The sequence below is a fragment of the Orcinus orca genome, chromosome 14 (assembly GCF_937001465.1).
Source record: "Orcinus orca chromosome 14, mOrcOrc1.1, whole genome shotgun sequence".
Classification (NCBI taxonomy): domain Eukaryota; kingdom Metazoa; phylum Chordata; class Mammalia; order Artiodactyla; family Delphinidae; genus Orcinus; species Orcinus orca.
In genome coordinates, this window is record NC_064572.1 from 40,886,023 (window position 1) to 41,929,502 (window position 1,043,480).

At 44.7% G+C, this 1,043,480-nt stretch overlaps 1 protein-coding gene, 1 long non-coding RNA gene and 1 other non-coding gene across 7 annotated transcripts; 1 reads left to right on the forward strand and 2 right to left on the reverse strand.

Annotated features, from left to right (window-relative positions):
• Positions 1 to 306,476: 306,476 nt before the first annotated feature.
• GRID1 (glutamate ionotropic receptor delta type subunit 1) lies at positions 306,477 to 973,303 on the reverse strand. 2 transcript variants are annotated; one of them, XM_033433944.2, is made up of 17 exons: positions 972,817 to 973,070; positions 970,409 to 970,564; positions 842,968 to 843,252; positions 773,583 to 773,788; positions 564,803 to 564,856; positions 526,372 to 526,542; positions 509,827 to 509,988; positions 508,188 to 508,307; positions 425,574 to 425,675; positions 423,922 to 424,119; positions 419,942 to 420,266; positions 418,611 to 418,749; positions 361,074 to 361,269; positions 332,885 to 333,051; positions 325,809 to 326,049; positions 325,469 to 325,550; positions 307,025 to 307,156 (listed from the first exon to the last, which is right to left on the reverse strand). In XM_033433944.2, exons 1-16 carry the CDS (start codon positions 972,893 to 972,895, stop codon positions 325,470 to 325,472), a joined length of 2,682 nt encoding a protein of 893 aa, XP_033289835.1. In that variant the 5' UTR covers positions 972,896 to 973,070; the 3' UTR covers positions 307,025 to 307,156; position 325,469. The 2 variants fall into 2 exon arrangements, with proteins under 2 accessions (XP_004273059.1, XP_033289835.1); XM_004273011.3 differs by lacking the exon at positions 325,469 to 325,550 and having other exon boundaries at positions 306,477 to 307,156; positions 972,817 to 973,303.
• Positions 737,737 to 737,809, reverse strand: TRNAA-CGC (transfer RNA alanine (anticodon CGC)). The gene has a single exon. It is a non-coding gene; the product is annotated as a tRNA-Ala (tRNA).
• A 13,011-nt stretch (positions 973,304 to 986,314) lies between the features above and the next one.
• On the forward strand, positions 986,315 to 998,372 carry LOC117202534 (uncharacterized). 4 transcript variants are annotated; one of them, XR_004484952.2, is made up of 4 exons: positions 986,315 to 986,617; positions 990,416 to 990,475; positions 990,643 to 990,836; positions 991,094 to 998,372. It is a non-coding gene; the product is annotated as an uncharacterized LOC117202534 (long non-coding RNA). The 4 variants fall into 4 exon arrangements; XR_007471376.1 differs by having other exon boundaries at positions 990,416 to 990,836; positions 991,088 to 998,372; XR_007471375.1 differs by having other exon boundaries at positions 990,416 to 990,836.
• Positions 998,373 to 1,043,480: the final 45,108 nt, after the last annotated feature.

Here is a 1,043,480-nt window from a genome sequence, read left to right on the forward strand (position 1 = left end):
GGCTGCTCCCCTCTGAGATGGACAGAGGGCATCTGTTTTGCTAAGCACTGTATCATCAGCTTCCATAACGCCTGGCACCTAGTAGAGAGGCCACGACTAGAGGGTGAGTGGAAGATCATGGGGCATATTAAAATGTAATTGTAAACACCAAAGACATAAGGAAAAATGAAATGTTACCCACGTCTCCAAATAAATTACTGATATAATTTTGGTGCAAATCCTTCTGAAATCTTTCTTACAAGGATGCTTTTCCCACAAAGATGAAAACATACTGAATGTGAAGTTTCATAATTTTAAAAAATGTAGAATTAAATTGTGAGCACCATCACACGAAGAATATGCTAGTAATAATATACTAGTAATCATATATTTCCATTAATGTACACATCACATTTTGTACATTATGTGTAATATATAAAATGTGATAGTATTCTTAATGTGTCGTATAACATTGTGTACCGTAATTTAAAGTACAGATATTTTTAGATGTTTAATCTCCACTCCCCCGATTTTGGAGTTTATAAACAGTATTTCACAGAACAAACTTATCTAAGCACACGTTTCTAGTTTTTACCTGGCGTATATACCTAAAAGTAGGTTAGTTTGATTATTTCGTATTAGACTTTTACTTATTAATTTGCAGGAGTTTTTTCTTTTTTAAGATTAAAAACATAGACTCTTTGCCTGTATTATACACTCTTCAGTTTTCTGCTTACTTCTATATGATTTATAGTGAGTTCTTTGTATACAACTTTTCTATTTTTATTTAGTAAAATCTATTAACGATATTCGTCATTTGCCTTTGATGTTATTCTTAGAGGGTTTCCCCAGTTTGATATTTAACATATATTTGCCATTGTTTAATTGAATTCGTGTTTTTATTTATCACTTAACTCATAATCCATCAGAAAATTTTTGGTGTGTATCGTGGCATGAGCATCTAAATTATACTTTTCTGTAGTGGTGTACCAGTTGCTTAATTTTTCTTTTAATCTTTTCTTCCAGTGACTAAAAAATATCATATGTATTATTCAGATGCTTTGTTGAATGTCTTGAGTTCTGTTGGTTGCCTATTACCGTCTTTTCTTATTTTACTGCATATTTTATATTATTTTATGATCCCCAAATAAAATGTAATATATGTTAGTTCAAGTCTGTGAATTTGGGCAAGTTACTGAATCAGTATTCTTGTCTGCAAAATGAAGATAATTATGTCTACCTCATAGTCTAGTTATGAGGATTACATTATATAATGCATATAAAGTGTTTATTTCCTTCAGTGAAAATTATGGCTTTGCTCAAAATAATTCTGCAGATTACTTACTAAATTTCTATAATACATATGATACTGGAAAGGGAGTTTTTTTTTAATCTTTTCCAAATGGTTACTTCTGAATGGTAGGATAAATCTTTAAACATGACTTATATGTAAACTAGCTTCCTTAGATTATTTCACTCTTTCTAAATTTGTTGAGTAAATTCTTTTGATTTGCCAAGTAATCAGTCACCTCTTCCATTTTCCTATAGGTATGTTTGTCATATTTATTTCTCTTGCCTTCTTGCACTGACCTTAGCAATGTTAAATAACAGCAATGCCCCTGAGACCCTTTGGGGCTCTAGTGGCGGTGTCACTAGTATGTCCTTTTAACATAATGATGGCTGTTGACTTCAAACAGAGGGCTTATTCTTTTTTTTTTAATATTTATTTATTTGGCTGCATCGGGTCTTAGTTGTGGCACTCAGGAGGTTTGTTGAAGCACGTGGACTTCTCTCTAGTTGTGGTGCGTGGGCTCTCCAGGTGTAGCGCGTTAGCTTAGTTGCCCTAGGTGTGTGGGATCTTAGTTCCCTGACCAGGGATTGAACCTTTGTCCCCTGCATTGGAAGGCAGATTCTTAACCACTGGACCACCAGGGAAGTCCCTGAGGGCTTATTCTTATCTTCCTAGTGGTCTACATTAAAATAGTATATTTGATGCAAATCTTCATCAAATACCTTTTCTACTTATCTTTCTGATAATCATATTGACCTTTTTTTTCCTCTATTAATTACATATTAGGATTTCCAAAATTTTTTAATTCCTCTGACTTGTTGCTTTATTGGGATTAACACTTACATGTCTATAGTATATCATTTTAAACGTTTTGAAATACTTTATTTATGATTGTACCCACACATATTCATAGTGAGATTTGCAGGTTTTCTTTTGGTGCTATCTTTTTTTCAAGTTCTGCATCAGTTTTACCCTAGTTTTATGCTGCTCATTGAGAAATTTGCATTAATTTTTTATATGTTGACAGTTTAAATAGCATTGGATAAAATTCTTTCAAAGAATGATTTGGTTTAAACATTTATTTTGGAGGAAGTTCTTTGACAACTTTTGTCATTTTCTAACATAGTTAATGGCCTATTTCCCTTTTCTAACTTTTCATGAATAAGTGTTGGTAGTTTACATTTTTCTAGAAAGTCATGCATTTATCAATGAACTGCATGTTGTTAAGCTTATAATGACATTTTGCATCCCATTGTAATTGTTTCACCCATTCTTACTCTGCGTGTATATGCTACTTTGCATAATGTAATAAATTTTTGTGTTTTTATTTTTGCCTTTTTTTTGTGTGTGTGTGTGCTGCCAGAGACATATCCATCTTATTTCTCTTTTCTAGGAATCAGGTCGTTGACTTTTTTTTTTTTTTTTTTTTTTTTGCGGTACACGGGCCTCTCACTGTTGCAGCCTCTCCCGTTGCGGAGCACAGGCTCCGGACGCGCAGGCTCAGCGGCCATGGCTCACGGGCCCAGCCGCTCCGCGGCATGTGGGATCCTCCCGGACTGGGGCACGAACCCGTGTCCCCTGCATCGGCAGGCGGACTCTCAATGTATTATTTTTATAACTGATAAATTTTGGCTTACTGCAAATCTCTTACGATTCCTTACTGTCATCTTTCTTTTTCCTTTTTCCTTCCTTCTTGATTTCTTTTTTCCTCTAAGTGATTTGGAAGTTGTAGCTTTCATGGGTAAATCAAAACTGTGCCAAAGCATTCTATACAATTAAATAAAAACCGATTTTATCCAGTTGGTGGGCAAATGCTATGGCTGGGAGTGTGACAATGGCCTGGGATCTCCCCTCTGGGAGCTCCCTTTATTATCCGCTGGAGTCTACACAATTGCTCCCCCCAGTACAGAGGGGAAGATGTTCTTCATTCTCAGTCTCACTTCTTTACTGTCCTCCTGACACTCTGTTCTGTCTTATGTTCCAGGTAATATAGATCCATCATTATTTTAACCTCCTATTTAAAAAAAAATTAAACCTACCCAAAAGTTGTAAGAATAATACAATGGACACCCACATACTGTTTACCTAGATTCGGCCAAATGTTAAGATTTTCCAAATTTACATCGTGTGTGTGTGTGTGTGTGTGTGCCAAATCATTTGATATGTGGTAATTATAATGACCCTGCATCCCTAAATACTTCAGTACAAATTTCCTAAGAACAAGGACTTTTTAATATAACCACATCACGATGATCAAATGGAAATTTAATATGCCAAAATTTCTGTTACCAAATATACAACCTGTATTTGAATGTTACTAATCTTCCAGATAATGTCTTTTAGAGCAAAATAAAATATTTTTTCTTCTGGAGGACACCACCTTAGCCAGCTGACCAAAGCTACCATCATCAATATTGGGATAAAACCATTTTAAGAGTTCTCATCACAAGGAGAATTTTTTTTCTTTTCTTCTTTCTTTTCTTTTTATTGTATTGAAGATGGATGTTATCTGAACCTATTTTGATAACTTCACAATATATGTAAATCAGACCTTCATGTTGTATGCCTTAAACATATACAGTAATATATATCAACTATTTCTCAATGAAACTGGAAAAAAACAAAAAATAAACTCACATGTCTCTTAATCTGAGGTATTGAAAAGGATGCAACATCCATCTGTTCTTGCCAGAAATGCATAACCTGAATCTCATCATGAGGAAACATCAGATAAACCCAAGTTGAGTGTAATTCTACAAAACAGACCTGCAGTCTTAAAAAAATGCCAAGGTTAAGAAACACAAAGAAAGGGTTAGGAGCTAATTCAGATTAAAAGAGATGTTAAGGACCTGACAACTGAGTACAATATATTACCCTGGATGAGACTGGAATAAAATAGCTCTAAAGCAGGGGTTGGCAAACTATTCTTCTAAAGAGCCAGATAATAAATATTTTAGGCTTTATGGACCATATGGTCTCTGTTGCATCTACTCAAGTCTGTGGTTGTAATGCGAAAGCAGCCATAGACAACATGTAAACAAATGGGGCATGGTTTTGTTCCAATAAAACTTTACTTATGAAAACAGATGGCAGGTGGGCTGTAGTTTGCAAACCCCTACTCTAAAGGGCATTATTGGGACAATCAGCAAATTTGAATATGGACAGAGAGCTAGATAATATTTTTATTTTATTTTATCATTGTTAAATTTTCCAAAACTTGATAACTGTGGATAGTTATGTGAATGTCCTTCTTTTCTTCAGATATACACACACAGATTTAGAGGGAAAATTATGTATGGATAAATAGATTAAATAGATTGATCAATAGATCTTTAATCTATATCCAAGTGCTAATCTAGGGTCATGGCTTAAATGGAAATGATTTCTCCCCTTTTCTTTCTTTTTTATGGTTTTGATGTTTTTGAAGAATCAAACTTTTTTTTTAGACTATCCCTCAATTTGCATTTATCTCGGGATTAGATTCAAGCTATACATTTTTGGTACAAGTACTATGAAAGCAATATTCTTTTTTTTTTTTTTTTTTTTCGTGACCTTGCTGAACTCATTTATTAGTTCTAGGAGTGTTTTTTCTTTTTTTTAACATCTTTATTGGAGTATAATTGCTTTACAATGGTGTGTTAGTTTCTGCTTTATAACAAAGGGAATCAGTTATACATATACATACGTCCCCATATCTCTTCCCTCTTGCATCTCCCGCCCTCCCACCCTCCCTATCCCACCCCTCCAGGCAGTCACAAACCACCGAGCTGATCTCCCTGTGCTATGCGGCTGCTTCCCACTAGCAATCTATTTTACGTTTGGTAGTGTATATATGTCCATGCCACTCTCTCACTTTGTCACAGCTTACCCTTCCCCCTCCCCATATCCTCAAGTCCATTCTCTAGTAGGTCTGTGTCTTTATTCCTGTCTTACCCCTAGGTTCTTCATGACATTATTTTTTCTTAAATTCCACATATATATGTTAGCATACGGTATTGGTCTTTCTCTTTCTGACTTACTTCACTCTGTATGACAGACTCTAGGTCTATCCACCTCATTACAAATAGCTCAATTTAGTTTCTTTTTATGGCTGAGTAATATTCTATTGTATATATGTGCCACATCTTCTTTATCCATTCATCTGTTGATGGACACTTAGGTTGCTTCCATGTCCTGGCTATTGTAAATAGAGCTGCAATGAACATTTTGGTACATGACTCTTTTTGAATTATGGTTTTCTCAGGGTATATGCCCAGTAGTGGGATTGCTGGGTCATATGGTAGTTCTATTTGTACTTTTTTATGAAAGCAATATTCTGCTCTATTCAGCACATCAAACTAGGAGGCACATGATGCCAATTTATGCTGTTATCGGTGAGGTTAGCATTGATCACTCGGTAAACAAGGGGTTTTCCAGATTACTCCACTGTAAAAGTAATTTGGTTCCTCATTATTTTAAAATTTATTCAAACAGCCTTCCTAGTGAGATCTGACAACTTCCTCTGTTCAGAGGAGCCATCATTTTTTGTATTTCATACACTTGCATAAAAGAACCATCTGCATTGTGTCGATGATCTTCGAACTCTATAGATACTTGTGAATTCTTCTTGTAAGAGTTGACATTCGTTTCTGCCACATTAAAATTCTTTCCATTATATTTTCACGTGCAACACAGAGGCCAGGCCTCTTCGTCATGTGGGTGGGCCCCTTGTTGAGGCCCAGTATGCTTAAGAACACACTCTTCTATTTAAAGGTTATTGTGTGAATAGCAAATAACTTCCACAGCTGGATGTGAGGTGATGGCATTGATTCATAGAGCTTTCAGGGCTGCTATGATTTGCATTACTATAGTTGGAAGGTTTTATTAAAAGTTATACATTATAATAACCTAGTTTTTTTAATGAATATGGGTCTTAAGATATTGATGTACCAGCTACACAGCTAATTAAGAGTCCTGAAAATCAAAAATACCAAGTTTAAGGTTTTCAGTGTTTTAAATGACTTTTACAACCGAGAATGTATAGAATCACCAAAATGATTGTCTTTGCTTCAGCTGCATACCTCAGGGGGCACTAATAAGCAAGCTGGGATCCAGAGAGCTCAGGCACATGCAAATCTGTCATCATATCTGCTTTAACAATTGGGCATCCTGGAACAGTGATGGGCATATGGTAAGTTGCCTTTGAAATGAACAAATGAATATGCTCATTAAAAGAGAGGAAGTCTTAACTCCAAACAGAGCAATGGGGTTAGTAGTGTGGGTACATCCTTCCTGAGGAATTAGGCAACATGATGTGTTTAGCCGTGATGGAAAAGGCCAAGCACCTTGCAAAGCCAGTGGATTAAGAGAATTCTCAAGCTCAACACATTCGAGTTGAAATAGGAAATCATTTGAGGTTCCTTCACCTTAATGGATGGGACCATGTAGTACATTTTGTCTTTGAAAACAAACATACCCAGAAGAGTCAAAGGGAGGTGACTACTGAAAGAGAGTAAACTCAGAAGTCACTGTCCTTCCAATTATCTTCAGAAGAGATAAAGATTTATTGAAGGATGTTTGTTCAGGATGATCAATGGTTTCCTGTCCGGCTCTGGGTACCCAGCAGAAAATTTTCATTTTCTGTAGTGAATGGAGGATACCAATTTATCTCTTTTTCCAGAGGCTGTGCTTTGCTGGAGGGGCAGAGAGTGAGCACACCTAACTCAGGCTCTTCCATCATGATCTTCATACAATGGGGTTTGATAAATTCTCCTTATGAAAATATCCTGCAGTGCATTGGCTTCCTACAGGAAGTTTTGGTGGTTGTTCCTCTCAGACATGGGCCAGCAGAACATTTGGGCAGAAGTGAGTGTAGGAGGAGTGGGCAAGTGTGCTGAGGTACAGCCAGAACACACAGTTACTTGTCCGGCTCTGAGGTCTGTGGGACAGAATCAGTGCTGATCAAAATTTCACCTGAGAAGCCCAGAAGTAGCCAGGGAACCAAAGCTTCTAGCTGGAGCTGAGTTGTAAGATGAGGGTGGTGGGACAGGACGCAGTATAGCTGTTTCTTTTGCTCTCATTGGCCAGCCATGTGTTGACTAGCTTTCATCCCCAGAGCAATGCTCATTCCCAAATGCCCACTCTGTTTCTGCAACCCACAGAGGCCCAACCCAAGTCTAGGCAGCCATCCTCCCTGTGGTCTGACAGAAGGCGGGGACTTTCAACAACTACTTGTGGTAGGAAACGAAAAAAGGTTTTCCAGCATGATGTTCCTGATGCTAATGGGGATTTCCAGTCCCCTGGGAGCCTGCATCCCTTCCTCATTCCTGTCTACGCATCCATCTTAACTATTCTTCCTTCCTCAGAGACCCCACTACGCTGTAAAAGTGGCCCTGGGTAGCTGCAGCTCTTCTCCATGTATGTGATTTGCTTCTAACCCAATTTTCCATCTGAGTTAACAAGACCAAGTGAGGTGAAGCAATTTGACCTTGATCCCCAGTGAGCCTGGGACTGAGTCTACATTTAGCAGAGAACTCACCTCTTGCTTCCAAGGGCTGCTCCCAATAGCCACTATGTCCCTGAGCCTTTCAGCTGCACTTGGATATGGGTGAGATTAATATCTACTTAAGCACCAGATGCATGTTTGCCAACCCATATCACCTGCCAGGCCATGCTGAAGAGTCCTTCATCCCTCCTAAGCCAGGCACCATCAGTTCTTCCATCCATCCATCCAACATCCATCGATCAACTTTTGTAAGTTAGGAAGACAAAGTTTCCAAAGGGCATGCTTGTCCCTCACAGTGCAGTGGGAGGTAGTCTGTGGCTCAAGGCAGTACATTCAGTTCGGCAGAAAACCTCTGGCAGAGACTGGATTTAAGGGGACAAGGATTTCCCCTAGAAAGAGGCATGTGGCAGGAATTTCAGACCCAGGAAAAGTATGGAGAACAGGAAAGCAAAGTAAGAAATGAGGCAAAGGTACAAATGCATTGCATTGGGAATATATGGTGGAGATCAGTAGAAGCTCACACTCTACCACGGATAAAGCAACAATCCAGGGTTAGAGCAGTGAGACAAATCCAGTCCCTGTCTGCAAAGGCCTGGCCTGCGGAAACTCAGCTGGCTTTACTTAGGGCCTGGATGGCCTGGATGTGAAGGTTCCAAGCCTCGAGGACTCAGAGGGAGTGTGATTGCTGAGGTCAGAACCCAACACAAATATGCAAAGATAAGCTCAAAGGAGAGTCATCTGTTCCAGGGAGGGGAAAACAGGTGGCAGACGAGTGGTCCCGGCAAAAGGCTGAGATGGACCCAAGTATCCAGAGTGGACATTCAAGTAGAGGGTAGGCAGACAATTGGCAGATGGGTGGCAGCCAGTGTCCGGCATTCATACAGGTGGGCAGCCAGACGGTCCCCATTGTAAAGATAGCTGGCACCGTGTGACTATGGTCTACACAAGGTCCAGGCAAGTCACTGATGAGATCTGAGCTCAGCAGAGACTCAGGTGAACAGAGAGGTGGCACCACAGGATGGCCAGGCATTCAGAGAGCATCATGGAATCCCACCAAGTCCATGTATCCCTCACTATCCAAATTGTCTGCTATCCAAACTCGAGTATTGAATAGAGTTGGGTGGGTAGGAATTCTTGTATCAGGGACCCAGTCTTACGAAGATTGAGTTCCATAGAGTAGATTATCCTGAAACTGGAAAGACTGGGAAAGACCTCGATGCCAGGTTAGCGAATATAGGCTTCCTAAGTAAGTGCTACATGGCCTTTACTGGTAAGGTCTCAGTCCTGTGAGAGGTCAGACAGGCTATAATGTCTGGAGCCACTGGACAGTGTACCATTTAAGATTCCAGTTCCTTGTACACCTGTTCCCCATCCTGTAAGAGGCTCTGTTTGTGACAGAGCAAACAACAAGGGCTGGGCGTAGCTGCGAGTCGAGCCATCACCAACTCTGTGGTCTCACGTGGCTCGGCCAAGCCTGGCTTCCACACAAACTCTTTGGCCTCACATGGCCCTGTGGCTCCCCCCTCTGCTTTCTTTCAGCTCCTCAAATGGGTCACATTCTCTCCTTCCACAGGGTCTTCATACTTGCTTTTCTATCTGCCTAAAACCATCCTCCCTCTCCCCTTCACCACCTATGCATCCTTTAGACCTCATCTCAGCCATCAGTTCCTTTGTTCCCTCTGACCCCCTGAGGAGACATATACTCCCTCTGAGAGCACCATGGCGAGCACTTACTTGTGACAGTTGTAACCATATATCCATTCTTGTGACTGTCTGATTAGTATGCAGCCCCTTCCCTGAGCTGTAATGTCACTTATTTCATTCACTCCAGCTTCCAGAACAGGACATGATCCCCTGTAGATGTCCAGTGAAGGGCTGTTGAGTGAATGAATGAATGAATGAATGAATATCCTTGGGGAACACACAGCCTCAATCTTATATTTACACACATGCACAATGTGGGCAATGAAAGTAACCTGCCAGCATGATTGTGGTGAGGGTTCAATCATAAAGCATCTCTCTATATATATCCTCCCAGGGTGCCTGGCACACGGTGGCACCCCTTACCGTCCAATTCTTTTGTTCTGTTCTTCCCAGTACCCAAGACAGATGAGGCCTCCTTGCCCCTGCCTGGGGCTCTAACCCTCACTTAGCCTTGAGAGAGACACAACATGCTAAGGGTACTGATTAGGGTGCCAAACTGACCTATAGCGTGGCCGTGGCAAGGCTTTATTTCTCGTTGTTTCTCTTAAGCCTCACTTTTCTCACCTGTAAAGTGGGGATTTTAATTCTACTTGCCTCACAGAGCTGTCATTGATGATGCATGGCACAGTGCTTACAACAGTCTCTGACGTGAGATTCGGGAATTGGTGGTGGTTGTTACTCTGTATATCTTTATATCTCTGTCACAGGGACCCAATTAGACACTCGTGGGAAAGGAATTATTTGGAAAGACTCCTATCAGCAGCGCTGCCCTGCATATGGATTTAACTTCAGGTGATCTCTACAGGTCTGGAATTAGAACCAGGACAATTAATGAGCCTCCTTTGAGCAGGACAGGGTTAAGCTCTGCCTTACCCCAGTGGAGATGGAATTTGCTTAAGCTCTGTCTTATGATGGGGCGTGGTCACCTGCTCTGCAAGCTGCATGGTACGTGGGTCCCAAAGACTTCAATGATTCTTCAGTATTACTAGGGTCAAAGAGGAATATTGAGAGCAACTGAACCATATACACTCTGCAATGAATGATAGGCAATTATGCATAGCTATTTTGGGTGCACACACACATGCATACTCATCAAGCTATAATTAGTATGCTTTGGGATTCTGTATTATCTCTGATCATTCGCTCCACACCAAACTGAAGAGCTGCTTGATCTTCTTGGTCAAGTATCTCCAAAGGAAATCTCTCTTCCTTAGTGATGTTGCCTTCCTCTTCTCTGCTTCTCCCTAGTTCCCTCACTTTTCCATTTTCACTATTGCAGATTAAAAAGGTACTGTAGGGCTTCCCTGGCAGCACAGTGGTTGAGAGTCCGCCTGCCGATGCTGAGGGCGCGGGTTCGTGCCCCAGTCCAGGAAGATCCCACATGCCGCGGAGCGGCTGGGCCTGTGAGCCATGGCCGCTGAGCCTGCGCGTCCGGAGCCTGTGCTCCGCAACGGGAGAGGCCACAACAGTGAGAGGCCCGCGTACCGAAAAATAAATAAATAAATAAAAAATAAAAAGCTACCGTAGCCTTTGAAACCACCGGGACCAGAGCTCAGGTGACTTCTGTGCCATTTATGAAGTCTATAGCCTCTGGCTACTTGTTAAGCTTTCTGAGTCCATTTCCTCCATTAGAGAACCAGAATAACAATAATTGCCCTAATAGTATTGGTATAAAGATTAAATGTCATCATTAAGGTAAAACACCTTTAAACGTGCCTGGCAAGAGGAAGCAAAGTAAGTGATAATCCTCTGTTTTTTCTTCCCTATTTTAGTTCACTTTGGACTCATCTCATATTTACTTCAGGGTTTTACACTAACTACAGAAAACTTTTCAACCGCCCTTTGTCAAAGTTTGGATTTTAATCTAGACTCTTCATCAGCCACGTAAAAAGCTCTCACTGCTGCTGCTCCTGTTTCGCTGTTCTTCAGAACTGTGCACTTCTTGAATTTGGGTGCATCTCCTCCGCCTTAATTCTAAATTGATTATTTGAAACAGATTTGGTTTCTCTTTTTCTCTCTGCATCGTTTGGGAGGAGGAGATTTTGGATTGCCATGGCTTTTTGTGGCAAGAGAACTACTTTCAGATTAAATGCCCGTTAAAAATTTCCCTCTAGTTGCCAAAGTCATTGCAAATGTCAAAGAAGGCCCTAAGTAATTTAACCATTTCTTGCATTGCCATAGTGATACAGACAGAGCAAGAAGTAGCTACTATTCATACTGTATTTGGACCTGAACTCTCTTGTACTTAAAACTGAGAAGAGGGTCCATATGTTTGGCCTGGAGTGGCAGGGGCTTTGGAAATCAACCATTGTAGTTGGCAGGGGTGTGGATCCCTGGGCTGGTCAGGGTGGAGTGTTCATGTAATTGAGAGTAATTATGTTGACAAAATGGGGAAGTGTAAGGGCACCTCATAATTACAAACAGATGTGTTTGAAGAATGGCAGCCAGTCTTTCAGGGGCCCCACAGACTGATGCTTCAGCATGAACTCATATCCCCAGTGGGACACAGAGGCTTCAGCACCTCTGATGACCCAAACATTGCAAGCCAGGGTGATTGAGCTATTTTCAAAGAAAACTGTACACCAGGAAATCAGATGAGGAGGGTAGTATAGTAAGAAAAACATCAGTTTTAGAACCAAATGATCTAGTTTAAATAGCAGATATACTACTTAATAGCTGGGGGATTTCACGGTAGCTATATGAACAATCTATCTTGCTTTCCCTATCTCTAAAATGGGTAGCATAATACCCACCTTGTGGAGTTGTTAGTAGAACTTACACAGTGTAGGTAAACTGTTGACACATAACAGGCACACAACAGTTGTTAGTCCAACCAACGTCATCGCTGTAGTCTCCTACCTGATCTCCCTGCTTCTATTCTGACCCCAGGATTTTCTGTCCTCTGGAGGAATTTTTTAAACGTAAGTCAGAACACACAACTGCTCAAAACTTTCTAATAGCTTCCCATTACACTTGGACTACAATCCAGGATCTTCCTCCTGTAAGATCTGGGCCCAGCTCTTGGGGCTCCTCCAACCTCCTCTATTTCCACCTTCCCTCTTTCTAGTGCCTGCCACCCAAGATCTTCTCTTGGTTCTTTAAGCATATGTCAAGTTTGTGCCACAGATGTTTGCATTCTTGGCTACTTCTCATCACTCATTTCCCAGCTTCAATATGATAACTCAAAAGAGACTTTCCTCGAGCACTGTCTTGGCTGTGTTTCCTAGAAATAGAGCCTGAGAGAAGGGTTTGGGAGCACATGCTTTGTTTAAAGTGTATACTTAGGAAAAACCTACAAAAGGGTGAGGGCAGCAAGGAGGGGGAGAGGAAAAGAGAACCAGGACATGGTCTGAGATGTGATCTTAGGTAATGTCTAGCTTGGCCTGATCTATGGGTTGTGATGGTCGTGGGGGATCTGGAGGGTAAATCATTCCTCATAGGTGGCCAGCCTTGAAGGAAGGAGCCAGGCTTTTGTACCACTGTATCAATCCATCACTGGCTGACTCCAGAGCATCTCCTACCAGCCAAGGACAATTTTCCTGAGAAGGTCTCGCGTTTAAGCCACTGGCCACAGGATTATCCTCCAGCAGCTGGAGGATGTGTGCACTGGCTTGACGATAGGATCCAGCAGGACATCAGCTCACCTGCTGCCACTACCTGCCCCAGCATTGCCATCTACGCACTGTCACGTAAACCTAGCTTAACTTTTGGCTTACATTTATTCTCTGATATTTTTCTTGCTTAATTACTTGTTGATTTTCTGTCTCCCTGACTAGAGCATAGGATCTTGAAAGCAGTGACATCGTCTGTTTTGTTCATAGATACATCTCTAGACTCTAGAACAAAGGCTGGTTTAATGAGTGAGTGTTGATTGCCATCCACCTTCTCCTGGAATGAGGAAAAAAAATTGTGTTCAGACAAAGAATGCGTTAAAAGCAAAATGAGAAGACTGACTTGTCCATTGTCCTTGTCATGGTTACCTGCTCCCTGGAGTTCCTTTGTTTCCTCGGCCATTTTCATGTTCCATGAGTGAAAAGTAAAGTTGGCTGCTTTTTTTTTTAAAAAAGGCATTCCAGAGAAACTTGCTTATAAACCATGTTTTCTGAAACAATGGTATGTGTCACCAGGGAGGCAAAGTCAGCTCTCAGCACTTATCCTGAAATATTTACAGAACAGATTTGAAGAAAGGGAAAGGAAGAGCTGTCCCCAGAAGCTTATTTCCATAGTTTATTTAATATGACTTACCCTCCCCCCGAAAATATTTCCCAACCAGTTAATTGCTACTGGGGCCAAATTTTATGGAGTAAGTATTTTCTGTGGATGAAGTGATTCTCCCCCCAGATCATTCATGGGTATCAAAGCACAATCTGTTATGTGCGGTACTGTTGTTGTCTCCCTCTCCCTTTTCGTCTTTGGGGAAAGGAGATTATGGCCAAATAGCAACATGTTAGAGGATTAATAGGATAATGAGATGTGTACTTCCGTCTCATACCGTCTCTACACAAATCACACACACACAACCCCCGCTGAAAGATGATGGCTGCCAACAGCTTTTGTAGCAGCCTTTCTGAAAGTTCCAGCTTCCCATGGACCCTCTGGCCATCAAAAATTCAGATTGTCTAACAAATTCCGAACCATTTAAATAAGGAGCCAGAGGCATGAGGAAAATACAGCAATACAGTTGCATGTAGGAAGGCATGAGAAGAGAGTCATGAGGCCTGGGGCAGTGTAATGTAAAATAATTCAATGCTATTGCATGTAGAAGTCATGAGGCCTGGGGCAGTGTAATGTAAAATAATTCAATGCTAGTTGGAGGCCTTGCAAAGCATCAAGCATTGTGCTAAGCAATTTCAAACATTATATCATTGGATCCTTTTCAAATGCTGTGAGATACACAGTATGTTTGTTTTACAGATAAGGAAACTGATATACATATAGGGTACACGAGCTATCCTATATCACACTGTTGGTTTGATGGTTATTTATTGGTTTTGCCTGTCCAGCAATCATTTGCCATTATTCAGGTCATAGTACCCTGATTTGCCTTTGAAAATGCATTTTCCCAATTTTTTAGTACATGTTGTATGGAAATGGGGCTGACTCCATTTCACAACCTGGGTCTGGCTAAGCAGATTGTTCCATTATCCTGACCATTTTGTGAATTCAGTATGGGCACATGGCCTTGGCCAGGCCAGTGAGACTGAGCTCCTGCATTTTCCTGGATATGTTAGGAAAGATAATAGCTCTTTCTTGTGATTGCTCGGGTAAGATAAGTGTAGCTAATTGTGATGCTGATATGAAAGAAATTAGAGACGTATGATAAAGAGAGACATAATCCCAGTGCCATAGTTTTAGCACCTGTGTTCCACCATTGCTGAAGTTGGTGCTACCCGTGTGACTTTTTAGGAGGCCAACACTTCCTTTATTCCTTAAGACAGTTTAAGGTAGATTTCTCTCTCTAGCAGTTGGATGAGTGTTAAGATTGAATTAAATAAGTAATGGTTGACCTTGGATATTAAGAACGGCTGACCCCTCAATGCTTATGTACAGAGCTGGAGAGCAGATACACTCCAAGGATCATGCAAGGGGAAAAAGATTGGATATTTAATCTGCGTTTTCTATTGAACCTTTGACTATTTTAAACACAGTTCTTAATTCAACTGGCCACAGAAGTAACCTAGAAGAGAAAGAATGAGACTAGGAATACAGATTGAAACACTAAAGAAACCTGGGCTTGGAATCAGTCAGTACCTGGTTCAAATCTCAGCTCTGATGCTACATATCAAATAGAGAATTACTGAACCTCTCTGCACCATGGTTTTCTCATCAGTAAAATGTGATGATAAAACCTGTCTCATAGGGTTATTCTGAGAAATAAGGAGCTGTATTTATGTAAAGCCCTTGGCCAGTGTAGCCACCCTATAAATATTAGTTTCCCATCCACCCTCAAGTGCAACCTATCTGACCCTGACTACCGAAGCTCACAAATACTGACATAGGGAAGTAGTTAGGAGCTCTCCACCATGTCCATCCACAAATAGTAGTTCCTGGTTTTAGGACAAGTAAATGAGGCACGTTTGGGCTCATTCTCTAGGGGTTTGAATAACTAAGTATATGTGTACTTTATAGAGTCTTTGAGGGAAGGCACGTTTCTAAACAAAACCACCCTCCACCCTAACTGATAGAAAAATCTTGTTTCAGCCAAATAACTGAAGTGTCTCTGACACCTTGTCAAATAACTGATTTGACTGATTTGTCTCTCCCCTCTGAATAAAGGTTGTCTGGATGGATCAAGCCAGGGAGATCTCTTGACAACTTATAATAAGAGCAGGACCATCCTTCATCTCCATGCTGGCCCCTGAACAGGAAACAGGTGTGTACAAGGTCATCTGCACTCCAAAGAGTCCTTTAAAGTCAATGACACGTGGTAATGAAAAACTAGTTAGAGTTAGGGCATAGATAATGACTGGAAAAAAGTCTAGATAGATTTGTTTCCTGAAGAAAGGGGTGATGCCTTTATCATCTTCCTGCTCTGGGTCTCTGGGTCTAGTCAAAGGCCATGTGCATAGCAGTGAGGAATAAAACTGAGAGGGGATAGATGGAGAGATGACCAGATCCCAGACCTGGCTGCAATTATTAGAGTCCACTTAACCAACATGTATTTATTGAGAGCCCACTATGTACCAGGAAGTGTTCTAGGTGCTGGGATGCAGATAAAACTCCTATCCTCATAGTATGTTAGAACATGATAAGTACTGTGAACAAAACAATAAGGCAAGGAAGGGGAATCAGAATGATAGATGCCAGAGTACAGGAGGCAAAAACTGCAATTTAAAATGGAGTGTTTGCTGAAGACCTCAATGAAAAGGCGGTATTTGAGGGGGGAAAAAAAGGAAATGAAGAAAAAAATAAAATGCTGGATTTCTGGGAGAAGAGCATTCCTCGAAGCAGAGGCCTGCCTAGCATGTCGGCAGACAGCAAGAAGGAGTCAAGGGGCAGAGAAGACAGTAGGAGGTGGGGTCAGGTCGTGGGTAGCCTGGGATGGAAAGGGGAGGCTGGGACACTGAAAGCCTTTTCCTCCTTGGAAGAGAGGAAGACACAAGCCAGTTCTGAGCAGCTCTTCCGTTTAATGAGTCCCTCTGTTGCCACTGCTCTGAGAATAGACTCTGGAGGCACATGAAGAGGGGGAGCAAGACATGGGCAGGGGAACAAGGCAAGCAGTTATTACAGCAAATGCAGGTGACCCATGAGAGTGACTTAAACAGAGAAGACGGCAGTGAGAGGATGAGGCATGGCTGGCGTACAGAATGTTTTAGACTGTGCTCAGCCTTCACCTATAGACAGGGGTAAAACAAGTGGTCATCCTGCTGGAACAGACCCGAAAGAAAAGTTCTAGATGTGAATAAAATTGACAGTGTCTCTGGTCAAGAACCTTAAGGCCGTTTGGCAAAGTGCCATGTTGGAATCATAGGCAAGAGTACACGTTTAGGGCTTCCCTGGTGGCGCAGTGGTTGGGAGTCTGCCTGCCGATGCAGGGGACACGGGTTCGTGCCTCGGTCCGGGAAGATCCCACATGCCGCGGAGCGGCTGGGCCCGTAAGCCATGGCCGCTGAGCCTGCGCGTCCAGAGCCTGTAATCCGCAACGGGAGAGGCCACAACAGTGAGATGCCCGCGTACCGCAAAAAAAAAAAAAAAAAAAAAAGAGTACACGTTTATAATTCCTCCAGCCCTGGAAGTAAGGCAAAAAGAAAATGAAGGAGGTGGGGACATCTGTGAGCGAGGCATGGCCAAGGGCGGTGACTGGTGTTTGGGGGCGGGGTGTTACAGAGCCCCCCTTGAATGTCCTCTGTGCACGGGATGCAGAAACAAGAAGCTTCACGGAGCCCCAGCGGGTGAGAAAGGGTGTCAGCTGTGGAGCACCTCCAAGAAACAAGGTGGAAATGGGGTCTACAGAGAACGGCAGTCTCCCCAAGTCTGTGGGCTGCACTTTGTGCTCTTCGGGAGGTGTTTCAGGTGGGGGAGGTGTGAATGGGGAGGACGGTGGATGCCCAGGGCTGGCCTCATCCAGGTTTTCTTTTTGTGGGAAATCAGAAGGAACATATAAAATGACTCCTTCTCCGCCGGAGAATGATACTGATTGAAGATGATCCTTCCAAATTTCATTGCAGAAAATGAAGAACGGCTCCCAGTGAGTGTGATTTTCTGCCTTCCTGACCCAGTGCTGAGGCGGGAGAAGGCTCATCCTTCATGCTGCTTCCTCCGTGCCAGAAGGCGGCACTCACCTCAGGGCACCGTGCATCTTTCACCTGGACGGAGTCCTGGATCTGACGAGAGTCAGAGCTCATTTTGTTAATCTTCCAAATCCTATCAGAGATCAACCCCTGGCAGAGGTCTGAATCTGAACACGAAAGGAAATACAGGAGTCAAGAGAGAGTGTACACGCATTAACCATTTCCTCTCAACGAGGCATCATGCCAAATACTTCTCAGGTGTCATCGTATATAACTTTCAAACACACTCAGAAGCAGGGTCTGGAAGGTGACTTAATCAACAAACTGAAAACAGTTAAGTGACTTGCGCCAGGTCACCTCTACCCTAAGTTTCTCACCCCAACATCATGATCTCCACGTTTCAGGATGCTGCTTCCTGTACAGGCTCTAGAAAAGGGGTATTCAGCCTGTCCCTGTCTCTGACCATGCCACCGGGAAATGTTCCACATGAAGCCGTTCCACCTGGCTGCTGCTGTCCATGGCCCTGCCTGGCACGAGCCTGCAGATTACAGGAGAGGGAATGAGGGCAGGCACTTATGTTTTCCAAGCACATCCTTTGTGACAGGTTTTGTACTGTCTTTTACATACAGGATTTCATTTATCCCCCATCATAGCTGCTTGGGGAAAATATTACCTTCCATGGAGAAGCTCAGTGTTTACCCAGCTCACAGGTAGCTTTTCTGGGAGGCTGGGGCAGCCCCCAGTATGTTTCCAAATTCCATGCTCATGGGTGCATGAGCCCTGGGGAATCTCCCTGGTCGACAAGGTCTGGGGGCAACTCTCTGATTCTTTCATCAAGAGTCACGGAAATTAAATTCAGAAAATGAGACTTGTCAGAATTGCTGAGGTCCGAGTGTACCAAAGAGGCATCCTGGATTTTCTGCTCTCATGGGTAAGTGATCAGCAGGGAGGGTGGATTGCAACCTGCTCCCCACTGCCATTATCAAAGAGTGTTGATGGGCCTGGGGCTCCAAAACCTGGCATTGCCACTCACTAGCCGTGTGACCTCATACATGTTACCGGGCCTTTCTGTTTCCTCAGCCACAAACGATATTGGGTATAAAAATTTGCTCCCTCCCAAGTTTCTTGTGAGGAAAAATGAGACACTGTTTAATAGCATTTAGTGCCATGCTTATTGTGTGCTGGATAAGTCCTAGCAGTAGTACTGGTTGCCGAATAACTAGTACTTGTAACCAAAGTCTTTTCACTGTCAACAGCAGTTTGCTCTGCAGGGTCATATTTATTTGAAATTATTTAGAGTCACCATTGCAAGAAAGAGATGAGAAGGGACAAACAGGAACAGGAGACAAAGGACAGGAAAGCTGGTGGACAATGCTTGAGAATGCTGGGGGGGACCACAGTACCATGTGTGGGAACACTTTAGCCCAAGGGGCCACTGATGGTCAGGATCGCTTTCCCAGGAGGCAGTAGGGCCCCACGGAAAAGGGAATGAGCACCCAGACCTGGGCCAGTAGTGATAGGTAAAGGAGGAAAAGAGGGGCCTTATCTTACCTGCTAGGTCATTTTCTCATGAAAGTGTTACAAGCCCCGTGCTTCGCAGGGCTCAGGCATGGGTGGGGTGTGACTCCATCTTCACTTCTGCTTTATCAGAATTCCCAGCCGTCTCCTGTCTGACCAGCCAGCCCTTCGTTCCAGCGCGTGTGGTACAGACAGGCTGCCTAGATGTATTCATCATGCAAATGGTTGCAATTTTTCTGCTTGGCTTCTTCCAGTCCCAGCATCCCACCCACACACAGACACACACTTCCATCCCTTCTGGACAATCTTATTTTGCTCTGATGGCTTTAAGGATCATTATTTCTCATGTGTTTTCTACTGAAAAAGACAAAGGAGAGAGTTGTAATCCTCAACTCAGGCTGTGGCTTCTAATTATCTTATTAAAACCATTTGGGTTCCTTAAGCCTTTTATGTTGGTGGCCCTAGGACAATCTTCCTAATTTCTCATGTCATTTTCAAGGATGTCTTAATACCTGCTGATGAATCCAAGGTGAGGGAACTTTGCTATAAATTTTTTTTTTTATCAAAACATTATTCTCACACACAAGTAGTCTTGGCTTTAAGAGGTCTGTGCAGGGAAAAGGGTCATTTTGGAGTGTTTGCTCTTCACAATGAAGTCCCACCTTCTCTAAGTCTTCCTGTTTCATAGATTTAGGAAACAGGAAGACTTAGAGAACTCAAGCTTATTTTAAAATATAATAATTTTTTTAAATGCCTTTGTTGTTAGGCTGAAGGTAGCTTACCTGCTTATTTGTCAAGTCTGTGATTCTTATTGCCAGCAGAATGAGAAACAGGTATAGGACAAGAGAGGACAGAAAACGTTTATTTCAAAGGGGAAAATAAGGATCTTCTTCTAACATGATTACCAATGCTCCATCTCCCTGATGGAAGATAATGCACTAGATATCTGAGTCATTGTATGGCAACCTCTTTGGATACAACAAGTTTTCAAAAATTATCTAAGTAGTTGTGGGTTAAAGATAGGAAAGTCACATCATTAGAAGCTTCCATGATCCACAAAATAGACCACCCTGAGAAGCCCAGCTACCTGCAGGATGTCACTAACCCCTTATCTGCCTTTTAAGACTACCATGTCTCCTCGTCTGTGTAGCTTGGCTTCTTGTCCCATCAACCTCTTGTCTCTCAAAATATGTGCTCACACCATATCTAATCATATCTTTGAGTTCCCCAAACCATCCTGCCCCTAACACTTCCAGACTGACTCTACCCATGCTCTCCACTCTCACCTCCTGCCTCAACCCTCTACCCCTTGCCCTCCTAGCACAGGGGTCCCCAACCCGCATTAGGAACCAGAGGTGAGTGGCAGGCAAGTGAGCGAAGCTTCACCTGTATTTACAGCCGCTCCCCATCACTCGCAAAACCACCTGAGCTCCGCCTCCTGTCAGATCAGCGGCAGCATAAGATTCTCATAGGAGCGCGAACCCTACTGTGAACTGCGCACGCAAGGGATCTAGGTTGCATGCTCCTTATGAGACTGTAATGCCTGATGATCTGAGGTGGAGCTGAGGCAGTGATGCTAGCACTGGGAAGCGGCTGCAAATACAGATTATCGTTAGCAGAGAGGTTTGACTGCACAGAGACCAAAATAAATCAACTGCTTGCAGACTCATATCAAAACCCGCTCAGTGAGTGGCAAGTGAAAACAAGCTCAGGGCTCCCTCTGGTTCTGCATTATGGTGAGTTGTGTAATTATTACATTATATACAATGTAATAATAGAAATAAAGTGCACAATAAATGTAATGCGATTGAATCATCACAAAACCATCCCACCTCCCCCACAGCCCCCCAGTCCATGGAAAAATTGTCTTCCACAAAACCGGTCCCTGGTGCCAAAGAGGTTGGGGACCGCTGACCTAGCAAATTCAGCAGAAATACCACCTCCTCTGTGAAACCTTTCCTGACCCCCACAGGCAGCCTTATGTCCTTCCTCCCTGCTATTTCTACCTGGCTCCATTGAGTTTCAATCATCGTCAATGTCAACAAGTAGCAGAAAGAGTAGTATCACAAGATATCCTATCTTTATGTATCTCCAAGTGCATATCATTTAGGCTTATGGACTCCTGGGGATTTCTTTTGTACATATGGAGAAACTGAGGAAGTGCACTGTTTTAGCCTCAAGAAGTTATATACCACAGGGAATACAAGTTAAAACGTTCGTGTGCTGGGCAGTCCTTATCTGTGGATTAACTATGATGAGTGAGGACGAAAAGAATTGTATGAAATACTGCCATACTGGACACAAATCAACACCAAAGCAGTGAATCCACTTAATTCAGTTCATTGCACAATTATCCATCTCCTGCTAGGAGCAGGCACCGTACTGGCTACTTGTTTGGGGATCCACCCAAAGCTCCAAGATGAGGTCTGGACATCGCAGAGCTATAAACTGAATGAGATCATAGACAAGGCAATGATATATCCCCTGTGGGGTAAATGCTAATATTGGAGGGATTTTTTTTTTTTTCTGATAGGAGACCAACAGCATTTCTTGTAGTTTCCATCCACTCTCCCTAGTTCTGCCTCCTGGTGGGACGCATAAAAAGTTCAAAATTCTTTATAATACAACTGTATAACTTTTTTTTTTCTTTTTTTTACGAGCATTCTTAGGCTACTCTCTCCATTTTGCCTCAAACCATCTCTTCTTTTATGAAACAACTGTCTTCCTGGGACTTCCCTGGCGGTCCAGTGATAAAGACTCCGTGCTTCCACTGCAGGGGGCATGGGTTCAATCCCTAGTCAGGAACTAAGCTCCCGTAAGCCTCTCGGCATGGCTGAAAAACAAAAAAAGAAGAAACAACTCTCTTCCAGTTGTTTCCTGTTCTGAAACGATGGCTTCTACATCCTGGCGAGTCTTTCCTTGACTCCCCCTGTCAGTATTGCTCTTAGAGTAGGCCGGCCAGCTCTAGACCCAGTGTGCAGCTGTGGTCTGAACCACGCTGCCGTGTGTCACCAGCTACTTCCATAATCTGTCTCCTGAAGGCACTGGCAATTTTTTTGGAAAGTTTTGGATCATGATTCAGCATATTAGATATCTACATATTAGACCCCTTTCCTATTCTTGTCATGCAGAAACTTGATAGGAATATCATCATTGCCTTTATAAGTCCATAATAATCATTTGAACAGGATAAAAACAATGTGCAGCCTCTGTCATGAAGCAATGATTTCTACCCTGGAGTCACGGACCAGCAAGGGAGGTGGGGTATTAACATAAGGTTGCTGATATTTTATTTTGCCAAGTTAGGACATTATTTACTTATTTTAAAAAGGAAAGAAAAGAAAGTACTGCCATCACCATCATTTGTTAAGGGAAAGGACAGGCACACTCGCATCTCTACCACCATTAATGTTCTATATATCACGGTGCCACAGCCCACACTTAACCGATATTTGTGAATACATGGATGTAAAAATAAATATGATATATAGGAACTATGCTCCACTGAGTTAAAAATTATCTCTAACAATTCTTTAGCTCAGTGACTATTGATCTGGTAGCAAGAGAAGTTTCACTTGTCAGAGGGGACATGGCCAAGAGAACAGTTTACTGTGCTTGTGGGATGAAGTGAACTTGTGTGGCATGGTGTCCTGAGTCCTGCAAATACCCTGTCTTCCAGAATGCCTTAAGCCCTGGCCCTACAATCTCGACACCCCCACCAGCCACAGGATGGCACAACCCTTGCCCAGTATCTCCCGTGTCCACAGTGGTGAAAACTCAGAAATACCTGCAGTCATCCCAGGATGATGCATACCACCGAGGCTCCAGCTCCAAGGAGATTCATGTAATAAATCAGTAATAGCTCACCTTTCCTCAGCCCCCAACTGATAAGCCTAACCATCTTCATCTCCTCATCCTTCTGCAGCATTACCTGATAACTTACCTAAAGCTCAGCTCTCACTATAGCCTTCTCCAGCTCAAAGGTCTTTAATGATTTCCCATTAGGCACAGAAAAAGGCCAAGTCCTTAGACAAACATTAAAAGACTCTCGTAATCTGACTTTAGTGTATCTTTTCAACCTTCCAGTAGTTTGTCTTCAACTCCCCTCTGGCCTTTTCAATATCTACCTTACCTATTAGTAAGTGTCTCCTGTCCTCTGCCAGAGAATGAGCTGGGTGCCTCCCTGACCCCAGCACAAAGTCCTGCAAATGTTATCTCAAATTACAACTGTTAGATGAATAAATAAGGTAGGCAGGCACAGATAAATGAAGCTGTACCTTTACTCAGTTACTCAGATGGTGACCTGCCCCAGCACCTAGCACAGTGTTAGGTACATCATAGGTATTCGATGCATAGAACTTGCCTAAGGAAAGGATAGAAGGCAGGAAGGCAAGATGAAAGGGAGGGAGAGGGGGAGGAATGAGCTCAAGTGAGGTCAAGATTTAACTGCATTACAGTCCCATCAATTAAATTTTCTCTCTTGGACCAGAAGGCAAAGGGGGGGTTGATAATGCTGGGAGAGTGCAAGTGCTTCAGACACTGTGAATCAAGTCTGTCCACAAAGAGTTAGGGAAGGGAGACACAGTCTCCTGCCGTAGGAAGTGGGAAGCACTGTCCTCAGCAAAGGAAAAAAAAAAATTGAAACTGAATGTCTGAAGTAAAGGCAGGTGTGGCAAAGATTTGATGAAGGTCAAATGCATCGTGCCCGATGGCTTTCAGCTGACCCTTGTGCTCATCTGCTGTGTGTCCTGATCTTCCAGATGCTGGCTCTGCTAACCAATAGTGGTCCTTGGCCATTATCAGAAAGTTGTTTGCAGGCCCCCAAAGGCAGTAGTCACACAAAAACAGCAGCTTTCCGTAGATGTCTTTCCAGACCCTCTTCCCCATCCACTTTGGTGTTTTCTCAGCCAGCTTCTGCTTGTCCGCCTGCTCCATTTCTCCAGGACACCGAGTTTGTGACTTTCCTACGATCTTGTGCCTTTTCCTTCTAGACCTTGACTGACCCAGCTCCTTCCACAAACTGCGGAAATTCTAATTACTGTAACAAATCCCCTATTCCACTGTGCTTTTAGTGGATCTCCTTCATGGTTGAACCCTGACTGTAGAAAATGAGGAAGATTCCATGCTCGCAATCTTCTTTAGACAGGAAGCAGCCTGAGAAAGCTACTGTACTGTAAACATGAATTATTTCTTATGTAAAAGAAGATGTATTAAAATGTTCCCAGGGTTTGTTTTAATCAAATATGGTACGACAGCAGACACAGAAATGACTGTCATGAGGGAAGAAGTTTATACTCACCGATCCCTAAAAGCTGAAGGCATGCCATGCAGGGCCTTATGGGGAAGGGCCAGGGAAGGTCAGGAGGCAGAGAGGGGCGTGTATGATCCAGAGACAAAAAACCAATTAAGGGTTTTTGTAGGAAGGAATGGGTGAGGCAGGGTAGAATATGCTAGGTTAAGGGTTTGATAGTTTGAATAATTTCAGGTGGGCTCTAGGTTATAGGGGTAATTCCCAGTTTTCAAGTGTCTTTCCCCTGGGGTAATTTAGGACAGGAATCATTGGCTTAGTGTGTGAGAGTTTAATAAAGGAAATGGTTGGAGGTGTGAGCTCTGGATTGATTGATATCAAAGGTGTACTATAAAGGGAGGTGTTTCCTATCTCTAGGAATTAGCTAGCCTTGGGAGGGGCATTCTGTTTCGGATGAAGGCCACAAATGTCAGAGCATCAAGAATATAGAAGGGAGACTCTTTAGTGGGGCTAATGGCGGACTCTGGGAGGGCTCATGCCAAGGATTACTTCCCAGAACTTCTGCTGCCAGTGTCCTTGTCCCTGCAGTGAGCCACAGCCACCCCCCGCCTCTGCAGAAGACCCTCCAATACTAGCAGGTGTGGAGGAGGAAAGGAAGAAGGAAGAACTGAATATATTGAAACAATTATTTTTGCTTCCAAATGTAAGATTGCATCTTATTCAAAATACTCCTGGTGTTCAGCTTTGGATTTGGCCGCACCTCTGTATGTAGGTCATCCTCTGGTTTCTGTTCTTCGCCCAGACGGGAGGGGTTTAAAGGAGCGGCTGATTAGGCAGCGCTGGCTAACTCAGGCAGGTGTTTCTTATCCTGGTTAAAACATCGCGTTAAACATTAAAGGCCGGGGAATCCCGGAAGATGGCGGAAGAGTGAGGTGCGGAGATCGCCTTCCTCCCCACAGATACATCAGAAATACATCTACACGTGGAACAACTCCTACAGAACACCTACTGAACGCTGGCGGAAGACCTCAGACCTCCCAAAAGGCAAGAAAAACCCCACGTCCCTGGGTAGGGCAAAAGGAAAAAAGAAAAAACAGACAAAAGAATAGGGACGGGACCTGCACCAGTGGGAGGGAGCTGTGAAGGAGAAAAGGTTTACACACTAGAAGCCCCTTCGCGGGCGGAGACTTCGGGTGGCGGAGGGGGGAAGCTTCGGAGCCGCGGAGGAGAGCACAGCAAAGGGGTGCGGAGGGCAAAGCGGGGAGATTCCCGCACAGAGGACCGGGGGCCGACCGGCACTCACCAGCCAAGAGGCTTGTCTGCTCACCCGCCGGGGCGGGTGGGGGCTGGGAGCTGAGGCTCGGGCTTCGGTCAGAGCACAAGGAGAAGACTGGGGTGGGCGGCATGAACACAGCCTGAAGGGGTTAGTGCACCACGGCTAAACGGGAGGGAGTACGGGGAAAAGACCTGCCAAAGAGGCAAGAGACTTTTTCTTCCCTCTTTGTTTCCTGGTGTGTGAGGAGAGGGGATTAAGAGCGTTGCTTAAAGGAGCTCCAGAGACGGGCGCGAGCCGCAGCTAACAGCACAGACCCCAGAGACGGGCAGGAGACGCTAAGGCTGCTGCTGCCGCCACCAAGAAGCCTGTGTGCGAGCACAGGTCACTATCCACACTTCCCTTCCAGGGGGCCTGTCCAGCCCGCCACTGCCAGGGTCCCGGGATCCAGGGACAACTTCCCCGGGAGAACGCACGGCACGCCTCAGGCTGGTGCAACGTCACGGCAGCCTCTGCTGTCGCAGGCTCGCCCCGCACTCCGTGCGCCTCCCTCCCCCCGGCCTGAGTGAGCCAGAGCCCCCGCATCAGCGGCTCCTTTGACCCCGTCCTGTATGAGCGAAGAACAGATGCCCTCCGGCGACCTACACGCAGAGGCGGGGCCAAATCCAAAGCTGAGCCCCTGTGAGTTGTGCGAACAAAGAAGAGAAAGGGAAATCTCACCCAGCAGCCTCAGGAGCATCGGATTAAATCTCCACAATCAACTTGACGTACCCTGCATCTGTGGAATACCTGAATACACAACGAATCATCCCAAATTGAGGAGGTGGACTTTGAGAGCAAGATTTATGATTTTTTTCCCTTTTCCTCTTTTTGTGAGTGTGTATGTATAGCTTCTGTGTGAGATTTTGTCTGTATAGCTTTGCTTTCACCATTTGTCTTGGGTTCTATCCGTCCGTTTTTTGTGTTTTTTTTTTACTTAAAAATTTTTTTAATAATTATTTTTTTATTTTAATAACTTTATTTTATTTTACCTTACTTTATTTTTTTTATTCTCTTTCTTTCCTTCTTTCTTTCTTTCTACTTTTTCTCCCTTTTATTCTGAGCTGTGTGGATGAAAGGCTCTTGGTGCAGCCAGGAGTCAGGGCTCTGCCTCTGCGGTGGGAGAGCCAACTTCAGGACACTGGTCCACAAAGAGACCTCCCAGCTCCACATAATATCAAATGGCGAAAATCTCCCAGAGATCTCCATCTCAACACCAACAACCAGCTTCACTCAACAACCAGCAAGCTGCAGTGCTGGACACCCTATGCCAAACAACTAGCAAGACAGGAACACAACCCCACCCAATAGCAGACAGGCTGACTAAAATCATAATAAGTCCACAGACACCCCAAAACACACCACCAGACGTGGACCTGCCCACCAGAAAGACAAGATCCAGCCTCATCCACCAGAACACAGGCACTAGTCCCCTCCACAAGGAAGCCTACACAACCCACTGAACCAACTTTAGCCACTGGGGACAGACACCAAAAACAACGGAAGCTACGAACCTGCAGCCTGCAAAAAGGAGACCCCAAACACAGTAAGATAAGCAAAATGAGAAGACAGAAAAACACACCACAGATGAAGGAGCAAGATAAAAACCCACCAGACCTAACAAATGAAGAGGAAATAGGTAGTCTACCTGAAAAAGAATTCAGAATAATGATAGTAAAGATGATCCAAAATCTTGGAAACAGAATAGACAAAATGCAAGAAACATTTAACAAGGACCTAGAAGAGCTAAAGATAAAACAAGCAATGGTGAACAACATAATACATGAAATTTAAAATACTCTAGAAGGGATCAATAGCAGAATAACTGAGGCAGAAGAATGGATAAGTGACCTGGAAGATAAAATAGTGGAAATAAGTACTGCAGAGCAGAATAAAGAAAAAAGAATGAAAAGAACTGAGGACAGTCTCAGAGACCTCTGGGACAACATTAAATGCACCAACATTTGAATTATAGGGGTTCCAGAAGAAGAAGAGATAAAAAAAAGGGACTGAGAAAATATTTGAAGAGATTATAGTTGAAAACTTCCCTAATATGGGAAAGGAAATAGTTAATCAAGTCCAGAGAGTCCCATACAGGATAAATCCAAGGAGAAACGTGCCAAGACACATATCAAACTGTCAAAAATTAAATACAAAGAAAACATATTAAAAGCAAGGGAAAAATGACAAATAACACACAAGGGAATCCCCATAAGGTTAACAGCTGATCTTTCAGCAGAAACTCTTCAAGCCAGAAGGGAGTGTCAGGACATATTTGAAGTGATGAAGGAGAAAAACCTACAACCAAGATTACCCAGCAAGGATCTCATTCAGATTTGATGGAGAAATTAAAACCTTTACAGAAAAGCAAAAGCTGAGTTCAGCACCACCAAACCAGCTTTACAACAAATGCTAAAGGATCTTCTCTAGGCAAGAAACACAAGAGAAGGAAAAGGCCTATAATAACAAACCCAAAACAATTAAGAAAATGGGAATAGAAACATACATATCAATAATTACCTTAAATGTAAATGGATTAAATGCTCCCACGAAAAGACACAGATTGGCTGAATGGACACAAAAACAAGACCTGTATATATGCTGTCTACAAGAGACCCACTTCCGACCTAGAGACACATACAGACTGAAAGTGAGAGGCTGGAAAAAGATATTCCATGCAAATGGAAAGCAAAAGAAAGCTGGAATAGCAATTCTCATATCAGACAAAATAGACTTTAAAATAAAGACTATTAGAAGAGACAAGGACACTACATAATGATCAAGGGATCGATCCAAGAAGAAGATATAACAATTGTAGATATTTATGTACGTAACATAGGAGCACCTCAATACATAAGGTAAATACTAACAGCCATAAAAGGGGAAATCAACAGTAACACATTCATAGTAGGGGACTTTAACACCCCACTTTCGCCAATGGACAGATCATCCAAAATGAAAATAAATAAGGAAACAAGCTTTAAATGATACATTAAACAAGATGGACTTAATTGATATTTATATGACATTCCATCCAAAAGCAACAGAATACACATTCTTCTCAAGTGCTCATGGAACATTCTCCGGGATAGATCATATCTTGGGTCACAAATCAAGCCTTGGTAAATTTAAGAAAATTGAAATTGTATCAAGTATCTTTTCCGACCACAACGCTATGAGACTAGATATCAATTACAGGAAAAGATCTGTAAAAAATACAAACACATGAAACTTCAAAGCTTTTGCACAGCAAAGGAAACCATAAACAAGACCAAAAGACAACCCTCAGAGTGGGAGAAAATATTTGATAGTGAAGCAACTGACAAAGGATTAATCTCCAAGATTTACAAGCTGCTCATACAGCTCAATAACAAAAAAACAACCCAATCCAAAAATGGGCAGAAGACCTAAATAGACATTTCTCCAAAGAAGATATACAGACTGCCAACAAACACATGAAAGAATGCTCAATATCATTAATCATTAGAGAAACGCAAATCAAAATGAGATATCATCTCACACCGGCCAGAATGGCCATCATCAAAAAATCTACAAACAATAAATGCTGGAGAGGGTGTGGAGAAAAGGGAACACTCTTGCACTGCTGGTAGGAATGTGAATTGGTTCAGCCACTATGGAGAACAGTATGGAGGTTCCTTAAAAAACTACAAATAGAACTACCATATGACCCAGCAATCCCACTACTGGGCATATACCCTGAGAAAGCCATAATTCAAAAACAGTCATGTATCAAAATGTTCATTGCAGCTCTATTTACAACAGCCAGGAGATGGAAACAACCTAAGTGTCCATCATTGGATGAATGGATAAAGAAGATGTGGCACAAATGTACAGTGGAATATTACTCAGCCATAAAAAGAAACAAAATTGAGCTATTTGTAATGAGGTAGATGGATCTAGAGTCTGTCATACAGAGTGAAGTAAGTCAGAAAGAGAAAGACAAATACCGTATGATAACACATATATATGGAATTTAAGAAAAAAAATGTCATGAAGAACCTAGGGGTAAGACAGGAATAAAGACACAGACCTACTAGAGAATGGACTTGAGGATATAGGGAGGGGGAAGGGTAAGCTGTGACAAAGTGAGAGAGTGGCATGGACATATATACACTACCAAACGTAAATTAGATAGCTAGTGGGAAGCAGCCGCATAGCACAGGGAGTTCAGCTTGGTGCTTTGTGACCACCTAGAGGGGTGCAATAGGGAGGTGAGCGCGAGGGAGACCCAAGAGGGAAGGGATATGGGAACATATGTATATGTATAACTGATTCACTTTGTTTAAAGCAGAAACTAACACACCATTGTAAAGCAATTATACTCCAAGAAAGATGTAAAAAAAAAAAAAGTATATAGAAGGGGCTTCCCTGGTGGCAGAGTGGTTAAGAATCTGCCTGCCAATACAGGGAACACGGGGTCAATCCCTGGGCCGGGAAGATTCCACATGTGTGGAGCAACTAAGCCCGTGCGCCACAACTACTGAGCCTACACTCTTGAGTCCGCGAGCCACAACTACTGAGCCTGTGTGCCACAACTACTGAAACCCGTGCGCCTAGAGCCTGTGCTCCACAACAAAAGAAGCCACCGCAATAGGAAGCCCGCGCACTGCAACAAAGATTAGCCCCTGCTCCCCGCAACTAGAGAAAGCCAGCACGCAGCAACGAAGACCAATGCAGCCAAAAATAAATAAATAAATAAATTTATTTTAAAAACAGAATATAGAATATAAGAAAACATAGCCATACAGGAAAGATGATTCAGATAGAACCAAGGGCCTAGACAACAAAGCTAAGACTGCAGGAGAACCAGATCTAACAAAGCTAAGGTCTGAGGGAGCAAAACCAGGCCCTAATCAATATGCATCCCTTGCCCCCAAAGGAGGGGGAGTTGTGACATTTGCCCAGCTAGATTTCAGATTTCTATGGAATAGTGATGTTTATATACCTCATATTTCCTCCCTTTGTGAACGTGAGTTCTCTAGTAGTTATTCTATGCCTGTTTCATCATTGCATGTTAAATTGTATCTCTTTAATTCCTAGGTCATCAAATTGAGATGAAACCATACTAAAAGACCTACCCCCAAGGAATGACACATCAGGGTAAGTTTCTCATACACTCTTGAACATGATTAAATGACAAGATCCTGGACTTCAAACCTAAGTTTGATACTATAATTGAATAAGACTTTTGTGGTTCCTGGGGTGTATGGGAGTATATTTTCATGTGGAAGGAATGTAAATGATCTGTGGCCGCAAGATGAACTGTGGGTAATGAGAGGTGGTGGTCATTTTTTGCCACCTCCTGCATCTAGAGGTGAAACCTATTCCTCTCCACTTGAATGTGGGCTGTCTTTGGACCTGCTTTGACCAATAGAGTGTGGTGGAAGTGACCTTGCATATTTTGCAAGTCTGGACCTTAAGAGATGTGCAGCTTTTGTGCACTAGGAACACTTTCTCTTGGAACCCAGTGGCTGCACTGTGAGAAGCTCAAGCAGTTAGAGAGTCTGGGTAGAGGACCAGCAAGCTCTCTAGTTGACAGCCCCTGGCAAGCTCCCAGCCAACAGTGCTAATAAACAGCAGCCGTTTGAGTGCGTCATCTTGGTTGTTCCAGCCTCGCCAAGCCTACAGGTGGTAGTGTTACCGGACCAAACTTGGGTCCACTGTCCGTACTCACAGTAAAGCCAATCTACTAACAGCATGTTGTAGTGAAGGAAAGAGCAGTGTTTACTGCAGGGCACCAAGCAAGGAGTCCACGCAGCTATTGCTTAAAAGGCCCAATCTCCCAAAGGCTTTCAGGGAAAGGTTTTTAAAGACAGTGTGAGGGAGGGGGATTGTGGGGTGCGTGATCAGCTGGTGAACATTCTTCTGATTGGTTGGTGGTGAGGTAATTGGGAGTCAACGTTGTCAACCTTCTGGTTCCAACTGGTCTTGGGTCTCTGGCCTGTGGGCAGCATATAGTTAACTTCTTCCACCTGGTGGGGGTTTCAGTGTCTGCCAAACAGCTCAAAGGACATGGCTCAGAATATTATCTGTAGTCCTTGAGAAAGAACTGAAGCTTCTTGACTTTGTTTAATGGCTAAACTATTATTATTTTGTCTTGCTAGATTGTTTTCCTTTCTGCATTTTCTCACTTCTCTGATTAAATTTATTCTTTGACTGAAGTTTTTCTACAGACAAAAGGCAGGCAGATGACATGGGGGTGGGGTCTTTTCTGGGAAAACCCCATAGGGTCCTGCTTGTTTACCACAGCAGTCCCAGCCAAAAGCATGAGGAGCAAAAGCACCCTAGCTAAGCCCACGTGATCTGTGGAATTGTGAGAGATAATAAATGGTGGTTATTATTTTTAAGTAAGTAGTGTGTGTGTGTGTGTGTGTGTGTGTGTGTGGTTGGTACACAGCAATAGACAGCTGAAGCAAGAGAACAGCAAACTTGGAAATGCCTCGAAACATCTAGATTATGGGGTCTAGCCTATGATCTCAGATTTTCCCAATGCACATCCTTCTAAGAGTCTACTTGCCTGTACCCCTCTCCAAAGAACCACCTTCCTCTAAAAGAAGGAGAACCACAAATCAGGCATTTAGAAGGACACACTGAATCTTCTATCTGGACAGATCTTATCTGTCCTTTGGAAAGTTTTCCTCTCCTATTTCTTATGTTAGCACAAAGAAATATTCTTAAAACAAAAAAAAGTTAAAATTTCTTTGAAGATCGATGCTCCTGAATGGAGAGTTAACAGGCGTTCTGCGGGTTCTATCCACTCTGTTCTCATCTTGCCTTTATACTGCTCCTGGCAAATCTACATATCATAAAAGTATATCGCCACACTCATGGCAAAACTTAAATTTCCCTTATAGATCGCTGCCTCTGAACGAAGAAGTCACGTGTTGTATCTGGTTCTGCCTGCTCTGTTTTCATTTTGCTATTGTATTGCTTTTGGCAAACCTCCATATCATAAAAAAGATGTTTGTGTCTATTTGCCTGAAGCTTGTTAATATCTTTCCAATGTTGTCTAAAACATGGTTAAGATTATGCAGGACAGTCATCTGGGCTTGGGATCCAAATTAGGGCAACGTCATTTGACTAGTGCCCTTGAGCTCTTAACATTGCTCAATCGGGTAAGGCAAATTGAGAGTCGTGAGACACAAGTAGCTGCCAGAATTAATGAATCAAAATACAGGACAGCCCATTAAATTTAAAATTCAGGTAAACAATAAATAATTTTTTAGTATGAGTGTATCCTACACAAGTTTGGAAATACTTAAACTAAAACCATATTTAACTGGATACCCCATATTTTACCTGACAACCCTATTCTAGGTCTCAGTAAGGTATAAGGATGCCAGGTATGTTTCCTATGGTTATACATCCTTTTAAAAATGTGTCTTTTTGTCTGCTTTTGTGGGATCCACAGTAATGTGGTTATGCTTTAACATGAGGCAGGAAAAGGTGATATAGACTTCCGGGAACCCAGAGCAATGGGGAAGAGCCCTCTCATCTGTTGGACACTTATAATACATCCAGTATTTCACATGAACCTCTCGACAACCCCAACAGATATGAGTGTCACCGCTCTGAGGAAATAGATACTCAGAGAGGACTTGCCCAGGGTCACACGGCTGGTAGGTGAGGCTCAGCTCTCTGATCACAGCTACCTGGTTCCTAAGCCTGTGTGTCTATATCTCCACAATGTGCTGATCTCTAGGGAGATACATCAGGAGACTGGAGGGTGTGAGGAGGGGCGGAGTTCTTGCTATTTTTCTGTCACTCTTGTGTACCCTTGTCGCATGGCATTTGAAAGGCTTGTTGATAACTATATACTTTACTGAGAACAAATGAGAGTAAGAGATAACAGGGAAGGTGTGGCAAAGACATAAATGTGCTTCTTTTTTCATCTCTGAAGGAGGAATAAATCCTTATTCAGTGACTTAGTCCCCTAGCCACTTGCTCTTGTCACATACAGATGGTAGCAGATTCCTCTTCCACGGGAAGGGAGCCTAGTGGTGGGATTGCTCGGCAGTAAACTTGCGGTTAAGTGATCCCTCTTCGGTCCCTCGGAGTCTTGAGTGGAACAGAGTGTATTTTTACATGGAAGAGGCCCTTGGCACAAAGTAGATTTAGTACGACTCCTCTTCTGAAGCTTCAGAACACAACTGTCTGTCCCGAAATATTGCAGGAGGGAGTAAAGGGAGAAGAAAATGAGGACACAGGGCAATGTCAAGTAAGTAATGGGTCCCTGTGCTGTGTAGTTCTGATTTACGCTGCTTGGTAGGGAAGCAGAACCTTAGCAAGCCAAGTTTAGGAATTCAGTTATAAAAAGGTGGTGGGATATTATATCACCCACAGGTAGAGGTTTCCTTTCCCAAAAGGAACAAATCAAAATTCAGATCCAAAATTTCAGCAGGTTGGTATATTTTCCATGGAAGACTGACGTCTCTTAGCCAGGTTAAGTAACTCCTAACTTGGCTTGTATTTTCCATCACTCTTCTGCTTATACTTGAGAGCTTGGAATAAACCAGTCAGCAATTATGCTACAGCTTGACCTAAATCATTTTCTGGAAGGACACTGACACAAAGGGAAACCAATGGCCCAAAGCCGAACTGAGCAAATGATTCACAACATGCTTCTGTCTCTGCCGAAACATGTGGTCCTGATGCTGCTGGGAACCGGGATACAGAATAAGGGTCCTAGCTGGCCCTCAGCCATTCAGAGACACCATAAATGATGTTTTTCTTCTAAGAGTCCACACAGGCTTACATCACTACCAGGATTATGACTAGGGAATGCTCATAGTAGGCAAAACCCAGCAAATTCACTAAATGTACTTGTGTTTCCTATTGATTCCCCCAGATAATTGTGGAAGTATCTCTTTTGCCTCCTGCAGATTATCTTTTTGTATCTTCTGTGTGTATTTCTGGGATGGAGCTGGGAGATTTCAATAGATTTTCAAAGAAATCCATGACCCCTTGGATAGAGAAGTTACAAGTTACATTTTACTCTTTAGAGAACCCATCTGAAGAATGATTTGATATTTTGGCTAGACCAGAAATTGCCTTTTATTGTTTGGTTTTAAAGCAGTTTTCAAGGTGCAGGTGACTTACTCTCTTGAGCAGCAAATGCCTGCCAGATAAGTACAGTGTTGGGATCGGACAGGTCTTATCCCTAGAATCTTCTAATCCACTCTGGATGTGTGCATCAGTCTCCCTGGCCCATGTGTGAGTTGATCTAGACTGAGTGGAAGATGGTGAGCACATTAGCTCAGGTCAGTCACTGCCAGAGGATGATACAGCAAGCAGACCTAAGCAGGTCTATCGCATTCCAGAGCTATTCTTTCTGTTGCCTCTCCTTTGCTTCCTGGTTCATTGAAGACGAGTTTGTTCCATTACTGTTGAACTGGTCTTTACCACTTGTGCCTGAATTCTTTTGCTGAGGGCCTTCTCTTGCTCTGGAACCTATTTTGCTATCTTTGTCATAAGTTGAAAGCATGGAAGGATTAAGTCTCCCACCTCCGGATTCCCCAACTATGACTGCTGAAGTCGATAGATGAATACCCACCCTGTTGCTCTGCAGTGAGTGCTGTGTGTGGTCTACACTGTTTTCTAGCTTCCCGGTGAGGCCGTATCCAGGCTCTAACATTGCTTGCCTCCTTGCTAGCTCATCCTTTCTTGGCTGCCTTAACTTCCTTGTGCCATTTCTCCATCCCCCTGGTGCTTCTTAGGGTATCTCTTGTATTGTTGGCTCACGGCCTGCTTTTGAGGGAAACCCCAAAAGTGTGGCTTCAGCTTCTTGAAACTAGAGATGGAGGGACAGAAGAAATGTGGTATGTGCGGGGGGGGGGGGGGGGGCGGGGCGGGGGCGGTGTGAGATGGGAAGTGTAGGAGAGGGTGATAGTCCAGAACAGGAACTTCCACCATTCCTGTTGATTTCTACTTTTTCATTTGTAAATGTGATAAAATGCACCTACCCAATGTACCTGTTGAAAGTATTAAATCGCATGATGTGTGGAAAGCCAGTGCCTAGAGTGGGTACTCAATAAATGTTGAGCAATTATAGAGTTAAATGGTCATGAACTTTGAGCTTGACATAAATTAAACCCACGGATTTAAATTCTGGATCTGTCACTTACTAGCTATATGAGTTTGGGTAAATTACTCCAAATCTCGATGCTTTTATCTATGCATTGGGTGTAAAGATATGTTCTCTACAAAGCCGTACTGAGGACTGTAGTACTGTGTAAAAAGCAGCTACAGACAGAGCATTGTAAGTTCCCAGACCATGGGAGCACCTTTGCTTCTGCTTTTTCCACTTCTTCAAGGACACAGACAGAGCCTTCTGGGCAGAGTGGATTTCCAGCCTTCTTAGTCTTACTCTAACAGGAATTAAAATCACACTTGCAATTTCTCTGAGTGATTGATAGGCGTTACATGATGATTTTATCACTTGGTAGAGGGTGAAAGTCACTCAATGATTAGCAGGATTCCTCCATTAAAACCCACCACTCAAGACACACTCTAATTACCCACAAATTCCTGTTAGGCTTTATAGTGTAATTGCTATTCATGGCCCAATTAAGGGGCAATTGCCAGCCGAGAAAAAAAAAAGTGCTTTATTGCTTCAATTTTGAAATTCGTGTATCTTGGAGCCTTATTTTACTCTTGGTCTATAGGGTTCCACATAGAATGATGCCCATGCTGCTGCCGTGAGGCTTGTGGGGCTCCCTCCCTGTGTCCAGCCTCCTGCGGGAGAGCTCTGTGGTCACAGCAGAGCTTCCACAGGCTCCGATGGTTTACATTTTAGAAGGCTGGGTGACAGACGGACAAGGGGCTTCCTTTTTCTTTCTTGAAAGAAAATCATCATGTCCTTTTAGAGTTTGAGCTACCAGCGTGGGTGGGGCTCTGCTGGGTTGGAGGCTGGCCCTTCCCCGAGGGAAGGCAGCCTGCCATTGCTTAGGAGAAAAGCAGACACCACCCAGGGGCTGAGAATTCAGGTGGGTCTGGGTTCAAATTCCTGTTTTACCATTTCCTAATAGTATGACCTTTGGCAAGATAGCTCTCAAAATCCCAGTGTCCTCATCTACTATGCATAGGGATGATAATAACACTCACTCTTTACCAAAATTGTAAGACTTAGATGAGATAATACGTGGAAAACACCTGGCACATGATAGGCTCTCAGTAAATACTATCATCACCATCCCCACCACCACCACCAGTACTACTCCTCCAACTTCTACAGGATTGTCCTCCTCTGAACATATAGGTCAGGAAGGGACAGACCTGCTGATAGTGGCAGTGGTACCTAGAAAAGCTTTACAAAGCTCTCCATGTTAAGATGAAGCAAAATTAAATAATGTTCTTTACTGAGTACACCTCAGGGCATTCAATCCTCAAATTTATATTGTATATCTGAAAAAAAGGAGTTTTGAGGCAGCACAGAGCATAGTAGTCAAGGAAAAGACTTTGAAGTCAGAGACATCTGGGTGTAAATACCTGGTTCTGTACTATTGGCACCTTGATCCTCAGTCCCTATAAAATGGGAATAAGAGTCTTCTTCATAGATGTATGTGTGGTGATTAGATGAGATAATTTAATATAATTTAAGCATGCAATAGAAGTTAATTCATCATTATAATTCTTATTTTTATTTTTAAGAAGAGATGGGATCATACTATTTCATGGAAGCTGCCCAGAGCCTCTCTCCTATAAAATTACTGAATCCTAAGAAGAGAACAAATATCTGTCCTGTAGGTTCCTCTCCGAAAACCTTGGTGCTATTATACAAAGTGAGGATAGATGGTGGGCAAGGAAAAACAGATTTCTCCATGTGATTCACACTTTCCAGTGGCTGCATAAGGACCCTGAGGGGGAGGGGCTGTTAGTTTGGTACTAATGATCAATCAGATCTTCATGAGGAAGACACTTTTCTGAGGAGAAGCAGAATGGAATTCCCAAGTAGACAGAGATTTGGGGGAAATTTGGACCATGCCCAAGTAGGGACAGAGTGAAAATTTTGGCCTAATGATCAAACATCCCCCTGATCAACTAGGAACTGTCCCTTTGTCAGAAAGGACCCGGGCTTGCTGAACAGATTTTGTTCTAAGAGGCATCATGTTGGATGCCGTGTCCAACTTCCTGGAGTGGCCTTATCTTCCAGCTGCCATCTTTAGAACGAACCTGAGGAGTGTGGAACAAGCCCTGATCTCCAAACTCTGCCAAGTCTGCAGGGCCATGGCCAAGGGGCTTTAAGCCACCTGCAGGAGAATCCGCCGAGCTTCTGTCCACATGCCCAAAGGAATATGCTTTAGCATTCCTTCATCTTCCCGAAGACAAAACCCAGATCCATAGATCTTACAGTTGAGAAACAGGTGGTTAAACTGCCTTTCCTCTATTTTGCCAGAGAATTCATTTCATGCTGAACAGAATGGATCATTTTGCTGAGAGCTTGGCCTGATGGTTCCCAGGTTCCCATTGGTGAAGCATTACCCATTCACACTCTGGCCCATCTGCTTCCACTGCAAACTCCCCAGAGACTTATGGATATGACACTCATAGATTTTTCCATTTATGTTGCTTCCTCGTGCGTAACAATGATCCACCGGCTTTCATTTCCGTTAATGGTCCTCCGAATGGGGAAAATATTCCCTTGTCATGTCACATGTCGATGCTACTTGATTTCAGAAGTTGAAACATGATGCTGACATAAAAAGGGTCACCCTCCACCATTTTGCAGGTTGGTAGCAAGTCTCCATCCAAAAAGGAGGGTGTCAGAGAAAGGCAGGCTGGGGTAAGATAAAGAGTGAGACCTTTGGAGTCAAATAGGTAAGAATTTGATTTATAGCTCTGCCATTTTCTTGATGTCTGGCCTTGGGAAAGTCATTTAACTGCTTTAAGCCTCAGTTTCCTTGGCAGTTAATGGAACTAGTGCTTACAGATACTTCAAGATCACAGTAAGGCTTGTAATATTATTGTCACTCTCGGTAATAACAAGATCCCTGGGAATTATGAGTCAGATGCTCTATTCCACCCTGGCTTCTCCAGAGCTGAACACATATCTGTAAATGCAAACATCTCCAAATTATAAAGGACACTTAAAATAATCTACTGAACTTATTTGTTTACATCTTTCTCTTTCCTCTAGATTGTGGTTTTCTTACAGGCAGGAGCTATGTCTTATTTTCATTTGTATCCCCACTAATCACTAATCAGTAAACATTTATTGAACTAATGGAAATGCCAGCTGTGTACTGAAGCTCAAACAGGGACGGTGGTCCCTATTGCAGTAAACAGTGCAGCCTTGAATGGATACTGTCTTACGCTGGAAAGGCGGTGATCTCTGGGGAGAATATGATAACCTATTCCAACATAGGCCCTGGGAGAAGGGGCAAAGCAGCTCTGAGAAGGGGGGACCCAATCCAGTGTCTGTTCCTACGGAGATCCAGGACCTCCTCTAGGGTTCAAGGTTTCAGTCTGAGAGAAGGTGAGAGCAGAGCTCCTAGGAGCTGAGCTGGGATAGACAAGATTGCTCATCACTTGGGGAAGGGAAGGAGAGAGAACGGATGAGACCCACGACTATGGATGCAATCTGAGATTGAGCTATTTTGCTGTGGCCCTGGTAGAAGTCTTTTGTTGTTGTTGTTGTTATCTTTTTTTTTTTAACATCTTTATTGGGGTATAATTGCTTTACAATGGTGTGTTAGTTTCTGCTTTATAACAAAGTGAATCAGTTATACATATACATATGTTCCCATATCTCTTCCCTCTTGCGTCTCCCTCCCTCGCACCCTCCCCATCCCAGCCCTCCAGGCGGTCACAAAGCACCGAGCTGATCTCCCTGTGCCATGCGGCTGCTTCCCACTAGCTATCTACCTTACGTTTGTTAGTGTGTATATGTCCATGACTCTCTCTCGCCCTGTCACAGCTCACCCTTCCCCCTCCCCATATCCTCAAGTCCGTTCTCCAGTAGGTCTGTGTCTTTATTCCTGTCTTACCCCTAGGTTCTTCATGACATTTTTTTTCTTCTTAAATTCCATATATATGTGTTAGCATATGGTATTTGTCTTTTTCTTTCTGACTTACTTCACTCTGTATGACAGACTCTAGGTCTATCCACCTCACTACAAATAACTCAATTTCGTTTCTTTTTATGGCTGAGTAATACTCCATTGTATATATGTGCCACATCTTCTTTATCCATTCATCTGATGATGGGCACTTAGGTTGTTTCCATCTCCGGGCTATTGTGAATAGAGCTGCAATGAACATTTTGGTACATGACTCTTATTGAATTTTGGTTTTCTCAGGGTATATGCCCAGTAGTGGGATTGCTGGGTCATATGGTAGTTCTATTTGTAGTTTTTTAAGGAACCTCCATACTGTTCTCCATAGTGGCTGTACCAATTCACATTCCCACCAGCAGTGCAAGAGGGTTCCCTTTTCTCCACACCCTCTCCAGCATTTATTGTTTCTAGATTTTTTGATGATGGCCATTCTGAGTGGTGTGAGATGATATCTCATTGAGGTTTTGATTTGCATTTCTCTAGTGAATAATGATGTTGAGCATTCTTTCATGTGTTTGTTGGCAGTCTGTATATCTTCTTTGGAGAAATGTCTATTTAGGTCTTCTGCTCATTTTTGGATTGGGTTTTTGTTTTTTTTGTTATTGAGCTGCATGAGCTGCTTGTAAATTTTGGAAATTATTCCTTTGTCAGTTGCTTCATTTGCAAATATTTTCTCCCATTCTGAGGGTTGTCTTTTGGTCTTGTTTATGGTTTCCTTTGCTGTGCAAAAGCTCTGAAGTTTCATTAGTTCAAGGTTTCAGTCTGAGAGAAGGTGAGAGCAGAGCTCCTAGGAGCTGAGCTGGGATAGACAAGATTGCTCATCACTTGGGGAAGGGAAGGAGAGAGAACGGATGAGACCCACGACTGTGGATGCAATGTGAGATTGAGCTGTTTTGCTGTGGCCCTTGTAGGAGTCTTGATATAAAATCCTTCACAGCAGAGGAGTTTGCTGATGTTTGCAGATTCTTTTGGAACCTCAGGGGACTCACAGTTCAAGTAGCCACTGTGCTCTGAGCAAGTCCTCAAGATGCTTGGCTGGAGCGAGAGGACAGGAGGCACCTCTGGGCCACAGTGCACACACGTGTACACACACAAGGATGGGAAAGCCACGTGTTCACCTGTGCATCACATTCCAAGGGACAGAATCAAGTGTGTGTGTGACCACAGGCTTCCCACAATTCTCCCCCGTAGCACCCATGCAGAGAAGCTCCCATGGATGACCCCATCACTAAACTGCTGGGCTCCAAATGCATCAGGGTACATGCCTCCGGGATTACTTCCTAATGTCACAGTAGGAGATGGAAAGACCTGAGGGACAGGAGGAGGAAGGGAAATAGAAGTGGGCGGGAAGAGAAAAGAGAGGAAAGGAAAGAAGGAAGGGATCAGCTATGAGTAAAATGACTTCCATGGTGTGTCACGCCCAGCCTTGCCCTAAATAGGTTTCCATTTCCAAAGCCCAATGAAGAGGAATTTATCTTAAGTTCTCGTTAATGCTTTGCACAGGGAGCCCCTGCTGGGAGTGCCTGTTTGCATCCAGAGCCAGCTGCCGTGCAGCTTAATCATGGGAGGATGCTTGGTAATCATGTCATTGCCGTCTTAACCCCCATTAGAGTTGATGGGGATTATTTCTTTGCAGGCACTGAATCACCCGAGGCTGCCGCCTTTCCTCTGATGATGTACACAGCTTTGCCTAGCAAATCATTTTAAATGAGAGATACATTAAGGGCATTGTTGGGAAAGGTGGGCCCCTGGGGAGTTAGCTCAGGCCATGTCCAGAGGCCCTGGCAGGTAGGACCCGGGGCCTGCCATCGCCTCCTTTGTTGCTGCCTCTGGAGCAGCCAGACACTGTCATCCAGTTATTGGGTCACATTCTATACAAGGAAATGAAGGGTAATAAAAATAGCACCTCACATTTGACACAATGTTTTACAATTGCCAAAGTGCTTTTCATACCTGCCATCTGACTTAGTCCTCACAATACTCTTCTCTGGGAAGCAGAAAAATATCCTGTTTGACAGAAAGAAGGCCCACATGGCAGAGTCACCTGCCTGACATCCCGCAGCAGGTTCCCCAAAGCCCTGCCTCCTCGTAGTTTTAAGGGAGGTTGGGGAGAGGCGCGTCCTGTTCCTGTGGCAGGCTCCCTCCATGGCCCAAGCCCCTTTGCCATCCAGAACAATCCACGGCTGTTCATCGCCCCTCGTAAATACCTCTGTCACCATCTGCCCCACCGGTCCCTCCCGTTGTAGACTGCTAGCATCTCCCCCTCGCCCACAACCTTTGACCTCCGCCCACTCCCCACGCCGCACACAGGAGAAAACGAGATGACAGGTGCTTTTCCTAAAACACAAATATGAACATGTCACATTGCTACCCAGATTTCTCCCCTGGCTCCCAAGGACAACGTCCAGGGTTTGGCCAACTCCGCAGATCTGTTACTGGATCTCAGGTGTTGTCATTCATGCCCCCTGAATGCTCTGTGCTTCAGTGCTGCTGACCTATGACCTTTCTGAATGTACCTGGGAGGGCGCGCTCCTCTGGGCCTCACTCATATGCTTGCATTCCTGGCATGATAGTCATTGTAATAACTGTAAGAATAACAACAACAGTAAGTGTAATGAAGAGAAAGATGGTGATAATAATAAGCATATTTTATTGATAGTTGACCATCAGAGTTATTGAACTCACATATCTACTCAAATACAGTCTTCTTCTTATCATCTAGACCTCAGTTCAAACGTTATCTGCTCAGGGAGGCCTTTTCTGACAACCTTCTATAAAATCGTCTGTCCTCCTTCATCTCTCCCTGTCCTGGCTATCCTGTTTGTACTTTGTCACAGCTTATCTCATTTATGCGTCTACATGGTAGTGTCCTGTCCCCAATCCCAATGCCACTAGCAGTGTGAACTCCTTGGGAGCAGGGACAAGCTGTCAGGCTTACTCTCTATGGCCCTGTGCCTAGAACATGCCCGTGGCCATGGTGATGAGTGCCTGTGGACCACTTGGCTAACGAGGAATCTGAGGCTCAAAGAACCTAATTAATTCATCTAAGGTCAACTGGCTACCAAGGGCAGAGCCAAGAGCTGATGCAGGGTTTTCTGACCCTAAAATCAGCTTCCAGTTTCAAGGTCGAGTGGTTCAGATACTTTCTCTAGTGTCCCAGGACTGTATGTCTCAGTATGCGTGTGCACACAGGCTCAGCATCACCAGTAATTAATTACTCCTGTCTTGGCAATACTCTGCCTGGTAACTGCCCATTCATGTATCTCTAGATAATAAGCCACTGACACCAGGGATTCTGTCTTGTTTATTGGGATATCTCTAGTTCTTGGCATCAAGACTAAGCACCACTTTCCTGGGTACTTTTTTTCTTAGTATTACTTTAGACTAGAGCTACTCAAAGGGTGGTCCCTGGACCAGCAGCACCAGCAACCTTGGAAACTTGTTAGAAGTGCCGATTCTTAGACCTCAACCAGACCCACTGAATCAGAAACTCTGGGGGTGGGGCCGGCCATCCAGGGTTTAAAAAGCCATCCAGGTGATTCTGACACATGCCAAACTTTGAGAATCGCTGCTTTAGACTAAGGACTGACGCCTCTAAGTACACTTAACACAACTCTGGCTGAATCCCAGATTCCCTCAGGCCATGGGATGCTGTGGTCTCAGAATGGAAGGCAGTATAAGGTGCAGTCACCCAGCCCCTGCAGGGAAAGTCAGCTCCTGCTTGCCCTGCCTCAGTGGGTGTAGACACACAGGCCCTTCCCTGGGCAGTGTCACACTGACCTTCCGTAAGAACCTCATGCCCAATGGCAGGATCGCGGAGCAAAGGAACTCTCCCTGCCCCCAACACTCCCTCCCACCATCCTCCACACCATCTGCGTCTAGGGCACATCATTCTGCTTCTGCAGAGTTCCGGACACCCGCCTGGACCGTAGCGCCCCCTCGGTGGGCTCTCTGAGACTTGACCTTGTACTCTAAGAAAGCAAAGCTGGCCCCCCTCTGTCAGATGCTGCCAAATGTCCCACTTGGCTTCATTCATCCCTCTGCTCCCTACTAAGCTGGACTGATGCCAACACCCAGCTTGCTGATGCCGGGGAGCTACCACCCTGCTCCCACACAGTCCAAATTGGAATACCGCAGAGAGAGGATGGGACTGGGCCAACGGCTTCCTTCGTGGTCAAGCACCTCAACTCGTTATTTCCCAGAACTCTGTCCCCATTGTGCAGGCCTGGGGGCCAGGTTTTCAGCGGGGGTGAGCGCTTCCCCTGTACCCTTAAGTGCTGCTACAGTCCCGCTCTCAGTGACAAGAAACTCTCTGCCTTCCAGAATGGTTCATTTCATCCTCAGACAGCTCAGGCTATTAGAATGTCCTCATGTGACCACAGTCTACTTCTCTATAACTTCTTCCCACAGCCTCCCTGCCCTGCATGCCACCTCCATGCCCTGCGCCGCTGCCAGTCATTCACTGCTGGCTCCCAAGCTCCCACCATTGCTCTAGGGATGCTTAGAGCATTCTGTGCTTTGATCCTCACTGAATATATTTTATCTTTAATGAAATGGAGGCCTAGAGAATCTGCACTGGTCATACTGGGCTACAGTCAGGCTGCAGTATTTTGAGGCCCGGGCAGTAGATCACAGTGCTGTAAGAGATGGAACAGGTCTCTGAAAATGTGTCGGTGACTGCCTGCAGCTCCCCAGAAGCTTAGCTCTGAGCAAATGAATATTCCTACTTCAGAATAGCTTCATTTTATTTTTAGAACATGCCCTGTGGAATTACAAGCATGGAGGGACATGGGAAAGCATGTGAACCTTCTCAAATCACTGCAGACACATTATGGGGGCATGAGAGAGAAAGCCTGTAAGGGGAGTAAAATGTCAAAGAGTGGAGAAATAAGGAGGGTAAAGCTATTTGCCACGTCCAAGGGGCCCCAGGTCAAGCCCTCTAGTGCTAACCCTTTATCCACGTGTGTGAGCTCCTGCAGTACCAGCCCTGTCTCCTTTGGCCATAAGGGACCACAGTCACCTGAGTAGTACCATGGCGAAGCAATCTGACTGGGCATTACATCAGTAACGTCCTGCCCCATCAGTTCATTAGGTTCAGAGACCATCTTAATTTCCATGGATAATATTGAAGTGTAGCTCCTTAAATACAGTATCTCTGGAAAATCAGTGTGAGTTCTGGAATCAGACAAATCAACATCTAAATCTTGGCCACCCATTGTCTCTAGAACATTGGACAGATTACCTAACCTACTTGAACCTCAAATTTCCCATCTTTAAAATGGATATACAAATATATACCAAAGATCTATTTGGAAGATGAAAAGAAATAACATCTGTAAGGTGATAGCAACTCTTTTCGTTAGTATCACATGGCAGGCTAGACCTTTCCTGGTCTAACCCCTTTTGCCTCCATCTGAAGGATTCTCCATCACTGCCTTCCAGAGTCATGATGCTCTTACCCTATTCTCCAGTCACATGATCTGGATTCAGGGTCCTGCTTCATTTCCTTCTACACTCATTTCCCAGTGTCTGGCCCCAGGTGCATGTTTCCTGCCTCCTTTTGAATCCAGATCAAAGGGTCAAATACCTGGCAGTTCTACCATCTCCACCCAGCACTTTGGGACCCATTCTTGTTTTGTAAACCTAGACTGGGCTCTATCCACCTGCAACTGGGCAGGGCTTGCAATGACCCAAGTGCTATTGAAAAGAGAAAGCTTGAAGGTTTAAAGTAGCAAAAAGTCAGTGGAAAGGGAGCTGAAATGTTTTCCTGTTGTAGGAATATGTATGCCATTAAATTTTAAATCTCAAGAGTGAAGCATGATGCTACTTTGCAAAAGAGGTGGAGAAGCCAGGTTCCCACAACAATTTAGAGTTTGAGTAGACCACCTGGCAGGCGGAAGCTGAGAAGGGAGCTAAGACATCAAAGCCCTCAGTGTAGCAGGAGGGAAAGGAGGGGGTGTCCTTGTGCGGCACAGATCTGAGACTCAAAACAAAACATCCACAGAGAATCCAGGCTAGACCTGGAACCATAACATAAAGAGGATCCTCAGAGGGACCAGAGCAGGGAATGGGCACCACACTTAAGCGCCCAAGAGCTTATTTGGAACAAGAGCTTATCTGCACGTAATTGACTGGGCTTTAGGACTAGAGAGGAATTCTTGCAGCCCAGGTTTCTCCCCTGATTGCCTTTGTGAGCACTCACGTCTCTGCTCCCACAGTGCTATACACCTGTACCATGAAGTATGGGTTCTTGAAGACTTTACATCTTAGCCTGGTCTTTTGATACTGCACCAGGCTGAGATGCCAAAGTCCTAAGACGGGCGATGTGCAGCAGTGCAGTCGAGTCAGAGGGGCTAGGTGTCCAGCGTAATCAGACCTGGGTTTAAGGACAAAGCCCACCACTCACCCGCTGAATGACTGTGCAGTGAGTTCTTAGCATCTACAACCCTGTTTCCTCATTTGTAAAATGAGAAAGGAGCCATACCTATGCTCACAGTGTTAGATCAAATGAGAAAATAAACAAATCACATAACACAGTCTCACATGTAGTGGGGTTATCAGATGCTTGTATCATTAATATATTCCTACCCATAGTTTGGGGATAGGAGTATCAAAGTTATGACGTTTTTTACAGCTATGAGTCATTGGCTAGGGCCCCTCTGCATGAAAAGGCATTGTGCTCAGCTCCATGGACAATAAATAGAACCAAAGCATGATTCACAAGCTCAAGGGATTTATGAATGAATAGGAGAAATAGAAGTAATGGTCATATAAGAAGTAAAATGAGGGGCTTTCCTGGTGGCGCAGTGGTTAAAAATCTGCCTGCCAATGCAGGGGATAAGGGATCGATCCCTGGTCCGGGAAGATCCCACATGTCGTGGAGCAACTAAGCCCGTGCGCCACAACTACTGAGCCTGTGCTCTAGAGCCCTCGAGCCACAACTACTAAGCCCGCGTGCCACAACTACTGAAGCCCGCGTGCCGAGAGCCCGTGCTCCACAAGAGAAGCCACCGCAATGAGAAGCCCGCGTACCGCAATGAAGAGTAGCCCCCACTCGCCGCAACTAGAGAAAGCCCACGCACAGCAACGAAGACCCAACGCAGCCAAAAATAAACAAACAAATAAATAAATTTATAATGACAACAACAACAAAAAGAAATAAAGTGAGACCTAAAGAAAGAAATCTGAACATGCTGTGCCATTGGAGGAGGAAAGGTGACTTGTGTCTGTCCCAGGCAGTATGTTAGAACTTTATAAACCTGTTTTCCGTAATCCTCTGAACTCCATCGTGGGGTAGGTCCACTACTATCCTTATTTAATAGTTGTGAGAAATGAGGCTCAGAAGGGCCAAATGACTTTCCAGGAAGCCCCAGCTAGCAGATGATGAGAGGGATTTTACACCGTTTTACGTTCTCTTTCTGGAATACCTCCTTGACTCTAAGGAAAGAGAACGTAGAGAGGAAAGATGTTTACACTGCCCTTAGGAAAAGAGAGAACTATGTTATGCTGCGACTTTCCATTGGATAATAGGGAAACTATAAATAATTCTTCAAAAGAAAGATGGGACTCATGGGCATTTCTTTTCCTGAAATAACTGTGAAAACACAAGCACAGTTTTTTTCCATCAGCACTGAGTGTGAATAACGTGGGTTGTACTGGCAAAGTAACCCTATGCAGGATCTCTGATGGTTCAATAGGGAAACATCCAATGATGATTAATTGAAAACCAGCCCAGAATATCATGATGAGTCAATGGGCTATGGATCGTTTCCAAACTATGACCTCAGAGGATAGATCATAGATTAAAAATAAAAACATTAAAAATAAATGATTTTTAAAAATTAAAAAACAAAGAAAGGAAACAACTTGGTTGTCAAGCATAGGTGATGCAGCCTTGTAGGTAGACGGTGGAAAGAGAGAACATTTACGTAGCAGCTAATGTGCCAGACGTTTCACTTGGTGCACTCTGGATTTTACGCAAGAGAATATATTGAGATGGGATCATAATTGACCGAGAGGAGGAAAGGTAGTACCGAGAGCCCTTGGTCTTGATGCAGTGAGGATATAACCATGGAGCTGCCAGGAGTCACCATATTGAGAGAGTTTGCATGAAAGGGAAGCCCACACAGAGGAAAGTGGAGCTGAGGAGATGGGATGGAGAGATAGTAAGACTAGGTCCTGATGAAACTCTAATAGCCTCTGATTCCAGATGCATGTGAAGTCAGATCCATCCCTAGATTCTGTGGTTGTGTAAGCCATTGCATCTTCTCTTTGGCTAAGCTAGTTTGAGTCAAAGTTACTATTACTTACCACCAAAGAGTCTTGACTAATATGGAAATGAAGTTATTCTGTATCTCCAGCAATAAGGACAATGCAGGACATATAGTAGATGATCAAAGATATTATCGGAATGAGTGAATAATATGCTTGATCCTTATAAGCAGTGACTCAAGAGATTATTGTTACAGTGACAGAAATAGAAGTAAAACTCATCTCCTGATTTCTAGTTCAGTGCTTCTTCAGCTTCTTTCCATGGACCTTTGCTAATTTGAGGAAAACCTTATGCCTCTAATACATATGGAGGAATGCTTCTTTTTTAAAAATTATCTTTCTGTTTTGCATGATTTAAAAAATTCTACATAAATACTTTTCCATCATAAAAGAGCCACCCACTCTACCGCGTCCTTATTCTATTCTCAATCACAAATTGATATGTACCTAAAAGACCTTCTTCTATGCATTTATATCAAGTTAATTATCAAGTTGATGATAATCTTTGAATTAAAAGTAACATTTTAATTGGCTTCAAAATAACACAAGGAGCATAAGGGTGAGGTTCAGATGAAACAGAATAGACTGTGTTGATAGTTGTTGAAGCAGCATGATGGGTGCATGGGGGTTTGTCACTTTATTCTCTCTACTTTGCATTTGTTTGACATATACAAATAAAATAAAATTATAAAATAAATATGTGTACAGTGTAAAGAAATGAAAAAAAGGAAAGAAAAAATGAGAAAATAGAAACATCATCTATTACCCAGAATTTAATTAAGAGCATGTTCTTATATTGTATGTCCTTCCAAATCTTTACATATGTTTAGACACACACACACACTTACTTGTTATTTTTTTTTTAATTTAACCAAAATTAGATAAAAGTACACTTTTTTTTTTACATTTTTAATTACCTTTTTTTTCTGTTGTTAATGTGTTTATTTTATTATTTGGGAGAAGCAATGTCTACCTTTATGCTTCCATGTCAATATTCAATATTCTTTGTCTTGATAATGTCCATTCCATATCCAAATTTCTGTAACTGTCTTTAATAATTCATTTATTTGTTCATGAGCATCCATTACAGAACCAGGTATTATATCCAGTTCTAATGCCCTTTAAAACTCATGGGAGGGCTTCCCCGGTGGCGCAGTGGTTGAGAGTCCGCCTGCCGATGCAGGGGACGCCGGTTCATGCCCCGGTCCGGGAGGATCCCACATGCCGCGGAGCGTCTAGTCCCGTGAGCCGTGGCCGCTGAGTCTGCGCGTCCGGAGCCTATGCTCCGCGGCAGGAGAGGCCACAGCAGTGAGAGGCCCGTGTACCGCAAAAAAAAACAAAAACCGAAACTCATGGGAGAAAAAAAACCCTAGCTTTATTGTGATTTAATCCACATAACCTATAATTCACCCGTTTAGAACGTACAGTTCAGTCTTTTTAGTATATTCATCGACTTGTACTACCATCACAACAATCTAATATTAGAACATATTATCACCCCCCAAATTAGGAGTCACTCCCCCTTCCCCACTTGCCCCTCCCCAGCCCTCAGCTACATTCTATCTCTATACGTTTGCCTGTTCTGGACATTTCATATAAAAGAAATCATACAATTTGTTGTCTTTCTTAATTGGGCTTTCTTTCACTGGGCATAATGTTTTCAAGGGTTACCCATATTGGAGCATGTGTCCGAACTTCACTCCATTTTATTGCCAAATAACATTCCGTTGTACGGATATAACATGTTTTGTTTATTCATTCATCAGCTTATGGTCATTTGAATTGCTTCTACTTTTTAAGTATTTATGAATAAGGTTGCTATGAAATTTATTGTTCAGGTTTTTCTGTGGATTTGTGTTTTCTTCCAGGTGGAATTGTTGGGACTACGGCAACCCTACATGTAGCATTTTGAGGAATTGCCAAACTGCAGAGTCTAAAGGGATGAAATATATGGTATGTGAATGCTATCTCAGTAAAGCTGTTAAAATGTTGACTATTTTCCTTCCAGGTTTGATAGTTTAGCCTTCCTAGTAAGATTCCCTACTGAGCTATTTACTGAATATTCCAGATGTTCAGCAAGGCCTTTCCACATTGGTTGGTTGGAACTAGAAAGTTTCTTACCCCTGTGTGAGGTCTGACAATTGCTCAGTTTATAGGTAAGGTCTTTGATCATTCTTTGGCTGGCCTTGTGGGGGAATCATTGTATATATGAACAGACAAAGATTCAAATAGAAACCTATGAAACTTACAAATATTTCCGTTGCTTTTTCTTTATGTGACTTCTTCCTCTCTGGTATCTGCCCTGGAAATTCTAGCTGCCTTGGCCTCCATGAATCTCTGTCCTCAATGAAATGAAACCACATCTGTGTTTGGGCTCTCCTTCTCTCCCACTGGAAAACCATTCTCTGGAAAGCAGCTGAGAAATGTAGGGTGATTGTAGGGCTCACCTCCTTTGTTTCTCTTCACTCAGAGATCACAATCATGTCCTACCCGTCGGAAACTATTCTTTCATATAGATTTTGTCCAATTTTCTACTCATTTATGAAAGGAGAGTAATCCAGTATTTACTCAATCTTGGTTAAATATACTCTTTTTTTTTAACATCTTTATTGGACTATAATTGCTTTACAATGGTGTGTTAGTTTCTGCTTTATAACAAAGTGAATCAGTTATACGTATACATATGTTCCCATATATCTTCCCTCTTGTGTCTCCCGCCCTCCCACCCCTCTAGGTGGTCACAAAGCACCAAGCTGATCTCCCTGTGCTATGCGGCTGCTTCCCACTAGCTATCTATTTTACGTTTGGTAGTGTATATACGTCCATGCCACTCTCTCACTTTGTCACAGCTTACCCTTCCCCCTCCCCATATCCTCAAGTCCATGCTCTAGTAGGTCTGTGTCTTTATTACTCTTTAGCCTTTTAGCCCCACCTCCCAAATGGATTTCATGTAAATTTTACTAACAAAACTAATTGTTAATTATTTTCCTTCCATTTCAAATTACCAATAAGATTTCACAAAGTTACTAGAACTTGGATCATTATCATTCATAACCTCTTAACAAAGGAAGGAGCATACTGTGTAGTGACTGGCTTTCATGTGAACATTGAGTTAAGAGGCCTGATCAAACAGTGACAGATCTGCTCTGATTTTTAGATATCCATTTGGGTTTCAGAGTTGCTTGCTTTTACTTAGAAAATAAAGACACAAATTAGAATATTTTCCATGAATTTATTGAGAGAAGATAGAAGTGTATGTTGCTGAAACTGCTAACACTCTCTTGCGAACAAAAGTCATGGCTGTAGGTTAATAGTTTGCACTTCTTTTTAGGGTGAATCTTTTCCCCACAATTACATAATGATAGACTATTTGATCTGGAACCCAGCGTCTGCTGCCAGTGAGCTATATGAGGGTAGGACCACACATTATTCCTCCTTATCTCCCCAGTTCCTGGCTTTGTCCTGGCATAGGGTATGTGTGAAGTTATTCTAAACATTGAATGAATAACTAAGTATTAAGGATGATATACATGCCCCAGACCTGCCTCCAAAATAGTCTCTCAGAGATCACTAGAAAGTTAAAAGTCACATTTTAACAAGCCCTATCTGAGACGAGGAGGAAAAGGCGAAGATGAGGCACAGAGGTATGTGCACCCCAAAGCAACATACAAGTAACTTTCTCAGTCAGTGGTTGGATCAGAGCTGTGATCAGAGCTGTTGTGTTCCTATGAGGCCAGCTCAATGAGACCTAATCAAGGTAGATGGAAGATCAGAAATCCTTTTGCCTCAGAAGTAAAAAGAATTTCTCTGGAAGTAAATACTCCTCCATAATTAACACTCAACATTGCTCTCTATTCTGCTCAAATTGGGCAGAAATATGGATTACAGGAGATTACCCTGGTGGTCTAGTGGTTAGGATTCGTCACTTTCACTGCCATGGCCTGGGTTCAATCCCTGGTTGGGGAACTGAGATCCCGCAAGCCATGTGGCATGGCCAACAAACAAACAAATGCAGATTACAGCACGGGCTGTATAAACAATATCATGGTGAGTTCAACAAATGTGAAATATGGAGCTCCAAGACTGTCCATCTAGAAAAACAATCAAGAAGCTGGCAAAAACTGTCAGAATTAACTTTTATAGAACTCTGGAATCTAGTCAGAAACTTACAATAGCCAAGGAAAAGTTTAATGGAGATAGAAATTGCTTCACTATGGTAAGAGAGAGCTGTGGCATTTTGCATCACCCATCTACCTTTCTCCACTCTCCAGAATGTCAGAAGCCATGAAAAAAGCAGTCTGAACACCTGGTTCATGTTGCAAGTACCATAGGAGCAATAAATATTTTATTATTAAAAAAAGATTTTGGTTTTAGGATTCAACCTGTCTGGCAGCTCCCTTAATGATGGGCACAAAGGCTGACATTGGTTTTGCCTGACTTGGAGCATTCCCAGGGCTGGGCAGCTTTTAGTGAAAGTACTTAAAGGCAAAAGTATTGAGTGCAGCATCTTGGGGCAAGGGAAAACAGCCAGAACAAGCACAATAGACCAAAACTCCTAGGAAAGAAGAGGCTGGGAAATGAGATATATGAGGAGAATAAGGGCTTTAAAAAGCTCCTGTGGACACTGGAGAATCAAGAAGGTCAAACCCGTTCCCACAGATAGATATATTCTTAGTAACTAAGTCTGAAAAGACTAAGTTTTCACCTCTGGCTGATCTTCAGGCTCCACACAGCAGGAAGTGAAGGTTAAGGCAAAGTTGTAAATGTCCTGGCTAAACATTGAAAAAGTGCTCTGACACAGAGCCAATCTACGAAGATTGGGAGAATTTTCTTTTCTTTTCTTGTCTCCAGGAATTTAAGAAAATTCTGTCAAAACACTGGTTGACTTCTAAGTTCATAGAACAGAGATTTCAGTGGCCACATATGGCAGAGAATATAGACTTTAGAAGAATAATTTAGAAGAGTCATTAACAAACAAACAACCCCCATCAAGCAGGAGCACAAACCCAGGGATAGAGAAGAGTATGGTTTCTAGAGTTGCCACAGTAAAATATTCAGAAGACTATTTTCAACAAAAAGTGATAAGGCATGCAGAGAAACAAGGGAATATGTCCCAGCCACAGGGGAAAAAAGATAAATTAATAGAAACCATCCCTGAGAAAGCAGATATTGGACTTACTAGACAAAGACTATATTAACTATGTTCAAAGAGCTGAAGAGGAACATGGACAAAGAATTAAAGGAAACCATGAAAATGATGTCCCATCAAGTAGAGAATATTAATAAAGAGACAGAAATTGTAAAAAGGAACTAAATAGAAATTCTAGAACTGAAAAGTATAATAACTGAAATTAAAAATTCACTAAAGGGGTTCATATCAAATTTGACTATGAAGAAGATAGAATCAGCAAACTTTAAAGATAAGTTAATTGAGATTATCCAATCTGAGGAGCATACGGAAAAAAAAATGAGGAAAATTGTACAGAGGCTAACAGACCTGTAGGACAATGTCAAGCAAATGAACGTATGCATAATGAAAGCCCCAGAGGGAGAGGGTAGAGAGAAAGGGGCAGAAGAATCTTTAAAGAAATATTGGCCAAAATATGATGAAAGACATGAGTGTACATGTTCAAGAAGCTCAAGGAATTGCAAACTAGATGAACCCAAAAATATCCACGATAACAGAAAGTATAGTAAAATTTTCAAAAGCCAAAGATAGAGTTTTGAAAGCAGCAAGAAAGAAGCAACTTGTTATGTTTAAGGGAGCCTCAGTAAGATTAACAGTTAATTTCTCTTCAGAAACCATACAGTCCAGGAGGCAGTGGGATGTTATATTTAAAGTACTTAAATTAAAAACAAAAACAAAAACAAAACCTGTCAACAAAGAATTCTATATCCAGAAAAAAAATCCTCCAAAAATGAAGGAGAGATTAAAATAGTCTCTGATTTTTAAAAAGTGGAGTTCATTACTAGTAGACCTGTCCAACAAAAAATGCTTAAAAAGTCTATTAGACTGAAGTAAAAGGACATTAGACAGTAAGGCAAAGCCATGTGGAGAAACAAAGGATATTGGCAAAGGTAGCTACAGAGGTAAATATAAAAGCCAGTATTTTTGCATTTTAGTTTGCATTTCCTGTTTTTCCTCTCCTATACAATTTAAAGACAAAGGCATAAAACAATAATTATTAATGAGTGTTAATGGACAAATAATGTATATAGATGTAACTGGGACAATAACACATAAAGGGAGGAGGGATAAAGCTGTAAAGGAACAGAGTTTTTGAATATTACTGAAACTAAGTTGGTATAAATTCAAATTTGACTGTTATAAAGTTAGATATTGATTGTAATCTCATGGTAACCACTAAGGGAAAAAAAAACTAAAAATGCACACAAAGAGAAGGAAATCAAAATGATGCACTAGAAAAAATTTATAGATTATTGGGAAAGGCAGTAATGGAGGAACATAGGCATATAAAAAGACATAATACACAAAGAAACAAATAGCAAAACAACAGAAGTCCTTTACCAGTGATTAGTGGTTGGCAGGAGCTGGGAGGAGAGAGGAACGAGAAATGACTACTTAATGGGTATGGGGTTTCCATTTCCTATGATGACAATGTTTTGGAACTAGATAGAGGTGGTAGTTGCACAAACATTGTGATTGTACCAAATGCCACTGAATTATGGACTTTCAAATGGTGAAATTATCTTATGTGAATTTTACTTGACTAAAAAAACCCTGACATGATACTTTTCCCTAACTCATATAGGTTCTAACTTTAAATCTTGAATTCATTTATTTCTGCTTCCATTTGGGCTAAAACATTTTGAAAAGCATAAAATAATCTGCACACATCATATAATCATATATATATATGACTATCTATGTATATATATGCAAATATTAAAATATATTCATAAAACCATTGGGTTGATATCATTTCCTTAATCTTATTCATAAATAAATTACTTCACAGGTACAGCAGCACTCATTTTCCCCAGCATATAAAAGGCACATATATTTTCATACACTATCTTCATTTTTTATGGTTCCTCAGTGTCTACAAGATACAGTTTCTGCTTCTTACTATGCCCTTGAACATCTGGTCTATGCCTTCCCTGGTTGTCACCTGTCATTGATTTATTCATGGTTCTGCTTCATCCCATGACACCACTGTAGTTCCTTAAACATAACGGACTGTGGGCATGCTCATCTCTCTACCTTAAATGCCTATAACCCCTCTAGATCAGGATGGAAACAGCGACGTAGCTGTCAAGATGTGGTTCAAGCCTTGGAGCCTTTGGGAAGACTATTCTGTTCACACGCTATCAGAGGATACACTTCCATTTCCCTATGTTTCCAGCTCCTAGTTATTCAAAGAATGGTTCCTGGACTAGTGTATCAGCACCATGAGAGAGCTTGTTACAAATGCAGAATCTCAGGACCCATCCCAGACCTACTGACTCAGACCCTGCATATTATCGAGTATCCCATCTGATTTGTATGTACATTAAAGTGTGGGAAGCACACAGGCCAGATCTCTATTTTTATATTTACACCATTACATTTTTCTCTTTATTGGTCTGCATGAATTCCCAGACTATTAAGCTCCTTGAGGATGAGAAATCTGTTTTATTTATCAGTGTATCCTCACATGCAGAGTTCTGGGCTCATACCTCCTCAGAAAATATTTTCAGAATTATTAGAGAAAGAATGGTTTCTACAATCCCCTAAGAAGCACTTCTTTTCCCAATTCATTAGTGAATCACTTTTGGGGCTTTGGTGGAGAAAATGCTAGAGTTCAAGCTCAGCTATCTGTAGATTTTCATCCTCAGGTTCTACCCAGCATCATGAAGCTAATAAAGCTAACAGTAATGAGAAGCACATGATGACAGAAGCTAGGCTTCTGCTATCCCAGAGCAGAGGATAATTTGACAATTCAGTGCTGCCTATTAGCCAAAATGCTTCCGTGGCCCATTTCTCATTATGGAAAGTAGCCCTGTGGGGGCATGTCACTGCGCCTGGGTGACAGGGGTCCACGTGGGAAAGTATGGCTCAACGTGTTTGCTGCTAGGCTTGGCAGGCAGTGAGTGACAACAGGTGTTGGGAGGATTCCCCATTTAAAGGCTACCTCAAATCCTAAACACGCTGCTCAAGCCTAAGTAAAGACATTGCTGGAAATGTACTTCCGCTACTCAAGGCTCAGTTCCTTCTCTCCCTTCCTCACTTCTTGACTTTCCTAAAATGTCTGTTATCTCAATTAAAAAGATAATTGAGGCATATCACCTGCCTTCAAAAACACCCTGTGCAGAGATAAAGAAGCTTGTCACAAATAATGGAAATATACTAAGTACTATAGTGGAAGTATATTCAAGGGGGCAGAGAGGTGGCAGTGAATCACCTTTGCAGGGAACGCACTAGAGCTGGGCATTAAATGACCTGTAGAAATGCACTCGGTGGGTGAGTTAGGGAAGGATTCTCTTTTGCAAACAGACAGGACCTGAAATTATACAGTGCATTCTAAAAACTGCAAGTTGTTAAATAATGCTAAAAAGAAAGATAAAAGAAGTGTGGAACAGGAGGATGGAGGCAGGTAGAGGGTAGGCAAGCTCAGGGTTAAGGAAAGCCTCCTGTAACTTACAAAGCTGTTTGGACTATATTCTGTGTGGTGTTCCTCATACTTTTGTGATGTGAAGCACAACAAGAAATAGGATTTGTATCATGATTCAGTAGACAATATGTAGAATTGGAGCAGAAGTTTCATTAAACCTCATTAAGTACCTAAATTCCTGTTATTTCCATTTTACCCTGTTTTATGTTTCAGATATTGGTTATGCTTTAATCTCAGTGTCTGCTCTCAAGAGAACCCGATCTGTGATGGTATCTTTGTCTTGCTCTAGATCTCAAAGGAAAACTTTCAACATTTCATCATTAAATGGGATGTTTGTTATGCATTTTGTAGATTTCCTTGTCAAATTAAGGGAGTCCTATTCACATTTCAGTAAGAGTTTTTAAAATGAATGTTAAATTCCTCAAACATTATTGAGGTGATCATGTCTTTCTTCCCTCTATTAAGTTGTTAACATCTATATTAAATTGTTTGATTTTTCTAATGTTAAAAAAAACCCTTGTATTCAAGGGATAAACTTAATTTGGGCATGATGTACTATACTTTTTATTTTTATGGATTTGGTTTGCTACTTTTTTTTTTTCTTTTTTTTGTGGTACGCGGGCCTCTCACTGTTGTGGCCTCTCTCATTGCGGAGCACAGGCTCCGGACGCGCAGGCTCAGCGGCCATGGCTCACGGGCCCAGCCGCTCGGGGGCACGTGGGATCTTCCCGGACCGGGGCGCGAACCGGTGTCCTCTGCATCGGCAGGCGGACTGTCAACCACTGCGCCACCAGGGAAGCCCGGTTTGCTACTTTTTGTTTAGAATTCTTTAAAATTTACATATAGAAAAATGTACTCTATTTGGTGTACAGCTCCATGAGTATTGATAAATGTATAGAGTCAAGCAGCCATGACCACAAGGCAAAAAATAAGACAATGTTCAAGTTTCCAATTGTCTCATAAATATCATTTTTAAAGTTTCTTTGACTCAGTATTCAACTAAGTTCCATATTTTAAGTTCCTTTCCATCTTTCTCCATCCCCCTTACAATGTACTTGTTGAAGAAACAGGATTATTTATCTTGTAGAGCTTCGTACAAGCTGAATTTTGCTGATTACAGCCCTAAAGTTGTTCTTTAGCATCTGTTATTTAACATAATATGTTGTTCAACATACTGTTCTGTCTTTCATATTTTGCTAAATTGAATCTGGAAGGCTTGATCAGGTTCAGGATTGATCTGAGTGAGGACAAGGGTACTTTGCATATAGATTTGTGTATTTCATCAGGGTATATGGAATATTTGTTTGCCACTTTTTGTGATGTTAGCAGTAGTTAATGACCAGTGCTTCAATATATGAATTCACTATGTGTTACACAGTGATGATGTTCTGATTTTTTCATTTCTTCCTTATGCATTAGCTAGAATACTTCTGTAAAGAGAATCTGCCTCATCTACTCTTTGGTGACATGGGAAGACATGATAACATGCTGAATTCTTTCCCTTTATTTTCAAGTTTCCAGTAGTCACCAAGGTTATTTTTTTTTCAGTATCATATTGCACCTTACAGTTTTATACATATTTTATGTGTTTAAATTCATAGCAGAAATTCGTGCTAGTGACGCTCAAATTGTACTACTTTTGCCAATAACAGCTTACTCGGGTTGACTTCAAATTTGTTTACATATGACCCTCCCAGTTGATAGAGTTCTCGTTGTCCAGTATAAAAAGATATTCCATGATCATCTTACACTGCCCCAGACTTAGAGGCAGTCATTCTTAAAGGAGCTCTGGCTACTTTGGGTACGAAATGGCATTTCAAGACTATAATCTGTGAGCCGTGAGTGTTCCTTGCTATTTGGTTTGTTATATTTTCAAGGCATTTTCAGGGAACAGAGCTAGAAAATACACATAGACACATATGTATGTATTTATGTAGGTAATCTCTGTATATACTTGTGTGTATGTGCATGTATATTTATTTCTATCTACAACCTATCTTATATATCTATTTTGTGTAATAGATATAGAAATTATAGTTTGAATCTCAGTACTCCAGGAAACAGGGATGATTGAATTAGAATATCATATAATTATTCATTCAATGAATCCCAAAATACACATACTCAGTAGTCTCACAGACAAATACAAATAAATAACAGCAACAATATGTTTACTGTAAAAAAAAAAATTGAGATTTTTTTTTTTTTTTGCAGTTTTTCTCTTTGAGAATATATCCCACTAGGATATTAGAGTAAAATGATTGGCGTTTTTGAGTCAGTTGTAACAGTTCCACCCTGAGTGATTAGCCACCAAATAGACAAACATTTAATTTCATTTTTCCATATCACTTCTCTCTTTTTTTTTTTTTTTCAAATTGAGGTATAGTTGTTTTACAATGTGTTAGTTTCTACTGTACAGCGAAGTGAAGGTGAGTCCCCTGGGCTATACAGCATGTTCTCATTACCTAACTATTTTATACATATTAGTGTATATATGTCAATTCCAGTCTCCCAGTTCATCCCACCGTCCCCCCTTTCCCCCCATGGTGTCCGTACATTTGCTCTCTACATCTGTGTCTCTATTTCTGCCTTGCAAACCGGTTCATCAATTTTTCAAGTATCTGATTCCAAAATTAATCTTAGAAAAAAAAGTACATTCAAAGATGTCTAGTTTCTAACTCTGTCCCTCCTTGAATATTTCTGCTTCATCCCCCAACTATATTTAAGCTCACACACACACACGCACACAATTTGGTATTCTCAATTTTCTTGTATAAGTGATAGCAAGCTATACACTCTTCTCCCCTTTATTCTTAGTCAATAAGATATTCTAGAGAACTCCTCAAATTATCAATAAAAGATAGAGATATTCCTCATTACTTTTCACAGCTGCTTAGTACTCCACTGTGGAATACTACAGTTTAGTTTTATTTATTTTTTACGTCTTTATTGGAGTATAATTGATCTACAATGTTGTGTTAGTTTCTGCCCTACAACAAAGTGAATCAGTTATACATATACATATGTTCCCATATCTCTTCCCTCTTGCGTCTCCCTCCCTCCAACCCTCCCTATCCCACCCCTCCAGCTGGTCACAAAGCACCAAGCTGATCTCCCTGTGCTATGCGGCTGCTTCCCACTAGCTATCTACCTTACGTTTGGTAGTGTATATATATCCATGCCTCTCTCTCACTTTGTCACAGCTTACCCTTCCCCCTCCCCATATCCTCAAGTCCATTCTCTAGTAGGTCTGTGTCTTTATTCCTGTCTTACCCCTAGGTTCTTCATGACATTATTTTTTCTTAAATTCCATATATATGTGTTAGCATACGGTATTTGTCTTTCTCTTTCTGACTTACTTCACTCTGTATGAAAGACTCTAGGTCTATCCACCTCATTACAAATAGCTCAATTTCGTTTCTTTTTATGGCTGAGTAATATTCCATTGTATATATGTACCACATCTTCTTTATCCATTCATCCTATGATGAACACATAGGTTGTTTCCATGTCCTGGCTATTGTAAATAGAGCTGCAATGAACATTTTGGTACATGACTCTTTTTGAATTATGGTTTTCTCAGGGTATATGCCCAGTAGTGGGATTGCTGGGTCATATGGTAGTTCTATTTGTAGTTTTTTAAGGAACCTCCATAGTGGCTGTACCAGTTCACATTCCCACCAGCAGTGCAAGACTGTTCCCTTTTCTCCACACCCTCTCCAGCATTTATTGTTTCCAGATTTTTTGATGATGGCCATTCTGACTGGTGTGAGATGATATCTCATTGTAGTTTTGATTTGCATTTCTCTAATGATTAATGATGTTGAGCATTCTTTCATGTGTTTGTTGGCAGTCTGTATATCTTCTTTGGAGAAATGACTGTTTAGGTCTTCTGCCCATTTTTGGATTGGGTTGTTTGTTTTTTTGTTATCAAACTGCATGAGCTGCTTGTAGATTTTGGAGATTAATCCTTTGTCAGTTGCTTCATTTGCAAATATTTTCTCCCATTCTGAGGGTTGTCTCTGGGTCTTGTTTATGGTTTCCTTTGCTGTGCAAAAGCTTTGAAGTTTCATAAGGTCCCATTTGTTTATTTTTGTTTTTATTTCCATTTCTCTAGGAGGTGGGTCGAAAAGGATCTTGCCGTGATTTATATCATAGAGTGTTCTGCCTATGTTTTCCTCTAAGAGTTTGATAGTTTCTGGCCTTACATTTAGGTGTTTAATCCATTTTGAGCTTATTTTTGTGTATGGTGTTAGGGAGTGATCTAATCTCATACTTTTACATGTACCTGTCCAGTTTTCCCAGCACCACTTATTGAAGAGGCTGTCCTTTCTCCACTGTACTTTCCTACCTCCTTTATCAAAGATAAGGTGACCATATGTGCATGGGTTTATCTCTGGGTTTTCTATCCTGTTCCATTGATCTTTCTGTTTTTGTGCCAGTACCATACTGTCTTGATTACTGTAGCTTTGTAGCATAGTCTGAAGTCAGGGAGCCTGATTCCTCCAGCTCCATTTTTCATTCGCAAGATTGCTTTGGCTATTTGGGGTCTTTTGTGTTTCCATACAAATTGTGAAATTTTTTGTTCTAGTTCTGTGAAAAATGCCAATGGTAGTTTGATAGGGATTGCATTGAATCTATAGATTGCTTTGGGTAGTAGAGTCATTTTCACAATATTGATTCTTCCAATCCAAGAACATGGTATATCTCTCCATCTATTTGTATCATCTTTAATTTCTTTTATCAATGTCTTATAATTTTCTGCATACAGGTCTTTTGTCTCCTTAGGTAGGTTTATTCCTACATATTTTATTCTTTTAGTTACAATGGTAAATGGGAGTGTTTTCTTGATTTCACTTTCAGATTTTTCATCATTAGTGTATAGGAATGCCAGAGATTTCTGCGCATTGATTTTGTATCCTGCTACTTTACCAAATTCATTGATTAGCTCTAGTAATTTTCTGGTAGCATCTTTAGGATTCTCTATGTATAGTATCATGTCATCTGCAAACAGTGACAGCTTTACTTCTTCTTTTCCGATTTGGATTCCTTTTATTTCCTTTTCTTCTCTGATTGCTGTGGCTAAAACTTCCAAAACTGTGTTGAATAAGAGTGGTGAGAGTGGACAACCTTGTCTTATTCCTGATCTTAGTGGAAATGCTTTCAGTTTTTCACCATTGAGGACGATGTTGGCTGTGGGTTTGTCATATATGGCCTTTATTATGTTGAGGAAAGTTCCCTCTATGCCTACTTTCTGCAGGGTTTTTATCATAAATGGGTGTTGAATTTTGTCGAAAGTTTTCTCTGCATCTATTGAGATGATCATATGGTTTTGCTCCTTCAATTTGTTAATATGGTGCATCACATTGATTGATTTGCGTATATTGAAGAATCCTTGCATTCCTGGAATAAACCCCACTTGATCATGGTGTATGATCCTTTTAATGTGCTGTTGGATTCTGCTTGCTAGTATTTTGTGGAGGATTTTTGCATCTATGTTCATCATTGATATTGGCCTGTAGTTTTCTTTCTTTGTGACATCCTTGTCTGGTTTTTGTATCAAGGTGATGGTGGCCTCATAGAATGAGTTTGGGAGTGTTCCTCCCTCTGCTATATTTTGGAAGAGTTTGAGAAGGATAGGTGTTAGCTCTTCTCTAAATGTTTGATAGAATTCGCCTGTGAAGCCATCTGGTCCTGGGCTTTTGTTTGTTGGAAGATTTTTGGTTTTTTTTTGCGGTATGCGGGCCTCTCACTGTTGTGGCCTCTCCCGTTGCGGAGCACAGGCTCCGGACGCACAGGCTCAGCGGCCACGGCTCACGGGCCTAGCCGCTCCGCAGCATGTGGGATCTTCCCGGACCGGGGCACGAACCCATGTCCCCTGCATCAGCAGGCGGACTCTCAACCACTGCGCCACCAGGGAAGCCCTGTTGGAAGATTTTTAATCACAGTTTCAATTTCAGTGCTTGTGATTGGTCTGTTCATATTTTCTATTTCTTCCTGATTCAGTCTTGGCAGGTTGTGCCTTTCTAAGAATTTGTCCATTTCTTCCAGGGTGTCCATTTTATTGGCATAGAGTTGCTTGTAGTAATCTCTCATGATCTTTTGTATTTCTGCAGTGTCAGTTGTTACTTCTCCTTTTTCATTTCTAATTCTATTGATTTGAGTCTTCTCCCTTTTTTTCATGGTGAGTCTGGCTAATGGTTTATCAATTTTGTTTATCTTCTCAAAGAACCAGCTTTTAGTTTTATTGATCTTTGCTATCGTTTCCTTCATTTCTTTTTCATTTATTTCTGATCTGATTTTTATGATTTCTTTCCTTCAGCTAACTTTGGGGGTTTTTTTGTTCTTCTTTCTCTAATTGCTTTAGGTGCAAGGTTAGGTTGTTTATTCGAGATGTTCACTGTGGAATACTACAGTTTATTCATCCATTCTCCTATCTGGAGACTGTTGGTCGCCTGCCTTGTTTCTAGTCTGTTGATATTTCAAATATTCCTGCAAAGAATGCTGAGAGCCTATAACTTTTTATATTTTTGTCTGTGCATTTTGGTATCAATTCCTAGAAGTGGAATTGCTGGGTCAAAGGGTAAATGAATATGTAATTTTCCGAGAAATTACCATCTATGCCTGGACTGGGATTGGGGGACTGAGGCAACTAGGGTGCAAAATTTGAAGGTCACTCGCTCACCGGATCTTACAGGTACAAGCCCTGCCCCGAGAGGCACTGCCTCCTGGAGTTTTGTGTCCTAAGCACCTTACTCACCTCAGGGTTGAGCCTTGAAACTGATGCCCATGGAGACAAAGTGCTTGGTCAGTTCATGTAGTTAGTTGGTGACAGAGCTGGAACTAATACAGGTTCTCTAATGCAGGTCTGGGATCCACCTCCCCCCACCCCCGCCCAACACACACATTAGGCTGCCATTACTTTTGCCGCTGCTCCAAGGAAGCACTCTCAAGACAGGGTGGCCAACCCCTTAGCCTGGATAAGACCTTGAGCTTCTATTCTGCCAGACATGGCACAATAACCAGCTAGAGCCCAGTGAGACCTCACCCACAATAAGATAATCACACTGTTCAAATGGGAAAATGTTTACAAGGTGAATCAACAAGTAAACAAGGGAAAAGTTTATCCTTCATCATGAAAATCAAGAAACTTTCTTTAAATGCTAATGAAATTATTAAGAAAAAAGCCATTATCAGCAAACAGTGACTTTGCTGATTTATAAAAGTCTCCTCCCATTGATTGAAACGCATAGAAAATCGTCCAAGGAATGAAGTAGTTTCACCTTTTAAGACAGCACGTGTTTAGGATTTGAAAGAAAGAGTTCTGCATTTCTACTATACACTCTAAAACTTTGGGTTTTCGATAAAACAGGTAGACCCAACACTTCTTATTTATCCAAGAGAAGTGAAAACATATGTTCACACACACATAAAACCTGTACTTAATGTTTACAGCATCTTTTTTCCTAATCATAAAAAGTCTGAAAAAACAAAATGTCCTTCAAGGGGTGACTGGATAAACAAATCATGGTACATAAATACCGTGGACTACTATGCAGGAATAAAAGAGTGAATTATTGATATGCATAACTTAGATAGATCTCGAATGCATTATACTGAGTGAAGGAAATCTAACTCGGAAGACTACATGCTATAGGATTCCATTTATATGACATTGTAGAAAAGGCAAAATTATTCAGGGAGAAAACAAACCAGTGGTTGCCAGGCAGGGGTTTAGTGGAGGGGTTGACAACAAAGAGACATGGGGAATTTTTTGAGGTGATAGAACTGTTTTATATCTTGTTTGTCACTGTAGTTACTGGAATATATTCTTTTGTCAAAAATCATATAATTACACACTAAAAAGGATAAATTTTCTTTCAAAGTACACTTTGATAACTGCTTTTCCATATAACTGGTTTCTTTGTAATCCTAAGTATTTCATTACAATGCATTAAAAAAAATTTTTCTGAGAAGGGGTGTATAAGCTTCATCAGACCATGAAAAGGAGTCCGTGAGGAAAAAACAAAAGATTAAGAACCTCTGTTGTTTGAGGTGTTATCCTCAAACAGATCCTGCCTTTGGTGGATCTGAGCTCCCATCCTGTCAACCCCAAGTGTCAACCAAAAGCTCCACTCACCTCTCAGCTGTTTGTCAGGGAAGCACAGATGGGGGAGGGGACAGGATTTCAGCGTGTGTGCGCGTGACAAGAGCAGAGTCTCTCTGGTCCCTGCCATGTAGTGCCCTGGCTTAACGCCACCCTGCCTCCCACCTGCTCACAGAGCTCTGCCTCCTGGTGGCCTACCTCCTGATTCCTAGGAGGATGTCCATGTAGGGCATTCTGTTCTACACTTCCTGCTCCTATTTTCAGCCAGTGACTTGGTCCAATAACCTTCAATATCTCGTTTGGTCTTTGATGTCATTAAGACAAATCTTTCTACGTGTTCCCAGCCTTTTTATTTGTTGTTAGTGAAAGAATTAGTTTGAAACACCCAACCTGTCATTTCATAATGACGTTTTAAGGAATTGGAGCTATCTGGTATTTTTCTCTTGAGTTAGTCCATGATATTTTATGTAAATGGACTCTTTATAGGAGCAAGGCTGTGTCATCCTTTTAAATGAAAGGACATCAATGATAGAGAATGCAATAACTCTGATGGATTGAATCTCGGATTTGCTGACCTAGTTCTGAATATTCATCCAACTTCATTTCTATTTGATGTTTCAGTCCTGACTAGATACCATGACCCTTCAGAACAAAAATATATATTTAATAGATCATGGTTACAAATCTAAGATTGGACTTTTATATTTTATCTAACAATTATTTCTATGGTGACACCTAATTCTATTCATCTGTGAGGTTCTTAATTACACTTCCTGTCCAATTAAGAAAGAAATAAAGGTAATTCTTTGCCTCACAGGGCTTTTGTAAGCTGTAGAAATATGTTTTTGTGTTGTATAGTAAGGTTGGGAGATTGAAGGAAGACTCTTTATCCAAGCATTCCTAAGACAGCATCATGACAATGAAGATTTAAATACAAAGAAAAATGTTCACATCTATGGTGTTATGTTGAGACTATCACGAGGCAAAGGAAATCAGGAAAAAGGAAACCAAGACCTAGAGGCAGCCAGGAATCTTGAGGAGACAGATTTTCAATCACATTTTGAAGGAGATCCTTCTAGCTGTCACAGTTACCCAAAGACAGCATTGTCTCTGCTGTAGGTGACTCTGAGCTCTTCACCACCCAAGTGCTCTGTCCCAAGCTGCACACACACTTCCTAGTGAGGTCTGAGAGGATGTTCAGTATCATGAGGTACATTGGGCCAGTGACCTCAAGGGACCCCTCCAATGCTAAGAATTTGTGAATCTCTCACCCTGGAATGCTTGATTTTTTTTTAATTGTCTAAAATAATCTAAGTAGATATTAGATGATATCAGATTTTCTTTATTCCCTTCAAAGTACAGAGTTAAGTTAATCATACTACTGAGTTCTTGGTATATTATTTCTGCTGGCCTATGTAAAGCTCTCCTCTTATTTGTTTATTACTTTAATAATTTAATCATTTCCTCTTATTTCCACACAGTCTGCTCTCATTTCTCTCACCTGCGTTAGGCAAAATTCTAATATATTTACCGTATATCTTTCCATTACTATAAAAAACTGTATCCTTGCTAAACAGGCATTTGTTTTACAAAATGTATACTCTTGTTTTACACATATGCATTTTCAATTTACACTAATGATATTGTGTAATATATCTAATTCTGTTTCTAACTTTTCATTAAGCACTCTGTCTTCATTATCCCTCTGTTTCAGCTCTGTTTGGTTCATTGCTTCTGACTAATGTATAGCCCTCCATGATGTGACTCACACCACATTTGACCTAGCCACTCTCTACCTCCACAAATAAATGTCCTTATCTATGTCCTCTTATCTATGTCCTCTTATCTTATCTATGTCCTCTTATCTATGTCCTCTTACGGACTGGTAAATAAAGACTTTGGCATGTGTATTAGTCAAGGTTTCCTGAAAAACAGATCCAATAGAGTGTGTGTGTGTGTATATGTATTAATATATCAAGAAATTTATTGGGACTTCTGTGGTGGTCCAGTGGTAAAGAATCAGCCCCCCAATGCAGGGGACGCAGGTTCAATCCCCAGCGGGGGGACTAAGATCCCACATGCCGCAGGGCAACTAAGCCCGTGGGCCACAACTACTGAGCTCATGCACCTCAGCTAGAGAGCCCACATGCCACAAACTACAGAGCCCACATGCCCTGGAGCCCGCATGCCACAACTAGAGAGAAGCCCATGCACCACAACCAAAGATCCCACATGCCTCAGTGAAGATCCCGCGTACTGCAACTAACACGTGGTGCAGGCAAAAATAAATAAATGTTAAAAAAAAGCCTTAAAAAATTTTTTTTAAAGAAATTTATTATAATGAATTGGTTGGCATGATTATGGAGGCTGAAAAGTCCAAGATTTGCAGGGTGAATCACAAACTGGAAACCCGGGAGAGCTAATGGTGCAGTTCCAGACTAAAAAGCTTCTGGCTTGAGACCCAGGACGAGTTGATGTTCAATTCTAGTCCAAAGGCAGAAAAAAAGCTGATGTTCCAGTTTGAAGGCCAACAGACAAGAAAAATTCTCTCTTACCCCAGGAAAGGGTTAGTTTTTTTTGTTCTATTCAGGCCTTCCATCTGATTGGATGAGGGCCACTCACATTATGGAGGGTAATCTCCTTTATTCAGTATATCAATTTGAATGTTAATCTCATCCACAAATACCCTTACAAACACAGCCAGAATGTTTGACAAATATCTGGGCATCCCATAACCCAGTCAAATTGACACATAAAATTAACTCTCAGGGCATGTAAAACCAGGGGCATAAATGCTGGATCTTGGTACTGCTAGCTTACTCTCCTGGTTGATAGCCCTAGTCTTCTCCCACTCACAGTTAATCAAGGTTCTTACTCCCAGAGTTCTTAATCCCTGTTAATACTTGGCACCATCCAGCTTTCTAATTTTCAAATCTACACGGTTTAAAGAGATAGTCCATTGTTGTTTTAATTTGCATTTTTCATATTACTAATGAGTTTGAACAGCTTGCTATCTGGTGCATGCTATCTGGTTTTTGCTTCTCTAATTGTTGCTTTAATATGCTTAACTTTCTAATGTGTCTAATTTATCACCCCCTTTCACTTGGTATTTATTTGTACTTTCTGATTTTTCTTGTTTAGTCTTGCCCGAGGTCTATCTTGTTAATCTTTTCAAAAAACAAATGTTGGGCTTTTAAAATCTTCTCTATTGCTTTTGTGTTTTATTTCCAAATTCCCCTCATCTAATATTCCTCTTTTTTACCCTCTTTGAGAAGAGTGATGATGGTTTATTCTACATAGGATCCCCCTAAAAGCATAGTAAAGAGTGTGGCACATATTATAGGCACAATATAAGTTTGTCAAATGACTGAATTAAAGAGAAAATACATCATCTTTGAGGTATATTGATTTATTCTCTTTTTTAAAAAAATGAGTTTTCTGCAGAGAAATGAGGGTAGAGTGACATAGGTATGACCAAGGGAGAGAATAGGATGAGTTAAGGGGACAAACAGCTTATATTTAACTTGCCTCTCTACCAAGATTTGATTATATCCACTGGATGCAAACATGCTTAGGAATGTGGGGAGTGAGGAGGGCATTTCTCTCTCCAAATACTATACCAAAGGATCAGCATACAGAGTTTTTTTTATAAAACTATTTTTTAGAGCAGTTTTAGGTTCACAGCAAAATTGAGGGGTAGGTATAGAAATTTCCCACATACCTCCTACCCCACACATGCATAGCCTCCCCCATTATCTATCAATATCTCCCACCAAAGTGATACATTTGTTACAATTATTGAGTCTAGATTGACACATCAATATCACCCGAAGTCCATAGTTTATAGGTCACACATGGTGCACATTTTATGGGTTTGGACAAAAGTATAATGATATATATACATCCTTATGGTATCATAAAGAAGAGTTACACTGCCCTAAAAATCCTCTGTGCTTTGTATATTCATCCCTCCCTCCCCACAACCCCTGGCAAACACTGATATTTTTACTATTCCTATAGTTTTGCCTTTTCCAGAATGTCATATGGTTGGAATCATACAGTAAGTAGCCTTTCAGATTGGCTTCTTTCACTTAGAAATATGCATTTAAGACTCATCCATAGTTTTTGTGGCTTGACAGCGTATTTGTTTTTAGCACTGAATAATATTCCATTGTGGGTATACCACAGTTTATCCATTCACTTAAACTGAAGGACATCTTGGTTGCTTCTAAGTTTTGGTAAATAAGATTAAAGCTGCTATAGATATCCATGTGCAAGTTTTTGCGTGGACATAGATTTTCACCTTCTTTGGGTAAATACCAAGGAGTACAATTGCTAGATCATACAGTAGGAGTATGTTTAGTTTTGTAAGACACTGCCCAATTGTCTTTCAATGTGGCTGTACCATTTTGCATTCCCAGCAGCAATGGATGAGAGTTTCTCTTGTTCCACACCCTCACCAGCATTTGTTGTCAGTATTTTGGATTTGGGTCATCCTAACAAGGGTATAGTGGTATCTTGTTGTTTTAATTGGAATTTCCCTCGTGAAATATGATGTGGAACATCTTTTCAAGTGCTTATTTATTATTTGTATATCAGCTTAACAAATTTGGAAGAGAAAATTCAGGAATTGCTGTTTTACCAAGTGCAGTCTACATCCTATACAATCCTTAAAGCAATGGCTATTTCTTAAAGGTAATTGGAAAGAATAATTAGCTCCATGTTTACATCATCCAAATTTGAATTATTTCACAAAAGCAGGTGATTTATTTTGTAATTTATCAAATTTAAAGCACTCAAAGCATCAAATGTTAAAGCCTTGCCATTTCTAGATATCTGAGCACTCTTTTATACATATTCAAACTTCAGAAGATGTATTGGCTATAGGAATGAATCATAATTGAGATGTTAATTCTTAGAAATCATAATAATTCTTTTACTTTAAAAACTTTGGGAATCAAATGAAATTTGGGAAAATTTTGACAATTTGAGCCCAGTTGCTGTAGTGATTTATCAACACTGTAACAAACTCATCCCTACTTACCTAAGTAATGTGTAAAACTTGGCATTTTTCTTTCTAAATTAATAGGATGGTATTGATACATCACCTGAATGTTGGAATCCAGAGAGCAAATGGGAAGATGATTCAGTAAAAGATAAAGAACAGTAAAACATTTTCCCTATTATGGGGATAATACAACAAGGCATCATTTCCCAGGGAAGGCATATTTTTCATAGTGCTAAACAGGGTGAATGTCTATCAGACCTCATAAGCTGAATGAAAAACTGCTAATACCTCACTTCATCCCTGGCTCTTTACCTGAAAGTCATTGAAAGAGAAAATGAGTTGACCTTCCTGTCTCCACTTCAACACAGACACACAGACACAGACACAGACACAGACACAGACACAGACACACACACACACACACACACACACACACACACACACACACACACACAGAATGGAATATTACTCAGCCATAAAAAAGAATGAAATAATGCTATTTGCAGCAACATGGGTGGACCTAGAGATTGTCATACTGAGTGAAGTAAGTCAGACAGAGAAAGACAAATATCATATGATATCGCTTATATGTGGGATCTAAAACAATGGTAAATGACCTTATTTACAAAACAGAAATAGAGTCACAGATGTAGAAAACAAACTTAAAGTTACCAGGGAGGAAAGAGGGGGAGGGGTAAATTGGGAGATTGGGATTGACATATACACACTTCTATATATAAAATAGATAACTAATAAGGACCTCTTGTATAGCACAGGGAACTCTACTCAATACTCTGTAACGACCTGTATGGGAAAAGAATCTAAAAACGAATCTAAAAAAGAGTTATACATATACACATATTGTATATGTATGTATGTATGTATAACTGATTCACTTGCTGTATACACCTGAAACTAACACATTATATATCAACTATACTCCAATCAAAATTTTAAATAAATAAATAAAAATATATATTATTGAATAGAGGAATTCTCCAAAATGTAAATCAGAATACCAGATATACTGATTATAAAAGTAGTGAGTATCAGAAATCTCAATATCATAAATACTAAAAGGTGGAAACAAAGAGTATCCATGTTGAGAGTGTTCTTGAAAAGTCCTTCCCACCTACAAGGACTTGTGCACAGGTTAAAATGACAAAGCACTTGTGAGTCTTCCTGAATAATGTGAAGTACCCTGTTAGTCATTATCATGGAAATCAAAGAAGCCTGCTTCTCCTTAACCTTTTACTAAATCCTCTTTGTCACATCTCTTGTGATACTGACCACCTGGTTTTCCATACTAAAGCCTCTTTCAGTAGATGGCTTGCACTGTTTTTCAAGAACAGTTTAAAAGCTGAAACACTCCCTCCCATTTTCCTATTCATTGACATGTCACTCTTTCAGAGAGGCTCTCTGGTTTTCAAGATGAATAAAAAGAGTAACCAAGATGCACATTCTTAAAAATAATAATTACAATTAATTTTCTCATTTGAGAGAATCCATGACCCATGGGTGAAATGAAATGAGAAAGGGAATGAGCAGTTCGGAGTCTTAGTGAAAACTTGAGTGATCTACCCCATGAGGTGCTCAAGGGTCCCTAATCCAGCAGAGCAGATGGGGGATCAGAAAAACAAGCACTGCTTAGACCCTTAAGCACTGGAGATTCTGTGCTACCTGAGAATTCTGCTCCTTTGGCTTGTCTGTTTCTTTTTGTGACACTGTGGCTCCAGTGTCCTTCAACAATGTCTTCGGTCCTTTGGTACCTTGGATAAGTGTCTGGTAATCTGTTTGAACTGATGAAGTACAAATAATACTTCAGCACCAGCAAATGAAAGATAGTATTTGGAATGGACAAAGGCAAGCGTTACTACAAACAACTCTTCAGCCTTTAGGGAAGTACTTCAACATTCTGAGCCTCGGTTCCCTGGTGTCTTAAATGAATACATAATACCTTCCTTGTAGATTAGTGTCATTATTATTAAATGGCGATAAAAGAATACCTGGCAGGTCCATCATATAGCATAAATGCTCAGGTGAGGGTCGTATTTCTGCCTTGTAAGCCCCCAGCCTGCCATTGCAGATCTTGCCTGGCCTCAGATCCTGAGAATGCTGCTCTGGGTATTGTCTGTCACTTTCCTGCTTCAAGCTTGTAATTACTCATGGTGTGAATATGCTTCTATTGGGCCACACACCATGGAGATGATGCACTCTTAAAATAGGTTTGGGAGTCACATAGCCTAGAGTTTAAAACCTGGATCCATTCAGTACTAGCTTCATGGCTTTAAGCAAGTGATCTAACCACTCTGAATCTTGTTTTTTTCATATGAAAAAAGAAATAGGTGGACTTGGTATATGGTAAACATCAAATAAATATTGGCTATTTTGCATTATTAGTATGAGAGGTAAATAATTGTTCATTTTTTAAAAGACTTTCTTTTTTAGAGTGGTCTCAGTTTCACTTTAAAAAAATTGAAAGGAAGTTACAGAGAGTTCCCACATACTCCCTGCCCCTGCACAACTGTCCCTTCTCTCAACATCTTGCACCAGAGTGACACATTTGTTACAACCAATGAACCTACACTGATACATCATAATTGCCCAAAGCCCATAGTTTAGAATTGACTCTTGGTGTTGGGTTCTGACTAATACATGATGACATATACCCACCATTGTAGTATCATATAGAAGAGTTTCACTGCCCTAGAAATCCTCTGTGATCTGCATATTCATCTCTCCTTTCCCCCAGGCCCTGGCAACCACTGATCTTTTTACTGTCTCTATAGTTTTGCCTTTTCCAGAGTGTCACGTAGTTGGAACCATGCAGTATGTAGCCTTTTCAGACTGGCTTCTTTGACTTAGCAATATGCATTTAAAGTTCATCCTTATTTTTGGTGGTTTGATAGCTCATTTTTTCAGCACTGAAAAAAATTCCCTTGTCTGGAGGCACCACAGTTTATTCATTCACCTACTTAAGGACATCTTGGTTGTTTCTAAGTTTTGGCAGTTATAAATACAGCTCTATAAAATCCACATGCAGATTTTGAGTGGGTATAAATTTTAACTCCTTTGTGTTATATAAATACCAAGGAGCATGATCGTTGCATGTTAATGGTAAGAGTATGTTTAGTTTTTCAAGAAACTGCAAAACTGTCTTCCAACATGGCTGTACCATTTTGTGTTCCCACCAGCAACGAGTGAGAGTTTCTGTTGCTTCGCATCCTCCCCAGCGTTCCGTGTTGTCAGTGTTTTGGAGATGGGCCATTATAACAGGTATGTTGTGGTATCTCATTGTTGTCTTAATTTACAATTCCCTAATGACATATGATGTTGAACATCTTTTCAAATGCTTATTTACCATCTGTATATCTTCTTTGGTGAGATCTTTGTCAAGGTTTTTGCCCATTTTTAAGTTGGTTCTTCAGAGAGTTTAAGTCACTTGCTGAATTCCATGAAGTTAATACATAACTGAGCCAGGGGTTTAAACTCAAGTCTCTGTGAATCCCAAACCCATTCTAGCAGCACACAGTCTCCATGGTGTGTGGTCCAATAGAAGCACACGTGTACATGCTATGTCAATTATGTATGTATATGTAAGTTCCATGAGGGCAGGGATCTTGCCTTGTTAACTACGATACTCCCAGCACCTAGAGGACTGCCTGGCCAAATGTGCAAGATGTACTTTATATTCTTCTAATAGTTCTTCTAACAGTTTTTTTTTTAGGTGTTAGCCATAGTTGTTCTAGGCTTTTCTACAAATGCTTGCTGAGTAAATGAATGAATACATGGACATATAAATTAAGATATAATTTTGCAAATTACAGTGGCATAGGTGCTAGGTATGCTTCAGAGGGGGACAACAGTCCTATTTGGCCTATGACGGTACTGTGTTGATGTTTCTTCCTTCCCCATGGTATTAAAAGTTACCTTATTGACCATGGAGTGTTCAAATGGGGTATGCAGGTAAGAGGCATTCAGTCATGAAGAAGTCTGACTTTCCAGGGTAATGTGTGCGGGGACAGAAGAAGAGGGAAGGTATTATTATAATGCAAAATAGTCACCAGCTTTTTTCAGAGATCAGCTTAAAAACTCTGTCAGAATGGTTGCTATTTTAGACTATATTGATGGACCTCCAATAACTCTAATTAAGTGTTTTCTTCCCTAAGAAGAAGCAAGTGATCAATGACATTTTTCTAAGGTTTCTTGCGATTGTGTAGCAGAATGCATCTCTCAAATGCTGTAATTTGTGAGGATTCAGTAGAAGAGTTAATGAGGGTTAGGAGGCATGCAAACTGAGTAATCATCATTTCGCTGACAAAAAAAAAGTGTTAACATATCTAAAAAGGCCTAAGGTTAATTGAAATTTGGCAAAATGAAAGCCCTGTTTAGGATATTTTCCTTGCCACCAATTGGAGTACACCAGACTTATTTCTTAAACCCCCTATCAGTGTAACTCTGCTCATTGTGTCCTCCATGCACACGTCTTGGTTTATGTTTCCAAAAATATGCAGGAGATAAAATGGAAGAGGAAGCCAGAAGAGTTCTCTTAAAAACAGTTATAGGACTTAGCATAAATTTTTAGTATAAAATAATACACACTCATAATACAAAATTTGTAAAACACGAAACTTCAGAGAAAAAAGGAAGAAAAATGCAGATCTGTATACCAAAGCCACCAGATGCAAACATTTTTTATATTTTGTATATGCATACTCTTAGCGTATTTTAGATTCTTCTGTATGTACTGTTTTGAATCTTACTTTTATTTTTAACTAACTCAATGGATGGTCATCATGCTTATACATTGTGATGGTTAAATAATACATCAGAAGCAGATTCTAATTTAAGTGATCATTTCCTTATTACTGAGAATTTCTTTTCCACTTTTATTAATGCTTCATTGAACATTTTTGTGACTGTTTGTTTCCAAATTCAGTATAAGGTTCTTACATGACACTCCCACCAGTAGAATATGTAGATCAAAGATTCCAAGCAAATTTAAAACTCTGTTCTCAAATTCCTGAAACTTTTCTTTTCAAAAAGGTTGGACCATGTGCTTTTACCTCCTTTACCAGAAATGCAAATCAGTCCTCTCCAGCCTGAGTCTTTCATGGCATGTATGTCACCACCCTGACCTTGAACTTAGCCCTCTCCACAGTAGATGGGACCTGGGCCAATATAAGAAGAATCTCTCTTATTTTCTGCATTATATTTTTACTCTGAGAAACTCAAAGTGCTTTAGACTTTTGTTCTGAAATGTAAGTGGTGTTGGGACCAGAGGTGATGCCAGGAATGGCTGGAATCACATCACGTGCAAGTCGAAGTCCGGGGGACGAGTATCCAGAAACCATGAGAGAAAATAGGGAGCTCGCAGAAGAAGTCAGTTTCACTGAGACAAGAAGTTGAATGGCCCCTGGAACAAGAAGAGAGTGTGAGATAGAAGATCATGTCGGCCTAAAGGGTTTACGCTCCCATGAGGTCTGGCTGTACTTTCCTCTTATCAGCTTGGGAAATACTGTAAAAGAATGTAGAGGATGTTTGTAGCAAACCTATAACCAACCTAGAGAAATTTAAAATTAGCTTCCCAGGAAAGAGTCAGGGAGGGTGATGTCGTGACATTAAAATAATAAGCATGCCATAAACCATTAACATGCTATGCGGTAGTATTTCTGCATCTGAATGAGCAGACCAGTGCTAATTACAGGGAAGGAGGAACTTACCTGTTGTGATTCCGCAGTGTGTTTGCATGTGTCAGGGACAGTCTGTGTGTCCTGTCATGTACAATAGCCACAGCCACAGAGGAGATGAACGTACTTCTGCGAGAGAAGTTGAGGCAAGGCTGGCTGGTACCTTCCCGTCCCTCTGTTAGCAAGTGATAGAGCTGGGACATGAGCCTGGGGCCACTCTGACCCCAGGGGACATGCTCTTTTCTCTCCTCTATTGGACTTACACATGCTTCTATTTCCATTAAACCTGGAAACAGAAAATGCTTCTGTACTTAGGGTCTTTTTTTACCTTTTAGGCCAAACATATTTTGTAGGGCTTGTTTTTCTCTGGTCAAGGATTGAAACCTATTCCTCACTCACCTTGTCATTTATTCCCTCAACTCACATCTTCCCAGACTTCCTAGCTTTTGAAATTACAGATTTTTGCAGAAGACATACAGATGGCCAAAAGGCAGATAAAAAGATGCTTGATATCGCTAATTATCAGAGAAATGCAAAGGAAAACTACAATGAGGTATCACCTCACACCAGTCAGAATGGCCATCATCAAAATAACTACAAATAATAAATGCTGGAGAGGGTGTGGAGAAAAGAAAACCCTTTTGCTCTGTTGGTGGGAATGTAAATTGATACAGCCACTATGGAGAACAGTAGGGAGGATCCTTAAAAAACTAAAAATAGAACTACCATATGACTCAGCAATCCCACTACTGGGCATATACCCTGAGAAAACTATAATTCAAAAAGAGTCATGTACCACAGTGTTCATTGCAGCTCTATTTACAATAGCCAGGACATGGAAGCAACCTAAGTGTCCATCGACAGATGAATAAATAAAGATGTGGTACATATATACAATGGAATATTACTCATCCATAAAAAAGAAATAATGCCATTTGCAGCAACATGGATGGACCTAGAGTTAATCATACTAAGTGAAGTTAGACAGAGGAAGACAAATATCATATGATATTGCTTATATGTAGAATCTAAAAAATAATGATACAAATGAACTTATATACAAAACAGAAATAGATCCACAGACCTAGAAAACAAACTTATGGTTACCAACGGGGAAAGCGGAGAGAGAGATAAACTAGGAGTTTGGTATTAACACATACACACTACTATGTATAAAATAGATAACCAACAAGGACCTAGTGTATAGCACCGGGAACTCTACTCAGTATTTTTTAATAATCTATAAAGGAAAAGAATCTGAAAAAAAAAAAGATATATATATATGTACAACTGACTCACTTTGCTGGACACTTGAAACTAACACAACATTGTAAATCAATTATACTTCTATAAAAAATAAAAAAGCAATTACAGAATTTGGAGACTAAGATACATAATCACTAAGATAAAAGGCATACTCTTAAAATAGGAGTTTCATGAACCAGGTACACCCTAGGGCAACCTCATGCTGAAAGTGAGAGAAGTAAAGCAGAAGGACGAAGAAGAATAAGTCTTCCAGTTGTGTTTCCTTGTTCAGGCTTCCCCTCCCTGCCCTACAAGTTTCTTCCACTCCCCCAGATCCTGTGGCATGTTTTTCTAGTATCACTACTTAGCCTCATCCATTCATGTACCTGAGTTCAAGGGAACATTCACGTTACTGATTTTTCTTACCATGAAACTTATTTTCAGGTCCAGGTAAATTGATGTTCATCTTCAATTCCCCACATAATCTCCCAGGCACACTCATTCTATTCGATGTGCTCTACAAGACATACAGCTCCACTGTGGGTGAGATGGGTTATAGTTACTGAAATGAAATTTAAAAACCAAGAAGAAAAAAAAAATCTCTGCAGCCCTCGCTCACCCTGTTTCCAAAGGGCCAGATTGCAGTTTATCCTCCAAAGTATTCTCTTAGGCTTTATCTCACCCTGGAGCAAGTCTTAGATGGTGCTGTTCAGAGATACCAGAAAGAAATTGCTATCACTAGTAACATTTTACTTTATTATACTTATGAATTCATTTATTCACTCAATGAACAAACCTTTATTGAGTGACCTTTATGTACTGGGCTGGGCACAGTGCAAACTTAGGGGAAAGATGCAGAATTTGTAAGATACAGATTCTGTCTGTTGTAGGAAGAATGAGAGTAAACAATCATAGAGCAGTGAGATAGAGCTTCTGGTGGCAACCCTAGAAGGGCACCCTCACTCTGCCCAAAGGGTATCAGAAGAGAGTTAGCCAAAGAAGATACTGTTGATTTAGCACTTGCAGAATAAATGGAGAGGACACGTGCAAAAGCGAGTGTGTCTACAGAACCAGGGGAGATGGGGATGCATGATTCTTTTAGTGACAGAGACTGGTGCCAGAGGTTGTGGGAGCAACTGTGGGGAGCAGCACAATGACCCACCGTGCCCCGTGAGGCAGGCCAGGGCCACATCACAGAGGGCATCCTAAGCAGTGGTAAGATCTTAAACTTTACCCCCCTAAAAACTAATAGAGGTGGGGCCATACCAACAGAGCTGCATCACTGATGGCTGTCAGGGATGTATTGTCCCTGGTCCATTATAGGCTCATTGTAGGCAGCCGATGTTAAATTCCAGATCCTGCAAGCTCCAGGAGGGGGCTCTAAATTCCTGGTTTGAAGGAGAAAATAAGAGTTAGGAGAAAAGAGAACCCCTGTTTTGCTGTTTATTAACTGTGAGATTAGATACTCTGTCTACTTATTTGCATAATGAGGGTGAACTGGGCTACCTTCATGGGTAAATATCCTAGTGTATAAATCGCTTTGCTCACCATCTTCGTGGAGATAAAGCTCACTGTGATATTTACCAAGATCCCTTCATTGTTGCCTCATACCCAGGCGTTCCACTTTCACCACCTATGTCAGCTCTGAGCTTCGGAGTTGCAAAAGCCACATCTCTGGCAACAGGCTAAAGATTTAAGAGTCGGAGTCTGAAGGGAAGGCAAGAGTCAACTTTGGTTTGTGTGGGTGCAAGGTCTGTGTCCTTCTATTCCATGTTTTGGGGCACGATGAGAAGCATCCCAGATGGTTTGGGGAAGCCAAGGGTAGAAGGAGCTGGGCTTCTGATTCATTTCCCATGACTGCTGTAATAAATCACCCCAAAGTCAGTGGCCTTAGAAAACTAAAACTAGAACTACCATATGACTCAGCAATCCCACTAGTGGGCATATACCCTGAGAAAACCATAATTCAAAAAGAGTCATATACCAAAATGTTCATTGCAGCACTATTTACAATAGCCAGGACATGGAAGCAATCTAAGTGTCCATTGACAGATGAATGGATAAAGAAGATGTGGCACACATATACAATGGAATATTACTCAGCCATAAAAAAAAGAAATTGAGTTATTTGTAGTGAAGTGGATGGACCTAGAGTCTTTCATACAGAGTGAAGTAAGTCAGGAGAAAAACAAATACCGTATGCTAACACATTTATATGGAATCTAAAAAAAAAAGGTACTGATGAACCTAGTTGCAGGGCAGGAATAAAGAGGTAGACATAGAGAATGGATTTGAGGGCATGGGGTGGGAGGGCGAAGCTGGGGCAAAATGAGAGTGACATTGACATGTATACACTACGGAATGTAAAATAGTTGGCTGGTGGGAAGCAGCAGCATAGCACAGGGAGATCGGCTCGGTGCTTTGGGATGACCTAGAGGGGTGGGATGGGGGCATGGGAGGGAGGCTCAAGAGGGAGGGTGTATGGGGACATGTGTATGCCTGTGGCTGATTCGCTTTGTTGTGCTACAGAAATTAACACAGTATTGTGAAGCAAGTATACTCCAATGAAGATCTATTAAAAAAATACACATTTATTTTCTTACGGTTCTTAGTGGGTCAAAATTAAAGGGATCACGCTTCCTCTGTGGACATCTGTTTCCTTGCCTTTGCCTGATTCTGGAGGCTGTCCATATTCCTTGGCTGGTGTCTTCTTCCACCCTCAAAGCCCATAGCGTAGCATCTTTAAATACTGCTGTCTCTGCTATAGTCATGGCGTTGCCTTCTCTCTTCTGTCTCAGTCGCCAAATGTCCCTCTACTTCCCTCTTATAAGGACACTGTGATCATATTTAGGGCCCAACTGGATAATGCAGGATTACCTCCCCCATCTCAAGGTCCTTAAATTAATCAATATCTACCGAGCTCTTTTTGCAATTTAAGGTAATGTATTCACAAGTTCCAGGGGTTAGGACCTGGACATCTCTGGGGATCACTCTTCAGCCCTCCAGAGTTCCTTTAATGAGTAAATCCTGGGGAACCCTGGTGCAGAGCAGGGACTAGGGTGGGGCGAATGAAGCACTCAGGGCCTGAGACTTAAGGAGTCCGTCACTTTCAGGATTATCCTGGGTGAGGGATCAGCTCCTGAAAATGAGTGTGCCTTTAAATTTTGTGCACTAGATGCCTTGCTCACCTTACCCTAGTCTGGATCCTGTCTTGGAGTGGCAGAACAGAGCTGGAGCAGAAATAGGTGGGGCTATGTCTAGGCAGCAGGCCTGAGACAGTCCAATAGAGTTCCTGCTGGTTCCAGGAGCTGAGATGTGTTTGCCTGAATGACTGTGTGTGTGTGTGTGTGTGTGTGTGTGTGTGTGTGTGTGTGTGTGTGTACATTGAGTAAGAGACAAGGAGAAAGAGATAGAGCAGTAGAATGATCCCCCTTGATCACAAGAGTAAGTAACACCCCTCTCTCGTAACACCCCAGAGTGGACTGGGTTTCATTCAGATGGAGCTAGTCTTGCAGTGGCCTTGCCTATTTGAGAATGGGATCCCAGGCCAGATAGGGAATGAGCTTGTCTGAGTTTGCCAACATGGACACCACCGAGGACCAGATGAACACCCCCTGGAAGGTACATGCAGCAGGGAAAAGTGATGAGAAGATCACTGATTGACATCTATTAAAACAACTCCTGGAGAATGAGGCCTCGAAGAGGAAATGAAATGCAGACATGACACACCGTGGACATACATCCAGAACGTCTTGTCTATGAGTTCCATTGAGCAACGGTGTTCCTTTCCTCCTGGTACCCCACTAGGACCAAAAGCTTTTTGTGTACCATTTGTTCTAGAGCTCCAGTCTCTCTAGGAAGCTCAACGAAGAATAGCTCCTTCCCCAGTCCTGGGCCTGGCTGTCTTCCTCCACACCTCCTCCTTCTCTCCCTCATACACTTCAAGCCGGGAGAACAGTGGCTCATGCTAATTATATAGTAACCGGAGAAGAAAAAAAAAATACAGACTTTTTTTTTTTTCCCAACAGCATCTGGGACTTTCTATTTATTTGTCCGCTATTTATAACTCACTCGGACAAGGAGGTCTTATCTCCTCCCACCACCATTTCCCCAAGTGAAATTTCCCTAGGGTGGATCCAGTTTTATCTAAATTGGTTGGACAGAGGAGAACAGCATATATAATCCATACTGAAAGAGATAAGGTTTTCTCCTTGTATTTGATATAAAAATAACCAACAAGCAAAATGAGCATGATAGGGAAAAATTAATTTACTTCCCTGCCTAATTAGTAGATGCAGGATAAATGTATCTGCTTAGCTCCCTAATTATAATAATACTTAGCAGTTACATGAAACTCTTCATCATCAGAAATACCACCCTCTTCTGGCACTAAATAATTAATCTTCACCACTCCTATGTGAGCATCTTATCTGAGCAAGAGAAGTACCATGAGATTGGAGGAGAGCAGAAGATCAGAGTGAGGTGCTAAGGCCACCCCTTATCGTTAAGGCAGAAGCTGCTCCCTGTGTCCAGGTCCCCTGGCATCAGGACCTGGGGGCTCAGGGACAATCTGTCCACCTCAGACAGCTCAGCGCTCTGCCAGCTACAGCAGGAAGCTCACCACCGAGTCCCAGAGCCTGCGGATTCCAGCCTGCCTGGCTGTGTAGCTAGAATCCTCCTCCCACAGTGAGTGAGGCCACAGTGGATCCAAGCGGAGGGTGCTTCCGGGTGCCACGCTGGAGCAAGGAGCGTTCCCAGATGAGCCCCTCTGGCGCCTTCAGTCTGTTAATGGACTTTCTGCCCAGTTCCTTGTTTGATGTGCTTTTGCTCAGCCCTACTTCTTCCTATTTCCTGTGGTGGGATCCAACTCCTGGCACCTCTTGTGTCAACTCAGAGTTCCTGCTAATGCCTGTGACTCTTACCTTCACCATGTAACAGAAAATTCTTTGCCTCCAAGCCCTGTGGCCTCACAGAACCCGAGCCTTAGATCAGATACCTTCAGCAGATACAATTTCAGCCTCCAGTAGAGTCAGGTTTGCTGCTCCATCCTCCTGAGTTACAAGGGTGTTGCCTACTTGCCATCCTGGGGGTATGGACACAATCTTCTCCCCACCCCCATCTCATGCCTTCTTCACCCTTCTCCTCCCGCTGGGAGCTCTCAGCTTGCCCCTAGCCTGGACCATGCCAGCCAGGGTAGGAGCCTTTGTCCAGGACCAGGACTCAGGTCATAGATGAAGCAGAAGTGTGCCCTGTCTCCCTGCCCCTTACACTTGAAACTTGCCAGCAGCTGCAGAAGCCCCTATTGTCTACAGATATTGGAAAAACATTAGTGTTATGAAAGAAAGAAAAAAAAATCCAATACAATCATCATTCTGTTTGGTGCTTAATAGACCCTCAATGAAGTTTGTTTAAAAACATTTCTTTTATTTATTTATTTATTTTTTTAATCTTTATTGGAGTGTAATTGCTTAACAATGGTGTGTTAATTTCTACTTTATAACAAAGTGAATCAGTTATACATATACATATGTTGCCATATCTCTTCCCTCTTGCGTCTCCCTCCCTCCCACCCTCCCTATCCGACCCCTCTAGGTGGTCACAAAGCACTGAGCTGATCTCCCTCTGCTATGCGGCTGCTTCCCACTAGCAATCTATTTTACGTTTGGTAGTGTATATATGTCCATGCCACTCTCTCACTTTGTCACAGCTTACCCTTCCCCCTCCCCATAGCCTCAAGTCCATTCTCTAGTAGGTCTGTGTCTTTATTCCTGTCTTACCCCTAGGATCTTCATGACATTTTTTTTTCTTAAATTCCATATATATGTGTTAGCATACGGTACTTGTCTTTCTCTTTCTGACTTACTTCACTCTGTATGACAGACTCTAGGTCTATCCACCTCATTACAAATAGCTCAATTTAGTTTCTTTTTATGGCTGAGTAATATTCCATTGTATATATGTGCCACATCTTCTTTATCCATTCATCCAATGATGGACACTTAGGTTGTCTCCATCTCCGGGCTATTGTAAATAGAGCTGCAATGAACATTTTGGTACATGACTCTTTTTGTATTATGGTTTTCTCAGGGTATATGCCCAGTAGTGGGATTGCTGGGTCATATGGTAGTTCTATTTGTAGTTTTTTAAGGAACCTCCACACTGTTCTCCATAGTGGCTGTACCAATTCATATTCCCACCAGCAGTGCAAGAGTGTTCCCTTTTCTCCACACCCTCTCCAGCATTTATTGTTTCTAGATTTTTTGATGATGGCCATTCTGACTGGTGTGAGATGATATCTCATTGTAGTTTTGATTTGTATTTCTCTAATGATTAATGATGTTGAGCATTCTTTCATGTGTCTGTTGGAAATCTGAATATCTTCTTTGGAAGAATGTCTATTTAGGTCTTCTGCCCATTTTTGGATTGGGTTGTTTGTTTTTTCGTTACTGAGCTGTATGAGCTGCTTGTAGATTTTGTAGATTAATCCGTTGTCAGTTGCTTCATTTGCAAATATTTTCTCCCATTCTGAGGGTTGTCTTTTCATCTTGTTTATGGTTTCCTTTGCTGTGCAAAAGCTTTGCAGTTTCATTAGGTCCCATTTGTTTACTCTTGTTTTTATTTCCATTTCTCTAGGAGGTGGGTCAAAAAGGATCTTGCTGTGATTTATGTCATAGAGTGTTCTGCCTATGTTTTCCTATAAGAGTTTGATAGTTTCTGGCCTTACATTTAGGTGTTTAATCCATTTTGAGCTTATTTTTGTGTATGGTGTTAGGGAGTGATCTAATCTCATACTTTTACATGTACCTGTCCAGTTTTCCCAGCACCACTTATTGAACAGGCTGTCCTTTCTCCACTGTACATTCCTACCTCCTTTATCAAAGATAAGTTGACCGTATGTGCATGGGTTTATCTCTGGGTTTTCTATCCTGTTCTATTGATCTATCTTTCTGTTTTTGTGCCAGTACCATAGTGTCTTGATTACTGTAGCTTTGTAGTATAGTCTGAAGTCAGGGAGCCTGATTCCTCCAGCTCCGTTTTTTGTTCTCAAGATTGCTTTGGCTATTCGGGGTCTTTTGTCTTTCCATACAAATTGTGAAATTTTTTGTTCTAGTTCTGTGAAAAATGCCAGTGGTAGTTTGATAGGGATTGCATTGAATCTGTAGATTGCTTTGGGTAGTAGAGTCATTTTCACAATGTTGATTCTTCCAATCCAAGAACATGGTATATCTCTCCATCTATTTGTATCATCTTTAATTTATTTCCTCAGTCCATCTTAAATTTTCTGCATACAGGTCTTTTGTCTCCTTAGGTAGGTTTATTCCTAGATAGTTTTTTTCTTTGTGTTGCAATGGTAAATGGGAGTGTTTCCTTGATTTTACTTTCAGATTTTTCATCATTAGTGTACAGGAATGCCAGAAATTTTTGTGCATTAATTTTGTATCCTGCTACTTTACCAAATTCATTGATTAGCTCTAGTAGTTTTCTGGTAGCATCTGTAGGATTCTCTATGTATAGTATCATATCATCTGCAAACAGTGACAGCTTTACTTCTTCTTTTCCGATTTGGATTCTTTTTATTTCCTTTTCTTCTTTGATTGCTGTGGCTAAAACTTCCAAAACTATGTTGAATAAGAGTGGTGAGAGTGGGCAACCTTGTCTTGTTCCTGATCTTAGTGGAAATGCTTTCAGTTTTTCACCATTGAGCACAGTGTTAGCTGTGGGCTTGTCATATATGGCCTTTATTATGTTGAGGAAAGTTCCCTCTATGCCTACTTTCTGCAGGGTTTTTATCATACATGGGTGTTGAATTTTGTTGAAAGCTTTCTCTGTATCTATTGTGATGCTCATATGGTTTTTCTCCTTCAATTTGTTAATATGGTGTATCACATTGATTGATTTGCGTATATTGAAGAACCCTTGCATTCCTGGAATAAACTCCAATTGATCATGGTGTATGATCCTTTTAATGTGCTGTTGGATTCTGTTTGCTAGTATTTTGTTGAGGATTTTTGCATCTATGTTCATCATTGATAAAGGCCTGTAGTTTTCTTTCTTTGTGACACCCTTGTCTGGTTTTGGTACCAGGGTGATGGTGGCCTCGTAGAATGAGTTTGGGAGTGTTCCACCCTCAGCTATATTTTGGAGAGTTTGAGAAGGATAGATGTTAGCTCTTTTCTAAATGTTTGTAGAATTCGCCTGTGAAGCCATCTGGTCCTGGGCTTTTGTTTGTTGGAAGATTTGTAACCACAGTTTCAGTTTCAGTGCTTGTGATTGGTCTGTTCATATTTTCTGTTTCTTCCTGATTTAGTCTTGGCAGGTTGTGCATTTCTAAGAATTTGTCCATTTCTTCCAGGTTGTCCATTTTATTGGCATAGAGTTGCTTGTAGTAATCTCTCATGATCTCTTTTATTTCTGCAGTGTCAGTTGTTACCTCTCCTTTTTCATTTCTAATTCTGTTGATTTGAGTCTTCTCCCTTTTTTTCTTGATGAGTCTGGCTAACGGTTTATTAATTTTGTTTATCTTCTCAAAGAACCAGCTTTTAGTTTTATTGATCTTTGCTATCATTTCCTTCATTTCTTTTTCATTTATTTCTGATCTGATCTTTATGATTTCTTTCCTTCTGCTAACTTTGGGGTTTTTTTGTTCTTCTTTCTCTAATTGCTTTAGGTGCAAGGTTAGGTTGTTTATTCGAGATGTTTTCTGTTTCTTAAGGTAGGATTGTATTGTTATAAATTTCCCTCTTAGAACTGCTTTTGCTGCATCCCATAGGTTTTGGGTCATCGTGTCTCCATTGTCATTTGATTCTAGGCATTTTTTAATTTCCTCTTTGATTTCTTCAGTGATCACTTCGTTATTAAGTAGTGTATTGTTTAGCCTCCACGTGTTTGTATTTTTTACAGATCTTTTCCTGAAATTGATATGTAGTCTCATCGCGTTGTGGTTGGAAAAGATACTTGATACAATTTCAATTTTCTTAAATTTATCAAGGCCTGATTTGTGACCCAAGATATGATCTATCCCGGAGAATGTTCCATGAGCACTAGAGCAAAATGTGTATTCTGTTGTTATTGGATGGAGTGTCCTATAAATATCAATTAAGTCCATCTTGTTTAATGTATCATTTAAAAGTTGTGTTTCCTTATTTATTTTCATTTTGCATGATCTGTCCATTGGTGACAGTGGGGTGTTAAAGTCCCCTACTATGAATGTGTTACTGTCGATTTCCCCTTTTATGGCTGTTAGTATTTGCCTTATGTATTGAGGTGCTCCTATGTTGGGTGCATAAATATTTACAATTGTTATATCTTCTTCTTGGATCGATCCCTTGATCATTGTGTAGTGTCCTTCTTTGTCTCTTGTAATAGTCTTTATTTTAAAGTCTATTTTGTCTAATATGAGAATTGCTATTCCAGCTTTCTTTTGGTTTCCATTTGCATGGAATATCTTTTTCCATCCCCTTACTTTCAGTCTGTATGTGTCTCTAGGTCTGAAGTGGGTCTCTTGTAGACAGCATATATATGGGTCTTGTTTTTGTATCCATTCATCCAGTCTGTGTCTTTTGGTGGGAGCATTTAATCGATTTACTTTTAAGGTAATTATCAATATGTATGTTCTTATTCCCATTTTCTTAATTGCTTTGGGTTTATTATCGGTCTTTTCCTTCTCTTGTGTTTCTTGCCTAGAGAAGATCCTTTAGCATTTGTTGTAAAGCTGGTTTGGTGGTGCTGAACTCTCTCAGCTTTTGCTTGTCTGTAAAGGTTTTAATTTCTCCATCAAATCTGAACGAGATCCTTGCTGGGTAGAGTTATCTTGGTTGTAGGTGTTTCTCCGTCACTTTAAATATGTCCTGCCAGTCCCTTCTGGCTTGCAGAGTTTCTGCTGAAAGATAGCTGTTAACCCTATGGGGATTTCCTTGTGTGTTATTTGTTGTTTTTCCCTTGCTGCTTTTAATATGTTTTCTTTGTATTTACTTTTTGACAGTTCAATTAATATGTGTCTTGGCATGTTTCTCCTTGGATTTATCCTGTATGGGACTCTCTGTGCTTCCTGGACTTGATTAACTATATCCTTTCCCATATTAGGGAAGTTTTCAACTATAATCTCTTCTAATATTTTCTCGGTCCCTTTCTTTATCTCTTCTTCTGGAACCCCTATAATTCGAATGTTGGTGCGTTTAATGTGTCCCGGAGCTCTCTGAGGCTGTCCTCAGTTAATTTCATTCTTTTTTCTTTATTCTGCTCTGCAGTAGTTATTTCCACTATTTTATCTTCCAGGTCACTTATCCGTTCTTCTGCTTCAGTTTTTCTGGTATTGATCCCTTCTACAGTATTTTTTATTTCATTTATTGCGTTGTTCATCATTGCTTGTTTCATCTTTAGTTCTTATAGGTCCTTGTTAAATGTTTCTTGCATTTTCTCTATTCTATTTCCAAGATTTTGGATCATCTTTACTATCATTATTCTGAATTCTTTTTCAGGTAGACTGCCTATTTCCTCTTCATTTGTTAGGTCTGGTGGGTTTTTATCTTGCTCCGTCATCTGCTGTGTGTTTCTCTGTCTTCTCACGTTGCTTATCTTACTGTGTTTGGGGCCTCCTTTTTGCAGGCTTCAGGTTCATAGGTCCCGTTGTTTTTGGTGTCTGTCCCCAGTGGCTAAAGTTGGTTCAGTGGGTTGTGTAGGCTTCCTTGTGGAGGGGACTAGTGCCTGTGTTCTGCTGGATGAGGTTGGATTAAAAAACTACATTTCAGCTGATTTTCTAAGGCCTTATTTTTTGTGACTTTCAGAAAAAAGGAAATACATAGCCAAGTGATGAAGAGTATCTACAACTGTGAGATCTTGCCTTTATCTTGTAGACAGGGGTGGGGAAAGGGAGACCAAGAAAAACAATCATTACTTAAATTGCATCTTCACTGTGTTTTTGTTTTTTTCCTTTTATAAACATAATAGGCCATAAATATCACTTACATTTAAAATTTGTTAAAGCTCGAAGCTACTATAATGAGATAAGAATTATAAGTTCTAATTATGTGCTTTGAGGCAATGTAATTATGCAGTGGTTTTGGGGGAAAAAAATGAACGCAGGATAACAGTCTCCTTCTTTCTCGTTTTCTTAATTTTGGGCTTTATCCGTAACCAAGGAAGAAGATCTGACTCCTACCAATTATTCCTCCACAGTTCAGCTAACAGTGTATTTCTGGTTCAATCATATGGATACAGAAATGGGAGGAGGCAAAGACATGAACACATTTGCTACATCTTCTCACAATGTGACTGTGAGGTGGTAACTCTTAATGCCATTCTCAAATCAGAAATCTGACTCCATAGGTTCCGTCTGATGTCAAATGCCACTATCTATTTCTGTTTGTCACACAGTGGGCTAGTTCAGAGCATCATTCAGGGTGGGGAAGGTGACAGTAGAAGGTTCTGACAAAGGAAAGACTGAGCAGGGCATGATGCTGCCAAGAAATCACTGAGGCACCAGCATGTGGGAGGGTCATCCTCGTTCTTCAAGGAACCCAGGTCTGCAATGAGAGTGAAAGCTTTAGGAGGTCAGGTTTCCATCTGATACTGAAAGGAAACTGCTGAACCATCGGAGCTCTTGCTCTGGACTAGGGAGTTTTCTGGAGATGAATAAGCAAAGGAAAGGAATAGACTCCTCAGGGATGTAGTGGAAGAAATACAATCTGCAATCAGATAACCGCTTCTCTTGAGGTCATTTCCAACTCTGAGGTGCTCTGACTCTGTATTTGAACTCTCTGTGTCTCAAGGTCCTCATCCCCAAAGAGAGAGAAGTTGGATTAAAGCCTAAACAAATGCTTTCAGTTTCATAGATGTGTGTACGTGTGTGTCCTTAAATGCAACCTACGCTTAAGTCAAACTTGTGAAGACTCCACATTGCACAGCTGTATTCAGCATGCTAACTACATTTTTCGGAAGAAAGAATAAAGAGATTATATTTCCTGACCCATGATTGGTTGATTAATAAAAACAATGGGGGAGAACAGAATTGTTATCCTACTTAGACTGATAGAAAATGACAGTGAGGGACGATGATCACAGCTGGGTGGCCAGAGTTTTACTCAGAGGATGCCTATCTTATTTTCATAATAAAAACAGCCAACATATAATGTAACTTGTGCCTTCTGCTTTCCAAGTATATTCTATGCATTTCCCATCTTTAATCTGCATGACAAATTATTATTATTGATTATCCTTCCCATTACACAGAAGGAGAGAATGAAGCTCAGATAAGATGGGTGGTGTACCCCAAATTCCCAGTCTGGTTCTGAAGCCCCTGCATTCTCCACTGCACCCTCTGCCCAAGCATAATCAGAGAAACCAAAACTCAAAGAGTTAAAACATGATCCAGTCTCATAAATTCATAAGAAATTATTTGTAAGTAATGTGGGCCTATAGGGGAGGCGGCACAAGCCCTCTGCCGTCTCTGAGTCCGTGGTGTTCCGTGTGGCTTGGACATGGGAGCCCATGGCTTTGTAGGCTGCCTTTGCTAGTGATCGTGCCGCAGAGCACCCGCTAGAAATTACGCCAATCGCACTTCACACCCAGACCCCCTGTAAAGAAACCTCCACCTGGGTTCTTCCCACACAGCTTCCTTACTCATCCACAAAACCAGCTTCTCTGAGATCCCCAGCACCACTATCTGTCCTCGGCTACAGCACCTTCAAAGGTTAAAGACAAACACATTCTCTTTTTCAGAAAATTAATTCTGCTTCACACTGACATATGCTGTATTGACAAAGGACCGCAGGCCTTTCTCTCCCCCAAATTTTCAGAACAGAAGGTCTCTGTCCAAAATAGAAGTGTATGTTACACTGTTCCCATAAAGTAAGGAGACAAGAAGAGTCTCAGAGCCACAAACATTCTATTTCCAAGTTCAGAGCAAACAAAAAATATGTCAGCCCAGAGGGGATGAATTTGGAGGGAAGGGGGAGCGAGACATGCAAACTTTATTCTATGTTTAAATCCTAACATATGGGCCATTCCTAGTTTGGTATGACAAATACTGACTTCCATGTTTTGTAATTAATGATATAAAAAGAGGAGCTAAGCTACATTTGAAGGTCCCAGTAGGCTGTCCCCCTACCAGTAGTGTGGAGACCCTGTGCCATCTTGCAGGTTAGATTTGAGGAAGTCAGTTGACATTGCCCTGTTTGAGAACAGAGTGCAGATGCGAATCTGGACCAGGGTACTTATTTCTCCTGATAAATCTCATTTTCTGGGATCAACTTTTAGCAACTTATTGTATCCCTAAGATGCAACCTTCCAGGATCCAGGGTTGTTGGGAGGCCCCTTGAAGGTGCTGGGCTGATGGACGGATGTTTCTGAAGGCTAGTGATGGGGATGTGCCGCCTGAGCCCTAGTCAAGGAGAGCAGCGCTCTGTATGGGCCAAACTCAGGTCTCAGTAGATCTCTGGGTCATTCCCATTTGTCAGGCTAATTGGAAAAGCACTTGAGAGGTCAAATGAAATAAATGCTCTACCTCTTTCCCATGAATGGAAGTGGGCCAGTTCTCACAGTCCATGTACATGGTGCTACTAACACCAGGACCCATGTCCCTGGACCCCAGAGTGTAGCCCTTCTCTGTGCCCAAGCTGCATCCCTATTCCTCACCTTGGCTAGCCTTTGACCTAGATCATGTTCCTAATTACGACTGCAGACTATAATTCTACAGTGATTCCCGGCTGCTCCAAAATTCCACAGCTAGATCTTTCATCCCAGAATGCTCATTTAGCAGTTCACCAACTGAGCTGTAGGAAACGTGTAGCTTCCTTTTTTATTTTTTTCTCTAATGAGACATGATGCATCAGTAGCTTGGAGTTGAAAATGGAATAATCCACTCAGGGCTACCCACCAGCCTTGCTCAGAGTTCTGTCTAGGTTTCCAAAGTTTTGCATATGTCAGGATTTTCAGGTGGTGTGGGAAATAACTTGTTTAGGTCCTTGTTTACCATGCTGCCTATGCTCAGACTTCATGGCTCGCATTGGGTTTGGGGGTCTCAGTCCACACAGATGAGAACAGTCTCTGGTTTCCCATCCTCAGGCTCCTGGCTGTGCAGCTCTCCCTTAGCTCACTCAGGCACCTTCTTATGATACCGGAGACTTAGTGCCTGTAACCACATCACCTTGGACTTGAGAAACCATCCTTTCCCCAAGGCCATGTTACTCCTGGTGCAGAGGGATGCTTTCCTTCTCTGGAAGCCTCCTGTGCTAGAAAAACTCTGAGCCCCTTTCAGGGCTGTGTGCAACTGACATGCCTGCAGCCATTTCCATTCTGAATTTTGATCACTTCCCCTGGGCTCCGTCTGAGGAAAGAGGCATAGTGTCACTTTGAATTTTATTTTGCATTCTATCAAAAGTAGCAGTTTACCCAAAAGTTTAGCTCAATACTCATTCCCCCACCAACATCTACTTTGCTCTGGCAAGTGGATTCCCTTTTTTACTGTATCTTTCAAATTATTGTTTCTAAAGGCATTCCAACAAATTTTAGTATTTAAATTTTCTTTCTGCTAGGACTTGGACAATTCATATATGAAATAAAGAATTCATGAGTGGAGTGTGTGTGTGTGTGTGTGTGTGTGTGTGTGTGTGTGTGTGTATACTCATGAGAATGCATGTTTTATAATTTACTAATTAAATCTTTTTTCTACCTCAACCGATCTTTTAAATATGATCATGTGATTGCTTGCCTTTATTTTATTAATGTGGTAAATTACAGTAATTGATTTTCAAATGTTTAATCAAACTTTAATTCCTGGAATTAAAAAAAAAAAGAACTTTGTTAAAAGAGTACATTTGCTTTTCTGTAACTCTGGATTTGGTTTAATAATGAGTGTTCAGGAATTTGGCTCCTATGTTCGTCAAGAGATTGCCCTTCCTTGCAGACCCCTTGTAAGCTTTTGCTATCGTTATACTGATCTCATAAAATGAACTAGGCAGAATTCCCTCTTATTCTATTATCTGGACAAGTTCATTAACATCTGTATCTTTTCTTTCACAAATATTTGGTAGAGTTCACTGGTCAAAGCCTTTCAGCCTGCAGTTGTTCTTGTGGTTGGGCTGTTGTCTGGTGGGAAGTATATCTTCTAGAGTTTTAATTTCTTTAATAGATCTAGGAATTGGCAGATTATTTATGTCTCTTTGTGTCAAGTTTGGTTAAGTAGTATTCTCTAGGAACTTATCTCACCAAAATTTTCAAAATTATAGTGTCCTCTTATTATCTTTTAAAACTGGCGACGGATTCTTTTGGGATGGTTTTCATTTCTAACAGTGGAGTTTATGCCATCTAAACTTTTTTTTTTTTTTTTTTTTTTTGCGGTATGCGGGCCTCTCACTGTTGTGGCCTCTCCCGTTGCGGAGCACAGGCTCCGGTCGGGCAGGCTCAGCTGCCATGGCTCACGGGCCCAGCTGCTCCGCAGCATGTGGGATATTCCCGGACCAGGGCACGAACCCGTGTCCCCTGCATCGGCAGGCGGACTCTCAACAACTGCGACACCAGGGAAGCCCCCATTGATCCATTTTTGCTTGTTCATTGCTTCCAGTAGTTTATCAATTACATTAGTCTTTTTTTTTTTTACATCTTTATTGGAGTATAATTGCTTTACAATGGTGTGTTAGTTTCTGCTTTATAACAAGGTAAATCAGTTATACATATACATATGTTACCATATCTCTACCCTCTTGCGTCTCCCTCCCTCCCCCCCCCCCTCCCTATCCCACCCCTCCAGGTGGTCACAAAGCCCCGAGCTGATCTCCCTGTTCTATGCGGCTGCTTCCCACTAGCTATCTATTTTACGTTTGGTAGTGTATATATGTCCATGCCACTCTCTCACTTTGTCACAGCTTACCCTTCCCCCTCCCCATAGCCTCAAGTCCATTCTCTAGTAGGTCTGTGTCTTTATTCCTGTCTTACCCTTAAGTTCTTCATGACATTTTTTTTCTTAAATTCCATATATATGTGTTAGCATACGGTATTTGTCTTTCTCTTTCTGACTTACTTCACTCTGTATGACAGACTCTAGGTCCATCCACCTCATTACAAATAGCTCAATTTCGTTTCTTTTTATGGCTGAGTAATATTCCATTGTATATATGTGCCACATCTTCTTTATCCATTCATCCGATGATGGACACTTAGGTTGTTTCCATCTCCGGGCTATTTTAAATACAGCTGCAGTGAACATTTTGGTACATGACTCTTTTTGAATTATGGTTTTCTCAGGGTATATGCCCAGTAGTGGGATTGCTGGGTCATATGGTAGTTCTATTTGTAGTTTTTTAAGGAACCTCAATACTGTTCTTCATAGTGGCTGTACCAATTCACATTCCCATCAGCAGTGCAAGAGTGCTCCCTTTTCTCCACACCCTCTCCAGCATTTATTGTTTCTAGACTTTTTGATGATGGCCATTCTGACTGGTGTGAGATGATATCTCATTGTAGTTTTGATTTGCATTTCTCTAATGATTAATGATGTTGAGCATTCTTTCATGTGTTTGTTGGCAGTCTGTATATCTTCCTTGGAGAAATGTCTATTTTGGTGTTCTGCCCATTTTTGGATTGGGTTGTTTTTTCTTTTGTTATTGAGTTGCATGAGCTGCTTATAAATTTTGGAGATCAATCCTTTGTCAGTTGCTTCATTTGCAGATATTTTCTCCCATTCTGAGGGTTGTCTTTTGGTCTTGTTTATGGTTTCCTTTGCTGTGCAAAAGCTTTGCAGTTTCATTAGGTCCCATTTGTTTATTTTTGTTTTTATTTCCATTTCTCTAGGAGGTGGGTCAAAAAGGATCTTGCTGTGATTTATGTCATAGAGTGTTCTGCCTATGTTTTCCTCTAAGAGTTTGATAGTTTCTGGCCTTACATTCAGGTCTTTAATACATTTTCAGCTTATTTTTGTGTGTGGTGTTAGGGAGTGATCTAATCTCATACTTTTACATGTACCTGTCCAGTTTTCCCAGCACCACTTATTGAAGAGGCTGTCCTTTCTCCACTGTACATTCCTGCCTCCTTTATCAAAGATAAGGTGACCATATGTGCGTGGGTTTATCTCTGGACTTTCTATCCTGTTCCATTGATCTATCTTTCTGTTTTTGTGCCAGTACCATACGGTCTTGATTACTGTAGCTTTGTAGTATAGTCTAAAGTCAGGGAGCCTATTTCCTCCAGTTCTGTTTTTCTTTCTCAGGATTGCTTTGGCTATTTGGGGTCTTTTGTGTTTCCATATAAATTGTGAAATTTTTTGTTCTACTTCTGTGAAAACTGCCAGTGGTAGTTTGATAGGGATTGCATTGAATCTGTAGATTGCTTTGGGTAGTAGAGTCATTTTCACAATATTGATTCTTCCAATCCAAGAACATGGTATATCTCTCCATCTATTTGTATCATCTTTAATTTCTTTCATCAGTGTCTTATAATTTTCTGCATACAGGTCTTTTGTCTCCTTAGGTAGGTTTATTCCTAGATATTTTATTCTTTTTGTTGTAATGGTAAATGGGAGTGTTTTCTTGATTTCACTTTCAGATTTTTCATCATTAGTATATAGGAATGCCAGAGATTATTGTGCATTAATTTTGTATCCTGGCACTTTACCAAATTCATTGATTAGCTCTAGTAGTTTTCTGGTAGCATCTTTAGGATTCTCTATGTATAGGATCATGTCATCTGCAAACAGTGACAGCTTTACTTCTTCTTTTCCGATTTGGATTCCTTTTATTTCCTTTTCTTCTCTGATTGCTGTGGCTAAAACGTCCAAAACTATGTTGAATAAGAGTGGTGAGAGTGGGCAACCTTGTCTTGTTCCTGATCTTAGTGGAAATGCTTTCAGTTTTTCACCATTGAAGATGATGTTTGCTGTGGGCTTGTCATATATGGCCTTTATTATGTTGAGGAAAGTTCCCTCTATGTCTACTTTCTGCAGGGTTTTTATCATAAATGGGTGTTGAATTTCGTCAAAAGCTTTCTCTGCATCTATTGAGATGCTCATATGGTTTTTCTCCTTCAATTTGTTAATATGGTTTATCACATTGATTGATTTCCGTATATTGAAGAATCCTTGCATTCCTGGAGTAAACCCCACTTGATCATGGTGTATGATCCTTTTAATGTGCTGTTGGATTCTGTTTGCTAGTATTTTGTTGAGGATTTTTGCATCTATGTTCATCATTGATATTGGCCTGTAGTTTTCTTTCTTTGTGACATCCTTGTCTGGTTTTGGTAACAAGGTGATGGTGGCCTCGTAGAAGGAGTTTGGGAGTGTTCCTCCCTCTGCTATATTTTGGAAGAGTTTGAGAAGGATAGATGTTAGCTCTTCTCTAAATGTTTGATAGAATTCGCCTGTGAAGCCATCTGGTCCTGGGCTTTTGTTTGTTGGAATATTTTTAATCACAGTTTCAATTTCAGTGCTTGTGATTGGTCTTTTCATATTTTCTATTTCTTCCTGATTCAGTCTTGGCAGGTTGTGCATTTCTAAGAATTTGTCCATTTCTTCCAGGTTGTCCATTTTATTGGCATAGAGTTGCTTGTAGTAATCTCTCATGATCTCTTTTATTTCTGCAGTGTCAGTTGTTACCTCTCCTTTTTCATTTCTAATTCTGTTGATTTGAGTCTTCTCCCTTTTTTTCTTGATGAGTCTGGCTAGTGGTTTATCTATTTTGTTTATCTTCTCAAAGAACCAGCTTTTAGTTTTATTGATCTTTGCTATTGTTTCCTTCATTTCTTTTTCATTTATTTCTGATCTGCTTTTTATGATTTCTTTCCTTCTGCTAGCTTTGGGGTTTTTTTGTTCTTCTTTCTCTAATTGCTTGAGGTGCAAGGTTAGGTTGTTTATTCGAGATGTTTCCTGCTTCTTGAGGTGGGCTTGTATTGCTATAAACTTCCCCCTTAGAACTGCTTTTGCTGCATCCCACAGGTTTTGGGTCATTGTGTCTCCATTGTCATTTGTTTCTAGGTATTTTTTGATTTCCTCTTTGATTTCTTCAGTGATCACTTCATTATTAAGTAGTGTATTGTTTAGCCTTCATGTGTTTGTATTTTTTACAGATCTTTTCCGGTAATTGATATCTAGTCTCATGGCGTTGTGGTCAGAAAAGATACTTGATACAATTTCAGCTTTCTTAAATTTACCAAGGCTTGATTTGTGACCCAAGATATGATCTATCCTGGAGAATGTTCCATGAGCACTTGAGAAAAATGTGTATTCTGTTGTTTTTGGATGGAGTGTCCTATAAATATCAATTAAGTCCATCTTGTTTAATGTATCGTTTAAAGCTTGTGTTTCCTTATTTATTTTCATTTTGGATGATCTGTCCATGGGTGAAAGTGGGGTGTTTAAGTCCCCTACTATGAATGTGTTACTGTCGATTTCCCCTTTTATGGCTGTTAGTATTTGCCTTATGTATTGAGGTGCTCCTATGTTGGGTGCATAAATATTTACAATTGTTATATCTTCTTCTTGGATCGATCCCTTGATCATTATGTAGTGTCCTTCTTTGTCTCTTTTAATAGTCCTTATTTTAAAGTCTATTTTGTCTGATATGAGAATTGCTACTCCAGCTTTCTTTTGGTTTCCATTTGCATGGAATATCTTTTTCCATCCCCTTACTTTCAGTCTGTATGTGTCTCTAGGTCTGAAGTGGGTCTCTTGTAGACAGCATATATAAGGGTCTTGTTTTTGTATCCATTCAGCTAATCTGTGTCTTTTGGTGGGAGCATTTAGTCCATTTACATTTAAGGTAATTATCGATATGTATGTTCCTATTCCCATTTTCTAAATTGTTTTGGGTTCATTATTATAGGTCTTTTCCTTCTGTTGTGTTTCTGGCCTAGAGAAGATCCTTTAGCATTTGTTGTAAAGCTGGTTTGGTGGTGCTGAACTCTCTCAGCTTTTGTTTGTCTGTAAAGGTTTTAATTTCTCCATCAAATCTGAATGAGATCCTTGCTGGGTAGAGTAGTCTTGGCTGCAGGTTATTCTCCTTCATCACTTTCAGTATGTCCTGCCACTCCCTTCTGGCTTGTAGGGTTTCTGCTGAGAGATCAGCTGTTAACCTTATGGGGATTCCCTTATGTGTTATTTGTTGTTTTTCCCTTGCTGCTTTAATATGCTTTCTTTGTATTTAATTTTTGACAGTTTGATTAATATGTGTCTTGGCATATTTCTCCTTGGATTTATCCTGTATGGGACTCTCTGTGCTTCCTGGACTTGATTAACTATTTCCTTTCCCATATTAGGGAAGTTTTCAACTATAATCTCTTCAAATATTTTCTCAGTCCCTTTCTTTTTCTCTTCTTCTTCTGGAACCCCTATAATTCGAATGTTGGTGCGTTTAATGTTGTCCCAGCGGTCTCTGAGACTGTCCTCAGTTCTTTTCATTTTTTTTTCTTTATTTTGCTCTGCAGTAGTTATTTCCACTATTTTATCTTCCAGGTCACTTATCCGTTCTTCTGCCTCAGTTATTTTGCTATTGATCCCATCTAGAGTACTTTTAATTTCATTTATTGTGTTGTTCATCGTTGCTTGTTTCATCTTTATTTCTTCTAGGTCCTTGTTAACTGTTTCTTGCATTTTGGCCATTCTATTTCCGAGATTTCGGATCATCCTTACTATCATTATTCTGAATTCTTTTTCAGGTAGACTGGCTATTTCCTCTTCATTTGTTAGGTCTGGTGCATTTTTATCTTGCTCCTTTATCTGCTGTGTGTTTTTCTGTCTTCTCATTTTGCTTATCTTACTGTGTTTGGGGTCTCCTTTTTGCAGACTGCAGGTTCGTAGTTCCCGCTGTTTTTAATGTCTGTCTCCAGTGGTTAAGGTTGGTTCAGTGGGTTGTGTAGGCTTCCTGGTGGAGGGGCCTAGTGCCTGTGTTGTGGTGGATGAGGCTGGATCTTGTGTCTCTAGTGGGCAGGTTCACGTCTGGTGGTGTGTTTTGGGGTGTCTGTGGCCTTATTATGATTTTAGGCAGCCTTTCTGCTAATGGGTGGGGTTGTGTTCCTGTTTTGCTAGTTGTTTGGCATAGGTTGTCCAGCACTGTGGCTTGCTGGTTGTTGAGTGAAGCTGGGTGCTGGTGTTAAGATGGAGGCCTCTGGGAGATTTTCGCCGTTTGATATTATGTGGAACTGGGAGGTCTCTTGTGGACCAGTGTCCTGAAGTTGGCTCTCCTACCTCAGAGGCAGAGCCCTGACTCCTGGCTGCAGCACCAAGAGCCTTTCATCCACACGGCTCAGAATAAAAGGGAGAAAAAGTACAGGGAATTAGTAGAAGTATGAGGAAAGAAAGAAGGAAAGGAGGGAAGGAAGGAAGGAAGAAAGAAAGAAAGAAGCAAAGAAGGAAAGAAGGCAAGAAAGAAAGAAAGGAGGGAGGGAGGGAGGAAGGAAGGAGGGAAAGAAGGAAAAAAGAAAGAAAGAAGATACAGTAAAAATAAAATAAAGTATAATAAAGTTATTGAATTAAAACATTCTTATTTAGAAAAAAAAAAAAAAAGGGACAGATAGAACCGTAGGACAAATGTTGGAAGCAAAGCTATACAGACAAAATCTTACACAGAAGCATACACATACACCCTCACTAAAAGAGGTAAAGGGGGAAAAATCATAAATCTTGCTGTCAGGGACCACCTCCTCAATTTGGGATGATTCGTTGTTTAAAGGAGGGAAGGAAGGAAGGAAGGAAAGAAAGAAAGAAAGAAAGAAGGTAAAGTATAATAACGTTATTAAAATTAATTATTAAGAAAAAAATTTTTTGAAAAAACCATGGACAAATAGAACCCTAGGACAAATGGTGGAAGCAAGACTGTACAGACAAGATCTCACACAGAAGCATACACATATACATTCACAAAAAGAGGAAAAGGGAAAAAAATCATAAATCTTGCTCCTAAAGTCCACTTCCTTAATTTGGGATGATTGGTTGTCTATTCAGGTATTCCACAGATGCAGGGTTCATCAAGTTGATTGTGGAGCTTTAATCCGCTGCTTCTGAGGCTGCTGGGAGAGATTTCCCTTTCTCTTCTTTGTTCTCCCAGCTCACAGGGGCTCAGCTTTGGATTTGGCCCTGCCTCTGCGTGTAGGTCGCTGGAGGGCGTATGTTTTTTGCTCAGACAGGACGGGGTTAAAGGAGCCGCTGATTCGGGGGCTCTGGCGCACTCAGGCCGGTGGGGAGGGAGGGGCACGGAGTGCGGGGCGGGCCTGCGGCGGCAAAGTCCAGCGTGACTTTGCACCAGCCTGAGGCGTCCCGTGCGTTCTCCCGGGGAAGCCGTCCCTGGATCCCGGGAACCTGGCAGTGGCGTGCTGCAGAGGCTCCGTGGAAGAGGGGTGTGGAGAGTGACCTGTGCTCGCACACAGGCCCCTTGGTGGCGGCAGCAGCAGCTCTAGCGTCTCTCGCCCGTCCCCGGGGTCCGCGGTCTCAGCCGCGGCTTGCGCCCGTCTCTGGGGTCCGCGCTTTTAGCCGGGGCTAGCGCCCGTCTCTGGGGTCCGCGCTCCCAGCCGCGGCTCGCGCCCGTCTCTGGGGTTCGCACTTTTAGCCGCGGTTCGCGCCCGTCTCTGGAGTTCCCTTAAGCAGCGTTCTTAAACCCCTCTCCTCACGCACCAGGAAACAAAGAGGGAAGAAATAGTCTCTTGCCTCTTCGGCAGGTGCAGACTTTTCCCTGGACTCCCTCCCAGCTAGCCGTGGTGCACTAACCCCTTCAGGTTATGTTCAAGCTGCCAACCCCAGTCCTCTCCCTGCGCTCCGTGGGAAACCGAAACCCGAGCCTCAGAGTCTCAGCTCGCAGCCCCGCCCGCCCCGGCCGGTGAGCAGACAAGCCTCTCGGGCTGGTGAGTGCCGGTCGGCACCGATCCTCTGTGCGGGAATCTCCCCGCTTTGCCCTCTGCACCCCTGTTGCTGTGCTCTCCTCCGCGGCTTCGAAGATCCCCCCTCCGCCTCCCGCAGTCTCCGCCTGCGCAGGGGCTTCTTAGTGTGTGGAAACTTTTCCTCCTTCACAGCTCCCTCCCACTGGTGCAGGTGCCATCCCTATTCTTTTGTCTCTGTTTTTACTTTTTTTTTTTTTTTTCTTTTGCCCTACCCAGGTACGTGGGGAGTTTCTTGCCTTTTGGGAGGTCTGAGGTCTTCTGCCAGTGTTCAGTATGTGTTCTGTAGGAGTTGTTCCACGTGTAGATGTATTTCTGGTGTATCTGTGGGGAGGAAGGTGATCTCTGCGTCTTACTCTTCCGCCATCTTCAAGGTCGCCCGAGCCATATATGGTCTTTATTATGTTGAGGAAAGTTCCCTCTATGCCTACTTTCTGCAGGTTTTTTTCATAAATGGGTGTTGAACTTTGTCGAACGCTTTCTTTGCATCTATTTAGATGACCATATGTTTTTCCTCCTTCAATTTCTTAATATGGTGTATCACACTGATTGATTTGCGTATATTGAAGAATCCTTGCATTCCTGGAATAAACCCCACTTGATCATGGTGTATGATCCTTTTAATGTGCTGTTGGATTCTGCTTGCTAGTTTTTGTTGAGGATTTTTGCATCTATGTTCATCAGTGATATTGTCCTGTAGTTTTTTTTCTTTGTGACATCTTTGTCTGGTTTTGGTATCAGGGTGATGGAGCCTCGTCAAATGAGTTTGGGAGTGTTCCTCCCTCTGCTATATTTTGGAAGAGTTTGAGAAGGATAGGTATTAGCTCTTCTCTAAATGTTTGTAGAATTCGCCTGTGAAGCCATCTGGTCCTGGGCTTTTGTTTGTTGGAATATTTTTAATCACAGTTTCAATTTCAGTTCTTGTGATTTGTCTGTTCATGTTTTCTATTTCTTCCTGATTCAGTCTTGGCAGGTTGTGTATTTCTAAGAATTTGTCCATTTCTTCCAGGTTGTCCATTTCGTTTGCATAGAGTTGCTTGTAGTAATCTCTCATGATCTTTTGTATTTCTGCAGTGTCAGTTGTTATTTCTCCTTTTTCATTTCTAATTCTATTGATTTGAGTCTTCTCCCTTTTTTTCTTGATGAGTCTGGCTAATGGTTTATCAATTTTGTTTATCTTCTCAAAGAACCAGCTTTTAGTTTTATTGATCTTTGATATCGATTCCTTCATTTCTTTTTATTTCTGATCTGATCTTTATGATTTCTTTCCTTCTGCGAACTTTGGGGTTTTTTTGTTCTTCTTTCTCTGTTTGCTTTAGGTGCAAGGTTAGGTTGTTTATTTGAGATGTTTCTTGTTTCTTAAGGTAGGATTGTATTGCTATAAACTTCCCTCTTAGAACTGCTTTTGCTACATCCCATAGGTTTTGGGTCGTCGTGTCTCCATTGTCATTTGTTTCTAGGTATTTTTTGATTTCCTCTTTGATTTCTTCAGCGATCACTTCGTTATTAAGTAGTGTATTGTTTAGCCTCCATGTGTTTGTATTTTTTACAGATCTTTCCTGTAATTGATATCTAGTCTCATAGCTTTGTGGTCAGAAAAGAAACTTGATACAATTTCAATTTTCTTAAATTTACTAAGGCTTGATTTGTGACACAAAATATGATCTATCCTGGAGAATATTCCATGAGCATTTGAGAAAAATGTGTATTCTGTTGTTTTTGGATGGAATGTCCTATAAATATCAATTAAGTCCATCTTGTTTAATGCATTATTTAAAGCTTGTGTTTCCTTATTTATTTTCATTTTGGATGATCTGTCCATGGGTGAAAGTGGGGTGTTTAAGTCCCCTACTATGAATGTGTTACTGTCGATTTCCCCTTTTATGGCTGTTAGTATTTGCCTGATGTATTGAGGTGCACCAAACCAGCTTTACAGCAAATGCTAATGGATCTTCTCTAGGCAAGAAACACAAGAGAAGGAAAAGACCTATAATAACAAACCCCAAACAATTAAGAAAATGGGAATAGAAACATATATATCGATAATAATCCTAAATGTAAATGGATTAACTGCTCCCAACAAAAGACACAGACTGGCTGAATGGATACAAAAACAAGTCCCATATATATGATGTCTAAAAGAGACCCACTTCAGACCTAGAGACACATACAGACTGAAAGTGAGGGGATGGAAAAAGCTATTCCATGCAAATGGAAACCAAAAGAAAGCTGGAGTAGCAATCTCATATCAGACAAAATAGACTTTAAAATAAAGACTGTTAGAAGAGACAAAGAAGGACACTACATAATGATCAAGGGATCGATCCAAGAAGAAGATATAACAATTGTAAATATTTATGCACCCAACATAGGAGCACCTCAATACATAAGGCAAATAAATTAGTCTTTTCAAATAACTTTGTGCCTTTGTTTAGTTTCTGTAAAATGGATATGTTTTTGATTTTAGTAAGTTTTCTAGTCCTCATTGTGTCCTTCCTTCTACCTTTTTTGGGTTTAATTTGATACTTTTTTGTGTGTGTGTGTGTGGTACGTGGGCCTCTCACTGTTGTGGCTTCTCCCGTCACGGAGCACAGGCTCCGGACGCGCAGGCTCAGCGGCCATGGATCATGGGCCCATCTGCTCTGCGGCATGTGGAGTCTTCCCGTACCAGGGTACGAACCCATGTCCCCTGCATCGCCAGGCGGACTCTCAACCACTGCGCCACCAGGGAAGCCCTGATACTTTCTTTTAACCTTTTGAAGTAAAGACCTTGCATATATTCTACATGTTTAAGGTTATAAATTCACCTGGAATCACAGATCTAGAGAGGGATCACAGATTTAAATATATTTGCATATTATGTTATTTGCATAATAAAATAGAAGCATATTTTATTATGATTCAGTTCATTATTTTTGTCTGTCTTTGTTCCAGTTTCCAGTTTATATTTTATACTCTCTCTCTCTCTCTCCCCCCCCTCCCTCCCTCCCTTTTTTTTTGTTTTTGGTATTTGTATTAGTATTCTTTTCTACTGCATCTTTGAAATCGTTGTTTCCAAAGGCATTTCAACAATTGGTAGCATCTAAACTGTCTTTCCACTCAGTTTTGGAAATTTCAGTGATTTGGAATTTTCATTCATCCCAGCAATTGGTCAATTTTGGTTACTAGCCAGTGTGTTCTTAAAAATAAATGTATATTTTATTGCTGTTTGATACATGGTTTTAATCATTATTTTAATCAAATTTCTTGCTGATTTTTTTGTCTTTTTATTCTTATCGGTGACAAATGGTATATTAATATCATCCACGTTGATCTTGGCTTCATCTTTCTGTAATTTTTTTGTTTTAGTTCCTTCAGTATTTGCTTTACATATTTTGAGGCTATTGTGGGTTGAATTGAGTCCCCTGGAAACATACATTGAATTTCCAACCCCTCAAACCTGTAAATATAAACTTATCTGGAAATAGAATCTTTGCATATATAAATTAAAATGAAGTCATACTGGATTAGGGTAGGCTCTAACGAAAAATGAGTGTTCTTATAAGAAGGGAAAGTGGAGACACAGATAGGAAAATGCCATCTGAAGACACAGAGGCACACAGTGGCCCTATCATCACAACATCATGTGATGATAGAGGCAGAGATTGGAGAGATGCAGCTGCAAACCAAAGAATTCCAGGGATTGACCATCACCACCAGATGCTAGGAAAAGGCAAGGAAGGATTCTACCTGGAGTCTCAGAGGGAACATGGCCCTGCCAACACCTTGATTTCAGACTTCTAGCCTCCAGAATTGTGAGAGAACAAACTTCTGTTGTTTTAAGTCACTCATTTTGTTACAGCAGCCCTTGGAAATTAATGGAGAGGGCATGTTATTAGATACATAGAAATTTAAAGTTTGTATAATTTCCTGGTGAATTAAAACTTCTATCATTATTACATATTCCTGTTTATCCATGGTTTTTGCCTTAAAGTTTACTTTGATATTAATATTACTATTCCTTCTTTCTTTTTAATACTTGCCTGGTTATCTTTTTGGATCTTTTAATTTTCAAACTTTGTGTATTCATTTGTCTCCTATTATATATATCTTACCAAATTTTAAACTTAGAGCCCTTTAATCTTTGTAATTTAACTGAATTATTTAGTTTTCTTACATCCAGTGTCCATTTTTGTGTTTAAATCTATCATTTTCTTATTTGACACTTTACCATCTCATTTTTTTTCTCTCCCTTCCTTTTTTTAGGAATTATCATTAATATTATTATTATTACTATTTACCATTCCCTGCATCCACTTGTTATTAACTTGTTACCCTAGAAAATCCATCATGCATCCTTGAGTAATTAAAGTTCAATGTACATCAGTACTTTTATCATTTATTAGACAAGGCAAAGACATTATAACACAGTGTCTATTTTTAATCACCTCCTACCATACATGGTCTTCTTTTAATTATTTGAATTCTATAGTTTTAACCCCCATAATACATTATTATTGTTTTAATGTACTTAGCATTAATTTATCTTTTATCTCCAATTTTACCCTTTCCATTGCTTTTATTCCTTTATGCTCTCTTGAGCTTCTATATGGGATTATTTTTTCCTTCTTCCTGAAATATATACTTTAATATTAGATTTAGTGTGGGCCTGCTGGTGGTAAAGTCTCTAGGTTTTGTGCGTTTGTTTGAAAATATATTTATTTTTGTTTCATATCTGAAGGCTGTTTTGGGTATAGAATTCTAAATTTACAGATTTTTTTTTCTTTCAACACTTTGAATATATAATATAATTGTCTTTCCTTTTCCATTATTTATAGTGAGAAACCACCTATTAGCCTTATTATTGCCACTTTAATATATGTATCTACCCCTGGCTCAAGGCTCCTTTTAAGATACTTCTCTGTCTTTGGATTGTAGTTGTACTATTATGCGTCTGTGTATGATTTTCAAATGCCTCTCCTGCTTAATATTCAGCTTCTTGAATATGTGGCTTTGTATTACTTTCCAGTTCATAGAAAACTCTGAGCCATTATCTGTTAAAATATTGATCTTCCACATTTTCTTTTTCTCCTCTCTTCCTGGGAGTTGAATTACACGTATGTTATATCTTTTCAGCATACTTCATATGCCTTTAACTCTATTTTTCTGTATCTTCCTTGCTTTTACTTCTCCATTCTTCAGTATGAATATTTTTCAGTTTTATGTTTCATTCACTAATCCCCTTTTAATTGTGACCAGTTGGCTGATAAGCCCTAAAATGAGTTTTTAAAATTCAGTTATTTAAGTTCTAGGTTTTGCATCTCCCCTATTGCCTCTAGAGATTAAAAGCCTTATTTGCAGTGAGAGTAGTTCACAAAGTTCTACCTATAAGCACTGTTGGGCATCCATTACAGTTGGGTAAAGCAGACAGAAAAAAAATAAAATGAAAAACAAAAAAGAATCTGACTCTGTGTGCAGGGCAGGAATATGTGCTAGGCACAGCCCAAAAGCTAGAGGAGGTGCCAGATGGCTAGGAAGGGATATAATGTCTGTCTGCCTAAGATTGATGCTTAGTCAAAACATCAGGTACCACCCCCCCAAACACTTGCTGCCCTCCAACAGGCTGATAACTATAGAATGGAAATAACAGTGGAGTACTAACTGTGAAACTACAGGAGACAAACTCCTTCCAGAGCACAGAGTAAAGGAAAGATACAAAGCCAAGAAGGAAGCAGACATTGAGAAATAACTTCTGGAAAACAGCCAATAGTCTAAACCCAAGGAATCACCACAAAGGGACGAGGGACTGTTTAGGGGCAAAACTATTCTGTTTATTTATTGTGTCCGTGGTTATGTGAATTTTTTTTTTCTTTTTGGCTGTGTTGGGTCTTTCTTTGTTGCTGCATGGGCTTCCTCTAGTTGCAGCGAGAGGAGGCTACTCTTTGTTGCAGGATGTAGGCTTCTTGTTGCGGTGGCTTCTCTGGTTGTGGAGCATGGGCTCTAGGCACTCGGGCTTCAGTAGTTGCAGCACACGGGCTCAGTAGTTGTGGTGCGCGGGCTCAGTAGTTGTGGCTCATGGGCTCTAGAGCACAGACTCAGCAGTTGTGGCACATGGGCTTAGTTGCTTCGCTGCATGTGGGATCTTCCCGGACCAGGAATTGAACCCGTGTCACCTCCACTGCACCACCAAGGGAGTCCCGGTTATGTGAATCTGTATGTTGAAACATACACCAAGAAAAGGTCAGTTTTGCCGTATGGTAACTAAAAAAAAAATTTTTTTTTAAAGAGGAACAGGAAATATATTCTCTCACAAACAAACTCTGAGATACTACATTGCTAACAGATCTACTCAACAAGAAATATCAACAGAAATTTCTGAGGCAAAAAGAATATGATATCATTTGAAAATTTGGATCTAGAAATGAGGATCACTGGAAATAGAATATATCGTGGTGAAATAAAGGCATAATTTTTACGTTTTAGTTCCTGTAGAAGATAATTGACGTCCTACGGTAAATTTAATATAAATGTATTGTGTGTTTATAACAAGTTTAAAAGTAAAAGATATGATGACACTATCACAAAGGATGAGAGATTGGGAATATACTCTTGCATGATCCTTACACTTACTGTTATTTGAAGGTAGACTCAGATTTAAAAATATATATTGTAAACTCTTGGGCCACCCCTAAAATATTTAAAGTGGTATAAATAATAAGTCACTAAAGGAAATAAAGTTCTCAAGTAACCCAATAGAAGTTTAAAAAAGAAGAAAAATAAATAAAAAACAGATGGAAGAAATAGAAGAGCTAATAAGGTGGTAGGTATAAATCCAATACTATCTATAATCACACTGAAAGGAAATGTTATAAAAAAATTATTCAGAAGACTGAGATTGTCATACTGAACACAAAGCAAGACCTGACTATTGCTATCTACAAGAAATCACATTAAATAAAAAAATAGATGTTAAAAGTAAAAGGATGAAAAAATATATCATGCAAACACTAACCAAAATAAACGGAAGTAGCTATATTAATTTCACAGAAAGTACATTTCAAACATTAATGTCCAAAGATGGACATTAATTAATGATAAAATAGTTTATCTGAAAAGATACATTAATCCGAAACTAATGCATTTAACAAAGAGCTTCATAATACATGAGGAAAAATTGGTAGAAGTAAAATGAGAGATAGAGCCATTATTAGAATCAGAAGCTTCCACACTTCTCTCTCAATTGATAGTACAAGTAGGCAGAAAAATCAGTAAGTCCCAGCAATTCAAAATGTAATCTGAACTGACAAATGAATCTAACTGCATTACAAATGGAAAACATAACCACACTAAGGTATAGGAAAAAAAAGAACTTACCTAATTATCTTTGTGAAAACAGTGATTTCAAGCAGATGTCATATCATAAGGCTAAGGACAAAAAGAACTGTACGTAAACACTACTGTGTTTGTAGTATGATTGGTAAATGTATTTCTCACAGGAGTACAGGTTAGTTATTCTAAACTACTTTACATATACACTACGCTTGGACAAAATCATATGTATTTATACAGTGAAAGCCAGGTTTTTCACTGTCAGAGAAAGATGTAACAAATAAGCAAAGAGATAATGCTAGAATGAACCCATGATGTTGATTGGAGTCATATATATCAGTATGAACTTACATTTTTTAATGTATGCATGAATATAGAAACAGAAATAAGAATATCTTGATCTCCAAGTACCACTGTGGCCTCCTTGGAGAAATGGACCATTCTAGGGCTGGGACAAGATGAATATAAGATAAGCTTGGAGTTTCTATTGGTGCCAGAATTAAGGAAATGCTTAAAAAAGAAGAAAAATAAAAGCATGGGGGCATGTCAGAAAGTCACAGGAACCAATCTGTAAGAGCTCCCGGTGACCAATGTGGGAATCATTTGAGCAACAAGTGAAAATAATAGTATTGAGTTATAACCCAAAGAATAAATATATAAATGCATAACTGAATAACTAAATAAATGAGGTATATAAAGGGCAACTTGTCCTTACAGAAGAATCCCAGCTAATAAACACAGAAGAATAACAGAAATGGAAAGTAATCACTAGGATGCCACAGTAATAACTGCTCAAACAAAATCCACTGATAAATGCCAAATTTAGTAGAAGAAATATTAAAGAGAAATAGGATATTTGTATGTCTTCAAAGTATCTCTCTTGAAATATTTGTTAACTACTATGATGATTTTATTTTTTTAACATCTTTATTGGAGTATAATTGCTTTACAATGGTGTGTTAGTTTCTGCTTTATAAAAAGTGAATCAGTTATACATATACATATGTTCCCATATCTCTTCCCTCTTGCGTCTCCCTCCCTCCCACCCTCCCTATCCCACCCCTCTAGGTGGTCACACAGCATCGAGCTGATCTCCCTGTGCTATGTGGCTGCTTCCCACCAGCTATCTATTTTACGTTGGTAGTGAATATATGTCCATGCCACTCTCTCTCTTTCTCACAGCTTGCCCTTTCCCCTACCCATATCCTCAAGTCCATTCTCTAGTAGGTCTGTGTCTTTATTCCTGTCTTCTGTTTGCAAATTCCTTGATATTTCTCCCAGGTGGTGAGGCATAATTCCTCACTTCTTAGGCGTGGGTTGGACTTAGTGGATCTAACAAATAAAGTAAGGAAAGGGAAATAATAACTTTACAGTACAGAAACCTGGCAGACACATCTTTAACCAAGTGATCAAGGTTAACATCACCTGTCATATTGATATCACATGCTCCTGATTATGATACAGTATAAAAGGGCCATCACCACTCAGGTGTTCTTTCCAAAAATGTATAACCTTAGTCCAATCATAGGAACATATACAAATATAGATCAGGGAATGTTTTATAAAACACCTGACCAGTACACTTCAGAAGTGTCAGGGTCACCAAGACAAGGAATAATTGATGACGCATCACCACTTAGATTAAGGGTACCTGACAACTAAATGCAAGGTACAATGCAAGGGTGGATCCTAGAATTTTTAAAAAAGTGGAAAAACTGAGGAAATGTAAATAAAGTCTATAGTTTAGTTCTTAGTACTTTTCTGACATTAATTTCTTAGTTTTCATCATTGTACCACGGTTATATAAGATGTTAACATGAGGAGAAACTGTGTGCAGGGTATACAGAAACTAGCTTTGCAACACTTCTCTATGTCTGAAATTATTTCAAAAAAATTAAAGAAAAAGTGATATGGAGTTAAATAAGATTCTACTTTGGAAAAATATGGCCTATATAGCTGTCCTGTTTTGAATTATCACCAACCTTCAGTCAATCCTAGTGGTTTCCATGTCCTAAGAGTACAGAAATTGTCTCCTCACTGTGAGTCCCTTTGGTGTCATCCAAGTAGGGGTAGATTCAATTTGTTATTCCTTTGGCCCAGCTGGACATGGTTTGGTTCCTGCAAATGCGAATCATAAGTCCTACCAATTTAAAAATGGAAAGTTAGTCTTGCAATCGTTTTTTACATTGTTCATGCCATTTTGCTGAATGTCTCACCAACGGGTATTTTTTTTCCCCTAAATTGTCTAATAGTTATTCTCTATGAAACATTTCACACATAGGTTAAGTCTCATTAAAACAATTTTGTTTTATAATACTATAAGGCACAGCAGGATTTGTATATTAAATAGTATATATATTTACACACTGTATTGTATATTTTATTGTATATGTGTGTACCTTTTGTTTTACTTGTGATTTATCCTACAGTTAACATTTCCCAGTACATGTAGATAAATACAGTGGCCTTTCTAAGTCTCCTTCTCTGAGGCTGGCAGATTCACACACCCAGCATAGCCATGGTAGTATAAAATAGCTGTTACCAAATTCTGTTGCAAGAAACATTGTTCTCTCCAGAAGTTCCCAGATCAAAGAAACCCATGATAAAATTAATATGAAAATTTGTGTATATTTTGTTTCTTACTCAGAGATTTCAAAGCATATTAAAATCTCTAAAATCTAATAGAAAACATAATTCTCTGACTTAGAGATTTCCCAACTGTTTTCATAGAATACCTATCATTTTTGGAAGCCAATCTGGAAAATACTGTGTTGTAATAAACAGAATATACCATAAGGGCCAAACTGGAATGCTGCTATTTCAAGCTGGTTTATAGCTCATGGTGTCCAGTCTATGAATGAAAGGAGATTTCTAAGCCTGCAGCTGCCTAGAGATGGTCAGATTAGATATATAGAGGAATACACAAGAGTAGAGTCAAGCATTTTGGATAAAGCCTTAAAGATGACACAGGCAAAAAAGCAAAATAAATGTAATATTTAATATTTGTATAACATTATATGATACTTCTCACACGCGCTTCCTTTTTTCTGTGTTTCCGTGGGACCCTGTGGATACTATTTTAATACTTACCATGATGTTTTATAAATCCTTATTTGCCAGTTTCTTTTTCACTCATGTAAGCTCCAAGTGGTAAGAAAAATATCATAGTCATACTTATATCATGAATGCTTAGCAATGGCTTAGCACAGAGTTCGAAATAAATACATAAAAGCACTGTATTTAGAGTTATATGTTGTAGCAAAGGTGCAACAACAGGTGAGTTTACAGATTTAAAATTTTAATAATAATAATAATGAAATAAGAATAATGTTATGCATTGGGAATTTAGAACAAAAAATAAATAAGTTTTTTAAAATAATGAATACAAAAAGGTTAAAATGGATTAGAAGACAACAATATTCTGTTGTGAAAAATAAACATCCAACAAAACAAATAAAAAAGGAAAAAACATGTACAAATAAAGAGAGAAAGAGGAAAGGAGATGTAACAGGAATTCAGAAGAGATGTTTAACTTAAATTTTTTTTAACATCTTTATTGGAGTATAATTGCTTTACAATGGTGTGTTAGTTTCTGCTTTACAACAAAATGAATCAGTTATATATATACAAATGTTCCCATATCTCTTCCCTCTTGCATCTCCCTCCCTCCCACCTTCCCTATCCCACCCCTCCAGGCGGTCACAAAGTACCGAGCTGAACTCCTGTGCTATGCAGCTGCTTCCCACTAGCTATCTACCTTACGTTTGTTAGTGTATATATGTCCATGCCTCTCTCTCGCTTTGTCACAGATTACCCTTCCCCCTCCCCATATCCTCAAGTCCGTTCTCCAGTAGGTCTGTGTCTTTATTTCTGTCTTGACCCTAGGTTCTTCATGACATTTTTTTTCTTAAATTCCATATATATGTGTTAGCATACGGTATTTGTCTTTCTCTTTCTGACTTACTTCACTCTCTATGAAAGACTCTAGGTCTATCCACCTCATTACAAATAGCTCAATTTCGTTTCTTTCTATGGCTGAGTAATATTCCATTGTATATATGTGCCACATCTTCTTTATCCATTCATCCAATGATGGGCACTTAGGTTGTTTCCATCTCCGGGCTATTGTAAATAGAGCTGCAATGAACATTTTGGTACATGACTCCTTTTCAATTTTGGTTTTCTCAGGATATATGCCCTGTAGTGGGATTGCTGGGTCATATGGAAGTTCTATTTGTAGTTTTTAAAGGAACCTCCATACTGTTCTCCATAGTGGCTGTACCAGTTCATATTCCCACCAGCAGTGCAAGAGTGTTCCCTTTTCTCCACACCCTCTCCAGCATTTATTGTTTCCAGATTTTTTGATGATGGCCATTCTGACTGGTGTGAGATGATATCTCATTGTAGTTTTGATTTGCATTTCTCTAATGATTAATGATGTTGAGCATTCTTTCATGTGTTTGTTGGCAGTCTGTATATCTTCTTTGGAGAAATGTCTATTTAGGTCTTCAGCCCACTTTTGGATTGGGTTATTTGTTTTTTTATTATTGAGCTGCATGAGCTGCTTGTAAATTTTGGAAAATAATCCTTTGTCAGTTGCTTCATTTGCAAATATTTTCTCCCATTCTGAGGGTTGTCTTTTGGTCTTGTTTATGGTTTCCTCTGCTGTGCAAAAACTTTGAAGTTTCATTAGGTCCCATTTATTTTTGTTTTTATTTCCATTGCTCTAGGAGGTGGGTCAAAAATGATCTTGCTGTGATTTATCTCATAGACTGTCCTGCCTATGTTTTCCCCTAAGAGTTTGATAGTTTCTGGCCTTACATTTAGGTGTTTAACCCATTTTGAGCTTATTTTTGTGTATGGTGTCAGGGAGTGATCTAATCTCATAGTTTTACATGTACCTGTCCAGTTTTCCCAGCACCACTTATTGAAGAGGCTGTCCTTTCTCCACTGTACATTCCTGCCTCATTTATCAAAGATAAGGTGACCATATGTGCTTGGGTTTATCTCTGGCTTTCTAAACTGTTCCATTAATCTATCTGTTTTCGTGCCAGTACCGTAGTGTCTTGATTACTGTAGCTTTGTAGTATAGTCTGAAGTCAGGGAGCCTGATTCTTCCAGCTCTGTTTTTCGTTCTCAAGATTGCTTTGGCTATTCAGGGTCTTTTGTGTTTCCATACAAATTGTAAACTTTTTTGTTCTACTTCTGTGAAAAATGCCAGTGGTAGTTTGATAGGGATTGCATTGAATCTGTAGATTGCTTTGGGTAGTAGGGTCATTTTCACAATGTTGATTCTTCCAATCCAAGAACATGGTATATCTCTCCATCTATTTGTATCATCTTTAATTTCTTTCATCAGTGTCTTATAATTTTCTGCATACAGGTCTTTTGTCTCCTTAGGTAGGTTTATTCCTAGATATTTTATTCTTTTTGTTGCAATGGTAAATGGGAGTGTTTTCTTGTTTTCACTTTCAGATTTTTCATCATTAGTGTATAGGAATGCCAGAAATTTTTGTGCATTAATTTTGTATCCTGCAACTTTACCAGATTCGTTGATTAGCTCTAGTAGTTTTCTGGTAGCATCTGTAGGATTCTCTATGTATAGTACCATGTCATCTGCAAACAGTGACAGCTTACTTCTTCTTTTCCAATTTGGATTCCTTTTCTTCTCTGATTGCTGTGGCTAAAACTTTCAAAACTATGTTGAATAAGAGTGGTGAGAGTGGGCAACTTTGTCTTGTTCCTGATCTTAGTGGAAATGCTTTCAGTTTTTCACCATTGAGGATAATGTTGGCTGTGGGCTTGTCATATATGGCCTTTATTATGTTGAGGAAAGTTCCCTCTATGCCTACTTTCTGCAGGGTTTTTATCATAAATGGGTGTTGAATTTTGTCAAAAGCTTTCTCTGCATCTATTGAGATGATCATATGGTTTTGCTCCATCAATTTGTTAATATGGTTTATCACATTGATTGATTGGCGTATATTGAAGAATGCTTGCATTCCTGGAATAAACCCCACTTGATCATGGTGTATGATCCTTTTAATGTGCTGTTGGATTCTGTTTGCTAGTATTTTGTTGAGGATTTTTGCATCTATGTTCATCAGTGATATAGGTTTCTTTCTTTGTGACATCCTTGTCTGGTTTTGGTATCAAGGTGATGGTGGCCTCGTAGAAGGAATTTGGGAGTGTTCCTCCCTCAGCTATGTTTTGCAAGAGTTTGAGAAGGATAGGTGTTAGCTCTTCTCTAAATGTTTGATAGAATTCGCCTGTGAAGCCATCTGGTCCCGGGCTTTTCTTTGTTGGAAGATTTTTAATCACAGTTTCAATTTCAGTGCTTGTGATTGGTCTGTTCATATTTTCTATTTCTTCCTGATTCAGTCTTGGCAGGTTGTGCATTTCTAAGAATTTGTCCATTTCTTCCAGGTTGTCCATTTTATTGGCACAGCGTTGCTTGTAGTAATCTCTCATGATCTCTTTTATTTCTGCAGTGTCAGTTGTTACTTCTCCTTTTTCATTTCTAATTCTATTGATTTGAGTCTTCTCCCTTTTTCTCTTGATGAGTCTGGCTAATGGTTCTATTTTGTTTATCTTCTCAAAGAACCAGCTTTCAGTTTTATTGATCTTTACTATTGTTTCCTTCATTTCTTTTTCATTTATTTCTGATCTGATTTTTATGATTTCTTTCCTTCTGTTAACTTTGGGGTTTTTTTGTTCTTCTTTCTCTAATTGCTTTAGGTGCAAGGTTAGGTTGTTTATTCGAGATGTTTCCTGCTTCTTAAGGTGGGCTTGTATCGCTATAAACTTCCCTCTTAGAACTGCTTTTGCTGCATCCCATAGGTTTTGGGTCGTTGTGTCTCCATTGTCATTTGTTTCTAGGTATTTTTTGATTTCCTCTTTGATTTCTTCAGTGATCATTTCGTTATTAAGTAGTGTATTGTTTAGCTTCCATGTGTTTGTATTTTTTACAGATCTTTTCCTGTAATTGATATCTGGTCTCATTGCATTGTGGTCGGAAAAGATACTTGATACAATTTCAATTTTCTTAAATTTACCAAGGCTTGATTTGTGACACAAGATATGATCTATCCTGGAGAATGTTCCATGAGCACTTGAGAAAAATGTGTATTCTGTTGTTTTTGGATGGAGTGTCCTATAAATATCAATTAAGTCCATCTTGTTTAATGTATCATTGAAAGCTTGTGTTTCCTTATTTATTTTCATTTTGGATGATCTGTCCATGGGTGAAAGTGGGGTGTTTAAGTCCCCTACTATGAATGTGTTACTGTCGATTTCCCCTTTTATGGCTGTTAGTATTTGCCTTATGTATTGAGGTGCTCCTATGTTGGGTGCATAAATATTTACAATTGTTATATTTTCTTCTTGGATCGACCCCTTAATCCTTATGTAGTCTCCTTCTTTGTCTCTTCTAATAGTCTTTATTTAAAAGTCTATTTTGTCTGATGTGAGAAATGCTACTCCAGCTTTCTTTTGGTTTCCATTTGCATGGAATATCTTTTTCCATCCCCTTACTCAGTCTGTATGTGTCTCTACGTCTGAAGCGGGTCTCTTGTAGACAGCATATAAAATGGTCTGTTTTTGTATCCATTCAGCTAATCTGTGTCTTTTGGTGGGAGCATTTAGTCCATTTACATTTAAGGTAATTATCGATATGTATGTTCCTATTCCCATTTTCTAAATTGTTTTGGGTTCGTTATTATAGGTCTTTTCCTTCTCTTGTGTTTCTTGCCTAGAGAAGATCCTTTAGCATTTGTTGTAAAGCTGGTTTGGTGGTGCTGAACTCTCTCAGCTTTTGCTTGTCTGTAAAGGTTTTAATTTCTCCATCAAATCTGAACGAGATCCTTGCTGGGTAGAGTTATCTTGGTTGTAGGTGTTTCTCCGTCACTTTAAATATGTCCTGCCAGTCCCTTCTGGCTTGCCGAGTTTCTGCTGAAAGATAGCTGTTAACCTTATGGGGATTTCCTTGTGTGTTATTTGTTGTTTTTCCCTTGCTGCTTTTAATATGTTTTCTTTGTAGTTAATTTTTGACAGTTTGATTAATATGTGTCTTGGCATATTTCTCCTTGGATTTATCCTGTATGGGACTCTCTGTGCTTCCTGGACTTGATTAAGTATTTCCTTTCCCATATTAGGTAAGTTTTCAACTATAATCTCTTCAAATATTTTCTCAGTCCCTTTCTTTTTCTCTTCTTCTTCTGGAACCCCTATAGTTCGAATGTTGGTGCGTTTAGTGTTGTCCCGGAGGTCTCTGAGACTGTCCTCAGTTCTTTTCGTTCTTTTTTCTTAATTCTGCTCTGTGGTAGTTATTTCCACTATTTTATCATCCAGGTCACTTATCCGTTCTTCTGCCTCACTTATTCTGCTATTGATCCCATCTAGTCTTTTTCATTTCATTTATTGTGTTGTTCATCATTGTTTGTTTCATTTTTACTTCTTCTAGGTCCTTGTCAAATGTTTCTTGCATTTTGTCCATTCTATTTCCAATATTTTGTATCATCTTTTTTTTTTTTTTTTTTTTTTGCAGTACACGGGCCTCTCACTGTTGTGGCCTCTTCTGTTGCGGAGCACAGGCTCCGCGGCCATGGCTCACGGGCCCAGCCGCTCAGCGGCATGTGGGATCTTCCCGGACCGGGGCACGAACCCGTGTCCCCTGCATCGGCAGGCGGACTCTCAACCACTGCGCCACCAGGGAAGCCCTTGTATCATCTTTACTAACATTATTCTGAATTCTTTTTCAGGTAGACTGCCTATTTCCTCTTCATTTGTTAGGTCTGGGGCGTTTTTATCTTGCTCCTTCATCTGCTGTGTGTTTTTCTGTCTTCTCACATTGCTTATCTTACTGTGTTTGTGGTCTCCTTTTTGCAGGCTGCTGGTTCGTAGTTCCCGTTTTTGATGTCTGTTCCCAGTGGCTAAGGTTGATTCAGTGGGTTGTGTAAGCTTCCGGGTGGAGGGGACTAGTGCCTGTGTTGTGGTGGATGAGGCTGGATCTTGTCTTTCTGGTGGGCAGGTCCACGTCTGGTGGTGTGTTTTGGGGTGTCTGTGGACTCCTTATGATTTTAGGTGGCCTCTCTGCTAATGGGTGGGGTTGTGTTCCTGTCTTGCTAGTTGTTTGGCATAGGATGTTCAGCACTGTAGCTTGCTCGTCGTTGAGTGAAGCTGGGTGCTGGTGTTGAGATGGAGATCTCTGGAAGATTTTTGCTGTTTGATATTATGTGGAGCTGGGAGGTCTCTTGTGGACCAGTGTCCTGAAGTTGGCTCTCCCACCTCAGAGGCACAGCACTGACTCCTGGCTGCAGCACCAAGAGCCTTTCATCCACACGGCTCAGAATAAAAGGGAGAAAAAGTAGAAAGAAATAATTAGTAGAAGAAGGAAGGAAGGAAGGAAGGAAGGAAAGAAGAAAGAAAAGAAAGGAACGAGGGAGGGAGGGAGCAAGGAAGGAGGGTAGGAAGGAAAAAAAGAAAGAAAGAAGATAAAGTAAAATAAAATAAAGTTATTAAAATAAAAAAAATTAAGAGAAAAAAACAAACAAAAAACAATGGACGGGTAGAGTTCTAGGACAAATGGTGGAAGCAAAGTTATACAGACAAAATCTCATATAGAAGCATACACATACACACTCACAAAAAGAGGAAAAGGGGAAAAATCATAAATCTTGCTCTCAAAGTCCACCTCCTTAATTTGGGATGGTTCGTTGTCTATTCATGTATTCCACAGATGCAGGGTTCATCAAGTTGATTGTGGAGATTTAATCCGCTGCTTCTGAGGCTGCTGGGAGAGATTTCCCTTTCTCTTCTTTGTTCTCCCAGCTCACAGGGGCTCAGCTTTGGATTTGGCCCTGCCTCTGCGTGTAGGTCGCTGGAGGGCGTCTGTTCTTCGCTCAGACAGGACGGGGTTAAAGGAGCCGCTGATTCCGGGGCTCTGGCTCACTCAGGCGGGGGGGAGGGAGGGGTGCGGATGCGGGGCGAGCCTGCGGCAGCAGAGGCTGGTGTGATGTTGCACCAGCCTGAGGCGTGCCGTGCGTTCTCCCAGGGAACTTGTCCCTGGATCCCAGGACCCTGGCAGTGGCGGCCTGCACAGGCTCCCCGGAAGAGGGGTGTGGATAGTGACCTGTGCTCACACACAGGCTTCTTGGTGGTGGCAGCAGCAGCCTTAGTGTCTCATGCCCATCTCTTGGGTCCGCGCTTTTAGCCACGGCTCGCGCCCGTCTCTGGAGCTCCTTTAAGCAGCGTTCTTAATCCCCTCTCCTCGCGCACCAGGAAACAGAGGGAAGAAAAAGTCTCTTGCCTCTTCGGCAGGGCAGAGTTTTCCCCAGACTCCCTCCCGACTAGCTGTGGTGCACTAACCCCCTGCAGGCTGTGTTCACGCCGCCAACCCCAGTCCTCTCCCTGCGCTCTGACTGAAGCCCAAGCCTCAGCGCCCAGACCCGCCCGCCCCGGCTGAGAGAGCAGACAATCCTCTCGGGCTGGTGAGTGCCGGTCGGCCCAGATCCTCTGTGTGGGAATCTCCCCACTTTGCCCTCCACACCCCTGTTGCTGTGCTCTCCTCCGCGGCTCTGAAGCTTCCCCCTCTGCCACCCGTAGTCTCTGCCCGCGAAGGGGCTTCCTAGTGTGTGGAAACCTTTCCTCCTTCACAGCTTCCTCCCACTGGTGCAGGTCCCATCCCTATCCTTTTGTCTCTGTTTATTCTTTTTTCTTTTGCCCTACCCAGGTACGTGGGGGGTTTCTTGCCTTTTGAGAGGTCTGAGGTCTTCTGCCAGCATTCAGTATGTGTTCTGTAGGAGTTGTTCCACGTGTAGATGTATTTCTGGTGTATGTGTGGGGAGGAAGGTGATCTCTGCGTCTTACTCTTCCGCCATCTTCCTGAAATTTTATGTAACAGATATTTCTCATAGAATATTAAAAATTCAAATTACAAAAGTCATTGCAAAATGAAGTAGAAAAACTGTATAAATACATAACATGAAAAGTAGCTCATAAATTTGTTAAAAAGTGACCCAAGTGAAGCCTCAGGTCTTGCTGATTATTAAAGTTAGTTTTTATAAATATTCAGCAGCAGAAAATGTCTACACAAAGAAAATGATCTAAAACCCAGAAGAAATGAAGCAAAAATTTATAAGGGAAATATGACCCTGATATAAAAAAATACCAGCATAATAAAAACAGAAAACTATAACTCAATGAATATAGTTTTGGAAATCCTCAATTCTTTCTTAATGGAAGTTAGTGGCTCACTAAAACATGACCAAATAAGGATTACTCTTTTAAACAAATATTAAATATTAAGAACTTTACTGTAACAAAACATCAAATCAATTGGCCAAATCAAAAAAATAATAAAATTCATCTCGATAGAAACCAAAAAGCCTTGTTAAAATATAAAATTCTTTCTAATAAGTGGTATATACTAAGAACCAATATTCAAGATGATAACAGTGTGAAAATAATAAAAGTGATTCCATAAATATTAAGAATCAAATGAAGACAATTCCTGCCATCAATGTTCTTTTAATACTCTCTGGATAATCAAATCACTTATGTAACAACAGCAACAAAAATAATAATATTGTTATCAAGAATCATTTCTTGAATTTCCACTAATTTCCAGTTTTAGTTCTTATGTCTATTAAGATTACTCAGCCATAAAAAGAAACGAAAATGAGTTATTTGTAGTGAGGTGGATGGACCTAAAGTCTGTCATACAGAGTGAAGTAACTCAGAAAGAGAAAAACAAATACCGTATGCTAACACATATATATGGAATCTTAAAAAAAAAAAAAATGGTTCTGAAAAACCTAGGGGCAGTACAGGAATAAAGACGCAGATGTAGAGAATGGACTTGAGGACACGGGGAGGGGGAAGGGTAAGCTGGGACGAAGTGAGAGAGTGGCATGGACATATATACACGACCAAATGTAAAACAGATAGCTAGTGGGAAGCAGCCGCATAGCACAGGGAGATCAGCTCGGTGCTTTGTGACCACCTAGAGGGGTGGGATAGGGAGGGTGGGAGGGAGACGCAAGAGGGAGGGGATATGGGGATATATGTATACGTAGAGCTGATTCACTTTGTTATACAGCAGAAACTAACACACCAATGTAAAGCAATTATACGCCAATAAAGATGTTAAAAAAAAAGAAATTTAAACCCTTCAAAAAAAATAAAGATTCCTTGTATCGCTGAGGTTTGTAGATGAAAAAGAAATGCTACGACTTTTCCAGGGTCTGGCAATCCTGGCTTCAAACTCTGACCTTATAGGGAACAGGTTCTAGGACTTTTAGCAAAGGTAATGAGCACAAAAAAACAGATAACTCATAAGAGATACAGAAACTAGTAAATATTACAAGCAAAGACATGCAAAAAAGTTCATCTTTGCCAGTAATCAAAGAAATGCTCATTAAGGCAACCAGTTCTTTTTTCATTTATGAAACTGGCAAAATATGAATAAGGTAATATCCGATCCTAGGAAGAGTAAGAAAAATGTTTTCTCTTGTATAATGAAGGTGACAGTGAAAATGAGAAAAGAAAACATCAAGGAATAAAAATGACAATATTGTGTTAGGAAGCATAGTTTTTTAATTTTTGACAGAATTAAATTGTCCACTCTTTGGGGAAAAAAATATTATATTAAATAGACTCCCATGTATGTAGTACTCATAGCAGTGGAAGATAGGAAAGCAATGTAGTGTTTCTGTAATAGTGGAATGGTTGAGTAAGTCACAGTTGATTCACTAAATTGACCATTACATACAACTGTTAAAATTATGTTTTCAAAAACCATATAGGAACTATGATATACATTAACTTTAACTGAAAAAAGGTAAAAACTATAATGAATACTTTGATATGACAAAGGTACTTGCACATGAAACCTACCATGACATTGGGTATAAAACAATTAACCAGTGAAGCCCTTGAGCTGTGGCTTTTGGAGAGTCATTCAACGGTAGAATGCAAAAGACCCCAATGTTCTGCACAATGGGGATGTGTTTTCATATCAGCCTCTCTCTACTAATGTTACTGTAAAGCACTACTTTTATTCCAAAGCTTCAGCAGAATGCTGATGATGCCAGAGACCATACAGAGATAATGCTCTCAGTTTAAGGAGACAGAGTTGCTGTTTCATCCAGCCATTAACAGATGAGCAAGACACCAGCAAGTTATACTGCATGTGGTAGGAGAGCCAAGTATTGTGGGCATGGCTAGAAAACAAAGGCTGAAGTTTGAGCAAAGATTAAGAACTGAAGGATAAAGATGTGAAAAAATATAAAGCAACAACTCATAAAGGTTTATTTTCTTGACAGAGGTGTGATACTCACTATATGCTGATCAGGAATGTTTATTTACCTAGAAACATGAAAAAATTTCTAATTTAAATAATTTCATTATTTATTGGACTTTAGGAAAGGACCTATTGAATTTGGAGAATGATGTCGCTTATAAAAATCTTTGATTTCTTAGATGTAAAACATGAATTTTCAATTCAAAAATAGTGTTTAACATAAGCAAATAAAGAACTTTACACTTCCAAAAAAAAAAAAAAAAAACTTGAAGCAAAGCTGAGCAGTTCAGTGAAAAAAATTCCAACACACGGCCCCAAAGGACATCTCCATTACATAGAAGAAGATGAATCCAGATGAAACAGTATTTTTCATTAGTTACTCTGATTAGGAGTTAACACCTGTTTCGTAGTGAAGATGAAGCTGGTACCTGAGGATTGTACCTATAGGTAGATACAAGTGAGATGCATCTCTGGAGAGTAAATTTCCTGAGTGAAAGGATTTGTTGTGTTTTGGATGGAGGTGATTTAAATTGTACAGACAGGGGAGAACTGTTGCACGTGTGTGCATATGTGTGTATGCACATGAACACGTGTCTTCTTTTTAAGCATAGAATGCAGAAGACCAAGATGTGGGTTTGAAGAAGAATAATCCTCTGCTTGAGCAGATGGGAGATTAGAACCACTACGTTTTGGCATATATGAAGGGTCATATATGGTGTTTTTCACCACATTTGGAAAAATTGGGGCATATTGATTTCAAAGGTTTGGAATGTAAACATCCCAACATACATAGCTTTTGTTTCAGTTATTTAGTGCTTGCTTCACAACAAATACCCCTTACAAGAATAACACTTATTTTGACCGTAAGTCTACAGTTGGAGTAGAGCTTGGGAAAGTTTGGATCCTACAGGAACCACCTTGAAGTAGCTCTAAGGCTAAGGGCTGTAAACATCTTTATATGTCTGGTTTGGTGAAGGCTTCAGCTCAGTTTCCTCTCCACGTGGTCTGTCAACAGAGGCTAGTTTGGACTTTCTCACAGAACAGTGTCTGGCTTGCCCAGAGAGTGAGTGTCCCGGAAAGAAAGAGAAATTCAGAGGGAGAAGGAGGTTCAAAGAGAGAGAAAGATATTCAGAGAGGGAGAGAAATCCAGAGAGAGAGATTCAGAGAGAGGGAGAGAGAGAGCAAGAACAGAAAAGAGAAAACAAAGAGAAGACCGAGTCAGAGTCACATTGCTGTTTGTGACCTAGCCTGGGAAGTCATAGTATTACTTCTACTGCATTCTCTTAGGTTGGCCAAAAAGTTAATTAAGGCGGTTGTGAAACTCAGCTCCTGATGCAGGAGTGTCAGCGCCACACTGTAAGAAAAGTATGTGGGATCAGATAAATATTACTGCTTCCATCTTCGAAAAATATCATCTACCACAGTTCATTCTCTGGCTTCCATAATTCCACCTCTCTCATATCCAAAATACACTCATTTCTCTCCCCCAAGACCCTCAAGCCTCATCTCAATAAGACATCGTTTCAAATTCAGGTTCTTAGCATCCAGATACTGTATAGTTGCCAATGAGGCTCCTCAGGTGAAATTTCTCAAGGACAGCTCTTCAAGTTAAATTTTTTTAGATCTGAAGATCTGTGAGCTAAAAAGGCAAGTTATATGCCCTTTACACACCCAACATACAGTGGTAGAGCAGGCATCTGTTAACTGCTCTGGAGCTTCCTGTTCAAAGAAGAGAAAAAGGGAGGCACACAGTAGTAACTGCTCCAATTCTGAAATCCATTGGAAAATGATATCAGTTATCAAATTAGAGCCCTGTCCTACTGCCATGATTCTCCATGATTTTCTTTTCCACCCTCTGACCCACTGCTTTTTCCCTCTAAATCATCCTTTTTTTCCATGAGAAGTGACAGGTGTTTGTATCTGTGTAGTTTACCCAGAGTACATTCTGACAGAGGTAATTTGAATATCCAGAGGTCTATTTTCATTCTGTATTATCTTTCTCTCTTTCAGTCCAAAGTGATAGAATTATTTTTACACTTCATGAATCTGTTATAAATCAGTCTATGATCCTCTCTAATAGACAAAGAGCCACATCCACAAACCTGTTCAAGAACAGTTGTTGTTTTTTCCTACTTTAGACTTTTTAAGTCAGCTGTGTGGTATGGCCCTTATAGGGTGTTTTGTTTAATGGAAAGATTCTCTAAGTCATGCTTATTCTGATTGAATGACTCTCTAAGACACTACCTTATATCTTTCTGAGGACTTTATAAGGCATAATTTAGTCCCACCCTGGATTTTATCATTGCTCTGAAGCTTTTTTTTTTTTTTTTAATTTTGGAGCTAGGAAACTGAGAATAAGAGAGAGCTGTATTTTTAAACCCAGTAAGCCCTGGTCCCTTTATATTTAATAGTTATTTCTTCAGCTTGCCTCTCTCTTTTGCATTTTATTATAGGCAGATAAAAGAAGCCAGATAACACCTTTAATCCTTTGCCTGGAAATCTCTCTAGTGAGACCATACAGTTCATTAGGTACATTTTTTACTTTCCACATTATAACATATAACAGTGTTGCTAAACTTCCTGAAACTAGTTAAAGGATCCCCTTTCCTTCAGTTTTCAAGAGTATTTTCTTTCCTTTAAGTCTTAACCAGTAGCCTCTAAAAGGTCCATTATGCTTCTTGTAGGTGCTTCCAAATACCATCTAACCACTTAGTCCCAAAGCTACTATCATAGTTTTAGGTTTTGTTTATAGCAGCATACAACATCCAGGTCCCAATATGTGTACCAGTTAGCTAGTGCTGCATAACAAACCAACCCCAAACTTAGAGACTTAGAACAATAACATTTAATCGGGGCATGAATCTGCAATGTGTGCAGGGTTCAACAAATCCCACCTCCTCTCTCAGCTGGGCAACTCAAGGCCAGGAAGCTGGGATATACCATAGGCTTGCTCACTCTTAAGTCTGGCATAGGATTCTGGCTGTCAGCTGGGGCCTCAGATTCTCTCCATGTAGTCTCTCAACATGGGCTAGTCTGAGTTTTCTCATGGCATGGTGACTGGCTTCCCACAGAACAAGCATCCCAAGAGAGAGAGGGAGCCAGACAGAAACTGTTTTGCCTTTTACAACATGTCCTTGATTGTAATACAATGTCACATCTGTCTACAATTTTATTAGTTGTGCCAGTCAGAAAGCTCTACCCAGGTTCAACGGAAAGGAAGATAGACTAAACCAGCTAATGCAAGGGTATCAATATTGCACTTTAAGAGTGTGTGGAACGGAATATAAATTGGTGTAGCCATCTTTGGGAAATGCAAAATGGGCAGTTGTTACTATAGATTATGGGCTTAGTCATTCTGAATACATCATTTTGTATTCTTCATGTACCATGTCATTATTATAACAATTCTTAAACCAGGTGGGCCCAATTAAGTAGAATAAAAATTCTAGTTTGGTCAAAATCCTTATTGAATGCTTAATCGGGCTTAACTTTGAATGTGTAACATATTGTACTAAGAACATAAAAATAAAGTTTGAAGAATGCTTTCATCAAAAGTTTGATAAAGGGATATATCATCCAGGTTTATGAGTCCCTCTTCTCTGGTAACTATTCCTGAAACAGTGGGGAATCTCTCCCATCCCCATCAGCCATGTCTATGTTATATTACTTGGCACCATCAGGCAGTTCTGATTGGTTAAGAACTGTGCACCACATCCACAATGAGCTGATCGGATTGTGAGCTGAATCATATTTATATTAACAGCTGGACAGAAATTTGGTGAACTCCTGATATCAAAGACTCTGGGTTAGATAAGCTGTAGCTTACCTACATGATGTCTGATTCACTACTTTTTTGGATTCCATGAGACAACAGAATATAATTCCAAAAGTTTCCATTCATACTTAAACTAGTTACAATCACTTAATGTTGTTTGAAACAAAATGATCTCTCTATATGTGTGTGTGTATATATAATATATGTATATAAATACATGTACAGCTATGTATATATAATATGTATATATATTTAATAACAGGTAGAAACCAAATATATAATTAAAACTGAGTAGTCGAAATCTTATTATAGACAGAAAAAATTACATGTGCATAAAGCTTTATCATTATTTGGAGGCTATCGAGTTGGCAAATTAATTGATATCCTGCCAGAGAGAGTGAGGTTCCTCTAACTTTGGATAGCAAATCCGATCTAGAAATGCCTTAAATGGATTCATACTCCAACTACTATCGAGTGACCGACAGTTGAACTGTGTGACTTCCTTGACAACTTCATTCATCCCCAGGAAATCTTTCCCTATATTTTCTCAGCTGTGTTTCAGAATCAAGCCTGTTTTACTTTTACTTAAATAAACACCATTATCAAAAGGTACCATAACACCTACTCTGACTTTTCTCATGGTTACTGGCAATTGAAAGGTTCACTGTACATTTTAGAGGCTCATCTCTTGTAGGGAATGACAATATTACAGGCAACTTATTTTGCTTTTAAATCTGACATTGTTGTATGGTAGCAAAGAGAGCATACACTTTGGAATTAGATGAAGGGTATAACATTAACCAGGTTTGTGACCTTTGCCGAAGTCCTTAAATTTTGTAGACTTCATATACATACGATCTGATATTATCAGTGTCGATATATCAAGGTTGGTGAGTGAATTAAAGGTAATAAAAGGTGAAATAATCTAGCTAATGCCTTTTGTAGTGTACTCACTCGCTAAAATTTAGCTTCATGACCCCTCTCCCTCCTTTCTTTGTTCTCTTCCTCCCTGGTCCTAGAAACAAAAATCAGATTTGATTTCTCACCTTTGGAAGCACACTGTGACTTTGCTTTGCTTCCTTGAGTTGGGAGTTGGGGGGTCGTGGGTTGGTAAACAGACATAGAATCTAGGAAATGATATAAAGGAGAAATTGAACAAAAGTTTATGAACTCAAAAGTGGAGAATATTTTAAATACCCAGAAAACTACAAAAAAAGGTCCATTTAAGTTAAAACTTATATAATGAATACGAGTTTTTCTGGTTAAGAGTGAGGCTGCATGAGGGTGGAACCCCTGTGAAGGATCTAGCTTCAATCCAGTTTTTAATCTCTGTGTAGATCAAAGATCTAGAGAGGCTTTACTGCATTGCTCTCTACTTCTTTAGAAAGAAAAAGCTAAGCAAACTTCTTTTTGATAAAAAATAAAAAAGAAAGGAAAAGGTCCAGTAGTAGTTAACTCTACTTCTACTTTAGCATGTATTTCAGAAGTAAAGCATCTTTAATTTATATGTCTCTATTTTTATTCCAAGAAGACAGGTTTTCATAGCATCTTTCTACTCATAGGGCACCCAAAGGGTTTTGTTTATAAAAATCAATAAGCCCAACGCTCTCTGGTGTTTTGTTTTTTTTTTTAAACCAATCTATTTCATCTTTCACTGTCTGCTGAAGGAAACCATGTATCTTGCAGCAGGCAGTTGGATTGTGTCGATTCTTTGTGGTCCATTATCAGCCAGCCAAGATTCAAGGTCGCTGTTTTAGAGTATCTGCTTCCTGGCAGAGCTCCCTGTACCTGCCGAGGGCTCTTCAAGGTGTAAATGGGATAAGACTATTTCGGGCTGTATGAAAGTCAATTTATCACCCTGCCCAATGCTCCCCATCTAGTCTTGCCTTGCGTCTGACTGTGTGGCATTTTCAGCAGGTGAATGGAGCTCGTCACTTTCTCTGGTCTTCTCTGAAGGTAGGATTTTTCAGATGGTTGGGATTATCTACTATAAAGGAGTCAACTTCTGTCAAGGATTAGGTAACACAGTCACTTCCCTGAATGTCAGGACACTAAGAAATAACACACATTGATTTCCTAATTCAAACACATTGATATAACTTCATAAATATTATGTATTAATATTATAAATATTAATATAATTAAAACTTCCCTGAGCTTTTGGTTCATTCCATGTTTTACCTTTTTATATCATTTGACTGTTTATTAATTTACTATTTCTGCTTCTATTTTTAATCACTGGATTGGCCTAGTCTAGTTTTTAATTAAAAGTTCAGTTTATTTGTTTCCAAACTTTATTTTTCTAATACTTTATTTTAAGCCTATACATTATTCAATGTTTATTGTTTTTTTAAAAAAATATCTAGGTGTTCCCTTTGTTATAAGTTTTGAATAGTAATTTCTAACTTTACATTTTCTCTTACTCAATTGTTCTCTATAACTGTGGGTTTTATGTATGTATATGTTTTATTTTTCAGTGAGTGCAATCATTCGCTTCTATTTTGTTAATTCTTAATTGTGTTTTGTTTAATGGATACAGATAGCATTATATCAGCTTCTTGTAATTTGTTGAGATTTCCTTTGGGTCCTAATTCATAATATTTGTGAATGTTTCATTTGTGTTTTTTAAAAAGCACAGTTTTGTGAAATTCAAAGTAACCTAGTTATTTGCTCAAATAAATTTATTTTATTCTTCAGATTCACAAAACAATGTGCAATTTCTGTTGAATTCAAATTCTGTTTGTTCAAACATTTTATTATTCAATATACTTCACTTATTTTGATCTACTTATCTGTTCTGTCATTTTTGAGAGAGGTGTAATAAACTCTCTCACTAGGTTTGTGGCTTTGTCAATTTGTCCTCCATGGCTAATCATTTTTCTTTTATATATTTCAAGCAATTTTGCTGGGTACATAAATATTATTGAATATAATAATTTCATGGTGGATTGTTCCTTTTATCAGAATGAAAAAATTTTATGCTTTTAAATCTTTTCATCTTGAATTCTGCTTGATCCTGCCTGCTTTATTTTGTTGGCATTTAAAAATCTTTCTACTACATGAATTTTATTCACTCATCTTGGTAATGATTATTCACATCTTTGGGCATTCACCATCCTATCAGCAATTTATATTCTGAGTTCTAATTACTCCTTCCTCCCACTTTTTGGATTTTTGTGTATGTCTTTATTACATTTTCTCCAAGGACTTTTTGTTGTTTCCCTTCCTCTAATGATCTGCAAGTTATTAATTCTACTTCCATTTTTCAAACGTTTCCCCTAAGGTGTTAACACATGTACTTAAAGTATATTTGTCAAACAAAACCTTGCTACCATTAATCCATATCTATATCAACCCTCCTCCCACCAACCTTTTAAATTCCTTATTCAAAAAGAAAAATAACCCCACATATCCTTTTATTTTCTCTACCAGATATGAGGTTTTGCATTGGTTGAATGTGGTTTCTGTCTAACATGGTACAGATTTTTCTTAACTAGTTGGTGATTGTATTTCTGAATGTATTTTTGTATTTGAGAGTTACTTGGATTGATAGGGGGCACTTGTGAGTCTTATGTAGTGTTCCTAGGGGAGAGCTGGGATGTACCACATCTTCCTGTTGATTTCTGGGATAGTCCCACCATGTTGACATCAGTGCCCAAACTCACTGCTCCTGCCCCTAGTGAGGCTGATTTGTGGCTTTGCATATGCTGCACAGGATAGATGGACTGCGTGGATGTCAAAAAGCTGGTGTAGCTGGGTGTTGCTAATTATACTGTCTGTGTAGGGACACTGGAGTCCCTTCTGTTCCTAGAATCATACATTATCAGGCTTGGAGAGAGTCTAGAAACACCTTCACCATTTTAGCAATCTTCTTTTGTGCCTGCTTTTGCTGGTGGTTTCTTTCTTTCCTTTTTTTTCTTTTTTAATATGAGAGTAACAGTTTTATGTGTACAGGTATTTGTTTACTTTCTACCAAAAATAACCTTTTATGCTTTCAGTGGCTTTTGGGATTTACTGTATTTCTTTTCCACTTTTTTGTTGTTGAGGTGTTACTGCTGCTGTTCTTGTTAGGTTTGGTTTAGTTGGTTTTTCATCTAATATTCTCTACCATGTGAAGCCATTTATGGTGGGGGTGGGATAAGGGGGTGGCATAAAGCTCATCCTGCCATCTCGAAATATGAAAATTTCTTTTTTGCTAGGAAATTATCCATTTTTACCTGACTGTCATATTCATGGTGTTAAACTTAATAATTAAAAAAAAAAAATTTCCATGCTCAAAGAGTTCAAACTCCAATAATAAAACATTCAGGTTACTGAGAACCACTGAAATATGTGATGCCTGCCATAAAAAAAAAAAAAAAAAAGTCTGCAAAAACACACTATGGGAATGGGACCGTGGAGACTACCGAACACAAGAGTGTCACCTGAAGGATACATAGGTGTGTCGCAATAGACAAAGAGGCCAAAGGCACTTCAGATGGATGGAAGAATCTTTACAGTGCCACAGACACCTGAGAGAAAGAGGTGACTTGGTGAACTGTAAATAATTTCTCAGAGCAAATCTGTCAGAATCTTGGAGTGGGAGGAGGTGAGGCTGAAAAGGTGGACAAGAGCCCAATCACAAGGGACCTTTGTGTCCTTCCAAGGTGCTTAGCCTACAGATATTGAAGTGTTATAAACAGAGAAGGTCCAAAGTGCCCCAGAAAGGGGCTAGCCCAGAAATTACGAAAATAGGAGAATCTTTCAAACTTCAAGGTAGGAAAAAACAAAGGTCTGCAAAATGGAGCTCAAAGAGTGGATTAAAGAGATTCTTAGGAAGTAGAATTTCAGGACTCATAAATAATAGAATATGAAAAGTAAGAGGGAGGATTCCAGCTTTCTGCCTGGAGCATGTGCCAGGCCCAGACTGGAGAGAGAACTACTTTAAAATATCAAAGTGTGCATGTGTATGTGTATTTATGTGTAATATTGTGAAAATCAACATCATGACAGAGGATATCAATTCATTCGTGTTTATTGTGCTGGCTAACATACGTGGTCTTATTTCTTCCTTTCTAATTTGTATTTTCTGTTTATTAAACTGTCTGCTATTTGTTGTTATTTGTTCATTTTCTTTTCCTTATTTTTCCTGCCTTATACCATTTTCTCTTCCAACATCCCCATTAATTTTTAATATATATTTTTAAATTACGTTAAATATTACCCTCTCAAATATTAACTTGCCTTGTTTTATTAATATATCAATGGTTAAATAATGATTATATAGTTCTAATAATTTTGTTCACTCATTACTACTTCTCTTTACCCCACCTTCACAAAAGTGAAAATTTTGATAAAGTTCAACATCCATTTCTGATAAAAACTCTCCAGAAAGTGGGCATAGAGGGAGCATACATCAACATAATAAAGGCCAAATATGACAAACCCACAGCTAACATTACACTCAAATGATGAAAAGCTGAAAGCATTTCCTCTAAGATCAGGGACAATAATATAAGGATGCCCACTCTCACCACTTTTCTTCAGCCTAGTTTTGGAAGTCCTAGTCACAGAAATCAGAAAAGAAAAAAAAAAAAAAAGGAATCCAATTTGGAAAGGAAGAAGTAAAACTGTCACTGTTTGCAGATGACATGATACTATATATTGAAAATCCTGAAGATGCCACCAGAAAACTACCAGAGCTCATCATGAATTCAGTAAAGTTGCAGGAAAAAAACTTAATACACAGAAATCTGTTGCATTTCCATACACTAACAACGAACTGTCAGAAAGAGGAATTAAGGGAATGATCCCATTTACCACTGCATCAAAAAGAACAAAATACCTAGGAATACACCTACCTTCTTATATCCTCCCTCCCTCCACCAACAATATATCCTATGTATCTTCCCTCCTTCAGCTTCTCCCTCTCATGTCTCTCTTCCCCATTATCTTTCTCTCCATTAGACTTTTCCCCTTTCCCTCTTTTCTGTTATCCCATTTTTTATCCACCATTCCATACTTTCTATTTTCCATATCCTTCTTCCTTAGAGGGAGGTAGAAGTCAGAAGGGAGAAGAAAGCAGTGTAAAATTATCCAAGTTCTCCTGTTGTACACTTATCTTTTTAGAAAGGAATTTCACTGAGCTCCACCACTTGCCTTGAGAAATCAATGAACATAACATTCCAGCAAAGATTCTACAGAATAATAGGAACAATGCATGGTTCAGAGTAACCCAGCCACAAGAAAGCCTGAGTTCGGCTGCAATTCGCTTGCATCTGCTGACTCTTGATCTTACTAGAAGTGCTACTCCATTAAGGAGTTTCTCAGAATGGAGCTCTTAAAATGAAAAGATTTCTCTCAAAAGGCACAACTCTGTGAAGAACAACCGAATACACAGGACTGAAATTCTGCAAGTTTCCTTTAATTAAAAAATATAGTAAATATGAAGACTGTACAAGAAGCCAAATAGGGTAAACAAAAAGCCAAGATACGCTAAATTGAATGCTGACTGTTGGGAAATTGCAGCCAAGTGTTACTTTTAACTGTGAAATCCTGTACAAATTTTAAATCACATTTAGCTTTTGGTCAAGGGATCAATCTGGGTTGAAGAGCTCAGTTTACCTTTTCATGCTTCCTATTTTTGCTATTTCCCAGCAGTTTGAAGAACTGTAGAAGTGTCATGCCTTGGAGAGGACTCCTGAGCAAGACACTAGATATGGCACATTCCTCAACTGTCTACGAAGGTTAGAAAAGGAAAATAACTGAAAAAGGATCATATTTTAATTTATATTTTGTGACCCAAGCCATATATGGAGGAAGAGAGAAGGATACCCATGACAGATTTTACCCATAATCACAGAGCAGAGAGTGAAGAGGAAATCAGGAGGATATGACAGACTGGAGCAAAGCAGTGTTGAAAGTAGACATTCAAGAAGGGAACTCGGATTTGTAGAACAGGCAGTGGGAGAGATCAAGGGACAATTAGAATTAATTCTGCTGAAAAGTGTTCCCAAGTGGGTGGGTTTTGAGTCACATTAAATTTAAAGGTGGTGTTAGTGATTCCCACTGGGAGAGTTTTTAAGGGACCACTGGGAAGTCTAGCCAGGCATGATGAATATCTGGTCTCTAGCTTTGCCCTTGAAGATAAAACCATGTTTGTGAAGCATCACTTACACTTAGAATAAAATCTATACTCCTGGCCATGACCCTTCATGATCTGTCCCTTTCTGTTCTTTGAGCTTCATCCTATACCATTAAGACACTATTCACGATACTTCCACCATATCGGCCTTCTTTCTGTTTCAAAAGCACAGTAATCTGAAATCACATATTGATTCATTTGTTTGTATCTTCTCACACTCACCTGGAGTTTAAACACCAATGATTTCCAATTTAACCTGAGCTCTCTCTTATGTCCACGATAAAGTGGTGAATAAAAACAGACCATTTTTCTGCCCTCATGCAATTCACCTTCTAGTTTGGGAAAACAGAAATTGAACAAATAGGCAGATAAGATAATTCTAGATAGGAAAAGAGTTAAGAAAATAAATTGGGGTAATGGAGTAGAAAGTGGTTAGAGAGAGCATCTTCTTTGGCTAAGGTGGTCAGAGAAGCTCTTTTTGAGGAGATATTTTAACTGACACCTTACTGATGAGTATTTTTTAATTAGCTTCAGTGTGTGTTCAGTCACACTAAAGAGTTTCACACCCATGTCAAAGACTGAACTGGCATCTTCCTACCCCGGATTCTTCTGTAAGTCTCAGTAATGTCACTATCCGATTCACCTTCCAACCAGAAATCTTCCATTCCTCCCTTTCCTTCACTTGCAACATTTACCTTGTCTGCTAAATACTCTTGAGTCTACCTCCAAAATATCTCAGTGATCCTCAACATCTATTGTCAGGACATAGGACCACAGTACCTGGGCACCTGCTCAGTACCCCGTAAGCACCCCAAGGGCAGAAAACATTTCTACTTTCTTCACTACTGTATCTCCAGGGTCTTGTGTAGTGCCTGGCACAGGACAGGCTTCAACATATCTTTTTGACCCAAAGAACAATCTGATTATGGAAATTACCTTAATTGGATTCCTGTATTCTATAGGATAAAAGCTAAACAATTTATGAACAAACCCCAGCTTGTCCATCTTCACCTAACAACTAGCTCCAGTTTCTCTGAACTAGCTGTTTCTATGCATGCCCTACTCTTTCACAATCTGACTTCTTCTAACTCCTGCTGTGTTGAATGCCTAGTTCATATGAGGAAAAAAAAATTTATCTTGAGAATGCAGTTGAAATACAGTCTCCTTTATGGAGACCTTCTTGAATCCATAACTGCATTCCCATATCTCTAGCTATTCTAACACCTTTAACTGTGCTGTGTATTGTCATTATCTTCTTGCAATGCTCTCTCACTTATTGTGAATTGCTCAAGACAAGAATTTTGACACCTCCCATTGCTAGCTGCCTAATATTTATCACAGTGCTAGGCACAAAAGTAGGTGTGCAATAAATGCTAGTTGAAAAGAGAATGTAGGCTTTTGCTGCTTTGTTTCTAACAATGAAGGTCATAGACCATTGACCCAGTGGATCTATGCCTTCAATAAATCTTTGGCTAGAGAAACACTAATTATTAACAGCTAATAGGAATCAAAATAATCAGTCACATAGTATACCCAAAGGTGTCTTGAATATCTTCATCTGTATGTTGCTTATATGTATAGAGTGATTATATTTTTCCATCATTGAGATCAAAGAAAGGTTTCTCAGATCATGTCATAATTAGTTGTGTTAATACACACACACACACCAGCTGACCTTAATTTATTTTGGATTTATTTTTTGATATCAAAGACCAAATATTTCCTATATTACACAAACCATTTCAAAGTAGATTTAAAAGATTAGAGCTAATTTGCTCACTTGTTTTTATGAAGCAAGTTTGACTCTGATTGTCAAATACGATGTTAAGGCAAAAAAAAAGAACATATTCTAATCTAACTTATGACAATCCATGCAAAACTATTTTTTTCGGACTTCCCTGGTGGCGCAGTGGTTAAGAATCCACCTGCCAGTGCAGGGAACACGGATTCGATCCCTGGTCAGGGAAGATCGCACATGCCGCAGAGCAACTAAGCCCATGTGCCATAACTACTGAGCCTGCGCTCTACAGACTGCGAGCCACAACTACTGAGCCCATGAGCCACAACTACTGAAGCCCGCACGCCTGAAGCCCCTGTTCCACAACAAGAGAAGCCACCGCAATAAGAAGCCCACGCACTGAAACAAAGAATAGCCCCCACTCACCGCAACTAGAGAAAGTCCAAGTGCAGCAATAAAGACACAATGTAGCCAAAAATACATAAATAAATTTTTAAAAAATCTTTAAAAAAGACTTTTTTTCAAGCTTATCTTAACCAACCTAATGCCTTATTTATCTACCATGAAAAAAAATGACTTATTCTCCAAACAGAAGGCTACTTTAAAACACACACACTATAATAATAAAATTTAATTCCATGTATGCCAATTTGTTCATCTCTAAAGTCGGACTAATACCTCATGCATATCCACCTTGTTTTTTTTAATGAGGGTTAAGACAGTTAACATATGTAAAATATGTTAGAATAGGCCTTAGCACTTATTAAAAAGGCTATATAAATTTTAGCAATAATTAATGGTAGCAGTAACACTAATCATAGTTGTAAACACTAATGTGTCTCATGCACTATTTGAATTCATTTACATATGCTAATTACAAATGTTAATTATTTTACAAAATTAATTAATCCTTTCAACAACTTATTGAGGTAGGTATTAATACATGCTCCTTTTCATAAAAGGGGAAAATGAGGCTAAAAGATGTGAATTAAAGGCACTTTCTGAATTAAAGACATGAAAAGGCACTTTCTTATAGTTAGAAAGTGCTAAAACGATCTCAACCCATACAAGTCTCTTTCTGGAAGTTTTTGCTTCTCCATCCATTTGCACTGTCTCTCAGAACAGACAAGACTGGGCTTTTAGACCTGAACCTCCCATTCATTGAAACCTCATTATGCTTATTTGTTTTACTCTCCAAATAATTAATATTACATCATAATAACTCCTACAATTAGTAATATGTATATTTCACATGTATTTTATAATATATATGTATCTATCATATGTAAACATAATTATTACAATAAATAACATGTATCAGAATAAATTGTAATTGTAAATTTGTAAATAGATATTACATTAGATGGTATAAAATTATAAATTAAAACAATGATAAAGATGAAATAATCAATGTTTACATTTTAATATTTATTTTGCATATTAAATATGCAAAAAGTTTTCATACAGTAAATATTCTCATTAATATAAAGTTTTAATAGTGACAATGTGTTTGAATATGCATCATTATTTTTGAATAATATTTATTTTACTCTTGGTGATATAGAAATTCCAAAGTCTGGTTCTAAGTTTAGTTCATTTTGATTCTTGGTTTAATGGCTATAGTATCTGAAAAAGATGGCTTACAAAGATTCATGAATCTAAATGAAAATGTCATCATCGGCTGTGCATAGTTAATCACAGTATCATTTTTCATTCCAAATAGGGGTTAGTTTTTGCAGCAATTGGACTTTTATATTGAATATTTCCACAATTCTTGAAGTCAATCAGCAGTCCCTACACACTAATAAGAAGATATTTCACTTTGTTATTTTAACACATTTGCTTTACACCCATTGAACGTATGTATTTGGAAAATTTCTGAACATGTAAAAATTCCAATTCTGAGTTTTGTATGTGTATGCTAATGTTCAGACACAATAGATTTTATGACTTTATTTCATTTCTTTAATTGGCTTATTAGCTATGTATTTTGTGTTTTTACTGGTAGTTTTGGGGTTTACAACATGCATCTTTAACTTAGCACAATCCACCTGCAAGTAACATTATAGTTCTTCACATGTTGTGTAAGAACCTTATGCAGCCCACTTCTATTTTCCCTCTGCTGGCTTTTCTGCTATTGTCATCATACATTCTACTTCTACACATGTTATAAACTACATAACACATTGCTTTGCTTTAAATAGTCAATTATCTTATAAAGAGATTTTTATAAAAGAAAATTGTTTTATGTTTATCCATATATTTGACCATTTCCAGTGGTATTCATTATGTTATGTCCATCTGATTTCCATCTTATATAATTTTTTCCTTCTGTTAGAATGACTTCCTTTAATATTTCTTATAGTGTAGGTCTGCTGCTCATAAATTCTTTCAGCTTCTTTATGCCCCCCAAAAATCTTTATTGTACCTTCATCATTGCAGACTACCTTATTGGGCATGGAATTCTAGGTTGATGTTTGTTTATTTGTTTTTTTTTTCAGTTCTTTAAAGATATTTCTCCACTGTCATCTGCCTTAAATTATTTATAAAGAGAAGGCTATTGTATTTTTTTCCTTTTTTTAAGGTTTATGTTTTTGTGTCTTATCTAAGAAATCGTTGCCTGATGTAGGTCACTAAGATATAGGTGTAAACACTACACCTGTATACATTTTGGAAGAAAACATGGGAGAAAATTTTGTGACCTGGATTTCCTTTGCCTCTCAAGCCACTACTAGTCAGATAAATTAGAGAAGGTATCAGTAACACAAACATCTTTATCCAGGATATATAAAGAATATTTAAATCTAAGTAAAACAAGCAAATATAAAAAGAAGAGTTTTAAAAATCAGTCCAAAGATATTAACAGAAATTTTACCAAAGAAGATATATGAATAGTAAATAAGCAAGAGAAGTGATTAACAGTGTCATTAAACATTAGGAAGAGCCTCATCCACCAGAGGGCAGGCAGCAGAAGCAAGGATGACAACAATCCTGCAGCCTGTGGAACAAAAACCACATTCACAGAAAGACAGACAAGATGAAAAGGCAGAGGGCTATGTACCAGATGAAGGAACAAGATAAAACCCCAGAAAAACAATTAAATGAAGTGGAGATAGGCAACCTTCCAGAAAAAGAATTCAGAATAATAATAGTGAAGATGATCCAGGACCTCATAAAAAGAATGGAGGCAAAGACCAAGAAGATGCAAGAAATGTTTAACAAAGATCTAGAAGAATTAAAGAACAAACAAACAGAGATGAACAATACAATAACTGATATGAAAAATACACTAGAAGGAATCAATAGCAGAATAACAGAGGCAGAAGAACAGATAAGTGACCTGGAAGACAGAATGGTGGAATTCAATACTGTGGAACAAAATAAAGAAAAAAGAATGAAAAGAAATGAAGACAGCCTAAGAGACCTCTGGGACAACATCAAATGCAACAACATTCGCATAATAGGGGTCCCAGAAGGAGAAGAGAAAGTACCCAAAAAAATATTTGAAGAGATTATAGTTGAAAACTTCCCTAACATGGGAAAGGAAATAGCCACCCAAGTCCAGAAAGTGCAGAGAGTCCCGTACAGGATAAACCCAAGGAGAAACACACAGAGACACAGAGTAATGAAATTCACAAAAATTAAAGACAAAGAAAAATTATTGAAAGCAGAAAGGGAAAAATGACAAATAACATACAAGGAAACTCCCATAAGGTTAACAGCTGATTTTGCAACAGAAACTCTACAAGCCTGAAGGGAGTGGCATGATATACTTAAAGTGATGAAAGTGAAGAACGTACAACCAAGCTTACTCTACCCAGCAAGGATCTCATTCAGATTTGATGGAGAAATCAAAAACTTTCCAAACAAGCAAAAGCCAAGAGAATTCAGCACCACCAAACCAGCTCTACAACAAATGCTAAAGGATCTTCTCTAAGTGGGAAACACAAGAGAAGAAAAGGACCTACAAGAACAAACCAAAAACAATTAACAAAATGGTAATAGGAACATATATATCAATAATTACCTTAAACATGAATGGATTAAATGCTCCAACCAAAAGACACAGGCTTGCTGAATGGATACAAAAACAACACCCATATATATGCTATCTACAAGAGACCCACTTCAGACCTAGGGACACATACAGACTGAAAGTGACAGGATGGAAAAAGATATTCCATGCAAATGGATATCAAAAGAAAGCTGGAGTAGCAATACTCATGTCAGATAAAATAGACTTTAAAATAAAGAATGTTACAAGAAACAAGGAAGGACACTACGTAATGATCAAGAGATCAATCCAAGATGAAGATATAACAATTATAAATATATATATGCACCCAACATAGGAGCACCTCAATACATAAGGCAACTGCTAACAGCTATAAAAGAGGAAATCGACAGTAACACAATAATAGTGGGGGACTTTAACACCTCACTTACACTAATGGACAGATCATCCAAACAGAAAATTAACAAGGAAACACAAGCTTTAAATGACACACTAGACCAGATAGCTTTAATTGATATTTATAGGACATTCCATCCAAACACAGCAGATTACACTTTCTTCTCAAGTGTGCACGGAACATTCTCTCAGATAGATCACATCTTGGGTCACAAATCAAGCCTCAGTAAATTTAACAAAATTGAAATCATACCAAGCATCTTTTCTGACCACAACGCTATGAGATTAGAAATTACAGGGAAAAAAATGTAAAAAACACAAACACGTGGAGGCTAAACACTACGTTACTAAATAACCAAGAGATCACGGAAGAAATCAAAGAGGAAATCAAAAAATACCTAGAGACAAATAACAATGAAAACACGACGATCCAAAACCTATGGGATGCAGCAAAAGCAGTTCTAAGACTGAAGTTTATAGCGATACAAGCCTACCTCAAGAAACAAGAAAAATCTCAAACAATCTTACCTTACACCTAAAGGAAACAGAGAAAGAAGAACAAACAAAACCCAAAGTTAGCAGAAGGAAAGAAATCATAAAGATCAGAGCAGAAATAAATGAAATAGAAACAAACAAAACAGTAGCAAAAATCAATAAAAGTAAAAGCTGGTTTTTTGAGAAGATAAACAAAATTGATAAACCGTTTGCCAGACTCATCAAGAAAAAGAGAGAGAGAACTCACCATAAAATTAGAAATGAAAAAGGAGAGGTTACAACAGACACCGCAGAAATACAAAGCATCCTAACTGACTACTACAAGCAACTCTATGCCAATAAAATGGACAACCTGGAAGAAATAGACAAATTCTTAGAAAGGTATAAGCTTCCAAGACTGAACCAGGAAGAAACAGAAAATATGAACAGACCAATCACATGTAATGAAATTGAAACTGTGATTAAAAATCTTCCAACAAAGAAAAGTCCAGGACCAGACGGCTTCACAGGTGAATTCTATCAAACATTTAGAGATGACCTAACACCCATCCTTCTCAAACTCTTCCAAAAAATTTCAGAGGAAGGAACCTCCCAAACTCATTCTATGAGGCCACCATCACCCTGATACCAAAACCAGACAAAGATACTACAAAAAAAGAAAATACAGACCAATATCACTGATGAATATAGATGCAAAAATCCTCAACAAGATACTAGCAAACAAAATCCAACAACACATTAAAAGCATCATACACCATGATCAAGTGGGATTTATCCCAGAGAAGCTAGGAATCTTCAATATACGCAAATCAATCAATGTGATACACCATATTAACAAATTGAAGGAGAAAAACCATATGATCATCTCAATAGATGCAAAAAAAGCTTTTTACAAAATTCAACACCCATTTATGGTAAAAACTCTCCAGAAAGTGGGCATAGAGGGAACCTACATCAACATAATAAGGGCCATATACAACAAACCCACAGCAAACATCATTCTCAATGGTGGAAAACTGAAAGAATTTCCACTAAGATCAGGAACAAGACAAGGATGTCCACTCTCACCACTATTATTCAACATAGTTTTGGAAGTCCTAGCCATGGCAATCAGAGAAGAAAAAGAAATAAAAGTAATACCAATTGGAAAAGAAGAAGTAAAACCGTCACTGTTTGCACATGACATGATACTATACATAGAAAATCCTAAAGATGCTAACAGAAAACTACTAGAGCTAACAATGAATTTGGTAAAGTTGCAGGATACTAAATTAATGCACAGAAATCTCTTGCATTCCTATACACTAATGATGAAAAATCTGAAAGAGAAATTAAGGAAACACTCCCATTTACCATTGCAATAAAAAGAATGAAATACCTAGGAATAAACCTACTTAGGGAGACAAAAGACCCGTATGCGGAAAACTATAAGACACTGATGAAAGAAATTAAAGATGATACCAACAGATGGAGAGATATACCATGTTCTTGGATTGAAAGAATCAATATTATGAAAATGGCTATACTACCCAAAGCAATCTACAGATTCAATGTAATCCCTATCAAATTACCAATGGCATTTTTTACAGAACTAGAGCAAAAATTCTTAAAATTTGTATGGAGACACAAAAGACCCTGAATAGCCAAAGCAGTCTTGAGGGAAAAAACAGAGCTGGAGGAATCAGACTCCCTGACTTCAGACTCTACTACAAAGCTACAGTAATCAAGACAATATGATATTGGCACAAAAAGAGAAATATAGATCAATGGAACAGGATAGAAAGCCCAGAGATAAGCCCACACACCTATGGTCAGCTAATCTATGACAAAGGGGGCAAGGATATACAGTGGAGAAAAGATAGTCTCTTCAGTAAGTGGTACTGGGAAAACTGGACAGCTACATGTAAAAGAATGAAATAGAACACTCCCTAACACCATACACAAAAATAAACTCAAAATGGATTAGAGACCTAAATGTAAGACTGGGCACTATAAAACTCTTAGAGGAAAACATAGGGATAACACTCTTTGACATAAATCACAGGAAGATCTTTTTAGATCCACCTCCTAGAGTAATGGTAATAAAAACAAAAATAAACAAATGAGACCTAATGAAAGTTAAAAGCTTTTGCACAGCAAAGGAAACCATAAACAAGATGAAAAGACAACCCTCAGAATGGGAGAAAATATTTGCAAATGAATCAACAGACAAAGGATTAATCTCCAAAATATATAAACATCTCATGCAGCTCAATATTAACAAAACAAAAAACCCAATCCAAAAATGGGCAGAAGACCTAAATAGACATTTCTCCAAAGAAGACATACAGATGGCCAAGAAGCACATGAAAAGCTGCTCAACATCAATAATTATTAGAGAAATGCAAATCAAAACTACAGTGAGGTATCACCTCACACCAGTTACAATGGGCTTCATCAGAAAATCTACAAACAAAAAGTGCTGGAGAGGGTATGGAGAAAAGGCAACCCTCTTGCACTGTTGATGGGAATGTAAATTGATACAGCCACTATGGAGAACAATACGGAGGTTCCTTAAAGAACTACCAGTAGAATTACCATATGACCCAGCAATCCCACTACTGGGCATATACCCAGAGAAAACCATAATTCACAAAGACACATGCACCCCAATGTTCATTGCAGCACTATTTACAATAGCCAGGTCATGGAAGCAACCTAAATGCTCATCGACAGACAAATGGATAAAGAAGATGTGGTATATATATACAATGGAATATTACTCAGCCATAAAAAGGAATGAAATTGGGTTATTTGTAGAGCCGTGGATGGATCTAGAGACTGTCATACAGAGTGAAGGAATCAGAAAGATAAAAACAAATATCGTACATTAACACATATATGTGGAACCTAGAAAATGGTACAGATGAACCAGTTTGCAGAGCAGAAGTTGAGACACAGAACTAGAGAAAAAACGAATGGACACCAAGGGGGGAAAGCGGCAGGGGAGTGGGCGTGGTGGTATGATGAATTGGGAGATTGGGATTGACATGTATACACTGATGTGTATAAAATGGATGACTAATAAGAGAAAATAAATAAATAAAAAACAAAGCAAAACAAAAAAAGCTGACTTTGCTCTAGGCAACACAGTTAAGATATTGTGGAACTGGGATGCAAATCCCATGTCATCTGGTGCCATATCGTGTGCTTTGCCCCCTGTGTATTATGTATCCTTCATAGGGTCAATTAAATTTACTAAGCTCAAATACATAATATAGTTCAATTAGACCCAAGATACCATTAACAGCAAAAAAAAATTAGGGATATTCAAATTATGACCACAGTGAGACACTGCTACTACACAGTCACTAAAAATGCTGAACTTAAAAGGAATCACAATACCACATGTTGGTGATTATCTGGAGTAACTGGCACTCTGATATGCTGCTAATGGAAATACAAGTTGAGAAGTTCTTATAAAGTTAAATATGCATTTATAATAGTAGACTCAGGAATTCTACTTCCAGGTATTTATCCAAAATAAAAGAAAACTTGTGTCCACACAAAAGCTTGCAGGCAGAAGTTTATAGAAGCTTTATCAAAAATAACCCCAAGCTGGGGACTTCCCTGGTGGTGCAGTGGTTAAGAATCTGCCTGCCAATGCAGGGGACAGGGGTTCGATCCCTGGTCCAGGAAGATCCCACATGCTGCAGAGCAACTAAGCCCGTGCACCACAACTACTGAGCCTGTGCTCTAGAGCCCGTGAGCCACAGCTACTGAAGCCCGTGAGCCATAACTACTGAAGTCTGCATGCCTAGAGCCCATGCTCTGCAACAAGAGAAGCCACCGCAAAGAGAAGCCCACGCACCACAAAGAAGTGTAGCCCCTGCTCGCCTCAACTAGAGAAAAGCCAGTGCACAGCAACAAAGACCCAATGCAGCCAAAATAATTAATTAATTTTTTAAAAACCCAAACTGGAAATAACTCAAATTTCCATTCAAGTGGTAGGTGCACAAACACACTGTGGCATATTCATATAATAAAAAGGAATGGACTAATGACTTGCAATCACATGAATCTCTCTCAAAAGCATTATTTTAAATGAAAGAAGCCAATACGAAGAAATAATTGAAAAGAAAATGATAAAAATCAATTTGTTGATATCAAACTCAGAAGAGAGAGGGAGAGTGTGTGACTGGAGGGGAAAAAAATGAAGATCTAGTTTCTGAAATGTCTTCCAGTTTGGGCCACAGGTAATAAAGAGTCTGACTCCATTTTTTTTTTTTTTTTTTTTTTTTTTTTTGCGGTACGCGGGCCTCTCACCGCTGCGGCCTCTCCCGTTGCAGAGCACAGGCTCCGGACGCGCAGGCTCAGCGGCCATGGCTCACGGGCCCAGCCGCTCCGTGGCATGTGGGATCCTCCCGGACCGGGGCACGAACCCATGTCCCCTGCATCGGCAGGTGGACTCTCAACCACTGCGCCACCAGGGAAGCGCTCTGACTCCATTTTTGATGTTTGATTCGTGATTGCTTTTAAGCATCATCCCTCCTTTTCTCTTTCTGCCTCACATCTGGGAAAGCAAATAAGAAAGCCCAGATGTAGCCTCAATTTGAACCAGTGGGAAGTTCATACCATTCAGCTCTGGCTTACAGGCAGCAACACTCATCCTGGTCCTAATTCCTAACCACCATAAAAACCCTAAGACAATATCCTTTCTCTGCTCTCTCAGTCCATTTTGGACCTGCTTGGGAAACCCACCTCACTCTCACCGTAAATCTTCATTATGTGAGTAATAAATCTTTACATACTTTCTTGGTGTGTGTGTTTGGTGTTATCAGCTTTGACATTTGTACCAATTTTTTTGGTGGGTGGGGATTCCAGACCATTTCTGTGGGATTACCAAAACATGACATTACAAATTCACAAATTAAAAAGCTCTTTGAATTCCAAGCAGGTTTGAAACACACACACACACACACACACACACACGCACACACACTCCTAAGAACATCAGTTAGTGTGCTGAAACAAAAACAAAAAAGAGAGAGAGAGAGAGAGACAGAAAGAGAAAATCTTAAAGGCAACAAGGGAAAAAACACAGAATTCAGAGGTATAATGATTTGAATTATCACTGCCTTCTTATCAAAAACTACAGAGTTCAGAAGACAGTGAAAACACATCTTCAAAGTAATGAGAGAAAAATAATCTCAATCCAGAATTCTGTATCCTTAATTCTATATATCTTTAAGAGAGAGTGAAAAATACATTTTTAGATAAAGGAAAATTAAGAGAATCCTTTGTCCCCAAACTATAAGAAATGCCACAACTTGGAGGAGGGTGCTATCAGCATTTTGTGTTTAGAACACAAGGATGCACCTAAGCATTCTACAATGCACACGACAGCCCAAAGCAACAAAAAATTATCCAGTCCAAAATGTCAAAAGTGGAAAAGCTGAGTATCACTAAGTTAAAGTATTTGTGACAATGTAGTTCTGACATAAGAATTGACAAATAGATAGATGAAATAGACCAAAGGCACCCAGTTAAGTTAGGTCATAGATCTAAATGTAAAAGTTCACACTGAGTATATTTTAATGGAAAACACAGGAGAATCTATTTGTGATATATGAGTATCCTTAGGTTACAGAAAGTAATAACACCTAATGAAATTGATAAATTTGACTTCATTGTTATTTTAAAAAACACTGCTCATCAACACTAAAACACTGTTTAGTTTATAGGGAAGCCCAGTCTGGAGGGAAATTAAACAGCACGCTTCTAAATATCCTATTGATCAAACAAAACAAAAGAGAACAATCGGAAAATATATTTAACTGAATGATAATGAAAATACAACATGTTTGGATCAGTGAGATACAGCTAAAGCAGTGCTTAAAGGGACATTTATGGCTTTAAACACCTGTATTAGAAAAAAGGAAGGTCTCCAATTATTGACCTAAACTTCAGCCTTATGAAACTAGAGAAATAGGAGAAAAGTAAATACAAAGAAAGCAGAAGAAAGGAAATAATATATTATATGGTAAATCAATGAAATAAAATACAGAAAAGCAAAGAAGAATATCCATAAAACCAAAAGTTCTTTCTTTGAAAATATAAACAAAATGGATAAGCCTTTACCTAAATGGCCAAACTAAAAAGAGAGAGGAGACAAATTATCAAAAATCAGGACTGAAAGAAAAACTATCACCACCAATCAAACTTTTAAAGTTTTTTAAAGGGAACATTATAAATTACCATATCAACAAATTAGACAACTTAGATGAAATAAAAATTGACACAAATTATCAAAACTGACCCAAGGCACCTAGACCACATGCTCCGCAACCAGAGAAGCCACGGCAATGAGAAGCCCGCGCACTGCAACGAGGAGTAGCCCCCGCTCGCCCCAACTAGAGAAAAGCCCACGTGCAGCAACGAAGACCCAGTGCAGCCAAAAATTAATTAATTAATGCCTATTAATTAATTTTTAAAATAAAGAATCTAACAGAGCAGAAACCAAAATATTAAAAAAAATGACTCAAGGAGAAACAGAGATGAGGGAGATCATTGGTTCATATATAAAAAACAAGTGTATTTATGTATTAACAATGGACAATTTGAATATTAAATTAAAAAAAAATCCTATTTACAGCAGCATTATAAAGAATAAAAATCCATAGGAAAAAATGAACAATTTGTTGTACACTGAAAACGATAAACTTTGCTGATAGAATTTAAAGGAGAGCTAAATAATTGTGAATATGGTGATTCTACCCAAATCAATCTATGGATTCAGTACAGTCCCCATAAAATCTAGCAGCCTTTTTGTGAAAAACTGACAAGTTGATTAAGGAATTTATGTGGAAATGCAAAGGACCCAAAATTGCCAAAGCAGTTTAGAGAAAAATAAATCTTGGATGCATAAAGTAGATTCTACTAAAATGGCCTAAATTGATACTGAATTTGTTCACACAACCACACTTTTGTAACAAAGAGGCATACAAAAGAAAACAAATTCACATTCAAACCGTGTGACTGAATAGGTGTTTGTTGAGAATCTAGTATGTGTCAGTTATTCTTCTAGGTGCTAGAGTTACAGCAGTGAACCAAACAGACAAGATCCTCAGAGCAAAGAGATGAAAGATAAATAACAGCTATGTCAGATTGTGATAAGAACAATGTAGAAAACTGAAGTGGAGCAAGAGAGATGGGATATTATTTAAATGGGATTGTCTGCGAAAGTCTCACTTATAGAGAGATATGTGAGAACAGAATTGAATAAAATGAGAAAAGCAGCCATTGAAATATGTGTGTGTGGAAGAGAAGTACTCCAGGCAGAGGGAGTAGATGAAAATTCCCAGGGGTGATAGTCTGATTCCAGTGGATGAAGAACAGGAAGAGATCCCAGCCGCTCAAGCCGAGCAAGCAAGGAAACGGGTAGATAGGACGTGAAGAGGGCATAATATACTTCCTAAAGTGCGGTGCCATCAACCTCTGAGAATGAGTTTCAGAGAACATAAAAAGTAACCTGGACACAATATTTAATTCAGGTAATCTAAATTCAATGGCTTTCAAAGCTGAAACCTATGAATTTCCATTGTGTTTGGCTTTATGAGAGTTAGGTTACTGGATAGGCGATCCTCACCTTGGATTTTATCAGAGAACTCAGGAGTGTCCAGGCACTGCTCGTAAGAAAGGAACATCCTGGTCAAGAGTCCACAACTTCCTGGCCCCCTTAGAGTCTCTGACTAGTACAGGAGATGGTAAGATAAGCCCCCAAAGCTTGATGATACAGGCCATGAAGAATACCCAGACTTGTTTTATTGCTCCATTTTTTAAGTGGACTTTTTGCTTTACATGCAGTTAGTTTGCAGGGAGAAAATGCTTTAGGTATTTAACATAGCACTGTCCCCTTGGCAGTGCTGTTTCTCATCGTAAATAGTAATCCATTGGTATCTCTGTCTCTGTGAGTTTGGTTAATGTGAGTGTGATTATATTCTAGTATTTTGTTGGAAATTGTTTATCCAGCATCTATTCCCCTCTCCTAATCGTTCTGTTTTTATTCATGTGTTCTCCTTTTCCGGACACCTCATTCCGAGCCCTGCTCCAGGGGCTTGGGTCTAATTGGCTACTCACCATACATCTGCCCCTTGCATGGATTGTGTGGGAGAAGTATAGGAATGCAAGCCTAAATAATACCCACATTTATTGCTGGCACATAGTAATTAGTTCAGAAACAAGCAAGGGACCCACTTCAGTACAATGAGACACAGGGGATGTATCTGGGAGGGGAGAGGAGTTATTTTTGAAAAGCTTCCTCAGTGGTAAAAAGAGTCATGAGAAACTGTTTCATTCCTTAGCTGGGTGTTGTCATATGCAGAAGCGAGGCTTGGAATTGCGTTAGCAAGTTTCCCTCCAATATCAAGTGGACACCAAGAGGAAAGGAAATCCAAGAGAATGGTAGAGATATGAGCCACGGTCCTAATGAACAGAGCAGTTACCTGCCGATAAATCTGCTTCATGATATTAGCCAGTTTCAATTTTTTTTTCTGTTTTCTGTTGCTGAAAGCCTTCCAAAAGATACAGGCTCTGATAAAATCAAGTTTCTAGAATTGCAGAAGTGAGTGCTTGACGCTAGAACACAGTGACTCTACCATGTGATTTTTCCCTTGTGCAATTTTCTATGGTTGCCTCCCAACATGCCTAGATTAGCAAAACAAGGTTCAAGTGATAAAAAAAAGTTTAAAGTCAATTCTGACAAGACTATGGGGAACCAGGCACAGTTGTACATTGCTTTGGGCACAGCAAATTGGTTGCATCTTTCTAAGGAGAAATCTGTTGCTATGTAATAAGACTTCTAAAATTGTTCAGAGTTTTGACCCAGAAATTCTACTTCTGTGTTTATATCCCAAAGAAATTCTCCTGGATACAATAAACAAAAATTTATGTACTCATAGAAATACAATTGAAAATAGAAAAATAAAAACTGGTAAATAATCCAATTACCAAGCAAATGGAGAGCTTGATAAATCTCAACATGAAGAAACACTATGTTGCCTTTCCAAATAAGAAATATTAGGACTATCTCCAACTTGGAATGAATATGAAATAAAGTGGAATGAAAATAGTAGAAGACAAAAGGATAAGAATATATTATTTTCTAGGACATTAGCCCTCCTCCTATGCTCATAAACTATCAGATCAAATCATCTTCTTCAGATGTGGGGAAGTTACTCTGCTATACACACCCACCCACCCCCACCCCCCACACACACACACTCACAATAGAGTGTGGAGCACAGCAGATCAGCAAAAAAACACCTGAATGAATAAGGTATTCACTGGTCATAAGTTTGGTGGACATAAGCATGGCAATGGCTAGCATGTAACTGGGTGAATGTGGTGGGGTTCCTTTGGATTGGGGGTCAAGGGAACGACTTGTCTGAGGGAGATATATTTAAGCTGAGATTTGAAGAATGAAAGAAGCCTTTAAAAGAGCTAGGAGAAGAGATTGTATGTAGGGCCATCAACAAACATGATGGCCTGCGGTGAGGAAGGTTTATCATGTTCCAGGAACAGAAAAAGGACCAGTGTTGCAGAAGCATGTGCTGCTCCAGGATGAGACTGACACATGACGACCTTTGACATGAGGTCAGGGGACATATCACGCAAGGCCTTCCCTGCCAAGGTAAAGAACTGGATTTATATTGAGTGTAATGGAAGCCACTAAATGGTTCTGAGCAGGGAAGGGGAATGATCAGATTCTTTTTTTTTTTTTTTTCTGGGTTGCACCACACAGCTTGTGGGATCTTTGTTTCCTGACCCGGGATTATTGAACGCTGACCATGACAATGAAAGCACCAAGTCCTAACTACTGGACCGCCAGGGAGCTCCCAGATTCACTTTTAAAGGGATCAATCACTCTTGTTGCTGTGAAGGAAGTGTGTTATGGGGGCCTATGTATGAAAGCAAGGAGATGGTGAGGAGGCCATGGTCCCAGTGAAACATGGTGGTTTAGACCAGAGTAGTAGCAATGATGCCTAGAGCAGCAGAGGTATGTTTTGGAGGTAGTATCAGTAAGACATATGAATGGATTCAAGATGGGACAGAGCACAGGAGATTCACCAAGGCCAGATCCCAGGAATGTGGACTGGACTTCCTGCTACTTCATGCAGAGCATGGAGTCTAGGGCACGTTCCTAGTGAGTGATCCCATGTGATCTTCACATGGATAGGATGAGAAGCATAAACCAAGATGTCAAGCTAACTGAGTCTGGAATTGGGGAGTCAAAGCCTGGACGAACAGGAAAATCATGGAGCCTTTGAGCCATGAGTAAGGACCTGCAGTCACTTTGTCTGTGGTTCCTGCTGCAGTGAGCAGAGACACAGGTTGAGGAAAGTTGTTTGTCCTTGGATTGAGGTCCTTGCTTCTGACTGCAACTCCCACCTTTGTGCTGAAAACTTCCAGATCTACACCTCTAGCCCAGATCTCTCTGAAGACCTGGATTAGACAACATTCTCCTGGATATCTTTATCCGGCTGCCCTACTGGCATCTGATAATCCACATGTACCAAGGAGAATTAGCATCTTCTCTTATCTTACCCCCCACTATTCCTCCTGTGGACCCCACTTCATTTAACAGGGTTGTCTTGCACTGTTAGATTTGTTTGTTTGTTTGTTTCAAAGAATACTCATGTCTGATGAGCTTGTCAGTTAAGGCCATTGCTTATCTCTCTGTGAAGTCCTCCCTGATCTCAGGTCTTTTCTAGGAAGTAGTAGTCATTCTTTCCCATTTCCCATCATGAAAATTTACATCTCTTTGTTACCCCACCACCACATTTTAATAGTTATCTGTAGACTGTCTCTACCAGCATCATTCATCTCTGTAGTCTCAGAACCTGATAAATGACTGAGATACATTAGATATTAGATGTTCAGCACCTATTTGGTGAATTAACAGGTGTATGCAGATCTATTCACTAGCAGACAAGGCCATGAGTCAGAACAGAAACATCATGTTCGGAACATCACACTGGCAGAAACAGAGCATTCTGGGAATGGAGCTGCCCAAGAAGGATGTGGAAGAGGCACTTACTGCAGACTCCTTATCATGTGCTACGTGGAACCATCCCAGTGCACTTCTCAACCGGAGCAGTAGAACTACAGATGTGTGCATGTTCTGCCAAAGCCAGGGCCCTTTGTTACAGAACTAAATACACACCTGGCCCAGGAGCCAGAGAAGCAGAAGGAAGCTCCAGGGGAAGGCGAAGCAGTTGAAGGCTCAGCTGCAGACTCACGCCCACAAGGTGAGTCAGCTGATCAGCATCAATGTCTGTGAGCTTCAGGATGTCCACTGCTTCCTTCCTGCCTCCACATCTAAGCATCTCCCTGTGGTTTACTCAGACCAAAAACACAGAGGAAAGGGGACTTAGGGAAGTGTAGTTCAGCCTAGCCAAGCTGACACCTTGTTACAAAGCCACCACACCCAGAAAAGTTGATGCTGGAGTTAAAGAAGAGGATCTTAGAAGCTCTGAGTTTGCGTCACTCTTATCGGAGCTAGATTCCTGATACATCTAAATGATGTTGGATTTCCTGAGACAATTCCACAGTTAACTCATCTCTCTTAGTAAGAGGCAGTCAAATCCTGAGCCTCAGCTGTAACAGCCTCTATTGATCCTTTTAAACCGAGGCACAGGCTCAAGGTGAAGTTGGACATAGCCCTTCCTCCTAAGATGGAAAATTGAAGGCCTGCCAGCCCTGGCTCAGAGAACAATCCAGTGCTCCAAAGACTGTGGAACAGGAATAGCAAGTCCAATCCTATCACTAGGTTTTGCTTTACTATATGCACACTGAGGATGGCTTCACTGATTAATGATAGGTAGGTAGATGGATGGATGGATTCACGTCTAATTATTTGTATAGCACATAGTATCTACAATATAAAAACAAAATAATTGCTCACAATTTCAACCATTCTAAGTTCAGAATTTCTCCTGAGTATCTTCGCACAGAGACCATATGTGATAAAATCAACAGTCCTCAGCAACATTCTGACAGAACTCACAATAATACATTTCACAGAGCTATTCCTTATGGTGTCCTTCAACTTAATCAAATGGTACCATGCAAAAGCACAGTTTAATATAAGTGGTTTACAGGTGCCCAGTATGATGTACCTGAGCTGGAACAACATTTTAATATATTAAATGGTGTGTTACTGCTTTTCTTGATGATATTTTTTATTCCCTGGCCCTCCCCAGTGAAACCTCAGAGAAGGGTTATTAGATCCTTTTAAAGCTTTAAAAACCCTAATCCTGAGAGGACACACGGCATCATAAAGGGAAAAAAAAAAAAAAAAAAAGCATGTTAGGGCAGAACACGGCTCCACCCTCAGCCACATGCTAGACAAAGTTCCCCAGAGCACAGAGAGCAAAGAGGCCAAGAGGGACATGGCATGGAGCAGAGGTTGATAAAGTTGAGGTTGAGGTGACCAAACCTCAAGGGATAAAGAGGCAGAAAAGGAAAAAGTTAATCAGTCTGACCAGGCTAGGACATGCTACAGTAACAGCCAACCTCCGAATCACAGAAGCTTCAAATAGCAAAGGTTTATATCTGTTTTTCATACGTGCCTGTCAAGGGTTATTTGGAGAACTCTGTTCATTTCAGTTATTCAGAGACCTGGGCAGACGGAGCAGCTACCATCTTGAATGTGGCCAGCTGCTTGTCAGAGGAAGAGAAATCACTGTTCTCAATCTGAAGATTAAATACTCCAGCCAAGCTGATATATAGCCCATCTACTCAAAACTCACTGGCCAGAGGTGGCCATATGGCCCTGCCCAACCTCAAGGGTCCAGAGGTGCCATTCTGCGTGTGCCTAGAAAGAGAAGTATCTGTGAGCAGCACTGATGACAAACCCAGGCATCAAGAAATGCCCTGGCCTCCATCCGGATGAGCAGCGTGAAAGCACATGCATTTCAGAAGTTTATGGTATACCCGTTCAGTAAGATACTGTACAGATGTTAAGGTTTAGAATATTTAGTTATGGGAAGGAAGACCCTCTCCTCTTTCTGCCTCTATGAAACCACGCCTTCATACTGCCTTCCATCCTGGCCCCACCAGCCTCTCCTTTTTCTGCCCCTTCACTGACTTTTCCTTCTCTTACCAACTGTAGAACTTCTTAGGTCTCTGCTGATCTTTTGTATACATACCCTATTCTCCAACACCAATGCCAAGGCTGGTTTGACAGCAACATCCTACCTTCATATCCCCAGTCTAGACCTCCCCTCTCCAGATGAACAGATCTGACTGACTACCTAAGACCTTCACTTGGGTGTTTCACGGCCTCTCAAATAACAAATGCCCCAAATGGATCTCTTGACTTTTCCATGCTCACCTCCCCGAAAAGAAAGTGACTCGAATGTAGTCTTCTCCCAACCTGATCCCCGTTAGTAACTATCATATCCTTTTAGAAACCTTGAGCATATAACTGACCACTCACATCCAAGTCAGTAGCACAGATAGTTGATCCACTCCCAAAGTATCTCTCAGAGGCATGTACTTTTCTCCATCTCTGATGCTACCGAGCCAGGCCAAGCTCCTGTGGCATGTTGCCTGCACCACTGCGACGGCTTCCTAGTTATCAGTCTCTGCTTCTGATGTGCCCCTTCACTATGTTCTCCACACAGTAGCCATGTCTTAAAACAATTTATAAGATTATATAATAAACTCTCTTGCTTTAAATCCATTTGTGGCTTTCAGCTTTATTTAAATTAAAATCCTCCCGTGGCTCACAAGGCCCTGGCCTCCCCCTCCAGCTTGACCGTGTATTTCTCCACCTGGAACACTCTTCTGGCTGTCCCATTCTCAAACAGCTCTCAGGTGTCAGATCACCTGGCTCCAGAAGCCCCGCTCCCATCCTGCTAAGCTCTGTGCCATCACCTCGTTCCCATCAGAATACTTGATCATGAGGTCTAATCTTATGTTTACGGGATGCTGTATCCTTCTACACACTGTCAACTCCAGAAGGGAATGGAAACTGTTGATGCCACCGCATCCCCAGGCCTAAGAAGGGACCTGTACAAAGGAGGTGTTAATATTTGCTTTATGTATGAGTTATTAATTAATGCTACTAATCAGATTTCTAAATGGTACCATTCCATTATAATGGTCAAACAAGAAGTACTAAATGAGTACGTATGGGTGTGTGGGGGTTGAGGGAGGTGGTGTGTGTGTGTGTGTGTGTGTGTGTGTGTGTGTGTGTAAAAAGATTGGAAGGATTTAAACCAAAATCTTAACATTGGTACTGCTGAATAAGGTATGTGGATTATTTAAATTTTTTTCTATTTCCCCAAGGTTCTACAATGCATATATTTTTTGAATAATAAGAAAAAAATTTTTTTTAAAGGCCTCAAATTTAAATGGAAGTTTTCAGTAGGCAGGGGTGACCTAGCTGATCTCTTGAGGTCATTGGTAAATGCTCTGGTTCCTGAGAATTCCTGTCTCAAGCAGACATAATGAGCATATCCTTGAGTTTGGCCAATTGGTTGATTTTAATTTGCTCAGGAGTGAATCCACTTCCCCTCACATTTCCTTCTTACTAAGGCAAAGAGGTGCTTGCCTCCTCCTGCTTCTCTCTCATTTGGGCTTTTTCTTATCTCTTGCAGTAATTGAAGAAAGTTAACCCAGGATCAGAGGACAGAAAGGAGATAAAGCTTTGAGCTTACTTAATTCAACCTGCATTTTAACAAGCTGGATACGCCCTGCCAGTCCCGCTTCCTCCCACTGAGCTCCCCAGCTCTCCACCTGCAGGAGCTGTTCTGTCCTAATTCCCGGGGCAGTCAGATGGCAGGGCACCAAGTCTCCCTCCCTGAGGACTGACCTAGAACACAGAGATTCAATGCTGATGGCCTGACTCCTCCTTCTTCAGCAGGAAGCAGGGAAGGTGCCCTGAGGGCCAGGTCAGCGCCAGCTTCACATTTCCAGTTTCATCACGGGCACTCACCCCCAAGTTAACTACACCAGGAATGTTTGAAGTTCTCCGCCAGGCTGCCGCATGTGACCATGTTACTTTTTTGAATGCTTGCTGCTGCTTGGAATATACATAGACTTCTCCCTGTTCTTGACCAAATTAAAATTCTTTTCATGCTTAGGGCTCATTTCAAGAACCACCCCCATGGGAAGCTTCCTGGCTGCTCTCTTAGGTATCCTCCCAGTCCTTCTTGTATGCCCAACTCACTTTGTCCTGGACCAGTGGGGATAGTGGGCTTTCTCCCAGACACACTAGCACTTGCACAGAAAAATCAGCCACCAACTAATAAACATCATGCCCGCCCAGCCTTGCACAAGATCGCTCTGCAATGTGCACAGCTCCTCCGTCATCTCCCTGGAGTTCCACTCCCTAACTCTCCACCCTCTTTCCAGTATTTGGAGTATCTCGTTCCCAACATCAGCTTTGGCCCGTCAGATCTGGGGGATTGTTTGGACTTGGTGGATATGACCCCCAACTAGACACTCAGTGGTATTTGCTCTCCAGAGTTTGGAATTACACACTGGCTGACAGAAGCTCTCTGTTAAAATCAACATTCTCCCCCTCTCTCTTGGCCAGAGGGGGGAAATTTGGTACCCGGTGAATTTTATCTGTTTACATTTTTGATTCCTCCAACACACTGAGTTCCCCAGGGGCAAAGACCTGTCCCCATGGTTTGTGTATCCCATGCTGGGCAGAGAACATTGCAGCTGGCAGCAGAAGGCTAGGGAATATTTGGCTACATTGAGGAGCAAAAGGGAGCTGACAGTCCCTAGAGTCCTCGAACCCAGAGGCTGGCCCTGAGTCTCTGTATGGGCCCTCGCACTCTGAGAGGTCATCTGCTTCACCACCATGATCCTGTGCAGAATGGAGCCCCTTTGCAGGGCCCTACAGGGCCCTGTGACTGGCCTCATGGAAGTGGACGTTTGTCTTGGTCCCAGTGCTAAGATACCATCCACCACAATGTATGCATGTGTACGTGTGCGTGTGGTGTGCATGTGTGTGTGTGTGTGCGCGCACACGCGCATGGGAAGGCTGGGACCTGAGGATGGAATTCCAGGTTTCCTGCCTAGACCCTAGTTATTGGATGCCTGCATTTTAACCTGTACACACCTGTGGGCTCTCCCCTCACCTTTCCCCTCTAAATCCCCAATGTTAACTGCATTCCTGGAGCTAAAGATCATCATGCACGGACTTTTATGTTTTTAGCATCCTCATCCTCTTTACTGTTATTTTCAGTATTAAGCATACGATAATAATGACCAGAAATTTAAAAAATATATACAGTGAAAATTTTATATTGAATGTCAATTAATTATGAATTTCTGGAGATAAGAATAATCATTTGTTTCACTGTTTTAAAATTTAAACACAAACTCCAACTGAAGTAAATTGAATTCTGTTTGTCTTTAACATTACCTTTAATTTCTAATCAGTCATTTAAATGAAGGTGTATGAAGTAAACACAGGGGCTGGAGACATGAACTCTACCAGAAACGAGCTTCAATGATTCCAAACTTTTAAGAACTTACTCTTGAAATGACCATGTGTAGCTAAGTCATCCCGTGCAGGGGCCAAATGTATAACCCGTATTTGTGTAAACTAATTCCAATGTTAAATATAATGTTTATTTATGTAGAAGTAATAAAAATTCAACAACTAGAGCAACTGCTTAGAACTTAGATCACAAAAATATCTTTCAGGGGAAGAAAATGTTATTACTGAAGTTTTTTAGAATTTCTGGAACATGAGAATATTATTGTTATGGACTGAATTGCATCCCCTCAAAATTCATATGTTGAAGCCCTAACCCACAGCACCTTGGAATATGACTATATTTGGAGATAGGACCTTTAAAGAGGTAATTAAGTTAAAATGAAAAATTTAGAGTGGGGCCCTAATTCAACCTCACTGGTGTCCTTATAAGAGGAAACGTGGACACACAAAGGAGACCCCAGGGATGCGTGCACACAAGAGGAAAGACCATGTGAGAACACAGCAAGAAGATACCATCTACAAACCAAGGATGCGAGGCATCAGACCAACCAACCCAGTCAACACCTTGATCTTGGACCTCCAGCCTCTAGAACTGTGAGAAAATAACTTTCTGTTGTTTAAGCCACCCAATCTGTGGTATTTGCTATGGAAGCTCTAGCAAACTAATACAGATAGAAAGCAGATTAATATTTAGAAGTTTCAGTATTGTTTCTAAATTCTCTGCAGGCAAGGCAGCCCCTTATTTCTACACCAAGGATGGACTAGGGCACCTAGCTGACAAGGGTGACTGAGCATCTTCTCCCTGCAGGGCTTGCCCAGGGTCCTTCCAGACTGAACTGACAGCTCTAGTGCCAGGCAATGCTCCTCCCCTACTGCAGGATACCATGATTCCCTAAGAAATCCTAAAAGATGACTGGAACATGCAGGTGTTCCAGGGTAGAAATCCACCGCAGTCACAGAGGCAAGGAAAGACGTTTCCCAGGAGACACCAGTCCAAGGATCACAGTGGCTCAGAAGGCCGTTCCATGGAAGATGCAGGGACCCCACAACCACAGGCAGACACTTGAAAGATCCACAGGGGTCACAGAAGCAAAAACAGAATTTTCTACAGAGGTGTGTCATGTCCACAGCCTTAGAGATATGGACTGATGTTGCAGAGAAAATGCCCGTCTCTGTAATCACAGGAACACCTAGGGATTCCTCTCAGATCCAACCCTGGACAGGGACCGTGACAGGAGTGATCTTTAGACACATGGGTATTTCAGAAAATACATTCTGGCCTGGAGATCAAAGAGGCCCAGCAAATGTTTCTAAAGATGTCCTGCAGAAATGACCCCAAAGCTCTGGAAAATGACAACCCAATGTCAGATAAAGGAGCAGGGAGGCCCCAGAAAGCAAGCCTCCTAGAGCCTCAATCCAGATGCCTGTCCCTGTATCTCCCCTCTTAGCCTAGTATCCAACTCCTCATCCGCCAGGAGATGGGGTGTGAGGCCTTGCGAGTTTCCCTGCCCTCTGCCAAAAGAGCTCAGGGTGCAGACACAGCTTCTGGTATATCTGGGGATGCTATCCTCATGCCACTGTGCATACATTGGAAGAAAGGAGCATTGTCACAGGGCGTGGTGCTGAGGACATTTTATGAAAAATAAAGGTTTACTGAGGACAGGTAAAACCCAGCAAAGCACTCCAAGGTTCAAAGGGCCAGAGACACTTTGCAGCCTTCAACACATTCCCTGCTTTCTCTCCTAATCAAGTTAATACTTCTCTAAAACTGAATAGGGTTAGGAATTGTAAGTAGTGACCCAAGTAAGGACTGGCTGCTGAGAAAAGCAAAGGACAGAAAGGTAAAGCCACAGTCGATCCAGGGGTGAGAGTTGGACGACCGGGTGAGCTCACAGCCTCTCTCTCTCCCTCTCTCTCTCTTTTTCTTTTATTCCCAATGCTATAGCCATTCGCATCCACACTCACCCACTCCCTCCCTCTCCCTGTCTCAAACCACTGCCCCCCCCCCCAACCCAGTACCCAACTCAGAGTCACTCTCTTATTCTCACTGTCGCTCTCTTTCTCCCTTTCCAGTGCTGCAGTAGCAATCACCACATTTACAGTCTGGGTCATTCTGCTGCCCTGGGGGATCCCACTGCTGAGCTCTTTTTGGCTGGGAGTTGCTTGGGAGAGGCAAACAGACCAAAGGGAGCGCAGACAGTTTGCAGTGATAGATCAGTAGCAATTTCTTTGCATCTGTGGGCAAGCTCGGGAGGGGCCGGAAGCGGGGAGGAGAGTGGGGTTTCAGCTGCAGTAAATGCTAAGTATCGGAAATTCCTATTCCACTCCCCCTGGCCTCTATTCGTCCTACCTGCAGGGGTATATAAAGGGTGTGGTGGTGGGAGCAGTTACCCCTCTGGGGAGAAGGATTTTGTCACTGACATTGAGTTTGGGAACACAGTGGTAATAAAAACCAGATCAACTTTCAGTCAACTTTAGTATTGTTTTTAAATCCCCTGAAGACAGCTTCCTCCCTTGCTATGTACAGCCAGGGCAGACTTCCACGCGGCTCCACCTTCGATACCTGGGCATCACTGACCTTGCTCACTAGTAAACGTGGCCAATCCTAGACCCTAAAATCCTAGTGGTCTTAGGATCAGACCACTTAGATTGGCACATCCTCCCCCTAAGCTGTGAATCAATGGGGAACTGCAAAAATAGAGGTGTCACATGAACAAGGGGAGAAGCAAAGAGCTCATCTTCCTCATAGCATTATAAAAATCCTTCAGAAAAGCAAAAACACTTTAGGGCCAACAGAGATTTCTGGTGGACCCAGAGTTCTCACTATGATAGCAAATGTGGTTTGGGGGGTAATGCTGGTTTTCAAACCTTCATAGATGTTCATCTACTTACTTCTAGACCATTTCACTTGGCTTTTCCCCTCAGGACCAATAAAGAATCTGCTATATGGATCCTTAGGGTTTCACCCTGTTCCTCAGGAGGCCTGTCCTTCGCAAAAGAAAAGAAATCATAAAAACAAAGAATTGGAGGTGGTTGAAAGGACTCTGAAATAAAAGAAAGGAGATCTGGTTTCTAATCCTGGCTCTCCATTTCACTAACTGGGTGACTATGGGAATTGTCTACTTTCCTCTTAGCTTCAAAGATATGGGGACATAAATACTTGCTTAAATCATCAGCAAGTGAGAAAATAATCGATGGAACATATTTAGAAATTTATACCAATTAACAAAATATGACACCAATTAACAAAATTAACCAATTAACAAAATCATCACCATCATCATCACCATCATCGTCATCATACAAGATTCAGAATATTAAAATTGGTATACTTTGAGAAACCAAACTCTGAACTTTCTGAGTCCAATCTCCATAATGTAGCCACGAGGAAAACTGAGCAAGAGAATTTAGTCCAAAACATGGAATATGGGGTCAGAAAGACAAGGACTCAAATCACGATCTATTAATTGAATAGTATCATAATATTACTACACTTGACGTCAGTTGCCAAATTCGTGTAAGGAAAATAACTCTTTTTTCACAACAGTGACATAAAGAAATGAAATTGGAGTAATTATATCTCTTGTTGTAGCATCCAGATTTTTCTCTTTCATGTAGTTTAGGCGGGATTGTTCCCAGTCCATCTACCAGAGATAGTCAGAGGGACCAAGCCTAAACCAATCACTGCTGTTTATATCCTAGGTCATAATGACCAGATCAAGTATGGACATATAACCTGACTTGACCCAATGAACAGTGCATCCAAAACTTTCAGTGAGAAAGAGACCCTCCCCTTCTTCCTTCTGTTGTTTCTGGGCGGTTGATACTCTACAAGCTCAGAACTATGACTATCATCTTGCCGCCTCAAATGGAGAGCCTACCTGAGTGTGGAGGCAATACAAGGAAAACAGAGCTGGGAGAGGAGATATGTGTTTTGAATGATCTCACAGATTCAGCCATCCTAAGTCAGCTCTTCTCTGGTATTTTCAGCTATATGTACTATTGCTTCCCATCTATTTAAAATTTAAGATATTTTAGATTGGATTTCTCTTAATTGCAACAGAAAGAAAAATAACTAATGAAGTAACCAGAATTAGAAGTAGACTGTTGAAAGGGATAACCCCCAATATAGTATTGGCTGTATCACTGGAAGATCATGGGAACCCCTCTATCACCTGATGGAAAGTTGTCTACTCATATCATGCAGATGTGAACCATTCAAGCTCACTTATACCCTGGGAATTAGGCTATACACCTACACAGGCTAGAGAGTTAAGTGATCTCATGAGAAAAAAATAAATTGCAGGACATTAGCCTCTGTGTCTCTCAGTCTTCAGTAAGGTTACATTTGTTTTGAATATCTTAGAGAAGAAACCAAAATGGAAACCATTAAGCTCAGACTAAGAACACTGAAGGCTAACGCTCAGGAGACAGAAACCCCTAGTGAAAGCTTTACATTCAAGTAGTTACATGGAGAGAGGACTGGGAGTAGCAGGGACAAGTTTGCAGTGGCTCAATTCCTAAGTCTGATGTTGCTCAACTTGCAGCCTCCATGCTTACCTGGGGCGGGGCGGGGCGGGGGGGTGTCCCCAAACTTTTCCCTGCTCGGTTATCTGCTGAAGTGCTTTCTAGACAGGCCTTTTTCTAAATCCCAGTTGATGAAAGTTTTGTCTTCAAAATTACCACCTTAGCAGACACACATCATACAGATACACACCATTCTGGGGTCCACTCAGGACCCATGGAAACAGACCAAGACAAGTACAGGGAGCTCATTCCCTTTCAGGAATTCAGCCAGGGGGTCACCAGGGAATTGTGCTGAACTCCCATGTGCCATAGACATTCAGTCTAAATCACTGATGAATTTGAAATACAGGCAGTTGAAGTAAGTTTACTGCAGCATCCAGGGAGAGGAGAAAACAAAAATGTCCAGTAAAAGGCAATATAGTTACAGGTTCAATCATGGCCAATCTTGAAGACAAACCAGATTAAGTGTTCTGATGCAACAAAGGAGATTTTTTGAAGGACTTTACTAAATATGGAGAAACAATGACTGACATCTGCCACATTTTTATCTTCTGAAATTTGGTTGCAATGGAAAGTTGGCTCCCAGGATAAGCAAGTAGAACTACCTAGAATCCTGGCTTTTGGCCACTTACTATTGTCCATGTGATTTGCGAGTCTTTTTACCGCCACTACTCCCAGTTGAGTTGCTTCTTCCATTATGAGATGGTACATAACAGATCACACGGCAGACCTAGATCTATGCCTTTTCTCAGCCCAACCCCGGGACTGGTCAACAGAGAGGATTAAGGGGGAACATTAGTAGCTGGGCTCCAGTCCTTGAAGGTGTGAGCGTAATCTCTGCTTAGCTTTTTCAGAGAGCTGAGGGCAAGAGTTGCACAGATTGCTATGCAGTTCCCTTCTTGCCTCCTTGCTTCCCAAGTCTGAGGCCACACCATGGGATGGGTCAGAGGTCTGTGTTTCTTCCCTTGTGGTCTGTGCAGGGCCATATCACAAGTCGTTCCCCACTCCCCCCCAAAAAATTGTTATACTGCACCTTTGTTTGTTTTTAATCCATTTCTCTTTGAGGGGAAAAAGTAACCTTAGAAACATTTGCTTTCAGTGCCAGTGGGATCAAGGAAAATCACTCAGCACACATTCATCTTCCTTTCATCTCTGTTTAGCTTTGGAGGACTAAACCAGCTTTGTCCAAGACTGCAGGAGCCAGGCCTGGAATCCACGCGCTCTTGATTACTAGCTCAGTGCAGTGTGCATCGTGTTGTCATGACCTCCTGCTACGACCGTCTTTAATAACAATGCTTATGTAGGGTCATGCTGCTCCCCATAAGGAAGAAGTTCCACTCATGCTCTCCAGGCAAGGAGGAGCCTGGGCTCGGGACCTGTGCTAAGTCTCTGGGTCAACAGAGGGGACTGGACATCAGGCCCGGTCAATTGATGTATCTGAAGCTGAGGGGACAATCTGAGTGGACTACACAGGGAGAAATCAACCCCAGACCCCAATCCTGAAAGGCTCATCAAAAAAGGGAAATCTTGCTGCTGACAGTAGTTTCTAGAGAAATCCGACAGGGGTCAGTGGATCCTTTGATGCTTTCATTCACTTTAATCTGTGAAGTGAAGGAGACGGATCAACAATGACGGGGAGATGCTTCTAGGCCAGCTGAAGCAGACATTCCAGGCCAGCCAGCCACCAGGAGACCCCTTTGGTTACCATGGAAACAGCTGTGTGAAGCCGAAGAGTAGATAGCACACTTTAACTCAGTTTAAATGCAAATTCTACAGGTAATTAAGAGGCAAACCACAGTAAGAACATTACAGGAGATATATAGTCACTAGAAAGCTAATAAATGCCTGCCTTGAAATGGATATAATGAAAAATTTGACAGTTTGTCTCAGCAAGAGATTCCGTCTCTATAAAACCTCCGCTGTTTCTATCTTCCCTCCAGTTTTGGAAACTGTCATTCTAGGGGTGTCAGTTTTTTATTATTTAAAAAAAAAAAAAGAAAAAAAAAAGACTTGCAATGGTTTAAAAAAAAAAAAAAAAAAAAACTCTTCTCATTAGCAGGTGTCTCCTATCTTCCCCAGAGCCCTCACTGGAGCCTTTCAGGAGCTGGAGTTCCGTCGACATTTCAGCTTCAATATTCCTGTTGCTGCTGAAGAATCAATTGGTTTGAAGGGGAAATTTTTTCTTCTTTTGTTTTCCCTCAGACTTGTTCGTTGGTGTGCATACGCATGTGGGCTCCTCAATGAAGAGGCCCTAGATGTTCAGCTCACCTGTCCCAACAGCGCCTCCATAGGCCTTGGGTACTTTCCCAAGTACCAGGCTTGGCAGGCTCATCTCAATAAGCTCAAGTGAGAGAGGAGGAGAGGGTCCAATCAGGGCATGTTGGGGCTGGGAATGGAAACTTTCCCAACTTGCTCCCCTCCAGATGAATGGTCTGAATTAGGGCTGAAATGGCAGCACGCCCGGCCTGTGTGGCCCTACTTGAAAAAAGCAGCAGCTCCTTAATTAGGGTTTCATTGCCTTTTGATGCCTACACACCTAATACGGGGCACTTGACTCCGAGGGGAAGGGGCTGTGATTGCTGAGAGAACAGCTCTCAGCACGTCCCACCCCTACGGGGTAGGCTCCCACCCCTAACGCCCGCTTTGCACAGGTGTGAGTCTTGCTTCTCCTGAGGCCTCTCCCAGTGGAGACCTTGGCCAGTTTCTGCCTCACTGTTGTTAAATCCACATTTTAAATTTCATGTATTGGAGCTGGCCACTTTTAGAGTCAAATTGAAGAGGCTGGGTTTTTAGAGTTGAATATGATTGTAGGGATGGAGAGGAGTGCTTTTTTTTTTTTTCAAGTCCCTGCTTAGCAATCTCATTATTTATATCTGCATAATTAAAATTAAAAAGGAATCATAGGGACTAAGAGCTGGAAGAGATATCGGAGTTTATCTAGCCTATGGTTTCTTAATTTGGGACCCATATATTAGTGTCAAGGTAATCATAAACACCTTGCAAAGGAGGAGGCTGCCTACTGCTGATATCGGGAGCTAAAATCAATTTGTAACATTAAGAAAAATTAAGAAGGTGAAGAACAAATGCTATGTTATGACATTTAGTGCAAACAGGTGGTCCCTGCTTGTGAACTCCTGGATGAATGAATGACTCAGACCATGTGACTGAGGCTTCACTAGTCCTCTAAAGACACTTTTTGTCTAGTGCCATCTCATCTCTCCTCACCCCTATCAGGCAGAAAAATGAATGAATACATTAGTAAATGAAAAGAGAAAAGGAAAACAAAATGACAAATAAGCAAGAAAACTAGAAATATGGATTTTGCGTTGGCATATCATGGATGCCCTTCTATGATCATGACAGTTTGGGACAAAAATCTTCTCATCCACAGGGCACACTGTGACTGGGAGAGTCCACATGGCAAATACATGGACGAAAAGACCCTAAGTGAAATATTCAGAGCTAGCCCCAGCAAAGATGTTTCCTTCCCCCCAAGTACCAAACAATGTCTTGAATTGACAGATCTCACAACCGTGTGTACAGTGAGGTTTCCCACCCATGTTAGGCCACGGGTACTGGGAAAAGAAGCATCCTTTGATGGAGCTGCAAATGCACCCCAGGGGAATCAGAGCTCCCCCCACTGGAGCCTCCAGTCTGTCTCCAACAACAGGGGGGCATGCTCACCACTTCTACGCACCCCAGAGCCTGGCTTGGAATTTCATTTCTCAACTTTTTGACCCTTTTCCTAATATGACCCCAAATACTTTAATCACCCTTGAAACAAATAAACAGTTCCCCATTTACTTGATATCTGTGTAAGCCAAGAGGCATGAACACATACTGAGTCTTCTGCTTCCTAGAGCCAGTCCCCTCTAGGGCATGGCTGTATAGTCCAGCCACCATCATCTGTGCAAGTAGTGGGGTGCCTGCTTTAAAGATCCTTTTAGGAAGAAAAATGGACTGGTAATGCATCCGAAAGTGTAAAGAAAAGTTCCAAGTAAGTAATGACAATGGAAGTTAAGGAATAATGACAACTTATGACAAGGCTTAATGACAGAGGAACATCCTAAACCCAGCCTGCCTGCAATCCAGTTCCAGGATGAGGATGGAACAGCCAGTGAAGGAGCTTTGATTTGGGAGGATGGGGGGGTGTGAAGGCTCTTACTTCCTTGCCCCTAAATGACCCACCAAGCCCTAACGGTAAACGGCCTTGACCCAAAACCAGGTAAAGCAAATGCACACTGTGTCATCTGTGCAGGTGAGAGGTAAGTTAACCTTTGAGAGATGAGTATGTTTCTAGGAATAGTGGATTAGAAACCAATGAAACTCCTAAACCTCATTCAAGCATAGATCTCTCAACCTCACCTCTACTTCAGTCTTGTCATCTGCCCGATGGGGATACTATTATTTGTCAGTTTGTTTTATGGACCAAATAAAATAACACAGGTAGAGACTTGATCCCAGTACCTAATACTCACTTAAGTACTCAATAGAGGGCAGCTCATCTCTTTCTCTACCTAGATCTCTTGAAATACCCCACTAAAGAGCACTAGAAAGCAGTAATTGGGAAGGATTGCTTTTTTGACTAAGAAGACCCTCTCTGGAGGCTCCAATTATGTTAAGAGGGTTTTTATTTTCTATGACAAAAATTAATTTTCAATTACCTCTATTTGAAGATAAACCGGTGAAAGAATTCCAAAGAGATGGCAGAAAAAGATGAAAAACAAGGAATCTATTCCCCCTAATGCTCAACATTATTACTGTTAAATCATCTAATTCAAGGAGTTTTCAACAGCAACAGCAGTAGCAGCAGCAATTACAGGGAATGACAAGGGCTCCCAGGAATGGAAGGCACATGACATTTTCCTTTCATCTACGCTGCTCCCACAGCATCAGAGGACTGTCTCTGTGTCCAACCACGCCTCATTGTTATAGTTAAACCTGCTCCTGTACCTGGTCTGTGCTACCACTGACAGTCTAGGAGACCATCTAAAAACACCTGAGCCCCTGGGGCAGGTGTCAGAAGCAGCTCCCACCCCTCATCCATCTGTGATCTGAGTAGAGTCCCCAGTGCAGCCAGACAGTGATGATGTCTCTGAGGCTTTCTCCTTGAGGCTTCCAGAACCATCTCTCCAGCCCCAGTCCTGGGAAGTACCCTATGCTTCCAGCCACACTTGACAGGAGAGTGAAAGCACTCAAGCTTCCACCTGCTACTTTCTGCATCTGTGTCAAGGTGAGGCACTGTCAGCCCTGAGGTGTAGGAGAAAGAGAAAAATGCATCTTCTCCCACTCACTGACTTCTCTTTTAGGACTAGACCCATGCAGGCTGGGAACAGGCTTTCAAGCAGCTCCTAAAGAGCACTAGGGAATGATGAAGATCAGCACATCACACAAAGTACAAAATCCTGGCACTTGTCAACAAAATGTGAATGCACAGGCAATGCAACCAACCAAATGAAAATGAGATTGAAATCATTAGAATGTGGCTTTGCAGAGAACCCAATGCTGGCGTAAAAGATAAACGTCAGAAAAATAGTTCACAGACAAGCCCCTCATCACTCTAAAGATCCCCATCCTTGTGTTCCCTGGTATGGTAGGCAGGCCTCCATTAAAGCCCTGTTGTTCTGGGGATTTGTGCACATGTGTTTTCACTATTAAGATCCTAAACACCAACAATAACCTTGGTTATTGTAATGGACTGAATGTTTGTGTCCCAACAAAATTCCTATGTGGAAACTCTAATCCAAATGTGATGGTGGAAGTGGGACCCTTGGGAGGTAAGTAGATTATGAGGGTGGAGCCCTCATGAATGAGATTAGTGTCCGTATAAGAAGAGACCAGAGAGCTAGCTAGCTCTGCTCTCCACCATGTGAGGTTACAAGGAGAAGATGGCCATCTGCAAACCAGGAAGTGGGCCCTCACCAGACACAGGAACTGCTGATTCCTTAATCTTGGATGTTCCAGTCTCCAGAACTGTGAGAAATAATGTTTGTTGCTTACGCCACCCAGTCTATGGTAATTTGTTATAGCAGCCCAAAATAAGATAGTTATCTTTGAATCTCTAGCATCTGGTAGTGCCCCTAGTGGGCATGGATGTTTGGGACTGTTTATTGAGTAAATGAACAAATTCCTGACTAAATAAATGAGTGAGTTAGAAAATGAATGACAAGACAGAACATGGAAATCTAGCCCCCAAATTGTCAGTATTACCAAGGATGAATATCAATAATTACAGATCTAATAGAAGAAAACTTTGTAGAACTGCCAAGAAAATACTAAAAAGATCTGAGGTAAGAAATGGAAGGGAGCATCACATGCTGGACAAAGTTAATAATAAGAAAATATGCCAAGGCATATCCTAGGGGGAGGAGGGAAAAGCTTTCAATTTCAAAGATAAAGACTCCTGCAAGCTTTCAAGCCAAAAAAAAAAATCTTACATGCCATTCTTCAAAAAGATCCTTTGACTTACAAGAATAAAACCCTGAGTGTTCCTAATTCAAAGAAGAAAATGGAGCAGCTGACCTTACAGACAGAGAAGGTTCTGAGAAGAGATTGTCTTTGTTTTGGCATAACCTGTTATCCCTGGGAATCATGGTCCTCTCCCACAGGATCTGCATCTTCAAAGGCTCCAGGCAGAGTGGCTGAGAACCAGCTGTCTCTGCCTTTGCAGGAGGAATGGGGGCCCCAATGCACCTTGTCACAGCTCTGGAGTCTGGACTCCCACTGAGTTGCCAATTGCCCCAGGGAGGACAGCGAGAGGAACCAGCACAGGGCCCGTGACTGTGCAGAAACAGTTAACATCACAGGTCTCCACTGTGATCCTCCCTGAAAAGGCCTGTTTGCAAGGTGGGGCCTTGACCAGTGTCTGGGAACTTAGATTTCAGGAAAGTTCCCACCATAACCGGGTAAGAGTGGCTCACTGTGCCTAAGCTGTTTGTATGAACAATGTGGTGTGTGCTGAACAGCTGCTTTTCTTCTGGGAGTCTGGAATTTGGGTACAATCCAGGCAGAGCCTGCCCAAGTGATCAGTAAAAAATACTCTTTACTAAGTCTCTAATGAGCTTCCCTGGTTGGCAACTCTTCACACATGTTGCTTGGGGGATGAAGTGTATCCTGTTTGATTCCAATGGGCAAGGACTCTATAAGCTTGAGGCTGGTCTCCCCCAGACCTTGCCTTTTGTGCCTCTTCCCTTTGCTGAGTGTGTTTAGTTTCCTTTCCTCATAATAAATTATAGCCATGAGTAGAACTGTGTGCTAGTCCTGTAGTCCTCCTAGCATATTCAGTCCCAAATCCTTGATCTATCTACTCTAATAGATATGAATTACCTATTCATATAAATTGATCTAATAATTGTCTCCATCCAGGCAAATGTAAGAAACTTTTAGAGTAACTTTTCATGAAATTCTACAGGCAGGCAGACAGGCTGCAGAGCAGCATGGTAAGTGATAGGGGAACCAGGGAAAGGCAACCTCTGGATCCCAGGGCTATTATGCAAGATATTTGGCAAGAGCGAGACCTGGAGATGATTCCTGAATGCTCCACCAACACGTTAGACAGATGCTTAACATTCTTCTTGAGCACCCCGGTGTCCTGCCGGATCCTTGCCCATTCCTGCTGGGATGATAAAGAGCTTTATTGACCCTCTAAAGCACAGACATTTTTTTTCCAGCTGTGCCATCTGCTTGTTTTTCTTTTTACGGGCAGGCAGCAGAAAGACTCATCTGTTGAGACATAGATGGGGCAGTGTGTGTGTGTTGCGGGGGACCGTCTGTCTGTGTTTGTGTTCATCTGCTTATGTGATGGGCAGAGGAGCTGCAGGGTGGGTGTGGGAGGGGAAGAACATAGGAAAAGCTTTCTGAGATACATGGAAAGATTAAGCCTCGGATGTTGCCTGAAGTGCACGTACACCAGTGCCAAGAATAAGAACAGAACAAGAACAAGAACAAGAGCATCAGCCTGCTCCTGCCCCATCACCCCTGCCAGGACTTCCCTACTGGGTTAGCTTTGCCCCAGTTCTAAGAGAAAAACCAAGGGAAGCCCCTGAAATCACCACAAGTGGGATTCTGCATACTCATGCTTTTGCAAGTCAAAGCCGGGTGCCTCTGAGATGAGAAAACACTGTTGCCCTTGGGATGGTCAAAGACACAGTACCCAACTTTCTCAATCGACTGGCCATTTTAACTTGTTACTTTGTGAGAACAGCTGCTGTCAATATCTGCCCAACAATGGGGATTGAAGGACCATTTTATCTTAGAAATCTAATATTACAGATTCAAGAGACAGTCTATGCCCAGGGTTTGCCTGTATAATCTGAAGCATCTCTGAAATATTCAAATTATTGATTTATACAATAATAGGTACTCAATTATGGTAATTGCTTTTCTATAGGTCTACAAGGAAAGACAGTTCTTTGACCTTCTTTTAATTGATAACAAATATTATTGAACATTTACTGCATATCCAGGCCTTCTGCTGATCCTAGTTAGGTAGTTCTCCAAAGAACTGACACTCAGAGAGTATTGTAATGGTTACAGCAATTAAGTGGATGGTCATGGGTGGACCTCAAGTAAACCAGACTGCAAATCTTGTGTTTTTTCCCCTAGAGCAGAATTTCTAAACCTCAGCACTGCTGACATTTTGGGCCAGATAATGCTTTGTGTGGGAACAGTCTGTGCCTTGTAGGATGTTTAGTGGCATCCTTGGTCTCTACCATGATATGACAGTAGTAGCATCTCTCTAGTTAAGACAATAAAAAAATTCCCAGACGTCACCAAGTATCCTCGAGGAGGGGAGGTAAGCTCTACCCACCTCCTCTATCCCTACCTTACTGAGAGCCCTATAACAAGTCACCTCTAAAGCCTTGCTACTCAAAGTGTGGTCCAGGGACCAGCAGCTTCAGCATCAGTAGCCGCTAAGAGCTTATTAAAAATGCAGAATCTCATGCCTCTTCTCAGTCCTACCGAATCAGAGTGTGCATTTCAACAAGATCTCCAACGTGATCCCAGTGCACATTAAAGTTTGAGAAGTGCTGTTCCAAGGTACCTTGTAGTCAGTTGTTCCCCCAGATTTTCCTGGACAAATTCAGTCTCTGAAAGTGAGATTCCTAGCAGAACGCTGACAGATTGAATTATACTGTTTCAATTCAAAGACTGAAAGATTTTTGTCAAAAGATCATAAATTTTTAAACTACCCTTGGTTACCACAGTATTTTTCTAAAAGTAACCACCCTGGGATAGGGTAAATAGGGCCCTAGGCTTTAATCAATGTATCCATTCATTTATTAATTATTGTCAAGAAAGTTTACTGCACAGGGCACTAGAGACATGGGGTGTACAGTAGCCTGCGCTGCCATCTGGAAGCCCAGCCACACTCCACGATGCCCAGCAGAATCTCAGTTGCTGGATGCAGATATTTCTCTGCTTTTCTTTGGCCTCAGCCCATTGTTCATAGTCTACACATTTCTAAGAGTGCAATCTGGATTCATTGTATCTGCCAGAACCTTCCGTGCAGGAATCTTGACTTTGTCTATTAATCTGCTTGAAATGCACAGTAAGGGCCAGCCAATAACCTTAAGGTCAATGACTGTCTGATTCACAAAGAGAAAGGTTTAGTCCACCATCCACTGCTCTAGAAAAATGCAGGGGAGGGCTTGGGTTTGGAAATCAGGGCTGTTCTCTTTCCCCTACCAATAATTTGACAGCAACATGTTGAGCCTGGTAACTTCACTATTAATGCCAGATTATTTTAAAATTTTAAAATGACAAAGAGAAGGAAACAACGCCCTTAGCATCATAAGGCCACTGTTACCCTTTCTACAGCATTTAGGACAAAGATGAGGCTAGATGGTCTTCAGAATACAATTTACTCTCACAAAAAAACTAATATTTTCAGGCACAGCCCATACTGTGGGCTTAGAAGTCCCCCTGACCACTACCAAATTTCCTGCCCAGAGCTCAGTTAGAGTCAACAGAACTGAGACAAGAGACCATTCTCTCCCTGCCATGGACAGAAACTGAGCAGACTAAATTCTGAGGCTCTGGAACTTACAGGCCATAAGAGGACCTGAAGACGAGAAAGACTTGCTCATGAACTGGAGAGATAGTGTGTGTCAGGGCCATGAGAGACAGAGCACCAGACAGGGAGGGCTGCAAGGAAGGGAGATATGGGTAGAGAAAACGGGAGATCCAGGGAAGGACGGGGCATCTCAGGGTGATGGCAGCGAAGGTTTCTGTCCCTTGGGAAGTTCAAGGCGGAATACAGACATAACACTCACCTTGCATGGCCATGCAAACATTTCACTACGTGAACTGGGTGTGGAGAAAAGGGAACCCTCCTACACTGTCGGTGGGAATGTAAATTGGTTCAGCCACTGTGGAGAACACTATGGAGGTTTCTTGAAAAACTAAAATAGAACTACCGTACGACCCAGCAATCCCATTCTTGGGCATATATCTGGAAAAGACGAAAACTCTAATTTGAAAAAATACCTGCACCCAATGTTCGTAGCAGCACTATTTACAATAGCCAAGACATGGAAGCAGCCTAAGTGTCCATCAACAGATGAATGGATAAAGAAGATGTGGTACATCTATACAATGGAATATTACTCATCCATAAAGAAGAATGAAATAATGCCGTTTGCAGCTACATGGATGGACCTAGAGATTATCATACTCAGTGAAGTAAGTCAGACAGAGAAAGACAAATATATGATATCACTTATATGTGGAACCTAAAAAAAGGATACAAATGAACTTATTTACAAAACAGAAAGACTCACAGACATAGAAAACAAACTTACGCTTACCAAAGGGGAAAGGGTGGGGAGGGATAAACTGGGAGTTTGGGATTAACATATACACACTACTATATATAAAATAGATAACTAATAAGGACCTACTCTATAGCACAGGAAACTGTACTCAGTATCCTGTAATAACCCATAATGGAAAAGAATCTGAAAGAGAATATATACCTTTAGCATTTGAGCTAGACTTTCAGAGGTAGTAGGAATGTGTTGGGTGGAGAAAAGGACAAAGGGCCTTAGGCAGTAGAGGCACCATATACAAAGGTACAGAGGTATGAGAAGAATATGGGGGCTGAGGAAGCAGTGAGTGACAATGAAGAGCTATAGCACAGGGCCTAGGGGAAACAGTGGGTGACATGTCTGTAAAGTACATATAGTTATGATATCTTAAATAATAATTCACTCTGGGATTACAGTGAAGGATGAACTAGAGGCAGGGAGACAAATAGGATGCTATTCAAATAATCTCGGGGAGGGGGGGCCCTGGGAAAAGACAGTGGCGAAGCAACCTAGAGCTTCGAGAGACATTTCTGAGATTAGAGCAGTCTTATCTATGACAGCAAGGTTATCAGTGGTTAAAGAGAAAGAGGAGGTGAGAATGCCCCTAAGACTATTACATTGATTTAACTGAAATTTGACAAAAAAGGGGACTACAATCCACCCCCCACATATTAACAGGACTTTAGGTCTGCAAGTGGGAAAGTCTACGGGATTTTGCCTCAGTTAATGCTAAGGTTGTTTGCCCACCAGAATCTAGAATGTTCTCAGTCAAAGAAGATGCCAAGGGGCTTCCCTGGTGGCGCAGTGGTTGAGAGTCCGCCTGCCGATACAGGGGACACGGGTTTGTGCCCCGGTCCGGGAAGATCCCACATGCTGTGGAGCGGCTGGGCCCGTGAGCCATGGCCGCTGAGCCTGCGCGTCCGAAGCCTGTGCTCCGCAACAGGAGAGGCCACAGCAGTGAGAGGCCTGCGTACCGCAAAAAACAAAACAAAACAAAACAAGAAGATGCCAAGATTTTGGAGAAACCAGCAAAGGAATGATTCATCTCTCCATAGAAAAGTCCTGGGTTCTGATATGCTATATGCTATTCCACCAGATCTGGGGACAATTGTCATAAAATGACTTTTTTTTTTGAGAACTGTCAAGGGATATTTAATGCCAACTCTGTCCCCTCTTTATGCTTACGATGTCAACTGGGTCTGACATGTACTTCTTGGATGGTCAGTATTTATGAAGCCAGGCCAAGTCATCCAGCTGCAATGGCAAAGCAAGCTGAGCAGTGAGGGCAGGACGGATTCCATTCCATTTGGGTCTTTTGTGCCACAGCTGTTGTCCTATCTACACGGAGGCTGCTGGCAAGAAGCATCCCCAAATACTCAGTTCAAGGTTGTAAATTTCAGCGAGTCTATTCAATATTCATGTAATTACCCTGGAAAGCACATTTGACATTTCATAAATACAGCAGAATATTTGGCATTTGTCTCTCTCTCTCTCTCTCTGCTACCTAATCCTACGTGGAGAAATAATCTGCAGGGATCCCTGCTGTCTGAAATGGCCGCAGTTATTGAATCCATAAATTTGATGAATCAAAGTCTTCCTTCTTCATGCCTTTCATAATTTACAAATGGAAGTGACACCATATAAATGAGGCGGCCTGATGTACTTCTGCATGGAGCTTTGCCTGCATCTCCAGTCCCTTAGGTTTGGGTGTCTTCCCCAAAATGAGATGTACAAACCCGCAAGTCCCAAGCAGACTGGGGACCTGGGTGTGAGGCCCCAGGATGCCCAGGCAGCAGTAGGCAGTGCTGATTACTGCCTGTGCTCCAACCCCAGAACCACTGAACACAAATTCAATTTCCCAAGGACTCTGGGACTGTGCAGATAGATTGAGAGGACGTTGGTGCCCTGTACACAGAGCTCCCACTGCACACACACGCTCAGGAATACAAACTGCAGCTCTCTGGCAGCTCACCTATGAGCATATCACTGAGGGAAGAAAGACACCTTGTACTAACCAAGCCCAGCCTTCTGTGAACCAGCGCCGAAGACAGGACTTCTGTATGAGAAAAGCCCATCTCGTGGTTGGCTGGTGGTGCTCCAAATGCAGACTGGCTCCTCTCCCCAGGCTGGGAAGTGGGTGTCTCTCCTCCACGCCTGACGTGGAGTGATGACCTTCTCCACCACCAACAGGCTAATGAAGATCAAAGAGTGCATGTCCGCAGTCTAGGTGTTTTTTCCCCAAAGGAAGCAACAGAAGTACTTTGTCATATGTGAGGCAGTAAGATCAGCAGACCAGAGGGATATTTTCAGAGCTATGAACTATCCTGACCTGTTTAAGTATTAGAGGTGAATTCTTACTATATAAAATGTATAATATATATTTATATATATACACACACACATATATAATTTGTATATATGTGTGTGCTATGTATGTATTAGATGTATATACATATATGTCTAATGTGGGTGTGTCTAAGAATGAGTTGGTGTATGCTTACACATGTGTATGCTTACATATAAACATACATGTGTATGTGAATGGTTATAAACGTTAGTACTATCCATGGATGTGTATAAAATCATTGTGTATGTTGGTATTTATGGTTATATGTTCTTGTATATATACAAAGGTGTATGTGTACAGAAATACAAGTATGCATGCATATGAATGAGCATGTGTGCACGTGGGTCTAGGTACATATAGTTGAATAATAATTTATATTTTGTTTAAATTTATACATGGCTAAATATGTGGTGGGCACTTAGTTTTTTACATATATTATCTCAGTTTATTTTCACATCACCATTGAAAGTCTATAATTATTTTCATTTTATTGAAGCAGAAAGTGAATATCAAAGATATAGAAAGATTTATCCAGTATCACAGAGGCAGCAAGAGGCAAAGTTGGGATTACATCTTAAATCCCTGGTCTGACACACTGTAGATGCAGTGTACACGATGCATGTGTGTGTGATATATATAATCTCCATGAATGCTGTGTAGGGGTTTGTGTGTGTGTATGTGCGTGCATGTGTGTGTGAAAGGCGTCCCCTGCACAGGGGTCTCTGTGTACAGAGAGTCCTTGACAACTGCATGCAGATAGGCTTCCCCTACATGCCCATGTAAACAAAACCACCTCTGATCATTTCTCCTTCTCAAAGCCCTTCCTTCACCAAGCAGTCCTCACAGGATGATCGTCCACCTATGGCCCCTTGGCCCTTTTAAGTGCTGCTGCTGTAACAGAAAAAGCAGGAACGAGGTGTAGGGCCAGCTCCTTTGGCAAAGCCACCCCGCCTCCTCCAGCACATCTGGAGGCCTGCAGAGCCAGGGTTAGGAGGGCCTGGGATGCCAAGGAATGAGCTCTGGCGACAGAGTAGCCCTGTCAGCTTGATACTATTCGTGAAGAAAGGGGCTAAGCCTTCAGGTTAAACTGATTCCCACCCTAAAGTGGTTATGAGGTTCCAGGCAAGTCACTAATTGTAAAATGGGGACCACCACATCTCCTACCCAAAGTGGCTGATAGGAGAAAGTGAGATAAGGGCAGAGTGTCTGGCATGAGGCCGTGCAGACGTGGTACTCTAAAAGCCAGTGTCCTCTCCTTGTGGAGGAGACGCTCTAATTGGCGGCAGTTCTGCCCAACAGGCAGGAGGGTATTTTCCTATTAATCTGACTTCTTTGAAACTAGTCCATTTCAAATGTGAGAATCCACTTCCCTGCCACCTGCCTCCACTCCCAGGTACAGATGATCGAAAGGGAGGGAGATTCCCAAACCGGCAGCCAATCCACAGGGACAAACTAGTGAGATTCGGGCTCCTAGGAATCTGAACTAAGGTGAGAGGTGCCGGCCTCCGGGGAACATTTGACTGGAGAACCCGTCCCCAGGTTATCTAGAGCAAGGCTGGGGATCCCACGCATGCTGGGATGGAGGAAAGAAAGACAAAATGCAGCTGGAAGAAACAGAATCAAGAGACCACTTGACTTCCCAGTTCTGTGCTTGTTCCTGGCTCCATGCCTTGCCTTGGGTTCCTTGAGTTAACTGTAATTTCCTTCCAGAAAAGCCCCCCTTTTGTTCCTGATATTTGGAGTGGGTTTCTGTCCCTTACTACTCAGTGATGCCTGAATAAAAAAAAAAAAAACCACGCAGTCATTTCTGAGGCACTAAGAGTTTTAGAACGTTTCTCGCATTCTCTCTTGCTGTTAGTGGAGACACGTCAGGTCTTGGCAGCCCTATGCTCTGGTACCATCTATTTCATGGGCTTAGTGAATAAGAGGCTGTAGATAAACTTGAAAGGTCAAGACACCCTCATATCACTGAACAAGAAAAATGGCTATGAAAATTAAATATATAGTTAAGGATCCCAAATTTAAAATATTCTCAAAATCTACCCTCCTCATTTCTCCTGAAGATGCAATAGCTGCATGCTGTGTTCGAAAAAGACCTCATGCCCGCAAAGACAATGGGTGACATACGTGTGAACGCAAGTGACAGCCAGTGTCTCTCTGTTCTATAATATATAAATAAAATAGTTTCAAAAGTTCTGCAGTTTAATACTGCCTCCACATTTTTGTGACTTCCTGGAGGCTTTTGTGTTTACGTCACCTAATTTCTACTCTATTTTGATACCTTACCTCTTATTTCTGCCTTGGGCTGACCTCAACTTGGAACTCAGTCCCTGTTCCTTCATTTCTCACAAACACCATTTGTGCAGGCTGCTTGGCGGTGCAGCCCCTTTTCCTGAAGAGGCATGACAGCACTGCACAGCCAGCAGCCTAAAAGCAAGTGACAGACAGCCTGTCCTCTTCTCTTCTCAGCAGCCTTGAAACCTCCTCCTCACCTTCCACTATCTCCCTGGCAGCTCCGTGCTCCCTTCCCCCTCACCCTCTCTCCTGGTTCTGCCCTGCCCTGCATCTCCCCTCCCGCTTCTTGTTCATCTCTTCCATCCACACTTCCTGAAATCCCTCTGCTCCACAGTTCCCTCTCCTTGATGTACCCCAACCCATTCCAACGATCCCCACAGGGCCTCCAATCATATTCAAAAGACCCATTAAAGCTTCTTTTTAAACAAGCATATTCTCTCCCTGAGTGGAATTCTGCTCCCACCATCCAAAATAACATTATTTTCCTCCCTCTTGCACAGGCAGCAGAAGGAAACCAGACCCTCTTGAAGAGTTCTGGGACTCTCCTTTAGAGCTCCATCCCCCGGCACTTCCCTCCCGAGAGCCTCCACGTGAACTTCTCCACGTTCCCTAGATCAAAACACAGGCCCTGCGTGGCCCAATTCCTTCCCACAGGCCTTTGCCTCTGTCTGGAATAACTGACCTTTTCAACTGTCAAATTCCCCCTCATCCTTCTAAGTGCAACCCAAATATCACCTCCTCTGCGACTTCTCCCCAATTCCCTGGACCAAGAAGGTTCTTCCCCTGAGCTCCCTCAGACCTATGTTCTCATCTGCAGAACAACTGCCTCCCTCACCCCTGTATATCATAGTGCACTGTTTACCCTCATTTCCCCCTTACAGCTAGGTGAGCCTTTCATGGAGGAGCCAGGTCTCTTCCATCCCAGTATCTCTGCATATTTTGCAGCTGGCAAATTACTGCTGCTCTGAAAGTGTGATTTAAATGGAAGCATAAATGGACAGTAGGGGCTATGCATTTAGTGCTTACTCTATGACAGGCAGTGTTCTAAGCATCATACATGCACCATCTCATTTAACTACCTGCATGTACTTCCTCAGCAGGACACTATAAATATCATGGGGTATTTTACTTACATGAGAGAACCCTGAGGCTCATCAGTGTTAAAGGGCTCATGCAAGATCACTCAAGTAGAAAGTGCTCGAGCCGAAATCTGAACCCATCCATGGCTCCTAACAATGATGCTGGACTCTAAGAAATGAACATTTTGTTTGAGGAAGTAGAGGGGAAGGTGATGAAGGCGTTCTTTATAGACCATGAATTCAGATTCACCTAGTCACTAGGGGGCTGTGTTGACACTGTCCTGGAATCAAAGTATACAAGGGAACTGTGCTTACTATAGCTGGGACTGTTGGGCTCTCTGGCGTCAAGCAGCTTTGGTGGGAATTCCTGATCCATCTTTCAACTGGGGTAGAAAGGATCTATTATAAATACTTAGGACTCCATAAAAGACAGCCATTTTTAATTTCACTGCTGTGTAATACAATGTGGGAGAAAGGCACACATACATGCCCACAGGTGTACACATGCACACAATAATTACATTAGGCCTGATAAGTGCTACAAGCCCTGCAGGCTCATGTGAGGCCACTAGTTGTTATAGGAACTTGGGGTGTGCCTTGGCCATCCAGGCAAGTACCCTAGTGCTTTGGCTATAGCCATGGAACAGAAGGCACAACAAGGACACGGAACCATGACCATGGCCCTTGGGCCCTGTTGGATTGGCCAGTTTGGGAGAAAGTGGACCCTTTCCCTAATGCTTTAATGTCATTTGAATTGTGTGCTCTTCGCCAAAAGAAGTGCCAGCCTCTTTGCTAAAATCAAACTCTAAAGGCCTCATAAAAAGATCCCAGCTCCACATGCCAATTCTGACACAAGGAAAATGAGAAGCATGTGCAAATACAGTTTATTGGAGCCCATGGAAACAAAGGTTTACCACTGTCATTTGTTGTTAGAATCATCATACAGTAGCCTGTATAGATCTTCTCTTATGAACACATGGGGAGAATATAAGTGTGTACGTGAGAGTACATACAAGAGAGGGGATGCTTCTCTGGGTAAATTTGAGCATGTTTTTGAGGTTTTTCTACAAAGTACTGATACTATGAATATCTGGCTGTATCAGTCAGCAATTGCTGCATAACAAACCACACCAAAATCAATAATTTAAATGACAACTGTGTCTTATTTCTCAGGAGTCAACAGGATGGCAGGGTGGTTAGCTGATCTCAGCTGGGCTTGTTCATGCATCTGTGGTCAGCTGGCCAGCTGGCTGAGACTTGGCAGTCTAGGATGGCCTCAGCTGCAATGACTCTGTCCTGCACCATGTGGTTTTTCATCTTCCAGCTGGTTAGTCCAGGCTTGCTCTCATGGGGGCAGTAAGAGTCCATGAGACAAAGTGGAAGCATACAAGGCCTCCTGAGACTTGCAACTGACACACCATCACTTCTGTCACTTTCTTTTGGCCAAAACAAGCCCCAAGGCCAGCTCAGAATCCAGGGTAGGGAAGGGAGTGATGGGGAGTGATCTCTTGATGGGGAGAACTGAGAAGTCATGTTGCTGCAGAGCCACATTACCATACTATTTACTGGGGACAGGGTGAGTGGGTTAACTACCATTTGCTGAGCATTTAAGATGCACAGTTACCCAGTTATATTATCCTCACTTTTATGAGACTCAGAGAAGTTAAGTAACTTGGCTAAGACCACAGAGCTGGAAATTAGGAGAGATGAGGTTTGAAGCAAGTTTTGCTTGACTCTAAAGCCTGTGCTTTCTCCATTTTCCCAAAGGGACCTAATGGCACTCTACAATATTGATGTGAAGTGACTGTGCTTAGTTCTGGGTGTTTTTGAGGGATGTGTGACAGGAGGGAGGATCAGCCTAGGCTCTGGGGAACAGACAGTGTCCAAGCAAACAGGGTGGCACAGTGGAAAGAAAAATGGTTTTAGAATTAGAAACCCCTGGGTCTTAACAGCTATAAATATCTTTCCTCATTTGCAAGATGTGAAAGCAAATACTCCCTCACAAGGCTGTGTGAAGAACAGATATGCTCTGGAATACCTGGTTTCAGGTGCAGGCTCCACCACTGGCTGGGTGTTTTACCTCAGACAGGTCGCTCTGCTCCCTGAAGCCTCAGTCTCTTCAACTATAGAAACGTGCATAATAAAGACCCTTGCTTCCTAGGGTTATTGTGAAGATTAAACGACTTAACATCTGCAAAACACTTAGAATACCTGGTAGCAGGTATGTAATAATCAACATGCAAATATGCACATATACCTATGGTGACAGAGAGTTAGAAGGGGTCAGACAATGTCAGTGAGCTAAGCCCTACAAAGGGCCTGGTGAAGGGCCAGCCTTAGAGTATCTCATAAATGATGCAGGCATCTTTAGGGTATGAGCAGACTGAAAGGGCAGACGATCCAAATCAGATCTCGAGACAGATCCTGACCTCAAGCCCTCTTTAAGGCAGCAGTGCTTCTGCCTAGCTCAGGGGGCAGTGATGAGCGTTGGCTTCAAAGCTGGACAATGTGGACAGGCTTGGAGATACCATGTCCCTCTGAGGGATATAACTGTCATGTTCCTTGGAGGTGCACAGCTCAGGGGGCTGACTATGCATAGTGTTGAAAACTAGAAGAAATAAAGTATCATTAGGGAGGAGAAGGATCATTTTGCATTCCTACATACACGCTTACACATTTCTAACTGGGCACTTGGTTTTATTTGAAGGGAAAAAAATGGAAAGAGGCAATGTTATGGGCTGAATTGTGCCCCGCCCACCAAATTCAGATGTTGAGGTCCTAAACCCTAGCACTTCAGAATGTAGCTGTATTTGGAGACAGGGCTTTTAAAGGGGTAATTAAGTTAAAATGAGGTCATATGGGTGAGCCCTATGCCAATATGAAGAGTATCCTTAGAGAAGAGGATGTTAGGACACAGATACACACTGAGGGAAGACCATGTGAGGACTCAGGGAGAAAATAGCTATCCACAAACAAGGAGAGAGGCCTCAGAAGAAACCAACCCCGCTGACACCTTGATCCCACTTCTAGCCTCCAGAACTGTGAGAAAATTAATTTCTGGTTTTTAAGCCACTCAGTCTGTGGTACTTTGTTATGGCAGCCCTAGCAAACTAATATGATCAATTACTGGCCATGAACTCTATACCAATTTTCAGTGAAGAACCTGGGACTCCCAGGTGCAGCCTGCTTTTCCCAAGTTGGGAGGGCTGTGGGTCCTTGACCAAAGGGGCAGAGGGTCTGGCCCAGAGAACTGTGGGGAAAAGGCTGGGCTGCAGGCACATTTCCATCCACCTCCCGCTTTGCAGCCCTTCTGATGCAGCCACCCTGTTCCTGCCAGTAGAACCTTGTTTCTGGGCTCCTCCCCGGGTCTGTGCTTGTGGTCAGCCTTTGTTCAGCCTGTCCCATGGATTTTTCACTCCAGTACCAGTCTTGCCCCTCCCAACCCTGCCTTCCTTCTTTTCTCCCACTGGACACAGCAGATCTGACAGGGATAGACTGTGGGTTACTCCCTGCTCTGCCCCTCTCTGGCTTCTGGCCTGAATAAACATGAAGATGGAACGTTATGTGCACGTCCATAATACCTGCTGGTTCTGCAGGGTCCCTTGGCTTGTAACTCACTTCACAGTAACATGAACAAGTTGACATTTTTAAGGTTAATGATCCAGTTGCATATAAGACAGGCGGGGTTTGCAATCAAACAGCTCCTATGAGCTGGAAGCCTGTGAAACAGCCTTTATTATGCTGCTCAGGAGCCTCTGAGAAAACTAACTTGTCCTTTGGCACCAATACAACCATCTAGGACCCATGTCCTCCATCTAATTTGCACTTTGAAAAATTTTCCCCAAGTCTTCTCACTTCAGCCAGAGTCTCATGTTTTTTTAAAATGATGTACCTCGTGGCCCAACTTGTTGCAGCTGCTGAAGGTGAGCTAGGGACTTGCTGAAACTGAAGAATATAAATAAATTGCTCTACAAAGGATGGTCTGCAGTGGACAAAAAGGAATTATGCTGAGTTACGACAAAGATAAAAAACATATGTATTTTTGACCAATTACAATTAAAACTGGAATCTTTTCAATTACATTACAAGCTGCAAATCATCAGTTTTCTCATTTCTCCTTAATGTTACGAGGTTGTGAAATGTGAGGGTCTCTTACACGTCTCCCCACCCCTGCCATCTATGGATAGCCTGTCACCTTTCCTGTCTCTGAGGTGTGTCCTGAATCAATGCAGCACCCCGATAATGAAATAACCATGCCACACTGAGTTCTGTAAAAGGCCAAGTCTTCCTATGCCTGGCCTCAGCTAACCATCTACTCCTTCTTAATGTAAAGGAGTATGCTGAATTTTACCTCCATATTTGATTTTCTATGCTTTCCTTGTTGTGTAAGTTGCTTTCCTAAATAAAAAAATAACACATAGTAGTTCCAACACATTTAAAAATGCAAAGTTATAAAAATAAAAATATTGGTATTACAACTTCTCTCCATCTCCCACTCCCACTAAATTGAATTAATCAGTGTTAACAGTGGCTCTGTGTGCATTCTTTCTCAACTTTCTCTCTGACAGTATGAAGATCTATATATGCATGTACAAATGCTATTTTTCATCTATATTGCTTTACAAAAGTGTAAGGACACTATGCACACGGTTCTGCACCGTGATTTCTTTACATGTAGTAAGCCATCACAGCCATCCCACATACATGTACCTCATTCTTCCTTTTAAACAGCAGCATAAAATTTCATAGTAAGAATGTTCTGCTGCTTATTCAACCATCCCCCTTCTGGTAGATATTTCGATTGTTGTATCTTCAAGCTTTTTTGTGCATTGGATACTTTAAACATTGCTGTGATAAACATCCTTGCACATATATGTTTGTTCAAAATATATCAGATATTTTCAATTGCACTTAATACCCTGATATTACTTTCCTAGAAAGTTAAAGCAGTTTACAGTTCCGTCAGCAATTGTGTGTTTCCTTGTACCTAAACTCATTCAGATACTATCCGGCTAGGCAGTGTATCAAAATGTGGGAATTTCTGATATATTCAGGAAATTAATTATTAATGTCATGCACAATTTGTATTTCCATCTCTGAATGCTTCTGAATTTTCTTTTAACTTAAAAGAATGGTGGCAGCCTATGCAAGTACCCTAGCTTTCGTATTTGTTAAGGTAGTTTCAACTGAGGCTAGTTTTACTCGTATTCTTTCACTTGCGATTGAAAGAGACCTAAGTAATGCATTATGTATTTTGCTATATATAGTATACATATTTTTAATATATAGTTTGGGTTTTCTTCTCTAAAATGTGCCTCCACCCAACAATTCTACAATTATTCTCCTAAATTTTCACCTAGAATTTTTGTCTCCTAGGTAGTTTTTCTTTTGGCATATTGGGTTAGATATTAGTACCCTAGTAGGTTAAGATTTTCTCTAGGGCGGGAAGGCACTGGGCATGTTTTCAGGTCTGTATGACCCTCAATGCCCTGTACTCTATATTTCACATAAGAAAGGCTCAGGAAACATTTGTGGGGAAAAAAAGAAAGGAGGAGAGATGAAAGGAAGGAAGGAAGGAAGGGAGGAAGGAAGGGAGGAAGGGAGGAAGGAAGGAAAAGAGGGAGAAAGGGAGGGAAGGAAAGAGAAAAAAAGGAAGAAAATAAGTCAAGTTGAAAAGAAGGAAGGAAAGATGGACACATGTCTCTAACCCTTTAGGAAAAAAAAAAACTATTTTTTTCTATATTACCAAAGATGGTGATGTTAGCCCCTGAGTCTATCATAACCTTTATATTTGTTAAATTTGGGGGGCAGCCTCTACTGATGATGACTATTCTTCTATATTCTCACTTCTCTTTTCAAAAGTTCTAACATGAGAGTCGGGCATATTTGAGTTTAAAATCCTAACTGTACACTTATTAGCTGGTTTGCCTTGGAAGAGTCGCCTAGCATCTCTGGGCTTGTTCCCGTCAATGTAAAATGCAGCTAACCTCATCACCCTTTAGAGGTTATCCGTGAAAGTCCAATGGGATTATAGAGGCAAAGGGCTGATCCAAAGGATGCAGCCAAGACAAACCCATGGCAACTCTGTTCATTCTTCCTGACCCCCACCCCTGCCCCAATTTCTTTTGATGACGATTCTAGCACAGACATTTCCAGAAAGAGAAAACATCAGAGCCTGAGGAGGTTCCCGCACACCTCCCCACCCTCTCTCCTTTTAGGAGATGTTTATTGGAGCCTACGGTGTGGCCAGGTACCAAGCTGCTCCCTCCATGTCATGGATTGTCATCTAGGATTTACATTCCTTTAATTTTTCTGGATCACAGAGCTCCTTGAGGAACTGGTGAATGTTTTGGATCCTTACCTCAGAAAAAAATGGATATAAAACTTCTCAAACTATGTGCATGCAATTCAGGTATCAGAGACGCCCCATATGAGCTCATCCTTAGACCTCAGTTAAGGAAAGTGGTGGACATCAAGAGCATCTAGTCCCTGCATCTCCCACGTTTACAACAAAACACAAGCTTCCATGGCAGCGGTGTGCCCCATCAGCCAGCACCTGTCCCATCAGCACCTCACATCTGAACTGGAGGGCCTCATCCCACAAGGTGAGTGCTAATGCCTGTGCTGGGCCTGGCAGAGAGGACCACCTGCTCTCCATTAGCCAGGACTGGATGGAGGATTCTGTGTGGGGCAGGCGGGGAAGGGAAGTGCCCAGGGAGTTTCACATGCTCTCTTTTTTGCTGACTCAGAACATTTTCAATTAGAGAAAATGCCAAGTGACTCTCTCTCTTAAGTGACTATCTTATTTAAAGCCCACTACAACCTTGAGACAGAGGCTGTTGTTCTTTATTCAAGATTATGGATGTGCGGGGCTAAGAGAGAATGTGACTTGATCAAGGTGACATCAATGGAAGGAAAAATCAGGAACCAAATCCATATCCAAGTCACCGAATTTGGTGGTTTAGCCAAAACCAGGCTGTGATGCACGTCCTAAGACTTCACCTCTGTCGAAACATCCCAACCAGCCTCTCCACACTCAGGCATGCACCCTGCTGTCTGTTCTCCCTACTTCACTGGAACAAAAGCCACAGAACATGGTGGCTAAAGGTATGGGCTTCAGAGTCACTCTCAAGCCCTAGTTATTTAACTTCTTTGGGCCTCAGTTTCCTCATATGAAAAGTAGGGATAATAAGACCTACATTAAGTTGTTGTGATTGCTAGATGCAGTGACGTATAGATCACTTAGCAGAGTCCCCATAAAAGTGTAAGTGTTTAACATAGTTAAACCACCATCATCATCATTATCACCACTGTAGACCCCCTATGCTCAGAAGACCAATCATCCCAGCTTCTCGTGGTAATTGGCCACAAAGCATCATGAACCTCCATGGCTTCATGCACCACAAGTTTAGGAAGGAGATGATCTTGCTCCAGCCTCCTGTCAGTGACCCCACACTGGCATATCAGCCCTTGAGACTGTGACCATCATGATTAGTTAGCAGGTTGCACAGCAATGGTTGGAAATCGGAATTCGCAATATGGCAGAGAAGGCCATTCCTGGGAAACCAGAAATTGCACACACATGAGTGAAATTGAGTTAAAAAATCAGAAGGAGCAAGTAGGTATCAGAGACAAAATCTAGGTACTCAGACACACAGCAGCCAAAACAACAGCACAAACCTCCACAGCGACTGTAATGTGCAGTCCACTCCCGTGGCATCACGCATTATCTTAGAGATACGACTAACCGCAGCCCTGGGTCTGCAAAGCTTCTGAATCTTTCTTTTTCAGATGGATAAAATCCCTGGCAAAACAAGACGCAGGGGAAAGTTTTGAATCCATATAATATATCGCTGCCTATACCACAAACACTTGATTCAACAGAACTGGTTTTGTGTGCTTACTCCTTACCCTGGGGATAGAACATGAACAAGGGATGAGGGCCCTGCTCTCACGGACTTGCCCATTAGTGGGAGAGATGGATCGTCAACGGGTGGAAACATAAATAAGTAATAGAAGTTCAGCAAATGGTAAGCTCTACAGATAAAATATAACAGGCAAATGAGATGGAGAAGCCTACAGGAACAGGGGCTTGTTCAGAATGTGTGGCCATTGGGAAGATGAAAACTATTGTTATCCAAATCCTGTGTGCATGGGATAAGGACACACAAAAACAGGGGTGTGTGTGTGTGTGTGTGTGTGTGTGTGTGTGTGTGTGTGTGTGTGTGTGTGTGTGTGTGTGTGTGTGTGTGTGTGTGTGTGTGTGTGTGTGTGTGTGTGTGTAGGAGTTCCATAATTCATTGGTCAGAATCTATTAGTGTCCTCAAGGGTGGCCCAGGAACAGAGCTTCTGGCTGGGGGGGAAAGAGCCAGATAATGATGCCAAATTGCTGGCACCCCCTCCCAGGGGATGGCACTACGAGCAAGCCAGTGATGACCGCCGTCCCCTGCATTCAAAGATGCTGCTGCCGGGCTTCCCTGGTGGCGCAGTGGCTGAGAGTCCGCCTGCCGATGCAGGGGACACGGGTTCGTGCCCCGGTCCGGGAAGATCCCACATGCCACGGAGCGGCTGGGCCCGTGAGCCATGGGCCAGAGCCTGAGCTCCGGAGCCTGTGCTCCGCAACGGGAGAGGCCACAACAGTGAGAGGCCCGCGTACTGCAAAAAAAAAAAAAAAAAAAAGATGTTGCTGCCACCACTGCCTCTGCAGCTGCCTGGACTGCAGGTTCACGTGCCTGGGACTGGCTGGGAACCAAGGGACCCTTTTCACATTAAAGCACAGCGGTCTATTCTGTTCTCCTATTAGGCCATAAATAAAAGAGCATTGATCTCAGAAGATGGGCGTCTCTGGCTTTGGTGTGAGCAACGTGCCTGTTGTAACTGCACAGGGTAACTGAGAATAGAAAAGTACGGCCACCTCAATAGACCAGGGAGTGTTCTGGAGAGGAGCAACTGGCAGCCTTCAGTGTGCTCCGGGAAGCGACATGAAAACAGCCAGGCCGCAACACCTGGTGAGGTCACAGCCCAGTCCAGGTGCCTCAGAGCCTTTGTTCTTCCTCGCTAATTATGCTCCTGCTGGTGTCACAGATCAGAGAGGAGGTGCTAGGACCATGGGCTCAGGAAGCACAGATTAACAAGTGCACATTCACATGCAAGCACAAGAAAAGCAATTAGGAAAGGCCAGCAGGCAACCCACTTGGCCTTCAACTTCCTCTCTCACTGCCTTTCCAGGATCTGGGACAGATTTTCCTGTTTCCTGTGAACTGAACTGCAGGCAGCTCCATGGATTCTCAAAAGATATGACAGAGGACACATGGATCCTTCCAGACCCCTCCCTTCTACGAGAGCAAGGATGCCACCTGGAGTGCATGGCTGAGATTCCAGGGAAGGGATTCCTAAAAGTGTGAGCTAACATTTATGGCTCAATGTGATTCTTTTCTAGGAAAAAATTTCACAAGTTTCATGCTGTCTCAAAAGGGCCTATGACCCTAAATATCTTAAAGAGTCATCACCATTACAGATTCACTGGGCCCGATGAGATCTAGAGCCTGTGAATCACCTCTCAGAGGAGGAATCTTTCTACTGAAGGCGCGTGAAGTAAAGAAGGGCAAAGGACACCAACACTGGGCCAGCCACTGGACCAGCTGCTTCACACCCGGTATTCACTCAACTGTTCCTTTAGCTGCAAGGTTGCATTATTTCCCCCAATTTACAGACGAGGGAACTTAGGCTCCAAGCAGTTGAGCAGGTTGCAGAGGATGGACCACACACTGTGACAGGATTTGGACCCAGAGTTTCCTGATTCCAAACCTTGCTCTTCCCACCTCATCACAGTGATTCTTTCATATAACTGGTGCAGAGGAGCTGGACCTCAGGGAATGACCACACCAACTCACCAGGTCCATTCAGGCCACCCCCAACTAGCTCACATGAATGTCTGTCCTCTCCTTAAAGGAATTTTGGGGCCTTGAAGTTCTAGCATGGGCTCCTGACTCATTGCGGGTCCTTTTGGAACCTGCAAGTGCCTGGATAGATCAGTGAGTAATGATCTCTTGCTGGCATAAGATTTTAGCACAGGAAACCCAAAAAGCAGAGCTTTCATCCCCATTTCACAGATGAGGAGGTGGAGGCAGAACTGGCAAATAACCTACCAAAGTCATACATGTTTCTGGTGCCTACTCGGCCAGGCTGGAAGGGAGATCCAGCCTTGAGCACGACAAGAAGGGCTTCCTCCTTTTTGTGTATCTTCCCTTCTCACACCACTTCTTGGCTCTGGGACAAGTCTAGAAGGCCTTGTCTCACAGCTCAGGTAGTTCAGGTGTTATCCCTACCCCTATCCCTAAGGTACTGTGGACAGAACATGGCTTTGAAGTCAAGTCAGTCTGGATTGAATTCCTCCCTGCCAAGGCTGAGCTATGTGACCTTGGGCAAATGTCAATTTCTCTGAGATGTTGAGTCTCTTCCTATAGAAAATGGGGGGAAAATATTCATCTTACACAGTAGTTGTATAATAGAGCATATAGAGCATCCAGTAGGTGCTCAATACATGTTAAATATCTCTTCTTGTACTCCTGCATTACATGCAGCTGCAGCTGAGTCAGCAGGGCTGACCTGGACTCAGAGAGACTGCACTGCTGGCCCCAGGTGGAATTCCTAGCCCTTGGGCTGGTCACATGTTCTTCCTTTGCCAGTTGTTCCTTAAGAGGAACCAATTTCCCACTTCCAGAGAGATCCACACTCCAAATTGTATTTGTTTTAAAATAATGAATAGTGGCATTATTATCCCCACCGCTCTCCAGGGCACTCTGGGCTGAATGTATTCCTTTTGCATTAGCAGAGCTTCACTACAGCAGATAAACAGACCATTGCCTGAGCTGAATGCACTGAAGAAAGGACAGCCCACCCCGCCTGTCTTCCATCTCTGTCTCTGTCTCTGTCTCTGTCTCTGTCTCTGTCTCTCTGTGAAACCTTCCCAGGAGGCTGCCTGCAAGGCTTCTGCTGCCTGGGGAAGCAGTCAAAGTTTTCGGCAAGCTCCAAGAGCACTGGGCAGACAAAAAAGGAGGGGACAGCCAGGTCTCTGTCAACCCTGGCTTCTCCCTGACTCTCAGGTGACAGTCCACAGTAGGCGAAGTATTGAGGAAGCCCTAAAGGAACTGAAGGAAGGGCAAATAGTATCTTTCATAAAACAAACCAACAAAAATGTTGCCTGTGAGTTGAACACCAGAGAAACTCAAATTGCTCAAATGCATGACAATGACAAGATGTGGCCAGTTCCAGAGATGTCAGTGATGGAATCCCTGCTCAGAGAAATCCCAGGCCAGACGAGTCCTGGTTCAGCCATGTTGCTTCCTGATAGTAAGTGAAGATGTGCTGAGGATCATCACAAGACTTCTGTTGCTTTTAGGAGCAGAAGCTGAGGATCCCCTTCCTGCTCTCTGTTTCTCCTTCTTCAGTGGGTCGGGTGGGAGATCACATCCGAACCTCCCACTGGACTGGCATTACTGATAGATGAAGTCTAGTGCTGCGTTAAGGGTTGCAAATGCGTAGATACAGTATCAGTTTGGGATGTTGTTATGGGTCGAATTGTGTCCCCCTAAAACTGAATCCCAACGCTCAGTACCTCAGAATGTGCCTCTATATAGAGATAAGAGTCTTTAAGAGCTGATTAAGTTGAAGTCATATGGGTGGGCTCTAATCCAATATGACTAGTGTCCTTTTAAGAGGAGGAAATTTGGACAAAGACGCACACAGAGAGAACCATGTGAGAACATGGAGAGAAGACCAATGTCTACAAGCCAAGGGGAGAGACCGAAGAAGAAACAAATCCTGCCAATGCCTTGATCTTGGACTTCTGGCTTCCAGTACTGTGAGAAGCTAAATTTCTGTTGTTTAAACCACCCGGTCTGTAGTACTTTGCTATGTCAACCCAACCAAAGACAAACATTAATTTGTTTTAAAGAAACACTTTTATGAAACTCTTTTTAATTTCTTTGTGTTCTTAATATAGCAGGAGCCTCAAATATAGAAGTATCTTGGACCTCTATTAGCTTCTCGGTGGCCCTGAAGGAGTTTGCCTCTCTTCCCCTCCGCCCCCACCTTCCCTGGCATTTGTCTCCTGGGACAATGCTTCCCATCTCTGGCATTCCTCTCTTTCTTCCGGCATGGGTAAGATTTCCAGGACTGTGGAATAAAGTTCTGAGATACATTTAGGTTTTCAGGTGGAGGAGGTCAAAGCAGAGGACCCGCCCAAGGTCAAGAAATCTCAAGTACAGACAAGCATTCTGCACTTATTCACAGTGATTGTGGCTGAACTGTGTTCAGAACAAAGTGCTGCTTTGCCTAGCTTTATTCTCTGCACACATTTCCCATGAGGCCCTTACAGGGAAACGTGATTTGTCAATGGCATCTATGTTTGATTTGATTGTTCCTGGATCTCTTCCCAAATATCACAAAAACATCTTTTGAATGACATCCAGCATAGCAACAGCTGTAACATGCTTAATATTTTGCATCTGTTTAAAATCTTCCGTTAAAGGACTTCTGACCACCTGGGGGGATTCTGAGGATGCAGAGCTGAGCTTTTACTGGTCTGTGCATTGATCGTCATCTGTCCCGTGTCATACATCAGCCAACTGAAAGAGAGCTGCATCACCTAATGAGAACTCCATTCTACCTTCCTTTCCAAAGCAATCACCATGTGCTGAGCACTGTGGAGACCCAGAGATGCTTGGTGACTCCTGCCCCAGAAGTTCATAAGAATGACCACAATGACACCTGCATTGCCATAACTGCAGCACTCTATGGCATCAGAAAGTGCTTGGACATAGTCCATACTCCCTACCCATCACAAATTTTTGCTGGAGTCTATATGCTGGGTCCTGTGGATGGATCTGGAGAAGAAAGAGCAGGAACTCAAAGAATAGCAGACAACTGCACTGTCAGAGTCCTGGTAGAAAAGAGATGGCACACTCAAATTAGATAGTTTCAGGAGGGCTTAGTAACAGGATTATTTGCAAAAATGTAGGCAGGGTTTAGGAAAGTGAAACAAAGGATGGTGTGCTATCCTATGTGGTTTGTAACAGCACGATGAACCTTTACCTCCCATAGGGCTGAAATAGTAAAGTGGGAGGCGGTGTGCTTGAAAGGAACCATGACCTTTGATCAAGGATCCAGCCAGCCTGCAATGGGGCCACCAGAAGGAGCAGCCAGAATAAACATCCCTCTTCTTCTCCAGTCTCCTCCTGGGCTCCCCATTGGACAAATTCAACCTAAAAACAGTCAGCAAAGGAACTGATCAACGGAATCCACACAGTTCAGCCTCTGGGGACACAGAGCAGGGTAGAGAAGCATGGGAGCAGAGTTAGAAGGACCAACAGAAGATGCCCAGCACATTTCCCAAAGACTGGACCTACATTTGAAAGCAAAGGAGCCCTAAGGATGGACATTTAATCCCAGATAGGAAGTTGGGGAGAGGCAGAGAGAGACCGTAATAAATGACTACTCAACCTGGTGCCCCTAATACTCTTTTAAATGAGAGATGTGGCTACAAACTTTGAGGATGACACGACATAAAATTATACCACATGAATTCAATTCTCATTACAACAGGAGCTCTACTACCATATTCAATACCGGGAAGTGGGAAAGAGGGACATTAATTAAGAAGATATGTAAGGAAATCTCATAAGGGTTTGCAAAAATGTTCATATTTCCTGTAGGTCTGGAAGAAAGGGAAAGCAACAGGGAGAAGGTCATAGCATTCAGGGGGAAGTCTGAACAAAGGCACAGAATCTGTGATGACCTAGATGGGTGGGATGTGGGGGGAGTGGGAGGGAGGTCCAAAAGGGATGGGATATATGTACACATATAGCTGATTCACTTCGTTGTATAGCAGAAACTAACACAGCATTGTAAAACAACTATACTCCAATAAAAAAAAAAAAGAGGAATAAAGGTGCATTTAAGGGTTGGGGAATTGCCAGGAAGAGTGAAATGCACAGTACTCGGAGGGAAATGTGGTAAGATTCATATGAAAAAGTGGCACTAGTCAGTGCCACTGCTATATATAAAATGGATAACCAGTGAGGACCTACTGTATAGCACAGGGAACTCTGCTCAATGTTACGTGGCAGCCTGGATGGGAGGGGAGTTTGGGGGAGAATGGATACATGCATATGTATGGCTGAATCGCTCTGCTGTTTACCTGAAACTATCACAACATTGTTAATCGGCTATACTCCAATATGAAATTAAAAGTTTTAAAAAATCAGCATTAAGGGGCTTTCCTGGTGGCTCAGTGGTTAAGAATCTGCCTGCCAACGCAGGGGACACAGGTTCGAGCCCTGGTCTGGGAAGATCCCACATGCCGCGGAGCAACTAAGCCCATGTGCCACAACTACTGAGCCTGCGCTCTAGAGCCTGCAAGCCACAACTACTGAGCCCGCGTGCCTAGAGCCCCTGCTCTGCAACAAGAGAAGCCACTGCAATGAGAAGCCCGCACACTGCAACAAAGACCCAACGCAGCCAAAAATAAAGTTTTAAAAAATCAACATTAAAAAAATATCTGACATCATAGACTGATTTGAAACTATTGTGAAAAATAAAAATCTTCCAGCTTAAAAAAAAAAAGTAGACTAGTGCCAAATTGGGAAGATTTGGCAATGCCAAACAAAGAAAAACATTATTATGTATGCGAGGGGAGTGTTTGAGAAGGCACTGGCTTGCTCGGTCTGAGATGTGCTGGGGCACCAACCCCACTAGGTAACTTGGGTGTAGGACAGATTGCAGGACACCAAGGCTGGATGCAGAAGGTTGGTCAGACAGAAAACAGTAAAGAGGGAAAATAACATAGACAGTGGGAGGGGGAGGAAGGGGCAGCTGCAAAAAATCATTATGAGGTTAGCATCAAAGCACACTGGAGCCTAAACATCAAGGTGGGGTGGAGAAGGAGAAACCAAATACATCTCTATAATTTCTCGACTGTCTCTCTAGGAAGATGTTTATGCCATTCATCAAGATAGAGCAGGGTTATTGGGCGGAGGGTATATTTCAGTTATAAAATTAAGTTGCTACAGGACATCCAAATTGAGATGCTACATTTGATATCTGGAAGAATGATCTGATCTGAGAAATCACAAGGTGATGGGTTTTTAAAAGGAGTGAAAAGTGAGACAAGAGGTTGTACTCTGGGGCCAGTTAAGGGTTTGAGAAGTCTGGCATAAAGTAGCTCTGGTTTGGGAATGGTTCTTTGGATTGCCCGATGAATACAATGGTGAATGTTGAGGGAGAAGTGAGGAAGGAGGGCTCTAGTAGTGAAACTGGTTTAGAACTAAGTAACCAGGGTTTTAGATGTGTCTTTTGCTAGATGCTGAAATACTCTGAGATAAAAGCAGAGGGAAGGGATAAATGTCCCTGGATTAAAGGGTAAAGTTGCCTGGAGGACCAAGCCCTTCTCAGTTTGGAGTTCACTCATCTCTCTGGATCCAGTTCACTGTTCCTTGCTTTGGGAATGAGAATATATTAGTTTCCTATTGCTGCTAGAAAAGATTCCCATAAACTTAGTGGATTAAAATAATACAAAATTATTATTTTACACTTCTGGAGGTCAGAAGTCTGAAATAAGTCTCATAGGGCCAAAATCAAGAAGCTGGTAGGGTTATGTTCCCTCGGGAGGCTCTAGAGGAGAATCCATTTCCTTGCCTTTTCCAACTGGTAGAAACTGCCAACATTCCTTGGGTCATGGTCCCTTTCCTCCATCTTCAAGGATAACACAAGTGGAATACTCCATTTGCACCATGGCCAAAGTGTGGAGTTTGGCAAATGTGTGGTTACTCCATAGAAAATTAAAGACACACGCTCAGTGTGTATAGGTATTTTGTTTCCTGATGGCCAGCTAATTCTGGTCCAAATGAGGGCTAAGATTTTGAAAAGGGTCATGTGGTCACAGACATGGCTGCACAGCCAGGCCAGTTTGGGCTTCATAGCCATGCTCTGCTGCTCACCAAACTTCAGCAAATCAATTACTCTCTCTGACCCCAGTTTACTTCCTCATATAATTAAGAAGATAAATTCTAGTTTCCAGAATTTCCCTGAATGTGCAATTAGAGAACATATTTAAATCACCAGATACTTAGAAAGTGCTCAAGAAATCTTAGTTTTCCTCTTCATTCCAGCTTCCCTAACTAGCTTGGACTCAGTCTCGTTTTTTTGCAAAATGTGCTGACATGTTTTTATTCTCAGTAATTTCTTTAAACTTCAGGGTTGGATCTAAAGATTATTATTGTCTCCTTCAGTTGTCCCAGGGGGACGGTTGTGTTTTAATGGAACCACATTCTTCCACTGAGCCTGCCCTGAAGGGCTGTAACTGGGGGCGGCCATCAGCCCGGGCTGTTCCTCGAGCGACCTTGGGGAAGAAGGAGGGCACGTGGTTCCCTTGGGAATCAGATGATGTGAGGCCAGCCTGAATTTGGCTTACTGTCAGCAAGTCTGCCACCAGCATCCATCCTCTCCCCACAGACCAAATGTGCCACAGTGGAAAAGGATTCCTACAGAACCATGCAGGCCCTTGGGTAAAAAGCTGATCCCAGTACCCTTCAGTGTTTATTACAATGAGAGAAATTAGAGCTGGGAGGGTCCCACAGGGTGTCCAGAACTTCCTTCTCCCCTTTCCTAAAAAGGGTCACTCCCACAAGCAGCCTGCAATGATAGCTTCTGAGAAATACACAGAATAACAAATTTTATCATGAAAAAGTCCATTTCAAGGAGTCCAGCTTCAGTTCTCTTCCCTGATTTTTTCCCTCACTCTCTGCTGTTTAGCTGAGTCACTTGAAAGAGGTCCAAGTAGATGCTGGGGTGACCTCTGACTTATGACGGCAGACATCTAGCCCCAGACCACAAAACCCAGAGAAAGATATAACTAAGCCACTGTTGCTTATGGAGAATCTAGTCCTCCAATATGCCTGGGGCTCCTGCTTTCCCCAACTTTCTGAGCATCAGAGAACATCAGGAGATGCTCTTAGACAGCTGTTCTCACAGTGGGGTTCCCAGGCCTACAGCATCAGAGTCACTGGAGAATTCGTTCAAAATGCAAGTTCTTGGGACCCAGTATAACCCAATGGGTTCAAAGTCCTGAGGGAGAAGCCAAGCTGTGTTTTAACAACCCTTCCATATGACTCTTAGGTACGTTCAACTTTGAGAACCACTGGTCTAGAAATCCTAGCTCTTTGCAAAGCCGCTAGGACCCTGGGGGGTGGGGGCTGAAGTGAGGAAAGGGAAAAGTTGTCCAGGAAAGTACAGATAGAGAAAGATGAGACCTTATCGGTGACTGAGGACAGAATGACCCAGGACAGATCAGTGGCTAAACCTACCCTGAAGCCCACTAATCACAGCTCTAACCACAAAGATCTCAGAAAGGAGATAATGCTGACAGTCTGGTCCTAAGTCACAATTAATTTCTTAGCATACTTAGCACTCGGTTTGGGGATGATAATCATGACGTAAAATCACCCTTGCGATGACCCTCACATTTTCTCAATACTGCATTAACCAGATCATAGAGGGGAAGATGGAAAATCCGAACCAGCCGACCTGAGGTCTACTTGGCTTTTCCCTTTGACTGATACTTGTTTCAGTTCTTTCTGCCCCCATTTCTTTCAGTTTTACCTAAGTCAAGAGACTACAATATCTTCATTTAAGAAACCAAGGGCCTTTTACCTATTTTATATATTCTCTTACTTCCTTAATTAATTAAAATTAATATCATTCTTTTAATATCCACTATGTCCTTGGCATTTCACTACGCCAATAACACACATTATCCCACGTAATGCCCAGACAACCCTGTAAGGTAGTTACTTTATTCAATTTTTTAAATGAAGCAACTGCGGCTCCAGGAAGGTAAGTTATTTGAATAAGGAGCATAACCTACTATAGAATGGAGCTGAAAGTGATCCTGCCCCGCACAACTTCTCTCTCCATATTTGGTTCCAAAACATGAGCTTAGTTTTTATATTGGGAAATTTATTATATGCACAAGAATAAAGAAAGAAATCATGTAAGTATGTTGCATTCGATAGGAAAGCCTAGTTTATGCTGCAGTAACAAACACCTACATCTCAGTAGCTTAGCACATAAGCTATAGTTCTCACACACACAAAGTCCCCTGCAGGTCCAGAGATTCTCCAGGTCACCCCCTCACAGCAGGAAGACGTCTAAGACTCAAGATGTCTAAGCAGTCTCTGTCTCAACATGAAGCCAACATAACAGGAGAAGATAGTGCCAGAAAGACCATGTGGTATCTTTCTCTGCCTCAGACTGGAAGTGACGTGCATCACTCACATTTCATTGGCTAAAATTGGTGCCATGGGATTCCCTAATGGCAAGGGGCTAAGAATTGCTGCGTTCCTATGTTACCAGGAAGAGGAAAAGGTTTGGTCAACACAGATGTAGTCTTTGGTAAATATGGTTTAAAGAAAACAATAAAATGATGATGTATATATCTACCACTCAAGAAACACATAGGAGGAGGGAGTCAAGATGGCGTACTAGGAGGGCATGGAATTCACGTCTCCTCACAACTAGGGCACCTACCAGGCACTGGTGGGGGCCCATGGACACCTAAGGGGACGGGGGGGGGAACCCCCAGAGACCAGGTAGGGCGTGGGCGTGAAGGGGGAAGAAAAGTGGAGGCCGGAGAGGACTGGCACCCCTGAGGGGTGGCCGGGGGAGGGGAAGGGATCCCAGGCCTGAAGGGGGAAATTGGGGAACCACTGGGAGGGCAGAGGATCAAAAGGGAGCGTGGTCAGGTTTCCCTTGCCCGCTTGGACCCCCAGGAACCTGTTGAGATCCTGGGCCTGATCCTCTGCCCACTGAGGCCCCCTCCAGGCACACGGGTCCTGAAGGAGTGGGAGGGAGTGAAGGGGGAGCAAAAGTGAAGGCCAGACCTCTGGAACCGGCACCCCTGAGGGGTGGCTGGGGAGGGGAGGAGTTCCCACATCCAGTGGTAGCCACCCACGGTTAGGGGTCCAGCAGGGACGGGGGAGACCCTGGGGGAGATGGTGGGGGAGGGGCATGAAGGAACAAAAGAGAACAGGGTCAGCGCTTTCCCTGTCCACTTAGGCACCAGGAAGCCTGTTGGGCTCCTGGGCCTGATCCTCTGCCCTCGGAGCCTCCCTCCTGCTGCCCAAGCCCCGCCCCTACACCCACACATTGGGCCCCAACGTTACACTCGGAGACCTCCTCCAACCAGCGGAGCCTAAACCCCACCCACACACCCTCACTCTGGGCCCTACCTCCAAACTCCGGAACTCCACACTCCAGAGGCCCTTCTTCCCACGTGCTGCCTCTCCCTTTCTGTGCAGGTCCTAAGCAGAGGCCCTGCCCCACACTCAAATGTCATCCCCCACCCAACTAGATCCCACCCCACCCTAAACCCCACCCCTGCCTAAGTCCCACCTCTTCCTAAACTTTACCCACATAGCCAAGGGTTTTGTTTGTTCTTTGTTTTTAGGGGGTTTTTTCTTCTCTTTTCTTTTTTCCTCTTTTAGATTGGGGTTCTGTTTTACCTTGTTGATACTTTTATATTTTTATTTTTCCTAATAAATCTTCTATTTTTCTAACTTTATTTTATTCTTTATACTTTGTTAGTGATCTCTCCTTTTGGCTTGTTCCCCCCCTCCCCCTTTTTTTTCATTTTTCTGTTGTGGTTTTATTTTACCTTGTTGCAGTTGTTTCAATTATAGTTTTATTTTTCCTAATATATTTTTTATCTTTCTAATTTTATTTTGTTTTTTATTCTTTGATATTGTACTGCTCCTTTCTTTCTTCCCTTTTTTTTTTTTTTTTTACCATGCCACAAAGCTTGTATAAGACGTGTACATATGCTGTCTACAAGAAACCCACTTCAGATCTAGGGACACATACAGACTGAAAGTAAGGGGATGGAAAAAGATATTCCATGCAAATGGAAATAAAGGAAAGCTGAAGTAGCAATTCTCATATCAGACAAAATAGACTTTAAAATAAAGACTATTACAAGAGACAAAGAAGGACACTACATAATGATCAAGGGATCAATCCAAGAAGAAGATATAACAATTGTAAATATTTATGCACCTAACATAGGAGCACCTGAATACATAAGGCAAATGCTAACAGCCATAAAAGGGGAAATCAACAGTAACATAATAATAGTGGGGGACTTTAACACCCCACTTTCACCAATGGACAGATCATGCAAAATGAAAATAAATAAGGAAACACAAGCTTTAAATGACATATTAAACAAGAGGGACTTAATTGATATTTATAGGACATACCATCCAAAAACAACAGAATACACTTTCTTCTCAACGGGAGAGGCCACAAGTGCTCATGAAACATTCTCCAGGATAGATCATACCTGGGGTCACAAAGCAAGCTTTGGTAAATTTAAGTGAGAGAGTGGCATGGACATATATACACTACAAAATGTAAAATAGACAGCTAGTGGGAAGCAGCTGCATAGCACAGGGAGATCAGCTCGGTGCTTTGTGACCACCTAGAGGGGTGGGATAGGGAGGGTGGGAGGGAGGTGCAAGAGAGAGGGGATATGGGGTTGTGCATATGCATATAGCTGATTCACTTTGTTATATAGCAGAAACTAACACAACACTGTAAAGCAATTATACTCCAATAAAGATGTTAAAAAAAAAAAGAAACAAATAGACTTTTACAGTATCATAGAAGTCCATATCGGCCCTACTCCATTTCATCAACCTCCCACAGGAAAACACTACCTTAAATTTTGTGTTAACCATTCCCTTTCTCTTTTTTATAGATTCTAACACTTGCTAAAATATATACATAGACGGGCTTCCCTGGTGGCGCAGTGGTTGAGAGTCCGCCTGCTGATGCAGGGGACACGGGTTCGTGCCCCAGTCCAGGAAGATCCCACATGCCGCGGAGCGGCTGGGCCCGTGAGCCATGGCCACTGAGCCTGCGCATCCGGAGCCTGTACTCCACGACGGGAGAGGCCACAGCAGTGAGAGGCCCGCATACCGCAAAAAAAAAAAAAAAAAAAAAAAAATATATATATATATATATATACACACACACACACACACACATATAAAGTTCACTTTTCTTGAACTTTATACACATAGAATCATAAAGTGCATATTCTTCAGTTTTGACTTAATATTATGTTTTTGAGATTTATTCACACTGAAACCTATAACTCTAATTCATTTATTTTCATTGCTTCCCAGTATTGTACTGTGTGAATAAACCAATATTTATTTATCTGTTCTACTGTTGATGTACATATAGTTTCCATTTATTTGTTATCATGAATGATACTGATACGAACATTTGTATATGTATCTTAGCATAAACTTTCTCCAGTATTTTAGAGTATATATTGCTGAAATGATTTGCTAAGCTATAAGGTATTCTCACTTACAATTTCACCAGAAAATGACAAACTGTTTACCCATAAATGGAGCTGAACAATAGTCAGTGTTGATGAGGATGTATATCAATGGAGATTCTCACCTACTTTCAACAGGAGCATATATTGATAAAACCACTTTGGAAAACAGGATAGAAATAGCTCCTTAACAAGAGGCAACATTGTTTGGGATAAAATGTTAGTGAATAAGGCATTCCATAAATCTACGGATGGTGATGCTGGCAAAAATATTAGGATATTAAGGCAAGTCCATATCTAAAGCAAAAGGCTTTCTACTGAGTATAAATACATTCATGATAGAAAGCCTATTCATCATGGAGGAGGTCATTGAAATTAACCCACCACTAGGTAGACAACTGATTCCCCTGTAGAATGTGGTTGTATTGCAAGCTCAATATTGGTCTCTATCATTAGCAGGTAGACACATAAAATAAAAGATGGATAAGTAAGTTTTGGTCAGGGGAAACCTACATTGCTTAGCCCACATATAATCTTTCATCCCTGCTACTCTGGTTACTTTATTCTTGAGTCCTGTGAACAAGTACTTTACTGACTGAGGAAAGTGGTCAACTACAGCCATGATTTTGTAATTTTGTCACCCTGATTTTTTTTTTTTTTTTTGCAGTATGCGGGTCTCTCACTGTTGTGGCCTCTCCCGTTGCGGAGCACAGGCTCCGGATGCGCAGGCTCAGCGGTCATGGCTCACGGGCCCAGCCGCTCTGCGGCATGTGGGATCTTTCCGGACCGGGGCATGAACCCGTGTCCCCTGCATCGGCAGGCAGACTCTCAACCACTGCGCCACCAGGGAAGCCTCTGTCACCCTGATTATTAAAAGACCCCTCTACAAAGGAATACCTTTGGTGTACATTCACACAAAGAAAACAAATATCCTCCATTTGGGGAAGAGCTTTCCATATACAAGGATACCTTGAAGATATTGGGGGTTTGGTTCCAGACCACTGTAATAAAGCAAATATCACAATAAAGCAAGCTACACAAATTTTCTGTCTTCCCAGTGCATGTAAAAGTCATGTTTACACTCTCCTGTAATGTATTATGTGTGCAATAGCATTTTGTCTAAAAAACCAATTTACACACCTTAACTAAGAAATAACCTATTGCTAAAAGAAAAGTTAGCCATCATCTGACAATGCAGGGTTGCCACAAAAGTTTAATTTGTAAAAAATGCAATATCTGCAAAGCACAATAATGTGATGCCCAACAAAACAAGGCACACCTGCACGTCTTTTCCAGACTCCTTGTCACTAATCCTCAAATCTTGTCATTCCAAATGTCTAACCAATAGATATAACATTAGCCATTGCCCATGAAGCACTGTACATCTATACCCTCTGACTATTTCTTCTTTCAAAGTGAGAAAACAAATTCAATGGCCAAAGATTTGCCCAATGAGAGAATATATTTTCCCCACCATAATTTATGGCTACTGCTGATTGGGGTGATAAAAACTGGCTGATATGGGCACATTACCAGAACCATCTATAAATCAGGAATAAAAAACTTTTTTTTAAATTCCTCTTAGGTTGTAAACATGAGTTTAAAGAAAGGTGTCAACACAAAACAGGTAAATGCCATGGAAATTTGAATTACTTCATTCAACTCACTTGATTTTTTCAGGACCTGGAGCAAAAGATTACAGCTTAGACACACAATAGATCACCTAAATCTTGGAGGAAAAGCTGGAGAGGGAATTCCTTTAGAAAATTAAGACATTCAAAAGCAACATATGCATGGCTGGATGCATGCTCAGAAAATACCTGAGAAGACCCTAAACTTCCACCACTGGCTGATCTTTATGTTCAGTGAAAGCAGTTTGACTAAGTGTTGAAGGAGTGGCCCAACACAGAACCAATCAGAAAGTCTAGGAGAAGTGGTTTTGTTTTGTCATTTTTGCTTTATTTGTAGTTTCTGGCATTTGAGAAAATGTCTGTCAAAACACTGACAGGAGCTAAAGAAACAAGGACTTCAGGGACCACACACAACACAGAATATAGTGTGTGCAAAAATAGCCTGGAAAAGGCATTAAACAAATGGATACTTGCAGCCTCCATCAATCAAAAATAGAAAACCCTAGAAAAGGAAGAGAATCTGATTTCCAATGTTACCACATTATAATACTGTTTAATATAAAATACTTAAATGTTCAGTTTTCAACAACAAAAAAAATCACCGAGATAAAAAGAAACAGTAAAGGATGCCCCATTCAAAGAAAAGAAATAAATAAATTGACAGAAGCCATCCCAGAGGAAGTTCAGATATTGGACTTACTAGGAAAAAGAAAAGTCATTTTAAAGTGACTGTCTTAATCAAAAAGCTAAGGAAACTATGTACAAATAAAGGAACCAAATGGAAATTCTGGAGTTGGAAAGTACAATAACTGAAGTAAAAATTTCATTAGAGGGGTTGAACAGTAGATTTTAGCAGACAGGAAAAAAAAAAAAAAGCATCAATGAACCTGTAATTGATTTTAACCAGTCTGAGGAGCAGAAAGAAAATAGAATAAATAAGTTAAGAGAACTTAAGGAACCTGTGGGGCACCATCAAGCAGACCAGGTTATGTATTAAGGCAGTCCCAGAAATAAAAGAGAGAAAGAAAGGAGGAGAACAAATATTTGAAAAAAATCATAGCCAAAAAACCTTACAAATTTGATAAAAGATATTAATTTACAAACCCACAAAGCTTCATGATGTCTAAGTAGAACAAATTCAAATAGATCCACACTGAGACAATTGTCATCCAATTGTCAAAAGACAAAAGGAATCTTGAAACCAGAGAAAAACAATTTACCATGTACAAGAAATCCTTAATAAGAATAACAACCCATTTTACAAATGAAAACATAGATGCCAGCAGGATGGCATATTCAAAGAACTGAAAGAAAAGCAAAACTTAAAACCAAGAATTCTAATCTGGTAAAATGATCTTTCAAAAATGAAGGAGAAATTAAGGCATTCCCAGATAAATCAAAGCTGAGGAAAGACCCACCCTACATGACACACTAAAAAAGACCTTCAGTTTGAAATGAAAGGACAGTAGACAGTAACTCAAAGTTGTACAATGAAACAAATGTTTCTGTAAAAACTGTAATCAAAATACATAAACTATAGTCAAGATACACAAAGTAACTGAATTACAGAATCACTGTGATAAAAATGTTGACCAGAAAAATTCAGCGTGGTGACACATGCTTTCACAGTTGCTTAATATCAAATTTTAGAAATGTTTGAGCTTTTGAAGAACTACTTTGTAAATTGACTAAAACGCCCTACAGTGGTATTAATCATTTTAAAATGAATTTTCTAAATCTACCATGCACTTGATTAAAAATCAGCTGTAAATCTTTAATCAGTATACTCAAAAAATGGGGTACCAAAAAAATCCAGCCTTTGTGCTTTCAGCAAATTGAGACTTGAAAGCAAAGCTTGCAAACAGGAAGGCATTTAAATTTAATCCTGAAAAAGTGAACGTGAGGCTGAACAAATTAAACAAAGAGAATTCAAATGGTGTTGAAGATTTAATTTTTAAATTCTATAATTACTCTTTCAAATATCTCAACTGTGGGAAGAATCCTTTGATAGAGCTCCTATTTTTATTTCAGTAAATTGATATTCAATGCCAGAGGAGAATGAAATTGAAATGGTCTCTGGTTTTACAGTATCTACATTTGGTGAAACACTCAAAAGAATTTGATGTGCATTTCTCTAATGATTAATGATGTTGAGCATTCTTTCATGTGTTTGTTGGCAATCTGCATATCTTCTTTGGAGAAATGTCTATTTAGGTCTTCTGCCCATTTTTGGATTGGGTTGTTTGTTTTTTTGTTCCTGAGCTGCATGAGCTGCTTGTAAATTTTGGAGATTAATCCTAAATACAGTTCTTTTTCATTTAAAAATATTATGGTCAACAGAGAATGATTAATTGAAATGTCATAACTTGAAAATTATTAATCATAACATACAACCTGGAAGTAAGTTTCAAATAGTTTTATTTGAAAAAATAAGATCAAAATAAAAAATACAATCTTAAAAATACCAGTGAGGGGACTTCCCTGGTAGTGCAGTGGTTAAGAATCTGCCTGCCAATGCAGGGCACATGGGTTCAATCCCTGGTCTGGGAAGATCCCACATGCCACGGAGCAACTAAACCCGTACGCCACAACTACTGAGCCTGTGCTCTAGCACCCGAGAGCCACAACTACTGAGCCCACAAGCCACAACTACTGAAGCCTGCGCACCTAGAGCCCGTACTCCGCAACAAGAGAAGCCACTGCAATGAGAAGCCCAAGCACTGCAATGAAGAGTAGCCCCCGCTCGCCACAACTAGAGAAAGCCCACGCACAGCAACAAAGACCCAATGCCACCAAAAATAAAAATAAATAAACAAATTTATTTTTAAAAAAATACCAGTGAGCTACACAGGCTACAAAATTGATTAAGATACTTAAGTGTATGCCAAGACTGCATTATTTTGTTTAATGTTTTTTTATTTCAGATAATCAATATAAATTTTTAAATGTTGTTTGAAGGTACATAGAAATACATCATTATTTTGTCTTAGAAATAATTATGGAAAGCTTTATTTAAAAGAACAATTTTATACATCTACAAATAAATCAGTTGTTGATCAGTATAGAAATACTTCCAAATGATATAATTATAATTCAATAAATTATATGGTCAGCCTAGCCATCACCCTCCACGATTCCTGACCTTGAGCTAGTAGCCATAGGTGGCAAAGATGGATCATATGTTACCTCCATGACCAGTTAAACAAATACAAATAAACATAAAGTATGAGAGATAATATAGCTTGGGGGTTGAAAGAATGGATCCTGGGGCCATGCCATTGGAATCTGTGGCCCCAGAACTGACTCTTTTTTTTTTTTTGCGGTACGTGGGCCTCTCACTGTGTGGCCTCTCCCGTTGCGGAGCACAGGCTTTGGACGCACAGGCTCAGCGGCCATGGCTCACGGGCCCAGCCGCTCCGCAGCATGGGGGATCTTCCCGGACCAGGGCACGAACCCGTGTCCCCTGCATCGGCAGGCGGACTCTCAACCACTGTGCCACCAGGGAAGCCCGGAACTGCCACTTTCTAACTGTGTGACCTTGCTTCAATTTCCTCATCTGTAAATGAAAGTAACAGTCCCAGCCTTGTGACAATCAAATGAGTCAGTATACGTAAAGCACTTATAGCAGTGGATAGCACATTGTAAGAACATAGCTCTGCTGCTGTTAGTTTTGCAATCGAACTACATTGTTACAGCTTCATTACAGTTTTCTGCTATCCTTAATTTCCTCTGCATTCATATTGATGCCCCTAAGTCCCTTGTTTCCAGAACCATGGGAGCTGCCACTATCCAGCAGCTTGAATTCCACTAACTTTCTTCCCTTCCTTATATCCCTAGGTTTTTTTCAGTTGCTCTCTCTGATCCCTTCCATATTTCAGCCTGCCTGTGGCAAACCAACCTCAATTCCTGACTTTCTCTTTGCTTGGCTTGCCAAACCTGTGCCTCAACAGTGGCATATCAGCAGTGAGGAGACCCCTGAGCCCAATCTGCCAACAGATGAAGCAGTGATGTGAATGAATCGAAACTCCCAGATGGGATCTTCAAAGGCTCAAAGGGAAACTATGATGGGTTTCTCCTGCCACTGATCCTCAAACTAGAAAACGACAGATTCTTGGGTGGTATTGTCTTCAACAAGACTTCCAGGTTCCAGTCTAGCAGTCCTCTTGCTTTGCTTGAACCCATGGGCTGCACTAAGTACTGAGATGGCTTCATGTTTCATTATGCCAAAGAGCATCTTTTATTTGTTTGGATTTAGGATTCTAGCAAAAGGAAAACAAGAATGGTTTTTAGCTCAGGGATGCATTTGTAAAAAGATGAAGTAAACAAAAAGAGCAGAAAAATGACTGGCCAGCAGTTCCAAACAAATGCTTCCCTTTAATAACGTTTGCTAGTAAAATAGGATGGTTGTGTTTGGCTCTCAAGGCAAGAAGAGCTAAGTGTTTTTAGCCAAATTCTCATCTGAATTAGAGAGGTTAAGCTTTTCTGGGTGCCTAGAAGCGAATTCTCATTCACTCTGCAAGTTCCCCAGGCCCCTGGGTCTAGGTAATTGAATCACAGTTGGCGCTCAGTTTTATGAAGGCTAAGGCCTTAAAATAATGGAAGCATAGAGTGTTTCTCCAGTTATAGAATTCTGGGAACTCCAGTAACAAATTCTTTCTTGTCTCTTCCTACATTTTCCTGACATGACTGTTTTATGTGTGTTGAAATATATTCACCTTGTGGCTAAGAATTAGCAAACTTCTCTGCTCTCCCTTATGCGGGATCCCTGTTCTCCATTGGTGATGACCCTCCTACTCTCCCCTCCTAATACTTGGCTTGAAGCTCAAACTCTGGTCTTCCACCAACGTCAGGCATTGGCCATATTACTTTCCAGTTTCCTGGTCTGATGTTCCATCTCTTCGGTCCATATATATGAATCCACCCAACTGGATTAGGATACAAAAATCAGGAAAGTTTCTCTCTCTCATCTCCCAAAGTCTCCTTAAGCAGAGGGCCACAAGCAGGCTGCCAAGTGCTCTTTTTAATCTAATGTTTGGGGCTCAATCTGCCTTATACTCAACAAGCTAGACTAGTCAATCCTAGTCCTAGTACCAAGCTTGCATGTAAGATCTCCCTTTTGCTTTGATCATTCCTTCAACAATCATTTCCTAAGAACCCACCTTGTGCCATGCTCCAAGGTAGAAGCTAAATGTATGGATATAAACTATGTTGTCCCAGTTTGTACTAGTTCCGTAGTCTTCAGTATTTGCTTAAGCAATAGAAATTTATTATCTCACAGTTCTGGAGGTCAGAAATTCAAAATTAGGATATAAGCAGTGTTGGTTCCTTCTCGAGGCTCTGAAGGAAATCTGTTCCACGCCCCTCTCCTAGAATCTGGTTGTTGTTGGCAATCCTTGGCATTCCTTGACTTGCAAATTCATCACTTTAATTTCTACCTATGTCATCATAGAGTCTTCTGCTCTGTGTGTCTTTTTTTTTTTTTTTTTTTTTTGTGGTACGCGGACCTCTCACTGCTGTGGCCTCTCCCGCTGCGGAGCACAGGCTCTGGACGCACAGGTCCAACGGCCACGGCTCATGGGCCCAGCCGCTCAGCGGCATGTTGGATCCTCCCGGACCGGGGCACGAACCCGCGTCCCCTGCATCAGCAGGCGGACTCTCAACCACTGCGCCACCAGGGAAGCCCTCTGTCTTTATATGGTTTTCTTATAAGAATACCAGTTTTTAGATTTGGAGTCCATCCTAATCCAATATGACCTCATCTTAAGTTAACCAGTTATATCTGCAAAGACTATTTCCAAATAAGCCACGTTCTGAGGATCCAAATTTATATGAATTTTGAGACAACACTATTCAACCTAGTACACTGTCCTTAAGGAGCTCACAGTCTAGTGGTAGATTGAGATAATTAAGGAAGAAATTACCACCCAGTTTGATGTGAGCTGTGATAGAGATAAACTAGGATACTATAATAGCATGGAGGAGGAACATCCAACTAGCTTGGTATTAAGGAAAATTTCTCTAAATAGTTATATTCTTAAATGAGAATGGAAAGGAAAATAGAAATAGGATAAAACAGGACAATTTGGAAAGGTTATCAGGAAATACTAATGCCCCTATAGACAATGGTGATCATGTACCTATAGTAGCACCAAATTTCAGGTTTGTCTAATGTTCACTAGTAATATTCAAAGCAAGATAAATGAAGGCAGATGTTTGTATTTATCCAGACTCATGGAATCATTTAGGGACAGAGGGAAAAAGGAGATGAGGGTATTGGCCAGAATGCTCTATATAAAAAAAGGTGGGGCCTCCCTGGTGGCGCAGTGGTTGAGAGTCCACCTGCCGATGCAGGGGACACAGGTCCGTGCCCTGGTCCGGGAAGATCCCACATGCCGTGGAGCGGCTGGGCCTGTGAGCCATGGCCACTGAGCCTGAGCGTCCGAGTCTGTGCTCCGCAACGGGAGAGGCCACAACAGTGAGAGGCCCGCGTACCGCCAAAAAAAAAAAAAAAAAAAAAAAAAAAAGGTGAATTGATATGGGAGAACATAGAAAAGCAAAGATCTGTTGTCTTAAACTGAAGGATTAAATGAAGGACCTAAATTACAGAAGGCATAGAAGTTTAAGTTCAGAGAGTAGTAAGATCCAGAAATGGGAAGATCCCAGGTGCAAAGATGTCAGATGGCTATTTCTGCATGTGACCAGGAGTGAAAGCAGATATTAGGGTAAAGCAAAGACTGTGGACCAGGTGGCCAAGTCACTCAAATTGTGATAAGTGACTAAACAGATGGTGAAAAGAGGGCAGCGGAAAGTTTTATTGCTGGGCATCATAAGCCTCAAACAATAACCATTATAACTGCTAACATTTATTAAGCATTTTCTGTGAGCTAGGAACTAATACATATATAATATTAACTTAATCCTCAAAATGTCCCTATGGGGGATATACTGCTCTTCTCCCCAGTTTACAAATGAGCACTGAAAGGTCAAATAAACTTTCAGTAAGCAGTACAGCAGAATTTTCTTCCAGGCCATCTGACTGTTTGTTGTGCACATTTAACCCCTGCTGTAAATGAGAGGCTGGGTTTAAGTGAGTGCAGAGTGATAGTTAGAAGAGGTGCCTAGGAGGAAAAGGATGAAGAAGCTGACTTCCCACCTTAAAATAAGCATCTGCTGAAAAGGATTACCAGAAATCAGTGTCTATAGGGGATATGGAATCTTAGTTTTATCAGGTAGAGAGAAGATTCAGTCAGGATGATGATGGCATGTGCTGAGTTAACATTTAATGAGATCTTAAAGGCCCCAGAGTTTGAGGAAGGACAACAGTGCAAAGGTGGATTCTGAAAACAGAGGAACTCTAAAATAACATGGGGTTAAGGAAAAGCTTGTGTTTTATGACAGAATAAAGAGTAGCGTGGACATGAGGCAGGACAGTTGGCTATTTTTAAGATTTCACATAAGACAACTTGGATGGTCAAGATCTTCAGGAAGCTTTCTGGACCCACTATCTACCTGCAAGCTCTGGAAGATAATCTATTTGTTTTTCAACAGTAGTACACTATTTATTTTCTGTTGCATCCCTGTCTCTAATGAAACTGTTGTTTACATTAAACTACAAACTCCTTAAGGGCATACTGCCTACCTTCTTTTCATTTTCTCTGCCTGTGTTCAATGAAGAATCTGAGTTTTTCTTTCAACCAGTGGTATGCCTGAGCTATAGTCACCATACCAAGTACCTCTTGATACTCAAGAGGGATCTCAGGGTATCTTTGGCAGGATTTCTGTCACTTATGAGTCAACAGGAAGGGCCAATTATTCCCTGAGTAATTTCCAAACCTAAGATTACGAACCCTCACAGTTCATCTACTTGAAATTAATCTTTATAGATAAAAGTATAACATCAATTATGAATAAATATTAATTTAGAAAATGCAAACCCAGGGGCTCTACTTTATTTATTAAAAGAGATAAAATATTTTTACATGACAATGAAAATGTAGGTTTTTGTGTTTTGTTACATACATAAATATTGTGTTCTATATCTCATTTTGTTTGAATAATATGACTCACAGAAACAAAAGTATTCAGAAAGCAATGATATGTTATACTCAAAGAAATGAAGGAAAACAATGGTCAAACTAAAAGTCTACCCAGAAAAAGTATTCACTAATAAAGAAGGTAAAATAAAAATATTCTGAGACAAATAAAAACTAAAAATATGTCTCTAAGAAATCTTTAAAAACAAGATTAAAGAAAATCATTCTGGTAGATTAAAAAAAATGATCCAGGAGGGAAGAGAGGTGCAGAAACAAATGCAGAGTAATGAAAAAGAAAATATGTAGGTAAAATAAGTGCACTTTTATATTGACTATATAAAAACCATAAGAGGGGCTGTGAAGTGGCATCTAATAGTGATTTTGATTTGCATTTTCCTGGTAACTAATGATGTCAAGAATCTTTTCAGGTACTTATTGACCATTTGTATATCTTCTTTAGAGAAATATTTATTCAGATCCTTGTCCATTTTTTAATTGGAATATTTACTTTTTGTTGAATTGTAAAAGTTCTTTATATATTCTGGATATTAAATCCTTATCTAATCCTTATCTTATTATGATTTCCCAATATTTTCTCCCATTTGGGGGTTGCCTTTTCACTTTCTTGATACTATCCTTTCATTCAAGGTTTTTAATTTTAATGAAGTCCAATATATATATTTGTTCTCTTGTCACTCATGCTTTGAGTGTCATATCTAAGGAACTATTGCCTAATCCAAGACTGTGAAGAGTTATACCTGTTTACTTGTAAGAATTTTATATGTTTAGCTTTTATATTTTGGTCTTTGATCCATTTCAAGTTATTTTTTTATATGGTGTAAGGTAGTAGTCCTACTTTATTCTTTTGCCTGCAGTTATTGAGTTGGCCCAGCATCGTTTGTTAAAAACAAAACAAACAACTGTCCTTTGCCCCATTAAATTGTCTTGGCAGTCTTATTGAAAATCAATTGACCACTAATATATGTGATTATTTATGGACTCCAAATTCTATTCCATGGATCTACATGTCTATCTTCGTATTAGTATCAACAGAGACTTGACTACCATAGATTCGTAGTAAGTTTTGAAATTCAGAAATATGAGTCTTCCAACTTTGCTCACCACGGTCAAGATTATTTTGACTATTCTGGTCTCTTGCATTTCCATATGAATTTTAGGGTCGTCATGTTAATTTCTGCAAAGAGAGGCAGTTGGAAGGGATGATACTGACTCTAGATAAATTTGAGGGAGTATTTCCATTTTAATGATATTAAATCTTCTAATCTATGAACAAAGGATGCCTTTCCATTTATTTAAGTCTTTTTCATTTTATTTCTTTTTTTTTGGGGGGGGGGGCGATATTTTGTAATTTTTTTTTTCTTGGCAGTGCCATGGGGATCTTAGTTCCCTGACCAGGGATCGAAACCAGGCCCCTGGCAGTGAAAGCACCGAGTCCTAACCACTGGACCGCCAGGGAATTCTCAATATTTTGTAGTTTTAAGTGTACTAGTTTAACTCTTCTTTGTTAAATTTAATCCTATTATTTAACATTTGTGATACTCTTGTAAATGGAATTGCTTTCTTAATTTCATTTTTGGATTGTTATTTCCTACCATATAGGAATATAGCTGATATTTATGTATTGACTTTCTATCCTACAATTTTGCTGAACTTGTTTATTACTTCTAATAGGCATTTTTCATTGATTGTTTAGAGGTTTCTACATTTAAGACCATGTAATCAACAAAGATAGTTTTACTTCTTCCTTTCCAATTCGGATGCCATTTATTTAACCTTGCTAGAACCGTTAATACAATGATTAACAGAAGTAGCAAGAACATCCTTGCTTGCTCATGATTTCACAGGGACAGCTTTCAGTCTTTCACTATTAAGTGTGATGTTCACCATCGGTTTTTCACCAATAACTTTTACCAGGTGGAGTTAATTACCTTCTGTTCCTAGTTTGCTATATGTTTTTATGATGGAAGGGTGCTGCATTTTTTCAAATGCTTTTTATGCTCCTTTTGAGATGAGCTTGTGTTTTTTCACTTTCATTCTATTAGTATGCCGTATTACATTGATTTATTTGCGTATCTGAACCAACCTTGCATTTTCTGGGTTAAATGCCATTTGGTCATGGCGTACAATCCTTTTTAATATGCTGCTGGATTCAGTTTGCTAGTATTTTTAAAGAGGATTTTTTACATATTTGTAAGAGACAGTATTCTTTACTTTGTTTTCTTGTATATATTTTATGATTTTGCTCTCAGGGCAATGCTGGTCTCGTATAAGAAGTTAGGAAGTGTACCTTCCTCTTCTATTTTTATGAAGAGTTTGTGAAGAACTGGTATTAATTCATCTTTAAATGTCTGATAAAATTCACCAGTGAAGCCATGTGGTCCTAGGCTTTTCTTTGTGGTGAATTTTTTTGATTTCTAATTCAATCTCTTATTTTTAGTCTATTTAGATTGTCTATTTTGTCTTGAATCAATTTTGATCATTTGTGTCTTTCTGGGAATTTGTCTACTTCACCTAGGTTATCTAATTTGTTGGCATTCAATTGTTTCTTTACAATCCCTTTTTTCTGTAAGGTTGTTAATAATGTCCCCTCTTTCACAGTAATGTTCCCTTTTTCATGGATGTATTAAAAGGTCATAAGAGCCAGCCTGAAGGGCTCCTATTAGCCAATTGTCAGACAAATTGAGCACCAAAATATTTAAATGGAGTAAGAAATCATGAGGCATACTAATATAACTAAATAAATGAATAAATTAATAAATATGGGAGAATGGGAACTCTTCCTTACAGGAGCATGCCAGCTAACTATAGAGGGATGATAAAGTTAGAAAATCTTCATTGATCCTAAACCAGTGATTTAACACTTAATGGGGAAAAGTATATTTATATGGTCTCAAAGTATCTCCCCACAAATTATTTATCACAAGAGGGGAAAATAGTAATTTCACAGTGGAGAAGCCTGGTAAACACTATATTACCAAGTGATCAAAGTTAATATCACTAATACTGAGGATATCTGGAATCATGTGATTCTTGATTTGATACATTGAAAAGAACACAACACTCTTGTTCTATTATTTCCAAACAACAAAAACAGGAACATGAAAATAACCACAAGGAGACATCAGACAAACACAAACTGATAGGCATTCTACAATGGGCGTAGACTCTTCAAAAACATCAAGGTCAACAAACATGAACAAAACCTCAGGAACTATTCCATATTAAAGCAGAATGAAGATTCATGACCATGAAATGCATTGCAAGGTCTTCAACTAGATACTGGACTAGAGAAGAAAACTACATAAAGTTTATTGTGGAACAAGTGAACATGTCACTTAACCATTCTGTGTCTCATTTTCCTCAACTGCCAAATGGGGGGTAAACCTATGCATCTCCTAAAGCTATTAGTGTATGAAGTGAGATACCATTGTAAAATATACATTCAGACACCATAAATGTTTAATATATGCTTATTGAAACTTTCCTTATCTTCTATAACCCTCTTATTCCACTCCATGATTTATTTTTACCTAGTGGTTAGGTTCATCCTGCCAATTTAATCTATATTTACCACTTAATTATAGCCTTAGTGTCACTTTTGCAACTGTCCTACCAGTGTCAGGTTGTAACAACTTTGCTTCTGGCTTTTCCTTCTAGATATTACCACAAGATGTGCAGCTCTGATACCACTGTTTCCAAATTGATCCAGACCCTCAGGCTATACCTTTTGATAATATTAGAATTGTATCTCCCTCTCCTACCTACCTAGAGTGTGTGTGTGTCTGAGTGTGTCTGTGTGCGTGCACACATTCAAGACTTCTGATATTAGGCAAATTTGTTCTCAAATGTCAAATGTCACTTTCTCATTAATATCCTCTCAAACTACATTTATTATGATGATTTTTATTTTATTTTTTTTGGCCGTGAGGATCTTAGTTCCCCGACCAGCGATCGAACCCTCGGCCCATGGCAGTGAAGAAGCCGAGTCTTAACTACTGGACTGCCAGGGAATTCTCCCTCAAACTGCATTTAAAAAGGCAATCCGCTACCACCTAGCAACCTCTAGCCATTTTAATTTTTCTTTATTCTCCCTCATAGTACTTTTCACACTTCAACATACTATATGTGTTTACTTGGTTGTTTGGAGTATTTTCTGTCTCCCTTCGCTGGAATGTAACCTCTGTGAAGGCAAGCTATTTCAGCTGTATTTTCACTGACATATCTTCAGCATCTACAATAGTGCCTGACGCTTGATAAGATACCTGATAGTATTTGTGAATAAATGAAATTTTCTCATTTGTTGGGCAGGTGCACTTGTGCTGCCTTTGATGGAAACTGAGAGCCATCCATGCGGCAGCCGCTGCGGGAACCCATGTTCCTTCATTGTGCTGAACAGTATTTCTCAAACTGGGCTTCACAAATAAAAACTCAGAATTTCATGTGGAATTTAAAAGACTTGGCAAAAATTCTTTAAGGTCTTATTTGAGACAAAGAATTATAGATATAACAACAAACATTTGGGACTATGAGGACTATAAGGAAATGAAACATGCCAGAGGAGTTTCTGTCTTACAAAACTGGATTTGCTTGTTACCAAGAGAAAAGGGACCACAAGACAGTCTCCATTCTGATGCCAGGAACAAAAGGGAAATAGCAAGTAAAGCGATTTTAAATGTGGGTGATAGTCAGCGAGGGGAAGAAGGAAGTCTCAAATTAGACCTGAAGATTGATGTAGGGTGTCACCACAACGATTTTCTAAATATTTCAAAATGAGCAATATCTTAAATGCTTACTTGGAAAGGAAAGTATGAAGAGCTGATTGTTTTTCAGGATAAGGAAACTCTCATTCATAATCTCACAATTAAACTCTTGTTGGGAGATTTCTCCCATTGCAGGGAGGTTCATGTATCATACATACACCACACAATTGGAACAGACTCACTAGAAGGACTGACATTCTGGTGATGCTTACACCAAGAATATTTATCCTTTCCCCCCCATTTTCTACTTTATCTACAAGCCTCTGGAGAGCATTAGGTCCCCATTCTAATCTTTGATTTACAACAGCAGTATGACTCTAAATTAAACTCTGTACTGTGGTCCAGGAAAAAAAAATACTGGAAATATGAGAAACTTCCTTGTGTTTTTGAAGTCTTGGTGCGTGGGGCAGACAATGTGATTCTTACGTGATCATGTGAGCTGTTCACAAATGTGGAGAATAACAGGTTTAAAAATGGATAACTCAACTTTGGAGGTGCTAGCAACGTGCACTGTGTGTTGCACCTTCCTTGGTGTTCTCTGTTGGGCAATATGTCTGGACTTAATGTGGGACAGGAAACAGAATCATGGGTAAACCATTTGCCAAGGGCAAAACTTGACCTTAAAACTTAATTTAATTAGCTGCCCATTCTAATCCATTTCAGAGTCTCCTGGGTGGAGGAGCTGATCTGAGCTTCCACCTCTAATCAAGAATGACCTCAAGAAAGGAAAGACAGGCCAGCTCTGAAAAGTCATAGACCTCCAGCCTCAAAAATGACAACTACAGTCCTGACAGACTGTAGACTCCACATTCAATATATCAAGATTAATATTTTGGAGAATGTTAGAAGAGATCCAGTATTTCCCTGTGTTCGCTTTGTCCATAGAAAGGGGAACTTTATTTAACTCCCCAGAAGGAGAAAATACTGGAGTAAATACTTTCGGCTCTGCTCTGCACTCCTGAATTTTCTTTCTGTATGCAGTTAGAGTCCAGGACACTCACTGGCTTAGAGGGAGCACTGAATTGGCTGCAATACTTGAATCATATCACCCCTGCTCTCACTTCCTGATACCTGGGTCTATTATATGGGCATTGATTGTCTTCTCATCTCATGCACTGAAACCAGGGCGTGTCTCTGCCTCTCACCCCCTCCTCCTTCATAGCAGAGAAAACTGGTGCCCTTATTTTGGTTTTAATTAACTGGAACCTCTATATATAAGGTTTACAGGTGCATCCTGGAAACACATTAGTCATATAGATATTCATGCTTTTTGCTTTTGTTCTGTTAGAACTCCAGAGAGATGGAGAGAGTCTCTTAGTCACTCCCTCCCAACTTCAACAGAAGCAATTCCGTAATTCAAGCTTTCAGAGATTCCAAATCAAATTTAGGTCTGCAACAGTATTTTAATATAGAAACACATCCCCATAGATCAGCTTTGCCTTCTATCAAAGATAGAATGGGGAGAGTGGGGGAAGACCTAAGAAAGAGCTGGGAGAAGGGAAGGGGTGGGACATCAGAAAACCTCCCTTTTTTAAGCTGGTAATGCTGCCTAGTCCCAGCTGGGCCAGCCCTGGAAGGAGGTGTGTGGGCTGGCTGTAGAATTAATTGAATTTCACAACTTGCCTCACATTCCTGCTGATACAAAGTGCCTTGCAAGGAGGGAAGCAACACAGGAGGCCAACACAATGGCAAGACCAAGGCTGGGCACTGCTGTGAGTCTTTCTTTATGCAACTCCTGGCACAAAATAGCTTGCCTGTTAGCACCCCAGCCGAGAGCTCCTACAGGAAGGGAGGAAGAAGTGTGCCGTCTCTAAGATACAGGCTGCCCTCTGCTCCAAGATGAAGCCGTCGACCTGCAGTAGCCCATCCCCTCTCAGGACTATAGAGGCCTCACCTGTAGAGAAGGCATTCTGACTACATGAATTTTAAGTTCCTTCCAGCTGTGACACTCTATTTATCTAAGGATCTGAGGATCAACTCAAAACCTCCTTCAGCATCAGTCCCCCGTCCCCATTAAGGTTTAGAATCTGACTCGGGGCATAACCTTCCTGCCTCATTTCTCCACCTAGATATGAACCAAGGGCAGGACACAGCACTGCACCAGGCATCATATGAGTGTTTACATAGGTTACCATATGCCATCTTTACAAAAATAATGTAAAAGCTGCATGAGGAGTCCTATTTTACTATTAAGGAGACAAAGGCTCAAAGAATTTAGGGGACTTACCCAATGCAAAAAAAAATTGTAGGAAAAAGAGCTAGAATTAAAATTCAAACTATAAACTCCAAAGCCAGGGGCTGTTCCCACAGAACAGTTTTACCTACATGAAACCTGAATTGTTTCTGTGACCATTCCCATTACATCCTTACTAAATACATGTTTATTAATGAATGGCTGTCTAAAGGAAAATATGATTTATTAGGTTAAATATATTAAAGTGTTTGATCAGTGAGCAGAACCATTATTGCTAATAACATTTCTTGTGAACAAATTCTGACTTCTTCAAGTAATATTTCTAAGAATATTTTGCACGACCTTCATTTATTCATGGTTTCATGCATTTAAAAAAATGGCACCTACAAGATGTTAGGCACTGTGGCAGGGGTGGGTCAGAAGAAGAAACAATCCCTGAATACATGACACATACTGTTTTGTGGGAGGACAGCTTACATTAAATGAATATGAAGTCACAACAGGGATGTGTGCTGTGAGAGAAGTTTGCCCTGGGAGCTGCAAGTGTGTACTGGAGAGTCAGGTCAAGCTTTCCTGCACGCCTGGTGGCTCAGCTGCGATTTACAGGATGTGCAGGCATTAACCAGGTGGAAGGGGCCAAGAGTAGAATGACTCTATGCAGCAGACAGCATGTGCAGAGGTGCACATGAAGTAGGAAGGATCTTCTGCAGGAATGGAAAGAAAGCTGCCGAGGCTGAGGTGAGCCTGTGGGGATGCTGAGGTCCACAGCTCACTAAGGAAGAGATGTTTTTTTAAGACTCATATCTGCAAACCTTGCTGCACTTACACTCATCTCAACCTCCTTCGAGACCCTTTTCTGAGGAGCTCCTTCTTTTCAAGGCTGATCCCTTCATTCATGTTCTGCAGCTCACTCCCACCACCTTCAAGGGTGTCATGTTTTGTCATTTTCTCTGGGTTCAACCTCACTGATGTCCCTTTCCCTTCCGCAGGATTATCATTAGTATGCAAACATACTGTAATATCTTCTATCTTAAAAATCAACTGCATTGATACCCACATTCCCTAGCATCTGCCATGATGCTTCTCTTTTTCTTTTTATAGAAAAAATTCTTTATAAAGTCTTCATAAGCAGTTTCTCACCTCTCATTCTCAATCTCTCTCTCACACACACATAGATGTGCAATTTTTAAATGAGTAAATATAACACACATTTACAAAAAGACAGAAACCAATGAATTGCCACACTGGTCAATAAAAGAACAAGAGAACAGTATCAGCACCTTAGGAGCCCCCTCATTTGCTCTTCCCGATTCTTCTCTAAACTCCAAAGTTAACTATTCTTAATTTTACTTAAGTACCTTTTAATTTTGTTTTGTAATTTTACCACCTATGCCTGCATCCTTAAATGCTATACTTTATCTTGCCTGATGTTTTAATCTTATAACCATATGCTGTGAAGTAATTTGGATCTAGTTTCTTTGGATCAACATCACGTTTGTGAGAGTCATATTGTACAAAGCAATTTATACATTTTCATTGTTAAAAAGTCTTCCATTATATGAACATGCCTCTTTATCCATTCTATTTTTGATAGACATTGGATTGTTTACAGTTTGGGGCTCTTGTGAATAATGCTGCTATGAGCATCCTTGTACTTGTACATGTCTATTGGTACATACCAACTAGATGTAAAAGTGAGAGATCACAGGCTTTATATATCTTCAGCTTGCATAGATAATTCACTAATAGTGTTTTTCAAAACACACCAACTTACACTCCCACTAGTAGTCTATGAGAGGTCTTTTTTTTTTTTTTGTCTCCGTCATATTTGTCAGCACAGATTAGTCTTTTTTATTTTTCTTTTTCTCTTAGTTGTTCTGGTGAGAGGAATGTTGTATTAAATTGTGATTAAAATTATTACATTTTCTGATTACTATCAAAAAGTTGAGCACTTTTATAAATATTATATTAATGGCCAATTGGACAGACATTTTGGTAAAATGTTTGTTCAGTTCTCTTGCCCATTCTTCTATTGGGTAGTCTATTATTTTTTCTTAATGAAATAGTTATAGATTCTGCATATATGGTTTTATTGGTTATGTGGGCTTAAAATATCTACTTGCACTCTGTAGCTTGTTTTTTTTTCCTTTATTAATAGTCTTTTTTAAACAAAAGTGCTTAACTTTAATATAGTTTCATTTTTCAATTTTTTCCTCTATATTTACATATATTTTATGTCATTCAGAAAGCTTTTCCTACACCAAGATCATGTGCATATTTTCATATACTATCTTCTGGAAGTTTCAGTGTTTTGCAATCCATATAGACTTTGAAAATCCATATTTACAGCCCCCTTGAAATTTATTTTTGTGTTAGGTACAAGATAGGAGTCAAGTTTCATTTTTGTCCACTTGGATATCCAACTGACTCAGCATCATTTATTATTTGCTATATTTCTAGTCCTACTGCTTTGTAATTCGTCCTTTTAAAACAAGTGACTATTTATGAGTAGGTATGAATCTGGGCTGTTTACCATTTTTGTGGTGTACTTGTATAATTTATAAAATATCATGCTGCATTATATATGATATTTGCAACAAAATCCTTTACAGATATTCTTTATCAGATCAAGGCAATTCCCTTTTATTCCCTGGTTGCTAAAGACATCAACGATGAATGGATGTTAAATTTTATCAACATCTTTGCATCTTTCGCAATGGTAATATAATTGTTCTTCCTTATTTTGTTCCTGTGGTAAATCACATTATTTAATTTTTTAACATTTAAACCAATCATCCCACCAAAAATTAATCTAACATGGTCATGAAGCTTTACACTATATACAGATATATATAATTATTATATATATAATTATATATATGCTTTATACTATATATTTATCCTTTATACTATATATATATATATAGTTGTACTATGTATAGGTATAATGGGCTCTGTTTGCAAAAATGTGTTAGGCTTTCTGGCTCTATCTTCAGGAGTGAGACTGTCCTCTATTCTTCATTTACATAATGCACTTGTCAGATTGTGGTATTACGGTTATTCTGGTCACACAAAATGAAGAGAGTAGTGATCTTTATGTTCCTACTCTGAGGGAAAATGCTGTATTTTCCAAATCTCAGAAAGAAAACTTTCAATTTTCACCATTACTTTTTCCTAAATATTGACAGAATCTTCCAAGGATATGTCAGCTGGGTATATACTTCACTGGAAAATTTTAAATTCCAGATTCAACTTCTTTAACACTTACTCTTCAATCTTCTCCTTTCATCAATTTTAGTATTTTCTTTTTCTAGATATTTCTTTAGTCTACATTTTCAAATGTATTGTCAAAGTGCCATTCATCATATAATTTCACTATCTATCTTGTGTCCTTAGCATCTATATTGGTATTTCCTTTTCATTCCTAAGAATGAATATTTGAGTCCTTTTTCTTTTTTTCTTGTCAGGGCCTTAACAATTTTATTAGTCTTGTCAAGGAACAACTTTTACATTTTTATCCCCTCCCTGCATGTTTTCAATTTCACTTATTTTCTGGTTTCCTTCTCTAAGTTTTACCTGAGTTTAATTTATTTTACTTTTTCTAACTTTCTGAGATACATGCTTAGGTCACTAATTTTTCAGCTTTTATTCTTTTATTATATTCACATTTAAGGTTATAGATTTTGCTCTAAGATTGTTTGCTTACATTCCAAAAATTTTGATAAAAATTTTCACTATTATTCAGTTCAAATATTTTCCAATTTTATTCAATATTTATCTTGATACATGGGTATTTAGAACAGTGCTCCTTAATTTTTAGACAAATGGGAATTTACTGGTTATCTTTTTGTTGAGTTCTAGCTTAATATCACTGTGTCCAGTGAGCCTACTCTGTAGAATTTCAATCCTTTGAAATTTGTTGAAATTCCCTTTACCACCCAGCACGTGGTCAATGTTGGTAAATGTTCCATGTATACTTGAAAAAATGTTTACTCTGTGTTTGTTGGGTGCAATGTTCTATATATAACCTATTCTGTCAAATTTGCTAATCATTTTATTCAAATATTTTATATCCTTACTTCGTCTTTTATCAGTTACTGAGAGAAGAGTGTTAAAATTTCTAGATTAGATTTAGTCTATTTCTCTTTGGACTTCTGTCAATCTTTGCATGAAATTCAAAGCTCTGTTATCAGGAGCATGTATATTGAAATTGATAATTAAGCTGTTAGCATTATGAAATGTCTCTAACTAGATATCTCAGACCTAACCGATTTCTTGAACTCCGGACTTACATATCCAACTGCCCACTCAACAGCTCCAGTTGATGGTCTAGTGGGAATCTCAAATATTACATACCTGAAACAGAAGTCCCCATTTTCCCTCTTAAATTCACTCTTCCTCTAGATATCCCTCTTTCAATAAATAGAACTATTCCTCCAGTTACTCAAATCATAAACTTAGAAATACTTCATGATTTCTCCTTTTGCTCCAAATTAGCTGGGCTAAATCAAGGTGTTGGCCAAGCTATATTCCTTCTGGAGGCTCTAGGGGAGAATTTGCTTCTGTCTTTTCCAGCTTTTAGGTATCACTTGCATCCCTTGGCTTCTGGTCCTTTCCTCCATTTTCAAATCCAGTAGACTACACAAATCCCTTTCCAACACTGACATTCCCTCTTATAAAGACTCTTGTGAACATAATGGGCCCATCCAGGTAATCCAAGATAATCTTCCCATCTCAAGATGCTTAACTTAATCACATATACAAGGTTCCATTTTCTATGTAAGGTATAGGAATTAGTTCCTGGGCATCTTTGAGGGTCCATTATTCTGCCTACCACAGTGGGTGTGAAAACTAAGACTTAATATAAGAGCTAGGTAAATAAATTACTTTCTCCATGAACAAACATTTATAGAGGCTCTGTTGGGCTCATGACATCATGTGCTGTGAATAGCAACTCTAGAAGATGATTTGAAGTCTTTTCAGCTTTAAATTCACACCTCTCCAAACTTCCTCACAATTTGCTTCACCAAACAGAATGAGCATATATCCTTCCTGGCTCAGGCTTAGATCAACATTGTTCCCTCCCTGCCTTCTCTCTCCTTTTTCCCATGTTCTGATTCCTCTCTTTCAATCATATGGTAGCACTGTCTGGAGAGTGTTACTTAGGAAAAGGTAATGGGGGTCTTAGAATCAAACATGTTAATATTGCTTATTGACCTTAAATCATATCAAGACTATCAACTTAAAGGCATTTGATATTTTTTACATAGAAATACAGAAATTTTTTCTCTCTTCCCTTGTCTTCTGTAGAACTAGACATATTTTCTCTAACTCCTTTGTAGGCTCAACATTCTCAATGTCATCATTGAAACGTAAAGCCTTGTTCCTTGATCCCTTTCTTTTCTCACTTTATCTTCTCTCTTTAAGCAGTAATATCGTTTCCCAATATTTAAATTAAATCTAGATGCAGAAGACTACAAAATTTGCTGATACTAACCAAGTTCTGATGTAATAGATCTAAGTAAAGAACTAGTTTTGAAAGTGAAAGAAGGTACTGTGGATTATAACACTGGAATAACTGGCATAAACCTGACTGTCTGAAGCAAAAGAGAACACATGTGGTCACCCCAGGTATAACAATCTCCTACTTGATTTCTCCACTTGGATGTCCCTAACATATCTCAGACTCAGTATCTTCAATTTAAGTTACAATCTTCCCTGCCAATAAGCAATCTCTTCCATTGTTCCCTATCTCAGGGAATGGCATAAGCATTCAGTTGCATAAAGAAGAAACCCAACTGTCATTCTTTACACCTGTTTCTCCCTGTCATCAATGTTTCTCTCCATCTTCATCACCACTAAGTCAAGGGGGCATCAATTATTATGTGCACCAGCCTTCATGTATCCATGCATTCATTCTTGTTTTCCTTAGAATCATTCTATACACAACAGCCAAATTAATATTTTTGTTTGTTTGGTTGGTTTTTTGCGGTACGCAGGCCTCTCACTGCTGTGGCCTCTCTGGTTGCGGAGCACAGGCTCCGGACGCGCAGGCTCAGCGGCCATGGCTCACGGGCCCAGCCGCTCCGCGGCATGTGGGATCTTCCCGGACCGGGGCACAAACCCGTGTCCCCTGCATCGGCAGGCGGACTCTCAACCACTGCGCCACCAGGGAAGCCCCCAAGTTAATATTTTTAAAATGTAAAAAGATCATGTCAAACCAATCCCAATCTTACTCTCTGTACAATTTTCTCCACTATTAAAATAAATACCAAAGCCTTTGAAAGGACTCCAAACCATTTGTTGGTTCACTTATTTAACAGGTATCTGTTGACTGCTTGCCCTGTAGTAAGCATTTATTCAAGGCACTGGAGGTATAAAGCAAACACAGGTCCTCTTTTCACGGGCTAATTTTCTACTGGGGAGGCAAAAAAAAAAAAAAAAGAGAGAGAGAGAGAGAAAGAAAAAGAAAAAGACATAAAATAACTCAAAGGTGTAATAACAAGAATGGGAACATACAAAGGAATGAGATATTTAAGGAAATAAGTGGATAGGTAAGAATAGGGGGAAAAATCCAAGTATAGGTAAGAATGTGTGCAAATATCCCATGTTGGAAAAGACTATGGGAAGTTGAAAGATGTAGTAGAATGTAGTACAAGAAAGGGAAAACAATGCAAAACATGGTAGGAGACATGAAGGCTTGGTCACGTGTAGCTTTGAAGGTCATGGGAGAAAGACCTAAAATTTGAGGTAGGTAGAATAATGGAGTCTCAAAGAGGCCTTCAAACCATTTCCCAAACTTGTGAATATGATCTTACATGCAAAACGACCCAGTTAGGACTTCTGACCTCCAGAAAAGTAAAAGAAAAGGTCTGTGCTGTTTTAAGTCACTAAGTTTGTGGTAATTTATTACAACAGAAAAATGAAACTAAAATATCCAGACACCCAGGAGTGTAAATTGATGTGTACTTTTTCATACTCTGCAATCACAAGCAATCACTCTTTTTGGGAAACACTTTCCAAGTGCCCATATCCCTGAATGTTAACTGGGACTTCACCTTAGAAAACTAGGCAAATATTTACACATACATTTAGATTTTTTTAAAGCAAGCAAGAAAGGAAATTTTTATTCCACAAAAGTTACTGATTTGAATCATGTAGCCAGGCATTGCTAAATTAACAATAGAACCCGAGTCTCCTTACATCCCCATCAGTGCTCTTTTTTTCCTACTGGCCTTTATTTATTGAACTTGTGTACATGTCATCTGCAAACAATGACAGCTTTACTTCTTCTTCTCAATTTGGATTCCTTTTATTTCCTTTTCTTCTCTGATTGCTGTGGCTAAAACTTCCAAAACTATATTGAATAACAGTGGTGAGAGTGGGCAACCTTGTCTTGTTCCTGATCTTATAGGAAATGGTTTCAGTTTTTCACCATTGAGAACGATGTTGTCTGTGGGTTTGTTATATATGGCCTTTATTATGTTGAGGTAAGTTCCCTCTATGCCTACTTTCTGCAGGGTTTTTATCATAAATGGGTGCTGAATTTTGTCGAAAGCTTTTTCTGCATCTATTGAGATGATCATATGGTTTTGATCCTTCAGTTTGTTAATATGGTGTATCACATTGATTGATTTGCGTATATTGAAGAATCCTTGCATTCCTGGGATAACCCCACTTGATCATGGTGTATGATCCTTTAAATGTGCTGCTGAATTCTGTTTGCTAGTATTTTGTTGAGGATTTTTACATCTATGTTCATCAGTAATACTGGCCTGTAGTTTTCTTTTTCTGTGACATCTTTGTCTGGTTTTGGTATCAGGGTGATGGTGGCCTCATAGAATGAGTTTGGGAGTGTTCCTCCCTCTGTTATATTTTGGAAGAGTTTGAGAAGGATAGATGGTAGCTCTTCTCTAAATGTTTGATAGAATTCGCCTGTGAAGCCATCTGGTCCTGGGATTTTGTTTGTTGGAAGATTTTTAATCACAGTCTCAATTTCAGTGCTTGTGACTGGTCTGTTTATATTTTCTATTTCTTCCTGGTTCAGTCTCAGAAGGTTGTACTTTTCTAAGAATTTGTCCATTTCTTCCAGGTTGTCCATTTCATTAGCACAGAGTTGCTTGTAGTAATCTGTCATGATCCTTTGTATTTCTGCAGTGTCAGTTGTTACTTCCCCTTTTTCATTTCTAATTCTATTGATTTGAGTCTTCTCCCTTTTTTTCTTGATGAGTCTGGCTAATGGTTTATCAATTTTGTTTATCTTCTCAAAGAACCAGCTTTTAGTTTTATTGATCTTTGCTATTGTTTCATTCATTTCTTTTTCACTTATTTCTGATCTGATCTTTATGATTTCTTTCCTTCTGCTAACTTTGGGGTTTTTTTTGTTCTTCCTTCTCTAATTGAACTTGTGTATATTATTCTATATCAACTAAGCCCAATTCAGTGTGAAAAGAATGTTTCATTCCTTTTTAGAACTACTGATTTATAATTTATATTATAGAGCAAAACTTAAAGGTTAAAAAGTATAGTTGATGAAAAAGATAAATTTCTACTCATTTATTCATTCCTTTAATCCATAATCAATTTATTTATTCATTAATCAATAAATTATTGAGTGGCTAGGATGTACCAGACACTGTTATAGAGATTGGATATGGTGTTGACTAGGAAAGACAAGAGGTCTATTATTACAGAATTTTCATTCTAGAAGGAGAAGACAAACAATAAAGACCCCAAATAAATAATAAAATAACAAGTACTGATAATGGCCATATTGTGAAAGAGAGTGCTGGAGGATAGAGTGGTCATAAGAGACCCTATGCGGAGACAATATTTAAGCTTACATCTGAGCAAAAAGAAGAATCCAGCCATAGGAGAAGAGCATTCAAGGTAGAGGGAATATCAAGTGTTATAAGGTGCTAAATTATCACATGGATTTAATATGCACTACAGAATGCAATGCACTGGGTAAGACAGACAGTTATAAATTATGGTTTTACTGGCAAATGGATATGTCATCATAAGCAAGTCACTAATCTGAGACTCAATTTCTTTATCTCTAAGATGGGATAATAAAACATACTCCACTGAGTTGCGGTGAAGATTAAATTAAATTTGTGGGGCTTCGCTGGTGGCGCAGTGATTGAGAGTCTGCCTGCAGATGCAGGGGACACGGGTTCGTGCCCCAGTCCGGGAAGATCCCACATGCCGCGGAGCGGCTGGGCCCGTGAGCCATGTCCGCTGAGCCTGCGCGTCTGGAGCCTGTGCTCCGCAACGGGAGAGGCCACAACAGTGAGAGGCCCGCGTACCGCAAAAAAAAAAAAAAGGGACATAGGGGAGTGGAGCCAGAGGAGAAGACCCAAGGAAACCACAACCTATTTACAGTGAGAGGAGAGATTAAATGCTGAGGTTAGGTGGCAGTCATTCATGGCTAAGGAACCATTTTCACTCCAGAAGAGACAGAACATCGGGATGTAAAATGGTGGCAGAGAATAGTGGGTTGTGCTGATCAGGTGGTCAGCATCACAGACAAAATACGAATAATCTAGATAGCATCCAACTCTTGTTCATCAGCTTTAGAACAACATCTTCCAGTTGATTGTTTTCTCAAACCAGCTAATTAAAAATGTTTTTGCCCAGTGAGAGATCATGATTGACAACACCATCTCTTAAAACTATAACTGTTAAACAGAATGTTTCCTTTATTCTAACATTTGCACTTATAATGAATGGTCATCACTCTGTGAAATTATCTCAGCAAAACCTGTGTATGTTGCAATGCCCTCTGTCTCCTCTCTGGGATGACAAGCAACAAACCCTCACTAGTGAGCAGGCTGAGGTCAGCCATTGCAGAACTGGGGCTGAGAGCTTAATACCAAGAGCTCACAAGGGTACATGTCAAGCACACTTAGGAGGCACAGTAGATCCTAGGAGGAGTGCCCACACAGATCCCTAGAGGAGGCAGAGAGACCCAGACTCCAAGGGAGCAATGAGGATATTATTAAACATCTGTCATGTGCCAGATTCTCCACAGGGGATTATTGAGAATGCAAAATTCAGCCAGAAATGCTATCTTTTTTTAAGGATCAGACTTCTTTATCTCATGACTGCTGCTCAACAAATACAATCTATCTTTCATTCCTACCACTCACTGAAACTGACCTCTCCAATACCAAATAGAGTATTTACATCTCAGACTCCTAGAAGTTCAAGTCGTTGACCTTCTTACCATCTTCCTCTCTCTTGAGTAATTATGATAAACAAAGTACCATTTTCTTGCTGCTGTTCTTCTGTTCTGTACTGGTCTCCATTCTCAGGTCTTTGCCCTTGCCTGCCCCTGAGATATGTCGGTCTTCTGAGACTATTTTTGAGTCTCTTCCATTCTTTCTGCATGTTCCTTCTGGTAATTCCAACCCTGCCCATGGAACGAGCTACCAAGCAAATGTGGAACACTCTTTCTGGTAGAAATGTCCGTGCCAACTCAAAATTCACAGGCATGTTCCTGTCATACAGTTATTAGATTTTCACATGAAGAAGCTCATACACATGCACGACAGATATGTTTAGTAACTGGATGGCATGATGGTTATTTACTATTCATTAAGTAGAAGTGGATCATCATAAAGGTCTTCATTCTCATCGTTTTCATGCTAAGTAGGCTGAGGAGGCGGAGGAGGGGCTGGTCGTGCTGTGTCAGGGGCAGCAGAACCGGAAGAGGTGGAGGAGGTGTAAGGGAGGCGGGTGAGGCAGGCACACTTGGTGTAACTTTATGGAAATATACGGTAATTTCTGACTTTTTTTGCTTTTTTATTTCTTCAAAAATGTTTCTATATGGTGCCAATCCTTCTTCCACCATTTGCTTTAGTTTCAATGCCCACATCATAGAAGGGTTCATGTCCTAAAAGAAGCCAAAAGAAACGTCTTTAATAGTCGGAACGCTTCTGCCAGATTATCTAATGTCAGTTTGTTTTCTGGAGCTACTTCTTCTACATCTTCCTCATCGTCTGGCACTGGTTCAGAAGCACTCATCTCCTTCAAGCTGTCTTCTGTTAATTCCTCTGGTGTGGTGTCTATTAGCTTTTGAATTTCTCCAAGATCCATATCTTGAAACCCTTCTCCTCTCCCCTACTCTTTTTGGCATATCCACAATCTCTTTCATGATTTCCTTGATTGGCTCAGTAGTTAATCCTGTGAAGTCATGTATAACTTCTGGACACAGTTTTCTCCATCAGAAATTTATTGTTTCAGGCTTCATGGCTTTCGCGGCTTTTTCTGTAACAACGATGGCATCTTCATTGGTGTAATCCTTCCAGACTTTCACAATGTTCCCTCTACCAGGGTTCTCTTTTATAAAGTTGACAATCCTTCCCATACAGTACTATGTATAATGACCCTAAAAGGTCCTTATGACCCCCTTATCTGAAGGCTGAATTAGAGACATTTGCTTGGGGGCAAGCAGGCCACACTTGACACCTTCGGTGTTGAATTCATGGAGCTCTGGGTGACCGGAGGCATTGTTCAGTATCAAAAGAACTATAAAAAGCAGTCCCTTACTGACAAGACACTTCCTGACTTCAGGGACAAAGTATTCATGGAACCAATCCAGAAAAGGGGTTCTTGTTGTCCAGGCCTTCTTGTTGTACAACCAAGGGTGGCAGCTGGTGTTTACCTTTTCCCTTCAAGGCTCGAGGGTTAGCAGCTTTATAGATAAAGATAGTCCTGATTAGAAACCCCACAGCATTTGTGCAAAACAATGGGTTTAGTCTATCCCTTCCTGCCTTAAATCTTGGTACTTGCTTCTCTTCCTTACTGATAATAGCCTTTGTGGCATTTTTTTTTTCCAGAATAGGGCACATTTGTCTGCATTAAAAACCTGTTCAGGCAGATATCTTTTCTCCTCAGTAATTTCCTTAAAGGCATCTGGGAACTCGTCTCCTGCCTCCTGGTCAGCAGAAGCTGCTTCTCCTGTAATCTTGACATTTTTTAAGTTAAACCTCTTTAGCAATTATCAAACCATCCTTTGCTGGCATTAAATTCCCTAGCTTTAGATCCCTTACCTTCCTCTTGCTTGAAGTGGTTATATAATGACTTTGATTTTTCTTGAGTCATATTAGAGTCTATAGGTATGCATTTATTACAGAATTCCTGCACCCACATAAAAGCTGCATTTTTCAGTATGAGATAAAAAGGTATTTCACAAAAAATGCAAGGTGTAGCTGCAGCGACAGCTTCACAAATTTCCTTTTCTCTTTTTACGATGGTCCTTTTGCTGGATTCATTTATCTTGAAATGGTGGGCAACCTCAGCTGCAGACCTCAATCTATGGTGCACATTAAGCAATTCAACTTTTTCTTGTAATGTCATGACTTTGCTTCTTGGGAGCACTTCTAGCATCACTAGTGGCACTTCGTATGGGTCCCATGGTGTTATTCAAGGTTTATGCTATTGCACTAAACATGATGAAAAATACACAAGAACTGCAAGAGATCACTTTTTATTATGACACACACAATTTACTGGAGAGACAAACTGCTCACTCAAAGATAATCAGCATCACACAGTGTTTTAAGCAGATACTCACAACACTTAAGCTCACAGCAACAACAGGAGGTGGCTATGAGATTACTACAGTAGGACGGTATTACTACAGTTAATTTTACGCAGTTACAAGTTAATACTGCATCTTTACATTTGTTTACGTATCTCTCAACAGCAAATGGCACCATGTGTGGTCTGTAAGTGTTTGTGTGAACAAGTTTTGGTAAATTTTAACTTTTTATAATAGATTTGTGTATATTTTATGGTAGTAAGTGGTAAAACTAGACTAATATCTACATATATTTTATGCATTCAGGACATACCTAACTTTTTTTTTTTTTTTTTTTTGCGGTACGCGGGCCTCTCACTGCTGTGGCCTCTCACGTCACGGAGCACAGGCTCCAGACGCGCAGGCCCAGCAGCCATGGCTCACAGACGCAGCCGCTCCGCGGCATGTGGGATCTTCCCAGACCAGGGCACGAACCTGCGTCCCCTGCATCGGCAGGCGGACTCCCAACCACTGCGCCACCAGGGAAGCCCCATACCTAACTTTTTTCTTAATTTTTTCAGTATTTTTAGGCTACCCAGTTCATCTGTGAGTTTTTTCAGTTTGTTGCAAATCTCCAAAACTTTTTCCAATATACTTATTGAAAAAAATCCAAATGGACCCACGCAGTTCAAATCCCTATTGTTCAAGGGTCAACCATATACATATATACACACATATATGTACATTTATATATTTCATTCTTTCAGTTTTCCATTTTTCTATTAAGTATATATATATATATATATATATATATATATATATATATATATCATGCTTACATTTACATTTCAGTTCACAGAACACCAGAAGCCACATCGAGAAGTAAAAGGGAAGATGACAGATCACTGGAGATGTGAGACTTTCAGATGGGTACAGTGAATAACAGGACATTGTGTTGCCCCTTCTGTCTCAAGAAGTTGCTGCTGTATGCAAGTTAAATAAAGGCAGAAGTTGAGAATGAATGTTGAGTAGCAGAAAAGTAGGCTGTGCTAGTCTAACATCTGTTTGCTTTCAGACCTATTCTCTGACCAGAGTCCAGAAAGGAAGAAATGTGAGGGCATGGAAGCAGGATTAGCAGGAAGCAGAACCATGGACAGAGGAGAAAAGTTTTCAGGAGTAGGAGGAGGACTGAAGAAAAATCCAGGGTTGTAATTTCGGTAACTCTGTCAGGGCTGTAGCAGACTGCCAACAATGAAAGGAGCAATTGTGAGTATTTCAGGCCAGCCAGAAGATTTAGCCCCCTCTCTAAAACTATGACAGACACTCTAAGCCGAATAGATTGGCAACACCAGAAAGAAGCATGGTGCATGACATGATAAAACACAGAAGGCTGAGCACAGTGCATTGTGGTCAGAGAGAGGGGTCATCACACTGGGGTGAAGAAAGCATGGACTTTGGAGTCAGGTAGGTCTAGAGCTGAGTGTAGAAACAATCACTCTGTAGTGGCTTGCCTTATTTACCCGGATCTTGACTTACAATTACATGAGAATATTGTGAGTTCAAATGAGGGTGTGAATACAGTGCCACTGCTGGCTCATGACATTTAAACAAAGGTGGGAGTTGGCTTGATTAGTAATGGCAGTGAGAGGACTGCCTTGGCAAGACAAAGGCCCCTTCCTCTTGAAACCTAGGCACTTAAGAACAAAGAGAGAGTGATGAAGAGCTAGAGGTGAAAAAGGGAGAAGCTGAAGAACGGATGTGGGCTGACAGAGGAGGATCAAAACAGCAATAACTAATGGAGAGAATTTCAGAAGCAAAGTTAGTTTCATTTAAAGACAAACTGTAGCCCCAGGGTATGCGCTGATGGAGTGCTACCAAATGATATCAAATTCACCGAAAATATCAAATTAAACACTTGGGAGGGAAAAAAAAAAAAAAACAAAGGAAACTATCCTACTGTTTTGAAGGCAACTGGCTTCCTCATACTATTGAGTGAGCAGCTGCCTACCCAAGCATGTGAAATAGATGGGGGGAAAAAAGAAAGATCTGAAAAAGCAGCAGCGAGAATAACACTAAATAGTACTGGGCAGCCAGAAAGATGAAATACGCTTGATGAGCCTGCAACTCGGGAGGCGGTTGGCCTGGGACTTTCCCACTCTATGATGGAAGCTACATCCATGGCCAGAAGGATTCCTGTGCACTGAAATTGTGTTGTAGAGAATGTTATTAGTGCTAAGAAATAGGAAAATCCCCCAGAGCAACTACCCAGTCTTCACAAATGGTTCAACAAAAAGAATTTCAAACTCCCTTTCACACAGACACTGATCACACCCACTGTGCTCTTTGCAGTGATTCCACTACAAAGTCACAGCATTTGGCATACACAGAGTTCTACCAATGGCAAACAGAGCTTCCACTGTTTGCCCTGGCCTGTACCTCTGCAGGGAGGAGGGAAGACTTAGAGAAAGCCACTGGCCTCAAGAGCACACTGTCTAGAAGGAAAACATGATTACACACACACACACACACACACACACATATGAAAAAGTAGAAATTGATAGGACCACTGAAGAAAAAGGGAGATTACCATCTCCTGCAATCTAGTGGCTTCATGATTTTATCCATATGGCCCCTGCATCATTCAGTCCATAAGCAGATCTTATATTGGTGGCTTGGGGCTCCATCCTGGACTGATACTGCAAATCACAAGTCCAGCACTATGCTAGCAAGGGAGGGCAAATTCTAAGTGAACTTTAAAAATCTTTCTTCAGCCAAGGCATGCACAGCTTATATAAACCACACCTCAGGACACGGCCCATAGTATCTTTTTCAGCCTTCTTTACCAAGTGCAAGAACGCTGTGCTTGCCTTTGTCTCATGCAATGTGCTGGCTCGGGACCCTCACCCCATGCAGAGTACATTTGGTTCCCATTACCCCCAGATGTCACACTCACTCCAGGCTGCTTCTGCTTGCTTCCAGACATATTGCTCAGCAGGCCTGTGACTACAGCTCTGCTCACCACAGAGGGCTTCAGTTATGCTCTGGGCCCCTGAGAGGTTCCTCTTGTTTGTGAGCACAGCTCATCTATCACTGATGTGTTTAAAGCAAAAGGGAGGTTCACAGACTGAACTCCCAATGCCATCCTGATCTGTCATCTATGTCATCTCATTTAATCTCCACGATATTCTGGGAAGGTCAGGAACACCATAAATCAGAGACTAGACTTCATACAGAAATCATTAGAATAAAAAAATCCACAGGCAGTCAGTTATGCCAAAAGAAGTAGGAGTTAATATCTATATTTTACCAGATGAATAAATTGGCTCAAAAAGTTATGACCAAGATCAAGACCAAGACTCTAGTAATAGAAAAGAAATGTGACTCCGTATCTTTTGGGCTCCAAGGCCTGTAGACAATGTTGCTTTAGTGGTTAAGGAGAGCTGGAGTTCCTTTCAGTCAAGTGCACAAGATTCTTTAAAAAAAAAAAAAAAAAAGTAAGGAATGAGACTTTTTAGACAGTGGGAACCTATATGGGCAAAGTTTTCGAAATCAGAAATACCAAATACATTTCCAGAAAGGCCAGTCCTCCAATGTAAAGCATTCTTCCCTCCAGTTATCAGCGAATTAATCCATCTACCCCCTCAATTCCAATAAATTTGCAACCTTTACTGAGTATTACTAGGTACCAATCACTAGGTACTGAGAATGCAAGGGATGAATAAAATCTTGCCCTAACAGAAAGGATCCCACAGACTAGTAAGAGAAAGAGATATCTTAATAAAAATATTCATTACTATCTATCCCTTAAATGTTTATGACGGCTAAATGACCATGCTATATTAGAAGCACACAGAAGGATGTTATCAGTACTCCTTAGAAACAAAGAAAGGCTTCCTAGAGGAGTTGATATTTGAGTGGGTTCCTGAAAGATGTATAGAATTGCAAGAGGTGCAGAGGATGAGGGCTGTGGGCATTCTGGGTTGAGGGAATAGCAGGTGCAGAGGCCAAAGTGTAAAGCACACAATACTACTTTCAGGACTTGCAAGTGGTCTCTTTGGTCAGATCCCCTCCCCACCCTCCTCCCCAGGCACAAAGACTGAGCAGTGGTGGAGATGAATAGGAATGGGTTGAGCAGTTTGGAACTGTCTCCCTTTCTACTGACCCCCAGCTGAAGCTGCAGTTCAGGGGCCTTTAGGAATCAACAGGTCAGAAGCAGGTGAAGCACCGGGGCTGAAGGTGCCATGTTGCTTCTCTCCAGTCCCAGGCTTGTCTCATCCAAGAGCATTCTCTGAGCTACGTGTGCCTGATATCTGACACTGAAACAGAAACACTCATTTCTCCCGCGGCCCATCCCTGTCTCTACAGAGCATCCCAGTTACTGCCTTGTTATCCTCTTCCCAGGTAAGGCAGCCCACGCAGACATGCCTTGTAAAGAATGATTTCACACTACCTAGCTGTCAAAACACAGTATTTTTATCCCAGAGACTTGCCATACAAACAGCATGCCAGCTGACCTGCTTTGCTCCAGGGCCAAAGGTGAGGGAAGAATGTGCAGGGGTTTGGGGGGGAGTGGGGACTGGCAGCTGACACATGCTGAAAGGAGGGTGGGCGATGAGAAGGATTTGGGAAGGGAGCTGGAGGTAAGATGGGGCTGGAGTGGTGAGGGCAGTTTCTAAGCTGGCTGCATCTTCCTTCTGTTTCTCTGTTTGTTTTCAAATTCTTCCCATTATCTGACTTCACATCCAGCACATCCTCCAATGCCTATGATGACTATTTGTAAATACCTATTTTTTTTTTTTTTGGTCACTTTTCTTTCAATCCAAGTCAATGAACGTTTACCCAGCTCCATCCCCAATCCAGGAACTATGCTAAAACTTGCAGCTTAAAAGGAAATAAGGCATGAAGTCCATTCTCATGGAGCTCACAATCTAATGAGGAAGAACACCGCAGAAAGCACCATATTAATAAAGAATTAAGTCCCAGGGGCCGGGGGGGATGTAGAAAAATGAGCCTGGAGGACCAGGGCAAGACTTAGAGGAGGTGCTTCCTAAACTGGATATTTAAAGATAAGCGGGAAGTATATTTAGTATTAATAGCATTGTCGATAATGATAAATGCTCTCAATAGACCTGCCATGAAATGTTTATGGGCAATAACACTGCATCAACGTAAATATAACAACCGCTATAATATGAGGGGAAATTAATGGAACTATCATCAAGTTGGGAAACTAATCCAATTCTCTAAATCTTTTACAGATCAAATAAACAAGAATAAATGGGTTTCAGGGAAACTGAATAATACAGTAAATAAAGTTTATTTGCCAGATGTATATATTTTGTACTCTACTATCTTTTTAAATAACCATAGGATAGCGGGGTGGGGAAAAACCCATAATATTACAATCGAGACACACACTGACTCCATACAATCTAAAAGCTGAAACTATATTAAAATAAGACATAAATTAAAATTAATAACTTTACAGGCTTTTGTATATGTCAACAAAACAAACAACATTCTGATAAATTTAACTAAGGACTAAAAGAGAAAATTCATCAACATTGGGAATGAGAAAGAGGGCCCAACGACAGATGCAACTGACTAATATTTTAAGGAGTTTTGTATCTAGGTTCATGAAGGTATTTGTCTGTTGTTTTCTATTTCAATAGATGTGTCTGGTTTGGGAATCTGGACAATGCTGGATTTATAAAATGAGGTAGGCAACATCTCCTCCCCCTCTATTTTCTATAAGGGTTGTGTGAGACTGGACTGCTTTCTCCCTTGAACATTTGCTAGCATTCCTTGGTGAAACCACGTAAGGCTGGAATTTCTTTGTGTCTCCTGTAAGGAGCACAGGGTTGGATCTTGCTTTTTTTCAGTTGAAAAGCTCTGACTTTTAATTCGTGTTTAGTCCTTTTACATTCTTCTATGTGACTATTCCTGTGGTTGGTTGAAGGCTACAATCTTGCTATTTGTTTTCCATTTGGCAAGAGGAATAATCTAACTTTTTTCCACTTGTGTCTTCTGGTTTTGTTCTTTTGTGCTTTTCTTGCCTTTTTTTCTCATTGGGGGGTGTTGGGGGGAGTACTTGTATACAAGAATCTCTTTGGGGACTTCCCTGGCAGTCCAGTGGTTAAGACTCTGCACTTCCAATGCAGGGGCCATGGGTTCAATCCCTGGTTGGGGAACTAAGATCTCACATGCTGCGCAGCATGGCCAAATTAAAATAAATAAATAAAAATCTCTTTTATTTCCTCTATTAACTTCCTAGCAAGACATCTTTTGTTATTTTGTTAGTAGTTGCTCCAGGGCTAACTAGCTGTATTTTTCACTTTCAATCTAGTTAGGTTAATATTGTACCACGTCACACCTGAGGGATCCACTACTGATGTTACAATGTTCCACTTCACTCTTCACACCTCCCACTTAGCATCTTTCAAACAGAATAACTAAAGAACAGTATTATTTTATGTATACAATCCCCTTCTGTAGTGTCATGGTGTTTTTCTAAATACATGATAAATTCTACTTTATGATGTTACTTGTTTTATTTTAAAATCAGTTAATAGGGCTTCCCTGGTGGCACAGTGGTTGAGAGTCCAACTGCCGATGCAGGGGACATGGGTTCGTGCCCAGGTCCGGGAAGATCCCACATGCCACGGAGCGGCTGGGCCCATGGGCCGTGGCCGCTAAGCCTGCGTGTCCGGAGCCTGTGCTCCGCAACGGAGAGGCCACAACAGTGAGAGGCCTGCGTACCACAAAATAAATAAATAAATAAATAAATAAATAAAATTAAATAAATAAAATCAGTTAATATTTATAGAAATTATTAGGAGGAAAAAATGTCTTTTATGTTTAAGTGTTTATTTTCCACTTCCGTTGCCTTTCTTTACTTCCTAGATATCTGAGTTTCTCTCTGACATCATTTCCTTTTTGGCTTCAGGATATTATTTAGGATTTCTTCTATTGCAGGCATATTGGCAACAAATTCTCTCACCTTTTGTTCTACCATAAGATTTCTGTCTTAAACTCTCTCTTTTGAAAGTTTTTAGTTTATATAGCCTTCCTGTGGACTGACCCTGCTACCAAGACCCCAGCACTATAAAGAGGTCATTCCATTGCATTCTGGTCTTCTGTCTTCCTGATAAGAAGTCAGTGGTCAGTCTCATCTTTGTTCCCATGTACACAACACACCTTTTTTTTACTGGATGCTTTCAAGCTTGTATCTTTATCTTGGTCTCCATTAGTTTGCCTATGATGTGAAATATAATAACTGAAAAGTTATAAAATGTGATGAAAACCATTGACTTACAGGTACAAGAACCTCCATGAACTACAGGCAGGATGAATACAAGGAAAACCACTTCCATGCATATCATAATGTGTACATTACAACCCTAGTGCTTATTTATCTTACGACTAGAAGTTTGTAACTTTTTTCTTTTTTTTTTTTGTTTGCGGTACGCGGGCCTCTCACCGTTGTGGCCTCTCCCGTTGCAGAGCACAGGCTCCGGATACGCAGACTTAGTGGCTATGGCTCACGGGTCTAGCCGCTCTGCGGCATGTGGGATCTTCCCGGACCGGGGCACGAACCCGTGTCCCCTGCATCGGCAGGTGGACTCTCAACCACTGCGCCACCAGGGAAGCCCAGAAGTTTGTAACTTTTGATTGCCTACATCCAAGTCTACCACCTACAACCCCTGCCTCTGGTAACCACAAATCTGTTCTCTTTTTCTATGACTTTCTATGGGTTTGTTGTTGGTGTTTTTTGTTTGGTTGGTTGGTTTTTTAGATTCCACATATTAGTCAATTATATAGCAATTGTCTTTCTCTGCCTGACTTATTTCATTTAGCGTAATGCCCTCAGGGTCCATCTGTGTTATCACAAATGGAAGGATTTCTTTCTTTCATAGACAGACAGATAGATAGATAGAACATTTTCTTTTTCCATTCATCCACTGATGGACACTTAGGTTGTTTCTATGTCTTAGCTATCATAGATAATTCTGCTATGAACATGGGGTTGCCGATATCTCTTTGACAAAGTGATTTGGTTTCTTTTGGATATACTCCCAGAACTGGAATTGCTGGATCATATGGTAGTTCTATTTTTTAATTTTTTGAGGAACCTCCATACTGTTTTCTGTTTCCATATTGGTTGTACCAATTTACATTCCCACCAAGAGTGCACAAGGGTTCCCTTTTCTCCATGTCCTCGCTAGAATTTACTATCTCTTATTTGTTTGACGATAGCCATTCTAGCAGGCATGAGGTGGTATTTCATCATGGTTTTGATTTTTTTGCTAATGGTATTGAGTATCAATCTGGATGTGGAACACAAAGCAGTTGGAGTCAAAAAAAAGAGTTGTGAATGTTAGAAAGAAGGAAGCGTACTAACCAAAATGACTTCACAAGGGAATTAACTGGCCCCTTCTTTTCTTGGCAGGATAGTTTAGTAGTCAAGGTGCTGCACTCCAAAGTCAACACACCCTGATTAGAATCCTGGTTTGTCACTAACTTGCTCCACCAGCTCAGTAATCCAACCCCTCTCAGTCTCAGTAGCAATGAGGTGTGTAATTCCCATAAAGCACTTTGCTCGGGGCCTAGCAACCAAGTAGGAGCTTAGCAAATGTGAGCTATTATCTTTTTTTTTTAATGCTTCTGCAATGAGATTTTATTTTGTGTATAACAAGAAAGTCTACAAAAAAACAAATATTGCAAAAAAGGAATGAAGCCTGAAGAATCTTAAAATTCAGAATTGGCTATAATCCTGTCTGCTGCAACCTCTTCCCTCTTGCTTGAACCCCTTTCCATCCAGGTTTCACCTTTCTGATGTCACTGAATTTGAAAGATAGCAGTAATTACAGAGGAAACACTGGGAAATTGCACAGAGAAGAAAATGCAGTCATCGGCAGAGTCCTGATCAGAAACTGGGTCCCTTCTATGCCATTCCCTCTGCCAACTGGCCTGTGAACTAGGGGAGGGTATTGTCCTTGCTCACTTCCTTGTCCTCAGTACCTAGCCTGTGGCTTGGGGATCAATAAATTTTGTTCAGGAAAGCAAGGAGGGGAGGATGCATGGGAAGAAGGGAAGGAGGAGGGGCAAGTAGAAAAAGTTTGCACAGACCCGTTTGATCATGTTACTAGTGTTATTATATTGAATTCCTTTCTCTTTCTTCTTTGGTAGCAGTTCTTAAAATAACCTACACCTATGATCCATGAAACTGGGAAAGATATCACATCAGAGGTAATCTGATTTTGCTCTGAGTTGGGAGCAACTGAGAGACTGTTCCAAGTTGGGGAAATTAAATGTGCTCTGTCAGATTTTACAGGTATAGCTTTTGGATAGGCTTGGCTTTAAAGCAAGGCTTGTGGAAGTTTCTGGAAAGTGTTTAGGCTGAGAGTTTCTCTCAGTCCTCCAACACGAGGAGAACCACACCTCAGTTCAGTGGGTCTGTTTCTTTGTTCCCCCCTCCTTCACCATGCAGACCTCTTGTGGCTGATGAAGGGCCCTTCCATCAGAAGTCAGAGCGCCTGGCAATTACTCAAGGTGTTTGCGTTGTCTCATGATGACAGAATCATGCTGAACTGTTTAGATAAATTAGGTCATTGGGCAAAACTAAAGTTCATAGCAGATGAGGTTCCCAAGAAGGTGCTTAAAAGAAAAGTCATAGGCTTTGCTGTGGTGAAATGGATCCAGCCCTGCGCTCTGTTTTGCTAAGGGTGTGTGTGTGTGTGTGTGTGTGTGTGTGTGTGTGTGTGTGTGTGTGTGTGTGTGTGTGTGTGTGTGTGTGTGTGTGTGTGTGTGTGTGTGTGTGTGTGTGTGTGTGTGTGTGTGTGTGTGTGTGTGTCAGGGAGTGGGAAGAGCAACAAGAAGAAGAGCAACAGCAGAAGATGCTAAGCCTCTCCCTCCCTTTCTCGTCCATGTTCTACACACTGTTCTAGACCATTATAGTCAGGGCATGCCTAGTGTTACTCTCATGAACTGAAGCCTGCACTCAGCTGTGCTGGGAATGAAAACTCTTCCCTTGATGGTCTTACGACCCTTCGGATAAAACAGCTCCCAAGCTGCTGGAATACATCAAGTCCTGTTTAGACCCATTAGTGAGCCATAAAGAAGGCAAAGATCGACGGGCACTGAACTGGTTAAACGAGTGTTCACTGAACCTGGAAACAGTCTGGACAAGCAGAAAGTAGTGCAAAGGAGGGGGAGCCTAGAGGTTGAACCTGAACAATGTGTGCTTGTGGGTGGGAGGTTGCGGGGAGTGAAGAGCAGGTGGGCTGCAGCACAGCTCCAAGAAAGGGGGCAGCAAGAAAGAGGCAGGTAAAGAAAGGCTGGTAGAGAAGGGGAGGCAGAGGAGAGAAGGACCGATCTGGGTTCCCAACTCTTTAGATTTTAGAATCACTCTGCGTGTTGCAACATTTTATTCTTTAAACTTTATGGCACAGTGACAAATGTTTCAGAAATGTACTTTCATTTAATTCTTTCCATAGCCCTGGATGGCAAGTATTATTACTCCCATTTTACAAATAAGGAAACAAAGAAATACGAAAGATGTTAAGAAACATATGTATGGTCTACCATAAAACTTGTGCTCACTTTCTTTCTTTCCCTCTTTCTTTCTTTCTCCTTCCTTCCTTCCTCCTTCCTTCCTTCCTTCCTTTTCTCTTTCTTTCTTTTCTTCCTCCTTCCTTCCTTCCTCCCTCCCTCCCTCTCTCTTTCTTTCTCTTTCTTTCTCTCTCTCTCTCCCCCCCCACTTTCTCTCTTTCTTTCATCGCAACCTCTACCCTGGAAAATCCCTCCTGCTGGTAATCTGCTTCTCACTTGAGCAGCCTGACCCATTCTATGACGCATGAATATTGACCTGGGGGTCTGTGAGATCCCCTCTTACTCTCAAGTTTTAAACATCTCAGAAGGAACAAAGGAACAGTTAAAATATACCACAAAAAGATACAAATGGAAGTTCATTCTTGTGCCCCACAAAACTGATTTGTGGTTTTCTCTATGCTAGAGCATGATCATTTGAATGCTGAAATTGTCCCTTCCAGTCCCAGTTGGGTCAATAACTGTGTGAGTCTGCAGTTTCCTTAACATCTCCAAGCTTCATTTTCTACATCAGGCAAATGGGGATAATTGTACTGACTTTAAAAACTATATTAAGGATCAAGGGAAATGATCTTTCCATTTCTTTGTATAAGGAAGGCAACAACCCCTTTCTCCCAATGGCTTATCTCCAGGAATCTGGGTGGGTCTGTTGCTAACAAAAAAGCAGCCCCATTCTGGTGGATTCTGCTGACCCAATTCTCTATAAAGTAGAAAAGAATTCACAAATACCTGCTATCCCTCAGGTCTCCAAGAGAGATGAACAGTTTTTGCAGGCACAATTCCAGTGAGATTGGATGACTGAGAGCTTATTCAGAATTCAGAGTCACCTTTGAGTTACTGGGCAATGCCCATGCACTCTGGGGTTGGTCCCTACTAGGAGTGTCTCAGAATGGCAGACATCACAAAGAGCAAAGATGTTCAGAATGCCCACGTATTTACATCTGAAGGAGGAAGCCAGGCCAACGATGTCACAGGCCCTCACATACCACCAGAAGCCTAGCAACGGCTGAATCACAAATGAATCAGGAATGATCATTTGGAGTCATTTGCAGGTGGCAACCTCCACCCACATTCTGCCCCAGGTTGGGGATACAGAGTTCTGTCCAACATCAATGGAGAATGTTATGGACTGAATGTTTGTGTCCCCCCCCAAACTCATATGTTGAAATTCTAACTCTCAATGAGTTGGTATTAGGAGGTGGAGCCTTTGGGAGGTGATTAAGTCATGAGGGTGGGACCCTCATAAATGGAATTAGTGCCCTTACAAAAGAGACCCCAAAGAGCTCTCTTGCCCCTTCTGCCGTATGAAGATACAGTAAGAAGATAGCTATTTATGAACCAGGAAGTGGGTTCTAACCAGATACTGTAAATATATTTGGTAGAACCTGCTGGTACCTTGCTCTTGGACTTCCCAGTCTCCAGAACTGTGAGAAATAAATTTCTGTTGTTTATGAGTTGTGCATCTGTGCTCATTTGTTATAACAGCCCAAATTAAGATAGAGAACATCACTGCCTTTGGAAGAGGCAAAAGAACAGCCATCTAAACTCCAGCCATCCTTTGTATACTCAGAACAGTGGAGCTGAAAAGAAATAGCTTTGTGTGTGAAGAGGAGTTAAAGAAGGAAAGACGTCATCCAGAAATCTTTTCCTCTTGGAGTGTTTCCATTGACAGGAGTGTAGGAAGAGTGAGGCTGTGAAGAAGCACGGAGGTGGGCTGGGGACCAGAGCAAGCAAGGAGACCCACACAGAACGTTCAGCTGTTAGACCCAGAAAACTGCATGTAAGACCAACGGAGGCAAGCCTTCACAAGAACTGCTGGAAAGCCTTATAAGAGCCCCTCTTTGCCTCCTAATAAGACTACTGTCCTCCCAACAGTGAAGGGGACTGGTAGGGCTCAGGCTGTGGTGAGGGTAGGTCATGGTAACAGCTGTGTGCAGGAATTGCACTAACCTGGTACACATATTATCTCATTCAGTTTCACACTAATAATGAGAAAAGGTGAAGAGGCTTCGAGGTCAGAGAATGACCTGAAATCTGTAAGCACTGAGTAAACATTATTTGAACAGATAAACAGAATTGTTCTTGGTTGGGGCTAAGGCTCAGACACTTGCCAGGTTACAGCTTAATTCTGTGCCCGAGTCCGAACTCACATGGAGGATGGGTCAGGCCTTAGTGAGCCTGGGGACAGGTCCAGTTTGTGACTAAGATTAATGCTTAGTCTAGGGGCTGGGCTCCATCTGAGGCCAGGTTCAGATCAAACTGCAGACTTACCAGATTTGTGCTTCAGGATCTTCTTTCCACCACTTGGATCCTATCCTGCAGGCTTGGGACTCATTCCTATCCCCAAACCTTTCCCTCACTCACCTGTGTCGACTGTCAATATCACTGTGCCCATGACCTTTCCCACATGTGTCCCTCCTCCTCGCAGACCATGGGTTGCCTGGGGTCCTCAGCATTATGCCTTGCCTCATGCCCAATATAAACAAGGCTCTGCTCCAAAATGGCAATGCCAGGATTATACAAGTTGCTACCAGGTGATACAGGATTCTGCCTCCTATACAGCGCATGCTATTCTCACATCTTCCGCAAGGAAATTTGTCCCAAGACATGTGACTTTGAACAACAAAACACAACCTTGGGGGTGGGGAAGAACCCACAACTAAGTCACAATTTAATTTCAGCTCAACTTAAGTACAATTAAATTGCCAGATAATTAAAATGGACCAAAAAGGCAAACTCTGTACCCAGTCCACCTTCTGCATATCTCATGACCTACCGGGATGGAGAGGGCAGCTGGAGGCACCAAGGGCTGGGCTTCCCACATCACTGGTTCCTTCCTCTGTTGGCTTCTTTCCATTTCCTTCCCTGAAGACACACAAACAGAAACCAAAGCTACCGTGACCCAAATGTGTAACATACGGTGCAATTAGTAAAAGTGCATTTAGAACCAAATTGGTCCTCCACTGCTACTTTTCTGATAATGAGAGGGAGGAAAGCCTGGGAAAACAATTGTGAAGCAAATAGCAGGGACACGGCTTAAACTTCCCAGAGGAGGAAGGCTCTGAAGATGGGCTCAGTGTCCTGATCCAGGGCCATGCCTTGAAGAAGACACCTGTAAAACCTTCTTTCCAGAAAACAGCATTTCTGGAAGGCGGTTTGGCAATATGTAACCAAAGTCTTAAAAATGTCTAAAACCATTGCTCTAGTAATTTCACTCCTAGGAATTTATTATAAGGAAATCACAGAAAATGTAAACCAAGACTTATTCCAACATTGATCCTAAGAGTGAAAACTTGAAAATAACTTAGAACAGAAATCTGAGAATAGTTCAGGAAATTATGATGGGAACAAACAATGGAAAATCATGCAACCATCAAAAACAATGTTTACAAAGAAGCCCTAGTAACATAGGGAGATGCTTCTAATAAAATTTTCAACCAATTGCAACACATAAATCTGAAAATGCAGTGTGAGCTCAACTGTTTTATCTGCCAGCTAATATCTTCATCTAGCTTAAAAACTCATTGTAAATACATAAAAATAGTAAATAGTGGTTATTGCTAAATTTTTTTTTTTTTCGGTACGCGGGCCTCTCACTGTTGTGGCCTCTCCCGTTGCAGAGCACAGGCTCCGGATGCGCAGGCTCAGCAGCCATGGCTCACGGGCCCAGGCGCTCCGCGGCATGTGGGATCCTCCCAGACCGGGGCACGAACCCGTGTCCCCTGCATCGGCAGGCGGACTCTCAACCACTGCGCCACCAGGGAAGCCCTATTGCTAGATTTTGAGCTCTGAGTGAGTTAAATAGTTCTTTTGTTATTTTAAGTATCTTGCAAATGATCTGTAAAAGATATACAATGCTTTGATAATCTGAGGGGAAAAAAATGCGTCTACTCCCCTGCCTCATCCCGCCCTTCTTCCATACCAAGTAAGGCTGCTTTTGAGACAAAAGGCCCTGGCTTTTTTCTCTATTACCAATGCCTTCCCCAGCTCCCAGGAAGAGGATCTAATGTCCCAGAATGCAGATTCTCTTAGGTTCTCCAGTAACTGCTCTTTTCCTTTCACAGGGCCAGCTCAGCTGCTTATGCAAAGCCATTGTTTGCAAGGTTGTCAGAGGGAGGATCCGGTGGCAAAAATCCTCTTTTGGAAGTAGTTGTTATCTCAAAAAGGGAAATGGAGCCTGGGGCCATATGTCCAATCTCCTAATACCTTTTGCTGGATCAGCACTGTCAGCGTTTGTCCAGGAGCTCGTCTGAAATGCAAATTTCCAGGCCTCACCCCAGACCTACTGAATAGGAATCTGCATTTTAACAAGATCGCCAGGTGGTTCTGTGCACAATAAATTTTGAGAAGTGCTGTCTATAACGTATGTTCATAGCAACCTGGTGTAACCAAATAAGCACAAGATCATGAGCTGGGATACCTGATCTTTGGTACCTGCCGCAGGGTAGGAAATAAAACGTTTCCCTCTATCCATCTTAGGTTCATTGGCTGGCACCCTGTAAGTTAGACTGCCAAAAGACCGAATAACAAGAGAAAAACAGAAGTTTATCAACATGGGCATCGCCCATACACATGAGAATACCTAGAGGTGAGTAACTCAAAGGGTTGGTTAGAACTTGAGCTTATACAGCACCTTAACAAAAGAACAATAAATTTTTAGAGAAGTGACATGACAAAAAAAAAAAGGACTTTGAGCTTCTAGGGTTGGCAAATTATGGAAAAGCAAACATGTGGGGAAACTAATGGTAGTTAAGGGCTAGTTTTAGCAAGGTTTATGATCTAGATTCCTCTGGTGCTGTCTCTGGGCTGATAACGGTCTAGAGTTATCCCTCTTGATTAACTTCTGTCCTTTCTAGTGGAGTGGGAACACCTTTACAAATGTATGACCTGCTTTTAGGCAAATAGGGGAAATGCAGAGAGCTTTTCTTATGTCTGCTTCTTCTCAATTGCCTTCAGTTCAGAATGCCAAAGTGACTTATTTTGGGGTGGTATACTTTGCCACCCTTCACAGTTTTGTAACCAGAAAGTAGCATGGCCTTAAAAGCTTGATGCTTCTGACTAAAGGATATTTAAATTTCAGTTTCTATCTCTGAAAAATGGGAATAATAAAATCTCTCCATGATAGGGTTTGAGAGTATTGAATTGGGCAGCACAAAACTTCTAGGATACTGCCTAGAACAATTAAGTATTAAATAATTTTTATCATCATTATTATGATCATACATGACAGTTATAAGGATCAAATGAGATAATGAATACTCAAGGCTGCTACAGATGTAAGAGATTCTTAGGCAGATGTGAAATTATTTTTACAGATGTTAGGAAGCATTCTTATCCAGAGAGCCAACTGTGAAATGATTACTGGGAAAAAAGGCAGTTACAGGGTTACTGGAGAGTTTGGATTACTGGGGCCTGAGCTCACAGAGAGAACAAGGAGGGTAGGAGCCAGCAGAGTGGAATCAAGGTTCCATAGACTCACAGCTTCCCTCACTGTTCCCAGTTCCTTCCCACTCAGGGAGGAGAAGAAAAGATTCCCTTATTAGGAGAGTGAAGGGAGTTTCAGTGAATCCACCCTCTTACATCCCTGGCACCATTACCCAATAATCCACTCATCCCTGAGGCTGCTGGTGAGTAATCTTTGCAAATTATTTTTCCATTTTCAAATGTTAGGAGGCTCTGCCTTGATGCCCTTGAATGAGGCAGAAGAAAATGTCTAGGCATTACACAGACCTCATCAGCTCTCAAGCAAAGTGGCCAACTGCCTTAGACAGGGAAATTGACCCAGGAAAAGCTTTCAGAAATGGTTCAAATCAATTCAGCCTTGAAGAAAAGCATCAGGAAGATGTCCTTAGAAGGGGGATTTGAGCTTAAAAGTAAGAACAGAACTGGCCCAAGTTGGGAAAAGTGGACAAAGATAAGCTAGGGGGTGGATATGAAGATGGGTGTCAGGAAGTAGGGATGAAAACTTGGGGAAAGGGGTAACTAGTGTTCTACCTTTAGACTTGGTTCTTGACAATTTGAATATAATTTCAATTGTATTAATCAGAATCCTGGCAGAGAAGTCAATAATGAAGCAAATGGACTCTAATAAACTTGGTTCTTAAAATTCCAAGTTCCTGACAATGACACAGGGACCCAATGGGACCCAGTTTGGTTTTGCCCAGTGCTACACCCAAGGGATACTACAAACATGCATCTTTCCTGATCTTCCTCTGACATGGCACTTGGGTTCACACCTTCCTCTCGCTACAACCACGCTTTCTCTGGGCCTCCACCACACCCCTCTTACTGCTCTCCCTCTGATCATTGTTATTTGGTCATCCCCAAGCTGGCCTGGTATCTCCTAGAGTTTCATTATCTGTTTTCTCATAGGTCTTAAACTCAAATACCTAGAGGGTCAGGGAAGGAGAATGAACGTGTTAATGAATCAGGCATAACAGGGAGTGGTGTGGAACATGGAAAACTGGAAATTAGATGTTCTGCTAAAAAGGATTCAGGTTTCCTTCTCTGAAACCACTGTGCAGGCAAGGTTTGTCCATCCCCAACACTGGGCATTATCTCTCCCAAATGTCCATCCCCAGCACTTAAGTCAGGATCCCACCACATCTCAAAAAGGAAGAAAGCAGTTGGATTTCTACTGAGGTCAGAGAGGTCCAGAGGAGCCGAACGGTGCATCAGGAGCTGTGGTGCAGGCATTTGTCTGGTACTTCTCCACTCTCTCTGGACCTTTGGCTGGACTGTTTCAGGCCCCATCCTGCTTTTATTTTGACCTCAGTTGGGCCTCCTGGGCTTCCTGGCAATGGCAGTTGATCCAGGAACACCTACTCCCAAGGTCACATGCATGAAGATGGCCCCAGTGCTCCCCACCACATCCTTCTGGACTGTCATTTCAGCCAGTGGATGGTTTCATATAGGCTCAGTCTCACCTTACAGGGACAGTGTTCCACTTCAAGCAGAAGCCAGGCATCTGTCAGCTTTGCTTCTCAGCCAGGACCTTGTCAGACACCATGGTTATCTGCTCAGCCCATGTGTAAGCCCAGCCAGAAGTCCAAGGGAATTAGGCTGACCTTCCCAACTCCTTCTCATGCTTCGTTTCTACACATCAGTCAGGCATGTCTGAGTTTCTCAATATACCCCTTAGAATATCACTCTCAAAAGCATATGCTCCGTCCTTCATTTCTTTCCTTATCCACCTGGCTGAGTCCTACTCATTTTTCACAATCCTCCTCATTTTTTCACTCCTCTAGAAAGTCTTTCATCATCCCTTTACCCGCTTCTCCCACCCATGTTAGGTCTCTTCTCCGTGTCTGCATTTTCCTTTGAATCTTGCCAACAAAGAAGTACTTACCATTTTTTTCTTGTAATTAATAATTTCTTCTTTCTCTCTCACATATATTGGGAGCTCTGTAAAAGACAGAAGACTTGTCAATCACCTCTGTATCTTCATTCCAGTGTGTGACAAACAGCTGGCACTAAGCAAACATATGTTGAATGAATGAATTAGTGGTTTGCAGTTATGTTCAGGATCCTACTACCACCACATACATCATTTTGCATAAAAGTACCAAAATTAGTAAATAGTTTTGGGGAATTTATTTGCTACATAGAAATCATTCAATAAATGCTGAACTCTTATTTGAACTAAAAAAAAAAAAAATCACTCAAGAGAGTGAGGAAAATGAATATAAATGTGACAAACCTGATCATAAGAGTCTTAATGATTTAATGAGTCAGAGAGTGGGTGAGTATATGACTGACTGCTTCATAGAACTCAAGGGGTTATGAGAAAGAGCCAGAGTTAGCTAGAGACCAATATTAGTAATTTAAGAAACGCTTATAAGATGCCTACTTTATACCAGGTGAAGTATTTAGTTAACGCTGAGCTTATATGATGAACTACCACAGCACTCACCAAGCTGTAATTATGGTGAAAGTAAAGGAATGCTTACTTCGTTTGGATAACTTTTAAAACCTTTAGCGTCCTGAAGGTAAAATTTGAGTTCAGGGCAATAAGATATCCTGGCAATGAATAGCCCCTAGTTCCACCATAGGGCCTTTAAAGATAATTTTGAAAATTATTAGGACTAACCACAATTTTGTTGAGACTATATACATTATATATATATATATAATATATATATAGGAGGAGGAAGTGTCTAAGCACTTAGGAAAGTTTTAGTCAAAATGTTGAATTTGTTGCTACCTGGTCAGAGTCCTAAGGTCACTGTTACAAAGACAGAATTGATATTGCCCTAGTGTTGATTTTGTTAACTTCTCTTAATCATCTGTCCACTTCTGCAAATGTCTGGAGAGGCAGCTTTTTAAAATAAAAACGGCAGGGGCTTGGGAACCAAACTGAGTCTGCCCTTTATTTAAATGTTTGTAAGGTTGCACTAACTGGTTTTCCTCTTGGAACCTTGGTTTATTTACCCGAAACATGGGAGCAAAACTGCATACCCTGCAGAGTTGAATGAGATAATAAAAGTCAAGTGGGCCTGCCCCAGTGACAAAGATTCTTTGGTTGACCAAACTTTATTCAGGTTCCTAAACCTTTTCTTGGGTCTATGTATGCACTTCCTTGTAAAAATCCAGTTTTAGCAAGAACACTGCTAAGTCTGTTTAGCAAGAATTCCCCCATCCTTGATATCTGATCACCCTCATCCTTGATACTGGACCAAGTTCTTCATCCTGCATCATCCATCCCCCCGGTAATGTCTGATTACTCTAGTCTGCCTTCCGCAAAAATCCTATTAGATCAGTTTAAGCAGAACCTCCTTTACTCCTGATGTTTCTTCTTAGTAATCTTCCATCCAGCAACCCCACCCTGTTCCTTGGCTATAAATTACCACCTGCCCATCTGTTTTCAGAGTTGAGCCCAGTCTCTCTCCTGCTGCTGCAAAACCCCATTCAAGTTGTTCCATGGCAATCATCCTCAGTAAAGTCTGCCCTACCATCTTTAACAAGTGTCACTGAATTTTTTTTTCTCTTACCACCAGTCCCTGGGAGTGGGAGCCTGACAAAGTTTCCCTTTTTCCTTCCCCCAGAATCAAGATCCCTGCTCCTCTGCTCTAAATTTCAGTGTTAGAAAGAAGTACGTGGCAAAATAGTTTGGAGCAAAGGACCCAAGGGCAAGAATTCCTTGTCTCTCTTTGCATTTCTAAGGTCTCTGGAGCTGCACAGTTTCTTGCTTGCACTAAATATGACTTAAATAAGAAGGGCAGGTGTCCTGGAGAGAACTGGAGATCCTGGAATTTTTGCTTTCATTTATGTAAGATGAAAATATTTGAAATGCCTGTGTAAATGTCCATTTTTTATTATTATAATCTCATTCTTTATCTTTTTTTTTTATCTTCATTTTTGATTGCTACTTAATCAGCAATAGCTTGGAAAACTTCAGCTTTTAGTTTCTTCCTCTGCTAAGCAAGTAATGATCTGTAAACAAACACTTAAATAAGTGCTACTTAAAGGGACCTCTAAATCCTTTTGTAATATAAAGAATTCTTTTATAGTGCAAATGAGTTCACCTTCTAATTTAGTTTTTGAGAGTAGGATATTCAGTAACTCCATTTACCTCTTCTGTTTAGAATTTAATTACACATGAAGGAGTAGGTATTAGCCTTCCATTGCTGCTGTAACAAATTACCACAGATTAGCCGCATAAAACAGAAGTTTTTTATTAGCTCACACTTCTAGAGGTCAGAAGTCAGGGGGGCCTCTTCCAGGTTCTAAATTCTGGTTCTCACAAAGCAAAAGGGAGGTGTGACCTAGCTGGGGCCTTTTTTGGAAGTTCTGGAAAGATTCCACTCCCAAGTTCATTTAGGTTGTCAGCCAAATTCCATCCTGGCTGTCAGTAAGAAGTGCTCTCTGCTCCCAGAAGCCACCTAGATTCCTCTGCATCTCACATGATCCTCTTAGCAGTGGTGCATCAGTCCTTCTCACTCTTCCAGCTCAGAATTTTCCTTCTGTGTTCTCTTCTGTGCTTTAGGGGCTCATGCGATTAGATTAGCTCCACCCAAATAATCTTCCCTTTTCTTGGTCAAGTGTGCTATATAAGATAACACAGCCACGGGAATAATATCTCTTCATGTTCACAGGTTCCAGGACTAGGGTGTAGAATCTTGAGTGTTTATCTAGAATTCTGCCCACCACAGGTACACCTCTACAGAAAAAAATGTTTCCTACTCTGTTTCCTCTTTTGTCTTCTCTTGAATGTTCTTTAAGGGGATACCTCACATCACTTGACAAGAAAGACTGGGAGACTCAATAGAAGTGAGCACAGTATCACTGGCAGAGTGAGAAGTCAAATCAAAACAGAGATTGCTCGACAATTTTCTGAAGTTAACATCATTGAAAAATTGAAGCTTCTGAGATGGAGTCAAACCCAAGTTCTGAAGCATGTGGCTAAGACTGAGGAGGAATATACATAAACTCAAAGTTTCCTTGTGTTAGAAAGAATAATCCTGTTGAGCCTGATGATTTAACTAGATTCTTTGAGGTGCTAGATTATACATCTAATGCCTGGCAATACCCTTTGATTGCAGTAGGTACTCAATGTTTGTCCATCAACTATTAGATTAATAAAACCAGAACTAGAGTTAACAGATATGGAAAAGACTGATAAGTAAGAAAGTTCTTAATCAAAACTAGGTGCTTTTGTACCAGTACCATACAGTTGTGATTACTATAGCTTTGTAGTATAGTTTGAAATCAGGGAACATGATACCTCCAGCTTTGCTCTTCTTTGTTAAGATTGCTTTTGTTATCTTCTATGCTTCCACACAAATTTTAGAATTATCTTTTTCCAGTTCTGTGAAAAACCCCATCGGTATTTTGATAGGGACTGCACTGAATCTGTAGCTTGCTTTGGTACTAACTGGACATTTTAACAATATTAATTATTCCAATCCACTAGCATGAAATACTTTCTATTTATTTGTGTTATCTTCAATTTTTTTCAACAATTTCTTACATTTTTCCGATTATAGGTCTTTCACCTCCTTGGTTTAAATGTATTCTTAGGTATTTTATTCTTTTTGATGCAACTGTAAATGGGGTTAATTTCTTAAGTTCTGTTTCTGGTAGACATGTGTCAAGTGCTGGAGATCAAGTGATAGTGTGACAGAGTTTGGACAAATTGAGAGTTACAGCCAAGGCACTGTCCCTTTTATGCATGAGAAGTGCTCTATTGTCTCCTGGAAACTCCGGACTTCATCTGAGCCTGCTCTGGAAAGATGATGGAATTAAAACAGGAAGACTTAACCTAGCGACAGCAAGTAGGTTTATCTAAGGGATATATGAGCTCCATATTATTCAAAATATATAAAATTTGGTCTAACATACGATTTGGGGTAAGACAGTGATTTGAGCACAGGAATCTAACTGCCTCTATCTCCATTAATTTCATTAGAAAGATTGATAGATAATAAAAATGGAGAAAAAATTTTTTTCAGGCCCGGGTTGCAGTCAAAAGTGAAAAATAAACTTGAAGGATTTCTAAATTATACCTTATTTTCATCCAGGGGAAAATAAAGAGGCGAGCCTGAAACTCCAGAGAGGCATCAAGTAGGCTGGTAAAGCGGAGGCAATGAGAGAATTGGTTCATAAACAAACTTCAAAATGTAAATTTGACAAAATTTTCTTGGCTGATTGGAATTTGCAGATGCTAAGTGAAAGATGGGGGATTGGTTGTAGAATTCTGTCTTGAATCTAGCACAAGAAGGAGAAGAGCAAAGAAAGCCTCCTACACCCACAAAGGGAACACAGCCATCCTCCTGAGACTGGAGTGTGTCCCATGAGGGAGGTGAGAAAACCCTGGAGCTCCACTCCCCAGTCACCATGAGGCTGAGGGTCATGCCTGCGAGGCAGGACTGGCCTCAGGCAGCTCCCCCTCCTCTGTTCCTTTTTGACCTAAACAGGCAGTATTTGAAAGTAACTGAACTGAGTGCCCCCAGACTCGTGAGCTTGGAGAAAGCGGCCAGTGCAGCCAACCTGGGCTCTTCCCTGATAGAGTGAAGAACAACACAGCAAAAGGAGCTCTCACTTGACCCTCCACTTGCTAAGTGTGCCCCAACTCAGGGCCTTTGCATGTGCTGTTCTCTCTCACTCAGTGCTCTTCCCCAGGTATTTACACGGCTCCCCTTTTCAGTTCATCAAGGTCTCTGCACAAAGGCCACATCTTCAGGACACACTTCTCTGACCAATCCATCAAAAATATCCATCTCTTTATGTTTCATCTCCTTACCCAACTTTAGTCTCCTTCTTAGACACTACATTATGCATTTATATATTCATCTATTGTCTTTTCCGTAACACACACTGAGTTCCAGTCCTCTATACCGCAATGCTTAGATCAGTGTTGGTTACAGAGATAATCAATAAACATGAGTTAGCTCGACCCTCCTTTTCTCATTCCCCATCCTCTCTCACAACTACAGAATCTCATTTCAGAAGATATGAGAATCAGGGTTTTCAGAACTGAAGGAGTCAAGCCATCCATGCTATTACAGGCACCACCACCTTCGCTTGTTCACTCCACATCAAGATTTCATGCTCTATCCACATCCTTCTTTGTGTCCTGATTGCATGGAGCTTCTCGAGCTCTGCATCTCTTTATACTGCCGGGAGGAAGCAGGAGTAATAGATTGCCCCCAGAACTGCCTGCCCCATCGTTGAGCCTCCAGCTGAAGCTTCCCAGTAAGTGCCTGAGTGCGGCAGTAAGCTCCGCAGCCGATGGCTGGTATCATCATAGACACCAGGTAAGCTTTATGAGCCTTTATGGCACTCAATACATAATAAATAACAATATACCGCCAGATGTTTACTGTATGACTGCCACTTTGATGAACTGTTCAGGAGAAAGTAACAGCCATGAGCAAACAGAAAAGCAAACAAAGAAACAATCTGTGTGCTGCACTTAAAAATAAATCTAGGAACACAGAGATTCATCAGGAGTTGAAATATTTTGTTGACAAAGCCACGGGGACAATAGGTGTGTTTAAATGTGCCTTTCTGTGCACAGCTTCCCTGGGGCATGCTAGCCCACCTTTCTCCAGCTCTCACAGTCACGTGAAGGCAGAGCGGGCCACCTGGGGTTAGGGAGAAGGCATGCACTGATCCCTTGTCATCCCTTGTGACCCGAGGCAATGACTCAGATGTTTTCTGTCCGGGGAAGCTGGTTTCATTCCGACTCCTGAAGGCCAGGAGTTGGGTGCTCAGACATGAGCAATAATGCGGTGTTTGGTCCTTTAACAAACGCTAGTCACTATATATATCCTGGGCTATAATTCCTTCTTTTTCGATTCCTGTACTTGTTAGAGGGACTTGAGGGGAGGCGCCACTATCTCATAGTTTTTGTCCCAGTAAAGGAATATTGCTGGATGTCTGAATGCATAATAGCAGCAAAACACACAGTGCCAAAGACTGAATTCTGTTAAAAACTGATGGATATACTGCATGTTTCCATTTATAGAATAACCTTGAAATGACCAAAAATTATAGTGATGGAGAGCAAATCAGGGTTGCCCAGGTTAGGGTTGAGGCGGGGTATGACTCTTCAGAGGTAGCGCAAAAGAGTTTCTTTGTAGTGATGGAAGAGTTCTATATCTTCATTGTGGTGGTGGTAACACAAGTTCATACACGTGTTGAAATTTCATAGTACTATACACCACCACCAAAAACAACAACAACAAAAACCTGATGAAAACCAAATAAGGTCTGTAGTTTAATTGATAGTATCATGCCACTGCCAATGTCCTGGTTTTGAAATGCACTATGATATGTAAAATGTTATCGCTGGGTGAAGCACATGCAGAAACTCTCTGTATTATTTTTGCAGCTTCTGTTCTTTTATGTGGAGTAACCGTACTTCCCGTGTCTCTCCCACTGCTGTGACCACTATACCTGGAGGAACTGTTTTAGGACTCTGAAAAGTAAGTAGTAGCAAGTGGATCAGGAAAGAATACCAGAATTCCAAAGACCATCAAATTGGTGGTGAGTTTACATGCTTTTTCCTCCAGTATCCTTTGGCCTGAATTTAATTCAAACCAAAACCTAAAGGTGACCATCAGCTCAGAGAGACCTCCAGGCCCCCAGTTCTGGCTCTGGAGCTGGAAAGGGAACTCTGAAATCTCAAGAGAATGTGGAAATTCCCAGGTTTTGTTTTTATTTGTTTGTTTATTTTCTTTCCTCTGGCATCTCATGCCCAGCCCCTAAGCAGTAACACAGTGATAGCTGAAAAGGCCTCTCCACTCAGTGGGTTTGGGGTCCTAAGAATGTGGAGTGAATCACCGTTTTTTTTTTCATGTTCTCCTTCCACTTGACCCGAGACATAGCTGCAGTCTTAGAAGTTCAGGGGAGTGCGGGGAAAATTAAGCCACCGCACTTTGTCTGGAGGACAAAAAAGAAGAGTGCCAGGGGCCCTTTGCAATCTGTTAAAAATGGATATATTGTACCTTGGAGACTGTGAAAAGGAAGTATTGATATATACTGAGAAAACAACTGAATTAAGTTGTTTAAGAACTAGGCTTCAAGCCACACACACGTGGATCTGATTCTACTGAGCACACAAAACTTTTAGAGAACTGAAATAACACATAGATCATTGTCTAGGCCCCAGACTGACCGCAGGGTGGCACATATCTGGGGCAAATCTGAGTGGTACTGCAAGACACTGAGCACTGAACTGAGACTGGATTCACAGTTCACAGAAGGCAAACTGAAACTTGTAGTCTGAAGCTATCCAACTCAATTGACTACTAAAAGAACAATACCAACATCTTCCATAGAAGAAGTACATGACATAATATTCAAAATACCAGGAAACAATCCAAAGTTACTTCTCTTCTGAAAAACCAGGAAACCCTCAATTTGCAGGGAAAAGATAATTAACAGGTACAAATGCCAATATGACACTGATGTAGAACTACCTGATAAGGACTATTCAGCAGCTATTATGAAATGGTCCAAGAAGCAAAAATAAATATTCCAAAAAACGGAAAAACAGAAAGTCAGCAAAGAAATAGAATATATAAAGAAGAAACAAATAGAAATTTTAGAACTGAAAAATATAATAACCAAACTTAAAAACTCACTGGATAGGCTCAATAACAACAACAGAGAGAAAAAAAAGATTCAAAAAAATAAACAGAAACCCAGGGACCTGTGTGACAGTAACACAATATTTAACATTTATGTTATTGGAATTCTAGAAATGGAGGAGAGAAAGTACAATTTGAAAAAAGTATTTGAAGAAGAAATGGCTGAAAACTTTCCAATTTCGTCAAAAGACATAAACCTATAGAGCCAACATCAATGAAACTTAACCAGGAAAAACCCAAACAACTCCATACTCAAACACATCATAATCAAACTGCTAAAAATGAAAAACAAAAAGAAAATTATAAAAGCATCAGAGAAAACCAACACATTACCTTTAAAGAAACTGATTTTGAATGACTACAGATCTCTCTCATCAGAAAGCATGAAGGCCAGAAAGCAACGCCACAACATTTTTAAACTGACGAAGGAAAGATCTATTGACCAAGAATTCTGTAGACAGTGAAAATATCCTCTGGATACAAAATGAAATAAAGACATTCCCTCATGAAAGAAAATTAAAACAATTTGTTGTTAGCAGACTTGCACACAAGGAATTGTGGACCAAAGTTTTTCAGACAAAAGGGAACTGATACCAGAAGGAAACTTGGAACATCAAGAATCAAGGAAGGGGCTTCCCTGGTGGCGCAGTGGTTGGGGGTCCGCCTGTCGATGCAGGGGACACGGGTTCGCACCCTGCTCCGGGAAGATCCCGCATGCCGCGGAGCGGCTAGGCCCATGAGCCATGGCAGCTGAGCCTGCGCGTCCGGAGCCTGTGCTCCGCAGCAGGAGAGGCCACAACAGTGAGAGGCCCGCATACCGCAAAAAAAAAAAAAAAAAAAAAAAGAATCAAGGAAGAGCCACAGAAATGGTAAATAACTTGGGGGATGTGACAGACTATTCTTTTCTTCTCAATTTTTAAAATATATTCAGTTGTTGAAAATAAAAAATATATATATCATTGTGTGATGAGGTTTTTAATGTAATTGTAATATGTAAGACAACTATAAAATAAAAGAGGGAGACTAAAAGGACCTATATGATGATACATTTCTAAATTCTACTTGATGAGGTAAAATTATTAGGAGTCAATGAAAGATAAAGTATGTGTATTGTGACTGTGAGAACAGCCACTAACAATCTATGTAAATAGATAAGTTAGAATGTGATAAAAATGTAAAATTCACACAGTGAATGCAAGAAGGGAGAAACAGAAATGAAAAAATAGAGGAAACAGTCAAAAAACAGGCAACAAAATATTAGACCTAAATCTAAAATTATCAATAATTATACTACATGCACTGGTCTAAACATAGCAATTACATGAAAATATCAATAGTTTTGTTTGTTTTGCCATTTGCAGCAACATGGATGGACTTGGAGTACATTATGCTAAGTAAAATAAGTCAGATAGGGAAAAACATATAGTGTATGATATCACATATATGGAATGTAAAAAATACAACAAAAGTGCATATAACAAAAAAGAAGCAGACATATATATAGATAACAAACTAGTGGTTACCAGTAGGGAGACAGAAGGGGGAGGGGCAATATAGGAGTAGGGGATAAAGAGATACAAAATATTATGTATGAAATAAGCTACAAGGATATATTGTACAACACAGTGAATACAGTCAATATTTTATAATAACTATAAATGGAGTATAACCCTTAAAATTGTGAATCATATATTTTACACCTGTAACATATAATACTGTACATCAGCTATACTTCAATTTAAAAAATAACCCAATTATATGCTCTCTACAATAAACTCACTTCAAATGTAACAAAATAAGTAAATTAAAAATAAAAGGATGGGCAATTATGTCCCATGCAAAGGTTAATCCAAAGAGAGCTGAAGTGGCTATATTAATATCAGACAAAGACGACTTCAGAGCACAGAAAATTACCAGGGATTAAGAGAATCATTGCATATTAATCAATTATTCAAATCACAAAAAAAGAAACAACAATCCTACATGCATATGTACATAGGAACAGAGCTTCAATATGCAAAATCTGACAGAAATTAAAGGAGAAATAAAAACATTCACAATTATATTTAGAGAATTCAACATACATCACTCAGTAATGGTTAGAAGTAGTAGACAGACTATTAACAAGGATACTGAGGAACTGAAAAAAACCATCAACCAACCGATCTAACTGGTGTTTATAGAACACTCCATCCAACAACAGCAGAATGTACATTCTTTTAAAGTCCACATGGATCATTCACCAAGATTGTCAATATTCTGGTCATAAAACAAACTTTAAAAAATTTAAAATAATTAAATCCTGCAATAATGGATAACTGGAAAATCCTCAAACACCTGGATATCAAACAGCACACTTCTAAATAATCTGTGGGTCAAAGAGAAGTCCTGAAGTAAATTAGAAAAAAATTTGAACTTAAAGAAAATAAAAATACAAAGATATTAAGAGTTGTGGGGTGCAGTTTAAGCAGTGCATGCAGTGATATTCATAGCAAAAAATGTTTTTATTAGAAAATAAGAAAGGTCTCAAATCAATAATTCATGATTCTAAGAACTGAGAAAAAGAAAAATGAAATAAAAACCTAAAACAGCATAAGGAACAAGATAATAAAGAGTAAACTTCAATAAAATTAAAAGCCAAAAAATAAAAATCAATGTAATCAAATGTTGGTTCTTTAAAAAGATGAATACAATTGATAAATCTCTATCAGACTGATAAAGCAAAAAGAGAGAAGACCCAAATTGCCAATTGCAGAAATAAAAGAAGAAATTTCACTAAAGGTACTATAGATATTAAAAGGATAATACGTGAATATCCTGCCCAACTCTGTGCAATCTAGTCCACAATTTATTTGAAATGGTGCAGTTCTTTGAAAACTTTACCCAAATTCACACAAGATGAAATAAATTAAACAGTCTTATAAAAATTAAAGAAATGAAATTTTTGGTTTAAACATCTTCTGAAAAAGAAATCCCCAAGCCCAGATGGTTTCACAGGTGAATCATATCAGACATTTAAAGAAATAACACCAATTGTACACAATGTCTCTCAGATAATAGAAGAAAACATATCTGAAGTCACTTCATGAAACTTTCATCACCCTGGGCCAAAAGACTGCAGGAAAAAGAAAAACTACAGACCAATATCCTTCATGAAAAATGGCAAAAATCATAACAAAATAATACCAAACTACATGAAGTGATACATTCACAGTCAACACTGCAACCAAGTGAGATTTATCCCAAGAGAATAAGGCTGTTTCGATATTTTAAAAACAATCAATGGGATCTACCATATTCAAAGTCCAAAGAAGAAAAAGTAAATTAACAGATCAAATGATGAAGGAAAAGAATGTGGCAAAGGGGCCTCTCTGGTGGCACAGTGGTTGAGAGTCCGCCTGCCGATGCAGGGGACACGGGTTCGTGCCCCGGTCTGGGAAGATCCCACATGCCGCGGCGCAGCTGGGCCCGTGAGCCATGGCCACTGAGCCTGCGTGTCCAGAGACTGTTCTCCGCAACGGGAGAGGCCACAACAGTAAGAGGCTCGCGTACCGCAAAAAAAAAAGAAAAAAGGAATGTGGCAAAATTCAATATCCATTCATGATAAAACCTAGGACTATAAAGGAACTTCCTTAACATGATAAAGGGCATCAAAAAAACAAAAATCATACAGCTAATATCATACTTACTAGTGAAAGACTGAATGCTTTCTTCTTAAGATTGGGAAAGATAAGGTTGTCATTCTTGTTACTTTTATTCAGCTTAGTATTGGAAGTTTCAGCCAGTGTAACAAGCAAGAAACAGAAATTATTTTAAGAAATAGACTAGAAATGAAGAAAGAAAACTGTCTCTATTCACAGATGACTGACTGTCTACATAGAAAATCCAAGAGGATAAAAAATTTTTAAAAAACAAACATAAATCCTTCTAGAAATTATAATAAATAAGTTTAGCAAGTTTGCAGGACATAAGAATAATCAATCCTTTTTCTATATACTAACAATGTAAAATTAAAAACAGAAATTAAATCAATACCATTTATAATAGTTCTAAGAAAATTATGAGATACTTTGGTATAAATATTTTTTAAAAATCAAGTATAGGACTTATATACTAAAAACTACAAATCACTGATGAAAGAAATTAGCAAAGACCTAAATAAATGGAGATATTCCCAATGTGATAATATTTGAAGGTGGGAGCTTTGGGAGGTAATAAGGTCATGGAGGTGGAGCCCTCATAAATGGGATTAGTGCCTTTATAAGAAGTATGAGTTATATGATCTCTCGCTCAGCCTTGTAGGGATAGAGCAAGAAGATAGCTAATTACCAGCCAGGAAATGGGCTATCATCTGACACTGGATCTGCCAATACCTTAATCTTGGATTTCCCAGCTTCTAGGACTATGAGAAATAAAACTTTTTTGTTTAAGCCACTCAGTCTATGGTATGTTTATTATAGTAGCCCAACTGACTAAGACACATGTTTACGAATTAGAAGATTCAACATAGTAAAGACATTAATTCTTCCCAACTTGATCTGTAAATGAATGTAATACTGACCAAAATTTCAGCAAAACATATTATAGATTTAGACAAGCTGATTCTAAAAGTTATATGAAAAGGTAAAGAAACTTGAATAGCTGTAACAATTTTGATCAAGTATAAAACGTTTGGAGAAATCACACTGTCCAAATTTAAGACTTGCTATAAGTCTATAGTAATCAAGACATTGTGGTATTGGTGAAGGAATAAACACATACATCAGTGAAACAGAACAGAGTGTCTAGAAATAGACCCTCACAAATATGGCCAATTGATATTTGACAAAGCTGCAAAAGTAACTGAAGAGAGAAAAAGACAGGCTTTTTCAACAAATGGTGTTAGAACAATCTGATATACATAGACAAAAAAACAGACCTTAACCTACATCTCATATCTTATACAAAAATTAATTCAGAATTGCTTATACATCTAAATATATAATGCAAAACTATAAATATTTTAGAAGAAAATCTTCGTAACCTAGGGCTATACAAAGAATTAGAATTCTCAGACATGATACCAAAAACCTGAGACATAAAAATTATATATTTTTGATAAATTGAACCATCAAGTTTAACAACTTTTGCTCTGCACAAGGCACTATCAGAAGAATGAAAAAGCAAGCTACCGATTGGGGAAATATGTTTATAAATCATATATCTGACAAAGGACTTCTACCCATAATAATAAAGAACTTTCAAAACACAGCGAGAAAATAAACAACCCATTTTTTTTAAATGGGCAAAACATGTTGACAGACAATTCACCAAAGATGTATGGATGGCAAATAATCACATGAAAAGGTATTCAACATGATTAGCTAGTGAATGCAAATTAAAATCATGACGCAACAAAACTGCCATCTATTGAATGTCTTAACTAAAAATTTCTGATGATACCAAGTGCTGGAGAAGGAGTGGAACAGATGGATCTCTCATACATTTCTGGTGGGAATATAAAATCATGCAGCCACTATAGAAAATTGGTCAGTAGTTTCTTCTAGAGTTAATCATGTACTTATTATGGCCCAGCAATTTCACATTGAACCTAAAGAAGTGAAAACTTATGTTCACGTACACAAAACCTGTACATGGATATTTATAGCAGCTTTACTCTTCATCACCAAACACTGAAAATAACCCAAATATCTCTCAAATAGGGAATGAATAAGCAAGTGGTGCTACACCCAAACCATGGAATATCCTTCAGCCATAATAAGGAACAACCATTAATACTAATTAAAAAAAGGATAATTCTCCAAAAGCATTATGCTGACTGATAGAAGCCAATCTCAAAAGGTTATATATCACATGACTTCATTCGTTTGACATTCACAAAAAGGCAAAACTACTGTGTTGGAAAACAGATTAGTGGTTGCCAGAGGTTGTGAGTGGATAGGAAATGTTGAGTATAAAGAGAAAACAGCAGGCTTCCGGGAAGATGGCGGAAGAGTAAGACGCGGAGATCACCTTCCTCCCCACAGATACACCACAAACACATCTACATGTGGAACTCCTACAGAACACCTACTGAACGCTGGCAGAAGACCTCAGACCTCCCAAAAGGCAAGAAACCCCCCACGTACCTGGGTAGGGCAAAAGAAAAAAGAATAAACAGAGACAAAAGAACAGGGACGGCACCTGCACCAGTGGGAGGGAGCTGTGAAGGAGGAAAAGTTTCCACACACTAGGAGCCCCTTCGCGGGCGGAGACTGCGGGAGGCGGAGGGGGGAAGCTTCGGAACCGCGGAGGAGAGCACAGCAACAGGGGTGCGGAGAGCAAAGCGGGGAGATACCCACACAGAGGATCGATGCCGACCGGTACTCACCAGCCTGAGAGGCTTGTCTGCTCACCCGCCGGGGCGGGCGGGGCTGGGAGCTGAGGCTCGGCTTTGGTCGGCTTTGGTCGGAGCGCAGGGAGAGGACTGGGGTTGGCAGCATGAACACAGCCTGAAGGGGGTTAGTGCGCCACGGCTAGTCGGGAGGGACTCCAGGGAAAAGTCTGGACCTGCCGAAGAGGCAAGAGACTTTTCTTCCCTCTGTTTCCTGGTGCGCGAGGAGAGGGGATTAAGCGCGCTGCTTAAAGGAGCTCCAGAGACAGGCGCGAGCCGTGGCTAAAAGCACGGACCCCAGAGACGGGCATGAGACGCTAAGGCCGCTGCTGCCGCCACCAAGGAGCCTGTGTGCGAGCACAGTTCACTATCCACACCTCCCTTCCGGGGAGCCTGTGCAGCCCGCCACTGCCAGGGTCCTGGGATCCAGGAAAAACTTCCCTGGGAGAGCGCACGGCGCACCTCACGCTGGTGCGACGTCACGCCGGCGTCTGCCGCAGGCCCGCCCCGCACTCCGTGCCCCTCCCTCCCCCCAGGCCTGAGTGAGCCAGAGCCCCCGAAGCAGCGGCTCCTTTAACCCCATCCTGTCTGAGCGAAGAACAGACGCCCTCCGGCGACCTACACGCAGAGGCGGGGCCAAATCCAAAGCTGAGCCCCTGGGAGCTGTGAGAGCAAAGAAGAAAAAGGGAAATCTCTCCCAGCAGCCTCAGGAGCAGCAGATTAAAGCTCCACAATCAACTTGATATGCCCTGCATCTGTGGAATACCTGAATAGACAACCAATCATCCCAAATTGAGGAGGTGGACTTTGAGAGCAAGATTTATGAGTTTTTCCCCTTTACCTCTTTTTGTGTCTATGTGTATGCTTCTGTGAGAGATTTTGTCTGTATAGCTTTGCTTCCACCATTTGTCCTACGGTTCTATCCATCTGTTTTTTTTTTTCTTAATAATAATTTTTTATTTTAATAACTTTATTTTATTTTATCTTACTTTATTTTACTTTACCTTTCTTATTTTCCTTCCTTCCCTGCTTCCTTCCTCCCACCCTCCTTTCTTTCCTTTCGTTCTTTCTTTCCTTCTACTAATTCTTTCTTTCTAATTTTTCTCCCTTTTATTCTGAGCCATGTGGATGAAAGGCTCTTGGTGCTGCAGCCAGGAGTCAGTGCTGGGCCTCTGAGGTGGGAGAGCCAACTTCAGGACACTGGTCCACAAGAGACACCCCAGCTCCACATAATATCAAATGGTGAAAATCTCCCAGCTATCTCCATCTCAACACCAGCAGCCAGCTTCACTCAACAACCAGCAAGCTACAGTGCTGGACACCCTATGCCAAACAACTAGCAAGAGAGGAACACAAAACCACCTATTACCAGAGAGGCTGCCTACAATCATAATAAGTCCACAGACACCCCAAAACCCACCACCAGATGTGGACCTGCCCACCAGAAAGACAAGATCCAGCCTCATCCACCAGAACACAGGCACTAGTCCCCTCTACAAGGAAGCCTACACAACCCACTGAACCAACCTTAGCCACTGGGGACAGACACCAAAAACAACGGGAACTACGAACCTGCAGCCTGCAAAAAGGAGACCCCAAGCACAGTAAGATAAGCAAAATGAGAAGACAGAAAAACACACCGCAAATGAAGGAGCAAGATAAACACCCACCAGACCTAACAAATGAAGAGGAAATAGGCAGTCTACCTGAAAAAGAATTCAGAATAATGATAGTAAAGATGATACAAAATATTGGAAATAGAATAGACAAAATGCAAGAAACATTTAACAAGGACCTAGAAGAACTAAAGATGAAACAAACAATGATGAACAACACAATAAATGAAATTAAAAATACTCTAGAAGGGATCAATAGCAGAATAACTGAGGCAGAAGAACAGATAAGTGACCTGGAAGACAAAATAGTGGAAATAACTACTGCAGAGCAGAATAAAGAAAAAAGAATGAAAAGAACTGAGGACAGTCTCAGAGACCTCTGGGACATTAAACACACCAACATTCGAATTATAGGGGTTCCAGAAGAAGAAGAGAAAAAGAGAGGGACTGAGAAAATATTTGAAGAGATTATAGTTGAAAACTTCCCTAGTATGGGAAAGGAAATAGTTAATCAAGTCCAGGAAGCACAGAGAGTCCCACACAGGATAAATCCAAGGAGAAATACGCCAAGACACATATTAAGCAAACTATCAAAAATTAAATACAAAGAAAACATACTAAAAGCAGCAAGGGAAAAACAACAAATAACACATCAGGGAATCCCCATAAGGTTAACCACTGATCTTTCAGCACAAACTCTGCAAGCCAGAAGGGACAGGCAGAACATATTTAAAGTGATGAAGGAGAAAAACCTGCAACCAAGATTACTCTACCCAGCAAGGATCTCATTCAGATGTGATGGAGAAATTAAAACCTTTACAGACAAGCAAAAGCTGAGAGAGTTCAGCACCACCAAACCAGCTTTACAACAAATGCTAAAGGAACTTCTCTAGGCAAGAAACACAAGAGAAGGAAAAGACCTACAATAACGAACCCAGAACAATTAAGAAAATGGGAATAGGAACATACATATCGATAATTACCTTAAAAGTAAATGGACTAAATGCTCCCACCAAAAGACACAGATTGGCTGAATGGATACAAAAACAAGACCCTTATATATGCTGTCTACAAGAGACCCACTTCAGGCCTAGAGACACATACAGACTGAAAGTAAAGGGATGGAAAAAGATATTCCATGCAAATGGAAACCAAAAGAAAGCTGGAGTAGCAATTCTCATATCAGACAAAATAGACTTTAAAATAAGACTATTAGAAGAGACAAAGAAGGACACTACATAACGATCAAGCGATCGATCCAAGAAGAAGATATAACAATTGTAAACATTTATGCACCCAACATAGGAGCACCTCAATACATAAGGCAGATACTAACAGCCATAAAAGGGGAAATCGACAGTAACACATTCATAGTAGGAGACTTTAACACCCCACTTTCACCAATGGACAGATCATCCAAAATGAAAATAAATAAGGAAACACAAGCTTTAAATGATACATTAAACAAGATGGACTTAATTGATATTTAAGGACATTCCATCCCAAAACAACAGAATACACATTTTTCTCAAGTGCTCATGGAACATTCTCCAGTATAGATCATATCTTAGGTCACAAATCAAGCCTTCGTAAATTTAAGAAAATTGAAATTGTATCAAGTATCTTTTCCGACCACAATGCTATGAGACTAGATATCAATTACAGGAAAAGATCTGTAAAAAATACAAACACATGGAGGCTAAACAATACACTACTTAATAACGAAGTGATCACTGAAGAAATCAAAGAGGAAATAACAAAATACCTGGAAACAAATGAAAATAGAGACATGACAACCCAAAACCTATGGGATGCAGCAAAAGCAGTTCTAAGAGGAAAGTTTATAGCAATACAATCCTACCTTAAGAAACAAGAAACATCTCGAATAAACCTAACCTTGCACCTAAAGCAATTAGAGAAAGAAGAACAAAGAAACCCCAAAGTTAGCAGAAGGAAAGAAATCATAAAAATCAGATCAGAAATAAATGAAAAAGAAATGAAGGGAACAACAGCAAAGATCCATAAAACTAAAAGCTGGTTCTTTGAGAAGATAAACAAAATTGATAAACCATTAGACTCATCAAGAAAAAAAAGAAGACTCAAATCAATAGAATTAGAAATGAAAAAGGAGAACTAACAACAGACACTGAAGAAATACAAAAGATCATGAGAGATTACGACAAGCAACTCTATGCCAATAAAATGGACAACCTGGAAGAAATGGACAAATTCTTAGAAATGCACAACCTGCCAAGACTGAATCAGGAAGAAATAGAAAATATGAATACACCAATCACAAGCACTGAAATTGAAACTGTGATTAAAAATCTTCCAACAAACAAAAGCCCAGGACCAGATGGCTTCACAGGCAAATTCTATCAAACATTTAGAGAAGAGCTAACACCTATCCGTCTCAAACTCTTCCAAAATATAGCAGAGGGAGGAACACTCACAAACTCTTTCTATGAGGCCACCATCACCTTGATACCAAAACCAGACAATGATGTCACAAAGAAAGAAAACTACAGGCCAATATCACTGATGAACATAGATGCAAAAATCCTCAACAAAATACTAGCAAACAGAATCCAACAGCACATTAAAAGGATCATACACCATGATCAAGTGGGCTTTATTCCAGGAATGCAAGGATTCTTCAATATACGCAAATCAATCAACGTGATACACGATATTAACAAATTGAAGAATAAAAACCATATGATCATCTCAATAGATGCAGAGAAAGCATTCGACAAAATTCAACACCGATTTATGATAAAAACCCTGCAGAAAGCAGGCACAGAGGGAACTTTCCTCAACATAATAAAGGCCATGTATGACAAACCCACAGCCCACATCATCCTCAATGGTGAAGAACTGAAAGCATTTCCACTAAGATCAGGAACAGGACAAGGTTGCCCACTCTCACCACTCTTATTCAACATAGTTTTGGAAGTTTTAGCCACAGCAATCAGAGAAGAAAAGGAAATAAAACGAATCCAAATTGGAAAAGAAGAAGTAAAGCTGTCACTGTTTGCAGATGACATGATACTATACATAGAGAATCCTAAAGATGCTACCAGAAAACTACTAGAGCTAATCAATGAATTTGGTAAAGTAGCAGGATACAAAATTAATGCACAGAAATCTCTGGCATTCCTATACACTAATGATGAAAAATCTGAAAGTGAAATCAAGAAAACACTCCCATTTACCATTGCAACAAAAAGAATAAAATATCTAGGAATAAACCTAACTAAAGAGACAAAAGACCTGTATGCAGAAAATTATAAGACACTGATGAAAGAAATTAAAGATGATACAAATAGATGGAGAGATATACCATGTTCTTGGATTGGAAGAATCAACATTGTGAAAATGACCCTACTACCCAAAGCAATCTACAGATTCAATGCAATCCCTATCAAACTACCACTGGCATTTTTCACAGAACTAGAACAAAAAATTTCACAATTTGTATGGAAACACAAAAGACCCCGAATAGCTAAAGCAATCTTGAGAACGAAAAACAGAGCTAGAGGAATCAGGCTCCCTGTCTTCAGACTATACTACAAAGCTACAGCAATCAAGACACTATGGTACTGGCACAAAAACAGAAAGATAGATCAATGGAACAGGATAGAAAGCCCAGATATAAACCCACGCACATATGGTCACCTTATCTTTGATAAAGGAGGCAGGAATGTACAGTGGAGAAAGGACAGCCTCTTCAATAAGTGGTGCTGGAAAACTGGACAGGTACATGTAAAAGTATGAGATTAGATCACTCCCTAACACCATACACAAAAATAAGTTGAAAATGGATTAAAGGGCTTCCCTGGTGGCGCAGTGGTTGAGAGTCCGCCTGCCAATGAAGGGGACACGGGTTTGTCCCCCGGTCCGGGAAGATCCCACGTGCCACGGAGCGGCTGGGCCCGTGAGCAATGGCTGCTGAGCCTGCGCATCCGGAGCCTGTGCTCCGCAACGGGAGAAGCCACAACAGTGAGAGGCCCGCGTACCGCAAAAAAAAAAAAAAATGGATTAAAGACCTAAATGTAAGGCCAGAAACTATCAAACTCTTAGAGGAAAACAGAGGCAGAACACTCTATGACATAAATCACAGCAAGATCCTTTTTTACCCACTTCCTAGAGAAATGGAAATAAAAACAAAAATAAACAAATGGGACCTAATGAAACTTCAAAGTTTTTGCACAGCAAAGGAAACCATAAACAAGACCAAAAGACAACCCTCAGAATGGGAGAAAATATTTGCAAATGAAGCAACTGACAAATGATTAATCTCCAAAATTTATAAGCAGCTCGTGCAGCTCAATAACCAAAAAACAAACAACCCAATCCAAAAATGGGCAGAAGACCTAAATAGACATTTCTCAAAAGAACATATACAGAGTGCCAACAAACACATGAAAGAGTGCTCAACATCATTAATCATTAGAGAAATGCAAATCAAAACTACAATGAGATATCATCTCACACCGGTCAGAATGGCCATCAAAAAATCTAGAAACAATAAAATGCTGGAGAGAGTGTGGAGTAAAGGGAACACTCTTGCACTGCTGGTGGGAATGTGAATTGGTTCAGTCACTATGTAGAACAGTATGGAGGTTCCTTAAAAAACTACAAATAGAACTACCATATGACCCAGCAATCCCACTACTGGGCATATACCCTGAGAAAACCATAATTCAAAAAGAGTCATGTACCAAAATGTTCACTGCACCTCTATTTACAATAGCCCAGACATGGAAACAACCTAAGTGTCCATCATCGGATGAATGGATAAAGAAGATGTGGCACATATATACAATGGAATATTACTCAGCCATAAAAAGAAACGAAATTGAGCTATTTGTAATGAGGTGGGTAGACCTAGAGTCTGTCATACAGAGTGAAGTAAGTCAGAAAGAGAAAGACAAATACCGTATGATAACACATATATATGGAATTTAAGGGAAAAAATGTCATGAAGAACCTAGGGGTAAGACGGGAATGAAGACACAGACCTACTAGAGAATGGACTTGAGGATATGGGGAGCGGGAAGGTTAAGCTGTGACAAAGTGAGAGAGAGGCATGGACATATATACACTACCAAACGTAAGGTAGATAGCTAGGGGGAAGCAGCCGCATAGCACAGGGAGATCACCTCGGTGCTTTGTGAACGCCTAGAGGGGACAGGGAGGGTCAGAGGGAGGGAGACGCAAGAGGGAAGAAATATGGGAACATATGTATATGTATAACTGATTCACTTTGTTATGAAACAGAAACTAACACACCATTGCATTGCAATTATACTCCAATAAAGATGTAAAAAAAAAAAAAAAGAAAAACAGCCTGACCACATTCTTTTCCTTCTGAGCCCTTTTGAATTGATCTATAGCAGGCAAAGGTTATTGCTGACTTTCCTACAGTTCATCCATGTCTTCAGGCTTTAACTTTAAAATCTAAGAGATTATTAGTGAGGTTTGCTGGAATAAAAAAAAAAAAGAAAAGAGAAAACATAAGGAAGTTCTTTTTTCTTTTTTTGAGTGATGGAGTTGTTCCATATGCTGATTATTGTGGTGGTTACATAAATCTATAAATGTATTAAAATTCACAGAAACGAATTTAATCAGGACAGTGTGGTATTGGCAAAAGAACAGACAAATAAATCAATGGAACGGAATAGAGACCCCAGAAATTGACCTACACAGATAGAGCCTAACAAACTTTGACAAAGGAGCAAAGGAAATTTAATGGGGAAAAGATAGTCTTTTCAACAAATGTTGATGGAACAACGGGACATCCACATACAAAAAGAATTTATCTTGACACAGACCTTACACTTTTCACAAAATTTAATTGAAAATGGACTATAGATTCAAATATAAATGCAAAATTATAAAACTTCTAGAAGTTTACATGGGAGAAAATCTAGATGTCCTTGGGTTTGGCACTGACTTTGTAATACAGTACGAAAGCACACTCCATGGAAGAAAAAATTGATAAGCTGGACTTCATTAAAATGAAAAACATCTACCCTAAGAAATTCACTTTTAAGAGAATGAAAAAATAAGCCACAGACTGGGACAAAACAGTTGCCAAATGCGTATCTGATAAAGCACTACTATCCAAAATATATGAAGAGCTCTTAAATATATGAAGAGCTCTTAAAACTCAAAAAGAAGAAAACATACAGCTCAATTAAAATGGGTAAAGGGGGGCTTCCCTGGTGACGCAGTGGTTGAGAGTCCGCCTGCCGATGCAGGGGACACAGGTTCGTGCCCCGGTCCGGAAAGATCCCACGTGCCGCGGAGTGGCTGGGCCCGTGAGCCATGGCCGCTGAGCCTGCGCGTCCCAAGCCTGTGCTCCGCAACGGGAGAGGCCACAGCGGTGAGAGGCCCGCGTACCGGGGGAAAAAAAAAAAAATGGGTAAAGGGTCCAAACAAACATCTCACCAAAGAAGATAATCAAATGGCAAATAATCATATGAAAAGATGTAACACATCATATATCATTAGGTAATGGCAAATTAAAATAACAATGATAAACCACTACACACCAATTAGAATAGTTAACATCCAGAACATTGACAACATCATAAGCTAGTGAAGAGTCAGCGCAACAGGAACTCTCAATCATTGCTTGTGGAAATGCAAAATGGTACAGCTGCTTTGGAAGAACAGTCTAGCAGTATCTTCCAAATCAAAACACAGTCTTACCATACAATCCAGCAATCTCTCTCCTTGCAGGTCCCCACAAAAACCTACATAGTAATTTCATAACTGCCAAGCCTTGGAAGCAACCAAAATGTCCTTCAGTAGGTGAATGGATAAATAAACTGCTACATCCGGATAATGGAATATTATTTAGCACTGAAAAGAAATGAGCTATCAAGCCACAAAAAGACATGAAGGAACCTTAAATGCACATTACTAAGTGAAAGAAATCAGCTATATAATTCCAGCTATATGACGTTCTGAACTGGCAAAACTATAGTGACTAATAAGATCAATGGTTTATAGGGATTGAGGGGAAAGAAGGAGGGATGAATAGGTAGAGGGAAGGGGATGTTTAGGACAGTGAAGATATTCTGTATGATAATACAATGGTGGATATATGTCATTATACATTAGTTAAAACCCAACACCAAACGTCAACTATAAAGAAAACTATGACCTTTGGGTGATTATGATGTGTCAATGGAGATTGAGTGATTGTAACAAACTACCACTCTGGTGCAAGGTGTTGATAGAAGGGGAGGTTGTGCATGTATAGGGGCAGGGAGTATATGGGAACTTCCTCTCGATTTTGCTGTGAACCTAAAACTACCCTAAAAAATAAAGTCTAGGAGTTACTCAGTTTTCCTGGGTCTCTCCCATGTATACAGGAGCTGCACATGTTATTAAACTTGTTTGTTTTTCTCCTTTTAAAAAGAAACAAAAAACCCCACAATAGTCTATTAAAAAAAGAACAGTTATTTACCTCCCAAACTAACAATGCAATAAGAGCAAATATTCATTTGGTGCTTACTGTGGATAGTGGAAATATGATATTGATATTGGTCAAAACCTATAGAACTGTACAACACAGAGTGAGCCTTAATGTAAACTACGGGATTTAGTCAACAATAATGTACCAATATGGGTTCATCAAGTATAACAAATGTACCACATTAATATAAGTTGTTAATAACTGTGTACAGAATATGGGGTAGAAAGGTAGTATATGGGAACTCTTTGTAATACCTGCTGAACTTTTCTGAAAAGCTCAAACTGCTCTAAAACATATACTCCATTAGCTAAAAAGTCACAGAACTGTACACTGGAAGAAAAAAATCTATTTTACTGTACTGATCATTTAAAAAACTGAAAATAAAAGCAACCTAGGTGTACAACAATAGGGGAAAGTTTATATGTGCCCATAGGCAAATCTGCTCAGTCATCATTCAACAAATATTTAATTAGAGCCTCATGGACTTATGAAATTAAACATCTACTCAGAGTACTGGCACTTATTCTTCCTTTTCTTTCACTCAATTAGTGTCAATTCATCTCCATCTTGTGAGACTCTCCAGTCCTGTGGAGCTTTTTTCCATTTTTCATAGGTTAGATTTTCTGGCTGATCATTTTCTCCACTTTCTTGCCATTATCCTTGCCTCTCTTGTCCTTTTGCCAAACCCACCTGGCTACTGTGAGACCATTCAACTACTTTCCTTCTTCACCTCCGGACATAGGACACTGAACACTGCTGGAGAAAACTCCCGAAGCACACCCTTGAGGGGGCGGGGTGGTCATTGTAGCATCTCTGATTTCAAGGAAGTTCCCAGCACTACTCAGTATTGATGTTATATTTGTGTGTGTGAGATCTTCTTCCATAACGGTAATTTTAAACCTTCTCCACTTTTCTTAAATATCTGACTCTACCACCCTGCTTTCCCTCAGCAGTTGACATTTCACTAAAAATGCATTAGGAGTCAGCACATGAGATCGACCAGAAATTCCCACTACTAAATTGATAAATGTAGCCTCATCCAAAATCATTGTTCCTTCTTTCTGCCTATTAAAATGGAAGCCTTATCCTCCAGGTCTGCTCTTTCCTCCTGGGGACCTCATCCTCTTAATTACTCCTCTCTCTGTTATCATTGAAGTATTTTCAAAGTATCCCTTTCTACAAGATTTCTCCCAAAAGCATTTACACTTCAGCAAATCTTTTCCAGTTTTGAAAAAAAAATCCTGTTCAGATAAACATTAGAGCTTCTATCCTGTTCTCTCTTCTTATTAATAACCATTGACTGTCATTGAGATAATTCCTCACTTTTCACTCACTTCTCAATTCAAGTCATCTGATTCTTTTCCATAAAATAATGTACTGAAAAAGGTATTAATGAACTGTTTGGATGCCAAATCTAATGGGCACTTTTTATCTTTATTTTCCTTGATCTCTTCTCAGCACTTAAAATTTTCTTCCGTTGGTTTCTCTGATTTACTACTCTTATTCTATTGCTCATTTCTATTTGTTTGCTTGCTCCTTTATAACCTCTGTTGTCAACTTTTATTCTTTTATCTATCACCTAAATGATGGTCTTTATACTCAATATATGGTCCCTGAACAACCTCTTTTATTCCTATACATTCAATTAGGAATCTTAACTCCAGTGTAATTGTCTTTCCTGAATTTCAGTTTTATAATCAATCAACTTCCTACCACTCTCCTCTACTTATATTTCCAAAAGTGTCACAAAATTAAAATAAAAACTGAACTCATTATCCTCTCTTTTCCAGTAATCTCTGTGTTAATTTTCCATCCAATCAGCCAAGTCTGAATTCTGGGTCATCCCTAACATATTCCTCTCTTTAACTACTCATATCCAATCAGTTCCTAAACCCTGTTGGTTTTACCACCTAAATATCTCTTGAATGCTATATATTTTTCTCCAATGTCAATCACAACCTAAGTAAACCCACCATCGTATCTCATATGAATTACACATCTAATCCTTTAACTTGTCTCTTGCCTTCAGTTTTGTCCACCTCTGGTGTCTTTTTTTATATAGAAACCAGAGTTATCTTTCTCAAGCAAGGTTCTAATTAAATCATTCTTCTGCTTAAAATACTTCAATGACTCCTCTTGTGTTAAACTAAAATTTTGTCTCCTTAGCAGAGCTGACAGTCTTCCACAATTTGATCCCATCCTGATTCAGCTCTCACCACTTCCCGTTCACACTCTACTTTCCAATCAACCTGAACTATGTGCACTTCCCAGAGCTCGCTGTTCTATCTCATGTCTCCAGGCCTTGGAGAATGGTGCCCCCACTCCCCCCACTCCATGAAATGCTCTGGAACTCTTTATTACCACTAGCTTCTATTTATCCTTTATTACTCAGTTAAGATACCACCTTCTCTGGATATCTGTTTCTGGGATAAGTGCTGCCACAATACTCCGCATTTATTTCTATCACATCCCTAGTCATGTTATGTTATAATGGTTGGTTACTGGCCTGATCTCATGCTAGTGGAACTTCTTGAGGGCAAATTTAAAATTCTGTGTCTTTTTTTTTTTTTTTTCTTTTTGCTGTGCCATGCGGCTTGTGGGAACTTAGTTCCCCAACCAGGGATCAGGGATCGAACCTGTGCTCCCTGCAGTGGAAGTGCAGTCCTAACCACTGGGCGGCCAGGGAATTCCCAAAATTTTGTGTCTTACTGATCTCTGTGTTCTTGATGTCTAACCCTGTACACAACCAAGAAGTGTTTAAACAAAACAAGAAATGTTTAAAGAAGGAAGTTAGAAAATCAAGAAGGAGGGAAGGGAGGGAGGACTACTCATGTACATGCCTTCTAAGGTCCTGGCTATGTAAAGTTGCAGAAATACTAACAGGTATTTTGTTCCTGGCATGGGATTATGGGTAATTCCTCCCTAGTTTTGAAACACTGTTTTTAATGTTGTTACATTGCTTCTATAATTAAAACAAAACTAATCTGTGTTCTGCAGATGCCTAACAGGGAGTGCTGCTGTGGCAGAGACTTCTCTGTGTTCCCCGAAAGTTACGTCTTCTTCATGGCACACACCCAAACTGGATTTCTTAGCCTCTATCTCTGTTACTGTGGTCATGGGATCAAGTTCCAGCACAGAGAATGCAGTGCTGTGTGCCACTTCAATGCTTAGTCTCAAAATATCCTCCGACAGTGAACTCTGTTCTCTCTTCCTCTCTGGAAGGTGACCAGAAAGAACTTCAAGAACCTCAAAAAGGGAATAACCACAAGATGGAAGAATCCTGGGTTCTTTTTTTTTTTAAGAAGATGTTGGGGGTAGGAGTTTATTAATTAATTTATTTATTTTTGCTGTGTTGGGTCTTCGTTTCTGTGCGAGGGCTTTCTCTAGTTGTGGCAAGCAGGGACCACTCTTCATCGTGGTGCACGGGCCTCTCACTATCGCGGCCTCTCTTGTTGCAGAGCACAGGCTCCAGATGCACAGGCTCAGTAGTTGTGGCTCATGGGCCTAGTTGCTCTGTGGCATGTGGGATCCTCCCAGACCAGGGCTCGAACCCGTGTGCCCTGCATTAGCAGGCAGATTCTCAACCACTGTGCCACCAGGGAAGCCCTGAATCCTGGATTCTTAAGTGATGGCCTGGAAAGCCACCCAACCAAAATCCCTCAAATGGACTTTACCTGAGTGAGAAATTTGTTTCTATTGCAGTAAATCACCAAGGTTTGACAATTTATAATATATACATATATATGGCAGTTAGGCTAAAGTAATACTCTTGGTAAAGAGTTTAATATGGTCCCAACTAGAATCTAAGATGACCTTGATTTATAAATGTCTTGTTCTAGGGCACATGAAAAACTATCACCAAGCTTGACTCTTATAGTTCTGAAATGTTGAAATTTTAAATTGGTTTTATATTTATTTATTTATTTATTCTACATGAACTGTTTGAGTTTAAGGAGATAATAAAGATGTTATTGGCCATCCTCTCCATATTTACACATGAGAATCCTGAGGTGCAGAAAGGGAAAGGCTAGTCCAGTGTGTCTGAGTTGTCTTGCTTTCAAGTCTCCTAACTCATACATGAGAACATCCTGTTTGGAACAGCTGGGTCTCCATTGATTGTCCAGGACGACACATGTGCTCTGGGTGTCTAAATGCAGTCCTCTCCCTCAAACCCCCATGGGCATTCCTCCTGAAACTGCCCCTGTGGTTGAAAAGGATCACTTTCTCAGATAGAGGAGAACAGTTCTCTGACCAAGAGCATTCAAGCAGCTGCACTCCCCTGATAGAACCTTTAGAACCACCATTCTTCAGCCCAGAATATTTCTGTAATCTTGGTGTCACAATGAACTTCCTAAATCAGATACAAAAAAAGAGCATAAATTTTGAGGTAAGAATGAACTAATTTTGCTACATCACATTTAAGAATTCTTGTTCAACAAAGGATGCTGTAGATTTTGTTATCTGATGACAGCCTAGGAGAAGATGGTGGAAAAACAGAAGCCCTCATCCACTTTTGGTAGAAGTGTAAAATGAGATGTTATTTGGATCTATCTGATTGAGAGCTATCTGGGTATACTCAGTGAAATTGCATATGTGGACATTCTATGATCCAGCAATACATGAAGAAAACTCCAGCATAGGTCTACAAGAGGACAGGTAAAATGGTGGAAGGGAGCCACTGCTAGAAGAATGAAAGCAAAATGTGAGGGATAAATACTGGACTGCACTGCAGCATTCAGAAACACTGAAGATCTGCATAGAGCAACACAGGTAGTATTAAGAACAACATAAAACAAATCCGGAGGGAAAAAAGTATAAAACAAGGCAATGTTGGTGTGCATGTGCTATATATGTAAACTTAAATATATAGGAAACAGCATTAAATACACTTTTCTTTTTTTTCAAGAAAGCTTTTGGGCATACAGATGTATGCACAATATAACAAAAAGCCCATATACCTGCTACTCAGCTTAAGAAATAAAACATTACATTTAAAATTCTAAGGAATTTTAGCTAAGGACAATTCTCCAGAAAAGGGGCAACTGGGAATGTTATAAGTCAACATTCATGGCAGTTAAGGGATGCAGCAGGCTACCAACATTATCTATTACAATCTTATCATTTTACAGAATGAATATATACCCCCCCAAACATGTAGATTTCACACATTATGACAAGTGTTGAGAAAAAGTAATGAAGTTAGGGATGGGTAAAGTAAAAACTTAAATGCATATTACTAAATGAACAAAGTCATCAGGAAAGGCTACATACTGTATGATTCCAAGTATATGATATCTTGGAAAAGGCAAAACTATGGAGACAGAAAAAAGACCAGTGGTTGCCCAGGGAAAGGGGAAAGGGAGGGATAAACAGGCAGAGAACAGAGGATTTTTAGGGCAGTGAAAATACTCTGCATGATACATACCATTGTCCATTTGTCCAAACCCATAAATGTACAACACCAAGAGTGTTGTCAACTATGGACTTCGGGCGACTATGATGTGCCAGTGTACGTTCATCAGTTATAACAAATGCACCACTCTGGTGATGGATGTTGATAATGAGGAAGACCATGAATGTGTGTGGGCAAGAGCTCTAAGGGGAAATCTCAATTTTGCTGTGAATCTAAAACTGCTTTAAAAAAAAAAAATACAGTAAAAGCAAAAACAAAAACTGAAAGGGTTTTTTTACTGGATGATTGAATGTGAAGTTCAAGTCATGCACATCTCTGAGTCTGAGATACATTAAAAGATTGATATAAATAAATACAGTGAGCAATAAATACACCATCTCTTCCCCAACAACACACTTAGCCTCTAAAAACATTGATTTGCCAAAACTGAGGAAGCCCTGTGAACAGTCAAGGTCTATAATTTAGGTGGTTTTTGTTGAGCTTTTGTAACTCTCTACTAATAAGCCTGTGTTCAGGCATTCTTCAATTGTAGCTCTTAATTGCAAAGTTTGGAACACTCTAAATTAGGGGTGAGTGATGCCAAATTCACTAAAACCCAATACATACCTATGGACTTAATTTTACTTCTCACCGTAGAATTATTTTCAACCTCAAATCTCATATATATTTGCATTCTGAAGAAGCATAACCTTTGTGTTCTGATTTATTTTTGCTTAATTCCACAGGCAATTCTTCACCAAGACTTGTTTGATATCTAAGATGACTTGGGAGTGATGTTTTTCTATGCTGGCTATCTTGCTAGCAGAATAAGATGCATGTTACACAGTCCATCCATTTTGTCTCTTTTCCTGGCCATCCAAATGCATTCTTACATTTCCATATTCTCCCCACTTATACTGCCACCTCCACCACCTCATTTGAAACATACAGATTAATCAGATTCCAGTCTAACTTTTATAAAGCTCACCTAGAATCAAGTTAGGCAAGATGATGAAAGAGCAGGAATCTCTATCCCAATGGACTATCTATTCCAAAATTTAAACAAAAAGAAAACCCAGAAACAATGTATAAAATTAAGCAGAATAATAAGCCCTATAGATGTCACTGCAGAAGCCATAACATGACAGATTGAGGCTTCAGAGGGAAGATTTGGCATCGCAGTGCTGTCTCAGAAACAGATCACTTGGCTTTGGGCCCAAGTGAGTCAAGGAGGGCCAGTGAGGCCCGGTTCAGAATCAGAATCATGGGAGGACTGTACCTGGTTGATAGGATGAAGAGAATGCCTGCACTGCCCCCACCCCCCAGCCCCCAGAACCCTAGGAAATGACAGCTTCTGTCTAGGACTTTGGGTGGGTAAAAATGTCTTCTAGGTCTCCCATGGAAATTTAATTCATAAGTTTATTTCGTGTGTGGAAATAAAGTCAAAATTTTCTCTAGTCAGGATGGTAATTCACAAATGAGAAAAACAAAAGTAAAATGTAGTTTCCAGCTGTTGAAAACTCTTAGGCTGTCTGGCAAAACTAAATGCAAAGCAATCCAGATTAACTATTATACAATTTGGGTGTATAAGAAAGATGTTTAGGGACTTCCCTGGTGGCACAGTGGTTAAGAATCCATCTGCCAATGCAGGGGACATGGGTTCAATCACTGGTCCAGGAAGATCCCACATGCTGCGAAGCAACTGAGCCCGTGTGCCACAACTACTGAGTCCCTGTGCTGCAGCTGCTGAAGCCCACATGCCTAGAGCCCGTGCTCCACAAGAGAAGCCACCGCAATGAGAAGCCCATGCACCGCAATGAAGAGTAGCCCCCGCTTGCCACAACTAGAGAGAAAAGCTCGAGTGCAGCAACAAAGACCAAACACAGCCAAAAGCTAAATAAATATATTTTTTAAAAATTTATTAAAAAAAAAAAAGATGTCTATAGACAAAACAGTCTCTCCTGAAAATGTGCTTACATAAAATAAGAGAATGATCCACCATGAGGGAGAGTCAGAAGACAGCAAAGAGCAGATTAAGTCCAAAAAGGGAGCACAAAGGAAATATATGAAGAAAATCAATATGCTAAGAAAAGAGACAGATCAAACAGAAAACAAAAATGTAACAGAAAGGACTGACGAAAACAAAAACTGGTTCTTTAAAGAGTAAAACACTGATTAAAAAAATTAATACTAATGAAGAAAAAAAAGAAAGAAAAAATTCCCAAAATCAGGAAGGAAGACGAGGATATCACATTTAAAATTAAAGGTATTATGATCAATTTTTTGATAATAAATTTTATAATTTAGATGAAATAAATCTTAGAAAAATCATAATGCACTAAAATTGACATAGGAATAAGAGAAAATATAAATAGTCCTTTTCTATCAAGGAAATTGTTTCCTTTTTTTAAAAAAAAGAACTCCTCACAAATGAAATGGTAGTCCCATATTACTTCACAGGGAAAGTCTGGTAAACTTTTAGGGTAGAATAACACCAAGCTTATAGAAATCTTTCCAGAAAATGGAAAAAGAGGGAGCATCCGCCATTTCATTTTATGAAAACAGAATTAACTTGGTTTTAAAACAAAGTGAAGACATTATAAGAAAGAAAAAGTACTGGCCAATCCTACTTAAATGAAACTTTAAAAAGATAATATTTGCAAAAATATGCAGCAATACATAAAAGATAACATAAAATGTGGTTGGTTTATCATTCAAAAATCAATCAATGTAATATGACTCACTACCAGAACAAAGGAGAAAAACATTATTTCAATAGATGCCTAGGTATCATTTGATAAAATTCAAGCTCTACTGATGACAAAAATTAAAAACTACTAGCAAACCCAGAATATAAAGCTTTGCCTTAATCCTCAAAAAATAAAAACCTTATGACATTTAGCAACTAATATGTTCCCTCTTACTTCTTCTTTTCAACATTGTAGGACAAGGGAAAGAAAACACATGTATAAGGATCAAAAAGTAAGAAATAAAGCTGTAATTATTTTTAGATGATACCTAAATTACAAACATAATTTCCAATAGCAAATATAATGAAAAATAGAACAACAAAATGAAGTGCATGCTAATCATACAATGGAATATTATTCAGCCATAAAAATGAATGAACTAATAAGGCTTTACATAAAAAACTATTGTTGACTCTTACAAATATATCATTGAGTAGATAACCCAGACACAAAAGAAGGTCTGTATGATTTCACCTATAAAATTTCAAGAGCCTGCATGACTTATTGGTGATGGTAAAAACCTGGATAGTGGTTATATTCCAGGAGAAAAAGAATATAATAATTGAGAGGGGACATGAGGGAGTCTTAGGAGTTTCTATTTACATTTTATTTCTTGGATAAGGTAGTGATCACACAAATGGATTCATTTATAATTAATCACTAGGCTATATTCTTATCATTTTTATACTTTTCTGTATTATAGTCAACTTTAAATTCTTTTAAGTTTACAATCCAACAAAGTACAGAACAATTTTTAGAATGCTACATTTTGTGTAAGAAAGGATGGGAAATTAAGATCTATATACTTATATTATCTAACCTAACTAGATACACACATACACACACTTGCTTATATTTGAAAAAGGAACACTGAAAAAATAAACAAGAAGCAAAGTACAACTGTTAATTTTAAAAGGAGAAAATAATTAAAACAAAAATTCTCACATCATACTTTTTATATGCTTTCGGTTTTGAACCAAGTAAATGTTTTCCATATTTAAAAATAGACTTGAAAAAGTAATCCCCAAAATGAAAAATCAACTGAAACAGACTTACTCCTCCTGTTGGTATTAGAAATGTGCAAGAAATCATTGTTCTTATTCTACCAACCAAAACAAGTTGGTTATGCAATAAAATTATAGCTTTAAAAAATCCCATCAGAAACTTCAGAATGCAAATGCACTAAATTCCAGAAAAGGATAAACACATTATAGGATAAAAGAAACTGATGGCTCATGGAGAACTGTGAAGAGGAAAAATCCATCATGGATGAGGTTTAGGAGAACATACACTTTTAATACACTTGCCATGGCCCTGGGTGGGCTTGCATTACAATCTGAAATTCTGAGCTACCTCAGCTACAAAGTCTTCACCCACCAAGTCTTCACCCACCAACTCTTTCCCATGGATCGTCACTGAATGCTCAGGAGTACCATGTGAAAGGCTGGATGCAGGGCAAGAGCTGAGAGAGATCCCAGTGAGGTGCATGGACCCTCCTCCAAGTGCAAGGCAAATACCCTCCAAAAGCAGAGGCAGGAAGGGAACTGAGAGAAACTGATCAATCAAGGCAAACTGAGTTTGCTACAAATGGACAGCTGAGGGCAGAGCAGAAGAGCTGAGGGAAATTACATTTGGGTACTTATACATTCCTCTGAGTAACAGATAGAGTAAGTACACAAAAATAGGTAAAAAACAAGATTTGAAAAATGCTACCATGCAACTTGACCTAACTGGCATTTATAGAACACCTCCCCTCAAAACCACAGTATACTTATTACTTTCAGTGGCATGTGGAAGAGTCACCAAGAGAGACCAATATTCTAGGTCATAAGACAAGTTTTGATTAATGTGAAACAGTGGAATCATGCAGAGTATATTATCTGGCTAAAAGTATTTTAAATTAGAAAACAACATCATTAGGATATCCATAAAATCCCCAAATATTTGGCAATTTAGCAATACCACTTTGAATAATTCATGAGTCAAAGAAAAAATCAGAAGAAAATTAAAAAGCATTTTGAAGTGAGTGATAATGAAAACCCAACATATCTAATTGTGTGGGTTATGGCTAAAGAGGTGCTTAGACAGCATTAAATAGCTTTAAATGATTATATTAGAAAAGAAGGAAGGGCTGAAACCAATTACCTTAGCTTCTACCTTAAGAAGCTAAAAAAGATCAAATTACACCAAAAATAAGCAGAAGGAAAAACAAATATCAGTAGTCAATAAAATAGAAAACTGACAAATACAAAAAAATTAATGTCAGTACTTTGAAAACAGTAATAAAATTAATCAAAATCTAACAAGATTGGTTAAGATAAAAAGAAAACACAAATTGCCAACATCAGGAATGAAAGAGAGGACATCATTATAGATCTATTAACATTAAAGTGATATATATATGGAATCTAAAAAACAAGAAATGGTTTTGAAGAACCTAGGGGCAGGACAGGAATAAAGACTTGAGGACACGGGGAAGGGCAAGGGTAAGCTGGGAGGAAGTGAGAGAGTGGCACTGACATACATACACTACCAAATGTGAAATAGATAGCTAGTGGGAAGCAGCTGCATAGCACAGGGAGCTCAGCTCGGTGCTTTGTGACCACCTAGAAGGGTGGGATAGGGAGGGTGGGAGGGAGATGCAAGAGGGAGGGGATAAGGGGATATGTGTATACGTATAGCTGATTCACTTTGTTGTATAGCTGATTCACTTTGTCATACAGCAGAAACTAACATAACAATGTAAAGCAATTATACTCCAATAAAGATGTTAAAAAAATAAAGTGATAATACGGGAATAGTATGAAGAACTTTGACAATAAATTCTTTAACATAGCTTAAAAGAACAAACCCTTGAAAAGTGGAACTTAAGGTTAACAGAAGCAGAAATAGAAAATCTAAAAGTGACAATATCTACTAAAAATGAAATTTATAATAAAAAAATCATTCCACAAAGAAAATTCCAAGTCCACATGACTTCATAACAATTCAATGAAACATTAAGAGAGAGAATGCAAATTGTACACAAACTTTTTAGAATATACAGGAGAAAGGGTCAATTTCTTACACATTTCATTAAACTGACATAATACTGATATAAATATCTTACAAAAACATTAGAAGGAAAACAATTACAGATCAATATTCCTCATGAACATGGACACAAAATACTTAATAAAAATATTAGCATACCTTTTCCAGCAGTCGATAAAAGGATAATAAATCATCAAAAGGAATTTATCTCAGGAATGCAAGGTTGTTTTAACATGTGAAAGTCAAGCAATGTAATTTTCCACATCAACAGAATGATGAGAAAAAGAAATGATCACCTCAGTAAACACAGTAAAGCATTTGATTGAATTTACCACTTTTTCATGATAATAACTCTCAGGAAACCAAGAACAGAAGAGAAATTCCTCATTCTGATAAAATACATTTATACAATGAAAACAAAAAACTCACTATTGCTAACACCATACTTAACTGTGAAATACTGAATGCTTTTCCACCAAGATCAGGAAGAAGGCAAAAATATCTGCTCCTAATTTATATTCAACATTATACTGGAAGTCCAAACTAGTAAAGAATAAAGGAAGGAAGGAAGGGAAGGAGGTAGGTAGGTTAGGGGCAGGAAAATAAAGATTGGAAAAGACGTAAAATTGTTACCTGTTATCATTTTCAGATAATGATTGTATATGTAGAAACCCCTATGGAATCTACTAAAAAAACTACTAGAAGAATTAAATATACAAAAACTAAATATAATTCTAATACTAGCAAATCAAAATTGACAAGTAAAATTTATACAACAGTAATGCAATACCACCAACAATAACATAAACATATTTAGGAGGAAATTAACAAATAATATGCTGGTCTTTTATACTAAAAACTACAAAATATGGCAGAAAGTAATTAAAGACCAAAAAAAGAAACAGAAAGGTATAAAGATAGACAATAAAGGTATCTATCATATTCATATACTAGAAAACTCAACTTAGTTAAGATGTCAGTTCTTTCCAAATGATATAGATTCAATGCAATCCCAATCAAAGTCACATCAGTCTTTCATTATTTATTTATTTATCTACTTACTTTAGAAATTTATAATATTATTCTAAAATCAATGCAGAAAACAAAGGACCTAGAATAACTAAAACAACCCTGAGAAAGAATAATACAGTTGGAGGATTTGCAATACCTAATTTGAAAACCACAGAAATCATCGGAGTGTGTTCTGGGGGTAAAGATAGACAAACAGATCAATAGATTAGAAAGTCCAGAAATGGAGCCAATAAATTATTTGATTTTCGATAAAGTCACTGTAATAGGTATCTATTGCTGTGTAACAAATTGCCACAAAACTTAGCAGCTCAAAGTAACAAACCTTTATTATCTCACAATTTTTGTAGGTTAGGAATCTAGGCACAGCTCAGCTGGAATGCAATCAAGGTGTGGCTGGGACTATAACCCTCTCAAAGTGCTACTGGAAAAGGATATGATTCAAGCTCACTCATGCGGCTGTGGCCAAGATTCAGTTCTTAGCAGGTTGTTGGACTGAGGACCTCAGTTCTTTAGTATTAGCTATTGGACTTCAGTTCCTGACCACACTGGCCTCTCCAAAGGGGAGCTTATAGAACTGCAACTTGCTTCAACAGTGCAAGTGAAGCGAGTGAGGGGGAGGGAGAAAGAGCAAAAGGGAGGAAAGGGCTAACAATGTTCAGTGCTCTTGCATCACTTCACTAATCATTCTGATATCATTTTTGTGATGTTTCTGTCCAATTTTTCTACTCTTTTTTCATTAAGTTGTTAGTGCTCTTCATGTATAAAAAAAGTCAAATTCATAGAAGCAGAGAGTAGAAGAGTGGTTGTAAGTGGCTGGAGGTGGGGGAAATAAGGAGAGCTTGGTTAAAGGGTACAACTTTCAGTTATAAGATGAATAAGGTCTGAAGATCTAATGTATAATATGGTGACTACATTGATAACACTGTATTGTATAACTGAAATTTACAAAGTGAGTAGAACTTAAGTGTTAACAACAACAACAGGTAAATATGTGAGGGAGTGGAAGTGTTAATTCATTGCGGGGATCCTTTCACAATTTCTAAGTATATCAAAACATCACGTTATACACTTTAAATATCTTACAATTTTATTTATCAGTTATAGTTCAATAAAAATTATTTAAAAAGTTAAAATATCACCTCTAAAATATTAATAGTGTAGGTCTGTTTCTGGACTCTCTGTTCTCTTCCTTTGATCCATCTGTCTACCCTTATGCCAAAAACTCACTATCTTGATAAATGTAGCTTTATATTGTCTTGAAATCATAAAGTTTAATTCCTCTATATTTGCTCACATTTTTCAAGATTTTTGTGGCTCTGGAATCAGCTTCTAAATTTCTACAAAATACCAGCTGAGATTATGATTAGAATTACCTTAAGCTTACAGATCAATTTGGAAAAATTGACATCACAAAATGTGGAGACTTCTAATTCATAAACATATCTTGCCATGTATTTAGGCCTTCTTTAATTTCTTTCGGCTATGCATTAAATTTTTTAGTGCATGACTTTCATTATATCTGTTACTTTTAAATAAATTATCTTTTATCTTTATTCCATACACCATTTTCTAATTATTTGCTGCTATCATGTAGAAATCAAATTGGTTTTGTATATTGCTCAGGTTATCCTGCTATCTTACTAAATTAATTACTGTCTAATTTGGGTTTTTTATAGATCTCTCTGGATTTTTTAATGTAAAAATCATGTTGTCTATGAACACAGATAATTTAACTTTTTTATTTTACCAAGTATTTATGCCTTTTATTTTTTACTTCTTGCCTTATTGTGCTGGCTGGGACTGCCAGGACAATGCTAAATAGAAATGATAAGATCAGACATCTTTGCCTTGATCTAAATCACAGGATGACAATGTATAATATTTTATTGTTGAGTATACTGTTAGGTGTAGATTTTTCATGACTTTTTCATATCGAGGAATTTTTTTTCTAGTTTTCTGAGATTTCACAACATGAATGGGTTTTAAATTTCATCAAATTATTTTTAGGCAACAATAACTACAATCAGGGAGAAGATATGTGCAAATCATGTATCTAAGAGCTTAATATCTAGAATATACAAATAACTCCTTCAATTCAACAACAACAAAAAAACAAACAACCCAATTCAAAAATGGGCAGAGGACTTGAACAGACAGTTCTCCAAAGAAGATACACAAATGGCCAGCAAAAGCACATGGAAAGATGCTCAACATCACTAATCATTAAGGAAATGCAAATCAAAACACAGTGAGATACCACCTCAAACCCAACTGGATGGTTATTATCAAAAAAATGGAAAATACGTGTTAGTGAGGTTGTGAAGAAATTGGAACCCTCACACTTTGCTGGTGCGAATGTAAAACAGTGTACCCACTGTTATCGACATGCTATATTATTTCATTTGTTTTCACTTTACCCTGTCTTTTTTTGATCTTCTATTATTCTTTTCCTGTCTTTTTGTTTAAATCTTTTTCTTTTTTTAGTAATTGATTTTAATGTCTCTATTAGCGTTTTAGCTATACGTCTTTGTATTCCATTTAGTGACTGTTCTAGGAATAACATTAAGAATCTTTAAAAGTTAATATTATACCACTTTACCATAAATATATGAATCTTCCTATAGTATAGTTTCATTTTTTTCTTGTCTGTTGCAACTTTTTTGGTCATATCTATGTAATATAATACTGCATTATACACCTACACCTTTAATAATTGGTAAGGGACTGGGCAGTGATATTTGTTGCAGTGTGAATTTCTTTTTTCCCCCAAAAAAATTCACCCAAAGGTTTTTGCATCAATTCGTAATATCTGCTTGAATAAATTTTTACATTAGAGTTTGAAAATTTGTGATTTTCAAATTCTACATTGATTAGCTGTCATTTTACGCGCCCCCCCCCTTTAAAAACATCTCTGCAGAAACTGAAAGCTAATGAATAAGAATTAGAAAATTATCATTTCAAAGATCTATATCTGCCAGGTCATTTGCCCTTTTGAAATGTCCTCTGTAATGTGAGAGTGCTAGGTATAAGGCCACTCTGACTGGAGTTTCCTTTATCAGAGGAAGATAGCAGCTCCAGGCCTCCAAGAAGTTCCAAGAGCCATTACTCAGGGGTCTCCCATGGAGCTGGTTCTGGAAAGGGCCTTTCCTTATTAATTAAGTCAGAAATAATTAATTTCCAATGGAGACATGTCAGCTTCTGGGTTGCAGCGGATTAAGGTGTGTCTCTCCACCTGATTAAATGCTTACCAAACATCTACTGTAAAAACAGATTTCGTACCCAAAGGCATCTTTTCTTTTCTGAGCTGATTATCTTCTTTCAAGCCAAGAAGAAATAATCCCAAACAAGCACTCTTGGGTAGACCGCAACAGATCCTATTTCATTCTATCTCTGCCTTATTTGCTTGGAATGGCCAACTCTCTCCTTAACAGAAATTCAGAGGAATGGTTATTTTTCTTCTTAAAAAAATAGTTTCAGGTCAAAAAGGTCAGCTCTTTTGAGAACCATCCAGCACCCTGTACCTCAGACACTTCAAGCCAGAATAACATCATTCCCAGGCATCATTCTCAGTAGAAGGGCCTCACTGGGGCAGTGGGGCTCCTAACCCTGGATTTTTCACAAACCTCACTGGCGAGGAAATTCTTTCAGTTGTATCTAACCCCATCTCTACTGCCTGGTTCTCAAATGTAACTCTACTCATTCCAGTCATATAACTTGGGACAAGGGACTTAGTGCCTCATTAATTCATTTTTTTCTTATCTATAAGACAAAGAAAACAATAATAATATTACAAATGAGCATTAAAGGCGACATTGTAGTTCCAGCATGGGTTCAGAGAGAATGCTCCATGATTTTAGTTCCTTGTCCCTTTTTCTCTAATGCTCATTATAGCCCAGGTCTCACAGTAACCACACACAAGAGGAATCCCTCTCCCTACTTTATATTTAAGGACACTGAGGTTGAGAGAGATAATTGATTACAGTGACAAGAACTTAGCTGCCCTACCACCCTTCCTGATGCTTTTCCTGAGCCTCTCCTGGAATCTGCATTGATGACTCATTCCCTATTCATTCCAGACACAGGGATTTCCTAGAAGTAGGGTGTTCAATGAAAAACGAAGACAGTTCTAGGGAAACTGGTTGGTTAAGCACCCTAAATCCCCACTCCTGGACTTAACTGCCATTTCTGTTGTATTTACTTTTTTCCTGCTGAGGAAATATCACTTTGACTCTACCAGTTATCCTAAAGAAATCCTTCTTCTGCCAGAACCTCTGGGACCCTCATATACTACATCCTGATATCATCCTTGTGTCTTCTTTATCCTCATCTCTCTTCTCACTTAATTTTAAGTTGTTTAAAACAAAGAGAAAGATGGATATCATCCCTGCATTTTGGTAATCTCCAATCAGACTCAAAACGAACATACCTTGATCTCTGATCTTCTTGAAACTTTGCCAGGAGGTTTACTTTGGGCATTATAGGTACCCTTTAGCCCCAGTAATTCTCATCATCACCTTCCCAATAGGCCTTGGGCCCCTGGACACCCAGTGCCCTGCTCTAACTTGCCAGAATATCTCACCTTGGTCCTGGATGTTCCCCACGTATTTGGTCTTGAAAGCTACAAATACATAGTCCTTTATGTAATTTGCTTAAATTTCCCAGTAAGCCCTGGAAAAAAATTTTTTTAAACACATACATACACAAAGGGAAACAAAACAAAAGACAAAAACACTAACAGCTCACTAAGTATGTGAGCCTTAGATCTCATAACACCTGCATTTATATCCCAGTTTCACCACTTTGTGTGATCTTAGACAAGGCACTTAATTCTTTGAGTCTGGTTCTCCTTGCTGTAAGATGCAGTAATAATTATATGATTAGCTATCACTAATGGCACTTAGAACAGTACCTGGCACACAGTAAGCACTTATTAACTGCTAGCTTCTTTTCTTCTCTTAAGCTAGGAATCATAGTTTATCTTCCCCAGCTCTTTCAGCCTGTGTTGAGCACCCAGACTTGTGGGCTTTAATGGATCACCCACAGGACTATAGGACCCTGAAGATGCTCACATGGTCTGTGTCTGCAGAGGCAGCACGTAATGCCATCTTGCAGGAGCCAGATTCTCTCCATCTTCTATGCAGGACACGTGGTAACCAAACACTTCTGGGAAGTAACCAGGGTCACTCCCAAGCCCACCTGAGTCCTCACTGACTAAACAGTGCTGAATGCACACATGGGCACTAATTGAATAAAGCTTTCTTGGAATCAATATGGCTTGACTCCAAACAAGCTGACTATTTAAATAAGCAAAAGAAAATGCTAACAACTGGCCTCTGCTGTTTGTCTCCTAATTATGAGCATATTTGGCTGACTCAGAACCAATTTTATGTGCAGAAACCAAACAATCAAAAAGGTCTCATTACTAAAACCTGGGCATCCTTTTAATGCAAATCAAACACTGTGATATACACGGAATGACTACAAGCAAACAAAGCTGAACTTGTCTGCACACATATTTCCGGTTGCAAGATCCCAACTGGGTTAAGTCTTGGGCTGCCTTTGCAAAGTGCCTTGTGTGAGGCGGGGGAAGCCAAGAGTACCATCTCCAGCCTACGGCTGTGGCACCCCTGTTGGTAATGGAGACAAAGCAAGAATACTGTTATTCACCCTTCTTATACCCTGGTCTCAAGTCTTTTCCACTCCGAAATTCTGCCCCCCTGCACATCTTCAGCCACTCACAGTCACACCACACCCTGAGGTCACATCATGATAATCATAAAGTTAAGAATACAAATATCCACCTACCTCTAGAAGGCCTACCATGGTCTACACTGTGCTAAGTGCTTCACATGCATTAGCACATTTAATTCCTGCTAGAAGCTTTTGACATAGGAACTACCATTATCTCTATTTTACAGATTAAGCAATTGAGTTGTAAGTTCACACAATTAATATCTAAGAGACAAGATTTATGCACAGGTGTGTCTACCATCAAAGTATATATTTTTATCGGTTTCACACTGCTTCTTTGCTGCAATCTCTAATTTAATCTTTCAGTGTCTGACTACAGTTTCTCTCTTCACCTGACTCAGCAGAACTGCCCTAACTTAAGCCTCATGGGGAATTCCAGTCTCAGAATCCTGCTGTATCTTTCCAGCCCATCAACCTCAGTCCAGCTTCACTTCCTTCCCTATCAACCTCCTTGCTGTTGTCAGTCATTTCAGCTACATGACTACAAGTCATTCCAACTTCCTCCACTCCCCTGATCCCTTAATCTTCCTCAGCACTGACTCTGATGATGTCCAGACCTGGATTAGTACAACCACCTGTTTTTCCCTTGGCTGGCCTGGGGATGCGGAGTGCCACTGACTTGAATGGAGTACACACGTATGAGCTCAGCTGTCTTGAGCTTCCTGCCTCACTCCAAATCCTTTATCCTGCTCAAGCTGACTCCCTTTCCTGTTCCCCGCAGCGATGACCCTCAGTCTTGTCTTCATCGCCAGGCACTCCACCAGGCTCCTGCCCTTATTTTCTCTGCTGAGGAGTAAGTGGTCTGTGTCACTGAGAAAATTGAGATCATTAAGCATGAACTCTGTCATCTTTGCTCTGAAATCCCCTTACTTGCCCTATTTCTGTCCCCTACCTGTCCCTCAGATTTCAAATATCCTGGTTTTCAGAAGGATCCCACTTTGTCAAAAATCTCCGTGGATCATGCCTTGCCATTAAGTGTCCGCTGTGTCTTTATGTTTATCATCAATCATTCCGTTCACTCCCAAGTCCCCTGCCATCTTCCTGTGGCCACTCTGGAAAGACTAAATCTATAATCTCCACTCCAGTTCTTCATCTTAATTGAAATGTGCACCTTCTAATAGTGTTTATCACACCCTCCTTCTGAAACTTCCTCCTTCTGTGACTTCTGTGATAACCTATTTGTAATCTTAGGGTGAGCCAGTTCCCCCGCTCCACTGAATAGATTTTATCTACACATATGACTACAAATACCATCTATAAGCTAATGATTCCAAAACCAATTTCCCAAGTCCAGACCTCAACTGAACACTGGAGATCTGCACTTATACAGCAAAAATTATATGTCAAAGAGTAAACCCAACTTCCTCCTCCTAAAATTGTTTTCGTGATCTCCATTTTTGTTAATGGCATTAACATTAATCATATTGCCTAAGGTCAACACTTAAGAATGACAATTTATTTTTTTTATCAGTTACTCCTATACATATGCCCAATTCAATATTAAGTCTCATTGATTTACTCTCATTCATTCATCCTACAGTATTTATTTTAAATCCTTTGTGTGTGAAGTAAACAATTCCAGCTATAGCAATGCATGACGCCAGGGACATCCTATATTTTGTGTAACACAGTGACTCTGTGAGGTATTGGGCTACACAAGGGATATAAGGATAAGCAGTAAATGACAGTCTCTGCCTTCATGCATCTGAAAATCTAACGGAGGGGTCTGGGCATAAATACTTTAAGCATCAAATAAATAAAACACTGCAAAGATGATTCAGGAAATGATGACTGAGCCAGGAATTGAAGGAAGAGGAAAAGATAAAGAGTTGAATAGAAGAGGATAAATGGACTCAGGCAGAGACACACAGGCAAATCCCCTGGGGCAGAAGCACCATGGAGCAACCTTGTAACTGAAAGGCCAGTGTGGCTGAAGCAGAAACTGGGAGAAAATAGTACAAAATGAGACTGAAGGTTAGGGGAGAAGCTGACCAAACTGAGCTTTAGACTACGTAACTAAATCATGTTTCTGTTCTAAGAGTACTGGCAAGACAATGGAGGCATCTACAGATTTGGGGCATGAAGTGTATATGTGTGTGTGTGAGAGAGATACAGAGAGACAGAGAGAGACAGAGAAAGACAGGGAATCTAATTTAAATTTTGAAAAAACTACTCCAGCTACTGTGTGGCAACCAGCTTGACAAGGAGCAAGAGTAGACGCTGGGAATGTTTAGGGAGCCATGGCAATAGCCATGACAGGAGAGATGTGATGGTGTCTCAGATCAGTGTGAGGGCAGTGGGACTGCAGACAAGATACAAGTGAGTTATTTGGGAGATAAAATCAACAGTATACAGTGATGTACAGAATATGGAAGATAAAGAAAAAGATTCCTATATAGTTTTCTGACTTTTATAACTGGATGGATCATGGTACCATTCACTGACTCAGAGAACAGGGGAAGAGGATTAAGAGTATGGGGGATTGCTAAGGAGATCTTGATTTCATTTCAGGACATATTGGCTTGCAGAGACTTTCAGCCTTCCAAGAGAGATCATACAAGTATGAAACTCAGAGGAGAGATAAGGCTGGATATAAATGTGTGAGCTATCTGTAAAGATAATAACTGGAGTCATGGTATAAATGAAAATGACCAGGGTAGTTTTCTGTCTTGGTAGACGATCTGGGGAGAAAACTTGAAAGATCTGAGAAGAGAGCATGTGACTCAGCTCTGAGAATAGCATTTACTGGTAGGGTAGAGGAGAATGAGCTCAGAAAACAGAGAAATGGCAAGAGAAGAGAAAAACCAGCAGAGTGCTGCCTCACAGAAGCTAAGGGCAGAAAGTGACTTTCAGAGCCAAAAGGTGCTAGGAGTTCAAGAAACATGATATACAGTAGAGCCACTTGGAGGTGCAATTATGGGAACAAAACCCACATTGGAATGGTTGAATGGTAGATAGGAGATAGAAAAATAAGGACATTTTCTTTTGAGAAATTCAAAGAAAGAAGAGCGGAACCAGAGGGAATGTGAGACCAAGACACGACTTGTGCACAATTAAAAGCTAGCAGAAAAATCTAGTTACGGGAGGAATCTATGTAAAAGGGAAAGGAAAGACAATCTACATTTTAATGCTCCTAGGGAAGCAGGAGTGGATAGGATCTAGTGTTCAGTAGGAGGTTTGGCCTTAGCTCCCAGATGGGAAAACTTCTCTGTTATAGCAATAAAAAAAGCGGGGGAGATTGGGGGCAGTGAGTTCCCTGGGTTTTCTATTTTGTCTCATATATCCTAGCCATGGAGCTGAAGGAGCAGACAACCTGGGAACACTAATAGGCACAGACAGAAACAGCTTCCGTAAAACCCTGCTCTCTCTAAGCAAAGGACCAGGAAGTGGATAGTCTATCAAGACAGAAAACTATGGACAATAACTGCTTCACTATTATGAAACGTAACAGAAAAAAATTGTGGCTCCACCTCTACCCATGCCAACAAAAGCAAAGTGGGGAGTCTAGACTTCTACCATTGTCAGATTGTAACAAAGCACCTCTCCTCCCACCAGGGTGCTAACAGAAAAGGCCAAGTAGGGAACAAAAGAAAAATGTTACCCTTCTCCCTTATAACTGGGAGGTATTCAAGGAGACCTGTTAGAGAGTCAGGAGTTTCAGGACTGCCCAACAGTAATGAGGCAACCCCCACCATGGTGTCAGTGAAGCTGAAACTTCCACCACCAACCAAAAGTTAACAGAGTCCTCCAATGTCAGATGTCATTGGAGGCCAAGTGCTGAACGTGACTTTCTACTCCTATATGAAAGTAGCCAGGCAGTGCCTATACCTTCTCCTACCAGAGCAGTATCAGTGAGAGGAAGCCAGCTAAAGCAAAAGGTTTAAATAAAAACCAGAGCTTTATAGCATAATATACCAAATGTCTAGATTTCCATTGAAAAGCATGCATTATACCAAGAACTAGGAAACTGTATGGAATAAGATGATCAATAGGTGCCAACACTGAGAAGACAGAGATGTTAGAAGTATCTGACAAAGGTTTTAAAGCCAGTATCATTAAAAAAGGCTTCAATGAGCTATTAGCACTGAACTTGAAATAAATTTTTAAAAATGAAGAAAAGAAAAAGAAAGTCTCAGCCAAGAAATAGAAAATCTCAACAAAGAAATAGAAGATATAACTAAAAACCAAATGGAAATTTTAGAGCTGAGAAATACAATAACAAAGGTAAAAAAACAAACAAGCAAAGAAGCCTCAATGGTGGGCTAAACAGCAGAAAGTAGGGATCAGAGGAAATCAATAGACATAAAGACAGAACAATAACAATTACTCAATCTGAACAAAGGAAAGAAAATAGCCTGCAATAAAAATGAACAGAGCCTCAAGGACCAGCAGGACGTCATAAAAATATATGACATTCATGTCACCAGAGTCCCAGAAGAGAGAAGAAAAGACAGGATTGAAATAGTACTTGAAGAAATAATGGCTAAAAACTTTCCAAATTTCACAAAAGACATAAACCTATAGGCTCAAGAAGCTGACTGAATTTGAAACAGGATAAATCAAAGGAATCCAGATAAAGACACACCATAGTCAAACATATGAAAACTAAAGACAAAGAAAATATATTGGAATTAACAAGAGACCAAGATCACCTTACCTAGAAAGGAAAACCAATTGGGATAACAGTGAGTTTCTCATCAGAAACCATGGAGGCCAAAAGGCCATATATTCAGCAAAAATATCCTTCAGGAAAGGGGACAAAATTGGGACAGTTTCAGATAAAATAAAACTAAGAGAATTTTTCATCAACAGATTTATCCTAAAAGAATGACAAGGAAGTTCTCTAAACAGAAAGAAGATAATAAAAGAAGGAATCCCGGTACATTCAGACTGAAAGTAACGGGATGGAAAAAGATATTCCATGCAAACGGAAATCAAAAGAAAGTTGGAGTAGCAATACTCATATCAGATAAAATAGATTTTAAAACAAAGAATGTTACAAGAGACAAGGAACGACACGTAATGATCAAGGGATCAATCCTAGAAGAAGATATAACAATTATAAATATACTTGCACCCAACATAAGAGCACCTCAATACATAAGGCAACTGCTAACAGCTATAAAAGAGGAAATCGACAGTAACACAATAATAGTGGGGGACTTTAACACCTCACTTACACCAATGGACAGATCATCCAAACAGAAAATTACTAAGGAAACACAAGCTTTAAATGACACAACAGACCACATAGACACAACTGATATTTATAGGACATTCCATCCAAAAACAGCAGATTACACTTTCTTCTCAAGTGTGCACAGAACGTTCTCCAGGATAGATCACATCTTCGGGCACAAATCAAGCCTCAGTAAATTTAAGAAAATTGAAATCATATCAAGCATCTTTTCTGACCACAATGCTATGAGATTAGAAATCAATTACAGGGGAAAAAAAGTAAAAAAAAAACACACAAGGAGGCTAAACAATAGGTTACTAAATAACCCAGAGATCGCTGAAGAAATCAAAGAGGAAATAAAAAAATACCTACAGACAAATGACAATGAAAACACGACAATCCAAAACCTATGGGATGCAGCAAAAGCAGTTCTAAGAGGGAAGATTATGGCTATACAAGCCTACCTCAAGAAACAAGAAAAATCTCAAATAAACCATCTAACCTTACACCTATAGGAACTAGAGAAAAAAGAACAAACAAAACCGAAAGTCAGCAGAAGGAAAGAAATCATAAAGATCAGAGTGGAAATAAATGAAATACAAACAAAGAAAACCATAGCAAAGAGCAATAAAACTAAAAGCTGGTTTTTTGAGAAGATAAACAAAATTGATAAACCATTAGCCAGACTGATCAAGGAAAAGAGGGAGAGGACTCAAATCAATAAAGTTAGAAATGAAAATGGAGAACTTACAACAGACACCACAGAAATACAAAGCATCCTAAGAGACTACTACAAGCAACTCTATGCCAATAAAATGGACAACCTGGAAGAAATGGACAAATTCTTAGAAAGGTATAAACTTCCAAGACTGAACCAGGAATAAATAGAAAATATGAGGAGACTAACCACAAATAATGAAATTGAAACTGTGATTAAAAAGTTTCCAACAAACAAAAGTCCAGGACCAGATGGCATCACAGGTGAATTCTACCAAACATTTAGAGAATAGCTAACACCGAACCTTCTCAAACTCTTCCAAAAAATTGCAGAGGAAGGAACAATCCCAAACACATTCTATGAGGCCCCCATCACCTTGATACCAAAACCAGACACAGATACTACAGAAAAAGAAAATTACAGACCAGTATCACTGGTGAATATAGATGCAAAAATCCTCAAAAAAACACTAGCAAACAATCCAACAACACATTAAAAGCATCATACACCATGATCAAGTGGGATTTATCGCAGGGATGCAAGGATTCTTCAATATACACAAATCAATCAGTGTGATACACCATATGAACAAATTGAAGAATAAAAACCATATGATCATCTCAATAGATGCAGAAAAAGCTTTTGACAAAATTCAACACCAATTTATGATAAAAACTCTCCAGAAAGTGGGCATAGAGGGAATCTACCTCAACATAATAAACGCCATATACGACAAACCCACAGCAAACATCATTCTTAATGGTGAAAAACTAAAAGCATTTCCTCTAAGATTAGGAATGAGACAAGGATGTCCACTATCAACACTCTTATTCAACATAGTTTTGGAAGTCCTAGCCACGGCAATCAGAGAAGAAAAAGAAACAAAAGGAATACAAATTGTAAAAGAAGAAGTAAAAGTGTCACCGTTTGCAGATGACATGATACTATACGTAGGGAATCCTAAAGATGCCACCAGAAAACTACTAGAGCTAATCAATGAACTTGGTAAAGTTGCAGGATATAAAATGAATGCACAGAAATCTCTTGCATTCCTATACACTAATGATGAAAAATCTGAAAGAGAAATTAAGGAAACACTCCCATTTACCACTGCAATAAAAAGAATAAAATACCTAGGAATAAACCTACCTAGGGAGACAAAAGACCTGTATGCAGAAAACTATCAGACACTGATGAAAGAAATTAAAGATGATACCAACAGATGGAGAGATACCTCATGTTCTTTTACTGGAAGAATCAATATTGTGAAAATGACTATACTACCCAAAGCAATCTACAGATTCGATGTAATCCCTATCAAATTACCAATGGCATTTTTTTACTGAACTAGAACAAAAAATCTTAAAATTTGTATGGAGACACAAAAGACCCCGAATAGCCAAAGCAGCCTTGAGGGAAAAAAACGGAGCTGGAGGAATCAGACTCCCTGACTTCAGACTACACTACAAAGCTACAGTAATCAAGACAATATGGTACTGGCACAAAAACAGAAATATAGATCAATGGAACAGGATAGAAATCCCAGAGATAAACCCGCGCACCTATGGTCAACTCATGTATGACAAAGCAGGCAAGGATATACAATGGAGAAAAGACAGCCTCTTCAATAAGTGGTGCTGGGAAAACTGGACAACTACATGTAAAAGAATAAAATTAGAACACTCCCTAACACCATACACAAAAATAAACTCAAAATGGATTAGAGACCTAAATGTAAGACCGGACACTATAAAACTCTTAGAGGAAAACAGGAAGAACACTCTTTGACATATATCACAGCAAGACCTTTTTTGATCCACCTCCTAGGGGAATGGAAATAAAAACAAAAATAAACAAATGGGACCTACTGAAACTTAAAAGCTTTTGCAAAGCGAAGGAAACTACAAACAAGATGAAAAGACAGCCCTCAGAATGGAAAAAATATTTGCAAATGAATCAACGGACAAATGATTAATCTCCAAAATATATAAACAGCTCATGCAGCTCAATATTAAAAAAACAAACAACCCAATCCAAAAATGTTCAGAAGACCTAAACTGTCATTTCTCCAAAGAAGACATACAGATGGCCAAGAGGCACATGAAAAGCTGCTCAACATCACCAATTATTAGAGAAATGCAAATCAAAACTACAATGAGGTATCACCTCACACCAGTTAGAATGGGTATCATCAGAAAATCTACAAACAACAAATGCTGGAGAGGGTGTGGAGAAAAGGAAATTTTCTTGCAGTGTTGGTGGGAATGTAAATTGATACAGCCACTATGGAGAACAGTATGGACGTTCATTAAAAAACTAAAAATAGAATTACCATATGACACAGCAATCCCACTACTGGGCATATACCCAGAGAAACCCATAATTCAAAAAGACACATGCACCCCAATGTTCATTGCAGCACTATTTACAATAGCCAGGTCATGGAAGCAACCTAAATGCCCATCGACAGACTAATGGATAAAGAAGATGTGGTACATATATACAGTAGAATATTAGTCATAAAAAGGAATGAAATTGGGTCATTTGTAGAGACGTGGATGGATCTAGAGATTGTGATACAGAGTGAAGTCAGAAAGAGAAAAACAAATATTGCATATTAATGCATTAATATGGAACCTAGAAAAATGGTACAGGTGAACCGTTTTGCAGGGCAGAAATTGAGACACAGATGTTGAGAACAAATGTATGGACACCAAGGGGGGAAAGCAGTGGCGGATGGCGGTGGTGGTGTGATGAACTGGGAGATTGGGATTGATATGTCTACACTGATGTGTATAAAATGGATGACTAATAAGAACCTGCTGAATAAAAAAATAAATAAAATTAAATTTAAAATATTAACAAAAAATGCTGTATAAAAATGGAATTATAACTTGAAAAAAAGCTCCCATAAGCCATAGGAAAGGAGGAAAAAGTAAAAGGAAACAAAGAAATGGAAAAGAGAGAGAGAAGAAAGAGAAAAAGAAATGAAGGACTTAAGCCCTAGCAAACGTATAATTACAATAAAGGACAAATACTTGCAGAGTAGATTTTAAAATATAACCCAATTATATGCTGTTTATTTTTTTTAAGCTACAAAAATAATGATGTAGGCAAGTTGAGGGTAAAAGAATGGAAAAGTTATATCATGTATACATTAATCAAAGGAAAGCAGTTGTGCATATATTACTATCAGATAAAGTAGATCCAGAGCAAAGATATTTATTACCGGAGACAGACAGGGACATAATATGATTTAGAAAGGGTCAATCCGCCAGGATGTCATAGAAATCCTAAAGATATATGCGTATTAACAAAAAAATAGAGCTGCAACATATGTGAAGAAAAACTGATAGAACTGAAAGGAAAAATAGACGAATCCACAATTATAGTTGTAGACTCTAATATGCCCCTCTCCACAATCAATACAGCAACTAAACAAAAAAATCAGCAAGGAAATGGAAGAGCCTAAAAACATGGTCAATCAACAAGATTTAATCAACATGTATAGAACACCTCCACCAACAACAACAGAATGCACATTATTTTCAAGTTACTGTAAAACACATATCAAGATAGACCATAAAAATATCTTTGGCTATAAAATAACCTTTGACACATTTTTAAAAATTGAAACCAAACAGAGTGTGTTCTTTGACTACAAGAGTCAAACTAGAAATCGATAACGTAAATATAACAAGAAAATTTCCAAACACTTTGAAACTAAATAATATACTTCTAAATAAACCAAAGATCCAAGAGAAAATCCCTAGCAAAATTTTTTAAAAATTCATTGAATTGGAAAATCAAAATTTGTGAGACACAGAGGAAGCAGTGCTAAGAGAAAAAAATTAACACTAAATACATACACTAGAAAGAGGAAAAGTCTCAAAACAATGTAAGTCTCCACCTCAAGAACCCAGAGGGGGAAAAATACCCCACAACACGGCTTCCCTGGTGGCGCAGTGGTTGAGAATCTGCCTGCCAATGCAGGGGACACGGGTTCGTGCCCTGGGCTGGGAAGATCCCACATGCCGCGGAGCAACTAGGCCCGTGAGCCACAACTACTGAGCCTGCGCGTCTGGAGCCTGTGCCCCGCAACAAGAGAGGCCGCGATAGTGAAAGGCCCGTACACCGCGATGAAGAGTGGCCCCCGCACCGCGATGAAGAGTGGCCTGTGCTTGCTGCAACTAGAGAAAGCCCTCGCACGAAATGAAGACCCAACAAAGCCAAAAATAAATAAATAAATAAATAATCCTTTAAAAAAAAAACCCACAACAATCAACAGGAAGGAAACAACAAAGAAAATAACATAAATAAATAACATTGCATACAGAAAAACAGATAATCAATGAAACCAAGATCTGGTTCTTTGAGAGGATCAATAAAACTGACAAATCTCTAGCAACACTGACAAAAATGAAAAGACACAAATTACCAATATCAGGAATAAAACCGAAGATATCACTACAGACCCTGTCAACTTCAAAAGGATAAAAAGGGAATAATATAAATAACTCTACAAAACATCATTTGACAACTTCGGTGTAATGGATCAATTCCTCAAAAAGCAAAAATTATTACAGTTCATCCAATATGAAACATAATTTTAATGGATAATTAATGAAATTGATTTTTTTTCTCTTTTTTTGGCTGCCTTGTGTCTTTGTTGCTGTTGCAGCAACGAAGCCTTCGTTGCAGGCTTTCTCTAGTTGCGGCAAGCGGGGGCTACTTTTCGTTGCAGTGCGCGGGCTTCTCATTGCGGTGACTTGTTGCAGAGCATGGGCTCTAGGTGCGCGGGCTTCAGCAGTTGTGGCACGTGGCCTCAGTACTGTGGCTTGCAGGCTCTAGAGCACAGGCTCAGTAGTTGTGGCACACGGGCTTAGTTGCACCATGGCATGTGGGAACTTCCCAGACCAGGGCTCGAACTTGTGCCCCCTGCACTGGCAGGCAGATTCTTAACCACTGCATCACCAGGGAAGTCCTGAAATTGATTTTTTAATTTAACTATCACCCCCCAAAAATGCAGACCCAGAAGATTTCACCGATGAATTCTATCAAATATTTAAGATGAATTAATACCCATTGTACACAATCACTCCCAGAAAACAGTACTAATTAATTTTATGAAGCTACTGTTACCTGATACCAAGACAGAACCAAAACCAAAACCCAAAAACAAAAGCCTACAGGTATATTTATCCCTTAAAGATAGATACAAAATCCTTAAAAATATATTAGTATATAAAATTCAGCAATGTATTGAAAGAATTATACTATTACGAGTGAGGTTTTTCCTGGGATTTAAGGATAGATCAGTATTTGAAAATTAATCAATGCAATCTACCATATTAAATAGTTAAAGGGGGAAAAAAATCATGCACTCATATGAGTCAAGGCAGAAAAAGCATTTGGTTAAATTCAACACCCACGACAAAAAAACTCAGGAAGGAGATTGGCCAAGATGGTAGAAAGACCCTAGCTCACCTCCTTCCAGGAACACACCAAAATTGAGACAGGAAGACAAGAGCACAACCATTTTGGAAAAGGGGAATGGCCTTGGGCAAAACAGGCCTTGCAAGCTAAAGAGCAAAGGCCTTGAGGGCCTGAGTCCCAGAGACAAAAACCATGCTTGCAGGAATAAAAGATTAACTTTATCTCTGCTACACTAACAAGTATACTTAGTTGCCAAGAGACAGGTTCAACTATAAATTTTAACCTTATCTGTTCCTGTGCTTTCTTGCAGAAAATTTTCATGCATTTCTTTCTGCTCATAGAAATGCTCCCTATTCCTGACAGGCACCACGGAGCCACCTGCTGCTGATCACAGGTGTGAGGATTTAGGGAAATTATCAGTGATCATGACACAAACCCTCCCCCTCTAGTTATAAAAGCAACTCGCCCCTTCTACTTGGGGAGCTGGTACTTCTTTTTTCTGCCTTCTCTTTTGTGCATCTGCTATCTCTTTTAGTAAAAAGCTTTGCTTGCCTAAGAGTCTTGTGGAAGTGATATTTATTTCTACGATGTTGCTCTCCAAGAATCTGGAAAGGGCCCCGTAACATAACCACAACTATCTGCAAAACAGACATCAATGAAAAAGACCAGAATCTACCAGAAAAGATCTTTTATAACTAAAGACACAAAGGACCCACAATGAGACCAGCAGGAAGGGTGGACTCCAGATATAATCAAGTCTCATATCCCCAGGCGGGCAACCCACACACTGGAGAATAATTATAGTGCAGAGGTTCTCCCACAGGAATGAGAATTCTGAGCCCCACGTTGGGCTCCCCAGCCTGGGAGTCCTGCACCGTGAAGACAAGCCCCCAGAGCATTTGGCTTTGAAGGCCAGCGGGGCTTAACGTTGGGAGCCCCACAGGGGCCAGCGTTGGGGGGGGGGGGTAAGGGGGTGTAAATAGAGACTTCATTCTTAAAGGGCGCACACAAAACCTCACGTGCACCAGGACCCAGGACAAAAGCAGTAAGTTGATAGGCGCCTGGGCTGGACCTACCTGCTGGTCCAGAAGAGTCTCTCAGTTGAAAGAGGGGGTGGCTCACGCTGGAGAGAAAGACGCTGGCGGCAGCCATACTTCGGAACTTTCTTCCGCGTGAAAGCCGGTACTGGCTGCGCTTTCGTGGGCTCCTCCCTTCAGCTCATTAGCGCTAAAACCTGGCGCCACCGAACAGCCTGTGCCGGGACACCTCAGGCCAAACAACTAACGGGGCAGGGACACAACCCTAGCCATCAGCTGACGGGCTGCCTAAAGACTTTCTGGCCTGGTCACCTTGGGACACGCCCCTAGATACAGCCCAGCCTACTAGAGGGCCAAGGGTCAGCTCCGCCCACCAGTGGGCGGGCAACAGACCCAAAGTTTTCTGGATCCTGACTCCATCCACCTGTGAGCTAGCACTAGCCCCCGGGGCTCTCAGGTGTTCGCAGTCAGCCCCCTCACGACCAGGCTCCACTAACCAGCAGCCGGCAGCATCCCCACAAGGTAGGACCTAGCAACCAACCGGACTAGGGGCCCCCCAAGCCTACCAGACCACCCGCATAGTCAGCCTGTCACAACAGAAGGCCGCCCTCAGCCCTCTTAGGGGGAATCCCTAGAGCATATAGCTCGGGTGACGAGAGTGAATGGGCTGCTAGGACGCATAGGACATCTCCTACAGAAGGCCGCTTCTTCAAAGTCAAGAAACATAACTAACCCATCACATACATAAAAATACAAAAACACTCAGGAAAACAGGGATAGAAACTTTTCCCACTTGATAAAGAACATCTACCAAAAAAAATCTACACCTAACATTATACTTAATGGTCAAAAAATAAACCAGGAACAAAGAAAGAATGCCCATACAGATGGTAGTTTCTTATAAAACCAACATGTAGCTATCACAGCGACTGCAAGCCAGCAATTGCACTCCTGGATTTTTATCCCATAAAAATGAATACTTAGGTTCACATTAAAATCTGTACATGTGTGTCTGTATTTGTAACAGGCAAAAACTGTGAGCATTCAGATGTCCTTTAATGGGTGAATAGTTAAAATAACAGTGGTATATCCATTGCTGAGTCATGAACTCAGCAATAAAATGTTTCAAATATTAATACACAAAACAACTTGGAAGAATCTCTAGAGAATTATGCTGAGTGATGAAAGCCAATCCCCAAAAGTTACATACGGCATTATTCCACATATGTAACATTCTTGAAATGACAAAATTGTGGAAATGGAGAAAAGATTAGTGGTTGCCAGGAGCTAAGAAGAGGCATAGGAAAGTGGATGTGGCTAGCCATCAGCTGACAGGCTGCCTAAAGACTTTCTGGCCTGGCCACCTTGGGACACGCCCCTAGATACAGCCCAGCCTACCAGCTACCAACAGCTGTGGCTATTGTTCTCTTCAAGAAGAATACAAAGAGTCCTGCGATGGTGAAAATGTGTTCTATTTTGGCTGTACTGATGTCCGTATCCTAGGTGTGATGTTGTACTATAGTTTTGCAACATGTCACCATTAGAGGAAACTGACTAAAGGGTCATTGGATCTCTTTGTATTATTTCTAACAACTACATAGTCTATAATTATATCAAAAAAATTTTAAGTTTAATTTTAAAAATGTTGAGAGGGGAGAGGAGGCATGTTCATGCATTTCTTTGTTTTTTAACATCTTTATTGGAGTATAATTGCTTTACAATGGTGTGTTAGTTTCTGCTTTATAACAAAGTGAATCAGTTATACACATACATATGTTCCCATATCTCTTCCCTCTTGCATCTCCCTCCCTCCCACCCTCCCTATCCCACCCCTCTAGGTGGTCACAAACCATGCATTTCTAAAATGTGAACAGTTTCTGGGGAAAATGAAGATTGAATTGGTCAGATGGTCCTAGTAGAATTTCCAGGTCTCCTTGAGACTGGTGATCATGAATTTATAAGGACAGCAATCTGCTCTGCTGTGCAGCTTACGTCACCTGTGCTCCACTGTCTGGGTGTAGGAATAGAGAAAATCGGTGGTTGGGTTTATTCAGGGTACAGGTGTCACTGAACAGGTGCAACAGTAATAGGAAATGAAGGGTAATGTTTCTCAAATCCATCTCTGTCCTTTCCATCCTCCCCTGCTGCTGCCTCAGCTCAGAATCCTGTTCTCACTCTCTGAGCTATGGCCAGCACCTCCTCAGGATCCTGCTACCTTTTGTTCCCATCCTACCACTTCATCCACTGCTAGAGAGAGCCTTAGGAAAAAGTCAGCACCCCCAGGGTTGACTTTTAACTGCTTAAGTTCCCTGGTGGCTCCTCATTACCTGGGAGGCACTTTATCAGAAGTTCAAACTGCTTTGGCCCTTCAGAGCTTATCCCTGACTTCCTCTTCCAGGCCCTCCACCAGTTCCCAATTCCCAGCCACAAAGAACTCAGCATCCCCACATCCATGATAGCTAGAGTGACCACATAATTTACCCCTCTAACTGAAGTGTATTAGTAACTCTGTTAGAACAATAAGCATAAACCGAGACAGTGTCTGGCAGATGAGGATGTGAGGTCATCCTCATTTTACTCTTACCACAGTATACTTTGATATCTCCGTAGGAATTTCTGTGCATCTCTCCATCCCCAGAAGAACATGGTGCCCTGCACGTTCTTCTGTTTGGTAAATGTTTACCACCTCTCCTGGCCCTTGTCAAAAATATATGTAGAATTAAAATAATACAAGGTGGGAAATAAAATAATAAATTGAATTAAAGTGTTTTAAGGTGCTGACTTTGTCTTGGACATGGTAAAAATACATATTTATATCTTTAGGGTAATTCCTTTAAGAATTTAGAGGATATAAAAATGTATAACCAACATGCTAGCAGAGACAAAGATATTGAATGACAAAGCATCATTTTGACTACAAAGTAGGCCAAAAAAGAAGATAATTAACATAGAACAAGAGGGACAAATAGAAAAATAAATAAATAAATAAATAAGATTGTACATCTAACCCAAATGAATCAGCAAGTACATTGAATGCAAATGGACTAATTACTACAATTAAAGATTTTAAGAAATATACCAAATTAAACACAGACCTCCCCCCCACACACACACATTTACACAGAACTTTAATCTGCTTACAGATGTCACACCTTAAATATAAGCACACAGAAAAGTTGAAAGTAAGGAATGGAGAGGTGTCAATTTTCCCCAGATTTATTTCTGGATTCAATGCAGTTGAATCAATGCAGCATGTACCTGGCCTAGACTCTGTGGGTAGGAATAACCCTATTAGCCCAGGCTAGCCACGTCCACAGCAGGGGTGCAAAAGCAGATACTCACCAACACACCTGAGGCCACTGGAGAGGAAGCAGCAGATGCAGAAGCTGAGGGACCTTGTGGGGCTGGCTCCCCTATACCTTGGGACAGAGAAGGCCAGCACGGGTCCAGTGGCTGAGAGACAGCGGGTGTGCTCCCTACCGAGGGAGAGCCAGCTGTGCTGGCAGGAACGTGTGCTCGAGACTGAGACAGACGAGGAAATAGGCATCCCAGCACTATCACTTACCAGCTTGAGGACCATGCCTTTTTGAGTCTCACCTTCCCTTTCCACAAATTTTGGATAATAATTTTTACTTCGCAGCGCTGATCTGAGAATGAAAAGGCATTTGTATGCAAAGGGTAGAGTACAGTCCCTGGAACACTATACAGGCAGACCTCGTTTTATTGTATTTCACTTAACTTTATTGCACTCTGCAGATATTGCATTGGCTATAAATTAAAAGTTTGTGGCATCCCTGTGTCAAACACGTCTGTTGGCACCATTTTCCCAACAGCATTTGCTTACTTCGCGTCTCTCTGTCACATTTTGGTAATTCTCACAATATTTCAAATTTTGTCATCATTATTGTATTTGTTAGAGTGATCTGTGATCAGTGATCTTTGATGTCACTATTGCACTTTGATGTTATGACTCCCTGAAGGCTCAGATGATGGTTAGCATTTTTTAGCAATAAAGTATTTTTAATTAAGGTATGTACATTGTTTTCTTAGACATAATGCTATTGCACATTTAGTAGACTACAATATAGTGTAAACATAACTTTTATATGCAATGGGAAATTCGTGTGACTTGTTTCATTGTGATATTCACTTTATTGCAGTGGTCTGGAACCAAACCTGCAGTATCTCTGAGGTCTGGCTATACCTCATGTCTATTCTTATATGGAAACAATTAGATGCCTTGGAGAATGCTTGAGATTTCTTTGCATAGTTCAAGGATTTGGGTTGAAAATCCGAAGGATTTCAGAATAATGGTTTGGTTACAGTTCACTGCACACTGGGCCACCTGGCCAGAGAGAAGCCACTTTGCAGGAAATGCATCTCCCTCCACAGCGGCTGATTTCCGAACACCACTTGGCTGATGGTTGCATTGAGACTGCGCACTGGGCAGAAAAGCTCTGAAATAGCCTCTTTCTTCCCTGGACTCTGTTTCCTAGATCTGAGGAGCAGGACCTGCTTCCATCACCTAAGTGCATTGCTGTGTGCTTTTAAACTCTATATGCCTGCACCTGCAATGGTGAGTGTGTGTGCATGGACCTCAGTGTGCCTGTGTACCCTTATTGTGTTTGTTGGTAAGTCTCAGTGTGTTGGTGGCTATTTTGTTTCCCTCTGAGCTTGGATACCTGGTTGTCCCTAACAACTGTATGCTTGAATCTGCCAGCAACTGAGCCCTCCCAGAGACACATTTGACTGATCACCCTGGTGCTCCCTCTTCCAGATCCTGGCCATTGACCATTGCAAATTTCTGTAGCAGGAGTTTTTTTTTTTCTTGCTATGGAGAGACCCTCTCCTTTCTCTGGAGCTCAGCAACCAATATCAAGTTCAGAGGTCAGAAAATGAAAGCTAGAGGGAGGGTCTGATATCACTGACTATTGTCCCTTCCTCCCTTGTAGGAGGTGACTATTAGCTCACCTGATTTACCTGGAACGTGTGCACTTCTCTCATAAATAATCCCTCTGACTATATACCAATGGGAGGGAAAAAAAAGACAATAATTAAAGTTATTGGCACTGGAAATTGTTACCTATCTGAAGTTTCCTGGTATGAAGGGTAAGAGTAATAAGGATCAAGCATAATTTCATTTATCAAAAGCAACTAATGGTATGAAATAAAATAATATTTTAGATGTAAAACATGTCACATTAGGAACAGAGATTCTGTCTCTTTTATTGTGTTCATAACCAGGGAAGGTCAGTTAAAATATTTTGAAATTTTATCTAATCTTGTGTTGCCAAAGCTAGGAGAGCAAAACAAAGCTTTTGTTAAGACATAGATGCTAATTCATGAGCACTCACCTGTGGGAGTGAAAGGTGAGTTTCTCTAGAAAGTTTCCTGCAATGAAGGCAGAGGCCTGTGAGTAAGTAACCCCTTAGTCTTGGAAGCATATTGTCACATAGAGACCCAGGTTTTCCATGGGACCTTGCCCACCCCTATGATGACAAAATGAGAAGGCACAGACCAGAGGAACGGAATATTCCTTCCATGTGATCGTGGCCTTTAGGGTCAGTGGTCTTTTCTTCCTTTATGTGTCCTTTGTCTTCTTTCAGCGCTTGAAAAGACAAGATTAAGTATGGAATTCATTTCGCCTTGGCAAGATTTAGAAGGATCTGGAATTTAGGAACTGGGCAGCTTTTTCTTAAGAAAATAGAACACTTTGGGATTCCTGTCCAGATCCATCTGTCTGTCCAGATGACCTGGGAATGCCTGAGGGTTCTCTGCCTCCCTGCCCCCAGCCTTTGGAGCCTGCACCCAACACTGGAGAAGCCTCTCATTGGTGTGGGGACAAAAGGGCAAGGGCCAGACAGGCTCCTTTCAGTGCCTAAAAGTTGAAAACTTGATCATGAAGACCAAACTCCTTAGGTCAGTCCTCTTTGGCCCAAGGCTGGCAATGGAGCTGTTTCTCCTGCAAAGGCATAAAAGTCAGAGGGGAACCTTGTGATGCAAAAGATAGGTCTGGAGAGCATATGAATCTGGAGGTCCAGGGCCCAGGCTGGTGATCCTGGGGCCGTAGAGATGACTGGGCATATGGATGTTCACTGGAAAATGGTACCCACAGACCTTCTGAGGGCCAAATATTGAGAAGGCAAGCTGTGGGTCCTCAAAGAATGACAGACCCTTAGCCCGAAGGCCAAAGCACAAGGAAGCAACTTCTCCAAGGTCAGAGTGGATGTAGAGATGAGAGAAGAAACAAAGCCACCCAACTCTTAAAAGGATGTTCATTCCACAAGGCCATGGGAACACTTCCCTATGGAGTGTGGCCCAATTTTCTCCAAGGAGTTTTCCAAGAAGTCACATATCACAGGAAGCTGTTAGGTTAACCAAAGATTAGGATGACTTCTCAGCCTGCTCTCACATTGCTCCCCAGTCGGTGTGAGGGTGCTCTGTATACACACTGGGTGAGGAGGGCATGCCTCCACCCCTAGGCGTGTCTGAGACCCTCTTGGCCTACGAAGTTTCACTCACAACAGTCCACGCCAATGGGACAGAATCCAGCTGCTGCCCAGGAACAAGCAGATAGCATTTCTTCCCCCACAGAAGAAGAGGATAGGGAGCAAAGTCAAGTTTTATTATTAAACAACTTTAATCCAAATGCTGATTATTATTTGCAGTGTCTGAAGGCACAAAATATACCTAAAATGTATGGAATAGTCTAAACAGAGTTATAAATCCAAAGAGCAAAGCGTGAAAAAAAGATACATTCTGAGCTGACACAGAAATCTGAGTTGGGAAGAATTTTTTTCTAGAGAATTTGCTTGAATATCAATCATTTCCCCTCATGCCAAGAATAGGAAATTTTAAAAAATAACATAAACATGGTGAAGAATAACACCATGAGGTGTTAATATTTTTTTATCAGCAAAATACCTTTCCCTCAAAGATCCACTTGCTCTCATCCTCTCTCTCTCCCCCCCCCCCCTCTCTCTCTCTCTCTCTCTCTCTCACACACACACACACACACACACACACACACACACACACACAATCTCTCACCTCTCCCTGACACCCATTCAAAGCAAACTGTCTAAGAAGATACCCATGGTATATCCCAGAAGACAGATCATTTCAGGGAGAAAAACAAACCAAAAAAACCCGAAAAAAAACAGACTTGGGTGTGAGATAAGGCAGTGAGACCAGAATTTGATTAAAAAAATAGAGAAATACATAGGAAAACTTGACCATCCAGGGCAGGACCCCTCAAAGTGCTGATGGAAAGAAAATGAAGCCCGTCCTCCCTCAGGGTAACCATTGCCCACCTAAGCTTCCCCATCTACATGCACCCAGGTCTGGGCTCTACACGCTGTGACTGGAGAAATGTCAATGGATCTCCTTGGTAGCATGAATATCAGGCCATTCTCAGAATCCACAGATAAATAACATAATTGTAAACACTCTCCTCCCCAGAGTGTTTTTAGCTGACTGTGTGATGCAGCCACTCCTTACTGCTCAATCATGTCACGTAGGACTTTGGGCAAGAAATCAATCCCAAGCTAGTTATCACCCTCATAACTACATCTCTGGAGTAATTCCACAGTGCTATAGGAGAGGCAATCAATAGGACTTTGTATTTCTCCACGACCACAGATACGAGCTCTTAGCCCCCTGACTGCTGCTGGGAGAGGGAGCCCCACCCTTTCTGGTGCCAGATGTAGGCTGCGTTCACTACATTCTGGCAGGTTAGGAAAGCAGAATCACCTTCGTCTTCAGAAGAAGGGCTTGAAGGTACAGCTCACAGTACTCGAATTACTCTGCCCCTAGTGTTTTGCTTTGATTTTGTTTTTTCCCTCTCTCGTCCTATAGTTTAATTGCCCCAAAAAGGGCAGTGGAGGGAGGCAGGGCTGTCAGGTTGTCTTCGGCTTAAGAAACAGAGTTTCCTAGCAGGTTCACGAGCTCAAGGATAGGCCTGTGGATCTCAAAGACTATATGATGCCATCAGCCAGGAGGGCCCCTGCTATGGGCTACATCACAGCTTGAGGGTTTCTGGTCTGGAGAAGGTGACAAAGCAGGGTATGAGGGCTCATGCTGGGCTCCGGCCCTGTTTGACAGACTGCCTGCAGTGTTTAAGACCCAGAGACATTCTTTTACTTTTGGGGCTACTTCCCTGGGGGCTGGGAATTACTTGTCTCCACATCACACAAAGTTATGCTGTTCTTTCTCTCAGAGCTAAGGCTTCCTCTTACCTGAACCAACATGATCCCTTTGATCTACTCTGGGCACTCCTATCACCTACAGCACTAGTCTGCTCACCTGGGGTACCTCCCTCCACTCCTCCAGCAGGATCCTTTTACCTGAAACCACGGGTCTCACATCCAAGGGAATATCCTCCCCCTACCTGGCTTCTCATCCTCCCACCTCACCTGATCCACACATCACACCCCACATCTCCCTATCCCCACAGACAAGGCCAAGCCCACCTCTGCCCAGTCTCCAGAGGAAATGATGGGACCTACCCTCCTTCTCCCAGATTCCATCACTTGTTGATTCTTCCAATTAGGAAAAGAAAGTAAAAAACAAGGCCAACGGGATAAGCCTAGAGCATGTCGGCCTCAGAGCCCGCAGAGTCGGTTGCATTGGCCTGGTGCTTCTGTCGGGTCCACAGCACACTGTGACATGCAGTAGAGTGACCAAACAGGACTGTCCTGTGTCCCGGGAGCCTCCTCAGTCCCAGGCTGACTGGCACAGTTGATCACCCTACAGCACAGGGACCCAGGGGTCGGACCAGCGCTGACTTGAGGCTCACCCTTTATCGACCCGAGAGGACTAAGGGGAACCAAGGGCCAGGAGCGGAGGAACATGGCAGGAAACCATGGGACAGGGCAGCAAGCAGCAATTGGGGCTCCTCTAAAGGGACCGGCTGCTTACCTTCCTCTCTCCGCCAGCAGGGGACATCCTTATCTGATCGCCCCTCCTGCCCTCGCCCTCAGAAAGGCCCAGGAACAGGGGGCTTCTTTGGCACTTCAGAATGATCACAAGTAATTTGCCTTTTTATTCATATAGAACAAAATTTACAAAGTCATTCATACAGTTTTTGTGTTTTTTTTTTTTTTTACTGACTTCGAAAATTGGGAATATTCAAAATACACTTTTACCCCACTCCATTCTGTCATTATTTACACATATATACAAGAAAAATGAAAGAGTCTCTGTGTGTGTGTGCACGTGTGTGTGTGGCTTGTGGTGTTGTTTTCTGGTATTAAAAAGCTCTGCTGGTCGGGTGGGTGGATGGGTGGGCAGGAGGGCAGGCGGCGCGATCAGATGGAGGTGCCGTGGGAGGTGTCCAAGGCCTCCGGAAGGACGCCTCCAGGCACGGGCTGGAAGGACATGGGGATGGGGGTCTTCACGGGGCTCTGGCGGAACAGCCCCCCGTTGGGCGACCTGTGTTTGCACTGCATGGAGGGCATGGTGGCCGAACTGCTCAGTGGCAGAGGCAGGCTGCTGCTGGGCCCTGACGAGAGTGTCCGGCTAGTGCCGTGGCCGCTTTGCTCCGGCAAGAAGGTGCTGACCGAGAGCTGCGTGTTCTGATACTCCCGCGCTGGCTCCAAGGCCTGGCTGGGAGCCAGGCCCCCCATCTCCAGGGCCGAGAGCTCAATGGACGCTGGGGAAATCTGCTTGTGAGCAATGTCTTCATCCATTAGACTGTTCATGCGCCGATGGACCTGCTCCAGATTCACTTCTTTGTCCTGCAGGGAAAGCACAGGAGGGTCAGGCCAAGCCCTAACAGGAGCCCCGACTGGCTTTCTGAAAACTCTGGGAGGCTGGAGACCCCAGGCCTGTTCAGCCTGCTGGGCACTGGGTGAGCATGCCCCCATTTCTCCCACCTCCCCTCAACTGCATGGCCAGCCCTGTTACCTGGGGTACCAGTAGCCTGGGACACTGCCCCCAGGTAGCAAAGACCCAGCAAGCAGGACTTGGCAGCATCTACCACCTGCCCCCAACCCCCGCCCGCGCTCTGCTTAGAACGACTGTCACACCCAGAGGCAAGCCTTGGGAGAAGATGCTTTGAACAACTGGCGGAAACAGCAGGAGTCCCATGGGGATAAAAGGGAATGGTCCTTGAGCTCCTAACGTGCCCCATGGATTTGCCATTTAATGCTCATAATGCTCAAAAGACCTGGTGGGATCCACCCCACCTTATGCAAAAGGAGGCTTGGGTTCAGGAAGGTCAATGGCCTCCCAGATTCATAACCCCAGTGAGCGGCACAGGCAGCACGGGAAGCCCGGAGCATTCAAAATCTCCAGAGATGCCAGGGAGGGGGCACGTCCCCGTCTGGAGTCTCATGGCGCCGGGGTCCTGGATGAGGATGGGGGCTGGGATGGTGAGGGAAGAGACTTCCCAGGGGTCAGCTGACTTTTCTGGTATCATGAGGGTTTGAGGCTGCCGAGATCTGTGACCCTCACACACCTGACTCTTTCTCCACATGGTGCACGGCGTCAAGGAAGTTGTTTTGTTTGTTCAGTTATCTATTTGCTTAAGAGAAGAAGCAGAACAAATATCACTGATATTTTGTCTACAGTGTCAGAATAAATCAAAGAGGCCAAACTACTTGAAAGCTCCTTAAAGAAAAAGACCATGTAATCTACTTCCTCAGTTTCTCCCCAGTGACCTGGGGTACAAAACCAGGTGTCCATGGAAGAGCCATGCCAGCCCCTCGGTGAGGTGTTAGAAGCTGCAGTCCTATTTTCAGGAGTATTAGTGCGGATGTGCCAGGCAAGGTTATTCCCATTGCCTGTGCTTCCCTGCTGTCAAACTGCATGAGCAATACCAAGTCAAAGCTCTGCTCCAAGACAGAGCATCACAGGCTGTCTAATGTCAACATCCATAGAGCAGAGAGAGAAACCTGTCTCCTGCCCACCTTGTAGGGTTGTTAGAAATACCACGAAATGTAAAAGCCCTGAATGTACTTTCAAAAGTAAAAAGGAGACACACAAATCCAAGGGCCATTCCAGTGGCTGCTCTGGGCTCCTCTAAGGCTAGTGGGAGAGGATATTCCCCAGGAAGAGGCAACTCTAAATAACTGGCATGAGCTCCCCTCTCATAGGAGAGTACACGGGGTTGGTTAAGTTTCATCCCATTAAGTCTCATTCCAGCCTTTCTCAGGCAAGGAAGCTGTCTCTGCAGACCACTCCATGCTCCCTATCACCCTGGCGTGGAGAAGGCAGGACCACTGCTCTCTCCACAACTTTGTTGAGTTCATGACTAGCACACAGGGCTTGGCTTCTGGCAGGACACCTGCTATCCTCCCCAGAACCTTTCCCAGAACAAGAAGACTGGCAATACCCATACAACAATGAGGAACTCATTCGAGGCCAAGAGGAAACCTGAGGATAAGAAATCCAACTGGTTTGAGGGTGGAAGGCACTATGAGAAGTGGGTCATGTCATAATGGAAGCCACGTCAGAAATCGTTGACATGGCCCCATGGGCAGAGCCAAGATTCCAGTGATCTGAAGCCGAAGCTCAGCAGAGCTCAGCTCACTGTTGCTGGGAGACTAGCTCCAAGTTAGGGACACCTCTGGGTGGCAAGTATGATGGGTGAAATTGGGGCAAGTGGCTAGAGAGTACCAGCCCTTTACTTAGACTAAACACGGTGCATACAATGTCTTCCACTGACTCCTTCAACAGTCTGTAAAATGTTTAGCAAACGAAATCCAAGTTCTCTTCTTAATTAAGTTACAGCATGGTTGATCCAGCTCTGTGCAACCTTGCTCTTTTCCGTGTATCATTTCTATGCTTTGTTTCTATTCTTGAATATTAAACTATTTTTAATAGTTGTTAAAGTGTTATATCAGGCACTGGCTGTTTTACTGCTATCAAGCATCAATTCTCCCTTCCCAAGAAGACCATGATTTATCTTCCTTGGGGGAATCACTTTTTCCCCACTAGATAACAGTTTGGCAGTACCCTGCCTACCTGTAGCCAAAAGGCAGGACCGTGACCCAGGTAAGGACAAGAGAAATGGATCTGAATCCTGAACAAAGAGATAAAGAGACAGAAGATGGTTGACGGCCCATCCATGACAGCGGTAGTGCTTCAAGAAACTTTCTACTCTATGACCACCTCCTGGATTTTGCCTCCCAGCCCTCCAAACAAGCCTTGACTTCTGCCCATCACTGAGCATGCTTCTCCAGCCTTCTCATGGCTGCTGTGAGCTGCTGATAAGCTTCTGATGCCCTGTTTCATGTGTGTCAGCCAAAGTCAGTGCCACAGCTGTGTTGGTAAATATTTGTATCTATGGGCTATTTTCATTTCAAAATACATGAAGGGCAGAAGACAGGTACCAGAAAGCCTGGAAGCTGGAGAAATTGAAGGAGAATTTCAGACACTTTTGAAGCTTAATAATATAAACTTCCCTTCTCTTTGCAGCCAGCCAAGCTCAAAGAATGGACAAGCCAAGGGCTGGCAGAGCCTTTAGCCTAAAGGAAAACTGTTGACCAAGTGAGTGGTCCTGGGATCACTGGAAGAACTAGTTAGTTGCATAATCTTGCCTTTTTCTCCTTTCTATTTTCTTCTCAGGGCTGTAAGAATCCTTTTGAGGACAGAAATAAGTAGTTTAAGAGTAGACTAATTTGGAGTATGAAGCGAGTGTCTTGGTCTCAGCTGTGTTCACTCTAGATTCTGTCAGTTAAAGGAGAGGGCTTGGCCCCCTTTTTTATAGTCAATGGAACACTTGGCCAGGACAAGTGTTCAGATGCTCCCCATGTTTTGGGGGTCGACAGGTAGAGAATGAGAACTTCCTGTCAAAGAAGGCCAGAGGGAGACAGAGAGTTGAGAGTGGGAGCAAAGTGAAAGGAGCCCTCTTACCTAAAGCCAGGGAAACAGACATAAGGAAAGCTTTGTGGGAAGACCAACCAACCAAAATCTTCTGGAGAAATGGGAGCAAAAGAGGTCACCCTTTTGATGAAATCCTTCACCAGTGAAGGACAAGGGAGAGGAGGTTTGGGGGCAGTATTATAAAAGTGATAGGTCACAGACATAATTATATAATAATCTAGCATAATTATCACAGCTCTGAGGGGTTGACCAGGTAGTACCAAAGCATCTAGAATAAAGACCAGCCCAGAGTGTGGATGTGGAGACAATCCGATACCCTAGAGTGCGGATTTTTGGAGGAAAGAACTTGAATAAATAGCATTTATTTTGTGTTTTTTTTTAACATCTTTTTTTCCACTTATTATTAGCACTTGACATGAGGTGGAGAAGAAGGAGGAGGAAATTTGGAGCCAAAGGTTGAGATGTGAGTCTGGCTTCTGCTAAGACACACAATCTATCTGGGCCTCCATTCTCTCCCCTATAACAGGGCAGTTGTACTGAAATCTGCTTCCTAGGAGCCGGGTAAAGATCAGGGAAGATGGTGAATATAAAAGCAAATGTTGTGATAATTGTACAAATATTTAACAACGTTAATAATATTTGCTGCAATTGATAAGATTGAAAAATATTTCCCTAATCTTGCATACCTGACTCCTGAGGCCTAAGATGGGTTGCTTTTTTAATTTTTATTGTATCATTCCCTATGTCATTTAAAAAAATTTTTATTGTAATTTTTTATACAGCAGGCTCTTATTAGTTAACTATTTTATACATATTAGTGTATAAATGTCAATCCCAATCTCCCAATTCATCACACCACCACCCCACAGCCACTTTACCCCCTTGGTGTCCATACGTTTGTTCCCTACATCTGTGTCTCTATTTCTGCCTTGCAAACCAGTTCATTGGTAGCATTTTTCTAGATTCCACATATATGAGTTAATATACAATATTTGTTTTTCTCTTTCTGACTTACCTCACTCTGTATGACAGTCTCTAGGTCCATCCACGTCTCTACAAATGACCCAATTTCGTTCCTTTTTAGGCTGAGTAATATTCCACTGTATATATGTACCACATTTTCTTTATCTATTCGTCTGTCGATGGACATTTAGGTTGCTTCCACGACCTGGCTACTGTAAATAGTGCTGCAATGAATATTATGGTGCATGTGGCTTTTTGAATTGTGGTTTTCTCTGGGTATATGCCTAGTAGTGGGATTGCTGGGTCATATGATAATTCTATTTTTAGTTTTTTAAGGAACCTCCATACTCTTCTCCATAGTGGCTGTATCAATTTACATTCCCACCAACAGTGCAAGAGGGTTCCCTTTTCTCCACACCTTCTCCAGCATTTGTTGTTTGCAGATTTTCTGATGATGCCCATCCTAACTGGTGTGAGGTGATACCTCATTGAAGTTTTGATTTGCATTTCTCTAATAATTAGTGATGTTGAGCAGCTTTTCATGTGCCTCTTGGCCATCTGTATGTCTTCTTTGGAGAAATGTCTATTTAGGTCTTCTTCCCATTTTTGGATTGGGTTGTTTGTTTTTTTAATATTGAGCTGCATGAGCTGTTTATATATTTTGGAGATTGTCCATTGATTCATTTGCAAATAGTTTTTCCCATTCTGAGGGTTGTCTTTTCGTCTTGTTTGTAGTTTCCTTTGCTTTGCAAAAGCTTTTAAGTTTCATGAGGTCCCATTTGTTTATTTTTGTTTTTATTTCCATTCCTCTAGGAAGTGGATCAAAAAAGATCTTGCTGTGATTTATGTCAAAGAGTGTTCTTCCTAAGTTTTCCTCTAAGAGTTTTATAGTGTCCGGTCTTACATTTAGGTCTCTAATCCATTTTCAGTTTATTTTTGTGTGTGGTGTTAGGGAGTGTTCTAATTTCATTCTTTTACATGTAGCTGTCCAGTTTTCCCAGCACCACTTATTGAAGAGGCTGTCTTTTCTCCATTGTATATCCTTGTCTCCTTTGTCATACATGAGTTGACCATAGGTGCGTGGGTTTATCTCTGGGTTTTCTATCCTGTTCCATTGATCTATATTTCTATTTTTGTGCCAGTACCATATTGTCTTGATTACTGTAGCTTTGTAGTATAGTCTGAAGTCAGGGAGTCTGATTCCTCCAGCTCCGTTTTTTTCCCTCAAGGCTGCTTTGGCTATTCGGGGTCTTTTGTGTCTCCATACAAATTTTAAGATTTTTTGTTCTAGTTCAGTAAAAAATGCCATTGGTAATTTGATAGAGATTGCATCGACTCTGTAGATTGCTTTGGGTAGTATAGTCATTTTCACAATATTGATTCTTCCAATAAAAGAACATGATCTATCTCTCCATCTGTTGGTATCATCTTTAATTTCTTTCATCAGTGTCTGATAGTTTTCTGCATACAGGTCTTTTGTCTCCCTAGGTAGGTTTATTCCTAGGTATTTTATTTTTTTATTGCAATGGTAAATGGGAGTGTTTCCTTAATTTCTCTTTCAGATTTTTCATCATTAGTGTATAGGAATGCAAGAGATTTCTGTGCATTAATTTTGTATCCTGCAACTTTACCAAGTTCATTGATTAGCTCTAGTAGTTTTCTGGTAGCAACTTTAGGATTCTCTATCCATAGTATCATGTCATGTGCAAACAGTGACAGTTTTACTTCTTCTTTTCCAATTTGTATTTCTTTTATTTCTTTTTCTTCTGTGACTGCCATGGCTAGGACTTCCAAAACTATGTTGAAAGATAGTGGCGAGAGTGGACATCCTTGTCTCCTTCCTGACGTTAGAGAAAATGCTTTCAGTTTTTCACCATTGACAGTGATGTTTGCTGTGGGTTTGTTGTCTATGGCCTTTATTATGTTGAGGTAGATTCCCTCTATGCCTGCACTCTGGAGAGTTTTTATCATAAATGGGTGTTGAATTTTGTCAAAAGCTTTTTCTGCATCTGTTGAGATGATCATATGGTTTTTATTCTTCAGTTTGTTAATATGGTGTATCACATTGATTGATTTGCATATATTGAAGAATCCTTGCATCCTGGGATAAATCCCACTTGATGATGGTGTATAATCCTTTTAATGTGCTGTTGAATTCTGTTTGCTAGTATTTTGTTGAGGATTTTTGCATCTATATTCATCAGTGATATCAGTCTGTAATTTTCTTTTATTGTAGTACCTTTATCTGGTTTTGGTATCAGCGTGATGGTGGCTTCATAGAATGAGTTTGGGAGTGTTCTTCCCCCGAAAGTTTTTGGGAGAGTTTGAGAAGGTTGGGTGTTAGCTCTTCTCTAAATGTTTGATAGAATTCACCTGTGACGCCATCTGGTCCTGGACTTTTGTTTGTTGGAAGATTTTTAATCACAGTTTCAATTTCATTATATGTGATTAGTCTCCTCATATTTTCTACTTCTTCCTGGTTCAGTCTTGGAAGGTTATACCTTTCTAAGAATTTGTCCATTTCTTCCAGGTTGTCCATTTTATTGGCATAGAGTTGCTTGTAGTAGTCTCTTAGGATGCTTTGTATTTCTGTGCTATCTGTTGTAATTTCTCCTTTTTCATTTCTAATTTTATTGATTTGAGTCCTCTCCCTCTTTTTCTTGATGAGTCTGGCTAAAGGTTTACCAATTTTGTTTATCTTCTCAAAGAACCAGCTTTTAGTTTTATTGATTTTTGCTATTGTTTTGTTTCTATTTCATTTGTTTCTGCTCTGATCTTTATGATTTCTTCCCTTCTGCTAACTTTGGGTTTTGTTTGTTCTTTCTCTAGTTCCTTTAGGTGTAAGGTTAGATTGTTTATTTGTGATTTTTCTTGTTCCTTGAGGTAGGCTGGTATTGCTATAAACTTCCCTCTTAGAACTGCTTTTGCTGCATCCCATAGGTTTTGGATCATTGTGTTTTCATTGTTATCTGTCTCTAGGTATTTTTTGATTTCCTCTTTGATTTCTTCAGTGACTTCTTGGTTATTTAGTAACGTATTGTTTAGCCTCCATTTTTCTGTGTTTTCTACGTATTTTTCCCTGTAATTGATTTCTAATCTCACAGAGTTGTGGTCAGAAAAGATGCTTGATATGATTTCAATTTTCTTAAATTTACCGAGGCTTGATTTGTGACCCAAGATGTGAATCCTGGTGAATGTTCCATGTGCGCTTGAGAAGAAAGTGTAATCTGCTGTTTTTGGATGGAATGTCCTATAAATATCAATTAAAGCTATCTGGTCTTTTGTGTCATTTAAAGCTTGTGTTAGGTTATTAATTTTCTGTCTGGATGTTCTGTCCAATGGTGTAAATAAGGTGTTAGAATCCCTCACAATTACTGTATTACTGTCAATTTCCTCTTTTATAACTGTTACCATTTGCCTTAGGTATTGAGGTGCTCCTATTTTGGGTGCATATATATTTAAATTGTTATGTCTTCTTCTTGGATTGATCCCTTTATCATTATGTAGTGTCCTTTCTTGTCTCTTGTAACATTCTTTATTTTAAAGTCTATTTTATCTGATATGAGTATTGCTACTCCAGCTTTCTTTTGATTTCCATTTTCATGGAATATCTTTTTCCATTCCTTCACTTTCAGTCTGAATGTGTCCCTAGGTCTGAAGTGGGTCTCTTGTAGACAGCCTACAGACGGGTCTTGTTTTTGTATCCATTCAACAACCCTGTGTCTTTTGGTTGGAGCATTTAATCCATTCACATTTAAGGTGATTATCGATATGCATGTTCCTATTACCATTTTCTAATTGTTTTGGGTTTGTTTTTGTAGGTCCTTTTCTTCTCCTGTGTTTCCCACTTAGAGAAGTTCCTTTAGCATTTGTTGTAGAGCTGGTTTGATGGTGCTGAATTCTCTTAGCTTTTGCTTGTCTGTAAAGCTTCTGATTTCTCCATCGAATCGGAAGGAGATCGTTGGTGGGTAGAGTAATCTTGGTTGTAGGCTCTTTCCTTTCATCACTTTAAATATATTGTGCCACTCCCTTCTGGCTTGTAGAGTTTCTGCTGAGAAATCAGCTGTTAACCTTTTGGGAGTTCCCATGTATGTTATTTGTCATTTTTCCTTTCTTGCTTTTAATAATTTTTCTTTGTCTTTAATTTTTGTCAATTTGATTACTTGATTTGATTACTTTGTGGACTTGGGTGGCTATTTCCTTTCCCATATTAGGGAAGTTTTCGACTATAATTTCTTCAGATATTTTCTCATGTCCTTTCTCTCTCTCTTCTCCTTCTGGGACTCCTATAATGAGAATGTTGGTGCACTTTATGTTGTCCCAGAGGTCTCTTAGAGTGTCTTCATTTCTTTTCATTGTTTTTTCTTTATTCTGTTCCATGGCAGTGAATTCCACCATTCTGTCTTCCAGGTCACCTCTCTGTTCTTCTGCCTCAGTTATTCTGCTATTGATTCCTTCTAGTGTATTTTTCATTTCAGTTATTGTATTGCTCGTCTCTGTTTGTTTGTTGTTTAATTCTTCTAGGTCTTTGTTAAATAATTCTTGCATCTTCTTGATCTTTGCCTCAATTCTTTTCCGAGGTCCTGTATCATCTTCACTATCATTATTCTGAATTCTTTTTCTGGAAGGTTGCCTATCTCCACTTCATTTAGTTGTTTTTCAGGGGGTTCATCTTGTTCCTTCATCTGGTACATAGTCCTCTGCCTTTTCATTTTGTCTATCTTTTTGTGAATGTGGTTTTTGTTCCACAGGCTGCAGGATTGTAGTTCTTCTTGCTTCTGCTTTCTGCCCTCTGGTGGATGAGGCTATCTAAGAGGCTTGTACAAGCTTCCTGATGGGATGAACTGGGGATGGGTAGAGGTGGGTGTTGCTCTGGTGGGCAGAGCTCAGTAAAACTTTAATCTGCTTGTCTGCTAGTGGGTGGGGCTGGGTTCCCTCCTTGTTGGTTGTTTGGCCGGAGGCAACCTAGCACTGGAGCCTACCCAGCTCTTTGGTGTGGTTAATGGCAGCCTCCAGGAGGGCTCACGCTAAGGGGTACTTCCCAGAACTTCCGCTGCCAGTGTCCTTGTACCCGTGGTGAGGCACAGCCACCCCCCACCTCTGCAGGAGACCCTCTAACACTAGCATATAGGTCTGGTTCAGTCTCCTGTGGGGTCACTGCTCCTTCCCCTGGGTCCTGACACACACAGTACTTCGTGTGTGCCCTCCAAGAGTGGTGTCTCTGTTTCCCCTAGTGCTGTCGAATTCCTGCCATGAAATCCTGCTAGCCTTCAAAATCTGATTCTCTGGGAATTCCTACTCCCGTTGCTGGACCTCCTGCTTGGGAAGCCTGACGTGGGGCTCAGAACCTTCAGTCCAGTGGGTGGACTTCTGTGGTATAATTGTTGTCCAGTTTGTGAGTCACCCACCCAGTGGTTATGGGATTTGATTTTATTGTGACTGCACCCCTCATACCATCTCATTGCAGCTTCTCCTTTGTCTTTGGATGTGGGGTATCTTTTTTGGTGAGTTCCAGTGTCTTCCTGTCAATGATTGTTCAGCAGTTAGTTGTGATTCCGGTGTTCTCGCAAGAGGGAGTGAGAGCACGTCCTTCTACTCTGCCATCTTGAACCAATCTAAGATGGCTTTCTTAAGTGCAGTCTTTTCCTGAGATGGCTGCCTGCTCCCCTCCGCCTGGAAGGCCTTTCTCTGATCTTTTCCTTGAAAAAACAGCATTTTTAAATCCATATTTTTTTCTTGCCTCCAATTAAGGACAAATGAATCAGTTCCAAGAAGGGCTGCAAAGGTGTGCAGTGGGTCTCATCTTCCACTGAGATTATTCATTAGCCTGTAACCTTTCCTCATTGGGACACAGAGAAAATGTCCATACCCATTGAACAAACTTTCCAAGGAGACCTTCCTACTCCAAAAGGCAGTCAAGAAACCCATCCTCTCCACACCAGTGGGACCTCATTCTATTCAAAATCTATTACTGCTGGTTGATCCAACACAAAATCAAACCTGGGAAAAAGAGGATGCCATCATGAGCTTCCTATATTGGTTGTTTAACTGCACAAGAAAATGAGTGGAACTAAGCCAAATACCTCCTTATCCTCTCTGAAAAACACATGCAGCCCATTTCTGAGTCTCCCAATATGTCCCATTAGGTGTCTGTTTAGGGGGCCAGAGCTGAAGTGCAGAGGATTGGAAAAAACCACCTTCTTTGGAAACTCTGGAAACACTGTCTTCTTGGATCAGATTGAGCACACATCAAGTCATTTCTGGTGGCCCCCTGTCCAAGGAAATAGGAGGCAGACATAATCCACCTGCTCAAGGAAAGAGGCAGGAGTGATTTGAATAATTATCTATATTTTAGACAAAATGGGGCATTCTATTATGTTATGCAAATTCAAATAATGGACTTTTTTATATGCACTACATCAGTTTACATCCTCATTATATCAAGGTTTCAGTGTTCAACCAGGTAATGACAGCTGTGGAAAGAGACTTGGAAGCTTGCTGCTGCATTCATTAATTTACTGTAAGTAACTGACCTAGTTAAACAGCCCTGAATATGACATAAAATTCATTGATGGCATTTATCCATGAATCCGGCTGAATTCCAGTTCTGTGTTTGTTACCTCATATTAAACATGACAACATATGCACCAACACAGGTTACTGTAGAGCCTCTCCCAGCTATTGTCTTGCAGAGAGATAAAGTTCTATAACTGAGCCTCTGTTCACCAACAGAAATAAAACACTGTACTGGAAAACGGTAATTAACTAAACTATCATCTTTGCAACAGCGGGTTCCAGGTGGGACTCATTAGAACTGACTTTGTTTGGAGTCCACTGGCTCCTACTTTAAGTTAGGCAGGAACAAAATGGAATGAGGGACTTCCCACATGACTGGGATGGCTGTAGGAGGTGATCTTCTATTACCGCAGACCAACCAGGTAGTAAATAAGACCCAGCTGGCTGGGAGAAACACCATAAACATGATCTTCTAAAGTGTTGCTCCAACCCAAAGGGCTGGGCTGGGGATCTGAGAGTAACAGCCGGGTATGAGCAAAGAAGCTGAACTTTAAGTCAATGAAGTGGTCTCAGGGGATGAGATGGGCAGTATTTCAGAACGTTAGAGAAAGAGTCCTGATGAGCTTATTTGCAGATTTTGTAGGGGCAGACAAGGAAAGGAGGGAACTAACAGACACCTCCCATCATACGTGGTAGCAGCAGGTACACACGGGGTGGAGAGACTTGCTCATGGTTACACAATTCTATGGTAAGTGGAGCACCAGGATGAGCCCGTGTTTACCCGGTTCCAAAACCTGAGTTCTTTTCCACTCATTTTCCCCTTGGCATGATGGTGTAGACCACTGGTTTTCCTCCTTGACAGGACAGCAGAAGCACGTGGGGAGCTTCTAGAAATTACAGTTGTCCAGATCTGCTTAATATGACCCTTTGGGGAATGGAGCCCAAGCATCTGTATTTCTAAAAAGCTCCAGAATGAATCACCTCTGATGTGCAGCCAGAATTGAAAGCCATTGATCCAGCTGCAATAGTTCCACAACAATTTAACATTAATAACATTTTCTTTATAGGATCCTAGACTGGTTCATTCATTCGATAAACACTTTCGAGCTCCTACTACCAGAAGAGCTAATGTTCTTCGTGAAGCATCCATCCTGGTCCCTGGCACACAGAAGGTGCTCAATAGTTTGTATTCATCACCCCTTAATAAGAGGTCCCACCGTTCCAGAAACTGAGCAAAGTGATAGGAATGCAGAGGTGGAGAAGAGCCAACAGACTCAAAGCAGAGATAGGCAGGTAAACCATTAGTGGCAATTTGGAATCCCACCCAACACTCAATCCTGAGTGTTTACACAGGGAGGTAAGAAGGCCCGTGGAGATGGGCAAGGGAGGTTTTACAGAGCAGGGTGACGTCTGAGCTGGTTTTGAGCTACACGCTGGTGGACGGTAAGTGTTCAGTGCCTTCTTACTGAAAGGCCGTGAGTGAAGGGCTGAAACACACACTCACTGTCTTTACCCTCTTTCCCAGGGATCTGATATCAGCAATGTAGCCATTGGGCCAGGATCCATTTTCAGCAGAAGCAGAACCCCTCTGGTTAGGACTAACCCTAATCCTAACCCCTCTGTGGTTCAGAGGATGTAAATGCCTACCTAGGAGCCAGGATCCTGGCTCAGGGAAAGGATCACTGGTCTACACTCTTCATCCGCAAACCATCTGGAAAGGCTAAGTAGGAACCCCTGCTCCTGCACACTCCTGATGTAAGGCCCAGTGGCAGACACATCATTCCTCTCCCAGTTCTGCCACTGCTATTTCTGAGTCCCATTTCTCCAGGGATAGGGATACCTTCCTCAAATGTTGTTGAAGAGAATCAGGAGAGTTAAGAAGATAACATGGGAACCTGAGAATCATGTGGGGGCCTTGGAAAAAACAAAAAAACGCCCAGGTTCAGCTCTGAATCCATGGGGTGGGGCTTGGGAATCCATATTTCTAACAGTGCTGCAGAGGCAGATTCCAGGCCTGGTTTGGGAAGGCTTCTTTTTTTTTTTTTTTTTTGCCATACGCGGGCCTCTCACTGTTGTGGCCTCTCCCGTTGCGGGGCACAGGCTCCAGACGCGCAGGCTCAGCAGCCATGGCTCATGGGCCTAGCCGCTCTGCGGCATGTGGGATCTTCCCGGACCGGGGCACGAACCCGTATCCCCTGCATCAGCAGGTGGACCCTCAACCACTGCACCACCAGGGAAGCCCCCTTGGGAAGGCTTCTTAATCTCTCCCCATCTGAGAAGCAACAACAGTGGTGGTGGTGATGACTATGACAATGACAATGACCAGACCAGCTGCCACGTTGTGAGCTGGCCTATGGAGCGGCCCATGTGCAAAGATGTCAGTGATGGCCTCTGGCAAACAGCCAGTGAGGACATGAGGGCTTCAGCCCAATGGCCCATAAGGAAATGAATCCTGACCACAAAAACAACCATGTGAGTGAGCTTGGAAGTGGATCTGTCCCCAGTATAGCCTTCAGATGAGACCCCAACCCTGGTCAATAACTTGATTACATCCTTGTGAGAGACCTTGAGACAGAAGACCCAGCTAAGCTATGCTTCCATTTCTGACCCAAACTCTAAAATAATAAATATTTTACGTTTTAAGAAAAGAAAAGAAGATAACATGTAGTTTTCCTGGCACAGAGAAGGTGCCCTAAGATGTGACTCCTCTTCCTGCACCCCTTTCTGCCCATCACAAGGTCCTTGGGAGGGAGCAGCCCCTTGGCCACCATTCAACAAAACCGTTCCCATGGGTCAGCTGCTACTTAAGGCAATTTACACACCATCCCTTGTTGAACCTCAGAGTGACACTGTGGGGTTAGCATAAATGAAGAGGGCAAAGGTGCAGGAGAGAAAGTCTCTACATGGAGTTGAAGAAGCACTGGAGGATGGAGGCAGGGAAAGGTGTACATTTGAGGGGAGCGTCCTTAGCAACAAATCTCCCATGGAGCACAGGAGTGTGCTGTGGGCGTTTGCAGACAGAAGCTGGACCACTGGCCAGAAAAGAGGGGCTTGGCTGCTGCTTCACCCCTGCTGCCTGGCCACCCCGGCCTCTGTCAGCCCCTGACAGAGGAAGCAGAGACTGGGGGAGGGCAGGCAAGGCAGGAAGCAACAAGAATTCCAAGCTCCCAGCCTAGTGACAAATGATTCATCCCTCACTTCTCATGTCATCTCCCATTTGTGCAGTTCTCATCTTTATTTCATGAATATTTTATTCTCAGAGCAACGGCTCCACTTTCCCCATAAATCTAGAGGGTGGCTCTTTATTGCAACTGCGGAGCGGGATGCACTCACCTGCATTGGTTAATTACATAATCGTCTGATTCCTTAGAAAAAATATGACCTCAAATCCACGTGAATATTAAGAGGTTGAATGCACATTACTACTCTTCCCGAAGTAGGTGTCTAAACTCTGACGATGTCGCAGCATAAGCTGTTAAATACGACTTAGGACTCCACCCAAAGACAGGTTTCTGGCTCTTAAGAAATACGGCCAATGCCCCCAAATGAAGCATTCTCAGCTCAAGCAGACACTCTCACCTAATTGCAAATGCTGCTCCATAAAATGCAGGCAACCAGTAATACAAAGCGGTTCTGGATTAAATACCATCATTATTTGTCAAAGGTTTTCAATATATGCTTCTAAAATCTGTTGTTTCAACCCCTTTCCTGGCTCCTATTCCCTATGTGATGAGGTATAAACCCCTTGGTCTGGCATCTAAGCCCTTCAGAGCAAGTCCCTGCTTCGCACTCCAGCTTCCTCTACTCCCATCTCCTTGCTGATGCCCCAGAGCTCCAGGAGGTGTGATGACTTTGTCTGCCCTGTGCTGGTCACCCTGCCCCAAAGCAAGCTCCAATCTCCTCCAGCTCGAGGATTAGTACCAATCCTTCAACACTCAGTTCCAACAAGCCCAAGCCCCAGGAACTCTTCACTAACCAGTATCCCTACCCTCTGTGACCCAACCATGCCCTGGCTGGGCTGGGTGCCCCTTAGCCCTTGATGGAAACTGTGGCTCATTCCAGGGTGGCCCTGATCAACGGATGACGGAGACTGCTTGGCTGACCTCTCTGCCATGTCTGCCCTCTCTGCCATGTCTGCCCATGTAGAGCTAAGCCGCCTAAAGCCAGGAACTATGTCCTTACAGGGATACTTACTAAAGAAATGAGGAAAGGAAGGGAGAAATTTCATTTGAAAAGCAGAAACCTATAAAAACAGGAGAAAGATGGTACAGTTCTTCCTTTTACCATGTAACACCCGAAATGGCTGGAGGAAAGGCAGCTACTGTGTTTTATTCAACCCACCTCTACATCAACTCTCATTCCTATCCAGAAGCATGCTGGCATCCCCGGGCAGAAAGTTCCACATTTTCTAAGCAGGAATACTGTATTTCATTCTCTTGTGCCTGAGATCCTGGGCTTATGTAGAAGCCAGAAAGGAAGCTAGGAGGCTTTCCAGGCAAGAACGGAGCTGTTCCTCTCAGGGAGGTCATCCCTTGGTCTCCTGGTCTTTCTCTCCTTTTGCCTCTGTCTTCTATGCCTCTCCAGTGATCCCCCTGCCGCCACCTCTCTCTCTCACACACACAGCCCCTTTGAAAATTCATTCTGGGCTGTCCAGGCTGGATCTGGCGCTAGATACTGAACCAGGGGATGTGAAGAGACAGTGACTAGAAGCAACAAGGATGGACTCACAAGGGACATTCTGGGTCTAAGCCTGTGTCGTCTGGTCTCCACACTGCTCACAGCAGCCCAGAATGATGCCTCCATGACAGTGCAATGCTCACCCAGCTGGAAAAGCTGTCCTCCTCCCCTAATCAAAGGGACATTTGTATAGAGGGACATTTGCTGTAAACTTCATTGAAGATTTTCCAGTAGCAAAAGAAGCTTGGCAATCATGAGAAAGAAAAACAGAGCTGGAGGAATCAGGCTCCCTGACTTCAGACTATACTACAAAGCTACAGTAATGAAGACAGTATGGTACTGGCACAAAAACAGAAATATAGATCAAAGGAACAGGATAGAAGGCCCAGAGATAAACCCAAGCACATATGGTCACCTTATCTTTGATAAAGGAGGCAAGAATATACAGTGTAGAAAAGACACCCTCTTCAATAAGTGGTGCTGGGAAAACTGGACAGCTACATGTAAAAGAATGAAATTAGAACACTCCCTAATACCATACACAAAAATAAACTCAAAATGGATTAAAGACCCAAATGTAAAGCCAGACACCATCAAACTCTTAGAGGAAAACAGGCAGAACACTCTATGACATAAATCACAGCAAGACCCACCTCCTAGAGAAATGGAAATAAAAACAAAAATAAACAAATGGGACCTAATGAAACTTCAAAGCTTTTGCACAGCAAAGGAAACCATAAACAAGACCAAAAGACAACCCTCAGAATGGGAGAAAATATTTGCAAATGAAGCAACTGACAAAGGGTTAATCTCCAAAACATACAAGCAACTCATGCAGCTCAATATCAAAAAAACAAACAACCCAATACAAAAATGGGCAGAAGACCTAAATAGACATTTCTCCAAAGAAGATATACAGATTGCCAACAAACACATGAAAGAATGCTCAACATCATTAATCATTAGAGAAATGCAAAGCAAAACTACAATGAGATATCATCTCACACCAGTCAGAATGGCCATCATCAAAAAATCTAGAAACAATAAATGCTGGAGAGGGTGTGAAGAAAAGGGAACCTTCTTGCACTGTTGATGGGAATGTAAATTGATACAACCACTATGGAGAACAGTATGGAGATTCCTTAAAAAACTACAAATAGAACTACCATACGACCCAGCAATCCCACTACTGGGCATACACCCTGAGAAAACCATAATTCAAGAAGAGTCATGTACCAAAATGTTCATTGCAGCTCTATTTACAATAGCCAGGACATGGAAGCAAACTAAGTGTCCATCGACAGATGAATGGATAAAGAAGATGTGGCACACATATACAATGGAATATTACTCAACCATAAAAAGGAACGAAACTGAGTTATTTGTAGTGAGGTGGATGGACCTGGAGACTGTCATACAGAGTGAAGTAAGTCAGAGAAAAACAAATATCGTATATTGACACACATATGTGGAATCTAAAAAAAAAAAAAAAAAAAGAAAAGAAAAGTAAATGGTCAGAAGAACCCAGGAGCAAGACGTGAATAAAGACGCACACCAACTAGAGAATGGACTTGAGGATACGGGGAGGGGGAAGGGTAAGCTGTGACAAAGTGAGAGAGTGGCATGGACATATATACACTACCAAATGTAAAATAGATAGCTAGTAGGAAGCAGCCGCATATCACAGGGAGATCAGCTCGGTGCTTTATGACTGCCTGGAGGGGTGGTATAGGGAAGGTGGGAGGGAGGGAGATGCAAGGGGGAAGAGATATGGGGACATATGTATATGTACAACTGATTCACTTTGTTATAAAGCAGAAACTAACACACCATTGTAAAGCAATTATACTCCAATAAAGATGTTAAAAAAAAATAAAAAGAAGCTTGGGACAGGACCATTAACTGTTCCTGTCAGTGGGTTTTCCTCAAATCTCTTCCTTCCTCCTCTCATATGGCCCAGAGGTGACAGGAGACCCCTGAGTCTGTGGGAGACTCCGGCCTTGCATGGCCTTACATGAAGGTATGCAGATAGCATGAGAGGAAGATGGAGGTCCTCAGAACATTTCAGACATGCTGAGTCAAACAGCAAGCTCTTTCCAGCAAAATCTAAGCGTGATGACAGAGAGCTCACTGCCTGGTATGAATGGAGGGTCTGTCCTCACTCCCAGTCATGTCAGGCGCTCTGTTACAGACTGATGTATGGGGCTGTGGTCAGCCAGCCTTTCTAGGCTGCAGAGATGTTGGCCATGGTGATGCTGCCTCTTTGAATGCTGGTTCTGGTTACTTTAGTGCTTCTTGTTTGAAATTTACCGTTTGTATCAACATAATCTTTTTTTTTTTTTTTGCGGTACACGGGCCTCTCACCGTTGTGGCCTCTCCCGTTGCGGAGCACAGGCTCCGGACGCACAGGCCCAGCAGCCGTGGCCCACGGGCCCAGCCGCTCCGCGGCATGTGGGATCTTCCCGGACCAGGGCACGAACCCACGTCCCCTGCATTGGCAGGCGGACTCCCAACCACTGCACCACCAGGGAAGCCCTATCAACATAATCTTTAAGTGGAGCTATGATTCAAGAATTAGCTGAGGTATATGTATCAGGTAGTGACAGCCCTACAGTGGAGTGGCTGGGCTTGTGCTACAGTGCCTGTGTGCAGGTTTCGACCAGGAGAGCATCATTACCAAATGACGCTCCTCGCCACCCTTCCCTAGAGGCACTGGCTCCAGGAGAACTTCATGAAGACTCTACAGACAAGAAAAAAAAAATCGATCTTGAAGATGAGCAAAACCCAAAGAGCAGGAAGTGTGGACGGCAGAATCAGCTTGTAGTTGGTACCCACGGGGAAGGACATGTGCCCAGAACCTAGAGTCAGAACAGAGCCCGAGTGGTCCCTGTGCTGGGTGTGCCTGGAGGGACGTGGGCAAGGCTGGGCCCTGCAAGGAGGAGGAAGAGAGGGAGAATGGATGATGAGGGGCAGGGGCCGGTCCTCCCTCCCAGGCTGGGAAAGCAGGGCCCATGACCCTTGATGAACCAAAGAGAACCAGGAAGGAATGCGGTTTCCTCTCTTACCCTACAGCTGGTCTCTCCAGGTCAGGGTGGAGGCACATGGGCGGGGCAGGGTAGGGAAGGCGCTGTTCATGCTGTACCCGCTCTATAGATAAATACACGACTTTAGTGGCCATTGCTGGCGCCTTGGCACTTGCTCAAGCGTGAAAACATTCCTTACATTTGTTATCTGGCTTTCAAGGCAAAATAAAACAATGATACCATCCCCCCTATAAAACATTGCTGTCTCCAGACAAGTGGCTTGAGTAAATACTAACTGGAAGAAAACCGCCCACCGAGTGGCCCAGTGGGACTCTCCTGCCTCTAGGCTGCAAAAAGGAGAAGTAGGGCCCAGGGCACGGACCTCTTTGGGGGTCTCCTGGTGGCACCGGTTGCTGTTCCACCATAACTCCAGGGCGGCCACCAGGCAGGCGAGGAGGAGGCCAATGGCCAAGATGCAGAAGACCCCGGCGAAGCTGTGCAGCTTGAGGGACTTGCCATCCGCCTGGGCGCTGGCATGGCTGGTAAGGTCGCAGCGGCCCGTGTGCGGCCACCATTTCTGCTTGAGCACATCCAGGTCCCCAGTGTCCTGAAGCTCCAGGATCCTGCAAGATACAATCCACATGAGCCACAGCCCTGGCCTCACTGACACAGCCATGGGGGCCCTGGCCCCTTCCCCGCCACGTCGGCCCCTCCACAGACAATGCTGAACCATCATAGCGGCTCTCTGCCTCAGCTTTTCCCTCCCAATCCATTCTTCACTCTGCAGGCAAAGCACCCTTCTCAAAACACTCCTCAGATTTTGTCACTTTCCTCCTCAAAGCCTTGATGTCCTCTCCCACCCTGTCCCACTGCCCATGGATGAAGTCCAACAGCAAAGTACATAAGGACCCTTGACATGGGATCTTGGGGCAAGCTCTGAGGATAAAATCAGGAAATACAGAAATGCACGATGCAATCACTCAAACTGTGGACCCACAGAAAGGTTTTCTTTCAAACGTCAATAACTATATCCTAAGTCTCTCCCACTAGGATTCATCAAACCATTCATTCATTCATTGATTTGAGGAGCATCTGCATTGTGCCAAGTATGATGTTCAACACTGCTGCAAGTATGGTCCAGAGCATGGGTCCCCAGCCCCTGGGCCATGGACCAGTAGTGGTCTGTGGCCTGTTAGGAACCCAGCCCCACAGCTGGAGGTTAGTGGCGGGTGAGTGAGTGAAGCTTCATCTGTATTTACAGCCGCTCCCCATCGCTCGCATTACCGCCTGAGCTCCGCCTCCTGTCAGCATTATGGTGAGTCATGTAATTATTTCATTATATATTACAATGTAATAATAATAGAAATAAAGTGCACAATAAGTAATGCGCTTGAATCATCCCGAAACCATCCCCGCCGACCCTGGTCCATGGAAAACTTGTCTTCCATGAAACTGGTCCCTGATGCCAAAAAGATTGGGGAAGTGCTGGTCTAGAGATACTTACCCGGACACTGAAACAATTAGAGCAATCAACGTGGAGTCAGAAGCTGTGATCAATACAATGAAATGAAAGTAGAAGCGCTAAGAAAGGCACCCATTGGGAGGGTGGCCTGGACTGGAGGGTGAGGGGAGACCTCATCAAGGAGGTGAAAGGTAAGCATAAAATAGCTCACAGGGGTTTAGCATACCTGTGTGCCAGGAAATCGCCTAAGTGCTTGACAGTGTTTAACTCTCATGTCAACTCTCTGGAAAGGCTACTTCCATGGTCCCATTTTTATAGAGAAGGATATTCAGGCACAGAGAGGTGACATATCTTGCCAAGGTCATTTTGTGGTTGGCAAGGATGGCATTCCACAGGGAAGAGGAAGAGCCTTCCTGAGACTAGAACCATGGTTGGAAGTCTTGTCTAGGGTGAGTGTATGAGAAGCTAAAACGTGGCAAGTGAGGCTGTAGATGGTGGATGAGGAGGAGGATGTGAGTTGAAGTGAATGAAACAGGCAGAGCCAAGAATGTGGGCTCTGAGAAGGTATGAGGGGAGCCTGGCGTTTATCCTGCTCACAGAGGTGGGGCAACGCCCCCGGCCCCCGTATTCCCCAGGTCGGTGTCTGGATGGCAGTTGTCCTTTGTTGTAGTATTTCATGGACTCTTTCTATAATCCAGAGGTCTGGACAGGGAGCCCGTGGTAGCTGGCAGCCCCCGGGCTCCTCACACCGAAGCTTTTTTATTTGTGGAAGCCGGACACTTTTGGCCTGGTCCATGGTCATCTGTTCAGGTGACAACACCCTCGGTGGCCTCTCTGAGCCCTCTGGATATGCACAGTTCAAGAGCAGTGGTTCTTGATGGTCAGGAGAAGCTCATGGCCAACTGGCCACTTGAGCAGACTCTGCCCTGGCCCTTAATTGCAGGCCAGCTGTGACCACAGGCTGAAGCTGAGCTCAGTTAGCAATCATGGGCTGTGACTGTGGAGAGGGAGGGAGACAGCCCAGAGGGGGTTCCCTGCCCTGTCAGCACCTAGGGGCCAGCGTAGTGTGGCATCTCGCCGGCTGGGTACAGCCTGGCTCTGTGCAAAGAATCTGCACCAATCCCAGCTGGGTGTCCTCGGACAAGTGACTCGCCCCTACTAAGCTTGGCTTCCTCATCATTGCAAGATTGACCCATGATTACCACGAGCTGAGTAGATCCTTTGGACCTTCGTGGCTTCCCCTGAGCAAGCACAGTGGCCGGCACAACTTGAGCCATCAATGGATATTTGTTGCATCGATAATGTACGAATGTATGAACGGAATCATGAAAACTAACCTGAACTAAAGTGGCTGTGGTGAGATAATGTCGGCTAAGTGGCCAGGGCACAAGTCAGCACAAGAGACTTAGAATTCAGCTTGGTCATTGGGATAAAGGCATGATTTACACAGGCATTTGGGGTCGTACTTGGTATGCCACAGGTCTCTTCTGTGGCACATGCCATGATTAATTGGGCAGCTGCAGGGTCCCACTACATCCAAGTGGCTCTGGACGTGTTAGGGAGGGAAGCTGCATGTCTGTACGTCCACTGGCTCATGCTGAGTGGCCGTTACGTACGTGTCTACTGGCAGTTCCGAGTAGGCTGGGCCTCCTGGCAGTTACGGGAAGCCCAGGGCTAGGTATGCAGGACCTCAGGGCCTTCAAGAGGACTCGTGGTTGGGCTACTGGCTCACCATGGAGAAGCAGCAGAGTTTTTAATTTATTGCCACAGATTCTGCTCTGATGGACACCAGTCAAACCCAGACTCTGCCATCACACTAGCCATGTTAGGAAACCTCTCAACTTTAGCTTTCGTATCACTAAAATCGGAGATCATAACAAAAGTGAGAAAGGCTGGGACCTGGGACCCTTTACCGGAGTGCTTGCCCTTGTACCTGGACAAATGTCTGCTGCAGCAACAGAACACAAAGCAGCTGTGACGGACTGAAGATAACTGCATGCATGTGCAGTCGGGGCCATTATGAAGAGTAAGATACAAAAGGGCCACAAACCAACTGCTGCTTCTAAGTTTCAGGGAGCAAAAGCAGGGTACTGCACACGATCCCTGCACACAGCACCCCCACGGGGGTGGGCAGACCACCTAAGCCAGCCCTCCAGCCAGACCCAGCCATCCGCCCCCACCCTTAGCCCACTTAAGGTACAAGCTTGCCCCCCTCCCCACCCTTGGGGAGTGAGCAAGGGACCTTTGTCTTGTTTTTGCTCCCTCCTGCTATAGCACGAGTCCCAGTAAAGCCTTGCCTGAATTCCTTGTCTGGCCTCTTATCAACTTCTGTTGATTCAAGAGTCCAAGGACCCAGGTCGGTAACAAAAGCACCTACCTCACAGAATTATCACAAGCAGATGAAAAGCGGGAACACATGGGACCACTCAGCTCAAGAGCTAGCAAGCAAGAAGAGCTCCATAAAGCTGGTCAGTATAGCACCACCCTCTGGCGCCACACTGACCAGCAGCCCTAGCCATCCAATGTTGACACAAGCTGCCTTTTATTGAGGACACAGTAAGGACTGACCATTTTACATTGTTTTAATCCTCACAATAGCCTGCAAAGTAGTTCTTATGTTTACAGATGGAAGACCTGAGGCTCAGAATCTAGATGGCTTGCCACCAGTCGCAATTAGCAAGTGGCGTAGCTGCTCTTCAGGGCTGGGTCACGCTGACCCGGGAGGCCGTGCTCTCTCCAGAACACCAAGCTGCTAAGTGCAGTCAGCCTCCTCTCTGAGAGTCACCTCCAGCCTAGGGGATGGTGAGACTCCAATAGGAGCGGGGCCAGAGGGCCGGATTCCCACTCTTGTGCTCATTAACTGCAGGAGGCTTCATTTTGCTGACGCTTCCCTTCTTCCTGCTCCTTGTAATTGTATGCATGTTTATGCCCAATATTATTCCAGGAAGACTGTAAGGCAATTTACAGGAAAACACAGAATAAAATAAAAACAAACAAGCCAATCCAAAAGAAAATTTAAATATGTAAGCAACAGAGGGAAGATAAAACAAGTCACAGGCACAAAATGACTCCTGGAACGAGGCTAAACTAATGCACACCATAATAATCTCTACTCCTGCTTATGAGTAAGCCAGAATGATAATAGCCACTTCCTGAAGCCAGTTGTTCTATTTTCCAGACAGATATAATTGCAGGTGCTTTCCTTTAGTCAATAGTCGTGGAGGCTGCCACATAGTAGGTGCTCTATAAATGGCTATTAAGTTGCTAAACATTTGCTGAATGCCTACTCTGCATGCCATGGTCCATAAAAGGGCTTTGGCACTCAACCGCAGTCCCACACACACACGTAAGTTGTAGCCTAAAGACCCAGTCCTCTGCCAAAACAAGGGAACATATCTGTATTCAAGGAAATAACTTGAGTCCCTGGGACTCAGGGAAGGAAGGCTACAGCAGTTCCAGATAAGACTGGAATCTGCTATTTACATAGGATTCTTTTTCTGTCAATGGCATGGGGCATTGCTTCCTGGACCTGCCCCCTTCCTCCTCTCAGGCATGACCCAGTTAGGGGCAGCCCACAGTTCTGCATGCATCATATAATGGAGCCTCTTAAAGAACCGTTGGCGGCAGAAAGTTGGAAACCTGAAGCCTTGAGTGTTCCCCCCAAGTAGGTACCCACGTGTCCAGGCAGGGGAGGTGGGGATGCTTCCAGCCCAGGAAAGGCTAAAACATAGACACCAATGACAATACTTCAGGAGGCCAGCACAGCCTACCAAGGACATTCACTTACAGTCCTAGAGCATGTGGCCTTCTGATGAAAGCAAAGGGTAATTAATCACTTCCTGCCAGAATGACACAGAAACTGGACTAGCCACTTTCAATCATGTTTGTTGAAAGATCCAGCCAAGAACCAGGCTCTCTCCTCTCTCCAGTCCGTCAGTGTTCACTTCAGCAGACTTTCAGGGGATCTCGGAGCAGTTGGAGTGCACGGGGACCCTAAGCTTTCCACACTGGGGACCCTGTGCTTCTGTGAGCACTGTGTTGGGGCACATTAGCTGTCTTGGTGGTGCTGATGCTGCTGCATTGGTCCCACAAGCTCCCTTACCATCTGTTACCAACCTGTGAGAGAGGTGCTCACAGGCTGATGGCCTGGGGAATGCCCTGAGCATCCTGTCTCAGAAAACCAAGTAGGGTAAACCTCAAGAACACCACTGTCTTATATACCCTGGAGGGAAGCCATCCCTTCTTCATGCCTTTAATCCCAGCAATTGATAAATCACTACTCTTCCTTCTCTTGTGTCATCCATCTCTGCTCCAGGGAGCAAAGGGAGGCATGGACTGTATACTTGATTAAATTCTACAGAAAACCCCAAAGCCTCATTGAACTTAATTAGTTCTACCCCTTTTCCCAGTTTTGCAAACAAGCCACTGAATGAATGGGCTGCAAGCCCTCCTCCTAGGCCTCTCCCTGATGGGGTTTAGGCTCAGGTGCTCGTGATCAGAAGAGCCCAATCAACATCTGGGAGGTGGGAGGTGGGAGGTGGGAGGGCTCAGAGATCCGATAGCAACATGGGCACAGCACTGGGGCTCAGGGGACCTGCCTTCTCCTCTCAACTCTGCCAGTAGCTGGCTGAGCTGCCCTCAGCGCACATTACCCTCTCTGAGCTTCAGGATGTGAAACGCATGATCTTTAACAATTCTCACCCCTCCAAGTGGATGCTCCTCAGTGCTGGAAAGCATGTGTTCATCAGGTAACAGGGCGCTGCCCCTAAGCCTCAGCGCCATGCCGGCCTTTTCACCTGGCTGCTTCTGCCACAGTTTGGATTCTGGTGGACCAAGGCAGAGCTCTAGTTCTGCTCCTTCACCCACCAGGATGTCACCCCACAGACATGTGTGAGTGGTGGGCTTAGACATCACTGGGGACACGAGCCCCTGTTAGCAGGCTGGCTGCTGGGAAAAGGCCACTGAGCTCACCCGTGCTGTTCACCTCCATCCTCTCTGTGAGGCCAGGTAACCTGGTCAAGGGCTAAGGTAAGTTCCTGTGGGGAAGCGAGAAATGGGGGTGGGATGATGAGAGATTATCTTTGTCAAGGAGGCCGACCAGGTGTCCAGACTGGGCACTTGGAAACTCAGTCATGCCCAGGAGTCCAGAGAAGATCAAGTTCAAAGGATGGACGTGCACCAGAAAATCACCTGGGAAGCTAAAGAGGCCAATGCAAACTAGACACACATATTCATTTCTGGTGGACAGGGTCCACGTGTCTTTGCTTAGGCCAGAACACTCCTGTCTACACAGTGTTTCCCCCCACTCTCCCCCAACATGCCCCATTGCTAGTATCAATTACCAGGAGCTGATCTGGAAAAGATGGGGAGGTGGGCAGTGAGGGCCAGGTCCCTGTCCTGCCCCAGCGGACAGCATCTGCTCCCTCAGCCCCTGTGCAGGTGAATATGGAGTCAATCTGCTTCTCTGGCCCCAGTTTTTCACGTCTCCACGCTGACTCTTCCCACCCTGCATTTATCTTAAGAAGTTATTATTGGGCCCTTGCCAGATCCAGTTAATCTTTCATTTAATTTTAAATTACTAGGCCCGTCTGGCTAACTCCTACTCTACCTTCAGGCCTCAGATGTCACCTCCTCTGGGAAGTCCTCCCTGGTCTTCTGGGTCTGGTCAGATGCCCTTCTTTGTCCTCCTCCACCCCCAGAATATCCTCTCTGTCTCACTGACTGCCCTGTGCTGACATCGCCTACTCACATCACAGCTCCCACTGAGACTATGCAGCTTCATGGGAAGGTTACACATACTTCCTCTTTTTTATCCCAGGACCTGGCACAGGACTAGGTGGGGACAGGGGTGGAGAGCAGCACGTACTGGTACATAGTCGGCACTGAGGAAAACGTGATGAATAAACAAGTTTGTGTTGGCTCTCATCTCCCGAAGGCTGGTTAAACCCCAACTGGAGCATGGGGGCTGCCAGCGTGTTCTCACTGACCGAGCCTACCTCTGAGAGAAGAGGTCCCTGTAGGGGCTGCCGTGCTGCAGGGCGATCCCATAGCCCTTGCTGCTAACGCTGTTGCCAGTGACAGTCACGGAGCAGTCGTCATCTGTCAGGGCTGCGTACTCCACCACGGCCACATCCCACAGAAAGGCGTAGTTCCCCTTCTTTGCCTGAAACACCAAAATCACCATGAAGTCAGGCAGACCTGGCCTCCCGTATTATTTTCGAGCAGTGAGGCCTCTCAGTGGTGGGATTTGAGGGACCCTTCTAAATGGTCCTCCTGCCCAACGAGCCGGCACAGCACGCTCTCCTATTTTCTGGTCTGCAGGTTCCACCCCTGGTTGATGCCACTCACTGTGGTTAGACATAGAAGGATGTGATGATGCATCCAGGAGGCCCCAGTGCTGCGCATCTCACAGAGAGGTGGGCAAGGTGAGCTGTACGTGGCCTCTGAGCTAGCTTCCTGGTCACAGTGCCATGGACCTGTTTCTCAGAGTAGTAAGCTCACCTTGGAGACTGCAGAAAGTCTGACCTCAGGGAATTGAGATTTTCTGACCGGAGATTTAGGGGGATGCATGATAGTATCCATTTAATATTTCTACTTAGAACTTGACTGAGCCCTGCTTAAGGCGAACATGGGAGACGGCCCTAGGATCAGTGCCCCCGAGTGGCTGCGACTTAATATCTAAGTCATGAACTTGCTATGCCTGGGGAAGAAGCCATTAAGGACAGGGTCCTGACTGTTATGGTGCCAAGCCAGGATTCTGCCACTTCCCTTTCACTGCCCACACAAAAGTGTGCACACACAAACACACATGCACATACTAAGCATACACACATTTATATGCACACACATATATGCATACATGTGCATAAACACACGCACATGCATCTACATGGAGGAGGCTTCTGGTGTCAGTGTTTCTATATCCATGCAATGGTGGCAAATTGTTCCATCCGAATTTGCCTGTGGCCACAGCTGAAGTCCCACTCCATCACACCCACCCATAGCAGACATTCAGTTCTATCCTGAGCCATAATCCTGACTTGGCCTGGAGTTTAGGCACTCACAAGTAATGTGAGCTGCTTGTATTTTTGGAAGAAGATGCAAACTAGACATTGTCACTTGGCCAGCTTAAAATAGAGCATGATGTTCTTAATGCAGCCAAGAGCCTGGTTTTAATTCTCTAGTGAACATACAGACACCTCATGCTTTCTTCTCTCCTACCACAGCTCACACTAGATGCTGGAGGACCCCAGCCTGGGGCAGTGGCAGGGCTGAAACATCACAGGTAACAACAGGCCAAGCTGGCAAGCTACAAGCTTTGTGGCACCGTCAGCAGGGGTGTTATTCCCTTCTCCTGCCTTTATTCAGTTGTCTTTGTGTCCACTGAGAATCTCCGGAGAATGCCATAGCTGCTTAGGTGAAGCTCATCACGATATTGCTTCTTTTGGAACCCTAGGTGCCCGTGGGCCAAGCTGGCTTATTTTCTCATCAGGAGTTTTCCATCCGAAGGTTTTGTGGGTGGAGCATGGCCTCCCCCTGCCAGGAATAGACTGCTCCTAGCCATTCACACAATTTTACCCGACGATCTTGTAAGAAATGACATAGACCATACCACCCATTGATATTCACCTCGGGAACAATCCAAATATTACCTCAGAGCCTCTTTCCTTGCCCAAGTCAATTTCAGGAGTCCCTAAAGGGCTTTGACCCAGGTTGCAAAATTACACTCATCTCTCTCCCTCCACATGGGAGGATAACAGTTTTGAAATTTTCTCCTGCTGGCAAACACGTTTTCTCATGAAAAGATATAAATTTTCCACCTCTTAGTAACCGAGTTTCTCAGCAAAATGTTGACTTATGACCTAATATTTGGCTTCTGTCCGACTCTGGAGCATTTCATACCCGTGCTTGTAATTCAACATGACAATCAGACATTGTTATTTGCACAATTTCAAAAGGGCACGTCATGTTGAAGAAAGAATTAAGATCAAGTTCGTTCCTACGTTTCAAGTGATGTTCCAAGAAGGAGAAAGAAATAAGCTGGCCCGCCTCGAGTGGAAACCGGCTCTGACAAAAGCCTGGCATGGCCACTTAACGGGGCACTTGGATCCGTCAAGCCACAGGCATCTGTGGCTCCAGCTTGGGCTAAGTGACAGGTGAGCACAGATCCATGAAGGAAGCTGCATTTATAGTCCCGCTGCCTAAGCTGAGAAGGCAGAAAACATATGGAAGGCATGCTGGCGATGTCTCAGGTGCAAATCCCTGCTAACCAGGAAGGCAGTCAGGAAAAGAGGAGAAAATAGAAGTTCTCCTTCTTGAGCTGCTGAATGACCCCAGACACTCAGTCTCCCTATTTGTAAACAGGGACTACATTTACTACCATAGTTCTTATGTCTGCTTCAAGAAGCATGTGGCTGGTCCCTAATCTACCTGACGATGCCAGAACAGGGAAGACCTGGAGAGGCTGGCTGATGTGCCACCTCTTACATGTGGGCTAACTCAGAAACTGCAACTGCAATGGAGCTCTAGCCTTATAAAATACTTCCCATCCCCAACAACCCTTCCTCACTTCCTCAGCATCCCACGGCTTCCTGGGTCCTCTTCTCTTAGCCTCATGCTGAGTAAAATGCACCACCAAAACCTTCCCTGGGCTTCCCAAGTTCATCAGTTTCCAGCACAACTTCCTGGACCTTACAGGTGTCTCCCCAATCTTCCTGGTATGTTGCAGCCCCTGTATGAGACAGAAAGCTTCTTAGATAGGACCATATTCTCAGGAACACTTCGGATGCCAGTATCAGAAGCCCAAACATGCCATCCACCATGGCTATACCCCCTCTATATAGACCCTCTTCTTGATCCAGGCAGAATGAATGCCCCATAACCTCCCCACAGTTGTAACTCTTCCTTATGGGATCAGAACCAATTTTCCATGCAGCCCCTAATAATTATGTGTCCACCTTCTTATTCTGTGCTGCTTATCCAAAAGTTCTGGCTTCTCCATATGTGGGGGATGCCAGATACATCAAAAATCTGCCTCCAAGAGATCCAAGAATTTCCTCTCTTTCTCTCCCCTCCTGTCATAGGCTCATCCTCTGCCTTTCTTGAGTCTGAGCATCTCTCCCATTCTGCTCTTGGTTCAGCTCCTTCCTCTGTAGCTCAGCCTCTTGCCTCATCTCTACTTCCATTGAGAAGGCATCTCTACGCCTCTCCCTCTACCCTCCACCCCCTCAACTCTATGCCAGAGATCTCGCACACTTTGGGACATCTGTCATTTCCTATTTATATTAACTACTTCTTTTTGCTGAGGATTGTTTTCCAGTCTCTTGGGAAGACAGACTGTTGGCAGGAATCTAGCCTCTTCTCAACTGTGTGCCACTGGCTGCTCCTCACAGAGAAAGAAGGGTGAACCAGACACCTTCCTGCAGGAAACTGGGAATGCTTTGGCTAAACGGCACAACAGAGCTCTAGAGTGGCTACTTTGCCAGTGTTCATACCAACTCATCCTTTCTTATGTCTCCCAGTCCTGTCCTTTCCCTACTTCGCAGGGGGCTGAGGGGAGTTAAGGAGGATGTTATGTGAGATCAGAAGCAATAGGCAGTGAGCTGTTTACAAATAGATTATTGACGTTTATTTCATAAAGTCTAAAAGATGAAAGCAGTACCATAGATTTGTGTTCTGCGTTAAAACAAAACAAGAACAAATACTGGACTTCACCTCTTTAATGAGTTATATTACCTTGATCTGGCTGGCCCATTTATAATATTAAATGTATTCCTAACTTCTAGTCATTGACTTATTATGCATCAATGCCTTGGAACGCGGCTGTTGGAATGTTAGGCTGGAGACAAGGCTGGTACATTAGCCAAGCCTTCCCCAAGCCTTTGGCTCTATGCAGAAGGCTCTATGCAGAAGGTGGGCACAGTGACCCAGGGAGCCCTTCAGAGCTGGCTCTGGAGTCCTGGGACACCAGATACTTCCAGGAGCTATGAAGGCATTTTTAGCTCATCTAAGACAGTGGAGGTTTGACAGTTAACATAGTCTAGGAATATAATTTCCTACTTCCACAGTTTGTTTGTTTTTAATTGGTCATATCCAGTGTTAGTGAGGTTGTGACGAAGTGGGTGTGATCCTTCGTGGCCACAGGCATCACAGAACAACACAACATTTCGGAAAGTAACGTGGCATCCATAACATGAACGTCTAAAACTGCTCCTATCCTTTGCCCTAGCAAATTAAGAATTTAACCTAAGAAGTAAACCAAACGTATCTATGTATCTTAATGACATGACAGGCATTTTGAATCTAATGTTGACTATAAAGTAAGCATGGGACAGTTTAAATATTTAATTTAGGGAAATAATTTAATAAATTATAGTTCACTAATACGATATAGTTTTATGCAACTGATAGTAAAGACTATGCAGAAACATAGAAATGTATATATACATATTATATATATATACACACATAGAAATATATACATATTATATATGTAAATTAGTAGAAAACAATGGGATGGATACACTATTATTACTGTTCTGTATATATGTGAAATGTAATACGCCAAAAGATGAACGGGAATATTACATAATGGAGTGGGATTAGTGAGGATTCTTAGGACAAGTTGATTAAAATATTTTCTTTCATCTTGTTACACAATCTATGCTATCACACACTACATAGGTACCAGATCCGATCTCTGTACCAGATTCAATCTCCGTTGCCTTGTGTGCTCTTGGCTCCTAAAGGCGCTTTTGCCCATCAACAGAGCACAAAGGTCTGTCAGAGCTCTCCGGTTTCCCAGGGCACTGGCTCCCTGACACTATTCAAACACCTGGGAAAGTCTCCCTTACATCCCTGGCCTGCATCTAACCATGTGGCTTCATTTCACTCTCTCCTTTTCCTTAAAAAAAAAAAAAAAAGAAAGAAAAGGCATTTGGTTCACACATAAAAGAAGAGATGTGAGGACCTTGGGGAAAGGAGGAAAGAACAGCTTTGACATCACATAAAATGTCATAGAAAATGTCCAGTTGGCATCTCAGGATGCCAGGACAGCAGCAGGTAGACAGACCACTCCTAGTTTGTCTCCCAGGAAGCATCTTAGCAAACAGAATCCAAGCCCATCCCTGAAGTCCACTTCTTCCCAAGTCCACCCACATGCTGGTGCACTGCTACAAATGGAAAGGGATTGAGACCACGGGGCTGTCTGACCCCAGTGCTTAGAGCAGCCTCCCTAACATTTGGGGGAACATGATTAGCCTACTTTGCTAGAGGAAGGCTGGGCACCATAAACAGAGTCACAAGTGAGCTGGGATATTGGATGGCTCATCGCCGTTGCTCCACACTGGTAATAAAATGAGATTGCATTGCCCTTCATTGCACCACTAACATGGCCCTTCCCAGAACTCACTTGGAGCACAAACTTTTCAAGACAACAGCCTTGGAGGCAAGAACTTCATAATGCTGTTCTACTCCATCCTAACTGATTTTGGAAAGGGACAAGCAACCACTCTATCCCCCCAAACAAGAATGCAGGTACTACAAACATCAAACACAAATACTATCAGAAAAGAAGTGCTAAAGGAAATCAGGTGTCTGCATTGCCAGGTACAGGGTAGGTGTGAAGTACCTGCTGGATACTGGGTTGTCAGATACATGATTCCTTTTCTATCCATGGTATAATTCTGAGGGGCTGAACATTAATCCCATTTTACAGATGAAGAAACTGAGACTCAGAAAAATAAAGTGACTTGTCCCAAATTAACCCAGATGGTGAGTAGTGGAGCCAGGTCAACCTGGAGAAAGACAGTCATTGCCATTCCCACGGGTTCTATCACCAAGAGCATTCCCCTGGGAAGTGCTCAGAGGGTAAGGGCACCATAGCAGTTTCCCCAGCCCTCCCTTCATGAGTCCAAGCATGGCAGAGGGGAGAGCACAGGTTTCTTTGGCTCCAGTGACTGTCATCCTCCAGCTTTACAGAGGTGGTTCGTGGAACACCTGAAATGCGGGGAGAGGGAAGACACAGGGGCCTGCGCTGTCTGTGGATGGGGATGTTAGGGTATCAGGGACACCTTGGAAACCTGATGCAGCCTCATGGGCATTAACCATCCAGTGACACGCTCCTTGTCTCTCCTTGCATCCACCCTTCACCCCAACAAAGCAGAGCTCAGCATCCCAAATCTTAGCTCCTACGCTCATGTTCACAAAATCGCCACACATCACCACAGGCATCCTGAATCCTGGCTACAGTGATACATTATTATGCGCTACGCCAAATCAAAAGATGCAACGGTAAGACCCAGACTATCTATGGAGAAAAGAACAATTCTACAGTCTGCTGGCAGGAGTGTGTGCTGGAACGATATTTCTGGAATGGTAATTTGGTGGGGAGAATCAAATGCTTTTAAAATGTGCGTATGTAGCAGTTCTACCCTTAGGAATTCATTCTAAGGAATTATTCCCTTTCAGAGAAGATGTTTGTATAAAGATTCTCAGGGCAATATTGTTTAAACTAGCAAGAATTGGAAACCATCTAAATGCTTGACAATTGAGAATCACCTAGGTAAATGATGTATTAGATGATGGAATATTATGTTACCGCTACTATGGTGTTTTAAAAGAGCATTCCCTGCTAAGGGAAACAACTGTCCGTGATGAAGAAGAGCCAGCCTGGGTTCTGGACTCCAACCGTACAGATACGAATCCCAACTCCACTGCTTGCTGGCTGTGTAAGTGCCGACAAGATGCTTAACATCTCTGAACCTCAGTTCCCCTGGATGTAAAATGGTCCATACTTCAGAGAGTTCTGATGACGATTAAATCCCTCAGTAAATGTAACATGCTTAGGGTTTTGCCTGGCATGTGGTGAGCACTAAATAAATGACAACCAGTATTATATTGTTTAGTGAAAAAGAACCTGTTACAAGAGAGTATTTACATTGTGATATCTTTTTAAAATTATTATGCAAGAACTTTATGAAGAATCAAAACCAAGTACCAAATACTGTCTTTGGGTGATGCCATCATGGGTGACTCCTGCTGGTTTCTTTCAGTCTCCTGTGTCCCCATGTTTTCTGCAACTCAGCAAGCATTTCTTCTGTGACTGCAGCTGCCCAAGAGGGTAGTTTCAGTGATTCAGCCTCCTTCACAGAGCACAGGGTAGTGAAAAGAGCAGGATTCTGAATGAAGACAGACACACTGCCACATTCCAGCTCTCTGGTGAACCTATAGACTTGGGGCTTGAAATGAACCTATATAGACTTGGGGCTTGAGGATGAAATTACAGGACACAATGCACTGTGCCTGGCACACAGTGAGGACCCAACACAAGTTCCTTCTTCTCTGTCTGGTATTCCCCAGCTCAACTCAGAAGATCAATACCTCAGCTGTCATTGAAACAACTTTCCTCCCACCCACTCCCCTCTTGCCAACCATTCCTCCACCTTGACCAAGTCAGCAATATGCTGTGTGTGTGGGGTGTGTGTGTGTGAGTGTGTGTACGCGTGTGCCCATAAGGATGTGTGTGCATGAATGTATGCATGTGTGGAAGTGTGTGTGTGTGCACGTGTGAGTGTGAGTGTGCCACCACATCCCCCAGGGAAGCAGAAGAGAGGTGAACTGAGGTACGAAGCACCTGGAGACCACATGAGGTTCAGGAAAAGGAGAACTTCGGCTGGAAAGAAGGAGCCTATATCTCTTCGGTCCCTCAGAGCAGTAGAAAGAGACCTCCAAAATGATGTGAAAATGTAAGGCAGACAATCAACAGGACCCTCGGAAGTGTTCACATGGCCTCCTCAGGAGGCTGTAAGGAAACCTGCCAAGCGAGGAGCGAAAGAGAATGACCCTTCACCTGGATCAGCCCCTGGACCAGCACAAGCAAGCAAAGCCAGGGGGGCTCAGTGGGAGGGGGGACGGCAGCTGGGCTCTCCCACGGTTAGTGCAACAGCTGCTTTCCTGAAGCGTCCACAGGGTACAAAACATCTGGTAGGGGGATGTCGTGTGTGTGTGTGTGTGTGTGTGTGTGTGTGTGTGTGTGTGTGGTCACGAGCACAGGGCTGAGCCCTAAAGTTTTGTCATGGTCGTTGGTCCCAGGGAGGTCGCCCATGACCTGGGCAAGAGGACAGAGATGATAGAGACACCCCAAGGCTACAGCAGCAGAGAACAGTTCCTGACGGCCAGGCAGTAGGTCTGCAAAACTATTTCTGCAAATGATTACCTGCCCTATATCCTGGTACTCCTGTGTCCCAGAGGAACAGAGTCAACAGTGAGAAGCAGAGCAAGTGGTATAGAGTGGCAATTAGTTTTCAGGCCACCAATGCCATTACCTTCTCTTTGATTCCTTAATTTCCTTTACAGAATGTTCAACTTCATTTCATAGAAAGTATGGCATGGTATGTGGGTGAGAGCAAGGGCCTGGAGACGGGGAGACCAGGTCTTCCCCTAGTGTCCTTAGCCGGCCACCTGAACCCTCTGAGCCTGAGTAACCTCTTCTGGAAGACAGGAGTAGCGAGCCCCGCCCACCGCTTAGGCTTATCACAGGAAGAGACAACACAGAAAGTGTCTGATGCATTGAAGGAACTCAAACAATAAGATACTATCCTTATGATCATGATAATCATCACCGGCATCATCCTTATAGCTTTAAGTTCAGATCCTAATTGAAATGCAGTTGCCTTGGGGTAAATAACACTTGAAATTGTCCTCAGTCATCCAGCCTGGTAATTTAGAAAGTCTGTTAGACGGGGTCACAGTCTTGGCCCAGTTACTGACTCACTACTGATTAGTAAAAATGGAAGATGAGCGCAGACAGTTCTTAAGATCTTCTCCAGCTTTAACATCCTCCAAGTTTATAATATAGACCAGTTGTTCTCAAAGAATGTTCCCTAAACCAGCAGCCTCAGCATCACTGGAGAAATATAAATTCTCAGGCTCTATTCCAGACCCAGTGAAAAGAAGACCCTGGGAGTGGAGCCCAGCAACCTGTCTTAATAATCTCTCCAGGTGCCCCTGATGTGTGCTAAAGTTGGGATTCAATGATAGAGACCTCTCTGTCCATGAATTTCTGATCTCCTCTTCAGAGTAGGTTTAGGAAGGAAAAGAGTATTACGGCTCTAGGATCTTGAGTTGGGGCAGCAAATGGAGGAGGGAATAGCATAGGGTTGAGACCAGGGCTATTGAAAACAACCATTAAAGGAAAGTCACACTTTACATCTTCTTCCTGAATGTCACTCTACTTGGTGCTTTCCCATCCATTCTCCTATTACAAAGTTCAGGCTGAACTTCCACAGTACAAACTGTGTCCATTTTCCAAGGAAATGGAGACGCAAAAAGGACTTTGCCCAAGACACCAGAAGCAGTTATTCCATCAGAGCTTGAATGTCTCCCCAGGTCTCCTTGACTGCAAATGGCCTTTCCTTCTCCCACATCAAAAGTTCAACATCAGTAGCCCCGAAGAGCCACACAGAGCTCCCTGAGCAGCTGGCTGTTGTCACACTGACAGATGCTGGACAAGCTTTGCTAATGATGTCTGCCTCCAGCACCTGACCTTATGGGGGCTTCATAGCTGCTTTCCCTTTTAGAGCCTCTGGCACTCTGGGGAGAAAGAATCTTATTTAGTGAACCAAGTATTGTCTCAGTGGGAGAAGCTTTCTCACATCTCCAAGGGAGAAGAAGCTGGTTTGGTACAATGGAAGAAAGAAAAGCCCTAATTTGGAAGAATCAATGGCTCCTTCCTCAAAAGTCTGAAACTGTATACCGTCAGCAAAGCTAGGGGCCACAAACAACCTTCTCAGCAGGGCAAAGGGACACACTGATTTTCAATGATTTGTCAAAACTTTAAATTGTCCAAAGACCATGATAAACAACAATCTAATCTGAGTTATTCCATGGGAAAGATTAAGAATGATCTAAAAAAAGGGTAATTTGGTTTGCTTATATACAAGATAGATTAGGAAGAGACAAGAATACGGAATGAGAAATACCCATGTAGGAAAGGGAAACAACCTAAGAATACATGAACCCAGGAAGCACAGAGGACAGGCATCCACGTGGTCAAACATTCCATGAAGAAGCACAGGGATAGGGCTTCGCAGATACTCCCAGCACGCGTGCACAAGCGCGTGCACACACACACACGCCTGCGCGCACACGGAAGGATGTGAGCCCCTTGGCCATGCATGTCCTTTCCACCGCCCTAGCATGATGTCTGGCATACAGTTGGTGCTGAATAAATATGTATAAAGTGACGAATGCAGAACTGAAGGGCTGAATACTAGAATCTGAGAAGCCTGAGGACTTGAATCAAAGCACGCTGGGCTGGCTATGTCCTGTCTGCCCCTCCAAGTCTGCCTTCCACTCTTTTCCATCCTGTGCTCTCCTCCAGAGCCTGATTTCATGGATAGTATCAATGGTTACCTTTGGTCTCTGGCTAAGAGTCACTTCCTAAGATTCAGGAATAAATCAAATACTGATACTATTAAAACAACAATCATACCAATAAGCACTATTCATTCAAGCATATGTTCTCAAACTTGAGAGGGAATGAGAACCCCCTGGAGGGCATGTTCAAATACAGATGATTAACCTCTCCCCAACTTCCCTCCTCCAGCTTCTGATTCATTAGGTCTACAGTAGGGCCCACAAGTTTCATTTCTAACATGTTCCTGGATGATGCTGATGCTACTGGTCCAAAGACCACCCCTGGGGAACTACTGCATTAAAATACACTCTACAAGGCATTGCACTCATCCATTCACATCACCTCTACTCTTTACAATAAATCTGAGAAGACCTGGTATTATTATTCCTATTTTTCAGATGAGATAACTTTTTTTAGGAGTAAGTTTTTTTTTTAAAATACATCTTCTTCGGAGTACAATTGCTTCACAATGCTGTGTTAGTTTCTGTTGTACAATAAAGTGAATCAGCCTTGCCCAAGATCTCACCTCTGGCACAAGATGGGTACAAGAATCAAACCCAATTCTCTTTTTTTTAACTTTTTATTTTATATTGGAGTATAGTTGATTAACAATGTTGTGTTAGTTTCAGGTGTACAGCAAAGTGATTCAGTTATACATGTACATGTATCTATTTTTTTTTCAAATTCTTTTCCCGTTTAGGTTGTTACATAATATTGAGCAGAGTTCTCTGTGCTATATAGTAGGTCCTTCTTGGTTATCTATTTTAAATATAGCATGTCAATCCCCAACTCCCTAACTATCCCTTCCCCCTGCCCCTGCTCCCACCTCCCTGGTAACCATAAGTTCATTCTCTAAGTCTGTGAGTCTGTTTCTCAAACTCAATTCTTGTTAAGTCAAATCCCACACTTTAGTCACTACACTATGTGGCCTTAACGGAGCACTTGACTCCATTAAGACAAAGTTCAAGTGAGACTCACGAAACTACACCCTGAGGCCAGTGTAGCTTTGCCATCTGCAGCCACATCCTCTCAGTGTTTCTTTAGCCATAAAGGGTTGTGGGAAACTGGCAACCTGGACTATGCAGGAAAGAGAAAGAAGCAGTAAAGTTGCATGGGATCACGATTCATATTAAAGACTATCCCTTAATGTGTTCAGAGACCATCCCTGCGGGGCTTATGTTGAAGAGCCTCATTTTCTAATCCCATTTGTAGCTAAGGATCCCTTTATGGCCTTTGCTAAAATGTCAGCCTTGAGAGAGAGAGAAAGAGCTCTCACAATAGCCTTTCACTCTTTGAGGAGCCACAAAAGAGGTCATGTCCTGATCCAGATGGACTCCCATTCCCTCACAGAACAAGTTCTGAGCTCTACCTGTCAGGCTGTACAGCTCTGTAAAGTCAAAGAAGCTGCAAGATGTGCCACTAGGGGGCCTGCAGGGTCACGGCCCTGATAGAAGCCCACCTCATGGTCCAGGGATGCTGGATACTCACTAGAAAGCGGAGTGATGCCTGCTCATCACTTCCTGACATAACCAACTGAGGTCTGAGATCCCAGCTGCACGGATACGTCCAAAACCTTTCAACGTGAAGATTCTTAAAATATTAGAAATACCAAATTTCACTGCTGAGCAGTTTCTATACCAGTCTCCTCACCATTCCTGCTTCCTTTATCTGACCCTTAGGAGGCATGCTTTTCTGAGCTCTTACTGTTCTAATTACTCTTCTTGATTTGAGTTAATCCACCTCTCATTTCTCTCTCTCTCTGCTTCTCTGCCTTTGTCCAACTGTTGGTGTGTGTGTGTTTTACACACACACACGGTAAAAATTTTAAATGTAGGGTTCAAAGCCAATCTTAATACCTCTATGTTGGAGAGTAAAGGGACTATTTATTAGAGGTTCCCATTCCAGTGGAAACAACTACTTATACCCAAATAGGTTTTTTTGTTGTTGTTTTTAAAATTGAGGTATAGTTGATTTGCAATATCATGTTAGTTTGGGGTGTACAGCACAGTGACTTGGTTTTTTTGTTTGGTTTTTGAAGATTATGTTCCATTATAGGTTACTACAAGTTATTGGGTATAATTCCCTGTGCTATACAGCAAATCCTTGCTGCTTATGTATTTTATGTATAGTAGTTTGTATCTGTTAATCCCATACTCTTAATTTGTCCCTCCCTGACTCCCTCTCCCCTTTAGCAACCATATGTTTGTTTCTGTCTGTGACTCTGTTTCTGTTTTGTATATACATTCATTTGTATTGTTTTTTACGTACCACATATAAGTGATATCATACAGTACTTGTCTCTCTCTGACTTATTTCACTAAGTGTAATATTCTCTAGGTCCCTCCATGTTGCTACAAGTGGCAATATTTCATTCTTCTTTATAGCTGAGTAATATTCCATTGTGTGTGTGTATATATATATATATATATATATCTCACATCGTCTTAAACAGTCATCTGTTGATGGGCACTCAGGTTGATTCCATGTCTTGACCAGTGTAAATACTGCTGCTATGAACACTGGGGTGCATGCATCTTTTCAGCTTAGAGTTTTTGCTTTTTCTGGGTATATACTCAGGGGTGAAATTTCTGGATCACATGGTAGTGCCAATTTTAGTTTTTAAGAAACATGCATACTGTTTTCCATAGTGACTGCACCAATTTACATTCCCACCAACAGTGTTCAAGGGTTCCTTTTTCTCTTCATCCTCTTCAATATTTCTCACTTGCAGACTTTTTGATGATGGCCATTTTGACAGCTGTGAGGTGATATCTCATTGTTTTGATTAGCATTTCTCTAATAATCAGCGATGTTAAGCATCTTTTCATGTGCCTATTGGCCATCTGCATGTCTTCTTTGGAAAAATGTCTATTTAGATCTGCCCATTTTTTGATTGGGTTGTTTGTTTTTTAAATATTGAGTTGTATGAGCTGTTTGTATATTTTGGATCTTAATCCCTTGTCAGTCACAAATATTTTCTTATTGATGATGACAATGATGATGGTGATAGTAATAATAATAAACACATGGATGGTAGAAAGAGTGCGATAATCTTCAGGCAAATCGTTTAACCACTCCGAGTTTTACATTCCTTATTTTCAAAATGGAAATATTACAAAATGCCCTCAATGGTAAAGATAAAGTGTATGAACACAATAGCACGCATAATAATTTCTTAATAAATGTTATTTTCCTTCCCCTCTTTCTCCCTGCTTGTTGTTCCTGGACAAACAACATTATACCAACAAAATGGAAATAAAAATAAACTAAACAAAAACTGCCAACGATCTGACTGACACAAAAAATCAAAATTGTTCTCACCAGCTACTGCTTCTTGATTTTAATGTAATCAAAGAACAAAACAATTCAGTTCAAAATACAAAAACTTAAGTCATAAAACCTAAAGCCATAATACTCAGTGGAACAAATAGAATAGAATCAGCCCACAATTATAGACAGCACTAAGGTGAAGTGTATCAGACTTGGGTAAAAAGCAAATTATGGGGCAGAGGAAATCTGAAGAATAAAATCAGATTTAAGGGAAGTGAACGTCCTCCCACGCTTCAAATGAGGAGTCAGAAAGAGAAAAACAAATACCGTACGCTAACACATATATATGGAATTTAAGGAAAAAAAAAAAGGTCACGAAGAACCTAGGGGTAAGATGGGAATAAAGACACAGACCTACTAGAGAATGGACTTGAGGATATGGGGAGGGGGAAGGGTAAGCTGGGATAAAATGAGAGAGTGGCATGGACATATATACACTACCAAATGTAAAATAGATAGCTAGTGGGAAGCAGCCCCATAGCACAGGGAGATCAGCTCCGTGCTTTGTGACCACCTAGAGGGGTGGGATAGGGAGGGTGGGAGGGAGGGAGACGGAAGAGGGAAGAGATATGGGGACATATGTATATGTACAACTGATTCACTTTGTTATAAAGCAGAAACTAACACACCATTGTAAAGCAATTATACTCCAATAAAGATGTTAAAAAAAAAAAAGGAATCAAAGTTAGCATGATGGCACAGATGTTGGTTTGATTCCAAAGCTTACCCTACCAAATTATAAAAATCGCAAAAGAAAGTAATTGAAGAATTCATAACAAGATTTGCTTGGCAATGCTCAAAACCCAAAGCAAAGTAATTTAATAAGGGAGGCACAGTGGGGGCCTTCCTTGACCTTAGCACTGTATTATCCCAAACCAATCATCATCAAACAAAATTAAGCTGTAGGGCATTATGAAGGGGCCAATGTAGTCAACTGCACGGAAACCTGCTCCAGGACACTGACTAAGCCCCCTGCCCTCCCCACCCTTCCTCATCCCTCTTGCCCCCTCTGCAACTAGATCCCAGCAATCCTGCTCATTCTTCTTGAAGAAAGATGCACATGGATGCATTTCTGAATACTCTCATTTCTTACTCACTGAACATTTATTTTGTTTGATTTTTGAAAGGATAAAAGGTTTTGGATGTCCATGTTCATTGCCCTGTGCCTACCTCTGCTCTTGGCCCTGGGGACAAACAAATGAATAAGAGACAGGCCCAACCCTATGGAGGCTCAGAGTCTAGTCAGGATGTGACAGAGCAGGGCACTGAGGATGGGGGTGACATCTGATGAATCTGTACTCTGGGATGCACAGGGTGTTAAGGGAGCCCCTGGCCCTGCCCTGAGAAACTAGAAGCTCCAGCAGGGGGTCGGGAAGAGTGAACGCTTCTGCTGAGGTTGGAGAGATAATCAAGAATCAGCCTGGCCAACAAAGAAAAGGAAGGCTTTCCAAGCAGCACGTACCCAGGTGTATAAAGGTGAGGAGAGGGGAAGGAAATGCTCAGGTTTCCTGTGATGAAAACACTAGGTAAGTGGCAGCAGGAGCTGAGGCTTCATTTTGATCATGCATCTCTTCCATTTTTGCACAGTGTCACCAGGTAATGACACAGGTGCTGGAGTGAGAAAAATACTGAGTTCAAACCCTGGGTCCGATATTGACTCAAGCTTGATTTTCAGCAAGTCCCTTGCCCTCCTTCAACTCTAGTTTCCTAATTAATAAACGAGTTGTGTAGAAGCACAGTTGAGCTAATTAATGCACGGAAGAAACTTATCCCCACCCCTGATCCATCGAGGGCTCTCTAACAGTAGACACTGCGATTAAATTAACCTCCTGATTGTCCAAACGTTGATGCAAGGCCCCAAAGGAAGGAAGGAAAACTCTGGGCAAAGTAACACAAATCTTTTATTTTTGAAATAACATCCTGTCCCAAACCAGCCTTCATCTTCACTTTGACCTTATACCAAGTCTAACTCAATTTTATCAGGAAAGTATCAAGCCCACTCTTACATATTAACTGAGCTCACCACTAGTAAATGAGTTGACTAATGAAAGAATGAAAGAATAAAAACCCCATATACTTCAAACATTAAATCATTGCATAAATACACATTTGAGGAAGGGGTTGTTAGGTGCATCAATTTTATTATTAAACAAAGGTAGGTGTCTAACCATGATCTTATTCAGTTTCCTCAAACTGCCAAAATTCATGAATTTTGCCTAATGTAGGCCAAGGAAAAAGTGAGTTGAAAAGAAAGAGATTTCTTCTCCACTCCAGTCCCCAGAATAATAAAGCAAAATAAAGTCAAAATTCATATGTACCTACATAAAGAGAAAGAGAAAGAAATTTTAAAAAATCACTATAAAGGATTTGAGAAAAGTAGAAAAATACCAATTTATTAAAAGGCTTTTCCTTCTAAAGATAAATCCACAAGGATTTAATGAAAAAACAAAAACAAAAACAAGAAACAACACTGAAGCCTGAGTATTCTTTTGATCCCAAAGATAGAATGTAATTTATTCAAAGCCCTGCTTTTGGCAGTACTCAGGAATATTTTGTTGAGAGCTTTAAATGTTTATATCCTTTTCTGACACCATATTTCCACTTTTGAGAATTTGACCTGAAGAAATAAATACAGTAACTGAAAAACCATGAGGCACGAAGATGTTCACTATAATGTTATTTGTATTTGTGAAAAACTGGAATCGACCCAAGTGAAAATCAAGAAGGAAATGTTTAATTTTACATCTATTTGATAAATATTAAGTAGCCACTAAAATGATTTTTAAAGTTTTACAACAGTGTTAAAAAAGTACAGGATAAAACATATTTTCTCTAACATCATAATTATGTAAAACATTTGCAGAGATTCAAAAAAGACTCCCCAGAAATACCCACAAGAATTCCTAGAGCCTTATTTAGGTGGTGAAAAAAATATGTGTAACTGTTTTTTTTCTGCTTATTTTTAGAAATAGTCTAAACCTTTAAAAATGGTGACATATATTTATTTAAATGACATACACATTTAAATTATAAATGTATAACCTAAGATTTCCTCTCAAAACCTCTTATTTTAAACGTTGTCATGGATTGGGGGCTATTTAACCTGAGTGCCCTTGGAGTTGGGTTGGACCACAGATTTAAAGCATGTGAAGAAGGCTCAGGTATATTACAGGGTCAAGACAGCCAGAACTCAGCCTGAGACCCAGAGAAGGGGTTCTGTAGACAGCAATTGTTAAACAGGGAAAATACCACTGCCGCCATTCTCCTCTGAGGAAACTATACATTTAGTAGAAATAAAAATGAAGTTTTGTTCACATGCCATTCCACTGTCTTTTCTGCCTCTCTGGTTTCCTTTAGTTTTCTGTGTATTTTATTTCCTGCTTGTCAGTTTTCTCTCACATTCTCACATTTGTATCTTCAAAACTGAAAAGGAATTGAGGCATTTGGATTGTAAAATGTAGGTACATGACAGGACTACCTTCGGAAGCTTTCCTCAACTTCACTAAGCAGAATAAATCCCCGATTTCTGTTCTCATACCCTTTTCCACACTAAATCACAGCCATTTGTTGTCCTCCAGAACTCAACAGGGATACCTGAAGAAAAAGACTGAGTCCGGTGCTTTATATTTTGAGCTGATGATAATGAAAGCACAACATATAAAAATTCATGGAATTCAGCTAAAACAGTGCTTAGAGGGAAACGTATAGCTTTAAATACTTATATTAGGAAAGAAAACAGGAGTAAAATCAATGATCTAAGTTTCAACATTAAGAAGCGAGAAGAGGTAAGAGCAAATTGAAACCAAAGTAAATAGAAGTAAGAAAAAATTAACAAAAAAGCTGAAATCAATAAGATATAACAACAATCGAGAAAATCAATAATATCAAAAGTTGATGTTTTAAAGGGAACAACTATGTTCACGTATTAAAAAACTCAATAGTGTAAAGATATCAGTTTTCTCCCAAATGATCTATAGATTCAATGTAATAGCTATCAAAATCTCAAGCTTTCTTGAGGAAACTGACAAGATGATTATAAAATTTAAATGGAAGTGCAAAAGTTCTAGAATTGACCAAATAATCTTGTAAGAGAAGAACAAAGTTGAAAGCACTACCTGATTTAAGGAATTATTATAAAGCTGTAGTGATCAAGACTTTTTTTATTGGCATAAGAATAGATATATAGATCAATGGAATGGAACAGAGAATCCAGAAACAGACCAACACATATATGTCCAGTTGATTTTCAATCAAAGCACCTAGTCATTTGTTAATTAAATACAAGTTAATTAAATACAAGTCATTTGTTAATTAAATACACCATTTTAAATAAATGGTGCTAGGTCAATTGGATAGACACATGGGGAAAAAAAAGTGAATCTGGACTACTTCTTTATTCCATATACAAAAACTAATTTGAGAATGCAATGTAGACATAAATGTAAAACTTCTAGAAGAAAACCTGGAACTTTGAGGTAGGCAAAACTTTCTTAGGACACAAGAATTATTAAATGTAAAAGAAAAGAAAGATTGATATATGGGGCTTTATCAAAATTAAAATTTTCTACTCTCCACAAGACATCATTAAGAAAATGAATGGGCAAATTACAGACTGGGAATTATATCTGGAGCACTTATATTTGATCAAGGACTTATATCCAGAATATATTTTTAAAAACTCATCTAAATCAACAATGAAAAGACGAAGTGCCCAGTAAAAATTTAAAAAGGACTTGAGCACACCCCTCTCCAAGGAAGCAACATGGATGCCCAATAAGCACATTAAAGTGCTGGACACTATTAGCCACCAAAGGAATGCAAATTAAAACAATGAGATAACCTCACAGCCACTTAATTGTTTACTGTCCCAAAGGCTGACAACACTAAATGTTGGTTAGGATGTCCAGCAACTGGAATTTACAAGCACATAAGCAGGATATCACTAGTGGGATCGTAAAATAGAATAATCACATTGGAGGTGGTCAGGAGGTTTTTTACAGAGGTAAACATACATCTGCCCTATGACCCAGAAAATTCACTCTACCGTATTTAGCAAAGAGAAATGGAAACATATATCCACAAAATTTTGTACAAAAATGATCATACTGCCTTATTCATAATAGCTCTAAATTGGCAACAAGTGAAACGTATGTCAACTGGAGAATGGATAAACAAATTAGGGTTTGTTAATATAGTGGAACACTACTCAAAGGAAAAAAAAAGAAGAAAGAACTCGGTACTGATATCTACAGCTTCATGGTTAAATCTCATAAATATTTGTTGGGTGAAAGAAACTACACACAAATATACATATTTTATATTATTCAATTTATATGAATTCCAAGAACAGTAAATTTAATCTGTGGTACCAGAAATTCATAAGTGGTCACTTTTGAGGTTAGGGAGAGATGTTTCTAGAAAGTGACATGAGAAAACTTTTCAAGGTGATGGAAATGTTCTACACAGTTGGCCCTCTGTATCTGTGGGTTCTGCACCGAGAATTCAACCAACTGTGGATGAAAAATATAAAAAACAATTCCAGAAAATTCCAAACAGAAAAACCTGAATTTGTTGCGTGCATGCTGGCACTGATTCGTGTGGCATTTACATTGTATTTACAAATATTTGCATAGCATTTACATTGTATCAGGTATTGTAAGTAATTTTATAATGACTGATGATTATTTAAAGTACACAGAAGGATGCTTATAGGTTATATGCAAATACTCCACCATTTTATATAAGGAATTTGAGCATCTATGGATTTTGGTATCTGCGGTGTCCTGGAACCAATCCTCCTCAGATACTGAGGGATGACTCTATCTTCTTTTGGGTGGTGATTACGCAGTTGTACATAATAGTCTAAACCCATGAAATAAACATTTAATATAAGTGCATTTTATTGTTTGTCAACTCTACCTCATAAAAAGATTAAGTGTTATTTGTCTTTATATTTTTATTATGTTCTTTTCCTAATATATAGTAGGTGCTAAGGTATTTTGCTGACATCTACTCAGTGTCAACCTTGTACTGCAATCCGCACTGGACACTTTCCATTTTTGCACTGGTAAACTCAACTCATCTGGGCAGGCTTGTCTCAGTCTCACAGATAGCTCAGAGATGTGAATTCTTGACCAAAGCCACAGATTAAACCTGATTGAAAGTGGAACTTAACTTCACATATCCAAGCTCTTAGGAGGAAGCTATTCAAATTACATTTATTGAATGGATGAATAAGTGAATAAATGAAGGAATAAAGAGAAGAGACCATCCAACTTGCAAAAAGGATATAGTGCCTTTTGACTATTTACAATAGCTAGGACAAGGAAGCAACCTAAATGTCCATCAACAGAGGAATGGATAAAGAAGATGTGGTACATATATACAATGGAATATTACTCCGCCTTAAAAAAGGATGAAATAATGCTATTTGCAGCAACATGGATGGATCTAGAGATTGTCATACTGAGTGAAGTAAGTCAGACAGAGAAACAAATATCATATGGCATCACTTATATGTGGCATCTAAAAAAAAGGGTACGAGCGAACTTATCTACAAAACAGAAACAGAGTTACAGATGTAGAAAACAAAGTTATGGTTACTGGGGGTAAGATGGGGGGAGGGATAAATTGGGAGACTGGGATTGACATATACATACTACTATATATAAAATAGATAACTAATAAGGACTTACTGTATAGCATACAGACTCTACTCAATACTCTGTAATGGCCTATATGGGGAAAGAATCTATAAAAAAGTGGATATGTATGTATAACTGATTCACTTTGCTGTACATCTGAAACTAACACAACACTGTAAATCAACTATACTCCAATAATTTTTTTTTTAAAAAAAGGATATAGTGCCTTTTGAGCAAGAATGAAAGAATAGAGATGAATGGGGAATTCTCTGGTGGCCCAGTGATTAGGACTCGATGCTTTCATTGCCAAGGACCCAGGTTCAATCCCTGGTCGGAACTAAGAAAGATCCCACAAGCTGCTCAGTGTGGCCAAAAAAAAAAAAAAAGAATAGAGATGAATGATTATCCAACGTCTGTGAGTGTCTGAGAAGGAAGGAGGCGTGTAGAATCCCCAATGTGCACTGACTTAGCAGCAGAAAAAGGACAAAATATGTGTCTTGGAGCATATGCCTACAAAGCCCACTGCTGCTACAGAGAACAGCACTGTTGGTTTCCACCGCACAGGGCTGCCTAGTTTGTACCAGTCCTTTTCCTGGGGGGGTCAGACCTGCATCAAAGGATCCCTTTCATCAACTTGACCAAAACTTCCGGATCACTGAACCTAGCATCCCCAAGATATAAAGGAGCGCCATCCCATGTAAGTCTCTCCCCACTCCTCAGTAAGGACTTCCAGTATGCCATGGAAGCAGGATGCTTCCTCACTTTGCTCCCTCCAAATGGAGGGCACTGTGGGCATCAGAGTTCCTGATCCTCCCATGGAAGACTGTAGTCCTTCTGGGGACCACCTTTTCTGCCACAAGGTATGGTTCCTGGCACTCAGCAGGGAGTGTGTACGATGAGAGTGTTCCTTGTCACAGAGCAGAGAGCCAGGGCAAGGAATGAAGGCAGGTGCTGACTGGTGATACCCACACTCAATCTGGCGCCAGGGCAAGCATTAGATCAGTGTGGAAATAAATAAGATCTGTGGGGCCGTTTTCTTCCTGCATTTGCATTCACACTTTATGACTTCAGCGATATTTACTGAGTGGAAAAAACAACCTTCTGTTACAACTGCTTGCCTGCGAAGTGACTTCCATCTGAAAAATACTATCTCCAGCCACAGGGTCTGGAACAAGCTACTTCTCTATTTATTCAAAGAGCCCAATGAGCTGTGAAGATTGACATTTAAACTATTAAACTGTATTCTATTTGACAATGTTATTAAATATTAGGTTTGATTTATGGAAAGACTTAATAAATTGGCAGCCTGGGTTAGCCCTGACACTGTACAGAAATGGGGTTATGCTGGGTGTTACTTCATAGAGTTGATCAAGCTAAAGAAAAATTTAAAAAGTCTTACCAACAACATTAAAGTCAGATTCCATGTGACAAAGTTATTAGCATACAAATTCGAACCACTTGCCAGCTCAATTCTGCATCCGAGTTTCTCTAATTGATATTTTTAATAATTGGGAAATCAAAAGATAAAATCACAGACTTAAATAACCTTTGCTATGTCACAGGGAAAGAGAGCTAAGGCTTTTAAACATGGGAGCCAGGCATATATCTTGCTACTTTGGTGTAAAAGAGGAAGAGAAATAGAAGCACAAGTAAACAGTATGCAAGGGGGTGCAGACACATTGGGTATAGAAATGGGGATGTAACCCCACGGGAAGAGGCAAGGTTGAAGTGAGACATGACTGTGCCATGGCTTACTCACGTCCACGTGACCTTGAACAAGCCACTTAATCTCCCTGAAGGTCAGTCCCATTTCTACATGATGGAGACAATAATAATCAAGTAGTTCTGTTTAGGATAAATAGAACAATATATGTAGATCATTTGGCAGAGTGCCTGGTACATAGTGACTGCTCAGTAGATTTCAGGGGGGAATTAGGCCAGGTCAGGAGTGAGGCTGGGTCCCAGTGTAGTGAGGGCAAAGACTGTGGGCCATCAGAGGTAGGCCTGAAAAGAACAAGAAAGGACAAAGCCTGTATGCTACTAGATGGTATGGAACTTAGGTAATGGCATAGAGCTAGATAATGTATCCCTGCATGTGCCGACATGCTATTAGATGACATAAAGCCAGAGGAGGAACTGCCTGCTAGATGTGCTTATATACTCTAGTAGTAGTTTTATAGAGCTTAGATGATAAGCTACTGGATATGTCTATAAGTTATCAGATGGCATTGACCAATGGACAGTATCCCTGGAGCACCCATGGCTCTGGGCTAGGGATCCTCAAAACTTTTTCTACAAAGGGCCAGGGTAAGAAATATTTTAGGCTTTGGAGACCACATGGTCTCTGCCACAACTACTCAACTCTACTGAAGTAGCAGAAAAGCAGCCACAGACAGTATGTAAATGACCGAGTGTGTGTTCCAATAAAACTTTATTTGTAAAAGCAGGTGGTGGGCCAGATTTAGCCCATGGACCATAGTTTGTGGACCCTTGCTCTAGTCTGCCTCACGCCTGACAAGTACAGGTGGCTGAGAGAAATGAAGGCAGCCTCTCTCTACTCTCCAAGGACCAGCAGGACCTCTTTCCGAAGAGGTGGGTATCAAGAGACAAGGGACTATAAAGCTATTTACCTCATCCCTCCCATCAAGGAATTCACAGAGGGTAACCTACTCACTGATGACACCAACTACACCCCTGATTTATGTGTCTCTGCTCAGTCAGACAACAAACAGATGATTCATTCAGGGACAATTCAGTATTTATTGAGAATTGCTGGGCACCATGCAGGTTTGCTCTAAAAACTGCACACTGTGGGCTTTTAATAAATAAATAAACTTCCCTCTGCTTCCAAATCCCTTTCTGCTTTCTTCGCCAGGGCCCAGAAAGGGCTGCCCCCTCCTTATCTGAGTGATGGCTGGCATGAAGGAGTAGGTCACAGCAGGGGGGGAAACCATGACATAATTCCTTTCTCTGGTTCTGATACTGTGCAAAAGTGATCACCTCTTGCTAAGCAATTTCCCACCTAAATTGGTTTCAGGTCATTAAAACCTGCAGCACAAGGAAAAAAAAAAAAAAAAGCAGCTCTCTGAGGTTACTTTCAACACCAAGCTCCTTGACTTTAGCAGCAATTAGACATTGTTCCACTACCAAGCACTCTCTGGAAATGGAGCCAGGGTCACCAAAGAGTAACTGGAAATTAGAAGTTGGAGCATCCTCCTCTTGCTAAAGCAGTTTCCTCTGATATCCCTTGGGGGCATCCAGTCCTCACCTTTGCCAGGCGGCCTGCATTGCACCCACGCGGGTTCTGTCTGGGATTCGGAGAAGCCCCTCCTCCCTGAATATCAAGATCATGTCCATATTTCCCAATATGCTGGATTTTTCCTTACAGTTTCTGGATTCAGGATATGGCCCTCACTCAGGGCACAGCCATCCCCAGTCTGGTGTGCTTCAGGCTGGGGATTCATAAGGTATTTGAAGTCAAAACCTGGGGGGCTGAGGAGCAGTTCCAGAGGGGGCAGGGGACAGGAAGAGTTTCAGATAAGCATGTAAGTACAGTAGCCACCCAAACAGGCACATGCAGAAGGAAGGTTTGAGAGTGGGATCTGAGCTCTGCTTGCAGTAAAAAATGTAGTGCACTCCACTTTCTGACAGTACTATAAACTCACTTATATGACACCAGTTATAAAACCCTTAACATTTGCCTAATGCTGACAGTCAGTTTTTTTTCTTAAAGATCCAAGTGCAAGTGGGAGATTTGTGACCCCAAAGCTGGCTTGGGGTTTATAAAATGAATGTGTCATAAAAGCAACACATCCTCTGTACTGGAAAAAGATTAGATTCTGTACCATGAAGCTTTAGGCATTTATAAAGAACCCCTTATTTGCATCTTCCACCATGTATTTTTTTTTTTTTTTTTTTTTTGCGGTACGTGGGCCTCTCACTGCTGTGGCCTCTCCCGCTGCGGAGCACAGGCTCCGGACGTGCAGGCTCAGCGGCCACGGCTCACAGGCCTAGCCTCTCCGCGGCATGTGGGATCTTCCTGGACCGGGGCACGAACCCGTGTCCCCTGCATCGGCAGGCAGACTCTCAACCACTGCGCCACCAGGAAAGCCCCCACCACGTATTTTTTTAACATTGTTTTATTCATGCGTGAGACCCTAAATATCACCAGAGGGTGATGATTTCTAAGGTGCCAACTATGGACTAGGAGTAAACAGGAGATGGGGAGATATCTCTCTAACGACCCATTTCCAGATTTACCGGCTCCAGAGGGCATTATTGGTGGCGTTGGCCTTCTTGAGGAACACCAGGAGTAGGCCTGCACCTGGGCACCCGCAAGGAGAGAAGCGGCTGGTGTGTCTTAAAGGTCTTAAATCAAACTCTGCCTGGCTGGCTTGGAATTATTTATTTGAAAGAGCAGGTAGGTGCAAAGAATGAGATTAATCACAACTCTTGGTTCAGGACACCCGTCCTTTTGTCTAGGAACGGCCCTCTTTTAAAATTAACTTATTAATTATTTATTTTAATGAGAAATGAAAAATTAAAAAAAAAAAAAAGGAAAGACTGTGACTATAAAGCTAACACTGACCCTGACTTAGAGCCAACAATATGCTTCTCTCCTTCCTCTTGCTCTGTCTCTCCCATCTGTAGTAACCCTTACCCTGAGTCTTATATTTTATCATTACCTTGGATGTGTGTATGCCTGTGTTTAAAAGGGTGTTATGTTGAATGTTATTTTCTATTAGTTGACCTATATGAAATTGCCTTTAATGCTCCTTTTTTTACTCAATATTATTCAGCTAAGATTCATCCATACTATTACATCAAGCTGTGGTTCATTCATTTCATGCAGGTCTTATTTTTTTATTTTTTTTGCGGTACACGGGCCTCTCACTGATGTGGCCTCTCCCGTTGCGGAGCACAGGCTCTGGACGTGCAGGCTCAGCAGCCATGGCTCACAGGCCCAGCCGCTCCATGGCATGTGGGATCTTCCCAGACCGGGGCACGAACCCATGTCCCCTGCATCGGCAGGCGGACTCTCAACCACTGGGCCACCAGGGAAGCCCCACAGGCCTTATTTTTTAACTTGTTAATGCTCATCTGGATTGTTTCCAGGGTCCTGGCTCTATAAGCAATGCTACCATGGTCTTTCTTATCTCTGAGGCGCTGCAGAAGTTTGTTTTGGGTGGATGTATAGGAGTGGAATTGCTGAGTCACAGGGTATGCAAGTGTTCCATTTTCTACTAGAATGACAAACTTGTTTCCAAAGTGACTGTACTGAGTACACTACCACCAGCAATTAACCCCCTGTTACTCCCATCCTTTCTACCACCTCTCATTTGGGGCAAGTCTAATTGAGGTAAAGTGAGTGATATATCTTTATGGTCTTGAGTTTCCTTTTCCGGAGACACTAATGACTTTGAACATCCCTTCATGTGATTATCGGCCATATGTGGTACCTCTTCTGTGAAAGTCCTGTACAAGTCTTTAGCCCATTTTTCTATTAAATTGAGCTTTTCTTATTAATTTGTAAAAGTTCTTCATATAACATCCATACAGGATATGAATCCTATATTGACTGTATGCATTGTAAATGTCCACTCGTAGTGTGTGACTTGCCTTTTTATTTTCTTTCAAGTCCCTTGTAATGAACAGAAGTTTGATAAAGTCAAAAGCTGCTATCTTTTCTTTTCTAAGTTCTTTTTGTAGCCTTGTTGCAATGAATCTTCATAAGCATCCAGTTTGGATGGGAGTATTGGCTCTCTGTGAGAGACAAGGAAATCAGAGAAGGGAAACTCCAAGGCCATTTGGACCAAGCCTTATATTCATAAAAGGTCTTAAATCAACTTTGTGCTCATTATCTCCAAATGAGGTCACCTATAGCCACAAAGATCCACTGTCAGGGATGAAAGAAAACCCAGCAGCTCAAGGTGAGAGCGCCGTATTTCTCTGTGCACGAGGATGTAAGAGGTTTTAATAAACCTTGTGAGCATGGGAATAGCACATTTATGTTGCATTCTATTATTTTTGTCAAGATATCACTTGGTTAAATATAAACATTCCAAATCTACCATAACTTGTACTTTTAAATGTTTTAAGTGTCTAAAGGGAACCCGGAACAGGAAGTTGCCCAGGCCTCTCTCAACACTGAGAGGTTCCCAACAGGAAGAGTGGTGTGCTCAATTTTATGTCATTGGTGAGCTGTGGGACTGGGATTCACACCCAAACGTGCCAGGCCCCAGAGCCCAGACACTCTCTGCTGCTCAACTTTGCTAAATGACAGGGAGAAACCACTCCAAGCTAACTGCCCTGTGAGCACATGTGCCCTGGGGGGCTCCCACACCACACAAAGCACTGCCTTCAGGGGCCAGGGCCTATTGCTTCTGAAGCAGGACTCAGGCTCTGCCTCTCTCCTTGGACCCACTTGGGGCTCTCCTGAGAGGGGCTGGCAAACTGCTGAGGACTCTTCTCATCATGAAGAGCAAGGTGGTGGGCCCTAGTGGCCCCTAAGCTTTCTGCAGACTGCCCCCTTATATCCACTGCCCTCTGCAGTAAAGCTAAGGGATGGCCAAATGGCTGGGGATGTAGAACACGGGTATGTGTGTACATGAATATGTGTGTGCCTTAGTGTGTATGAGTAGTGGGAGCGTGTGCACGAGTGCCTTTGTGTGAGAGCCTGCAAGAAGGTTCCACAGAGGTAGAATTGATGGGTAGGGAAAGGTAGGACACACTGAGGCAGGCTGGACAGGTGTGTGCATGTATGTGTGTATGTGTGTGTGAATGAATGTGTGTGAAGGTTCTGCAGAGGTGGTGGGGTAGGTTGAATAGGGAACAGAAGGGAAGAGATGCTGAGTGAGACAGGCTGGACAGCTGGTCTACCCAGAGAGGCAGTAGTGCTGGCCATGGTGCACATCTTTCTTGCATCATTCACTAATGACCAAGAGATAGTAGCCTCTGCATGTGAGGGTCATTGGGAAGAATGTGCCACCACCAGCAACATCCTGATGACACCTGCCTTCATCCCACCACCTTCCTCCTCATGGACCTTCAAGGGTTCTGCAGCATGTGGCAGATAAATACCAAACCCCTCAGTCTGGAACCCCAGGCATCAAAATTAACGAGGAGTGTGACCCACGGCTCTGATTCTCATCTGTATAACGGGATGATCATGATTAATTCGGGTCACTGTGGTAACTCACTGTAATAAATGAGCAAAGTCTAACCCACTGCTGAAGAAGGTATTAACCTTTTTCTGCCCTTCCTCCTCCCAATCAGCCTCCATCCTGGGCTTGCTGTCCTTATCACCATCTCCCAAGCACACCTCTGCTCCACAGCTAGATCTTGCAGTGTGCCCACCCTCCCCTGAACCCTGTCTCCCTACGCCATCTACCTCTCACCTGGTCTTCTGCGTCTGCTTTTGTCAAGTGTTCTCACCTGGGGTGGGGAGACCCCTCTGCGCCACCATCCTCTGAGCCCAGGAGGAGGGAGGTCCATGTCTTGGGCTTAACCTGTCTGCTCTTCCCTGACCCTTTGGAAACTTAGAAAAGCCATAAGGACCAGCCCCTTTGCTTCTCCGGCCAAAAATGGGTGTCTACCTAAAGAATGTGTGCCTCTTTACCTGATAACCACATGCTTATGAGAAGTGTCTATCTAGGCTGCTAACATGGATCACCTTGCAGGTGACAGGGATACTCAAAGGAGATGCCTCTGGGAAGGTATCTCCTACCCCAAGGATGACAGTCCCCATGGCCCCGTCACAGCACACACATGCCCAGGTAGCCAGCTCTCGCCTACCTTCCTGATGCCTTCTGAAGGGCTGGACACGCAGTTGTCAGCCCCTCCATTCTTGCTGATGGTCCGCCAGAGCTCAGCAAATGTGCTGTCTTGCTCTAGAGGGTTGGTGCCCTTGGCTCGGAAGTACTCGTACACAGCAGAATCCCGGACGGTGCCGTAAGACATCTCCACTTGTTTGGACAGGTCCTGGAACGTCCTGAAATACAAAATGGCCATGAAACATGGGTACATGTTGCAACTTGCAGGGACACACATGGGCTACAAGGCCCTCCTGAGGTCGGAGCCTGGCTGTGGCCACTGTCCACATCCTTCACTGCCAACCCCCAGCTGTATGAGTCCCTCAGTCTGGAGCACCACTTGCCAGGGCCTCATTCTATCCCAGTTACGTTTCCTCAGTGTAGATTAATTCAATAATGTCACTGAACACCTCAAACCAGGTTCTGTGCTGAGCCTGAAGGACAAAAGAATGAGAAAGACATGTTTCCTGCCCTCAAGGAGCTTAGAGTCTAGCTGCAGAAACATACAGACAGACAGTCACAATATGAAAGAGTCAGGGCAGCGCGGGAGGCTGTACACTTAAGGTCTCCAACTCAAATTCCTGCAGAAGCACAGGAAAGAGAAGCACGTTGGCAAGACTGACGATGGTGACTGGTCTCTGACACTCAGAGATGGCGTGGGGCAGACACACACTCAGAGGTCGTGTCAGTGAAGAGGCATGTTCCCTCCACAGCTTGCAGCTGTTCTGGAGTTCCACCCAATGGTTGCCTTTTAAGAATCTCCGCCCAGTTTGTTTTTCAATAAAGAAAGAAATCTGGGTTTGTACATGAAACCTCTTGACTTTGAAGTGTTGACAATTATTCAAAAGGTGATGAAGATAAAACAAAGCACTTCTGAGAGCCTCAGTCTGCTGTACATGGAGGAGAAGCACGTAGCTCAGGCCAGGTGCATGACGCAGGGAGGGGGCACGTCAGGTAGGTCCACCAGCTGTCCAGGAGCAGATGTCTGAGCTGGGGGCAGAGGAACAGTGCCTTCCTTGGGGTAGAAGGAAGAGTCACATCAGGAAGGACCAACTGGCATAAAGTTTTCACTTGTCCCGAGATGAGCTGTACCTGACTCTGTGTGCTGAGAGGACAGAACTGCAAAAAACAAAAAGCTCAATGGTGAGCCAGCCTCTCTCTCCAGGCTCCAACCTGATCCCTCTTTATTTATTTCTCTTCTGGGAATCTGTCTCTCCTTTTAATCAACCAGAATCATCATCCCCACCTCTCACTGAGTTACTGTTCCCACAAAGAGATCCAGTCATTCCCACCTGATCTACACAACTCTCCATCTTCTGATCTCATCTTCCCCTGTTGCTCCTGCCTCCACAGGACCCCAAAGCCAAGGCTGAAATGAGAAATCCCACACAGTCCCCATTTATGGCACCAAACCATGGAGCTCCCTCTTCCTGGAATCCCTTTATCTTACTCATCCACCTGATACACTTCTGCAAACACCCTGAAGTTCCAGCTGCCACCTTTCCCTGTGGGAAGACATCGCCATCCCCCACCTCCCTGACCATCTCTATACCCTGCATGGCTTCTATGGCGGTGAGATCTCACTGTGATTGCAGGAAGCAGCGCAGCAGAATGGGTAAAGCAGGGGCTCTGGAGTCCAACTACCTGCCTTGCCTCTCAGCTCCACCAGCACTAACACTATGGGCCTGGGCAAATTAGCTGACCTCTCTGTGCCTCAGTTCCCAAATGTTTAAAAGAATAGGGCTAGAAGCAGAGCCTGTAGCAGAGGCTGCTGTGAAGATGAAATGAGGTGATATGTGTTCAACTCTTAGAGCAGTGAATGTTGTAAACTCAGTGCCCAATAACTAGTAGCAATACTTCTGTGCTATTATTATATGGCTGGGTCCTCAGTAGATGGAGCCAAAGTAGCCCAGTATTTGCATCCTCAGCTCTAGATCCAGGACAGTTGCCAGCCTGCACACAGAGGAACCAGCGATGAATGCTTCCTCCTGTTTTGGAGACACACTCCATGGAATTCCTTCAGGCACTGCTACATGGCCCAGAAACAGAGCTCAGTATTCGTTTCAATACATTACAGATGAAAGAAAACACAAAATAACAAATTTGATGAAGAAATCTTTCTAATTATTGTTCATTATTTATATCTAATTAAACCAAGATGTTCCTTTGCTTAAAGGGCCCCAAGGGTTGTAACTCTGTCGTAATCTGCCTGTAATGAAAGGAAGAGGGATCTTTTTTTTTCCCCCGCATTTTTTATTTTTCTCATGGTAATACAAACAAACACAAGGCTTTGATGAATGGGAAACATCAGGATGAATTACACAGTTGAGTCTAAATACTGAACTGCTCTAAATTACTGCAGTTTCGGTGAGTCTGGAACGAATGTGTAACCGCCAAGGAGTTCAGCACTACTGTTTCATCCCCATGTTTGAAATGTAGATTTGCTCTCTCCTCTTGGTATTTATTCACAACGGAGCTCCTGGCCAGAGGCTCAGGGAGCATCTCTGGAATGCAAGCAGGCAGCCCAAATGTTAATAGCTTCATGTCCATTTCTGTCCCCTTAGAGGTCATTGTTCCCATCCCAAAACACCACCACCATCTTTGCTGTGCCAGCCCCCTGGCCTCCATCCATCATCTCCGGTAGCCATGAGTCTGTGTAGAAGGATCTTTCCCAACTTAAATGCACATTGCCTCTTTCAAGGAAGGTCTCCAAGCTCATTAACACACAGGAAGTATTACCATCATATTTCAGAGTGACTAAACCTAAGGCTCTTTGGAATCTGGCGGGAGGGCCTGACTACTCATGGACCAAAGCTGTCATCTCCCTGGGGCACTTACTCTCTTGTCCGATTGCTCAGTTTTGGAAGGGACATGGAAGGAAGAATAAAGAACAGCCAGCCATCCAGGCTCCAAGCCATCAGTCAGCAGAAGACAGATGTTCACATCAGATAAGACGCCCATCCAAACAAGCAAGGGAGGCTTAGCCTGGAGAAGGCTGCGCTAGCAGCACACTTAATTTAGCATGTTTCCCCAAATAGTCTCTTCAGCAACAACTGCTAGAAGTGTCCAAGCACCCTCACCACAGAGATGGAGGAGAGGCACACGTGGTGCCTCTATAAACCAAAATCATGCATGATACAACTGGCTGAAGTCATCCAACCAGGTGTCGCATCCACAGTCAGCTAGCTAGCTAGTTAGTTAGTTGGTACTAGGTAAGGCACAGAGGCACCTAGGCAAGGAATGCATGGTGGGCCTCATCAAGGGGTTCATAGTGATGGGTGATGAGTGGTCAGAGAAGTAAACCAACGGTAACTAAACAATGTGAGAGGGACTAAAGCAGAGTTCTGCATGAGGGGTCCTGGAAGCACACAGGAGAAGCACCTAGCCTGTTGGCCAGAGCTAAAGGAAGGATTTCTAGAGAAGGAAGCCTGCCTGGGTCTGGATTGACTAATTAAGTGTCCTGTGCAGGCATGCACACTTAGCGGCTGACACCCAGCTCTGTGCTCGGCTGCCTATCTCCTTACTTCATCTTTTAGTAACGACGAGTGTTACAATCCTCCCATGGCAAAGCTTAGCCTCTCTTCCATGCTTTCCACTGAGCCAGTATCTTTTACTCAATTGAACCCTATTGAAACTGGGTTTGGGACCAATAGGAGCTGCTTCTCTGCATCTCCTGGCCTGGATGGCTGATTTTTGGGATCTTCCCTAGCTGAAAGCATAGCTGACTCCTGTGAGCACATCAGACTGTCTCACAAAAGAACTCTGTAAGCATCCCTTGCCTCTGAGAGCAGTTTCCTCCAATTAAACAGGCACCTCCTGGAAGTCCCACAATGTCTCCTTCAGCTGCGGCCAAGGACAGTCTACCCAGGTCGGCACCACCTCCCTCCCTCCCCGTACCTTTCTCCATAAGTCAATCTTACTATTTCCCAGGTACATTTTCATTAAAAAAGAGATAAATTTGTTTCCAGCATGAGAAAAATCGATAACACAGAATGTATAAGTACATCTTTGCATGTTACAGAAATACTTACATTGGCAATGAAGATAAATACACTTGCAACAAGAGGAGAATCAATATACAGTATATGTAAAACAGATTTCAACAACTGTGGGGATGCCATCATCACGGGTCTGATAAATCTAAATCCCAAAGCCCTGTTATTCTTGCTTAAGGAGAAAAGGAATGGGAATTCCCTGGTGGGCCAGTGGTTAGGACTCTGTGCTTCCACTGCAGGGAGCACGGCTTCCATCCCTGGTCAGGGAACTAAGATCACACGTTACGACGCGGCCAAAAAGAGAAAAAGAGAGAGTGAGAGAAAAGGAAATAGTGGAGTGTACCCCAAAAGTTACAGGCAGGTGGGGATGCTCATCCTTGTAATCTGAAGCTGTCGTAACTACAGCCCACAGATGCCTTTACTATCATTCTGGCAGCCTCACTTTTCTTTTCTTTTTTTTTTTCAATTAATTAATTTACTTTATTTATTTATTTTTGGCTGAGTTGGGTCTTCGTTGCTGCGCATGGGCTTTCTCTAGCTGCGGCGAGCGGGGGCTACTCTGTGTTGCAGTGTGCAGGCTTCTCATTGCGGTGGCTTCTCCTGTTGCAGAGCACAGGCTCTAGGCACACCGGCTTCACTAGTTGTGGCTCGTGGGCTCAGTAGTTGTGGCGCACGGGCTTAGTTGCTTCTGTGGCACGTGGGATCTTCCCGGATCAGGGCTCAAACCCGTGTCCCCTGCATTGGCAGGCGGATTCCTAACCACTGCGCTACCAGGGAAGCCCCCTCACTTTTCTCTCTCGTGTCTGACTCGACAAGAATGGTGCTGTGCCAATCAGTTGGGATTGCCTGGTCAGGTTCCACAGCCTCCTTCCGGGACGTTTGGGTACCAGAGCTGCCCATTTCCCTGCCCTTCCTGAGCTTCTTCCCAGGGCTCCCCCTGTGCTTCCAGTCTCTCTAATCCTTCTCCCATGCAGTGGCTCCAACCCAGGGCTCCGCCACATTTCCCATTCTCTCCACCCCAGACCTGGGTTCTTCAAGGCGAACAGGACCTCAGGTGAAGGCTGAGACACTCCAAGATGCTTCTCAACCTTGGGCCCTGAAAGGCATCTCAGGGTCTTCATTCTTTCCTTCAACCAATGAAAAAAAATCCTATTTCCTGAGCATCTGCTTCTGTCAAGCACTGTTCTAGGTCTAAGGATATGAGCAACGCAAAGTTCCCACTCTTGGGGAGTTTGCACGATGGAGGTGGGAGAGAGAAACAAACATATGAGCAACAAACAAAAGAACCAATAATTACAAAATGCTGGGGTCAGCAAATTTTCTGGGAAGGGACAGAGAGCACGTACGTAGGTAGTAAGGGCCACACACCACTCTGTTGCATATTCCTTGATTTTGTGTTTTGGGTTTTTTTTTTAGAACATTGTAAAATGTTTCAAAAAAAGAAAAACAATCTTAGCTTGCAGGCTGCAGGAAAATAGGCTGCTGGCCAGATGTGGCCTGTGGGGACGTAGTCAGCCGACTGCCGATGTCATGTTTCCAGTGATGAAAAGTGCTACGAAGAGTAATAAAGCAAAGTAAGGGTTACAGAAAATGATGGAGGAAGTGATTATATGAAGTATGCAGGGGGGTGTTTTAGCTATTGGAGCTGACATCGAGGGCGTGTGTTTCTTCACCACTTTTTCGTGACCTGGTCTGGGAGGAGGTGAGAGTAGAGACTGCTGAGGGCAGGGCTCAGACCTGGAGACGCTTGCCTTCCAAGGAGCAGAGGCCGGCAGGCTCGAAGCTCATCAGCCTCTCTCCCCCGGAATGGCCCCCTTTACGTGGACCAGGGTCCCCGCTGGGAGGCTGGGGCAGGCGATGCTGGATATTACACGGGGCTCCTTTGTATCTAATCTACAGGCTGTCATCTGAGTGACTGTATCCCAGCTCAGGAAACTGTCAGGTTAACACTGTATGAGGACACTTAGTGACCCACCGGGATGAGGGTCACATGGCAGGAAAATGCCTCTTTGTAGGACACAGGAGGCCAGGAAGCCCTTCTTCAAAAGTGTGTCCCACGTGCCAGTCACAGAGGGCCCGGTGGGTACCGGGTACCCAGCTGATGTGTGCTCACTCCCTCCCCCAATCTTCCCTCCACATTCTTTTCCCTCCAAATCAAATTCTTTGATTACTATTGAAATTCAAAGATGCCCAAAGTACGCTAAGGAAAAAAAAAAACAAACCTCAATGCATTTGGATGTAGTATATTTCCATTCTTATAAAGAGTAACCATTAATAAATGTATGTCACTATAGGGACAAAAACAGGAGGAATGTGCACTGAACAGTAATGAGACTTCCACTTTGTATAAATGTATTTCTGTAAAATTTGCATTTTTTATTATGTTGTAAACACAAGTGTGATCTGAATGATTTAACAAATCCTTCTGCTGCCCAAGTGTCAGTTCTGGGCCTTGGGAATTTAGCTCTGCGCTCTTCTGTCACCTCCACGTCCACCAACCGCCCCTGCAGCCAAGATCTGCTTGGAAGAAAGAGGCCTCTCTCCTGCCCCATTACACTCGTGCCCCGCTGACTGTAGGGAGAGGGCTCCAAGGGGCTGTGATAGTCGCATCTTCCATCCATGGAGCAAAACAAACACGCCCGTATTAACCCCAAGGGGGCTGAGCCATCCTGGGCATCCAGGGCCCGTCAGGACCAAGGTTCCCTCACCAAAGCAGGCTGGAGTTTCCCTTACTTGCACATTTCCTGCTTGGATTCAGCCCATCTCAGGTGCCCTTGGCTGCCAAAGCAGATGGGGGCGGCTAGACATGAGTTTCTGAAAGAAGGGCATACGCGTCACATGTTTGTGATTTGCTAAATGCAGTCTAGACCCTGGAAGTGAGCAGGGCTCAGTAATAGGTGCTGAAGGATCACCTCAGTCAGGCCAGATAACTCTGGGCCAGGTACCGAGCCCAGGCCCTGGCACGTGGCAGAGGTTGGATATCCACATCTTTCACTGGGTCTAATCCGGAGACCTCCAATACCATTGGCAAAGGGTGCTCGGCCCATGGAGACTTCTGCACTCCGGTTTTACCTCCTCCAGCCTCTTCTCAGACTACCCTGCTCTCGGTGTTAGCCTGGTGGATGTCCTGCTCTCTTAGGCCTCTGAGCCTTCACTCAGGCTCACTGTCTGTTCCCCACACAGTTCCCTGCCTTCATGTGACTAAAACCCACCCTTCTTCCAGGAATCAGCTCAGCTGTCATCTCCAGTAGAAAGAGTGGATTCCCCCCCTGGGCCCATGCCCCCTCTATGTGCTCCCCGCTTAGTCTATCCTACCTCCTGGACTTCATGTGGCTACTGACATGCCTGTTTCCCCCACTTTGACAGTGGGCTCCCTCAGGGCTGGATTCTGTGTACATCTCTGGATCCCTGTCACCCCTCATATGGTCTGACAGACAGTGTGTGCTGAGTTCATGCTTTCTGGAAGAATCAAATCTAGTTTTAAAACAACTCTGTGTTTACAGCTGAATATGGCTGGAGAAAATCCAAATTGGAGACTAGCACAGTGACGGGCCGAACTTTAGAATCATGACCACTAACCTCAAGTGACCCCTAAGGCTGCCTGGCAATCTAAATTCTCCTGTTCAATTCACCCTCTCACTCTCTTAGATGACTCTCAGACAAGGGACCCTACTTCCAATTTCCTAAGAGAGTAGAAGCAATCAGTAGAGAAATTTGCCTCTCTATAAAGAACTTCCTTTTCAAAAACCATCAAACACCTGCTTTTCAAAACACTGGCTCTGTCTTTGCTCCTATTTATTTCTAACTGTTTGTCTCCTGGATCCCAGACTTTCTTGCTTTCTCAAGTACATTGCCCTTCCAGGTGTCATCTTTATCTCCCACATCATGAAATTGCTTCTCTCTATAGGTCATTTCCATCAGCATACAAACACATACATCTTCTATCTTTTACAAAAAAATCCTGCTTTGAGTTCCCATCCTCCTCCAACCACTCTCCAGTTCTTCCAGGGAGCTGTCTATGGTCACTGCCTCCATTACTCTCTTCCCATTTCTCATGAACCTAGCTGAAGCTTTCATCCCACCACTCAACTGAAGCTGCTTCTGTCAAGGTCATTATTGATCTCTCCAACACAGTGGCCCATTCCCAGTCTTCACTGTACTCCCACCCACCAGCATTTATTTGACAAACTTGATCAATCTGTCCCTCCGTCACTTGGCTGCTGGGACGGCACCTTTCTTAGCTCTCCCACCTTGCAGGCACCTCCCTATCCATCTCCTTTCTAGTTCTTGTTCTCTTTTCAGACTCTGAATCTTGGGGTGTCCCGGGTTCAATCCACCGATTCCTCCTCTTCTCTGGTGACCCCCCTTCACCACGATCTGGTCAGGTCAGTTGGCTATAGATACATCTATACACTGATGACTCCAATGGACCACCCCAGCCCTGATCCACCCCGCGGACTTTAGGCACCTGCCCCCTGACATCTCCATTTGGATGGCTATTAGGTCCCTACACCAATCATGTTCAAATCCAAGTTCTTGAATCGCAACCCCCCAAACCTGCCACCAAAACTGCTCTGTTTTTAGTTCATCCATCTCAGTCAAATGTTGCTCTGTTTTTGACATGCTGTAGCCAAAAGCCATGGGGGCACTACTGATTCCTCTCTCTTGCATATTTTACATACAATCTCAGCATGTTTGATATCTTCTGCCATCAAGATAGATGCAGAATCACATTGCTTCTCATCACGTTCATGATGAACCACTCTGTGTCTTACCTGGATATTGAGATCATCTCCCCAGTGGTTTTCTTGCTTCCACCTTTAACTCTATAGTCTGTTACTTGGGGGATAAGTAGGGTATCCTTTCAAAATCTAAGTCAGATCATGTGACCTCATTGCTAGAAACCCTCCAATTGCTTCCCACCTCTCCAAGAAACACCCCAAATCCTCACGTGGCCTGAAAGGTCACACACAATCTGGACCCAATACCTCTGCTCTCACCACACTGGCTGCTCTGCCTTCCTGCCTTGGGGGTTCTGCAGCTGTTTTTCTCCACGTCATATACTCTTCCCTCACATCTCTAATTGGCTCATTCCCTCAGTGCTTTGGGAACATCAAATGTCACCTTCTCCATGAGACCTTTGCTGACAACCCTCTATAAAATACCACCCTCTTTAAATTATATGATAAAAACAAAGACACATATGACAGGCTGTTTCATGGCAGTTCTCCCCCTAGAATGGGACTTGTCTGGTTTACTGCAATGTCACCAGTGCCTACACCTGCATGACCAATCATCCCAGTCTGCACAGGACAGAGAGGTTTCCTGGGTTACAGGACTCTCAGTGCTAAAACCAGGGAAGTTCCAGCCAAATTGTGGTAATATCCCCCCCTACCTACAACAGTGCCTGGCACATAGTAGATGCTCTAATAAACATGGGTTATTATGTGCATGAATAATATATTAACGAATTAGCCTTTTTCTCACTTTCCCATTATCTAGGTTGGATATTCTGTTGGAAAGGTCTTGGGTTGACCAGTGTCCTTTCAGGACAAGCGTGGGCCGGTCATCTGCAGAGAAGCAAGCATACTGATGGCTTGGGGAGTCTGAATGGGAGAGCTGTAGCCTTGGGCCAGGAGGTACAGCACAGAGCTACATGGTCAGAGCCAGGCCAGGAGCAAATCACCAAGAAGCCCAGGGATCAGGCTGGGTTCTCCACGGGCTTCCTTCTCAGGGTCTGGAAGCTTCAGGATCAAGCTTCCTTATGGATCTGATGGACATCAGCACTGGCTGAGAGTCTCCTCCTGGGTCTGCATCCCCAGCAGCTGCTCTCTGCCTCCCTAGCTCCCATGCCCCTCCTACTCGGCGGGAGCCCCACACAAACAGCTCCACCAGGCGGCAATACCACCATGCCAGGAACACGACTGGCTCCCAGCTCTCCGCACCCACAAATATTTGCTGCCACAAATCCATACAAAAGCAGGACGCACCATTAACCTTTAATATATCAGTGTTAGGGCTCTTAATCCATTATGAGGCTGCCATAAATGTGACTGAAATGCAAATCATAGCGGCAGCCCTCCAGGAGGGTGTGAAGGTGCCTTCACTGTCTCCTGGCACAGCCTGCATCCTCTGTGCTCTGGAGAAACAGCCTGAGTCTCCTCTCTCCCTGCTGGCTTTTGTTTTCACTCTCTTCCCCTCCCTCTGCTCCTTCTTTCCAGATGTCTGACTGAGTCCCTCTATTATGTCAGCTTCCCCAGCATGCAGTCACTTGATATGCTAGAAGAAAGCTATAGTAATGCTAACCTCCAGACACTGTGCTAAGACTTCATTGGTATTGCTTCATTTAACCTTGGCCATAATTTCATGAAGTTATTATTATCCCTCCCTTTTAGAGACGAAGAATCAAGGCTCAAGGAGATTAAGCAACTATGGAAGGCCACAGAAGCAGCAAGTAGAAGAGCCGTCTCCCCACTCAGGACTGGCTTGATCCAAAAACCCACACATCCGATCACCATCCTACAGTGATGTTAGGCAGCCCATAGCTAAGTGTGGAGGATTAACAAGTAAGCAGACGATCAAAAATATCATGCAGAATATATTGCTAGAAATAAGCTCAGAGTCCTTAGAACACGATGTTGAACCTATCCCAGCTTGGCAGATGAGAGACTGAGGGTGGGGAAAAGGAGACAGGGTTAGCAGGAAAGGCAGGGCCTAAGTTGAGACTTAAGGAGAAAGTGGAAATTGACATTGGAGGGGGAATAAAAGATGTTCTGTGCAAAGGTGATAGTATTTTCAAACCATGGATGTCTTGAGAGCAAAACCTCCTGAGAACTACTCATGGTTTACTACAAGGGAGCAGAAATGGTAAGTAACCAAGAAGCACTAAGGATAGGATTGAGGAAAGAATTATTCATAAAATACTTATAGGATGAGTCTTGCTTGGTTCAGGGATGGAGGGGGCCCTACTTTGTGCCAGGTGCTACACGAGGGTCAGCTCATTTCATCTACGGAAACACACTTCGTGACAAGTTATTCGACCCCTTCCTAGATGAGGAAATGATGACGTTTTTAGGGCTAGCCCCATGCCAGGGCCAAGTTGAGCTTGCTGGTCTGTCTGATCCCGAGCTTTCCCAGGCCTGTATCTCTGAGATGCCAGAGAGGCCTTCCCAAACCAGCTCCAACTTGGGGTGATGTCCCTGCTGTGGACCATTCAGTTACAGCTGGTTTTCTCTTGGACAAAAGGCTCTTCTAGCACCATTAGCAATGCCAGGTGCCAGCCACACCACCCCAGAAAGTCCCACCAGCCAAATGGCCTTGATCTGACACTCTCTCTGGCTAGTGACAGAGGCTGTCTGCTTCAGTCCCCAGGCAGGCACTGTCGGAAGCTGGCTGTGCCCGAGCAGAGGAACACTGCCTACAGCTGCAGCACTGGGATGCTGGCAGAACTACACATGGTCCTGCTTTTTGTTCTCTAAGATAATTCATCCCATTAACTTCTTAGGGTTTGGGCAAAACACTCAGGACAGCTCTGCAGTGTCCAACAGGAGACTGTCTGATGGGAGCAAAACACCTAGCTGTGGAACACTAGATAAAGCACCCCAGAGAAATTTCTGGAAAAGTTTCTGCAGCCTGGTGGACAAAGAGAAGGATTCCGGCACTTAGTGGGGGCATCCAAATATATGCAAGCCTTCCTGTGCCATCTCCTCTTTTATTACTGGATCCTCGTAACAGCTCTGGATGGAAGTTATTACAGTCCTCATTCTCAGGACTCTGTGAGGCGAACTAACTTCTGCAAGAATTAGAGACTTACGCCAACTTACCCAAGACCATGTAGCATCAGCACTAGAGCTGAGCATGTACATCTGTCTGTTCCGGCTGCAAAGCCTGGCTCTACACCTTGACGTGGTACCTCCTGAGAAACAGGAGCAAGTTAGGGAAGCAACATGGGCTAGTTTGGTGAATCTGGGAGGTCTGGGACCTGGGTTCTGGACTCTGCCTAGAGAACACGGCACCTCCCTGCTCTGAGGGGCACCCGTCCTGGGGTGACAGTGCGGGGCAGGGGTCCAGGGCTTCAGTGCTGGAGTCAGACTGTGGTTGTGAGTATCACACTACACTGCTAGCTCTATGGCCTTGGATAAGATGCTCAACCTCTCTGTGCCTCGGTTTCCTCATCTATACAACAGGACTACTCGCAAGATTGAGTGAATTCAGGAAAAGCCCTGAGAATAGTGCTGGATCCTGGGACACACTTGATCAACAGTTGCCTCAGTTTCCCTAACTATTCAATGAGAAAACTAGGCTGTGTCATGGTTATAAGCCGCCAGTCCTCAGGACAGGTCCAGGAGTGGCTGGATTGGTCCAGCGTAGTGTTTGTGTTAAATTCGAATGGTTTTAACGTGCGCATGTGATTTCTGGGTCATCACAAGCTCCGGTGCTCTTAGACTCTCATGGACACTCTCTGCACAGCCCCGTAAACATTCGTGACTGAAACCCCTGGACAAGATGCTCTCTTAGATCTCCCCGCACCGTGATATCTCATGAGTCTATGGCCTGGGCTGGAACTCAAAACCTCATCTTATTTAGGATTCCCTCTTCTGACAAAGCAGCAGTGCCATGGACTGTTTTCTCTGAAAACTGGAATCTCATTTTTCAGTGTCTGTCAGGGCTCAGAGCTACCGAGAGGAGGACCCCACAAAGAACAGGCTTCTAGCAATTAAAATCCAGTTTGTCCAGATGCCAGGAGACTTGCCCCTATGGGAAGCTGACAGCCACCTCCCCAGAAGCAGAGGTCTCGGGAGCTTGTCTCCAAGTCACACCAAGGCTGTGGCCACAACCCGCCTAATGGGGCAAAGCAAATTAACCACCTTCAAAGGTATCTGCTCAGGTCTCTGTGGGCTTCCCTGACCCTTAGCAGCATAATATGGTCCCCACGGTGCCTAGGGATGAAAGAAAAATGCACAAAAACCAGCCACAAACCCAAAGCGAAGCCAACCCCTTCCTCGATGTAGCAGAGAGGGTTGATGGTAAATTTTAGGAAGATGCTGGCTGTCGTCTTCAAGAGAAATGAGCATTCCATGGGAACCTTCAAAGGACTATGTTGTTCAAAGATGGGGTGCCCTGTGTCTGCCACCCATCCAGACTGCTGTGTCTGCCAAAATCAAGGCTCTGCCTCAAATGTCCCCCTCCTGCCATGTTCACAGGCCATCCACATTCACAGCCACCTCCCGTGTCTCCTGGGATTCAGAACCTGGAGCACCAGGGCCAGGCTGTTCCTGGACCTTTATACCCAGATCACAAGAGTCACTAAGTAGACAGTGCGCTTCCATTTGATTGAGTGCATGAAGGATGTATAAGCACACATCTCTGCTGCCTCAGCCATGTTTTCCTCTCCTTTTCTTCTCTTCTGGAGGCTCTGCAATAGTCACTTGACCTTGATGTGCAGTAGAACAGGAACACAGAAGTCAGGTCTCCGTAAGGAGCTCCTAGCTGGGAGTCAAAGATCACAGCCTGAGAGCTCACATGTAAGAGCCTTCAGCAAGAAGAATCATACTGTGTAAAGAACACCTACTATGTCTCAGGCACCTGTCAAAATCCTCATGAAACCCAAGAGAGCTAAATATGAACATCTCAATTTTCCTATGAGGAAGCCAAGGCATATGAAATAGGTGACTTAGGTGGTCCTGCAGCCAGTAGGGGTGTGAGCAAAGATTCCCTAGCGGTGTCTGACTCCAAAATGCTCTTCTCTTGGAATTAGAGGATGACTTTGAGGCTACACTTCGACTCACAGTCTATGTTTTCAGTTTTTTAATCTCTTGTAATGTCTGAAGGTGTTCATGTTTTATCATCCTGCATGGGCTGAGGAAGCATTTCAAAGTCCCAGCCAACCTTAGCTGTGCTTGAGGACCCAAGGGATGAGTTCTGTCTCTTTACTCAGAGCCGAGCTTGAAGCTGTAGCCATGGATACCTTGGAGATGGTGGTGGCAGAGATAATAGAACCTGAGGTTTCATTTCCCCAAAGGAAATGAAACTCAGGAGGGCACAACAGGTCCCCTCTCAACTTGGAGACTTTCCTTTCAGCTTTTCAGCATGAATATCTTATTAAGTGCTGTATGCCAGTGAAGAGCACTGGCTTTGGTTCAAACAAGCTTACATTTGAACCCAGGCCCTGCTACATACCAGTTGTGTGAACTGGTTTTCTGCCTCAGTTTCCTCATCTGCAATAATAGTTCAATATGGTAACAAACAAGTGATAAAATTTATGTAAAGCACTTAGGCAACTTCTAGCACATTACTGTATAACTCCCTCTTTCTCCAGTAAATGATATGCATCGATGCTGTCATTCCAATTATTATTAGTGTTGTTGCTGAAGTATATTCCCTTACAGAGTCAGGGAAATAGGTATGACTGATATTTCAGCAGACTCCTCTATTATACACTCCAGTTTCCTTTCCATACAAGAAAACTCCAGCAGCCCCAGGGTCATACCTGGGCAGTGAACAGCCCAAGACATGCACTCAAAGCCCTGGGGCTCAGGATGAAGGATGTCAACACACAGATCCAAAGGTCTCTAAAGAGCCATCTAGTCCACACTCCTACCTTCCCCTGCTTCTTCCAATGGTTGTAAAGGGTTAACATGGTAATGAAAGCATGAGATCCTAGTTCTTATGATATTAATTAAAGTGAAAACTACAGATGGTGTTTAATAACAACTTCATCCCAGCAGGTTCCAGGCACTTTACCTAAATCAAACACATCATGAAGTTGGCATGAGAATCACAGAGCTTGGCCCTGGCACATCTAGCCAGGGACACATGACCTCACCTGGAGTGAAAGTAACAAACCATCTCTATTACTTACGCAGATGTGGCCTTAAATGGCTTGACAGTCTGATTCTACCCTACCACCTCCTGGAGCCAAAAATAAAGGAGTATTGATTGCAAAGATTAATAACGGAGTTCAGGAAGGAAAATGATGCAAGACACCTTTTTCTCTCCCTTCGTGATATAAACGCCTGCCACCCCTGCAACCTAATTTTGTCACCCAGCACACGGGAGTGTATTAATTAAAGTGACACCAAGGACAGGAAAATCTGAGCTCTGGGGGTGTGACTGGAAATACATAAATATGCATCTCCAGGCTGTCTCAGGAAGAGAGGCACGTTGCCAGGCAAGATCAGCATAATTCCACCGAGGGGAGGGGGGAGAGGAGTGCACACAGCTCACCCCTGGAGGTCACGGCTCTGGTTCTCCCAAATGGCTCCCGAAACCAGACAAAGAAACTAGACCAAGAGTGACTATCTGATATCCCACCTCTTTCGTAGAAAACTAGGCCATCACTTTTGTAAACATCCCTTGATATGGCCTGGGGAGTAGCTCATATTTAATGGATAGCTATTATGTGCTCGACTTTCACAATATACTGACACAGAGTGGTGTCATTTTGGAGGAGGAAACTGAGGCCCAGTATGGCTAGTCAACGGCTCAGCAGAATTCAAGACCATGTTTGATTAAAATCACCGCCCTGCACTGTTCTGATCAAACAGGAGGTATCAGAGGCCAGGGTACAATGAGAAGGCTTTGTCCAGGGGACCAGTCCTGGGAGAGTCCTTCTGATGGGACATCCCTCCAGGGTCAGAGCTTCCCGCCGCAAGACCATGGCCTGCTGTTTCCGCTCCCAACAGCAGAGGCTACAACGGGACTTGGACTTCCCAGCCGGGGAAGCTCTTCTCCCCAGGGAGGGGCAGGTACTAGCAACTCTCCATGGACAAGTATGAGATTTAGTTGGGATTAACTTGTAAGGCATGAGGAGATGGTGGATGATTTTAGAGACTCCACGTTTGCGTTGCATTATTTAGGTCAATTTCACTGCAGTCAGTAAATCAGTTTCAGTAGTCGCCTGTGCTGTATGCCCTGATTTCAGATACTATAGGAGATGTGACCTCACCTCATCCTGAGCTCCCTCACTATAATGTCCTGTTGGGCATCTCCACCTGGACATCTGTGAGCATCTAAAACTTATCTGGTCCCAACTGCCCCTCCCCTGTACACCTCACATCAGGTCAGGCCTCACCAGCCACCCAGGCCCTGGAGCCAGGACCTGGGCTGTCCTGCTTCCTCACTTCAGCCTTCCTCCCATCTGTCATATCCCAACAGGCATGTTCAAGTTGACCTCCTCAATCTTTCTCAGATTTCCCTCCTCCTCCAACAGCAGTGCTGCCCTAGGTCAGGAAAACACAGAGAATGTTCACTGGGCTGTAAGGAGGTGAGAACTAAGCAGAAGCAGAGAGGAACAGATAGAATGAGCTTAGTCTCACTAAGAGCAGGAAAGTAGAACAGATTTCACCCCTGGCATCCTTCTGTGATCCCCATGTTACAGGGGCAGGCATCCTGATATGCAACACTTCTTTAACCAAAGTCTTGTATTATATATCTCCTATTATCTTGCTCGTTCCCCTAATAAGCTGCTATTTGAAAAGAGAAGAAGAAGAAAGGCAAATAAGAGAAGATTATTGAGTGCTTACTATGTACAGAGCACCGTTCTGAGTATTTGCAGAACAACCCTTTCAGGCAGGGCCTATTATTGTTCTCAGTTTACAGAAGGGGAGTCCGGGGCCCAGAAGGTTAACTAAGTTGCCCAATGCCATGCCTCCATTAAATACTGGGTCCCCGGTGTGAGTTCAGGCAATATGGCTCCCTAGCCTGCATTCCTTCCATGCTTTAAGCTCCATGAGAACATTCCATAGGTCTGCCTTCTTCCCCAGTAGGTCCCAGAACTGAGCACAGTGCCTGGAACACAGTAGGTAATCAATAAAGATCTGGTGAGTGGATGAGTTCAGACTGTCCTGCTGCAGTGCGTGTCATCACTGTAAGCTCTGAGCATGGTTCCTGCTCCTGGGTCCCTCTGCTCCCCTCGGCTCCTGGCTCCACTGTCTGACTTGGCTTCCCTCCCCTACAAGAAGTGGCACCTCCTCCTTCCCCACCTCTCCATCCATTCAGGCTGAGCCAGTGCTCTCACCCACCATCCCCACAGTCCCCCGAGCAACAGGCAAAGGCGAGCTCCCCAACGATCACACACATCTCACCAGCTGAGCTCTCCCCGTGTTCAGAGGAAAAGCTCGTGCCAAGATACTGTATGTTTTGACCACTGTTATTATGATATAAAGCACAATAGCCACGTGAGGGCATCAGGCACACGTGCACATCCCACAGCTTGTCAGACGCAGGAGTCAGGAATGTTCTGACACAGAGGTGCCAGGAGGAATCCTAAGGAGGAAAATGCACCAACAGCCCTGCCCTTCTCAGCCAAAAGCAGACAGGGGAGTAGAAGGAGGCAGGCAATGCACAAAGAGATCAGATTCCCTTCCCTTCCGGGTGTGAGCAACAGAGTATGTGGCTCTGATGTGCGTGTGTGCGCGCGTGTGTGTGTGTGTGTGTACCTGTGTGGCCACCTCTGAGTGGGTGTGTGCGAGCTGATGTGTGTCCTCCCAACGTGGAGCTCTACAGTGGAGGGAAGAAAACGTGACTTTTCTTGACCCTAATCTGAAGCCTGCTTTGCTTAGTGGGCTGGGTCAAGAGAAGCCACTTCTGAGATGTTCTGCTTCTGTGTCAGAACAGGGTAGCAGCTAAGTTGTTGACAGGCTTGCAAACTGTTGGAATGAGAAGGAACTTTAGAAATTTTGTAAAATTCCTGCATTTTATAGAAAAAGAAAGTGAGGCCCAGTAAGGACACTCTTCCAAGGACACACAGCTGTTGAGTTTGCCAGGACTCCCAGAACCCTATGCAGTAGACTTTGCACAGTGCCCGAGGGGCTGTTATAAAACCTGCCACTGCTTTAAGGTAGACCTTATCCTACGTTTCAGCAGCAGAGTAAGACAAGGCTCCTAAGAAAGGCCACCAATTTTCACACTCAATGTGGCACATCCAAGTCGCATTGGTCAATGCCTTCTCAACTGCTCAGGACTCTTCCTGTGAGTCCAGAAGCCAAGTCATGACAATGCGAGTGTGCTCTAAGGGGTCCAGAGCTCAGGAGGCCAGAGGGAAAAGCAGTGACCCAGAGGACACATGGGAAACCACAGAGGCTTTGCACTGATGAAATTGGGGGTTTGGAAAGCATCATCCAAGTTAGGAATCCCCTTGATTCCCCCAGAGGATGACACAGGGCTAATCACAGGATTCCCCACTCCAGGCCTGAGCAAGCATGAGCCCCTAACCAAGTTCGACTCCATGTCCCTCGCCAAGGGGTGTTTCATGGCCATAACCTGAAGCCAGGACACGGTCTGCTCCTACGGCTCTGGGGGGAGGGTGGGGTGAGTAGAAGTGGAGGATGGTGGGAAGTCTATTGATTGAGGACCACTATGTGCCAGGCACTGTGCAGAGCCCTTTGCTGATGGCATCTCTTTCCACAATCACAGAACTTTTGGGAAGTCAGTGCTATCTCACAGAGGAGGGAACTGGGGTTCTGAGAAGACTCCCAGTGCTTCTCTAGGGGACATGTTGAAAGACATGAAAGGCAAATGATTTCCAATGTGGACAAGTCAGCTGCAGAATATAAAAAACAAAACACATCCACATACAACCGTGCTCACACTTTCCTGAGCCTCTAGCTTCCCTCTCCCTCCACTCATCTACCCCTCTGGTATGGCTCCCAACCCATTTTCCATCCTAGGCTTCTTCCTGCATCTCCAGTTTGACCACCCAGCCTTACCCCTCATGGCATCCTACCTCAGCCCTGCTTCATGGGTCCTGATTCTACCCATCCTTAGATCAAGCTGTCTCAGACAGGACTGCAGACTCCCACCTCCTAGAACATATTCTGCTGTGATTTGGCTTGCAGTGAGAGATACTGGCAAAATTGTATCATAAAAAATGCATTTTGTTTCCTGTAAAAATGTGATGAAAATATTTTTTATCAAGTTAGCTAATCATATTCTCTTTCTCATCTTTTTTGTAGGAAATAAAATTTTCGATTTTTTTAAAAAACAAAGTTCATTAGCCAAATACATTTGGGAAATGCTGAACACTGCGGCTCCCTCCTGGAGATTTACGATGCATAATAACATAGTGAAGACTCTGAGAAGTCCTCTAAAAGAAAACTGTTAACTTTATTTAGCCCAGCTTTCCCAATGTTAGAAAAATAAAGTTACTATGAATTCACTTTTGGAAATGTTGGTGTATAGACTATCCAAAGCCCAGAAGGTTCCAAAATGGGAATCAAATGCTGAGTCAGAATCGAGACTTGTATCAGAAACAGAGCATTCGGGACTTTTTTTTTCCCCTTTACAAGCCCTTGTATTTCTATCTTGAGATTAACTGAAGAAACTCTGCTCCTTGAGAAAGGGAGACGACTAAGGATGACACCTCAGAAAGAGCCAAAAACAATATCAGAAGTTAAGGACCTAAGCACAAAATAACATAAAGACATAGTCTTTTGGGGTCTAAAGACAAAACCGAGGACAACTGAGAACACAAAAAGCACATGTGAATCCCCTGCAACTTCACTTTCTGCTCTCACCCATCAGTCAGTGGGGTCTCCCATCTCGCTGGATCAGTAGACCACCACTTCCTGGAAACTGCCGTATCCCTGGACATGCATGTTGATGATGCCCTGTTTTACCTTTTCTCTTCCATCTCTGATTGCAAATCCTCTGTCACCTCCTCCATTTCCTCTGCCTCATCTCACCCACTTACAGATTGTTTGCTGTTTCTCCCTTACCCCTCAAGCCCTCTTGCTCTCATGGGGTTATAGCAAGTACCTCCATGATGCCAAAATATGGCCCTTCCACTCTGAGAGCTCCATCAATCAAACTTCTTCCAAACCAGCCCTTCCTCTTGACTTCTCTATTTCCTCTGAGGGCACTGTCATCACTTAATCCCCTAAATACAAAGTCTTAGGACTATTTACTAATCCTTTCTTTTTCTCCATTTGCCATATTTAACCAAGAGAATTCTACTGCCATCCCTCTTTTTTTTCATTCCTGCTGCTACCCTTTTAGTTCAGTTTCTTTCCAGTCACCCAATTTTTGTAGTATTCTTGTCACAGGCCTCCACTATCCCCAACTCTCACTGCTTGAGTCCAGCTACAAATTCCTCTCAGATCTCTCTTCTTAATCTATAAATCCATTTTTAAAACCTGACTTAGGCTAAAAATTGTTACTCTTCTTTCCCACATCTCTACCTGTCCTACTTAATGAAATTTCCTTTCTGCTCCCTTCCATGAACCCTTCCACGAATGCTTCCACACTGGATGTGTGAGTTGGCCCTTTCCTCTGCACCTCTTCTCTGGCTCATCTGCCCAATAATTACCAAACTGTGGGCTAGTCTGTTCTCCCCCCATATCTACCTAGAGGAAAAAATCAGCATCTTTCTCCATTTGATTCCAGATGTCCCTTGGAAAGCCTCCCACAGACCAGGTACCCAGGAAATGGATATTAAGTAGAAATCAAATAAAAGAGAGCTTTAGCATATTCTGCTGCACAGCTCAAAGTTCAAGAAATACAAATTATAAAAGTCCTATTCCACAGGGCTTCCCTGGTGGCGCAGTGCTTGAAAGTCCGCCTGCTGATGCAGGGGACACGGGTTCGTGCCCCGGTCCTGGAGGATCCCACATGCCGCGGAGCGGCTGTGCCCGTGAGCCATGGCCGCTGAGCCTGCACGTCCGGAGCCTGTGCTCCGCAACGGGAGAGGCCACAACAGTGAGAGGCCCGCGTACCGCAAAAAAAAAAAAAAAAAAAGTCCTATTCCACAGATTGATGGGTTATAAAAGCTTATACATTATATCTCATAAGACATTTTATAATACTCCAGGAATTAGCACACTGATTGATCAAGATGACTACCCTATAAAATTAACTGCAGTTATTTTTCCTCATTTTAAAAATGAGGAAACAGGATTCTGAGTGGTTAAGGGTTATTCCAAATCACAGAGCTGGTATTGTATGGAACGCTATCATCTATCCTTTTTGCTACACCAGTTATCACAAGAGAAGTTAGGAGATGACACTGTAGATTTTTTTCAAGTGCCACATAAATCCATCCACAGTAGAGACAAATGGATTACCTACCATGACACAGCCAGAGTATGCCCATAAGAAGCTCATTCATTATTAATGTAAATCGTAACCAAAGACACACTAGATCCTTCATCCCAAGAGGGGATAAATGTAGAGACAAACTATTCATGGAGTTTGAACTCAGACATGTAGAGAATCGTTCTGCCTAAACTGATATATTCCATTGGAGTTTATTGAAAATTATCTTTTAAAGCTCATTTCTGGGTTCATGTTCAATGCTCTATCAATGGCTTTACAGCTGTTTCAGAGAAGATAAGAGACTGTCCATCAGGCTCAATGCTGCTGTTTTGTGTCATTTCCTCTTAGGAAAATGGTGTCATTTCCTCTTAGGAAAACTATCTCAGGGAAAGTTTTCAGAAATTATTCACTATGAGAGGGTCCAGAAAGGATCTAATGTCAGTGTCTACCCTGGGGCAGCACATACATGAGAGCCTGGCGAGGAGGGAGTGATGAGGTACATTAGGGTCAGCAACTGACCAGCATGGACAGTCTGGAATGTAATTGCCCTCCTCCTCCATCCCTTCCCCTCCACCCCAGTTTCTCCCCGGTTCAGGGACAATGAAGAACCCAACCTGGGGCAAAATAATGCAGAAGGAGCTCGACCTTAGAGCAGGGACGCATGACAGCTACTTGCGGGGAAGGCTGCTTTGAGGAATCACATTGTTTGTGTGTCATTTAGGGGGCTTCCTGACCCGGTCCTGCAGACTATGGCTCAAGATCCTTAAGGTGAATGTCTGAGAAAATGACAAAGCAAGTTAATTAAAATGTGTTTATGTGGTGGAAAATCAGCCCCATCTCTCTTTGCATCTTTATCTCTCCCAAACAGAGGGAGGTCATAAACACAATGAAGCCAGCATTCAGACTTCAGGGATAAGAAGAATAATGTCCTCTCACCGTCCAGCAGGGCCCCTGGTATAAAAATGCTGTACAGCCTGGTATGACACTAACCCACAAAGGCAAAATTGGATGTGTCAGCTTCAGGTGTGCATGAGAGAGACAGGACTGGTTCTTGACCTGTGAGGCAAAGTCAGAGGCCAGGGATGGAGTCTGTGTCAGGGGACCCCAGGCAGGAACTGTGAGCATTCCAGGCAGCCCAAGAGGGCTGGGAACTGCAGGGGAAGTGACGATTAGGAAGTGAAGGTCCACAGCTAGGCCCCAAGTTCAGAATCCTGGGCTTGGTCAAAGAGCAGTTGGCAAATTCTGCCTCCTGCCCTGCCTCTCCCCATGTGGTTTTTCACTAAAAAGGCTGTGCAGTGCCACGGGGACAGCTAAGCAGGAGGGTTTTCATAGCAGCAAAGAACACAGGTATAATGAGTCCCTGCTCATGGAAGGGAGGTCTGCCAGACCTGAAGGGGATACGGTTGGTGCCCTGCCTAGATCCCTTTTTGCAAGGATGTACCCACCCTCCTGTGAGTGTTGGATGCTAATGGCAAAGGAGCTTTGCCCTCCACAGAGGGGAGCTCCCTCCCCTACAGACTACCCCCTCCTATCTCCTCTGCAGGGCGCAGCTCACAGCCCCAAACGGAATGATGTGGGGCTGAAAAAGGCCAGCCCTTTTGCCTGAGGACAGGACCATCTCTGTGGGGCAGCTCCTACCAGAGTTCTTGTAGGATCAGTCTGGGGCTAGTTTCCGGCTGATATCGCATCCTTTCTTAGCAAATTTTCCCTGCCTGACTCTATTGCTCTCATTCTGCTTGAGATTCTCCCCTCTCACCGCCGATCCCCTAAAACATTTGTGGAAGGTTCCTTGGCTCAGGCTCTGTTTGTAGGGATCCCAACTAGGGGCAAGAGGCCTGGAGCTTTGGGGTCAAATACACCATAAGGAAGATGCAGACTCCAGCAAGCCTCGCCCAGCCCCAGGCTGGCAGATGGAAGCTGAGAGCCACATACTCCCGAGTTACGGAGAGCACAGAGGCACAGAACTGAGAACGTCGTAAGCACCCATTAAATCCTGGAGGTCTGACTTGATTGATAAAACTCCATATTTTCACACGGCTGGCTCTCTGCACACCTGCATTTCCGCTCGCCCCTAAGTCCTCATGAGCCAGGCTCTGCAAGGACAATTAATTTCACTTGCTCACCAGATTCAAGCACAATTAGTCACTGAGTCTGCCATTAGTTAATGGCAGGCAGAACCATAAGAACCATCATTTTTCTGTTGGGGGAAGGAATAAAATAAATAAGGCCCAAGAGAAATCCTGATCCACAGTGGCTGCTGGTTGCAGACAAGCTGAAAAACCAATTCTTCAGCCCCCATGTTTAGACGGCACGTTCCAAGCTGTGCTGATGATTTTGGACTGTGTGACTTTGATCATCTCAGAGCAGGACTTTCTGACCCACCCCACCCAAAACAGTCAGGGTCACTGGCTGTTAAGCCTGGAAGCTATTTCTAGAACAAATTCTCATAAGCCAAAATGTTCAACAGGACAAGAGATCAAGTGGGACTAGGACAGGTAAGTTTTAATTAAGGCCAAGGTCAGGTGTGATGGCTGCAGGCAGACCAAGACTGCCCAGCACCAAGTGGCTAGCAAGTGGGAGGAAGAGGCTCTGCTTGCCTGAGTCATCCTTGTGACTTGGAGGTGGCGGGAAAATGGGGATCAGAGATCAGTATGTTCCTGAATGCCTCAAGAATTGGGGATTTAAAAAGAGGGAAAGAAAAGAGAGAAGGTAATCCCAATGGAGGACCTACCATGTGCTAAGTGCATTCATACGGTGATCTCTATTAGCCTTTTCAACAGGCTTATGGAGAAGGAATTCATTTTTCTAGCTAAGAGCCCAAGGAAACAGAGCTGAGAAGATACCAACCTATATCAGTTGAGTACCAGAGTCAAGGTGATTTCCACCCACCACGGTTCTACTCTCAATATTTTTCTGGTATCTGAGTTGGATAGGGCCTTCCCTGGAGAGAATGGAGTTTTGAGTCTGAACCTGAGTCTCCCCTAGGAAGTAGTGTTTATGAGCTGAGCCATGAATGAAAAGTAGAATGTTGGAGGTAAATAAACTGCAAGAACATTGCAGGGAGTAGGATTAGCATGAGTGATGATGGGTAATGAATGAACAGTAAGGTCCTACCGTACAGCACAGAGTACTACATTCAATATCTTATGATAAACCATAGTGGAAAAAAATAGTTAAAAAAAGAATATATGTGTGTGTGTGTGTGTGTGTGTGTGTGTGTATGTATAACTGAATCATTTTCCTGTACAGCAGTAATTAAAACAACACTGTAAATCAACTATACTTCAATTAAAAATTTAAAAAAGGAGGGCTTCCCTGGTGGCGCAGTGGTTGAGAGTCCACCTGCCGATGCAGGGGACACGGGTTCGTGCCCTGGTCCAGGAGGATCCCACATGCCGCAAAGCGGCTGGGCCCGTGAGCCATGGCCGCTGAGCCCGCGCGTCCGGAGCCTGTGCTCCGTGGTGGGAGAGGCCACAGCAGTGAGAGGCCCGCATACCACAAAAAACATTAAAAAAATAATAATAATAAATAAATAAATAAATAAAGGACATGATGCATTTTGCAGATCGGTGAGATTAGAGAGAAGTGAGCTCATAGAGCTGCATCTTGAGATACACACAAAAGAATACGAAACTCCAAAGAGTGATGGTGCCAGAGCCCCCTCAGACACCAAAAACACCACACTGGAGTCTACAGAAGGGCTTTAAAATAGGAAATGTGCAGGCATCATGCTGTTTCTCATTCTTTAGTTACATGGCACTCAGAGGCCAAGAATCCTGTTTCTCCAACACCAGCCCCCTGCCCCCCAACTTTAAGTTGGCCAGAGCTGAGGCAAGGCCTGGGATGGGCTTCCTGGCAAGAGTGGGGTTGTCACTAATGAGCCTGTCAACTGAGGCCTCAGTGGGGCAGGAGGTTCAGGGCCCTGTGGGGTGCCAATCCACCCCAGGAGGAAACCTCAACTTGGATGATTCAGCAGAGAAGCACTTTTTCTTATTCATGTCCTGAGGGGAAAGATCAAAGAGTGGACATAATGTACTCATTTCTACTTCTCCACCAGCCTCCTTCAAACATGTTCAAAGACAGTTATGGCCCCAGGCTTTCCTTTTGCCCTTTCTCAAGCCCTAAGAGCAGAAATCGTAAACTGGGAAGAGTGGACTTCTAGAAGGGTCAATACCCAAACATGAGCTTCTTCAACAGGTTGTGTCCGTGGAGAGGTCTCATCACCTCAAATGGTCTTTGCATCTTTATACTCGGGTTCCTTTGTCCATCTGAATCTCACCTTTAATCTCATTTTCTCTAGTCTTCTTAGAGACTAGACCCCTTGATCAGTCCCAGTCCCTCTTTCTCTTACCCCTGGTTATGCTCATTCTAGAAGCACAACCAGGTCTGCCTTATCTGAAAACAATAACTACAACATGCAGATCTCCCTGGACAGTTCCTCTCCTGACCCCAACCCTACGCCATCACCTCTGCAAGCTACAGCCTTCTCTCCCTTGCCTCTTACTGTTAAAATTCTCAGTAACAATATATCCTCACTTCTTCAAGTTGGGTTTATACTCCTTGAAATTTAAATTACACCCTTAGCATGCAACTAAATTTCTCTATCTATGGATAAAGGAGAGGGAGTTATACTCAGCTAAGTCCCACCCTATATGTTAACATGCATCATTATAGGTAATCTACACCTGCTATAAGAGAAAACAGGCTCTCAAAGAGTGCTGATGACCTAATTTGTCATTTAACCCAGCGTTTGTTCTAGTCTCTCGTGCCCCGTCACATCTAGAGACAGGACATCTTCCTGGTGGCAAGAGGCCTAACTGCCATGGCAGCGATTCTCAGTGGTGGTGGGGGCACAGTTTCAACACACCGCCCACAGGATTCTGAAATCAACCCCGGACCAACCGCCTCCCCTCCCCTGCTGCATCCCCACAATGCTTGCTCCTTGGAACACCATGCCAATCCAGCTCCTCGGGCCTCCCCCGCACCTCCCTAACCACAGATCTCCCTCTTCTTCCTTGGCCATACCCTACATGCAACTCCTGTCCAAGGTCTGTCCATGCCCTCCTGGTTATACAATCTACAGTATCTCCACTGAGAATTCGTTAACGTCCACAATGATGAGTGCATTTCCTGGCAGGGAGCTCTGAAAGCTCTGGGTTTAGCAGTCTTTACTTGTCTCAGACCAGTAGGTATATATTTCTAGCTGTTCCTCAACCCATCCTAGGGGGATCTGGGAAGGCCTCCTGGAGGAGGTAACACTGAACTGAGTCTTCAGGGGCAGATAGAGACATAAGTTCCCTGGAGAAGCAGGAGAGCAGATTCTTCCAGGCAGAAGGAGAAGGATGTAGAACAGGGGATGCAGAGCCAGGAAGCGCCCAGTCTGCTAGGGAAATGTGTCACTGGTGGGGGTAGGGAAGTGCATGAGGCAAAAATGTTTCCAGAGAAATGACATCTAGCTGAAAAGAAAATGAAAGAGAATCTAACAAGGCAGCAAGTGTCCCTAAATTAATTTCAGAATACAAAGGCAATCCACCTGCTGGAGTCACTGCAGTGCTATTAACATACTCCAGTCCCTGTCACTGAGGCAGCCCCACTCCCTGTAAAGAGTAGCATGAGAGTGTTGAGCAGGAAATGATGGTGATGGCCTAGGGAGGGGGTAGTGGGTCAGTGTGGGTGGTTATAGAAGGAGTCACGTGGCTCTGGGAGGGCAGCTTGGGTTCTGCATCTGCCTTAACCTTGACCGCATCAGGCCACATGGTGGCCTACACCACCAACCCGTTCCTCCTTTCTCTGCCCAAGCCTGGTCCTCTGGCCATTCCACAGAGGTCCTGGAACTCCCAATAATATTGCAGGGTCACTGTGAGAGTAAGTGTGCATGGACTGGAGGGAGGGTGCAGAGTATGACAAGGAAACTAGGCAGCAGGAAGCCCCAGAAAGGCCAAGCTCAATACCTTTCACCCTCCTCTTCAGGCCACGCCCCACCAGCACACACATTCTGCCAGTCACCCTCTGCTGTATCTTCTTCCACTGGTGCTTCTTCCACTAGAGCTGCCCCCTGGAGATAATACCCTCATCCCTTCCCTAGCCCAGGAACTCACAACTTCTCTCTCCAATATGTTCACACAAACGCATCTCCCAAATGTGTCACCATGATCATGGCTGACTCCTGATTGAAACCCTCATTCTCCAAGTCATTAACTGTAAACATTCTTGATCTCATGTGCAGGGCCCGCCATCCACGAACCTGGCCCAACCTCAGGTCCAAGTTTATTCCCCTGGCTCCCCTATGAGCCCCGCTCTCCACCTAGTCTGAACCCAAGAAGGGAGAAAAGGAGCACTTAAGGAATTATCTGGATACCTCCTTGGGGTCCGGCAGTGCATCCAACACTTCCAAATGCATTAGCTTCTTAAAAAAAAAAGTCCAAACAACCCTCATAAAGCAGATATTAGTATTTTCATTTATTTCTGGAAAAAGAAAAAAGAAAGAAAACTAGAACCAGAAGAGTTAGGTTGCGCAAGGTTTATTAATTTCCAGAGCAAGGACTCGGGCCCTTGTCTGACAGCCTCCACAGCTTTGCTCCTTTCACTCCAACCTGATGCTTCCCCAGAATACTCTCTAAATTCCCACCTCTGCTTTTACCCAACATGCATTGCCTCTTTACCTGGAATGCCCCGCTCACCATCACTTTCTAAATCTTACACCTCCTTCACAACCCAGCTCCTTTCCTGCCACCTCAGCTGAAAATAATTATTTCCTCCACAGTGCCTTTGGCCCACGCATCTGACACATCGCTCTGGGTTGTTCTGCTGGCATTTCTACTTCTCTCTTATTTCCCATGTCAAACAGCAAAGTCTCTAGTGAAAGGTCCTTTCCAAGGACGACAGTATATGCCCCCACTCTGCCCACACATCGTCAGCACAGTGTTTAGGCAGAGCTGATGCTCAACTAGAGTTGAATGAATGTCAGGGTTCCCCAGGCAATTCATTCAAAAGCACCCTCTCAGTGTACTTCCTGGAAGAGCTTACACACTAGCAAACACGGCGAGAGCATCCCATCCCCTCTCTTATCATGGCCTGGAGTATTTTTTACGTGAAAGCAGTAGTAGAGAGCAACAGGTCCTGGAATGATGAGGACAGGAAAGACAGACTTACCTTCTCAGAACCAGCAGGCTTCTCTGTAGCAAGAGACAAGGGTCTCAACCAAGGCCTTGAAGATGTGGGGAAATGGTAATGAGTCAATATAAGAAGGCTATGGGAGGAAGCCCAGGACCACAGAGCTTTCATGAGCTGTCAGGTAACAGTGGGCAGGGCTCTTCATTTCCCAGATCCTCTATTTCCTCTTCAGTGAAATGGGAATAATACGGCACCCACCTCCCAGAGAGTTGGGACGATGAGATTATGAGACCTAATGACATGTTTATAACACATTTACTAGAGGGTTCAGCGCATAGCGGTTGTACAGCATTTATGGACTATGGTCGGTGGAATGAATGTCCAACAACAGGCTCTGAAAAAATAAGCAAGTAAATAAATAAAAATAAATAAAAAGCCCTGAATTGTAGAGTGTGCCGATTTCTATGGTATGATACTCCCACCATGGCCAATTTCAAGCTAAAATCATGATGTCACCAAACTATGACTGAGTCGACTCCAGCATACCACCGCTGGCGGCTCACAAAAAAAAAAAAAAAAAAGTGTTAATTCCATGTGCCACTCTCTCCACCTCCCTGTAAATAAAGACAGACTTCTCTGCTAGGTGAAAAAGGAAACAACTACGACTTCCAATTGGGATATGGAGAGAAGACTGAGACCTCAGGCGCCCCCAGCAGAGGCTGAGCATGCCCTGAGCCTGCCTGCATGCCCTCAGCAGCATAGACTTGGCTGGGTGGAGTGCCTGGGGTGTGGCCAAGCTCATGGAATGTAGGCACCTGGACAGAACCACAAGCTTGCCTGTTCTGAGAATTCTCTTCAAATGCCCAAGAGCCTCCTTTTGGCATCCATCTCCAGGGAAGATGGCTCACGGCTAGACAACTTTTCAGTTGTGGTCATTTCTCAATTTCCAAGGATATGAAGAACATCCTACGTTTTTCTTCATGATTAATTTCTGTTTCATTTCTCAGTTTGCCTCAACCAGTCTGGTAAAGCAACCTCTTCTTATAATCAGTACTTAAGCGATACTCAGTTCCTAGGGCAACATGTCGGACTAGTAGCCCTCACATCCAGCTCACGACCACTCCCAAATAAACAGCAATTCCAACAGAGATCCCGTTTATCTCTGCCTGAAACCTACTCAACATCAGAGACCTCACTTTATAGGAAATTCGAGAGGCTTGTTGTAGACATGCAGAAGGAAAATAGGGAAACAAAATTTCACTGGACAGAAGTGAAAATGAGCTTCTACAGAGATGTTTTTAGGGATGTGTGAGTGCCAGAACAGACAGGGTAAGCTCCAAGTCTCTCTCAATAACAATATACAAATCTGATTGGAGAGGTGATCTCTAGACCTTAAGAGAGGAATTTTTGAAATTTTTGATCTGACAAAGAAAGTATGAGCGAATCATCACAATATTGTTTTAGAGCCCTTAGTGAAGACTTGACATGGGGCACAGGAAGTGTCCTGAGGACTGGTAATCTGAGACATGGTGCTGCGGACCATACAAAGCCATGATATCTACTCTAAAGCAAACATCTTTCCTTCTTTCCTCCTTTCCTCCTTACGAGCAGCAGAAAATTGCCATGCAATCCTTGGGATTCCAGCTTTTTATGGTCATTGGTCATGAACAAATGCTTGAAACACAGCACTGAAGATGTCTAGCAAAATCTGACAGGAGAAAAAATTAAAAACTTAAATAGTCCTACAAGTATTAGAGAAACTAAACCCATATTTTGAAACCTTCCTGCATTGAAAATTCTTGGCCCAGTTAGCTTCACTAGTGTGCTACCAAATACTGAAGAACTAAATATTTCCAGTCTTCAACAGACTCTTGCAGATAATAGCCAATGAGTTTCTTCCTGTAATCAAGTGTCTAAATGCTCATTAAACCTATTTCCTCTTACTAGACACAATGGAAAACTACATTTTCTAGCCTTCCTGGCAGTTAGACTGGGGCCACGTGCTAGATTCAAATTAATGGCATATGGACATAAATTATGGATAAAAATTCTAGACCAGACCATAAAACCTGAGCCCATATACTCTTTCCCCTTCCATGGAAAACTCAGCAACCACACATTTAAGATGAGAGCCTTATAGTACGCCCAGATTTTGGACCCTTAATCATCCCCATGCCAAAAGGAGTCTCCTGAACTATTCTAGACTATAATGCATCCAAAATGAATTGTATTAAGGCATTTTGGCATTTAACTGTTATCACAATATAGCACAGATTAACCTGACAGATACTCATACCCCTAACCCAACTGATGAAACTAGCATAACTTTCACAACAAAATCTGACAAAGATAGTAGAAGAATGGAAATTAGAGGCCAAACTTAATCACAAATATAGATGTAAAAATCCTAAATAAAATATCGGGAAAATGAATACAGCAATATATATTTTAAAAGATAAACACGGTAACTTAATTGGGTTTTTTTTAGAAATGCAAAGTTGGTTTAGCATTAGAAATATCAATGTAATTTACCATGTTAACATAATAAAGCAGAAAAAAAAACCCTATGATCATCTTCATAGATGTAGAAAAAGCATTTAATAAAAATGTAATATCCATTCATCTTAAGAAAAAACAAAAACTCTAAGCTTCATAAGAATGAAGGAATTTCTTAATCATAGTTACCTGGAAAACATATCAAACATCATTCTAAATGGCAAAATACTGAAAGCTTCCCTTTTGAGACAAGAAACAAGATGAGTAGTATTAGTGAGCTCAGGGTGCCATAACAAAATAACAAAAACTGGTGGTTTAAACAACAGAAATATGTTTTCTCACAGTTTTGGAGGCTGGAAGTCTGAGATCACGGTTAACTTCTTGGGGGGGACAATTCAGTCCATAGCACTCCATCCCTGGCCTGCCAAAATCATGTCCTTATTGCAGTCCAAATACATCGATTCCATCCCAGTAGCCCCCAAAGTCTTAACTCACTTCAACATCAATTCTAAAGTCCAAAGTCTCATCTAAATATCTAAATCAGATGTGATAATTGAGATACAATTCATCCTGAGGCAAAATTTGTCTCCAGCTGTGAATCTATGAAATCAGACACGTTATGTGTTTCCAAAATATAAATGGGAGGACAGGCATAGGATAGACACTCCTATTCTAAAGGGAGAAACTGGAAGGAAGGAAGGCATGACAGGTCCCAAACAAGTTCAAAACCTAGCTAAGGTAAATTCCATTAGATCTTAAGGCTGGAGAATTATCCTCTTTGGTCAAATACCCTGCCTTCCGCTGGGTTGCCACCCTCAAGGCTCTGTAGGGTCACTCCTCCCCTTTGGCTCTCTGAGGACCCTGCACATGAGGCTCTCTGGAGAGGGCAGCTCCACCCCTGAGGCACTGGGCAGAGTGATCTTAACCCACTGAAACCAGAGAGGTGGGCCCCACCCTTTGAAATCAGGGCAAAACCAAATTTGTCCCTGGGCCTATGGTGGGAGTGGCAGCCTGAAGATATCTGAATCACCCTCCTGGAAATTCTTCCCTTTTCTTGAAGAACAGCATATGTTCACAGCCAAATAAATCTATGGTCCAGGTCTATCGCATCCAAAGGTTCGAGTGACTTCCTGCCCTCCATCCCACTTTCTCTGACTCCTTTAGTTCAAACTGGAAATGTCTTTGTTGGTGTGAATCCCACTCTACTCCCGGATTTTGCAGAGATGGCTGATTAAGTCCACGAGGCACACCTGGGTTCTCTTCATTAAATGGCTGTTCAGCCAGACCATTAGTGTTCTCTTCAGAACACGATTTCTCATTTTTTACAATAGGGATAGGCTGAGAATTTCCCAAATATTCAACTTGTGGCTCCTTTTTGATGAACAATTCCTCCTTCAGTTCATCTCTCCTTTCACCTTCTACTGTAATGAGTCAGGAGAAAGCAAGTTGCTCCTTTGACACTTAGAAATCTCCTTAGCTGAATATCTAATTTCCTTGTCTGCGACTTCTACCTTCCACAAAACACTAGAATATAGTCAAGTCCTTTGCCACTTTATAGCAAGGACTGTACTTCTTACAGTTTCCAGTAACATGATCCTATTTCCATCAGAGACCTCACCAGAACTTCCCTCAAAATCCATACTACTAGCACACACCTTAAACCCCTCCAGTCTCTATCCATTACCAGCTCCAAAGCTGCTTCCACATGTTTAGGTATCTGTTACAGTAGCACCCCACTTTAGCATCAACATCTGTATTAGTCAGCTCAGACTACCGAAACAAAATACCACAGACTGGATGGTTTGAAAAACAGAAATATATTTTCTCACAATTCTGGAGGCTGGAGGTCCAAGATCAGGGTGCCAGCATGGTCAGGTTCTGCTGAGAGATCTCCTCTGGCTTGCGGACGGCCACCTTCTCACTGTGTCCTCACATGTCAGAGAGATAGAGAGAGAGAGAAATCTCTCTTCCTCTTCTTATAAGGCCACAGTCCTATCGGATTAGAGCCCCATCCTTATGATCTCATTTATCCTACTAACTCCTAGAGACCCCATCTCCAGACACAGTCACATTGGAGGTTAGGGCTTCAACATATGAATTTGGGGGAGACACATTTCAGTCCACAGCATCCACTAACATTGTTTATATTCAACATTATGTTGGAGGTCCTATTTAGTGCATTAAATGAAAGGAGAATGAAACTCTAAGGAATTGAACAAATTAACAAAATCCTGATTTTTCACAAATGATATGACTGTGTACATAGAAATTCTAAAGGACTCTATAGTTAAATTACTAGAATTATGACTGCTCTGAAAAGCAGTTACATTTAAAATAAATAAACTAAATTATTTTTCTACATATTAGCAACATAAATATTCAAGATAAAGTTAAAAATTATAAGATACCATTTAAAATGGCATCAAAATTTCAAATACCAAGTAATAAATCTAACAAAAGGTGTTTACGTCTTTGTCACAAAAACATTACTGAGAGAAATTAAATTGAAAGAAAGAATATTTATATAAGTGGAGAGACTACTATTTACATGAGTTGGAATATCCAATATTGAAGGAAAAAATTAAAATAAATAAATAATAAATGAAAAAAGAGATATACTATGCTCATGAATAGAAAGACTCATGCCCAAAAGGGGCCAATTATCTCAAAATTTATCTAGAAATATATTATAATTTTGTTTTGGGGAAATATAAGAAGCTTATGTTTAAATGTTTTGAAAGAACTATGCTTTAAGGCAGTTCTGGAGAAGAAAAACAAAGATGAGTGTGGCAATTACAAAAGTATACTGTGCATAGGGGCGGACAAATAGACCATTCAAAGAGAAAGAAAGCCCAGACAGTGTCTCAGGGACATATAAAGCCTATTTATGTGATAAAAGAGGCACTGGCAACAGTGGCGCCTGTCAAAACCCATAGCACTTTATAGGAGAAAGAGTGGTAGAATATAAATTATATAAATTGTGATACAGGAATCTAACTGTAATACAAATGTATCACATAACCTCTGAAGGGTATGGGGAAGAATAAGCTTACCCAGGTAACTCTGGCAAACAATGTTTTACTGAAAGGTGTAAGGCTAAGGACAAAAGGTAGTGCTCATAAATGCTGTGTTCTAGTTGGTAAATTTGTCTCTCGTGGAATAATGAGATCAATTCTGAAACCGGTTCATGTATTCACTGGGATTGAAAAAATAAGTAAATGAATGATAGATAGTGGGACCCAGGTTTCTGACTGTTGGAGAGGGAAATTACAGAGAAGCAAAGGGAGAAAACTAGAATGTAACATGTGACACTGAATTAGAAGCAGAGACAACACTATGAATTCATGTGTAACTTAGTAAAGATACAGATGAACAGATAAAGAAACAAATATAAACACATGGGTTAGTGAACAGATAGATAGACAGATAGATAACTTCCTAGCTCTAACCTCTGAGAGGGTCTAGAAGCAGTGATGCCCCCCAGTAGCAGTGAGCATAGCTAGAACCTGCATGTTAGATTCCAATACCATTCTTAAACAAAAGAAGCCAGGCTCCTTGGATAAATGGCTGATTCTAGGTCTGGGGCAGGATCTCGTGGAAAAGATGATTGTGAAAAATCCGGTAGTGTCAGAAAGCAAAGAAGTGCTAAAATATAAAAGAATGGGGGTATGCCACAGGAGCCAACCCAAAACAGCTCCCAATGGCCCAAGCTAAAATAACTTGAGTAACAGAATAAATGCAGTAGTATTGGATTATCATTTGAAGCATAAAATATTCATGAGTCCATACTAATATAAATTAATAACTGAATAAATAAATAAATAGGGAGAGAAGGGATAAATTTCCCTTAGAGGAAAACTCCAAATAGCTTATGTAGATATTCACTCCTCTAGAAAGTGGAACTTATCCCCTCAACCCTGAGTGTGGGCTGTGCTTAATGACTCGCTTCTCAAGGACAGAGTACAGAAAAGATGAAAATGTAACTTCACATTAGAGAAACCTGGAAAACACTACCTTGGCCAGGTGAACAAGGCTAACATCACCAGTCGTGAATAATGTCCACAGAATGTAAACCTGATATGATGTCATGAGAAGGACATTTCTTCTCTATGGTCTTCCTCACAAAAACCCACAGGAAAAAAAAAAAAAAAAAGCAAGCAAACCCCAACTGAGGAACTTTCTACAACTTATCTGTTATACAATAATACAACACTCCTCAAAAACTGCCAAGGACATGAAAAACAAGGAAAGTCTGAATAACAGTCACCGACTAAGGAGACATGATAAATAAGTGCAACATGGGATCCTGGATGGAATCCCGGAAAAGACGAACGACACGGGGGAAAACTGGTGAAATCAAAACAAACTGTGGCATTTAGTTAATAGTAATTTAAATAGTAATAGTAAATGCTGGATTTTAGTCATGACAAATATACTATCATAATATGAGATGTTACCATAGGTGAAACTGGGTGAGAAGTATACAGAAATTCTCTGTACTATTTGCTCAACTTTTCTGTAAATATCAACTATTCTAAAATAAAACGTTTATTTAAAAGAATCACAGGGGAAAGCATGGGTTTTTTTCAATAAATGGTGCTGTAAAAATAGTTTATTCACATGGGTTAAATGATATGCTCAAAAACAAATTCAAGGTGAATAAAAAAAACTATATGTGAAAAATCAATGTCATACAATGTCTAATACAAATTATATGACTTGGAGTTAGGTATGATATATTAAAATAACACACAAACAGAACAAACCCTAAAGGGATAACTGATAAAGCTGACTAAGTTAATATTAAAATCTTCTTCACAAAAGATACTATAAAAAAAAATATATATATAAGCCCAGACAGGAAGAAAATAGTTATATACACATAACAGATAAATGTAAGCTTAGTAGGAATAAAACTAATAATCCAATTGAATAAAAGCAAAAGCAAGAAGTATGAAAAGGAAATGTGCAAAAAAATAAGCTTGAGTGGAAATAAACTTACGAAAAAATGCTTAGCCTCACTTGTAATCAGGAAACTGCAAATTAACATAGTCATAAAATACCATGTCAGACTTATAAGATCTTCAAAAGTGAAAAGTGTGAAATCATCAAATATTCAGAACATTGACAAACAATGGGTATTTTCTTTCACAGTTATTGAGAATGCAAATTTGCAAAACCACATTAGAGAGCAATTTGACAATATCTAATAAAATCAAACAGGCCTGTACCAATGAGCCAGAAATTCTAGTTCAAGGTCTGTATCCCAAGAAACATATCCATGTGTTCACAAAACACATATAAAAATGCACAAGGCAGGGCTGTCAATACTGGCAAAATATTGGAAATAATCCAATGTCAGTAGGGAGATAAGTAAATATACATGCTTGTATAATTAAAATATACTCCACTATACAGTATCTAAATAAATGGACTAGACCTTTATGTATAAAATATTGACTGTAGGGACTTCCCTGGTGGTGCAGTGGTTAAGAATCCACTTGCCAGTGCAGGGGAAAACGGGTTCGATCCCTGGTCAGGGAAGGTCCCACATGCCACGGAGCAACTAAGCCCGTGTGCCACAACTACTGAGCCCACGAGCCACAACTCGTGAAGCCAGTGCACCTAGAGCCCGTGCTCCACAACAAGAGAAGCCACCGCAATGAGAAGCCCGCGCACCGCAACTAGAGAAAGCCTGCACGCAGCAACGAAGACCCAACACAGCCAAAAATAAATTAAAAAAAATATTGATTGTAAAGTGCAATACACAGAAGACCTTCTACTGTATATAGATTATATGCTACAATACTACCTATATACATTTGAAGGTATTAAAAATATTACACTGAATATTTTAAACGTATAGATATAAATATATTAAAAGAGATAGTAAATATATTAAAATAATCCTGTATTTTATTTATAGATGCATATTATATAGAGTAAAATTTTATTTATATATATGTAAACTCAACACACTCTGAATTCATGTCAGAAAATGCCTCTGGGTAGAATAAAAGGTAATGAAACCGGGAATAGGTTCAAATGTGTGTTCAGCTGTGTCTATAAGATTTTATTTCAAAAACATAATTTGAAGCAAATTGATTAAGTAACATTTGCTACATGTGGGTGGTAGGGCAAAAGTCTTTGTTATATTATTTTTAATTTTTTTTCACAATTTAAATGTTGTACAAAACCCAGGATAACTAATGAGATGTGAACTATGCTACAAATACAAATATTGAGCAAACCCTGAATTCATGTACTTATAGAACTAATATTTGTAAATCCTGGGTTACGGTTGTTACAGAAAAGGAATGCAAATGTCATAATTTTTTACCATGCATATAAATACAATAACTAGTAAAAAAAAATGAAAGTAATGCTCAGGGAAATGGGGAGAATATCTGTGTATGGTATTTCTCTTTTTTCCATAGTAGAGATTCAAATAATTGAAGCAGGTGGTTATAAAGTATTTGGATTCCTTCAGTTTTTCAGATATGATTTTATAACTACAAAGAATAATTTAGGAACTAATATTTCCTGCTATAAATAAATATTTATTAAATTTCAGCAGTATCTTTAGTTCTACTTTTTTCATTTTTCTTCAAAGTCAAGAAAAAATAAATGTAAAAATGTAATGATTTCACTAAAAATAAATTTGATCATATGATCCCATTGTTTCCTAGATTACCTCTCTGTATCCATAAGTATGCAGAGCCAGACACCTAAAATTATTTTCTCCAAATGGAAATATTGATTATTTTAGGGGGAAGGGGAAGAATTTTGGTGATTGTTAGTATTTTTTACTTGAATTTTTATGGTAAGATTAAGAAATATTTATAAAAAAGAATACAACCACTATTATTTTAAGACTCATGAAGCAATGACAATGAAGTACCACATGCCAGAAGAGGACAGCGTGACAAGGAATTTTAAAGAAAGGAATACCAACTAAATTGGAAAAGTTCAAGAACAATTCAAGGAAGAACAGACTTTAACCAGACCTGGAAGAGTAAAGTGTCACAAAGAACGGAAGGATGGAATGTGTGATGGGTAGTGGGGGAAATTAACTTGAAAAAGACTGGTTCACTGACAGTGAAATGACTATATTCAAAAATACAGGAATATTTAAATACTAAAATATTTAAATATTAAACATTTAAATATTACTGTGTAGGAAATACAGTATAGTAATGATACAATTTCAATAGAGGGAGTTGGCCATTAATATTGATATGTGTAAAGTCCTAGGAAAGCATAGAAAAATGGGATTGTTCAGAGTCTGGCAGATCACAGAAGGATTCACAGAGGATGGAGTACTTGAGTAGATTCTCAAATAGAAAATTATGAATTTTCCAGGAAGGTGAGGGCTAATATTCCATGATGGAAAAAAAATGCAAAAGGACAGAAAGGAGACAACTTGTGATTAAAACGTGTGTGAGGAGAAATGGAGAAGGGTGAGGCTGCAAAGGCAGGCAAGGATAACGTTCTTGCCTTCGGTGCTTTCTGGAAGAGCTTATACCTAGCAGAAAATCACTAATAGACTCTTTCTTGGAGCGGGGTGGAAATGGGAAATCACATGATCAAATTTGTCTTTTAAAAAGATGGTCAGAAGGAAATGGATGAAAGAAAAGCAGAAAAGATGGGTTTAAACACTTCCAAAGGCTGGGAGGAAGACATCCAGGTTTGTGAGCCCCTTCTCTAACAGTACAGTGAAGATGGGAAGATTTTGAGAAATAATAATGAGGCAGACAATCTATAGGTGGAAAATGATTTCCTGTGGGAAATGGGGACAGGCTGGGTTAAGGATGACTGAGTGACCTGGTGGATGGTGATGCTCTTCAACTAATGAATAATGTTGGTGGGATAGTTTGGGGGCTGAGCTAATGAGCTCAGCGTTGAACAAGTTGACTTTAAGTGCCTGGCCTGGACCGAGGCCACGGATGTCACATCTTCTGCATTTGGTGGTAATTGAAGCCTTCAGGATGGATGAGATTGGCTGTGAAGGTCAGGAGAGTGAGCAGAGCAGTGAGCCGAATGTGTAAGCCTGGAAATACACCCAGTCAGGCATCCCCTAGACTGTCCTGGATATAAGTGGCTGATTATTTTTAGGTGGCCTGTCAGATTTCATTTATCCAGCTTGCTGGTTTCAGCACTTTGTTCCATGTTGTTGATACCATTTAGAGTCTCGATTCTATCAGTCAACATATTAACCATCCTAAGATGTTTCCGCTGAAAATGGTTTCTAGCTAGCACGCACTAGTCTCCCAACTTCCTAGTAAAATAACCAGAGAAAGGATAAAATGTCACACGATCACTCAAAACTTAACAACTCTCTGAAATAGAAAATGTGCTGTTCCTTTGTAAACATTTCTGGAACTGGTACAGAAAGTCTAAGAAGAAAACAGCCAGAAGTGAAAAGTCAACAGAATGAGATGTAAAGGAAAATGGTTTATAAAATAAAGAACTGCAAGTGAAAAATTGTAATTGCTCAAATAAAATCCATGTTGACAGTAGAGAACACAGAATAAATTGTATGAATGACACACTTCAAAAGTTGGCTCTGAATCCAGAGTAAAAGAATAAAGAAATGGAAGGAAAATGAAAATAAATTGATGACAGTTGCAGAGGCAAAAGACCAGAGCACCACCCTCAGAACAGAGTAGTTGCTAAGATACATGTAAAAAGTATAGTAGAAGTAATAGCTAAAGTTGTACTTTAAAAAAAAATCCTCAAATACAACAAAAAAACAAAATACAGGAGAAGGAAGGTTGAAAGAGTTTATCACATTCAAAGGGAAACCAATGAAAAGAAACCTACACTACTTGTACACATACTAACAAAAATCTGTCAGAAATACCCTACAGGGGCTTCCCTGGTGGCGCAGTGGTTGAGAATCTGCCTGCTAATGCAGGGGACATGGGTTCGTGCCCTGGTCTGGGAGGACCCCACATGCCACAGAGTAACTAGGCCCGTGAGCCACAACTACTGAGCCTGCGCGTCTGGAGCCTGTGCTCCGCAACAAGAGAGGCTGCGACAGTGAGAGGCCCACGCACCATGATGAAGAGTGGCCCCCGCTTGCCACAACTAGAGAAAGCCCTAGCACAGAGACGAAGACCCAACACAGCAAAAATAAATAAATTAATTAATAAACTCCTACCCCCAACATCTAAAAAAAAAAAAAATACCTTTGAAGTATTTCATCTTAAAAAAAACAACAACATTACCCTAAAATTCAAGCTTAAGAATGGAAAGCAGGACAGATCCAAAGGAAGAAAAATAAAGCTGGTCATTCATCTCATGTGGAATCTACATTCTAGAGAATATAAACTTGGATCCACTGAGTTATCCTTCATATCTAAAGAACCAGAAATGAAACATATCTGCAGAAATGAAGGCGTTTTGAAAAGAAAATGCCTAGAGTCTGACGTTAAAACACCTACCAAAAACATTAACCAATCAAGAGTTAAATTGACATTAAGAACCTAAACATAGGAAAACCGTATATAAAATGATTTTCAGATTTTCCAAAAAAATAATCAGCAGGAACAATACTCTACCTTTCAAAATTATCTTAAAGAGAAAGATTTTAATAAACCATACCTATTTGAACTGGCCATGAATTAAATCTGCAATAAAATAAGTATATATTGAAATATGCAGTCCTGTAATTTTGTACTTTGATTTGTGCATTTGTCTTTAATGACTATGTATTTTTAATAATCAACTTTGTATAAAACATATTATAAGTCCTTGAAATTTTATATCATCTGGGAAATTGATCAGTATGTCTTTGATATCTTAATGTTAAGACTTTGATGATTATTGAACACAGTGGTTCCAAGGTCAGAACTTTATGCCTCTCGACTAGGCAGGCATCTGCCAAGTTAAATCAAATCTTATTTAATTAATGGTTTGGGACATTTGTAAACCTTACAAACCTTACAATTACAAATCTATTTAACTATAAACAACATTTTCCCTCTTATTCACAAGATTACTAGGTAAGAGCATCAAATGTATTGCTTAAATCAATATATAATATGTTTATACGATTATTCTATTTTGCCAGTCTAATAAGCCTATCAGAAACAAACAAAAATGAATTGAAAGAGGTTAGCCTAACCCAATATGATTTGTTCTTGGGGAACTGGTACCACCTCCTAGGAATCACCTTTTCATTTCTAAGTATTTGCAGATCTGTTTTCAATTAAATCATTCATAAATTTTGCCATGGTTGCACATCAAATTCACTAGCATATCAAATAAAAAATTCAACTGCTTTTCAAAAGGTTAGATATTTAAACATCATCAATAATCTGACCCTATTCTCATTTTTAAATATTATAAGCAGTGCACTTGCATATATATCTGCAATTTTCTAATGTCTTGGGATGGTTATCCAATTGAATCTGGAAGCAAGATTTAAAAGGCATCAGGGAAAAATGATTTATTTATTTATCGAGGACCAACTGAATGCCAACACCAGGCTGGATCTTATAAAGTTCAATTTAATTAACTGACATAACACACCACTGAACTGGTAGGTTTGTGTCTATTTTGGAGATGAGAAAACTGTGGCTCTGATCCATGAAGTGACCATCTAAAATCACACAGACAGCAAGCCACTATGCTAGCACAATGTTCGAGTCCCATGATTTTTATATTGCAGCAGTGATTCTGCTTCACTTTATCATCCATTCATACCACCCAGTATTCCTTAAGCACTGGCATTCTCTTTCCTTGTGACAGTTTTAAAATCAAAACTAGAGTTTAGAAATTAATTCTGCCTAAACTTTACATTTGTTTTCTTCAGCATTTTTCCCAATTTAAGCTAATTCTGTAACTTGGCCCTACCTGCATGTGTTTTCTTTTTCTTTTTTTTAAATTTATTTATTTTAACTTATTTATTTTTGGCTGTGTTGGGTCTTCGTTGCTGCATGCGGGCCTTCTCTAGTTGCAGCAAGTGGGGGCTACTCTTCGTTGCAGTGTGTGGGCTTCTCATTGCAGTGGCTTCTCTTGTTGTGGAGCACGGGCTTTAGTAGTTGTGGCTCACAGGCTCAGTAATTGTGGCTTGCAGGCTCTAGAGTGCAGGCTCTTTAGTTATGGCGCACAGGCATAGCTGCTCCACAGCATGTGGGATCTTCCCGGACCAGGGGTCAAACCCATGTCCCTGCAGTGGCAGGTGGATTCTTAACGACTGTACCACCAGGGAAGTCTCATGTGTTTTCAAGTAGATGTGCCTGTTTTGTTTTATTACCCTGTGCACTATCTCTCAACTTCTGTACTTGTCTTTTAGCCGTCTGACCCCAAGGGAGATGCCCTGGGCATCGGCTTGCTGAACCTTCCTCACTGGGATCATTTGTGATTAGACAACTACCATTTTATTATTTAAAGACCTTCCCTTCTGAAATTTCTTGTCATCTGAGATAACTGTCAAGTTATGCCTAGCTATTTTTCTATTTCAGGTCTATTATAATAAATTTCGATAAGACAGTTTCTCTTTCCCCAAAACTTCTCTTTACTTGCATTATCAACACATTATTTTTTCTATAATAATTAAAATGCGAACAGATCCACATGGCCCCAAATTTGCCATATATATGCTGGTTGTTTTCCAAGACACTTGACCTGGGCTTGTTAGAAGACAGTTACTGAACACCAAGAACACCCAGGTTGGCTGGAAGATGGATGGTTCCATAGTCATTGAACACCAAGAGCAATGACCAACTCATTGAAACTACTTCATTTCCACTTCAGAGGATACTGGAATCGGGGTTCCATTGTACACTGGGTGGTCTCACTTCAAACTGTCACTGTATCCCTCTCGCTCTCAGTAGCACTTGATATAGCCTCACTGGTACCCAAATGTCCCACATGATACTATACAAACCCAATGAGGAGCTCATTCTCAACAACCGATATTCTTCTCCCAGCAGCCCCATTTTTGCTACTTTCTCTCTATATTCAACCATTTCTTCCTCCAGCTTTCAAATGCTCATTTTTGTTATTATTTATTTTCCTACTGACTCTAGGTTACCTGAGTCTGTCAAGTTCTCTTGTCCATTCATTCATGCACCTGTCCAACCCTACTAAGTTCTAGGTAAGTACAAAGCCCTTTACTTAGGATGGAGAATCCTAATATGACTCTTTCTACCCTCAAAGAGCTCATGGTCTAATAAAGGAGATAACTTATAATTGAACAGTAATAATTCAATTTAATAAGTCTGATGATAGAAACACAAAGAGAACAAATAAATCAACAGTTAAAATTCAATTTAAGAAGTTCTATATGGAAAAAAAATAAGGGAAGGAAAACCATACAGGATTAAAAAAAAAACCTGCATCTTAAAAAAGTTCAACTCTTACACTAGCTAAGTACTGGAAGTACATATATCGAGATACCCACCACGGCTTAGCAACCTGAGGCAAAACGGAATATACATGTAGTTATAAAGTTGAGTCTGGAAGGGTGGCTAAGGTCAAGTGAAGATTCTGTGCTAAAGAAGCTGAATTGTTAACCTGAAATGTATGGGGAACCACTGGAAATTTAAAAGCAAGGAACTGACTTGATCAGAATTTATTTTACAAAGATGTTTCTGCTGGCTATACAGAGAAAGGTTTGAAGGAGTTCTTCAAGAAAGAAAAAAGAAAGTCAGAAGGCTGCTGTAATAAACTAAGCGGTCATCAGGACGTGGATGTGGCAGAAAGAAAACATAAATGACACCTATTTGAGAGATTTAGGAGGTAGAATGGATATGATCTATTTACAGAATAGTCCAGAGAGTATGGTACAGGTAGGTTTTTAGAATGACCCCAGTTTCTGCTTAGTTAAAAATAATATTCAAAAAGGAAGAGGATAGGATGAATAGAGAACCAGGAATTTCTAGTACAGTAAAGCTGTTTTGTATGCTACTATGATACGCATCATTATACATTTATCAAAATCTACGTAATGCACAATACATGAATGAGCCCTAGGTAAACTATGACCTTCAGTTAATAATCATATAACAATGTCAGCTCATCAAATGCACCACATTACTGCAAAATATTAATAATAGGGGAAATTAGCGGGGTGGGTATATGGAAACTCTCCATACTTCCACTCAATTTTCCTGTAAACCTAAAGCCATTCAAAAAACTAGTCTAGGGCTTCCCTGGTGGCACAGTGGTTGAGAGTCCGCCTGCCGATGCAGGGGGCACGGGTTCGTGCCACGGTCCAGGAGGATCCCACATGCCGCGTGGGCCCGTGAGCCATGGCCACTGAGCCTGCGCGTCCGGAGCCTGTGCTCCGCAGCGGGAGAGGCCACAGCAGTGAGAGGCCAGCGTACCGCAAAAAAAAAAACACAAAACAAAACAAAAAAAACTAGTCTTTTTTTTAGAAAAAATAGAAGGTGTGAGAAATACCAGTTCGAGGTCCCCCAGCACCTTGGGCATGCCACTTTAAGTTAGCCATAGAGAAGGATCATCTTCTTGAACAGTCTACACAGTAAGCCTAAGGAAGTCCTATCTCTACACTTCCTTAGGATCCCAACATCTGCTTCAGAGGACCGGGTTCCAATCCTTTCACATTTCTTTCACAGCATGATAATGTAGTTCTAGATGTGACAGGAGAGAAGCAGGCATGCATTCCGTAACAGGAGTGGCACAATCTGTTTGCCCCTTATGAACCCAGCTTTCCTGAATTATATCAATTTTGCTCATATATTGTGCATTCATAAGCCTGAGCCTGAATACAAATTCTACAGCCAGTTTGTGCCTATGGATAATTTATCACCGCCATAAAAATCTGGAGCTTTTCAATTCCTGAATCTCAGGGTTCCAGTGTGAAACAGTACACAGACCGCAAGCTGCATTTCATGTGATTCTAATGGATCCATGAATACAGGAGCAACAGAGGAATAAAAAGGATGATTTAAAAAAATCAAAACATGTGGAAAATCTCCAATGTGACCTTTAGAAAAAGGTGTTCTAGCAACACTTTGCCCAGCAGGAAACCAACACGTATACCCAATAGAAGACTTTGCCCTCAAGATAAAAATAAATAATCAGAGAAAAACAAACAAAAAGCAAAGCCAACTCCTTCTTTGCATACAGATCTATAAATGGAGTGTGACCCAAAAAGCAAGGAGCACAGAATACATGACTTCAGAGTTTAGGAGTGACATTCCTGATTCCCAGCTATTGCAGACACACTTCTAGGGATATGCAGCTCATCACCTCCCAAGGTCATTTACTAAACTTCAGACAGGTCTGACACCAGGAAGGGACTTTTTGTTGTTGAGCTAAACTCTATATCTTGAATTGTTCTACCCAAAGTTCCTCATTTTCTATATATGAACCAAAAAGAACAAGTCTTCCTTCAAAATTTAATGCAACCATTTAACATATATTGGGCATACATAGTGAGCAGTATGAATTGAATGTTGTATCCCACCCAGCCCTCACCAAATTCACAAGTTGAAGCCCTTACCTCCGATGTGATGGTATTTCGAGGTGAGCCTTTGGGAGGTAATTAGGTTTAGATAAGGTCATGAGGGTGGAGCCCCCATGATGGGATTAGTGACCTTATAAGAAGAAGAAGAAAGACCAGTGCTCCTTCTCTCTCCACCATGTGAGGACCCAGCAGAGAGAAGGAGGCCATCTGCAAGCCAGGAAGAGGACTCTCACCAAGAACCAAATCTGCTGGCACCGGGATCTTGGACTTCCCAGCCCTCAGAACCATGAGAAATAAATTCCTATTGTTTAAGCCATCCAGTCTATGGTATTTTGTTAAGGCAGCTGAGCTGTGACAGGCATTATGCTAAGCATTGGTTATACAATGGAGGACAAACAAACTCAGTCCCTGGATTCACGGAGTTTATTATCCAGAAGGATGGATGCATTATAACAAAAAGTAAACACATAAACTCATGTGACAATTACTAAGAAAGAAAAGTACTAAAGTATATGAAGGAGAAAAATAGAAAAGGGTGATTTAAATTGAGGAATATCCAGGAAGGCCACTGTGAGGAGGTGACATTTGAGTAGAGACTTGAGAAATGAGTCAGTGTTGGCTGGGTCAAAAGCATAGAAGAGTGTTCCAAAAATAACTAGCTTAGTGAAGGCCACAGAGCAGAAAACTAACTGTGATCTTTGAGGAACATAGCCAGGGAAGCAAGAGCACTGAGAAATGAGATTAAATACAGTTAGAGGGCATGCAGAATGCCCCTACAGCTTTGTAGAAAGTCTTGAAATCAAGTAGTGCTGGTCTTCCAACTTTGTTCTTTTTCAAAATTCTGTTCCCCATTCTAGAGCCTTTGAATATATATATAATCTTTTCCAGTTCTATTTTTTAAAAGTCTGCTGGGATTTTAATGGGGATTGCATTGACTCTATAGTTCAGTTAGGACGATTTGCCATCTCAACATATTGAGTATTCCAATCCATGAATATTGGACATCTCTCCATTTATTTAGATCTTTAATTTCTCTTGGTGACATTTTCCACTAAATTTTCTGCTAAAGGTGTAACTTATACATTTTTTTAAAAAAGTATTCCTAAGAATTTATACTTTTGGTAGTATTATAATTTTTTAAAACTTGTTTTCCAGTTGTTGGTTATTAGTATGCAAAAATACAATTGATTTTTGTATAGAGACTTTGTTTCTGGCAGACTATGAAGATTTATTTATTAGATTTAATTTTATTAAAAGACTTTTAGGATTTTTCACAAAATGTCATCAGAAAACAGACAGTGTTACTTCTTCCGCTCAAGTCTGTACACCTTTCATTTCTTTTATTGCTTGTTGGTCAGACAAGGACCCACAATATGATGTTGGGGAAAAACCATCACTAAGTATGTTGTTAGTAGTCAGTTCTCTGTGCTGTTATCAGGGTGTGGAAGTTTCCTTTTATGTATTTATTTATTAATCATGAATGGGTGGTTAATTTTGTCAGATGCTTTTCTGTATCATTTGAGATGATCATGTGAATTTTGTCCTTTATTTTGTTAATGTGGTGAATCACATTAATTGGTTTTCAAATACTGAAACGAGCTTGTATCCCCCAGGGATAAGACTACACTGGAATATGATGTATTATCCTGTTTATATATTGCTAGATTCAATCTCCTACCATTTTGTTGAGGATGTTTACATCTAAGTTCATGGGAGATATTGGGCAGTGATTTTCTTTTCTTGTAGTATCTTTTTCGGTTTTGGGTATCAGAATTATGCCAGTTTCATTAAATGAATTAAAAAACATTTTCTCCTCTATTTTCTGAAAAAGTTTACAATTAGTGTCATTTATTTGCATGTTGGCTAGAATTTCATTTGTAGTGAGGCTTACAAATCCAATATATTTAATAGATAATTAATATTCAGATTTTCTGTCTCTTTTTAAATCAGTTTTTATAAGATGTGTTTTTAAAGAAATGTATCCATTTCATTTAAGTTGTTGAATTTACTGGCATAAAATTGTGCATAATATTGTCTTATTATTCATTTAATGTCTAAAAGATCTATACTGAAATCCCCACTTTCATTCGTGATATTAATAATTTCAGTTTTCTCTCATTTTTCTTGATTATTCTTGTTTGGGGTTTATTAACTTTATTAAACTTATCAAACAATCAACTTTTGACTTTGCTAATTTTCTATGTTGTTATACATAATCTATGTCTTTCTTCAAAATTACTTTGAGTTTAGCCTGTTCTTATTTTTTTTTTATCTTTTCTGAGAGGGAAACTAAGAATCTCAAATTTAAGCATTTTCCGTCCCTTATATAGGCATTTAAAGCTATAAGCTTTCCTTTAAGCATTATTTTGCCTGCATTCCACAAATTTTGATATATTGTGTTTTCATTATTGCTTACTTAGAAATAATTTTTATAGTTCTTTTATGATTTTTTTTCTTTGACCCATAGGTTTAGAATTATGTTATTTAAATTTCAGTGGGGATTTTCTAGATTTTTTTTTTTTTGGCTTTCTACTTTAACTCAATTATAGTGATAGAACATACTTGGTAAGATTTTATTCTTTTGAACTTGACTGAGATTTAACTCTATGGCCCAATGAATGATGCATCTTGGTGGATGCATACTTGAAAAGAATGTGTATTCTGCAATTGTTGGGTATAGTGTCCTATAAATGTCAATTACATCAAGTTGGTTGATAGCATTTTTTAGATCTTCTATAGCCTTGTTAGTCTTTTGCTTACTTGTTATGTCAATTTCTAAGAGAATGAAATTAAAATTTGGACTATATTAGATTTTTCTATTTCTCCCATTAGATTTGTCAAAAGTTATATCATAAACTTTGATGCTTCGTTATAAAGTACAAACATATTTAGAATTGCCTTTTTGGTGAAATTGTTTCTTTTATCATTATGTAAGGTCCCCCTTTACCCCTTGTAATACTCTATGGCATAAATTCTACTTTGTCTAATGTTGAGATATCCTCACCAGCTTTCTTATGCTTATTATTTGCATGGTATATCTTTTCCCTTCTTTCTCAATCTACCTGTGCCTTTATGTTTAAAATGCTTGTAAACAGCATATTTTTCCAGTTTTATAGTTGTTAATGATGGGAGGTCTAGTCAGATAACTGTTATTCCATCATGGCATGTAGAGTAAGTCCCACATTCATTTTCTTGGGACCATTAATATGCACCATCTTTCTTTTCCAGTTTGTGGTGCCCCAAAGGCAGGAACTGATGTATAGCTCTATTAAAATGCATTTGTTAGCTGAAGCCAATCGCTTCAGGCTATTAGAATTTCATAGATCATTTTTGTCTAATTGGAGGCAGTGCTTTTCAAACTTTAATGTGAATAAAAATCATTTGGAGACCTACTTAGATATAAATTCTGATTCATGAGATCTGAGATAGGGCCTGGGATTTATGCCAGCAATGTTGGTCTGTGTGCCACACTTTGAATAGCACAGATGTGTTAAGACCTGCCAGCTCACAAAGAGTCATCCAGGTATTGTTTGTCACAGGGCACTAACTTGAATGACTTGATGTTGAAAGGTGAGTACGTGAAAATGTGAAGCTAGCAGCTGTAATAAAACAGAGGATGGTGGGACCAAAGGCAACCTGAAGAGTGCTAGCACCACCAAAGTCATTCAAATTTAAATATTTAAAACACTATGCTACCAAAAAACCCCATAAACTTGGGAAGTAAATTCAGGTCACATCCAACTGTTTATGATTCCTGTTCAATGTCTTTATCCATAAGTTAATTTTAAAAATGGAATCTTTATATCCAAACTGATGATGATCCATGTATAAAAAGCCTTTAAGTTCAGTTTGCAAAGAGCAATTGATCCACCTTGGGTTTGGCCATGACTTCTTAGATACAACAATAGCATGATCAATTAAAAATATGTTAAGTTGGCTTTATTTGGCCTAATACATATCTACCACTGCCCTGCTCATATTTTTTCCCATATTATCCACAAAGATATCTTAAAATTTACATACATAGGTCTTCATAAAATCCATACATCTCTCTCTCTCTTTATATACATATATAAAATAAATCTATACATTATAAAATTTGTAAATATGTATATATATATACACATATATACATACATATGTATTTATTTATCATAAGGCTTTCACTTATCAATATGTATTTAAGGTTCCTCCATGGTTTTCCATGGCTTGATAGTTCCTTTCTTTTTAGCACTGAATAATATTCCATTACCTGGATGTACTCCAGTTTATTTATACTTTACCTCTTTAAGGACATCTTAGTTGTTGCCACATTTTGACAATTTAGGAAAACTGCTATAGAAAATTCACATGCAGGTTTTCAATGTGGATATGGAGAAAGAGGAATAGGAGGGAGGAGGAGGAAGGATTAAACTAGAGGGAGGAAGAGGGAGGAAGAGGAAGGACAGAAAGCATAGGAGGGAGAGGAAGAAGAGAAGGGCAAGGGAAGGAGGAAGGGGAAGATGATGGAAATGGGGGGGAGAGAAAGAGGGAAGAACAGAGAACAGAGTAAGAAGGGGAAGAGAGGTAAAGAAAGAGGAGAGGAGAAAGAGGAGGTGAATGGGGTATACTTATGCTTCTCTGTAGCATTACATACAAGAAGAGCAAGGGAACAAATTCTATAGAATTTGTTCCCTTGCTCAGGCAATGGAGCAACTTCTATAGAATAGCAAGGGGAGAAGTTGTGACACAAGAATATTACACCCAGATAAGTTTAATTCATGTGTAAATACAACAGAAAAAGATTCACAGATATGCTGTCCCAGAAAATATACCACTCTTGCTAGATATATTGCTCAAAGAGCTATTCTAGTTGAATAAAAATGCATTAAAATAAAGGAATGATGGCTAACTCATAGAATAAAGAGGTATTCAACAAGCATTGAAACATTTTGATCATAGAATTCAGTCCAAATAATGACTATAAATATGGATGAGATAAAACAAAAGAATGCAAATGCCAAATATGTATCTTAGAGAAACCGCAGAAGATTTAAAAACATAACAAAAGAAAAAAATCAGAGTAAACTGAGTCTAAAATCTCAGATTCTATCAACCAAAGAAATGATTGAGTAGGTGGAAGAAGAGGAAAAAAAGATATTCCACTATCCTCTTATATAGGCAGAGATATGAATATAGGGTTTCACTCTTGATTCTGAAAGAGAAATAGCAGTGCATGCAAATTTAAGCCTAAAGGAAACCACTGGAGGTTAAAAGAGGATGCTTAATTTCTAGTGGGGGCAAGGTGGTGGGAGAAACACAGTAATAACAATGGTAACTGAATGTTAAACTTTATGAAAATAATTAAGAATGCATAAAAATCATGTAAACATGATAGCAGTAAGAACAAATGTATTTATATCGTAATACCTGTCAACTGTATTTCAACAAATTAGATAGTCTACCTAGAAAAAATGGACAAATTTCTAGAAATGCACAACCTACTAAGACTGAATCATGAAGAAACAGAATATCTGAATAGACCTATAACTAGTAAGGAGATCTAATCAGGATCTAATCAGAGAAGCCCAGGACCAGATAGCTTCACTGTGGAATTCTACAATTTAAAGAAGAATAAACACCAGGACTTCCCTGGTGGCTCAGTGGTTAAGAATCCACCTGCCAATGCAGGGGACACAGGTTCGATCCCTGAGAAGATCCCACATGCCATGGAGCAACTAAGCCCGTGCGCCACAACTACTGAGCCTGTGCTCTAGAGCCCATGAGCCACAATTACTGAAGTCAGTGTGCTGTGCTCCACAACAAGAGAAGCCACTGCAATGAGAAGCCCGTGCACTGCAACACAGAGTAGCCCCTGCTCTCTGCAACTAGAGAAAGCCCACGCGCAACAAAGAAGACCCAATGCAGCCAAATAAATAAATAAATAATTTTTAAAAAGAAGAAACACCAATCTTCATCAAACTCTTACCCAAAAAATTCAAGAGGAGGGAATACTTCCTAATTCGTTTTACGAGGCCAGCATTACCTTGATACTAAAGTCCAAAAAAGACACTACAAAAAAAGAAAACTACCAACCAATATTCCTAATGAATGTTGATGCAAAACTTCTCAGTGAAATACTTGCAAACTGAATTCAACAGCATATTAAAAGGATTATGTACCATGACCAAGAAGGATTTATTCCTGAAATGCAAGAATGGTTCAACATAAAAAATTTTATCAATGTAATATAGCACATTAACGGAATGAAGATACAAACCACATTATCATCTCAATGCAGAAAAAGCACTTGAAAAAATCCAGCACGCTTTCATAATAAAAACTCAACAGGCTAGGAATAAAAGGAAACATCCATAATGTAACAATGGTTGAGAAACCCAAAGCTAACATACTCAATGGTGAAAGACTGAAAGACTTTTCTCTAAAATTAGGAACAAGACAAGGATATCTTCTTTTACCATGTAGTACTCAACATAGTACTTGAAATCATAGTTAGACAATTAGGTAAGAAAAAGAAATAATTGGAAATAAATTGGAAAGGAAGAAGTAAAAGTATCTCTGTTGTCAGACAATGTGATCTTATATGTAGAAAATGCTAAAATTAGACAGATACATATACACACACAAAACTATTAGAACTAACAGACTAATTAAGCAATGTTTCAGGATACAAAAATCAATGCACAAAACCCAGCTGCATTTCTATACATTCAGAATGAACAGTCTGAAAGGGAAATTATAAAAACAATTCCAATTACAATAATATCAAAAAGAATAAAATACTGAAGAAAAATAACAAAAAGGCAAAAGGCATGTACACCAAAAACTAAAAATTTTGGGAAAAAAATTTAGAACGCAAATAAATGGAATGAATCCTGTATTCATGGATTGGAAGACTTAATATTGTTATGATGCCAATACTACCTAAAGCAATCTACAAATTCAATGCAACCTCTATCAAAATTCCAATGATGTTTTCTGCAGAAATAGAAAAATCCACCCTAAAATTCATATGGAATCTCAAGGGACATCAAATAGCCAAAACAATCTGATAAAGAACAAAGTTGGAGATCTCAAACTTCTGAATTTAAAATGTACTACAAGCCACAGTAATCAAAACAGTGAGGAACTGGCATGATGACAGACATACAAACAAACGGAATAGAACAGACAACATAGAAATACTGTCCCATAAGTGGTCAAATGATTTTCAACAATGATGTCAAGATTTCTTAGTTATGACAACAAAAGCAAAGGCAATGACGACAACAAAGAAATAGATAATTTAGACTTCATCAAAATTAAAAAAAAAAAAAATTCTGCATCCAAGGACACTATCAGCAGAAAGAAATGGCAACCCATGGAATGGGAGAAAGTATTTGCAAATCACATATCTCGTAAGGGATTAATATCCAGAATATAAAAATCTCCTACAACTCAGTAACAAACAAACAAAAACAACTCAATTAAAAATGGGCAAAGGACTTGAATAGAAATTTCTATAAAGAAGGTATGCAAATGGAAAATAAACACATGAAAATATGCTCAACATCTCTAATCATGAGGGAAATGCAAATCAATACCAAAATGAGATCACTTCATACCCATTAGGATAGCTACTACAAAAATAAAAACAAAAACAAGCGTTGGTGAGGATTTAAATAAATTGGAATCCTTGTGTCTTGCTGGTGGGAATGTGAAATGGTGCAGCTACTGTGGAATATGGTAAGGTAGTTCCTCAAAATTATTAAACATAAAATTTCCATATGATCCAGCAATTCCACTTCTGACTATATACACAAAAATATTGAAAGCAGGGACTTGAACAGCTATTTTTATGCCTATATTTATAGCAGCATTATTAAATAATAGCCAAAAGATGGAAGCAACCCATGTTCCTGGACAGATGAATAGATCAATAAAACGTGGCATATACATACAATGAAATGTTATTCATCCTTAAAAAGCAAGGAAATTCTGACACATATGACAAAATGGTGAACCTTGAAGACATGCTAAGTGAAATAAACCAGTCATACAAAGACAAAAACTGTATTATTTCACTTATATGAGGTAACTAGAGAGTCAAATTTATAGAGACAGAAAATAGAATGGTGGTTTCCAGGGTCTGGGGAAGAGGGGAATAAAGAATATTGTATATATATTTGCAAGATGATGTGATCTAGAGATAGTAGTGATATTTGCAGAACACTGTGATTATACTTAATGACACTGAATTGTACACTTAAAATGATTAAAATGATAAAATTTATGTTATATTTTACCACAATTTTAAAAACAAAAAAACAACAAACATGCATTTTAATAATATATTCTAATATCTAGGTAAATTTGTTTTTTTAAAAAAGTAAAGTTTATTCAGTAAGTAAAATACCAAAAAATAACAATTTAAAAACTAACTTTAGAAGACTATCCATTGAATAAATTGGGAAAAAAACTAATTATCTCCTAAAAAGGAAGGGATCAGACAGCTTCAAAAATGAGTTGTTGGGGCAGGGTTGCAGTGGAACAGAATAATATAGGAGCAAAGTTTTTGTACACTATTAAAATAAGGTAGTATTAATCCAAGTTAAACTGCTATAAACTAAGATATTTATTGTAATGCTTAGGGTAACCACTAAGAATATAACTCAAAAAATATATAGTAAAAGAAACAATAAGGTAATTAAAATGGTATGCAAAACATATCTACTTAACACAAAATAAGGCAGTAAATGGAGAAAATGAACAACAAAAAAGATGTAAGACATATATAAAATGAATAGCAAAATGGCAGAAGTGAAGTCTTCTTTATCACTAATTACATTAAATATAAATGGATTAAACTTTCTGATTAAAATGTAGACATTGGTAGATTGAATTAAAAACCACAATTCAACTATTTGCTGTGTAGAAGCTCCTCGCTTTAGATTCAGAGACAGATAGACTGATACAAAAGGATAGAAAAAATATTCTGTACAAACAATAATCAAAAGAGAACTGGGGTGGCTATGCTAATGATCAGAAAAAGTAGACTTTAAAACAAAAATTTTATGAGAAACAAAGAACATTATATAATGATAAAACAGCCATCAATAAGAATATATAACAATTACAATTATAAACATATACACATGTAACAAATGAAGAGAAACTGATAAAATTGAAGGGAGAAAGAGGCAGGTCTACAAAAATAGTTGGAGATTTCAATATCCCACTTTCAGTAACTGATAGAACAAGGCAGAAGATCAAGTAAATGAAAACATGAACAACACTATAAACCAACTAGACTTGATGAAATAGATAATATGAATTGCCCTATAGCTATGAAAAATTTAATTCACAATTTAAAAGCTCCAAAAATATGAAATCTCCATGCCTGGATGGTTTCCCTGGAGAATAATGCCCAACACTTAAAGATGAATTAACAGCAATTTTACATAATCTCTTCCAAAAAACAGAAGATGATTTCCTAAATCACTTTATGAGGCCAGTGTTACCCTGATATCAAAACCAGACAAAGACACTACAAATAAAAGTACAAACCAATATTTTTTCTAAGTTTGGATGCAAAAATCCTCAACCAGAATATCAGCAAACAGAATTCAACAATATATGAAAAGAATCATAGACCATGACAAAGTGAGATTCATTCAAGATATACATTTGAAAAAACAATCAATTTAATCTACCGTATTAATAAGTTAAAGAAGAAAAAGCATATAATCATGGCAAGTAATGTAAAAAAAGCATTTGGCAAAATCCAGTACCCATTCATGATAAATATTCTCAGCAAATCATGATCTTTTGGCTTAAAGCAATTATAACTATAATTAATGCAATTCCTGTCAAAACCACAGAATTTTTTTATATAGCCATAGACAAACTTATTCTAAAATTTGTATGGAAAATGCAGGCCCCAGAATAGTTAAAACAATCTTGACAAAGAACAATAAAATGGGAGGAATCACTATGCTCAGTATTAAGGCTTACTGTGCAGCCACAGTAATCAAGACAGTGTGCTATTGGCAAAGGAATCAGCACATAGATCAATGGAATGAATAGAGAACCCAGAAATAGACCCACATAAATATGTTCAACTGATTTCGGACAAACTTAAATAGTAATTAAATTAATAAGTGGTGCTATAGCAATTGGACATCCATAGCCCCAAAAAAAAAAAAGAGAACTCAAACTTCACACCTTATACGAAAATTAACTCAAAACTGATTGTGGACCAAAATGTGAAGTGTAAAACTAAAAAACTTTTAGAAGAACAAGCAAACAAACAAACAAACAATCCCAGATTATCTTCAGGGTCTAGGGCTAGGCAAAGAGTTAGACTTGATACCGAAAGCATGATCCACAAAAGAATAAATTTATAAATTAGACCTCATAAGAATTAAAAACTCCTCTTTGTGAAAGACCTTGATAAGAGGGTGATAAACTTCAGAGTGGGGGAAAATATTTGCAAACCACACATCTGGCAAGAAACCAGTGTCTACAATATATAAAGAACTTTCAAAACTCACTATTAACAATCCAGTGAGAAAATGGGCAAAACACATGAAAAGGTATTTCACCAAAGAGAATACACAGATAGTAATAAGCACATGAAAAGGTATTCAATATAATTAGTCGTTAGGGAAACACAAAACCACAATGCACTATCTCACCATGCCTATCAGAATAGTATAATAAAAAATAGTGACAACACTAAATATTGGCAAAGAGGCAAAGAAACTGGATCATTCCTACATTACTAGTAAGGTAAAATGGTACAGTCACTAGAAAGCAGTTTGATCGTTTTTTAATAAAACAACATGCTATTACCACAGATGCAGCAATTACCTTCTTGGATATGTATCACATATTAATAAAAACATGTTCACACAAAAACCTACATACAAATGTTCACAGTGGCTTTATTCATAATTGCCCAAAACTGGAAACAACCCAGATGTCCTTCAATAGGTGGATTGTTAAATAAACTGTGTTACATTGGCTTCTACCAAGCAAAAAGAAGCAATGAACTATTAATACACATAACAATTTGAATGAATCTCCAGAGGATTATACTGAAAGAAAAAGTCAATCCCAAAAGTATGATTCAATTTATATAACATATTTGAAACAACAAAATTTTAGAGATGGAGAACACATTCGTGTTTTCCAGGTGTTAAGAACAGGACTGGAGGGAAAGAAGTGCAAAGGAGGTGAGTGTGGTTATAAAAGAACAATACAAATCTACACATACGATAAGATTGTGTAGAATCAAATGCACACACACACACACACACACACACACACACACACACACACAGAAATGAGGGCAAGTACAAATGAGAAAGCTGAATAGAATCAGTCAATTGTATCAACATTAATATCCTGGTTTTGCAAAATGTTACCATTGGGGCAAACTTGTTAAAAGATATTACGAGATCTCTCTGCACTACTAATTATAATTGCATGTGAATCTATAATTATCTCAATAAAATGTCAATTAAAATAAAGACTAGATAATGTCATTCTGAATTTTGAATCTTAATCAAGAATCTGACCTCTTTCAAATAGGCAGTTGGGAGCTATAGAAGCTGGTTGAGTATGGATGACTTGGTTACAGGGCTATGGATCAAAAGAATCAATATGATGATAGTAAGTATGATGAATTAAAGGAGAAATTACTGAAGGCAGGGACACAGAAAACCATAATCAGGGATCAAGTAAGAGGTGATACTGAAGAGGGTATTGCACCCAAGGAAGTATGGACTAGATCTTTGCCTTTGGTCAGTTCAGAGATGACATATCCAACAGACATTCACTTTATCCAAGCTCTTTTGTAACTCACACAGTATGTGACAATCTGACTATAAAGCAAAGGCATCTCCAAGTTATTTCACTATGTTGAATTAATTCTTTTATGCCATATTTTTAACATTTTGGTTAAAATGAAACATTTTTAGTCCTTGGTTTCAATAATTTAACAATTTTGTAACTGTAAGTGACATAAATTTTCTAATCACTGTGATAACTGGCATGTTTTAAAAAATAATTTTTAGATGTTTGAAGATTGGAAAAATATATTAGACTTGTGGTTTTAATTAATTTTAATTAAATGTTTAAAATTTTTGATTAAATAAGTTTGTAATCAATGTTGAACGGTCTGAGGACTTTTAATTTGTTAATTTTTAATGTTTTGATTTATTAGTCTTATAAGCAGAATTTAAATATTCAAAGAAATATTATTTAATGAATTTACACATTGTTTAATTGTGCATGAAATAAAATACAACAGGAGTGATGCTCCTCATGCATTAAAGATTACTGTCATCAAATTGCAGATCTGGAATCTAAGTCCTTCTCTGCCTCCTTGACACCAGGCTGCCCTGGCTAGGTCTGCATCCTCTCTTTTCAGCCTTCTGGAAGGAGTAATGGATCTTACCTTATGGGGTTATCCATCCTGGACACTGTGAGGAAGGCAGCAAGATTGGCTGTGTAGGAGGAGCACACAATGAGGGTGAAGAGCCACCAGCTGCCCATCACGATTCGCATGGCCATGGAGTTCGCTGAGGATTCACCACCTGCAGGAGGCAGGCAAAGGGGATTGGTCCTGGGCTTCTGCTCTTGCTTTGCATCTCCAGAGAAATTCTCTGCCCTGCGGCCAGGCATGAGGAACCACCCCTGGTGGTGAGCTGGGGATCAGGAAAGTGACTGCCGGCTGGTTATGGTGGGCTCTGACAATTCTGGGGAAAAAATGCTAGGACCACCAATCTTGGAAAGGGATGGCAGACCACAAAATACGGAAAAGTTAGCATTGGCATTTTTAGTGACAGGATGTTTCTCAAAATGCCAACAGTAGAGTTCTGAATATCAAAATCTTCTAGTTAGAAGATTCTACCTCACTGTGTTGAGAACTTTCAGGGCTCCAACCCTATGTAATGTCCCTTTTCATTTTAAATTCACATGGAACAGTCTCAGCAATTCTGTAAAATTACCTCCTACCTGGAGGATTTCCTGGCTTTCTTTTAAGAAATGAGATGCACCATATCACTTTTATTATTACTCAGCCCTCGCTAGATGACCTTTTTTTTTTCCTATGATTTTCAGAAATCACTGCATGTGACTTGTAGTCAGAAGCTGCCTCTTTGAGGCCAATTGTTTCTCCTTGGTCCCTTAGGTGGTAGCAGAAGAAAACTCCTCACTGACTATTCTTATATAACCTCTCAAGCAAGTGATACACACATTTGCCATGGTGCAAATAAGGCTAGGACTCACATTAGGAAATTTGCAATTTGTTGTTTCCAGTCAAAACTGCACAATCCTGTAACTCCCCAAGTGCTATCCAGACTTCTCAGAGACAGGAGACTTTGTATCTCAAGAATGGCTGGAGTACCGCTTAGATGATTGCAAAACAATTTTGATTTTTTATCCCATTAAGACTTCAAATTTAAACAAGATGGAGTTTCTGACAACCCTGTCTGCATAACAATCAATCTAATGTGGGAGGCAAGGAAAGTGCAAAGCAGAACTCGCAGGTTAATTTTATCTAAAGTGGAAAATCAGGACTTGAAGTTAAGTTCCGTGTTGTGATTTCATTTAGTTCCTATCTGGTATTACTCAGAGAACCTGGGAGCAGCATATTAGGACTACCTTAGAGATTAAATAAAATTGCATTTAAAATGACTTTGGCAAAATGCGTCCAAGAACTTTGCCAACGGACAAGTTCTTCCAAGCCCCTGGGGCTCTTCCAACATTGAGAAACCAGGAGGGTACCTTGCTGTACGAAGGCTCCGTAGACGATCCAGATGGCACTGTTTAAGGTGGCAGAAGCAGATGGCCGGGGCTGGGCAGCACTCTGAGCCCTCACGGCCTGTATCCGGTTCAGCACAAATATCATCACGCCAACCACAGGGATGGCTGCTGCAATGCAGGCCCACACGGCAAAATCAAAAGGAGCAAAAAGGGAGAAGATGCTGATTTTCTCCTCGGGCTTCTTGATGAGGATCCCCACCGAGTAGTCCATGTACCGCTTGCTGAAGTCCACCACGCTCTCCCTCTCCGGGGTGATGGTGATGGCGGAGATGGCTAGGTCCGCTCTCTGAAAGGCAAACCCATCTCATCAGACAGCAGTCCTCAGTTTACCACTAGGTTCTACCCTGGGTCAAGGACTGTCCTCTGCCCTTCGGGTTGTTCAGTTCAGAGGAAATGGACTTGAGAGTTGACACCTCGTGACTTTGAATGTTGTAAGGAAAATCCAGCACTAAGGTGTCTCTTATTACCTCTTTCACCTTACAAATTTCTCTCCCAAACCCTCAGAACTCCTGGAAACCACTTCTGGAGGAAAGAGTCTATAACCATCTTCATTCCTGTGTGAATTACAGTTTTTCTTCACTTTCTTAACAGTCCCCTTAGTGAACTATCTCCTTTCTTTTGCTGGTATTTCCCTCTTACCGCCCACCCCCATCCCTGCCCCAACTCCCTTCTATCTTCTTCTGGCCTCATCTACATCCTTCCTATACTTCAAGGCCACAGGGACACTCCATTTTTCCATCAAACCTCCCCAAACGCCATTAGCCCACACAGGTTATCTCTCTTTTCTAAAATACTTTAGAAGTTATATGGTGAGTATATAACTGCCTTGAATCTCATTAGTGTATCAGGCCTAGATTGTTTTATATGCAGACTCTATGTCAGAGAATAACATCCTCCAAGAAAAAAGGGGTCATCCACTTCCTTTGATCTTCTGCCTGCCTTAACTCATGGCTTCTCAGACATGTGGGCTGCTTCGTCCTTTAGTAAAGCCATGCTGTGAAGGGGCTCTCTGGGCATCCTGTGCTGCGACCTCAAGAGTACCTCCCAAGATTTTTGCTTTCCAAGATGAGCTTAATTTAAAAATAGACAAAGAGGGCTTCCCTGGTGGTACAGTGGTTAAGAATCCGCCTGCCAATGCAGGGGACACGGGTTCGAGCCCTGGTCCGGGAAGATCCCACATGCCACGGAGCAACTAAGCCTGTGCGCCACAACTACTGAGCCTGCGCTTTAGAGCCCGCAAGCCACAACTCCTGAAGCCCAGGTGCCTAGAGCCCATGCCCTGCAACAAGAGAAGCCACCACAATGAGAAGCCCGTGCACCGCAACAAAGAGTAGCCCCCACTCGCCGCAACTAGAGAAAGCCCACGAGCAGCAACAAAGACCCAAAGCAGCCAAAAATAAAGAACTAAAATAAATAAATTAAAAATACCTTAAAAATAAATAGACAAAGACCCATTAATAGTCTCATGCTCTACTAACTGAGCTAGTCGGGCACCCAAGACCCCATTAAGATGGAACTAGATTGTGAGGTTAAAGCTGCCAAGACTGGTGGAGACTAGGATCCTTATGCCTAGGTGGATGTCAACATAAGAGCATTAAAACGTACAGTGATCATCCCTATCTTGGCTCTGGGGTCTCTTAAGTAGGAGGCATCGTCAGAACTAGGTTTATTTTAGAATGACCAGTTGTGACAGCTGATCCAAACTACATATTCCAATTGGGGAAAACTATATAGAAGGATTTTATCAGGTCCAATATGCGGGCTAGAGGGGCAAATATACTGACATCTAAACTGTGAAATCCAACAACATATCTAGAGTAAAGAGAAAAAATGGTGGAGGTGGCCGTGTCAGAGATCTCAGACTTGCCACATTTGCATCTCTGGTTCTTGCTTCTCTTCTCAGAAACCCACGGTCCAGGGAGGTTTTCTGGGTTTTTTGGTTTATTTGTTTGTCTGTTCTGTTTTTGTTTTGTTTAAGTTTGGAGCATATTTAATGACAGAGAAAGAAATCTAGGGGATCAGGATAGGTTAACAACAAAGAATGGAGGGAAACTAATTTATGAAACCAGGTCCAGAGGAGGCACAAGAGAGTTGACTCGTGATGCTGGTGGAGGGGTGAGCTGTAACAGGAGGGAAAACACTCCCCCTACCCCGAAACTGGAGGTGAGGGCACGTGTCTGCAGATATGAACTTCACAGGAAGTTGAAGTAGAATCTCATGCCCAGATGTCTCCATTTCTTTCCCTAAAATAAGAGCACTTTGTTTTCTAATTTAAGATAGAAGATTATTAGGTTGCTTGAGGAGAAAGATAAAGTTTTGAAACAGTCTCTAAGGAATGTAGCCAAGGGGCCCAATAAAGGACATGTTAAGGAACTGTCCCAAAGGCCCAGTTGAGTTGGGAGGCCACACACTGTTCATACAACCATCTGGACAAATTTGTGATTTTCCCCTCTAACTGCATACAGCAAGCTGGATGTCAGAGTCAGAGGGTAGATAATAGAACCAGGTCAGGGTTTCAATGTAACAAGAAATCAAGAATAATTTAGAAGAATCATACAGGATGAAGGGAACAGGGCTTTATCTGGACAGCCACAGAGGATGCACCAGGAAAGGAGGCAGTAACAGAAGGGCACAGAAATTTTAGAGAAGAATGAACCTCAAATACATGTGCCAAGTGAAAAGGGCCAGACACAAAAGACCACATATGGTATGACTCCATTTATAGTAAATGTTTGCAAATATCAAATCTATAGAGCTAGAAAGTAGATTAAAGGTTGCCTCCGGCTGGGGTTGGGAATGGGACTAACTGTAAATGAATATGAGGGATCTCACTGGGGTGATGGAAGTACTGTAAAACTGGATACGGTGAAGATTGCACAACTCACTAGATTTCCTAGAAATCACTGAATGATACATCTGAAATGGGTGAATTTGATATATAACTTTTTCCACAATAAACTTGTTGTATGTGTTTTGTTTGTTTGTTTTTTAAGCTTAGGAGAAACCGGAGAGAATACAAGCCTCGTGTCTGCATTCATGGGTTATAAAGCAGAGGACCTGTGTTTTAGGAGCAAAGGCCAGAAAGAGTCAGAAGGACGACAGGATTTAGTTATGGATTGGGACAGTGACAGTGACATGCAAGACGCTAACAGGGTGCATGGGGGCAGGTCCTCGAAGGTCACTGGAGGTGAAGGGATCAAAGCACTCGAAGCCCAGGGTGGTCCGTAGGGATGTCAGAAACATCAAGATTGATGGCAACAGTAATACTGGAGAGGGGGGGCTTGAGCAGATCCACCGATGTAAATCGTTGTCAGGAAATGACCTAGAGGTCCTAAGACGGAAGGCTCAAGGATGGGGACACAGCAAATTGGCCTCATGCCATGAATCTAAATGAGGACCCAGGTTCTACAGGAAGGAGGAAGATTAATGATTTGAAATTAATCTGAGGAGCTGGGGAATGCCGTATCACTTATACGTAGCAATGCAGACACACCCACACACTCAATTCACCTACACACATGCATGTGGACACACACGATATACACGCCCACTTGTGGGCCTTGAAGAAGAGAATAAGCATGCATCAGTCCCCCCCAACCACCCCTCGTGAGAATTGGGTTCCTACTGCAGCCCAAATGTGGGAGTGGATTTCATGAAGTGTGGATTACAGAACAGGCACAGTGGACACGTTTCAAAGGAATGAGAGCAATGGGCACAGAAGGAAAACACAAAGTACCAGGGAATTAGAAAATAAAAGAGCAAAAATGGGTATAGCAGGGAGGAGGCGGGTGGAGGAAAAGAGATCCTTAGTGTGTGGAGCGTGGTAACTGTGGTCTGTCTAGCTGGTCCCAAGATTCCAACTTCATAATGGGCCCAATTTAGACATCACCCCAGAGGCAGACTGGGGTACCCCTCCCCATGGACCTGCTTTTGGGACCTACCTTGCTGATGAGCTCCCCGATCATCCCGTTCCAGGAGGTGTTATGGAGCTGGTGACCGTACCTGCCATCGGGGGCCTGGTAAATCTCATATTTGAAGCCCAGAGCCTTGGCCAGTGCATCCAGGACATCGATGGAGAACCCTTTGTAGCGCTTGGGCTGTCCAAGGATGTTCTCAGCCACCATCACAAAAGGCTCTTCCTGAGGACAACAAAATGAATGTTCTTCAACTAAATCACAGGTTCGTGAACACACATCTTTCCAGGGTATCATTAGAGAGACCAATCCGATGAACCATAATTTCAGAACGTTTGTGGACACGTGCATTGTATTTAGCCAATTTAGGCCTGGAGTCTGAACCCCTCTGCCCTTTTCTAAAGCAGTTTGTGGACACTCAGGATACAGGGCACAGGAGAATCCCTCCAGCCAGCATACTGATGGAGGAACAGACTTATTTGTCCTGTGTCATCCCAGACTCGGCCCAGAGCCCCATCTCCCAGAATAGCACGGCTTGTTTTCATTCCTTCATTTATAACATTGAGGACTCTGTCCGCTGGAAGTACCATGATTCTTCGGGACCCACATAAGGAATGTGGATACCTCTCATCCAGGGTATCAGATGACAACAGAGCTCTGTGATACTGGATTGAGGGAAGACAGCGATACATCTATCAGATTATACTAGAAAATGGAGGCTGAGTCACAGGACAAGGCCATACTGCACGTCAAGGACAGGACAGCATTAAACCCCACGGTCTGAAAGTCCAAAGCCAGGCCATGTGCACATTCACACATTTTGCACTATGTCACATGTGCTCTTGTAGGGCGCGTGATCATCTGGAAAACACTTCAGGCTTCCCCACCACCACCCTGTGAAACTGAACAAGAAGGGGCCTTTTGGCAACATCCCCAGAGACTACATCTCATTAATTTAATTTTGGGGGGAAATAAGGTATAATGTTTATTCCTGGTGGGCATATGGGGAATGCGGAAACGTGGCTGCCAAAGACTTCTAGAGCCAAGAGACGCCAGTGCTGCTGGGACAGAGGGGAATGTTTGGACCATGTCTGACCAGCTAATAAGAGATAAATCTAAAATGTCTCCTACAGTTCTAAAGAGATGAAGAAAGAAATGGAAAGGAAGATGCTTCTAAGGTATCTTAAATATGTAAAAGTCTCTGATTCCAGGACAAACATGCAGAGAAACTGCAACAAATGGTCTTCGTTATGAACTTTGTGTCACATGGGCCCATCAGTGGTATTGGGTTCTGGAAGGATGTCCTCCCAACATCCTTCTGGGGGCTCTAGCTACCAGCGAAGCTCTCCTAAGGACCACCAGTAGGTCAAGATCGTTTACATCCAAGAACAAGTAGAGTTGTTATGCCCGCTCTGGAGCTCAGCACTGGATCTGGATTAGTGGTCCTTCTCTAGAGCAGTCCAGTGACCTCCCATGGAACGTCTCAGAGGCTTGGGGCAGAATCTCCAATCTCACTCTTCCTTCACTATTCATAAAATTGTTTGAGTGAAAGGCCTTATGAAAGCTCAAGCCACTACTTAAGATCCCCTTCTCTCTAAACCCAGCATCAAGCCAAACAGAGAGAAGCCTCTGACTCAAAGCCTGAATGGCAGACCTCCCCCATATGCCCATGATCCTACCAAGACAGTCACCACTTTGAGAGTCAGTCCTTGGAGGCGACTGCCCATGGGCCTCTCCTGCAGGCTGCCATTCAGGCCCTTCTCCGAGTCCCACGTCGCCAGCTGTGAAGGAAAAAGGGAGTGTGAGGGACAGAACGGGCACCTGTGCAAACCTTAGGAATCGACTCCTAAACTGGGCTCCTGAATCAGGCAGATAGACGGACAACAGCCCTAGGAGTTTCCCAGAGAGCTAGAGGCATCTTACAACCTTAGAAAGAATAAAGGTGTGACAGCTAGAGCTCCGCTTCCTCCAGCAGCTCATCTGGATCTTGAGGACCTGCCTCATCCTTGAAATGAAACCAATTGGTAGGAACTTGTTTCTGGAATGAACATTTATGTCCAATTTTACTGTCCACCTACTGAGGCCATGTCAATGTGTCTCGCACAAAGTGCCCTCTTTCTTTCATACTCCTTTGACTTGCCCAGGCCAGAAGGTCCTTGAGATCAGCTGCTTCCATCAGCAGAGCAGGATGAGATCAAAAGTGAAGCAGGTAACAAAGACCCAAGTTTACAGTTGTCTTACACCCTGATGCCAATTGCAAACAGGACCAAGAGCTCACTGTCTTCACTGTAGTGCTAACTTCATAATTTTCCCTGATAGGCAGGTAGAGGCCAAGAATACATGTGCTCTGGGTCTGCCACATCCTCCTAAGCCTGCAGGATCTGTCCAATAGATGCATTTAAGACCATCTAAGATGGTCAAAGAGACCCTATCCTGGCTCAGAAACAACTGGAGACACAGATGCTCTTGGGACTGCTTCCCTTCCCTGCCTCCCTGCAGGGCCTGAGCAACAACGATGAACCCTTTGTCCGATCAGTGATTCTCAATCGTTAATTGGTGAGATGTAAAAAGATAGATATTGGCCCCATCTAAAGCCAACATAATTAGGGTCTCAGCACTTGGACATGAGGAATGTTAATGCTTCCCCAGCGATCCTCGTTGAAAACCTCTGCTCTTCTAGGTCACTGGGCCTCTGATGTAGCTGCACATTAGCATCTCTTAAGAGGGCTTTTAAAACCAACTGAAGCCTGCCCCCTGCCCCAGAGTCTGATTTAACTGGTCGGTAGTGGACTGGACATGGATCATTTAGCTGCCCAGGTGATTCTAATGCACAGCCAGGATTGTGAACCGCCGCCACAGATGAAAGCAGTGATCTTCAAACCTTAATACGCAGACAAATCACCTAGGGATTCTGCATGCACTTTCTGATTCTGGGACCTGAGATTATTCCTGTCTAACAAGCTCCCCTGTGCTGCTCTTGCTGATCCATGGACCATCAGTTCAGTACCAAGGGGTTAAAATTCAGACTGTCACAGTAGCACCTACTCTTCGCCAGGGAAAACCCACAAGACCCCTAGTTAGTCTGAGCAAAAGAACTACCCCTCTGTGGAAAAGTGCCACCAGGTGCCCTAAAGGAGCCACCCATAGTGCCGCTTACGGACACTTCTACTCTCCCAGCATTTCCCATAGCCCTGACATCTGCAGCAAGGTCGGCACCCTGAGCCTTGACTATGAGGCCACTGTTCCAGAATCTGTGGGACCCTCTACCTGGAAGATACTAGAACCCTGAGGCCTAAAGCAGGAACATCGGAATGAGATATGTGGTTCTAGAACCAGTTTAAAGGAACCTGGAACCTCCTGCCATCACTTCCAACGTGATACAAGCTAAAACCCACTTCACCCTAGATAATAGGATGCCTGGAAGTGATGAACAGATCACTTAGTTAAGAGCACAGTCACATACTCTGAGGAACTCCCCACAGCCACCACTCATTAATTTGAGGGGCACTGCAGTGAAGAACAAAGTTAAGATCTATCCAAAGTCCTGTTCAAGGACATCAAAGATGCCACACTCTTGGAACTGGTATAGTGAGAAGGAAACTTCATGGCTATTTCTCTATGGGGTCTCAGGAAATAGCCCTGGGACTTGCGATCAATTCCCGCAGCCGGATTCAAATGCTGGTCAAAGGGTAAAGACAAACTCAGACAAACGGAGTCCAGGTGTTGACTCCCTGCATTCTTTGGACCCTTTGATATCAGACTCGGGGGACTCATGGTGTGTGTTTGGGCAGCCTGCATCTTATCCCCGTAACTGTTTAGCCCAGGCATTGGGGCTGCTTAACTCTATGTGAGATCTGCTGCACCCCCTGGGTTGGGTGGTGTTATGAAGGTCCCGGTCCCCTTTACTACCTCAATGACTTACAGAGTCATAATGGAAGCAAAGATGACATGTCAGCTCCAGGGACTGGATAGTTTGCTCTGTACCAGGACTTGAATTCGTAACGCCTGCTGCCCAACCTCCTTGGCACTGGTGATGGGGCATCTCGACTTTGTGCTGCCCTGGTTTGGATGAGCACCTGGAATGAGGCTCCGCTTGGCATCGACCAACCGGCTTTACCTGTCTTTCTATTGGGATTGTAATCAGTCATGGGAATGGAAGCAGGAAAAACAGTGGGGATAAAGCCCTGTCCTTCTACGGTTTTAGTTCAGCTGTGAGAAATGCTCTGCCTCTCCATCCCTGTCCTCACCGTGCTCTGCCTCTAGCCCACTGCCTGGCTCAAGGCAGCAGCACCTCTGCCCCAAAGTACTGCAACAGCCTCCCCACTGTTACCCCAACCTCTCTCTCTTAACAGCCCTCCTCCATTGTGCTGATATTTGTCATAAACTCAAATACAAACTATGTTAATTAAAATTTTCTAATTACTTCCTATTTCTTAAAGAATAAAGGCTAACACTTTTCAACTTGGCCTAAATGAAAAGGCCTTCCTGATCGAGACCCAACCTTGACTGTCAGCTTCAGTTCACTCCAGCCCCACCAAATTCCTCACCTTTCTCAAGCGCATGGTGTTCCCTCCTGACTCTTTACATCCAGGTTCTTCTCCCTGGAATGCCATTTCTCTCTGGCCGGGTCTGGTAAACTCTTACTCAATTTCTCAAAAAAAATAAGCTCTTAATTTAGGGTAGATTTAGATTCACAGAAAAGTCGCAGAGGTTATGCAGAGAGCGTCCATATACCCCACACCCAGTTTCCCCTGTTGTTAAGATGTTACATTGGTATGATTAGTATGATACATTCCTCCCAACTAATGAAATGTTTAGTTCAATCTCCACCATTGATACAAAGCTGCAGTAGAAATGATCTTCAGTGTCTTCCATTCTAGACCTAAGTCTGTGATTCCGCTGTGCTATTTGGGTTTCTCACCCCGTTCCCTGGGATCCAAACCCTGTCTTCATAAACTGTCTAGAGTCTTGGGCACTTGGACTGGACCTTGCCTTGCTTATTCCCATCTCAGAGTTTCTAACCTTGCCTTGAATGCCATTTCTCCTCTAGACGATCAGCTCCCTATTACTGGTATAGTTTGGGAACTTGGAGATATTAAATTAGCATATGTTTATGAGCCAATATATCTATGTTCTAGGTGTGTTTCCACCACTTACCTGAGTGACCTCAGCACATTTTACAGCACAGTACTTAAATCACAAGAGGCAACAAATATTTTTGAATAAATTTAACTTCACTGAGATTCCATTTTCCTATCGATAAAATGGAATAAAAATACCATCCCTGCCTACCATGCTGAGGGGCTGTTCAAAGGAGAAAATAGTTTTGAAATAATATGTAATAAAATAAATAATAATCACAAAGTAAAGAATCAAGATATTAGAAGGTGTGTACAATGCGACCTTAATTATGTCTTCTTTTAAAGGCAGTGGTTAAAACGGGAGGAAATGTGTTTAAATGTAATATTTGGATTTATCTTGGTGGTAGAATTATGAATAACCATGATTACTTTTTTTACGCTTTCCTATGTTTTTAACAGGTTTGTCATTACTTTCACAAAAAGGAAAATATGCTTTTGATAAAAATAGCTAGCACGGGTGATAAAGCAAAATCCTGTCACATGCACTTGTATGATTGAGGGCTGAATGGAAGGAAGCAATTAGAGTCAAATTATCTATCGGTAGGTCAAGGCCAGTCTAAGAGTCAGAACTTAATATTGAATACATCAGTTCTCTGGTTGCAAGGAGCTATGGCCGAGGTGCCCATCTCCTAGAAGAGGCACACTGCAAGGTCTTCCAGGACAGCATCTCACAATCTAAGACACCTCCAAGATTGTGTAGGGCCCCATGAGCCTGTTTGGGTTTGGAGACAGGGCAGTGGCCCCTCCTGGGGCCCAGCTCCATGAAGACAGGCAGTCTTCCTCCACTAAGGAAGAGGGGCGGGTGGCATCAAATCTTATTAGTTACTATTCAGACCATCCTAAGGCAAAGTCATTTAAATCAAAGTGCAACTTCATGAGAGAAAGAAAAAAAATTCCTCCAACCTGTTACTATTATTCCTATTTCTTTTGTCTGAAAGTACTTAGGGACTAAAGGTTTTTTAGTTTACTGTTTTTCAAAACTCACTTCTCTCTCCCTGGCCTTCAGGCATCCTGTACTCTAACAAAGAAAGAAAAACTACTTCAAAGAGAAACCAAAATTCTGCCTTCAAAACACATCGAAGTAACCATGTTCCAGGATCTGGGAGCCTTTGAGCTGGGCAGGAAAGTGTACTATTCCCTCACATCAGCCTGAAGCCAAGTGCCCTAGGCTGAGTGAATCTCCCTATTTCCACAAAGCCTTGGCTCTTGTCCAAATCTTAAGACCAGAGTGGTAAACCTTCATTTGAGTGAGGCCATCCCTCTGAGCACCCAATATGTAAGACCAGAGCAGAGAAAGTCACAATCCTTTTCAAACAAAATCTTTCATTTAAAAGACTAAAGTGGAATTTTTTAAAAATAAAATAAAGCCTTTAAGTGGATTCCCAAACTTGCCGCCCATCAAGATTAGGAGAGACTGTGTTCTGCCTCCCTCCTGAGGACAGCTTGGGGCTCCCTGATCAGGATGCTGGAGAAAAAAGTTCAGATAATAAAAGCCAAATGAAGCTGATAGGCTTGATAAATGGGAAGCCAGAAAAACCTTTCACCCAGTGAAGTCCTGACACTTAGTCATACAGCTGCAGACCATTTCATTTGTACATAAGTGCATCTACTCTGACTTCCTCTTGTATTTTGCAGACAGAATTTTGTTTATGGGGTCAATGAATTTATGGCCACAGAAACCCACTTTTGACAGCTGACCTGTCAAGATCAGTGCCTGAAAAACTAATTTCCAGCACTGTTAAACAAAACGAAAACTGCCGCTGTTTGATAAGACAGCTATGGTTTTCATTCATTGCCAAGAGCTGCTCTACCCAGACCGGAAGCGTGGATGGAGCCAGAGGTTACAGCACAATCATTACTTGAAAGAGGATAAATGGTTTCAAAATCTGATGATGACAAACAACTGTTCAAGAGATCAGCCAACTGGAGAATAAATTTCATAAACCATTGGTGCCAGGAAAATATATTTCCTGAGTCAATCAGGGTGTTCTTCATGTTTGCGTTTGAGTTGTGAGATGTAGGGGTTTGGGACTTCGTGGCCTGTCCTTATTAAATGCAGGACTATTAACCCTAAATGGGACCGACCTCCTTTAGAAGATTGGGCTTTGTGGTCTGTCGTCTAGTTATAGAGGTGTCGTAAAGTGCTGGTTCTCTTTTCATGGCAGGGGGCGGAGAGGGGAAGGAGAGAAGAGGCAACCCAACTGCTGTGCAGCCCAGAATGTGACCAGCTTCATACATTGAGCCTTGCCAATTCCTTGGGAGGGAAGAGGAAGGGAAGAAGGAAGGTAGGTTTGCTTACCCCCAAATCTTATGCTTAGCTATATCCAACAAGACAATAGATCAATAACCTCTATCGTCACATTTCGCAACTGAGTGAGCAATACTTTGCTGGTGAGCTTGTCTCAAGAGAGCACTGGAGGCTGGAAGTGAAGTTTTTATGACCATGCCAGTCAGATCTCACAGCCATAGTTGGAGCTCCATCTGAGCTGTATCCTCACTGACCAGCGACTGCCATGAGCCGAGTGCAGACACGTTCGGCTGGCGTACAGGATTCAGAGTGATGGCGCATGGGTTTAACATCATGTCAGTACATGGGCTTTTCTGAAATAATAAGCCCTCTATTAGCTTTTATTCCTTGGTCCATTTTTATTGGAAAACAAAACTGTCTGGTGTATGTTTCAAAAAAAAAAAATCAGAGCCTTGGGTGGGGGTGGGGTGAAGGGGGAACCCACATCTTGAATCAGCGTGCACTGGGGGATTCAGCCAGCACTGATATCAGTCAGGAGACTGCACATTTTAAACTCTGACTAAATGCAAGGACCACATGCTCAGACACAAACAGGGCATATTGGAAGCAGAGTGCAAGCATCTGAGGATAGGATATTAATATTTGTAGCCAGGGTTCCTGAAGGAAGGCCTACTTTGAGAATTCATTTTGGGCATTCCAGTATATCTGGGTTACTAAGGGCAGGCCTTTAGAGTATGAACCACAGGAGATGACCATCAGATTAGATATATCTACGGAGGAAGGGGCCAGGACCACTCTTGAGGCTCCAGATGTGCTCTATAGGAGAGGGCAGGGGACTCACTCTGAGACATGGGATAACTGAACTTCTCAGCCCAGGAGCATTTGCACAGGGAATTGAGCATTTGGTGAAAGTTGTACTTTCTGAAAACAAGCCCCAGCAGAACTTAGGTTAAATGTCCAAAGGGAAGAAGAGCCCTTAGAAAGTGAAAGAAAAGTGAAATAGGCTGGAGAGAGATCACATATGGGGGCTTCATGAAAAACCTTTAGCCCGGATGAGAGAAAGATACTCCCCCAGTGGTATTACAGAGGAGGACGAGGAAAACTAGAAGTGCCCTTGACCCTGGCAACCAGGTCATTCATGATGGAGGCCACAGACAGGCCCAAACTCTAGCCTCTCCTCTCTGAAAGTGTGGGCCCCGGGAGTCCTCTGGGAGCACAGAGGGCTCCCTGGGCCCACACTGACTGACTCTAGTGGTGCCAACAATGAAATTCTTCCGTCACATTCACAGGGAGGATGGAGGCGGTTCCACTTCTGCTTAAGATACAGAAGGTAAGATGATGTTGCTCTCATTGTAACAAACAAACAAACAAACAAGAAGTCAGAGCATCAACAAAACTATATTTTAAAAATTATCCTCTGAGAAACCTGTGGTCCTAAGACCCTCTGGTGAACTGAATGTCAAAGGATGAGAAGTCCCTCCGAGGAGAGACAGAGCATAAGAAATATTTCATCTTTGGCAGAAAATGGGACAAAAGAGGTGGTAGTTAGATGAGTGGATAAGAAGAAAAAAACTGAAATTTTACCAAATTCTTAAAGGCCATGTGTAGGCCAGCATGACAGTGAGGCTCCCTGGGAGCCCAGACTCAAGGGAGGCCCCAAGCTGGGGGGGGCACACCCACTCATCAGCTCTTTCCACCAAGCCTCCACTGGGTAGAATACAAGAAAGAAATATAACAGAGCATCCAAATGTTATGGGACAATATCAGATACATGTATATCCGACATTGGACTTGTGTCTGATATATGTGAAGAAACCTTACGACTCAATTACAGGAAGGCAAACAACTTGGTTTTTTAAAATAGAGAACTTATTTTTCCAAAAAACATATATGAATGGAAAATAAGCATATGAAAACTCAACATCATCAGTCATCATGAAAATGCAAAACAAGACCACATGCACATCCACTATACCTCACTAGAATGACCAGAAACAAAGGCTGATGTTACTGAGTGCTAATGAGGATCTGGAATGCAAAAGGTGCAGCCACCTGGAAGACAGGTTGGCAATTTCCTAGAAAGTTAAACATACACTGAGCATACCTTCCAACCATTCCACTTCTAGTTATTTATGTAAGGAAAACATAAAATATGTCCAACACAAAGGTCAGGATGTGGCTGTTCGTAGAAGCTTTATTCATAACAGCCCCAAAGTGGAAACACTCACACGTCAACCATGGTGACCGGTGAATGGATAAACAAAGTGGGCTATACTTATACAATGGAATACTACTCAGCAATAAAAAGCTACAAGCTACAGACACAGGCAACAGCACGGATAAAACTCAAAAGCATTACACCAAGGGAATGAAGCCAGACACAAAAGACCACAGACTTTATGATTCCATTTATATGACTTCCTTGAAAAGGCATTATTCTAGGTCCTGAAGATAGAGCAGTGGTGGCCTGCAGCCAGGAATGGGAGGAGGGTATCAAATGCCAAGTACAAGGAAGGCTATTTGGGGGTAATGGAAGTGTTCTATATTTTGAGTGTTCTTGTGTTTATACCATTTACATTGGCCAGAGCTGATCACACGGTACACCTAAACCAGTGAATTTATTGCAGATGATTGCATCTAAGTAACCCTGACTTGTTTTATACACACATACACATATGCACATCTTGATAATGATTTGGAAAAGGATGGAGCCATGTGCTAGAGAGGTGGGCTAGTGGCACCAACCTGTCATGTGACCCAACTGTGACCTTTTGGCAAGGATGGTAAGAGGGGAGGATTCCCAAAATAACATGATGAGCAGTGTCAGGACATTCATGTAATTGTGCCTGAACTAGTTAGAGCTAGATGGATATCAAGTGGCCAAGAAATCATTCATCTATCTAGAAGAATTGAATTCACCTTTATAAAGGTTTAGGAAGAACATAAGGGCAGTTTTGCCTTCAAATGGTTCCTTGGTTTGTGGGTTTGTGTGGGAGAAAAAACAGATTACATAACATTATATATAGTATGATCCAATTTTTTCATGCTTATTTCATTTTGTGCGATGGTGCATGTGCATACCTAAGACACAAAAGGGTAGTTATAAGTGGCTATTTCTGGAATTAGGTAGAGCGATGAGATTGCAGGGAATGTTCATCTCTTGCCCAATACAATCCTGTAATGTTTGAATTATTTTACTGAGAGGAAACATTGTTTCTGTAATCAGAAGAAAAACCATAAGCTATTTTCATTTTGAAGCTGCATTGCAATATGGCTTATAACTGTAACGTTGGTTTCATCTCTCTGATTGTTTTAGGCTTACTGGTTTTGTCCCTCTAAATAAACTGCAAGTTCTTCCAGAGGCAGTATCCATAGTGAAACAAGCCAGGATGGAGTTTGCTTCTCCCACCTGTGTGCTGGGGGACCTCTGGCAAGTTACTTGAATTGGTCATATTCTTTTTCTGGACTCAAGTGTGCACATCTGTTATTGGTTATTAATAGGCATTAATGTTATTGACAATACTTTTTTCTCAGGTCTTTAGTATGCTCAGGTCCATGCTAGCAGCTTAAGAAATTTTCGCCAGTGTGAATTGACTAGAATTAATGGCACTATACACCTTATACATCAGTCTGAAGTCCGACAAGATTACCTTCTGACAGCCAGTACTATGAGTCTTTGCACTGAAAAAGGAGCAGGTGTCTCTCATTATACTCTCTCTAAATTCTGGGCTATCTCCTTTCCCTAGAACACTCTCCTTGTCCTTTGTTTTCTGACTCTGAGTCATCCTTTGAAGATCATTCTAGAGATCCTTCCTTGCACCTTTCACCAAGAGTACGTCTCCCGTTGGCGATTCCAACCCATAGCACGCCAGCCTTGATCCTGTGGAAATGCTTTTCACGATATATTAAAATTGCATGGCTATTATTTGCCAATATACTCTATCTCCCTAAAAGCAGGGACTCTCTTTTCTTCATTTCGATTCTCTGAATAAAATTTTATTAGAAAAATTAATAAAATTTATCATCCCCTGGGCACTTTCTCATTAACTGGGCTGAAATTTCATGCTTTTCTCAAACTCTAACTCCCAGGATACGTCCCATATCTGAAGCTCTGTAAATGGCTTTCTCACTCACTTCTGATTTATTTATGATGGTTGAGAGTGCCTGGGCTGGATTTTCTCTTTTGCATGATTTTGTTCTGTATACTTACTTTTAAGACTTCTAGTCATGGGAAAATGTTGGTAAAATGAATGATTCAAAAGGCATTTTAAAAAAACCCACTTTTTATGTCTTTACCTCTAGACTCTCATTGCACAAAGTGTGGTCTGTGGACCAGGACATCACATTTCTTGGAAATTTGTTTAAATCAAAGAATCTTGGCTCTATCCCATGTCTCTTGAGTCACTATCCGCATTTTAACAAGATTCCCAGGTCACGTGTGGGCACAGAAAAATTTGAGAAGCATATTTCTCGATCATGCCACCATGATGTCTGGCCTAGCATCTTTACGAGCTGCTTTACCTCTTATCCACCTGCTATCTAATCCCCACTCAACAGCCAGAATTGTCTTTCCTTTCCTTTTTTTTTTTTTAATATTATTTACATATTTGGTTGCATGGTGTCTTAGCTGCGGCAGGCAGGCTCCTTACTTGTGGCATGCAAACTCTTAGTTGCAGCATGCATGTGGGATCTAGTTCCCTGACCAGGGATCGAACCTGGCGCCCTGCAATGGAAACGCGGAGTCTTATCCACTGTGCCACCAGGGAAGTCCCTTTCCTTTCCTTTTTCAATAAAAATTGTTTTATTTCACTCCCTTAAAATTCTCAAGTGATTTTCTGTTAAACTTGGATTTAAAGGCATACATCCTTTTCATGGCTTATAAGACTTTCCAAGACCTGCCCCAGGCCTGCCTTTCTACCTCAGCCCCTGCCATGCTTTCCATCTTGCTTACTAAGTTCCACCAAAATGCATCACCTTTCAATTACTCTCTCAAGCCAAGATATTTCCTGCCTTGTGAACTCTGTATACACTCTTACTTTCCTGATAATTCTTATCTCTGTCCTTCACATCTCATGTTTGGCTCTTTCTCATCTGGCAGGTCTTACCTTTATCCTCTTGATAAAGTCAAGCTCACTCTTCCTAAGTACTCAATATTCATAAGTTCAGAACTTTGTTATTTTCTTTATAGCTCTCAAATATTGTAACTGTTAAAACCACCCTCCATGACAGAAATTTTTTTTTTGTTTCTATCTGTTCCACTGTTTTTCTGTTTAGCTCACCATCCTATACCCAACCTCTGATACATTTCTAGCATACAGCAGGCACTTAATAAGTATTTGTTGAATAAGCAAATAAATCAATGAACTAGTCCAAGGAGTCAGCAAAGTTTTCCATAAAGGACCAGGCAGTACATATTTTAGGCTCCTTGGGTCATATGGTCTCTGGGGTCAGCTACTCATTGAGTGTGTGTGGCTTGATTCCAATAAATTTAACTTACAAAATAAATGACAAGCTAGATTTGATCCAAAACCCATAGTCTGCAGATCCTTAATAGTTAATACTTTAAAAAAATTTTTTTTAGATCTTTATTGGAGTACAATTGCTTCACCATACTGTGTTAGTTTCTGTTGCACAACAAAAAGAATCAGCCATATGCATACACATGTCCCCATATCCCCTCCCTCTTGAGCCTCCCTCCCATCCTCCTTATCCCACCCCTCTAGGTCATCGTAAAGCACCGAGCTGATCTCCCTGTGCTATGCTGCTGCTTCCCACCAGCCAACTATTTTACGTTCGGTAGTGTATGTATGTCAATGCTACTCTCACTTCGCCTCAGCTTCGCCCTCCCACCCCATGTCCTCAAGCCCATTATCTACGTCTACCTCTTTATTCCTGCCCAGCAACTAGGTTCATCAGTCCCATATTTTTTTAGATTCCATATATATGCGTTAGCATACGTTATTTGTTTTTCTCTTTCTGACTTACTTCACTCTGTATGACAGACTCTAGGTCCATCCACCTCACTACAAATAACTCAATTTCATTTTTTTTTATGGCTAAGTAATAGTCCATAGTATATGTGTGCCACATCTTATTTATCCATTCATCTGTCAATGGACACTTAGGTTGCTTCCATGTCCTGGTTATTGTAAATAGTGCTGCAATGAACATTGGGGTACATGTCTCTTTTTGAATTATGGTTTTCTCAGGGTATATGTCCAGTAGTGGGATTGCTGGGTCATATGGTAGTTCTATTTTTAGTTTTTTTAAGGAACCTCCATACTGTTCTCCATAGTGGCTGTATCAATCTACATTCCCACCAACAGTGCAGGAGGGTTCCCTTTTCACCACACCCTTCCCAGCATTTATTGTTTCTAGATTTTATAATAATGGCCATTCTAACCAGCATGAGGTGATACCCCACTGTAGTTTTGATTTGCATTTCTCTAATAATTAGTGATGTTAAGCATCTTTTCATGTGCCTCTTGGCCATCTGTATGTCTGCCTTAGTGAAATGTCTATTTAGGTCTTCCGCCCATCTTTTAACTGGATCGTTTGTTTTTTTGATATTGAGCTCCATGAGCTGTTTGTATATTTTGGAGATTAATCCTTTGTCTGTTTCATTTGCAAATATTTTCTCCCATTCTGAGGGCTTTTTTGTCTTGTTTATGGTTTCCTTTGCTGTGAAAAAGCTTTAAGTTTAATTAAGTGCCATTTGTTTATTTTTGCTTTTATTTCCATTACTCTAGGAGATGGGTCAAAAAAGATCTTGCTGTAGTTTTTGTCAGAGTGTTTTTTCCTATGTTTTCCTCTAAGGGTTTTATAGTGTCTGGTCTTACATTTAATTCTTTAATCCATTTGCAGTTTATTTTTGTGTATGGTGTTAGACAGTGTTCTAATTTCATTCTTTTACATGTAGCTGTCCAGTTTTCCCAGCACCACTTATTGAAGAGGCTGTCTTTTCTCCATTGTATGTTCTTGCCTTTGTCGTAAATCAGGTGCCCATATGTGCATGGGTTTATCTCTGGGCATTCTATCTTGTACCATTGATCTATATTTCTGTTTTTGTGCCAGTACCATAATGTCTTGATTACTGTAGCTTTGTGGTATAGTTTGAAGTCAGGGAGCCTGATTCCTCCAACTCCGTTTTTCTTCCTATTGTTCTTTCCATCTAAAATGTTTGCCTCTCCAGCTGAACTTTTCAAAACACTACACTTCTTTCAAGGTTTAATTTGTCATTTAAAAAAATTGTTTAACTGTCATGTTTTCCAGAAATCCCATTTTATCCCTCCAACCAGAAGTGGCAGATCCTCCTGCATCCTTAAAGCATTCTGCTTGCCCCTTTTTCATGGCATGGATCACATTCAGATTTCCCTGACAGTTCCTGCAGCAGGCTATATTTTCTGAAGATGGATGTGACAATGTTTCCCATCCCACATTCTCTTCTATAATATGACTTCACCACCCCCTATCAAGAAGTGACGTTTAATTCCCTTCTCTCTTAAAATCCGGTCTGAATCTAATGCTGCATGTCTTTGAGTCTAGGTCAGAAACTTCTGCTTGACTCTTCGGATGCTCGCTCTAGGAAAGGGATTTTCAACCTCAACAACATTGACATTTGAGGCCAGATAGTTCTTTGTTGTGGGGGGTGGGGTGTCTGTCCTGTGCATTGTAGGATGTTTAGCAGCATCCCTGACCTCTATCAACTAGATGCCAGTAGCATCCCCTCCCCCAGGATGACCACCAGAAATATCTCCAGACATTGCCAAATACGCCCCCTGGGGACAGAATCACCTCCCATTTAGAACCTCTTATCTAGGAGAAGCCTGCTGCCGTGCAAAAAGTTCAGCAGCCCTGAGACTACCATGCTGGAATAATCACATGCTCGTATTCTAGTCAACAGTCCCAGATGAATCCGGTCTTCCAGTCACCTCTGCCAAAGCACTAGACGTGTGAGTGAGGCCATCTTAGGCCCTTAAGAGCAGCCCATCAGGCAGCTGAGTACCAGCAAGCGATCTCAGTTAAAGTCAAAAGAATCACCAAACCAAGCCCTGATTAAATTTCTGACGTGCAGAATACATGAGATATAATAATATTATTGTCTAAAATAGCAAATTTGGGGACATTTGTTATGCAGCAGTAATATCTCAAATAGCATTTGGTACCTGGAAGTATGGTGGCATTACTATAAGGAAAATATAAAATTTGTGGAATTGGCTTTGGGACTGTGTAGCAGGAGGAATCTAGAAGGACCTTAAGGAGGCTTTTAGTAGAAGCAAAATGAACCTTGAGGAGACTGGTTGTGAGAGTTTAAAGGAAGGTGAGGAAAAATACTGGGTTGGCCAAAAAGTTCATTTGGGTTTTTCCATAAGATGTTATGAAAAACCTGAATGAACTTTTTGGCCAACCCAGTATTACTGGGAGCTAGAAGGAAGACTACCCTTGTTATATAATGGCAGAAAATTAAGCAAAACTGTCACCTGCAATATTATGGAAAATAGCAATCTACTTAATAAACAGATAGATTTGGCTAAGAGAATGTCAGGCAGAATTTGAAGTGTCTTTTCTTTTAGCTGTATAACATAATGTAAACATAGACACACAGATAGTTCATAGATGGACTAAAGAAGGGATTTTGTTTTCAAGAAAAATTTAGAGAAAATATATAGAAGCCATGATTTGTTGGATTCAAAAATAAAAACTATTTCTCAACCCGAGTCTCTTCTAACAGAAAATCCCAAAATAAAAGAAGTCCTTGATGCAAAGAAATCTCATAGGTTACCTGGAAAATATGGACCCATGAGGTCAAGGGTGCAACAGTAAAACCCTTCCTTAAGATCTCAGAAATGCTTAAGGTAGTGTCTTATAGACCTTTCAGAGAAACAAATGGCATTTTCTGCAATCTGAAAGGCGTGTATCACAGGCCCTCTGTGGTAAACAATAAAGTTTCTAAAACTCCATAGCAAACTGTTAGGGAAGTCGAGGCAGAAAAGAACCTATCTCAATTAATTTGTAGGCATGGTTTTCATCTAATATAGTGAAACAACCAATAAACTTTATAAAACACCCACACAAGTTTTTAAAGAATTGCAATGGCAGAAGCACAGCCAGGGGACATAGAAGCACAGACTAAATGGGACATAGAAGATGAAAAATAGAAAGAGCCTTTTAGACCTCTAAACTTCTATGGGCAGTAAGCAGCTGAGAAAACTATTAAGCTTAAAACAGAGTATATATTTTTATGGAAAAGTAAGGATGAATCAGAAGGCAGAATTGAGAACTCAGAGGACTGATCAGACAGAATCATTCCCAGGAAGCAGTAACAGGTCCTAATCAAGATGTTACTAATGTGAGCCCATGGAGAATATCTTCTCCATGCAGTGATTCAGGGATCCAGGCAACATCTATCCTGTGATAATCCCTATCAACGTGTGATCTCCATGACACAAAGAAGAGCTGAAAAGGAAAGCATACAAACTCTTATGCGCTCTGGACCCAAAGTAAGAATCCCTTTTGCAAACATTCCCATATGTTAGAACTCAGGCACATGGCCTTATGACTAGCATATGGCTTTTATGTGGGAGGGAAAATCAAAGATGACTCTGAAGTCTTTGCTTAAGCATCTCACTCTGTGTGAACAAAAAATAAACTTGTATTAAGCCTCTGACAACAGCACAGTCTAGCTTATCCTGACCGCAGTCCATTCTTCACATAGCAGGCAGAGTGACATTTCAGAAACATCAATGATTTCATATCACTCCTTCATCTGAAATGCTCCCTTAGCTCCCAATTAAAATAAGATCCAAAATCCTAAGCACGACCTACGCCATTCTCCACGATCTGACCCCTATTACTTCTCTAATAACATCCTATCACTTCCTCCTAGTTACCTAAAACAGCCACACTGGTCTTCTTTCTCCTTCTCAAACATTCTACAATTATTCCTAGTTTAGAGCCTTTGTACATGTTCCTCTTCTAGAAACATTTTTACTGTAGAACTATTCTGAGTTGGCTTCTTTGCATCATTTTCAGTCGGTCCTCATTTTCTCTAAAGAGATTCCTTGTCAATCTCAGCAGATTCCCCTGCTGAGTCCCTCTCTATTTTCCTGTTTCATTTCTGAATAGTATATGTGACCATATAAAATTATCCAACTTATTTTATTATGTAATTGCTAAAAATCTTATAAAGGTATAGTCTATCTTGCCTCACTGGAATATAAGCTACATGGGGACAGAATACTTTTGACACATTTTCAGCAGTGCCCTCAGCACTTATTAAAATGCCTGGCACAGAGCAGGCACTCAGTAAAAGCTAATGATTAATACTATCATGATATCCAATAATGCAGATATGCATGCCTATTTTTATAGTTACTTGAATTCGAAGAGAAACATCTATCCCAGTGCAGACAAATGACTAGAGTGTGGATCTGGAATAATCCTAATATAAGATCATATGGTATGTTCCCTCACCCCAAATTCAGGGAAGACTCAGCTATGCTCAGAAGCACAAGACTCTTCTGACTCATTATCAGGTAAGAATTTAAGCATCTGATCACCTGTCATGATTGGTTGAAAGGTGTGATACTCTACTGTCAAAAACAGGGCTTCTGCCCCAGCCTCATTGACAGAAAGCCTTGTATCATAAAACACTTGTAAAAACTGAAAAGAAAGAAAACCAGTAATCATACGGAAAAAATAAAAACAAATACTTCCACAGTATTACCTAACAAGCATGGAAATATGTTTCATCTAATAACATAAAAAGACAAAGTTGTAGTGATATACTATTTCTTGCTTATAAAAATATTTTTAAAAAGTAAAATACTTAGTTGATGATACAGTGAAATGAGCACCATCATAATACAGGGTAAATTGATACTCTATGGAAGTTACTTGACAGTTTGTCTCAAGAGCTTAACAAATATACCTCTTGACCAGGCATTTCAATTCTAGGGGACTTTCATAGGGAAGGAACTCTATGCATTAATGACAAAAAAAAAATCATTCACATAGATGATCATCAGATAATTAAATACAATGGTGAAAACAAACAAAAAAGGATACTTTAAAATCCAATTACATGAGAATTGTTAAGTATTTATGGTCCACCCCCAGATATAATATAATGCAGTGCTAAAAACGATTATTAGAGACGGTAATAACATTAGAAAATATCATGACCCTAAATGTGGGGTAGTGATAATCAGAAGGGGACTCTTGTAACCGCTGAAGAACTGTTTCGTCAGTAGAAATAGAATGTATTGTGCCCGTGGGTTGAGGGGAGACCCTGGAGAAAAGGACACGAGATGAAGGCAGATTCTGGGTGTTTACACTCTTACAATCTCAAGAGAGAAGGGAGTCAAGAGTGGATCAGAATCCAACTAAATGGGGCAGAAAGTCTGTTTAAGTCTGAATGGCAGAAGCACCTCTTTTGGTTGCCCTGGTTACAGGCCTCCTTCTCTTGGTAATGGTATTATAAATGGGCCAAGTCACATGCAAATGAAGTAAGCAGTATTAGGGAACAGCAGGGTTGACTCTAAGATGCTCTGCTTTGGGGTAGGTCTGGGGAAGAATTTGGGAAGAGTATGTGCAGGAAACAAAAGGTGACATCAAGAAGAGACAATGTCACAGTCAAAATAACAATGAACTGCTGGCAAAGCTTGAAAACACCAGATCTTCCATCACTCCCGCCAAGGTGGTCCCAGCACAGCAGGGGGTCCACAGGCCTTTACTTGTTCAGTTTGTGGTTTTGGGGGTCAGTACAGGTCAAAGGCAGGGAATCAAGATTACATGATTTTATAAGGAAACAAGAAAGATATATGATAAATATATTCTTATTGTTATATATGTGTGTATATGAAAATATACACCATGGATATGGTATATAGTATGGGGATCTATAGGACCTGATAGATACATAGGTACAAAACTTAATAATGATTCCTTTTAAGTAATGGAATTATTTTCTTTAGAATTCAGTGCATTTAAAAAACTTTCTATAATGAGCTTGCCTTCCTTTTATATGAGAAAAATAAACTGTAATTTGAAATTAGGCCGTGCTTCTACACAAGAAGGCTCAGTGTTCCCTGGCAGAGAAGCCCAGGGGTATTTCCATGCCAGTGACCAGCTGAAAGCCATCATCCCCCTATTTATGCTAATCAGCCTATTCTGGCCAGGACAGAGCCACATCGGCCTTCCCAAAATGGCCTTTCTTTTTTTTTTTTTTGCGGTACGCAGGCCTCTCACTATTGTGGCCTCTCCCGTTGCAGAGCACAGGCTCCGGACGCGCAGGCTCAGCGGCCATGGCTCACGGGCCCAGCCGCTCCGCGGCATGTGGGATCTTCCCGGACCGGGGCATGAACCCGTGTCCCCTGCATCGGCAGACGGACTCTCAACCACTGCGCCACCAGGGAAGCCCTCAAAATGGCCTTTCTTTAATCCACATTCTTTAATGAAGCTTGGAATAGACAAACTGTAGAAAGAGTCAATGTGCCCCTTGAGAGTATCTTCATGATCCTTGTAATTGGTACAAGACCAAAGCACACACAATCCCAGCCCTCAGGCCCTTTATGAGTTAGAATTGTTGGGAAACACATCCCGGGACCAGCCCTGAGCTCGTGTTCTTGGAGACACACTCCAGCTGGAGAAAGATCAGAAATCTTGACCCACACTTGGAGGGTAATATGTGGAGACACGTCTGGCCACCTTCTCCAAGGCTGGGAAGGCCTTGGAGGTGATCTCGCGCCATGGTCTCCACATTTCCTGGGCATTACTCCTTCAGTGAAAGAATGTTAAGCCCCAAGACAATATGTGTATGCTTATTTATGAAAAATATACATATATACTAACATATTGCATATATTATAAAGAATAGGTAAAGTAGAATTTTACAAGTGGAGATACAGATGCAACCAATTATCGTTAAATGTCCTGCCAGACTTGGTAGATCATATTTTCATTAGGGAATATTTCAAGATCCAATATACACTTAAGGAAAGGTTCATTATTAAACACTATAAATTTAATTTGATATTTTAAATAATTCTACTGATAACTTGGAATTTTTTTAACCAGTTTCCTACAACATCAGTACATGTTGTCATTGTTTTTATCTTATAATATGGCTGACAAGGAGCTCACACTAAAATCTGGAGAAATGTCCACTTTGCTGTTTTCATGTTGTTTACCTTATTTGTATTACCTTCAATCTGAAAATTATTAATAGGTAACTTTTTAAGCCATTTTCCCCCATTCTCTAAGGATCATTTTACTTAAAACTCAATATTATCTATAAATCCCTTAACAGGCAGATATGAATTATAATACATTATAATTTATTGAAATCAAATTAAAACGGGCATTCTGGGCAACCATCTGTGTTCTAAAATCCCTACTTTTCCCTTGGGGTACCCCACATTCCACACATCAGTACTGCTTAGAGTGTGATCCGTGGACCAATGCCAGCCCTCAAACTATTTCTAGTCCTCAATGAGATAAGCAGAGAAATCAAAAGTAAGTGTATAAACACATCTAGCAATTTGACAGATCACCCTGTGTAGTCTAATTTAACACAAAGAGGGAGAGGCTTATGTTTGTAGGTCTTTTATTTCATTTTATCTTTTTAGAAACTCATTTTATGGTACTTCATGAAAATATTGGTTAGTGGCAGATTGAAAATAAAAATACGTGGTCCTTCCTTGCAGACAGTTGAGAAGCTCTGCCATAGGTGACACGTAGACAGAATGAGGGCGCTGTCAGGCACACAGGTAAGGCCAGGACCAAAGCCTGAACGATTCGATGGTAAAGCTACAACAATCCACTTTTAGATTCAGACAGTTTATTACTTATATAGATAGAGAAAGGAAAAGTGGCCAAATGTACTAGCTTCCTGGGTCATTTTACCACACACCAAAAATGACAGCACTGAAACAAAAGGGTCTAGAGGACTGTAACACAAATGGTGGGATACCCTGTTGCTCTGGAGCCAATTCGAGATTCAGCTAAGCAGTTTTCTAACTCACAGCTATACTCTGTATTCAGAAAGCTTCCCAACTCATCAGAACCTGAGCAGCAATGAGTAACTGTCTCACGACAGCCCCCCAGGAGAAACAGGGAGGGGATGGGAGGGGATGACAATAGCGAACTCCTCACAGGCCTCCTCTCCTCTCAGGTTCCAGGAGGATCACAAGGTGTTTCACTAAGACTCACAGTAGCTGCAGTTCAAGCCTTTGCCTACATGGCCCCTCTGGATACACGCAAGTCTGTCAGAGCATCATGGCAGAACCACTCCCCTACAAGCACCATTGTCAACCTATGTCGTAAATACTGTAAAGCTTCATTTCCTTCTTAAGTTTTAGGAAATAAAAACCTATAAAAAACGTTCTAATTTTATCCTCTGTTACCCGATGGTCCATTTCACTCATGAGATCACTCATCTAGTGAAATCCCCATATGATGTCAGAATCCACATAACAGCAGCCTAACGACTACTTAGGCAAGGGGCTCACTTCTATCCCAGGTGTCATTTTCGGAATAGGGGCAATTCACTGAGTTATTTCTTCTATTGACTCATCATTATATCCATTAATTAAATAAACATTTATTGAAGCCTGTCACATGCCAGAAACTGACAGGCAGGGGTCACAAAGATGGATGAGGTATAGCCCCATCTCATCCGTCTTGGAGAAATTTATGATCTAGAAGGGAGAAAGGAACAATGACAGAAAGTAATTAAAATCACGGGTTACATTATGAGAGGGTTTGTAGAATGCACTGTGGAAAGACAAAGGGAAGAATGGCCCTATGAGCCTGCAAGTCTAGGGAAACCTATGACAAAGAGAGTGAGATATGATATTAAAGGGTGAATAGGATTCCTTCAAACAAAGAACAGAAGGGTCACTGCTGGTTAAAGGAAGAGCATATGCAACACAGTAGAGGTGAAAGAGAGCATGCCATGCCCAGAGATTGCCCCTTCCCCCCAAAAATGTCCCCTTTCCTCGAGTTCCATCCAGTAGGCCAAGAAAGAGACAGCAAGGCATACTGGAGAGAGGTCCATCTTGGGAGTCGAACTTAGGCTCAAATTCTAGTGTCTCCCCTTTAGACACTGCGATCTTGGGCAAGTAACTTAACCTCTTTGATTCTGTTTCTCCACTTGCAAAATAATGAATTCTTACCTTAAATAACTTAAAGAGTTATTTACAGGATTAGGGTAGGCTGCATGTAAAATGACTGGCTTATTGGAAATTCTTATTTTTTATCATTGTTATGATTTTTCTTAAAGCACTTGGGATGTTTTTGGATCAGTCTCATCTCTAGCACAGGACAGGCCTCCTGGTATTTGAAGCGGCCTAATGGGCCGCCTGGGGGCGGGGGGGTTAATCTTTCTTCTCAACAGCTCCCCTCCTACCGTTCCTGATGAAGCATGCTTCTGAGTCACCCTTTTCCAAACACAATCCAGTTTTACTTCATCTGTGGGTAGAGGGGCAGCTAGAAAGGGGCCCAGGGCTCCAAGCCTGGTCTGACCTTGGCAGGTGTTTCAATGATCTGTTGTACCAGAACACACTACTCCAAAACCAAGTGGCCGGAAACAGCTACAATGAGCATCCAAGTGTGCAAAGTAAAAGCTGAGCGGCTTCCTGAGGTTCTGGAACTTCTGCACCATCACTTCTGCCATATTCTATTGGTCAAAGCATGACACTGGCCAGCCCAGATTCCCAGGGTAGAGCAAGAAACTCTCTGTCTGGAAGGAGAAGCAACAGAGGCAAGTGCCAAGGAGCACACATGCAGAACGCAGGGATCTGCCACCATGAGAGAACCTAACGGAGCAGAGGACTGTGCCGTTCTCACTTCTCAGCTCTGACGTGGCACGTCTGCTCAGGGACACCTGTGCAGGGAGCTCAGAAGGCAAAACAGACCTGAAAACACACATGACGGGGACCCCGACGCCCGGGCCCCTCCCAGGACCCAGTACCTGGTGACATGGACAGGAAAGGTCTGATAGAAACTTACACAGGTCTCTCCCCTGGTCCTGGGCATGACCCATTTCATCTTAAAATGAGGGGTAGCATCCTGACCTCTCAGAGCCCTTCCACCACTACAAGGACTTACTGAGACCCTGCCATGAACTGGACACTAGTGGAAGAAGCTCCAAAACAACCCTCACCATGGTGATCTCTCTCCCACTCTCTCCATCCCTCTCTCTCTCATCCCCTACCTACATTTATATATGGGCATCCAGCCATGTGTCCATCTGTCCTGTACACTGAGGTAGCCATTGTTTCTTTATTGATTAAATCAACAACTATATAGGTTATGCCAGGCACTGCTCTGAGCTCCTCCAGTCCTCATGACAACCTAATGAGGTAGGCACCGTTACCAACCCCAAGTACAACGGGAAAGAGAGGCAGGGAGTCGTTTTCAAGCTTTAAGGGCAGGTGGCTGCACTTTTCGATCAAATATGCTCGTAGTCTGCTGGCTACTTGTACACAGGGACCTAGCTGTTGGAATGTGCTCTGAGCTACGTGCAAGACCTAAGATGTGAAAAACATACTGACCCCACAGAGGAGAGCCCAGGGGCACAGGGCTCACCTATTCAGCAGATGCTTCTACCTCCCTACCAAGGCTCTGCTGCCCCCGCTCCCTGGGAAGCGCCAGCCCTCACTTAGGAATGCCTCCCTGCTCATTCTCTGTGGGTGAGAAGGAGACACTTGCCCATGGCCCAGCCAGAACCTGATCCCAAAAGAGCCACAAGAAGGCAAGCTGGCCATGGTACTGCTGTGCTGAGGACAGTGTCCAGGAGGCAGAGAGGAGCCGATGCCCACCGTGAGCAAAGGAAATCCTCCCATCTGTCTTCTGGGGGAGTTGGTATGCCCAGAAAAACAAACATAATGGTCTCTGATCAGGGGAGTGAGGAGGGGCTACCAAGCCTGGGTTGTCTTACAAACTTTCAAAGCATCTCCGGGGTAGTGGCTGACCGTGATGTTGAAGGAGGGAGCGGGGGAGGGAGCTGCATTTAGACAGAGTTCAGCAACAGCTTGAAGGTGTGGCAGCGCCTGCTGGGGACACTGACTAGTGGGTGCAAGAGGTGGAGCTGGACCAGGTTCAAATTCTAGCTGCACTCCAAGCATACTGTGTTAACCTGAGCAAACTAGATCTCCAAGCCTCAGTTTTCCTATCTGCAAGCTGGGGACCATCATCTTAACTGTGGTAAGACTGCATGATAAGGCTACTAAAAAGTGTCTAGTACGTTTTTGGAGTTCAGTAAAGTCTGTAGCATACCCCTAGGCTGCGAGGTATTCTAAAGGCGGAATGGAAGCTCCAACCAGACCAAGAAGGCCCAGTAGACGGGGGCTCACTTGTAACACCATTCCCTTTAGTACATCCTTGAACGTGTACCAACAGAGGGAGCAGAGAATAGCACATAGGGAGCAGCGAATAGAGTGTGCATCTCTGCACTCACACTCCTTGATTAATTTTGCATCTGCTACTTCCTAGCTGTGTCATTTTGGGCATGTTCTACAGCCTCTTTGTACCTCACATTTTTTATCAGTGAAGTGAGTAGGTGTTTCAATCATGTTTTGCTGCACTATCAAACAATTGCAAAACTTAGTAGCTTAAGGTAAAAAGCATTTTCAATCACTTTATTTCTTTGCTCACACCTTTGCAATTTGGATAGAGTTCAGCATTAGCTTGTCTCTGCTCCACGTGGCATCAGTCAGGGAAGCTCAGAGGGGCAGCAGGGTCTACTTCCAGGATGGCTTTGCTCATCTGGCTGGCAAGGTGCTGGGGTTATCAGCTGGGCTCTCAGCAAGGGCTATTGGCTGGGGCCTCAGTTTCCCTCCACATAGCTTCTTCTCATTGCTGAGGGTGGTGGCTTCAGGGTAGTCAGATGTCTTACATGGCAGCTGGCTTCCCCCAGAGCATAAAATAAAGGCCAACAGGTGTCACAAGATTGAGACCCAGAATGGTCCCAGTGTCAGTTCTGCCACATCCTATTGATTAGAGCAAGTCATAGGCCAGCCCAGGTTCAAAGGGAGGAGATTACAAAAGGGTGTGAATACCTGGAAGTGTGATTCATCGAGGACCACCAGAATCACAGCTCAGCACAGTGCCCTCTCCCTCATAAGGCTATTGAGAGGATTAAGCGCACGTGTGAATCTATGGCACTGGCTGAGTCATGAGTGACCTGCTCATACTGAGGTGGGAGAATGGAGTGATCAAAGCGAGGGAATACAGCCAAACTGCTGGAGTACCCCTGTCACTGGCGATGTGACCCAGGACAAGCTGCTTTACCCCTATGCACCTCAACGTCCTCCTCCATAAAATATAGATAATAACAGCACTTGCCTCTAGAATTGTTGGGAGGATTAGGCAAGTGGGTGTTTGTAAAGTTTTTAAGACACCCTTTAACAACACTGAGCAACACTGTAGTTAAACACTAGTGTTTAACAACATGAAACTGCCTGACACACAGGACACAGTGTAGAGGGCTTGCTGCTTTAATAATACTAATCCAAGCCCACTCCAATCTCTGAGCCTTTCCCTGGATCAGATCAGTAGCATCAGCACTTCCCAGTGTGCAAAGTGACTTCTACAGAGCCAGTGTCTTCTGCCTCATCCTTGAATGGTAGTCAAGGTCACCGAGTGCTATTCATGCTTCTGCCACCCTGCTGCTCTCTGCCAGGCAGCCCACTCTGATGGGATTTGCTGCCGGTTCCTGGACCAGCCCTTAGCCTGCTGCATCCTTATGTCCCCAGGACCTGGTCAAACAGCTGAAGGCATCTGCTCTTGGCGAAAGACCTGGAGCCCCAGACAAGCCAAGCCCCATCACTCTGTCTTCCTGAAAAGGAGAGCACTTGTGTTTCTTCATCTTCAGGAACAACCAACTCTCTCTTGGAATACATCTCCCTAACTTTTCCTTGATTAATCACTGCATAGAACTGTCCTGCTAGGTGGTAAAAGGCGATTTGCACAGTGATAGAAAAATAATATTTTTTTATCCAATCCATAATTAGGTCTTGGAGAAACAAATTAAATGAAGGCAAAATCATGTTTCTTTAAAGCATGAATACTGATCTGCATAATGATGTACATTTAATGGTTTTAATTTCCAAGGGAAACTATTTTTAAATGAGTTTGGAAAATGTATTTTTCCCTTCAATTCTATGTCTATAAAGCTAAGTCCCCAGCCCTGGTGCTGCATCACCCCAGCCTGCAATCCTAGCTAACTAGGGATGACATTTTAAACTTAACACAGAAAAAGCATCTTCCACCTCTGAGGGCACCCTGCCATGCAGGTAAAGAGCACAAGAAAGAAATGGTCCCCAAACATGGGGAGGGGAGAGGGTAAGCTGGGACGAAGTGAGATAGTGGCATGGACATATATACACTACCAAATGTAAAACAGATAAGCCAGTGGGAAGCAGCTGCATAGCACAGGGAGATCAGCTCGGTGCTCTGTGACCACCTAGAGGGGTGGGATAGGGAGAGTGGGAGGGAGACGCAAGAGGGAGGCGATATGGGGGTATATGTATACGTATAGATGATTCACTTTGTTATACAGCGGAAACTAACACACCATTGTAGAGCATTTAAATTCCAATAAAGATGTTAAAAAAAAAAAAAAAAGAAATGGTTCCCAAAGCAAGGTGCATGGAAACTTGCTCGCTTGCCTCACAACACGTCTACCTCCTCTGATTCCCAGGCCTAAGCCGTCTCGGTGGGACCCTTGATAGTAACAACTGTTGTTGCTATGAATATATAACATGGCTTTCTGACATCCGTTTTGGCAGGAGCCCTGTAGCCTACCTCCTTAGGAGGTAGTGTCACAATAGGAAACCTGGAGCCACACGGCCTGTCTGACTTAAGTTAGTTCAGTCACAAATAAGATACATGGAAAGTGCTGACTTGCCGTCACTTTTTACGTACACAGATGGCAGTTTTACATGGTTCAGCTTTATGAAATGCCTGTATATGGCAAGTGCTCAATAGATTTCAGGTATTGTTATTATTAATATTATTGTTGTTGTTATTAATTGCATGAGTTGGGCAACTCATCTGTAAATGGACAGTTGGGAAAAGCAGATGGAATTATATGAGATAAGGTACTTAGTACCCTGCCCAGCATGCCAGCCAATTTCAAAACAATTTTGTGCACTCCCCTTGCCAGTTTTCGGTTTGCCTCATTCATTTGCTGCCAGGAAAACAGAATTAACTCAACGAGCCACAGGCGCCTTGCATGCCTTTATCTTTAAGCCCGCCCACATCTTGGAAGAGCAGTTGAGGCTGGGCACACTCATCGTATTAGCTAGGGAGACAGAAGTCAACAGTAAGTTTGTATTTGCAACATTCTCTATGGTTTCTCAAGCACAACCTCCCCAATTTTCCCAGTTTATCTCTCCTAAGAGCTCCATGAAGTTATGCCTGGATTTCCTGTGTGGTAGCCATTCTGCTTGGCAGTAGCAATTTGAGGGTTATTGATCTTCCCGGGCAGGGAAAGCTACATCTTATGGATACCAAGCCCCAGGAGGGCCATCAAACCCCACCTGTGACAATGAGGTTCTCAGCTGAAAGCACAGGCAGAAGGTCTTTCTTCAACATGGGCAGATTTGCCCACTGACCACTGACACCCATGAGCTGTGGCTTTGGGCCCACAGCATTGAAAATACAACAATAATGCCTCTAACCTGGAGTTAAAGCTCCTGCCTTTTGGATCCTTAATGAAATCTTGGCCAAATCTTCAATAGATAAAGAGACTCTGAGGTCAGATGAATGAATGAAAAGTAACTTTTTATGCATATCCTGGAAGGACAGGGGGCTTGCCAACCTCCAGGCACCTACTATACACTCTTTCAGTTTGTCCTCTCAAAGATGCCCGAGACCAGCTTTATAATCCTCGTTGACCCCCAAGAAGCCAATCTGTTAGCTCCTGGTCCTGCATCTGGTGGAAGGTCCATGTTTCAAACACTAACGGTTTTATCTACAGAGTGTTATAGATCACACCTGCAAACCAAGGGTCTTTGAGGACAGCTTGTTTAGGCTTCAGCACAGTTAGGGATGTGTGGAGATGAAGAATTGACTCCTGTTCTTTGCAGTTTTTGATCATACATTCAAACAAATATTTACTGAGCCCTTTCTTTGCAGCTGCTGTGCTGGGGACAGGGGAGCCAGGGCTGAACAAAGGATGTGGTCCCAGCTCTCACAGTGGGCGCCCACAGTGTACACGGGTAACAGGCACACAAATTAGCATATATGTTGATGTCATTGTCCCATGCAAGTAAGTGCGTGGCACCCAACCCAACCCAGGGTCATTAGGGGAGCCTCTTTTTTTAATTTAATTGAAGTATAGTTGATTAACAATATTCTGTTAGTTTCAGGTGTACAGCAAAGTGATTCAGTTATACATATATCCTTTTTTCAATTCTTTTCCGTTATAGGTTATTACAAGATATTGAATATAGTTCCTTGTTATACAATAAATCCTTGTTGTTCCTTGCTATACAGTAAATCCTTGTTGTTTATCTGTTTTATATGTAGTATTTTGTATCTGTTAAATCCATACTCCTAATTTATCCCTCCCCTGCTTCCCCTCTGGTGACCATAAGTTTGTTTTCTATGTCTGTGAGTCTGTTTCTGTTTTGTAAATAAATTCACTTATATAATTTTTTAGATTCCACATATAAGTGATATCATATGATATCTGTCTTTAGGGGAGCCCTGTTAAAGCGAGGCAGTGCCAATACGTTCTAAAGGGTAGGTGTTAGCCAGCCAAAGGGAGGAAGGTAGGATGGGGGCCAGGAGACAGATAATCCTGATGTGGGTCCCCAATAGGTCAGCCTCTAATATCACAAACTCTGAAATCTTGGGATCCACATTGCCCTGGTCCATCTGTCCACCAGACACTCTTTGTGCCACCCCCATATACTCCCCCAAACACACACATCCTTTCAAAGTCCCCTTCAGCAGCTCACCTGAATGTTTCAAGCTGAATTCTGTGATTCAGAAGAGGTGAGGCTACCATAAGAACAGAGAAGAAAAGAAATGCTTAAAGACGGGGAAACATTTTTATCGGCCTACTTGAAGTGTAGTTTGCTCCTCTCCAATATGTTGAAAACATTGAAAAGCCTTCCCAAATATCTCAAACATCTGCTGAGTGGGCCGAACGCCCCCTCTCTTTCGCTCCACCCACCATCTCTGTATCCATCAAGCCTCATATTAAGCGACACTCAATTACAACATGTATAATTCTGCACCACGTTCCTCAATCAAGAGCCCGTGCTGCGGGCAGTCTTTTCCCCACTGTCCTCTGGGTGTGCATGGTGATGCCACAAAACGCACGTGCGTGATAATTAAATTTGGCATAATTACTTTTCCAAATGATCACTGACACTCCATTGTTCCAAAAATATGAATCCTCAGAGCCTTCCTTATGCAATCTGTTTCCTGGATCTAAATGAGATTTCAAAGAATGTAATTTATAGTAACCACAATCCCTAATGTACACTTTAATATATCCTTTCTTTGTTGCAGTCATTTACTGGTAAAATCCTGCCAAATTAGAATTCTCCTAGGATGATGAGCTACCTGTCCGCGGATGCTGGCTGCACTGTCACAGACACTCCACTGCAAGTCCCTCCCGGATCTGCCCTGATGCAGGGACTGTGCCTCAATCGGCTTCCTCTCTCTAGCTAAGCCCTGGACTACTCCACGGGCCAGGGAGAGGGAATAGACCACTTGCTCTCTTCCTGCTGACCCAAAAAGGTGACTGGGGCTTTGCCAGGACAGAGTGAGGGTAGTAGGGAGGAAAAGGGAACCCCCAGTCCTGATGTTGTAAAAATGCATGGCAGTCAGGTCGGAGCCAGTGGGAGGACTGAGTGCCTGCTATGAACCAGGTGATGTGCCAGGTGCCTGATAAAATCTTAGCTCGCTGATTAAGCAGAATGATCCCAGGAGATGGCTTCTCTACCCCCGCTTTAACACATGAGGCCCCTGAGCAGCCTCAGCGTTTAAACCTAGACTAAAGTCACACAGCTAGCATGGGGCAGGGCTAGATTTGCAACTACCATGTATCTATGGGGCTAGAAATCTCATGCTCTTTCTGGAAACTTGGAAACCACAGCAGAACACTGAGTACCTGGGGAGAGGGGGTGGGTGGTCAGCAAACTGGCAAAGACCTTCTGTGGCCCGAGCAAGAGGTGCTGCCCTTCTTCAAAAGTCAAGACGACTTTCGGGATGACAGGAGGGGGACACTAGAATCTTGATCTCTGTCATCAATGACCCCACGCCAGCTGTCCCCTCCCCAGCCCACCCGCCACTGCAGCCATTAAGCCCCTCTCCTCTGTGTGCCTACCCCATCATGTTGCCTGTTCCACTCCTTGAAAAAAAGGATGCTACGGCCACCTGGTCAAGGATGCCCACTGAGATGACAGTTCTTGGCTACATTTTCTCTTATGAAGAAGAGAAGCAGCCACGATAAACCTTTGCAAGACTGTGTGAGAGGAAGACCTGGGGATGCCCACTTGCCTTCCCTCTCACTGAAGGCCCCCTGGTGGACTAATGTCTGACACTCCATTTTCCCATTATGCCCTGACAATGCACCCCTACCCCATCACCTTCTGATTTACATAGTGCAACTTATCTCATAAAACATTTCCCAAATGCTAGGTTGATTTCTCATAATAGTACCGATTTATCTGGTTAAGTTAACACCACCCACAGATATCACAAACATGGGTCTCATTTATAACACACATTTTTACCTTATTTACTGGAAATGGATAGCAAAAATGGCAATCACAAGGAGATTTGGGTATTCCTGCAATTTTAAACAGCATCCTCTGCATTAGTTAGAGTTTTCAGTATTTAGACAGATTTGAATATGTATAACATTTATTAACTATAACATTAGCTCTGACATTTCAATTTAATCAGTGTTACTGCAGACAAGTAAAGTAATTCTCTCATCCTCATACATAAACAGTATTATCTTTTCATTTCCAAAAGGTAGCATTTCGCGATCTAAGATGCTTGGGGAATAATTTCATCTCTGTGTGGGGAGGCAGATGAGGAAAATCCAGCAAAGTCTCTGTGAGACTGCATTTGAAGATTAAATCACACATAAATTACAGAGAAGACCTCTGGAGACGGCTGGATGCTTCCACATTAGCTCACAATATAAGTTAAATAAATGTTTTCTGCCCACAGAAATCCAGTTTGTTCACGAGTAGGACAATGAGCCTCTGAAACGGTGAGCGCTTCCATGAAGGGTGAGGGGTGGTGACCCTTAAACGCTCAAGAAATCCTTCCTGGACCAAGGGGTGGCATGTTTAATAATCAGAGAGATGCACTGTCTTTCTACACTGCTGGGCACTGCCCTGCAAAGTGATGGTTCTAAAAGGGCATCACAGAGTGCCCCAATGAGAGCTGATTTGGTAGGGGGATATCTGCCAAACCCACCCACCACACAGCCTCAGAAATAAATGCAGGCCTTTTTCCTGGCCCTACACGGCAATTTTTGGCAGGATCACAAGCCCTCTGCAAGACCCTATAGAGACAGAGAGAGCAGGCAGAGGTAAAGAAGGGTTCCCTGGTCCCCTTAAGAGTCAGCCTTCCGGGTGTGGAGAAAGTCAGCCACCTGACTTTCTCCACACCCGGAGCGATCCTTAGGATTTACGTAGGTAATCCGTAGACACCATATGGTCCAGAGCAAGTTACAGCCCAGGACATGATGGGTAGACAGAGGCGGATGAATGTCCAACCTGTGCTATGGGGGAACACTGGAAAGCACCCTTAGACTCTATTCCCGCATCTACTCCAACTCGGTTCTGAATCTACTCCAACTAGGTTAGCAAACCCGTGTCCTCGAGTGAGTCCTCCCCCACCTATGCTAGGTCAGCACCCTCTCTCCACTCACAAAAAGCAGCTAGAGTTTGTTCTCATTGCAGCTTACATCTCTGGTTAATGTTGAACCCAAGTATAACTCAAGAAGAGAAGAGGAAAATTGAAAACAAAAATCAGAATCACTAAATTCAAAATACTACTTGTCTGAAGGTGAGACTTTTATAATTCTAAAATACGAAGGGTCATCGGACTGTACAGTACAAATACAGCAAGGATTTGGTCCCAAAGAAGGCAAAGCAAGTGGTTAGATGGTCTTTTTGAGGATGTCCAGTGTACCTTTATACGTGGTATTTATTTAGAGCTTATGATGTTCCAGGTGCTGTACAAAGCAATTGAAATATATCTCACTTAAAACAATCTCATACGTTCGTAGTATTATTATGATGATCTCAATTCTCAACCTGATGAAACTGAGGCTCAGAGACGTTAAACAACTAGCGCTTGGTCACACCGCAACAAAGTGGGACCTGGTGTCTGCCTCCAAATCCCATATGTGAAACCCTCCAGGAGGCATGAGAAATTATGGTGTTCTGCATGCAGAGGGAGATTTAACTAAAGGGGATCATTTAGGCCTCAGGGACCTTCTGTTGCTCTAGCAAATTGGTCAAATTGCTAAGGAGGGGCCCTAGCTATGTGCTCCCATGCCCCTTTGTAAAATTTGCAAAAGTACAATACTTAACTGAAATCAATTAGGACCACTGTTTCACTCCAATTCCCTTTAGCCACACTTTCTCTTATGTCTACTACTGTTGGAGCAGCTGGTAGAAACTTGGGGAAGCTAAATTTTAGTATGTCTGGTTTGAGTTTAGTGGGACACATTTTCGCGGTTTAAGGCTACTTCTGGGTGTAGTTAACCTATTGCCAGCTCTCCCAGGGGGCAATCCAGGATTTCTTTAAGCCACCCTGTGTGCCAACTCACCTGGCCTCATGCCACCAAGGTGCGCAGGTGAGGCCGTGTCATGGCAATATACATCCTGCAGCCCCTGGCACCGGAAGTACTGTGGCAGTGGAGAAGAAACAGGGTTTGAAATAAACCAAGTCAGAAGCTAGCCATGGAAAAATCTTCCAAATCTTACAACTCACATGTGGAAACCTAAATTTGACAATAATCTTAAATTTACAAGACCTTAACAATGATGAGAATCTGCATAAAACTTTTCTAACTGTTAATTAAAAAAACCTTTCAATCAACCATACTAGAGGAGAGATTTAATTATCTTTCTATTCTGGCCATAGAAAATTAAATTTAAAGAGATGGTCATATGAAGAGAGGGTCAAACAGTAGTCAAAAAAAGACAGGGGAAATGTTTATAGACCATGTACCAGGCAGTTTATGTGAGAGAGAGAGAGAGAGAGAGAGAGAGAGAGAGAGAGAGAGAGAGAGAGAGAGAGAGAGTGTGTGTGTGTGTGTGTGTGTGTGAGATCTGTTGTATTTGTCATCTTTTTCATGTTTTTTTGATTTGTGTTATGATTTATATTCTCAGTAAATATATATTCACTTTCATGTCTGATTTTATATTCACAGTTTCATATTCTTTTCCTTAAAAATTGCTCTGAAATTGCATACACTTCCTGTCTCACAAAACCTGGATCCAACCTGCCTGCAAAGCTAACCAGAAGTGAAGGATCTTCTTCACAGCGTAAAGATCCATCTATGCCCCTGTTTCCTCTGTAATCAAATTCACACACATGATTGGCGATCCCAGAGAGCATCTGGATCTTATGGAGAACAAGGCCCCCGGACTTGGTATCAGAAGTTTGACTTCTCATGGGCAGCTCTTTATCTTATTGTAAAGGTTGTAACTAATATTCCCCTTTTTTGCTTTGCCTGCTAGGAAATATTGAGCCAAATAATGTGTGCAATGTAGCAACGGTACCAACTCATATAAGTCTTACTTCTATGAGCCCATCTTCCTTTCTCACCATCATCCCCAACACCCTAGCTTTATGGCTTTCTTGCCCTTCATGATCAAATTCCACCAGTTATTTTTTCTTATCTTTTTTGGTTTGTTTAGCTGCTTCAAATTCTTTATTGAATCAGATTCATTAAAAATTCAAATAAGTTAAAAAGCATATCTATAAACAATGAACAGGCTTATTTTTATATGGGGAAATCAACTTTATATAGAAATGCATACAGAGACAAAGAGGACCCAGAAGTCCTGAGTCAGTTACATTTTGCTGGAGTTTTCAGCTTGTGGTTAATCATCCCATTGGCAAGAATCGTTGAGTGAGGGAGATGGAAGGGGATCAAGGTGGAATTCAGGGGAAGGCCATAAGCATTTCTTTAGGTATCTCTTCATACGCTTGAGAGCTGATATTTTCTTCCACCCTTATGTGTTTACTTCCCAAATGTAGCCCCTATTCCACCTGTCAATATTTCTTTTGGCTGGCGGCACCCATCCTGTGCCGAGGCAGAATCATTTGGGAGAGATTAGCAAGCCACGAGGTACTTGTTGAGGACTCTCTGCTTGCAGATGGCTACGGCTGGTGCTGTAGTTGTAACCACCATGAAAGCACATCAGACTCACTGGGCCTCGAATTGCGTTTTGTAGGAAAAGGATCCCTTTGTTAAGGCTTGGAAAGCAGGTGACAAGAGTTAAGAAGTACGTAGTTAATCCCAAACAGAACAGGAAATACACACACCAGGGACCTTGACAAAGAGATTTATCACCTTCCTAGGAAATCCTAGGCTAAAATCCATTAAAGCCAATGAGAGTTGAGAATGTTTTGCCCTTAACCAAACCCTGAGAAAGTACAGAAAATGTGAATTATTCAATAAGTGGTGTTGGAACAACTAGGCGAAGATCTGAAAAAATATTAAGTGGGACCCATTCTTCACACAAGGCACACAATACACGAAGATGAATTCCAAAAGGATCATAGCTTCAAAGGGATCAAATTGAAACTATAAAAAATACTAGAAGAAAACATGGAAAAATTAGTTAAAAATCTAGGGTTCACAAAAGGAAAAAAAAATGGTAAATGGACTACATAAACACTTTCCATGTGGTAGAAAACAATAATGATGACAATAATAATGATAATAAGTAAAGTAAAAAAATAACAATATTCTAGAGGAAATATTGGCAGTGCACAGCACAAAGGGTAATAATCTCCCTGATGTATAAAAACACCTACAAATCAACAAGAAAGAGACACATCAACAACCCAATTTTTAACATGGAGAAGCTATATGAATAGTAGCTAACAAGGAAGGAAAAACAGGTGGATCTAAAACATTGGGAAAGATACACAGCTTCATGCAGCATAATATAAATGTAAATTCCAATTATTCTGTGTTACAATTTTTTACCTATCATATTGGCAAGTATATCAAAGTTTGGTAAGACACAGTCCTAACAAGACTATAGGAAATTGGTACCCATACATTGTTGGTGGTTGTAGAAATTGACATGACCCCTATGGAGGGCAACTTGGCAAACGTTTAGCAATAGTACACACATACACATCCTTTTAATCAGAAGTCCTATTTCTAGCTATTTATCTTAAAAGCTATTCTCACACACTTGTGAATTAATATACGTTCAGTGTTATTCATTCAATAATGTTTTCAATAGCAAAAGATTAGAAATACCTTAAATGTCCCTCAACTGGGTACTAGTAAAATAAATCATGCTCCATTCACTCACAGGAAAGTATTGCAGTTGTAAAAAGACAAATAAAAAACCTGTAGTCATGCACCTGTAAAAAATGAATCATGAAGTACTTTCTGAATTATTAACTAAAAGAATATCAGTGAATAAAGGAAGGGGTTAAGGTCTATATATTCTTATTTGTTTGTATGTGGTTTAAAAAATGATAGGTAAGAAACTAACAACATTAGGTATCTATTCAGGCAGGAAGGAAATGAGAAGTAAACACACAGAAGCCACGCTACTTGTCAAAGAGAGGGAACGGAGGGTGGAGAGGAGAATTTTCACTCTATACTCTTTTAATACTTAAAAAGTTTTTTTTGAATCATGTGAATTATTACATAATTAATTTCTAAATTAAAAAAATTCTTACGTGATGAACTTTAAAAATGGTAGTGCCTGAGTTCTATACCACCAGAAAAACAGCCAAATACTTTCTGTTTGTGGCATCATTAGTGAGGTGGCCAGTTAGCAGCTGTGAGCTGAGAGTCTTGGGCGTGCATCCTGACCTTGGCACTGACCCCCTCCACAATCCTGCCAAATTAATACCCCTGGGCCTTGAATGTTGGAGGAGATGGTGGGTAAGGCCTCTGTTGCTCTGAGAGAAGCTATAGAAAGTTAGCAAGCAGACCTGGATGCCACAGGCCCAAGAATGAGCACTTAACATGTGTGTATGAAATACAATTAATCCTCCGAGTTATCCTGTTGTTGTTTGTTTTTTTTTTACATCTTTATTGGGGTATAATTGCTTTACAATGGTGTGTTAGTTTCTGCTTTATAACAAAGTGAATCAGTTATACATACACATACGTTCCCATATCTCTTCCCTCTTGCGTCTCCCTCCCTCCTGTTTTACAAATAAGAAAAGTGAGGCTTAGGTCAGTTTCATGATTTCCTCAATGAAGGTCATGGAACAGAGACTTGATAGAAGATAAAATACGAAAGGTTAAAAAATAAATAAGTAAGAAAGGCCGTCCCCTCCTCCCCTTCACTTATGAGGAATATATAGAAACACACCTTTACAAGACAATGCTGTGGTCCTGGCTGGGGCAGAGCTAAGGTCACCTATGCAGTGCATGGGCATGACTTATGGCACCAAGTGGCTGAAAGGAAGTGACAGGAGGTGAGACGACTCCCAGAGGCCAGACCGCCAGATGGAGGTCTTCTACCAAGCATGATGGCCAGAACCTCAACTCAGGCTGTCACACTTGGATCCTCCCACACAAACAAGCAAGCACTACAGGTTACCAGAGAACACAGGGAGCACCAGCCCCGGCAGAAGGGGTCCTGGGGGTGCTGGAGAAGCCGAGATCCCAGGCTCGTGGGATGAGCCCACATCCAACACACCTTTCCATCCTGTGAGGCAGGAGGGAAACCCATTGAGGCTTATGGACAGGGAGCAGGGCATGGAGGGATGCGGTGATGAGCAGGTGTTTCAGGGACGAAAGATGCAGGCACCAAGGGGAGCCAAAGTGAGAGGGCAGAGGATGACAGCCGGCAATGTTACTCCAGGGCCAGCTTGTCAAGAACTGTAAATACAGAAAAAAATGTATTGTGCTTCTCTTCTCCGCTAGTCACTATAGGCCCTTGGGATACTGCCATGAACACAAAAGACGCAATTCCTGACCTCAGGAAGCTCACTTTCTAGTGGATGGGAAGGACCCATAAGAGATCATTTCAGGGCATGGGGACAAGCATGCCACGTGTGCCAGACTGACGTTTTGGATTTTAACTGCCAGTAAGAAACCAAACATTCCCAGCAGAAAGGAAGACCTCAGCAATGAACTTTAGAAGGACTCCTGAGCTGGAGATGAAGAAAATGAAAGTTCCTCAAAGCTGGGCCATGACAGGTAGTAACTGGGGAGAGCGTGAAGCAGTTCAATATCCCCAGGAAATAACAGTATTTAAAGGGATGCAAAGGAGAAAGAAGCGCCTGAGAAGTCCGAGAGGGAGCTGCCTATTTAACAGAAACATTCTTATGTTGTCGTTTTTCAAAATATTTTCAGGGAAGTACGATACCGCTCTTTCTTCCTGTTGTTCACGTGACCAAGCTGCTGGTCACATGGCAGGAAAGTTGGGTGGCAAAGCTGGCATGCCCTTCATGTGAGGGAAACGTGCACCTAGAAAGGCCCTGGCCCCGGGATGCCTTGTCTCATTTGTTGGTGTTTCTCGCTCTAGGAAGGCCTCCAGGCAAGCACGGAAAACACATCAAAGGGAAGCAAGACTCGGTTTTTGTTTCCCTGCCTTACTGTGTCAGAAAAATCTAAAACCTGCCTTGGGGACGTGAAATCTCTCTTCCCCAGTGGGAGCCTCTTCAGTTCTCCTGCCGGAGTTTCATCACTGCCCCTCAGCTCAGGCACCGCTTACTAAACCCCTACTCTGTGCCAAGCCCAGTGCTCCCAGCAGACACCACTCCCAGAGGTTTCAGAAGGATGGAGCCCGACAGGATGATAAACTGCTTGGCAAATCCAAAAAACAAAAAAAAAACAAAAAAAACACAGGCTCAACTGCTCCTCTCCTTGTGCAGCCCCTGCTTTTCTGTTTTAATTAAAACATGTTGAATACCAGAAAATATCCGACAGCGTTTGACAGCGTTATCCATTCTACAAGCAGAAATGTGACGAGGTTAATTACATCGTCTAAAGAGGTCCTAACTGCCCCTTCCAGGCATGTTCTGCTCTCAGTTTGCCCCTGAGAGAGCAGTCAATAATAGCAGCTAATCTCATACAACAGACACTGGCAAGGCAGCCGCTGAAATGAGGATGGAAAGAGAAACAGGAAAGTGAAATGCAGAAATGGTGTGTGGCTTCCGTGGTCCTTTGCATCGGGACCTGGTTGGCTAGAGCCTGTGGGTGATGGAAAGACGCCTGTGGGGACCAGGAAGGGAGAGCTGACTGGGGCCAGGGGCAGCCTTGGACAAATTCTCATTTTATCTACTTTCCACAGGCATGAGCCCAGATGGTGTGCTCTGTTACAACTCAGGTGGTGCCAGGTCAGGACTGAATGGAACAAAAGGAGTAAAGCAGCTCTACTTTGTGTCACTGCACAGAGTTGGGCGGACAGTGCAGGCCCCTCACCTGCACCCAGCCCAAGGGTTTCAGAGCAAATCTTCTATAAAAGAAAGGACGGTCTGCTAGACCTCTGTTCACTCACCGCTTTGCTCCCTTGGGTGCTGCAGCCCAAATGGACTCAAAGCCAAGGCCACCAGCAGCTGGGATTCTGGAACATGCTGACCTTCAACGGCCAACAGACTCCCCACAGACCCACAAACCAAGGTGTGCTTGGAGGAGGTCGTGGGGGAGGGCTTGAGTGGGGAGTACCGGTGAGCACTGCGGTTACAGAGAGGACGCAAGCCTGCTTCTCACCCTACACCATCGGGCCAAGGTCCTGTCTCTCCCAGCTACTATTCATGGGACCTTGAGCACATTACTCAACCTCCATGAACCTCAGTTCCCCCACTGGTAAAATGGGACCATAATCCCTCCTAGAGGGTAGTGGCAGGACAGAGAGGTGATACGCGCAAGGCAAGAGATACACTATAAAAACATAATGGTATGGATTTCAGAGGACAAAGAATTAACTTCTGGTGGTACCAGAAGTGCTTGCCTGGCACACAGCAAGCCCGATGTGAAATTAGCTGTATCAACGACACTCATGAGCCGACTTCCCCAACACGCAGTCTAGAGGCAGACCCTCTGGGTCAGGCCCTATTTTCACCCCTTCTAAGCTGTGATTCTGGCTGAGTTATACCTCCTTGTGCCTCTCTTTTATAAACTGGAGGCCAGCGTCAGTTCCTAAGTCACAGAGGTATTATGAGGATTATATTAGTTATCAGATATAAAGTGCTTCCAATAATTTCTAGCATGTAGTTAAGTGCTCAGTAAAGATTGGTTGCTGTGATGATTTCCAGAGTATGTGGTCTTGTCAAGCGACATGGAAGCCCTGCTTGGCCCAGCAGGTGGTTCCACAGGTGTGCTTAGAAACCCAGGCGGAAAGGGAAGTGAATGATTCTCTGTTATCACAGGAAGTGTTTCCCCCAATCCCTGCAGAGTAGCAGGAGACTTTCTGGCTCCCCAACCAGAAGGCAAGATGAAAACATGGGTGCTCCAAGGATTAAGAGCCAGCATTTGAATCTCTGCTCTCAGATTAAGTGTGAAGGCAGCAGAACCCAAATTTAAAAAATCAATATCAAATCAAGGATGATTTTTCCTCTGCTAGAAAGAAACTAAAGTTAATTCCCCTAGAATCCCGAGCCATAATATCATTTGGGAAAGAACATTTTCCTTCAAATACTGAGACACCTCTTTATGCTTCCACTGCGCCAGGCAAGCACTTCTGGCACCACCAGAAGCTAATTCTTTGTCCTCTGAAATCCATACCGTTATGTTTTTATAGTGTATCTCTGACAAATGAAGAATCTTTGCTTTTGTAAAATGTGGAATGAATTTGGTAAAACTGATGACATAAGCTATAAGAGAGTGGTGTTCGACCAGTATAAACATGTAGTTCAGATGTGAAAATGGTGTGACATAGTTAATAGGCAGGTTACTAAGCTTCACTTTCTAGCCAGAGGGTTTGGCTCAGGGAATGCTAATTCAGTCCTTTAAGCCTCTTGAGTAAAACCTGTATTTAATGAACATCTACTACATGCCTGGCCTTGTGGTAGGCATTATACACAAAGGATTTATTTAATAAGTCTGTGAAGTAAATACCATTGTCTCCATTTTCCAGCAGAGAAATAGAGATTTATTGTGCATTAAAAACTAGTTCAAAGTAGTTTTCACACAGTCAGTAACTGGCTGGGCCTGGATTTGAAATCTAAAATATCTGGTCTCGGAAGCCATGATCTTAATTAGTCACTAAGCCCTGACAAGGTCTTCTAGACCTTGCTGGTTATTAAGGAGGCCAGGAATTCTCAATAGTTTAGCATTGGTTTGACCTCTTTTGTTAGTCCTTTGTCTCAAAATTAATCTTCCTCAAGGCACAAATAAAAGTTTAATTATAATGAATCCAAATTAATATTCTTTTAAGAATTTCATGACATTCCTAAGCTGACATTCCTAAAAGCCAGCCAGGTCTGGGAGCCACAATAGTTAGCACAAAATGATAATGACAGCAACAATATTAATTCCGACCGTTAACAATTAATCTTCAGACCAGAACCACACATACACACACACACACACACACACACACACACACACACACACACACACACGCATACACACACAGCAGTCTGAATCTATATCATAAGATACCATGTCAAGGAAGTGCTTGAATTATTGACAATCAATGTCTCTCACAAGGAGTCTGTGGGACGGACAGTATTATTGTCTATTGACAGCTTGAAGACAGAGTTTCGTCATTCATTCAACAAATGTTGACTGAGCACGCCAGGCCCTGTGCTAAACCTTGGGGACCCAGCAGTAAACAAAACAAGCACAAACCACAGCTTCCCTGTATACTATAGTCTAGTGGAGAGAGACAGACAAAAAGCAAAACAAGTCAGAATAAAGAATGTGCTACATAATGTGACAGTTAATTTTATGTGTCAACTTGACTGGGCAACAGGGTGGCCAGATATTTGGTCAATTATTCTGGGGGTTTCTGTGGCGGTGTTTTAGATGAGATTTACATTTAAGTCTAGAGACTGAGTGAAGCAGATTGCCCTCCCCAGTGTGGGTGGGCCTCATCAACTGAAGGCTTGACTTGAATTAAAAGGCCAACCTGACCCTCCCCAAGTAGGAGAGAAGTCCTCCTGCTAACTGCCTTCAGACTGGGAGGTCAGCTTCTTCCTGCTTTCGAGATCAAAATAAAACACTGGCTCTTCCTGGGTCTTCACCTGCCAGCCTTTGGACTGGAACCACACCAATCAGCTCTCCTGGGTCTCTAGCTGGCCACTCACCCTGCAGATCTTGGGACTTTATCAGCCTCCATAATCATGTAAGCCAATTCATATATATATATTCATGGAGAGCCCTAGTGGACTAATACAAATGTTTGTATGGGAAGAGGGATAGGGAGGCTTAAAATTTTAAGTAAAGGGGACCCAAAAAAGCCTCACTGAAAAGGAGATATTTGAGTGAACATCTGAAAGATTTGAAGAAATAAGCCAAGTGAATATCATGGAGAAGAGCATTCCAGGCTGAGAGAACAGCAAGTGCAAAGGCCCTGGGGTAGGTGCGTGCCTGGTAGGCACAGAGAGCAGCAAGGAGGCCACGATAGCTGCAGTGGAGTTACGGAAGTCAAGGACGATGGATTGCATTGGCCTCGGGACCTACTCTAGAAATGATTCATGTAAACGTCAGTGTGTTTGTGTGTGCATGTCCAATCCCCCTTCCATAAGGGATTTTGGGCACCTTAAAAAAATTCATTGCAATAAAACAGTGTACATTGATATAAGATCAAAAGAAGGAAGGAAATAAATAAGGATGGAAATAAATTGGAGCCAGACCTAACTAGAAATCAAAGATGTTCTCCATATCTCCAACTGGTGACCCTCTCTTTTGCTGTCAGCCTCCTAGGAGCCAGCAGGAGGACAGAAACACTGTTAGTGACCAAATTCCTCACCTCCAAAAGATACTTGCAAACAAAGTGCTCTCTGGGATTACAAAGGTTCTTGGCATTATAATCAGAAAAGACTATCTTCTGGGGGATCATAAACCCAGGCTGTGTAAAACAAAGTGACTGACAACATCATTAGCAGTATCCTTACGATGAATGCAGCCTAGAAGTTTCCCAGACCCTGTTTCTTAGGTAGCAAAGTGCAAGGTACTCAAAGCAGTTGTGCGGAGGATGCTGGGAGGGCTGGGCATTTCAGCGTGTTAGGCATGTAGACTGTAGACATGTTAGACATGTAGACTGACTTTACAATGTATTCTGTCAAGAAGAGAGGTGAGGCCTCTTGTTCTTCATGTAATCCTCGCTGAATGGGGTTTCTTGAAGCTGAATTATAGACAGAAGGAGCTATGGCGAGCTTGGGACTGTCCGGAACTACCCAGCAAACTCCAGGGATGCAGCTCTCTGTTTGCCAGTTGAGTAGGGACCTCTGAGACTTAGTAGGAAACAGAGCCAGGGAGAGGTGACATCTTTTGGAGAATCTACGGATCCTGATAGGAATGCATCCCACCTGTGTCATGAGGCGAGCTGAGAATTACTCCCGGCGGGGTCAAGAACCACCTCGGAAGACTGCTGTGAATCAGCTTCGAAACATGGACAAATGGGCAGTCAGGGACTGATCCAATGTTTCCTTTCATCTAGCATGGCCAGAATCATTTTACTCTGAAAAAACATAAAGCCATTGCCACCAGACACTTGTTCGAGCCAGAATAAAACCTCCCAAGAGCACGCAGTGAACAGCAGGCTTTGAGAAAGGATAGCCACACCAGGACGCACCTAGGAAACCGCACTGTGTGTGTGTGTGTGTGTGTGTGTGTGTGTGTGTGTGTGTGTGTGTGGAAGGGGCTAGTTGAGGTCAGGGACACCCCAGCATCAGGGGGGCCAAGGGCCTTTTAAGAACGTGCACATGTGATGTTCAATTTCTGTGCGGCTTCCTGTGTGGGGCTGGGATACGACTGCCTTCCATCCTGTCAAAACTTCAGTAACATCTGCTACAGGTGAAAAAAGATCTGGGGGACATCTAGCAAAGATAATAACATAAATTTTAGGAAGGCTGAAGAAATGTGGACCTTCTCTTGGAATAATTATTTTGGAGGGTTTACTGTCTGACCAGGAATCTTCCAGTTCAAGATGATTAAGCACGTCAGCTGTATGTGAAATAATTTTTGATTCTCGTCCCAATAGCTGGATTCATGCTTATCTATTACTATATGTATAAACATATATCAAACAAGAGCTTTGACTATATAAGCCAATCCTCAAGCCCATAAACCTATATGCGTACTCCACAGCACCCATCTCAGATGTGGCCACAAAGGCTGATGGGTAAAGACCAACCTCTAGAGAGGAAATCAGAAGCCACAGAGGACATGGGTCAAGGAAGTTTCCCCCAGAGAGTAGAACTGGCCTCTGCTCAGGGAACTTTGTCTACTGCCAGGGAAGAAGAGCTCACGAGGGCTTTCTAGGAATTTTGCATTGCTTTGAATGACTGCTGCGTTTCTCCCTTTCTTCTTTCTCCTGTGTGGGAGTGTTTACTGCACTTATCCTGTCCCGATTCCAGGACTGTGTATGATGTGGTTTTGGGAGAGCGAAGCAGACAACCAGAGGTATTGCTTTGCTTGTTTTAGCTCCTAAGCGGCAGAACCACAAAGAACCTCATCATTAGCTGATAGAATCCAGAACCCATGGCCTTTGGACCAGATCCAGAGGCTGGACCAGATTTGGGGGTGGTCTCCTTTGAGGATGGAGTGTGTATGTTCCACATGAGGGGAGCAACATGAAACACTGTACGGGCTAACTGGCAGTGCACTGTGGATGGTAACCGGATTCTCTTCCTTCTCTCTCTCAGCCCACAGTTGGACTGTATTTCCAGCCTCCCTTCCATTTCAGCCTGGCCGTGTGATGGAGTTCTGCTCAATGAGATGTCACAGGGGACAGACACTTCTAAGCCTGGCAACGATTCTCCAAGGAGGCCCCCCATGCTCTCCCCTGCAGATGGGATCATTTCACCTAGCATTGCTTTGGAATCAGTCACTCAGTCTGGGGCACAGCACACGACTGGGAAGAGTAGACCCCCTCACACACACACACACATACACACACTCCTTGTGGATTTTATATGAATGAGAAATAAACTTGAGTGCAGTTCAGAGGCTTTTAAACGCAGGGGCTAAATATTCAGGTAAGGAATGCCTTATGCTGGTCTCTGAACACCCCTAATCCTTCACTGAAACTCTGCTACTGCAACAGCCCCGTGTTGGGGTCACTTCTGTAAATCAAAGGAAAAGAGTTTGGATCCACAGTGGTTCAGAGCAACACCGAGGAAAGAGACTCACAGGTGGAGATAAAATGATGAGATGAATTCCCTGGAGGCAGGAGAGCGAGGAGAAAGACGGTAACTGGGAGGAAGCGAGCTCCTCTGAGATGTCCAGAGCAGGGGGGTTGCAGTTACCACCATAATGTGGATGAAAACTCAGCCATTTGTACATATTGACAGAAGCATGACTTCCAGAGTCTGAGGCTTGTGGGCTGAAATGAACTAAGCTATCTCCACTGGTCCCCAGGGACAGGGATGGTGACTTCCTTTTTCTGTGTTCCTGGTGTCTGGTGCTTCAGCAAATGAACCCCATTGGACGTTAGGACAAAAGCCCCCAGTAATAAATGGTTTGTACCCAACTTTCTATCACAACGACCACCACCATCTCCAAGACTTCCAACCCCTGGAATCAAATCAGGAAATGTGTCTGGCTCAGGGTAAGGCTAAAGACAGATTAGCTCCCCTTCCATAGAAGGAAAAGGAAAAATGGTCACAAAGTACACCAAACAGGGTGCACATACACATGCAACACGTCACATTCACATCACACGCACACACTCACAACCTCTAGCCCAACTGCATACATCATGCTATGCAAAATGAAATGTTTTTCATAAATTATTCCCCCAAGCAATCATCTTTCCCAGATTACAGAGGCAGTGAGTCCCGACTCCCAGATAGAAAGCTGCCTAGATCAACGGCCAGCCTAAATGACACAGTATTTGTTTTTAATGCTGCTTTTTACATCATTTGCCGAACCCTCATTTGGCACCTACCGTGTGCCAAACATCCCATTAGGCACTTGAGAAACTGCGGGTAGGGGCTGTCATCCTCATCCTTAAAGGATTCTGCGACCAGAATGCAGCGGCCACCTCCCGGGCACTATAGCCGGTGGTCACTCTAGCTCTCAGGTCCAAGACGACCCCCTCCCTGCGGAGTCAGTCCACCTGAGGTTGACGTGACCATCCCACCTCTTTCCCAACGGCTGAATGGCCCACCCACCAGCAGACATGCGGGACTCCAGGGGAAGGTGGGGACGGCCCGGGGCGGCCCGGGGGCAGTAACCCGCAAAGGTGGTGGCCACGGTGTGAGGCGGCACCCTCCCCCAAAGCCCTCCCCAGCCTGCCGCCTCACCCAGAGGCTTACTTCTATCGGCGATCTCAGCAGTGCACCTCCACATTTAGATAAGTGGCACTAAAATAAAATGGACTGTAATTATTGTTATAGATCACAGTAATTACAGAGGGGGAACGGGCTGATTAGATAAGCACGCCTACACCCCCCACCAGGACGCGGCTGACATGAAGGAGATTTGTGCAGAGGGCGATGAACCTGCTGTGAGCGTTGCATGTCACTTAGGCCTCCCGGGGCCCAGGCTGCAAAGGGCAGAGCGGCTGAGGAGGGGCGGTGGGAGGGAGAAGGTTTCAACCCTGGAAATAAACCAGCCATTAGAGAACAAAGCCTCTCGCCAGCTTGCCTGGGGGGTCATAACCAGACAACCCCACTGCCCGTATGAGGGGCAGAGTCATGTGGCTGGGCTTCCCACTGTGGCCTGGGACTCGGGGACTGAATCCTCCTGCTATGGAAAGACTTTCCCCTCTACCTCCCAGCTCTGGTCAGCCTTCTGCCATCGGGGCCGCACAGGCCTGCCTGGAGCACAGCATGTACCAAGGATGGCCAGGATACTAGTAAGCAACTTAGACTCTCGGAGCCTCGCTGTCCTCCTTGGGGGATGAAGAGACCGCTCCCATTCATATAATGTTGTAGTAAGATCACAGACGTAGAGTGTCCAGGACAGACTCTGCCTGGCAAGGAGGAGGGCCTGGTCCATGTGACTACTCCTTCCCCTGCCCTGGCCACTTCTGGCCCCCATTGGACCTGCTGGTGTTCCTGTCCTCATGCCCAGCCTGGCCCCTACAACTGAACAATGTTGACCTTGGTAGAAGGACTTAGCCTACAACTGCCTTGGCCGTGAAATGTGCATTGCCCTCTGAGTCACAGCTCTGCTGTCTACTTGGACCCCATTCATAAAAGGTCCCATGGGTAAGGTTACCACCAGAGCAGCTCTTGGTGGGTACCCACATCAGTGCTAGCCTCCAGTGTCTAGGCCCCCTCCCTCTCACTCATCTCTCCTAATGTAATTACGGCCCTATTTTAAATCCTGGGGTGGGATAACTGGGAGCTGAGGTCAGGGACATCTCTTGCCCAAACAACCCTATTTCCCTTCCCAGAGCCTTCCCAGCTTCAGTGACACCTACCACTACCTGGACACCCAGGGCCACACATTTGTCTGAACCACGGATGGAGCCAGGCACATGCCCAACCAAGGGCGCTGCCCCACCAGCTGGACCTCCACCATCTCCCAGACCAGACCATCCCTCAGCCAGTCTCAGTAGGTGTGTTACTGCCACAGCCCCACTCTTCTCTGATGCTCTGTCCAGTTGATGCCCGTCCGCCGGGGGCCCATGCGGCCCACTAAAGTTTCTTCCTATGCAGACCCTTCCCCTCCTGGGTCTGAGAAGGGTCCCTGTGGCTCACAGAATCCAGTCCAAAATCATTCCCAGCGTTGGCTCTTCGTTAAGCTCTCTGATTTCATCTCCTATTTCCCTGCAAAATATCTGTCACATCTTAAGTATCTGCTTACTCATCGGTCACCCTCAGGAGGCTATAAACTTCATGAAAAAGAAACAAAAGTTATTTTGCCTTTTAATTACCCTTGAGCAGAGTGTCTGACACACGGTAGACACCAATTAAGAGTTGATGAATGAATGAAAAAAATAAGAAAGTATTGATGCCTAGAAGCTTGCCAGCCTTTTTGTACTTCCTTGATTTACTCCTTCTCTGTGGGGGGAAACTTTCCTTATGGAATATGGTCAGGGGTAGGGGGTGCTGTGAATCTGGCCAGAACAGGCAGGTGTTTAGTGCACTGCTAGACAAGGACATGGGCCCAGCAAGTCAGGAAGGAGGCCTGGAAGCACTGGAAAACCCCACCTGTGGCTGGCTTATTATCCCCCCTGGAGATACAGTCTTGGTCAATGTAAGTAAGCTAGCGGATTCATGATTCCGCTAGCAGTCACTCCTCCTACGTTACAGTCACTCCTGCAAGAGCTGAAACCCCAAGGCTTGACATGAGGGCCTGTACAGCTTGGCTTCAGCTGCTAGATTATTATCTCTGCTCCTTACATTCACCAAGAAAAACTGAATCTAAATGAAATGCTTTTCTGAAAATCTGCAAGTTGCTACCAGGCCAGATTTTGTTTCCAGGCTCCACAGTTGGCCTGTTGGCCCCTGCCCTCTGGATAGAAAACCAGAGTGCAGATGTATCCAGAAACGAAGAGCATCGGCAATTTGGCTACATCACCCCAGCAATCGAGCTCTCACTCCCATTCCCCACTCTCACAATCTGACCCAGAAGCATCTGTAGTGATATAGAACCTCAGAAGGATAACCGCTCAGTGGAAAATCTTGGGACTCTGCTTCCCATGGAAGCAGGTCCCACCCAAGGTGGCCCCTCTACATACCCTCCACATCCTCCCAACATCCCTACTGGTCTCTCTTAAAGCCAATATCTGATAAGATGGAAGGAGGGTAAGTCTGATCTGGGTCCTTCTGTACCATGTAATGCTCATGATCAGATTTCACAGGTGGGGGGAGCCAGGCAAGGTCACTTTCCTTCAGGTCCTCAATATACTGCTGAGTTTGCCCCCATATCCCCTCCTCTGTCTTGAGGACCAGGTGTTCCCCAGTAATGGGTAAGTTGAGGCAATGACTAGAGGGTCTCTGCATGCCTTTTCTTCCCATGCAATCCGCACAGAGATCATGAGCTGAAAACTACTAGCCATGGGCACTTCTTGGAGGAACCACCTGATCCCTGGAGTACGAGGGCACCTCTTAGAGGATGCCTGGTTTCCTGCCCTTCGTCCTGTATCACGATCCTTATCACCACATCCTCAAAGTCCCCCTCAGCCATGCAGGCTCCTATACCAGCTCCTCCGCCCTCTCAGCAGATAAAGTCAATGCTGACCACAGAAGACGAAGTCCCCCACTGAAACCTAGCTGCCCTAAGCCAGTGTCCACCCAGGCCTGATAAGCTCCCTTTACTTTAAGAGGCAAAACCGTTGAAACCTCCAGAGCCGCTCCTGCCTCCAAGAAAGCCCAGAGTCTCACCTGGACTAGTGTCAGAGTCAGGCTCTCAGGCTGAGGCCCTGGGAGCCCTAGGGTAGAGACACGAACTGTGAAGTCAAAGATCTTCGAAGCGGCACTAACTTCCCTCAATCCCTAGAATTCTCTAAGGTTTGTCTCACCTTGGCGTCTCTGTCCTTTCCTCTCCCCTCCCTGGCTCTTCAGGCGGCTTTCTGCCTCTCAACGTTCAGGTTTCAATTTGTGTATTACCTCCTCAGAAAGAACGCTACAGAACACAGCCCTACCAACAGCACCGCCTATTTCCCCTTCAGAACCCTTCCCGTTCCCTTCTTAGGACTTACCAGGACCTTCAATTACTACATGTCCTTTCTATGGTGTGTCTCCCTGATGTCCCCTCTCAAGCACCGAGCACAGCGGCTGGCCCACAGGAAGGTCAGTAAGGACTTGTTGACTGATCACGTGAATTTATTCTCTGTTGAAAGGCAAACACTACTTGTATCTAGATATAAATCACCTACTGGAAGATTCCTTCAGTTCTGAGTATCTGGGAAGCCTCATCTTCTCCTGGGGTACCTGATTTGTCTTTGCCTTAGGGCAGCCTGGCACTTTGACCAGGACTTGTTTCCTTCTTCACTGTGACCAGTAGGAGGCTCCCAGGCACAGAGGGAGCATCTGAAGCTGACCTCTAGCAACAGATCACATTCTTAGTAAATGAGTCACTGAGCACCAACCCCGGGAGCCTGGAGGGCTCTGGCTGCTTTAGGGGCCTGAGCCTAAGTCAGGACTCCTCTGGAAAGCAGAACTGGGCCAGAGAATGCAGGGGGGCGAAGCAGAGTGGGTACATGCAATTCATAAACTCATCTTTCCACTGTCTTCAGCTTACACCCCTGCCCTCATTTTTCTCTTTGGCCTGATTTCCCCAATTTCTTGATTAGGAGGGAAAAAAAAAGAAAAAGAAAAACTTCAGTTGTACATTAAGTATTTCTGTAAACTGCAACTAATCCCTTTTTGGAATGAGGCAGGATATAAATAAATAAATATAAATAAATAAGTAAGTTCCATCTTCCCCCAGGGTGCCCCACTCCACTTGGATTTAGGTCATCCACGTGTCTATTTGTGATCTATTTTCGAATTGCTGGATTCTGCCTGTGTAAGCAGAAATCACAGGGCTGGCTCTGAGATGGAGACACCTGCCTGAGCTGCCAATCCATGGAGCCCCGCAGCCCAAGTACAAGCTGAGAGCAGCTCAGAGGCCTGGGGAAGATGCTGGACCTTCCATGGAGGGACTGTCAGCACGCCGGACCTGGGCAGCCCCTCAAATCCAGAGGAACAATCAATAGTCACATCTCTTCCTGGGCCTCAGCTTGAACTTACGGGAAATGGGGGTTTTGGACAAGGAGCATCTCTGAGGGTGGAAAGGGGATTTTGCAGAGCTCCTGGTGCAGGGTCTGGGATAACGTATGGTCCCTGGTATCTGCAAGCCCTTTCTCTTGCATGGGTGGTCTTCAGATGCTGTGTGCTAGGCTCGGCCTTACCTGCTCTTTGCCACAATTAAAGCAGCAGACACTCTGAAGGTTCAGAACAGAGCAGAGAGACGGAGCTGACTTCAGACCTGCTCATAAAGTGGACGATCCCCAAGCCACCCACACAATTCTGGGGCCTCGTGGTCAGGGTGAAAGACGTAAAGAGCAGAGCTGTAGCGATGCCCCAGGCTCCAGCCTCAGCCGGTCCTAAACATCCCCACGCCGTGGCAGAATGATCTCACAAAATGCAAACCTTCCAGTACCCTCAGAATACAGTCTGAACACACAAGTGCACGTTGAGGGTCTGAGTGATTTGGCCCCTGCTCTCTCCCATTTCACCCACCCTGAAGAGCCCCCAGTTCTCTGACAGCAGTACCCACCTTTCTCATGCCTCAGGGCATTCACATCTGCTCCTCTATCTGCAGGGAGCCCTCTCCCTCTTCCACTCCTTAACCTGACCCTGCTTCAGGCCTCAGCTTAGACGTTACTTTGTCTGGAAGCTTTTCTTGCTGCTGCCCCCCCACCCCCTAGCCGGGCTGGGACCACTGCTGCGTGTTCTCCTGTAACACCCTGTCCTCCCCCCAATCACGGCACTCAGAGCATCACTGAAAATGTCTGCTGGATGGGGTAAGGGCCGGCCACCACACTGAAGACAGGGCAAGGCTATGTCTCCTTTTGTCCCCTGTCATTTCCCTGGCACCAAAGCCCATAACTGGCAGATACCAGGAACTCAATAAATATAGATTGAGCAGAAGATGATTAAATGAGATGACACTCAGTCCGCCAAGCGCCAGCAGTTTGTCACTAGGCAATTGTCCTCAGGGGACCTGGCTCTATACCCAGGGGCCATTCCGGGCCTTGAAAAAGGGAAATTGGCAAGAAACAAACAAAGTCTACATCTGTGAGGAGATGGTGGGACAGAGAAATCACAGCCGGGATTCAGAGCTGGGCAGAAAGGAAGCTCTGTCATAGGGAATGGGCTAGGTGGGCAGAGGTGGGGCAACAGATGGGATGATGTAGGGAGGGTTCAAGCCCCATCAGGACAGGGAACTAGGACACACTGGGGTCACTGGCTTTGCACCTGACCCTATCCTGGGTCAGATCAGGAGGTACCTGGCAGGGGGTGGCCCTTGGTCCAATCTGCTTTCTGGCTTGGTCAGGCACACCTGGGGATGGATACCATCCTGCTTGATAAGTAGCCATCCAGAGGTAGAGGACAGAGGTGGCTGCTGATAGACACCAGGCTTTAAAAGAGTCAGGTAGGGCTTCCCTGGTGGCGCAGTGGTTAAGAATCTGTCTGCCAATGCAAGGGACACAGGTTCGAGCCCTGGCCCGGGAAGATCCCATACGCCGCAGAGCAACTAAGCGTGTGTGCCACAACTCCTGAGCCTGAGCTCTAGAGCCCGTGAGCCACAACTACTGAGCCCGCATGCCACAACTACTGAAGCCTGCACGCCTAGAGCCCATGATCCACAAGAGAAGCCACGACAATGAGAAGCCCGCGCAACCGCAACGAAGAGTAAGACCCCGCTCGTCTCAGCTAGAGAAAAGACCGCGTTCAGCAATGAAGACCCAACACAGCCAAAAATAAATATTAATTAATTAATTGATTAAGTTAAAAAATAAATAAAAGAGTCAGGTACCTTGTTGTTGTAGGGACAGCCAACTTGTAATTCCTCCTCTTCAACCCCGTAATTTCTACCCTCACCCACTGCCCAGAAGCCCTCATCAGGGGCTGTACAGAGTCCTCTGTGTCCCAGCTCCTGCTCTCCTGTTAGGGAAGCTTTCCAAGATGCCAGCCACATCCCGTCACTGTGGGAAGCAGAGATGAGAAACTCACTGGCTCCTGGTCTTCCTGAGGGAATGGGGGTGACACACTCTACTGTCCCCCTTAATCAGCTCCCCTTCTAATCCTGACTTTCTCAAAGACAACAAGGGACCTTCACCCCCAGAGACTCCAAACCACAGTGGTCAGAGCACACCTGTTTGGGAGTGATACCTGAGTGCGGAGACAGATGCTAATGAGCAGAACACAAGTGTCCCCAGACGAGTGTGGCAGGGAGCCCGTGGAAGAAGTGAGTGAGGTCGCAGGACAGACCAGGTCAGCCCCCAAACACAGCAGGGGACCGAACGAGAGAAAGGCCATGTGACGGTTTCCAGCCAGACCCCAGCCAGGAGAGATGCCCCAAGAAGAGGTGGAGTGAAGGAGCTGAGGGCACAAGCCCCCAAGTCATAATGAGGATAATGCGGACCTTAAGGTGATTTTCAGAAAGCCCCTTCACATTTTGAATCCTGAGAATTACAGAGACACACACACCCAGGACAAAGTGAGAACTCTCTCATGGAGAGAGTTCCCAGGACTCCATGAGAACATTACTGAATTGGATGGAGGTCCAGGATTGCCCCCAGCCCCAATTCTTCCCCAGCATATTTTAACAGGGAGCTAGTGGTCCTGAAAGATGGGTAACAACAAGAAAGGAAGCAAATAATGAATGTATGAGCAGAATTTCCCCCAAAATGGATTAAGAGAGGGAGAAGCAGGCATGGGGAAGAAAGGATCATCAGAAAGAGCAGATAAAGAAAATGTAAAATCCATTACAAGGAATTATCTCTCAGGGAGAGAAAAAAAAGAAAGATGAAGAGTTCAGACAAACATTCTCCCCAGTCTCAAAGAAATTACAGATAACATGGTCTCTCTAAGGAAAAAGAAAGCTAGGATGAGAGATGAGAGTTCAAAGAGGAGATTATAAAACAACAAATGGAGATACAGAACAAACAGTGGAGCTGAGGAAAGAGAAGCCAGGAGACCCTGTCTGGGGGCTCGGCGGGAGGGCTAGAGGGGAGGGTCCAGCTGTTCAGTGAGAGGGAGGGCGGCAGCAGTAGGTGGAGGGGAGCAGCAGAGTCCCTGAAGCCTGGGAAGCAAAGTTGCTGCCGGGCAGAAGAGCAGCACAGAGATAAGCGCATTTACAGGCTAGGGCGTGACTAAAGTTCTCTGTCCACCCCCTGCCAAATCGTGGAGCAGGGCTTTCCCCAAATCCTCCTTCCACCAGCCTGGGACTTCAGCCGCCCTGGAATCGTTGCCCACCCCGCTGGACCATCATGTCCCCACTACCGGTGCCACCAGAGAGCCATCTTGTTCTGTGAAGTCCCTGAGGACGGCAGCGGCAGCAGCAGGAGAAACAAGCTGTAGCTGTCACTTCTGAAATGCATACAGCATTGTCCCTGTTTCTGGATGATGCCACAGGACTCAGGGCCTCAAATGAATCTTGTATTGATATTTCCACCAGCGGAGGGAGCCCTGGTGAGGTGCCTTTCAATATTTTTTAAATGATTTTTCCTCTTGGCTGTACTTCATAATCAGTCATCAGACACTGGAAGCCAGACTTCTCTTTCTTACTGAAATGATTTGTTCTCTGGCAGGATGCAAGGTTTATGACTCTGGAATCCAGCTCACGATCCAGGCTGAGCGTTGCGGAAGGCCTCGGGCCCCTGGTCTCCCTCTGCCATTCTCACAGCACGGACTGAATAAAGCAACAGCTGCAGCTCTGTCTGAGCACCCAGATTCACAGGGCAAGTTCAAAGGCAGGGACGTTCCAGGCCTTCTCAAAGGAGGTTGTCTTCTTCCCCGTAAGCTGAAGCCCTCCTTGATACCCCAGTGGAGCAATGGAAATAACACCGTGGAGTTCTACAGGGTGAGCCACAGGGATCCTGGGTCTGATTCCCCTTCCAACAAAACTATACCAGAGCGCACGGCTCGTGAGACAGCGGAGCAGCAAAGCAGAGGGTGATGGAGGCCCTCACCCTATCAGAAAGACAGCGGTGAGGATGATGCGAAATGTCTGATTTAGTCAGATGCCTGCTTCAGGGCTCTGGCACACCTGTCCCACCCCAGGCAAGCACCGGGCAAGTAAGAGAACTAGCCATGGACAGTGGTGGGTCAAGATGTCCAGGGCTCTGGAGGCCCAGACACAGAGAAGTCCCACAATCTCCAGGACTGTCAACGTGGTTCTTTCTTTCTATCACCTTCAAACAAAACATTTGTTAATGGATAATATGCCTCATACGCTGAGTCTACAATGGAGGAAATCTGTATCCATATCTCTAGGGAGATGCAGACAGGAAGCTCAACATACCCAGTTTTGGTCCTCCACATGCACTGAGACTGGGGTCCCAAAAATGGAGTACATGCATCCCATCCTGGGTTCCAAGGCCATCAAGCCACCAAGCACCCGCAGGACCTGATACAGTCTGGATCCAAATACGCACTGATCACGACAGAAAAGAAAGCACTGTGCTTCATGTCATTCATGTGGTATGGTCTTAAATCTGTCCCCATCTTTAGGACTACGGTTTCAGGAACTACTGAATACCTCAGAATCTGGAAGAGGCTCAAAAACCTAGAATGCGAAGGAACCTCGGAGGTCAGCTAGTCAAAAATCCCACTGACAACAGAAACCCCCTCCATAGTATCTGGAATCTGGACTGCTTGAATACCCCCAGGGATGGGGCACTCACTACCTCACGAAGCAGCCCATGATGTCTTCTGACAGCTCTGTTAGAAACTTACTTTTGTTGCAAGCTGTCTCCCTATAATCTCTCCCTTCCGGAATGATACAGAGCACACCCTCATACCTCTATATGACATACTCTCCTAGGACCACTTCAAGGGTCATATGTGCTTTTAGAAGGCAAGGCCTCAATTATCAATGGTACCTAGTCCACCTAAGCAGCCCTCAAATCCCATCTCTTTCCTACAATTCTTTCGAGTCCTTCAATCCTTTCCAAGCCTCCCTGCCAAGAGCCTTGGTCCATACTCTCCACATCTCTCTCCTAAACTATTTCAATGGCCTCCTCACCATCCTTCACGCCTCCAATCTCTCTTCCTCCCAGCCCCTCACCATATGGAATTATCCTTCTGAAAAGAAACCTAACTATGCCATCACCCCTTTTAATGTCCTTCGATGGTTCCCCAGTGCCTTTGGACAAACCCCACATTTCTCAGTAGGGATGTTCATAATGGAGAGCTAGCTATTCTAGAACGTGTAACCTGTATGGAACTCAGAGGATGCGCCAGGCAAAGCCTACGGTATCTCATTTAAGCCTTTAAGCTCCACTTCTATTCCCATTTAACAAGTGAAGAAAAAAAGGCCTTTATCAATTCTCTAAGTAGCTTTCTCAAGATTAAATGTCTGGCAAGTGCCAGATGTTAGATGCCAGTGTTTCTTGCATAAGTACCCACTCGCTGTAAGTTCAGCACCTGAGGATGGGTCTTGGCAATCTCTTCAGGAACATCTTCCATCTTCCTCTCCCCAGAGGTTCTATGATCTGGCTACGCTACACTCACCGTCTCAAGCAGAAGCAACTATTGGCAGTTCCTTACACAAATCTTTGGGCCACACACTGTGCAGACGTGGCCTGGCTTCCCTGCTGGAAATCCTTAGCCTGCCGCCCACCTGGCAGCTCCTGTCCATCCAGCAGCTCAGGTGACTGCTCCTCAATCATGAACCAAGACTAAGCAATTCCTCTTCTGGAGTCTCTTACCCCAGCTACTGTCATATGCCGGGCCCCGTGTATTCACTTGTCTGTCACCACTCCGGATGTTAAGCCCTTGGAGACAATGTCTGTATCTTATTTGTAACTTTATTCACAGAATCTAGCACAGGTGAAAGGAGGTCAGTCAAGATGTGAATGAAGGAGTCAGGTCCTGCTTTTGCACCACCAGCTGTCACATGAGGTCCTCCAACCTCTACGATGCAAGGCCCCACCTTTCAGCATGCTTGGTGTGCTTCTTTTTATTAAATGTATACACTGTATAAAGTGTCCGGACACCCAATAAATGGTAGCTATTGCTACTATTGTAAAGAAAAAGTTCCAGGAAAATAATGAAGAGTATATGAAAAAATAAAAGCGCTATGATAGTGGGACACAGCCAATAGTATGAGGAAAAATGCACTGGCCTTTTAGGTTAAATGACTTAACCCAGCATTTTCTAAAGTGAATTCGATCGAGAACTCCTTAAATAGTATGAGGTCCTGTGAGGACTAACATCCACAATAACAACACGCAAAGTCCTCTGGTCAATGAACATTGGAAGAAAAAACGGCAACAACAAAAATTAAACATTTCTTTACTACAAACTTTTACTATGCTAATATGTGTTGTGAATGATCATAAGATATATGTGACATACAGCGTTTCCCATACTTAGTATTCCTCAGGGCTCTTCCTCTGGGAAGCATCTCTGGGAAATATGGTTGCTCACAACCCACTTTAGGAAGAGCGAAATTAATCTCGCAGTCAGGGCAGGTGTTTCAATTGATTCTTTTTACCCAATGAAGGCTGTAGACTTTCCCCTGATGAGGTTATTTCGTTAGGCTTTACCAGCCTGCTATAATGATTTTTTTTATATATGCATATATATAAATCCCAATCTCCCAATTCATCTCACCACCACCACGCCCCCTCAACCTTCCCCCGTTGGTGTCCATACGTTTTTCCCTACATCTGTGTCTCTCTTTCTGCCTTGCAAACCAGTTCATCTGCACCATTTTTCTAGGTTCCACATACATGCGTTAATATATGATATTTGTTTTCCTCTTTCTAACTTACTTCACTCTGTGTGACTGTCTCTAGGTCCAGCTTTATAAATGACCCAATTTCATTCCTTCTGATGGCTGAGAAATATGCCATTGTATATATGTACCACATCTTCTTTATCCATTCGCCTGTCGATGGGCATTTAGGTTGCTTCCATGACCTGGCTATTGTAAGTAGTGCTGCAATGAACATTATGGGCATGTGGCTCTTTGAATTGTGGTTTTCTCTGGGTATATGCCCACGAGTGGGATTGCTGGGTCATCTGGTAATTCTATTTTTAGTTTTTTAAGGAACGTCCATACTGTTCTCCATAATGGCTGTATCAATTTACATTCCCACCAACAGTGCAAGAGGGTTCCCTTTTTTCCACACCCTCTCCAGCATTTATTGTTTGTACATTTTCTGATGATGCCCATTCTAACTGGTGTGAGGTGATACCTCATTGTAGTTTCGATTTGCATTTCTCTAATAATTAGTGATGTTGAGCAGCTTTCCACGTGCTTCTTGGCCACCTGTATGTCCTCTTTGGAGAAATGTCTATTTAGGTCTTCTGCCCATTTTTAGATTGGGTTGTTTGTGTTTTTAATATTGAGCTGCATGAGCTGTTTATATATTTTAGAGATTAATCCTTTGCCTGTTGATTCGTTTGCAAATATTTTCTCCCATTCTGAGGGTTGTCTTTTCATCTTGTTTGTAGTTTCCTTTGCTTTGCAAAAGCTTTTAAGTTTCATGAGGTCCCATTTGTTTATTTTTGTTTTTATTTCCATTACTCTAGGAGGTGGATCAAAAAAGATCTTGCTGTGATTTATGGCAAAGAGTGTTCTTCCTATGTTTTCCTCTAAGAGTTTTATAGTGTCCAGTCTTACATTTAGGTCTTTAATCCATTTTGAGTTTATTTTTGTGTATGGTGTTAGGGAGTGTTCTGATTTCATTCTTTTACAAGTAGCTGTCCAGTTTTCCCAGCACCACTTATTGAAGAGACTGCCTTTTCTCCATAGAATATCCTTGCCTTCTTTGTCATAGATTAGTTGACCATGGGTACGTGGGTTTATCGCTGGACTTTCTATCCTGTTCCATTGATCTATATTTCTGGTTTTGTGCCAGTACCATATACTCTTGATTACTGTAGCTTTGCAGTATAGTCTAAAGTCAGGGAGTCTGATGCCTCCAGCTGTGTTTTTTTCCATCAAGATTGCTCTGGTTATTCGGGGTCTTTTGTGTCTCCACACAAATTTTAAGATTTTTTTGTTCTGGTTATGTAAAAAATGCCATTGGTAATTTGATAGGGATTGCATTGAATCTGTAGATTGCTTTGGATAGTATAGTCATTTTCACAATACTGATTCTTCCAGTGCAAGAACGTGGCATATCTCTCCAACTGTTGTGTCATCTTTGATTTCTTTCATCAGTGTCTTATAGTTTTCTGAGTACAGGTCTTTTACCTCCTTAGATATGTTTATTCCTATGTATTTTATTCTTTTTGTTGCAATGGTGAATGGGATTTTTTCCTTAATTTCTCTTTCTGATTTTTCGTTGTTAGTGTATGGGAATGCAAGAGATTTCTGTGCATTAATTTTGTATACTGAAACTGTACTGAATTTACTGACTAGCTCTAGTAGTTTTCTGGTGGCATCTTTATGATTATCTATGTATAGTATCATGTCATGTGCAAACAGTGACAGCTTTACTTCTTCTTCTCCAATTTGTATTCCTTTTATTTCTTTTTCTTCTCTGATTGCCATGGCTAGGACTTCCAAAACTATGTTGAATAATAGTGGCAAGACTGGACCTCCTTGTCTTGTTCCTGACTTAGAGGAAATGCTTTCAGTTTTTCGCCATTGACAATGATGTTTGCTGTGGGTTTGTCGTATATGGCCTTTATTATGTTGAGGTAGGTTCCCTCTATGCCCACTTTCTGGAGAGTTTTTTTTATCATAAATGGGTGTTGAATTTTGTCAAAAGCTTTTTCTCCATCTGTTGAGATGATCATATGGTTTTTATTCTTCAATTTGTTCATATGGTGTATCACGTTGATTGATTTGTGTATACTGAAGAATCCTTGCATCCCTGGGATAAATCCCACTTGATCATGGTATATGATCCTTTTAATGTGTTGTTGGATTCTGTCTGCTAGTATTTTTGCATCTATATTCATCAGTGATATTGGCCTGTAATTTTCTTTTTTTGTAGTATCTTTGTCCGGTTTTGGTATCAGGGTGATGGTGGCCTCGTAGAACGAGTTTGGGAGTGTTCCTTGCTCTGCAAGTTTTTGGAAGAGTTTGAGAAGGATGGGTGTTAGCTCTTCTTTAAATGTTTGATAGAATTCACCTGTGACGCCATCTGGTCCTGGATGTTGCTCTGGTGGGCAGAGCTCAGCAAAACTTTAATCTGCTTGTCTGCTAATGGGTGGGGCTGGGTTCCCTCCCTGTTGGTTGTTTGGCCAGAGGCAACTGAGTGCTGGAGCCTACCTGGCTCTTTGGTGTGCCTAATGGTGGACTCCAGAAGGGCTCACGCCAAGAAGTACTTCCCAGAACTTCTGCTGCCAGTGTCCTGTCCCCGCAGTGCGCCACAGCCATCCCCCAACTGTGCAGGACATCCTCCAACACTAGCAGATAGCTCTGGTTCAGTCTCCTATGGGCCACTGCTCCTTCCGCTGGCTCCTGATGCACAAACTCCTTCGTGTGTGCCCTCCAAGACTGGAGTCTCTGCTTCCCCCAGTCCAGTCAAATTCCTGAAATCAAATTCCACTAGCCTTCGAAGTCTGATTCTCTGGGAATTCCTCCTCTCGTTGCCAGACCCCCAGGTTGAGAAGCCTGACATGGGGCTCAGAATCTTCACTCCAGCGGGTGAACTTCTGTAGTATAACTGTTCTCCAGTTTGTGAGTCACCTACCCAGCAGTTATGAGATTTGATTTTACTGTGATTGCACCCCTCCTACCATCTCCTTTGTCTTTGGATGTGGGGTATCTTTTTCAGTGAGTTCCAGTGTCTTCCTGTCAATGATTGTTCAGCAGTTAGTTGTGATTCCGGTGCTCTCACAAGAGGGAGTGAGAGCACATCCTTCTACTCCACCATCTTGAACCAATCTCTCTCATGATTTAAATATCAACTCTGTCACCCATCATTTTAGCTATTTAATATGATCAGTAACCTAATCATTTACATGATTTATAATATCATAGGACAAGAACAAGCATAGGACAAGAATCGCTGAGACTGAATCTGTGTGCATCAGTGCTCATAGAGAAAACGTTTCAGGCAGCAAATATTTTCAAGATCAGGCTCATAATAAAGTCAATAATTAGTTTCATAAGTGTATTTCTAACCATGTCTTCCATGACAGCCAATGACATAACACCAAAAATATTGGATGAAATGCGTCTCCATGGAGGAAAGCAATTCTCAATAGAGGAAGCTTGTCTGATGCCAGCATTTTCGGATTATAAACCTTAGAGTGTCCAAAGGATTGACGGATTGAATAGCTTTCAGGTAATCTACTAAAAGTATTGTTTCTCTCAAGCTACCTTTGATGGGGATTAAGCAGTGGCAAGTTCAAAGTTTTACTTCTAAACAAGTGCCTGGGGTACAGCCAGTACTTACCACTGGGTGCCAATAGAGCCATATGCTAGGAAAGGCAGCTGAGCCAGAGGTGAGACCTTACATTTGCTTGCTGTCATCATGAGACAACACAGCCATGCCCTTGAGGTCAAAGGCTCATGGAGAAGTGTAAAGCTGGCTTGCTTCCAAATGATTGCTTTCCCTGCCCCTAAAGAGATAGCAAATTCAATGTAGATTATTTACCAACCTCTTGCACTACTTACCTAAGTCTCTGGTTTAAAATGGCAGATGGCACATTTCCCCCCAAATTCTAACTAAAATATTTATGAATACAGAGAAATGAATTTTTTAAAATCAAAGAAAAACAGATGAAGACAATTTGGCAATCATCCTATTGTAAATATTGGGGGAAGTTCCATTGAATATAAGGTTGATGGATATGGATTGAGAAATATAACTACCTATGTTTTCTGGCAAAAGACAGAACAGCCTGGCCCTTCTAAAATGTCACAGGCAGATATTCTAACATCACCCTTCCCTTCCTTGCTTTCTCTTGAGATTGGCACCCAGGGTCTAAGCTAACCTGAAGAGTGCACAGTAATTCCATGAGCATGTGGTTCCTGCTCTTAGGCAGCTAGACAAATTTCCCATCTTCCCAAACATATGACAGCAAAGGTTCTTGAAAGGTGATCTGCAGAACATTAGTCTTATAAAATGTATCACAAAGAGCCTCATCTAGCCCCATCACAAGGAGCTACAGAGCCATCAAAGCCTCAGAGAGTCCATTCAGTAAAGAATCCTTTATGGTTTTGTTTCACTATTTCTTAAATGTATTTGAATAATTTTATTTTTCACTTAATGTCTAATACACATTTGGAAGAACTACTGTTCCTTGAAACATATTTTCAGAAAATGTTCTAAATCCATTCAGGAAAAACAGTTTCCAGAGAACTACAGAGCAAGAAGTGGAGAAGTATGGGGACAGGCAAGGACACACTGAATTCTGGGAAATGTAGTCCCCCCCAGCAAAGCACACTGGGCTGAGACAGATTTAGGAAGAAGCTTAGTCCTACAGCAGGGATTGAAGTTGCTCACTGGGTAATATATTTAGAGTGCCAGAGAAAGTGACCATGGATAAAACAACACACAATGTGGTAAACAACACAACCTGCAAAATAATTCAGAGGACATTTCTTTTTTTTTTTTTAATGAAACTTACAAAGAACTAAAAGAAAACAGACTAAGATGGAAGTCACAGGAAGAGACAGAAAAATAATAAGCTGAGCTTAAGAGGCGGTTGGTGAGTTAAGGAAAGAAGGGTTGCCAATAGAACCAAACTTCTAATCCCAATATTCAAGTCTATATTGGAATGGACAAAGAGAAGACTGAATTGGTGAGATGACGCCTCCTTTCCCTGGCTATGTGAGGGCAATGACAGAAATAGCAATGGCAAGGGGTGAAACATATGGAGAGGACCAAGGATGGGGAGCAAGGCCGGAATTACAGAAGATTCTTAGAAAATACAAATCTGCAAATACACAAAAACTTTAACAGAACCAAATGAAGATACAAATGAAGGTATATTTTTTGAACTTTAGAAGAATCAATTATAAATCAAAGGAAACCACAGTACTTGAAACAAAATTATTTCAAATAAATCTAAACATTTTCTGGTTAAATAGATATTTTAATTGATCAAAGAGTACATATTACAACAAATTCTTACAGAAAAAAAGTGATGTTGACTAAAATCAGATTATTTCGGATTTTTCCTTTCTTACGCTAAAAACAGAGAAAAAGGAATAAATGTCTCCAGCTTATGTAATAACACAAGAAAAGTGGATTCCAGGTTAAGAATGGCATTGCTGGATATAAAGGTCCAGAAATTAATAAAAAGTGACATACTTGGAATAACTGCATAAATATATAATCCAGCAGATTAGAAAAATAGCATGAATATAAAATCCAGCCACCTGAAAGAAATAACAGAGTTCAGAAACCAAGATAGTCAAATCATGCTACAAAGGCAATGATGCTGAACACTGAAATAATTAAAGCACATAGTTTATATGTGTTAACTCCGATTTTTGGATTTCTGATAATTAAATGCCAACCTGTCACTTTCCTCTCAAAAGTAGATAGAATATCAAGAAGCAATACTAAGTTCCCTTATTTGGAACACAAGAATGCAAGGTATTGGATAGTAGTAGAAACATCCCTGGACCACACTGGGTACCATAGAAAAGCAGAGGAGGATTATGAAGGAAGAAAGAGACAAAAAGCAGTCTGTGGGTGAGGCATGGCAGAGGAGAAAATAAATGAGGTAACTCTATAGATAAATTTTCCAAGACTTCAAGAAGATGAATGAACTTGGATTGAAAGTGCCGCAGGATGAAACACAGGGAAATAAGAAAATGTAAGAATAGATATTATAATGAAATTGTAAAATATCCTAAACAAAGAAAAAATTCAAACTGTTTCCTAAGAGAAAGAGCCAATAACCCATCACAATCATTTGACATCAGACGTCTTAATAGCAACACTGGATTCACGAGACAGTGGAGTAATATTTTTTTAAGGTGTTTGAAACAAAGGTCCATTAGACCTGGAATTTTATATCCAGCCAAATTGCCTTTCCAATGTCATAAAATAACTGTCAGACACACAAGGACTCATTCGGCTTGTCATACAAAGTCCCATTTTAAAAAGACTTCATGAGAAAGTACTCAAATAAAAAAAGGAACATATCTAGCAGATGTTGGAGATTCATGAAGTAGGGGTGAAAAAAATTACCTGTAAAGTTTCCTTTTGTCTTTAAAACACTAAAAGCACCCGCAGAAAAAGAAGACAAAGTAGATCCATAACTAACCAAAATGAAAAGTCTAGAAACAGCCAGTTGATGTGGGTGATGGTAGATGTTAATAGTACAGAGCAGCTACATTTCTTATCATTTGAAAAAGGAAAAAAAAAACTTTTTAAAATGAAGAAAAAGTTGGATAATTTAAATCAAATCTTCAAATCATAGAAAAATTCAAATTTCTTATAACTGTAAATAGTATTCCCAGTTTAAAATCAATGATTTGGGGAAAATCTGCTGTGTGTTATTTACAAATTGTGCTCTAAGGACGCAGAGAGGTTAAAAGCAAAAGGGTGAGAAAAAAATGTGCGAAATTATGTTAATAAAAATTTTTAAAAACAATAGCGACAAGATAAGGTAAACATTAAGGCAAAAAGTATAAAGAATATAGACAGTCACTAAGAATGTCAAAGAGTTGAATCAAAAGGTTATTATATGTCTAAACATATATGTATGTAATAATCAGCCTCACTATGTATAAAGCAAACATATAGAATTGCAAAGAGAAATGTAAAACTCTCGCAATGTAGTAATTATATCTGAGCAGCTTTCTTAATCATTGGTCAAGCACACAGTCGCCAAAGATACACAAGATGTGAACAACACGATTTAATGAACATATAATTATGCACTGGACAACTGATTACATACTAAAGATGGATAAACTATGTTCTTGACCAAAAGTTAACAGGTTAATAACAAAAAGATAAATAAGGGATTCCTATGTATGAAAGAAAAATGAATTAATTCTAAATAACTCAGAGATCATAGAAAAATTCATAGTGGATAGTTCAAAACCACCTAGAACTAACTTAATTAATTAATAATACAACCACCACATAGCAAAGTTTATAGAATGTGGCAAAAGTGGTAATTTGTGGAATACTTATATCTTCTAATCCTTATATTAGAAGAGCAGCAAGACCTAAAAATTTAGGAAGAGGATAATAATAATTCCAAAAACATATATAAAAGGAGATAATAAAGATAAGAACAGAAGTGAACAAAATATTTATTAACTAAAAAATTATTTATAGGGCTTCCCTGGTGGCGCAGTGGTTGAGAGTCCGCCTGCCGATGCAGGGGACATGGGTTTGTGCCCCGGTCCAGGAAGATCCCACATGCCGCGGAGCGGCTGGGCCCGTGAGCCATGGCCGCTGAGCCTGCGCGTCCGGAGCCTGTGCTCCGCAACGGGAGAGGCCACAACGGTGAGAGGCCCGCGTACCGAAAAAAAAAAAAAAATTATATGTAACTATTTGCCAGGCACTGCTTTAAGTGTTTTATAATTAGTAACTCATCTAGTCATCATAACAACCATACCATATAGGCAAAGGTGCAAACCAAAAGACAAAGAGTTTAAATGATTTACACAAGATCACATGGCCAGCAACTGCTGCAGCCAGGATCCGGTTACAAAGTCCGGGCTTCTTCGCTTTCTTAAAACAGAAAGAATCAAACAGAGATAAAAGTGAATTTTTTTAAAGAAAGAATAACAAAATAGGCTTCTGGGATTATTGATTTTTCCAGAAAAAGAAAGAGAGAGAGAAGGTACAAACAAATATTATGAATGAAAAAGTGACATAATTACCAATATAGCAGACATTAAAAAATAAGAGAATATTAGGAATTCCTTTATGCTAGTAACTTTTAAAAGTTAAAAAACATATTGGTTAAAACTAATATACAAATGGCTTAAGAAGAAATAAAACGCAAAAATTTCTATAGCTTTTAAAGAAATTTTAAAGCAGTAGTTTGTACACATGTCAATCCCACATTCCCAATCTATCCCTCCCCCACACTCTTCCCCTCTGGTTACCGTAAGTTCACACACACTACTATATTTAAAATAGATAACCAATAAGAACCTACTGTATAGCACAGGGAACTCTGCTCAATATTCTGTAATAACCTAAATGGGAAAAGAATTTGAAAAAGAATAGATACATATATAACTGAATCACTATGCTGTACACCTGAAAGTAACACAACATTGTTAATCAACTCTGCTCCAATAAAAAGTAAAATTATTTTTTAATTTTTAAAAATAAAAAAATAAAACAGTAGTTAAATTTTTCTACAAATAAGTTCTTGACAGCTTTACAAGCAAGTTCTAGTAAATTTATAAAGAAATGTCCTTTTAGAAATTATAAGAAGAAGCAGCAGTCCCTAACTCAACTCATGACCCACTCTAATTTTGATCCCAAAAGAAACAAAAATAGTACAAGCAGGAAATTTTACTGGACCATTTCATTCATAAATATAGATGCAAAATATTCAGATGAAAATACCTAACACAAATGCTGAACAACTAAATACAAAAGCATATAAATGAGATTAAATACATTAACAAAGAAAACCCATCTTCACCTCACAGAGGCAGAAAAAGCTTTTCCTAATACTCAATATCTATTCATGATGAAAATCATGATACAGTAAGAATAGGAGGAAAGTTCTTTAATCTGATGAAAGGTTAACTACAAAGTACATTTAACTGACATAATCCTGAATGGGGAAATAGTAAAGCAATTACTTTAAAACCAGAAAGATAAAAGGATGGTCATCATTACCAAATCTATTCAACATGATACTAGAGGTTCTCGTACACAATAAGAGAAAGGTAAAAAGAGACCTAAAGATTTTAAAGGAGAAAATGAGTCATTATTTTTAGATTACATATTTATGTGTACATAAAACAAACAAAAATGATCTTGAGAAAAATCTTTAGCTATAAGAGATGAATTTAGCCAAATGAGTTATTAAAAAATCTATTTAACATAAAGTCAATTGTATATACACCAAATAATTAAAAAAAAATGTTTAAAGAACGTTTACAACAACATAGCAGATAAATCTAACAAAATATATGAAAGATCCATATTGAGAAAATTATAACAATTACTGAAAGTCATTAAAGAACTGAAAAAAGTAACAGTTAACTCAAGAACAAGGAAAGACAGACATAATATGGTAAAGATATCAATTTTCCCAAACTGATCTATATAAGCAAAGAAATGCTAATCAAAATATTAGCAACATTTCCCAAGGAACTTGGAAGAATAAAGAACTAAGAATAGCTAAGCCATTTGTGAAGAAGATATGGGAGAGGGGACCCAACTTAACAGATAGTATATTTCATATATTTATTATTATATATAATTATATTATAATGTATTATATTATTATTATAATAGTTCAGTATTGGTACAGGGATCGGTCATTGACCAACATATTGTCTAATAAACCCCATATTGGTCAAAAAATTAACAATCCTCAAAAATATCCCAGCAAGTATTTTGTGAAATTGACAATCTGATTTGAAAGAAATTATATGATTCTAAAAATTTTAAAGATCTAAAATAGACAAAATAATTTTCACCAAGAAAAACAAAGGTGGAGAATTTATATTACCTGATTTCAAGATTTACTATAAAGTTTCAGTAATAAAGATTTGTATTAGCATAAAAATAGATGTATAAAAAATGAAACAGAGCCCAGAAAATAGATCCATGTACACATGCTCAATTGATTTTCAACAAAAAATCCCAAAGTAATTCATTAGGGCAGGTATTTCAACAATTAGATATCATGTAAATAAATAATAACCTTGATGCCTACCTCAAACCATATGCAAAATAATAATTCAAAATGGATCCTGAAAACTAAAACCTAAAACTACAAAACTTCTAGAAGGAAACATGGGAGACAATATTTGTAACTTTGTGGTAGGCAGAGATTTTTTATATATATAGGAAACAAAAGGCACTGACCATAAAATAATTTTTGATAAATTGGATGTCATAAACATTAAATGCTTAAAACCTTTGAAAGATACCATTAAGGAAATAAAAAGGCAAACCATGGACTGGGAGAAAATATTAATAATAATATATCCAACAAATTGATATCTAGAATATTAAAGAAATCATACAACTCAATAAAAGAAAAAACGCAACCCTATGTTTTAAATGGGAAAAAGATTGGAATAGACATTTCAGAAAAGAACATACTAGGACTTGCAAATACACATACAAAATGGTACTCAACGTCACTCACTAGTCATTATAGAAGAGAAATTTGAAAACCCAAAGAGATACCACTATGCACCCACTAGGATGACAAAAATTTAATACACACACAAGTGATGGCAAGAATGTGGGGCAACTAGAACTTTCATACATTGCTGGTGGTATTGCAAAATGGTGCAGATGATTTGGAGAACACTTTGTCAATTTCTTGTAAAGCTAGACACACACTCGCCAAGCCCTTAGAAATTTACTCAAGAGAAATGAAAGTGTAAGTCCATATCACGTAAGGAATGGTATATGAATGTTCTTAGTATTCATGATCCAAAATTGGAAAGAACCTAAATGTCCATAAAATTGTGCTTATATTCATATAATAAATAAAATACAATTCATTAATAAAAAGAAACAAACCACTCATACACAAAACAACATAGAAAAACTCAAAAACATTAGGCTAAGTAAAAGAAAGTTGATATACAAGATGACTATGAATTTTAATGTGCCAGAGTAGATAAAACTAATCTATAGTGACAGATATCAGGTCATCATTTGTATACAGCGGAGGGGGGCACTGAATTCCAAGGGGCATGGGAGAATTTTGAGGAGTCATGGAAATATTCTATCCCTTGAACAGATTGGTGATTATCTGAACACATTTAACATTACTCATCCAATTGTGCTGTTAAATGGTGTACTCTATTACTTGTAAATAATATCTCAGCAAAGTTTTTTTTTTAAAGCTTTTGCTAGAAAATAAAAGAAAATATTTTTACCTTGGATTGACACAGAAAGTACTCATTTTAAAAGTAAAGAGAGATAAATCTTGCTTTATTAGAATTCAGTATTATTTGAAAGACACCTTAAAGAGATGGAGGAATAAAACATGATACGAATCATGAAGATAACTGCATGACTTGAAACCAAAAAGTTATAACCTCCAGGAACACATGAAGAACTCTTATTAATCAATGAGAAAGAGAGAAATTATTCAATAATCAGCGATAAAGAGAGCAAAAAATGAGCAAAAGAAGTAAACATTATCAGGAAAAATGTAGGCTAAATTAACATGTGAAGAAAACTCAGTCTTCACAGTGATCAAGGATATGCAAATCAAGATCGTTTTCTTGACTGGCAAAGATAAGAAGTCCAAAATATAGTAAGGGGTAAGGAAGACATGGATCAGTGGAATATCACACACATCACTGGGGGCATGAGTTAATATAACCACTCTGGAAAACAAAATGATACTATATGTTGATTTTTAAGTTGATTATTCACAACCCAGCAATTCTATCTCTGTACATAGTCAAGAGAAACTCTTGTACATGAGCACATGTATAAGTCAAATAGTGTTAATGACAGTAATGTTTATAATAATAATAACAATAAAAACCTGTAAATAAATCGTGTCCAAGTCCAGAGAAATAGATAAATCATATACTCAGAAAATAAAATATTATACACCCATGAAAATTAAACGACTTTGTTACACAGAATAAACGTTATTAACATAATGTTGAATTTAAAATTTAGTCCCAGGAGAATATTTACAACATGGTATCCTTATTTAAAGTTCAAAACCATTTAAACTAAACAATGCTTCGAACAGGAAGAGTGTGGCATGTAAATAAATATGTGATAGAATCATAAAAATAAGGGAACCTACCATGATAAATAACTATAAAACCTATTAAAATGTATAGAATAACTGTTTTCAGGCCTTTATATATCAGCCGGTACATGACTACATTTGAGATAATGAAAAAAACATGAGAAGAACCCAATAGTCACACTAGATCTTCTTACCTAAAGACATTTTTCAATCCATTTTGCATATATATCAAACAAAAGCACGGATTAGCAGTCTCAGTAGGTGGAGGCAACAGTTTGTGGTACCAAGGTGAGACCAATTTATGAAGCATGCTGAGAGAGGAAGAGCTGCAGTGAAAGAGTACAAAATATCTCTGCAAGAATTGCATGCATCTTCTTGAATGTCTCCTAGGATATGTATCCAGCCCGCAAAGAATCTACGAGGATGTGATTGACCTGCTAGGAGGATGGAGAAGTAAGCAGGTATTTCAGAGTCTCAGGATGCTTGAGCTATGTTAAACTTTAGGCTCAGCAAACTGTAAACATCTTGATGAATATCAATCACTTTCAATTGAGACCCCAGGAAGCTGTGTCCTAAGAGTAAGAATTCTATTTTAAGAGTGAGGGAAAAATTACAATCATCAGAGGAAGATAATACAAGCCAGACCCTTCAACATATCTCACACAATGTAAGTGGAGAGATTCCTTAAAAATCACAACTTAACAAAACTGACTCAAGAAACAATATAAAATCTAAATATACTCATTGCATGTGTATGTGTGGTCAACATGAGTTTGCTTCACTAGTGTAATCTCCCAAACATTTAAGAATGAAGTTACACCCATGTCACAAGTTCTTCCAGAGACAGAAACAAGGCAAACACTTTCTATCTCATTTTAAGAACCTCAGCCCTTGATAATCTTGATACTAAAACCTAACAAGGACATTATCACACAGGATAATTACAAACTCTCCATGAACTTAAATTATCAACAAAATATTAGCAGATTAAATATGGTGATATGCAAAAAGGATAAGGAATTATGACCTAGCAGGGCTTATCTGAGCAATGAAAAATTGCTTAACTTTCAAAAATCAATCAAAGTGAAAGTTTCTGAACAAGATGGTGCACCCTCATTTCTCCCTCCTCCTCCCTGTTAAGTACAACTATACACCCTGGAAATAATGCAAGAGGCAACCAAAGGAGAACTTTGAAAGATAGAAAGGGGGCAAACTGGTCAAAGAACCCAAGACTGTAGGAACAGCAGAGTGATAGCGTGCCCTATGGTCCCCAACCAACAGAAGAAAGCAAAGCCTTGAACTGGGAACTACAATCTAGCAACAGAAGGTGGCCCATGTAGGCTCATTCTTGCCCAGCCAGCGCAGCCCAAAACACTGGAAAGGGAGATCCATCAGGAACCTGTCTGGCAACAAATGGCCCGGTCTAGAAACTACTCTCCTTTTGCACCAGCCTGAGCACTGGCCTGATCCACCAAAAGACACCAGGCAGCTGGGCAGCACTAGGAAGGGGGTCTCACCACACGCATATAGCCCAGGCATTCCTTTTGCTGCTGTGGGCACAAGACTCTGTTCCCCTACCAAGAGACACTGAGGCAGCTTGGCAGGACCAACAAGGGAGATTCCACCATAGCAAGTGCTCAGTACATGAAGCCTCTTTTTCCCCATAGGCCTGAGAATGCCCTCCATCACCGAGAGCCACCAGGTGGCCTTAGCAAGGTGCATCCTGCCACAACCTGGCCTCAGCCAGGGAAGTGCTCTCCATTCCCCACAGGCAGGGTGGTCTGGCCTCAGGTGCCCAGCCTGGGAGGTGCTCCTTATCTTCACAGGCCAGAGATTCTCTTCCTTCAGCCAGAGGTACCAGGTGGGGTCCATCGTGGAGAAACCCCTTCACCTTCCTCAGGAAGCATGAAGAGGGAGCTATAGGAGCCCAATGGCACCAGGTAAACCAAGCAGACCAAGTCAGAAGCACAAAATAGCACCAGCTCTTAAAATTAAGTAGTCATTGTAAGCACAGCAGACAAAAATAGGCCAGACATGTATGCTTAAACTAAACAGGATAAATCCCTACTAAAACAAAAGAATTAAATAGAACACAGTTTCCTAAGATAATTACCATGAGGTTCAGTATATAATAATAATTACTCAGGCTTCCCTGGAGGCACAGTGGTTAAGAATCTGCTTGCCACTGCAAGGGACATGGGTTCAAGCCCTGGTCCAGGAAGATCCCACATGCTGCGGAGCAACTAAGCCTGTGTGCCACAACTACTGAGCCTGCGCTCTAGAGCCTGCAAGCCACAACTACTGAGCCCGCGTGCTGCAACTACTGAAGCCCATGCACCCTAGAGCCTGTGCTCCACAACAACAGAAGCCACCGCAACGATAAGGCCGCGCACCGCAACAAAGAGTAGCCCCGGCTCTCCGCAGCTAGAGAAAGCCTGAGCACAGCAACGAAGACCCAACACAGCCAAAAATAAATAAATAAAATTTAAAAAAAAACTTTTTTGGGGGGTGAAGTAGAAAAGAATAGCTTTATTGCTTTGCCAGGCAAAGGGGGCCACAGCGGGCCCATGCCCTCAAAACTGTGTGTCCCAACCTGGAGGGGGTAGCGAGGAGTTTTATAGTAATGGTTCAAAGAGAAGGGCATGATCAGCTGGTGGATGTTCTTCTAACTGGTTGGTGGGGAGGTAAGCAGGAGTTAGCATCATCAGCCTTCTGGTTCCAACCGGTCTGGGGTCTACTTTCTTGTGGGCAGCATACAATTAACTTCTCCCACCTGGTGGGGGTTTCAGTATGATTTTAGATGCTATCCGTTCCAAGGTAGTCTCCCAAACAGGTGTTAGTGCCCAAAGCGTTCTCACAAAGAAACGGCTCAGAAGACGTCCCCAGTGGTGTTGAGGATGAGCGGGAGTTGGTGTAGCTGTAAGTTGGGAATAAAGGGTCAGCACCTGGTTTCAGGACTTAATGAAGCTCAGCTTCTTGATGTCTCATTGCAGAAGGAATTCAGTGAGAGACAAAGGGATAGGTAACAAGTGGATTTATTTATAGAGAAACACACTCCACAGACAGAGTGTGGGCCATCTCAGAAGGTGAGAAAGGCCAAAATAAATAAATTTATTAAAAAAAAATTACGCATCATATCAAGAACCAGGAAAATCACAACTTGGATTTAAAAAAAGAAAAGACAATCAACGGATGCAAAGACAAGACAATCAGATGTTAGAATTATCTGATAAGGATTTTAATTTCCTTATAAAAATGCTTCAACAAGCAATTACAAATTCTCTTGAAACAAATGAAAAAATAGAAAATCTCAGCAAAGAGAAAGTATAAAATAGAACTAAATGGAAATTATGGAACTGCAAATTAACAAAAATAAAAAACTCACTGGATGGGATTATTTTAGAGTTTAAAGGACAGAGGATAGAATCAGTAAACTGGCTAACAGAACAATAAAATTTACATAACATGAGACTGAAAAAAAAATGAATAGGGCCTCAGGGCCCTGTGGAACAATAAAAAAATATCTAACATTAATTTCATTGGAATACCAGAAAGAGAGGAGAAAGAGTGTGGGGATGAAGGAGTATTCAGATAAATAATGGCCGGCAATTTATCAAATTCAGTGAAAGACTTAAACTTTGAGATGCAAGAATCTAGGAAGCCCAAACAGGGTAAATTCAAAGAAATCCATAACACAATACATCATAATACAACTTCTGAAAAACAAACACAGGAAAAAAAATCTTGAAAGCACACAGAGAGAAACTAGCCAGAAGAAAACCAAATTAAATGACAGCAGATTCCTAATCTGAAACCATGGAGGGCAGGAGAAATGGCACAACACGTTTCCAGTGCTGAAAGGAGAATTCTCAACCACAAATTCTGTATCTGGTAAAACTATCTTTCAGGAATGAAAAAGAAATAAAGGCATTACCAGAGGAAGGAAAATGAAAAGAATTTGTGGCTAACAGACTGATCCTTAAATATTGGCTAAAGGAAGTTTATTAAACAGAAAAGAAATGGTAAAAGGATTCTTGGAGCATCAGAAATAATAAAGAACAACAGAAAGAGTAGAAATATGAGAATATACAATAGATTGACCCCCTCATGAGTTTTTTATATATCATATTTGATGATTGAAACAGAAATTATAACACTGATACTCAAGACAATGAAATTTAAAAGTGAAGAAAGTAAAGAGACCCAAATGGAAGTAAGATTTCCGTATGTCACTCAAAGTGGTAAAATGTTGACTGATAGACTGATAAGTCGCATATGTTTATTGTAATACCCAGAGCAACCACACACACACACACACACACACACACACACACACACACACACACACCACACAAATGAAACTGAGGAAATCTGAAAGTGAGTCAGATTCATGCACTGGATCAATGTCTACCACTGGAAGAAACAATAAAGGGTATATTGGATCTTGGGGTCTCTCTGTATTATTTATTACAACTGAATGTGGATCTACATTAATCTCAAAATAAAAGTTTAACTTAAAAAAAGAATATTACGAAAAGGAAGAGAAATTAGGAGGTACCAACCTTTCCAAATACTGAAGCATATTGTAAAATAATAATATTCAAAACAGCAAGGTATAGTATTAATGTAAAAAAGAGAATTATTAAGGTAGCATCAAAAAGGAAAAAAATAAATCAATGCAATTTACTGCATTAAGAGTAAAAAGTGAAAATATAAGTTATATAATTATCTCAATAGATGTAAAAGAGTCTTTGACTAAATGTAAAAATACCTTTCACTAATACCCCTTTTGACAAAGCTGTTAGCAAACTAGAAGTTCAAGGGAATTTTCTCAGTCTGAAAAAAGAACACTTACCAAGCACATTGGGACTTCCCTGGTAGTCCAGTGGTTAAGAATCTGCCTTCCTGGGACTTCCCTGGTGGTGCAGTGGTTAAGAATCCACCTGCCAATGCAGGGGACATGGGTTCGTGCCCTGTTCCAGGAAGATCCCACATGCTGCGAAGCAACTAAGCCTGTGCACCACAACTACTGTGCCTGCGCTCTAGAGCCCGCGAGCCACAACTATTGAGCCCACGTGCCACAATTACTGAAGTCCCTGCGCCTAGAACCCATGTTCCACAATGAGAAGCCACTGCAATGAGAAGCCCACGCACCGCAATGAAGAGAAGCCCCTGCTCGCCACAACTAAAGAAAGCCCACGTGCAGCAACGAAGACCCAGTGCAGCCAAAAATAAAAATTAATTAATTAATTAAAAAAAAAAAAGAATCCACCTTCCAATGCAGGAGACGCGGGTTCAATCCCTGGTCGGGGAACTAAGATACCACATGCAGCGGGGCTACTAAGCCCAAGTGCTCTGGAGCCCACGCACCACTACTAGAGAGAAGCCGCAATGAAGAACACGCGTGCAGCAACTAAGACCCGACACAGCCAAATAAATAAATAAAATAAATATCTTTTTAAAAAATGGTGCATTATAAAAAGTTATCCTCTGAGATTAAGAACAAGATAAGGATACCCACTATCATTACATCTATTCAACTTAAATTAATGACCCTAAGTAGTGCAATAAGTAAAGAGAAAGGAATAAAGGGCATAAAAATTTAAGAAGAAAAAGAACTCTCATTTTTCATAGATGATATGATTGTGTGTATAGAAAGTCTTAAAGAATCTTCAGGCAAACTATCAGAATAAATCAATAACTAGAGTTCACTAGAAACAAGTTTCATATACAAACCAACTATATTTCTATATACACACAGTGAACAAGTAGAAAAATAAATTTAATATATACTATATATATTATCATAAATGTCAATATCTGGGGGCAAAAAATCAAACAAAGATTATTCATAATCTCTACAGTGAAAGTTGCAAAGCTCTCTTGAGAGAAATTAAAGACCTAAGTAAATTCAGGGGATACTATGTTCATGAGTTGGATTAGCATATTAGTAAGATGTTAATTCTCCCTAAATTGATCTAGAGTCCATGCAATTTCAGTCGAAATCCTAAATTTATAAGAAAATGCAAAGGGCCAAAAATAGCCAAGTCTATCTTTTCTGCCCATTCCTTCCTACAAATCACAATAAAGGCTCTTGTTCACATTTCACCCTGCTGCTTCTGCCTCCTGACTGAGGCTGGTGCGTCCCCATGTGGCCCTGTATGGTGTGGTGTGCCCCCTTCTCTTAGGAATTGTAACAAACTATCTTTTCAATAGCAGGGATCTCCTGACCTGTTGGCCTCACCATACCTGAATAATAAAACCTATATTTTAAAACACAATAAAATGAATGAACTAAAACTATATACGATGATAATAATAGTAAATCTCACAAACCTGATGTTAAGCAAAAGAAGGCCGTTACAAAAGAGGTCAGAATAAGTGCATTAGACGTCAGTAGTGTTTCCGCTCAGGAGTGTAATGACCAGAAGGGGGCATGAGGGAGCCCTCTGGGGACACTGGTGATGTTCTGTTTCTTGTTGTAGGTGTTGATTGCATGGGTGTGTTCAGAAAATTCACTGTGATTTACTCATGATTTAGGCACTTTTCTATATGAGTGTTACACTTCAGTTTACGTTAGAAAAACCACTAGGATTCAGCCACAACTGTATTGAGAATAAAATAAGAACATTCCAAAATTGGAAAGAATAAAAAAAAAATATCTAACACTTCATATCGTTAGTTTAAAAATTAACGATGAAACGAATACTAGCAGCAGGGAGATGAAGGAAAAACAAACAAATTAATTAGAGTAACATAAAATGCAACAAAATTGATTAAATAAATCAGAACTGGTTCTTTGAAGAAATCAACTTAAAAAACTTCGGTCAAGTCTAATCAAGAAATAAAGGAAGACAACACAAAAACACAATAGTATCAATGAACAGAAAGATATTTCAACAGGCAGATATTTTAAAATTATTTGCAAATACTATATCGAGCTTTAATGAAACATTTGAAAATGCCAGTGTTTCCTAAGATTTTCTGTACAGCAGGTTACTAAAAATGACTCAAGGAAATGTAGGAACCAGAAAAGAAAATTTTCAAGATATCGAAGTAATAGCTCCAAGACCAACATCTAGCCCAGATAATTTTACAGTTGAATTTTTTTCTAACTTTCACTCTGTACATACAAGGGTAAAAGAATGAGCAGTTCCTCATCGACATCATGAAGGGAGTAAACCCTAATACAAGTTGGACACAAGCACCCGAGAGAGAAACTATTGGTCACGGTCACATATGCATCTAGATGGAAAACTTCAACTGCAATAACAAAAAAGCAAAATAACCATTATATAAAGACAGAAAGCCAGGGCCAACTCCTGGGAAAGTTCTCTCCACCTGTAAAAAGGAAACACAGAAAAGAATACCCTCTTCTTCCCTGTGCTGCTGTCCTTCTGGGTATGGCAGTTGGAACTGCCACAGCCATCCTAAAACTATGAGGAGAGCTCAGACTCCGCCCTGTGGAGAGCCAAGAAGAAAGATGAAAAAGACCAGAGCCTTTGGTCTGGGCACTGATTGTCTGAAGTGGCCAACCCTGGAGCCACCCTAGCTCCAGGCCTCTTTTCATGTGAGATAATAAGTCTTCCTTATTCCTTAAGCCACTCAAAGTGAGCATTGTTACTTGCAGACAAGCACATTCTAATAATATACAAAGATGAATTATATTTAAGCAGAGGAAGAAAAGAGAGAAAAGAGTCTTAGAATTTTTAAAAAATCACTGAGGAAATACATAAAATTTAGTAGAACATGTGATAAATATGACATTCAAGTCCACGGGGCAAAGGAAGGATTACTGGATAAATGACAGAAGGAGCCAGTACTGAAAAATGTAAAAGATAGGCCATAACCTCACAATTTACCCCAAATCTAATCCCAAGTAGATGGCAGATTTCACTGAAATAAAATCAAACCATAAAAATACTAGAAGAAAGTATGGATGAAAAGTATCTACTTTGCAAACTGGGTATGTCTTTCCAAAAAAATATAAACACATACATTTTTAAACGTCTCTATGTGAAAATATTTTCTTAATTCAAAAGCAAAGGATAGGGACTTCCCTGGTGGTGCAGTGGTTAAGAATCCGCCTGCCAATGCAGGGGACACGGGTTCGAGCCCTGGTCCGGGAAGATCCCACATGCCGCAGAGCAACAAAGCCTGTGCACCACAACTACTGAGCCTACGCTGTAGAGCCCACGAGCCACAACTACTGAGGCCCGCGCACCTAGAGCCTGTGCTCTGCTACAAGAGAAGCCACTGCAATGAGAAGCCCGTGCACCGCAACAAAGAGTTGGGCACCCTCGCTCGCTGCAACTAGAGAAAGTCCGTGTGCAGCAATGAAGACCCAACACAGCCATAAATAAATAAATAAATAAGCAAGCAAGCAAAGGATATATGGGAACAACATATTTGACACAAATAACTATCAATTCCCTTCCAAAAGACAGGTTATATGAGTTGACAAGAAAAATTTCATTCCTGATATAAAAAAGCAAAGGACCTGAGGTATAATTTATAAAATGTGAAATATATATAACCAATGATCACATTTTTAAATGTACAATCTCCCAAAAATGCAAATTTAGTAGCATTTTTTCATACTGTTACCAAATTAGCAAAAATGTTTAATATATCACTCAATTTTTGAGTATAGGATATAACAGAGACTTCCATATATTACTGATAGATGTGTAAATTATCAAATCTTTCTATAATCAATTTGAAAATACGTATGTATCAAGTACATCAAGAACCTAAAACTATTATCGGTGGCTTTGTAATTCCACTTACTAAAAAAAGTTAAAGAAATATAGATGTAATAAAAGTATATGTATTTTGGATATCTGTCACAATACTATTCTATAATAATACGGTGAAAATGCCTAAAGATACATCATATGGAAAGATAAAATTAACGATGGCTCCCTATAAGTTGAGTAATGTGTTTCCATTAAAAATAGTTGTAAAGAATAGTTAGAGAAGTGAGAAAATACTCCCAAGACAGAATTAAGTGGAGAAGTCAGGATGTAAAATTCATGTACAGTAAATAGCAACTTGATACACATACATATTACTATCTCTATGTGCAGGGTGATGGGAAAAAGAAAAAAATAACAATAAGTAAAATGCACCAGAAATGCTAACAGTATCTATTTCTTGGTTCAGAGATTAGAGCTGACTTTTATATTCTTCTTTTCATTTATCTGTATTTTCTAAACATTCTACCCTAAATGAGCATGTATCAATGCTATCTTCAAAACGAAGAGATGTCACTTAAAATGAAATATTTAATTGTATCTTTTCCTTATCCCTTTACTCAGATGAAGCAGCAGTGTTTGTTTGGGGTCTCAGTTCTATCCAAAGCGGTTCTGCACAAGGGTTTGGAAGGGTTGACATTTTACTTGGGAAATATGCTGCAGGAATGCTAATCCATGAAGAGACTGAAGTTTATTTCTCTTCTGTGACTCCCTGTGCATGGCCGGAGTCTCTATCAGAGCAGCTTAATAGAGACACTGCACAATTCTCAGGCTGCCTCCTCCCAGCCCCACCACCGCTCACTGCCCACCGCCCCTCCCCATTACTGAATCCACTGCGAGGCTCCTGGCACTGCGGCGGGAGCCACCAGGTAAAGGATCCCACCTGGGCTCTAAGAGGCAGCTCCTGCTTCATTACAGAGCTCTCTTGTCCACTGGCTGATACCCTTTCCTCCTGGCCTCACTGCTTCGAGCTCCTGGACCCTGAGACTGTGGGACAATTTGTAACACAGTGCAGCAGACCTGGGTAAGAATGTTAATGATGTACTTCCAAGCCCGGGGAGGGCTGGGGTCCTATAGCATGACAATCACTCCACGATGAGCAATTATTACTCTGTGAATTATTTTCAGAGCAGCCACAAGGCCCTGCCGGGGCCACGACATCAAGAGAGCCATTTGATTCCTGTCCAAAGCCAGCTTTTATGAAGAATCAAAATTGACAGAGAAGACAGAAGAAACGTCTTAAACCAGTAAAGGAGAAGGAAGGCCTCCCATCTCCCTGGGTAACTGCTGGAACAGGGAGGCTAAGCCAATGGCACTGGTGGAACTTCATGTTAGCAGGCTCTAGAGCAAGGGGAAGGGACTGTGGGGCCCTAACGCTGGCCAGGGGAGTGAGGTGGGCAGCAGCGGAAAACAGCCTGAGGGGAGTGAGGGAGTCACAGAACCACATCATCCTAAATTCAGAAATGATGTTCCAGGCCCTCTGCCACACATACCCCCATACCCACCCCAGGAAACCTGGCTTCCAGCCCCAGCGCAGCCACCTGCTTGTTGGTACCACCTAACTGAGTCTCTCCAGGCTCTGAGCCTCAGTTTCCCAACTGGAGCTGCACAGAACACCATGGAGAGGCTGGGGACCAGGGAGACCGTTTGGGTGAAGCTCGAGACCCCCTGCCCCAATTCCCCACCATTGTAACCACGGCATGTCCGCTTCCATGACGGTTTAATATATTTGGGTTGCAGTAAGGTACTGCTGCAACAGGTTTTCTAGGACTAGAGAAAAGCTGGAAAACCACTGGGCTAAATCCTTTCTTAGTCTCTTGGTCCTAACTCAATTCTACTCTATGGAAAGGAGCATCAAATAGTCCCTTGCTCTCTCTCATCACACCAGGGTGTCCTTTGTCCAGGAATGTCAACGCATAAAGCAGCTTCACGGGCTTTCCAGATGCTTCCCGCCCACTTCCCCACCCTTCTGCCCAAGGAGACAGGCTAACCTCCACTGAACTAGTGAATTAGGTGGATGGTGCCCATGGGAAATGAGGTTCAAAGGGCCTTCAGGCATCTGGCAATTTTCCCAGAGTTTCACTGTACCAGGGAACCTCGTTAGTGGAAAGGAATGATTCCCCCACAATGGAAATCTTTAGGACAGAGAAGGGCAGGCATTCTCAGCAATCCTGTCATGGAAGAACGTTTCTGCTGGGCTGTGGCTCACGTTACATTCCAGGCAAGTCATGCTTGTGGAGAAGACTATAACCATGTTTTCCTTCTTCCGTTCATCATATCAAAACAGTCCTGAAAACAAAATCTCATCAGAGGTGAAGCCCCCAGCTCCCTCTCAGCCCTTGGTCTTACAAGGAGTGGAATCTGCCCCCAGGCATGGAAGGGGGGATGGGCACTGCCCACCATGCAGAGCCCTGCTCCTGTCTCTGGCCTCAGGCTCTGGCACATGGGTGTGGAGAGGAGCTGCCTATCCAGGGCACCTGCAGGCAGAAAGCCATGCTCTAAGCCTCCCTGTGCCTCTCTGCTCTTGTGGGATCTGAGCAGGTGTATAGAGAAGGTACAGAGAAAGTGTATAGCTCCAGCCGCCCGAAGCTGATGGCCCAGGCCACACGGGAGAGCGCTCACTGCCAAGTGCTGCATGAGGGTCATGACTCCGGGTGACCACGAGGTTCCTACTGTTTGCACCTTCCATCTGAGAACATGAAAATTCAAAAGAAGGAAGTGGCTGCAAAAGCTCAGGAGAGCAGAGCTAGGAGCACCACAAAGGCCCCCAAGTCAGGGAGACAACGTACTGTGATGCACCTTTGTCCACAGCAGGTGCTCAGTGGTCCCTCCTCGGCTCCCTATTGTCCTGTGCTTTAAACAATGTTCCCTGCCCCCACCTTTGGAAACTTTCCTACACGTGGTCTCCACCAATCCCATCCCAGCTCATGTCATGAGCTGAGGACATTTGCAAGAACGAACCCATGGGACCCTCCTTTGGAGACTTCCGTCCGAACAAAGAGAAAGCCAAAGAGAAAAGTGTAGGGCTCCAACAGGAACAAACATTAAGGCAAGTCCTGTGGGAGTCGGACAAGACTTTCCAGCAAAGCCTGCCCCTGGAGGGGTTGCTTGGTAATCACCCATGCCAGACAGCTCCAAGCGGAACACAAAGATGATTAATATTTTGCCTGGAGTTACACAGCGAGAGGGTGACATGGACCTTTGATTTTGCCATCCCACACTCCCTCAACAAGAATGGGCTTCCTGGATGAGATAATTTAGTAAGTATTTGTCCAGCACCCTGCAGTGAAAGGCGCTCACCCACTCCTTCCATCCTCCGGAGGGGCTGAGTAATCTACAGCCTCTTGATGGCACTTAACCTAAACTGTCTGGGTGACTCACCCTCCCTGAGAGTTCCCTCCAGGGTATTCACTTTAAGAAAACATCCATTTGCTCCCTAATTTAAACAATTCCTCTAGGTTTAAATCTTAAAGAAACTACTTGGTTTTTGTTTTTGTGTCCGTGTTCGTTTACTGTTGTTGTTTTCCAGTACAGATAGATAGAGGATATATTCCTATATTGATACCTGTCATCTTTTCAGGGACCCCCTGACACTGCTCCACCATGAGAGGACCCTGCTGTCAGTCCAGTTGGCTCCTCTAGCCACAGAGAGATGCAGCTGAGGGCGCCTCCTCAGAGCTGCCCTTGCCTCCTAAGGATGACTGATCTTTGCACTGCCTTTTGTGTGTCTCTGAACCCTAACCCTACCATCACATCTGCTGCCCACCCTCAACTTTATTTTTAGGTTGCCCCAATTTCCCAGCCCTACCCCTCCCATCCCCATCTTCCACCAGGAACCACAGCTCGGCTCTGCCTTTAAATGCTCCCCTAGACCCGTGCCACTCTGTCCCAATGTGCTCTCCTTGCTTCATCCTGAACCCCCACAGGCCTTGCTTTAAGGCACCCTGGGCCTGAATAGCAAACATTTGCTATGGTAAATCCCATTCCCTGCTTTCCAGATAACTTCTCCTTAACAGAGATAAGCTGCCAGGCAGACAGATAACAACTGGGATATGCAGTTATTAAGGGCAGATTTTAAAATGACAAAAGATTACATTTAAAAATAAAGCCCACTTGAAAATCAGCTTCCCTTCCAACTCAATCACATTCAGACCTCCTGCTCAGCAGCTCCTTATACCGAGAGATTCAAGCTCCCATTGGCTTCAGGGTATTGAAGGAGCGTTGCCATGGCAACACGGAAGGCCCAGACACCTGAAGTGGGAAGTGGAGGACACAGTACCTCCCCTCTCTCAGGCACCTGGAGTGGCCAGCATGACCCCAGTCGGCTGCCTAAGACGAGGCAGGGAGCCCTACAGCCAACATTCCCACCCAGTGGGGAGACCTTGGGGTTAGAGCTGAGCTAAAAGAAAGTGGAGGGGGGTAGCAAAGGAGCCAGCAGGCAGGGTCTGATTTTCTAGGATCTCAGAGGAAGACTTGGGGATGAAGACAAGTACTGTGGCAAATATGAATGGTCACTGAGGCAGGCAGCTCCTTTCATACCAGATTGACTGAAAGGGCTCCCTGGTCCTGGTTTCCCCTTGCCAGGTGGGAGTCCCAACATAAGCGAGTTTCTACTGTGGCCATGAATGACCCAGACCAACGCGGACCACCCATCCCCAGGCTCCCACCCACCAAACCTCACAGCTTTGGGCATCCCTAACAGACATCACAGGTCATCTCTGACACCCCTGACATTGCAGGCCACACCCTGGCTTCCCAAGGTTTCACACCATAGTCACTAACCCCCTTTCTGATGCCACAATCAATCTTCCGAGCTCCCAAATGTCATCAAAGCTTGGGTGTCACCATTGCCTCACAACCAATTATTGAACTTCTTATTATTTGACCAACTCATGACTATACTTTCTGTCACGGAACGGGCTGAAAGTCCACCATCCCCACATCACAAATGGACCCCCCAGCCAACCCAGCCTCTCCCTAGCAAGCCAGGCCTCCTCCCCATGTTCTAACTGATGAGAGCTCCCCCCGTGCTTTCCAGCTCTCACACCCTCCACGACTTCACACATGCATCCTTCCATCTGGTCCTCAAGGAGCACAGCCAGAGAATGCCTTCATCCAGATTCTCAGTACCCCAACATCATGCAACCCCTTCCTGCCCCTCTGCCGCCCCCAGCCAATGCTAGAGGCCAGGCTAGAGGGCTCTCTATTAGAGGCTTATCCCACCTGCTGAGAACTCACCATGCGCTTCATCTCCAGGGCACTATCATTAGTAGAGATGTCTCCCCCTCAGATGTATAGAAATGTGTGTGTGTGTGTGTGTGTGTGTGTGTGTGTGTGTGTGTGACTGCAGGAGCCTCTGCCTGAGTCTATGCCAACCAGCTCATGCTTTAGTGCTTTCCTGATTACACGGAGCCCTGTGACCCCTTTACATCATGGGTGCTCCCATCTCTGGCTCCAACAAGCACGTGGTCTTCCTGTGCAGGCCACTTGTGGGAGAGCATCCCTGGAGAGCCAGCAACTGCCCTTACCTGCACCCCCGCTATTGGCTCCACACCGGCTCATAAGCACCGCATCTGAGGTCGCTTGCTGGATAACTGTTCCATCCCCTTGCTTGCCACACTGACCTCTTGGCCCTAACACCTTATTCGACTCTTGACTTCACTGGCCTCCCCTTCAATTTGGGGAGTCCCAACTCTGGGTAAAGGCCACCTCGCCAGACCTCAATTCTGAACGCCCCCCACCATGGGGTGGGGGAGGAAGAGACAAAGTATCACTGAAAAGAGTCCCCAGGCCTGCCACTTGCATCAGCAACAGATAAAAGCAAGTCGAAGCCCACCCTGAACTCTGCGGCTCACCTGTCTCTCACTTGTGTCTCCAGCGGACGCCTGCACTGCCTGCCTCTCACGCTCCATGGAGCTCATTTTCTGGCCATGGCTTTGCCTCACCCTTGGATCGGGGACATTCTCTGCCCGTAACCTCTGCCTCCTGCCTTAGTAACAGTCACACCTGTCCCCAGCATTGGGCTGATTCCAGCGACTCCAGGAAAACACATCACCCCTTTTGCTGGCCTTGTCCAGGACCACAGGTTGGTCCTCCAGGCCCAAGCAGCAGGACCCACGGGCACCAGACGCCCCTGCTGTACTCAGAGCTGAATCAGTGGCACTTTCTGTCCGAAACCCCTTGGAGCCTCCTCCCCACCATGTCCCACGAACACCAGCATCAACAGCAGCATCTGCAGAGAAAGACTGGAGAGGGGACTTTCGTGCCGGTTAACATCTGCTTGGAACACAGGCCCAACGCACGGCAGTAGGAAAAGCAGGAGGTGAGCGCCCCGAGGCTTACCTTCCGCATGTCTTTGCCAAAGGTCTCGCTGTAGGTCGTGCCCAGGATTTCAAACTGCACGTAGGGGTTCGAGCTGTCTTCCCGAAACTCCATCACCCCTGTGAGACCAGTGATGTGGCCCTGCGAGAGAGAAGGAAAAACCATGAGAGGGTAGGGCAAAAGTGGACGGGTAGGGGATGGAACCCCACAGGGAAGGAAGAGAAAGGAAGTGGTCGCCAACGTCTGAGAAACAATGGATGCACTGTAATAAGGCAAGAGGTGCTGGCGGTCCTGGGGCCTCGGAGCAGGCTCAACACTTCCCAGGCCCTTGCTCACAAGGGAAGTTCCTAGGCTTGTCCCCATCATTCATGCCGTTGATATGATCAGAGCATCTGCTTTATGCCACACACCGTGCCAGCCCTGAGATTAGAGAGGGGCGGCTTTTGTCCCCACCCTCCTGGAGCTTACAGTCTTTCACTGCAACCTGCTCTAGGGGCTCACCTTAGCCTGAGCCAAGACGGAAGGCCAAGGTCAGCGAGAGCCATCTCACACAGGTGGCGGGAAGTGGCGGGGCAGCGAGCGTGAGCATTGGAGGCTAAAACCCAGCTCAAGTCTGGCTTTGCCACCTTGGGCAAGTCATCTCCCATCTCCCAGCTTCGGCCTGGAGTTCATTAGACCCACATCACAGAGCCTGCAAGGGCCGAAGGAGAAAATGGGTACAAAGCGTGGTGTCTGGCACACACCGGATGTAGGGGCGTACCAGCCCTGCGCCTCTCTCTGGTTGCTCTGCGGCCTCTGGAGTAGCAGGTGGTAGAGGGGCTGAGTGAACCTGTGCTGAGCCCTTTTCTTTCTTCAAGCCTGGGGTGGGGGATCACAGCCAGCTTTGAGCTCCCACAGACTGTAAGTGGGGAGAGTCCCAGAGAATGAGCTGGCCCCAAAGAGGCCCCCGCTCGGGCTTGGGCTGCAGCAGATTCAAACCAACATCAGACTCCATTCACTGCTATGGAAACCATGCAGAATTTACTGTGACGAAGACTCCCGGCACTATAGATTTCCCTAAATGTCTTTTTGAAGCCTCTCAAAGCCAATTCACGCTAACACTTCTGCGGATTACCCAGTTCACTTCAGATCCAGTCTTTTGATGGATTCACTGTCACACCTAAGCATATAGGACACGTGATGTCCTACATGCTAAGGTGTGACACGAAATCCACCAAGTCGTAGGCATGCCGACGTATGCACAGGGATGCACACACACATGCACACACACACAACGTGAGGTCCTGCTGAGTAGTACGTGCACTGCCAAATGAGACAAACTCTCCTGGGGGCAGGGGCAGCCTGCGGAGTGGGGTATCTGGCAGGCATGAGCAAGCTGGTTGCCTCCATTTTTTACTTACTTGTGATCCTGGGCATGTTACATAACCTCTCTGATACTAATCTCCTTGTATGAAATGAAGATAATAATAACACGTATCCATGAACCCCAGCTCACCAGCCCTCAAATGCCAGGACAGGAAGAGTGGCAAGTGGAGAGGCCTGGGAGGGGCCTGGCTGGGTGACCACAGAAAGAGCTCAGCCTCCTGGAGCGGGAAGAGCGGGGGTGTGTGAGAAGGGGCTTGTCTTTGGCCTTGGCCTGGAGGGTGCCCCTTGCACACACCTTTTTGATCGTGTCCAGCATGGACCTCCCTCCATTCCATGGCTTGGTGGACTTGCGGATGCAGTTGAGGCTTGCCATGCTGTGCCACTTCCGATCCTCCAGCTTCCTGTGGAAGGCGTTGGCCAACATCAGGACACTGTCGTATAGGTAGAGGTTAGAGATCTGCAAAGACAAAGATGGTGAAACCCTTTCCATTGGTGCATTTCCAGGGACAGGGAGAAACCAGTAGAGGACTAGAGTGACCCACGATGCTAACACTGAGAAGTGGGGCCCGATACCTAGGCCATGATCTTTCGGCTTCCAGTTGGTCATCCAAGCACCCAGCCAGGTGCTGGAGTCCTGAGTAGAATCAGACCTGGCCCCGCTTCAGGAACTAGAGCGGGAGGTGGATCTGTACATCAACAGAACCAGTGCGATCAGAGCCATGACTGAGGCTTGGACACAGCTCTGTGTAAGACTGGAGGGGGCATCACACTCAGGTAACAAAGGATGGAGGGAAGGATGGGCACAAAGCTCAGTCTAGAAGGATTAGGATAAAGGGTGGGCAGCATTGTAGGGAAGGCACCACATTTGAAGAGGCATGAATGTGCAAAGAAGCTTGGCCAGGTAGAGCAGGTTCCACCAGCATTTTCGGCAAAGGACGAGAGAGTGAAGATTTTAGACTCTGGGGGCCTTATCAGTCTCTTTTGCAACTGCTCAACCACGCTGTTCTAGCAGGAAAGCTGTTCCAGATGGTGCAGACACAGAGGATGTGCTAAGAAAAGTTCACTTAGAAAACAGACAGTGGGCCACCGAGGGCTGACCCCCGGGTTAGAGGGACTGAAAACAGTTCAAGATGTCTGCATCAAGGGGACAGTACGGAGGCAGGGATCATGAACCGTGTGGGCCATGCTAAAGAGGAACAACATAGGTGGTTTTAGGATCTGTGCCTGAAATCAGACCTGTGCCTTAGAAAGATCACTCTGGTCCCTGGACAGGCCTAGGGCAGACGGTGGCCTGAGTGATACCGGCAGCTTGTGTGAGATTCTGGAGGCCACGGAGCCTGCGCTACAGTGACATCACTGCTGGCTAGGGGACGCCTTTGGAATTTGCAACCATGAGCCTCTGAGAATTACTCCTTTGCTTAGCTGTCCACAGTAGAGCTGGATCTTAGAGGAGACATAGTCCCTCTCAGAACTCCTGAGAGCACGGTAGTAAGGGAAAGTTCGTAGTAACAGTGAGAAGAGCGGCACCACAGTGGTGAGATGCAGGGGTGGGACAGGTCTGGGCCACCCTCATGACCGTGATTAAGACCCGGATGGGCGTGAGCCTGGACTCCAGCGGTCACAAGAGCCCTTGGTGGGGAGGAGGACAGCCCTGCTTCCCGAGGTTACCACCACTGCACCCCACCCCGCTCCTCCAAGGGGATGTCACGGAGCATGAAGTGGCGGGGGGAAGTAACACCCACCCTCGGTCAGGTCTGTGACCCCTCACGGGTAACTGTTGCACAAACAACCATTAGCCAAAGTGGGTCAAGGGGATGATTCTCTGCACACCTCAGCAGCAAGGTGTCTGCTAAAAATATTTCAGAAAAACAAAACCGCCAGATATACATAGGACAATATGTTGGCCTCACAGGACTCCTGGGAAGATCAAATAGGATCCTTGGGCTGTGGGAAGAATTCCAGCCCCCTCCCACTGCTCCCCAGTATGCCCCTCACACTCTCAACACCTCCATATCTTGTTCTCAGCCTACAATTCCCTTCCTCACAAGTCTTAGATGGGATACCCCCAAAGCAGAGGCCCAGACAGGAACTTGGGTGTTAGGAACTGTCCTCTGCAACTGAAATCAGAGGTGGCCCAAAGGAGCTGGTCCAGGGCATCACACACATCTGCTCCATCGTGCCCTTTCCCCAACTCATGCTAACCTCCGGGGGTCATCTCTGCCGTGACATGTCCGAGCAGAGCTGACCTCTTCCTCCATGGATGTCCCTGTGCTTGACCATTCCTGCACAGCCCTGTCCTATCCACCCTCAACTGGTGTCCTTGCAGTGGGCACAGGGATGTATGTCACTAAGGCCTGCGTGTCTGACGCCTCTCCATTTGGTAGGTGGAAGACGGACAGGAGCACGCCTGGCGTGACCGGCCACTGCTGATTTAAACAAGGTCCTCAGGCCACAGAGAAGCAGGCATGTCAGTGCCTAGTGACCTTTTTCAAGGTCCTGCACCACACAGGTGCTTACCTGACAGCAGAGAGAAATCACTCCCACCACCGGGAATTCACCCCCTGTCCTGCAGGGAACAGACAGGACAGAACACTGTCTCCCACTCCTTGAACCCTGGGGGATCATTGCCTTGATGAGAAAGACAAACCCACTCCCTGCTCTTGTCAGCCCCCAGCTCTCAGGAGCCTCTACCACTGCAAAATTATTTCTGATATGTGTACCTCCCCTCTGAAATACAAACCAATAATGGAGGTGTTCTAAGAGGATGTAAGCCACTTAGAGTTGGCTTGGTCTTATTTTTTATTTTATTTCTTCCAAAAGGATAACTCAGAGCTGAGAGTCCTTGATGATGTGAAGATTTCTCTTCTTAAGACGTTTGTGGATCTCCTGGCCAACCACTCACAGCCAATGCTATTCAACCAGCTGGGACTCTCTGACCCACATCCCCGCCTATGTGTGCATTCACACACACACACACACACACGGGGCAACACCTCCCCTGCAGTGGCCCAGACTAGTGCCCAAAAAAAGGGAATTTCCTTTTTTCCCTCCAGCACTTCTGGTCACAATAAATTAAAGTACTTAATTACATAAGTGATTCATATGATACAAATGTATGAATGCAGAAAGGCCTGTCATGAAGAGGAAAAAACAGGATGTGACTCAGAAAGGCTAAAGGAAGAACAGGTTTGAGCAATGCTCTTTTCCAGGTCTATATATTTTCACTAACTCTAGAACTCAGCACCAACCAAGACACACAGTTGGTGCTTAATGCATGTTTGATGGATGGATGCATGGTGGATGGGTGGATGAGTCTGGATGGATAGGTATGTGGGGGTGAGTGGGGAAGATGGGTGGATGGGTGGGTGGATGGATGGGTGGATGGGTGGGTGGATGGGTGGGTGGGTGGATGGATGGATGGATGGGTGGATGGATGGATGGGTGGATGGATGGATGGGTGGATGGGTGGATGGGTGGATGGGTGGATGGGTGGATGGGTGGATGGGTGGATGGGTGGATGGGTGGATGGATGGATGGGTGGATGGGTGGATGGATGGATGGATGGATGGGTGGGTGGATGGGTGGGTGGATGGGTGGATGGGTGGATGGGTGGATGGGTGGATGGGTGGATGGGTGGATGAGTGGATGGGTGGATGGGTGGATGGGTGGATGGATCTCTGCTAAGAATGTACACATTGATCTTGGTTCACAAAAAGAGAAAACGTACAAAATAGCATGAAAGAGAGATTTTCTGCTTCCAACTTTGACTTGAGAGGGTACCTCCTCTGTTCAAACAAAAATCTGTTTCTCATTTATAGCTTGCTCAGAATGTCTGCTTGAGCCTTCTTGAGTCAACTTGGAGTTGTTTCCATCTCTCCACTCACTCCTGCCCCTTCTCTTGTAAGGTGCTGTCTCAATACTTCTCCCTGCCTTGACAGAAGCTAACACTCCAGTACTGATGTGTGGCTCCACCAACCTCAGCATCCTCACTTAGGTGACTTGCCAGGTCCACTGGTGGGTATACAAAGGGAGGGATGCTACCCTCACAGTCTGGTTGTCCAGAGAAGGGACTTTTAGGGGAAAAGATCAAGGACATAGAGTAAAAAGGCAGCCTCTGCTTGGGGCTCCCTCCAGGTCCTGACAAACATAAGAAAAGCCTTTCCTCATGGTGGGTGGGTGAAGACCAGTGTCCCAGAGTCCCGGCTTGGTCAAGCCAGGTCCCTGAGGCAAGAGGAGAAGTGTAGAAGGACAGAGGCTCTCAGCTGCATGGACCCTCACTCACTGCTGGTCTCGAGGGGCAAACAGCCCGAGCTGGAGCTACAGGTCACAGGGTCAGAGAAGGGGCCCTGGCCTGAAAGAGTCCTTGTCTCTCTCCCTCACATCTCAGATGAGGTCCAGCACAGAGTTCACTAGCAAAAGACAGACAAGCAGAGCAGACAATGTCACCTCATCCCTCTGCTGGCAGAAGCTGGCCTAGGAACACTGCAGCACTGAAGTGACAAAAGACTGTAAAAAGCATTTCAGGTAAGAGCAGACTTGAGAAGCTAAAGAGAGGCCAAGTGTTGAGGCCAAGGGCGTGGCAGAGGAAAGACGCAGATGCACAGCAAAAGACCTGGGACCAGGTCAGAGATGCCAGATGGAGTAAAGTCAGAGGCAGACAAGAGCCAGAGCTGGCAGAGGCTTGCCTGGGAGCCTGTGGCCTCCATTCTAAGTGGGTACACAGCTGCCAGGGGCCCAGCTGGTTCAGTTATAGCCACCCTAGAGATGCATGCTGGGGTCCCCTTTTGCTGTCATACAGTACAACTCTTACTCTACCATGTGGGGAGCTTAGCTGGGGCCCTGGGAGGATGAGCAAGAGCTTTGGATTCATCACAACCTGGGCCAGCTCCACTCACTGCTGAACCCCCAGAGTGGACAGCAGCACATGGATACAGCACATGCTTGATAAATGCTCACTGTATGGGTGAATTGAATCTCCTCTTGAACTTACTAGCGAGGTGATGTTGAACAAGTCATTTAAAGCTCTAACCTTATCTTGATGACAATAAAATACAGTGCGATCAGTGGCCCTGGAGAGGTGCAGAGGGGCAGCCCTGATTTACCCGCCCTGTGAAATGCAGGTGGTGATAACCCTGGGTGCCTAGTACCATTCTGAGCTCTTTGCATGCATTTCTGTTTTGGGGGGTAACAGGGACAGAAAGGAATGGAAGGGGAAATGAAGGACCCAAGCAGACTCCTGACTTCAATGTGGATGAGCTGAGAGATTGTCCGGGGGTATTGCTGGCAGCTGGGGCCCAGCGTGGGTCGTGAAAAGCAGTTTCTATCTTCCACCACCATTCACCCTCTCCTCCAATGCCCCTTGGTCCGAAAGCTTTTCAAGGGCAAGCAGGGGTCATATCTGGCTTCTGTAGCTTCTGGGTCAAAAGACTGAGCAAGGATCAGCCCTGAGTCTCACATCCCCAGCACTGCCTGAAATCTGCTCACCTGGGCGCATGTCCCTGGCTTCCTCCTGGCCCGGCAGCAAGGTCACGACTGCCATAGCCCCCTGGGCCTGATCCGGGCCTTTCAGGTCTACATGTTCTGAAGTGTTGCAGAGCTGCCCTTTGAGGAAAAGGCCACTTCTCTGCTCCCGGGGTGTTCTATAAAAGCTGCCAATATAGGAAGGCCCAGAGTGAGGGCCTCTACAATACCCGGACCCAGGTTCCTGAAAGGGAAGTGGCCTGGCCCACTTCAAAGGCCTGACATTTGCGCTGCAGGGCTGGCTCAGCCACGGGAGCCTGGGGCACAGCCAGTCCTGCAGCAAGACCACCCAGGTGTACAGGGGAGAGGAGAAGCAGTCAGGATGTGACTAGGGGCAGCTGCAGCCCAGTACCTGTGGGAGGTGCCATGCCCTGCACACTGTCACCGGCTGCCCGTCCCCTGCCCAGGCTTAGGGGTTTCACCCCTGGGGAAGCTTCCTAAATCCTCTCTACATGGTCACTTCCCATGGCCACCACATAGTTCAGGTGCCTCATTTCTCCCTGGGGAGATGGTAACCCCTGGTTACCTCGTCTCCCAGCCTAGGCCCTCCAATTCCACCCTGCACCGAGCTGTCGTTCTCAGATGCACATCCTGCCCTGTCACATCTCCAAGGGCTGCACCCCAAGCCTCGGTGCCCTGCAGCTGCCCTCCTTGATGATTGATTTCCAAACACTTCTTGCCTCTCACCCCTTGCCTCAGACACTGAATTCAGCCCTTGCTCTCCTTGGCTTCTTGGCCTTTGCATATGCCATTCTCCATAACTGGAACGTGCTACCAAATGGAGATTAAAATTCTCAATTGATTTGGAGTTTGTGAGAATTCGGAGAGACAACATTTGTGAAATGTCTAACGTAGGAACTGGCCCATATTAAGTGCTTAAGGGATGTTTGTGGAATTAATGGATGTTGAATGAATAGTTTTAAATCTGCTCTTAGGAAAAAACACCGATGTAAACAGACATCAAAGTGTTTGGGAAGAGGATGCCTCTTAGAATAGGAGTGATGGAGGACAGAAGCCACTCTGAGAAAGGACACAGGACCTCCACATGGGTATATTCCATGTGGAACTGTCCATCTGTAGTCAGAATCTGGGTTATGTGCTCCCATGAGATGGGGGCATCCTCGCAAGGCTTTCATTTCCAAAGTCAATACCTAAATAAGAAGCAGGTCCTTGGGAGTTGAGGAAGACGGCGGAAGAGTAAGATGCGGAGATCACCTTCCTCCCCACAGATACACCAGAAATACACCTACACGTGGAATAACTCCTATAGAACACCTACTGAATGCTGGCAGAAGATCTCAGACCTCCCAAAAGGCAAGAAACTCCCCACGTACCTGGGGAGGGCAAAAGAAAAAAGAATAAACAGAGACAAAAGGATAGGGACGGGTCTTGCACCAGTGGGAGGGAGCTGTGAAGGAGGAAAGGTTTCCACACACTAGGAAGCCCTTTCGCGGTCGGAGACTGCAGGTGGCAGAAGGGGGAAGCTTCGGAGCCGCGGAGAAGAGTGCAGCAACAGGGGTGCGGAGGGCAAAGTGGAGAGATTCCCGCACAGAGGATCGGTGCCGACCGGCACTCACCATCCGGAGAGGCTTGTCTGCTCACCGCCGGGGTGGGCGGGGCTGGGAGCTGAGGCTTGGGCTTCGGTCGGATCGGAAATCATAAAGATCAGATCAGAAATAAATGAAAAAGAAATGAAGGAAACGATAGCAAAGATCAATAAAACTAAAAGCTGGTTCTTTGAGAAGATAAACAAAATTGATAAACCATTAGCCAGACTCATCAAGAAAAAAAGGGAGAAGAATCGTATCAATAGAATTAGATATGAAAAAGGAGACGTAACAACTGACACTGCAGAAATACAAAAGATCATCAGAGATTACTACAAGCAACTCTATGCCAACGAAATGGACAACCTGGAAGAAATGGACAAATTCTTAGAAATGCACAACTTGCCAAGACTGAACCAGGAAGAAACAGAAAATATGAACAGATCAATCACAAGCACTGAAATTGAAACTGTGATTAAAAATCTTCCAACAGGGCTTCCCCAGTGGCACAGTGGTTGAGAGTCCGCCTGCAGATGCAGGGGACACGGGTTCGTGCCCCAGTCCGGGAAGATCCCACATGCTGCGGAGCGGCTGGGCCCATGAGCCAGGGCCACCGAGCCTGCGCGTCCGAAGCCTGTGCTCCGCAACGGGAGAGGCCACAGCAGTGAGAGGCCCGCGTACCGCAAAAAAAAAAAAATCTTCCAACAAACAAAAGCCCAGGACCAGATGGCTTCACAGGCGAATTCTATCAAACATTTAGAGAAGAGCTAACACCTATCCTTCTCAAACTCTTCCAAAATATAGCAGAGGGAGGAACACTCCCAAACTCATTGTATGAGGCCACCATCACCCTGATACCAAAACCAGACAAAGATGTCACAAAGAAAGAAAACTACAGGCCAATATCACTGATGAATATAGATGCAAAAATCCTTAACAAAATACCAGCAAACAGAATCCAACAGCACATTAAAAGGATCATACACCATGATCAAGTGGGGTTTATTCCAGGAATGCAAGGATTCTTCAATATACACAAATCAATCAACGTGATACACCATATTAACAAACTGAAGAAGAAAAACCATATGATCATCTCAATAGAAGCAGAGAAAGCGTTGACAAAATTCAACACCCATTTATGATAAAAACCCTGCAGAAAGCAGGCATAGAGGGAACTTTCCTCAACATAATAAAGGCCATATATGACAAACCCACAGCCAACATTGTCCTCAATGGTGAAAAACTGAAACCATTTCCACTAAGATCGGGAACAAGACAAGGTTGCTCACTCTCACCACTATTACTCAACAGAGTTTTGGAGTTTTAGCCACAGGAATCAGAGAAGAAAAAGAAATAAAAGGTTTCCAAATCGGAAAAGAAGAAGTAAAGCTGTCACTGTTTGCAGATGACATGATATTATACATAGAGAATCCTAAAGATGCTACCAGAAAACTACTAGAGCTAATCAATGAATTTGGTGAAGTTGCAGGATACAAAATTAATGCACAGAAATCTCTGGCATTCCTATACACTAATGATGAAAAATCTGAAAGTGAAATTAAGAAAACACTCCCATTTACCATTGCAACAAAAAAGAATAAAATATCTAGGAATAAACCTACCTAAGGAGACAAAAGACCTGTATGCAGAAAATTATAAGATTGATGGATGAAAGAAATTAAAGATGATACAATTAGATGGAGAGATATACCAAGTTCTTGGATTGGAAGAATCAACATTGTGAAAATAACTCTACTACCCAAAGCAATCTACAGATTCAATGCAATTCCTATCAAACTACCACTGGCATTTTTCACAGCACTAGAACAAAAAAGTTCACAATTTGTATGAAAACACAAAAGACCCCGAATAGCAAAAGCAATCTTGAGAACGAAAAATGGAGCTGGAGGAATCAGGCTCCCTGACTTCAGAGTATACTACAAAGCTACAGTAATCAAGACAGTATGGTACTGGCACAAAAACAGAAATATAGATCAAGGGAACAGGATAGAAAGCCCAGAGATAAACCCATGCACATATGGTCACCTTATCTTTGATAAAGCAAGAATGTACAGTGGAGAAAAGACAGCCTCTTCAGTAAGTGGGGCTGGGAAAACTGGACAGTTACATGTAAAGGTATGAAATTAGAACACTCGCTAACACCATATACAAAAATAAACTCAAAATGGATTAAACACCTAAATGTAAGGCCAGACACTATCACACTCTTAGAGGAAAACATAGGCAGAACACTCTATGACATAAATCACAGCAAGATCCTTTTTGACCCACCTCCTAGAGAAAAGGAAATAAAAAAAATAAACAAATGGGACCTAATGAAACTTCAGAGCTTTTGCACAGCAAAGGAAACCATAAACAAGACCAAAAGACAACCCTCAGAATGGGAGAAAATATTTGCAAATGAAGCAACTGACAAAGGATTAATCTCCAAGATTTACAAGCAGCTCATGCAGCTCAATAACAAAAAAACAAAAAATCCAATCCAAAAATGGGCAGAAGACCTAAATAGACATTTCTCCAAAGAAGATATACAGATTGCCAACAAACACATGAAAGAATGCTCAACATCATTAATCGTTAGAGAAATGCAAATCAAAACTACAATGAGATATCATCTCACATCGGTCAGAATGGCCATCATCAAAAAGTCTAGAAACAATAAATGCTGGAGAGTGTGTGGAGAAAAGAGAATCCTCTTGCACTGTTGGTGGGAATGTAAACTGATACAGTCACTATGGAGAACAGTATGGAGGTTCCTTAAAAAACTAAAAATTGAACTACCATACGACACAGCAATCCTAATACTGGGCATATACCCTGAGAAAACCATAATTCAAAAAGAGTCATGTACCAAAATGTTCATTGCAGCTCTGTTTACAATAGCCAGGACATGGAAACAACCTAAGTGTCCATCATTGGATGAATGGATAAAGAAGATGTGGCACATATATACAATGGAATATTACTCAGCCATAAAAGGAAACGAAATTGAGATATCTGTAGTGAGGTGGATGGACCTAGAGTCTGTGATACAGAGTGAAGTAAGTCAGAAAGAGAAAAACAAATACTGTATGCTAACACATATATATGGAATCTAAGAAAAAAAAATGTCATGAAGAACCTAGGGGTAAGACAGGAATAAAGACACAGACCTACTAGAGAATGGACTTGAGGATACGGGAAGGGGGAAGGGTAAGCTGGGACAAAGTGAGAGAGAGGCATGGACATATATACACTACCAAACGTAAAATAGATAGCTAGTAGGAAGCAGCCGCATAGCAAAGGGAGATCAGCTCGGTGCTTTGTGACCACCTAGAGGGGTAGGATAGGGACGGTGGGAGGGAGGGAGACGCAAGAGGGAAGAGATATGGGGATATATGTATATGTATAACTGACTGACTTTGTTATAAAGCAGAAAGTAACACACCATTGTAAAGCAATTATACTCCAATAAAGATGTTAAAAAACAGAAGAAAAAACAAAAAAAAAAGAGGCTGGTCCTCACATCTGCAGGAAACGGAAGACAGAATTCAGCCGTGAGCTCTTGACTGGGGTTTCAGCTCTTGAGAAACCCAGGCAGACATTCCTGGCTGCTGGATAATTAAAGACCAATCACATGAAGCCAGAGGACCAAGGATGGAAAGATAACATTTTTTTGAACAGTTAACACCCAGAATCCCCATTACATCAGTAACTATATTTTATTTAGGAAAATACCTGTGTCAGCAGGAGCAAAGGCTACCAGTAAAATTGTTAAATTGATCTTCATGAGACAATGAGGAGAATTTACTTTGGAGTCAAGACCCAGAGGGAGAAAAGAGAGGGTGGATAGGGAACGGGAAGCTAGCAAGATGTGGAGAAAGGATGAAGCCCTGGGTGGACGGGGTGGGGCTGTGGAGAAGCACACAAGCCTTCTCCGGGAAGACTTCGAAACTTCGAGGCTGTTTGTGCAGCTGCAATGCGAAAGTCCCACCTCTACCTCCACCGTATGTGACACCATCTCCGAGACTTGGATTTGTTGTCTTGTTGAAACCAGGAAAGACACTGATTTCCCATCTGGATCGGTACTGGGTGGGGTAGAGGCAGCCCCATCAGAAGCTCAGATGATTTGTTTACTTCCTTACTGAGTCCCTAGGGGCAGGATTAGGGCCAGGAGTAATGAAAATAGAAGCCCCCTGTGAAATATGCTGAGCTCCTCAGGAGACCTGTACGTGTCCAATCCTATCTGGACCTCAGCGGCCTGAGACCTATGCCGACCCCCGTCAAGCTGGAAGGGAGAGGCCCAGGAGGATGACGGCCCTGCTAGGTCACTGGCTGCCTGCTTTCCCAGTGCTCTGTGCACGTTTCTCCACAGTAAATCTGAGAATTGAGGCAAGTCCTATTAGGGTGCTCCAGCCTTGCCTCCCTTGCACTCCAGGGGCCCAGGGAACTGTTGTGTATCCACGTTATCAAGGTACAAATCATCCTGGAAGGCAAAGGAAGATGAATGGCAGGCCAGGGTCGCAGCCACAAGGGCCAGCTGCAGCTCGCCACCAGACCATTATCCACCCAACACCACAGCTAAAACTGTGGGAAATGTGTTCATTAAGAAAGGCTGCATTTCCTCCAGGCTTCTAAAGAGCCCAGTTTTCTCTTGCCTCCGTCATTAATCAAGCGAAGTAATTAATCAATCAAAGTGCAGGGAGGCCTCACAGAGGCAAACAGCAGGAACTGACCTCTGACCAGATCGTCAGACAGGCTCTAGCCGTCCAGCGAAGTCAGACAAGCAGCCGGCAGAGGGTCCAGCTGGGAGGACAAGCTGACGCCCAGATGTCACAGCTTGAGATATCCATCTCCAGGCGAGAGCTCTCTGCCAACCTGCTGCCAGCCCACCCGTCCTGAGAGAGGGCGCCACGGCCAGGCCTGAGGAGGGAGCCGATGGTGGCAGAGGGCCAAGAGCATGGGGATCTCTGTTCATGTTGAATCCGAGGAGGGGGGAGGGGGGAGAGTTGTGCATTTGCTATACCCGAGGCTCTCTGGCCTCCAGTTGCACACATGGCCACGGGCGGCCAGAACTGCAACCAGCTGCACCCAAGCAGACCACCTGTTCAACTGGCCCTGACAAAGGCATCGATGCTCACGCTTCCCCAGTCTGGTCCCTACATGTTCCAACTGGGTCTTTAGGGTGAAGAAAACCAGAGAAAGTGACATGAAGTCCGAGGTAGCTCTGATGTGAGGAGGCTCAGTGTTGCTCCAGAGGAAAGAATTCTACAGGCAGGTTGACAAAAAACTTGTAAGCTAGGGAGAAGTCCAGAAAGCCTTACAGAAACAGGGATGTAAGGGGCGGGGCGAAATGCTTTAATAGATTGAGTGAGGAAGGAGTGATTCCACCTATCAAGCCATTCCACAATTTTAAAATGCACAAAGAAGAGAAATTCCAACCTGAGGGAGCATTTTATAATAACACCACATTAGCCCCTGCAGCCTAATTCAAGGATCAGGCTTCACAGTGACCAGACAATGCAGCTTCTCTCATTCGCCTGTCCCGCCTTGGAAACACATTTGAATAGAAATGGGGTAGCAATGTGACAATGTGTCTGTTAGGTCAATTATAGCCCTGAAGTCACCAGGCAATGCGGTTCTGGAGACCAAGGATGCTGAAGATGCATCTCTGACCAAGGCTACCCATGACATCTGAGCAAAGTCTCAGGGGTCCTTAAGGTCTGCTTGTCACTTTTATTACTAGCTGAGTAAGACAGGCCCTAAACTAACTTGTCGAGAAAACAAGAATCAGAAACACCCAAATAAGACAGTGCTTTGTAGGGAAAAATAAACAACAGCACTGCGCACTGGCAAAGGCAATACTTTTGGAGCCACTAGAAGCCACTTATTTAAGTACTTTTCTTCCAAAAGATGTTCTCTTTACTAAATAGGAACCAAAATCATTTGCTATAACTGCCTGGTTGGCTCTGGAGCACAGAAAGCCCTGACCACAGGCCTAATAGAAGAAGATGGAGCTTCTGAGCCCAGCTCAGTACAGAAGCGGAGAGATGAATGATCCTGTAAAAATTCCCTGTTTTTGATGGTCCGCTTGAAAACTTCTAATCCAGAATTATCATCCCAAGAGCAGCCATCTGGGGGAGAAACTAAAGATGGACTTGAGGGTTCCATTTCCAAAAGGATTTTGATTAATTTCATCAAGACAAAGTTAATAATCCACGACATCAATGCTTTTTTTTTTTTTTCCTTCAGTTGCTTGTGCTAAACATGTTAGAATCTTCTCCATAAATCTCACAGCTAGAGGCTAGTAGAAATTAGTTTGCCCTCTACACTGTCATTAAGAAAGAAAGAAGTGGTAATAGCTACTGAGGAAACGTGAAGGGAATGACTTGTAAATGAGATGAATCTGCCCAAATGGTGGTTGGGTAGGATGAGTAAATAAATCCACGTTGGCCTCTCTTCATAGCCCGCACAAGGAAGGAGATGCAATGAATGGAGATAGATTGCTTTAATAACGTATTTTATTTATGGATCTATAAAGAGGCTTCTAGAGACAGTTTAACTTATGTTAAGACCTGCATTCTTAACAGATCCACCCCATCAGTCCTTATCGAGAGTCTCCAAGGAGCAGGGTCTTGTCTGAAGAGCTAAGCGGGTCGCAAAGACAAGGCCTCTCCTCTCCCACACAAGGCAGCGATGATTGTGTGACTGATACGGACCGTAAGTGGTGCTGGATGCCGGTGATCAGGGGCTGGACAGGTGGGACGTGCTCTCCCACCCACTGTGAGGCTTTCCAAGAGCATGCTCAGGAAGGGAGCGGACTACATCATACAAAAAACAACGAGGCCGTGTTCAGCCTTTCCGTGGAAACCCTGAACACACCTGGCTCCCTCCTCCAGAGCGGTACTGTTAATAGCTCAGCCTTGTTCAAACTGCTTTCTATGTGTTCTCCCCTTTAATTTTCATTGTGACTCTGAGGGGTAGGTAGTGTTCTAATCCCCAGTTTACACAGAAGGAAACTGAGGCACAGAATGACAAATAAATAATAATAAACAGTTAGTATCCAGAGTTACTGGAATTTGAACCCAAGCAAGCTGCCTCCTGTGCTGTTGCTGCTGTTGCTACTACTTCTACTATTGCCAGTGCTGCTTCTGCTTCTGCTTCTGCTACTATTACTACTACTACTACCACTACTGCTACTATTACTACCTCTGCCGCTATCACTACTACTGCTACTATTACTAACACTACTACAGGTACTACGGTTGCTACTGTGACTTCTGCTACTATTACTGCTACTGCTGCTACTGCTACTATTACTACTACTATTATCACTACTGCTACTATTACTACCACTGCCGCTATCACTACTACTGCTACTGCTACTATTACTACTACTACTACCACTACTGCTACTGCTACTATTACTACCTCTGCTGCTATCACTACTACTGCTACTGCTACTATTATTAACACTATTACAGGTACTACGGTTGCTACTGTGACTTCTGCTATTACTGCTACTGCTGCTACTGCTACTATTACTACTACTATTATCACTACTGCTACCGCTACTATTACTAACACTACTACAGGTGCTACGGCTGCTACTGTGACTTCTGCTCCTACTACTGCTACAAGACCTCTATGATTTCACTCTTGAATCTTGCACTTTATGTAGTGCCTGGGTCTCAGAAGGAACAGAGAGAGGTAGGGCGGCCAGGATTCTAGGTTCGACATTGCACTGACCTCACTTGATGACTAGCCACCCACCTCAGAGCCATGGCTTTGTTCATCCTCCTAATGGTTGTGTGTCATTTCAGAAAGCCCTCTACTGCATTCCTTGCTGCTACCATCAGTCTCCTTTTCTGTCTTGGCCTCCAGGACAGATTCTTTGTATCCAATGTGTTTGATGTGCAACCAAAGAGCTCACCTAGGCCTTTGGCCCAGGGCGCAATGAATAATCAAGACCTAGACAGGAAGTACTTTCTCCTCTCCCTCCACCCCATCAAGGCAGCATGTGCTCCTTTCTCCTGGAGTAGAAGTGCAGTATGGTAAAGCAAGAACTGAGGAAAATGGATGGGGGATATGGGGCAGGGTGCAGCAGGGCTGGTGTACGTTTGGAGGAGGACGAAGCCCTTTGAGGAGAGAGAACCTGGGGAGAACTTCCTAGGAGTGAGACCCTCCCGGGGTCTGGCCCCCACACAGAGTGGCCGGCACATCCCCGTCCTGCCCCGGGTGGGGATGGGCACACACTGCCTGGGCCACGTGGTCGCACTGCACTTGCATCCACACGGAGAGTGGGATGGTAAATACAGAGGCACCATGAGACCCCCTCACCTCTTCCTCCAAACTCCAGAAGAGAGGAAGGCAGGACAGGTCACGGCAGGATCCAAAACCACAAATCCTTGCATTAAGCACCTTCCACGTCTGGCCCATATGCCCAGGGCTCTCAAGTCCATGGCCCTGTGGAGGCCTTTGGTCCACTCTCTCGGTCAACCCTTCACCACCTTAGAAAGACCCCAGACCTTGTGATGGCTCCCCGGAGCCATGGGCTTTGGGGAAGAGGGAGTTACTCCAGCTAAAATCTCAGTGTCTTCTGTGCTTCCCTATCAACCAAGAACATATTTCTAGCGTTTGCCGCCTGTTGGAGCGTGTTTCCTCTCCCCGCACCGCCCCCCCCCCCATATAAGATTATAGACTGGATTTGGTACCTTGGCAAATCACGCATGTACCCAGCCTACCATAGAGATTCTAATAACCCCCCTCTGCAAATCATGTGCCCCCTGATTAGATGATACCAAGATGTTCTGGGGTGGCCCCAATACTCAGGTGGCAGACACAGCCCATTTCTGCCCTACAATCCTTACGCCTGGCTGAGTAAAGAAGGTGTAACTAGTTTCAAATGCCGAGTGGCATGCATATCCCATGCACAAACTTCTGAGCACTTTTCACAAACCCAACCGGGAGAAATTTCCAAGTGTCAAATGAATATTTTCTTGGGTGCTATATTCCTAGTGGAGACGCAGAGGCTGGGCTACCAACAGACAGTCTCCACAGTGCTTCACTGTTACCCTCAAACATCCAGGGAGAAAACCACCTCTCACAACTGGTGCACAGCTCCACATCCCCCTCCCAGGCCCAAGGGGAGCTAACCCTGATCGCACCTATGTCAAGAGAGTGGCAGAATAACTAACCATACACACCGTACTTCTCATCTTGGAAGGAATGGAACAGGTGGGCAAGTGATGCTCCTACCCTTTTGCCCCTCCCTGCTCAGCTGGGAATCCAGCACGTTCTGGTTGACCTAAGCCTCAGCATTCAGAAGATGAACTGGGACAGTTCCCAGTTGTTTCCATATTATTGACTTTCTACACGGAAGAACTTAAAACAGGTTCAAAATGATGACTCCCCGCAGGAAGGCCCTACCCCCAGTCCTGCAAGATGAAATCATGCTCCACAAAACAGTCATCACAGAAGCCTAAAAGACAGGACTCTCCTGACTCCCTAAGCATGCAACTTTTAAATATTAGAGGCACCCAGTGAGCTCATATGTCCTGTCTGCTGACAGTGGCCATAACTGCCTGCTAATGTGCTTAGAGGCACTGCCCAGTTGACTGGTTTCAATGTCAGCAAATGACAGAGTTCTAGTTACTAAAGTTGGTGAGCAACAGCAGTCAGTCAAGAGCTGAGCCATGTTGTTGACCGTGACAGGCCAAGCGTACGGGTGAGACTTCCTCCTGGAGGGAGCTTAGGAGGCAAGCACTGACCTGCAGCATTTGGAGGTAGCCTTCCTGGGGGTCGCAGAGCAGGGAAGAGATGCGGTGGTTGTTCCTCATGCATTTCTGGCTGTCCTTTGCAGATGGGAAGATCTGCCGGACCACGGTCATCCTGCCAAGGGCGCTGTGGACCAGATCCAGGATCTCGGGGTCACTGATTTCCTGGGAAGATAACCAGAAATGTTTACCATTGACTCATGAGCTCATGATGTCTGCAAAAGACTTACCAGTAGTTGTCTAGGTCTACAGCCTAAATAGCTGATGCCAAAGGGGTTATGAGTTTGGGCCCAAGGTCAAAGAATTCATTTGTTGCTTATTGACAAATAATACTTGCTTATCCTAAAATGCAAACAGGATTATTCAACACCTTCCCTGAAGGACAGGAAAAGATATCTGCAGCTAAACCACCAATGCACTGGCTTCCACGGAGTCAAACTCAAAAAGAACCAGTGCTGTCAAATGTCACAACAGGCATTAGCTGGAATTAAAGGCTAAATTTCCTGTTGGGAGTCATCTAGGTGATTTAGACAAGGAAAACTGATTTTCTCTGGCACAGTTGACCAAAATGCAATGAGTTTCCCCTAATTCTTTAATAATTAGATTTTCTTTTAAAAAAAGATTTGCGTACAAATTTAAAAAATATGTCCACTCATTCATTGCACAAAATCTGCCCAACAGCTCCTCTGTGATTTGTTCTGTGTTGAGCACTGGGCATATAGCAGTGAATGAGTCAGGCTTAATCCCATCTGATGAAACTCAAGGTTTCATCAGAGAATGAAATATGCTGAGTGATGTCATATGGAAATCTAGGGGCAAAGGAAACCTATCGTGCTTCCACATGAGACCATTTGCTAAGCTCTTTACACACATTTTATCAGCTGGTACTCACAACAACCTTAGGAATTCTATGAGGAAGATCCTATTATTATCCTATTGAAAATGAGCACTCTCATGCATAGAAATAGCAAAGGGAGCAGGCTAAGGGGAGCTCTTTCCAGGACGAGGCTTGTGTGAGGAATTAGCGCTGAAGCTGAACCTGAAGGATGACCTTGTTAGGCAAAGTGCTTGCAGGTAGGGGGGGGAGGGGGAGGGGCAGTGCAGAGCTGAGTCGTTGGCCGTGCTCCTGAAGATGCGGGCAACAGGTGGCACCCTGTGGTACCCTATTCCAGTACAGGTAGCGGGGTGCCCCTCCAACCTAGGGAGGGGCAGGGCCACTGGCAGGGGGGAGAGATGGTCAAAGGCAGCATGGGATCTGTGTCCTGGGCCAGATGTGGGTGTGGGGTTCAGTAAATCCCGCTAAATCATCCTCACTAGAGACAATGAGAAGCCCTTGAAAGATTTTATCCACCAACAAGCCACAATCAGATTTACATTTAAAAAAATCTCTGGCTGCTGTATGGAGTGAGGATTAGAGAGGAACAAAACAGCTCCATGTCTGAGATCAACACAGGAACTACAAGAAATGGACATTCACCAAGGGTTTTGGTGGTGGGAGAGAGTCAGCTTAAGAAAGCCCTGGTTCGCTGGTTCTAAGAAGTGACTCCATCAGTGTTGGCTGCAAGTCAAGATTTTAACTGTGAATAACTGTGTTTTAAAATTGGTCTTAAGTCTTCCTCCTTGCAGATGACACAGTCTAGAGTTGAGACAGTGAGATGGTATAAATGGACCTAATGAGGTTAGAAATGAGTGATCAGGAGTTTCAAAATCACTTAAACAAGAACATAACATGTTTAAGGGTATAAGGGTAAACAAAGTATTTCAGGAATGTCCTAGGTACTCAACATGAGTGTGTAGACTGGTCAGTTGTAGCCATATGCTAGATCTGGGAGAAAGGAGGAAATTAAGAATTGCATCCTTTTAGAATGATCAGTAGTTCCCAAGTATGCAGAACTGCAGGCATTTCAAAAGAATTGAAGTGCTATTACCTATTGAATCTGGGTTTAAGCCACTTAAACTTTGTATTTCAGACAAAAGTCTGTTTAAGGGACAATGATCTTGTTGGATTGGGACCAACTGACAATCAATGGTGTGGAAATTGCAATATAGGACCACCAAGTGAGATGGGCCCAGGACCCAGTTGGGCTTCAGGAAATGAGGCAGAGAATGTAGCTAAGCCTGGACATTTGTGCTCTGCTCTTAGCTGTCCTGCTAATGGATGCCTTGCCCCAAGCATAGGATAGTAGGATGAGAGAAATCATATTCTGACCTGATAGTAAGTAGAACTATAAGAAAGAGCAATAAGTGGAGTGGTCAGCTTTACTTGGAGAAGGAATATAGAGGCCTTTGCGGTGGGGGGGGGGGGATTTTTTTTTTTTGCGGTACACGGGCCTCTCACTGTTGTGGCCTCTCCCGTTGCGGAGCACACGCTCCGGACGTGCAGGCTCAGCGGCCATGGCTCACGGGCCCAGCCGCTCTGCAGCATGTGGGATCTTCCCGGACCGGGGCATGAACCCGTGTCCCCTGCATCGGCAGGCGGACTCCCAACCACTGCGCCACCAGGGAAGCCCCCCCCCCTTTTTTTTTTTTAACCTAGAAAAATCACGAGGTTATGAAGAATGTAATTTGCATAAGGGGGTTTATCAAAGCCAGCACACCTTGGAAAGGAAATGGATATGTTACAAACCTTTTGTTTTTCTCGCTTACTTTTCATAGCAGAGGTCACCATAGAAGTTCTTTTATTAAGCCTCTCCTGCACCCTCAACTTCCCGATGGGAGAGTCAGTGGCACTGAACCCTCCCTACTGTGCCCCAAGAAGAACGCTGGAAATTGTAGGGGGCCTGGCTGATGGGGGAACACAGTACCTTTCTAATAGGTGTAACCCTCACCTTCCCTGGCCACATGCAGCAGCCCCTGGCGTGAGTAGCTAAAGAAGCCAGGGCAGCCAGGACCTAATCAAGGGGGCTGGGTCCCTGTCCCAAGTAGCCCTGATCTCCGACTATTCCTTTTCAATTCTGCCTACCCAGGACAGAGATGAGAACTTGGTACAGCTTCTTCCAACCCATCAGCTGCTATAAGCCTTCCTCAGAGTAAGGATCAGCTGGATTTCTGCAGACCTCCCATCTCCCGTGGCCCAGTTTTCACCCACTCACTTGGGGTCGAAGCACATAGTCTTGTCTGCCAAAGCACTCCTACCCACCTCCCCACACCTCTGGGCCTATCCTGAGTATCTAGTACAGAGAGAGCTGCAATCACATTCTAAGAATCCATGGAAGCAACTCCCCTGGATCGCTTGGAGGCAAGAAAAAGGGTCACTTCTCCTAGGAATGTATCCTTCCCTTGGACACTTCCAAGCCTGCATCATCAATCAGTTCCGGCAGCTTCATGCCAGGTCCTCTTCTGTCCTGTTGGCCCTACCATGTCCCTTCAGTACCACTGGGCTGCACACAGGTATCTGCTCCCACTCTGCTCGCTGCTGTCAGGCAGGCACTGCCTCCAGGCTGCACACCAGGTCAGCCTCTGGACCACTGTGAACAGGACCAAACTCCGGGCCTTCCTAAGGGTGCAGAGGGCAATGCAAGCAGCCTATTTACACAACCCACATGGAGAACAAACTTCCCCTCTGCCCCAGTTGAACATTCCTTCCAGACAGTGCTGCTGATGAGCAGAAGAAACAAGACAATGTGTATATACTGTGTGATCTCCACTGACCTCACCAAAGCCATCAAGGCAGCAATGAAACAGTAACACATCATACCCAGAAGCTCACTGAAGTGCTGAAGGGCCCAGGCTCAAAATAAATCTTGCTTATTTGATTACTTTTTAAGTTTGCCTTGTGAAATATATCTTAATGCACAAACATTACATAAAGTATGAATAATAAAATGATTTCAGTGTACCTTCCATCAAAAAATAACCTGTATCTTGGTTGGATGCCTCCTCCCCAAATGCTTACCATTTCCTCCTCACCAGGAGCTGCCTTTGTCTTGCTATAACTTATGTATGCAACCTAAATAATATATATCTTAGTCTTGTTCGTTTTGTTCACCTTTGTGTAAGCTAAACAGTCTGCATCCTCTTACAACTGTGTTTTAACACAGTGGTTCTCAAACTTTGTTGTGTATCAGGATCACCTGGGGAATCGGCAAAATTACAGAGGTACAGTCCAGTCCCATTTCCACAAGCAAGGCTTCTGTGTCTCCACTGGCTCTCCAGACAATTCCAGTGCTCACCAACGTCTAAAACCCACTGGGTTTAACATTAAGTGTTTGTGATCTATTCATGATGATGGATGCAGCTCTGGTTCATTCATTTTCACAGCGGTACTACTGTGCTGTGTGATTCTGCCACAATGTATTCACCCTATTGTGATTACCGTTTGAATGTTTTTGCTTCTTTGCTATTAGGAACAAAGCTTCTATGCACATTTTTCCTGCCTGTGTGTCTTGGTACACACTTTTAGGAATTTCTCTATATACCTAGAATTAGAATTCCTCCATGGGAGAATATGTACATGTTCAAGTTTACTAGGTAATACCAAATTTCCAAAGTGATTTGTATCCACTTATAATTGTGTGAAGAGAGTTCCTGTCGTTCTGCACTGTTCCCTGCTCCTAATAGCCTATGACTTCCTAATATTTGCCAATCTGGTGAGAATGAACTGGTACATCACTGGACTTTAATTTCCACTTCCCTAATTCTTAATAGAGTTAAATATCTTTCATACATTCATGAATCATTTGTGTTTCCTTTCTTGTATCTGTGTTTTTGTCCAATTTCCTGGGTTGGATATCTTGCATATTGATTTGTGGGACTTTTTTTTTTTAGTTCTGGATATTAAGCTTTTGTCACACGCTGCAAATACCTTCTCCAGCTTCCAGAATGTTAGGTAGAACTAGCCTATAAACTCATCTGAACTGGTGTTTTCTTTGTAGAAAGATTTTTATTACTAATTAAATTTCCTTATTTTTATGGGAATTTTGCTTGTTTTGTCTTCCTTGCCCTAAGTCACTTTTTTCTAAAAATTCAGCCATGTTGTCCAAATTTTCCAATTAATGGCATAAGTTGTTCACAATGTCACTCTACTTCTTCTATTCTCTGCAGTGCATCTAAAGTTGTGTGCCATCAGCCATTTCTAATCATCTGTATTTGTGTCTTCTCTCTTACTTTGATCCTAGAAGTCTGTGTATTTTATGAATTCTCTTAAAAAAGTAAGTTTTGGCTTAACTGATACTCTTTTATGTGTTGGTTTTCTATTGCATTAATGTCTACTCATCTTGATTATTTTTATTTTACTATTTTCTTTGGATTTATTAAGTGGTTATTTTTCAAACATTTTTTCATGTGAAGCTTAGGAAAGCTTTTGTCTTTCCTAATGAAGTATTTAAGACTATATATCTACACCCAAACATTGCTTTGGTTGTGTCCCGGAAGTTATCACATATATTAATTGTATCATTATTCCTAAAATTTTTTTTTTTTTTTTTTTTTTGTGGTACGCGGGCCTCTCACTGTCGTGGCCTCTCCCGTCGCGGAGCACAGGCTGCAGACACGTAGGCTCATTGGCCATGGCTCACGGGCCCAGCCGCTCCGCGGCTTGTGGGATCTTCCCGGACCGGGGCACGAACCCGTGTCCCCTGCATCGGCAGGCGGACTCTCAACCACTGTGCCACCAGGGAAGCCCCTAAAATTCCTTTTTGATTTATTTTTGACCCATGAGTAGTTTACTAGAGATTTTTCTTCCAAAATTTTCCAAACATGAGATTTTTTTTTTTAGTAATCTTCGTATTGATTTAAGTTTAAATGTATTGTAACCCAAGAAAGTGGACCGTGTGATACAAATCCTTTAAAATTTACTGAGCCTCATTTTGTGACAGTTTGCATGAATGTTTCATGCATGTTCACTGTCCAATTGTTATTGATTTCAATGGTCTGTTTTTAGATCCATTAGATGAGGAATTTTTCTATTTTTCTATTTTCAATTTTTCTATTTCTCTTTGTATTCAGTCTATATTTTCAAAAACCATATTGTCTTTTATTAATTTAGAATTGTAATTTAGAATTACAACCCCTCCTTGCTCAACCGAACCTTTTATCATTATTTAGATACCCTCTTTATTTCTAGTAATGCACCTTGCCTTATAGTCTACTGTTATTAACATATCTACACCAGTTTTATTTTGGTTAGAATCTGCCTGCTTTTTTCTCATTACTTTGCTGTCAGTCTTCCTCTGTCTCACATTTTAGGTGGGACTCCTGTAAGCAAAATATACTCGGTTTTTTATATCCGTCCTAGACATTTGAGTAGAAATCTTAATCCATTTATATTGGATTATGATTACATACGTATATGGATTAATTTTATCATATTATTTACATATTTTACCATTTCTTTTTTCTTCCTTCTTTTTAGCTTCCTCTTGGAATGATTTTTTCCTATTTTCATTTTCTTACCCTCTTTTAGAAGTTATATTATCCATTATTCTCTCATTGGATATCATAGATATTTTAATATGCATAAAAGTGTAAAATTAATATTTTTTACTCTCTTCCTCAGTCTTTATCTCTAATCACCATCATTTCAACTAATGTGATGATATCTAGTATTTTAATTCTATCTTTCTTTGTGCCCTCTTATCACACATAATTTCCATTATTTTATACAGTTAATATTTATCTACTTAACCAATATTTATCAATATACTTGTTATACATTCTTCTGTGGACCTCAAACCTTACATCTGAGATCATTTTTCTCCCCCTGAAGTATATCGTTTAGGATTTCCTTTAATGTGGGTTTGCTGGTGATAAACTTAGTTTCTATTTATTGGAAAATATCTTTTGTTTAGCTCATTCTTGAAATAGAAAATTCTAAAGTTGAACACTATTTTTCATAGCACAGTGAAGATAATATTACACTGTATTCTTGCTTCTATTTTTGTCCAGTGTATTATTTTCCTATGGTTGCAATAACAAATTAACACAAACTTAGTGGCTTGGAACAACAGCATTTTATTCTGTCACAGTTCCACAGGCCAGAAGTCTAAAAATCAGTCTCACTGGGCTGATATCAGAATGTTGGCAAGGATATACTCCTTCCAGAGGCTCTAGGGGAGAATCTGTTCCTTGCCTCTTACAGTTTCTCGTGGTTGCCAGCACTTCTTTGCTTGTAGCCACATCACTCCAATCTCTTCCTCCCAGGTCACATTGCCTTCTCTTCTTCTGTATAGTTAAATATCCCTTTGCCTCCCTCTTAAAAGGACACCTGGGGTTGTATTTCGGGTACACTTGGATAACCCAAGGTAATCTCCCCATTTCAAGACTGTTAACTTAATCATGTTACAAAATCTCTTCTGCCATATAAGGTGACGCTTACAGTTTCCAGGGACTAGGCCCTGGATATCTTTGTGAACCATTATTCAGGCCACAACCTCCGGTTATTAGGAATCAGTTTAAGTGTCATTCCTTTGAAGATGACCTGTGTTTTCTCTGTGGATGCTCTTCAGACTTTTTATAGTCTCTGGTGTTCTGCGGTCACACTATGAGGTGTGGATTTCTTATTTTTATTCTGCTCCTGATCCTTGGGCTTCCTAGATCTGGGGTTTAGTTTCTTTCAATAATTCTAGAGAGGTCAAAACCGTAATATCCTTTCATGTTATTTTTCCCTGTCATCTCCTATTTCCTTCTGGAAATCCAACCAACAGTACGTTAGATCTTATTCTATCTTTTATGTATATTAACCTCTCCTTCATATTTTCCACCTCTTTGTTTCCCTGGGCTACATCCTAAATAATCTCTTCATATTTTCCACTTCACTAATACTTTCTCTGTATGTGTCCACTTTGATTTTTCTTTTAGTTTCAATTATTAGGTTTTTAATTTCCTGAAGCTCTGTTTCTTTCTTCCTTCTGCTTCTTTTTAAAACGTGTTTTTACTCCTTGCTCATATTTCCCAGCATCTCTTTACTTTTGAAACATGTCTAGGCACATACTTATTTCATATTCTATGTTGGATAATTCTAATATCTAAAGTCACTTCAGATCTGATGAAGCTGTCCCCCCCCTTTTTTTTTTTTCCTGGGATTTCACTCATGATGGCTTTTCTTTCTCTCTCACCCGCCCTCCTTCCCTTTTTCTTTCCTTCCTTCCTTCCTTCCTTCCTTCCTCCCTCCCTTCCTTCCTTCCACCCTCCCTCCCTCCCTCCCTTCCTTCCTTCCACCCTCCCTCCCTCCCTCCCTTTCTTCCTCCCTCCCTTCCTTCCACCCTCCCTCCTTCCCTCCCTTCCTACCTTCCACCCTCCCTCCCTCCCTCCCTTTCTTCCTCCCTCCCTCCCTTCCTTCCACCCTCCCTCCCTCCCTCCCTTCCTTCCTTCCACCCTCCCTTCCTTCCTTCCACCCTCCCTCCCTCCCTCCCTTCCTTCCTTCCACCCTCCCTCCCTCCCTCCCTTTCTTCCTCCCTCCCTTCCTTCCACCCTCCCTCCCTCCCTCCCTTCCTTCCTTCCACCCTCCCTCCCTCCCTCCCTCCCTTTCTTTCTCAAATGCAATCTTATTCTCCTAGAACTTCCTTAGGAATTCTCTGAAGCTTGACGCAATTGCCATTACTTCGGAAAATATTTACGCGTGCTTCTACCCCCTCGCTAGGATCCCTCCCAATCTATAACCACATAATTTAACACGAGATTTTCCTTTGTGCTTTGTTAGGCACCAGAGATGGTGTGACTTGGATCACAAGCCTGCATGAGAGTCATCACTTCTCAAGAAAATATCCCTCCCCTAGGCAACTCCGAGTCAAGGCAGGAAATTTCCCTTCCTATTCCCTTCTGCACAGTGGGTTTGTTTCTCATCAGCCCTTAGAGTGAGGATGTAAGTCTCCAGCTGTACGTGGAAATCTCTCATTTGCTTGGTCCTTACACTGGACCTCATGTGTTCTATGTCCCACACAGCCAGAAGAACGGAAGCTCAAGGTCTCCGCAGCGTGACCAATAGATTTAAGGCAAAACCTAATTTGAAGCTCAACTATTTCCCAGAGTTTCCATTTTCCCTTTATATTTGGCTCTTGTGGACATTATTCTTGACTGTTCAGTGACCTATTTAAAACTATTTTTAAAATACATTACTTCCACCTTTTTTAGTTCTTTTCCTTTTGGGAGTGTCATTCAAGCTAATTATTCTTCTGAAAGACATACCACTCAACCTTGTATATAGAATTTTAATTCTTTACGGCATGACCCTGCCTTTTTCTTGGGATACCTATCCATCTCCCAGATCCCTCTCTATGTGTCTTGGCTGTGTGACTGACTAAACCTCAGTTCTTATGCTACAATTTACATTTGCTTCACTCGCCTGCCTTCTCCAAAGTTCACTGTCATTAATATTAAAAGGAGGCCTAGTTCTGAGGGGCCCAAGAGAAGCATGTGCAACCTTTTCCATTTGGTTAAATCCCAATTGTATTCTTGAATCATCTCACTATTATAGGTGGAAGAAGGTAAATATTTGGCAGGTTCCACCTTATTTATTTTCTGTTGCTCCAGAAATATCCCCCCTGAATTTCTGTTACCTTCCTCTCCTGCAATCTAGGAGGCCCCACTATAAATCCTCTCTCAATACTGCTCACTCAAGAGATTATCTTTGTGAGAGATGATGCTGTCTTGGACTAAAGTGGTTCCAAATGGATCACCTTTAAAGATGGTAGAATGTAGGAAGTGGAGCACATATTGATTGTGGAATTAAAACAAAGAGATAGCAAACTACTGCTGGAATTAGCTTCTTTTTCAATGGAAGAATTATATGCAGTTTGGTGGCAAAAATATTGTAACAACTAAAACAAGTAGAGAAGAAAACAGGGATGACGTTCCCAGTAACATTACAGCCTTCTTGCCAGCCATCGGGGGGAAAAAGACCCTTTTGTGTCTTGTAGCACACCTACAGAAAGATTTCTATGAAAACAATAAAATGTGAGACTTGCATCATGCACTGAATAATAAAAATATTTACCGTCTCTAAATGTGTACTGAGAATACACACTGAAGCTCAGGTGATCTTTATCTTAGCTCAATTAAATTATTAGGAAACCTCTACAAATTTCCACTTACAAAGAGTTAAAACTGAAGAAAAATTAGAAAAATTCTAAAGAAAATCCAATCCTCACAACCTCCCAGACAGGACATACTTAATTCACTGATCAAAACCAAAACTGTCCTTCTTAAAGAGCACAGAAAGGAACAGAATGGGATCTGATAGTCACCATTCAGAGGTAACATGTGTCTTCAGCCAGTGTCTCTGGCTGGCTTCAGGGGGGCCCACCTTTCCCCCCAAATGTAAAGTATACAAGTACGTGTGCATTTTCCTGTGGAGAAAAGCCCATAGGTTTCCAAAGAAGTCTTTGACTCCAAAAAGGTGATGAACAACTGATATGGAAGCTAGTAAGGGTTTTTAAAGTCTTCCTTGCTGCCAACTGTGAGAATATAAACGATGATGACAACACTGACAGAATAATTTGGAGACAGAGGAGTTTCAGTATCTGTCAGACTTAGCTGTTTCTTCCTCACTTCCATTCAGGCCTCTGATGTAAAATCAACAACGAAGACAACAAAAATAGAATCCAAGAAGCAATGGAATTTGTATGGTGAGCTACTATGCAGGAATAAAAAAGACTGAATAAATCTACAGTACTACGTTATTACCTGTACAGCTATAGATAACAGAGCTAAGGAAAACAGAAAAAGAAAGCAAGACAATGAAGAGCAAGTTACAGAATGATAGATCAAACAGTAGAAATGTATGTAATGGGACAACAGAAACATAACTGTGAAGGACACGCACTGACCTCGGGAGAGGGGTTGCCACTGGGCAACAAACAGATCTGCTGCCTTCCTGACCGTCTCGCCCCTCTTCTTCTGTACTGGCACAGCCCTCATGTGAACAGGTGCCCTGCCCTCCACCATGGGATTCCAAGTCGGGGTGACCCCCTGTGTCCAGAACCAGAGGTACATCCTGCCTGGTCTGAGCCAACCTGCGTGTTCCTACGACTTTCAGCAGTCTTCGGGAGGGTACGGGACTCCATTTCTGATTGTTGAGATGTGAGGGGGGTTCTCTTTGAGGGATTCTGAGGTTTGCTCAGTATTAAAAAGCCCTAGAAGAGACAGCAACTTTCTGCCTCTGGAGGCTTGAATCACAGGGAGGTTCCATGTGAGGGCGGGCCTCGCACACGGAGGACCACAGACCAAACCGGGGTCCTGAGGGTACTACTCAGCCTCTGAGTCACTCTGCCCTGTAACCATATGACATATCTCTGAGCCTTCTCTAAGGTGAGATAATAAAATCTCGGTCCACTTAAGGAAATTAGGTTCAGATTTTTCTGTAATTTATAGTCAACATCAGCCTGTCTGGTACAGAATTTAATGGGCTCGGTAAGTGGGTACAGAACAGACTCCAAATCTATCTGAAATGGTCAATTTCTTAAAAATTAAGGTCTCAAATAATACAAAATTTGAATGGTGGACATGTAGGTGTTTGTTATATCGTGCTCTGTATCTTTTAAACTTCTTAAAAATATTTTATCTAAAACAGAGGGAGAATCACTACAGAAGTCTCACTTCGAGTCTGAATAGCAAAGAGGATAAATTTTTATAATGAGGAGAAATCTTCGAAATAGCAATCAAAATGATAAGGATCTCCTTTTTCTAAATATACATTTTGGCAAACGAGATGCGAAACTCATACACAAATAAGTTTTTGTCTAATCTTTAAGACTTCAGTAAAATTTTGGAACCTTCTGATATCAGGGGAAACTATTACTAAAATATTTACTTAGAGTTCTAAACTTACATAGGGCTGTGCAATCACATTATTAGTCATTTCCTTTTATTCCTTAGAAAGACCTAGATCTATCAAACATCTGTGTGATACCAGCATTATTCCATCTCTGGAAAAATAATAAAGTTTACTTTCCTCATAAAAAAGATGGTGTCAGTAATTTCAAGTTGATGATCGTAGAGAAACTTCACAGACAAGGCTGGCTTGAGAGAAGTTGAGAAAATAGAAGGAGGATTCAATAAAGCTGTGACGAAAGAATTACTCCCAGCAAAGTCAACAGGCTTTTCAGAATGCCTGCTGCATTCGGGTCCCTATGGAACGCTCAAGGCAAGGCGAGCTAAGGCTTCAAGGAGACAAAGACATCCTGGTGAGGAAGAGAGGGCAGGAAGAAGCTGCCAAAGCTTGTGCTGGTTCCATTTCCAGGACAGAAGGCAGAGAAGAAGGGCACTTTCTGAGAGGTTATTTTGATCAGAGACATACCCTGTCTCATTATTCGTCCCCTAAGAACTCATGGGGGCATGCATGAGTCTCCCTATTTTACATAGTATATAGAAGATTGCCATAGAGGATCCCCTTTGCTCCTCCAAGTGTGGCCCGTGGACCAAAAGAATCAGCATCACTGCCAGCTTGTTAGAAATGCAGACTCTCAGACTCCTCCCAGACCTATCTAACCAGAATCTGCATTTTGACACCAGCCCCAGGTGATTCACAGGCATGTTATGTTTGAGAAGCTCTGGTCTAAGATATTATAGAAGTGAAGTGAAGAGGCTGGAGGACCTGGAATCAGATGGGTTTGGGTTCCGTCCACGGCTTCTCCTCGTCCTGGCTTTGTAACTTGGACAAGGCACTTAATTTCTTTGAGTGTCATCAGTACATGGGATAACAGTACTTCCCAGGGTTTCTGACTTAATTCAGTGACTTTAATTCAATGGGATCCAACACTCCTAGCATAAAGTTTTGCAGCAAGTACCGCTTATCCTTCTAACTCAAAAACTAAAGCTCTTTCTACAACCTTAGAAGGCCAACAGAAGACCCGTGTCAGCCTGGCCTCCAAGCAAGCCAGAGCAGCCCTCTTCCTGCCCTTCCTGTCACCCCATTGCTCCTGCAGCCTCTTCTGCACCCCTAAAGGAGCCCATAGCTGACCACCCCAATTTGCTTTGAGTGCTTTCCTGCTCTTCATCTCCAAGAGACCCCAGCATATACTTGACTCCCTGGACTCAACCATTCCATCGTTTTCTTTAAAATGGCCCACTGACTGAACATTTGTATGGCTTCTTTTATCTTTATAAATGGCACAAACAGTTTCTGATCACAAGCCCACACTCTTCCTGCCCCTTTATACTCGGGTTGCCGAGGGCTACAGGTGGCAGGGCTCTCCCCCACCCCGCCTCCTCCATCACAGCCCATTCCCACGAATGGTCCAGTCAGACCAGCCAGCAATAAACAGCTGAACTTGTTCCCTAAAGACCTGCAGCTGCCTGTGGCCAGAGGGCTGGACGGATGTCCCCTCAGGCTCTCTGTGAAGTTCTGGGAAACCCTCCCCAGGCCTGCTGTTTACCAGGAGAATCTTCCGTCTTGCCTGAGAAGGTTAAATTTGCCCAGAGCTTTGCATTTTTAGTGGCTCTTTTATTCTATTTTATTTAATTGAGTTTTTATTTCATCACATTTTATTCTATTTTATTTAGCCATGAGCACAAGGTGGATATCTGCCCTCCAATGAGCCAGGGAACACACACATGTCCCCAGCATTTACTGGGGACAGTCCCTAAAGCTCCTCTGATTGGCTGGTTTTATACGGATGACAGCTTGAGTGGGCTATCGGTGAGAGTCATCCACCCTTTCTCTCCTCTCCTTTCCTTTCTGTTTCTGATTTTCACTTTCTCCTCTCCTATTTCCACTGCCTCCTCTGTCTCTCCCTCTCCATCCTCCCCCCCTCTTTTCCCTCCATCTTCTTCAGCCTTCCTGCTTCCTCCAACCTTGTAAGTTCTGAATTCTTACAACCCCATGTCACCCACCTCTACTCATACAGTTTCCCTTAATTCCAGTGAACTTAGAACATCTAAGGAAAGTCAAAACAATTCCCAGAAGTGGTTCAGCGTTTGCTAATCTTACCCTCTCTTTTTCAGATGTGATATTCCTGAAATACGCTCTGAGTTGGACCTGAAATGTATATTTCTGTAGGTCTGGACCTGGGCATTAAAAGCACTAAAATAACTGTTAGGGACAGGCTAAAAATAGTCTGGTTTGCCATTTGGAGAGCAGGACAAATCAAAGTCTGCCCAGTTCAATAACTCGGGGCAGAGTCTGAGTAGAAATTTTCCATGTAACAGGACCCTTCAGTCACAGGCAGAGAAGTGGCCCTTCACGCAATCCTATGCCTCCAGCAGAGCAGCACAGAGTTCACCCTGGAAAGGGGGCCTCAAGAGCCACATGAAGAAACTCCATTTATTCAGATCCTCCTGGTCCTTTGTTGTGTACCCACAACTCTGATCCAGATCTGGGGCACTACGAATTCTCAGTGCTCCCTGCACTGGAGGAAACTGCAGGCGTTTGTCTATCACTGCCTCTTTGCTGGAGCTGGAACCAGAACTTGCTCCTCCAGGACAGGGCATGGATCTCTCATATTCTGCTTGCCTTCCTAGCACTGAGCACCAAGCCTAGCAAATACTTATGAAGGAAGGAAGGAAAGGAATGAGGGAGGAAGAAGACGGAAGAAAAGAGGGAGGGGAGAAAAGACAGAAACGGAGGGATGGAAGGAAGGAGTTCTTCAGAACTCCACACACACAAAATGAGGACCTCAAAAATGTTAACTTTTAAAGCTCTGACCTAAGTAACTGTCTCTATAACGCAAAGCCAATGCTTTCATTCTGTTGTTAAACTTTTAAAAGCTGGTTGAGGCTTCAATTTGCAGCTTACTCCCCAGGCAGATATTCAAAAAGAAAAAAAAATAAATATAATAGCGGCTGATCTTTCACAGCATTCATTTGCTAGCTTGCTACAAACCACTTTAATTATTCTGTTTGCAATATCTATTTGTTCACCTCAGAAGAATATTTAAATCTACTTTTATTTGTGTACAACTATCCCTACCACTAGGAAATGAGACCTTATGTTTCACATTAACACCTCGTGTTTTTTTTTTAACCCCAAGGAGCTGACAGAAAATTATAATTTTTAATTGCATTTATAATTTAAAATCCAGAAATATTACCAAAAACAAATTCCAAAGATGATTTTAAAATAAAATTGCATGGCACAGAGCCCTGGAATGGATGGCTCTGAGGTTTATAGGCCTGTATTTAACATATCAAAGCCCTTACATCTAAACTGGATCCAATTGCGTAGACCCAAGTGTAAAAATCTGAGAATATAAATTCAGAAGACTAGAGATATACAGCATGGTAGTTAAGTGTGTAGATGCTGACCTTGATGGATTAATACAGGTTGAACTTACTTCTCACCTTAAATAACTAAAAAACAAACAAAACATATGAAACAATAGTTCTCAGACGTGGGACAACAGGCATAGCTGAACAGCGATACTCAAGAAAAAAGAAATAAATGAAATAATCCTGAGTTTATTGCTCCAACAGACTTTCCAGGTTGCCACAGAGGAAGGGGAAACCTAGGCAAAACCTGATGGTCTCCATGAGTGGAAGAGAGAGTTTGGGGTTTGAGAAGGCCAAGGAAGCGGAATTCCAGAGAAGAGAGAGCTACACAGAAAAGGTCCTCTAGAAATGTGTAGAAAGTTCCCTTTGAGTCTTGAGCTGAGTATCAATTAGCATATGTGCATGAGGAAACTATCAGGGAAAGGACCACCTGAAAGGATGGGGTTTAACAATCCTCAAAAATGGGTCCAATGGCAACAGACTAAGGACTGGTTTTGTCCTGCTTAACAAAGCTTCAAAGTATGTCTTAAAAAATCAAAATGTTCCAAAGTAACTTAACTGAGTCCCAGGGGGGAAAAGAAGTATTTAAAGGAATAAAAAGGATTCAAGCAACAAACCATGTAAAATTTACAAAGTCTGGTATCTACTCAAAAATTACTAGGCATGAAAAGAAACAGGAAAATACAACCCATAATGAGGAGAAAACTCAGTCAATAGAAACAGGCCCAGAAATAATACAGATGGTAGAATTAGTAGAACGGGACATTAAAACAGAAATTGTAAATATTATAAATACACACCATATGTTCCAGAAGACAGAGGAAGATTTGTGCGTGATAGGGAGAAAAATAAAAGACACAAACTGAATTTCTACAAATAAAAATGCAGTGTCTGAGATGAAAAGTACTCTAGATGAAATCAACAGGAAATTAGAACTGCAGAAGAAAAATAAATGAACTTGAAAGTGTGGAAACAAAAAGCCTCCAAAATGAATCATAGGAAGAAAAAAAAAAAAAGACTGGAAAGAATCAACAGAGCACCAATAATGAGCAGTGGAACAACTTCAAGTAACTTAATATACATGTCATTTAAGTCCATGAAGAAGAGAGAAATGGGGGGACAGAAAAAAATATAAGAAATAATTCAAAGTATGTTTTGAATAAAAATATGTTTAAAGAAGATATGATATCAATTCTACAAAACCCTTTCAAAAAAATTGAAGATAAGTAAACACACCCCATCCAGGAGGCTGGTGGTACCCTGATAACAAAACCAGACAAAAGATTTACAAGACAAGAAAACTACAGACTAACTTCCCTTGTGAACATAGATACAAAACTTCTTTAAAATATCTTAGCTAATACTTTAGCTAAAATACTTTAGCTAACTTTAAATCCAACAATTCAAAAGAAACCCAAAAGCATCAAGATCAAGTGAGGTTTATTCCAGTCCTGTGAGGTTGGTTTCACATTTGAAAAGGAATCTCCTTAGTTCTCTGTATTCACAGAATTTTAAAAAAGAAAAAGAATGTGATTATTTCAACAGATGCACAAAAAGCATTTGACAAAATCCAACTTCCAATTATTTTTAAAACCCTCAGGAATAAAAGTAAAACTTCTTTAACTTAATCAAGGGTATCTATGATCAACATGCATCTAACATCATAATTAATGGTGAAAAGCTGAATATTTTCCCCTAAGGTCAGGAAAAAGACAAAGATATCCACTCTTACTACATCTATTCAGTATTGTACTGGAGGTTCTAGCCAGTACAACAGAGCAAGAAGAAGAAATAAAGGAGACCCAGATTGGAAAGGAAGAAGTATAAACTGTCTTTATTCACAGATGGCATGATTGTCTATATAGAAAATCCCAGGAAATCTACAAAAAAATGCCACTAGAACTAAGTGAGTTTAGAAAGGTTGTGGGATACAAGGTTAGTATTCAGAAATCAATTGTATTTTCTGCATGATAGCAACAAACAATTGCAAATTTAAATTGAAAAAGCAACATCATATACAACTGTATCAAAATATTAGATATGTAAGGATGAATTTGACAACAAGATTTTGTACACTTAACACTTCAAAACATTGCTAAAAATAATTCAGAAGGATATAATAAATTTTAAAAAATATACCTTGTTCATGGATCAGAAGACTTAATATTGTGAGGATCTTAACTGTCCCTCAAAGTATCTCTAGATTCAACAAAATTGAAATTAATATTCTGTAAGTCTTTTTCTAGAAACTGGCAAGTTAATTCTAAAATGTATGTGGACAACCTCTAGGTCCATCCATGTTGCTGCAAATGGCATTATTTCATTCTTTTCTATGGCTGAGTAATACTGTCATACTAAGTAAAGTAAGTCAGACAGAGAAAGACAAATATATGATATCGCTTATATGTGGAATCTAAAAAAAGGGTACAAGTGAACTAATCCACAAAGCAGAAATAAAGTTACAGATGTAGAAAACAAACTTATGGTTACCAGGTAAAGAGGAGGGAGGGATAAACTGGGAGATCGGGATTGACATATATACACTACTATACATAAAATAGATAACTAATAAGGACCTACTGTATAGCACAGGGAACTCTACGCAATCCTCTGTAATGGCCTATATGGGAAAAATAAACTAAAAAAGAGTGGATATATGTATATGTATAACTGATTCATTTTGTTGTACACCTGAAACTAACACAACATTGGAGATCAACTATATGCCAATAAAAATTTTTTAAAAATAAAATGTGTGTGGAAATGCAGGCCAGAACTAGGCTGGAGATATATGCACACACTTGAGAGTGAGTTCCTCCTTGAATTTTGTGCATTTGCCTCACCCTAGTCCCAGCCCTGTGAAAATGTGGAGGACCTAAAAGGGTGGAAGCACATTTTTCAAAAAGAAAAAGGTGGAGAACTTATTCCACTTGATTTCAGGATTAACTATAAAGCTGCAGTATGAAGACAGGGTGGCACCGGTGTGAAGATAAACATAAAGGCCAATGGAACAGAATAAAGAGTCCAGGAGAAGACCCAAATACTGAAGGCCAATTGATTTTCAGCAAAGAATTCAAAGGGGAAAGGATACTATTTCCAACAAATGGTGCAGAAGCAATTAAATATCCATGTGTAAAAATAAAATAAAATGAAATCATTGAACTCAACCCTTACCTCTCACCATATACTAACATTAACCATCAATATACACCGCAGTACAAATGAATCTCAGAATCACTGTGCCACGTCAAATAAGCTGGCAAAAAAGAATAATCTGTACTTTATTAATCCATTGATACAAAATTCCGGAAAATGCAAAGTAATCTATAGTGACAAAACAGATCAGGTGGAGAGAGAAATGTACTACAGGGGAGCGTGAAGAAACTCTTATGGGTAATATAAATGTGCGTTATCATGACTGTGGTGATAGTTTTACAAGTAAATATGTCAAAACTCGAAATTGTAACTCATCAAATTACGCAGTATTTTTAATGTCAATTATACTTCAAAAAGTTTGCAAAATAGTAAGAGTATAAGCAAGTGAGCTAGAATGCCTGGGTTCAAAGCCAGAGCACCCTACATAAACTACCACTCACCTCACTCACACCCTAAAATATCCATCTCCCTTTCCCGGCTTTAAATGCTTGCCAGGAGCTTGCTCTTGGGCTAGTCATTTGCCCTCTTTGTACATCAGTTTGGTCAGCAATATCTGTCAGCCCCACCTTCAAAATCTGAGCACGTCTCACCTCTTACGCTCATATCACGCCAGACCAAGCCACCATCATCTCTAATTAAAGGCCTTAATTTTTAAACTTTTTTTCACCCCCCCCCCACAGTGTATTTTCAACACAGAAGTCAGGGTGGGCCTTCTAAAGCGTAATTCAGGTCACATGACTCGTCAGCTCAAAATGTCCCAATGGCTCCTCAGCTCACTCAGAGTAAAATCCAAAGTCCTTGTAGCAAGAGATGCAGCAGAATCTCTTCACACCCTCCCTCACACATTGCCACCTTCTACTCCAAGTCATTGGACTAGATGACTGTCCATAATTTCATGCCCTGTTGTCACCACACTTTCCGGTCCTAGTCGCTGTGACTGCTTCTCACCTGGGGTATGCACCCCTCCCAGGGCTGTGTCATGTGAGCTGAGATACAGAAATCTAATGGATGATAGAGCCCTTCTTCCTGAAGCCAGTATTTGGGGAGGAAATGGCATTTTATGTTAAACTGACCCATTATGCTAAACTGGAATTTCCCTTGGAGGCACCAAGCTTTAACGATATGAAATTCCATAGCGAAGTGCCTGGTGCATATGCAGATGGGCCAAGGGAAATGACTGAGAAGCAATTTCTTGACTCCAAACATTTTCACCCGCAAGGAAGATAGAAAAAGTCCAGAAGAGTTAAAATTGAAGGAAAGAGGATTTAGTGAGGAACACTTCTTTGAGGGGAAAAGAGAATTTGGATATGCTTCTACTCTGTGTAAGAGGAAGGAGGGTGCCCACCCTTTCCCTGAAAGTCTTCTTGGAGGGGTTTCACATGGGGGTCATCAAAGACACCCACAGAATAGAGCCAGAGCCTTGAACAAGCAGGATTCTTTCAATTTAATCATAAAAGCTACTTAATGTTGTTTTTCCGTTGGCCTTTTGACCCTGCTCATTCCCTTCTATGGGATGAAAATTTGGCAAAGTTTCATGACTTTTCGGTTCACTAACCAAGGTTAATAGAAAATTCTATTTAAGTTGCAAAACCAAGCTTTGATGCAGATATTAAATAATCTAATCCAATAGAATAACTGGAATATTTACTTGCTTTGGTGCAGAAATTTTGACCCTTAAAAGGCATAAATCAATAATGTATCTCCCATTAAGGTAGGGCTGGATGGTTCAAAAGCAGTACTATGTGGAAATAACACAGGCTTTGAAATGAGATCAACATGAGCTCAAAATTCCAGCTTGTCTTTATACCTTAGACCTTTTCAGAGCCTCGATTTTATTATCTGTACTCTGGTCTTAACAATGTATCTCTTAGAGGGTTGTTGTAAAGATCCAGTCATATAACAAAAGACATACATTTGCACAAAGGACAGAAGCAACCAAGTCACAAAATTAGAAATAGGCATGATCAACCAATAAATGTTCAAAGTGTTTGACTTGACTAATAAGCAAGGAAATGCAAATTAAAACAAGGCAGTGTGAACTTTTTTTATCCAAAATATTGGTAAAAATGAAAAAACAATATATATTTGTTTATGTAGATTATATTCACGTTCACAAGACATAATAAGGGTGGGATAAGACAGGCACTCTGAAAAAAGGAGCTCAGCTCTTTGGGAGCTCCCATACCCTGAAACAATACTTTTACTATCATAAGAAATCAGAGAGACATCAGCAGATCTAGGTATAATGATGTTGATCACAGTATTATTTGCAATAGCACTAACTAACCTACGTTTCCAAAAATGGTGAAGATTTACATAAATTATGATTCCTCCAAGTGACAGACTACTACAAGCCTATTAAATATTATCCCAAATGCTATTTACTGAGCTGATAAAATGTTAATGATATATTATTAATTGAACACTGTAGAACATAACACTGAACCAAACAGGAAAACCTCAATTTGGCAAAATAAGCTACATATATAAGGCTGTTAAAAAAGCTAATTTTATTGATTTTTTTTTGTATTTTGTTTTACTATTGTAGAAGAATCAGAAAGAATTAGAACAATTTTTCTGCACTTTCCTGCTATCCCTGCCCCCCGGCTCCGCCATGCACCTGCCCACACATATCCACACAGAGGTCAGCAATATCTTATGCTGTAGGAAGTTTGTGCTGTTCTTCCTCCCGAGATATTTTCTTTCACTACAGGTGAACTGACAATAATGGCTGGCTGGAAAGCCCTCTGTGGCTTCAGAGTGGAGGTGGTCAAAGTGGCCTGAGCCAGGAAGCTTCCAGTAGATATAGAGGTGACAGAAGGCTTGTGGTCTACCCATCCCTGATCCACATTAGTCGCAGGGTGAGATATCAGAGAGAAATGGCTGGTGGCCATTTAGGAAGGCTCGGTTCCAAGCATGGGGTGTCTCAGGCTCAGAAAAAAGATCACCATCCCTAAGCAAGTGAACTGGAACTTCCAAGTTCTCTGAGTGTCCACGGAGATCTTTCTATGATTGACCTTGACAGTGTAAAACCCAGGGACCTTTACACAACTTCCTGAGGACAAGGAGGAAGCTATCCTTTTATAATGGCTTCAAATTTCTTGCAATCTCTTTAAATGGGATTTCATGGGCAGATGTCATTTGTTTTGTCTATAAAGCATCCAAGGCAGGGCCTGGCACACAGTAGGTACTCAACAATGTGAGTCTCCTTGCTTCTGAGGACAAACCACCTGGCTCACTGTTTTTGCAATGCCCCACAGCAAACAAGCAGAGATCTGAGGGTAGGGAGGAGGTTGTTTAGAACTCCCTGGCCTCACAAGGTGGGCTCCTCAGCAATTCTTGACCAGGAGGCCAACTCTACACCTGGCCAGGAGTAGTGCCAGACACGATGGAGGCAGCATCTGGTCCTCAGTCTCTCATTGCCATGGTAACTGACAAGCCAGTCTCCAAGGCTGTAGGAAACTACGTCACAGTTCTGATCACTGACAATTAAAGGGTTCCCTCCCCTTTCTGAAACTGCACAATACTCACTTTGGATTCTTCAACCAGCTCTAAGACACATGCTGCCTCAGTGCACGTACCCTCTGGTTTGACACAGCAGTAAAAAGAACCAAAGCTGAGTCTACTGTCTCTATGAGCCCTCACACATAATTTAAGACACCTCACAAGAAGCTCTGGTGGCTTGAATTTTCTCCTGCCTCCATTTCTGCTTTCATGTTCCAGTTTTGAAAGGACTCTCCCTGGGAGCTCCTAGAGGAGCTGCACATGAAAGCAGCAGCCCTGTCTTTGCGTGTGTGTGTGTGTGTGTGTGTGTGTGTGTGTGTGTGTGTGTGTGTGTGTGGTGTGTGTGTGTGTACACACACGCTTGCTTCTCACCTCTCTGTGTGGTGCCTGATGATTACCCAGCCTGGCAAAGGAGGTGTAATAACAGGGTAGAAGGCACAGATAATAGGGTCTTTCTGGCACAAGCAACAAGTTCATCCGAATCCACCAGAATCCATTTGTGGGAAGACAGATGGATAGGAATGCAGAAAGGTAGAGACGCTAACCTTTAGTTTTCAGATATATTTAACGCAAGTGGTAATTAAAGCTATTTTTATAACTCCCTAAGTGTCAGCACTCCCTTTCCCAAGCATTCTTCTATCAAAACTCTGCAAAATAACAATATACTTGTTGGAAACAATTGACTCACGTCTAAAACATGGAGTCTGATTCCACAGCAATGGGGTCTGGCTGAGCCGTTCTGTCTGCAGGGAGTTAACTTGCTTGCAAATTGCAGAGGATCTGGAGTGGCTCCTAGAATCATTGCATAGCTGTAGTTTAGTAATCCAGGCACACACTTCCTACCCATGATAATATAAGCTCTCTGAGGGTGAGGAGCATATCTCTCTAATTCTCATAAGCACCCACAGTGCCTCATGGGTGTTTGGTACATGGATGCTAAATGAATGATAGATGGTCAAGAGTTACAGATCAAGGAAGGGAAATAGGCCACAGAGGAAGAAGTTAAGGACCACTGAAGAATCACAGCCTGAGTTCTCTGGGGTATTGGACGAAGGAAAGTTTACCGAAGAAATCAATAGGTATTGCAAAGTAGGGAGAGGGTAATTTGATCTGAGTCTTAAAGGATGCCTAGGAGTTTCAAAGACAGAGATAGGGAGAACTAGGGTCCCCGCAAGCTAAAACACAGTTATAAATGCTGCAATTCAAGTTCATCCAGGCGATGAACCAAGCTATGTCCCCAACCCCCTGCACTCCTCATGATGACATGCATTGACCTGTTATCAAGTCCTTAAATCTGGATGCTTCCTTGATTAAGTTCCAAAAACAAACTTGCCCATAGAACATTAGCTGAATGTTAATAAGAAGAGCTATCTTTTAAGAGTTCCTGCTCTATGCCAGACCCTGTGAAGGGTCATTTCTGGTGAGTTATCTCATTTAGTCTTCATAAATTTCCCATGAGGTGTTTATCACAAACTCTATTGAGTACATGAGGAGAATAAAGTTCAAGGAAGGAAGTAAAACAACTTGCCCAGAGTCAAATCCTATCCATGGTGTGTTCCCAAAGGTTGATCTAAAACACAATGGTACCTCGCTGCTTTCTCAATACTGCTCTCCAAAGGCACTATCTGTGTAGCCCCAAGTACCCCCACATGGGGCTTTGAAAAGGGCTGAAGAATGATATTACACAACAAAAATTTCTTCATCTATCTGTAACCATAAGTGTTAACTCTCATAGATTCCTTTTGGGCTGAGAAAGGAAAATAGATATATTCTGATTAACAAACGGAAGTACATTTCTAGTAAACATGGTTTGTTCCTTTCAGATACTACTCATGTGACATGCATTAACTTATTTCTGTGGGCTTTTCCAGGATTCTTTCATCTTTTCCATAGGAAATTTTATTTTATTTTTTAAATTTATTTTAATTAAAAAAAAATTTTGGGCTGCACTGGGTCTTCGTTGCTGTGTGCGGGCTTTCTCTAGTTGCGGACAGAGGGAGCTACTCTTCGTTGTGGTGCGTGGGCTTCCCACTGCAGTGGCTTCTCTTGTTGCGGAGCAGGGGTTCTAGGCGTGTGGGTTTCAGTAGCCATGGCATGTGGGCTCAGTAGTTGTGGCTCGTGGGCTCTACAGTGCAGGCTCAGTAGTTGTGGTGCCCAGGCTCAGGTGCTCCACGGCATGTGGGATCTTCCTGGACCAGGGCTCGAACCCACGTCCCTTGCATTGGCAGGCGGATTCTTAACCACTGCACCACCAGGGAAGTCCCATAGGACATTTTAAAAATAAGGTGCTGGGCTTCCCTGGTGGCACAGTGGTTGAGAGTCCGCCTGCCGATGCAGGGGACATGGGTTTGTGCCCAGTCCGGGAAGATCCCACATGCCACGGAGCGACTGGGCCTGTGAACCATGACCGCTGAGCCTGCACGTCTGGAGCCTGTGCTCCGCAACGGGAGAGGCCACAACGGTGAGAGGCCTGTGTACCGCAAAAAAAAAAAAAAAATAAATAAAATTAAAAAAATAAAAATAAGGTGCTGATATGGAAAATAACATAAAGGGAAAAATTTAATAATAAATAATAAAAATTTTATAATAAGACTTTCCACACAAGATTATATTACTACTTCCAGATTATTTTTAAAAAGTCAAATATTGCTGGAATTCAGTCATGTATTTAGCATTTAATTAGTGCTGAGTGTGAAGAGGAAAGGTGAGAGAGGGGCAGTGTGGCATAGGGAACATATTTCTTTTCTTTATATAAATTTATTTATCTATTTATTTATGTTTTTATTTTTGGCTGCTTTGGGTCTTCATTGCTGCTCACGGGCTTTCTCTAGTTGCGGTGAGGGGGAGCTACTCTTTGTTGCAGTGGCTTCTCTTGTTGCAGAGCACGGGCTCTAGGCACGTGGGCTTCACTAGTTGCGGCTCGCAGGCTCTGGAGCGCAGGCTCAGTAGTTGTGGCACATGGGCTTAGTTGCTCTGTGGCATGTGGTATCTTCCCAGACCAGGGCTTGAACCTGTGTCCCCTGCATTGGCAGGCGGATTCTTTTTTTTTTTATTTATTTGGTTTTTGTTTTAATTTTTGAATTTTATTTTATTTACTTTTTATACAGCAGGTTATTATCAGTCATCAGTTTTACACACATCAGTGTATACATGTCAGTCGCAATCGCCCAGTTCATCACACCACCATCCCCACCCCCCGCGGCTTTCCCCACTTGATGTCCATACGTTTGTTCTCTACATCTGTGTCTCAACTTCTGCCCTGCAAACCAGTTCATTTGTACCATTTTTCTAGGTTCCACATACACTCGTTAATATACGATATTTGCTTTTCTCTTTCTGACTTACATCACTCTGTATGACAGTCTCTAGATCCCTCCACGGCTCAACAAATGACCCAATTTCGTTCCTTTTTATGGCTCAGTAATATTCTATTGTATATATGTACCACATCTTCTTTATCCATTCGTCTGTCGATGGGAATTTAGGTTGCTTCCATGACCTGGCTAGTGTAAACAGTGCTGCAATGAACATTGCGGTGCATGTGTCTTTTTGAATTATGGTTTTCTCAGGGTGCATGCCCAGTAGTGGGATTGCTGGGTCATATGGTAATTCTATTTTTAGTTTTTTAAGGAAGATCCATACTCTTCTCCATAATGGCTGTATCAATTTACATTCCCACCAACAGTGCAAGAGAATTCCCTTTTCACCACACCCTCTCCAGCATTTATGGTTTGTAGATTTTCTGATGATGCCCATTCTAACTGGTGTGAGGTGATACCTCATTGTAGTTTTGATTTGCATTTCTCTAATAATTAGTGATGTTGAGCAGCTTTTCATGTGCTTCTTGGCCATCTGTATGTCTTCTTTGGAGAAATGTCTATTTAGGTCTTCTGCCCATTTTTGGATTGAGTTGTTTTTTTAATATTGAGCTGCATGAGCTGTTTATATATTTTGGAGACTAATCCTTTGTCCGTTGATTCATTTGCAAATATTTTCTCCCATTCTGAGGGTTGTCTTTTGGTCTTGTTTATGGTTTCCTTTGCTGTGCAAAAGCTTTTAAGTTTCAGTAGGTCCCATTTGTTTATTTTTGTTTTTATTTCCATTACTCTAGGAGGTGGATCAAAAAAGATCTTGCTGTGATTTATGTCAAAGACTGTTCTTCCTATGTTTTCCTCTAAGAGTTTTAAAGTGTCCAGTCTTACATTTAGGTTTGAATCCATTTTGAGTTTATTTTTGTGTATGGTGTTAGGGAGTGTCCTAATTTCATTCTTTTAAATGTAGCTGTCCAGTTTTCCAGCACCATTTATTAAAGAGACTGTTTTCTCCATTGTATATCCTTGGCTCCTTTGTCATAGGTTAGTAGACCATAGGTGTGTGGGTTTATCTCTGGGATTTCTATCTTGTTCCATTGATCTATATTTCTGTTTTTGTGCCAGCACCATATTGTCTTGATAAGTGTAGCTTTATAGTATAGTCTTAACTCAGGGAGTCTGATTCCGCCAGGTCCGTTATTTTCCCTCAAGATTGCTTTGGCTATTCAGGGTCTTTTGTGTCTCCATACGAATTTTAAGATTTTTTGTTCTAATTCTGTAAAAAATGCCATTGGTAATTTGATAGGAATTGCATTGAATCAGTAGATTGCTTTGGGTAGTATAGTCATTTTGACAGCATTGATTCTTCCAATCCAAGAACATGGTATATCTCTCCATTTGTTGGTATCATCGTTAATTTCTTTCATCAGTGTCTTATAGTTTTCTGCATACAGGTCTTCTGTCTTCCTAGGTAGGTTTATTCCTAGATATTTTATTATTTTTGTTGCAATGGTAAATGGGAGTGTTTCCTTAGTTTCTCTTTCAGATTTTTCATCATTAGTGTATAGGAATGCAAGAGATTTCTGTGCATTAATTTTGTATCCTGCAACTTTACCAAATTCATTGATTAGCTCCAGTAGTTTTGTGGTAGCATCTTTAGGATTCTCTATGTATAGTATCATGTCATCTGCAAACAGTGACAGCTTTACTTCTTCTTTTCCAATTTGTATTTCTTTTTCTTCTCTGATTGCCATGGCTACGACCGCCAAAACTATGTTGAATAATAGTGGTGAGAGTGGACATCCTTGTGTTGTTCCTGATCTTAGAGGAAATGTTTTCAGTTTTTCACCATTGAGAATGATGTTTGCTGTAGGTTTGTCATATATGGCCTTTATTATATTGAGGTAGTTTCCCTCTATGCCCACTTTCTGGAGAGTTTTTATCATAAATGGGTGTTGAATTTGTCAAAAGCTTTTTATGCAACTATTGAGATGATCATATATGGTTTTTATTCTTCAGTTTGTTAATATGGTGTATCACATTGATTGATTTGCATATATTGAAGAATCCTTGCATCCCAGGGATATATCCCATTGGATCATGGTGTATGATCTTTTTAATGTGTTTTTGGATTCTGTTTGCTAGTATTTTGTTGAGGATTCTTGCATCTATATTCACCAGTGATATTGGCCTGCAATTTTCTTTTTTTGTGGTATGTTTGTCTGGCTTTGGTATCAGGGTGATGGTGGCCTCGTAGAATGTGTTTGGGAGTGTTCCTTCCTCTGCAATTTTTTAGAAGAGTTTGAGAAGGATGGGTGTTGGCTCTTCTCTAAATGTTTGATAGAATTCTCCTGTGAAGCCATCTGGTCCTGGACTTTCGTTTGTTGGAAGATTTTTAATCACAGTTTCAATTTCATTACTTGTGACTGGTCTGTTCATATTTTCTATTTCTTCCTGATTCAGTCTTGGGAGATCATACCCTTGTAAGAATTTGTCCATTTCTTCCAGGTTGTCCATTTTATTGGCATAGAGTTGCTTGTAGTAGTCAGTTAGGATGCTTTGTATTTCTGCGATGTCTGTTGTAACTTCTGCTTTTTCGTTTCTAATTTTATTGATTTGAGTCTTCTCCCTCTTTTTCTTGATGAGTCTGGCTAAAGCTTTATCAATTTCGTTTATCTTCTCAAAAAACCAGCTTTTACTTTTATTGATATTTGCTATTGATTTGTTTGTATTTCATTTATTTCTGCTCTGATATTTATGATTTCTTTCCATCTGCTAACTTTGGGTTTTGCTTTTTCTTCTTTCTCTAGTTCCTTTAGGTGTAAGGTTAGATTGTTTACTTGAGATTTTTCTTGTTTTTTGAGGTAGGCTTGTATAGCTATAAACTTCCTTCTTAGAAATGCTTTTGCTGCATCCCATAGGTTTTGGATTGTCGTGTTTTCACTGTCATTTGTCTCTAGGTATTTTTTGATTTCCTCTTTGATTTCTTCCATGATCTCTTGGTTAGTTAGTAACGTATTGTTTAGCCTCCATGTGTTTGTGTTCTTTACGTTTTTTTCCCTGTAATTCATTTCTAATCTCATAGCGTTGTGGTCAGAAAAGATGCTTGATATGATTTCAGTTTTCTTAAATTTACTGAGGCTTGATTTGTGACCCAAGATGTGATCTATCCTGGAGAATGTTCCGTGCACACTTGAGAAGAAAGTGTAATCTGCTGTTTTTGGATGGAATGTCCTATAAATATCAATTAAAGCTATCTGGTCTAATGTGTCATTTAAAGCTTGTGTTTCCTTGTTAATTTTCTGTTTGGATGATCTGTCCATTAGTGCAAGTGAGGTGTTAAAGTCCCCGACTATTATTGTGTTACTGTTGATTTCCTCTTTTATAGCTGTTGGCAGTTGCCTTATGTATTGTGGTGCTCCTATGTTGGGTGCATATATATTTGTAATTGTTCTATCTTCTTCTTGGATTGATCCCTTGATCATTATGTAGTGTCCTTCCTTGTCTCTTGTGACATTCTTTATTTTAAAGTCTATTTTATCTGATATGAGAATTGCTGCTCCAGCTTTCTTTTGATTTCCATTTGCATGGAATATCTTTTTCCATCCCCTCACTTTCCGTCTGTATGTGTCCCTAGGTCTGAAGTGGGTCCCTTTAGACAGCATATATATGGGTCTTGTTTTTATATCCATTCAGCAAGCCTGTGTCTTTTGGTTGGAGCATTTAATCCATTCACTTTTAAGGTAATTATCGATATGTACGTTCCTATGACCATTTTCTTAATTGTTCTGGGTTTGTTTATGTAGGTCCTTTTCTTCTCTTGTGTTTCCCACTTAGAGAAGTTCCTTTAGCATTTGTTGTAGAGCTGGTTTGGTGGTGGTGAATTCTCTTAGCTTTTGCTTGTCTGTAAAGCTTTTTGATTTCTCCATTGAATCTGAATGAGATCCCTGCCGGGTAGAGTAATCTTGGTTGTAGGTTCTTCCCTTTCATCACTTTAATTATGTCATGCCACTCCCTCTTGGTTGTATAGTTTCTGCTGAGAAATCAGCTGTTAACCTTATGGGAGTTCCCTTGTATGTTATTTGTCGTTTTTCCCTTGCTGCTTTCAATAATTTTTGTTTGTCTTTAATTTTTGCCAATTTGATTACTATGTGCCTCGGCGTGTTTCTCCTTGGGTTTATTCTGTATGGGACTCACTGCGCTTCCTGGACTTGGGTGGCCATTTCCTTTCCCATGTTAGGGAAGTTTTCGACTATAATCTCTTCAAATATTTTCTTGGGTCCTTTCTCTCTCTCTTCTCCTTCTGGGACCCCTATAGTGTGAATGTTGTTGCGTTTAATGTTTTCCCAGAGGTCTCTTAGGCTGTCGTCATTTCTTTTCATTCTTTTTTCTTTATTCCGTTCCATGGCAGTGAATTCCACCATTCTGTCTTCCAGGTCACTTATCTGTTCTTCTGCCTCAGTTATTCTGCTATTGATTCTTTCTCGTGTACTTTTCATTTCAGTTACTGTATTGTTCATCTCTGTTTGTTTGTTCTTTAATTCTTCTAGGTCTTTGTTACACATTTCTTGCATCTTCTTGATCTTTGCCTTCATTCTTTTTCCGAGGTCCTGGATCATCTTCACTATCATTATTCTGAATTCTTTTTCTGGAAGGTTGCCTATCTCCACTTCATTTAGTTGTTTTTCTGGGGTTTTATCTTGTTCCTTCATCTGGTACATAGCCCTCTGCGTTTTCATCTTTTCTATCTTTCTGTGAATGTGGTTTTTGTTTCACAGGCTGCAGGATTGCAGTTCTTGCTTCTGCTGTCTGTCTTCTGGTGGATGAGGCTATCTAAGAGGCTTGTGCAAGTTTTCTGATGGGAGGGACTGGTGGTGGGTAGAGCTGGCTGTTGATCTGGTGGGCAGAACTTAATAAAACTTTAATCTGCTTGACTGCTGATGGGAGGGGCTGGGTTCCCTCCCTGTTGGTTGTTTGGCCTGAGGCAAACCAACACTGGAGCCTACCTGGGCTCTTTGGTGGGGCTAATGGCAGTCTCTGGGAGGGCTCACGCCAAGGAGTACTTCCCAGAACTTCTGCTGCCAGTGTCCTTGTCCCCAAGGTGAGCCACAGCCACCACCACCCCCCCACCCGGGCGGGCGGATTCTTAACCAATGTGCCACCAGGGAAGTCCAGGGAATATATTCCTTAAATTTTGAGTCACTCACACCTAAGTTCAAATCCTGATTCTGCCACTTACTAAGTGATATTGAAAAGTCAATCCATTTCTCTGAGCCTCTGTTTCCTTATCTGTAAAATGGAATGATATAAGTTGAAGTACCTGGCAACTTGTCCTCTAACCCTTTCCCAACATTCACCCCCCAAGGTCACCACATCCTCAAGGCAGCAGCATCTGACACCAAAGAGCTCTCCCTCCTCTTTGAAATAATTTCTTAATTTGGCTTCCAGGACTCTACCCTCTCCTAACCATGTCAATACTCATATTAAATTATCGAAGCACTTTAATTAAAACGTAGTGTCAAGAGATATGGGGACATATATATATGTATAACTGATTCACTTTGTTATAAAGCAGAAACTAACACACCATTGTAAAGCAATTATAGTCCAATAAAGATGTTAAAAAACAAACAAACCAACCCCCCCCACAGTGTCCTAATGAATAAAATAGCAAGATCCAAGTAGGAATGGCCTTCAAGAAACATACTTTAAAGAAACAAATAAGTTAAAAGGAAAAGAATGGAAAAAACTATATTAGGCTAACACTAGTCAAAATATATCTCCAATAGCTTCAGTAATATCAGTTAAAGTATATTTCAGAGCAGAGGACATTTCAGAGCAGAGGGACAAAGGTCATTCTGTAATGCTAACAGATCAATTAATCAACAGGACATAAAAATCTTAAACATTTATGCCTCTTGTAACAAAGCTTCAAAATATATTAAGCAACAACTGATAAAGCTGCAAGGAGAAGTAGGCAAACTCCAAAGTAAAGTTGAATATTTTGATACCCCACTCTTAATAATTGATAGAACAAATAGACAGAATACAATCAACAATACAGAACACATAAACAGCACTATCAACAAAACTGACCCAACTGACATTTATAGAACCTTCCTCACAACAACAGATTACACATCCTTTGCAAGTGCACAAAAAGAATTTATCAGCAAAGACAATATATTGGACTATCAAATAAGTCTCAATAAATTTAAGAGAATTCAAGTAATATTCAAGAATTCAGGTAATTCAACTATGGTCCCTGACCACAATGGAGCTAAATTAAAAATCAATACGAGAAAGATCCCTGAAAAATCTTCAAATATTTAGAGACTATTATAACACACATCTAAACAACCCATGGGTCAAAGAAGAAATCAAAAGGTAATATAGAAAGTATTTTGAACTGAATAACAATGAAAATACAGCATATCAAAATTTGGGAGATGCCATTAAATCACTTAAAGGAAGTTTAAAGCAGTAAAGAAAAATAAAGTTCTCAAATCAATAATTTCAGCTTCCCCCCCAAGGAAGCTATAGGTATAGATGGCAAAGAAACACCTGAAAAGATGCTCAGTATCGTTAGTCATTAGGGAAATGAAAACTACAACCATAATGAGGTGCCATTACACACCACTACAGTGGCTAATATCAGAAACCCTGATCAAACCAGGTACTGAAGAAGATGTGGAACAACTGGAATTCCCATATAACCTGGAAGTTTCTTAAAGAATTCAACATACATCTGCCATGCAACATTGCAATTCCACTTGTAAATGTGTACCCAAGAAAAATGAAAGCCTTTGTCCATACAAAGACTTGTATATGAAGGTTCATAGCAGCCTTATTTGTAATCACCAAAACTCTCGAACAACCCAAATGCCCATCAAGGGGTAAATGTATGTTCAAATTGTGGTGTAGTCATACAACTGAACATGCCTCATCAATAAGAAGAACTATTGTTGTATATTGCAATATGGGTGAATCTCAAAATAATTATCTGGAGGGAAACAGCCATAGCAAAATAGAAGAAAAGAAGAATATTACTCTATGATTCCACTTACATAAAACTCTAGAAAATACAAATAATCTGTAGAGCTAGAAACAGACTACCTGGGGAGTGGGTAAGGTAGGACAGGGGCGGGGATTACAAAGGGGCACGAAGACACTGTTGGGGAGATGTATATGTTCACCATCTTCATTGTGGTTACAGTTTCACAGGTGTATACATATGGCAAAGAAAAACTGTACATTTAAATATGTGTGTTTATTGTATGTGAATTAAACCTCAATAAAGTGGTTAATTTTTAAGTCAAAAATAGATTTGAAAAGTGATGCTCAAAAACAGTGCCTGGCTCCATCTAATGTCTGATAAACAGCAGCTCCTATTCTTCATTCTGGGTTCTCAGTGGGCTACAGCGCTGGCTAAGATGTGGTCCCTGTCCTCAAGGACTCCTCAGTGGGGCTGGGGAGAGAAACAAGTGAATCGATTACAATAAACGTTAATTGTTTTGGAGTGTTGCTAAATGAAATTTGCAGATGGTAAATGGTACAGGGACTTAATATCCGAACAGAATTGGAATCTTCAAAATGAAAGGAAGAAAAAAAATTAAATCTTTACCCTCCCTCTCTTCCTCTGTGCCACAAATAGAGATTTCTTAAAGCTATTTGATTCAGCATGCAAATCATGGTCTATTTATTCTTGTTTTCTTCAATTAGTATATTAGCATTTCTCTCCCCTACATTATGCATGTGTAGCCTAATCTCATTTTCATTTGCTTTAACTCAGTGTGTGTTTGTGGGTAGGGATGGTTTGAAAGTCTAGAGTGATGTTCTCTGGACTGTTGACGGGAGTAGTCTCCTCTGGGGCAGGCCAAGGTCTGTACCCAGAGGGTCCTTATGGAATGTTTGTTGGTGGCAAACCAGTGAAGGTGGTAAGGTCGGGGCCAGGGCCTGAAGGGCAACAACAGGAGAACACTCTGGGCAGAGGGGGCTATGAAGAGGTCCGGACACTGGGATGACCCTGTGCTTAGGGTGGCAGAGATGTCTTATGATACAGGCACAGCAGCTCTAGATGACAAGCAACGGCAGGAACTGAGACCAGAGAGGGCTCTGAAGTCAGCTCATGAACAGCCTCACAGACCACGTGGAGGAATCTGAACTCTATGCTATGGACCCTGGCAGCCCACCACCTGCCAAAGACCTGTTCCAGCATACAGGTGAGCAGATGTCGAGAGAAAAAGCACATGAGTGTGTTTGAAACACAAATGCATGTGGCAGCCAGAGTGCACCACTTCATCCTTGGAAAGCACAGTATGCATTAGAGATGGAAGATGCCTGCAGGAGACACCTGTTTCTTGCTGTTTAACTTACCCGCCCTCTTTGATCACAGAATCCTTTTTCCACAGAGCACCTACGAATTAGCAGAACATGTGTTCCCCCGAGCCCAGTGTGGAGACTGCTGCAGGAAGCCTGGCCAGTGCTTCCCCTGCCCTCCTCCCCGGCTGCTCCACCACCTGCCAATGGCCTGTCCAGGGCACAGGGGAGCCTGTGTGCCCGAGAGGAAGAGCTTGTACCCCACAGGACTTGAAATGCAGGCACAGGAAAAGGAGATGCAAGGGAACATGAGGTGCTGACAGCGGCAGCTCATGAAGCAGGATCACAGCTTTCTGAGTTCCTGAAGGATTGGGAGGTTATAAATGCCTCTTCCTCTACACGTAGGCAATTAAACAAGGTGAGGAAGCAGGAGGCAGATGCAGAGCAGGAGGCTTAACCCAGCACCTCCTGTGTGTGTGAGCCCCTCATGCTGGGGGCTCTAGGGAGCTTGACAGAAAGAAGGTCCAGCCCTCACTTATAGGCTGTTCAGGAAGCCAGGCACATGCATCAAGGTCCCAACACAGCATAACTGGGGTGAGGAGTACAGGACGCCAGGAGAAGGAATAACCCTACTGGGAAATCCAGGAAGACCTTTGGGCAGAGGCAATGTTTAGCAAACTCATGCAGGAAAGGTAAGTCCTTGATAGTCAGAGACAGGCATTCCAGGAACAAAGGAAAATCCTAGCAAAGGTCCAGAGCCAGGAGAGGAAAATAAATAGAGGAAACAACAAGTCACCCACTGCTTGCATGGATGAGCCACGGGAGAGTGGGCAGAGGGTAAGAAGTAAAAAAGCACGGAAAGGTGTGACGGGGTCATCCTGGAGCAGGTTCTGAGGCAGGGAGCAGGATGTGGGCTTTTCTCCACTGGCTAGGGAGCCAACAAATAGGATGGAGACACCGGTCCCTGGGATTGGAGCACTGGGTGAGAACCAGGTTAGGGGGAGGATCATGAGTTCAGAGAGAGACGCACTGAGCTGGAGGTGGTCATGGGGCTTCCAAGTGGCTGAGTCCAGAAGGCATCTCGATCCGTGGGTCTGGAGCTCAGAGAACAAAGATATGGGATGTGGGCGTCATGAACCTAGGCTGGCAAGGAGGCAGGGAGTGAGGGCCTGCCGGATGCGACTCCTCCCTCCTAGAGCCCACCTCCCCCTGGGCCCCTGCTGAGCCACAGAACACAGCTCAGAGCATCACTTGCTGACAAAACCTAAGTGCAAGGGTTATGCATGTGCTTCTGCATTTCTTGAACCATTTCCAGCAAAGCTTGCTTTTGTTTCTATGTCTGGAGGAACTAGTCTAACCATGAGAGCTGTCCAGTAACAAATGGAGTGCTTCAAGTCCCCTTCACAGATGGTTCTGGAAGAGGCTGGAGAGACAGACATATTCCATAAAAGAATTTCCTCCAAAAAGTTCCCAAGAGGCCAGGCTATGAGGCAGATGTGTCCTGCCTGGACACAGAGCCTCTCAGGAGGGCATTCTCCACTGCGTCCTGACTCCACCCAGCACTAAGGACACCTGTGCATCACTGGGCCAGAGCCACGTGGACAGGAAGCTCTCCAGACGAGCTGATAAAGAGGTTCTGGGAGCCAAAGCCAAGTCTGACTGGTCCTGAACTGGTAGCTTCCGATGAATGACCCAGAGCTGTCCCCTCCATCCCTGAGCCCCCCATCTTAATTGTTGCCTTTGTCTTTTCTCAGAGGCTGGCTGGGAAGTACTATTCAAAGCAACTTGTTCTACCCTATCCTAAGTACATCGACTTGCCTGCAACCAAACCTTTTCAAGAATCTACTCTTTGCATGGGGTATTGGGGATTCAGTGGTGAGCTGGATTCTGACCACGTCCTCAAGGGACTCACGGCCTTGTGGCCACCTTGACTAACGTTTAAATTTGCTTTCCACACATTCTTTTGAATCCCCCATCCTCCTCCAAACTAACGTGTAATTTAATCAATCAATAAAAATAGAGTTTACACCCCAAAGCACACCTGCTTGCCAGTGTCCCCACAGTGGAGCCCAGAGACCTGTAGAAATTGTCAGTGAGGCTCACATACTCACAAACCTTTCTCTGTAACCAATTACCCCTTCTCCAAATAAAACAGCCTTGTAACATGCAACACCAATATTCACTGGTGAAGGGGTACCGTAGACATATTAAGAAAACCACTGCATGAAGAAAGCAAACAAAAATATGTGCCCTTGAATGTTTATCTTGAATCCAGGAAAATATATTAAGAAAGTCAAATACAGAGAGAGAAACTGGAGGACAGAGCCTGTAAGGAAGGAGGGAAGCAGGGGGTGGAGTCGGAGGACCGCCTTGGAGAAAAACGTGGTAGGAAGAGGCACAGACCTGAGCTCATCTGATGGACTGAACTTCCTCCAGGGAAGTGGGGAGCAGCTCAGGAAGAGGGAAGATGGGGCCCCGGTGTAGATGCTGGATTCTGGAGACAGTGTTGGAGCTACCAAATGCCTGCTCCTCTTTTTTTCCTATTTTATTTTTTCCTAGCCATCACATCTGATAAACGGAAAAGCAACTGGGAAAATATCTGTCTGTGGCTCTTTGAATAAAGCCTGGAAATCTGTCATAAGAATAAAAGGACTTGTTCCCAATGGGGCCATGCTGTAATAGGAAACAGCAGTTCTGAATATGGCTAGCTCCTAAGGATAAGTCAATTTAGAGAACATCTTAGCCATTAACCAGAGGCCACACTGGGGTCTAAGGGTCAAAGCTTTACAAAAGGACCCACCTTTAGATCGCAGGCTTCAGGAATGTCCACGAGCTGACACCAAGGCCAGCCCAAGAGTGTCCCTGTCAGTATGCATACCTGAGCCCTACTGACTGACCTTATTGAATTAGACCCTGACCATAGGTTAAGGATCGTTGTCAGGGCCACATGCATGATGGTGCCCTTTGGTGGAAAGGGCTCTGGAACCAGACAGTCATCATACAGAATCCCAAATGCACCATTCAACAGTGTATGACCTTGAGCAAGTGATTTAACCTCTTGAGCCTCCCTTTTCCCATCTGCAAAAAGAGCATGGTAATAACTGACATACAGGGCTGTTGATGAAGATAAGGGTGTTAACAGACACAAAATGCCCTGACAAGTGCTTGACCTCCCCATAGAAAAGGAAACCAAGTAAGAGGGAGGTCACTTCCGGAGGAGGACACACTTATCCCAGGGACAGTCACATGACTGGTGTGCCAGCTCACAGTGCGGTGCACTGATGACTGGGGTGGAACACAGCCATCCTCTTGGGTGAGGCTGTTCCAGTGTGGCTCTGACAGGTGTGCCCACACCTGATGCCTCCCAGTGGCACTAAGTAAGTCCTGGGTTCCAGCTGCCCCGGCAATGCCCTGGGAGCACTTCACATTGGCTAGTGTTAACCCCAGCCCTCGCAAGGGAAAAAGAGGGACAGACAAGAGGGCCCTGGGAGTGGGTCGGGATGCAGGGGAGGAAGCAGGAAATAAGTTAGAAATGTAAAAATAGAGCACTTTTGGAAGACTGGCAATAGAGAAACACTGGCTATCCAATTTGGAGGAGCCACCCTAAAATAAAGCCAGCACTACATATTTGCCTTAAGTGGTACACAGAATGCGTCCTTCCCCCAAAACAAAAGAAACCTATAAAGACGATGGCAAAGCCCAGAGGATCGAACTTCCCAGGGACCATGGGGGACTCTGTCAGGCTCTGAAGAAAGGGGAGGCGGCTGTCACGTCCCTTCTCCTAATCACCAGCACAACCACCCGCAACCCGAGGGCAAGGGGCAGTTACCTCGCATGTCTCCCATCGGCCCGTGTAGACGTGGCGCTAATAAGATATGCATTTATGGACAAACCTCGAAAAGTGGGCCTTGCAAGCAGTTACTATCAGATACTACCTGCAAAATTATAAAATCAGCCACCCCAAGCTCTTTCAGCCATAGTAGCACTGAGCCGATGAAGAAACACACATCATAAAAGCATAAATTACCTGCACAATAAACCTTGCATCTTCTAGTATGTGGCCATTAGAAATCGATCAGTTAATTTAGGAGCAACGGAAGGCCACAGGGCTGATGAAAGCCCGTGCCAGGAAGCACTTTCTAGAGTCAGCTGTGTTAATAGCTGGCTAGGGTCACCAGGCTGCCCTGGTGGGTGCTTCCCGAATGGATGTGCGGGCAGAGGGCATGGCATCACAGGCCACTCCCGTGTAATGTTTGCAGCGTGGAGGTGGCCAGGACAAGTTACGGTGTAATTGGTGGAGAACAGACCAGGCTGCAGTGAAACCTTGGTGTGCCCATTCCTCCCAGGACCCAAACCAGTGGAATGGCCAGTCATGGGAGAGATTTCCCATTTACCCCCTTTAAATGGTTCCACTGAACTGTGCCCTGACCAGCTGCACAGGAGGTGTGCACACACATACACACACACACCTATACGCATACACATATACGCATACTGACATGCACACACACACTTATGCACACACATCCACACTCTCACAAATATATACAGTTACACACTCACACCCATGCACTCTTATATACACACCATCACACAGAGTCACATAACACACATACCTTCAACCTCCTGCAGGAAATGCAGCCTCCATCCCCTCTGCATTCCTTTGTCCACCCCCTCTGCACCCCATTTTCTAACCCGCCCTCATCTCTCCGGTCTCTGACCCCTGACTGGTAACCTCCCCTCACCCTGTACATCTAATGCCTGACGCCACTTCTCACGGACTCTTGACTTCCTCCTGGACTCAGATCTCCACTCTTCCCCTGGTTTCCACCTGCTCCGGCTGAGTATCTTGGCAAGTTCTGTTTACCTCTCTCACCTGTTGTCTTGCACGGTGGAGCCCTGGAATCTATTCCAGCACCAAGGATCACTCTGCACTTTCCCAAGGGGTGGGGGCTCAGTGCAGGCCACGCCCCTCACCATTCTGGGGCTCTTACCTCATTCACAAAGACCCAGTGGCTGTCCTTGGAAGCCAGGTTGGTCTCCACGGCCTGCAGAGAGAGAGAGAGAGAAAAAAGAAAACATGACCAGAAGCAAGCCAGAAGATGGCAGATGCACAGGATGACTGCCGAGGTGGAGTTTGATAAACATTGTTCCTGGAAAATTTTTTCCGCACAAAGCACGCTGTTCCCCTGAGGTCAGCTCTGGCTGCCTTAGCTACGAGACGCATCATTTGAACATGGACATCTGATTTCCTGCTGTTCTTCGGAGCTCTCATGCGCCAGTCCAGTTCCAGTAGGCGTCACAGGGCCATGGGCGGGGACATCCCTCCCCTCTCTCCTCTTGGAGAATGCCTGCAAACACCTTTCTGGAGGGGTGCTCAGGGAGGAATGTCTCATTGCTGCCTGAGGCTAGAGAATCAGGAATCTGGAACAAGGGATTTACAGTAGCTTGTCCAGCCTAGCTGAACAACACCCAGGAAGATGGCAGCTCACAGCTGGGGCTCTGAGCTGCCTTCAGATCTAAAGAACCCATCAAGGACCCTAGAACTGGCTCTTTTTTGCTCCGGGGCAGTGACCCCCATCCCCATCATTCTCTCTTAGAGCATTTTGTTCTATTTCTTTATAGCACTTGCCATGTCTGTACTTGAATAATTATCAGCTTATTTATTTTTTATTATCTATCGCCTTCACCAAGTTGGGGGTCTCCATGAGGTCAGGGGCCACATCTGTGGCTGTCACATTTGTGTCTCAAAACCTTACACTATAACCAGCACATAGTAGGTGTTCAATATATAAATGAATACAGTTGTTGAAGATATGAATGAAGTACAGGAGGGCGAAGCAGATAGGACCCAGTTACTTATTTTGTTTCTCGTATGTTTTCATGAGTGCTCTCTCCCTTTTTTAATTGGAAATCCAACAGATTGAAAAAGAGGAGGAACTGGTAGTTTTCAAGCCTGTCCTGTAAGAATACTCACAGTTAGCACGAGCCAAATACTGCTGAGTGCCAGGCACTGTTCCAGGCCATCTACGAACCTGGGAGAGAGCTCAGATTGTAGTCCTCTTTTATTTTTACTTTTTTTGGTATTTCTTAATGTAATTTTTGTCACTCTTTTTATTTGGAAAAATACAGAAAAATTTAAATGTTCAAAATTATCCCATAAACCTGCCCCATTTTTTAATGCACTAAAGTAGTGAAAACACCCCATATATCCCTCCAAATTCATCCCCCAGAGATTGTTCCCAATGGCCCCTTCCAGAAGTTTTCAGTCATACCTGCATGTATGTGTCTACATACACTTATCAGACAGATGTTTTAATTAAAATGGGATCATGAAATACACATCAGGTTACAACTGTCATTTTTGACTTAGTGTATCAAAAATATCTTTCCTCTTCAGTACACAGAGATCTGATTCATTCTTCTTAACAGATGAGTCACAGAGTGGTAAGGAGCCTCCCTGCTCCAGTAACCCAAGGGGCTGGGGGTCTGTGCTACCCCTTGGGGGGTTGACTACTGGGCCACCCTGCATGATAGGGGGCACTCCAGACTGGAAGCGGTCATAGAATGGGACAGTGAAAACTGATGGCCAGTTACAGTCACCAGGGACAGTGCAGGTGTGCAAGAGAGGCTGGAATTGCTCTTTGCAGCCTCTGAGAGTTGATTTGGCACCAAAGGCTCCAGTACTCAGGGGAGCAGATATCAACTCAATACAGAAGAGAAGTTCCTGACTTTCCAAGGAGTTCAAGATGGAATGGGTTGCCGGAGCAACAAGATCTCACTGTGGAAATGCCTGCATGGAAGGCAGATAGCAGGGCCATATATGTATGTACGTATCAACATGGAGGCTGACCACAGGTGAGGGGTAGCACACCATCATGCACTGGCATTCTGCAGCCATGAGTCTCAAGTCTGGCTGCATGTAAGAACCTCCTAGGGAGCTTTTAAGAATGCAGATCCTGGGCCGCACTCCTTGGATTCCTAACTCATTGGGAATAGTCACGTGCCTGACATGCTGTGTTGTTTCAGAGCTCTGAACCCTGACTCTTAGCCTCTGGAGCCAGAATGTATAGTTCTGTGAATCTGAAGGTATAGGTGCACCTGTACAGGTGAGAGGTCCTCCAATGTCCCTGCAGGAGCCAGCAGTGCAGAGGACCTGACTCAGTTGCCAGGACATCCCAGGAAGCAGGTGGGAGCCCTGGCTACATTAAGGCATCTTCCCACCTGGTCTCATCCTCATGCGTGGAAGATAATGATGGAAAGAATTGATCAGAAAACCCCACAGGACAACTGGCCAACTTTCCTGTCCTACTTTCCCCCTCACCAATTAATTAGCTAATTTGTTAAGCCTCTTTTCCCCACACGGAGATAAACAGCACTTGGCTACAGCCTTTTCCAGAGGGTGCAACTCCCACAGAAGCTGAGATAGATGGTGAGGAGAAGCGACTGCAGATTTAGCAAGAACACCCCTCCCCCCTGATGGCTGGAGAGCTGCCAGCTCCGTGGGCAGAGCCCTAAATGTTCCCAGCCCAGTGGACGTGTCCCCTTCTAAGTGCCATCCTTTCCCCAGCCATGTCTGAGGCAGGTGGAGGCCGCCAAGACCTCCCTTTCACCTCAGAGCCAGCAAGGTAAGGAGGGGGCAGGCAAGCACAGGACGGTCGAATCCCAGGTCTGCCTCTGCTTAGCTGAGGGCTCCTGGGTGAGCTACTCCACCTCTCTGAGCGGCAGTCCCACGCATACAGGGTGTTCGGCGGCCAGCAGTACTATTGACACTCCGCCCTGGTCCCCCTCAAATCCCATTAGGCATTCGGAGCCCAGTGGCTCCCCGTATGCGTTCAATGCCAATGGCAGGCACTGTGGCCAGCTGTCCGAACCTTCCTTGGCACTCGGGAAAATGTACACGCTCACCAAGGACTGAGGGTACCATATACCCAAACCCCAGCTGCCCTGTTCCCTGATGGGGGCTGCTCAGAGCGTGGGCTCAGCTGTTTCCGGATCCCCTCTGTGGGGCTCGCCCACACGACCTCGCTCATGCACCCTCGCTGGCTGCTTTCACTTCCCTGTTCCACGTTCCCACTCCCCAGCCAGGTTTTTTTTTTCTTAATTCCCCTGGGAACACTTCTTACTAAATCACTGTCACACACACTCTTGCCCCGAAGTCTGCTTCGGGGGACCCAACCTGAGACAAACCCCTCCTATCTTAAAGTTACTGTGAGAATTAAATGAAATTGCGGGTGAAGCATCCAGCCCAGAAAGCAGCTCACTATGGATGGTCAGTGAACACGAAGGCCCTCCCTACGCCTCCCACTCACGTCTCCTGCCTGGTTGTCCTTCGATGGTCTCTTCTGAATGTGTAGAAGTGGGTCATCTCTCATGTGTTCCTTCTTTCAGTCAACAGACGGCACCAGACACACACAGCAGCTGCCCTAACTCTCCTGCACACGGGTGTGAGCCAGGAGTCTCGTCCATGCCGCTGTGGAGCCAACAGACCAATAACAAACACGCAGGTATGGTCAGCACTGCCTCCTCTATGAGTCCATAGACCCTTCAGGGCAGCACAGTGGGGCCTCCCCTCACCCCAGCCACGCTGCGGGTTTACCACTGCAAAACACCGCTGGCATCTGCAGAGGAGTGCTGGACCAACTAGAGAAATAAGGGCAGGCCCTTCCTTCCATGGGTAGGCAGGGAGTGGAGCTGGCCTTCCGCTCCAGCTGGGCTCCTGGTCACTTGCTCACTGCAGGTAGGGAGGCTGGCTTCCTGCAAACGGGCTTCTCTCCTGGAACGGGGCACCATGGCTGTGAAACTCCCCACTAAATAATGCAGTGGCAGGTGGTGGAGTCCTGAGCAACTTCAGGAGCTCCGCACAGTCCCTGGAAACTAGGTCTCAATGAACCCAAGGGATGCCCTCAGTGGCGCAATGCCTCGGCACAGCACAGGCAGCCCTGCTTAGGTCAATGCTTTGAGTCCCTGAAAGGCTATGCCAGACCATCAGAGCCCAAAGGCCTGCCTCCTGGGGTCCCTCAATAGAGTGGCAAGTGGAGAACTTTAGAAGAAGAACTGAGGAGGTAGGAACTTCTAAAGAATCATGCTGACTCCTGTTTTAGCCCCTTTTGAATAGGAGACCCAAAATGCTTCAGGTGGCATGTAGCCCAGGCTAAGAGCTGGGATGGTGGACAGAGACAGCCAGTGGGAAGGGACATCACTGGCAGAGGCAGAACTGGACATCTGCCCTTGTTCTGACACCCACATACCACCCTTTTGAGAGATAAGTGCACTGTCATAGGTGGACCCCTGTTAAAGGAAGCGGAAGGCAGCTGTTCTTCCCACACCCACACCTGGAGGAGGGAATGCGTCCCCTCGTCCGTGAGCAGCAGCCCCTGTCCGAACCTCAGGGTGCCTTTTCCTATGGCCAGTCGCATCTATGGAGCCAGAGTATAAGTGATGCAGGACACACCATCCCTGCAGGCTTGCCAGGCGCCAGGGGACATTTAGATGCTGTCCTGAACACCCAGCCACCTTGATCCCACAGTTTCCATAGAGAAGTAGAGGCAGACCAAACCCCAGCTCCTGGCTCCCAAAATGACAGCAGCCCCTAGCACTGCCAGGAATGGGATGTGTGGGGCAGCTCGCCTGGAAGGGGCTGCGAACACGTGGAAGTGAGGCTCCGTGCTAATATGCAAACATCTGGATGGAAGCAGAGAAGACAGGAGTTCTGAGGGATCAGAGGAAGCACCTCCAGCCTGTTCCCTTTCCTCTGTGTTCTCAGTCTTTCATGCAGAACCAAGTTGCAGCCATTTCCAAGGGCGACAAGAGCCTGCTTTTATCAAGCACCAGCCAGACACTTCAATACAACCCGTCCACTTGACAAGCCACGGGTCTTGCCTGGTTCTCAACACCCTAAGGAGCCAGGTGGGTTCTCATCCCCATTTCACAGCCGAGGAGCTAAGATCTAGATCTAGACTCGGATCTTGCACGAGCCCCTCTGTTAGTAGAGACTGGATTTGAACTCAGGTCCATCTGTCCCCAAAGCCTATGTTCCTTTCCCTTGATAATGCGGCTCCCTAAAAGGCCTGGACAACAGTCAGAGCAAATGTACGAGCCTTTGAGCCTGGCCCTCTGACTATGGGAACAAAATGACCTTTTATTCATATCTAAGAAAATGGCCTTACTAGCCGCGGTGCCTTCCTTCCCAGGTTAACTTATCCTCCTAAGTATGAGACCATTGTACCACTTGCCGTTCTCAAGTCTGAGGCTGTTTCACTTGATCTTGGCCTCAAGGAATAGTAAATGGAGTGGAAAAAACCTCCACATGCAAGCCTTCCAGCAACATCGCTGAGGATTTATTTTACAACGTGCAAATGCCACTGAATATCACGTACGTGTTAATTGTTGGCCACTTATCCAGCATCCCCCACCCCCACCCCCACCCCCAACACTGGGAGCCTGAGATAATGAACGCTTGTCACTGACTAGCATCTTTTTAAAACCCCAACTCTAACATTTCAGAACATTCCCCCCATGGAGCCTGGGGCCTGGCATTTTCCCAGGAAAGACACTGAGCTAACTTTAAAGACCCACTGCTGCCGTTGCAACAACATGCTATTTAGGAACAATTCTCTCTGTGCGATGTCACCCCTCTGAAGCACGAGCGGGTGCAATGCCCCCGATTTGCAAGGAAGGGGAGTAGCTGATGGCGAGACGACGGACAATTTCAGGAGCCCATTTATAAGGAAATCAGCAAAGCAGCCACCATGAGGCCCGAGTTTCATAAGATATGCCCAGAACCACCATGAGGAACCCCATAAAGGGCAGTTATCACTAGGTCAGGCCACACCATCCTTCCCAGGGGCTGCCTTCTTGGGAAAAGGGCCTGAACTTCTGGCTCAGATACTTTCTGGCCCTCTGTACTCCAGCCTTTTCTCTAGAACCTCTTGGAGCCTTCCTTTCACCAGAAAACTGCCTTAAGGATCTCCCCCAGTCTCCCATGGCTCCTACTTCTGGCTCCATCCTTCCTCCTAGAGCTTATTGGGGAATCTTGGGCCCTATGTGGGTCTCTTTCCCAGTTTCCTCTCCCAGACCCTTCCCAATAGATGGTACCTCCTGACCAAGTGTGAGGTTTCTGTTCCCACCTCACCCATCGTTCTGCTAGAGCTTCCTTGAGGCCCAGGGCCCTCACCCTTGGTGGGAGCAGGAAATTCAGCCACCTGAGTACACGTGTGTGTGTCGGGGGACAGAAGGGGGGTTTGCTGGAGGATGGTGGAGACAAGGAAATCACCCCAGCTACACAAAGCCATCTGGGGAAGGTGTGGCAGAATTAATCTTGCATAGCTTCCAAACATAACTCTGGGACAATAAGAGGGTGTTTTTGCTGAGGGAGAGCTCAGCCTGTGGCCTGGGAGTTCAGGGAGCGCTCTGGCTGGGAGAGGCTGGATGGAGGTGAGGGTTGCTTGCAGGCTGGGTCCAATCACTGACACTCACTGAACAACTCTGCCACCTGACCCGGAGCTAAGCCCTCTGCACATGAAACCTCCCTGAGTCTCACAACAGCCCACTGACAGAGGTTCTGAGCCTACAGATGGGGAAACTTACCCAAAGTCTCCCAGCAAGTCAGTGCAACCGAGGCAGCATAATCAAGCCTTTCAGATGTCAGATCCCACGCACTTTTGAGTGTATCATGCCGACTCGGGGACCAAACAAAGACAAACTCATTCTTGGCACTTTTTGGAGATGTTTAATGAAAAACCAAGAGTTGAGCTGGAAGACGATGCAGACAGTCATGAGGCTTGGCGTGTGGAGCCACAGGGACTTCTGTAAAGTCAGGTCCTGGATTCTGGAGTTTCCTTCCACCACCCCTCCCCAGAACCCCTGGGTCAGGTGGTCCTCCAGTTGCCAAAGGGTTTCTGTATATGGAGAGCAGCTTCCAGTCCATCACCAAGAGGTGAGCTCCTCACGGGCCGAGGTCTGGTGCAGTTACCATGCAACCCTGGCAGACAGTGAACTTCAGAAGATGTCTATGGAAGAAATGAATGGTGGGTTCACGCACCTGCATATTTCCCTGGTGCTCAGTATGAGGAAGGTCAGGGGCATAAATAGGAAGCCCAGTACAGTGTAAAGGGATACTGACATACAGGCAGCCATCACTCTGCACAGTAGATACTGAACTAATGGAAACCCACGCATGAGGGGCCTGTGTCCTCGCTTCCCACGGCATCAATACGCACTTAATTTCCAGTTAACACTGTGTTGTGCAAAGTCAGTCCTGCCTGTATTTGAAAGTAGCATCCTTTTTCTACACATCTGTGAGAACTTGAGAATGAAGTGAAGTGAATGTGAAAGGTGGATAAATGCAAGATATCGTGACCATTAGAAGCTGATGCCAACACGATCAGATTTTAGAGCTTTTTTGTGGGAATGTAATCATTTCTTCATTTGTGCCGAGTTCTTTTTTTTGGTTTTTTTTGGCTGTGTGGGTCTTCATTGCTGCTCACGGGCTTTCTCTAGTTTTCCGAGCGGGGGCTACTCTTCGTTGCAGTGTGCGGTCCCCTCACTGTGGTGTCTTCTCTTGTTGCGGAGCACGGGCTCTAGGTGTGCAGGCTTCAGTAGTTGTGGCACATGGGCTTAGTTGCTCCGCGACATGTGGGATCTTCCCGGACCAGGGCTCAAATCCGTGTCCTCTGCATTGGCAAGCGGGTTCTTAAACACTGCGCCACCAGGGAAGTCCTGTGCTGAGTTCTGAACCTCCTGATGAAAGTTCCCATCTATCCTGCTTAGCAACACAGTAAGTTCTGGACTAGGTTAGTCCATCAATGGTATTTAAAAAGATATTACCATCACACCTGAGAGAGAGTGCTGTTCATGAGATTGGTTTCTTACACTTGCTTTGATCTCAGAAAAACTATTATGTTGCTATTGGGAAAAAAAAAAGCATAACTAAGTACATGTAAAAATCTGATGGATCTAAATTTCTAATCAATCATGAGACCTCCCTGCCCTCAGTCCACACTGTTTACCAAGTTTGAGATAAACAGCTCTTCCAAACTTTCAAACTTCCCACTTTGAACAGAGGGCAGAAGGGCCAGCTCACGGCCTCTGGGGGATGAAGATTCATTACAGATCATTTGTGGATCCTTCAGATGAAACAGAGACAGGTTCCAGGGCTGTACAGGCGGTGCAATTGACTGTAATAAAAAGTCAGAATATGCTACATGTGGACAATTTATGAGGAAGCGTTAATAACAGCAGAAAAATGAAATGGAGTCTGCTCGCAGGCACGATCTGTTTAATAAGATCAACTTGGAGAAGTGAAGCCAGGCAGTGCCGATGAGTAGAAACTGATGGATACTTGGATTTTAATCAATGGTCCATAATTTCCCTGCCACCTGGAAGGCAGAGAAGCCAAATAAGGCCCTCTGTGTTCTCACTCTCACAGACACCCAAGCTGTTCAAATGGGAGGGAATGGGAGCCAGCTTTTCTGTCAATCTTATCTGATGGAAGAGAAAGGTATACCCGGCCCTTGGCCACATGGAGGCTACCACACAATCATTTTGGGAGACTGGGGTGTACAACAGAACAAATGGCTTCTGAGCTTAGTTACACCTGCTCTGGTTTGGTGAGAGCAGCTGCCAGTCTCCGCAGTGGGCTGTGAACAGTCTCACCACGTGGTCCTGAGGGGGCAGGGGATGCTGCTCTTGGGTGGCAGGTGGCTACGTTGAACCATTTCTCAAACACTCTGCTGTCCAGCTCCAGCTTCAAGCGATTTTCAGATATAAGCAAATAAAAGTCGAAAACTAATTAGAAATGTTTTTCTCTCCCTCCCACGGGTATTTGTGCGTTCATACTGGAGCTTTGAGCCGGCGCTGTGCGCATCCAAAGACTGGCTCTGGGGACCCACAGCATCAGATGCTGCTGAAGGAGGGGGTGGGGACCGTTTGGGGCAGAAAAGTCCCTCCTAGTGCCACTGGGTCACATAATGCCTCAGAGGCCTGCCCCCCCCCATGTGTGGCTGTCAGCCCCAGAGACCAAGACCCACAGCGGGACGTCCACTGGGAGAACAACTACACTGTCTCTGCTGCTCAATTAAAGCATCATCGTTCAAGGTTAATACCGCGACCCCTTCAAATTGTGCCAGGCAAGCCATTTCTGCACACGTATCTAATTCCTTTTCTCAACCTAAATTGTTTTTAAAAGATGGAAGCGTTTGAATTCTTTTCAAGGCAATAATGTTGAAAGTAGCAATTCTTTACCAAGCTGATAAGAGCTGTTGGGTGTAATTTGTATTCTTTTTTATGAGCCTGACTTTTGGGAGAATGAAATAGGGAGAAAAATCTCTTCTTTTCAGTTCTGGAGACAAGAACCGCTTCTTTCTCTGGGTGCTGGGGAGGAGGTCCCTGGCTCAGGAATTGTCAGGAAACAAGTCGCTGATTTGTGACACAGGAAAGCCAGGGAGACACTCTGTGCTGGGGTTGGGACAGGGGGCTGGGGAGCTGGGGTATAAACAGCTGCTCATCTTGGGGCTCACTTGGACTCTGGATCCCCTGAAAGTGATTCAGAGTCCATGGGTGGGGCTCCGAGGTCTTGGGGAGTTAAGGAAGAAAGGATGTGGCAAACTCAGTGAAAAGAAAAGAGGGAGGAGGAATCCACAATGTAAATTCTCACCAAATGCAAAGCCTCTGTAGAGTTGGGGCCCAGACCTGGGCATGGCCAGGAGCTTAGTTTTTACACGAAGTCCTCTGAGTCCAACAGTAAAGCCACTGTCACTCTGCACTGTGCTGCAGAGTAGCTGTAAAAGCCAAATGCTCGTGTGCTTCATCCTCGGGGGTGTGGCCCACCTGCCTCGCCCTCCACCTCTACTGCCTGCACAAAGGACCTGGAAAGGCCCTACCCATGGGGTGGCATCATTTGGAGAAAAAAACCTCTCTGAACACAAGGCTTCCAAGCTCAGTACCTGGAGTGGAAAAAACAATGACATCCTGCAACCTGCCTTGATCTGAGGCACCCCACTGGTTCCATCTACTGATCTTGGTATTAGGCATGACCTTGACCCCCAGGGCAATTTTAAACTTTAAGCTCTCCAAACATTCCTATTCCTGTGGGTGTGTGCATACACAAATATATACATACACACACATAAATAATTGTAATTCATTCGCTTTGTGGGGGAAAACGGGGCACAAATAAAAAGAATATTAATGAATCAAAAACCAAAATGCCCAGCATAGTCATTATTGTAGCTCTCAAAAATTCTTGCCTCAAATCCACACTCCTCTTTCCATGATTTTTCATATGGCCTCCAAGGTGCTCATTCTAAAATGTAAACCTGAATCTACATTGCCGCTAATTCCTGTAACCATCATAGAAGGTGATCATTTATGATCCCGTATTAATAGAAAAAGCAAGTGAAGCTTACAAACTAGTATATAACTACATGGTCAGCTCTTTGGAGTCACAGACAGGAATAGCATCATCTGTGCCCAGGTGGGAGAGCCCAAGGGTACAGCTCAAATCATGATGGCACGAGACAGCCTGTCCCCATGTCTGGACTAGCTGTCTGTCCCACCAGACTCCAAGGACAGGGAAGCTCATGAGGGGCTCAGCCCCTCCCCTGGTGGTCATTCAGTGTGGGCGTGATGCATCTTGACTCTCTCCTCCCTGGTACCCGTTGGCCATGGCCCAGGGAAGGGCCAAGTGCTGGCTAGTGTCCGGCTGGCAGTACAGGGCCCAGGGGAAGGGCCATCGGCACAAAGCAAGAAGCCTCAGGCTAGAAAGGGACCCACCCCAGAGGCCTCCTGAGGAAAGAGCAAGACATGATGGAGGCTCCAGGGAGGGTAGCAGGATTCTCTGACTTGTCCACTTCATGGATTAATGAGATGGAAAAGTCAAAGAAGCACATGTCACCCTCGGGAAAATCCATGAGCAGGTGGGAGGGAGACAACAGCAGAACACACCCACCCATTTAGCAAGCATGTCCTGGGCTCCTACTAGGTGTCGGGTGCTAAGAAGGATACTGCACATGGAGATGAGGCAGTCTTGGGCCCCATCCTTGAATAAATCCAGCTGACTGGGAGAGACAAAGCCACAAAGAGAGAGAATTCCACTAGACCAAGGGAGAAAGTGCAGTGATAGAGAGGCTTTCAGTGAATCAGGAACCAGATACCAACGCTTGCCTGGCAAGTAGAAGCCCCCTGCTGGGGGTGGGCAGTGGTGGGATGGGAGGGTCTTCCAGTCTAAAGAGACAGCATGTATAAGCCTGGAGGTGAAAGGGGGCATTCAGTTTGTTAAGAATGGTGGTTGAGTCACATCTTCACATCTTATGAATAAGGATTTGGTTCTAAGGTTATTAGGTGAGGCAAAAATCAATTATAATCAAAATTAGCCATGGAGATTTCTTAGCTCATGGATATAGTACAGAAAATATAATTTGTATAAAGGACCCTGTAGCCGATCCTCTAACCTTTACTAATCAATGTTTTTCCACGGTGGTCCTCAATTAAAGCTTCATTTTCTTCCCTGAGTGTATTGACTAACTCATCACCCACCTGTCCAGTCCTGGAATGCCATGCACCCTACCCTGCCCTGTCACGCCACTGCGCTATCCAAATGGCCAGACCAGAACCTCTTCTTGCCTTGCAAGTTAGGATGGTATATGTATGGTCAGATCTGCATTCCAGAGAGGTCAGACTGGCCATGTGGAGAAGCCCTTGAGACCACACACCCATTCTTTCCAGCAGGTTCTTTCTCACTATGTCAAGCTTTACTGTGCCCAGGCCCTGTTGGTGAGGCAGTCATGGCATTGTCTGGCCCAAGTACCTATCAGCTGGAGTTAAATGTGCATGGGAACCATCCTCACTGTTGGTCATGCTGTGGCTTAAAATCAGGGGTGTAAGGGTCAGTAGCATGAAGCATGAGTTATGGACTGAAATACTGCCAGGTCCCAATCAGCAGGGCCTTATGCTATGCAGTGCAGCCTGGCTTTTACCCTGTGAATTGGGAGCTTCCAGATTGTGTTCTATGGAATGGAAAAGGCTTAGGAGATGCTAAGTTCTCCTGTAAAAAAAAAAAGTCTATGCTGAGAAAGTTTGAGATATACTGGATTTATATCCCTACCTTGAAGAATCACAAAAGGACACTAACAGAAATGTCCTCGGAATGTTATGGGGTGAATTGTGGCCCTCCATATTCATATGTGGAAGCCCCAATCCCTAGGACCTCGGAATGTAATTGTATTTAGAGGCAAGGTCTTTAAAGAGTTAAGTTAAAATGAGGCCATTAAGATGGGCCTAATCCAATTTGGCTGGTGTCCTTATAACAAGAATAAGAAGCATGAGGGATGCAAGCTCACAGAGAAAAGGCCACGTGAGGACAAAGAAAGAAGGCAACCATCTACAATCCAGGAAGGGAGGCCTCAGGAGAAACCAACCCTGCTGACACCTTAATCTTGGACCTCAAGCCTCCAGAACTGTGAGACGATATTATGAAAATACTGTTCCCTACTAAGCCAGGTAGTAGACTGTGATTATAGTATTTTCTTGGTTATACAACTTCTGCTTTTCTTGCATTAGCAATTACTTTTATTTGTATTTATACAAGTTCTATAATATATTTGTCCAAATGCTCAGCCATACAAAAACAACTCTCAGTTCCCTTTCGCCCCAGAGACAGCCTCTCAGAGCCCTCTCTCCCCCGCTCCTGTACGGATCCCTGCTCTCCAGCTGGATGACCAGGGACTGCCCTGAGACTTTCCTATCTGTTCTGCTGGCTGGAGTCTCTATACTTGTTATTACTTACTTCTATCTTTTTGGTTTTTATTTTCTTTTTCTGAAGCTCATCCTACAGCATCTTCCAAGAAAAGGTGCATGGGCTGTACATTTGTGAGTCTATGCGTGTACAGAAATTTCTTAAAAAAATTTCTCTCTCACTTTGATTGATTGTTTCACTTAGACATAATAGGGTAGTACCAACCCATCCGCAAAAACAGCGCTTCTCCAGTAGCTTCTTGCATCCATTATTACTCCTAAGCATCCCGATGTCACTCTGATTCATGTGCCCTTTATGTCACCTGCCCATCTTCCTCCTCCCCTCCTCCTTTTCTTCGTTCTCCCTCTCCCTCTCTCTCTCTCTCTCTGCATCCCTTCTTCTCTCTCCCTGGTGCTCTGAAACTTGCCATTGAAGTACCTTGAGGTGGGTGTTCTTTTCCTTTATTTTGGCTAAGAGATAAATGGTTGATAGGACTTTGTGGTCTGAAGACACATTCCTTTTGTTCCAAAACATTTTCTTGTCTATTTCTTTGATATGTGCCTTGTCTCCATTTTTATCTGTTCTTTCTCTAGGATTTCTGTTAGAATATTGAACTTTCTAGACTAAACCATTCATTTTTCTCAAGTTTACTCTCCAATTTTATACCTCTTTACTTTTGATCTTACTTTCCTCAACTCTAATACTTCTACTGGGCTTTTAAAAATTCAGTTAATTTACTTTTTTGCCTTCAGTTGCTATTTTGTGCTCTCTGTTCTTCTACATAGCATCCTGTTTATGTCTTAAGCAAAAAATATTTTTAATCTCTTTAAGATTATCAGTGATATGGTTTTTCATGTTTTCTTCTGTTCCCTAAACTAAGTTTGGCCCTGGATTCCTTTTTCATATTTGTTTTGTACTCTCTCTTTCATATAAGAGACATTCCTCAAATGCATAATAATCTCTGGTTGTTCTTTCATGTTTAAAGTGGGGCATCTGCAGCATGATGGATGCAACTAGAGATTATCATACTAAATGAAGTAAGTAAGAAAGAGAAAGACAAATACCATATGATATCACTTACATGTGGAATCTAAAATATGACACAAATGAACCTACCTATGAAACAGAAACAGAATCACGGGCATAGAGAACAGACTGGTTGTTGTCAAGGGGGCGGGGGTTGGGGGAGGGATGGAGTGAGAGGTTGGGGTGAGCAGATGTAAGCTTTTATGTAAAGAATAGGTAAACAATAAGGTTCTACTGTATAGCACAGAGAACTATATTCAATATCTTTGATAAACCATAATGGAAAAGAATATTAAAAAAGAATATATATATATATATGTATAACTGAATTACTAGGCTGCACAGCAGAAATTAACACAACATTGTAAATCAACTATACTTCTATTAAAAAAATAAAGGGGGGCATTCAAAAGCTCACTGAAGGGCATGAATGCAGCTTGTGGATGGATGGATTGGTGGGCTTCCCTGCTTTTGCATTGGAAGACACCTCTCTCCTCCACAATTTCAGCTCCTGGAGGTCTTTTCTCCAGTTCAGGTTCTCCAGAAAAGATTCTTCCAATAACCTGCCTGAAGGGTATCTTCCAGCTGCTGGCATTCTGAAATCAGGAAAAGGAAGTAAAGGTCCTACTCCTCTCCATGCAAATCTCTGCTTAATTTCTGCTGGTTTCTGCCACCTGCCTCATCCTACTTTCTGGGGTCTCTGGGTTCTAAGGCTTTCAAGAAGGTAGAACCAACTCACTTCCCATGAGCATCTTTATCATCAGGCACTGAGGCTGTAACATCCTTACCTCAGCTGAATCAGTTACCCTTCCTCCACCCACTCTCTACTTTCCAAAAACTAGCCCCAAGATCTCACCAACTGTTGTCTCCTCCCATGTAGCCTTTGACCTTGTGGGTTTTTAACATTTAACTTTACTGTCATTTTAAAATAGTTTGAGGAAAAGAGGCATTAAACATGGGCAACAAATCAGAATTGTCTCATCAATTAGAAATCAATAAAACTGAAGTCAGTCAGAGGTTAGTAGGTTCATTTTATGCTCAAGATAACTAGAGTAGGTTTTTGTTGTTGGCAACTGAGCACACTGACTGATCCAAGGAGGTTGTAGGAGGGCACAATAGGGATGAGCATGGCCTGTGCCAGGGCTGATGAAAAAGGGCAAGTTGCAGGCAAAACTAGAATTAAAAGGAACACCTTTTTTTCTGCAGTTAGCCTGGAAAGCTAGCTGAGAACCCAAACTCCAAAACTTCTCATGAAGAATTTACTTTCATAAGCTTTGGGAGGGTAAGACTGCCTACCCAGACTTTGGGATGAGAGAGGGACAGCTCTCTTCTCTGCTCTTATCTACAGCCCCTGGAGGCTGTTTGGGGCGGTGTGTTCTTTGGGTGATCATGCAACTGAAAAGGTACAATTTCATAGAGAATTCTTGATCAAACCCACAAGCACATTTTGGGCTCATGCTCTGTTTATCACTCCTAGAGGGGAAGGATGTCAGATTCTTCTCCAACAACTTCATTCCACAGCCCATTTAAATGACCATACATCAGGCAACCCAAGGTAAGGAGACCATCAGCAACCTCAGGAATGACATGATATCAATCGGATGTGTGTGAGATTTGGGGATTTATAATAGCCTGTTCGAAGGAATAGTTCAAACATACTGGCTCACTTTTATCAACACATCTCTCTAGAAGAATGAAAGATTTAAGAATCTGTAGAATTCAGGAATCTGGACTCCTTCAACATAAATCCAGGCTGAGGGTTTCCTAGGCAAGTCCTTGACGCTGAAGGCAACAAGGGAAGCCATGGACGATGTCTCTACCCCAATCAGACCGGTTCTGTTGGGAAGAGAGGTATGAAGAACAGATGTGCATGCAGCCTGTGGATGGATGAGCTGTCTCGAGGGGCCTCCGACAGGGAGATGTGAGAGCAGACGTGGAAAAGGCTTCTTGGAGGGACTGGGCTGGAAAGGTGAGAAGGTTCGGATAGACTCAAAGCAAGAAAGAAGCCGTAGGTAGGAAGAGTGAAAATGAGCAAAACGGTGAAGGCAACAGAGTGCAAAACATGCCTCTGTCCTCAAAAATAACAATAAGGATACAGACAAATGGCTCTGAGTTCAAAGTGCCCACAGTATGCCCCCAAATAGTGGCTTGAAGTACCTCTACTGACAGAGACAGAAAACACAAGAAAACCACAGCAGAGATAGCCGCTCACCTGGAGCATGTTCAACCGGAAGGATGTACCACCAGGCCAGGGATGGGTCCAAGCTAGAGTCTGCACAATACCTCTGAGAGCCTAGATTCACATGTGTGGCCCCTGCACCATGCACATTTCGGGGTGTGCGTATGTTTCCCTCTGGGGCTAAGATTTCTGCAAAGTCTAAACTTAGGGCTTCTTTTCTGTCTCTAGTACACAGTACACTATATTTACATGAACAAAATCATATGTTCTTCTCAGAAAAAACCACTTCACACATCACTTTCTGCACAAGTATGATGAAGAGTATTTCTTTTTTTTTTTTTTTAAAACCTTTTCTAGTAAAATATTTGTGTGTCTTTTAGAGCAGAAAATGCAGTTAGTGTGAACAGGGCACTGAGAAGCCCATCCTGGCCTGGACATACACAGGCAGATGGGAGGCCAGTGAGGCTGGCTGCAGTCACTGGCCAGGCCTGGGCCCGAGTGCTAGGCAGCCTCCCTGTTGCAGGAGGGCCTGGTGGGAAGGGGTTGTGCAGAGGCTCCTGTAACTCCAGGATCTGGTTGGCGAACGCTGGTCTCCACCCACAACTAAGTCCTGGGGACCGTGGTTCAGATAAAGCCACCTTGGAACTTTAAGGCTTCCCGAGTCTTTCTGGCTATGTTCACAAAGATGAATTCTAAAGTGAGTTCATGTCATGGAGAAAAAGGTTGGGTGTAGACATCAGTGAAGTGAGTTTCCCAAAGCCTAGAGGAACTGCATCTAACACTGAGTGTGTGCCAATCGCTTGCTGAGTCCTGGCCAAGCGCTGTACATAGATGACCTCACTGGATCCTTACAACAGCCGTCCCTCCTGGCGGTACCATCATGCCTATTATTAAATGTGAGACAGTTGATGTCACGTGACCCACCCTAGTTCACACAGGAAATAAGAGACTGAGCCAGGAGAGGATCCCAAGTCTGTTGGCAGCCAAAGACCCCCTCAGTCGCTTCCCAAAGGAAACCGAGGCAGGGTGAGAAGCCCCGGAAGAAGGCTGGAGAGCCTCAGAGACAGAGTTCTGACCTTGGAATCACAAATATCCTTCTGCAAACCTGCCCCATTGTGGGAGCACAGGGAGCTCTGAGAAGGATGCAAGGGGCAGAGTGTCAGCCTGGTTCCCCACTTGCCCAAGGGCTGCTTTAGAGTGACCAAAAAGTGGCCGTCTGCCAGGCCCAGTAAGGACGGACCACAACTCAGCACATCTGCCTACTAACACTGGCCAAGAGCTGCTGGGACACCAGACGCTATTCATCATGGCCAATTACACACAAAGCAATATCGATGCACTAGGGACTGTACTAGGTATGTTCCATGTATCGATTCCCTTAATTCCCTCAGCAATCCTACGACGTAGGTACTATTATCAGCCCCATATTATAGATGAGTAAACTGAAGCACAGAGTGTTTCTTTAACTTGTCCAAGGTAGCAGAGCTAGACAGTAGTAGAGGCCCAAATCCGAACCCAGCAATCTGGTGCCAAAGCCCAGACTTTAACCATTCTGTACACTACATCTCCTATACCAAGAACTGCTCTGAGTTTTGGCATGCCTGATAAATACCCACAAAGGCCTGTGAGGTGCCAAAGCCACTGTGTGAGCTGGGAATATGAACATAACTGAGGTCATGCCCACCTTTCAGGATCCCACCATCTTCAAGACAGACACATAACCAGGTATAATGAGGTCGGGGCTCTATGGAGGGGAAGGATGCACAGGGCATTAGGGGAGCATATTGAAGGGCCCCTAACTCAGCCTCAAGGAGTCGGGAAAGTTTCTCGGAACAGATGATGCTGGAGCTACATCTTAAAAAGGAAGCAGAAGCGAGCCAGCAAGACAACCTCAGAAACACCACTTTTTAATTCTTCCAAAGCTTTTAAGCTCCTCCTTGTGCCAAGTCAAATCCCTAGGAAGCTCCGAGTCTGGGTGATATCATTTTGGCTTTCCACAGAAAAATCTGCACTGAACTGGAATATCACATTGTTTACGCCTTTGGCTTTCAGCCAAGGATGATATAAGCAGCAGCCATACGAATCACATTTGCATTGTTTGTAAAACCGCGAGCAAAGGCACTATCCATTATGTTCTTCCATGTTCCTTATCTAGAGACGCATGTGACAAATGTCTCCCAAAGAACTAAACGAAAAAAATAAGAAACAGAAGCCTCTCTCCCAATGGACTGGTGGTGTTCTTTGTCGTCAGCATTGAAGGCTATGCATTCCGTCAGGTTCTGTTGTTGCCTCGCCTACCACGAAGCTCAGAACTGAGGTCAATATTAAAAGCTTCCCTTAGCCTAGGTTTTCTGGCCTAAAGGTCCCATTGCCCTTGGTTATTTGGCTCTTAACGTTGTAACTTTGTTTTAATGGATTGAGGGTTTTATATTGTTTTGTAACTAGATTTTAGTTATCGATACTACGGTGACACAGTGCAGCATAGGGAAAATAGCTGAGTAGGCTTGCCTGACACTCACAGCCACCCTGCTCCCCAACTCACTGATACCTACGATTTCCCATTATTTTCTTCAAACCCTGAGTGTCCCTTTATACCCAGAAGGGATGAGTACAGATCTGCAGTCAAATATGAAAGGGTCAAAACAGCCCTCATCTGCCACTTGGGGGATGGGTCCTCTCAGAACAGGAGAAAGAGTTGTGCTTCACACTTCTCCAGGCATGACCCCCTCCAGGACTTCAAGAAAGCTCTGAAGACCTGTTCTTTGGGAACCCCAAGCATCGGGGCCAGATGCCGAGAGGCATTTGAGCTAACTCTGGTGAAGGGAGGTGCACTGCCATCTTTCAGAATACGTATGTGTCGGCGTGTGTGTCTGTGTCTCTGTGCATGCCCGAATCCACCCTAACTCTCATGCTCTGTCTTGGTATGACCGATGCTTTTTTATCCCCAACCACAAAGTGAGGTTGCTATGAAGCATTATGTACATACAAGCATTGCTATGATGCATATGACATACGGCACCTGACATACAGCAGGCAATTTACAAAGGTTATCTCATCGTCATTTGCTCTCTCCATGCTAGACTACAGTCTCCGCGAGGGTGAGGACTGTGAATATCTTACTGTCTCAGTCTCAGTGCCTAATGCACATCCTGGCCCTAGGAGCTACCAGACAGATGCTCAGTCTTAGAACACAGCACTCACTGGATCAATATTGCTGAAATGAATCAGTGACAACAAACAACAGATCTGAATAGCTGACATGATATAAAGCTGAGTTGCGATTTTACTCCTCCTTTTACTCAGGTGTGCAAAGATAACATAGCCTCTTTATTTTCCAGAACATTCTTCACAAGTCTCCATCCCCACCCTTGGGCACCAGGAAAACAGACCTGTCCATACACTGTGTCTCAGTCACTTTAGGTTTAGTTGGTCTCCTTGGTGGATGCTCTGCCTTCCACATATCCTCCCCTTGCTCCTGTTCCTTTTTCCCACGGAGAGGTTCCATGACCTCGTGGTATGGAACACTCTCCTCTGACCCAGCTGGTCTGGTCTGGTCTGCTCCTTCACTCCATGTGCTGGTCTTGCTGGCAGGGTTGGTGGGTGGTTTCCTGACTAGGTGAGATCCTGGTGGTCCTGCCTGGATGATTTGGCTCCCATGATACTTGGACCCTGGTCAAGTTTCTTCCACATCCTCCCTTTGACCACAGCTTGTATGGTCCTCATGCAACCCCTATAGGAAGAACATTCCATTCTTCTGCATGGCAGTGCTAAAACCAGCTGTCTTCTACTTTCCCCATTCAGAAATGTTCAGATCCCTTACCTATTCAACATACTTCCTCGCCTGGCACTCGGGAGATGGATGCATGACCAGACCAAACTCATAGTGTATGTACCTTGCGTCTTATGTGTACGTTTCTTAGAGACTGTTCCTCACTCATCTGCTTCCCACCTGCTAGGACTATCCTGGACACATAAGAGGTTCCACAAAGGTCTGCTAAACTGAAGTGAGCTGCACTGAACTAAATACAACTGAAATGATTTGAACTGGATACTGATCACTCCTTATTTCTGAGTTTATGTTAAGGAAACTAAATCTTTTGAAAACTAGCTTGTAGAATCCATTCAAGAGAAGAATTTGACTCTAGTTTGAGAGAAAAAGCTGACATTCAATATTTTTATTGAGCTATTTTTTTTTTTTTTTGCGGTATGTGGGCCTCTCACTGTTGTGGCCTCTCCCGTTGCGGAGCACAGGCTCCGGACGCGCAGGCTCAGCGGCCATGGCTCACGGGCCCAGCCGCTCCGTGGCATGTGGGATCTTCCCGGACCGGGGCATGAACCCGTGTCCCCTGCATCGGCAGGCGGACTCTCAACCACTGTGCCACCAGGGAAGCCCTATTGAGCTATTTTGATGTTCAATTTAAAGTATTTATTTAAAAGACTGCGCTTTAAAATGACATTCATAAAATCTCTTCTGGTACTAGTTTTAAAGATTGGTTTAATAAGTTAATTTTAATTCACATTTGTTTTTCCAATCAACGGAGTTTAATCTTATAAATTAAAACAAAGATTTGGTTTTCTAGAAGTGGCCATTCCCCAACTTTACTGATGTGAACCAGCCCAGCCCTGGAGAGTGGGTTTCATTTCGAGAGACGCAGCAAGCCCACATCCTGCTCTGCTTTGCGCAACCCACCTTCGGTCTCCTCTCTCTACTTGAGACCAATGGTTCTCAACCTGATGAGAAGCTTAAAAAAATTCTGTGTCTAGGCTCCACCCTTCACAATTCTGACTTAATTATTCTGGAAGGGGCCTGAGCAAGCCTTAGCCCTTTTAGAGAAGAATAAGAATGCTAGAGACAGACTACGAACGATAAGAAGTGAAAACTGCCCAACAGACCACAAAGTCAAAATGCAGAGTGTGGTAAGGGGTCATTTGCTGTAGGGTCAAAGAGTAGTACCTAGTACCCTCTCACTGGCCCCTGTGGCATCAGGAAACCAAAACTGATATTCAAAATACTCACCTGTATTCACAAGAAAAGTCTCCTTGGTCTTCGTATATAAAAAAGCAGCTGTGGGGAGGGGCACTCCCCACCCCCCTCCATTCACCTTTGTCCTGCTTATCTCCCCCCGCTTCAGCCCAGGGATTAACCTGACTGCATTGTCATGGCCCATTGTTCATGGGTGTCTCCGCTCTAAACTGTGAGAGCTCCTATGGCAAGGGCTGAGTCTCATTAATGTTTGTAACCCCATTTCCTAGCCCAGTGGTTCTCAACCAGAGGCAAGGTAGCCCCCCCATCCACAGGAACATTTGGGAATATCAGGAGACTTTTGGTTGCCACAACTCGGAGAGCGGGTACTACTGGCATCTAGTGGGTAGAAATCATGCTGCTAGACATCCTACAATACACAGAGAAATCCCCCACCACAAAGAATTATCCAGCCCAAAGTGTCAGTACCTAGGGTGAGAAACTCTGATTCAGTCTAACACTTGACACAGTTGACACTAAATATCAGAAAGATATTGCCCTCAAGAACTTTCTGCTTGGGGTGGGAAGGGATAAATTAGGAGTTTGGGATTTACAGATACACACCACCATATATATAATAGATAAACAACAAGTACCTACTGTATAGCACAGGGAACTATATTCAGTATCTTATAATAACCTACAATGAAAAAGAATCTGAAAAAGAATATGGGTGTGTGTGCGCATGTGTGTGTGTGTATAATTGAATCACTTTGCTGTACACCTGAAACTAACACAACATAGTAAATCAACTATACTTCAATTAAAAAAAATTTCTTTTTCCCACATCATCCAGATAAGGACATGATGATTTATAAACATCTAGACCTCTCATAGCAGATTTGTTAGCTATCTGCCCTTAATTTGACAAGCTTTTAAACTTAATCTATTAATCAGCAGAGTTCTTTCAGGAGGTCTGAACGCCTCCATTCCAATGACAATCCCAAAGCTCTTGACAGAAGAGATGTAGATGGGAAAGACTGGCTCCCTAGGACCAGTTCTCCAGGAAAGTCCACATAAATTAAGGAGGAAGATATATGGACACATGTATCTATAATTAGGGCTGAATACTGAAGGGGAGCTTCCAGCCACACCCATGACCCCCCTATTGGATCACCAGCATCTAAATGCTCCAGTGGGATTAAACTCCATCCTCTACACTTGCCTTGACCCTCAATACAGCATTCTCCAATTGTTCATATTATCATTCAAGTTTATAATAACAATGAGATAAACCGTTATTTTTATTTGAGCACTTACTATGCACTACGCGATGTGCTCAGAATTTTATATGACTTAACTCCTGGAATGCTCACAGCAACTCTGTGGGTAGTTTCTATCATTATGTCTATTACACAGATGAGAAAAATGAGGCTCAAACATATAATAATACACCACGACACAACACAGCCAGGATTTCACCTCAGGGATCGTGAGTAAACATACTGAAAATGTACAAAACCTCTCTCATTCTAATCAGCAGAATTCAGAAAGCCAAACAACTGTCAACAGCCCAGTCCTCTATGAGGCATCCCCTATAACGACAGAGCAACAGATAGGAAATAGGCCAGAAACCAGTTCTGTTAGCCCCTAGCTGGACCACTGAAGATAGTCACTTAACCCTGGACGCAAAAAGCTTTAAAAAATTAAAGTATGCTAATGCCAGCAATAAAATAATCTCTCATATTGGACCCAAAGAAATCACACAGAAATACATTATGTAAAATCCCTTTTTAAAATTAATTTCCTCAAAAAACAAAAATTAATCAAACATATTTGAGCACACTTACTCAAATCTGCCAGGGGCTGGTTATTTGAAGAATGGACAGTGACAGTTGTGGCCCCCTGGAAAGCTGGGCCTTACCAATGGCTGTGCCCTCCAGTCAACCCTCTACAGATGGTCATTGCTCAGCCCCCGTTCCACCTGGCACCTGGTCTATAGAATCACCTCTCAGTCAACTCCCCTGAACTGCCTCAGGGAACCATAATCCTCACCTGAGTCAGCAGCTAAGTCAAGTCTATGCCTTCCCACCTCACCCTGCCCAAGGAGGTCTTGTTGGGCCCCATGATGCAGACTGAGATTTCCCTCTTACTGGTTCACAGAAAAGATACCGCGCTTGTGTTACTTCTCTATGGATGCTGCAACAAATTACCCCAAATTTAGCAGCTCAAACAACACAAATGTATTATGGTGGAGTTCCATAGATTAGAAGTCTAACGTGGGTCTCACTGGTCTAAAATCAAGGTGTCAGCAGGGCTGTATTCCCTTCCGGAGACTCCAGGATAGAACCCATTCCCTTGCCCTTTCCAACTTCCAGAAGCTGCTTTCATTCCTTGGCTTGCAGTACCTTCCTCCATCTTCAAAATCGGCAACATTGCATCTTCCTGTGCCTTTCTTCAGTAATCACATCTTCCTCTGACTCTTCTGTCTCCCTGTCCAGTTTTAAGGACCGTTGTGATAACATCAACCCACCTGGATAATCCAGGATAATCTCCCTATTGTAAAGTCAGCTGATTAGCAACCTTAATTCCATCTACAACCTTAATTCTCCTTTGTCATGTAACTTAGTATATTCACAGGTTCCAGGGGTTAGGATATGGACTTGGGGGGAGGTGGGGAGGCATTATTCTGCCTACCATACCACCTCTCGGATAGGGTAGCAAACTGTCAGAGGACTTTGGCCCACATGATAATTTCTTAATTGAATTTGAAAGCCTTTCTATGGGACACACCCCTTCCAGTTTGCCCAGTCCCTACCACTCTTGATTGTCTTTCTCCACCCTCTGCCCTCATTCACATTATCTGCCTGAATCAAGGAGGAATTTGGGGTTTCCAGCCCAAGTCTAATAAATCGTCAAGAGAGGGCCAGTCTTGCTTAGCTTAGGCTCTTCTCTTAGGAGTGATCTTGGGAATAGACCCCAAGAGTCCTTGGCACCACGCCATCTGCAGTGCTCTCAAAAGCTATTGGAGTGAATAACAAATGCAGATTCTGGGGTACACACACACTGATGTGATTTCCAAAAACAGAAATTGGAGAAGCATTCATTTCTACTGATGTCTGGGTGATATATATATATATATATCTGGAATGATTTATCCGAATTTTATAGACCCTAGACTTTACCCAGCTGAAACCCAGTTACTGCTTCCACAATAACTCATTGATCGCTTTAAATTTAAAGGGGCACCGGGAGAACTTCGGCTGCCTCAACTGTTTAGATCTTGTCCTCTGTGAAGGGTTCTGTTATGCTTCTGGATGACCTGGACACAAAGCACGGCAGGTCCATGGTAAAAACATGGCACCAGTGGAGGAGACAGAGACAGAGACAGAGCCAGAGCCGGGCTGGAGGGTTGGAGAAGGGCGCCAGCCAGAACCAAGGACAGCAGATCAAGGCAGAGGCTCAGGTACCAAAGGGAAGAGCTTTGGAAATAGCAGCTCTAGCAACGAGAGCTTCTGTGGAAGGGTGGTTATAAACTAAGACTGACAGAGGCAGGAACCCTGGTAGGGAATAAGAATTGCCCTGCCTGAGGAAGGCAAGGCAGGGCAGGTAGAGAAAGAATTTATTAAGGACCCACACATGTCAGGTACGTTACATCAACCTATGACATTTATTCATGTATTCTTCTAACCTTGGGAGGACTGTTGGGTCTTAATAATCAGAAAGGTATAGGTTCAAATCCCAAGTGTACCATATGCTAGCTGGGTGTCCTTGGGTAAGTTAATTAACCTTTCTGACCCACAGCTTCTCATTGTAATTGGAAATTATAAATATACCTACATATATAATTTTTATTTAGAAATTATTATATATGTATATATAAATTATAGTATACCTCACAGATCATGCACCTTTTAAAATGTGTTTTCAAAGAGTATTTAATAGCATGGGGAAATGTTCATTAACAACATTAAAAGGAAAAAAAGTAGATGACAAATACCGATACAATTCTGACTTTGTAAAAAGAATATATATACTTTGAATCTATCTGCACATATACATATGAAAGAAAATATATAAAAATATTAATGATGGTTATTTTCATGGTGGGAATTCAGATGATTTAATTTTTAAATATACTTTTCACATTTTCCAAATTGCCCACAACGAACATGACATACTTTGAAATATTTTTCTGGATTTGCATTTTTATTGCAAAAGTGATCCATTTTCAGTGTAGGAAATTAAACCTTGTTACCACTGGGAATAGCGTGTTATGAGTCCTTCCAGATATTTTTTTATGCATATCTAAATACATAAGTACAGGGCATGCATTTCACAGGCCACAAATTTAGATGTGCAAAAGAGGGCAGCTTTAGTTTTCTGTCACTGAATTTTGTTTCGAGTCCCCATTCCACCTAGTGGCAGAAACTTCATTTTAAGCAATGGAGAGTAAGCTCGGGCAAATAAGGGTTCTCTCTGTGGATCTCACTTACCTACCTGTTCTCCTCCCTGGACGTGCACCTTCACGCTGGGGGGGCTGACAAGGTATCCAGGTGTGTGGGAGTGTCTGGTGCTCACTTATCATCCAATCTTGTTAGTGTAACTAGTCGAGATAGACTTTTTGCCTGGCCTTGGTCTGCAGGATGTACCCCAGCTGACAGACTCTAAGACGTCAAGTTTTCCAAATCTACTTATCAACCATGTCGACCACTTGGGGCACCCCTTTCTCAGCTGGGAGCCCTCTTCTGGTCTAACAGCTCTGTGCTTCCCGTTTCTCAAAACTCCTCTCAAGGGGCCACACGGAAAACTTCGGGATGCTCTTCCACCCATCCCTGGGAGGGGCTTTCTCAGGCTCCCTCTCACGCTCTGAGAGAAATTTCTAGTCTTCTAATGCTGCAGCGACCTGGCTCCGGGGACGTTTTGAGGGCCACCACCCCCCCACTGAGCTCTGGTGTGGTCTCAGATCACCAACCTTCTTCACCCAGGGAGAGCCCCGAAGACAAAGAGTCCCTCTCAGATGTCCCTCACTGCTCCCCCATGCTCCGAGATCAACCTCTGCTCAGATTCTCTCCTCTCAGGGGCCGGTGCGATCTGTGACCTTTAACTCCTCTGTGTGAGTTGGACAGCCTGCTTGGGTATCTGAGGGGTATGACATAAATCCGAATCCGTTGGGAATCCTTTGCCTCAGCCTGGAGACTACACAAGTCTTTGCTTCTAAACAGTATCTCTATCGTGGAGTCTAAAAGTCTATTTTAAAATCCCAAAGCTGGAATCTGACTTTGGGTCTGTGGCCTCATGTTCTGCACCAGCATGACTATTCCTTTCTTACAGCAGGAGCAAGAAAGGACCTAACTGCTGCCTGAAGTTGGAGGGGTCAGTGGGCTTGGCATAGAAATAACAGAAAAACACATCTGTGAATGTCTTAAAATATTAACTTACTGTATTTGTGTCTTTGGGTGTGTGAGACACATAGTGTAATAAAAGTATCACAGTGGGATCAGACAACCCATACTTCCACTGTGTTCTTTTATTTACTGAGCAATACGTCTTGGAGTTATCGAGCTAATACATTCTTTGTAACGGTTGAGTGATAGTCTATTGTCCTATTTGGTTATCTAATCCCCTGTTTTAAAAACAGAGTACTACCCAATTTTTCACTATTATAATGCTGCAATGCGCATGCTTGTTCATATCTTTTGTTCAATTGATCAACTATTTCTGGAGGATAAACTCCTAGAGGCCAATTTTTTTATGTCAAAGGATATTGCTAAATAACCTCCCACCAGCAAAATATATAAGGGAATATTATAGGTTAAAAATTCAATTCCATGTAAAAATGATATTATATTTAATAAATAAGTATAATAAAAAATACTTGAATAAATCAGGATAAGTTCAAGATATCTAAGACATATACCATATACAAAACGATACACTAGACAGACTAAAGCTCTAAATAAGAAAGAAAAAAAATGGCTAAACCAAGTGGTACATTATACCAGAAACATGAGTACTACCTCACCTTAGAATGAGGAAGAACTTCTTAAGAAAAATAGTTTTTAATACAGTAAAAGATACCACAAACAAAGCCAAGAGATAAATGAAAGATTAGAAAATATATTTATAAGTGTATGACAAGAAACTGGTTAATGTCACAAAACAAGGATCTCCTTTAGAATTGATAAGAAAAAAAAGAGGGCGAAGATTGCAAAAAGCAACGCAGAGCAGAAATTGGAAAGGTAGATTGCAAACAAAGGCCACACAATTTCCCCTTCACATTGGGAGGTGGAGTCTAATTCTCCACCCCACACCCCTGTCTGGACTGGCCATGTGCCTTGCTTTGGCCAGTGGAAAATTAACAAATATAATGCAAGCAAAGAAAAGCGCTCGATATTCGGGCTTGCCCGGTCTTGCTGCTCTGAGGAACCTTGTGACAACCACCCGTGAACAGGTCCAGGCTAGCCTGGTAAATGACGACAGACACATGGCCCACTCACCTCCCTCACCCTAGCCAACAGCCAGCCAACTACCATGCACCAGAGCCACTTAACTGACCAGTAGCTAACCACAGACCCATGTGAGGGAGCTGAAGCAAGACTAGTAGCAGTACATCCCAGTTGAATCCAGCCCAAATTGCTGACCCCCAGAATCATAAGCTAGATAAACAGCTGTTGCTTTAGACCAGGGGTCCCCAACCCCTGGGCTGCGTACCTGTTAGGAACTGGGCCTCGCAGCAGGAGGTGAGCGGCGGGCAAGCGTGCGAAGCTGCATCTGCCGCTCCCCATGGCTCCCCATCACTTGCGTTACCACCTGAACCGTCCCCCCACACCCCAGTCCACGGAAAAACTGTCCTTCACAAAACTGGTCCCTGGTGCCAAAAAGGTTGGGGACCGCTGCTTTAGACCATTAAGTTTTGGGTTGGTTTGTTATGCAACAAAAGCTAACAGAAACAGCTAATAAATAAAAACATGTTCAAACTCACAAGCAGCAAATTTAAACAAAACATCATTTTTTACCCATCAAATTGACAAAAATGAAGAAAAATGATAACCGGTTCAGGCAAGGATGTGAAGACATAAATACTTTCATTCACTGCTGACAAAAGTATAAATGGCTGCAAACGTATTTGAACAGTAATGTGAAAATACCTATTAAAAATGAAAATACATATACCTTTGACCATTTTGGGGGGTTTTATCTTACAGAAATTAAAAAATGTAAAAAGGTATTTATTAGAGCATTGTCTGGATTGGTGGGGATGGAGGAGAAATCACCAAAGAAATAAGAAAAGAAGAAAGGAAGGAAAGGGAAAAGGAAAAAGAGATAGAAGGACAGAAAGAAGAAAAGAAAAGAAACCCTGAGAAGACGTGTATACTTCTCAAAAGGAAAATGCTTAATAAAATGTAGTCCAGCATATTACGGCTTATCATATAAATATTAAAAGAATGAATTAGAGATATATCTACTAATATGGAGGGATTAATTTGATTTACTGTTGAATTTTTAAAGCAACTTATAATGTATATAATATAATCCTATTTTCTAAATTAAAAGATATATGTGAATGTGTTTTAGCAGAATAATACTGACATGTTTTCATATCACTAATTCCATTTATCCAGTGGCCTTCCAGCAGATTATAGAAACACCAGTTAATTCATGGCTTTGAGTCTCAAATTCTGAGGTCTTTGTCTAAACCATAACTCCTAAACGTCCTGCGTACACCTATCAGTAAAACCTTTGAAGCAGGTACCCCATTATATACATACGTAGCTACTTGAAATTTATGTACATGAATTACTACAGAGTATAAAACATATAAAATATATAACTATAAAGGGGAGAGCCAAAAGAGGATATAAACTATTGGTAATCAGTGATATTATTATATATAATTCATTGAGCACAAAATCTTTTTGCTATGACTAAAAATATATATCCTCAATCATAAACAATTCTTAGTGACAGCAGAGTAACTGGAAATGCTTTTTTTAAAACAATCTGGTTTAACCCTGTATGATACAGTCATTCAAAGACCTGGTTCCAATTTCCATTTATTTCAATGCTTGATTTTAATGGTAACTGTAGCTGAAAGAGGTGAATTTCAGACTTTCATGGGTCCAAATTAAAGAAGTTCAACTTTGGTGGCTTTGGTTTCTCAATCAAAGAATATGTCAAAAGTTCTGGAACATTTTCATCCACCCAAAGATGTTAATCAGTGCTTCCTGCAAAGGCTTCAGAACGTAATGTAATTCCATGTTTTTAGGGGGTTAATTACTATTTGTGGGTGACATACGCTATTTGCAGCAACAACAGCAAAATAATAGAAATATTTCCAAACATTCACTTTCAAAATGCCTTCCAAGAGCAAGTGTTCCTTTCAAAAAGCAGCTCGGTGCTTTGTGACCACCTGGAGGGGTGGGATAGGGAAGGAGACGCAAGAGGGAAGAGATATGGGAACATTTGTATATGTATAACTGATTCACTTTGTTATAAAGCAGAAACTAACACACCATTGTAAAGCAATTATACTCCAATAAAGATGTAAAAAACAAAAAAAGAAAATACAGCACAGAGCTAAAAGAAAAAAAAAAAAGCAATTGCTTTCGCATGAATTGTTAAACACTATCTTCCATTGAAGGAACAAATTAAATATGTTTAATTTCTCAAAACTACCTGCCAGGTAGCATTGGACTAATATTGTCATCTCAAACAAAGGTCGGTAAACTTGAATGTCTGTCTTTCTATGAAAGAAAAGGTATCTTAACATCTATTTCAACGAGTCTTTTTTTTTTTTTTGCGGTACGCGGGCCTCTCACTGTTGTGGCCTCTCCCGTTGCGGAGCACAGGCTCCGGACGCACAGGCTCAGCGGCCATGGCTCACGGGCCCAGCCGCTTCGCGGCATGTGGGATCCTCCCGGACCAGGGCACGAACCCGTGTCCCCTGCATCGGCAGGCAGACTCTCAACCACTTCGCCACCAGGGAAGCCCTCAACGAGTCTTTTAAGCACTTTGCCATGAAATCATCAGTGAAGCTCTGGGTGGTAAAAACGATTTCAAAAGGTCTCCCCATTTCATTACAAAGTACTGTAAAGAATCTACCGTTTAAAAGTCTTGTTTTTATCAAAGCAATCAGCTAATGGCACCCATGGCACTTTACATGGGATGTGCTGTGATACCCTGAAGATAGACAGACAGGAGTGGTCCCCACTCCAGACACTTCTCACTGCCCACTCCAGTCGGCCCAAGTGCCAACTTATATCACATATTAGGGAAGCTTAGTTCCTTTCCTTTTTGATTAAAAAAAAAAAGAGAAACAGATGTTTTAATATTTTCCTCTCATAACCCAGGGGATCGATTGTACAACCCACTCTGGAGATGACTGCCCTAAATAAGCCATTTGGAAAAACACCTTCTATGCCACAAGGAGATAAAAACACATTGCTAAGGCAATTAGCGAGAGCATGAGGCACTTGAGAATAGAGTCAATAGGGTCTCTGAAAGCTGTGGTGTCTCCGCTCCCTGGGCCCTGGCCCCCAGCCCAAGGCCAGGTCTCGGGAGTGGGTGTCGAGGGAACCCCCAGACAGTCTTGGGTGGTTCTGAATGAAGAGGAGCTGGCCTTCCATTTTGTTGGGAGGCTATGATGCCAAGAAGCCTAGTGTTCCCAGGCATCTAGGAAGAAGGATATAGGGCCCCTGACGGAACCCTGGTCACACTCCCCAGTGTGATGCTTAGAGCTGCCTGGTGACCTGAGAGTCTTGGACGAGGGCAATCATAGGTGCTGATGAGAAAGACACAGTACAAGTGCCAAAAACTAAAGACGTGGAAATGCGAATAGAGCAGGAGAGATGACAGCCAATAAATTCAAGAAGGAAGAGTGTATAGCTCAGAAGAAGGGAGGCAGATGATGACCCTGGACCAGAGCAGTGCCCACCATCAATGACCACCATTTCCACCACCAATCAGAGAGGCTCCTCCACAAGGAGGGAAGAGAGGAAATTCATCATGGCTATGCCTGCTTTCTCCGCCCCCAGGCAGAAAGGGAAGCTCAAGGTAAACATTAAGTTCACCCACAGACATCAAAAGTTACATTGCTTTCACTTCTGAATTTGTGGTTTGAGATAAGTACCCACTACGCATGTTGTACATTATACAGAGATGTGCAAGGATATACTCCAGGCTATGAACAGGGGTTAGTTCAGCAGGCTGGGATCGGAGAGTGGCATAGGGTGGAGGAGGAATCACTAAGTTATGCTTCTTTACATCGTTTTACTTGATCTGATGGCCATTTGTAACTTAGGTAATTCAGATAAAATATCATTTAAAATATATATGTAAAGCGATTACCGGCTCATTGGCTGGTTTTGTGAGTAAAGTTGTGGTCACAGACTCCTGTAGAAGACCCAGCCCCTGTCCTGGGGGGTTGTGGTTTGCCCCCAGGCCGCCACACAGCAGTCCTGCATGGAAAGCCTTGTGACATTTCTGCGGGATGCTATGCCACAGGAAAGGACACAAAAAGCAGGACCAGTCAGCTTCACAGAATTTTCTCAAGAATGCGTAGCACGGAAGAGGCCCACCATGTCTCCAAAGGAGAGAGGGAAACTTGAAGACATGACAAAAGTATGCAAGCCTTGTTATGGAAGCCTTATTTCCCTCTGAAGGGAAAGAAAAGAGGTTCAAGAATCCCAGTACACCAAATAGCCTCCTTCGACCTGTTCTTGTTTGTTCTGCCTATCGCCCAGACATCAAGGGAGAGCATCTTGGAAATGCTGCAAAAGAACTGGGAGAATGTTAAATAATGCTAAGGATGATGAGCACCTGTATTAGAGGTCAGCTAAGCCGGAAAAAAATTGAAAATGACGTTGCTTTACTGGGTTAAAGGAGAGTCTGGCATAGAAAGAAAGGAAGTTGTCCTAATTACAGTGTGGTACCCTGGATGGAATCCTGGAGCAGGAAAGGGACATCAGTGGAAAAATTGGTGAAATCCAAAGAAAGTCTGGGGTTTCGTTAATGGTAATGCACCAAGGTTAGTTTCTTAGTTTTGACAAATGTACTATAATGAAGTAAGATCTGATTAAAGGAGATTGTTAACATTACAGGAAACTGGGTGAGGGGATATATGAAAACTCTCTGTACTATGTTTAACAATCAAAAATTATTCCAAAATGGAGTTTATTTTTTAAAAAAGAGAAGTTGTCAAGGATAAAAAGAGAAAAACCCAGAAGAGAAAGATGAGGAGGACGTAGCTGAAGATAAGTTAATGCATTAGCTGGTTCTAGTGAAGGTTTTCCTCGAAAGGAATAAACTACCCAATATACATCTCACTTGTTTAAAGAAAAAAAATGACTACTGAAATCACAAGGATACATAAGATCATTTTTTGTACAATAAAGCTATTATTAAGATAACCCTGTATTTCAGTGAGATTTGCAATAGCCATTAACCTTGTATGGTACAGTATGGGGCTGTAAATTGGCATGGAAGTTTAAAGCAGGTCGTGTATAATACAAATTATATATGGGTTGGTAGTTTTGCTTTTGATATACAGCTTATATTAAATCATTGTTCTGTGAACTGAATAAATTATTTTTTATAATTTTTTAAAAGTTTCAACTGTCTTGTCGACATGCTGAATGCTTGGAAGTATATACATTTTTTTAAATTAAATAAAAATGTATTTTAAGGACAAAAAGAAATATAAACATAATAACCCTCCCCCAAAATACCCTGACCATTCTGAAAGATAGTATGGTATTTTATTGTTGTCTCAATTTACATCTTTTGTTATTATTTTTATAATAAGGAAAAGGTATACAGAAAGAAACTTTAAGCCCATACAGAAATACACAAACTGGAAAGGAGTGAAACCACGTGGACACCATAGCTAAATCTGGGCATAAAGGACAAAGGAAAAGCCTCCACTGTGAGAACAAAGAGATGCTTGGGAGGGAGGGAGCGAGATACCAGTCTTTCCTTGGTATCAGGGTGTGGTAGTTTTAAACAGGCTTTAAAATATTTACGATGAAAATAACTATTATTGAAATAATAATATTTATAAAAATTTCAAAGAAGTTTTCATTGAAAATTCCTCTCTATCCCCCAATCTCATTTCCCAGAAGTAACTGCTGATAGCTGCATACTTTTGGGCAGCTTTCCAGACTCTTTCTACGCATATATAAAAATAGAGAGATGATGCTAATGGAAATAGGATCATATTATACATAATACTGTATAATTTGCTTCTTTTTTTCATGAAGCAATAGATCATGGACATTTTTCTACCCTTTGTGTATACAGGTCTAATTCATTCTTTTGAAAAGCTGCATCATATTCCATTTTATGGATGAAGCTTAAATTACTTATCCAGTCTCTTATTGATTTTCACTTACAGTGTTTTCAGTTTCTTGCTATTATAGATGGGGCTGCCACATTGTTTGTGCTCTGATGAGCATAATCTTTACAACAAGGCTTCTGAGCTACTATCCTGGCACCTCCAAAGACAAACTCTGTGTTTTGGGATGGATTATTTCACCTCCCTGAAACGCAGTGCCCTCGTTTTAATTGGAGATAATATATGCTTTATAGGGAGGTGTATGGATTAAATCAGTGTACATTAATGAGTGAAATTATATGAACAAAAATGTCTAGTAGTTTCCCTGATATGTGTGCGTGTCTATAAATGGAGGTAGGGTGGGAGAGAAACAGAGAGAGCGAGATGGATGTATATAAAGATGGAAGGACAGATGGACTGATGGAAGGACGGATGGATGGATGGATGGATGGATGGATGGATGGACCGACAGACAAACAAGTGGATAGATACCTGGTAGGTAAGGACGCCTAGCAGGAGTTGCTCCTCACTAACAGGGCATAAGGGAAATTTTATAAGTTAGTGATCAATAAACTTAATACCCTTCCTTGTCTACTCACAGAAATAGGGAACAGACAAAACACAGAAGCAATGGGAGAGTTAGATCCTCTAAGGTAACTGCTTGAGCAGCGTACCCGGAAGTGACAGTAGCCTGACTCAGAGGGAAGAGGAAGCAATGGAGGAGATGGCATTACGCCGGACCTAAGGAGAAGTGGCTCAGGTAATAGGAGTGGCAAGAACATTGAGAAAATGTGGCCCTGTCATTTTAATAGCAGGGTAGCCAGGGAGGGTCAAGCTCTATAGAATCGCAGATGAAATGTATCCCAGCCTTTGGCCAGAGACATTGTAAAATACCCAGAGAAAAGCAAGACTAAGATTCTTAAAAATGATACAGCTACAGATGTGGGAGGTTCTCAGAATCCAAAGTTGACCAGACTATAATAAGTAATCCTGGCAAGGAGCAGAAGGAGAGAATATCTCAAAGGCCTGGGAGACAACAAACTATTTAAAATCAGAAGTATAGCTCTGTAGTTACCTTTGATTCATCCTCTAATTCAACCTGTTCCCAAATCCCATAAACCTTATGTCCAATACAAACCTCCCACTAGAGCGATCATCTTAAACCTGTTTTTGATCAAGTCAGGCCTTCTAGTCCTCTGTGGTTTATAGAAGAAAGTCTAAAGTCCAGAGTCCTCCCAAATCTGGACCCAGCCTGACTTGCACCACTCCCCTCTACATACCCTACACTCTGATTGCAACACCACTCAGGAGTCCCCTCCCGCGGTAGCGACGGCCTGACCCGTACCCTGGGCCCGGAGTATACATAGTGGACATCTGGAGTCTGGGTACCTGTTGGCACCCCAATTCTATTTGGAAATGGTCCCGATATGATGGCGTCTGGTTCCAGTTGGATACCACTCACAAGACCCCACTTCATACCTGGCCATGGCAGGTTTACATCCTCCTGTTCACAGAGTCCAGAGGACAGGAACACAACCCAGGCCAGGCCAAACCCAGCCTTTCTAAGAGAGGTGATAGATGAACGTGGGGACAGACTCAGCCTCTATTTACCTTGGGATCAGAAGCCATTAAAATGTGGGCTGAGGCTGCCAGCCCGCCTCCCTCCCACGATGGAGGAAAACTGGCCTCTGAGCTCCATAAGGGCAGGGGTTCCCCTCTGGCACATAGTGCCTGCATATTTGTTGAATGAATAAATGAATGTGACAGGATCAATTTAGATCAGCAGGCATATAATAGGACAGGCAGAGCCAGTGTGCAGAGAGAGTTCTGAACGTGTGCCCTTTAGACCTCTTAATTAAGTCCACTCACATGTTCCATGTCTGCCTTTCTGCTTATACTAACTTGAGCTGGGCTTCTGTCACGTACAACCAAAAGACAGTTCCCTATGCATGCTCAAAAGTTCCAATCTCTCCAGATTTGTTTCACATACTAGTTCTGTGATGCAGTCTTCCCAGATGCTCCCAGGTCAAGGTACCCTCTATACCTTCCAACTCCAACTGCATGTTATATAAACCTTCCAGTAACATTTATTATTTGTCTATCTTGATTTAAGACTGTTTACACAGCTGCAGCAGACACCATTGGTGCCCCACCTAGAAGCACCCCAGGATCCCTTTTAGTGGTCCAGCAGCTATGACCCTGACCCAGAGGCTACAGGTGCTGGGCTAACGCTCTCACAATGTCTCTAGAGCTACTGAAGCCCAGGCTTGCCTGGGAGTTACCCACAGGGCCTTATATCCCCATCCCATAGCCAATGTGCTGAAGAACAAAAGGTGGCCCTCTCACCTCAGGGCAACAACACTCTGAAGCACCATTCATGCTCGAGAGTCAGGGCTGAAGCTAGATTTCTCCTGAAACCACATTCCTGAGTAGCTCCACACTTTCCTCTACCCCAAGTCCCTCACTCCTTTCCGAGCGTCTCCCTTCTTCAATAAATAAAGGGCTCACGAGTCTCCCTGCCAGGCTCTGCTTCTAAGAAATCCAATCTGAGGTAACATCCCAACGTCCCAACAAATCTCTTAAAAGCCAGATGTATGTCACTTCTCCCTTCTCTCTCCTGTAGCGCAGTGCCTTCCCGGCGCTCTAAAAACAAACAGAAGGGGGTTGTATGAATGAAGGAATGAGGGAGCAACTGCATGGAGTTAATAATTTTTACTAAACAAGGAGGAATACATGTTATGACACAAACCTGTGAACATAGCATAAAGAAGCAAACTTCTAGAACAGGCCAAAACTATTCAGAGAACAACAAAAATGGCATATTTTTTTTTAGCTCAATTCAGAGGAAAATCTAGACACAGAAATTTGAAAATCTTTTTTTTTTTTTAATGATCCTCTTCAATGTTTCTTAAATCCCCCCGCTCAAGTAAACTGCCAACTCATCTAAATTCCCCAATTCATCTTTGATGAAATGGGCACTTAGAAATCAATCCCAATATTCCTGCAATGCCTTCAGTATCTATACAAAAACCTGTTTTTTTTAAGATTTGTTTTCCTCCAAGCTCACCTTCCTCTCCAAAACAAAAGAAAAAAAAAGTCTTCTACCACCAACAAAACAAAACAAAGAAAACCCTGGGAACAGGGCCTTGCAAGTTGACTCAGTTCTGCGGGCTCCCTGGTATGCATTTTTTTCCTCCACTGATCTGGACTATCACCTTGGGAGAGTTGTATAGTTTCTAGGATATTTCATGAGAGGAAACTTCCCGACTAACATAACTAAAAAGGCTTCCTCGGTGTGTAGAATCCATGGGCTCTGGGATACTCCGGGCTTCCCAACATTAAGCTCTATCAAGTACCCCTCCTCTGCTTCAGCCCCTGACAGGTTAAGCGTGGAATCACTTCACAGTCTCTCTTTCAGGTCCAAGGGCAGTATGCTTGAAGGCACAGGCATAACCAGCACACGCATACTCACAGAAACCTTCACACAGAGACATCACACTTTCTGGTTTTAATATTCATTGGCTTCATCTCCGCCCAGAGTTCCTAATTCTCACTGTGGAACAATGTTTTCCTATTAAACCATTTCCCCTAAGCCTCATTACCTCCCTGTGGTAGGAAATCACTGTGGTGCTTTGTCTGTCTTTGCGGGGAAGAAAGTTAATTTACAAAAGAGGGCAAAATAATTTCCAAGTAACAAATCCTTCTGAACCTTGGAATTTGGCACTTAACAACCAAGTCAGATAGAAGGAGAGGGTATGGCTGCTCCACAAACACAGAGAGTAGCTGAAACTGACCTGAAATTAACAAGTGCACAAAATGGAGGAAAGAAGGGGAGCCAGTGGGAAACCCTGGCCCCAGAAAGCCATGCCATGAAATGGCATTAAAGAAGACCATAATCGGACGGCACTCTCAGAAAAGGTGGGTGACAACGAGAGGGCGAGATGTTCAATTAAACATAAACTCTAACAGAAAGAACTGCACTTCCACTGCAAATCAATGGCAGCTAATTATTGCATCAAACAAGTATAAACATCATCTCTCCTTATCCTGTGCCCTACCTATTTAATGAACTGAGAGTAACTTACAGTAATGGGAAATCTTCCGAAATTAAATCTACATGAAAATTTAAGTCGTAAATATAGGAAATAAAAATGACCCTTTTAGCAGCACTCTAGGCATGCAAAAAATCTTTATACCTTTTATTTTAAAAGGAATTAATTCATGAAATACAGATAATTGACCTTTGATATATCTGTAAAAGCTTTCCCCCAACTGACAACATTACTGTACATGTGGTTCCTCTGATAAACTGTGTGCTCTATCATAAGCAGAAAATAACAAAATTGGGTGATATGTGTCCCTACACCAGCTTCCCAGGTCCTCACAAGCTTGCTGAACTGTGTTAAAACCCCTAAATGCAGATCAAGATAGTAAATTACATTAACAATTGTTTAAGTCGTGTGAACTCAAACACTTACTAATCATGTGATCTAGAATAAATCGCTTAATCTCTCTGAGCCAGAGTTCCCCACCGTGTTATTGTGAAACTTAATGAGGTCATGGATGTAAAGTGTCAAACCCATTGCAGGCGCTTGTCAAACATTAGTTTTTCTCCTTTCTAGTACCTGCTCTGAAATAGGTGTAAAGGATTGGAGTCCACAGGTCCAAGAATACTAAATACTCTGGCACATGCGTGTCAGCTTGGCCCCATTCCCTGGGCAGAGCACGCATGTGATGGAGTGAAGAGGACCACTGACGCCCACTCAGTGACTCACAGCTTCAGATGATGAGCTGCTGGGACTTGAAGGAGAGACTCCATCTCCCTGTCCCTTGGTTGGTGCTCACTCAGCAGGAACTGGGGCAACAGTAGCTTTTCTGACCTTGCCCCAGAGTCCCAGCCCCCAGGGACTAGAGGTCAGCACCAAGGTGGCAAACCTCTAGCCATAGGAGTAAGTACCAAGAACCTTCATGCAAAGGCCTCTTTTAGGAGTAAAACTGGTGAAATCTGTGGAGAAGGGTCTGACAGGCTCCCTACCTGGCCCTCTGCCTAGGACGGTCTCTGCAGTCAAAGCAGGAACAGCAGGGCCTGGGAACAGGAACTCATTAAGGGTATATTGCTCTACTGAAAGACACAGGGCAGAGTGAAAGACAGAAAAATGTTTCCAGGCCTCCAGTCTTGTCTGGGGTAAGAAACAAAGAAAGCTCTAGCCAGCTATGAAAAGAGCCCAGTGGGCCAGACAGGTTTCTATCAACAGACAAGTGGAGGCTTCAGGACACCATGATTCATTCACTCAGTCTGTCTCTACTGAGCATCTTATGTGCCCAACACTTTGCCCCTGTCTGCCAAAGGCACGGTGGACAGTGCAGCCGGCCTGTCCCTGAGTGCTGCAGTGGGCACCTCTCCTTCTCACTCCCCAACACCCACATGCTGCCAGACCCCCACAGAAGAAGCTCCTCCAGCTCAGCTTCCACAAGAGGGCCTGCTGGCCTGACACCAGCCATTGCGGGCTCCCAGGTCCTGTCTAATTCACAGAATAGTAACAGAACTGGGATCTGACATGAGCGACAGTTTTTTGTGAGTGTGACTGGCTTGAGGCACCTCCAGGCGCCCTGGCAGGGTCTCAGTTCTGTCTCTCGACGTGGAGGCCTATAGTCCAGATATGGTTACTCAGGATCCACGAGGTTCAAGCTACTAAGCAGCCTCGCTAGTCGGCAAGAGATCTTGTATTTTCTCCCTTCGACACCCGATATGCCCACGTTCCATTATCCACATATTATTTCTTATTGTCATTTTAACCAAAATAATTTCCCAAGTCAGATCATACGCTACTGCCTCAAATGGTCTGTGCCTACCTGGCAAATCCTGGGCTCCAGAGGTCCAGACGAAGGGCCTTACAACTGGGTACCACTGACCACCTGAGCCTTTAGTTGGCTATGCCAACTCCTTTCCAGAACAATTCCTACTCCAACAAGCTCCTTCTAGCCCAAACTTCCCCAACACTCTTCTCTGGATACTCTTGAGCTGCCGATGGCTATTCCTTTGAAAGTTCAGGAAGATGTTTGCAAGTTCAGTACATTACATAATGTCATATATTAAGAAAGTATAAAATACATGTTCAGGATTTCTCTTTTCAAGTGGGAGCAGGTGGGGATTAAATGCAGTTTTGACCCCTAGGGACCATCTTAGCCTGATGTGTGCTCATGTGTGTGGTCTGATTACCATAAGCTTCCCAAACATTCAGTAGTAGCACAAGAACAGCCCCTTCGGAGCCCAGCATTCTACAAACTCTAATTAAAAGAGGCCAACTGAGCTGAATTGAAAATGCCCTTCCTCATTTTGATGAGATCAGTGCAGGAATGAGGTAGGGATGAAAAGCATCAATTTGAAGTGGGTCCAGGAAGCTACCACCACCACTGGGTTTTTCTAGTGCAAGCAACAGAAATTAATTCTATTTAAAGTTAAGGAATTATTGGAAGGAGTCTGGGAGTTCAGAGAATCACTGCCAAAGCTGGAAAATGAAGCTGGGATATAAGACAGCTCCAGGGGGTTGGAGAATAAATTACAGAAACAACCTTAGAGCAGGAACGTTGTAACCAGACTGTCCCTTAGTCCCATGCCCCCAGCTGAATGAACTCTAGCTGGGCCTTCGGTCCTCAAATTTCCAAAGCTCCACAAGAAAGTATGTCACTGGCCACATTAGATCTTGGTGTTCCCTCTGGTTGTACTAGGGAGGGAAAAGAAATATTAGGTCTCTTTGGCATCCTGTTTAGTGGGAAAATCTCCTCAGACTATAAACAGAGGCAAGAGTCATCTCTCCAAAAGGAAATCAGAGAGCTGTGGGAAGGAGGAAAGTGTGAATATACCCCCAGTGAAAATGAAGATAAGGACGTCCCTTTGAAATCATGTGGCAACTCTGGAAATCATATTTACGCCCACTCCAGGCTTTGCTGTTCTTACTGTTTGTTTTTGTTGCCTTTTGCTTTTTAGTGGGTTTCCTGAATTAATTCTGTAAGTCTGTATTGTTTTTCACTGTGGCCACTGCAGTTTTGCTTGATTAGATAAGTGGTCAGCTGATGTCTGTACAGAAATTCCTTTTTTTTTAAATTTTATTTTATTTATTTTTTCTATATCAGGTTCTTTTTTTTTTTTTTTTTTTTTTTTGTGGTATGGAGCATAGGCTCTGGACGCACAGGCTCAGTGGCCATGACCCACGGGCCCAGCCACTCCACGGCATGTGGGATTCTCCCGGACCGGGGCACAAACCCGCGTCCCCTGCATCGGCAGGCAGACTCCCAACCACTGTGCCACCAGGGAAGCCCTACATATCAGGTTCTTATTAGTTACCCATTTTTTCTGTTTGTATAGAAATTCCTTAAATGCCTGGAACCAATAAGTTTCCCAGGCTTTACTGAGAGGCTCCATGTATTGGGGCATGCCTTTTAATGTTCAGGTAGGCAGTTTACAACTCTGCCTTAGCCTTTACTTCCTGCTTGCACAGAGCCTCAAGGTTAGCAAGAGGTGAGAGTTTAGGCTTTCTCAAGTCTTCCCTGGGTATCACACAGTCCTGGACATGTTTACAGCCTTGGGCATGCATGTAGCCCAGAGATTCTCAAGAATATGTTAGAGTTTTACAAAGCATCCTATGGACATATTATTTTCCACATCTTCATTAAAAATTTTTCTGCTGAAAAAAAAAAAAAGATAAGGATGTCCTAACACCCAGAGCCCTCGTGGCAGGATGACACCCTGCCTTGGACATCCTGGCTCCCAGCCAGGGTTGGCCCGGCAAGACCCCAAGTCTTCTGTGCAGACTCTCTCCCTGCATTCACCTTAAAGGTGAGCCATGCTTCCCAAGTCAACCCTTCCCCAGAGCTTGGGAGACAAGGGGTTAATGGAAAGGCAGCAAGACTTGGGATGTCTTGTCTGGCTCATCAAATGAACCTACCAGTCAGAGGCACTTCTGCAAACCCAACTGTCATCTGCCACAGTGAGACCAGCTGGAAGCAGGGACCTTTCCCCAAATTGAGCTACTTTTAGTTAAAATGAGAATGAAACGTGTGAAAGTACTTCTAAGGGAGGTCAGGAAATGTGCTAGCTAGTTAGGTTGGTGATGGCAGAACCCAGAAAGTAGACAACAAAGGTAAACCTCACAGACCTGGGGCCATCATCTTCTGGAAACCCCACCTGATACCCAGCTGAGTCAGGTCACCCAGGGCTGCTCCGGGATCCCACACAGCTCCTTCATGGACATTGCTGCAGTCTGCATTTTACTTCCTTGGGCAACTATTTATTGGCAAAGGTCTCTCTCAATGGAGCACAATTTTCGAAAGCACTGGGACCAAGTCTGGTCTTATGTGTGCTCCCACAAATGTCACCAGCATTTAGCATCTGGTACTTAGAAGCGGGAACTCATTAAATCTGTGTTGTGTTAGGCACTGAATGAATAAATGAATGAATGCACTAAGGCTGACTCTCTTGTTTTCCACAGCCCAATTATTCATGTAATGTCACTCCTACCTCATGGTGGCTAAGGTTCTGTAGAAGATACTGGCTTTATTCAGTAGTGCAGCAGTGATTCTAAACATGGATTGAGGAGTGGTGGCATGGAAAGCATGTGTGCCCAGAAGAGCAAATCAGATTCTGCTACACTGGGCCCGTGTGCATACACTAAGTAATACCACATCTGTCTGCTGCTCCAAGGCCCCTTGGTGACCCCTGTGATGTTAATTTTATGTGTCAACTTGACTGGGCCACGGGTTGCCTAGGCATTTGGTCAAACATTATTCTAGGTGTGTTTGTGAGGGTGTTTCTGGATGAGATTAACATTTGAATCAGTAGACTGAGTAAAGCAGATTGCCCTCCATACTGTGGGTGGGCCTCAGCCAATCAGTTGAAGACCTGGATAGAACAACAAGACTGAATAAGAGGGAACTCCTCCTGCCCAACCGTTGAGCTAGGACATCAGCTGCCTTCAGACTCCAATGGAAACATCAGCTTTCCTTGGGTTTCCAGCCTGTTGGCTCTCAGACTAGAACTTACACTTCAGTTCCTCCTGGGTCTCAGGCCTTTGGACTCAGACTGGAATTACACCACTGGCTCTCCTGGGTCTCCAGCTGACTGACTGCAGATCTTGGGACATCTCAGCTTCCATAATTGTGTGACTGTGTGAGCCAGTTCCTCATAATATATCTCTTTATATATATATATATATATTATAGGTATATGTAATACATATATATATATCTTACTGGTCTGTGTCTCTGGAGCATCTTGATACAATACCCCTCTAACACCTCTTCACTGTCCTGGCCACACTATACCCTCCCCTGGGAAGCTCTAGGCCTCCCCATGATCTGGCAGATGAAAGGGGTAAGACATGGCACAGCAGGAAGTCGGCCTCCAGGACACAGCCCGATGCTCTAACAGAATCTGCTTTGAGGTATGTAGGTCAATGAGTTGAGTGCATCCACCACTATAATCATGATGTGGCACATATTCATCACCCTGGAAGGTTCCCTCTGCCCTGCCTAGCCAACCTCCTACCCCACTTCATCCCAGGAAACCACTGACCTGCTTTCTATCACCATGGATCAGATTAGTCTTCTCTAGGGATTCACACACATGCAATCATGCATATGGTACTCTTTTTAAAATCTACTATCTGTTGCTCAGCATAATGTTTCTGAGATTCATCTTTGTCTCTGCAGTTATCAATAGGCTGTTTTCTTTTATTACTGCTCAGTTTTCTATGACCTGAATACATCATAATTTCTTTATCTATTCACCTGCTGATGGGCACTTAGATTATTTCCAGTTTTTTCTATTAAGATTAAAGCTCTTCCAAACATTCACATCCAAGTCTTTGTGTGGGCACATATCTTCTTTTCTTCCAGGTAAATATTTAGGTACCAAAGAGTAGGCTCATAAGGTAAATTTACACATAGCTTTATACGAAAGGGACAGACTATCTTCTGAAGTGACTGCAGCACCTTCCATTCCCAGAGCAAAGTCTGAGCATCACTCTGCCCCCACAGACAGGTGAAGAGGTGTTCACGTGGGACTTGCCGGCTCTGCAGGCTGGAAAAGGTGACGGTATCGCAGTGGGACAGGAATTCCCAGCCAGGTCTGGAGGGCGCTCCGTGCTGAAGCCTTCTCTAGCCCTCAAGTCTGAACTCCTCTCTGTCCCTCCAGTGCGCACAGTGATATGTGTCCACACGGCACTGGCCACACTGAGGTAGAGAGAGCACCATATGCTCTACCAGCCAAGGGCTCAAGGGCAGAGCTTCATTTTATCTACCTGGGGGTCTCTCCTCCTGACCCCCACCCCCTGAGAAGCTTTCCTCACGCCTGGCATTATCATTTTCTGGTACATGTGTGATGAACAACTGCATGAATGAATAAATGAATGGAGCCTGGGTTAATCACACGCCTGCCTCACTCAATTGGAACACTGATTTCTCCACTTGGATGCACAGTTTTGAGCACTGACCTCCCTCAGGGAAAACATTTCCTTCAATCTTTTAAGAAGAACACTAAGCCTGATGGCTTGGGGAGGGAGAAGGGGCTTCTGCAGAGTTCGCTACCAGCCCTTGCCTTCTCCCTGAGGACTGACAGAGGGAGGTCCCCCTGGTGGGGTCTTTCATCTTGCACACACAGGCTGGCACACAGCTCTCCTACGTGGTTGTCCTGGTCCTGGGAGTGAGGGCTCCAGAGCTGGGTCTCATGCATCTCAGGAGTGGTGCCCGCCTTGGTTGAGTGGCAGGGTCATTCTAAGCCCAGATTTTCTCCTCTGAAAAGAGCAGTGGTAATAAATACATTCACAGCATTGCTCTGAGGGTAGAATGAGATAATGTATATGAAAGTGCTTTCAAAACACTAAATTGCTCCCCAAACATAAGTCCCTATTGTCATGCGGCATTTGGCTCGCCTCACCCTGCCTGCATGCCCCCCCCCAGCCGGTACCACCAGACTCATCAGCTGTGCTGAGCAAGTACTCATGTACCTGTCAGTCTCAAAAAGCTATGAACAGCCCCACCATCAGCACCCACAGTGACCTTGTATGATGAGTACAGTGAAAGCCAGACCAGGTAAGGGGGCATTCATCACTGGGGCTCTGAGGTAATAGGAAGCAGGGTTGCAAAGCCTCAGGACCTATGGGTTACACTTCCCTTCCTTCCTTCCATCTTTCCTCCCTTCCTTCCTTCCCCTGTGTTCCTCACTTCTTTGGCTACAAAGCTACTTAGGATCTTGGAGGCTGTGCATGGATCCTCCTCCCTACAGGTTTCTCTCCAAGTTTCCACTTTGCTTCTCCACTTAGGAGACAACCTGAAACTGCCTGTCTCTAAAATCGGAAAAAAGCCCCAGCTTAGCAAAGTGGCACTGCTGAATGCAAGGCAAAGCTCCATGATTATTCAAAAGCTCCACTCAAAGTTGATGCCCGGGAAGTTGTATTGTCCTGAGCCAAATCAGCTCCCCAAATGGGGAGAAAGGGAAGAATATACCATTGCAATGTTGCTCCCAGTACAGTCTGGACCTCCAGGCACACAGGGAGCTCTGAGCAGGGATCCCGGAAGGCAAGATGGCGGCTCTGGAGAAACCATTGTGCATCAGGGGTCACACTGACTCTAGGGAGGCTGGGTGTCTCAAACACTGAGCAGTGCTATGCCAACCTCATGCCCAGTTGGTATGAAAGGGCCCAGTCCCAGAGGGTGCAAGGGAACTCCCATAAGATTAAGCGGACTTTTCAGCAGAAACTTTGCAGGCCAGAAGGGAGTGGCACAATGTATTCAAAGTGATAAAAGGGAAAAAACTACAACAAAAAGTCTCTACCCAGCAAGGCTATCATTCAGATTTGAAGGAGAAATAGAGTTTTACAGACAAGCAAAGGCTAAAAATGTTTAGCACCATTAAACTGGCTTAACATAAAATGTTTAAGGAACTCCCCTGAGTGAAAAAGAAAAGACCACAACTAGAAATATAAAAATTATGAAAAAAAATCTCACCAGTAAAGGCAAACATTCAGTAAGGTTAGTTATCAACCACTTATGTATTCAACAATACATTCAAAGGATCATACCATGATCAAGTGGGATTTATCCCAGGGATGCAAGGATGATTCAATATCCACAAATCAAACAATGTGATATACCACATTAACAAACTGAAGAGTAAAAATCATTATCACCTCAACAGATGCGGGAAAAGCTTTTGACAAATTCCATATCCATTTATGACAAAAACTCTCAAGTGTCTATAGACGGAAAATCCCTCAACATTTTATTATGTTGAGGCCATATATTATGTTGAGGCCATATATGACAAACTTACAGCCAACATCATACTCAATGGTTAAAAGACGAAAGCATGTCCTCTAAGATCAAGAACGAGACAAGAATACCCACTCTCCCTGCTTTTAGTTAGCATAGTATTGGAAGTCCTAGCCATAGCAAGTCAGACACACACACACAAAAGAAATAAAAGGAATCCAAATTGGAAAGGAGGAAGTAAAACTGTCACTGTTTCCAAATGGCATGAAACTGCATACACACACACATAGACACGCATATATATAATAGTTCTATATATATAATATATATATATATAGACACCAGAAAAGACTATTAGAATTAATAAATAAATTCAGTAAAGATGCAAACTTAATATATAGAATTCTGTTGCATTTCTATACACTAACAATGAACTATCAGAAAGTAAAATTAAGAAAACAATCCCATGTACAATTACATCAAAAAGAATAAAATACTTGGGAATAAATCTAAGGCAGTAAAAGATCTGTACTCAGAAAACTATAAGATACTGAAGAAAGAAACAGGAGATGACACAAACAAATGGAACAATATACCGTGCTCATGGACTGGAAGGATTAATATTGTTAAAATCACCATACTACCCAAGACAACATACAGAATCAATGCAATCCCTGTCAAAATACCCACACTTATATGAGAAATTAATCTATGACAAAGGAGGCAAGAATATACAAGGGGGAAAAGACAGCCTTTTCAGTAAATGGTGCTGGGAAACTGGATAGTTACATGTGGACTACTTTCTCTGAACTACTTTCTCACACCGTGTAAAAAAATAAACTCAAAATGGATTAACGATTTACATGGAAGACCTGACACCAAAGAGCTCCAAGAATAAAACACGCTTTGACATCAGTCTTAGCAATATTTTTTTAAATATGTCTCCTCGAGGAAACAAAATCAAAAATAAACAAATGGGACTACTCAAACTGAAAACTTTCGCACAGCAAAGGAAACTATCAACAAATGAAAAGGCAGCTTACCGGGGGGAGATATTTGCAAATAACATATCTAATAATATCCAAAATATAATCAAAAAAGGACTCATATTCAGAATACATATTTTAAATAATTCTACAAATCAAAAAAAAAAAGACGAACAACCCATTGGAAAAGTACAGTGGGCAAAAGAGCTGATCGGGCCCTTTACAAAAGAGGATATCCAAGTGGTCAGTAAGAATGTGAAAGATGCTCAACATCTTTAGTCATTGGGGAAATAAAAATTAAAACCACGGTGATACACCACTGCATTCCCTTCAGTAGACCGAAAGTTAAAAAGACTAAGAGTTGGTGAGAATGCAAATATCTGAAACTTTCATACCTTGCTGGTGGGAGTGAAAAATGCTACAATCACTTTAAGAAAATGTTTGGCTGTATCTTTTAAAGCTAAATATGAATGTACTTTATAATCCTGCAATTCCATTCCTATATATATGTATGAGAGAAATGGACACCACCAAAAGCATGGACAGGAACATTCACAGTGGATGCATTCATACTACCACAATATTAGAAATAATACATATGTCCATCAACTGGGGAATGGATAAATAAATTGTGATACATGCATACAATGGAACACTACACAGCAACAAACCCATGGAAGACATAACTACATGGGAAAATCTCTAAGACATTATGTCGCATGACAGAAACCAGACATAACAAGAGTATTCCCTATATGATTCCATTTATATGAAGTTCAGAGAAAACTAACTGATGGTGATAAAAATCAGTGGTAACCTCCCGGTGAGAAACAGATGAGAACTGACTGAGACTAGAGCACCATGGAACCTTCTGGAATACCATTATGTTCTATATCTTGATCTGGGTGGTAGTTACATAAGAGTGTACATATGTACAATTAAACCAAGCTCTACAGTTAAAATTAACATTTTTATGCACTTTACCAAACCATGATTTAAAGAAATTTAATCACATCATCAAAGATAAAATTAAAATAGATTGAATAATAGCAAAATAAAATAAAAATTATATTGAAAAAACTGCACCCAGAACTCCAGCCTGACTCTGCCCCAGCACACATCACGTCTATGTCCCCATGTCCTGTAGGTCTCATGCTGTTGTCTCAATAAAAGCAGCCAAGGCTTTCCTGAGCATTTTTTACTGACCTAAAATATTAATGGCTCATAGTGAATTTTCAGTCAACTAAAATTCCTGACTCTTTTTTCCCATTCACAGCTAGGACCTATTGTCCTCATTCTGTCCTTATGCATGTTTAAAATTTTTTTAGTGTTATTATTATCACTTGTTACCGCAAATTGTAAAAACCCTAATGAAAATCAAATGCAGTTGGGAAGAGGAAATTTTCCCATAGGCTTGCCATCCCACGAATCATCAAGTTCTAGGGCCCTCCAGTTCCTGTCCACTTATATATTTAATTTTTACACACTTATCATCACCTCATTAGATACAATTTTGCTATTCTTTTAATAAACATACTGTTATATCGTAAATATTTCCCATCGTCTTTATCATCTTTATGGGCTGCAGAATAGTCTATTGTGTGGCTACACCCATAATTTACTTAGCTAGTCTCTGCACTGAACTTTTAGATTGTTTCCAATTTTTCGGTGTGATAAATAACACCGCCATAAAATCCTTATATATTCATCTGTCTCATTTAAATTATACTTTTAGGCAAAATTCTTAGAAGTGAGATCAGTGGGTCAAATGTATGATTCTAGGTATGTTTTGCAAAATGGTTCCTAATGGACATGGTCACCAAAAATGTATAAAGATAACAGTTTTATCACTATCTTGGCAGGAGTATTATAACTTTTAATCAAATACAGTTGATATTAGATGATTTCATGGATTTTGTCTCATTTTGCAATTATATGAGTACTCCAGTAGTTGTCCGTTTTTGCCATGTTAGTTTTTGAAATTCTGGTATTTAGCACAGGGTCAGGCTCGGTGAAGGAGCTCAATAATCATCTTTTGAGTGAACTGAACTTCATCTCTTCTGATGTTAGTGTTCACGCATGCCTTTTGTCCATTTTTAAATCAGGATTCTACTTTTTGTCTCATTAATTTGAATGAGGCAAGGTAAATATTTCCATCTTGTCATATTTGTAACAAAAGCTATTCCCTTCCATCATTTCTTTCTTTTTTGCCTATAATTGCTATAAAGTTGTATCTATTTACTTTTTTTAATTGAAGTATATTTGATTTACAATATTGTATTAATTTCAGGTGTACCATTTAAAATTTAGAAAATTATCTGAAAAATCTTGTGGTCTATTTTTTGCTAGTTTTCCATGATTTAAAAAATATTTAATTCCTTAATAGGACTATTATTTATTTTTGGCTCATTATGAGGTATGTGGCTATTTCTTCCCTAATAACTAATAAATTCTGTCAACATCTTTTATTAAACAATCCTTCCTTTCTCCATGGTGTTTGATTTCTCCTTTATTGGTTACATAAATTACTTTACATAATAGAATCTTTTTCAGCTGTAAATCTCTGTGTTGCACTGGTATCTCTCTGATTTCATTGTTATTGGTTTATACGTCCTAAAATCTGTTAATACTGGTCCTCTTCATTATTTCCTGTTCCCTGAGTATTTTTTATTAACCATCTTTCTCCTTCCAGAGTAATTTTCTAGTGATTTTGTAAAAGTCCAATAAGAAAATTGATTGGGATTTTGATAGAGATTGAACTACAATTATAAATTGAGAATAGGCTTTTTTATATTTAGCCAAAAACTCCATCCGGGAATACAGTAAGTCTCCTTGATTATTCTTCCCTATTTCTTTCAATGAAATATGGTGAAATACCAAAGAACATGGGCTCTGGAGTCATATTATCTAGGTTTGAATCCCAGCTTGGCTACAAACAGATATAGATATAGATATAATCAGTCAGTGCTGCTAAGTGACAACCATAACATCTAGCTCAGCAGCACACAACATTGAGGACATATTCCTCACACTGGCAGGTTTCTAGGTCAGCTGGATGGCCCTGCTCTGTGTGTCTCATTCGTGGATCCAGGCAGGAGGGCAGTTAGCACCTGGGGCATGTTCTCATCTGCATGTGGTCAGAAGCAGAGGGACAGGTGGAAACATGCCTCGCCACTGAAGGCCTAGGCTCATAACTTGCACACTCACATTTGCCCGTATGTCATTGGCCAAAGCAAATCTGGGGCCAGGTCCAGCATCAATGGTACGTGGAACTAAACGTATCAATGACTATTTAGGAAAGGGAATGAATATTTGTTGTATAATAATCTAGTCCACCACACCATATGACCTAGGGAAGTCCACTTAAAGCCCCAGTCTCAGTTTCCTTCTTTTGTAAAACCTTGCTCATCTCATGGGGCTGCCATGAGGAATAAATGGAATAATGTCTGAAAACCACTCAGCATTGCGCTTGATGAGGAGTAAGAGCACAACAAATGTCAAATATTATGACTGTTTTTAATTCTAGAGCAGATACTGCAGTTGATCTTTTGAACCCAGGTTGAGACGTTCCATTTTTCCATATCAGATTTCATCCTGTTATCTCTGACACACTGTTCCAGTCATTGGAGGTATTTGGAATCATCATCTATCAAGTAAATAAATTCTGAGAGCGCTACACTAAGTAGGCTCCCATATATTACCTGGCTGGCTTGTGCGGTGCTGATGAAATAACTTTCCCTGTTGACTTGCTATAATTTGCATGTTCAATCACTGTGCCACTGCTCTTCACAGGTGGTGGCTGAGTCCAGGGAGACAGGACAATCCTGAAGCCCTCTCTCGACTGACAGAAATCAGTGAAATCAATAACCTCTGGGTACCTGCGTTTAAAGTCAACATATCCACCTAACTGTCATGCTTAAAAGTCTGTGTTTCTCCATCTTCTTTACAAGGGCTGATTGAGAGCCTTGTATAAATCTGAATATGCAGCCTTCAGTATCTCCACTCCCATTCTGTGTCCTTGTCCTAAGTATGAATTTGTCCAAAATCTCTGGATATGGCTTTGTTGGTCTATCCTAATCTTCCCTGTCTCCTCTAGGGACTTTCACAATTATTTGTCCACGTTCAATTCAGTGTCTGTAGCCCGAAGAGCCATCTTCCTTTGTTAAGACAAAAACACTAGCATTTCTTTGGGCCTTTTGAAATCTCCCTTACCAAGGTGTAGGGTGAGCATGTACTCGTCCAGCCTTCCCTTCCTGGCTTCAAAAACTAAAGGGTCGGGCTCCCCTGGTGGCACAGTGGTTGAGAATCCGCCTGCCGATGCAGGGGGCACGGGTTCGTGCCCCGGTCCGGGAAGATCCCACATGCCGTGGAGTGGCTGGGCCCGTGAGCCATGGCCGCTGAACCTGCGTGTCCGTAGCCTGTGCTCTGCAACGGGAGAGGCCACAACAGTGAGAGGCCTGCGTACCACAAAAACAAAACAAAACAAAAAACTAAAGGGTCATCTGGGCAGCTTGTCACAAGTTTCTTTTCTCTTCTACTTTACCAAAAAGTTCCTCTATATCATCCACATGTAGGGGCAAGGTAGCAATTGTCTTCATTGGATCCTCTGTCCTACGGGAACTAAAGTTGTCAAAAAGCTATATGATGCTCAATGAGACCTAGCAGATGCTAGTGGGTGACTGGGATCTGCCTAGGGGTCAGCCTAGAATTTTCAAACAGAGGATGCCAACTGGTTTCACTGTGAATGATGAGCTGGGGCCAGTCAGTAGTAGGCTAAAGCGGGAACTCGACATTGCAGGGACTGACTTTTCTTGGTCCAAACTTGTGGTCAGTGGGTCTCCAAGTAGTCCTCCTTCAACCAAGCTCCCCCAAGGCAGGAGACCACCCAACAGGTGATCAAGAAAATCAGTGCACATGGCCAAGCTCTCTCACAGACCATCTTTTCAAACAACTAGGTGAATCTGTGCTCCCAAAAAAAGACAATAGCGATTTTTTTCCCCTATAAAATATAGTTCACCTACATGAAAAGTTAACATATTTATATGTCTTTTCTTTACTATTCTTCCAAAATCTATCTATCCAAAATGGTGTGCCTTATGTGCTAGGAAGCCTTGAGAGAGCTCACCTAAGGCTCAGGGGCCCTCTTTGCCTCTGTTTACTTGTCAGCTGACTGCTGAGTTAAGCAAATGCTATCTAACAGCCGCTAATGCCTCTGTGTTTGTGTTATTCTCTTCCTTTTTGTTCTCATTAATGTAAAAGCATTTATTTCTCTAATTTGATTATCAGGTTTTTGTTCTATTTTCAACTGAAAATAAAATGACCAGAGATCAAACTGTGATCATTTCCTGCAGCAATTAATCTGCTTTTAAGGCCGTGTTCTGCTGAGCACTTTGATCCCCGTTAATCATGACTCGGGACCGTGTTCCATCAATACAGCATGATTGCCAGAGTGGCTCGCAGTCAACTGTTTAGAATCACGGCCCCAGGAACGGAGATGCCTCCAGATCGGGTGAAGGCAGTCTGTGCTATTGCTCACGTGACTGGTTCTCTGCAGAGAAGGCAGGCCCCTTAGCAGCTCCTGCTGACCTTGAAGGAAGGTTCCACATTCTGGCTCCTTCCAGAACTCACCAGTGGGACAAACTACTGCTTCCTTGTCTTATAAAACCTGACTCACCCAGCTAGCCCCTTGCTGCCTCAGACACTCCCATGTGTGTGCAACCAACAGGTGGAGTGCTCACATCCCAGGTGACACCCGGGAAACACAGCCCTCCTGTCCCTACAGCAGCCTGAGGAGAAACAGCAGCTTCTCTCTCAGCCAGAGCCCATATCTCCTAACCTCTGTGTACATTTTTTGCAAATGTCTACCTTCAGGCCTGACGGTCTTCAAAAGCCCCAGATGACAGGCAAAAACAGAAACACAGAGTTACTGAGGACCCAGGAAAATACAACACATTGCCACAGATTTGCTCCAGCCATAACGGGACTGATCTGTATACTCTGCAACCATAAATGATCTGAAATCATCAAAGGAACCATCCTCCCTCCCTTGGTCCATATGGAAGGCACTGAGGGAGGATGTATTTCTACAGGAGGCACTGGCTCATGGATTCCAAAGCAGTCTTTTCCCTCTGACAAAGCCCAGCTCCCAGGGGAGACGTGAAACCCACGAAGCCTGTGTAGCAACCAGTGATACAGAAATCCTGGAACATACTCTGCTTACACATCTGACATGGGGTCCAGCCCCCTCCACTGAAAATGCGGTTAGCGTCTACACAGTAGGTGTGATATAATTTGAAGAAGACTAGAGTATTTTTTAATGCTTAGAATTGTGACTGGTACGTGGTAGAGATTCAGTAAATATTTTTCTTGCATCCTACAGCCTATTGTGGTCAAACTGCAGATGCTGGAGGAGCACAGACTCCGTCCCAGGTGGGTCATACAGGGAGGAGGGAGAGGAACAGGCAGGGAGGAGCCCACGACCCCGAGGGCTGACCTCAAGGATGCACACCCCACCTAAAGGCACCCCAATGCGTATTGCAAAAACCACTATGCCAGCCACCCAAACACATTTCTGAGCTGCCCAGAGGCAGTAAGTTTTCAACTCTGAGGAGAGAAACATCTGGAAAACAAGGGAATAAATATAGCTGTAGAACATTTCTAGCAACATAAAGGGAGCAGATCATGTGCACCTGCTGAGCCTAGACACTCACCCTCTTGCACGTACACACTCAAGGCTGCCCCCTCAGGACCCAATGCCATCAAGGGGTCTCCTTCACTTCCCTGGATTAGATCACAAGTCCCAGTTCCCATGCAGAAATGCTGGGCCAACACACATGTGGCAAATACCCACAATTCGATAAAGACCCTCCACCGAAAGTGAAATCCCAACCCATATTTATACAGAGTGCCAAGGCTTGGACCCCAGTATGCCATCATGGACCATGCCCAGGAGCCTGGGAAGACACCTGGCCCATCCAGTCAATGCACTGGAGGGTGAGCAGGTATGATAACAGTCAGCCATTTCAGGGCCCACATGAGGGCACCCATGTCAGGTTGGAACAGAAGGCCCAAAGGGCCAGGGAACTCATTCAGCTCCTCTGAACGCATTTTGCTAACCTTCCAGGACTCCCCAAGTAGCTGAGGTTATCCTTGTAGTTCTTGCTCTCCATATAAAGTAAAGTCACCAACAAGTGATGCAGGGATGGGCATTTTCCCAGGCCATGCAGCATCTATCCCACTCACTCTGTGATCAGAGAAATATCCCTGAAGACACATCCTTGGGCTTCAGACTCAACACCATGCAGCTGCCAGGGCTGCTCTATTCGCCTCTGACCGTCTGCCAGACTAAAGGACCCAGAACGGTCACAAGATGTGCTGGCCAAAGTCTAAAAACGTGTTGCATCTACTTATGAACGTTTTCTCGAAAGGAACTGGGATGGCTTATCGTAAAGAATGTATTTAATCAACTGGTACAACATAAATAAAACATACTAAATTAGAATGAGGGAAAGGAAGAATACGATCATGCAAGCATAAGAATTAATAGTCTTGACCCTCTTGGCAGTGAGAACAAAAAAAGGAAATACATTCAGTTACACGGATCATGATGCCAGGGAGGAGGAAGCAAATGCTCACTGAATTCTGAAATATACCCCTCCAAATGGTGTAATGGGCAATTTCTTCAAGGGAAAAAGCAAATGCTCATTGGACATCGACTACATGCTGGGAATGCGATGAGACCCGTGACGTACGGGGCCACCCCAGCTCACAGGGGCCAAGGAAAACACGATCCAGCGTGGAAGCGGTGGTGAGCAACATGCTGACCAAGTCCAGCTCTGATCACCCCCTGGCCACCCTGTGCAGGACACAACCTGCCCAGCTGTGTGTGGCGGCCTTGTTATGCACATCTTCCCTGCATCTTCACCGTGACTCTGCAAGGACATGGTTCTACCTCACGGACAAAGAAACTGGGACTCAGAATCTTTAAGCGTCTTGGCCAAGTTCAAGTCAGTGAGTGACACTTGCATTCTCTGACTCCTATATCCAGCTTCTTTCTACTATACACCAATAACAGTGTCAGCCACAGACACTGTGGCAAATTCCATACTGCTTTGTTGCCTGTAAGACCCTTGACAAAAGTTGCCACTTTTGCATAGTCAACTCTAAGTCTGGGGACATAATGAAGGCCTAGTGCAGAGCTTTGTGGTGGTCCGGCTTCCCCCAAGGACAGAACTGAGGACCAAAGGTGAAAATGCACAGAGGGAGACCTGTGTGAGACTTAGACTCTGCATCCGTCTCTCCCCACATCCCAGAATGCTCATCAGCATCACCTGGAGAGCCCTGTCCACCACCACACATCTGTGTCACCAAGAGTGGGACCCAGGTGTGCTATGTTTCAAAGGGCCCCAAATTTCTATATGAAGAGACAAGGGTGTATTAGCCTGTTAGAGCTGTGTAACAACCTACCATAAACCGGGTGGCTTAAACAACAGAAACTTATTTTCTCACAGTTCTGGAGGCCACAAGTCCAAGATAAAGGTGTCAGCAGGGTTACCTTCATTCTGAGAGCCGTGAGAGAAAAATCTGTTCCAGGACTCTCTCCTTGGCTTATCGATGGATGTCTTCTCCCTGTATCTTCACATAATCTTCCCTCTGTCTGCCTCTGTGTCCAAATGTCTCCTTTTTATAAGGACACCAGTCATATGGGATCAGGGCCCACCCTAAGGACCTTGTCTTAACTTCATCACCTATAAATACCCTATTTCCAGATAAGCTCCCATGCTGACGTACTGGGGTTAAGACTCCAACAGATCTTTTTTCGGTGTGGGTGGGGATTCAATCCATAACAGAAAGCTATAGCCCAGACAGGTATGGTCTGTGACAAGGGCTGGTCCACAGGGATCAGGAAGGGTCAGAAGGCCAAGCAGAGAACTGGCCCCCTGCCAGGCTCCAGGTCTATCCACTGCTGCTCCAAGCCACCTTCATCCATTGCCAAAACAACATCAAGAGCCTGCTGGCTGGTCTTCACTCATCCACAATTGTTGCCCCCATCTGGGCTCCGCACAGCAGCCAGAATGAACTTTTCAATCAAACGCAAATCTGATAACAGCAGTCACTGTTTAAGAGCCCTCAGAAAGCTGCCCATTAGTTTCAGAAGAGAGACCAAAGCCACTCCATCCTTATTACTTTCCAAATACCACCCTGGGTCCTGAAACACACTCCCCTTCCGACCTTCCCTACCTGGGACTCACAATTAAGTTCCTCTCAACCTTCAGATCCCAGCTCGGAAATTTTCCCTCCAGGGTCTCCTGTATCAGACCACAGCCCCCGTACAACAACATCAAGTCTGTTCTGCTCCCACTGAAACCCCCCCAACCCCCCTCACCAGCACCTAGAACACTGCCCATCACATGGCGGCGGTTCCATATTTGTTAAGTGAAGACGAAGTGTGACAGCGATTCATTTAAATGTATTATCCTGGATTACTTTCTCTCTTTTTGTGAATGCTTGTTAAATCCTTTCTAGGCTTAAGGCACTGCACTAGAAGCTTTAGATACAAAGAAAACTTTTATTTCCACATAATAGATGAGGAAGCTGAATTTCTGAGACTGGAAATGACCATCCAAGGTCACACAGCGAACGCAATCTGACTCCTGATTCTGAGTTCTCAACCACAAAGCCCCACTGGCTCCCCAGGCTGGGGATTATCCAGGGCAGTCCTGATTTCTTCCTTCTGCATCTCACCTCTGGGTGTTGCCTGGCCAGCAGAGAGAACTCCCTGCTCCTTCTCCACAGAAATACCCTCATATTCCCACCCAGCATTTATGGGGCTACAGGCTGATAAAATAGCAATAATGAAAACAGGCAAGAGTGCTGGCCGTGCCCCAAGCAGGGTCAGAAGAGGAATCTGCCTTCTGAACATGTTGTAATGAACTGAACCTTGGATCTGGAGTTCCCAAATGAGGCATCTGATTCTGCTTCTGCTACTTATGGCGGCAGGAACTTGGGAGAGTCACATGGCTTCTCTGGACCCTTCCCTTCTCTGTAAAATGTGAGGGAATATTGAAGCCCATTTCACAGCGAGGACTCTGGAAATCACAAATGCCTTGCTGGATGCCGGCCACTACAGGTACCCAGGCAATGACAGCTGTCTCTCCCTTCCACCAGGGTGACCTGTAGCTTGGGGAGCCCCAGTGTAAAGGGGCCACTGGCTCCCACTAAGGCTGTGGGACAAAGAGCTGTATGAGGGTAAATCTCAGTTCAACCACAGCCAATGAGCACAGAGTATTGAGAACGGTCCAAGAGGCTGCAGCTTCCAGTCCAACCCCTGGAGGAAATGACCACCAGTAGCCAAACGAGATGAATGTGGTCACTCCACACCCTCATCTCTGCAAGCACCACCTTCGATCAGACGCACAGCTGAAAAGGCAAGACCTGTTTGATTTTGCTCTATTGTACGTGTGGAAATGTGCAGGCGATGGCCATGGATTGCAGTCACTCCAGGGAAAAGCCCATGAGGATTATTAGCCTTTGTAGAAGGGAACCTGGCAGCACCTGGCTGCCAACGACGCTAACTGCACAAGGGCTTCATTGCCTGTCCAGCCTTAAATGGGAGCATGGCAGCCACTAGGAACCTTGGCAAAGGACTTCATGTCGGTCTCCTTCAAATGGTGCCAAAGGTCCTTTAAGCTCTGCCTCCTTGCCTGGGGTCCCTGGCAGGCTGGTGGCCTTATGCCCAGATGTGCACACTTGGAAGTGTTGTCTAAAAGACCTGGCCTTCGCTTCCTTTACTGTTACTTTTTGTGTTTCCCCACCCCACCGCCCCTTTGATCCTGGTGTTTGTTCAAGGAGTGCTTCATTCACCAAACACACAGAGTCCCGACTGTGTGACAGCTGCCACTTCAGGTATGGAGGAGGGTATGACAGGGGCAAGACAGACGTAGACCCTTTTGTCGCAGCCTGGCAGGAGAGAGACAATCAACGTAGCACCAAACTAGCATATGATATAATGTCAGGTCATGACAAATACTGTGGAGTGAAGCAGGGGAAGGGCCAGAGGGGAGCGGGGAGGGTGCTGTTTTAGACGTGGTGGTCAGAGGCAGCCTCTCTGATGAGGCAGCATCGTGCAGAGGGACCAGCAAGATTGAGCAGGTGAACCTGAGGCTATCTGGGGGGAAAAGGGATCCAGTTAGAGGCGGTAGCCAGCGCCAAGGCCCTGAGAGGGGAGCCTGCTTGACATGTTTGAGGACCAAAAAGGAGGTACCAGGTGACACAGGGGATAGATGCTGGATATGAGGCCAGAGGGAGCAACAGCCATTTCATGAGGGCCTTTGAGGTGATGGACAGGACTTTGGATCTTATTCTGAGAACAAAAGCCACTGAAAGCATTTTGAGCAAAAATAATCTGAGTTATATTTACGAGGGTCATTCCGGGTACTCTAAGGAAATTTGTCTCTAGAGGTCAAAGGTGAGGAGTCCTGCAGCTGTGGTTAATGAGGTAGGAACGAGGGTGGCACAGGCAGTGTTCTTGGCAGGGGAGGAGACTCCTGGTGAGCCCAGCCCTGGACAGATGTCTGATTTGAGACAAGTTGGGGGGGCTTCTCCAAGCCTCAGTATCTGCCTCTGGACAACCCCAGGATCACATGGGTTCCGAGTAAGAACGTAATGAGATAACATATGTAAAGGGCTTTGCACAGTGCCTGCCTCTTACCAGGACTTTTGTTCTTCCTCCACTATCATCTCTATTCTGGGGGGAGAACGTCTTCCCACAGTGGCTGTTACAGCTGGAAAAGGTACTCCCTCACGGGAGGCACAAGTTTCTCAGTAAGAGCAACCCATGGGCAAAACACAGGAAAACTCAAAAAATCTCTTAAATCAGGACCTAAAAAACCATTATAAAAAAGACAACCTTCCAGTTTTACGGCTCCCTAAAAACACTTTAGAAACACACATGATGTTATCTCGAGGCCCTCTGCTGTCGATCCAATTAGCCAGTTTGGGGCCTGGAAACAATACGGAACTGCAGAGACTGGTGGCCCCCAGAGAGGCGGGGAGCTACCCAAGTGGGAGTAGATGCTGGCCCTGACCTGGGTGCAGGCCTCCAGGGGAGCAGGTGGGAAGCCCCTCTTGTGCCCCCACCACCTTGTCTGCAGTGAGTGTGACTGGACAACCTCTGTTGAGTTGATAAGTGAGGAAATGGGGTCTCTCCCCAACCTGCTGGTTGACCCTGGGCCTGGGGTAGGACCCAGTTCAAACCAGGAAGGCTGGGGGAGCCACATGCAGAAGGCAGGGATGGGAAGATGGGAGCAGGGTGCGTGTGAAAGTTCACTGGGTGAGACTGTGCCCTGCAGTGACTCCTGGGTTCACAGTACCGCACAGCCTCAGAGAGGAGCCCAGCTAATTTTCACAGCTGCCCTATGAGATGGACAAGGCAGAAATGATTATTCCTTTTTAGAGAAGAGAGAATCTGTTCCCCTCTGTGCTGACAGACAGGATATGAAGCCTTGAATGGAACCTGCTTCCAAAATGACCAAGGAGAGGGGACCTTCAAGATGGTGGAGGAGTAAGACGTGGAGATCACCTTTCTCCCCACAAATACATCAAAAATACATGTGGAACAACTCCTACAGAACACCTACTGAATGCTGGCAGAAGACCTCAGACTTCCCAAAAGGCGCCAGAGGGCGACCTACATGCAGAGGCTGGACCAAATCCAAAGCAGAACCCCAGGAGCTGTGCGAACAAAGAAGAGAAAGGGAAATTTCTCCCAGCAGCCTCAGGAGCAGTGGATTAAATCTCCACAATCAATTTGATGTACCTGCATCTGTGGAATACCTGAATAGACAGCGAATCATCCCAAAATTGAGGTGACAGATTTGGGGAGCAACTGTAGACTTAGGGTTTGCTTTCTGTGTCTAATTTGTTTCTGGCTTTATGTTTATCTTAGTTTAGTATTTAGAGCTTATTATCATTGGTAGATTTGTTCGCTGATTTGGTTGCACTGTTCCTTTATATATATATATATATATATATATATATATATATATTTCTTTTCTCCTTTTTCTCTTTTTGTGTGTACGTGTATGCTTCTTTGTGTGATTCTGTCTGTATAGGTTTGTTTTCACAATTTGTTCTAGGGTTCTATCTGTCTGCTTTCTTTTTTCTTTTTGTTTTTAGTATACTTTGTTTTTTTTGTTTTATAAATTTATTTATTTATTTATTTATCGGACTTGGGTCTTTGTTGCTGGGTGTGGGCTTTCTCTAGTTGCAATGAGTGGGGGCTACTCTTTGTTGCAGTGCGCAGGCTTCTCACTGTGGTGGCTTCTCTTCTTGCAGAGCACAGACTCTGGGCACGTGGGCTTCAATAGTTGTGGCACACGGGCTCAGTAGTTGTGGCTCGCGGGCTCTAGAGGGCAGGCTCAGTACTTGTAGCACACAGGCTTAGTTCCTCCGTGGCATGTGGGATCTTCCCGGACCAGGGCTCGAACCTGTGTCCCCTGCATTGGCAGGCGGATTCTTAACCACTGCACAACCAGGGAAGCCCTTTAGTATAGTTTTTAATGCTTGATATCATTGGTGGATTTGTTTATTGGTTTGGTTGCTCTCTTCTTTCTTTTTTATTACTTTTTATTTTTAATAATTTTTTAAATTTTTTATTTTAATGACTTTATTATTTTTCTTTCTTTCCTTTTTTTATTTCCTCCCTTTTCTTCTGAGCCCTGTGGCTGACAGGGTATTGGTGCTCCGGCCAGGTGTCAGGCCTGAGCCTCTGAGGTGGGAGATCCGAGTTCAGGACACTGGTCCACCAGAGACCTCCCGGCCCCACGTAATATCACTCGGCAAGAGCTCTCCCAGAGATCTCCGTCTCAACGCAAAGAGCCAGCTCCACTCAATGACAAGCAAGCTCTAGTGCTGGACACTCTATGCCAACCAAACAACTAGCAAGACAGGAACACAACCCCACCCATTAGCAGAGAGGCTGCCCGAAATCAAAGTAAGTTCACAGACACCCAAAACACATCAACGGACATGGTCCTGCCCACCAGAAAGACAAGATTCAGCCTCAACCACCAGAACACAGGCACCAGTCCCCTCCACCAGGAAGCCTACACAACCCACTGAACCAACTTTACTGACTTGGGGCAGACACCAAAAACAACGGGAACTACAAACCTGCAACCTGTGAAAAGGAGACCCCAAACACAGTAAATTACGCAAAATGAGAAGACAGAGAAATACACAGCAGGTGAAGGAGTAAGGTAAAAACCCACCAGACCAAACAAATGAACAGAAAATAGGCAGTCTACCTGAAAAAGAATTCAGAGTAATGATGGTAAAGATGATCCAAAAGTCTTAGAAACAGAATGGAGAAAATACAAGAAAGGTTTAACAAGGACCTAGAAGAACTAAAGAGCAAACAAACAATGATGAACAACACAATAAATAAAATTAAAAATTCTCTAGAAAGAATCAATAGCAGAATAACTGAGGCAGAAAAACGGATAAGTGACCTGGAAGATAAAATAGTGGAAATAACTACCACGAGCAGAATAAAGGAAAAAGAATGAAAGGAATTGAGGACAGTCTCAGAGACCTCTGGGACAACATTAAACACAGCAACATTCCAATTAGAGGGGTCCCATAAGAAGAAGAGAAAAAGAAAGGGACTAAGAAAATATTTGAAGAGACTATAGTTGAAAACTTCCCTAACATGGGAAAGGAAATAGCCAATCAAGTCCAGGAAGCACAGAGAGTCCCACACAGGATAACTCCAAGGAGAAACAAGCCAAGACACATGTTAATCAAACTATCAAAAATTAAATCCAAAGAACAAATATTAAAAGCAGCAAGGGAAAAACAACAAATAACACACAAGGAAATCCGCATAAGGTTAACAGCTGGTTTTCCAGCAGAAACTCTGCAAGCCAGAAGGGAGTGGCAGGACATATTTAAAGTGATGAAAGGGAAAAACCTACAACCAAGATTACTCTACCCAGCAAGGATCTCATTCAGATTTGATGGAGAAATTAAAACCTTTACAGACAAGCAAAAACTAAGAGAATTCAGCACCACCAAACCAGCTTTACAACAAGTGCTAAAGGAACTTCTCTAGGCAGGAAACACAGGAGAAGGAAAAGACCTACAACAACAAACCCAAAACAATTAGAAAATGGTAATAAGAACATGCATATTGATAATTACCTAAAATGTAAATGGATTAAATGCTCCAACCAAAAGACACAGACTGGCTGAATGGATACAAAAACAAGACCCTTGTATATACTGTCTAAAAGAGATCCACTTCAGACCTAGGGACACATACAGACTGAAAGTGAGGGAATAGAAAAAGATATTCCATGCAAACGGATATCAAAAGAAAGCTGCAGTAGCAATTCTCATATCAGGCAAAATAGACTTTAAAATAAAGACTATTACAAGAGACAAAGAAGGACACTACATAATGATCAAGGGATCAATCCAAGAAGAAGATGTAACAGTTGTAAATATTTATGCACCAAACATAGGAGCACCTCAATACATAAGGCAAATGCTAAAAGCCATAAAAGGGGAAATAGAGAGTAAGACAATTATAGTAGGGGACTTTAACACCCCACTTTCACCAATGGACAGATCACCCAAAATGAAAATAAATAAGGAAACACAAGCTTTAAATGATACATTAAACAAGATGGACTTAATTGATATTTATAGGGCATTCCATCCAAAAACAACAGAATACACTTTCTTCTCAAATGCTCATGGAACATTCTCCAGGACAGATCATATCTTGGGTCACAAATCAAGCTTTGGAAAATTTAAGAAAATTGAAATCGTATCAAGTTTCTTTTCCAACCACAACACAATGAGACTAGCTATCAATTACAGGAAAAAAACTGTAAAAAATACAAACATATGGAGGCTAAACAATACACTAGTAAATAACCAAGAGATCACTGAAGAAATCAAAAAATACCTAGAAACAAATGACAATGAAAACACGGCAACCCAAAACCTGTGTGATGAAGCAAAAGCAGTTCTAAGAGGGAAGTTTATAGCAATACAATCCTACCTCAAGAAACAAAAATTTCTCAAATAAACAACCTAACCTTACACCTAAAGCAATTAGAGAAAGAAGGACAAAAAAAAACGCAAAGCTAGCAGAAGGAAAGAAATCATAAATATCAGATCAGAAATACATGAAAATGAAATGAAGGGGGCTTCCCTGGTGGCACAGTGGTTGAGAGTCCACCTGCCAATACAGGGCACATGGGTTCGTGCCCCGGTCTGGGAAGATCCCACATGCCGCGGAGCGGCTGGGCCCGTGAGCCATAGTCGCTGAGCCTGCGCGTCCAGAGCCTGTGCTCCGCAATGGGAAAGGCCACAACAGTGAGAGGCCCGTGTACTGCAAAAAAAAAAAAAAAAAAAAAAAAAAAAATTAAGGAAATGATTGCAAAGATCAATAAAACTAAAAGCTGGATCTTTGAGAAGATAAACAAAATTGATAAACCATTAGCCAGACTCATCAAGAAAAAAAGGGAGAAGACTCAAATCAATAGAATTAGAAATGAAAAAGGAGAAGTAACAACTGACCCTGCAGAAATACAAAGGATCATGAGAGATTACTACAAGCAACTATACGCCAATAAAATGGACACCGTGGAAGAAATGGACAAATTCTTAGAAAAGCACAACCTTCCGAGACTGAACCAGGAAGAAACAGAAAATATAAACAGACCAATCACAAGCACTGAAATTGAGACTGTGATTAAAAATCTTCCAACAAACAAAAGCCCAGGACCAGATGGCTTCACAGGCGAATTCTATCAAACATTTAGAGAACAGCTAACACCTATCCTTCTCAAACTCTTCCAAACTATAGCAGAGGGAGGAACACTCCCAAACTCATTCTATAAGGCCACCATCACCCTGATACCAAAAACAGACGAAGATGTCACAAAATAAGAAAACTACAGGCCAATATCACTGATGAACATAGATGCAAAAATCCTCAACAAAATACTAGCAAACAGAATCCAACAGCACATTAAAAGGATCATACACCATGTTCAAGTGGGGTTTACCTCAGGAATGCAAGGATTCTTCAATATACGCAATCAATCAATGTGATAAACCATATTAACAAATTAAAGGATAAAAACCATATGATCATCTCAACACATGCAGAAAAAGCTTTCAACAAAATTCAACAGCCATTTATGATAAAAACCCTCCAGAAAGCAGGCATAGAGGGAACCTACATCAACATAAACCCACAGGCAACATCTTTCTCAATGGTTTAAAACTGAAACCATTTCCACTAAGATCAGGGACAAGACAAGGTTGCCCACTCTCATCACTATTATTCAACATCGTTTTGGAAGTTTTAGCCACAGCAATCAGAGAAGAAAAAGAAATAAAAGGAATCTCAACTGGAAAAGATGAAGTAAAACTGTCACTGTTTGCAGATGACATGATACTATACATAGAGAATCCTAAACATGCTACCAGAAAACTACTAGGACTAATCAATGAATATGGTAAAATAGCAGGATACAAAACTAATGCACAGAAATCTCTGGCATTCCTACATAGACTAACGATGAAAAATCTGAACGAGAAATTAAGGAAACACTATTTACCATTGCAACAAAAAGAATAAAATACCTAGGAATAAACCCACATAGGGAGACAAAAGACCTGTATGCAGAAAACTATAAGACACTGATGAAAGAAATTAAATATGATACAAGCAGATGGAGAGATATACCGTGTTCTTGGATTGGAAAAATCAACATTGTGAAAATGAATATACAACCCAAAGCAATCTACAGATCCAGTGCAATCCCTATCAAACTACCAATGGCATTTTTCACAGAACTAGAACAAAAAATTTCACAATTTGTATGGAAACACAAAAGACCCCGAACAGCCAAAGCAATCTTGAGAAAGAAAAACAGAGCTGGAGGAATCAGGCTCCCTGATTTCAGACTATACTACAAAGCTACAGTAACCAAGACAGTCTGGTACTGGCACAAAAACAGAAATATAGACCAATGGAACAGGACAGAAAGCCCAGAGATAAACCCACACACATATGGTCACCTTATTTTTGATAAAGGAGGCAAGAATATACAATGGAGAAAAGACAGCCTCTTCAATGAGTGGTGCTGTGAAAACTGGACAGCTACATGTAAAAGAATGAAATTAGAACACTCCCTAACACAATACACAAAAATGAACTCAAAATGGACTCAAGACAAAAATGTAAGGCCAGACACTATCAAACTCTTAGAGGAAAACATAGGCAGAACACTATGACATACCCAGCAAGATCCATAAATCACTGCAACCCCCTAGAGAAAGGGAAATAAAAACAAAAATAAACACATGGGTCTTAATGAAACTTAAAAGGTTTTGCACAGCAAAGGAAACCACAAGCAAGACGGAAACACAACCCTCAGAACGGGAGGAAATAGTTGCAAACAAAGCAACTGACAAAGGATTAATCTCCAAAATATACAAGCAGCTCATGCAGCTCAATATCAGAAAAACAAACAACCCAATCCAAAAATGGGCAGAAGACCTAAATAAACATTTCTTCAAAGAAGATATACAGACTGCCAACAAACACATAAAAGAATGCTCAACATCAGTAATCATTAGAGAAATGCAAATCAAAACTACAGTGAGGTATCACCTCACACCGGTCAGAATGGCCATCGTCAAAAAAGCTACAAACAATAAATGCTGGAGAGGATGTGGAGGAAAGGGAACCCTCTTGCACTGTTGGTGGGAATGTAAATTGATACAGCCACTATGGAGAACAGTATGGAGGTTCCTTAAAAAACTAAAAATAGAACTACCAAACGACCCAGCAATCCCACTACTGGGCATATACCCTGAGAAAACCATAAAAAAAGAGTCACGTACCACAATGTTCATTGCAGCTCTATTTACAACAGCTAAGACGTGGAAGCAACCTAAGTGTCCATCGACAGATGAATGGTTAAAGAAGATGTGGCACATATATACAATGGAATATTACTCAGCCATAAAAAGAAACAAAATTGAGGTATTTGTAGTGAGGTGGATGGACCTAGAGACTGTCATACAGAATGAAGTAAGTCAGAAAGAGAAAAACAAATACCATATGCAGATACATACATATGGAATCTAAAAAAAAATGGTTCTGAAGAACCTAGGGGCAGGACAGGAATAAAGATGCAGATGTAGAGAATGGACTTGAGAACATGGGGAGGGGGAAGGGTAAGCTGGGACGATGTGAGAGAGCGGCATGTACATATATACACTACCAAATGTAAAATAGATAGCTAGTGGGAAGCAGCTGCATAGCACAGGGAGACCAGCTTGGTGCTTTGTGTCCACCTAGAGAGGTGGGATAGGGAGGGTGGGAGGGAGATGCAAGAGGGAGGGGAGATGGGGATATATGTATACGTATAGCTGATTCAGTTTGTTATATAGCAGAAACTAACACACCATTATAAAGCAATTATACTCCAATAAAGATGTTAAAAAAAGAAAAATGACCAAGGAGTCCCAGTTGCCCAACTTCTCCTGGGCCAGTAGGTCACATCCTGGGTTTTCAGACTGAAACGGGCCTCTGCACCCTGGGGATTGTCAGCAGGAACTGACCAGGCCAAGAAAGGCCCCACGGAATCTCCACAGCAGTGCTCATCTCTTCCTCAAGGCCATGCTCCATTGCTTTCCCGGCCGAGTCCCCATCTATGGGGGTGGTGGGGGAGGACCAAGACTCGTCATTGAGGCCATGGCCTTGGGAACTGCTGAGAGAAGAGAGCTCCTTCTCTCCATCCTGCACTGCACAACACTGTTCTCTCCCGTGGCCCCAGGACTCGTAACCCTCAGCATGCCCAAACTGAGCTTCTCCCCACACCTGTCACTTCTCCTCCCCTCCCTTCTCCTGCTGACACCTGGGGTCAGGCTCGCTCCTCCATAGCCGACCGTCCCCATCTGGCCATGCGATTTCAGGAAAGTTGCCCGAATCCAGCCCTCCTCACCACCGGCCTCCATAACATTTCAGCATCCTCATCACCTCTCCCTGACCACAGACGGAGGCCCTAGCACATCCTCTGGCCTCCTCCTGCCCCGCTAATCTCACTATGTGTTTGCTGCCAGCAACTCTGCCACAAGGCTCCTAACAGATACCCTTTGTTCCTGGCTCCCCGGCCCGGTGGCCACAGAAAGATCTGGGACGAGTCAACGTGGAACAAGGAAGAGACACAAGGGTTCTCTTCCTTCCTGTGGACTCACCACACCCAGCCCAGCCTGAGTTGCTCCTTGAAGCCCAAACCTGCAGGGATCTAGTATCTATCTACCACCTGGCTGCCCGGGGCCAAGGCATGAGCTCCTTACACCAAGAACAAAGCCCCATGCTGAGGGGTCCTGGGGAAAAGCATGCTCCCCCAACTGCTGTGCTTCATCTCCAGCAGCTGCAGGCAGCAGGGATGAACTGGGTCCAAGACCCACAGCTGGGGGCTGGGGGTGTGCGGCAGGACCCCTGTGAAAAGCTCGCAAAAGCCCTGGTCCGGGCCAGAGCCCAGGAAGAACATCAGAGCCAGATGGCCCTCAGAAGGCGTCAGACCTATGACGTTACAGGCAGTGAAAGTGACACCCAGAAAGGGGAAGGGAAGTGTCCTCCATCAGCAACAGGCTCAGGACTGCTCATGCTCCCTGACAAAGAATACCCCCCACTCATAGCACCCCTGCCCGGGGTCCCAGAGGACAGACATGGAGCAGCCGGGTGCCTGACAGGAGTCCCAGCAAAGAGTCACCTGCTCTTAACACCCTGAATTGAATTCAGTTCTCCTTAATTCACACCCTCCTGGGTGCTAAGCACTAGGTGAAGCTTCATCCTTCACACCAGGGTTTCTCAACCTCAGCTCTACTGACATTCTGGGCTGGACCATGCTTCGTGGTGGGGGGTTGGCCTCTGTAATGTAAAACATTGAGCAGCATCCCGGGGCTCTACCCACTAGATGCCACAGCCCTCCATCCCCCTCGTCGAGACAACCAAAAACGTCTGCAGACATTGCCAAATGCCCCCTGGAGGACACAATCATTCTGAGTTGAGAACCACTGGTACACACCATTTAATCCTTACGCTAGCAATAGATATTTCTATCCCAAGCTGCAAGTGAGAAAGCTGAGACTCAGAGAGGTTTCGTGGACTTGCCCAAGGTCACCAAGCAAGTGGCAGAGCTCATGTGTGAATCCAGGGCTTTCTGACTTAAAGTGCAGGGCACTTTCCGCTATATACCTCTATCTCCTGATGCAAAGAGTAACAGTAAATCCCTACCTACTTCAGTCTCCCCTCCTGTAACCAAGAGGAAAATGACTGAATTCCATCAATAAAATATAAGTAACATCCGCGTATGTACCTAGACTATGGCGTTCAGAGGTAGGGCTCACTGCACGGTACAGGGAGCTCATGGGGCGGCCCTCCTGGTAGGAGCCACTCTCAGCACAGAACCAACATTCCCAGGGTCCCAGGATAGCTTCTCAGTGCCTGTGGAGCCCCTGAAATGCTACCTCCACAGTCCCCACCTGGTTGAGCAGGTGTCTGTCCCTGTCCCCACCGTGCTCCTCCATTCCATCCATCTTTCTATCTGCAGGACCTAAACCAGTGCCTGGAGGAGGTCCCATCTCCAGACACAGCCCCACCTGACCTCCCAGACCTGGCTGCCTGGCCCACGGGGAGAGGCAAAAGTAGGACAAGTCAGCTGCCGTCTGCCTGTCTCACCCACTGTCAGGTTCACCAGAGGAAAAGGTCAAGGTCTGGTCTCTTGGTACAAATCCTGACAAATTCTGAACAAATGGTTTCATCTCTCAATGCCTTCATTTACTCCCCCAGAGAACAAAGATAATAATACCCACCTCACAGGAACAGAATGGAAATAGAACCATACGTTGGAGGCTAAATGCCCAGCACAGTGTCTGCTGCATTCAAGGTGCTCAATAAATCATTAATTTAATGAAATTATGAAACACTAAGCACGACCAGAAGGAAAGCTTTGCATGCCTCCCAGATGTTTTTGAACTCACGGATAGATTGGTTGGATACCTGAATGTATGCTAAGAAGTCCATGATAAGTCAGGCTCCCGTATTTGAGGCAACCCCAATTTAATAGAGAACAACTTTAAAGGTAATGAAATTGTCTCAGACTGCCGTGGTCTTAAAGGCAATCGCCTGCAGAGAGCAAGCCCAGAATATTTCCAAATGAGATGGGGAGGGCCCTTGGTGGGCGCCGAAGCAGTCAGTCTAAGAGAAAAATAATAATAATACAGGTTGCTGTTCAAGGCATCTGGCTGTGCATTCTGCTGGGAAAATAGCATTAGCTGCAGAGACAGGCATGACAGGGGGTTCAGCTGGGGGGAGCGTCGGGGAGGTACAGCATGTGGAAAAGCTTGGCATCACTGCCAAATCCCGCCTGCAATATCAACACACTCCACCTGCCAGCCACACTGGGGGAAGGGAAAGGTGTGAGCAAGCAGAAAGAAGCATGTCAGCACCTGGCCCATGGAGGTGAGGGAGTGGGCAGGGATGCTGGGGCTTTCTGAAACTTGCCCTGGCCCCTGGTCAACGCAGCCTGTATCTGCACCTAAGTCTAACGTATGTGGAATATCATATATTCAACAAGTGTTTGCTGAGCACGAAGACCAAAGAATCACTCTAGTACTGCAGATACAGCAAAGGACAACACAGGTAAAGCTTTCTTCTCTCTCAGCTCTCATGTGAGTGGGAAAGCGAACAACAGTCCCGTTTGCTCAGTTTCAGCGGAGCCAAGATTCTGCCCACTCCCCTGCTCAGTACCCCGGCCCAGAGCAGCTCCATCCCAGCGCGGCGGCATCTCCCAGCCACAGGTGCTTATTCCTAGGTCAGGACTGCCAGCCTGAGCTCCAGAGTGTGCCAGAACTTCTCTCCCTAACCCCACCCTACCTGTTTCTCCCATCCAGGTCTGTCTTGGGAGAGCAGGGGTACACTCCAGCAGAGGACATGGCAGCCACTCAATGCTCAGACCTCAGAATTGTCCCCAGCCTGCCAGCTCCCCAGACCAGCAGCCAGAGTGGTCTTTCTAATTAAAGCCCACCCCAAACGGAGTCACTGTCCCCATCTTTTAAAGGCCCACTCCTGAGGATCAGGTGCTCCCTCCCTCTCAGCCTTACCTTACTCACAGGAGGCTTTCCCTGCCTCCCTCTCCACCTCGCCTCCCTCCCTCCCAGCCTCAACCCTGTCAAATGTTACAGAGAGGGCCGGGAAATGGGAACAAGCTCTGGACTGGAAATATGAAAACTGTCGGCCATGACAAAGGTAGTTTCAGGGCAGGGAGAGTGTCACACTGCAGTGGGTTGAAAGTAGACAAACAGAGAGAAAATGGAGATGAGAAAGTCACTGAGAGGGAGTGTGGAAAATTTCGTGGTTTTTTTTTCTCAGAAGATTCTAAAACAAGTTTCTAGGGAGGGCAGCGATGAGTGCCCGGAGAGACAGCGATTGATAATGCTGGAGAGAGATGTGCAAAGGGGAAATGCAAAATCCTAGTGAGGGGAAAGGGGGTGGATCCAGAGCCCAGGGGAGGAAGTGGCTTTTGCAAGGTGAAGGGACACTTACTTCCTCTAGAGTGACAGCGTGGGGTCATGAGCCAAAGGGTGCAGATGGAGGTGGGCCTATAAGTTTGGAGATAGGAAACGAGGGGCCTCCCAACCAATGGCTGAGAAGTAGGGAAGCAGGAGGATGAGGGTTTGAGAACAGAAGACAAAGTATGAAATACGGGTTTGGGGAGGAAGAGCGAAAACTGCGATTTGTGATGAATACTGCAAAGCAAGACCAGCCGCCTAGTTCTGTGTCTCTCTAGAACAACACTCAGTTTTTCTGTGCAGGATGCCAAGGTGGTGGTCAGGCTCAGCTCCTGTTGGAGTTTTGCCTGAAGAATATCCCAAAGAAAAGGGATCAAAGAAATTGGGCAGGCAAGGGAGGGATTATTTCAGAACAAAATTCTGAAGCTTAACTCAGAAGATGTGAAGACAAGGGCTTTGTAAAAAAAAAAAAAAAAAAAAATGTGGGGTTGGAGGTCTCACTAAGGTCGAAGAATACTTCAGTGGAAGAACTGGTTGGAGAATAGTATATCAAGGCTGTGATTTCAGATACAGTGTGGTTATCACTAGTGGGCGTGTCTAGAGTGGTACATCCACGAAAGCAGAAGGCTGGGGTAAGGTGAGAAGATGGAGATGAAGAGATTAAGGAAATAAAAGGCCAAGGTGTGAATGTCATTAGGAATGAGCCAGATTTGGGATGGAGAAAGAGCCGGAGGGTTTGGTGAATGGTAGGAAAGGGGAGTGAGCTGAACATGAGGATAGGGAGAGGGTGGCGGAGGCAACGGCGTGAGTTAGAAAGAGCTGGGTGTTGGCGGAAGAAAGAAAAGAAATGGTTTGCAGGTGGTGATGTGAAATAAGGAAGACACCTCCTAGGAAGCATGGAATGTAAGGGGAATAAGACCTTCAACTCAACAGGCTGTCCCAAGAGGACAACCAGGTATGAACCAAGGTAAGTAAGAAAAGAGAAGAAAAGGAGGTCAGAGGGTTTGCTGGCCCCAGGGCAGCAGTTACAGCTGGAGAGAGGAAGTGACAGCAGGCGGAGGCTGTGCAGGTTCTGGGGCAGCTTTGACTGAGGTAAGCAGGGTTGATGGTAGTTGACAGATGCGGAGCGGGGAAGGGACTCAGTTCTGGAGCTGAGGTCTCTAATTCTCCAGTAGGTGGTGTGGCTAATCCCAGGACACTACCTCACTTGGCTATTCTCTGCACACAAGTTTTTCTTTATATATTAGAAAACGTTTCCAAAGCATAGACATGTATATTAATCAAGGAGTACTGGGGAAGCAATTAATACTGGAAAGCCAATGGTCCCAGAAGAATTTATTTGTGTCCCATTAATCCTCCCACAACCTGCAGAGAAAATATTACTGCTCCCAATTTACACCTGAGGGAAAGGTTCAGAGAAATTAGGTACCACACCCAGGGCCTACAACTTGTAAGTAATAGACGAACAGCATCATTTAGATTTACTGCAGTAGACTTGTGGCTCATCGCTTTTCCATGCATTGTCTTATTTAATCCTCATGACAAAATTATAAAGCAAATTCCATTATGTACTCATTTTATAGATGATGGAATTGTGACTTGGAGAGTAATGAGTCTTGCCCAAAGTCAGAGGCAGGCACCCCCTTCTGCTCTTGCAGATGATGTGTCCTTGCAAGGCAGCCCGCCCATAGGAGTCCTGCTCCAAGCTCTGTCAGGCATCTGCCCCATCAAGAGACCAGCTTATATACAGAGCAGGTGCCCCTGCCACAGAGATGGACACCACATCTTTTAACCACGTTGGACTCTGGCCCTGCTGAGCCATCCCCCGTGATGAATCAGCTAATCAGACATGTGCCGGGGCAGGGGGCTGAAAGCTGTTTCAATTTTTCAAACACCACAAACAACAGGAAAGAAATATGAGCAAACTGGACCCAGAAAGGGGCTCGACCCACTGCCCCCAAACAGCTCCTGCAGTCAAGAAACAGAGCCTCCCTCTGGGCTTACAGATGCTATGCAGTGACCCACAGCATGGCAGCCTGGTGCTGGGGCAGGCGTGAGGATTGCGGTGACAGCGTCTGTGAGCAGGCAGAGGTAAGGCAGGGTGGTTTCCAGTGGCGGAAGTTGACTAGGATTGAAATGGCCTGAAGTCCAGCCAGTTACTGTCAATAACTGCAATCTCTGCACCAGACATCCCTGCCCTTGAATCACACACCTAGAATCAGAGACTGAGGACCACACAGAGCCCCAGCTGCCCACCTCTGTGTAACTATAAAACTGACTAAATCCAAGAGATAATGGGAGACTCTGGGATGGAGAAATAGAAGTGTGTCCTGGCCAGAGCACCAGGCATGCTCTTCATTTATTGATGAACCACTGGATGCTCTGCACGTTTGTGTGCAGTTGTGACAGTGGACCGAATGCTGAGGTCACCCTGATGGTCATCCTACAGTCTAGGAACCATGGCTGGAACCTTATCTTCAGCTGCCCAGGCAGGATTAGGAAAGGCAGCCTTTGGTTTTAAAGAGAGAGCCTTCTACTGACAAGTCCCCTACTTTTTAATGCAGTTTAAAGGTTCTTGGAGCAATAAAAAGCACTTCATGTGTGAGGTTTATTAAGAAGAGAAAATGGTATCTTCAGTCCAAATGCCACTAGGCTTACATTTTTAAACATTTCTGCTAGCCCAACCCAGGACTGGCTGTAACAGATGCAAATGTAAAATTAACCTTTACAGACCCTGTCTGGTTTCACAAACTTACCATAAATGTTTTCAAAGGCACATATTTGTGTTTTATATTCTTTTCATTTATTTCATGTGAAACTTGGGGCTTTTACGTTACAAAGTGATTTTCCAGAAGTAGAATCCTGCACCCATAGAAAATAACACTGTGTCCATGGGAAACTGAAGCTTCACTTACAACAACTCAATGTAGAGGCATCATCTAGGAACAAAGTAATTCTGTGGTATCAAGAGCCAACTCTTTGACTGGCCATCTATCGGCCATCCTGTATTCTGTTTCTAGATAGAGCAAGTGTCCTAAGAGCATACATCTAGCAGAGCAGTCCCCAACTAGCGAGCAGCTGGATCGTCTCACCCCATCTGTTGGCTCTGTCTCAGTTTCCAGGGACTTTCCCACCATGGCTACACTGTTTAAGGGTCTCCAGCCTTAGGTGTGAGGGAAGCTTGCAAACCCTACTTAAAGGGCTCCATAAAAACTACAGAAGGGAAAAAACATTCTCCAGCTGAGTTAGAAGCACACACCTGGTGATGAAGCACTGATGGGACTTGATGGAGCAATCATACCCCACTATGATTCTCCCCTTGAATGTAGCCATAAAACCTGGCCAGATGCATGGACCAGCTATTGCAGGAATCTGAAGAGTAAATAATCATAGGCAGATAAGGGAAGAGGACAAGAATTTGAAACACCACGAAACTGGCTTTAAATTTACCAAGTTTTTAATCCTCTGTTCCTCTTACCACTTGACCCTAGAGGTAGGTACAGCAATGAAAGTATGCAGCAAGTCAGGATCACAAAGGTCACATCTATCTTTGGCTGAAAGACCTTTTCAAAGGGGAACCTGCAGGAATAGGAAAATACTGGTGATGTCACAGAGAGAGAGCAGCTCAGGAAAACAGCCCTATCAAGTCGTTTATGAACTCCTGGGCTCACTCCTGAGCTGCTCATGCATGGATGGGATCCTAATCAGGATATAAAAAACTCTGAGAACAGAATTTAAAGGCAGATTACCATCCAAGTTCCAGACTGGCCACTGCGGGGGAGCACACATGGTGCAAAGCTTTGAAAACTGAACTGACATTGGAAACAGTCTACAGGGAAGACACTAGAACTTGTGGCTTTAACGAGATCTGCTAAAACAAAATATCAACGTCCTCCATAGGATGTAAATGAGACCAAGAGTCTTATAACATAATATTCAAAATATCCAAGATAAAAACCAAAAACACTCACAATAAAAAGAACGAGCAAAATCTCAACTCACAAGGGAAAAGAAAATCAACAGACATCTACCCCAAGATAAGAGATGTTGGGATTTTCTTGCAAAAGCTATTTTTAAAAACTGTTCTCAAAAATGTTCCAACAAGCAATCATGAATACCCTGAAAATAAATGGGAAAATTAAAAGTCTCAGTAAAGAAACAGAAGAGATAAAGAAAGACAAACCAAATAGAAATGTTAAGCTGAAATATACAATAACTTAAAAAACAAAAAAACTCATTGGATCAGTTGAATAACAGAATGAAGATACAGAGGAAAGAGTCAATGAACTTGAAGACATATCAATAGAAATTGTACAATTAGAACAAGAAAAAAAATAAGAATTTTTAAAAATAAACAGATCCTTAGGGATCTGTGAAACAAAAACATATTTTGAATATTTATGAAAGTGTCTCAAAATGAGAGGAGAAAGAAAAAATAATATTTGAAGAAATAATCACTGAAAACTTGCCAAATTTGTTGAAAGACAAAAACCTATAGATCCAAGAAGTTCAACTAATCCAAAATACGATAAACCTAAAGAAATGTATGTTAAGACGCATCATAATCAAACTGCTAAAAACTAGAGATAAAATAAAAACCTTGAAGGCAGGACTTCCCTGGTGGTGCAGTGGTTAAGAATCCGCCTGCCAATGCAGGGGACACGGGTTCGAGCCCTTGTCCAGGAAGATCCCACATGCCGCGGAGCACCTAAGCCCGTGCGCCACAACTACTCAGCCTGCCCTCTAGAGCTTGCAAGCCACAACTACTGAGCCCACATGCTGCAACTACTGAAGCCTGCGTGCCTAGAGCCCGTGCTCTGCATCAAGAGAAGCCACCGCAACAAAGAGTAGCCCCCACTCGCCACAACTAAAGAAAGCCTGCACATGCAGCAACAAAGACCCAAAGCAGCCAAAAATAAATAAATAAATAAAATCAATTAATTTAAAAAAAGAAATCTTGAGGGCAGTTAAACCCATGTAAACAAGAGACTATTCTCCTCTTGATTTCTCTAAAATATGTTTGATGGCTAAAAGGAAAAACCAAAACATAGTCCAGTGGGGGTTTTGATGTACGTAGATATAATATATAAGACAACTAAAACATAAATTGGGGAGAGAAAAAGGAACTAAATTGTGGTAAGATTTATATATTCACTTGAAGTGGTAAAATACTGATTCAAAGTACACTGTGAAAAACTAAGGATACATATATTGTCTCCAAGGAAATTATTACAAAAGATAATCAAAGGAATATAATCAAAATCACAATACATATACCCAAAAGAAACACTAAAAAAATGTTCAAATAACCCAAAAGAAGGCAAAAAAGAAGAAACAGAGGAATAAAAAACAGAGGAATGAAACAGAAAACAAATAAGAAAACAGAAGACCTAAATCTAAACATATCAACCAATGCACTAAATGTAAGTACCCTAAACATACCAATCAAAAGACAGATGGTCAGAATGATTTTTTAAAAACACACAAAGTAATTATGTTCTACCTACAAAACACTCACTTCAAATATGTCATAGGTAGATTAAAGATAAAAAGGTGGAAAACATATCATGCAAACACTAATCAAAAGAAACTTGGAGCAGATATATTAATCTCAAAGAAGACATAAGAGCAAAGAAAATTACTATGGGTAATAACAAAAGGGTCAGTTTCCCAAGAAAATATAACAATCTTAAATTGTTATATAAAAAAACTATATATCCAAATATACATAACAAATATATAGAACAGAAATTTAAATACATAGAAGAAAACCTGGAGGAATTAAAATGAGAAATAAATTCATAATTATAGAGACTGCAACACAACTTCCTCAGTAATTGATATGATTAGTAGACAGAAAATCAGCAAAGATATAGAAGAACCAGACAACACCATCAGCCTACTAGATCTTGTTGACATTTATAGACCATTTCACACAACTACATCAGAATACACTTTATTATCAAGTACACATGGAACATTCCCTATAAACAACTATACACTGTATCACAAAACAAATCTTTAAAAGTTTTAAATAATTGAATCATAAAAAGTAGGCTTTCTGGTCATAATGGAATTAAACTAGAATTCAGTAACAGAAAAATTACAAGAAAATCTCCAAACACTTGAAAACACACTTATAAATAATCCATGGGTCAAAGAGAAAATCTAAAGAAAATCAGAAAATATTTTCAAGTAAACAAAACTGAAAGTACAGCATTTTACAATTTGTGAGATGCAAGTAAAGCAGTACTTAGAGGAAAGTATTGTAGTGTTGAAATACTTATATTATAAAAGAAGAAAGAACTCAAAGCAATAATCTAAGTTTTCATCAAAAGAGACTTGAAAAAGAAGGGCATAATAAGCCCAAAGCAAGCATAAGGAAAGAAATAAGAAGATGGGAAATCAAATAAATTGAAAATATAAAAACAATAGATAAAATAAATGGAACCAAAACTGGTTCTTTGAAAAGATAACAAAACTGATAAACCTTTAGAAAAACTAACAAAGAAAACAGAGCGAATACATAAATTACCAATGTCAGGAACATAAGAGGAGCCACCACTACAGACTCCACAGATATTTAAAGGAAAATAAAGGAGTATGACAAATAACTCTACACACATTAATTCAGCAGTTTAGATGGCACAGACCAACTCAATGAAAAACAGAAATACCACAATTCATGCAAAATGCAATCAATAATCTGAACAGTACTATAAACACTAAATAAATTTAATGAATAGTTAAAAGCCTTCAAAAAAGAAAACTGCAGTCCTACATGATCTTACTGGACAATTCTACTGAACATTTAATGAAGAAATAAAACCATTTCTGCACCATCTTTTCCAGAAGATAGAACAGTAAGTTATATTCCCTACTCTTTTATAATGTCAGCACTTACCACAGCCAAAAACAGTGCAGAAATTAAAAAAAAAAAAAACCTGAAGATCAATATTTCCCATGAACATAGACACAAAAATCTTCAAGAAACTATTAAATATTATCAAATTGAATCTAGCAATATATATAAAAAGAATAATAAGTGTGATCATGTGAGAGCTATCTCAGAAATGCAAGCCTAATTCATTATTTAAAAGTAAATTATTCTTCATATTGAAAGACTGAAACTTTCCCCCTAAAATCAAGAAAAGGCAAAGATGACCACTTTCAGCATTCCTATTATACATTGTATTAGAAGTCACAGCCAGTACAATAAAGTAAGGAAAATAAATTAAAGCACATTGATTGGAAAGGAAGAAATAAAACTGACCTATTCACAACCAACAAGATAGTTTATGTATAGGAAGTCCTAATTAATCTACGGAACAATTTCTAGAATCAAAAATTAAGTTTATCAAGGTTGCAGAATACAAGGTCCACCCCCAAAAGTCAATTGTATTTCGATATACTAGCCATGTGGAGTTGAAAACAAAATTTTAAAACAGTTCTATTTACAGTAGCTCCAAAATAAGAAATTAGTTATAAAGCTAACATAAATTGTGAAGCACCTGTAGAAAATATGGAGAGAGGAAACCACAGACCTAACTAAATGGAAGAACAAACCATGTTCACAGATTGGAAGACTCAACATAGCAATAATATCAGTTCTCCCCCAAATTGGTCTATAGATTTAAGGTAATTCTGATCAAAATCCCAGGAGGATTTTTAAAATATAAAGAAGTGGTTTCTAAAATGTAAACTGAATGACAAAGGAATTAGAATAGCTAAAACAATTTTTAAAAAGAAGTTGAAAGAATCACTCTATCCAATTTTAAGAACTACAGTGATCAAGACAACATATTGGTGAAAGGGTAGACAAATAGATCAGTGGAATAAAGAGTCCTGAAATAGACCCAAACAAATATGGCAAATGGATTTTAATGGTGCAAAAGCAATTCAATGCTTAAAGGATAGTCTTTTCAACAAATGTTGTTGCAACAACTAGACATTCATATACCAAAAACAAAAACCAAAACAACCTTGTACTAAGCCTCACAACTATACAAACGTTAACTCAAAATGGATCAGCCATTCTGGAAAAGTTTGGCAGTTTTAATAAGTTAAATATGCACTAACCAGATGCCCCAGCAAACTCACTCCTGGGTGTTTACCCTAGAGTAATAAAATCTTCACACAAAAGCATGTACACAAATGTTTTTAACAGCACTATTCATAATCACCTAAAACTGGAAAAAAAAAAAAAAAATGTCCTCCAGCAGATGAATGGATAAACACACCATGGTATATCCAGTAAAATCCTACTCTGCAATAAAATGAGCAAACTATTTGTGCACACATGGATGAATCCCAAAGGCGTTATTCTCAGTGAAAGTAGCCAGTCTCAAAAGGCTACATTACCAACTCATTCCATTTAAAGAACAGTCTTAAAATTATAAAATGATCATGATGGAGAACAGATCGGGCGTTCAGGGTGGAGAAATAGTGGGACTATAAAGGAGTGGCACGAAGGAGTTTTTGACGGAACTGTTGTGTATCTTGATTAGGGTGGTGACGTCACAAATCTCTACATGTTAATATTCAGAGAACTGTAGACAAAAACAAAACAAACAACACAATGACACAAACTAGATGGGACTCCGTGGCAGCCCCCAGTCTCCAAGGTCTTGGGTGAAAGCTTCTTAAGTTAAACACTTAAAACAAAACCAAAAAATGCATTGGAAACCAGAAGACACAGAAGGATAATAAAGGCATTAAAGGAGCAGATGTGCGCCCCCTCCTGAGCCTGGGGAACTGTTCAGCCACTTTCCCCCGAATTTGGTGAGCTCTTAGAGCACTGGTCCTCAAACTTGCCTGTACGCAGTGTCCGAAGTGGTTTCCTAAAGAAATGTGGCCTTGCAATGGAAGGGCATGTGCTAACAAATGCAGAAATTCAGCTTCAGTGATGTCTGTGATTCTTCCATACAGCTTAGCAACCAACCATCTAGAAAGTTCCCTTATGTGGGATATATATCTGACAATTGGCTTGATTGTTGAAACTGCAGCTACCTCAAATATATTAGTTTGCTAGGGCTGCTGTAACAGTAAGCACAAACTGACTGGTTTAAAATAAATATATTCTCTCACAGTTCTGGAGGCTAGAAGTCCAAAATCAAGGTGTTGACAGGGCCATGCTCTCTCCAAAGCCTCCAAGGAAGGATCCTGCCTCGCCTCTTCCAGTTTCTGGTAGCCCCACGCATTCTTTGGCTTGTGGCCACATCACTCTACTCTTTGCCTCCATCTTCACATGGCCGTCTTCTGTCTGTGTGTCATCATATGACATTTTCCTCTCTGTTGTGTCTGAATCTCCCCCTTCTTATGAATAATCCAGTCATATTGGATTAGGGTCCGCCCTAATTAGACTTTATTTTAATTTGATCACATTTGGAAAGACCCTATTTCTAAATAAGGTCACATTGACAGGTATGGGGAATTAGGACTTCAACATACCTTTTGGCAGGATACAATTTAACCCATAATATCAAGATTTCATAGAATATAGGAAATGAAAGGTACAGTAATAGCACTGGCATTAGTTTGTTTGATGTACTAATAGCAATTGATTCTAAAGAAGTTTACTGGCATTAAGTCTCTGTTCTCCTTATCTTGAATCGCCTTTTTGAGTTCCTGGGAAAAAGAGCCTCCCCTTGAGTTGTATGTTTTTATATAATGCAGTCTGCACCACTATTTAAAGTTTTCAAACCAGCTCTCACAGATGTAAAATTTAATGATTTTTTTTTTTTTTTTGCACTTGCATTTCTCCTGTGTTTCGATTTCCCAAGTCTCAGCAAAATTCTTGTTTAACCGTCTGGCCTTTTCACAAAATTATCATGGTAGTTACTGGGTCTGGGAGGGGTATAAACAAATCTCACTCCCCTCATAACCCCCAGACTCAGCTACACGTTTTAGGAGGAAGGAGTCATATTTATTGCTGTGTTCTTTTGTTTAAAGGGACTATGTTGAATTATGCATATGTTAAAAGACTGTGAAATTTAACATTTTTAGTATACAGAAACAAAAGTGGCATTTCAAAACCATGGTTGGCAAGGATCATTGTATCTTCCTCCGTTGGTTCATTTATTCACTCAGTAAATATTCACTGAGTACATACTATCTTCCACACCCCATGTATTGTGCTGGGGTACAAAGACAAATAGGGCAGAACCATAAAACTGATAAAAATTCAGTTTTTTTTTTTTTTTTTTGCGCGGTACGCGGGCCTCTCACTGTTGTGGCCTCTCCCGCTGCGGAGCACAGGCTCCGGACGCACAGGCTCAGCGGCCACGGCTCACGGGCCCAGCCGCTCTGCAGCATGTGGGATCTTCCCGGACCGGGACACGAACCCGCGTCCCCTGCATCGGCAGGTGGACTCTCAACCACTGCACCACCAGAGAAGCCCAAAAAATTCAGTTTTAAGTGTTCTCATGGGGTTAGCACAAGGTTCCTTGGGATCTAGAGGCTGCCTCTAATTCTTCCTGGAGAGTGAGGGGTGACTGCCCTCCAACTAGTTTAATTCATTTCACCATGTCCATGGCAAACCCATACAGACAAAGATTTCTTCTCCTCTTTCTATCTCCTCTGCTTAATGCAGCCCAGAACCTCCAGGGCAACCAGAGACCCCTTACACACTCATTTAGCATATGCAAGTGCACAACTACAATATGCCAAGTGCTGTGTCAGGCAGTGGAGTTAAGTGATGGTAGAGAGCCACAGGGCACCTGTCCTCCCCTGAGCCTTCAGCTACTCGAGACTTGCTCCTAGGAAGCCAGGGAGCTGGAAGAATGGGGAGCCCTTAGCATAGCAGCTGGCTGGGAGAGCCCATGAGGCAGCCGACAGATGCTCATCCAGATATAGCCCTGCTGTCCTGAGAACCTGTCAGCTTTCTTATTCAAAAACAAGAAGTATTTTTAATTCTCTGGCACTTGTGCCCTACTTAGAATATTACTTCAGTCACTAATCAGGGGAGCCCAACTGCTCTGGACTCCTAAGAGCTCAGGTGGCTTCTCAAAGCTACCAGTGCCACCAACAGCCAACAGGACACAGAGCAGGTGGCTCATGGAGCCCCAGGTGGGCCTGGCCACCTTCCAATCTTCATCATGTCCAGGTACACGAGGGAAGCTGCCCTCGCAGACACCAAATGTGAAGGTGGCTTTCTTTTTATAAAGCTTTGGAAACCAACAGCCAATGAGTATCTGAAAACATATTCAAACATCAGCAAACAGGGAGCTGTACATGATAACAAGATACCACTTAAAGTCATCTGACAGAAAACTATAAGACACTGATGAAAGAAATTAAAGATGATACAAACAGAGTGATATACCATGTTCTTGGATTGGAAGAATCAACATTGTGAAAATGACTCTACTACCCAAAGCCATCTACAGATCCAAAGCAATCCCTATCAAACTACCAATGGCATTTTTCACAGAACTAGAACAAAAAAATTCAAAATTTGTATGGAAACACAAAAGACCCCGAACAGCCAAAGCAATCTTGAGAAAGAAAAATGGAGCTGGAGGAATCAGGCTCCCTGATTTCAAACTATACTACAAAGCTACAGTAACCAAGACAGTCTGGTACTGGCACAAAAACAGAAATATAGATCAATGGAACAGGATAGAAAGCCCAGAGATAAACCCACACACATATGGCCAACTTATCTTTGATAAAGGAGGCAAGAATATACAGTGGAGAAAAGACAGCCTCTTCAATAAGTGGTGCTGTGAAAACTGGACAGCTACATGTAAAAGAATGAAATTAGAACACCTCCTAACACCATACACAAAAATAAACTCAAAATGGACTTAAGACCTAAATGTAAGGCCAGGCACCATAAAACTCTCAGAGGAAAACATAGGCAGAACACCTTATGACATAAATCACAGCAAGATCCTTTTTGACCCACCTCCTAGAGAAAGGGAAATAAAAACAAAAATAAACACATGGGACTTAATGAAACTTAAAAGCTTTTGCACAGCAAAGGAAACCATAAGCAAGATGAAAACACAACCCTCAGAACGGGAGGAAATAGTTGCAAACGAAGCAACTGACAATGGATTAATCTCCTTTGAGATTAAAATTTACAAGCAGCTCATGCAGCTCGATATCAAAGAAACAAACAACCCAATCCAAAAATGGGCAGAAGACCTAAATAGACATTTCTCCAAAGAAGATATACAGATTGCCAACAAACACATGAAAGAATGCTCAACATCACTAATCATTAGAGAAACGCAAATCAAAACTACAATGAGGTATCACCTCACAACGGTCAGAATGGCCATCATCAAAAAATCTACAAATAGTAAATGCTGAAGAGGGTGTGGAGAAAAGGGAACCCTCTTGCACTGTTGGTGGGAATGTAAATTGATACAGCCACTATGGAGAACAATATGGAGGTTCCTTATATAACTAAAAATAGAACTACCATACGACCCGGCAATCCCACTACTGGGCATATACCCTGAGAAAACCATAATTGAAAAAGAGTCATGTACCACAATGTTCATTGCAGCTCTATTTACAATAGGCAGGACATGGAAGCAACCTAAGTGTCCATCAACAGATGAATGGATAAAGAAGATGTGGCACATGTATAGAATGGAATATTACTCAGCCATAAAAAGAAATGAAATTGAGTTATTTGTAGTGAGGTGGATGGACCTAGAGTCTGTCATACAGAGTGAAGTAAGTCAGAAAGAGAAAAACAAATACTGTATGCTAACACATATATATAGAATCTAAAAAAAAAAAAGGATATGAAGAACCTAAGGGCAGGACAGGAATAAAGATGCAGACGTAGAGAATGGACTTGAGGCGAGAGGGAGGGGGAAGGGTAAGCTGGGACGAAGTGAGCGAGTGGTATGGACTTACATATACTACCAAATGTGAAATAGGTAGTTAGTGGGAAGCAGCCTCATAGCACAGGGAGATCAGCTCAGTGCTTTGTGACCACCTAGAGGGGTGGGATAGGGAGGATGGGAGGGAGATGCAAGAGGGAGGACGATATGGGGATATATGTATATGTATAGCTGATTCACTATGTTATAAAGCAGAAAGTAACATACCTTTGTAAAGCAATTTTACTACAATAAAGATGTTAAAAGAACTTTTTTAATATAAAAAACGATGAAGCCATCTGACAGGCAAAGACTTTAAAGCCTGACAATATCAACCAAGCATTAGCCAGCATTTGTCAATATCCAGGGACCCTCCAACATGCCTGTCCTTCCCTGCAGCCTATCACAAGGGCACAAAGAGAGCCATAGGCTGTGTCCATCACAGCACTGCTTGTGACATCAAAACATTAGAAACTCCCCAACATCCAGCAGTACAGGCACAAGAAGGTAAGCTATTCATACAAGGAAACTAAACATCATTAAAATGAGACAATTCTGTATATATTCAGAATCGTTAGATCCCAACGACATACTGCTGAGTAAAAATAAGGCAAGTTACAGAATATTATGTACGCTATGGTACCATATTCCATCATTTGAAACACAGAAAACACTGCTATCTCTTGTTAATAGATATGTAGTTAAAATGTAGAAAAAAAAATAACTGCCAAATCAGATGCTACACTTAGGACAAGGCTGCCTTCAATGAAGGAGAAAGGGAAAAGAACTTGCAGAGAGAAACAAAGGAGGTTTTAACTATATATAGTATTTTTCATTTAACTATTTGGCGGAAACCTATCATATCATAATGTTTAAATGTATTAACTCTAAAGGTGAGTGATAAAAATGGCCAGGTGTCAGGCACTGATCTATGCTTTGCATACATTACATCATTTAACCCTCACTACAACTCTGTGAGGGAAATGTACTATTTACCCCCATTTCCCAATGGGGAAACTGATGCACTGAGAGGATGCCTCAGGTTACCCACCCAGGATCCAAACCCAGGCCATGGGGACCCCTATCTGTGCTCCTAACCACTCTAGAATCCTATCTCTGTGGAATGGATGTGGAGGCACATTGCAAATCTTCCTGATGTTTACGTATGTTCAAACAATGTAATTACAGAAGAAGAGGGAGAAGTGCTATAAGAAAGAGATTTCCAAAGCCCCTGTGTGATGGTTCATTTTGTTTCAACCTGGCTGGGCCCCAGTGGCCAGATATTTGATGAGACACTATCCTGGATGTTTCTGTGAGGATGTTTTACATTTAAATCAATAGATGAGATTTACATTTAAATCAACGGACTCTTAGTAAGGCAGACAGCCCTCCATAAGGTGGATGGGCCTCATCCAATCAGTTGAAGGCCTGGACAGAATGAAAGGCTGACCTACCTCAGCAAGAGAGAATTCTGCCAGCAGGCTGCCTTTGGACATCATCTGCAGCATCAGCTCATCCCTGGGTCTCCAGTCTGCCAGTCCACCCTGCAGATTTTAGACTTGCCAGCCCCCATAATTGTGTGAACCAATTCCTCCTTAAAATCTTCCTCTCTTTCTCTCTCCCCCATATATATATATAGATGATAGATATATAGATATAGATATATAGATATAGATATATAGATGTATCTCTCTCCCATTGGTGCTGTTTCCCTGACTAATACACCTTCCCCCCAGCTCTTGCCCTACGGCGACTGCTGATGGACAGATGGAACAAGGCCTGTCTGGGTTGCTCCTGTTCCCTCCTGTTTGGAGTCTTGAGAGAAAGAACCACAAGAAGCCACTAATTATCAGAACATCATACTCCAAGGTAGCTATTGTTAATTCCATTTTATGGGAAGAAAACTGAGGCTCAGAAAAGCTAAAGAACTTCCCAACAGCTCCCATCAGGCAAGGGACAAAGTGCTTTTATGCTCAAATCTCACATCTTTCCCTAAAGCATATGGCAACGGCCAAGATAGTGGGTGCGCCTTGGCTCTGCCAGCAATCAAACACAAACGGGGTAAATGCCAGGGAACCTAAGAGTAATTGAGCAATTGAGCAGACATTGAATTAAGACAATATACAGGAATGTATAATTATGGGGCATAGCTCATGTTATGCTATGGAGAAACAGATGATGAGGGCTTCCACGACAGCAAGCAAGAGAAGTACCGGAATACAAGGTCCTGTCTGATCTAAGAAAACCCTAAATAAATGAAGACCCATACCATCCTTATGGAGAGGAATATATAGTATTATGTAGATGTAAAACATTTTCCAACTTATCTGCATATTTAATGCAATTCTACTCAAGGGTCCAATAGGATTTTTATGGACCCCAACAGGCTGATTCTAAAATTTACATGAAAGAATAAAGAATAGCCAATACACTTGTGAGTAAGAAGACTGATGAGGAGAGGCTCGTTTTACCAGATATCAAGAATTATTATGAAGCTATAGCAATTATGACATTGTGGTACTACCGCAGTAGTAGATATGTTAACCAGACAAGAATACAAAGCCCTGAAACAGATATTATACGTATAAGGAAATGTTCTAGATGACACACGTGGCAGGTCAGGTCCCTCAGGATACATGAAGGACTATTCATCAGATGGAGTTAGAAAATATGGTATCCACTTGGGAAAATAAGTGAATTTCAATCCCTAACTCAATTCAAACATAAAAATTAACTGTAGTTGGATTAAGAACTTAATGACAACAGCCAACTTTAATACTTTTATATCAGTAAATTTCTGATCTAGGGATAGAAAAGGATTTCTTAAACCCCCTCAAAAAAAAAAAAACTATAGAAAATAAATGGGTGATAAATTGTCACTATATCCAAATTTAGAACTCCTGTTTATCAATGGAAACTTTCAAGAACATAAAAAAGCCAATAAGAAAGTAATATTTGTAATGATTATAACAATGGACTAATATATCAATAACATATAAAGAACTACAAATCAGTAAGAATCTTCAAAACCAATAGAAAAAATGAGCAAAAGACATAAATGAGCAGTTCACAGAAAAGGAAACTCCTGCGAACAATAAAGCTGTAAGATTCTTACTCTCCTTTGTGATCAGGAAATGCAAATGAAGACCATAATAAAATACGGTTTCACACACATCCTGTCAACACAGATTAAGAAGCCTCTGCCTGCTGCAGAGTATGTGGATCAAGAGCATCTCCTATACGTTGCTGGTAGGAGGATAAACTGATACAGTCAATTAGAAAATAATTTGTAATTTTCTTGTAAAATTGAACATTCAGTCCCCGACAATTCAACAATGCCACTCCAGGAGAAACTTGCACATGTATATATAGCAGGTAACATGCATAAGAATGTCCACAGCAGCACAGTTCATAATAGCAAAATCTTGGCATCCTGCCTAATGCCCATCAACAGGAGACTGGATTAAAAAGGAGACACCATTCACAACAGCATCCCATTGTAATATTATATAGTACTCAAAATGCTAATACATAACTAATTCTGGCTACATGTGGTAATGATGAGAATATGTCATAAACCAGGGACTACAATTAATCCAATTCTGTGGTCTGAAATATAAATGAAAAAAGTGGGAAAAAAAAATCTTTGAAAGGACACCTATCTTCCCTGGTCAGACAAATGCTGTGATCTCATCCTTGCAAAGGGCATAAATGTTTATGGCAGAAGAATTTTTTTAACAAGTCCTTCCTGACATTCCTCAAGCCAATGCCATAAATGAAATATCTACACCAGCATCCCAGAGTGAGATAAATTGGGATTTAAGTGGCAGAGGATGGGGGCTTAGCTACAGCCATTTTTATTTATGCACGCATCCAGGCAGAGCAAAAAGAGAATTCTATAGTCCTGATGATAAAAGTTAACAGGAACATCAAGCTACAGAATTTGGGAAGGAAATGGCTTCGAAATCAGTCTGTGTCTGCTGGAACCAATTACCTGAGATAAAGCCAGGCCACGCTGCTAAAGATGGATAATCAGGAGTTTATTGGACAAATGAACCAGCAATGATAAAAGAGGTAACCTCGTTGCCAAGAAGGTAGGTAAATATAGCTGGAACAATGGAAAAGGCTGTTGTTAGATCCCAGTTTCCCAAACATTGCTATGCTCCTCCCCTGCAAAGGCTTTCTCACGTTCCTGAAGAATTCTGAAGAACCAGGGACATGGACACATTATCCAGAAGTTTCCTAACCCAACCTAAGCTGTGGTCTGTAAGCTGCCTTAATTCTCTGTTTCAAACACCAGAAGCAACAAAAAGGGGATAACCCCCAAAAGCTGGGTCATAATTATTAGCGGATGAATGAATAGGGAAGTTACAAGGCTGAAAACCTGTGTCTCAATGGTGTCTGAAGACCAAGACAAAAATGCTACTACCTCTTTCCACTTCCTTGACTCCAGACAGTGAATTAAAACCAACAATTACCTCATTCAGGTTTGCATATCAGGCAGAGTAAGATCCAAAACAAAAAGACCCAGGCTACTGTCAAACACCCACTTAGAAACAAACTCAGTTCATTTCATGGCTTAAACTCTCCTGTAGGAAGCTATCCCTCATTGCCCCTGGAAGCCTTGAAGGGCCTATTACCCAAGTGACAACAGTATTACTACCATCCCTATTGTGGCACTTAGAGACTGAGTAGTCATTAGAATGGGTAACACGATGCTGTTCATTCTTTAGACGAATATCACTGAATCCTGCTACGTGCCAGACAGCATGCTGCACACTACGAATGTGGCAGTAAACAAACACAAACATGGCATCTGCTTTCTTTGGGCCCACTTGTTGTCAAGGGAGAGACCCTTCATCAGATAGTCATAAAACTAAGCTTGACTACAATCTGAACCAAGGGCTATGAAGGGCAGGCAAGGTGCTGAGGGACCGGATCATGTTGGCAGGGGTGGGAGTGGGGTTAGGAAGTGAAGTTTACCTTGATGTATGCAAAATGAAAAGGAAGTACCCGTGTGTGTGTGTGTATGTGTGTGTGTGTGTGTACACGCACATGTACGTGTTTGAGTGGAGGAGCCAACAGGCAGAGGAAATGCGTGCAAAATTAGGTGGTAGATGGACCATGAAGGTCACGTTTAAGACTCTGGTCTTAACCTTAAATTTGATGGAAATCTTAAAAGGAACCTGGGGTAAGAAAGAGCAGGTGCAGGAGACTACCTCTGCATCTTTTTTTGAAAAATAATCACTCTGGATGAAGATTAGAGGTGTTCAAAGTGAATATGTGACGACAAGTCAACAGCCTATTGCAATAAGAAACAATGAGAGATATCTGGGACTGATATTCCGGCCCCATTGTGAGCTAAAGTAATGAAAACCTTGTTGGGATTCAGGGAGGAGAAGCTGAAGCGAATACTTTGCAACGATGAAATAACTCATCAATTTATCACATGTGATCATCTGAAATAAAATGTCTGCTAGACTGGGAATTCCGTGAGGTCAGGGATTTTTCTCAGGTTTTTTTTTTTTCCTCCACTATATCTTAACACCTAGAATAATACCTAGTAAATAATAGATGCTTATTAAATATTTGTTGGATGGCTAGATAGAAGGCAAGCCTTTGGGGAACTAAGGCTAAAATCCCAAAGAGCAGTATGAAAGGCATAAAGGGATAAATGACAATGGAGCGAGGCAGAGGGGCAGTTACTAACTGTACTGTATAAATGAAAGAAAAAGAAAAACTCAGATCTCTGAACTTTAGGCCCTATAGGTGCTGAATTATATTAGTTGCATTTAAAATCTCACCAAGGGGGGGCTTCCCTGGTGGTGCAGTGGTTAGGAGTCCACCTGCCCATGCATGGGACATGGGTTCGAGCCCTGGTCCAGGAAGATCCCACATGCTGCGTAGCAGCTAAGCCCATGTGCCACAACTACTGAGCCTGCGCTCTACAGCCCGTGAGCCACAACTACTGAAGCCTGCATGCTGCAACTACTGAAGCCCACAAGCCTAGAGCCCACACTCAGCAACAAGAGAAGCCACCGCAATGAGAAACCCACGCACCTCAACAAAGAGTAGCCCCCACTAGCCGCAACCAGAGAAAGCCCACGTGCAACAACAAAGACCCAAGGCAGGCAAAAATAAACAAATCAATTAATTAATTAAAAAAATAAAATCTCACCAAGGGGCTTCCCTGGTGGCGCAGTAGTTAAGAATCCGCCTACCAATGCAGGGGACGCGGGTTCGAGCCCTGGTCCGGAAAGATTCCACATGCCGTGGAGCAACTAAGCCCATGCACCACAACTATTGAAGCCCACGCACCTAGAGGCCATGCTCTGCAACAAGAAAAGCCACCACAATGAGAAACCTGCGCACCGCAACGAAGAGTAGCCCCCAAAACTAGAGAAAGCCCGCGCGCAGCAACGAAGACCCAATGCAGCCAAAAATAAATAAATAAATAAAATTTATTTTAAAAAATCTCACCAAGTGTCTTATGGTGAAGTGGGGGCATTGACTGGGAACAAACAGGGAGCTGATAATTGAAATGAATATTAATGGGAGACTTTAAGACAACTCAATGTGCCCTTACCGCCAACCCACTCAGCCTCCCGTATCGGCTGAAACAGCTTCTCCTCCCTTCCCTGTTAGCACAACCCTCCTTTATTTGAAGACCCAAAACTCCTTTGATTTCAGCTTCTACTGTGAAACAAGGAGCTCATTTTCATCACGTTCTAACAACTCTAAAACACAACACATATGCACGTGCACGCGCGCGCACACACACACACACACACACACATCACTGTCTCTATATCTATAACTAGAGTATTATCCCAGCAGCTCTTGGAAGACAATTACAAAGTCAAGTGTGCGAGGAGAAGCCTTGATCACACACAAATATAGCAGGACTTAGGTAATTTACAGCAGGAATGGATGTATAGGTATGGACCGGACCCCAAGAGGGTTAGACCAAGGAGAGAGAAACATAATCTCAAACCAGACTGAGTTCATTGATATGGAGGCACTCACCAGACTTCTTAAGTTCAGTGTCCTAGCTCAAGCAGCTGGGAATGGTTCTAATTGTTTGCTCAGCTATTTTTTTCTAATAAATTTATTTATTTTTCGCTGCGTTGGGTCTTCATTGCTGTGCGTGGGCTTTCTCTAGTTGCAGCAAGCAGGGGCTACTCTTCGTTGCAGTGCGCGGGCTTCTAATCGCAGTGGCTTCCCTTGTTGCGGAGCACGGGCTCTAGGCACGCGGGCTTCAGTAGTTGTAGCACGTGGGCTCAGTAGTTGTGGCTCCCGGGCTCTAGAGCACAGGCTCAGTAGTTGTGGCACATGGGCTTAGTTGCTCCACGGCATGTGAGATCTTCCCAGACCAGGGCTTGAACCCGTGTCCCCTGCACTGGCAGGCGGATTCTTAACCACTGCGACACCAGGGAAGCCCTGTTTGCTCAGCTATTTAACAGGAATCTAAACTCAACAATGATCTATTCTAAATGAAGTTGAGATGCCAGAACTTCTTTGGCATAATGTAGATGAAGTAGCCCAAAGACCAGAGAATACCGACATCCCTTTATGTTATCTCCCTCTGCTTACCCTTAAGCACACTCCCAAAAGCCACGCCACGCCCTTCACCAAGTGCTGAGAAATACGAAGGTGAGGAGAGCACCAGCCTTGTGTCTAAACATTTCAGTGCCTGACATCTATAAGCTATAAAGTTCTGGTTCGAATGCAGTCTTGAAATTGGATGCCTGATTTTAACAGAGATGAGCAGAGGCCAAGTGGCAGCATCCAAACACCAGAGGGAAGGTGAGACTGGTGACTGGAAGAAGCAGCAGGACCAGATTATCACCGGAATGTTCTTACCCACAGGGAGAGCTGACTGTGATTAATTGACTTTGAGGTCCCCAAAACAAAATTAGACAGGTGATCCACCAAGCTCCTACTTAATTTGTATAATGGGGGGGAAAAGAGGCCTTATTTAAGCCATAAAAATGGAGACACAGACTGTTTTCATCCAATGTCCAAACCCTGAGCCCCTTGAATGACCCTGTACTCTTTTTGTTCCCCCCATGGGACTAGTAAACCATTAATTTTTTTTTTTTTTGCGGTACGCCAGTCTCTCACTGCCGTGGCCTCTCCCGCCGTGGGGCACAGGCTCCGGACGCGCAGGCCCAGCAACCACAGCTCACGGGCCCAGCCGCTCTGCGGCATGTGGGATCCTCCTGGACCAGGGCACAAACCCGCGTCCCCTGCATTGGCAGGCGGACCCTCAACCACTGCGCCACCAGGGAAGCCCGTAAACCATTTATTATATTATGGTTTTTAGCAATGAATAGTGCATACGTCTGTGTGTGTGTGTGTGTGTGTGTGTGTTTAGTTGGGTTTTTTTAACGTCTTTATTGGGGTATAATTGCTTTACTACGTTTTGTTAGTTTCTGGTGTATAACAAAGTGAATCAGCTCTAGGTATACATATACCCCCATGTCTCCTCCCTCTTGCGTCTCCCTCCCACCCTCCCTATCCCACCCCTCTAGGTGGTCACAAAGCACCCAGTTGATCTCCTTGTGCTATGCGGCTGCTTCCCACTAGCTATCTATTTTACGTTTGGTAGTGTATATACGTCCATTCAACTCTCTCAGTTCGTCCCAGCTTACCCTTCCCCCTCCCCGTGTCCTCAAGTTGTGGCACATATATGCAATGGCATATTACTCAGCCATAAAAAGAAATAAAATTGAGTTATTTGTAGTGAGGTAGATGGACCTAGAGTCTGTCATACAGAGTGAAGTAAGTCAGAAAGAGAAAAACAAATACCATATGCTAACACATATATATGGAATCTAAAAAAAAATGGTTCTGAAGAACATAGGGGCAGGACAGGAATAAAGATGCAGACGTAGAGAATGGACCCTGTACTCTTTAAACGAGAGGAGGACCTGAACTCTTCCTGGAGCATCACAATTAAGTACTGTGAATATTCTTCTTGGCCTTTCTTAAAGAGACCTGAAACTATTTATCAAGATAACTTTGCACTGGAGGAAAGGAAATTCCACGACCTACTGGGTATTATTGAATGCTGAATCTTGGCTATTCCTAATTCCTAGAAACCTGGAACATTGCTGGGGCCTATCAGTCAGAGTGGGGGTTAATGGAAGTCAAACAAAAAATCGGGTTTTGACCCAAGTCAGCCTTATGGAACGTCCAAGGGACCCCAGACCATTTCCTGAGTGAATGTTTGGAAAAGACAGCTTCAGCAATATGATAAACTTCCTAACTGACTGTCTGAAAATCGACTAATGGCTAATAAGGCAGAAAGAGCAAAGTGGAAACCATTTCACTCTCCCTGCTGAAATAAGAAAACAAAAACACTGCTACATCCCCAGGGAAATCAGAGAAATTAGCATCATCATTAAATATTTGAAAGGTGCAAAGCAGAAGATTCCAATCACATCCCATGTAACTTTCTAGGTTGACAGATGCAAAAGATAATGAGTCATAAGGAGTGACAGTGGATTATCATCAACTTAATCAAGTGGTGACTCCAATTGTGTCTGCTGCTCCTGATATGGTCTCTTTATTGGATCAAATCAATATAGGCCCTAGCAACTGGTCCACAGTTATTGATCTGCCGGTATTTTCTCCCTCTATCCCAACAAACAAAAAACCACTAGAAACAATTAGCTTTCTCCAGTAGGTACAGCAATAAACCTTCACTGTCCTACCCGAGGGCCATATCAACTTTCTGTCTCTGAGTTACATAGTCTATGAGAATTTGACTATCTGACCGTCTAATAGAACATCATGCTAGTCTAATACATGGATGACTTCATCCTGATAAGACGTGGAGAGCATAAATCAGCAGGTACCAAGTGCCTTAGTAAGACATACATATGGTAGAAAATAATTTCTATAATAGTATAGGAACTTGCCAAACTTGGTCAAGTTTTTTGGAGTTCCAATGTTCTGGGTTCTTTAAGAATACGTTCTAGAAAATAAAGAACAAGATGCTGCTCCTTGTATACCATGTCATTAATAAAGAGGCACAACACAAGGTGGGCATCTTCGGATTTTAGAGGCAATAGATACCATATTTTATTTATTTATGTATTTATTTTTTTTTGGCCGCACCTCACGGCTTGTGGGATCTTAGTTCCCCAATCAGGGATCAAACCCGGGCCCTCGGCAGTGAAGGTGCAGAGTCCTAACCACTAGACCACCAGGGAATTCCCAATAGATACCATATTTAGGTGTGCTGCTCCCATCCACTCAGTGGATGGCCATCCCCCTCAGCCATGGGGACACACACACTTCTCATGAGCTCCTTTACGCCACGAGCCATAACCAAACCCTGGCATCAGAAACCTCTGCCTGAAACACACCAAAGATGACCCAGCTTGGTCAGAGTTCTGTGAGCACCCATGGTGGATGCGAGCGAGGCAGCGACTCACTCTCTGGCTTCCCACAACTCTGTGCAAAGAGATAAGACAGGCCTGTGAGAAGCAGCCAGCACTACAAAACAGACGGCATCCCGCGCCAAAAGGTCTGGGGGAACCGTATCCAGTTACAGGTGCAGCATTCTCAGCACAGCATGACAACCCGTCTCTCACTCCAACAAGTCTAGGTTCTTTATTACAGCTCCGAGGCCAAGCGCAAACAGCTGGCTTCGGTACACGGCACGTGACTGCAGATGCCCATGCCTCCATCTGGGCCGAGCCTCCGTCTTCCGGAGCTGCTGGGTGACAAAGGCCCGTGGAGCCCACCAGCTCTGGACAGCCAGCCAGAGTGCTGGGCCACAGACACACCACCAAGACTGGCCTGTCACTGAGAGGGGCAGCCCCATCTCCCAGCCCCGTCAAAGGCTAGTACGTCTTCCACTGTTTCCACCGGCCACAGACCCAGGGTTCCGACACCATCCACACAACGCTGTCCTCGCCTTCCTCAGGAGGCAACCAGATAGTTTCTGCCCTCGAGAAACCCCAAGAGAGCATGCACACCCAGCCCTCAACGGCCCTCTTCCAAAAGATACTCCAGATGCAGAGTGAGGAGCCTGCAAACCCCAAATCAGGATGCACGATCACGAGACCTAATACTGGATGCCAGACCATAAGGACAATGAAGGACACGGTGGCTCTTTTCAGACAGGAAGGTGTCTGTGATGAAGGTGGAGCCTTCTCACTCCTGTGAGGGTGCAGAGGGAGGGACACGGGCAGCTTGAGCCAAAGGCCTGGATGCGCCCCCGAAGCCCACCTGGGACACATCCAGACCCGACTTGGCTTCTGCCCTGCAGCGGTGTCTGGGCACCCCAGCACACCTCCACCCCAGTGCTGACCACGGCAAGCCCTGCCTCGCCCCTGCATCCCAGCTGCCCTCTGCACAGACACCGTGTCCCCTTGATGTGACAGTGCTTCCACAGGCACCAAAATAGCAAGCCCCCCAAGGCCTCAGCCCCCTAACCCGAACCCCAGGAAGCCCACCATCCCCGTCACGGAGAAGGCAGCAACCTCGGGCTCCTAGAGGACTTCAGAGCACAAGATGCTTCCCCTTTCCTTTCCCAGGACTCCAACCCCACTCCAATCTGCTTACTCCATCCCGGCGTCTCTTACCGTCCACATGGATGGAACACCCTGGCCAGGCCCTTGTCAGATTGTTCACTTGCTCCTCCCAGAAACCTCCGGGTGCACGTGACCAGCATGAGCCACACCCTCTTGTGGTAGCTGATAAGTAGATCCGGGTTCAAATAGAGATCTGTCTGACTGCAAGCCAGGGCCAAAAGAGGGCAGAGGCACATCTATCTGGTCAGGGCCACAGGCCATGCTGGGCAGGGATGCCGAGGGTCAGGGGCCCGAGCACAGCACCCTAGTGGCGGTGACGCACTCACTGACAAGCCCCCACTCCCCAGCACTGCCGGCTCCATCCTAGTGATTACAGAGGGAAACAGTGATCCCAAACCCACCAGAGGCTTGGAGATGCCCAACTCCAAATAAATCAGCTCTCCTCTAACTGTCCTATCACAGGGGAAAACGTGACAGACATCATACATCACCTAAAACCAAATTCAATTTGTACCCATTTATAACACAAACATGTCTCAGGTGTAACATCAAGGGAGCTCATTTTGTATTCTGCCCACTCACCTCCGAGGGCTGGCAATGCACTGGCAGAGGCGAAACAGCACAGATCCACTTATGAGCAAACTTGTTCCAATGTGGGAGAAAACTTGGTTGACTTTAGATGGCAGGAGGCGGGGAAACCCCTCGCTCATTTGTAAAGTGCCAGACAGGAGGCAGGACGGAGCCCGCACAGGAGAGGGACAAAGCTGAGTTGGCCGCTCCGAGCCCCTGTGACTGACAAGATGGCCCCCGGCCACTGACAGGCTGACAGGCTAGCCCAGCTCGAGATAAGCAGCCCACCCGCCACTCGGCTCCAGCCCACAGGGACCCTGGGTGGTCCTGGGTGCAGCCTGTGAGACCCAGGGGAATTGAGATGAACTGAATTCAAATCTCTGCCCAGTGACCCTGTTGAAGTGTCTTGACTTTTCTAAGCCTCTGTTTCCAGCCTATTAAAATGAAGTCGAGTCTGTGAAGGTGACTATGGGTCAGAGGAAGTAACAGATGCAGGAAAAAGAGTAGGAAGTGCTTTGTCATCCATCATCAACTCCATCCCCCCCATTTGCACAGTCCTAAAGCATCATGTCACTTCAGCCAGCACTATAGGCCCCCAGCGTGCAAAGCCAGCAAGGCAGCCAGGCCTCTATGGGGAGGCCACTCTGCTCCACTCTGGGAGCAGCATCCTGCTGGCTTCTCAGGGGTTTGGTGACAGGGACAGCTACCTCTGGGGCCTTTTGTTAAAGAAATTATGTTTACTGAAGTATAAATGCGCAAACAGAAAGTGCTAAAGACTGGCAAATTTTCATGAACACGCAGAGATGGGAAGATTGAATATTAGCAGCCCCACTAGAACTCCCAGGAACCACTTTGCAAGGTGTTTTCACCTTCTGATTCTCAAACATGCTTAACTTAACCCTGGACCAGCCTGCCTGGGAGGAGGATCAAAGTGTCTGAGAGCTGCTCTACAATTCGAAGAACGTCCATGATCAAAGCTTGGATGGAATCCACCTGTAATTGCGGGGTTTGATTTGAGGCCTTGATGTCCAAAATAGAGGCCAGCCAAATAAAGAAAAGGCATTTTCTTTCTTTCTGGGCCTCTCTGGGTTTCCTAGTGAGAACCTCAGGAGAGACTTCTTGATGGGCAGGCGGCTTCTGCCTGCAGCTCTGCCTTGTGCTGTGTGATGGGCGGCCTCAAGGATGCTCTGATGATGAGATGCTTTGATGAGCAGGTGCCTTCCCTGATAAGGAGGGATTCACTGAGCAAATCTCTTTCCCCAAAAAACACTGATGGCACTCTGAGATGTCTCGTTGTGTTCTTCTGTTTGTTGTTTGTTTTCCTTACTCTTCTGCCTAAATTTTTCAATAGACTTTATTTTTTAGAGAAGTTTTAGGTTCACAGCAAAATTGAGCAGAAAGCAGAGTTCCCACCAACCACCTGCCCCTACGCATGCGTGGCCTCCACCATTATCAACATCCCCTACCCTAGTGGTCCATCTGCTACAACATGAGCCTGCACTGACACATCATTAGCACCCGAAGTCCATAGTTTAAATTATAGTTGATGTCTGTTTCAAACCTGCAAAACTTTCCCATTCACCCCCATGGCATATTCTCTAAGTGAAGCCCAGAGCCATGGGCTTCTCAGACCAGAGGATAAGACTGGTCTCCCCGATTTTCTAGTTTTCTAGCTGTCGTCTTAAAAGGAAGCAGGTGAAATTAATTTTAATAGCAGATTTTATTTAGCCCAATATATCCAAAATATTATCATTTCAACATGTAATCAATATAAAAATTATTAATAGGATATTTTACAGTCATACTAAGTCTTCGACTGGTGTGTCTTTTACATTTACAGCACATCTCAGTGTTAAATTTTCATCAGAAATAATTGATCCAAATTTAGATTTCATAAAATGTACCTTTAGAAAAGTAGATTCATGTAATCAAGTCGTTCCTAACACACTTAAAATTTTTCTAATGCTTGAATTGGTGTCGGTGTTTAAAATTGAAGTTAATTAAAATTAAATATTATTAAAAATCCAGGTCCTCAGTCACACTGCCACATTTCACGTGCTGAACAGTCACATGCGGCTGGGCTCCTGTGTTGGCCAGGGCAGGACCATAGGGCAAGGCGGAGGGGGTCCCACAGTTCATCTGGTGCTGGCTGTGGCCCACGATGGCCATTATCCCCCATGATGCCAAAGTCAATTAAAGGTGGAAAAGCAAGGGCAGCTCTGAAGTTCTTTTTTTCCCAAAGTCTCCTTGAATGGTTAGTTCAAGGCCACTAGTCTACTGGGGAATGAGTGGTCTGGCTAACGCCTTTTCCAAGACCTGCAAGACGGTTAAGAGATGAGGATCCAAAGCAGGGTCCCATGGTGAGGAGGCCCATAGATTTTAACCACTGCCCCTTGGGCAGACCGACTCCAGCTCTCCGGACCTCCCATCCAGCCCTGGGCTGGTCCCCTTATCCCCTTGCACTGCCACCTCCTACTGTGTTTCAGGATCTCCCCTGCCCTGAGGGACATGGTCAAGAGTCCCAGCTCCCCACCCACTAACACCTGACCAAGGGTGAAAAGTGTGCCCAAAGGAAGGCTGGAGAAACCAATCGAAACAGAACAATAGCTACACCGAAACCCACAGGAGCCATGCCAATGGCTGCCCGGCCTGCCAATTCAGTGTGCGGCGCTCTGCGGTAAACACTCCAGCCTGCATCACCTCACTGAACTCTCACAACCCCGCAAGCTAACTGCTATGATGATCTTGTTTTGCAAGGGTGCCCTTGACCTCTCACTGCCTCCACCCAGCCCATCTATTCTGGCTCTGCCCCTGAGTCCGCTTTCCTCCTAGACTATCTCTCTAAACGACCTGCTCCATTCTGCGGCTGCTGCTACCACCACCTAGAGACCCAGGCCACCCGGCCAGGGCCCCCTCTTGAACACCATTTCTTTAGTACCATCTGCTTACTGAAAACCCCTGCAGGCCAGTATCGCACCAACCCTGCACACCCCAAATGCCCAAGGCTGGGCTCACCATCTCCCCCTGGCCAAACACGTTCTTCCTTCTGCCTTCTTAGTCTCCGTGAGTCATGTACAACTTACACAGCACTGAGACCTCACCCCAGCCTCTGTCTTATGACTCGTCTGTCTCCTATCTCCCTACGTTCAATTACATCAACCCTACACATGACCCAAGTTAGTCCCCTCCCACCCCTGTGCTGCACATGACAAGGACCTCACCAGCTTTTACTTAGGCTACAGCAAAAGACACACAAGTTCACAGACAAAAAAGTAATCATCACAACCACATATGAATGTCTAGCACATAACAAGCATGTACGTATTAACTGTGCTGAATTAACGCCTTCCTCTTTTTCCACTTCATTCTATCCTCCATGACCCCTATGAACTGAGGCCAGCCATTTATGTCTCCAGAGGGTGCAGATGGTATAAAAGCTGTCAGATTTCCCTATCGAGGGCCCCCACCCTCCAACAGAGGATGGTGAGAAGGAGGTGGGTGTCCACATTCTGACAGCCCACAAGCCGTGGGAGGCAAAGCAACCGCTAGACTGGGTAACCTGGGATGAGACCACCCAGCTCCCAGATTGGTGGGCAAAGACTAGACCTGGTTAGCATCCTGCAGAACCACCTTCCTGCTCCCTCTTTGCCACCCCTTTTCCACGATCACCCAGTTGTCTGGTGGGAATGACCCATTTACACACCTCAGAAGTGACGAAGAGAAGCAGGATAATGAGGTAGCCAGCCCGGGGCCCCCAGGCAGTGAGATCACTGTGTGCAGGATGGGGTGCACGGGCCTCTCCGTCGCTCTGTGTCACACATCAAGTGAGAGAAGATCTATTTTTCCCCCAGGCAGCATGCCTACAACTTCAATTGGCCCAAAATACGCTTGGCTAAATTTACTTGTGCGATGCTCTAAGTGGTACACTGTGTTCTATAAGAAGGCGTTGCAAGAAACCTCAGCACGAGGTGGCAGGGACCAGGAATCCTTAAGGTGAGCACATCTGAGCCAGGTGCGGGGCTCCTCCCAGTAAATGATGTCCCCCGTTCTGAGCCCCGTTTCTCTGGCTGGCTGCATCCCAGATGTCCTTGTGGCCGCCATGCTGCTTCCCAGTGGCCTCAGAGTACCCTGCTGAGCCAGAGCACATATCCCTCCTGCCCCTGGTGGCTTCCTCTCTGAGTACCCAGCCCTGCCTCATCACTCACTGCTAGTACCAGCATGCAGGGGGCTATCGGTTCCCCAGCACAGGGAGCCAATGGAAGGAGGAAGATCCTTAGCCCCATGTGCCAAGACGTAAACAAGGAAAGCACCCAAAGAGTACATGAGCCCAGGCATCCTAAGATATCACCTGATACCCAGGGGTCTTTATGCCAGGATAAGTCCAGGAAAACAGGCCTGGGGAGTCTGCAACATCAATTCCAATGAGCAGAAACCGGAAACAGCACCAGCGGCTTGAAATTGCCTTAAACACAGAGCATGTGATGCGAAGGGCTCAAGACGCAGAAATGCATCCCCCACGTGACCAGCACAATTTGGAGAACGGCTGCCCTGATGGAAGGAGATGGCCACAGAGCAGTGTACTCTGGCCCTGGACAGGGCTGGACTCAAATCCCGGCTCCCTCTGATCAGCCCTGTGACCTGGCCACACAGTTCCACTTGCTGAGCTGCAGCTCCCTCAGCTATAGGCTGGGAATAGTCATGGGACCACCTCTCCATTCGGGAGGGAACAGGTCACAAAATGCGTATAAAGCATTTAGGGCCTGGCACAGAGTAGGTCCTCAAAAATAGGGATTATAGCAGTTCCCCTGTGTCTGGGCCGTGTGATTGTGGAGCCAGCCCTAAAGGGGACATAGCTGGATCCCAATGCATTGCTCACTGACGGTGCCACTGGATCACTGGCTCTGATAAGGAGACCAAGCGATCTTCTCATTAGATTCAGCTTCCCCCTTGTAGCTCCCCTGCAGTCACAGTCACAGTCATGCGACGCACCAACCGGGCACTAATCATACATGCCAAGTCCTTTCCAAATGGTGTTCATTTGGTCCCCACCACAACCCTGAGAGAGGATTCGATCTCTCCTCATTTTACAGAGGAAACGGACCCTTAGAGAGGGTAAGCATCTCCCCCAGGGGGCCCACACACAGCCCGGAAGTGGCAGGGTTGGATTTGGAACGCAGAGCAGAATTCGATGCCTGTGCTCTGTACCGTGTCAGCAAGGGTAGCCCAAGCTACGCAGCTAAGGTGAATCCCCTAGCCAGCCGACACTGGGCTCCTAACTACGAATAGCCCAGTCTCCCCATTTCAGTTCAACTGGAACCGTGCCTCTGGCCCATTCACTCCCCAGGGCCCCAATATAACTGAATTTCAGGTTTGCCAAACAGAAAGCCAGGCCCCTGGCCTGGGGAACATGCATCTAAGCCTTCTGCCTCAAGGTCTAGCCCTCTGCTCCCCGAGGCAGGGAGCCAGCACCCCTCCCCAGGCCACACTGCTACCCAGCTCTCCGCTGACACTCCTAGACTTGCGAATGTGTTGCTGACACGCCCATCACAAACCCACCTAAGCCCAGAGTACTGACAACAATCAGCTCAAACTGACGTATGCGCCACATCTATATTGTTGCATAATTTATATACATTTCACACTGTCTGTGGGGGATATATGCACCACACCACAAGCTATTTGCATATAGATGGCAGGTTGTAGACAGATGCTTGTATTCAATGGGTAATAGCTGATACACACACGTACACACATTGCTCTTACAAAAGCTGAAACGCTCGCTTTGCCGCCACCTGAAGTGCACTGATCCTTCAACAGTTTGTTAATTTGTAAACTTCACAATATTGAATTGTCCATTTCTGAACATAGAAATGATTTTCAACTGCTTGATGCGCTGTGGCTGCCAAGTCTCAGGGAAAAGGAGGATAAGGGTGTCGAGAAGCTTTACTTCAGAGAAGTTAGGAGTCAGGCTTGCTTTTGTTGAAATCACTCATATTAATGGTTGTCAAAGAGGACGTCATCCTCCCAATCCAGTCTGCAGTCTACCACCAAGTCACCAGCCTCTAGGACAAAAACCTGACATTTATTTATCAGACACACACTCAGTTTCTACCCTCTGCCAGAGATCACACGCTGTGCTAAGTACAGGGGACCCAGAAGCCTAAGCCAGATGGTGAGAAAGCAGCCCAGACCCAGCACGGAGCCCGGCACACAGTCGGTGCTTAATAAATGGCAATGACTATGATGGTTGACAAGAGGTTCGTGCTCGTGGTGGCAAGTCCAGCCCTAATGTGGAGATGGACACAGTCAGCGTCTGAATGACAGGTCAGCACAGGCTGCTTCTGTGATTTGAGGAAATGAATGACACTTTCCCGACCCCACACTCCTGGTCCGCAAGCAGGAAGACTAATGCCTCCACCCTCATGAAGCTGCTATGAAGATCATGTGTAACATGTTCTGGGCTGTGTCTGGCCCACAGAGGGGCAGTGGGAGACAGGAAAAGAAGAGCTCCACGTGGCGGCAGCAGCCTGCCTTGAGAGCTTTTAGGGTAAAATCCCAGCTTCCCTTAACTGATTATTTTTTTACTGAGGTGAAATACACATAACGTAAAATTAGCCATTTGGCCACATTAAAGTGCACAAGTAAATGACATTCAGCACATTCACAATGTCTGGTACTATCACTTCTATCTAGTTTCAGAATATTTTTATCACCACGAGAGGAAATCCTGTACCTATTAGCAATCTCTCTCCATGTCTCCGTCCCCCCAGCCCTGGCAACCACTAAACTGCTTTCTGTCTCCACGAATTTGCCTGTTCTGGACACCGCACATAAATGGAGTCATACAACAAATCGTATTTGTCATTTTATGTCTGGTTGCTTTCACCTAGCATGTTTTCCAGTTTCATCCAAGTTGTAGCATCTATCAGTACTTCACTCCTTTTTAGGGCTGAATAATATCCCATTGTGTGGACAAATCACGTTCTATTTATCCATTCAACAGCTGACCGACATTCTGGGCGTTTCCACTTTTTGCCTATTATGAATAGTGCTGCTATAAACCCTTATCTGATTTTAAAGGGTGGGGACAACAGTGCTTCAATTTCAGGGTGTTGTGTTCATTAACTCAGATCATGATATCATCCTTAAGGCCTCTGGACCTGCTCCTCCCAATGTCCCTTGGAGACCAAGATTTCTTCTGGTAGAGCCAGCATCTGATGGCTTTTCCATTCATACACACCTTTTTTGCCTACCTATCAGGCACCACCTCGTGTTCTCTCAGCTCAGGTTTCCTAATTGATTTATTGATGGAAAATCCACCCTCACGTTATTACAATAGTCATTACAGAAACTGTTCATCATTAACTATTATCAGCATGAATTTCTTGTTGACTGCAAATAGATGAGGAAAGAGAATAAACACTGGGTGAGTGCCAAGTTCGTACCAGGCTCTGTGCTGGCTCCGTTATCTACTTTATCTCACTTGATCCTCACAACCACCCTCTGAGGTAGGAGTTAACGTGCCCTGTCACATGGATGAGAAAATTCAAGCTCAAAGAGGTGCAGTGACTTGTCTCAAATTACCCAGCTAATGAGAGGCTGAGTGATGATCATTCAGCCCCCAGGTGCCCCCTGTGTGACACGGCAATGCTTCCTTGATGGTATAGTTATTAACACTTGTCTGTCTTAGTGCTCTCCTGCTTGTCTCCAATGGCATCCGTTTGCTTCCTGCCCCTTCAAACTAAGTACCACTGCCTTTCTAGGAATAAACAAAGCTCCCATCCTTGTATGCTGGGTTTGGGGGCAACTCTACCCCCATCATTTTGGGAAGGTAATGAAATTTTATACACTCAGCAAGGTTATGGAATTGGGATCCTGCACCAAGGGACTCAAAGCCCAGGTGTCTGGTGTGTCCTAAGTCACTAAGTCTGACTGAAGGCGAGCCAGTCTGCTGAACTGGCCTTCACATCCCTGCCAGCAAAAATGGACAGCTGTTGTCTGTCCTAGGAACTGTGAGAATTGTCTTTAGATATTGTTATCTTTAGCTATTCGTTTGCACATTCACATGGAAGAGCTGAATCCAGGGAAGGGGAGCAAGTGATACTTAGTACTTACCAGAGAGAAGGCAATCAGAAAAGCCAGGGCTCCCCTTGGCACCAGCCCTCAGCCAGTGCCCAGGGTCCTGGGGCATCCCTTGTCTGGTAGAAGGAATTCAGGGGCTATGGAAAGGGGGTGTTATCTACTCACATGACAGCTCCGTAACTAAATAATATTTGCCTCATCATAAGCAAAACATCCACAATTTGTAGAAAGTGTCCCAGGTCCTTGAGTAGGAGACTTCCAAACGGGAAGAGTCAAAGGTCCAAAACTCAAGTCCATTCTCGGCAGTGAGAGGCAGGAAAGCGGCTGCTATAGGCTCCCACCTTCAGTCCTTACAAACAGTCCTCCTGGGACCAGTCCCCAGACCTCTTCTCTTCTCAACCTTCACTCCCTCCCTCACCTGTGGGTCTCATCTGGTGTCCTGGTTTTTTGAGTCTGTGTGATGGTGTCAAGGCTGTACCTGCAGCCCTGACCTCCCTCCAACCCCAGTGTGGCAGACCTAACTGCCTCCTCGAAACCTCCGAATGGATGTCCAAGGTGCACCTCAAATTTAGCGTGTCCAAAACCAAACTCCTGGTTTTCACATCCCCCCACATCCACTCTTCTGCAGTCCTCCACACCCCAGGAGACGGCCACTCCATTCGTGTTGCTCAATCCAAAATCGATGGCCCCATCCTTGATTCCTATTCCTCTCAACACCCGCATCCACACTATGGGCAAATGCTGACAACCTGCCTTCAAAATACACCCCAGCATCAGACCACTTTCCAAGTTTCCCACTTCTGCCCCCTCGTCAAAGCCCCTTAACACCTCTTGCCTGGACTGTTTCAGGCATGTCCTACAAGGCTTCCCTAACTCCTCTGTCCCACTATAGTCTGTTCTTCACATCAGATCTGCTCAAAACCCTCCAACAACTTCCATCGTGGAGTAAAATCCGATTTCCTTACCAAGCTCACAAGGCCCTACCTGACCTGTTGCCATGCTGCTTCTCTGACCACAGCTCCACACCCAGCTGCGTCCAGTTCTTGAGCATGCCAAAGACCCCTGCTCAGTCTTTGCACTTACAGTTCTCTCTGCTTGAAGGCTCTTCCCCCAACATCGCAGAGCCTCACCCTCCCACCTCCTTTGAACCTCTGCTCAAATGACCCCACATCCGATAGGCCTCCCTTCCCCTCCACTCTGTAGAACCCTCACCCTTCTCTTTCCTCCTTATGCATCTTTACTTTCCTTCATCCTATGTATTTACCAGATGTATTTTATATTTATGAGGTTATCTGATTATTACCTGTCTCACTTCACTAGAATGTAAGCTTCATGATAAATGGGGCTTGGTCTGGTTCACCACCGTATCTCACTGGCTGGCATGTAGTAGGTGCTTATTAAATATTTATAGGAGGGAGGGAAGAGGGGAGGGAATTTTAAACCCTCAACAAAGTTATGGAATCAGAATTGTCTTTAGATATTGGCATCTTTACCAATAATGGAAATTCAAGGCCAGAAATTCAAGCTGGGCTAAATTCATCCAGCTAGAAAGTGGAAAAGCCAGAATGTGTGCCCAGGCTGTGAGGCTCTAAAACCTTTGCTCTTTGTTCAACAATGAATTGTGTCTCTGGGCCACATTCTTTGCAGAAATCGAAATCGCTGTCCTGAGTCAAGCAGAGCTGAAGACAGATACCATTTCTAAGAAAAATGTGAAAAATAAATGTTATGGTAACAAATTGCCCATGATCTAATTATCATCATCAAACATTTATTGAGGGTCCATGAGCACATGGTGTGCCCTGCTTGGCAGGCTCCTCAGAAGGAGAGAGAATACTAGAACAGCAGACAATGGGAGGCCCATTAACATGAATGATGCTTCAGCCTCTGTACTGTCCACGGGTGGGGAAGAAAGCAGAGAGCCAAGGCAGGCTAGAAATTAGGCGTAGATGAGATGAGAATTGGACTTCACTTTAAAAGACCCAATCTAGGCCTCCGTGGAAATCTCCTGAAGCTTTCGTAAAAGGACCACAGCCTTACCCTACAGAAGTGTGGACCCTAAGAGAGTCTGGAGCAGAACCCTGACGGGTAGACATTACTGCTTCCTTCCCACGGCTCCAGGTTGATGGCGTTCCTCACGCCCCCACTGAGCTCTCTCTATCAGGGCCCAGGTCTCCAGGCTGGACTAGCCACCGGACAAGCAAGAATGTTAGCTCTGCCCCATCGCTGGCTGGAGGTACCGCGAGATGGAAATGGTAATCATCTCCTTTCAGAGCAACACGTTCCATATTCCCATCATCTTGGCTCCAGTTAATATGTGCTAACAGCATTCCTGCTGACTTTGATATCGCCCTGTATCACCTCACCCCCATTTAGCCTGGTGTCTCTCCTATAGAAAATATGGATTTTATGTCTACATTTGGATTCATGGGAAGAAAGTTTTCAGGGAACAGTGCTATTCAAAGTTACAACTTCAGAATTATAAATTTGCTTATATTAAGTAAGCTTACCCTTCAGAGTAATCAAATAGAAAGCCCAAGGCTCCTGCTATGTGTGTTAATATTTGATTTTTTTTAACGAGGTACTTAAACGTGTGCTAACACAGCTAATGGCATCAAGGTAGCAGATATCCTTTTGAGCCGCCCAGGAAAAGAAAACACTTTAATGCTGAACTGAGAGTTTTAAATTCTATGGATGTGTGTGAGTGTGTATGTATAAAATATGGGATATATAAATATCTTTAAACAGAATCTGTATTTTATAATGAATTAATGAAGGCTTTGCACAGGACAGAGAGAAGGACACTAAAACTTACTGCCCAGCTACTAATGGTAGGCATTCTGCTGAGCACTTCACGGACCCCATCTCACTGACTCCTCACAGAATCATGCTGGATATCACCGTCTTCATTTTAAAGGTGAGGAAAATAAAGGCTCCGAGAGGCTGGATAACTTGCTCACAGTCGTTCAAATTGTAAATGGCAGAGCCAGGATTAAAATCCATTTCTGACAAGTTCCAGCGCAAACATTCTTCCCACAACAACACACTGCTTCCCAGGAAATGGCTGAAGTTTCACTTCCTGGTAAGGAGTTCTCCCCTGGGCTCCCAAAGCACCTGGAAGGTCCCCGGTAATCCCACTCATTATGCAGTTTTGCAATTGTCTGTATTCTCTTTGGCCTCCCTTAATGAACGTGAGTTTCTGACTCAAGGATCCTGTCTACACCTTTTCACCTTTGTATCCCCATATTGTGCCTGGATGTAAGGACAGATGGGCAAGTGGGAGGATGGATGGATGCATGGATGGAATCAGAGGGGACTTTATTGAGTCTAGCTTCTAGCCTTCAGGAATATGGTTATTTGTGCAAGAGTCTTTGGGGGCTGGGCTGTCTTGGGCCAGGGCCTCTCTCCCTGTCCAATCAAAGGGCAGCGGCTATACCCACCCTCTCACCAGCCCCTTTTATTTTATCTACTTTCTTCTAATAAGCCTGCTATCCCTCCATCACAGCTGGTGGTGAGATTTTACCTAACAGCCCTGGGATGGATTTCTGTGGAAAGGGAAGCTCCCTGTTAACAGATGCTATTCTGTTTTTTTTTTTTTTTTTGCGGTACGCGGGCCTCTCACTGTTGTGGCCTCTCCCGTTGCGGAGCACAGGCTCCGGACGCGCAGGCTCAGCGGCCATGGCTCATGGGCCCAGCCGCTCCACGGCATGTGGGATCTTCCCGGACCGGGGCACGAACCCGTGTCCCCTGCATCGGCAGGCGGACTCTCAACCACTGTGCCACCAGGGAAGCCCTAACAGATGCTATTCTTATTCATAGAGGTTTCTAATCCCCTCCCTAGTCATGCTGAATTATTTGCTTCAATGATGTCCTGCAGGATTGAGTTCCGAAGGTTGATTAATGGTATGCTGCCCAAAAATTTGGTCCCCGTGTCTATTTTAAATTTGCAGCCTTTAAATTTCATCAAGTACCCTCCTGACTACGAAAGCACTGAGGGTGGGAGTGTGCTATGCAGGACCCAGCCCCACGTGAATGCCCTCGGGTCCCAGGCAAGTGTCCTGAGTGGGGTGTCCAGAGTCCAGTAGGTCAATGAGGTATCCCGGGGGTCCCCTCTCAGGGCTGAACTTTCTGTGCGTAAAACAACTATTTTATTGAGCACGTACTAGGTGCTAGGCCTTGGGCTAGGCACCAGGTGTGCCCTAATGAACAAAGTAGATACAGTCTGGGAGGGAGACAATGAGCATAAATAAATAAATAAATAAGTTTACAATGTAACATAAATATTAATAAGTAGATATTTATACACTGAGATACACACTCCAATGAAAATAGCAGTGGTTTTGATAGAACAACATGGGCTGGCAAAATATGAGGAAATATCAGAAAACTGATATCATCAGACACATGGAGTGGAAGCCTCAGGCTGAAGCTTTGGGGAGCCTCCCACAGTCCACCCCAAGTGGCCCTGGGTGTGACCCCAAAGGGCAAGGCTGTGGGGACACCTCGCCAAATATATTATAATTAGTTTGGGTAAAAGAAAGGGGGGGACTTCCCTGGTTGTCCAGTGGTTAGGACTCCAGGCTCTCACTGCCAAGGCCCCGCGTTCAATCCCTGGTCGGGGAACTATAATCCCACAAGCCGTGTGGTGGCCTAAAAAAAAAGATTTAAAAAAAAAAAAAGAAAGAATAAAGAAAAGAAAAGGGAGGTGATCAGCCTGGAACCCGGGGAGGGAAGAGCCAACAGGCAGAAGCTGAGAGCACCCATGCAAGTGCTATCAGGGAAAGGGTGCCCAGGGCTCCCTACTTGAGCCCGCCAGGCCTGGGGCAGGTGGATCCTGGGTGAGGGCCCAGACCAGTGATGAGACTGTGAGACAGGGCTCCCTGGGCAGGCAGGAGGTGTGCATTCCCAGGCACCCTGGCCTGGGGTTACACAGGGCTTTCCTCAGCTGGAATTTTCCTTGGCGTGAGCTTGTCCTGGGAAGGGAGTCCCTCTAAACATGCTGACAAAATCAAGCTTCTAAGGATTCAACCCAAAGGCCCAATCCTGCACTTTGGTGATGAATCTCCCAAGGAACTCTGGCCCCGGAAGTCTTGGAAAGGGGCTACCAGCACTCTGACCGCATCCCTGTCACCTCCAGCCCCAAGAGAGCCTAGCCAGAGATCCAGAGCCAGTTCTCCTGACACTCCTGTGGCCAGCAGAGGCCGACGGAAAGTGATCCTGTCTGGCCTGCCAGTCCCAGGGGTCTTGGGAACCAAGGGCTTTGGTCCAACCTCGTGAGCCCTTCTTTTTTTTTTAATTTTTTGGCTGTGCGGTGCGGCTTGTGGGGATTTTAGTTCCCTGACCAGGGATGGAACCCACGCCCTCAGCAGTGAAAGCACGGAGTCCTAACCACTGGACCACCAGGGAATTCCCCTTGTGAGCCCTTCTTAAAATACCACAACCAGGTGGGAGTATCCAGCAGCTGACCAGCAGGGGGCCCTCTGCTGTCCGCTTGGTGGGAGAGGAACAGCCTGGAGGAGCTTGGAGTCCAGGAGGACCTCTGGCCTTACAGGGGCAGTGAGGATGGCTGGAACCCACACTCACGACGCAGGTAACCCAGACACCAGGCCCAGGGCTCCTGCAGCCTGAAGGGAACCCTCTGCTTCCCCATGCTCTGCCACTTCCTGTTTAGTGGTTCAAACAATGTAGGCTACATTACAAATCAAAATAAGCAACACTGGGCTTCCTGGTGGCGCAGTGGTTGAGAGTCCGCCTGCCGATGCAGGGGACACGGGTTCGTGCCCCGGTCTGGGAGGATCCCACGTGCTGCGGAGCGGCTGGGCCCGTGAGCCATGGCCGCTGAGCCTGCGTGTCCGGAGCCTGTGCTCCGCGACGGGAGAGGCCACAACAGTGAGAGGCCCGCGTACCGCAAAAAAAAAAAAAAAAAATAAGCAACACTACATTTTATAATTAGCTACAACTTGACAAATTAATTAGTAGAGCAGCACAGCGTGTTCCCTGAAGCATCGCTTACTATATTTTCCTTAGAAAATCTATGTCACAAATTACAGATGTATTATTAAAAATACTTGTGCAATCAGAGTGAATTCTAAAGGTGTCCTTTTGACACCACTTTCTGGGATGGAACAAGGGGCTCAAGGCATTTAGAAATATCAAATCCACCAGCCAAGCTTTGAACCACAAAAGTGTTTGCAAAGATTTACTTCTTTCCCTGGAAGGGGAACAAAGGCTGTCAACAGCCAAGATCTGGCCTCTGGAAAAGAGTTATTAACAATTAATTACTTGAGGTGGTGTGAAGGGAGAGATGCTGGGCCCCAGGAGTATAACGATCAAGGGCATCAGACTGAGGGGCTGGAACCCTTGGCCATCTATTAGCGGTACCATGGTGTTAGGCAGGCTTCTCATCCAGAAATTGATACGGTTATAATAATACTACCTACCTTGCAAGGTTACTGTGAGGGCTGATATGTGACTTCATGCCAAATGCTTGGACCAGGGCCTGGTCCGTAGGAAGAGGCCAATAAAAGTTGTCACTATTATTGCAAGATGCACTTCCACTGGAAGGTTCAAGAGGGTACTGTCTAAGGAAGCCTTTCAGGCTGGTGGCCTAGATGCCTCATCCTTTCCTCCAGGGATAGTCCAGGGCGTGTTCTCAGCCTTATTTGTTCAGAAACTGTTTCTCTTTGAGGAACCACCAAGCTCACTGAAATGGATTTACACACCAAAAGGCCAATGAATGAATGGCAGTGAGAGCTCTAACCAGTGGTGTGCTGCTAAGTGTTTAACAACCAGCTCTCAGGTGGTGGGAGGGGAGAGGGGGAAGCCCTGAGTTGGAGGATTTGCCGTGCTATAAATACTCCCACCATGACCAATTTCAAGCTATCACATGATGTCACTGAATACAGCAGAGCTGGGAAGAGATGTACACGCAGCTCTCACGAGCAGGTACAAGCTGGTCTAGCACAACACCAGCGAAACTGAGCCTGGGATTGAAATCTTACATCCATGAGACAAGGTGCATTCTTTTTCTGGAGGCAAATCTCCTGGGCTGCTGAATTAGAAGCAGCAGGTAACTAATGGGACAAGTGGAGTTAGCCAAATGCACCATTACCTGCAGAGCTGACGGTCTTGCCGCTAAGCCCGCAAGTCCATTAGCTTTCAGGTGCTGTGCTCACACTGGTGATGACACTGCCAGTGAAACCACGCCCCTCGCAGGTACAGGGGTCCCCCTACCCCACTTGTGTTGTGGTTAGATGGACATGGCCAACTCCCCTTTGCCTTTGCTTCTGGGGGGACCAACCTCCACTTCTCAGTGCTTCTGAATATCCTGTTCTGTCCTGACACAGAAGCCATTCCTCTCTCTTTAAGGGAGCCATTCCATGCTTTCTGTGCATGTCTATGCAGATCTATCTGCGTTGGCTAAAGTGATAACTCTCAGAGGATGGTCTTATTGCTATTAATTCCTAGTTCTTGGAATAGAGAGTCACCTCGCAACAGCCCTTATCTTCTCTTCAACAGGCTAAATTTGTAACCCCCGATCCCACTCTAAGCCAATGTTATCCTTGTGATGACAAACCAAGCAATCAGCAAACCCCATACATTTTGTTTTCAAAACAAAAATTCTGAAACCCACCCCTACTTCCTCTCTACCACCACCTCCTTCCCTTAGGTCCTCATCATCTTCTGCCAAGACTATTCCATTGTCCCCTAGCTAAGTGTCCCACTTTTCTTCAATCTTACACCTTCCATTCCTTCCCTCCTTTACACAACTAGAAAAGGAATTCACAATGCAAAACTGACCTTGTCATTCCCCCCTCCCAACCTCCCTCTGGTCACCTTCCCCTGTTCCCCTAAACCCTACCCTCAACCCTGGCAGTTCTAGATGATACGATAGACCCTATGCTGTCTTTACACATGCAGTTCCTTCCATTCAAAATTCTCTTCCCCACCCCAGTTGGACTACCTTGGACAGCTCCTCTTAACCCTTCAAAACCCTTTTCTGAGTTTTTCCACTCAATGCTAATAGATTATGAGGAACAGCTTACTCCTTCCCCATGTTTTATCCCAGATGCTAATGAAGAAATGTCATCCTTTCAATGTAGAAGAAAACGCTACCGTTCTTCCTTTCACCTTTCACAGGCTCCTCCCTTTAGGAAGGTGAAGGTGTTACCTGCTTGGGGACAGGGCAAGAGTTTGACACCCACTGGCTCACATATCTCTAGTGGCCGGCAACAGTGAGTAGAAGGGTGAAGACCGAGGCCCAGGACAGGTGCCTGAATGGTCAGATCTGTAGACTGTCTCCATGCGTAAGGCTCAACAGATGCATTTGAGGAGAAATAGCAGAAAACCCATTTTGACTTCAGCTCCAAAACAGGTCTTAATGCAGCAGTAAAACAGATATTTGAATCCCTATCTGACTCTTATGTATGTCTCTCCACGGTCCAGACCTCAAATAAGAGTCAAGTATGAATAATGAGCCCCTGGAAGCCGGAACGTGTGTCAGAAAGAGACTTGTACTCAGAGTGGTAATTATATGCTAATTTGTTGGTCTCCCCCAGTGGAGTGTGAGCCCCTGGAGGGCAAAGGCTGAGGCTTTTCTCCACTGAATGCAATGCATTCTACAAGCACTGAGTATCCATCCTACTTCGGTGGGGTGTCAACTGTTGTTGGACCTGAACGCTTTGAAAGAGCAGGTCCAAGACGGTCGCCGGGCTGCAGGACCCAAGCCTTCTGCAGTGCGTGGTGGGGATGCGCCCACCATGGAGGGATCCAGATGCTACCCACAGCCCACTCCCTCTGTGGCTCTGCCTCGCTCTGCCACCTCCTCTCTTACTTGGTTCCTTTCACTCTCGTTCCTTCTCACTCTGCCTCTTTCTTGCTCCCTGCCTGTGTGATCTGTGATGTGACTGCTCGTTGGTGCCGGGGTGCCAACCACCCCTGGATCACAGAGGAAGGGGCATCACTTCGTTTGCACGGAGACCTCCTAGACCACTTCAGACCGGCGGTGTTTAGGGCAGAGCCACTGAAATCTACTCCTACAAACAAACTAACCTGGGGTGTCAGTGGTGGGGCAAGCCCTCGAGCCCCTGTGGAGGCCTCCTGCACGGCCTGAAGTCTTGCAAACACCGCAGCCACAGAGCAGAACCCTCATCTGCCTTCACCATTACCACCACCAGGGGCTCAGAGAGAAACACACGGGCCTTTGAGGTGCAAGACTACTAGCCACACCCTGTCCCGTGACCTGTGGGAAAGAGGCTGACCTTATTTAGAAACCTCCCTGGCCAGTGTTATTTCTGGGGCGGCATCCTGAAATAGGGTGGAAGAGGGGGAACTGACAGTTTGCTTTCTCCCCTGGTGAGGCCAGCCACGGGAGCCACCTGAAGCAGCCTGCCTTTCCCAAAGGGTCACACAAGCTTTGTTGTCTTCAGGAAGCTTGAGGGCGGAGCTGCCTGCTGGAGCCCCGGTGAACCCCTAATTCGGTTTCCACCACTTTTCACTGGAAGCGCTAACACACCGTCCCTCACCCCAGATACCTGGCCTCCCACTGCCTGCCACAGGGGGACCAACCTGTCAGGCCCTCCCACCTGGGTAAGCTGAACCCGCCCCTCTGATTCCAGCCACATCCTGGGGACCTATCCAAGGGGACCAAGCAAAGCCAATCATCTTGTCCAGTGGCAGCCCCTCTGAGCAGTCTCGGCCAGGAGACAGGACCAGATCCACCAGCTCCTCAAACAGCCCGGCCATGCGATGGGGAGACCGTGAGGGTAGCAGGGGGGCTCATGAGGGCTCCAGACCATCCTACGAATGGCTACGTGAGCACAGCGGCTGGCCCAGTTCTAACCCCTTCCTTCCAGATGACTGTTTCCAAACCCTCAGGACAGAGAGGAGGCTTGTTCGTGTGCCTGGAGTCTTTCCTCCCCCAGAGGAGGTCAGCCTGGCCTGGCAGTCAGGCCTCTGGGCTCCCAGACACCACATTCACAAAGCACACAGCTTCCAGAAGAGTGGGAGCCTCCCTAAGAAACAGAGTTCCCTCTGCAGACTGGGGCCAGCAGTGCCTGAAGGAAGTTGGAGAGGGAAGAGGGACTTGACCTGGAGAGATAAAGCCCCGGCTGCCCTGGCCCCCAGGACCAACAGGTGAGCAGAGGTCCCTGCGCAGCTGGAAGGTCTGGTCAGTGGTCCAAGAAGCTTCTAGGAGCCTGGAGGTTTGAAAGTACCTCCAGGAGGTACTTTCAAAGCTGGAGATGCTGCCAACACCGGAGCAGCAGGCTAACGGCAAAGTCAAGTTCTACAGGGCTGCTTCCAAAGAACTCAGTGGCAATCTGCCAGGAGCAGGAGGTGGTCCTGCCATTCCTGCACCATCCAAGCTGCCCTCTGAGCATCTTCCTCTGCCTCTTCATCTCTGAGCAGCTCAGAAAGCCCAAGATGCCAGAGAAAAGACTTCGCGAGAGGCCATCAGAATGTCTATTCTAGGGTTTCCCTGGTGGCGCAGTGGTTGAGTCCGCCTGCTGATGCAGGGGACACGGGTTCGTGCACCGGTCCGGGAAGATCCCACATGCCGCGGAGCGGCTGGGCCCGTGAGCCATGGCCGCTGAGCCTGCGCGTCCGGAGTCTGTGCTCCGCAATGGGAGAGGCCACAACAGTGAGAGGCCCGCGTACCGCAAAAAAAAAAAAAAAAGTCTATTCTACCAGCGGGAGCAGCGTTACACACCCTCCTCCCACACACAAACATGCCTGAAACTCCCAACCAGGAAGTGCCCTCCCTCAGCCCTGAGCCCCGCATCCCTGGAACCCAGCAGAGCTCTCAGATTCTCTCCTCTCTAAGCACCCATTTCTGCACTCCATCGGACTATTAAAGAATCAAGACCAGAAACAAGTAAAGCTCTCCCCCTCCATTCCAGCGGAATTAAATCAGCATAAGGAAGACCTTCCTGACAGCTGGGGGTTGGGACCGGGCACTGAGGATGTCAGGAAGCCCAAAGCCTCCCTTGGGAGTGTGTCCTGAAGTCTCTCCTGCAGGCCTCTTGCCCACAGCCTGCTGACCCCTGCCCTCATTACCGGCTGGACAGGCCTGGAGGCACCGGAAAGGGCGCAGATGGCCCGGCTGCAGGCTATGGGTGACCTACCTCAGCTCTGCATCCAGCTGGAGCTTCAATTTGATCTCTGGCAAATTCACAGCTCGCCTGAATTCAATCAAACCCCCTCTGGAACTGTATACTGCATCGTAAATAACCCGACTACCAGATTTTTGACCACTCTTCCAAAAACAATTTCTTCTCATCCTCCACTTCTGATCCCCCAAACGTCAGCTCCGACACTGAATTTTACCAATCTATAAAAATCTGTACTTTCTGGAACTTTTAATAGCTGGATCTTTACCAACAAGGTAAATTATCCCATGTGCTATGAGCCTATGAGATTCTAAATTTCAGAGAATTAATGCATGACGACAGAAAATGAAAATAAAATATTTAATATGATTATTGAAAGACTTAACAATCATCATGTACAACATGTATTCTATATGAAGAAAGCAAGTAGTATATTATCATACTATACCAGTTTACATCTCCTCAATAGACCACTAAAGAAATATCAGCTATTTTATCCGACTCCAGTACACAAACACGGCTTAAGATACTAAGGTTGTCAAGGTCAAGAGCTGAACCATGCTGTGTTAAATTCTCAACCCCAGCTCCTTGGCAAGCGCCAGGCTCGTAACACGTGCCATAGAAATGTTTGGTTAATGAAGGGATGAAGGAATTAATGGCATTCCAGTGCATCCGATGTTTAATTTTCAAATTTCAGGCAAACATCCACACAGCCTGCCTCCTTCCCCTACTCAATAATCACAGCACATAAACTTAGAAACCTGCACTGGCCTAACCATTTCTAACATGCCAACGAGTGTTAACTCTGGATATATTTTAATTGCCGGTCCTCCTGAAGAGCCAGGAAGGCCTGAAACATTGCTGATCTACAGAAGACACATGATTTGCTTAGAAATGAAGAACTAGACATTCACACAAGCAACTCTATCTTTCCATCCTCCTTCTCTCTATTGCATAGTCACTGAGAGTGTATGACAGCCTACCCAGTTTCCCCCCGGGGTCCCAAGACCTTACCTCCCATAGAAAAACTTATTCGAAAAAAGAAAACCTACTAATCACATCACAGAGGTGCTATTATCAGGTCCACAAGGGAATTCCCAACAGATAAGAACAGGATCTACCATACTGAGTGTTAGTGGATTAAATGAGTTAATACAAATAAAGCTCCTAGAACAGTATCTGGCACGAGACAAGTCAGATAACTCAGTAAATGTTATCTGTGCTGAAATAATTTCTATGAGACTGTAGATTTCATGAAAGCAAGTATTTGTAAGTCCTTTTTCCCAGTGTTGAGAGGAGAGTCTGGCACATAGCATTTGCCCAATAAACATTTGTGTTGACTGGCCCCAAGCTTCAGACGAAGGGGAGTAAAGCTGTATAGGAGAAGAAGCATGTAGGGCGCCTGGGACAATCTTGGAGGGAGAAGACAAGAGGCAGAGATAGAGGGAGGGAGAGAAGAGAGAGCAAGATGGCAGAAGGAAGGCTAGGTACCAAGTGATGGCTGACCATCTCTGCCCCCTCACCCCCAGCAAATCTTAAGGAAAGTCTACCAATCTCATGACTGATTAGTGTGATGATTGTTGACTGGTGGGAGAGTTGTTCCAGTTGTTGTTGGAATCAGAAGCGGGCTAAGGTTCCCACCGGGAATATGTGACGCAGGGCAGCAGCTGGCTCAGAGAAAAGGAAGCCTGCAGACTGGAAAACCTTTGGAGATACACCACTATCTCTGGGTGAGCTCTGGACTTCCACTCACCATGGACTTGGGCAGGGGTTTCAGGGTGATTTCACCTTGGTCTCAAGGCACAGAGTGGCCAGTGAGTTCTGGGTTATGGTCAACATGACCACATCAGGTAGACAGTTAAGAATTTCTTCATTCTCTTCTCAAAGTTTAATCCCCCAAAGAGTTGATCTGATAAAGATCATACATAATAGTGAAACCCTAAACTCACCTTGATCCATCTGGATTGCTCACCCCATGCCAGCAGAGGAGGAAGGAGGGCTTATCTTGACAAGTGATACTGTCAAGGAAGAAAAAGCCGGGTGTTCATTTCTGGACAATTACTACCTCCATATAACTCCCAATTACTGATCTCGTGTATGCAGGCTCTTTACATATGTAAATGCATTGAATCCCAGCAATAATGCTGCAAATCATTAAGCCCTCTGCACAAAGAAGACATGGAGCCTCGGTGAAGTCAAATCACTGCTGAGGCCCATGTGTCAGCAAGCGGGCAAGTGGGGACGCCACCCAGGTCTATAGGTTTGATGGCAAAGGGTACGTCCTATCCCCACTCAAACTCAAGATGGGCCACTGGAACAGTGGTTGCAAAACTTCCCCACTCCTCACTACCATGTACTCTGAGCATCAGGACAAAGGACTGCCTGAAAACTAATTAGCTGCTCGTATTCAAAACTAATTAGTTTGCCTTCAGCTCACTGAAGCCTCACCCTCAATGATTAAAAATATCAAACCTGAATTCATCATCAAAGACAACTCCCCAGCAGGAAACCCACTCGTCTAAACAGCTCAGCCTCCTGAGCTACCTGGGTCCTGATGGAAGAAGGGATTATGGCCGTAGGCTGAACAGTAATCCACAAGCACAGAGCAGAGCCAAGCCCTGAGTCCACGGACCCGAGCCAGGCACATATTATTAAAACATAAGCTGAAAATCACTTATTCTGCATTAGGTGATTAATAGTGCTGGCCCTTTCCTGGGACATGGCAGCAGCCCTGAGAAATGATGCAATTACCCCCGTGAATGGAGATGTTAAGGGACTCGTTACTACCTGGGCGAGGTGTACAATTTCATGGTTAATTAGGACTTTGGGGGAGGGGGGTAGCACCGCTATATTACCCAGTCTAAACAGAGTTCCTAACCCTGCTCCTCTCCTTGCCTTTAAACTGTGATGAAGTAAACTTTAAGGACTGAGGCAATCAAAGAAGCTCTGGGCTAAGGAGAACACAGCCGTGATTGCTGGAGATGGTTTTCACCATGATCCTGGATTAGCCAAGTCCTGGCGGCCTTTCATCCACACACGAGCCACCTGGATGCCCTCGCGGTACAGCAGAGGCACTGCAGACGTGGTTTCCAGAGAGAAAAATGACTTTTAATCAAGACTGGGAAATGGAATTACATGTGCAATCAGATAAAAACAGCCACAAAACCACAAGCAAGGGAGCTCACTGCAATACTGGACTTCCTTTCTTAGAGGCTAGCAAGAACTCAGGCATTAATTATGCTGATGCGGGCATCTGGATTTTTGTTCTCAGGCTGACCGGAACTTCCCAGGAGGAAAATAATGGCTGCTTCGCCCTCATTGGAAACACCCCATGTGGCAATGCAGGGCTGCATGCCCTTTGTCAGTTCCTGCTTTTTGCTCTCCTGGCCCTGACCTCAAGCTTATCATCCCGGCAGACAAATGAACACATGTGTAGGTTTTCCTCACTTTTGGAAACAAACTCCAAATGCTTAGTGAGGAAGATAAACTATTCCGAGGCTCCAGGATCAAAGGTCACCAGTTAAGGGCTCTAATTTGCATGCATTTCAAGTTCTTAGGCATATTAAGCAGAGTGCCATACACACACACACACACACACACACACACACACACATATATTTTTAAATAGAAACACTGACTTCTTTGACCTCTGAAGGATCACCTGAGTGCCCGTCTTAGGCAAAAGTGGGGCAGACAGGCAGCTATGGCCTGGGATTCTGAGTCTATTAACATAATCACTTCCTTTGGAGCTCTGCAAAGCCTTACAGGAGCCTCCGAGGGAGAAGGTATAGAAACCCCAAGCACTGCAACCTAATAGTCTAAGGTAGAGAGACTGCCAGGGGACGCCAGCTGGGATCCTCCTGTCCCAGAGGCAGAAGCACATAATAAGACTTGGAAATAAAACCACATCAGGGAAAAGTGAGGCTAGGCCAGTGGCATGGGCTCAAAACTCAATGCCTGGCATCCATGGCAGAGCTTCTGGCTGATGCTAATGGCCTCTCCCCCTCCTGATGGAAGAGTCTGGGTGAGTGGTTGTGTGTAGAAATGCCATCTGGGAGGTGGGGTGGGAGGAGAGCTGCAAATTGTGCGGCTCCATGTGGCCTAAAGCCATGTTAACTTTTTTTTTTTTTTTTTGCGGTACGTGGGCCTCTCACTGCTGTGGCCTCTCCCGCTGCGGAGCACAGGCTCCAGACGCGCAGGCTCAGCGGCCATGGCTCATGGGCCCAGCCACTCCGCGGCATGTGGGATCTTCCCGGATCGGGGCACGAACCTGCGTCCCCTGCATAGGCAGGCGGACTCTCAACCACTGCGCCACCAGGGAAGCCCCACGTTAGCTTTTTATTCCTGACATATCACACTGAAGATTGACCTAGTTTGTAATGTCAATAATAATAATACGGAATTCTACAGGACACGTAAAAAGTTCACAAGTTTTAGAGCCCTGTAGACTTGGGTATGCATCTTTTATTCCTTCTCTTTTCTGAGGCTCAGTTTCCTTCTCAGTAAAATGGAAATAGTAACTTACTTCTCCCACAAAATTAGTGCGAGAATTGAAAATGGAAAAAAAAAAAGCTCTTCTATATATCAAGCCTTGTGCCAGACATCTCATATATGTTGCCTTATTCTCAGTCCTTCCATGAACTTGGCATTACCACTGTCCCCATTTTCCAGGTGGGGCACCGAGGTTCAGGGAAGTTAAGCAACTTGGTCCAAAAGCCATTAGCTGGTAAACAGCAGAGCTGAGATGTAAACTCAGTGTGTTGACAACAGGTCCTGGGAGTATCACAACCACACAGCAGCCCCTCATTCAGCGGTCACAGCCTCACCTCCCCACCCCCATCCTACCACCACCCTCACCCACTGACTTCGATTGGATCACTGGGATAGAGAGGCAGTCTCTCATACATTGCACTGATTCATATCAAATTTTATTCTGTTCGATCTGACCCAACATTCTAGCAACATAGATATTTTTGACCTATAAAATTTCCTTCATAAAGACATTATTCCTGAATAAAGAAGACTGTGGGAGAAGGGCTATTGTGTGGCTCAGGAAAAGCCTGGTCTAATAGTAAAGGTGAGGAACTAAACCAGAAGACGGAAAGCAAGTCTGGTATTAAAAACCAACGACAGGCACTTCCCTGGTGGCGCAGTAGTTAAGAATTCACCTGCCAATGCAGGGGACACGGGTTCGAGCCCTGGTCCAGGAAGATCCCACATGCCGTGGAGCAACTAAGCCAGTGCGTCACAACTACTGAGCCTGGGCTCTAGAGCCCACAAGCCACAACTACTGAAGCCCATGTGCCTAGAGCCCATGCTCCGCAACAAAGAAAAGCCACCGCAATGAGAAGCCTGCGTACTGCCCCTGCTTGCTGCAACTAGAGAAAGGCCGCGTGCAGCAATGAAGACCAAACGCAGCCAAAATTAATTAATTAATTAAATTAAAAAAAAAAAAACCAACGACAGACATACTTGGTCCCTGAACAAGACAGAGGCTGCTTCCCACTGGCACTAAGACAATCCAGCCATTTAGTAGCAGTGGGGACCCATGAGAATCAGGGTAGCCCCAGAAGTCATGCGTTTTTCCAAACCACTGGGCCTGTTGGTGGGTACGGCTACATTGCTTGGCTTTGACTACCACTGGGATCAGAGTCCATCCCACGAGTCTTAACTTGTCCAAACCCTTAAGAAATTACAACACTCTTCTTGAGACACATTTGAGCCCTGCCCACAGCTCAGCCTCCCCTTCTCCTTGTAACCCCCTCAAGCCCGTCATACTGTTGCCAGTTTTTCTGTAATGGAATGTCCATGTCGCCCCTTACATTACATAGAATGTCCACGTTGCCCCCTATATGGCTGGTTTTTAAAAGGGAGAATCTCTTCCTACTCTTCCCACGGAGCAAGGGCACGTGTGTTGAACACTGGCCAGAACTCAATCTCAAACTGTCTGCTTGTCCAATTCTGCCAAAACGTGGCAGGCGGTGGGGAAATGACAGGCTCCGCACACATGAAAATCTGGGTGCATTCTCACAAGAAAGCCAGGTGTGCTTCCACAAATGATACACATCCAAGGATCACTGGAAAACCAAGTCAATAAATGTGTGAGGGGTGACAGGTTGGTAGTGACACTTTATAAGTCTGTGTTTCTGATTATTTACTTAAGCTTTTAAAAATTAAGCACAGATGGCTATCATCAAAAAGACAATAAATAATAAGTATTGGCAAGGATGTGCAGAAAAGGGAGCACTCGTGCACTGCTGGTGGCATTGTAAATTGGTGCAGCCGTTATGGAAAACAGTATGTATTGGCACTTTCCTTAAAAAATTAAAAATAGAAATACCTTATGATCCAGCAATTCCCCTTCTGGGTATTTACCCCAAAAAACCAAACGACTAATTCGAAATATACATGCATCCCCATGTTCACTGCAGCATTATCTACAATAGCCAAGACATAGAAGCAAACTAAGTGTCCATCAATAGATGAATGGATAAGGAAGAAATGGCATACATACATACACACACACACACACACACACACACACACACACACACACACACACACACACACACACACACACACACACACACACACACACACACACCCTGGAATATTATTCAGCCATAAAGAAAAAAAGAAATCTTGCCATTTGCGACAACATGAATAGATCTGGAGGGTGTTACACTAAGTGAAATAAGACAAGTATCATGTGATCTCACTTATGTGTGGAATCTAAAAAACAAAACAAATGAACAAACAAAACAAAATGAAAACAGACTCAAAGATACAGAGACCAAATGGGTGCTAGCAGAGGGGAGGGGGTACAGAGTTGGACGAAATAGGAGAAAGGGATTAAGAGGTACAAACTTCCAGCTATAAGATATATATACAGATGTAATATACAGCATAAGGGATACGGACAATAATATTGTAATAACTTTAAATGGGGACATATGGTTACTAGACTTATAGTGGTGATCATTTCATAATGTATTTAAATGTCAAGTCACTATGTTGTACACCTGAAACTAACATAATATTGTACACCAACTATATTTCACTAGATAATAAAGTTTACTCAATAAATATTTTACATGAAGCACAGAAATTCTCAACTGGTAAAATTAATTTAGAACTTACAATATCTTTTCTTGAGTAGGACTCAACATCACAAAGATTTGGATTCTCCCTAAGTTAATTTGTAAATTTAAAGCAATAACAAATAAATGTCAATAGGTTGTTTTTCTGGTACTGAACAAGCTGATTTTAAAGTTCAAAAGGAAAAATGAACAAAGAGGAGAGCTACGGAAAAAAACCACTAAAGTCAAAGAATAGTAGGCGTTTTAGAGAGACCTAATCCTCCCAGGTATGAAAATGTACTTATTAGACAACATCAATAATTAAAATAGTTTGGTACAAACATGTGAAAGATCATCAGAAAGATCAGTGAAACAGAACAGAAATTCTAGAAATAGACTCAAATATATGCAGGATTTTAGTATACTAAATTTATAAAAAATATATAAATTTATGCTATACATTTGGCATTGCAAATCAATGAGGAAAAGATAAATGTTTCAATGAATGGTATTGAGACTCCATACCAAGCAACATTCTAAATGGATCTTAGGTTTAAATGTTCAAAATGGAACTATAATAGAACTGCTAAGAAACATGGAGAAAATCCTTTATAACTTTGTATTAGGGTATATTTTGTTGTGAACTAAATTTCAGAAGCCATAAAAGATCGATAATTTTACTACATATAAATCAAAAACTTCTTCATGAAAAAAAGCAAAGAAACAACAACATACTGGGTTCAGTATTTTCAACTCATGCAAAGATCAAGGGATAAAATCCCTAATTATAAAGAGCTCCCAAAAACCAACAGAAAAATAAGCAAAGCACATGACTAACAGAATATGAAATACAGATAACTCCTGAGCATGTGAGATGCTTAATCTCACTCACAAGAGAAATGCAAATTAAAACTATGCTCTCATACTATTTTTGTCCATTCAATTGGCAACAATCCAGAAGTCTGATAACATATTCTGTTGACAAAACTATGGGAAAGCAGGCACGTTTATACGTTGCTTGTGGGAGTATAAATCGGCACAACCCTTTTGGAAGGGAATTTTGCAATAGCTATCAAAATTACAAGTGCAAAAATCCTTTTACTCTGCAATTCCACTTTTAGAACTTTATCTGATACTTGGAAAAATGCAAACTGACCTAATTACAACATTATTCTTTGCAGCACTGTTTTTCACAGCAAAAGACTGGATAGAGCCCAAATGCTCTCATTAGGAAGCTGGTTAAATAGGTAATGGCACATCGATACAATAAAATACTGTGCAGCTGGGGAAAAGATGAGAAAATTCTTAATATACTACTACAGAAATATCTCTGAGATGTGTTACCAAGTGAAAAAAACTAAAGGGCTTCTCACTGCAGCGGGTTCTCGTCGCGGAGCACGGGCTCTAGGCACGCGGGCTTCAGTAGTTGTGGCTCGTGGGCTCTAGAGCGCAGGCTCAGGAGTTGTGGCACACAAGCTTAGTTGCTCCGTGACATGTGGGATCTTCCTGGACCATGACTGAACCTGTTTCCCCTGCATTAGCAGGCGGATTCTTAACCACTGCGCCACCAGGGAAGTCCCAATTCATAAGTTTTAAATTGTATGTCATTCTGAGTGGCGTCAGAACGTCCCACCATCCTGCGGGAGACATGAATCATCCCTTTGTCCAGCATATCGCCCTGTTAGTCACTTACTAGCCATCTCCATTATCAGATCATCACACTCTCATAGTGTTGTGTTCAAGTCACCCTTATTTTACTTAATAATGGCCCCCAAATGCAAGAGTAGTGATGCCAGCAATTCAGATATGCCAAAGAGAAGCCATAAATTGCTTCCTTTAAGTGAAAAGGTAAAAGGTCTCAACTTAATAAGGAAAGAAAAAAAATCATACGCTGAGTTTGCCAAGCTCTACAGTAAGAATCAATCTTCTATCCATGAAATTGGGAAGAAGGAAAAAGAAGTTCTTGCTAGTTTTGCTGTCACAACTCAAACTGCAAAAGTTATAGCCACAGTGCATGATAAGGGCTTGGTTAGGATGGAAAAGGCATTAAGTGTGTACAATAAGATATGCTGAGAGAGAGAGAGCACAGTCACATAACTTGTGTGGCAGTATATTGTTACAATCGTTCTATTTTATCATTAGTTGTTTAGCTCTTACCGTGCCTAATTTATAAATTAAACTTTATCCTAGGTGTGTATCTACAGGTAAAAATACAGTATATTCAGGATTCAGTACTATCTGTGGCTTCAGGCATCCACTGGGGATCTTGGAACGTATCCCCCATGGAAAAGGGGGGCTATTATAATCATATACATTATATAAGACTCATATGTATGCAAACATTCATATAAATTTCATAATTCAAAACATTTTCATGAGCAAGATATGCCTTTGTCCCCAGCAATTGTACATTTAGAACTCTCTTAAGGAAATCACTAAGAACGTGCTCAAAGACTTTGGTACAAAGCTGTACCTCACAAGCAAATGTTCGACAATAGATGATTCATTAAATAAATCATGGCCTCCCATAAAACGGAATGCCAAGCGGGTACCAAATTTATGCTGCAGAATGTTTAATGAGACCAAAAGATGTTTACTCTCTGCTGGCAAAGATATACACTAAAATATTCACTGCACTTATCTCTAGGACTGGCATTATGGATGACTTCTATTCTTTTTGCATATTAATATTTTCTAATTTTTCTACAATGAATATGTATTACTTGTGTAATTAAAAAAACAATAAAAGTTATTAAAAAGGAAAAAAAAGAAAAACCCCAGCATAGTTGATTGGTACCCAAGAGCAACACCCTCATGGACATCACTTAACTAGCTTCTCTACTCTCATAAATTTTAAATTACACTACGGTGAAGTCCAAAAGCTCTCCTCAGGGGCTGCAGAGGGCAGGCAGGGTTTGAGGCTCTGCTCCACACTCTTGCCCTCCCATCCCTACACACACACATATTCAAACACACACTTAGAGTAGCTCCCCTTTTTCACGTTTTACAAATAGGCCTTCTGCCTAAGATTTAACTTAGCAGATGAAAAGACACAGGAATACTAGCCCACGAAGCTCTGTCCTGACACCTAGTCCAAGCACCAAGAAACCACTCAACTCGCAATACCCCAGAAATGTCTTCTCAAAACTCAGGTCATGGGCCTGAAAAGCTTTTATCCCAGGCAGATGACAGCATGAGTGAAGGCCCAGAGGTGCGATTCAACAGGACTCACGGGTAGGCAGAGTGTGGGCCTGTCTGTCTGCTAGAGAGAAAAATGGTGGTGGGGGGGAGGAGGTAGCAAAGTGAAACCAGAGTGGGCACCTGAGAAGCAGAGACATACCAAGGAAGGGGGTCAGCGCCCCCCACTCACTTCAGCAGGTGCCGGAGCACAGTGTGGGTTGGTCTTTGAGAACGTACTGAGCTGCATCTGCCATCAAAGGCAACTTGATGCTGGAGGTTCAGACTTGGGCTGGTCTTTCCCCAACTCTAAACGTAGGTTAAGACCAGCGTCCCGCTGACTCTTCTTGCAGGCGAGGGCTTTTTCCTTGTGAGTGTGAAGGAGGGAGCAGCAAGCCCTGCAAAGGCTGAAGTACTCACTTTGGTCCCTGGCTGCATGAAGTGGCTGACCTGTATCTAGTTCTGAAATGTCATCAGTCTAATAATAATATAATAGCAGTCATCGTTTATCAGGTTTTCACTGTTTACCAGGCACTGCAATAGCATAAACAATTTCATTTAAACCTAACAGCAAGGCTCTGAAGTAGTCTGGGAGACTCGCTGTAAACATGGTCCCACTTCTCCACTCCTTCCTGTATCCACGCTCTGTGTCATGTGACTTCTCCCATCAGGATGTGGAGTCGATATTTCATCACTTGACTTGGGGCAGATATTTCGACTTTCAGCCAAAGATGTGCAACAGAGATGATGCTGTGGCAATTCTAAGCCTAGGCCTCCAGAGTCCCTGCACACTCATTTTCTTGCAATCCAGCCACTTTCATGAGAACAAGCCGGGGAACAAGAACAAGAACATCCTCCTGGAGGATGAGGGACCACTTGGAGAAGAGCCATCCCAGCCAAAGCCACCCTAAGCCAGCCAACACTGCACCTGACCACAGACATAAGTGATCCAAGATCAGCCAAGCCAGGCCCAGATCAGCAAAACCACCCGGTAGACCTTAGATTCAAGAGAAATATTATATGGATGTCATTTTTAACTGCTAAGTTTGGGGATAGTTTGCTATACTGAATCGCTATGGCAATATATTAACTGGAAGCGGGTGAGTAGTACTGTGGTTGCCAAACTCAACCTGAGAAAGGAGAAACTTTCCTGTCACAGACTGAATATGTACCCCCCCTCCCACCCCTCACCCCCCTACCCTGAACTCGTGTTGAAACCCTTACCCCCTCTGTGCTGCTATTTGGAACTGGGGCCTTTGGAAGGTAATTAGCATGAGATGATGTCATGAGGGCAGGGCCCTAGTCTGGTGGGATTATTGCCTTTATGAGAAGAAATAATAGAGCTCACTCTCTCGCGCTCTCTTTCTCTCTCCCCTCTCTCTCTCTCCTCACTCTTCCTCTGCCATGAGAGCACACAGCGAGAAGGCGGCTGCCTGCAAGGCAGAAAGAGGGCTTTCACTAGAATCCAACCATGCTTGCACCCTGACCTAGGACTTGCGGCTTCCAGAACTGCGAGAAAATTAATTTCTGATGTTTAAGCCCCAATTTGTTATGGCAGCCAGAGGAGATTAAGGCAAGATCTCACAGCTAGTAGGTAACAGAGTGAGAACCCAAAGCCTGTGCCCTTGAAAAACAGTTCATGGCTTCCTACCCAGCCTCGGGGCTGTGACCGGAGCAGATGGACTCTGCTTCCAGGGAATTCATCAGCCACATCCAGTGGGCTGCCCTCTGTCCTGAGCCATCCTGGAATCCTAAATGTTGAGGCACATGGAATTTCAAAGCTGGAAACAGACTTGGAGGGCTTTAACTCCAACTCCCCGGTGACATAGATGATGCTGCTGAAAACCAGATGATCCAAATGAATTGTCCAAGGTCAGACTACATACAATGGCAAAGAAAAGACTGGAGTAAAGGTCTCCTAGCCCCCAGGGAAGTGCTCATTGGTCCGCACAGGGCTGCTCTGTCTCTCCAAGCATAATAAGAGCAAGAAAGGGTTGTCCTTTGGCAACTCTCCTCTTGCTCCCCACCCCAGCGCCCCAAGGGTCCCAGTCTTGAGTTCCAGGAACCAAACCTCCTAGGAGCTGCTTATGAATTCCTATCTCATCTTCCCCCTTCCCCAAGCCCTTCTCCACAGATCAGCCTGCTAAGCCACACAGCCAACACAGCATGGGCAGATGGTAGGGCCTGGGTTCCTAGCGGACAGGAGGCTGCTTCAGCCCACCAGCATCATAAAGGCAGCAGCAGCGTATGCCCATGTAGGAGCCCCTAGGTCACCCTTAGAGCTTCTCCAAGGCCACACAAGGATCTTGTAGCAGAGGCTATAGCTTATGGAGGAGGTTTGGCTGTTGCCATGCATATGGTGGCCAGGCAGCTACTTCTAAGAGCTTGCACACCACACAGTAATCAGGAGCCCCTAGGGCTTGGGGCCCATCTGCTATGCAAAGACAGAGCCTCATTTCAGATGCCACAAAGCACCAAGGACGCTGTGTGCTTCCCTTGGAGCTGGAGCACTGCCCCGGCCTTTAGGTTGTGGTGAAACTCGTAGGGAAGATGGAGTTCGTTCAGTACACAGGCAAAGGCCTGCAGTCTCTGGGGCTCTGGGGACCTCTGAGGAACACGGCATGGTTGTGGCCCTCGAGGACGCCTCAGTCAAAGAGTGGGTGTCCTACAGAGGTTTATATAGTTACAGGAGTGCACAGAAGATAATTGACTCTGGTCTGGAGGGAGAGAGGACAGGAAGGCCTTAAAGAAAGCTTTTCAGAGAACAGGACCTTTGAACAGGGCCTTCAAGAAGCTCTTTCCCATGATCACTTCTCTGGAGGTTGCCCAGAAGTCACCTAGGATTCAAGTCAGGAATGAAGCAGATGAGAACTCTGACTCCTGTGTTACCTCCTAGACGTGCCATGCTCTCCAGCATCTGAGCTCACCTTCTTCTGCAATGGCCAACAAGATGGCTGAGATCCCCACCCTACTTACTGTTGCTATACTGCTTAAAAGCAAGCCACGGCTTCCCTTTTTTCTTCAATGAAGATTATAGCCCTCCATATGGTCTACAAGATCCTGCAGGCTTGCCCTCGCCCTCTTGATCAGCCTTTTTGCCTGTTCACTCTTGCCCTCCCTCACTGGGCTCCAGGCACCCTGGCTTTCCTTCAGCCCTGAGGCACATTCCACCCACACAGGCCTTGGCACACACGCTGCTTCCCCCAAGTTTAGGTATCATCTCAAGGGTCACCTCATCAGGGGAGTCTTCCTTGGCCCTTTAGTTTAGGTCAGCATCCTCAGACTTACTCTCTCATAGAACCACATCCCTTTCACGGTGCTTTAATGCATCTTGAAGTTATATTCCTGTTGATATATTTTTTTAGTTAACATCTGTCTTGCCCACTAGTCAGGAAACCCCATGAGAGTAGAAATCGTGTCTGCTTTTGCTTACACTTGTACGCTCCTCAATATCTAACAGTGCCAGGAACACGGTATACACTCAACAAATATCTGTTGACTGGATGGACAGATGAATGAGGATTGCAAGAATTCTAACTGGGAGTTTTGCTCTGGGGAATGGAGGATCCATGGTGTCTTAGGTTGGGTGTCCCCAGACACAGATCCTGGGACAAAAATGTGAGTACAAGTCGGTTTATTTATGGAGTGAAACCAGGAAGAATTGATCTAGGAGTGGGGGAGATAGGGAAAGAAGAAAGGAAGAAAGGAGGGAAGGTAGGAAGGAAGAAAGGAAAAAGGGACGGAGGGAGGGAGGAAGCACCAGGGTGTGTATGGGAGATCCCTGGACTAGATGGCTGGGGGGGACGGGGGAGGGAGGAAGGGAGAAGGAGAGGCTGGATGCTCACCTGTGTGCATGACAGGACAGGTAAGAGAAAGCGAGGAACCAGCTCATTGCTGCTTGGTTTTCTACTTGATTTGTGGTGACTCCAGTCCCAGGTTGTAGCCACGCGGATACGGGAGTTATCGGGTCCAACCTCCCTGTTGCACTACCACTGGTTTCCCGTTAGCACACAATTTCAGTTCCTCCAGGACAAGAATCTTTTTAGGTAAGTCTCAGGCCCTACCGGTGGCTACATGTAATATCAAAACTGGCTGATTACACTGAAAGGTCCAACTCATTCCCTCCAAAGGAAGAAGTGGCACCTTATATGGAGACCATGACCCACAGCTGGAGGCTCCAAGCGCCCACCTGCCTCAATTTCCTGAGCCCATCATATTTATGCAAAATGACAGAAACCAACATCTGCCAGAGGGTGTTCGAGACCCAGAAAGCAAGTCAAGATTTTATGACTAGCACTTCTCCTCCATCAAACTTCTTTTTTTTGTGTGTGTGTGGCCTCTCCAGTTGCGGAGCACAAGCTCCGGATGCACAGGCTCAGCGGCCATGGCTCACGGGCCCAGCCGCTCGGCGGCATGTGGGATCTTCCCGGACCAAGGCACGAACCCGCGTCCCCTGCATCAGCAGGCAGACTCTCAACCACTGCGCCACCAGGGAAGCCCCATCAAACTTCTTAATCTGCAAGCACCACACCCTCAGTCCAATGCCCAGCCAATGCTGTCGTGAGCACCTGCTGTGTGTCTGGTACCACGCTGAGCACTGGGAACACAGCTGTAAGGCAGATGAGGTCCCTGGCCTTGAGGAGGTTATAATCCAGGGGAGGAGACATGCATCAATCAACCAACCACCCAAATGCATGTTCAATTACAACCTGGGAAGGAAAGGTACTCGGCTCTAGGAGAGCATAACACGGGGTCTGAGGGGACTGACCTCATCTAGAGGCCAAGGACACCACCCTGAGAAAAGGACAGAGACGGATGTAGGAGTTAATGAGGAGAAGGAACGGGCAGGGGGGGAAAGCATGCACAGCAGAGGGAACAGCATGTGCAAAGCCCTTTGCTGGGAGTATCAGGACCACGTGGATGGGTGGATGCTGAAGGCAGGTGTGGTCTGAGATAAGGCAGGCAGAGGAGGCAGGTGTGGCCATCCAGGTCCTGAGGCCCACTGTGCAGCATAATGTCAAGGGGCTCCGCTTCTAGGGGACCTGACAACATCACGGGTGAGAGAGACCTGCTGGTCACACCCTAAAAGAGAGGTGGGAAAGATGCAGTGGGAGTCTGACAAGAAGCAAAAGAATTGGCCTTTCCTAAGCACCTCCTATTCTTCAGGCGTTGTGCCATATGCAAGGGTTTCACTTAGGAAATCCTTAGATTCATTCATTCATTCAGTTCAACAAACAGCTACAGAGCCACAGCTACTCTTTAGGACCAAGTAAACAGCAAGGGTAATTTTTACCAAAATCATCCTACAACAAAAGAGTGAGTGTACTTACACTCAAATCCCTGACAAACCCTCTCCTATTAAAGGGCAACGCTCTCATTGACTTTATTTTAACCAACAAAGTACCATTTGGGGAAAAGACATTAGCCTGAAATGACCTCAGTCAATGCTAGTTTGGGATGCTTATGAGAGGTTTCCTGACGGAACTGTTAAGAAAGGAGGCAAAGCTATTTAACACCTATTTAATAATTATTCCTGCATATGACCTTAGAATTGCAAGCTGGGGATGTTATTCTAAACGAGCCTTTTACAAATCACTTTAAAAAGCAATACCATGAGTAGTCACACTGCGGAGAGCATGAATATACCTACAGAACAAAAGGAAAAAACACTCCCCTAATATTATGCAAATAAGTGCAGGTGGCTGGGGATAAAGTCTCCAGTGACTGTAGTTTATACAGATCCACAAAATACTGGACCTCAAACAACTCCGATGGAAGTGGAGATTTTGTGCCCTGAAAACTAGGTTAGTCGCTGCCTATCGTGGCTCAGGCAATGAAAGAAGCACGGCTGCCAAAGAAGAGGCCTTGAATAAAATTGCTCCATGAAATGCAAGAGAGGGAAGAAAGCAGTATTTCTAAATTATCATACTATTTTACATAACATGTGAGTTTAAATATGTACGTGCCACTAAATTAATAAATCCAGTGCTATAAATAGACATCTGACTCTTTCATCTACCTCCCAAAGGGTTTATATGTTCAACTTCAAGTTGACCCTCTCCCCTAAATATAGGATCTTCCCCCTGGGAAGCAAAAAGCACTTTCTTTGGGGAGCTATTTTGTATTCCAGCGTTTATAGGAACTACCTATAGGGGGCAGAGTGGAAGCTTGCCCAATTCTACCCACCAGACAGAAATGGCCTGACCCCGCCAGCCAGAGCACTCCATACACGACCCAAACTTTGCAGATAACGTACCCCTGTTTTATTGATGAGGGCTCAGATCTGGAGAGGCCCTGGAGGCTGACTGGCTCATGAACACAGGCAAAAGGGCAAACTAGGACTGCAGCTGGACCTTCCCGACTCTGAAATCTTGTCGCCTAAATGCTTCTCATGTCCCTAGGTGTCAGACTCACCACCACAGCAGGGCCCTGGCCTCAGCAACCCGCCTTCCTGTTTTGGCTCAGGAGTTCAGGGTGAGCAGAACCCCCCGCTGTGGTTTCCATCCCCCTACCACCACCCGAGAGCATGGCACCCAGACCAGGTTCAAGACCCCCAGCCCCCAGGTCACAGGCAACTGCCCCATGTCTGGCAGCCCCTTCAGTTCCTTGGGTTCTCCATGGGCTGACATGCAAATCTGTCCCCCATCCACTGGCAGCTCCTTCCTTTACAGATGCCAAAGCCCTCTGCACTGCCACCTGATAAGAGCTGGGAAGGGAGTGAGCTGAGCACTCACCTCCAGCCACCAGGAGATCAGTGGACTTAGAACTGCACCCTTCCCAAAGCCCCCGAGGGAGGGGCAGAGAAGCCCCTCACTCTGCAGGGCCCCCTCCATCTCCCCTGATGCCGGCACCATCCTTCCTGTGGCTTCTTGCCCCCTGGCCTGTGTGGTACTGGGTCATCCTGGTGCCCGCTGCTCCCTCCTCTCCCTGCCCCCTCCTGAAAGTGGACTCTAAGGGCCTCATTCACGGCCCGCCAGAGTTTGGGATGCTCCATTCTTTTTTTTTTTTTTTTTTTTGCGGTACACAGGCCTCTCACCGTTGTGGCCTCTCCCATTGCAGAGCACAGGCTCTGGACGCACAGGCTCAGAGGCCATGGCTCACGGGTCCAGCCGCTCTGTGGCATGTGGGATCTTCCCGGACCAGGGCACGAACCCGTGTTCCCTGCATCCGCAGGCGGACTCTCAACCACTGCGCCACCAGGGAAGCCCCAGGACTCTCCATTCTTAATGCCTGAGGGCATCTTCACTATGTACAGGTCCCAAAGGCAGCTCATGAGAACCAAACACTAACAACCACTTGTCCCATGAGTTAGGTCCATTCAGCAGCAGGGCCAGGCTAAGCATCCCCCAGGCAAGCAGCCCAGGTGATGCCTCTGACTCTTTCCTTTCCCTGTTCCCTTCTGCAGGAAGGACACCCCATCCCAGGATCGCTTCTGCTGGGGACTTCTTTTCTGTCCTGAAAGCAGCCACCTCACATTTGACACCAGCCTTCTAAATGGTGGCCCTGCCAGCTGGCTCTCCCCCTCCAATCTGTCCTGCTCCTGTTGCCAGATTCATATTCCTCAAAGCCCAGCCAGGGGTTCATCAGATGCCGACAGGGCCCCCTGCCACTTAGCAAGGAGGGCAAAGCCTTCCATTGTCATTCCAGATGGTCACTGGTCCCCTCAGGCCCCTCATGACCATCATCTAGGACCTCCCTGCCTCCCATGGTCCCCGCCTGCTTCTGTCGCTCATGCCACCTTCAAAGTGCCATCAGCGCTGCATTTAAAACCTGCTACTGCTGCCACTCCTCAGGCCCAGCCAAGGCCCCTCCTCCAGAATCTGTCCCTAAGGGCTCCCATTCCTCAAGTACAAGATGCTCGCCCTCCCTTCCCTATAGCATCATGGCATCAGGGAGAGCTTCCAGCAGGCCGAGCCACAACCCTGGCTCTTCCACATGCTGCAGTGAGCTAGTCAACTTTTCTCTCTAGTTCCTCCATCTGTACAATGAGGGGCTATTAACATTCTAGTTCAGGGAGGATGAAGTTTTGTTGTGCTTTTCACCTGAGCCACCCAGCCCCTGGGTGAACTAGATAACGGAGAACACAGAGGTGGATGTGAAACACCATGACAGAAACCTGAGAAAGACCACAGGGACCAACAAATGCTTCCTGAAGATCTACTACGGTTCCCAGACTCTAAAGAGGTTATTTCAAAACTGGACAAGTTTCACTTTCAGATTTTTCATCATTAGTGTATAAGAATGCCAGAGATTTTTGTGCATTAATTTTGTATCCTGCTACTTTACCAAATTCATTGATTAGCTCTAGTAGTTTTCTGGTAGCATCTTTAGGATTCTCTATGTAGAGTATCATGTCATCTGCAAACAGTGACAGCTTTACTTCTTCTTTTCCGATTTGGATTCCTTTTATTTCTTTTTCTTCTCTAATTGCTGTGGCTAGAACTTCCAAAACTATGTTGAATAAGAGCGGTGAGAGTGGGCGACCTTGCCTTGTTCCTGATCTTAGTGGAAATGGTTTCAGTTTTTCACCATTGAGGACGATGTTGGCTGTGGGTTTGTCATATATGACCTTTATTATGTAAAGTTCCCTCTATGCCTACTTTCTGCAGGGTTTTTATCATAAATTGGTGTTGAATTTTGTCAAAAACCGCTCCCATTTACCACTGCAACAAAAAGGATAAAATATCTAGGAATAAACCTACCTAAGGAGACTTAAAAGACCTATATGTAGAAAATTATAAGATACTGATGAATGAAATTAAAGATGATACAAATAGATGGAGAGAGATATACCATGTTCTTGGATTAGAAGAATCAATATTGTGAAAATGACTCTACTACCCAAAGCAATCTACAGATTCAATGCAATCGCTATCAAACTACCACTGGCATTTTTCACAGAACTAGAACAAAACATTTCACAATTTGTATGGAAACACAAAAGACCCCGAATAGCCAAAGCAATCTTGAGAACGAAAAATGGAGCTGGAGGAATCAGGCTCCCTGACTTCAGACTATACTACAAAGCTACAGTAATCAAGACAGTATGGTACTAGCACAAAAACAGAAATATAGGGCTTCCCTGGTGGTGTAGTGGTTGAGAGTCCGCCTGCCGATGCAGGGGACACGGGTTCGTGCCCCGGTCCGGGAAGATCCCATAAGCCACGGAAAGGCCGGGCCCGTTAGCCATGGCCTCTGAGCCTGTGCGTCCAGAGCCTGTGCTCCGCAACGGGACAGGCCACAACCGTGAGAGGCCCGCGTAACACAAAAAAAAAAAAAACAGAAATATAGATCAATGGAACAGGATAGAAAGCCCAGAGATAAACCCATGTACATACGGTCACCTTATCTTTGATAAAGGAGGCAAGAATATACAGTGGAGAAAGACAGCCTCTTCAATAAGTGGTGCTGGGAAAATGGGGCAGGTACATGTAAAAGTATGAAATTAGAACACTCCCTAACACCACACACAAAAATAAACTCAAAATGGATTAAACACCTAAATGTAAGGCCAGACACTATCAAACTCTAAGAGGAAAACATAGGCAGAACACTCTATGACATAAATCACAGCAAGATCCTTTTTGACCCACTTCCTAGAGAAAGGGAAATAAAAACAAAAATAAACACATGGGACCTAATGAAACTTAAAAGCTTTTGCACAGCAAAGGAAACCATAAACAAGACCAAAAGACAACCCTCAGAATGGGAGACAATATTTGCAAATGAAGCAACTGACAAAGGATTAATCTCCAAAATTTACAAGCAGCCCATGCAGCTCAATAACAAAAAAACAAACAACCCAATCCAAAAATGGGCAGAAGACCTAAATAGACATTTCTCCAAAGAAGATATACAGACTGCCAACAAACACATGAAAGAATGCTCAATATCATTAATCATTAGAGAAATGCAAATCAAAACTACAATGAGATATCATCTCACACCAGTCAGAATGGCCATCATCAAAAAATCTAGAAACAATAAATGCTGGAGAGGGTGTGGAGAAAAGGGAACCCTCTTGCACTGTTGGTGGGAATGTGAATTGGTACAGCCACTATGGAGAACAGTACGGAGGTTCCTTATATAACTAAAAATAGAACTACCATACGACCCAGCAATCCCACTACTGGGCATATACCCTGAGAAAACCATAATTCAAAAAGAGTCATGTACCACAATGTTCATTGCAGCTCTATTTACAATAGCCAGGACATGGTAGCAACCTAAGTGTCCATCGACAAATGAATGGATAAAGAAGATGTGGCACACATATACAATGGAATATTACTCGGCCATAAAAAGAAACGAAATTGAGTTATTTGTAGTGAGGTGGATAGACCTAGAGTCTGTCATGCAGAGTGAAGTAAGTCAGAAGGAGAAAAACAAATACCGTATGCTAACACATATATATGGAATCTAAGAAAAAAAATGTCATGAAGAACCTAGGGGTAAGACGGGAATAAAGTCACAGACCTACTAGAGCATGGACTTGAGGATATGGGGAGGGGGAAGCGTAAGCTGTGACAAAGTGAGAGAGTGGCATGGACATATATACACTACCAAACATAAGGTAGATAGCTAGTGGGAAGCAGCCACATAGCACAGGGAGATCAGCTAGGTGGTTTGTGACCACTTAGAGAGGTGGGATAGGGAGGGTGGGAGGGAGGGAGACGCAAGAGTGAAGAGATATGGGAACATTTGTATATGTATAACTGATTCACTTTGTTATAAAGCAGAAAGTAACACACCATTGTAAAACAATTATACTCCAATAAAGATGTTAAAAAAAAACCAAAAAAACAGTGTTGGGGGCTTCCCTGGTGGTGCAGTGGTTGAGAGTCCGCCGGCCGATGCAGGGGACACGGGTTCGTGCCCCGGTCCGGGAAGATCCCACATGCCGCAGAGCGGCTAGGCCCGTGAGCCATGGCCGCTGAGCCTGTGCGTCCAGAGCCTGTGCTCCGCAATGGGAGAGGCCACAGCAGTGACAGGCCCGCATACCGCAAAAAACAAAACAAAACAAAAAAAACGTGTTGGATTCAAAAATGCCACCTTGCAAAACTGGACAAGTGTGCAACGATGTAATGTACAGCTTATCCTCAGTATCATGTTTTCATACAAATGATTTAGAAAAGCATCCAACAGTACTAGACAGGTTAAATCAATTACAAGTGTCCAATAATTTATTTATCCAGTCCTCTATGGTAAGAAATACCTTGCAGGTCTTAGAAATGAAAATATAAATGAGTATATATGTATAACATTTCCATGCTATATTGTGAAGTGATCAGATTAAAAAAGAAAAAGTATTAACCATTCCATGATTCTAAAATACAGGGTATAGCTTGCATAGAGTAAAATCTAGAACAGGGGTCAGCAAACTACAATTTGTGGGCCTGTTTTTATAAGTAAAGTTTTATTAGAAAACAACCCACATTCATTTATTTATGAATTTTCTGTGGCTACTTTCAGGCTACAAGGGTAAAGTTGAATAGTTTTGACAGAGACCATATGTGCTGCAACAATATTTACTATGGTCCTTTAAGAAAGAGTTTGTTAAGCCTGGTCTAGAAGAATAGATATCAGATGTTAATATCAAAATGTTAATGATGTTTATTTTCAAGGTAGTAGGAAGTTGGGTAATTTTAATTTTGTTTTCTTTATGCCTAGCTACATATTTACATTTTTTCTACCATGATAATGTACAATCTTCTAAAAAACACATAATTTATAAAAATAATCTATTGGCATATTTACATTAAAAATAATTTCATTAATGCTCACAGTGATTTTCCCCATTTTACACCTGAGGAACCAAGTCTGAGAAAGTTCTAGCAATGTGTCCACAGTCACACAGCAAGTGGTACATGTGAGACCCCAGCCTGGGTCTGTCTGACGCAAAGACCTTCTCAAGACCTCAGTGGAAGGAAGGTTCCCAGGCTCCTTTCCTGAGAAGACAGGGACAGAGGGCCCCTCGCCAAGGAGAGGCACCACCATAACCCACGGCCCCTCCTCCCTGCCTGGACGGGAAGCATGGCACCGAGGAGTGAGGCATCAGAGCTCTGCATGTGGTCACTGAGTCCACAGTTCCCACCTCAGCCTGCCGGGCCAGCTGTAATGCGTACCAATCTATCCCGGGACACAGAAGAACCGAGGTCAGCAAGCAAATCTGGCCAGGCTGGGGTCAGAGACCAAACCAAACCCTTCCCTGCCTGCTTCCCACCAACTCCTTCACCTCCCCCTCGCCATCCACGGGCGTCCACTCTATGCTCTAGCCAATTAGAAGGCTTTGCACTTCTCCACTCAGGGTGTTTTGTGCTTCTGAGCAATATGCACGTGAGGTTGGTTCCCTTTGCGTGAAAAGTCCTTTCCCTCCCCAGCCACCTGACAAATTTCTATTCATTCTTTAAAAAGAAAGATCACAAACTAAAAACTCCCTGGCCACATGAAGGCAGCAGATGTGTTTTCTCAGACCAATGTGGCCTTACAAAAATAAAGACATTTGATATAAAAATTTTTTGAGATTCCCAGTCTTTCCAGACCAAGCGGAGAACGTAGTAGCATGCATCCCACATTCCCAAACGGCAACCACAGGCTGTGGCTGAGTAGCAGCTGTTTTCTTTTCATGGGGTACATGCTTCTCGGCCGGCCAGGGACCCTGCCATGCCACCACCCAGCCTCCCCTGCTGGCCTCTGTAGGCATCTATCTAGGACTGCAATTCCTGCATTAGATGCTCTAGCACTGTGCTTCTCAAAGTGTGCTCCTCGGCCCAGCAGCAGCAGCACTACCTGGAAACTTGTTAGAAATGCCAATTCTAGGGCCCCAACCTAGACCTACTAAATCAGAAACACCAGGGATGGGGCCCAGAAATCTGTGTACTACCAAGCCTTCTGGGAGAGTCTGATGACCGCTCAAATGGGAGACTCTCTGCTCTAGCACTGTGGGATCTCACCCAAGCAGCCAGCCAGCATTCTCTACCCCCGACCTCCACCCTTCTATCCTCAGTTCCAGCAAAGTTCAGTCCTGTGCCAGCTCCTAACCACACTCATTACCCTTCTGTTGCATGCACTCCCCTGCCCTGTGGCCCCAGGCTGTTGACCTGTCTGTCTTCGTACCCACTGAGATCCTCGTGAGCAAGGGCTATTTTTGATCCCTCCCTCCCCAGCACCTAGCATAGAGCCAGGTCCCCAGTCAGGGACTCAGGGGCTTCTACAACAGTGAAGCAACTCACTTGGTGATCATTTATGTCCCCCTAATCTGTTGAAGCAAGAGTGACCGTGAGGCAGCCTCAGCCCTCCTCTGACATGAGAAGGATGTCAAGCAGCAAATGCTGGCATCTCCAGGAGAAGCAATATTTCAGCAGAGATGAAGTAACTCCTATTCACAGCATCTGTTAATCACTCAAGATCCTTCTAGATGCGAGGGGCTACAGAATGAAAGGTGTTATTAATGAAACCGTACAGACTAGGAGGCAGTTCTGAATAGCAGCCCTCCTTCCTAACAATGCCTTCCACTGCAAGTTAACCCCCTCCCATTATTTTAAATTCTTCAAGCGCTGGAGAAGTCATGTAGGTTGTTTTCCCGAATAGTCACTTCACTGACAAGCATTTTCTAATTGACAGAACATTCTGAAAAGACAGATTAAAGAGGGGGGAGAGAAATACTAAGATGGTGCAATTTCCCACACACAGCAGGAGGCTAAGTTGACTGAAATGTAGGATTTGGAAGAAAAGTTATTCATCAAACCCCTCAACCCTGCAGCCCCCTCCCAGAGAGAAGATTTCCGAGATGTTCCTCCATGGGGAGCTCTGATGCAAAGACGTGCCCAGAGGGGCCACAGGCCTCTCACAAGCTCAAACCCAAGCCGAGAATCCAATGGCAATGATGAAAATTGTTACTAATAGTTGAGCATCCAGTATGTGTCTGGAACTTTCCAATAGGCTGTATGCCAAGAGGGGTTATACTTCTCATCCCTGAAAGGATAATGGATAATGGATTTATCCCCATTTTCTAAAAGAGGAGACTGAGGAACACACTCAAGTTCACAACTTGTAAGTGGCAGAGCTGAGGTCAAATTCAAGTTTGCTTAACTCAGGAAGCTCTGCGCGTTCTTTCCTGTCATGGGGCCACCTCTACTCCTTTAAGGACACGTGCGTCGGCGTGACTGCAGAGTGGCAATGGGCTCAGGTGGCAAACACCCTGAGCTACAGCCCAGACCCCACGGGGGCTGCCCTTAGGCACAAGCTCCCCATAGGTACAAGCAGGGCCTGGGGCTCTCTGTGGGCTGTTACCCCTGCCCAGGTGCCCCTGGTGCTGCAGAGCCTCGGGACAGCGCTAACCTATCAATCACCTTTCTTCTAATATTCACATGGAGCTGATGGATCTCCCCCTGATGGCCCTCAAACCATGCATGCTTTGAACAGCTAATGAGCCATGCAGGACGGCTAGCACTGTAATATTTTCAAATTTCCCAGAGTGAGATAACGCCACAGACAAGGGAGTATATACACTGAGCCATCCCTAGCACTTGATAAGGTATTAATAAACCTTCACAAATGCTGATTAGAGGCGCTCCAGCGGCACAGAGCCGCTGTGCTACACACACGCTGGAGGGTTGGCCAGGTAAGCCCGGGGAGCTTCTCAATTTGGAAGTGGTCCCAAGTCAGCAGCAGGAAGCATCTCCCATGCCTGAGAGCTGCCCGGCAGGTAGGGCTTGCCCCGTGGAGTCAAGCCTGAGTTCAGTGCCCGGGGACAGCGTGGGCAGGAAGTGCTTCACAGACCGCACCCCACAAGGCTGGAGAAGTTGACACACATCCCTCCTGCCCTGGATAATCTCTAGGTATCAGGCATGTAGGAATGAAGTCAAAACTTTCTCCAACATACTTACCTTTGTAGCTGGTATAAACACTCTTGAGATAAGAGGTTTCAAAATGGTCAAGGGGAATGTAGTAGGTGTTGCTGGTTCCCCCACCCAGATCCCTTCTACCAGCTGGTGTACCCAGTGGCTGTGCCTGCGGACTCTGCCTCACCCAGAAATGCCTGGGAGGTCACCTCCCCACCTCTGCAGGTGGCCTGCAGCCAGCTAATAAATGACTGTGATGGGACATCCAAGTCCAGCCCTTTTGCCTCAAGTTGGTATAGCCTCGTGGTACAATTCCCACTCCTTTGGGGATCAGGCTGAGGCCAGACGTCAGCTTTACCGAGCTTCTTCCCCTGCCCTATCGTGCTTCCTTCACACCCTGAAGGACCTCACCTGAGAGCTGCCCCGGGATACATCACCCATGCAATGCCAGGCTCTGCTTCCAAGGAACCAGACTTAAGCAGGAGGAAAGAAGATGGGTGAGAGCTACTAATGTTTGAGCACCGTTAAGTGCAGGGCACTATTAGACATTTCCACACTGTTTCACTAACTTTCCTCAGTAAACTTGTGAGGTATGGAATCATGGCACCATTCAAAGGTAAGAAAACTGAGGCTCTGAATGGGAAGGTGACCTGGCCAAGGTCACACGAAGCCTAAATGGCAAAGGCAAGATGTGACCCCGGACTGGTTGATGCTAAAAACAAAGCAAGTCTGTTTCCATGACACCATGTTGCTTCCACCTGTTTACCACATGTGGCATCAGAAGGAGGGAACAGAGCTTAATAAAGATAGAGGTATGAAAAGACACATAAGGCTGAAAGCTGACAGACCAGCAGGAAGAAAGAAAACCTCCCCACACTGAGCTGAGGGGCTCAAATCACCACTCTGTAAGCGCCTGTCACCCCCAGCAGAGCCTACACTATTGGCTGGCAAGAAACTAATCTCCTGCCACCTCTCTGCTTCCCAGTTGTAAAGCATATTCTACATTTTAATTTAGGATGTCTATTTCACTGGCCAATAGATTGAGACAAATGTTCCTTTGGGCTCCAGCCTACAGGAGCTCACAATTTCCACAGAGGTAAAGGCGGCTCCTGCCAGCAACAGTGCCTTCTGATATGGTCACACATACTCCAGCTAAATTAAAGCATGCTCTGTGATGAGCATCTCTGGAGAGGTAACTGCTCAGATGGTGCCACCCAAGGACACTGTCCTTCCTAAGAAGGCAGGGAGCCTAACTCCAAGTCAACAGTGCGATGCCACCCCTGTAAGGTATTAATTCCTGTCCCAGTGATCTCAGAGCCGATAGGCAGCAGGCGTCAGGTGTTGAGGGAAGCCTCTTTCTCACCTTGTCACCTTTCTGCATCCACAGACCCCCTCCCTAGTGTCCAGCAAGTCCTGGTTCCCATGGCCACAGTCAGAAACTCCAATCTGGCCTGCAGCCGTTTTGCCTCTGGCTTGATTTGATCTAACAATTTCCTGAGGATGCCGTGGCAAGGGGGAGTGTATGTGCACAACTGGGGAAGTTTGGGTGGTGGAGGATCAGGGGAGGGGCAAAGGCTGGAGTGTGTACGTGTTTATGTACTTGTGGCTCCCAGATGAGAGCTACAGGCGGGAGGTGGCTCCGCCCACATGGCCAGGTTTGCAGCCACGCCTGCCGCTGTAGACACAGTCACGGCCGGCGAGTACACTCAGCCTAGATATGGGCAGAATTCTAAGTAGGCCCTAGCTTTCGGGGAGCAGGTACTGCTCCAGACCACAAAGCCAGGCCTTTGAGAGTGCTACAAGTGAGAGCACTTCCCTCCCTGACATCCTCAACAGCCAAAAGGTTTCATCAGTTGGACCAGACTCTCATTTCCCATTTTCAGTGGGAAAAATGCCCAGGAAATTATGAAGCAAGCAAGCCCCGCAGCATCTTCATTTCCTGTTGGCCAGAGCACTCCTCTACACCTCACCTGAGATCTGATGGAGCAGTGAGGGCCCTGGATGGATAAGAGGAGTGAACCACTTGCTCTGGAACATGGAGAAACAGGGACACCCAAGAGGAAACTCCTAAGTCTCTGTGGGGTTTGATATGATACCTGCTCTCAGCTTTGGAGCTAGTGGGACCATCTTTCAGAAGGTCTGTGGAATGGAAATCCAGTCATGAGCCCAAGGAACACCAGATGCACCCCATGCTTATCTCCTTATTGTTTCCCCTCAGAGTTCACCTAAGTTTGGGGATGCTCAATAATTCTCTCTTGGCTGGGCTAACCATAGGAGTAACAAGCATCCAGGCTTGGAAGAAAGCACTGGGGTGGAGAGGGTGGGGGTGGTCAGTGCCAGCATCTCCCGGAGCAGCAGAAAACAAACATGAACCCCTGGCGGGAGCAGAGCTGCACTTCATGGTTCACACGCTTTACCCGGCCCCACCTCTACCAGAGAGTCTCCTTCCAGACCCAAATCTTTCACGAGGGAAGTTGTTCCTCCCAGCACGGCCCTTGGAGTCTTCTGCTCCAATTAGGGTAATTGTTTCAAACTCTGGTCTGGCCAGGCTCCCCATCCTACCTGCTCCCACAGTCCGCCAAAGACCCTCGCCAGGAGCCCTCACCCCCATCGTGTCTGGACGGGAACAAGGTAAAGGAAACCCCCAAAGATGCTCGAGCTCCCTTTTCTCCACAGTGGACACTGAGAAGTTTCCATCAGCCTTCTCAGAACCCCCAGAGTAGCAAGGAAAAAAGGCAACTCCGGTGACATGACCCCTTCCTGCACCCATGCCTCTACCCGCCCACTCATTTGTGCACTGAGTGACGGCTCATCAAACATTCATTGACGGTGCCAGGCCCTGAACGAGGCACTGATAATATAGAAATGAAGAGAATTCATCAGATTTTGTTCTTACCTTGGAGGAGCTCTCAGGTTAATAGAGGGGACCCCATAATGAAGGAAGTGTCTGGGAAGTGCTGAGAACCACCACATGCCCCTCCCTGTTCACCTAAAGCATCACCCAGGCACCAGCATCCCCAGGGACCAATTTCTGCACCTTGCCCCTCCATTCTAAGCTGGGAGGTTGCAGGCGAAGTTGAAAACCCAAGGTGGCCTCTAGGTGTGTGGCCCTCAGTTTATCTACTTCACATAGTGAGTCAACTTGTGTGAATGTCTGAGATCGCTTGGCCTGATTTTGACATGTGCACAAGAAGAACGGCTTAGGAATAAACTCAAGTGGAGTATCTTCACTGCAGGCCCATGCAAGCACAGCTGGCCCAGGCCCAGCCTGTTCTGAGCAACATCCTCCCTGAGAGAGTAGAGCCACTGGCCCATTGTCCAGAAATGATAAGCAGAGTTCTAGTGTGGCTCGGAATGCCTGCCTGGCGTAAGTGCCCAGAATTCAAATGCAGTAGCTGGTGGCACATGGACTCAGGGCCCTGCTCTCCCAGCCAGGCTGTGGCAACTCAGCAACTTACTGAGGCTCAGGTCCCTCGTGCATGAAACGGGGTCCACAATACTCTCTCGGGCGTTTGGTAATGGTGAGCAAGATGCTCCAGAAATGGTAACTCAAGACAACGGCCTTGAAAAGCAACGCTTTTCTTCAAATCCAAGTCACTTCCTTACTCTAGTTTACCCCGTTCCATTAAATTCATATGTCTTGCTTTCGACTAAACAAAGACTGACACCATTCTTTTTACAGGTTATGACAAACATTTTCTGAGTACCTAGAATGTGCTGGGTTCTGAGCTACCTGTGTGCTTAGGGAGGTGGTAGGCAGCGGGGGCAAGGACCCGGCCCTTGAGGAGTTCATAGTCTACTTGGAGAGACGGAGCTATTCCTAAATGATCCAGAATGTTAATATAAGATGGTAGCTGGTGAAGAGAGGGAAGCCCAGATTTCCATGAGGGGAGCCTCCCCAGCCAGTGGGACAGGTGCTCAGGACAGCAACCTGGAGGAGACAGCACCTGAGTGAACGGTGAAGGACATGAAGGAATAGTGAGGCGAGAGGGGGTGGAAGGCGGAGGGCAGTGAGGAGGACAGGGCTACGGGTCCTTTGGTGCTGCTGGCAGGGAAGGGGCAGGGAAGAGGAATGGGGGCAGTGGGAAGAGGAACAGCTGGCAGCTCTTTGTGGACCCCACAGGGGCTAAAGGATCAGGACATTACTCTGGGACACTGGAGAACTGTGGAAGGGTTGTATGCAGGGAAGTGACAAGCTAAGTTTTCTATTTTAGACTTTCAAGTTTAAGACAGTGTCTGCAACAATCCATGTCTCAGCCAACTTCCCTCCAAAAAATCTATGACACTCAGACTAAGATGAAAATGGCAAACGAAGATTTACCACTAACCAAGGGCCTGATGCCAGGAGAAACTTCTGCGATTTGTAACATCTACGTTGCTAAAAGAAGACTCATGGGCAAGACAATGCCTGGCCATGTTTCAGGCCAGTGGATTTTTTTTTTCTCAGACAGTAACAGGTATTTCCTCATGGTATCCAGAGGAATCAATAGCCGCTCTCTCTCTCTCTCTCTCTCTTTCTCTTTCTATTGAGTAAAGAAATACATGTCTGTCATTTCAGGAAATATACATATGTTTTAAAAATAGCATAGGTCATTAAAGACCTATAGAAGTAAAACAAGACGTAGTCCTTCCAAACTCCTAAGGGAAATAACCACCTATGGAAGCCCAAACCACATATCAAACTATAAAATCAGAAGAAACAGCAAGAAAACAAAAACATAAAATAAAATATAAGAAATAAGACCAATACATACCTTTTAGGATGACAAACAGAAATCAGTTCTCAAGCTGAGTCAAGAAATAAAATCCAACCACGTGAGGAGCCACACCTAACACAAAGCAGCTCAGATCTGACCAACACAGTGAGTTTCCTACCTACTACTGTGTATTTTTGTTCATGTGTTTTCATCCTTCCCTTCTATCCCCTATTTTTTCACGGTCTCAGATGTCAGTCTACACCAAGAAGATATGTTCACTGCTTTGCTAGTGTAGGGGAGCAAGTGACCTACTTGCCCTCACTTCACCCACACTACTGCATCCTGCGAAATGTACAGATTCCTGTACAGCACACCTTGTATCTACGGAATGGAGGTGAGATGGAAAGAAAGGTTACACTATGAGCACGTGTATGAGTCTGCTTGGACGTGTACAGAGTCTCTATTTTGCTAATCATTTCATTCAGAATTTATTTCACTCACTGAAATCTCTGGGGGTGTTAATGTCTCCTCCTAAATCCCTCAACAAGCAAAGAGTTTTCCATTACTAGTAAGTTACAAACGGGAAATACGAATGGGCTGTTGCTCTGTGTTTATTCCTTATGCTCCAGACTCACAAAGCCACACATCTGGATACGCAGGGGAAATTCCACGAGTTAGCTGGATGTTTCCAAATACTACGGCTTTGGTATTGGGGAGATGAAAACAAAATTTAAAAAAAACTTCATCTCACCTCTGTCCCATCTGGAACTCGTGATCTGGGGCGACTTGAGACTCCCCCTCGATGAATCGTTCCCTGCTCCCTGCAGACAGAATCACATCCTCTATTTTCTGTCTCCATGTCTCCATCTGCACAGACCTCCAGTCAAGCATGTATTGTGTGACTAGGATTGGTGATTTATGTCGGTTAAGGATGAAGAAGTCTGTCCCCACCCTGATGTGGCCAGGGGCTGAGCCGTCTCCACCTATAGATTGGGAGCTCCTATGGCCCTCTGAGGATGTATACTGGGAGATAGATGTCAGGTTGGGAGGCTGGTGAATGAATGGATGGAAAGCAGACAAATCATGGATGGGAAGAAACCTCAGCTTCAGACCCCACACGCCTCTGCATGGACGTTAAGTTACAAGGACAATGGCCCACCTGGCCTGGCCTGCAAGGCAAGCCCCAGGAACTTCGGTTCCTAAGCTGACCAGGAAGGTCCTTCTGAGGCTGCCCAGGGGGCTTACAGGAGCCAAAATCCTGACCCACAGCAAGCCTGGTGGCTTCAATGCCCCAGGGTTCCCTAAGACACAGATTAAAGAGGGACCTGGCAGTGCCCGGGCAGGCACTCACCTCTCCCTTGGCAGGCCTGACCCTGAGCACCCACAGGCCATCTCCGAGGAAATGCAACAGGCCTTGATTTTCAACTTTGCAGCTAGAAGAGGGCTGCGATCACACTGCTTATCTTTTCCAAAGACCAGGAGGCAGATGACTCCAAGGATATGCTTAGCAAAGCCCTGAAACGAATTTAATAGGTCACACGTGGATCCTTTCCTGCCTGGGCTTCTTGCCTCCTTCTAGTTTGCTGCTAAAATGCACAGCTGCTTCTTCACTGCAAAAAACCTGAAGTGTAAAGTCTGTAAATCACAAACGTCCTCTCGCGTACGGTCAGCAGCTGGCCGCCCTGGGCACAGTTGGGAGGTGGAGCGGGTGCTCCCTGCGGCTGCAGCAGCTTCTCCACGCACCCTCTCCTGGCTCTGCTTCCCTCTCCCTCCCTCCTCTTCTCCTTATCCTGTAAAACAGGGACTCACCCTCTTTTCAAAAGTCTTTATGTTCCTTAAAGCGTTGTCTCTTGTCCTCCATCTCCCCTGAACAAGGAATAAGACACGGAATCGATGTGAGAGCAGGTGGCTCTGCCAACAACCGCGTCCCTTCCCACTATTCACGGAGCCACGGGCGCGACTCAGGGGCCCGGGCCAACTGGGCGATGGGAGCTGCGCACGCGCACAAGGGCTCGGGAGCTGCGCACGCACGAGGGCTCCGGAGCCGCGCACGCACACGAGGGCTCGGGGCCACGCACACACACGAGGGCTCCGGAGCCGCGCACGCACACGAGGGCTCCGGAGCCACGCACGCACAAGGGCTCGGGAGCGGCAGACAGACGCCTAACCCAGCTTTCTCCACACAGCCCAAGTCCCCCACCCCCCACCCCTGCTCTCTGGGCTTTGCCGCTAGACCACCTGCATCATTAGCCTTCTCCCAGCCCCCCAGCATCGGTGGCAGTGAGGGGAGCCTGCAAGACATTCCTCACTGATACAAACATGCCCAGAAGCCTGCCTGGACCAGGCTCTGTGTCAGGAGCTGTACGGACTCACGGCCACCTCCAGGGGAGCCCAACAGGCGTGAGCACCGACCACTCCCAAGGCAGAGCTGCCCCCAGGGTACCACAGCCCCAGGAAACCGAGTGACAGACAAGCAGTTGTGGTTCCCTTCACATGGCACGAAGGGACTTCTGCTTCGTACTCAGTGCGCCGTGCTCCCTCACCGGGTCACAGCACACGTTTCAGAGAAGTGAGTGTGGGGACGTGGACCCTGCCACTTCCGGGAAACCCCATTATCAGCCTCAATGACTTGGACCAAATCACAGGAACTGACTGGCGCGCCTGGTGAATCACTCAGCCCTGTTTCAGCAAATGGCCTGGATGGGGGCTGATTACCCTTTGAACACAGTTCTGGAAAGTAATTTCCAAGTCGGCCTCACTCTCTCTGAGGGAGGCTGAATGCTCCAGACGGCGGGGGGCAAGGGCCTCCTGCGATTGGCTGGGGCTCCGCACTATTGATGATTTAATCACCCGTTGTTCTCTGGGGCTTATTCCACGGCTCAGCCAAATCAAGGGCTCGGGGCACTGGGCTGGAGGGAATAAAGGCAGTCATGAGACCAGGAAGTGAGGGAGAAAGAAGACGGGAAAGAAATCAGGGTCCACTTTATGCACAGCTGTCTCAGGCCACATCTGTTTCCTCAAAGAGGAAGGCGTGGGACAGCCCAGAGTCTGAATCCCAGCACCACCCCTGGGGGCCCGGCCTTGACCAAGCCTCTGTTCAATCTGTCTGAGCCTCTGTTTCCTCCTTTGTATATGGAAATATAGGGCACCACCATCACGGGTTGGTGTCAGGATCAAATGACTTAATGATGCAAAGTGCCCGGCACATACTGGACCCTCCGTAAGCGGTCACCTCCCCCCTCAACTTAAAACTCATAGAGAAAATTAACTCCTGCTCTGTTTGAAGTGGGTGTTATTTCGTTTCTGTATATTTTGGCCAATCTCCCTGGAATTGGGTGCTGGGGGCAGGCAGATGAGAAGCAAAGGAGTATGAAAGGACTGGCCAGTAAAAAGTAAACCCGAAAGGGAACAGTGTCCCAAAGTCCAAGTGAGGAAGTGTTCCGAGTACAAGGTAGTGATTGGCAGGGCCAGAGACTGTGAGAAGTGGGCAGATGAAGCCCAGGGAACGAGCTGGGCTTGGGCCCATGGAGGTCACTGGTGACCATATAGGAGCAGTGCTGGGATGGTGGGCATCACCTGATTGGAAAGTATCTGAGTCTGAGTCCCCAGAAGCAAACTCTGAGACAAGGACTCAAATGCAAGGGGTTAGTGTGGAAGGCACAGAGGAAACCGGCAGGGAGGTAGGAAGTGATACAGGGAAGGGAAGGCAGCCAATAATGGGGTTATCAGGAAGCTTCCACATAACAGCTGGAGCTTCCTCCTGCAGGGAATGCCTGAACACCGTGTGGGCCTTGGGATCACGCCACCTGTGGAACAGGGGACAGGGTATCTATACACCAACTCCCATCCATCTTCAGTGGAGGGCTGTTCCCAGGTGTGCTAATTCCCCGGCACTTCCTGCCTGCTATGAATGAAAGCAGAGCGTGGCCTTTGAGATTCCAGAAAAAAACCCTGAGCACAGAGAGGCAGATGGAGGCAGATCCCACTGAAATAGGAGGGTCTGAGGAGTGTGGATCAATCACTGCCAGTGCCTGCCCCAGGGGACCTCTGCGACAGAATGTGGGGAACATGAAGTGCAAATAGCAAGTACAGCTGACTATTTTGAAGAGTTTCTGCATAAAGGGGAGCAGAGAAATGAGGCTGGAGATGAATGGGGGGTGAAGAGAGGGTTATGCAGAGACGGGAAAAATTAAATTATAGCGTATTCGAGAACTAGTGAATATGATCTGTTTTAAAGGAGACATTAAACCTAAATGGGAAAAGAATCTGAAAAAGAATAGATATATATATGCAAAACTAAATCAGTTTGCTGTACACCTGAAACTAACACAACACTGTAAATCAACTATACTCCAATAAATTTTTTTAAATTTTTTAAAATGCTTGTAAAACTGAATAAAGTATTGGGAACAAGAAAAAAAAAAAAGGAGACACTAAGGATGCAAGAGTTCCACTCTTGAGTAGGTGACAGGGAATGGTTTCCAGTTTCCAAGGAGAGGGGTCGCCTTTATCAGGGCCCCACAGTGTTCACACACAGCATCAGGACAGAGGTCAAGGCTCCTGGGTACCAGTGACAGAGGCTGGTGGGCGTAGCCCTGCTCCACAGATCAGCTCTGTCCTCATCGCTCCTGTCTCCTCAGTGATTTAAAAAGCAAGGTCACGATGTTTATCACAGCTTTACTGACAACTGCCAAAATGCGGAAGCAATCAAATGTCTTTCAGTAGGTGAATGTCTAAATAAGCTGTAGTACATCCAGACAATGGAATATTATTCAGCACTAAAGAGAAACGAGCTATCAAACCACGAAAAGACATGGAGAAACATTAAATGCATATTACTAAGTGAAAGAAGCCAATCTGAAAAAGCTACATACCGTATGATTCCAACGACATGACATCCCGGAAAAGGCAACACCGTGAAGACAATAGATCAGTGGTTGTCGGGGGTTAGGGGAGGAGGCGGGGCATGAACAGACAGAGCAGAGACGATGTTTAGGGGAGTGAGACTACTCTGTATGACACTATAATGGTGGACACGCATCATTATACATTTGTCCAAACCCATAATATGCAACACCAAGCATGAAACCCAGTGTCACCTATGAACTTTAGTTAATAATAATGTACCAATAGTGGCTCATCAGTTGTAACAAATGTACCCCATTACTGCAGGACATTAATAGGGGCAGTCAGGAAGGAGAGTGAGGGGTATATGGAACAAACACAATACCTTCTGCAGAACTTCTCTGTAAATCTAAATCTGCTCCGAAAAGTAAAGTCTATTAATTTTTTTAAAAGAAAAAAAAAAAGTCAGCCAAAAATAAGTATAGAAGAAAAACTTTGGGAAAATTGAAGAGAGGACACTTGTGAAATATTCTTCTACAGAGTGGGAGAATGAAGGGCCTAGGGGGAGTGGCAGGAAGGGTCTATCTGAGGTGGGCAGCCAGATCACAGAGGCCAGCTTCAGCCTGGTCGTGTGTTTCCCTCCAACCACATCCGACTGCCCGGGTGCAGCTGCAGGTGCAGAAGGGAGACGGAGTTGGATTTACCCAGCATGGGGTCGCAAGCATGCTTCTTGAATGTTCTCCTCTGCCCCCATTCTCATCTCTCACCTGGGCCACTGTAAGAGCCTCTCACGAGTCCCCCTCTGGTGAGACTCCATCCTCAACATGACTGCCAGAGGCAGCTTCAAAGAAAACTCACCCAAGGAAGTCACGCTCCCTCTTCACAACCTCTGCTGGTGCCCAGTTGCCTACAGGACAAACAACAGGCTCCTAACACGGCACACAAGGAAGCCTTTAGCCACCAGGGCCCACCCTAGCTCTCCTGCCTCTTCTCCCAATCCTCCTCCACGCCCTCTGCTCCTGCCATGCAGGGTTTCCCAAGCCATGACCCTACCTTTGCACACACCGTCCCCTCTGCTCGCTGTCCTGCCCTCTTCCTTCACTTTTATCCTGGACACCCAGCTCACATGTCCCCTCCTGTGCGGTGCTTCCTCAGCACACTTAGGGAGAGTCAAGGAAGCAGTCTGAGCTCTCACGGTTCTAGAATCCTGTTTCCATTCCCGCCTTTATGCCTGTGCCATGGAAGGGCTTGTCTGCCTTTCCGCTCCACTAGACGGAGCTTCTGGGGGATGGAAGGCAACAAGTTATTCCTCTTGTCACCATCCCCACTCCCAGCACAAAGCCAGACACGCGACAGGGGCTCGGGAAAGTCTGTGCAATGCTGAGTGAATGGGCGAATGTGAATGGACGGAAATACCACCTGGCCCAGCTCCCACCTGAATGTAATGCAGCATTTTCTTCTTCCCTTGGACATGATACTCTCGAGCAGAATCATTTCTCGAGCATTACCTGCTGGGAGATAGATGTCATCTCTGAGAAGGGCACGGGGCTGCGGTGGGGCTCGGCCCGGAGCCGGCCGGATGCAGGGGAGCTGCTGCTGTCTCCACCTTCCCAGGGCTGGTGTCATTCTGCTCCCATCTCCACCCCGTGTGCTCTTGTGAGGCCGCGGTAAAGCGCACTGAAGGTTTGCACAGTCGGTGCTTAATTACTGCCAGCTAACTCCCTTCCTTGCTGTAATGGGACAATTCTTGTCAAGAAGTCTGCTCCTTAAATCTCATTTCAGAAGCAGACATCCCCCGAGGGGATAAGGACAGCTACCACTTATACTGCTTTCTCAAGTGATAGTGAAAGGCCATCCCACCTTCAGCTCCAAGTCTCTTGGCCATTCTGAGAAATGAAGGGAGTGTCAGTAAATCACAAGGAATATAAGTTATGTCGTTAATCTTCATCACTGGGAAGAAGAATGATAAATCTGCCACCATTAGCTTCAGGAATCAGGTCACCTTGATCAACACTACCAATGACCTCCACTCAACACCTCACTCCTGTGCAGGCCAAATCCAACTCAGCTCACACTAAGCTGTGCTTCTGCTTTTCCAGCTATGAGTCCCTAAAATAGCACTGCTTTCTAGGATTGTGCCAGAACCCACGAGAAGCTCTCCCAGTGTCCTTGGGCCAGCAGCCCCAGGGGAGGGGATCAGGCTCTTCTCCTGAGTCTGGAGTCCCACTGTTAGACCCTGGAGGCCAGCCTGGGTCTAGGTGTTGGGCATTCATTCCACAAAGATGTCCTGAGTGCCTCCTGTGGGTCAAAGGGTCAGACCCTGGCATGGATGGGGATGGGATGAAGAGGGAGAAAGGGGACAAGTACTGAATAGACAAGCACTGAATATTCACAGCATGTTCCCGCTAGTTGCTCACAGACCCGCTAGGGAGGAGTCATGCACACAGACAAAGTGATCAAGGGAAGTACAGGGGGCTGAAGGAGCACAGAGGCTAGGTGCCTTGCTAGGTTAGGAGCATCAGGGAAGACTTCCCAGAAGAGGTGATGGCTGACTTGTGCCTTAAAAAATAAAAAGGCCTCACACCCACTACTAGGTTGGCTTCTATTAAAAAAAGAGGGACATCCCTGGAAGTCCAGTGGTTAAGACTCTGCGCTCCCAATGCAGGGGGCATGGGTTCGATCCCTGGTTGGTGAACTAAGATCCTGCATGCCACATGGTGCGGCCAAAAAAAAAAAAAAAAGAAAATGACAAAAACAAAATAAATGTTGATGAGGACGTAGAGAAATTGGAACCTGTGTGCATTGCAGTAGGAATGTAAAATTGTACAGTCACTATGGAAGACAGTATGGCAGTTCCTCAAAAAATTAAAAATAGAATTGCCATATGATCCAGCAATTCCATTTCTGGGTATATGTCCAGAAGTATTTAAAGCGGGATCTCAAAGAGAATATATACCCACGTTCATAGCAGCATTACTCACAGAAGCCCAAAGGTGGAAGCAACCCAAATTCCCCTCACTGGATGAATGGATAAACAAAACGTGGTCTATACATACAGTGGAATATTATTCAGCCTTAAAAATGAGGGAAATTCTGACACCGGCTTCAATATGGATGAACCATGAAGACACTGTACCAAGTGAAATCAACCAGTTTCAAAAAGACAAATACTGCATGACTCCACTTATATGAGGTACTTAAGTAGTCAAAATCATAGAGACAGAAAGTAGACCAGTGGTTTCCAGGGGCTGCAGGGAGTGCGGGATGGGGAATTTGTGTTTAATGGGTACAGAGTTCCAGTTTGGGAAGATTCAAAAGTCCTGGACATGGATGGTGGTGACGGTTGCACAATAATGCGCTGAACAGGCACTGAACTGCACGTGAAGATGGTTTAAATGGTGACTTTCATTTTATGTATATTTTACCACAATTTTTAAAAATAAATAAATAAAAATGAAGGGGAGTCTCCAGGGGAGAGCATTTCAGGAAGGAGCGCTGTGATAAGCCTCTCTTGCTGCTTCTAAGGGCCTCAGGGTTGGGAGGGTAGGAACACTGCAGGGACAGCTGGGGAGACAGCCAGGCTGCCAACGAGCCTCCAGGGTCCTCAGTTTGCCCTGCTGGGCTTTCAGGGCTCACCCAGCTCTGCAACGTGCTCTGATCCACCCACATCTGCCTGCCCGTGAGGTTCTGCCTTGTTCTGCCCATTCCACAGTCCCCACCATGCCACCCCCCAAAAGAGAGTGCACCCCCCAAAGGATAAGAAGTTACAATGGGACCAGCAGACGCAGGCAGACAAGTGTGAGAAAACGGTGGAACCAAGAGCACAAGTAGAAACACCCCTAGGGCAGGGTCAGGAGAGGATGGCTGGTCGGGCCCGTAAGAAGAGCTACACTCTCCAGGAGTTAAAGGTAACCCCCTGCCTGCCCTGACCACCCAGCTTTTCTCTGTCACATCCCCTGCTCTGTTTATTCATTTATTTGTGTGCTGTCTGTCTCCTTCTAGTAGCGTATAGTCCCAGGAGGGCCAGGGTCTTATCTGACATTTTTGACCAGGTACCCAGATTCAGCACTGGGCAAAAAGAGTCAAAATATTTGTAGAATAAATGAATGAATGGATATTATCTGCCAGGCACTTTTGTGCTCATCGTCTCATTTGATCAGGAAATGGCTTTGAGATAAGAATTACCATCCCCACTTTACAGATGAAGAAAGTAAGCCCATGGAGACTGAGTGCCAGGCGCACAGTGAGACAGAGACAGGGCTGGGATTCAAAGCCACATCTGTCTGAGGGTCCTGCAGAGCCCTCAGGGGGACATAAGAAGCAAATGAAACAGTACGCACGTGTCTGTGTGTATGTGCTCACCAGGCACCAGCCCAGTGCCCCTAGGCCTGGACATGGCTCCACCCCACAGGCCGGAGAGCTCTTGGAGGAGAAGGCCCTTGTCTTTTTCATATGTTTGTGACCAGGACATTCCATAGGGCCTTCAATTGAGCTTCAGTAAAAGTCTGCTGAATTAACTGCAAATCCAAGAGCTGTCTCCATGTGAGCAATCGTTGTTTTAAGTTCCTGTGCTTTTTTGCATGTGTATGTCAGGGGAAACAGGGCACCTGAGCCTCCAGAGACTAGCTTAGCAATAGCTTAGGGGTAAACAATGAATGTACTGACATGGAGGGCTTGGGGCCTGGAACCAACACAAGCTCCTGACACTCCACGCACTTCCTGTCTGGGCCTCCCCACCCTGCCTCCTATGTCACCTCTGTATTTGAAAGATGGAATGTATGTGTGTCAGTGGGTGTATGTGTCTGTGTGTGTCTGGGTGGGTGGAGTCTTCTGTGTGAGTCTGGGGGTGTCTGTGCGTGTGCGTGTGCGTGTGTGTGTGTGTGCGTGTGTGTGTGTATGTGTCTGTCTGTGTGTTTCCTGCTTCCCCCTCCAGACTGTAAACTCCTGACAAGAGAGAGAGCAGGTCCCCTCCTTCTCTTTTTCTCATTGGCCACTTTCTGAGTGTCCCATAAGCACAATTTGTTAATTAACTAATTTGTCAATTAACAGCAGGTGAGCTCAGGGCTCACCCTTCCCCTGGATCCCTGTCCACAGGGCCTCCCAGCATCCCAGTGATGAGGGGCCAGCCAGCCCAGACAGCACAAGGCAGATAGCCCCCACTCCTCCACCGCTCACCCTCCCACCCCATCTGCCTCAGCTCCCTCCACCCGCCTGGACCACTGACACCCCGCCCTGAAAAGGCACCCCAAGTTTTCAAGGGTCTGCTCAGGCCTGCAGCACAGCCGCCAGCTCCCATTCAGGCCCCTGCAGAGGCTGGTCCTCCCCACCCCCTTCGCCCTCCATCGGCTCATGCAGGGCACGTTGTGTGATCAGTGCAGAAGGAGGAACTGTCTGCAGAGCCCCCAACACTGGCTGCCTGTGTCCTCACCAACAACCGCGGACTGTTCCAGCCCCACAAACGCTTCCGTGGCTTTGTCTCCATTAAAGGCACAATCTTGCTCAACCAATTAATGAAGCACCTTCTCTCCTGCAATTCTAAAATTTCCCCAGAGCCAAATGGAAAGTGTATACAATTGCACAGCCCATGGTTTGATAAAGGAAGGCTTACATCTTTAATAATTCTCAATGAAAGAACATCCTGGGAAAGAATTAATTAAAAGACAACAATGAGATAAAAGGCAAATAAAAAGGAAAAGAGAGAGAGAGAGATCACAACTGTTGATTCAGAACTAAATAAATATCCTCCACTTGAGATCCTTAAATACTTTTCTTAGAGTCCAGATATACTTGTTTAGTGTGCAAATGAATTCTAGCGTTAACCATGCCAGAAAAATGAGCAACTGTGCTTTAACTAACTTGGTATCTCCCTGCTTAAAGAACAGCAGACATGTCCTGGGGAGCACTGGAATTCTAGCTCTGAAGCAGTGATTCTGCTTCTCCAGCACAAATTTGGGGTCGCTGGAAAGGAGTTCAACGAAAAGGGGATCGTTGAGGGCAGCCACGGTCTAGACTTCAGCTCCTGGGGAAATGGAATTGACATACTCTCCCCTATTCCTCCTCCTAAGTAAAATTAAAATCCCCAAACATTATACACAAAACAAACATAAGAAGAATCTGAACAATGAAGAGAAGGCAGACCAGCGAGCGACCTCAGAACCCAAGGAATGTTGGTGATGATGTGATCCCTGGGTTTTCTTTCTGTCTCATATATTCCAGTTTTGCAGTTGAATAGTTGGCAACCCAGAAACACCAACAGGCATAGGCCAAAAAAAAAAACACACAAAGCCTGCTCTCTCTAGCCAAAGGTCCAGGAAAGGGGCAGTTTAAAAAGACAGAAAACTCTGGACAGTAAGCACTCTATTCCAGCCAAACACCGCAGAAAAAAATGTGTTCCCAACCACACTCTGACCAGCAAAAGCACAGCGGAGACCCTAGAGGTCCACCTTCACCAGGCCGTAACAAGGCTCCCTTTACCCTACCTGGGTGATGTCACAGGAAGCTCAGTGGGGAGTCAGGGCTTTCACCACCACAGAGATAAAGAGGCTACCCCTGTGGGTTTAGTGCAGGTAAGGAATAGTAATGGGGCAGTCCTATTTCTCCCAGCCAGGGAGGGATCAGTGAGGCCTTAGTGGGGAGCCTAAACTCCCACATCTGCCCAGCGATAACATGCAAGCTCACCTCCAGCGTCAACAGAGGCCAAGAGGAGAATCAGGACTTGACTCTCACTTGGGAGTAATGAGAAAGCAAGTTTTTCCCTAGAGTAGAGTCAGAAGAAACCAGCGAAAGCAGAAGGTTGACCTAAGACCCAGAGCCTCATTGTGTAATAGCCAAAAATGTCCAGTATTCAAGTGAAAAATCACTGTTCTTACTAAGATCCAGGAAGAACTCAAACTGAATGAAAAAATACAAGCAATAGATCCAACACTGAGATCATGAAAATAATGAGCACAATCTAGCAAAGATTTAAAGCAGCCATCATTAAAAAAAAAATACTTCAATGGAAAATTGCAAATATACTTGAAACAAATGAAAAAAATTGAAAGTCTCAGCAAAGACATATAAGATATCACAAAGAACCAAATGGAATTTGAGAACTGAAAAATGCAATAACTGAAAATAAAGCTCAGTGGAGGGTTCAACAGCAGAATGGAGGGAACAAAGGGAAGAGTCAGTGAACTGAAAGGTAGAACAATAGAATTTACCCAATCTAAACAACAGAGAGAAAATGGACTGGAAAAAAATAAAAAGGAACAGAGCATCAGGGACTTGTGAGACTATTAAAAATTTATCTAGGGCTTCCCTGGTGGTGCAGTGGTTGAGAGTCCGCCTGCCGATGCAGGGGACACAGGTTCATGCCCCAGTACGGGAAGATCCCACATGCCGTGGAGCGGCTAGGCCCATGAGCCATGGCCGCTGAGCCTGTGCGTGTGGAGCCTGTGCTCCACAACAGGAGAGGCCACAACAGTGAAAGGCCCGCGTACTGCAATATATATATATATATATATATATATATACATATCTATATATATATATAAAACATTTGTGTTATCGCAGTCCTAGAAAGAGAGGAGAAAGAGGGTGGGGCTTAAAAAGTACTTGAAGAATTAATGGCTGAAAACTTTTCAAATTGGGCAAAAGATATAAATCTACAGATTTAAGAAGCTGAGTGAACCCCAAACAGGAAAAGCCCAAATAAATCCATATCAAGATACATCTTAGTCAAACTTCAAAAAACTAAAGACAAAGAAAAAATTATTTAAGGCAGAAAGAGATAAACAGCACCCTACTACAGGTGAAACTCAAATTTGAATGAGAGTAGATGTCTCATCAGAACCGTGGAGGCCATAAGGAAGTGTCACAAAATGTTTCAAGTGCTGGAAGAAAAGACCTGTCACCCAGAACCCTATGCCAGTAAAAATATCTTTCAGGAACTATGGGAATATAAAGATATTCTCACATAAAGAAACTCTAAGAGAATTTGTTGCCAGCAGACCTACTCTAAGAATGGCTAAAGGAAGTTCTCTGAACAGAAAGAAAATGATAAAAGAAGGTACATTAGAATATCACAAAGGAGGAAAGAATACAGTAAGCAAAAATATGGGCAAACACAATATACTTTCTTCTACTAAGCATTATAAATTATGTTGAACCTTGAAGAATAATTACAACACTGCCTGATGTGTTTCTAAATGTATATAAACATGTAAGATAAGATAATTATAAATTATATTACATAAGTGGGGAAACAATTTTTTAAAAAAGAGAGGTAGGGTTTCAACACTTCATGTGAACAGGTAAAATGTCAACACCAGTATATTGAGATAAGATTTTGTGTGTGTGGAGAGAGAGAGAAAATCATACTTATAGCAATCACTTCAAAAGCTAGGCAAAGAGATACACTTAAAACCTCTACAGATTAATCAAAATGGAATTCTAAAAAATGCTCAAGTAACGAAGTGGAAGGGAGAAAAAAGGAAATAGAGAAACAAAAAACAGAAAAACCAACAGAAAAAAAATAAATTAAATGGCAGACTTAAGCTTTAATATATCAATAATGACATTAAATGTAAATGGCCTAAATAGGACAACTGAAAGAGAAAGATTGGAAGAGTGGATTAAAAACCATGTGCATCTATATGCTGTCTACAAAAACAAACTCAGTTTTGTCGTAGGAACATTGTTTCAATATAACAATACACAGGTTGAAAGGGAAAGAATGGCAAAAGCTATATTATGACAGCATTAATCAAAAGAAAGTAAAAGTGACAATATTAATATCAGATAAAGTAGACTTCAGCGTAAAGAAAGTCAACAGAGACAGAAGGGACATTACATAATGATAAAAGAGTCAATCCACCAAGAAGACATAGCAATCCTTGATGTTTATGCACCAAACAACAGAGCTGCAAAATGTGTACAGAAAAACTGATAGAACTGAAAAGGTAAATATTCAAATCCACAGTTATAGTTGGAGACTTCAGTGCATATCTCTCAACAACTGATAGAATGATTAGGTAGAAAATCAGCAAGAATACAGAAATACTTAACAGTACAATCAACCAACAGAATCTGATACATATCTATAAAACACTCCACTCAACAACAGGAGAATACACATTCTTTTCAAGTGCCCAGAGCACACATACCAAGATAGACCATATCTTGGGCCATAAAACAAACGTCAACAAATTTTTAAAAATTGAAATCTTACAGAGTACATTCTCTGACCACAATAGAATCAAACTAGAAATTAATAACAGTAAAATCTCTAAACATCTGGAAACCAAGCAACATACTACAAAGTAGTCCGTAGGTCAAAGAGGAAGTTGCCAAAAAATACACTTAACTGAATGAAAATGAAAATACAACATACTTTAGCTGGGACACAGCTAAAGTAATAATGAGAAGAAATTTTATAAAGCTAGAAGCACACAGTAGAAAAGAGGAAAAGCCTCAAATCAATAAACTAAGCTCCCACCTCAAGAATCTAGAAAAAAGAAGAGCAAAATAAGCCCAAAAGAAGCAGGAGGAAGAAAATATTAAAGATAAAACCCAAAGACAATGAGATTGAAAACAGAAAAAAGTCGAGAAGATAAATAAAAAGTTTGCTCTTTGAAAAGATCAATAAAACTGACAAAACTCTAGTGAGACTGACAAAGAAAGAAAAGACACAATTACCAGTATCAGTAATGAAACTGGGATATCACTAAGATCTGCAGACAACAAAAGGATAATAAGGGAATATTGTGAACAACTCTACACATATAAGTTGACAACTTAGATGAAATGGATCAATTCCTCATAAAACACAAACCACACAACTTATCCATTATGAAACAGATAATCTGAATAGCCCTATCACTATTAAGGAAATTGAATTCATAATTTTAAAACTCCCCAAAAATAAATCTCCAGACCCAGATGGTTTCACTGAAGAATTCTATCAATTGTTTAAAAATGAATTAACACTAACTTTATTCAATCTCTTCCAAAAAATAGAATAGGAGGAAATACTTGTCTCAATTAATTTTATGAAGCTATCATTACTTGATACCAAACCAGACAAAGACTGCAGAAGAGAAGAAAACATTAGATTAATATCACAGCTGCATATAGATTCATAAATCCTTACCAAAATGCTAGCAGATAGATTCCAGTAATATATAAAAAGGATTATACAACATGACAAAGTAGGGTTTATTCCAGGGATGCAAGAATGTTTCAGTATTCGAAAATCAATCAATTTAATAACCTACCATATTAACAGACTGAAGAAGAAAAAGCACATGATCACATCCATCAATGCAGAAAAAGTATTTTACAACTTTCCATGTCCACTCATGACACAAACTCTCCGGAAAAGGAATAGAGGGGACTTCCTCACTTGGCAAAGAACATCTACCAAAAAACCTACTGCTAACATCACACTTAATGGCAAAATAAAACTGAATGCTTTCCTCTTTCATTTGTTCCCCATTTGGTAGAGAACAAAGTTAGAATATCTGTTCTTACCACTCTCATGCAACATAGTACTGGAAATTTCAGCCAGTGCAATAAAGCAAAGAATGGAAATAAAAGGTCTAAAGACAGAAGGAGAAGAAAGATGCTCCCATTTGCAGATGACCTCATTGTTAAGAAAATCACAAGGAATCTAGAAAAAAATGGTTAGAAATAATAAATGAGTTTAGCAAGGCTACACGATATAAGATATACATACAAAAATCAATTCTATTTTTATAGACTAGCAATGAACATACGGTCACTGAAACTGAAATAAAATACTATTTATTATTGCCAAAAAATGAAATATCTAAGTGTAAATCTAAAAAAAGAAAGAAAGAAAGAAAGAAAAACATGTATATGACTTACACATAGAAAACTACGCTGTTGAAAGAAATGAAAGGAAAGACATCTAAATAAATGGAGAGACACAGCACATTTATAGACTGGGAGACTCAACACAGTAAAGATATCAATTGTACCCAAATTGATGTACAGGTTTAAATAATTCCTGTCAAAACCCCAGCAAGATTTTCTCTAGATATAGGCAAGATTAATCTAAAATTTATTTGGAAAGGCAAAAGAAGTAGAATAGCTAAAACAATTGTGAAGGGCGCAAAAAACAGAGTGGGAAGAATTGGTCTACTCAATTTCAAGACATTATATAGCTACAGAAATCAAGACTGTGACGGTATTGGTAGAGAGAGAAACACACAGATCAATGGAACAGGATAGAGAACCCAGAAACAGACCCACACAAATACAGCAAATGGATCTTTAGCAAAGGTGCAAAGTAATTTAATGGAGGAAGAACAGTCTTTTTAACAAACAGTGCTAGAGCAATTGGACATCCACTGGCCAAATAATAAATAAATAAATAACCTCAAACTAATGCTCACACTTAATACAACAATTAACTCCAAATAGGTAACAGACTTAAACGTAAAACCTGAAACTATAAAGCTTGTAGAAAAAAAATAGGAGAAAGTCTTGAGGATATAGATGTGGGAAAAGAGTTCTTAGACTTGACACCAAAAGCATGATCCATAAAATTAAAAATTGATAAATTGTACTTCATCAAAATAAAATACTTTCTTTCTGCAAAAGATCCAGGGATGTTTCTTTCAAACAACAAAAGGATAAAAAGACATACTACAGACTGGGAGAAAATATTTGCCAACCACATATCTGTCAAAGGCCCACTACCTAGAATATTAAGAATTCACAAAACTCAACAGTAAAAAAAAAAAAATCCAATTAGAAAATGAGCAAAAGACATACAGAGACATTTCACTGAAGAGGGTATACAGATGGCAAACAAGTAGATGAAAAGATGTTTAACATCTTAGTCACAGGGAGACACAAGTTAAAACCACAGTGATCTATTACCACACACCTATTGGAACAGCTAAAATAAAAAATAGTAAAAAAAAAAAAAATTAGTAACAACATCAAATATGCATGAAGACAAGGAGAAATTAGATCATTCATGCATCGCTGGTGGGAATATAAAATGGTACAGCCACTCTGGAAAACAGTGTCTTCAAAGTAAAACAAAACAAAACATGCAACTACTATATGACCCAGAAATTGCACTCCTGAATATTTATCCCAGAGAAGTGAAAGCATGCTCACACAGAAACCTACACATGAACGTTTTCTGTTTTTTTTAAAGAAGATGTTGGGGGTAGGAGTTTAATTATTTATTTATTTATTTTTGCTGTGTTGGGTCTTCATTTCTGTGCGAGGGCTTTCTCTAGTTGTGGCAAGCGGGAGCCACTCTTCATCGTGGTGCGCGGGCCTCTCGCTATCGCGGCCTCTCTTGTTGCGGAGCACAGGCTCCAGATGCGCAGGCTCAGTAGTTGTGGCTCACGGGCCTAGTTGCTCCGCGGCATGTGGGATCCTCCCAGACCAGGGCTCGAACCCGTGTCCCCTGCATTAGCAGGCAGATTCTCAACCACTGCGCCACCAGGGAAGCCCATGAATGTTTTTAGAAGCATTATTCCTAATAGCCAAAAACTGGGGGGGAAACGTGTGTCTTTTTTTTTTAATAGTCCAAGCTAACTCTTCTCCACCACCACTATTTTTCCTAAATTATTTTTTTTTAATTTTTACCTTTTGACCCCCTTCACTCATTTCTCCCACCCCACACCCCCGCCTCTGGCAACAACAATCTGTTCTCTGTATCTATACGCTTGTATTTTGTGTTTGTTTCATTTTGTTTTGTTGTGTGTGTGTGTGTGTGTGTGTTTTAGATTCCACATATAAGTGACGTCACACAGTATTTGTTTTTCTCTGACTTATTTCACTTAGCATAATGCCCTCGAGGTCCATCCATATTGTCACAAATGGCAAGATTTCATTCTTTTAATGGCTGAATATTATCACATTGTGTGTGTGTGTGTGTGTATGTATACCACAATTTCTTAATCCATTGATCCATTGACGGACACTTCAGGTGTTTCCATTTCTTAGCTATCGTAAACAATGTTGCAATGAACATGTGGGTGCATATATCTTTTAGAATTAGTGTTTTTGTTTTCATTGGATAAATACCCAGAAGTGGAATTGCTGGATCATATGGTAACTCTGTTTTTAATTTTTTTAGAAACCTCCATACTGTTTTCCATAGTGACTGCACCAATTTACATTCCAACAGTTCCCAAGGGTTCCCTTTTCTCCACATACTCACCAACACTTGTTATTGTCTTTTTGATGATAGCCATTCTAACAGGTGTGTGGTGGTATCTAATTGCGTTTTCCTGATGATTAATAATGGTGAGCATCTTTTCATGTACACCATCTGTATGTCTTCTTTAGAAAAATGTCTATTCAGAACTTCTGCCCATTTTTTAATTGGATTGTTTGCTCTTTATACTGTTGAGTTGTATTAGTTCTTTATATTTTCTGGATATTAGTCCCGTATCAGATATAGGTTTTGCAAATACTTTCAATAGGTTGTCTTTTCAATTTGTTGATGGTTTCCTTGCCTGTGCAGAAGCTTTTCATTTGATGTTCTCCCACTTGTTTATTTTTGCTTTTGTTGCTTTTACTTTTGCTGTCAGATTCAAAACATCATTGTCAAGGCTTATGTCAAGCAACATTCCCACCAGCAATGTATTAAAAACAGATGCCTTTCAATGAGCAACTAATCAAACAAACTGTGATATATTATGCCATGGAATCCTGCTCAACAATAAAAGGAATGAACTATGAATACATGCTACAACCTGGATGAATCTTCAAAGGATCACATTAAATGAAGAACGTTAATTTCATAGGCTACATGTTATATAATTCCATTTATATAATATTCTTGAAATGACAAATTACAGAAATGGAGAACAGATTACTGGTTGCTAGGGGTTCCGGAGGGGTGAGGTATGAGAGAGGTGGACGTAGATATAAAAGGCAACATGAGGAATCCTTGTGGTGACAGAAATGTCCTGTATCTTGACTGTATTGATGTTAATATCCTGGTTATGATATTGTATTATAATTTTGCAAGATTTTACCACTGGGGGAAGCTGGATAAAGTTACATTGGGTCTCTGACTTATTCATTACATCTGCAAGTAATGTAAATCTCTACTTATCTCAAAATAAAAAGTTTAATTTAAAAAAAGCTGAGGGCAGAGAAAAGTCCAGCATTCAGGATGCCAACCAGCATCTCCAAAGGTCACTTGCATGAGTTCCAGAAACTGCAGACACAAGTAGCCCAGTTCCTGAACCTGAGTAGCTCATGGCACTGGAGGAAGAGAGAACAGGAGCTGGGTTATCCTCCCAGAAGACCACTTCTGTGAGGCACCCGGAGGGCAACAGAGATGCTCCATGGCATCCCATTATGGCCACTGTCCTTTGCCGTCCATCACAGCACCCTGCCTTGAGAGGCTGGGACCATGAAAGGGAGATGATGGCAAAACCACCCAGTTCCAATGGCACAGCTCTGGATCATGAAAACACTGGCTGGATAATGACAGTGAGGCTGGGTCACTCTGGAAGGTACCTTCTAGGCCAGCCCTAGACTCTGAACATGCCAAGTTGAAAGGGTGCCAAGCAAGCCTCTTGTCCAGGGTACATTCCCTAGGTTTACAAGATATTCTGGGGGAAAGTATTCAGTGGTCAGATTAGTTTGGGAACCGTTGCATTTTGCATGCCCTTCTTGACAATTCGTAGTGCACACTAGCATGCTGAAGGCACTGAAAAGTCCTACCATAAACAATCTGCCAACATTTCATAGTTTGATTGGCCAGAGAAATCTATTGTCATGCAACTTCCTTTTTGATTACAAAAAGCATGCTTTGAAAAATGATGATCTACTCCTAACTTCCACTAGATTCAAGAGACCCAAAGAATGGTTGCTGGCCTCTGCTTGGACACATGTGGCAGTGAGGAGCTCACCACCTCACTAAGCAGTCCCTTCTACCAGGGGACAATACAAGTGGCCATGGTTCAAAGAGCAAAGGCTCTAGGGAAATGCAATCATGTACCTGAATTTGGCTATGGGGCCTTGGGCAAATTATATAAATGCTTTATTTCCCCATCTGTAAACTGGAGCTCATAATGTCTGCTTCACACGGTGGCTATGAGGATTACTTAATTACAACAATAACGATAATGTCAACCTTTGTTGATCACTTACTATGGGCCCAATACTGCACTCAGTGGTCTCCACCACCCTAAAAGCAGACATCTCCATCATAAGAGGATGAAGCAGACGCTCAGAGATGGTGAGGAGCTCCCCAGCATTACCATCAGCACTGGTAGGTGGTTCTACTGGAATCTAAACCCAGACCCATCCAGTACCAATGTCTGCTCTCTTAAACAGGGCAAATGCAAAGCACCCATCACACAGTGGATTCTCGGCAAACATTTTGTCCCTTCTAACTTACTAAAGCCCTTTTGAGAACGCAGTGCCTGGATTTAAGCTTTGCACCTGGGTGTCCCCTGGTTACCCCAATGACACCAGGGCTTTCACTGGTTAATGGTGCCTCAACCCCACTGAGCCTCTGTGCAGCCTCCCATGGCCACCACCAGGAAGCCTGGGCTGCCTGACCCACACCAGCCTTTGTCCCATGATGTGGAGCTCACAAAAGCAGTTGTCCTGATGCTCCAGAAATCAAAGGGCCAGTTTGAGACTATAAAAAATAGTGCCAAATGAACAGTCCCGTAGATCTTTCTTTGTGGAAGTATGGCTTAATCAGTTCAGGCTGCTATAACAAAATCACATAGACTGGGTGCCTTAAACAACAAACATTTATTTCTCTTTATTAGTTCTGGAGGCTAGGAAGTGCAAGATCAAGGTGCCAGCAGTTGCTGATGAGGGCTCTCTTCCCGGTTTGTAGAGGGCTTCCTTCTTGCTATACCCTCACATGGCAAAAGAGGGAGCTCTGATCACTTCCTCTTTTTCTAAGAACACTAATCCCATCAAGGGGCTCCACCCTCATGACCTCATCTCAACCTAATTATCTCCCCACCTCCAAATACCACAACATTCGGGTTAAGACTTCAACACATGATGGGGTGTGGGGGACAGATACAAACATTCAGTCCATAGCAGAGTGTTTCTAAAGGGAGCATTCCCAGGAGTGAAGTCAACAGGGATGAGAATTTTGTATTATAATAGACATTGCTAAATATTTTTTACCAATTTACCCTCTTGCCAACAGTTTGTGAAAGGGAACACTGGCCTACAACTACTTTATAGAAATAGAAAAATGTCCAAGATATATTGCTAAATTAAAAAAAAACAAGCAGGGCTTCCCTGGTGGCACAGTGGTTGAGAGTCCACCTGCCGATGCAGGGGACACGGGTTCATGCCCCGTTCCGGGAAGATCCCACATGCCGCGGAGCGGCTGGGCCCGTGAGCCATGGCCGCTGAGCCTGCGCGTCCGGAGCCTGTGCTCTGCAACAGGAGAGGCCACAGCAGGGAGAGGCCCGCGTACCACAAAAAAAAAAAAAAAAACAAGCAAATGCATACTATGACCCAGCCTTAAAAAATAAAAAAGAATATGCTATAATTACATGACAATATATATGTGGAGAAAGATGGGCAGATACACACTGAATCCTTGATGGTGATTATCTTTGAAGGGTGGGAAACAAGCCTTGTTCACTTTTAATTATGTAGGGATTGATCATGGTTGAAGTTGATACAACTGTCTCTTAAGTTTGTAAGCAGAAGAAAAATACTCAAGGCACTTTTCAAGAACAAGAGAAAGTGACAAGGAGCTAAATGTGAAACAAAACAAACAAAAAATTCCAGATATGAAGAAAATGCAATCGAGCAGCAATTTTCCAGCACGGCTTATCATCAGAAACCATCTCTTTCTTTTCAACAGAATGAATTTAGATGAAAATATTACATGCGAGAGCAGTTTCTTGACCCAGCTTTGCTGACCACGGCACCTCTATTCCGGCAGCATCCAGGTCTCCACTCACACCCCCATGTCAATGTAGTTACTAGACTACTGTCCCCGTATGAAAGAAGTGCATGCTGACTATTAAAACTATGATTTTTAAAGCACCCATATTCATCCCACCCTCAACCATAGATACCGTTTCTGTTTAACTTCCTTCCAGATTTAGTTCTATGCAAAGATCCCTAGGATCTCTTACATAGTTATAACATGGTGATGTGTACAATCTTGTGGCTTGCTTTTCCCCTCAGTTTGTGCGTTCACCTCACGCAAGTGGGCAAACATTCGTGGAACGATACTCGATCACTTGGCTATTCCATAGTCTCCTTAACCACTCGCCTGACGCTGGCTCTTTAGATTGTCACAATTTTTTATTCAGCTGTTTTGAACTACATTGTGCAGAAAGCTTTCTGTGTAATTAGGATAATCCCTTAGGAGAGATTCCTAGAAATGGAATTACCAAGTAAAGGGTTTAAACATTTTTATGGTTTCAGATACTCATTACTAAATTATCTTCCAGAAAGTCTTCACCAGTATACAGTAGAAAAGGCAAGCGTTCATTTTACCAAGGCTCACCAGCACTGGGTATCCTTTAATTGAGTGGTGAAGAATGGCATCCTGTCTTAATTTGCTTTGCTTTGATTACAGCTGAGGTTTTAGTGATTTTCCATATGTTTGTTAACAAGATGCATTTCCTCTTGTGATTTTTTTTTTTTTTTTTTTTTTTTTGCGATACGCGGGCCTCTCACTGTTGTGGTCTCTCCCATTGCGGAGCACAGGCTCAGCGGCCATGGCTCATGGGCCTAGCCGCTCCGCCGCACGTAGGATCTTCCCGGACCGGGGCACGAACCCGTGTCCCCTGCATCGGCAGGCGGACTCCCAACCACTGCGCCACCAGGGAAGCCCTCCTCTTGTGATCTGTTTGACCATGCTCTTTGCACATTTATCCACTGAGAATGATCAGTATCATATTTAAGTTTCCCTAAGCCCTCTCTGTCACCCTTCTGCTATGACTCCCCTATTCGTTGACTGCCTTTGGTGCCCACTTGAAATAACACTAGTTATGAAATTTTAGATCTATAGAGCACTCATCACAAGCAACCTCTGGCTTGATTTTCACAACAGTCCTATTTGTAGGACCGATGGGATTTGTAATCCCCATCTTACAGAGCAGAAAGGAGAGATCCAATGTGATTAGATTTCCAGGGCCACATGACCACTAGGTACCAGGGCTGGGACTAGAATGTGTCCTTCAATCTCAGGAGGCAAGACAGTGCAAAGGTTATGAGTGCAGGTATGTAAACCAGCTCTACCCTGACCATCTGTACTGCCTTGAATGGGCAGACCTCTCCAAGCCCCAGGAATGACAGCAGCGATTTCCTCCCGGGGCAGGTGAGGGGGCAGATGAGATGATAGATGTGCAAAGCTGAGCACAGTGCCTGGCTCACTGTAACTGCTCCATAAATCATTAATGCCACAAACACTTGCTGATGCCTTTGGGCCACTCTCCTGGGCCCTGGGAACGCACCAAGGGAATGCAGAAGTTCAGAGTCTGGCAGGGAAAATAGACAGACTGCCAATCCACATGGGAGGCCTCACAGACGCGTGTACAAGGCACTGAGGGGGCATGACCCAGACGCCTTGTCCCCTCACCAAGACAGAATCCATCACTCAAGGTCAAATTCAGCATTCTGATCTTTCTCGTTTGGGCAGTCTGGCTCTTTCAGCCCAGTGTCATCCATGAGGGGTCATCCGACCAAACAGAATGACTCTCATAAATTTTCCCATCTCCGGGCTTCCCTGGTGGCACAGTGGTTGAGAGTCCGCCTGCCAATGCAGGGGACGCGGGTTCGTGCCCCGGTCCGGGAAGATCCCACATGCCGCGGAGCGGCTGGGCCCGTGAGCCATGGCCGCTGAGCCTGCGCGTCCGGAGCCTGTGCTCCGCAACGGGAGAGGCCACAACAGTGAGAGGCCCGCATACCGCAAAAAAAAAAAAAAAAAATTTCCCACCTCCCATCCATCAAGCCCTCCCTCCATTTCTCTGCCCTCGGCAGGAGAAGCCTACGTTTTTCCTGAACATGTGCTTCTGTGATCTCTGCCCAGAGGCCCAGCCACCCATCCTCAGGGTCTGACCACTTCAGAGTCTGCAGAGAGCGGCCCTTCTGGGGTCTCAACAAACAGGGCACTAGTGGCTGGAGGTAGCACAGAACAGCCACTGGTGTCCCTGAGGCCCCACGCTGTGCCCGACTCCCGGGTTGCTGAGAGGGGTGCTTGGGACCCACCTTCAGCACCCTCATGGGACTGAGCTCTAATCTGGTCAGTTATTCTGACTCCACAGGGACTCTGGTGCAAGGAAAGAAGCCAGAGCGTAGAAACTGGCATGAAGGGAGGTGCAGAAGCAGCGCAGCACTGAGGAAGCCACGTGAGCTCTCAGTTAAAGAGATCCTGGTTCACCAGATGACTTTGGGCAAGTGACAGTCTCTCCCTGCTTCAACGCCTTATCTCTGAAGTCAGAATTCAAACAGATCTTGCTTCAAAGGTCAATCATGCAAATTATTGCAATCATGTATATAACTGAGTCCCCGACTCTCCCACCAGCAGTCAGGCATTCAGAGTGATAAGAGTCGCCCATTACTGAGCACTTCCTGTGTGCAGTACTGTACTTCAAGCATGTCTCCTAAATTCATCTCACTACATTCTTAGCATAACCTCATTCAATCATTGAGGCATATATTTACTGGGCATTTTTCTAGGTGCTGGAGATACAGTAGTGAATGAAACAGACACATGTCCCTCCTCTGGTGCAACTTACATTCCAGTGAGGAAAAGAGAAAATAAACAATAAATAAAATGTATATTAAGTTACAGGGTCATGAGTGTTTAGGAAAACAGTAAAGCAGAGAGGAGGGATAGCAAATGTCTAGCTGGTGGTTAAAATTTTAGGAGGTTGGTCAGGGAAGGCTTCCCTGGGAAGGTGACAGTGGCAGTTTGGATTACTGGTAATATTCACAGCCCTACTCGCTTTGGCAAGTGGGATGTTAACAGACAGGACATAAGCTAAAGTTTCAAATATGCACATACAGGCACTTGCCTTCTTATGCTTTGGCCATGGCCAAAGGAGAGCATCTTACGGATAGAGAGCTGCTCCTCTAAGCTCTGCCCCAGCCAAGATGCCAGGAAGCAAATCCACAGGTGGAAGAAAACCTACCCAGCCCAGCCTGGATGAGTCACCCCAGCCAGCCTGCAGGGGTGCATGAGAAGCTGAATGCCAGTGAAATGTGCTGGGTTGTTTGTTATGTAACATGATGTGGTCATATTGGTGACTGATAGAGAGACTTTGGGGTAAAGACCCTAAGGGAGGGGGAGGAGACTGTGTCAACTGTGCCAGGCAGAGAGAAGAAGTAGTGAAGAGATCATACCGGGAATATTCAAGGGACAGCAAGGATGCCTGGGTGGCTGCAATGGAGGGAACAAGAAAGAGGGCAGGAGGAAACGAGGTCAGAGAGATGATGCATGGCTGGATCACGTAAGACGTTAGACACAGGGTGACCGTACAATTTATCATCCAAACCAGAACATGTTTTTAAAATTGAACTATCGTTTGCATATAGCAAAATATATTCTTTTTAGTGTACAATTCTGAGTTTGTTCATCTTAGACCGTCGTGTAACCAATCCCCTACTGAAGATATAGAGTAGTTCCATCACCCCACAAAAATTCCGTGGCCTCTTAGGGCCAATTCAGCTAGCAGCCCTGGCGAGTACCGCTCAGTTTTCTGCCCTGTACTTTGGCCTGTTTCAGAGCATCATTAAATGGAATCATGAGTATCAGGCCTTTTGAGTCTGGCTTCTTTCACTCAGCATACGCTTTTGACAATCATCCCAAGGTTCTATGTGTGTCAGTATTTTGCTCCTTTTCGATGCTGAATAATATTCCATTGTATGGATGTACCACAGTTTGTTATCCATTCACCACCTGAAGGACATATAGGTTGCTTCCAGTTTGGGCTATCATGAATAAAGCCACGACAAGCACTGGCATACAGCAAACTAGGACAATTCTGAGAGTGAATAATTCTTTGGGGCCAAGAGGTATAAATGGGGACCATTCCATGAAGATGGGGAAGTGTGTTCACCTGACTTAGGTCAAGGTAGGGACTTTGGCTGTTCCCCTGGAAAGATGGGAAGCTATGGGAAGATTCTGAGCAGAGGAATGACGTGATCAGCTGCCATGTTAGCAGGATCATTCTGGCCACAGGGCCAAGGACAAAAGCAGGAAGGCCAATCACGAGGCTACTGTCATAATGATGGTGGGACAGACCAGCGAGGTGGCCGTGGCAGTGGTGAGGAGTAATCAGATTCCAGATACACCACAGGGAGAGCTGAAAGAATTGTTGATGGGTTAATTATGAGGTGTGAGAGAAAAACAACACCAAGATTTTTGACCCGAGCAAGTAAAGAAGGGTTGCTTCGCCCATTTTACAGAGGAGAACACTGCAGGCTTAGAACGGATAAGACATTTGCTCATGACCACACATCAAGACAGCAGAGCCAGGACTGGTGTCCCAGCAGCCAGCTGCTTGGCGTCACCACACCATTTGCCTTATGTCAAAAGGAGGAAGCAAAAGTTCTCCTCCTAAGGAGAAATCGCATGTTGGGAGCCCTCCAGACACAATTCCATTCCGACAGCACAAATGTGCCCCCTCCAGGAGAGGCCCTGCCAGGGGTGAGTTGCCAAGAGGCCCCAAGGGAGGGAGCTGGATCTTCCCCTAGGCTGTTCGCAACCAGAATATGAAGCCTGGGGAAGGGCTGGGGAGCAGGGATACGAAGTGAGGACAAGCAAACAGTAGGGCCTGGGGGCCCTGACCACACCCCACACTCATCAGCCCACTGAGTCTGTGCATTGCAGGAGGATGGCTGAGCAAGACGCAGTGTGGGCGTTGGCTGCCACTCTGCTACCCGAGGTCGTCCACGGCAACCTGGTTCCTTCTGGGACTAGAGGTCTGAGCTGGCACTGAATTCCCTTTGGGGCCCAGGTGGGGGATTCTGGTTCCTTCAGTAGCTCTGTGTGAGCCTGTGACAGAGGCCACAGCTCCCTGCCTACCCACAGGCATCAACTCAGGGCCTACAGCTAGATTCACAATTTGACCGCTAAGGAGATTCCACCGCACCCCCAAACTGTGGGCTGCCATCCTGGCTCATGTGTCCGGGCTCCCAAGGGCAAGTGTCAGCCCCGGGAGCTGGGAGACCCTGTGGATGAGCAACGACACTGCAGACAGGAGCGGGAGGCAGGGGCAGGGCGGGGGGCGCCCACTGCTGGTCAAGTGCCACCTTTCTGGTGGGTGGGGGGACAGGCCCCGCCCCTTCATTTCACTGTATCTCACATTCTGGCCCACACAAAGTTCTTAAGAAAGGATATGCCCTGCAGCCCAAGGGTAGCAAAGCAGAAGGCAGAGTCACCCTGGTACACAGCCACCTCCTTCTACCTCAGCCATGTCACTGAGACAGAGAAAATCATTACTTAGCACTGTTGAGCCGAGCCCTGCACACTGCGAAATAAATTAGCCATCCAACGACAGATGCTAGATGGACACATCCCTCAGTGTTCCCACTCACCATCTCTAGACGTCTATCACAAATTGCTCATCTCAAACGTCAGAAGGACAGCTCCCTCTGCCGTCCTTCCCTCGTAAGTACCACTCCTGGTGTGGCCCTCAGAGTCTACTCCAACTACACAGACACACAGACACACACACACACACACACACACACACACACACACGCACACTTCAGTCTGCGCAGAGGTAGGTGGGGCCCCCTTCCACTAGGTAAGGCACCATCCCACTGCCTACCTCACTCTTTTCAAGATCACAGAGTTGACAAAAGCAGGGTCTTGGAGACACATGGACCAGGGTTCAAATCCCAACCCTGTCACTCTCTGGCCGTGAACTTGGTGCGGGTCACTTAATCCCCAAGCCTCAGCTTCCTCACCTGTAAGATGTCTCGAGCTATGAGAAATAAACGTGCTCATGTGTAAATGTGCCCAGTAGATAGGAAGACCTCAGTCCTCTTGAAAAGCTACCAGGTAGCCTAGCTCAGAACCCGGGGTGTACCTGCAGGCTATGCCCATCCCACACCTGCAAACCTCCTCAGCACTGTGGGGAAGGCCTTAGCAAGTGCAAGGGTGTTGAGGCCTCTCACACCTGTATCCTTTAACCTATGGAGGGCACAGCTCACAACCACTTGCTTGGCCGGGGGCCTGGAGTCCCCTCCCAGGGTACAGGTCCCTGCTACAAGGACAGCCCAGACAAGGGTATGCCCACCATGTGCAATGTGTCCCAAGGCCCAAGGTTCAGCCTTAGCTGGCGGCAGACAGGCAGATAGGGAGGACCAGAGAACAGCTCATGCCATACATCTGAGGGAATCCTCAGCAGACTTAATGCCAAGAGCCATCCATGCTTCCTCTGATGGGACCCAGCCTATCCCCCACCCCAGCCCCCCAAAACAGAGGGGCTCTGACTCTGCCCCTTCAGTTTCAGACACACGCCTGCACCCAAGTTCCCACCACACTCAGATTCGGCTGAAATTCAGCCCCGATGCCTTGCTCCCATGACCCTCCAGAGCCCGACGATGTGCATGGGGCCCTTCCACGCAGCTGGCGGTCAGACAGCACACTGGAAGGCAGGTCCAGGGCCATGAGGCAGGGAGGACAGGAGGGCAAAGGCCGCAAGTGAGAACCGGGAAACCAGCAAGACCTACAGCCGGGGGCAGGGCTATGGCGAGTCCCGGGCCCCCATGCACCTCCACTTGCTGCTGAGATGAATTTACCTGACGCATCAATCCAACCCACTTCCGACTTCATGATTTATTCACATAATTACACCTGAGTTTTAAAAAATACTGATTTACAGCTGATCTAACATCTGGATAAGGATATCACTGCATTCCTTCCCAGGAAGTTGAGGAGCACTTTGAATTTAACGGGCTATGTTATTTTTTGTTTTTTGGGTTTTAAAAAATTATTTATTTATTTATTTTGGCTGCGCCAGGTCTTCACTGCGGCATGCGGGATCCTTAATTGTGCGTGCACACTCCTCAGTTGCGGCATGCATGTGGGATCCAGTTCCCCAACCAGGGATCGAACCCAGGCCCCCTGCATTGCGAGTGCAGAGTCTTAGCCACTGGACCACCAGGGTAGTCCCTGGGCTGTGTTTTTACAAAAAGTGTTCCCCTTCTTCAAATACCTGGGAAGAAAGCTGAATGATACGGGCACTGGGGTAGCTTTCATTTGCTCAAGGGGACAATGAGGGAAGGGAAGGTCACTTCCAAGTCACGGTTATTTCCCAGGGGGGCACAGTGTGTGCCCATTGTCCAGGTGAGAAAACTGAGACCCAGAGGTATCGACGGCTCGGCCCAAGGCCCCACAGTTACATAGTGCAGAGCTGATCAGGAGTACGTCCTTGCTACCGCTCGCAGCCTTGTTTGCCTCACCACACCATGCTGTCTTCCAAGAACATTACAAACTTGCTCACTGTTCTTGCCTCCTGCTGCCTGCACTCTATTCTCAAGCTTGAGATATACCCTTCTTAGGCGCACAGCTAGAGTATGTTGAGAACATTTTTCTTCAAGGAAAGCAGAGCACGAGGGGCCGGCTGCCCCTTACCAGTGGTATATGTCCTTGGCATATAGAGCCCTCATTCCCTATTCAGCAAGCATTCAGTAAGACCGCTTTGCATGCCAGGCCCCAGGCTGGCACGATGGGGGGAAAGGTGGCCATACCACCCTCTGTAGCACAGATTAGAATCTAGTGGGCAAGACTGACATTAGTCAAATAATTATGTGATGGATATATCGCCGCAGAGTGAAACATGCATTCTGCAGGAAAAGCCCGGGGCGCCATGTGCATATCTAACAGACCTGGGTATGGCAGGGCACCAAGGAAAAGCTGCCCCGAGGAGCAGTGACTGGGCTGAAATGGAAAGGATGATAGGAGTTAGTGAGGTGTGCAAAGTGGGCACAAGAGCAGCAGGGGCTGCTCCAGGGAGAGGAAGCCAGCGTGAGAAGATTCTGGAAAGGCGAGTTTTCTCATTTGTAAAAGGAGGGTGATGATACCACCCCAAGGCATGGTAGCCAAGACCGAGATGATGCCGTTCAGGAGACTGGCACCCTCTTTTGACCCTGGAAAATTCCCATCGGCAACAATCCAAGGAGGAAAATAAAACCTGACACATGAAGATTTTCAATGAAACACTGTCCAAAAGAACTGACTGAAGACTTGGAAAAAGTTACAATGTCCAATAACAGGAAACATTAGGTAGGTTATGGAACATCAATTCTTTATCTCAATGCAATCATATAAAATGATCATTAGGAGGTCTTTGCAACAACACAGCAAATGTTTATGCCAGGATGTTAGCTCAAAAAAAAAAAAAGAAGCAGAACACAAAATTGCCTCTAGATTATGAGTGACTCTTTATGAAATTCGTGTGCATGTGGTTAGAGAAGAATACAGAAAATGAAAAAGGGGACTGGGCTAGGCAGTAAGGTTATGAAATTCATCCTGATATTGTCAGAATGCCTTAAAAATAAGCAAAATAGCTGTTAGACTAAGAAGAAGGACTTGCATTCAGGTGTGAGAATGGGAAGACGGACCTGCCTTCAGGAATGGGGATGGGAGGAGGGAGACTTAAGTTCCAGTTCTATTCCTGGTGGCACAGCTGGGCCAAGTCCTTCACCTCTCTGATTCCTGCTCAATGAGGTGAGGGTGGGGTGTTTCAGTGAGGTCAAAGGACACGTCTAGGGAAGCACTGGAACAGGATGGAAAGTTCGAGTGGCAGAGTGGAGATGGAGCAGTTCTGCAGCTGGGCAAGCTCCAGGATGAGGTCGTAGGAGTCATCTGCTAAGATGGATGGAGGAGGTTAGGAGAGGGGTGAGGTCAGAGAACCCAGACACCTGTGTGGGCTGAGGCCAAACCTGCCTACATAAAACCCGAAGTAGACGCAAATGGATTACTGCACTACAGGCCCAGGAACAGGAGGTTTTCACTGTGCAGACACAGCAGGAACGTTGAGGACTTGAACCCAGATGTTATTCCTGGTGCTGTCTCACTGAGTATGACTCTTATTGCCTTAGGTAGCCCCTGACACTGGTGGTGATGCTGCCAGGGGCTTACAGGCCATCAGCCTGCAGTTACCACTCCTCCAGTCTGCTGGGCATCTCCTTCCTCCAAGCAGCCAAGACACCAAACTTCAAGGGTGTGTCCATGAGTTTCCAGAGGGGCCCTGAGCAGCTCACCACCTACCTGCATCCTCTCCAGGGCCTCACATTCCCCCTGCGTGCTTGCTGCTCTGAAAGGGAACCCAGGAGTGGGCTGCAGCAGCCCAAAGAGCTATTCTGCCCAAGAGCGCTGACAGCAGAAGTGTGTCATGATAAGATCCACAGCTACCATGACCACGATCTGAAAGGTGTCCCTTGAAAGCGTCCAACATACAAGCAGCTCAAGTGTTAGAAGCAAATTCTGAGTCAGGCTGCCAGCCCAAACCCTAGCCAGGTTAGGAATCATGTCAGTTTTTCCAAATAAAATGGAAATACACTTTGTTTACATCTCTCCCTTATACGATCGAGGGGATTCAATGAGACAAGACACAGAAAGTGCTCAGAAAGTGCCTGGCCTGTGGTAAGCCTCTACAAGTATTAGCCGTTATTATTACTGCCTGCTTGGAATGGAGCAGTTATCCATCTGTTGTCCTCCGGCACTGGAAACTTCCATGAGAAAAGGCGTGTACACACACACACATCTGTGTGCACACACACGCACGGGTGATGTTTGGGAGCCCAGCTCCATCTCTGTCTAGGAGCAGAACCCCTGGGGTAGGGGGAGTAGTGCCAGCCCTCACACCCCACCACCTGTACCAGATGCCCTCTGCTTTTCTCCACAGAGTTATTTACATTTTCTCATTTGTCTTTCTTCTGCTCTTTCTGATTTCCCACATTCTTTGATTTGTCTGTCCTGTGTTCAACAGGGGAGGTCTTTGATCACTTTCCTAATTCCGTCAGCACCTTTTGGAAGAGGCCCACGCGTCAGAGGGCCCACGGGTGCCTGTGAGTCTGGCAGTTTTTGTGTTTGATCACTCGGTCTCCTGAGTTATTTCAGGGCAGCCCTTGCCTCAGCTGGCTTTCATCCATCCCCACCCTGGCCCGCTTCCCTCTGGGAGCCCGTTCCCTCCCTGCACACCATCATCTGAGTTTGCTCCTCTCCCAAGCCCTGAATGCCAGCCCAAGTTCAAAATTCCAAACATTCATTCCACTTCCCCTTCATTGCCCTTTGCTTCTGCTTTTCTCCTGACCCTTTTTCTAAGCAAACACTCTTCCAGACATGGTTAGAGACTGAATATCTATCACGACATGCATCTGCCTTCCTGTGTATCTTGCTTTAAAGTGTCTTCCCTCATCTGTAAGTCAAAACAGCCATTCTCTAAATTCCAGCAAGGCCTCTGCTTAGCAGCTAAGCAGTGAACGAAGGGGAAAAGGAGCAAATTGAAGTGCACAGAGAAAGAGAAACTACATGCTCAGGGATGATCACTCCCCCCAGTGCTGCCAGGCTTGAGCACGGCTCACAAAGCTCTCAGCAAAGGGCTTGGGTGCCCAACACACAGAGCCCCACTGACCTGCCCCAGGGTAGGGGCCTCTGTCATCAGGCCCAGGGGCCATGGCCACCCTCGAGGTCACAGTGGCCAAGCCATGCCAACTCCCTCGCACATACAACTCCACAGAAGAACGGCAGCGTCCACTACTCTGTGTCCCAATGCCAGAGGTCCCTTCAGCCCCAGCTGCAAGCAGTAAGGCCTGGACATCACATGATGGTCCCACCCAGATGTTCATCAGATCACCTGGGGAGATTTTTAAGCATCGGATGGACTGGTCACAACCCTACGGCTCCCTCCGAATTGATCCAGGGTGGGGTCTGGGCCTCAAAGCTGTCTGAAAGCTCCCTAGATGCCTCTATTGTACAGGCCGGGGTGAGCCCACTGCACTTCCGAGAGCTGGGACGCAGGAGCCAGGCGGCTGGGATCCAAATCCTGCTTCCACAATCCACCTCCAGCAAGTTACCGCCACCTCACTAGGCCTCGGTGTCCTCAGTTATAAAAGGGAGAGTCAAAATAGCACTGCTGGTATATAAAGTAGAAAAGGCATGTGAAGAGCCCAGCACAAGGTCAGCGCTCAATAAACACTAAGTACTCCCGTCTTTCTTTCATCCCGGGGTCATCCCATCCCAATTCTCTCCCTGGCCACCAGGAGGCCTCTGCAAAGGGCTTTTCAGAGGGAAATGGAAAGGCCCCTGGGTCTGTCTCTGGGGTTGGGCTGACCGCCCAAAGGCAGTAGGGAAGATGGTGTGGGTCACAGTGCTTGTCACAGGACTATTGAAGCACCCCACTAGAGCAACCAGCTACTGGGAAGGAGGACAGCATTCCTAGAGAGAACAAGGGGTAGGCGGGGCACCAGGGGGACTGCCAGTCGCTACCACCCACAAGCCCAGGGTTCAGGGCAATTCTCCTCAGGCCACTGTTGGACAGGTATTCCAGGACCAGGCTCTCATGGCTCATTCTTCCTCCCTCTCCCGAGCTGACACTCATATTTTTCATCTGAACAAGACTCTGAAAGAGTCAGCCAGATGGGGTGGGCACCTCAATAGCCCCAGAAGACCCTCAGACTCCGAGCGTCCGTGTGTGTCAACTTAAATGAAGGATCAACGTTAATAATCAGGTTTAACAACCAAACAAAATTCTTCATTCATTCACTCATTTGCTTACTCAGTAAACTGCAACTGTCCAGTTGTTGTCCTCCTCCTTCCACTACTCCTGTACCAGGCATAATGCTGGATGTGGGGAATGCAGAAACAAATACAGCCCACTGTATCAGTAAGCTCTTGCCATAATAATGCCATGTAACAAACCACCCAAACTTCAGCAGCTCCAATAAAGATGTTAAAAAATAAAAAAAAACCTCAGTGGCTAAAACCAACCGTGATATATTTTTACAGATGTGTGGGTTGGTTGGGGCAGATCTTTTTCTCACTGCAGGTTTGTGGGTCAGTCAGCTCAGTGGCTGTGATCTGACCCTTATGTTTCTCATCCCCCTGAGACTAGTGGATTACCCAGGGCTTATTCCTTCTCTTCTTAAAGGTGAAGGTGGTAGCAACTCAGGAGGAGAGGTGGAAACATCCTACATCTCTTGTACCCGGGCTCAGAACTAGCACCTTGTCACCCCTGCTAACATGCTGTTGGCCAAAGCAAGACACACGGCCAAACCAAGCCAAAGCATGAGAAAGTATACTCCACCCACCATGAGGCCACAGCAAGGGCATGATGAAGAATTGGGGGTAACTATTCAACTGGCCACACCCAGCGTCTGCCCTTCAAGAGTTCCTCCTGGCCAGCACAGGGAGTGCAATGTATCAAGAATAATTGCAGCACGACGTGTTTTTGCCCCAGTCACTGGGGCCCTTTGGGAGCCAGAGTCTTTTCTAGCCAGAAGGGAACGTCCCCTCTCTCATTCCCCCTACATACATGTCCCGTAAATTAGGCCCAGCAGTTTTTACCCCGTTTCACATGTGGGGAAGAGGCAACTTAGAGGGATAAAGGGGCTTGCCCAAGACACACTAAGTTGCCTCAGTTCTCCACTATTATTTGCATTTGGTGAGAGGGTTTATTTGAAAAAGGAAGTAGATGTAGTGTGCATAGCTTCCCAGGCTAACAGAAAGCAGAGAAGAGCTGGTCAATAAGTCATGCTATTTAAGGAGGTCAAAAAAATCCAAACTGATGAGAAGAAGCACTCATGAACTGGCACAGCCTTAATCCACAGGAAGGTACCATTTTTTAGAAAGAAAATGCAAACTTCTGGAGGACTTCCATGTTCTGAGCATACTACAGATACTGTCTCACTGAATCCTCAGGGGAACGCTGTAAGATGCTGTGAAATGCTGGCTCCATTTGATGGATGAGGAAATGGACAATCATAGCAACTAGAGTCCTTGCCCTGAGTCCCACAGCTGGTGGGTGGCAGAGACAAGGCTGCAGGCAGACACCTTCTGTTTGAAGACCTGAGTCGCCACTGAATGCCTTAGATGACAACACAGGAGTCATCCACGTTGGCCCAGGTGAGGACAAAGCACAGGCCAGGCCAACAAGAAACAGACGGGCTCACAGAGAATCCCCGTGCCGTGTCTACAGGATGAGGGGTGGCTCAGCTCTCACCCACAACCTCCTGGGATGGACCTCATCGGCCAGCCTCAGGGATACGCATTCTCTTCCCAGCTCCTCAAGCGAACATCTGTTTTTCTCAAAGCTGTGAATGTCACATCAAAAATTTCCAATTACCTTCCCCTTGGTTTTATTCAGCATCAGTGTATTGGAGGCATAATTAGTCTGAGATGAAAACCTGTATTGTTCCCTTCTCCTCAGCAATGAAAAAGGTTTCCAAATGTGCCAACAGAGAGGATTCTTCTCCAAAAATGACAAACAGAAAGTGAAGGATGAAAGCAGGAGTGAAAGACAGATGGATGACAACTGTGGCTGAGTTAGGACGGGGGTGGGGGATGTGATGGTGGAACCTGCCAAGGAGCTCCAGCTCCGAATCTCACCTCCTCCTCACCTCCTAATGAGGATGGGCCTTTTCTGCGGCATAAAAGTGACGCTGATGGAGATGAAAGGCCAATTTCCACTGATTTGTTTCCTAATGATACATCATGAGTACGAGGCGCCTTGGGGGGCTGCTGAGTGTGGAGGTGTCTGAGCATCCTTCTCCCCAGGGCTGGCCATACCCAGAGCCTGGGGGCCTTGGCCGAGGTGTGGAGGCTTCCCATTGGCCAGGGTTACCCAGAATTGGGGGAAAATAAAGACAGACACAAATTTTACATGAGTAGGAAATACTCCTAGAAGTTGGGTATTCAAGGAACCAAGACTCAGAGGTTCTCATTGACCCCAAGTCTTGCAAGAGACGAGACATTTAGCCTCTGATTTGTCCAGTACTTGTCCAAGCAAATCTTCAAGGGTCCTATTAGTACAATACGGGCAATGATATCCATTCTGCTCCCACTCTTGCCTTCTTATAGGCTCGCCCCACAAAGCAGCCAGAGGGGTCACTAAATGGAAAACAGTTCATGTTGTTGTCCTAGAAAAACCCTCCAATGACTTCCCTTCACACTTAAAATAAAACCCACTTCCTCACCTGGGCCGCAGAGCCCAGGAGGTGTACCGTCACCCACCTCTCTCACCTCACATGTCACTCTCTCCCCTCCTCTCACTAAGCTCCAGCCACTCAACCATTCTTGTTCTGTTCTTCCAACCAGTCGGCCTTTATTCCCACCTTGGGACCTTGGTAATGGCAAAGGTCTCCCTTACAAGAGCAAAGGCCCTCATGGGCCTGATTCCATCAAGCAGGTCTTAGCTCAGAAGTCGAAAGTGGCCCCCATATCATGTCATCCTATTCTGGGTTCCTTCTTATAGATATCATGTGGTATCATCTTGCTTTTTGCCTCTTCCTCTCACACCCAGAATGTAAGCTCTGTAGTTGTGGGGACCTCACCTGTCTTATTACCCACCACACCCCAGCACCTTGCAGAGTTGCAGAGCATCTGACACACAGGACACACAGGACACACAGGAAGGGCTCAATAAATATTGATGGACTCAAGACCAGTAGGGAAGCTGTTGGGGCTTGGCTTACAAAGACAACCACAAGATGAATACATACTACCTTCAGATAACTGAGGGACTGACATGGGGGAAAGAGTAAAATTGTTATGTGGCCCAGAACATGGATCTAAGACTAATGAGAAGCCATGGGACAGATTTTGCCCAACATTAAGTAGGAGCTTTCTCACTGTTGAGCTGCCCAATAACAGAATGGGTTTCCTCAGTAGATGGCAAGCTCCCCATCTCTGGAGGTGTGTAAGCAGAGGCCACTGTTTGTGCCCATGGAGTCAAGAGATGAGCATCCTTCTAAGTTCCTGAGTCCACGGCCATCATCAACATCCACTTTGGTGTCTTCTGTCTTGGTCTTATTCTCCCATCCAGATTATAATCCCCTGAGCAAGGGCAGTGTATCTTTCTCCAGCACAGCCCCCCAGTGCCTTGCACAGGGCAAGGCCATGGTGACAGATGCAGCACACACGTCCGCCAGACATGGAGTGGAGTAAAACGTGCCTGATTCCCTTTAAGGTGAAAGCAGGAGGCTCCAGGCTGGGCTATCTCCGTGGGGCTCCATGTGGAGATGGGCACCTTCCTGACAGGGCTGAGCTTGTGGCCTGTGCCTTCGTCCAGGGACACAAGCCTGGAGAGTGCACAGGCGAGGAGGTGAAAGAGGAAGAGGTGGCAGACACAGAACACCACAACCTGCACTCTGATTGCTTGTCCCCCCCGGGAGGGGCTGACATGATTTCCAGCCCCAGACAAGGAACCACGGCTCAGGGAAGCCAGGCTTCTGGTCCAGTCCTACAGTGCGTCTAGGTGATGCTGAGAGTTGAGCTCAGATCTGAAGGATGCCATGACCTGCAATCTTGACACCTTGACCCCCAATGGGACAGACACTTTCCTCCCCATTTTAGACCTATCCAGTTGGAAACATTCTCAACACATTCTGCCTTTTCCTCTCCCCTGTCTCCGGAGAAACTGAGGCCCCTTCAATCCCCCAAGTCGAGCCCAAATTGGAACTACATTCGGTTCCCTATTGTTTCATCCAGCCTCGTGCCTGTTCAGAGGGAAGCTGATAGAAAAGTACATTCACATGCTCCCTCCTCCCAGCCCTGTGCAGGCACAGAGCTCTCTGTGCATGCCACACCTCCTTTCCAGCACCTGGGACAGGTACTCACATGGAGGCACTCAGCGCCGATTTGCCAAATAACCACGTGTCAGGACAAGTCATGTCAGAATACTCTTCCCTCCCAGCCCACGAACAGGAACCCAGTATCAGCCACTGTATCTCCTCCAGTTCCTCGGGCTTCCTGGGCTGGTGCGTGGGCTTTTGCAGGAAAAAAAAAATAGGGGCAGAAAGAAGGAGGAGTGAGGAAGAGAAGCAAGAGCACATGTGTACTATGAAAGGTGACGTATCCAGAGTCTGGGGAGACGGTGGCTTCTAAGAGACAAAGGGGGAGAGAGAAAGAGAACGAGGATCCTAAGAAGTGTTGTGCGTGATGAACTGGATCTTCTGACAGTCTTCAAAGGATTCAGTCAAGAACTGTTAAGCACATCATTACGTTTCCTGTTTGTTTTTTTTCTAGTGTGGCTTTACACAGAGGCTGGGCCATGGGGCACCACCAGTTTTATTTGGATTACAAATGAATGACATGCTAGTCTCCAGTGACAGTAACTCTGACTTACTATGTTAGCCATATTTAGAATTAGTCACACAAAGAAACCTGGCTCCTCATTCGTATCATAGTAAAGTGTATTACCCTCCCCACCACAGAAATTAAAGAGGTTCAGTGAAAATTCTGAAAGTAAATGTCTATTTTTGTACTCAACTATGAAAGAATTTGTGAATATATGTAAATATGTTAATTAAATTTTATGGGTCATGTTAAAATATTTTTTAAGCAGATGAATGAGTAAATAAATAAATGAGAACCCCAAATCCATTGTTTAGCTCACAACGGCATAAGTCTCTCCTGCCTGGGTGAGAAATGATAACAGTCAATATAATTCCTAGGTAAAGATCTGCCCTGTGCTAGGCACCTTTTTACATGTATTAACTCCTTTAATCTTGACAGCCATCTATGAGGTAGGTAATAACATTACCTGCATTTTGCAGGTGAGAAAAGTGAAACGTTCACTTTGGATCCCATAGTTAGCGCTGGAGCCACAATTCCAACTCAGGAGGATGGTTCCAGCCCCATGTGTTTAGCTACTCTATGAACCTGTGCAAAGATCCAACTTGCCTGCTGAGCCAGCTACCCCACTACACAGGGTCAGCCCCATCCCAGCTGCTCCTGTCAGAAGTGGCCTGCGAGCTGTTGCCCTGAGAGGCCAAAACGTGTGCATATCTTGTAACAGCTTAGGGTTAAATGGCAGAAAAATCAACCCAATGCAGTTGTCACCTTCTTGGCTATAATTGATAAGTGCTTACAGAATTTTATTTCACGGAAACACAATAAATGACATGAAAAATAGGTATTTGGAAAGCACTGAGGCTCAAATGTTGAGGCTGAGGCATGTCTGCAATACCTCTACCCCCAGAATCTGTCATGCAAACACCCAAGAGCAATAATGCTGCTCTGCATCCCTTCTCCTCAATAGAGCACTCAGGGAGGAGCCCCAGGGGTGACAGGCTGGAAGGGGCAGGGTTGGGACCTCAAGCAAATTTAGCTTGCCTTAGAAGCCATGAGGCTGGAGACTGCTTATGGGAGGATGGTACCCACAAGCAGAGGGCTTCTCAAGGGCTGAGAATGTGTCTCACTCATCTTTCTATTTCTGGAGACCAGTGCCAGGTCTGACACACATGCAAAAGTCAACATGCAAAAGTGCTTGTGGGTTTGACTTGAATTAATAAGTGAAATTGAATGGCCTTCTCTGTTTCATAGAGTAAAGAGCATGAAAGCTGCAAGACAGACCAGGTGGCCAGGGCTGTGGCTCACCGAGAACACATGGAGCATCCTCTCCTTAAGTGTGGGCTGCACGCTGTGGCATCTTTCCAAAAAGGACAGTATAGGAAAAGGGAAACACAAACTAATTTCATGGTGAAGACACTTGACAAACACGACCTCAGCCAGGTGGTCAAGGTCAACATCAACAGTGATCACTTATATTCATAGCACATTCTTTGATGCGACGATGAGAATGGCACTCTTCCTCTCCCAGTCTAATCATGAGAAAACATCATACAAATTCCAAATGGGGGACATTCTACATCATACCTGGCCAGTGCTCCTCAAAATCGTTAAGGTCATCAACAGCTAGGAAAGTCTGATAAACTAACACAACCAAGAGGAGTCTAAATGATGACTAAAGCAATGTGGTGTCCTGGATGGGTTCCTAGAGCAGAAAAGGCACAGAAGGAAATCTGAATAAAGCATGGACTTTAGTTAATAAAAATGCATCAGTAATGGTTCATTAATTGTGACAAAGGTACAATACGAATGGAAGATGCTCATAATAGGGGAAACTAGGTGTGGGGTATATGAGAACTCTCTGTGCAATCTTCGCTGCTTTTCTGTAAATCAAAAACTATTCTAAAATTAAAAGTTTATTTTTAAGAATTGGAGCCTCGTCCTGAGTTCTATACTTCCAAAATAGTCCTCAAAAGTGTTCCCTTTGGGCTTCCCTGGTGGCACACTGGTTGAGAGTCCGCCTGCCGATGCAGGGGACACGGGTTCGTGCCCCGGTCTGGGAAGATCCCATATGCCGCGGAGCGACTAGGCCCGTGAGCCATGGCCACTGAGCCTGCGCGTCCGGAGCCTGTGCTCTGCAACAGGAGAGGCCACAACAGTGAGAGGCCCGCCTACCGCAAAAAAAAAAAAAAAAAAAAAAGTGTTCCCTTTTCCCCAATTATCCCTGCCTTCATCAGTGCTATGTCAACGCTCACCCAAATATTGCCACCACCCTTCCTCCCTGGCCCCAGGCCCCCACCCAATCCACCCTGCTCCCTGAGGCCACCCAGAGCTTTCAGCAGCACAGATGTGACGCCCATGTTGCAATGGCTCCCCTATCTTCAGGATTGATTCCAGCCCCCAGCACTGCATCTGGGGTCCTTTCACAGCCTTGCTTCCTACTCTTCCTGTAAATGCCTATTACTCTGTCCCCAAAAAGCTATTTCTCCAGCTTCCATGTGCTTCCCTCCCATGCTCCTGTACTTGCTGATCCGTCACCTGGGATGTCCTCTGCCCACTGTTTACCCAGGCTGACTCATGCCTGTCCTTCAAGACGCAGCTCATACATTGCTTCCTACAGAAAGCCTACTTTGGCCCCAGGGGGGATATGGTGGCTTTGGTGGACACCCCAATCATACCTACACTTAAATCTATTCTGTATTGTTGATGATTGCCTACTTTCGCTGAGGACAGGCACAGTGCTCTCACTCATGTATTTCTAGTGCCAGTCTTCACCAAATGTTTATTTAACAATGAGTTAATCACTAGGGGAAAAGGTGGGGTAAAAAAATCGTAGCCAGCATTCTAGGACTTTTGTTCCTGGGTTTTAAATTACAGATTCTATGCTTCAGAGACCCATCAGCCTCGCTAGAGTCCTGTGTAACCACATTCCATTATATGGCAAATGTAATGGTTACTAGATTTAATTATCGCAGGATAATTAATGTCAAGGTATTGCCAGTTTGGACATAAAAATTAAATATCACCTTCAATGTAACTATTCTCTAATGCTGTGATGACTGGGCTTGGAAATCCCAGTTTCTGAGGAGAGGTACCTTTACCATGGGGGAAGCGATGCCAGGTAGGACTTCTGCCTTGCCAGCTGCCACTGTCCTCCAGGAAGCGTGCCTCTGCCCTGGCTTGAGGCTGAGCTCCTGGCACCCCTCACCCTGAGATGGGCCCCATCTCTTACACACGCAGGCACAGGCCACCATACCTGGTCTTGCTCTGGCTAAACCAAGGACCTTAGACAGAGGAATTTCTCAAGGGATCTCTCTAGGACCCTTGGGAGGTTCCCAAGTCACATGTCCTTTCGTGACCTCAACTTAGCTCCATAACAAGAAGTAAGAGCAACCATGAGGAATGACGGACCCTCAGAACCTATGTCAAGGCAGAGACTGTACAGCCACAGCTCAGGGAGAGGATGCCCCACCTGCTGCAGACCAGGAAGGCCTCACCTTGGGCCTCCAACCCTCTGCCACGCCCTCTCCTCCAGCCACTCACAAGCCTGGCTCTGGTTCCATCCTTAGTGTGACTGTGATTTCATTCTGTGCCTTAACAAAAAACATTGTCTCCTGTCAGTAGACTTCTGGCTACTCTCAAATGCTAGGACCACGAATGCTCACACCACACAAGCCAAACACAGGATGCAATGTGCCACCCTAGCCCCTCTCTCTCCCTGGATCCAGCCCGGACTCGGGAAGAGACAAGCCCAAGCTCCCTCCTGGCTTGCTAGAGGGAGCCCTGAGCAGCCATGTAATGAATCCTACTACCCTAAGGCCACCATGCTGTGAGGAAGCTCAAACTAGTATATTCAGAGAGACCATGTGAAGAGGGAGGGATGCCCAGCCAGCCTCCAGCTTCTCCTTCCCCTCACTGTTCCAGATCCAGCCATTGTCTGACTGGAACAGCAGGACAGACCCAATCCAAAATCACCCAGCTGAGCCCTTACCAAATTTCTGACCCGAGGAAACCATGAGAGAAAATAAAATAGTTTTTGTTTTAAGCTACTAAGTTTCAGGGTGGTTCATCACACAGCAATAGATCACCAGAACAAAGGTCCAACATCAGAGCTACTGCAGTGAACAAACAGTTCTCGGATCCTTCTTCCAGCAGCCGAAACTGGCTTCAGCTTCTCAGAGTGGTCCCGGTCCCAATGTGGGACAGAGAACGACGTGCCAATGTCCTGGCGCTCCTGCTCAAACAACTCCGTGAAACATCTACTCATAGCCCACAATCGCAAGGCCTGGGATTCCCAGGCCCCATCAACCCCACACAGCAAGGACTCCTTGCCCCTACCTCCCTCCCACCCACCAACCAGAAGTGAAATAAAAATCACCTCTGAGGGCTTCCCCGGTGGCGCAGTGGTTGAGAGTCCGCCTGCCGATGCAGGGGACACGGGTTCGTGCCCTGGTCTGGGAGGATCCCACATGCCGCGGAGCGGCTGGGCCCGTGAGCCATGGCCGCTGAGCCTGCGCGTCCGGAGCCTGTGCTCCGCAACGGGAGAGGCCACAACAGTGAGAGGACCGCGTACCGCAAAAAAAAAAAAAAAAAAAAAAAAAAAAAAAAAATCATCTCTGAGCACTCTGTGACTGAGCTGAGACCTCACGTTACAAGTAAGACAAAGATGGTGCCAAAGGCTGTAGTTCTGATGGGAAGCACAAACTGCACGGTCATCCACATCATTACCACCATCATCATCATTACCATCTGCACAATCACCATGGTCATCATCGCCACCATCAGCACCACCATCTTCATCATAATCTTCATCACCATCATCACTATCACCATCATCACCGCCATCATCACTACCACCACCACCACCATCATCATAACTATCATCATCACCGTCACCACCATCTTCACCCTAATCATCATTGTCATCATCACTGTTACCAGCAGCAGCAACAGCAGAAGCATCACCACCTTTATCACAGTAATACCAGGGACAGTTACTGAGCACTTTACTATGTACCAGAAACCATCCTAAGCACTTCAAATGCACTGTCTTGTCAAACTCTCATCACATTCTCATGATGTTGCCCTGCTACTACCCCCCATCCTAGAGATGAGAAGACAAAGTTTTACAGCAGTTTTATAACTCACCCACAGCCACCAGCCATAAGGCCAGTGCTGGGATTCTAACCCCAAATGCACTAACTCCAAAGGCCATGCCCATTATAACTGCTCTGGCTCTCCTTCCCTCAAGCCGGCTACACGGCTCTTCACCCTGAATTGCTTTAGCAATATTCCACTGGAGACCCCAGACCCCCGAACATTACCCGGCAGTGCCTCAGTCCCTGCATCTGGAAAATGGGAGTGGTGACAACAGCCTGGTCTGGGCAGAGTGTCAGATCTGAGGGACCCTATGTCGTGGGAGGGGGCAGGGTGCAGTCACTTACTAATCACCTGCTCTAGGTCAGGCAATGCTGGGCACTTCCCATACGTCTCATTTAAACTTCACCAAGCCCCGGGGGCGAGCAGGGATTAGCTTCCTATTTTACCAGTGACCCCAGATTCAAAGAGTGAGCCCAGCTGTGTAACTCCCAAGCCCTTGCTCTTTCTGTTGCCCCCAGTGCTCCCCAAACTTGAGGACAGGTCATACCTGCCACACGGCAAGGCCCCTCTGTCTGACCATGTCGGAGAAGCGGGGTCATTCACTGTACATTCACTTAGAGGGATGAATGGGCCCGGGATGTATTTACTTTGCCTTCCCTGGGGCAGGCAGCCATTCTGGGCATGGCTCCAACCTCAGAGGAAGAGACACCAGACAACTGGAAGGGAACACACAGTCCCAAGGGTTGGAATTCTCCCTGCTCAGCCTCTTCCTGGCTCTGGAGTCCAGCCGGGTACCCAGCTAGCTTATTATACAACTTCCCTTCTTTTTGAAGCTAAAACTAGCCAGATTTGAAAGGACACCTCCCCTCAAAGAAAGAAAACGTCATGATTTTTTTTAAATTGGCCACTGAATTAAATGTGCAAATAGTGTTCCCCATCACAAAGAGAAAGTCTTTTTTTTCCCCCACCTTTTATTTGCCTCCGAGGTTTCCTATTATGCCTAGGCTATAGCCATGGCCCTGATGGGACTGATCCCATGGGGTCTGAACACATGGAGAGCCCCAGTGGGGTGTGGAAGGGGGTTGGGGGAAGCAGGCGGATAAAGGTGGGACCCAAGAGCAAACTGACCCGCATTACACACACACACACGTACACATGCACACACATGCACACACACATACAACAGCAGCCCAGATTTGTTTACATATTGGCACAAGTGCAAACAAGCAGAGGCCGACAGGTGGGGAGGCCTGCACTGGCTCAGTAGCGGTCCTGCCTGACTCCCATTAGGTGACTGAGGAAAGGTTAGTCATGGTTGGGTTTGAATTCCCTGGTGAAGGAGAGAGGAAAGATGTTTCTGCAAAGAGCATGTCCTCTCGGCCTTTCCAGAAAGAGAGCCCTTGGAACAGCAAGGCAGGCCCATTTGCACACACATTAATAAAGTGAAAAGCTGTTTAGGTTGATTACTTGCTCCTCACGGAAGCTGCCGTGGTGGTTGCCAGGAGGCTGCACTCCCTGCTGAGAACTTGCCTGGTGAGACACAAAGCAGGGGCCTAATTCCCACACCGAGGGCCCATGCAGAGAGCCCCAAACGAGCTCCTGTGCCCTCCCAGAAAGCAGTGCTTTGTGCTCCGACCCTGGACCCCTCCCCACATTCACCTCCCACCACCCTTCCCCTGGCTCACCCTGCGCCAGGCCCACCCTCCTCCTCACAGATCCTCCAGTGTGTGCCAAGCTCAGTCCAGCCTCAGGACCCTTGCACATGCTTTCCAACTGCTGACATAGCTCTGCAGTCAGTTCTTGCTTGATGGGCTCCATCACATCCTTCTGGTCGTTCCATGAAAGCCTCCTCCTTGGCAGCACCATCTCTCATCACTGCAACTAAACAGTGTCCCAACGACCCACTCTCTTCTTACCTTGCCTTATCTTTCTTCAAGGAGGTTGTCACTAACTGAATTACTTTGGGTTTATTCATTTATTTGCTTAGCGTCTGCCCACTGCCTCCACTAGAATGTGAGCTCTTTGAAGTCAGGGACCATATCTGTCTCAGCCCTTCTGTATGCCCAGTACCGAGAATGGCCTGGTCCATACTGGCTGCTGGATTAACATTTAATCCATTTCAAGACAAGCAAACTGAGACCTGGAGAGGCACTAGAGTCAGAAAGAGCACAGCATCCCAGGGGAGCCTGGTCCGGGCCGGGCTCAGGCATTTACTTGGGCTGTAGGCTCACTTCTCATGTTTTTCTAAACCATGTCTCACTTGCAGGAAGGGACCAACCTCACCTCTCAGTTGCTTCCCAGCTCTAGTTGCTTCCCAGCTCTCAGAAAGAGCTGTGTGGAGTAGATGCTCAGAGAGTCACCAAGTACATCAGCCAGGCTTTTAAGAAATTGACCAGTTCCCGGTATCATACTCAGGAGCACCCAGGGCCATGGAAAGCTACCAGACTCAAGAACAGGACACTGCCGGCCCCAGGATAAGCAACTAGCAGCAGCACTGTGGAGTACTATTAGGGTCCAAACCAACACCAGTGATAACCTCTGTCTAAGGAGTTGACCTCCACACACTTAGTTCACATTTAACGTAGACTTTGAGCAACGATGTATAATAAGCCCAAGAACTTCCTGCAGATAAATACAAAGAAGGATCCTAAGGCAGGTCAGCAACATCCTGACACCAACTGGCAAGGGCAAGAAGAATAACAGATGCACAGAAAATGGGGTATCTTGAGGATCCAGGAGTGAAACAGGAACTCTTAGGAACACTGTGCTAAGGATGATGGTTGATTCCTAGTGAGAAAGAACTGGGGAAGGAGAATGGGCTCACTTCATTCTATGCCCATATTTTAATATGCTGAAGTTGACAGTATATAAGAGATAAGCCAGACATTGCCACTCAGCAGTCTGAAAAGTCTTATCAGCCCTGCCACAGGCAGAGTTGGCCAACGGAGAGCTTAAAAATCTAGTAATTAGTTGCCGACATTTAAGAATTAAGAGATTTCACAGTAAAGTTCAGATTTCTGCCTCCTGTTGAGACACAGGAAGCAGCAGCTGCACCAGGCCTTCACGTGGGAACCTCACTGAAGCCTGAGCATCCCCTCCAGGGACTGATGTGCCCTCCAGGTGCCCACAGGTGCTACACTCTCAGCTCTTCTCACAGCCCACCTGCTCTACACTTTAATATACCTGCCTGGAGGTCATGGGCATTCAGGTTTGTGATTTGTGTCATATCTGGCTGGCAAAGGGTGGCTTTAGCCATTCTTACCTAACCCTTTGGTTGTCTTCAAAATCTGCACGTGACAGAATTAGCCAAGAGTGGCTCTTGGGGTTGCCTGGGTTGGATGGACCCACTTGACTACTGCAGAGCCGCAAGAAAAGAGCTGATGCACGGCGCCTTCCCCCATGCTGTCAGCATGGCACTCTCTCCCATCGGGGGCTCACCGGTGGGCACCCAATTCTCTCGCTCATAGCTCTTCCTGAGTGTGAATTTTCTCTCCAGTTAAGCTTGGCCACTCTTTGGGGGCGGGGCCTGTACCTTTCTCCCCCAAAGCACCCACTGTGAGGGGTCTGGGGGCAGGTCCCACTCTGTCTTGATGGTGGGCGACCACCGACAGTGCAGAAGGAGCTCAAAGGCTGCTCAGAGCACTGCTCCTCTGAGCTACTGACACTTCCACCCTTGACCCCAATAGTTGGTTGGGGTTCTACAATCTCAGCCACGTACCATCCAAAGACACGAGGAAGGTATTATTATCCCAGTTAGCAGACCAGTAAACAGGCTCAAAAAGATGGCGCCAACTGTGAGCTGGGGTCTCACTGTGTGCCTATCTGTTCCAACGGCAATGTCCCTTCCTCTGTGCTGTCAGCAGCCCTAGCTCCTGAAGACGCACCATCGTGTCCCCAGCTGAGCATCTAAAAGCCTCAGATTTCCTCCGGGAAGAAGGGACTAGGTGGGTACGGGAGGAAGGAGGAAAAAAAGGGGACACACTCGGGTCTTCTGCCCTGGCTCTTGTTACTGAAATTAAAGTGCTTCTAGTCCTGAATCTCCCTATGGAGAGATTCAGGGTAGGAACCCAATGCCTTCCCTCACTGCCTGCCGGTGTACCGGGGCTTGGTATATGGGGTTGGGGGATGCACACAGGTCTCCCCTAGTAAATGTTTCCTTCGATGTTCTACTTGCATCTGCTGCTTTCTCTCACACCTTCACACTGGTCTCCCCCAGCATCTCCTTTCTCCCCAATCTCCAGGGCTCCAACTGTGAACCACAACCCTTGTTCTTTGCTTTCTCCCTGACATCACTCATGGGTGCAGATACTGAAGACTCATGGGTAACACACCAGGGGAAGGGATACGCCACTCCACTCCCACATAGCAAACAGCTGAGAAATGAGTATTAGACCCATATTCATGGCCCATCAACCGTGCCCACGTCTCTCCTTCAGTCAATCGACCCAGCAGCAGGTCTCCCTCAGAATCCCTAATGTCAACCACCAGCACATTTCAAACTTTGGAATGCTGACCTTGCCCAGAGTCACAAAAGATTTTATTCCTCTCAATGCCTCAGGGCCTCATATCTTAAATTTTCTAAGACTCATCCATCTCCCCATTGACACAATAGTGCTAGCCATGTGCTAGGCACTGTGAAGGAGGAAACAGGGAGATCTGCACCCCAGAATGTTCCCTATGCTTAATTCTTAGAGTAACCTTGTGAGTCAAGTATCATTAACTCCTTTGTACAGATAGGGAAGCAAAGCTCAGAAAGGTGCACGGTGAGGAACGGGACAGAAGCTGGACCGTGTCTGTTTGGAACTCTGCTCCTTCCCCGTCCCACTGACCACACTATAGAAGGGTCAAGTAAAATGCCCTCAGGCTTGCTGGTGACCACAGTGTCCCCTGAAAGATGCTCTTCCGGTTACCAAGGAGAGGCACAGGCAGCCTGTCCATCCCCTCACACTCTCTGCAGGTGTGTTGGCAAAGACAGGACCGCGATGGGGCAAGAGGGATCCCTCGTTCCCCAGATGAACCGTCAGAGGTATCCAGTCCACCTTCTGGAACCCGACCCCACCTGCTCTTCAATGGCAATTATCATCGAGCCCACCATTTGTCAAATTATAGGAGGAAAATGGGCTTCCCCTTGATCTGTCAAAGGCAGCAAGTTTCCTCCTTCTCCCAGTGGCATGTAGTCGAAAAGATCTGGGCTGTGAGTCAAGGAGTTCTGAATTCCCATCCCAGCCCTGTCACTCTATCTGTGGGAGCACAAGCAAATCTCTAAATCCCCCAGGCTCCAGAGCTCTGTGACAGCCCTTCCTTTCCAGCATTGCTGAGGAGATGTGGTGAGTTCATGGGTCTAAATAAGCGAGTTTGATAAAGGCCTGTTTTCCATCTCTCCTGCTGTTCCACATCCCCCACCTTGCCACTCTCACCCCAAAGTTGACCAAGGTCAAAACAAAGTTCAAGAGGACCTTCAAGATGGTGGAGGAGGAAGACGTGGAGATCACCTCCCTCCCCACAGATACATCAGAAATACACCTACATGTGGAACAACTTCTACACAACACCCACTGAACGCTGGCGGAAGACCTCAGACTTCCCAAAAGGCAAGAAACTCCAAACGTACCTGGGTGGGGCAAAAGAAAAAAAGGAAAAAACAGAAACAAAAGAATAGGGACGGGACCTGCACCTCAGGGAGGGAGCTGTGAAGGAGGAAAAGTCTCCACACGCTAGGAAGCCCCTTCACTGGCGGAGACCGGGGGTAGGTGCAGGGTAAGCCTCAGAGTCATGGAGGAGAGCGCAGCAACAGGGGTGCGGAGGGCAAAGTGGAGAAATTCCCATACAGAGGACTGGTGCCGACCAGCACTCACCAGCCCGAGAGGCTTGTCTGCTCACCCGCCGGGGTGGGTAGGGGATGGGAACTGAGGCTCGGGCTTCAGAGGTCAGATCCCAGGGAGAGGACTGGGGGTGGCGGCGTGAACACAGCCTGAAGGGGGCTAGTGCACCACAGCTAGCCGGGAGGGAGTCCGGGGAAAAGTCTGTAACTGCCTAAGAGGCAAGTGACCATTGTTTCGGGGTGCACAAGGAGAAGGGATTAAGAGCACCATCTAAACGAGCTCCAGAGACGGGCGCGAGCCGCATCTATCAGTGCAGACCCCAGAGACGGGCATGGGATGCTAAGGCTGCTGCTGCCAACCACCAAGAAGCCTGTGTGCGAGCACAGGTCACTCTCCACACCTCCCTTCCGGGGAGCCTGTGCAGGCCGCCACTGCCAGGGTCCCGGGATCCAGGGACAGCTTCCCCGAGAGAACGCACGGCGCGTCTCAGGCTGCTGCAACGTCACGCCGTCCTCTGCCGCCGCAGGCTCAACCCACACTCCGTGCCCCTCCCTGCCCCCGGCCTTAGTGAGCCAGAGCCCGCAAATCAGCTGCTCCTTTAACCCCCTCCTGTCTGGGCAAGGAAAAGACGCCCTCCGGTGACCTACACGCAGAGGCGGGGCCAAATACAAGCAGAACTCCGGGAGCTGTGTGAACAAAGAAGAGAAAGGGCAATCTCTCCCAGCAGCCTCAGGAGCAGCGGATTAAATCCACACGATCAACTTGATGTACCCTGCATCTGTGGAATACATGAACAAACAACGAATCATCCCAAAATTGAGATGATGGACTTTGGGAGCAACTGTAGACTTGGGGTTTGCTTTCTGTGTCTAATTTGTTTCTGGCTTTATGTTTATCTTAGTTTAGTATTTAGAGCTTATTATCATTGGTAGATTTGTTTATTGATTTGGTTGCTCTCTTCTTTCTTTTTTTTATTACTTTTTTAAATTTTAATAATATTTTTTTATTTTTTATTTTAATAACTTTTTTGTTCTTTCTTTTCTCCCTTTTCTTCTGAGCCGTGTGGCTGACAGGATCTTGGTGCTCCAGCCAGGTGTCAGGCCTGAGCCTCTGAGGGGGGAGAGCCGAGTTCAGGATGTTGGTCCACCAGAGACCTCCTGGGCCCACATAATATCAATCGGCAAGAGCTCTCCTAGAGATCTCCGTCTCAACACTAAGACCCAGCTCCACTCAATGACCAGTAAGCTCCAGTGCTCGATACCCCATGCCAAACGACTGGCAAGACAGGAACACAACCCCACCCATTAGCAGAGAGGCTGCCTGAAATCATAATAAATTCACAGACACCCCAAAACACACCACTGGACGTGGTCCTGCCAACCAGAAAGACAAGATCCAGCCTCATCCATCAGAACAGAGGCAACAGTCCCCTCCACCAGGAAGCCTACACAACCCACTGAACCAACTTTAGCCACTGGGGATAGACACCAAAAACAATGGGAACTACAAACCTGCAGCCTGCGAAAAGAAGACCCCAAACACAGTAAATTAGGCAAAATGAGAAGACAGAGAAATACACAGCAGAGGAAGGAACAAGGTAAAAAACCCACCAGACCAAACAAATGAAAAAGAAATAGGCAGGCTACCTGAAAAATAATTCAGAGTAATGATAGGAAAGATGATCCAAAATCTTGGAAAGAGAATGGAGAAAATACAAGAAAGGTTTTAACAAGGACCTAGAAGAACTAAAGAGCAAACAATGATGAACAACACAATAAATGAAATTAAAAACTCTCTAGAAGGAATCAGTAGCAGAATAACTGAGGCAGAAGAACGGATAAGTGACCTGGAAGATAAAATAGTAGAAATAACTACCACAGAGCAGAATAAGGAAAAAAGAATGAAAAGAATTGAGGACAGTCTCAGAGACCTCTGAGACAACAGTAAACACAACATTCGAATTATAGGGGTCCCAGAAGAAGAGAAAAAGAAAGGGCCTGAGAAAATATTTGAAGTCATTATAGTTGAAAACTTCCCTAATATGGGAAAGGAAATAGTCAATCAAGTTCAGGAAGCACAGAGAGTCCCATACAGGATAAATCCAAGGAGAAATATGCCAACACACATATTAATCAAACTATCAAAAATTAAATACAAAGAAAAAATATTAAAAGAAGCAGGGAAAAGCAACAAATAACATACAAGGGAATCCCCATAAGGTTAACAGCTGATCTTTCAGCAGGAACCCTGCAAGCCAGAAGAGAGTGGCAGGACATATTTAAAGTGATGAAAGGGAAAAACCTACAACCACGATTACTCTACCCAGCAAGGATCTTTAACACCCCACTTTTACCAATGGACAAATCATCCAAAATGAAAATATATAAGGAAACACAAGCTTTAAACGACACATTAAACAAGAGGGACTTAATTGATATTTATAGGACATTCCATCCAAAAACAACAGAATACACATTTTTCTCAAGTGCTCATGGAACATTTTCCAGGATAGATCATATCTTGGGTCACAAATCAAGCCTTCGTAAATTTAAGAAAATTGAAATCGTATCAGGTATCTTTTCCAACCGCAACGCTATGAGACTACATATCAATTACAGGGAAAAAAAACTGTAAAAAATACAAACACAGGGAGCCTAAACAATATGCTACTAAATAACCAAGTGATCACTGAAGAAATCAAAGAGGAAATCCAGAAATATCTAGAACCTAATGACAATGAAAACACGACAACCCAAAACCTATGTGATGCAGCAAAAGCAGTTCTAAGAGGGAACTTTACAGCAATACAATTCTACCTCAAGAAACAATAAAAATCTCAAATAAACAACCTAACCTTACACCTAAAGCAATTAGAGAAAGAAGAACAAAAAAACCGCAAAGTTAGCAGAAGGAAGGAAATCACAAAGATCAGATCAGAAATAAATGAAAAAGAAATGAAGGAAACAATAGCAAAGATCAATAAAACTAAAACCTGGTTCTTTGAGAAGATAATCAAAATTGATAAACCACTATCCAGACTCATCAAAAAAAAAGGGAGAAGACTCAAGTGAACAGAACTAGAAACGAAAAAGGAAAAGTAACAACTGACACTGCAGAAATATGAAGGATCATGAGAGATTACTACAAGCAACTATATGCCAGTAAAACGGACAACCTGGAAGAAATGGACAATTTCCTAGAAAAGCACAACCTTCCGAGACTGAGCCAGGAAGAACTAGAAAATATGAACAGACCAATCACAAGCACTGATATTAAAACTGTGATTAAAAGTCTTCCAACAAACCAAAGCCCCGGACCAGATGGCTTCACAGGCAAATTCCATCAAACATTTAGAGAAGAGCTAACACCTATCCTTCTCAAACTCTTCCAAACTATAGCAGAGGGAGGAACACTCCCAAACTCATTCTATGAGGCCACCATCACTCTGATACCAAAACCAGACAAAGATGTCACAAAAAAAGAAAACTACAGGCCAGTATCACTGATGAACATAGATGCAAAAATCCTCAACAAAATACTAGCAAACAGAATCCAACAGCACATTAAAAGGATCATACACCATGATTAAGCGGAGTTTCTCCCAGGAATGCAAGGATTCTTCAATAAACGCAAATCAATCAATGTGATAAACCATATTAACAAATTGAAGGAGAAAAACCATATGATCATCTCAATAGATGCAGAGAAAGCTTTTGACAAAATTCAACACCACTTATGATAAAAAAAAAACCCTCCAGAAAGTAGGCATAGAAGGAACTTTGCTCAACATAATAAAGGCCATATATGACAAACCCTCAGCCAACATCGTTCTCAATGGTGAAAAACTGAAAAGATTTCCACTAAGATCAGGGACAAGACAAGTTTGCCCACTCTTCCCACTATTACTCAACATAGTTATGGAAGTTTTAGCCCCAGCAATCAGAGAAGAAGAAAAAATGAAAGGAATCCAAATCAGAAAAGAAATAAAACTGCCACTGTTTACAGATGACATGATACTATACATAGAGAATCCTAAAGATGCTACCAGAAAACTGCTAGAGCTAATCAATGAATTTGGTAAAGTAGCAGGATACAAAATTAATGCACAGAAATCTCTTGCATTCCTGTACACTAATGATGAAAAACCTGAAAGAGAAATTAAGGAAGCACTCCCATTTACCATTGCAACAAAAAGAATAAAATACCTAGGAATAAACCTCCCTAAGGAGACAAAAAGACCTGTATGCAGAAAACTATAAGACACTGATGAAAGAAATTAAAGATGATACAAACAGATGGAGAGACAGACCATGTTCTTGGATTGGAAGAATCAACATTATGAAAATGTCTATACTACCCAAAGCAATCTACAGATTCAATGCAATCTCTATCAAACTACCAATGGCATTTTTCACAGAACTATAACAAAATATTTCACAATTTGTATGGAGACACAAAAGACCCCTAATAGCCAAAGCAATCTTGAGAAAGAAAAATGGAGCTGGAGGAATCAGGCTCCCTGACTTCAGACAATACTACAAAGCTACAGTAATCAAGACAGTATGGGACTGGCACAAAAACATAAATATAGATCAATGGAACAGGACAGAAAGCCCAGAGATAAACCCACACACATATGATCACCTTATCTTTGATAAAGGAGGCAAGAATATACAATGGAGAAAAGACAGCCTCTACAATAAGTGGTGCTGGGAAGACTGGACAGCTACATGTAAAAGAATGAAAGTAGAACACCCCCTAACACCATACTCAAAATAAACTCAAAATGGATTAAAGACCTAAATGTAAGGCCAGACACTAACAAACTCTTAGAGGAAAACATAGGCAGAACACTCTATGACATAAATCACAGCAAGATCCTTTTTGACCCACCTCCTAGAGAAAGGGAAATAAAAACAAAAATAAGTAAATTGGACCTAATGAAATTTAAAAGTTTTTGCATATCAAAGGAAACCATAAACAAGATGAAAATACAACCCTCAGAATGGGAGAAAATATTTGTAAACAAAGCAACTGACAGAATTAATCTCCAAAATAAATAAGCAGCTCATGCAGCTCAATATCAAAAAGACAAACAACCCAATCCAAAAATGGGCAGAAGACCTAAACAGACATTTCTCCAAAGAAGATATACAGACTGCCAACAAACACATGAAAGAATGCTCAACATCACTAATCATTAGAGGAATGCAAATCAAAACTACAATGAGGGGACTTCCCTGGTGGCGAAGTGGTTAAGAATCCGCCTGCCAATGCAGGGGTCCTGGGTTCAAACCCTGGTCCAGGAAGATCCCACATGCCATGGGGCAACTAAGCCCATGCACCACAACTACTGAGTCTGTGCTCTAGAGCCCACAAGCCACAACTATTGAGCCCGCGAGCCACAACTATTGAGCCCATGTGCCACAACTACTGAAGCCCGTGCACATAGAGCCCGCGCTCCGCAATAAGAGAAGCCATCGCAAGGAGAAGCCCATGCACCACAGCAAAGAGTAGCCCCCACTCACCACAACTAGAGAAAGCCCGCACGCAGCAACGAAGACCCAACGCAGCCAAAAATAAATAAATAAATTTATTAAAAAAAACAAAAACAAAAACTACAATGAGGTATCACCTCACACTGGTCAGAATGGCCATCATAAAAAGTCTACAAACAATAAATGCTGGAGAGGGTGTGGAGAAAAGGAAACCCTCCTGCACTGTTGGTGGGAATGTAAATTGATACAGCCACTACGGAGAACAGTATGGAGGTTCCTTAAGAAACTAAAAATAGAACTACCAAACGACCCAGCAATCCCACTACTGGGTATATACCCTGAGAAAACCATAATTCAAAAAGAGACATGTACCACAATGTTCACTGAAGCACTATTTACAATAGCCAGGACATGGAAGCAACCTAAGTGTCCATTGACAGATGAATGGGTAAAGAAGATGTGGCACATATATACAATGGAATATTACTCAGCCATAAAAAGAAACGAAATTGAGTTATTTGTAGTGAGGTAGATGGACCTAGACTCTGTCATATAGAGTGAAGTAAGTCAGAAAGAGAAAAACAAATACCGTATGCTAACACGTATATATGGAATCTAAAAAAAAAAAAAAAGGTTCTGAAGAACGTAGGGGCAGGACATGAATAAAGATGCAGACGTAGACAATGGACTTGAGGACACAGGGAGGGGGAAGGGTAAGCTGGGATGAAGTAAGAGAGTGGCATGGACATATATACACTACCAAATGTAAAATAGATAGCTAGTGGGAAGCAGCTGCACAGCACAGGGAGATCAGCTCGGTGCTTTGTGACCACCTCGAGGGGTGGGATAGGGAGGGTTGGAGGGAGCTACAAGAGGGAGGGGATATGGGGATATATGTATACATATAGCTAATTCACTTTGTTATATAGCAGAAATTAACACACCACTGTAAAGCAATTATACTCCAATAAAGGTGTCAAAAAAAACACAAAAAAACAAAGTTTAAGAAAGGAGGCATATGGCCCCCGTCACCCATAGACCTTCCTCCCAGGAAGCCCATCTGGGAATGGTAAACAGATTACAAAGTGGCCCCATCCACTTTGGCCCCATCCAAACTCACCATCCTTTACTGTTTCCACTCCCTTTGCCATGTAGCCTTGCAGTTCCCCCTAGAGGAATTTCCCCAGCCTCTCCTCCGCCTGGCCCTTAAATCCAGGCTCGTGGCTTGTTTTGGCCAAGAGATCATGGCAGAAGCCATGATGTACCAGGTCTGAACCTAGGCCTTGAGCAGCCCTGAGCACTTACATTTGCTCTCTTGAAACTCTGCTGGTGCCCAGTGAATAGGTGTGGGCTAGCAACTGGTGATGAGAGACCCGAGGCCTGGTCACCAGTCCTCAACTCACAGCCAGCCCACCACCATCCTAACCGGCCAGCCCCAGCTGAACGGCCAGTTGACCACAGACGAATGAGCAAGCCCAGACAAGATCAGTCGCATCTGACCCAGGTCTGCTGACCAGGAGACTCATTAGTATGAGTATTATTGTTTCACGACACTGAGTCTGGGGATGGTTTGTGGCGCTGCACCAGCTAACTGAGGCAGAGGCCTGTTCTCCAAGCCGACTGGCAGCTTGGACGCAAAAGGCAGACTACCAAGGCCAAGTTCCTGCTGGTACCAAGCAAGGGCCCCATTTGATAGCATGCAGAGGATGGTACCAGATACGGGCTGCACGGCACAGACAGCGTCTGTGAGATGAATCCGCGCCAAACGGGATCACGTCGCCTCAACTCTGCCTCCCTTTAACACCCCAGCCTTCCCGTGGCTTCCTGCAGTGCCGAAGAAATTCTGCTCCTTTCCCACTGGGCTCCCCACCCAGCCCTTCAATCAACAAAGGGCTGACTCACCACTTCAGGGGAAGCCTCCCCAAGCTGAACACCCTTAGGGATCCAGAAGCAGAAAGGGTAATTGAGTCATTCCACTGCTGCAGGCCGTTTCCCTTTGTAAATGCCTATGTCCCATGCCTGCCGCCTCCCCAGCCCCAGGGGCTACCTGCTAATAAGCCACAGAGACCCCTGCAGGGAGGAACTGACACTCTGCTGGCTATTTAACGGTCCACAGAGGAAGAAAAGAACACCAGGTAACTCCAGGCCCATGCGTCAGGTTCAAGATCCCTCTCTTCACCCCCAGAAAGGAGCAGACAGGCCTCCCAGACAGCTGAGTAAGGCTTCCCTGAGCACCAGGAATGGTGTGGCAGATTCCAAATGCAACCTGCAATAGAAACAGCACTCAAAGAGCGAACGAACTCCAGAAGGTCCAGCCACATTCAAGCATTTCCCTCGAGGAAAGGTTGGATGCTCCTTTGAAATTTAAAAACCAAACATTTCATTCTTTCAAAACAATCTCTTATTCAGGTGCCCCTGCTTGGCCTGAACCTTAAGAATGTGTTTACTCTGTGCCCACTGCGTAACTGAGCGTGCAGAGAAAATCTGCCTGGGGCAGGAGTCAGGGCTCCTGCGAGTCTGCCTTGCATCCATCCCTTTGAAAACCATCATCCACAGGCTCCAAAAAGGCCATTAACAAAGATGAATACGTCCCAGTCCCAGCTCCTGGCCTCACATGCTCCTAGGTTCCATGGGGAGAGAGAGAAACACGCTCACAGCACAGTGGGGGCTGGCTGTGGGCCCTGCGGTGAGGGTGACCATGGAGGTATGCCCAGGGTGCTGCAGTGCCCTGCAAGCCCTCAATGGCTTTCCCAGGGTGTGTTGCAGCAAAAATAGAAATGAAGTTTTCCCTCTCCTGAGAACAAGGAAAACAAAGAGAACAGTGAACAGGCTAAAGAAGAAACATAATCTAGCCTGAAAGAGTTAATCACTCCTAGTTGTTTTTTTTTTTTTTTAACTGTTACTAATCTGTAACTAGAGTTGTACTTCACAAAGCTAACCTATTACTCTTTAACACTATGTGAATTACATCCTGCACTCCCTTGTAGCAAATCACCCCTTGTAGCATTTGCATTTCAGAAAAAAAGGTCGAGACAAACGGACCCAATTACTGGGCCGCCTGATGCCAGCTGTGACTGTTTTGAAATAATGCAGGAAGACGAAGAATGCAAGACCTTCACTACTTTGATGTTTATCATATACCCCGGACTGTGAGCCCCACATATAAAATCTTCTCTGATTCCCGAAGGAGTAGGGGGGCACAGTTCTTGAGGCGCTAGCCTGCTGTGTGTTCCCTTCTGCCTGGCAGAAAAATAAAGCCATCTCTCTCTTCCTCCAAAATCTCTGTCTCCGTATTTCTGTTTGGCATCAGTGCACAGAGAAGCCGAGATTTCGGCAACAGGTGCACAGGGTTCAGAAGGATAAGAGGGGTATGGGAACAGAGAAGCGAGGAGACAGTGACCTGGACACAGGCCCTGGGGGGACAGCTGTCTGCTCCCTTCCCCATCTCAGCCAGGCCCCAAATTCCAGCTGCCTTGAGCATCGCAGAGCTCCAAACCCGCCAGAACAAACTCTACTGAATATCTCTTCCTCCTGAGCTCATTTCTAAGAATTTCTAAAGGGAAAAAAAAGAATTTCTCAGACTCGTTGTACTTTTGCTAAACTACTAAGGCTTTAAAATCCGTAAACAGTAGGATATAATTAAATGCAAATGCAGGGCCACATTTAAAACTTAATCTTCTATAATTAATTAGTAATTTTAAACATTCTGACAAATGATACTTAAATGGCACAGAATTATCCCAGCTCTGAGTGATAAAGTCATCTGCTGAAGATGTACCATGTTGGAGTGAGAAATATTTGCATGTATCATGTGGGACAACAGAACATTGCAATCACTTAATTACCTTTGCTATGAATGTATTTAAAAGCACAGTCTTTATATTCAAATTGGAGGAGCAAACTCACTCACTGCAGCAAACTCTGAGAAGCAACTGATTCGGAGCCAGGCAGTTAACCCTGGCTGTGCTTCTAATAAAGATTAAATCGGCCTCCAGCCACACCCCTTGCCTGGGAAGCCAGTCCAGGTTGGGGTGGGGAGGGATGCTTGGAAGTGGCCCTGTCCACCTTTGTCCCTTCACATTCACCTACTCCCCCCAGCCTGGGTGAACGATGACCCCCACTCCCAGAGCAATGGGGAGCTATCCTCCGAACAGGCTCCCCTCCTGTTCTTTCTCTCATCCTTCTCGGTACAGAAGAGATCCCTGGTATCATTCTAACCGCAGAGGCAAAAGCCATCAGCTGCAACTATCACTTGGTGCTGCTATTTCTTTCCCAACATTGCAATGCCTTCTCCAGACTGCTCTGCCATCAGCAGTGCCTTTCAGGGTGTGTGTGTGTGTGTGTGTGTGCGTGCACACGTATGTGTGTGTATCAGTGCCTCTTAGGCTGTGCTAGTCTGAGGGTCTGCTTGTACCAGAGTATGTGGCTGGTTGGTGGTCTCACTGTATCAGCCTGTATCCGTGTGTGCGTCCGTGTGTGTGTGTGTGTGTGTGTGTGTGTCCAGTCTCCCACACCTGCCTGCATTGCTGCTTATTGCCAGCCCTCTCCCAACCCACTCACCTCCCTGCACACTGCTCTCCCCCGTGGTACCTCGTGCCACCCGCAGGAAGAGCTCACCCCATTCGCTAACCGAGGAAGCAACACCAGGCCAAAGGCAGGGTTCTGAAGCAAACTTAAGCCTTCCAAGGAGCAGAAGTTTTAAGACCAAAGCCCTTGCTGATGGGCTGGCCACGGACCTGACGACCAACCAAAACAAGGCAACTGAGGAATATACAAGAAAACGTAGCTTTCTATTGGAAGAAATATAAGATATCCACTCATCATTCCCTCAACAGCCACTGCGGGCCAAGACTTGTGCTGCTCTTGGAAGATAAAACAGTGGACACCACGCAGTCCCTGCCCTTGAGGGGGTCACACTCCCGTGGGAGGGACAGGCTGCACAGGGCTGGACAGCGCTCGGACTGCAGGGCGGGGGCAGGGCACGGTGTCTGCCTCATGAACCGTCAGCAAGCAGTGGCCATTCTTCTCCATAAATGCTTAAAATAGCTTAATTTTTCTACTTCTTCCAGTAAAACAAAACAGACTGGGAGGGAGAGGAGAGAAAGAAAGAAAGAGGATACAAAAGGAAAGAGAGAAGCCCAAGTACAGCTAGAGACAGAAGCACAGAAATAACGAATGAGAGCTGAAAGGACAAAGTCCTGGAGTCCCCCCTCTCTGCACACCTCCAGAGGAGGCTCTGGTGGATGAGAGCCCTGAGGCGCCCCCTCTCGGCCACCACGGCGAGTGCCCAGCAGGACCACGGCCGTAGTGTAGCCACAATGTTCGACACCATGGCAGGTCCCCAGGAGAAGGCACCACCACTGTGTTCCCAGCCAGTACTTGATATGGTTCCTGGTCCAGAGTAGACACCCAATCTGTACTGGCTGCATGGATGACTGGGTGGGTGGATGGATGGATAGACTGAAGGACTGATGCATGAACACACAAATGGATGGATGGACAGACGGATGGACACACAGACACATGGACAGCTGATGAACGGATGGATAGACTCTCCTTCAGGAAGATGAGATGAAGCCTGGGGCCAAAATGGACTGTGGACTGGAGGGCTCCCTATCAAACCTGACTTGGAGAAGAAATAACAGTGAGATGTACACACCCCTCAACAGCTGGGGCTGTGGTTTTGGAGGCCACTATAGACTATTAACCTCGAAGACCCTGAAAAAAACAAACCAAGGACAAACCGGTCCCGAAGTTTGGATTCCCCACCCCCGGAATAGGGAACCCCTTCCTGCTGCCATCCCACTCCCCACCCTGCACACCCACTGCAGCAACCTCACCACACACATCCCCGAAGATCCTAGGGCTCTCCAGAGCCGTGTCTCCAGCCTCACCTTGACCATGAGGTTAATCAAAGTTCATCCCTATAGACCCAGACCCAGTGTCACCTACTCCAGGGAGGGTCCCTGACCCCATTGGCCACCCCATCTCTCCCGGACCAGAGGACATGGCTCCATCCTCGGTGCTCTCACAGGACCTGGTCCACACCTCTGCTTTATAGGTGAAGGGGTCTGTCTTCCCCACCAAGCTGGGAGCCCCAAGAGAGCAGAGGCAGTAGCCTTAGTGCCCGGCATAGAACTTAGCACAGCACTCGGGCTCATTAAATGCTGGACAAATGAAAGAAGGAACTCCTGAACAGAGGGGAGGTGGTTCCATCAGCCAGCAAGACCCCTGGCCTCAGCCCCTCTCAGCAGCTGTCACCTTGATCACTTTAGGACTTCCACAGTCCTGGAGTGAGTGAGGAGAGGACACTGACATTTCCACCTCCCCTGGCTGGTTTGGGCTGACAGGCTACATGAGTATAGCATCATAGATGGCTGTCCCCATCCACTAAATCCCCCCTTGGCAGACAATGGTCCAGAGAAGAACCAAGGCCCAGCTCAGGATAGGATGCATCCAACTGAGTCCCAATTAGGGGTGACTGGAAGGTGCCTCACTCCGAGAGTGCCAGTGCCGAGCCCATGCAAGGCTTCCCTCCATGGCCTGTGCCCTCACAGCCCCCCAAGGGCAGCACCCTGGGGGGCTCCAAGTCTGGAACCAGGAGATGGGAGTTCTGTCACCCCTGAGCCCAGTCTCCCCAAGGGGAGCCTTTTAAAGGTAATGCATTGATGCGGTGATAATATCGACACTGTGATAAAAAGAGGTCTCAGAGGAGGCAATGTGGATTCAAGACTGAGTGATAAAAGCTGAGGGGAGCTTGAGGCAGGGCCCGTTGTATGAGCCCACAGGGCCCCCCAAGCAGATCCCAGTGCCTCAGCGTGCAGCACACCACTCTTCTCACCCACCATCTAGGCTAGACTCCCCAAGCCCACAACCCCTGGCAAGGGCAGCCCCTTGCAAAGTGGGATCACAGAGAGGCCAGCGGTGTATGGGCCCCCAGGCCGAGCCCCACACACACCCCCAGTGACTGAGTGGACCTCCCAGCACAGCATAGGAACAGCCTGGCAGGTCCCAGACAGCCATGTCCATGTCATGTAGAATTTGTCATTAACGACAGCGAAAGCACCGGCCTTCCCAACAGATTCACATGCAGCAAAATGTAAACAATTCAAGCAGAACTATCTTCCTCCCTCACTCCCATCAGCCAGGCTGTTTGAGTGGGAAAGGGGAGGAGGTACAGCTAGGAGTACCACATAACCCAGTCCTACTGGAACTTGTCCATACCAGGCCTGATCGGACACAATATCTACATGGCATCAGTAGCGGTGGGGCTCTGAGGCCATTCACTTCCCCACACCAATGTTTTGTGTTTCATAAAATTCAGGACATGTCCTGGCAGTGGGTCACCCTTGTGAACATCCTCTGTCCTTGTCACAACAAAGAAGAGGTTGGGTTACTCTTCTCAAAAAGCCCAAGCAATGCCTGCGTGCAGTGAACAAAGGTTTTGTTCTGGGATTGGCATCTCCAAGTCTCTCCTGGAGGACCTGCTGGGCTGGCCAGCCATACAGGACACATTCACCTCCAGAATCCAGGCTCCTTCCCCTACCACGCTTAACAGATGCAGTAAAATTCTTTGAGCATAAACACCCTAAAAACCTTTGCCAGATGCTGGACAGAGGCAACTGAATTATACCTTCCCCCATGAAACCAGCATGGCCCTGTTTTACCCAGTACAGTAACTCCTATGCTTGTCTTTTCCATACAGGCAGACCTCAGAGATATCGTCAGTTTGGTTCCAGACCACCGCAATAAAGCGAATAGTGCAATAAAGCAACTCACGTGAATTTTTTGGTTTCCCAGTACATATAAAAGTTATGTTTACACTATACTGTAGCCTATTAAGTGTGCAATAGATTATGTCTAAAAAAACAAAGTACATATCCTAATTAAAAAATACTTTATTGCTAAAAACTACTAAGCATCATCTGACAACAGAGGGTTGCCACAAACCTTCAACTGGCGAAAGACACCGTAATAAGGCGAGATGGGCCTGTAACGTGGCACAGAGGGGCTCTGGAGTGGGTCATTCTGGACTTGAGTCCTGTTCAAACCCCGGGTGGCTGCTTGCATGACCTTAAGCAAGGCATTTAAGTTCTTCAGCTCCGGTTGCTTCATTTTCAAAGTGTTAGGATTAGAGAAGGCACACAGAGGGCCAGGCCCACGGCGGGCACCCAGGAAATGATGGTACCCTCCCTCCTCCTGATAGCAGGCACGTGGGGCCAGAAACCAAGACTCCGAGCAAGCTGGAGCTGGAAGCAATGAAGCCCAGGTGCTGTCCTCCTCTACAATCTCTGGCCACCCCTCCCAGGGTCTTGTCATTCTTGCCTGACATTAAGAGCAGCCACTCCAGGGGACTTCCCTGGCGGTCCAGTGGTTAGGACTCCGCGATTCCACCGCCAGGGGCCCGGGTTTGATCCCTTGTCGGGGAACTAAGAGGTTGCACCGCGAGGTGCAGCCAAAAACAAGAGGAGCCGCTCCAGGGGCAACCCCAGCTCCGCAGCACCCAGCAAAGCAAAGGCTTTGCGAACACGGTCTGGGAGATCAGGAAGGCAACCGGCCAAGGCCAAGCCAAGTGTATCCAACACTGCAGGAATTTGCATAATTAACCACTTGGAAAGAATACCTTTAGGCCAGTCTTGGTTATGTGTTAAATCCTTGCAGGGCCTAGAAACAGGGCAAGAGCTGAATTCATCTGGAAGGGAAATGACGAATGTGAACAGTGAACAAGCACAGATGCTTCTCGAGAAGCTACGTGTCCATCACCGCCTCCATCCCTCCTTTCAGATGCAGACACTGAGGTTACAGAGGTGAGGCAAATGACCCAAGGTCACACACAGAGTAAGTGGGGGAGCTGGACTCGACCCCAAAGTTGCTTACGTCCAAAACCAACATTCAGCAGAGCAGTAGCCGGGAGGAAAGGAAGCAAGGAGAGGAGGCGAGGGATTGGCGAGGAGAGGGGAGGGCAGGGGCCCGGCGACACTTAGCAGACACCAGCCCCAGAGCAGACTCCACTGGCCTTTTAGCAAGGAGAAAAGCTTTCCTAGGAGCAGACACTGGCACGGACACTGCTGGGAACATTCTGAGAAAGCCTTGGACACATTAGCACTAATCCTAGCCTGCCCATTACCGGCCTGGATGACTTCATACAGAGAAATGTGTTCCGGTGAAAATGCCGAGCATCGCCGGGACCTCACAGCCTGGCTGACCACCAGCGTGATCCGGGGGCCTGATTAGCCCAGAGCGGCAGGGCTGCTGGCCAACTGCACCAAATTAAGCGTTCCCAGATGTTAAGTTCTCCAGCAGCGGGCTTCATCTGGCTGCTGATGCATGAGGTAGCATTTCGAGTAATAATTAATTAGAGAATAAAGCAGAATAAGCAAGCAAAGGACATCACATGGAATTAGTGTAATTCTGCCTTTCACTTCATTTTACATTCAATCAGAGAGGGCCAACAAAGTGCCCGGGGCTGGAAAGAAAACCGCCAGGAGCATTCAGCCGCCCCCTGACTCCTTCCGTCCACCGCTGCTGCCAGGAACACCACACCCACAGCCTGTCCCCCAAAACCCACCCAGGCCGGAGAGGGACCTGCCAACTCCAGGTTGCCACCTCTTTGCCATTAGACCACCAGGGCGCACCCATCATCCGCTCATCGAGTACTTCTAGTTTTCTGTTCCCAAATTCATCGATTCTTTGTTAAACTGGTGGGTCTTACCCCTAATGAAGTTGTTTAGAAAAAAATCATTGATTATCCCAGGCACCAAAAACATAAGCACGTACACCAAGTATCATTTGGTGACATGCAAACAACACCTGCTCCGGGTACTGACATATCCCAAAGCAGAGCTGCCCACCTCTGCCAAGAGCTGGAAATTTATTTCATCCCTAGAGGCTTACACCTGTCAACAAAGAGAGGAAAATTAAATGGAAAAAAACAACGAACAACGGCCTCAATCTTGCTGCAAAAATCCCTGGCAGTGACTAATAACCAGGTTTCCCACTAGCCGCCCCCAGCCTCTCAGCATCTGGGCAGGCGTTGGGTCACCCGTCAGGGACCAGTCAGGAGTCAAGTTGTGCTGGGGTCTCCTTCATGGTATGTGCTGTGGGCCCAGTATCCAGGGATCCTCACGTCCGTTTCAGCCATGCCCGAGCAGACAGTGCCTGCAGCCCACCTGAGCCAGCCCCAGGGAGCCCTGGGCAGCGCTCCTGGGCCCCAGGCCCCACCACCTACCTCGTTGATGAAGGAGTGTGCCCCCAGCGGGCTCAGCAGAAGGATGGCGCGGCGCAGTGTGTCCCGGTAGCGGTTCAGCTCCTCTGTCTTCATCGTGGTGAAGAGGCTGGTGAACACGTGGCTAACGTTCTTGTCCACCTTTTGTAAAGAGACATCAAGGCCCAGCCGCGAGGCCTGGTCCAGAAAGCTTTGGAGCCCACGGATATCTGAGCAGTGGAGAAGACGAGGGGGAGAGAAACATCTTTAAGTGGGAAGGGACCTTGGAGGGCATCTAACTCCAATGCTACCCCCTCCCATATGGGCCTTGAGCAAGGACTCAAGTCTGCCTCCATGGTCCAAAGAACAAAGGCTGGAAGACATGTATTTAGTCCCAATGTCCCTCAGCAGCATCCAGGCCCTGGGTAAGTTTCTCCCGGCATAGGGAGCACGTCCTGCCATCCAACAGGTCCTGTGGCCACAAGTGTCCTGCATGGTAAGCTCCTTTTCTCTCCCTATTGCTCTCACCCAATGGGAGTGAAGGTTCTGGGAGTTCTGTCCTGGTTGCTACATGTGGTGGTGGTCCCTAACCCTGGACCCCTGTTCCCTCCACCTGGCTCTGCTCCTCAGGGCTATGACTCCTTGACCCTTAGTGGTGAGCTAAGGCCACTGACTGCCCTGGTCAGAGCAGGCCCAGCCTCAGTCCCTGTAACTGAACAGCCTGCACCCTCACAGCCTCCCTGAGGCTTGGGACTCTGTCTTGTTCCAGGCACTTGATTTTCCTGGATGAGCTCTCCTCCTCCACCTTCTTTCCAGCTGGGGTGATCTCACCCCAAGTCCAACGAGAACTCTGCATCCTGACTGGTTCAGGGGTGAGCAGGTGGTCCAGGATGGTCCTAGACTGAGCACCGTCCTGACACTTTGGTGGAGCACCTGGGAGAGAGGTCTGCTCTTTCCCCTGTGGTCACCAAGGTGTCAGGATGCAAGCCCAGGGCAGGAGGGGAGCATGGAAAGCTGGAATAAATTACCAGGGAGCAGAAGCCCATAAGGAGCTTGGGGCCCAGCTACATCAAATATTAGTGCACGGGCTTCCCTGGTGGCGCAGTGGTTGAGAGTCCGCCTGCCAATGCAGGGGACATGGGTTCGTGCCCCGGTCTGGGAAGATCCCACATGCCGCGGAGCGGCCGGGCCCGTGAGCCATGGCCGCTGAGCCTGCGCGTCCGGAGCCTGTGCTCCGCAATGGAAGAGGCCACAACAGTGAGAGGCCCGCGTACCGCAAAAAAATATATATATATATTAGTGCAAACCTACTCTTGTGATGGCCGGGGCTGCTGAATATTTTTTTTTTAACCAGGGCCCAAATCTCTCAGCGGCAGCCCTGCATGAGCCATCTGGCTTCTCCTAAAGGAGATCTGCCCAAGAATGGAGCCAGCAAGCAGGCCCAAGAGCGGGGCACAGTCCCTATGATGCCATTTAAGCCTCTGGGTCCACCTATGAAGCCTGTTTCTCCTGGATTCTTCAGTTTCATGGGCCAAAGAATACCCTTTCCTGCCTAAGCCAGCTTGAGCTGGATTTCTGTCACTTGCAGCCCAGAGTCTCAATGCATAGGCCACTTTTTCAAGTCTGGGATGTTTCCTTCATCTGGTCCATATCTGTGTTCCAGCTCCCAAAGGCAGGCCCCACACCTGAGCCAGCCCCTCCAGAGAACACTGGGCCAGTCCATATTGCACACGTTGTACTCCCTCAGTGCCTGGGATGTCCGTGGGCTGCCCGGGCATGCCCTGGCCCATCCAGTCACCCAAAATCAAATTCAAAGGATACAGTGTTAATTCAACCCGATTGTTTTTCCCAACCAGTTCCTCTTCCAAACTTTCACTTCATGCCCATTCCACAAATTTCATGAATTCTACACGTACCAGGCAGCATGCAAGCTGCTACAGGGGTTCCTTCACTGCCCATCTTGCTGGGAGGTTGGCTCACCAGTAAGTCTAGTCCCAGCTGGATACGACAAGAGCAGCCATGGAAAAGCAAGCACGGAGCCAGGGAGGCCAGAGCACCATGGCAGTCATAACTGGGGTGCTGGGGGGAATGTGCACAGAGTCCCTCTATTCCCACGATGGGGGGAAGCCCTGGAATAGGGTCTGAGTACCTGTTGTAGACTCAGACACTTAGAACTCAGTACAGTTCCATCCACTTTGTGCCTCAGTGTTTTCATCTGTAAACTGGGGATGAAAGTTCCTACCATTTTCATAGGACTGTGAGGAACCACAATTCTTGAAGGTACCACCTGCTTGCATCTCAGGGGCCTGCAGCTGGGAGGCACGGAGAGCATACATCTTAATGGTCCATCCGAGGGCACAGCAGTGCTTAAATGAGGACCCCTGGGCCCCTTCCAGAGATTGCAAATGTGAGACTGATATTCAAGTCCATGTGTTCAAGTCCAGCCATGACCTCAGCCAGCCTGGTCTATCGGCAGCCTGGCCCCTGGAGCACAAACATGCCCCCGGAGCTGCCTGTCTGACAAAGCACAGAGGTCTCAGTGTTGCTCTGCCCACTGATCCAGACAGGAAAAGGTGCCAGGAAGCAGGACGGGCCCTCTGCACCAAGCCCCAGGGCTCCCCCAAAGGTGACCAATGGAAGACCACACAGTGCCTTGCACCTGCCCTGGCACCAGGGGCTCCCAACACACAGGCCCCAGGTTGTCAACACCCCTTGGATCCCCAGAGAGGCCATGCAGTCCCCATCAGCCTGCTTGGGCCCCTAGAGATCTGTAGCCTTTAAAGCCTCTTGAAAGAAAAATTTGAAGAGGTTCTTCAGAGCTTCTTCACCTATCAGAGGGGATGGCAGGCAAATGGGCAGAGATGGCTCAAGGAGAAGAAGTATAGCAGGGGGAGGGGACCCCCACCTAGGAAAACTCAGGGCAGGTGTCAACACCGGCCCCTCCCTCTCCTGACCACAGCATAACTCACGCCTGCCGAGGGCAAGCTTGAGAACGTCTCAGCACCGAGCAGACACCCATGCCTAAACCAGCAGCGCGCTCCCGTGCCGGGCACGCAACATCTTGCACCCAAATGGCCCATGATGGTTTCCCCTCAACCTGGGCTGCCACTAGCCACCTGTAGCTATTCAAATTTAAACTTAATTTCATTAAAATTAAATAAAATCACACGCTTAGTTCCTCAGTCACACTAGCCACATTTTAAATACTCAGTGGTCGCAATCTGGCTGGTGGCAACCATATTGAACAGCACAAATATAGATCATGTATGATGGATCATCACAGAAAGTGCCAGTACAGGGTCTGCCTGAGAAACTGTCTTTTAACCTGTGCAGCGTAAATGATGGTCCCAAATATGGGAGATGAGCTGCATTCAGGCCTCCCTATTACCATGCCTCTTGCCCTGTCACTTTGAAGACCATTCTAGCTCCTACTACAGGTTCAACCACGCGACCTGCTTTGACCCAAGAGACCGTTGTGACTTGGTATAAGCCGAGATTTGAGGAAGTGTGCATTTCTGTTTCCACTCCTGGACCCTGCCACCACCGTGAGAACAGCCCTGGACTAGCCTCCAGAAGGATGCAGACGCGTGGAGACGAATCAGACGGACCAGGCAGCCACCGCCGGCTACGTGTCAGCTGAATTCAGATACACCAGTGAGCCCAGAGCAGAAGTTCCTGGTTGATCGACAGACTCACACACACACAAATGACTGTTGTTCTAAGCCACTAATTTTGGGGATGGTTTCTCAGCAATAACTAACTGATAAACCAAGTTCATCAGATGCATTGTATCTAATACGCCTTAAGAAAAGTTCACTGAAACAGCAAGGCCTGTATCTTGAAAAGTCACCCCCACACACAGCTTCCCCACATGGGGCCGAGTGTGAGCCAGTCCTGGGGTGAGGACACTGGTAGCTTCTGCAGCGCTATCCCTTCGCCTGGACACCCATGTCCTCACTGCCCGTGGCTTTGGCTCTGACCCAGATCTGAGCACAGCTGATGGGACAGGGATAAAGGCAGCGCTCTGAGACCCACCATCTACCAGTTCCCACTCCACTTCTGGCGCCTTTCAAGGCCATTACAAGTATTTAAAGTGGCAGAGACTGGCACGTCTGCAGAGCCATACTTTACGTGAGCACACGTGCAAAGAGAGCTCCAGGGTGGCTCTGTGTGTGTGCGTGTGGGTCCACCAGTCTGGTAGGGGTCCAGGAACCTCACGCATCACACCAGCATGGCCGGTCCTCACAGGCTGGGGAGGAAGTCCCCTTCAGTCTCTTCCTTGAGGTCCCCCTACCTAAATCCATCTCAAGCCATAGGACCGTTTCACTTCTTCAGGGAACAGGAGGTGCCACGGGGGGTGGCAACTGTCTCGGGACCCACAAGGACGCACGAGGACATGCACACACAGAGAACACAAGCCCTCAGAGCTCCTGCACACGCTCAGCTGCTGCGTTTCTGCCTTCTGTTCGGGCAGCCCCTGATGGAACTGAGCCATCAGAGAGAGTTTAAGCTCCCTGTCAGTGGCTGGCTCCCCACACCTGGAACAAGTGACGCAGGCTGAAAGCAGTGCTCCTGAGGGACCATGGCCCCGGCTACAGCCACCTGCTCCCACTTGGCTGAAAAGGTCAGCCCTCAGCCTCTGAAGGTCTTATTCAGTTGCACTTGAGAAGAGCTGGGGGGCAGAAAAACAGTCAAGAGCACAAGCTAACTTTGCCACCCTCCTGCTGCTCCCCAGGAATGGGGCCAAGGAAGTCCACGTCTCCAACGAAAATCCTTTCCTCCCTCAAGAGTCTGAGTTTGTAACACCACCCTACCTTCAACCCCCAAGAAAGCCAGCTGTCCACTGCTGCTCCCCAGAAAGGGAGAATTCTCCAAGAAGTTACACTAAAGACAGAGATGGGGCTGCTCTCGGGGTAGCAGTGTCGGCATCCCAGGAGCCCTTTGGCCCTCTACAGAGTTCTGGACCTTGGCCCAGGCCCTTCCATTGGGAGCTCTCTGTGCAGACTGGCCAGCCCAGTCCACCTTTGCTGGTGCAGCTGCCCCAATCAGACCCACCTCCGCTAGAGAGGGAGACGAGGGGGCCACAGTGGGCGTCTCATTAGCCGCAGCCCAGAAAGGGCAGGAGAAGGCAAACAGCCCACAACTCTCCAAGGTGGCAGCGGGGAGCGTGCGGGGCACACGAACCATGAACAAGGGCATCGGCCACCCACAGGGATGACAGGGAGAGGCTCCCAGGAGAGACACCCTGCTCCCCAGAGAAAGGAAGCTGTTCAGCGAACAGGGCAAGTGCATTCCTGCGAGGAATCTGATGTGACGACACCCCAGGACGGGCCTCAGCTGCCTTGGCCCACCCTCTGGGCTCTCAAAGGACCTGCTCATCAGAAGTCTTTGCAATACCAGAGTCGTCCTGTTGACATTCATTCATCCCTCCTTCCCTCCAATATTCACTGAGAGCTTTCTCTGTGTTGGTCCCTCTCCTAGGGGGCTGGGGAACAAGAATGAATGAGCCCACGGTGTTCCCACTAGCACGGGACTTACATTTCAGGGGCTGAAGAAGAGACTGGAAACAAATAAACAATAGATAATTTCCAACAGTGGTGTGAGCGCTGAAGAAAGTAGAAACTGGGTTGCAGGAAACTGCAGAGGGTCGGGGTGGGAGAGGCCCCTGTGAAGAGCATCGGTGAAAAGGAGCCAGCCCTGGAAACCACCCGGGGAAGACCACTCCTGACCGAAGAAACAGCACGTGGAAAGTTCCAGAATGAGGCATCTGGGATACTGAATGAAGAAGGGCCTTGCTCACCCCACAACGGGGACCAGGAATAGGGAGGACTGGAACTGTGGGGCTGCCAGGGAAGGAAGCTGGGGACCCACCACCAGCATTGGAGGAGGTGAGCACATGCATCCCCAGTGCCCGAGCCCTGGGCCTCCTCTGCCCCATCCCTCCTCCCCTCCACAGACCAGCTTCCGAATGCTGGGCCCAGGCACCCTCTGGCACTTCCCGGCACTCACCTCTCTGCCCACTGCCACGCACACCACGCTGCTCTGAAGCTTTTGCCAAAGCCATGAACAAACGGAGACCCTCCTTTCTCTTCACTTTCCATGGGTTCTCCGGAGCACCCAGCCTGTGACCACTCATCCCTGAAGTCCTTTCTCCCCTCCCTGGGCTTCCACACACACACATGCGCTCCTGCCTCTTTCCTGATCCTTCCCCACATGCGCTCCTGCCCACATCCCCACATTCCTGGGCTTCCCTCTGGCATCACCCATCAGCCAGGCTTGGAGAACATCAACAGCAGACACCCAGGCTGGCCAAGGGCTCTCCACTTCTCCTAAACATCCCGTCGTGAGCCCATCTCCATGATCCCTTCCCGGGTTCAGGCACCATCATCTCCTCCTTGGGATCTCTGCCACAGCCTCTGACGAGGTCACCCTGACCCCGGGGTCCTCCCAGCCAATGCCTTCCTCCGCCAGGATGTTTTCAGAGTTCATATCTGCTCATGATATAGCCCTCCTCTAAAACCTTCCACGAATAACACATTTCTTTTAAAGTTGCCAAGAAATTAATATTCGCAAAAGAATCCATCAATCACAAACAAACAATAAGCCTTCCAGAGACTTTATTATTGTATATAAATAAACTCCATACATCTTAGCCTGATACATAAGAGACTCTCTGGTTTTAACAGCTTTTTTTATTTTTGCTTTTGTATCACCATCACCTTCTTCCACCACAACCACCAGAAACTATGCACCCAAACCCCAGTAAAAAAAGCTCTTTGCCTTTCCCTGGACACCCCCCCTACACAGACACCCCCCCCACCCCCCCCACCCCCCCCCCCACACACACACCATACACACACTCATACTCTCAGCCTAGATGCTCCCAATTTGAAATTTACGGAGCCCCTACCTTTCCATCAGACTCAACTGAAATCATACCTCCCCCGAGGCCATCTCAGATCCTCAAGTCAGAATTCATGCCTCCCTGAAGTTTCAGAGCTCAAGGACCTGGGAAGCAGAAACTAGGTCTTTCTCATTTCTTTGTCCAAGCCCAAGGCTCAGTGACTAGCACAGAGTCAAAGACAGCCAAAGTCAGCGGAATCAAACTGAATCAAAGCAAGAACCAGCCTGAAGCCCAGGGTGACTTCGACAACCACACAATTGTCCTGTATCTGATGAAGGCACAGTCCTACTAAGCAACAAAGCTGTAACTATCCCACTACTCCTTCTGAAAAAAGAATCATATAGTCATGGGTATTTAAAATACTTTCTAAAAAGTAACTGAAATGAAAGAACACATTTCAAATTGCTTCCCGTACTATCTTCAATTTCCAAGAAATGTCCAAGCACTGAGAGCACCTGTAAAGAATATTTTACCGTCTATAATATATATATGTATGAAGGCTGCCACCTCACACCCAGGAAGTTCAAAGTTGGAAGTGTTTGGGGATTATTGGCAAATTTTCCAAAAGCTGAGATGCAACTTTCATTCTACTGACTTTTTTTTTTTAACTCCTTTCTTATCTGGCCCCCAAATACATGGTTCGAATTTCTTCCCAGCTAGAGTTGACCCAAATTCGAGTTCATTTCCAAGACCTCTGCCCAGGGTCCTCTCCTCCTTAATTGCTCACTCCCCTCCACAGCGCCAACTTCAAAGGCCACCATCCTTGTCATTCATGGAACAGCTACGGAACTGGGGTGTGTTGGAGGCTGGGTCTGCAGGGGAGGAAGCAGCCACCATTTCCAAGAAAAGAGATCACAGAGACCTACCTGCTGCCCATCCAAAGTGATACCCCTTCCCTCTGCTCAGAATCCATTTGGTGCCTCACCTCCTAGAACTCAGCTGCCCAGCTGTGCATTCCCTCCCTCCCTTCTCCCTCCCTCTTCCTCAAATATTTCCTGAGCACTGCTCTGGGAACAGCAGAATTTGAAAACTTCACAGCCCAGCCCTCAAGGAGCTCTCAGTCCTGCACGTAAGACTTAGCCCAAAGCAAAGAGTAGCTTCGCCCTGCCACTCTCTGAGCGCCTCCCATGTGCCAGCATGTGTTCCATTTGCAGACTACATTTCTTGGATGCATTATCAATCCACGTTGGTGTGATAAAGGGCATCTCTATGGGAGTGAGGTGGTCACAAAGCAGGCCCATGGGAGTTCAGCAAAGACAGGAGCAGAAATGCACAGATGTGGAGCCAGCCGGCTCTCAGTGAAGCAAGATGCAGGCCTCTCCCTGTCATGAGATGACAAGTCCCCCAGAGCAAATGCCCCCCCCAGGGCTCAGGCAGGGGCTGGCTTCAGGGGAACAGGTAGACCCTCAAGGGCTGGCCCACCTTCTTTGGCGGCGCAGTGCCACTCTTCTATGTTTCGTGGCAAGGTTCTCATCTGAGAAGGAGGCCTCCCTCTCCTGGTCACCATCTCAGCTGCCCAGCTGGCCCTGGGAGTCCTCCAGAGTGACCTCCCATCCCCAACTGCCCCCGCCCCCCAAAAACCCTGCTCTCTGTAGCAATCATGTCTTTTATCAATACTTTTGGTATTCTGATGGCATCTGGAGCTCTGCTGACCCTGGAGGACTGCCCCTCAGAGGGATAATCAATTCCCAGAGATAGTAACCAACTCGCCCCAGAGCACCCCGTTCACATGCAAACCAACCAGTCCAGGGCCTGCACCCTCAACCACCTCCTCTACGGGACTCGCACACGTTGAGCCACTATCCACTCGCTCCAATCACCCCAGGACCAGGTAGCAGACAACTCGGGACACCCCTGTGCCCCACAGCCTGCCAAAATTATTCCAACCAGCCACTCCTAAGCCTGCTTACCCCACCTCACCCATTCTTTCCTGCAGAAATCACTTGAAGGGCTCTTGCCCATGGTCTCCTTTCTCCCTCTGCCTCCTGATCAACCCTGGTGCTTCCCCCAGTGGCCACCCAAGGCATGGTGTGCCCCCTCCACCTGGGAATTGTCACAAACTATCTTTTCAATGGACGTTGTCTCCTGATCTACTGGCCTTGTCATACCTAAGTAGTAATAGAACATCCTCTGCATGGTGACCTGGGATGCAGCTCAGGGAGGGGCACACAGAAGTAGCCCCATTGGCCACACTGCCCGCCCCCTCCCCCGAGGGGTCACAGAATAAGCACAGGCATGGGTTCGAATCCCACCCTTCACTAGCCCAGTGACCTTGGGCAGTCATTTCTCTGAGCCCATTTCTTCTGCAAACAGAGCTAATTCCACCTTCCTCCTAGGTGCACTATGATCCTTCACTGAGTGGCACACGTTACCGCCAGCACAGCACAAAATAGATGTTCAGTGGCTGTCAGCTCCCTTCCAACCTTCTCATCAGCACTGGAAATGCCCCCAAAAAAGGCTCCCAAATGAACAAATCATCTCTCTTGTCCTAGAGGCTCATCAAGAAGGGAGGTATGGGCTTCCCTGGTGGCGCAGTGGTTGGGAGTCCGCATGCTGATGCAGGGGACATGGGTTCGTGCCCCGGTCCGGGAAGATCCCACATGCTGCGGAGCGGCTGGGCCCGTGAGCCATGGCCGCTGAGCCTGCGCGTCCGGAGCCTGTGCTCCGCAACAGGAGAGGCCACGACAGTGAGAGGCCCGCGTACCGCAAAAAACAAAGAAGGGAGGTGCCATCCTGATAATCGGATGACACGACAGAAGACTAAAAAAGTCGGCTCTCCCTTCTGTGATAATGTAAGTTCCAAAGTTGTAAAGTGGCGGAAGGGGAAGGTCTGTCATTGAAAACTCTCTGAGAAAGAGACCAAATTTCTGCCCATAATAGGGGCCAATAATATCCAGGAGCCTTCTGTTCAAACAGATCTCAGAACAAGCCACGAAACTATACATGAGCAGATTCTGTAAAGGAGAAAGGGTCGTCTGGGTAATTGCTTGTGAGCACATTTACATGGTGCGTGCACACACATATGTCATTTCAGACACAGGAGTCCATGCGTGAGCCCTACTCACACCCACTGCCTGGAGCCCTGGCAAAGGAGGGCATAGCGTGATCATAACATGCTCACTTCTCCCCAGATTCTGTTCCTTTCCATTTAGAAAGCAAACCCAAGGGAAAAACATTTTAAATAATCAGGCTGGCATATCAAGATTAAAAACAATTTAAAATAAACGTCTACCCTGGCACTTTGGAAAAAACATATCATGCTGCATTAAGTGCTTTGAATTAAGTAAATTACACCAAGTAACTAATTTACATAATGCTCAAAATTTGCATTTTACACATGTTATGATGAAAATAGGTTTATAAAAGAATTCTTCACCAACTTCTGTTCCGAGCTGGGTTCCAGTATTTGGATAAAATTCTGCAGTGCTGATCTGCTACTGTCTTTCGTGTTTCAAATCTCTGGCTCCTTCAATATTTTTTTTTTAATCTGGCAGGTCCCTTATTCCCACTGCAATAAATAGTCCCTTTGATTTGCAATCCCCTTCCATCAACTGAGAGAGATCATATTTTTAAAGAAACCATAATACACTAATGATTCTTAGAATTTTCACAAATAAAGTTTGATGTTCCTGTCACCTTTCACTTACGAGGTATTTGGTATTGATTTTAGCAATTCTTCCTCCACGATTTGTAGTATTGGCTTAAAGTCCTGCAGCTTTGGTTGCCATCTTTTCAGGATGAGGCATCAGAATGGCATTTCTCAACAGGCTTGCACCAAAAGGCCCCTCAGAAAAGAAGCAAGACCCCACTGGACATACTCGACATGCCCGGAGGAGGCTGAGCATGAGGTCCTTAAGGAGACTGACCACCGGCCCCAGGAGGCCACCCTGCGCCTTTCGGTCCTTGGTGCCCAGCAAGCGGGCCCAGAGCCAGAACTCCCTCTCCTGGAGCTGCTGGATCCTTAGATGCTTCCTTTATTCTCTCCCTCTCCACAGCCTGTGAGGAAGGGACAACCTTCCCATTCCACAGATGAGAAAAATGAAGCCAGAGAAGTTGAGTCCCTCCATCAACACCACACAGCCAGCAAGAGGAACCACCCACAAACATGCGTTGAGAAATTTCTGGATGTTTTTCTGGACTTCTTTCTAATTTAAGTAAGATCCTGAAGCAAATCTAGAAAAGTAATTTCCAAGTGTTTACCCAAAACAGCCATGTTTGAGTTTCCAAGGGGCTCCAGAGATGTTGACTTTGCTTTTTGATAATGCCACAGACCAACGCCCTCCCGCCATGGCATGGCGGGAACGATGCCGTGTGGTGAGGAAGATGGAATCATGCTCACTGCACTTGCTTATTGAGGCCTGGCGTGGTGCCAGGACCTGCTCAGCATTCTGCACATACTGTCTTATTTAGTCCCCATGACACCCTGATGTTGGGCCCAAAGTCATCCAGCCCTTTAGAGGTAGGACTAGGGTTCAAATCCAGAGCTCTGATGCCGGAGTACATTCGCCAATCAGCCAAAGGTACCTGGGAAGGGATGGGAAGGAGGCAGGTCAGAGCCCCCCACCGCGTGCACATGCTGAGCCAGGGGCCTGTCACACACACTTCATCTGAGCCCCACGCACCCCTAGGGAATGGCCAGATCATGCCTATTTCACAGATTAGCCCCCGGCTCACAACAGAGCTGATTCAACCCCAGAGCCAGATACTGTCAGAGGCTCTGGTCTGTGTCCCATCAAGGCATGGGACTTGCTGATGGTGGCCAGGGTTTCCCCCAGACCCCTGCCCAGGCCTACAGAGCGGTCATCTCAAGCACACAGGGCTCCAGAGAGACCACGCAGCATGCTGGTCGAATGCTGGAGTCTAGCTTTTAGGAATGGCAAGAAGATGGAAATGTGACGCATGCTATTACCAGCTGTTAATTTGCAATCAGTTTTAATAACTGACATTACACAGTGAAATGCAGCATCTTCATTAATTCCGTAAATTATCGCTGTAGGGAAAAGCCCGCGCTCCCGGAAACGGCAGCTCGACTGGGCTGACTTGGAAGCAACCCTGGGCCAGGTTCCACATCTTCAGACCTGCCCCAGGGGGTGCCCAGGGATGCCGCCTGCTGATCCCAATCCTTGCTGCCGCAGGACCAGCGGCAGCCTCCCACCTCCCAGTGCCAAGGGTATGGGGCTGGCCCCCGACTCAGGCTTTCTGCAAGCGTCTGGTGCCCACTGTGCCATAACCATTGTGGAGGCTCGAGAGACGGATCAGACAAGGAGCTCAATGGAAACAGACACGCGAGCAATGCTTGACGATGTGCTAGGACCCACGAGAGGTACCTGGGAAGCAGTCTGTTTCCCCAGGCAGTGTCAAGCGAGGAAAGATCTCCAGGAAGCCTTCAGAGAGCTCAGCCCAGGAGCTGGAGCCTGTGGGTAGTGGCCTTTTCTAAGTGGACAGGAGAGGGAAGTGTACTCCAGACCAAGAGAACATCAGGATCAAGGGCCTCGTGGAACCCAGCAGCCCACCTGGGGGACTTGCTGACGGCTCTATTTGGCCATCAGGGACCCAGGGCTTGATGTGCCCCTGAGGAGGATGGCCACAGTGGCATTCTTGGGACTGACCAGAAAGCAGCAGAAGGAAGAGCATCATAGTGGTCTTTGGGTCAGCTGAGACCAGGGCTGTGGCCACAACCCCACCGAGGGACCGAGGGGCAGCAAATTCAGTTGCTCTGGAGGCAGCCTGGAGCCCCAGTGTGCGCCTGAGTGTCCCCCACAGCTGCAGCCAGGAGGCCTGAGCAGCTGCTGCCCAAATCCTGTGGGGGCCTTTCCAAAGCAGGGCTCTGGCTCCTGGGTAGGAGAGAGTCGAAGAGCCTCAGTTGCCACCTCTGTAAAATGGGCAGGGTGATGCCTCCTAGGCGGTAGGACAATTGTAGGGAGCAAGCGGGATGACGGATACAAGCACCTGGGCCGCAGTCCAAGTGTGGGGGGGCGGGGCTTGGAACGATGGGCCTGCCTCACCAGTGACACCACCATCTCCATGCCACCTCCAGCGCTGCCCCGCCCCTTCTGCTCCTCCCCAGCCCTGGCACAGGAAACCTCTGTCTTCACAGCTCTCTGCTGACCTCATGACAAATGTTCTTCTACTTATGCATTTAATTTACATAATTACTCTCTGATATTTACTCGGATTTAATTTGTTTCCTCTGGAACTTGCCTTTGAAGAGGCAGTGCCAACCAGAGACAGGAGTAAAGCGCAGCAAGGGGCTCACAGATGCCACCGCCCCTCTCCGGGGGCCACCAAATGCTGCCTCTGCAGAAGGACCGGGCTCTGCCCGCAAACAGGCACCATGCACAGAGCCTCACACCTCCCGGTGTCAGATGGGGGCCAGGCTGGGGAGGATCACTGCCCGCGAAGACCTCGCAGTGGAGAGAGAGGTGTGTAAACGCCAGTCCCAGGAACGACTCTCCATGCCAGCCCCAGAGGGAAGTGTGGGCAGTGCCAGGTGGAAAGACGGCAGGAGTCCTCTGCTCAGGAGTGATGGGGAAGTGGTGGAGCTGGGCGTCAGACTGAGCTGGAGTCCGGAGGCAGTGGATGGACTGATGGCACTGCCAGGACCCTCTTTGCTGCAGCAGAGTGGGGCTCCCAGGGGTGCTGTGTAAATGAGGCTGGAGTCCAGGTCTGGGCAGAACACAGAGGGCAGCATGGACACACCGCGGGGTGGAAGAAAGGGTTTGATTTTGAAAAATCCGTTTGGCAGTTCTGTAAGAAGGGGCGTGACCTGGAGGGCAAAGGGCCATAGGCCATCAAAATCTCAAGGCCATGGCCCAAGCACAAGCACTGAGGTGGAGAGGAGGGCCTTCGGCTCAGAGAAAGAAGGTGAGGGAGGAATTAAGCATGAGGGATGCCGGGTTATGCTTGCCAGGCTAGTGGATGGGGAACCAGGAAGAGAAATACAGGAGGCGGATGGGGGACGGGGGCTCAGTCCTGAGTGGCCTCAGCCACTCAGCCCCAGGCCTACGCTGGGAGCACAGGAGCGCCTCTCCTCCTTCACCTCTGCTCTGGGGTACTGATGGGGATGGGTCCACCCAGGCTCTGCTATGCTGCGAGTCTCATTCAGCCCCAGTTCTGAGCCTCTTTCCTCCTAGTTCCTGGGCTGCTGTTCCAGGTCCCTGGGCTGGAGCCTCCCCCAGATTTTGTCCTTTACAACTCATTGATTTTTGTGCACACACACATACTCACTCGCATACACTTACATGTTCACACACACTCGCACTCACACACTCACATCCATGCCCACATTCTCACACTCATACTCACACCTTCACACAGACTCACTGACATACACTCACCTGCACCCTCGCCCTCACGTTCACCCCCCCACACACTCACTCACACAGTAGCGTGCTGGAACCAGCCTGTACCATCTCATGAGAGGCCGTGGTTACATTTTCAGGAATTTTGCAAGCCAGTTATCAAACACAGCCACTATAAACTAAATCATATAAACGTATAATTAAACAAATTACATTACAAACAAAATTGACAAGTACACAAAGCCCATCACTTCCTAATTATTTTGCTACATTTTACTCTTATCTATGTCCATGGAGCTGCTAATGTCTGTTGTATCTGAAACACCACTTCATGGTGCATCACCCCTTCCCAACTCCACATTCAGTGATATCATGACGCTCAAAATCAGTCACCATAGGAGTATTTACACCCCAGAAACCAGCAAAACTATAAAGCAGGGCTTTCTGTTTCCCTAGAGAGCCAGGTGTTGAACACTTACTAGCACACCAGGGCTTACAATGCTGCACACATTCACACCCCCCCACTCTCACACACGCACAGCTGCGCCCATGCATAGCCACGCACACTCACACCCGCACTAACACACTCACACAGTGCCACTCAAGTCACGTACACACTCGCACTGACACACACAATGCTCTCTCACTCTCTTACACACACGCCAGCGTTCCATTTCAGAAACCACAGCCATGCCCGGGAAGGAGACCAGAACCGTACCCTCTGCTCCCCCTGGCCTCCTCCCACCCTCCCCTGGGCCTGGGAGCTGACTCCCCCGGAAGGCGTCTGTGCTGCAGCCTCCCCACACCGCCTGGAGGGCACCTCACGTTGGTAATAAAAGCAAGACGACGGCAGAGATCAGTCATAATGGGGTCGGTTGTCCACAGAGACGAGGAGCTCTGCAAGTCTGGGTGAGTTGCCTGGACGCCCTGGCCCAGGCAGCCCAGCCATTCTGGGAGCAAACACAGATGGCCAAGGGCTTCTGTGGCCCCGTGCAGCCCTGTTAAACCCCCAAATTAAGCCCGCACCTATATTAATTAAGAGCCAGGATCTGCAGGCCTAATAGAACTGCCGGCCCACCTGTCATAAGCTAGTTAACTCCCGTCAGAACCTCTTGGGCCAGATTACAAATGGATTCAGGGTGGGGGGCCAGGAGAGGCAGGGTACTATCCTGAAATATAAGTCGAACTTTCCTTCCAAAATACCATCCTCAGGGGCTTCCCTGGTGGCGCAGTGGTTGAGAGTCCGCCTGCCGATCCCACATGCCGCGGAGCGGCTGGGCCCGTGAGCCATGGCCGCTGAGCCTGCGCGTCCGGAGCCTGTGCTCCGCAACGGGAGAGGCCACAACAGTGAGAGGCCCGCGTACTGCCAAGAAAAAAAAAAAAAAAAAAACCATCCTCGGGCTGATCTATCACACGCCCACCCCTGCCCGCACACGCCCACCCCTGCCCACACCCTCCACAAGCGAGGCCTGGACCGTGGCACCTTCCATCACCAGCCTCTGGAAGGTCCTGGAAATGCCAGGGCTGCTCCAGGGCTCCGAGGAGGATGGGGACAACTGGGCTAACAGTTTGATCAGTGTCAGCGGGGCAGGCCACAGTGACAGAAACGTGGCTGCCAGGGCCAAGGCCACCCCTGCTCCTCCCCCCAAGGGCAAACATCCTCCCTGCCAGGAGCATTGGGCTGGGGAGGGGGGGAGCAAAGAGCAGTCACGGAGCACCTCCTCGTGCGGGCCCCGCACACTTCCCATTCATGACCTCCTCACGGCAAGCCCGTGAAGGCAGTATTAGTATTCCTGGTTTCCAGATGAAAAAGCCGGAGCCCAGAGAGCTTCAGTCACTCAAGTAATAGGGGCTGACCCAGTCAGACCTGACTCCACCCCACTCTGCTGCCCCCAGAGCAGTGAAACAACAGAACGTCAAGCCCCTAGGACCATATTCCGTGCCCCGGTCTCCAGGAAGCCCCCTGAGTCCTGCCTGATTCTGGGCCAGCAACAATATCCCAGGGGGCCCATCCCAGCAGAAGCAGGTGTCTCTGGCCAGTGGTCAGGGATTCTGAGTATCTGATTCACTGTTGCACATCCTGTCCTCCAAGCATGGCAGCTCAATAAAGAGTCATGGGGAAAATGTGTGAATTAACTAATGAAAGGCAATTCTCTGTCCAGGGGAGGAAGTCCATGTCCAAGAAGAGCCTCCTGGTTGAAGCAGAAGCCCGCACTGGAGCTGGTCATGCAACTGGAGAGGAGGGGCTGGCAGGGCTGCCACTGCCGGCTGGCCTGGAGCACATGCCTCTGTCCACCATGTATTCCCCAGGAGCAGCGACCGTGGGGGACATTCTGGCAGTGCACCCGGCACTATGCCCTGTGCCCAGCCCTGTACTCTCCCTATCTCATCTACCACCCCAGCAACCCCAGGAGGGCAGGTCTATCATCATCCCCATTTTACAGATAGTAAAACTGAGACTCAAGAATGCTAAGTGCTAGAGCCACCATTCCAAAGCCTCTGCCCTTAGCCTCTCTGCTTCATGGGGACGTGGCTGCCACACAGAACCTCCTCATTACTGTTAGCCCCCTTTGCCTTCCAGGAAAACCAACAGTTAAAATAAACCCACACTCTGCCCAGTATCCCCCTCCCAGGCCAGCACCATGGGCTGTCCAGTGTACTGAAGGCTGGGGACCGCCCTACCATGGCCCTGGGACTGAGCTGCCCCAGCCTGCAGCCGACGGCTCAGTGCCCACATTATCGAGCTCCACGGCTCTGGGTGGGCGGCCGGCCTGCCATTCTCCACAGCAGCAGCCATGCAGCCTCTGCTCCGGGCACCAAAAGGGCTCTTTCATAGCCCACAGCTGCCTTTTCCCCCAACTTCACAAGAGCAATTGGAGATGCAGATTCCGATTCTGAGTCGGAGCTTTCTCCACGATCCTAGTGGTTTCCAGTTTAGAGGGAAATGAGCACCCCACAAATCATTTAGAATTAACCCTACCATCCTGGAGCAGCAATAAAACTCCGTTAAGAGTGAAATATAGGCAGTACATCGCAAGCCCTGTCACTGAGAGAAAAGAGAGATCCAATTGTCTGTTGGCTGGCTCGTGCTCCCAGGCAGGTGGAAGTATCAAAGCAATGGCAGAGCTCTCCCTCTTCATCCCCACTCCCCTGCCTTTTCCTCTGACTGCATGCATCAGCATAAGGGAGGGACAGGTTGATGGTCCTCAGGGCTCTCTTGTGGGAGTGGGCGTGGAGAGTGCCGGAGCGGGAAAGTCATGAATCTCAGGCGGGGCTCTACTCTGTGCCCCTCAAGGAAGGTCTGAGGATCCGCTGCACACATCGCAGGCCTGGGGAGGAGGTGAAGGCAGAGAAACATCCGGGGACTGAGGATCAAAGCATTCAAGAGTGACCAAGTCTGCCGATGGGTAGGACCAAGCCCCCAGACACCCAGGGTCTGGTCCAGTCCACACTCTGAACTCACGCTCCTCCTAGAAGCCAGGAAGTCAGGGCTTAGAGGTCACCACGCACGTGCTAAACTACCAACTCCTTTACGATGAGGCAGAATCAGGAGTTCAGAGATCAGGACCAGCATAGGATCCCAGAGGAAAGGGAGAGAGGGGATCTCAGACGATGGTGTTACTGTCACAGTTTCTGCAGCCATGGGGGAGAGCAGCTGCCAGGGGATGGGGGTGGGGAGCTCCAGCATTTATTGTTACTAGATTTTTTGATGATGGCCATTCTGCAAATCAGAAATGGGGTGCTCGGGAGTCAGCACCCCATTCTCTCCAGAGTCCCGAGCAGCCTCTTCTCTCCCCTAGATGATATCATCCAGTCCTGGGGCTTCAAATACCATCCACACCTGAATTACATTACCACCCTGGACTCCGCCAGGATTTCCAGACCCATCTAGACACTCGGGAATCGGCATTTCAAACTTAACACACCCAGAAAGGAACTCTCGATTCTCAATCGCCCATTACCTTTGCTCCCCTTTCTAATAAACAACATCACCAACCCTCCAGCGCTCAGGCCCCAAGCCTGGGAGTCTTCCTGGAGACTTCCCTTTTCCTCACCTATTATCCACCACAGACTTTAAACCCAACCTCTCCCTGCCAGTGCCACTGTTGTCCATGCCACCACCATCTCTACCAGAGGCTGTTCTGACAGCCTACCTGGCCTCCCTGCCTCCACCCTCACCCTCCTGCAATCTGCCCACCACATGGCAGAGACAGTGATGCTTCTTTTTTTTTTTTTCTTCATTGTCTGCTGTATTCTTTTTTTTTTTTAAACCTCTTTATTGGAGTATAATTGCTTTACAATGGTGTGTTAGTTTCTGCTGTATAACAAAGTGAATCAGTTATACATATACATATGTTCCCATATCTCTTCCCTCTTGTGTCTCCCTCCCTCCCACCCTCCCTATCCCACCCCTCTAGATGGTCACAAAGCACCGAGCTGATCTCCCTGTGCTATGCGGCTGCTTCCCACTAGCTACCTATTTTACGTTTGGTAGTGTATATATGTCCATGCCACTCTCTCACTTTGTCACAGCTTACCCTTCCCCGTCCCTGTGTCCTCAAGTCCATTCTCTAGTAGGTCCGTGTCTTTGTTCCTGTCTTACCCCTAAGTTCTTCATGACAATTTTTTTTCTCTTAAATGCCATATATATGTGTTAGCTTACGGTATTTGTCTTTCTCTTTCTGACTTACTTCACTCTGTATCACAGACTCTAGTTCCATCCACCTCACTACAAATAACTCAATTTTGTTTCTTTTTATGGCTGAGTAATATTCCATTGTATATATGTGCCACATCTTCTTTATCCATTCATCCGATGATGGACACTTAGGTTGCTTCCATCTCCTGGCTATTGTAAATAGAACTGCAATGAACATTTTGGTACATGACTCTTTGAATTATGGTTTTCTCAGGGTATATGCCCAGTAGTGGGATTGCTGGGTCATATGGTAGTTCTATTTATAGTTTTTTAAGGAACCTCCATACTGTTCTCCATAGTGGCTGTACCAATTCACATTCCTACCAGCAGTGCAAGAGTGTTCCATTTTCTCCACACCCTCTCCAGCATTTATTGTTACTAGATTTTTTGATGATGGCCATTCTGACTGGTGTGAGATGATATCTCATTGTAGTTTTGATTTGCATTTCTCTAATGATTAATGATGTTGAGCATTCTCTCATGTGTTTGTTGGCAATCTGTATATCTTCTTTGGAGAAATGTCTATTTAGGTCTTCTGCCGATCTTTGGATTAGGTTGTTTGTTTTTTTGTTATTGAGCTGCATGAGCTGCTTGTAAATTTTGGAGATTAATCCTTTGTCAGTTGCTTCACTTGCGAATATTTTCTCCCATTCTGAGGGTTGTCTTTTGGTCTTGTTTATGGTTTCCTTTGCTGTGCAAAAGGTTTTAAGTTTCATTAGGTCCCATTTGTTTATTTTTGTTTTTATTTCCATTTCTCTAGGAGGTAGGTCAAAAAGGATCTTGCTGTGATTTATGTCATAGTGTTCTGCCTATGTTTTCCTCTTACAGTTTGATAGTGTCTGGCCTTACATTTAAGTCTTTAATCCATTTTGAGCTTATTTTTGCGTATGGTGTTAGGGAGTGTTCTAATCTCATACTTTTACATGTACCTGTCCAGTTTTCCTAGCACCACTTATTGAAGAGGCTGTCCTTCCTCCACGGTACATCCCTGCCTCCTTTATCAAAGATAAGGTGACCATATGTGCGTCGGTTTATCTCTGGGCTTTCTACCCTGTTCCATTGATCTATATTTCTGTTTTTGTGCCAGTACCATACTGTCTTGATTATTGTAGCTTTGTAGTATAGTCTGAAGTCAGGGAGCCTGATTCCTCCAGCTCCATTTTTCTTTCTCAAGATTGCTTTGGCTATTCAGGGGCTCCTGTGTTTCCATACAAATGGTGAAATTTTTTGTTCTACTTCTGTGAAAAATGCCATTGGTAGTTTGATAGGAATTGCACTATAACTGTAGATTGCTTTGGGTAGTATAGTCATTTTCACAATGTTGATTCTTCCAATCCAAGAACATGGTATATCTCTCTTTTGTCTCCTTAGGTAGGTTTATTCCCAGGTATTTTATTCTTTTTGTTTCAATGGTAAATGGGTGTGTTTCCTTAATTTCTCTTTCAGATTTTTATCATTAGTGTATAGGAATGCCAGAGATTTCTGTGCATTAATTTTGTATCCTGCTACTTTACCAAATTCATTGATCAGCTCCAGTAGTTTCCTGGTAACATCTTTAGGATTCTCTATGTATAGTATCATGTCATCTGCAAACAGTGACAGCTTTACTTCTTCTTTTCCGATTTGGATTCGGAAACAAGCAATGATGAACAACATAATAAATGAAATTAAAAATACTCTAGAAGGGATAAATAGCAGAATAACTGAGGCAGAAGAACAGATAAGTGACCTGGAAGATGAAGTAGTGGAAAAAATACTGCAGAGAAGAATAAAGAAAAAAAAATGAAAAGAACTGAGGACAGTCTCAGAGACCTCTGGGACAACATTAAATGCACCAACATTCGAATTATAGGGGTCCCAGAAGAAGAAGAGAAAAAGAAAGGGACTGAGAAAATATTTGAATAGATTATAGTTGAAAACTTCCCTAATATGGGAAAGGAAATAGTTAATCATGTCCAGGAAGCACAGAAAGTCCCATACAGGATAAATCCAAGGAGAAACACGCCAAGACACATATTAATCAAACTATCAAAAATTAAATACAAAGAAAACATATTAAAAGCAGCAAGGGGAAAAAAAAAGCAGCAAGGGAAAAACAACAAATAACACACAAGTGAATCCCCATAAGGTTAACAGCTGATCTTTCAGCAGAAACTCTGCAAGCCAGAAGGGACTGGCAGGACATATTTAAAGTGATGAAGGAGAAAAACCTACTACCAAGATTACTCTACCCAGCAAGGATCTCGTTCAGATTTGATGGAGAAATTAAAACCTTTACAGACAAGCAAAAGCTGAGAGAGTTCAGCACCACCAAACCAGGTTTACAACAAATGCTAAAGGAACTTCTCTAGGCAAGAAACACAAGAGAAGGAAAAGACCTACAATAACAAACCCAAAACAATTAAGAAAATGGGAATAGGAACATACATATCGATAATTATCTTAAATGTAAACGGTTAAATGCTCCCACCAAAAGACCCAGACTGGCTGAATGGATACAAAAACAAGACCCATATATATACTGTCTACAAGAGACCCACTTCAGACCTAGGGACACATACAGACTGAAAGTGAGGGGATGGAAAAAGATATTCCATGCAAATGGAAATCAAAAGAAAGCTGGAGTAGCAATTCTCATATCAGGCAAAATAGACTTTAAAATAAAGACTATTACAAGAGATAAAGAAGGACACTACAAAATGATCAGGGGATCAATCCAAGAAGAAGATAAAACAGTTGTAAATATTTATGCAACCAACATAGGAGCACCTCAATACATAAGGCAAATACTAACAGCCATAAAAGGGGAAATCGACAGTAACACAATCATAGTAGGGGACTTTAACACCCCACTTTCACCAAAGGACAGATCATCCAAAATGAAAATAAATAAGGAAACACAAGCTTTAGATACATTAAACAAGATGGACTTAATTGATATTTATAGAACATTCCATCCAAAAACAACAGAATACACATTTTTCTCAGGTGCTCATGGAACATTCTCCAGGATAGATCATATCTTGGGTCACAAATCAAGCCTTGGTAAATTTAAGAAAATTGAAATTGTATCAAGTATCTTTTCCGACCACAACGCTATGAGACTAGATATCAATTACAGGAAAATATCTGTAAAAAATACAAACACATGGAGGCTAAACAATACACTACTTAATAACGAAGTGATCGCTGAAGAAATCAAAGAGGAAATCAAAAAATACCTAGAAACAAATGACAATGGAGACACGATGACCCAAAACCTATGGGATGCAGCAAAAGCAGTACTAAGAGGGAAGTTTATAGCAATACTATCCTACCTTAAGAAACAGGAAACCTCTCGAATAAACAACCTAAACTTGCACCTAAAGCAATTAGAGAAAGAAGAACAAAAAAACCCCAAAGTTAGCAGAAGGAAAGAAATCATAAAGATCAGATCAGAAATAAATGACAGTGATTTTTCTAAACGTGACGCGGATATGCCTCTGCCCTGCTTAAAACCCCACCAGCCTCACAGCACACTCAGCATAAAATCCCAACTCCTCACTCAGGACCTAAGAGGCTCCACATGACACAGCCCCTGACTTGATCTCCAACCCAATTGCTTTCTCTCCTCTCCTTCCCACCCTCCAGCCACACAGCCCTCGTCCTCCTTTTTGAACACTCCAAGTTCACTGCCACCTCAGGGATTTCACACCTACTGTTCCCCCTGTTGGAAAGCTCTTCCCAGTTTTTATCTGACTGCCTCCTTCAATGCATTGCGTTATGGATCCAAATGTGACCTCCTCAAAGGGACCTTCCTTGAGCTGCCGGGTGGCCCCGCTCCACCCTTACCTGTGAGTCTCTGCCACATCCCCTAGCCTTCTCTTCACAATACTCCTCACCTCCTGAAATGATCATCTTCATTGATCAGTCCTCATGTCTTATCTTCCACTGTGTCCCCAGGGCCTGGAGCAGTGCCTGGCACATAGCAGGCAGTTACCAGATGTTAACTAATGGCCCAAGTAAAACTTAGGGGCAGCATGCTGCAGTGGGGCAAGCCCAAGTCTGGAACAAGCCTGCTCTGGGTTTGAAATCAACTCAGCTCAGCCCCTCATAGCCCTGTGACCTTGGGCAAGTCACTTCAAATCTTTCTAAGCAGCAATTTCCTCATCTATATGATGATAATAATAAAAACCCCTTTGCACAGTGGATGCCAGGATTCCATGAGATAGCAAGGATAAGGTGCTTCGAGTGAACTTAGCAAACAGTCAATATTTTTATTAATAGCAATAGCATCAGATGTGAAAATACCTGCGTGAAAGTGGGAACCAGAAAAATGATATATGAGCAGGGGAAAAGGAAAGAAATGTACATACACTGGGCATCCCATGCCCCAGGCACTCTGCTGGCTCAGAAGGCCCCAGAGATGAACAAGCATCAGCGGTGCCCTGGAACAGCTGGTGGGCTGGGGCAGAAGCCAGACCTGGAAACGCTGGGTCAAGTGGCAAAATTAAGAACTATATTAGAGGCACATGTAAATGCTACGGAAGCAGAGGGAAGACCTCGCCGTCATGAAGATGTGGAGGAAAGCAAGACAAAAGAGGCAGTGGATACCCAGCTTGGCGTCTGCCGAGCACACCCCTCTTCTTCTGGAAACAGCCCTGCTCTTGTTCCGGGGGATGTCTCCTTACCCTACTCCAATCTTGCAGTTCTCGTGGGGCTGCCTTCCAGAGTCCCCTATTCCCCACACACTGGATTCAGGAGAGGGCACGTGATCCAGGCCAGGCCAACAGAGCTACTCCCTGACTTTTTTCAAGCTGGTGGGGCTTTCCTGGTGATGCAGGGGACACGGGTTCGTGCCCCAGTCCGGGAAGATCCCACATGCCGCGGAGCGGCTAGGCCCGTGAGCCACGGCCGCTGAGCCTGCGCGTCCGGAGCGTGTGCTCCGCAATTGGAGAGGCCGGAACAGTGAGAGGCCCGCGTACCGCAAAAAAAAAAAAAAAAAAAAAAAAAAGCTGGAACTAGGAGAAGAGGGTTACGCCCTCTAGCGACAAAGCACATCATGTAAGCTCAGGCGGTGAGAGCTGCCATGTTTCTTGCCGTATGGAGGAAGCAAGGCTGCGGGAATTAGCCAATATGCAGGGGGAGACACAAAGGGGAAAGGTGGGGATAAACCTTGGCCAGATATAAAGGAACTAGCTTATGCGACTGTTGCGGGGTAGCAAGTCTGAAATAGGTAGGGCAGACCGCAGGCTGGAAACTCTCAGACAGATGATGCTGCCGTTTGGAAGCAGAATTTCTTCTTCCTCGGGGTAAGTTTTGGTCTTAGGACTTTTTCCACTGATTGGACGAGCCCCACCCAGATTATCCAGGCTAATGTCCTTTATTTAATGTCAACTGATTGCAGATGTTAACTCCATCTACAAAATACCTTCAAAGCAACACCTAGATTAGTGTTTGATTGAATAACTGAGTACTATTGCCTCTGCCAAGGTGACACATGAAACCCACCATGGCAGAAGTGAAGAAGAGGCAGTAGGGGCAGTAAATACTGATGACACTTTCAAGACTCCTGCTCCGAGAGAAGACAGGAGCTTGGAGGAGAGGCAGGATGGCAGGGGAAGGAGCTGGGTTTCCTTGCCCTGCAGGGATGGGGGAATTGAATGGGAGGGAACTGAAGCAAGAGAAAGACTGAAATAACAATAAACAGAGAAACTGATCTGAGAGGCAAGGCCCCTGAATGGAGCAGAGAGGATGAGTACTGGGGGCGGGGTGAGGGGGGGCAGTTCTCTCGTTATCCACTGCATCAGGGCCACGGTCAAGATCTACACAAGCAGTTCAGCATGGACACCAAACAACCAAATGGATGCTGGCTGCCGAATGGGAGGGACCAGAGCGCATCTGCTCCGAATCCTCGCCACGCCCTGTAAGGAGGTGTAGTCGGTCACCCTCATTTCATAGATAAGGAAATGGATAGAAGCCCAGAGACATTTAGTAACTCCCTTGGGGCCCCACTGCTAGGAAGCAAGGCTGTGGACCTTGACCCGGGAAGAAAGGAGGAGAGGATGGGGGCCGATTCTACGTACCGCACCCCACCTCTTGCCAGGAATCCTAGAAGCCCACACACAGCAGCCCTAGACCCTTCGCCTTCTCTCCGGCTGAGCTGGAAAAAAGGACAGAGGCCAAGGGCTCTGGAGTCTGAAATCTCTGTCAAAGAGGAAGCGCTCAGCACAGCTCAGGACAGGGCCTCACGCCCTGTAGGCTCCCACTGTGGGACAGCTCAGATGCACAGGGGGTCCTTCAAGGAACCCAGTGTCGCAGTTTAGGAAGAGGACCACAACCTGCCATGTTCCACCCTTTATCTCCTTAAAGCACAGCTGATGGTGTCCACCTGCAGAACATCCCCCATAGGCAACTCAGAGCCGGGGGCATGTGCCTGGGACCGAAGTTCTTAGGGCACTTTCATCCCCATGGAAGACAGCAGAGGAAAAGTCCAGAGAGCAAAAGTTAGGTTATCCTAAGGATAAGCTGGGATCTGCCCAATGTATAAATGCAAGTCGATAGCAGGCAGTCGATACAGACATCCATCTTCATCCTCTCCACAATTATCACTCGTTAGGAGTAGCACCCCAGGACCGCCTGCTGTGGACGGGGCTCATGGGGCTGCTGCCTCCTGACCATCAGGGCAGCTGTCTCCGTCTCTTGCTCTGACTCCCAGCTGCACTCCCAGGCTAGCTAGGTGTCTGCCCCAGAGGGAAGCTGTAACCCCTGAAGCGTGGACCAGAAGAGCCTAAAGAGTAGCAGTTATCCCAAGGAGCCTGTCCAAAGAGGGAGCATTTGGGATTTTCTACGATGTCATGTCATGTCATGTCACCCCCATTTATCCACTGAGCTAAGTAAAATGCAGCCTCACCAGTCTTCCTTCTGCCAGACTTGTCCCCTGTTTAGAAGACTCAAGGCTCCCTGGTCCCTACAGAGAATAATTCCTATTCCTCGGCCTGAGCTGAGTCTGAGTGCCAAGGAGCAAGGACCAAGGATAAAGCTTGGCCTTGGGAATCAAACAGCCCTGGGCCTCAGTCTTGGCTTCACCATCCATTGGCTGATGTGCCTCTAACCCTCCCTGGATTAGTCTGTGCCTCAGTCTCCCTACCAGCAAATTCACTGACTAAAATAAAAAGGGGAATTACATCCACAGTGTGGGGTTATTGAGAGAATTTAGTGAACCATGTCAGACATATTGCCCAGTAAATGGCAGCTACTGTGATGAGCATCAGAGATTCCCTAACCCAGACTCACCCACCTCCTGACCCCTGAAGAAGCCATGGATGTGACCTCCCCTACTGCCACCTGCACCCCACTCCCGACCTCTCCAAAGTCTTTCTGTCCTGTAGGATTCAGTTCCAGCCCCACCCAAAAGGGCTCCTGGACAGAAGGAAGCACCTATGTGAAGTGACAGAGGTACGAAAGAGATGGGAAACTATATTGAGGGGTGTGCTGCACAGCCATGGGGCAAGGAGGTGGGGGGAGCCAGGAGACACAGTTGAGGAGTTTGTGTGGCAAATGCAAAGCAGAAAGCAGGGCTATCTGTCTCCCAGTCAGGCTGTGAGCCATGAGAGGACAGAGGAGGGGTGACCCTGTGCTAGCCACAAGCCACATAGGGCCACAGAGCACTTAAAACGTGGCTAGTCCAGTTGAGAAAGGCTGTAAGTGTAAAACAGATGTCAAACGTCAAAGACTTAGTTCAAAACAAAGAATAGAAAATATGTGGTTAATAATTTTTGTTAATTATATGTTGGAGTGACAATAATGGACTAAATAAATGAATTGACCTACATAAAATAAATTAACTTCACCTGGATCTCTTTACTTTCTAAATTTTAAATTATACATGTGGTTCACATTATATTTCTGTTAGACATTTCTGGGCCATAGCTTTGTTTGCCCAAACATGCCTGGCGTGCTTGGGGGAGACGCAGGGTGCCAAAGGGGTTAAGTCAGCCAGGGTTCAACGTCGGGCTCCACCCCTTGACACCGGACACTTTGCTAAACCTCTCTCTGCCTCAGTTCTTCATCTATATGGAGATAATAATAGTAGCAAGTTCATAGGATGCTTGCGAGAATTAATTAACTCATGCAAAGCAGGTAGATCAGGACTTAACATGTGGTAAGTACTGAATTGGCTCTTACCACCATCAACCTCACAGCCACACCACCATCATTATCATCACCACCATCACCATCGCCATCATCATACTCACATCTTCATCATCATCACCACCACCATCACCACTACCACCATCATTACCACAATCATCACCACCACCATCATCATACCCACACCTTCATCATCATCATCACCACCATTGCCATCATCATACTCACATCTTCATCATCACCACTGTCATCGTCACCATCATCATCATCATCATCATCATGATGTGGGTCAAAGCACGCTTGTCTACCCCATATCTTCAGGACACTAATCTTTAAGCTGGGGGATTGGGCTAGGTTGACTCTGATTTCCATACAGAGGAACCATCATGTACGAGCTATGGCCAGTCTTGCCAAAGTCTCTGGTTGAGGACGAAGGAGCGCTGTAAGTGCTCACTCTGTGCCTGTCCTCCCTCCCTGCTGAGTGCACTTGTCCAAAGCACACATTCCATCTCAACCATGTGGAATTCCCAGCTCAGCTCAGTCCACACCACCTACTTGGCCCCTTCTCTCCCAGCTGTCATGTTTCCTGAAGGCCAACCTGGCCACAGCTGCTCTCAAGTAACTCTTTAGGAACAATGACATCAACAGATGACACAACCATGCTAACAGGAAGGACGTTTACTGGGCCAGAGCCAGCAGCCTGCTAGAGGTCACCATGCTCCAGCCTGAGTGCCTGCCCACAGCTCTGCTCCAGACGTGCCGGGCAGAGAGAAGCTCATCGGTAGCAATTCCAGCAAAAGCCATCCATATGCACTGAGGGTCTACTATATGCCAGGAACCATGTCCCCAAAACAAATCTTCTAGGTGGGAATAAGCACCCTCATTTTTTAGATCAGTAGCCTGAGGCTCAGAGAGGTGAAGTAACTGGCCCAGGGTCGCACAGGGCATAAGTAGGGGAAGCAGGGAATAGAATCTAGGGGAACCCAGCTCAAAAACTGTTCTCCTATCATGATGTAGCCCACTGTCAGAGTACACACTCAGCACACGGGGACTCAAAGCATCCTTATTCTTAGAAGCCAAAAACCTTCATCGATCTCTCGACATCTGTTTGAAAGTTCCTCTCAATACTCAAGAACCAGGGAGCTCTTGTTAAGAAGTGTTAGCCCAGCTGGCTCTCGGGGAAGCTGTGCATCCGTCCCAGGCCTCCTACCTCTCAGCTGTCACTGCTATAGCAATGACAGACAGGCTGACTGTAAAACCTGAAAGAAGCCACAACCATGCAAAAACCACCTCACCCTTGACCCAGTGACCCAGAGAACCTGGTATCAGCCATGCTGTTTGGATTAAGAGATGTTATGAGGAACTAAGCTGATCCCAAGAGTATCAAGTGGGAAAATGAGCACATTCTGGGCCCTGGTCTGACATCCTAGCACATTCAGAGGGCTCAGAAAATGTGCGGATTTTTATGCTGGGATTTCTGAAGGCTCATGGGGTGGGTGGCCCAAGAGAGGGTTGGGATACTTGGAGAAATGACTCAGTCTGAGAAGCTGAGCCAGGACAGGCAGCTGCAGGAAGGGACACTCTGGGCCAGATGGTGGGGCAGGTGGTTGACATGGGTCATCCCACTGAGTGCTCCTGGTTCCCAGGAGAAACACCCTAAGCCCATTGTACAGATGAGAACACTGAGGCTTGGAGAGTATGTCAAGCCAGGAAATAACCTCAGCAACTGAGGCTAGAGCTGTGAGGGCCTGAGGGAGTCTCCAGGAGGGCTTGTCTTTTCATCAGTCAGATCTCGCCTTCCCAAACATGCTGCGGAACTCAGCCACATCTCCCTGGTTCAAAGGAGGCAGCGATGACCTGCTGACTGCTTTGCTCACACAACAAGGCTTGCAAGCAGATGATGGTGGTCATGAAGGAAGTGGATCACGGAGAGGGCTGGGGGTGGAGGAATTGATAAGAACATCTCTATCCATTTGGAAACCAAGAGGAAAATCAAACAAAAATTACATCTAGCTTCTTCCTCCTAAAACCAAATCAATAAAGAAGGCAGAAAAACAAGTGTGTTTTATTTTCTACGAGCTTCCAATTGCCACACTCTGTCCAAATGCTGGCAATCACACAGGATGCTCACGACGGCTGGCTGAAACCCAGCCTGTTCTGGGGGACAGCAAGACACGTAACCCTCAGTGGGGCTTGGGACCAGATGGATTTTGGGGGTGCAATTTTACTCCTAATTCATATTAAATATTAAGTAAATGGATGTGTTTTGGTGTTAGCAATTTATCCAGATGGATCCTTGTGTCCTGGGCAGCAAGGCCCAGGGAGTAAAGGGGAAGAGGGTGTGGCCATACAGTGAGGAACTGTCAGGAACCGAGAGAGGAAAAAGGGAAAATCACGGGGCCTTCAACACCGTGTCCATGCCGAGGCCCGGGGACCCTCACCCTTCCCAGACCCAGGAGGGGACACTGGTGTGTCTGCAGCCCTACGACCAAAAGCACAGTCAGCCAGCTCCCAACCACAGCCCCTTCAAGGGGGCCGTGAAAACGGGAGCGTCCACGAGGCTGGGCGGGACGGGCCCATCCGGCACACGCTCCTCGGCGTTCCTCTCAACTGTCCTGGCAGGCACAGCACGTTTAGGGTCTCTTCCTGCTTCCTGAGGCGAAGGCTTTTCCAAGGGCCCTGGGACACTGGCCGGTGTACCTGGCTGGGTGTGAGCTGGCATCCTCCCCAGCTGCTACCTCCTCTGCCTTTGGACTGGGTCCAGGCAGCCTGCAGGACAGTCATTGTGTGACCAAGGGGCAGCCAGAGTCCAGCAGCAAGGGTGCAGGTATGGGCCAGGATGTGAAGTCTCAGCCTCTGACCCCTTGTCCATATCTCACATCAGTGCACTGACCTTTCAGTGTAGATGCTACGTTCCTGCCTCTCAAGTCTCCATCACTGGCTTAAAGCTAACTGACGTGTCCACAGAGCATCTTTAAGACACGAAGGCTGAAAGGTGCTGTAGGGGCAGCCAGGAAAACCCAGGCCAGCCAGGTCTGCCCGAACCTCAGAGTTCCCAGAGGAGGCCCAGGCTGCTCCATGAGGGGCAGGGGGCAGGGGAGCAGAAGGATTCACTCTCCACTCCCACAGGTCTGAGGTCTGCCCTCTCCGGACAACCAGGCTGCCCAGAGTGAACGTGGAATGAGGATGGGGATTGGGAGGGAGGTGGACTCTGCATTAAGAGGGAGGGATTGCTGCCTTCCTAAGACATGCCTGGTCAGCCCACAGGCCCGACGGCTCCCTCTGGGCTTCCAGCCCCAGCCCCAGCCCTGATCTGACTTGCCCCCCAACTCCACGCATCTCCCGGCACCTTTCTCAGTCTGCCTTTGTGGCTGAGACTGCCATTCCCTACTAGAGGCCGACTTTACCTCCTCATCTGCTCCTTCTCGCCCTTGGGCTCTGAGGCCGTCAGGCCCCTGCCCTACCAGGAAGCCAAGCACCCGGGAAGCGCACACCCTCTGCTGGGCGAGCGGCGGCTCCAAGCCAGCACCTGTCTGCCCCGCACTTCGTGCCTTCCTACTCCACACTTCTTCACCTGCACCTCCACCCCACGGGTGGGCACCCTTTCATAGACCAGGGAATTGAGGCTCAGAGTGGTGAAGTAATGGGCCCCACATGCCCCAGCCTGGAGTAGCAGAGTCTGAACTCACACCCCGGCAGGCAGGTGCTAATGCCGTGCTTCCCTCGCACACGGGGTAGAGCTTCTGCACGTTGCTGGCCCCAATCCCAGGACAGCTCGGCAGGCAGAGAGAGCCAGATGCTGCCCCCTGGACCCAGAGCTCCGTCCTAGCTTTCTTCCGTCATCAGGGCCTTCCTGCATAATAGCTCAACAGCATCTAAGCAAAGGCCTTTTCCTCCCCATCACCCAGACTCATCCTCACCCCCTCCAGGACGCAGGGGAGCCCCCCGTCTCCCCAGCTCCCCAACACCCATGTGCATGTGCTGGCAGAGCAGACAGCTTCACACAATACCCTCACCCGCCCGCTGACGCACAGCCGGCCAACTCCACATCCAAACGGACTCTGTGCCTTTCTGCTTTTGAAAAGATGGCCCCCCAGGATCCTTCTCTTATACAGGAAACCCTCCATTTCTGAAGACTGAATTTGCAGAACTGGGAATGGAAATTGGGTTTGAGCTACTCTATGCCTTACCTAAAGAAAGTTCCTGAAGACAGAAAAGATTGGTAGGTTTATGTTCTGGTGATAAAGCTCTTTTCTCTGGGGCGCCCAACTCTGTTTTGTTTTTGAGTGATGTATAACACCTACACAGCTTGCTGGTTACCTGGCTCCTCCCACACCTGCAGGACTCATTCTGGAGAGGGAGGAGGGAGCCACACCTGCTGAGTCCCTGCTGGGTGTCAGGGACAGTGCGGGCCACCTGTCTGTGGCCTCATGTAATTTTCTTTCTAGCGAAGTATGACCGTCCCCACTGAACGCCGGAGAGGCTGCAGAGCAGAGAGGGTGGAGAGCGGCCCCCGGAGCTGGCTGGTGAGCAGTTGTCCTCACAGCCTTGCCCGTCCCCTTGCATCACACACAGAGTCCACCTCGGGAGGCGCTGGTGCACAGGAGAGGGTCTCAGCCAAAGGCCTCTGCACCGCTGGTCCTGCTCAGCCCAGCTGACCCCAGTCCCTGGAGCCCAGGTGGGGGCTGGCTGGCGAGGCAAACCCCAGCAGCGCTTTCGCAGACACACCAGGCCAGGCAGAGCGGGAGGGGCCTTGTGAGCTCAGCGAATAGATTACCTGCTTCAATTATTTTATCTAACGATGACATTTGTACTGTAAAAGTCAGCACAAAAATCAATGAGTTGTAAAGGACAAAATCTGGGGGAGGCTCCAACCCAGCGACCTGGAACAGCAGCCCAGGAACTAGGAGGAAAGAGGCTCAGAACTGGGGCTGAATGAGACTCGCAGCATAGCAGAGCCTGGGTGGACCCGTCCCCATCGGTATCCCAGAGCAGAAGAGAGAAAGCCACGCGGAAGCCCAGCCCTGGACCCCCCAGCTTGGGACAAATGTGCACTGAGTGGCACCTGTGCTCCAGGCAGCCTGCTCTACACCGGCAGGGAGGACAGTCCCTGCTCTCGCCCAGCACGGTGGAGAGGCTGATGTGTAATTAAATTGATAATGGCACAACGAAATAGTTACGTTACAATTAAACGAGGACAAAGTATACAGCTTGTCAGGAGGGTCAGGGAGGGCTTCCAGTGAAATGACTTTAAGCTGAGGCTTGGAGGAGGAGTTTGCCAGAGGGGCGCATGCAGGGACAGCATTGGGGCAGAGGGAAGAGCTGGAACAAAGGCTGGGAGCTTGGTTTCCTCAAGGACCTGAGAGAAGCCGCCTCCTCCAATCCACTGGACCCCGCGACGACTCAGCCCCTCCCTTGGGGCCCTGAGGGGTAGAGGATGATGGTGGGGGCCTGACTTCCTCTTGCACATCAGCGGCCTCGGGAGGCCGCGTGGGCAGTGGTAAAGCATGCCTGTGCGCGCTCCCAGCCCAGAAGGCAGGCCTGGGATCCAAAGCCAGGGAGAGGTGCAAAGAACAGTGGACAGAAGCAAAGGAGTGGTGGAAATCCACGGAGTCTAGCAACAGTGGAGCTGCCCTCAGCTGACCTACTATGTGCTCCCAGAGGCAGCCTGGGCACCTGGCAGGACTAACAGCCATAGAGCAGCCATGAGGGTTTCCCTTGGCCCCGGCTACACCCACTAGAAGGAAAACTAATTCTGTGATCCTGGAGGTTTGCTCTCAGACCACATTTCTTACTCTCTTTTATTATATCCTGGGGGTGAGGGGCACAGGGAGGGCAAGGAGTGCCACAAAGAAGTAGAACTGAGACAAGGTAAAGAGGGGTGGTCATGTCAGAGCAGCAGCAGGGTGCTGCCATGCTCGGGCTCAGGCTCCGTTGAAGAAATGCCTAAACAGTCCTTCTCCTGCATGAAGGACCAGGCCCAGGCTAGATCACGGAGGACGGGGAAAGAAAACACTTGGGCTCTGCAGGACCAAGGGGCAGGAGTGCAGCATTGTTTCCTGGCTTCCTGGAGAGAGTGGGCTGGGGGAAGAGGAGACGCAGAGCATCAGGATAGAGCGTGACAGCAGGGGCTAAGGATCAAGGCCCAGGGGCTGAGGAGGCTACCTATGGCTGGAACAATTTACAAAGGGGGAGATCCGATACGGAGCTCCGGTTAAGTTTAGGATTAAGACTGCGTCTGAGGCTAAGGATTAGGCCTGGGGTCAGCTTGGGGGCCAGGGTTAGGATGAGTGTTGGGTCTGATATGAGTGTTAGAGCTAGGGTTGAGATCAGGGAGAGGGGTCATCCCTTCTTTTAGCCCCAAATGTTAAGTGGGTCTGTCCCACAGACCGCTTTGCATTGGGGTACGTCAGAGGAGGGAGCACGGGGCAGGTCGGGCTGCAGGACCAGGTTGGGGGTGAGTTGCTGGCAGTCTCGGGAAGTGACACACGAGCAGGAACTGACATGCAGCAGGACTTGGGATTCAGAAGGTGAGATTCACTTCCTGCTCACACCCCCAGAAATCCTGTGCAGAGCAGCAGTGCTCACCACATTCAGATGAGGCCCGCATCCCGTTAACTGGACATTAGAGCAAAGGGAGATGGCAGAATGCTGAAGACACAGGAGAACGTGCCACGGTTCATTATGTCTAAGCTAACTGTGGAGTAAATGCGAACCACAGATCGGCCTCCGTAATGTGAGATCTGTCGTTCTCAGCAGTCCTTTTTGTCACTGTCATCATCATCTTAGCACGACTTAACGAGCCCCGGGTCCAGCTTTACTGGTACTTTACTATGTTTTTTCACTTAGTCCTCAAGAGAACTCTTTAAGGTCTATATGGCTGTCCCATTCTGCAGATGAGAACACTGAGGCTTGGAGAGGACAAGTAACTTAGTGCAGTCCCACAACTGGGAGGTGTCAAAGCAGGACCTGCAGGCAGGACAGCCCAGTTGCTGGCCCACAGTAGAAGCTGGCTTGGCTGACATTTAAAGTTTAGATAGAAACAAATTACTCTATCTTTGCTTCCCCCAACCAGGTTATCTGTGACCAAGATGCAGTTTCCTTTGGTTACCACAGCCATACCTGAGTTTTTGCTGGGCAGTCTCTATTTCCACACTGTTTGTGGCAGGGGTGGTTTTTGCCCCGTGCCCAGTACCTCCTCCCCTCCCAGTTAAGCCTGAGCCAGGCCCCAAACCCAAAGTCCCAATCCTCAGGCTCAGAACCTTCCTGCCTTTGTGTTTGGGAAGCTACAGGTGTCTCCACCCACCTGCTGCAGCAAGGATGCCGGGCTCTTTTGGCAAGGAGGCTCGGTAAACAGCACCCACACCCCCCCAGCCCAGAAAAGCCTCCCCCAAGTGGAGCAGGAGAAAACTACCTCTCCCTCCCTGTGGCACTGCAATTTTCCCCACAAGCCCCAGCACCACCTTGTCAGGGAGCCCAAAGGTCATCCCACCATGTGAATGATGGTTGATTGGGTAGCCAATCTGGGGTTTCTAATGAGAAAGAACAAAGGGCCTGGCACTGGGAGTGTGTCCAGCCACTGGCAGGAGGCAGCCTGCTTGCCAATCGGGATCTGGCCAGACCCTCCCTGCTCCTGCCTTTCTGGGGATGGGCAGGGAGCAGGAAGGGCCACAGAGGCAGCCTGAAGGCCTTCGTACACGCCCTGCCCAGAAGGAGTGCCTGTCTTCTGGAAGGAACCATGGAGCCAGTTGCAGAGAAAATGCCTTCCCTCTCTGGAAGATATTCAGGCATCTCCCTGAGGTGCAGAGGATAGATCCCAGAGGTCACACACATCCCTGCACCGGGCTTTTTCCAAGGAGTTCAGAATGAGGCAAATGGACCTAAGGTCCTGTTGGGAGAGAGAAGTATCTGCGGGGGTGGCAGGCGGGAGGGCTTCCCTGCGGCATTCGCCAACTCCGGCCAACCTGCTGGACCTGGACCATCCCACCTAGTCTTCACCAAGGCCAGGCAGGGTCCATGGTGTTGTCCACCTTACAGATGAGGAAACTAAGGTTCTGATGTCTTCTCTGCCTCCCAACCACTGAGGGGTCAGCCCTCCAAAGCCTATTCCTGAGCCTCTGCCTTCTGGACACAAAAGAGGGCTGGCTGGACACCGGGCTTGGTTTGGGCCAGCTACGGCCCAGGCATCCTTCCTGAGACTCTCGAGAGACTCATATGACAGAAGACAGTGTCCTCAAGGGAAGGAAAGAATCAGGGCTGAACACTTGGGACTCGAGGTAAGTGCCAGGCCAGGCCCACAGGGTTCTCAGGGAAGGAAGGTGTGACAAGAAGCCACACAAGCCCCATAGCTTCTGAGCTCACAGTTCAAGCTCAAGAGCCGACAGTGTAATGAGGGTAGGAAAAGAAGGGAGCAGTCAGGGCAGGCTGCCTGGAGGAGGCAGACATAGGCATCAGTGGTTTGAAATCCTTCACAGGCAAGAGGGCAGCCTAAATAGGTCCGGACTCTACAAGAGGCACCAAAGGGCAAAGTCAGCCTGTACATGGGTGGACCTTCATTTCCTTGCCTCAGGCAGTGCCGTGACTGGAGAGAAAGAGCACAGGCCTTTGAATCCAAGACAAATCTTCCCCCTAGCATATGGGTTGCGTGGCCTTGGTCAGGGACTGAACCACTCCAAGCCTCAGTTTCCACCTCTGAAAAATGAACACAGTGACATCTATCTCACCAGGCTGGTGTGCAGAGCTAGTGAGACAATGCAGGTTAGATAAAGCGAGTTGCCCCTGCCCTCATCCATGGCACCAAGGCAGGTGGGCCCTGCCCCAATTGAAGGCTCTTATTCCCTTGGGTGCATCTGAGCCTTGGGATGCCCTCCAGGATCAGGACACCTCACCTCTGGCCCCAGGATAATCACGAGCACTCAATGAGCCTGCTGTCCACACTCCACCTGCTGAGTCGGCATCCCCTGCCCTGCAAGCTATGGGAGAACGCCCAGCCAGCTGCCCTCCCTCACCTGTCCCAGCCCTGACGCAGCCCCAGCCAATCCAGGGCAGAGCAGCAGGTGAGGCACTGCTGGTAGGGAGAAAACACACGGAGACACACAGACATACTCACTCACATAGTCAAACACACACACGTGATTTACGAAAACATGGGCCTCTATGAGATCTTCTTCTAACCCCATCCACTGCCCCTGAGGGATGGGGCAGAGGACCTGGGGAAGGTGTACGTCAGAGGGAGGGGACATGGGAGGCAGCACCATTCAAAGTCCATAGGCCCAGAGAGAGTGAACTGGACTTTCTGAATTCAGCTGGGACTGCAGGGAAGGGAGGTGAAACGTGAAGGGGGAGCACAGGCCCACAGCTCCAGCCCGCCCCTTGCTCCCAACCCTACCATGCCCCCTGCATGGATGCACGGGGCTGCTGAGGCATCCAGGCATTTCGGGCAGGCTGCAGAACATGGGCTGTGACATTGGAGGTGGCTTCTGTGCAATGATCCAGGCCAACTCAGGACCAAGCCAAGAGCTAGACTCGATGGCAATAAGGGCTTGGGTCAGACCTATGGATTCAGTCATAGCAAAAGGGCTGCAAGTGACCTCTGGAATCATTGTTGTGAGAAGGCCAAGTACCCAGGCGTGCAGTGATGCTGGGCTTGGACAGATGGAGAAAAACACAAGCACTCTTGGGCTTGTCGAGCCATCCTGCAGCCCCAGGGGTGCTGGTAGAGGCTTAACAACAAGCTCTTGGAAAGTAAATTAATAAATAAATAAATAAACCCCTGAGTTGTAGTATTTGCAGATTTCCTTGGTGAAGATACATCCAACAGGGTCAATTTCAAGCTACCGAAGTGAGACTTCACTGAGCATGGAGTTAGGAAGCCAGCCAACGAGGGCTACTTCCAGCACACTTCTGCCCCTGGGACACCCCCGTGTGCCTCGTTCTACTTCGCAGGTGTGGAGGGCAAGCCACCCAGGAGAAAATGGGAGTGGGAACCAAAGACAGACCTCAGGGAATGCTAACAGGGCAACTGGTAAGGCTTCCTGAGTCCAGCAAGTCAGAGGAGCCATAAAATTCTTCCAGATATTTCCCAGCAGCAATCCAGACTGGGATTTCCGGAACATGGGCCCTCCCAAGCCAAGGAAAGGCCCCCATTCTAGAGGCAAAGAACCAAATCCTACAAGAGGAACCGCTAGCAGGAGCCTCGTCCCAAGAGATTTGCTGCTGAAACAGGGCAGTGGCCATTCATGTGACTCGGGCTGGGGCTCTGAGAACTCTGCTTCTTCAAGGTATAGTTACCTCCTTTGTCCTGTTGCCCAGGGAGTGAGGGGAGGCAGGAGAGGGGCTCATGCAAGTTCCAAATCAGCACTGCCAGGGGCTTGCAGTAGGCAGGCCTTTCCCACCACGCTACCTCTCCCAGGAAGAGGAAGTCTCCAGGCATGCCTAGGACTCCAGGGAATCAAGGGGGCCAGAGGGGACGAGGATGTCCAAGCCAGCCCCGGAGCCTGTGCAGCTCTGGCGCGGCCCCCAGGGTTGGGTCCCTGCAGCTACAGATGTCACCCCCGCCATCACTCCCATCTCAGCCTGCAGCTGCCTGCTGTGGTCCTGATCCAGGCTCTACTGCCCATCATCCGTGGGTCCTTGGGGTGGGCCTGCTCCTCTCTGGGAGGATACAAGCCTCTGCACCCCCAGGGACAGGCGAACCACAGAGAAGCAATCTGCCAAGGGCCCTCAGCTGAGCAAACCTCGCTGCTCTCACACAGGCACACACGCTCCCAGTGCCAGAGGACAACAACCGACACATTTGGTTGACAAAGGAGGAAGAGTCCCGCCCTAGGATGTGTCAGAGCAGAAGGGGAGCTATTTTGGTCCGCGTTCTAAAAGCTGAATGGGCGGCTGGACCCATGCTCTCCATCTATCTACAGCAGAATGCCAAATGGTTTTAAATAGCACGTTTACTCACAGGCTTTCCTCTACACACAAGAGAAATGTTTACCCTCTGTACTTCCTACCCCCAGTAATCAAATACTCTGGATTTTCCTGCCTTCAGCCCTCCCATTCGGTGTGTCTTCCCTTGGAGACGGTGGTTCTCACACTAAGCTGCACGTTAGCATCACCAGGAAGCTTTCAATAATCTCTATAACCTGTACCAGTTACATCAGAGCATCTGAAGGCGGGACCCAGACATCAGTAGCTTTTTAAACTTCTCAAGTGATTCCACGTGCAACCACTATGGAACGTGTGCTTTGTCCTTGCCAGGACAGCAAGAGTTTAAGTTAAAGCAATACTATGCATTCCCCTCATACTCCAAGGAATGACCCAGGGAAGGGACCTGGGGCAGATCTGAGGCCACCTGCCTTGAGCCCAGGGATTGGGTCTGCAAGCCTGGAACTTGAAAGGAAAGGAAATCCCCAACATCAAGGCCAATTCGCAGTCATTTCTGAGGGTCAGGCCTCTCTGTGTCTCACTCACAGCGGTTTAGTCAATTAAGAAATTATTGAAGGAAGAGAGATAAATTAGGAGATGGTGAATCAATTAGGTTAGCTACTAATTAACTTTATATCTGTTAATGGAAGGACGACTCTGAAGGGTGAAGTTGTACCAAGATTCAGACATTCAAAACCTGAAAAACGTGGGTATAGGAATAGAGGACAGTCTAAATTGGGGTGGGGAGGGCAGCAATGCAGGAAAATGCCACATTTTAGACTGTGTAGACTGTCCAAAGTCTTTTCAAGTTTATTTAAGACAGTCATTTTTAAGACCAAAAATGTGGAGATATATGAAAAATCTATTTTAGAAGACTTTTAAGTCCAGGCCAGTGTATGGTCATTAAAACCTTGAGATTGTAATTTTACCTAAACCACTGGCATCCGAAGTTTCCATAGCATGATACATATTAAACACTTCAGAAAGTACATGCTGCAAGAAAATGCTCCCCGCAATGATTTCAGTAAAGCACCGAGAATTATAACCCCCGCGTGACATGCCAGGCACTCTCCTAAATACTTTACATGCGGTATTTTATTTCATCCTTAACTCAACTCTATGATGTGGGTGGTTTTTTTTTCAAACAGCTTTATTGAGATATAATTTACATGCCACAGAGTTCATCCATTTTAAGTGTGCAATTCAATGGTTTTTATTATATTCAGAGTTGTGTAACCATCATCACGATCTAATTTTAGGAGATGCCCCCATCTCAAAAAGGCACCTCATGTCCATTAGCTGTCACTCCCAGCTATGGTCTGAATGTCTGTGTCCCCCAAAAATTCTTTGTTGAAATCTTAATGTGATGGTACTGGGAGGTGCTTAGGTCATGAGGGTGGAGCCCTTCTAATGAGATCAGCGCACTTACTAAAAACGAAAGAAAAAAAAAAACCACCATAAAGCTCCCCACCCACTTCCATCATATGAGGACACAACCAGAAATCATCAGTCTGCGACCCAGAAAAGGGCCTTCACAAAAAGAATAATAATAATTAATTAATTTTAAAATAATGAATTTTTTAAAAATTTAAAAAATAATAATAAAAAATATTTTTAAAGCAAAGGGCCTTCCCCAGACACCCAGCCTGCTAGTGCCATGATCCTGGACTTCTCAGCCTCCAGAGCGGTGAGAAATTAATGTTTTTTTATTTATGAGCCACCCTACCTACGGTGTTTTTTATAACTGCCCAGACAGACTGAGAGATTTCCTATACCCATCACTCACACCCCACCCCAGTCCCTGGCAACCATGTTCTATCTCTATGGATTTGGCTATTCAGTAAATTTCATATAAAGGGAATCATACAACATGTGGTCTTTCGTGACTGTCTTCTTTCACTTAACATAATGTTTTCAAGTCTCATCCAAGTTTCAGTACTTCGTTCCTTTTTGTGGCTGCGTAATATTCCATTGCATGGGGATACAGTAGGTGCTATCTTTATCCTCATTTTGCAGGTGGGGAGTGACTCCCCACGGTCAAGGGACGACTACGTGCAGAGCCAGGCAGTCTGCCTTCAGAGTCCACACTTAAGCTTCTATTAACGACCTGCCATAAAGCACTGGCCTATTTAATCCCATGGTATGAATCATTTCCTTATAAAAAATAATAGGACGATATTATATGCATGTAATTTTGCAGAAGTATCCAGGGATAAAAGTAAGCTGTCCAGGAAACTCGATTGGTAGTTTCCTGTTCTCATTAATATTTGCTCATCACTTATCCATTCATCCTGCCATCTGCTCCTCTCTCTAGCCAGCAAGTAACAACAGCACCTAAGATTATAGAAAAGTTAAAGCATAAAACCTAAAATAAAAACCCAACAATATTCCTTGCATAACTAGAGGAAAGAATACTATTATACGATTTTATTTACTTTTTATTATGGAACATTTCAAACATTCAAAAGAGTGGAATGAACTTCCATGCATCTATCACTCAGCTTCAAGTCTCACCAACCATACCTCACCCACCCCCAAATTATTGTGAAGAAAATCTCCAACATCATATTTTTCACATGTAAACATTTCAATTGTATCTCTAATAAGACAAGGGTTAAAAGAAAACAAACATAAACACAATACCCTGAGTACACCTAAAAAAGTGAAGGCTCCCTTAATATCTGCCAATATCTAGTCAGTATTAAAATTTCTCAAGAGTCTCATATAAGTTTTTTTTAAACAAATTTTTCAAATCAGGATCCTGATGAAGTCCATTACACACAGCCAACTGTCTGATGCATCTTTTTAGTCACTTTAGTCTATACTTTGCGCCTCTGTTTCCTTTTCTCCCCCAAAATAGCCAGGGTTCCACAGGACCTTTGAGAAGCATGAAAAGTTCTAGACAGATATGTGTGTGAATGTGTGTATGTGGGTGTGTATACATATGTATAGATTCAGCTGTAAATATAAATATAGATGTAGATGCAAATGTAGATAGAGATGTAAATATAGATTAAATGCCGCCAAGTGCTGATCTGGTTGTTCTCTATGTATTTCTCTCCCCCTTTTCTCACTCACTCACTTCCCAAGGAACATTTCTTCTACTCTCCTACCTTCATCAAAGCAAGGAAAAAAAAAGACTCAAGGAAATGCCAACCTAAGTTTGAGAAGATTCAGGGCTAGTTTTTCATTTTTTACTTCTGAGACGCTAGATAGGTCCAGCCCGGGGGAAGGTCAGAGTGAAAAACTCAAAAAGAAAAACTAAAAAAGCAAACTGGGGAGAGAGGGAGAGGATCAGACAAAACCTTCTATAAAGCGGGACCAGGAGGGGTGGGATCAGGAGGGTGGGAGGACGCTCAAGAGGGACGGGAGATGGGGATATATGTATACGTATAGCTGATTCACTTTTAACACACCATTGTAAAGCAATTATACTCCAATAAAGATGTGAAAAAAAAAAAAAAAAAGAGGGACCAGGAGAGACAGGCAGGGACGCAGAGGTGTCCATAAAGATGGAATAGCCCTCCCCAGCGACCCACCACCTGAGAGCCCTCCGCCATCCTGCACTCTCAAAAGAGTCCTGGCCAGAGGGTAAGGGCCTGGGGTACCCTGTATGGGAATGGGGGACACAAGGGTGGACAGGGGGCCCTGCCCAAGGTAGAAATGAACTATTAGCAGGGACAGTGGTGGCCACACTGCCACTGTTACACGTGAGCATGACCTGACACGGAGATGGAGCTAGACACCATCTTAACCACATTGATTAAGCACCTTCTCTGGAGATACAGAGCTAAGCAAACGATGACTACAGATGGACAGATCAAGGCACCAATAGCATAGATGGACAGACGGATGCACAGACACTTCCCCGGTTGCTGCCCACACGTACACACGTGTAGGCCCGCACACGCACACGTATGCACGTGCACAAACGAGCTGCTAGATATGGATGAAACCAGAGACAGGCACCAAGCACTCCGGGCCAGGGTCAGGGGTGTGCCCGGAGCTCTTTCCTGTCAAGGGACCCCCACGCCCTTAACTCTGGGCCTTGATTCATGCTATTCACTCTGCCACGAACACCCCCCACTCTGCCTCCTGCTCTCTCCACCTCAGACTCCAGGGGGCGTTTCCAGACCCTGCCCTTTCCCTTCGACCAGTTGTTACCCGCTGCACTGCCTGAAACTGTCAAGGACGGTCTTCGTTCCGTCCACAAAAGAACACGTGAATGACTTTAGACATGTCAGTCCAGGACACCCTAATAAGAACTAATGGCTCAATGGTCAGCAACGAAGGTTCTGGAAATTTTCCGGGCTTTGGGGTCAAGCAGACCTGGTTCCTACACCAGTGCTACTTCCCAGGCCTCAGTTTCCTCACCTGTAAAACAAGGTGATGCTGCTGCCCTGAGGATGAAATCACATAGAGAATAAGAGGTTTCTAGCATGGTGTTTTCCCCAGAGTAGGTGCTCAATCAATGTCTCGTGCAGACCAGTCCAGCATCCAATCTACCAAACACTCCCCAGCTATTGTGCCAGAGAGACGCAACCTCAGAGACAGCAAAGAGCTGCGGCCGTGAGGAATACAAACCCCACCTCCCTGAATGTCCCCACGTGCTCTGACCATCAGCAGCAAAGGCAGCGAGGCTACCAGGCAAGGCCACAGTTCACAGTGATGCTGAACCAGAACAAAGGCGCCCCAGTTCAGGCCAGCGGGCTGGCCCAGGAGCTGCCTCCTTGCCTTTGCCTGGAGAGCAGGCTCGTAACCGAGGTGAGCCCCCTGAGAGGCCTTCAAGGTGGGTGGGACAGGGCAGGGCTGCTGCAGTCTCCATGACCCACAAGACCTGCCTGCCTGCCTTTATCTGACCTTGGACTTGCATGACCCAAAGAGCAGACACACGATAGGGATGCTGCCTCAGGCCCTCCCTAGCTAATGGCCTTTGCAACCCTCCTCTGCCCCGGTTGAAGCCACCTGACACCCCCAACACACATATGCACACAAACGTACACACACGCACCCCTCTGCAGGACCCAGAACGGCCCCTGTGGGGATTCGAGGGACCTCAGCCCACCCGGACCCCTCCAGCACTTCTTCCTGGTGTGGAGCATCTCACAGTGGCAGGAGTCTGAGTGCTCTGCCACTAACTAGCTGTGCGATCTTAGGGACATTCTGTAACTCTCCTGGGTCTTAGTTCCTCATCTGTGAGATGAAAACAATCATTTCTGCCTCAATGCAGAACAGACCAGACATGAGAAACACTTGCTGAATGAATGCGTAGGTGAACAAATAATCTACCCAAGAGCCTGGCACCAAAGCTAAGGACTGCGAGTTTGCTTCCCCATGCTGACCTGGTGTAGACATCGCGTGACAGTGCTGCTAAGTGAGCTCTGGCGGGTCCCCACGCTGCCCCCACTTCCCGGGACAGGACGCTCACCCTGGCCTCCTCTGCCTAACTCCCATCCGAGTCTGCACACTGCTGCCCAGCTCCTGAACTTGGCCTCTGCCTTGTGCCTGACTGATTCAGCCTTCTTCGATAGGAGCCGGTACCCTGAATGTGACCATGACCTTGGTTCACAGACTGCTCTCTGCTAGTGTCTCCACCAGCACGGACATCTATGAGCCCCTCCCCAAACACTACCACCACTCGGGTACCGTGTACATCATTTCTTTTTAAGTGAACCATAGTCAAACCTGCTGCCAACCCCACCCGCCCCACCCCCAGGCTGCTCTGACTGTCCTGTGACCAGGGCTACCCTGCCGCATCTGTGGAGCTGCCCTGCCCTGCACCTGCTCATGGCATGCTGGGAGTCCCGGAGGTCATGACCATGACAACTTAGAAATGGCAGGGAAAGGACAGCCTGCAGATCTCTCCAGTGCTGAGCTCATCAGCGGCCAGCTGGTTAATGGTGCTGGAGAAGCCAGATGAGGCTCATGTCACTTATAACACACGCATCCTGAGCAGCAGATCCCAGCCCCTCTCACCGACTCAAGGACATCACTCGACCTGTTGTCCCTTCTCTCTTGTTTGTGGCACGCTCTCTGGAGGGGCATTCCATGAGGACACAAGCACACTGCCATGGCTCCCATCTTAATGAAAACATCCCTCCCTTGACACCAACACCCCTCCATGACTTTGTTTCCCTTTATAATGAGACTTCTATCAAAAGCTGCCTGTACCTGCTGGCTCTACTCCCTCTCTTCCCATTCTCTCTTGAACCCACTTCCATCAGCTTTGGCTCCATCATCCCACTGCAACAGCTCCTGTCAAGGACCTCAAATGCCTTTCTGATGTAAATCCAATGGGCAGCACTTAGCCCTCATCTTCCCTGACCCACCAGCACCATTGGATGAGGCTCATCCCACCCTCCCCCACGAGCGCCATCTCTTCCTGGTTCTCCTCCCACTTTGTTGGCGGCTCCTTCTTGGTCTCCCTTGTTGGTTCTCGGTTGCATCATCTGACACACAAATTTACTTATGTATCTGTTTATTTTCCACCTCTCGCCCCTAGAATGGAAGCTCCATGAGGTCAAGCTCATTGTCATGTCCCTACTGCCTAGAGCTGTGCCTGGCACATCGTCAGTGTTTGATAAACATTGGTGGATAAGCCCATTTGGGGAGAATGGACCACCATTCTTGAGGAGTAGCAATTGCCAAGTCCTGGGCCAGATGCTGGGGATACAGAGGTGGGCAAAGCATGGCTCCCACCCTCAAATACCACACCCCAGGTGGGGGTAGGAGGATATTAGGATATAAAAAAAAATGAATACTACAGCACAGTAATAAAAGCATAATAGTAGTCATGCAAAGAAGAAGAAGAAGGGAGAGGGGGAAGGGAGAGGAGGGGGAGGGGAGGGGGAAGGGAGGGGAGGGGGAGGGAGGGGAGGGGGAGGGGAAGGGGAAAGGGAAGGAGAAGAAGAGGAGGAAGGAGATGAAGGGAAACAGCACAGGGGAGCATACATCTAATATTACCTAGAAGAACAGAGAAGATGTTCTTATAGGCTTAGAGGCTTATAAAGTTGGGGTCACTAGCAACGAGCAGTCCATGCATGTTCTGAGAACTAAAGCAATCCAGTGTTGCTGAAGATGAACTGCAAAGATGGGAGAGTAAGAAAAGATGATACTGGAGAGCAAAGGAAGGCCCAGGCTAGGAAAATACTGAGATGCCATGCTGCAAAGCTTGAACTTGATCCTGAGTCAACAGAGAGCCACCAAAATTATCAGACTGGGATTCGACTGATCAGATTCATGTTCTCAAATCCCCTTTGGTGACTGTGGATTCGAAGCAGAAATATTGGTTGAAGGAACTTTGACAGGTCACTATCATACTAACCCAGGTAAGAAATGATGAAGGTCGGTAATGGGGGGATGGAGAAAGGATAGATTCAAGGATGCTCAGAAGAGTGGGTGATCAATGGGCTGAGAGCTGTGTGAGAAAGTACGGAATATCCCCCCGGTGACAGCGGTGCCACCAGCCAAGACAGGAGGGGACCAGATGTGGAGGAGAAACAGTGAGTTCAGACACTGCGCCCCTGAGACAGCCCCAGGCACACAGCCCGGCTTCTGTCATGTCACTTTGCTGCTTCGCCCTTAAAGCAGCAAAGACCAGCAGCACCCAGGGTCTCCCACCCGCCCCGAGGGGAGAGAGGTGAGCACCACCCACCGGGAGCAAGTGCTTCCAAGACGGAAAGAAAACCCACGGGAGGGAATAGCTGTGTCTGCTCCTGGAGAACTTTAACACTCAGCGAGAAGGGTTATTTAGACCAATTACAGTACATTGTCTTTTCCCTACTCCCTCCAATTAGGGCTGTTTTCTGAGCCAGCCCCTGGGAAAAGCCTGCCCGACATCCAACTTATTTCTCTGTCGGCTTCAGGCAGAAGTGTGTGTGTGTGTGTGTGTGTGTGTGTGTGTGTGTGTGTGTGAGAGAGAGAGAGAGAGAGAGAGAGAGAGTGCGCGATTGGAGGGGGGAGCCCAGTCCATCACTGTGAAGAGAGCGCCGAGCTACTCTCTCTGAAGAGACAAGAGACAGTCACAGCCTTGAGGGCCATAACGGATGAGATGAGTTTTCAGGGAGGAGGCCCGTGGCTTCCTGTAGACCTCTGGGCTAGTATTTTTCTTCAGAAATCAGGTCATCTCCACAAAAACCAAATCTCCACAGTCCATTGCCCAAATGACAAGATCACCAAGCGACCGGTTCTCCCAGCGGCCAACTGACCAGAGGCCAAATCACAAATCACGTGTCTCTCAAACACCAGTTGGTGTTACGAAGGGTTTTTTCTAAGTTTTCCGTTTATCTTGCTCCTCCCCCACCTACCCATTTGCACATAAAACTGAGGCAGAGGAAGAGGCAGGGGGAGAAGGATACAGGGCAGAGGCAAGGACTGGGGTAAACGCAAAACTGGGGAAATATCTCCAGTCTTTTAGCAAATGACTATTCAGTGAGTTGCTCTAAGGACAAATTGGCCTGATTTTTGGCAAATCGGCACAGGGCTACCGGTGAGGACACCCAGGCTGCTCCCATCCACGCCCCAGAATCATGCCCATGGGCCGTTTCACTGCCTGTGGTGGGTCGCAGGAAGGGTTTCAGCCAACAGCCAAGAGGACAAACCCAAAAGAGACCACACTTCCACGTGCCAGCCTCCAGCTGACCAGCACGTGGCTCGTTCCTCAGGACCGTGGGCTCACACGGTGAACCAGAGGCTCCTTAAATTAAGCAGCCCCTTGGTCCACACTTTGGAGCATAGGAGCCACAGCCAGGCCTTCCTAGGCCTCTCTGACTTTCTGTTTTCTCTTCCCCCTCCCCCATTCCACTTTTTTCTCAGCAGACCATTCCTCCCTAGCATCCCTGCTTAATTCTGAGTGGGACCATCTATCCCAGAGGCCCTCAAAATCAGTGTCATGACCAGGGAACCCTTCATAAGTGTTCTGATGGGGAGAACCTTCTCTGCGACTTTGAGCTGAGGGCCTTGACCTTGGGCGGGCAGGACTGCAGAGGCTGCAGAGTCTTATTGATCTTCAAGCTTTCCTCTAGCCCCACTCTCCTCAGGCTGGTGGTCCAGGGTCCCAGCCTGGCCTGAGCAAAGAATGTGATGGAAAGCACAGGGGTTCCGGTGATCAGATCAAGCTGGGCACCTGCCAGCCTCCAGCAGCTCTATCCCCTCCCCCTCCATCCTTCTCCTCACTGTCCTGAGATCCAGCAGAACATTTATTTATCCAAATCCAATCAGGTTCCCCCTGATGATATGCCAGGCATCCTCACCAGGTCACCTCCTCTGATTCTCACCACAGCCCAAGCAGGAAGTCACTTCCATCCCCAGATTTCAAGGGAGGAAACTCCAGCTCAGAAAGTTTCCCTTCCTTGTCCAAGGTCACATAATTTGCAAATGGAGAGCCACAATGTAATTTTGGATTTAACTGGCTCTAACAGGTGATGGGATTCTGTGGGACCCCAAGGCCCCTTTTTCTCCTTGGGTCCCCCACTTACTGCACCAACTGGCCATAGGATAGTGTCCTTCCATCTATGGGAATGTCTTTATGAAGCAGGGAGCCGCAGCTCACACAAATTCCGCCCTGTCCCACAACCACCAATCACGACAGCCACAGCTGATCCAACTGGCCCAAACCAGTGAATCAGGTCTAAATAAATGTTGGCTAGGATTTCAGCCACCTTAATCAAGAGACATCTGACAGTGAAGTCACCCTCCCCAGGTGACCACGAGGAAGCCCATCTTTCCCCCACAAAAGCCAGCTTCCTGCAAAGGGAGAGGGGAAAGGGGCTCACATTATTAATCCACCTCCATCCAAACCCCTGCACATGGGCAGGGAGAACCCCAGGCTCTGGGTCCAGAAAGACTCCCAGAGAAGTCATCATCCTGCTTAAAGGCCTGGAGCACCATAAAGAAAGTGGAGCTCCAATGGCCTAAAACAGCACAGCCAAGAGTGTGGGACACGCTGGGGCAGGGCAGAGCAGGGCTAAGCAAAGGGAGGGGCGTCCTAGGTGGTGGCTACGGGTGAGGTGACCCGCCAACAAGCCTGTGAGAGGGAGCCTCCAGCTGGTGCAAGGGAAGGAGACACAGGGAACGTGGTGGGACCTGCAGGAATCACTTCAATTACTCCTCTCCTCGACTCCAATAGCAGGTGTCCCTCTGCCCGTTTTCCTGACAAATGACACAGAGTCCCCAGGTGATCCAATGCTTCCCAGGGCCATGCTTAGGCATGTATAAGGGTCTTACTCTCTGTTAGGAAAGTGACTCTGGGATCCCTGAGACTCTGAAGTTATCCTCAGAGTGCCCCATACTGACCTTGTTCCAAACATAATCAGAACCTGTGGTCTGCTGAGTGCAGGGATTAGGTCAAGGGCAAGGACCATTTGAGGGACCAAGGTTACCGGCCCCATGAGCTCCCTGCCCTGAGCTGGGCTGGGGCAAAGGTATGGGCACTGGGGAGCCTTGTGGGAGAAAGCCCATGTGTACGTACTCAGTCCCAAGCCTCCCCCACACTCTCCAGGGGCTCACCCACAAAAGGCCCCATTTTCTTGTGAGCTGCAGACAGGAACAAGGTAGCTGCCAGAGCCTTCTCTACCACCTGAGGACAGGCCCTGGAACTGGGCGGTGAAAGTCCTCTGAGACTAAGACACAAAGAGCAACAGGTGCGCCCAGGGCCCCCCCAGCACCCTCCTGAGATGGGGTGGAGGGAACCCAGGGCCAGACCAGAGAGGCCACAGGCCCTGAGGGACCAGGTAAGCTCAGGGCGGGCTAACCTGGAGGGTCCAAGGTAATGCTGAGGATGAGGGTGCGCAGTGTGGGGTCCTCACTTGGACGCTGGCCGCGTGGAGGGTAGCTAGGCCCAGACCCTGAGGCTCCCTCAGACATACAGGCCACGGGCAGGACAATCTTCAAGGCTCAGACCTGACACCCAGCAGGCTCCTGACCAGCTTTCTGGTCCAGGACAGGAAAGTGAAGGTTTCTGCACATGGCCCATCTCCTGGGGCTGCCCTTGGTAAATGAAGACCCCGTTCTCATGGTTGCAGAAAGACCTAGTACTGGGGCAGAGTGACCTCTGCCACTCAGAAAGCAGGGTAAGAAGCACCTTCCGGTATACACAGACCTGAATCCAGAGAGGGAGGCAACAGCTCAGAGCCCAGCTGGGAGAAGGGAACACAGACCTCTCTGGAAGTAAGCTGACTTAGAGAGACAAGAAGGAGAGAGTCATGGTGGGTCCAGGAGGGGCTGAGCACTGGACACCTGCACCCATGGACATGAGGGGGTTGGTGAACTAAAGTCATGGGTCTACCCTTCCTTGGAACATGGACCCTTTAAGCATTTGGTGAAAACTACAGACTTTTCCCAGAGAAAAAGCAGAAACATGCGCACGCACACATACACACTTTCCCATACAATTTCAAGGAGCTTAGAGATTCTGTGAACCCAGGAAGTGAACCTCTGAATGAGAGGAAGTCATATATATTTTGTGCATTAAATAAGAACAAGATTATTAATCACTTATTGGTACTTATCTTCTTGCTTCCTTATTTCTTCATTTTCTGTCTCCTATGCTAGACTATAAGCTCCATGAGGGTAGAAATCTCGACTCTGTCATTCTCTTCGTTCCCCAGTACCTAGGACAGAGCCCGGCATGCAGACGGCACCTGATAGACACCTACTGGATGAGTAAATGGATTTAGAATCCGCTATGTCCTCGCTCCCACTGGTCAGCAAACAGGCGTGGGACAAACCACAAAGAAGCAGACTTCTTCATGAATCTGACTCAGAAACGTCAGACTCCTCCCACCAGAACCAGACCCTGGCATCAATTCCACATAAACCTCCAGACGCAGACAGCCTGGAGCTGAGAGCTCAGCTCTTCTGGTTGGGAGTGTGAGGTGAGACGGTGGGGGCATGCAGAATTCCAGGGTCTGCGGGCGCTTCCCAGAGCCCTGCCCTGAGGACGCTGCCCACCAGCCCTGGAGAGCGGCCAGCAAACTAGCCTGTGGACCTCTGCCTCTGGGCCGTGAAGATGGGAGGCAGCAGCGGGCAGGGGTGAGGGGGCCTCCACTCTGCAGGCCATTGATCTCCACTAATGAATTTCTTTGTGGAAAGGAACAAACTGCTCCACAGTGAGACTGGCCAAGGCCGCCCCAGCGCGGCAGCCTGGTGTCTCAGGCATGCTAATTACCGTGCTGTCTGAGTACATCTGATCAGCTTCTCCCCACCGCTGTTCCGTAACTGGCACGCTAATCTGTCCCTACCTGATGGCTTCTGAGCAGGCCAGAGACTTACTAATCAACCCTAATGCAGACAGTTGATAAAGGAAGAAACTTATAACACTGAGATTAAAAACCATGATGTCAGCTTCTAGAAGACCACGATTCACTTAGCTTCTTTCGTAGTGCATTTCAAGGACTATCGGTTGAAATCACTCACTGCATTCAGGGCCCCTGATACAATCCTGACTGTTCCACCCTTTCTATCCCATGTGTGACAGAATTCCAGCAAGCCAGCATGACTCACTTATGTGGTAGATGTTACACAGACGGATTCTCAAACTAACACGTCTTTGAAAACCATAAGGAAAAAGTTTGAATGAATTCAGGCGTGATGGTTTCTTTGGCGTGGAAAGAGAACCCCTGTGACAGGCAGCATGGTATCTGGAAAAGGCAATGAAATTCTTAACAGCTTTATTGAGGTATAATTGGTATGCAATATGCAATAAATTGCAAATATTGAAGTGCATGATTTCAACACGTGTATCGCCACAATCACCACAATCAGGATAACGAACATATTTCGTGACCCCCGCCTCAAAGTTTCCTTGTGTCCTTTGTGGCCCCTGCCACCCACCCCAGTCCCCAGGAAACCACTGAACTGCTTCTCTCACTATAGTCTGTATGCTCTAGAGTTTTATATAAATGTCAATCATTCGGTGTGTATTCTTTTCTGTCTGTCTTCTTTCACTAAACCTAATTACTTTGAAATTCATCCATGCTGTTACTGGACCAATAATTGATCCCATTTTATTGCTGAATAGTATCCCATTGTATAGTTGTGTTTGTCATCTATACCACAATGTGTTTATCCATTCACTTGCTGACAAACATTTCAGCTGTCTTCTGGTTTTGGTATTACAAATGAAGTTGCTGTATGCTTTTGAGTGGATATATGCTTTCATTTCTCTTGGGTAAATACCCAGGAGTAGAATGGCTAATATGGTAGGTGTATGTTTAACTATTTAAGAAACTATCAAACTGTTCTCCATAGTGGTTGTGTCATTTTACATTCCTACCAGCAGCGTTTACAATAGCCAAGACATGGAAGCAACCTAAATGTCCATCGACAGATGAATGGATAAAGAAGATGTGGTACATATATACAATGGAATATTACTGAGCTGTTAAAAAGAATGAAATAATGCCATTTGCAGCAACATGGATGGACCTGGAGACCTTTATCATACTAGGTGAAGTCAGACAGAGAAAGACAAATATCATATGATATTACTTACATGTGAAATCTTTAAAAAATGATACAAATGAACTTATTTACAAAACAGAAACACTCATAGACTTAGAGAACAAACTTATGGTTAGCAGGGAAAAGGGTCGGGGGAGGGATATACTGGGAGTTTGGGATTGCCATGTACACACTACTATATTTAAAATAGATAACCAACAGGGACCTACTGAATACCACAGGGAACTCTGCTCAATATTCTGTAATAACCTAAATGGGAAAAGAATTTGGAAAAGAATAGATACTTGTATATGTATAACTGAATCACTTTGCTGTACACCTGAAACACAACACTGTTAATCAAATATACTCCAATATAAAATTTTTTTAATTTCTTAATTAAAAAAATAAAAATAAAGAATCCCAGTTGCTCTGTAACCTAACACTTTGTATTGTCTGTCTGGCCATTCTAGTAGGTAGGCAGTAGCTTTTCACTGTGGTTCTAATTTGCATTTCCCTAATCCCTAACTACTAAGCATCTTTCCATGTGCCTACCTGTCATACATATATCTTCTTTGGTGAAGTGTCTATTCAAAGACTTTGCCTATTTTTCATTGTGGTGTTCATTATTATTGAGTTTTAAGAGTTCTTTATAGTCTGTATGTGATTCCTTTATCAGACATGTAACTTGCAAATATTTTCTCCCAGTCTGTCGCTTGTCTTTTTATTCTCTTAACAGTATCTTTCACAGAGCTTCATTCTTAAAGCGGTCTTAATTTTAATTAAATCCAGTTTATCAATTTCTTTCTTTTATGTATTGTGCTTCTGGTGTTGTACCCAAGAAATCTTTGCCTAACCTAAGGTCACAAAAATTTTCTATTGTGCTTTATAGATGGTTTATAATTTTAGTTTTTTCACGGTCCGTGATCCATTTTTTACTTATGTTTTATATACAGTACAGGTATAGATTGAAGATTATGTCTTTGCACATAGATATTTACTTGTTCTAGCAGCATTTGTTGAAAGCGCTCTTCTTTCTTCACGGACTTGCCTTTGCACCTCTGTTGAAAATCAATCATCTATATGTGTCGGGGTCTATTTTGGGGTTCTCTATACTGTTCCAGTAGTCTGTTTGTCTACGTTTACACCAAAACCACATTGTCCTGACTATTACAGTTTTTCATGTTTTGAGGTCATTTAGTTAGTCCTCCAGGTTTATTCTTCCTTTTCAAAGTTGTTTTGGCTATTTTAGGTACTTTGCATTTCTGTATGAGCTTTAAAATCAGTTTGTCAAAAAGCCCTGGTGCGTAGCACTTGCTGATTTCCATGGTGTAAATACTCCCACATGGTCAATTTCTAGCTACTAAAGTGCTGTCACTGAACATGGAGCTGGGAAGAAGTGGCCCAGCGGCTCTCGTGAGCCCGTGCACGTTGGCTGCAGGTCACCACACACACCCCTCCCCGCACTGCCTCCGTCCCCACAGCAGATGTGGAGGCCCAAGAAGTCTCACTGTGCTGGTGCCGTGCCCTCTGCCGTGTCAGGAGAGGCTGGGGCAGCACCCAGGGCCTCTGACCACAGAGGCTGTCACCAAGGCACAAGGGAGGTCCAAGGTGGGCCGCTGGGGAGGAAAGCTTCTCCCCCAGTTCCTGTCTCCGGGTACCAAGGTGCCCCTGATGCACCACGCCATCCTGCAGGTCTGGAGCGCACCTGACACTCACTTTGATGCCCTTCCCGCACAGGCTGGCTGACGGGAAGTCCTCAGGAAGATTTCACCTTGAGCTGCCCTAGGCCCTCCAGTGCAATCCCGCGCCACTTAGAAGGAAGCAAATGTATTGATCTTTCTTGGTGACGGTTAGCAAGGTTCACAGCTGGCAGCAGACTACATTCATCTGTGCCTCTGACTTTAATTACCACAGGCACCTGAGGTGTGTGCGTGCCTGCATGTGTGTGCTCACGTGTGTGTGTAAGCCTCCAGATCTCTGGTCTTTTTATTGCTGTACCTCTGACCCATGTCAAACAACGAGCGTCAGCTCAGTGCCTTCTCCATGCTCCCAGCTCCCACACAGTGGCCTCTCTGCGAGATTCCTGTTCCCACTGGGCGGTCCTGGCTCCAGGACCATCTCTCCCATTTGCCCCTTTAACCCTGGGTGTTCTGGTGCCTTCCTAAAGTTGTTAGTCTGGGTTGCTTCCATGTCACCTGTCTCACCTCTGGTAGTAGATAAATTCCCTCCCCTGAAGGACAGGGAGTGGCCTGTGTTTCCCTGACTGCGCCCCAACTGATAAATCCTGTGTAGCCAGGATTTACACAGTCTTGGGGGAATGATGAGAGAAGAGGTTGGAGAAGGAGTGGAGCAAGGAACAGACCTTGAGGCCCATGGGCTCCCTGAAGGGATCTGAACTTCACCCGGAGGAGAAGGGGCGCCATTGCCGGGCTCTAAGCAAGGCTCTGAGTTTAAGGAAGGTGACTTTGGTGACAATGAAGAATGAATGGACGCCTTCCAAAAGGTATTATATGCAAATACACACTACACACACACACACACACACACACACACACACACACACACACACACGCTCCCAAGAGACTACATTTTTCTTTCATTACCGTCAGAAAGCAAAGTAGACCAAAGGTGGGAACAAGCCAAACGTCCATCAACAGATGAATGGATTAACGTAATGTGGTGCATAGACATACACTGCAACATTACCCAGCCTTAAAAGAGAAGGAAATTCTATGATATAAGTGAGCTTGAAGACTTTGTGTTGTAAGATAAGTCAGTCACAAAAAGACAAACACTGTATGATCTCACTTATGTGAGGTCCCTAGAGCAGTCGAATTCATAGAGGGAGGGAGAAGGGTAGTGGCCAGGGGCCGGGGGAGGGGGCGCTGGGGAGTTAGAATCTAATGGGTACAGAGTTCCAGCTTCGCAAAATGAAAAGAGTTCCAAATACGGAGGGTGGTGATGGTTCCACAGCAATGGGAATGTGTTAAACGCCATTGCGTCTGCACACTGAAATGGCTAAAATGGTAAACTTTATGTTGTATAGATTTTACCACAATTGAAAAAAGCAAAGTGGGACATTCCCAGTGTACAAGCAGACTACAGTACGTGTCACAAGGACCCGCAGGTGACATCCCTTCGTACCTACATTTGTAGCAATGCCACAGAGCCACGGAGGCCTCCAGCAACGAAGTCCGTACAGGCCACACAATGAGGCTACACCCTGCAGAGCAGGCCTCTGAGTTCCGACCCTAAGGCTGTGCTGTGTTCATGTCCAGGAGGTGTGTGTCGGGAGGGTCTGGAGGATGGGAGGCAAGGGGTGGGGGATGAAGAGAGGGTGGGACAGCCAGAAAAGGCCTCCCAGCCCCCTGGGTCTCCTCCCACTACAGCATCTTCTGACTCAGGGGCCCTCAGGGTGCCACCTGTCCCACCCCTCCTCTCCCTCCTCACGCCAGGGGAACACACACATCTGTCGCTTGGAGCAGTGGGGAGGAGAGTAAGGGTTTGAGACTTAAATTGCCACCTGCAGCTGTAACCCCTCCCAGCCTCAGTTTCCTAGACTAGCTGGTGTGCGTGTGCCAAACTTGCTGATTGGCTGTGCAGACTGAGAGAAGGATGGTGAAGGCGCCTGGCACAGGGTAACTGCACAAGAAGTGTTCTATCTCCTTCCTTTTGGAAAAACAATGCAGGGCACATCACTCTGTTTATGGTCCCTAAGCGAAGCTCAACCAGACGGCCTTTAGCCTGTAGGCCCCGGGGAGATGAGGCAGAGATCTTCCATGGGGACCTTTGGTTAATAATGACTTGTCACCCAAAGATGCTCCCCCCATCCCAGGTGGACAAGGGACAGGGACCCTTCCTGCCACAGTGACCCCGGGGGCTCCCTGGGGGATGGAAGCAGTCCCTTCTAGCTCAGACCAGCTCTGACAGCTGGAAAGTTCCTGATTTCCTGTACCACCTCCCCCTTAGTCCAGGTCCAGTCCTGGTACCACTTAGAGCAGGCTGGAGTCTTTGGCTCACATCAGCCCTTCCCCCAGTCCCAGGCCCGTCAGCTGCTCCTCCAGGGACCACCCACGTCAGCTTGACTCCATCCCACCCGTGAGGCGTAACCCCTTCAAAACAGGACACACCACAGGACCACCCGCTCCCACTGCCCACCCCCACCGAGCTGCAGCTGACTCAGTTCTCAAATAGTTTCTCATAAGAGCTGTTGCTGACCTAAGAGGGCCCCTGCTCCACCTCATAGGCTTCTCCGAGTTTGGATCTTGTCCCTGATTTTCTGCCTAATCACACTTTTTCTCAGCAACATGGCATCCAAGAAACTATCTTCCTCCAAACCAACAAAGAAAAAGGAGAAAAAAACAGGGACCGGAATAGGGTCTGCTCTCCAAAACACTTCTCTTCCCGCCTGCCTTATTTTGGTACCTGGCACCTTAGCACTATCTTTCTAGCTTCCTAACTGGAAAACACAGGGCCCACTGCATCTCAGCAACTCTACTTTCTAGCAATCCAGCCCAGAGAAATACTGAGGCCCGTGCACAAAGCTGTGCCTTTAAGGGTGTGCATTCTAGCATCGCCTGTGAGAGCAAAATCGCCAGAAGCCACCCAATGAGGAAATGGATGCATAAACCCCACCCTGCCGAAGGTTGTGCAGCAGGTAAGGAGAACAAGGTAGAACCAAGGGGACCCACATGGCGTAAAGGCTCCGAAGCAACTCAAGTAAGAAGCACAGCACAAAGCAAAAGCTTCCGCTTCAAAGCTCCGTGTATGCGCACATGAATGTCTGTACATGAGAAGTGGGATGCGCCCGGGCAAGGCCTTTACTTACTTAGCTCTAGAGAGAAATGCAGGGGAGGGAGCATTAAGGGCACCTATTGTTCTCACCTTAACTGCCTAAGTTGTTTACCCTTTTTTTTTTTTTTTTGCGGTACACGGGCCTCTCACTGTTGTGGCCTCTCCCGTTGTGGAGCACAGGCTCCGGACGCGCAGGCTCAGCGGCCATGGCTCACGGGCCCAGCCGCTCTGCGGCACGTGGGATCTTCCCGGACCGGGGCACAAACCCGTGTCCCCTGCATCGGCAGGCGGACTCTCAACCACTGCGCCACGAAGGAAGCCCTGTTTACCCTTTTTTTACAAGACATATTCATTTTGTATTATTCCTTATACAATAAAAATAATTTCAAAGAAAAAGCAAAGAAAGCAGAGTGAGTTACCCTTCCATGTTTCCCCGCTGCCTTTAGAATACTCAGCCTCTCCACCACCTGGGCCAGGTCCATGTCCCAGTCCCTGACCCCAGACACTAGATCAAGCCAGACAGAACTTCCTCCAGCTCTCTCACCCCTGGGCCCCCATATCTGCCCGCCTTGCCCTCCCCTCTGCTCAGCCCTCCTCACTCCATCAGGACTGAACTCCATTCTCAAAGGCCTTCCCAGGCTCTGCCGGGCAGGCCGAGCTCCCTGCGGCAGCTCCAGTGGCCGTCACAGCACGGCCTCCATCGCGACCCTCTTCCCCAATGAAGGCAGTTAGCCTTGGGGCCAAGGGGACAAAAGCCATGCCTGCCACGCTCACCTCCAATTCCCCAGCACAGCACCTGGAACTCGGTGGGTGTCTGGCCGATGGAACCGGACTGATTAGATACAGGAGGCCTTGCTCAGTGGGCAACAAGAATCCACGGACCCCATGAAGACCAGCCTAAAGGAAGCTCAGGTGGGGGCAGTCGGACCCGCCCTCCGGGAATGGTGAGCTCTAGCCTGAGACCACCCTCCATAGTCAGAGGACTGTGAGTGACAGTCAAACAAAACCCACCTCTGCATGTGCTTTAAAGTTGAGCCATGATTACTATCACACTCTGTCTTCCGTGTCCCCTGCACAGACCAGGTTCCTCCGGGGGAATTCTGTGAAGTGCTGGAGAAGCCTGGTCCCTCTGAGGAGCAAGCTGTCCTCCTTCTTCCTTCTGGAGGACGTGGACGCCCTGTAAGCCACGACTTCCTTCCCCCATCCTGCCTGCCAGGAGAGCATGCTCACGGCACTCCTTACCAGCCTCCCAGCCAGCGCAGCCACTGTGGCCCTGTCTTCATTTTCTGACTGCCGCTGCCTCATGAGAAGACTCTGCAAACCCTCTCTAGATGTGTGCAGGAAATAAACAAATAAGCAAACAAGGCATCCCAAAACAATTAAACCAAAAATCACGACAGCATGCCAGGCCCACGTGCAGGCCCCTGCCCTGGACCAGGAGGCTTGGGGCGAGACGCAGGCAAGCCTTCACAGGTACCAGGTCAGCAAGGGATTGGATAAACAGCGGCCTGGAGAAGAGACATAATGCCACTTACAGGGAACGTGGCCATGTCAGTGTGACCCCTCCATCTTCTGCTTTCAAGTGTACTTGTCACCACTCTCAGAGCCTCCAGCGGGAAACATGGGGTGGGCAGCAGCCCCCCCCAATCAAAACTGCCAGACTTCTTACAATGGAGAACTGGCCACACAATGTACAAGCAACTTCAATCCTGTCACATTCCAGGGTGACACAGCCAAAGAGAACAGGCTTCTGTTCCTAAGCATCTCACTGGACAGGAGAGTTCCCACGGAAGGGCAAGCCTTGATAGCACCACACACGCCTTGCATCAGAAGAGGAGAAACCCTGCCATAGACATGATGAATTAACCACTCACATGCTCCCGGCCAGGTCGCCTGAGACTGTGTGCCACAGCCCCTGCCCACCCTTCCCACTGACACCTTCCATCACTTCCAGCTCTCGGCGTAAGCTGCTAGCCCTCCAAACGTTCCTCTAGAACATGCCGTGCTATTTTACACACTGATGTTTTGCACACAGGTTTCCCCTACCTGGGATCTCCCTCCCCCTTCCTCTACCTGACGAAGCCCTCCTTGCTCCCAGCTAATTCAGAACCCACCGCCTCCCAAAGCAGAGTTGAAGGGGGCTGGGGGGCAGTTTAGGCTTCAGGGCTCTGCGATCACAGGCCAGCACTTGCGGCGCTGTCCTGGGTACTGAAGAGTAGTCAGACAAATGAGAAATGGACTGGTACCACAAGGAGCTCAATTGCTCTCAGATCCATCATTTCATTTTATTTCAACCTCCCAAGAACCCTCTGAGGTAGGCATTTTTATTATCCCCACTGCCAAAATGAGAAAACCAAGGATGAGAAAGATTTGTCAATGGGCCCAGAGATAAGGGAGAAAAAAGGCTGAGGCAGGAACGGAACCCAAGTTCCCCAACGTGTTCACCCACAACACCTCAGCGGCCACTATTAACCTCACACTGTGATATAAACATGTATTTTGTGTTTATTCCTCCTGTGAAGCTGTGGGGAGAGCTTTCTCAAGGGCTGGGCCCATCTGAACTCTCATCAGGCCCTTCCCCTGGGTACACAAGTGCTCCCTCCACACTTTCCAAGAAGGAAGGTGTAGACAGAAACTCAGCAGCCTGAACACACTAGTTCACTGGTGGGAGTGGAGGAGGGTGAGGTTTTGCCTGATCTTTGGACTCCATAGAAATCACGTTACTGCTGTAATTAGGAATCTCATATAAAGAAACAAATGCTTCCTGGAAGAATAAATAGGCAATGAAGTACCCCAAAATATAGATTCATTCACTCAGATATCGGGTATTTATTGAGCACCTACTATGTTCCAGGTGCTGTTCTAAATGCTGGGTACACAGCGTCACATAATAAAACACAAAACTCACATTCTCATTGGGGGAAGACAAACATCAAAAAGTAAGTAAATGGCAGGTAAATTCAATGAAAAAAATAATTCAAGGAAGAGGGAAGACGGTATCAAGAGGAAAAGGAGTTCCATTTTTTAATGAGTTGGTGAGGGAAGGCTTTTGGGGGCAGAAGTGCCCCAAGTGTTCCCACACAACACTTCACATCTTAGGGTATTCCTGGAGCCTTTCTGCCTCCCAAGACTCCCAAGGAGAAGGATGTTCTTAAAGCTGCTCATAGATGCTGTCTAGACACATCTAGACCAGCAAGACCCATGGTTCCCCTCCCCCAGGGCCCAGCTGCTGAGCAACCAGCCAAGGAAACCCACTTCCCAAGCCTCCAAAAAGGCTTCTTCAGAGCTGGGTGGCATCCACTGAGATTCCCTTTGTGAGAAGCAAAGGTAAACGTTTAAAGCATAAGGCTCTCACCCTGCTATACCGCTGAGAACGTGCTTGGCCAGGATCCACCAGCAGTCTAGGAAAGAAGCACTATGATACCCATCTTACAGATCAGGAAAACCAAGGCTCTGAAGGGCACCCATAGCTTGCCCAGGATGCAGTAAGCAATGGAGCAGGGACTTGAATGTCATTCTTTTCTGGTGCTTGAGTCTGTGCTCACAACCACCCGAATGTTGCCTCTCAAGGAGGTGCCAGGTGTCGCTTGGCAAGGGAAGAGGGGCCATCTCTGGCCAATGAGCAGACAGAGCTCTCATCCCGGCTGGAGATGGCTTCAGCCCGAGTGCCAGCCACAGCTGCCAGAGGGCTTCCCTGGCTACCCCCACCCCTCCCCTCCCCTGCCTTCCACTCCTCCCCATGCTTTCCCTGTCTTCTGGTCAGACACACTGACACTCCAGGTCCCTGAGAACACTCCTAGGAGCAGAAGATGCTACACGTAGGCTCCAGGCATATAGAATTGCTCTCAGGGCCTATGGCTTTCCAGCCAGTGCTGAAGTGACTGGGGCCAGAAGGAAGTTAGCTATGATGTTCTCTCTTCACAGCAAAGGCATTTCTATACCTGGCAACGTTCTGCACCTTGACTAGGATGGTGGTTATGCCAGTGCATACATGTGTCAAAACCCATTAAACAGTACACGTCTAATAAGTGTATTTTATTGCATGCCGATTATGCCTCAACATAGTTCATTTCAAAAAATGAAGGAACTCTCCTGACATTGCTGGATCCTATTAGGAAAGAGCCCTGCTCTCCCTGATGGGAGGGTAGGAGATGGTTCAACTGAAACAACGAAAAGGACGTAATATTTCATTTCACTGGGTGTCGCGGGCAGGATCAGGATCCCACTTGGGCCAACAGTCCTCCCAGATATTTGGGGCCCCGTCTTGTGGGTGCCCTTCCTGGAATTCTAGTATTTAACAACAAAACCTGTTCCCTCTTGTATCCTGGGGCTGCAGAGGTCTGGAAAAGCAGGGTCAGCAGGAGAGGGATGTCGACAGGGCCACATTTGTCTTCCAAGGGGGCACTGTGGCACGACATGGGAAGAGGGAGGTGTAGGCCTGGCCAAGTTCTTGCTGTGGCGGCTCCCTTGGGCCCCAGCTGCACAATGGGCCATGCGTGGGGGCCAGGGCAGCCTCGCCTTCCTGTCCTTCATCCACGCCTGCATCAGGCATCTCCTCATGTCCTCAGACGCACCATGGAATCTGATGGAAGGGTGAGGGAACTTCAGCGTTACTGAACTTTAATCTTCCAGCAAGTGCTACAATTTACGTGCCCCAAAGTACAGTCGCTTTATAATTAGATCAGAGAACAAACACAAAACACTCATCCCGGTAAAGTTGTTGTCGAACTTCTTGGTAGGTTTCCTAGCAATTAAACTCACTTGTTCATTTCATCTGGAAAAAGTATTTATTACTTCAATTTAAACTAATGCCATAATGATAGGATGTGTTTTTTTTTAATAGATCTTTATTGGAGTATAATTGCTTCACAATGCTGTGTTAGTTTCTGTTGTACAACGAGGTGAATGAGCTACAGGCATACATATGTCCCCATAGCCCCTCCCTCTTGAGCCTCCCTCCCATCCCCCCATCCCACCCCTCTAGGTCATCGCAAAGCACCGAGCCGATCTCCCTGTGCTATGCTGCTGCTTCCCACTAGCTAACTATTTTACGTTCGGTAGTGTATATATGTCAATGCTACTCTCACTTCACCCCAGCTTCCCCCTCCCACCCCATGTCCTCAAGCCCATTCTCTGTGTCTACATCTTTATTCCTGCCCTGCAACTAGGTTCATCAGTACCATCTTTTTTTTTTTTTTTTTTTTTTTGAGAACGCTCACCATCGCAGTTCAGTCATCTGACTTCCTATGCCGGGGGCAAGAAAGGAGATTTCGTTGGCACAAAGCATTGGTTAAAATAGCATTTGTCCAGTAATTCTCTTTCTCCCAGGGAGTTTCATGTCAGGAGGACTCGAGGGTGAGGACCAACAGCCGACAGATGTTTGCCACGAGAAACTGTCAGGCTGTCCAGCTGAGAAGGTGCAATGGCTCACCAGAGCTACCTGGGACCGCGCAGTGAGCCTGCAGCGACGCCCAGCAGCTCAGCCCTGCTGCCAGGGAGGCCTGGAGTGTCCCCTGCAGGTGAGAGAGCTGACCCTTCCACAAGCACCAAGAATATAACTAAGATGTGTTCTGGGCCACAGCAGAGATGAACCAGCTCAGAGGCTAAGGGAGAACGGGCAGTAAAGGGGCCACCACTGGGTGCAGTTCCTGAGCAAGGAAATCTTCCTGAGTACTCAGCATGTGCTAGGCGCTGTGCTAAGCTCTTGGCGTGTATTAATGCATTTAACCCACACATCAAGCACACTGGGCGGAAATGATTATTTATCCCCATTTGACAAATAAGGAAACTGTTGCACAGAGAGGTTGAGTGACTTCTCTAATGTCACACAGCTATAGAGACAGAGCCGGGATTCAACTGAAGCAGACTGCTCCTGAGTCCTTGCTCCTAACCATCACACTCAAGAGTAATCCTGAGGAGGGGCAAACAGCCAAAGCTCTTTTGCCAAGACTCTACCAAGCCCTGAGCCCACACCCAGCCATGAGAGGGAATACTGACCACTGCCACTCCTGGTTCCCACACATGATTTGTTACTATCATATTGACCACTTGCCATGTACCAGGAACTCTGCTGGGGGTTTTACTCTGTAGCTCAGAAATTACCATCAGAAGCTCAGAGAAGTCACCATGGGCAGTCAGTAGGAGGGAGGGATGGCAACCTCCACTTTTTTATTTACTTACTTATTTTTTGTACTTGAAACAAAACTTAAAAGATATTTTTAAAATATGCAGTAAGAAATATATCTCCCATCCCCGTCCCAAGTCATTGTGTTTCCCTCCCTAACACAGCACTCCTTTATGACTGTATATGTACTCAGATACACACACGTGTGAGCTTGCCTTGACCCAGAGCAATACTGACACCACTGTTCTCACTTTGCTATTGTGAGCTAACAGTACCATGTGTTGGAACTATGGCTTCTTAATACATAAAGAACCATAGTTTTCCATTATATATATGTATCATAATATACTTAACCATTAAGGTTGTTGGAATGTCTGCAGTTACCAACAATGCTACAATAAATCCTTGTGCATTAAGAAGAGTCTACCTGAGGTGTTTGTTCCCCACAGCTTTGCCATGAGAACCAAGAGGCTGTGAGCAGAGCTGTGATACCCGGGCTTTGGGAATCAGACCTGGCCAACCCCCCTACTCACCAGCCATATGATCTAGAGCACATCCCTTTACTTCTCTGAGCCACAGTTTCCTCATATGTAAAACAAATATAGTATACACCCACCACCTGGAAAGGTTGCCATAAGGATGATGTGAGCTGCACCTCAGTGCCCTGCTCAGAGTGACAGCTGGAGAGACGTGTGCTGTTACTCACTGATACCTGGGCCACCTGAGTTACTTGGGAAGTTCAGGCCTTGCCTCTGGCTTGGACTCTGGGTCTGGGATTTGTCCTCAGTCAGACCACAGCTCTTCTCTGTGCGTTAGTTTCTTCCCTTTCGTAGACAGCCAATGAGTCCGGACACAGGCAACTGAAGAACCAGAGCCCTCTAGAGATGGAGACCCCATGTCTATCCTCAGGTCTCAGGACTGGGCGTGAAGAATAGGACCCGAAGGCACCACCTGAGGTAGTGAGCTATGGTTCCCAAGGATTTCTGGGGACTCTGAGCTCATCAGTGAGGCCTCTAAGGCCTGCCTGGCCCAGAGCTCCAGCCTCACCCATGGCCACTGCCCACAACCCAGCCATACGATCTTTCCCCTCTCCACTGCCCCCAGGCCTTCCAGCATGCTTTTCCCTCTGCCTGGGACACGCTTCCTCCCCTCCTCCCCCAGTGCCCTCTGCTTGCCTATCTCCTACTAGTCCTTTAGACCCTTGCTTACATGCCACCTCTTCCTGGAAGCCCTCCCAAGCCACCATGCCACAGGCTGTGCAATCACCACCAAGAATAAGATCAGCTCCGTGGCCAGAGCAGAGCAGAGCAGTGTCAGCAAGGAATGTCAGGCCATGGCTGCAGGGAGAGATGGTCTAGCATTGGGATCCAGGCACACCCAGGGGCAGGGCCTAGCTATGGATATCCAGGCAGGAGGACAACATTTGTTCTCAGTGCAGAGAGTGAGGTTTCAGCAGGAGAATATCTTTATGCCACTTGGATAGGGAAGGACCTCTTAAATGAGACAGGAAACAGAGCTACTTGTCTAAAAGATAAATAAATTTGAAAACAATACAATATAGAACTTCTGTGAATTAAGACAACTAACTGAAAGAAGGTATTTAACATCCCTAACTTACAAAAGAAAAGGCTCAGTCTTAAAAATAGGCAAAAAATTAAAAACTACATACAGGTGTTCAGAAGAGCAAACAAAAATAGTGCATAAAGATATGAAAAGATCCTCAACCTCATCTTTTATCACAGCAATATAAATTAAAATCACAGCAAGATACCATTTCACATGAAAATCTTAAAAGTAAAAATAGTACCAGGTGTTGGTGAAGTTGGGGAGCTTTGAGAACGCTCATACATTGCAGAGAGCAGTGAAAACAGATAGAAATTCTTTGGAAAGCAATTTGGAATGATATACTAAAGTGAAACATGCATACCCAATAGTCCAGCAATTCTGCTCCTTTGAGATAGACCCTTAAAAAATTCTTGCACACGAACACCAATAATCTTATCAGTATTATTTGTAATAGCAAAAACCTGGAAACAAATGCCCATAGTAACACAATGGATAATAAATCAGGTGATACTTTGCAGCAGTAAAAATGATCAAATATACCCATCTGCATCAAGTGAACAGATCTCAAAAACCTAATATTGAATAAAAAAGAAAGCAATCATGAAAGTGTACAGAAGAGTTACTCCAGATATTTAAGGTTCACAAAGAGGCCAAACTAAGGAATATGTATCTTAGGATCCATACTTGCATGATAAACTATAAAGAAAAGCAAGGAACTGGTTAGAACACAATCAAGATGGTGTTTATGTCCCCTAGGTAGGAGACGACACGATATGAGCTGGACACACAAGGGCTCCTACACATTTTTAAACTGGTCTGGGTTCATGGGAGTTCACTTTATCACCATTCTTTTAACTTGACATATACATTGTAAACATGTGCAACTTTTAAACTTTTTAAAATAATTTTAAAACAAGCACGAATAGGAAATGGCCACACATTTAGAGCTTTAAGCTTTTGTTCCTGTGGAATCCCAGCTCCCAACCCCATTCCAGGCCTGCAAGCTGGCCCAGAGGCCAAGAGGGACCACCACACCCCAGAGATGCTGTGGAGGAAAGAGCCCTGGGGTCCTGACTTCACATCCCAGCCCTGTGCAACTTCAGCCAAGATACTCCACCCATCTGTTTCTTCATGTAAAAAGAGTACCTAGCAAAATAGTTGTGCATGGTAGGGACTCAGTGAATATTTGCTGAACGAATGAGTCAGAGATTTCTAAGATCCCAGTCATACGCCCCTCATCCAGATGTGTTCACCAGGGAGAAACTGTGCCTGCAGCTCCTAGCACATCCTCCTCAAGACACACACGAATATCCCAGAATTTGAAGTGGCAAGTCAGAAAGTTATCTCTTCGGTTCAATCCAAACTTTTGGTATTTTAATGTTACAGATTTTCTCTCCCAAATGCCAGCTTCTCTTTCATTTTTCCTTTCGCTGTCACAACAAGCACACAAGTATTTTTGATGGAATTTTACCAAATGGCACATCTTGCATTTTGTAAACCTTAAATACACAAACTCCTCTCCCACCACTCTGCCAAACTCTCTCTTAGAACGTGTTTTTGTCTCTCTGACCCCTGACTCTTGACTCAGATGCCCAGTCCTCAGGCTCCACCCAGGGAAGGACATTCCTTTATTTAAAGGGAGGCTGAGGGGCAAATGAGGAAGGATCAGTCCTCACCTTGCAAGAGTGGGATCTTACATATGACATTCATTAGCAAGTGACTGACTGGACAAAGCTAGGGCATGCCAAGTCCATTCCACACACCCCATCCTTGGCATTAACTCTGTCTGGCTGGGGCTAGGAGAAGAAGGTTGGAGCCTAGCAAGCCCCAGATTACAGAAATAGGATGGTGCCTCGGCTAAGTGCATGGGCATCGAAGTCAGAAAGAATCTCTCTGAGCCTCACATTCCTCATCCGTAAAATGCAGCAATAATCCCACCTCAGAGAGTTATTAAATGGCTTTAATCAAATAATATATGTAAAGATACTTGCAGATCAGCATCAAAAAAAAAAAAAAAGTCACTATATCCCCAAACCACTTCTGTTTGACTTTGGAAGGAATGAAACAGTCTTTACACTCAATTTGCTTTCTAATTGGGCTCACTGCAGCTAGTGTTGCAGTGATCGGGTGGAGGAAGGGCCCTGAGGAGTTGTGGAGGCACCATTTGTCTTGGGCATATCAGCAATGTAAATCCACCCATGGCCCTCGGAGAGGCCAATGCCAGCCAAGCTGAGGGAGCATCCACACCCCGAATTCTTGGGGCTGCATCAAATAGCATGTGGGCTTCTACCGCCTGGGCTCATCTAACATGTTAAAAATGGGCCAGAGGTTGGGCTGTGCCTGAGGGGCAGGCCAAAACAAGTAACAGTGGTGAACGTTTTATAGAGAATGTTTGGGGTAGAAAGCCTGCCTCAAAGGTTGTCAAATCAGGGGGCCAATGACCAGGGAAGGCAAAGCCAGGAAGTTCTGCATAGTACCCAATGAAAGGGCACTGGCGGGCTTCCCTGGTGGCGCAGTGGTTAAGAATCCGCCTGCCAATGCAGGGGACATGGGTTCGAGCCTCGGTCCGGAAAGATCCCACACGCCGCGGAGCAACTAAGCCTGTGCGCCACAACTACTGAGCCCGCGTGCCTAGAGCCCGTGCTCCGCAACAAGAGAAGCTACTGCAATGAGAAGCTCGCGCACCGCAACGAAGAGTAGCCCCCGCTCACCGCAACTAGAACAAGCCCGCGCGCAGCAACAAGACCCAACGCAGCCAAAAATAAATAAATAAAATAAATTTATATTTAAAAAAAAAAAAAAGACTACTGGCCTCCAGAAAGGCTAACGCCAAATGGATCAGCACCTTGGACAGCGACAGCCAAGTGTAAGGCAGCTGTGAAATGCCTGATTCTCCCCTACCTTCCAGATCAGAATCTGCAAACAGGGCAGGATGTTGCCAGCCCGTCCCCGCAAACATGATGCTTCATGGAGCAATCACAGCGCTTTTATTGCTGAGCCTACATGCTTCCTCAGAATCCGTCCCAACACAGCATTCGAGGCTCAACCAATTGCTTGCGGTGGTCCACCAGAGGAAAGCTATTGGGTACCCTGTGTCTTTATAGAATCACTACTAATAAAGGCCAGTTTAGTTGAAAACTCACTTCAACCCTACCAAAGGTAGCAAAGGTCTCCGTGTCAGAAAAGAGGGGCACACCTTTTGGTTTGATTGGAGGGTCTGGGTGGGAGAGGAGAGGGGCAGAGGAGTGTGCCTACAGAATGAAACATCTGTTTCCTAGCTCACCTCCCCTACCTCAGAGGTCAGACTATTCAGTGTCCCTGTCTTTCCCCCCATTTCTCCTTTGTCTTGTGTGAAAATTGTTTGAAAAGTCCATGTCCGCATAAACAAGTTGGTTCATTCACACAGTGACAATTTCTTAGGGCCTACTGTGTGCCAGCCACCATGCTAAGCAGCAGAGACAGAGCAGGGAAGAGCACATGGCCCACTGTCTTGGAGCTTAGAGCCCGGGTGGGAGTAACTGCTCATCAAGGATTAGCCCTCATGAGTGTGTTGCAACAAGCTGAGAGCAGGCTGAAGGAAGGAGACGTGTGTCTGTGAGAGCATGTAACCAAGGAACCAGCTCTATGGGAAAGGGAGGAGTCTGCAGACAGGTGGAGATCAGGCGCCCTTCCTCGGGGACTTGATCCTTGAGCCAAGTGGGGGTAAGGGATGTAAGAAGAAGAAAACACAGAATTTGAGCGAGTGCCATTAGGTGTCATTTGGTCTTCAAGAATTACAGGAGCCCAGATGGGATAGGCAGGCTGGAGAGCTGATAACTGCTTCCTATGGCTGAGGTTCCCACCAAAGCCACTTTAAGGGCTTAGGAAGAACCAAGGCTTGAAGAGTTTCTATAGGTCAGAGCAAAAGGAGAGCAAAGAAACCAGGAGCAGTGAGGTGGGAAGGGTCTACAGACACTGGACCTTCAGCCCTGGCAGTGTCCACACCTCCCTACAGGATGCAGCCTCAGAGCAGACCCAAGGTCGGGGGTTGAACCACCAACACAAAGGGTTGTCAGGGGAAGGCTGGGCCACTAAGAGGTGCTATGACATGGTCTCAAACGCCTTCCCAGAGTCACGGATTGAGCAGGGTTGGAAGGAGAGACCAAGTCCTGGACAGAGTCCAGTTCAAGCGCCTGGAGCCTCCGGCTGCCCTTCTCCCCATCACCACCTCATCTTAATTTCAGCACAGTGACTCTCTGCTCTTTCAGTTCCTTCTGGAAGACTCTAAACAGCATATTTGCTCAAGAGCTGAGGACAACATTCTGGTCTTAGAGAAGCAGAGTATTTAGGCAAAGGCAAACATATGCTGGTTTCTCTTCTTAGTTACATCCTTGGCAAAGGAATTATTTCACCAAGAGAGAAAAACAGGACTTTCGAGGGTCCACCCCATTCTACCCTGGTCCCAGCTATGCAGCTGCTGACCGTCACCAGTCCCCCACACCCTTTAAAGACACGTAATGTGGGTGGCTGTGGCTATAAAAGGGTAGCATGGGGATCTTTGTGAGGGAACTGCTCTGCATCTGACTGTGGTGGTCACATGAATCCACATGTGATAAAATCGCACAGAAGTGAATACACACACCCAAGTGCATGTCAACTGGTGAATATGAGCAAAGCCTATGGATTGTGTCAAGGTCAAATCCCACTTGTGACATGGTATGACAGGCGAGATGCTGGAGCACACAGAATCTCTGAATTGTTTCTCATAATTGCATGTGAATCTCAATTAACTCAAAATAAAAAGGTTTTTTTTAGAAAAACGCATAAGGTGGAAACCATTTTATCTTGGGACTAGAAATGGTCTGTTTTCACAAAGCAGTCATAGAAAACCTAAAGCTATTTCCTCAAAGCCCACTGTTCTAGTTTCCTCACAAGCAAATTATGATTTTTTTTTTCATATGGGAGGCCTTCAAAGAAGCCATGACCAGCCATGCCCAGTGTCCCCAGACCCACACAACCCCAGCCTGGCTCCATGACATTCAGGGTGTCCCTCCCCCTGACCTTTGCCCCAGCCAGAAACCCTGAAACTGAGGGCAGATCAGGGCACAGGGAGATAAGGAGCTGGGAAGGCTGGGAGAGCGGCCAGTGAGAGGGGAACACTTTGCAGAGGAGGCTTCCAGGAGGACCCATGCTGGCCAGCCTCCACCACTGCCTGCGTGCCGCCCTTCAGATCCCTGCCAGTGGTTTATTAATATTTTATTGAAAACTCTTAAGATGATTCCAACTTCAGCTGTCATGATAAGGTGTTGTTGCTAGGCAACTTTAGCTCCTGTCTACAGATCTGTTTTCAGAGTCCTTCCCCCACTCACAAAGCTCAAGGTTCAGTCCTACCACCCAGAGACCCACCTGCCTCAGACCACCAACCGCTGTCCACACCCAGCCCACTCCAAAGCGCTCAGCCTCCACGAGCGATGGTCCAGCTCGCAGGTCTCCCAGTGCCTGGCCATGCCCCCACCAGAGCCCCAGAGCACCCCCTACCCCCAACTCACCGTACTCGCTGTCGTAGAACATGACGAACTTCTGCCAGCGCAGCTCTGTCACCAGCCTGAGCATGACATCATTGAGGCGCACGGGAGGTCTGGAGGCCAGCGTGTAGGCCTCGCCGTCAGGGCTGGGGTTCAAATGGCAGGCGGTACGCGGAGAGCCCCCTGGGTTGCGCTGGACAAAGAGGTGTGGGATGTGCATCGCATCTGTGAGGGACTGCAGGGCGTTGGCAGACGCACAACCGGTGGATGTGACCAAGGCCAAAATCCCCTGGGTCATGAGGTCACAGGCTGGAAAGAGAGGGGAGAGAGAGGGTGGGGTCAGCATGGGGGTGATGCTGCCCTGGCTTCAACTGGCACAGTTCATGCCAGGCAGCTCATTCCCAGGCTTCCAAGAAACACTGTCTCCCTCCAGGGACCAAGAACCCATGTCAGGCCAGGCCAGGCCAGAGGCTCTCACAGGCACAGTCTATGATGCCCTAGTGATGCTGCCAGCTAGATGTTCTTGTGTCCATTCAACAGATGAGAAAACAGAGGTCAGGAGAGGCAAAATCACTTGTCCTAGGCTACTCAAGCAGGGAGAGTAGAACAGGGACACAACCCACATCCGCCTGAGACAGCCATCAGTGCTACCAAATTAGCCATCCTGTTTCCCACTTGGGCTGTGAGCTCATTTTGTTGACCCATGTATTCCCAAGGCCACGCCACAGGCCAAGAATACACTGTGTACTCTACAATTGTTGGCTGAACTGAACTGATTGAGGCTGAGGGGAACGAATAACATCAGAAAGGGCTTCCCTGGTGGCGCAGTGGTTGAGAGTCCGCCTGCTGATGCAGGGGACACGGGTTCGTGCCCCGGTGCGGGAAGATCCCACATGCCGCGGAGCGGCTAGACCCGTGAGCCACGGCCACTGGGCCTGCGCGTCCGGAGCCTGTGCTCCGCAACGGGAGAGGCCACGACGGTGAGAGGCCCGCGTACTGAAAAAATAAATAAATAAATAACATCAGAAAGCCAGGGAGAAACTTACCCCGGAGGATCCAGATTGTAGGCAAAACCCCCCAGGAACCCTAGGTCTTCTGGCCAAGTCCATTTGATTCATATCATAAAAATACTAGGTCAAACCCCAGAGGAAGCATTTGGTTCCAGAAGCCCAGGATTATTCAAAAGCCACTTGACAATAACAAAGGAAGATGCTCGTGCAGCAGCTGGGGCGCTGACTGCAGGTGTGTAGGAGGAACATGACCAGGTGCCAGCAGCTATTTCTAGGGTAGCTGCGCTCAGGGATCACCTTTTGAAGCCATCCAGCAACCATGAGTTCCAGGAACCCCTTTTAGCCATACACTTAGACCTTTTTGGAACATCAGACCAATTAACAGAAAGATGCACCTCCCAACACTGCAACCCACTGCACCAGTTTTGAAGCAAACACTTATTAATAATGCTTTATGTGATGGCAGGAATGTGGGGAAGCAGATGCGGTTTCAAAACACAGCCTGTGAATGTCAGCAGGCTGTCTGCTGCAGACTTTGTTTTTTTTTCTTTAACATCTTTATTGGAGTATAATTGCTTTACAATGGTGTGTTAGTTTCTGCTTGATAACAAAGTGAATCAGATGGACCTAGAGTCTGATGGCAGACTTTTGAACAACTTTGACAATACGGTTCTTTCGGTTGAAAGCACCTGGGTTTATGTAATGCCTCCGACCAGGCTGGGAGGAGGAGATGGAGACCAGGGAGAGGAAATCCAAGGAGCAAGGTAGTAGGAGGCTGGAAAGGTGCGGGAAGAGGAAGACACCTCCAAGCTTTCAAATACCAAAGGCCAGCTGCTCCCCACGCACGGACACTCACCTTGCACGTTCATGGGCTTCGGTAGGAGGACAACTCAAATGCCCACAACTCTCCCGGCTGAACCCTCTGCCTCCAAACACAAGGCAGGAGGAGGGGGTGGTTAAACAAGAGATTCTCTGCAGTCTCTCTTGAAGATCATGCAGCCACCTAAATGCTCTGGCCCCTCGCATTCAGGCTCCATGCGGCCAAGTTCACTCCTGAATTGAAATCCAATCATGTCATGCTACTGCTTAAAGCCCTTTGGTGGCTCCCAAGACCGTTGCGGACAGAGTCAAACTCCTTGGGGCAGTCTTGCAGGCTCCCCAGTGCCTGCAGCCTCAGGTTCCTCACACGCCACCGCCCGCTCTGTTACAGACCATGGCCCACCTTTTGGCCCCTGGAACCCATCACATTTCCTGTGGCCTCCTGAACCTTCACACCCACTCTCGCTTCAAGACTCAGACTCTACAACCCCAGACTAAGGACCCTTTGTCAAGTGCTTCATCTGCATCCCACACTTCCCCTATTAGGACACTGCACTGCGTGTATAACTGTCTCTCTCTCCCACTTCACCTCAAGCTCCAAGGGGACAAAGGCCATGCCCATTCTGCTCACCATCCTTTTCCAGACACACAGTGTGTCTGGCACACAGCACTCAGTAAAGACTGATACAATAGTACCGTAAGCCTTGACATTTTCACGCCCTCTGCTCAATAATGCCACTTTGGGCATCCATCCAAGCTGTAAAAATGGCTTCAGGTCCAAAAACATTCAGAGGATACTTACCCAGACTCTTGATATATTTATTGCTAACGATCTAAAAGATGCAAAGAGGTGAGTGACATAAAAGTGTTCCATTTGTTGAAAGCACACACAGCCTTTAAAACCATTTATGAAGATACTACAGATGGGAAAGTGCCTGTCATAAAATAGTTATGTGAAAGTAATAGAAAATTGCATGTATTTTATGATACCAATTAAATAAAACTTAACATGCATGAAAGAAAGATCAAAAGGAAATACTGCAGAATGTTAAAAGTGACTGCATTTTAGAAGAGGTCTAGACGTGGTTTTCCTTCTTTTCTATATTTTGCCAAAATTTCATGTCGTGAACAGGTAATTCCTTTACAAAAGGAAAACAATCCTCCAACAATGGATAAGTATGAAGCTATGTAGGAGGAGGGACTATTTTGTGAGAATTTTCTCTGTGCCAAAAACTCTGTCGAGTACTCTATATACATGAGTTCACATTATTCTCATGACATCCCTGTACAGCAGGCATCACTGTGTCTATTTTCCAGATAACAAGATGTGAAGCCGCACAACCGATAAGGGCTGGACTAAGATGGCTTCTCGTCTAAAAATGCTTCTGAGGGGTGACTAAGTGACAAAACCAGGGCACGACATTTTACGCTCACCAGGATTACGACTAGGCAGAAAGCATGCTTATGAAAAAGGCAAGAGAAAACACTAAAAGCCGAGGTCTCTGACGATAAATGGATTTTTCTTTCTTCTCTTGTACATATTCTCTTTAATGCTGATACACTGCATTTATACGTTTAAAAAGTAATCTTACGGGCTTCCCTGGTGGCGCAGTGGTTGAGAGTCCGCCTGCCGATGCAGGGGACGCGGGTTCGTGCCCCGGTCCGGGAGGATCCCACATGCCGCGGAGCGGCTGGGCCCGTGAGCCATGGCAGCTGGGCCTGCGCATCCGGAGCCTGTGCTCCGCAGCGGGAAGAGGCCACAACAGCAAGAGGCCCGTGTACCGCAAAAAAAAAGTAATCTTACAAAACACACTGTACATCACTAGGGTGTAAAGTTGCCCAGGAACTCCAGCCCCTGGTCCCGGCCCAAGACACCCACTGCACCATCACTGGGTCTTGGCTCTCTGTCGTCCACCCCACCTGGCTCCCTCTCAGGGACTTCCTGACTTCTGATGGCAAGCCCCATCCGCATTCCACATATGCTGGGTTATTAAGTCAACCTCCCTGAGGCTCAGTTTCCCCATTTGGGCACTCATCCCACTGCTCACCATGGCTGGATTTGTCTCTTCCCTCTTGTGTGTTTCACGCACACACTCAGCACACCCGCTAAGCACAAAGCCCTGCAATGAGCACTGGGGAGGGGGAGGGGCAAAGGGCAGGATGAACACAGGCCCCATCTGAGGAGCTTAGGATCTACCAAGGAGCCAGACCCCACAACTAGGCCTGTAAGGAAGGAAAGGGGAAGCTCCCTGGGACCCAGAAGAGGATGAACTCATGTGGGGTCAGCATCAGGGCCTGAAAGGAAGAAAAGGATTTAGACCAGGAGAGATGGGGGGAGCAGTGTGAGTGAGGGGTGCAGTGGGACAAAGACACAGGGGCTGGACAGCGGGAATGTGCTCAGGGAACAGGTCCCCCTGCCCCAGCCCCGGCGGCAGCCAGAGACACCAGCTTCTCGGCTGGGCCTGGGCTCACCAGGGCAGCAGAAGGAGCGCTAGAATCTCACAGACCAAAGCTCCAGTTTGGGCTCCTCTGGCCGGCGGCCGTGTGGCCATGGGCATGTCTCCTTCCTGAGCCCCCATTTCCTATTAATTGAAGATATGAACCCTTACCCAGCAGAGTTATGGGAGCACTGACTTAGAACGTGGACCACAAATGCCGATCCCGTGCCATGCACAAGAAAAGATGCTAAATATTAATACATGTCAGTTTCCTGTCCCTCTCCTTGGGCATCCCCAGCTCCCCATCAATGTCCCCACCCAAATCGTGCCCAGGATCCCAAGAAATAGCAGTTACAACAGAGAACGACCTCACTCCTGCTGCTGACCAACCCTCCCCGTGGAGGTGGGCACCCTGACCCACCCCTGTACGGACACCTGCAGCACCACGGAAGCTCCTCAAGGCCTCGACCTCCTAGGTGAGCAGGGTGGGTAATTAAGGCTGGAAGCCTCTCCCAGGCACTAATGGAGAAGCCTGATACAAGTCAATTTCTAATCCACTGTGAATGGCTGCTAACTGGGGCACTGTTGAAATGATGGTTATTTAGAGGCTCCTAACATAAAAATAACAAGATCAAAATACGTCACATCAAAGCCACACCAGCTATTAGCTTAAACAAGGTTGTGTGCTCATTCCTAGGATAGGACATCACACAACTCACAACCCAGTTGTAGAAGAGACACCGAACCCCAGTGCTGGCAACCGACGGCTTGGATCTGAATCCAGGCCCTGCCACGTACATGCTGTGGGACCTTGGGCGAGGGGCTGACCCTCTCTGGGCCTCTGTGCTTTTTCTGTCAGAGAAAGATCACGGCACCCACTTCACAGAGCCGTTGTGCATATTCTCTGAAAGGTCTTTGTATGTGAAGAACCACTTGGCACTGCCTGATGCATAGTAAGAATGTAGAAGTCACCTGTCTCCAGCTTACAGGTGCTTCTGCAGCTCACTAGAAGATAACAGCCTTTGTTATCATTCTTTGTCTCCAATATCATATGGTCATAAAGCTGATCTCTCTCTTGACGATAACAATGCAGGCTTGATGGATTGATATGAGCTCCCCAAGAATGGCTCATCAGCTGCGAAAGTAAGAAGCAGAGATGACTGCAATGAGCAGCTTCGAGACCCCTCACCCAAGCTCAGCGGCCTAGGACAGCAGAGGTCTCTGGGCCACGTGATGGATTCCCAGGAATCGGGACTCAGGGTTGGGCCCAGGCAAGAGGATCCATGGAGCTCAGCCAGCATTCCCAGACAGCCCCACAGTCACATCCCTGCCAGCTTCCCCTGAGATGTCAGCGTCCTGCTGATCCAGGATTCTCCAGACACAGGACTCTCAGGGTAGGACGTGCCGGGTGTAGCACCGACAAGCAGGGTCTCCCTAATTCTCACCCCAGGTGAGCTTTCTGATCCCCTGGTGAGAAAACTGAAGCACAGAGAGGGCTGACCACTTGGCTAGGATCATATAGCCAGAGAGTGAATGGCAACGAGAGCATCAGAACTGGACCACCAGGTACCTCTACAGCCAGTCCCAGGAAGAGATGGTGGCCAGCAGAGGACAGAGGCCGGGATTCCATGGCTGACTCTACCCAACCCTATCCCTATCCCCAGGATGGAAACTCCTGGGGCAGCTCCACACTTAACGCAGGCCCTAGAGAAGGAGCCAGCAAGCAAGAACAAGGCCTCCCTCGGCTAAAGGCAAATCCTTGGTTCATCAAGTCACTCGGGGCCTCAGGTGGGTGTTGGGGATAAGAGAGGTGCCCCCAGACACTGAGATCACTCTGGGAACCACTACTGATCCATGCCCAGTCTTCTCCATCCCCATGGGCATTCCTGGAAAATTCTCAGGCCAAGACTGGGGGAAGCAATACCCCAGGAGGCTTGTGCTGGAAGAGATGCACAATTCCTGGTGCCGTCACCTAATAATGATGCTGACCACAGCCATCCCAGCCCTTCCCTCCACCATGTGCCCTGAATGCATGGTGCCCCGAGCACATTCACACCTGTTCCTCCTGGAAGACGTGACGTGGTCCCCGAATAGGTGAGATCGCCCATGCAGCCCCTGCTTCTCTGAGGCTACACACCCTTTCAACCTCATGTGCTAACTGGCCTCTGGGTAGCCCCTTAAAGAGTGACAGGACTTCTCCAGATGGACAAGGCGAGAGAGGGCACTCCACCTGAGTGGAAGCAGCCTGGCAGAGGTGCCCTCCTGTCGGAGAAGCTGGGCAAGGCTCTGCTGGTAACAGCAGGCAGCAGAAGGGAGAGCTGGCTCCGGGCAGCCCTGGGCTCAGCCCTGCCCTCCAGAAGTAATGATCTCTCTCCGACGGGGTGCAGCAGGCCAGCCCCAGACCCTCCAGCACCTCTGCCTGCCCCACAGTCCGGGCTCCATGTGAACAGCCAGGAGCGCTCACCCTCCCCCAAGCTACCCTCATTATCTGTGCCCTTCCTTTCCTCCTTTAAGCTGGCACCAACTTTATTAATATTTGAATTCTAGCGGCTAATGCTTTAAATTAAGGTAGCATTTATAAATACTTTATAGCTGATGAATAATTGACCAAATTTAATATTGTCATAACTCACAGTAAATTACTGATCTATGGAGAATAACTATTTTTCATGTTTTATTAAGACATTTCAAAGGTAAACAAAACCATGAAATGGGGGGAAACAGGTGGCAGCACCACACAAAGGTGAGCACTAGAGTTCGGGCCCAGCAGGACCCTGACCCCCATCGCCTCTCGCCATCGAAAGGCCCCCAAAGGGGAGAGTCACTGAGGCCTCGCATCCCTCCTGAGCACAGGACAAACTTGACAAGCACCTTGTGCTACAGACCTTTTGCTTAAATGACTCTCCCACCAGCATCCTCCTGCCTTCACTCCTGACTCCTCGCTCAGTTTGGTTTCTGTCTGTCTATCCATACAGTCCCTCTGCTGCAAACTCCCTCTCTCTGCTCTCTCTGCTTATATAGGATGGCTGGGAAACCCCAACCCAGGGTCAACCGTGGTGGGTCCACCTGCCCACCCACTTCTCCATGTCCGTGAGCAAACAGCGGAGAGTCAGAGAGACCCACGCACCCAGCAACGTGGGGACCCGAAGTGGGGAAGCTGTGTCACCATCCTCAACAGGGCTCCCCACCCCGCCATATTCACTTACATCCTCTCCACCACCTACCTTGCTCATTCTCCTCAAACCTTCCGGGCTTCTCCCCAGTTCTTAGCACCAGATCTACACACCTATCTGCATTTGTGCTGAAAGCTGAGGAAGAAAGCTTCTCCCATCTCAGGCTGGCCCCTGCTAACGAGCTCTGGTTGCTCCCATGACTTGCCGTCTCCCAGACCCAGACCCAGACCCAGACCCAGACCCAGACCCAGACCCAGACCCAGATCCATCACTGTGTCCTCTCTATGGAATCATCAACCTTCCTTGGTATATCTGACCCATCCCTTTGAAAGCTACACCTCGGTTCTGTTGACGGGTCCTGTAATCGCTCCAGCCCACAGCCCTCGCTGGGCTCCTGACCCCCAACCAGGGCGTCTCCCACAGTGAGTCCACTGGCAGCTCTAACTTGGTGCACCAACACCGAGCTCTCTGGGGTGTGATCCTGTCCCTCTTGGTCTCCCAATCTCCGTAAAGGGGCACTCCCAAGCACCCAGTTGTTCTTGAACCTTCTCTCTCCCTGACCCTCTGCACCCAAGCCATCACCAAGTCCTGATTGTTTTATCTCCACAATGTATCTTGGATCTGTCAACTTTCCTCCATCTCCAATGCCATCACCTTGGTCTAAACCACTACTATCTCCCCACTGGACCTCCACACACCCAACGCCCCCCCCCCAGATCCACATGCCACCCATTCAGTCCACTGCAGTGGACTGGCCTTCATAGATTAAAATGCCAACCGGACTGTGCTGTCCTTGCTTAAAATCTGCATTAGCTTCCCGTCGCCCTTAAAATAAAGTCCACAGCCCAACAGGGACCTGCGCCATCACACCCGTGCCCTGTGTTCCAGGTAGCTGGCTTTGGGGCAGTCACTCGGATGCCCAAGCTCTTGCCCACTTGTGGGTCTCCTCACATACTCGCCCTTGGCCTACCACACTCCTCCCACTCCTGTCTGGCTATCTCTCCCCATTCTGTATTTTTTGGGGTAACTGTGACTCCCTGAATTTTCCACGAGCCCAACCTTCCCTCACGGTACTCCGCCTGCAGACCACCCACTGACGTTTGCAATCGTGGACTGTTTTGTCCCATTCTCTGAACCATGAGCCCGTAAGCAGAAGCACCTGTGTACTGCACACCCTCCTAGCCTCTGGCCCAGCCCCCAGCATGGCCTAGCAAAGCAACAAACTATTTAATATTCTTAACAACTCCATAAGACAAGCACTATTGGTGTCCACATTGCATGGGTGAGGCAGAGCTTTCAAACTTGCCAAGGTCCCCAGATGCTCAGGTCCTCCCCGGAGTGAAGCTACATCCCACAATGTGGAGAAGGGGAGTTTCTTAACGCTGACCCTCCACTCTAAGGCGGGTTTCACCAAGAGCTTAGAGGTTACCAAGGGGACAGTGGAGAGGAAAGCTGGCTGGGCCCAAGGCCTTGTCTAGGCAGCAGCGCCTGGGAGGGTGCCTCTCCTGCAGCATCTCCCACGCCCCTCTGGCCTCACGGTCAGCCCAGCCCAAGGAGGGGAACAGGAGCAAGGCCAAAGGGTCCCACTGGATGTTGGACTGTAGCCCAGCGCAGGGGGGCAGCTGGTGCAGGCAGGATGCACGGAGCCAACCAGTAGGGTGGGGAAGGGCCGGTGGCTCCATGCCAATCTCTGGGGCCTCATCCTTATGCCAATTAATGAATCAAAACGGATTCCCTGCTCCTGCAGATTGGAAACACGGGGAACACTGGGTGAGATCGTGCTGGCTTATTTATAGCGCTCTGACTCCTCGTTAATGACTTTTACTGCTCCACCAAGGGAACACCAGGCTCCCAGGCCAGGATTCACCGGAAGCCCACACTGTGAAAGTTAAATCAGGACGGTGATGAGTCCTAGGAGACTCAGAGAACCGCAAAAGCAGCTAAGCACGGCGGGGAGGGGGGCCTCCTGCAGCATCTCCGCCCCGAGGCCAGACGTCTCTTCCTGGGCTCCCCTCACCGTGTATCTGTGCTTGCACTTACTCATTCCTTCACCCCAAATCCTCTGATCATCGCTGTATCAGGTCCTGTGCCTAGAGATACAGAAGGCTGTGAGACTCATTCCTTTTTCTTAGGAATTCCTAAGGGAACCTTAGGGAGTCAGCATCAAGTCAAATAATACACACGCAAGAGAAGTGTGCTAGAATCTTGCAGGAGAAGGAATGATTAATCTTGCCTAGCAAGGAGATGTCAAGAAAAGTTCCATAGAGAAAGAGGCATTTGGGATGGGTCTTGGAGGATGAGTAGGAGTTTGAAAGGCAAAGTAGGGGCCAGGCACCATTCAGGGCCCATCCAACTAATCACTGAGCCCCACAGCCTCCCAGGGAAGTGGGTTCTGCTACCCCATTTTAGACAGGAGGCATAGGAGCAGAGACCCGAGGTTGGGGTATTGCCTGAAGTCACAGGGGAGCCTGACTTGAAACCCTGAGCTGCCCCTGACCTCAAAGTTGAGCACATGGGCCCAGGAGGCAGGCAGGCCCACTGCTACAGCTGTGTGCCCTCAAGCAAGTCACTTAACCTCTCTGAGCCTCAATTCCTCACTTGTAAATGGGCTAAGAACAGTCCCCACCTCTAGGACTCTTACGAGGATTAAATGAGCACAGTGAACCAGAGGTCACGTTTGGATATACATGGACAGGCCAGACCACGGAGCCTGACCTCAGTCCTCCCCGCAGCCCCAGGGTGCCCGAGGCCAGCTCCGTGCCTGCCTCTCCCCTCCCTCCACCTGCATTTGTCTCCGGAAAGCCAAGGCCATCCAGACACCAGGCCCCAGCCTGGTGCTCCTTCCAGGGCCCACTGGCCCTCTCAGATGGGGAACAGAGACACCATGAGGCTTCAGGTTCTCCCTTTCCATCTCAACCCATGTCTGACTTTTTCTAGCTCTCTCTGATATCTCTCTTATTCTCTCTGTTGTTTCCCACTTTCTAAGTCTCAGCTCTCTGTCAGAGAGAGAGAGAGTATATGTGTATGCAAATCTCACTCTCTCCCCCGCCAGCCTATGCCCCCTCTCCCTGTAGGACTGACCGGCCCAAAGGGACAGAGCCCCACATCTATGCCTTGGCCCTAGGCTTCATCCGGGGCTTGAAAGCTGACCCACGGATGCCCACCTGTAGGCCTTCAGCTCTCTGGTCCTCCCCGCCCAGGGGATTAGTGTAGCAGGAACAAGTGTCACCTCTGGGCCGTGACCCCGTCCAGGAAAACGTGGAGGGCGCGGAAACATCCCCATCCTGCCAAGCTCCAGTGCTGAGCTCCAGCTCCAAGACTTCACACTAATCCTGCAGCTTGGGCTGCCAGCAGGCTTCCAGAAGGCAACTCCCAGGCTCCAGGGTGCAAAGCAGGGGTCCCTGAGGCCAGGCTATGTCAGGCTCAAATCTCTGCACCTGCACTCCCCTGCTAGAAATTCACATCACTGTCCCCTCCTCATCATTCCAGACCCAGTTCAAGTGCCTCTTCCTCTCCAGAGTCCTTCTTCACCCAGTTAGAACAGCTCAGGCCTTACGCCTGCTGCATCCCTACCACATACACAATTACAGCTCAGTGTCACTGTTTGTTCAGGGGTCTCTGTCACCTTCTGGACTGAACCCCTAAAGGCCTCTCTGCCCCTAGCACCCAGGCTGGGATGGACACTCAGATGCCTCAGGGGAGCCGGCAACAATAGGACAATGCTGGATGAGTACAAATGCTGGCCTTGGTCCACCACCATCACTGGGCAGCCCCAGATGGTTGCTATCACCAGGCAAACCTTAAGGCCATAGGTTGTCACCATCCTACGGGGCTGTCTTTAGGGTAAGTATCCACAGGAACACCCACACACACCTCAGTCCCCCTCCAACAGCCTGGGCAAGTCAGGCATAGGTGGATCCAGCCCTCTGTGCCACTCCCTGGCCTGTCACCTGGTTGGAACCATGCCTGAAGCCCTCCCAAAGGGCAGGGATAGCCCACTCTCCAGGGAAGGATGCCACCCCTAAACCCCCATCTTCTGGGCTCTACTGGCCCAGAGGAGCCCCCAGTCCATCCTGCCGCCTTCCTTGGTTCCATGACTGGAGAGCCACACCCAGTCTCCAGACGTGAACCTTGAGCTCAACACTGCCAACTGCCAGATGTCCCTCAAATGAGGGATCTGGGCTGCCGAGCCCTCTTCAGGGGCCACCCCTCCACAGCTCAGCCCCTTTCCTCACCCTGCCCCACCTAGCTGCTGGCCTCCCTGGCTGTCACCAGCCCCCATGCTTTGAAGCCAAGCCCAGGAAGATAAGCAGCGAGGGGCAGCCCCCTCACACCTTCCTCACTCCTCTGTACGCTGCTCCCCACAGAGCGCATCACACGGCACCTAGGGTGAGGGCAGCAGGCAGGAAACGGGGCAACACCGGGGAGGTGCTGGTGGCAGCTGGAGCTGGTTACACCACCCAGGTCCTGCCGTGTTCTTCACATCCTTGTCGTGGTCTTTGCATGAAGAAATCCAAGCAGGCTGCTGTCCACATTTACTGGTGCAAACCCACAGCTGACTGTGAACAGAATGCTGGCAGGAAAGTGGTCCCACAAACTCCTGATGTGTCTCTTATATGTGAACTTCTGTCCATCCAGCCCTCTGATACTCCTCCCGGGAGGCAGCAATCTTGAAACCCAAGCCACATCCTGTCACTTAGCATTCAGCCCGAGCTGGACACTCGTCAGACGTCAGTGTCTAATTTTTTTTAATGGGAGGAGGGCAGGGAGGGATGGGTCACAGCACCTGCATTACACAGAAGACATGAAAAGAAGCCTCTGGCACAAAATACATCTTGAATCAATTCTAAGATGCTAATTCCTTCCCCTTGGGAAGCGTCTATTCATTCATCATTCATTCACTTATCAAGCACTTAGCACACTCCTTCCCAGCCTCTTTTATTTATTTTAGTTTTTTAATAAATTTATTAATTTTATTTATTTTTGGCTGCACTGGGTCTTTGTTGCTGCGCGCAAGCTTTCTCTAGTAGCGGAGAGCGGGGCTACTCTTTGTTGCAGTGCACGGGCTTCTCATTCCGGTGGCTTCTCTTGTTGCGGAGCACAGGCCCTAGGCGCGTGGGCTTCAGTAGTTGTGGCACGCGGGCTCAGTAGTTGCGGTTCACGGGCTCCAGAGCACAGGCTCAGTAGTTGTGGCGCACGAGCTTAGTTGCTCCGCGGCATGTGGGATCTTCCCAGACCAGGGCTCGAACCCGTGTCCCCTGCATTGGCAGGCGGATTCTTTTTTTTTTTTAATTAAAATTTACTTTTTTTTACATCTTTATTGGAGTATAATTGCTTTACAATGGTGTGTTAGTTGCTGCTGTATAACAAAGTGAATCAGCTATACGTATACATATATCCCCATATCCCCTCCCTCTGCGTCTCCTCCCTCTCACCCTCACTATCCCACCCCTCTAGGTGGTCACAAAGCACTGAGCTGATCTCCCTGTGCTATGCGGCTGCTTCCCACTAGCTATCTATTTTACATTTGGTACTGTATATATGCCCATGCCACTCTCACTTCATCCCAGCTTACCCTTCCCCCTCCCCATGTCCTCAAGTCCATTCTCTACATCTGAGTCTTTATTCCTGTCCTGGCAAGCAGATTCTTAACCACTGCTCCACCAGGGAAGCCCCCAGCCTCTTTTAAACTGAAAGCCACATTAGTGCAGAGGACATCCGATGACATATAGGGGAAGGTGGCAGGCCACTGTCCAGCCCTCTGGGGCTAAAACAGAAAGAAATGAAGCACTGTTTCCCTCGTAGAGAGATGAACAGCACAGTGGTAAGAGGACAGGTTCTGGCGCCGAACTGTCTGGACTCAAATCACTGCTCTTTTCTTACAGCTACATGGGGCTTTGGGCAAGCCACACCCCCTCCAGGCCCCACCTTAAAAATAGGATTGCAACAGTGATTTCGAATATGATAAATGCATTTAATCAACAAACCAAACCAAACAACGAAATATAGTGCTCAAGGCCAGCCTCTGCCCACCCGTGCACATGCCTAACAGGGTGCCAGCTGCAGCTCTGCTGGTGAGGGGTGAGGCGGGGCTGACACCCAGCCTGGGTGCCTGCCAAAGCCTGCAGCGGCTTTGCTCATTCACCCCAAGGCCCTGCCCGCCCTTGACTTCTAACAGCTCATCACCATCCTAACAGCCATCATGACAACACCCAGCCTCCAGAATTGTAGAGACGGGGCCACTCTTAGAGAATGAGTCTAGAGGAGACAGCTGCCCCTGCTCCCAGCGGCCCCCACCTGAGGGTCTCTCAGGAACAGAAAAGGGGATGGGGCGGGTGCTGGCCTGGCCCCCAAAGGCAGCCTTCCCGGCTGGACCAGCCCTACAGCCTGAGGAAATAAAAGCAAAACCCTCAGGACATGGGCTGTGGCTTGCGTGGCCCTGGCCATTCAGGCCAGCCGCACTGATGGCTCACTCCTGAGACCTGCATGAAAGAGCCCGGCTGGTCCAGGGACATTACCCATCTCAGTTCCCAGGTGCTTTGGAGCAGACCAGGAGAGAAGTCAGAAATCTCCTGCAGCCAGCAGGGATGAGAAGGGATCTTTGCCAGTGATAATGAAAATTTTCATAGTAGCAGATGCTTGGAGAAAATTCAAAAACAACACAACAAAACTCACAAACCAGAGAGGAACTTAAGAAAAATGTGATCGGTGGGGGTCAGTGTTCCCATTGGCACCTTTCTAGCCACAAGAAGACCGATTGGGAGCCAGGTCCTCCCCACCAGGTAGTCAAATTGCCCCCGAGAGCCCATCCCAAATCTCTCCGATCACCTACTCTGTGCCCAGCTGGGAACACAGAGGTGATGCAGATCTGGCCCCAGGTCCCAGAAACGTCATCTGGAGGGGGACCCGGGGCATGCGCCACACGAGGCTCAGTGTCCACAGAGGGATGTGAGGCAGGAGGCGTGTGAGCTGGTGGTCATGTGGCCTGGAGCGGCAAAGGGCTTCACAAAGGGCAGGGCTGCTGATGCTGGGCCGAAAGGGGACCAAGAGGGGCTTCCCTGGTGGCGCAGTGGTTGAGAGTCCGCCTGCCAATGCAGGGGACACGGGTTCGTGCCCCGGTCCGGGAAGATCCCACACGCCGCGGAGCGGCTGCACCCGTGAGCCATGGCCGCTGAGCCTGCGCGTCCGGAGCCTGTGCTCCGCGAGGGGAGAGGCCACAACAGTGAGAGGCCCGCGTGCCGCAAAAAAAAAAAAAGGCGGGGGGGGGGGACCAAGAGAAAGAGGGCAACCAGGCTGGTGGCCTGGTGAGAGCCAAGGCCCACACGTGGCTTCTGTGGATCTGCCAGGAATGGGCCACTCATCCCGGGGTGATGGGGACACAAGGAGGTGGGTTCACAGTGGATGTCTTGCCTGCTCAGCTGAAGGGCTTTGTTTTGACCCCATGAGCAGCAGGGAGCCTTGGAAGCTCCCCTCCTGAGCACAGGCGAGGCCTGCCTTCAGAGAAGTGGCCCAGTGAGGACACAGCAAGAGGACAGGAGGCTGCAGCTGACTCTGCCTGCTCTTCACGCTGGTAGGACCTGGGTCAGTGAGTGCTGGGACAGGAGGCAGAGAGGACATTCAGGGCCACTGGAGGTCAGGGGCACTGTGGTGCATCAAACCAGGGCGGGGAGGCTCGGAGAATAAATGAGAGTCACCCCCCCACACACACACACATAGCACAATATGATGCTTATTGTGATTTGCACTCCCCCAAGGCATTTTCTTGCTGTGAAAGAGGCGCCCTGTGGATGGTTGGACCTCGAAGGCATGGTAGGTTGAAGTGGTACCCAGCTCCAGCCCTGCCCCAGGCATGGGAGGCAGCGGCCCCACCGCTCTTCTGCCCAGACACCTTCCCTGGAGAAGACAAGGGGACACGGGGCAGGAGGACACAGTCACCAGTGTCCACACCAGAAGAGGAATGGGGAAGCTGGGGGGGCTGAGGGCTTGGTCCCTCCGAATGCCCCACCCAGCAAACATGCATGCACACCACTCTGCGCAGAGAAGGAGGTCCCATGGCGGCGCTGGCAGCTGCCCAAGCCTCACTCCAAGCCACTGAGCCTCGCCGGGATTTGGCAGGGATGACTCCGGGCAGTTCTGCAGATACCTGAACTCCGTGGCCTGCCTCAGTGCCGTCTCTCCTCCCTGCAGGGGCCTACACCTCATCGAAGGGCAGCTCGGCTCATCCCTTTGGGCAAGTGCACTCCTTCCCACAGGCCCATGCAAGCGGGCAGCCCCCAGAGGCCTGCGTCTACTCTCCAAGATGTGGCTGAGGTGACACGGACAGCAAGCTACAACCGCATGCTGCATCTCATCCCAGAGACACGGTGATACTGTGGGCAGAACAGGCCAAGGGAGAGACCTAACTTACTGAGCAAATAAGTTCCACATGACGGCTTCTTCCTTATCTCGTTTGATCTGCCTGACAATTCTCAGATAAGATTATTGACTGCCAGAAGGAGAAGAACAAATACCGTATGCTAATACATATATATGGAATCTAAGAAAAAAAATGTCATGAAGAACCTAGGGGTAAGACAGGAATAAAGACACAGACCTACTAGAGAGGTCTGTGAGGATATGGGGAGGGGGAAGGGTAAGCTGTGACAAAGTGAGAGAGTGGCATGGACATATATACACTACCAAACGTAAAATCGATAGCTAGTGGGAAGCAGCTGCACAGCACAGGGAGATCAGCTCGGTGCTTTGTGACCACCTAGAGGGGTGGGATAGGGAGAGTGGGAGGGAGGGAGACGCAAGAGGGAAGAGATATGGGAACATATGTATATGCATAACTGATACACTTTGTTATAAAGCAGAAACTAACACACCATTGTAAAGCAATTATACTCCAATAAAGATGTTAAAAAAAGGGGCTTCCCTGGTGGCGCAGTGGTTGGGAGTCCGCCTGCCGATGCAGGGGACACGGGTTCGTGCCCCAGTCCGGGAGGATCCCACATGCCGCAGAGCGGCTGGGCCCATGAGCCATGGCCTCTGAGCCTGCGCGTCCAGAGCCTGTGCTCTGCAACGGGAGAGGCCACGGCAGTGGGAGGCCCGCGTACCACAAAAAAAATAATAAGTAAATAAATAAAAAATTATTGACTGTGTTTTTCAGATGAAAAAACTGAGGCTCAGAGAGGCAAGTCCTTTGCCCAAAGTCACACAGCAGGAAGACAATAGAGCCTGAGTTCGAACTCAAGTAAGTCTAACTTTGCAGATCCTGCTATTCCCACTCTATCAAGTGATACAGGTGAAGACCAAGGACCAGGAGGCGACAGACTGATGTCAAAAGTCAAATGATAAAAGGAAAGGAGGAGAACTTTCCTGCTCTCTTTCCCACTAAGTGGGCTCTATTCCTCCCCTTCCCACCTCCTGCCGAACCCAGAATTCCCACCCTCTCCAGTGCCCCCCCCCAACACTCCCAACATACACAGACTCACAAATCTCTTTCCTGCATCTATTTAAACCACGATAGCATCAGGATGAATAAGCCTAAGTGCCAGTACCTATCTGGGCAGAGCCCTACTAGAGAGAGGCATCACTCCCCACCCCGGCCCACTCCTCCTCCTTCTTAGAGAGCTACTCACACTCCCACACGGTTAGCCAGAAGCCACTCCCTAAGCCTCAGAGCCTAGGGTGGACAGAGGAAGGCACGAGGAGGGGTGGGCACTGGGACGCTGCAGCCCACCCCAGCTACGGTCAGACTCATGGCCACCCTGCCCCACCAGCCCTGCCCTGGGCCTCCCAGCACAGTTGCTTCTACTCTGACGGCCACATGGACACTGCCCATTCACAAAGACCCCACCCCCAGGTGGTACCACACCCCCTGCACCTCCATCGTGCCCCAGGGGCCCCGACCCACCCTGAGGAGGCAACCAGCTGACATCTTTAGTGCACCCAGGCTTCACGCCCTCTACACAGCCATCCAGGGCACTGGCCATGGTCACACCACCACCCAAACTCCGTGTCCCCCTCCTCCTCCCACTTTAAAGCTCAGCTCAAGAGTGCCCACCTTCAGGAAGCCCCCTGGGACCTTCCACCCACACACACCCACACCCCCCAGCTCAGCTCAGCCTGGCACTTGTCACTCTGAATGATCACCTTCTGTCTCTGCCACCAAAGTGTGAGCTGTTGAAGGTCTGGGACCGTGTCGAGGCCACTCCAGGGTCCCCAAGGTGCAGCTGCCTGGGGAATGTGTATTGAAGGAGTGAAACTGTTGAGTTAGATCAAGCCGCGGTGCTGAGGACCCACTTCTTATAGAAAGTATTGATTTTGCCCTACAGAACTGTGGCTCGAGTTCTGCAGCTGAGGACCCAGGTGTGAAGAAGAAGGGGCAGGGAGGAAGGAGGGGGATGCCATTTCCAGCCCCTCCCACAGGCCAGAGTGGGGAGCTGAACTGCCCAATGACTTGGCCAGGGCCCTGGTACATCACAGAACTGAGATGCAAGCACCGCTCAGGGTCTCCGTCCACTTCCTGCACTTCTGCAGCCGTGGCACCAGGAGAGGCAGCCGCCCAGAGCAGCACAACTCTTTTACCTTAAATGGCTGACTTCTCAAGTGGTTTGTAAAAGGATGTAATACCAAGGGAGGCAGTACTCCAGGCTGAGAATTACGAATATTTATAGTGTTTAAGCATAATCGTATTCAGATGAGGACTATATATTGCTCACTGCAATTCGCAGTCTCCTTGGAGCACATTATTTTTCAGGGAAGGTGGACTGATGCCTGAAGTTGGCCTGAATACAGCGGGGTCTGGAAGGCACCTTAAAAGGTACTGGTATCCCGGCTTAGAGGTCCCACACCTCTTTGAGGGCAGAACCTTTTTTAAGTTCAAAACTGGTCCCTACCTGAGGTAGTTGCTCTATGAGTACCCACTGGCTGAGAGCATTCAGCATGAGATGAACCTTCAGTAAATGAACCTGCACGTGGTTATACCAACCAGAGCAACATTGTGGTGGTGTGTGGCCAGGGTCAGGCTGGGGGCACTCGTGGAGTCACCTCTCCTTTCTATAGAGCTGGGACCCCCAGGGACCCACTACAGGGAGCTTTGGAATTCCACAGGCCTGGTTCAGTTAACAGCTGCCTGATGAAGATGTCAAGACCTGCAGATGGGTAGGTGGGCTGATGGGGCACAGGGCACAGCCATGAAGAGAGAGAAGAGGGTGAGGACGAGAGAGAAGAATCCCATCACGGGCATCCCAGAAGACGCACAAAGCCACACACCGGGGAAGGGGGGACCGGTCTGCTCCTACCCACCCATCCTTGGCCACCAGACACAACACACACCCCCCACATACACACACACCACACACACCACATACACACACATACCACACACAAAACATATGACACTCACCACACACACCCATTCTGTACACACACACCATGTATCACACACACAGCACAGACCACACACCACATACCATACACACAGCACACTGACTACACATGCACACACACACACACACACACACTCTCACACACACCCCTCACTCACATGTAAAGCTATGGAAAAGCCACTTCCTGAGCTGACACTCCCTAGAGCGGCGGACAGAGCCCACCCAGCACAGCTTCCCCCGCTCTGTGCTCCCAGAGGATCAGGGGTGTTTGCAACAGCAGGAGCCACCCCAGCAGGTGCCTCAAGTCCTGGCCCAGCCTCTTCTCTCCCGCCCTCCACCAGGAGCTCAGGGAGAAGCCCCACCAGAGAAGCAGCGGGACCTCAGCTCTCCTGCAGCCCCTTACCCAGACGCAGTCCCTCCCTGAGCTCCACAGCTTGCAGCGCTAATTAGGAAACTGAGAAACCAAAGGTCACCTGGAGACAAGTGCAGAGAATCACCAGGCTTCAGCCCTGCCACCATCTCGGATTTGATGCGTGTGCCCCGCCCGCCCAGGCTTCAGGGGCCACAGTTCCTCCTTCTCTGCACTGTCACACACCTGGCGCAGAAGCCACCTGGGGTGTTTACGCAGCTCTTGGAAACAGCCCCAGACGCACACAAATCTGCCAGAAGAAGGGGGTGGTCTCCAGGATGTGCATCCCCCGGGCCTGGGTGCAGCCACCGCAGGTCCCTCTCCCAGTTCGGGTGAGGCCTGGGACAGATCCCAGGGGAGAAAGAAGTTGGGGGAAGGTGCAGTCAGGAAAAAGAGGTCATAGGACAACGGCAGCTGAAGCCACCGATCCACTCCACGGGGCCCTTCTTCTGGGATGGAGGATGGGCCCTGGGCACCTAGGGGAGTCCACAAGTCCAGCACTAAGGCCCCAGGGGCCACCCTAAGAACTCCTGCAGAGCCAGATGGACAGTAGCAGAGCATGCAGCCTTCGAGGAGAGGAGAAAGGAGACCCCAGCAACAAAAGGCAGGGAGCAGAGGCTCCCTGAAAGCAGAGCTCATGGTCCTTCTTTCATCTTCCTGCCTCCAGTCTTGCCTCTTATGTATATTTCTCACCCAAGGCATCTTTCTCAGACGCTCCCCTGCTTAAGACCCTCAAGGATTCCCATCCCTATGGGACCAGCCACTAGAAGGCCTGGCCCAACTCTCTCATGAGCTGAGCCTCATCCAGCTTTCCAACGCCGGCCCCACCACTCACACTGCATCTCACAGATGACTTCCCGCTCCCTGCTGCCCTTCTTCCTGCCTCTGAGCCCCTGTCCATGCCGGCCCTCTGTCTAGAAGACCGTCAGCCCAAATGCCACTCGTGAATTCCCTGCTTGGTCCCCAAGACACAGCTCGAGCACGGATCATCTCCCAAAGCCAGCGACTGCTCCTATGGTGGGTGTGCTCCCCTCCATCACAGGCCCTTGGTGCTCTCTCCCCACCCCTAGACCATGAGCCAGGATCCTGGGGCCTAGCATGGTGCCCGGCCCGTGGTAGATCAAAAATGAACACAGAGGAAATGAGTGACTGAATGATGACAACAGAAGGATGGATGGATGGATGGGTGGGTGGGTGAATGAGTGAATGAGTAGGTGGATGGGTAGATGCATAAATAGGTGGTGGGTAGGTAGATGGGTGGATGGGTGAGTAGAAGTGAAGGGAAATGCAGACAACCAGGGGAAGGCTGACCTTGCTCTGGCCTCGGGCCCCTGCCCTCACTCCATGCTACCAGAGCACAAGGGCACTTAGAAGGATTAAGCCTCCTTCACACATTGGAGTGGCTGGAAATAGCTCTGTGCAGCCTGCGGCCACTACCTCCCAAAAATCGGCCTCAATCAACACCCACCTGTCCCTGCTGCCAGGTAATTCCACCTGACACCCTGGCTAGGCAACTCGGAGCCGCCAGGTGTCAGCCCCAAATGAGGGACCGTAGGGGCTAGGCCTACTCAGCCAGGGCCAAAGCAAAGTCACCTTCCTGGATCCCCAATGTCTAATAGGGACAACGGTGCCAATGAGCTACAGGCAGAGCTGAGCTTGGAGATCCCAGGAGACCATCCACCTCCAAGGGAGCTGGGTCAACCTCAGGAAGTGGACATGTGGGTACCCTTCTGCCTCAGCTACTCTCCTAGATAGCTCGTGGCTCTAGAGAGCTGGTGCCCGGAGGAGGGACTTTTAAGGGCTTCATGCATTGAATAAGGAGTCTCTTCAACACCAAAAAATGACAGTGGCATCTTGGTCATTACTCGTGGGAGTGAGGAAGAGGGGTACATTCACTCCATATCCTCTACCCGCCCAGAGGTACCCCAAACAAGGGTGGGCCGTATGACGCCACTGGGTGGGCAACCCAGTGGGGAGGGGCTACTTGGGCCCAGAAAGGGGCTCTCTGTCCTCCAAATGAAGACTATCTGAAGCTCAGAAAGGGTTTCCATGTGATCTCTTCTGGGCCTTTGTGACCCCCTCCTTCCCAGCTCCCTGGCCCCTCAGTCTTCCAGCCATATACCTTCCATGCCTCCAAGGTACCCCCGGTCACTCAGTCCCAGCAGTGCATGGGGCCAACATGGCCAGTGTCCCTCCTCCTGGGGCAGAAGGGAGGCCCCGCAAAACACCAAGGGTCATGCAAGGAGAGTGCAGGGTTCAGAGTAAAGACACGGGAGCCAGGCTTCCCCCTCTCGCAGAAGCCTCACCCCTTCCAGAAGCCACTTGGTCACGTGATATACAACAAAAGGGCAGCAGACAGAGCTCATACAGCTTCACCTAGTCAACTCTGAGTGAGCCACCACCAGCACCAAGCCCAGAGCAAGGAAATACGCATTCCCTTCTATCTCCACACCTGAAATACTCACTGTTCCCAGAACAACCTCACCTTTCAAGAGTCTGTACTTTTGCGTGCCCTGCTACCTCCATCTGCAGAACTCTCCCCTGGCCAATATAAACTCCTACTCATACTTTAAGAATGTGCTCAACTGTCACATCCTCCAGGAAGTCTTCCCTGATTTCTCCCAAGTCCCTCCTCTGTATTCCCAGAATTCCCTCCCCCTCTGGTCTGTGAGCTCCTCCAGGTAGGGTCATATCTAAGCCATCTATTCATCTCCCTGCCCAGGGCTGGCAGGAAGGAGCCCTGGCAGATGGGTTCCTTTCACAGATGAAATGTGAAGGATGCACTGTCACCTCTGCCCTGCAGTGTGGACAGTGATGGGCCCCAGGTGGCCCTGCATCTGTCCAAGCTGCCACCCCAGGTTCCCTGAGACTTTGCTGAGCACTGGGCTCTTTCCAAGGTCTCTAAACACAACCCTGGCTTCGGCAAACCTGGAAACCTGTGGTGACGGCTGGGGACAGAGGAAACGCTGCCTGCCTAGCCCGGCTTCCAGAAGGGGCCTGTGATGCACATTTTGCAAAAGGCAGGAGACACACACGTCAGAAAATTGTCCCCTATCAATTTCAAATTCCAAATGGAAATGGTTGGTTTGCTGAAGTCCCTGCTAATTTGCCTGAATATCTGAAGAGAGTGTCTCCTGGGAGGGCAGCAAAGGGATCCAGGGCTGGTTCCTGGAAAGTCAGAGATGCTCTTTTGACCTCCCCCCACCACCTCCGAGTACTCAGGGCACAGCCTTTCTGCCTGGGAAGCAGGGACCAGTCATTCTGCACCAGGACAGAGGCTCCGGCTCAATGGCTTGTGAACCAGCAGCCCACCTGTAACCCAATTCCAGCCCCACTGTGTGAAGTCCCGTGTCCTAAGCCAGGAGCAGGCTGAGCCTCGGCGGGCACAGGGGTCCTATTGCTCAACCATTGTCTCACACCACAAGCGCCCACCGAGAGACCATCTCCCAGGTAGCGGTCTGAGAAATACCTCCCCCGAAGCTTTGTATGAAGAGCACAATTGGGTCATCGTGTCTCTAAGGACCTCAGTTTTCCCACTTGACAAACGGGAAGAATACTTGCTATCAGGGGAAGTAGCAGAGGGTAAGCAGCTATTATAAACCAGCCATGGGGGGTTCGACATCTAATGTTGAGCTGGTACTTATTCTGTGCCCACCCACTGCGTTTGCAGACCCAGTGTCTTCATTTACACCTCAGCCAAAGCCCTCCACAGTAATCTGCATTTGCCCGTGTATCTCCCCAAGAAAACAGGCCCTCTGTTACCATGATTCCCCATGGCAGGCCCCCAGAACACATTCAACAAGTGCTTGTGGGGTGGCGGATGGAGTGAGGCTGGGTCCGGTACTGCCGACCCTCCCATGCATCCTCACTGACATTTTTTCTCCCTCCTGAGGACTGGGCTGCCCTGTCCTCCCTGCACTTGGGGATTAGAGAGGGGAAGAAGAGATAGAAAAAGGGCTCATGGAAACCCTGAACCCTAGTTCCCCTATGCCGTAAAAATGCAGCAACTGGGAAGCCAGGAGGGGCCCCAGAGTAACAAAGCAGCCATCGTAATGAAGCCAAGAGAAAAGGAGAGCTGAGCAGCTCCAACCCCGTAAGCCCTGGTACACTGAGGGTTCTCCAGCGGGCGCTCCCTGGGCATCGCTATAAGCCTCACTTCTCCAGTCTCTATAATGGGGACAAAGTTGACGTGAAAACTCAATTTGTCAAGAGCCCAGGGCCTTAGCAACGCCAGGCAACACAGGCCAGCTTCCTCCCCTGCTCCCTGTCTTGCCCACTCCCGAAACTACCATCACCACCATCCTGACAAACCAGGCCAGCCTCTGAAGGACAGAGACACTGAGAAGCAGTTGGAATAAGAGGAGGGAGAAAATCTAGAAAAGAGAAGCAGAGAACGCTATAGTACAAATGCCCATTTTTAAGTTTTTCTCCAAGAATAGGGAATGCTTAGCAGGGTTCGGAGTGAGGCTTCCTTTCCAGCGTATTAGCAATTTGTATTTTTTTCACTGTCTTCTCCGCAATGCTTTGCGGGGAGGGGAAGTCTATAAATATTTTTTTTAAGAAACAACTGAATTTTGATTCACTCAGCTAAATGAGTGCTTTGCATATGAATGGAAACTGATTAGCCCGACACTTTCCCACAGCAGCACGGCCCGCAACTCCAAGCTTTCCAGAGAGTTAAAAAGTTGAAGCGGCCACACGTATGGGGCTCCTCTAATAAAAAAAAATCACGCAGCATTTATTATTAATGCTTGGCTCTGATAAATATCCTCATCTAAAATTCTTCACTTGCAGGAACCCTTCAGCATTATTTCTCAGGATCACGGGAGGGAGCACTTCAGCCCGACCTTTGCAGAAGCCATGGAGTCTCTGTCGGTGGCCTGGGGGACAGGAAGCAAGACCAACTGGAGTGGCAGGCAGGAGTATCCGAGTGAGAGCTGAGCAGCCCTGGGCATCTCGAGAGGGAAATCCATCAGCCTCAGAGGGGGCCTTGGCTCTGCTGTCACAAACTCTTCCAGGCTCGGGGCAGCTACTGAGAAGACTGGCACTCAGATTAAATACCCAGATGAGATGGCTGGGGAGCAACGGGCTGGGTTTCAGAGGCATTTGCTAACTGACATCTATCCCCGCACCCCGCCGACCAATGTCACGCTGTGGTGGTGCGGCCGTCGTTCTCTGAGTGGACCGTGCTGTCACTCCTACCTGCTCAGCGCTGGGGGGACCAAGAGTCACAGCGACCTCCTTCTCCAGCAAACCATCCTCCCCTGAGGGAGCCACCTGACCCAGAAGTGCTGGCCCACTCCCCGCCTGAGGGCAGCTCACAGCCAGTGACCTACAGTCATGGTGGTAGAGAAGGTGGTCTCCTCCTTACCCCCAGAGGGGACAACCCTATGTCCCAGAGCCCCCAGCTGGGGACAGGCTAGACTTCGATGACACCACATTCTTGCTTGGCTCTCTCTCTTTCTCTAACCTGCTTCCCCCAACAGACCACGCGCCCCAACCCCCATCCCAGGCTCTGCTCCCAGGGAGCCTGAGGGGAGATGATGTGCCCCTCCCTGCAAAGTCACTCCTGCGCTCTGGAAGGCTGGCCACCGTGGATGCCACTGCCAGAACTTCCTGTCCTCCAGCTCCCTTTGGGATTTGGCCCAGGGGGACTCAGGCAGGAAATGAGAGGGCGGAGGGGGACGGAGAGGTGGGGGGTTCTCCCCTGTTCCCTCCTCGCTGGGTTGGTCCGTGCTTTAGCTACGGTCCCCTCTCTTGGCTCCCTCAGTAACAGGAAGATGACATCTCCCGGCAGCACTGACCCAGGTGCTTCAACAAATCTCAGCCGGCCCACACTTTTGTAAAGACTCAGTTCATTAACCTTGCTCCGATTACCCTTTGAGTGTACCCTCCGTTTCCTGCCAGCCCTTAATTGGTCCAGAAGTGATGCTCCAGCCTCTCCCTTGCCCTCCCCAGTGTGAGGTGGGGGGGTTTCATCAGAGGCAGCCCCAGAAAGAGAAGTATGTGGCTCTCAGGGTTATTGAGACGCTCCCAATCCAGCACCTCTGCTCCCACCTAATTCACCTTACACGGAGAGCCACTTCCCACACTATATAATGGGCCCTCCTCCCCCAGTGCAACCACAAGAATGAAAGTCAAGCAAAGGAATTGGTTTTTCCAAAATCCCCAAGTGTGCATCCAGACACACAGAAATGCCCACACCTTCAGCTCCTTAGTAACTAACAACATATGAAGATGCAATGTCAGGCAATAGATTAAAATTTCATGCCTTTGGCTTCAAAAATCTATAAAAACTAAGTTTCTTGGAAGAAAAGAGAAAACCCTTTTCTCCAAGAAACACAAAAAGCAAAAGCCGTGGCACAAGCCCTCCCCTGGCTGGCATTTGGGTGTAAATCTTTCATTTCACTTGCCGCTCTTGTCCTCTGACCCCAGCAGCATTTCGTAAATATTTAGGCAGCGAGCAGCAGGCCTGTTTTCCTGTTTTCCACTTTGGGATGCTCACGGTGGGACTGGGAGGATGAGAAAGCAGCCTCCGTGGTCAAGCCGCGCCCGGCCTGGCAGCAAACTACAACAGGCATTCTGGAGGCCCAGGGAGCTCCGGGCTTCCCTAATGAGCCGACATGCTGCGGGGAAAATCTGGCTTGCTACCCACAGCTGCACCGAGGCCAGCCCAATCGATAGCAGGGAAGGAGGTGCGGCGGAAACGAAAACCAGCTCCACAGATGGACACGCATCCAGATAGACTTTGCAGAAAGGACCTGGAGCTGCTGGGCCAGCCCTCTCAGCCTTCTACCCCTAAGTCCAGACCCTCACACACCCCATGCACTTGCACACACATACCCTTCCCCAAAATCTCGGCCTTCCAGAAGGCACTGCCCAATTCCCCAGTTCTCCACCCACTGCCAAATGTAACTGTAACCTCACCCGGGGCTCCCACCCTGCTGAGGGCAGAGGGCTCTCAACTCAGGCCCAGGCTGATCTGCCTCTACCTGGTGGTGGGGGCCAGAGGCCGGGGCTCGGAAGAAGGCAGACCTTGGTTTGAATTCTATCGCAGCCATTTGCAAGCTGTATGGTCTCCGGCAAGACTTTTTAGCAGCTAAACTAAGCTATAATTTACATATCATGATATTCACCCATTTTAAGCACGCAGTTCTTTGAGTTTTAGCAAACGCATCCAGTTGTACAACCAACACCACTATCCAGTTTTAGAACACTTCCATCACCCCCCACAAGTCCCCTCATGCCTGTCTGCAGTCAACCCTTGCTTCCACCTCTAACCGCAGGCAACCAGGAACCTGCTTTCTATTTCTATAGTTTGGCCCTTCTCAAGAAATTTCACATAAATGGAATCATATAACATGTAGCCTTTTGTGCCTGGTTTCTTTCACTTAGAATAATGTTTTTGAGGTTCACCCATGTTGTAGTGTGTGTCAGTGTTTCATTCCAGTTTATTACCGAGTTGTATTCCACTGAAATAGATACGCCCAGTTTTGTTTATCTGTTCACCAGCTGATGGACATTTGGGCTGTTTCCAGTTTGGGGCTATCATAAATAATGCTGCTATGACCGCTCCTGTACAAGTTTTTGCATGCTTTTTTTTTTTTTTTTTTTTTTTGGCGGTACGCGGGCCTCTCACTGCTGTGGCCTCTCCCGTTGCGGAGCACAGGCTCCGGACGCGCAGGCTCAGCGGCCATGGCTCACGGGCCTAGCCGCTCCGCAGCATGTGGGATCTTCCCGGACCGGGGCACGAACCCGTGTCCCCTGCATCGGCAGGCGGACTGTCAACCACTGCGCCACCAGGGAAGCCCTTTGCGTGGACTTCTGCTTTCACTTGTGTTAATTCCTAGGTGGAATTGCTGAATAATACAGTTAAGTATATGTGCATCTTTTTAAGAAACTATGAAACTGTTTTCCATAACAGCTGCACCATTTTACATTCCCACCAGCAGTATATGAGGGTTCCAGTTGCTCCACATCCTCCCAACACTTGTTACTGTCTGTCTTTATCAGAGCGATCCTAGTAGCCGTCTTGTGTTTTGTGAAATGTATCTTGTGTTTTGATTCATATTTCCTTAAGGACTAATGACGCTGCGCATCTTTTCGTGTGTTTATTTACAATCTGTACATCTTCTTTGGTGAAGTAGTTATTTAAATCTTTTGCCCATTGGGTACGGCATGGTTGGTCTTCTTATTATTGACTGGTAAGAGTTCTTTATATATTCTGGATGCAAATCCATTACCAGATATGTGATTGGCAAGTATTTCCTCTTAGGCAGTATTTCAACCTCTCAGTGTCTTCATCTGCAAAATGAAGTTTGCCCTAACACCTTGCCATGCTGCAGTGAAGAGCAGGGGTGATGTGTACGAAGTGCCCAGCCTGAGGCCTGCCACACACTAGGCCTGCAGTAACTGGAACCACCACCATCACCAGTGCCCCAGGATGTCAAGGTCCAGTCTTTGCCTGTGGCTTGAAGCGCCCAGTAGGGGCCTGGTGCAGAGGAGGACCTCAGTCAGTTTGAGCGCCCAGCCATGCTGGCATTCCCTTGCATATTCCCTCCAGGACCCCATCCACCCTCAGCAGCGCCAGCCCTGGTCCTTGCAAAGTGCAGGGCAACGGGCAAGACCCCATGTGAGCGCCAGGAAGGGAGCTTCTGATGGGATATTAGCAGGGGAAGAACAACAAGTCCTGGCAGAGGGGACAGCATGAGCACAGCACAGAAAACGACAAAGTGCACGTCACTTTCTGGGAGCCCAAGCCAGAGTTACACGCCCTATGCAGGGCATGTGGCCAGCCCGGCTATCAGGGTCACCAGGAGGGCAGGAGGGGGGATGGCGCTCTGGAGAGTCAGGCCATCCTAGAGCCCCTGGGGCATCTCTGCTGACATGGTGACTGGCAAGATGCTTTCATGAGAATGTTTACTTCCAAGTGTTGCCAGGATGGCATGGCCCACTGCTTCTGCTTCTGCACTCTTTCCCCTGGCCCCTGAAGGAGCCCATAGCCCAGGCAGAATCAGAGGGAAACCCTTTGTACCAGGGGCTGTGTCGGGACACTGTGTCATCCTCTCACTACAATCATGTCAGGAGGTGACATTACTCCATGTTATGGGCTGAGCTGTTTCCGCAAAATCCATAGGTTGAGGCCCTAACCCCCAGCATCTCAGAGTGTGATTGTATTTGAAGAGAGGGCCTTTAAATTAAGTTAAAATGAGATCATTAGGGTGAGCGGTAATCCAATACGACCAGTGTCCTCGTATGAAGGGGAGATTAGGACACAGACACACAACAGAGGGAAGACCATGCGAGGACATAGCAAGCAGACACCCATCTACAAGCCAAGGAGACAGGCCTCAGGAGAAACCATCCCTGCCGACACCTTGATCTCTGCCTTCCAGCCCCCAGGACTGTGAGACAATAAATTTCTGTTGTTTAAGCCCCCCAGTCTCTGGTACTTTGTTACAGCAGCCCTAGCAAACTAATACAGTTGACCCTTGAATGACGTGGGTTTGAACTGCATGGGTCCACTTATACGTGTTTGTTTGTTTGTTCCAAATAAATACGTACTACAATACTACACGACCCAGGGTTGGTTGAATCTGCAGATGTAGAACCTTGGATACAGAGGAACCGAGGATACAGAGGAATGCTCTGTATATGTGGACACAGAGGGCTGATGATAAATACTACACAGATTTCTGACTGTGTGGCGGGTCAATGCCCCTAACCCCCGTGCTGTTCAAGGGTCAACTGTATAGCGTATTTCCAGACAACGAGATTGCGGCTCAGACTGAGGTGGCACCGTGCCTGAGGCCCACAGCTGGGAAGAGGCAAGCCCAGGCTGTCTGGCTTCAGATCCCTAGATTTCCATCCTGTCCCCCTGCCACCTCACCCCAGCGTACACCCCAACTAGGACACAGAACCATGCCTGGCACACAGACGGGCTTGGGGACCCTCTGAGGGATGGGAGCTGAGTACCCTCTCCCCCTGCACCGAACCCCACACTGGAGGAGCAGGAGGCACCCAGAGGAAAGGACAGAGAAGGCAGCACATCTGCGAGAAGATGGGCAGCAGGCTCTGAGCAAGACCTTAGGGACTGGGTGTGCGAGACTAGAGGGAAGATGTGCCCCAGGGCCCTAGCTCCTCACAAAGGGACCGCCAGCTGTGCTCTAGGGCCCCAGGGGCAGAGCCAGGACCCACGAGAAGCAGATGTTAGCTCCAGAGGAGGAAAGACCCACTGCCTGCCTATGGGTTGTGCTCCCTGGTGGACCGTCAGAGCAGCCACAAGGGGCCGCACACAGACCCAGACGCCGAGGAGGGAATCTCCACGGCGCCCTCCAGCGCTGGGGCTGTGCCTGCTTGGAATTCCCTACCAGCAAGGCAGCAGCGAGAATATTCTGGCGTCCCAGCCACAGCATCAAGGACACCACCAAGCTGTGGCTCACCCTCCCCAGGCCTTCATCCTCCAGAGGTGAGAAGATGGGAGCCCCAGGCCAGCCTCCAGGAGCCCACAGCACAGAGTGGCAGGAGGGCCAGAAGCAAAGCAGCATCCCACCAAAGGGAAAGGCACGGAAGGTATTCTTCCTTCCACTAAGCGCCCCCAAACACCACTTCCCAGGCCAAGTCAGGCCCCTCGGGCCCCTGAGGTCCTGCAGCCTGAGTGGACACTGTATCCAACATACCCACATCAGCAGACAGTCCGACGCTGAAGTTCCGGCAACAGGGCCACACAGAACACCATCAACCTGCGCCCCCTCCCTGATGGACAACCAGGGTCCCCAGGCCTTGGCCAGCCCACACTCCCCTTACGCAGAGCTCTTCATCACTATCTGACCATCGGGGAGTTAACAGCACTGACTTAACCCCATAGTTATTTCCACTTTTTGTTCAATTAATTATTGCAATATCAATAGATCTTTAATTTTCTCATCACTGAGTAATGGGAATGAATCTCAATTCCACAATATAATTAATTAGTTATGAGTGTTCAAGTGCAAGTTCCTACTCAAAGTCTTGCGGGGACAAACCCCCGGCCACTGACCCGGGGAGACCAGCACTAGAAGGCACATGTCCTGTAGGGAGCTTCAGGGCACATGGCCCAGCCTGGCCTGAGAAGGGGCAGGAGACACCTCAACCCGACCCAACCTGGCCAGAGCCCATGGGAGGGTATGAACAGATCTTCAGGAAGTGCTTCCTGTGTGCTGATGCCCATGCTAGACCCCTGGACACAGGGAACAAGCAGCCCCCACCGTCAGGTAGCGCCCTGTGTCAAGGGCTCACATGGTGACAACAGAGGCATGACACAGGCAGAAGTAACGTGCACTAATTCAATTACACAAATCTTTCTTGAGCATCTACTATGTGCCAAGCCCTGTGCCAGATTCTGGAGACACAGTGGAGTCTGACAGAGGCAATGACCCTACCTGGCAGGGGTTGGGGGTTGCTAAAAGCAGGAACTAAGCTTTGAAGGCTGAGCTGTGTTCAACCAGTAAAGAATAGAGTCAGGCATCCCAGGCAGAAGGGACAGCATGTACAAGGACCTGGAGACAGGACGACAGCACTGGTCCAGGGAACGGCAGTTACTTTCTAGATCACACAGGGAATATTTGGGGCAAGAGCTCCATATGACGCTGAGAAGGGCATGAGGGGACAAGGAGACTTCCTCCCCACCCCTACATGGTCACTGAGAGCCTCGGGGAGCCAGGCCACAGGTCAGCCAAGCAGAGGCCCGACACACTTCCACTTCCAGGAGGGAACGGGGGCAGGGGTGGGGCGGGGCAGCATGGCAGACTCTGGAGCTGCCTGCCTGCCAGAGGGGAGATGCCTCATGGGAAGCCTCACCCTACAGGCCCTGGCTCAGCCTCACTTGGATCACTTCTGCAAGTCCATATGGGTAAGACAGCTGACACAGTGCAGGGCTGGAGCGTGGGAGGCTCCCGAGTAATGGAAGTGGCCCATGCCAGCCCCCAGACGTCGGCACCAGCTCCGGACCCCCTCTCCAAGAGGTCTTCTCCAGGATCAAATCTCCTCACTGCCCCGCCTCCCATAAATAATCAGAGCTCTTCATAAGCCCAATACAAGTGCTTTACACACTTAAGTGCTTTACACCCCATCCTCTCCGAGTGATGCCACCCAGGTCACAGATGAGCGAGCTCAGGAACACACGGGTGACTTGCCCATCGTCACAGTGATAAGTGGCAGGGTGGGGATCTGAGCCTGATAGCTGGTGGACATGGACATGGCCTCTCCATCAGCCCTGCACACACCCGCCACTGGCACGGCCTGGGAACAGGCTCAAGCTCCCTGTGCCTCATCTCTAAGACGAAGCTCGTAAGGGTGCTGACTTCCCAGAGCAAAGGTGAGGACGTCAATTCCAGGGACAGTGCACATCACCTGTCACTCCTGCCGTTGCTGCTGTGGTGGAGGTTGTGGTTCATAGCAGAAAACCTGGCACAGATGCGGTGTCATCAAGAACGGGCACCCGCCCCCCCCCCAAGGAAGAAGAGAAGGTCTGGCTCGACAGACCAGAGCTCAATGAGGCAGGTCTCCACTGAGGGAGGCCGGGATGGGGCCAGGTGTCCTCAGACCCTTTAGGGGTTCCGATACTCCAGAGTCCCACCACAGGCCAGGGAACAGAACGCTGCCAGCCTCTGCCCACCCTTCCACACACATCCACATGGCCCCCATGCCATGGGGCCTGCTGGGTACTGTGTGCCAGGTGCCGGCGGGCACTCAGCTCTACACACCACCCCGTGAGCCAGGCAACGTTAACCCCATTTAACAGATGAGGAACCTGAGGCTCAGAGAAGTAAAGTAACAAAAACTAATAATGAAAAGAGCTAACGCTTGTTGAGCAGTTGCTCTATGCCAGGCCCTGGAGAAGGAGCGTCGATTGCATTATCTCCCTTAATTCTCAAAAGTAGCAGAATTATTGCTGCCAGTTTGCAGATGAGGAAACCCAGGTGTGGAAGTGAAAGTTGCCTACCAAAGTGCCACATCTAGTCACTATCAGATGTCGGATCCCCACCCTTGAGCCTGATGACGGCCACTCTCCTTTCACTCACGGTCCCCAGCATGCCAGGGTGGACAGGGGCCGCAATGTCTTTTAGGATATGTAGTCCAACCTTCCCTCACCGCCATGGCTCTGCACATGCGCACACATACACACAGCTCCTCCCTTCCTCACCGTGTCTCTATTTCCAAATTGGGGGCATAATCATGCTGAGCATTGGATGGTGTCAGGACAGGGAATTTTTCTAAACCAACCCCACTTTCTACCGGCGCCATCTTCTCCCAGCTCCCCACACGAGGCAGCGGCTAAGTGGGAACCCTCAGCAGTGTCAGTTATCCCATCAAATTGGCCGGAGGAGAAGCAGGCTCTTCTGCAAGGGGCCAGCTGCATGTCCAAGGCCGGGCTCGAGGCTCAGCAGAGTCAAGCCAACCTCCGGCCTCTCAGAGGCCTAGGCAGGCGTCAGAACCAGAACTACTGTCTGGTAAAGAGACACGGGGATTTGATGCTGCAGCCCTGATTTCTCTGACTGCTACCGATTAAATCGGGGATAATGTCCCTGATGTAGGAACGAGATTCGATGCAGCTTAAAATCTGCTCAGACACGGCACCATTATGCCAAGCAGAGCGGCTGCAAGGGGGCTGCGCCGCCTCGTTTATCATCCCTGGCAACAGGACCACAGCCAGCCGGGCCACCACACTCTCCAGTGGGAAACGGGAGGGGCAGCAAGGCCCACAGCACCTTCTCCCGCTCCTGGATGGACAGACGGACAGAGGGCAGCCATGGCCCCCTCCCTAGTCCCACAGGCCCAGAGGCAGTCACAATGAAAGGCTCTGTTCAAGACATCATTTCCCAGAGCCTGGGCTGAGCTAGTACTCGAATATCCTCAGAGATGTAAAGTATGTGGGTTAAACTAAGGAGCTATATATATATCTTTCATCCCCTAATTAGCTGTAGTTTAATGAATTTCTCAGCGCATTGCTGCCAGAAGAGCCTTGCAGTCCAAAAGATTTTTCCCCTCCGTTTCAGGTAAATATTTAAACACCCCAAATGAAAGGGGGCACCGGTGCCCAAAATTGGAGGTTTGACGCTACCCACGGTAATTAGACCCCTGTCTCATTGATTCTGCATTTTCATTTCTCCCTTTCTCTTCCCAAGGCAATGGCAGGTACCTTAGGCACTAGGACCCTAGGCTGGCACAAGGCCTGGGGCTCCTGGCAGACCAACGGGCCTATGTCCAGCTCCCCACACCTGGAAGCTCCCCTCCCAGGCTCCTGGGGACTGGCTCCACCCAGGAAGGGAGTGGGAGATGTTACCCACCTGCCGGTCCTGGGATTGGCACAGAAACCCCTCAGGGCAAGGGGGCCCATGACATGGCCTAGTGTCGTGGGAGATCAGGATGCTGCCCACCCAGGGGCTCACATCCCAGCACCAACCCTCCCCTCTGACAGTCAACTATCTGCAAGGCTCATTATTACTACTATCATGACTCCTATTATCATTAACTTTACTCCATTACTCATAGCTAATATGTACGCTTAAGGCATCACTGTCTGGAGGCCAGGCCCAGCTAGAGCCATCCCACCCCTAGGCCTCTCTGGCTTTGGCTCAGGGTCAGCCTTGGGTGGCGGGGGGAGCAGAGTACCCTCTCCCTGCACCTCTCCTCACTGGCCCTGCCGCTTCCCACGCCCCTCTGACCAAGGCCACTCAGGCAAAGCCAAAGACCCCTGGGAAGCCACGTGCCCACCTGGGCTCCCTAAGGGTCCGGTAGGGACACCTTTCCTCGCTCTCCCAGGGCCTCTCTGGTGCCGGGGATGGTGTGTTTGGAAAGTAAGAAAAGCCCTGGCCTGTCAGAGCTTCAGCCACCTCCAGAAGAAACGAGCAGGGGAGTTCCTGACGATGACTCCAGCTGGCTCTCAGTGCCCCAAACCTGGCCACCTGTGGGACAGGGCAGTGACGTGTGACCCTGGGAGGAACCTGAGGGTCCGCCCAGCCACACAAGGCCACAGAGTCCCCTTCGCTGACTTCCCCCACCGGCCACCCAACACCCCTCGTTCCAGTCCACTGCCCCTGCCTCCTCCAGGCCTGTCCTGCCTCCCAGGGGTGCTGGGTCACCACTGCCCAGGGCCCCTGCCCACCGCGTGCACCCTGCACAAGAGCACCCCCTCAGCTTCCTGACACCACCCGAACGCTTATTCCAGGCCTTGGGGTTCTCACCAAGACCACCTCACCGAGGTCCACACCAAAGCTGTGCCCCGCCCAGGACCTCCCCCAGCCAGTCCTGGCTCCTGACTGCCCCTCCACACCCAGCTCACATGGCCTCCAGTAGTAGCCAGTGTGATGGGTCCACCTGTTCAGAGCCCTTTCCCAGCTCACCAAGCCCATGACAGCCTTGGGTCACTAAACAAGGCCTCACAACAGCCCCTGAGGGTGACTGATGGCCCCTCTGCACAGATGAGGACTCACCTCTCCAATGCAGACAGGCCTGTCTACTTTAGAGTCCCTGGCACTATGCCTGGAACACTGTGAGTGTCAATAAATACTTGTTGTCTAGATGACTGCACAGATGGAGGGACGGATGGACAGACAGACAGATGGATGAGTGAGGGAGTCGGTGGGTGGGAGAGTAGGTGGATGTATGCATGAATGGATGGAAAGATGGATGGGTAGAAGGGTATAAGAATACAGGTATGGGGGCTTCCCTGGTGGCGCAGTGGTTAAGAGTCCGCCTGCCGATGTAGGGGACACGGGTTCGTGCCCCGGTCCGGGAAGATCCCACATGCCGCAGAGTGGCTGGGCCCGTGAGCCATGGCCGCTGAGCCTGCGCATCCGGAGCCTGTGCTCTGCAACGGAAGAGGTCACAGCAGTGAGAGGCCCGTGTACCGCAAAAAAAAAAAAAAAAGAATACAGGTATGGACAAATAGACAGATGGATGAACAGATAAGCTCTCAAACAATCACCAAAAAGAGACCCCAACCAGCCCCCCAAATCCAAAGGGTTGGCTGGATACTGTCTTCAACAGGCCAGGAAGAGAGGCCCTAGGCCTTCAATAAGGGGCCATGACAGCCAGGCCTGCCCCCTGGGGGTCCCTCCAAGGCGGGGGGGAACCAAGATGGAAGAGGCAGGAGGTAGAGTCTGAGGTCGACAAGGGGAGGTGATGGAACCAGTGGCACTAGGCAGAGCAGAGACCAGCACCAGCTGGGCCCCAAGAGGCCCCAGGGAGCACCGAGCCATGAGCTGGAGAGACGGGATGGGGCAGAACTCCGCCCTCGAGGAGGCCTGGCAGAGTCTGAAAGAATCAATGTGGACCCCACACCAGCCCTCTGAACACTGAGTGTGAGTTGGTAGCTGTGTCTATCGGTCACCAGGTCCTCCAATCAGGCCTGGAATGTGGTTCTGACCACCCTGACAGCCAAATTCCACCAGAACCTAGAGATGGGTAATCAATGAGTCCTGCCCTGGAGGCTGTGGCGTGGCTGGGCAGTGGACAGGCATTGGTCCAGAGCCCAGGTGAGGTCAGTGCTAACCTGGCCAGGGAGCGGGTGGCAGGTCCCAGAAAGAGCTGACTTCCTCCTCTGAGCAGAACAGGAGGCCGAGGAGGCTTGGGCCTCAACCTGGACCCAATTTCTAGACCCTGAGAAATGAACCTCTGGACCCAGGGACCGCCAATAGAGGGGGTGCTCACCCCTCCCACTGCCCCCCACATCCCCCCGAACGTACAGAATCCCCATCCTTGCTTATTAAACTCCTTCCCCAAAACCCACAAGCAAAGCAGGGGGACAGCACAGAAGGAGTGGTTTCAGATGCAAAGGCACTGTCTGATGAGATGGCTTCTGCCAGAGACCGGTCACCTTCACCCACCTTCACTCCCCCGCCCCCCCTGCGTGCTGAGGCCTCACCCCAGACAGGTGGCCACATCCAGGCAGATCTGCAGAACCAAACTGGGAGGAGGAAGGCAGGGGACGGGGTGCTGCCTGGAGCGGCTGAGACAATAAGAACAATATTACATGAATCAACCAAAAATACCCAGGGGCTTTGTTTGGAATTAGCAGACTTGGAAGAAAGCTCTACCTTCTGTGCAGGTCATATAACCTGGGATAAATCAGTTTCTCAATCAGATTGTCTCTGGGTGTGACAATCGCCACCTTCCAGCTGTCGTCAGCATCGAAGGAGCCGGAGAGAGCACAAAAGCTCATGGGCCCAGGCACTTTCCAGGCACAGGGAACGGAGTCATACCGACCTTCACGTTCCCAGGAGAGAATGGCCTCCCTGACACCTGCCCTCTCTACAGGAGGGGCCAAAACCTCTACGGGGCTGAGGCCTGCACTTACTTTGGGGCAGGGCAGCCCACAGGGGCCTCCAAGAAACCCTTCTGTCCGCAAATACTTCCTCTTCTGACTGCCATGATGCCATCAGATGGAGAGAGGGTCCCATACTAAGGCTTCCCTTATTCTTTAGGAGATAGGGGTTCCCAGGGTGACCCTTCCTGACAGCAGGACCTGTGCACTGGGGTTAGGGCTGGGAGGCAGAAAAGGGTCCAGCATTTGGCCACCATGGGCCAGCTGGGGTCACCCCAGACCCTACCTTCAAGGCCTCCACTCCCCCACTGGAGCTGACTCAGATCCTCCCCCCATTCATGCCGCCCCACCCTCTCCAGTCTCTGACATCAGACGAAACGGCCTGAACACCGATCCACCCCTCCCCGACCAGGAGGAAAGAGCTGTTCCGAGCCTCAGTGCTTTAGCCCAGGCAGTCCCCTCTACCTGGAACTCCTTTGCCTCAATCACTGCTTTGCAGAGCTAATGCCTTTTTAAAATTCAGATTTACCCCAGGCGTCCGCTCCTTGAGAAAGTCTCCAACTGCTACCCAATTACTGGGCCTCCGGGTCCTCTTATGCATGTTTACTTATATGTGTGTCTCCCCACAACAGACCCTTCCAATCCGCAGTTACTGGACAGGGGCCAGCTCACAGACAGCCTCATCGGTGTTTGATGAATGGATACACGAACGGATGAATGAATGACTGCACGAATGGATGGATGAAGAGGTCCAACAAGAACGCCACATGAAGAAAATGCAAACGTAGGAGCCAGTATGGACACTGTCTCCAAGGGCCAAGATTCCCTCCACGCGGCAGAGGCTCCACCAGACTGTGAATATGCCACATTTCCCTCTGTTCAGGGCATTCGGGGCAGCCCTACGCAGAGGCAAAGGGGTAGATGAGTTGACCTCTTCAGCATCCCCTTAGCATTAAGCTTTCCCCTGCTGCTGCCTTTGAGCAGCCCCCTTGTTTCCACACTTACATTCTCAGTGCACAGTCTTCCAGAAGAAGAGTGATGTGGGGAAGCCTTGGCACTGGAGTGTCTTCTGGGCAATGGGCGATGCTCTCAGTGGGCAGGAGGGTGCCGAGCCTCCGACTTTCCCTACAGATCCAGCTCCTCGTGCAGGCGTGCTGGATCTCGGTTCCCCATCACGACACTCAGCAGGCTTGCCCAAGAAGTATGTTAAAATCGTGTGTATTTTACAGATATAGAGAACAAACTAGTGGTTACCAGTGGGGAGGGGGAAGGGGAGGGGGTCAAGACAGGAGTAGAGGATTAAGAGGCACAAACTACTATGTATAAAATAAAGAAGCTACAAGGATATATTGTACAGCCCAGGGAAGATAGCCAGTATTTTATAACTTGAAATGGAGTATAATCTGTAAAAATATTGAATCACTATGTTGTACACCTGAAGCTAACATAATATTGTAAATCAACTATACATCAATTAAAAAAAAAGAGCCCTTAAAAACTGTGTGTATTTTTATATACAATATGACAAAATTAAGCCAAATTACCCAGTCTCATAGCTGTGACCAATCCCTGCACCTATGGCTCATAGGCCCCTCACCTCTGCCAGGTGCTGGTGCCCCTAAGCCTTGCAGGGCCACTACCCAGCTGTTCCTGGAAAATCCTAGATTGGCACCCTTCTGCTCACTTCCCCAGAATGTCAGGCCCCAGACGGAGTGGCCTTCGGGTCTGCAGTCAAGGGTGGGCACCGCCACCTGAATCTACTCAATCCACTGCCAGGAAGGGCAACGCAGGAGTGCCTCCTCCAAAGGCCTCACACTTTGGAATTCGTCTGCCAATCACTGCCTGTAAGAGAGCGAGCATGGGCCGGCGGCTGGAGTGAAACCACCCTCAATCACCCAGCTGCCTCTAGGGTCACTCAAGGTGTCACCAGGGATCAGGGAGATGGATACCTGGCACGGAGACAGATGGCTCCCACACGCCTGTGTGGCTGGGAGGCGTCTCAGGGCCAGGCGTTTGCGGGGGCTTCTCTAGGTCCAGCTGGACCAAGGGCTGTCCTGGGAAACTCTGTGCACACAAGCTTCCCAGGGGAATATCCTGATGGGTGCTCTGCTTACCTAAACGAGGTGCCTCAAGCAAGACCTGAAGCAGCACCTGCATCTCGGTATGTTGTTTCATGTCTTTTTTTTTTTTTTTTTTTTTTTTTTTTTTGCGGTACGCGGGCCTCTCACTGCTGTGGCCTCTCCCGCTGTGGAGCACAGGCTCCGGACGCGCAGGCTCAGCGGCCATGGCTCACGGGCCCAGCCCCTCCGTGGCATGTGGGATCTTCCCGGTCCGGGGCACGAACCCGTGTCCCCTGCATCGGCAGGCGGACTCTCAACCACTGCGCCACCAGGGAAGCCCTGTTTCATGTCTCTTCACCACTGCTCTAGGAGGTACATGTGAGTGTCGTTTTATACATGGGGAGACTGAGGCTCTGGCCTTACCTGAGGTGACCCTGCTACTGAGTGGCAGAGCAGGTGTAGAGACCGGGTCCAGCCGAGCCCCAGGCCCACAGGGGCTCTCCCCTCCATCCCACAGGCCTCTAAGGTAGTGATGGGCCCAAGAGGAAGCAGGGAGATGCCAGTCTTCCCTCCAGCCAGAGACACTGGACTTGGCAGAGAAGAGCTTCGTTACTTCAGCCTCAGGCTGCCCAACTCCACCACATCTACGCAGACCCTGGTTGAGTGGTACCTTCCCCGAGGGCCTGCCTGGAACACCCACACCCGCTGGGCAGTTCTGGTGCCTCCCCCACTATGTTTCCTCCCACTCCTGGTACCCCTCCATCAGAACGCCCAGCACACTGCACACACAGGATTATGGACGGGGCTGCGTGAACGGATCCACAAGGTGCATGAATAAATGGATGAACAAACGAATATGTGGTTTGGCACCAACTCTCATTTGGTGTGCAAATTCTTTACATCTCCAAGAACAAAGACAAAACACGTCTCCCCGCTCACAAGCGGCATTCAGTGGCTTCCATTTTCCTAGACCGAAGACACTCAGCATCCGTCATCTGTGCTGGCAGCCAAGTGACACCATCTGACACCTACAGCGGCCAGAAGGCGGAAGGACGTATTTACATAGTTTGTGCTCCCTGAGATAACAATACCGTCTCCAGGGGGCCTCCGGCTACGTGTGAAATATTGGTGCGTCCATGACGATTTCATGCTGAATTTGCTAAGTCTCCGAGCAGAGTCATAAATGTAAAGGAGGACTGTTTCTCTGGGCCTTCGCCACATCTTTCATTCAGAAAATAAGTGGTGATAATATGTGTAATAATGTTTACTGACAGGACAGGGGGCTCTGTACAGATAACTCTTTTATGACACAAAGTACTTAACTAAAATGGAAAATGGCATTACTCACGTTAAATTTAAAATGAGCATTTTGTCCCAGATTGCTAGAAACCCAGTAAATGTCATTAGCTATCTGAGGTTACAATGAAATCCACAAAGGGTTACTCTTTGGTAATTACATTTACTGTAGCTATAGAAACAAGGGATGTCAGACTTAGCCGGGCTGACAGCTCTGTCTTTTCCCCCAAGGATGGCTCATCTGCATGTTGCCATCTCCAGGCACGGGACTCCAAATCTTGCATCTCGGCAGCCTGCTCTTGGGAAAACTGTTGTCCCCACAGGCACCAGGCTGGAGCCCCAGGACATGGGCTGCTGTGATTCTTGATTGGAAAATGATAATAAAAGACAGAGATAAGGACGCGCTCTTCCTGTGGTTTCTGCATTAAAATATGCCTCCTGAACGTATGCCGGGAAGTTATGCTTCCTGGGACCATCCTTCTGTGGAGGATGCATTATTTATGGCCAGAATGCTTCTGTGCAAAGCACGTACCCACCACAGAGTCCTGCACTCACTGTCATGTCCCGCCCAACCTTCACAGCCCCGCCTCCAAGGACCAGAAACACGCCCACCCTAAAAGAGGCCTCGGACTCCACTGGCCTTCTCGGACCCCTGTGGCATGGGGGACAGACAGGCCAGGTCCGAGGGCACAGGAAAGCAGGAATGGGAGGACAGACAAGGGAACCTAAGAGATGGAGGCCGCTTCAGCCTCAGTGACAAACGGGGCTGATACCCCTATCAGCCAACCAGAAGGGCCAGTACCTCTGTCTCCACCTATAACTGACAGTGCTCCCCTCATCTCACGTGCGTGACGCCAACACCTTCCCTCTCCACCTGCAACAAGCAAGGCCTCCCTCACCAGCTCTGCCGCAAGCCACCAGCTTTCCTCATCACCCACTGACGTGGACACCTTCCTCTGCCACCTGTCAGAGCCAGCACCTTCCTTCACCACCTACACCTACAACCAAGAGCTTTCCTCACTACCTGATACCAGCCGACACCCTCCTCCGCCACCTGTGGCAGCCGCCACCTTCCCGGACCACCTGTGGGTGTGGCAGCAAAAACCAGCACTAGCCCTCAGCACCTGTGATAGCCAACCTCTTCCCTCACCATCTTTGACAAACATCTTCTCTCACCACCTCCGTGTGGCAGCCAACCCCTGCCCTCACCCCCTGGGAGAGCAGATACCTGCCCTTACCACCTAGAAGTACCAGAACTTTCCCCAGTCATCTTCCTCTAAGCCAGTGGTTCTCAAAGCACACACTCCCCAGACCAACAACATTAGCACTCCCTTGGAAACTTGTCAGAACTCAATTTCTGGTAAATTCTCAGGCCCCACCCAAACCTAATGAATCAGAAACTTTTGAAGTAGGGCCCTGCAATTCGTGTTTTTTAGCAAGATTTCCAGGTGACTCTGATGCACATGAAATTTGAGAACCACGGTGGCTGTTCTTTAGAATCAACTTGGGAGCCTGCAAAACCCCTGATACCCAGGTGGTACCCCCAGAACACGGGGGCCCTGGTGTCACTGATCTTCCAAGCTCCCAGGTAATTCTAACGTGCAGCTGGGGCTGAGAGTCACGCTCTGGCCGTGTATGCTTCTCTGGAAGAGCCCAACAAGGCCCAGTTGGGCTTCTGGCAGAGGCACCCACTACCTGAGACTGGCCATCACCTGTCTGATGTCCAGCAGCCCCCCTCTAGGGGGGACCAGAGTTGCTAACAGCAGTCCTGGCCAGACCCAAGCCTGCTACACCAACCCAACCAGGGATCCCTGGGCTGCAGAGAGACCACTGGCCATGCCTGCCAAGGCGCTGCTCAGGACCTCACTGAAGGACACCTGCGTTGACAGGGGAGAGCCGCAAGGACACGGGAAGCCCAGAGGAGGACTGGCTTACAGGGCGGGCCACGTGGGAACCCACTGTGGACAAGCCCTGCACGAGCCTGGACCCGAAGCCCCAGGCCAGGCCTGCCCTTGGTAGCCAAGTTCTCTCCCTCTCCGTGGGCCCTCCACTCACCTGAGTGTCACCCCACTGTGGCTCCTGCCCTCCACTCCCTGAGGAATCACAATTATTTGAGAAAGGCCTGGAAGACAGCAAGCCAAAATGCAACCCTGGTTGGGTTAGGGTGTGTGGTAAAGGTATATTTTTGCCTTCCTTTCTTTTTCAAAGATTCTGTCATATAATTATACTGCATTTATACTTTTTTTTTTTTTTTTTTTTTTTTTTTTTTGGCCCTGCTACATGGCTTGCAGAATCTTAGTTCCCCGACCAGGGACTGAACCTGGGCCCCAGCTGTGAAAGGTACCAAGTCCTAACCACTGGACCGCCAGGGAATTCCCAATACTTTAAAATAAATAATTAGAATAAATTGTCTCCATACCTCACAGCTTAGGTCAATGTCCCTTCAGAGACACCTTCCTTGGCCTCTCCACGCCTGGGATGCCTTGGCCAAGCTCCCTGGCAGCCCATGTGCACACCTGGCCGGGCTCCGAGCACCCATGGCTCAGGAGGCCCTCCTGCTGTCACCAGCTTTCTTGCCCAGTGCCAGCCTCGGGCCTCAGAGGGGTCCCGGACTGCCCCCTAAGAATCCTGGGGTAGCCTCAGCACTGTGCCTAGAAGAGTTCAGTTTGGTCCTGTCAGGCAGAGGCCCTGGATATCGCAGCTGGAGAGACTGGCTGTGTCCACTCACCTGTGCTGGGCTGGGTCAGCAGTGGATGGACAACCTGAGAGGAGTCCGAGGGCCTCACCTCGGCCGCCCACCCCAGCACACACTTCGTCTCAGTTCCTTACATCCTACGCACCACCAGGATGCACAGGACAGCCAGTAACCAGAGCTCCCGGAGAGGAAACAAGGATCATTCAGATCACAACCTGCCTCTGTGTTTCCTTCAAAAGCAGGCGTGTAACAGACACCATGCAGCTCCTCAGAAGGTGACAAAGCTCCCCCAGTCCACGGGTGTGTCAGTGCGAATTGTGTCTGTCTGTCTTGCTTAGGACAGTCCTGGGTAGAGGGACACCTCCATGACCTCTCATCCAACCCCTCCCACCCCTGGGGGCTCTGCCAGCTCTCCTTCCCCTTCTTGGCAGCCTGAGACCGCTGTGTCTGGCCAGGGCAGGGGCTCGGCTCCCACCAGGAATGGCCCAGCTAGCTCCCATAGATATTTAATTTGCCAAATTATGTAAGTATCATCACATCCCCATGACTGCAATTAAACTCACCTTGTTGGCAAGAGAGTCCACAAGTGATGACAGACAAGCCCAATCTCCATTCCAGGGGATCAGCCCCTGAACAAATATTTAATTCACGAGATTGTCTGGAACTTCAATAAGTAACTGCGAGTAGCACCAGACGGACGTTAAATGGCACTGTTGCAGAAGCGCACATGGTCACAGCCTGACCTGGTGAGCTGCTGCTTCTCCTTGCGCCTCCTGATGCACCCTCCCATGTGCCCTGCGAGGCTGGCCACCGGGGACTCCACTCCCGGGCTTCCTTGCTTCCTGCTTTCTACTTGGCTTTACATGCTGGGAGGCAACAGCAGGCGATCAGAGAGTTGAGCTGCAGTGGCTGTGTTCCCGCATCTAGGACACAGCTCTCATCGGGCAGCCCCTCTCTGCCTGCTGCATCCTTCTCTCAGGCTCAGTAACCCTGCCCCTGCCCCTGACCCTTCAGGCCCAGGGATGGTGCAGCTCCCCTCTCGTCCCTGATTGCTTCCCTATCCCTGTTTGGTTCCTCTTCATCTAACCTGCTCAATGACCCTTGGGAATATGTAGTCTGTTTCTTGCCCGACACTGACTTCACCTGGAGAAGCTATACCTATAGGCTTTGATGTAGGGTTGGATTTCAGCAAAGTATTGCACAGTCCTCTGCGGTGGGCTGGGTGCCGGTACAATCAAGTGGATTCAGAGACTGAATTAACCAGATCCAAACTAGGGTGATTCGTAACAACCAGCAAAGTGTCTCTAGTGATATGCCTCAGGGCTCTGTCCTAAGACCTCTTTATTCAACATGTTTATGAGTGATCTGGCAGGGGACATTGATTGCTACTGGTCCCACTGAAGAGAGAATTAGTATACCACATCAAAGTGTCTGGGATCCAGAATGGTCTCAGCCACATGGAACAGTGGGCCATATTCAGCAAAACAGAGACAGATGGAGACTTGGAAGTGTAGAAGGCCAAAGGCATAAGAAGAGGTGAAGACTCAGTGAGAAGCTTATGGAAGAAAGACTTTGGGTTCAGCCACCTTTAAGCTGAATATAACTCAACAGACTAATGTGGCCGTCACGTTAGTGATCGGTGAATTAACAGTACGACACCAAGGCTAAGGAGGGGATAGGCCAGATGTCAACTGACAGCTCGGTTCCATCCTGGACTCTAATTCAGCAGGGACAGTGGTACTGTGGGGAAGGCTTGGAAGCGGACAGCCAGGCCAAGTGTACAGGACACAGAAACTCACCACAGGGCATGGCTGAGGGGACCAGAGAGACCCCGGGAAGAGGCAGGCCAAGTGAGAAGGTGACATGAGAGCCAGCTCCAGACAGCTAAAGGGATTATCTCCGGGAAGATGAAGAACAGGGGAGCAGTGCCAAGGACTTTCTCCACCTGATCCGATTAAAATCGTCTGCAATCACCAAAAAAAGACCATCAGTAGCACCAACAGCCCTGAGCAAAACAACGGACCCAGCCTCAAATCACATGCTTCCTACCACCAACGAGGGTGCTGGGGTGGGTGTCCCCCTCCAGCCTTACAACCCAGCTTTCTACCCGAAAGCGTCTACTAAATCCCTCAGCAAAACAGGAAGGAACAACAGAAAAAACACAAAGATGAGAAAATAGGTAAAAATCAAATCAAATCTCTATGATCCAATTTAAAAAAAAGGAAGTACAATTTCAGAGGCATGGCCAACCCTAAAATAGACTCACATGGAGCACAAGAAGATTTTAGAAAAACGCTACCAGTTGTTTTCAAAGAGGAAAACAAAATACAGTACATCAATTGAATGACAGAGTTCAAAACAAAAGTAGTATTTCTATGATTCTAATAAACCCACTGTTGGAAGCAGTAAAAAAACAGAATTGGTACTGCCAAAAAATTGTACCAGTAAAAAAAAAAACACATTGGAGGGATCTTAGTATTAGTATTGTATAAGTCAGTTTAAGCTAAGATACGCTGTCGTAACAAGCGACTCCAAAATCTCAGTGGCTTAAATTGACAAAGGTTATTTTCCCCTCATACTACATGTGTACTGCAGGTTGACTGCAGCTCCTTTCTGTAACACCTTGATCCAGGCTGAGAGAGCAGTCCCCATCTCTCATGGCAGAGGGAACAACAAACATGCCAAAATCATGTGACGGCTCTTAAAGCTTCTGTTCAAAAGAGGCTTATGTCATGCTCACCCCTATTTCATTGGTCCAAGCAAGTCAGGTGGCCAGGAACGACATCATCAGAGAAGCCCATAAATTCTCTCACAGTGGAGATTTTGAACAACACAACAGTCTACCACACATATCCAGGATACCGAGTGAATAAGTGGAGAAGATGACAAATGTAAGACAAAATGCTGGAAGAACCCAATGGCAAGTGCTCTGATTCCCAAAGAAGACATAAGAAACAGATCGTAGCTATCTTCATAAGCCCAACAAAAGAGTTCCTGGAACTGAACCAAAAACTGAGATTAAAAATCAAAAGGGGGCTTCCCTGGTGGTACAGTGGTTGAGAGTCTGCCTGCTGATGCAGGGGACACGGGTTCGTGCCCCGGTCCGGGAAGATCCCACATGCCACGGAGCGGCTGGGCCCGTGAGCCATGGCCACTGAGCCTGCGTGTCCGGAGCCTGTGCTCCGCAACGGGAGAGGCCACAGCAGTGAGAGGCCCGCGTACGGCAAAAAAACAAAAACAAACAAACAAAAAAAATCAAAAGGACACACCTTGTCTAAGGAAAAGTTTACAATCGGAAAGGAATGTTAAGTTTCATGACCTTACTCGGTCAATTTCAAAGAAAAAGAAAGTGGGATATTCTGATGAGGAAATGGTGCCACTGTGGTCTCATGCAGGTGAGTGCTGACAGGGGCTGACCCCACAAGGGCAAGTCTGTCACAGGTGCTCCACAGCTATGCCCTCAAAGCCTCAAGAGAATGCATAAGATGTGGATTGGCTTCCTTTGAGGAGCCCAGCCCCCTGCCCAGGGCAGATAGCCCAGGATGGCCTCTTTGCAAACTGTCAGCTCACTTGTTTATCCCAAAAGTGTAAAGACAGGACTAGCTGGTCCCAGACCTCTGCAGTCTTTTTCTCCCGAACCTCATAAATCTGCATGTGCCCATGTTCACTGAGGACAGTCTAGTGCCCATCCTTCCTCATCTGTGTCTGTAAACTGTCTGCATGCAGAAAACGAAATGTCTCTGAATCAGTAAAGAATACGAAAATCATATAAATCTATAATTATGTATAAAAGTATATCCATAAAAATTTTAATTTAAAAGAAAATCAGGAGAAACTTGGGCACCACCAGCAAGAGGGAAAAAATCTGAAAGCTTCAAAGCGGAAAAAAAGTTAATTTTTTCAAACGTACTTAATCAAGCGTGGAGTCCAGCTGGAATTGCATCTCTAATAGTGCACATCTGTCGGGGGAGGGAGGCACATATGCGGGAGGGGACAAGAAGAGAGAGAGAAGGGGGCAAAGGTAAGAGGAAGGAGAGGATGGAAAGAGGCCAGTAAGGAAAGCGCAGGGAGCAGAGGAGCCAGGGAGAGGCCGCGTCCTGACCTCTTTCCAGAGCAGGCTCCAAATGGTGACCAAGACATCTGCTGAGACCCACCCAGGAGGGTCACCCATGGAGACGGATGTGGGAAGCTCCCGATCACCTGGCTCACGGAGAAGCCGGCTGAAATTGGACTCCCTGCAGGGATTTCTCATTGGAGGAGCACGTGAGAGCCCAGCCAGTGGTTTCTCCCTGTGACTTAATTCGCTGGCATGTATTCAGCCAAAAATCAATCACTCCTGAGTTTGGTTAGTATGACTCAGTTTCCACCTGGTCCTAAGACAGCCATGAGTCTGCCCCCACCCCAGCCCATGGAGCCTGCCCCCACCCGTGGGAACCCAGTGGGATTGTCATCTGGGCAACGACCACCCTTCCTTTCCTAGGCCTTGTTCTCTGCTCTGCCTTCACCAGGGAGATTCAGGCAGTGCCCACATGGCTTCCTGCCACTTTAGAGCCAGCATTTCTAAACACTGACTATGTGCCAGGCACTAAGCTATACACTGTGGATATTACTTTGTGATAATCTTTTTAACAATCCTTACAGCCAACGGGTATCACCATCACCCTCATTTTAGAAATGAGGGAAGTGAGGCTCAGAGAAGTTAGGTAACTTTCCCAAGGTCACACAGCAAGCGACAGACCTAGATTTAGAAGCTGGGTCTGCCTCTGAGGCCTGTACGCCCCCACCAAGTGCCCCACTGCCCTCCTCCACAGAGCTTCTTTAATGGTCCCTGCAGTGCACTTCTGCCTGGACCCCAGCCAAGTCTTCAGAGTTCACAGTCTCAGCAGGGACACAGACAGACACACTGAAATGAACTGCACGAATGCCAGCTGACATGGCAGAAGGCTCAAGGTGGGGGCCAGGAAGGGCTGTAAGGAGCTGGGCCAGTAGAATAAGTGAGCGAGTAGAGGTGGGAGCTACACCTCCAGAAAACACAAAGTCCTGCTTCCCCAGCGTCTGCTTGGGAATGTGATAACCATGATAACAGACAGGAACAGGGATGGACAGCGAGCCCCCCAGAGGAGGCCCCTACAGCCAGACTCCACAATTAAGGGCCTGTGCTCACTGGCAGCTCTGGAGCTGACAAGACAGACAGTTCCTTCACTCTAGATGCAGGAAATGTTTTGTTTTCTTCTTTCACTTTAATTTGGAGCTAAACAAAGACCCAGCAGGTGGGAGATGGAGTGCTGCCTAGGGAGCCCGCTCCATCCCAAATACGCGTTTCCAAAACCAGAGAAAAGGCAGGGGCTGGGGCTGCAGAGGACGTGGCTGCTGCCCTGGGACGCGGCCTGGGACCTTGGAGCCCACTTCCCAGGGAACCAAACGCCCAGCCACGTGGGACAAGCCCCACAACAGCTCCGTGCTTGCCGGCTTCCCCCTCACACCCCGGGAGGTGATGTGAGCGGTATCCCCATTTTGTAGATGAGGGATCAGACTCAGACAGGTTATATGATTTGCAAGTAACGGGACTGAGTCAAGTTCCCATCCGCCGCGCCTGAGCCCAGAGCTCTATCTCCACAGGCCTAGCGGGACCCTAGGAGACAGGGAAGCCACACAGGATCTGCCTGCCTGGGAAAGGGGTGGGGTTCAAAGCTGGCCAGAGACTGTCCATTCCACGGTGAGGATGGATGTGAACAGCACTAGCGCTGAAACTGATACTGGGAAAATGCTCAGTAATTGTCATTTCTCAGAAGACTGAAAGCTCCATGAGCACAGGGACTTCTACTCTGCCCACCCGGGACCCTAGTGCCTGACGACACCTGCCAGGAGAAGCTCCATGAACCCTCAGGAGTCCACGCCCCATGCACCTGCATCAGGCTTCATCTGACCAAGTCCAGGCCAGGGCACTTTCTGAATTTTCCTTTTCCAACCTCTGGGCTGGATGAAATAAGGCTCTGATGGAGCAGGTGGGAATAAGGGGGAAGACACAAAGGAGGAGGGGAAAGGCAGAGGAAGACAGAGGCAGCTCACTGCCCGAAAGGCCAGATCCTGCCAGATTCAACAGAACCCCAGGTCACCCACCCTTGAAGGCCCGGGGCAGGTTCACATAGGGACATATATGCATCCAGGCAGCCACCAGCATCAAATCAGCCCTGCTCCCCAGGTCAACCCCCAGAGGCCACAACACGGCTGCTGTGCTCATCACTGCATCTCTGGAGACCAGCCCAGGGCCTGGCACAGAGTAGACATTTCATAAATATTTGTTACAGAAAATTACTGCCCAAAGAGCCTACTATGTGCCGGGCACTGTTCCGGGAGCTTCACGTTTCATGACCAGTTTTCTAAACCTTTGGAAGTACTGTTCCAGTCTCCGTAGGTAGCAAAACTGAGACTCAGAGAGGAAGCAATGTGCCCAGAGTAACACAGCTAAGAGGTGACAGCAGTGAGTCTGGCCTCAAAGCCTGTGCCCTTTCCACTGCCCCACGTGGCATCCAGAAGGAGGAAAGAGAGGGTGAAAAGGGCTCTTCTGGAGCAGAAAGCAGTTAATCTCCCCTGAGCAGCCTCCCTGAGCCCTGTTCCTACTGACCCCAGGACAGCAAGGGCAGCAACTCAAAACATCTGTATTTAAATTTGCCCCAGGGCAATCTCCCCTGAGATTCTTGTCCCACCCAGGCAGGGGCCTGCCACGCACTGGGCAGACTCCGGGGAGTCAGAAGGGGACTTTGTACCATCAGTCACCCTAAGGAGCTTGGGTCCTTCAGCCCAGGCCCCTGATCCATACCACAGGGCCAAGGCCCAGCAGCACAGCAGCCTCCTGGGTCCCCACACGCCGCCCCCCTCCCTTGGGCATCAAGTTTGCAGAAAGAGGAGGCGGAGCCGTGATGGTACTGCACCCATGGCTCCGCCCTCAAAAGCTGGCTGTGGCTGGCGCTGTCCGAGGTCCTTCATTCATAGTGTGTTATCTTGCATAGGAGGGGCTGTTATCCCCGTGTCCCTAATAACAACAGAGCTCGGAGAGGTTAAATAACTCGCCTGAAGATTGCACAGCTGGTGAGCAACACGCAAACCCAAAGCCATAAGCACAACACACACTGCCTCTTCTACGAGCCCTCATTTCCAGCCCCATTCCTCCAGACTCCTGCACTGTCCACACAACTGCGGGTTGGCTCCTTTCGCCCAAAGCCACAGATACCTGGCAACAGACAGCCCAAGAGCCAGAAACCCCCCGGGGCTAGTGGTCTCACCCCAGCAGGAAGCGCCCCACGAGCCCCATTCCCAGATCCCCGTTCCCAAGCCCCTGCCTCCTGCCCTCCCGTGGAGATCTGAGCAGCAGCATAGGCTGCATTTGTGGGAAACCGGGACTCAGCGCGCAAAGAGGGAGTCACTTTATTCTGGAGAAAACATCTTTGTTCTGCGAGTGAAGGGGAGCCATTTCCAACAATTTAATGCTTGTTCGCGGGCCCCGGTGCTGGGGTTGCAGCGCGAGGCTTGTTCTTCGAGGCAGAGTGGCACATAATGAGGCTTCTCACTGCCGCTCCCTGCCATCCTGCCAAAAATCAGAGCAGTTATTTATCCATTAATCTGACATTACACCCCCTGCATTTTATCTGCTTAAATAAATTTGGTGGTTAGAGTGTGTGCCTGGCGGAGAAACTCCCGCATTCAATTTCTTAGGTACCAACGTGCGCATCGCTGCCATTATAAACTCGCCTTTGACACCCCGCGGCCTCGGCGATCCCAGATGGGAAATGGAGAGGGCAGAAGCCAGGATCCAGCCTCTCCCGGCTCATCCAGATCCAGGACCCTGTTCTCCAGAGACTGTCTGTCTGAGGCCCCAGCGTGCAGCCACAGGCCCTGAGTCACATGCTGGTGGCCTTTCTCCCAGCAGAATAAGCCACCTCTTTCCACTATCATCTATACACCGCGGTGAACAGTGGGAAAACCTAGGGCCCTGTTGCCTGGGCTGGAATCCTGGCTGGGCCACTCACTGGCTGGGTGACCTTGAGATGTCACTTCACCTCTCTGTGCCTCAGTTTCTCCACCTCATTCCCAGGGTCGTTGTGAGAATTATATGAGTTACTATTTGTAAAGTGTTTAGAACAGTGCCTGGCACATATTAAGTGCTCAGTAAAAATTGGTTTAAAATATACATAATTTTGAAAATCTAGGGCAAGTGTTTATAAGTAGGGCTTTAGAAATAGGCTAGACCACGGGGTCCTCAATGTGTCCTGCAAGAAGAGAGAAGGTGAGCAGAGTACCGCCCAGCTCCTCCACTCCACCTACTTCACTCAGTTAAGGACAGAAAGGGTCCGAGAACATTTCATTTGAACTAAGGGTCCCACTGCTTGAAAATGTTTGAAAGCCTTTTTTTTTTTTTTTTTTTTTTTAAAGCCATGGCTTGCATTTTAAAGAGAAGCAAACTGAAAGCCAGAGGGGAAAAAGGACTTGTCCAGGGCCCTCAGCAAGTTCATGGCAGAGCTGGGAGCAGAATCCAGACCTTTGTCCCCCAGGTCCTTCAGGATGCATTCACCTCACTTTCAGTAAGGTTCTCACCAGCCTCTCCACCTAATGCCAGGTCAGGCTAACCCACAAATGATACCAGCTGGGCACCCTCCTCTCCCACCCCAGCAGCTGCAATGCCAGCCCCCCCAAACCCCGCACCAGCAGATAAACCCCCGGGACCCTCAGACTTCAACCTTCCCCCACTCTGGAGGCTGGCAACCCCTTGCCCACTTGTCCTTCTTTTGTCCTTTCCTTTCCTCCTCTGGGTCTCCGCAGCATCTCCTTGGCCTGGAAACTTTCTGAAACCGTCTGCCTCTCCTCCCTGTATCTTGTCTGCCCCTTGGAACGCTGCACCCCTGCCCCCAGGGCTGGAGTCTGTACCCTGCCTCACCGGCTAGAGACCAACCCAGGGCTGGGTGACCCCTGAGCTTCACTGCCCTCACCACCACCCTGCAGTTGCGGGTGCAGGCTCCTTGGAAGCACCGCTGCCCAGCTCACACCCAGCCTGAGCTCACCACACCCCTCTAGGGGCTGTCCCCCGCCAGGGCCAGTCCCTGAACACCTCCCAGAGGGCTGGCTGCTCTGCCTGGAGAATGAGACTTCCACAATCTTCTCACTCGTGCGAGCCTGGCCCGATGCCCCACGCTGACTGTCGAGGTGGGCGGGGAGCGAAGCGGTGAGTCTGTAACCAGAGAGAAGAGCTGTGTCCCACGCAGGAGCCGCTCTGCCCAGGCAGCTGCAGGCCCAGCCCCTGCCTCCTTCAGAGCAACAGAGAGGCAGGCATGCGGGCAGACAGACGCCCGACACAGAGACCTCCCACACGCTCACCCGCCGCGTCACTACTGCCCCTTCCTCCTCTGCCCACAGACTTGGAAGCCCCTCCACCTACGCTCAACGGCACCCTTTGCCAGCCAGAAGCTCCCAAGGGAGGATGGCTATTTCCTAACCTCCAGGAAGCCCCCTGAACGCTGCCATCTGCCTTCAAGGCCTGGGACCAACCAGGTAGGACCTGCACTTGCCCAGCCCCTGTCTTCCAAGCCACATCTAAGCAAGAAAAGTGCCATGAGCAAGGAGAAGCTCCCTGGCCACACAATGGGGACAGAATGGGGCTTCAGGTGGCCCACCTGGCCTGGGCCTTCACCCTGCCCAGCCCCCAGTAGATGTGAGCTCCTGACACTCCTACCCAGGACAATCTCATCTTAAAGAATTATCCTCACAAGCCTCCTACTCTACTCTCCTGACTGTTCCCTCTTTTGATCTGTGTCCTGCCCTCAGTCTCATGCTCACGCTTGACCGATGCTGCTACTGGGAAAGTGATCTGTGTCCTGGATCACATCAGCTTCTGATCATGTCAGCAAGTTCCAGGCCGAACCCCCTAATAATCTGTGCCAGGCACTGTGCTGAGAGCTTTAGAGTCTAAGACGTAATTAGGTACACCCCTCCCATTCTACAGATGAGGACACTGAGGCTTGCCCAGGGTTCAAAGCTTCTAAGTGGCCCAGCCTGGATTTAAACCCCGATGTGTCTGAATCCAGAGTCCCAAGTGTTACCACCAACACTGCCACGTGGCTGGCGGGCCCCCAGATCTGTTCTTGCCCTGTGAATGAAATCAGACACCGAGTCCCACTCCTGCAGCCTTGGAGGATGGAGGGAGGAGAGCTGGGCCCCAGAGGCCATGTTTTCTGTAAGGTTCTGATCAGGGGTCTGTCTTCCTTCAGTGCCACTAAGACTTACCTGTCGCTGGCAGAGAGAGGAAATCAACATCTTACAGCAATAAGAGGTTGTTCCTGGTTAGACATCAAACAAATCAATCTTCTCCGACAGTTAATTTTCATTTTGCAACTTTCCCCAGTGACACTGGCAAGTAATGACCCTTCGGGTCTGCAGAGTCGCTGAGCAGCAGCCCGGCCTCCCAAGCCCCTGGCTCCTCACGGCCCTGGCTCAGCCCCTCCCCTTCTGTGCCTGCCCCTCGTCTGCTTGCCCCCCAGACCCAGCCCACAGAGATGCCTCTCTATCCAGGAAAGCCCCAAGCTGCCCCCTGGGGTACGCAGACAAGAAACAGATCCTTCAGAGCTCAGGAACAGGCACTGATGACCCCCTAGCCAACAGTCCCCACCCCATCCTCGCTGATCTCCACCCCTCACCACACCATCAACAATCTTCCCCAATCGGCCCATCATCACTTACTCTCCAACGCACCTGTGACTCCAGGACCTGCCATCAAGCCTGCAACGCACAGCACCAGTGACCCCGACAGAAAGGTCCTCAAGCACACCCCTCCCACCCCCCAAACCCCATCATGGGGAATCCACACACAGGGCACTCCTGTGCGCCATTAACAACCCAGACCACCATATCTGGTCCCCGAAGGCACCTCCCAGATTCCCAGCACTTCCACGCAGCTGAGGAGACCCCAGACTCTGCACCTGCCCCTGGTCCTGCCCGAATCTTGCCCAAGGCTTCCCCCGTCCCTGTGTGAGTTGGTGGCAGGATTAATGCAGCAGGGACAGAAAGACAGATCCTTTCTGAGGGAAGGGCCTTTGCCCCACTCTCGCAATCCCAGGTCTCTGAGGGGGTGTCAGCTCAGCTTGGAGCCTTCCAGCCAAGCTCTCCACCGCCAGCTTTGTGGCCTGCTAAGAGCGATGGGGAAAGGCCCACTCGTCCCTGGACTGTGGCTCCACGGTGAGCTCCAAAGCCACCTGCAGCAGCTTTCATTGGCTCAGGAAACCCCCTCTCCCCACTGTGCCCTGGGACTCACAACCAGGACAGAGCTGAAGTCCACAGAACCTTCCCATGAGCCCCACCCCCTCTCTAGTAGGGCTGTGACACCAGGGAGTGGTGGTCCCCCTCCCTCCAATCCCCAGAAATGCTCCAAACCTGGGGGGACTCCTCTCCTAGCCCCACAGAGCTACTGGCCTCAAGAACAATAGTAACTACCACTTAGTGAGTGTCCCCGTGTGCCCACATGGTACCAGCCAGGCTGTCTGGCCAGCACAGTCCGTGTCAGCCTTACGTCACTGCATGGATTCCGACTCTGGGACAGTGCACAGCAAGAAGCATTAATTGAATAAATGAACGGATAGAGGGCTTTCCACCTGTTCTCTCATGAAACATCTCAGCCACCTGACAAGCTGGGTCATATTACCCCAAACAATTTGAGGATAGCCATCCACTGGCAGAGCCATATTCAAACACAGGTCTGTCCTACGTCAGAGCCACTGCTCAGCTCTGACCCACAGAGAGCCCCATTCAACAAGGATGACATGGGGAGAGGCTACTCGCTGCAGCCCCACCCTGCTCAGGACAGGCCTCCAGAGATCTGTGCCCATCTCTTCCTGACACCAAACCACAGCTCCAGGAAGTGCAGGCAGCAGCCCCTGCATCTCCCTGGCAACCCAGGAGCTTTTGTTCTTGAAGAATGGAGCCGATTCATCCCCCCAGGGTGAAGAGCAGAGGCTGCCAGCAGGGGAGCAGGGTTGAGACCCCCATCGGCAGCCTGGAGCAACCTGGGCTAGGGTGACGCAAGTGGGGAGGAGGGCCGGGCCAGGCTCCCTGGACGGGCATTCCCAGTGCCCACCACACCCTCCAGCCGGAACTCCACAACCACAGCTCAGCAGTGAGACAGCAAAACCATGAAAGCCCTATTCCTGCTCCCCTGCAACTTCACCAGCCTCTTCCCCTTTCCACCAAACCCCCATAGGACCCTGGGCTCCAAACACACAGGCCACTGGCTTCACCCAGTCCCATGCTCTCTCCATGCCTTTGCAACCCTGTCCCTCAGACTGCAGAGCCCCTTCCTTCTTTGCCCCTTGCTAGGGATTTCTTATCTTTGAACCAAGGGTTCAAATGTTCCCCCCCTGTGATTCTCCCTGAGCAGAACACATCACTGCTCCCGTGTACCCCACAGCCCGGTCCTCGCCTGTGTCACACACAGTTCCTCTCACTCAGAGGCATCCCTTTCGTGGGGTAATGACTGTCTTGCCACTAGACGGTGAGCTCCTGGAGGCAGGGAGCAGGACCCTTCTCCCCTGAGCACCCCCAGCTCAGGAAAGCATCACGGGGACCCTGAACGTCATTCCCCAGTGGGACAGCACAGAGCATCGACTGTAGACTGTTGCTGTCACCAACGCCCAATCGCTCCCCAGTGCACTGAGCCAGGCCTGGCAGGTGACCTGCTCTGGCCAATGAAATGCAAGCAGTTGTGATATGCGTTCATTCCAGGCAGAAGTTTCAGAGCTGGTCTGGCTTCTCTACCAATATCGCCAGCAGTGGTTTGGAAAGTGGCTCTTGCCCAGCCTGGTTCCTGGAGTGAATAAGATGACAACAGGCTAGCAGCGCCCCAGGGACAGCCTATGAGGGACACGTGGTCTGAGCAGGAAAGAAGTCACCAAGATTTGCAGGCTGCTTATTACTGTCACTTTCTGGCAAAGCAAGGAGAGAAGGAACAAATGCTTCCCATACCTGCCCAGGAAAGTACAGGTGTCAGGACTCTGCAGGACGCCACTAACATGGCGTGGCTTTTGAAGTACGCCTACTCCGACTGTGTTTCAGAGGCCCTTGAGGACCACATGACAATCCGAAAAAGGGAGAGAAACTGTAGGAAGTGATAGAAAGACTGAGGTTTAGAGGCAGACAGACTTGGGTTCAAATCCAAGTTAAGACATATCTGTGACCTTGGAGAAGTCCCTTCACCTCTGTGAACCTCATTTTCCTTATCATAAAATAGATGCACCCATACCTATCCCCCGAGGGCATAAAGGATCGAGAGTACAAACACTGCAAGTAAAGTGCCTAGCCCTTTGCAAGTCCTTCAGTGCTCACAGCTGCCAGTTCTTTTAATTGACTCGAAGATGCCTGGTGGGTAGGGACTGGGATGACCCAGGCTGAGCCCTAAGCCCTGGCATGGGAAGGCTCGGGTACCATCCAGCCACCGTGAGACAGGCTGTATCTGAGATAACGCCACCTGTCACTCACACGGAGCAGAGAGTGGCCCCAGGTTGCCGGTGTGCTGGGCTCACTGAGGTCACCAGCTAACGCTCCACGTTATGCCCCCCACGCCTCCTCCCACACACAAAGACAAACGGCAGCATTCTGAGAAGTCCCGTTTCTGGCTCCTCTGGGGCACCTGAACCCGGGCCTCCACTGACCCCTTGCTGATTAAGAGTCTTCTTGTCCTCCTCCTCACGTCTCTCCTGGTCCTCTGTCCTTCCTCTCTTCCTCCCTGGCCACAGACGGCCCTTTCCTCAGGCCCCATCTAAGACTGATTTCTCTGTCTTTTAGTCCCAAACAGAAGACACTTTGGAGGCAGGTTGACAGCAGCTTCTTGGAGACCGGGGCACCTCCCGTTTGCTTCCTGCTGTCCCTCTAAGCCTTCAGACTTGTCTTATTTAGGGGCATAACAGGGGTGACTCCTAATGAACAAGGGGTCCCATAAGAGCCAGAAACAGCACCTCTCAGAATGCAGTCCACAAACCAAAGACCCCCCAGCTCCTTTCTGGCGAGGGTCTGACTCTGGCATGCCTAGATACTTGGGACTCATGCGGAAATGCCCATCAGAGAGTCACGCTGTGCAAAGACACAAAGCAAAGCTCATTCTGCACAAAGACACGGGAACCACGTTTGCTGATCACCTCCTAGATGCTAGGCACCACGCTGGGTACCTTACATGTGGACTCCATGAACACCCTCCAAGATGCCTCCCCTTATTCCATTTTACTGTGCATACAGGGACTAATACTCTCTAAGGGGAGAGGACCCAGGGGCTCACATGTAGGTCTTCTAACCCCAGATCTCAAGCTCCTTTCCACAACCTCTTCACAAAACTAACCATCCTCTTCCTGTAAGGGCTGAACAAATCTACCCTGATTTGTAGCCCTTCCTGGAACGGCATTTATAATTGCAGACAATGAAACATGTTTTAAATGAACCTAATTCTTCATAGTTTGGAAACATGAAACACCTGCTTTGTCTCAGCAACTGTATCTCCTGATTACAACAACTATAAACCACGTCCCCCACCTCTTCAGATCATGGGCTTCTAGAAGGCAGGGGCTATAAATTATTCCACCCAATACCCACAGGAGCCTGGCAAAGAGTATTGATCAGTAGCAAGTTAAATAATTAAATCATCCCTTCCCACCCCATTCCAACAATTGTCTCCTCTCCACCATCCCTTACATCTTTATCCATTCCATTCTCTCGATCATTAAATAAAACCAAATTATCACTATTAAAAATAATAACATTTGGACTTCTGCTTCTGACCAAGATGGAGGAACAGGGACCAGATTTACCCCCACTCCTGAAACAAACAAAAAAAGGGGGTAAAATATATTTAAAACTGGTTTTTAAGATACTGGATATGAGGCAACAAAGGACAGTGATCCCTGAGAGATTAAAGTAAGGTGAGCTCTGTGGACATCTTCCTGTCCCAAGAGAGTTTCCAGGGTGACATAGGGGTTGGGCACACAAGAAGAGTCCAGCAGATGCCCTGAATTAAGAATTTGAAGCTGAGAGTTCAGGGAGACAAAGAAAGCCAGAGTTCACAGGACAGAGTACCAGAAAGTAGAGAGATGTACACAGACAGAGAAATCAGAATTTTCAGAAGGTCCCACTTAAGTATTTAGCAGAGTAAATCTTTTCCAACACCAGGAAAAGACCATCTAAAAATATTTAAGGGACTAGTGCCTGACATTTACACAGGGCTAAGAAGAGTGCCTATTTCCAATCAGACTAGAAAACCTCATGATTCACAAAATGCTGGGGAGATTACACACAAAGGTTCCGCCTTAGCAGTAATAGCTGTAGTCCTGCCTGACAAATGTAAAAGCAAGACTCAAAAGGATCAAACTGTTTCCAAGTAACTTGGAATATAAAAATATCCATCACAATGCATGGAATCCAACAAAACTCATGAGGTATGTAAAGAAGCAGAAAAATGCAAACCATATGCAGAGAAAATCAATCAGTCAAAACCAAATCCGAACTGGTACAGATGTCAGAATTAGCAAACAAAGATATTAAAACAGTCATTTTTACATGCCGAATGTTCAACAGTTATGGAGAGTCATGAAAGAATTAAAATAAGATGCAAATTAGACTTTTAGAGAGAAAAACTACAATTTATAGATTAAAAAATGAATTACAGCGCTTCCCTGGTGGCACAGTGGTTAAGAATCCACCTGCCAATGCAGGGGACATGGGTTCGAGTCCTGGTCCGGGAAGATCCCACATGCCATGGAGCAACTAAGCCCGTGTGCCTCAACTACTGAGCCTGCACTCTAGAGCCCGCAAGCCACAGTTACTGAGCCCACATGCTGCAACTACCGAAGCCCACACGCCTAGAGCCCGTGCTCTGCAACAAGAGAAGCCACCACAATGAGAGGCCTGGGCACTGCAACGAAGAGTAGCCCCCACTTGTCACAACTAGAGAAAGCCCACATGTAGCAACAAAGACCCAACACAGCCAAAAATTTTTTAAAAAAATTTTAATGAATTACATTAATGTTGGATTATATATAGTAGAAAAAAAATTAGTGAACTTAAAGACATCGTAAAGGAAAGTATAGAAAATGAAATAGAGAGTTTTATCTTATACTGCTCAGAATGGCCATCATCAAAAACTCTACAAAAAATAAATGCTGGAGAGAGTGTGGAGAAAAAGGAACCCTCCTACACTGTTGGTGGGAATGTGAATTGGTGCAGCCACTATGGAGAACAGTATGGAAGTTCCTTAAAAAACTAAAAATAGAGTTACCATATGACCCAGCAATCCCACTCCTGGGCATATATCTGGGGAAAATTATAATTCAAAAAGATACATGCACCCCAATGTTCATAGCAGCACTATTTACAATAGCCAAGACATGGAAGCAACCTAAATGCCCATCAACAGATGAACGGATAAAGAAAATGTGGTACATATATACAATAGAATATTACTCAGCCACAAAAAATAATGAAATGCCATTTGCCACAACACAGATGGACCTAGAGATTATCATACTAAGTGAAGTCAGTCAGAAAGAGACAAATATCATATGAAATCACTTATATGTGGAATTAAAAAAATGATACAAATGAACTTACAAAACAGAAATAGTCTCACAGACATCAAAAACAATCTTATGGTTACCAAAGGGGAAGGGGAGGAGGAGGGATTAATTAGGAGTTTGGGAATAGAATATACACACTACTATATATAAAATAGGTAACGAACAAGGACCTACTCTATAGCACAGGGAACTACACTCAATATCTTATTATAACCTATAATGGAAAAGAATCTAAAAAAGAATATATAGATAATAGATAGATAACTGAAGCATTTTGCTGTACCCCTAAAACACAACATTGTAAATCAACTATATTTCAATAAAAATTTTTCTTAAAAAGAAGCAAAAAAAGGAACTAAAGAAAAAAGAGGAAAGAAAAAAGAAGAGAAGGAGGGAGAAAAGGGAGCAGGGAAGGGAGGGAAGGAGGAAGAGAGAGAGGGAAGGAGGGAAGGAGGAAGGAAGGAAGGAAGGAAGGAAGGGAGGGAGGGAGGAAGGGAGGGAGGAAGGAAGGAGGAAGGAGAGAGAAAGAAAAAAGAAAGGAAAAGAAAGAAAAGAATATTACTGAGCTGAGGGACAACTTCAAGCAGTCTAATATATGTGTGATTGGAGTCCCAGAGGAGCAGAAAAGAGAGAGAAGGGGAGAAGAGGAGAGTAGAGGGATAAGAAAAGAAAAAAAAATTATAGAAATAGTTCATGAAAATTTTCCAAATTTTATACAAACTATAATCACACAGATACAAGGAACTTAAGAAATCCCAAAGCACAAGAAACATGAAGAAGAAAACTACATCAAGACACATCATAATGTTCAAAACCAGGATAAAGAGAAAATCTTAAAAGCAGCCTAAGGAATAAGGTGTGTTATGTACAGAGGAACAAGGATAAAGACGACAGTATATTTCTTACCAGAAACAATGGAAAAGAGAAGACAGTGGAGCAAATCTTTAAGGTCCTGAAAAAGAAAAACTATCAACCTAGATTTTTATACCCATCAAAAGTAGCTTTCAAAAAAAATGAAGGTGGAACAAAAATGGCAGAATTGGCAGCTCTAAGCTCTCATCTTTCTATAGAAACATCAAAATCATCATCATCATCATCATCACAAGAATAAACTGCCAGAACCAACTTTGTCAGAAATCTGCAAAACAGTCAAAGGTTTACAGCAAGCAACAGAACACTGAACCACAAAAAAAGGCAACTCGAAAACAGTAGAAAAGCACTGTAACATTTTTACTTGCCTTTGCCCCACTCCCCCCCAACATGGCACATTACCACAATAAAAAATAAAATTAAAGTGAAATTAAGACACTCCTAGATAAACAAAAGCTGAGGGAGTTTGTTACCACTAGACCTTCCTTATAAGAAATGCTAAAGGGAGTCTTTCGGGTTGAAATGAAAGGACACTAGACAATAACTCAAAACTGCTATGAATGAATAATGATCTCCTAAGTGACTACTACAGACTGAATTATGTCCCCCCTAAAATTCATATGTTGAAGCCCTTCCACCCAGTATGACTGTATTTGGAGTAAGGAAATCAGGCAAGGTTAAATTAGGTCATACGTGTGGAACCCTGATGCAACAGAATTAGTGTCCTTATAAGTAGAGACATCAGAAAACTAGCTTTCTCTATCTCTCTACCGTGTGAGGACAGAGTGAGAAGGCAGCCTCCTGAAACCTAGGAAGAGAGTCCTCACCAGGAACCAGATCTGCTGGAAACTTGATCTTGGACTTCCCCAACCTCCAGAACTGTGAGAAAATAATTTCTGTTGTTGAAGTCTATGATATTTTGTTATGGCAGCCCAATTTGACTAAGTCAGTGATCTGTGGGAACCACTGAAAGAGAGAATTTTAAAGGCAGTAAAAGAGAGGCAACTAATCATGTCCAAGAGATCACCAATATATTGGTTTACTGTAGACGCTGTTAACAGAATACCATAAACTGAGTGGTTTAAACAACAGACATTTATTGTCTCACAGTTCTGGAGGACAGAAGTCTGAAATCGAGGCTGGTCCTTTCTTTTTTTTTTTAAATTTTTATTGGACTATAGTTGATTTACCATATTGTGTTAGTTGCACGTGTACAGCAAAGTGAATCAGTTATACATATACATATATCCACTCTTTTTTAGATTCTTTCCCATAGAGGTCATTACAGAGTATTGAGTAGAGTTCCCTGTGCTATACAGTAGGTCATTATTAGTTACCTATTTTATATATAGTAGTGTGTATACATCAATCCCAATCTCCCAATTTATCCCTATCCCCAGTCTTTCCCCAAGAGCCAGGACATGGAAGCAACCAAAATGTCCATCAACAGAGGAATGGATAAAGAGGATGTGGTATATATATTCGATGGAATATTACTCAGCCATAAAAAAGAATGAAATAATGCCATTTGCAGCAACATGGATGGACCTAGAGACTGTCATACTGAGTGAAGAAAGTGAGAGAAAGACAAATATCATATGATATCGCTTATATGTGGAATCTAAAAAAAACGGTACAAATGAACATATCTACAAAACAGAAATTTATGGTTATCACCAGGTTGGTCCCTTCCAAGCACTGTGAGGGAAGGATCTGTTTCAGGCCTCTCTCCTTAGCTTGTATATGGCTGTCTTCTCCTTGTGTCTCTTCATATAGTCTTCCCTGTATGTGTGTCTAGCTCTGTGTTCCAATTTCTCCTTTTTATCAGAATAGCAGTCATATTGGATTAAGGCCCACCCTAATGATCTCATCTTAACTAATTACACATGCAGTGATTCTACTTCCAAATAAGGTCACATTCTGAGATACTATGGGCTAGGCCTTTAATATGAAGTTTGAGGGGGGTGGTGACAATTCAACCCATAACACTTAGTAAGATTAACAGCCAGTTTCTCATCAGAAAGGAAGGAGGCCAGAAGGCTGTGGGGATGACATGTTTAAAGTTCTGGGGAAAAAAAAGCTTTCAACTAAAAATTCTAGATCCAGCAAAACTTCCCTTCAAAAGTGAGAGACAGGGCTTCCCTGGTGGCGCAGTGGTTGAGAATCCGCCTATCAATGCTGGGGACACAGGTTCGAGCCCTGGTCCAGGAAGATCCCACATGCTGCGGAGCAACTAAGCCCATGAGCCACAAGTACTGAGCCTGCGCTCTAGAGCCCACGAGCCACAACTATGGAAGCCCGCGTGCCTAGAGCCCGTGCTCTGCAACAAGAGAAGCCACTGCAATGAGAAGGCCACACACCGCAAAGAAGAGTAGACCCCGCTCGCTGCAACTAGAGAAAAGCCTGCGCGCAGCAACAAAGACCCAATGCAGCCATAAATAAATAAATTTATTTTTTTTAAAAAGAGAGATTATGCTAAATGAAATAAACCAGTCATCAAAAGACAAATACTATATGATTCTACTTATATAAGGTGTGTGGAATAGTTAAATTCATAGAAGCAGGAAGTAGAATGGTTATCACCAGGAGAAGGGGAGAAGGAGAATAAGGAGTTATTGCTCAGTGGGTACAGAGATTCAGTTTGGGAAGATAAAAAAAGTTCTGGAGATGGAGGGTGGTGATTGCACAAGGTGAATATACTTAATGCCACTGTAAAGTACAGGGAGGCTTCCCTGGTGGCGCCGTGGTTGAGAGTCTGCCTGCCGATGCAGGCGACATGGGTTCGTGCCCCAGTCTGGGAAGATCCCACATGCCGCGGAGCAGCTAGGCCCGTGAGCCATGGCCACTGAGCCTGCGAGTCCAGAGCCTGTGCTCCGCAACGGGAGAGGCCACAACAGTGAGAGGCCCGCGTACCGCAAAAAAAACAGAAAAGAAATGCTAAAGGGAGTCGTTCAGGTTGAAATGAAAGGACACTAGAGAGTGATTCAAAACTGTATGAAGAAATCATAATCTCCAGTAAAGGTAACTACATGGGCAAATATAGAAGTCATTGTTATTGTACTCTAAGTCCATTTTTTAAATTTCCTAAATGATTTAAAAGACAAATGCATTTTTAAAATTATATACCTGTGTTAATGGACACAATGTATAAAGATGTGACTTGTGATAATGATATAAAGGGCGATGGAGTTGTACAGGAGCCTGGTTGCGCTCTTCAATTGCTATTGAACTTAAGTTAGAATCAATTCAAACTACGTTGCTATAAATTTAGGAGGTTAAATGTAATCCTCATGGTAACCACAAAGGAACTATCTAAGAAATATACACAAAAGGAAATGAAAGAGGAATCAAATGGCTTGTTACCAAAAAAAATCAAATATATACCCCGAAAAAGCAGTAATAAAGAAATAAGGGGGAAACGCTATTAGACATACAGAAAACAAATAGCAAAATGGCAGAATAAGTCCACCCTTAACAATAACTACTTTAAATATAAATGAGTTGAGCTCTCCAATCAAAGGTAGAGACTGGAAGAATGGATTTTTAAAAATATTAATTCAACTATATGCTGTCTATTAAAAACTCACTTTAAATCCAAAGACATAAGTAGGTTGGAAGTGAAAGGCTGGAAAAACTTATTCCCTGAACATAGCAACCGAAGGAAAATTGGGATGGCTATCCTAATACCAGGAAAAAGTAGACTTTAAATCAAAACTGTTACAAGAGACAATGAAGGACATTATATATTTATAAAAGAGTGAATTCAATGACCTCAGATTCTATTTAAAATTTTGTTTTAAAAAGAGCAGACTTGCAGTTTCCTGTTCTGCAAATAAGAAGCTTGGAAGTCATCACTTTGTCCCCCCCCCAAAAAAAAAACAAGTAAAAAGCATAACAGACTGAAAAATCAACAACTCTTCCTGGATCCATGAGAGAGAAGAGTACACAGGGAAAATTCACTGCCCCCACGACCGGATATACAGGCGAATACAGGGTAGCCGCGGTTTCCTGGAGCAGAGACTCGTGAGTGGAAACTGCTGTGGGAACCAGTGGTGGGAAGGAAAATCGGAATTGTAGCTGATGAATTACTAGAGGTTCATTGTGGGCAACTCTGAGAGTTAAAACTCCAGGGGATCCAGCAATAGGAGGGATCCCACAGGCCTATGAGATTTGCCTCCAGGGGCTCAACCAGATTCCCACAGTAAATATCAGAGAAAAGAACACGGGCGCTCCTGGCATCCCAGGTCAGAGTCCGAGGAAAGGGCAGAGTCACCGCAGAGGGGTGTGGGGTTAGGTGCTAGAGCAGGGCTGGATGGGCACTGTGCTTCAGAAGAACAAAGGGGACCTGTGCTCACTCAGGTGGGCTCTGCCCCAAGCGGCAGGGTGGCCTGGGACAGCCTTGCCATCCTCAGGCCTCACTGTCATGATACACAACAGGGACAACAGCAGTGGGGTCACTGGAGGGTACAGTAATGCAACACCCCTGCCTGCACCCAGCCCCACGTGGGCTCCGCTGACCTCACACTCCACCTGTCAACGGTTCTCCCTCCACAGTGAGGTGACATCAGGACAGGCGAGAAAGGGGCTGTCCTGCTGGTCAGAGACCTTTGCCTCTGCCCCTCCCAGGTCAGATGAGGGTCGAGGGCGCTCCTGCAAACGCCACCCCCAGCACCGGCACTGTCAAACTCAGTAGCCCGGTGAGGCGCTGCGTCCCCAGAGCCAGGGCACTGCCACCATCAGGACGACGCATGGGCCAGACACCATCTCCCACTCCGTCTCAGGCTGCCAGCGAGGGAGTTCCTGGGTGGCGCCTTCAGGACTGCCCTGCATGTGATGCTCACAGAGAAGCCCTGTGGTGACACACTCGCCTAAACCAAATGTGACATTCTTAATGATCCGCAAAGGAGATTCGCAGGGAGACGTCAGACACAGAAAGAGAGGGGCCACTTCTAATAAATGTTTAAATGTCCAGGGGCCCTGAGCCCCTGACGAACAGGTCAGCAAAACGGGAAACCTGCACCATACCATCAGGTCAGGCCTGGGGGCCGCGCAGGCCAAGGAGGAGACAGAGGGCAGCGTGGGGTGGGCAGCGTAAAGCAGGAGTGCTTCCTGACCCTCAGAGAGACCCAGCCCTGGGCCCCAGCCCTTGGCTTCAGTAAGAATAATCACAAGTCAGCTAACACAAGCACAGTACTCACTGTCTGCCAACACTGCTCTGAGATAGGTAGGTGTAGCTGTAGGTATAGGTGTAGATCTAGATGAATATATACATACATATTAATATATATAAAGGTAGCTATAGGTACAGAGTAGACATATATGCAGATAGAGATAGAGGCAGAGGTATATAAAGGTATAGCTATATGTATATAGGCTCAATCTCAATCCTCACCACAATCCAGGGAACACATAATTAATCTCCCCATTTTACAGATGAGGAAACAAGGATAGCGGAGAGCCTGGACCACCACTGCACAGTGACCCTGGGAACCTGGCCATCATCAAGGACCCAGGAAAAATGCCTTGGGGAGCAGCTGTGTACTCCCATCTCTGGACGGGTGAGGGATGGAGATGGAGGCAGCCACCAAGACGCTATCATCAGGGAAAAATTCCCGGCTTTCCCCAGGTTATCTTTCCCTCTCCTGCCTTTTCACCGGTTTGGAGAAACTACTGTGGGCTCCACAAGGCCCCAGCTCCCTCCCACGAGTGAGGCCACAGAAATCTGGAGTGGGAATTTGCAGTAGGACTGCCCTCCACAAAGGGCAGGGAGGGAATGCTTCTCAGCAGCTCAGCATATGGTTAAGATCCTGGAATTGGATCAGATGCAGGATGAAATCACCACTCTGCCAGACACCAGATACGTGACCAAGACAGAGTCACCAGACTTATAACCTCTTTTCCTCATCTGTGAAGTAGGGATGACAGCAGTACCTACACCACGTGACGGAATTAACCAAGCTCTGCGCTCAGGGCCTGGCACCCCACAAATGCCCCATCAGTGTTACCTACCCTCGCTTGTCAGTGAGAAGCCATCAGTGCCCACACAGAGGACCACAGGGGAAAAATTAGGACCCTCGGGACCCTGCCCCCCTGCCCCCTGCAGGAAGCCCACTGGTTTGGGCTACCACTGCCTGGGCACCTACAAAGTCCCAGGTCCTGGGTCACAGACACAAACAGCCATGTTTCTATAGATCATGCTTCCTGCTCTTGGGAGAGCCCCAGGCCGGTGGGGGAGGTAGACACATGACATATGACTCTGACTCCTGCTGGTGCCGTGGGGGATTAGGGAGAAGGACAGGGGGACCACTCTGTCTGGCGACTGGAAGGATCCACAGACAGGACCCTCAAGGATGAGAGGGTGAGATGCAGAAAGGTGCACGAGACAGGCCTGGAGGCATGGAAGTAGCCAATATGCCTGGGGCACAGGAGGCCCGGTGGGGAAGGAGGCTCAGTGAGGGCGGAGAGGAACCAAGGCCAGACAGAAGCAGATATGCCACACGGGAAGCTCGGATTGTAAATGTCACCAAATTCTCCAAGGTATTCCTGAAGGAGTGGGTCAGAGTGTTCACGAATTCACCCCTAACTGAAAATTCGGTGCCTACCTCAAAGCAAGAGATAACTAAGGAAAAGTCCAGAGCACTGTGTCGGGGCCCCAACTAATTTATCAATTAATTAAAGGGAGCTGCTGCTACTGGTTTATCAAGTGCCTTTTGCAACGAGAAAAATTGCACATGAAGGGCTATACTTCCATTCGGCCCAGCCCCCTGGTTCAAATGGGCTGTCTGCACTATGCCAGGACCCAAGAGAACAGAGAGGAGGCTCATCCTGAGGATGTGATACTCAGGCAGACCTCTGACCATCAGCTGGGCCATCAGAGAGACCACAGGACAGAGCCGGCCATCCCTCTCCACAAGGTGCACCCCAGCAGGGTGACCACACCTCCTGCTTTGCCCTACACTGCTACGATGCACTCGTTGTTTGGCATAATTATTAACAGCACCAACTTTCAGAGGTTTCCCAGTTTGGATGAGATCTCGTGTGATCAACCTAAATTCTGAGCCCTGTGTTTTTAGCTCAGAACTCCAGCTGTCCTGGGATTTTCTGAGGTTACCTAGACACCCGAGTCAGAAAGTGGCTGGGATCCAGATCAACAGAGGATGTCCACGCGGACTCCAGGAAACTCCTCCTTGGTCAGTACCTCGGCTGGGGCGTGCTCAGAACTGCCAGGGTCGCATCTTCCCGCTCTGACATGCGCTCCATGCAGGCCCAGTGCCGCCCTCCAGAGCTCCTCAGTCCCATCTATGTTCTGCCTCCGCCAAAGGTGCTGGTTGCTAAGTCATACCATTGCCTCCTGGGAAGAAGACCCCCACAGCAGTGCTCTCAGCTGCCCAAAGATGCTCTGACAGATGCCAAGCTGTGCACAGCAGAACCTGAGTGTGTGCAAGAGGACAGGACTCTCACTTCTGATCACGGGCTGCCTTCCCCACAGGTCAGAATCTCACCACTGATGTACCTGCTCGCCATGCCACAGCTGAGTGCAGCAGCAAACACCAAGAGACCCCAATGTCTCCTGGACAAGAAGCCCCTCAGCTGGAAGGCACAGCCCACCGAGAACATGTTCAAGGAGCCTGAGAGAGCCCATTGTACCCAGTCAGGACCCTCTAAGGGAAAGACTGGTGTCTTTCGTTTGGACAGCGTGTGCTCATTTACATTTTTGATCAGGGAGGTTCCCTGTAGCAACGTTCGCCCCAAGACCTGGGTCATATCCCCACAAAGGAGGCTTTTCTGGGGCACTGTGTTTCTAGAACGTGATCACCATTCTCTCTCGAAACTTGCTCCTGAATTGAGTCAGAAATTGGAAACAAGACAGAACCTCATGAGGACCCAGAGGCCCTACTGAACACCCACACCGGCCCTTCAGGTACATTCTAAGAGAAAAGCATCTTGGTTGGTAGCCTCCCCAAAATGGCGCCTCGGTCATCAGACTCTCAAGCTTCACCGCAACCATTACCACTACAAGCCCCAAGGTGGCAGCACTCAAATTGCCAGATAACTTTGTCAGGGTCCTTCTCTGAGCCATCACTGATGGCTATGCCGGCCTCAAGAATGGCAGGCAGTGCAGGTGCCAGGACGCCCCAGACAAGCTCCAGGGGAGCTTGCAGGAGAGTGGCAAACCTCGCCCCCCTGTTCAGCAGCAGGAACTGGTCTTACACACACCTCATGTCACTTATGTCTGCCCCAGCTTAGAGGCGAACAAAACTATGCTCTGCCCCATAGCTCTTATCACACTGGGGCCCAAGAGCCCACTGCCATCAGAACTACAAGCTTGACAGGTGGACTCATAAGTCCATGTCACTCAAGGTCAACAGACAGACCAATGGACCCCACCAGGCTGACTGGAGAAGCACAGTCCATGAGGGCCTCAAACTGTCGGACAAGACCAATCAGCTCCCAGGAACATCAGCCCCAGTCACAATGGGGAGAGTTTACGCTGTGATATGGGGAGCAATCGGGGGGGTTGATCAGAGGAGTGATGTGATATTAGTTGTTTGTATCAGCATCACGCTGGCTGCCATTAAGAACAGACCGAAGGAACAAGGGCAGAGGCAGGGAGACCGTTCCAATAATCCGAGTGAGAGACGGTGGTGGCTGAGACCAGAGCATCAGCCATCAGGGTGGTAAGTGGGGCAAGATGGAAGGATGGGCTGGCTGCTCGGGCAAGGGGAACAGAGGAGAATGAGGGGACCCCATGATGTAGGCCTGAGTACCTGGAATTACGGGCAGATGGAGAAGACTCGGGGAGCCTGCTTGGGCTGAAGAACTGAGCTTGGTTGCGGACATGCTCATCGGAGAAACCATCCACGAGGACAAATGAGTCTGGAGTGGAGAAAAGTGGCTGGCTGTACTTGGGAGTCATTGGTACGTACGTGGCATTTAAAGGTATGAGAAAGGTCACGATCACCGGAGAAGGGAGTGTCACTGGAAAAGAGAAGAGGTTCAAAGTCTGAGGCTGGGACACGGCAATGAGTGGAGGTCAGGGAGGTGAGAAGGGCCCAGCAACAGAACCAGGAAGGCTGGCCAGAGAGCTGGGAGGAAACAGCCTGCTACCCCTGCTCTCCAGCCCTATGGAAAGTGGGCAGGGGTGGCGTCCAGTGTTCCAAAGGCTACTGATGGGTCACGTAAGAGGGGAACTGAGATGACTGCATCACTGGACCGAGCAATGTGGACTCTGAGACGGGCAGTTCTGATAGTCTTGAGGGCTCGCTCCTGACTGCAGTGGATTCAGGAGCGAATGGAGGGAAGGCACTGGAGCAGAGAGCATAGATGGTGCTGTGAAGGGGCGGGGAAGTGGGGCAGTAATGGAGAGGGAGTGCGGCCAAGCCAGGGATTTTTTAAGGCAGAAGGAGATAGCACAGTCTATGCATAAGCTGGTGGGAAAGATCAACAGAGAAGGAAACTCAACAACAAAGGAGAGAAGGGAGATCTGCTGGGACAGCCGCCTTGAGTGAGTAAGAGGGGACCGAGAGTACAGCCCAAGGGGAGGGGTGCCTCAGGTGAGGACGTGGACTTGTCCTGGGGGATCCAGAGCGTTGTCTGGAGCACAGACTGGTGGTAAAGCTAACTTGGTGGTGAGGAAGAGAGCCTTCTCTTCCACTGGCTTCTATTTCTCCATGAAATATAGAGGAAGCAAGTCTTCTCCTAGTGGAGGGTGGGCAGCACAGATGAGGGAAGGTGTTAGTGATAGGAAAAGAGACAAGAAGGCAAAGGGAATGGAGAAACGCAATACATGGAGTAAGCGTCCCCTTACACCATGGATTTAAAGTGAGACTGGTCAGCATGGATGTTCATTTTTCTCCGTCAGAAGCAGCAGCAGGGTGGGGTGATACTGTAGCTCACATCTGAGCTTGTTTTGCTCATCTGTATCTCTTGCACCCAACAGCATTCTCTCGGCACTCAGTAAACGTTTAAGAGGAGGAATGATGAGGGAAGGAGACATACCAATGAGATGTACACTGTGCCCACCTGGCCCCAAAGCCAGAGAGATCTGGCAAGTATCCTGTTCATCCAGACTGTAGAGGGCCATTTCAATCAGTTGATTCCAAACTCATCTCCCCATTTCTCCCGCAGAAGGTGCTTCTGATTCCTTGCTCCTGCTGTTTCCATGGAGGTTCATGGAACTGGGATCAGCCTAGCCCCGGCAAGCCCTGCTGGGAACAAGGCAGCTCCCTGTACTGCCTGTTCCACCAGCTCCGTGTTAATCACAGCACCTTCCACACCATGGCCATAGCCACAGCCATCTCCCTCGCCCCCATACACCCCTCAAGACGTCTGAGAACCAACATTCAGTCCCCATGGCTCGCCATTAAAGGGGATCTTTAGCAAAACTCTGCAGCAAGAAGGGAAAATGCTTATGATATAGTATAAGAGAAGCCACGGGACGCCAAACAGATCACTGCGGTTACAGCTGTGCACAGCATCTGTCTGTGGATAAGTTCTAGAAGGAGCCACAGAAAAATTTAAACCATTTGCTTGTTAAAATGGTGAGACTGTGGGTTACTCCCTTGTTTTCTTTATGAATTCTGAAATTGTTATTGCCATCTTGGTTATACAATAAATAAGAAGCATAATTTTTAAAATTGATTATCCTATCACTGTAGATTATTCTATCACTGTATTCTAGCCAGGCATAAATATAAAGTAAAGTTATAAAGGAGAACCCATTCACAGGAGCATCAAAGAGTTATAACTACTTGGGAGTAAATTTAACTAGAGATATGCACGACCCACTTAAGAAAACTACCAAACTTTACTGTGAGTTGTAAAAGATGACTTGAATAAATAGAGAAAATAACTGCTCCCAGATGGGAAGACTTTATGTTATAAAGATGTCAATTTTCCCCAAAGCTAATTTATAAATTTAATTTGATTCCAATCAAAATCTCAAAAAGATTCCTTCAAGGAATTAAATAAAATTATTCTAAAATCATTTGAAAATAAACAGATGAGAACAGTAAATAAAATTCCGTAAAGGGAAAAATGAGAGGAAACTAAATATATTATAAAGCAAAATAATTTAAAATACTATAGAGCTGGCACAAATATAGAAATGTGGATCTGAATTTAAAAACCCAGACCTAATTGCACGAAGAATTTAATGTATTACAAAGTAGGGCTCACCAAACAATGGAGAAAGGAATTCTTGGTTGATAAATTATGCTGTGATAACTGGTAATGTTGAGGAAAAGTAATTAATTCAGAAACACACACCAAAAAATACACTCTGGAGAGATTAGAGAATCAAACGGAGAAGTCAAATGAAAAGAAAATAAAAAAACAACTTAGCAAGAAATATTTAACTGTTCTTTGGAGGGAGTGATAACTTCTCAAGTTTCATACTGGTAGAAGAAGGTACAAATGAAAAAAACAATAGATTCAAAAATATAAAAGTACAAAAGGTTTGTGGGAAAGGAACAAGATAACTAAAATAGAAATAGTCTAGGAAAAATATTTGTAGCAATGTGTCAGGCAGGGTGTTGATGACTCTATAATACAAAGAGTTCACACAAATCGTTCTGAAAACTTCAAGATGCCAACAGATGAATGGGCTGAACAGGAAATCCACATACGAAGAGGTATCTTTAGTAAATACACATGAAGAGAAAGGCTCCATCCCTCTGTTAATCAAATGGGAAGTCATTTCTCATCTATTAAAATAGCAACAAAGAAAAACAAAGGTTTGGCACTGCAACACCAAATGCTTCTTGAGTTATAGTCAAACTCATCTTCTCACGTATTGATGGGAAATGGTCCTTTTTGAAAACAACATGGCATTACCACTGCAAGTACCACGAAAATGCACACACTCTTTAATCCAATAATCTCACTTTTTTCCCTGAGAAAATAATTCATGAGATGGAAAAGCCTACTTTAAGAAGATGGTCAAAATGTAAAATAGATAGCTAGTGGGAAGCAGCCGCATAGCACAGGGAGATCAGCTTGGTGCTTTCTGACCGCCTAGAGGGGTGGGATAGGGAGGGTGGGAGGGCGGGAGACGCAATAGGGAAGAGATATGGGAACATATGTATAACTGATTCACTTTGTTATAAAGCAGAAACTAACACACCATTAGTAAAGCAATTATACTCCAATAAAGATGTTAAAAAAAAAGATGGTCAACATTACATGATTTATAATATTCAAAAACTGAAAACAATCTAAACAATCTCAACCTCTAACAAAGGGGGATGTTTAAGCAAATTAAAGAACATTAACTTAATGGCCAATTTATGCAACCATTGAAATGATAATTATGAAAACTCTGTAGCTACAGTGAAAAATGTTTACAGTATAATGAAGGAAGCTGTAACCAAAACTGTGATTAAAAATATGCCTGTGGACCAAGGACTAGAAGGGAATATAGAAAATGAAAATAGAACCATGGGGTTTGGTTCTATTATTTCCATTCCAATGTAATAGCATTCTTGTATATTACATTCAAACTCAGACACAGGACTCTCTTGGGCTCTGTGGTCAGCCTAACCTGCCGCTTGCCCCTGAGCTCCAGAAACCCTGTGCTGGGGCTGAGAGGTCCTGATGCCCCCTGGCCATTCTCAGGGTCCCACCCAGGTCTGGCCTGCCCCGGCTCTGTGGGTGCCCCAGACTTGTGCTGTGCTTCTCCTGGGATGCCTGAAACACCCCACTTACCTCCCTGGAAAAATCACATCTTTCAGGATTCATTCCATGGCTTACATGTCCACGAGGCTTCCTCAGCTCCCCGCCAGTACCCCATATAAACTCCACCTTCATAGCACCCGCAACCCTTCAGGACAGAGTTGCCAGTGTATCCCTGTCCTGCTCCTGCTTAGCCTGGGGGTTCTCTTGAGGGCGGTGATTCTGTCCAGTTTGCCTTTGTAGCCCCAGCACTGAGCTCCAACCAGGTACAGAGCGGACATCAATAAAGACTTGCTCATCTTTCACATATCACTGGCCTCCCATTTTCTACTGAACCTTGGTGGGGTGGGTGGGGCAGGGTACGTGGAAAAGTACATAGGAGGAGGGAGCAGCATCTGGCCTTCCAGAAGCTCACAGATTAGCTGGAAAGGAAGGGTAGTTCACACTTATGAGGCACTGTGGGGTAGTGTCTATGCTTTATCCCACTCCATCCTCATCCAACCCTGTAAGGGGGAACTCTCATCACCTCCACTTTACAGATGCCCTGACAGATGCCCAGGATGTAAACAAATCTGTTGATCCCAAGGTTGTGCCTTTGCCCTGTAACCTCACTCAGCCTGTCTGTCCCGCAGGGGACCCTGCAGGACAGGGACTGGCTTTCCGCATGAGCAATAAGAATAACACTTTGCTAAAGCAGATTGTGAGGTCTGAGCAGAAAGCCAGCGGAATATCCAGGCTTATCCCTTCCCCTTCCACCAAGGCCCACGCACAGTCAGAGGCCACCAACCACACTCCCTGCCTCAAAGAGACTGCTTCTCACTGACACTCTCCAAGCAGCAATGGCCACCCCAACTGGACCATGGGACAGAGCCATGGGCTGGGGAGTCTTGAGGGCAAGAAATGCTGGCACCAGTAACTCACATCTGCCTGGGCTGTCCAAGCCTCTGCCTGGACCCACTCAGATGGGATATGTAGTGGGTTTGGTAGTTCCCCCCCCCCAAAAAAATCTTGCCCACGGAACATGAGAATGTAACCTATTATTAGAAATAAGATGATCAAAAATGTAATTAGTTAGGATGAGGTCCCACTGGATTAGGGTGGGCCCTAAATCCTTACAAGACCTGGTGTCCTTATAAGGAGATGAGGGGACACCCAGAGACACACAAAGGGAAGAAGGTCTCATGAAGATGGAGACAGAGGCCGGAAAAATGTGCCTACAAGTCATGGAATTCCAAGGACTGCTGGAAGCCACCAGAAGCTAGGAAGGGACAAGGGAGAGTTCTTCTGTAGAGCCTTCAGAGGAAGCATGGCCCTGCTCACAGCTGGATTTCAGACTTCTAGCCTCCAAAACTGGAAGAAGAATACATTTTTGGTGTTTTAAGCCATGCAGCTTGTGGTAATTTGATACAGAAACCCTAGGAAACTGGACGGGACACCTCCCAAGTCCACCTGGAAACAGCCTTTCCTCACAAGGAATTCTCTAGAGGCTCCACCCTCTGGTCTGGTCCTGCCCTTGGGGTCACACAGACTGGCCTCTTCAAGGTCCCACCAGAGCCATCAAACACTTACGAATGAAGCTCTAGTAATTAAGGGGTAGGAGGGGCAGAGCCCCTGAGGCCCTGGGGCTCCGGGCTGCGTCCCAGTGGAGCCAGCCACTCCCCACCTCCACCCGGAGAATGAGCTGAGAGTCCAGAGTGGGGCCCCAGGAGCCTGGGCCAGGAGGAAGGGACAGGACAAGACAGACCCACAGCATCATGGAGCAGCAGGAAAAGCAGGAGCTCTGGAAGCAGGAAGAGTGAGTTCAAATTCCACCTCCAGCATTTACCAGCTGGGCGATCTTCATGAAGTCGCTGAAAATGAGCCATCCTATGAGAGTAGGGAGCACGGCACAGTCCGTTCTGCAGAGCTAACACAGGTCTACAGGCCCTGCAAGTTCCTTCCGCGCTCCAAGGAAGGCAAAGAAAATATATCCTTATTTGAAGAGTAAAATTAACCCCTCACGGGAACAGAAAAGAAACAGCTGGGCCAGGTCCCCATGGGGACCAAGCCACAGGTCACAGATCAGCCCAGAGGCACACGGGCCTATGACCCACGGCTCCCAGCTTGGCCCTGCTGCCCGGGCCCTGGCCGACGCTGGCTGAGGGTGGCTCATCGACTTTCTGCTTCAGGTTGCACTGAAGAAAAACCCAAAATCAATCATCCCCATCTATCTATCTCTGCCAGTGACACCCTTCATTTCCATTCATTTTCCTTCCTGCTGTGCTAATGGTGTGTGGCTAAGCCACAGTATAAAAGAAGATATAAAATTATCCAGCGTTATCTTTCCCCTGAGCCTGCGCACATGTGCTTTTCTCTCCAGCTCTGCTGACTCTTTAAAGACAGAAGTAGGTACAAATCTCGCCCAGTTTAGACCCATTTCTCAAGGGGCTCACCGGTCCAGTAGATGGCCCTTCACACACAGAGTATCACTCCAACTTTGTAGCCCAAATCTTCCGAGGAAAGGGGCAGCAGGGGCCCAAGAGGCCTCAGAAGGGGAGCGCTAACACGTCAGCCGCTTGCCTTGCCTCTGAGCTGTGTTTGCCTGAAGCACCAGTATCACTGGTCCCAGGGGATGACAGTCGTCACTAATAACTGCCTCCAGGGTCCCCTTCTACCATCAGGCTCTTCCCCCTTCTTAAGGCCTCAGTGCTATTAAACAAAGCAACTGTTCACAGCCTCTGGATAACAGCTATCCTGACTCAAGTGAATATATTTTGGAGTCTTAGGTTGTTCTGTACCTGAAGGAGCCTCTTAAGCCATCAAGGCTGTCCTCACACCCCCAGAAACAAGCTGACTCAGGGCGTCATTCACCACCTCTCTCCTGAGTCACTCACCCTGCCAGCCCTGACTCCACTTCCCACCATTCTGGCTCCTGGCCCGGCACTTGTTTCTCTGTTCAAGGCCCCACCTCGCTCTGCACAACTCCATATCTTTGACCTTGCACCTCTCTCCTTGCCCTGGCATCTGGTGTGGACCACACCCAGCGGGCAGATCACAGACACAAAGAACAGTGCCTGTGACCAAGTTCTTCCCTGGGACTCACTCCACAGGGACAAACACACCTCCTCGGGAGACACATCTGCAGCAAGAGGCGATGATCTTCACCCTGCAGAGGCATTTCTGTGGATGAGGAGGTGGGAAAAAAGAGGAACCAGAGACAGTTCTGATGTGTCCTCAAGGGTTTGGGAAGCTCTATATGGGTTGTCTCTCATGAGTGAAAACTTCTAACGCTTCTTTGAGAATATGACGCAATTAATGAAACCTTTACCCACCCTCCCCAAATGTGTACACTCACATCTAATAACATCCACCTACAATCCCAAGTGGTCAAGGACCCTTTGATGCCCAACCATGAATTGCACTGAAAGATGTTTTATGTGCCTTTGGATATGATGCAACATGAAGCATATAGCACCCCGATAATGTGTTCTCACCACAAGGTCTTACGTGGATCACGCTCACCTCCAAACCTCACATCCAGTTTATAGGCAACACAGGAGGCAGATGAACAAGTTAAATAATGCTATGAGGAAGCAACCAGCTAAATCCAGTAAAGGACACCTTCTACAGGACAAATGGCCCATGCGCTACAACAAGTCAATGTCACAAGAAAGAAACAGGGGGATTGTTCTAGACCCTGGCTACTCAGAGTGTATTCCATGGACCCACAACAGCAGCATCACTTAAGAGTTTGTTAGAGATGCAGAAGTTCAGGCCCCACTCCAGTCCCCAAATCAGAATCTGTATTTTAGCAAGAACTCCAAGTGATTTGTATGCACACATGAAAATGTGACAAGCGATGGTCTAAGAAGAAACTCAGAAGAAATAACAATGGATGGCCATACAAAGTCCTTGATTGAATCATGGCCTCAACCTATCAGCTGTAAGAGATATTTTGGGGACAACTAGGGAAATCTGAATATGGATTGTCAGATTATAATAAGAAATTATGATTATTCTGCCAGGCACACTAATGGTGTTGTGATTGTGTAGGAAAATGTCCTGAAATTTTTAGGGATACATACTTAAGTATTTAGGAGTGAAATGCCATGTCTGTAATTTACTTCAAAATATTTCAACAAGAAAAAATAGTAGACAAAGCTGATATACAGCAAAATGTTAATAACTGTTAAATGTAGGTGATGGACATGTGGGTGTCCATTATACTATTCTACTACTTTTCCATATGTATGAAAAATTTGTGTAATAAAAATTAGAAATGAAAGGAAAGAAGGGGCTTCCCTGGTGGTGCAGTGGTTAAGAATCCACCTGTCAATGCAGGGGACACGGGTTCGAGCCCTGGTCCGGGAAGATCCCACATGCCACGGAGCAACTAAGTCCGTGCACCACAACTAATGAGCCTGCGCTCTAGAGCCCGCGAGCCACAGCTACTGAGCCCATGTGCCTAAAGCCCGTGCTCCGCAACAAGAGAAGCCACTGCAACGAGAAGCCCACGCACCGCAACGAAAAGTAGCCCCTGCTCGCCACAACTAGAGAAAGCCCGTGCACAGCAACAAAGACCCAATGCAGCCAAAAATAAATAAATTAAATAAATAAATTTTTAAAAAAAAATGAAAGAAGCTTTTACTTCATGAAAGAGATTTTCTAAACAAAAAGTGGAGTACTCCTCAGGCAGGAGTCAGCTGAAGTGATTTCTCCACCTGGCAGGGATTAGGCTCTACAGGTAGGCAGTGAGTGGAGGAGGGGTAGGCGAGGGAAGAACACACATTGCTTCAACACCTACTACCTACCGGGCACAAGAGTAGTTGCTATTTGCTTTCCTCATTTATCTTAACATCACCCCATGAGTTTGGTCTTATTTGCCCCATTTTACAGATGAGGAAACTAAGCTGCCTAATGGACAGCACATCACCCCACATCACACAGCTGGGTAAGGACGGGGGTCTGGATTTCGGTGACAGCCTCAGTTCTCTCCAGCACACCAGCAGCCCATCTGGTTCCACAGGGAGCTATTTGAGAAGCCTCACCTGACTCTCTTCTGGGCACCCCAAAGCTGGCAGGAGCGGGAATGAGGCTCATCCTGAGCTGTTCCCACCCACACCGGTGCCTTTCTGGACACCCCCTCCTAGACCTGCCTGTGCAAGTTATCTCCACCCTAACTGACCTCACAGCTGCTGACCTTTTAAAGACCCAACACAGTTTCCCTTTTTAGTCTCAGATCATTACTTCTCATTACACTGCCCTTTCCCATCTCCAACGCTTCCTCCCCCTCGAGCTGGATGCTCGCACAGTGTACCTATTGGCTGTGCCAGGAGAAGACACAATGTCAAGTTTCTCCACCGCTCTTCCTCAGCAGACTGTTGCGACCCCTGACCCGGGTGGTGACCCTCTCTGCTCTTTCCTCACTCAGAAGAGGTGCTGAGAGGGTCTCGAGGGTCCGGTCCCCAGCTCACTCCACTGCACTTCTCTGTACGATCTACCTGACCTGCCCCTTCAATAACCAGCTTCAAAATGCACTCTACCCCTTGTCATACCACATGATCTTCCTGGGGAGCCCAGACGCTGCATGTTTAAGATGCACCAAGACAAAGGGAGGGCACGAGCAAGGACCTGATTAAGAGGAGGAAGACATCGGCAGAAAGGATTCCACTCCTACACCTGAATAAATGCTCCATGTGTCTCACCCTCAGCTGCCACATTTGGCTCCCCATGAAGTCTGGCCCTTCCCTACGCCCAGCTCTGCAGCTGGGGTCTCAAAGAGGGTCCCACTTGCTCACGGGTCCCTGACATGGACCCAGAAAGCACGTGCTAAGCCCTACTGAACTCTGCCTCTGTCTGCTTCCCCCAGTCCAGAGGGCATGGCAGGTGCCAAGGCTGTAGACAGAGGCTCCCAAAGGCAGGAGGACAAATGGAGAGGAAACTAACACTCCGCCATATCTATGATCTCAACCAATCGCCAGCAATCCTGCAAACTACGTAACTATTGTCTCCATTTTGCAGATGAGAAAATTAAGGCTCAACGGACAAAGTATCCTGTCATTGCCAACAGCATGGGAAGCAGAGATCAGAACCCAGACGGGTATACTCAAAAGCCACACTTTGTCAATGGCCAGGATGTAAGGTGTTCTCAGCCCTGAAACCCATGGATTTAAACATGGGCTACAGGAGCATTTTAAAGTCGCTGGATGGCATTGTCCCCATCTGTGATAGTTAATTTTATGTGTCAACATGGCTACGTTATGGTAGCCAGCTGCTTTGTCAAACACACCAGTCCAGATGTTGTGTAAAGGTGTTTTTAGAAATGATTAACACTTAAATCAGTAGACTTTGAGTAAAGTGGACTATCCTCCATAATGTGGGTGGGCCTCATCTAATCAGTTGAAGGTCTTAAGAGGAAGACTGAGGTCCCCCAAAGAAGAAGGAATTCTGCCTACAGACTGCCTTCAGATCCAAGTCTGCAACATTCTCCCCTGGGTCTCTAGCCTGCTGTCCTACTCTGCAGATTTTAGACTTGCCAGTACCCACAACCATGTGAGTCAATTTCTTAAAAGAAATAAGTAACTCTCTCACTCTTGCTCTTGCTTTGAATGGATGGATGGATGGATGGATGGATGGATGGATGGAGAAGAGAGAGAGAGAGAGAGAGAGAGAGAGACATAAGCATGCCTATCGGTTCCGTTTATCAGCAGAACCCTGACTAACACACCATTCCCTGGAAGAAGCCCTCGTCAAGATCCTGTCACTGGTCAGGAGTATGGGGGTACTGAGAGGCAAGCAGAGAAGCAGGACCTATGCCTGCCCTGAGATATGCCCTGTAAACCTTTCTTTATGTCTCTTAAAGTGACTGGAAGCAACATGGCTAAGGATTGATCCTGGCTTTATGACTGTGTAAAACTCAAAATAAAGAGCTGTTAGTTTATAACCATGTGATTCTTAGCCCTCATTCCCCACCCCTAATTCCCTCCTGCCCTAGGAAGCAACGGAATATCTAACATCCACATCAGAGGCCCCAAGGGCTGTAGGAGCAGAAGCAGAAGGGGAAGTGCTGCCATAGCTGGGAGCACTTCTGCACAGAGAAGCTGCTCAGTTCAGTCCCTTTGTGTAGAGAGAAGGGGGTGGGGTCTTCATTAGTCCCAGGTGTCAGCTCCCAGAAACAATGGGAAGTGGGAATTCCAGGGAGGTCCTTCCCCAGGGCCAGACCACTGTGGCTCCCCCAGGGACTTCAGAAGGGAGACTCATACAGCATCTTGGATCCTCTGAGAAGGAAGAGCTGAGACTCCCACTGAGCACTTTCTATCCTTTGTCTCTAATCTTCCCAACAATCCTATAAAGTAAGCAACACTGTCCCCATTTACAGTTGAGGAGCCTGAGGCTCAAAAGTTGTCACAGTCCTCTTTCCAAAGGCCTTGCAACAAGATGGCTGGAAGCCAGGGTTATGAATGTTTTGACTTCAAAAATGCATGCTCTTGTGTTCCAGCCCAAATCTTCCCACCGACCTTTATATGGTGATCAGCGCCCCAATTTACCTGACAACATTTAGAAATTCCCCTTCCTCAGATGTCTCCCAGACACGGAAAACGCTGACTCCACCTGACATGTGAATGCAGAGACGAGAAACTGCCTGCAGAGATCACCCCACCAAAACTCTTCAAGCAAATCTTTAGGCAAACTGGGCTCCCAGCTTCTTCTCCAAAACTAGAATGCATGAGTCCGCCACCCCAGCAGGTCGAGCTTGGGTCCCCCTCCTGCTAGAGCCCCAGACCCCAGCTGGCCCCTGCTCTGGCCTTGGCTCCCACAAGAGTTGTGAGTGTGAACAGGCCCTGGTGGCTTGTCTAGGGCTCTCCTGAGCAAAGTCCAATGGAGAAGCCTCTTTCCATGGGTTTCCTTCCCCAGTCACTTCCTCTCACTGATTTAAAATTGTTCCTAATCACATTTGGCTCTCTCTTATCTGCTTCAAGGAGACATCCAAATCCCAGGGAGAAACAAAGGAGCTATCTGGAAACTCTCAAATATAAAGTTGTGGTGACCTGGGCTCAGAAACCACAGGGTCTCTAAGGTGGTTAAAACCCCTATGTCTGGGCTCAATTCCCTCAATTCTCTCCCTCCTGCCCTTGCCACGAGTCTGGCTTCCAGAAGCCAACAGCCAAAGCAGTGAAGAAGAAAAGAAAAAGCCACCATTTTTTCATGGTCAGGATGTGGTGTGTTCTCAGATCTGAGCCTCTTGGATGTAAACGTGGGCTAGAGGGGCATTTCTAACCCACCAGATGACATTGTCCCCAACTGGTGGTTAATTTTATGTGTCAACTTGGGTAGGCCACGGTGGCCAACTGTTTGGTCAAACACTAGTCTAGATGTACTTCCCAGGCTAGAAAACAAGGGCCCCCCTGACACAGAGATCCAGAGTCCTGAGGATATGTAGCATGCAATAAACAATAAAAGCTCCAGAGAGACAGCAAGGTACCAACGGCAGTCTGGACTGTGGAGTCTAATAGTTCTACCTCGGAATTGCTTAAGATAATGACACTGCCCTGGAGCTGTCCAAGGTGCTGACCTGCCCTGAAGTGTGCTGCGCTCAAAGCGAGGATGGAGGGCTTCCCTGGTGGCACAGCGGCTGAGAGTCCGCCTGCCAATGCAGGGGACACAGGTTCGTGCCCCGGTCCGGGAAGATCCCACATGCCACAGAGCAGCTGGGCCTGTGAGCCATGGCCGCTGAGCCTGCGCGTCCAGAGCCTGTGCTCCGCAATGGGAGAGGCCACAACAGTGAGAGGCCTGTGTACCACAAAAACAAAACAAACAAACAAAAAAAAGCGAGGATGGAAAGAACCACCATTCTTTAACCCCACACCTGGCTGCCACCTTGATGTGAAGTCTACTGTCCACAATTCAGGTACCAATTCTGTCCTCACCTCCTGCCACCCTACCCTTCTTGCCTGCTCTCCCCAGACACTTAACTTTCCAGCTGGACCCTGACTTAGAAGCACCTTATCTTTAGCTTCATGGACCTATGAACTGAGCCCACCTAAGGGCCCACCTGGGTCCCTCCACCCTCAGACCTGAACTAAGGCCCACCAGACTTTGGTGTGAGGCCCTGACACTTGGGAGCATCCCCAGAGCCACCTCCAGAAAATGCAGGTATTTGATTCAAACAGGCTATTGCCTCTGTACATTCTGACAAGCTGGGGAGTCTATGCCCAAATGTATTGGTGGAATAAGAACACAAAGCACCCGGCCTCCAAGGGACTTTGTGTCACGGACTTTGTGTCACTCTTCACAAGTCACAAACCCTCCTGTAGGGTGGTACTGATTAAAGAGAAATCTGCTGTGCTGGAAAAGGAGAATGTATTAGGTTCAGTAGTAAGTATATAAAATAAACTTAGAGGGTTTCTAAATATATAATTATTTGGTTATTTATTTTTGGAAATAGTCTGTACTTTAGGTTAATAGGAAGATCGTATAGTAAATCAGTGGATTTAAGAGAACCTGTCTTAGAACTTAGGATTTATAAAGTCATAGGGGAGGTAAAGGGGGAAGCTTCAGAGCATTAATTTCTTTGAGATCACAGAGTGAGGTGAGTCCTAAACACAGCTAGATTTGACAAAGTGAAAAAAGGGTCAGCTGAGACTAAAGCCTGCAGACTCTATTCTCAGTCACCCATCAAGGGGCCCCCTCCTCGTGCTAATGAATTTTAATTAACAAAGTCATAGTAAATGAAGTAACCAGCAACATTTAGTGCTGTAAAAACCACCCTGGGTGAGGTATTGGGGTGGAGTTTAGAGGGACTGACTAAAGGACAAAGAAAGAGGGCATAGGGAATTCCCTGGAGGTCCAGTGGCTAGGACTCTGCGCTTCCACTGCAGGGAGCACAGGTTCAATCCCTGGTCCGGGAACTAAGATCCCGCAAGCAGCGTGGTGTGGCCAAAAAAAAGGAGGGGGCGCATAAGTGTGAGGGCCAAAGTGATCCATAAAAGGAATCAACTGAGCCTGTGTTCCAGAGAGTTCTGGGAATGGTATCTGCCTGTTGTGTCTCTTAAGGGCACAGTTTCAAAGAATTGTAAAGAACTGGAGGAGCCCACACTGCCTCATCTTCTACCTGGAAAGAAACCTGGAGAGGCGGGGATAGCATTTGTTTCCCTGGCCACTCTTAAGAGAGTCTCGAATTACTAGCAGCCCCGCCTCTGGCCTCCATGGTTAATATCATCAAAGAACCCCACCCCAAGGGAAGTCCAGCAAGTGGAGTGAAGTCAATACTTAAACACAGCTATGCAATGTGCCCACAAGGGTTACACTGAAGTTCCTCCTCCTACAAAGACCCCTTGCTGGGAGAGAGCCCATCCCCTCCAGTGCATCCTGGAAGCCGGTGCCTCAATGAGTTCAGCCCCTGGAGCTCTAAACCCTGCCCTCCATCCCACCCCTGCAATGTGCACACATCCAGGACCGAGCCAACTCCATTCTATCTCCCCACCCCCATCTTCTCAGAACTCAGAGCCAGATCTGTTCAAGCTTATCACCACCCCCTCAGGTCCAAGCCGGATGACCTGAGGCCACCTGCCAGGGTCAGTAGCCTCAGCTCCACCACCTGTGTGGCTTCTGATTGCTCCTGTCGTCACCTGAGCCGGAAATCCCCCATCCTACTCTCCTGCTGGATCTGCCCTGTCCCAGAGCTACATAGTGGCAGTCCTCACACCCTCCTCCCCCCATCCCCAAACCCAGATCCTTCTAACCAGGCCCACAGCTACTAGTGGATTTAACAGATATAGCCCAATGCCCCAAATCTTTCTCCAAATGTCTCAATGGTCTGAACCCCAAGGTTCTGCTCAGGACAGAACCAAAAGGGCTCTTTATACACTTGGACCTGGCGCCTCCCCATCCCCCAGCATTCTCTCCAGGGCCAGCATTGGCAGTAGGTGTTTCCTAGCCCCGGGTGGGGCAGAGTGGTAGGAACAGGACTGCATCAGCTCTCAGCCTGTGCCCCACCCCACCAATGAGCCTTGAGTCCCGAGGACCCCAATCCCAGTTTAATGTATCAGCCCAGCAGTGCTCTGGCAGGAGACTCAGGTGTCTTGAGCATTGGAAAGAAGGGCTTATATAGGTCCAGACTCCAGGCATCCCCTCGCCTGGTCTGTGGTTTCTGCAAAGCGGCTGGAAATCCTAGAAGAGGCAGTTGATCCCACTGAGACCCAGCCAGAAACACCTGAAGCCCTTCTGTCATCTTGTCCCAGAGACTCACGTGCATTCCAGTCTGCTGGAGCCTGAAATGTCCCCACATTTATTTTTGGAGCTTCCCAAAAGCCAAAGTCGGAGGAACTTACAACTTGGCCAGCTTTGCTAACACTGTGCAGCGGTCTGCACAGTAATAGCATGTTATCTCTGAGCTCAGATCTCTCCAGCCCAGACAGCAGAGGGTACAGGAAGGTGAGCATGATAGATTTCCAGCCAATCCATCCTGAAAGAGCCTCATGCGTCAAGATGAGCGGAGGAGGTGGGGAAGAGGAGGAAGTGAGGACAGAGGAGGAAGTGGCTTAGGAGGGACAGCACAACGTTTTCTGAGCACCTCCTCCGTGCCAGCCCAGGAGCCAAGGCATCACATATTGATATCTTGTTCAATCCCCCACCAAGCCTGTTAGGCAAGTGTTATTCTGACTTTACAAATGAGGAAACCAAGGCTCAGAAAGTTTAAGTGTCCTTTAAATCACACAGCCTGTAAGTGCAAACTCAGACTGTCGGATGTGAAAGATACTCCTCTCTCCACTGCATCACGCAGTTTCCAACAGGCAATAGGGGAAACCTGGGGCAGCTGGGAGACCTGGTCACAGCAGATAAGTGACCCCCACATGTTTGTTCCCATAACGTTCTACCACATCATGCATGGGGTGCTACCCACACCCATAACAAAACTTCCCTCCATCAAAGCCTGAGAGTGTTACTGGTTCCCGAGAGGACCACCCCCCACCCCCAGGCAGGGAGGGCAAATACCCAGACCACATCTTTATGACCCAACAGAAGAGAAGAGTCAGGGGCTTCCTGGCTCCTAAGAACGCTGGGCCACCAGAGAGAAGAAATGTACCATGATCCTTCCCTCTCTCTCTCTCTCCCTGCCTCTCCTTCCCTCCAACCTGAGCTCGGCGTTCAGAAGCTAAAGCAAAAACCCACTGGCAGCACCACAGTCTGTTTAAACTAGCTGGTTTTGAAACCCTTGGGTCCACAGTTCTGAGGGTCCCTAGTGACTCAGCCCAGGGTGCCTGCCCCACATGGATAGAAGCGGGGAGCCTAGCTTCTCCCCTAGGGCTTCTACTTCCCAGCACTTGTAATCTGAGCAGTGTCTCCTGGCTGAGTGCCACCGTGCAGGCTCTTTCTGCTGACACGGACACTTTCATAAAGTTCAGACCACCGTGGCTACTGTTAAATGTGGGTGAAAACAAAGCAAAGCTATCTCCTAATGTTTCCATGTGGTTTAGCTCCGTTCAGCCCAGATGACATCAGAGTCATTTCACTTTCAAAACAGAAATTGCCCCAACCTGGAAAAATGACTTTCCATGGTGGTGCTGAGGAGTGAATGGAGGAAATGCACTCTTTGGTCCCCCGTCTCACCCTAAACACGCTGTCCCTTTCTCTGCTGGAGCTGATGACAAGAGTGTCCACTCGTCACCTCCCAAGAAGCAGCTCACCCTTCATTAGTCAGCAAAAGGAAAGTGATTGCTTTCCTTTCCTTCCAAGCTGCTCCCCCAGAGAGGGATTTCTCTCCTTCTGCCTCTGGCAATGGGTGCAGAGGCCTTGGTCCAGCCTCACCGCAGTCCATGGAGGTGGAGCTGCCTTTGACCTCCGACCACAGAGGCTAGGCTGGGCCTGGAGGCAGCAGGATGGGAAGAGCTAATGGTACAGACAGGGCGGTGGGAGGAAGGTCCATGTCTTGGCTCCATCGCTTACAAGCCCTGCAACTTGGGCAAGATGCTTCACCTTTCTGCCCCTCCCATTTCCTCCCCTGCAAGCCACCACTGGTCACATCTCACAGGGTGACTAGGGAGACTGAGCCCTTTATTAATGGTTACGTGCTGTCAGGGCTTCTGCCTGCCCCACCCTCAGGGTGCCATTCACCTAGACTGCAGCAAACGGTGCCCAGGGCTGCGCCCGCTGTGGGAGGAGGCCTTGTGCAAATGAATCCCAGTGATAATATCCGCAGTGGTCCACCCACTTTGGCATCCCATTTGGAGAAGCAATGGGACCTCAAAGCAGCTCTGTAGGACAGGAACCAGGAAGGAAGACGCCAAACTCAGGGGCTCTTTCCTTGCTACCACAAGAGCATGTCCTGTGGAAAAGACCAGGGCTGAGGGTGGGCAGCGAGGCGAGGGCACAAGAACCTGGGGCTTGGCAGGCTCTCTTTAACTCCCCTGCCATTAATAATACAGAAATTATACTGACAGCTGCCATCACCCAGCACTACCCATGAGTCAGGCACCATGCCAGGCTCCTCAGACACATCTTCTCAGCTAATCCTCATGACAACCTTGAAACGTTGACAGATGAGGGAACTGAGGTTCTGAGAGGCTCCACAGCTGGCCCAACTCACTCAGCCAGTAGGTGGTGGGGCTGGAATTGGAGCCCAACCCCTTGAGCCTTACGCATCTCTTGAGCACATGAGCTGAGCAAAGGGGTGTTTATGTAATGAACAGAGGAGAATCTCTGGGATTCCCTGTTCAGGTTCCCTGTCTCCTAATCTCACAGTGTGACACAGGAACAGGAAAAGCCAACCAGGAGCCTCCCTTCCCAGGTCTCCATAGCAGGAGGTCTCCCCTCTAGAGGTGCAGTGCAGCACGACCTGGCACGGCATGCAGTGGTGGCCCAGGACTGTGTGGCATCCTGGATCTTGACCCCTCCCCTCGGCCCAGTAGCCAAGGCTCCCCCAATCCTGACCCCCCACTCCAGTTTCCAGGCTCCAGAACTTTAGTGCCGAAGCCCAGGAAATTCACGGGACAGGAACAGCTGTCCCCTGGCTGGGGAGCAGGTGAGAGCTGGGCTGTCCCCCAACCGGAGCATCTGCTGTCCCCGCATCCCCAGACCACAGACTCACACTCCTGGTGGCTGGCTCCCTGCTGGACAGCCAGGCCTGCCAACGCTTGTTGTTTCTGCTAAACTTGATGCTATTACAACAAAACCCCTGTATTTCTTGCAAACAATTTTCCCCTTTGCAATCTCATAAATTAATTCCCTCCTTTCGAGCTGACTGGCTTCCTGCTAATCTAACCACTAACCTATCACCAACCATAAACTACATGATCCGTAAACATTCTCCCATCTCTAGCCTAATGCACTAACATTACTTTTCTGTTTTTCCTGCTTCATCTTTCTTTGCTCAGGCCAGCTCAGGTCCAGCTTCCTCTCTCCTTCCTCCTAAACATGGGGGCTTCCTGCCCTTCACTTCTGAGGCTCCATTCCCTGTCCCTCCCCAGGACTCTTTCACCAAGAGGTGGGGCTGGCTGCTTCAACGGGTGCCCAGGGTCTGAACTGATGAGGGCTGACTCCTCCAGCCTGAAACCCACCATAAAATAAGCTAAGGTTGTCCTGCCCTAATGTCAGAAGCTCCAGATGAGGGTAAGTGGCATGCAGGTGGCTCAGATCCCTGAGACCAGGGCTCCTCCCACCCCTTAGGCTCCTGTGTCGAGCAGCCATCTGCTCTCCCTAGCCCTCAGGATGGGATCAGCTCTGCCTAGAAGATATCAGAGCAACCCATGACCTGGCCCAGAGGCAGGGACAAGGAAACTTCAGGAGTTCTGGGGTTGCTTCCTGCTGGCCTGGGAAATCATGACACAGGGCCCTTGGAATGAAAGTGTCAGTGGGCTGCAGGGAGCACCTGCAGCTTTTCAGGGGAAGACCCCTGAGAAAGTAGCTCTGAAGGCCGTATCTCTTATGAAGCCACCTTGGCTCTCGGGCAGTCCCTTCTCCCAGCACTTGTCACAGGTATGTCAGCTATCTGACTGTCTGTGCTGAGCCAGTATACAGGACTGCCATTCCAGAGCCGTTCCCAGTCCCCTAAGACCTCGTGCAGAAGCATCAGAAAGGTCACATAATCAACAGAGGAATGGATAAAGAAGATGTAGTACACATATACAATGGAATATTACTCAGCCATAAAAAAGAAAATAATGCCATTTGCAGCAACACAGATGGACCTAGAGATTGTCATACTGAGTGAAGTAAGTCAGACACAGAAAGACAAATATCAAGTGATATCACTTATATGTGGAATCTTAAAAATAGGGTACAAATGAACTTATTTACAAACCAGAAGTAGAATCACGGATGTAGAAAACAAACTTATGGTTTGTTTGGGAGAGATAAGGTAGGGGAGAGATAAACTGGGAGACTGGGACTGACATATACACAGTTCTATATATAAAATAGATAACTAATAAGAACTTGCTATATAGCACAGGGAACTCTACTCAATACTCTGTAATGGCCTTAAAAAAAAAAGAGTGGTTATATGTATATGTATAACTGATTCACTTTGCTGTACACCTGAAACTCAACACAACATTGTAAATCAACTATACTCCAATAAAAAATTTAAAATTAAAAAAAAAATTTTTTAGCAGAAAGGCCACGTGGGTGTGAAGCCCAGACAGAGGACCCAGGGCCCCATTGCTGAGTCACCAAGCCCCTTGTGTTCATTTATCCCATAGGAAACGCTCGCTGAGACCTGCCCTCTGCTTGGGCGTACGGTCAGGACCCTCCACCCCATCTGTCTTTCCCAGGACTGGCCTTCTGCCCCAGACCCCGCTGTGACGTCTCCAGTCCAGAGCCCCCAGCCTCTGCTGGACCTCCAGGCTCTGCCCCTGTCAAACAGCAAGACCTTGGGCCAGTCACCCACCCTCCCCCAGCTTCAATCTCCTCCTTTTTGAGGCCCATATCTCCTCAGCCATCCTACGAATGAAATGGGAAACGTAAACAAAGCGTTTAGCACAGTGCCTGGCTGGGATTCCATAAAACAAAGATCACGCTCTCCCTTCAGCCTTTGTCCTCCAGGCTCCACAGCACAGCTCTCACCTTGTCACCCAGGCCAGGCACAGCCGCATCCCAGGCAGGACTCTCCCGATTCCAGACGACCACACCCACCAGGCAAGGACGGCTGGGGCCACAGGGCAGAGAGCAACTCTCAAGGCAGGAACATGGTCTGCTGGCCCAGTGCAGAGTACAGGGATGCTTTCCCAAATGGGTCTGAGACTGAGGAGCTTCTCTCAGAACCCCTTCAGCTTCTTTGAGTCCCACAAGGAACCTGGATTTCTGCACATCTGGCTGCAGCTTAATATTATATTACTTAGCCTCATCATCCAACTGGTCTACCTCCTACCCAGCAACTCCCATTAACCCATTCACCTGTAGATCCATGCATTCATTCACCCTACCCTTCATCCACCCATACTCCCACCCACCTATACATATACCCCCACCTATCCACCTTTCCCTTCATCACCCTATTTATCTCCCTCCAGTCATCCACCCATCCATCGACCTACTCCTATCTACACTCCATCAATCCACCCATCCACCCAGCCAACTCCATCTTCCAATCCATCCACTCATCTGCTTACCCAACTCCGATTCCCATCAATCCACCATCTACACATCCTCCCACTGACTACCCAGCCAGCCATAAACTCAATCAACCATTCATACATACATACACACATCCACCCATCTTTCTAAGTCCTATCTATCAATTCCATCCACTCACCCATCTAGCCCCCATGCATCTATCCATTACACATCCACCCATCCACGATTATCCACACATCTACACATCCAGCCAAACTCCATTCCCCTGCTCTTCTCCTAAGACTAAGCAAGTGTGTCTTAGAAAGCAACATGCGGGGCTAGCACTGGCCACAGACCCAGCCTGTGGCACCCCGTCCACTCTGGTCCATACTGGGAACCTCTGTTCAGCCAACACCTCCCACAGCCTTCAGGCAATGCACTCTTGGAAGTCTTCCCTGATGCCCCAGACAGACTCTGTACCTCCAGAATGTTCTGGAAGGATCTCACTTCACTCACTCCCCATCCCCACCACACACTCCTATAAGCTGGGACTGCCAGCTGCTTCATGCCAGGGACTTTGCAGCCTGGACTTTTGCAAGCGACTCCCATCATAAGGCACGGCCCTCCGGGGTCTCTAGAGCTGCGGTGGCCCCACACGGCAGGCCCAACTTGGCCTCGGAGGCTCTGCACACTCGCGAAACCAAGTGAAAGAGCCTTTCCCCAACACTGGACCCAGAGGCCCTTCAAAAGTGCCCCCAGCCAAGTTGGAATCGCATAGGCAAGACCTCCAGAGCCAGACCCAATGGAAGACAGGCATGTGGAACCCAGCCTAGAAGGACCCAGCAGTGAGCGCACGAAACCTGAGTCCTCCTGGACCCCAGCCCTCCCAGCTGCCAGGTCATCTTTATGGGCATCAGTCACAAATGTAAAAACCCCAAACCAACCCGTTCAGCTTCCAGATGAGGTCCCCATCTTGGTCTGGTGTAGTTTTTGTCTGAGACAGGGACAGGCTGGAGTTTGGAACCACCTATTCCCAGCCCGTGCTTCTCAACTACAAAGTGCACAGGAGTCACTAGAACTATCCGTGATGCAATGTACATCCCCAGGCCTTTCCCCAAGGGGCTCAGCAGGGGTGGTGGAGGCAGGAAGATGGACACAAGTCCAGCCTTGGTGATTCCGATACAGGTGGCCCCAGGGCCACTTGTGAAAAAACACGACACATCTAAATCCCCCGAGAACGGAGTCCCCGCCCCTCACCTCCATGCAAAAGGCAGACCCCCGCCTTCCGCCAGCCCACCCTAGGCCCTTTCTCAGGGCCTCCGGGCTCAGCCCACGTGAGCATAGCTGCCCCTCTGTTCTGACTGCCTCATCCCCTGATTCTAAACACTGGGCTTGCAGCTCACTGCTAGGACCAGATGGTGCCTTGTCCCACAGTGCTCAGACCCCTGAACACAGAACCTTCCCCACCCAGGCCTGTGCCCCTGCTGGCTAGGCCAGCCCGCCCACCAGACCCCTACATCCACTCTGAACAAGACAGACTCCATGGAACAGAGGAACACAGTGAGTGGATGCTCTGTGGGCCTGTGAATTTCTGCAAGTGTTATGAACGACCCAAGGCGAAAACATTTGTAAAAATGATGACAAATAGCTTAACAGTGTTTTCAATTACCCACAATTACATCTCACCTTCTGAAAACGGATTCTCCGCACTGCTGTTTTTCTCGGGAGCACCCGCCTGGTATTCTCACAGCCTGCCTCTGCTGGGATGGCAAAGAGAGGTCAGGGGGGCTGCATACAACAAGCACCTTGTGTCTGGGGAGCTCAGCCAGTGCCCCTGGCTGGGTCATGAGGGCAAGTGGGCCCCCTTCTCTGGCTCTGAGTCAGGAAGCAGGAGGCCAAAGGACACCACCCAAGTTGTGTCAGTTTAGCTCACACAGTCTGCAAAGCCAGCCTGGGCTTCCCAAGTGGAAAGAGAAGGCCCCAGGTGCTTGCGGCACCTCACCCCGACGCTGGCCTGCTCTTCAGAGGCATGAGAAGAGTCACGGCCCACCTCAGTGCAGGCAAGTACTAGCAATGACTCAGTACCTGAGTGCTGGTGCCAAGTGTGGCCTCTCTGCCTCCACTGCTGTAGGCCCCAGTGCCCACTCGGGAAGGGTGAAGAACCCAAGGGCAGAGAAGCCCTGAACAGACACTCACCAGACCTTTCTGGTGGTCTTAGCCTCCTTCCAGCCACCCCTGCAGCAAGAGACCCAGGCCTCTCTCTTAGAACGTGAGGCCCGGCCTTTCACTATTCTTTTAATAGATTCTGACCCCTCTTTCCAGCTGCCCCTATTATTCCTGAGCTAGTGTAGGGGGCTGGTTCTCCCCATGTTAAAAGTCAGCACAGCCAAGCACAGGTAGGACCCTCAGGGTGAGAGAGGCAGGGGGCAGGGGCTTTAGGCCCAAGGGATGCACAGGGGTTAGGTAGCCGGCCCCCATGCTCTCCACCAAAGTCCCTCTTGGTAACGGAACAAGGCTGACCCCAGAAATCATGTCTCACTCTGGCTTTTATTCCACATACTGCATTGAACTCAGACATGCTCACGGCCGCAGCTGCCACGCAACAGCTGTGCCAAGGCTGGAAAATGCCCCCGCTGTCCCCAGTCAAGCTCTGTGCTCTGCTCCAGAGGTTACTCCCAGCCCTCTGGCCTCCACCTGCCAGGGCCAGCCCATATCCACGCAGCACAGGTTGACGGAGTGGGCAAACCTCACGTGGCTGCCGCTCCAGCTGTGGAAACCCCACTTCCGGTGTCCTAGGGATGTGCTGGGGCCGAAGGACAAGTGTCCTGCCTGTCCACCTCCTGCTGGGACCCATCTGAGCCAAGGTGCTGGGCCTGAGGTCATGGGCAGAAGGAGAGAATGCGGGAGAGGAAAGCACTGCTCTTCCTGAGACCCTATCATAGACAGGACAAAGTGCTAGACACTCTCATCCACTCACTCATTCAACTGAGCAACTACTATGTACCAGGCACGTCAGATTCAGCTGAGAACCAAAGAGATTTAGAACCCTATCCTCATGGAGTTTGCATTCTAGTAGGAGAAAGTGTATTAAGCAATAAACAAGTATGTTATGTACATAAGGAACACAGCGTGGGTTACAGGTGATGAGTGTTCTCTGGAAAAAGCAGGGAAAGGAAGATTGGGCAATGGGCTTTAATTTAAAATGGGGGTTAGGGTAGGTCTCATCGAGGTGACATGTGAACAAATACTCAGAGAAGGCGGGAGGGGAAGCCACGTGGCTGTAGAAAGAGCACTCCAGGCAGACTGTTCAGGGAGTGCAAAGACCCTGAGGCTGAACCATGCCTGCGGTGCTCAAGGAGCAGGGAGGAGGCCAGCGTGGCCGGAGCAGAAGGAACACAGGGAGAGAGGGAGGAGATGAGGCCCAAGAGGTAACAGGGGACCCAACCATGAGGGGCCCCCATCATGAGGGGCCCCATAGGCTTGAACTAAGAGAAACAGAGAGCCATGGCAGGTTATAAGCAGAAGAGCGACATGATCTCCCTTTGTCTTATAAGGCTCACCCTGACAGCAATGCCAGGAAAAGAGGCACAGACACTAGACTGACATATCAGCCTTACAAAAACTCACCACAACCTGCAGGATGACACAGCAACAGAAGCCAAAGCTTAGCGAGGTTAGATCCCAGGTCGCTCAGCAAGGATTGCAGAGCTGGGAATCCAATCTGGGGCTCCAGCTGTTGCCTCCAGGACCCTGCAAAGACTCCATGTACCACCAACTGGCCGGCTTGCCCCGCACATTCCCCAGGGCAACCCCTGCACTAGGCAGGAGGGAATAAGGAGCCTGACCGAGGGGAGCCCTGGGCCAGCCCCCGGGACTGAGGAGCAGCAGTGCGTGGGAAGAGTGGCTGGGATACTCCTGCCCACCATCGTTCACTCCACTGTCTCCAGGCCCAGTGGACCTCTGGAAGCGGACCTCACCTCGCCCCTCCTCCCACTGATAAGGCACCCAACCTGCCATAAGGAACAAACTTGAGCTGTGACACTGGGCAACGAGCCTCCATTTACCCATCTATAAAGTGGCCAGGGTAACAGCTCCCTCAGAGGTCCCCTGAGTGAATCTGGGAGGTGGGGGGGGTCTCGGTGTCTCCAGGGTAACAGCTCCCTCAGAGGTCCCCTGAGGGAATCTGGGAGGTGGGGGGTCTCGGTGTCTGCAGAACTTGCTGACGAGGACCAGTGAGAGTGGCAAAGATGCTGCTGACAGCTCTCAGGAGGACTTGCTGGGACTGGTGCCCAGGGTGCTACAGGTTCTGGCCCTCTCCATCCCCTAGGCACCCTTGTACTCTACCAAACTCCCTCCTAGGGTCAGCTATTAAAGCATGAACTGCAGTAAGAAGCAGCTGTACCAGGAGCCCCCTCACTCCCTTGGTGACAGAACCAGCAGTAATGAAATAATAAAAATGCAATTCCATGTTTAAACTGCACCCCTCGCTGTCACCTAGCCACTCACCCCACAGACACAGAGTATCCTGGGGCCTCCCCTCAGGCCTGGGCCCCTCAGCCCACTGACACAACGCATCTGGCGGACGTGGGAGAAACAGAGTGGGCAGAGCGTGAAAATTCAATGTATAGATTACTGTAAAGTAAGCTTATGAGCACAAACTTCCAGACAAGCCCTGCTGGGAATGAAATTCCATTTCATTTGGCTCTCGCTCTGACATGAATCACTAAGCGAATGAGGATGGCAGAGTCTCTGGGAAAAGCCCTTCTGCGCGGGAATGAAGACAGAGGAGAGACGCCCGGACCACCTCCTGAGAGAGCACTGTGGATGCCCGAACTTGGGTGGCCGAGGCGGGGCAAGGGAAGGAAGAGGGACAGAACAGGCATTTTAAAACACACACTGACAACCGAATGAAGGTTGAAAACATTGTGCTAAGTGAATAAGCCAGCCACACAAGGACAAACACTTATATGACTCCACTTATATGAGGTACCAAGAGGAGTCAGATTCATAGAGACAGAAAGTAGAATGGTGGCTGTCAGGGGCTGGGGGATGGGAGACGGGTAGTTGTTTATCTGGTAGGGAGCTGCAGTTTCAGATGGTAAGAAAAGTCTTGGAGATGGATGGTGGGTGAGAGTTGTACGACACTGTGAGTGTACTTAACGCCACTGAACTTTACACTTAAAGATGGTTGAAATGATAAAACTTGTTATGTACATTTTACCACCATAATCGTACATACACACACCTATCCTCTTAGGACTCTCTCTTAGAAAAATAATCCCAACGGTGGACAACGTACAAGAGGTTCACTGCAGCATTTTTGATTATAGTAAAATGTTGGGAAGAAAAGGGAAATAGGCGAGTCATTTAAGGTATAGCCACTAGAAGAAATATCATGCAGTCATTACAATGATGATTACAAGGGACTTTCAATGACCGGGAAACGATGACCGTATCATGGTAATTATATGGAAAGGTGTGCAACATTATAAGGTCCTTCTGGAACAAGGTCATCCACAAAAAAGGAACAGAGATTGGATCAAAATGTTGTCCTAAGGACACGCTCAGCCTCTGCTTCCCAACACAAAACACTTAAAATGACACGAAAAGTAATTTTTTAAAATCTGTTTCAGGGCTAGAAAACAAAAATGGAATTCTTCATAGGGCAGAAATCATGAGGAATCCCTGAACGGCGAAGGCTAATGTATTCAGATTGGAAATAGCACCAAATATGGCCAGGAGAGGGCTGCCAGGAAGGCAGCAGCTTCAAGCAGGCAGCCGAGGAAATGGGGACACAGAAGAAGCCCCAGATCAAATGTAAGGGTGGCTGGTGGTAGGTGCCCCTTCCCCACAATGTCAAGCAGTGACCTGCTCACAGGAGCAAGGAGTAGGAGTACTTGATTCCCAAGGCTCTAAAGTGGCACCAACACCCAAGAGGAAAGTGGAACCCCACACCCCCAAACACTAGAATCTGGTGCTACCAGCATAGCAGTCCAGGGACCCGACCCAGCCATTGCTGGGGACGGGGACGGCCTCACAGACATGCCAACGGGAAATTTCAAACACAAAGACAAATAAGTACACAACCCAGAATCACTCCCCTACATTTAAGAAGATCTACGCATCGAGAGAGGCACACCAAACTCATCAACTACAAGAACTAACACCTGAGGACATAGAGATACTAGGACAAACAGAATGACGCTTTAGAATAAGAACCTGCAGAGTGATGGGTCTCAGAGGCTACTGCATCCGTAAAAGAAGAATGAACTAGATCCGGGAAGCAAACACTTCATGCTAAAGTATATAAAGGGGTTTGAAGAGCAGCACAGGACTGATGAAGATAGTTTTAGCAACCTGGAAACAGAGACAGGAATTCTCCCAGATGGCGGCACAAAAACCCAGAGATCGAAAGGATAAAAGTCAAGTAAACGGAAACGGAGGATACACTCCAACCACCATCTAAAAGGCGTTCCAAAGAGAGACCTGAGAGAATACAGGAAATTAGTAAAATAAACAAATCCGGAAAGACACAAATCCTCAGACTGAAAGAACTCACCACATGCAAAGGAGGATTATGTAAAAAGACAATATTTAGGCACACAGTGGTGAAATTTAAGAACCCAAGGGAAGAAGAAAAAGTGCCAAATTCTTTCAGGGAAAAAACGACACAGATTTCTTACGATGGAACAGAAGTCAGAGTGACCGACGGAGACTTGAGAGCCAGGCGGCCTGGGTGTGAACTTCGGCCCCTCTTTCCTAGCGGTGGAGCCCCTTCTCACTCTGCCTCACTCTCCCCGTCTCTTGGGTGAGGAACAGTGCCTACTTCACAGAGGTTGACATCAGAGTTAGGTGGGTTGACATTTGTGTAGCCCCGGCACAAAGCACCCATCGTGTAAGATTTAGCCCTTACAGTTATGAGAACATCAGATGTACACAAGTCAGTGAAACAGTGTCTCAGACGTGCTTAGGTGGAAACGGTATAAACCTTGAATTCTCTACTCAGCCTTTGGGAAGGGAACAGGCAATTTCAGATGTGTGAGGACACAAAAAGTTCACCACCCACATACCCTCTTGGAAAGAATTACCAAGTGGTGTGTTCTAGCCACCACAAAAATGAATCCAACAGAGAACAGATGAGGGGTCACCAGGGGCTGGGAGGAAGCGGGGAATGGGGAATGACCACGCATAATGGGTACAGAGTTTCTTTCTGGGGTGATGAAAATGTTCTGGAATTAGATAGTGGTAATGGTTGTACAACATTTTGAATGCACACTGAATGGTACATTTTAAATGTACATTTAAAATGGTTAAAATCATGAATTTGATATTATGTGAATTTTACCTCAACAACAACAAATGAATCCAAGAACAAGACGTGGAATACAAAAGCAGCAGTGAGAAAAAATTTTAATTAACTGTTAAAACCATCTATTGGTTATCATTAAGTGCTAAAACTTGGAAGTAAAATCCCAGCTGGTCTCACCTTGAGTGGTGATAAAGTTTGGGTGTGGATGCAGTGAAAGCATGTTAAAGTTCTTGATTGGTTCCAGGACATAATGGAAACACTCATTATATGATGAGACAAATATGAACCTAAACATATCTGTAAAATGTAAAAGTAATCACTAGAAAACAAAAATATCATATATTATTTGAAACCTTAGTAGATGGTTCTCCACTGGGAACAGAAAGAAGAGGACATTTTTGGTTGTCACAGTGATGGGCAGGGCTCTACTGGAGTGTCCAGGGCCGAGAATGTTAAATGTACATCCATGTAGGGAAGAGGGCCACATCCCAAGGGACAGTCCCACCCAAAATGATAGCAGCGCCCCCACCGAGAACATTGCTTTAAGGAACAAAAACCGGGACAAAGAAAACCCAGTAACACGACAAAAGGCAGGAGAGGAAAAAAATTGTACAAGAAAGCAGAGCAAGTGAGAAGCAATAAAATGTCAAGAAAAATGTCCAAGCATATCAGCAATCTCATTAAATGTAATTAGATTAATTTCCCCTAATACATATCTCAATTAATGGAGCAGATTTTTTTTAATTTTTTACAAAAAGTTACAAAGCTAAATACCTAGGAAGGTTAAAAATAATAGGATGAGAAAGGCAATACCAAACAAAAGATAATCCAGAAAAAGAAGGTGTTTATCAGACAAAATTGAATTCAAGGTGAAAGTGCTCAAAGGAAAAGACAGGGAAATTTCATATTGATAAAAGATAACAAGCCACACCCAAAATACAACAGTGGTGGCAAGTTATGATCTTTACAACACAACTTCAAAATAGATAAAGCAAAATTGGACAATAGTTAAAGAGGAAACCAACCAATCCACCATCCTAAAGGTGACAACGTTTTTATTTCAGAGTCAGTAGGCAAAAAATAATAATATGGAAGCTATGCATATTTCGCATACAAATTTATCCATAATATTTATTTTATTAAGTATTTGATCATGTTCCAGGTTCTGTTTTAAAGTTTTTCATGTATTAAGCAATTTAATCCTTACACAATGCTATAATGTAGATACTATTATGATGACCATTTTATACATGAGAAAACTGATGTCCAGCTACTTGCCACCATTATGCAGCCAGTAGGAGGTGGGCTGAGACTCAAGCCCAGGCACTCGCCCCAGAGTCGGCTCTCGTTCCCCGCTTCTGCACCCTTCTCATGGTACCCAACAGAGACAGCACCGTCCTTTCCATGCACACCCAGCTCACCATAGTAGAAATCTCAGTAAAATCCTAAAGGAGAAAAGTATTCAGAAATTTATTGTATCTGGACTTCCCTGGTGGCACAGTGGTTAAGAATCTGCCTGCCAGTGCAGGAGACATGGGTTTGAGCCCTGGTCCGGGAAGATCCCACACGCCTCGGAGCAACTAAGCCTGTGCCCCACAAGTATGGAGCCCGCGCTCTACAGCCTGCGAGCCACAACCACTGAGCCCACGTACCACAACTACTGAAGCCCATGCACCTAGAGCCCGTGCTCTGCAACAAGAGAAGCCACCGCAATGAGAAGCCTGCACACCGCAACGAAGAGTAGCCCCAGCTCGCCGCAGGTAGAGAAACCCCACATGCAGCAACGAAGACCCAACGCAGTCAAAAATAAATAAATAAATAAAATAAGTTTATTAAAAAAAAAGAAAGAAATTTATTGTATCTTAACTGAGTCTTATGCAATCAGAGTAGGGATTAACAATACAAAGAAAGTGTCCCAATCTATCTACTTAGAAAACAAAATATTCTTTTTTATAACTTGTGGCTGAAGAGAACATGACAACAGAAATTCCAAGCTATTTAGAAAAGAATTTTAATTGGGGCACCTGTTAGGTTTGACCAAAATATTACTCTTGGGAAAAACCCTTCATAATTCTTAGTAAACTAGGGATTGAAAGGAACTACCATAACCTGATAAAAGACATCTCCTGGAAACCTACAGCAAAAGTCATACTTAATCATGAAATTTTAGGATATTCTATAACTGTCAATATTTAGCATTGTCCTAGACAATGTGACAACACCTGAAAAAGAAATAAGCATAAATGTTGAAAAGGAAGAGACAAAGTTGGCATGATTTGTAGAAAATATGAGCATCAACCTATAAGCTCCAAGAGAATCAACTCATGAACTATTAGAACTCATAGGAGAGTTCAGCAAAACTCCTGGATACAAGATCACTATGCAAAAATCAATAGCTTTTGTGTATACCAGCACTCCCAGTTAGAAAATGTAATCCAAAATAAAGCTCATTCATATTGGGAAAAAAAAATCTATAAAATCCCTGGGGATAAACCTAATAAGAAATGTGCAAGACCTATACGAAGAAAATTGTAAAACTTTACTAAAAGCATTAAAAGACTCTTAATAAATGAAGAGACACAGTATGTTCCTGGATGGTAACTATCAGTATATGAAGATGACAGCTCTCGCTTTGTTAATCTATATATTCAAAGCATCCAGCGACAGACACACCTTTTCATTTATAACTGCTAACACCAGCATGTGACAAGTAGCTAATGACTGTGTAGAAGAATTGCATTCATTTTCCAAGCATTCATTTAATTAATCAAATGTTTGAAAGTTTTAAGAAGGGTAAAATGGTCTGAGTTATATGGGCAAACTCAGAAATCAGAGGAAAAAATTAATGAAATAGTAGAAGGCAGTTCAAATAGACCATGAGAGTAAAATTAAAATCTAGGGCCACAAAGTCACCCAACGGCATAAAAGAAAGAGAAGAATGACTGGCCATTGGAAGAGCAGTGAAGGAGCATTATCGGACCAAGCAAATGGCAGTCCTAGGCCCCAGTAATCAGTGAGCTGAAAGATCCGTGGATGCACATAACATAGGAGGTGTGCGCCATTTCAGGTTAAATTACAGGCAAGAATGAAGCACCTGCCAGATTACCCAACAGGCAACCAGCAGAGCGGTAGCCCCAAAATAAGAACACATTTTTTAACGAATCTGATTTCAAAGTTAGTCATCCTGAGAAAACTAACATGATTATTGGACATTCTTATATTTATGTTATAGTTTGGGCTGGTTTTATTTTGAATTAGATATGGAGGTAGGGCAGCCTAAAATCCCTGTGCTCAGAGATTCCAAGGGTCTCACAGAAACCCTGGTTATACACTAGTTATCTATACCCAGTTACTTCGTCCACTGCAAGAGACCCCACCCTTTGGCAAAATCATCTTTAAAACTTACACATGACGCAAATCCACATGAGAACAATGGCCACGCGCGCCGGTGGACACCAATCCATCAATCGTTAGCAGTGCTGAGCCCCAGAGCACCATATACTGCTCTTTCAAAGGTTTCATCATTGCACTCATCAAGTGTTGTATCAGAGGAGAGTGCCTTTATTAATTGCATTTACAATGAGGCAGTTGGATAAATAAATTGAAGTGATAATATTTTTATTAACAATTAAGATCTGCTAAAACGGCATATGTCATGTAGGTGGTATGAAAGGACTCACAGTAATTAGGAAAATGCAAATTATAGTAACAATGAAGGGACTGCCTATTAGCCACCAGATTGGCAAAAATCAAAAGGCTGATAATATCAAGTATTGGCAGGAACGTGAGGAAGTAGGTCCTCTTCTTAAACTGTTTGGTGGGAGTGCAAATTGATTCAGCTTTGTAGACGGCAATTTGGCAGAAGCTATTTAAAAAAGTTAACCTTGGGCTTCCCTGGTGGCACAGTGGTTGGGAGTCCGCCTGCCAATGCAGGGGACACGGGTTCGAGCCCTGGTCCGGAAAGGTCCCACACGCCACGGAGCAACTAAGCCCATGCGCCACAGCTAATGAGCCTGTGCTCTAGAGCCCGCAAGCCACAACTACTAAGCCCGCGTGCCACAATTACTAAGGCCCACGCATAGAGCCCATGCTCCGCAACAAGAGAAGCCACCGCAATGAGAGGCCCGCACACCACAATGAAGAGTAGCCCCCGCTCGATGCGACTAGAGAAAGCCCGTGCGCAGCAACGAAGACCCAATGCAGCCAAAAATAAGTAAATAAAATAAATTTTTTAAATGATAATAATAAAAAAATTTTAACCTGCTTGCTGTTCAGCCAAGCACACGTGCAGTCTTGGAATCTACCTAGATAAACACTCACAAACGTGTGTAAGAAGGTCCATCACAGTATGGGTTGCAATTGTGAAAAATCAGAAGTACCCCACATCTACTAACAGGAAAAATGTTGTGAGATTCTGTTTAAAAGGTGGTGGATTTATGTGAAATAGCGTAGCGAGCTCTCCAAGACATATCGCTGATTGAAAATAAGCAAGGTGAGATGTAATACGTGCAGTCAGCATTAATCAAAACACACAAAGCAAAACTCTATATTCCATTTTGTGTATTCATAAAAGTAAACACAGAAAGTTCTGGAAGGACAGAGCAACCTGATTTCAGTTTTCCTTCTACAGAGGGAAATGGGACTTCTATAGTCAGTTTTTCTTTTTTTTTTTTTAACTGGGGTATAGTTGTTTTAAAATGTGGTATTAGTTTCTACTGTACAGAGAAGTAAAGTAGTTAGTTTTTCTTATAATTAGTTCTTAAATCTTTGATAATGAGAGTTTTTTTTTTTTGATAATGTTTTAAAGAAACAGAAGTGTTGAGGTTGAAGACAAAACAAGCAAGTCGTATGAGCTCAACCTTGTGAAGAGGGAAGTTTGGAAGACTAGAGGCTGGAAGATGTGAACAATGGTTCTCTGCATGGTTGCATTCCTAGCAACATTTATCTACTTTCTTGTGCTTTTCAGGATGTCCTAATTTTTCTGTGATACTTTTACAAACAGAAATTTCAGGAAACCTTTTTATGTACAGATGTCTGATGCCCCACTGCTCCCACTGGGACAGAGTCCCCATAATTCTCTCATATTCTGAGAACCAGTGCAGGGTCAAGAGGGAGCCCCAAACCCTGTGCACCTGGCAAGACCCCTGCTGCCCATGCCAGCCCCTCAGACTCCCCATTCCCACAAGCCGAAGAATCACTGGATCCGGGGACTTTTGTTCTGCTTACGGCCCTCTCCAGGACGCCAGGTCACCCCTCGCCCCCAGCCCCCTACCTGTCGTTGGGCCCAGAACCTCCCTGTACTGCCAGGTCCTTGTAGGAGAATGCACCGAGGGCCTGGGATTCAGGGACTGAACTTGGGACCTTCCAGGCCACGAGGATTGAGTGCCCCTCTTCAGAAGTCCTGCCTCCCTGGGATAGGTGGTCAAATCCAGGAAGCCCCAACTGAGGGGAAGAAGCAGGGGTACAGGTCCTCAGCAAACAGCTGCCGGCATTTTCTTCCACATGTGCAGGCAGATGCCAGGATCCCTTCCCACCCTCTGAAGGGAACTGATAAGGTGGCCGCCTGGCTTGCCTGCCCTCGCCAGCCCTGTCAGCCTATAGCACGCACACCGCCCGCTGCAGACTCCACAGGGCTGCCAAGCCTGGCCTGCCCCCACCACGTCTCTGCCCCAACCATGTCAGGACTTCCGGGACCCTCTGAGGCAAGAGAACATACTGTGGTTTCAAAGGACCACCAGCCCCTAACAAGCCCACGTGGCTGGAGGGCAAGTACCCTCAACGTGTCACAGTGAAAACCAGGAGGAGGGAAGAAACAGAGCCTGTGGGCCACCTTCCCTGGGAAGGACTTTAGGCAAGAGACCCCCTGCCTTTGTGTCAGAGGATGGGAGCAGGCTAGGGGGAGGGGGGAGTGAATCCCCGTCTCCAGCAATCAGAGAATGGCCCAAATGACCTCCAACACCCATATGCCACCTTCTGCACCCATCCTCTACAGTATGCCACTGACCCCTGACCAGCCATCTGGCAGAACCAGGAGGTCCCAGCTGCAGAGACCTAGGGGACAGAGGCCTGCTGGGGACTCTACTGGGGAGCATTCCAGTCTCCTCCCTGCCCACACTTTGGACAACTCAAGATTCAACTGCAAGGACCTGGGGCCTTAATCTTCCTGCAGAAGCTGGAAGGAGCCTCCTGCAAGGCAAACCAGGCCACATCACGGCTTAGCAGGTGCATCACTGGGGGTCCTCACTGCCACAGGACTCAATCCAACCTCCAAGAGGGAACCCACGCCCGGACCTCTCCCCACATTTCCACTACGCATTCTGGCCTCTGGCTCCCATGCTGGGCACCCCTGAGTGGGGCAGGAAGCACACCCAGAGCCACCAGACACAACCTCCTTCCCAGGCAGGTCACTACACATCCGAGCCTGAGCAGCTCCATGGATGGCCAGGGTGGGTGGCTCCAAAGCCCAGCTGCCATGGCAGTGCCCCCCGCCCCCCACCCCCAGCGAGGTGAGCAAAGTGCCCACAGCACCATTTGAAGCTGCACGGCCAAGGGCAACCCCATGCTGGATATTCCCACCAGCGGCCCCAGCCAGGCAGGGCTGGAGGGGAACAGAGACCTCTAGTCTCCCCACAGTGTTACCTTAGCACCCTGGGAGCAGGCAGAACAGAAAGAGCCCAGAACCTACGGTCAGCAGACCTGAGTTCCCAACTCAGCTGTCACTTCCATCCCAGCTCTGGGGCAGATACTGAGAGTCTCTGTGTCTCATTTTTCTCACAGACAGGTTGTCCTGATAAATAAATGCACTAGTGCTTGTAATGCACCTGGCACAAAATAGGTAAAGAAAGGCTGCCACCTCTTCTCCAAAGAGAAGGGTATCAGGCCCACTGTCACTGTCTCATCTTATTGGTACTCTGTGGTGGGCAGAGCTGAATCAGACACAGGTCCACTGCATAGGACACTGGCTATCTTGTCGGACAGAAACTGACTGCAGGGCACAGCTGGGGGAGCCCAGGGCAGGCCTGCAACACCAGAGCTGCCTGCAAATGTCAGAACATGCTGGGTCCAGATCATTCACTTCAGAGATGGAAAAACCAGAGCCCAGGGAGGAGGGGACTTCCCTGAAGTCACACAGCCAGCCAGTGACAGCCTGGGACATGGAGTTGGCTGTCCCTGGCCTTCCCTACCCTCACGGCTGAACTGTCTCCTTCACAGCCCTCCTCTACCCTTCTGGAATCAAGGTCGACTTCCTGCCCCAGGAGGGGAGGCTGCCGGGATGAAGGATGAGTAAGAATAGCCTGTGGAGAGGAGAGGGAGGCCTTCCAAGAAGAGAAAACAAGATGAACAGAGGCCAAGAAGACACAAGAAGCAGGGGTGATGAGGGCCTTGGGAGGCTGGGTTGGGGATCCTCTTCTGTTCTCCTTCAAATCCACGTGTGAAGGACAATGGGATGTGCCGCAAACCCCTCTCTGGGAGTGAAGGGCCCCTAGGATGCTGCTTTCAGATGCTCTTCGCCATCAGCTCCCGATGTGGATTTCCCCAGCTGATGAGAAACCCTGCTCCCAAGTCACATCCCGTTCCTAGAGCAGCTGTCCCCCCTGGGGCTGGGCAGCGCGGGGCGTGAAGGGCCCAGGCCCCCTGACACCATGTCAAAACTCCTCTGAAGGGTCATTGCATCTCATCTTCAGAGTTCCCAGGGTATGTGCAGGGCCTTCCCCAAGGATGACCTCACTCCTTGTCTTGTCCCCCTGCCCAGGCCTGACTCTGTCCCCGTCCTTTCCTTCCCCAGGTATGGGTCCCAAGAGCTCCTGCTAATAAACCACCTAAAACTCAAAGTCTGTATATATTCTGGAAATTAACCCCTTATCAGATATATGATTGGCAAATATTTTCTCCCATTCCATAGGGTGACTTTTCACTCTGTTGATTGTCTCCTTTGCTGTGCAGAAAATTTTTAGTTCGATGTCCTCCCACTTGTCTATTTTGTTGTTGTTGTTGTTGTTACCTGTGCTTTTGGTGTCTTATCTATAAAACTGTTGTCAACACCTATGTCGGAAGATTTTCCCCTACGTTTTTTTCTAGGAGTCTTATAGTTTCAGGTCTTTCATCTAAGTCTTTAATACATCTTGAGTTGATCTGCTGATTTTTGTGTCTTGCATAAGATCCTGGCCCAATTTCATTCTCTTGCATGTGATATCCAGTTTTCCCAGCACCCTTTGTTGAAGAGACTATCCTTTCTCCATTCTGTATTCTTGGCACCCCTGTCAAAGATCAACTGATTGTATATGTGTGGATTTATTTCTAGACCCTCTACTTTGTTCCATTGGTCTGTGTGTCTCAATAGCAAACGAACAAACAAACAAAACCCACTAATAATCCAATCAAAAATAGGCTAAGGACTTGAACAGACATTTCTCCAAAGAAGGCAAACAAAGGGCCGACAGGTACATGAAAAAATGCTCAGCATCATCAATCATCAGGTAAATGCAAATCAAAACTACAATGAGATATCACAACTTCCAGGATGGCCATTATCGAAAAAAAACAAAAAAAAAACACAGACAAGTGTTGGTGAGGATATGGAGAAACTGGAACCCACATACACTTTTAGTGGGGATGAAAATGGTACAGTTGCACTGTACCATACCAACAATACAGCACTTCCTCAAACAATTGAAAATATAACTACCATGTGATCCAGCAATTCCCCTTCTGGATATTTATCCAAAAGAACTGAAATCAAAATCCTGAAGAGAAATTAGCAAATCCATGTTCATTGCAGCATTATTCACAACAGCCAAGATGTAAAAGCAATCTAAATATCCATCAGTGGATAGAGGAATGGATAAATAAAATGTGGTATAACTGCACAATGGAATACTATTCAGCCTTAAAGAAGGAGGAAATCCTGCAATATGTGACAACATGGATGAACCTTGAAGACATTATGATAAGTGAAATAAGCCAGTCACAGAAGGACCAATACGGCATAATTCCATTTATATAAAATATCTAAAACAGTCAAACTCATAGAAACAGAGAACAGAATGGTGGTTGCCAGGGGCGGGGAGGGAGGGAAAATGGGGAGTTGCTGTTCGGGGGTATAAAGTCTCAGTTATGCAAGATGAATAAGCTCGAGAGATCTGCTGTACACCATTTTGCCTGTAGTTTACAACACTGTATTGTGCATTTAAAAATCTGTTGAGGGTAGATCCCATGCTAAGTGTTCTTACCACAATACATAAAGATTTAAATTTTTTTTTTAATTTTTAAAGTTGTTTCCCAGGCACCTGCCTCATCCCTGCTGGGGTTTCCTCCCCTGCCTTCCAACACTGAATCCCAAAGTGCTCCCTCCAGCACAGCCCTTTCCTCTGGACGTCTCACCCAGAAGGATCCACAGGCACCCCAAACTCTGTGGTCAAGACTGACCTCACTGCCTTCCCCTGCTCCTCCCTGACTGTCCATCTCAAGTGTGGCCTCCCATGAAGGCCTAAGGCCAGACTTGGGCTTCACCCTGATCCTCTCCTTCCCTCACGCCAATATCCCGAATCCAACCACCATGCTCCTGCCTTTGCTTTCATGAAATCCCTCCTCACTTCTCCCCTTGGCTGCATCATTGGTGTCTCCAGCACACCTTCCACAACGATGATCTCCCAGAAACACAAACCACCTCATCACATCACCCCAGCTTCAAACCACCCGCCTCATCTCCTCTCTGCTATCAGGCTAAACCCTGGCTCCTCTCCTTGGGAGACCCACTAACCACTCAAATCAACAGCCTCATCTCCTACCAGATCTTCCCTCATGCCAGTGATCAGCAAACCACTAGGCACTCCCTGTATATCCCATACAGCTTCCTGCCTCTGCTTAGAATGCCATGCCCCACTAACATCTCCTATCCTTAACCTTAGACAACCTGGTCAACTCCTATTCACACTTCAAAACCCCAACAAAAGTGTCCTCCAGAAGTCTTCCCTGACTTTACTAGAGAGCAAACTTTCCCCCTAGTCTATGCTGCTTCTATGATAACCTCCCATTTATTCCATGAACTGTAATTATTTGTTTCCACATATAACCTCCCTCCCCACCAGACTGGGAGCATGTTGAGGGAAGAATCTGCACTGGAGTCATTCTGGAATCCCCTGCATTTAGCACAGAGCCTGCCATGCAGTGAGCTCTCAATAGATGTTTGTTGATAGTATAACTGAAGGAATAAATGAATAAATCCACTATAGCATTGGATGCCAGCCACCTCATCCTCCTTTCCCCTCCCCTGCCTTCCCTCCCCTCCACTCCTCTTTTCTCATGTTGTGCTCAGCCCATCCAGGTCAGGACCCTCACCTCCTGCATCACTCAGGGCAAAAGCTGCTTCCCCCACCCCTTGGCCTCGTGGCACCCGGCCCCTCCTGGTCCTTCTAGACCATCCATCCGCTTGACTAATGAAAAGAACAACCTGTGTTCCTTTTCCGGGGAATGCGCCTGCCTTAAACTGCTCTGAAGAGCACAGCACCTGCTCACATATCAATTAAAATTATAATTAGGCGGTGAGAATATATAATTAAAATAACATGTTCCATCTCCCTCATTTATTACTGCTGCTGGCTGTCAGGAGGAAGTCAACCAGTTCCCCAGAATGGGGTGGGGGCAGGGATCATTCCTGTCTCTGAACATACCATGCTTCCCTTCCTGGTGTCTCTTCTGGCGTAGGAAGCAAATTCCCGAGGCTGCCCTACCCAACCCGAGTGAGAAGGGTTTTCTGTCACTTGTTTGGTCCTTACACACTCCCTGCGCATTCTGTATGGTTCATGTCACAGGTCAGACTTTTTCAGGCTTCCAGGCCTTTGTACATGGAGTGCTGTCTGCCTAGAATGCCCTTCTCCTACGACATGTATAAAAAACTCCCATTCATCCTTCCAAAGCCAATTCTGATTTTCATCTGTGCTCGGTTATGGGGACACAGTGGGGAAGATGCAGTCCCTACTTCAAGGCACCCACAGTGCTGGGCATGATGATCCCCCTGTTCCAGAGAAGTAAACTGAAGCTCCCTCAACCCACATCATGTCTAGGAGGCTGAGGAGGTGCTGGGTCTGCAGAGCCTTCCATGCCCTCAGTCCCTCCCCACATCAGTGGCTGCAGGGACGCTTTCTCCAGAACACAGGCCTGCAAAATCCACTGCCATCCGCAGGCTAGCCAGAGGCACTGCCAGGTAAATCTGTCAGGTGGAGTGTCTTGCTAACAAGAACAGGAGTGTGGCTTTGCTATTGGATGGTGCTTGGCAGAGATTTTCCCAGCCAGGAGCAGTGCCCAGCATCCAGCACACCCCACTGCAATATTTATGAAGTCCTGCTTTGGCAGACCATGGGGAAAATCACTCCTTGCCTTTTTAAGATTAAATTCACTTTGACTTTTGTTGCTGTAACCATTAATACCTAAGTGTGTGAGCTACCGTCAGCTCCATCAAGCTGATTTATGGGCAGCTGGGCCTTGCCTGGTCCCTGTGCCTCCTTCAGGACACCAAGGCAAGGAGAGACTCAGTTATTGAGCGCCTCACAGGTGCAGGGCGCTCTGTGGGTTACTTTACATATGCTGCCTTGGCATTTCCAAAATGGGTTTTGCGAAGCAGTGATTACACAAGATGCTATTGGGTGCTCTGCCAAAGAAAGTTCCATGTTCAACTGAGCCTGCAAATGCTGAGTTCGCAAAAGTGAACGGGCTTCTTGACTGCAGGACTTCTCAGAGCCTTAAATATGCCCATGCACATGGTGATGTCTCCAAGAGAAGCATCTAGCTGGGTCACATGTTGTGCCTCCCACAACATTTTGTAGAACTAGTTGTGCAGAACTCAGTTTGGAGCATGCTGTTACTATATCTCATTCCTCAACAGCGCAGGAAAGTCAAGTGGTCCCCATCTTAGAAATAAAGACACAGACTCATGAGGTCTCTCCCATTCACTGCTGTATCCCCAGAACCCAGCACAGAGACAAACGCATGGCAGGCCCTTGACACACAATTAGGAACTGCAGTTCAGGAAAAGATGCCAAGTGAAAGGCACACGCAGGAGAGCTGGGCCAGCCTTCTGGAACTTTCTGACTCCCGGCTCCTTGCACTTTCCATGGTCACTTCTCCAAGATGCCCTCCCCACTCTGACCTCCCCAGGGAACTGTGAAGATAATATGGGATGGGATGTCCTGGCCCAGGGTAAACCCTTTCGGGGGGCCTCCCGAAGTTCTGTTGAGCATGGTTTCTGTGGGGCCTCACCAGCCCCACAGGGGCAGGAATCCAGTGGTCCTGTGAACATCACACCTACTGATCACAAATGTCGGACCTGAATGGAGCCAGGAAGGTCCCAAGAGTCCCCGCCTCCAAACTGAGAAGCCAAGGGCTGCAATCCAGGGTGCCCCGGGAAATGTGCAGGTAAACACCCAACATCCACTAAGAGGGAACAGGGGCTGCCACTGAGGGGAAGAATGCAGGGGGGAGGAGCTGCTGGTTTTCTAACACTGTGGAAGTCATCAACTCTTTCAACTATCTGCGTGTATAATTTTTTTTTTTTTTTTTTTTTTGCGGTTCGCGGGCCTCTCACTGTTGCGGCCTCTCCCGTTGCGGAGCACAGGCTCCGGACGTGCAGGCTCAGCGGCCATGGCTCACGGGCCCAGCCGCTCCGCGGCATGTGGGATCTTCCTGGACTGGGGCACGAACCCGTGTCCCCTGCATCGGCAGGCGGACTCTCAACCACTGCGCCACCAGGGAAGCCCCTGCATGTATAATTTTGATGAAAATAAATATTAGGGAGGGACAGAAGGAGGGAGGGAAAAAAAAAGTGGCCAAGAACTCCCTGCCTGCTGGAGCTTTCAAGGCAGCCAGAGCCTGCAGGGGCATCAGGGCAGAGCTGCTGGGGTGAGGACTGGAGACCAGAGGGGCTGCCTGGAGGAGGTGGCCCTGGAGGAATGCATGGAGGATGCCCACGAAGGAAGGGAAAGGCAGAGCTCTCTGCCCGCCTAGTTCAGGCCCCTCGTATCTGAGGGCCATAGGTGGACCCTCCCCTACTCCCCTCAACTCCAGGCCTCTCCCATCCAGCCCCTACAGCTGACAAATCCAGTCCAGCTCCTCCAGTCTTGTAAACTCCTGGAGGGTTTCCACGCTCTTGAGCTCCTCAGGTTCTGCCAGCTCCCACTGCCCACCTCACACTCCTGCCCTTACTTCCCCCAGGGCACCCCTACTTTTGCCTCTCAGCCTTTGCACATGCTGTTCCCCATCCCTTCCCTGGCAAAGTCCTCCTTATCCTTCAGGCCTGACTTAAGACATCACCTCCTGCAGGGACTGTCCCTGATCCCCCAGGTCCATCTTTCAACATGAGCCCTTCAAACACAAGAAAAAAAAGGGAGCAAGGTGATCTGGGAACAGAGAGAAAATCCTACTGCTGACACAGAGATCCCGATACGACATGCTGGCAGATCCCCCAGGGCCTCCACTGCCCAACTAAACAAGCCAGAAGGACCACAGACAGCCCTGTGGCTGATGGCCCGTGTCAGCTGCATCCCCTCATGCAGTCAGGACTCTGGGCACTCACACTGCACCCCTCCTACCAACACATTATCCCCTGCTCAGGGTAAAACTGCAGCCAGTGAGGATGAGCAGTTCTCTGCTGTAGGGCTCCCAGTCCCCAGTCCGCCCTCAGCCCAGGCATCCCCTTTCTTACAGTTTCCAGAAGTACAGAACTCCTCGCCAGTTGTAAATACCAGACACACTGCAAGAGGCCACGTGTCACGAAATCTCACTCACATCTCACAACAAGTGGGTCCAGCATTTACACCTGTGGAGTTGGAACCTCCAGCAGTGAGGCAGCGCCCCTCTTCCCCACCCCTGCCCACCCAGAGAGTGGGGCACTGGGCTGAGGTTCTGAGCTGGGTCTGGCTTCGAAGGCATGGTTCTGGGATTCTGTAACAGGGGAGCTTAGCTTGGAGGGTCTAGGCTGGGTGTGAGGCAGCTGGACGTCCCGAGCTGGCTCATCCTGCTTACTCCTGAACCCTTGAGGGGATTCTGGTCTTTTCCCATGGCCCTGCTAAGAGACCCTTAGCTGACGGGGCTCCAAACACAGTGCCCATGGACTCAAGGAGCAGGGGCAAGAAGAAAGCGCTAGAGAAGGAAGGGGTCTCACTGCCCTCACGCTGGAGGGCATATCTCCCTGAGACTGTGGTAGGAGCACCACTGCACACTCTGCCTGCTGCAGCCAGCATCAGGAACAGAGAGGGCAGCAACTTACGAAGGCCACACAGTACTTCCGGATGATCCCAGGTGCTGATTCCAGTAATGTGTCAGCTCCAGGCCAGGGGAACCAAGAAGGGTGAATCCCATTGCCTCCAGTGCAGACAAACACACACACACACACACACACACACACACACACACACAGCTCCCGACTGGATCCTCAGCCAATGGCCATCAGGACCCGGGAGTCTTCTGGCTACTCCACTGGCCTGAGGAGGGCAGCCTCACCCAGTTGAGAGGTAGGCTGACCTAAGACTGGGCCTTAGTAGATACTCAAGGGGGTCCTGAGACAGGGCCAGGGCCCCAGGACAGAGTGCAGAGGGCAGGGCTGAGGGATGCCCTGGGTCTGAAGAACAGGAGATTTGGCCTGGCCCAGCCCACCCTCCAGGAAGCCCTAGAGAGCCACAATGCTCCCTTGCTAGGGGCAACCTGAGTCAGAACCCTGTGCACCTCCGCAGCATTTAGAGATCATCGACAGACAGGGAGCCCTGTGAGCTGCGAGGCCTGCATGGCCAGCCAACCCACAGAAGCACTGACTACTGAAAAGGTCTTATTTGAGAGTCATGTAGATAAATGCTTGTTTCTCTGGAAAGCACCAGATCTTTAAGGATAAAGATCGTGGCCTTCCTTGCTCTGTTTCCCCAAGTTTAGGGCCGAGCCCACAGAAGACACTCGTGAATGAATGCATGAATGAATGAACAAACATTTCCTTTCCAATATCCTGACTGAAGAATCAACAGAGAAATTTATACAGCGTAGGAATGTTCTCTCTGTTGCTGTCAGAGCACCACTGATAGCCCTGTACCTCACTTGTGCTCTGAAAACCTTGTTCCAGAGACAGGGAGATGCTCAGAATTCCATCCAGGAATTTGGGCTGGGTCTTCTGTAGACATTTATTTACCTTCTTCTAACATAACAGAACCACGCAATACTCACCTGAAGCTACCTCATAGCTAATTTTCTGAATTTCCATATATAAAATAAATCATTTTACAAAAAAATCTGTATCTACAGTGTATGGAACAAAAGGAGATTTCAAAGCCCATTAACTCACAGAGATGGTATGTTACTGGGAGAATATGGGCTGTATAATTAAAACAACTTAAATCTGATTATAAGAAGACAGTGGGCTTTACTGCCTACCACCATCTCACTAATGCAAAGAAAACCAATATCTTGAGTTTTTTTTAATTACTGTAAAACTGTGAATTAGAACATGCACGTACCACCGCTCCACTGCTTCACATTACTGATGAGATGAAATATTCCTTGCAGAGAAATATTCCTTGTGGAGAACATAAGCCTACTTCAGCTCAGAGCTGCTAGGTGTATGCAGCATCTTTCCCGAGTTGGGAAAGGAAGTGGTCCCCGTGTCAGCCAAGGTGAGGGAGGGCTCTTTCTGGAGACCCCAGTCTCAGAGTGAGTGACGCCTGGCTCTCCTTGTCCTCTCTCTACTGAACTCCAGAGCTCAGTGTCTGAGGAGGGAAAACCAAGGGGCCTGGGACAGGGGGATGGACCAAATGACAGTTCACGGCCCAGCCAGGAACACCTCCTAGTGGAGCAGAAGTGCGCATTTCTGAACACGGTCTGAACTGGAGGAGCACGCCCAGAGCTGAAAGGAAAGAAATCTATGGTGATGAGCGCCTCCATTAGCTCACCTACTGGGAGGCAGGGAGGAGTCTGGGTGGCTCACATTTCTTCCTCGACCCCCCACCCCGCCTGCTTTCTCTGGCTGAGGTTAATAATTTTAAAGTAATTAAGTCCAGCAAACCATAACCGATTAAGGACGGACCGCTGGTGGCCCCAGAGCTGAGCAGCCTCACCTCTGCCTGAGCCCCTGTTTGGAGGGCAGCTGGGAGGGGGCCTGATCCCGGGTCCAGCCCCCGGGGGCCTGAGCACCACGTGGCAGAGATAAACCTCTCTGAGCAGCCAGCCACCTAATGAGACTGTCAGGGGACTTCTTAATGAGATGAGGTAGGGCCCGGGCTCTGCCGCACAGCGTATGGAGGGTTTCTATTCAATTAGCCAGTTCAGGGTGGGGCAGATACTGCCCAGGAGGATAAGGCAGCCCCTCCTGGCACTCCTAGTTCTGCCACGACCGGCCCAGCCTCCCAGGGTCCGCGGGAGCCCGAGACAGTGTCCCCACCGGACAGAAGGGTGAGCAGAGCTGGCCCTCTGCTTTGCTGGGGCAAGCCAGGTCTCTGGCTGCCAACCCAGGACCCCTTCCCCTCCCTTGGAACCTGGGTGACCTCCAGGGGTGGCCACAAATGGGCCATCTGGAAGAAGGGGACAGAGACCCCTGCCCAAAACAGGTGTGTGTGGGGATAGGAAAGACCCCCTCACCCCGGGTGGAAAAGGCAGAGTCTGGGGCCAAGGCTATAGGTTGTGTCTACATATAAAGTGGGGGCCAAGTGTGTAAGGCCAAGACCCACTGCCCTGTCCCCTCCTTCAAATAGAGTTTGACAGCATGCACAGTAAGGGGCAGGACTGCAGACACCCCAGGACCTGCAGGAGGCCACAGGGCAGTGAGCTCCACCCTGGGGACCAGGCCCTGCCTCCCTTCGGGACTTGGGGGTGCAAAGGAAGGTCCAGGTCACACCACGCCCACAGGAACCCTCAGGACACCCAGTGGGGAGAGGGCTTAGGCCCCAGGTCCCCTGCCCCCTTCCCATCCCCCAGTCCCTGCCCCACCAGGCTGGCTCCCACCCTTCCCTCACTGCCCCAAATGCCACCCACAGCTCAGCTCACCCTGCCCCATGCCTGAAACACAGGCTTCCCGCACTCAAAGCCTCCTGGCCTTTGGGCTAGCACAAGTGCCCCTCACCCAGAAAGCCTTCCGGCCCTGCCTGGCCCCCATCCTGTCTGCTCCCCGCCGCCCATAGGCACATCACAGAGCTCAGAGCCTGGCTCTTACCCTCCTAGTACTGCCTGCCCCACAGAGCTTTTGAGTAAGCCAGGTCTGAGGTCTCCTGGAGCCCACTGTGTGGGAACGTCCTGTCACCAGATGTGGCCCCAGGGCTTCCAGCCCAGTTCCAGTCCCGAGTGTCCTGTGGGCAGAGAAGCCCCACGATGAGCAGCTGTTACTACTTCCGGGGTGACACCACCCACCCAGGTCTGCTCTGCCCCTTCACCCTCAGCTTGGGGCTGGCGCAGCCCCAGGCCTGGCCAATCAGGGCACCCCACTCCACTGGCACCCGGACTGATTCCAGGAGGAGCCTGTCCCCACGCCAGGCCAAAGAGCAGCAATCCTGGGACACCTGTGAGACTCTTGTTAAACAGTCCCCCCCTTCCCATGGGGAAGGACCAGGGGGCTGGGCTGATTAGACATCAGCCTACAATAGCCTGGGGGCTCTCAGTGGATGGGGCTGCCTGGAAAGGAAGCCTGCCCAGGGGAAGGCAGGGACAGGGTGTGGAGAAGGAGGCGGTGTCCTGAGGACACCGTTTGGGCCCCTGGATCCAGCCATGCCTGAAGTTACGCAACGTCAGGTCTTTTCCATTACACGGCCTGATTAATATCCCTATTTGCTTAGGCCAGTAGGAGTATTCCTGACACCCACCTGACTAATACAGAGCGTGATTTCAGACACTCGGCGGGATTCCCTGACGTGAGGCTGCTAGGCGGTGGTGTTTTCAGATGGTCCAACTCAGCAGTCCCACAAACACACCTGGGGGCAACAACTTCCTCCCAGGCCATGAGAGGCAGAAACTCTCCACATACCCCTCAGTGCCGTGGCTCAGCCACCCTGTCACAGTCCCAGCAGGGTCCTCAAGGCACATCCCTGGCAGGCCACCTGACAGGCTCCCCCAGGGAGGGGCTCAGTCCGTCTGCAGGGGTATGTCTGGGAGTGCGCCAGGACACACAGGCACGCACTCCCGTGTGTGTTTGCAGACCCACATGTGTACATGCCATCAGTACAGTCAGACAGCCACTCAACAAACACTTGCTCCAGCCCTGCATGTGCTGGGAATCCTGAGATGCAGAGCTCACAGGCCTCACAGGCAACCACTGAGACACACGGGGAGACACGCAGGATGGCATGGCAGCCAAGAGAAGACCTCGCCCCGGCTAAGGGAGCAGAGCAGTCAGGGAAGGCCTCCTGAAGAGCATTCCAGAGGCAAGGCTGGAGCAGAGCGCACATGTAGTCCCATCTAGCTGCAGTCCGCCGTCTAGAAGCTCCCCTGGAGCACTCGCCAGTACTGATCAGTGGGTGCTGATACCCATCACAGACGCGCCATCTTCCCTTTCATGAAGTCCATTTTCTTGGCAGGAGCTAAGGAGCCTGACACAGTCGGTCCTCTGAGCCACGCTCAGGCCTCTCCTGATGAGGTTTCCATCATTAACAACCTTCAAAGCCCCTTCAGCCCCAGCTCACTGGAAGGGTTCTAACTCCTGCTTCCCGCGAAGCCAACGTGTCAGGGGTGGCGGCTACATCCTCGTAAATGGGTGCTGCTCACCAGCTCCCGCAGGGGTGCTGGGGGAGGGCTGGCAGTGCCCTCCCCTCCAAGCTCAAGTTGCCAGGCTCACCGGTCCCACACCTGCAGCTGCTCCGCCCTCTCCCAGCCCTTTTCCCTGCCCAAGTTTGGAAGAGGCAGTGGCTAGGACGACGTCATCCCCATTTCATACATGTGGAGACTGAGGCCACATATCGGGGTGCGGCTCCCGAGTCCACCAGAGGATTCCCAGGTGAGAGACGAGGATGGAAACCCAGGTCCTGGCTCATGCCCAACACCCAGACAGCAGTCAGCCCACACAGCCCCCAAGGGCCAGCACCTGGGGCCCAGGGGGAATGTCTACTTCCCCTGGGCAGCCTCCCTTCCCTCACCACCCACTCCCATCCGCACAGGCACATCTCAGAGCGGATGGACAGGCCAATGGCCCTGAGCCCCTGCCAGCGCAGCTCAGACGGCAAAACGCCTTCCAGAAACGGGTCCTCCAAAACTATTTCCTGCCCCAGCCCATGAGCGTGAGAAACCCCTCCACTGCGACTGTACCCTTTGTGCGGGGCCTTGGAATCCCCCATGGAAGTGGCCACTGCCAGGGAGAGGCTGTGGTATTTGCTCCTAGCATTTCTTGCCAGGAGAAAGGTCCGCACATTTAGAAGCTGACCAGGAGGGAACAGCTGGCATAAGTGGGCCTCAAGTGGCAGCACAGGGCTGCTATAAATGCATCAAGCCTCCAGGCCCCACATGACATGGGACTCCGAGTGGCTCTGAGCATGACGGCAGGACCACAAGCTTGAGGGGGCCTCAAAGAGCAGAGGTCTCGTGTGTCCATCCGTTCTGTCATCCATCCAGAGGCTTTTACTGAGCACCCATGACCAGCTGCACACCAGGCTTGGCTCTGGGAACTCAGCTATGGATGAGACAGACACTTCCCTGCCCTCACAGACCTGACGCTCCTCACAAATAAATTAATAACACAATTGCAGGTGAGGAAGCATGCAAAGAAGGAAAAGAAGGCTTTGATACAGAATAAGAGGGGCCCTACTTGGAACCAAGGGGAGCCTCTCTGAGGAGGTGAGATCTGAGGAATAGCTGAGGCTGAGAAGGAGCCTATCATGTAAAGAGCCTTCCTGCTGGAGGGAACAGCATGTGCAAAGGCCCTGGGGTGGGAGCGTGCTTCAACTGTTGGAGACACAGGAAGCAAGTCAATGTGGCTGAAGCAAAGAGGTCAAGAGGAGTGGCAGCAGTGAAGCAAGTGAGCTCAGCCCTTGTTGTACTTGAGGGCTTGCAGGCTCTAGCAAGGAGTCTGGATTTTATTCTTAGTACTGCAGGGAGCCACTGAAGGGTTGCAGCAGAAGAGGGAGGTGACTGGATTGATTTTTCTGATAGCTCTGGCTGCTACACGGACAGAGGCCTGGAAGGGAGGAGGGCAGAGGCAGGTAACAGTGAGTAAGTGACCACAGGGATCCAGGCTGAGGCTGGGGAGATGGTGGTAGAGGTGGAGAGAACTGGACAGATACTGAGATAAAGGGAGGGTCATGTGCATAGCGGGAGGGCAGACAAGGAACAAGGGGAATGCTGGCTCAGCTACCAATGTGTCGCATTTCTGAAGCAATCCCTGCTTCGCTCTGCTCGCCATATAATCCCCATGCTCCCTGGGATGGTCCAGAGATGACGCTCATACAGCCCTGGGCACAGGTGTCAGCAGACACTGGGTATTGACAGCCACCTCTGCTTTTTAGCAGGCCATCACCAGGAGCCTACAGCAGACCACAGCTGCCAAGCTCACTGCACTCCTTCCCTCGGTGAGGTTCCTGGGCTGGCTCCCAGTGGCAGCTGGAACTGCGGCTCTTTCTACCAAACGTGCCCAGGCAGCGTGGACATCTGCAACAGCCTCCTCATATGCACACGTGTATGTGCACATACGCTCACACCCATGCACACACCTGCACACCCATATACTGGCACACACGGACATTCACACACACACACACACGCACACACACACACAGGCGGGGTGCTCAGCCCAGATTCCAGGGCATGCCAGAGGACCCGACCCCCGCTGCTGGACAGTCCCCCCTCCTCGGCACTGCCCAACACACTACCCTCCCCCAGAGGCATGGCGACCCCCTGCCTGTCCCTTGAGGAACACTGGCGACAGGCGACCTGTGCAGCCCAGCTCTGCGCTGTGGGTCGTGCAGGGTCATGCCTCAGCCCTCAGAAGCCTTTATCCAGGATGTAGGCAAAGCCCCGAGCCAGCCCTGAGCTGAGGCTCCAGCCTGGGGGCCCCGTGACAGGGAGAGATGCTCCCCCAGAGCTCTAGGCTTGGGCTGGCAGCCTACAGGACTTGGGGGCAGGCCACTGGATCGTTTGGGCTACCAGAGCCCAGGAGGGAGGGAGGGAGAGGCGAGTGAGGGCAGGTGCCCTGGGAACCACCCAGGACTGAAAAGGAGCAGCATCTGATGCCTGCGGCCATGACAGGGCAGGCAGCCAGGGCCCAAGGGCCGAGCCACGTCAGGGCCTCCTGAGCGCTCGGCCCCGACCTCCTGAGACGGACACCACAGAGGCGAGCAGCAGGGGCCTCAGCCAGTGCCCAGTCCAGGTCTCAGAGCTTTGAGCCCCGAGCCCAGACCAGGGCCCAGAGTGTGGCCCCTCCCTCCCTCCCAGGTCTCTGGGTGCTCAGACAGAAGGATGGAAGAAAGCCCCCAGTCCCGGTTCAGGAACAGAGCCAGGGCAAGACCCAAAGCCTCTGCCTTTGTACCAAGCAGGAGGGGCTGCGTGGGAGTGGGAGAGCACGGAGATAGCCTGCCAGGCCAGGCCCAGGCCGAGTCTGCAGGGCCTCAGGCCACATCAGGGCGGGCACATGGCCAGGCCGAGCCAAGAGCTCCAGCCAAGGGGTGGGGGTGGGGATGGTGTCCAGCCAGCAGGGACCGTGTCTCTGCCCTGACCTGGGGTTTGGTAGCACCCAGGCAGGACCCAGAGACCAAGGGGTGTCATGTACCCTTGGCAGGTGAACAGGCGAACAGAGCAAATGGTGGCCAGGACACAGAGAACCAATGCCTACTTAGTGTACTGCGTGTCACCACCCACACCCTCGGTGTGCCTCTGCTGGGCGCCCCAGTGGGCTGCTGCATGCCCACAGCCTCCCTCCTGCCAGGCGTAAGTCACCTCTCTAGATCCACCACCACAACCCCAAGGTAGCCCACTTCACAGGTATTAAAACTGAGGCTTGGAGAAGACGAGCGGCCTCTCAAGACCACACAGCTGATCAGTCACAGGGCTGGGATTTGAACCCGTACCTGCCTGACCCCTTTCCACCAAAAGGAGCAAGTTACGGGTATATGGCCAGCTGCTCAGGGGCGGGGCCAGGCTGGCTGGGTTCGGGCCACTCTGTGCACTCAGAACAGCAAGGCTGCAGCGAGACTACAATTCCGTGCAGCGACGGTCTACAGGTTCCCGGAGCCCCAGCCCACAGCAATGGCTCCAGGCAGCCTCCACGTAAACCATGTCATCGATAGCAACCTGCCTACCTGCTCTCCTGGACACCAGCAAGGCCAGGATCAACTCCAAGCCACCCTAAATAGGGCAGGCGTTGGGAAAGCCCGCCCAGCCCAGGTCAGAAAGTGGAAGGAGGCCAAGAGCCCCTTGGGACCACTCAGGCTGGTACTATGACAACCATCCCAACCTCTGTGCTCGGCCCTTGGCTGGGCACTGTAGTACATTTCCTCAGCTGACCATCACAGTGTCCTCTGTGTCATCATTCCCATCTTCCAGTCGAGGAAATTGAGGTAACCTGCCCAGAGTCGGACAGCAGAGCAGGGACGGGAACCCCAGTCTGTGCGTGAGATCAACAAGACTCCTTCTGCCCCCAATTCGGCTTGTAGGCACCATGTCTAACCTCACGCAGAGGCATGGGAGGGCCAGGCTGAGCTCTGGCTGGGAACAGGCACAGCGCAGGCAGAGACGGAGCTACAGTGTCTAGCTGCCTCCGGTGGGTCTGGCGAAGAACTAATGTAAGGGAAGTAAACTAGGCACACAGGACTAGCCAGAGCCACATACTCCAGGTCTGGCTCGAGGAGGAGGTGCAGCCTGGAATAAGGACCACCCTGGGCCCCAACTGACAGCCCCTGGCTTCACACACTGGGAGCCTGCCCTGCCCAGATCGGGGCCAGAAACAGACAGAAGAGGGCCATCTAACCACCTCCCAGCTACCCTGCCTGTGCTTCAGGCCCGGAAGGGAGAACCCTGGGTCTTTCTCTCCCAACCTGTGGCCATCAACCAGGAAACGGGCTGTTTACAGGCTGGAAGGAAGGTCTTAGGAGATCCCAACTGATGGGATAGTGGACACAGACCCAGCTGCCTTCCTGGACCCCAAGCCTGTCAGAGAGGCCAGACTCCAGAGAAGGGAGCTGTCACAGGCCAGCCCATGGCAGAGATGAGTCTCCACTCCAGCCCAATGCCTTAGCAAAAGAGAGAGAGCTGCTGCTGTGGGGGAAGGTAGGGGCGAGGAGGGCACTGGGAGGAGGCAGGGGGTGTCTGTAGAAGAAACAGGGCCACAGGGAGTCCTGCTGAGTCCACAGGAAACACAGACTTGCTTAAGTCCAGCTGTGGGGGCCACTGATGCTGGTGCCACAATAGCCAGTCTTCACCTCATTCCTTAGGAAGCACTGAGCCCAAGTCTTGGGAGAGCTGGGCCCATCCAGGCCCTAGTTCACAGAGGACAAGGCTGGTAGACACAGACTGGCTCTCTTCTGAGAGCCTGGCGGGGCTGGAGACCCAGGCTTCCTGACATCCCCCTACACCAAAGGGCTGCCTGGGGCTTTCTGGAGCAGGGGAACAAGTAAATGAGTGGGCAAAGGGGAACTGATGGGAGCCATGGATTTGGTCCAACCAGGATCCAATACCTAAAATTCTACTTGTTTTTGTTTCTTTTGTTTTTGTTGTTTTAACGGGTCACCAAGGAAATGGGAGGGTTGTTTTGACATGACCTGAGTAGTAGATATTGGTGTCATTCACCAACTATTTCCAGTTCTCTCTCTCTTCCCAGGCACACAGTATGTCTGTGCTTCCTGGATCCCTTACAACTGGCTGGAACCACATGACTAGTTCTGGTCAATAAATTATAAGTAGAAGTGGCATGTGTCACATCCAGGTGGAGACCCCTAGAGCTCTCTTTCCCTCTGGCACAGCAACCAGCAATATTCAAGCTGAGCGACCATGATGAGCCAAGCTCCAAGCTGACACGTAGCATGAGCAGGAGATAAGCGTGCGTTATGTTAAGCCACTAGACTTGGAGAGTGTTTGTTACGATGGCATAACTGAGTCTATCCTGACCGATACAAAGGGAACCACAGAACAAAACCAAAGGGTAGGAACAAACAGGCACTTCCCTGCGTGGCCAAGTCTAAAAAGATTCACATCCAGGTTATCAGACTGGGTTAGAAATGGTTTGGGAACAAGCAGTACAGACTCAATGTTCCAAGTTTTTAGGTGACAGAATTTTCTGGGTAGTGAAAAGGCCAAGTAAAGAGAGAAGATGGCTGATATAGGGGCCAAGGCAAGGGGATTTTTGAACTGGCAACTACAAGAATTTGGAAAGAGTCTGTCTGCCCTTACAAGATGTGGCTTTCAGTGTTAAGGGATAGCCTTAGCTATCCTCCAAGAGAAACCTGGACAAATGGCCCCAACGTGCTACTCTAGACAGGAAGGTTGTTAAGGTTCCCACGTCACCAGGAATGGGAACAGCAGAAGCTTGGAGGCAGCATGAGGAAAAGTGTCTCACTAGACCCACGGCCTCCAACCCACATGCCTGGCATGAGAGGCCCATCTGTTCACTGCCAGTTAAGTCCAACCTCCCAATCTGGGGGCAAGGCTACAGCAATAGGGATACTAAAAGGGAGCCTCTGGAACCCATTAAGTATGAGGATGTGGGGAGGGCAGGAGTACAGTCTATGAAGAGAGAGTGTGTGTGTTTGGACACACAAGAGTGACCCTAGAATGAAGGACAGCTCTGAAGCCCAGTAGTCCAGCTGAGGGAAGATGGCAGTTATACTTTTGGCAGTTATACATAGACACAGGCTTGTGAGAAATCCAGAGAGGGGACTAGATGGTTCCCTGTCCCCAGCCCAACTTTAGTGAGCGGCCATCAGCACCTGCAGCCGTGGCCACAGCCATCTCCTGGCTTGAAACATCACTGGCAGAAGACCCTGTGTGTCAGCTGAGAAAGACTGACCTTTGTAGGGACCCTCACCTTGTGCTCTAGGTGAGCGGGATGGAGGGCGGGGAGAGGAGGGGCGTCTGAAGAACCTGGCCTGGAAGAAATGGAGGTCATGGACCTGCATGGTGGCACAGACTTACAGTCTAGCTATTCACAAAGCAGATTCCTCTAGGAACCTCCTTAGGCACAAGCAGCTTGCAGGCCCCAGGAAGGAAGTCAGTGTGTCATTGGAGAGCACAGGGAAGTCAGTAGAGGCCTGCAGACTTGCAGTGTGCCACCTCCAGAGCGAGTCTGAAAGACAGGGGAACAATGGCCATACGCCCCAAGTGACAAGAGGATGCCACACAGTAAGCAAAAGTGCAGCCAACTGAGCGGAAGAAAGGGAAGGGTCACTATGTGCACTGCCTACAACAGGCACCTGCCAGGTGTGCCAACACGGTAGCAGAAAAATGGCCCACAAACACATGCGCATCCTAACCCCTGGAACAGTGAATATGCTAGGCTACATGGCAAAAGAGAAGCAAGGCTGCAATGGAATTAAGGTTGCAAATGGAATTAATCAACTGATTTGAAGACAGGGAGATAGGCCTGGATTATCCCAGTGGGCCAAATGTAATCGCAAGGGTCCTGGGAGGAGGGAGACAGAAGAATCAGAGGAGTGGGCGTGAGGACAGAAGTGACTTGCTGTGAGAAGGACCCCACCCACCATCGCTGGCTTTAAAGATGGAGGAAGGGGGCCAGGAGCTAAGGAAGGCAGGCAGCCTCTGGAAGCTGAAAAGGCAAGAAAATGGATTCTCTCCTAGAGCCTCCAGAAGGAATCAGCACTGCCAACACTTTGATTTTAACCCAGGGAGACCCACGTCAGGCTTCTGACCTGCAGAACTGTAAGATAAAACATTTCCGTTTTGTTGTTGTTGCTGTTGTTTGTTGTTGGTTCTGACCGCACCACACAGGCTTGTGGGATCTTAGCTCCCCAACCAGGAATTGAACCCGGGCCCTCAGCAGTGAAAGTACCAAGTCCTAACCACTGGACCGCCAGGGAATTCCCTACATTCCCATTTTTAACCAGCAAAGTTGTGGTAAAATTTGTTTCAACGCCAAGAGAAAAATTATGCAGCTGAGTGGATGGGAATGATGGTGTGGGCCTGCAAGCATCTTTAATGACTCTAACATCACACCCAGGGAAATGCTGACAGTATCTCCCAGGCAGGGACCTATAACACCGTTATCAGGGAGAACAGTGGGTCTGCCAGCAGAGGCTGCAAAAATACAGCCTCAGCGGGACCTATAATTCTGAAGGGAAATCAAGGAAGACACCAGAGGCATCAAAGCTCAGGGAGGGAAACCGTCTAGCAGATGTCATAGAGCGTAAGGGGCAGGGTGACCACCTAGGAGTGACCAGTATAATACGAGCAAGGCCATCAGATGGACACCACCAAGCTTACTGTGCTTTATTTTCCTCTTATTTCATTGTTTCATTGCTGTATTCTGTGAACACCAAGCTATACTTGGGTGATTTTTACCTTGTCTTCCTAAAACACTTTTGTGCTTATTGTAACTAAAAGGAATAATGCATCACATATATTCCTTTTTTCTTCCTCTTCCCTAAATTGTTATCTTTCCACTCTGTGACAGATATATCTACAGCATAACCAATAACTCAAGTCTTTCACTTACAGTAAAAGATAATACTGTGAACGGAAGAGACTCATGTTCAGGCAGTTCCTTTATGCGCTTATGCATTTATATAATCCTCTCCTTGAGCAGGCACTCTAAAGCAATATGAAAATTTTTTATTTAACAAATTAGTATCTCATCTAGTATCTAGAAGACAAATTTTCACACTTATTGTTAATATGGACTTTACCAACTAAATCTAAGATACAGCCTTTTAGAGATTTAAATACCATTTCTGTGTTATCATTTGCTAAATCCTCACCAAATGCATACTTTATTAAAAAGTGATCCAATCTTTTACATAAACTGACCAACTACCTCAAAAGGTAACTTGTAAGAAGCTTGTATGGATACAAAATCAGCCTGAAAAAACTGCAGGTATAAATCTTAGGACCAACAAGCCAAAGTAGGGTTTCCTGTTTTCTTCATTAAATACTTAAGCATATCCCAACATAAATGTTTGCATTTTTAAAAATAAGTTGTTTTGGATATTGAAAATATATGCAGCCATTAAAAGTAATGTTTACAAATAGTTCACAGTGATTTCAAAAAAAGCCAATGATATGTTAAATGAAAAAAATATATATATATATATATACACAACTGAACAGAATAGGAACTCTCAGCACTTATGAAATTCAGTGCACGAAAAAAGACTAGAAGGAAAGAACAGTGGTAGAATTCCAAACGATTTTGTTCTGTCTCTTGATGCTTTCCTGTACCTTCCACATTTTATATAATGAGCATGCATTGCCCTTTTCCTTTTTCTCATTTTTAAATTAATTCATGCTCATTGTAGCAAAGCATTTCTTTTATAATCAGGAGGGGAAAAGTTAAGCAAAAAGCTGAAAATGAAAAGGTCAGTTAGGGTCCGCTCTCAAGGAATTCACTAGCTTAACCAACGGTGCAGCTGAAAATAACAGCCTCAGGAGAAGCTGAGATGGATTCACAGTTGGTCAAGAAATGGAGAGGGAATTCATGTTTACTGGACACCTACTGCAGGCCCTCTGCAGACAATTCATACATGTCTCATCTCATTTAATCCTCACCATAATTCCAGGAGGCAGGTACTGTGATTGTTCCCTTTCAACAGATATGTGAACAGAAGCTCAGAACAGGGCCAGGCCTCTGCCAAAATCACACTGCACATGAGGCAAGCAAGATTTGAACCCAGTTTCTTGGACTCCAAGAACTATGCTCTTATTCCTGCATGGTGCTACCTCTCAAGTCAAAATGGGGCAGCACCACTTCAACCCCAATTCCACCTCGGGGGTGGGGGGGTTGTCATTGGGAGCTCGCCCAGTCCATGATGGAGACTGAACCCCAGTCTGCCTTTGTCCCAGCCAAGAAGTCCTTTCCTTTCCCATCCGAGCTGTATCTACCACCCATGTCCTGCTGCTGGGACTGTCCAAGCCCAGGAGAGAGATGAGATATCTATCAAGCAGGGCCGAGAGAGATGAGATATCTATCAGGTAGGGCTAAGCCACGGGATGGACAGCACCCCACAGAGCGCAGAAGGAAGGACACCCAGCCAGCTGAGCGCCTGCTGCGCCAAGCCTCAGGCCAGGGAGGAGGAGCCTCTGTGCCCCGCTCTGTACTCCCTGAGGCTCTGGAGGAGTCCCATCCCTGGTAACATCCCAGGGCTTCAAAAGGTCATGGGATAACAATGTGAATTTCTGCCCACGGGGCTGATCAGTTGAAAGCATACCAACTTTAGCCCGCACACGCCCTCTGGGCAGAGGGTAGCCCAACACCACCTGGTCAGTATTCCTCCACCTGGACAACTGTCAGCCATCAGCTTCCAATTCTCTAGTTCTGGATGTACGCACACACTCACTCACACGCTTCCAAGACTGTGTCAGCCTGCCATGCTTGGAGCCTGAGACATTCTTCCAGTTATAAAAATAGAGAAACTGAGACCCAGAAAAGGCCCCTGGGTAGAGCCCTGTGCCTCCAAAACAAAGTTGCATTAGGGCTTGAAGGCTGAACGGCCCGAAGCTCTGTTTTATTTGGCTTGTACTGTGTTGTTCAAATTGTTTGATTCGTCGAGCACAGTTAGAAATCAGGTTTTACATTAAAGTCCAGATTTGGGGCTCCTCTTAAAAAAAAAAAAAAATCATCCCATTTATAACACTAGGATTTTCATTCCCAAATGGTAAAGTCAGTTGAAGCTACGGAACAGCCGCTCCTTTTGACAGAGATGACCTCTCCAGACCCCACATTCCAGGTTCTTTCAGGCCCAGCTGCCCAGTTCACCCATGTGTGTTACCTGCCTGAGACTGTAACCCTGGGCAAGAGCATTAGCTTCAGTCTCTGGGGACCTGCTGCTGGAGGGGGGCGGGGGGGGGGGGGAATGGGCATCATTTGGAGCAAAATGAATGAGCATGGAATAGTCAACACAGCCGAGGGGAAGTCAATGGAAACAAGGTATGTCAACAGAGCAGGTGGAAGCGCCAAACTGCCATGGCAAACACAGGCGGCATCCCTGCCACACTGTGAGCTCCCTGGGGCAGGAAACTGGTGCTCCCCAGCTGCGTCCTCAGCTCCCAAGCACAAAGAATAAATGTCCACAGAGACGAGTGTATGGGGACAGTGTCAAGGGAGCATGAGGCATTGTGAAAACTGTGGCATGTAACTGGAAAAGCCTGTGTCACCACAGATCCCCACCCCAGCTAGGGTCACTCCTGCCTAAGGAGGTCCCACCCTCCCCTGGCTAGAGCCCACCCCAAGCACATGCAACAGTTGTGATGAGGGCACGCTGAAAAAAAAGTCCAAGGGCAGGGCATGCGGGGGCAGGGACTGCAGGTAGGACATGATCAGACAGCAAAGAAGGACAGGGATTCCTTCCCTCGTACCTCAATGAATGTCAGACCTCTGCCAGGGCTGGGAGTGGCAGCTCCCCTGACAGACAACACCAGCCTCACCCCACTCACCACCACCCCCAAAACACATCCAGACCTCCAGGTTTTCACAACTACCTCAAGACATCCTTGGACTTTCAGGCCCCAGAGCTGGGCCTTCTCCCTCCTCTGCAAGAATAGCAGACTCCCCAAAACCTCCTTCCAGCACCAAGTTCTCCCCAGCACCAGTTCTGACCTTCTGCACCCAGACCAGAGCCTTCACTGAGTCACCCTATCCTTGGAGATACAAGAAAACCAGCAGCCAACATATAACCTAGAGCCGGAGGAGGGCTCTGGGCCCAGGGGCGGGGCGAGGGTAACTTGCCTGGAGCCCTCAGCCAGCCCACCTCCTCCCTACACTGACCCACTGTCCTGTCCATTCCTCCTGGGAGGAATCCCGGCTACCAGCTGTGGCCTCTGTCCTCAATACTCCTGGGCGAGGGCCTCAGAGTCAAAGCCTTGTATATACGGAACTAGGAGAAACCATGGATATGGGGGCAGAGGAGAGGAAAGGGGCCCTGGGCCAGGCAGATATCAGGGGCAGTGAAAGCCTTAGTCTCTGATGAGGAAGCAGGCATCGTGGGAGAGATACCCGAGGCCCAGAGCCCAGGCTCAAGCCAAGTGGGAGGTGAGCGAATGAGAGAGTAGGGAAGAGCAGAGGGGGCTTCTGCGCTTAGCCTCGCACTTGTTGCCTCTGCCTGCGGGCCCGAGTTTGCGGACCACAGCGGCCCAGGCGCGGGCTAGGATTTCCCCGCAGCCTGGCCTGGCCCAACTCCGCTGCTTTTCTGGTCAAACAGCGCCCACCTTCGGCCCGGGCGGGGACGCCTCCGCCCACGGCGGGGACCGCGAGGGAGAACGGCTCCTCCAAACCCGGAGGAGGAGCGCCGCCGGCCGAGAAACGCCAGCCAGCCGAGGCACAGAGCGGCCTCGAGGCGAGAGATGCCGCGCGTTCACGGGCTTGGGCGCCACACGCTCCTCGCTCCTCGGTTGATAGCGAAGAAGACACTGGCCCATCCAGGTCAGGGGAGGTGCACCAACACAGGTACCCTGCTCGAAGACACACCCACCCACACTCAAACAACACAGACAGCCCTAAGCCACACACGCCTGCGCGGCTCACAGACGCGCCCACCCAGCTGGAAAGGAGCCGCACAAGCCCGAGACACGCCCCGCGAGGAGCCCAGCTCCCCGCTCACAAGCTCTCCGCTCCAGCCCCGCAGCGCAAGGCACTCCCGCACCACTGCTTTGGTGGGCCGGGGAGGGAGCGCGCACCGTGCGCGGCCCCGTGACTGCCCAGGCACACAGGGAACCCTGCGTGGCCCAGCCCTTCGCGACCCTGCAGGGCTCCAGCGCTGCTGGCAGGCCCCCCCGCCCTGTTAGCCCTGGGCATGGCGGCCAGCCACTCACCTTCCTGCACGGCCTGGAAAGGATTGTTGGCCTCGATGACCTTGATGGAGTAGGTGATCTTCTCGCTCTGCAGGATGTCATCGTTGAGGCTCAGGTCGGATACGGCCAGCTGGAACACCCTGTCGTCCTTGGCCGCGTTCTCCTCGAAGATGGCACCTGGAGGAGAGGAGGGGTCAAGGCTATAGGCCTAGAGGGGGCCGCTTCCCCACCCCACCCCTACCCCAGCCTTGGCCCTCTGGTCATGGTGCTGGCAGGACTGCAGGTTGCCAGGTGGCAGGACTTCTGGGCTGCGGTTTCAGCCTGATAGGATAGTTTAAGGCTCTCCTCAGTCCCCCAACACAGAAACACCCCCCCCAAATATTCCAACACAGTCGACATGAGTTACACATGCACATGGCATATGCTGCCACCAGGTCACACAAGTGTCTCACAACCAAACCACCTCATGTATCAACCATGCCCCACATAATGGACTGAGCCAAGCTGCTGTGACCTCAGGCAGCACCTAAATGCCCTGACATGGCCCCGTGAGTCCTATCCCAGGAGCCACAAAGTTCCCCTGCAGGCAAGTGTCCCCAGCCCCAATCCCAAAATGGAACAATGACTTCCTTCTGCCCTGCGCACCACCCCCTGCAAAGAGCTAAGCGAGCAGGTCCACAGTGGCTCTCCTACGCCAGGGGGCTTCTTTACGCAGGGGCCTTTGATAACCGATGACAGGCAAGCAGGCAGCTCAGTCCCAGCCTGGCTCCCTGGGCTCTGCCTCCTGCTTTCCATCCCTCCCCACTTTTTCTCCTGCCGTGTACGTTAGGGGTGGGTGGGTAGGAGGATGTCCCTAGACCCTTTGCCTTCTAACCCAGCAGGGCTGAGGAGCCCAGAAGGAGCCGCTCTTGAAAGGGCTTTCTAGAACCATGAACAGCTCCTCTGGGGCGGCCTCCGGCTGGCCCTTTGCGCTCTTAGCGCCGCCGTGGCCGACTCTCAGCACTTGAAGCCGGGATCGGTGGGACTCACCGAACCTGGCCCTGTAGCCTGGACAACTCCGGAGTCCTCCCCCTCACCAGGCCCTGAGGGTCACCACAGTCCCAGGGCTGGGCCCAGTGATTCCCCGAGTTGGGGGCTGGGCAGGAGGAGGAAGGTCCCGTTCCATGCTACACCCAGAGCCGCAATGCTGACCTCGAGACCCAAGCGCCACCCCCGCCCCCCGCAACCTCCACCACCATTGGGAAGCAGGTTTGCCCCGGCCCCTGACTCCTGCAGGGGGATTGCAGCGCACCAAGCCCAGGCCTAGTCCCTGACCACCCATCACACCCCGGCCTCGCCTGTCCCATCATCCCTGCCTTCTCACACCTCCCAACCCCCCAGACTCTCTGGGCTCGCTGGTCTTTCCCAACTTCCGGAAAAGCGACTGCAGACGGGCTCCCCAAAAGCAACCGCTGTCAGTCCCCCAGCCCGTACCAACTTCCTGGGATTTCTCCCCTGCTGCTACCAACTCCCACACACTCCCCATCAGCGACAAGCCCCCTCCTCCTCTCCTCTATCTCGTCTTCTCTCCTCTGCCGGTTCTCTCCCTCCATCGGTCTCTTCCCGCTCAGCGCGCGCGCACACACTCCCCCCACACACCACACCACAGCCCAGGCTTCTTCCCTGATTCCCACCACCCAGACCATGTGCCGGCCCCCAAGACCTGGGCCGTAGGAAACTCTGGGACGGTCCAGGATTGGGCTGCTGTCGCCACAGCCAGATACACACACACACACACACACACACACACACACACATACACACACACATATACAGAGAGGTACACAGACACACACCAGAGAAACAGGCAGACACTGTGTCCACTCTAACAGGCTGACAGTCATGCACGCACCAACACAGGCTCTGATGGCCCCATACACCCCAACGCCCTCTCGCAGTGACACCAACACGGAGCCACAAGCGCACACAGAGACACACGCTGACAACACCCACCCACCCACATTCACGCACGGTTCCGGTTGGGCCTCTTGAATCCTGCCCTGCCAACTTGGCGAGACCCCGGGCCCTGCCGCCTTCGGCGCCCGCTGCTCTGAGCTGCGCCTAAGGGCTGGCCCTACCCCAACGACGGCCCCGCCAGGGGCGCGGGTCTGGACTTGCGCCTAGCCCTGGATTTCCCGCAGCCGCGGCCCTAAGTGTCGGCAGAGGCCGCGGGGCCCCGAGGCGGGGATTGGAGCCCCGGGGAGCAACGGGAGCCCGCGGGAGCGCGGCGCGGCCGGTGCACATCTCCGCGGGGCGGCGCGGAGCGGCCCTTCGGGGGAGCACCGCCCGCCGAGCCCCTCGGCCCAGGGAACAGCCAAGTTTGGACGCCGCGCACCCCCCGCGCCGCTGGGGCCCCCGCCCAACCTCGGCCCCGCGCCCGCCGCGCTCACCGATGTGGATGATGGAGTCGGCCCGCACCGACACGCACTGGCATATCCAGGGGAGAAGCCACAGCGTCAGCGCTTCCATGTCCCCCGGGCGCGCGGCTCATCCGCCCGGGCCCGGGGCGAGGCCGAGGGCAGCGCGGAGCGGGGAGGCGCCGGTCCGGGTGCAGTCCCGGGCCGCTCCCCGGGAGAGCGAAGCCCGCCCGTGCGTCTTTCCCCGCGCGCCCGCCCCTGAGCCCTGCGCCCGCCCCAGTCCAGCCCAGCCCAGCGCGGTCGGGCTCCCGCTCCGCTGGTGGCTGCGGCGACGCTGGCGGCCCGAGCCCAGGCCGGCGCGGCGGGGGCGGCCCGCGGCGGCGGCGGCGGCAGCGGCGCTCCCCGCGGCTCTGGAGGCTTCGGAGGCGGCGGAGGCGGTGGCGGCGGTGGCGGCGGCAGCCGGGTCGGCGCGGCGGCTCCGGGCTCGCTGTGTGTCTGAGCCCCGGCGAGGAGCCGAACTGCGGAGGACGCCCCCTCCCCTCCTCCTCCCCCTCGACTCCGCTCCCCTCCCCTCCCTGCCCGCCTCCCTCCCCTCCGCCCTCCTCTCGACCACGTGACTGCGGAGCCTCTGCCTCGCAGCGCGGCGCTCTCCCGCTCGCGGCTCGGAGGGGGCGCCGGGTGCTCAGCGCTTCCAGCCCGAGGGACGCTCGGAGGCCCGCAGAGCGATGGGGACCGGCCGGGGCTGCGGCGCGCAGAGACTTGGCGACCCTGGGCCTCGTGCCCCCCGTTCGCCAGGGACCAGAGGATGGAGAAGGGTCGGCCTCCGACTGCCCTCGAGGGTTCCCAGAGCCCCCTGGCCCCCGCCGACCTCAGCCGCCTTGCGTCTTGGGCCATGACCCCCGCCCTGGGCAGAGAGCCCCTCTAGGAGCCGGGCCAGGGGTAGCCGTGAGAGAGACCGGGCAGGGCACTGAGCCAGGCACCGAGACGCAAGGGGAGCCAAAAGGGACCCGCCGCGGCCAAACGTCGCGGAGCAGAGCCGCGGCCGCGGGCTCCAACCCTAGCTGGCCCCACCGACATTGGCGGGCGCCCATCCCCCACCCCGCGGCCCCGGGCTCAGCCGGGAGTCGGGCAGGCGGCTCGCACTCTGAAGCCCAATTCATGGCCGGAAACCGGCGCATCCGTGACCGCGGCGCCTGGACGTGAGGAGCTTTCTAAGCGGCCGGCGTGCTCAGATTCCGACTCTGCACGGAGTCTTTTCGCGCGAGCCCAGGGCGAAGAGCCGGCTCCTCGCGGCCAGCGCAGAACGGGGCTCTCTCCACCGCTCCGGGAATGCCTCCGGCCAGCCACCACCAGATGTATCGTTAAGCTGTTTGGGCTCCAGCCTGGGTGGAAGTGGCAGGCCTGACGCCTAGCCACCCTGCCCCCGCCCCCCACAACAAGTTCCAGACTGGGCTCCACGTGGCACACCGAAGATTTCAGGAAGACAGCTGAGCCTTCCCGGACCGGGATTCCGCGGAAGCTCGGTCCGGGCGCGCCTGGCAGAGCCTAGTGCAAGGGGCCACTTCCGCGAGCCCGGGAGCGCCCCTTGGCCCTGTCGTTGGCCTGCGCCCCAAGGCCCCTGCCTTGATCAGGGCCGTGCGCAAGGCGTGAGGGATTCAGAGAGACTCAGCAACAGACCTTACCTGGAACTCCCCGCTCAGAGGAGAGGCAGACACCTACACAGATCATTAAAAGATGTGGCAAGGACCCTGAATAAACGCACAGGCGCGTTCTGGGCTGTGACCCAGCCTGGGAGGAAGAGCCAGGGGATAGTTTCGTGGAGGAGGTGACAGTTCTAAAGGCTGAGTGGAGGTTACCAAGGGAGAAGGAAGGGAGGCTTCCAGGCATTGAATGCTGGTTAGCTAGCCAAGATACGAAGAAAAAGAATTTAGTGTGAGTGTGTCTGTGTGTGTATGTGTGTCTGTGTGTGTGTGTGTGTGTGTGTGTGTGTGTGCGCGCGCGCGCGCGTATGTGTGTGTCCCAAGCTGCCTGCCACAGAAGTCACTGGCAAATTTTAGTTTGGAAAGGTGTGGGAGGAGGCTGTGCAGAGGGGGACAGTGCAGGCTTGGAGAACAGTGAGGCAGCCCTTGCAGTGGCTGGTGGGGCCGCAGGGGGAACCTAGGGGAGAGGAGAAGCTGGGTTGGAGAAACAGCAGGGAACCACATGGGCTGGCAAGGTGACTTCCAGGACGAAGGGTCTATAGGCAAGAGGAGAGGAATGACCACGCCTGAAGGAGGCTGGGCTGTCCAGCTGGGTGTGGTGCCCACACAAAGGCACTTCCTCAAGAAATCCATCTTAGGGGCCTTGAATTGTAAAACACACCCCTCCCGGGCTCTACAAACCCCCCATGCCTCCATTCTCACTCCCTGGAAATTCTACCATGCACTGGCTGAAAAGTTGTAGAAAGAAGGGAATAAAGAATGGGTTTTATTATGTAGCAATTTGGTTCCTATGGAGACTGTCTCCTCCTGGGAAGGATGGTGGTATGTTCACCCTGTAGGGGCTCAAATCTGGGGTCAAGGGCCACAGGGTCAGGGATCCCCAAACACACTTGTTGGGACCCCTGTAGTATGTTAGTAAAGTAGACGTGTGATACTTCTAACCCAGTTACAAGTTTTTCTTGATATTTATTATGCTAGGTAGTGGCAGCATTATTGCAGTGAGACAAGTCTCAAGCCCCCCTTCCAAATATTAAGAAGTCAACCTAGAAACACACATAGTTTGGGGGAGAGTTCTATCAGTTTCTAATCTGGATGATGAGGTCCCTCTCGTTTGGGACCTGAGGGCTATGACACAGGTTGGCATTCCCCTGGAAGCTCCTCTCCTGGGCACCACCTTCCCCTCCACTTCCGACAGTGCGGGGTCCTTCACCATCACAAGATGCTCATCTCTTAATGCTCACCCTCTTATACTTCCAAGCCAAGCCAGTTTTCCCTACCAGACTGGAATGGCCTAGATATACCTTGACTGGCCAGGAAGGATACTCTGCACAGGTCCCATTTCTACTAGAGCTGGGAGGCAAACCCAGAGATCACTGGGGCCCTAGGCCCGTTTACCTCTAGGCAAGACTAGTTTAATCCTCTCTGCCACCTGAAGTTGGGATTACCAGCTTCCAAGGACATTGGCTTATTGGGGCTTTATCAGATTCATCAAAACCTTAATTACTTATTGATCGAGCCAGCCCAGTCCCTTTCGACCCTGATAACCTCTGGGGCTGTAAAAGCTGCCTCCCCCAGTCCAGGATCCCGGGCAAGCGACTCTACCTGATGAACAAGTTCACCCTGACTCCAATAACCTGGCTGGAGAAGAGAGATTAGCAATCTCTGGGTCGTATGATACAAACCCATTTTACAGAGGGGAAAACCGAGGCTCAGAGAAAGGAGTAACGTACCCAAGGCACCAGGTGAGTTGCTGCACCCAGGACTCAGTCCTCTTGGTTTGCTCCTTACTACACAAAGATGTATTCACAGAAATTAAAACTGGGTCAATAAATCCTTCATTTGCACAGAGTTCAGCCAACACAGGTGATTGCTTTTTCTAAAGAGATCTTCGGTTATACTAATTATAACCGTATTTATTTAGCACTTACCATTTGCAGGCACTGCACTCAGCACCCTACATTTTACTAGGAGACGATATTCCCATTTTCCACTTGGGAAAGGAGGGTGCAAAGAGATAAACTGGGCCCATCAGCACTCTCAACTAGAATACTACTGGAAGCCAGTAGTTTGCCACCAAACCTGCAGGTGAAGTGTCAAGACAAAGAGAATATGGTTGTCCACTAGGAAGTCACGATCGTCGTCACTTAAAGCTTCTTCATTCCATAAAGCAGACCTCTCCTTTCTCTGTCATCTTATTTCTCACCCCAGTCAATAACTGGACTGAGGAGCACCAGCTGGAATCCTGACCCTCACAGGAGCCTGTTGCCCGGGCACATTCCGTGGGGAGCTGTCTACTCCATGTAGAACTACCACTACCCAGCCCTTGAAGAGATGCCCCCTCTCCAATCATGTACCTTTAAGCAAGCCCCCAGATTAAACAAGATACTGTACCATGAAAGATTGCATTCCTCCCTCGCCAGCATAGGGCCCACCTGGGATTTCTAAGATAATTCAGCCCACACCTGCATGAAGGTTGCTACTGGCAAGACACACCAAAGCCCAACCTGGAGAATTCTCTGCAGGCCATGGCACAGAAGACCAGCTCTCCTGAGAACACAAGGAAGAGGGCAACCCAAGTCCCAGGGTCGATCCCCCACCGCCACCAGGGAGAGGTCAACCAGCATCTTAGAAGGAGCCAGGATTAATGCCCTGAAGCTTCAATTCTGGGCTGGGCCCTCCCTGCCCATGGGCTCCAAGGAACCCACAGTTGGCCAGAATCTGAGCTGAAAAAATCCCACTGCTACTTTCCTCTATTAACCCACTGGGTTTTTCTTTAAAAAAAAAAAAAAAAAAGAAAGAAAGAAAGAAAAAACATTTATTGGTTACTTCATCCTTTCCTTCAGTCTCGGCATTTGGTCTTCTGTTGTATGTTCATTTTCCATCTCTACTTTGTCTTCCTTACCCCTTCTTGCCAACCTCTTTCATCTCATTTTTACTGTTTCTCAGCTTGCATTTATTTTATTTGATCTTCTTTTATATTATTATGTTTTTTATTTTATTTTTACTCTGGTTAGCCCCCTGGGTTTTTACTTTTCAATTTCCCAGGGCAGCAGTCTTTGCATCCCTCTTTCCATTATTCGAGGCTTTCTATTCATTTAGTCTTGGGTTTTCTCCACGTTGGGGGTTGGGCAAGTGAGACTGAAGGTGCCCTCCCTGTACCCACCTTGCAGGAGCTTCCAGAGCAGGACCCACTAGTACGTGCCGGCCCCCCGCCCACACCCAGCCTTCACACCCTTTCCAGGTGCCCTTTCCAGGGCACTGCCAATGGCTCATGCACGTGCCACATCTGGCAGCCCTGTCGAGGAGGCTTCTGTTTGCCGGAACCACACCCCACAGGCTAATGAGGAGGAAGGAAATCACACACAACATGTCCTTCCTAGAGAGGAGCATCTCATTTTTGCAGGGCAGGGGCCCCTCTTTTTCACCATTATATGTTCCATAAACTGGGGCCCAGTTTGGAGTGTGCAGTCTGCTTAGAACCAAGATAGTCCACAAAGTTACCAGTGTGAAAAGTTGCTTCCTTCACAAAAACAAGCTAGAACCTCAGAAGTCTGGTCCCTGGACCCAGGCTCTCCAGGCAGGGTGGGTGGCAGGACCAAACACCAGCTCAGGCCCATCTGGAGCTCTCATGCTGATGTCCAGCACTCCCCTTGGCCCCTTGGAGTTCAGTAAGGTCCCTCCCTTCCATAGGTCCCTCTGAAGGGCAGAAGAGGCAGGCCGCAGTTTGCACAAAGGCATTACTAAATGCCAAAGGACAGCAACAGGGGGGAAGGCCCGGTTCCCAGGAGGGACCCTGAGCAGTCATCTCAGGCCCAGGCATCCCAGGCAGCCTGTGTCCCAGCCTCCTCCTAAAGCAGTGATCCTCCAGGTGTGTGTCCCCCAGCCTGAATCCAGGGTGTTCTTTAGAGAAAGTTCTGGCTTCCAAGGCTCTAGACCCACCCCACTTCCTTCAGGCTTGACCTGTGTGCTCCGAGTCCATTGTGTGCAAGGAAAGGGTTCTCCTGCTGAGAGTCTAAAGTTTGAAAACCTCAGCACTGACAGTCTCTCCTGAGCCCAAGGGCTGGTCCAAGCCCTTCCCAGTTTGCATGCTGGGATCCCTGGCCCCTGGGCCCTGCAACTCTGCCTTTTTCACTTGGGGGAGCTCCTGGTTCCCCGGGAAGGACCAAGGAGCAGAGAACCAAAACCTAGCCTGACTTTTTCCAAAGAAAAACTCAGGCCTTCACACCCTCATGAGCCACTGCCGAGGCTCCAGACCAGGACATGGTCCCCTCTGCCCCTGCCATCTGCTGTAGTGGGTCCCTCAGTGGGCGCTACACAGGCTGAGTTGAACCCGTGAGCTGAGTTAAGGAAGATGATGCACTTTCCAAGCAGAGAGAATAGCAAGAGGAAAAGTATGGGGGCAGGTGCATGTAAAGGAACGCAGAGAGAAAAGCAGCAAGATGTGGAGGGGCCAGGATGGAAGGTGCCAGAATAGTCCTGGTGGGAGACGCTGAGACCAGTCTCACTACTTTTCAGACATGTCTCGACAGAGCAGGGGCCTGAGGTGGCCCTGGGCAGCCAGAGACATGTCGACATGCATATCCTCAGTGGCCATCTTAGGGAAGCCAGAGGGCCACTGATCCACAGTGGACAGTCAAGACAGAGGGGTGAAGCCCTTGTGCCCCTGGCCACCAGGGAGCTCACAGGAGGCTGACCCATCCTGACTCTGCACACAACACTCTGTGCCAGTCCTATGTCCTCTGCACTCATGAGGGATGGGGCTGCGGGTGTCCATAGGTGAGGAGGGGCCCCCAGGCTTGCTGGACCCCAGACCTGGCCTGCTCCCGTCTGTGATGGGACACCCAAGTGTCACCCCTCCCACTGGGCTGGGAGCTGCACACCACAGGCACTCTGAAATGAATGTGAGAGGCTCAACGCACCCCACTGCATCCCATCCCAAGTCAGGTATAGCCCTGCTGCTCTTACCGGCGTGGGCCTATAGCCTCTCAAAGCCAAGCTTCCCCTTTCCCAAGGGGCAGGGATTGAGGGAACTACATCTGCCTGGAGCCCTGGCTCACCTGGCAGATAACCTCTTCCCCAGACCCAGGCCTCCAGCTAGAAGCAACCCCTAACGAATCAGATCACCCTGCTCATGGACACACCCATTTCCATAAGCAATTTTTCTTGCCTATAAACCTCTTCTTTTATGCGATGATGAAATGAACTTGTGATTGATTTCCTCTGTCTGGGTGTCATGGCGCATTTAGCACCCTGTAACCCTGAAGGATGAAGGTGCTACCTCCTGGGGATGCTTCTGAGGACTCGGCTTGGAGCAGGGACTGCCCAGTGCTCCTTCAGGTGAGGCGGGGAGATGGCACAGGCCCTGGATGCACTGCGGATATGGTGGGCAACCTTGGGCAGCATCCCTAAATTCCCAGACATTCATCTGGAAAGTAGAGCGGGAGACCCAGCGTGTTGGTGGGGGGAAACATGACAGGGAGTAGGAGAGAGCAGAAGCCCCATGGGGAGACCCCAGGAGAGGAAGGGAACTCTGAACTTGCCAAGTGCCAGGCCTGGGTACAGCAGCCGTGCACACACCTCACTGCAGAGAAGCAGCAATGCCAGAAAAAGAATCAGTTGGAGATGGGGATAAAGGTTTGCTTGCCTCCCAGGTTCACTGTAACTGTCTCCAGAACCAGGGGAGATCAATGATAAAAGGGGATTGGAGGGAGAACCTGCCCTAGGAGATGGGAACAGCCCTCAGAGATCAGAAGGGAGGGCAGGGCTCAGCCACAGAGAGGCCCAGTCCTCCTGTCACCTGCTCATATGGTTGGTGATCAGTACAAGACCCTCTAGAATAGGGTTCACATCCCCAATCTACAGGTGAGATCACTGAGGCTCAGCACAGCAAAATCCCTGGACAGTTAATGGGTGTGATAGGCTGAAAGGTGGTCCCCCCCAAAGATATTGATGCCACAATCCTCAGAACCTGTAAATGTGACCTTGTTGTTTTTTTTTTAATAAACCTTGTGTTTTATTTATTTATTTTATTCATTTATTTATTTTTGGCTGCATTGGGTCTTTGTTGCTGCACGCGGGCTTTCTCTACTTGCAGCGAGCGGGGGCTACTCTTCGTTGCGGCGCGCGGGCTTCTCATTGCGGTGGCTTCTCTTGTTGTGGAGCACGGGGTCTAGGTGCACTGGCTTCAGTAGCTGTGGCACATGGGCTCAGTAGTTCTGGCTCGCAGGCTAAGAGCGCAGGCTCAGTAGTTGTGGTGCACGGGCTTAGTTGCTCCACAGCATGTGGAGCTGGAGCAGGGCTCGAACCCATGTCCCCTGCATTGGCAGGCGGATTCTTAACCATTGCGCCACCAGGGAAGTCCCGTGACCTTGTTATTTAAAACTGTTTTTTCAGATATGGTTAAATTAAGGACTCAGGATGAGGAGATTGTCCTGGATTGTCTGGGTGAGCCCTGAATTCCATCACGTGTCCTTATGAGAGAGAAGCAGAGGTGGACACACAGACAGAAAACAATGTGACCGTGGAGACAGGGATTGGAGTGATGCAGCCACAAGCCAAGAAATGCCAGCAGCCACCAGAAGGTGGAAGAGGCAAGGACAGATTCTCCACTAGTGTCTCTGGAGGGAACATGGCCCCGCCAGATTTCAGACTCCTGGCCTCTAGAATCGTGACAATAAATTTCTGTTGTTTTAAGACGCCTCATCTGTGGTAATTTGATACGGCAGCCACAGGGAAGGAACAAATGACATTGGCTGAAGCTTTGCTCCTGGATAATAAAAAGGCAAGCACCTCAGAAGGAGAAAGACATTACTCTTCCCCTTCCTCTTTCTTCCTTCAGACCTGGAATGTAAACAGCAGATCCAAAAGACAGACTGCCATCTTGTGACCTTGAGAAGCCAAGCAGGAGACTGACAGCCTCATCCCAGGATGGCAGAGCGGCCAGATGACGGTGGTGGGCTTTTTCAACCCTGGACACATAAGACAGTTAAGCCCTCAACTAGTTAAACTACTGGAGTAAAGTTTTCAGTTATTCGTAACACAAATCCTAACTGATAACCGCCAACCTGAAATAACAACTGCTGACATGATCATGTTTTTCTTTCTGTCCTTGTCTCTACTGAGGTATAATTTTTACATACAAGACAAAGTATCATACCTGAAATTATTTTATTTTTTAGTGCTTGTTTATTCTCTGTCTCCCCCCTATAGAAGATAAGCCCCACAAGAAGGATAGTGTAATCTCATTATGATTTTTTTCCCTGTATCCAGAACAATGTCTGGCATGTCTAGATGTTCAATAAATGTTAGTTAAATCAATGAATTAATAATGAGTGAATGAACATTTTAATATGAGCCCGTCCCCTGACCATGAAATTGTTTTCTGAAACCTTGAATTTTTTGCTGAATACAGCTCTCTCCCATGCATCTATCATACTTTACTTAACCAGTCACTTGCTGGTGGACATTTTTTAACGCTACTGTAAAAATACTCTTACATGCATTCCAGGCCTTATGCAATTATTTTTTACGATAAATGCCTAAAAAGGTTATGCATAATTTAAATCTCTTAGTACATATTTCCAAAATTGCCTTCCAAAGCAGTTTTTAAAACCAATTAACATTTCTACGAGAAATTTATGACAGTGTTTCTCTACACCTCCACCAACATTAGGCATTATTCATTTCTAATGTTTTTTCATTTTGGTACATGAACAGTTATGTCTCGCAGTTGTTTTAATATGCATTCTTGATCACTGGGGTCACAGATTGTTCTTTCACCAGCTTGAGGCTTTTTGGCAGGTTTTTTCAGGCCCCAGGCTCCTGTGGGGGGATGTGAGGGGGGGTGTGGAGGGGTGGCCTTGAAGCCTGCATCTGCCGTCATCTACTGGAGGTATGTGAACACAGACGGTGAAGGTGGGGTCCCCTTGGCCAGTGTTCAAGGCCTTCCAGGAATTGTGGGGGAGGAAAGCCAAAGGCTAGATCCCTGAGATTCCAGGACTGGAATCATGGAGCTGGGGCCTTTCTTTACTGGAAGGTGGGCCACTCCCCTGGTCCCCTGCTAAGGGCCACGGTGGGAAAGACACATGTTCTGGTGTGAGACCCAGAGCCTGATGGTGGGAACTTGGGAAGCCACAGGTGGGGACAGGACTGCGCTTGGGGGCTGGCAACGGCCAAGGTAAGCTGATGCCAGGCCTAGAGAGACCTAGAAGGCTGTTAAGGACTTCTGAGAAGCCTAAGCAGAGTCAGAAGAAGGAGAAAGGGGTAGGTATTCCAGCAAGCATAAGCAAAGGCACCAACCAGGTTCAAGAATGAGGTGTGCTCATGCCCAGATCAGCCCCGTCTTCAGGACCACATAGCTAGCCACAGCCTGGAGCAGAGACGCCCCCGTGCATATCCTCACGGCCACACTCTCCCTCAGTTGGTCACAAGCCCAGAAAAGCGCCAGGCCACAGCCCAGGCCAGCCTACTCCCTAAGGAAGGCTATCATGGAGGTTGTTAAAACATCTCCTGCCCCTCACCCTGCAACCCTGCAACCCAGCACTGTTACCCCATTTCACAGATGTGGAGATTGTGCACCAACTGAAGAACGTTGTCTAGTACCTACAGGCTGCACAGGGATAGAGAAAGAGCCACAAGTGCCCCGAGGGTTGGGAGCCTCCTGAAGGAGGAGCCCCGGGCCAGGCAGAGAGAGGGCCACCTCCCTGCTCCCGTGCCCACCATGCCAGACCAGAGGGGATGGACCCAGGGACTCAGCGCCAAGCTTCCCAGGCTGGACCTACTGTCCAGCCATGGTGCAATGCTGCCCCCTGCCGGCGGCCAGGGAACAGGCCCAGCTGCAACTGCGATGAGGCCCCCAGGAGACAGGACCTGGCTCTGGGCTACACGGTTGCCTTGACCTGAGTGGGGACTGTTGGGGAAGCTGTGCTGGGCGGTAGCGAAGTCAGAAGCCAGAGAGATTCAGATCTCAGTGAAAATAACAATAACGGCCATCATTTACTATGAGCCAGGTACTGCTCTAATGCTTTACATACATTGTTAACTCATTTACTCCTAACTCACTTCTTAATAGGGGAGGCACACTAATTATCCCCATTTTACAGAGGAGGAAACTGAGGTACTAGAAGGTTATGTAACTTGCTCAGCTAGGAAGTGGCAGAGTGCCCCAACAAGGTCTCACTCTGCAATTTCTAGAGGCTAACCCACATGTCTCAGCCACAGCTGCAGAAGAGCAGACAGGTGTCCTGTAACCCCAATTATGAACCATTCTTTCCTTGGGCCACATGGAAGGACTGAGGCCCTGGATTTCACATGGGCCTGGGACTTCTCTGAGCCTTCCCACGGAGTTTAAAAGGCTGGAATCTCAGAAGACTCCAGAATTTAAGGGAATGGCCCGAGTCATCCTTGTCCTAGGTCACCCAAGATCCAGATGGAGAAGAGCCCTGTGGGCCTTTGTGAAGAACACCTGTGTGCAGTGTCTGTCCTCCCAGCCACAGACAGCTCTGGCCCTCCTGTTCTCACCCTGATTACTGCAAAAGTTTCAAGCTCAGTCCTCTCCCAACCATATGTCAAATTATGACATCCTGCTTAACACCCTTTACTACAACTCAACAACAACAAAACAAACAACTGGATTTAAAAACGGGCAAAGGATTTAAACAGGGATTTCTTCAAAGAAGGTATACAAATGCCCAGTAAAGATGTAAATAGATGCTCAGCGACTTTAGTTATTAGGGATATGCAAACCAAAATCATAATGAGGTACAACCTCACACCTACGAGGATCAAAATATTATTAAAAAAAAAGTCTTGGCGAGGATGTGAAGAAATTGGAACTTTTTTTTTTTTTTTTTTTTGCAGTACGCGGGCCTCTCACTGTTGTGGCCTCTCCCGTTGCGGAGCACAGGCTCCGGACGAGCAGGCTCAGCGGCCATGGCTCATGGGCCCAGCCGGTCCGTAGGATGCGGTATCCTCCCAGACCGGGGCACGAGCCCGTGTCCCCTGCATCGGCAGGCGGACTCTCAACCACTGCGCCACCAGGGAAGCCCAAGAAATTGGAACTTTTGTGTACTATTGGTGGGAACGTAAAATGGTACAGCCACTATGGAAAACAGTATAGCATATTCTCAAAAAATTAAAAATAGTATTACCACACATGCAAAAATTAATTCTCTAACCCGTATGGTAATGGGTGTTAACTAGATTTACTGTTGTGATCATCTCGTAATATACACAAATATTAAACCATTATGTTGTACACCTGAAACTAATATAATGTTACATGTCAATTCTACCTCAATTTACAAAAAAACTAGCAATATATGGACTAAAAAAATTACATATGGTCTAGCAATTCTGCTTCTGGGTATATACCCAAAATAATTGAAAGCAGGATCTTAAAGAGATATTAGTATAGGCATCTTCACAGCATTCGTTATAGCCAAAAGGTGGAAGCTACCCAAGTGTCCATCAAAAGGTGAACAGATAAATAAAATGTGGTGTATACATACGATGGAATATGATTCAGCCTTATAAAGGAAGGAAATTCTGACACATGCTACAACATGGATGAATCCTGAGGACATAAACTGTATGAATAAAATGGCCCCCAAAAGACAAACACTCTATGACTCCTCTCCTGTGAGGTCCCTAAAGTAGCTGGATTCATAGGAATGGAAGGTAGAATGGGCGTTGCCAGGGGCTGGGGGAGGGAGGATAGCTGCAGAGTTTCAGTTAGGGAAGGTTTTTAAAGTTCTGGGTAAGGAATTCCCTGGTGGTCCAGTGGTTAAGACTCAGTACATTCACTGCTGTGGGCCCAGGTTCAATCCCTGGTCAGGGAACTAAGATCCTGCAAACTGTATGGTGCAGCCAAAAAAAAAAAAAAAGAAAAGTTGTGGGTAAATGTACAGTTCTGTGATGTCTGTTTTACTCGACATTTATTCAAAATTTAATCTTGTTTAACTTTTTTACTTTTAATCATATAAAATACTGTTTAACGTAGATAAATATGAAACACATAATAGAATTATCTAAAGAGTATTTCAGTCTAGTATATATAGGTAACGTGGGTGTTACGAACTAAAAATCCTGCTAAGTTATATATTTCTTACCACTAATAAACATAATAGATACATCTTTTTTTCTGTCTTTATTTATTTATTTTATTGGAGTATAGTTGATTTACAATGTTGTGTTAGTTTCACATATACAACAGTGATTCAGTTACACATATACATATATATCTTTTTCAGATTCTTTTCCATTATAGATTATTACAAGATATTGAGTCTAGTTCCCTGTGCTATAAGGTAGGTCCTTGTTCATTAGCTATTTTATATATAGTAGTGTGTATAAGTTAACCCCAAACTCCTAATTATCCCTCCCACTCCCCATCCCCTTTGGTAACCATAAGTTTTTTTTCTATGTTTGTGAGTAATAGTAACGTGTTTTTAAAGCTCTGGAGCTGGATGGTTGAACAACAGTGTGAGTATAATTAATGCCATTAAATATACTCACTTAAAAACAGTTAAGATGGTAAATTTTACATTATGTGTATTGTATCGCAATTAAAGATTAAAATTAAAATTAATTAAATTAAACAAATCCTCTTCTGGCCCCTCTGACTGGTAAGCAAAGGTCAGACTCCTCCAGCTGCATTGAACATCCGCAGGACTGGCACCCAGTAACGACTCCTGCCCTGCGGGCTACACCAACCCTCAGGGCTGCAGTACTGACAGAGTTAGTGGGAGGGGAGGTAGATAAGCCTCTGACAGCGTCGGCTTTAAGGGGAAGCCCCGCCCTGGCTCTGGCTTGCTTTCTCCTTCTCTAAATTCCACTTGGAAAACCGGAAGGGAGAGGCTCTGGGAGCTCCGCAGGGCCTCTTCTCCCGGAGTCGCCATGGGGCGACAGAGACCTCTGGGCTCACCTGCAAGCTGGTGGTAGGAGTCTTCAGGCTAACCACCTGAGGTTGCCTGGGGTCCCAGCCTCCTGCCACTTCCCCTAGCAAGTACTGGGGCCCAACAGGCTAGACTGACAACTCCTGGGGACCAAGGCAAGCACCGTCGGGGAGGAACTGAGGGCCCAGGGAGGAGCAACCTCCAGCCTGCGAAGTAAAACTTGCATGGGGAGTCACCCAGGTAAAGAGCTCTGTGGGGTCCCAGCCTGGGGCTTTTGAAGGCTGGGGAGGAGTTTCTTGGAAGAAGAGACAGAGGCCAGTGTGGCTGGACTGAGCGGAACAGGCAAGGTGGGCTGCTGGCAGGAGGAGGGGCGTGAGGTCTGGCTGAGGACTGGGGCTTCTCCCCAAACAGCCGCTGAGAGATTTCCTGTTTGTTAACAGAGTGACAGAAACAGACTTGTCTTTAAAGATCCCTCTCTTGAATCAGAGGAAGTAGGAAATGGAAGCAAAGAACAGGAATTAGGGACAGTGTCAGCGGCGGCCTGGACTAGGGGAAGGGAGGGAGATGCAGAGAGGGGATAATGCGTTTTGGAGTTGAGATCCAGGGACAGGGGATGAGCTGACTGCATGTGGGGGGTGAGGAGGAAAGAGGGAGCAGACAGAGCCCCAGGGTTCTGGTCTGAGCAGGTGGAGAGATGGAGCTGCCGATGCATGGACATGGGGGAGGGGGTGGGAAGAGAGTCCCAGAAGGCAGTTTGGGGCCAATTAACACTTAGACCCTTATAAGATTAGCTCAACTCTGATCTACTTTCCTAATGAAGTCACTGGGAGAAACTGCTTCCCAGGGGATTTTGAGCAAGGCTGAACATCTTACTCCAGGTGACTAAAAATTCTCTTGTTCCTAGTGAAGTGGACTGTTTATACTGGGGTTGGGCCTGGATATCATGTTCCAGCCAGCCTTAGTCTTGGGGAGAGGCATTCAAGGACAGGAACATAAAGGCAGCAGCAAATGAGATTGTCAAGTCTACCTGGTGATGGCAGCCCTTCGTCTGCCAGTCTGTCCCTGGACCACTAGGTGTCCAGCCAGAGGAGCCGAGCCTGCCAAGCTGTGTGCCCCATGAACGTGTCCGTCTCTCTGCTGCCAGCACTGTGGTGATGAGTGTGGACCGTGCAGCCAGACTGTCTGGGTCTGTCATCCCAGCTCCAGGTCCTGCTCCCTGTATGGCTTTGTGTCACAGTGTTACCACGGCCCAGGCCAAGGCTGGAACCCCTCTCCTCGGGTCTACTCTGGAAATTAGAAGCCGTTAAGACCTTAGGAAGTTCTTGCCCATCCCTCCCTACGTGGGGGCAGTATTCTGGCCTCCAGAGAGTGAGAACTGGCACATGCGCACGCGCACACACACACACACACACACACACACATATACACAGACGTGCACAGTGACATTAAACAAGGTCTTATGGGATCAGAAGGGGAACAGACATGGGGGAGGTAACAAGAGGAGGAAAAAGGGATTGGAGGCACAGCCTACATGTGACACCACTCCCACATTTTTGAGTTCCTTTCCCACCTATACCTGAGGACATCCCGAGAAGAACATGCTAGAATCATTCCCACAGTGCAGATGGGAGACAGATAGGACTTGAGAGACACAATGCCTTATCCAGGATGGAGAACAGGTACGAATGAGGAGACGAGTCTGGAGCCCAGGTCTGTCTCCTGAAAGCTGCCCACAGACCCCCACCCCCGGGGGCCGTGGAGAGGGCTGCGGGTGTGACTGTGTGAGATATGGGCTTGCATGGAGAAGAGGGTGAACAGTCCGCCACCCAGAGTGCTGTGTGGAGAGCTATTGTCTGAGGAGGGGACTCAAGGAAGGGGGCCCCCGGGAGTGAAGTCACTTCCTGGACCACAAACTCCAACAGAGCTCGGAAGCCTTTAACCAGGCACCCACTTTCAAGTGACAGCCCCAGCTCATAGAGAAAGATGTTCTCCTGCTGTGGCCCGACTTCCCGGAGCTTCTGCTTCAGGGAACCCTGGAGTGAGAGGTTTTTCAGATGCTGTAGACGTTGGTTCAATCCTCAAAACCAACACCTCTGGTCATTTACCAGGAGGTCACCTAAGGTAACATAAGGTGGCCTAGAGCAGGCCAGTCCAGGCGCGGCCACCTCTGGGAGCCCACCCTGAGCAGGTCCACATCCCTTCATCTCCATGTGGAGGAAGGGGGACTTGGTGGGAGTGTCCCCCCTGGGCAGGAACTGGTTGGTGTACACTTGGTAACTTGGTGGTCCTGTCATGGTCACACCCGAGGACAGGGCTGGCATGGGGGAAAGAGGATTCCTGAGGTGCCAACGTGAATCCAAGGCCCTCAGCTTGTCAGCTTTTTCTCTGTCCTCGGTGGAGGTCTGTGCAGAGTGGTAGGCGTGTGTCTGGGGTGCAGATGTCTGGTGGGTCTGAGAACCAGCACAGACAGCTGGACAAGGCTCTGAGGCTTTCTGTCTGGCTGCTGGGCACTGATTTCTCAGGGCCCCACACGGGAGATCGGACAGGAGCCGGTCCACGGAGCCCCCTGTTCCATCTCCCTGCAGGAGGGGCAGGTGCCCCACACCAGCAACAGAGCCCAGGGCAGGCTCAGGGTGAGTGCCAGAGAGGAGACTCCACACCCAGGAAGCTCCGAGTCCCAGAGCCACCCTGGTCCTCCCCTGGGCTCCCTCCTAGAGCCCTGCTCCCAGAGGAATCTAGACCCCATCTCCTCTCCCACCTGCCCTACTGCCCAGTCCCTGCTTTGTCCACATATTTGTAGGAACCTCAGAAAGACTGATAGCATCTACTTCGTGTTAAGTCAAGGGTGTTTCTGCCTTTTTCTACAGATTCTCCTGTTTTAACTCCATCCCCAGGTGTCCCTGTTTGCCTGACACTCCTGATCCCTCCCACTCTGGGATCAGCCTCTGTGTTCTCATCCCTAGAATGGCATATTTTTATAACAATCACAGGGATGATGCAGTTAATACAGGAAGGAGCTCTCAGTACTGTGCTACAAACTGCTCCGAGATCCTAATACATTTAATCATTGCCCGCGGCCAATTCTACTGGTGACTCCAGCACCTTTATTCTGCTGAGGGCACCCCTGCCCCATCTTCTGCCACAAGTCCCTGAGGCTTGGGGATGTGGTCTCAGCTCCAGCCTCAGCCCTCCTGGTGGTCCATGGTGCTTCCTCTGACTCGTGTCTCTGCTCCGTTCCACCCCAGGGGAAAATGTGTCCACAGGGGACAGGAATGGGACTCTCATGGTGTGGAGCGTCCAGGCAGGCAGGCTGGAGAAGCTGGTGGGCAACCTGGTGCCTGCCTTCCTTGACAGCGACCCCTCCGACCTCCCCGCCTTTCTGGGCACCTACAGAGCCCTTGCAACTACCCAGCAGGTGCTGGACCTCCTGCCCCTCCTGGTACATTGGTGACTCGGCCACCTACTAGCCGTGAGATGTGGGAATGTCACTACACCTCTCTGAGCCTCATTTGCCCCTCTGCACGCTAGGGTAAAGAGAGGACCAGCTCCCTAGGGTGACTGTAGGGTCTAAGTGGGTCCTTCATGGAAAGTCCTTTCTGGGGACCTGGCCCCATGGGAAGGTCTGCCAGAAGGGCTGTGGCTGTGCTACACTGTCATTGTTCTGCTCCCTCGTGGGAGGGAGCAGATGCTCTGCCTCATTTGCCACTGGGCTGGTGGCCTTGGCTATACTGTTTTCCCATTTGAACGTTGATGTGTGATTCAATCTGGAGTGAGAGCAGAGACCCCTGGGGGCGATCAGTGGGGCCCAGGACGCTCAGATATGTGTGACGGGGCTGACTGGGCTCATTCATTCTTCAAATATAGAGGAAGGCCCACTGGGTGCAGGCATTGTTCTAGGAACAACTATCATTTAATGCATCGAGCAGACAGCAGCCCTTCCCTCCAGAGCTTCCATTCTCCCTGGGGCCACACTGTCACACTGGCCATCACATCCAGGTGTCAGCACAGTCCATGTGACGCCTTCCTGGCCTCCTCTAGGTACCGATGCAGCCTCCCTGACTCTGATGAGTATGGCGGATACCTGTACCAACTAAAAATGTGAGTGGGCTTTGATTCAAGAGGGAGGGACTCCATTCCCCAAAGAGCTGTGTAGAGAGGTAGGGTCTGTGGATGGGCAGGAGCTGGCAGAACCCTGGATCCCACACATTGCAAGGTGGAAGGAAAGGCCAGGCCTCTGACGCTGCTGCCCACCTGACTACTCCCAGGGCCGTGTCCTCCATCCTGGGCCTCTGGCTACACCATTCCCGTGAGGATTTTCACCAGCCCCCAGAATTTCCCTGCCTGAAGACGCTATTGGCTTACTTAGAGCTCAGCATGCCTGGCTCAGACCTAGAGCACCGTGCCCACCTCCTTCTGGCACAGCTGGAGCACCCGGAGCCCACTGAGGTAGAGAGTGATGGTGAGGAGGACTCAGGGTGGGTGATGGAAACCAGTGGGGAGGGGGAGTGGCTGGGCCACACAAAACAGAGGCTTCAGAGGCTAGAACTGGGCCAGGAGCAATGAGGAGGCTCAGATCACTATTCTCCTGGACTGAAGTCCTGGAAGACTTCCTGGGGGTGGCATGTTGGACTGAGACTTCATTGATTGGCCATGAGAAGTTTCTTGTCTTTGGAAAAGCGATCCTACTGATGATATTTTCTCTTCTTGGAGCTACAGCACAGGCTCCAAAACAAGCTCTGGAAACACCTTGAGACCCAGAGCCACCTACACCTCTGCTGCCCGCTACAGCTCCAGAGCCACAGCAAGCTCAAGCCACAGCTCTCATTTGAGTTCAAAGGCGAATATGCCAGCTCCAGTTCCACAACCAGGGTATGCTCATGCCCTAGCTCTCATTTAATCTCAAAAGGGAGAAAAAGCATCTACACAGGCTCCAATTCCTGATCCAGAGAAGGTTCCAGCAACAGCTCTCCTCCCATCTTCAGAGCCTGAATCGTCACAGAAACCTGTCCTAGTGCTTCCTCTACAACTTCAGCCAGTTTCCTCAACAGCCTCGGTCCAGAGCTGAAGCCACCTCAGTGAGGGCACTGCCCCTGGCTCTGGAGCCCATCGTGCTTTGGCACCAGCTGTGGCCCCGGAGTGTATCCAGCTCCAGTTCTGGATTAGAGACCACAGCAGACCCAGTTCTTCTCGTTACTCAGGTGCTGGAGCCAGTTCCTCCCTTAAGATCCCTGGAGCTGCTGCCAGCTCAGCCACTAGCACAAGCACATGCAGAGCCTTCAGGGCCCAATTAGGAGCTGCCCCAGTGCCTACAGCAGCACTGGAGCCTTCCTTCCCCTCCCCTCTAATTCCATTTTCTTCAACATTTGGGGGTTTTATTCCAGATACTAAATTGTTTATTCTATGATATAAAGTTCACTTAAAATTTAATTCTTTGATTATTTTAAATTGTACATGTAAGTGGCACTAAGTACATTCACAATGTTACGTAACCCCCTCTAATGTCTATTCCAGAACATCTCATCAAAGGGAGATGCTGTATGTATTAGTCACTCCTCATTCCCCTCACCTTCAGCGCTGGGGCGCCCCAATATTCCTTATATCTCTGGATTTATCAATCCCTGATTTTTCGTATCAATAACACGTAACTTGTGGCCTGTTGTGTCCGGCCAGGTAGGTATGAGGAGACTGATTAAAGTTTGATTCTGGGTTACATAAAAAATGTTAAAAATGTAAGGTGGCCACTGAGTTAAGAGGCATGACTTTGGATGTGCTTGATCCAGGGGAATTTCTGAGTGGAGCTTGTGTGAGGAGAAAGGGTTTTAACAAAACATAGCAGGTGCTCAAGGAAGCTTCAGGAAAGTCAGTCTCAGTCCAGGGAGCTCAGGACTGAGCACAGGCCCCACCCACCCCTCAGGCTCCTCCAGCAGTGATCCACCGCCCACCCCTGGTCCAGCCCCCAGGGCTGGCATCCCTCCCATTCAGCTTCTGCACAGGGAGGGGCTCTGTCTTTTCCCCAAAACCACAAATGGGTGGGGGCATTATGGGCCACCTTGTCCATCAAAGTCAAGTCAGGGGCCCTGTTTGGGAAAAGCATCTTAGGAACTTGTTTGGAAACAAGCAATTTCTTTTTTAGTTAATTAATTAATTTATTTATCTTTGCGTTGGGTCTTCGTTGTTCCGCACGGGCTTTCTCTAGTTGCAGCGAGCGGGGCTACTCTTCGTTGCAGTGCACGGGCTTCTCATTGCGGTGGCTTCTCTTGTTGCGGAGCATAGGCTCTAGGTGCACGGGCTTCAGTAGTTGTGGCACGCGGGCTCAGTAGTTGTGGCTCGCGGGCTTAGTTGCTCCGCGGCATGTGAGATCTTCCCGGACCAGGGCTCAAACCCCTGTCCCCTGCGTTGGCAGGTGGATTCTTAACCACTGTGCCACCAGGGAAGTCCACAGCGATTTTCAGAAGGTGGCTGCTCTAATCTACAGACCCTAGACTTCAGCTGCAACGCTGAACGCTACTCACTTCAGACTGGCCCCCCTCACAATCCGAATTGGCTCTGGCCAATCTACCCTGTTACTCTATGTCCTGAATGCTGTGGGTTTTGTATACTGACAGACTCCTCGGTTTGTCTCAAGTTGGAAGTCAAGGAGAGATTCTGTTAGCAACAAAGGACCTGTGTTCAGTCCTGAATGGCGGGTTTTTTCTCCAATTCCAGGGCTTGTCCCAAAACTGTGCTCCTAAGTGTATAGTTATACCACCCCTTAGATTGTCTAATTGTTGAGTATATTGTACAGTGTTAAATACATTGCACCCTTAAAGCTGTCTTATCCATTTATCTTTCAAAAATCTGAACATATGGCCAGCATATACCTGAGCTCATTTTTGGTGAAATTTAAATGTCAGTAAAATAGTATACCCATTAAAAAAAAAAGTAAAGTCAGGGGGAGTCCCACGGTCTGAGTTATTGAGTGAGTCCATGGTCAGCGACCTCTCTTTTCTCTGCCCAGAGATGGAGCCCCCCTAAAGCAGAGAACAAAAGTCCTCACAGGGAGGAAATTCTAAGCTCTCCTTTGAGGAGGAAAGACTGAAGCCCCTGATTAAACTTGGAGTAGATGAAGCAGAGATCAGAGGACCAAAGGGAAGGGCTGCCTGGGCTGAGGCTCTACTATAATGGTTAGGAGCACAGGCTCTGTGTTGGTTTGCAGGAAGTGGCCGGGAATCATCCCATCAAAGTCTCCAAATTCACCTCCAGAGAACATCTCCACTAAAGAACCCAAAATATCACTTGGTCACCTGGAGTTTGTGGAAGCTTGAGCTGCTGTCTAGCTCGTGAGCAAGGAGAAGGGTTGAGGACGGGGTGTCCCACAGAGTTCAGGCTAGTGCAGGTTGTCTGCCTTAGCAAGGAAGGCCCACTATCATTGGATGCCCATATTTCCCTAATATAGCAGAAAAACCAGAATACCACAGGCACAGGCAAGAGGGAGATTTCTTCCTTTCTCATGAATGTAAACTGTTCATACTGACCCTCAACTGCACACCTTGGTAGCCAGCCCATCTTTTTCTGCCCCAGCATTTTTAGCTGGTGTCCAACCTCAAGGCTGCCTGTCTTTCGGTACAAAGTGGCTGCTGGAGCACCAGCCTTGACCAGCCACCAAGTCTTCATTTCTGAGGCAGGAGGCAGGAAAATGAAGGGCGAAAGGGCCAATCCAGCTGTGTCTGCTCTATCTAAAGAGCCTCCCACAAGTCCACATAATCCTTTTGCTCACTTCTAATCTGCCTGAAGTTCATCTGGCTGCTTTCAGCTGCAAGAGAGGTTAGGAACTCGACCGTTGAGTTTGGCCAATTTCCGCCCTCAATTAGACTATTTTTCTCTTCTTAAGGAAAATATAATGAAAACCACACGGTGACGGCCAGGGCTTTTTCCCTACCATAAACACCAGGATGAAAGGGAAGGAGATGGAATGATTTTCAGATGAATTAGACATTCATTTCCCCACCATGGACTCTTTCCCTGGTGTCTTTTTATTCCCAGAGAAATTAGAAACATGGTTCCTTACCAGGATATTTGAGTGGGAAAGATTCTCTCAATTCCTAGGCAGGTGACTGGATCCACTAAGTAGCTTCTTTCTGCCTGTATCTTGTAAGTAGCTCTGAGAACACCTTCTGTTCTCTAATGAGGTGGGCAGAATAGGAGGGTGGTGGAGGCTTTTGGGCAAGTGTTCCAAAGCTTGCATCAAAATTGAGTTGCTGGGACTTCCCTCATGGCACAGTGGTTAAGAATCTACCTGCCAATGCAGGGGACACAGGTTCAAGCCCCAGTCTGGGAAGATCCCACATACCACAGAGCAACTAAGCCCATGAGCCACAACTACTGAACCCATGAGCCACAACTACTGAACCTGTGTGTCACAACTACTGAAGCCTGCATGCCTAGAGCCCATGCTCCGCAACAAGAGAAGCCACTGCAATGAGAAGCCCATGCACCGCAATGAAGAGTAGCCCCTGCTCGCTGCAACTAGAGAAAAGCCCGCACACAGCAAAGACCCAAGGCAGCCAAAAATAAATAAATAATAAATTTTTTTAAAAAATTGAATTGCTGTCTTCAAGGAATACACTGATTGGAAACAAGCCTTTTGACATTAAGGACACTTGCACTGGGACTTCCCTGGTGTCACAGTGTTAAGAATCCACCTGCCAATGCAGGGGACACAGGTTCTATCCCTGGTCCGGGAAGATCCCACATGCCATGGAACAACCAAGCCCGTGCACCACAACTACTGAGCCTGCTCTCTAGAGCCCACGGGCCACAACTACTGAAGCCCACGAGCCACAACTACTGAAGCCTGTGCTCCTAGAGCCCGTGCTCCACAACAGGAGAAGCTACCGCTATGAGAGGCCTGCACATCACAACAAAGAGTGGCCCTCGCTCACTGCAACTAGAGAAAGCCATGCACAGCCAAAAATAAATAAATAAATAAATTTATTTTAAAAAAAGACTTGCACTATCATGGAGAGTATTAATAGTAAAAATAATACACACCATATAAAACTCCGTGTGGTCAAATGTATTATTGATTTAAGATTGATGGAAGAGAAAGATCATTTTAAAGTTTTTTGATATCAATATTTGACTCAGATCAGTTGACCAAGTACAAATAATGATCACTAAAGAAATCTTACAACGAGAGCATTTATAGTCAGTCATTAAGATGTGATGTGAACAAAAAACCTGTCATTTATTTTTTTAAAAATTGATCCCAACTAAAACACTTTTAGTTAATTGAAAATAAACATAGATAAACTATAAATAATTTACTGTGCTGTATTCCCAAAACAGGATCAAAACAATTAAAATGTCTGTTTGAAATTTTCCCTGTAAAATACTTTTTCAATGCTGTTTTTCAAATACTGTTATAATTCTGATTGCAACGTTTATTAAGGTCAGAATAAAAAATTCTGAGGAATCGAAGTTCTCTGAGGTCAAATGACTGGGTCAGAAGAGCAGGGTTAATTTAGAGGATGAAACTAGAAAGGCAACATTGAGTTTTGTCATTTTTTGCTTTATTTTATTATTTTTTAAACATATTTATTTACTTATTTATGGCTGCATTGGGTCTTCATTGCTGCGCGCAGGCTTTCTCTAGTTGCTGTGATCAGGAGCCACTCGTCATTGTGCTGTGCAGGCCTCTCATTGCGGTGGCTTCTCATGTTGCGAGGCACAGGCTCTAGGTGTGCAGGCTTCAGTCGTGTGGTTCGCGGGCTCAGTAGTTGTGGCTCGCGGGCTCAGTAGTTGTGGCTCACGGGCCCGGTGGCTCTGTGGCATGTGGGATCTTCCAGACCAGGGATCGAACCCATGTCCCCTGCATTGGCAGGCGGACTCCTAACCCCTGCGCCACCAGGGAAGTCCCTGTCATTTTTTTTTTTAATGTAAGTTTATTTATTTATTTATGGCTGTGTTGGGTCTTTGTTGCTGGGCAGGCTTTCCCCAGTTGAGGCGAGCAGGGGCCACTCTTCACTGTGGTGTGCGGGCCTCTCATGGCCGTGGCCTCTCTTGTTGTGGAGCACGGGCTCTAGGCCTGCGGGCTTCAGCAGCCGTGGCACACAGGCTCAGCAGTTGTGGCTCACAGGCTCTAGAGCGCAGGCTCAGTAGTTGTGGCACACAGGCCCGGTGGCTCTGCGGCATGTGGGATCTTCCAGACCAGGGATCGAACCCATGTCCCCTGCATTGGCAGGCAGACTCCTAACCACTGTGCCACCAGGGAAATCCTGTCCCCGTCATTTTAAATGTACTTGATTGATGCCTATTTAGGCTGATGCTATGATGAAAATGTTTGTGTATATATTAGTTTACGCTGAATTACCAAACAACTCCCAAAATTTCAGCAGCACATCACTCCACATTTCACACATCACAGTTCACACTGGGGAGACTGCACTCCTTCACGTGGTCAATCAGGAACCCAGAGTCTTCCATCCTGGGGCTCCTCCATCCCTAGGACGTCATCCCCATCTGTATCCATCAGCAGAAGGGGCAAGAACATGGAGAAATGCATGTGGGAGGTGATAATGGGCCAGGTCTGGAAGGACACACATCAGTTCCTCTCCTGCTCCATTGGCAAGGACATGGTCCTATGGCTACAAAGGAGGGTGGAACATCTTCCAGCTGTGCACCCCAAGGAGGGGAATGGATTTTCATGGACAATTCACATTGTCAGCAACAGCAAGTAATTCACTGAGATTTATTGTGTTTTCAAATTATTGTTGAGCATTTACCATATGCAAAGCACTGTGCTGCAATTGGCCTGAGAATTGATTGAACATCATCTGGTCTGAGAGAAGCTCTGAATCCACAGGAGAAATGACATGCAATTGAAGGCCTGCCATCCAAGGAGAAAAGGATAAAGAGAATGTTCTCTGGAAGTTCTGGGAATGATTCTAGATTTGGAAGCTGCCTGGAGATGATAGGATTTGGACTCCACTTGCAGAGAAGAACAAGATACGGTTGTGGAGGAAGCTGGAAGCAGGAGCTATAGATGCAGGTCCTTTAAGTACAAGGTATCATAAAGAATATCATGCAGCCACTAAGTGCGTATTTTCTAAAACTTTAAATGGACGGAATAATTATTCATATTAAGTGGAAAAGTGACCAGTAATATAAGGAATTCCTTTTCTTTTTAACTCTATATAAGTTTGGATGAATTTATACAGATACACCGAGTGACAGTTTCCAGTTTTTTAAAACGTTTTATTGTTAATCTAAACAGAAAAGCGCCATAAACGTCTTTGGTTGGATAGACTAATTTCTCCTCACCAGACACGCAGCGCTGGGATGCAGACAAGTGAAGGCCAGCACGTTCCCACCTTCTCCCTGCAGGTCCCATGAGGCAGCGACCTCCTCTCTATTCTCTGCTGTGGACCCTGGGCCTGACGCAGGGGCTCAGTCAACACTCTCTGAAATACTGCACCTGGGAAGTGGCCTATTGTGTCGTAGTCAAGACAATGACTTTCACTAGAAGGCTCCCCCAGAACTTTGAGTCTTACAGAATGTGGTTTGCTCTAACAACAAGACTGTGAATTTTGATGTTGGTTTCTTTTGCTGATGGAATCTTGGAGCCCTGCAGCAGTCATGCCATATCTCATACGGCCACCAGAGGGCAGTGTGCTTATGACAAACACACTGCTCCCATTCAAAAGGGGTCCTTTCCAAGTTAGCCTTCATCAGAACATGTTTTATAAAGTTACAGGATTTCTTTAAAGTATATTCATTTTCTTTTCTTCTTTAAACTCATTTTGAAGTTAATGAAAATCCACTGCAAATAACAAATGTAAGGTGACCAGCTGACTGGGAGTTGTCCCTTACCACGCGTAAAGACGTAAAATTATATGTCCAACCCCCCATCTCTGTCCTTTGTTTCTTCCTCTCTCCCTCCATCCTCTATAAACATCTATCTGTGTAAAACATCTTTTGACAATCTATGTATCGTATTAGAGATATTTTTCAGTCATGTTGCCTCTTTTTTGTGATATGAATCTTTGGGGGGCACGCGGTCTGTTCATAAGACGGTGGAAATGTCCCCGAATCCCTAGGAGATGATGTGAAGGTGGGAAGTAGGTCTCAGTGGGAGTCGGTAAAGTGGGAGATCTGTTCAGCATAGCCAAGGTTGGCTCCACACTGTCTCCTAGCCCCAAAGAACTAAGTAAGCTTTCCCCTGTGGAACTTTGCTAAAATCCTGTATATCCTGAAGAAAGCATCATGGCCAGAATAATGAAAAGTGGTTATAATAATGTGGGACAGAGATAATGTTATGTATTTTCAGTTCTTACCTTTATGTCTCAGATTCATTTGTGAGTGACCTTTTATAAATGGTGTTTGCAGAGGTCCAGCCTCATTCCTCTACACGTGGATACCACATTCTCCCAGCACCCTTTGTGGAAAAGTCAGTCTTTTCCCCTTGAATGATCTTGTCAAAAATCATTTGACCATATATGTGAGGGTTTGCTTCTGGGTTCTGAATTCTATTCCATTGATTGATAATTCTGTCTTTATGCCAGTACCAAGCTCTTTTGATTATTGTAGTTTTTGTTTGTTTGTTTGTTTTGCGGTACATGGGCCTCTCACTGTGGTGGCCTCTCCCATTGCAGAGCACAGGCTCCGGACGCACAGGCTCAGTGGCCATGGCTCACGGGCCCAGCCGCTCCACGGCATGTGGGATCTTCCCGGACCGGGGCACGAACCCATGTCCCCTGCATGGGCAGGCGGACTCTCAACCACTGCACCACCAGGGAAGCCCCTGATTATTGTAGTTTTGTAGTAAATTTTGAAATTGGGAAGTTTGTGTCCTTCCACGTTATTTTTCTTGCTCAAAATTGTTTGACTGTTTAGGGGTCTATTTGATGTAAAGTGAATTTTAGGATGGGGTTTTCAGTGTAGGATGGGGTTTTCGACTTAGAATGGGGTTTTGATAGGGGTTGCATTGGAATTGTAAATTGAAATGGATAATATTGAGATCTTAGCAGTGATAAGTCTTCCTATCCATGAAAATGGGATTTGTGTCATTTAATCTCTTTCCAAAAGGTTGGCAAGTTTCATTGTGAAAGTCTTCGCCTCCTTGGTCAGGTAAATTACTAAGTAATTTATTCTTTCTGATTTTATTGTAAATAAAATCGTTTTCTTAATTTCCTTTTCAGATTGATCATATTAGTATACAGAATTGCAAATGATTTTCAATGTTGACTTTGTATCCTGTCACTTTGCTGAATTCACTTATTAATTCTAATATCATTTTTGTGGCATCCTTAAGATTTCTACATATGAGATCACGTTCTGTGAGAACAGGGCTGATTCTACTTCCTCCTTTCAACTTTGGATGTCAGTGATTAATTCCTTCCTTCATTTATTTATTGATCTGTCTTTCCTAACTGCTGTGGCTAAAACTACCCCTACTATGTTGCTTCTTTTGTGGGAAAACCCAGCATGCTTACATGCTTCCTGATGCCAAAGGAAAAGTTTTCAGTCTTTCACCATTGAGTATTATGATGGCTGCAGGGTTTACACATATGGCACTGATTATGTGGTGGTAATTACCTTCAAACCTAGTGTGTTGAGTGTTTTTTATCATGCAAGTGTGTTGAATTTTTTCAACTGCTTTTTCTGCATTCAGATGATCCTGTTTTTTCCCTTCTTTCCATTAATGTGGTTCATTACACCAATGCATTTCCTAGGTTGAAGCATTCTTGCATTCCAGGAATAAATGCACTTGTTCTTATTATATGAATAGATATAAATTATTATTCATGTCAATAGATATATGTGCGTTGCCAGCCTCAGCTCAGGCTTCCTGAACCCTGGAAGGGCGGCAGGCGATAGCTAGGACACAACATTGAACCACAGAGGTTTATGACTCTAATTGGTCCTGATGATTGTTATTACTAACGCCTGACTGTTGTTTCACACACTCGATGACTGTCTGACTTAGACCTGCACTCACCCAGCTCCTGCCTCTGTCTCTCTCACACTCCACTCCTTCCTTCTGGGTTTCACTCACTTCTTCCTTAAGTACATCCTTCCTCACTCTCAGTGAGAGCCTGAGAGAGGCAAACTCTCTTAGTCTTTTTTTATCTGAAAACGTTCTTATTTTGCTTTATTCTTGAGTGGTAGTTTAGAATGAAATCTATACAGATGTTTCTGTGACATTTCCCTTGGCCTCTGAAGATGTCGTTCCCTTGTGTTCACCCTTAATTGTGACTGCTGACTGGTCTGTTGTTTGGTCTCACTGTTGTCTGCCTTCCCTCCTCTGTGATAATCTCTTCAATTGTCTTTAATATTCTACAGTCCATTACTGTAGGGCAAGGTTCGAGTTTATTTTTATTTTTCCTGCTCGGGACTGGAATCTGTAGATCCATGCTTACCAAAATTCTAAAAACTTCACATCCTGTCTCTTCACCACTCGTTCCATTTCTCATCCTAAAATTCCATGTACATTAGACTCTCTATATATGTACCTCATGTGCCTCATTGTACTTGCCCTCTTTTTTTTTTCCATCACTTTATCTCCTGTAACATTCTGGGTCACTGGTTCTCTCTTCAACCCTCGTTAATCTGCTGTCTAATCCACCCAGTAGAGCTCTAATTTCCATGGCACTGTGTTTTAAGTTTTAGAAATTTTTTTATCTTGTTTTGTTTTTCTAATTTTCCTGTTATATTTTCATAGTATCTTATTCACTTATGGTTCCAATACGATTTTTTAGGCCTTTAACCAATTTACAGAAATTTCTGTAATTGTTTACTCAAGTTATTCTATTTCATAAAGGTTTTGGGGTTCTAATCGTCCCATTTGTAGTGTCTGCTGCCTCTTGTTCATGATAAGATCAGGGCATGATTTGGTGATAGTGGATCCTTGCTGGCTTGGGGGTTTTAACGTATGTATATGGTTTTTTGTCATGTTCAGGACATTTCTACCTATGGCTATTTTTGTTGTTAGTTTGGGTTTTTTTGTTTCTTTGTTTGTTTGTTTGTTTTGCGGTACGTGGGCCTCTCACTGCTGTGGCCTCTCCCATTGCAGAGCACAGGCTCCGGACGCGCAGGCCCAGCGGCCATGGCTCACCCGCCCAGCCGCTCCGCGGCATGTGGGATCTTCCCAGACCGGGGCACGAACCCGTGTCCCCTGCATCGGCAGGCGGACTCTCAACCACTGCGCCACCAGGGAAGCCCGTTATTTTGGTTTTTAATCAGAAAAGGATACTGCGTTTTCTCCAACGCATTTTCAGGCCCTCTGGAGACGAACATATAGAATTCTTCTTAAATATCATTTCCTTCCTCTTCTTCCCACAGTTGGAGCAAAACGTCCCCCAATCCTCGCCTCCACCCCCTTCCTCTGTTTCCTTCTATCCACAGCACTTATAGTCAGACACTGGCTGCAAGAATCGTAGGCCATCTCATTCCGTTTGGATGGCTGTAACAAATACCGTAGACTGGGTGGCATATCAACAACAGAAGCTTATTTCTCACAGTTTTAGATGCTGGGAAGTCCAAGATCAAGGTGCCGGCAGATTCCCCGTCTGGTGAGGGCCCACTTTCTGGTTCACAGGTGGCCATATTTTTGCTGTGTCCTCAATGTCAGAAGAGGCGAGGGGGCTCTCTCAGGCCTCTGGGGTCTTCCTTCTGACCCAATCACCTCCCAAAGGACCCACCTCCTTATATATCACCTTAGGGGTTAAGAGTTCACCATATGAAGTTGCGGGACATAAATATTCAGTCCACAGCACAGGCCTAGTAATAACTCCTCCAGGGATTCTCTTTTTCCTCACCCACAGCCCACACAACAAAGCTTCCTCAATGAGTTGAATGTTTTCTAGTCAACTTCTACTAGGGGCAATCCACCAACAGACGTGGCTGTGTGTGTGTGTGTGTGTGTGTGTGTGTGTCCGTGTGTGTGTGTCTGTAAGTCTGTGTGTATGCGTGCATGTCTGTGTGAGTGTGTCTCTGTGTGTCTGTGTGTCCGTGAATCTGTGTGTGTCTGTGTATGTCTGTCTGTGTGTCTGTGTTTGTGTGTGTGCGTCTCTGTGTCTCTTTGTGTCTGTGTGTGCGTCTCTGTGTGTCTCTGTGTCTGTGTGTGTGTGTGTCTCTGTGTGTGTGTGTCTCTGTGTGTGTCTCTCTGTGTGTCTGTGTGTGTGTTTCTCCATCCCTGATCCCTGCCTCCTCTCACATCAGAAGGCAGTAAACCTCAGTCACTCACGTGATTGCCTGGACCAATAGCAGGACCCCTACCCTGGCAGCTGGAAACACTGCATCACAAACTTGCACCTGGTTTTCGCTTCCCTCCTCACTCCCAGGACCTTTCCCATTCTCTCTTCTGATCTTGGCCAGGTCATCACATGTCTGGGTGTTTGTGGCACAAGGGTGTTTGGATTGCCTGGTCTACACCTTGCCTGGACCAGGAGCTGTCACATCCCTAGCAGTTACAATCCTCCTTGTTAGCAATGAGGACATACCTAGGCCTTGAACAAACAGTAGTCTCTTGTTGTTGTTTTTAATGTATTTTTAAAATGTTTTCTGTACATAAAAAATAATTCTGGTTCCCCATTTTTTTTAAAGTATCCTTTTTAAAACAAACTAAATTTCAGAATTCTGGGAAGATGGCAGTATTCATGGAAGCATAGTCTTATCTTCCAGAATCTCCACGTAAACGCAGACAGAGCAATAAGATATTAAAACCAAAAGCCATGGGCAATATTCACAACAAGAGTAGCTGACAAGGTATCCCCCTGTTACCACAAAATACAAGTGGGCGGACAACAGCCAGGAGACCTGCGCAACGTCACTACCAGCGCCGGGAAAGTCGAAGGAAGCAACAATGCAGCTGGACGCCTGAGGGCCCGGCGCATGCTCAGTACAGGAGCAGAGTGAGCCTGCGCCTCCCTCTTCCCAGGAGGGCCTCCGCATGCGCAGTGCAGGGACCCAGTGAGGCTCCACAGCAGAGCCTAGAGGTTGTGCGGTGCAGGAGCCAGTCCCGGACGTGCGGCTGAGCCAGCCAGGGAGGGATTTGGTTCCCTCCACCAGCGAGTGAGGCAGAAGTCTAAGGTAAGACATGAAACTCTTTGAATTCTCACACTGAGGTGCCAGGACCCCATTGGGACTGGACCCCACAGTGGACATCAACTGGAATCAAAATTAAGTGGGATGGGAACCTAAAAACGGAAGACAGAGAAGCTCCAACTCAGGGCTAGAACCAGGAGAGGCAGGAAGGGCACTGGCCTTTGGCACAAAATTTCAGGGGCACCAAACAACTCAGAAATCAAGATAAATGAGATTTTAATGCAATAATTTTTCAAAAAGCAAATTTAGGGGCTTCCGTGGTGGCGCAGTGGTTGAGAGTCCGTCTGCCGATGCAGGGGACACGGGTTCGTGCCCCTGTCCGGGAAGATCCCACATGCAAGGAGCGGCTGGGCCCGTGAGCCATGGCCGCTGGGCTTGCGCGTCTGGAGCCTGTGCTCCGCAACGGGAGAGGCCACAACAGTGAGAGGCCCGCGACCCGCAAAAAAAAAAAAAAAAAAAAGGTTGTACATCGAAAAGCAAATTTAATGCCAAAAATCCTTGATGAGCAAAATATCAAATTTTAAATAAAGATAGAGTTAGTAACGGTCTGACACTGAACCATCCTGGAGCCTTGAGGCAAAAGGAAAAATCAGTATTACTGATCCTGTCTTTATTACACGGTTTCGGTAGCGTGTTCCAGAGCCCTCCTTGAGGAATCTACGAAAGAAGCAGCTTCAGAAACGAAAACAGCTAAAGAGACATTGAGGTAAGGATTAGCGTGTGCAGTAAATAGATAGTTATTTGTAGAATTAAGATTAAATGAGGGTTCAAAAGAGATTGTGCTATGTAATTGATACGGTCTTGGGTCCTTGGCCTCTTTAATCAATAGAAATGGATAAGACGCCCACAGGAGGAATTGAGGCACAGGTTTATTGGGACTTGTGCTGAGGGAGCGAAAACAAGTAACAGGTGCCCTTGTTTGCTCCCTGAGTAAGGCAGGCTGGTCCCTTAAATGGGATAACGGTGGGCGCGGATCGGTGGGTCAGGCCGGAGGGCTGGCTTAAGTGGTCTGCCCACCCACTTGGTGGTGTTGTGTGCAGGCATCATGCACGGTTCCCTGCTTCTGCTCCCGGCACCTCAGAAGTGGCAGTTGGTTTGTGGCCTTTTTGTATCCTACTGTTCATAATTGCACATGCATGCAGCTCTTTTTATAGTCTCTTAGCGGTTTTTTTGTGTGTGTTCTGTTGCTCAAGGAGACGTTTGTCCAGGTGCAAGTGCAAGTGCTCAGGTAGAGGGACCCAGGTCCCAGCCTATCTCATAATGGCTTTATGTTCTGAGAATGTGGATATGGTACAAACACAAAATGGGGAAGGGAGAGGAGAGAATTTAAATATCACTCAAAAAAAGAAGTTTTGCCTGTTTTCAGAAGTCACAACTGGTTCTCATATTTTCCTAGGATATCATAGGGTTTGTTCTTTTTTTTTGAGGTATAGTTGATGTATAACATTGCTAGTTTCAGATGTACAACCTAAGGATTCAGCATTTGTATATATTGTGAAATAATCACCACAATAAGTCTAGGATGACAGGGTAGCAATTCATCCGTTTGATAATGGATAAATACATGAAAAGAAAGAGGCATCAAACTGCCTTTCGCCTATGAACTGTTTCACTGGGTGACCAGATAGTCGATGAAGGGAAGTGTGTCTTTATAAAATTAATCCAGCTGATAAGTGAGAAAGAGATGATGTAATTAGAATACCGTCATTTTTCACGCCAAGTGGATTAATGGATGTGAGCATTGAACATCATCTCTGCTAACATCTCAGAAAAAGACGGACACCCTGACATTATGTGTACCTTGACGAAAGAGCACATCAACACCTAGCGTCTCATCCAAAATCTTGATCCTGAGTCTGATCAGTCCTCTGAATACACTTGAAAATCTGCAGGAAATGTAGAGAACAGAGTGATGTGTTGAACTGCATCCTAGGACACAGTCTGTAAAGTACATACTGGAAACTTCCATAGGGGGAAGGGCTCAGGTTCTTCCATGGATACAGTGTAAGAAAGAGAAAGGGATGCAGAAGGAACTTAGAGACTAAAAGAGATTTTAAAGACATCAGCAAAATGAGCAAGCGTCATCTACAGGGTCTAGAGAGGACACTTTGGTGACAAAAAACTATAAAGAAACTCAAGGAGAGTAGAGTATAAAAATCAGGACAGAGAATACTTTTGGAAGTAGGGAGGTGGTTGAGATTGGGAAGGGGCACGGGGAGGGTATTCTGGAGTGGAAGAAAAATTACAGTTTCTTGGCGTGGATGGTGGTTACAAGGGTTGGTTTTTTGGTTTGGTTTGGTTTTTTGAGGTATAGTTGATTTATAATATTATACTAGTTTCCCGTGTCAAACATAGTGATTTAAAACTTTACAGATTATACTCCATTTAAAGTCATTTAAAATGCTGGCTGTATTCCCTGTCTTGCAAAATATGTCCTTGTAGCTTGCTTGCTTACTTATTTATCTGTTACATAAATCTCAAAATCTTTATGCTGACTGAAAGCAGCCAGATACAGAAAGATGTCATTTATATAAAATGCAGTGTTATCTTTAGTGGAAACAAAGCAGATTCGTGGTTGCCTGGGGATGGGAGGGAGGGAGGTGTGGATTACAAAGGGGCATGAGGAAACTTTTGGGGTGATGGGTATGTTTTTTACCTTAATTAGGCTGATGCTTTTCTGGGTATATATGTCAAAGCTCACTGAACTGTACACTTTAAATATGTGCAGTTTTTTTACCTCATTTGTACATCCATGAAGCTGTGAATAAAGCGGCACAGAGCGAATGATTATGAACAGTGTTTCCCGGTTATGTGGATAGTGAGAAGCTCCTGGTGCTACTTCTGAGTCCTCCGTGAAGCACCAGGTGATTTACGCTTTCGATAAGGGTCCCGGGAATTCTCGTGCTCAGGAAAGTGGGGAAGCACTGGTATGAAGTGGGTGGTAGCTGAGAAGGAGGTTTCCCTCATCTTGACCAAACCATCATCAGGTGAAGCCAGATGAAGCTGCCACCAACAGCAAGCCAGGGCAACACGAGTTTGTGATTTTCCTAGTTTCACACAAGTACCTGATGGTTATCTACCGCATAACAAGGGTTTGTCACCAGTGTCTCCCTGAAGGAGCTCTCTCAGCCCCCAGCATCTTGTATCATTGGATTAATTGGGAGAAAGCCATGCTGATGGGTGAAAGGGCACCTCCATGAGAATCCGTGTGATTGCAATTATCCAATCAAGATCCTGTCTCCTATAAAAGAAACACGAACACCTGTGCTTAGCATGTCATCTTGAAGGGTATTTGCTGGTGTCTGTAGTGAAAGAGATGCATTTAATGCTAGGTTAAGCACGCTACCATTTTTTAATATTTATGTGAAAGTAGTGGTGGGATTGGAACTCACTAAAAGTGCTCTCTTTGTTATGACTCAGTAAGGTCAGGGATGTCTTTTGCGATTCGCTGAGCATCGCAGTTCCTCAGATGTGAGTTTTCTGTCATGCACTTGGTCAGTTTTTCTGTTCTTTTTCTTAATTTGTGGTATTCTCTGTATGCTATTGATTTTAACTCTTTTTCTCTTATCTATGTTGAAAATATATTCTTCCATTTATCACTTACTATAACCTCATTTCTGGTGCCTTTTTTTCCTCTGTGGCAGCTGTGCTTCATTTTTTTCAGTAAAAACTTGAACTTTTTTCTTTATATAGCAATATTGAAATTACACAAAGATGCCTTCACCCTAGGAACTGAAAGCAAAATTTTAAACATTGGAAATGGAGGAGGAATTTAATGTGGATAATGTAAAACAGCCAGTTGGAAAGCAAATGCTGTGCTTAACGGATACGACTTAAGGCTGGTTTTTGGAAAAGAATTGTTCTTCTATTTGGAAATAAATGAACTCTGTCAGGTCAATAAGAAATTAGCTTATTATGAAAAAGACAAGAAATCGTGTACAAAAAAAATTCTAAAAGAGATCATGAACAACTTCATGCCTGTATACTTGACATGTTAGGCTGTATACATAATTTTCTGGAAAACAAAAGTAACCAAAGTTCCATCTAGAAAGAACAGAAACTCCCAACAGACCACTTTCTTAAAAGAATTTTAAAAGTTAGTCACACATTCACCTAGAGATGGACTGAAAGCTGATTCCCTGCAGCTGTTGGAAAGGTTGCAATTATTTTATTCGACAAAGGTAGCTTTACCCTAGCCCCAGCCTCCATAAAAACCCCCATGACAGTACAAGGGCCTTACATAAGTTTAAAGCATGTAAAATTCCTAACAACACGTAGCTTATTTATTTTATACATAGTAGTTACTGTCTCTTAATCCTTTACTGCATCCTGTCCCCCCTCTCTCCACTAAAAACAAGCAGTTTATTCTCTATATCTGTGAGTCTGTTTCTGTTTTGTTATATACATTCATTTATTTTTTAGATTCCACATATAAATGATAACATACAGTGTTTGTCTTTTTCTGTCTGACTTCTTTCCCTAAGCATAGTATCCATCAGGTCCATCCATGTTGTTGCAAATGGCAGAATTTCATTCTTCATTATGGCTGAGTAGTATCCCCTTTTATATAGAAATGTTTCTATTTTATCCATTCATCTGTTGCTGGACACAGATTGCATCTTATCTTGCCTATTGTAAATAATGCAGCTGTGAACATTGGGGCCATGTATCTTTTCAAATTTGTGTTTTCTTCAAATATACATTCAGGAGTTTAGTTTACGGTGAATCACCAAACGACTCCCTAAATTTCAGCAGCGTATCCCTCTATATTTCCCATATCACAGTGCTGGGTGGGTGTTCACTTTAGGGAGACTGCACTCCTTCACGTGGTCAATCAGGAGCCCAGAGTCTCCCATCCTGGGCCTCCTCCATCCCTAGGACCTCATCCTCATCTGTATCCATCAGCAGAAGGGGCAGGAACGTGGAGAAATGCATGTGGGAGGTGATAATGGGCCAGGTCTGGAAGGACACACATCAGTTCCTCTCCTGCTCCATTGGCAAGGACATGGTCCTGTGGCCACACAAGAGGCTGGAAAGTCTTCCAGTTGTGCACCCCAAGGAGGGGAATGGATTTTCATGGGCGATTAATGTTGTCACTGCTACAGTAAAATAATATCTCTTTAGGGAGATTAAAAATGAGAGAAATCCCCTAAGGAAATAACATAGAAAATGGACCTGGTGTGGCTAACAGGGACCCAAAATAAAATAGAGCCAGGCAGTCATGACAGACCTGGGTTTCAGTAACATGCTCTGAGTTCTTAGAAAACCACAAACAGAAGCTCTAAAGGACTTCTGATTCTGCTAAGGGTCCCACCTGGAAAAGCGCCAAAGGTGAAGCTCCAGTGACAGCCAGTCATCGCAAACTGTGGTCCAGCTGCGAGGACTTGTGGTCGCACTGCAAAGGGCCATCCAATCCCCTTACAAGTCTCCCAACTGTGCGTTCTGCCGATTTTGCCTTTAAAAATGCTTCACTCCATTCACGCCCCGGGGAACCTACTTTCAGTTACAGGCAAAAGCTCCGTATCCCCAGATTGCAAACCTTGCCAACAATAAACCAGTCTTTTGCCTCAAGATAACCCCTATTCTTTTCCGAGATTTATTTCTAATTTTAGGATGACTTCAGCAATAGTGAGCAACTCATTTGGATCTCTTGTGTTTTCAAATCTTTATTGAGTATTAGCCCTACGCCAATCACTGTGTGGAGAGCAGACTGAGAGTTGATTGAGCAACATCTTGCTCTGGGAGAAGCTCTGAATCCACAGGAGAGATGACATGGAATGAAGGCCTGCCATCCTAGGAAACAAGGATAAAGAGAATGTTCTCTGGAAGTTCAGGGAATGATTCTAGATTTGGAAGCTGCCTGGAGATGATAGAATTTGGACTCCACTTGCAGAGAAGAACAAGATACCGGGAGCTATAGATGCAGGTCCTTTAAATACAAGGTATCATAAGGAATATCATGCAGCCATTAAATTCATAAATTCTAAAACTTTAAATGAGAAGAACACTTACTCATATTAAGTGTAAAAGTGACCGGTAATATGAGGTAATCCCATTTTTTTAACTCTATGTAAATTTGGATGAAATTATACAAATATGTTGAGTGACAGTTTCCAGTTTTTTAAAACGTTTTATTGTTAATATAAACAGAAAAGCGCCATAAACGTCTTTGATTGGATAGACTAATTTCTCCTCACCAGACACGCAGCGCTGGGCTGCAGACAAGTGAAGGCCAGCACGTTCCCACCTTCTCCCTGCAGGTCCCATGAGGCAGCGACCTCCTCTCTATTCTCTGCTGTGGACCCTGGGCCTGACGCAGGGGCTCAGTCAACACTCTCTGAAATACTGCACCTGGGAAGTGGCCTATTGTGTCGTAGTCAAGACAATGACTTTCACTAGAAGGCTCCCCCAAAACATTGAATTGTACAGAATTTGGTTTGCTCTAATGGCAAGATGGTGAAAGTATGTGAGTTTGAGAGTTGGCTGCTTTTGCTGACAAAACCATGGAGCCCTGAATTACTCATGCCATATCTCATGAGGCCACCAGAGGGCGGTGTGTAGCTGCTTATGACAAACACACTGCTCCCGTTCAAAAGTGATCCTTTCCAAGTTAGCCTTCATCAGAGCATGTTTTATTTTATTTTTTTTCCACATCTTTATTGGAGTGTAAATACTCTACAATGTTGTGTTAGTTTCTGCTGTACAACAAAGTGAATCAGCTATACGTATACATATATCCCCATATCCCCTCCCTCTTGCGTCTCCCTCCCATCCCTCTAGGTGGTCACAAAGCATCAAGCTAATCTCCCTGTGCTATGCAGCTGCTTCCCACTAGCCATCCATCTTACATTTGGTAGTGTATATATGTCAATGCTACTCTCTCACTTCATCCCAGCTTCCCCTTCCCGCCCTGTGCCCTCAAGTCCTTTCTCTACGTCTGTGTCTTTAATTCCTGCCCTGCCACTAGGTTCATCAGTACCGCTTTTTTAAATTCCATATATATGCGTTAGCATACGGTATTTGTTTTTCTCTTTCTGACTTACTTCACTCTGTATGACAGACTCTAGGTCCGTCCACCTCACTACAAATAACTCAATTTCATTCGTTTTTATGGCTGAGTAATATCCCATTGTGTATATGTGCCACATCTTCTTTATCCATTCATCTGTTGATGGACATTTAGGTTGCCAGAACATGTTTTATAAACTTGGAGGATTTCTTAATTAATTTACTTGCCTCTCTTCTCCAATCTCATTTGGAAACTAGTGACAATCCACTACAAGTAATAAATGTGAGGGCCACTGACTGGAAGTTGTCCCTTGTGACACATTATAAGCATTTAAAATTATCTGTCCAACCCCCCATCTCTATCCACCTGTCCCCTCCTTTCTCCCTCCAACCATCATAAACATCTATATGTGTAAAACACCTTTTGACAATCTATATAACTTAGAGTTTCCAATCATACTGCCTCTTCTTTGTGATATGAATCTTTGGGTGGCAAGTGGTCTGCTCATAAGAGAGTGAGAATGTCCCTGGTGCCCTAGGAGACAATGTGAAAGTGGGGAGTAGGTCTCAGTGGGAGTTGGTCAAAGCGGGAGATCTCCTGCTCAGCATAGCTAAGGTCAGATCCACATTGTCTCCTAACCCCAAAGCACTGAGTCTGCTTTCCTCCCAGGGAACTTTGTTAAACTCCTGTATATCCCGAAGGAGCATCAGGGCCAGTATAATGAACAGTGTTTATAATAATTGTGAGAGAGACATAGGTTATGTGTTTTCAGGTCTCGCCTTTATTATGAGTTAACTTTTATAAATGGTGTTTGCAGGGGTCCAGCCTCATTCCTCTGCACATGGATGTCATGTTCTCCCAGCACATTTTGTGGAAAAATCTGTCTTTCCCCCATTAAATGATTGTCACTCTTGTCAAAAGTTATTTGACCATATACATTAGGGCTTGTTTCTGGGCTCTGAAGTCAGTTCCATTGATTTGATAGTTCTATCTTTATGCCAAGTACCAAACTGTTTTGATTATTGTAGCTTTGTAGTAAGTTTTGAAATCAGGGAGCATGCATCCTCCCACATTGTTTTTCTTGCTCAAAATTGTTGGCCTCTTTGGGGATCTATTAGATGTAAAGTATTTTAGGATGGGCTTTTTGATTTAGGGTTGGGTTTTGAAGGGATTGTATGGAATTTTAAATTGCAGTGGGTAATATTGAGATCTTAGCAGTAAATTGTCTAATCCATGAAAATGGGATTTGTGTCATTTACGCTCTTTCCAAAAGTTTGGCAAGTTTCATCGTGTAACTCTTCACCTCCTTGGTTAAGTTGTGTAATTCTTCACCTCCTTGGTTAAGTTAATTACTAAGTAATTTATTTTTTCTGGCACAATTATAACTGGAATCGTTTTCTTAATTTCCTTTTCAAATTGATCATATTTGTGTATAGAAATGTAGATGATATTCAGTGTTGATTTTGTATCCTGTTACTTTGCTGAATTTATCTTTTATAACATTATTTTTGTGGCATCCTTAGGATTTCTAAATATGAGATCATGTCGTGTGTGAACAGAGATAACGCTAGTACCTCTTTTCAGATTTGAATGTAAGTGATCTATGCATTGATTCATGTACTTATTGACCTGTCTTTCCAAACTGCTCTGGCAAAAACTACCACTTTTATGTTGCTTAGAAGTGGTAAAACCCAGCATGCTTACATGCTTCCTGACGTCAAAGGAAAAGTTTTCAGAATTTCACCATTAACGACGATGTTGGCTGTGGGTATTACATATGTGGCATTAATTACGTCATGGTAATTACCTTCAAACCTAGTGTGTTGAGTGGTTGGTTTTTTTAAATTTATATTTATTTATTTATTTTTGGCTGCGTTGGGTCTTCATTGCTGTATGTGGGCTTTAGTTGCGATGAGTGGGGGCTACTCTTCATTGTGGTGCGTGGGCTTCTCATTGCAGTGGCTTCTCTTTGTTGCAGAGCACAGGCTCGAGGTATACGGCTTCAGTAGTTGTGGCACGTGAGCTCAGTAGTTGTGGCTTGCAGGCTCTAGAGCGCAGGCTCAGCAGTTGTGGCGCACAGGCTTTGTTGCTCCATGGCATGTGGAATCTTCCCAGACCAGGGCTCGAACCCCTGTCCCCTGCATTGGCAGGCAGATTCTCAACCACTGCGCCACCAGGGAAGTCCTGTTGAGTGTTTTTTATCATGAAAGTGTGTTGAATTTTTCTCAACTGCTTTTTCTGCATTAATTGAGGCGATCCTTTGTTTGTCCCTTCTTTCCATTAATGTGGTTCATTACACCAATGCATTTTCCTAGGTTGAAGCATTCTTGCATTCCAGGAATGAACCCACTTGTTCTTATTACATGAATAGATATAAATTATTATTATGTCAATAGGCATGTGTGCGTTGCCAGCCTCAGCTCAGGCTTCCTGAACCCTGGAAGGGCGGCAGGCGATAGCTAGGACACAACATTGAACCACAGAGGTTTATGACTCTAATTGGTCCTGATGATTGTTATTACTAACGCCTGACTGTTGTTTCACACACTCGATGACTGTCTGACTTAGACCTGCACTCACCCAGCTCCTGCCTCTGTCTCTCTCACCTCCACTCCTTCCTTCTGGGTTTCACTCACTTCTTCCTTAAGTACATCCTTCCTCACTCTCAGTGACAGCCTGAGAGAGGCAAACTCTCTTAGTCTTTTTTTATCTGAAAACGTTCTTATTTTGCTTTATTCTTGAGTGGTAGTTTAGAATGAAATCTATACAGACGTTTCTGTGACATTTCCCTTGGCCTCTGAAGATGTCGTTCCCTTGTGTTCGCCCTTAATTGTGACTGCTGACTGGTTTGTTGTTTGGTCTCACTGTTGTCTGCCTTCCCTCCTCTGTGATAATCTCTTCAATTGTCTTTAATATTCTACAGTCCATTACTGTAGGGCAAGGTTCGAGTTTATTTTTATTTTTCCTGCTCGGGACTGGAATCTGTAGATCCATGCTTACCAAAATTCTAAAAACTTCACATCCTGTCTCTTCACCACTCGTTCCATTTCTCATCCTAAAATTCCATGTACATTAGACTCTCTATATATGTACCTCATGTGCCTCATTGTACTTGCCCTCTTTTTTTTTTCCATCACTTTATCTCCTGTAACATTCTGGGTCACTGGTTCTCTCTTCAACCCTCGTTAATCTGCTGTCTAATCCACCCAGTAGAGCTCTAATTTCCATGGCACTGTGTTTTAAGTTTTAGAAATTTTTTTATCTTGTTTTTCTAATTTTCCTGTTATGTTTTCATAGTATCTTACTTATGGTTCCAATACGATTTTTTAGGCCTTTAACCAATTTACAGAAATTTCTGTAATTGTTTAATCAAGTTATTCTATTTCATGGTTTGGGGGTTCTAATCGTCCCATTTGTAGTGTCTGCTGCCTCTTGTTCATGGTGAGATCAGGGCATGTTTTGGTGATAAAGGATCCTTGCTGGCTTGGGGGTTTTAACGTATGTATATGGTTTTTTTGTCATGTTCAGGACATTTCTGCCTATGGCCATTTTTGTTAAGTGTTACTTTGGTTTTTAATCAGAAAAGGATACTGCGTTTTCTCCAACGCATTTTCAGGCCCTCTGGAGACGAACATATAGAATTCTTCTTAAATATCATTTCCTTCCTCTTCTTCCCCACAGAAAGGCTTCCCTTATCACCCCAGTTGAAACAAAACATCCCCCAATCCTCGCCTCCACCCCCTTCCTCTGTTTCCTTGTATCCACAGCACTTATAATCCGACACTGGCTGCAAGAATCGCAGGCCATCTTATTCCGTTTGGATGGCTGTAACAAATACCATAGACTGGGTGGCATATCAACAACAGAAGCTTATTTCTCACAGTTTTAGATGCTGGGAAGTCCAGATCAAGGTGCCGGCAGGTTCCCCGTCTGGTGAGGGCCCACTTTCTGGTTCACCGGTGGCCATATTTTCTCTGTGTCCTCACATGTCAGGAGAAGCAAGGGGGCTCTCTCAGGCCTCTTTTACAAGAGCATTCATCCCATTCATGAGGGCTCTGCCTTCTAACCTAATCACCTCCCATATGCCCTACCGCCTAATACCTTCACCTTAGTATTGTCACCTTAGGGGTTAAGATGTCAACATATGAATATGAGGGACATAAATATTCAGGCCATGACACAGGCCTAGTAATATCCCCGCAGGGGATTCTCTTTCTTCCTCACCCACAGCCCAGGCAGCAAAGCTTCCTCAATGAGTTGAATGTTTTCTAGTCAACCTTCTATTAGGGGCAGTCCACCAACAGACCTGGCTGTGTGTGTGTGTGTCTCTGTGTGTCTCTGTGTCTGTGTGTGTGTGTCTGTGTGTGTGTGTCTGTGTGTGTGTCTCCATCCCTGATCCCTGCCTCCTCTCACATCAGAAGGCAGTAAACCTCAGTCACTCACGTGATTGCCTGGACCAATAGCAGGACCCCCACCCTGGCAGCTGGAAACACTGCATCACAAACTTGCACCTGGTTTTCGCTTCCCTCCTCACTCCCAGGACCTTTCCCATTCTCTCTTCTGATCTTGGCCAGGTCATCACATGTCTGGGTGTTTGTGGCACAAGGGTGTTTGGATTGCCTGGTCTACACCTTGCCTGGACCAGGAGCTGTCACATCCCTAGCAGTTACAATCCTCCTTGTTAGCAATGAGGACATACCTAGGCCTTGAACAAACAGTAGTCTTTTGTTGTTGTTGTTGTTTTTAATGTATTTTAAAATGCTTTCTGTACATAAAAATAATTCTGGTTCCCCATTTTTTTTTAAAGTATCCTTTTTAAAACAAACTAAATTTCAGAATTCTGGGAAGATGGCAGTATTCATGGAAGCATAGTGTTATCTTCCAGAATCTCCATGTAAACGCAGACAGAGCAATAAGATATTAAAACCAAAAGCCATGGGCAATATTCACAACAAGAGTAGCTGACAAGGTATCCCCCTGTTACCACAAAATACAAGTGGGTGGACAACAGCCAGGAGACCTGCCTAACGTCACCACCATCGCCGGGAAAGTCGAAGGAAGCAACAGTGCAGCTGGACGCCTGAGGGCCCGGCGCATGCTCAGTACAGGAGCAGAGTGAGCCTGCGCCTCCCCCTTCCCAGGAGGGCCTCCGCATGCGCAGTGCAGGGACCCAGTGAGGCTCCACAGCAGAGCCTAGAGGTTGTGCGGTGCAGGAGCCAGTCCCGGACGTGTGGCTGAGCCAGCCAGGGAGGGACTTGGTTCCCTTCACCAGCGAGTGAGGCAGAGGTCTAAGGTAAGACATTGAAACTCTTTGAATTCTCACACTGAGGTGCCGGGACCCCATTGGGACTGGACCCCACAGTGGACATCAACTATAAGGAGTGGAATCAAAATTAAGTGGGATGGGAACTACAAACAGAACACAGAGAAGCTCCAACTCAAAGGTAGAACCAGGAGAGACAGGAAGGGCACTGGCCTCGTGTACAAAATTTTGGGGAACACCAAACAACTCCTAAATCAAGGGATTATGAGCTATAATCTTGATTTATTATGAAATAAGTGAGATTTTAATGCTAAACTTTTTCAAAAAGAAAATGTAATGCCAAAAATCCTTGATGAGCAAAATACCTATCTTTTAGTTAAAGATAGAATCATTCACATTCTGATGCTGAGCCATACTGGAGCCTTAAGCAAAGGGAAAAATCAGTAATACCGATCCTGTCTCTATTCCAGTGTTCCAGTGGAGTGTTCCAGAGCCCTCCTTGAGGAATCTACTAAAGAACCAGATTCAGAACCCACGGTTATTAGAAACATTGTAGTAAGGATTCATGTGAGCAGAAAATATATAGTTATTTGTCAAATTAAGATTAAAGAAGGGTAAGAAGAGATTATAGTATGTAATTGATACAAATTTGGGTCCTTGGACTCGTTAATCAACAGAAATTGATAAGACACCACAGTAGGAATTTAGGCAAGGCATTACTGGGACTCATGCTGCGCCCGAGTGAGCGAAAACAATTAACAGGTGCCCTTGTTTGCTCTCTGAGGAAGGCAGACTGGTCCTTAAATGGGATAAGGGTGGGGGCGGATCGGTGGGGCAGGCCAGAGGGCTGGCTTAGGTGGTCTGCCCACCCGCTTGGTGGTGGTGTGTGCAGGCATCACGCATGGTTCCCTGCTTTTGCTCCCAGCACCTCAGAAGTGGCAGTTGGTTTGTGGCCTTTTTGTATCCTACTGTTCATAATTGCACATGCATGCAGCTCTTTTTAGTCTCTTAGCGGTTTTGTGTGTGTGTTCTGTTGCTCAAGGAGACGTTTGTCCAGGTGCAAGCGCAAGTGCTCAGGTAGAGGGACCCAGGTCCCAGCCTATCTCATAATGGCTTTATGTTCTGAGAATATGGATATGATACAAAAAAAAATGGGGAAGGGAGAGGAGAGAATTGAAATAGCATGCAAAAAGAGTTGTGCCTGTTTTCAGAAGTCACAACTAGTTCTGATATATTTTCCCTAGGATATCGTAGTGGGTTTTTTTGAGGTACAGTTAACGTATAACATTGTTAGTTTCAGATGTGCAACGTAATGTTTCATCATTTGTATGTATTGTGAAATAATCACCACAATAAGTCTAGGTTAGATCTGTCACCATGCCTAGGTACAAAAACTTTTCCCTTGTGATGAGAACTTTTAAGGTCTCTCTTAGCAGCTCTCAAATATGCAGTATAATATTAATAACTGTGGTCGCCATGCTCTTTCTTACATCTCCATGACTTTTTACTATTACAGCTGGAACTTAGTACCTTTTCACCTCCACCCATTTCACCCCACCCACTTCCTGCCTCTGGCAACTCTAATCTGTTCTCTGTAACTGTGAGCCTGAAATTTCTTTTTGCATGTATAAGTGAGATCTTGCAGTATTTGCCTTTCTCTACCTGAATTATTTCACTTAGCATAACGTCCTTGGGTTCTTCAACATTGTCATATGGCAAGATTTCATTCTTTCATTTGGCTAAATAATATTCCATTGTCTATACCATAATTTCTTTATCCTTTCATCCCTCATTGTACGCTTAGGTTGTTTCCATATCTTGGCTGTTGTAAATAATGTTGCAGTGAGCGTGGGGGTGCATATATCTTTTCCAAGTTAGTGTTTTCCTTTTCTTCAGATAAATACCAGAAGTGTAATTGCTGTGTCTTGTGGTAGTTCTATTTTTAATTTTTTGAGTAAACTCCGTACTGTTTTCCATACTGGCTGCACCAATTTATATTCGTACCAACAGTGCACAAGTGTTGCCTTGTCTCAACATCCTCTCCAACGTTTGTTATTTCTTGTCTTTTTTGATAATAGCCATTCTATTAGGTGGAGGTGATATCTCATTATGGTTTTTTTTTAAAGTTTTTTTTTTAAGTGTTTTCAGCCATTCTCTAATGTGGTTTAATTAATTAATTTTTGCTGTGTTGGGTCTTCGTTTCTGTGCGAGGACTTTCTCCAGTTGTGGCAAGCGGGGGCCACTCTTCATCACGGTACGTGGACCTCTCACTGTCCTGGCCTCTCTTGTTGCGGAGCACAGGCTCCAGACGCGCAGGCTCAGTAGTTGTGGCTCACGGGCCTAGCTGCTCCGCGGCATGTGGGATCCTCCCAGACCAGGGCTCGAACCCGTGTCCCCTGCATTAGCAGGCAGATTCTCAACCACTGCGCCACCAGGGAAGCCCCTCATTATGGTTTTGATTAGCATTTCCCTGATGATTAGTGACGTTGGGCGTCTTTTCATGTACCTACTGGCCACTTGTATATCTTCTTTGGAAAAATGTTTATTCAGATCTTCTGCCCATTTTTAAATCAGAGTGCTCATTTATTTGCTATTGAGGTGTATGAGTTCTTTATATATTTTGTATATTAATTGCTTATCAGATACATGATTTGTACATATTTTCTCCCATTCAAAGGGTACCTTTTCATTTTGTTGATGGTTTCCTATGCCTTGCAGAGCTTTTTAGTTTGATGTCGTCCCACTTGTTTATTTTTGCCTTTGTTTCCCTTGCTTTTGGAGTCAGATCCAAAAAAAAACCATCACCAAGACTCAGGTCAAGGAGCTTACTGCCTGTGTTTTTCTAGGAGCTTTATAGTTTCAGGTTTTACATTCAAGGCTTTAATCCATTTTGAGTTAATTTTTGTGTATGGTGTAAAATAGTGGTACAGTTTCATTCTTTTATATATGGCTATCCAGTTTCCCCATCATCATTTACTGAAGAGATTGTCCTTCCCCATTGTATATTCTTAGTCATTTGTAGTAAATTAACTGACCATATGTATGGGTTTATTTCTGGGCTTTCTGTTCTCTTCCATTCACCAGTGTGTTTGTTTTTATGCCAATACCATACTGTTTTGATGATTATAGTTTTGTAATATAGTTTGAAATTAGGAAGTGTCGTGCCTCCCTCTTTGTCCTTCCTAGTCAAGATTGCTTTGGCTGGGCTTCCCTGGTGGTGCAGTGGTTCAGAATCTGCCTGCCAATGCAGGGGACACGTGTTTGAGCCCTGGTCCGGGAAGATCCCACATGCCGTGGAGCAACTAAGCCCGTGTGCCACAACTACTGAGCCTGTGCTCTAGAGCCCATGCGCCACGACTGCTGTAGCCCGCGCATGCCCTAGAGGCTGTGCCCCGCAGCAAGAGAAGCCACCGCAATGAGAATCCCGCGCACTGCAACAACAAGTAGCTCCTGCTCACTGCAACTAGAGAAAGCCCATGGGTATCAATGAAGACCCAACACAGCCAATAATTAATTAATCAATTAATTTTTTGAAAAGGTTTGTTTTGGTTGTTGGGTGTCCTTTGTGGTTCCACACAAATTTTAGGATTGTTCGTTCTATTCCTGTGAAAAATGCCATTGGAATTTTGATAAGGATTGCATTAAATCTGTAGATTACTTTGGGTAACTTGGACATTTTACCTAATTCTTCAAATTCATGAGGATAAAATATCTTCCCATTTAGTTTTATCTTCTTCAATTTCTTTCATCAGTGTTTATATGGTATTATGGATATTGTTAATCTGAACTTGTGTGTGCATCAGTTGAGATGAAACAAATGACTAATTAGATATTCTAATTCAGTTATTCCCTGTGTCCTTGAGAACCAGATTTCCCAGTGTGGAAGAAAGGAGATACAGATGTCACAGAAGAGGTTAAGTAAAACCTTAAAGCTCTCAGTTTGAATTGGATGTATCTGTATAAACTATCAGAGTATTTTCTCCTATATGTAATACCTAGCTTTTCCCACTGAAAAGACCTGGAAACAATGATCAAACCAGAAAGAAGGAGGATTCCTAACATTCTAACGTTCAATATTTAATATTCAATATTATTTCCTACTAAAAGAAACCAAGGCTTCTTAGACAAATGACTGATTCTAGTCCTGGGCAGGAAATATACAAAATGAGCTTGAAACATCTTGCTAAGCTAGATATCAAGAAGCATTCAGACTACTAGGGTCACGTCAAAAGGACTTAAGAGTTAGCTTGAAGGTGTTCCAACTTGGTGAAAGATGAGACACTATATATATATATATATATATATATATATATATTATTTACTTTTGGCTGCTGCGTGGGGGCTTTCTCTAGTTGCAGCGAGTGGGGCTGCTCTTCATTGCAGTGTGCTGGCTTCTCATTGCAGTGGCTTGTTGCAGAGCATGGGCTCTAGGTACGCAGGCTTCAGTAGTTGTGGCTCGTGGGCTCTAGAGGCAGGCTCAGTAGTTGTGGTGCACGGACTTAGTTGCTCTGTGGCATGTTGGATCTTCCCAGACCAGGGCTCGAACCCGTGACCCTGCATTGGCAGGTGGATTCTTAACCACTGCGCTACCAGGGAAGTCCAATGAGACAGTTTGAACATAAACACATATAACTGCAGTGTATTGAAATCCATCAAATATGTTTTAATTCTTAACTTCACCATGTTTTTAAAAAATTAATATATCATTTTTGGAGAATGACAGGGTAGCAATTCACCCTCTTGATAATGGATAAATACATGAAAAGTAAGAAACATCTAACCTGCCTTTCCTCTATAAACTGTTCCACTGGGTGACCAAATAGTCGATGAAGGGAAGTGTCTTTATAAAATTAATCCAGCTGATATGAGAAAGACATGATATAATTAGAATACCATCATTTTTCACCCCAAGTGGATTAACGGATGTGAGCATTGAACATCATCTCTGCTAACATCTCAGGAAAAAACAGACACCCTGACATTATGTGTCCCTTGATGAAAGAGCACATCAATACCTAGGGTCTCATCCAAAATCTTGATCCAGAGTCTGATCAATCCTCTGAATACACTTGAAAATCTGCAGGAAATGTAGAGAACAGAGTGATGTGTTGAACTGCATCCTAGGACACAGTCTGTAAAATACATACTGGAAACTTCCATAGGGGGAAGGGCTCAGGTTCTTCCATGGATACAGTATAAGAAAGAGAAAGGGATGCAGAAGGAACTTAGAGACTAAAAGAGAATTAAAAGGCATCAACAAAATGAGCAAGCGTCATCTACAGGGTCTAGAGAGCACACTTTGGTGACAAAAAACTATAAAGAAACTCAAGGAGAGTAATGAGTATAAAAATCAGGACAGAGAATAGTTTTGGAAGTAGGGAGGTGGTTGAGATTGGGAAGGGGCACGGGGAGGGTATTCTGGAGTGGAAGAAAAATTACAGTTTCTTGGCGTGGATGGTGGTTACAAGGGTGTTGTTTTGTTTTCTTTTGAGGTATACTTGATTTATAATATACTAGTTTCCCGTGTAAAACATAGTGATTCAAAACTTTACAGGTTATACTCCATTGAAAGTCATTTAAAATATTGACTATATTCCTTGTCTTGCAAAATATGTCCTTGTAGCTTGCTTGCTTATTTATTTATCTGTTATTTAAATCTCAAAATCTTTATGCTGACTGAAAGCAGCCAGATACAGAAAGATGTCATTTATATAAAATGCAATGGTGGGCCTCTCTGATGGCACAGTGGTTAAGAATCCGCCTGCCAATGCAGGGGACATGGGTTAGATCCCTGGCCTGGGAAGATCCCACATACCACGGACCAACTAAGCCTGTGCACCACAACTACAGAGCCTGCGCTCTAGAGCCCGTGAGCCACAACTACTGAAGCCTATGTGCCTAGAATCCGTGCTCTGCAACAAGAGAAGCCACTGCAATGAGAAGCCCCCATACCGCAATGGAGAGTAGCCCCTGCTCGCCGCAACTAGAGAAAGCCTGCACACAGCAACGAAGACCCAAGACAGCCAAAGATAAAAACAAATAAATAAATAGTTTTTAAAATGCAGTTATCGGGCTTCCCTGGTGGCGCAGTGGTTGAGAATCTGCCTGCCGATACAGGGGACACGGGTTCGTGCCCCGGTCCGGGAAGATCCCACATGCGGCGGAGCGGCTGGGCCCGTGAGACATGGCCGCTGAGCCTGCGCGTCCGGAGCCTGCGCGTCTGGAGCCTGTGCTCCACAACGGGAGAGGCCACAACAGTGAGAGGACCGCGTACCGCAAAAAAAAAAAAAAAAAAAATGCAGTTATCTTTTACTTATTTTTAACATCTTTATTGGAGTATAATTGCTTTACAGTGGTGTGTCAGTTTCTGCTGTATAGCAAAGTGAATCAGCTGTACATATACATATATCCCCATCTCTCCTCCTCCTTTTTTTTTTCTTTTTTCTCTCCTCCCTCTTGCGTCTCCCTCCCACCCTCCCTATCCCACCCCTCTAGGTGGACACAAAGCACCCAGCTGATCTCCCTGTGCTATGCGGCTGCTTCCCACTAGCTATCTATTTTACGTTTGGTAGTGTATATATGTCCATGCCACTCTCTCACTTCGTCACAGCTTACCCTTGCCCCTCCCCATGTCCTCAAGTCCATTCTCTACGTCTGTGTCTTTATTACTGTCCTGCCCCTAGGTTCTTCAGAACCATTTTTTTTTTAATTCCATATATATGTGTTAGCATACGGTATTTGTTTTTCTCTTTCTGACTTCACTCTGTATGAAAGTCTCTAGGTCCATCCACCTCACTACAAATGACTCAATTTCATTTCTTTTTATGGCTGAGTAATATTCCATTGTATATATGTGCCACATCTTCTTTATCCATTCATCTGTCGATGGACATTTAGGTTGCTTCCATGTCCTGGCTATTGTAAATACAGCTGCAATGAACATTTTGGTACATGACTCTTTGAATTATAGTTTTCTCAGGGTATACGCCCAGTAGTGGGATTGCTGGGTCATATGGTAATTCTATTTTTAGTTTTTTAAGTAATCTCCATACTGTTCTTCATAGTGGCTGTATCAGTTTACATTCCCACCAACAGTGCAAGAGGGTTCCCTTTTCTCCACACCCTCTCCAGCATTTATTGTTTCTAGATTTTTTGATGATGGCCATTCTGACTGATGTGAGGTGATACCTCATTGTAGTTTTCTTTTTTTTCTTTTTAAAGGAAGATGTTAGGGGTAGGAGTTTATTAATTTATTTATTTTTGCTGTGTTGGGTCTTCGTTTCTGGGTGAGGGCTTTCTCTAGTTGTGGCAAGCAGGGGCCACTCTTCATCGTGGTGTGCAGGCCTCTCACTATCGCAGCCTCTCTTGCTGTGGAGCACAGGCTCTAGACGCTCAGGCTCAGTAGTTGTGGCTCACCAGCCTAGTTGCTCCACATGTGGGATCCTCCCAGACCAGGTCTCGAACCCGTGTCCCCTGCATTAGCAGGCAGATTCTCAACCACTGCGCCACCAGGGAAGCCCTGTAGTTTTGATTTGCATTTCTCCAATGATTAGTGATGTTGAGCATCCTTTCATGTGTTTGTTGGCAATCTGTATATCTTCTTTGGAGAAATGGCTATTTGGGTCTTCTGCCCATTTTTGGATTGGGTTGTTTTTTTGATATTGAGCTGCTTGTATATTTTGCAGATTAATCATTTGTCAATTGCTTCATTTTAAAATATTTTCTCCCATTCTGAGAGTTGTCTTTTCGTCTGGCTTATGGTTTCCTTTGCTGTGCAAAAGCTTTTAAGTTTCATTAAGTCCCATTTGTTTATTTTTCTTTTTATTTCCATTTCTCTAGGAGGTAGGTCAAAAGGATCTTGCTGTGATTTATGTCATAGTGTTCTGCCTATGTTTTCCTCTAAGAGTTTGATAGTGTCTGGCCTTACATTTAGGTCTTTAATCCATTTTGAGTTTATTTTTGTGTATGGTGTTAGGGAGTGTTCTAATTTCATTCTTTTACATGTAGCTGCCCAGTTTTCCCAGCACCACTTATTGAAGAGGCTGTCTTTTCTCCATTGTGTATTATTGACTCCTTTATCAAAAATAAGGTGACCATATGTGTGTGGGTTTATCTCTGGGCTTTCTATCCTGTTCCATTGATCTATATTTCTGTTTTTGTGCTAGTACCATACTGTCTTGATTACTGTAGCTTTGTAGTATAGTCTGAAGTCAGGGATCCCGATTCCTCCAGCTCTGTTTTTCTTTCTCAAGATTGCTTTCTTTATTCAGGGTCCTTTGTGTGTCCATAGAAATTGTGAAATTTTTTGTTCTAGTTCTGTGAAAAATGCCATTGGTAGTTTGATAGTTATTGCATTGAATTTGTAGATTGCTTTGGGTAGTATACTCATTTTCACAATATTGATTCTTCCAATCCAAGAACATGGTATTTCTCTCCATCTGTTTGTATCATCTTTAATTTCTTTCATCAGTGTCTTATAGTTTTCTACATACAGGTCTTTGGCCTCCTTAGGTAGGTTTATTCCTAGGTATTTTATTCTTATTGTTGCAATGGTAAATGGGAGTGTTTCCTTAATTTCTCTTTCAGAGTTTTCATCATTAGTGTATAGGAATGCAAGAGATTTCTGTGCATTAATTTTGTATCCTGCAACTTTGCCAAATTCATGGATTAGCTCTAGTAGTTTTCTGGTAGCATCTTTAGGATTTTCTATGCATAGTGTCATGTCATCTGCAGAGAGTGACAGTGTTACTTCTTTTCCGATTTGGATTCCTTTTATTTCTTTTTCTTCTCTGATTGCTGTGGCTAAAACTTCCAAAACTATGTTGAATAATAGTGGTGAGAGTGGACCACCTTGTCTTTTTCCTGATCTTAGAGGAAATGTTTTCAGTTTTTCACCATTGAGAACGATGTTGGCTGTGGATTTCTCATATATGGCCTTTATTATTTTGAGATAACTTCCCTCTATGCCTACTTTCTGGAGGGTTTTTATCATAAATGGGTGTTGAATTTTGGCAAAAGCTTTTTCTCCATCTATTGAGATGCTATGGTTTTTCTTCCTTCAATTTGCTAATACGGTTTATCACATTGATTGATTTGCATATATTGAAGAATCCTTGCATTCCTGGGATAAACGCCACTTGATCACGGTGTATGATCCTTTTAACGTGCTGTTGGATTCTGTTTGCTCATATTTTGTTGAGGATTTTTGCATCTGTGTTCATCAGTGATATTGGCCTGTAGTTTTCTTTCTTTGTGACATCTTTGTCTGGTTTTGGTATCAGGGTGATTGTGGCATCGTAGAATGAGTTTGGGAGTGTTCCTCCCTTTGCTATATTTTGGAAGAGTTTGAGAAGCATAGGTGTTAGCTCTTCTCTCAATGTTTGATAGAATTCGCCTGTGAAGCCATCTGGTCCTGGGCTTTTATTTATTTGCTGTACGCGGGCCTCTCACTGTTGTGGCCTCTCTCGTTGTGGAGCACAGGCTCCGGACGCACAGGCTCAGTGGCCGTGGCTCATGGGCCCAGCCGCTCCGCGGCATGTGGGATGTTCCCAGACCGGGGCACGAACCCGTGTCCCCTGCATCAGCAGGCGGACTCTCAACCACTGTGCCACCAGGGAAGCCCTGGTCCTGGACTTTTATTTATTGGAAGATTTTTAATCAGAGTCTCAATTTCAGTGCTTGTGATTGGTCTGTTTATATTTTCTATTTCTTCCTGGTTCGGTCTCAGAAGGTTGTGCTTTTCTAAGAATTTGTCTGTTTCTTCCAGGTTGTCCATTTTATTGGCATATTGTTACTTGTAGTAATCTCTCATGATCCTTTGTATTTCTGCAGTGTCAGTTGTTACTTCTCCTTTTTCATTTCTAATTCTGTTGATTTGAGTCTTCTCCCTTTTTTCTTTTCGCTGTACGTGGGCCTCTCACTGTTGTGGCCTCTCCCATTGCGGAGCACAGGCTCTGGACGTGCAGGCTCAGCGGCCATGACTCACGGGCCCAGCCACTCCACGGCATGTGGGATCCTCCCGGACCGGGGCACGAACCCGTGTCCCCTGCATCAGCAGGCAGACTGTCAACCACTGCGCCACCAGGGAAGCCCCCTCCCTTTTTTTCTTGATGAGTCTGGCTAATGGTTTATCAATTTTATCTCCTCAAAGAACCAGCTTTTAGTTTTATTGATCTTAGCTATCATTTCCTTCATTTATTTCTGATCCAGTCTTTATGATGTCTTTCCTTCTGCTAACTTTAGGGGTTTTTTGTTCTTTCTCTAATTGCTTTAGGTGCAAGGTTAGGTTGTTTATTCGAGATGTTTCCTGTTTCTTAAGGTAGGATTGTATTGCTATAAACTTCCCTCTTAGAACTGCTTTTTCTGCATCCCATAGGTTTTGGGTCATCATGTTTTCATTGTTATTTGTTTCTAGGTATTTTTTTATTTACTCTTTGATTTCTTCAGTGCTCTCTTGGTTATTTAGTAGTGTATTGTTTAGCCTCCATGTGTTTGTATTTTTTACAGATTTTGTCCTGTAATTGATATCTAGTCTCACAGCATTGTGGTCGGAAAAGATACTTGATATAATTTCAGTTTTCTTAAATTTACCAAGGCTTGATTTGTGACACAAGATATGATGTATCCTGGAGAATGTTTCATGAGCATTTGAGAAAAATGTGTATTCTGTTGTTTTTGGATGGAATGTCCTATAAATATCATTAAGTCCATCTTGTTTAATGTATCATTTAAAGCTTGTGTTTCCTTATTTATTTTCATTTTGGATGATCTGTCCATTGGTTAAAGTGGGGTGTTAAAGTCCCCTACTATGATTGTGTTACTGTCAATTTCCCTTTCTATGGCTGTTAGCATTTGCCTTATGTATTGAGGGGCTGCTATGTTGGGTGCATAAATAGTTAACAATTGTTATATCTTCTTCTTGGATTGATCCCTTGATCATTATGTAGTGTCCTTCTTTGTCTCTTGTAATAGTCTTTATTTTAAAGTCTATGTTGTCTGATATGAGAATTGCTACTCCAGCTTTGTTTTGATTTCCATTTGCATGGAATATATTTTTCTATCTCCTCACTTTCAGTCAGTATGTGTCTCTAGGTCTGAAGTGGGTGTCTTGTAGACAGCATATATACCGGTCTTGTTTTTGTGTCCATTCAGCCAGTCTGTGTCTTTGGTTGGAGCATTTAATCCATTTTCATTCAAGGTAGTTATCGATATATGTTCCTATTACCATTTTCTTAATTGCTTTGGGTTTGTTATTGTAAATGTTTTCCTTCTCTCGTGTTTCCTGCCTAGAGAAGTTCCTTTAGCATTTGTCGTAGAGCTGGTTTGGTGGTGCTGAATTCTCTTAGCTATTGCTTGCCTGTAAAGGTTTTAATTTCTCCATCAAATCTGAATGAGATCCTTGCTGGGTAGAGTAATCTTGGTTGTAGGTTTTTCCCTTTCATCACTTTAAAAGATGTCCTGCCACTCCCTTCTGGCTTGCAGAGTTTCTGCTGAAAGATTAGCTGTTAACCTTATGGAGATTTCCTTGTATGTTAATTGTTGCTTTTCCCTTGCTGCTTTTACTATTTTTTCTTTGTATTTAATATTTGATAGTTTGATTAATATGTGTCTTGGAGTGTTTCTCCTTGGATTTATCCTGTATGGGACTCTCTGTGCTTCCTGGACTTGATTGACTATTTCCTTTCCCATATTAGGGAAGTTTTCAACTATAATCTCTTTAAATATTTTCTCAGTCCCTTTCTTTCTCTGTTCTTCTGGGACCGCTGTAATTCAAATGTTGGTGTGTTTAATGTTGTCCCATAATTCTCTCAGATTGTCCTCAATTCTTTTCATTCTTTTATCTTTATTCTGCTCTGTAGTAGTTATTTCCACTATATTATCTTCCAGGTCACTTATCCGTTCTTCTGCCTCAATTATTCTGCTATTGATTCCTTCTAGAGAATTTCAAATTTCATTTATTGTGTTGTTCAGCATTGTTTGTTTGCTCTTCAGTTCTTCCAGGTCTTTGTTAAATGTTTCTTGTATTTTCTCCATTCTATTTTCAAGATTTTGGACCATCTTTACTATCATTACTCTGAATTCTTTTTCAGGTACATTGCCTATTTCCTCTTCATTTGTTTGGTTTGGTGGGTTTTTACCTTGCTCCTTCATCTGCTGTGTGTTTTTCTGTCTTCTCATTTTGCTTAACTTACTGTGTTTTGGGTCTCCTTTTGCAGGCTGCAGGTTCGTAGTTCCCTTTGTTTTTGGTGTCTGCTCCCAGTGGGTAAGGTTGGTTCAGTGGGTTTTGTAGGCTTCCTGGTGGAGGGGACTTGTGCCTGTGTTCTGGTGGATGAGGCTGGATCTTGTCTTTCTGGTGGGCAGGACCACTTCCGGTGGTGTGTTTTGGGGTGTCTGTGAACTTATGAGTTGAGGCAGCCTCCCTGCTAATGGGTGGGGTTGTGTTCCTGTCTTGCTAGTTGTTTGGCATAGGGTGTCCAGCACTGTAGCTTCCTGGTTGTTGGGTGGAGCTGGGTCTTAGCATTGAGATGGAGATCTCTGGGAGAGCTTTCGCCATTTGATAATACATGAGGCAGGGAGGTCTCTGGTGGACCAGTGTCCTGAACTCTGCTCTCCCACCTCAGAGGCTCAGGTTTGACACCCAGCCAGAGCACCAAGACCCTGTCAGCCACACAGCTCTGAAGAAAAGGGAAGAAAAAAGAAAGAAAATATAAATAAATATAATAAAATAAAGTTATTAAAATAGAAAAAGATATTCAAAGATAGTTTAAAAAAAAAGGAAGACAGCAACCAAACCAGAAAACAAATCCATGAATGATAACAAGCACTAAAAACTATACTAAAAAAAAAAAAAAAAGGACTGTTAGAACCCTAGAACAAATGGCAAAAGCAAAGCTATATGGACAAAATCACACAAAGAAGCATGCACATAGACACAAAAAGAGAAAAAGGAAAAAAATATATATTTTTTTTAAAAAAGGAAGAGAGCAACCAAATCAATAAACAAATATACCAATGATAATAAGCTCTAAATACTAAACTAAGATAAACATAAAACCAGAAACAAATTAGATGCAGAAAGCAAACCCCAAGTCTACAGTTTCTCCCAAAGTCCACCGCCTCAATTTGGGGATGATTCGTTGTCTATTCAGGTATTCCACAGATGTAGGGTACATCAAGTTGATTGTGGAGATTTAATCCACTGCTCCTGAGGCTTTTGGGAAGTCTCAGGTCTTCTGCCAGCATTCAGTAAGTGTTCTGTAGGAGTTGTTCCACATGTAGATGTAGTTTTGATGTATTTGTGGGGAGGAACATGATCTCCACATCTTACTCCTCTGCCATCTTGAAGGCGCCCCCTGCAATGTTACCTTTAGTGGAAAAAAATCAGATTAGTGGTTGCCTAGGGATGGGAGGGAGGGAGGTGTGAATTACAGAGGGGCATGAGAAAATTTTGGGGGGTGATGGGTATTTTTTTATCTTCTTTAAGCTGATGCTTTTCTGGGTATTTATGTCAAAACTCATTGAACTGTGCACTTTAAATATGTGCAGTATTTTGTATCTCATTTGTACATCTGTGAATCTGTGAATAAAGCAGCACAGAGCGAATGGTTATTAGCAGTGTTTCCTGGTCTTTTCCACAGCCCCTGGTGCTGTGGAAAGTCCATCCTCCTGGTCCCACTTCTGAGTCCTCCATGAAGCACCAGGATAATTGTGCTTTCAGCAAGGGTCCCAGGAATTCTCATGCTTAGGCAAGTGGAGAAACACTGGTATGAAGTGAGTGGTAACTGAGAAGGAGGTTTCCCTCATGTTGACCATTTGATAATACATGAGGCAGGTGAAGCCAAAGGAAACTACTACCAGTAACAGCCAGGGGAATACAAATCTTTGACTTCCTAGTGTTTCACACAAGTACATGATATTAACACCCATATAACAAGGGTTTCTCTCCAGCTTCTCCTTGAAGGAAATTCCCCAGCCCCCCAGCCTCTTCTCTCATTGGATTAATTGGGAGAAAGCTAAGCTGATGGGTACAATGACTCTCCATGAGAATCCATGTTATTGCAATCCCACTACTGGTCATATACCCTGAGAAAACCAAAATTCAAAAAGAGTCATGTACCAAAATGTTCATTGCAGCTCTATTTACAATAGCCCGGAGATGGAAACAACCTAAGTGTCCATCATTGGATGAATGGATAAAGAAGATGTGGCACATATATACAGTGGAATATTACTCAGACATAAAAAGAAACGAAATTGAGCTATTTGTAATGAGATGGATAGACCTAGAGTCTGTCATACAGAGTGAAGTAAGTCAGAAAGAGAGAGACAAATACCGTATGCTAACACATATATATGGAATTTAAGAAAAAAAAATGTCATGAAAAACCTAGGGGTGAAACAGGAATCAAGACACAGACTTACTAGAGAATGGACTTGAGGACATGGGGAGCAGGAAGGGTAAGCTGTGACAAAGCGAGAGAGAGGCATCGACATATATACACTACCAAACGTAAGGTAGATAGCTAGTGGGAAGCAGCCGCATAGCACAGGGAGATCAGCTCGGTGCTTTGTGACCACCTAGAGGGGTGGGATAGGGAGGGTGGGAGGGAGGGAGACGCAAGAGGGAAGAGATATGGGAACATATGTATATGTGTAACTGATTCACTTTGTTATAAAGCAGAAACGAACACACCATTGTAAAGCAATTATACTCCAATAAAGATGTAAAAAAAAAAAAAGGAAGGTCTGTGCTTAGCATTTCATCTTCAAGGGTATTTGCTGGTTTCTGTGGAGAAGAGGTACATTTAATGTTAGGTAAAGCATGTTACAGTTTTTTAATATTTATATAAAAGTAGTGATATGATTGGAAGTCATTAAAAATGCTCTTTTTCTTATTACTTGGTCAGGGACGTCTTTTGAGATTCAGTGAGCACTGCAATTCCTCATATATGACTTTTTTGTTATACCGTTTATCAGTTTTTCTATTTTTTTTCTTCATTTGTGGTATGCTTTGTATGTAACTGATTTTAACTCTTTGTCTTAGCTATGTTTAAAAGATATTCTTCCACCTATCACTTACTATAACCTTGTTTCTGGTCTCATTATTCCTTTATGGCAGCTGTGTTTCTTTTTTTTTTTCCATTAAAAACTTGAACTTTTTATTTAGCAAGATTGAAATTACACAAAGCATGCATTCAACCTAAGAATTGAAAGCAAAATTTTAAACATTGGAAATGGAGGAGAAATTTAATATGGAAAACCTAAAAAAACCAATTGGAAAGCAAACCTCATGCTTGATGGATACAACTAAATGTTGGTTCTTGGCAAAGGAAAGTATTGTTTCTATTTGGACATAGATGAACCCTGTCAAGACAATAAAAAATTAGTTTATTATAAGACAAAGAATACTCTACCAAAAAAAGAATTATAAATAAGGTAATGAACAGCTTCATAACTGTATACCTGACGTTACGCTATGTGGATAATTTTCTGGAAAACAAAGGTGACTAAAATTAATCTAGAAAGGACTGAGACTTCAAACAGACCACTTTCTTAAAAGAATTTTAAAAGTTGGTCACCAGTTCACCTAGAGATGGACTGAAAGCTGATTATTTTGAACTTTTGGAAAGTTTGCAATTATTTGACAAAGGCAGCTTTACCCTAGCCCTGGCACCCATACAAATCCCCACAACAAAACTGGGGTCTTGATTAAGTGAAAAACATAAATGTAAAAATTCCTAACAACATATAGTTTATTTTATACATAGTAGTTTGTGTCTCTTAATCCTTTTCACCATCTTGTCCCTCCCCCATCTCCCCACTAGTAACAGCTAGTTTGTTCTCTATATGAGTGAGTCTGTGTGTGTTTTGTTATATACATTCGTTTGTTTCATTTTTTTAGATCCCACATAGAAGTGATAACGTACGGTATTTGTCTTTCTCTGTCTGACTTATTTTACTAAGCATAATATCTTCCAGGTGTATCCATACTGTTGCAAATGGCAAAATTTCATTCTTTTTTATGGCTGAGTAGCATTCCATTATATATATACTTACATATATATTTATATTTATGTATTTTTTTACATATATATTTTATCCATTAATCTCTTGCTGGACACTTAGATTGCTTCCATATCTTAGCTATTGTAAATAATGCTGCTATAAACATTGGGATGCATATATCTTTTCACATTGGTGTTTTTGTTTTCTACAAGAGTTTCTTTTTCTACATATCCTTGCCAACATTTGTTATTTATTGTCCTTTTGATGATAGCCATTTGGCAGGTGGGCAGTAAGATCTCATTGTGGTTTTGATTTGCATTTCTCTGAGGATTAACAATATTGAACATCTTTTCATGTGCCTGTTGACCACCTGTATGTCTTCTTTGGAAAAATGTCTATTCATATCTTCTATGTACTTTTTAATTGGGTTTTTTGGTTTCTTGACCTTAAATTGTATGAGGTGTTTATATATGTTGGATATTAACCCCTTATTGGTCATATCATTTGCAAATATTTTCTCCAATTCAGTAATCTGTCTTTTTATTTTGTAGATGGTTTCCTTTGCTGTGCAAAAGCTTTTAAGTTTAATTAGCTCCCATTTATTTTTGCTTTTGTTTCCTTTGCCTTAGGAGACAAATAAAAAAAAATTGCTACAATTTAGGTCAAAGAGTGTTCTGCCTGCTTTCTTCTAGGAGTTTTATGGTCTCTGATCTTACAGTTAGGTCTTTAATTCATTTTGAGTGTATTTTTGTATATGGTATGAGAAAATGTTCTAATCATTCTTTTACATGTAGCTGTCCAGTTTTCCCAGTGCCTCTTTTGTCGTAGATTAACTGACCATATATTCATGAGTTTATTTCTGGACAGTCTATTCTGTTCCGTTGATCTATGTGTCTGTTTTTGTGCCAGTACCATACTGTTTTGATTACTGTAGTTTTGTAGTATAGTCTAAAGTCTGGGAGCATCATACCTCCGTTTCTGTTCTTCTCTCTTGAGATTGCTTTGGATATTTGGAGTCTTTGTTTCCATAAATTTTAGAAGTATTTGTTCTAGTTCTCTGTTTTGATGTTTTGATAGGGATTGGATTGAATCTGTAGGTTGACTTGAGTAGTATGATCATTTTTACAATATTAATTCTACATTCTTACAATCCATGAACACACTATATCTTTCTATCTGTTTGTGTGGTCTTCAGTTTTTTCATCAGTGTCTTATAGTTTTCTGAGTAGAGGTCTTTTACCTCCTTATATTTATTCCTAGGTATTTTATTCTTTCTGATGTGATGGCAAATGAGATTGTTCTCTTAATTTCTCTGATAGTTTGTTCTTAGTGTACAGAAATGCAACAGGTTTCTGGATATTAATTTTGTATCTTGAAAGTTTACTGAATTGATTGATGAGCTCTAGTAGTATTTTGGTGGCATCTTTAGGATTTTCTATGTATAGTATCATGTCATCTGCAAACAGTAACAGGTTTATTTCTTCCATTTTAGATTCCTTTAATTCTTTTTCTTGTGCAATTGCTATGGCTAGGATTTCTCATACTATGTTGAATAAAAGTGGCAAGAGTTGGCATCCTTGTCTTGTTACTGATCTTAGAGGAAATGTTTTCAGCTTTTTACTGTTAAGTATGATATTAGCTGTGGGCTTATCATGTATGGCTTTTATTATGTTTAGGTATGTTCCCTCTATGCCTACTTTCTGGAGAGTTTTTTATCATAAGTGGATGTTGAATTTTGTCAAAAGCTTTTTCTGAATCTGTTGAAATGAACATATGATTTTAATTCTTCAGTTTGTTAATGTGGTATATATCACATTCATTTGCAGGTGTTGAACCATACAAGGTTATTCTTTTTGTAATAATTCACTAAGCTTCCCATTTGTTTTGTGTCATTTTCTATACATTGGATATTTGATACAGACTAAGAACTTCTAACTCCAACACCCAAGGCTACAGCCCACAGAGGCAGAGTCTGTCAGGTAGAAAAAAGGAAGGCTCCAGGGATCTCTAGTTAAGGCAAGGTTGGGAAATGGGTCCCCTGCTACCCATACTGGAGACTCACTGCAGGGAGCGCTGTAGGCACACTGGAATCAAGGAAAGGACTGCAGTTTTTTGACCTAACTCCTGGGAAGCCCAGAGGCCTCTCCAGTCCAACTCAGAACCGGAGAGCAGACAGTGAAGAGGGCGTCGGGGATCTGAGCTCCGCAGCTGGTTGACGTCAGCCCCAGGGTTGGACAGGCAGGCCTGGGCACGTGGCCCTGAGCACCCAGAGAACTGGCCTGCAGCCAGGCACAGGAGGGTGGAAATGTGCAGTTCGCTGAGCCCCAGCCAACAATCTGGTCCAGGAGGAGGCGGCCCACCGCCCCCCCACCCCCCGACCCCACGGCTGGCTGACTGCCAAGCTCTGCTTGTCCCGGTGGCTTCTTTGATTGGGCTGATGCCGATGGCAGTTGCCAACCTCTCGGACTTCCCCTGCATCCCGCTCAGGCGGACCCCAGCCTGACTTGGGCTCTGGAGCTGTTTGCACTGGTTGGGGTCAGCCTCGCCACCCTGCAAGTTCCCCCACACCCACATCTTCCAGGCTCGGAGGAAGGGCCAGTCGATCCAGAGAGGATGGTGGCGCAGGGACAGAGGAGGTCAAAATTGGAGCTGATGGGCTCCCCTAGGGACTGTGGGGAGTGGGAGAGGTGGATCTTCCCGTGACTGAAGGCTGGGAGCACGAGGCCATGGGTTTGAATGGGGGCCAAGGTGCCAGCACCTCCTAAGGCCCCCAGGGGAAGGAGCAGAGCAGGGCGAGGTCCAGGGAGGTGGTGCCTACGCCAGGATGTGTCACTCTGCCTACCTACTTACCCACGCGGTGACACCTGCGAATCCTGGCCCTGTGCCGCCGGCCCCAGGGTGCTGACGAGACCCCAGGAGAGGTCAGACAAGGACAAGTTTAGGCAGGCGTGGGGCCTAAGATGGCTGTCAGCAGCTGCCAGCGTCAGCCTCCTCTCCAGGTAGCCCTTGGGAGGCTTGCTCCTCCTGGGGCCTCTGATTCCACCCCTGGGTGAAGAGAGCTAAGTGGAGGGGACATCCAGCTGGCTGGGGTCAGCAGTGCAGTTTCCTCCGCAATCTAGCCAGTGTAGAGATGCACGCAGGGACTGGAGCCCTGGACTTGGAGTCCACCAAGGGCAATCTCCTGCCCTCCTTACTGCTCCTTGTCAGCTTTGAGCTGGTCTTGGGGGTAGAAGGGCGAGTCAGCCCGGCTCCACTGCCCTCGGGTGCTGACAGGAGGGAAGGACACACCAGTGTCTGCAGTGAGAACAGAGGGGGCAGTAGATGGAGCAGGGGAACCATAGGAGGGGAAGTGACAGATGGCACATGAGGCATGGGAATCACAGGACAGCCGGCAGAGGACTGATGCACACGTGCTCCTGAGGGCTGGTCACCACTACTGAGATGTGTCCTAAGTTCCCTGTGTGTCCATCCCTAAGGGACCTGAGAGGTTCCTTGTTCTGTGCAGCCTGCAAAGACCTAAGGAGCACGGGCAGGGCAGATGGAGTAAAGCACAGGAGCAAAGGCTTCTGGGGACCAAAGTGTGAGCACACCAAGACCCAAAGTAAGTACAGTTCTGATCAGTTCGGGTCACTTGTAGCTGAGAGGAGAGAGAAGTTTGAGAGGTGATGAAAACAAACCATGGGAGTCCTTGAATGCCATGGGGAGATGCTCAGACTCCAGAGGGGATGGGCAGCCATGGCCAATTGCAAGGTTGGGCAAGGCAGATTCAGAGCTAGGTTGCAGACTGATGTATCTGGAAGCTGGGGAAATGATTTACCTAAGGGTGAGCCTAGAGACTGGTTTGGCACCAGCACAAGAGCCCTAGTGGGACATGAGAAGGACCTGAATGAGGTGGTGGAGATGGAAAAGCAGGGGGTCAGTGTGACAGATGCTGTGGAGGCCAGCATCACAAAGACTGATATGGAAGAGATATGGGTTAGGCTTATTTATTTAATCATGTGGACAAGCCCATTCAGGCTGCAAATAGTGGGGAAAGGGATGTCTTCTATAAGGGCAGAAATGAAGCAGAATCAGGCCTCATGGGAACAAGGCTCGGATCTGGGAAGCATTAAGATCAGAGGAGGCTCCTCTTTTTATGTGTGGTCCTTGTCTCTCCTTTCTGAGACTCTACCCTGTTCTCCACGGTTCCAGGTTTCTGTTCCCTGTGACTTCATTCTGCAGTGGTCCAGGGTTACCATGGCACCAATTCTGACCTCTTATCTCTGTGACCTGAAAGTTCCAGTGCTGCACAGTTATGAACAGTTTGGGATCTTGACATGGGAATACTTGTCCAGCATTGAACTACGTGTGTGTTGGGTCATGTATCTACTCTTGGGTGGGGTCACCCAGGGCTGCCCCTTCTTGAGCTTTGGCAAAGCAGATTAGATCAGAAGTTGAATGACATGTCTGGTAGAAATGCTGAAGAGAAGCAATCAAAAGCAATAGCAGGGACAGTCTATTCTTATTGAAATACGTTGCTGCGTCTCACTGAAAGGAAAATATGAGAGGGAGCATTTGATGAAGTTCAACACCAGGTCGTAACTTTAAAAAAGTCTACATCAGAGATTGTTGTTAATGGGAAAATGTTAAAGTTCCTTTAAAACTAGAAATATATAAAGGATGACCACAATCACCACCTCTATTCAATATTCCATTGGTGATCCTAGCCAATGTAGTAAGAGAAGAAAAAGAAAATGTATAAAAAAATGGAAAGGTAGGGCTTCCCTAGTGGCTCAGTGGTTGAGTCCGCCTGCCAATGCAGGGGACGCGGGTTCGTGCCCCGGTCCGGGAAGATCCCACATGCCGCGGAGCAGCTGGGCCCGTGAGCCATGGCCGCTGAGCCTGCTCATCCAGAGCCTGTGCTCCGCAACGGGAGAGGCCACAACAGTGAGAGGCCCGCGTACCACAAAAAAAAAAAAAAAAAAGGAAAGGTAGAAACAAAATTGTCATTACACAAGTGATATCATTGTCTAATAGAAACCAAAGAAATCTATAGACAAACTATTATGTTAATAAAAACGTATCTAAAAATCAATCACACTTCTATACCTCAACAGTAGTTAGAATAAAATCTTAATAATAACGTATTTTCATTAGGAACAAAAAACCCACAAGATATCCATGGAAAAATCTTACACAAGATGTACAACACCAGTATGAAAAAAATTTGAAGCTTCTTGTAACACATCAAAGACCTAAGTAAATACAGGAGTATACTATGTTCTTAGGAAAACTCAAGATTGAAAGAGGTTAATTTTTCCCAAAATGACTATTCATAGAGTCAATATATTTCTAAACAAAGCCACAATAGGGTCTTACGAGGAGCTTGACAAGCAGATTCTGAAATTTATCTGGAAAAGCAAAGGCCTAAGAAGAGTCAGTTAGCCAAGACATAGGGAGGAGGAGGATGAAGGACCTGCTTTACCAGGATCAATAATTATTATAAAGCAGAATAGAGAGCCTAGAAAGCCTCAGGAGAATATGAAACCTTGATATATGACAAAGGTGATGATGAAGACTATATTAGTTTCCGGTGGCTGCTGCAACAAATTACCAAAGACTACGTGGCTTAAAGCAGCACAGATTGAACATCACATCATTCTGGAGGTCAGAATTCTAAAATGTGTCCACGGGGCTTTGTTCCTTTTAGAAAGAAGCTCTAGAGAAGAATGTATTGTTATTCCTTTTCCAATTTCTAAAGACGCCTGCATTCCTTGGCTTGTGACCCCTTCCTCTGTCTTCAGAGTACATAACTCCATCTCTGACCTCTGCTTCTGTCCTTGTATTTCTCTAAGTCTACTCCTCCCTCTTATGAAGATCCTTCTGATTACATTGGGTTCGCCCCGCCCACGTAATCCAAGTTAATCTCCCATTCTCAAAATCCTTAACTTAATGAATACCTGCAAATTCCCTTTTGCTATAAAAGGTAACACATTCTCAGGTTCCAAGGATTAGGAAGGTAGACATCTTTGGGGAACCATTATTCACCCTACCACAAAGACCAATAGAGAATGAAGACATATCAAGCTAGGACAATTTGTTATTTATATGGAAAAAATGAAATTGATATTTGTAACACAAAAGTCAATTCCAAATCAAACACTTAAATGTGAAAGCAAAGTTTAATACTTTTAGAAGTTAATACAGGTGAATGTCTTTATCAACTTGGGTAGAGAATAGTTTACTAAATAATATTTAAAAATTCTGGGAGTCCCCTGGTGGTCCAGTGGTTAGGACTGGGCACTTTCACTGCCATAGCCCCAGGTTCAATCCCTGGTCAGGGAACTAAGATCCTGCAAGCCACACGGTGCAGCCAAAAAAAATATTTTTCTAATCATGAAAGAAAAGATTAATAATGCAACTACATTAAAATCAAAAACTTCTCTTTGTTAAAAGACACTATAAAGAAAGTGAAGAGTCAAGCCACAAACTGGGAGAACGTATTCACAACATATATAACCAACAAAGGAATAGTATTGAGAATAAATAATTATAACAATCAATAAGGAAATGATAACCTAATAGAAAAATGGATTAAAGACCAGTGGTCCATAAATATGCTCCAGCTTATTAGTAATGAAGAAAGCAGAAGATGACAATGAGATATCATTTTATATCCACCAAATTAGAAAAATTTTTAAATCTGATAGTTCAAAGTGTTGGAGGAAATGTGGAGCAATGGGGACACCTTTAACTGCAGGTGGAAGTATAAATTGGTACAACCACTTTGGAAAACAATTCGACAGTATTTTGCAAAACAGAATATGACCACATTCTATGAGCTGTGTATTCCACTCCTTTGTATATACCCTAGAGAAACTCTTGCACAGGTAGGTGCACAAGAAGATATTTGCAAGATGGATCCTAACAGCATTCTTTGAAATAAAAAAAAAAAAATACTGAGAACAACATGGATGGGCTAATGCATAAATTGTGGGGGAAAAAATCACGTAGAATGTTATCCAACTGTGAAAATGGATGATCTACAACTACATGCAGAAATAAAGATGAATCTTGGAAACATAAAGTGAGTAGGAGGAAAAAAGAAAGCCTAAGAAGACAACACAGTATAAGAGACTATTTTTATAAATCTCAGAAACAGACAAGTGGAGCAACATGTTGTTTAGGGATACATCCATATTAGGTAACACTATTTTTAAAAGTATGTGAATGATAAATACAAAATTCAAGGCAGGAGTTATCTCTGAGGGAGTAGCAGGGAGGGAGTAGTTGACTTGAAGGGCAAGCTGCTCCAAAGTAGGGGTCATGTTCTAGATCAGAAATTTGGGGTGAGTTTGCAGGTATTCATTTTATTATTATTATAATTTACATATTCATCATATTTTTAAAAAGATAAGTCCTGGTTCATTAAAAGTAAATACTTAGGTTAAGCAAAAGATATCACTAATAGGCAAGCCAGCAACTGGGAGAATAGATTCACAACACATCTATCTGACAAAAGAACACCTACATATCAATAAGAAAAGGAAAAACAACTCAATTAAAAAATGGGCAAAAGATTTGAACAGACACTTCATAAAGAGACATCCAAATGGTCAATAAGCATTTGAAAAAGTGCTCAACCTCATCATTCATGTGGAAAATGCAAATTAAAACCTCAGTGAGATACCACTACATACCAGACAGGGTAGCTAAAATATAAAAGTCTGACAGTATTAAGTGCTAACAAGGACATGGAGCACGCTTCATTTTCAGAGGGAGAGTAAATCATTTTATCCACTTCAGAAAACTGTTGGACATTATCTACTAAAGCTAAACATATGCTCAACCCTATGAATCAGCAATTTCACTCCTAGGTATTTACCCAAGAGAAATGAGGGCATATGTCTACAAATATGTAGGAAAATGTTCATCACAGCCTTATTCATAATAGCCCCAGACTGGAAATGACCTTCATGTTCATCAACAAGGTATATAAATGTTGGTATATTTGTACAATAAAAACAAATTACTGATACAACATGGATGAATTTTCGACGTTATGTGGAGCAAAAGGAGTCAAAGACACACATGCTGTGTATTTCCATATGTATGAAGTTCAAGAACAGGTTAATTAATCTGTGATGATAGAAGTCAGAGTAGTGGTTACCTCATGGTACCTAGGAAATGCATGAGGGAACCTCTGGGATGATGGATGTTCTAGATCTGAGTGGTGGTTACATGGTGTATACATATGCACATTTTATAGCATTGTACAATTAAGATTTGTGTAGTGTACTTTATATAGGCCATACCATTAAAAAATTTTTTTTTCTAGTGTCCTCTTTCAACCAGGTTTCTCCTCCCCAGCATGCCCTGTATAAGAATTTTGGAATCTTTGACATTTTGCCTGAGGAAAGCCACTTGAATCACAGTGAGCAAAGACAGCAAAGAAACTGAGTATTATTAGGGGCACAATATGGCTCACAAGATAAACAAGAAACCAGCTGACACAGTTGAGAGGAATGTATTTTGTTGATGGAATGGAGATAAGTAGGACAGGAAAGCTGACTGCCCCATGAATTCATTTGTTTATTCAACAAATACTTTTTGAACTTCTGCCACGTGCAGACATAGTGCGAAGTTCTCCTCTAAGGATCAGGCCATCTTGTTTATCCCTTAGCAATAGAAGTAGCTTCATCTTCCCCTTCATAGTTTGTTTCCCTCTGTACCTGCCTCATTCTGTCACCTTTTCACCCTCTTCTCTGTGTACTTTTTATGCTCCCGAGTTTAACTTGCTTGGATTCAACCTTGGGCTATGAATCTTTCCAACTTAGGCTGTTCCTAATAAGGGTCTGTCTCAGTCAGCTATAGCTGTGTCACAAAGTACACTCAAACTTAGTAGCTTAAAACAACAGTCCTTTTGTCAGTTATGATTCTGTGGGTCAGAAATTTGAGCTGGGCTCAGTGGGCATGGCTTCTTCTCCACATGGTGTCATCGGGAACGTCTCAACTAGGGCTTCCCTCTTCTTAACAATGCCTGCTCATTAGGCATTACTTTAATACATCATCTCCTTTCCCATTGAGGTCTTGTGAAACTTTCACATAATGGCTGCCACAATCCCTAAAACAAACATAAAATCACGCTAAACCAGGGCCTTAGGCTTTGCATCAGCATCAGATGTCCACTGTGTGTCTAAGAAACCTTGGTTAAGGAAACACACAGAGGTATTATCCTTTCTGTAATTAGGAGACTAAGATTCTTTATTTTACTTCTTTCATGAAAGAAAAAAGAAAACGTTACTTTGGGTGAACCCATGAGTGGACAATTAACTCAGTCTCCTCTCTTGACACTGTTCCCCAATACACCCAGCTTCTTCCTGGATATGTCATTCAGGCTACATCTTCAAAAAACCAAAGTATTAGTAAAAAATGTAGATGGAGCAAAACAGAAATAAATGTCAAATACTGCACAGATAAAATACATCAGTCAGTCTTCTAACCCAGCAGATTATTTCAGGAAACATCCATGGAGCTCAGCAGGACATAACTGCCCTTCAGAGCTTGCAGACACAGGGAGCATTGCTGGTACAGGACAGGCTTAGAGCATTGGGTTACAGCACTGAGTTAGCCCTTATCTGCTAACTGTGATCCTGGCCTTCTCCAGGCTGCAGTTCCTGCCAGTGTGACAATTACTGAGGGAGTGCACAGGAAGCCCCTAGCACCATACATAGCACCTTGTAGATATGCAGTAGATGTTGGCTTTTACTGGGACTACTGGAGCAGCCCAGCCCTGCAAACAGCTGGCCATGTCCAACCACTTTATCGAGTGTCATGGAACCAGGCCCTGGTAGGCTCTCCCCACTCGGCACTGCCTCTTCCAAAGGAGTTGTTCATTTTCCTACCACATGAGGCTATATACACCTGTGGCTCACCCCTAGTGGGTCCAGCGCTGGCGGGTCATTTTACCATGTAGAAGATTTGATTCAAACGTCATTGTATTAATTTGATGTAGCATGTAAGGGAGCTACACACTGCATGATAAATAACTCATTAACTTCCAAGCAAGCCCTAAAGTTAATTTTCATTGCTTTCTACCGTCATGCTGCCTTGAAAATTAAGAGTTAGCTTGCTCACACTTTATAAAGTCTTCAAGCATAGACTTAGAACCCCATAACTGAAACATCAGCTCTTCTGGAAGTATCTAAATATTGAAGGCTATGCCAGGCATATCCTAGGTGCTCAGTAAAGGTTAGCAGTTTATATTAAAACGTCCCTCAAAATGTCATCCTAGGTTGGAGAGGCAAGGTGAGGTAGTCATTGGAAAATTAACAGGTGCTTTAAAAAGATGGTTTACTTTATTCCATTTTAGTTTCTCTTGAATGTGGTTTTGCTCTGTCACTCCTAAAACCCTAAAAATAAATGCTGTATTTAATATTAGCCCACTTAAGCTATTTCTGGCTGGCCACGGTAGATCGTGCAGTAATTCATGCTTACCGTCTCAGAAACTCTTCAGTGATGCAGAGGTTAAAGGCAGGAAGTGGTTTATTCAGCGTCTGGCATAGATACAGCGAATGTTCAGTGTAGGTGAATTATTTTTATGAAAACTGTGCTTACATTTTCACCTTGAATGACAGCAACAGAAAACAGAAAAAGCTGGAGTAGCAGTATGTGCTTAAGTAATGTTTGATTTGTACTGTTTTATTTTCCATGATGTGCTGTATGGCTAGAGTACTGACAGCTACAGTACTGAAACCCTGAACGTTTATTTTTGTTTCAGTTTAGTCACCAAAAATTATTTGATGCTCCACATGGCTAATCATGCAGGAATTCACACTCAGGTACTTCAGAAACAGTTCCATGGTCTAAAGGTTCAACTCAGGATGTGGGTTCCACCCTGAAGACAGTCCCAGCTACCACTCACTTTACTTTATAATTTAAGTTTTATCTCTGTCAAAGTAATAGATGTATGTACCTTAAAAAGTCAGAAGTTTTACAGTGAAGATGCTTACAATGAAATATAACAGTTCCCTTGGCTTTCCTCCAACGCACCCTCATCCCCGTTCCCCAGAAGTACCCACATCCTGCTGTTTCAGCTGTTTCTTATGCCTGTTACTTCCTTATTTCTTTTTTTTAAGTTTTTTTTTAAATATTTATTTATTTATTTGGCTGTGCCAGGTCTTAGTTGCAGCATGCGAACTCTTAGTTGTGGCATGCATGCGGGTTCTATTTTCCCGACCAGGGATCGAACCCGGGCCCCCTGTATTGGGAGAGCAGAGTCTTAGCCACTGGACCACCAGGGAAGTCACACCTCCTTATTTCTAAACAATATGCTTGTACTGCTATTTCTTGGTATTTTCATCAACTAGCCACCCTGGAAGACTCAGATTCCCTCTCCTATGGCCCCCGCCCCATATTTACCCTTCCAACATATCTATATCACAAGTTTTGGTGAAATCAATATTCAATATTCATAATAACAATTGTGTAAATATTACTCCCAGATGAGCTATATATAATATACCTCGATTACATTTCTTTTCTTGTGTAACTTTGGTTACCTCTAAGTTAATAATTTGCTTAGTTTTCTAAGTACCTGTCTTTAATTCATCCCAAATTGCCAACTGACATATAAATTGCTTCTCAGCACATTCAAACTAATGAGGTATCCAGCAGCCTAATTTTTTTTTCTTAACTATGTCCCTCCTGGAGTCCTACTGCTTCTAATTACTCTCTTCCTTAGAACTTTAAATGGTTTCTTC

Excerpts from the sequence above, each read along its gene's own strand:
- GRID1 (XM_004273011.3), bottom strand. The coding sequence starts at position 972,895 with ATGGAAGCGCTGACGCTGTGGCTTCTCCCCTGGATATGCCAGTGCGTG. Across the intron at positions 970,565-972,816 it reads CGACTCCATCATCCACATCG|GTGCCATCTTCGAGGAGAAC; the intron begins GTGAGCGCGGCG and ends CCTCTCCTCCAG. Across the intron at positions 420,267-423,921 it reads TCGGGGAGCTCATCAGCAAG|AGAGCGGACCTAGCCATCTC; the intron begins GTAGGTCCCAAA and ends TTTGCCTTTCAG.